Source organism: Acartia tonsa, chromosome 2 (genome assembly GCF_053477335.1).
Source record: "Acartia tonsa isolate MP-2025a chromosome 2, ASM5347733v1, whole genome shotgun sequence".
Lineage (NCBI taxonomy): Eukaryota > Metazoa > Arthropoda > Copepoda > Calanoida > Acartiidae > Acartia > Acartia tonsa.
In genome coordinates this window covers 19,340,826-20,494,258 of record NC_137261.1, presented here as the reverse complement: position 1 = coordinate 20,494,258, position 1,153,433 = coordinate 19,340,826, and the positions used below count along the sequence as shown (strand labels likewise).

The following is a 1,153,433-nucleotide window of genomic DNA, read 5'->3' as shown; positions in this document are numbered from 1 at the left end:
AGGACATGGGGTTGCTGGAGTACGGAGACTGGTTGTACATGCTGCTCCCGTCGTACCCGTGGTACCCGTTCGGCATGTAGCCGTTCATGCCGGCCGCGGCCGAGTACATGTCACGTGTCAGCGTGGCGGAGCCGGGCCGGTTGGGGTCCGGTGCCATGCCAAGGGGGCCGCCTAACGGGTACTTGTCCTTCTTCATCAAGGTCTTAGTTTTTCTCCGCGGTCTGGAACAGAAATAGAAATTTGATCTCAGATCTATGTGTTCAAAAGGTTTGGTTTACAGTATTTTTTTGGTTAGTAAATAACATGTTATAATAATAAGTAAACCTATCCTAACTTAGTACTTGTTAGTTCTAACAAATAATAAAAATCTAATAACAACAAATCTACATTTAAAAAAGGGATTTTGTAGTTATTTGTTATTAAATAGATTTTTATCATTTGATATAGTATACATAAGAAATTACCATATATTCTTAGTTTAAAAATTCAATTAAAAAACTGATTAATAAGAATATATGTTAATTTGCCCTATAATATCTTAATAAGTTAAGTTAGTGTTATTAAAAAGAACCTATTATATTAAACCTAATAACTTAGTATAAGTTTCCTAATCTTATCTTAGGCCTTATAATAACTAATAATCATTTAATATTTTACTTAAAATATATTAAAATTTTATCAAATTGTCGACCATATTAATGTTTTAATATAAAATATAAAAACTTTTATCTTCTGCCAGTCTAAAAAAAACAGCATAGTGTGTTTTAAATTTTGTCACTGAAAGTAAATATTTCTAAGCTAGGTGCTGTAATAGTAAATAGCAATCATTTTCGAAAATGTAAAAGTTTCCCAAATAAAAAATGACAGTTGTCAATCCTTGTATTTCGTATATTTTTTGTATAAATATTAGTTGAAAGTTGTCACAAAAGATAAAATAAAGTAAATTAGTATAAAAATCTAAAAATAAGTAAAGTTGGTAGATGTTACACTATATATTTTGTATTTAAAAATGTAATGGAGGTTAAGAAAAAGCGCTGTATCACGTCACACTCATTAACAGAATATGTGTCATCCTAGAGGCGTTACCCGCACTATATTAGTAGCAAACCTACTGTGTAGGTGATGTCTGTCTGTCTTTAAAGCTCCTTTCTAGTAGTTAAAATACTAAAGCCCCACAAACAATATTACTTTCCTTCTAATAATTAAAGTCTTATTTTCTCAACTACTGTCTATATATTTTTAATCCTAGCAATTTTACTGCAATTGGCTGAAACCGTTCTTGTTTTAATCATTACAACAATAAATAAACTAGTTTTTTTCTTTTAACCTCCTTAGATTAATCAGAAAAATAAGATTTTATTTTCAATGAGGACAAATAGTTAGTTTTAGCCTAGTGGTCCTTTAAATATTATTGTAATTTAGATTTTAAAATCAAATAAAAATATCAAACTTTAATTTGGTAAGCATTAGTTACAAGAAAATAACCCTAATAGTTTCCATAATTTTTGTTGATAAACAAAGCAGAATTCAAAGAATTAATTTATAAATTTTAAATAAATAATTTAGTTGAAAAATTATCCAATTTATTTCAAATTTGTCTTATTTTTAAAACTTTTTATTATTTCAAAATTTCGCGAAGCTTTTTTCCGAATATAATTTGAATACATTATATTTAAATGGACAAAATTTGAACAATCACTCTGAACTCTGAAAAGCGCAAACCTCCATTTCATTATAATAAAGTTGAAAAATGAATTTTTGATTTACTTGTCGTGTCATTCTACTTTAATCTTTCCCTATTTTCCTTGCCCTACCCCCACCCCACCCCATCCCTACTACGCATGGTGTATAATTTTAAAATTCATCTGAATAAATTCTGATAATTTTTCTAAGTTTTTGTGATGTTATACATCACTTTTACATTATGAGAATTTTCAATCTTTAAATAAAAATTCTGTCTTTTTTAACAATAATACTTTTTATTTCCCTATTGTATTTAATCAATTGAATAATATATTGTCTAGAATTGATAAATTCTAAAAAAGGAAGTAGCATTTTGTTTTTTAAAATGAGAAATGTCATAATATGCAAAAAATGTTAAAAATCTTGATTTTATTTTTCAAAGATACTATATTAGATTAGATTACTTTTTAGTTTTTATTCTCTTTTTAGTAAGTTTGTTGTTTTGGTACACAACAAGCAATCTAAAAAAAGAGTAGCTTCGCAAACATAGAAAAATTTTAAGGAAAGTTAGAATATTTGTATAATTTTCTATTTTTTCCATGCCATAAAAATACAAAAAGCCTTGTAATTGTATATTTCAAGTCTATCCAAATTAAAATGATTGATAAGTCCAAACCTAAAATTAGTAATTTTTAATCAAATTTTGCTTTGAAAAGGTAAAATAATTTGATGAAAGAATAACTCATCAAAGCATAAAATATCTTTAACAAAATCAAAACCATATCAATTTCAGAAAAAAAGGGGATATCACAAAAAAAAGAAGGGGACTAGAAAAAAGTGAATTAAGCCTCCTAGTAGTTTTCAATGGCACTTGAATAAAAAGTGTCTCCACTTTATATTAATATAAGCATTGAGAATTGGAACCTTTTATTAAAATGTATATTTTCAATTATTTTTATGCTAGCTGAACAAATAAAACTTGTGATTTTAGTAAAAATTCTTTGTCAAAAATCACCCCCACTTCCCCCTCACCCCAAATTCTAAAAATATATATAGCACTTGTAGCGCATATATTAAAGTATTATTCTGAAAATTTAATTTGTATCCCCCCCCCCCCCCCCCAACAATTTCAAATTTTCTCCCAAAGCTTAAATCTTTTTTTTTATGAATAGAACATTTCCCATGGTTCTAGATGAAAATAATTGCAGAATTAAGGACAAATTTTATCATAAACAATCCACAATCCATTAAACATTAATATCTAATCCTTACTTTCTTACATCAATAATTTGTTTCATTTTAACCTTTCTTTAAAGTTTAAAAATTTGATTAAAAATCTGCTTAAATTTCATCTGCTCTTATTTGCAATTTGTTGAACACTTTCCCCTAAAACATTTGCTATAAAATATGTTAAAATTATCCTTTAATTTCCCACTGCAACATTTTTAGCAATGATTTATCCTTTATTTGATTAAAATTTATTTAATACTATTTACTTTTCTCATTTAAAATATCCCCTATCTAATTTTCTACAATTATTTTAACCAAAACCTATGTAATTATCCCTAACTTAAAATTGAAACCTAAAAACTTGAATATTTCTTGAATATTTCTTTCTTAGCAAGTTAGTCATTCTTGTTAATTCAATCTTATCTACTTTAGTTGCGCAGTTATTGTTAGTAAAGCATTTAAGCAAAGTTATTGATATATAAATAAACCAATCTTCTTTCATATAAAAAATAGACGAAAAAATGTCTTTGCCATTTATGTGTATAAAAAAACAAATAGAAATATATAACATAATTGTTTTAGGACACTGCTATTATTTCTCTACCCTTCCACTTTATTTTTGTTCCTCCTATTATTTTGCTTTCCCTAAACCATTGTTTCAACCAAAAAAAAACTATATGGGCTGTAGCTGAGTACCAACCAAAAATTAGCGGTTTCTTGTGTAAAATTAATGTTTGTCTTGCGCAAATATATTTACTGTTAACTAGATTCTAATTACTGGACCCTACATTTATGTGCTTTAGCTAGAAAAATTAACATTTTTAGTCCAGTAATTGGGAATTAACAACATACCAGGGCATAATTAAGAATCTGGGCTGAAGACTCATGTATAATATGGCCGACTTTTTGATAATTATTCTAATAGATAAAAAAAATCTTATTGAAAAGATGCTTTAAAGAAGAATGGTTTAACAGGTTGTACAAAAAGTCATGAATTTCAATTTTCTGTTTCAAAATATGCTTAATAAACAAAATTCTTATATAGTCATTTTTTTTTATTTTCCCAAAAAATTAGGCATATTTTGTAACAAAATTATGAAATTAGAAATTATACTGAAGAAAAATTGTTTGATATTTAAAATTAAAGGTTTTTCATGACTTTAAGTTCATCCCGAGGTAAAGATACACTACCGGTACTTGTAGTCTGGATGTTCCTTCATGTGGAGGGCTCTCAGCCGCTTCGCCTCGTCGATGAACGGCCGCTTCTCAGTCTCTGACAACAGCTTCCACTCTGCGCCCAGCCTCTTCGAGATTTCAGAGTTGTGCATTTTTGGGTTCTCCTGGGCCATTTTGCGGCGTTGGCCGCGCGACCACACCATAAAAGCGTTCATCGGCCGTTTCACCCGGTTGGGGTCTTTGCTGTCGTCGATAGCACCCTTGGGGCCGCCCATCCCGCCGGGGCCCTTGATGTTGTTGTTGTGCGGCGGTGTCGGAGAATCGCCATCATCGGACTGCTCGGACATTGTCGGCGATGACTTTGGTATCATGGTCGTGCGGGCCTTGTACGGGTCAGGCGGTGAGTGGGTCTGGTGGCTGTATGGAGAGTAGGGGGAGGAGTACAAAGATGATGGTGGATGACCGGCCAACGACCCAAGGGAGGACAAAGCTCCGCCCATAGAGTGCGGCATTGAATACCTATCATAAGCATCTTTGCTGCTTTTCATTTCATTGTCCATAATCATGGAGTGACCGTACCCCGTGTAGTCGGGATAACTGTCATATCCGTCCCGCAGAGCGGCGTATTTGCGGCCGTCATCTCTGTCCGCCGGATGGCTGTAGTATTGGAGGGCATCGGGGCCGGCTGGGCCGCCCTCCTCAACGCCGCACACCGGAATTTTGCTAGTTGTATACGCAATCTTGAAATAAAATAAAAATTTGGACCACCAAAGGCCGGGAGAGGCTTTTTAGCTGTCTTTCTCGTAATCAGGGGGCACTTTCAACTAGTTCCTTTGCCGCACATTCTTAAAACGCCCTTAGTATTCTTTAAAGTCACAGATTATTATAAAGTTAATTCACTATGTCGCACTACATACATGTGTTATTATTATTCATATAGAAAGATGGTTCTGCGACCCTCAGACAAACTTTAATTTAAACTTCAAGTTTCCAAATTGAATAATAATAATTTTTCTATTCTAGTTCATAAATATACAAACATATATGTAAACTAATTTCTTAAGACAAGAATAATGTTATCCATTGTGTAGTAACTACACTGTATCTGGTGGGGGGTGTCTCTGGTGTGTGTGGTATAGGACAAGGTGAGTGCGTCACTGTATATAACTGAATTGCAGCCTGTCTTCAACTGGATGGACTGCGGAGACAAAGGGTCGGCACCAGGAGGGAGTACTGCACACACACACACACTCTCTCTCTCTCTCTGAATTTAGAGGAGAGGGGTAATATTTGGAGGCAGGGATAATCTACTAATTAGACAGGAAAAGGGAAAGATGTGTTCCTGGGTTCGACCCCTTTTTTCTCCTCTAACCCACCCACCCTCTTACCCCCTCCCCTTTAACGACAAAGCCCTAATATAAAATCGCGGTAAAACCCCCGGATTTCCCTTCCCTAATTTCGCCTACTTTACTCTCACACTAGATCTCTCTTCCTACTCTCCCCTTTGCATTTTCATTTCTCGATTCCCCGTCCTGCCCCCCTCCCTTTCACCCTCCAGGCCACGGTAATATACTGATTGACATAGACTTAAGACGAAGAGAGAGAGCGAGAGGGACAGAGGAAAAGAGAAATGGAAAAAGGGGGATAGAGGGAAGAAAAAAGGGGATTAAAAGGAAGAAATTTAAGCCTAAAACCAATGCAAAAGCTTAGAGTAGGGCGGGCACACACACAAATATAAGCACTAAAACACACACACAAATATACACAAAAAGACATGCATATAGTCACACACACAAACACACAAAAAAATGTTTTCTATTCACACTCAGAAACTTATAATGTGTGCATTAAAACTGCATTTATTATATAAAAAATCTGCATGTACACATTTTTCAAATAATGATATTCTATTTTTGGATCATGTTACTTGTCGATGCAGCGCTGCACTTACAAGTAACATGTTTAACTTTGCTGCACTTACAAGTAACATGTTAAAGGGAGATAAAAAAAGGAGATATGCAGACAATGTTAGTTATATTTTTTATTGAAAATAAGCTTTTTAGCCATTTCTAAAGAACTTCAAAACCCCAAAAAACTTCCTTCATCTTGAACCAAATTATACAAGGAAAACTCCTCCCAATCTTTTTCTCCTGAGAAATTTCCACCAATTTCTAAATTAAACCTTTGATTTAAAAAATCTCCACCCTCTGGAAAACATAACTCAGGGCAATTTTATGTACAACCCCCTCCCTGCCTTCTATTCCAACCAAATTAAACCAGAAAAACTCCTCCCACTTTTTTTCTCCTCCTGTTTCCACCCATGTCCTTAATTATAACTTTGATTAAAAATCTCCACCCCCAGGAAATATAACTGTGGCCAAATTTTCCTTAACTCCACCCAATCATAATTGGTGTGAAATAGGTTAAATTGCTGGGCGGTAGGAGGGGGGATATTGCTGCATCTACAAGTAACATGTATGAGTTTGCTGCATCTACAAGTAACATGTGATAAGCGCTGCATCGACAAGTAACATGATCCCTATTTTTTTCTAATTTATATAAAACATAAGATAAAGAATGGATTAATTAATATATATATAGAGGGGGTTAATTGAAATTGTTTTTCATAATTATAGTAAATCTATAGCAGATATTTAAAAAAAAATGATAAAACTTTTCCAGGTAAACTGTACACTGGTCTTAGACAAGATTCTAGGCCTTTTTGGAAACCATAAAGACTTTTTTGTGAACTTTATACTAAGCTTTTTAAAATTCACGCATCTAAAAGTACTATCAATTAATTAGGTAATGGGAGGCTGGTAAGGGATTATAAGATTTATTATTGTAAATAAAAAATAGAAATGGCCCCAAAAGGTTTATTTCCAATCAAAACAATAATATATAACTCTTTTGAATTCTAAATTTTAAAATGGGTTCAATTTCTACAAGATTAAATTCCCTCGCTTTTTTTTAGAAAAACTAACAATTAAAAGATTTTTTATCATATTTGTATAGTTTCAAATGCATGATTCATGTTAGTAAGTCAAGGACGTCCAAGGGGTAAGGGGGTGTATATCTCCCCCACCCAATTTAAATTTTGTCAAAAAGCACCCCTATAATTTTTAGAAATACGTTAGATTACTTCCATCCCCTTTAAAACCTTCATTTTAGCCCCCCCCCCCCCCCCCAACAAAAAAAGCTTTGACGTTACTGGTGGGGAGAGTTTTTTTTGGCATACTGGAAATTTTGAATTGTTTTCCACTTTTATTTGCTACGTTGCTTATATGGATGTGAGCATACTTGTATACTATTTTTTTATTTTCGCCAAAATATTAATCTTTTTTGGTTTCTTTACTGAGTAAAGTTTATATTTACTAAATAAACTTATTTTTCTTCAGATATTAGTTGGAACTCTACCGGAGGTATATTGTACCTTGAGAAAATTAATTCTTCTTCTATAATACAAAGCAGAACGATGGCTGTCTGTCTGTTTGTACCGAAGGATCTCGCTAACCGCTGAACCGATCGGGTTCTTCTTAACAAGGTAGCTTCTCATAGGTTCCGTGAAGGTTTATAACTATTTTGAAGGAGGGTACCACCACCCTCCCAAGAAAAATCACAAAAAGATCGATTTTTTTAATTAGAGAATTTAACGCCAAATAGAAATTATTAGAAAATTATAGACAAAATTTAAAGTGCCACTAGAGGCATCTAAGGGCGTAAACGATAGTTTATCAAAAAGTAGTAAGGTTTTTGCTTGGTTGTCAATTAAGATCTTGCTAACAACAGAACCTATTAAATTTTCTTCAAAATACATTTATGGTTTTATGCTAATATATTTTTAAGTTAAGTTTTGGATGGTTTTAGGCCTTTTTCTGCTCAAAATAAAGAGCCCATCAATGTCCTCTCTTTCGTGTCAAGAAAATGGCTTAAAACCTTCAAAGATTTGATGCCATTCTTCCCTAATAATAGTTTATATATTATCCAGCAGTTTTAGAAATCTTATTGGATGAATACATATTTGAACATAAACAAATCCCAATACATTTCGTTTCATAATGATTAATAGCTGACTGGAAGGAAAAGTGAATGTAAAAAAAGATTTTCTTAACTTGCCTTATCTCTTTCCTTAGCAAGATATTAAGCGAAAATATCTAGATCCAGCTCGATTTCTAATAAGAGCTTTTTAAAACGAAGATAGTAAAAAAATCACCAATAAATTAAGAATCAAAATTGTTTTAATTAACATTTATTTTCAGATTTATATCTATAATACAAAGTAAAACGATGTCTGTCTGTTTGTTTGTCTGTCTGTCTCTTTGTTTGTAGCGAAGGATCTCGCTAACTGCTGAACCGATCGGGTTCTTCTTTACAGGGTAGCTTCTCATAGGTCCCGGGAAGGTTTATACCTATTTTCTTGGGGGGTGGGACACTAGAGGCTAGGGGCGAAGCCGCTAGTTAATTATAAAGTAACTGAGCTATTGACATAAACAGTTAATAATTTTAAAGATATAAAATTAAATAATGATAAGTTTAATCAAAGTTTTATTTTATCATATACTTTTTCTGATGTAATGTTATAAATGATAATCATTGCGACAAAGTGAATGTATACAAACTATTATTCTTTATTTTCTATATCCTTTTATAAATATGTTTATTGTTTTGTATAATACTAGCGGCTTCGCCCCCAGCCTCTAGGGTCTTTGTCCCAAGAGGTGATACAAATTTTTTTGGCGAAATACGTAAAAGGACCAAGGAAATCTTCTGCAAAAAAAAAGGACCAAGGAAATTTTCTGCAAAAATGCAAAAAAAAAATGGGGGGGGGGGTTGTTTTTGAAGGGGGTTGGGGGTGTCCTACCCCCCAAGAAAATAGCCAAAAACCACCACAGGACCAGTAGGTATATTCCCTGAAGAGTAGAATTCGATCGGTTCAGTGGTTACCGAGATCTTAAGGGACGGACGGACAGAGAGACAGACGGACGGACAGACAGACAGACAGACAGACAGACAGACAGACAGACAGACAGACAGACAGACAGACAGACAGACAGACAGACAGACAGACAGACAGACAGACAGACATACATCATTCTACTTTGTATTATAGATAAAGCATATAAACAACTCTTTAAGTTGCTAATCTTTGCCTATATGATAGTTGATTGTGAAACTAATAAGAAATATGGAACATAGAAAATTGTTTAAAAAAACAATGAGACAAATCCTATATGATTTCCAAGGCTAGCTTAAAAGTAAGGATTTTCTTCCGTATTATAAAATTGCATGTAAGGAGGAAACACTAACTCATAGTCTAGCCTCATAAAAACAGTATAGGATTTGGTCTTATGAAAAATATATTTTTAGCGATGTTACTCTATAATTCCAAATGTCCATCCGGCTTTTCTTTAAGGTTTCAAGAAAAATATAAATTGTCAGCTGTTGTTTTAGATAGACTTTTGACTTTTTTTCTACAAAGATTCTTCAAGTCTGGGTTTAAATACCATATATCAAAAAACTACTTTTTTTCAGGAATTATGGATAAATTTTTTGCTCATCTGAAACATTTTGATTCTTTATAATTACTGCGCTACTTGTGAACATGATTTTTATAATACAGGTCACGCATCCATGAAAGAAAATAAAATTGCTTAGGATATTGCATCAAAACTATACTGGCCGGTGTGCCATCATTTCCGCATATTCATCAAATTATAAAATCAACACAACAGCAAAGTTAAAACGGCACAGACTTCCTTTTGCTTTATTATTACAAATACCATCTCTTATTTATTTGCCAATGTGAATATTTGCGATTGTTGTATAAAACAATGTGTATGTTATGATATGCGTAATTGAAAGCACAGCAAGTTATACATACTGGCCTCCTAACTTATCAATTAATCAATTGTCAGTGCTCCCGCTGGGCTTCTTTTCAACCAGTGAGAATCGTCCAGGTGCCCCCGAGCTGACACAGGGATTCCCTCTCGGAAAAATAAAAACAGAGCTGTATGATATCATTATCAACATTAGAATGCACTTTTGCGTCATTTTGGAGTTGTTGATTTTGGAGAAATTCTCTGAAAAGAAGAATTAAATCAGTTCAGCGGGTGATGAGATCTTAAGTATGATATAGACATGCAAACAGACAGATTCTCTTCTACTTTTTATTGAAAATAGCGTAAGATTTCAGTTAAATTAAATAATTTTTATCGCATCGTATTAAAGACAGCTTTCTGCGGATATTAAATCGAATAATTATAATATTATTTCCAGTTTTGTTGACACCGAGAGACTGAAGGCCCGGGCGAACAAAACTGGAGCTAATATTATGATTTATATTTTACTATAATTAGGATTATGATTTTTGAATAAAGCTTTTAACCGGTTTTAATCCAGTGGACATTAATTAGTTTCAAAGGCATAGTAGAATAAAAAATACATTATTTTAATAACATACTTATTAAAACCTTTTTTTCTTTGTTTATTGATGGCATTGTTAATTAATTTGAAAAATAAATATTTCTTATTTTCTAAATATTTATCCTTTTCTCTGTACAATGAGTAACTGTGGTCAAAACACACTTGCTAGAAAATTTTGGAGGGATGACAGTTTTTCTCCTCTCTTTAAAATGAATCTAAGATTTTTCAGGGATAAAAGACAAAATGCTCCCCCATTTCAAATCTTGAAGTGTAATACTTATTGAATTATAATATATAATATATTAATATCGTAAGATTTTAGCCAGCATATCATAAAATGAACCATGTAAATTTAATTGTGGGTTAATTGCTATTAGTTATATGATAACTAATTTTCTTAAATAATCTTAAGAGAAATGAAATATTTTATATATACCTCCCAACCAAAATGAAAATATTTCGCAAACATTTCTCTATTCAATTTTACTATACCTACCAGTTTGTTGTTGAAAACTTTTACATTAGCATAACATGGATTCATTTATCTACTCTATCGAATATAGAGCCCCTTGTATGCTAGGGTGCAGCCACTATTATTATATGTTTCGATACGTAATTAAACAACACCAAATGCAAAGTAAGTGTTTCTTTAAACATGTTTTAAAAATTTGCATGATTTTAAGTTGTTTAATAAATAAACTACTATTGAAATTTGTATATCTTGTTAAAAAAACAAAATATATTTCTATTACTTTGTATGTAAAAACATGATTGACCGTAGTATTACATGCAAGTGACCTTAGCAATTGACAAACAAGATAAATTCTACAAAAGTGGCGCGACATTTTTAAATATTCGGTGTAGCCAATGATAAATTAAAAGGGGGGTTTCGTCTTATTTTCACAGTTGCTTTTCTCCTATTTTTAGCCACTTCGGAGCATTAATTAACATTTACCTAACCTGTATGACCTAACCTAACCCAAAATAACCTATCAAAAGCTACTGTGCAAATACGAAGAAACGCCCCTTTAGAGGCGATGTCACTAAACCGACAATATCCGATATTATTATTCATTTATCACATAATAATTTGGACAATATAAAAATTCGCTGGAGCTGGGAGAGTCGATAATTATTTCCAGGTTGTTACTTAGTTCTTTTACCAACCTAAAACACTTAAATCCAAAATTATCTTTCCAAAAAGTTGGGAGAAGCTTGCTCTAAAACAGAATTATCATGCAATCCTTACATTAAAAGATATACTAAATCATACTAATTTACCAAAAAATAATATATCCTTACACTTGTGTATATGATGTATGTAACAAATTTATATTTCTACTTGCGTATTTCTTTTCGTGATAAGTGGAATAAAAGAAATTTTAAGTTATAAATCATTCATGGATTTAAAAAAAAAAATAGCAAATAATTTAACATTTTTGTGTTTTTATGACTTCTATTTCATTCAAATAGTATATTCGTTTTTACTTCGCAATATGGAATGGAACGTTCTCTGTAATCCAAAGGAATACATCTTATATTAAAATAAAAATATAAGATTAAAATCAGTTTTGTTAGTCCCGATTTGCCCAAAGCCCGAACTAAAAAAACTGGTATCAATTTTATTATTTTATTTTAATATTCGTGGAAAATTATATGTAATACGATGCTAAACATGAATTTTCAGTGTGGCTGAGAAACGGTTCTAATCATGTGGATATTTAGAGGTTTTGAAACCAAACTATTTTCCAATTCGTTACTGATATACATATATAACATCCCATTCTAATTTTCTAATAACTTGTCAGAAAACGAATGTTAAATGATAGATATATGTTAATGATTAAAAAAGTTAAATAGCAAATTATAATGTGTTTTAGCATTGGCCATTTACACTAAACAAAAAGAAAAAAAATATTCTAAAAAATCAGGTAAATGATTAAATGTATACATATATCCTTTCTTTAAAAAGTCCTAGTAATCAGGAATTTAGAAATAGCTAACTAAATTAAAAGTTAAAATGTAGGAAGTTTCCTTTGTTTTTTAACAAGAACCATATCGGTTAGAAAGATCCTTCGCTACATAATCACACGAACAAACAGACAGACACATGGACACACATCTTGTTACTGTAAGGATAAGGATGATTCTTATATGTATCTTTCATCAACTTATCAAAAAATCTTAAGCCATTTTTTTAAATGTAAAGGGGATGATTAATTAATTTTCCGTTTACCTACACTTTTCTGGCTGAAATAATATCTTTTTATAAATAAAAAAGTGGTAGTAATAATATTTCATGGTTTGATAAGTTTGTATAAATGTAAATCACTTTGCATAACATTTGCTATTCAGCCTTTTTTTTATGAGCGCAGCCACTCCCCAACTTAATCCTAATCAGGAGATTTACGATATTTAGCAGAGCAATATACATCTATGGCATTTAAGGGATCTTCAATCTTTTATTGCCTCTAGCATGACACAATCTGTATTTTTTTAAAAGCAAAAATATTAATATAAATTAGGTTATCGAATATGGGGGTGTCACTAATAAGCTTTGATAACTCCCACCCTTCGTACTTTGAAAAAAAAAATATAGGTAAGGGCCCGGGGGTAGAAGTTTATCGTGTGTGTGTTTATTACTTAGGTCAGGTTAGGTGAGGGTTTTTGGGTAATGGGTAGCCCCGCTTGGGACAAACACCTCACAGTTATCAGTTATCAGTGCAAAACAGTCTCTAGTGTAATATCATCTCGATTAAATAAAATTTAAATTGGAATTTAGCAATGCCATATTCATTATCTTTTGAGCATTTGCAACCTTGTAAAAAAAATATAATTTTTGTAGAAGGATATATTTAGTAATTCTAACATTTTAAAAATCAAAATTCAATCCATATCCTTTTCTTTTATTAAAAACCAATTAGCTTTGCTTAGATTATAGAATTTAAAAAAATTACTGCTTTTAATAGTTTTTAGGTCAAATGATTTTTAAAAATGGTACATAATTTTTCAGTTTTCATGGAAAAGTTTTCATGGAAAAGTATTCCAGCCAATATATAACTAAAGTTTGTTCGTAGTACGTTGATCCTTTCAGATTAAGAAATTAAATTTATTTTTTTAATTGACAATATTGGAAATATATTCCTTACAATTGCTTATATATCTTTCTAATATCAAAACACTAATAGCATAAAACCTATCCTATTGTATAACTGTACTTATTTTTGTTGTTGTCTAATTTGCTTGTTTTAGGCGTATTTCTTATAACCAAATTGGTCCTTATATATTAAGAAAATTAAAAAGTAGGCTTCCAACTATTTGTCAGAGAATTAAAGACGGATATCCTAGTTTCTTTAGATTCATGCTCAGGCCACCCGAACAGAATATCAAAAAAGATAGATATAGTGCAATAGTAGCGAAGCTAGTTGTCAAACTATTGCATTGTTATTATATCAACAAGAGTATAACCATAACATAATGATATGGTTTTAATATCAGTAATAAGTATAAAGTATCAATAAAATAACAATTTTGTATGAAACTTAAAGATTTTTTATTGGAAAAACTTAATTTTATTTGTAATAGAGAAAACTGTTCTGAATGCATAAATAGATCTTAAAAATTGATTTCATAAAAACCTGGTGATTTTTTTAAGGAGGGGGGGGGGGTTGTCTTTTTTGGCGGGGAGGGGAGTGTTGTTTTTTGGCGGGGAGGGGAGGGTTGAATATAGGGCAAAAGTCAAAGTGGCATTCTTTAAAAAGATATTATTTTGAATTGAAAAATTTTCTGTTTTTTTGAAAAATAATATAATGACATAGGCTTGAAGTATTGCTTTTTTTTCCTTTTTATGTTTTTTTTTTCTTCCTCCTTTCTTTTTAAATAAAATCTCTACTTATTAATCTTCAATGATATTTTAAAACTTAAAATATTATATACAACAATGATCCATCTTATTATTTTTTATATTTGATTTATTTTGTTTTACTTTTCTCTAAATTCCTTCATCTATTTTTTTTCTCCATCTTTCTTATTATTTACTGATTTCTCTTACATAATATAAATGTTTATTTGTGTTTTTCTTTTTTTTACCATCCTCACAACTCAATTTAACTAAATTAAAGTTTCAATTTTCCCTTTTTACAATTAATTTGTTTTATATTCTTTTTTCTTTCTTTTCGTCCTCCTTAAAAAGGGGCTCCAGGAATCAAATACACTATCCCCATTTTGGTCAAGATAGTACTCCTGTAGCTCCTGGTGCATATCCTAAAAAATTTTCCTTTTATTCCACCAATTTATATTTAGTTAATAATTAAACTTAGTATATATTATATTATTTTTGTATGAGACTAAACATCATAATGTAAACTCTAAATTGTCAATAGATAGCAGCAATTTAGAGTATTGTATGCGCTATCTCCTAAGCTAGGGGGTACCTGGCAGCACCAAATAAACATTATATTATATTATTATTAATTTAGGTTAATAGATCGATAAAAGTATTTGGAAAATAGCTCTTACAACGACACCTTGTATATTTGGTAATCATTAACACTTTTACAAAATGTTATATAGTCGACCTAAACTATTTGATTCTATTGACATTGCCTTTTTAAAAGAGTAATCAACATTACAAGAGCAATAACAAGAAACCAACCAGAATTCAAAACTTACAGAGTAGCGTTGCTACCAAAAAAAATACCACCAAAGTAAACAATTAAAAACACGGCATGGTTTAAGCCATTTTATTGATCCTATTCAAGTTGAACAAATTATTTAAATGGCCTGACAATTGGAATCCAACAGATATATTTATTTATTAATAAACTTAAGTTTAGTCTTCCTATTTAAAGTATCCTATTTAAAGAATAGAGATAAGTTTTCTAAAAAAATATTTAAACAAATTTAAAGCGACAAAAGTAGCGCAGATACTGTATGATTTGGACATGATTGTACGTACTTCAGAGTATGAAAAATTTCTTAATTATAATTAAATACATATTCTTAAACTTCTTTTTCTTTAGGTTAGTTAAATTGTTCTTAAATTCCATATTACCAATTTTCTATATACTTACGATGTAGGAATTTTTTTCTGTTAAAAAAATAAAAGTTAAAAATAAACTCTTTTTTTTGTTTTAAAAATGGATGTTATTTTCAAAATTTTGCAACAGGACATTAAAAGAATTATTCCTTTTCCTGACACTAATTGAAAACTTAATCCTATCTCCCTGTCTTAATTCAAGTGGGTAGGGGAAGGGGTGGGGGGTTGCTAAATTCTATAAAAAGCCTAGATTTATAGTAAATAACTCTAGCTTATAACAGATAAAGGGCAAAAGAGTTTAATCCAAGTGTTTAAATCTTCTCCAAATTAGTTGGAACATAAACCAACAGAAAAATAGTTTCTGATTTAAAAATGGCTACTTTAAAATACAAGACGTACATTGCCTAGGATTATTATTATGTAATATTCAATTCAAAATAAATTTTACTTTTATTTTCAATATCAATGAATTTGGTTTTATTTGTTTATTGAATGCATAGGTAAATCAAAATAATTTTTAACAAACCTGTTTTTATTATCTAATTTTAGTAAAATGTTGTTTCGGATAGATTTTTAAAAGGTTTTGTTTAAGTGGTTACTTTCTTTAATAACAGATATTTGTGGTTTTAACCATTTATTTATATTTCTGGCTTCAAAGTATAAACACTTCTAAAATTAGGGACATAAAAGGGGTTACAGAAACAAGAGGCGGGGGGGGGGGGTGAAGATAAACAGAGCTTTGGAGTCTTAGGGTCTGTGCTTAACTAGACTAGTTGGACCCGATATGGTCATTCAAATTTAGATTTCAATAGGGTTTCTCAAAATTAAAAAGTAATAAAAAAGGTTTTTAAAGTGCAGGATGTAACAGCTTTAGTAAAATACCAAATACTAAAGCGCTGCTGCTTAATAATCAAAGTATATAATGTATCTTCATTGTAAATCAACATATTTTTTCTTGTTTAGATCTATAGTAAAAAAAGCTTATTTGTTTGTCTACATGTTGCAAATATTAAAATCAGATTGCATTTTTTGTTATTACTGAGCTACTTATGAAAGACATTGTCATAGTTGCACGTGGACTCGTAACATCATCAAATGTCGCAATGGCGTAACTTTTTAGTCGTTAAAAGGTTTTCGGAAACACAACAGAAACAACCAAAAGTGAAAGAAGAATGGTCGTACTAAAACTTCTAAAAATCAATGAAAAAAAATATTTTATCTAAAAATACTTAGTTAAAGTTTTTATGTTCGATGTGTTCAGCAATTAAATGGTCCAAAGTAAAAAAGTAACCATATCTTTTAAGGCATAGCATGGTCGGTAAATTATACTATGCATTATAATAAGTAATGCCTATTTAGTCTTAATGGGCTAAGTCCTGTTTTTCAAACCAAGTTTTTAGCTATACAACCATCATATTCATGTATAAGTTTTAAAACTAATTTATTTGGAATACCCTAAATTTGTAAAAATAAATCTAGCACCTAAAGATTAAAAATTAATACCTAAGATTATTAAAATAAATCTTCTTTCCTCTTAGAAAAAAACCTTAATATTGTTTTATAATACAAATCTTTGCTTCTTCTTATTTTATATTTTTTTATTTTGATTATTTATTAAATGATAAAAAATACAAATAATTGTGTTCTTATTTATTAAATGAAACAATGACATTTATGGTTTATAAGAAATGCATAAAAATCAAATTAACATTGAAAAAAAGAATTAGTATAAGTTAGTTAAAAAAAGCAATTGATGTACTTAAGATTTTAAAATCTTCTAATAAACAGAAAGGAATTGGACAGGCAGACTGCCCAAGTTATAGTAAAGCTGGGACACTATAAAATAATAAAATAAATATTAAAAAGATAATATTTAATAAATAAAAAAAATTGAACGTAGTTTTTCAAAAAAATATTAGATAACCACTTCTTTTTTCATACTTTTCTTATTAATTAGTGTTAAATCAAATACTTTAAAAAGAGAATTAAATAATTTTTTAAAAGATGTTGTCCTTGCATTTTATGTTTTATGCTTTTGTCACATGTCACATGATTACAATATGTGGTTGAAATTTTCGGATACTCAACTTGATGAACCAACCAGTCAAAATTCCATAAAAGTCCCCGAAGTAGGTGAGTCAACGAATAAAAAAAACGTTCTTATAAACTTTGGAGACTAGTGTAATTAACAGCCCAATGTCCCCTCCCTTCCTGAATCCCCATCCTTATTATTTGTAATTATTTTATCATCAGAGGTAATTGTAGTCCATGTGTTAATATGATAACATGTCAGCCATTACTTCTTTATTTAAGGACATATTGTCGATATAAACTAATCAAATTTCATATAAAAATTCGCAACATCACTAAAAATTTAAAAGTTAACATATGAAAAGATTGGTTTTAAAAAGATTTCTGCTCAAATTATCCTATTGTAATTAAAGTTAAAAAGTTAAATAGATAAAATATCTAATTAACCAAAGTTGAATTAAGTATGCTTCATTGGATGAAGGGAAACTAATGAGAGCAGATTTATTAACAAAAAAATGGGGAAAAAGGATGACAAAAAAGAAAGCTAAATATAGCAATATTAATTGACGAACAACAGTAGAGTAAAACCCAGTTTAGGTAATCTATTTTTGCTGTTATTCAATCAATTTAATTATCATAATGTTATCATCTTACAAGCATTTTATTAATATAGATTGAAGACCGTACTGTATACATAGAGATTTATATTGTAAAATAACATAGTATTAACATAGTATTTCTATGTATGATTGGGTAGTTAAATCTAATTTAAAGTCATATAATATTTATTTAAAGACATTCCCTTGATTCTCATTGAGTCTTTGTTAAAGCTCGTAATAAAATTATATTTCACTAATTTACCATGATATTGAATAGTTCACTTCATTTACAGGCATACAGGCAAAAGTAAATGGAGGTTAAATAAACCATTATAGGAAAACAATAGAGGAGAAAGGGGTTAAATAACTGTATGTCCCCAACAAGTGGACCCTGTTCAGACTTTCAATTGGCTTTGAATATCAATTAATAGCGTCGTTAATATTAACACAGCCAAGTCGCTACATATGAGCAGGAAGCAGTTTGCATGCAGACGAAAAAGGTCCCAAAGACAGAATTAATACTATAAATGGACAATAGTGTGTATATCAAATCAGACTATAAATCTTTAAAAGTTTCATTAGCTCGGTTTTTTTCTAGTTTCCGACATTTCAATGGTTGAACAAAAAATGTTAATTGCTTGTCGACATTTTAGTGGATTTTTAAAATTAGTGTGGATTTTTGAATCCATAATTGTGTTGTAAAAAAATACATTATTCTTGAAAGCCAAGATCTTGAAGGTTTGGGGTCATATTTGTCAGAATTTATTTATCTTCCATAGACCCTTCCCTTAATCCAAGTTTAATGTTTAATTTTTATTACTTTTGCTATTTTGTATGAAATTGTCACTATCAATGTTCCATTAAAATGATAGATAATTAAATTAATGATACAAATAAATTAAGTAAAATCAATAATTACAACCTCCCCGAGTTATGTAGCTTTAAAATATAGTATAATATATAAAAAATGCAAGATAAATTGTCTTTTTTTATAGTACAGCATTTTTACTTTCCTCAATTTGCTGTTTCTGTGCTAATACTACTTAGTTTGTAAAGCATTACAGACCAATTAACGTACCATACTTAATTTTTAAATATGCAATTTGCCATTTATTTGAGAAATTCATAAAAAAAACACAATTGATCCTCCTGGTTTAAAACTATTTTGGGTTGGTTAGGATATAGCGAGATGTAGTAAATTTAAACATTACAGACAAAAAAACAAACAAAGAATTATTGCAAGATCAATTTGTCCCCCCTTCATTTAAAACTAGAAAAATGGATAAAAAATACAATCCAGAATTTGAGGTTTTCAAAAATAGCTTTAATAAAATTCTGTCGCTTCCTATTGTTTTATACTATAAAAGTTTTCTGTTTGAACAGTTTAACCGTACTCTTATAAGTAGAAGCAAATTGTATGAAATGAAATTATTGGATAATAATCTTTGCTTGAAATGTAACGTAAAAGCAGACACTGATCATTCAATTATGGAATGCTACTTCCCTAGTTATTTTACGCATTGTCTCGCATTATTTCTTGATAATTACTATAATGATGGTAAACCAGATTTTATTTTTTTGAAAGAAAACTTTTATCTTTTCAATATACATTTTCCTGTATATCAAAATGATGAATATATTCAAATTAGTATTTTAACACTTATAGCAAAAGACAGATCATTAAAAATAAGCAAGGATGAACAAATATTGAAATTCAGCGATTTTAATTGTTTTGCTCAGACAATGTTTATTGCTTAATTTGCTTCTAAAATTCTCAATAACACTGGAATTAATAGTAACTTAATTGATAAATTTATTGATTATTTGATGCTCAGTAAAAATAATGTCCACTTATTTCGCATTAGTTAGATATTATAATTTGCAATATTGTATTATCATAACATGATAATTATACCAAATATCAAATGTGTTTAATTTGTTTCATTGAAATAAATTTTAAAACAACAAACAACAGACTACAATACGTACAAATTACACAACTTACAAATATGCAAAAACAGATATAAAATCTGAAATGGCTCAGCTGGTAAAAAAGAATTTGTTTACATATACAATGCTTCGACACGCGCTACTATGCTGAGTGATTCTCTTCATGCTGTGCTCCAATTTCAGAAGGTTCGTCAGCCGCTGTTTTATGGTGATTTTTCCAAATTGTTAAAATTATTGTCTAATTTTTTCAGCATTCCTCCCAATATGAAATGTTTCATAATCTATGGATAATGAGCGTATTTATAAGTCGGCTGACAATCCCTCTGATTTTAAATAAAGATATATTAATAGATAAAAGATGTAAATTATTAAAAAAGATTTGAAACTATTCCCTTTTGGTGTGTTATCACTTCTGATCAATCTATTTTATTCTAAAGCAACCGAAAACTTTTAATCGTCACATTAAAAGCCTTTTTGTCCTTTGCTTATTGCCATCACTAATGTAATTGCTGTAGTGGGTCAATTAATTTATCATTACTTGGATCTTACACCAGATTATCATGTTCTGTAATGAAGTGAAACTTGTAGCTGGCTAAAATAACAATCCCTTACTCCCATTATACAAATCCCTCATCTCCTAATAGATGAACGAACTGACCATGAAGTGATGTCCATGATAGCAACCTAAATTGTCGAGAAATTTTCCTTTGTCATAATATCCACGTACATTCTATAGCCATTAGTGTGTCTGTGTGAAAAAATACAACTTTACTATATTGCAACTTGTGCAAATGATTTCACACCCTTGCTATTTGATAATTACTATTTGTTATTTGTCAAATAGTTTTTAAAAAAGATCCACATGTAGATTTTAATTTACAAAACAAAAAATAATAAAATATTTAATTTATTGGTTTTTAGTAGCATAGCCACTCTATAACTAGGGCAGTTCGTACGATCGTTCAACCACCATTCCGTTTAAATAAGTTTTAAGTATATGAAAAAATAGCCTTTTAAAGCATTTACTGCATTTCTTTAAGTATACTACCTACCACTATTATTTTTCCTAGTGATAATGCCATAATAAAATTCAGTATGAACCGAATATAACCTAACCTAACTCAAAAACTTTTTAAAAAAAACTTCTAAACTTCAAACTAACTCAAACCATTTCTGTTTTGATTTGGGTAAAGTCAAAATTGAAAGCATTATTTATTTAACATTGTGGGAAATTTAAATCATGAATGGACATATTTGTAATAACAAATTATTATTACAAACAAATTTCCCGCCGTTTATGATTTGACCCCTCCTTGCCAGTGCTTCCTATTGCAAGGATTATACTCTTAACAGTTCATCAATAAACCGTTTTGATAATAATTTTTAATTCATTGATTTATATTACGGATATACTAGCTTCAAAATTACTGCCCCACAAGATAAAATATATCTGGGCAGTTATTACATTAAATCTACTAATTTTCCAACATTATGTGTTTAATCCCTGGTTATTTGACCTGAATTAAGTACAAAGGCATGATTAATTTGACATAAAATGATTGAAAACCATCCCTTAAGTCAAGGGATCTAGGGATATCAACAATTTTAAACATAATTATTTATTGTAAATTTCAGATGCATGAGAGAAAAGACAATCAATAGAAAATTTTTGTACATTCATATTCTCATAATGATAATCAAAATTACCCTTTTAAGTTAGGTTAACGTTTTTATATGCATATAATACTGGATTTTAATTTCACCTGGTAATAAGCTTCGGATTTTATCTTGTGTGCACTAAAGTTTAATGATTTACCCTTTCCTTAAGCCCTGCATTTAACATCACATCTTTGAGTTTTGGACCATCAGTCCATCCACCCATCTATCCAACCATCCACTCACGTTATTTGGACTCTAAAATATAATTTAAAGGAAACTTTGGCATTTGGACCTTTTTATACTGTTTTTTTTTTTTTGTAGTTTCCTACAACCAATGTCACACTTACCTGATTAAGACCTTTGTGGAGAGTAGATAAAAACGTAGAAGATCAAATGGGTACTAACATCACAAATATTGCAGTCAACCAACCCTTTTTATTGCACAGCCTAACTTTGTATTGGAATGAATTGCAACTGTTTTTGGGCTAAGACATGTCGTGCATCTAACATAGCATGAATTAATACAACTTTTATCTTCTTTGGTTAGGTCGCGTTTTAGGAAAAGGATTCGAACCCACCACCTACCCAAAGTGGGCGAATGTGTTACGTGTTAAGCTGGAGCCGCCCTATATGATTTTCACATTTGAATGTCCTTAATTAAGAATGAAGTATTTAAGTAGCTTCTTTCAACGCAGCTTCTCTCTGTGCAGTTTATATCTCTACTTGCTCAGTCACACAAATTCATTGTCAATTCAAATAAAAGATTCTATTACGTTTTCATATAGCATTAACATTACTAGTTTTATTAACTAAATATTATGACTTTTAAAAATAATTTAATTGTACATTTTTTTATTTTCCACACAAATATAATTTTGTTGTTTATTTGTTGTTGTGCTATTTTTGAGAAACATTATCCTTGTTTAGCTGTTCACATTTTTTTACTTTTTCCAAAAAGATTCTAGTCGCGCAGTGTCCCATTACTGGTCCCCTATGCGGACACGACCCTAAATGACCCTTGGATTTTGGTATCTGGTTCTATTTCACAGCGGGGGTGTCAAAAGTACCAGGGATTAGGGCCCTAGCTCCCCCCCCCCAATCTCTTCTTTACTTTCTTTCATTGAAAGAAATAAGTATTCCGATAAATTTGTTTGAATGTATTTAGGTATACGTGGATATTATGACAAGAGAAATTTTCTTTTTAGGTCACTAACATAGTCATCATTTATTGGTCACTTCGTTCATATAGTAGGAGGGGAGGGGATGGGGTCAAGGGGGGGTTGGGTGGATCTGCTTTTAGCATGCTTCAAGTTTAACTTTATTAGAGTACATGATAATCTGGTGAAAGATCCTAGTAATAGAAATCGATTGTTGGTCCTAATTAGCGCAACAATAGCAAACTAAAAATATTTGAAATAAGATAATATAAAATAAGATTCGTTTAGAAAGAAAGAGAGACTGTGTAGATGTTGTATCATTAGCAGTTGGATTTCTAGATATACTCTAGTTATAGAGCTGCTGTGTGTTAAATCATATCTTTAATTTGGACTACACTGCCCCCTCCCTGTGTGTATGTATATGTACACCTGGGTCAACTAATTGATGCTAAGGAAGGGGGCTCCCCGCTGGGCTACAGGAGTGGGTGGGGGGGATGCCAACCATCCCGGGGATAGGGAAAGGCATTACCAAAACAAATATTGTTAAGGAAAAAATGTTTGATTTTTTTTGGTGGGGGGGGGGCGTAATTTTTTTTTTTTGGGGTTGTCAGGACCCTCACAAATTAACAAAACATTAAAAAAACTTTTGTTATAAGTTAAGTATGGAATAATAATAAGAGTAAAGGGTAATGCCTCCGTAAAAAAGGACAAAGATACACTGTCCAAATTAATAAAGCGACGCAAACAAATGTAATAAAAAGTTATGGCCTTTTTAAATTATCGGTATTTAGAAAAATTGCTTGTATTTGTTGAGAATGTTTTTCCACATAAGTTGACATACATCTATCAGGCCAAAGACGTTTCAGCGCCAAACATCCATGACAATCTTGCTAATTCTAGTATATAGAAAAAAATATTTTTAAGAAGCTAAAAAGCCTTGATATAAAGAATAGGTTCTTAAATCAAAGAATAAATAAATGCATTTAAGAAAGGAGTATCGACAATTACAGAGAAAAACAGCATTTTTATAAAAAATAATAGTAAAATATCATACAGTTCCAATTTCTTATCATTAATAAATCATTGATATACTTATATTGTGAAAGTTTTAAATACTATAATAAAAACATCAAAATTTTATGACTAAGAAATTAAGAATATTTGTTTTGATTTAAATGTTTCTTGGGGGGGGGGGGAGGGGTTAGGCTGTCAAATAAAATCAATTAAATTACCAGAAAACCTTTAATGTGCCCTTAATTGATATTTTAATTAGTTGATTCAGGTATCCAGGGATATGTAAATAAAAGATAATTAAATTCTATTACTCAAATTATTTAAAATTCTGACATGGAGTAGCTTTGATGTTGGAGCTCATATTGTAAGTATATGATTGTTGATTAATATATTTTCATTAACTTTTTCTTTACCCTTTCTCTGAATCCCTGGTTTACTTAAGATAGTGGTTTAAGTTATTGGACCCTTGGGGATGGAAGGGGGTAGGTTTAAGATTTAGTTTTTAAAAGCTATGAATACGGAGTAGGTCAATGATAGATAAATTCATCTTTTATCCATTTCAAAATATCAGGTAATTTCCATTGAACTTTTCAGAATTAATTTTCACAAGCAGAATTAAAAGGATATTAAAAAAAGTAAATATTTCTTCCAATTTTCCTGTATTTTTGTCTAGATATTCGTTGGCTTAACAATTTTGGGACTTTTTTGAATTTTGATTGGTTGTTACATTAAGTTGAATGTTCAAACTTTTATGTCACTAATTGTACTCTACAGAGTAATTAATTTTGTGCATCATAATTGGGAATATATATCAATTTATCGGCCATTGTCTTATCCTTTTAGATCCCTGGTTTTATATAGTCTCTAACGGGTCATAAAGGGACATTTTAAGATATTAGCCTTGAATGGGGCAGGGCAATTAGGATGGTTGACCCTATTAGAAATAGGGAAAATATATTATTTAAAATGACATGGGGGAGGAGGTATCTGTCACGCTTTAAGTTCAAAATTTTATATAAAAACAAGGACAATTATTTCGATAAGAAGCGCAGCTACTCTAGACCAATAATTCAGATGAAAATAAATAAGCTAATACAGTTATGTTTCAAACCAACTATTGATTGTTCATACTAAAGACTAAATATGCTGTGTATAAGCTTGTACTAAAAAAAAACAAGATTTACTAAAAATACCCAAAGTTTTTAATCCAACGAATATGAGATTGTGTCTATAAACTTTTGTTAATATCCCCTCCTTCCTGAATTATACCTAAATATTACCCCCGATCCCAACACGTCATGTCAAGAAGAAAATCTCTAATTTTCCTCCTCCCCCAATAACCATATTTTTACGTTTCCTAGGTTACATAGGAACAAGGATAATAATTGTGAAAAAAAGGTACGATAAGTTAATCTTTACCTAATTCCTAATAAATGCAAGAATATTTTAGGGTAAGAAATTTTTTTGCCCATTTATCCATCCTTGTATTAGATGTTTTCTTTTTCTAACACATACACCTCTCCCTCCTATGCTAAAAACATTTTAATGCCTATAAGTATCAGCGCCCCTAACCTCCCCACCACCTCCACCCCCCTCCTCCCACATCCTAAAACTGCCCATTTCTTTGATATTGTGTCGGTGTCTCCTTCCCTCCGTTTCTCCTACATCAAATTTTGACAACCATTGTACGAAGATGGATGAGATTTAGCCACGGGTGCAGGGATAGACAAATTTAAGATAAGATTTCAATTTCAATTTATTGGATAAATGTTTAGTAAGGATCAAATGTACCAAGAAAATTTAATTTAATTAATTAGATTTAAAAGCGATTCTTTTGAGTGATGGATTTTTAAATCTTAAAATTATGAAAATATTGTGTTTTGTTTTAATCAAAAAGAACCCAATTTTTTCCATTGACATATTCTTTATTCCTGAGTATACTAACCATCTAACCATTTTCATATTCCCATGCTAATCTTTAAAATATCAAAATTTATCAAAATTGTTAGTTTTATTTAAGCTATTCTAAAATTTTAATAGGGGTAAAATTAAATTAATTACAATTTATTTGAAAAATATTTTTTTTTGTTAATCATTACTGCTTTATTCATTGGGATAAATTTTCCTTCCATTAACCTATCCTTATATCCATGAATGCACCTGACTATTTTAATATTCCTATTGATCTATCCATATATCCCTGTAAAAAACTATGCATCTAACCATTTTGATATTCTCATTCAATTATTTCCTATATCAAAATTTTTAAAAATGTGTATTTTAAGTTTTTTACTGTTGATTAATTTATCATCAACATATGTTTTACGCTACGGTTTAATACTAAAGAAATTGATATTTTTTCGATTGGTCTATCCTTTTATCCATCATCCAAGATTACTGCACTATACAGCTAACTATTTTGATAATATCATGGCCTTATTCCTACATAAAAATTTATAAAAAAAAAGTTTTCAGTTATTTTTCTTTAAAATTAAAAAGGATAATTCAGTATCTATTATCTAATGTCTTATTAATGTATCCTTTTGCTTAACCTAATCAGTTTATTTTAATGACAGAATAAACAGATAGATATTGATTTCAACATGAGCATACAGAAAAATAATATTATTACACATATTCATAGAAATTTAATGCATAGTTTGTTACTTTCATAACATTTGTTGGCCGTTGCAAAAGCTTAAAATGGACAAAAAGGAAGTAAAGAAATTCTTTTTTTTTTATAAAAAATATATCCAAAAAATTACCGAGGATGAATAGGTCTTAAATTTAACCTTAAATTAACCATTAATTTTGAAAAATTCCTAATGCCTATGTTTATTGTAGTTTTTCGAACAATCAACCACATCTCTGTAGTTTTTGTGAATTTAATTAGATAAAACGTATATGAAGTATATACAACATTTGACTTATCCTAAAATAAAAAGTAGTAAGGGTTTATTTGTCTCCAGCTAAATATCTCGGACATTGCTGGTTTTAATTAGTTCTACCTTTCTGGTTAGCTACATAAAATGTTGTGTTTTAAGCTATTTTCCGAAATCAACCTCCCTCCTATAGAGGCAAATGGCGAAGCAATAAATCTAAATTAAAGAAAAAAATAGACAAGCATCATACCAAAATTATAATGTAGAGTTGCTTTGCTTCTACAAAAAAAAACTATAAATGTTATAATAAGTGTAAAACAAAGTTTTTAGAAAAATGTTGACTTAATAATCCTCAATAAATGTATTGTAAAACTTGCAAAGGAAGAAAAAAAAGATTTACAACTGAAACAAAATCCTAAATACCAATTGTCAAATTAACAACAGTTTCTAGTTAATTTGAGTTATGCCAGTTAAACACCTCTTTATTAAAATATATTCTGTTTATTGTCGTCAATTTAGGTTGCTAACATGGACATCACGTATTGATCAGTTCTTTCATTCAGAAGGAGGGGAGGGAATAGGTTAAAGGGATCGTTATCTTAGTCAGCTACAAGTTTCACTTTATTAGAGTATATGATAATCTGGTGTAAGATCCAAGTAATAATAAATCCTTTGCAGCAAATTTATTCTATAATTCCAATGTCTTGAAATGTCACGGTAAATGTGACGTCATAAAAATTAGGGAGATGAGAGGAGAAGTGGAAAAGAAACCCCCTAAAAAGATATGGATAATCACTCATTTTTATGACGTCATATGTCTTTTTTTCAGCGACTTTTTCCATTTACATGTCACTCCTACGTTTATATGTATATTTCCTATGAGCATCTGCTATGCAGCTCACACTGTCCGTCCGTATGTATAGTGTATAAAACTTTGTAGAGAATTAATTGGCTACTCTATTTTTTGTGAAGGTTTTATTAAACTAATTATCACAATCTCTATAACTAATTTTGTTTATCCGACCAATTAAATTTGTTTTAATTATTTTTCTTGATAATAAAGATTTAAATCAACCATATTGGGGGATGGGTCAATTTGAACTTGAAGGAAAACGCCAGTTTGAAAGTCCCCATGTTGACACAGGGAAACCATTTTACACGACTCCAGTCAAACTTAACTAGTAGTTTAAAACAATGAAACACAAAATCTTTTAAATTCTTCTGGTGGTTGTGGCCGTTTTACAACAAATGCACAATTGAAATTAACTTTAGCTGATTTGTTTTCTCTTTTATCAAGTCAATTTTATCAATTTTATCAGTCACCTACTTAACTTTTTTTTATAATATATCGAGAGAGAAAAATCATCAAGAATTTTAGAGGAAATTGGCTTAACCAACCTAAACCAATATTGACTTTTAGATCTTTTGTTTCAGATATTAAACCTTAATATTTGACATTATGTTTTTTTAACCCATACAAGTGTAAGAAATTATAAAGAATATGCTAATACTAAATAAGCTTTAATATTTTCGAGCAAAGGACAATGCTAACTATAATTCTAAACCAAACTTAATTATATAGAGAGTTAATTAAGATATAATAACAAATAAAGCAAATATTATTTTGCTGTTACATATTCACTCAAAGCCAGAAAAAAAAGACTTTATTTTATTTTGCTAACATTAATTATGCTGTTATGTTCCATATCTGAAACATTTAAGAAAAGACGGGTAAGTTCGTTTTGAGACAACGACTCTTAAGGGGCACTTCGTCGTATTTTAACAGTAGCTTTTGATATTATTTTAGGTTATGTATGATTGCCCCGCGGGGTTAGGCAATTGGCCCCGCATGGTTAGAGCCCCCCGCAGGTTCTAGATATATGATAAAATCTACTGTAAAAAGGTCTATACCTTTAAATACTCTCATTGTTTATGCTATTACCACACCTAACCCAACCATATAGAAAGAGTGATAAGAGAAGATGTGTGTTAAAGACAACTAGATAACAATCTACCACCCATCTCTACTCCAAGCCAGGAACAGGCATTTATATTTTAATGAAAAAACGCTTTAATAATTTTCAAATTTAAAAAAAAACTATGTCAATAAAAACCTTGGATTATTAAATTGTCTGATTTATCCTCTAATTTAAAAATCTTAAATTATCATTCACTTTTAGTCTTTAGCGTAAACTTAGCCAAATATTACTAATTTAAAAATCGTTGGTAAAATTTTTGCATGTTAACTAAACTGAGGTACCATATACAATCTTAATGTGAAAATAATGGTATTTTTATCAAATAGTCTAAGACACATAATATGTAAAATACTCTCGATTTTCTAACCTATATTACAAAACTTTATTTATGATCGTTTTTCTGTGTTCCAAAATTTCTCAAAATAAGGGATTTAAAAAGAGGACCTAATTTTCCTTTTTTACTTTAAATGTTAAGTATGTTGTGACTGTCATCAGAATGTTTCAATGGAATGTCTAATAATTTCTCAACTTTTCTTTATAAAAAAAAGTGGCGACTCTATAACCAATTTATTAATTTAAAAGCTTCTTTTAAAAAGTTTATGCTTGAACATTTCCCTGGCTAATAGGCATATATATTCATTTGAATATTAAGCATGGTTGGTCAACGAATTTTTCTTGCTTGATTTTGAGCTACTTTTTTATTGCTATTTCACAAAACGACAAATTGTCTCCTAATTCTAGTACAATTAATTTTCATAATTTATCAAGTATTACTATGTATCTAATTATTCTTGTTATTTGATCATTTATATATATATGTGTGTGTGTGTGTGGTGTGGTATGGTGTGTGATTTGAAACACTTTCATCAAAAACATATGGTTTAGAAATTCTTATGTTTTGATGGTTTTTACGCCTATCAATTGTTTTCTTTACTTTAAGCTGTTCTTAGCGCTATTTCTTTTAATAAGTTACAGTGAAATTGAAGTCCTATCTGGCATAAAATCAAGCTGCAACAGTTTATTAAAAAGTAAGACTAGGAACCACATCCCTATATGTATCATATGTTTTTATAGCTTTATAGATAAATCTAATTCTTTAGTTGTTTTTGTGTAATATCAAGAGAAATTGTAGATTTGAACATTTCATTGTTTATTTTTACTTAACGTTAGGTACTCATACTTTGAAAAACACTTTCTTACTCTGTGCATTCTTATTTTTAATAAGATGCACATAAAAAATACTTTTTCAGTAACAGGTTCTTTCAAACCAATTTTACTTTAATTGAAAAAAATCCCATATATTTTTGAATTATACTTTAAACTATTCCTAAAAATTCACTATAGATCAATTATATTTAAAGTGGAAATTTTTAATTAATTCAAATTTTGATTAGAATGTTAAATTTAATTACAAATGAACTTTACAGACATAAAATGGAATAAAAACCAATTACTAATGAAGAGAGAGAACCAGAGTTCAATTAATATTGAACTAATAGGCTTTCATAACCAAAATCCTTTGTCCAAATCCAGTATTTTGATTTTAATTAGACTTGTTAAATAAAATTTTAATTAATTCTGTGAATAACAGAAAATAGAATCATATGTATGTACAGAGAAGTACAGGAATCCGAAAAGGTTACCTGAAAAAAAACTATTTTGCCTTAACCTTTCCCAACAGTTTAAAATAACCTCGATAAAAATTTGCTTTACACAGCTCAAAAATAAACATTCGATTTATTGCACGACCATAGCGTTAAAATAAAGATCTACATAGTGTTAGGTTGTTCCTATTTATGGGCCAAGGAATTCCATTAATTCTACTATAAATATCAGCCTTCTTACATTACAGCAACAGGAACACTTTAATTATAATGCAGATTAGGCGATGTATTTGACTATTTGTATAACAAACTGACAAAATACAGTTGAAAAGCTGCTTAGCTTAAAGTTAAATAATTTAAAATTTCTTACTTGTATTTAGAAAATCTAGCCTTGTTCCAAATTATAATTAAAATATTCCTCGGATATTTTAATATAAGACAAGGATGACAACATTTGTGAAAGCGGAGCTCAACAAAAAAACATAATTTTTTATAATTCAAACAAATATTCGATACTAATCCGATGAAAAATATAATATGGTTGTAATTACATAAAACATGTTGCACTTTACCTACATACTCCTTATCAGTGGCGTGCGAAGGGGGCATTTGGGGGTAATTGTCCTATTTAAAGCTTAAAACACCTCTATACCCCCCCCCCCCCATCCTAAATTTGCATGTAACTTTTCCTAACCTTTATAGTACTCCATTAATGTACGGACTTTTGCGAAACAATAACGAATATAAATTTTATTAAAAACTCCAGCATATACCCAATTGTTAAAGAAATTAACATAATGGACATGGTTCTTTTAGCACATATAAAATTAACAACCAAAGATATTCTTTACAAACAGACGAAAAGACTACTAATTGTTAAAAGCTTCGCTTAATTTTTTTTAAACCTGCAAACATTAATTTCATGAAAAAAAAACTTTACTGCCAGTAGAAATGAAAACCTAATTAACTGGATATGTTTTTATTTCAAATTCTTTTTAACTGGAAAATTTCAATAGAGGTTTTGGAGTAAATATTTTTACCATAAAGTTGATAGACAAAATGTATAAACAAGTGAAAAATCAAATATTTTTTTTGATAAGGAAAGAAATTTTTTATTGGCAAAAATATTTTAATTATCTAAAATACAATTTAATTATTTTTTCAGTGGTTTATTATGGAATAGTTTAAACCAGCGTTTTTAATCAGGACCTAACCAATTTTCTTTGATTGACACAAAACTTATATGTATATACATAAATAGATGTAATTTTTAGTTCCTATCAATTTTAACTCTCATTTCTAGTAGGCATATGAACAACAAGGATGACAACATTCATAAAAGCGAAGCTCTGAAACGATAGGACACACGGACATTAACACTTGTATAGTGTCAGAACTGAATAATCAGAATATAAATGAATAAGAGTCAAAGCAAAATTGTGAGTAAATTTGTTGAAAAACTTTTGATACAGGATAATGTTTATGGACATACTTACATTTTTAGGACTTGATTATAGAGTTGCTTTGCTTATAATATTGTACTTTGTTGTCCCATGAATCAGTATAACTAAAATCAGAACATTCGGATAATTAGATCACATAAAAAATTTTGGTAAAAAAGTAAAAAAATCAACATGTTTAAAAAGGCCGTACGGACATTCTGGTAATGATTATAGAGTTGCTACGCTTTCTAAATCATACACAACTACTACAGGAATCACCATGCAAAATTTGAAATCGATAGGACAATTCTAACATGCCTAAATTAACGAAAAAAGCTATCTGTCTCAGACGGACGGACGGAAGGACGGACGTACGGACTGACCCTAATTATAAAGCTTCGCTTTTAAAAACAAATAAGACTAAATAAGGGTATTTACTATCTTATTCAAAAAATACATGTTTATAATCCATATTTTTAAGCAGATTGTTAATATGTATATAAAAATATTTCTTTAAATCCGTGCAATTTTTGTCGAAAAGTAATAGTTTATAAACAAACTAGCGGCTTCACCCCCAGCCTCTAGGGGCTTTGCCCCAAGAGGTGATAAATTTTTTTTTGGCGAAATTCGTAAAAGGTCCAAGGAAATCTTCAGCAAAAAATAATGGGGGTTAGTGGTTTAGTGGTTACCGAGATCTTAAGGGACGGACAGACAGACGGACGGACGGACAGACAGACGGACGGACATACATCATTCTACTTTGTATTATAGATATACCAAAATATATCTTTTAAAAAATTATAAAATAGACAAAATACAGAGGTGGATTCTTGAAAAAAATTGTTTTCGTGAAAAATCCTTCAAAATCACATAAAAAATATACAAAAATTAAATAAAATCTTATGTTAATAACCCTTCTATGATTTTGTTTAATTTTTGTAGATTTTTAATATGATTTTGGTAGATTTTTCACGAAAACAATTTTGCCCCACTAAGTGATTAGTGGGCCAATTTTTTTTTAAAGAATCCACCTCAGTTATATACCACTACTTTTGATAGTTATAATTAACTGCTGAAACTTAAAAACGAAATATAAATAAATAAAATTCATTTTCCAAGTAGATTCCCCTCAACTTCCACTCATCTTTTCCAACAAAAAAAAATCATGTTATGTAACAATTGAAATGATTTTTTTCTTATACCCAGTGAAACTTGTAATGTTATGGAGGGGTAATAGTTACTTATCGCTTCTTATTATAGACAGCTTTCCGCGGATACCAAAATGAAAAATTACAAGATTAAAATCAGTAGGTTAGCCCCGAGGGGTCAAATGCTAGGGCTAACAGAACTGGTTTTAATTTTATGATTTTTATTTTGATATTCGTGGGAAAAGGTCTGTAATGCATGATTTTTTTGTATGGATAAGAACCGGTTCTAATCCAGCGGACAAAAATCAGTTTCAAAACCATACTGGAAAATGCACTTCAGAAAATATCCGAAACTGCTAAAATTACCACATTCATAAACCAAATGAATATGATAATCCCTCTTAAAAACTATTTATTAATATATTGCACTGCATACTGCACCATATTTTGTCAAGAAAAACTCATAAATTATTTTCTTTTTCTTATAATTGAACACAAACACAGAGATAGGTCAAGAAGAAACTTTTTGTTTTAAAAAAAAAATTATTATACACTTAATTGTGTCAATAATATTTTTTTAAAGATAATTTGTTACACAATGTTGTTAGTTACTAGAATGAGATTTACAAAAAAAAAGCAAAACAAATTTAACAAAACGAACTTATTTTACTAGAAAAGCAGCTTCGCTTCCAAAAAGGAAAACAATTGACTGAATGACATGACATTGATCTTGAAGTTGACACCTTTAAAAGGCGAAGCAATGATTTGACTTTTCTTTAAAAAGACAAAAATTGGATTATTACATCTTTCTTATTTACTTTCACATGTGTACTAGTGTGGGAACGTAGGAAGGGAGGGCGGGACATTGGGCTGTTTATAACAATAGTCCCCAAAGTTTTATAACAACGTTTACTAATTCTCTGGCTAAATAACTTTGGGGACTAATATTGAATTTTGATTGGTTGGTTGATGAGCCGCAATCGCTTTTACCTGCAGTTTCTTCAACAAGCTAGCACAGCTGTCTACCTTTTTTTGGACAATCTAACAGTTATTAGTTCTAAATGTTTTATGTCGTGTGTAGAGTTTGCATGAATTTATATTTGGTGATTTTTTTTTGGAAAACTTATCTTATTATCAAATTAAACAGAAAATAAATGAGAACAGTTTAAAAATTTTATTTCATTTATTTTGTTTTGCTTTCAACTGTTTGCTTCTTAAAAGAATTGTAAAGAGTTTAAACTTAAAATTTTCGTAAATTTTATCTAACAAATTCAAATTGTGAAATAAATATTAATTAATAATGTGATGTCTAGCTATGTATCTTGTCATTCTTGGTGATCTCAGATAAGAAAATCTGACGTTGATAGGACCAAGGGGTGTTCATGCGTTTTCCGGAAAAAACTTCTGCATTTTTACATCTTGGTGTTCTATCTTTATTGCACTTGATTACTTACACATTTTGCTTTCTAATCAAAATGTTAGATTAAGAGACTTTTTAACAATACCTGCTGAAAACTACAGGAAATTTAAACCTTCTCCTTTAAAACTAACCTATAATACTGTAATATTCTTTTTATTATTAATTTAGAATTGTTTTGTTTAATATTATAATAATATTTTTGCTCTCAAGTTAAGGACATAAATTAATAAATACATTTTGCTATTTTCCATAATTTAGCAGTGTTCAAACTAAACCCGGACCGGGAAGGAAGGGGAGGGTATATTCTATCCATGCTAGAATGATTTTATTCAATAGATTAGTATATTATCAACATACTCCCCCCATGCAGGGATGCAGGGAAAGACAACTGCTAGTAAATATGTCAACCAGCACCTAATTGTTGTTAAAAATTCAATTACTAAATGTTTTACTGTAGAAAAATTAGGGGTCTTTTATTCCCTGAATCTATGAACATATTATAAATATAAGATTTTGGTATACATTATATTAAGTTAATATTTATAAACAATATAATCCTAAATATGAAGATTTATGAAAAAGCCAAGATATATCTAATTAATTATCATTTTTTTTAGCAAGGACAATTACGTCCAAATATTTCCAAACGAACAAATCTACAAACAGAAAGTAATTTTTAATAACTGAATAGAAATGCGACATGATTCCAATAGTAACAAAATACAAAAACATTTTTACAAGCACTAGAGAGCTTTAACGATTCTCAAGAAGATTAGGTTTTTAATATTTTTCAATGTTTTAGATTTTATTTTTTTGAAGCAAAAATTAAAATCTACGAACTGAAAACATTGAGAAGTACGATAAATTTCCTAGTGCTCAGCATAAAAGTGTGCAATAATTTATCAGTTGATTTCAAGTAAACCATATTCCATAAATATATTCTAACTATATCTAACTTATAGTTTCAATAAAAATATTGCTGAAAATTATTATATACAAGAAAAGATGCAAAAATAGTAAGATAAGCATATAGACAATGAGATAAAACAATATACAACGAAAGGTAACATTTTAATGATGAATAAATCGCAGATTAGAGATAAAAAGATAGAGAGAAATCATAAATTGAAGTTATATAACAAGATAAAGACAACTGGAGGGAAGGGGGTTTTAAATCAAAAAGAAGCATAGCAAAACAAGGAGATCAAAATGCTTACATAGTAAAGCACATTATGTAATTTATATACTGATGCTTATTATTATAGAGAATCTCCACTAAAAAATCAGATGTCTTTCATTAATAGCAACCGAGAAATTTACCTTTTCTTCATAATGATGCTTAACGATATTCGGACATATTGTATTATAGAGTAGCTTCTTCACTTCAAAAATAGATGGAGAAAAAGGCAGGGATCTTAAGGGATAAGACAATCAACGAAAAATTATATACATAGCCCAATAATGATAAACAATTTTCTTTGTTCTATCCATTATAATTTTTGGTTTAAAAAAATGGACACTGATAGTTTTGAGGCAGCTAATCAAAATTCAATTAAAGTACCCATTTTTTGTGTCAACAAAAAAGATAACTTCGTTGTAAAACTTTGGGTACCAGTTTGAAATACAATGCAATATCCCCTTCTTCCCTGCGTGGAAGAGAAGAGAGTGGGATGGCAGATTATGCATGAAATGACTTTGTATTGAAGACATGACTCGGTAAAATAAGTTTTGATGACAAGCCAGATACTAACATCACTCTTAAAAATTTATTTTAAAAATAGGTTTCTGCGACTAACATTAAATCTTACTTTTTCTCTTTTAGCATAGAGTGATCAACATAGTTTAATTAAACATGTTATTTTTTTTATAAGTTTGTTTATAAATAAATGATGCTTTAATGAGTAAAGGAAAGGATTTACCCACTCCAGCGCCTATCCCAAAACTCAACTCGGAATGGTAAAAATTAGAGAGCCTAAAATCTCACCTATACTGATATCAAGCCTCCTGAAAATTGTAGACTTGGAGTGTAGCCATCTTAATGTTCTTATTCTAAAACATTTTTACAGATAAATCATGACTTAACTATAAGTGAAAATTGGTAAATATTTCCCATTTTTACTGGTGTAAATTGCAATTAAAAGTGAATTTTATTCATATATAGACAAATCATGATTGAAATGTTGATTATCTAAATTAACTTTTTATATGCAGTCTTAGTTAATATTTAATTTTTATCGTGCAAGGTGTATAAAATATTTATGCTTGTATCCGCAAGTAAAATCTCGCCGTTGAAAAAAAAATATCTTGGACTAGGGGCTTTTATTTTATCACTTTTATAATGTTACGTTTAAAATCATTGATTAATTTATATTCAACTCTTATATAAGCAGTAAGATAAATTTTCTAACATATTAATTTTTTCTCTCCAAAAATCATAATTGTGTACAAACTTTATAGTGTTTGCTTCTTTCTTTTAATCTCAATTGTTTCGATAACATATTTTTCATGTCTAAGTTTAGTTTCAATTCTAGAATCTATAATGTTTTTGTAATTGTCTGTTGATTTGTTTTGATTTCCTTTCAATTTTAGTTTCTCTTATAGAGTAAGATACTCTCCAAAAAATGTTTTTTAAATTTTCCTGAGAAAGTTCAGTATTAAGGAGAGGAATATCGGTCAAGCAGTTATTGGTACAAACACAAACATCCTGTTACTTTTCTATGAGGATGAAGACTCTAAAAACTCTGTATGTTATTTTCTTTGAACAAACACAACCTATCTACAACAGATAAATGTACATTCAGTGGATTAAACTTTACTGTTCTTTTTCTCGTGGCTAGTTATTTTAAATTGCTTCTAATCCAGGAAACCAGTAGTTCTTTTTTAGGTTAGAAAAACATGGACTTGCATAAATTTATTTTCTAATCAGCAAGAGAATTTCACAACTAAGATTTGAAATAAATAAAAAATATCTAGTTTATTTTGTACTTTTTTTTGTAAATGGATTGAGTGAAATATTCCACCCCCCCCCCCCCTTCCCTCATAGAAATCCCCTACCTTGCATTTTAATTTGGAGCACCCTTTTACATCATATCCCCCCTAGTTAGGTGTTTTTAGATTCAAATCAAAAGAGTTAACAGCTGTAAAAATCTAATGATTAATTCAATAATTTATAATAAATATTAACTCATGGGAAAAGCTTGAAATGCATTACTAATCGACCGATATCCAAAACTTTCAGGTCACCTTTGCTTAAGCTATGAAAAATTTGAATCTAATTTTAAAGAATACACATAAAAAATTAAATAGAAATTTTTTTTAAAGAACTAATATGAACTTATAAATGAATTTTATTATTGGTCTATTTTGTCCTATAACATTTTGCCAGCAGTGTAGTTGTCGCGTTATAGAATTGGTTGAAATGTGTGTGCACCCCCTTTTTGACTAACTCACTCACGTCTCTGTATGTATACAAGAAATGTTTGTAAAATCCCTTTTGAATCAGGTTGATCTCCCTTCAACCTCCTCTCCTTTAATACAATTTCCCAAAATAAAAGTTATGAACCAAAATAAAATATTTCAAGATTTAAGTGACCAGACAGATCGAGTATCTTTTTTATCTTTGTCTTTAATTACTTACGGGGCTCCTTTGTAAGTTACCTAATCTGTTGGAAATCAAGCAATTTTATCTTAATATGTATGTTTGTCTTGAAACATAGGCATTAAAATATTTTTTTTCTGGCTTATACATATAAAGACATATTGGAACTTTTTACTCACTCTCCATAAACAAAAAAGCTTAAATATTGGCGTTGCTACAAAAGACCTACCCCTACAAAAGACCTACTCGTCGGTTCTACAAAAGACCAACGCCTACAAAAGACCTACTCTACAAAAGACCAACGCCTACAAAAGACCTACTCTACAAAAAATCGTAATGCTAGAAAGTCATGGCCGCAAAGCTCGGCCCCTTGGCCTGCCTAGCCGCGGGCGCTCGGCCCCCTTGCCTATAACCTAACCTAACCTAACCTAACTTATATGTAATAATGTATGAATGTTTATCGTACATTAACTTAATTATATTTTAGAATTTCGTTGATTTACAAAAAGTGATTGGTAGATTTTTTTCAAATTTTAATATTTTTTTTTTTATAATATTTAGGTAAGGTTAGGTTATAGGCAAGGGGGCCGAGCGCCCGCGGCTAGGCAGGCCAGGGGGCCGAGCGCTGCGGCCATGTATTGATTATGTATTACTTTATTAATAAATTTGATGTTTATATAAAAATATATATTCGTAGGTCTTTTGTAAAGTAGGTCTTATGTAGGGGTAGGTATTTTGTAGAGTAGGTCTTATGTAGCTTTAGCTATATGAAATGCACAAAAATTTAACTGTGGGTTGGGATTTAATTATTGTCAATTTCTAAAAAATGGGATATTGGCAAAATGTTTAAAAATGTTAAAAAATGCTCACATTCACCGGAGCAAATCTGATTTCTTTAAAGAGAACATTTTATTCAATTTTTATCGAGAATTTCACATGTTGAACATACATTTTGGTTTGTATATTTGTTTTTATTTTAGGGTGTGTCAACTGCGCATGTCATTTAAGGCTGCGCGTTCGCCGCTGCGGATTGTAACATCTTTGTATTGTAACAATATTGTAAACTAGCGGCTACGCCCCTAGAAGCTTCTAGGGGCACGACGAAACTGTTTTCTTTTAAATCTATGTTAAGATCAGTTGTTTACCAACAAATATCCGCTAGGCGGAACTTTATATTATTCTTTTTGATTTTTGACGATTTCTCTTAGGAGGGTGGTGGTACCCTCCCCAAAATAGGTATAAACCTTCCCAAGACCTATGCATAAAGAAGAACCATCTTTAGGTACTTGAATCATTTGCTTTTGTTTTATTTTCTGAAAATTGAAAAAAAATAATGCCTAAACATTAATTAAAATAAGGGATAAAAAAGGTCAAAAGGAAACCATTAACATGATTTTAAAGAATATGTACTACAGTATGAAATTTATAATAAAAATTATGTATTCCAGCTAACCAAATTAGACCCTGCTCAACATACTTTGCATATTTCTTTTATCACAATAAAATCTATAATTCTTTTATCAAATAATAATAAATATTTAAATAAAGCCTAATATGAATCAGGGAGGTAGGGGACATTGGACTGTGAAATATACTGGTACCCAAAGTGCAATAAAAACGTTGGCTTCAAAACTTTTGGTACAACAAGGAGTATGCAATACATTTAATATACAGAAGGGGTAATTTTGTTTATCATTATTGATTAGGTACATCAATTTGTCGACAATTGTCTTATCCCTATTACAAAAGAGAACACGGGCATATATTCAGCTATTTAAAACCTTTTGAAGCTATACATGTTTGTGTATATTTCAAACACTTGGACTCTTACCACAAAGTGCATGTTAAGTACTGAAAACCCCCTCTTACTTTTAAGATAAATTAAAAATAAGGGAGTGTGTCGTTTTTATCTTATAGATTTACGGGGTCCCTTTGCCTGGTCTATACCCTTAGGGGCTAACCGGTTCCCATTATAACCTAACCTTACCTGGTCAAAAATAATAAAGAAACAAACAAAAAACAACCCCTCCCCTAATTTCAATTTATTTTTGCAATCTTTCCTTCATTTAAAGTAAAATTTCACCTAAACGTGGAATGATAGACAGCGATTTAAATCTTCAATAATTGTCATTGTCCTTATGGTTATGAATAGAAACTAAGGTACATTGTGCAACAGTGTCAAAACATTTACAATTAATCCAAATCCTTATAACTTTGTAACGGAGCTACTCTTGTATTCTTTGGTTTGTTGGTCTATCATTCTGCAGTACTATTAATTAATTTAAGACTACTGTTTATTGTGTACTACTGATATTTTAGTAGTGGAGCTACTTTACTTATATACTTGTCGGTCAGAAGTCTCAAGTTGGTTTGTCCAATTTGACAGATTATTTTTGTTTATCAACGGATTTATAATCATCAAAATTTGTATTTTATTACTCTGAAAAAAAAATTAAATAAATTTTGTTGTCCTGCATACAATTATAATTGTTCAAAGAGCATGATTTCAATTTAATATACTTTTCCTTGTTTTTTTTGCAATCCATTGATAAAATGAAAATATAAGTTTTGTGAACACGTGCTCTGGGGGACTACCCTAGCACCCCTCCCCCGAAGTGTCCATACGATTCGAATAAAATGAAGCATAATGAAATAAAAATCATAAAACTGGAACCAATCTTATGTTTTTTTCCATTTTACCATTCATGGAAAGTTGTCTATAATACGATGCGATAAATAAGATATTCTTGTTTCAAATTGGCTTACTGCTTTGCGAGAAGGTGATATAATGATAATTAAATTAATATTTATTTTACTTTTGTATACTAAAGCTTTTATTTATGAAAAACTTTGCTACATCTTAAAAGCTCTAAAACTTTGTGTTTTTAAGGAAAACTTTGCATTGGCCCTGGTCAGCATGAAGGCTATTATTTGGAAACCCATCAAAAGGCAAGGGGCTTAATATATATAGTTTAGTATATTTAATTCTATGCACATTGTAAGAACATCAACAATTCCTTTTTCTATAGACCATTATTTTTAACAATAGATGATAAAAATATTTTTGCAATAAGAATTAAAGGCGCTTATAACATCATTATATAAAAGTAACAGGATGTCTATCCTTGCATTAGTCTGTCTGTTTGTGTGAACCAAAGGATCTTGCTTACTACTTGACCAAACTGGTTCACATATTCAGTGAAGCTTCTCATTGGTCCAAGGAAGGCTTATAACAATTTTATCTCAATTGCCACTAAAAACCTCTAGGGGAGGAGCCGCTAGTATGTACTAAGGTAGTCAGAAGTATTCGTAATTGTGTGTGTGTTTTCTTTAATTAAGGCTATTTTGCGTGGTAGTAGGTCAGTATTAATTTAACTTTTGATACTTCAACTATGTTCTATTATTGGAATCTCTCTGAGAAACCACTAAGAATTGCTATGTACAGTATTTCTCTGACTATTTCTTATTACAATTATGTTCTATTATTGGTATCTCTCTGAGACACAACTAAGAATTGCTATGTACAGTATTTATCTGACTATTTACTACTACACTTATGCTCTATTATTGGTATATCTCTGAGAATTCACTATGAAATACTATATACAGTTTTTCTCTGACTATTTACTACTACAATTATGTTCTATTATTGGTATCTCTCTGAGAATTCACTATGAAATGCATATAATATAATACAGTATTTCTCTGACTATTTCCTACTACACTTATGTTCTATTATTGGTATCTCTCTGAAAATTCTAACATTGATATCTCTCCTAGTAAAATAACATGATATACTATATACAGTATTTCTCTGACTATTTACTACTACACTTATGTTCTCATATTGGTATATGTCTGAGAATTCACTATAAAATACTATAAACAGTATAATACAGTATTTCTCTAACTATTTATTACTACAATTATGTTCTATTATTGGTATCTCTCTGAGAATTGAAAATGAAATACGAAGTGTACATTAACTTCCGCCTGTTATACAACATCCATTTACAGGTTTATTTGCAAAAAAAACATAAATTTTAAAAAAGATATAGAGAGTAGTTTATTTATTAGGAAGAAACAAATAGTTGAGGTTGTTTTGTGCTGTTTTAACAATGTGCAGTTATGACATGTGCGGAAGGTAATGCACACCGAAATTCCATTCCTCCTCTCCTATAAACTAATCTTTTTCTTCCCCTTTCATCAATTTTCCATTCTTTAAATGTCCAGTGCTTTATAATTTCCCCTCAAATAAACTGAAAAAGTGATATATATTACAGACAAGGATGACAACATCCATAAGTAGCGAAGCACAAAAAATTGTGGATTGGAATACGTAGAAGTAGATTTAAAGTGTATTTATTAAAATCAAGAATAGATTTATTGGAGAAAATAAAATGAAACCTTGTTTTATTTTGTATGATGAAGACTGTTAAAGTAAATTACATACTAGATGCACATAACAATGGGGAAAAAAATTTGAAACTGTTAATGCAAAAAAGTTTATAAATTGGACCAAAAATACCAAAAATATGGGGAAATATGTCAAACATATAAAAATAGCCAAAAACCTGCTAAAAGGCAGTTTGGCCGCCATCGTTTCTTTTCTTAAAACGCCAGAAATTTAATTTTAATATCTTTAATTGAAAAATTTTTGAAAATTGGACCATAAACACCAAAAATATGGGTAAAAATGTGAAAAATATAAAAATAGCCTAAAACCTGCAAAAAGGCAGTCTGACTGTCATTGTTGTTTTCTTCAAACGACAGGAAATTTAATTTTGATATCTTTAACTGAAAAAATTTCGAAAATCGGACCATAAACACCAAAGATATGGGGAAAAATGTGAAAAATATAAAAATAGCCAAAAACCTGCAAAAAGGCAGTCTGACCGTCATTATTGTTTTCTTTAAATGACGGGAAATTAAATTTTGATATCTTTAACTCAAAAAATTTTGAAAATCGGACCATGAACACCAAAGATATGGAGAAAAGAAGGTGTATCAACTATTTTTTTTATAGCTAGCCGGTTCTTTTAGTAAGTAGTAGATGTAAAATTTTTCATAGAATTCAGATATGCAATCGGTTTTTTTGTAGACCTCTTATTTTTTAAGTAATTTAAGTTTTAAAAAAAAAAAATTAAGTCGATTTTAAGGTACTAAAATGCAACAAAAAAAGAAAGAAAATGGTCATTATGAACAAAAATAGTAAGATCTTTAATTTGACACCTTACTTTTTCAATTCTGTCAGGTAATTATTGAAAAAATCGATTTTTTTAAACCCACGAGAATAAAAACTTTGAACTTAATTTTATTATTTCACAAATAAAAAAATATGGGTTCATATATACCATTAGAATCAGAAAAATATTACGAATCCATTGTAAGCAAAATTGAAAAAAAAAGTTTACAATATAGTATATAAACTACAATAAAAGGAATTATATGAAAATATCATATTATGTTGTACAGGCAACGTCTTAATTCTTCAATTGAGTATAAAAATGGGAAGGGGGTAAAGAGGGGGTAAAGAGGGGGTAAAAAAGGGAAAACAATAGTGTTGTCTGAACAAAAAAAATAATTGGCCATTTCTGTAATTTTTTAATTTTTTAATTTTTTTCAATTTTGCTTACAATGGATTCGTAATATTTTTCTGATTCTAATGGTATATATGAACCCATGTTTTTTATGTCTGTTTGAGAAAATATTTAGGTCTAAAGTTTTTATTATACCGAGGTTAAAAAAATAGATTTTTTCAATAATTACTCAACAGAATTTTAAAAGTAAGGTGTCAAATTAAAGATCTTACTATTTTTGTTCTTACTGACCATTTTCTTCTTTTATTTTGTTGCGTTTTAGTACCTTAAAACCGACTTAATTATTTTTTTAAAAAACTTAAATTACTTAAAAAATAAGAGGTCTACAAAAAAACCGATTGCATATTTGAATTCTATGAAAAATTTTACATCTACTACTTACTAAAAGAACCGGCTAGCTATAAAAAAAAAAGTTGATACAACTTCTTTGGAAAATATAAAAAATAGCCTAAAACCTGCTAAAAAAGCAGTCCGACCGCCATCGATGTTTGTTACTTAATTGTGCATCTCAATGATGGGAATGTTGTCAAAAAATTTCAGCTCTCTGTCTTTTATAGGAGCCGAGAAAATCACGTTTCCCCCAATTCATTAATTACGGACGGACGGACGGACGGACGGACAGACGGACGGACAGACGGACGGACAGACGGACAGACGGACGGACGGACATTGTGAATTATAGAGTAGCTTCGCTACTAAAAAAAAATAATAAAAACATTTGATTGACCAACTAGGGTGGTTTGGGACATTGTAATGCAACAAATTAAAGAAAAGGATAAAAATGTCGTTATTTTAGGTTGCTGTTTCCCCTGTTTATTGGTCAGTTCGTTCCTCCAGTAGGAAGGGAGGGGATGGGGTAAATAGGGTGAAGGAGGAATCGTTAATTTAGCCCGCTACAAGTTTCAATTTATAAGAATACCCTATAATCTGGTGTATGATCCAAGTTTTAACAAATTTGAAAAAAATGTCAAAAATAATGTTAAAGATGTTCTTACAAATTTGAGAGATAAAAATACCTTGTTAAATTCACTAAAATCTTTGAAACAAAATTATTTCTTTTTTAATATAAATATCACAGTTCGATTAATACAATTATTTTTCTGTACTTGCAAAATCAGCAAGGTTAAACTTATCCAAGATTACTACAGCTAAAATTATTCTAGGTAGCAATTAAAAGAAGATTTACTTCTGACCTGCCCCTTGCACCTAAGAGTATTGAGATGTTAGAGTTCTTCCTTTAATATAAATAAAAATACCCTAAACCCATCCTTAAGCCAAGATATTGGCGGACAGGCAATAAATTCCTGACTTTTTTATATGTATAAGGATAAAGAAACATTCAATCTCATCTAGAGAATTACTTATTAATTACTAATTCATATATAATCTTGAAAAATAAATTAAACTCTACTAATTAAAACACTATTCAATCATATTTAATCTTTCAAAAGAATAAAAATGGTAAAAATTTTATCCTTGGTAATTTGAACGCCCGAAAAAAAACTCTGTCTTTGTTGTATACACCCCCTAAAAAAATTCTTTGTTCTTAAAATCCTCGACTATTTTCTTCTCATCTTTGTTTAAAGCTTTAAAAGGACACTCAAAAATACTGTTTTGTGTGATGATAAAAGGACATACATATTATGACTGGAAACACAAGATAGGAGTCTGATTTTTTGCTTGAAGATTCTTACAACAAAACGCTTCTTATGGCTGCTATATAGTTCAGTCATTTGGATGTACTCGTAATAAAGGGTTGATAAACATGTCTTCTCTATTTGTTGGCTTATAAAGTTATGGGACTTTTAATATAATTAAATTTTATTGTCAATTTTCTCAGGCCTTAAGAGGCCTGGTAAGACTTGTGATTGTTTGTGATGCTACTTGTCCTTGTTTGCTTCAACATATTGAAAGCATGTCATCATAAAATTTAAGCCATACCTTATACCCTATCCCTGTGTCCCTGATAATTAAGAACTTTTAGAAAATCTACATAAAATGTAAACAAAAGTTAATGGTGAAATGAAAAAAAAATATTATTTTGTATTACATTCTTAACACTAGAGCGTCTCTTTATCTGCCACCCAATTCAGAGCAACTCAAAAAATGTCACTTGCTCCATTTTTTTTTGCAAAAAATTGATTATCACAAAAGATTTGGACCCATAGTAAATCTACCTACCAGGATTTAGTACAAAAAATTGGTAAAAAAAAAACTATTTGTTATAGATTTTAATTGAAAGTAATGGTTTAGATACATTATATGCAACTAAAATTGATTAATTAAGTATATAAAAGCGGCTGTGTCTCTGTATTTAAGAAGATATAAAAAGGCAGAAAAATAGCCTAAAACCACCCCGAAGCTATGTGAGGATTTCTATTTATGGAGAACACAATCGGTTCAGTGGTTTTCTTAAGCTACAGACAGAAAAAACTTTACTACTTTCAAGTATACTAGTTGTGTTGCCCTTAGATTCTAAGGGAGAGCGAAAGAGGTCTACCAGCCAAAGTCATGTATATAGGTTTCCAGAAAAGTAAAACCTTCATTTACCAAGATCTTTAGCTTTAGACAAAAAAACTTTACTTCTTTATATCATAAGATAATTTAATATAAAATTGTGTAAACCCTAATAATTAATCCTTATAATGAAGTAACAGGATGTATGTCTATATATTTGTACCGCAGGATCTCAATAACCGCAGAAACGATTTGTTTTTCCTTTAAGGGTAGCTTCTCATAGGTAATAGGAAGATTTATAACTATTTTGGGGGAAGGTACCACCACCCTCCCAAGATAAATCACCCGTAGAAACCCCCCCCCCCCCAAAAAAAAAAAATGAAATTGAAAATGGAAGATATTCGATCCCCCTCCCCCCCTTCTAAAAATTAATTTCGCTTTTTCTTTTCAAATATAAAAAAATTGGGTTATCAAATTCAACTCCCCCATTTCCCAAGTGCCCAGGCTTCTAGGGGCGTAGCCGATAGTCATTAAAAAAGAAGTAATGTAAAAAATAGAAATGCAACCAAATTAGCAAATTAGGCGTATGAAATCACAGATTATTCTAGACAAAAAACAAAACAAGGACGATCAAAAGTTAAGCTCATTCAACTCAAAAATTATAGAAATTGTGTTTTGAAATGCGTTATTAATAGCATATTGAGTATCAAAGCTACCCTATATAACAAAACCTATCCGTCAGAAATGTTTTGTCTTTTATTAAAGCTAGACGTTTCAGGTAATTTTCAATTGACCCAACAACCTAGTTTTAAAAACTCTGTTTATCAGACCATAGTCTTACGTCTTTACCACTTTTCGGAAAATATCTGAGTAACGGGGGCGAGACAATCCACCAGACAGACAAGGTTGCATTAAATAGAATCTTCGCTACAAAAATATGTTCTTTCCTAATTTAAACCCGGATTTAAGATTAAGCATAAATCCTTTTTCTATGCATGTGCTTTTCTACGATATTCGGCGGTGTTGCTACTCTATAATTCATCCGTCATTACGTATTAAAAATATCTGGTTGGATTTAAATCTCACAATGTTTTTGTATATATATAAAAAAGGGAGGAATGGAGGTTTTATTTTAGGGTTAATTTTGTTTAACATAATTTTGTGTTTTCCCTGAAAACTATTTAAATTGGTTCAAAGCAACCATAAATATCCCATTGTTGATATTTGACAGCTATGTAGGTATACTAAATATGAATGGAAATTGTTGTTCTTGTTTATATTTGTCAACACTGTCCGAAAAAAAGCCGGGTGTACGTCCTTGTGTTCCCTATAACCTGCCAACCAATCCAGGAACAGTAATGCTCATTATCAAATACATTTGGCAACTTTTTTTCTTTTTACTTTCGTGTAACAAATAGTGCCTATACAAAAAATGACGTCATACAATACAAATAACCAATAAACAGACTAAATTACCAATGGCAGGGGAGAATACAATTTAATTAACCAATCATAGGCCAGTATGACGTAATTTTTTTTATAGGTACTATAAAAAGCTTCAACAAGTTTAACGTACATCTATTCTGTATTTTTAAAATTTTTAAGTTTTTAATATATTACATTGTGTTTTTTTTTATTAATTTAAAAAATATTTTTTTTAAATAGCATAATTGAGTTGCTAATAAAATGTTATCTTAGAAAGGATTTTTTATTTTGCCTGAAAAGTTTTTGGGGACAGTTAAGTGTTTGCCATATTTATTTTTCTCTGTCACTGATTTGAACCATTTTTGTAAGATTAGATAAATTTACTGGCATGTGTCTAAGCATGGATTTAACAAATCAGCTGAATATTTCCACCATGGAAGCTTCACTGAAAAGTTGAGAAAATTGGATTTGGCACAAATTAACTTCAATAATTAATTCTAAAAAATATTTTAATCTAGGCTCTTCGTGTAAGTACGTACATCTGCCACAGTAAGAAACATAAAAACTACCTGTAAAATCGAGGCAGGGAGATAACATTGGACTGTAAATTATAGTAGGTAATTGGTACCAATAGTTTTATAGACACAATCTATTATTCTTTGTGCCAAGAATTTGGGGACTTTTATTTAATCTTGATTCAAATGTATAAACCATCTATATTTTTTAATACACATAATGCGAAATTTTGTTAAATAAATTATCAATTTAATCAATTTAACGTCCATTGTTAAATCCCGAAAGTTTCCATGTAAAATTGCTTTAAATTAAAAACATTGTAAAAGAAAATGTTTCATTTCAACAAAGATAAAGTTAACTTGTTGTTGTTACTACGCTACTTATAGTCGATATAATTGGCCTTGTTATAAAGGTGTCAAACTTTAGACGAGGAAAAAAATCTATTAAAGTGCTATTTCAACGTCAATAACAAGCAAGAAATTGTGTCTTTATTTTTCAGTCTTTTGGTATTGTTTCCTAATCCCAGCAAAGAAGATTATTTGTGAATATTTAGTTTTTTTTCTAGACTTACATTGCTTATTGCGTTAAATTAGGCACAATTATATCATTTTTGTCCTTGGATTACTTTTACTAAATTATGTAATTCTTTACTTAACTCTTAACGGTCGGGGGGTGGGGGGAAAGCTTCCCCCCTGCGGTTTTTTCTATCTCAAGTCCGGGGCTTTTTTTAGTATCTCCATCCTGGCGGACACAGGTTACCTGCAAACCTGGTAGGGTTATCGAGAGCAAAAATATTTTTTTTCTTAATTAAACTTTTATTGTTAAAAAAATTCTTATTGGCAGCCTTATGCAGCCGCGTGGCTAAAAGTAACGTGGCTGATTTATGCTTTGCATATATAGCTGTCCCGATAGTTCTTCAATCCTCTATGTGTTTTTTTAGTTAAAGTATACAAGGCCCTCTTAGGTAACTACATTTTTTATAATATGAATTCTTATTTGATTTAAAAATACCCCGTAACTTGTTGCCCCTAAGCAACCAGTGGTTAAGTCTACATGTGTATGTGAATCTGTCAAGCTTAAAATTCATTTTATTTTATCCCTTCCAGGATAATTTCATACTTGTTGGAAATAAAGTAATACATTTGGATTTCAAATTTTTGCTTTACAGAATGTGTTGTTTGTCTGTTTTTTAGAATTTAAAATTTAGCCCATTTTATTAAGATGCTCTGCTTTTAAAGGATAAGAGGGAAGAAAAAAAGATTAAAACCACTTTTAGGCTTAAATGTAAAATTGAAAGAGCCCAAAACTATCCTGGGACCTATTCGAAGCTTCCCTGAATCATTTCATTAGTTATTGAAACGTTAAGCAAGACAAAAAAACATCTAACTCTTTATAAAGAAGTAAATTAAGTTTGCTCTTCCTGGTTTATTTGAATGGTTATTACAAGATCTATAGTAAATTATCCTGTAACCCCCCAAGGGAATAAACATCAGAAAGGAGGAGCAATGTTGGGAAATTTAGGCGGGGGTGGTGGAGAGCCCCTACGAAAGGAGGGACCTGATACTATTAAAGATACACTCTGAAATGTATTTTTTTATGTTGATTCTGAAGCAATAAAAATCCTTTACAGGTTAGGAAAGACTAAAAAATAGAATATACATTCTTTCTAACGTTATGCATACTATTTTTTCCGTATTACTATGTCCTGAGCAAAATTAAATAAGCGTGGAATTTTTCTGCCATTAACACAGGCCGCGCAATTCGTGTTTTAAAAAGTGTGCAATTTTGTGCAAACCTTTTATAACCAAATTCTTTTACAGCAATACAGTCTTCACAAACAATAAAAAATTCTATCGACAAGCCTGATAGTTTAACTCAACAATTTAAAAAGGTTTTAAAGTCTGCAACTGTCCTTTGAAGCATATATGTATAAAGTATATATATGTGAAAAGGGGGTGTTCTAAATAACAAATTCAGTGGCGTTGGTTATTCACTGTGTGTCCATTATAGAACATTTAAATTACTTACTTTCAACAAAAAATGGATGTAAATATTAATGTTAAAATTACTTTAAAGAATGATGTAAATTCATGTTTTTTTTTAGTTAGAATCAATTTTATTGCATCATTTAAAAATAGGGAACTGCCAAAATTATTATTTTTTTTCATATTTTATTAATAGACAAATCTACTTTGAAAGAAGGCGTCTTAACTTTTTTGCTTTTTATTTAGAATAGCTAGCCGGTGCTTTTAGTATGTAGTAGATGTAATATTTTCCATAGAATTCAGATATGCAATCGTTTTTTTTGTAGACCTCTTATTTTTGAAAGAATCTAAGTTTTTTTTTTTAATAATTAAGTTGGTTTTAAGGTACTAAAATGCAACAAAATAAAAGAAGAAAATTGCCAGTATGAACAAAAATAGTAAGATCTTTAATTTGACACCTTACTTTTTAAGTTCTGTTGAGTAATTATTGAAATAATCAATTTTTTTTAACCTTGGTTTAGTAAAAACTTTAAACTTAATCATTTTCTCACACAGACATAAAAAATATGGGTTCATATATACCTTTAGAATCAGAAAAATATTACGAATCCATTCTAAGCAAAATTGAAAAAAAGTAAATACTTTAAAAAATAAAAATGGCCTAAAATACTACATTTTTACAGACAACACTTAATTGTAACTATTAAACTAGCCAATCAAAAATCTCAAAAATTGACAAATCAAGAAGCTTCAACTCAAAACTTAACCAATAGAATTGACAAAAAAAAGGATAATGCTCATACAATATATACAATAGATACTACAATAAAAATAGTGATACTTACATTACATGTAAAGAATGAAAAAAAATGAACAAATATGCTTCAATCTGTTTATAAACTTCAAAACAATGCAGTTAAAAATGCATTATTGTTTCTTGTGTTTAAAAAATATCTGTTACAGTGTATGTACATTTGTTTAGGTTTTGTTCAGGTTTTGTTCAAGTCAACCCTTTAAAGCCGAAAATTATGATTCTTAAAATAAACTTATATTTTTTATTATAATTTTATAAAACTTTTTCAATTTTGCTTAGAATGGATTTGTAATATTTTTCTCATTCTAAAGTCATATATAAACACATATTTTTTAATGCCTGTGAGAGAAAATATTTAGGTTTAAAGTTTTGATTAAAACGAGGTTAAAAAAATAGATTTTTTTAATAATTACTCAACAGAATTTAAAAAGTAAGGTGTCAAATTAAAGGTCTTACTATTTTTGTTTATACTGGCAATTTTCTTCTTTTATTTTGTTGCGTTTTAGTACCTTAAAACCGACTTAATTATTTTAAATTAAAAATTAAATTACTTCAAAAATAAGAGGTCTACAAAAAAAACCGATTGCATATCTGAATTCTATGGAATATTTTACATCTACTACGTACTAAAAGCACTGGCTAGCTATTCTAAATAAAAAGCAAAAAAGTTAAGACGCCTTCTTTGAAATTTTTCTTTTCAAACTAACAACAAGTAATTTGAAAGACAACATATTCGTCCCTAATCCTAATATGCCTTGACCCAAATGGTGTCCCACAGTGTAACCCAAGGGGATATATCCCATTATAAAAAAGGGGACAGAATTTCAGGTTTTATGAATCCCCCTTAGTTGGTAGGGGGTATGAGAATTTTAGAATAAAGCACTATATAATCAAATATGTTTTCAAAATGTAGCATAATAGTAATTTGTCGTAACAGCAATATTCATTTGTCGGACAGTGCGGTGACAATACTAATAATAGGTAGATATTTTTTATCAATCTTACATGGGTTTTTTAATCAAAGAGATCTTAAAGCTGTTTTCTTAAGATATGGCCGAAATGGGAGGGGGTGGGAAGTACTCATCTTATATATACCCTACTTCCATATAGCATAAAACCATCCCAATACACAGTAAAGTTTTACTTTACTTTAGTGGGTTTTAATACATTTTGGTACCGACCAACAGACCCACTACAAACCTTAATACCTTATAGCATAGTTTTTTAGGATAATAGTTGCTAATTTAGTTGATATTTTATATGTTAATGTGTAGGAACATCAAATAGATGGTATACTTAGATTTTTCTATATATGTGAGCTAAATCATATTACATAGACTATTTATTTCAAACAACGTTCAGCAATTTAAGCGGTATGTATCATCTTTGTCAAAAATAAAACTTATTTATTAAAAAGTTAAAAAAAACAACCCTTAAAATTAAGGCTGGTTTTAAAGAGAAAAGCAGGGCTCGGTCGTCAATCTAACAATCACAAAACGCTTTTTATCTTTCGATTATCTTGATTATGTATGAGATTGAATAGTTTTTAAAGACGTCTATGCATCATTAGCGAAATTTGGAGGCTAAAATTAAAGAAAGCAAATAATGTTAGGTAATTTTCAAATTAATTTTAAAATGTCCATTCTTATATTTAGATGTCAAATATATCTAAATATGTCTGTATGTCCAATGCATGTTTAATTAATATATTTGTCCTTTCATATACATAAATATATTTTACCCCTCCCATTTTCCCCCATGAAAAATCTACAAGTGGGAGTAGCAACTGGTGGTTCCCCTCCCCCCTACTTTTGCACCAATAACCCCCTTTAAAAATGTATTCCCCCTGATTATATGCAGAAGCATAGCTATTAAATAGCAAGATTTGTCCGTCACATTACGTAGAACAAATTGAATGATCATCAGTCACAGCCGTTAAAATATCTGAGTTTTTTTTGTATGAAACATTCGCCTTTCCTTTACGTTAGTGTTTAGCCAAAGTTCAGTATTGAGTAGGCTATAAAAACAATTTTAAACCACAGTAATCCACCATTAAAAACATTGTAATTAAAAACCCTGTTCTTTAATAAGCTAGATATGTAGAAAATTATTCTTGTCAAAACATAGCTTTTTTTCTGAATAGACAGGGGGCAAATAAGCTTGGATTTAAAGTAGAACCTGTCTCTTTATCTATCTATCTGTCTTCTTTTTATCTATCTATCTAATTTCCCTCTTATCAATCTTATTTTTTTGTCTCAATTTTCTAGCTTTTTTTAGGATTTAGTTGTAATTCTTTTTTGGTTTCTTTCAATAATAGTGTCGAATAAACTATTGAAATGTAAAGAATACAAGAATTTTTTTTATAAGGATGACAAGGATGACAACATTCATTAAAGCGAAAAACTCGACAATCCAGAAATATAATTTATTTGAAAAGTAATTCGATCCGAAAATGATCATTTTCTTTCTGGTGATTTGTTTAAAAATTTTGATATAACTATTTAAATCTTTTTTGTCTTTTATTGCGAACTCTTTTCAACAATTTGTCGACCAATAACTAATTTTTTACAATAATGATTTTTTTTTAAAGTTAATATTTTTGTAGTTTCTCAAAATAGCATTAACCCTGCTTGGGTAAATAAAAAGCACATAATATCTGACATTATAAATAGTTTACAATCATAAACTTACTTATATTTTGATATTTAGTGTTTAAAATATATTAAAAATAAAAAAACAAAAATATTTTTAATAAAAATTAAATCTAAGCAAAAACAAGGATGACAACATCCATAAGTAGCGAAGCATAAAAAATTAGATTAGAATTTAGATATTAGTTGACAAAAGCATGTGTATTAGGAAAAAAATCACAAAACCTTTTCAACATTTGTTTTTAATTTCTCAATATTTATTTATATTTCAGTACTATGACTAACAGACTGACGGTCAAAGTAAATTACATACTGGATGCTCAGAACAACGGGAAATTTAATTTTGATATTTTTAACTACAAAAATTCAAAAAAACGGACCATAAACACCAAAGATATGAAGAAAAATATAAAAATAGCCAAAAACCTGCAAAAAGGCAGTCTGACCGCCATTGATGTGTTCTTGAAATGAAAGGAAATTTAATTTTGATATCTATAACTGAAAATTTTTTGGAAATTGGGCCATTAACACCAAAGGTGTGGAGAAAAATGTAAAAAATAAAAAATAGCCTAAAACCTGCTTAAAGGCAGTCTGACCGTCATAGTTGTTTTCTTGAAACGACAGGAAATTTAATTTTGATTCTATAACTGAAAAAATTTTGGAAATCGGACCATAAACACCAAAGATATGGAGAAAAATGTGAAAAATACAAAAATAGCCTAAAACCTGCTAAAAAGCGGTCCTATTGCCATTGATGTTTTATAGTTAATTGTGCTCCTTGATAATGGGAATGTTGTCAAAAAATTTCAGCCTTTTATCTTTTATAGGAGCCGAGAAAATCACGTTTCCCCCAAACTAAGACGGACAGACGGACAGACGGACAGACGGACAGACGGACATACGGACAGACGGACATTTCAAATTATAGAGTAGCTTCGCTACTAAAAAGTATTCTGTGGCCTAAAATTAGACCTTGGTTGTATACCATACACCTGCTCATAACCATTCCCTTTATCTATACATACAAATCTGCAAGGTTTCACAACAGGTTTAGTTCAGTGAGAGGCAGGATATTGGTCTAGAAATAAATCTTCACCCTAAAATTTTTGTTTCAGGTGTTAGAGTACTATAAGGAGAAAGGATGAAAGATAATAATAAGATAAACAAGGATGACAACATCCATAAGTAGCGAAGCACAAACAATTTAATAAGAATTTAGATATTAGTTGTCAAAAGCATGTATATTAGGAAAAGAATCACGAAACCTTTTCAACATTTGTTTTTAAAATTTCTTAATATTTATATTTCAGTACTATGACTAACAGACTGACGGTCAAAGTAAATTACATACTGGATGCTATAAACAACAGGAAATTTAATTTTGATATTTCTAACTACAAAAAATTTAAAAAACGGATCATAAACACCAAAGATATGAGGAAAAGTGTGAAAAATATAAAAATAGCCAAAAACCTGCAAAAAGGCAGTCTGACCGCCATTGATGTTTTCTTGAAACGACTGGAAATTTAATTTTGATATCTTTAACTGAAAAACTTTGGAAATCAGGCCATAAACACCAAAGGAATGGAGAAAGATGTGAAAAATACAAAAATAGCCTAAAACCTGCTTAAAGGCAGTCTGACCGTCATAGTTGTTTTCTTGAAACGACAGGAAATTTAATTTTGATACCATAACTGAAAAAATTTTGAAAATCGGACCATAAACACCAAAGATATAAGAAAAATGTGAAAAATACAAAAAATAGCCTAAAACCTGCTAAAAAGCGGTCCGACCGCCATTGATGTTTTATAGTTAATTGTGCTCCTTAATAATAGAAATGTTGTCAAAAAATTTCAGCCTTTTATCTTTTGTAGGAGCCGAGAAAATCACGTTTCCCCCAAACTAAGACGGACATACGGACATACGGACAGACGGACATTTCAAATTATAGAGTAGCTTCGCTACTAAAAAAACTTTCCAAGGACCCATTTAAAGACTCGGAACAAATAGACAAAATAACATCTGACATCTTTAATACAAGTTTAAAACTAGACCATGTACACTGTCCTTGGATTGTATACAAGTCTTCTAGCCCTAGAGACTATAGGCTGTTTCTAAAATCCATCAATTTTGTAATTTCACAACATATTTACAAGCTATAAGTGGCTCATAGTATACTGTGTTTATGTAGGATATGAAATTTTTGAAATCGACCATAGTGTACGACGTACGTGTTACCCATACCAATATATAAAGGTTTTTTTTATTTATTTGGGAATATTCTACTTACATATTACGTTGTTTTCTAATTTAGAACCAAATTGGCATATACTTTCTTTCAAAGCTAAGTGAAGTTAGCTATTTCATAAAGGTTGGTTATATACCTATTTTATGTAAATTCATATGGGAGAAAAAGTAGTCTAATTATGGATTATTTTGTTAAAATTTTACAAAAAAAATGGGCAGAGATTAAAAACTTTATCCACATAAAAACCTAATTTGCATATTATTAAAAGTACCTGTTTTTCCCTCTCTTTATTTCTTTGTCTGTGACGGGAACAAAGGAGGCAAGTTCATCTGCTTAAAGCTTGGATTAAGTTAGGTCTACAGGTTCTTCCCTGTTTAACTTTTAATCTTGTGTTATATCAACATGAGGCTTTAATTAGCAGAAAATATTTACTTTTATAAATAAGTATATAATTTTTGGGCAGTAGTGACTTATGTCGATGAAAATAGACAAAAATAGTTTCTACTTATGTTTAAAATGATTGACAACACAATGTTTCCTAGTTTAACATAAGGGTATGTGAAAAAAACTGCATTGTTTTAAAACATACATGTAAAAACTTCTAACGACTAAAAAATAAAACATTATTGTAGGTAAAAAAGAAATTATAAAATCAAGAACGTTTTAGTTGGATTTTGGCCTAATGTTGTCTGCTTGTCATTTGACTAATGAAACTGCCTCTAAAGATTCAGAATGCCACCCATTACCGTCGTTGTACACACTCTTACACCCGTATATAACCGGTGCATGCATACACTCTCATACGCTAGTAGAATATTTACAATATTACTGTATTGAAATATAGTTTAGATTGACAATAACTTTTATTTAGTAATCGTATGTAGTTTTAAATGGAGTTTGGCTACTTTTAAACTTTTTCAATCAATAGTTTTATTTCTAACTTTATTATGCATATTGTCATTCTTGTTAAATTTAAGAAAGATTAATGTTTGGTTGTGCGTAATTCATTTCAAATGTGAAAAGCAATTCAAAAATTATTCTGGGTTAACATTATCCATCTAATAAATTGATTTTTATCCGTAAATAAATAAATTTTTCAAAGAATTATTAATTTTTTTTTTATAAAAATATTACAAGATTTTGAATAAGGCTTAATATTAACAAAAAAAACGAAGATTAAAACTGTGAATTAATTGTATAAGCTGTGACAAACGAGCACAGCAAAAGCCTATACGCACACGCAGCCATAATTTTTCATATAAATGGATATAGAATATACGTGAATATATTGACAGGGGAAGATTTGTCATCAATTTGCTATTATAGACCTCATTAATTGGTTAGTTTTTTCATCCAGTAAGAGGGGAGGGGGAATGGGTAAAAGTGGTAGATAAGGGGTATCGTTATTATAGCCAGCTGGGAGCATCACTTTATCAGAGTACATAAAAATCTGGTAAGAAGATATCGATTCTTGTAGCTTTAAAAATAAATCAGCCGCCAAACTAGGCAATAAATTTTGCCAATCAATTATAAATATTTAAAAGCCACAGCCTCAGCGAAGTTACCCAAAAAATAACCTATTGCCCAGCTCTGATATAATTATTATCCATTACAATTTTTTAGATCTATTCAAAAATGCACCAAAATTGCACTTAAAAATTCTAGTAGCTTTATATTAATTTTTTTCTTTAATATTGATCTCTGTTCTGAAAAATATGATTATGAATAAATGTTGTATCCAAAATTTAATATAATATTCCACATAATCCCAGACGATACGATGGTCTACATACTAACAATTAGTGGCTTAAAATACTTTTCAAATCTTTCAGGTAAAATTTAAAGTTATATTTACTAAATGTCTGTTAGTTGTTAGGTTTAGTCATCAGCTGTTTTATGCTGATATTTCTATCGCGTTGACTATTTCAATATTGGAGTCGTGCAATCAAAATATAATTTTAGGATTTTTCTCTTTGCATTTAAAGCGGTGAAAATGGTGACATGAATTATAAATGTTAGCATGATTATAGAAGGGAAGGATAGACCCGTGCAAAAGTTATCCCCCCGCATGGATTTGATGTATCTCTCTTCCATCTTGTAAAAATAATTTGTACGATTATAAACCAAAGTGGAATAAAGAATATTCTGATCCTCTTTACACTTTATTTGTTATTGATGAACTTTAATACATTTTTCATTATTTTTCATATATTACACATATATGTACAACAGGGATCTAAAGGGAGAGGACAATGGCCAATAAATGAATGTTTATACCCAAGGTTATTGCACAAATTTAAACCTTTGGAATATTAAAATTAGTGGTTAAAACGTTTGGACACTGGATATCCTGTGTTTTTGTAGTTTGGTATATTCTTCTTCATGTATGTTTGTACTTAGAAACTCTCTAATTGCTTAATAACAAGGATGACAATATGTGAATTAACAATTATGGAGTGATAAAGATTTAAGAAATGAAATATAATTTAGACATATACAATTGTAAAATTTCTTGCAATCAGGATGCCCCATTATTACATTTTTACACACTTTGTTCGTTATAAAAATCATTGGATAATTATATAACATATAAAAGTTTGTGTCAAAATGGCTAAAAAATCAACGTAATAATGGGAGTGTGGATTTTATATGGTAATAACCTAAGAGTTTATAAGCTTCTTAAATTAAACCTTTGATACATAAATCACCATGCAAGTTTAAAAGCAATTGGTTGATTCTAATTTCTAATTTACTTGTGTTAACTGACCCTAAGTGTATACAAGCTTACATTTTTAAAATAGTTTTTCAAATCTTTATATTATACTATTATTAATAGTTAGGTTGACAGGGTTATTAGAAATTTAAATACAGTTTTATACCTATCCGTCTATTTTAAATGCATCAAATAAAAATGTTGATTACTTCATTACGCGTGTGGTGTAGTTGCCTTACCCCTGCCGAACCTTACCGTGCATTGCCTAACCCTACCGTACCCTTATTGCCTTACCTACAGCTTTACTTAGGATTATCCCATACATTATGATATACTTACACTGAGGCTCTAGAAGATTATTTCTGGACAAAATTATTGAATGATATAAAGATGTTATAGTTTGCTGGTCTTTAATACACATTACCAGTTTTCCGTAGCCGCGCGCCGGCCGTCTGTAAGCCTCAGGGAATCAAAAAAAATTTTTTAAATCAGCTGGAAGTCTAAATTTTAGCAAATACAGAAATCTCTGTTTAAAAGCATCCAAACGGGTTTAAATTTGAGGCTTAGTCGCGGCTGACGCGAAACTGCCTAGCCCTGCACATTACACATAAACGAATTTCTTTAACTTAAAACCAGGCTGTGTCATATCAAAGACTTTACATCATAAAAAAGGGGAATGCTTTGCAACTTATGCAATAGCTAACCTTTACTAAATTGCAAATCAAGAACTTTCAGATAATAATTGTATAATCAACGCCGGTAAGAGATGATTTATTAACAGTCAATTAATTCACTGAGAAAGCCGATTTTTTTTTGGTTTTGATTGGTTTTAATTGACAACGTTCAACAAACAAATACAGTGAAAGGTAGAGATATAAAAACTTTAGCAACTCTAACAGTTAAACAGTTGAAAAAGTCCAATACTTAAAATTAGGTGTCATTGTGTTTGGCCTTCACTTATCCCCAGAATTCCAAGATATGAAAATGAGCATAAGGCTTTAGTGTTCTTATAATACTGCAATATTGTAAGCGTAGTATTGAACAGCTAAGTAGCCATTCAAGAATTCAAAAAAATAAAAATTAGCATAAGACGTTGCTTTTCTTATGTTTCTCAATATTTCTTTCCAAATTTTGCTCTAATCAAATATTATTCTTCTGATAAAATTGCTAGAAAAGAAAACGTCATTTTAGTGGCAGGTGTCCTATATATAGCCCTTTGTCACATTGGGTAGGTCACTTATGACAAGTGTCCTATATATTTCAGTATGTCCTGTGACGTAGACCTGTATCATCCTGATATTTTTATCACATGGAGTATTTATTCTTCCTGTGACATATCCCTGTGTCTCTCCAAGAATTTAATTTGTCATTGTCATATCCTTGTGTTCTTCCAGAGTATTTCCTTTGGCATTGTCATATCCCTGTGTTCTCACTGAGTATTTCATCTGCAATTGTCATATCCCTGTTTCTCACTGATTATTTCATCTGGCATTGTCATATCCATGTGTTCTTCCTGAGTATTTCATCTGTCATTGTCTTATCCCTGTGTTCTCACTGAGGTTTTTATCTGTCATTGTCATATCCCTGTGTTCTCACTTAGGTTTTTATCTGTCATTGTCATATCCCTGAGGTTTTTATCTGTCATTGTCATATCCCTGTGTTCTCACTGAGTATTTCATCTGCCATTGTGATATCCCTGTGTTCTCACTGAGTATTTCATCTGTCATTGTCATATCCCTGTGTTCTCACTGAGTATTTCATCTGTCATTGTCATATCCCTGTGTTCTCACTGAGTATTTCATCTGCCATTGTCATATCCCTGTGTTCTCACTGAGTATTTCATCTGCCATTGTCATATACCTGTGTTCTCACTGAGTATTTCATCTGTCATTGTCATATCCCTGTGTCCCTTCAAGAATTTAATTTGTCATTGTCATATCCTTGTGTTCTTTCTGAGTATTTCCTTTGGCATTGTCATATCCCTGTGTTCTCACTAAGTATTTCATCTGTCATTGTCATATCCCTGTGTTCTCCCTGAGTATTTCATCTGTCATTGTCATATACCTGTGTTCTCCCTGAGTATTTCATCTGTCATTGTCATATCCCTGTGTCCCTTCAAGAATTTAATTTGTCATTGTCATATCCTTGTGTTCTTTCTGAGTATTTCCTTTGGCATTGTCTTATCCCTGTGTTCTCACTAAGTATTTCATCTGCCATTGTCATATACCTGTGTTCTCACTAAGTATTTCATCTGTCATTGTCATATACCTGTGTTCTCACTAAGTATTTCATCTGCCATTGTCATATCCCTGTGTTCTCACTGAGTATTTCATCTGCCATTGTGATATCCCTGTGTTCTCACTGAGTATTTCATCTGCCATTGTCATATCCCTGTGTTCTCACTGAGTATTTCATCTGCCATTGTCATATACCTGTGTTCTCACTGAGTATTTCATCTGACATTGTCATATCCCTGTGTTCTCACTGAGTATTTCATCTGCCATTGTCATATCCCTGTGTTCTCACTGAGTATTTCATCTGCCATTGTCATATCCCTGTGTTCTCACTGAGTATTTCATCTGTCATTGTCATATACCTGTGTTCTTCCTGAGTATTTCATCTGCCATTGTCATATCCCTGTGTTCTCACTGAGGTTTTTATCTGTCATTGTCATATCCCTGTGTTCTCACTGAGTATTTCATCTGCCATTGTCATATCCCTGTGTTCTCACTGAGTATTTCATCTGCCATTGTCATATCCCTGTGTTCTCACTGAGTATTTCATCTGTCATTGTCATATACCTGTGTTCTTCCTGAGTATTTCATCTGCCATTGTCATATCCCTGTGTTCTCACTGAGGTTTTTATCTGTCATTGTCATATCCCTGTGTTCTCACTGAGTATTTCATCTGTCATTGTCATATCCCTGTGTTCTCACTGAGTATTTCATCTGCCATTGTCATATCCCTGTGTTCTCACTGAGTATTGCATCTGTCATTGTCATATCCCTGTGTTCTCACTGAGTATTGCATCTGCCATTGTCATATCCCTGTGTTCTCACTGAGTATTTCATCTGCCATTGTCATATCCCTGTGTTCTCACTGAGTATTTCATCTGCCATTGTGATATCCCTGTGTTCTCACTGAGTATTTCATCTGCCATTGTCATATACCTGTGTTCTCACTGAGTATTTCATCTGACATTGTCATATCCCTGTGTCCCTTCAAGAATTTAATTTGTCATTGTCATATCCTTGTGTTCTTTCTGAGTATTTCCTTTGGCATTGTCATATCCCTGTGTTCTCACTGAGTATTTCATCTGTCATTGTCATATCCCTGTGTTCTCACTGAGTATTTCATCTGCCATTGTCATATCCCTGTGTTCTCACTGAGTATTTCATCTGCCATTGTCATATACCTGTGTTCTTACTAAGTATTTCATCTGTCATTGTCATATACCTGTGTTCTCACTAAGTATTTCATCTGCCATTGTCATATCCCTGTGTTCTCACTGAGTATTTCATCTGCCATTGTCATATCCCTGTGTTCTTCCTGAGTATTTCATCTGCCATTGTCATATCCCTGTGTTCTCACTGAGTATTTCATCTGTCATTGTCATATCCCTGTGTCCCTTCAAGAATTTAATTTGTCATTGTCATATCCTTGTGTTCTTTCTGAGTTTTCCTTTGGCATTGTCATATCCCTGTGTTCTCACTAAGTATTTCATCTGTCATTGTCATATACCTGTGTTCTTACTAAGTATTTCATCTGTCATTGTCATATACCTGTGTTCTCACTAAGTATTTCATCTGCCATTGTCATATCCCTGTGTTCTCACTAAGTATTTCATCTGTCATTGTCATATACCTGTGTTCTTACTAAGTATTTCATCTGTCATTGTCATATACCTGTGTTCTCACTAAGTATTTCATCTGCCATTGTCATATCCCTGTGTTCTCACTGAGTATTTCATCTGCCATTGTGATATCCCTAGTTTGCCCAGAGTGTGGACACTTGAAGCAGTCACATAAATCAGAATTACATCATGATCAGTATTTTGTCCTGCACACACCAAGGAGTTTAGGGGTTAGGTCAATAGGATTTAAATCTAATATGCGTAGCATTTCGTTATGATTGTCCTCTACGCTCAATGACTCAATCAATTCCATGATTGTATACATTTTGCATATAATGCAATGTTGTTTGATAAATTTAGTTAACAAAGTAAATCATATTTTTTCGAATGAAACAATAATTTTAATAAGATACCATATCCTTAACCATTCCTGTTTAAAGTGACACATTGTAGCTTCAAAAAAGGAATATATATTAGGGAGAAAAAAAAGAAAATTAAATTTGAACAGCCAAAATGGAAGCTTATGGTATCTATGGTTTGCTGTCTGCTTGGTAAAACATTCAAGTGGCAAACCCCCTATGAAGATTTATGGGTTGCGCCTGTTATGGAGCCAAGGTATTCTTTACCATTTAGTCACACAGTTGATTGCAGGACTAATCCTGAACGTCCAAGAAGTGCTGGGTAGGATATAAATGAGACATATTTTTGAAAGAATATTTATCCCTTTCATAAGAAGATAATAAATTAAACAAGAAATAAAAGTGTGTGTGTATATGTGTGTGTGTGTGTGTGTGTGAGTAGTTCAGTAGCTAAAAGTCAAAAAGACAAATTAATTTCTTAAACATAAATTTACTTTTAACTTTGGGTATACATTTAAGTCTTGAATTAGACTTTTATGGCAGTGTTAAAGGGTATTAGATAGTATTAAATTTTACTTATATATATTTATTATTTTCCTTTAAAGAAAGAGGAATCAAGGATGATAATATCAAATGTAGCCAAGATCGCAAAATCATCCTTATACTAAAGTAACAGAATGTCTGTGTGTTTGTACCGAAGGATCTCGCTTACCGCTGAACAGATCGGATTCTCCTTAACAGGGTAGCTTCTCATAAGTCCCGGGAAGGTTTATAACTATTTTTGGGGAGGGTACCACTACCCTCTCAGGAGAAATCGCCCCTAGAAAAAAATTACCCCCTCCCGAAAAAGAGACTTGAACGAAACATAAACCAATTATTTCTGTAATTAGATATTTTTAATAAAAATAAACATTCAAAGTGCCACTAGAGGCCTCTAGGGGCGAAGCCGCTAGTAAATAATATTGCACAAAGAAGTAAGTTTTTACAGAGAATAAATCTATGAATATAGATGTAAAACCAGACAACTACCTGGATCCCCCTGTTTGGGTCATTTTTCATTTGCCAGCAAATTGGTTCTCGCTCTTTTGTGGCTGTGTAAATATTCCCGACGCTATTGGTTGATTTTCAAGAGCCCAATTGAAGGTGACACAGGGTCCTTGGGAAGGGCACATTCAGTTATTTTACCTCTTCTCCCTCTATTGTTTTACTCTAATTCACAGAGGACTACATACTTTATAAACTGAGGTAATCACACATCATCAAGAAAATTCTAACTTAACTGAGGTATCAAATAGACAAACAGACGTATAAACGAGTACTAATAGAATAAATATTCATCGGTCAGAGGAATATTCTAGAAAATTGCCTTTGCTTTTATGGATATGACAATGTTTGTACTGCGAGTCTAAAAACAAATGTATATTTACTGAGAAATATAGAATGAAGTACAGACCGACCAACCAATTTGATTCTTATGAATGGATTGCAAATGGTTCATAAATTTGACATTATTTGTTACTACTTAAAACGACTGTGTTTTAGACCTACCTTATAGAATTAATGCACAAAAATGGTCTTTATAGGTGCATTTTTCCACTGAATTAAATAATGGTTTTAATTTTCCAGAATTTTATTGTGAACTTGTAGATCTTAAAATCTTGGAAAATAAAGTCAAGAAATAAATTTTTTCCTTCAATATTATTATACAGCCTTGATAACCTTACCCGTATGTTTTCTATCATTGACTTTTTTCTTAATTTTTACAACAAAACGCCAATTGATCATTTCCATTACTTATTGTCCGTAAATTTTGTGACCTTTGTCTTTAAATCCTAACCTTGCCTGGCTAGAAATCTTTGACATTTTATTTGCCAATGCATTCCTTAAGATTTTAAAAGTAACCAAAAAAAGGACTAAAACAAGTTTTAATGGAAATTATTAATTTATTTGCAAATACCTATAATTGAGTGCAAAGCCCCTTTCATGACAAATTATTCCTTCTTTTTACAATTAGAACAAAGTGACAGCTTCCCATCAAGGAATTATATAACGTTGGATGTATAAAAATTAAAAGTTTTAAAAATCACTTTGGCAAATAGGTTTGCATTAAACCTTCTTTCTTTTTGGCTTCAAATAAATGAAAAAGATAGGTTCAGAAGAAGATAGGTTCTGGATGAAACTGTGCATAAGCAATGGTATGATAAGTTTTTCAGTATGGCTTCGAAACCGATAAATATCCGCTGGATTAGAACCAGTTCTTAGCCATACGGAAAATTAATGTATAGCATTGTATTACAGAAAATTTTCCACAAATATCAAAATAAAAATCATAATACCAGTTTTGTTAGATCTGGCCTTCGGCCCCTCGTGGCTAACAAAACTGTTTTTGATTTTATGATTTTTAATTGTAATATACGTGGAAAAACGATGCGATAAATAACTATAAATAGACTTGAGTTTAAAAGTATTTGCTTTGAAATAAAAGCAGATAATTTAATTCATAAGGTTTCCAAAACTGTAAGTGTTTTCTTCCACAATCAAATTTCCATTAAAGTTTCCAAAGCATAACTATTGCTCCTGCATCTATAGCCTTGGTTCTCACGGTCATACAGAGTCTTATATCAAATATTTCTAGGAACAGGTTAACAAAATATCTAAAGCTAACATATAACTCAGTTTCTAACCCAATACGAAACACGTACATTTAAAAGCAGTTTATATCTATTATACATTTATATGACAGAAATATAATTTATTGGTTGTAAAATTTGCTTCAAATTAAAATGAAACTTTCCTTAGGTTTTTTTTCAGAAATACGCAATAAGTTTAGTTTTTTCCTATCTAAATCATTATTAATAGGTCATTAACTTGTAATGATTATAAAATTTTAATTGCAGCAATCAAATTAAAAGTTATTTTTTCTAACAAGGTCCAATTTTGACTTTATTGGCTGAGAAAAACCATCTATAAAGCTTCCCTGTTTTTTCACTTTTTTTTTCGCCTTTACCTTTCCTGTTTGTGTCTGTGTATTGACACCGCTGTATTACAATTTACTATTTTTTTCCAGTAATAAATTTCTGTTTATAATTGACTTTTGTAAGGACACTCAAAGGGCAGAAATTTAAGAATTAGAAAAAAGATGTTTCAAAATAGTATAGAGAAAAAACCAAGAGAATAGTTGATCACTAATACATACAAAGAAAAAAAATAAAGAATAACTTGCGGTGGCGCTATCCCTCCGAGGTCATCTCAACCTAACCTAAACTAAGCAATGGTCCATTTTATGTGGTCCATTGGCCAAAATTTTTGTTGAGATCATTTTTAAAAATTATTGTAGGTACTTAAAATAAATAGAACAAAAACGATAGCTTGTGATAATAAAAGGAAAATTTTAAATGTCTGGTAACTCTCCTTCTAAAACTACCGATAAAATAAAATGGAAGAGTATCTTTTAAAAGCCATTTATAAATGCTATAACGTAAATGTGTAATTTATGGAATTAAAATTGCTTTACTAATATAAATGAAATATCCATCGTTGTATCTATTCTTCATCTAGGAGCACTAACTGTACATGTAAATGAATTGCGCCTTTTAAAAGGCCAAGGCATTACATCGAAAGTAGAACCATTGACCTTGACAAAAGCCGGCATGTTTCTATTCACGTTTGTGATGTACATTTTAGTAAAATAAATTTGCGTTACAGTTGAAACATATGGGATTGCTAGGGATACATAACATTTAGCCATAACGCAATACGAGATATAAAAAAATGTAATAAACAAGTAGTATCATATACGTATAAGTTCAGGTGTGCAAGTTAATCCGCAAAATATACTATTCTCAAACTATTTCATATTTACACTTATAAAAAAGTAAAAGGATCTCTGTCTGTCTCTCTATACCGAGGATCTCACTATCCGCTTAACCGTTATGGGTTTTCTTTACAGTGAAGCTTCTCATAGGTCCTTGAAATGGGTGAAGCTATTTAGGGGGAGGGAACCACAACCCTCCCTTAGAAATCGCTAAAATACAAAAAATATAATGCGCCGCTCTGCGAAATTTTACTGGTAAACAGCTGATCTTAAGAAATTATTTAACGTGCACCTAGAGGCCTCTAGGAACGTAGCCGTTAATATTTACATACAGACATAGTAGCATATAAAAGATAGTGTTTAATATAAAATGGAAACAAAGAAGAAGAGACAATTTCTGCTGTCAATTATATATGGTTCTAATTGTTTGATAATTCGATATATGTGCGGAAAAAAGGCACACCTTAATGTGCAATAATTCAAATTATTTGTACTTTAGAAGCGCAGCTTCTCATCAAGTGCAGTGTGTTGATTGTTTGTTGCATTTTAATGCATATTTATTATTAATGCCATAATTAGTGAATGTCTATTTTTGCAAGCAAGTTATTACGTATTTGTGTGTCATTCTCATTTTATTAGCACAGTTACTCATTTCGTGTTCTGTCTGCCATGTGTGCAATGCTAGGCTATTGTTGATATTTATTTAAAAATCAACTTTCCCTCACTCTCTATCCCTTTTTTTCATATCTGTACCTTTTTTAAGTTCCTCTTTCCTTCACTTTTCAGTCCCTTTTCTTTTCCTATCTCCACCTTTTACTTTTTGTTTGTTTGACAGGCTCTTTTCTCCTTCTTCTTTCTTTAACTCTATTTATGTTTACTGTGCATATGTTTTAGGATTTCCAACTTCTATTGGAAGTATTCTAACTTGTTTTGATACAATTTTTATTAATAATCTTTGTTACATTCAAAGGTTACACTGTGCGAGAGACAGGCGGTTGGACGAACGTAAGAATATACCTAATTATAAGGTACCTGCGCACTATTGATAATGATATTGTTATTACATAAAGGAAAAATAAAACTAATATCCAAAATGACTTTTAATAAAAGAAGTTTTTGCGTAAAATTAATTATCGATCTGTGGGCGTGAACCTTTTTATCTATTATCATTTTTATACACAAATATAATATCATTTTAACCAAAATTTTCATTTTTTCGATACATAATAGCCTGTGCCAAAATTTACGACATAGAAAAATTAAACCCGCCCAAATTGAATCATCAAGAACAATTATGAAGAGTATTGATAACCAACTAACAACAGATTAGGATTATTAAGATTTGGATAACAACAAAACCAAATGAGTTCTCCACTTTAGAAAAGTTTAACATATGATAAAGGATGGTTTTAGGCTATTCGATTTTTAGATTTAAATGTTGGGATGATTTTAGGCTTTTTTACCTTCAAATTCAAAGCCCTAGATGCTAGGGACACAGCCGCTAGTTGGTTATACAGTAACAGTATCCTATTACAGATAGCCACAGCCTTGTTTGCATGACCTTTGTTAGTAAGTCCTTAAATGACAATATGTTTAGAAGCCAAAGCAACCCCTCCATTTAATAAATGGACCTGAATGTCCTACATTTTACATGCATAGAAGCAGTTTGTAAGTCATTATATTACCCGTTTTAGACCGAGTTTCTTAAGAGGACTGACAATATAAGGCTACCATGTAAAGCATAAACTAATTGACAACTATATGCTGTTAATATTTAAACAAAAATCGTGACATGCTAGCACAGAATAAAATCCATCAAAAATCGGGGAAGGCTACTACCTATAAAATATATTTAATAAATTTATAGCCAGCTATTAATAATGGTAATGTATCAGGACTCTGTATAAACATAATATTGCACAGACAAGGACATGCATACATTTGGGGAATTTAATTTATTTGGATTATGTAAAGCTTTGGCGTTTTTAAACTTCTCGAGATGTTAACGAAATTGTAAAAGAAATATTTATTTAGATAAATGACAATAATAATTGAAGTAGGTGAAAGAAAAATGCACAATTGTTCCTTTCATACAAAGGGCGTGCAATCAAGAGATCATCTTTTTATTATCCTAGGTGTTAAATCAAATTATAAATACACTGGTTTTAAAAAGATGGAGTATATGACAAAATTCAAGCCAAATCAACAGTAGGATAATTCTTTTAAAAATATCTATTAGGGGATGAATCTTTGCTGCACTTTTGTAATCTAATTTATCAAATATTCAAACGCTAACATTGACGTCATAAAAATATGTCTAAATCCATCTCTTTTTTAGGGGTCTTCTGTCCCACTTCTCCTCTCATCCCTCCATTTTAGATGTATTTTTATGACGTCTCACATGACACTTTCTAGCGCTTCCAAAATATTGCAAGATTTACATGGATTAAAACTGGTGTGTAATTGTCCTTATCCTTGAAACCATCCTTTATTGAATTCTGCAAAATATAAAGCAGATAATAACGGATAACAAGAATATTAAGAACCAAAGCAGAAAATTTATACACAAAATATCAGTAGAATATTTTTATTGCTATATGAGCATATTTTATCTAACACAATATAATTGACAGATCTGATTGTAATCTGCAAAATGCGTGTTGATAATATTTCTGCTATGCATGTCGATATAGAACGGTATCAGTTTTGAACGGAAAGGTACTCTTAAATTTAGTAATTTATTGGACTATGTACATTCAATGGTTCTACCTTATTCTATAAAAAATAAAGGACAAATGTAAAACTAACGAGCAGCTTTGCTCATGTAAAAAAATATTTGTAAAACTGTATAAAGATTTGACATTAGGGTACAAGGGAAGATTTATTGGCCTCCCCACGCCCCTAACTTATCCTATGTCAAGAAAAATGGATCTTTTGCCACTTTTTTCATAAAATTGGTTGTTGCAGACCCCCCCCCCTCTAATTTCTTTATCCCTTCAACCCCCTTAAATATGGGACTGACGTCATTCCGTTAAATTTTAGTTTCCTTAATGTCCCCTAATCTATTTCTATAAAATATCAAAATTCAAAATTGCCATTATGAAAATTTTGTTTACATAATTTTGTATCAAGAATATCGTTTCCAAATGGGTATTGTGAGCAAAACATTTATACATCTAGGATCAGTCCGTCTGTAGGCCATGACTGAAATCATTGATTGTAAATTTTGGCACGTATATATTTTCCCTTATTAATAAGGTTAATTTAGTTAAACTTTTGATTTATTACTAAAATATAAATTTTTCTCTGAAATATCCTTTTCTTGAATATTTTCCTTAATATATAATAAATAGAAATGTTTTCAGTATACTTATGAATGTTCCAATCTTAAGTGTGTGGTGTGAGAATCAGCAAATCTTGCTAAGATCTGTCTCTGCATGCCTACACAGCAAAACTAAAACAACTTATATGCTAGTTGTATATATTATTGCATTTGTTGTATGGCTGATAATTGTATGCAAAAAAGTAATGCAACATTTATTCTCATTGATATGCATGTATAATTAACTTATATTATAACTAGCGGCTACGCCTCTATGTACCTCTAGTGACTCCTGCGGCCGGGAAGGGGAAAAATGCGAAGTTGACCCTCCACTTTCCATTATTGGGATTCCTCTTGGGAGGGCGATGGTACCCTACTCCCAAATAGATATAAACCTTTCCAAGACCTATAAGAAGCTTTACTGTAAATTAGAACCATATCAGTCAAGCAGTAAGCTAGATCCTAAGCTACACACCAAAAGATATACTACTTGTTACTTTTATATAAGGAACACACTTGTTATATAGCTATCAGATAAATCTTAATTTTTTTTTCTTGGTTTTTCCGAACTTATTGAATTCTGCATTACAGGATAGCTTAACAAAGGTATTTTGAAGGTTTTAGGCTATTTAACTATTCTATCTCACCTTTATATAGCCTGATACTGTACAGGGGCGTCAAAGCTTTTTATTTTGGGGGGGTAAATTTTTTTTAAGGGAGGGGGGGGTAATTTGTATTTGGGGTGGTAAAATAGCGCGCGAAGCTCGTCGCAATTTTTTTTTACCCCCCCTAAAATTTTTACCCCGAGGGTAAAATTTGCTTGAGGGGGGGAGGGGTAATTACCCACCTGAAATCTGGTGGCAGGAATAAATTTTTTGGGGGGGGTAATTTAATAATGTAAAAAGATACCTACCTAATAATGAAATATTAGTAAATATTTAGAAGTACAAAAGTATATTTTGGGGGGTTATTTCCCCCCCAAAATATAAAAGGTAGGGATAAATTTTAAATGGAGTGGGGGTAATCACCCCTTTACCCCCCCCCTCCCCTGGAAGTCCTTGCTGATACTATAACTTATTTAAATTTTACAAGAAGTTTGCTTTTATAGCCAACTTTATTGTATTTGCATGTCTAGCAAAGATTATTCAACTTTGATGACAAGGGATACAAGTTTTTTTTCGGATTCATTTAATAAAAATACATTTGTTTTCTAAAAAAATGTAAGCATATCTCTAAAAAAAATTTTTTTAAAACCTCGAATTAAGGCAATTTAGTCAATTTAATTTTTTTATAATTTTGACTCTTTTCAACCAAAACTTTTTAAAAGCATACATATATGTGTAAGATATATACACTATACAGGTAGTCGTTTTATTGGTAGACTTGAGTGGCTACGCATCTAAAGGCCCTAAGTACAAATACACAGACAGACATACATCCAGTTACCTTTATATGATTATCAACAAATCTTTTTGCAATTTTACTTGTAAATATCTATTTCAAAATTCAACTAAAAAACATATTATTATGCTATTAAGATATTCGAAATATTTATTCCTAGATCGATAAAGAATCTCTACAATTAAGTCTTAGAACGCAAGAGTGTCCATACTATTATTCAACCAATTAAAATTACTGAATACTAAGTTTCTGTAAATATTAGCCTTGAAAAAAATTTAGTGTTTAGATTTTCTGGATACGGCAACTAACAATTTACAGTTTAAAACTTCTTTTAGCACTGCCAAAGATTCATGGCGGTTGGAAGGGGCTCTAATATATAAATTATCAAGACTTTTTAAAAGCTTAAAAAGACTTTTTAGTCAGCTGTTGCATTTACACATTATTTCCATTATTACTTCGAAAACGATTAATATCCGGTGGATTAGAACCGGTTATCATCAATACCGAAAAATCATGTAGAGCATCGTATTACAGACAATTTTCTCTAAAATTAAAACAAAAATTAAAAAATTAAAAACAGATTTGTTAGCCTGGGCCTTTGTCCCCTCGGGGATAACAAAACTGGTTTTAATCTTATTATTTTTTTATTTTAAAATCTGCGGAAAGCTGTCTATAATACGATGCGATAAATAACTATTACATATCTTAAACAACAGAATAGTAAATAGGGATCATATGAAGGAAATGAAAATCTTTTGAACAAGTCAACTTTATATATTTGTTAATCTTTGATATTTTAGTTAACCATTTAAGTTTTTCCTACTTTTAGCGAGGCTTTCATACATTCAACATTTTGAGAAGGGGTAGATAGAGGTGATTTAAGAGGTATCATTCTCTTGATTATATACCTTTGACTGCAGCTAGCTAGCTCCCAAACGGCTGGCAGCCAGCATCTATATGACCATCCATAAAAAGGCATAAAAATCTGAAATATTTAGGTCACTAAAATGAGTGAATTTTTTTTGATCTCGTATTCGTCAGCTGCTCTTGACTATTTCACATTTTTTTTAGATTTTCTACTCTATTGGTGTTTGTTAAGAAACTGTGCAGTTTGTCAGTTAGAAATGACAAAAGTATAATTGGCCCAATACTACCATATAATCAAATATGTGTAGCATGGATGAAAAATAGATTTGTTTTCCATTTAACTATCACTGAATTGCCCCATTCTACCCTATTCATTGGATCTACCTTTCCTTCAGAGCCTTTTATAATTTGGTTGAAATATTGACAGAGTCTAACACTCCTTTAAAGAAAATAACTATTTCAGAGGAAAACAAATTTAAAGGTTAAAAAATAGGTAAAAAATTATCCAAAATTTTGCAAAAATCTAGAGAACTAATTTTTTATGTTATATAAAAGCAAAAATACTAACAAGTGTATTTAAGCTTAACTGGTTAATTTCCTCATTATGATTTCTGGTATAATTTTTAAACTTTAAATAGAGAAACCTTGAAAGTTTGACAAAAGGTCTAAATTTTTTCTAGCCTATTATGTCCATTTTAAGTGTAGATATTTCATGAAGCAAATGAACTTTACTTTTATCAGGGATCTTAAGGAATAAGAAGATGTAAATCTACAATCATAATAAACAAAATAACCACTTCTGTATATTATAATTGTTGGTTAAAAAGTTTACACACTGCTAGTAAACATTTGAAATTATTATTGAACTAACTTTATATCATTGATAACTTTAAACTTTATAGGTTTATTCACATACCATCTTTTTGTCAAAAATATTGTAGCAAAAAGCGCTAAAATCGATTCTTAAAGCATAATATTAAAGATTTTAATGATACTTCAATGACTGATGCAAACGTATTCCTATTCTGATTTTTTTCCGGATGATATCAACTACAGCAAAAAAATCTGATGCTTTAATCTTGTCAAATAGTTGAAAGTTTTATAAATATAACCCTTTAAGTATCAGACTCTATAAAGGCTGCTCCGCGTATAATTATCAATAAAATGCCACTGATAGATACTTGCTTTCCTGGAAATATTTTGTCATTAAAAAGTATCTGAATAGTTGTGTCTGTTTGACCAGTAGGACTATTCTAATAATATAGATGTATTGTTATTTTTTATCTTAAATATAGCCCCAAAATTACACCCTCCCCTTATTTCTATTAAAAGGTCTACTGCATGCCTAAACACAGTTCTATTGGTTTTCTGTGTCATTAACATTTCTAAGGAAGCTTTATAAAACTTTTTTTTTGAAAGTTTATCCCTGTAGCTGTAAATACTCAGTTTGGACATTAAATTTGCATCTGAAAACAGAATTACACCCTCCGTACCACGCTATTCTCAAGTATACAGGGATAAGTCAATTGGCAACAATGTAAACTTTTTCTCAAGTCAGATCTGTTGTTCGATGGATGGTTAATGTAATTTATCCTTATGATAAAGTAACAAGATATTTGTCTGTTTGTCTTCTGTGTGTACCGAAGGATCTCGCTAATCTCTAAACCGATATGGTTCGCCTATACAGTGTAGCTTCTCATAGGTCCTGAGAAGGTTTAACCCTATTTTTAGAGAGGGTACCACAACCGTTCCGAGAGACATTACAAATAAAAAACAAAATATATTTTGGTAAACAAACATCTTAATGATAATGAAATAATAAACAAAGAGTTGTGGATTAAAAAAAACATCATTGTTCTTTTTATCCCTGGTTTTACTCCTCTTTTACTCCTTTTGTCATAGCGTAGCTTCTGTATAGTTAGGTTACACCAGTTGTACTAGAAACTGATTACTTCTCTAAACAAATTCTTAGTAGCGTTACTTCACTATATAAATTATGTACGCGATAAATAACTATTCTTTTTTATTTGTTTTAGATAATTAAATGCTTGGTTCTAAAAAAATCAAACTTGTTTTAAGGTATCTATAATACAAAGAAAAACGATGTCTGTCTGTCTGTCTGTCTGCTTGTTTGTCTGTCTGTCTGTCTGTTTGTTTGTAGCGAAGGATCTCGCTAACCGCTGAACCGATCGGGTTCTCCTTTACAGTGTAGTTTCTCATAGGTCCCGGGAAGGTTTATAACTATTTTCTTTTTTTCTTTTTCTTTTAAATCTAAAATACGAGAAATCGGTTTGATCAAACCTCTTGGGGCAAAGCCCCTAGATGCTAGGGGCGAAGCCGCAAGTTCTTTAAAAAGTGAGCAATTTTATCAAACCAACTAGAAAACCCCCTTCCTGTACATATTTGCCTAAACATAGGCAGTGTAAAAACAAGTTAGCTATAATTTTTGGAATGTAAAAATAATCATTTTCGAAGCTAATCGTTGGGCACCTCTCTGTCTTTAATCCACTTTTACATGTTTACTTCATTTTCTAAAAAAGATGGTGTAAATTGATCAAATTTTTACTTTTGAATATCAACATTTTTCATGTATAAATGATGACAGAAACACATCAATGTTAAACCTAAAAAAATAGTATTTTTATAGGAACTGCAACATATACGCATCATTTAACTAGCATCCAAATTTGGTATTGGCAGAAAACATGAGAAGGGGTAAAGAAGTTTTTTTTACCAACAGGCCAACATTTTAACAATTAGATAAACTTTTCTACAGCTGGCAAGTTTGAAATCCTGCCTTTAGTAGTTTTTTTTTTGCATCGGTGAAAAATAAAGATTTCATACAACGCAATTGTCTTTTATTTTTTCTATCTGTAAATTCTTCTAGTCTGTCAATAGGTGATGCTTTGATCGTTATATTATCTTGTACTATCTTGTACTTTTTTAAAAATCCCTCAATAAATTTACAAACCTTTTATTGTACAATCCTTGAGAGGGGTTGAAAAAGGCGGGTGTAGCTACATGTGTATATCATACCTAACTGCTACAAATAAAAATAATGTTCGCTTGTTCTGCTTTTCAGAGAGGCTACTTTATAGTTAGAGAAAAATTTTGTTCTTACTTAACTACAATTGCAAAATTTATATAGAGTTGAATAGATTAAATTATGAAATTTAGAAAAAAATTTTTTTTTCAAGATTATTATTGATCTTCATCGAAAATTGACAAATACTTTTAATTGAAATATAAGTTTGTTTGTTTTAAACTGTGGGAGGTTTATGCCGAAATAGTTACACAAAAAGATTATAAAGTAAAATTATTAATGTAAATGTCTCCTAGCAGACAATAAACTATTAGTAGCTTTTATTCTCTTTTCTCTGTACAATTTGATAAATTTAAAACCAATTTGCTTTTTTTCTGGAAAAGTTAACCTTGGTAAGTACTGTTAATTCGGTTATGATAGCAGCCATACCGCTACCTGAAAGCTCTGTTAACAGCTGTAAAAAGTAATTGTTTTACTGTGTATTACTCATACCTTTAAATTTGTTTAAACAACCAGATGGCAGTTTTATGTGTTGTATGTTATATGTGTCGAATTTGTATCTATTATCTGCGGCTGCCCTTCCATGCGAAACCTGCAAACTTAATCCCAAACTTTTGACAGAAAAGTAGATTTTAGTAATTGAAGTTGGCATTAAGTGGGCCAGTTTCTGGAATAATTATACCCCGCACCTTGGCATAAACTACCTTAATGTGAATAATAGGCTAATTTTCTTTAACAACACGATTGGGCTAACTAGCTATATATTTATATATACAGTAGCCTTACTCAAAATGCCGTATAATGCTTTTTTTTGGAAGATTTAAGTCAAGTCCAAGCAATTTTACAATCTTATGTATGGAACAGTGTATCTATAATTTGCATCAAATGAATTTGTCTTTAATAAACAAATGCTGTGTGCAGTTGTTCAATGCCTTTTATATAGCTACCCCCCTCCCCTCAAACCCGCCTAGGACCATATCAATATCTTGTGTGCATTTTTTACGTTTATCGAATAAAGGCAGAACTAAATCTGGAGACCTTGCCTAACCCAAATGAGCATTTTTTTCGCATTTGAAGTAAAATTGCTTTTGGCACATTCTAATGTAAACTACCATGTTTGTTAAATTAGCAGAGTGCAAATTTGGCAAATCTAAAGTTTAATTGGCTTGCAGAGCCATGGTAAGCTTCGCCTTGTTTTAATTTTAATTAAAACTTACCACAAATATTTCCTATGTAGCTGTTATTCACCCCTGCATAACCTTATTTCTTTTATGGATTAGATATACTCTTTAGTTTAGAACTAAAACAAGAATAAATATTTGGTTATTTATTTTAAATCTATTTTTATTTGGCTTGTATCATACGGTGTATACAAGAATAAACGTTAAATACCAGATATTGAATTATACCAAATCTTAATTAATTAAGCCTTGACCTAAATGAGTTGGGAGTTGAAAAGTTTTTACCTCTCTTAAGTGAAAAATAAAAAAGCAGCATACAATTTAGATTTCTTACAATAAAAACTCGTAGGTTTGCAGGAAAAAATTTTGAAATTTTAGTTTTTATTTCTTGTTATATATTATTTTTGTATTTATTAAATTTGAAATAGGTAGTTAACATTTAAAGACAGTCAAAAATGATAATGAGAAATAAACAAAATAGAAAAAATATAGCATTATTGACAAGTAAGCTGTTTTTTGAAACTATACCAAAGTAAAAAGACCCATATACAAATGGATTAATCATTTATTCTGTAGTCTCGGTTCCTTCTCAATTAAGATGGTTGGCCAAAATACAAAATTTATCAATATCAACAGTATCCATTTCAGTATGGCTCCTAATTCGGGTAATTTATGCTGGATTAGAAAATGTTCTGAATCACATTAATAAGTAATGAATTGTTGTATCGTATTAGACAATAGTCTACAATAATAGAATTAAAATTGTAGGATAAAGTACCTGTTTTATTGACCCTGGCCTTCGGCCCCTCAGGGGAAAAAAGAAATTTCACTTTCTGTGGAAAACTGTCTATAACATAATAGGACAAATAAGTATTCCTCCATCTAAAAACTAGAATATTTTTATTTTAAAGTTGATAGAAATAATAATCATATTTTATTTTTAAGAAAGCAGAAATATTTCCAACCACTCGACTGCATATTGACAGGAGGCTCACCCGTCTGACAAATAACATTTCTATCCTAAACTTTTCCCCCGATAATTGCCTTCAAACAATTTTCCTTAACTTTTGTTGGTTTTTAACCTTTGTCGGCCAATTTTCAATTTAACTAACTTTAGACCAATTTTCATAGTTGGGCTACTGTAAAAGTAGACACTGTAAGAAATGTACTCTTTATCAGCTTATACCAATAACGAAATTAATTGGGGAAAAATTCACGAAACCTATACGTGTTTATCAGCTGTCGTTGGGATGCAACACATCGTAAAATTGACGACCTCTCCATTTGCCCCCCAAATATTATTTTATTTATTTTTCCCGACTCTTTATATTCTATTATATTTTTGGTCCATTTTGAATACGGTAGTTTTTTTTCTGTTACTCAAATATACTTTTTAAAATACAAGCAACTGACAATACATAATGCAGTTTTAATCTATTTGTCATATTATTTTACAACTTATATTGCACTGCAAGGGACAAATTTGCCCTTTTGATATCAAAGTATTTTCAATCTACATAATGATATATCGATCATATTTAATAAAAAGTATTGTAATTCTAAAACTAGAACTTTTTTGTTTACATTAAATTAACATAAACTTTGACATAAATTAAAATTTTTAAAAAGAAAATATTTTTTACAGTGCATCCAAACGGGGGAGGGAAGCATATCTCTTTGTAAAATAAATTGGGATTTAAGTAAAGAACTTAAGGCATGATTAAAAGTATGGAGTTAAAAATGGGAGGGTAGGGGGTGGGAGGTGTAGGGGGTGCCAACGACAATTAACCTTTTGAACAATACAGAGACTTTCAATTGACTGAGATTAAAATTTTATTGCTAAACAATTAAGTTACTTTTATTAAAGAAAAATTTATTACCGAAATCAATTGTGTACATGGGTAACGCAATTGTAATAAGTCAACACTAATTTTATTAAAACAGCACAAAAAATATTATACAATCTTTAGGAAATTGGTTTACCTTAATAATAGACTAGTTACGATAATAAACAGAAATCCAAAGAGGTAAAAAAATGATTCTCAGTACTTTAATTTACCGACCCTTGATTACGCCAATATAAACTGCTAATAGGCGCATCAATTTTCTCTAATTCTAACATTTTTAAAATTCTTATATTTAATTAAAATCTACCGAAGAATTTGGCCAATATCCTTTAATTTATTCATAACATTATATCATGCATATTTATTTTTAAAAATGAAGTTTTTCTTTTTTTGGATCGGTCCGTCCAAATTGAATAGCTTAGCGTTAATGTTAGAATTGTTCCATCGATTTCAAACTTAGCAGGGTGACTGCTGTAGTATTAGAAGTAGTAGGTACGATTAAGAGTAGCAACTCTATATTCGTTACTAGAATGTTGGTCTTTAACCTTTTTGATAACAAATTTTTACGTGATATGATTATCCTATTAGTCTGATTTTTGGAATAATGATTCATAGGACAACAAAGTACAATATAATAAGTGAATCCTTTCTATAATCAAGTCCTTAAAATGTAAGAATGTTCTAATGTTTTTAAGCAGTTTTAAACCAAATTCACTTACAATTTGGTTTCGACTCATGCATTTATATTCTGCTTATTCAGTTCTGACACTCTATAAGGGTTAATGTCCGTTTGTCCTACTGTTTCAAAGCTTTGCATTTATGAATGTTGTCATCCTTTTCAATTTTTTTACTTAAGTTTACTGTTTACATTAGCAGAGGTATTTCCTTTGCATTTTTTAAATTTGATTAAGATTAGATTAAAAATTTAGATTTTAAAAAATCGTTAGTCTGTTCTTATGTATATTTTATACAAATTAAAGAACATAATGTTTATTTTCTATTGAAAACAAATAAGGACCAGCTAAGTTTCTACATGGTATTAGGATTATTATAAATAATTCTAAGTGAAATATTCCTTCAGACCCAATTCCTTCCTAAAACATTATCAATTTTGTCCAGAGTTTACCTCGACAAAATTGCAATAATTCTATAATGGTAAAATTATCTATAAGAGCTATACGTTACGACGGACCGACCTAACTGTAGACATCTTCGCTCTTAAAATCGGCGGCTCCACACCGCTGTTTGGGTGTACATGGTTATAATTTTGATAATTTTCTAATTTGTTATTTCTTCAATAAATTGATGGTATTAAGAAATTTATCCATCTTTTGTAATAAGTTGCAGGGGGCCTAAACACCTTTATTGCAGGGAGGGAATGGACATTAGTCTGTTTATTACACTAGTCCTCAAAGTTATATGAAAATGTTTTCTTATTCGTTGGCTCAGCAACTTTAGACGACTTTTATTTGATAATTCTGATTGGTTGGTTTATTGAGTTGAATGTCTAAACTTTCAACCCCCACTTGTAATCTACAGAACGGATAAGTAGGGATGTACATTAATTTATCGTTCATAGTTATCCCTTTGGATACCTGCCTTTATTGGTTAGCTTACAATCTTTTCATAATATGTACGATTTAGACTAGAGTCATTTTGTTTCATACCAAGTTATGTTTCTTTATTTGAGAATTTAATTTTTATAATTTGATCAATTACAAGTATTTACATACATATATGTTTTTGGAATATCTTTCACTAAAGTATTACGAAATTTAAATAAAATAAGATTTAGAACCATTGTTCTAATACAAAAAGTTATGATTTTACACAAATAATGTATGATCAAATCTTGGTAAACCATAAAATAGAATAAAGTATGAACTATCCTACGATATTTCTACTACAGTACACTGTGGTAGATGGTGTACAAAAATCTAAAGTCTTGGTTGTCCAACTGGCTAGGCTATCTCTTTTCTTTTGTCTTGACATGACTTAACTAGAAAGATAGGAAAGTACAAAGAGAGGGTAGAGTACAATTAAGATTTATAATGCAATTTTTAATTAGCGAAGCTACTCTACAAAGATACCTATTGTTTTTTGCCTGGCTACTTAACATGTAATTATCGGTATAGTTCTGTAAGTATTTCTTTCCTTCTTAAAACTGTGCACTTTTTCTCTCTTTCAAAAAAGTTGTATGAAGAAACAAATTTACGTTCTTTAATTTTTAAAAGCGAAGATTTTCTATAATTAGGGTCGGTCCGTCCGTCCGTAACGGGTAGCTTTTTTCGTTAATTTAGGCATGTTAGAACTGTCCTATCGATTTCAAATTTTGCATGGTGATTCCTTTAGTAGTTAGGTACGATTTAGAAAGCGTAGCAACTCTATAATCATTACCAAAATTTCCGTACTTCCATTTTAAACATGTTGATTTTTTTACTTTTTAAACAACAAATTTTTATGTGATCTAATCATCCGATTGATCTGATTTTTGGTATTTTGATTCCTGGGACAACAAAGTATAATGTTATAAGTGAAGCAACTCTATAATCAAGTCCAAAATATGTAAGTATGTCCATAAACATTATCCTGTATAAATCAGTTTTTCAACAAATTTACTTACAATTTTGCTTCCTGATTATTCAGTTCTGATACTATATAAGTGTTCATGTCCGTTTGTCCTAACGATTTAGTGCTTCGCTTTTATGGATGTTGTCATCCTTGTTTTTTAGAGAAACTACTCTATATATCACACTACTCTTGATATACCATCGCATTTTTGTTTTTAGATAATTTATTTCGAGGGAAACTTGAATAGATAATGGATAGGAATTACCATTTTTGTATTCTTATTTTTTATACCTGACCTTAACTTCAGCGTTTAGCAAGTAAAACTTGGCAACTAAATTAGACATTTTTTTACCTGAATTAGAATATTATTGTACAAAAAATGAACTAAATTATAACATATCACTTTTGGTAAATAGATACGTTTTAATCAATAATTACCTTTGTAATAGTTACCTAGATTACTATTACACAGTTTTAAATCCATTTTAATAAAAAGATAATTCTTTTGTACACAAAAGATATTAATACTAACATACAGGCAGAATTAAATAATGATTTATAGAGTAGCTGCACTAATTAAAAAAAACTATCAAAGGCTCTAATCTGGATTACCTATGATATAAGCTATGTGTGTAGATTGGTACATTACATAAAAGTTAGAAATTATAATGTTACATGATGAAATTGATTTAAGTAGGTAATGCTCCTTTTTATAATGAAAATCTCAAACACCTAGAGTTACTGATTTGAATTATACTGGAAAGCGTAGTAGTGGTCTTAAAAGTATATCTCCAATTTTTATCAAATCTAAAATATAAATAAATTACTCCATAATAAGTGCAGACAACATTTTGAAAAAAAACTGCCATATTTTGCAGAGTAACTTCTATGAGTTAAATTTTTTTTGTTTGGTAGCTAAATTAATGTTTTAGGTTTTCAAAATCCAACAAAACCAAAAAGTTACAATACTTTTTACTAACAATATTGGTCGGGCAGACAAACCTAGTTAGACCATCTGTACCATTTTTGGCCTATTTTCTAACTTGATAGTAAATACTCTTGAATGTACATGAATAAGCTAGCCTTAGGGTAAAACTCCTGGTATTGGACACACTAATACAGGGATACACTAAATTGAAAAAAACTGGATGCTCATAGGCATGAACGTCCTGAGAGGAGGGGAGATATTGTACCTAAAATTCACCCTCATAGGCCTATTAAGCACTATAAAAAAAATTCCGTCTATTTCAAATATCAGCCGAGAAACTATTATATTGTCCAACAAAACTTCAATAAGAGACAAATATAGAGAAAAGTTGGTTTTCTAGTAAAACTAAAATTAAAGCAATGTTTAGCCTAACCTTCAATCCCTGTACTAAACAGGGCGAACGTTAAGGCCATGAGAAACTGGGAAGTAGCTAGGGAGACTAAATTCAATCTTTTTTAATTTTCAAAATAGTGTTATCATGATTCTCTCACACTACCAGATAGATAGATAGATATGTAGATGGATAAATAGATAGATACATAGATAGGTAGTTAAAAGATTTATGGATCAATAGAAAGATATATGCATCATAGAAAGATAGATAAATATAGTTGAATAGCTAGATGGCTAGATATATATCTATAGTATAGATTACAGAGAGATAGATAATTAAATAAAAAATGAATAGATAGATAGATTGACAAATAAAATTGTATTAATGGATTTAAAACTTTAGATAGGATAGATGGATGTATAGATAGAAAGATAGATAAACAGAAGGACCCAAGTTAAAGAGTAGATGCGCTACAAAAATTAATAAACCCAATCGAAAATGAAAGTTTTTCTTCAATGTATAGAAAGGAAGAGAAAAAGTGATACTTAAAAAGATATTTTGATCTGATAAGGATTTGATTAATTGTTGCCGTCACTTTTCATTTCGTTCATCAAATTATTTAGCTCCATTTTTGGATGTTCCACATTGTATTCTCATGTTTTGTACTGCTAATAAGTGACCTGTCAATAAAGTGATAGTTACACCTACTAGACAACTCAATTGGTCATTTCACTGAGAAAAAAAAAATTATGCATGGTAAAATATACCTTTAAGATCGTTTATGATAACGTAGATTAGGGTTAGATTTAATTTTGAGGTTAATCTTGAGGTTGTTGTTTAGCAACATTAACTAGCAAGATATGTTCTAAGTAGCAGAAATAAAACATTGTGACCCAAAAGTAAATAATAAAAGTTCAATTATAAATATTCAGAAGAAAGGAGGTTTTTAAAGTAACTTTTAAAAACTCTTATTTAACAGGGTATTTCGGGTCAGTTGAAGAAAATAAAATCCCCTATTCTTTCCCCCTCTCAAAATACAATGTTACTTAATATTCAGGTTATAGAAACCAATTCATATAAAAAAGAGCTTGTTATTCGATAGCAATGCTTAGAAAGAAAAAAATCAGGATTTTTGGATAAGAAATCTAAAAATTAAATTGGGACACAATGTAAAGTTATATGTAGGGCAAGTCAACTTTACATTGTAACTATTTTAAACAAAACCTTTGATTACACGAAGTTTCTGAAGATTAAACCTTATGAAATTAAGTAATGCCTGCACAATGAAAACACATCTACAAGAATTTACACCACTTCTTTCCCTCAATCTATATTTATTTTAATTTGTCCTAATTCCAAAATGAAACTTGATTTATTCCAAGTTTTTATATGTTTGATTGTAATTGGGTCAAGGGTATTGGAACCATTACATTGGAACAGGAATAGATTTTCAAAGATTTCTTAATAAATTTTTAAAAACGCGCGGCTAGAGCTAACTACACAACAAGAACACACTTCTTTGTAGAAAATATATTGCGCTATATTCAAGCCTTCTCAATTCTAATTGTTTGAGAGTTTCTGTACTAAAAAAATTTTGGTTATGACTTTTTTTTTGTGAAAAAGTTGGTTGATTTATACAGCATTATTTGTTATACAAGAAATTGGCAGAATAAGTTACTATAATTTTAAATGTAATAACATTATAGGTTAGAAAATAAACAAAAACCACATTTTAACTAAAAACGTTAAAATGACTTTTTTCATGCTTGTTTAACATTATATTGAGTTTTTGCAACTAATAAGTTAGAATTATCCTGAAACGATAGTCCTATACCAAAAATATCTGGATAAGAATTCATGTTTACAACCGTTCCTTGAAGTATCTAAGTTTATTTTCCATGTTCATGTCCATTATTGTTATTATCATATAAAGGGGAATATCAAAAATAAATATTTAAACTTTCAATTTCAATTTAAAATATCAATTTCTGTAATATAAAGTGTAAGAACAGAATAATTATGTAAAAAAGAAATCAAAGATATTTTGTTGATACGATTCAAACCTTGAATATTACCACTTGCAAAGTAGTTTTGCTGTTTTAATTAATAAATTTTAATTCTTTGGGTGTTTATAACCTAGATGATAATTTTCATCATGAGCAAAGCCACTCTATAATAATTCTTTATGATAAAATTTTTGTAATTCAAAATTAATCTTTTTACTATCCTTAATATTTTTCTTTTTTCATTGGCATGGTTTTAAAAAAAGTAACTTCGATTAGGTTGTGTTTTAATAAAAGAATATCAAATATTTCGATTCGATTGGTTTAAAGCTATTATTTATAATATGAAATTATCTTTATTGCTTTCCATTTTTTTTATAAATATTTTTATACTTGTTTGTGAAATGTATGAAATAATTTTCCTGTCTGCTGAGGCTATACAGGCAGTATGTCTGGTGTTTTTTTGGCAATACTGTGCAAAAATATCGAGGCATGTGCCAAATTAGGTTATATTGCATTATATTTATAGACGTATTGTATGTGATAATGTGTATAATGATAATGAATCATTACATAACATTATTTGGGTATTGTCCCTTGCGTAACATCGCACCTTATGGGGCGATTCTTGGTATTGTTCACAGAAGCTTTTCTCCTAGCCCCTGCGGGGGGCTCTAACCCTGCGGGGCCATTTACCTAACCCTGTGGGGCAATCACTTAACCCAATATAACCTAACCTAAAATAACCTATAAAAAGCCATTTTAAAAATACGATGAATGATGTTTACGAAAGGGACTATTCTCCATTATTTTTATATGAAAAGGGCAATTTTTCAAATCAAAGAAAGTATATTCACCTTTTATTTTCATATACAAACATGAGTTTGAAAAGAGAGTAAATCGTAAAATTTCGTTGCATTTATTTTAACTTATTCTTGATAAGCTAATTGAAGATGAATTTCCAAGTAAGGCTATAAAAGGGCGGGTCTTAGCAACATTATACAAATTATGAGAGGATGTCTGCCTTGATGGCCGGAATGCTAGTTATAAAAAATTATAAAAATTATAACCTGCTGTATTTCATTTAGTATTGTCGTCATACTATATTAAAAACAAATAGCCTTATTAGTTTTGATAAAATTTCAATATTTTAAATATTGCAAATATGAAGTCCCAGTGTTGGTCATAAACTTTGATATTTTTAATGGGTTAACCACCACTCTCCAAAATATAAATCCTCAGTGCTGATCTTCAAATTTTAATAATTTAGTGGCGGGTGACCCACCCAAGGCACCCTGCAAAGTTTCTTGCAAAATATTATATACACCCAAAAAAAATATTAAAATCAGGAAAGTTGGAAAAAGTTTGAATTTAAAAAATTAAATTTAGAGTAATATTATTTTATAATCAATTAGTACATGATTAGTTCAAGATTCATGAAATTAGTGTTTAGATGATAAAGAAACTTAAAAATAAAGGTTGTGTAATAAAAGGGTTTATTGTCTAATTGATGTTTTGTCTCTTTCTTGCATTTAAATAAGTTAATAATATAGTTAATAATATGAGAAGAAAAGCTTTAAGCTTTAAATCAAAATTATAAGAACTAAAATGCATCTTTATATGAAAAATATAAATAATAATAATATAAAATTTAATTTTTCCCCCTTTTTCATATCGTCAACCATTTCTCCTCATGGGCGTCCCCCCTCCCCTTGTTGTGATGCACTACAGGGGGTCTTTCAAACTTTCCAATTCCCAGGGATAAAGGGATAGGACAATGGGCAACACATTTATCTGTTCCTCAAAAATGATTTGTAAAATTCTGTCTTTAGTAGCAAGTAGATGTTAGGGCAAAAAGAGCTGTAGATTATTTTACCCTTCATGTCCCCTTCCTTCATGCCAATTCCCCCTTTTCCCCCTCTCTAACTATGTCTGCCCCTCCCTTCCTTAACACAATGAATACCCCCAACGGTTTTCTATGGTTTCACCATTGAGTAAAATTTTAAGAGGAATCAAGTTTTAAATTGACAAATAAAGAGAAAATCTATCCTTCTCTTTTTGATCATAACCACTTAAATTTCTATTTTTTTTTACATTTCTCGTACATATATTTAGACTTTTAGATATAAAAAAAACAATCTTTAGGATTTGGTTTCTGGTCTGAAAAAAAAACAAAGTAGATTGTTTGATACTTTGAAAATTATTCTTTAATTAGAATCACAATCTTACTACCCTTTTTTAATAAAAATACTTTCATAAGCAGCACAGAAAAATAAACATTATTAAGCAAAAAAGGATATTAAATAGTAAATAATATGAAATATTTACAAATATTTTAATTGTTGTTGTTAACAGTCTGTCAGGCAGTTGGCAAAAGATGTCTGAACTATAGAGTAGAAGTGCTTAAGAAAAAAAAATTAATGCTTTATTATTACTCTTTGGCTCTTACTTCATATAACACCCTCTCTTCTTTAAATTACCCCAAGCATACAACCCCCTACAATATTATTACCCCCTGAAGGGGAGTGTCGGGGGGTAATTCTGAGTATAGCTGACAACATCCGCTATATGGCACACACACATACACACACACACAATTCCATAACATAAATATTTTCTCCAGGATAAATTTTAGTATGAAAGCTCCTCCTAAATTAATCATGTCTTCTTTGAAATATAAATTAAAATACATAGGCCTAACGTCGTAGAAAGAATGAAGACTATGTAGAAAGGCGCTGATATGGCAAATACCAATATGATTTAAGACTTCAGGACAAAGTTTCTCAAATTCTTAAATTCTATCTATAAATTCTATCTAAAGGCGTCTAACCATTTAAGATCTCGTTAAGTGTAACATCATGACGTTTTGGTAAAAGAATTCTTAAGGATAAAAATTAAATGGAGAATGTTATCCTTGTTTTTCCACATATACACAACCTTGATGACACCGTTTTCACCCCCTAAGGGAAATATCCCCCTCTTTCCCACTTTAAATGATATATAAAATTATTTCAATAAATAATTCCCCCCCCCCCCTTGTCATATAAATTTTCACCCCTGTGAATATCAGCCACCCCCCACCACCAATCAATGTTGTACGACTGGGGGTGTCCCGAAAGTTAAACCATATAAAAAAAGGACTTTTATGTCCTTAAGGAGAGAAGAACATTTAATTTTTTTTAATGAGACAAAAAATAATGACATTTGCAGGCAACCCGCAATTGTAAAAGCCGTGTCATATATATTAAGTAGCAAAAAGAAAATCACACCCTTTAAAAAAGAAAATATTGTGCTTTTTACAAATTTTTAAGGCAACATTGTTTTCACACACTTTGTGACTACAGATTCAGAAAGTGACATCAATTATTACTTTCCCAGAGAGAGATAAACAGAGAAAGAGAGAGAGAGAGAGAGTGAGAGAGGAAAAGAAATGAATAAAAATGTTTTTATATCCTGAGAAATATAAAATAACAAATTGATGTGGAATTATGAAATATGGTCCATCACATAAACAAATATACAATTATGCGTCCTGCAGACTAGTAGGGACATTCATTCTCAAAATTAAACCCTGTTAAACCTAGAGGTGTGGAATTGACAATTTGATGTATTTTTATTAAGTGGTAATCACTGTCATGTCATCGATGACCACTAAATTTAGCTGTTCTTATGTGTGTAACAAATGCCATTTTGTCTGGGCTATATTTTTAGCATAATAACATCTACGATAGTAAAAAAATTTATCCAAGAGCATTGTTGCTGTGCTAATAAATAACATAATCGTCCCTGTTTTTACAATGATTATACCTGCCCTTGTTAAAACTAGAAGTTATGTGAGAAAATTTATCGAGGTATTATCTAATAAAACTAACAAAAGTTGTTATTTTTCTAATAATCCGTGTCAAAATTATGAAAAATTTGAAATACATAAAATTTCATGAAGTATCTGGAAAGAAAATACAAAAGTGTTCAATAGCCGAAAACCATCCCAAGATCAAAATCTAAAAATATAATAGCCTAATCCATTCTTGAATCTAATACAATTATAATCATTAAAATATCGATAACAAAGCAGCCTATAGTTAGTGCCTAAAAAATAACGTCATACAATACAAATGACCAATGACCAGTATGCATTGTAATTGACCAATGGTAAAACTATACTGGCCTATCATTGGTCATTTATATTGTATGACGTCATTTTTTTTATGAGACACTATAACTGCTTCGCAAAAAACATATCATCTTTCAATGTAGCATCACTACTTTAATTTAAAAAGGACCTGTCGGTAAAACGTCATACATGACCACTTTTATTGAATTAAATTAGAGTGTAGTCTACATAAATGATTAAAATTGTAATCCGTAATGACATTTCATTATCATTAAAATGATTAATTTGTAAGGATTTATAACTAAACCATTTAAGCAACAATAAGTGAATCAAATAAAAATCAGATTAAAATAAAACTAACATGTAACAAGTTGTTAAAAATCGATTATTTAATTCTTTTGTTTACAACAAGTGCTATTTTTAACACAACAAGGATAATTCAAAATATAACAAGCGCAGCAAAAAGGTCAGTAAATATTGTTATTATAAATGTTAAAAAGTATGAAAGAAATCTTTTTGCATAAGCGTGCGGAAGGGGGGCGCCATCACATCATTAAAACTGAAATTAGGAATGCCTGCCTTCCCCTTTTTCCCACCCTTAAGAAATATACCCCTTGGCAAAACCCTTTGCATTTATAATGGCGCACAAAGTCTTACTATAGAGTAGCAATCTTTGAAATTTTTATAGTTTTTATTTATGTCTAAAAATATCATGATTTCTTTAAATAAAATTAATAGTGATATTAAATTGCTAAATATGTTAATAATACAATATTTACACAAAGAAATATTGCAATAATTGGGACTAATTTATTACAAGAAGTTAAATAAAAGGGCTTGGCAAACGTATATTTTTATTACTCTGATTGGCTGCTCTATTAGATATAGTTAATTAATGTCTTAATAGCAACTGCAGATTTGCGTTTGTAGTTAAATTTCCGGCTGCCGGTAAAACTAATACGGCAAATTTTCCAACAATAAAACGGTTCGTCGGCAAATTTTTTGCTTCTGCCTTTGATATCATGGTTGGGCTTGCTCTTATGGTTGCCGCTGCAGCTATTTACACAGGAATGGCTGCGGCTGCCAAGCCCTGCTAAATATACTGTAATTTCTCGGCAAATATTTGTACAATTAATAAATGCACAGCTATTTTGCATGTAATATGTTATTATTAGAAGAACAGCTACTTAAATGGCTAAAATGTATAATGATACATAATGATATGATTTCTCTTGACGATGAAGCAAAATATTACAAGTGGGGCATTTCTATAATAAAGTCTTAATTGTAAGTCTGTCCATATTATTCATCCTGTATTAAATTAAATTCTTTTTTTAGATTCATTTCTTTCTGAGTTTTAACTTTGCTTTTCTGGATCTAGTCATCCTTGTTAAACTTGTTAAGAATTAAAATTAGTTATAACCATTTCTTTATAAATTAAGGTTTTGTGATTCTAAAATGGGTATATAAAATCCACCAATTTTATATTAAGCTCAAAAATTCAAATAGAAAGTTTAAAAATGTGTTATTTGATTTGTCTACTCAAGATATTATTAGTAGCGAAGCTACTATATAATTAGAGTATATCCGTCGGTTCTTTCCGCCTTTCTAACACTGCAAGATTGTTAGCAAAGAGTGTAAATATTCTTTTGCATAGACTAATTGTTTTTAATTGAATATTAAAAAAAATTTATATAAATTTGTATCTATATCTATCCAAAAATGCAGGACATCTTCAACTTTTAATTTGAAATTTTGTTTGTTTGCTATAGCTGCGCTATTATGAACACAATTGCCCTCGTATTGTTGTATTTTCTCCTCTTTTTAAACAGGCATCATCTGTTGTAAAATAAACAGTAACCCCCCCCCCCCCCCCCTCCACCCCCACACACATAAACACAATGTTCAGATATCTTCAAATCTCGAGTCTTGACCCCCTTTTCAATAGAAAAGCTCTTACGATAAATCTCGATAACCTTCCTAACATCCCCTACGCGTCTCCCCACAATTGTTGGCCCTCCCTGGAAGGCAGTAAGCCCACCCTCTTTGCAATATCTTGAATACAATACCTATCAACGTATCCCACCCCTCCCCCCAATTTCACTTCCATCCGTCTTAAACGTAAATTTAATCCTCCCTTTTATATTATCCCTCTTGTATTTTCAAGCAATATGTATATTTCCGCGAAGCCCTTCTTAAAAATCTATATGATTTTCAAGCATTATTTCTCCTCCCCTCTCAAATTTCCAACCCTCCCCCCCGCCTTCATTCCTGCCTCTCCCTGCATAAATTGTGTCCCACTTATATGGCTAAATTTCCCCCACCGCCACGCCACGCACACTGATTGAACAGAAACAAAAGGCTCATTTAAATATCCGCTCCCTGATTGGTTGCACCGCCTCGGTCACGTGATCTTAGAACAATAGCGGTCTCCTATCACACACACACACACACACACACATGCACAAAAATACATACTTAGTTTTGCCATAAAGGGGATAGGGAAAAATTTGTGCTCGTTTGGGGTTAAGAGAAGAGGGAAGGGATATATTATTGCAAGAAACGAAAGAAGGGACTTCTTTTACAAGAGTGCAGAAAAACTAAATTGCAAACAGGGAGGAAACAAGGAAGTGGGGTGTGCGAGGGGGTGAAGAAAGAAAAAAACTGGGAGGGGCACTTGAGCATTCTTCAGGCAGATGGAAAAATAATATTTCCAAGCATACATACACACACACACACACACACAGAACACACAAAACACACCCCAACATAAAAAGCTTTTATTAGTCATTTTATTTGCTTGAAAATTTAAAGAAAATATGCTGTGTAAATTTGAAATTATGTATGAAAAGACAAAATAACTTTGGGGTGGTACCTCCTTCCCTTAAAAGAAAATAGTTATAAACCTTCCTAGGACCTAGGACCATGAGAATGATATAATAATGTAAAGGAGAATGAAGGTTCTGCGGTTAGCAAGATCCTTCGGTACAGGCAAACAAACAGAAAGGCATCTTCTTACTTTTATATAAAGATTATATTTCTGTAAGTTCAAAAAAATGTATAAACTACTATTATCAATTCATTGATTTTCCCAGGAGAAAAAGTATCCTAATTGTATAGGTAAAAAAAGATGCAGTCAACACTTAAATTCAAAAGAAAATTTTCCTAAAAATCTTTTTCTCGTTCAAGGCCACTTTTGGGTGATTTTAGTCCAGTTACCTTCACAAACCTTTTGTCTTGCTCATAACAATAGAAGTTGACAACAATAGAGCTTCATACACTAAATATTTATAGAGGGGATATTATCAGCCAAACTTTTACTGCTTATGTTTTACTTTACTTTCTAATACTTATAAACCAGAGAGAGTCCCCAATTTTTTATAATAATGTTTTCTTATTCGTTGGCTTAACAACTTTAGCGACTTTAAATTTATTTTGATTTTTTGGTTTATTAAGTTGAGTATCTAAACGTTTCAACCAATAATTGTAATCTACTGGAATAGAAATTTTGTGTTTCTAAGTGTTGGGTGTATATCAAGTTATAATCTACATTTTAATCTTCGTTTCTGTGGCCAATTTAAATATGATCGAGTTGATTTATTTTTCGTTTCTTGGCCGTTAGTGGAAATAAATCTGAGATTAAGAAGTAAAATATTAAACAACAGCAATCGCTATTTATCAAATCGTATTATAAACAGCTTTCCGCGGATATAAAAATGTATATTTATAAGATTAAAACCAGTTTTGTTAGACACGATATGCCGAAGCCATGGTCTAACAAAACTGGTTATACATTATGATTTTTATATACGTGGAAAACAGGATATACTACGCTACGATACATGATTTTTTAGTATGACTTAGAACCGGTTCTAATCCAGAGGATATTAATCTGTTTCGACGCCATACTGGAAAAAAATTACCATGCTATGCTATGATTAATCTGTGGAATGGAGAGTTGCATCTTTTCAAATCTTCCAGACTTTCCATACAATTATCAGGGCATTCAAACAGGTTCAGCTAGAAACCAAGTTTTGTAATTTTTTTTATTCGTTCGAAATTTACATCAATTTAAAAAGAAAAACATTAAGTTTTTATAAAAAAAAATAATGGATTGTAGAAGCCACATATTTATAAGGGCATTCAAACAGAATTAGCTACAAAGTAGATTTTGTCGAATATTTTTTTATAATAACTACAAAAAATGACGTCAAACTGACCAACCAATGGTATGTAAAATGTATACCGGTCTGCCATTTGTAATTTAGTCTATGTATCGGCCTATCATTGGTAATTTTTTTCATAGGCACTATAAAAAGCTTCATCACTAAGAACAAGTTTTATTTATATTATCCGTGGAAGATGATTAAAGTCCCTCCACTGATTATGACGTCATACGATAAAATAACCAATGAGAGGCAAGCATAAATTTTACCATTGGTCAAATAAGTGTATACTGGCCTATCATTGGCTATTACATCGTATGACGTCATAATCTGTGGAGGGACTTTAATCATCTTCTTATCCTTGTAAAAATTACAATGTTGTATTCTAAAATTTCATCTTTTCATACAACTTTATGTGCAACCAATGCAATGGTTTTATGTCTACACCTGATATAAAACCCTGGTGGCTTATCCCCGAATTATTCTTGTAAGATGAAGTGCATTTGAATACATATACAACAACACACATCAGCAATTTATTTTACACATTTATTTATGCATTCACAAAGTACTTTTTGTCTGATATAGATTTTATTGATTTTTTCTGCAATTTTTCATTTTCTTAAAAAATAGATTATTTAGAATCAAACAAATTAACATTGGCTGCGGCTGAGGGTTGCTGATTATGAAACATTTTTGGCTGCGGCTGATTGTGACCTGTGCTTATTTTGGGTTCGGTTGACAGTGCCCTAGGCTTAGTATGGCTCCGGCTTAAGGTGACTTAGAGACTTAGATTGTAAAAGGTTAAGCCTGACTAAATTATGTTTTTATCGGTTTGGCAGATTTCCAAAAATAGATATGGTATGCCTGCAACCAAGGATGTCCAAGCTTTTTATTTATGATGGAGGTAAGATGGGGGGGGGGGGGGGGTAAATCAAGTCTTTTTGGGTGGGGTTAAAACGGCGAACGAATGCTCCCCCCTCTAATAAAATACCAAGGGGGTCAAATTTACATTTGTCCCTGCGCTACGTATTGACATATTATGAATTGCTATCATTTATTTTGATTTTGATGAAAAAAGTAAAAGTGAAGTAAGGACCAGAAAGAATTTAATTCAAAAATGAAAAAGAGGAAAATCTAATGACAAAATTGAAAGAAATTGCAAATAAGATAGACAGATAGTCGGTAAATAGATAGATTGATAGTAAGATAAAATGAAGATTTTTAGATAAGAATATTTTTCTTTTGAGAATAGAAAAGTTAACTAAAGTTGAATCTACTTCCAAGAAGTTCAACTTATATAATCTCAATATGAAATAGAATTGGAATATTTGGATTCAATTTTGGTTGCAGATTAGGAGATAAATTTAGTTAGGTAAACATAAAATAGCCTTCAATTTTGATGTTAGCTATAGTTAGGTAAAATTATTATGATAGGGTAGCCCAACGCAATGTACTTACAAGGATAAGGCTTTCAAGTATGCTATCAAACTCTTTCGATAAACAAGTAAAAATGTTCCAACAAAATATCATTTACATAATGATAAAAGTAAGCTGTTGTCTAAGCGTAGGTGGAATTCCTTGCTCAATAAAAAATGCACCTTACCACCATGTCCATTTAAAACTCCCAGACAAGAGTTAACTTATAAAAGAAATGTTAAAACATCCGAGCAAAGTTCATATAATCAAAGAATTTTTCAAAGGTCTAAAGCTTGTTGGCTTAACAACTTTAAGGACTTTTAATAAATTTTTATTGGTGGGTTCATTAAGTTGAATGTCCAAACGTTTCAACCACAAATTATAATCTACAGAAGAGGTAATTTTGTATATCATCAGTGGGGATTTACAACAATTTATCGGCAATTGTCTTATTCCTTTAGATCATGTGTCTAAAAACTAAATCGGATTTAAGATGGATAAATATTGCATTGATGTATCCTTGTTGCTGACACTATGACAGGAAAAGAGAATAAAGGCACAGTGGTGTACCATTATAAAGCACAGTATTTACTATAACAAGATCCAATAGTCATTTTTATAATAAAATAACAGCACATTCTTTCGAATATCTTTGATGATTTAATGTTATTTTATGATTATAAAAAAATGTTTGAAAATCGTAAATAGGATGTCTTATATATGCAACAATAACTAGTATACAAAACGACTTAATTATCGTATATTAAACATATCTTAACGTCAAAGTTTAAATATTTATGTTAGCCCTGTCTGGTGCGAGACATTGAAAGCAAAAGTAGGGAAAATGTCTTGTCATATAAACAGGCGCAAATCATTATAGAGTCTCAATTGTTCTTTCAGTTTCATGATTAAAAGGTTGGTTGTCTGTAAAATGGTGGCATCATAAGCAAAGAGCCTCAAAAAGATTTTGTGATGTTCCTGTTATATAGAGGTAATGGTTAAGGTTATAAATTATAATGCAATTCAATTGAAAAAAAGTTGGCTATTTTTTATTGCGTTGAAAATCTTAAACATTATGAAAACATTCATTTCCCAACCTTCCTCTCTCTTTCTTTCTCCACATTTTAATCATATTAATCCTTTATTATTATTATAATAAATACGTTTAGTATAATCAATCTACCATAATTGAGATAGAAATAAATATGATAATATTTAATAATATTACCATTTACCAATTTAGAAGTTAAATGTTAATGACATAAATTATCTTTCTCTATTGGTGTAAAAGTTTGGACCAAGTTTTAAACAACCAAGAAAGATTTAATAAAAGTACCCAAAGTTTTCAGTCCAGCCAATGAGATGTTATTGTATATAAACTTTGGTTACCAGTAAATAAACCAATTAAAAAATAACCCATTATCCTGCAAAAATCAAAAAAAGAATTTGCCCAACATGTAGAAGTTGTTCTAAGCTGCGGAACTTATACCTACACTAACCCTGCATGGCTACCCGGTACCCAATACAACCTAACCTTACTTGACCTTAATTTCAGGGGGTGGCATCAGTGCTTAATAGGGTATTTTGTGTGAAAGCACCAAAATTTTAGTAGAATTTCTCCTAAAATATTCTTATGTCACGTGTCATTGTTTATTTTAATATTTTCTTCTTCTTTGCCAGCTCATATCAATTAGAATATGTAATTTAAACATAATTCTATCATGGATAAAGGGGTAGCACAGTGGTGGGTAAAATAGTTATCCACTGTCTTCAAAATTCTACCTTTAGTGACTGTTTAATATTGGTGTAAAAAAGGATTGAGGAATAATTTTAAAGCTATTGTCCTTTTGTCCCTGTAATTTTATTCTATGTTTGTATATTTTAGATTAAACCAGATTTAAATTTGAATTTCTGAGGGGAGATTGGGGAGGGGGGCGTAATGATATCTTACTTTGAATGATTTTAGAAAAACAAGAAAGTTCCCCTTGTCAAAGTGGGAAACATTGAGTCGCCATATCAATGCAAGTTAAATGTTGACTAGATGGTATTTTATAAAAATGGGTCATGAATGACATAATATTCACATCTGGTGATATAGATAAATTTACAGGGTACTTTTATTGATTTTCTGAACAAATTAAGCATCACTACTATACATTTCTAGCACTTCCACAAGAACTAGGTTAGAATGTTTTGGATACAGGATAGCCCCGCGGGGTTAGGGCACCGACGGGTATTGGCCCTACAAGCTTAGGGCTCCTAGCAGGGGTTAGGAATAAAAAACTCTTCTCACGCATTTCCAATTCATTAAAAAGTATGGCAGTATCTTGTCTTTGCTAGGCACCAAATTTAAAACAAATAAGTGAGGTTTACAGGTTTGACAGAAAATCTTTGAAAATCTTAGATGACTAAAATAAAAGCTGAAAATCAGGTGTTAATTCAAAATCCAATTTTTTAATATGCAAATAAACATTAAACAAGAATAAAACATATACATATTGTAATAAAAGCAAATAATTCAATAGAGTGACTGCGCTATAAACCACAAAAATGTTTAAATTTTAATTTTCAATTTTATTATATTCCACAATCTTATGTTGAATTCACTTTTCGATTTATCCTTCAGATATCAGCTGAGAGGGAGAGAACATATTGTTAGGAAAAAGCGTAGCAACTAAGAAAATTATTCTTTGAACATACACAGTCTCACAATAGTTAAGAAAAAGTGAGTTAAATCAAGCTGCAAATAAATTAAGTTTCTGGTTTTCAAAAGTAAAAAAAAATTATACCAAGAGTGAAGCTCTTTATAGTGCCTAAAAAAATCAAAACTTTTGGCTAAATTATCCCGAAAGACATCATATTAGATAATGGAATATTTTAATATGACGTCATTTGAGATACTTCAGCCAAAAGTGTATTATATCATCCCCTTTTTTCATTTGCACTATAAAGAGCTACCCCAAGAGCAATATGACTTTAATAAAAGCATAAATTATCAAAAATAAAATTTTGAGTTTATTTACTTTTAACTAATATTTTATGCTTTTGCTCTATCTTTGTCTGTCTTGTGCTCATCATCGAGAAGGTGATGATTTCGAATCTCAGCAAAATGCTTAAATGGAGAAAAGGCGTAGTGCAAAACAGGCGTAACTCTGTGTTATGCACAAGCACAGCTACATATATTCCATACAAAAGTCATCCAAAATTGTTGGTAGACTGAAAAATTTGGCATGTTTTAGCCATTTGACATACCACAAATCTATTGTTAAGGCGTTTGGTTGATGTCATCCTATCCCAATATTCCTGACAATCAGTATTCAACTTATCTGTCCCCGTTTTCCTGAGATTCCCTAGGAAGTTATATTGTTCCCATGTATGGAGTGGAATTGATTATACATTCCCTTTACTCTTATTCCCTGGATGCTTCTCAAAATTATTTATGGACGAGTCTAACAACCGTTTAGCCGTTTGTCGTTTTAGCGATTTTAAGTAACAGATGCAATCACTCATCTAATTGAAAAGAATACCTGACACGGATTAAATGAATATTTATTTTTCTGTTGGGTATGTTGTGCAAATAATTGTTGTGTATAATCCAGACAACTACCTGGCCCTAGTGGTAAAAAACCTTTCGTCTGCTAGCAAATTATTTTCTGTTGGTTCTTTTGTAGGGCTTTATTTCAGACGCTCTTGGCTGGTTTTGAAGACCCGCCATGTGGACAAAGTTATAAGTAGCTAATGCCATTTTATTATTTTAATTTAATGTGCAAATTAACTTTTTTTCTGGCTTAAAGTATATTATTTATCTGCCTTATTGTGATTTCCTTGGGACGCAGTAAGCTTTTCATTGTTGCGTCACTTATGGACATGATCAAACTTGTAGCAATATAGTAATAACCTCAAATTAAAAACCTTGTATGAAAAGAACTCCACCTTCTCCCCTCCCATAATACCCACCCTCTCATCCCCAAGGCTCTTCAGATAGTGAACCCTCGAACCTCTGAGGTTAGCCTCCCCTAAGTATCCCCTCCCCTCCACCCCCTGTAACTCCCAAAAGCCCCTCTATATTCTCAACTTAAGGTCCCTAACTTATCCGCCTTCTAAAAGAGTAGACTTTATTAAAGGACCAGTTCGAAGTATAACTTACGACTTTTTATTGTGTGTGTCGACTTTTATCATATATGAAAATTGGCAATGGCTGAACTATTATAAATATGCAGTTAAAAATCATTTGATTGATACTTATATCGATATTATGAACAATATTAACTAGGCATATACTACGAAGGCTATTACTCTATATCTTTTATATGGCTTGGTATAATGACCATGTTGTTTTAATTACAACAGAATTTAAGAATGATAAAAAAAACATATTTGCTAATAATTATCAATTCTATCATTTGTTTCTTATGATTTAAGAGTCCTCATAAAAATACCTATAAACTAAAATTTCTTTATCATAAACGCAGCTACTCTTTAACTAGGATGAATTTGTTTGTCAATAAGACATTTCATTTTGAGTCTATTTATTGCAGATTTTAAAATTTTTATCTTGTAAACTATAAGCTATTCAATTAAAAGTAATAGTCAATAAATCATTAAAAACGACTTTATAGTTCTTGATATTGTTTTTTTCTGCGCTCCTATGGACACTGTAATAATGACATTAAACCTGACTCCCTACATAAACCAAATCTAATAAACAGAATACTATATCCCTGACATAAACCAAATAAAAGAAACATAAACTCTCCAACATATTAATATCTACCTATTGCTATATCCCTGACATAAACCAAATTAAAGAAACATAAACTCTCCAACATATTAATATCTACCTATTACTTTATCCCTGACATAAACCAAATTAAAGAATATAAACTCTCCAACATATTAATATCTACCTATTACTATATCCCTGACATAAACCAAATTAAAGAAACATAAACTCTCCAACATATTAATATCTACCTATTACTATATCCCTGACATAAACCAAATTAAAGAAACATAAACTCTCCAACATATTAATATCTACCTATTACTATATCCCTGACATAAACCAAATTAAAGAATATAAACTCTCCAACATATTAATATCTACCTATTACTATATCCCTGACATAAACCAAATTAAAGAATATAAACTCTCCAACATATTAATATCTACCTATCACTATATCCCTGACATAAACCAAATTAAAGAAACATAAACTCTCCAACATATTAATATCTACCTATTACTATATCTCTGACATAAACCAAATTAAAGAAACATAAACTCTCCAACATATTGATTTCCGAGCTTTTACTGTGTCATTAGATTTACTGATAACCAAAACATTAAAAGGACGGTCCGAACTTTAATTTTTTCGTCCTGAACATATATGAAAAACATTGAACAGTCAGTCCAAACTTTTTTCAATTTACTTTCAAAATAGCTACACTTTTATATATTTTTAAATTAAAACAACTCCAAAAGTTATGTTAGCTCTTATTATATGCTGAATTTTTTTTGGAAGACTTGTTTGATAATTGGATCCTTCTTGAAGAATCAAAATAAACTCTATTCTAACTATTTATTCAGCAAAAGAACATAAACCTTAGAGTTTACTTTTAACCCTAAATCCTTGTTGATGTTAACCACGGCCCCGCCCCTCCCCCTCCCCCATTCATCAATATTTACAACATAATTTATGTCATACACAGTATAATTGATTAACTGCTAATATTCAGCTGCACAGCTACTCTATAACTATTTTTGGTTCGTCTAGGAATATTATTGCGACGTTTATCCTATTATATAAAGTAGTAAGGTGTTTTTGTCTGCATCTTAAGATCTCAATAACTACTGAACCAATTGGGTTCTCTATAACCTTGACATAGGTCCTTTGATGGTTTTAGGCTATTTTATTTTCAGATTTAAGTCTTGGGATGATTTGAAGCTTTTTTTCTAAGCTAGTATACAGTGCCCCTATATACTAGGGGAATAGTCTCTAGCATAGCTAAATAGTAGTAATAATAGCTGATTTATCGGATCTTTGAATCTTCAAACAATTAAAATTGAGCAGTTACTATAGAGATAAACAGAGGATTGTTATTCATGTTCTTGATGAATCTTAACTTGCTACTACGTGTAATTTTCTGTTTGTTCAATTAACACTTTTATGCGTAATTTTCTGGATGTTTCCAACATTGCATTGTTTGTATGATAAAAGTACTCGTATAAAAAGTGAACATTTATATTAATCTATTAACAATAAAAATATACACTTGTTTAATTAAATACTATAAGTACGCCACAATGCAACGATTTGGAAATTATTTTTAATAGCGAAGCTGTTCTGTAATTATAATCTATTCGTTCGGCAATTCACTCTCTGGAAAAGAAAATACAAAAACCATTAGAGATTTCTATGGACATGCAAATCTATTGGTTAATGTTAGCTATATGTTTTCAAATAAAAGTACCGAAGGATATAGCATATATCTATATGGATTTTTCCCTATTATATATTTTTTTATCTAATCACTGCTGACAAAATAAGGTGTTACTATGACTTAATAATTATCCATCTATTGATTGTATTTCATCTAAATTGTTGTTATTGCTGCAATACCGTTGAAAATTAATTTAACTTTTTAATTCTACTTATTAAACACGTTGCTAATGTCAAAACGCTTCAAATTTAGATTTACTTTATTTACCTCGGTTTTTTGGCGGATTTTAAACCTTAAAATGTGATTCATTTCTGTGCAAATTTAATAATGTAATTTTTTTGCATTTATCTTTTTCAACATAATATTGTTTATACTGCGCTAATATAGATTATAATTGAAATAAAATAGATAAATAAAGATAAAAAAAAATATTTTAAATTAATCTGGCCTATATACTAAAGTACTTTTTATAAAGTACGTTCATTGAAAAAAAATATTGCCATAAGTAACATGTAAAAAGTTAATTATTTTAACTGCACATAATAAAATTTATTGTTTTTATTTTAGTTTGTTTTAACTACATAATTCTAAATTTGAATACAAGTGTTGCTAAAATTATAATCAGCAACAAATGTATTTTTTACTGTTTTTGCTTCATTTCTTTTTTCTGGCGATGCTTTGCTATAACTAAGTTGTTTTCGTACGTACTTCCGTGAACTAAAGTATCTTAAAAAGGAAAGACTAATACCATTTTTGTAACTTCTGTCAAAATTCTATTTCCTTTTTTAAAAACTAATATATTGCTAGTCATAATGTCGGTTTACATATTGTTATGCTTCTTTTAATTAAAACTCCATATTTTTTTAAAATTTTTCTTTTTTGTTGTCTTTCTCTAGTTGCTTCACTCCTTACCTCTAGGAAGGTCTATAAAATAGCCTAAAACTTTACCAAAAACTTTTAAAGCTTTCAGGGAAATAAAAATTATTACCACTATTTTCCGAGGTATTTAGCTTTTGAGAAAAATAACCTTTTTACTTCAAATAATAGGATAATACCACAAGTTTACCGTTGCTGCGCAGTTTTGGATAAAATCATGCTTGTTCATTATCATTCAAATAATATATAATTATTTTAAGGTGTAATTGCACATTTCTATTTTTTTTTTCTTTAGAACAATGGATTTCTTTATTAAACGTAAACTTGCTTTTTTTTCATTTTTCCAAAGGTAATATTTTTTAAAATAAACAAAATGAATATGACGTACATACAGGCTGAACTTTTATATGAGAAAAAAATTTTCAAATTAATAAGGAAATGTTACTCCTACATGATTTAGATTATGATTATATTTATGATACAAGCTAACCGTCATACATGAGTAAAACATACATATTCATATTATAGAATGGATTTGTCTAATTCTCCGATAAACGTGTTATGTTATGTTTGGTTTCATACACTTAATATCTCGAGTGTTCTATAGTTTTACAGGGGGTGGATAACTACACCCCCCCCTCCTCATCCCCTCATCTAATCATCAATAAAAACTCTCATGGGAGGGGTTGTTAATATGAGGGGATGGAGGGTAATAGCAAGTTCAGGAATTGAATATTAGTATCCAATATTGGATAGGTCCCTTTAAGTAAAAACCTCATTTAAAAAAAACATGTTTATATTCATATAAGAAAGAATTTATCTTAAGTTGTCTAAAATGTTTTCTATCAATTGTCTTATCAAAGTTTCTCTCATATGTCTAAACAAATCTAAAAAATAATATTTGAAATACAGTTTTTTTTTATGAGCACTTTTTTGAAAGCAATTTTACCCCACTTATAGTTATCAGAATTTAATGATTAATGGCTTATTTTCTTTGTTTTTTAAGGGAAATTATGAAACAAACAAAAAAAATTACAGTTTTTGTTGAAAAAGTACAGTAAAGTTGAAAATTAAAAACTTAGGTGACAACATCTAAAAATGGTTTTAGCACATTTTTCTTATGCTCAAAATTGGATTTTCAGTAGTCGACTTTGGGGGGCCAGTACTTTCTCCCTGATTGAGATATGGCCTTCAAACTTTGACCTATTCTAGTACATGTCCCCAATAGTATCTGTATAAATTTATAGCTCTATATCTCAACTTTGAAGAGTTTTGCAGCCATTCTTGCAAAAGGTAGAATATTTGAACATAAGAAAAATGCGCTAAAACCATTTTTAGATGTTGACACCTAAGTTTTTAATTTTCAACTTTACTGTACTTTTTCAACAAAAACTGTAATCTTTTTTGGTTGTTTCATAATTTCCCTTAAAAAACAAAGAAAATAAGCCATTAATCATTAAATTCTGATAACTATAAGTGGGGTAAAATTGCTTTCAAAAAAGTGCTCATAAAAAAACACACACTGTATATAGAATATCTTGTTGCGAAGAGTAACTTGAAAATTGTGGAATTTTATCCTATGGGATATTATCCTATATTTAAGAATTTTTCTAAGAATAGGAACTTAAAAATTGCAGAATTTTATCCTATGGCATATTATCCGATATAAAAGATTTATTCTGAGGAGAGGGACTCAATAACCTACCACAATATGATGTAAAGTGTATCCACAAAAACAGCAAAATTTCCATTTACAATTGTTCTCCAGGTGAAAAAATTCAAATCAAATCATCATTTTTTTCATCCATAGAAAAAAAATTTAGAATATCCTATTATGATTACAAAGAACAGTATGACAAAAAAAGTTACATTTACTGACCTACTAACATCATTTAGCAATAACATGTTGTAATTAGTTTTTTAGTTCGATATAATGTCAATTAATAAATACCATTATTAGAAACCTATGTTAATTATGCAATACTAAAGTTACAAAGACTTTGCCTCACGTTGATGTAATAAAGAGGATAAGAAACCTTACTTGGAAGACTAAATCTTAGCAGTAGTGGGATTAGAAGCATAGGGTGAACACCCACTTATATATGATGAGGTTAAGACAGAGAGAAACAGAGATGTCATTACAAACTTGCAAAATTCTTTAATTGCAAAAAAGATTATACAGCTATAGGAATTGTACTTTGTATGCGAAACACAGGAACAAAAGATTAATAATTATATAGAAACGTACGTACAAAGTAATTTCTAGAGCAAGGGTAAGGCAAACTTTAACAGAAAATTCAATATATTTATAACCAAAAAGAAAATTGACTAGTCCTAAAAGAAAATAAATCGATTACTTAGTGTTACTAAAATATATACGGACAAATTAAGCTAGATGCTTGCTGGTTAGAGAAATCCTCCTAAAAAAATCAGCTAGCAGCTCAGAAGATTACGGATTGGCGGACGACAGGCAACTTATTGCGTATCTAAGAATGGCTTTGATGGAATATTTATTTATCACATCAGACTATTGACAGATTTCCGCGGATATTAAAATGAAAATTTTAAGATTAAACAGGTATAATTTTTACTTTTATTTTAATATTCGTGGAAAATTGTTTGTATTACGATGATATACAACTGATTCGAAACCGATTCTTATCTTGCGGATATTAATCGGTTTCGAAACCATACTGGAAAAACAATGTTAACATGTATGACTACCAAAACAGAGAGTCTTACATGAAAGGTAGAGGAGAGGAGAGGGGGGGTCGGAGTACTTGAGTTTACGGAGAGGGGGGGAGGGGGAAATTGGATTATTTTACTGAATGAGAAATCAACGTTGTGGTAAAACTGATTAGAGAGATGATTTAGTTAGGGGAACATACACCCCCCCCCCCCTCCAACCAATTCAGGAAGAAATAGTGGGAGGGGAAAATTGCATTATACATATTTAGAGAGGGAAAAATCAACAGTTTAACTTTTTTACGATTAATTTGCTTTTTATGGTATTTTTTTCTTTAAAAAAAACATTTTAGTTTACTTTTAACTAAACGATGTTCAATACTTTCATTAAAAGGACAAAACTTTTAAGGAATTTTAATACTAAATCATACAAGAAAAAATTGTTAGCCAATATCACTAAATATTGTCAATTTTTAATCAATCTATGTTGGTGTTTTGTGAAAAGTACAACCCCTTAGTTTACTAAAAAAAATCTTAAATTTAGGTCTATATTTATAATCTAACAAAAAATTAGGAATCTACAAATCATTTAGAACGTTATCACTAATCACCTGTAGCTTAAAAATTTAGCTGAAACATTTTTTGTTTAAAACTTGTATAAATCATTTAGAGTCCCCCATATGCCACATTTTTGGTAGGATACATTCTTTTTTACTAAAATTGAACCAATGAAATCCCCCCCTCCCCCTGATTTGGGCAATTTGAATAATTGAGACAAAATTTTCATTGATCTGTGTTTTTTTAAGACAATATGTTAGTTTAAAAATATAAACTTTAACCAAAACTTTGGTTTAATCTAATGTTTTCGAAATTCACAAAAAAAATATAAGAACAATTAAATTTTAGATAAATAAATTAATGATACAATAAAACTGTACATCAAAACTGGTTTAAATAAAATAGGGTGGTTAAGAGGGCATATTGGTTGGCATAATTTAATTCTAGCAGGACAATGATTTTTTCCCTTGAAGTTTGGTTGTCCCTGCCTTGTCCACTCATAAAAATATAAATCTTTCTCAAGGTATGGATAGATATACTGCTACCAGTGACACAGGGATATGTAAATGTATTAAATAGGATTAATTTTTGCTCTTAAAGCCAAGGGATCTCAAGGAATAAGGCAATGGACAATATTTAAAAGTAATCCCCCCCACCCTCAATTCTGATTACATGATTACCCCTTAAATTCACTGGTGAAAAATTCTTCAACTTTGTTCCATACTATAAAAATTTAATCTTACTTGCCAAATCTAACTAATAGAAGAACAAGTTGAGATCTCATTTATATTCATAAAAGTGGTCACAAAGTTACAGCGTCTTAAAAATTCTTGTTTATCAATGGGTTTTGAAAAGTTTAAAATCATAATAGCTTGATATTACAGTTCACTTTTCTTGTTTGATAATTTTGCAAAAGAAAAAGGGTCTAATATTTTGTTTGTATAAATACCTTTTCCTACATTTCTTGATTATTACACCACTTACATATATTTGAACAAGGTTATTCATATCATTTTGATATGTAAAACTAATCTTAAATCAATCAAATGGCGATAGAAAATATAGAAAAATTATCTTAAAATTTACAAAAATGACCATATTTTTTAGGAATATTGACCCCTTCAAGTTTTCAATAGTATGTCAATCATTTCTTTGTGTTTAAGAAGTTTTAGTTGGCTGTACAAGAAAAGGAGAGAAAAAGGGAGAGAGAAAAAAAGGAGAGGTTTAGTTTGAAGGATGATTACAAGAATGATTGTATTAAAAGGAGGAAAACCTTTTATATTTTTTCCTTATTATTTTTAATCGCGCTGATTTTTAAGTACCTTCCTAGCATTAAGTCAGTAATGTTTGATTCTTGTTTTGGAATTTAAATCGCCTTTCTCGTCTTTAAACCCAACTCTTATTTAAAATAAAATAGTACTTAATGCCAGGGAGGGCGGAGACATTGGACTGTAAATTATACTGATACAAAAACTAATGTTAGTTAATTATAATCTAAAGGAGGGGTAATTTCGTTTCTCATCATTGAGAATGTATATCAATTTATCGCCCATGTCTTTAAGATCCCTGACTAAAAAGTAAATGATAGAGAAGTTGCGCTTCGACAAGGTCTAGCTAGCGTCTGGTACTAAACCATTTATTGTCAAGTATAAAGTTAAAGACATGGTCATAGGGATAGGAAGATGAAAGGTAAAATAAATCTTATCATAAAAAAAGGTTGCTTCAAAAATATCAAATTTCATGAAAAAATATCGATAATCTTAATTGTTTATTAATTCTTTATAACATAGGTAACATAATTCAAGATGTCATTTTTCTAATTACACTTTTAAATTGTATAAAAGTGGTCATGTTATCAACTAATCAATATTTGAATAACATTAACATTAAAAGTCACAAGACCAAAAAGATAACATTGAGAGTAGGGGAGGATAAATTTTATTTTAATTTAACAATCACTGAAACCCTAAATAGACTGTACTATAAACTTGCTTGGTCTTAAAGTTTTATAATATTTAATTCAATTGACCTTTTTCAGGCTTTACTTTATCAACTTCATTGGTTAATGAAGACTGAATTTATTCCCATAATAATAAAGTAAGTCTAAGATTCTTTAGTTTAAATTAAGTTTTTTCATTGTAAATCTTAGATGTCCTTGATTGATAGATTTGGTTATCGTAGGTTTTCATGTTGTCATAATTAAGAAACAGACAGAATATTAAATCCTTTTTGAATCTTGATTGGGTAGTTCTAATGAACAGTGTCCAAACTTTTCCATCAATATCTTTGATAGGCTATAAGGTAATTTGTTTTAGTGGTAGAACATCCATTATCCCTTAACATCAAAGCTTTGCTTCAGACAAGATGTGAAAAATGCTTCATTAAAAAAACTTAACCCATTTAGACGAGCAATATCCTAGATTATTCTTCTTTTTTTACAGCTCTAATATTTCTTAAGGACTAAAGTTTTAGAAAATTATATGTCTTTGGCAAATGTAAAGACGTACAGACGTACGGACACTGACAGCTGTGTAATATTAATATACATGATATACATCCATTGGTATCTATGAAATATCGTGTCATGCTAAAAACATAAAATATAGAGAAACAAAATGTTGGGACAATTTACATTTTATTCGAAAAAGCTCCCTCCTCCCCCCCCCCCCCCTCCTCTCATCCTAAGTTTTTTGCATATAAGAATAATTAATCTGGTAATTTTTCTATACTTTGCTTAAAATATTGTACCTTGTTGTCCTAGGTATTATTATTTCAAAAATCAGATGAATAATATGATAATTGTATCATACAAAAAGTTGCTGACAAAAAAGTTAAAAATCAGCATGTTTCAAATGGACGTACGGACCTTCTGGTAACAATTATAGAGTTTTTACATCTAACTATTGTTAAAATCATCATGCAAAGTTTGAAATCGATAGGACAATACTAATATGTCAAAATTAATGAAAAGAACTAACCATTACGGACGGACGGACTGATCCTAATTATAGAAAAGCTTCGCCTTTAAAAACTCTTTTGAAAGTCCATCTTTAAATCAGGGAGGGCGGGTTGTTATTTTTTTAACTAAAAAGGTTCATACATAAATGTATAGTTAAGGGTGAAGCAATAGTCTGGTTTTAAAGAACCAAACAGAAAAGTTACAACCTGATTATGGTCCTAATTGGGCATAAAATTTATTGTGATTTTTTAGATTAAAAATTTATAGAACCCAATTAATGTGATGGCTAGAACGCGTGCTATAGAAAATGTTGCGTGATAATATTCAATCAACTTACACTCACACCTTACCATACATAGAACATACGACTCCCTGGAATATGATTTTGAAAACAGAGATATACACTCACACCTTACCATACATAGAACACACTACTCCCTGGAATATGATTTTGAAAACAGAGATATACACTCACACCTTACCATACATAGAACACACTACTCCCTGGAATATGATTTTGAAAACAGAGATATACACTCACACCTTACCATACATAGAACACACTACTCCCTGGAATATGATTTTGAAAACAGAGATATACACTCACACCTTACCATACATAGAACACACCACTCCCTGGAATATGAATTTGAAAACAGAGATATACACTCACACCTTACCATACATAGAACACACTACTCCCTGGAATATGATTTTGAAAACAGAGATATACACTCACACCTTACCATACATAGAACACACTACTCCCTGGAATATGATTTTAAAAACAGAGATATACACTCACACCTTACCATACATAGAACATACGACTCCCTGGAATATGATTTTGAAAACAGAGATATACACTCACACCTTACCATACATAGAACATACGACTCCCTGGAATATGATTTTGAAAACAGAGATATACACTCACACCTTACCATACATAGAAGACACTACTCCCTGGAATATGATTTTGAAAACAGAGATATACACTCACACCTTACCATACATAGAACACACTACTCCCTGGAATATGATTTTGAAAACAGAGATATACACTCACACCTTACCATACATAGAACACACTACTCCCTGGAATATGATTTTGAAAACAGAGATATACACTCACACCTTACCATACATAGAACACACCACTCCCTGGAATATGAATTTGAAAACAGAGATATACACTCACACCTTACCATACATAGAACACACTACTCCCTGGAATATGATTTTGAAAACAGAGATATACACTCACACCTTACCATACATAGAACACACTACTCCCTGGAATATGATTTTGAAAACAGAGATATACACTCACACCTTACCATACATAGAACACACCACTCCCTGGAATATGAATTTGAAAACAGAGATATACACTCACACCTTACCATACATAGAACACACTACTCCCTGGAATATGATTTTGAAAACAGAGATATACACATACACCTTACCATACATAGAACACACTACTCCCTGGAATATGATTTTAAAAACAGAGATATACACTCACACATTATCATACATAGAACACACTACTCCCTGGAATATGATTTTAAAAACAGAGATATACACTCACACATTATCATACATAGATCACACTACTCCCTGGAATATGATTTTGAAAACAGAGATATACATTTAAAATTCATTCTAAGAGTTAGAGTGGCTTTGCTTATAATTTTAATGGAAATGTTTTAACCAAACAAAAAGTTTTCTAGTACTTAATGTTTTGTTAATAATTACTTTTTATGTAATTTAGTTTTGATAACAATCTATATATAAATAATAAATTGAACGTATAAAAAAAATATATTCATTATTACTCAACATAAAACAAATGTTTTTTTATTATTTCATCAATCATAAATAATTTAAATCCTAGAAATTCTAAAAACTGTCAAAACTCTAGAATTCGTATTCCTATATCCCACCCAACCCCCCTTATATATTTAATAACCTTCAAAAGTACAAATTAGAGAAAGGATCAAATTATCTTCCATTTACTTATCTCCTGGCTTCCTGATGATATTGGCAGAGAGAGAGAGAGAAGGGACAATGGGCTGTTTATTACACCCAAAGTTTTATAATAACAATTCCTTATTAGTTGGCTTACAAACTTTGGGGACTTTTTATAAATGTTTACCGATTGTTTTATTAAGTTGAGTGTACAAACGATTCAACCATTAATTGTAGCCTACAGAAGGGGTAACATTAGGGATGTACATCAATTTATCGGCCTTTGTCTTATCCTTTTAGATCCCTGTGATATTGGTGTCATACCAAATAGTAGATCTCATCATTAAAATCTCTCAAATGTATGATACTAGCAAAATAATCACCATGGCATAATCTTGCAGTTAGATTCAAAACATTGAATATTTAACAATTAAGGTTTAATAAGGCATAACTCCTTTTCAAGGTTAAAGGGACCGGGACATAATCTTCACAACTTTTTCGTTTGGCTATGCGCTGTTACAGCAATAGTAGTGAGCATCGCTACCATGCCGATGTTGTCATCCTTGTTTAAATTTGCTTTTTATTTTCAACGGTTATTATTATGTATAAGGAGTTGGGGGAGAGTAACCTCAATTTCCCCGTAATTTCTTGAATAATTGGAATGGAATTTTCATTTTAAGAGGATGGTTCTAACACCCTTTCCTAAATGTAAGATTACAGTAATGGTACATTGCATACAAGAGAAATACTCTATTGTAATTCTACAAATTTTAATAATCTGAAACAGCTGCAAGATCTATTCCTCGCATAAATCATCACAATAACAAATTGTTGTGAGAAATATTTCAAAAGGTGTCAACACAGAACAGTAAATATTGTTCGCAGAATTAGCATTAGAATAAATTTAAATCGATATAATTATAGCCAAAACCATTTTTATTCAATGCAAGGTCAAAAAAAATATTGACAAGAATTTGAAAAATACAATGTCGATTATAAGGCCATCTATAGGCACTTTTATGCAATGTTGTCGACGTAATCCATTAAAATAAAAAACTCGACTAAATTTCCTATCCTATAACCACTTGAAAAGTTTTTTTTGCAAAAAATAAGAATTAACCATTTTGATTGGACACCCTTGTTTGATAGAAAGATCAGATTAGATGTGTCCAAGTGTGGTATGGAATGAGGTCGAGTCCTAGCAGTATTTTCAATATCATATAACAATGAGATGTTAGCTAGGACAAGCTCGTTGATCTATGTGTTCTATTACTGTTTTGGAACCCTGCTAAATGTTCTCCAAGTGAGGTATGGAATGGTATGTGTGTCTTATGAATTGGCCCTCACAAGATGAAATTCAAATATCTAGATCATCCTAAAACGAATTAGTCATAAATTTTGGCAAATTCTTAGATTTTTTCGAAATATTTAAGATTTAATCATTTAAAACGTTGAATTTTTCGACAAATAGTGTCTGTCAGACTTTCTTTGCTTTTGTGGATTTTTTATAGTATATTTAAAAAAAAATTTCAAATGCGTGCAAATTTTTTTATGATTTAGCCGCGTGAGGTTAGAACAATGGCTATAGAAAAAATATTTTGCAAAAAAAATCAATTAAAACCAAAAAATATAAAAAAAATTATGAATGTTTGATTGTTTTTCTGTTGTTCTCTACATAATTAATTAAAGTAAAATTGTTGTATAAATAATTTGTTGAAGGAAAAATTAATTTTCTACAGCTGCAGAAAATCATAGCTGTGTGTTGAGTCAGGAATTAAGTTATAGGTAACTTAAATTGTTTTTAACAAATTTGTTTCTTTTTTTCTTATTTAATTATTTATTCATTTAAGGACTATACATAATTAAATCACATAGTCTTGAAGTAGTAATATATACAGTTTATTCCTTTTATTATATTTTATAATTTTTAAAATTTTAGTATTAAAACTACTTTATCATTTTACCAGCTGGTTTATCTGCAATGCTTTAATATAAAAAGAAAATTTAATTTAGTAGGAATATGCATGAATCACATTACTCAAATTTTCATGGGGCTAGTTGAAATTTAAAAAATAATCTGACATAAAATTGTACATATATTATTAAAAACAAACACATACAAATTGAAACAAACCTGGAAACGGTGTGTTGAAAATATAATTTGATTGGTTTGCTTCTATAATACCTATCGAAGTTGAGGACAAGTGATAATATCAGATTTAATATAAGAATGACATTAAAACTAAAAATTAAATGTTCCCTTACTAATGAAAACTGAATGTAATTAATGAATTAAATAACTGTGAACACAAGGCACAACATATTAAAGGTTTATCATCACTTCCACATATTGTCATATCCAAACAACATTTCATATTAGCTATAATACAAAATACCTTATATTAAAGTAACAGGATGTTTGTCTGTCTGTTTGTACCAAAGGATCTTGCTAACTGATGAACAGATATGGTTTACAGGGTATCTTCTCATAGGTCTTGGAAAGGTTTATAATTATTTTGTGGGAGGTACCACCACCCTTCCAGGAGAAATCGCATCTAGAAAAAACTACACCCCCCCCCCAAAAAAAAAAATAATATTATTCCTTACTTTTATTAGATTGAATAATGGGAGAATTCAACTTTCTCACCTCCCTCATTATAAATTAATTAAAATAATAAATTAATAAGTAGTGCTTTATGATAAAGCATAAAGGAAGAAACAGTTAAAGCAGTTTGATTAATTAACAGTTTTAATAGTATTATTTTATGATACGTTTGGCGAAAGTGTTTGCACATCCCATATGATATAATTATCAACAAATATAAAAATCAATATATGCTTCATTAAATCAGGACACAACATTTTATCAAATTAAAATTAATAAATAGAAACAACATAATATATATTGAATAGAAAGAATTTATTCTTACCGTTTTACAGTATTTGTTTATTAATGAAATTTTTAGTTTGATAATGTGACGTTAGGGGAAATGATTTATAAAATATAAATTTTATTCTAATATTATAAAGATTTGAGTTAGATTTAGTTGTGTTATATTAACAACATTTTTTAAAATTCCAAATGATTGATTTGAATTAAAATCTATGTGCTTAATCATATGCATCATTCTAAATTTTCAATATTGCTTAATATGATTATAGATTCAGTTGCCTTAAACTTTTCATTGGCTGAAGGCTTATATAGAATATAGTTTTAGAGAAGCTAGGTTGTTAAAACTAGTCTCCATTTGTGCATAGAAAATTATTAGCAGGGAAAGAACCATTTGCTCAGCGATTTCGTTTAATTTTAAGCATTTGATGATTTTAAAAATAATAATTTACTACCACTGTGATATCTAGGTTTAAGGTTAAAATCTAATAACTATAAGATAAAGCCAGCCAATTGATTGCACGACCATTTTTAAAAAGTCCTAACTTTGCAGTTAGTTGTCATACGTTGCTTCTATTTGTAACTACTTTAGTATGACGAGGTGTAGGTAGACCAATCTACAAATCTTTCTATTAACAGCATAAGCAAGCAAGTTCATCATATACACACAAAAAAATACATGATTGAAATAAATTAAAATGGATTAATACCCATTCCTTTCACTGGCCATAAGCATTTGACTAAGTAAGAAATCAAAACACAATTGTATCATGACCATAACAGGAAAAGAAAAGGAGTCACTTACTTTTTGCTGCTTAAATTAGTTTTTGATATAATATACATATATTATTTTTATAACTTTATTCCAATACCAGAAAATATAATTTCATGAAACCTATATAACAAATTGATAATTGCAATACAAATTGTGTTATTCTTGATTGTCTATGTAATAAAATGAATAACAAAAAAAGTACTAATAAAAAGAAAAAAGAGTAATTGAAATAAATATTACAGTTAGGGAGTTGAATCCATTTTTATAGAAGCAGAAATATAATCTATGATTATGGTTTGGACCCTCTAAAACTGTAATCTACCCTTCCACTTTCCCCTCTCTTGGTGAAGATATCTTCAACGCCGATACGATTTTTGAAATATAAGATTCCACTTTTGTCTCTCTTGTTGAAGATATCTTCACCAAGAGAGGCAAAAGTGAAATCTTAAATTTCAAAAATCGTATCGGCGTTGAAGATATCTTCACCAAGAGAGGGGAAAGTGGAATCTTACATTTTAAAAATCGAATCGGCGTTGAAGATATCTTCACCAAGAGAAGGGAAAGTAGAATCTTACATTTCAAAAATCGTATCGGTGTTGAAGATATCTTCACCAAGAGAGGGGAAAGTGGAAAGGTAGATTACAGTTTTAGAGGGTCCAAACCATAATCATAGATTATATTTCTGCTTCTATAAAAATGGATTCAACTCCCTAACTGTATTATTGTTTAAATATTGCACACAAATAAAAAATTTAGATGTTTCTTTACAGTAACAAATGTATTGTATATTATAGATATAATGCGTTTTTTCTTTATTGAAAACCGTTAAACTATGTAACAAATATGGCTTTACTTTTCAAAAAAGCTCTCCAAGTTCCAATGTTGTCCAAGTGGGGGGGTAAAGGGTTGATTATCCCCCCTCTCCCAAATAAATTTGTGGGTACCTAGGGTACTCCCAAAATAAAGAATTTTGAGTTTTTACCCCCCCCCCCCCTAAAAAATTAAAAAGATTGGACGTCCTTGTTCCCAACTTCCTACTGGTTGTTGGGTAATCACATTGGGTCAACACATAAAGTACATGTAATGACTAATAGTTTCTTATTTGCAACAATTTCTTTAAAAATTAAACCATTAAAAAGAAATTTTCTACAAAATCAAAGTGCTAGTAAAACCGATTTAGGAAGATAGAATAACATTTTGCTTTTTATGGTAAATTTTGTGTTGGTTTAAACGGGCATCTTGTGGGCAAATCCACCTGGGTGGCGCATACAGATTAGACTTGTTCTGGAATTTTATCTGATCTTAGATTCTCTTTGCTAGTGTCAAAACACAACCACTTTATCTATCTGTCCACAGAATTTAGCAAGAAAAATAATAGCAAAGTTTTAGTATTTTAAGTTGCAAAGGTACTTTATAAGTTCTATATGTATGTCTGTTGGTAGTCAGCGGTTGTGAGATTATTTGCACTGTTATGGAAACTCAACAAAATTATATTGTTAACAATAAGAAATTCAACTATATACACTATTGTATGCAATCTACTCTTAAAGTAGTATATGTTGGTATGTTTTAATATCAACCACTTTATCTCACTGTCCTGTAATTTTAAAATTACTTTATGAATCTAAGATTTTAAATTATGCATTTTTATAGCGGAAAAACTTTATGTAATTTATAAATAAGCAAAAATTTAATAGGGGCTGTATTTTATTTGCAGTATTGTTGGAGCATCTTTATCTAGAACAAGATATTGAGGGAGGGGGGGGGGGCAGAGACAACGCAAGTAGTAATATCATTATAAACTACCATAGCACAAATCTTCAAGAAGGTATCAACTGTATGGAGCTTCAGACCATTAATCCAAGCCAAAATATAAAAAACACCAGGAGTTTTAAGTTTTACCTTCTTTATACTAAAATGGTTGATAGAAAAGTTTAGACACAACTCGTTTGAACTATCCAAGATTAAATAAAAGTGTCAAAAGTTTTTAAGCTAGTTTTTAAGCTAGCGCATTAAATAATGTGATTATGAAACATTAGGTACAAACAAATATAACTTGTAGTCCAAGAACTAGACAGACATACAAACAAAGACATACAGAATGTTTGTTTATTCATGGAAAGGATTATGGAAATAAAACGAATTAGAGGGTTTCGTCTTATTTTCTTAGTAGCTTTTGATAGGTTAGGTAAATGATAATGATTGCCCCACCTGGTTAGGAAATAGGCCCCGCAAGGGCTAGAAATAGGAGAAAAGCTACTGTGAAATAAGGACGAAACCAGCTACTTCGTTTTCTTTCTATGATCAAAAAAAAATTTATGGGCAAAAAGTACTAGATTGGGAACAAACCTTCCTGCAAAGGTGATAAATGTTTAAACATTTCACATTCCTTTAACCAAAACTTTTGCTTGCAGTAACAAAGGGTATTTTTATCAAATTAAATAAATAGTCTTGAAAAAGTTGTTAATTCCTTAATTTTTTGCACATATTTAGAAGATTTTTTTAATGGTTTAATGTAGGTTTAAAGAAACAATGTAGAGTGCAATTTGGTTTAAAGAGCTGTCTTTAAAAATAGTAATCAAAATAATTATACCATATCCACTATATCCCTGGGAATAACTAGGTGGGCAGCAGAGGTGTGTGCGGGCAGGGGAGGTGGTGTAAGACAAATTAATTGTTTCATTTGGTCCGTAAGTCCATTACATAACAACATTATGCCTGGTCATTACCATGGACATGAATTTGGTTTATGATCACCCATAAAAAGTTATGAATTTAATTGAAATTACATAGTTTGATAATATTTCTAAAGATTTTGCATTTTATTTTATTAGATATTTACTTAAAAACTTGTTTCAGTAAAATATTCACCATCCGTTTAACTGAACAAACATATATTACTTATTTAAAAAATGATACATCCAATTCAAAACGTTTTGATGTTAACTTGTACTTTAAGATCTTGCTAAGTTTTCGTTATAATACAGAGCTCCTAATTGTTTCTTTTTTTCTAGAACTTAAAACTCAATATGTATTAGTTTATTCCATATTTTATTTACCATTAATAAATGCTCCTAATTATTTATTAAACTTATTTGAAATTTAATTAAGCTCACTAGAACCCAACCTAAAACCATTTGTTCTAAATGAAATTATAAAAATCAGATTTAACATAACTGCCTTGTACAAATAATTTAACAATAGAATTATCTCTATCCACGACCATTGGTTGGTCAAATGAATGGTAAAAATTTGCTTCATACTGTTTCCCTGCTCGCGGCCAGGGGACAACAATATTACACCCAGGGATCTTCAGGGATAGGTCAATAAAAGATAAATTGATGCACACTCCCAATGATGATAACCTAAATAACCCGTGTACAGAATATAATTGATAATTAAAAAATTTGGAAACTAATAGTTTGAAAACAACCAAACGAAAATTATTTAGCCAACAAATATGATTACTTGGTAATAAAACTTTGGGTACCAGTGTAATTTGCAGTCAAATGTCCTCTTTCTCCCTGATTTCTCCTCAAGAAAAACTGTTTAGTGCCTGAGGCCTTACTTTTACAAATTAATAATGAAGAAATAGAAAAATTGTGTTATATTTATAAGTTCTTGTCACAATTCAAAGGGAAGCTAAAGGGTTCTTTACAGGAATAAAGTAGGGGTGGAGTAGGGGTTAAGAGCTCCTAAATGCTGACAATAAACTCTCATGAAAAGCCTAATATATAATTTTAGAAAATGTGTAATAGGTAAAATTCTAACCAATGAAAGATATATATAAACTTTTCCATCATTATTAATACACATACTAAAAGCAAGCAAAGAAGAATGCATTATAAGGTGGAATGAGGATAACTTTTTCTCCCAAACTTTACTTTTAGCGCAATTTACCATAAAACTACTTAATTCCATTGGATTAAATTACAGTTTAGTAACTAATTTTATAGATTTTGTTTAAGGATATAAGGACAATACAGAATATTTTAGTTGTTAGATAACGTCCGATCTCCATTCTTTTTAAAAAGAAATAAGATATCAATATAAATCAAAATATAACATAATGTTTTAACATGTATATATAAATATGGTATTATGTAATATTATCATGTTTAATTTATCTATGATTTTTCTAGTAAGAAGGATAAATCATTTAAAACACAACACAACACAGATTAATTGAAGAATTTGCAGAAATCAATTAGAAAAACAAGGAATTTGATCAACTTTGATAAAGAAAAAACATAATCCAAATATTTGACCATAAAAATAAGTTATTAAACATGCTATGTCTTAGGAAAACCAACAGGATCCAATAAAATCGAAAAGTAATTTTTAAATGCATCAGCTTTTCAATTTTAATGTGACCAATTTCAGAGGTACACAAATAACTTTAAGTTACATCCCAACTATAGATAATAGATCACGTGGCAATGAATAATAAAATAATGTTATATAACAAATAAATAAGCATCTGTTAGTCCCATTATTAGTCCAAATTATTCACTTTACTTCCCCCTTTACTCAAAAGTCAGGGATAGATTGATATCTAAATAGGATTAAAATAATAACATTAAATAATCTAGTTTACTTGAAAGAAATATATAAACAAGTCCTCTTTATTTGCGCTGCTGCTCTAGATCTGGGTGATATTCGTCTGTTTGTTCACCGGCCGAGTCAAACAACAAAAATCAGGTTATCTCAAGTGCTGACTAATACCTGCATCTAAATTTTGCTGTGTAGATACCTCTAACTAAAGTAGATAGATATTTATTCTACTTTATGATACGCTGAAATATTTTTTTCAATAAAACTTTAATATCCGTTTATCCGTGTATTAACTTGACTTCTGGTCAATAAAGGTATTATTATCATTATTATTTGTAAAGATATATGATCCTACGAGGCGAGCTTTATCATTCCGGGGGATGATTATGTTGACTCTATCTTCATGATAAAAGTTAGTTAGGCTCCTAATATTTTCAACAAGAATAAGGTATAGCCAAAAAAGATAAAAGGTCGTCTTTACAATATTTTTTCGAATTAATTCGGTTGATTTTTAAATCTCTTATTGGGCGAAGACAAAAAAAATCCCTCAAAAAAATTCAGACGTAATAAAAAAGAGGGATAAGGAGACTAGGAGTGGGAAAGAAAATCCCTAAAAATAGATGGATAATCCCTTGTTTTTATGACGTAACATGCTGATTTTTTCAGGAATTTCTTAGTTTTCTTATTGAGCGATCATTTTGATGCAGCTTTGTATGTTTTTGGGGAGACTTAATACCTTCTTATTGGCTGATCATTTAAAACTAGCCCTGATTGGTCAGAATTTCTAAAGTTTACTGTTTTCTTAGTGGAGTTACTTTTTAATAAAGGAGAATAGACATCAACCTCCCTACTGAAAATAGTAACAATTGAAATGATTCCAACCATATGCATCCTTAATGGGCCCCATAACTATTAATATCCATTAACAGTAAATGGGAATAGGGGGGTATATTATGGGTGGCAGGATGAAGGGGGGTTCAAGTTTTGACCACCGGGAACGACGACAACGCTTCCTTTTGGTTTCTTCAGCTCAGTACCAACTGTCAAAGTTCAGTTTTTACTACTGGCAACACAGCCATTCATTGATTTAGGTATTTTGGAAATGTTATGTTCTGTAAACAGGTAATAATTGGTCATGATATTTGGAGGTAATTTAATTTTTTTTTTTTTGTTATTTTCTACGATATTTCTATGCATTACTATAGTTGTAGCAACCAGAATTTATATCTACGTCCCAGCCAATCTTATGATTAGAAGTGTATCAAAGTAATTGTGACTATTGTATTATTGAAAAGTAGCTGCAACCTAGCCAACATTATGACTATATGTGTAACTGTAGAAATTTGATGTAGCTGACCAGAATGTATAGATGATACCCAGCTAATTATATGATCATATTTCTATTTATGTAGGTAACATTAATAAGTAGCAGTTACCCAGCCAACCTTATGACTATCATCAGAATGTATTTATGATACCCAGCTAATCTTATGAAATTGTGTATGTATTATTTAATTTAGCTATGGTGTCATTAATAAAAAGCTGTTACCCAGCCAACCTTATGACTATATGTGTAAATGTATAAATTTGATGTAGCTAACCAGAATGTATAGATGATACCCAGCTAATTATATGATCATGTTTCTATTTATATAGGTAACATTAATAAGTAGCAGTTACCCAGCCAACCTTATGACTATCATCAGAATGTATTTATGATACCCAGCTAATCTTATGAAATTGTGTATGTATTATTTAATTTAGCTATGGTGTCATTAATAAAAAGCTGTTACCCAGCCAACCTTATGACTATATGTGTAAATGTATAAAATTGATGTAGCTAACCAAAATGTATAGATGATACCCAGCTAATTATATGATCATATTTCTATTTATGTAGGTAACATTAATAAGTAGCAGTTACCCAGCCAACCTTATGACTATATGTGTAACTGCGGAAAATTGATGTAGGTAACCAACAATGGTCAGTAAGTAATATAAATACGGTTACTAAATAATCTAACAGCCCTAATATAACACCATAATAACAAGCTAGCTAGAGAAAAAACTTGCTGTTATAACAACCTTGTTCAAAATCTTAGAAATCACAATTATTATAATAGAATATAATAGTTGTACTAGAATATAATAATTTTAGATTTACTGCAAGTACCATTTCAAGAGGGGCTAAAATCTATATGTCTTAATGCAAAAACAGTCTGTATGTATTATGGGTCGGTCTGTTGGTCATGCAATTTATGTCTGGTAATTGTCTTTGTGATATTACTTATGAATAAAGGCCGTTAAAGACCGTTAAAGCGACACTAAATTGGAGAAAAACACTTACAAACTTGCGATAAAAACTTAAAAATATGCATCGAAAAAATGTCTACTTCTTATCTAAAACAATTCAATTGAACAAAACAATCAGGTGCAGATATAATTTTATCAATCTATGAAGAAAACTCTTTTATTTAGACATTCTTCAGTCAAAGGTTTGGTTAATAGTATAGATATAAATAATTCTGAAAGATTACCTTACACAGATTTTAATATAACTTTAAGTAAACTTTTAATTGAACGACCTAATATGCTTAAATGCAAGTTTTATGTACTAAAGTTTTTGCAACAGATTTACACACAATTTGTTTAGACTTATACATTTATGATTTACTTTTTCAATCCTACGAATATTATGGAAAAATGACTTCATTTTAAAATGTAAAAAACTATGAGTAGCTATGCTACCAGCGTACAATATAAACAAGAAAACATACATTTAGATACAAATGATCTTTTACAATATTGATACTTGGGAATTAAGGACAAAGCTTCTAAAAATCATTTTTATGGTATATATATATTTTTTTTTGGAGGGGGGGGGGGAAGGAATATTTTAACTCTACAATTAGATTTTGAAAAGAAACAGGTGAAAGATGACAGACAAACAAACTAGTCTGATACTTTTCGAGGAGCTCTACTAATTTCTTAAATAAATCTGGAAAAAAATCTCCATCCCACGTCCTAGATTAGAGTAAATGTGCGTTATATATTAGTAATAAATATAATGTATGTAATATACGTGCGCATCAATATTATTTGTTTCCTTTTTTATTCGATACACATTTATACTCACGTTTTTCCCAGAGTTATATATTGGGGGGAAATTCGTCAATTAGTTTTTTATCCAATAAACAAGAATAATATGTTGTTAATCGGCGAAGATTAAAAAAAATCATTATTTATATGATTTAGTCTAATATTTGCAAACTCAGCTCAATTGTGGGCCACATGATTAATACTTTAGTAATGTGCTATATCGCAGGACAGTCAAATATTATAATTTAAATAGTAGATTAGTTAAAAAGTACTTTGAAATAAAAACAAGAATGACAATGTCCAAAAAAGCGAAGCTCTGAAACGCAAGGACAAACGAACATTAGCATTGGTAGAGTGTCAGGGCTTAAAAAGAAAAATATAAATGTACAAGTCGTAACAAAATTGCAAATCTGTTTAAATGCAGGATACTGTTTAGGAATAACACAAAATCAGAAGAATAGGATAATTATACAATACAAAATTTTATGTCAAAAAATATAAATCAGCATGTATTAAATGGACTTGCCGTTTATCTGTTAACAATTCTAACATGTTGAAATTGACGGAAGTATGGAAGGGCCGACCTTATATTATAATAGAAAAGCTTTGCTTTAAAACAAACAGACGCCTGCTATGTTCCTTTAAGTAAGGAACATCCAATCCTTAATAAAGATCTGAAAAAAAATATTTAATTTCAAAATATTAATTTAATATTCACTTTTAAACCACACTGCTAATTTAATAAGAAACATATCATAGAATGTTCCAATAATTTACGCAGGGGAATATTAACAAAAAATGATACTTTATTTTAAAGTTAGAAAACAACTAATTTTTTAAAAGCCCAAATTGATCAAATGCTATTAAATTTATTGTTATGTTGTTGGTTTTTATGTCAACTTTAAAATGATATTAAATAAAATTTGTTCATTGCTTCATATCATCATTTTAGACTATTTACATGACCATTTTTTACAATGAACATCAAATTAATAAAAGAAGGAACATTAAAAGTCCGGTCTCAGTTTATTTCTAACCTTTCAGAATTAAATCCTAGATTGAAAATATCAAAATTATCAGGTGAACATTTTACAACTTTTTTAGGGTTGTGGTAAATTTTTGATTTAAAACTATTTAAATCTTTTGAGAAAAAAAAACAATTTTAAAACCTTTAGATTTTACTTTTATATAATAGGGGTAGTGTTAATAAAGTTTGTTACTTGAAAAGTTGTTTATAAAGCATATAAAAAAAATGACGTCATACAATACAAATGACCAATGGTAGGCCAACACACAAACTAAATTACGAATGACAGGCCAGTTATAGGTACTATAAAAAGTTTTTTACTTAACCCATTCAATACCTTGCTTATAAAAAAAAATTGTCTTTATCAAAGGATCTTGCTGACCGCCGAACCCAAATGGTTTTCCTTTATGGGGTAACTTCTCATAGGTCCTGGGAGGTTTTATAGCTATTTTGGTAGTGTAAGATAATTCGGAACATCCCTAGGTATTAATAGATTTTGAGCCGCAGTTTAAGCGGATTGTAACACGGGAAAAGATGGTAAAATCTTGTATTTGAAGGACATTAAAGAAATAATCTGCTGGGATCTGAACATATGCTAGCATTTAATTTCTCTCTCTCTCTTTAATTCCAATCTCTTTATCTCTCATTTCTCTCCCCTATTTCTCTCTTTCTCTCTCTTTGGTTCTTCGGCTCTTCACTTTTATCTCTTCCGAATCTCCTTCTTTCTCTCTTTCTCTTTCTCTCTTTCTCTCTCTCTCTCTCTCTCTCTCTCTCTCTCTCTCTCTCTCTCTCTCTCTCTCTCTCTCTCTCTCTCTCTCTCTCTCTCTCTCTCTCCCTCTCTTTCTCTCTGTCTCTCTCTCTCCCCCCCTCTCTCTCTCTCTCTCTCTCTATATATATATATATATATATATATCTCACTCACTCCCTCTTCGCTCTCCAATTTTATATCTTTCTCAGTCTCTCTTTCCCTCCCCCTAAATCTTTGTTAATAATGAAATATTGTTGAAACCATACTTTATTCGTTATCCTTCAATAATTTGAACATATATCAAAAGCTTTGATGATATCCAAAGATTTGCTAATTCAACTATATTGAGATATTTTGTGTAGATTATTTATGATCAAATAGAATTATGGCAAATATCATAATCTTTTTGTCTGTAAAGGTATTCTTTCATTATCTTCTCTTGTAGGTCTACAGTTAAGTTTATTAACGGAATTAAAATCTTAAATGTAAATTCCATAATTTATTGTATTAAGTCCAAAACAATATTTTTAAAATAATTACTTATTAGTGAATTTTGCAATAAATATAATATTAGGTAGAAAATTCTTTTTGTATTGTAGCTAAAATTAATTATTACTCTTGTGTCTTGAATAAAAACTAATCTTCCAATCTCTCGATAAAGAACTCATTTATTTTTGTTATTTTTGAGTATTGAAGCATGTTTCCTCTAACCTACCCAATCTGATAGACAAGTTAAGAATAGGATCACATTTTCTCAGTTGGTTTAAAAATATAATTCCTTGAAATCATTTTGTTTTATTCATTTTATTTCATAATTTCTAAATCTAATTATCTCAGAAAACAGAAAATTCCACTTTTTGCTTACTAAAAATGTATTTTTAAAAATGCTTGGTAAAATATCCACCTGTATCAGGGCATGCTTTTTCCAGTAATTTTTCAACCTGCAAAATCAAATATAAACCAAGAAGATTAATGGCCAAGTGAAACTTTCTTTGATAGTACGTGTGCTTTTTAATAATTATAATAAATAATATTGATAAAAACTTCCCAAATTTGCTATTGGAAGTAAAGGTTAACAATTGGTCAAAGTCTCATATAAAATCAGAATCCAAGGAAATCTAACTATAAAACAACTGCTCCAGTTATTTTTCATCCATACGTTTTGTGCCATACAAAAAATCCATCTTTTTCTCTCTCTATTGATTCCCTTCGGGGGGCTGGCTGACTGGTGGCTGCTGCTAGAGGCTGGCTGCATCTTTCTAGAACCGGAAAGGGAAATAAGAACGGAAGCAAGGCTTCTGAGAACAAGAACTCATAATCAGAATTGCTCCTCTAGGGACAAGGAATGAGTAATTGAAGAAATAACTAGCAAACAATATTAATGATTATCGACTGGTTTCATCTTTAATAAATTTAGAGTTTTTAAAAATTAATGACACAATATAAATATACTAGCGGCTACGCCCCTAAATCTAAAGTCTAAATACAAAGAGGTACAGGGGCTAGAAAAAAGCTAAAGACCATTCCAAGATTAAAATCTTAAAATGAAATAGCCTAAAATCATCACAGAACCTTACTTAAGCTTACTTAAAATAGATAACATTATCAGTTCAGTGGTTGTTGATATTGAGATCTTAAGCTTCAGACTACTACTTTTTGCAATAGGTTAGTTTGCATTTTCCAAATACAGCCTTGTTTTTTAATATCTATCTCCTAATTCATACATTCCTACAAATATGTATTAATACTGATAAATACATGGACAACTCAATGAAAGATAAAGATTATTTCTCCAATTCATATATCATAAAAATTTCTGTTTTTTTGTAGCTTGAAAATATTTAAATGCAAAATGGGGTAAGTTAAATTCTTTTTTTTTCTATATTTGTGTGCATTCATGTCATTATTAAAGTAGCGTTATATTATAGTAAGCAGTAAGTATCAAAAGCGAATTAGCTCTTATTAAAGAATAGCGATAATACGTCATAGAATAAGGAGGAATAGAAATGAAAACCCTAAATATTTCTGGGAAATTTGAAGGAATCTTTGACTTGCGCAGTAAAGACAATAATGATAAAGTACAAATCACAATGACTAGTTGGACAAAACTAGAAAAGTTTAATTTGTATCAACATCTAATATAAGAAACATAAGAGTGCAACCTAGTTTTATAATATAAATACTGAGACCAATATTTTTTTTGTAAATTTTCTTACATAATTATTTTTTAAGGCTTACTATGCACATTAAATTCATTTTTAATCCATTGTGAATAGGGAAGAGGAAGCTGGATTCTTGGCTACATGGCTTTTAGTAAATCATTGGAAAAGAAATTTATTTTGAATATTTTTTCTGAATAATTACTAAAATCATGTTATTTACTAACAGCCTTGTACCCGTTTTGGTCTTTCAAAAGTTCCAATTTTACTTCAGGCTAGCCAGGCAGAATCTTCTACCTGGATTCTATTCTATACTTTATCTTCTTTGTAATACGTCCACAATAAACATTTTCTCTATATGTTAAATATTCGGCATAAAAATTTACAGGGTACACCTCCCTTTAGCCCTGATTAATATTCCCTGGGAGAAACCTCTAAAAATATTTTATTCTAATGTTTATTGTCAATTAGAAGACATATCAATTAGTTGAATTTTTATTTTTATGCTCTCTCTCTCTATCCTGCTAGCGGTTCAGAATAATAATTAGTTTTTATTTTCCCTTCAAGAAAAGGAATGTCTGTCTTTGTGTTTGTTTTTAAAAAGGTACTCTATATAGTCTACCAGCAATTGTTAATGTATAATTTTATTGGTATAACTATAAATAGATTGAACCATAACAAATGCTTGAATAAAACATAAAAGATAATTTGAATTATGTTTTAGCAACTTTATGTAGTACAACATAAAAAGAAACCCAAATTTATCATCTAACACTTTCAAGATAATAAAACATATGTTGTGGGTCTTTTGTTGTCGTATTCAGAAAATTGAAAAATCTAACAGTCGTGAAATCATATTAAATATAGTCCTTTTATTGGTTTTTAGAATAATTTGAGAATCCTAATGAAGTAATTAAGTAAAGCAGCTACTCTATTGTTAGTTTTATAAGTTTAAAAACACTAAGTTCCTTTTATGAGAGTTCTTTTCAATTTTTTTATGTTTGTTTGTCAAATGTTTTCAAGTGGAAATATTTTATTTTTATTTGTTCAAATGATTTCACAAAATTTGTTTGTCTTATTTGCATTAGATTTTATGGAAAGTTTTAAGTTTTAGTTTTACTAATTGTTTCATTAAGTTTTATTTTAATTTATATATAATGAAAAATATTTTTCCTATTCCTATTTTTGTATAAAGATGCAAAGCAAAGCAAATACAAAATTTTGAATGTTTGTTTGTAACCTATAAGTTATACTCCTTTATTTATTCTGTTACATAATACTTTACTATTTTTATTGCATTTAACTACTCGACAATTGTAATTATTTCCCTGTGCAGATTTTTAATCATCTGCAACCCTTAGTCTCTAACATTGGCGGCAGATAATAATCGGCTGCCTAGCCCTGTTGCAACAAATTCTGAAAGTAAGAAACTGTACTGGATAAATTCATAATAATTTTGACCTTGTTATCTCCCCACGACAATTATGACCCACATCAATGTATGAAATATCCCCTCCAACACAAGTTATCCATATATTTACACCTCTAATTTACTCTTTCTTACTAATTGTTTCTTGGTCAAATGTCCCTTGCTTCAAGATTTTCTATTAAGGTTGGTACATTAACGCAATATTTTTTGTAGGCTAAATATCACTTTCAAGATTAATGATTAAAATACAAATAGTTATCATAATTTATTGTGTGTTTCTTAATAAAATTATATAATCCCTACTTTCTTATTTCTTGGTCAATACTTTTATTTTTATTTAACAACATAGATAAAAACAAATATGCAACCTTGATTTTATTCCCAGTCACGAGGTAATGTATGCTGACCCATCATCTTTTTATAGTCTAAAACAAAAGCCCAATAAAAAACCTTGGGTCAACCTCTACACCAATGGCCAATCTGGCAACCTAATATGGATCATCAACCCCAACAAATATCCTTGGTACAATCCCCACCCTCGTGGTCAGTTGGTCCCACCCAGCATCGCTCCACGGTCAATCAAGTCAAATAGATTCCAATTAGTGTCATTTACATCACACACACACAAATAATCATTTAAACATACACATACACACACACACTCATATACACAAAGATTGTTCTACTGGAATAATTATTTATAGCATAGTATAATAGACAGCTCTCCGCGAATATTAAAATGAAAATTTTGTCATGATTTTTATTTTAATATTCATAAATAAATTGGCTGTAATACGATGCTATATATGATTTTTTATTATGGCTGAGAACTGGTTCTAATCTAGTGGATATTAATCGGTTTCGAAGATATCATTTAATTTGAATCGTGAAATGTTTCTGGGTATAATCATGGATCTTAAGGGTTAAAAGATAATGAACATTAGATTATTATACACCCGCAATGAATAATAAACAAATAAAACCCTTCATAAGATTAGAATTCGTGGTTAAAAAGTCTTTCTAAGACAATTAGTTTGATTCTTTTAAAATAAACCTAAAATAAACTTTTTTTAAAATTTGAATCACCCTAATCTATGGATATGAAGCCTACCTCCCAATAATTTTGATAAATTTTCAATGAAAAGAAGCAAATTTGAAATAAGGGGTTTCTTCAGGATGTCCTCTAGTGTATGGCTATGGGAAAATCAATGAATTAAACTAAACCTTATTTTATCTAATATAAGGAAAAATAAGCATTGGTTTTCATTAAAGAAGTGATGTGAAGACCTAATTTTAACAAAAATAATAATGTGAATAATTAGCAAAACATTTTTCTATGTTTTATATTTAAAAATATGATATTCTTTAAACAGAATAACTAAATAGTGAGTTTTTCTAAAAGGCTGGCTCTTAATATAAAGAAATTCAATTAAACAAATTAATCATAGGTAAATCCAAGTCTAATGTTTGTCTGATGGCCTACCTATAAATTCTCCTGCCGTTCTGTCCCCAAACTTGTGTAATAGAGTGTTTCAAAACAAAAGGCCTTTTTTAATTTTTGTTCATGAAAATGTTAATTTTGTCACTATTCAGTATTTCTATTAGGAACTTCTAAGCATTTTATAATATGGGTTGATACAACATAAGTAATAATATTATTGTGTATTAATCCTAAACCTTTTCGCCTATCCGATCACTTTTGGGAAAATGGGGCGTTGAATGCCCTCTGACCCCTCCCCTACAGCTATTTTATCAGCTTCTGATAAAGCCAGATGTCTAGATCGTTTTTTTGTTTAACTTTTTAGTACCTTTTTCACTTTTAAACAAAAAACTATTAGAACTCAATGGGTGATTTTTCAGGTAAGATTTATCTCAGAATTTTTATGTTTGTCGTGGTTCCTTTCATCTAGTGTAGAATGTGTAAGTCAAGTCTACCTCTATGTGCAACTATTTCAAATAATTGTGAAACCCTCTACTATGTAGGCTAGAATTATGTATGAGAAACCCGAGACCTTTTCATTATATACAATTTTAAAACTTAAGCATATATATTATCTATTCCATTGATTTAGAGAGACCTCCTTCCTTCCGGCGGTGGGCTCACTACTGCTGGCTTTAAAGGAAAGTCTTTCAGTTCAATTTTAATTCGAATCATAGAAGACAAATTTTTTCAATAAATATGAATAAGCTTCAATTTTTTTAGAGTCAAAAATGAAAACATTTCGTGTTATTTTCTGCATCCCACAGGTATTCTTTAAAAATATAAGACAATCCTTTATCTCCCCTGTATTTTTTTTAATCAAAAATTATTAGGTATTGTTAAATGAGGAATTATCACAAATAAAGAGGTTCCTTTTAATGACAGCTAAAATATAAATTCATTTTCCTGATAAATATGAATTTTATAAATGTAAATATACACTTTTATAAAATGAAATTATCTATAATTGTGAGAGACAAATGGATTTACAATAACTTTACTAAAATATACTATTATATTTTGTTGTACTGAAGAAGTGCTGTTTAATCGGAATTGGTTTGTACAAATTAGGAGTGTCTAAACTTTTCTACCAATATTTTATACTAGAAAGGGTATAATTTTGTTCATCGTAATTATGTTGCACATCAATTTATTGTCCATCCCATAGACAAACTTTAAAATGAAAGAGATTGTTTTAAAATAAGAATAAAGAAGAAGCTTACAGTGCCTATAAAAGATAACTTCATACAATACAAATAACCAATGATAGGCCAGTATTGATTTATATCAACTAATGGTAAAATGTATACTGGCCTATCATTGGTCATTTGTATTGTATGACGTCATTTTTTTAAAAGCTTTATAAGCTGCTCAAAGAATAAAGTTTATTGCGCAAAAACTTGTAAGTGTAATTTAATAACATAAATGTACGTAAAATTATTTTATTCTTAACTTCTAATTCTATTTAAAAAATTGTGTATTACGAATTGGTAAAATAAGAGTAAACCGTCTAATTATACTGTTTTGCAATTTTGATCCAAAATAATTTATTTTTCATTGATTGATTCAATTCAATACAGGAGTTGATAATTACATCCCTTCACCTTTGTCAAATCAGGGACAGGGATAAGAAATCCAATTATTTGTAACAGACTCATTACAAGGATAAAATTATAAATAACTATCCTTTTTAAATGTGTAAATCTTACAACCATTAATGTAGTCGGATTGTTCATATGTTGTGTTCTCATTGATCCTATTCAATCTTGTTATACAAGGTGATAAGGTTTTTTGTCAGAAAAGATCTTGTAACCACTGAACCTGAAACCTTTACATACTCTCTAGTATAATTTGATTTTAGTTTATTTTGCTTTAAGATTTAAATCGTGGGATAACTTTGAACTATTTTTCTGCCACCAATTCGAATATAGAGTCACAAGATGCAAGGGGAGCAGCAGATAGTTTATACCTTAAAAGTTTATCAAAACAAGGATGACAACATCCATAAATGAAAAATCTCTGATACGGTAGGACAAACGAACATTAACACTTGTAAAGTGTTAGAGCTGAAAAAGCAGAATATAAATTTGTAAATTCCAATCAAACTTGTAAGACTTTGTTGCAAAACTGCTTAAATACAGGATACTGTTTAAGGACATACTTACAATTTTAAGACTTAATTACAGGCTCCGCTGATAACAATGTATTTTGATGTCCAAAGTATTCCAAAAATAAGATGAACAGGATAATTGTATCACATAAAAAAATTGTTAAAATCAAAATGTTGTAAATAGACGTACACACTTTATTTTAACAATAATAGACTTGCTACGCTTCCTATATCTTACCTAACTGTTATAGAAATCATCATGCAAAGTTTGAAATCTATAATTCAATTTTAACATGTCTAAATTAACGAAAAGAGCTAACTATTCTGGACGTACAGACGGACTGACCCTAACTACATATAGAAGAGCTTCGCTTTAAAAATCAACAAATTAAAGGGTTTCTTTTTAAATTATCAATTTTCCCATAAAATTACATGAATTTAAAGTGTTATATATAAATTATTTTACATAATTACTAACAAGCATAAAATTTAGGTAAAAATTAAATAATCCTAATCTTTAAGACAGAAACTACTTTTGGATAAAATATATATTAATTTTTTTTTTGCAAAGAAAGGGTTAGGTAGACGTCAAGTATTATTTTATGTTTGTGCATATTATAAGAATATTATATATTAATGTAATTATAATAAAAGCGTTATGTAGATATTTCATAGTTGTAAATACGAGGCAAATTTGTTCCATTTTAAAGCGATTCAATAAATTGCCAGCCTTATCCATGGCACACCCAATCCCCTGTTGGTGATATAATTCCGTAGAGAGAAGAATTTTTAAAGCTTTTTATAGTGTCTATCATTGGTCATTGTATTGTATGACGTCTTTTTTTGTTATTTTTTATAGACACGTTTTTTTCCCAACAAAAATTTACGGATATCTGACCCTGTCTCTGATTTTTATGATCAGTGCACAAATTATCAATTAAAGCTTCACTGGATTTTTTTTGGTAGTAAAGCGGAGCTGTGGCTTTGACTATTAGGACTTTAACACATTAAGTAAATGTAAGTAGTGAAGCGTAGAGACATAAAAGAATATTACAATATCGACAAGTAGCGAAGCACAAAAAAATAGATTGACAAATGGACAATGTAAATCATTAGCTTTTCCCATCCAAAATATAAAGTAGAAAGAAGTTTGAACAGGTAAAGATCTTGCTAACCGCCAGCTCGATTGAAATATCACTACTATCCTGGTGGGTCGACTGAACATAAGACGCTGAAAGTCGATCAATGTGACGTCATAAAAATGAGGGATTATCCATCTCTTTTTTAGGGTTTTCTTTCCCACTCCTCCAGTCCTCATCCCTCATTTTTATGAATTCAGAAATTTTTTGAGCGACTTTTAGCGTCTTCACTGCAAAGAATGCTATCCCATTTATAAAAACAATGCTACACAAAATCTACGTATAAACTCTTCTTGGTCACCTATAAAATAAAATTATCCAGGCACCACATCACTGGCCTTTTTTCCTAATCATGAATTAAAATCTTTTTCTCAAGCTCCTTAATTACAACACCTTTATTACATGTTCTATACAGGGTAAAAATAATTAGCCGCTAATTTTATTCAACAGGCCATATAAGCAACAAGGATGATAAAATCCAGTGAGGGAGGGGGCATTGGGCTGTTTATTACACTAGTCCCTAAAGTTTCGCTTTTTTTGATGGCTCAACAACTTTGGCGATTTTTACGGAATTTTCAATGGTTAATTCTTTAAGTGTATCATCAATGGGGATGTACATCAATTTATCGGTAATTGTCTTATCCCAATAGATCCGTGATTAAATTTTGCATTATGGTTACTTTGCTTATGAGCAAAAGGAAAGTGCAATCAAACGTGCAGTTTTGGAATATTTATGCTCCAGACGTAAGGACGAACAGACAGTTCTTTTTCAAAAGAGCAAATTGTAGAGTATATTTTCTTCAATATATAAAAAAATTGGATTGTAAAAATGTTAACTTATGTTTTCATAATTATACTTTGACTATGCCGGGACCATAAACTGATGTAGTTCTTTCAGACCTACAAGAAGAATTAAATTTTAATACTCTGATATAAAGTAGTAAGGTTTTTTGTCTGAATAATAATATTTCAATAACTAATTAATTGATGAAGTTCTCTATTTTAGCAAAGCTTCACATAGGTTCTTTGATGGTTTTAGGTCTGGTACCCAAAGTTTTATAACTACCTTTTCTTAGTAGTTGGCACAATATTTTTGGGTACTTTTTATTAATTTGAGATTAGTTGGTTGTAAGCTAGTAAAGTCCAATTTTCAACCTATAAAATAATCCACAGAAGAAATAATTTTGTTTAACATCTTTTGAATGTAGATAATTTCTCCATTGTCTTATATATATTATAATTTAGCTATTTAATAAAATATGGCAGTATTTAAAGGATATATTACGTGGCAGTTGTTATATAAATTGGCTGTAATTAAAAAGTGGAAATATATATTAGTACCTACTTACATAGTCAGAGAAATAGGAATATGCCAGTAGAAGATACAATATTTATAAATAAGAAAAAGGTAGGTTAATATTAATTTGCACATGCATAGGAGACATGGAGGAAAAGGGATAGACTAATGGATTAAAAACCAAGCCTTTTCTATTCAAATAATGTACTATATAAATTTAACCATGTTTAAAGAATTATACATATTGTTCATTTTGTTATCAGTTTTACTCAAAGATTTTTATATTATATAATGACAGATAAATATTGCAATTGATCCATCCCCTTCTCTCTGAAAATAGTAGCACTTGTCTTACTTAAATTTACATTTCTTTGACATGCAATAGTTCTTTTTTGTGTTCTCTTGTTTTAACCCTTTTCATTTGTATATCTTACACCTTTTCTTGTAATAGAGCGCTGCTTTAAAATCCATATGTCTGTCCATACGTCCGTCTAAGCTAAATTTACGCTTTCTTGTTTATTTACTTGAAGTTTTAAAAAACGTTAATTGATGCATGATTAATTAATACAATCTTTAATTCATCTTATTTATTTGTTCTACTCATTAAATTAGTTGTCTTAAGTTTAGATTTTTGGTAATATCCTCTTAGAAATTATTTTTTCAATTTTGAAAATTTGAGTAACCACCCCCCCCCCCCCCCGCCCCCCCCCTTGCCTGCCTACCCGCAATGCTCGGCCACCTAGCCTAGTCAGATTTTTATTTGGATTACTTCCATATAACATACTAGCGGCTGCATCCCTAGCATCAAGTAGCTCTGTGTACGAATCAAAGGGAAAAGCTAAAAAAATATGCCAAAACCATCACAGGACCTATGTCAAACTTACATATATAAAAGAGAACCTAATCAGTTCAGTAGTTAGTGACATCTCAAGCTTCAGACAAAAAACCTCACTTCTTTATGTAATAGAATAATATTTATTCTTCATGTTTCCATCTTTTTATTGAATTTTCTGTTTGGGCCAAATCCTGTAAAATGTGCTGGGCTAACCTTTATAGTTTGTGATTCTTTTTGCCTTGAATTGGTATAAAAGATTATGTCTTAGGAAACCTTACTTCTAGGCTAGCCTAAGGAATTTTATAGGATTAGCCACTTTACCACCTTTCTCTGTTAGTACCTCTCTCTCTCTCAAAACATACTATGCAACTTTATTTGACGTACCGACGGCATACATTAGATATACAGTAGATGTGTTATAAATAAACAATATGTAAAATATCAAAAATCTTTATTATCTCCAAATTTCTAGGATTTCCCATCTTAGTAAAGGATTTGCATCTTTAATTATAATAGCTGGTTGGCTCTTGGTGTTTATACTTTACTACTGAAATACAATAAACAATTTTACCTAACTGTGGTTTATGTGCAGACAGTTATTTGATCTAGTTATAGAGTAGCTAAATTTGTTACAAAAGTAGTTGTATGCTTTAGTTGAGATAAGAGTTGTGTAATCAAAGAGCTTAGATTAGCCTTTAGTTAGCTGTTTTTGTCATTTGTAAAAGCAATGTCATAGGTTTTAGTTAACTGCCTAATTGAAAAAAAACTGTTAATGCAATATGTGTAATAGATTAATGCTTTACTGAATGAATTGCTATGCTAATAGTTGATAAATTGCTATTTATTCTAAAAATGATGGAAATAATTAAGGAACACATTTGTAGTGTGCAAAATATGATCTAAAATTCTTACGGAAATAGCAGATTTGTTTAATTATATCCTGTAGTAACAAGTGAGCCGTGTAATAACTCCAAATTCTAGAGCAGGGTGGTATTGGGTGTGGTAATAGTTTGGCCCATTATAAAAATGGTTTTGATTTTCAGCGAAGCTATCCTATAATAAGTGTATGTCGTCTATTCGGTCGTTCTTCTGCTTCTTAAATCTCATGCATAATAACAAGTTTGTAATTTTATTTTTATTTTTCATTAAAACAAAATTAAACTATTTTTAAAACAAACAATGTAATGCTACTTATCAACTTCCTTGTTGCTGTGAACTGTATGAGGCATAACCTTGTGGGTTTTCAGAGAAAATCGTCGACACCAAACTTAATTAAAAAAATACATAGATAACAATTTTTATAGCAAAAGTTAAGGGTACAGAACTTTGCTCTGCCCATTTAATCTTGAAACTTTTGCTTGGAGTTTGATAAAAACAGATTCTATTACTTATACAAGATTTTAAATGTTTACAATAGTATATGTTAAAAATTTTGCCTGCTCTACATTTTTATTTTGAAGTCTATCAACTTTTTAATTGGTATTTTGACAATTTTCTTACAACACCAAATTTTTGGTCTATACGCTCTAGCTATAATAATGATGGATTAGGTGAGGAATTGAAAATTAAGGGACACTCCCCTTAATCGGGGTTACTCCTGGGGTGGACACTTCCCTATATAATTATTGTGAATGGGAGAGGTTACTCCTAGAGGGGGTTGAGATATCTTCTTTGAGTTTTTCCCTGATGGAGGTAAAGACAGCCCCCCCCCCTTGATTATTTATTGAAGGGAGGGGGGGGGGGGGGTGGAAATCCCTTGAATTTAAGTAAATCTTGAGGGGGGAGGGATTGGAGAAGCTGCCCTTAATAAAATTACTTAATGTGGGGAGGAGGGTATACGATAATCATTATTATCAAGGGTTATCTAAGCAGTTTGGGGTTGTCAGAAAATTCATTTAATTAAGGTTACTTTTTCTGAAATAAGATTCAAAGGAAAATTCCTTTTAATAAGGACCACCCTTTCAGTCAGAGGTTTTAAAGTTAATCCTCTAATGGTTACTCCCTAACACCCATGCTCGAGGGAGAGTGGCCAGTGGGGGGGGGGGGAGGGAAGTATTAGAGTAATACCCAGTTTTTTCTGTTCAAACAAACGATACTTCCGATATTTTATAATTGATAATGTTCGTTTGTCTTCTATAGATTTTTTCATCCTTGTTATTATGAAAATAAATATTCAACACAAATGTATAAAAACTATTAGCTACACATTTATTAGAAATAAACAAATCTAAAGGGAGGAGTCTTAAAAATGTTTTGATAAAACCTATTTATATGGTTTTAATTTAATGGACATGCAAACCTTAAAAAAAAATACAAATTATAGATGCTTTACTTGAATGTTTCTTTTAAGCTTTTTTGCATTGCTAGATATTCTTTTTCACTAATCTTTAATAACCCATTTCTACCCTCCCCTACTCAATTTTAGAATAAATTAGAATAATTGTAAGGGGGGTGGGGCACTAACTCTAACCTTACGCAATGTCCCTTAAAACCTATCCTAACCTGACCAAAAGCTATGAACAAACTACTCCCATTTAACTTAAATTTTAATCTTATTTAAAATTAGGGGTGGGAGGTTCATTGCTCAACAAGATACTTTGTTTGAAAGCGCCAGTAAATCTGTTAAAACAGATAATAAGACAGACTGACATCCTACTACTAGTATAGAAATAAAATCTGTTTTTGTAAGTCACCCTGAATAAAATAAATTGTGCATATGTATAAATTGTATTTACCACAAATATATTAAACAAACAAATCTGTGTTATTAACAAGGATAAAGGGGAGATAATAAACAAAGGAAAAAAATTGCTATTAGTTAAAATAAAATAATGACATTTTTCATCTAATAGAAACTACTTTTTGACTCCTATTTAACTGTTTAAAGTATATTTTAACTAAAAGTCAATGGGACAAATTCTAAAAAGATCATAGAATTACATATTATATCTATCTAAGGAAACCCTAACTTCTAGGCTTGCATAGAAAAATTTATTAAAATATAAAAAGTGCCTAATATGTCTCTGAAATTGATAATACCATAGCTGTCACATAATGTTATAATCGAAGAACATAAGTTTTGTAGATTCATTATTCCAATTCAAATTTTGTTTGCGCTATTTTGTTGCTGATGAAAGTCTAGCACTACAAAATTTTAAAAATACAAAGTTTTAATTGTAAATTTTATTAAATTATTTATCCTATATTACTGAAACTACGCAATATCAGGGACAAAATAAAGATTTTATATGAAGAATAAGAAGAAAAAAATACTTTGCATAATTCTTTTTTTTACTTTGCTTTTGAGCAACACAATAAAAATTTTAGCCCTTTTTATTCTTCCCTGAGACAAATATCGGGTGCAGGTGCTAAATCCCCTTTTCCCTGAGCAATATTTACTTTGATGAGGTAAGTGGAGGTGGGTTGATGATAACTTTTATCCATAATAAACAAAGAGAATTTAGTAAAGTTTTACAAATCAAAATGCGCTCTTATATTTGGTTTCAGGGTTTCTTCTGATAGAGAAGATACACAGCTTATACCAACAACGAAATTGGTTTGGAAAAAATCACGGACTTGTACGCATTTTTCAGCTGCCTTTGGGGGGCAACACATAGTAGAATTGACGCCCTCTACATTTTAGATTAATTTCGCTTGTTGGTTACACCTTATTTCTGGAAAATACGCCTTTACCTAAGACCTACATTTTATATTCTATCTAAAGTGATTATTGATACTAGATTTTACAGTCTGCAAAATAAATAACACCAAAAAAAGTTCTTGTTCGCGGAAATGTAGTTATAATACGTTGCGACAAAAAAAAAATGTTAGATGGTCGGCATGGCAAGCAAATCATCAATTGAGTCGAATCTTTTGGAAGACGTACAAATACACCTAATAAGTAGCTGCGCTACAAAAGAGGATTATTACAAACAGTTATGAAACTACTTTATTTTGATAATAAGGAGCGGACAAGATAAAAGTTTTAGATGAATTATTGTAAAAATATTGGGAAATTTTGCAGGTGTTTGTGTTATGTGTAATGTGGGTGTGTGTGTGTGCGTGAGTGTGTAATTCTGTGTAAGTATTTTTAAAGCGAAGCATTTCTATAATTAGGATCGGAAAGGATAGCTTTTTTCGTTAATTTAGGCATGTTATATTTATCCTATCGATTTCAAACTTTGCATGGTGATTTCTGCAGTAGTTAAGTACGATTTAGAAATCGTAGCAACTCTATAATCATTACCAGAATGTTTGTACGACCCTTTTAAACATGTTGATTTTTTAGTAGTAAAAGTACTCTATAACTAAGATTTTCCGTATATCCCTTACTTTATTATAGTAAATTAGTTTAAATATATCTTTATGTTTACATCTTAATTTAATTTGAACCGCATAACACATACACACATTCTATTTTGCTATATAACATTTAAAACTATATCTACTTAGTATACAAATTTATAATGAAATTTTTTAATAAAATATCATTTTTAATTTAAGCTTATTATTGCTGTGCTTCTAATTTGGACATACTTGTCTGTGTAGATGTGTGTGTGTGTGTGTATGTGTTTGTGTGTGTGTGTACTGTGTATGTGTTTGTGTGTGTGTGTGTGTGTGTGTGTGTGTGTTTGGAAAGGGAAAATATTATGTAATGAAAAATTATCTTATTTAATCAATTTCCCAAAATATTGCGATTTCATCAAAAAATATCAGTAATCAATTTCTTTAATTTTCATTTTAGTTTATTACATATAGCTAGTTACGGTTGTCGGCATTCTTTCCGTCTGAGAGAAAAATATAAACATCTCAATTGTTAGATTCTATTAGTTTTCTAAAAACAAGAATGACAAAATCCATAATAGTAAATCTTAAGGAAGCACTGGAAAGAGTCATGTTTGACGTTATAAAAATACGTCTAAATCCATCATTTTTTTAGGGCTTTCCTTTTCCACTTCTCCTCTCATCCCTCTACTTTAGACGCATTTTTATGACGTCACACATGACACTTTCCAGCGCTTCAGGCTTAACCAATCAGATGGCCAGACAAGCGAACATTTATAAATATAGAGTATCGATGTATCTAATATTAAACATTACTTAAAAGTCTAAACGTATAAACTTGAACGACATTCTTACATATTTAGATACTATTATAGATTTGATTCGCTTATAATATTGTGCCAAATCGTCTTATGAAGCAATTTTCATTAAAAGCTTTGAATAATGTTGACCATTCAATGCGTTGTTACTGCATGAATGTACGGCAGTCTGATTTCCTGAGCGTCGCTTTATGGATGTTGACATTCTTGTTTTTAATTTAAATTGGTGGCTTTTTGACTCTGATTTTAGAGAGAGAAGAAATCGATCCTTGACTTGTTATTAATTATCAAGCAATAGATTAACAGTATAAATATTTTTAAATAAAGGTGTCACAACTTAAATTGATATAAATCTAATGATAAAACACTTTGATAATAACATATTATAATAATGATATACTTTAATATTTGTTTTAGAAACCTTTTATCCATTGTTTGATCAATATTATATTTCCTTTTCATAATTTATTTGTTCAAACATAGTAAGTATGGCTGGTCAACCGCTTTGGGTTAAGCGGCTGGCAGAAGCTGTGATTTCTAATAAATAGGCGGCTCGTTATTGCGGCTTCGGATGCAGCGGAGCTAAACTAGATTTCCATATAATATCCTAGATATGTGTCTGTACCGAAGGATCTCGCTAACAGCTGAACTGATATGGCTTTCCTTTACAATGTAGCTTCTCATGGGTCCTGGGAAGGTTTATTGCTATTTTTGGGGAAGGTACCAACACCCTACCAAGAGAAATCGCCAAAAAACATAAATATAGCTAGCACCGCCTAGCGGAATTTAATTGTTTTGGCAAACAGCTGCATATCGTAGGGATTTACCAAAAATAAGATGTGAAGCCGTGATCATATTCGACTACAGGTGGCCAGCCTCGATAATAATTGTTACTTAACTGAAACATTTTATCATTTTATAGTATCTATTACATATTGCATTATAAAAAGAATAACAACTTTTAGAATAAGGATGATAACATCCATAAAAGCGAATCTATGAAACGGTTGGACAAACAAACATTAATCGTATCAGAACTGAACAAGTAGAATATAAATATACTAGCGGCTTCGCCCCTAGTCTCTAGGGGCTTTGCCCCAAGAGATGATAAAAAAAGTTAAGGTGAAATTCGTAAAAAAAAACAAGGATGACAACATCCATTAGTAGCGAAGCAGAAAAAATATGTATAAGAATTTAAAGATTAGTTGTCAAAAGCATGTATATTAGGAAAAAATCACGAAACCTTTTTAACATTTGTTTTTAATTTCTTGATATTTATATTTCAGTACTATGACTAACAGACTGTCAGTCAAAGTAAATGGATGCTCAAAACAACGGAAAATTTAATTTTGATATTTTTAACTACAAAAATTTTAAAAATCGGACCATAAACACCAAAGATGTGAGGAAAAATGTGAAAAATATGAAAATAGCCAAAAACCTGCAAAAAGGCAGTCTGACCGCCATTGATGTTTTCTTGAAACAACAGGAAATTAAATTTTGATATCTATAACTGAAAAACTTTGGAAATCGAACCATAAACACCAAAAGTATGGAGAAAAATGTGAAAAATACAAAAATAGCCTAAAACCTGCTTAAAGGCAGTCTGACTGTCATAATTGTTTTATTGAAAAGACAGGAAACTTAATTTTGATACTATAACTGAATAAAAATTTGGAAATCGGACCATAAACACCAAAGAAAAGGACAAAAATGTGAAAAATACAAAAATAGCCTAAAACCTGCTAAAAAGCGGTCCAACCGCCATTGATGTTTAATAGTTAATTGTGCTCCTTAATAATGGGAATGTTGTCAAAAAATTTCAGCCTTTTATCTTTTATAGGAGCCGAGAAAATCACGTTTCCCCCAAACTAAGACATACGGACATACGGACATACAGACAGACGGACAGACGGACATTGCAAGTTATAGAGTAGCTTCGCTACTAACAAGTTATAGAGTAGCTTCGCTACTAAAAAACAAGAATATCTAAAATAAGGATATCTCCTACAAAAAAAAGGACCAAGGTTATCTCCTACAAAAAAAAAAAAAAAAAAAAATAGGGGGAGGATTTTTTATTTTTTTTTGGGGGGGGGGTGGCCGGTGGGGGTGTCCCACCCCCAAAGAAAATAGCCCAAAACCACCACAGGACCAGTAGGTATATTCCCTGAAGAGTAGAATCCGATCGGTTCAGTGGTTACCGAGATCTTAAGCTTCAGACGGTCGGACGGACGGACAGACAGACGGATGGACAGACAGACATCAAGCTACTTTGTATTATAGATTACTAGCGGCTTCGCCCCTAGCCTCTAGGGGCTTTGCCCCAAGAGATGATCAAAAAAAATTAAGGTGAAATTCTTAAAAGGGCCAAGGAAATCTTCTGCAAAAAAAAATAAAAGACCAAGGAAATCTTCTGCAAAAAAAAAATAAAGGACCAAGGAAATCTTCTGCAAAAAAAAAAAAATAAAAAAATAAAGGACCAAGGAAATCTTCTGCAAAAAAAATAAAAAAAAATAAGGTGGGGGATTTTTTGGTTTTTTTTTTGGGGGGGGGTTGGGGGTGTCCCACCCCCCCAAGAAAATAGCCTAAAACCACCACAGGACCAGTAGGTATATACCCTAAAGAGTAGAATCCAATCGGTTCAGTGGTTACCGAGATCTTAAGCTTCAGACGGACGGACGGACAGACGGACAGACATCATTCTACTTTGTATTATAGATAGATAGAGAATTTGTAATAGGAATTTAGCATTTTAAAAATCAGATGATTATAATCATATCAGAAAATAATTGTTTTTAAATGTAGGGCGAAAGAGGATAGATTTAAAATCTTTTGTCCGAAACATTTTATAGGCACTTTGAAGAGCTACATTATTTTGTGATATAATATTTATACATATTTGATAATTGTGAAGGTTAATTTATGTTGCATAAAAAACTTTAATAAGGTCAACAAACTTTAATTTAATAATTAATCCCATTTAAACTAGAGATGATCGGGTCATTGGACTGTTAATTACACTGGCTCATTTCTTGTTTGTCTGTCTTTCTATGATAAAAAATCTCGTCAGTAGTTGGTCTTATATAATTAGGGGAGCTTTATAAAAGTTCTTGCTCGGTATATTTTTTTTAGAGTGGAGGTTAATTCTCACTAATAAATGGCCCTAGAAAGTTTTGAAGTCTGTCTAAAACAATTAATGTTTTTATTTGAACAGAGATTTAACATTGGGACGGAGGGGGGGGGGGGTTAGGTTAGATTTTATCCCGCATAAAAAGGAGCACATAGTACTGGCAGTAACAACTAAACTAACAAATGACCATATAATACTACATCTGCTAGAAATTATCGGTGGGTCCCTTTATATTTTTCTTGGACCACTTATAATTCCCCCCCTCCCATCCTCCTAGCTTGATAGAATTCAGCTTTTAAACAATCAACACCTGTTATTCAGACCATAATTAAAGCAAAAGATTAACTTGTAAAAAAAAATTTTCCTTGTTTTAAGGAGCACAATAAGCTGACTATTTAAGTTACTATAACTTTAGGGTAATGCATGTTATCTTAAATTGACATAAAAACGGAAATTTTCAGAGGGTGGTTGTGTGTGTGGGGTGGTATATAGAAATGGTCCTTTCTTATTAAAGGGGATTTTGCTAAATTATCTATAATTAAATGGAAGCAATTATACTCAAATTAACACTAATCGATCAAATATTTTTTTTATTATTTTTGTTGATGGTCATTTTTCATGTCATTAGGTAATAAATATCTTTTAGTGGCGAAGCTACTCTATAATTCGAAATGCCCGTCCATCCGTCTGTCACGAAGGGAGGGAAACGTGATTTTCTCGGCTTGATGAAGGCTGAACTTTTCAAGGATTAAATATGTTAATATTTTTCACATTTTCACCAAGTTTCATTAAGATTCGTCAATTATTTGGGGTTCTAGATCGGTTCCTTCATATTTTAGTTTTCATGATTTTCTAAACTCCTATTCAAGATGGACGGCTGAAATTTTAAGGGATTAATTATCTTAATATTCTGCATACTTATATTAAGTTTTATTGAGATTGGTTGGGGTGCTAGTTCGATTCCTAGATTTAAGTTTTATGATTTTATTTACTCCTATTCGAGATAGACGGCTGATATTTTTAGGGATTAAATATATTAACAATTTACAAATCCCCAAAAAGTTTCATTAATATTTGCTTATTGGTTGAGGTGCTAGATCTTTTACTAGATTTTCACGTTATAAATCTTACGAGGCTTCGTGACTTTTTTAGTTTAATGTCTTTTATGAAACTGCTCTATAGTTCATTTTTTCTGGATATTTATCCATAATTTTTGAGCTTCGCTACTTGTTATCCTTGTTTAAATTATAACAGGTGTTTATTTTAATTAAAGAATATAGTATTTCATCCTCTAGTTGTTTGAAAAAAGATAGAATAAAACCAACAATTTAACCAACTTTTACAAAGTAGTACCATTAGCTGCGCCAATAGCATCTATGGGCTCTGTTTTCGAAGGGTAGGAAAAATAACCTAACCATCTCAATGCTTAAATCTAAAAATAGAATAGCCTAAAACCTTCCTAAAAAAGGAGAACTCAATCAGTTGAGTATTTATTGAAATCCCAAGCTTGAGACAAAATACCTAATACTTATATAATAGAAAGAAAGCTTACTTTTGGTTCTGGGTCACTTAAAGGTTATTGGACAGGGGGCTGGTAGTACGGCCACCCCCTAAGACAGATATCAAATGAATATTAAGCACCGTCTAACTGTAATCAATTAGGGCGAGATCCATAGAGGTTAGGGGCAAAGCCATTAGTTACAATATACACAATAAATAAATATATTTTCTTATTAGAGAACAATAAAAAATTGGCAATATATAGAAAGAAAAAATCTAGATTTCACCCTCGTTTAAAAAAGAAGAAAAAGAATCTGTAATATATTACACCAAATAAGGTAAAGAAATGTCGATGCAATTTCTTATATCTCGCAAGTGGATGAATGTTAACCCCTTAGATTTGGAAATCTTATTCATATGCAGGTATTTTGTCAACATAAAACTACATTATTAGAATGGCATTTTATGGTAAATCATAAAATATATTAGATGTAATGTTTATTTGGACAACACGTTTGACGTAAATATCAGAGAAATTACCTGTAATAGCGAATAAAGGATAACGAAATGGACCAATTATGTCAAACAAAATTTTCCCTTCTTCATAGATTAGAATAGTTGTTAGAAAAGTTTGGACACTACTGTTTTGTTCAAATCAATCAAGGTATAATAAAATTAACGTAAGTTTTATAGCCAACAAATTATATCTATTTGAGTACCAACTACCAGTATAATTTAAGTCCAATGTATTATTCTTCCTTGCATCGAAAAAATTAAAAATCTGATGATATAAAGTTCACTATCCAATTAACGGATGTTGCCGCAATGTCTAAGCTCTTTTTTTAGAATTGTTGAATTATTAGAACAATTTACCATGTATATACTCAGAACAATGAAAACATTGTAAGGAGAAAAATCAGTTCGGGGAGATTTTTACCAGAGGCGTGCATAGGATTTATGTAAAGGGGTGAAATGTGAAAAGTTGTAATATACATATCATTCTAAGTAATGCGTACTTTGGTTAGAGAAACTATATCCAAAATCACAATTTTTAATATTTAAACATGTAACCAAGACCAGATTTTTCAATGGAGGGACTACCCTCCCACCCCCGCCCCCCCCCCACCCCCCCCAAAAAAAAAAACTAAACAATGACATAATTCAAATCGATTAAAATCTCCCACTTTTTCCGCCAATATCAGTGATAGAAATAAAATGAGGGTTTTTGCAAACCTATTCACATTAAAGTGGGGGAAATACTTTGGAAATATATTTGGGATACAGGGATTAGACAATAATAGACAATAACCTAATCTTCCTCTAACTTTTGCAAACATATTTACACTAAGTTGGGTTAATACTTTAGATATTCAGAGGTAGGACAATTCAAGACAATAAATTAGACTTCTTGTAATTTTTGGGAACTCAAAAATATTGACAATCTTAATCTTTCTCTTATAGTTATGTCTCAATTTTAACTTTTTCTATGTTATGAATGTATGTGTCTTAACCATAACACTTTGGTTAAGTGTGACTTCCGATTTTGCGGGAAGTTCTAGAGATCTTAGTCTTACAAGGCAAAACCCCCAACACCAGGAACCATCAAGTTCAACAGCAGGTTTGAGTATAGATTTATTGACACAAACTATTTCAAAGTCCTGAAATTACAAGATCAATTAATAAACAGAATAAAATATTATACGTTAACTTAAAACTTTGAGCACTAAAAAAATTTTTTTTTCTTTTGGATAAGGAAGCTTTGGGTACTTTGGCTTTAAAGGAAAATTATTTGGTTTATAGACCATTGTCAAATGCATAAATATAAGCACATAAAAATTACTAAAACATAATATTTGAATCATAATAAAGTTTCACGTGTAGCTGGCTAGAGCCTTAAAACTTAATAAATCCGTCCTATATGCCATACAATTTATATATAAAATGAAGAAAAAACTACCTGAAGTTCTTATGGTTTAAGCACCTGGCATACTAGGGTTATTCACGCACTCTGAGACCAATGTTAGGCCCGACTCAATTCTCCGAATGTCTTTATCCACACACATATAAATCAGAAGTAACGTGGAGACACCAAAACATAAACAATATTCAAATGCCGCGACTCTTTAGGAAAGTTAAACAAAGACGACATTTTTTCTGGACTGGAATTATGGAATAAGGAAATTAATTTCGATCTTGATAAACACAAAGCTTCCTCGAAAAGAGGTTAAGACAGTATGGGAAAGGAAGGGATACAGATTGGTTGAAACGGTTGGACAAATAACTCAATGAACCAACTAATCAAAATTCAATAAAAGTCCCCAAAATTTTGTAGCCAACGAACAGAAAATTTTCTTATATAATAATTTATTCCTTTAAGAAACAAACTATACATAATTAAATCACATAATCTTGAATTATTAATATATACAGTTTAAACAAGGATGAACATCCATAATTAGCGAAGTACAAAATCTATTTTGAAATAGACAAACGGACAAAGTGAGTTATAGAGCAGATTAACTGTTATCATAAAGAAGAAAAGAAAGAGATATACATATATGCAAATAAATATGCAAAAACTTAAAATCACGAAACATTTTCTGTCGCATGAACAGAAAATGTTATCATAAAAGTTTTAGGACTATTGTTATAAACATCCCAAAGTCCTTTCCATCCCTGGATTATTACATACAAAAATAGCGTAGCACATAGTTATAGAAAAGACGAACAAAAAAACTGACAAAGTAATGTATATAGTAGATGTTCATTATTAGGCAAATTTTCCCCAAAAAATTTATAAGGTGGCGAGAAAATAACATGTCTCAAGAGCATTATAACAAACAGGTAGGCAACTTGCGTTAAAGAGGAGATGCTTAATGGTCAGAAGAATTTCACAATATCTTGGATATTATCATAAAACCTAAATATTTTCAAACCTTTTCAATAATTAATTACCAGTTCTAAGCTAAACACATTTTATTCCTCTAGTTTGATCTTACAGAAATCCAAAATACTGACTCAAAAGAATTAATGATATTTTGAAATATAAAATGACAAGAAATAGACTTCTTGAAAGCTTGTTTTGCCTTAAAAGTTTCCGTCAGTCAATGATATCCGATTCTTTGAATTAAGATTATAATTATGCATGCTACTTTACCTGAGTGACGATAAAAATAAATACTGCTGTAAAAACAATATTTTAAGACAAACAGTTTTTCTACAAATGCTTTATTCCTTATTGGTTTAAAACAATGCAATATGTATTTTCTTTGTTAATTATTTAAAAGATCAGGTATTTTTAACCTTAATAAGGTAAAAATCTAAGGCGCCCAACCCAATAACTTAGAATCAATTTTCTTAACACATACAAACATGAGAACTAATGACCGCCAGGGAAGTAAAGGACTATTTTTCACCAAAATTAAAAAAAAAAACATTTCTTCTCTTGCTAAGCTTTAAAGATATAGTTCAATAAATGGGAAAATATATTTTTAATAGTCACTGTCTTGTCCCTGGTTCCCTGTGGCCAGCACTAATCTATTCTGGTTAAGAAGGGCGTGTCTACCTAATAATAACTAGTAGCATAGTATATTATCTAATTTATGTGTTTGTATATAATAATATATTATAATGAGTGGTTGGTTAGGTAGCACTACAACCAGGAATAACACTCTCATATCTTTCAAATTACCTGGCGTTGAGAAGGTTTATTTTGCAATTTAACATTGGGCGATAAATGAATGTTCACACTAAATTATGCTAAACAAAATTATCCTTTCAGAAGATTTAAATCATTGGTGGAAAAGTTACGACACCGCTGTTTTATCACACCCAATAATGAGTTAATAAAAAACTCCAAAGTTTTTTAAGCTACGGATGAGAAAATGTTAAATTATAATATCATTTTCTTTTAAAAGTTATTCTAATAGGCATTTTACCGTTGCTAAATTTCGTAAAATAAGCACAGCAATTCATAAAACTTTAAATTATCCAATGTTTTAACTTAGGTTCTTTTGCTACATTCAAACTCGTGTTTCTGGTAGGCTTACCAGACAAGTAGAGTGGATTTATAATAAATGGTGTGTATAACCAACGAGACAAGTGTATATATGTATGTGTCAGGGAGTAGGGAGTATACTGCCCTTACAAAGTTTACAATCTCGTTCTGGCATTCGTTAGTAATAAGATCGGGTAAAAATTAAATCTGAACAAGGGGTAATTATGTTTATCAAAATTTAGAGGTAGATTAATTTATCATCCATTGTCTTATCCCTCATTATACCTGGTGTAGCCAAACAAGAATTAAATTTGTCACGGTACAGATGTTTATAATCCACACGAAAAGAAGGAATATTCGGAAAGATACCTTATCCTTCTAGTGGAGGAATTCCCCCCCCCCCCTTCCTCTCCTTATTGGCATATTTTGAACAAAGGTAACTTAAAAGTTTTACCTTATATAGGCAGGTAACGTCAGGTCCAACAACCAGGATAACTAAGAGGAGAAATATTCTTTTCTATTTATTTAACTTTTTATAGTCAGAATTGAAAATTGACTTTGAATCTACGTAGTTATACAATATACATATATAATTAGTATTATACTAGCATTAATTAACAAAATTTGGTCAGCAACACAAACAAAAGGTACTTTTGAACTTAGCAACGTGTTTGATTTAAATATAATTTGCAGTAAAATTTAATCACTGTTTTAATAGTTTAGAATAGGTTCTTCTTAACTTTAAAGCAAAATTTTCTACATTTATTTCACAATACATTTGAGATATTAATGTTTTTGCACGTGTCAAGTAAATCTCATGAACGGCTGGACTGTTTACTCTTAAATTTTCTAAAAGGTATAGACTCCTATTTTTTCTTTTTTTCTAATACATATAATAAAGGCCAGCTAAAGCTAGGGGCGAAAAAAAAAACAAATTGTTTAAAGTTTTGAAGGTTAGGTTAAGTTTATGCCCTTATTTGTACGTATTTAAAGGATTAAAAATAACTTTTTAATTATTACATTACATATGTTTTCTGTCAAATTAATGATGACAAACTTTCATGCAATTTTATCCACGAATATAGAGAAAAAGAATGAAAGAATATTTATTTTTCGTATCGTATTATAAACAGCTTTCCGCGGATATAAAATGTACAATTATAAGATTAAAACTGGTTTTAATCTTATGGTTTGTACATTTTTATATTCTTAGATAGCTGGATATAATACGATGCTAGACATAGTTTTTTTCGTATGGATGAGAACCGGTTCCTATCCACCGGATTCGAATGAATACGAGAAAAATTATTATCATTTTAAATCATGCCTTTAGAAGAATGTTATTATTTAAGTGGAATAAGGGTTGAGTAAGATGTATTTTATCTTTTCTATCCCTACCCTTCCTGATTTTATCCTGATAAAAAATAATTAAAGGATTAACAATATCATAAATTGCGCTATAAAATAATTTTCATCTGTTTGTTGAATTTTGCAAAGCTGTACTCACAAGTAGGTTTGTACGTTTGTCAGTTATGCTCAAGTGATATGTGTCAGGTGACTGCCCTTATTTTGTTCGACCTTATCCCTTGTTTAAAATAGTATCTATAATACAAATGATGTCTGTCCGTCCGTCCGTCTGTCTGTCCGTCTGTCCTTTAAGATCTCGGTAACCACTGAACCGATCGGATTCTACTCTTCAGGGAATATACCTACTGGTCCTGTGGTGGTTTTAGGCTATTTTCTTGGGGGGTGGGACACCCCCTACCCCCCCCAAAAATAAAAAAAATCCCCCCCCATTTTTTTTTTTTTTGCAGAAGATTTTCTTTATTTTTTTTTTTGCAGATTTCCTTCGTCCTTTTATGAATTTCGCCTAAATTTTTTTTGATCACCTCTTGGGACAAAGCCCCTAGAGGCTAGGGGCGAAGCCACTAGTGATAATATAAAGTAGTATGGTTTTTTCTAAATGTATCTATTTAGAAACAGCCTATAGTATTCAATAATGAATGACGTCATACAATACAAATGACCAATGACAGGCAAATAATTGACCAATGGTAAATTGTATACTGGCCTATCATTGGTGGTCATTTGTAAGGTATGACGTCATTTTTTATTGGACGCTATACGTTGTTTCATCTATTTATCTATTATTCTATCTATCTATATATCCATCTATCTATCTATCTATCTATCTATCTATCTATCTATCTATCTATCTATCTATCTATCTATCTATCTATCTATCTATCTATCTATCTATCTATCTATCTATCTATCTATCTATCTATCTATCTATCTATCTATCTATCTATCTATCTATCTATCTATCTATCTATCTATCTATCTATCTATCTATCTATCTATCTATCTATCTATCTATCTATCTATCTATCTATCTATCTATCTATCTATCTATCTATCTATCTATCTATCTATCTATCTATCTATCTATCTATCTATCTATCTATCTATCTATCTATCTATCTATCTATCTATCTATCTATCTATCTATCTATCTATCTATCTATCTATCTATCTATCTATCTATCTATCTATCTATCTATCTATCTATCTATCTATCTATCTATCTATCTATCTATCTAAGTGAAGTATGTGTAAACATGGGACTCTATTGTGTCGACACCATCTCCAATTGTTTGCTAACAATCAAAACTGTATTTTCAGTTTACCCACACACACACACAAACACAAACACACACGCATACAAACTCACATATACAAACATATTAACAGACAAACCGACACTTTGTACAATATGTTTTAAAGTGCTTGATATACTTTGATATATCAGTTAGGTATGCAATAAGAAAGTTGTTTCTTAGCGCGAAAAATCTTTTGTAATCTTCTTAAACTATAAAATCAAGATAAGAATTTACTTTTTGAAGTTTTGGGGGAGAAGCAAATAATAAGCCTAACCTTGCTTGAATTATCTCTTTTTTGTTGTTAAAATTGGTTTCAATTTGTCTATCATAAACAGTTTTTTCCATGTTTTCTTTATTAAATAATTAAATTCATGCAATTTACCCCACTGGCTATTATATTATACATAATAAATGTTTAATGTACTTAAACGGTGGGGAAAATAGAAAAATTAACTTTAGCACCTCTTTACTTTAATATTATATTATGTGTAACCACACACACACACACACACTCACACTCAATAGATCTGTGCATTATTTTGACTTTTTAGTTTTACAAAAAAAATTAAAAATATGGTTCTAAAAATAAGTAGGATAGATACAACTCCATAGAAGTCCACCCAAATGGGGTGTATAGTTTAAAAAAGATCCCCCCCCCCCCCTATTAAAAAATCCTGTGCATGCCACTACAAGATCACTAGGCATTAATTTTTGGTTTTAAAAAAATTTAAATCTTTTTTGTTGGAGATCTAATTATGATAGGACAATTTTGGCATGCATAAATTACCAATGAAAGCTTTCAGTTACAGTCGCACAGGCGGACGGACCGAACCTAATTGTAGAAAAAAAAGTTTGCCTTTGTCAATTATACAAAAGCTTTGCTTTTAAAGAGTGCATATAATAAACAAGGCTATTATCAAATAAACATTAACATGGCTATTCATAAATTTTTAATATGATAATGTTCTTAGATTGTCCTAAATGACATTTGTTTGCAGAATTTTAATAAGGGAATCAAAATAGAATTTTTTCAAGTTTGTTTTAATTTTGTTATGTTTTGATGGTTTTATGTCTGAATGACCTTGTACTTTTTATGGACATTTTTATTAAATAGCTGGACAGTGGGGCAAATATAGGATTTTTGGTTCACTACAGACACAATATAATTGTCAGTATTGGTATGAAATTTGATTTATACCTTGCTTTAAATACAAAACACATAATACCACTTTTTCTAAAATTACAGAAATAGTTATCTTTAGAGGAGCTGAGAGTCTGGAAAATCCCTACATATGTCTAGTCTAAAACTCTTAATCTTTTTTGTTGAGTTTCCTCATAGTGCTTTGCATTTCACCCACTTAAGGACAAATTCACATTAAATTTATGTTAGGATTTTGATAAAGCATTCTCTTTTTTATATCAAAATACAGTTATTGAATCTCCTTGTAATGCCTAAAAAAAATTAATAAATTTGAAAACTTTTTGTCGGAATGGATAATACTAATATTACGTAATTCGGGATTCTTTCGCCAAAAGTTTTGGAGATATCCTCATTTTTCAGGAACTATAAAGAGCTTCCCAGTCGAATTTTGTTGTTTCATTTGATTTGTTCAGCTGCCCTTATATGGATATTGTAATTTCTGTTAAGTATGAAAACAATTGTAGAATTTGGGTTGGGAGTAACTAGCAACCCTGTCAAATATCAAGATACTCAGATGGAAGCGTGAAACTTCCTGGGACATTCTTTAATCTTTATTATCACTGTATAAGACAAATGAAAATAAATTCCAATTACATTGGTAATCTAAAATTATGTTGTCTATCAGAGGGACTTGGTTACATGTCCCAACTAATACCAACAACCCTATCAAATATTAAGATGTATGAAGAAGGAGATATTTCAACCACATTATGTATGTATGTATACATTATAAATAGTAAGATTCACTTACATGAGTGATGTCAAAATTAGCTTTGGTTTTGTCATTTTAGGGTTGAATCGATAGATAAATATCTGCTTTTTTGGAGTTACTTTAAACCTTAATGAAGTCTTTTTTACGTCAACTAAATCCCATTTGATTAAAGTCTGTTAAATTACTTCTATGCTTTTGTTAATATTCACAAAGACATAGTAAAAAATCTAAGGACTGTTTTGGGTATAGTCCCTTTCGTTGCAACGTCTCTTAAGGGGTGTTTTGTCATATTTTCACAACAACTTTCTCCTATTTCTAGCCCCTGTGGGACAAATTGCCTGATCCTTCGGGGCAATCACCTTACCTAACCTAAATTAACTATCAAAAGCTATATACTGTGAAAATATGACGAAACGCCTCTTAAGAGGCGTTGCCACGAAAGGGACTAATACCCAACTTTTTTGCCACAACCCTTGCTATTATACGTGTCTAAATAAAGTATATTCATATATTATACCTATAAAACATATATGAATAATTTAGAAGGGAAAAGGGATCAGTAAATTAAACAGAAGGATTATAAAAGATGTAGGAAAAAATATAATTTAACATGGGTGTTAATATTAATTAAGCTTTTATCATATTAACATAATACTATAAGAACTAAGGTACAGATAGGGTGGGTACACACAAGTACCCAAAGTTTTTATAAAGTTTTCTTTTCGGTTGGCTTGAAACTTTGGGTACTATTAATGAATCCTGAAACTTATCCTTGCATCCATTAAAAAAATATAGAGTACTTCAATTGGAAAGGGATAAACTTTTAGTAATTTTAATCCATTGAATCCATACAAAGTTTATTTTGATGTATTTTTGTCTAAAGTTAAACTACTATTGCATTAAAATATCCTCGGTCGGACCTATTTCAAGCTTTCATAAACTAGAAAAAAAATCAGGTAAACGAGATCTTAACAGTCAGAAAAATTTGTTACTTATATTTTACAGGAAAAACTGTTCCTATCCCTACATATTCAAGAGATATGGAGTAGCGGTGAAATTATTTAGTCTCGCTACACATGTTATACCATCAAAGATAATAGGGGAACAAACAAGAAAGATTACGTCCAGTACACACACACACACGTAACAGGGGAACAATAATTGACAAACAAGAATAATTATCTTCCTTGGTCATACAGCTTTCACTGTTAGGAGCAAAGCTTATCTATAGCTGAGTACGTCAGTATTTACAATTACTTAAATACCATGCCAATTTGATTATAACATAAAAACGTTATGTATAGCTTTTTATTTCATATAGTCTTCTATGATTATACTGTATTAAAGTTTATTGTTCATTTTCTTACTGTCTTGGTCTTGCTACTTATTGATATTTTTTATTTTTTCCAGATATTTTCATCCCTCACTTTATCTCTCTTTCTTTAATTCTCTCTCTCTCTCTCTCTCTCTCTCTCTCTCTCTCTCTCTCTCTCTCTCTCTCTCTCTCTCTCTCTCTCTCTCTCTCTCTCTCTCCTCTCTCTCTCTCTCTCTCTCTCTCAAAATTAAATTTGGTAACTATAAGATGTAACCAACCTCATCCAAGAAGCAATTCGGAAACACATATAAAATATTTTTTCTATATTGATTCAATAATCAATTACGACTGATTTATTCTTTTTCCAATTCCTTCCTTATAGTAGTTTTTTGTTTGGAAAATTCCGACATACATTCCAACACACACACACACACATAAAAGCTATATCCACAAGATTAATTATTTTTGGGGGCCTTGAAAAAAAAACGAACGTTGAAAAATATTAATTAATCTTTTGGTTCATTAGAAGAAAATTAGTTGTGATGTTGTGTCTGATCGCTGCTAGCTACCATGCGGGGCGGGTGTGTCCATATTTTAGCAATATTAAAAACAGCTGAATTTGAAAAGGCGTGTGGTTACTTTTAAGCAAGTCCTTTAAGGGTACCAAAATACTATTAATTAGATGATAAAAACATTTCCAGTATAGCTTCTGTTCTAAACCGTTAAATATCCACTTCATTAGAACCGGTTCTCGGCCATACTGAAAAAATCGTGTAAATCATTGTATTGCAGACAATTTTCCAAGAATATTAGAACAAAAACCGTAAAATGAATACCAGTTTTGTTAACCTGTTACTTCAGCCTCTCTGAAAACTGGAACATTTTTTTTTACTACTAAAATATTGTTTATTTAACAATGAAATCTTTAAAAATAGGCGTTAAATATCTAAGTTTTTTTTTAAATATCAAAGTTTAGTTTAAATGCAAGAGAAGTGTCCATATGAATGTAACTGATGGTTTTTTTTTCTTTAGATGTTATTTGTGCAAATATCAGGATATAGTATAGAATAATCTTTTACTAATTTAAACAATATACTTCGCGGATTTTTCTTAAGGATATCTTAGGGAAGATTTGGTGGGGGTTTTATTTATGTTAACCCTCTTGCTGTTATATCCCAACGTCATAGCTACCTAGTGAGAGTTTAATCGAATCTTCACAGCTAAAATGAAAGGTTTGAGGAATTAAGAGTTTGTATGACTAGATAATAGATATAAAATCAATAGATACACCCTAATATATTTATTATTAATGGCTGTACTTTATCATAAATGTCCCTTTAATTATTGTGTAATAGATGTATTTTAAAATAGAAATCTTACATTATTTCAATGTTCTTTGTAAGAGTTGATTCAGATTAACATTGGATATTGAAATGAAACCTACATTAAACTTTGTTTTGACTCACAAGGTAATTCACTTGTACTAATATCTCCAATAAGCCTAGGAATGACAATGAAATAGATATAAATAAATATACTTTTAATTGATATAATAATTTAATCAATTTAATATCACTAATAAAAGTTTGAATTATTAAATATGAAATAGAAAAAAAAACCATAGATATACTAGACCTAAGTATTTTAAAAGCATTTTCACTTGAAAAAGCGTTTTGATTAATAATCTATTTCACCCCACCTAATTTCTCTAATATGGGAAGTGTAGTCGACTACCACCTATGGTTTTATATTAAATACTCTTTCAATCACAATTTTATTTGCATAGCTTCTCTATAACTCTTCTTTACTTATCTATAATAAAGTAGCTTGATGACTGAACCGATTAGAATCTATTCTTCAGGAAATATACAATTATACATACTGGTCCCGTGGTAGTTTTAGGCTATTTTCTTGGGGGTGGGACACCCAAAAACCCCAAAAAAATCTCCCTGCATTTTTTTGGCAGTTAATTTAAAATGTGGTAGTCGCAGCACCAGAGGAACTTAATTTTTTAGTTACCTGAACCTCTTGGGGCAAAGGCCAGGGGCGTCCAAGCTTTTTATTTTAGGGGGGGTAAAATTTTTTTAAGGGGGGGGTAATTCGGTTTTGGGGGGGTAAAATGGCGCGCGAAGCGCGCCGCAAATTTTTTTTACCCCCCCAAAATTTTTACCCCGGGGGTAAAATTTGCTTGGGGGGGGTAATTACCCCCCCTGAAATCTGTTGGCAGGGGTAAAATTTGTTTACCCCCCCCAAAATTTACCCCCGGGGTAAAATTTTTGGGGGGGGTAATTTAAATTTTATCAAAAATTTAGTATTAGAAATGCGCGCAAAAATTTTTTTTGTTAGAGATTTTCTATTTTGGGGGGGGGGGTATTTACCCCCCAAAATTGTTTGGGAGGGGTAAATACCCCCTCCTAAATGGTTGGGGGTAAATTTTAAATGGGGGGGGGGGTAAAATGAAAAAAATTTACCCCCCCCCCAAATTCGTTTGGGGGGGGTAATCGCCCCATTACCCCCCCCCCTTGGACGCCTATGGGCAAAGCCCCTAGAGACTAGGGTCGAAGCTGCTAGTAAGTATATAAGCTACAGCTACAGTATATTATAGTAGAGCTACTCTATAACGTTGTTTAACTAAAGTATGTATAATCTATATCTTAACTTTTAAGAAGTGCATCTTCTCTTTAATTGCGCTATTTGAATAATCAAAATCCACTAATTTGATAGATTAATTACAAATGAAGCAAGCTAAAAAAAAGAATAAATGAAAACTTATAGAGTAGATTCGTTGACATAAAACAATTCTGAAATCAGCCCAAATCCTCAAAAGGTGTAAACGTATGTTTGTATGCCAAAATTGATTTTCTTTAATATCACTTTTATTCATAGTCTTGTTTTTATCGCCCCCTTCACGAAGCTGCTCTATAATTACAAATGTCTGTCTTTCTGAAGGCAAAGAGAACAATTTTTGGTTGAGGTTTTTCTTCTATTCTATAAACCATATAATATCCTAGGGTTACCCGCCTAAATTATGACCAATACAAATCTTCAATAAAAATTTGTTAAGAACGTCAAAGCCTTTTATTTTGAGGAGGGTAAAATGAAAGCTCTCTTAAAGATTTGAGAGGGGTAATCTAATGCAATATCTATTTTATCTTTAGGGGGTTAAACACCCATTTACTACCACCCTTGCACGTCTATGTTATTTGTCAAGCCGTTTATCATATCTTTCTGGACATACATAAAACATTTATATTTTAGAATATCTAAAATTTCTTGTGATAGTATAGTACTCATAATTAATTCAAAACCTTCGCTACCAATGAATACTTTCATCATTGTTTGTCTCTGAATATATCTCTAAATTAACATTTTAGAGCAATATCACTTTTAATTAATGTATTTTCATTGTTACAGAAATTGGTCAATGGAAGAAACAATTATTTTCATCATATTATTCTTGACGAAAACCTACTTCTTTCAGCTTTTAATTATTGGGGAAGAAAGTGGTTTTGAATATGTATTCCCTTTTTTAATTGATTTAATAAACGTGTGTAAAACATATGAATACAATGAATACAAGGATGATAATATTAATAAAGGCGATACTCAAAATTAAAAATATTAACTCTTTTTCTTTCTAAAATTTCATTAAAAAATATAATTTTAAAAGTGGTAAAATCTAAATATATATATTGTCTAAAGTCATTTCTACAATATGAAAAGTGTATTGCTAATCAAATTATAACTTACGACAACGACAACCTAATTGTGGAAAAGCTTTGCTTTGAATACTGATAGTGTCTCCATATGTGATAAGTGAATAAAAACGTCATTATTAGAATTAATAAAGTTGGAAAGTGTAATCTCTCCCTCTCCACCCCTCCCCCACAATCAAACAGGGAATATCAAACTAATATTTTTCACATTTCTTTCAAAAATTTATTTATTTTTAGTTTTTGACTTTGCTGAATTGGTGGTTTATATCGTACTAATAAAAAAAAAACTTGTTTTAATTTACATAATTGCTTACAGATGAAGGCTATACTATAGGCTTTTTGTTGGTGTGCGTTTTTGGTTTCCCTGAAAAGCAGATCCAAATCAGTCCAGTGGTAAGTAAGAACTTTAAGTACGGATAATAAATGTAATAAGTATAGATGTATTATCCAGACAACTGCCTTGGAACCGTTTTCGTCTGCTAGCAAATTGCTTTTTGTAGCTACTTTGCTGTGTTAATTTTTTATGATTCTATTGGCTGATATTCAAAGACCAAACTGAAAGTCGGCACAAGGTCCACGGGGTGGGGACATACAGTTATCAAACCTGTTCCCCCTCTATTATTTGAGTTTAATGTTCGGATAGACAGTCTGACATCATGCAACTTTTTTACTTACATTGCATTGTAGATAATAGATTATATTTGTCCCTGTTTGATTTGACAGGGAAAATCTGGTTTGTTGGCAACATTTACCAGAGAATAATTGGCAAAGGGTTCAAATCTCATAAGATTAAAAGACAAGGATGCAAGGACAGGACAAGGAATGAAAATTATTATTCCCCAAATAAAGTAATCATATAAAAAGCCAGGTAGACAGATAAATGACAATTATATTATAATTTGTGAAATTTTTACTGGAATTGTAAAAGACAACTTAGCATTTTGTGTTTTACAATATTTAAACCTTAATTTCTTTTGGAAATGTTTTGTTTCTTTACTTTATAAAAATAATCCATACCAACTTTACCATAGTTGTTACAATGTTTATAATATTCAAATGCCAATGATTTATTTATGTTCATTCTGATTTGTTCTGTTATGGATGTTATCTGAGCTGGATCTTTAAATCATTTCAATGGTGATCTAAACCACCCCGCGCGAAATTTCAGCCAATCACAGCGGCTGATTTTTAAAATGCGCCGCTGTGATTGGCTGAAATTTCGCGCGTGGTGGTTTAGATCACCATTGAAATGATTTAAAGATCCAGCTCTGGGTAACTTGTTTTTTTTTGTTTTTTTTTCATTATTTTACTTTACCCCTTTAATTACTATATTTTAGCAACAAGGTTTAGGTAATGGGTTCGAAAATCAACCCAAAACGACGGCAGAGCTCAAAGTCATCAAGATTTTCTGATAAGGTTGGTCAATATGATTTTTATTTTATATTTTTGATAAAATATAAATATGTAAGAGTTTAATATTTGATGTATTTGATATAGAATACGTGGATAGTGTGAGAGATTATCGCATGCACTGATAAAATGCTACTTCCAACTGGCTAATAAAACGAAAATCCCAAACCTTTTACAACTTTTACAACATTCCCTCCCCCCTACTTTAGGTACGAACTGACCAATATTGCATCGTAGCAACTTAAAGTTAAGACAAAATTTTCAATCTCATAATATAAACGTATTTTATATCCACTTTTGATGTAAACACAATTTGAACCTTATTAATTTTCAAATATTTGTTTTGTGTGTGTGTGTTAGTTGTGTGTGTGTATGTGTATGGTTGTGTATTTAAGGAAAGAGTAAATTGTTTAACTTTTAAATTGATTTCTCACCAAATCTAAATTATAAATTCCCTGTCAATATCCCAAAAAAAATTAAAAATTCCTCCCCCCCCCCCCCTTCAATATTGCTCAGTCTCACATTCTTGCATCTAACCACTTAATTGACCATATTTGAAATCCATAAAGATGCTACATTAATTAATTAGACAAATGCTTAAACATTGGCATTACTGTTCTTATTCACTAATATGTTGTTAACTTACTGACTATGCTTCCTACTTTTCGATGGTCAGTCAGTTTTAATGCAGAATAGGGCAGTAGATTAGTTTTGATTAAACAAAATTCATGCTACAGATTAAAATAAAAATTGGGATTTATTATTTTGGTGTTCTAGTGTCCTTTTTCTACCTTATTCCAAATAGTTCCATAGTTACTTTAGGCAGAATATAGTATAATAGCTTTAGGGTAAGATTTTTTGTTTAGTCCATTGCCTCCTTCAAGGTTGGGAAGGAAATAAGCAAAAAATAAATGAAATAGGAAATTGTAAAGATTCCCATGTGTAACATTTCATAAGCTTACAAACAGCAAATAATGATAATACATTTTCAAATTTAAATCATTATCAAATATATCCCCCTTCAGTTAGGGAGGATTTTGTCGGTTCTAGTGTCCAATCAAGTTCAAACGATTCCTCTAACAGTTAGGTACATTATACAACTCTATATTCTAATCCAATAAGGTTATAGGTCCATTTCAAACATGATAATAGAACTTAACAATGTTGAAATTATCTTTTTTCACTTTTTGCTCGATGTTATGAGTGAAGCATAAAGCTAAAGCGTGTTAAAGACTTTTAATCCTATTGAAAATTAAATGCAGTGTAACTCTATATGTCCTTTTGTACATTTGTCTGATTGTCTAATTCGTTGGGCTTCGATTTAAGTATGCTATAATCCTTGTTTATTTTTAATATAATATTAAACAGAAAAAATACTCCCCCAAGTAAGGATGAAAAAGATAAAGATCCCAAAGTTGACACTTTGCATCCATTTATTTTACTTTTGACTTCAAATCTTTATTTGCGCAAGAAATTGAATAAAATACAGTTTGAAACCAGGGAGAGAGAGAGAGAGCAATAAGCTCTTTATTACATTAGTCCCCTAAGTTGTATGGTATCGTTATCTTATTCGTTGGCTTAATAACATTGGGGACTTTTCTTGAATTTTGATTGGTTAGTCAATTTAGTTGAGTGGCAAAACTTTACAACCACTTATTGTAATCTACAGAAGGGGTAATTTTGTCTATCACCATTGGGCATTGTCTTATCCCTTTATAGATCCCTGGTTTAAAACGCAACTGCAGGTATTGGTAAATAGAAGAAATATGAAAAACAAAATCAGCTTTTGATAATTCCAAACTGTCTGTCCGTATTGGAGGAAACATGCTGTCTCGGTTGTTATTCGAGAGAGAGGTCTCATTTTTTGTAGTGATTTCATAATTACTCCAGAAATTATATTGTCTGTTAATTTGTTTTTACTTCATTACAAATGAATGTTGTAGTCCTTTTTAAAATGTTTAAAAAATTATAAAAAAAAGACTAACAACTTTTGTCTTGTTTAGGCGTTTTTGGGGGGCAGGAAGGATTGTGTTTTTAGAATAAGTGTAACTACTTAAAATCAATTTACCTATCCCAGACTGCTGTATTTAAACACATACGGAAATGTATTGTTAAAAACAATCATCAATAAATCTTATTTTTATCTGAAACAAAAGTTTTTTTTCAATATATCTTATTTGATAAGAAATAAATGATGTTTGAAAGATCTCTAAAATAGCCAGGAAGATTCATTTAACTTTTTTTAGAAGGGATATATTAATTACATTTTCATACAATGACACACTAAATAATGAAGTCGTATTCAGGTTCTAGGCTAGTTTCTGAGGAGGTATTGTTAAATCTCTTCCAATATGATATGTCATCGCCCTTTGCCGACAGGATTCGCTCGAAAGGAGGGGAACCCCTACATTTACTTTTTGTTAATCCTGTGATGGTAAAAGAGGGGTGAAATAAAGACCTAAACCTGCCCTAGACCAATACAAGACATAAATAAAAATTGCAAAAGAGTCTAGCCGTTCAGAAGATTTTACTGGACTTTAGAAACTTTAGTATTTTGTTTAAAATCAAATCAATAATTTTGAAATTGTAAAAAATCTCTCACGCCCTTAATTGACTTTCGCCTTAATAACCTAAATGTAATTAGACCTAATGTAAGATTAGCAACACCCACCCTCTCCCGCCCCTACACCACCCTGTTAAACGTATCAAAACTATTAGCTATCTGCCGACATGAATTTTTCGTCGTTAATGTGGACTAGTTTGAAATAACTTTTAGTGGCTAAGGCTGACATATTATCGACTTACAATTTTTGGATTATATTTTTCATATTTCTTATGTTGTCTATAAATCAGAAGTGTTTATAGCTTACTTATTTTTAGTAGCGAAGCTACTCTATAATTCACTTTGTCCGTCCGTCCGTCCGTCCGTCAGTCAGTCCGTCAGTCAGTCCGTCCGTAACGCTATGGGGGAAATGGGATTTACTCAGCTCCTACAAAAGATAGAATTCTGAAATTTTTTGACAACATTCCCATCATTAAGGAGCACAATTAACTATAAAACATCACTGGCGGTCGGACGGCTTTTTAGCAGGTTTTAGGCTATTTTTAGATTTTCTACATTTTCCCCCATATCTTTGGTGTTTATGGTCCGATTTTCAAAATTTTTTCAGTTAAAGATATCAAAATTAAATTTTCCGTCGTTTGAAGAAAACAACAATAACGGTCAGACTGCCTTTTTGCAGGTTTTTAGCTATTTTTACATTTTCCACCATATCTTTGGTGTTTATGAACCGATTTTCAAAATTTTTTCAGTTATAGATATCAAAATCAAATTTCCCGTCGTTTGAAGAAAACAACTATGAACGTCAGACTGCCTTTTTGCAGGTTTTTGGCTATTTTATATTTTTTTTACATTTTCTCCCATATCTTTGGTGTTTTTAGTCCAATTTTCAAATTTTTTTCAGTTAAAGATGTTAAAATTAAATTTCCCGTCGTTTGAAGAAAACAACAATAATGGTCAGACTGCCTTTTTGCAGGGTTTTGGCTATTTTCAAATTTTTTACATTTTCCCCCATATCTTTGGTGTTTATGATCCGATTTTCAAAATATCTGTTTTAGATATCAAAATTAAATTTCCCGTTGTTTGAAGAAAACAACCATGACGGTCATTCCCATCCACGAAATTTTGTGCTTCGCTACTTATGGATGTTGTCATCCTTGTTGAAATAATTTTTGAATAATTTTGTCGCCAACATTAAAAGTGCATTTTTATTCAGTGCTTTGTGATTTGGTAATACACAAAATATTAGACTATCGCCATAACTAAATGCTTAGCATTGCAAGTGACATAGGTTTTCTTGTATTAATGCCTAACACATAATGACATATAATATTTGAATACATAGATAAATACCAATGCATCGCTATCAGGTCAATCATGACCTATTTTATTAAGAGCTATATAGTCGACAAAATATGATATCATAAGTTATCTTGTGTTGGCAAGGTGGAAAAAGGTTTCACGCTGATACAATATCCGTAATTTCACGTAAAACTTCAGTTTTTATTGATTATTCTTATAACTAATCATCAACGTTGGTAAGTGTTTATTCAAAACAACTAATTAAATTTTTTTAAATAAAAAGATTATGTTATTTAATATAATAAATGTATAAGTATGAATATATAATTCAGATAACTACCCGGATCCAGTGTCATGGACCTTTTCGTCTGCTAGCAAATTACTTTCTGCTTTTTGAAGCGACTTGGCTGTGTTAAAATTTACGACGCTATTGGCTTTTATTCAAAGAACCTACTGAAAGTTGACCTAGGGTTAACGGAGTGAAGGACATACAGTTATTCTAAACTCTTCCCTCTTTATTGTTTTACTTCGGTGTTTATCTTATGTTAGAACATAAACATTTTAAAAATATACAAATCTAACATAAAATAAATAAAGTTAATGATAGAAAAATACATCTTAAAAAGAATATAAATCAAATAATTTTGTAATTATGATTATAATTCTGACACGTATAGACGTTTGTTTTGCCATATAAAAAAATCTAATTTTAAATAAAAGAAAAAAACTTTCACTGAACGGATGGGGAACATATCATATTTATAGAGTAGCTGCGCTAATCTACAATTTGTGCAATATTTATTTTTGAAGGTTATTTTGTATGGACGCTTAGTTTATGAGGAGGTCTACTAATCAACCTGCTAGTTTCATTAATCAACTTCTTTTATACCACGACATATTACAGGGTTATTAATAAAGGTAGCTCTTATGGTGCACTAAGTTTGTCTGCGCATCATTTCGTAGAGTTTTTAAGCTCAAATCAAGCAGTAAACAGCGATGAGATTAATTTATGTTCTCAATTTTGAAGATTTTACCTGTTACAATTACTTTTAGGATATATGATCTTTTTTTATTATTAAGATCTCAAAAAGTAATAAAAAAATTGAGCTTTCCATTTTTGGGATGCTTCACATAGATCCCAGTATTTTTCGGGCTTTTTCCTACCCCCTCCTTCCAGCTCTTAGAATTCAAAGAATTTATTGTCTGAAGCATAAGATTTCAATAACAACTCAACCGATTGGGTTCTCCGGTTTAGAAAAGCTTCATGTAGGTTCCGGGATGATTTTAGGCTATTTTCTGCTCCTAAATATAAATGATGAGCCTTTAGAGGCTAGGGCGTATACACTTGTTTAATAAAAAGCAAAAAACAATATTAACATTTGACTATCTTTGTTTACTAACCTTGAAAGAGCTTCTCTGTTTCTCTTAAACTTCCTTCTCCATAATATTTTAGTAAAATTCTTACTTTTCACCCTCATCAAAAACTATAAAATTTTGATAAAAATGGGCAGAGCAAAATTAACAATTATCTATTTTGTCTTAAACTTTCAAGCATATAGATGTATTTGTTAATAATGGTTACAGAAAGTTATATCAAGTTTTCAATATAAAAGTGTATAATATTAAAAGCGAAGCTTTTGAATAATAAGGGTCGGTCCGTTCAGTTCTGACATTCTACATGCGTTGATGTTCGATTGTCTTACCATTTCAGAGCTTCGCTTTCATGGATGTTTTCATCCTTTTTTTATACACAATTATCCACATTTTAAAGTAGAAAAGATCTAAACTTATTAGAATAACCAGTTAGTTGATATGTGCTTTTCACGAATGCTTTATATTAATTTGCAGATTTTAGGCTATATTATTGAAACATGTACTAAAAAAAATTTAAAAGTTTTATAATTAAATTAAATGAAATTCTTATCCTTATATTTTTGAAGGCATATTTGTATCTAATTTTCATGTCCTAATCTTTCTACCCCCCATAGCCACAAACCACCCGAGATAGCCCCCGCCCCCCCCCCCCCCCCCTCTTGTAACCACAAATTTTCTCTCTCATCTCGTTTGCCGCATTTTTATCAGCGTAGCTACTCTGGCACTAAGTGTGCTTGTTCGTTCGTAAATGAAACAATATGTTTTTAAATAGAAAAGAGACTATAATGGCAGGTAAATCATCATTACAAATTAAAGACAAGATTTCAAATAGAATCAGATGTAATATAATTTAATAGTAACTTCTATATTTAAAAAAATCACATTACACCCACAAATCACATGTTGAGTTATTTATCATATGGTAGGATACAGTCTTTTTAAGGCTTAAGTCATTTCTACCAAACTGACATTATGAAACTCAAGATTTTTTTGCTTAGGAAAAATGGAACTTAAGGGCTCTTTTTGTTAAATAAATGTGTTAATTTTGGATCAAAAGAATGGGGGCTATAGCACTTACACATCCAGCAAATTTACAGTTGATGTATTTTTGGCAAAATGTTTTCTTACTTTTTCTCATGCCATAAATACATCCAACACTGGCATTTACACATCCATACTTTTTCAATTATATGTCATAAATACATCCAACACTGGCATTTACACATCCATACTTTTTCGATGATATGTCATAAATACATCCAACACTGGCAAATACACATCTAGATTAATTTATATGAATATTTATTTACAATTAATTATAGTTTGTACAGTATGTATAGGTCTTAAACTTTTTACCCTATTTTAGTTACTCTCCCCTATTTACTTCCCTGTTTCTCAAGATGCTCCCTACAAAACATCAATACATTTCCGCAGGTGGTCAAATTATTGCTATATAATATTATAATTTAGATATTTATTGTTAGTTCATTGTTTTATTATGGCAGAGACAGAGGCTATTTTTTTGTGACAACAAAAACAACTGGGAACCTTTAGTTGCTGTGAGGCACTTTGTAAGGCCACGATAAGCTGCCGTTATACTTCAAAAGAAGCCGCCCAAGAGACTGATGAAGAACCTTAAATTATTAGGTAAAAGTTTACTACATTTTTATGTTTAATATATATTTGTATATATATAAATATGTAAAATGTATATATCAAAACAGTTGGGGGTTATAAACAATTACATTAGATCTTGTTATCGATTTAAAATATATAATATTGGGATTAAAATTTTTATTTTATATGTAGCGAAGCTACTTTGTATAAAATAAGAATAAAATATGTAGATATAGAATATATAATCGAGTATTTTCATCATAAATGTATCAACGCTTCTTAAAAAAGAGAATATTTAATTGGTATGAAAGAAGGTTTAGGGTTTATAATCAAATTCAATAAACAATAAAAACTAATCTTTTTTATTTATTTATTAAGGAGATTTAACAATAGAAGTACAGGGATTCAAGGGACAGGATATGTCTGACTTGTTGGTTGATGATTTTGATATAGAATTGTGACAAGGTCAAGATCGTCACAACAATCCATCACATAATGTTTTTTTTTATTTTAACCTGACAAATATATTTTAATTTAAATCTTTAAAATGCTTTTTATTTCAACCTGACAAATATATCATAACTCAAATAATATACAAGTGTGTTTTCTTATTATTTTGTGTTAAATTGCTATGGATGTATAAATGCCAGTGTTGGATGTATTTATGACATATAAATGAAAAAGTATGGATGTGTAAATGCCAGTGTTGGATGTATTTTTGACATATGTATAAAAATATGGGATGTGTTTTTGCCAGTGTTGGATGTATTTATGGCATGAGAATCGATTTTACTGTCATTTATACAGTAAAAATTCAGTTTGTCATAAATACATCCAATGCACTGGCAAAAACACATCCACTGTAAATTTGCTGGATGTGTAAATGGCAGTCCCCCAAAGAATGTTTTATTGTTTTAATGTCTTATTGCTAAGACCAAAACTCTTACATATATTTCACAAGCCTGACAATAATTGTGCAACAAAAAGCTGCACTGCCTATGTAAGCCATATTATCCTAGTTCCTTAGCCATCACATCTTGTTAAAAAATTTGAAATTGAATTTAGTAAAATTATAAGTTGTTGTGTCTAGATTGGCGAGTAAATTATAAGCCGGGCTCGTCCTAGCATCTGACATCCGCTCTCTCTTCGTCTCTCTTTCTGCATCTCCCCTCCCCCTCTCTCTCTCTCTCTCTCTATCTATCTCTCTCTCTCTCTCTCTCTCTCTTTCCTTCTTTCTTTTTCCACTTTTAATATGTCTTACTCTCTCTTATCCATGGATCTAACACTAGCTTTTCTCTTTCTCCTATCTTTTATCTATTTATCTAATATTTTTCTTTTTATCATCTTTTGTATCCATGTTTTTCATCTTTCTATAACTCTGCTTGTTGTTTTTGTGTTTTTTTTTATTTCTCTTTCTTTTTTTCTTTCATTCTCTCTGTTTTCTTATGATCAATTGATTTCTTTTGATACTTTTCTTGATTTTTTTTATTTTTAAAAGCGAAGCTTTTCTATAATTAGGGTAGGTCCGTCCGTCCGTCCGAGATAGATAGCTTTTATTCGTTAATTTAGGCATGTTAGAATTGTCCTATCGATTTTGCATGATTATTCCTGTAGTAGTTAGGTACGATTTAGAAAGCGTAGCAACTCTATAATCATAACCAGAAAGTCCGTACGTCCATTTTAAACATGTTGATTTTTCTAATTTTTTAATAGCAAATTTTTATGTGATCTAATTATCCTAAAAATGTAAGTATGTCCATAAACTCAATAAACATTATCCTGTATCAAGAAGTTTTTCAACAAATTTACTTACAATTTTGCTTCGACTCTTATACTTTTATATTCTGATAATTCAGTTTAGACACTATACAAGTGTTAATGTCCGTTTGTCCTAACGTTTCAGTGCTTCGCTTTTATGGATGTTGTCATCCTTGTTGTTCTTATTATCTAGTTTAAATTATATAAAAACTACCAATAAATGTAATAAGTATAGATCTATAACCCAGACAACTACCTGATCCCTGTATTGGGGACCTTTTTCGTCTTCTAGCAAATTACCATCTGCTCTTTTGAAGCGACTTGGTTTGTTAATATTTACGATGATATTGGCTAATATTCAAAAGCTTAATAGAAAGTTGTTAAAAATAACTATAGTCGAGCAGCTTAAAGATGCCGCTCAATAAGCAACGCAGTTGCACACTGCAGCAAAGCATCCACGCGGCTTATTCTGCTCCCAGCTACCCTCATCTGCATTAATCCACTTGCATCTGCTACTTGGTATATGTAATTTTCTTTAAACTGCAGCCGCATAGGTAATCGTGTGGCTGCCGAGCCCTGCAAATTTTACCGAAGAATTATTAGTTAACATAAAAAGAAGTCATTGATACTAATAAATTACAGATTTCTGCATAAAAAATGCAAATATGAAATTAATATAATTTTTAAACAATTCTTTAAATTTTTAGTAATTTTATCGCATCGTACTATATACAGCTTTCTGCAGCTAATAATAGCTACTATTGATTTTATTATTTGTATTTTAATATTAGTGGAAAATCACTGTAATCCGATAATATATATGACTTTTATAGGAGAACCTGTTCTAATCCAGCGGATAATAATCGTTTGCGAATAATCTGGTAATAATTTGATTCACCTTATTCTCTTTTTTGCCTGTCACTTTTGCTTTAATATAAATATATCTCATATATTTCGTTAATTTTTATAATCATGCCTTTTCCACATAATTGATAATTTTAGTTTAAATAGCAAACAACTTATGAAAAAAAAAAAAGAGAACAGCATGTCGAAATCTTGTATATCTAAATGCCATAACCTCTACTATTTAATGTCATAAGTCAGTGTGGTTTAATAAAAGTTATGTCGATATGATGTTAGCTATGGCCACATTTTATCAATATATATAACACAGTGATTATAAACAATTTCGACAGAATACAACCACTTTTGATATCCTCAAAACAGGAAATACTGATAAGAAAGTTCTTTTTTTTGCAGAGCGTTGTTATTCAGCCAATACGAGGACACAACAGACCAACACATGCAAATTGTAGAAGAGTTTTGCTGGTAAAAAAATGTGCAAAATACTAAAAGATAACCAGTTGCATTTTAAAGCGATGCAAAATTAAAGCATGTGTTTCACATGAAACCTTTAAATTAGAATAATTTGACTTTACCTCCCTGTATTTTTATAGTAGCGTAGCTACTTCACAAGTTTGTTTGAAAGTTGGTGTATATTCATCTTGTATGTACATCAGCGGCCAAAACTTACTAAAAATGGGCAATTTCTTACTAAGAGATTCAGAAGCCAGTACGCTCATTTTTCCCCTGTACTTGTCGTCTATTTTCAGTAATTTATAACATGTACTCATATTGTACTGCAATTGCTCTGCATTGCTTTTATGGGGCTGCTATAAATAGTACGAAAACCATTTTAAGAACATTCCCTGTAAAGTTATAATCACAAAAATACGCTTCATTGGGATATGATCCTTCTTGTTCTATGATACCCCCATCTCTTTTTTACACCGTCCCAAATAATTTGCTGATTTTTTGACTAAACGGTTCATGAAATAATTTTGCGTTGGACACCTGACCTTTCCCTTCCCCCTTATTTATCCCCCATAATTATTCCCTCCCCTCCTTATCATTATATCTTCCTAAAATTCAATTATAATGAAAGTTTCCATACAAAGAAGATTTTTAAACCTTTCCTTCTAATATTAGCCAAGAAAAGGGGATTTTTTAAGGCAAAAGTTGACCTCAAATGCTGTTTCTTTTAACAAAATAAAAATATATTTTTTCCTTAAAAAATCAAAGCATAGCATTATTCATGAAAACTATAACTACACGGGACTCGTAGTTATGATGTGTGAAAATCTGCCTTTGGTTGCTGCTTAAGTAGTGGGGAGAAAAGGCTCTCTTACTGCATAACGGAAACCATGCTTTTTTTCGAGAAGAAAAACTTTTTTGCTCCAAGTTTTACTCTAGTCAAATGTCGTCCATTGTTTAATACACTGATATTCTTTGTTGATAACAATAACAACACTATAAAGCCATATTAAGTGACATAATGACATATTAAGTGTCATAACTATTTGTGTTGATGAGTTATTTTGGATAACTTTTTTAAAATCATCTTTTTTAGAAGCTAGAATGGTACTATAACACTTAAACTATTAAAGTTAAGTTTAAGTAAAGGATCATTTATAAGTTGTTAGAAATATATTTTTTTGTTTAAATTTGGTAATATTCATGTAAATTTTTGGAAATATATTTTCCTTACTTTATTTATACCAAAAACAAATTATTAAAAAGCTAATACTAAACATATTAATAATCTAATTAAATTAAAATTAGATTCTTGTAAACATTAAAAATTCTTAAAAATCAATTTGTATTTTTCTCATAAGAAAATATTCCATAAATTTTGATAAAAATATTTGCATTCTCGGCGAAATACCATAAATCCATCAGTGGATCCCTACCCCCGTTTTTTTGTCTTACATTGCATTGACTATAAACTGTTATATTTTTTAGTGAAGCATCATATAGGTCCCGGGATGGTTTTAGGCTTTTTTTTGCAACCTTCTTACTTTGATTACAACACCCTTAGATGCTAGAGGCGCAGCTGCTGTTAGAAAAAATTAACTAGGTGCTGTCTAAAAATTAGTGAGTTGGTTTATTTCTCCCCCACCATCAATGTTTCATTGTATTATTAACTAGCTCGGTTGCTCCAGCCACACAAGGGAGCCTCAGCCATCCAGGACAACCATTTACAAACCCTAACCTAACCTGCAAAATTAACCTCTGATATCATCTATTTTACATCCCCCCAACCACCTAAAGTTTATGAGTTTTAGAAAAGGCTTAAAGGGGGTTGTAAAATGCTCCTTTGTTGATTTGAGGGAAATTGCCGCATACTCTCGTATCCTTCCTAGGGACATTATTCATGTACTTTTTATTTTAACATATTTAAAGAATTTTTATTTAAATATGTTTATACTATTATTTAAACAAAATACACAATACAAGCAGATTTAAAAAAAAAAAACAATATCCATAAGTAGTAAAGCTATTAAAATAATGGCCAAACGGAAGGACGAAGGGATAGACATCAGTAATTGCGATTCTAAAAAAATAATTCATCTATTAAAACAATCATTAAGATAGAATCAAACTGTGTTACAAAATTATGCTCTAATTACTGCAAAAATTATAAGAAGAAAAAGTTCCTAATAGGGGAAAAAAGCTTTGAAATGTGGATTAATCTAAATCGTTCATCGTACTTTGTTTTATGAATTTTGCCCCGTGAAAGATAATTTTAATCAATAAGCTGATTATTAATAATGTAAATACTCCTCACCTCTCCTAACATTCCAGCCACCAATAGTGTAAAACGGTTATTGGATTTTTCACATATCTTCTGGGGTGTGTGTTCACGTCCGCAAATTGTTTCATATTTACAGAAAGAAACAAATTAAATTAGAGTGGGTGTAATTGATGATAGTTTAGCACTAGGTCAATTAATAGTTTGAACTGTTGTAAAAATATGTAGTTATCAACATTTCCTAATAATGCACTAGAGTAATTTAATGTACATAAATATTTCTTCCTTCATAGATTGGACATATTTTTGTTTATTGGTAAAATCTCTCTAATCGTTTGTGGACGCTACATAACCCCCTGCAACCCTAACAAAAATGTTATTATTGAAGGTTACTCTAAGTTATTTCAACACACATAAAATGGATAGAATGTTCAGATTTTCTTAAAATTGTCGCAATAATAGAAAATGAAGGGCGTGGAAGTAAGAAAGCTTAGGATTAAGGAAGCAAACCTATCCTATATATATTAGTATCATTACTACAAATTAAGAATGCCCTTATATGTACATCTATTTTTGAAAATCAAGTCTTAATAATTAGTGTGAGGGGTGGGGGAGGGTGCTACTCGAGTGTTTTGAGTAATATTGCCTGTTTATTTCCAAGAAAATGCGAATATATTGGAGTTTTTAGAACAGGAATGTTGATGGTAAGATAATAGAGATAATGTAGAGGCCTACTCTCTACATCAGCTAATAGGATAACAGTGGAAAAACAATCCAGCTATGTTATTTGTTGGAACGTGTACAGATTTTGGTACGAAAGGGCATAACTTTGTAAAAAAATTCTTCCCTCATATAATATGAAACATATGACAAATCAAATGTTATAATTCAACTATGAATAGCTTAATTTCTTTTAATAAAGTTAGCTTTCTAGAAATAATATCGTTAATAAATTTCTTCGATCGTATTACTTAATTTAATATAAAAAAATTTGATGTAGCATTATTTTTATTTTCTATATTGCTCTTAATAATCTTTAGAACAACACAACATTGCTTCTATGCAAAAAATACGAGGAAACCATTAATCCCTGCGGAGCCCATTACGGTCCCTTAACCTAAAACTACAACCATAAGAGTTAATTCTAAATAATAATGTCAAGTTGTTAAAAGAGTAGAGGCTAAACTTAAATTTGATAATGATGATTATTAGTTAGCTTCGATGCATAGCAAATTAGTAATTACCTATTCAAGTAAAATATTAAATTTATTTTTACATACAATATACCTATTAGAAATTAATTCATGGAAAGGGTGCAAATTCCATAAAATAAAGTTTCTTGGCAGATTTTAAGAAACTTATTTAAATACTTTAAACAGTTAGAATATAAATATGAAAGTAACATGGTATCTTTGAGTTAGTTTGTTTGTACCAAAGGATCTTGCTAACTGCTGAACCGATATGTTTCTTTTTACGATGTAGCTTCTCATAGATTCTGGGAAGGTTTAAAACTATTTTTAAGAGGGTATAACAACCCTCCTAAGATATATCTCCACGAGAAAAATTTACACCCCTCCCCCCCCCCCCAAAAAAAAAAATTGGGGTTCAATTATTCTTTTTTAAAGCTAAAATTCAAAATGGGAGGGTCATAAACAAATTTATTAATTTCAAAATTTTAAATCATTTTACTATGGGCTACTTTTTCAGTGAGCTTCCTGCTACCTACTGGAGAATCCTTAACTCGCGCCTACGAGTGCCAATCAATTTTTCCAAATATTTGTGACTGTCCTTGTCTAAATTTGAACATGCTAATTACTGGATTTTTATAAAACACTTTATGAAAAGAAAAGGCAGGAAGCGAAACAAAATTTCAATTTCAAATTGTATAAAAATTTTCTGGCTGCGGTTTGGAAAAGAATAAAAAGGAGGGCGGGGTTTGGATTGGGAAATACTAGAAATTTAAGTTAATAGGGGGGGGTTGCTTGGGAGTTTTTTCAAGGGGGCTGATATACACGACTAACGACAAACAAGAAACATTTTGACCATTGTTTTCGATTAAACATCAAAGTATTAGAAATACCAGAATTTTAAGATATCATGTATAAATATTTCAATAAATCAAAATTAAGGCTTTTTTATAAGAATTGTAATCTAATATAAGCATATGTATCTACAATGAAGTTAAGGTACTTATTTATTTAATTAATTGATATTTTGTTGTAAACTCTAAAAAAACTGGGTATTAAAAGATTTACCAATAGAAAAACAAAGTTAATTTAAGAATTGCTGTGCTAAATAAAAAAAAACTATATGAATTTTCTAAAATCCCATTGGTCAATAAGAAAGAGGGGGAGGGTATTATTAAGATCACTTAGCGTAACATGAAACCTATCAAGGGTTGGATATTGAAAATAAAATAATTTTGTATATTTTTACTAGCCAAGCTACTCAAAAAGTCAGCTGATTCGGTGTGTTAATAAACGTAAATTTGAAGTAAAATCATGTGAAAGCCTTTCCCTTGTTTTTTTAGTTATTAGAATCTGCGACTCCATTTGACAGAAAAATAGCCTATAACCAATTTAAGAGCGAAAATAAAAAAAGCCATAGAAAGCGTTTGATATTAAAGTATTTTGATAAATTAAATATCAATTTTAAATATCTTTGTGTCTTTATCTAATAATTAGGTGAATGTGATTTTCCTAGAAGTTCTGTATTGTGTTTATAAAATATGAAGTCATACAATACAAATGACCATTAATAGGCCACAGACTAAATTACAAATTACAGGTCACATTTTAATTGTCCAATGAAAGGCCAGTATGACATCATTTGTTATAGGCACTATAAAAAGCTTAATTTTTCGTTAGCAGAGAATCTTACACCGCCAGAAAGCAGTAGTTGCCGACGCCCTAATAAGCAGTCTTAAAAATCATAAATACCGAGCCCTCTTCGGAAATAGATTCGCTTAATTTGATTAAATATGCCTTAAATTGAACAATTTTTTACTAAAACTGTGCTGTTAACAAGTTAGGCGAGCAAAAAAAATTTCTATAGAAAGATTGCATGTACATAATTACAGGAAATCAAAAATATATAATTGATTCACATTTTATTGAATTCTAAATTATATCTCGTTTGGAAAAAAGGTATTTGGACGACAAAATTTTTATTTTATTTTAGTAGTGAAGACTGTTAAATTTGTATGTATTATCAATAATAAGCCCAGTTAAATATTGATGATTTAAAATTATAACAATGCAAGAATAAAGTCAACATTTAATTATTATAATAATAGTACATTTAAAATAAATGTTTATCATGGATCTAAATGGATAAGTCGATGGCCGATAAATTGATGTACATCTCTAATAATGCTACACAAAATTACCCCTTCTGTAGATTACAATTAGCGGTTGAAACGTATGTAGACTAAACTTAAAAAGCCAACCAATCAAAATTTGATTAAAGTCCCCAAAGTTGTTAAGCCAATTCAAAAGAAAACGTTATCATAAAACTTTGGTTACTAGTGTAATGAATAGTTCAATGTCCCCTCCTTCCATGAATGTTTATATAATGTTAGCCATGGAGTCGACGCAAATGTCAGATAGAGAAAACAAAACATGTAGAAAACTCAGGGAGTAAGGGAGGGGACAATGGATCGAATATTCAATTTTTAGGAGTCTCAGACTTTGGGGACTGGCTTAAAGGGAATGTGCAAGAATTTAGCAGTTTCTGACTGAGTTTGGGGACTTGCGCATAGAATGCCGCTACTCGTTATGAATGTTTTGAATATTGCAGACGGGGAGAAGGGATAAGGGAAGTGGGGGGAAGGGAAATAAACACTCGTTGTGTTAGTTTGGAATGTAGCAGACGGGGAGAAGGGAAGTGGGGACAAGGGAAATAAACATAATAAAAAATTTAAATAGTGAGGTCGAATACCCCCCCCAAAAAAAAAAAAATTTCCCCCCCCAAAAAAATTTTTTTAAAAAAAACTTCTTTTAAATCTAAAATACGAAAAATAGAGGCTAGGGGCGAAGCCGCTAGTGATTAAAATGGCAGTTAAATTATCCTGTACAACTTTCACTTAACTTATTATACCAAATTCCTAATTATGGAATGCATAACCAAATAACCCTAATGACTCTAAAAATGTAATTGGAAAGTAAAGGAAGTTTTTGAGATGAAATTCATGTCTAATTAAACTCTCAAATTAATTATGTAGTTCAATTTTAATTTTTATCATGTCCTTTTTAAATAACTAAAACATTAACTGTGATTCAGGGAAGCAGTATAATCTTGTACAAAGAAAAGAAATACATCCACCATCAGTATTACATCAATCCAGATTGGACCGGTGGTATTTTTGTTTCTCCAACCTTAGCAGGATCCAGGTAGTTACAGTTTGGCTTTAAGGTCTGATACAAACAAGCAGACCTTTCATTTAACAAACTTTTCTGTAACTTTGACTAGATGCTTTTCTGATTTGATTTGCAATGACAAGATAACATTTGAATTAAAAAACTTTTTCTACAAGTCCTAACCAGGGAGTAAGGGAGGGGACAATTTTTAAGAGTCTCAGACTTTGGGGACTGGCTTAAAGGGAATGTGCAAGAATTTAGCAGTTTCTGACTGAGTTTGGGGACTTGCGCATAGAATGCCGCTACTCGTTATGTATGTTTTGAATATTGCAGACAGGGAGAAGGGATAAGGGAAGTGGGGGGAAGGGAAATAAACACTCATTGTGTTAGTTTGGAATGTAGCAGACGGGGAGAAGGGAGAAGGGAAGTGGGGGGAAGGGAAATAAACTCTCGTTGTGTTAGTTTGGAATGTAGCAGACGGGGAGAAGGAAGAAGGGAAGTGGGGGGAAGGGAAATAAACACTCGTTGTGTTAGTTTGGAATGTAGCAGACGGGGGGGAGAAGGGAGAAGGGAGGTGGGGGCAAGGGGCAAGGGAAATAAACAGAATAAAAAGGGGCAGTCATATTCTTGCTAGCAGCTGGCCGGGTCCAATAATCTTTTAATATAAAAATCGCACCAAAAAACCTCAATATATTTCATCAAAAACAAGTTGTGATTTCACTTTACATGACGCTATGGAAATCTATTATTCAATTAACAATCCCTTTATAATTTCCTACAAATTTATTGGATTAAACTGGATTTCATGCCCTTTCTTTGATAACTCTTATATTGAATTAATTGCCCATTGTCCCCTCCCTTACTCCCTGAGAAAACTAGATAACTTTTATCAAATTTTCTGCTGTCTATATCTACACGGAACATTTATATTTTAAGTACATAAAATATAAAATTTGGTGCCTGAATTAACCCTTTCCCAGGGATTTCAAGGGGTAAGGCATTGATTATAAATTATAATAATCATTATAAGTTACATCAATGATAATAAAAAAAATTTCCTGTATATTACATATGTTTGTTGAAAAGCCTGGACACCTACCAATCTCAATTAAACAAGTATTTAAGCCAACTAATACGAAAACATTGTTACACTGGTAAAAGTCGGATACCAATGTAATTTACAGTCCAATTGTTCCTTTCCTTCCCTTCTTGCTCTTTCCAGTCAACGTACTTAAAAATAATTTATTATTTTTTAATATATTTTTACGTCGTTAGTATTTAAAATAACAATGTGGAAATAAAATATTGCATTAATATAATTTTTTTAAATCGTACTTTATTTTTTAAATACATCAACACTTTATTTTATAACATATTTGCTTAAGTTATAATTAATTATAAAACATAATAAATGATTGCACTATATACAAATATAATCCATTATTCTATTGCAAGAAATCAAAGTTATTATATCTTCAACTCTTTAAACGACAACAAAACCCACACCACACACCACCCTTCCACAATAACCTAATTTGTAATATTTTTTAAAAATATGTTGAGTGGCGGGTGGTTGGATCCAAAAAAGGCAAAAGTAATGTGAAAGTCTACAAGCTAGGAAGGATCTCCCTAAACCCTGCGGCACTTCCTTGTAAATAACATAACTTAACCATTCTTGATAACACAATATAATTTTAACCAACCACCTCCTCTGTTATCAATACACTTTATTTCTTAATAAAACCGGAAATCAGGTTGGAAGGTGGGTTTATTGATGTTCCGGATGCTGCTTACGGGAAAATACCTATGTCAAAGAAATACCTATGCAAACATCTTTATTTGCTAAGACTTTTTGCATTGCTTTCTGGAATTATCCTATTAATTAATAGTCCATACCCCTCGTAATTTATAATTTTTAGAGTATAAGTTTTTTGGAAAATACAAAAAAACAGACAAACAGACGGATAAAATATGTAATATGGTGTATTATTTACTAAACCATATTCTAGCGATGTGTATACATTTTAATTGTGGTTAGGTGAATAACTTAAGCAAATTTTTCTCGAATCCCTGCGTTAATGGGATACTTTCCCTAATTTTTTGCCTATATGTCAACATTGCGTTTGATCACATGCGATTATTAGATTTATAAAGACTACCAACTGTTTAAAGTTTGATGGTAGTTGTAGTGTAGCTACTCTTTTTCTATACGTTCGTATTTGTCCGTATCTTTCTATCAATATATTAAACTATCTTCATCCTATTATATAAAGTAGTAAGCGTTTTTTGTCTGTCCCGAAGGATCTCGCTAACAGCTGAATCGATATTGTTCTCCTTTACAGTAAAGCTTCTTATAGGTCCTGAGAAGGTTTTAAACTATTTTTGGAGAGGGTATCTTAACCCACTCCCCCCAAATAATATATTTTAAAATTCCTTTGAAACTCAAATTTAAAATGGTATGAGGTCGACTTTTCCCCTTCCTACAAGTGCCCCTAGAGGCTTCTAGGGGGCGTAGCCGCTAGTATATTATAATTTAGAATGATATCTGTCCGTCTGTCTGAAGCCTAATATTTTAGTAACTGCTGAACTGATTGAGATCTACTTTTCATGAAGCAACTAACTCAGTCTATAAAACTCTAAATGTAGAAAAGTTTTGCTTTAAAAAAAACAAGTGTTAATTGTTGTACATATAATTAAATACGTTACTTTATTTACTTCATATGCTTTACTTTATTTGTTAAAAGCGAAGCTTTTCTATAATTAGGGTCGGTCCGTCCGTCCGTCCGTACGTCCGTACGTCCGTACGTCCGTCCGTCCGTCCGTCCGTACGTCCGTAACGGATAGCTTTTTTCGTTAATTTAGGCATGTTAGAATTGTCCTATCGATTTCAAATTTTGTATGGTGATTCCTTTAATAGTTAGGTACGATTTAGAAAGCGTAGCAATTCTATAATCATCACCAAAATGTCCGTACGTCCATTTTAAACATGTTGATTTTTTTACTTTTTTAACAACAAATTTTTATGTGATCTAATCACCCGATTGATCTGATTTTTGGTATATTGATTCCTGGGACAACAAAGTATAATGTAATAAGCGAAGCAACTCTATAATCAAGTCCTAAAAATGTAAGTATGTCCATAAACATTATCCTAAATCAAGCAGTTTTTCAACAAATTTACTTACAATTTTACTTTGACTCTTATACATTTATATATGATTATTCAGTTCTGACACTATACAATTGTTAATGTCCGTTTGTCCTACCGTTTCAGTGCTTCGCTTTTATGGATGTTGTCATCCTTGTTTATAAATAAATACATGTGTATACTAATAGCACTGATTTGTTGTCAATTGATTTTAGATAACATGAAAAATGAATCAAATAATTTTATTACGATAGATCAAATGGAATGAATAATAGTTATTTATACAATAGATGCGTCAAACACTAGACTGCGACAAACAGTAGAATTTTCAATTTCGCGACAAATGATAGAATTTTTAAAGTGCGCCAAACACTGGAAGCGACATACGATAGAATTTAAACTTATAAAATATTCATTGCTGTTTTCGTTCATAAATACTAAATTCAAAAATCTATCAATGCAGGGATCTAAAGGGATAAGATAATAGCCGAAAAATCTATGTACATAGCGTAAAATTAGTGGTTGAAACGTTTGAACACTCAACTTATTAAACCAACCAATCAAAATTCATTCACGTAACAAATGTTGTTTAGTTAACAAATAAAAAAAAACGTTATTATAAAACTTTGGGGACTAGTGTAAAAAACAGCCCATTGTCCCCTCTCGCTCTGCTATCATTGTCCTTTCCCTGCAGATTTGCCCCAAGAGATTGATAAATTTTTTATTGGGGGGGGGGGGGGATGTCTCATCCCCCAATAAATAGCTTAAAACCATCACAGGACTATTAGGTATATTCTCTGAAGAGTTTCAGATCTTAAGCTTCAGACAGACAGACAGAGATCATTCTACTTTGTAATATAGATATAATAGGATTAATTCTAGCCTTTGTCGTTCTATTGTTTGTCGCCTTTAAGAAAAATCTAGTGTTTGTCATATTCTAGCGTTTGTCGCATTCTAGCGTTTGTCGTATCTAGCGTATGTTGTGTCTAGGGTTTGAGGTAGTACCGATTTTTGTAATCTTCCAATTTTGCCTCTCTTAGTCGATACCATTTTTAAAATGTACCATTACAATTTCAAGAGGGGCGAAACTCGAATGGTGGTTTACACTTTTAACATCGACATAATTGAAATCATACATACTGTTTTTAAATTATGTTAATCGTAGGAATGTATAAAATACTATTTATAATTTAAAAATTTTATGTAAAATGAAAATAATAACTAGAATATATCATTACTATTATGTTGATTTGAATAAGGAAATCAATGTTTATGAATACGCTGATATGTTAACATAAATGTATCATTCCAGTTTCGCCTCTATTGAAAGTGGAATGGTACATTTAAAAACTCGTATGGACGTTGATGATATCATCACCAAGAGAGGGGAAAGTGGAATGGTAGATTACGATTTTAGAGGGTCAAAACCGTAATCATAGATTATATTTTTGCTTCTATAAAATTGGATTCAACTACCTAACTGCTATAGCATCGTATTATAGACAGCTTTCCGCAGATATTACAATGAAAAATTATAATATTAAACTTAGTTTTGTTAGCTCCGACGGTCCGAGGGGCCGAATTTGAATAGTTTTATTTTATTTTTCATGAGCCATTGTCTAAAATACGATGCTATTTCAGTATGGCTGAGAACCGGTTCTAATCCAGTTAATATTAATCGGTTTTGAAACCATACTGGAAAAAGTATTAGATAGATTGATAGATTTTTTCCCTTTACTGACTCTAGTGGCTTCGACGTGACCAGGACCAATAAAAAAGATTCACTGAAAATTGTTTTCCAGTGGTTAATAAAATCTTACTTGACTTTAATGGAATTTTTAACCAATATTTTTTTAGCTGATTATTTTTAATAGAATTATTTATTAAAGTTATAGTAAAATTACAAAAAATTGGGGCTTGTCTTTTTGTTGAGATACACTTTTATGCATGTTATAATTTTTTGGGGGTTTGTTTTATCGAATTAATATATTTTACCAAAGTTGACCTAAAAACTGCATTTTAATTAGGGGAAAATAATGTATTTTTTTCATGTTTATGTCATTGCTTTTTCAACCAAACATTTTCAAGAAAATAGTACATAAGTTTGAAAATTAGAGAAAACACTATTAGAGATTATTCAATCTAAACGGGATTGAAACCAACCCCCTAGCCCCTACGGAGTCATTAAGCACTTTGGTAATTATAACAAACGATAATAACTAACCTAACTTTAAGTTTTCAATTTTATTTTTAAATATGGCAATTCCATTGGGGTGCAATTCAAAGTTTTCTATTTAGAAAACCTAAGTTGAGAGTAGTTATTTATCGCATCTTATTACAGACACCTATCCGCGGATATCGAAATAATACATGTTAAAAATTTTTATTTTTATATTCGTGGGTTATTGTCTGTAATACGATGATGCTATACATAATTTTTCAGTATGGTTTAGAAATAATTCTAATCCAGCGGATATTTGGGGATTTCGAAGCCATACTGGAAAGGTATATCTTCTTAACAATATACATTTTCATAACTAAGTTTTATTGATGTATATTCTTGATTTGTCCGTTTAACCATTTTAGACATGTTTTGGAAGGTATTTCATGAAACATGTTTTTAAACCTTCAATTAGATAATCCTTAGAAAGTATACTACTACTTCTACTACTGCATGGTGTATAGGCTGGCCATGAAAAAGTTGAACAACAATGTCATTCTTTAACAATGGACTCAATCAGACAATACACATATATGTATTCTATTCTATAGATATGCCAGGGTGAGATAGAAAGCGCGCAAATTTCTCCAGGAGAGGTTGCGTGATGTTTAACATTTATCGATAAGCAAGGTTCCGTGATTATTTATCCCACCAAAAAAAACATACAAAAGAAATATGAATTGTATTTCTATTATTGTTTTATGTACTTCTTTTGATAGAAAAATACAATATTAACAAAGAAATTTAAAAAGATATTTCTTGTAATGAATTTACTAAATTTTTTAATAGTAATACTGTAAGTTTTCATCAGTAACTCTGCTTGGTAACAATACGTAGCTTCCCTAAATTGCAAAGACCTTACTAGGGTCTATGTGAATAGAGAGATCTTAATGGGTAAATAAAGACTTACTACTTGGGTTATGGGTTGACCTACTCCCCCCCTCCCCCATCCAAACAAGCTCAAAACTGTCCAAAAACATTTAAGAAACTTCAAAAAAAGAACCACCAATTTTGTCCAGAAGTTAGCAACATCGTTTGGTACAGCCAGACAGACAAACAAACAAACATACAAAAATGCTGTTTTATATCAACTTTTGGATCTACTGTAGTTCACGGTAAAATATTGCTGGTAAGCAATATTTCCAAAAATCTATGAATTTTAAAGGCTGCAAACTGCCAAACGGCTGATCGTACAGATCATACCCGTACACCATTTTAAGCGGCATTAGAAGGCCTACAAATAATCTGGAATAGCAAAGATCCAAATATGCACAGGGAATGCTTCACTGAAGAAAAAACGCGTAAAATAGGTCTTTTTCGCGCATTTCTCTGCACTGTGAGATAATTATGCATTATTGATTTATGGCTATTCCAGATTATTTGTAGGCCTTCTTATGCCGCTTAAAACAGTGTGCGGGCATGATCTGTACGTTCAGCCATTGGCAGCAAGCAGCCTTTAAAATTCATAGATTTTTGGAAATATTGCTTACCAGCAATATTTTACCGTGAACTGCAGTAGATCCCAACTTTTTGATGATAAGAGTTCAAGTATTAAACGTTGATTTTAACAAATACAGTTAGAAGTTAAGGTAAAGATGATATTTCTGAAGATAGATAATAAAATAGGTAAATTGAAAGAAAAAAAATAGATTTATGTTTAGGTTAAGGTCTTCTATTCTATTTTGTAGGGTGTGCACGTGTCTGACATCATTTACACTCTAGCCACCCCCCCCCCTCACAGCTCCCACCCCCATATATACAAATCAACCCACTCAAGTTTAAGTAGCAAATCTTCTCTATAACAATTTTTTCTTTAACTTCTAACATCTTTAATATTAACAAAATCCTTGTTTTTCTCCTAATTTCCTAGTGTATTTTTAAGTATCATCTTTTGTATATTGTCATCCTTGTTTGTTTTCTATATCTTTGACTAGCAGCTACGCCCCTAGAGGCCTCTTGGGACACGTAAAATGTTTTCTTTTTAATTTATGTTAAGTTCAGCTGTTTACCAAAAATATCCACTTTGCACCGCTTTATATTTTTTTGTGATTTTCCTTAAGAGGGTGTTGGTACCCATCCCAAAACGACAGACGAACATCTTTTTACTTTGTTATAAGGATGGAGTATTTACAATCAATACAATCTTATGGATGTTATCATCCTTGTTTTCTGTAAGTTTCCCAGTATATATTTTCTCTACTGAGATAATTATAATCTGTTAATCTTTCTGGACTCATTAGCTAGAGCTCACAACCAGATAAAAAGGGAATTTGGGAAGAGAGATTTTGGTGGTGAAATAAATATTTTAGAGATTATTGGCTGCTGATCATTACTTTTACTTAAAATCCTGTTTAGGACAGCGATTAAGAATTATTAAATAATTCAATGCTAGTAACGTGACAGACAACCGTACCTTTGGTCTTTTTAATTTTACATACATTTGCGCATAGTAACTAGTTGTACTAACTAAACTTTTCTGAAGTTGTTTCATCAACAAATATACAATACATAGTCATTTATGTCAGCTATGACTTCTTCCATTTTATATTCAATAAGAATATCCAGGTGAACCTACTTATGTAAATGGGGTAATGTTGATCGTGGGATTGGGTATTAGGGACTCTGTAAATCAAAAATCAAAAAAGGTACCAATACAAATATTTATTTTTGTAATTAAACGTACTTTTAGTTGGCAGTATAAGTAAGATCTATGGAAATTTGCAAATATAGAAATTTTTCAACAATTTACTTTGGATATTCAGAAACGGAATATGTGTGTTAGATTAGAGGTATTGATAATACGGGGAAAATTTAAACATTGAGCATAATTTTCATGTGGATTTACATTCTAAAATTCAAGTTAATTAGTTAATTTTTATATCATGTTCATCGTTGGTGTTGAAATAACCAAAAAACTTCTATATCTTAAAATGCTATGCTTTCTTATTTGTACCTTGCTATTGAATATACGGACCGACTCTAATTCTATAAAATATTCGCTGTAAATTACTACAAATACAATATCCAAATGTGTTAAGCCCATTAACATTCTATGGCTTTTTTATTCAAAAATGTATGATTAATTTTTCCCTCTCCTAATTATTTTACTAAATAAGGGGGAAGAAATGGGTGTAGATTAATAAAACCCGAATTGTCCTGTCCTTTCTATCTCCCTGAATGGCTCGTGATCATGTGAACCATCTCATGTCCTCCCCATTCCTTAGATATTATAATAGTTAGGTCCATGATGGGATTCATGTGTTTTGGTAGAGCTAATAAACTCTTATCTTCAGTGACATATACCCGGTAGTCCGAGAAAGCACGCAAATTTAAAATTAAAATTGACTAGCAGTAGATATATTTTTTGTATATCAATATTTAAAAACCCATAATATGTAGGAGATTACCGAAACAACATTTTAATTTCAATTATCTGTAACCTAATAAGATACTAGTCTAAAAATCTTTTATCTATCTATAATACAAAGTAGAATGATGTCTATCTATCTATCCTTCTGAAGCATAAGATATCGGTAACCGCTGAACTGATATAGCTACTAGTCCAGCGGTTGTTTGGATGGTAGGACAAAGAATAATTCTATACAGGACTTTCCATCACCTCTAGACAAAACCACAAGTAAAAGAGTATCGAAAAGTAGATGTTCCAATACACAGTCATCTATTTGTGTATGTAACCATAATATTAAGAAAACATTACCAATTGTATCTTTGACAACCTTGTTACACAGCCATCCAGCTTTAATATATGAACACGTGGAATTCAGATTAAAACAGGGAGAAATATTGTACCAAAGTCTAATAACTATTTTTAAAGGCAAGTACAGATTTCTATGCTTTTGATAGCTTTAAATACATGGTATAATAATCACATGTTAATAACCCTTCTTTGATTATAGAACACTTTTCTATAAATTGATAAAATAGCAGATTCATTGATACTTGTTTCTTTAAGAACCCAACTTTAGTTTTTTGCAGGCTTCAAGTTTTGATAATTAGATTCTGAGATTGTAAGAGAACTTGTTTATATCAATATATTATACTGAAATATTAGAAATCGTCAAAAATCAATTTAAGGAGAAATATTTATTCATCATCCCTGATTTGTGAATGATAAGGGGTTAGTTCCAGGGTTAACAGGGATATTACATTCAAAGAAAAAAATTTTTCCCACAAAAAGCATTAGTGTTTGGCCTATATGAAGTGTCTTTTGTCTTATTTTGTTAAATAACATACCTTTTAGCTCTATAATCAATTATCATTAATTTCTGTAGATCATTTTTCAATTTGCTTAGTATTTCTCTTGAGTTGCTATATCCCCTACTAACCCTGTATTGGTGCACGCATGATGGAAAATTAAAATTTTACCGCGGCATAAATTGTGTGTGTGTGTGCATGTGAGGTGTCTGTCAAGTGTATTTTGGTTGGGTTTTCTTTCTTTTTAAAACATTTATTGTATCCCCTAAATTTCACCTTGTACAACACAATAGTTTTATAAAATTCGACTTTTTAATACTCAGATGTTGGATGGTATTTTTGGCAATTTTTCTCAAAGTGGCCTATGATCCTTTTATTTTATTAATTGAACGGAAAACAGGGGGGAGGGGGGAAGATTTCATTTGTTTGTTTGTTATTTTAGGTCATATTGGGTACTGGGTAGCACCGCAGGATTAGGGCACGGCAGGTAAAGGGTTAGGATCCTCAGCAGAGGTTAGGCAAAGGAACAACTTCCACCCTTCTTGTTTTCATTTTTGAAATATAACCCTTGCATATCTTAAACGAACTTGAAAATACTTTTGTCTGATCCATATTTTCTGTATAAAGGTAGTTGTCAAACAAGCCTAAGACGTGATTTCTTTCGATTTCAGACTTTTATTTTTTTTTATTTCAGAAAGTCGAACCTGTAAAAAGGGTGTGAATGAAGAATTTTATATTTACTACACAGAAAGATGATCACATACCTTTTACACACACACAAGCACACACATCCTGCCTGATTCCATTGTTATTTTAATTGTAAATTGGGTGGAGTGTAAATTTGCCCAGTGTGTGACTATATCTTCCCTGTTAACATTATAAAGCCGAACTTTCGTATAAGCAGTCCTGTTAACATTGACTATATCAAATATATGCAGTATATAAGAATCTACTATGCAACACGGCTCTGAATCTAATTCATTTTAGCTGGATATAAAACCTATTTTTAGGGATAACACAAAGGATAATTTATATACATACATCCCCAATGAAGGTAAACAAAATATCCTTTTCTGCAGAATTAGATTAAAGTTTTAAATAATAGCACTGAAAGTTTTGAAGAAATTAAGCAAATGAGAGAACGTGGTCTTGACACTTTGGATACCAGAACGATTTACAGATTAATATCCACCAATCTATCATATACATTGAATCATTGATAGAGATTTAGAGATTGACTTGAAAAAAAGTATTGATCCGTTTCTTGTTGGCCTCTATCTATACTTTTTCCCAATTAAAATTGACACCTTACATAACAACTGAAATTTTTAAACCATTTAAGTTAGGGTAGCCTTGAGGACGCATGTAGCGTATCCTCAAAATATCAGGTCAGGTCAAAGCTTAACGAGATCATAAAGGACAAACAAAAAATCTTGTTTAGATAATAGGATATATTAAGGGTCTTTAGAAGTGTAACAATATACGATAAATTGTACCCCTTCAAATATGATTAACAAAATTATTTCTTAAGTAGTTTAAAAGTATTTGGTCGAAAGGTTAGAACATTGCACTAGATTCAATAAAAGTCCCCAAAGTTTTGAAAAAAACAAATAAGAGAATGTGCTTATAAAACTTTGGGAACCAGATTAATTTAAGGCCCCTTCCTTCCAAGATAATACATACGTAAACTAAAGTTTGTTTTTCAAAGCTTGATCGTGTTTTTAAACAAATTTTAAAGAAATAATCAACTTGGTTTAGCTATCAAAACAAGTTATTGAAAATTTTATTTGAACTTAACTATAATTTTATAAAATAAGCGTCATGCTTTTTTCAAAAAATTACAGGGTTTCTATCTTATGAAATGATTCCTCCTTTGGATGGTGAGCATTAACTTCCTCACACATGTAACACATTATCATAGCTTAAAACTCGCATATAAATAAATCAGCACAAAATACGCATTGACCTTTCATAATATTAAACACCCTTATTTAATTATTTGACTTTTGTAAATTTTGCGAAAGAAAAAAAGTTGTAGAATTGAATGTTCTCCACCTTTATTGTGACAGAATTGAGAATTAAAATTTAAGGATTTTACTTCTACAAGTTATTAAACTTTCCATGGGGGATAAAATCAAGACAGACGAAGGATAGGATGAGCTTTAAATGGAGTGCAAAGCACACTGAAAAAAATATAATTATAATATCCTTAAGCCTTTTTTTGCTATTTCCATACCAATCTTTTCATTTCTTGTCTCTGTTAGCTAACAAACACCTAAATTTGTACTTGTAAAGTAGATGCGCTAATAATAATGCATGCTAATAAATTTATTGCAAATATAAATTAATACAAATTCAAAATAAATTAATACAAATTCAAAATAAATTAATACAAAAATAAACTAAATAAATCCTTCATTAAATAAACAAACAGTTCAAAAGAAAATGAATACTTTGAAATAACTTAAAATCTAAGGTACTTTCAACGATTAGAATTATTTTTTAACGTATTGTATAAATACTTTCCAGTATGGCTTCGAAACCGATTAACATCCGCTGGATTGGAACCGTTTCTCAGCCACATTGAAATAATGTGTACAGCATCGTCTTAAAGACAATTTGTTTACGAATATAAAAAAAATCATAAAATTTGTACCCCTTGGTGCCAACAAAACTGGTTTTAATCTTATAATTTTTCATTTAAATATCCGCGGAAAGCTGTTTATCTTTAATTAGTAGAATATAGCGCATCCAAGAAGTTAGCGCCTAGCTCTGAAACCAAGGAACGGTCAGGAATCTTTTGCGCCATGCCGTAGACAGCTGCCCGGCCGCTCAGCTTGTCAGGCGACGCGCGCACACGCGCGGTACATTCACCTAGGTCTGCCAGGAATCTGTCAGCTACGCCTAAACGAGGATTAAATTAGATACAATATATAGTTTTTTTATAAAACGTATGTCTTACATAGCTCCAATTATTTAGTATGATTTGAAAAGGGGTATTTTTTATTATATTTTCATAGTTAACGCTAGCATATATTACAGTACATCTATAAAAAATGCCAAGGCCCCTGCATTTACAATAAGAATAAAAGTGCGAATTTTATGGACAAAGCTATATTATATTCACAGAAATAATTTTTCTATGTAAAAAAAACTTGATTAAAAATATAAGAATAATACATTTATTATTTTATGTATTTTTATTACTTTATGTATATATTTTGATTATTCTAATAAATGAAATTATTAGTTCGTAATTTATTGGTATAATAGAAATACAATTATGATTATGAAACTTGTCATTAACTATGTAGTAATCAGTAATTAAAGGATAAATAAATGTGGTGTTTGATAATTAATACTCAAATTATTTAATCAATTTATATATTCGACTTGAAATAATGGATTATAATAAATAATCCTTCTATTATGTAAAACTAAAATTGTTATTAAAAGTTCTCATAATAAATTAGGTTATTATGAAAAAAATATAAAAAGTTGAATTGATTTAATTCTATAAAATAATAAACTGCCCCCTACATCCTTAATAACACATTTTCTTAATGGTTAAAATGACTAATTGTAATTATTTATTACAGTTATTACGTGAATAATTACAAATTATTTCTACCAGAATTAATTTAGTATTGGTAAATAGGAAGTTTATTTTTTAAAATACATTTATAATATAAATATATGTATAATAATATAATATATAGGTTTTTTTAAGTTTTCTTAAAATCTTTGTATGATATTGATAAATTAACAAATGAAGGGATTCTAAATGTTTCATATTTGTTTTTTGATGTTGGTGTTGATTTAAAAAAATTTCCTTCAGACAAAAATATGAATTACTTTATAGTCTACTAGTTGCCTCGCCCATAATCTCTAGGAAAGGGCAAAAGTGGTCAGGAAAATAGATTAAAATCACTCAAGGGCAATTTTAATCATCCCTAAAATTCGGAACAATTTGTTTCCGAGATCTATAACTTTAGACAAAAATCGTACTACTTTCAGAATAGTAATTTACATTGTACAGCCTATTGTCTATTTAATCGACAAACATAACAAGTGTAGAGTAGCTTCAACACTGTCAAATATTATGTTAAAATTCAAATGTATAATTCAAATGTATTAAAACTTATGGAAAAATTTGATTATCATGGTTTCTAATTGGCTTTACAGAATTCAATTACAAGTGTCAAACAAATTATACATATTTTTGGAAGCGTCGTTTAATTAATTTTTAACATGAAATTGTACTAATAAATTTATTTTGTAATTGTAAAGTCCTGTATAATTTTATTAATCTTTTGAAAGTTTTAAACGATTCATGATTAATATTTATAAATGCCTAATTAAATATGAATCTAAAGGGTTATATGAATTTATAAAAATGTAAAGAGATATATTTTAAAAAAGAGCATCTTATAATATACTAATGTTTTGTATTGAAACGACATTCAAGGCACCATAAGTCATTAATGACCAAGATTATTCCAAGTTCAGTATAAAACAACTAGCGGCTGCGCCCCTAGAATCTAGGGGCTCTATATTCGAAGGGCAGAAAAATAGCCTAAAACCATACCCGGACTTATTTAAAAAAAAAATAGCCTAAAACCATCTCAGAGCCTATAAGAGGCTTCACAGTAAAGGAGAACCATATCGGTTCAGCGGTTAGCAAGATCCTTCGCTACAGACAAAAAAGCTTATTACTTTATAATATAGGATAACAATAATAGTATAAGAATGAATTTACTATTACTTATATCTTACACCAGGTAATCATGCAATCCAATAAAGTGGAACTTGAAGCGGGCTAAAATGGAGATGTATGACTTGGAACCTTATAGATATGACAAGCTATACTTCATACTATACTAAACTATACCTAGATAAGTAAGGCTTGGAACTAAATAGATATGACAAGCTATACTTCCTACCATATTAAATTATACCTTGGAAAGTATGACTAGTAACTACATAGATATGACAAGCTATACTTCCTACCATACTAAATTATACCTTGGAAAGTATGACTAGTAACTACATAGATATGACAAGCTATACTTCCTACCATACTAAATTATACCTGGGAAAGTATGACTAGTAACTACATAGATATGACAAGCTATACTTCCTACCATACTAAATTATACCTTGGAAAGTATGACTAGTAACTACATAGATATGACAAGCTATACTTCCTACCATACTAAATTATACCTGGGAAAGTATGACTAGTAACTACATAGATATGACAAGCTATACTTCCTACCATACTAAATTATACCTTGGAAAGTATGACTAGTAACTACATAGATATGACAAGCTATACTTCCTACCATACTAAATTATACCTTGGAAAGTATGACTAGTAACTACATAGATATGACAAGCTATACTTTCTACCATACTAAATTATACCTGGGAAAGTATGACTTGGAACTATATAGATATGACAAGCTATACTTCCTACCATACTAAATTATACCTGGGGAAGTATGACTAGTAACTACATAGATATGACAAGCTATACTTCCTACCATATTAAATTATACCTTGGAAAGTATGACTAGTAACTACATAGATATGACAAGCTATACTTTCTACCATACTAAATTATACCTGGGGAAGTATGACTTGGAACTATATAGATATGACAAGCTGTTGGATACTGCACACAGTCAAGCAACCATCCAGATTTCTGAAAAAAATAAATAGCAAAAAATAAAAAAGAATATTTAAAACTTTGTAACCTAAATTATTGATAGCATTTTTTAACCGTAAACTAATTAGGTTATGCTTTTCAACCAATGCAACTACTGATGGTTTAAATCTTTTTTCTCTTGGATTTAGAAATCTCCATCCCAAAAACTAGATCCTATATATTTCTTTCTATACTTAACCATTTACCCAAAACTAATAAAAAGGTAAATTGTAACCTTCATTTCATCAGCCACCCTGTAAACATGAAACTCTGCAGAATTGAAGGCAACAATACAAATTTTTGGATCGCCCAGTATTTTAAGTCCCGGTATGCTCGCAATGCCGCGTCTCATTTTCTCAGTAACTTCAAATATTGCCTTCGTGGCTCTGACATAACCATCCTAAATATTAGAAATTTCAAATTATTTAACAGTGAGTTCTATAAAGCCTAATACTTCTAAATGCATTAACAATACATAATAAATGTATAGTCTTATAATTTATTTTAAGGAATATTGGTCATTCTGTTCAAAATGAAATATTAGTAATTTTTACCATTCCATGATGAAGCATGGCCGCCCAGGTAGCTGTCACAATACCCCCTGATCTAAACAAGGATGATTAAGCTTAATTATCATAGCTTGCTTCTGTCAAAACTATTCCAATAACCAAAGAAGATACTAAAAAAACTTTACGGGAGGTTTTTTGGAAAAGGAGAATCATTTCGGTTCAATAGTTTGTAACAACTTTGGTATTCACTCACACAAAGACATTCAATCATTTTTTAAATGGTTACACAGTTAGGACTTGTAGAAAAAGTTCTTGAAATCAAATTGTATCTTGTCTTTGCCAATCAAGTTAGAAAAGTATTTAGCCAGAGTTCCAAAGTTACAGAAAAAGTTTGTTAAATGAAAGGTCTACTTGTTTGTATTAGACCCTAAAGCCAAACTGTAAATACCTGGATCCTGCTAGGGTCGGAGAAACAAAAATGCCACCGGTCCAATCTGGATTGATGTAATACTGATGGTGGATGTATTTCTTTTCTTTGTACAGGATTATACTGCTACCCTGAATCATAGTTAAGTCATTATTTATTAAAACAAGGATGACAACATCCATAAAAGCGAAGCACTGAAACGGAAGGACAAACGGACATTAACACTTGTATGGTATCTGAACTGAATAATCAGAATTTAAAAGTATTAGAGTCGAAGCAAAATTGTAAGTAAATTTGTTGAAAAAACTGCTTGAAGCAGGATAATGTTTATGGACATACTTACATTTTTGGACTTGATTATAGAGTTCGCTTATAATATTGTTCGTTGTTGTCCCAGGAATCAATATACCAAAAATCAGATCAAACGGATAATTAGAACACTTGATAATTTGTTGTTAAAAAAGTAGAAAAATCAACATTTTTAAAATGGACGTACGGACATTCTGGTAATGATTATAGAGTTGCTACGCTTTCTAAATCGTGCCCAACTACTACAGAAATCATCATGCAAAGTTTGAAATCGATAGGACAATCCTAACATGCCTAAATTAACGAATAAAAGCTATCTATCTCGGACGGACGGACGGACGTACGGACCGGCCCTTAATTATAGAAAAGCTTCGCTTTTAAAAAGATATGGAATAGATCAAGATAGAACTACAGAATTTATTTAGGAGCATAATTAGACATTATTTGAATCTCAATATCTTCCTTTATATTTGTAGAGCTGTTATAAGTTGTACATTGTTATCTACCTGAGAATTTATTTCATTAAAAGCGAAGCTTTTCTATAATTAGGGTCGGTCCGTACGTCCGTCCGTCCGAGATAGTTAGCTTTTATTCGTTAATTTAGGCATGTTAGAATTGTCCTATCGATTTCAAACTTTGCATGGTGATTCCTGTAGTAGTTAGGTACGACTTAGAAAGCGTAGCAACTCTATAATCGTTACCAGAATGTCCGTACGTCCATTTTAAACATGTTCATTTTTGTACTTTTTTAATAACAATTTTTTATGTGATAAAATCATCCGATCGATCTGATTTTTTGATTACTGATTCATATTACAATAAGGTACAATATTTTGAGCGAAGCATCTTTATAATCAAGTCCTTAAAATGTAAGTATGTCCTTAAACAGAATTCTGCATTTAAGAAGTTTTGCAACAAATTTACGTATAACTTTGTCAAATCTTTTAAATTCATATTTTGTATATTCAGTTCTGACACTCAACAAAAGTTAATGTTCGTCTGTCATATCGTTTCAGAGCTTCGCTTTTATGGATGTTGTCATCCTTGTTTTTGTTTATGCCTTATGAGTAAAAAGCAATTTTGTACCAAAGAAGAGCAGCAAAAAATATAACATGTTGAATATCTTAATCTGGTGGACGGTTAGTCATTCCTTATCTAAAATGTATTTACCACAACTATTATTTTTACTTAACCTTAGGAGCATATCCAAATTTGTGTGTATCTGCAGAGATACTGGTGACACCATGTACACGGAAATCCATAGGTTCCAGGTTATATCCTGCTGCCTCTGCAAATACTGTCAGAAAACCTAAAATAACAAGGAAAATACACTGCCATATTTAGTGGCATTCTGGTGACATGCAATTGCAATGCGCTGTTGATTAAATTTATTCATTATAAAAATCTACAAAGTATATAAGTTTGTAAGCCTCTCAGTTTGTTAGGTTTCTGTATTATGATACTATTTAGTTACTCTTAACAGGGAAGCTTCCTAGCCCAAGGTAGGATTTTATCTATATTTGAGAGTGTAGCTCAAACCTCCAAAAATGAATAACCCCTAAAAAAATTCTCTCGCACAAAATAGATTATTTTTAATACTTTAAAAACTAATATTCAAGATGGTTGCAAGCCATCTACTAGATGCCCCTAGAGAAAATATATTATCAATTTTTACCTCCGAGGCAAGAGTCAACATGGAAAGGAAGGTCTAGTTCCAGGGCAAGCTTTGCCATCTCAGCTATAGGATCTATTATACCATGGGGATATTGGGGTGCCGAGCCTACCAGTGCAATAGTATTCCTAAATAATGATAATGATAAATAAAAGAGTGCCTATTTCCTAAGAAATCCTATTTTTATAAATATTTTTAAAAGCAAAGCTTTTCTATAATTAGGGTCGGTCCGTACATAGCTCTTTTCGTTGATTTAGGCATGTTAGAATTGTCCTATCGATTTCAAACTTTGCATGGTGATTCCTATATGAGTTAGGTAAGAGTTTGAAAGCGAAGCAACTCTATAATCGTTACCAGAAAGTCCGTACGTCCATTTAAAACATGTTGCTTTTTAACTTAATAACAACAATTTTTGATTTCATAAAATTATCCGATTGGTCTGATGTTTGGAATACTGATTCCTAGGAAAACAAAGTACAATGTTATCAGCGAATCATCTCTTCTATCAAGTCCTAAAAATGTAAGTATGTCCAATCCATAAAAATTATCCTGTATTTAAGTAGTTTTTCAACAAATTTACCTTAAAATTTGTTTCGATATTATAATTTTTAATATTAAGTTCTGACACTCTACAAGTTTGTCTTACCGTTTAAGAGCTTCGCACTTATGGATGTTGTTATCCTTGTTTTGAAAACACCTAAATGATATCTTTTATCAATCGACCAATATTACAAATCCTTACTTATCAATTGCCTTTCTAAGGTTCTTGATTTCTGGTTTAAAAGTTGTTCCGTTTACTCTAACCTTTCTAAGCTCCACATTAAACATATGGCAAGCCTAAAACAACATATTTTATTTTGAAAATACATTTATTTTTGTAATTATAAGAAATAAGGCAAAACAATTTATCTTTCAAACATAGCCGATTTGGTCCAACAATATATGAACCTGTATGAAACTATCAGGGATTTAAAGGGATAAGACAATGGCCAATAACTTTATGCATGTACTTAATGATGATACAAAATACCCCTTCTGAAGATTACAATTAGTGGTATAAACATTAGGACATTCGACTTAATGAACCAATCAATCAAAATTCAATAAAAGTTTTTAAGTCAACGAATAAGAAAACGATGTTATAAAACTTTGGGGACTAGTGTAATAAACAGCCAAATGTCCCCTTCCTCCCAGTTTGTAATTGAGAGTTATAATTACCTTATCAAAAGCTACATGACCAGTATCAGGCATAACCAAGTTTGGTGTAGTGATTCCTTTTTTCTCTCTAAAATAAAAACAGTTATATACCCAAAAGTAACATAATTTTTTCACTTTAATATGAAGGTATTTTTGTCTGCATATTAAGATTTTGACAACTACTGAAGTGAACTGATTGAGTTCTCCATGTTAGGGTTGCTAGAGGGGCAGTCACTAGTGTATTATAATTTAAAATACTCACTTAGCATATCCTCTATAGGCAAGCACTGTTAGAAGCAAGCTTTCTGAACCACCTAAAAAAATCGAATGTAATTTCACCACCCATAGAGGATTTTAAAAGTCTTTGAGACTATTTCATACCTATTTTAAACATCAGACTAATTAAAATTTAGTTTTTCTATACTTAATTTATTATTGTCTTCTGACAAGAACTTTGTTACAAGATTTCGCCTAATAGCTTAGAACCTGCCTTAGACCAATATTTCCAAAAATTATAGAAAATCTTGCCATTTGTGAGATCTTAGCTGACATACACACACATAACTCACTTCTATACAGTATATGATAAAACCTGAAGTCATAGTGCCGGCACAGTTATCATCTCCGTAGAACAACTTTACAGCCATCCGCACAACCTCTGCCTCCATTTTTCTATAGAAAAAAAAGGTGCTTTCTCACAAAAGTGTCTATTGAGCACTAATCCCCCTTGTTTTTCATAAATTGGAAAGAGATAATTTAGTTTTTTAAATGCCTAATCCCTCCAGGGTTAACCTAGACCTACCTAAAATAATAAACAAACGAAAAACTAGCCTACCTTATTTCAAATTTGTTTCAATTTACAGGGGGGGGGGGGGGTATCAGTACTTACTTCTGTAATTTTTTTAGCATGTAAAAGTCTTTTGAAAAAAATTTATTTTATATATGTACATAAATGCCCGAATATTACTATCAGTTGATAACAGAAACGAAACACAACTGTGAAAATGTCTACCTGACCCCAGGAAAAGCATCAGGATTCAGAGGGTTTGTGTAAGCGGTCAGACTGTAGGCCTGAGTCACAACACTAGAAATCAGCTGTGTTTTATAATTTCATTAATAATAATTTGAAATTTATGTTTTGTTTGTGAGTTAACCTTAAATTGATTTATATATATATATTGATGTCTATAATGTAGGTTTTCATCTAATTCAGCAGCAGAAATTACTTTTTATTATTTGTTTTTTCCTATAGAATTTGAAATTGAAGACTTACCTTACAATATTGTCATCTGGTTTGTGGCAAGTTCCTATAAAAAATTAAAATTCAAAGAATTATTTTTTAGATTTATAGGTTCCCAGAGGAAATTTTAATTATAAAAAAAACCAACAATTAATAGATGACTCATTTCGTATAGGATATAAGAGCACTTTCGTACCATTAATTTGGTCGGATTTTTTTTGTATAATGTGTTCCTATTAGTACAATTAAGGGTTTGGGATCTAGACTTTCTTTATTTATTAAATGATGGGAATCATGCAAGGAAAAAAGTGCCGGGTTTCATCGTATTTTGACAGTAGCTGTTTTCCTATTTCTAGCCCCTGCGGGGCCAATTTCCTAACCCTTCGGTTAATCATTAACAATTACCTAACCTAACCTAGCCTAAAATGACCTATCAAAAGCTACTGTGAAAATACGACGAAACCCGCAACTTCGTTTTCTTTCCATGATCCAATGATGAACAATATGAGTTTCATATTGATAATTATTCTTACCTGAAAGTCCTCCAGTCTTTACATCAAAGTCACCAAGGTCTAAAAGCTCCTGAGAATATTAGATTATATTACATTTATAGACACAAGAAAAAAAATAGCAAATGGAATTAATATAATCACAATTTTATGGAATAAATATTATTAAGAAATTATCATTGTCTTTCTTTCAAAGGAAAATGTTTTTTTTATCAAGGCAATTGACAAATTATAGAGCTAAATCTGAATTATCTTATCTAATTTTTTTGTTTTTATATTTTCTCTTATACACTTTAAAATGTCGTCTTACTAGCTGGAAATACAAAATTTAAACAAAAATGAGAAGATTTTTTCTGAATCCTATCGTAAGGGATATTTCTGAAGCCTAAATAACAACTGTGCCGATTGAATTCTCTATTTTGTAAGCTTAGCAAGATCAGGAGATATATTTAGTCAATTCTATTTTCATATTTAAGTCAAGGGATGGCTTAAACTGTTATAAGCCCTCTTATGATACAGAGCCCCTAGATGCTAGGGACGTAACCGCTAGTACAAATATAAACAAGAATTATGTTCGAGAAATACAAAAGAGAACATAATACTAAAAGTATTGTATGTTAAACATTTCAAGAAAGCTCTTGTAATTCATAACTATACCTTGATTTCTTGTAAAAGATTTTCCTCTGACCAGCCTTCCTTGGGAAGCTCTTGGATAAAACTTTTCCCTTTCATCTGCAAGAAAATAGATTTTAGTGAAAATATTTATTGTATATATAGCCTCGGATAGACTATTAGCTAAATAAATCTAAATTAATATTTGGGGCTCAGTTGGAAAGGTCCTTAATTTTACTACGTGTTGCGGTGCCCCCCAACGACAGCTATTTATTACCTACTGAAAAACACGTATAGGTTTCGTGTTTTTGAATTAATTTCTTTGATGTTAGAAGCTGCAACCAAACCTTTGCCTAAAGATCCTATATTGTGCATGATAATGAATTGCGCCTGTAAGGGCCAAGGCAACCATCGAAGTACAGCAGTAAGAACATTTCTATCGTCTTTGGTTATAACAATGTATATTTTTATGAAATATGAATAAAAAGAATTTTAAAGGAAAGCCACATAAGAGTTATTCAATTGCTTAGAATCTACCATCCATTTAGAACGGAAAAGATATTGCCTAAACACTTATTGGTTATGTACAATAGATAGTTAAATATAAATTAGATATGAAACATTTTAACCTGTTTACTAAGATCTTCTTTAAGCTCGGTTAAGGATTTATTTAGCTCTTGTTCAACAATTCCTCTTACTCCTGGCAACTTTCTATACAAGCAGAAGTTTTTTTTATATTTTTTAATAAAGTGAACCTTTGGAAAGAAGAAAGAGAAACAAAAATAATAAATAAGAAAAAGAAAAATTAGAACACGCCTTATCTTTTACCGAGTAGCTTTACTGCTCAAAACTAGCTTTTCAGATACATCTATAATAAAAAGTAGAATGATGTCTGTAAGATGTGATGTCTGAAGATCTCGGTAACCACTGAACCGATCGGTTTCTACTCTTCAGGGAATATACCTACTGGTCCTGTGGTAGTTTTAGGCTATTTTTGCGGTGTGGGACACCCCCTATCCCCCCCCCACCCCCCCCCCCCCCAAAAAAAAATCCCCCCAACAATTTCTTTTTTAATTATTTATAATGATGGTGGAGTGGGTGAATCTCCAGGTAATAAAAGATATAATTATACCTCGTGGGGCAAAGCCCCTAGAGGCTAGGGGCGAAGCCGCTGGTTAATTTATAAAGTAGGTACTTAAAATTTTAAATAAACTTTTCATAAAAATGGAAATTTACCTGAATGCCTTGAAAACTGATTCTACTGTAACATTCCTATGAAAAAGAATTATTCAAAATTTTGTCATTTTTAAATTTACCAAAAAATGCACTGTAAGGGAAATAAAATTAATGTTTATTAATTGCAATATTAAAGTCTAAAGTACATAAATAAGAAAAACAGAGATAGAGAGAGGGGACAATGGGCTTTTTGTTACACTAGTCCCCAAAGTTTTTTAATAACGTTTTCTTATTCGTTGGCTTAACAACTTTGGACTTAAGTGAATTTTGATTGGTTGATCATTGAATAGAGTGTCCAAACGTTTCAACCACTAATTTTACTCTACAAAAGGCAGACGGTGTAATTTTACATTCTATCATTGGGTATGCACATCATTTTATCGGCCATTGTCTTATCCCTTTAGAACCAAAAGAAAAAACATAACACCACCCGCCTTAATGAAACTTATTAAATAATTACTATACCTGTAAAGAAACTGTAGAATAAGTATAGAGATGCCAGTCCCAGCCACCAAATATACCCGCGGTATCTTGCTCAATATTGCCTCCAGTTTTAACAACTAAAAATCATACTTTTAATAGAGGAACTACTCTGCAAGTTCCATTTGTTGGTAGGTTGGTTTAAAGGTTACTTCCTTTGATTCCTTATAAAGTGAATAGATCTATCTCCTTCAAAAGATTTTAGTAATTTCTTAAAATAACGTTTCATTTATATCAAAGTTTTATTTATGCTGTAGATACTAAAAATTTAACACCAATTTTTGTGTGATATTGCAAAAGCAACTTATAATTTAAGTAAGCATGAACCTAGATGTCTCTGGACAGATAAATAAATGTTTTATTATTAACATATTTTATTTCATAGATTTAGACAGTTAACTGTACAATATGTACTAATACTGGACATACATATCTGGCTAAAAATAAAACTGGACACTTAATTGTACAAGATGTACAAATATTGGATATAGAAATAGCATATCTAGCTGACCTGTTGTTTGGTTAGTAATCTTAATATAAAACTAAAAAAAATTAACTGTACAAGCTGTGCAAATACTAGACATCGAAATATAATCTGACCTGTTGTTTGGGTAGTAATCTTAAAATAAAACTTGGCATCTTACTGTACAAAATGTACAAATACTAGACACATAAATGGAATATATATTTAGCTGACCTTTTCTTTGAGGAAATTATAAAGAAATGAATAGTTAATTGTACAAAATGTACAAACACTGTATAATGAAATAGAATATCTGGCTGACCTGTTGTTTGGGTAGTAATCTTAAAACAAAACTGTCAAAGTTTGACAGTTCCAGATCAGACATTTTAAAAGTTTTTTTTTCAAAGGTATCAATAAATAGTTGCGATCTGAAAGCAGCAGAAATAGTATACATTTTAGACATTTTGACTAATTTTTAATATCTTTGTTCATAATGATTGTATTATTATATTAGACAAAAAATCTTATGGGAAAATTGATAGCGGTACTATATTATCACATTAAAGAAAAATCCAGGGCTTGTCAGACATGCTTAATCCACCAGTAATCCACAAAGAAATCTACTTTTCATAATTCCAAAAATTAGCGGAACCTATTACAGCAATTTGTCCTTACAGTTATTAAAATGAAGACTTTATTATTTCTGCTTGTGTTTGCAAAAACCCTTCAGTACATAAATTAATTAAAGAAAAGAGTTGAACCTTAATATAGCCGTGAATAAAATGGCTTGCATTTATAAATTTCTCAAATAAATTAAATTATTGGATAGTTAAAAAAGATTCGTCTTTGTGTCTTGGGAAATAAAGGCAGCTTGTTTATAAAGCTTTATTTTTAGTATTCAGCAAAGCATGAAAAATGTAGCCTTTTTCATCTAAAGCTAGTTAAAAATATTGCGTATTTGAACGACTGTCTTTAAAATGACCACTTTAACAATCAATTGCATTAATCTAAATTATTTGTTTTATTTATTTCAATTTCTAAGAAATACAAAAATTGTGGAAATCTGTTACATCTCCATCCTCCTGTCATCCTGTTTTTTTACAACACAAAATTCCCATTTCCATTTCTACTAGCAATTTATTGTACATTTAGGAACATACATATATCATTGTAAATGCAGGGTGTTTCAAAAATAATAAAAAAAAGCAATACACGGCGCTAGTGTTAAAAGAAAACTATCCAGCAGTGCTTGGGAATATGACATGTTAAACCTTCAATTTTCCTACTTTTTTTTTGTCTATAATAACATTTTTTAAGTTTGATTAAATAAAAACATTGTTATTATTTTTTTTTCTTTTTGGTAGTTCATATTGCTAGAAAGGTTTTCAAATGTTCTTTGGAATTTTATATTTGCTTATATTGTAAAAATTTTAACTTTTTGAACACTATTTGTAATACAAAAATATATACAGGGTGCGGCACATAAATCCGGACTTTTTCTAATTTGTAAACAAATAAACATAAAATCGTCAATTTTAAAGATTTTTTAAAATTTTAAAAACTGAGAGGCAAAATATGTATATGACTTTTAGATTATTCAATAAAATCGCCGACAGCCTCAATTACCGCCCCTACCCGCCCCCTGAACCGCCCGCAGGCCCTGGTCACCATGTCCCTGGACAAACTGGCGAAGTTCTCCTTAATAGTGGCAATGAGGGAGGTCTTGATGGTATAGGCACGTCTGTTGGTGCATGCTTCAAAGTAGCTCTGGGCCAAATAGTCTATGGATTAAGATCTGGGCTGCTGGGAGGCCACATTTCCTTAGGTACGTGAGTAACCGCAGGATCCAAATTCCCATCTTTCAGGCTACCCTTCGACACGGCGGCTCTTATTTGGGCCACAGTTGGGCTAGGACGACGTTTTATACCTTTTTGGAAATGGCATGAAGATTTAGCTAGTCTAAAACGAGATTCAAGGTTCCATATGGGCCCCTGTAGACGAGAATCGTGAATTTTTCAAAAATTTTGGCGTTTTTGACATTTCACTATATGCCACATGTCAATTTGCCGGAGTACCACTGGCAAGTCAACTTGAATAGAGAACTCTAGTAATTTTTAGTACCTAACTTAAGTATCTAACAGTACCTTCAGCAAGTTTCATGAGCAACCTGCACACTTTAAATTTGCTTAGTTGAACATATGCGCGGCCAGCTCGGAGTAAACGTCCTACATTGTCCAAAGCTTTTTATGGGTAAAAAGCTCATTACCTAAGCTTTTCATAGTGGGGTCAAACGTCCTGATCGGTAAAGTAGTCTTGACGCTATGGCCGTTTAAAAAAGTCCGGATTTATGTGCCGCACCCTGTACAATATATATATATTTACATAATACTTATATAAACCTCTTTTTACCAATACATGATATTATTGTATCATATCTCGTATTGAAAGTTGAAATAGTGTATGTGCAATCGTTTCCGTACATGTATCACGTGCATTATTACAACAGTTCTAACAGCCCCTTCTCCTTTTATTTTCATCTAATCACTCTTATTTTAGAATAAAACACTAGAGGGGGAAGGGGTTAGATAAATGTATGTCCCCTTCCCAAGGACCTTGTGCCGACTTTCAAATGGGTCTTTAAAACCAACGAATAGCGTCAGGAATATTAATACACACACAGAGAAGAAAGCAATTTATTTGCAGGCGAAAAGGGTCCTTAAGAGGAGGATCCAGGCAGTTGTCTGGTTATACATCTATACTATAAATTTATTGCTTTTATAAAAATGTTATTGTAACTTTAAGCGAATAAGAAACACTCTTCGGTCGGATTTGAATGAGCACATAAATAATTTTCCAATATATGACCCTCCCCGTCGAATTTTACAAAAATCTACTTTTTTTGTGACACAGTTCCTCCTCTATAACTCTGTATCAGTCCTTAATTCCATCAAAATAAAATCGAAACATTTTGGTGTTCTTACTGTTATGTTTGAAGTATCAAAAAGCAAAAGAAAAAAAAACTTTTATAAATACTAGTGCAGATGGACATCTATGAGAACGGAAGAAAATATATTACCATTGCCTATATAAATCTTTTCTTAAATAAACAAGTAAAAATCGTTTCAGTCATTATTATTATTTTATATTTTATGTTATAAGATTCACGAATAAATTTGATGCCTTTAAGATCAAGACTTTTCTATAATTAGGATCTTTCCGTAGCATTTTCGTATGAAGCACTGTGTTGTTTTTTATTTAAGTTTAGAACAAGAAATAGTCTTGTTTCAATTAATTAAGGTAGATATCTGAATTAACTCATTACAGCTGCCCTACGTATGAACCAGACATTGTTCTTGTTGTATTTAGAAGTTTAAACATTTTATCCTTTATGTAACCTATACTTTAAGCTTTGCTCTATAACTCACTTTGTCTGTATTATCTAAATGTAATACTAAACATTCTATACAACCATTTTTTAATAGCCTGCTGTTGAACATAACTTGCATTGAAAACCCCCAAAAACGTTTACTTCCATTTTTTTCTGGCCCCGTGTGGCTAATATAACTGGCATTGATTGTATAATTCTTATTTTGTTACTCGTGGAAAATTGTCTATGACTCTATACGATTCATGAATTTTTTAGTGGCTCAGAACCGGTTCTAATCTAGAGGATATTAATCGGATTGTGAGCCATAATGAAAATTATTTTCATTTTAGAGTAGTTGAAAAATATCGTTTTAGCAATATATTTTAGTAAAATTTTTTATGTATCTTTAGATGTAATAAAGCTAAAAGCAATAAATCTTTAATCTTCTCAAAAAAAGATTATCCATTTTCTAAGAAAAGGTGAAATTATTTTACAATTATATAAAACTTAACAAGCACAATGAAATCCAAAGCTAAGACATATGTTCTTTATATTTAGTTGACTTATTTTATGTCATCTCTTGTTAAAGCCGTAATTTACTTATGGGTTTTTGTAGGTATGACTATTCGCTTGTATAACTTGATTTATGTCACCTATATAAATCTAAGTATACACAAGACAACTACCCTCCTGATACTTAATATTTAGTTGATTTTATATCATCTATTGTTAAAACTGTGTGTGTATGTGTGTAGCTATAGTTTTGTATGGCTATTAACCTGTTTAAGTATATACTAGACAAATACCTGCCTGATTCTTAAATGACATATAATTTTGCAAAAACTTATTCTTAATAAATTGCATTTCTTTCTTACCATTAGAGTAACAAGTAAATTTTTTTTTAAGCTGTAGCATTACCTCATTAATTTCATATTTTTTTACTTTGTTTCCAAATCAAAAAATAACTTTTATAAAATCGTTGAATTGTTTCGAAGCGCAGAACAATTGGGGTTGTATTATGTGTCTCTAGGTAAGAAGCTATCCTGTAAATAAAAAAAAAATTTCTTATTCAATTTACTTTATCTTATTCTTGCGGCTAGGCCCCTAGCAACTAAGGAATCTGTATTTGCAGGCCGTGGAAGAGTGTGGCTAGAAAAATAACATAAAACCATACCAAAGCTTGGGCTAAAATCAGCCTAAAACCACCACAGTACCTATGTGAAGATAGAGAATCCAATCGGTACAGTAGTTTTTGAGATTTTAAGCTTCAAACAAAAAATACTTATCCTTACCTTATATAAAAAGACATTTGTATGGTATGAACTTAAGTTACAACATTTTATATGAATAAATATTTTAAAAGCGTAGATATTTTGTTACCCTATCAATTGATAAAGTATTTCACCTCTAGAGGCCTCTAAGAGCACTTGAGATAAGGGGGAGGGGGAGATGTTTTTTCTCCATTAATCTATTTATTAGCTTTAAAAAGAAGAAAATTTTATAGCAAAGCACTCACTATACATTCCTATTCTCTTCAATAATTTTCGCTTGAGTTAGACAAAATTATATTTATATTTATTAATACCATTGAAAGAAGATATCAATATACTTGGAAAGGATTTATAAAAGATATTATTTATTACATCAATAAAATACAAGGGTCTGTATCTTTTCACTATTCTCATACACAAATATTTACTAAGGCTCGGCAGCTACAGTATGCCGCCATTGTTTACAACCTGCAGCTAAGTGTTAGATTTTAGAAAATCTAAAGCCACAGACAAAATAGTACAAGAATCATAAGCCATCTGTACCCTAATTGCAAACGCTGGAATGTGGTTTACACCTACCTATGATGTTAGACTGCCTTACCCCTTTTGATTTCCTTAAGACTCACACCTAATAAATCGTTGACCACGGCCACGCAACATCGCATGATAATGACCTCTTTGGAGGCAATGTGATACTTCGGGTGTACAAGTCCTCTTCTCAACGCCACCTTGAACTTATGTGGTAGTCGGACAGACTGTCACTTCCTAGAGCATGCTACGCTCCAAGACTCCTGATAAACACGCAGGTGTTTAATCTCCACCCAGCACATCCCTCAACAAACCCTTTTTTCTTTTGTTGGCCGCCAGCTTAACGCGGTCAACCCTACCAGCCGCCGACGGGGGAAGGGATTGCCCCTCCCCCTCATGTTCCAGCCAACCTACCCTTTTCTGGGGGACGCCAGCCTTACCCCCACACTAGCCTGCCCTTCTGCCTTTCACCTGGACAGCATTTCCCCATTCTCTCCACATCCATTTTCTACCTAACCCAATATCTGTAATTTGTTGTATATAAAGCGAATCATTAAGGCTAGGGGCTCTTTCGCCGGACTCACCAAATAGGGCTTGAACTGCTTCATCCCTATTACACTTACTCTGCTATGAATTGCGGGATTTCTCGGAAAGTCCTTACTGTGTATGGTTATGAGTTGTGATTTTTTGGGCTAAGGCAATTCGCCTACTCTAACTATTAATGTCACGCATCAGTCATAGCAGTAGTATAAAAATACAGTTGGAGGGGGGGGGGGGGAATTCGCTGCAAGATGGGCTCTTTGAGGGAAAGCATCAATAAGGCAAAATATCTAATAGCATATAACAATAATTATATCCACTTATATAAGAGAGAAGGAAAACACAAATTATAAATAACTTAATATATAGTTGTCCAAACTTTTGATTAAAATATTTTTCACAATAACAAAAACACATATAAAAAAACAACACAACATTCTTCTTTATTATTCTTATCAAAACTAATGATAAAAAATACACTAGACTTTATATACTTAGAAACTAGTTATTTTTTATCTTTAAAATTTTAAAGTTTTATTTACTTGTTTACGTTTGAATTAAAGTGATAAGTATAATGTTATCTCAGATAGCTTTTGTAGCATTAACAGGGATAATAATATCCATAAAAGAAAGAATAAACAAATCAGGTAAAGATGAAAAGATTTTAGAAGGAAGCAATAACTAAAACAAGGATGACTACATCCATAAAAGCGAAGCACTGAAACGGTAGGACAAACAGACATTAACAATTGTATAGTGTCAGAACTGAATAATCATAATATAAATGTATAAGAGTCAAAGCAAAATTGTAAGTAAATTTGTTGAAAAACTGCTTGATTTAGGATAATGTTTATGAACAAACTTACATTTTTAGGACTTGATTATAGAGTTGCTTCGCTTATTACATTATACTTTGTTGTCCCAGGAATCAATATACCAAAAATCAGACCAATCGGATGATTAGATCACACAAAAATTTGTTGTTAAAAAAGTAAAAAAATCAACATGTTTAAAATGGACGTACGGACATTTTGGTGATGATTATAGTGTTGCTACGCTTTCTAAATCGTGCCTAACTATTAAAGGAATCACCATACAAAATTTGAAATCGATATGACAATTCTAACATGCCTAAATTAACGAAAAAAGCTATCCGTTACGGACGTACGGACGGACCGACCCTAATTATAGAAAAGCTTCGCTTTTAAAAATAAATTTTTGAAATTGCATTTTTTAAATTTGAAGATGTATAAAATGCAAGATTCTAAATATTTCAAATAAAATGCAATTGAATGATTCAATTATAAGAAAAAAAGTAATTTTAATTATCCCCTATACTGATACAAAAATAATTGCCCCCCTTTATTAGATTACATATAATGGTTAGGACGTTCTGACACTCAACTTAATGAGCCAACCAATTAGAATTTAATGAAAGTCCCCAAAGTTGTTGAGCCAACGAATAAGAAAACACTATTATAAAATATTTGGGACTAGTTTAATAAACAGCTCAATGTCTCCTCCCTCCCTAGTTTTATCTTATGACAGAAAACACTAGAAAACACTAATGACAAATAGAATATAGATTGGCTTGAATAGATTAAAAAAACAAGCAAGAAAAAAGTCAGATTAAAGACAAAGACACAAATATAGTATTTTATATTGTCTTTATGTTATGTAGAAGTGACAGAAAACAGAATATATGAGGATAAATACTTTTACATCAAGTGGTGGTGGTTAATACAAAGATGAATCTACCAATTTGGCCGCCTTTCAATTCATTCATCAAATGGATTTGCTCCGAGAGGTGGATGGGAGATCATTATCCTTACACTCTGCCAACATTCAATTCTTGTGTTTTACAAGCAGTTATTAAGATCTTTCGGTACAGATGTATATTATCCTGTATATATACATAGAAGCCATTTTTAAAAAGATTTTTTATGGAAAGTAGCAAATAACTTTTTAAGGGTTAACCTTCTTATGCTGGATAAAACTGGTACTGAGCCATATTGAAAAATCATATATTGTATCGTATCTTAGACAATTTTCACGAATATTAAAATAACAAGGATTACAACATCCATAAAAGCGAAGCTCTGAAACGATATGACAGACGAACATTATCTTTTGTTGAGTGTCAAAACTGAATATACAAAATATGAAAATACAGAGTTCTGTTTAAGGACATACTGACTTTTTTGATACTTGATTATAGAGATGCTTCGCTCATAACATTGTACCTTATTGTAATAAGAATCAGTCATCAAAAAATGAGATTAATTGGATGATTTTATCACATAAAAAAATTTTATTAAAAAAGTAAAAAAATCAACATGTTTAAAATGGACGTACGGACATTCTGGTAACGATTATAGAGTTGCTACGCTTTCTAAATCGTACCTAACTACTACATGAATCACCATGCAAAGTTTGAAATCGATAAGACAATTCTAACATGCCTAAATTAACGAATAAAAGCTAACTATCTCGGACGGACGGACGGACGTACGGACGGACCGACCCTAATTATAGAAAAGCTTCGCTTTTAAAAATGATTAATTCTTGTTGGGCATGGCGTTTGATATCTCTGGAAAACAAAACTTATTTAATCTTTAGATTTTTCATTTGCTATCTGCGGAAAGCTGTCTAAAATAGATTAATAATAAATGTACCCAACTTAACCTTTGTGCTGAATGAATAAAGAGCACTGAGAGTAAATATTATATTATTTACTTGTTAGGATTATTAAGGCTTATATTTGTTTAGAAATAAATATATTTTCCTCACACTTACAAATGCCTTCTCTTTTTAGAGCTGTTAATCACACTAGTCTCCAAAGTTTTATTATAACGTTTTCTTATTTCTTGCCTTTACAACTTTGAGGACTACAATGAATTTTGAGGGGCTGTTTCATTAAGTGGAATGATCAAACGTTTCAATCACTAATTTTAATCTACAGAAGGGGTTATTTTGTGTATCATCATTGCAAATGTATCGTCATAGTATTATCCCTTTACATCACTGCTTCTCTTCTCCTCTTTAATTTAACGATAACAAGGACGACAACATCCTTAAAAGTGATACTCTCAGCTAGCTAAAATATCGATACCCCTTTACACTATCCCATCCACTCTTACTGTTTGAACGAACTAACTAAAAATGAGATCCATGCTATAGCAACTTTAATTGACGACAAATTTTCCCCTGTCAGCATAACCACGTTTTCTATATAGTTGGGTGGCATAAAACAAGAAATACAAAGACCAAACAGTCTAAAAATGTACGCAATTTGAAAAAGTACAACGGCAAAAATTACTTTTAAAAATCTGATTCTAATAGTTTAATTATTATTTTGTCTTGTGTATTCTAAAAGTAAAACTTTTTAAATATTTGTAGAACTCGAGGTACATCCCTATTTACTAAAATGTACTATACAAAATTGGGCTTTGATTTAGCCTACGATAAAAGGGCACCAATTCAAGTACATTGGATTGGGCAACAAACGCATTGATTCATGAATAATTTGTCATATCAGAACATCGAACAAAAATATATGGGATTTATAAGATTGCACTGTTATCTAATGCTTATATGTATTTTGTATTTCCTAAAAAAATATTATGTTCAGCCTAGTACGGTCATAACACATTTATATGACTAGTACAGACATGTAAAACACTACACATATATGTAATTGTCAGAAATGAAGAAGGAAATAAAATAAGAAATTAATATTCATGGATTTTAACCATTTCGCCATGTTAAATCTATGTTAAAAAGAAGTTGGTGTCTGTCAGTCTGAAACAGAAGATCTTGGTAAATGTTCAACCGATTGAGATAAACTTTACAGGAAATTTACCTCCAATTCCTTTTTTCCTTTAATTTCCTTTTGAACTTTTAAAAAACGCAGTAATAGTAATAATTTTTTTTAAATTTATAGTTAGTTTGAGAACCCTAACACTTAATTGTCTTTGTTCTATAAAAAAAAACGTGCTAATTTTAGGTCTTAATCTCTTATATTTGCAAAACATCAAATCACTAAAAAAATTGTAGTATTGTTTGGAAAGATATATAATCTAAATTCTTTTTCCATTTTTTGTTCCATTTTTAGTGGACCATTTGCATTGCAGAATTACCGATTATGTCAAACATTATTGCTTTTCTGTATGGTAATGTTTGAATATCAGCCAACTTTGTATATTTCTATGGTATGTACTTTCATTTGGGCTGGCCATTCATACATTTTATTCATTTCAACCATTTAATATTTGGTTGTTACTTGTTTTAGGTTTTAGTCATTTTCTTACCCTAACTACAAACACAAATTAAAAACGATTTATGGAAGATTTAGTATCAATTTTAAATTTAATTGAAAATGGCACATATATTAATTCAAGTAAATGATTCAGATGTTCAAGAATAGAAAATTGTATTGTGATACCCAAATTTTTTTATCTTGGTTTATAACTTATTGGTTGGCTTTTAACTTGAAGTAGAAAAGATGTAAATAAGTGAATTTTTGATTTACACATCTCTATCCTAATCAAAAGTAACAGGACCTCTATCTGTTTGTCTGTCTGTGGGCACGGAAGGATCTCGCTAACAGCTGAACCGATATGGTTCTCCTTTACAGTGCTAGTATCAGATATTGTAAGCTAAATTGTATCATATATTGAATAGCAAAGTTTTTATTAAGTTAACTTTAGTAAAAAAAAATAAATATAGAGTAGCTGCTCTCCTATGTGTTCATTAAAAAATTTTGCTTCATTCTCTATTATGCATGGAGTTGCTATGCTTCAATGAAGTAACACACAGGAAGGAGAGGACATTGGGCTCTTTATTACACTAGTCCCCAAAGTCTTATATCAACGTTTACTTTTTCATAGACTCAACAACCTTGGGGACTTTTGTTAATTTTTAAAGGGCTGGTTCATTAAGTGGGGCGTCCAGACGTTTCAACCACTAATTATAATAATATTCAGAAGGAGTCATTTTGTTTATCATCATTGGTGTACATCAATTTATCAGCCATTAATTTATCCCTTTAGATCCATGAGTAACACAGCTGTAAAAAGTGAGGATTTGAATATTTTTAGTTGATACTCTATCTATAAGACTATCTGTGCCAAAATTCTGTGCTTTACTATTTACATAAAACCAGCAAATTTTTGCTTGCAAAGCCACTTTTTAAAGTTTTGAAGGGCTGTCTTTCTGTTTCGTATTGCACGTAGATACATAAAAACAACATATAGAACAGATAGTAGTTTAGGAAAAAGGTTTTTTATAGAAATGATAAGAAAAAAAATGAAGTTTTGAAAAAAGGGGAGATAATGAAAAAATTCTTCTATAATTTACTTCCTACCATCATCATTAAAAACATTGAATAACTTCTCTTAAATAATAGTCAAAACCGTGCAAAAAGCACAATAACTGTTTTTCAATTTTTCTCTCAAATTAATTCAGTTGTTGGTTAAAGTTGTCTAAATTGCGAAGAAAGGGAATAGTGGCTTACGCAATAATCAGAAATAATCAGTTGACTTAAAATACTTGAACTGAGCGGACGTGTCGTAAATGTCTCGCTTTTAATACATAGTTCAAGCCAGAAGGGACAAAATTTGTTTTAAAAAATGTCGGACAAAAACCGTTTTGCAAATCTTCCTATTGAGTTGACAAGTGAGGATATCTCCAAAGATATCATGGAGGCTATTACTAAGCTTACGGAAAAACAATCCTCCGACCACAAGCAAGTGATGGATAAGCTCAACAGCCTGGATGATTTAATACAAAGGGTCCATGTCCTTGAGGAAAATTACAAGAAGGTTCTACCCCTTATTCAAAAATTTCCACAAATTGAAAAGGATATTAGCGCCATAAAGGTTGTTAACACAAATCTGAAGACAGAGATGGAGAGCTACAAATCTGAAATCAAATTGCTAAAAATCAAGCTTGATGACAGAGAACAACACAGCAGAAACGAGTGTGTAAGAATCAATGGTGTACAAGTTGATAAAGATCTGGAAAAGTCCCTTGGCCACAATCAAGCAGCCATGAAAGCAGTTGAAGAGGTCCTCAAACCTCTGCTAGAGGCGAACAAAAACCGTCTCAAAATGCCCACTGAACCAGGTCAATTCATCAAAAATGCCCATATTCTGCCTATACCGAAAGACAAGAATGGATCATACAAAGTTCCACCTATAATTGTAAGGTTTCATAGTCGCCCATTGAAAGATTTTATCCTCTCAAACAAAAAAAATCTGCCTATAAGAGAAATTGACGTCAAAAATGGTGTAGAGAGATACTCGATAAGCGCCGACCTCACCAAAATGAGGTATGATGTAATGCAGAAACTGATCAGAAGTAAACAATTCTCTAAATGCTGGCACCTGGATGGTAGAGTGATCAAATATATTAAGAACGAAGGAGACAGGATACAATCTGTGAAGTTTTTTGATAAATCATGCAATGAACTAATGAACAATTAAATAGTGCTCAAAGTTAGTATATATAATAGTAATTATGACCTAATCTTAACCTTCTAAATTAAACTAGTAATTGAATTTTATTCAAAATAGTATTTCTCGCTATTTTTTTTCCCCTCAATTTTTAAAAATGTCCTTTCATACACCCTAAATATCTTATTTCAACAGGAAGTTAAAATATTCTCACCCCCTCTCTCCTTCCCTTCCTTAATAAAAGTTCCTAAGTTTTCCCACGCAAAATTTTACAACATTTTTTATGTGCTATTTTTTTCTTTAAATTTTGACATTTATTAATTATCTAAATGAATGTTTTGCTGATAAATTAAATAGTGCAAATCAAAACGAAATTGAAAGCCCGTATCTCAGTATAGATTTAAAATGTTCCTATTTTGACAACACACAACTCATTAATAAATTTAAGAATTGCAGGAAGATAAAATTCTTAAGCTGGAATCTTGGTTCCTTACCCTCGAAATTTGATGAATTTAAAGAATATATCAATTTTTTTCTACAAAACAACATTTATTTTGACATAATTTGTATTCAAGAAATATTTTCAATTATTGATCAAGATCTATATAAACTTGAAAATTATAATTTTGTATTTTCATCTAGAAAAAAGGGGAAGGGAGGGGGAGTTGGAATCTATATTCATAAAAAACATAGATTTACTGTAATTGATGATTTATCATATTTTGAAGAAAATCTTTTTGAATCTTTAACATTGAAAGTTATTACTGAACAGAAAAAAAGCAATATAATTAGTTGTGTCTATCGTCCTAATTCTCCAATACAAGGCATGAGTTCTAATGATCAGATGGAATATTTTATTGATAAAATATCAAATTTACAAGCAGCAATGTCATCTTATAAAGGTGACTCTTACATCATGTCTGACTTGAATTTAGATCTCCTTAAATTTGAATCTCATTTAAAAACAAATGATTTTATAGGGAACACTTTATCTAACGGGTTTTTGCCTTTAATTACTAAACCAACTAGAGTTACACATGCTTCATGTACATTGATTGATAATATTTTATCTAATTCTTGCAATAATACATTGGAATCTGGCGTTATTCTGAACTCAATTTCTGATCATTTCCCTATTTTTCATGTTAGTTCTCAAACACAAAAAACAGAAAAGCCTAAAACATTTATCAGCAGGGATATAACAAGTGAAAAAATTATTCAATTTAATGCAATGTTAAACACGAACAACTGGGGTAATGTTCTTAATGAATTAAACCCACAAATTAGTTTTGAAAACTTTCATGAAGTATTTGATTGTGCTTTTAATTTACATTTTCCCATCAAAGAAGTTAAATTTAATAAAAATATTCATAAAATAGAGGGATTTATGACGGGAGGGCTTATGATTTCTAGACGAAAAAAACTTGAGCTAGGGACAATTTATTCAAAAAATAAAACACCAGAAAATAACATTGCATATACAACATATAGGGACATTTACAATAAGGCAATAAAAGATGCAAAGAAAATTTTTTACAGGGAACAACTTAATCAAAATAAAGAAAATCTAAGAAAAACCTGGCAAACTTTAAGACAAGTAATCTCAAAATCAAATGACAAGACATCGTGTATAGATGAAATAATTGTCAATGATACATCTTACAGTAATAATCATGATATTTCTAACAAATTTAATACTTATTTTACTTCAATTGCTGATGAAATTGCCAGCCAAATTAACCCTTCCCCACTTAATCCGTGCGACTTTATTCCTGATACAGACAGTGTATTTAAGCTAAGAGAAATAAATATTCATGTTCTTTTTAATTTAGTGAAAAAAATGGAAAATAAAAAGAGCTCTGACATGTTTGGATTATCAAATTGTTTATTAAAACAAATTATAAATAGTATTGCCGTACCTCTTGTTCACATTATTAACCAATCTATTAAAACAGGTCAAATTCCTTCACAATTAAAAATTGCTAAAGTTTTGCCAATTTTTAAATATAGTAACAGCTCTAAAATGGATAAATGTAACCCTGGCAATTATCGTCCAATAAGTTTGCTACCTATTTTTTCAAAATTGTTAGAAAAAATTGTATCTGAACAACTCACAAGATATCTTGAATTTAATCAAATTATCTATGAACATCAATATGGATTTCAAGCAAAAAAATCTACACTACATCCTATGATTCACCTTTTGAATTATCTGGGACAAGCAAAAAATGAAAATTTAATTACTATAGGGGTATTCTGTGATCTTGCTAAATGTTTTGATACAATTTCGCATACAATTTTATTAAAAAAACTTAAAAAAATTGGTATACATGGATTAGAATTAGAATGGTTTAAAAACTATTTAAGTAATAGAAATCAGTTTGTTTATACAAATGGCGAAAAAAGTGATTTATTAGGAATCAGCAAGGGTGTCCCACAGGGAAGTATTTTGGGCCCAATTTTGTTTCTAGTTTATATCAATGATATTAAAAATTGTACTAGCTTAATGACACTACTCTTTGCAGATGACAGTAATTTTTTGATATCAGGAAAAGATTTGAATGAGATAATTGAAATACTCAACATTGAACTTAAAAATATCTGTGATTGGTTTCGTTGCAATGAAATGTCTCTTAATCCAACTAAAACTAAATTTATGATCTTTAATAAAAGGGAGGATTCCATAACTTGGGACCAAATTAAAATTAAATTAGATTTTAATAATGAAAATGAGAATGATACAGATAAAATTAGATATTTGGGTTATATCAACCAACAGAGTGAAATTCCTGCAATTAAATTTTTGGGTGTGTTTATTGATTCTCAACTTAACTTTAAATACCATATTGAATATTTAAGGAAAAAAATATCTAGAAGTTTGTTTTTAATCAATAGAGTTAAGCATATATTATGTGAAAAATCCTTAGTAACACTATTCCACTCTTTTATAAATAGCCATTTATTGTATTGCTTGCCAGCATGGAGCTGTGGCTTAGAATCATCTATTAAGCCTTTAGTAGTTCTACAAAAAAAAGCTATTAGAATTATACACAAATCCGCTTATAACAGCCATACGCCACCTTTGTTTAGGAAAATTAATGTTTTGCCTATTAAGGAGCTATCTATTTATAAACTGCGAACCAAAAAGTTAGGCAAATCTGAATTTTTCAATTAGCGGCTGCGGTATTAATTTTCAATGGATGCACTATTAATATTATTTGTAGATATATCCTTTGATTAATAGTTTCCAATGTTAAATTGCTTAAAATTAACGTCAGTGAATCACAATGACTAAAAATATTCATTTGGAGGGAAAATAAGTGAACCAAAAAGATATGCAAATCCTAAAAAAAGATTTTATATTGCTAATTGTTCATCAATAAAATCACATTAACATATGATATATCATTAAAAAAAGCATTAAATATTATGGAAATATATATTTTCTATAAAACAGATAAAAAACAGATCTATTGATTTTTAATGCGCCCTCCGTTGGCTCCCTTGACCTCTAGAAGTCTCTTATCCATTGAGGAGGTCAGCTTAAGCACTGTAGAGGCTGGTACAGAGACTGCGGCCTCTTGTATAGCTTTCCAGAGGCCATCAACAGAGGAAAACTGGCGTCCATCTGCATAAATTTGACGTTTTATGATACTCCAGTAATTTTCAATGGGGTTAAGGTCAGGGGAGTTGGCCGGCCAATCCATAATTTTTGCTTCGCCAATACCTTTTTTCTTCAGGTGATCCATAGTGTACTTGGAAACGTGAGAACGAGCATTGTCCTGCATGAAAATGAATTTTCTTTTAGCTGCAGATTTTAAAGCCTTATGCCAAGGGAAGAAGGCTCTGTCTAACAGGCTACAGTAATTCACGGAGTCCAGTTTTATACCTTTTTCCACCTCTTATGGTCCAACAACTTGGTCCCCTATAATACCAGCCCAAAACATAACCCCTCCACCCCCCTGTTGACGCCTATAGCGAGTTCCAACGTTTTGCTTGTTTAGAACCCAACCACTAGCCCAACCATCAGGGCCATCCAGGGTAGCACGACACTCGTCAGTAAAAAATACCTGGCTGAAGTCAGTCTTTAAGTACTTGACTACCCATTCTAGACGTTTGAGCTTGTGGTTGTAGGTCAGGGGACAGGTAATGAGAGGTTTTTTTACCTTACCCATACTTTTTAGCACACGGTTCCTAGTTGTCTTAGGAATATCAGGCAGCCCAGCCCTCTGAAATATAACTTGGCTGCTAGCATGTTGGTTTCTTGCTAATTCTAGCTTAATTTGTCTCAATTCGCGATCACTAAGTGTCCTCCTCCCCCCATTTTTCTCTTTTTTTTCTTTTATTTCTTTTCAGCTTGCCTTCGTTAAAATATTTTTGCACTGTTCTGTGATCACGGCCAAGTTTTTTTGGCAATTTCTAATGTATCATTGCCCTCACTAAAAAGAGTATGAATTTTAGCCTTTTCTTGCTGACTTAAGTCCTTTTTACGACCCATAATTCTGAAAAGAAAGTAAATTTGCTTATTTTTTTGGTTCGGTAAAATTTAATAAAAACATGAAAATAAGTAAAAAAAAAACACTATAAATACAAAAAAAATAACTTTTGCTTTTTTATGATGTTGTCACCTTGAAAACAAACAACGTACTGAAGCTTCTGTACAAAAAACTTGTTCCATAGACTAAATATCTAAGAAATAGATATCTGCATATTTTTTTGGTTCGCAGTTTACAAAACTACTATTTTTTTATGATTTTATTCGCTGGAGGCTACCAAATTCTTTTGATGGTGTATGGATTAGAAATAATCTAAGAAATCAGAGACAACTAAGAAATTCTAGTGAGTTTTATATTCCAATAGCCAAATTTAAAAAAATTGAAAGGTTTCCATTATTTTCATTTCAAAGACTATGGAATAATTTTTGTCATGAAAAAGATCTTTTAAATGAGGATATTCCTAAAAAAACATTTGCATTAAATCTTAAAGATGAACTTTTTAAATCTATATGTAATATTGAAGAATGTAATGAATGTACTTAAAATATATTGATTTGCCTGGATTTATTAAAAACCTTACATTATTAATTACAGAAATGGTTTTAAAATTTAAGAAAAACTAGCCTTAAAATTTGTTGTAACCCTTCTTTCCTTCTCTCTTTCCCCTGTCCATTTAATTTTACCTACATTTATTTTGACATTATTATTTCTTATTTTTCTTATTATTTTAATGCCAACCTAAAAAAGGCAATGCAAACATCTCGGATACGCATATTCCTACTTTTAGGGAAGCCTAATCAGTGCAACACATAACATCTAGTGTTAGTCATGCAATTTAAATTTATAAATATTATGAAAAATTGTAAAGTACACCTGGTACTAAGCAGTAGCTTGGTGTACTATTGTATGTACAGCTTCGTAAGACGGGGCGTAATCTGTCACTGAATAAATGTTTTTTATGTTTTTTATGTTTTAGCAAGCTTCCAGTCAAATGCGCTTATTAGGTCAAACTGTTTTAAAATATATTCCATAAGCTACTATTCCCTTCCTTTTGCATGAAACTTCTCGCTTTCAGTGAAATAAAATCATGTTAACTTGTGTGAAAAAGCTTTGTTAATATTAGATTGTGATATCCTTGTTAAAAATATCTATAGGAATATAGTTCTAGATATATGTATGTATATGTATAAGTTGATAATTTTATATATCCACAAATATTCAGATACAACATTCAGATAATATTGAATATCTTTTAGCTAGGTTTCGCTATTATGTTTCATGCATTGAGTAACTGTTTTGAATTTTTATAATGTAAAGTATATGAATGTAAATGTGATGTATACAATAGATTAGTGCATTTCAAATATTTCAAACAATATAACATTGGATATTTAACATAGTTAAAAACTGCATGTTACTAAAATAAACTGACGAAAAATTGGCGTAACAAAGAATGATCGTTCTAGACTTGAAAAAAGCGTATGCTACACTTAGTAAGTGTATGATTTTACACTTTTTTTGTGGATATTAAAGACTTTTAGGTATATGATCGTACGAAAATTCTCAACAAAACAAGAATGACAACATCAATAAGTAGCGAAAAAATCATAGATAAGAAAAAAAATCATTAAACCTTTCATATGCTTTTGTATATTATCAATTTTTATATTTTGTATAATGACTGAAATAAAAATTATTTATTAAATGCAACTGAAAATTTAATTTTTATGCTATTATCCACAAAAAAATTGGACCAAAAACACCAAAGATATGTGCTAATATTGTTTGATATTCAGACTATGCAAAAGTTATTACAATATTATTATAATATTGTACAAAAAGTGTAAAATGCCATCAAGGGATTATCTTTTGGCAAACCATAGACACAAACATAAATCTTTTTGGTCACACACACCAATGTACTGATTTATACAGTCTGCATTGATGTCGCATCTCCAGCATGCTTTGAACTAACTTTTTTGGCATTTTTAAATCTCACACACTAAATTTGTAAGGCATTCTGCATTTTTTTGCTAATGTTATTATAGCTATATAAGAATTTCCATATTTATACTTATATAGAGTGATCAACACAGTTTAATTAAACATGTTATTTTTATTTGATAAGTCCAATACACAGTGTTTCATGTCAAGAACAATCTTCAGTTAGATAAATAAAAATACATGATGCTTTAATGAGCATAAATTCTATACTGTTTATTAAAAACAAAAGATGATTTTTTTCTTGCAGTGGAGGTAAGGAACGAGTGGGGGGGGGGGGGGTAATTTTGCATAATAAAAAGGGGAAAATAAAAAAAAAATAAAAAAATTTAGTTAAGAAATTGAAAAAATACATGGATTGCAAACTTCTAATTTACAAATAGGAAATTGTGTTTATGAAAACCAAATCTTTTAATACAGTTTGCTTCAGGGCTTACACATTTTTTAAAAAAGCAGCAAATAAAAAATAGTAATTTGGCCATGGCCTTCTTCATTATAATCATTTTTAAAAAGCTATAATGCTCAGAAAGTAATGAAAAATATGATAACATATCAAATATTTTGCCAGAATCAAACTTATATCTATTGTAATTCAGAGTGGCGGTTAGCCAAGCCCCATTTGTAAATGATAATTAGTGGAGGTAAAGGACGCTTTACATTTACTAGAGACAAAGGGATTTGAAAATGATTGCTAAAATCGAAACATGTTTTAAATAGTGTACTTTAATAAAATATAGATCAAAAAGTAATCTGACTTTATAAAAGAGGAATATTGATGAAATATCTATCTATTATTAGATGTTTCAGCTAGTGTTTTAGAAAAATAATTTGCTGATGGCTACATTAATCCTTTTTTATAAAGTAGTAAGGGTTTTTAGTCTGAAGCTTAAGATCTCAATGACTGCTGATCCGATTGAATTATCTTCAATAGGTAAGCTTCATTTAAACCCTGGGATGGTTTTAGGCTACAATGTATTCAGATTCAAAGCTTGGAATGGTTTTAAGCTATTTTGATAGGCCGTCTGTCCCTCTGATTAAAATGAGCCCCTAGGTGCTAGGGGCGTAGTCGGTAGTAGCTTTATAAGTTATAAGTATTATGGGTTGCACAAATTACTGTACAATAATTACATATATTATCCGTTTTGTTGGAACTCTATTTACTCCACCCACCTTTCCATGTCTTCACTTAGCGTAATATATTGTCTCACACTTTTCAAGAATAAATGTGTCATAGAATGCACAGAAAAAATATAGCTTGATATTTAAGACTTAATTACATTAAACTACAACTTATTATAAAAAGAGGATGACAACATCCATAAAAGCAAAGCTCTGATACAATAGGACAAACGAATATCAACACTCATTATCTGATTACAGTGATGCTTCGCTTATTAGATTTACCTTGTTGTAATAGAAATCAGTATTTTAAAAAAAATGGGATAATTAAATAACATTAAAAAATGTTGCTATGAGGGTTAAAAAACAACATGTTTGAAATGGACGATAAGGACTTTCTGGTCACGATTATAGAGTTGCTACGCTTCCTAAATCGTACAAAAACGACAAATTAACAGACGGAAGGGCCGACCCTAATTTTAGAATGTACGTTTTTCAACTTGATGTTAAAAAATAAACAAATGTCTTTATATTATTGTTTAAAATTCACATTAGGGACAATTTTCAATTTAGAAATTAATGTGAAAACTAAAGAGTAACTTAAAATACACTACAGATTTTTTTATTAATTTTTTAACACATGCATATTTAGTCATTTTACATTACAGGCCATATCCTATTAAAATTGTCTAGTCTAATGATAGTTTCCTAAGCCTTACTCAGATATAATAAATATATGTAAGGCTTAGTATTCTCTAACTCATAGGTACAGGCGTGGAATTTTTTTTAGAATTTAGCCTTTATAGGATATCTTTATCCCTGTCAACTTTCTCTTTTATTATGATGATGCAACCAGTCTAATGTGCTTTTGTCTACAGGGTGCCAAATTGGATTTGCCCCAAATGATGCTTTCCAAGAAAATGTAAAAGTCTTGTTTTTTTTTATGAAAAATTAGTTAAAGCTTTCATTATCTACAAAATTAAACCTTTTATTCAAAGGCATGATATGTTTTATGTTAGGTAAGTTAAGGGTTAAGATATCTCCACAGAGGGCTAGACCCATGTTTTTTTTTTAAAGTCGGGTTTTAGGTGGTACACTAATATTTAGTATAGCCTAAAGGATAAATATTGCCATAAAAAGAAAACGTTTAATTCCATAAAATATATCTTTTATAACAACATACATATAATAGAATTAGATCCTTTGAAATGTTGTCATGACATCGAAATAGAGATGTAAAATATTATTTGTGATATTAATAATTTCGTGTCATGTTAATAAATAATAATTTCATAAAAGGATGACATTAGTAATAAAGTAAAAATGCCATTATTATTATTAGGGTAAAATTGAATAAGAGATATTTTCGTTGTTTTCATTTATATTTTTTCTTGGTCTATCCTTTCCCAAAATGTAAAAACAAATTAGGACCTTTAACCCTTAACGGTCGAGGGGGGGGGGGGGGCGTTGAACGCCCCCCCCCCCCCCATCCAAAATAAAAAAATTACAGCCGTTTGAAATTTTTAAGTAAAAAAGGACCTAAAAACAAAGGTTGTTAAATAAAAGGGTGAAGGAAGCGAAAATTGACCTTGACTTACTTAAGGTCGGAAATTCATTATAACACAGGGGACTTAGACAAAAATTTTTACCCCTCTAGCTCTAATAGGAACTGAGATAACATGGGGGGGAGTTGAACATCCCCCCCCCCCCCCCGACTGATTAAGGTGCGGCAAGGGGCCCGAATGTAAGGGGTTAAGATGCTTTACTTTAAGAAGAATTGTCTTAATAGATATCTTTTGGTATAGACAAACAGACACACAGGATATACAAGAAAAAGTAAATATTTTTTACTTTTCCATGAAACCAGACATGTTTCAAGTTTTGTTGACTGTTTCAATAAAGTCTACAACACATACATTAAACAACTCATATGTAGGTCTACTAGCAACTGCACGTCCCCAAGATTTTAAATCACTCAATTTAAATTTTTAGCGTAAAATCTTTTGGGGACTTAATGAATTTTGTTTGGGAATTTTACACTATAAGTGTACTAACTATGAAGAAAAAACATTTCTATAGATGCAGATGGGACAATTTTGTTTATCATAATCGGAGGTTTACATCAACTCATCGATCAACCCTGCATATCTCTCATAAAAAGAGGGAATAACTCAAAATACTATTTCTTAGTAAACTAAAAAAGCATCTTAGGTCACAGCAATAATTATAAAAAAAAATTCTCCAGAATTTTCAATGCCAGAAAAAATATTTTTTTGCAGCAAATAAAGTTTTGAGGTGGGTTCTTAAAAGAATAAAATAGAGATACACATTATCTAAATCAGCCAATTAGAAATCAGTGGATGAACAACCCTTTCATAAGTTAAGAAAGTGAACAGATTTGGATGAGAAAAGGTATGACAAAATATGTATTATAAGTCATCTATGAATGAATAGTTAAATTTCTAAAGATAGAGCTAGCTTTCGAGAAATTATATTCTCAAAAATTTCTTCGCTTGTATTATTATAATATGTCTAATCACATGAATAGGATAGTTTATCCTGTAAAAAGTGTTTTTCTGAATAAGTTTAACTTTATGTAAATTTATATAAGATTTCTGAAGAAATTTTTTTTTACTACTTTAATATCTGGTAATTTGGCCGGTTATCCGGCCGGATAACCGGATATTTGCCGGATATCCGGCGTTTGCCGGATATCCGGCCGATTACCGGATATCCGGCATTTGAAATCAGCCGGATATCCGGTATCCGGTATCCGGCCAAAAAAGTATCCGGCCCAACCCTAATTTAAAGTTTAATGTATTTTTTTTCTTTGGTTTATAACTTAGTCACGAGACTTTAAAAAAAAAAAATTTGTTTGAATATTCAAAGATTTTTGTAAAAAAGTTTGTTAGTTTGTATGGAATGGTGGAAAGTTTGAGCTTACTATAATAAACAAACTAAGTAAGTACATGATGAAAGTTTCAATTTCCATGAAGGGAGATCAATAGACAAAGAGGTTGCATTCCATAATTAGATAGTAGAACAGTAAAACGAAGGCTTTCATAGTGCCTTTAAAAACATCCCGAATGTCGTTGTTTCGGAACGCAATGCCTAGCCGTTCTCGAAATCTTATCTCCAAGCCCTCCGAATGACCAACATAGTGAAGTTTACGAATGTGTATTTATTACCATGAAAACAGTAAGTCTAAAACAAAAATATAAGAATTAATTACATAAAATTAATGGTTATTATTTTTGTAAGATCGAGGTTGCGTGATTTCAATTTAATTAAAAATATAAAATTTCTAAAAAACTTTAAATTGGCACGAAACATATTAAATCGCATCAGAAATTGATAATTTTAGATTCAAATGATCAATAAAATAAAGGAAAATATTCGTATGATAAAACTTAGCAGTTAAATGGTCTATTTGTTGAAAAATTAATGATTTCAATTTCTTCATAAAATTGTACCATTCTACGCTTATTATTAAGAATTAAAAGATAAATTCTTACCACATATGATGTCATACTAAGCAGGAAGGCTTATTTGAGATCTTCCACGGATTAGAGCGCATGTATATTCAACCAATACATTATTTTCATTCACGTAGCTCCTCACATGGGAATCATCAAAGGAAAAGTGCGCGTCTTTTTTGTTTGTTTACAAGCGACGCGCGGAGATAGTTAGGAATGCCGCGTTACACACTCATTCTCTGGTGTAAGGAAAAGGGAATTAATGGGTTCGGACTTGCCAGGGAATACAAGAAATACATTCCAACACACACCCGTCTAGTCACTGGGAATCGAACACATTACCTCATATTAGCATCATGCGTGCAGACAGTGTCCACAAAATCACAATCTCATAACGCATAAATTACAAGAGTTTAAAATATCATGGCCATCAGGCCTAAAATTAATTATGGTAACTTACGAACACCACAATAACTCAAACCAACTCCACTACCACATAAGGATAGGAATAAGGAATGGGAAAAGCATTCAACATTCATGAAATGCACATTTACCACTCACACATCTCATTATATCATGGCCTCATAATCTCAATAAAATTAGAATTACAGACCATGTAATTGCGAATACATGAATTAATAATCAATAGTACCTAAACTTTGATTAGGTACCTACATAATAAAATAGGCAAATGATTTTTATATTAAAAATCGCATCAATAATTAAATAATCAACTCAAACTTTTTTCATCAAAAGAAAGAAAGATTAAATAATGACATTTCTTCTACTAAATCTTTTTGCTAGAAAAGAAAAGTAAAATTTCATAAAAAACTTCTCAATTTAGAATTTTTCTCCGACGGAAAAATACTTGCTTACATCTAAACATTTTTCAGATAAGATAGGTAAGATCCTTAAATCTAAACATGTTTTAATAAAATAGATACTTAAATCTAAATAAAATATGACTGTAAAAAAATCATCAAACATCAGAAAATTAAAATTTCATAATTTTAAATCTTCGTGAATCAAAATTGCGTAAAATTAAAATTGCAATTGAAATATGCAAATTAAATTTACCAAAATAAAACAAAAGCTCAATATAAGAAAAGAACTTCTCTAAATGCTGAGTTTGCAATTTCTCTCTGTTTTAAGAAGAAAGCAACTTATACATATTCAAACAGTCATAATTAAGGCAATTTGGGGCCTCAGTTAGAATGAATCCCTCAAGATACAAACTAACAAATCCATCAAATATAAATAATTGCCATGTTCCAGCTATCCTGTCGGACGTTATGTCTTTCCATCACAACTTTTGATACTGCATAATTTCCAACAGGATTTCTGGCGCAGGGCTGCATCAACTGAAAATAAACATAATTAGTGATATTCAAATCAAATTAAAATAAAAAGAATCATGAAATAATTCAAAGACACTTTTAAATCATCAATCAAAGCAATCGAAATTAAAACAAATTATCTTATGCTTTAGTTTTGCCGTTCTGCGGTATGTCTGGCCGAGGAAACAGAGCTAAGATACAACGTAGAGCGGTCTTATTAAGCTTAATTCTACGATACTCAAAGAATCTACTTAATTCAAGGCGAAAAAAATCTGCATTTTTTCTTTAGGTACATCGGTTAAAGGTAAATAGTAATAATTTTAATATGCATGTAATATTAAATTATTTATGTGATTATAATAAATCTTAAAGAAATATTTAAATGATGTAAAAAATCTCATTGTGTTAATTTCTTATCATATTAAATTTCAATCCAACAAGGATAAAAATGTTCGTATTTGCGTAGGTACCTAGGAAAATTTCCGCGAAAAAAATCCCTGGTCCCGGAAAGACTTAAATCATTGAAAGAACTTGCGTAAACGTATAAAAAACTTAAGTTTGCATTTCAAATGAAAAAATCTTGCGTCGATTTGAAAGTTTAAACGAAATTGTATCAATATTTGCGTTTTTTGTCTTTCGAAAAATCTGATGAATCTACCGTAAAAAAATAAAATTCAAAGTTAAACAAGAACAATACTTATATTAAACTTTGGGTAGATTGATCTTGAGCAGACGTCTTGCGGAAGTCTCGTTACTCGTGGCGGCTGCGTCATCTGATAATTTATACTTGCAAACCACGGTCCTTCCACCTGGGCGCACTTCTTCTACACGTCCCAATCTGAACTTCTTCATCAAACTTGTGCTGTCGTCGATCAGCACCACGTCTCCTGGCTCGAGCAGCACCTCGTTGCGGCGCCACTTGACGAACTTGAGTAGCTCGGGCATGAGCTGCTCCTTGTACACCTGATGGAACTGACGGGTCAACTCCTCCAAGTTCTCCAGCCTCCTGGTGATGGGCTCCTTGCAACCTGTTTCGAAGGTGCAGATTGCATCATTGGTCCTGCCGCCTAACAGATCAGCAGGTGAAATTATCCTCCAGCTATTGACGTCATCTCCTTGGGTGGCATACGTCAATGGTTTAGAATTTAAGACTCTAGCGGTCTCAGCACACAACACCAATAAATCATTGAAGGTTACAGTAGCACCAGCCAACTTCTTGTTCAACACACGCTTGACCAGCCCAACCTGCCTCTCCACAGTACCTACGAACGAGTGTGCTGCGGTGGGCACAAGATGCCATTCAAAATGCATCCTGGTATCCTTCAAAAGTTCATCTAGAATGCGTTTGGCACCAGCCATATTGGTGCCTCTATCTGTAGTAACCCTTCTAGGCATATTGTAAAACGCCTGAAGTTTTCTCAAGCCGACCAGCACGGCTTCAGTTGAATAATCGGTCAACACGTCAACAAACACAGCCTGTGTGAATCTACAGGCTACAATCAACAACCAGACTTTGTACTTAGTCTTGGAACTCCTGGTGCCAACGCCAGGCTTCACAACTTCTATCGGCCCCGCAAGGTCCATATGCACCTCTTGGAAGGGCACTGAGGGTTCAACACGGTCTGGCAGAATATTAGCCATTGCGGGACTCGAACGCTTGGCATATTCAATGGAACATGCAGCACAATTTTTGACCACTTTCATAGCCTCCATGCGGCCATGTGTGATCCAAGCATACCTTCGGCTTTGCGCCAATGTTTTACGATGACCTCCATGTCCCAATTCATCGTGAGACTGTTGAAGGATGAGCTTCGCCAGCCTGTTGTGGCGGCTGAGCAAGACAACACCTGGGCTGTCCTTCATAACTTTCCTGGGGCCTCCAGCTGCGGCCTCAAGGGCTTCATCTCCTCTGCCGGCCATTTTCAATATTGTGAATGACCTAAGAGGAAAACATCCATCATGACCCACTATGGGCCAACAAACCTGGACCTTGTGATAGGGTTGAAGGGAGTCGAATTTCCCCTTGGCGTCCATGGTCATCTCCTTCTCTTGGTTGAAGGATGTCAAAAACAGGTCACAAACAGAATCCATGTATGTGTTTGTGAAAGTATAGTTCTCATAATACCTAGAACTATCATTGTTGCTAACACCATCATCATTTGTTGCAACACCACGTTTCTTGACAAGCAACATTTTAAAGCAGTTGGCAGCCTTAAGAACTGCGGCCACAGTCCTCCTTGCCTGCCTGTAGGTCCTTCTTGCCAGGGACCTCCAGAAATCATTGTCCACCACCTGTGTGAACATTACCTTGAGCTTCGCCATCTTGGGATTTAGCTCGCTCTCGGGAATGGATGCATTAACCTCACCCGCCGTCTTAACGGGCCACTGGTCCTGTTCCAGGCGCAACCAGCTTGGACCTTCCTGGTATGTAGATCCAGGTTGTACATCCTCAATTGTACACAAACCACGCGTCGCCAGATCGGCGATGTTGTGTTGGGTTGGAACCCATCTCCAATCTTCAGGGCTCGTCAACTGTTGTATCTCAGAAACACGATGACTGTTGAAAACATTTAGCATAACACTGTCACTGGATAACTGAGCCAGGGCACAGCTGCTATCACTAAAAAATACTTTGCCAGAAATGCTGAAAGGTAGAGCTCTGACAACTGTATCCACAAGCCTTGCCAAAATTAGACAACTAAGCATTTCTAACCTTGGTATAGACTCTATCTTCACTGGTGCGACACGTGACTTGGCGCAACACAAAACTACATCAAATCCTCCAGGAACTGGCCATCTCAGGTAGGTGATGGCTGCATAGGCCTGGTTTGATGCATCACAGAAACCAACAACCATTGGAAGCCCCAACGGCTTATCAGGAACCATCGAACGTCTGAACGACACATTTCCAAGTGCCGCACGGTCCTGGAGGCTGCTCACGAGCTCTGACCTCAACTCTCCAGGTATGACATCATCCCAGTTGCATCCATGTATGCAAACTGAGCGCAGACAAAGCTTGGATTTAAGCAGCAATGGTGCTGCTAGACCCATCGGGTCATACAATTGTTGCACAATTCTCCAAACTTCTCGTTTAGTTATCAACTCAGGTAGACTTCTCCAGAGATCCTCCAGATCCAGGTCTTCTAGTAGCTTTCTACCCTTAATCTTTTCGCCGTGGTTGGCTCTGACAGGTAGGAACAACTTATCCTGTTTAGGGTCCCAAACAAGGCCCAAAACTTTCACACTGTCAACATCATCTCCAGAATAAATAACAGATTTAAATCTGAAATTTCCAGGTGCAATCATATCTTCCAGCTCTTGGACCAGCTGGACAGCTTCAGGTTTACTGTTATGACCGCTTAAACAGTCATCCACGTAAGTACAAGTCTCCAATTTGACCGAAGGAGGATCTTGATACAAAACAAATTCAGATCTGAGTGGTTGCTGAACATCTCTCCACACATCTTGCTGGGCTACAACATCAGAACCTCTAATCTTCTCAGATCCATAAACATCTTGAACATCCTGCAGGGAACGTCCACCAAAAATACGACCAGTGAGTCTGAGGGCGGTCACGGCCATATCGCCGGCCAAGGCTTCACCAAAGTTGATGGTCTTGGTGAGATAAACCTCCGGCTCTCCATCAACTGTATCAGCGAAAAAAACACGTTTCAGCTGAGAATCTTCATAGGAAGCTAACAATGAATTGTCAGCCACGAATGCACACTTGTAACTTCTGAACCGAATAAGATTGTGCATCAGGGAATATAATGGAACTGGCCCGTCCATAATAATACTATTGAGGCTTAGCCCCTTGCAGCAGAGGCTAGAATTGGCGCATATCCTCAACGGCGTGGAAATAGATTCTTTATATGCGCAGACTAGGCTCGAATAATACACGGGCTTAGTATAAGCTAGTTCTTCTGGCGAAGCTTTTGTATACACTCCACGAGAAACAGCTTCTTGGAACACTTGGCAGAAGGTGTCATATTCACCTTTTTTGACCATCCTCTGCCAGTCACGTAAGCAGATCTTGTACGCCTGCTCTGAGTTATCAAACAACACACTTTGTGGCTGCTTGTAAGGATATGAGGCCGTCCAGATACGGTTCTCAAGATCCAACGTCAAACCTTCTTCAATCAGCTGCCGCTTACGCACGTCCAAGGCGGACTGCCCGGCGGCAATGGCGGCGCAATGACGGCAGTTCTTACAACCGCTGCACATTGATGGCGGCTGTATCCCCAAACTTTCTGTACTCAGGAACTCCATCTTGCTGACCTCCAACTTAACAGCTTTACAAGCGACAGGATTAGTAACAGTCCTGCCGTCTGCAGACACAACTAAATAGCCTGTACCAAATAAGCTTCTGTACAGTCTAGAATCACCAACCATTTTATCTGCACACGGGAACATAGCTGGTGTTAGATGGCCGATAAGAATATCAATCTTACCATCGACCATAGAAAATCTATCAGGCTTCATGTTGAAAATTTCGGCGGCGGCTGCAGGATCAATAGAACGTAACCCTTCTTCAGTACCAATGCTGGGCACTACCGCCGCCTCCAGAATATGGGAATTCCGGTTGCGGTCAACCAAGCAAATTTTAACTGTAGGACATGCTTGGCTCTTTCCATCTGCCAGAGAAATAGTAGCTGTGCGACCAGTTGATGGCAACTCTAACTTCTTGGCGATACTTCTAGAAATCAACGTCAGATTTGCTCCAGAGTCCCACATAGCATTGACGGTGACTTGACGTTTGTCAGCCGCCAATGCTGGGAGCTGCTGCAACATCAGCATAAAATTGTTCTTGCTAAACAATTGTGATTCATAAACTGCCGCAACTTGTCCAGCCACAGTCTCATGAATCAAGCTATTATGGGGTTGATTGCAGCTGTCTATGGTACAGCTGCCAAGTTTATCGGCTCTAGGACAGTCGGCAACCCTATGCCCTTTTTGCAAGCAAAGCAAACAGGCTCCTATCTTCTTGATGAAGATTTTACGTTCAGGAACAGACATATCCCTAAACTTGGAACACTTAAACAACAGGTGATCAGAACTACAACCTTCCGACGGGCAAGGCTGTTTCTTCTTGGTCTTAGCTGGAGACCCAGGTTTACCAACGGCTGTAGCTGCGGCCGCAGGATTACCTTTCTTCTTGGAGGGGGTGTCTACATCAGTCGAGCACCTCATCAAAATGGCGCCCCTCTGTTCCTCTATAATCTTCAACAGCTTTGGAACATCTGGGGTATCCATCGAGCCCAATGCTAGGTTGAGCTTATCTTGAAAATCACGTGGCAACTTCTTGGATAACATCTCCAGAAGGATCACGGTCAACCACTGGCTTGTGGTAACTTCATCATCATCATCATCTTTAGTCAGCTGCTCGAGCTGGCTAACTGCACCACCAAACTCTGCTAACACAGTCACAATCTGGTTGGAGTCCGACGGTTTAGACTTCTTCTCCCATTGGTTGAAAAGGCAGAGCATCTGACGTGTCTTGGACTTAAAACGTGCATCAAGGTAAGCCCATTGAGATTCATGCGATTGAATCTGAATTAACTGGAGTCTCAACTCTTTATTTTTACAGACCTTTTCACTGCTCAACAATAACTGTAAATATGACGGGTCCTGTCCTACAGTAAGCTTTTTAAAATTGTCCTTGAAACTTACGTAGGCTGCCTCTTGGCCGTCAAAGCTGGGAAGAAGACGTTCGTCGACACGATTCATATATCCTGGCGTGAATATAGAACCGGTGCCGAACTGTGGTGTGCCAAACGGTGACACAAATGGCGATGCTGTCGAGGCACCCGCCGTCGTTGTGGGCGGCTTCACAGGTTCAAGCTTAACCTCAGCCAGCCGTTTCATCAAAGCAGACAAAGTGTTTATAATTGGTTCAGGTAAGGGAAAGTATGACCCTTTAATGACTTTCACAATCTTTAAGCATCGATCATATAGTTCAGCCTTATGGTCAGGCAAATTATCACCAACTAAATCAACAACACTTTGAATGTCGCTAAGCTCTTCTATAGCATCTAGAGCATCTTTCAAAGCACTATAGTCTTTTTGCACAGTAACTATATCAGAATAAATGTCACTAAACTCCTCAAGCTCTTGGATTCTCACACCAAGCTTGCTAAAACCGACCATGATGCTATCGAATGTCTCGAACTTGTCATGGACAAGGATTGACTCCTTAGTGAAATGTCTAACGTCAAGCTCTGAAGATTCACTGACCAACTTCATCACTTTACTTAGTTCACTGGTTAGGGCCTCGACGGCTGGGCGCAGCCGCAATCCCAATTGAGCGCCTTTATTCTTTTTAGGACCCATGATTGTCACTAAAGTTAACTGTACTGATTACGACTATAATAATGTGTGGTAAGGTATCACAACCAACACATTCACAAAACTTCACAGATTGTTCTTAGCCGCATCTGTTCTGTCTTGTTTTCATTGTTTCGGAACGCAATGCCTAGCCGTTCTCGAAATCTTATCTCCAAGCCCTCCGAATGACCAACATAGTGAAGTTTACGAATGTGTATTTATTACCATGAAAACAGTAAGTCTAAAACAAAAATATAAGAATTAATTACATAAAATTAATGGTTATTATTTTTGTAAGATCGAGGTTGCGTGATTTCAATTTAATTAAAAATATAAAATTTCTAAAAAACTTTAAATTGGCACGAAACATATTAAATCGCATCAGAAATTGATAATTTTAGATTCAAATGATCAATAAAATAAAGGAAAATATTCGTATGATAAAACTTAGCAGTTAAATGGTCTATTTGTTGAAAAATTAATGATTTAAATTTCTTCATAAAATTGTACCATTCTACGCTTATTATTAAGAATTAAAAGATAAATTCTTACCACATATGATGTCAAACTAAGCAGGAAGGCTTATTTGAGATCTTCCACGGATTAGAGCGCATGTATATTCAACCAATACATTATTTTCATTCACGTAGCTCCTCACATGGGAATCATCAAAGGAAAAGTGCGCGTCTTTTTTGTTTGTTTACAAGCGACGCGCGGAGATAGTTAGGAATGCCGCGTTACACACTCATTCTCTGGTGTAAGGAAAAGGGAATTAATGGGTTCGGACTTGCCAGGGAATACAAGAAATACATTCCAACACAGTCGTCATTCTAGAACTTTTCATTATTTCAATAAAAAGTTATTCAGGATACATCGGCCAAAAGTTTTAAAATTTATCCCCCTTTTTATAGGCCCTATAAAGAGCTTCCAATAAAAAAACTCCCCACTTAGAAATATAAGGAGGACACAATTGTTTATTAATCTATCTTCCTCAAATTACTACGATGCCTGGGTTGGATTGACAGGGATTGGGAGGAAGAAAGGGTTGTAGAAGAGTTCTTATTCTGAACTTTACTTAAGATAACACTCCCTTTACAGCAATGATCATATATGGAGGAAGAGAACATTGCATTGTAAAATGTACTAGTCCCCAAAGTTTTTTTTTTAAACTTTAGTATAAAACTTTGAGGATTTATTACAAGCTTTTCCACCAATAACATTATCTACATAAGTGGTAATTTGTAAACCAAATTAATCTCCTATGGCCTATTCCTCAAGATCTTGGATTTAACGAAAAATATAGAAAATTCAACGGTGGTGATGGGGGTAATTAGTTCTCCATTTAAAGAAAGAGGCATTTTGTGGACAAAATGATGTATGTGTACAATTAAGCTTAGGTAATTTATACAATATGTAATTTTATTATTTAAACAAAGATGACAACATCCATAAAAGCGGAGCTCTGAAATGGAAGGAAAAACGAACATTAACACTTGTAGAGTGTCAAAACGGAATTATAAGAATATTAATGAATAAGTCTAAACATAATTGTAAGTAAATTTCTTGCAAAACTGCTAAAATACATAATACTGTTTAAGGACATAAACCCCAAACAAACATACTATGCAAATCTGAATTTTCAAAATAGCAGCTTTATTATTCATTTAGGATGATTTTACAATAAATATTAAATGTAGATGCCTCTTTTGGTTACAAATTTCCACTCTTATTTTTTAATTGATCAGCACCAATAAAGCACAAGATCTCAAAAACAGCATTTGGGGGAAATACTGGTAAACAAACATATTATGCAAATCCAAAACAAAGCAATAAAAAAAAGGTTTTTTTGGCACTTTTCTCCTCTTTTAAAGATTGATTATGATAAAATAATAATTTTTAAAGGGATTTATGCATTAATTATTATGAAATATAGTATAAGGTAGAAATTAATGATTTTTCTAAATAAGAAATGTTTAAAAAAAATAAATTCGATCCCTATCACTTTAGAGGACAGCTGCTGACCCCCAGTCTTATGGATGAACCTAAATACATGTTAAAGATAAAAATTACCCTGAAAATTATACAAAAATGATTTTGGTGTGTTGAAAAAATCAATTTTAAAATCTTGATTTCGAGGATGATGACCTTTAAGATGCCCCTATTGGTGGTGATGGTGAGCCAAATGTTATCAAAGTGCATGTCCATGATGACAACTTATATATTAAACTATGATCCAATATTTGTAGTTATAGCATCCTCCAGCCCAGCATTATTTAAAAAGAAAAGAATTGCAATTTTATTTACTTCAATTCATAAGGTGAATACTGTAGTTTTTAGAAGATGGTTATATTTCTTGTTGGAAGGCTCCATTGGAGGCTGCTATCACTACAAAAAATGGTACATAGGTTAATAGACAAGTTGTTGTAATGGGCATGTACTTAGATAACATTTGGCTCACCATCACCACCAACAGGAGCATCTGAAAGGTCATCATCCTCAAAATCAAGATTTTAAAATGAATTTTTTTAACACATAAAAAAACATTTTTGTATACTTTTCAGGGTAATTTTTATCTTTAACATTTATTTAAGTTCATCCATAAGACTGGGGGTCAGCAGCTGTCCTCTAAAGTGATAGGGATCGAATTTATTTTTTTTCAAACATTTCTTATTTAGAAAAATCATAAATTTCTACCTTATACTATATTTCATAATAATTAATGCATAAATCCCTTAAAAAAATATTATTTTATCATAATCAATCTTTAAAAGAGGAGAAAAGTGCCAAAAAACCTTTTTTTTATTGCTTTGTTTTGGATTTGCATAATATGTTTGTTCACCAGTATTTCCACCAAATGCTGTTTTTGAGATCTTGTGCTTTATTGGTGCTGATTAATTAAAAAATAACAGTGGAATTTTGTAACCAAAAGATGCATCTACATTTCATATTTATTGTAAAATCATCCTAAATGAATAATAAAGCTGCTATTTTGAAAATTCAGATTTGCATAATATGTTTGTTCGGGGTTTACTTACATTTTTAGGACTTGATTATAGAGATGCTTATAAAATTGTACCTTGTTGTAATAGGAATCAGTGTACCGAAAATCAGATGAATCGGATAATTTTAACATACAAAAATTTGTTGTCAAATAGTAAAAATCAGCATATTTTAAACGGACGAACGGACTTTCTGGTAACGATTATAGAGTTGCTGCACTTGCTAAGTTGTACCTAACTGTTAAAGGAATCATCATGCAAAGTTTGAAATCGATAGGACAATAATAACATGTTTAAATAAATGAAAAGAGCTAACCGTTACTGACGGACGGACGAACTGACCCTAATTATAGAAAAGATTTGCATTTAAAAATTGTCTTTTTGAACTTAAAGATAGTTTCAAGATGTTGCATAAGCATAATTCAAAGTAAATCGGCCATAACTACATACTTAATAATAACAACACTACTTTTGACATGATAGCCTAAAACCTTCAAATAAACCAATCTCCTGAGAAAACTATCTGACTTACTGTCCTAAAGAAATTATAGAATGAATAAAACATAAATTCTTTCAAATAAAAAGATTTTGATTATGAAAGAAAAACTCTAAATACAAATACTAGAAATATTAAATATTTTGTGTGAAAGAAAAGAGCAAAATAATAATTGATTAATAAATAAATTCTCTTTCAAATAAAACTAATGGATTTTTTTTGCTTTCGTCAATGGATATAGTAGATTTAGATGGTCAATCTGGCCCTATAAACAGTCAAACTTTAACAAAAGATTTTAAACAGACCAACCATTTTGTTTATTTATATTTATATACGATTCATTTTAATAATACGAGCATAGAAATTTTTGACGATATAATCTATCGAAAGCTAACTTTATCCTAAAATATTAACTATTAATATCTGACTTATTAAGTATGGTTTGTCATATGCTTCATAATTTGTAAGGGATAAAAGTTTAACTTGTTATAAAACACCCAAGCAAAACTTTTTTCTATTGGCGGATTCATTGTATATCTATTCTTGTCATATTTAAAAGGCGTAATGGCAGGGCTTTTAACTCAGTAGGTAAAAAGAAACATGTACCTTTGCTTTAAAATGAAAGGATATTAATAACGAAATCAATTAAGGTTATATTTAGCCATTTTTTCATTCTCTCAAATTGATGGAGGAGCAAATTTCTTGACAAATGGAATATGATTTTAATAACTAACCGATTTTTTAAGCTATTAAGGATGCTAACATCCATAAGTAGCGGACAATGGAAACATGGACAATATGTGGTTTAGAAGCAAATGTTTAAAGGTCATAGACAAAAAATAGAATAGAAAAAAATCTCGAAACCTTTCACATATATTGCTGTTATGGGTTGATATTAAAATTTGTATAGTTTGACTGACAGACCGACAGATCAAGTAAATTATATACTGAATGCTCAAGCTTTACAAAAAAAATCAACTGTCTATCTTGAATAGTTTTCGAGAAAATTACATTTCCTCCATTACGTTACGGACTGATGAACGGACATACAAAGTAAATTATAAACTAGCTTCGCTAACAACAATAATATTGAAGTTTCACATCACAACTGGCAAAATTACATATTTCAGGAATTGTTGGTTCTCAAGTTTGGAACACACTGTAAAATTGGATATAATACAAACTACTTTAATACTTAAATTTCGAAAAATTTCATTTTGTAAAGGTTTTGGCAGTCTATACTTTATGGCCATATTCTAGAAATTATACCTTGTTTTTAAAAGCGAAGCTTTTCTATAATTAGGGTCGGCCCGTCCGTACGTCCGTCCGTACGTCCGTACGTTAATTTAAACAGGTTAGAATTGTCCTATTGATTCCAAACTTTGCATGATGATTCCTATAGTAGTTAGGTACAATTTAGAAAGCGTAGAAACTCTATAAATAATACCAGAATGTCCGTACGTCCATTTTAAACATGTCGATTTTTAACTTTTTTTACAACAAATTTTTGTATGTTAAAATTATCCGATTCTTCTGATTTTTTGAAAACTGATTCCTATTACAACTGTTATAAGCGAAGCATCTCTATAAACAAGTCCCAAAAATGTTAGTATATCCTTAAACAGTATAATCTATTTATGCAGTTTTTTTATTTCTACAAGTGTTAATGTTCGTTTGTCCTTCCATTTCAGAGCTTCGCTATTATGGATGTTGCAATCCTTGTTAAAATATGAGGAACTGAGCCTTAACACAATTGTTTATTATAAGTTTAATTTAAAAATAATTGACCAAGCTAAATTTGCTTGATTCACTTCACTAAGAGACAAAATGAATTGAAAATGATTGCTAAAATAGAAATATATCTTCATGTCTTAGATTATAGTAATTTATTTTTAAAATGGGTTGTAAAACATACTAGCTTTAAAATAAAAATAAAACCAAGTATTAACAAGTAAGTTAAATGAATTTGGATATGGAATAGAAACTTAATGAAAAGAAATGAAAAATATAGGAATAGTTATTTCTCGCATCGTATTATAAACGGCTTTCCGCGGATATAGAATGTACAAGTATAAGATTAAAACTAGTTTTTTAGCCCCGAGGTGCCGAAGGCACCGGCTAAAAAAACTGGTTTTAATGTTATGATTGTACATTTTTATATTCGTAGAAAGCTGGATATAATACGATGCTAGACATAGTTTTTTCGTATGGATGAGAACCGGTTCCTATCCACCGGATTCGAATGAATACGAGAAAATTGTATTTGCAGCGGGACAAACTGACTTTATGAATAGCTGCGGTCTTCCTAATCCATTTTTAATTATGTAATATTTTGTTGTAGCTCAGTGTTGTTATTCTCATTGTAATCTAAATCCAGTGTCGTTTATTCATTCCCAAAATATACAAAATGGAAGTAAAATTCATTAACCCAGTTTAAGCTAACCTAACCCATGTATTATGTATACTTTAATATTGTTTGTGCTTGCCTGAAATAAACAAGTACTGTGTTATTCGTCCGAATCTAAGATTCTCTACAAAACTAGCCATGACGATTAACGTCCTTTGTCACGCCCCTGACATTACAAATTAAAGGACAGTTAATTTATTTCCTCTGAAATGAACACTATTGGAGAAAGCTTTCTATTGCCTAATGACAAAGGGACCTTATATAAGTTAAATAATGGATTATAATCGTTATATGGAATCTTTACAATAACATTCAACCATCTATCTTGAACAACAACTGAGAAATGTATGTTTCCTTCTTTCCGTTCTTTAAGGGCATACAGACGAAAGTACGGACATACATTTCAAATAATAGAAATGCTCACAAAAAAATTAAGTCCTTTCCATTTCATTAAATAGTAATAAAATTGGTCAAATCCAAAAACAAATTTATTCAGATTTAAGTGAGATGTTTGTAGAATACTCCCAATACCAGGTGCTGTGATTCACAGGAGTAAAATAGCACCCACTAGCACCTACTACACCACACTTTATCACAATAGCAGAATAACATCATTTATTTTTCAACCTTTCAAATAAATAAATAAAAATAGTTTACGTTATTTTTTATCATGTAAACAATAGTGTACACTTTACAGATCCTTTACACCTTAATAATCAAGGCTTTTGTACATTTAGGATAAGTTTGTCCATTCGTCCACACCATGAAATAGTCAGCTCTGATCGTACTGTTTAGCATTTTAGTTTTATCTTTATTTATAATCATATTTCAAACCTTATGAGAAATAAAATAGCTTTGAGCTATTTCTTTAGTGGTAAGGGTGATTTAAACATCCAGATAACAAAGATTACTACTTCATAGTAGGATTAAACATCAAAGGAATAACCAACAACAAATCTTGGAGAATCCTTTCGTTTATTTACCTAATTAAATGGACAAAAGCTATCTGCGGGCATCTAAAGAGATTATACAATGCAATGGCTAATAAAGATATTTCAATATGTTTACATCCACAATGATGATACACAAAATTCCCTCTTCTGTAGATTACAATAATTGGTCAAAACGTTTGGACGCTAATCTACTAAATCAAAATTGAATAAAAGCACCCAAAGTTGTTAAGCCAATATATAAGAACTAGCGGTTCCCACCTAGAGGCCTCTAGTGGCACTTAAAATGTTTTTGTTTGTTAAAGTTAATTTTTTATGTACGATACCACCTTATTTGACGTTGAAGTCTCCCCTAAATTTTTAAAAATTTCGATTTTTTTGTCATTTCTCTTGGGAGGGTGGTGGTACCCTCCCCCAAAATAGTTATAAACCTTCCCGGGACTTATGAGAAGCTACCCTGTTAAAGAGAACCCGATCGGTTCAGCGGTTAGCGAGATCCTTCGGTACAGACACACAGATACACACACAGACATCCTGTTACTTTAGTATAAGGATAATTAAAAGCTTTGGGAAACAGCCCGTAGTCCTTTATCTTCCTGAGTAACTGATAAATTTTTTTATGATTCTGCTTATGGGTAATAATTAATTGGCAGAAATACAAAAGAATTTTCAACAAAAGGTCGTGATATGGATAACTAATTAAGTATTATATATCTTATATACAATAAAAGAACGCAATTAGAAAGTAGGCGTACTTGAAATTATAAAAGATTTAAATAGTAGAATTTAGAATTAATATGCTTTTTGTATCTTGTTGATTTTTCTAATTAAACATTTTCATCTTTTAAAAACAGAATCAACAAAATTGCAAAGGATTATTTTTTAACAATCATTCACAATAATTTTTACTTTGATTCATCTTCAAATGACAATTTGGTACTATTAGATTAGGGAGAGAGGGTAAATTGGACTGTAAATCTCACTGGTTCCCAAAGTTTTATATCCACGTTATCTTATCCGTTGGAATAAATAGTAAAATTGTTTATCTCTTAAATTACAAGCGAGAAACTTATTAGTTTTAAAGTTGCTTCGCTACTTACAAAAAGATGCAAAAACCCAACGGATTGGGGTCCCTAACTATCCACATTTAAAATAAAATCTACAGACATGATATATCTCTTGAAATAGTAATTATCCTTTACAGATTGCAGATTAATAAAATAGTCATAGTTTTTAAAAAACAAAGATTTCATAATTGTTCACCTTTTGTACTAGCAAATGTACTATTAAACTATTTTACATATTTCTAAATTTATGATGACTTTTATTTTTTGTTAAATTAATTCCTTACAAATTTTGAAAGTTGAATAAAAGTTGCTAAAATAGTATTTGCTTAGCTTTTGACTGGAATAAAGATGAAAATAGAAAGAAACAAGAACGACAACATTCATGAGTAGTGGAGATTAAAAAATAAATGAAAGGACAAACGGACAAACGAAGATATATACTTTTAATAAATGCAAATGTTTTAAGGGATATATGGACTTTCTGGTAACGATTATAGAGTTATACGCTTTCTTTATTCATCTTACTGTTTCAAATTGATAGGGAAATTCTAACATACCTTAAATTAACGGAAAGAGCTAACCGGTACGTACGTAAGTGTGGACGTACATGCCCTAATTGTAGAAAAGCTCTGCCAGGCACCCAAAGATAAGAATATCATATTCTTTTAGTTTAAGGTAACCAAAAACTTATTTTGACTTTCTTGGCTAAAAGAAACAAAAGAGAGAATATTATAAACAGCTCTCCGCGAATATGAAATGTACTATTATAAGATTACAACCAGTTTTTTTAGCCCCAATATGCCAAATTCACGGGAATAAAAAACAGGATTTAATCTTATAATTGTACATTTTTATATTTGTAGAAAACTGAATATAATACGGTGCAAGACATAAATTTTCCGTATGAATGAGAACCGGTATTATAACGGTTTCGAATGAATACGAGAGAAAATATTTCTGAATATTTTTCCCTGTGCCTGAGTTGAAACGGAAGTATGAAATTCCAATGTTGACAAAGTTCTACATCAAACAAAATTCTTTCAGCGAAGAAGCTGCGGGGCGTGCGAGAGAAGTAGATGGAGGAGATGACTCTACTGTTGTATATAAGCCGGGATCTAAAAGGATAAATTGATGTACATCCCAATGATGATGCATAAAATAACCCTATAGGTCGATTATAATTAGTGGTTAAAACGTTTGCACACTTAACTTAATTAACCAAACAATCAAAATACATCAAAAGTCCCCATAAGACAACGAATAAGAAAACGTTGTAACTATGGGGACTAGTGTTATAAACAGCCAAATGTCCCAAATGTCTTTTCTCAATTTAGATAGTACAAGGATGACAACATCCATAAAACCAAAGCATTGAAACGGTAGGACAAACGAACATTAACACTTGTAGAGTGTCAGAACTGAACAAGCAGAATATAAATATATAAGGCGAAACAAAAGTGTAGGTAAATTTGTTACAAAACTGTTTAAATAACAGAATACTGTTTTAGGACATACTTAATTTTTTAGAGCTTGATAATAGTGATGCTTGGTTTAAAATTATACCTTGTTTTTATAGGAATCAGTATTCTAAAAATCAGACATACAAAAACACAGATGCATTTTACTTCTGTCATATGTATAAAGACTAGCCTACAGCTCACGTTGTTCGCTGGTCTGTAATGCTATTGAGAACATTAAATATCTGTAAGGAAAAGGTATAACGCTGATGCAATTATAAGAGTATAAAATCCGGTAATTAAGAATTCGTTTAGGGCCTGATCTAACAGGGATAAGACAGAAGGCTTTTTTATGTTTGCTGACCCATGCACCTCTACTCTATGAATAATATTTTCCGGCGATTTATTTAATGCTCTAAAATATTTTTTTTCAGCTTTTATCAATGATAATCTTTTTAAATGTTGTGTAAATATTCAAATACCACTACTTACTACTTACTATGTCTGTCTATTGTGCACCATTTTTGCTTTCATTTGCTTTGCCTTTTATTTTTTTAATTCAAGAGCTTCTATAGTTATGGATGTTGTCATCCTTATTTTTTTGTTAAAAGTTGTATTCCTCACCTTCTTTGCTTTGAAAAAACTATAGGGAAAATGTTTATTTTCCCTTCTGCTATTTAACATAGAAGATTAAATTTTTTTTGAGACCAATGCACTTCTGCCCGCATAACCGTCGATCAATCAGTACTGCATAAACACAACTTTATTTTCTGATGTCAAAAACTGCTAATATTTTGTTTGAAGATTTGTATGACCACTGCACTGATCATTGTTCGTCATTCTGTCGGTTATGCCCCTTTTCCTTCTTTTTGCTTTTGTGTTTTTACTTTTACAATTAGGAACGTTGCTACATGTGGATATTATCATCCTTGTTGATGATTTTTAAACTCATGGATGGAGATAATTTACTATATTTATTTTACATCCCCCATGATGATAAATAAAGGTAAGCCTTCTGTTGATTGAAAAGTTTGGACACTTCTTGTTTAGAAGTGACGAAACACAGATCAAGTTTTTTTAGTCAAAGTGGTTACTAAACTTTGGTTTACAGTGTAATTTACAGTCAAATGTTCCCTCCTTCCCTGAGCAAAAGAAATTCTGGAATTGAAACTATCCTTCTTACTCTATAATTCACATGGTCCATTAGTCTCTTGGATCGAGATTTCATATTTTAATAGCTAAAATATTGGTTTTCTCAGCTGCTATCAAAATTAGATGGTTTAAATTTTTAATCAAGATTATAATGACACATTTGAAAATTTCATTTTCATTTAGTAGCGAAGATTATCTTTAATTCAAAATGTCCTTCCGTTCATCTGTTGGCTAGGATTAGAGGAAAATGTGATTTTCTCATTTGCTATTCAATGGCTGAAAATTGTGTTAATATTCCCTACATAGCCTTATTTATTGCTCAGTTCATTCATCCAGTAAGAAGAAGGAAATGGGGTAAAAGGGTTGTATAATGTTGTTGATGATCTATTTCTTGTTAAAAGCAAAACTTTTTTACAGTGGGGGTTTGTCTGTCCATCCGTACGTCTCTAACAGATAGTTCTGTTTGTTAATTTAGGCATATTAGAATTGTCCTATTGAATTCAAACTCGACAATAAAATTCTTGAAACTGTTATTTCCTGCAATGAAGTCAAAGTAAAAATCTTTATTTTTTACAATTGCTTTATATAGTTGCCCTATACATCATGACGTTAGTATGTCCAACTTGTATTTAAGTAGAATTGATTGAGTTTCTCATTTAAGGATTTTGTCATCCTTGTTAATCTTATTAATTATCAGAGATAATTTCTCTTTTTAAATACTCTCGCTCTCTGTCTCTCTCCCTCTCCCCGTTCTCTCTCTCTCTCTGTCTGTCTCTCTCGCACTGTCTCTCTCTCCCCCCCCCCCGTTCTCTTTCTCTCCCCCCTCTCTCTCTCTCTCTCCCCCCTCTCTCTCTCTCTCTCTCTCCTTCTTTCTTTCTCCTTCTCCCCGTTCTCTCTCTCTCTCTCTCTCTCTCTGTCTCTCTCAACAAAATATTAAGTTACACGTAAAGATTACTACAACTTTAACGTCTTCGAATATCTGTTAACTTATTTATTCAGTAATTTGTTTTATATTTACACCCAATGTAACAATACACGCTTTAACGTTTTGCTTCATTTTTATATAATTTTTTAAATTTAATATTTTTCATTAAAAATTTTCGTCCTGAAGGGGTTAAAATGATTAGTTTAATATCTGACCGCATTACGGGGAGTGTCGCACGAATCAATTCATTATAAAACTAAGTTTTCTTATGTTTACTATATTATAAACTTAAGTTTTCTGTTTTATGAATACAAATCAAATACTTCAATGTTATCTAAATAGCAACATGAATTAAAAAACTGAATTTATGATGCTATAAGTAGAATAATGGGTCTTAACGTTCTGGTCAATGAGAATTTAATAGGGATTATTGGAGCACTATGAGTTTTATACAACATAAGCTTGGAAGATTCGAGCTCGATTATAGACGTTTATTTCCTATATAGATCTGTCATGGATCTTGATGCAATACCGCAGGCTGTTTTGTACATGTTAAAAATTGGAAGATTTCATTCAAAAAAGTAATCGCAAATATACTTAGTAAATAATATTTCTTTTAAGAAATAAGGAGGTGTATTGTGAGGGTACTCCGCAAAGATTTTAACAGTCCCCTTTAGGTTGATAATACAAGCACCCTCTAATCTAATAATTAAAAGCTGTAACAAAAATTCACCTCATCTCGTGCATAAACCTTTGCACGCACCTAGGATCTTTAAACTACAGGCTTTAATTCTTTACAAATTTCATTTTCAATTTGTGCAAATCTTTGTTGATTTTACATTCTGCAGAAAGTATGAATGTGTCACCACGTGTTCTTAAAAACAGTTAAGATTGGCCAGTAGAGTAAAAAAATAGAGGAGGAAGGGGTTAAATAACTGCATGTCCCCATCTTGTGAACACTATGCCGACTTTTAATTGGGTTTAAATATCAACCAATAGCGTCGAAAATATTAACACAAATAAGTTGCTACAAAAGAGCAAAAAGCAGTTTACTAGCACACGAAATAAGTACCCAAGACAGGGTTATATGTTATATGTCTATACTTATTACATTTATTTATTGGTCAACCTTTACGCAATTAAATAAACTAAGATATCATTTTGAATACCTGGTTATTTAATACCTATATTTGAGACAACTTTTATTTAATGAAATCTTCCAATTTTTAACATGTATAAAACGGCCTGCTTTATTGCATCAAGATCCATGACAGATCTATATAGGAAATAAACGTCTATAATCAAGCTCGAGTCTTCCAAGCATATAGTGTTAAAAACTCATAGTGCTTCAATAATCCCTATTAAACTCTCACTGACCAGAACGTTAATACCCATTATTCTACTTTTTGCATCATAAATTCAGTTTTTTTAATTCATGTTGCTATTCAAATAACATTAAAGTATTTGATTTCTATTCTTAAAGCAGAAAACTTAAAGTTTAAAAATAGTATATCTTAGAAAACTTAGTTTTAAAATGAATTGATTCGTGCGACACTCCCGTAAATGTGTTCAGATATTGAACTAAATGTTTTAACCCCTTCAGGACGAAAATTTGAAATGAAAAATATTAGGATTTTAATCTTTAATAAATGATTTTAAAAAAGGAAGCAAAACGTTAAATCGTGTATTTTTAAATTGGGTGAAAATATAAACTAATTACTGAATACTCAGTTAAACAAATATTCTAACGTAAGACATTAAAAAGTCGTAGTAACGAGACAGAGAGAGGGGGGAGAGAAAGAGAACGGGGGGGGGGAGAGAGAGAGATAAGGAGAGAGAGGGGGTAGAGAGAGAAATATAACGAGGGGGGGGGGGAGAGAGAAAGAGAGTGAAAGATTAACAAGGGTGACAAAATCCGTAAAGAACTACTAAATACTAAAGAACATTAAGAAATATAGAGTAACTGCACTTAAAAGAGAAAATATTTATATTGCAGCAAAAATTTGAGTAAATATGTCATTTAATACCTTAAATACAAGTTATTTTATTTGGACATACTAACGTCATGGTGATGGGGAAACTATGTAAAGCAATGGTAAAAATTTACTTTGACTTCATTGCAGGACAGTTTCATGAATTTTATTGTCAAGTTTTAATTCAATAGAACAATTCTAATATGCCTAAATTAACAATCAGAACTTTCTTTTAGGGACGTACAAATGGACAGAACAACTGTAGAAATAGATCATTAACATTATACAACCCTTCTACCCCATTTCCTTCCCTCTTACTGGATGAACGAACTGACCAATAAATGAGGTCCACACTGACAAGCTATGTAGGGAATATTTACACAATTTTTCAGGCATTGAATTGAAAATTGAAGAGAGAAAATTACATTTCCCCCTAATCCTAGCCATCAGACGAACGGACGGACATTTTGAATTATAAATAAGCTTCGCTACTAAATAACAGCGGAATTTGCAAATGTTCCATTATAATCTTGATTAAAAATTTAAGCCATTTAATTTTGATAGCAGCTGAGAAAATAAATATTTTAGCTATTAAAATATGATGTCTCCAAAAGACTAATGGACCATATGAATTTAGAGGAAGAAGGATAGTTTCAATACCAAAATTTCTTTTCCTCAGGGAAGGAGGGAACATTTGACTGTAAATTACACTGTTAACCAAAGTTTAGTAACCACGTTGACTAAAAAAACTTAATCAGTGTTTCATCAGTTCTATACATACTAGAAGTGTCCAAACTTAAATCAACAGAAGGCTTACCTTTGTTTATCATCATTTGGGATGTAAAATAAATGTAGAACATTATTTCCTAAGATCCCTAAGTTTAAAAATCATCAACATTGATGATAATATCCATAAGTAGCAAAGTTCCTAATAGTAAAAGTAAAAACACAAAAGTTAAAAGTTAAAAGAAGAAAACGCGGTATAAGCGACAGACAGACGAACGATGATCAGTGCAGTGGTCATACAAATCTTCACACAAATTAGTCTTTGATATCAGAAAATAAAATTATGTTTATGTGCAGTACTGATTGATCGAAGGATAGGCGGACAGAAGTACATTGGTCTAAAAAAAATTCAACCTTCTATATTAAATAGCAGAAGGGGAAATAAACATTTCCCTTACAGTAATCTTATTTATTTCGAAGCACTATAGACAGAATAACAGACTAAGTGAGGAATAAAATTATTTAACTTAATATTAATTGACTTTGCTACTAAAATTTAACAGGTAGATAAGGATGACAACATCCATAACCATAGAAGCTCTTGAATTTAAAAAAAATAAAAGGCAAAGCAAATGAAAGCAAAAAGGATGCACAACAGACAGACATAGTAAGTACACAAAAAAATATCTTTGATAAAAGCTGGGAAATTATTTAAGAGCATTACCAATAGACCGACAGACAATATTATTCTTAGAGTAGACGTGCATTGGTCAGTAAACATAAAATAAGTCTTCTGTCTTAACCCTGAAAGATCGGGCCCTCTACAAATTCTTAAATGATCGGATTTTATACCTTAATAATTGCATCAGACTTCTACCTTTCCAGTAAGGATATTTAATATTCTTAAGAGCATTACAGACCAGCGAACAACGTGAGCTGTAGGCTAGTTTATAATAACTAAGACATCATCCTATTCTTTAAAGTAGTAAATTTTTTTCGTCTGAAGCGAAAGATCTCGAAACTTGCTGGTCCGAACTACGTGAATTTTTCAAGAAGCTATGATAATTTCTTTTGGTGGTTTTAGGCTAATTTCCAGAACTCCTTCGCCCTCCCCAAGGCAAAGGGTAAAGCAACTAGTATATCAAAAATTACATAAAGTAAAGGGAATTTTGTCCTTCATATTGTCCAGTAAGATCTCGTTAATGACTGAACTGATCTTTTTTTGTAGAAGGAGATATGACACAAGAACTCAGTAAAAGTGTCTGACTATGACGTCAGAAAAAATTAACAATTAACCAATGTGAGATCGCTATGTATTTTACCATTGGTCAATTTCAGTGAATACTGGCTTCTCATTGGTTAATTGTTATTTTTTTCTGGACGTCATAGTTCGACACTTTTACGAGGTTCATGACACAAGAGTTAGAGATTTATCCATCACTCCCTTCCTCCCCTCCAATTAAAAAAAATGTATTTATAGTCAAAATATTAATAAAGAGGGGTACCAATACCTAATACAAAACCACTAGTTGTGTAAAAGAAATAATTGCATGTCAAAATTAAGTAATATTTCCTTCCATGTTGAACATTCTGTATATAATTACGACAGCATTATATAGCATTCTTGTTTAACTTCTTTTTCCTTAGCACTATCAGAATAATGTTGTTTGGCTTTTATTAGGCTTCGATTTTATGGATGTTGTCATCCTTGTTTTATGTGGGATGATAAAGTTTCATAAGATACAGTAATAATTTATCACACAAAAACTGAACAAAAATTTAGCTGTAAAATTATTTATCAGAGGTAGAATTATTACATGGTAGGAAATTAAGCTTTTGAATCACGCGTTAAAACATATTTCTTTGCTTATTTGCAGATATACATAATTTCAATTGGGACATTTGGTTTATTTTTCTACTAGGCCATTAAATAAGGCTGTAAATATCGTAAACGATTAAAACTTTTATTTGTTAAACAAATAAAACTTTATTGTTGCACGACCTTTGTGCATTGTAATTAGTTGCGCCTGTTTTAGGACAAGGCATTCTTTCCACTCTAACTATTTATCTCGCGCACCTGACATAGTAGGAACCTTTTTAAATTCTTTAGTTATGACGCGGTGTTGGGTCGATATTCGAACCTAGCATCTTCCCGACAACGAGCGGATGCACTATGTGTTACGTCACAGTTACGTGTTTGTAGAGAGCTTTTACCCTACAGGGGCCTAAAAATGAGGGCTATTTTATCACTTAAATAATCTAATCTATTAATGTAGATTCTCATAGTTTCTGGTTATGTTTAGAACAATTTGGTGGTAACCTCCCAAAAAAAATCGCCCATAAAAAAAATAACTCCACTCTCCAAAAACAAAAATTTCCATTTTTCTTTTAAAACTAAATTTAAACACAAGAGCCTTTGAGGCCTCTAGGAGCGTAGCCGGTAAAGACATGTCATGCATTACAAAGGAATATCATATTTTTAAATAGAAGTACAAACACTTATTGAAAGGGATTGCAAAATTTTGTGACCTTTATTCCAACCTGTAAGTAAATTCTCCCAGGTAAGTTTGATTATTATTTTGTGTTCATTAAGTATTTATGATAAAATGTTCTTCTCTCTCTAAATATGTCGAGAAATTTTGTCTTTTTAAAAAATAAAATACTTCCAGGGTTACATTGTAGACAATGAGAAACAGTGAAATTATTTTTAAATACACTTTTTAAAGGAATACTAAAGACATACACAATTTACTTTTTTAAGATTAGATTTTTATTTAAGATGCTTAATTTCTAGATATTTTACAAAAATATATTTTAAACCAGAGTAATTATGATTAATTAAATTTGCTATCGATAATCCCTAAAAGAAAATCTTTAAAATAAAATGAATGGATACAAAAGGGACGGGGCAAATTAGTCGGAGTCATTGAAGATATGGACAAAATTATACATTAAAAGATCAAATGCGCTTTAAAATTCAAACTGAATAAAAGTTTTGTACTTTTAAGAAAAATTCAATATTGAAAAGTTTTTAAACCAAAAAAATTGATGTTGATCTGGAGTAAAACTATCAATTTTAAAACGTATGTAATTACAGAGATGCCACGCCAATAATATTGTGCATAAACACAAAAAGGAAAAAATAGTCTCTTATAAAAAATACCTGAATTGTCTTGAATTGGACAATTTGCAGCATATATATATATATTATATATCTCAATTAGATCTATCCTTGTCTGACTTTTGGACAGACACGCCTTGATAGAAAGAATTACAATTTACGTAAAAACTTAATATCGTACATAATTTATATTAAACTACTGGCTATGTGTGACCCTAGCATCTAGGGCTCTGTATTCGTAGAAAATTTACAAGCCTTAAATCTTAAAATAAAATTACCTAAAACGTTTCTTGGACCTATCTGAAGCTTCGCTAAATTGGAGAACTCAATCAGTTTAGAAGTCATTGAAATTTTAAACTTCAGGAGAAATAACCTTGCTACTTTATATTATAGGATATATATGAATTAAAAATCAAATAACATGAAAACTTCCGTAAATAATTCTTTAGAAATATGTGAATTGGATCTTTCTCTTGTCCAATATTAGCGGCAAACGGGGAAGGGGGTATTGCCCGCCCACCCCTCCCATATAGAAAAAATCCCTGGAGGAAAAAAAGTCTTTTTGTGTCGCTTTACCCCCTTAACCATCAATTGAAATTATTTAGATGGGGGGAGGGGGGAAGAGAAGTGTACCTATCCCTTATTAATTTTTTTTGATAGGGCGGATAAATTAAAAAGATTCATACCCCTCCAACAAATATCTTGTTTACGCCCTTACAGTGTTCACTATTCAACTTGACTCAATCATATATTTGTTCAAAATTTGAATTGAGTTTATTTGAAAGCGAGCAAATTTAAGTGCATAATACTAAAGAGAGAAAAGTTGAAAAGGATCTGTAATAGGAAAAGAAAAAAAAACAAATCTTAGATATTGTAATAAATTTTAGGCTTTTAATTTTTAACAGCGAAGCTACTCTATAAATTGCTTTATTATTACGTCCGTTCGCAACGCTTCGGGGAAAGTGCAAACCTCTGATTTTTTTGTCAACATTCACAGATTTGAGTATAAAACATCCATAGCAGTCCTACTGCTTTGAAGCAGCTTTTAGTGTATTTTTTAAATTCTTACTGACTTTTACATACCTTCCATCTAAAGAGCATCCAGTATACAACTTATTATATCTGCCAGGCCATGGGTTATACAACAAAGGCCTACTTACATGTGATTTTAGATTTTGATGAAAGTTTTTTGAATCTTGATTTTTATCATTATTGATATCTATTAATCTTACATTAATCTTTTGTTTATTAATTTTAGGTTATGTGAAGTAATGGTAAGGTTAGCATTGCAGGGCGAGAGTCCCTAATAGTAATGATATATTTAGTTGGGGGATTGTCATTTTTATCATAGAGAGACTACTTTACATACTTAAAAGTTATAACCGTTTTTACAAAATCATAGCATGTATCTAAAAGTATTTCTTTTCTTGTTGAATCTAAAAAATGTGACAAACAAAAAATGAAAGAAAAAGGTAAGAAAGTGTATGTGGTGATATATTTCTTCTGTGTCAATCCATCATTCTAACTTAGATATATCTTCTTTCTTTAAGTGAGGTCCCTTTAATCACTAGTGGACATCACAGCCTCCCCCCCCCCCCCTATCTTTTCATCCCCAACTACTAAAGTCTCGAGAAGAAAGTATTGTATGGAAAATTAAAGGAGCGAGAAAGTTAAAGTCTATTCACAACGTCGTTCGATCAAAAATACTCGATTTCTAAACTTCTTATACAAAGTGCGCCACATATAACCGGACTTTTTCTAACCTGTGAACAAATCAACATAAAATCGTTAATTTTAAAGATTTTACTAAATATTTAAAAACTTGGTATATGACTATTAGATCATTGAATAAAATCAACGCCAGCATTAATCGCCGCCTCTACCCGCCTCCTTAACCGCCGGCAGGCCCAGGTCAAAATGTACCTGTCCAAGCTGGCGAAGTTCTCCTTGATAGTGGCAATGAGGGAGTTCTTTGTGGCATGGGCACTTCTATTGGTGCATGCTTTAAAGTAGCCCCAGGCTCAAAAGTCCATTGAATTAAGATCGGGCTGCTGGGAGGCCCCATTTTCTTAGGAACGTGAGTAACCGTATGATCCAAATTCACCCAACTTCCAAGCTACCCTTTGACACGGAGGCCTTTATTTGGACCACAGTTAAGCTAGAACGACGTTATATACCTTTTTAGAAATGGCATGAAGATTCAGATAGGGTTCTCAGCGCAATCCATAGTTTTTAAGTTCCATATGGGTCTCTAATGTCGAGAACAGAGAAATTTTCACGATTTTACATAAATTTTTGACCTTTTTGGCATATCTAAATCTGCCACGTTTCACTTTGCCGGAGTACTACAACCAAGCCATTTTAGATAGAGAGCTCTAGTTATAGTGTCTTACTTATGTATCTAACATTATCCCCAGCAAGTTGCATGACTCTACCTCATCTACAGATGGGCTGAGGTTCGATTTAGTGGGCCCTAGTCGAGAATCCATATTATACCACCGGCGCATTTCGAATCTGCCATGTTGAACATATGCACGGTCAGCTCGGAATACGAGCCCATCTTCGTCCAAAGATTTTTTGTGCTTTTTACCTAATTATAACTGAAGCTATTAATCTTATACATTTGTTACTACGTATGTGTATCATAATGATTTGGGGAAATGCCTTGTCCAAAATGGCGAAACCAATTACCATTCAAAGCACAGATAGCACCTACAATTGACTTTGAAATTAAAGAGTTGGTTATCTGTCTTTAATAGTTGTGTTAGAAATTACAAATTTGACAAATGCAAATAATTGCGACTTTCGTTTTATGGTAGTAGTGTATTGACATCAATTTGTGTTACAAAGATGTCTTATACTTTTTTGTAGATCAAAAAGCAATTTTTACGCAATTATCAATGTTAAACTTTAACCCTCTAGAATATCAAATACAAAAAATACATATAAAACATAACATTAAACATACTAAGCATACAGACAGAAATTAATTGTAGAGTAGCTAAAAGACTGAAAAGTACAACCGTCCTGTCCAATCTCAGTCAAAAAATCCATCAAAAAAAACCACAAAGTAGTTTGAATGGATTATTCGAGATAAATTTACTGAAATCCAAGGAGGGAAAAACTCTCTCTTTCTCATTCGTTGGCTGAAAAACATTGGATTAAATTTTTTATAAATTGATAACCCTCTGGCTAGGTTTTACTCTAGCTTGTGGAAATAATAAAATAATAGAAAAAGTCCCCATCTCGTGTGAACCAAAAAATTCTTTGTCACTCTAAAACAAGAAAAAAATAGTGACTTTTTATCATATTCTTTGAAGTAGTAAGTTTTTAGTCTGTTTATTTATCTATTTTAAAGAAGATTACCTCCAACCTCCTTATACAAATCATCATTCATAGGTATTATCCCCCCCCCCCAAAAAAAAATAAATTAAACATGCAAAATAAAGGTTTTTGACTATCTTTACTCGCCCCCTTTAGACATCTGGGGGCGTAACCGCCACTAAATTGCATAAAATAGTAAAGCTTCATTTGGAAACCTGGCTGTAACTCATCAATTTGCAGTGCACGACTGTAATAAGCTCTCATGAAGATCAAACTTTTCTGTTCAGTTTTACAGGAAATAAGAAAAGTTTTGCAGAATCCTTCAAATTCAGAGACACAGACAAGGAAAGGAAATGAAAGTTGAGGCAAAAGGAACGAGGAGTAATTAAATAAATCAAAGTATAATTCTTAATATACTTAAAAATATTAAGTGCCTTTTTAAATATAAAATAAAATTCAAGGAAGTGTTACTTTTTACAGGAAATACTATAGCAACCCAAACTTTTTGAGGCGGGGAGGGGGTAAAAAATTGGCTATCCTTGCTTTCGGACGTAATCATCCTTGTTTAAAAGCATGTCACTGTTCGTTTTACTGAAATCTTGACAAGAATATGGTAAAATTCTGGTAAAATATGTTTGTAGAATAACAGGAACATTTGTTTAAAAGTTAGAGAATTGAGTTATTTAATGACAATAACTACTTTTTAAATATACAGGGTGCGCCACATAAAACCGGACTTTTTTTTAAACGGTCATAGCGTCAAAACTACTTGACCAATCAGGACGTTTGACCCCACTATAAAAAACTTAGGTAATGACCTTTTAGCACAAAAAAATCTTTGGACGAAAATGGGCTCGTACTCCGAGCTGGCCGCGCTTATGTTCAACAATGCAGATTCGAAATGCGCTGGTGATATAATCTGGATTCTCGACTAGGGCCTACTAAATCGGACCTCAGCCCATCTGTAGATGAGGTAGAGTAATGCAACTTGCTGGGGATACTGTTAGATACATAAGTAAGACACTAGAAAAGACTAGAGATCTCTATCTAAAATGGCTTGGCTGTAGTACTCCGGCAAAGTGAAACGTGGCAGATTTAGAGATGTCAAAAACGTCAAAAATCGTGTAAAATCGTGAAAATTTCTCGATTCTCGACGTTAAAGACCCATATTGAACTTAAGAACTCATTTTAGACTATGGGTTGCTCTGACAACCCTAGCTGAATCTTCATGCCATTTCCAAAAAGGTATAAAAGGTCGTTCTAGCTCAACTGTGGTCCAAATAAAGGCCTCCGTGTCAAAGGGTAGCTTGAAAGTTGGGTGAATTTGGATCCTGCAGTTACTCACAATCCTAAGGAAATGTGGCCTCCCAGCAGCCCGATCTTAATTCAATGCACTTTTGGGCCTGGAGCTACTTTGAAGCATGCACCAATAGACGTGCTCATACCACAAAGACCTTCCTCATTGCCACTATCAAGGAGAACTTCGCCAGCTTGGACAGGTACATTTTTACCTGGGACTCCCGGCGGTTGAGGAGGCGGGTAGTGGCGGTTCTTGATGCTGGCGGCGATTTTATTCAATGATCTAATAGTCATATACCTAGTTTGCTTCCCAGTTTTTAAAATTTAATAAAATCTTTAAAATTGACGATTTTATGTTAATTTGTTTACAATTTAGAAAAAGTCCGGTTTTATGTGGCGCACCCTGTAATAGAAATGTACATTTATAGATAAAAAAAATATTTAAAACTTATGAAAAGAAAAATATTTTGTATATATTAATATGTTGGTTGTATTTACTTGGAGTCGTTGTAAAAAAAGAAGTTAAACCTATAATATCACCACTTGTTTAATCGACCTAGTCATGACTTACAATTAAATCAAATCTAAAATCTAGCTCTTTCAAACCCAAAAATGATTATTGACATGTTCAGTTCCTAAGCCTCCTTATCATACCTTATTTATATAGGACTTCTCTGAAGAAAGGATATATGGAAATGCACTAAATATAAAAGGTTACGCTCTTAAAAACTCTCACTTTCTTGCTTTCCTTAATACTTGCTATTTATTATCCTTAAAGTTTTGCAAATAAACCCACAGAAAAAAAAACTTATTAATGTTATGTCACTTTCTAATCAAAAGTTTTTCTATACCTGTCATCTATAAGTGTGTAAGGGGGGGGGGGGAGAGAGCGAGGTTATGCTTTTCCACTACCAAAAACTTAATTAAATCATAATTGCTACAAAACATATGGTATTATGTGTTTGCTGTAAGAGGAAAAAATATCTTTTTTTGGTTGTTTATTTATATATTTTTACTAATATTTTTCTTCATTTCTTATGCTTCGCTATTTATGGCAAACTTTGTCTTTATTTTATATATTTCAATCTTATTTTTCTAAATTCATTTTCCTATTTAATATATACGAGAACAATAGATGAATGGGATAAATTGTTGAATTTTTGTTTTAAATTATTTTGATTGTCATAGCACGTTTTGGTTTGTTTCCTAAGCGCTTCTTATACGATTGTTAGACTGGTTCATTAATAATTAAAATCAAATTTGATCAATAAAAAAAGATGAAATTTAGAAAGTTCATTGTCTTTGAAGTAAAAAATGTGATGTATATTAGTAATAACAACAAGAAGGGAAAAACGTGTGCGGACTGATCAAAGTTATAGAGTAATGTCGCTATTTACTTAGTACCATTCGTTTTTAAAGTTTTGAGCCTGGCTAATTTAATTGCAATTGTATTTAAGAAATGCATTCTACCATAAACATTTACAAAGAATTCACAATATGCAAATTATTTCTATTGCATATACAAGAAGGTTGATATATGAAGGAGATAAATATACATGTTAAAGATTAAAGTAAAACAACAGAGGAAGAAGAGGTTAAATAACTGTATGTCCCGTGGACCCTGTGCTGAATTCCAACCGGTTCTTTTAATCAGCCAATAGCAAATATTAACACAGTCCAGTCGCTACAAAAGAGCAGAAAGCAATTTGCTAGCAGACGAAAATTGCCCCCAACACTGGATCTAGGTAGATGTCTAGGCAGCTGAATTTTTTGTGAAAATTCCATATACCAACAACATCCAATTCATCCAGTTTATAGTTTACAACTTTACTTTGTCACTATGTCTGCCGGTCATGCAACAAAAGACTAGTAAAGCCATATGACATAAATATTTTCACATATAAAGGTATTCCTTGAATTTATCATTAATTTTTCCCCTTCATTTTTTAGATCACTTACTTTTGCTTTTTTCAATCCATATTTGTTTTTAACTTTGCTACGATGAATGCATAGGCGTCCAAGGGGGGGGGGGGTAATGGAGCGATTACCCCCCCCCCCAAACGAATTTGGGGGTGCCGCTTCGCGCACATTTCTAATACTAAATTTTTGATAAAAAATATTGGGGGGGGTAAAAAAAATTTGCGGCTCGCTTCGCGCGCCATTTTACCCCCCCCCCCCCCCAAAAAAAAACCGAATTACCCCCCCTGTAAAAAAATTTTACCCCCCCCCCCAAAATAAAAAGCTTGGACGCCCCTGGATGAATGTTGTCGTCCATATTTCCTTCTTTTTGTATCCAGGGCATCATTAGCTATTTTATTGCACGAATTTTGTTTGGAAATTCTAACTTTGCATGTTATTGATTTGCACCATACTTCATGCATGAACGTTCATTGTTTAAATGTAAAATTTTAGAGCAGCTTCACTTCCAATAATAAGCAATCGCCAACATACATTTATTCCAGGCTTTTTCCTAAATTTTATATCGTCACTTGCATTTAGCGAAAAATGTTATTTATGGCGTCATCAACGCAATTTCATTCAGATATATATTTTTACTTGAAGCACAGAAAAAATCTATACATAAAAAAGATTACAATTTAAATACATCAAGCTTTTTTTAAAAGAATTAATTTTTGTTTTCATTTTGTGGTAAATAACTTTTATGGCGAATCTCAATTTTTTAGAGGGTGTGGGCTTAAAAATCAAAGTCCCCTAAAAAATTTTATTTTTAAAGGGACTGTGAACGTAAATTTTTCTCATCTTAATATCAAATCTTAACATTATCTCATTCATAATATCTCACAGATAGAGCAAAACGCGCTTTTGTTTGCTTAAAAAACGGCTTTTTCCGACAATTTTTATAAGGTACGGGGAAAGGAAGAAATTTTCCGTATTATATAAAATGTGCATTAAATTGCTTTTTTCTCCCATTATAGCTAAAATTAAACTTTTTCACATAGTTCTAGATTTTTCCTAACAGTTAAGCTGACTTTTAACATAATCTTTGCTTTAATCCAATGTATAGTTACTTAGAAATTGATAAAATAAGCAATATTTTTTTATTGAAAACCAAATACAATAACAAAGCCAGAAACAGGTTTTTTATTAGTATCCAATTAACTTTAAATGGCCCATCTCTCGCCCACCTTTAATTACAAATTTGTAAATAATAAAGACGCAATATTTCTTTGTAAACAGTCTGATAAAAGTGTAAACTAATTCTCCAAAGTGGATTATTTATTGTTCAACACAATAAAAAAGGATATTATTATTTTATATAACCTATGAGATTCAACCCTTTGTAGACAGTGAGGTATTTTTTTGTCAATAATACGAATTTAAAATATGTCTTTATTACCTAATTACTACGTTATAAAAAAACGAATTGGCAATTTTATAGCATAAAATAAATCCTTAACAGACAGTAAATTGTTTCAACTATATATGACAAGTTAAATATCCCTACAAACATTATAAGAAACAAAAACGTTCAGATTTTCCCTGTTTTTTCCTTTTTCCCTCTCAAAATACCATAAAATCAAGGCATTATTTCTGGATATTTTTGTAAATAGGACATTTTTGGTTGATCAGTGTAGTGAAATGTGCTTAGTAAATGTTAAGATTTGATAATCAGATGAGAAATTTTTACGTTCACACTCCCTTTAAGTCAGTTCAAGTTGATGAATTAGTGTAAAATATTATGTATTATGCAATAACTTGTCAAATTAGATTTGGTATTGGCAATCAAAACTTATTTCAATTAGAATTAAATTGATTTAATTAAAATATAGATACGGTTAACTTACATTACATTATACTAAATTAAAATGTAAATGTATGTACAATGTATAATATAAGAGCAAGGTTTTTTTGCTTGATTTGCTTTTTCACTATTTTCTCTATTTTAGAGAATCCGAATTTAGGTCCTGGGTTATTTTAATGCTTTCTTTGGTTTTCTTTCCCATCTCTACCTCTTCTAGATCTAGATGCTAGGGGTGCAGCTGCTAGTAAAGAGTTAAAGTAAAAAATCTATAATATAAAGCACAACAAATGTCTGTCTGTCAGTCTAAAGGTTATGATATCACTTAACGATGGGATCTTGCTTTTTCACAAGTACTATAAAGAGCTTTAAAGATCCAGCGTATAGAAAATATCATAAGATAAAATATGAAAAATGTATCTCCAAATATTTGTACTAAATAGCTCCACTTATGAATGTTGTTATCCTTGTTTTCTTCTTAATCTACTTTATTTATGAAAGGTACATTAAGACTTAACGAGCCATTAATCAAAAAATAAATCTTCTGTTAATCACTCTCTCTATTCATAATTAAATCTTATGTATTTATCATTTACTCATTAACAAAGATCTGGAACTTATTTTCAATGATTTTTATGTAATGTAATCATAGATTTTTTTTTCTTTTTAAGTTCTAAAAAAATAGAAATAAAGACAACAATGTAACAATTTAAGCAATAAAAAACAAATATCTTTTTGAAAAATTTATTTTATTAAAGTAGTAAAAAATATATTCATGCTTAAGATTTCAATAACCACTGAACTGATTTATTTATGTTCCTTACCACAGCTCCTATCAATCAATATTGGGATCCAAGGAGGATTTTGAATACAGTACTATGAGCAAAGCTACTCAACAATTTTTTCTTATGCTGTAAATCTTTCTATCAAACTAATGTCTATCTCTTTTTCAATTATCTGTTTATCTATCTATCTGTTTATCTTTCTGTCTGTTTATCACTCAATCTAACTATCAATCTGCTTAGCATTATATTTATCTATCTAACTATTTATCTATCCATCTATCAAACTATCTATATCTAACTATCCATCTATCTATATGATTATCTATATATCTACCTATCAATCTATCTAGGAGCTGCAAGATCTGTGCTACACGCAGCTGTCACCAAAGGTTAAAGTTGTTCAATAATTTACTACCGTAATAGTTTAATTTAAGCTAAAACTGCTAAAGCTATTTGATAACTTACATTTCTATTCAAGATACTTTTTATTTGATATTTGTAGAAAATATGACTAATTCTATTTATTCTCCCAACTGTTACTTATACGATAAATTAATAGGAAACAAATTGAACCAAAACTAATAAAAGTACTTCACAAATTGCAATTTTTCTTGATTGATTTCTATTGTAGAAAAAAATATGAAGAAACATGTTATTATAAATGGTGCACCGACAACAATTGGAAACAAATATTACGCTAGATTGTGTTTTATTTCAGGGAGTAAGGGAGGGGACAATGGGCAGTTAATTCAATTTTATAGTTGTGACCCTTTAGGGTTGAAAACCCAGATATTTCCAGATAAAACAAGTATTTGCAATATAGCAACCTTTATTGGAAATTTTAGACTTTTTGAATTGTTTTTAATTCGAAATGCACCATCCTTAAACTGATGCTTTACTACATGCCTTTGATTCTAGAGATCAAAACCCTTGTTTACATTTCATTTCCATAATTGTTATTATGTAAACTTCGGAAAATTAAGGAAACATACTACATACTACATACATACTTTTACAACATCTTTTACCCAATTTTTTAAATTGTATTTATTTAAAAGCTTAGACATGAAAAAGCCTTAAATAATTATATTTCAAAACTTACTAAAACAATTACCTTCCTACAGAACTTTTAACTCAAGTTATTTCATTTAACGAAATAAAAATGAGATACCTTGCGTCAAAATTTTATACTACATAAATAAAAAAGTTGAGAACATAAGTACATCTTAATTTTAAAGATCTTAAGGTTTAAGTAACATATCTTAGGATAACTGGTATCTGCGCCTCTAGCATCCAGGACAGAAAAATAAAATAACACCATCTTGAGATTTTAATGATAAACAAACCTTGAACAACTCAGGACTTCGTGAATTTTCCCTAAAATTTTGAAATTAATCGGATCATTAATTACAGAAATATTAAGCTAAAGACAAACAAGGATGACAACATCCATAAAAGCGAAGCACTGAAACGGCAGGACAAACGGACATTAACACTTGTATAGTATCTGAACTGAATAATCAGAATTTAAAAGTATAAGAGTCGAAGCAAAATTGTAAGTAAATATGTTGAAAAACTGCTTGAAGCAGGATAATGTTTATGGACATACTTACATTTTTGGACTTGATTATAGAGTTGCTTCGCTTATAATATTGTTCCTTGTTGTCCCAGGAATCAATATACCAAAAATCAGATCAAACGGATAATTAGAACACTTGAAAATTTGTTGTTAAAAAAGTAGAAAAATCAACATTTTTTAAATGGACGTACGGACATTCTGATAATGATTATAGAGTTGCTACGCTTTCTAAATCGTACCCAACTACTAGAGGAGTCATCATGCAAAGTTTGAAATCGATAGGACAATTCTAACATGCCTAAATTAACGAATAAAAGCTATCTATCTCGGACGTACGGACGGACGGACGGACCGACCTTAATTATAGAAAAGCTTCGCTTTTAAAAACTTTTGCCTTTACATTAAATCAATAAGAAACATCTAACATGTCTAAAGTAACGAAAAGAGCTAACCGTTACGGACGTACAAATGTGCGGGACCTAATTATGGGAAGGCTTTGCTCATAATAACTAATAATCTTAATATAATTTCTTTCAACAACGCACTAATCGGAATGAATTAACATTAAACAAGAATTAGATATAAAAAATGTAATGATTCAATTTACAAAATAATTTTCAAAATCAAAATATTCTGTCTGCTTGTTATTGTTTATCTTTTTGTTGACGCGCTAGTTTGCCGCGAGATTATGCATGATTTTGCGTGACGTCATTCATAATTGGTCCCCAAGATTGGTTAGAAACTGCTAAATTCTTGCATGTTCCCTTTAAGCCAGTCCCCAAAGTCTGAGACTCCTAAAAATTGAATATTCGATCCATTGTCCCCTCCCTTACTCCCTGGTTTTATTTACATACTTACATATTTAGGACTTGATTATAGAGTTGCTTCGCTTATAACATTATACTTTGTTGTACCAGGAATCAATATACCAAAAATCAGATCAATCCGATGATTAGATCACATAAAAATTTGTTGATAAAAAAGTAAAAAAATCAACATGTTTAAAATGGACGTACGGACATTTTGAAAATGATTATAGAGTTGATACGCTTTCTAAATCGTACCTAACAACAACAGGAATCACTATGCAAAATTTGAAATCGATAGGACAATTCTAACATGCCTAAATTAACGAAAAAAGCTATCCGTTACGGACGGACGGACCGACCCTAATTATAGAAAAGCTTCGCTTTTAAAAAGGGATGACTGTTTGCCATCTACTTGTAAACGTCTCTTTTTCAGGGAACGTTATTTTCTTTTATTTAATAGAGTATGATAGGCTAATTTAATTTATCTTAAGAAAACTATTTTAATCCAATTTTTCAAAATTGTGTGGAATTATAAGTAAAATATGATTCATATTTAAGGTAATATAGCTTTCCCTCAGAAGAACAAACCCCGATGCTGTGAGTATTGGTGCAAAAAATGGGGACAAATATCAAATTGTTTTGGCGTGTTACGTCATACCCCCATCTCTTTTCTAGGGGGTTTCTTTCCTCCTTCCCTTTTCTTTCCCCTCACTTGTGACGTAAATAATCAGCCCCGTCAAATCAATTTAAAATTTGTCCCCATTTTTTGCACCAATACTCACAGCATCCAATCCCCTAATCCTAATATAAGCAATAAACATTTATTTGATACACAAATTTCCCAAACATCTATTCTTCCCTTCAAGTTGAAGAGTTGATCCCCTGACATGGAGAGAAAATTTTGCTACTCCAATTCACCAGGGATCGATAGACGCATTTGTCGATCTTAAATTTAAAAAATCGAACCCTTATCAAGACATAAGCAGATCAAGAGAAGATTGGGCTAAAACACACCATACTAAATAAGCTATATAAGAAAATAGAGTATTCTTAGAGGGATCTAACCTGATTTAAAAATTGGGGGGGTTGAAATGGACCCCCTATACATTTATGACAAGAGCCTACACCCCGCGTATTCACCCCCCCTCCGTGCCACCCCCACCCCCTTAGAGCAAAGGAGGTTGGCAGAGTCAGTCCTCCCTTTGATTTAATGAAGGTGTTAATAATACAGCCCTCTTGTTGTCTATATTACACCCCCTAAAACCCCTCAATTTTGGATGAAGGGGTTGGCAAATTTTTTTGTTATTGTTGGAAATGCGGTAAATGAAATGCAACTTGCTGCGGTAGGATACCGTGTAATATCATATATGAAAGAAGGTCACTAAATACAAATATATTTTACAATATTTCAAATATGTATTATAAGTAGCGAAGCTATTTATGTCTATGTATATCTTGGTGACAATCATACCTATACTAATGTTGGACTTAGTATATGCATTAGTTTTATACCTGTTGAGTTATGATAAAAGCCACCTGTTCTCTCACTGTTCACTACTCACAGATGCAAACTCTTCCAATGCATTTATCAGCTGTAAACTGAGTGAATATTTTTTGAAATTTAAAAACAGATCAACAACTGTGTCTTTGATTACTTAGATTTGGAAATAAGCAGTTAAAAGATCAATAGTGGTTTCCCTAAAAGTGCCTCTAGAGTATTGACCACCCACCACCTTATTTTTGAACAAGAATAAATGTGAAGGGGGAGGTATTTTTTCCTAGGCCTAACCCCTGCCTTAACTCTTTATGGCTTATTCCTGCGTTGTCCAAATCCTGTGGGGCTACACAGTACCAAACATAACATAAATTTGGCACTTTTATAGAATATGCCAGAAACAAACTCAAAGTAATCAGGTAATATGTAAAGAATCTCTATAAAGAAGTATAAAAACGTTAGTACGCTTTAAAAAATCTTTATTTAAGCTATTAAATGATTTATTTTCCATTAAATTTTGCTCTGATTTAAAAATAATATTCTATTTCGTAATCATTAAAAGTGCAGTCACTCTATATCTATCATTGTTCGTTTGTTCGTAATATTGGTTAGGCTTTGCTATTGAGGATGTTACACAGCATATTTTGAGTCCCTAAGCGATTTACCCTGCGGGAAACGTTGCTATATCTCCTCTGGTCCTAGATTGGCTTAACCTTAACTAAAACAACAACTTTAACACCCTAAACAATATAGGAAAGGGTGTTTTGGCTTAATGTATTTTTCCTGATTCTACATTTTGTTGGGTATGATTTAATTTTGAGAAAATATGCCCATACTCGGAGCATAATTGAAACAGAAATGGGTATTAGTGTACTAAATGAATTGTTGCAAATGTATGAATTATAAATTAAATCTTTTGCAAACCAATAATTCGTATTGCAGAATAAAGCTTGCAAATAACATTTACATCACTTTCTTCTGCAATAAGATATTCTTTCTCTCTCTTTTACCATCATGGATATTGGATTGATAAAAAAAGCAGCAAACAGTAATGAAGTAACAATGTAGGTTTTTTAAAAAGTTTATGTGAAAATAATCGAGCAATAACACAGGGACGTCCAAGTAGAGGGGTAAAGGTATGTTTACCCCTTCCCCTCCAACACAAGCAACCCCTAAAATTTTTAAAAATGCATTCGATTTTACCCCCCAAGTAATTCCCTTAGTATTTAGAAATCATGTAATTTGTTTTACAAGTCACACATAAAATATGGAACCTCTCCCCTCTTTCCCCCATTTTTTTTTTGGGGATTACCTTTTTTCCTCCCGTTTCCCTGCATTATATATTTGCAAGGAAAGAAAAGTATTAATTTTGTGAAAGAATGAGATGAGATTTTGTAAAGGAACAATTCAATTTGTGGAGTGATTAATATACTGTGGCTATGGTGCTGCTTATATGAAATTTACCTTGTCCAGTAGATAACACATCCATAATTAGTGGTTAACAGATTTAAAAGCAGGGGTAGCTATTCTAACCAACAATTCTACAAAAAAAATTACGAAACTTTAAACAACAAATGCAAGATTATTTTTTAAAAGCAGCTCTAAATAATGCCGCCATACCATACAAATGACCATTATAAACCAGTATACATTTTACCATTGATCAATTAAGATGTATACTGGCCTATCTTTGGTCATTTGTAGAGTATGACGTCATCTTTATAAGCTGCTTGTATTTGAAATAATAAATCTAATATAACTTCGCTACTGTCGGAATCGAATCTTGAATGTTTCTTGTTTTCCTATCTATTTGTCACTGGCAATGCAATTACACCTAAGCTTTAGGATTTCAAGTATTTCAAGGACAAAAAGAACTTTTCCAATTTTGTGTACTATGATGCGATTAAAGAATTTTATCTATATTAAAAGCCAAAAATCTATATTCTATGCATTGATAGTTTTAATTCTAAAGTAGTTGTTTAGTTTTTTTATCCAGGAAGGTAGAGGACATTGGGATGTTTATTGCACTGGTCCACAAAGTTTCTAATAACGTTTCTTTATTCGTTTGCTTAACAATTTCTTGGACTTTTAATGAAATTCGATCAGTATACGTCAATTTATCGGCCATTGTTTGATCCATTTATATCCCTGCGTTTTATCGCTAAAGTTGTATCTTGTTTTTTTTTCAGCAACCTTAGACGTCCTTTGCACGATTTGAAGCATTTTCTTTCGCTAATTCTAAATCCGAAGCCACTGTAGAGCATTTATGAGCAGTATTTAGTCTCAAGTAAAGAAACCTGCATTTATGAAAAGAGTTGATAGTTAGTTTTCTGTGGATTCGGTACATATTTAAATACTTATTCATAATATGTGTCATTACTTTGAATAAACTGTATAATTTTTATGAATTCAAGAAGAAATTTAGCTAGAAGAATATATGAAAGAGTAATATTCTTTTTATAGAAGACATATATTTTTCCAAAGAATTTATGTCAGGGCTCGGCAGTCTTAATCGTATTCATTCGGGTGAACAACAGAAACCCCACTATGGAGCCTAGCGTCGTACAGAAGCCATTAAGTTCAGAGAAAGAATAAGCCACTCTAAACCTCATCCACCATAATCCACCATCAAGTAAACCGAAGCTACACCCAACCACCCTACCGCATTGGGAAAGTCAGAGCCTCATTTATCAAACTGGATTAAAGAGCACAAGAAGTCGCTGCCGAGCCATGATTGAAACTTTTGCTTATAAATTTGAATTGTACATATATGTATGTTATACTGTGCGGAATGGAGAATTTATCATACAGAAAGTTATCTGCAAATTGACAATTGATTAAATGATTAAAATTCATATAAAACCATAACTTATACATTTCCAAAAGTCGGAATAACTTTTTCCTGTATGGCATGGAAACCGATTAATATCCACTGTAGAAGAACCGGTTCTCAATCATAATTTAAATTCATGCATATCATTCTATAACATACAATTTCCTAAGAATATCAAAACAAAAATTATAAAATGAATACCAGTTTTGTTAGCCCGGGCCGTCTGCCCCTCTTTTCAATTTAATATCCGCGGAGAGTTGTCTATATTACATTAGAGTAAAACACTAGTGGAAGAAAGGGTTAAATAACTGTATCTTCCCATCGCAATCGTCTTGTGCAACCTTCCTATTGGGTCATCGCTTATATTAACACAGCTAAGTTGCAGAAAATTATTTAGAAGCAGACGAAAGAGGTATATACTATAGATCTGTTTATATTACGAAGCGATAAATTAATATAAATTCAAATAAGATATTTCAGTCTACTTATTTATTCCTATTTCACTGAAAATTCACACTTCTTACACAATTCAATTTTACAACTTAAATTGTCATAAAATGCATTCACAATTTCATAAATTCCTGCATGAATATAAAGAGAGATGGATGGAATATTACTCAAATTGATGGATGGATTAATATATAGATTGATAGATAGATGGATTGATAGATTGATAAATTTATAGGTTGATATATTGATAGGTGGATAGGTTAATAGATAGATAGATTGATAGGTTGATAGATTGATAGATTGAAAGATTGATAGATTGATAGATTAGTAGATTGTTAGTTTTGATAGATTTAATAGACTTGATAGTTTTGATAGATTTGATAAATTGATAGATTGATAGTATAATAGATTGATGGATTGATGGATTGATAGATTTATAGATTGATAGATTGATAAATTGAAAAATTTGATAGATTGATAGATTGGTTGATAGCTAAATAAATAAATATGAGTTGATTTTTAGATAAATTTACAAATAGATGGATTAATATATGAATAGATTGGTTAATGGATGATTTAATTGAACATTGCCTGATAAATTAAAATCATTTATTTTAAAAGTATATTTAAATGGTAGATTAATGAACATAATTAAATAGATGATAAGATTATTAGATCGGCCAATTGTAATATGAATAGATTACTAGATAAGAGAATTGATATTAGAGTAAAACAATAGAGGAGGTCGCGAGGACCCTGTGCCGACTTTCAATTTGGTCTTTCAACATCAACCAATAGCGTCGGGAATATTAACACAACTATGTGGTGACAAAAAAGCAGAAAAAAGGTCCCCAACAGGGGGATCCGGGTAGTTTTCTGGTTATACCTATACTTCAGATTTATTGAAAGAAAAAAAACTGATTGTGACAGCATATTTATACTCTCCACGCTCCAAGAACTTCTGGTTCCAGGTATACCATTCAATAGACATTAAGATTTTAAAATATTTTAATTTAAGAAATGTAAAAACATAATTAACAAAAATCTTTTTTAATTCTTTTTTTATTTATTGTCTACCTTAAATGTAATATAAAGATTATTAAAAAGATCAAGGATGAAATTATCTATAAGAAGCGAAGCACCAAAAAAAGTTGAGTTGACAAACGGACGAAGTAAATTACAGAGCAAATGGTAATTGGTCACAACAAAAAGAGAAGAAGAAGAGAAAAAATAGAAAGGAATTACAGAAAAATCACAAAACCTTCAGTAAAAATATATTTCATTGCATGACTGACGGCTAATTACGTTGCATACTGGAAGCATAACAAAAAAATAGCAATCTTTGTTAAATATCAGCTGATAAAATTGAATTTCCTTTAAAGTTATAAATATGGAAGGACAAACAATTCAATTATAGAATAGCTTAGCCACTAAAAACCCTCTTCATAGCCACATTATAACTTTTATTAAACAAAGTTAAATCAACAGAGAGAACACTTCGCGGATAGGAATATACATTAGGAGATTTTAATTAATTTAAATCATGCGAAGTATGTTAAAAATCTAAAATAAAAAAATTTGAGGATTCATTCTTCAAGGGGGGATGTTGAAATTTTTTTAAGAATAAACATTTGAAAAGTTTTAAATTGCGCAAGAATTGTCCCCCAAAACATACATCAGAGTTTCTAATTAAATATTTATTTTCATTTTTTTGTTTCTGACATTTTCTAGATTAGAATGTTATAACATTATAATTAAGAAAAATTCTTCTTCGTTTTACGCAAGTTGTTTTTTACACGCTTAACGTGTTCAATAAAGTTTACAATCTATAGGTGTTATAATAAGATTATTTTGATCAAAGAAAAAGAACGAAGTAGCTAGTTTCGTCGTATTTTTACAGTAGCTTTTAATAGGTTATTTAAAGTTAGGATAGCTTTCTTTAATGTTAATGATTTCTCTGCAGGGCTAGAGCCCCCCGTATCAAGTGTATGTCTATCAAGTGACATTAATAGTAAGATGGTTAATGTTTAATCCTGAAACATGCGCAATCCTAAACCATGTAAGTCAAAAGATGTCTGTTGGGTGTTTTCTTAAATAATACTTTAGGTTTTTTGGAAAGAAAAGTAGACATTGGTCCCTATAGCTATTCTCTGCTGTTAGACCTAACTTTACAGTGTCATGTTGTTGTTTGTAGCACATTTCCTGTTCATCCCGAGTCTCCATCATTGGAAACAGACAGACTAAGAAATCTGGCTGCTTCATCAGGTTGTTGCGTCAGTTGAAAAGATATGTGTGATTGTGTATAACTCTTGACAGATAGGGCAAGTGCCAGAGACAAACAGCGTCGGGTTCTTGTTTACCCTGGCCTTGAAAATTTAGGTATATACTAGAGATGCCATGGTTGTTCCTAGTAGGTAGTGGGTTTTCAAGTGTGTTGATGGCTGGGGCTGGTATATTTAGAACTTTATCATCAGAGACAGCAACCCCGCTAACTTAAAATTTACTTTACTTAAAATTTAGAACTCAAAGAGAACTCAAAGCTTTACCGAAAAAGCGTGGCAAAAATAGATTATGTCAGTATAAAACTGTATTAAAAATATCAGTATATACTTAAATTCGCCTATGGGTTAATTTGATCTTAATGGCGACACAAATAAATATTAATCCAGCATGGCTTCGAAACTGAAAAATCATTTTAGTAGGCTATTTTCCACGAATATTAAGATACAAACCATCTTCAGCCTTCGGGGCTAACAAAACTGGTTTAATCTTATAATATTTCATTTTAATATTCGCGGAAAGTTGTCTATAATATGGAGAGATAAAAAAATAATAAAGCTCTCATACCTTTATGTCAAAAATACATATATCAACTTTATTGTCGACATCTACCTCTTAAATTGTGTGTCAGCCTAATTCTTACAGGTTTAACAGAATAAGCTGCCTATTGATGTTGTCATAATAGTTAATCTTATGCTTGTGCTTATAAACGTGATCATTTAGGATTAGAGTGGCAGGGATTAAGGTTATTTATTGCTTTTATCTAATAAAAATACATCAATAAATAAGTACTCATAAACATTAAATATCATAAAAAGCGGGATTTTTTACTTTCTAAGGTCGGTCGGTCCAAGGACATCCAAGCTTTTCTTTTTTTGGGAGAGGGGGGGGTGGGGGAGGGTGGGGTAAATGCCTACGGCACCCAAATTCATAAAGGGGGGGGGGGGGGGGGGGTAGTCATTGATATAAGTATTATATTAGAATACATTCAATGATCAATTTAAATAAAAGTAAAATATACCTAAACAAAATCATTTTGGCCAATTAATTGATATTAAAATCATTTTGGCCAAACTGATATTTGTCAAATTTAAAAGAAAACGCGAAGAAAATTGTTTTGTCGTATTCATTCGAATCCGGTGGATAGGAACCGGTTCTCATCCATACGAAAAAACTATGTCTTGCATTGTATTATATCCAGCTTTCTACGAATATAAAATGTACAATCATAAAATCAAAATCAGTTTTTTAGCCCGTGCCTTCGGCACCTCGTGGCTAAAAAAACTGGTTTTAATCTTATAATTGTACTTTCTATATCCGCTGAAAGCCGTTTATAATACGATTCTTTTATTGAAAACCCTGATATGTGTATGATTTTAATGAAAACACCCCGTTCTATTTAACTTTCCTCAGGGAGGATGGGGACAATGGGCTGTTTATTACACTAGTCCCCAAAGTTTTATAAAAAACATTTTCTTATTCATTGGCACAACAACTTTGGGGACTTTTAATGAATTTTGATATGTTGGTTCATATTAAGTTGAGTGTCCAAACCTTTAACCACGTATTGTAATCTACAGAAGGGGTAATCATCGGAGAAGTACATGAATTTATAAGCCATTGTCTTATTCCTTTAGAACCCTCAACTTTCCTAAAGAACTTGAAAGGGTTGACCTAAATTTTGACTGACAGTTTTTACCATCATCACGTCTAAATGAAATTGATAATAGATTCAGTCCACATGGAATCCTATTCCTTTTGCATTAAAATATGTCCATTCAACCATTTTATAATCAATGATTCTTACATACATAGGCTTATACAGAGCAAGCAGTCTGGTCAAAAGATGTCAGTATAATAAAAACTATTTGACCTCTAATTTAAAAGCACCTCACACTGAATTAGGTTGAAGTCATAAGCCCGTGCGTTTGTTCATTCATTTGCTTTTTTTAGCTCAAGTGCTTTGTCGAACACAGAAACCCAACACTCCTTGTGTTGAAAATAGATTGAAATTACTTTATGTTAGGTTAGGTTATATTTGGTACTTGATATGCCCACAGGGTTAGAGCTCTGCAGGGTTGGGGGATCACGCAGGTGTTAAGCATGGGACAAAATACCAACCCCTTATTATTTTCAATTTATTTTAAAAATAAGGTAAGGGTAATTGTGCTCGATAGATACATGGAAATCATCCAGACCTTTATTGCTAAGCTACTTCAGAACATCATTGTGATTACATTATTTTTTTAGCAATTGTGATGTATTATCTTTTTTGTCTACCGGCCTAACTTATTTCTTCACTTTAAAGAAATTCAATTAGAAATAACTTTGTAAAAGAAAATGCTTGTGGCTTGTTCTTTCTTATGAATTTAAAATTTACCATATCAGCTTGATATAGGTTAGACAGCAATCATAGATAAATGACACCCGGGATCAAATAAGAAATGTCTAGAATAAATCTAATAATCTATCCACAGATCGGGGACCAATTCCCGATTTTGTATTGGGCTTTGAAATCAGCTAATAGCGTCGGAAATATAAACACTGCTTAATTCCTACAAAAGAACAGAAGGCAATTTGCTAGCAGACTGAAAAGGATCTCCACAACTTGGGACAAGTAGTTGTCTGGAATATTCATCTATACTTCCTCATTTATTGTTCAGTTCAATATTATTAGTAAAAGGTATCTTTTCAAAAATTCAAAAAAACATGAGAAGTGGAAACATTAAGCTTTACAAAAACCACCTTGCTGATACTTTAAACAAAACTAGCGGCTTCGCTCCCCGATCGGTTCAGCGGTTACCGTGATCTTGAGCTTCAAACAGATCGATAGACGGACAGAAATGAGGACATACAGACGGACAGACATCAAGCTACTTTGCATTTTAAATTAAACATATAAATTTAATTTGTATAATATATTTGTACCGGGTTTTAAGCATACAAATATAAAAGTTGAAATTTTTTTATTTTTTAATATATTTACATCCTTTTCAAACAATTTGAAATAGATCTATCTTACAAATTTGTGGAGAAAAGTATTACAAAGCACCAAGTTTTAAAAAAGAATTCTGCATCAAGTTTGTTTGTCTATAAATGAAATTGGAATTTTAAAAAAAGAATGTACATAATTTTAATTCTACTGACTGTTAGGCAACAAAATAACTAGAATATTACTATTATATTTTACAAAAAAAAAAGAATAAACATAAACTTCAAAGATTTATTTTAAAATTATTTATCAAAAAAGTTAAAATATATTCATGTTTTTTATTTTAATATAATTACATTTTATTTTTGTGCGAGTTTTTTTATCTGTTTAACTTGTTGTAAGAAATTCTACAGTTTATTTCTTATAAAAGCATAAATATTTTTTGGTTCAAATATTCCTGAATTTTTGTTATTTACTATGAAAAATAACTTCGCTTTTAATAAGTTTTCTACATTTTTTTGAAAAAGAAACAGTGTTTATGGTACTTTGTTTTGCAAGTTTATTTATGCTATATAATTTGGTTTAATTTTCGACTACATATTTGGGTTGTATATTGCCCAACAATTTTATATTAAATATTACTAAATACAACTAACAATTTACATTAATTATTTAATGACACACTGGTAAATAGATCGAAAAACTTGTAAAATGTAATTTGTTTTGACTTAAGAAATATTTCTTATGAATATTTTTCAAATTAAAGCAAATTAAATTTTAAGACATAACTATATGAAAGTTAAAAATTTGTTTGAAAATCACTCTTGTTCATTTTGTTTGCTTATTAATTCTTATTAAACTTTATTACTGTCTTTGTTATGATTATGATTAATTCTATAGTTTTTGTTATTTTTCACTCATTTCATATCCCGGCAAATTTTAACATCTAGATGTTTGTAAACAATTTGAAATCTAGAACACCATATCTGAAAAAAAGTTAGGTTAAAAATTGTAGTTTGCCATTTAGTAGGTTTTTTCTGGAATTCAATATTTCTACCACCTGTAGAATAGATTTTTACAGGGTTCTTAAACCAAAACTTACGTCTAAATCAAATAAAACGTATTTATGGTGCTTCAAGTAGGTTAGGTTACGTAGAAGCGCCTATAATGTATGAAAATCACCAAAAGGGCTAGGAAAAAAATATTTACATCATTGATGTTGCTAAATTAAGCTAACATTTTTGCTTCTGACAGACGCGACGGATTGACATTCAACTATCTTAGAATCTCTTAGGGGCTATTCAAGAAGGGAAAGTCGACCCACATTTCTTTTAATTTAAAAAAAAAGATTTTTTTTTGGGGGGGGGATCCTTTTTCTAAAATGATTTCTACCCTTTCCCAAAATTGTTATTAAACTTTTCTGAAGATCTGATAAGTTTAACTGTTAAAGATAATCTAATCGGCCCAGCGGTTAGCGAGATCTTTCAGTATGAACAGTCAGAGAACCTGTTATTTTTATAAGTATTTATATAACATTCGGTTTTCTCACTTTGCATCTGAACAATAAACGATTTTGTATGCTTATTTTCGATTAGGTTAGTTTAAGTTACTTTTAGTTCACCCTGGAGATAAAAATACTATAGAAATAAGTCCCCGATGTGGACAAGAAATATTTTTTATTACCTAAGTAACAAGAACATGCGGAGCAGCTGCCAGAACTGCAATGGTTGCTATCACTGTGAACAGGGTAAATGTTATCAGACATAACCTGAAATAAAACAAGTATCATCAAATCCAACATTAACTTTTACTAGCGTAGCTACTTTAAAACAACTAAGAAATGTGTCCGTCACTGAAATAACGCTCAGATATTTAACCTTATCCCTTTTTATTGTTTCATCTCGCATCCTCTTGAAGCTAGTGATGAAGCCTTTTATGGTAAAAAGAAGTATAGTACCTGTTATTTATCAAAAAAAAGGTAGACAAAATAAAGGAAGATGTACAAAATTTACCGGAATAAATGTCTAATAAAAGGTCAAATGCCATTATTAAGTCAAAGTGGCATTAAATGTCTAATTTAGCATACTTTAAAATAAACTAGCAGCTTCGCCCCTAGCCTCTAGGGGCTTTGCCCCAAGATGTTTAATCAAACCAATATTTCGTATTTTAGATTTGAAAGAAAAAAAAAATTTTTTAATTTTTTTGGGGGGGGTAATTTTTTTTTGGGGGGGGGTAGTCGACCCCACAATTTTAATTTTAGTTTTAAAAAGAAAATTTTTTTGGGGGGGGTTGTTTTTTTTAGTTTTTGGGGGGGTTGGGGGTGTCCCTCCCCCCAGGAAAATAGCTTAAAACCATCACAGGACCAGTAGGTATAATCCCTGAAAAGTAGAGCCCAATCGGTTCAGCGGTTACTGAGATCTTAAGCTTCAGACGGACAGACAGACGGACAGACGGACAGACAGACGGACAGACATCGTTCTACTTTGTATTATAGATTGCATTGATGGGTCCTATTTTTTTAGGACAAGGCAAAGAAGACATGTCAAATTAAGTAAAGCAAATAGCTGTTCTTAAGAACTTGAAGTACAAAATCCAAAATCCATAACTCTTAGCTGCATCCCTAGTATCTAGGGACACCGAAAGTAGAGGGAGGAGGCAGAATAATAGCCCCCTGTACCATCAAAGACGCATATATAACAGCATGAAACCATACCGATCATATGTTCATTGGTTCCGTGTTAGCGAGATTTTAACAAACAAACAGGTAAACTTTACCCCTTTACATGTGGGACTGTAAAGACAATAGAGATAATCTAAATCAGGCAATAGGATAACGGTGAAGGTACATTCCAAAAATTCAATTGTTGAAACAATTTACAGAGTTTGTAATTTCATTTCATATCGTTCGCATTATAAGTCAGCTACCAGCTTATACCAATAACGAAATTAGTTCGGAAAAAAAAATTCACGAAATCTATACGTGTTTTTCAGCTGTCGTTGGGGGGCAGCACATTGTAAAACTGACGACCTCTCCATTCGCCCCCCAAATCTTATATTAGATTTTTTTCTTGTTTGTTATACCTTATTCTTGGTCAGCTACAAATTTTTGCAAATATAGCTTTTCTATAGGGTAAATTATTTCGTGTACAAATTCCTCCCTCGTATAATGTGAAGCATATGACCAAGCTATAAGTTAATCATGAATAGTGGAATAGTCTGCTAAAAGTATCTTTTTAAATTGACAAAAAATTGGATCAGATGGATCCTCTAGATAATACATATTATGTGTATTGTAAATATAAATGCGTAGAAACAATTGTACAGTGTACAATTTTGCGTTTTGTATTTCTTTTCTGTCTTGATTTAGTGGCCGCAATTCTGGGGAAAAAGTGGAGCTATCTAATCTTCTGAATATTCAACATATTTGCCAGGGAGGTACCATCATAGTCAGGGATACAGGGATAATATATTAGTCCTATATATATCTGAATATTCAACATATTTGCCAAGTAGGAAATATCGTTATGGATAGATTTATAATATAAAGTTAAAAATAGTATCCATTTTTGATAAATTGCTAATTTAGGCCAACATTGAATTAAAACAATCTTTTATTACGTATCCCAATTTTGGACGAGTAGAGGACAAGATATTGCATTTTCTTTCATACTATTTATTTCAGTCCAATTTATTGTGCGCAGTTTCTTTTATTTGGGAATAAAAGGGGCGTGTAACCCATAACCCTCCCCCCCCCCCCATAATTGTAATGTACAGAAGTGGTCACTTTGTATATTAACATTTTGGATGTCCATCAATTTATTGTCTTAACTCTTTAGATCCCTAATTATTTCTTCTTCTTTTTTTCATTCTCTAACCTGTCAAGAACCATTGCAGCAAATTTCCAATCACTCTCAATTGCTGAAGCTTCCTCCTCGTCCTGACCAATTAGATCATCTTTGAATTCATCTATAGTCTTAGGAAAGTCAATTAAAAAAATCTGAGTTTTCAGATTTGTTTTTGAAGCGTTGGAAAGTGTCATGTGTGACTTCATAAAAATATGTCTAAAAAGGAAAGATGAAAGTGGGAAAGGAAACCCCTAAAAAGAGATGGATATAAACGTATTTTATGACGTCACACATGACACATTCCATATAATTATCTTTTTGGACAAGTTTTAATATCAGAGATAGACAAAAAGGATAAATGGACTTCATCACAAATTTTATATATTCGTTCTGCTATAGTAAGCTTAAAAATTGTTGTAAGCAAGGCTGAAATAAATTTAATAAAGATGGATTCTCCAAACCAATACAATCTAAATTTAAATGTTTATAGTCATAGGTTTTTTAATTGAAGACAATATTTTGACTTTGTGTACTATATATTTCATTTTTATTTTCAACAGAATGTATAAAATAAATCATTCTCTTAATGATTTAATTAAACATAAATCTTGACTTAATATACATCATATTTTAACACTTTTCCAAATTTAGGGAATGCATGCAGTTTGATAGATAGTGCAAAGTTTGAGAAGAAGAAAAAAGTTAATGCTATTTTTCTTTTTTCTTTAATGAATAGAAATAAATCTGAATAAAGTTTGAAGTTTTTGAAAATAGATTTTATATTTAAAGATGTTTTTCCTTGATTTTATCAGTTATTACTCTAATTTCTTTTAATATCATACTTAATTCTCGGTGAACGCCTAAAATGATTCATAAAGTTATTAGTTAATAATATCTATATTACAAAGTAGAACGATGTCTGTCTGTTTGTTTGTAGCGAAGGATCTCGCTAACCGCTGAACCGATCGGGTTCACCTTTACAGGATAGCTTCTCATAGGTCCCGGGAAGGTTTATAACTATTTTCTTTGGGGGTGGGACACCCCCAATCCCCCTAAAAAATGAAAATATACCCCCCTCCAAAAAAAATTTCTTTTTAAAACTAAAATTAAAATAGTGGGGTGGATTACGTCTACCCCCCCCCCTCCCAATATATAAAAAAAAAAATACATTCTTATTTTAAATCTAAAATACAAAAATTTGGTTATATCAAACCTCTTGGGGCCCAAGCCCCTAGAGGCTAGGGGCGAAGCCGCTAGTATTATTATAATTTAATAACATATAATTAACTAATAACATTTTTTATTATTTTTCTTTATTAATATTTTGATTACACAAAAGTGAATCAATACAGGAATGAGGTATAGTCAACAAGCGAAATAAATCTAAAATAATATTTGGGGGCAGATAAAAAGGTCGTCAAGTGTTGCCCCAAAACGACAGCTGAACATCCCGTGTAGGTTTCGTGATTTTTTTCTCAAATTAATGCCGTTGTTTGTCTAAGCTGGAAGCAATATTTTCTTTTATGTTTTCAACAATAGGTTTTACCTGGGGGGTAAGCCTCCTCGAATGGTTGTGTGTGTGGCGGTGGCCGTATGTACCCTCCCCCATTCTTATGGCTGTGAATATGGTTGTTGTGGCCGTTATGCCCGTTGTGGTTGTGGTTGTTACTCAGATGTGGGTACACAGAACTAGTGCACAGTTTGGTTACAAACGTTTTATTGCTTAACCTTCCAGGGAGATATCTTGAATACCTGCCTAGGAGACATATAAATCTTGACTAAATTTCTTCATACGTGCGAGGCTGATGTCCATGACAGTGCATGACATTTGTCTAGAAGTCCTAATTGTGCCTGTTTTGGGCCAAGACATTCCCTCTATTCTGTTTATTAATGTCGCGCATCTGGTGTATCACCTCCCCGACAACAAGCGGGTGTGCTACGTGTTAACCCAAAATCGTGGGTTATGAGTCGAGCCTCAAAACTATCATAACCAAGGTATGGGATAATCCGTTATAATAATATTTGGAATCTGTTTTTGGTCAAATATTGGATTTTGAGAAAGGCTTTGATTGAACAGGCGCGGAGTCCCAATCCCATTCCCATTATAACCTAACTTAACTTAAAGTAAAACTGATTGATAATAATAAATTCAAGGTTTAATTGGGAAAAAAATAAGGGAGTTTAATGTTTGATGTTGAAGAGGCAAGAAAATATTTATAGGACGTTAGGACTAGGACTAATGACTAATTTAGAAATTAGAAGCAGATTATAGGGCTTTATAAAAATAAGGCCATACAATACAAGTGACCAATGATAGGTCAGTATACATTTTACTATTGATCAATTAAAATGTTTACTGGCTTATTAATGGTCATTTGTATTTTATGACCTCTTTTTTTAAGAGGCACTATAAGCTGCTTCTGGAAATTATTTCTTTTTCTAAAAGTTTGTAACCAAGTTCCTGTGTGCTAAAGAAGAGTTTAGTTTAAAATCATCCTCCATATCAAGAACATTTGCTAACAGAGACTTGGAAGAATTTTCCTTAAAAAATTACAAATCACAAATACTGGGCTAGGCAGCTATTTATGCTTAAGGAGGCATGGATGCGGCTGCCTAGCCTTTAACATTTGAAAGTAAAGCAATCCTGATAATCTTCAAATAATTAAACTCTTATAGTAATAATGGTAATTTGTAATGTGAATTTTTGAGGTTGTACGACTTTCTTTGACCTAAATATTCGATAAACTGTTTTTCGGATATTAAAGGAATTATATTCTAATTGACTTTTTTATGTTTAGGACAAATGAAAATTGAATATTTATACATTTTTTTGTCATATGGGTTTAATCTATTATCAAATAAGATATTCTTTTTACCTTTGTATCTAGTTCTTTCATTTTATTCTGCATGAGAATAGATTTTATAGTTATCTTTTCTCCTGGCCGTGACATCCGCAGAAACCAGGGGATCCACTGCAGAAATAATACACGAACCTGTGCAAAGTAAGGTTCGTAAGGTTGTAGCGACCCTTCATTTCTCTGACTTTTTTTTGTAAAGTAAACAATTACAAACGTTAACTCCATTTCAAATAAAAGGACTTTCCAGGAGGTGTAAAAAATTTGTCCGGCAAAAAACAATTTTTTTAGGAATGAAGAAAAATTAACATATCATTTTAAATCAAAGAATCTATTTGAACCCCCCCCTTCCCCCTTCATTTTTGCCTCTTAATTTGATTGTGGGAAAGTTAGAGTTACAAAATTAATATTAATTATTTGGACACCCTTCCCCCCCAATAAATTTTTTTCTCTTAATTTGATTGTGGGAAAGTTAGAGTTAAAAAATTAATATTAATTATTTGGACTAACCCCGGAATAGGGAAAAATACTTGATTAAAAATGTTTGATTTTCGCATATTTGTAGGACAACAGCAAAATAAAACTTACCCATTCAGGCATTTCGTGTGTGTGTGCTAATCTAGTAACCAAAAATTCATCAATATTTTGTTTGTAGTTTTGGTGTGATTTTTTAGGTAAAATACTTTGGAAAAAATTTGAATTGCACTTATTTTCCAAAATGATGAGTACAAGAAGGAAAACTTTTTAAAAATATTTGTCAACTAAAATTGCATTTTGAACAAATATTTTTCTTTATTGGCCTTTATGTAAAAACAATATTCTCATTGTTTTCACAAGGTAAAGTATACCCCAAAATGAAACTTAAATTTGAACATGTCTTAATATAAAACTAAAAAAGTTCTTGCATATTTTAAGCAATAGCATTATATCTTTATGATTTTTGAAAATGATATTGATGCCGATTTTATTCCTATGGTGGTAGTTGAGAATCATAATAGTTGTGACAACACTACTGGCAACCATGAACATAATACAGTTAAAATATGTACCTAAATATCAGAAGATTAGATTCAAATTTTTAAAATCTATTCAAAATTAATTATTTCATGATTATTTTAGAATTTTTCATAAAAATGACAATATAAAAAATTGCAAATTTTTTTATCATTTCAATCTTCATTTTAAGATTCATAATTTTATTAATATTTTTAAAGAAAAAATAAATTGAAATATTACTTAATCATACCTCGATAATTTACCAGTTTTCTATCTACCTTTTCAAAGATGTGTACCAGTGTAAATTGAGTTTAATTGTATCAAATGCTTGTAGCAAGTCAAAATATTTATTTATACTTTTTTAAAAATCAACTGGTACATATCTGAATCACAACATTTATGAATTTATTAAAATTAACTCATTGAAATGGATCACACTAACTCATTACAATTTAACTTTGATCATTTCATCTTTAGTTTTAATTGATTTAATTTTGTTTTAAAAGTTAGTTTAAATTATTTTTCTCTGCAGAGGGGAATCAAATACAACATTTAGTTTATGGTTTAGTTTGTGTAAGTTTAATCTGTCTATTTACCATGTACACATATTATATATTTAAAAGTATTTTTTACAACAACCATGCTATATAAAAGTAATTTTTAGTTTACCTAATATCTCTGTAGGCTTAATTACAAAAATATTAATTTTTGCTAGTTCATTAGTTTATATTCTAGTAACATGCATAATTTTAAAATGACAAGAACATGCTCATGCAATAAAGCAAGACAATATTTGTAGAAACTAAATGTGTGTATTTTAATGAATGTACTCAGCTATTTCTTTCTATTGAATTTTGTGTTTTGTAAAACTTGATTTAATTCTAAGCTATTCCTATTTTGTAAAATGTAATTGGATTTAATATTATTAGAGTATGATGCAAATTTACCATCTTATCACCTCATAAATTCACTTTCTCTTTCACATTTTAAATATTTGTAAACTCTAAAATCATATAAAAAAAGTAAAAATTGTGTTGTAAAAAGGGTTCATAACAAATAAATCAACAATTTTTAGTTTAAAATATTATTAATTGTTATTTTGTTTATGTTTTTATGTTAAAAAACATTTAGATTACTGCAGTTTCCTATTTGAAGTAAATCAACAGTGAAGATTTTTACATTTTGAAGCATTATAGATTATCATTTAATTATCATACAAAATATTTCTTGATTTGCTACTATTATAACTTTACTTTTTGGTTATTATCCTTATTAATATTTTAGTGTTGTTCCTTTTTATATCGTTTATAACAATCCTTAATATATTTACAGAAGAAAAAAAGAAGTTGAGTGATAGATTTGTAGAAAAGAAAAGTCTTAGTAAAGGATTTTTTTCTTCAAATGTTTAATTATAACAACTCCTGATTCATAGCTTTATTTTAAACAAGAGGCTGCGCTCCTGGCAGTTATGGCATTGAACCTAAAGGGGGGATAATAAAGAATAAATTAATCCCAAGACTTAAATTAAGATTAACTAGTCTAAAAACCATCAGATCCTATGCAAATCTTCTTTAGAATGGAAAATTGAATATCAGTGAATAGTAAGATCTTAAGGACATACCAAAAAACTTTCACCTTTATATAAATTATTACAGAAGATTACATGAAAGAAAATATTTAGAAATCCATCACAACCAATGTGAGACCATCAAGAATTTAAGAAAACCACATTGAAAGCATGAGTATATATATAAATGCTTATTAGAAAACTTAAAACACAGGTTGACAAGACTGGCGGTTCTGGAATACAAGAATTACAACCATTTATGCTGAAATAAAAGTTTTTTATATCAGAGGCACAAAAATATTTCATATTCCTTATATTTATTATACCCAAATGTTGCCCTGTCAAAAAATGTCTTTTCTTTAAATAAACGACATATGAGCTTTAGACATAAATTATGGTTAAAGACTAAATTAATTTGAAATATATGTGCCTCTGTAATTGACAAATCTACAACAAAGCAGAGAAATATTCCTTTGACTTCTAAAAATTATTGTTTGTTTTTTAAACTTTTATGTAGATTTGCAACTTGAGTGTTTTTACAACATTTATATCCCAAATAATATCCTTAGTAGCCAATATACTGTCAAAATAGAGGATACAAGCCAAACAAGAAACAATTAAAGATTCAAGTGTTACAAAAGAAAACTAGTTAAGTTTTATACCCTTGATAAACTGTAGAAAATGGGGGCAAATTTTGTAATATTTTGCATGTTTATTTAACATCTTTTGTAAACACAAGACTTTAAGTATGAATATTGTGTATCACTCAATTATTACAAAGGGCAAATGCAAAATATTTATTTAGCTATCATTCTTTAGTTCAGTTTTAATTCTTTTCTCATTGTAAATTTTTATCATATTATTTGGAATTTATTTTTATTAATATGAAAACATAATATCAATCCACATAATTTCCAATTTTAGGAAGAGAAGGGTGTAATAAGGAGTAGTTTATAGGATTGATAGGGAGTGTATGTCTAACCTATGAGAGGCGTACTGTCAGAGACAGGTAGCATGTCACCAACTATAGTGGCAAATATTGTTATTGAGAGCATGATGGCAACACCTACAAGAATACCAGGTAAATAAATATGTAATTATAAATATGGATTATGGACAGGAAATATTAACTTTATTTGTATATAAAGTAAATACTTTTAGTTATTTTCAAAGAAACCAAAAACATGGAGAATTATATCAAAGTTCATATTGCCTGTGTCAAAATATTTTTTAAAAATAGTTAAAAGCCAATTTCTTTATTGTAGGTACCTGTTATATTTAGATTTGGTATTTCACATTACTGTGTTCAATATCATCAAAGGAATAAATTAAAGGTAGTAATTTTTGTAAAAAAATATGTGATTAGCTTATTCAAATCCCAGCCAGGAAATTCAGTTTAGCTTAATACTAATATAAATTATAATGATACAAAATGTAAAATTTGTAAGTCAAATTAAGATTTGTAGGCTTATGAAAATGTAATTCCAATGTTTTCTTGATAGTATTAGCTAATAAAATTAGCTATCATAAATATTACCTTTCCTTTTTCTCTCTTTTATGGTTATCAGATATATAATTATTGCAGAATTATTCATATCATATTTCTTTTATTAAGAAATAATGAGTTCAGGTTTCAATATAAATTGTAAGAAAAATTACATAATTATCTTTATTCAAATATATCATAATCCAATAGATAAAAATTATAAGACAAAAAATTTGCAAAAATATATAGAAATATTTTTAAGAACCATTAAGATGATCCTAATATTAATATCATCCTTAGATTTTTTTTGTAAAATAAAGAATCTAAAAATAAATGTACAAAAATCTTCTAATGAAATATTATCAAGTAATAGATATCCTTTAGTAATACCAATAAAAAGTTTGAAATTGTTCATAAAATATATCAATTATATAACTGAATAAAATAAAACTAGTGGATATCTATCATCTAAAAAAATAGGACAGGAATATTGTCATAAGGATTAATTGTCCTAATAATAAAAAACTCAGGAATGTACCATGTTTTAAAAAAGATATTTAATATTTAATTTTGGTATCCCAACTAAATTAAAAATCATGATTATGGATAAAATATTGAATATCTAAAAGAAAATGTACAACAAAATTTTAGACTATGCTAAGAAAACTAAATTTTAAGATAGCAGGCACATCCCTGAAATATTTTATTGTGTGGTGCTAGGTTTGAGTTCCCTTCTGCAAAATATATTTATGTATAATATATGTGTGAAACTGTTAAAGTGATCCATTATTCTAAATAAAACTAGCAATATTTAGATGTTGAGAAAATAAATATATATATAAATAACACTCCTATATGTATATATTAGTTACCTACTAATGGGCTATCTGAGGTAATTGGTATTATGGATGATACAGTATTTAGAAATATAGTTAGAGATAGCAACACTGTCACTCCTGAAATTTTATTATTAGTAAGGTTTATAGAATCATAATCTTTATAAATTCTAAAAGTTGAAATATTTTATTAATCTAATCTCTATGAAGATGCATAAAACTATCTTCTATTCGAAATTGCACATAAGAATGCAAATTTCTCTCTCTAAATTTTCCAATATCATCAAGCAAATTAGCAAATTTTTCACTAGACATCATTTCTCATCCATTGCACTATATCAAGCCCCTATCAAACACAAAAAAAATCTTTTTGGTAATATTAAGATGTAGCAAAGCAGTTTTGGACAAGCAACTCTTGATTATTTGAATTTGTTTACTTCTGATTAAATAATCATCCTTCTTCTTCTATTATTTTTAGCAAAGTTTTGATTATCCTATTTTGATATGAAAACTTTTATCAATTCAGATCATTACTAGAGAATAGAGTAAATATATTTGAATAGCTCTTAATTAAATTCAAAGTTTTGTTTATCAAGGGTAGAAATGAAAATTTCTAATCTATTTTCATTCAGAGTTAGTAAAACTTTCATTCAGTTAGTAAAGCTTTCTGGTCTACCATGATCAATGGAAATTTCATTTTTGAAATAGTATAATTTCCTTTTTAATGTACTTGATTCAATGAGATTATACATAAAAATTTTGTTAATTAAAAGTGTATTCTCATTTAACTAAATAATTAATAATTAAGAAAAATTTCCAAAGATTATGTAAGATAAATAGAAAAATTGATATTATCTTCAAATAAAATAACCATTTTAAATGAAAAAAGATTAATTATCCAATTTCACTAGGTTAATTATTGAAAGATGATATCCTAATACGAGAAAAAAATTCCTCTGTGTAATGCATAAGTAAACAAACTGACAGGTTGTTAATAATAATAAACTGCCAAGCATATTAGTGGTCTAGAGCAATGTTAATATCTTTGGCATGACATGAACCCTATGTTAGCAGTGCATTCCTTTATTGTACCTAGCAAAGGATTGTCCGAGGTTATTGGCATTGTCTCGGCAACCATGTTTAAAAAAACTGTCAAAGAGAGCAGTATAGTCACGCCTAAAAATCATTTTGTTATGGAAACTAATGTAACTCTTATATCGCAAAAAAAACTAACTTCCAATAAATAATCTTAAAAAACTTCTTTGCTGTAATTAATGCACTATTCCAAACATGTTTGATAATTCTTTCCTAGCCCTAATATCTGTTAAATAATAAATTTTAAAACCCACTTTCTTCAGATAACTTTATCAAAAGTTTTTATTCCTTATTTGACAAGAGTAATATAAAGGAAGTTTTAAGGTCTGAAATTTAATGATTAAAAAAACATTTATTTAATAAAATCTTCATAAATATCGTCTGAAATGTTCATAAGTTTGCATTTATATTAAAAATCTGCTTTTATTTTTTTGTAAATGGGTTGTACTTACCAAGTGAAAGTTTTTCTCCTGAATCAGGTGGCAGGGTGAAGCCAAGGACAGCCATGGAGGCTATCAAAACACATGGTACTATTAGGTTGAAAAAATAGTAAAGGGTCCTGAAGTGATGTATGCATATACTACATAAGATTTTTAGTTCCAAAGTATTGATGTCTCTACAGTAATTAAATCAAAGGTTTTAATATTCTATATGGGGGTGCTATAATTCTTAAAACAATATTCATTTGGTCAAAAGGAACAAGTATACGTACATATGTAAGAATTTTTTTGAAACTAAAAAACTCTGTAAAAAAAACCTTACTTCTAATGCATTAGAATTTAAATCCATTTTGCTATCTTAAATTTAAAGTAATGAAGTAAATCTAAATTAAATCACCTATTAGTTTCCTTAAATTTGATCTATTTTCTTAAGTTCAAACTTTAGGGAAAAAAATATGAAAACAATTCAACAAAGTCAACAGTTTAATTCTTTTTTCTTTAATTAGTTCAGACTAATAGCAGAAAAAGGGGGAAGCAAATGGGTGGTGAGTTGAAGAGGAACTAATTAAAAACAAAACAGAAACAGAAAAAAAATTCATGTGAGAAATGTAGAGAGATAAAGAGAGTTACTACCAGAAAGAGCAGTGAAGTCCAAATTTGTTATTTTGTTTGATTATATAAATAATTAATCTAAACATTTTGGTTTTCCATTAGTTAATCATTCCCTCAACACAACCAAAACTTCTAAAACACTTCTTTCTTTTCTCTTAGGTAAGGATTGTATAACAGCTGAATGAGAATAGCCAATGAAAAAATATCAAAAAGCATCAAAAAATTTAACCTTAAATTTGTTACTATTAGTAATTATTTTCCTCTTAAGTTATAAAAATCAAATACTATTAAACAACAAAATTGCTAAGTAAGAAAAAATCTAATGAAACGTGGGTTTATTATTGGTTGAAAGAAAAAATTTAAATTATGTTTTATATTCCTTATGTAAGCTATCTAAGGAGAATATTAGGTTGGCTGCGGTTGCTATAATTATTTTCTCCACTTTTCATTTCTCTCATTTTCCTCGCCCTAGCAGAAGTATTAAATTTAGTTTATAATGAATAATTAATTATTCAAGGAAACTTAATATTCAAATTTCCACATAAATTATAATTATATCACTTTCCAAAAGTCTCCATTTTCAACTAAATGTATTTCATTAAAGTTTAAATCAATTCCAAGTTCTGGATCTAATTTAAATAGACACAAAATTCAATTTCAAATTTTTCTTTTCAACATTAGTTGGTCAAACTATTTATTCAAATTTATATAATAAGAAAATTAGGTAGATTTTAGTTCTTGAAATCACATTTCCTTTACGATTTTAGATCATTGTTAGTTAAAAAAGAAAACATCTTGTTAATCTTGTCTGTTAGTCTTTATTGAATATTTTACTTAACTAATATCATAGTTTATTAGTCATTTTTGACATGATTGATTGTACTTGTAATATATTTAAGATGTAAAGTGGAAGCTAGCTCTTTTTAATGTATTTCATGCATGTAGCTTATCACTGACAGATGTTCCATAGTATTTGCCCAAGATTTGCAACTATTTGTTAAATTTAGCTAATATTTAAACAATATACAGCTGTAGCCAGCCCGCCCCAAAAACTGTATAGTTTCAGTCTAAAAAGGTTGCTTTTACTAGGAAACTGATGTAAGTAAGATGGATATTATATTGATTTGATTAAATTATAAACATGTAGTAAATGCATTCCTTCTGCGAATCTTGATGTAGAAAGTAATATCCAAGTATGGATCTGGACAACAATCATAAAACACTTCGTTTCTTTTACCAGGAACATCTAAATAATAACAATTATTTTATATAAAAAAAAAGTGACATTTATTATGTGCTTTTATTTTCAAAATAGAGTTAATATGATGAAGGATTTTAGTGTAGTTTCACTTATTAATAAATAAAAATGGAAAGATATTTTATTTTTACAAATATTTACAAATATAGACCCTATAAAATAGATTTTCTCACAAAATTTAGCCCTAGGGAATTAATTTTGAAGGTTTGTTTTTCTCAAGAGCATCAATTTTATATATTTTCTTACTATATACAAACAAGGATGTAAACATATATAATTAGCGAAGCTCTTAAGTTTAAAATTAAAAAGAAAAGAAAGCACATGAAATGAAAAGGATATTTTATTATAACAGCTTCTCATTGTTCCTTTTAATCAAAACACAGAATTCGAATTATCTATCTGTAATAGCAACTGATGACAAACAGAATTTCAGAACAGCACAGACAGACCAACCAATTGATTTATAGAGTAGAAATTCACATTTTCTTACGGACGGGCAAACAGACCGAAATTTCATATTATAGAGTAGCTTTTTCACTTAAAACTTACCTTTAAATTAACAAACAAATTTAGATAACATAAAAATTTAAAAATAAAACAGCGAAGAAGAAGACTATTTTTACTCATATTTTTTACCAGTCAAAAACAAAAGTCAGAATTATGTTGTATACAACATGCTAGCTGTAATACAAAAATTAAAGAGGAAAAATAACTTTCTTCAGGTGCAGTATCCATGTGTTTTGTTATAAAATATTAAGTACATAATTTTCCTTGGTAAGATTTGGTAACTTTGCAACTTGAAAATTATTCTTTAGATCTACTTTTAAATTTAATTAATTCAAATTTAAGAATTGTAAAATCTTTGTGAAGGTTAATAAAAATTTTATGTACTCATTATTTTTTAAATAATTTATTTTTTTAAAGTTTTTATTCTAAAAACACAAGTAAACAAACTTGAATGTCCGAAGTAAAACTAAATTTTTTTTATCTAAATGTGACCTTAATTTTAACAGCTTTAGGCGCAAGGGCATTTCAAAAAAAACAATAAAACAAATTTAAACCCAAATTAAAAAAAATTATTAAGTTTGTAATTTTGTCAAAATATATCCTCAGACACCTTTGCATCTGCTACTGTTTAATGTGGAAGCCCGTCATAGTAGCTATAAAAAATGAAGTCATACAATACAAGTGAAAAAGATAGGCCAGTATACATTTTAATTGAACAATGGCATGCCAATATACACTTCAATTGACCAGTAGGACGACATTTTCTACAGGCACTGTAGAAAGCTTCTTTAAAGTGCCATGGGTTCATAAAATATATTTATACTTCGGATATCGGATCTTAGTATTAATAAACATGCACAGCACACAAATCAAAATATTATAATTTAAAGTTATAAAGAAAGTCATGCAAAAATAGTTTATGCTTATAATCTTAAATCTACAATAAAAGAAAAACATTGAAATGAATATTTGCCCAAAAAGTATTTTTTTACATTTGAAATTACGTAAGTAAATGGTGGATCATTTTTTATGTAAATATTTCATATGGTACTATACTAATACAGTGTGTTCCGTGAAACTCATACTCTATTCATAGAGTGAATATTTTAATGTTATTTTTAATTATTACTTAGGAATGCAAGGTGTGATTCAAGATCTTGTACTTAAATCAAATAAGCAATAAGCTGTCAAAACTGTTGTCATTCTTTTCATTTGCAATTTTATTATATGTTAATTTCATAAAAGGAACACTTAGAGCCATTATCAAAAACAACACAGAAACCTAATCATTTTTCAAAATTATAATACCAACACCCTAATATTATGAAGAAGATTCATTAACCACACTCTGTTACATATAAATATGAAAAATGGAATGTTCTCGAAGGTTTTATATTTCCAAGATGATTTTATTATTTATGTTTTGTTCTAAACAAATGGAACTGCCATAAAAATGTTATTAAATTTTACAGCTCATGCACGTTGAAAGAATACTAGTACACAAAAGTATTTTTTTACATGCGTAGTTACTTTAAAATGTGTTCTCATTCTTTACTAAATAACACCGTCTTTTATACTACTACATGTTCTAATTGTATGTTTATAAGATTTTACATGAGTTAATCCTTTTGAGTTAAAGAAAAATAGTTTTTTTATGCGTTTGTTTCTTGGACTTTTGAAAGTTTTTGTACTTGTCATTAAACTGCTCTAAACTAGATACTAAACTGATAAAAAAGAAAACATTATAGAAATACTAGAAAATTTGTTAAATAAATAACTTATTCATATTAAAATATTGTATTTTATGTAGTTCCAATTTGTAAGGCTGTATAACTCAAATTTTGTGTGGTTTTTGCCAGTTTTCGGAAACTAGGATTTGGATTCGAAAACAAATGAAAGAACCCATCAATTTAAAATAATTCTAATGGAATGGCACTTCAGAGCTTTTTCAAGCCTTTTTTAAATGATTACCAGCCTAAATTGAACTTAAACTATATACTTACAATTTTAAACTATTGAAACAGTATACAATTTTCTGTTGGTCAATTACAATGTATACTGTTTTATTGGACACTATACGCTGTTTCTTGCCTATTTATTTAATTATTAAATTTGATTTGCATAATTTTAGTCCGTGTGCCCAGATCTGTTCTGTATGCTAGATTTCTCTTGGGAGCAATTTTTTTCTGTGAAATCTATATTCTATATCCAATACACCAAAGTTTGGTCCAGAGTTTAGTTAAACCTTTGAATCACAATGAAGTACAGCCTAAGAGAGCTTACACTTTTGCTATGATTTCATTATACTTTATCGGCTTTAGAAACTCTTAAAATTTTCTCACATCACCAATATTATCCACGCACACAGATATAAAATCTCCACTTTCAACTTAACAATAACCCAACTCGCTCTTCTTTTAAAAACTAATTGTACTATTAAAAATTAAATTAAGTGGAATCTGTTAGGATTAAACTAGGGAGATTGATATTACTACCTAATTTCTAGAAAGAAAAAAACTCTAATTATATTTGAAAATGGGTGAAATCCAAATTACAAATGGGTTTAAAAAAGGACTCGAAGAATAAAAATCTACCATTAAATTTTTTTCATGCACTAAAAAAATGTACAATAACCACACATAAAAAAAACTTTCGAGTTTAAATAAAATGAAAAGATTCTTTCAGTATTTTTTTAATTGAAATAAAAATTGTTCATTGATCATTTAAACTCAATTGAAACTCACATTAATTTAGCATTAGATTTACATTCACAAAATGATAATAAAAAATAAGAATAAAAAAATAAGGACAAACGTATATATAAAAAATGGACAAGACAAAAATTTTTTAATAGATATTATACCTAATAACGCCCATTCCCCGTTTGTTATATAAGTACTCGTATCTCCACTCTCGGCTTTTAATTTTAAGTCCAACTGAAAATTAAAACAAAAAAATGAAATAAAATTATTAATAAATTAAGCAATGGTTGTTAGCTTTAACTCAGATTTGTTAAAAATATTTAACTGTGGTTGTTTATTGTCAAACAATTAAGTTAGTTAGCAAAATCGTGAAAGGGTTATCTTTAGTTTATTTAAATTACAATATGATTCAGTAAAGAAAATTAATCACTTATTTAAAATTATAATCATTTGCTTCTGATTAAATTATTTACGTGTTTTTTCTTAGCCGTTTTATAATGCATTTGGAAATATTTTCTTTTTGAAAAAAATGAAAGATATGTATTTGTCTAAATTAATAAAATTATCCAGAAAAAAAATTATTTGCATATTCATTATATTTTGTTAGTTTTCTTTTATATGGTACATTTCATGCTGTGAGTTAGGCTGGGGGGAAAACTCAGATATTTGGAACTTTATGTAATCATTGCTGTAAGATAAGTTGTATTGTATAATAATGTATACAGTTTTTTTTATAGTTCAGCTTTTCATAACATGTGAAGTTCCAATCTGAAACAATAATAAAAAGTAAATCCACAGTTAGATAGTTAAGAGGGTTGTTTAATATTGTCACCCTTTAGTATGATAAAGAAAGCAGTTTATTGAACGCATAATTAATATGGAGCAAAGGGAGATTAGTTGACACTGCTCTCTCCTACCTATCAAATCCCATTCTCCATTGAGGACATAAGTTTCCACGTCTGCCTTTTCATCTTTTAGTCTTAGGTTTAACTAGAAATAAGGGAGAGGGAGTATGATTGTCATAGGTGTCGAACTTCTTGGCCAATTAAAGTCAGTTTGACTTTTGCAAAGTGTTTGATAATTATTTTTATTTGGGCAGCGAGTGAGGGGATAATTGACCTTAAATCATTCTGATACTCAAAGTTTATTCGTTGGCTAAAAAGACTAAGGTACTTTTATAGAATTTTGATTGTTTGGTTCTAATAACTAGATCCCTGTATTTAGGGAAATAGTTAGAACTTTCAACTTTGGCATATGAACATTAAACAAAATTTAGGCAATCAAAAAAATAAACCAATCAGCATTACTACATTTGAAAAAAATAAAAAAAAAAGTCTGCTTAAATAAAAATCATAAAAGTAAAAACAAAATTTCCCGTTCTATAATATTTTTCATTCATGTCTAATAACATTAACATTTGTATAACTGGTGAATTACAATGGTGTTCACTTATCAATGTAGGAAGAGAGATAGCTTTGTTTTGCATTTGAATAGTTTATACTGTAGTACTGCAGTAGAAATATATATTCAATATTCTGGAAATTTAGATTTAACAGATTTAATGTAAATAAGATTTTTTTTTCTTAAAGAAAATGAATAATTAAAAAGAATGGATTGTATTTCCTTTAAAAGTTGTATTTTTTATTAGTTGCACTTATCATATATACTCTACAACTGGGGTCTGTTTCAGAGTATGAAACAGCTTCGCTGCAAAAACAATAGCCTTCAGCTGAAATGCTTAAAAAAGTGACTTTAGATTTTTGTTGAAAATAAATGTAAAACAAATATGATTATGTAAAACCCTTGGATAAACTTTACAAGAGTACACACGTTCATCGAATAAAATATACATCAGGGCACAGTAAATATAAACCTTAATAAACATAATTGGAAAAAGAAGAATTATATTAAATAAAAGGCACGCAAAATTTGTTCTTTAAATATTTTCATTGCAAATTTGTAATCGCCTTAAAACTAATTTTTAACCCTTTTAAGGATTTGGAGCAAACTTATTCTAGCTAGTTTTTTTTTCAATATATAAATTAATTTATTATAAACTCAGTTGATTTCTAAAAAAGTAATAAGTTTGTAATCACAAGTGACTGTGCCCCTACCATCTAGAGGCTCTTATTCTAAAGGGTAAATAGAGTGCAAAATTACAAGTCATAGGATCGTACAATATTATAAGCGAAGCATCTTTATAATCAAGCCCTAAAAATGTCCTTATACAGTATTCTGTATTAAATGCAGTTTCGCAACGAATTTATTTACAATTGTGTTTCGACTTATACCTTCTTATTCTGCTTATTCAGTTCTGACACTCATCAAATGTTAATATTCGTTTGTCATATCATTTTAGAGCTTCGCATTTATGGATTTTGTCATCCTTGTTTTTTTAAGACCAGTCATAGGAACGTTTGGAATGTAGTGACTAGCCATGAATCCAATATAAAACATAAATGAATATATTATTGTAGATGTATTTTTTATGTTGGCCCCTTCTGCACAGTCACGTACCTCTGTCTATAAAGTTGGGATCAAACTTTCAAAAGGGTGTTTACAGTTAACTACACGGAGTTTAGGATTTTTAATATTAAATGTTAGAGTGGTCCCTTGTATTTTACATAATTTATGTAGATTTCTGTAATTATCAGTTATGATGAATGAAGACTAAAATCTTTTTAGAAGTGATCAATACATCTTTATTCCTGTCAGTAACATTTTATTTATTGTCAAAATATATTGACCCCAATGTAATTTAAGTATAATCCAAAGATAATCTTATTTTTTAAGCAGTTTGATGATTATTTAAAAGGAAATTCTGTCACTTAAAACTATAGACACTCAATAATGCTTATTATTTTTTGTTTTTCTTTGAAGTATAATCTGTATATTCCTGGTTAACTTCTCTAGTGCTTACAGTTTACAAATTTATATTTTAAAATTTGATCACAGTTTCATAAAAATTGAATTTTATAGGATTCAATAGTCACCCATTTAATTTCCGTATTTGAATCAAAAACGATTTAACGCTAGTTTTTAAAACTTAAAAGAAGTCATAGAAATAGATTAAATAAATATTATTTTCTTATTTTTTATAAGTACTTTCAACGGCAGTAAAGATATCTTGTGAAAACATTTATCGTACTATGTTGTAGATTTTAAGTCAATTTTGATATATTTTTTATTAAAACATGATAATGTACAACAGTGTACACATTACACATGTGTTGAAAGGTTATTTTTCTTATAAATTGATTTGTATACATTTTTATACGTCGTCTAGCAAACTTATGAAAAAAATGTCAAGTTGTACTTTTCTTCACCAAAATGTATGAATACAAAAATATTTGATATTCTAAAAGTGTTTTTACTTCATCAGTGTTTTTTAGCTTTTCTGGGGGAGGGTATGGTCAAAGTCAAGAGCACCTGCAGGTAGAACCAGAAATGTCATTGAAATTAAAATTTTAGAATCATGGAGAAAAAAAACGAAGTAGTGGGTTTAGTCGTATTTTCACAGTAGTTTTTGTTAGGTTAGGTAAATGTTAATGATTGCCCCGATGGGTTAGGAAATAGCCCCCACAGAGTTAGAGCCCCCCACGGGGGCTAAAAATAAGAGAAAAGCTACTGTGAAAATACGATGAAACCAGCTACTTCGTTTTCTTGGCATTTTCCAATTTTTATTTCGATATTTTTAGTCAGTCATTTCTAAATTTAATGAAGAAGACAAAATTAAGAGTTAAATATCAAAGTATTTTAATAAAATTATTGTTAAAATTTTATCAGCTACCCAAAGATACATAATATGTAGTAAGATATTTTTAATGCCAATTAAAAAAGATGATTTAAATTTCAAATCATAATTCCTTCTAATTTTAATAACTATATTTAATTTCCTATTATTTTTCTTACAATTATTGCTGCGTTACTTATGAACATAATTATCATATAAGTTTTAAATTCAATTTTTTGTGTATTAATAGCGGCTACACCCCTCCCCCCCCCTAAAGGCCTCTAGGGGCACTGGAGTTAAATGAGAAGGTAGTCGACCCCCTCCCCCCTCACTTTCAATTTTAAAAAGAAAAGTAAGACATCTACATATTTAAGTGGTCATTTTTTTCTAGGGGCGATTTCTCTTGGGTGGGTGGAATAATAAACCTTTATAGGACTTCAAAGAAGCTACGTTGACACACAAAGGACAGACACAGATCCTGATTCTTTTAACATTTAAATAAGGATTTATTAATTAATAAATGTTATGTTATAAATCATACCTTTCCACCATCATAGGTCCAACTACCAAACTTCATTTCACAATTCTTTCATTTTATATTTTCAACAGTCAAATAATTGAATAATAAATAGGGTGAGTTCAGTTTAGCATTTTAACAGGATTGCCTCCTCATAGGGAGATTTAAAATAGTTGGGCCAACCTTATACAAGCAAAAAAATCGTAACAGCAAGGATAAATGAATTTTAAAAATTTTTGACAACCGTCAAAAAGTCATAATACCAATGGGATTATTTTTTTTATTTTTATCATTTTGGCCTAAAATTTAAATCGCCCTTGACACCCTTTTACAGAAGCTAAATTAAAGCTTTCAAATGAGTATTAAAAGTATGATATTATCTATTAAACATATGTGTGGGGCCTATGTGTGCACGACGAACCAGTATTTACAACTTACACACAAACAAACATTTAAAGTAGCTATGCTACAAAATATAATTATAAAGTATGGTAAAATCTTTTTGAAGATCCTTATATAAAAATAACAGGATCTGTATCTGTCTGTTTGTGTGTTTCGAAGAATCTTGTGAAGCGCAAAACCGATATGGTACTCCTTTACATTATAGCTTCTCCATTGTAGTCCTAGGAATGTTTATAACTAAAATTAAAAGGGGGGGTCTTCTTCATTCACCTTAAGAGCCAATAAAATCCTCTAGGGGCTTAGCCACTATTAAATAAATAAAGTACAAAGAAAAAAGATACATCATCTTCCATACTCAAATTAATGTTATTCTGTTGAAAATATTCCTGATCATCGAATGGAAACCAAGTGATATCAATCTTGCAAGTGGACTTGAATATTCCCGGAGGTATGAAGGTACAGTCTCCATTATTTGTCAACACAATGTTCGTAGCATACGTTGAATCAAACGCCTCGTCCGCACTGAAAATATAAGATTAATTGTCTCAGTTTTTGAATTGCAAAGCTAAACCGGCTTAAAACCGGCTCTCAGCCATATGAAAAATCATGTATAGAATTATATTACAGACGATTTTCCACGAAATTATTTTTGATAATTTAACGTTTCATTTTAATAACCGCGGAAAGCTGTCTATAATACGATGCTAAAAATAACATTAACAATTATAGTCTTTCTTTATAACAAGGACAATTATGCTCATTAGAATTACTGTATTCAAAGTTAACAATTTATCAGTCAAAAAAATAATGAAAAAGGAAGTCTTTTATGTAAAACTAACTAATTTGTAAAACGTTGTAAAAAATCACACAACCTTGTGAGTTAAACTACTTTTGGGTTGTGATATACAGACAGATGGACGAACGGACATACCCTTATTTTAAAAAAGTAATCACCATGTCAGTATGAGTTATCTACGTGGTTATGGAGTCTTTTACTAGGCATATCATATGCGCAGCTGACTATTATATCTAGACTAGGAGACACTTCGACATGCACAGGGTTTTCCCAAGGGGGAGAGAGAAACCTTGAGTGGTTGAAAGTTTCAAATTTAAGGAGAACATTGACCATCAACCAATGGAGTCGGGAATATTAATACAGCCAAGTCGCTTCAAAAGAGCAGAAAGAAATTTGCTTGCAGACGAAAAAAAGGTCTCCAACAGGGGGATCAATGATTGTAGATGTCTGGTAATACATCTATATTTATACATATATTTCAAAAAAAAATTACTTAATTTTAAAAAATAAAGTTTAATTTTATTACATCAATAATGAATAGAACCAATCAGAAAAAAACATTTTGGATTTGAAAATTGAAATTTTTCCATTTCTAAAATGGAATTATTGACATATTGAAAAATCAATTTATTGAAATTATTTTACTTTTCAATTACAAAGAAATATTTTGATTGTTGATATTTAAAAAGACTGGTATGACTCTTCAAAATTCATTTTAGTTTGAAGAAAGATTAAACCCATATATATTTCTAATCAGGAACATTTTTAAAAAATAATCGCAATTTACATGTTATTTAAAAAGGAATTCCATTATTTCTTTTACATAAAAAAAATATAGTAAAGTTTATTATAAATGTCATTTTTAGACAGATATTTTTCTAGAAAAGTAAAATATTGATTAAATGCACAAGTACTAAAGTACAATTCCTAGTTTTAAAGAATTTTTTTTAAAGTTATATTACGTTATTTACATTGACTTTTTACTTTAACAAAAATCTTTTTATCTTTTTTTTTTAAGAGATAAAATTGTTTTGGTATTTCTCTTCAAATTGGATATATCAATCTTGACCTAAATACAGAAAATTGATAAAAAGTGATATTAGAAACGAAAACCCAGAAGAAAATTGGCCAATTGCAGATTATAAAAAGTGGCAATATTATTTACTATTTCTTTTAACATTGCTTAGTAATTCAGCAAGAAAAGCAATTATTTTACTTATTTGTAACATCTGTTGAATCGTTTTGATGTTTATATTTTTTCTGGATGCTATAATTATAAATTAGGGAAGCCATCTCCCCTATCCAGCCTGAACATCCATTGTAGTGGTAACATACTGCCCAACCTTTGATTGTATACCCTTTGTCTGGTAATGGTAAAAAATTGTACCAGTTTACAGGGCACTGCCATTAATATTTAAGTCACACACCTGGCACAGCAGCAGTACGAGTATCTAAACGTCGCTAGTAAAACACAGTGTGGTCTAGACTTGAACCCGACACCTCATCAAACATGTGGTATACTTAAAATCTCCAAAGATATAATGTAAACGATTATAATGAGCTGAAAAACTTGACAAAATAATAATATTTACCACTCAATATCTGACAGACCAAACTTTATATTTCCAACCTTTAGATTTGTATAGAACATAATATTGCTACAGACTTTTTATCAATGAAAGTGAAACTTGGATTCAGTTTTTATTGCACAACACTTGCTTAAGTTTAAGGGATATAGAACGTATGAGAATTGGTCTCTGAAAGATTTCAAAATGTTTGGGAATGTATAAGAAGATCCAATAATTCGGTATTTTGACAATGAGCCAAATGATGGTTCTTAGAAGAGTCAAGGGGAGTTAGCAAAACCAAAAAATACCGAATTTTAAAATCATTATCCACCAACACAATTTCTCTACCGCTACCCCCACACCCCCCAAAAAAATATTGATTTGAAACAAAGACTTAAGACAATTTTATATATTTAGCCATCCCAACCCCCTCCATAATCTATTGAACAGGTGTTTGAGGGCTTACTCTCTATATCATATGATCATTTTAAAATTGTTGCTTTTAAAAATCCTCCAATTTTATTATACCTTCTATGTTAGTAAATTTTCTATTCTATACTTAACCTGACCTTAGCAAAAATGTAAAGAAATTTAATTCTACAAAACTTATAGTGCAACTCATTCTCTCAAACTTATAAATAAAATTCATACATGGAATGAAATTTTTCATTTTATTTTAAATGATTTAGAATTAACAAAAGCACCAGCTTGCATCATTTTTATATAATTTTTAAAGATAATAAAACCCGCTATAAACAAAAAACAAAGAAAAAGTCAAAAAAAAATGTAAGAGTGTTTTTATCATGGATATTTCATCAATTTTTTAAACCAATACTGTATTTAAAGTAACAATTTTACATTCAAGATACATACAAAATATATGAAGCTGGCTCCTAGGAGGAGGGTAAGGGAAGTGAGGTTAGTTTGAAATAAAAATAATTGAGGTGGTTATTTTCTTTGGCGATTTCTCTCGGGAGGGTGGAGGTACCTTTCCCCATAGTAGTTATAAACATTTGCTGAACTGTGAGAAGATTCACTGTAAAGGAGAACCATACCGGTCGAGTGGTTAGCAAGATCCTTCCTCATAAACATACAGAAAGACAGGCAGACATTATGTAACTTTTATACAAAAATAAAATGTATAAATCTAGAACTTAAGAAGCTGTAATAATATATGGACCAAGATGAAGGTATCTAAATTAAGTTTCCTGTTGCATTTACATCTTAATGTGCATTAACAAATCTAACTGTTGCTGAATCTATTAACCATCAACATCTGTTGCGCTTCAAAGGATTGAATGTGTGTGCGTGTGTGTGTGTTCGTGTGTGTGTGTGTGTTGTGTGAGGTGTGTGTGTGTATGTGTGGCTGTGCAGATAGTTTGTGCAAGTGTAAAAGTTTTAGCAGAAGCTCACTTAGTAAGTTCTCAATTTATTCCTTTGCAGTCGGGTGGTTGTTCATGTTTCTTTGAAAGTAACTCAAGGGGGGGCAGGTCTTTTAATCCTGTTAAGCCGTTTAGATCTGCAAAAATCATAATTCAATTACAAACATTCTATTACAAAAGGAAAAAAAATAAAAGTCTATTAATAATTTTTTCAAAATATTTTCAACTGTCAACTTGTTTTCCTTTAAAAGTGTATGTTTTTCAGTTTGTTTACATGTAACTTTCTATATTTTATTAATTTAAAGTATTATTTCAGGAGAAAAATTTAAAAATGTTTTTCCTTCTTTTACTATTGCCTAAGCACTGTGTCCTAACTTCTTTTTCCTTTTTCCGTTTTAGTAGCCTAGATACTTTATAATAACAAATAATCGACCATCCGTCTGACAACTAATTTTATGGGGAAATGTGTTTTTCTCGGCTGGTTTGAAGTTAGACGGCTGATTTTTATTGTGGAGATTCCCTATATACATGAATTATTTTTTCCAGTATATAATTTAATTGGTCCGTCAATATTTCAGTGATTCCAAAAAGATCATTTCATTTTTTATTTTAAACCTGATTTACTCGGTTGTCTTTACAGATAAGACGGAGAAACTCTGCTAACCTGTTATACATGAGAAGATCCGGGTTCCAGATATATTTAGGAGGTATCCGAACATCTGTCACTCCTCCATACTCGGAGGCATTCCATTTCAGGTTTGCATCCTGCCATTCCTATAAAATATAAAGTTTATAGACATTCTTTTGCAAAATTTCTTGTCAAAATTCAATTATCTTTAATTAGTTGCTAATCTTTCCAAGCAAAAATGCTAAATAAGCTTTTTAACGTGCCTATATAAAATGACTTTATACGATACAAATGACAATTACAATTACAAATGGTAGGTCATTATGAAGTCATTTTTTTATTTGCACTATAAAAAGCTTCGAATAAGAGCACTGGGATTAATTTAATGCAATTAAGGCGTATTTATCATAAAGATTGCTTTTTCAGTCAAACATAATTACTCAATTTACAGGAAATGATTTGGAGGGAGGATCATAATTTAAAAATCCCCCCCTGGGGAAAAAATTATTTGAATTCTATAATTCTTCAATTAATTAATTTACTTATTTATACCATAAAGCCATAAAAATCATGTATCGTAATGTATTATAGACAATGATCAACAAATGATGACATTAATATAAGTTTTTTTTGCCTTGACCTTCAGACAAAACTGGAATTAACCTTATGATTTTCCAGCTTACTAACCGCGGAAATCTGTTTTTAATATGATGATAAATAACTTTTAATGTTTGATTTGCAAATATCTGAAGAAGTTCTGACACAATATTCCAATTATCCCTGAATGCAAAATTGTTTGCTAGGTAAACAGGGAATAGTCCCTTTTGTAGGATCGCCCCTTAAGGGGCGATTCGTCGTATTTTTAACATGGCTTTTTATAGGTTATTTAAGGTTAGGTTAGGTTACATTGGGTAGGTTATTGCCCCACCCGCAATTGGCCCTGCAGGGTTAGAGCCTCCCCCCCCCCCCGCAGGGACTAGAAATAGGAGAAAGGCTACTGTGGAAAATACGAAAAATCGCCCCTTAAGGTGCGTTGCCACGAAAGGGACTATATCCGGGAAACAATTAGAGAAACTGCATCAAATATTCGGATATTGAGAATTCATCAAATATTTTTTTCAAAATTTTTTCTTGGAAAAAGAAATTTCTTCGTAGGTATTCAAGTAATATTTTATTGATAAAGACGATTCAAGAAAATAATCTGTTTGAATTTATAGATCATTAAATTTGCATGGAAACCAAATCACGTTAAAGGTATAAATTTGATTTTTCTTGACTTTCTTGAAGTTAAGGATTGCTCTGATAGGCATTTTATGCTTTAAAAAGGCCGTAAATTAATGGTAAAAAAAACACATTAAAAGTTTATAAAAGCTGTAATAAAAACACAATGGATAAAAGACCCTAAAAACAGTAAAAAGTTATGCCCGATTAATTATGCATCATGTATTTATAATAAAGACTTTTTTTCAAATTTGTTAAGGAGTTATGGCAGACATATATAGCGGGCGGTAAGCACTGTAACTAGAGTAGATACACGTCTAAAAATATTACGACTATACCGTGAATCTATACACATACTAAATAAGGTGTAGATAGACAAACATGGGTGATTAGGTAAATATAGGTATACCAGAAATTTATGGATAGCTTTCTCATCGGAGAAAAAAAGCATAAAGACCTTCCTACAATATACCCTTCACATCCTGAAAACTAAGGTAATTTAAGGGATACGGTAATGGACAATGAATTCATGTACATTCCCAATTATGTTTTAAAATATTCCTCCTATATAGTAAATTATTGCTGAAAAGTTTGGACATTGCAAGTTATCTAGATTTTATTTTTAAGCCAACAAATGAAAGAGTATGTTTATCAAACTTTGGGTACCCGTGTAATATCCCCTTCCTCCCTGTAAAAACTAGACCTGTTGGTGTACTCTGCGCCCCGGCCTACCATCATATCCTAACCACTCAAATATTTGATCTCACTCACTCACATGTCAAATTCAGAAGAGTTACTCACAATTTTCTCAAAATTTTGTTCAAGTTGTTGGTTTGTTCTGGGGTTATGTGTAAACAAAAGTTTGTGTGTGTACACCACTTGTGTACAAGTGTACAATATTCCAAGAAGGGAGGGTACATTGAACATTTATTACACTAGTCCCCAAAGTTTTATAATATAGTTTTCTTATTCGTTAGCTTAACAACTTTGGGGACTATTATTGAATCTATAGTAGTTGGTTCATTTAGTTGAGTATCCAAACGTTTAAACCATTAATTGTTACCATTCAGAATGAGCAGTTTTGTGTATCATTATTGTGGATGTACATCAATTTTTCTGCCATTGTCTTATCCCTTTAGATCCCTGACAAAGTCCTACATGTATTTACATTTTATCCACTTTTACTTCTTTCAACTGTGGTAAAATACTTTTTGTCTATTTAGGTTGTTCGTTTAAATATGCTTAGATAATAATTCAGTTTTCCTGTAATTTACATAAAAATCAAAGAAAATTTTTTTTAAAAACCTTCTATACCCCCTTTCAATTGAATCAAATTGAAAATTAAAAATGAGGCTGATAGTGTTTTGTTCACTTTATGCTAAATTAGGTTATGTTGTATTTGGTACATGATAACCCCGCATGGCTATTGCTCCACCACAAGGTATGGCCCCGTAGGATTTAATTAAAAGAAGAAAAAATCTATTATCCACGCCCCCTTATTTTAATTTTTTAAATAAGGCTGTTTTTTTAGTTCTCAATGCATTTTAAGTGAAATCACTGCTTTTTAGCCTTTCCCTTATTATAATCAATTCTCCATCAATATGTATATTTTAAATTTTGCCATTATGATAGTTATTTATCGCATCGTTTTATAACAGCTTTTCGCGAATATTTATATTGTACAATTATAAGATTAAAAAACAAGTTTTTTTAGCCCCGAAGTGGTACGTTTTTAAAAAATAGTTTTATTCTTTACAAAAAATTTCAGTTTGGCTGAGAACTGGTTCTAATACAGCGGATAATAATAAGTTCGAAGCGATAATGGAAAGCTAACTTACCAAATTTAGCCAAATGTTTGTGGTCAGAATCTGATTCTTCTCATCCTAAAATAAGAAATTTAAATTATCAAAATAAATTTTGCCCGATGATAAGCAGGAAAGGAATGGAGATTGGGTTGTTAATTATGATTGGTTAGTTCAAGTTGAGTGTTTAAACATTTTCTAATACTATCTACAGGAGGGTTAATTTGTGTATCGTCATTGGGAATGTACATTAATTTATAGGACATTGGCCTATCCCTTTAGATCCCTGGATGATAACTTGATAAGAAATCTTTAGGGAAAATATTTCCAAGGGTAGGTTAGGTTAAGAAAAGCTCATTTCAAAAAATGGTAAAATATACACTTTTAGTTTGAAGTAAGTCAAATAAGGATAATTTATTTCCTTTCAATTGCTTAACTTGATAAGGATATTCCAAATCAACAGCAAGACCCAATGCAAAAGCGACTTGTACAGAAGATCAGTAAGAGTCCAACTAATACGAAAAATGCACTAAAAACATACATTTACGTTTTGGTAGGAGTTACTCTGGTGACTTTTATTCTCTGATTTATTAGTCACATTAAGTGTTACTTCATTTCTTACACAGAAATTTAGTTCAACAAGACAATTATGTTCAATGAGGACAGAATAAAGTATTTGAAAAATAATAGAGTGCTCGTCTTTGAAATCAGCTAAAAGCGTCGGAAAAATAAACACTGTCCATACCAAAAAAAAAAAAAAAAAAAAAAAAAAACTAGCAGACGGGTAGGGACCACTTGCGCCAGATAATCTTCTGCTATTCTTTTTCGCTTTATAGTCAGACATACAAACACACCCTAGTTATAGAGCAAACCAATTACTTTTATTTAATATTTTTCTTAAAAACCAAACAGTTAAATCTTTTTAATTCTCTTAGCTGATGTATATTTTAGCGGTTATGAAAGGAGACTTCACATTATATGTATGATTAAAAGAGATTTACATAGAAATTGTCCAGACCCAAAGTCATAAATCATGCCCCTTGCATCACAGTGGGATTTTTTTTAGTTATCATTATATTTGTAATGCATTTTAAATTACAGTAAAAAAATAAGAATCATGATTGGTTTCTGTAATGTTTTTCTCGTATTCATTCGAAACCGATTAATATTCAGTGGATTAGAACCGGTTCTCATCCATACAAAAAAAACTATGTCTAGCATAGAATTAAATCCAGTTTTCTACGACTACAAAAATGTACAATAAATTTTTTAGCCCGTGCCTTCGGCATCTCGGGGCTAAAAACTGGTTTTAATCTTATAGTTGTACATTTTATATCCGCGGAAAACTGTATATAATACGATGCGAGATAAACTATTCTGAGATTTATTTTTTTGTAGAATATGGATTTTTAATCTTATATTATGATTTGTAAGCTATATTTTTTATAGTAAATTTTGGGTTTGAAGAAAGGACTGCAAAAAAGTACCACAACACACACACCTACATCCACACACTCACACCACATATATTACAGTGTTTTTTTTTATGAGCACTTTTTTTAAAGCAATTTTATCCCACTTATAGTTATCAGAATTTAATGATTAATGGCTTATTTTCTTCGTTTTTTAGGGGAAATTATGAAACAACCAAAAAAATTACAGTTTTTGTTGAAAAAACTTAGGTGACAACATCTAAAAATGGTTTTAGCGCATTTTTCTTATGCTCAAAATTGGATTTTCAGTAGTCGACTTTGGGGGGCCAGTACTTTCTCCCTGATTGAGATATGGCCTTCAAACTTTGACCTATTCTAGTACATGTCCCCAATAGTATCTGTATAAATTTTTAGCTCTATATCTCAACTTTGAAGCGTTTTGCAGCCATTCTTGCAAAAGGTAGAATATTTGAACATAAGAAAAATGCGTTAAAACCATTTTTAGATGTTGACACCTAAGTTTTTAATTTTCAACTTTACTGTACTTTTTCAACAAAAACTGTAATTTTTGTGGTTGTTTCATAATTTCCCTTAAAAAACGAAGAAAATAAGCCATTAATCATTAAATTCTGATAACTATAAGTGGGATAAAATTGCTTTCAAAAAAGTGCTCATAAAAAAACACACTGTATATGAGGATTATTATACTAATCCGATGCATAGATGGGAAGATTCTAGATTAGTTAAAATTCTTAATTTAGGAATTTAACACTGATTTTCAAATATATTTTTAGTAGGTAAGCAACTCTGCAACCTTAATGTTCTAGGGGACATAAAATTTTAATTCTACAATTTCTACAAGGGTAGATGTATATTTATCTTTTGCTATTTAAATTAGAAGGCCGATTTTGTTGACCAATACGCACATTTTCAACAAATGAATTTGTCCATCAGTCTGGTTGATATGTTTCGGTGGGTATGGATAATCTCTTGCAGAAAAAAAACTATCGAAATGTTATTTCCTGATTATCTTAATTACAAATTACAATTTTATCAGCTATATTATACATTTATGTTTAATATTTTGTTTAATCTCTTAGTCAAAAATTTGACTTAGATTTCATAAAAATCTTGTAATGATTTTGAATGAAATAATAAAAAAGACTTTTCATTATGAGTTTTTTAATAAATGCTAATATCTGAGATCTGTTAAAACTTATGAAACTGTTGCAAAACTGAAACCCATGAGAGCTAGAGAAAAGAAAGGTTCAAAGAAAATAAAATGATTTCTAGAGATATGTGCAACACGTAGAAATAAATTTAGAACCGCAGATTTTTTTCTAGAAAATCTTTTTTTTCAAGATGTTACTTGAAATAATCTATTAGATAATTTGAATTGATTTTTATAATTATTTTTAAAACTGTGCATCAATCAGCAAGGCTTTTCTTTGTTTTTTGTATGTTCGTTTGCAAGTCAGTTTACCTTTAATGAACATGTGCATTGTGAATGGACTTTATTGTGTAGCGGACAGACCCAAAATATATAAGGGTGGGAACCTACTATTATCGTATTCAACCCATCCTAATTCTGTAAATATTGACTTTAGTATTGTTAAACTTGTATACAAATAAACTTGTGAATATAACCTCTGTGTTATTGAAGATAGAAGCGTAGCTTCCCTACAGTTAAACTGAGTAATGTCTGTCCGTCGTGTTACGCAGCTCTTGCGCTTGTTACGCTAGAATTGCCCTGGTTAACTTAATAACAAATTAAAATGTAAAGCTTACAGATATCGTTCCGAATACATAAACAAACACACGAACATCCGGCAACTTCCTGATTTAATTTGTGTTAAAAAATAAATGTAAATGTATTTCTTTCATTGATTTATCGTTAAAATGCACATCAGTTGAATTTGAATCCCATAGGAAAACCTTTATTGAGAGATAGATAAAAAATGCTATTACTAGTCAACATCACAAATTTCCAGGGATAGGTAAGTGACAGAAATTCATAAGAATAGAGATAATCTTGAGACATACTCTCTGAATCAGCCAATAGGAGTAGAGATACATACCAAACATGTCGTTCGTTGAAACATTTAACAGAAGGCTTCAAATTTGCGGTATTAGGTCTACTTGTGGCAGTCTTTCAGCAGCTAAAGCGGTGTATTACTTGCTGGGGGGGTTCCTTTGTGTTTGATGAAAAATGATGTCAGATGGACCATCTAGTTATACTATTTTCATAAGATAAAGTTAATAAGAATACATTATTTGAAACTTTAATTTTTTTAGGAGCAACTGTAGAATTTTACTTTAACTTTGGGTCACTCCAACTAAGTGAGTTAAGAAAATGCAGATTAGGAATCCTTATATAAAAGTAACAGGATGTCTTTTTTCCTTGACAATGTAGCTTCTTGTAGGTTCTGGGAAGGTTTATAACTATTTTAGGAAGGGTATCACCACCCTTCCAAGAGAAATCGCCCCTAGTAAATTAAAAAGAGGAGGATATTCATATCCTATTTCCCTATTCCTATATTTGAGTGAACATACATGGTGGAACCTATTAATACAAATACTAACAACATATTTAGTTATAATTATAATATATACGCATTTCCCTATCAGAAATGACATTTTAATAATGTTTTTTTATTTTTACTTAAATTTGAATGTATAAAGTGAAAAATGATAAAACTTTATTGTATGTACAGTACACTTCCAAAAAATCTATTAAATGACTCCATTTTGCAATATGCTGCTCTAGTTATGAATATATTTATCCTTGTTTTGATCTATCCATATAAGGCTTTGGTATAGTTAATATATAAATTGACTCTTCCCTCATAGCGGTTGACCTATCCTATCTTAAGATTAGATAAGGATGAAAATATCCATTGTAATCGCGAAGTTATAGCATAAGTTATATATAAAAGCAATTTATTCAAATATCCAAGCAAGGAGATTGACAAAATGAGTTGTTAAGATGATATCATTATATGAAACTTTAGAGTGGTACCTCTTATAGCAGCCAAGTAAATAAAGTTTTTTGCATAAACACAAACTTAAATCTATACAAAATATTCAGCTCTGTATCAGGAATAGCAGCCAAGAAAAGTAAAGAGACGGATTTTCTAAGGACGAAAAGACCTTCAGACATTTGTAAATATAGAGTGGCTTTGCTGCCCAAAAAGAAATACTTTGCTGTATCTCCTAATGGCTTTCAGAATGTAGAAAAGATAGAAGAAAATTCTTTGACCATTTGTATTCCTTAAATGAAGCATCAGTCCCGTAATCTGATTTTCTATAGATTTATTATCCTATTTCATCACAATGTACAGGCTACACACACACATATATTACTTTGGTCTAAGACCAAAAATATGTCTTGTCAATATACATTTATATATTTTTTGTACAATTTCAATACGCGTTTAATCAAGGTTCTAGTGATTTTGCCTCCTAGAATTTAAAGAATTCTACTCAAAAGGTAAACAGTTATTTTTTGGTTTGAAAAATATTACTTCCGTGAAAATTCAGTCCGGCCATTTAAGAGACATACAGACACAAACACACAACTTGCTACTTTTTTTAAAATCTACCCCCCCCCCCCCCCCCCCAAATAAACCTCTTGCTATGACCCCTGGAAACTATGAGGTCTATCTGTGTACAATATCTAATTAGTGACAAAATCAAATTATGGTAGAAACACTCTATATACAATATAGATAGGTACCTTGGGATAGGGATAACTTTTACCAAAAATAAATCAAAGTTTAGAGGCAGGTGTCTGCTGCTTATAAAAAAAGAAGCTAAACATTGATGTAACCAATTTTAATGAAAATCTAAAGCTTGAGATGTCCTAAGGTTTTCTTGTCTAACTTTAAAGATATCAGAAATGCTGGTCAAAATTGGTTATACTTTTTAGGGAAGCTCTTATAAAAGTCAATGGGTAGTATTCTTACCTCCCCTATATTCTAGGGTCAAAGCAATTAAATACTTAAACATTAAAAACTCTGTTATAACATTGAATTTTTAGCTTATTTGTCTCGGTATTTCTAATCAATGCCCAGTAAGGAAGGGAACATTAGACTGTGTATTATACTGACCCCATAAGTTTTAAACAACACATTATGCTATTTGTTGGTATAAATACTTTAGAAATTTTATTCAATATTGATTGGGTTGTTAACCTTATTAGTGTAGCAATTTATCAATTAATTATTCATTGTCATATCCCTTAGATCCTTGTCAATACCTAATAATGAAGTGTTTCGGGAAGGAAAAGATTTTTTTGTTGTGTTATAATTATGTTAAGCGAAGCTACTCTACAGTTCCAGGTTCTACGCAAAGAGCGAAAAACAATATTTCCTTTTCCACGTAAAGACGGAGATTCTAATGGTAGTAAATTATTGTTTATTAGCTGAAGATAGATTACATTTATTGAAAAGATTTATATGACAAACGAAAATCTACTCTTTAACCTTGTTTGTTTGTGCGTCAATTACGCTGAAATGTTCTTGTCATTTTGGGGAATTATTATTAACTATAAGCTCTTTGTTACTCATGGATCATGTATTCCTTGTTATTATTAATATGTGATACATTTATATATCATAATAGGAATAAAAATATATGATTGTATTTTTTTCCACGCGACATACAGATATACACGTGTTCATTGGAAATTTTTATATGCGTTTTATATAGGTGAGAAGAGCAGTTATTCTATAACTAGAGTAAAACTTAGGTTTTTTGCCTCTCATTTCAATTATGTGAAAGATACAGTTACAAAATTTTCTGACTTTTCAAATGGCATAAATATGCAACTTTTCTTGAATAAATTCTTGGGAACCTTTAATCATTTCGGTCAAAGGAGCCATTCAATATTCAGGAATAGTTAATACAGGTGCCTAAAAAATACTAAATTTTGACCCCAGAAGGCCGATAACAGGTATACCTGGCACAAAAAGTACCTGGTACCTGGAGCATTCTTATATGTTGATAGGTACACCTGGCAATAGAAGTACCTGGTACCTGGAGCATCCTTCTATGTTGACATTTATACCTGACACCAGAAGTACATGGTACCTGGAGCATCCTTTTGTGTTGACAGGTATACCTGGCACCAGAAGTACATGGTACCTGGAGCATCCTTCTATGTTGACAGGTATACCTAGCACTAGAATTATCTGGTAATTGGATCTGACTTTTATTCATATACCTAACCCAAGCTAATCAGTGTAAGATTCAGTGTAAAAATATTTTGTATTTTTTCAACTTATTCTACTTATTCATCTACATATAATATATGATAATAACAATTCTTGATATTTTCCCTTTTGTGTCTGATTGTTTGCCTAATTATTGTTTTTTTGAGCCGATTAATGAATATAATCATATATTAAAAAAAAACAAGATTCATTGTATCTGTATCTATCTATTCAGAGGACAGGTACAACAAAATGTCTAATTTCAAATGAATCAGACGTCTTATTAATATCAATCGCTTTGATTAACTGGCCTTTGTCTAAAGGTCCTAGCCTGTCTTGTTTGGTAATTAGTAAGGCCGGTTTAAGGGCCAAGACATTCTCCATGTTATTACTATCATTGACTATGGATCTTAAAAGATAACGCAAGGGACGATAAATGGATGTACATCCCAAAAGAAAAAGATAAACTACTACTTCTCTATATTTGAATTGTTTGTGGAAAAATTTAGACATTGTTAGTTTGAACTAACCAATTAAATTTTTTAAGAATCAAATTTTTTAGACCAACAAATGAGAGAACATTTTTATGAATCTTTGAGTACCATACAATCCAATGTCTTCTCCCTCCCTATGATGTAACAACATTATAAACCATTTTAATCGTCTTGCTTAGCACCGAGTCTTGGTTAACACTTTACACACCAGACAACCAGCTATTAATTATGAATATTTGATAAATTAATCTTGAAAAGCCTCCATTAAAACAAATTTAAGGAAAATGTAAATAATTAATCACCAAATTTCAGCTCATTAAAATTTTATTTGAGTCAGATGAAAATAGAAAATTAGAATTCTCATTTTACAAGTTTCTACACAACTATTTCTTGTAAAATTTTTATAAAGGTTTAAAAGGTACAACTAGAAAATCTAGTAATATATTATTCTCGTATTCATTCGAATCCGGTGGATAGGAACCGGTTCTCATCCAAACGAAAAAAAACTATGTCTAGCATCGTATAATATCCAGCTTTCTACGAATTTTGTACATTCTATATCCGCGGATAGCTATTTATAATACGATGCGAGAAATAACTATTATTTAGTGAAGTGATTATTCTACGACCAACCAGGGATAATAAATATAAATTGCCATGTGTAAGCCAGTCAAATGTTCCCTACCTATTCATGATTTTAAGTTGTCTAATTCCTATCCACTTTCTCTCCCCCCCCCCCCCCCGCCCCCTAAATATGTCAACTGTATTTATGGTCATTTTATGATTACTGGACGTATTTATCCTGAAAAATACAAAGATTTCTTTCCAGTATGGCTTCAAACCGATTGATACCCGATGAATTAGTACCGGTTCTTAGCCATACAAAAAATCATGTATAGCACAGTGGGATCTTTTGAAAAAAATCGGGACATCCAAAAAATTTAAAATCGACTTTTATCTATCCTAGGAATTAATAATGGCTGTAAGTAGACAGCTAGAAAAGAAATTTTTAAAAAATATTCATTTTTGGCGGATTTATGCCATTTTTAAAAAAGGAAGTGAAAAATTTCTTTTCAGTTTCGATGATTTTCCAGATTTTTTTACACAATTTTTTTAAAGCATCAAAAAATACATTTATGTTCATCTTATGAAAATAATTTTTGATTGAGGTACTTTTCAGATACCTGTACCAATGTCTAATTAAAGAAAAATTTTTAAAAATATTTTTTTGGTGGTGTAAATTGACATTTTGTGAGAAAATTTCACCAAAAATATTAAGATTTTTAACCCCAAAAAATCAGTTTTCTCCATTTTACACAAAAACGGACAGGAGGCCCCGGGTTTTGCAATAATAATATCAATATACAACATGTATTGTGTATTAAACAGTTTTCACAACCTGGGGCCTCTTGTCCGTTTTTGAGTAATTGAGCATTTTACATTGCATGGTTTGAACAATTTCGTTCTTGTTAATTTCAAATTTTCCCCCGATAGAGGGGGAAGGAGTCATTTTAGAGCCCAAAGTCATCTCTGCAATGTTTTCTAACTTTTTGAGGCGGAACTTTCTTTACTTATGCATTATTTGCCTCCGGCCAACCGTTTCGCCGTTATTTGCCGCCGTAGGTGTGATTTTTAACATTTTTTGCCGTTCTCGCGGTTTTAATGGACATTTAAGGGAACAAGGAGTCCTTAAAAAAAGATGACTTATAAATACTTTTATTTTAGCAATTAAATTTGCTAAATTTCATGTGTTCTGAAAAAAATTTTATTTCTAACTGGTTTTGGTTCAGTAGAAATTCAAATTCGGAGATTAATTATAATATTGCAAAAACATTATATATGCGTCTGAGAGAGAGAGAAAGATACGTTTGAGAGAGAATATAATATAGGCAATTATGTTTATATTCTTATACAAACTTTAAATAAAGATAGCTAGACTTAGAATAAAGGTATTAACACAAAATCAAAAGTGTTTTGAAAATTATGTTATTGTTGTTTATATCTGTAAAAAAAAACATTAGAAAACATGCCTTATTAGTGTCCTATTTTACTAATACTGGACCTACCTAAAAATGCCGGGACTCGAACTGGGTGCACCTGACGCTATATTCATGTTCACAAACATTGTTTGCATTGAAGAAATATTTACATAGACGTTTATTTTGTTAAAATATTCCTATCCTAACTAAAGTTATGAAGGTTTATAGATTTTTTAAAAATAGGGTAGCTTCGCTCCTCCAAAACCGCCAGACGTACTTACCAAATGCACATTAGAAGTTAATAGGAGCAAAATTTATGTTATTTTTGAGTTAAAGCAAAAGAAATTACGTCATTTCGTCAAATACAAGCTTTTTTATTGATGTTTACTTTTGTCTACCCTCAATGTCCCGTTTTTTGGCAAAAGATCTCACTGTGTATAGCATAGTAATAAAGCCAATTTTCTACGAATATAAAAATAAAAAGCATAATATTAAAATTATATCTTACAATTTTATGTTATTATCCGCGGAAATCTGTCTATAATACTATACGATAAATAACTCTTTTATTGTATTCCAACTTGCGGTTCTTAAATATTGTGTATTAAACTTATATACTTTCCCATTTAGAGATTATCTGTATTTAGTATTTTAAACCTCTGATGTTAGCTTTATTCTAATTGTATATCAACAAGTATGATTATTTGCAGAAATTGCGCATCAATTATATAAATAACATGTGAATACTGGAGTCATGTTCATGGTGGTTACCATCCTGACATGTTGGTGTCCTTCATGTACTTGGTGAAGACCTTCATGACCTTATTTGTGATCATGGTATAGACCATCCAGATCTGATCGTGTCCTGGCTAAGTCACTGGACTTACTGCCGACTTTATTGTTGGTAATTGCGGCCATCTCCCCTATATTTGGACTTACTTACATTGCCCTCATTTGGTAATAAACTCCCCCCCCCCTTTATTTAATTTTTTTTACAAAATTAAGTGTGGGCATTTGTGCTCCTAAGCAAGGACCGATTCTTTTAGAGAGAGGGATTAAATATTGGTAATTGTAGGTGGCTAAAGATATTGAGCAACCTTCTTAACATAAAATGTTGGAAGATTTATTTCAGTTTAGATTAGAAAAGTTTTAAAAAGTTGTAGAAAGATAGCCAGCCAGCCAGCTAGCTAGCTTACATCCACCAAACACCACAACAGACTGTCAGATTAACACACACACACACACACACATACACATACATATACTTATGTATAAGTAAACTTACTTGAGAACCTCATATAAGTTTAAAGTTTAATAGAAATAGAAGTTATTATACATTTTCTAATCAATAAAAAACTGAGGGGATAACTTTCAGACTTTTTATCAACTTTAAACAATATATAAGTACATTTATGAATTGTTTAAAATTGAAACAACAACAAGGACTCTTATGTAATATAATAGCAAAGCCTGTTGAAGCAATAAGCTAATCATAATGACAATTGAACGAAAACAGATACAGAGGGGATTAGAAAGGAAGACTTTTAAGTTAACTATTGCAGGACATGAGATAAGAATTACTTTAAAGTAGCTTTCCTACTATGTTGGTAATGAGAGGAGTTGAGCATAATTACAAAAGAAGAGAACCGAACAGAAAGCAGCATGACAGACCGACAGACAGACAAGATAGCTTGCTTATTTTTAAGATATTGAAATTAATTAAAAAGTGACTGTTTTATTCATCTATGCTCACAGAATTAAAAGAGATTTTTTTTTAACAAAAATGACTTTGCTATAGAGAGATAGAAAAAAAAACTAAATTGTGAAGAACCTAAAAAGCTCTTTGCATTTAGTCAAATAAAGAAAAATTGTAAAAAATCTCAAATGAGGACATTGATATATTATTTTTTTTACTTTAATATTGTACTTTTAAACCTATCTGTTGCAAATAAATAGTTAATTGAATATAATTGTGATCATAGATTTAGGAACAGGCATTTTTACGCTAAATGTACCTATCACTTATCGCATAACACCTTAAGTAAATGTTATGTATATTTCTACAGAGAATATCAACCTATAATTATTTTTTCATTCTCCTTCTGGTTGATTCCCAAAACTGGATAATGCAGACACATTGTATATTTATATAACACTACTGCTTATAATTTATGAAATTCTTAAAAATTCTGTAATTTATGGAGCGCCCTAATTTAATTATATTTTTTTCTTCTAAAGTTTAAAAGAAAATACTTTACTTAATCTTCAATTTGCATTTGCACACAATTCTGCTTAAATAAGGGTGATAATTTAAATAATGTAGCTTAATATACAAGTTGTATTAGATATAGTTTGGTTTAACAGGTATCTTAGGGGGTAGGACAATGGAAGATAAATTGATATACCTCATTTATGAACATAAACAAAATTAACCCTTTTGTAGATAAATGTTATTGGTTGAAAGTTTGGATACTACAAGTTTAAATCAACCCAAGAATAAGGTATAACCAACAAGGGAATTAAATCTAAAATAATATTTGGGGGGCAAATGGAGAGGTCGTCAATTTTACGATATGTTGCCCCCCAACGACAGCTGAAAAACACGTAAAGGTTTCGTAATTTTTTTCCGAATTAATTTCGTTATTGGTATGAGCTGAAATCAACCATTCAAAATTAAATACAAGTACCTAGGAACCAAGGAATAAGATGTCGTGGTTATGAACCTTTGAATACCATTGAAAATTACAGTCCAATGCCCCATCCCTCCCTGGGGTTTAACTAAAATTGTTTCTTACTGTCTAAATATTTTCTTGCATTATTTCTTGAAGTTTTTAATTTGAACATCAACCATTCCTTACTTACAGTTCCGTATTTGAATAATAAATCTTACCACATCGATGATCTGTTGTAGAGTGAGACCAAAAGAGAGAACAACGGCCTCTGACTCATTGATGACCGGCCTCTCCAGCTTGTTGTATCCACTGTTGTCCAGCAGGTCGGTCAACAACCTGCGCTCATGTATACCACTCTCAGCTCCTAAATTAAAAGATATTCTATTATATAAAGTTGTAAGGTTTTTTTGTCTTAAGCCTAAATTTTTAGAATTTCTTGTCTAAATTGGTTGTACTTTTTAGGGCAGCTTAATAAGTATCCTTTGGTGGTTTTAGGCTATTTACCTAACCTTACTTTTTATCCCCCCGGGGCGAAGCAACTGGTTCTTACAATAAAGTAAAGCTTCCTACGTGTCCAGAGAAGGTTTATAACTGTTTATAAAGGTTGAGAGTAGAGGGTGAACTCCAACCCCCCCTGACAAAGAAACAAAAAGTACCCCTAGAGGCCTCTAATATTATGTAATGTTTGAAAATTGCTTTTCACAATTATTTTTCTCATTTCTAGCTACATACAGATTTTTTTATTTACTTTTTATTTTAAGCATTTTTTGGCGGGGTTAAGGGGTAGGGGCAAGTTCAAAAGTTATCAGAATCAAAATTGGCCAAGTAGAGTCAGAGATATTAATGAACAAACGGACACAAATACGCTAATTTTAATTCTTTGGGATTGTCAATACAAAATGTTCAAAAACTTTTTCTTTGAGCGTATATATTTTAAAAATACAAAATTATTATAAAAGTTTTGTGTGAACAAGATGCATAAAACAGGATATCTAATGCCTTTAGATACTATTTTTGAATTCTACATAAAACTCATGAAAAAGTATGAGTAAAACTGTCCAAAACTAGACCAAGGACATCTTGGTATTTCAAATATCTAACACGCAACATTGTTATGTAAGGTTTAGGTTCTCTAACTGATGACACAGAAATTTTAATGAATTGGAGAATGCGTGATAAACACTTCTTTTAATGTCAAAGAAATGCAAGGTTAGAATAACAACGAAGCAGCTCATTGTGCCCATAAAAATGACGTCATATAACATAAATGATTTATGATAGGGCAGTGTACATTGTAATTGACTGATGGTAAAATGTATACTGGCCTATTAATGGTCATTTGTATTGTATGGCATCATTTTTTATATGCACTATAAGCTGCTTAAAAAAACGTTCAAGCTAAAGACGTTAAATTTATTTTAATGTTGCTATATCAGGCAAGAGTAGGGGAGTCGCATGACCCCGCATTATCAGGTAGTCATTTAATTAACGTTGTCATTTAACTTCCGAATCTAAAACTTCATCGCACCTTTTTTGTTAGTTCACGAAGTCTAATCTATGCATCGTGTTTTTGTGTATATATTCAGCTGTTATGGTTTTCTCCATCCTTGTTTGAGAAGTGATATGAAATTGTGTAATGTTTTGGTTAGCCCAGCATAAGAGATGAAAAGGGAATATAGAATTACTGCAGACAGAATGAATTTACATTTACTAATCAGGAATTAAGGAAACCTAATATTAATAGTTATAGTAGGGGAAATGCCTTGGCCCAAAACAGGCGCAACTCATTTCCATGCACAGTTATGACTTTCAAGCAAAGGTCGTGCAATCAAAGAGTTGGTTGTCTGATGGGTGTTACTTAGTATACCCCGGAGAGAAATAGAGGTATTCGGCTCTCATTAGTTATCCTGGGTTAATGAACTTAAGGCTAGAGTGTAATGGACAACAGCCTCGCCCGTATGAGGTAATGGAAATTGAAATTGGTCCGTGTTAAAAAAGAGTATGAAATTATTTCTTTTTAAATTGAAGGTTTTTCCGTCATCCATAACAAGGAGAGTAGTTAATAAAAGTTTTACTAAAGCTATAAAACCAACATACCATTGCTAATTAGCATCTATAAGTAGTCTACTTAGAAGAGGGGGAGATTTTAGATTTTTAGAAAATATATTTCAAAGATATTTGTATTTAGGATATCAAAATACATGTAAATTAATCGAAGCATATTATTTACAATTTCTTAAAAAAGGGAAAATGACTTTTTTATTTTCTATTTTTAATTATCTTTCAATTCATCCTCTTTTGTAAAAAGTCCTTTAGTTTTATCACGAGAGGAAAAAAGTGAGAAAGGATGTAAAAAAAGATAATTATTATCAGGGCAAAGCAACTGCGGCCGGGATTTTTGAGGATCTTTAGCCGCACCTAGGTCACTACTAAATAAGCATCAGTCTTTGACTGTGGTTAATCGATCAAATGCGATCAGCCAAATTTGATATGAAGTTGAAGCGATACTGAATGAATTTAGAGCATCCGCTCTAATTCTAAAATCAGCCTTTAAATCGCAGCTGCAATCCTTTTTCCTCTTTTAGACGCCAAATTTTTATTTTGTCGTCTTAAATGTAGGCAGCAGCCGAGCCCTGATTATATTTGTTTCTATATAATATGGACCCATTATGATAACGCGCTGTAGGATGCACAGCTTTTTGATGAACATTTTTGGAACCCGGTATTAGTGTCTTAGAAATTATCTTAGTGACGTAAAAAAAATAGGATGTGTCGATACTACTAGGATTTTTAAGAATTGTTAATAAAGGCCTGAAATCAAGATTTTTTGTGCTTTTAAAAAATATTAAAAATATTTCTAAAAATTCTACATTATTTTTGCTCACTTTTAAAAAAACAAAATCAAATTTTATTTTTTTTTATAAAATTATCTTTCAAAATTGAAATAAGATCTATCAGCTGATATTGTACTTCTTACATAACTCAAGAGTTGACTTACAATGTGTAAATATTTTATAGATTATTTAGCAAAATAATAAAAAACCTATATGTAATTTCGTGATTAATAATTGGCTTAATCTTACATTAAACATTGAATGATTTTAAATAATTTTCAAATATTTGCTTTTATAATTATACTTATTGTATAAACCCCTCATAAGTTAGCGCAAAATGATGAACTGAAATTAGTTTCCGAATGTGAACACATTTTCCTAGGTGTTTCCCAATCCTATCTCAAATTTACTACTAGCTAAAATAGCTTCAAATTTCCAACCAAAAAATAAAAATTTGAAAAATTAAAATTTTGAATGTATAAATGTATAAATTGCTAATACATTCGGTGCATTATTTGCCAAATGTACCACTTTTCTGCACTACCTCTCCGATTTTGTTAATACTCTATATTTTGGTCCGTTGGGTCATTCAAGGATGCTGGATGGCCAAAAAAAAAGTTTCAGAGTCCCTGGATGTCTAGATATCTAGCTATCTATGAAGGTAGGTAACAAAAATGTAAAAAACACCCATTTTTTCACAATTTTAAAAATTAATTTTTTCATCAATCATACATCCAATCTATACATTTTATACACCAAAATGATCGTTTATTCATGTAAAAAGCGCACATAATGCTATTTTGGCCAAAACTCTAATTTTACAGGGTGTCCAACAAAAAGTGTATTTTGGATATCTAGCGTAATACCCAAAATACCTGTCCGAAAAAAAAATTTTTTTTTGGCTTAAATCCTGTGTTTTATCTGTGTGCATATGTGGTATATAACGGTTCGGACCACCCGGGACTATAAGGTTGTCAAATTTCACTTTGGGACACCCTGTAAATGTGATTTTTGCGTCTGTAGAGCTAAAACTTGGTCCAAATTGGCTATTTTTTTCAAATTTCTCTAATATGTGTCTTAGTATGTTTGGCCATAGTGTTTTCTGATCAGATCAATATTTTCATATTTTTTGGACACCCTGTATTTTCAAAAAAAGAGAAAACAAATTTTTGTTTTTTTTTAAATTTTTTTTCTATTTTTAAGTTAGTTAAAACTGTCATATAGATACAGATTTTGACTAATAACAATAATATTTGCCTATTTTACAATTTATTACACTTTTGGGACACCCTGTGCATGTTTTTGAAAAATGATGGTTTTTGCCCATTTTTGGGGGGAAGGAGTCGTTTTAGGGCCATAGACTATTTCTTCATTTTTTTAGAACTTTTTAAGACACATCATTTGTTATTTATGCAAAAACCGCAAAAACCGAACCGTTTTGCCGTTATTCACCGCCAAAGGCAGAATTTTTTACGTTTTTTGCATTTGTGGTAAGAAGACGTTGATTTATCAAGATAACTGTGATATACCTTTATTTAGGCATTTTAATTTACTAAATTTCATGTGAAGTAAATTTTTTTGTATATCCAACCGATTTTTGTTAAAAGGAATTTCAAATGCACATGATTTATGTTTCTTTTATCACTTATGTTATAGCAATTATTTATGTTATATTCACTTAATTTTCTTGTTTTAACAATTGAAATCCATCTCGACGAAAAACGGTCAGCTGCACAAAAAATTTTACTTTATATGAAATTTAGTAAATTAAATTACCTAAATAAAAGTATTTAAGAGGGATCTTGATTAATCAACGTTTTCTTACCACAAATGCCCATTACAACCTCCGGAACGGCAAAAACGTAAAAAAATTTTGCCTTTGGCGGTGAATAACGGCAAAACGGTTCGGTTTTTGCGGTTTTTGCATAAATAACAAATGATGTGTCTTGAAAAGTTCTACAAAAATGAAGAAATAGTCTATGGCCCTAAAACGACTCCTTCCCCCCAAAAATGGGCAAACACCATCATTTTTCAAAAACATGCACAGGGTGTCCCAAAAGTGTAAAAAATTGTAAAATAGGCAAATATTATTGTTATTAGTCAAAATCTGTATCTATATGACAATTTTAAGTAACTTAAAAATAGAAAAAAAAATTTTTAAAAACCAAAAAATTTTTTTCTCTTTTTTTGAAAATACAGGGTGTCCAAAAAATATGAAAATATTGATCTGGTCAGAAAACACTATGGCCAAACATACTAAGACACATATTAGAGTAATTTGAAAAAAATAGCCAATTTGGACCAAGTTTTAGCTCTACAGACGCAAAAATCACATTTACAGGGTGTCCCAAAGTTAAATTTGACAACCTTATAGTCCCGGGTGGTCCGAACCGTTATATACCACATATGCACACAGATAAAACACAGGATTTAAGCCAAAAAAATTTTTTTTTTTCGGACAGGTATTTTGGGTATTACGCTAGATATCCAAAATACACTTTTTGTTGGACACCCTGTAAAATTAGAGTTTTGGCCAAAATAGCATTATGTGCGCTTTTTAAATGAATAAACGATCATTTTAGTGTATAAAATGTATAGATTGGATGTATGATTGATGAAAAAATTAATTTTTAAAATTGTGAAAAAATGGGTATTTTTTACATTTTTGTTACCTACCTTCATAGATAGCTAGATATCTAGACATCCAGGGACTCTGAAACTTTTTTTTGGCCATCCAGCATCCTTGAATGACCCAACGGACCAAAATATAGAGTATTAACAAAATCGGAGAGGTAGTGCAGAAAAGTGGTACATTTGGCAAATAATGCACCATTCAAATTTTGATTTTTTTTGAAGTTTGAAGAATTTTTAGCTAGTAGCAAATTTTGAGATAGGATTGGGAAACACCTAGGAAAATGTGTTCACATTCGGAAACTAATTTCAGTTCATCCGCAAAATGCTATATATTTTATCACATATGAGCTATTTTTTAAGCCAGCTTTTTAGTCAAAATTTCAAACCAATAACAATTAAATCAAAAGATATTAGGTTAAAACTATATATAAACGAGAGTAAAGAAATAAGATATTGCTATCAACAACAACAAAAAAGGGTTTTGTCTAGTTTTTGGTAAAAATAACGCATATTTATCATTTTAAATTAAAGCTATCTTTTCAAGATTACATCTATAAATTCGTCTGTATTTTCTAACTTATACCTGTTACCATGAAAAATCAATTGATTTTCCATAATAATTTTATTTCTATATTAAATTTAGAGACAGCTAATTTTTCTTTAAATATAATGAGATGTTTATCAGAAATTTTTAATTAAGCATAATAATGTATATATAAAAAAGACAATTACGAATAAAAACAAAACAATCAATTATTAGATTATTTATATCAATAAATTTAACGGAATTTGAACATAATTGTTAAAAAAGCTAGCTTAAACAGTTTTGCCATTAAAAAATAACCTTCTTTATGAATGGTACATTCTAACAAGGGTAATGATATCCAGTAGAGCAACATATTTAACAAATATGTCTTTAAATAATCAGTCTATTTAACAAATATCTTTTTAAAATGCATAAGTTATATTACCTCTCACAAGATTGTTTAGTCCTTTGACACTGTACATAATTATTATTTGATTGATCTATCCTTAATTTTTATTCATATTCAATTTTATTGTTTGTATATAAATATTTAATACCTGTATTATAATACGGTTATTATTTTTTTTTGCTATGTTTTTATAAAATAAATATCTAAGCAAATGTTACCAATTCTTATAATTATCTGGAATTGAAAAGAATTACTTTCATTCGGTTGCTAAAAAGAGGAGAAAAAGAAATGTATTGTAGCCTTAACCTGTACAGCTTTACATTTATTTCATAGATAAATTGAAATTGAAATTAGATAAAATTATTAATTGATTTTAGATTATTAAACAAGACATGTTAGAATTATCCTATCAATTTCAAACTCTTCATGATGATTCCTATGACAGTTAGGTATAATTTAGAAAGCAACTCTATCATTGTTAACAGAAAGTCAGTACGTCCATTTAAAACATGCTTTGTGTGTTTTTTTGGCTGCTATTGAAGAAAGACAACTGAAATTTTTAGTGAAAATGTCTTTTAAGGGGTGTTTTAATGTATTTTTTTTTACAGTAGCTTTTGATGGATTATTTTAGGTTAGGTTAGGTGATTGCCCTGCAGGGTTAGGAAAAGGGCCCCGCATGGATAGAGCCCCCCCCCCCCCCCGCAGTGGCTAGAAATAGGATAAAATCTACTGTGAAAATACCAAGAAACGTCCCTTAAGAGGCATTGTCATGAAAGGGACTATACCCAAGATATATGTGCATCTACTTAACGACTTCCAAAATTTGAGGGTGCCCTCAAGTAATCACCCCTTCCCCCCCCCCCTGCATCTACTCTATACATTATTTTGTCTGTCTGACTGTCGGTCATGCTTAAAAAACCTTATTGTTGGAGAAATGTTATTTTCACGACTGCTTTTTTAGATAGCCAGCTGTAAGTTTTAGTCAAGATACCTTATATTTATACAGATCTGCTCCATATATTTATTGTCTGTCTGTCTGACAGATATACTTAAAAGGACAATTTAGTTTTAAAAGAAAAAAATTTAAAAAATGTTGGTGGTTTTTTTTCTAAGCGCGTGAGGGTGCAGGTACCCTATCCTAAAATAGTTATAAACCTTCCTATGACCTATGTCCCTGCAAAGGAGAAGCATATTAGTTAGGAAGATCCTTCCATATAAATAGACACACACACACAAACATTCTTTTACTTTGATATAAGGATTAGCATTTTGTTACTGTATCCTATTACTAGCGGCTACGCCTTAGAGGCCTCTTGGGGCACTTGAGGAGGAGAGAGTCCAATTTAATAAACCAATTTATTTTTCTAGATTTTAAAAGAAAAAGACAAACAAACAAACAAAGAGACAGACAAACAGACATCCTGTTACTTTATTATATCCTATTATATAAATTAGTAAGCTAAGCTTTTTTTGACTGTAGCAACGGATCTTGTTAACCGCTGAACCTAAAGGGTTCTTCTTTACAGTGAAGCTTATTATAGGTATAGAGAAGTTTATAACTATTTAGGAAGAGGGCTCTCCATTCTCAAAAAAAATAACACTTAGAAAAAAAGTACCATCTCCGCTATTTTACTTCTTTGTTTTAAAACTTAAATTGAAAATTGGAAGAATGAACTTTCCCCCTTACCACCCTATAAGCTTCTAGTGATGTTACTGCTAGTGATAATATATTATAGTTTTTATCAACATAATATGCGGATTTTAAGAAAAATTTAATCAAATATGCGGACTTTTTTCAACCTTTTTTTGACAACATTTATTAGACATATTAGAATTATACTATTGATTTCAAATTTTGCACGGAAGTATGTCCTTTTACTGTATGCTATATTTACGCAATTTTGCAACAAATTTATGTGCAATTTCATTTAGACTTCAAAATTAATATTCTGCTTATTAAGTTCTGACACTCTAGCTATTGTGCGTTTGTTCTACCTTCTGATTTTTGTGCTTCGTTTTTATGGATGTTGTCATCCTTGTCTAGAAAATACAAATTTATTAATCTATGGTAGAAAGTACAGAGAGTATAAATTATTTCCTACATTTTCTTTATCAATTATCAATTATCAATCACCTCTATTATCCATCTCTTTTTTAGGGGTTACCTTTCCCACCTCCCCTCTAATCCCTCGTTTTTAGTTACGTCACTAAGATAATTTCTAAGACACTAATACCGGGTTCACATTTTTGCATACATCATTTTAATATTTGTAACCATGTTCCAGGTTGATGTTTTCAACACCGATTATTATCTGCTGGTCTCAGCCCAACTAAAAAACCATGTATAGCATCATATTACAAACAATTTGATGTTTTTATATTTTTAAGAATCATAAAATCAATAACAATTATATTGGGCTATCAAAACGGGTTTTAATCTTATAATTTTTTATTTTAATATCCGCGGAAAGCTGTCTATAATACTATGCTTACAAGACGAAGTACAATGCTGGCATGTAGCTAAAATATATACAACAAAGTAGATAAATAGATAAACGACGCCTTATACTGTATATAGCAGGAAATTATTGTATCTATCATTCAGAGATTTTGTGCAAAATATAAAAAGCTGGGAATATTTTGCACAAGAAGATTCGAGGACAAGGAAAAGATTTTAGCATATAATGCAAATCTGACGTATTCAAATTTGAGCTGTGTCAAACCTAATTTCCTTAAAAATTTCATTTAATTTGGTGGAAACAATAAAAAATATAAATTTATAAGACATTTTTGTATTCCTACGGTATAAGTATCTGGGCGTATAGAAACAATGGTCTAAGATATTTAGAGTAGCTTCTAGTCAATAATAGTTGTGTCCCCTAGTTGGGTTTATCCCCTTGTAGAATTTATTCAATAGGGTTTGTTGCACTATAGGGTTTATATCTATACCCTGTACCTAAAATCTTAATTAAATATTAAAAACTATTTGTCATACTCATAGCTTTATGTTTTATTAATTACTAGTGGCTTCGCCCCATAAGGTAATGGAAAGTCAACCCTCGTATAAGAATTTTTTTAGAGTTATATTTTTTGTCCAACACCCCTAGAAAATAGCTTAAAACCACCGAAGGACCAGTAGGTATATTCACAGAAGAGTAGAGCCCAATTTGTTTAGCAGTTACTGAGAACACAGTAATAGTGTCTGACTGATTATGACGTAACAAAAAAAAATAGCCAATGAGAGGCCACTATAAATTTTACCATTGGTCAATAACGGCCTCTCATTGGCTAATTTTTTTTGTTACGTCATAATCAGTCAGACACTATTACTGTGTTCGTTACTGAGATTTTACAAAAAATCTGAATAAATTTTTTTGGGGGGGGTGTTTTTTTTAGTTTTTTGGGGGGTTGGGGGTATCCCACCCACCAGGAAAATAGCTTAAAACCAACACAGGACCAGTAGAAATAATCCCTGAAGAGTGGAGCCCAATTGGTTCAGTGGTTACTGAGATCTTAAGCTTCAGACGGACAGACATCAAGCTACATTGTATTATAGATGTATTTGAAACAACCAAATTACATTTCTTCACTTTCAATTTTAACAAGAATGACAACATCCAAATGAGCGAAGCTTTAAATAAGGAGTAGGACAAATGAACATTAACACTTGTAGAATGTCAGAACTTATTAAGCAGAATATCAAATTATAAGTCAAAACAAAATTGTATAAAAATATTACTAATACAAGAATTCTCATATAAAGTTTATAAATGATAGGACAATTCCAAGGACGATCAAGCTGTTTATTTTTAGGGAGAAAATTTTTTTTTTGGGGGGGGATGTTAATCTTTATATCATATAAGCAAGGACGTACAAGATTTTTTTCTTTGAAGGTGGGGGTAATCATCCCTTTGTCCCCCCCCCCCCTTGAAGTCCCTGGACAATTCTAACATTCCTAAATGGACGAAAAGAGCTATAAAACAATATGTATTTTATTATTTCTACTTTCCTTCAAGTGTTAAAATAGTAGAAAAAATACAATTTTATTTGTCTTTATAAAAATGATAATAGCCAAATTTTTATGGGCAATTTAGCAACAAAAAACTAAATCATCCCATACAATGAGAAATAAGTTTGAAAATACTTTTGGATAATTGCTTTACCAGCAAGGAAGCATGGACCGGATAGGTTAAATAAAAATATTCTTTTTAATTCTGTCAATGTGTAGCTTCCCCAATTCTTCCCCATAATAAACTGAATGCTATTTTAGAAACAAATAAATTTTGTTTTTATTGGGGGAGGTTCATTCATCTTCCATTGACCAATCCGTGCCTTACAAGCTGTTACTTTGTGTTCAGTAACCCCCACTCCCTCCCCCACTATGCCAGGTGTAGCCTCATATATTCCAGCTAGCACCATAAACTATACAAAGGCTTCTTTTATGTTTTGCAATAAAGAAAAACTTTTATAAAAGATTTCCCATTTTGTTTATCCTGCCTCGCATATTTATTATGTGTGTGAGTGGTTGAGTAAGTGTGTGTTTGTGTGTGTGTTTGTGTGTATGTGTGTTTGTGTGTGTGGATGAGTAATTTTGTGTACATGTTTTATTTGTCATAAGAATTTGAAGAAAGTTTTATAATAATATACTTTGTGTTATTTTCAGGGACAGAAAAAGTTTTTGCATTCTCAATATGTTGCAAAGGATATCTCTTAAATCAAAACATTTGGTCACCAGCGACCGCAGTTTTGTAGTTTTTGTACTCTGTTTGTGTCAGTTGGTTTGTCAATATTTTTACTTACTAGCGACTACGGCACTAGAGGCCTCTAGAGGCACCTGAGGTGGGTGGTAGGGGGAAGTCGATCACCTTTAAATTTAATTTTTTTAACTAAAAAAAATTAAGTGGGATCTTTTTTTCTTCGGGCGATTTTTTTGGGAGGGTGGTAATGACCCCTCCCCTCCACCTACTAAAAATGTACTCAATAATTATGAATTTATTTGTTTTTGATTGGATGTATTGCGGCTGCGGCTGTCTTCTTGTAAGTAAGGTTGTATTTTAGATGCAAAACTTGTGTAGAAAATCAAGTTCATATTTCATTGTATTATTTATGGAACATGTTGGTAATAGCGTAGTTACTGTATAATTTGATTATTCCATTACTAATATTTTAATATTACTTGCATTACGTACGTACAAATAAGCAAGAATGATTTATTGGTAAGGCAATAAGCAAAAATGTATCTTAAAGTCATATCTAAAATTTTATTGGCTATTTGTTTTTGATACACTTCTCAGAAATGTCTTAGCGGGGAGGGGTTAAAGGGTGATTACTCCCCCCCCCCCCCCTTTGAACCCACTAAAAAATGGTTCACGACTCTTGGTTTTTAAATTTGTACCCTCTCCTCCATAAAAGCTTGAACGTCCTTGGTTCTTTTATAAGAAATATCAAAATTAATTTAAAGCCAAGTTCTCATATTTCAAATGAACGCTAGAAATTTATTTCATAAGGTACGACCTGTATGGCTATTCACATCCTTGGTTAAATACTTGGCAGGTGCATATACGACAAAAACACAAATGCACTTGGTTGACATTCTTCAACTACAAATTTTGTCAAGTAAAAGCATAAGTAAAGTACATATGTGAATTATCATTATCAATTCTTTGATTCAAGTATGGAAGGAAAAATAAACGATAATTGAAGCGCTGGAAAGTGTCATGTATGAGGAGCCGTGTGATGTAGAGGGGTTTCCTTTCTCACTTCTCGTCTTATCCCTCCTTTTTATACGTATTTTTATGACGTCACACATGACACTTTCCAGCGCTCCTCCCTATTATAAAGATTAGAAGTATTGGATGAAAAGTTTGGTCACGTTACTCAGTAAAAACTAATCAAGATTCAATATTACTTTAAAAATCTATAATTTTGAAAAGTCAGTATAATTTTTTTGTCAATTGTCCTCTTCCTCCCCGCCCTTTTCAAGATCTAAATGGACACACAGACCACTTACTACTTTAGTTTGAAAGATTGTGACTTTTAAAGTGATTTACAAGTCTCTTTCATTTTTTGTTTAAATGAATCTTTTTGAAATTCATTTAGAGAAAGTTTGAGACTTTTATCCCAAATTTCAGGTTAAAAATTCAGCCGGATTCCGTCAACGTTCAAAAACACAAATAATTCCCCCTTCCTTAAATCTCGATCTTATTTTAACATAAATTGAAATTAAAAAGGAGAGGGAGGTTTTCGATTGTTTATTTTATTCCTTGAGGTCAGGTTAGGTTAAATTTTATTAGGAACTGGGTAATCTCACACAGCTGGGGCTCAACCTGGCTGGGTTAAGATCCCCAGAGAGGATAGAAGTGGCAAAATTTTGAAATTATTACCAAAAATAAGAGAGGGGGATCAGTACTCGATAGGCACTTTGAGGGAAAACACCCAAATTCACACTCACTAGCTTAAATCTCAAGGAAAAAAAGAGAAATTCATTGTCTCAAACTTTGAACATTTTAACATTTTAAAAGAGTTTTATACTTTTCATGTACATTTATATTTTTAACTGCATTTGCGGAAACGCCCCTAGAGGCATATAGGAGTTCTAATAGGGGGAAAGGGAGAGAGTTGACCTCACCCCTACTTTCAATAACTGTATTTTTTTAAAAGGAAAAAAGTTGAAGAAAATTTGGGTGGGTGATTTTTTCTAGTGGCCATTAATCTTGGGAGGATTGTGGTAACCTTCTCCAAAATAGTTATAAACCTTCCATTGACCTATTGGAAGCTACCCTATAAAGGAGTACCATATCGGTTCAGTGGTTAGCGAGATCCTTCGGTACAGACACACACACATCCTGTTACTTTATCAGAAGGACTAGCGGCTATGCACCCAGAATCTGAATGACAGAAAGGGGCTAGAAAAATAGCTTAAAACAATATTAGGACTTGAAAGTAAGATAGCCTTAAACCATCACAGGTCCTATAAAGCCTACCTAAAATAGATAACCCAAATTGAATATTTAAGCTTCAGAAAAATACCTTACTACTTTATACTATAGGATATAGATATACCTTAACTATCATAGCCTGTTCTGGTTACTTTGTTTTAGTTTAGTTTTAGGATTATAAAAGTTAATAAAAAGTTGTGAACCATCAGCTCCAACTATTTATCATTTCATCATTCATTCTCTTACTAAGTAAGCATTTTAGGTTTCATTTGATAGCAGTCAAAATGCTCCTTTCTGTTGCGTAGCTAATTTTTATATCTCCGTCCGTCATAACAAATTTAGATTAACTCAGCTGCTGTGTAGTATAGCAACATGACTTTTTTTGTGTAAATTCCCACAAGCTCAATGATATTTTACATCAACCTTATCTTTGGCTGCTTTTATTTTATATTGTAAAGAAATTTTGTATTTATGATTTACAAATGTTTCACATTGAAGCAGCTTATAGTGTCTTTAAAAAAGAACGTCATACAATACAAATGACTAGTATACATTTTACCATTAGTCAATTAAGATTTAGACTGGCCTATCATTGGTCATTTGCATTATATGACGAATTTTTTTAAGGGCACTGTAAGCTGCTTCTTAACATTTACTTCGGACATTTTATGTTTAATAATTTTGACTTTGTTGTTCTTAAAGTTATATTTGACACCCCCTCTGGTAGCTTGAATAAAATTTAAATTCCAAACATTGTGAGAAGTAATTTAATCTTGTTATGCTAAACATATTAAACCATATTTTATTCAAGCTAACATATTAAAATTCCCCCTACCCCTCCCGTCTTATTCCATAGCTGCCCTTTTTAAAAGCGAAGCTATTCTATAATTAATATAATTCCGTCCGTCCGGATCAGTTAGTTTTTTTCGTGTAACGGTTAGCTCTTTTCGTTAATTTAAACTGGTTAGAATTATCCTATCGGTTTCCAACCTTTTATGATAATTCCTATAACAATTAGGTATGATTTAAGAAGCGTAGCAACTCTATAATCGTTACCAAAAATTCGTACTTCCATTTTTAAAAATTGTTTGAATGTTATAATTATCCTATTCATCTTACATAGGAATGTTGTCATCCTTGTTCTTATAAATGTAGTCTGAAATTGTGTTGTTGTAAATTAATTGTGAAAACTGAAATTGGTAAACCCAGGTGTCTGAACAATATGCAAAGTTTAGAGCTCATTCATAGGTCAACTTTAATCAATATTATCACACCATACATCACAGGTAATATAGAAATTAATATAACTGTAAAATTAAGCAAAGGAGGGACTGAAGAAACCTCATTTTAGCTGTGAAAGTTTAACCCCCTAGAGAAATAGTATAATGCCAAGCCCAGCTAACAGAAAAAGCTTTTTCTTCAAAATTTATCTTTTTCTTGTGTTGTGCTACGTTGTCTGAGTATTTTCAAATTTTATATTTTTAAAGTTAAATCCAATTTGTCTTATTGTATTCATATTTTAAATTCACCGAGAAAAATACATTTTATTCTAAAACATATCTAAATACCATTTTTCCGCAATTCATTCAAGAACTATAAAGCACAGTTGGATACAAGTGGAAGTAAAAATGAAGAAATAAAGATAACAAAATGAATATAAACAAAGCTATACAAGTTAGACAGACGAACATACATTGACAAATATAAAGTGATAACGCATTCGGTATTCAGCATTAATTAACAGTCGAAATATAAATTTTGTTGAAATCTACCCCAAAATTTTTTATTAAAGTATTCTTAATTAGGACAAACTTAAAACGTCAAAAATAAAATAAAGAGATGCTTTGTACCAAATCGTCCTATGAATCAGTAATACAAAAATTTATCGAATAAGATAAGTCGAAAATCTGGTAATTATTATAGAGTTGAGATCTACATTTAAAGTAGGTTTGACATTACCAAAGTATTTGATATTTAACTCCCTTTAAAATTATCCAAAAGAAGTTAAATTCTTTCCGAAAGCTTTGCATTAAAGAAATGACATGCAGAGGGTTTTGCCATTGGAGTGAGCGTCTTTTTGAACACCTTGACCTCCTTAATGGTTATAATAAATTGAAAAATAGGGTCGTATTTTTTTCCTATGTATAACCGCAGCAGGGGCCCTAGCCATGCTAGGCTGCCCAGTAACCAATATAACCTAACCTAACAAACTAACGAAAAACGAAGCTTTTTATAGTGCCTACCATTGCAATGGCCAATTAAAATATATACTAACCTGCCATTGGTAACTTAGTGGTATTGGCCTATCATTGGTCATTTGTATTGAATGTCACTGGATAGATATAAAAGAACTTACCCCAAGGAAGAGAGAGAATGGCCAGAACAAGGAACTGCAGAGACGCAACAGGGTAAACAGATCTGCACATTTTATACACGTAAAAGTCTTGGCTTTATTTATTAAAAGTCTTTAAATATTAATCTCTCATCTGTGTCAAGAGATGTGATCCATTCTTTTAGATGTACACTTCTTTAAATGTACACTAGTTTACAAAAAAAACAAAAGGTTTTCTGGGGCGGGAGGGGCAATGTGTTGGATGGTAATTGTTTCAGATTAGGTAACCTAGGTTTCACTAAGGTAAAGTTTTATCTTTATAAAATACGCGCACAGATTACACGATTCACTTCATAGGGTTTATTGTCTCATTTTTACCTGAAATACATTTATCTAAATTAATTTTTTTGCTATGTTTCCTATTTAAATTATAAAACATTTGTAAAGCGAGTGATTATGCACATTCTATTTCAATTGAAATGAAAGAAGGCTTAAAACAAAATACTGTAATGGATAAACCACAAAAAGGGATCATGGAAATTAGTGGGTTTTGTCGTATTTTCACAGTAGCTTTTCTCATATTTCTAGCACCTGCGGGGTAATTATGAACATTTATCTAACCTACACTGAAATAAAACAAAAAATGACGAAATCCGATTCTTCGTTTGCTTTCTATGATCCAAATAATTTAACTGGAGCAAAAAAATGTCTTTGTTTAAAAGCAAAGGAATTAAATCTAATGGGAGTTAAATGTATTTTATTGAAATCAAAACTCCAAATTAAGAATATGAGATTCATGGATTCTGAATAATCTTACCAAAATACTCGAGTGTGAAATTCTGCCTTAAACAGCTGGTATTTTTTTTTTGGTAAGTTAACTATATTTACGATGAAATTGTCCCTTCTCTCCTTGAAAACATTCAACTTTTTTAGAATTTGAGTGAAATCCAATTTGTACATTTACACAGCACTTTATTATATTCCACAACTAACTTTACACACACACAAACACTCACGTACATACACAAACACATACACACACACACACACACATACACACAAACACACAGGAACATAAACACACACACATACAAATACTAAAACTCTGTAAACTCAATTCTTTTTTCCCCAGAGTATGGGGCTAAAAGCGAAAGGGACTTACTGTTAAAATTTGTAGTTGTTATTTTGTCGACATATCACTATAGTTTTTTTTAATAGCAACTAAATCTCCAGAGGGAAAAAGATGGGGAGAAGTCGGACCTCCACTTTCCAATTTTGTTTTAAAATCAAAAGAAAAATAATTTCTGGGAAGGTTGTTTTTTTCCAGTGGTGATTTCTCTTGGGAGAGCATAATTACCCTCTCCCAAAAAAAGTTTTAAACCTCTAATGAACCTATACGAAGGAGAATCATATTAGTTGATAATAAAATATTACCCAGCTCAACAGGATTATTATATGTTTGTATAAACTAAAAGCTGGTAGGGCTTTTACAAAAATTCAAGTGTTAGAAAGATAAGGAATTTAAGAAGAAAATATTTAGCGATTACAAACGTTTTAAATCGTTTGGTATATTTGTATATTAATATGTTTTGGTAAAAACAAGGTTTATTTATTAAAAATAGTTAAGTTAACATATTTACTTAGGTGTACCTATCAAATAGGCATCAGGTACTTTACCTCAAAGTGTCTAGCATGCACTGAAACCCCTCATCTTATTTTTTGAAAGCCTAATCACCCGAATTTTGTGGGCCAATACACTCGGTGCCAAAACCTTGCGGGACTACCCTTTACTCAAAATGGTGTTACCTATCTAAAACATATAAATTACTAATGAAGAAGCGTATAGTGCCTAATAAAAAATGACATTATATATAAATGACCTATTATAGGCCAGTATACATTTTACCATTGGTCAATTACAATGTAATGTATACTGGCCTTATCATTGGTCATTTCTATTGTATGACGTTTTTTTTTATTGGGCTCTATAAGTTGCTTATCCATATCTAATTTCTTTTAATCCTTGATAAACTGAATACACTTGTATACCTCTGTCAGGGAGGAGGGGACATTAGGCTGTTCATTAAACAGGTCCCCAAAGTTGTATAATAAGGTTTTCTTATTCGTTAACCCAACATCTTTGGGTACTTTTATTAAATTTTGATTGGCTAATTCATTAAGTCGAGTGTCGTTTCAACAGCTACTTATTGTAATCAACAGAAGGGGTAATTTTGTGTATCATCATTAGGAGTGTACATCAATTTAATGCCTAATGTCTTATCCCCTATGATCCCTGGATTCTGTAAACATTTTATATTTACAAAATGAATTCTCTCTATGGCTTATACCTAGGATAAATACATTATTTCTATTTCAATCATTTACACGCTAATATTTATGTTTCAAAGTTTTTATTGGCGTAGCTGATCTATAGGAAATTTGTCTGCATATAAAGACGTTTAATCAACTTAACTAATAAACCCTTTAAACAAGGATGACAACATCCATAAAAGCGAAGCTCTGAAACGGTAGGACAAACAAACATTAACACTTGTATAGTGTCAGAACTGCAGATAAAACAGAATGTAAATTTATAAGAGTCGAAGTAAAGTTTATTTAAATTTGTTGAAAATCTGCTTGATATAGGATAATGTTTATGGACATACTTACATTTTTGGAACTTCATTATAGAGTTGCTTCGCTTATAATATTATACTTTGTTGTCCCTGGAATCAGTATACCAAAAATCAGAACAATCGGATAATTATATAAAAAAAAATTGTTGCTAAAAAAATTAAAAAATCAACATGTTTAAAATGGACGTACGGACATTCTGGTAATTATTATAGAGTTGGTACGATTTTTAAATCGTACCTAACTACTAAAAGAATCACCATGCAAAGTTTGAAATCGATAGGACAATTCTAACATGCCCAAATTAACGAAAAAAGCTATCCATTACGGACGGACGTACGGACGGACCGACCCTAATTATAGAAAAGCTTTGCTTTTAAAAATGTAGTAAAAGACATTCTTAAAAATAACGATTACAATATTCATAACGGCAAAACTGTAATAACAGAAGTTTCTGAAGATAACGTTCTTTCCAGAACTGATTTTTATCCGCTGAAAAATCATGTACAGCATCGTATTATAGACATTTTTTGCGGCAAACAAAACTAGTTTAAATCTTTTTTTATACTAATATCCGCGGAAGCTTTATATAACACGATACGATAAGTAACTATTACCGTATTGGTCCCAATTAAATGATTCATTTTTACGTACTAACAATCATTTAGAAGTTTCAAAGATGGTACATTGGACGCGTCTACGCCGCTCATCCACCGCCTGCCAGCAGCAACAACACCAGCAGCAACAGCAGACGCCAAGATCCAATACGACAAATTTCCCAACCAACATCCAACATCTGTTCCAACTGCATCAACTGGTTTTTCATCAGTGTTGACAATGAGATCTATCTCTCAGCAAACTCGAGTTTTTAAGTAATTTGACAAAGGAGCAACCCCTGCCAGCTCAGTTGCTCCGGCTCCTACTAATTAGAGCAGGCATAGAGCAGAACCCAGGTCCTCAGATCTGGTTATGCAAACTTTGCAATAAGAAATTGGCAACGACATCTGTCCAATGTACATCCTGCTTGAACTGGCTTCATGTCAAATGTTCTGGTCTTAAATCATCTAAAGAAAGGCTAAAGATCAAAAAATGGACAGGCCCCTGTTGTCCACCATCTGTACCTGGCCCTGATCCACCATTACCACAACAACAACATGGTTTTACAGACAACGAGTTTAAAGTTCTACAATATAACATCAATGGTTTTAATGGTAAAACTGAAGAACTACTGAACCTAATGGAAGTTGATAAAATCCTTGTAGCAGCCATACAGGAAACAAAATTAACATCTAAATCTAAACCTAAAAAAACTCCAAACTATACGTTTATCCGAAAAGACAGAATCGGAAAACAGGGAGGAGGACTTGCCTTCCTTGTGCACAACAGCATCATATTCCAGCTTGAAAAGACACCTCAAGCTCTGACTGATGATAAACACATTGAGAGTCTAACCATCACTATCCCCTGTAAAGGGAATAATCTTAAAATACGGAATGTTTATATTCCACCTGTAGGTAGCTGTGAAGAAAACTACAGCCCTGCAATAGATCACCTCTTTGATGATCTTAATGATACATCAATGATTCTTGGTGACTTCAATGCACACCACCCAGCTTGGTTCTCTGAAGCCAATGAAGACGCCAGAGGTAGGCTGATAAATGATGCCATAAATAACAACAATTTTGGCATCCTTAATGAGGATTCCCCCACCAGAGTTATGAATCTCACTAAAACATCTCCAGATATAAGCATTGTTTCATCTGGCTTATTACCATCATCTGACTGGAAAGTTGAGAAAAAACTTGGATCTGACCACCTTCCAATTGTTGTATCTCTGGCAGCTGATGTTAGAAAACAGAAAGCTGAAAATAGAACTTTCATAAACTTTGAAAAGGCTAACTGGGAGAAGTTCACTGACATGACTGAAAAAGAATTTACTAAAGCCACACCAGTTACCAATGTTTACAGTAGTGAAAAATTCTTCAGGAATACAATATTAAAGGCAGCCAAAAATTCCATCCCCTGTGGTAGGATACCCAAGATCTATAATGCTATACCTACCGAAACAGCTGCTCTTATTGACGAAAGAGATAGATTAAGAGAAGAAGATATAAACAATAACTCAAATCACAACTCTAATAGAATTCAAGAGCTTAATCAAGACATCAATAAAAAGATTAGGCAACACAAACTTGATAAATGGAAACAACATTTAGAGAAATGTGATAAAGGATCAAAGAAACTGTGGAAGACAATCAAAAACCTTAATTGCCCCCAGAAACAACCCACGAACCAACGTATCATTTTCAATGGAAAAACATACAATGATCCAAAAGTTATTGCAAATAAACTTAATCAACAATACACACCTGGGAATCCATCTAAACCTGTACAAGAAACACGTAGAATAGGCAGAAATCTGAAAAAGAAAACATCAGATCCAGATATAATATTTACACCTGCCGAAACTCGAGAAGCTGTTAGAAAATCTAAAAATTCTAAAGCTTTGGGACCTGACGGAATCTCACCAGTAATGCTTAAAAATCTTGGCCCTAAAGGTATTGAATTTCTTACCAACATCTACAATTTCAGTGTTAACAACTCCATGATACCATCAATATGGAAAACAGGAAGAATAATACCTTTACTGAAACCTGGGAAACCACCAGAGGAAGGAACCAGCCTTCGGCCAGTTTCACTACTTTGCCCACCAGCCAAGACCCTTGAAACCTTGCTCCTACCTTACATAAATGAGGCAATCCCTCTTGCAGACCATCAGCATGGATTTAGAAAAGGTAGATCTACTATAACAGCATTACATACTATCTCAGAGCACATTACTACTGGTTTAAACGTGAAGAAACCTGTCAACAGAACAGTGTCTGTTGCCATAGACTTGTCTAAAGCATTTGACACTGTTGACCATGGCCAGCTGCTGAAAGACATCTATGAACTGCAGCTAAATGAACACATCAAGAGGTTTCTTAACGCATACCTAAATGGAAGACAAACATATGTTGAATTCCGAGGCTCAAGATCTAAATTTCGCCAGATGAATCAAGGTGTACCACAAGGAGGAGTTTTGTCACCTGTACTTTTTAATCTCTATATGTCCAAGATGCCTCTACCACCATCAAACATCAAATTAGTGACATATGCAGATGACTCGAACATTTTAGGCTCAGGAACAAAGATTGACCCAATTTGCAGTGATATTAATGCTTACCTGAACACCCTTGACGAAGAAAGCAGAAATCTCTTTATATCACCATCAAAATCTACTGCAACTGTATTTACAACAGCAACAAATGAGGTAAACGAAGAATTACCCATTCAAATTGGCGATGAACCAGTTCCTACTGTTAAGAAGCCAAAATTTCTTGGTATAACCTTTGATAACCTTCATAATTTCCGTCAACATACATCTGACTTACGTAATAAACTGAATACCAAGAACAATGTTCTGAAAGCTCTTACAGGTACAGACTGGGGGAAAGAAAAAGAAACAATTCTTTCAACATACAAGGCAATTGGACAGTCACTGATCAATTATGGCTGTCCAATCTGGACTCCAGCAATATCAAATAGTGCCTGGGATCAACTGCAGGTTGCCCAGAACACAGCTCTGAGAACAGCTCTTGGCTGCCATCTTATGACCAAGGAAGACCACCTACATGAAGAGTCCAAAATCATGCCTGTACGCGATCATTGTGAGATGCTTGCTAAACAATATCTTTTAGCTACACAAGTTGGAAATCATCCTTCTCCAGTAAACTTGTCATCTCCTCCACCACCCAGGCTTATGAAAAGAACACTAAAGACCAAATTTGGCAAGGAGATCAAGAACATGACCAAAGGGAGAAAAATTGACTCTGTAAAGTATAAAGCAGACCTGAAAAAGATACATACTTCATCTGTTAAGAAAACCATCAAAAACAGAAAAGTAAATCAGGTCCTGAATGCTAAACCACCAGAAGTCAATGAATCTGAAAAAACACTCCCAAAACGAGCAAGATCCACCCTAGCTCAGCTCAGGTCAAGTTACAGTTGTAAACTCAACAGCTACCTATCCAGAATAGATCCCAATATAGAATACAAATGCCCAGATTGTGAGGGTTCCCCACATACTACACAACATTTGTTCTCATGTCCAGCGAAACCAACAAGCTTGACAGTAAAATCACTATGGACTGAACCGGTTGAAGCAGCCAGATTCTTGGACCTAACCGAGAATCTACCCTCAGATGACAATGGATAGTTGGAACGGGCTACTACTACTACTACATTAGAAGTTTCAATATTAAAACTATACCTCAATGTTTGATTAAGATAGAACAATTATAGCATGCCTAAACTGACATACCTTAGTTATTTAATGTCCCTGCTGATAGAATCTTGAAAGAAAATATTTTTTTCTCGCTCTTATTTCTATTCATAAAATAAATGTGATTTTGGGGTTAATACATCACTTCCGTAAAATTTCCAGTATTCATCAGAAAGAGAGGGGACAATAGGTAATTTACACTAATTTAAATAGGTTTATTACACTAATTCCCAAAGTTTTTAAATAACGTTTTCTTATTCGTTGTCTTTACAACTTTTTGGACTTTTTCTGTATTTTGATTGGTTTTAACCAATCATTTCAATCTACAGAATAGGTATTTTTTTGCGTTAACATTGAGGAGTACATCAATTTTTTCACCATTGTCTTATCCCTTTAGATCCCTGTGTATTCATTCTGTTAAAGACCTTTAGTTCGGTAAATAATTAAAATAGCACAAACTGTTATCTTAACACAAACACCCCACTGCCATTATGGATCTAAATGGATAATACAATGGCCAACAAAATAACACATGCGCGGCAGAGATGGCTCACCGATTGTGAAGATTTAAATTGAAAAGAAAAAATATTGACTTTAATTTCCCAATACTGGTTTCAAATTGGTATTTTTATTTTTGAAGTCATTCTCAACTTTATTTAAAATCTTTAAATACAATTGCAGTTGTTGAAATACTTTTCTTTGGAAAGTTATCCTTATAATAACATTGCAGGATGTCTGTCTGTTTTTATTTGTTTGTAACAAAGGATCTCACTTACCGCTGAACCGATGTGGTTCTTTTTTACAGGGTAGCTTCTCATAGGTCCTGGAAAGGTTATTGACTATTTTGGGGGAGGGTACCACCACCCTCCCAGGAGAAATCGCAACCTAGAAATAATTTTTTACTTTTTCTTTTTTAATCTAAAATAAAAAATTGGGTTATCGAATTCAACGCCCCCCTCCTCAAGTGCCCGGGCCTTAGAGGCCTCTAGGGTCGTAACTGCTAGTAATAGATATAATAAATGTCCTAAAATCCCTTTTCCTTTTTTAACCTATACATGCGTTTAGGTAGATACAATGTTAGCTTATGAAATACACTGTATCTAACTTTGCCAAAATAAACTGATGTATGATATATTGAAATTTCATATATCTAACAGCGTTCAATGTTTAAATGACAATATCCTCTTCAATTAAATTTTTAACAAAATGTAGATCTTTCTTTCTTCAACAGACTACATTAAAAATTATAGTTAAATGACAGTCTGGTAGAATTTCAGACGAACTTATTCGCTGTAATTAAAATGTAGCAGTTAGTTGTATTATATATAAATGTGTCTTTGTGGCTTCGCACCTAGCCTCTGTAGTTAAGAGAAGGGAGGGGGGGGGGGGGGGGGCGTTCTTCCTAGCCTATTAAAAGATGAATATAAAACTTAATAATTAAATACATAGGATTAAATTATTAATAACAAAATCTATATTCATTCTAAATTTTTACTTTTTGTTATTCTTTCACTAAATTTTAACCTTTGTTATAATTTAAAGAAAACAATGTATAATTAGAAATAACTCTTCATATTTGCGCTTCATAATAACAGACGGACAAACGACAAACAAATTAGAGGACAAACACACGTCGACATACAGACAAAGGCACTTAGAAATACAAACAAACAGACAGCATATACAGACAGACAAACCAGAGAGAGAGGGCACAATGAGCTGTTAATTATACTAGTCCTCAAAGTTTTCTTATTCGTTGGCTTAACAACTTTTTTAGACTTTGGGTTGATTGATTCATTTAAGTCGAGTGTTCCAACGTTGCAACCACTTATTGTAGTCTGCAGAAGAGGTAATTTTGTGTATCATCATTTGGGAAGCAGATCATATCACTTTAGATCCTTGCACACAAAACATTTAGGGACTTTAGATACGTTTAAAAGCATTTATTTGAATGTTTAAAATATGCTGTAACCTTGTGAGATTCCTAGGCAAATGTTTTACATCTAACTAAAGTCAACAAATCAAAGTTAGTAAATATAGGCCAAGTTATTATTTGCGCACTTTTTAGTAGCGAAGCTACTCTATAATTCACTTTGTCCGTCCGTCAGTCCGTCAGTCCGTCAGTCAGTCCGTAACGCTATGGGGGAAATGGGATTTACTCAGCTCCTATAAAAGATAGAATGCTGAAATTTTTTGACAACATTCCTATTATTAAGGAGCACAATTGACTATAAAACATCATTTGCAGTCGGACCGATTTTTAGCAGGTTTTAGGCTATTTTTATATTTTTCACATTTTTCTCCATATCTTCAGTGTTTATGGTCCGATTTTCAAAATTTTTTCAGTTACAGATATCAAAATTAAATTTCCTGTCGTTTAAAGAAACAATCATGAAGGCCAGACTGCCTTTTTAGCAGGTTTTAGGCTATTTTTATATTTTTCACATTTTTCTCCATATCTTCAGTGTATGGTCCGATTTTCAAAATTTTTTCAGTTATAGATATCAAAATTAAATTTCCCGTCTTTTAAAGAAGACAACCATGACGGCCAGACTGCCTTTTCAGCAGGTTTTAGGCTGTTTTTTTAATATTTTTAACATTTTTCTCCATATCTTCAGTGTTTATAGCCCGATTTTCAAATTTTTTTCAGTTGTAGATATCAAAATTAAATTTCCCGTCTTTAAAGGAAATAACCATGACGGCCAGACTGCCTTTTTGGCAGGTTTTAGGCTATTTATAAATATATTTAACACTTTTTTCCATATCTTCAGTGTATATGGTCCGATTTTCCAAATTTTTAAAGTTTTTAAGGATTTAAAAATTAAATTTTTAGTCGTTTTAAGAAACAACCATGGCGGCCAGACTGCCTTTTATCAGGTTTTTGGCTATTTTTATATGTTTTACATATTTCCCAAGATCTTTGTTTATTTTGATCCAATTTTCAAACTTTTATGGGATATCAGTATCAAAATAATTATTCCCATTGTTATGAGCATCTTTAATATAATTTACTTTGACCATCGTCATCATACAAAATAAAACAAGGTTTCATATTTATTTTATCCAATAAATCTATTCTTGATTTTAGTAAAAACCTTTTAAATCTACCTGTACGTATTCCCATCTACGATTTTTTGTGTTTCGCTACTTATGGATGTTGTCATCCTTGTTATTAGTATAACAGATCAGGGAGGAAGGGGACAATTGTCGGTTAATTACACTAGTCCACAAAGTTTTATAAAATGTTGCTGGGGCCTGTTGCTAAACTATTATTGATTAATTCATTAAATTGAGTGTCTAAACGTTTCTACCACTATTTGCAAACTACAGAATGGGTAATTTTGTACATCAATTATCGGCCATTTTCTTACCCCTTGTTGGGTTAAGTAAATTAAATAAGATGTTACATTACTGCATAACTTTATGTTTTCAAAATATGTTAATATATATTTTAATTTCACTACTTTTTTGAAGAATTAAAGTAGTTTTTGCCTTATATGTATTGAAACGTTTTTTAATATTTAAAAGACATTAAAAGGCCTCATTTTAACATTATTACACTGTTTCGAAAACTATTTTAAATAAAAATACATTATCATTAGTCTAAAATTGTTTACACTAAGGATTGAAATTTTTGGCTATACTCAAAAAACGCCTATCTCAGAAAACGCCTATCTCAAAAAACGCCCATCTAAGAAAACGCCTATCTCAAAAAACGCCCATCTCAAAAAACGCCTATCTCAAAAAACGCCTTTTTAATAAAATGCCTACTACATTTTTTAAAAATAAAGCCTAATTCATAATTAGTAAACAATAGAATAATAAAATACTTGTTATTCATGATCTCTTATCTAAAACACAAATAAACAGTTACCAAATCAACCAGTCAATAAACTATGTACAAAGATGGATAAAATGGTAAACTAAAGAGTAGCTTCTATATTAAGAGAAAATTATTGGATAGAGAACTCATTAGAGAAAAGGGTTTAATTATTGAAGCTTATTCAAAAGTACATAATTTTTAATCTGATAAAAATAAGAAGGAATATAGGGATGAGACATTAAAATAACCTGACCCTATTTTTCCCCCAAAATATATCATCTATGAAAGTAAAATTTAACAAAATGTTAAATTTCTTTATAACATAAAATAATTATTCTCGTATTCATTCAAATCCGGTGGATAGGAACCGGTTCTCATCCATATGAAAAACTATGTCTAGCATCATATTATATCCAGCTTTCTATGAATATAGAAATGTACAATCATAAGATTAAAACCAGTTTTTTAAATCTCATAATTGTACTTTCTATATCTGCAGAAAGCCGTTTATAATATGTTTATAATAATAACTATTCTAAACTATTTTTTATTTTGAGGAACAGCTATATAATTCTGATAATTTTAAAGCATATCATGCTCAATAAATATTTTTTCATATTATTTGTGTATGTTATTTATGATTTATGATTAAATATCCGTCTATATGTCCGTCTAGCCGTCTATAGCATCTATGAAGAAACGTTTTTTCTCGGCTCCCATTTATGATAGATGGCACATTATCGAGCATAAAAAGGACACAATAAAAACTGTCCCGAAAAAGGGAAGGGGGGAAGAAAATCTCTTCAAAAGAGATGGGGAAAACCCCCTTTTCTCCCATCTCTTTTTTCTTCCCCCCTTCCCTTTTTTTTCTTTCCCCCTTCCCTTTTTCGGGAAAGAAAAATATGACGTAACTGGAGTCGTGTTCCTCAAAATTAATACAAATTCGGGACAGTTTTTATTGTGTCATAAAAAGTATTAAACATTTAGCTTTAGGCCGCTTTTGTCTTCTAAAATTGCATTTAGCCTCCTATTCCTGTGCTTCTTATGAACAAATTTGTCTTTGTTTTAATATTAAACTTTATATTGAAAAATTTAAAGGGGTGTGTGTGTGTGTGTGTGCCATTATATTCATTGTATCACTTGAAAGTGAGAATAAAGCAATTTTGGATGCATGAGTGGTGAGAGAGTGAGTATAATACAAAATTTATTTGCCTACAATTTTCACCGAGTAATCACCTCAATATCTTTGCAAATTTGTTCACTATGTTTGAATTTTATTTATTGAAATATTGATTTACTTTAATATTATAAACACTATAGTTGGTTATGCTCTTTAATGATGAGAATGTTGAGAAAAAAAAGTTTCAACCGTCTATCTAAACTAGGGCCCTAGAAAATCACGCTTTCCTGTTCTGTTCCATTGAACGGACGGACGGACATTGTATATTATAGAGTAGCTTCACCACTAAAAAGATTAATATTTTTATGCATTTGTTGAAAATCGACACGTAATCATGCAGAGAAGAGAGAAAAGGTAACAGAAAACAGATGCATACACAGAAAAAAAAGCATTACCTATGTACCAGCTTTGCTGAACTAAAAATTGAAAGGTAGCAACTCTACATGCCATAAAAACCTGGAACTGAACTGAACAAAGTGCTAAATGTCCACCGCTTAAGAATGTGAACCTTTGCATTTAAGAATTTTGGATTTATGTTGTAACTAATGTGCAGTTTCAGTAACAGTAAAAAGCCTAGATTTTCTCACATAAGAATAAGAAAAAGTAGAATAAAATGTTTAAAGAAATTAAGCTTATAAAAAGATAAACACATAGGTTAAAATTTTGATATGTTTTAAAGTTTGAAAAAAAATCAATTATTTAACTTATTCCTGAAAAAATCGTAACATTGCCTCTTAAAAGGCGTTTCTTCGTATTTTCGCAGTAGCTTTTCTCCTATTTATAGCTCCTGCGGGGCCAATTACCTAATCCTATGGGGCAATCACCAAACCTAACCTAACATAACCTATCAAAAGCTACTGTGATAACACAACGGAACGCCCCTTATGAGGAGATGTCACGAAAGGGACTATACCCGAAAAAAAATTAAATGCCAATCTAATTAATTTTTTCCATGATTTTAAGCACAGAAAGGAAGAGAACATTATTCGCACATTAGTTGAAGGTTTTCTGCACAAATCTCGACCAACCCAGGAATACAGGGATAGGATAATCGGCAATTAATTAAATTTAGGAGTTTCTGCTGAAAGGCTATGAAAACCAGATTTATCCAGAAAATTTAAAGAAAATAGTAAAGTGTTATGTTAATCTATTTTTAAAAACTAAAAAATAAGGAAAATTTCTATAAAAAAAAGCATTTATTTGAAATTTAGGTTACCAGTACATCATAATGAAGTAAATATTCTGTAATTAATCACTAGAAAAATCGTCCTTGGAACTTGTTCAGCCGAATATAAACTCCCACCAAAATATAAGAGTTTTTAGATTGTTTATTACACAAATATCACAGTAGAGGTTCTATATATGAAATGATATTTTTTTGGAGAGAAAAAATGATTGTCAGAACCAGCCAAAATAGTGTTATTCAATATATTTTTTTGTCTTCTAGAAATTGTGTTGAATATTTTTATTGATTGTTGTCTGCGACAATTATAATAAAGTCAGCGGCAATTGTGCGCTAGTCCTCAGAGTCAGTCAGAACCTACTAAATCCTTCACAAACACTATACAAGTTTTGAAACCCCTAAAAAAATTGAAGATTCATTGTCTCATCCCTAGCTACCTGCGACCGACCTCACTTCAGTTTTCTTTTTGCATTAGCACTTTCTTTGCAAAATAGCAAGAAATGACATTTTTATAAATAAGTTTGACAAACCTTACTTCCTATGTGTTACAAACGTTTTGTAACATTGTATGATAAATGCACAGGCTTTACTGCGCCCATTCCTGGTTGCGCGCGCTGTTTCATCGATAAAATTATTAAATTGTGAAATGGGTTTATTAATGTAAAGTTCGATAATAGTGTAAACCTTTGAGAGATCTTAAGTTGAAAAAGAAAAATATACATCCCATATTGCTAATTGCTCAATTATCAGTTTCCTAAATTTAATCAAAATTAATGAGTAAAGATAAATAAAATGAAATTGGATTATCTTGCATTTAAATTAAAATAATAGTGTATGTGTCTGTGTATATGTAAATGAATAACACCTAACATTCATATCTTTAGAGAAAATTTATATTTTCATTTAAACAAGACAGCATGATAAAATTGGTCGCCTTACATTACAATTTACAGATATGTACTTTTTTACGTCGTATGTATTTTTTTGCTTCGTAGCTGATGGTTATTTTTTTAAAAGTAAATATTTTTCCAGTGTGGCATCGAAACCGATTGAAATCCGATGAATTAGAACTGGTTCTGAGCCATACTGAAAAATTATGTATAGCATCGTATTACAGACAATTTTCAAAAAATATCAAAATAGAAATAATGTAATTAGTACCAGTTTTGTTCATCATATAAATTTTCATTTTAATATCCGCAGAAAGCTGTCTATAATACGATGCGGTAAATAAATATTCCGTAATATCTTTGTGTGTATGAAGAAACTGCGTAGAGACTGCACATAAGAGATGTTTTATGACAATTGCAAAATTTCTACGGTACCAAAACTATTTACCACATAAAACTATTTATAGTTCAATTTTGATAATTCTATGTATGTCAATTATAAAAATTTGGTGGAAAAGAAAAAGAAAAGTGGGGACCCATTTAGCCACACTCGCAGAATTAATGTCATATGTCAACACAAATTTATCTAACCTAATAACAAAGAAAAGTAAGTTTTTGAATGTTTGTTTGTATGTCGTCAGGGTTAAAAAGAAGAAATAAAAGAAGAGTCTAAAGATTGCTTTAGAGGTAAAATTATGAAATTAGAATTAAACCATTATTACAACATTCCTAAGTTGGCAAGCATAAAAATAGATAAACGTACAAAGTAAGTTATATAGTAAATCTGAAAAAAAAATTAAAAGTGGCATTATATGATAAATCACGAAACCTTTGTAATAAGAAGTATTTCTGTCTTTTGAGCATGACTTACAGACCGACGGACCAATTAAGTTATAGACTGCATATTTATCGGCCAAGGGAATCTTTAACTGAAATAAAAGCGAACACAGTAATAGTGTCCGACTGATTATGACGTAACAAAAAAAAATTAGCCAATGAGAGGCCACTTTAAATTTTACCATTGGTCAAAAACGGCCTCTAATTGGCTATTTTTTTTTTGTAACGTCAAAATCAGTCAGACACTATTACTGTGTTCATAAAAGCGGAAAAAATCTTATATTAGGGAGAGATAGACAAATTGAATTATAGAGTAGCTTCGCCGATACATAAGAGCCTTTTAAAATGTAATAAAATTGTTAATAAATCAAAATTTAATTTTTAATTATATCTGAACTTCGTTGAACAAACCAAACTTCATATCAAAGTTAATTTTTGGCATGTAGGCATGGCAATAATTAAGTTTTATACAATAAATAATACATGAATATTGATAAATTAATTTTAAAATCATTCAAAACATTTTAACAAATGTAAAAGTCATGTTTCAAAATTAAAAATTCTCCTCCTACCTCCCTGTAGATGCTAGAGGTGCAACTGTTTGTACATAAATAAAATGCTTGACACATACCCCTAATCTTGAGACACAAAAACACTATAAAAATAATACTTTTTGTATGTTATTATGTGATAGCTTGAGAGCTAATATTTGTCAGGGATCTAAAGGGTTAAGACATAGGCCGATAAATAGGTGTACTGTACATCCCCAATGATGATGCACAAAATAACCCCATTCTTTAGATTACAATTATTAGTTTGAACGTTTGACACTCAACTTAAGAAAACTATTAATCAAAATTCAATAAAAGTTCTCAAAGTTGTGAAATCAACGAATAATTATAAAACTTTGGGGACTAGTGTAATAAATAGCCCAATGTCCCCTTCCTCCTTGAATATTTGTCCACCTGACTATCTCACTCTCCCTCTCTGTGTACTATATAATATAATATGTTTATATAAACATTCCCAGACCAATACTTTTATGGAATCAAATGTCACTTAGAATATATCTACGGATAAAAGAATTAATGTAAAACGTATAGATGTATAATTCAGACAACTTACTAATGGCCCCGTTCTTGCGGACTTTTTCGTCTACTAGCAAATTTCTCTTTTGTAGCAACTTGGCTGTTTTAATATTTACGATGCTATTGACGGATTTTCAAAGACTCAATTAAAAGTCGGCACAGGGTCCACAGGCTGGAGACATACAATTATTTAACCCTTTTCCCTTTTATTATTTTACTCTAATGAAACAGGGATAGTAAAATTGGGGATAAACAAGTCTAAAATAAAAATTTTATTTGCCTCAACCCTTCTTTAGGAGTTCATGATTGAAGAAGTTTTTTTTTAAATTATATTGATAAGTAAATAAACGTGTAAATAAATTGACAGGTTACCTCTTTAAGTTATTTAAGTTTTGATTAATTTAATCAATATATATAATAAAAGTACCCAAACTATAAACGCAAATATCTGAAATTTTAAACATTGGGTACCAGTAAAGTTTACCAACCAATAACCTCCCTGCCCTTACATTACGAATAATTTTTTATGTTCAAAATTGCATCTTTTAAAGACACCTATATGATGAATGCAAGAATGCATACATACTATAATATTATTATATATAAACTTCAAATATATACATAATACATATTTAATTTAGTTTCTAATGTATTAGCCACAGTTTTGTATATCACTGTAATGTTTTGTGGTAAAAGCTTTTAAAAAAGGAAGCAAAGTTTTCTTCTTGGTTTCAGGGATGTGGTGCTTGTAGTCTTTTTAAGCATGGAATTAAATATATTTATTTTTCTTAGCAAATTCTTTTTTTATTTTCAAAAAAAAAGGAATTCGAAATTCTAGCCTTTAGAGCTCCCACTTACCCTAAACTTTAAAAGTAAACTGAAACTTGGCAATTTTTAAAATTCTTAATTTTAAAAGGCACTTGAATGTATGACTATGTGGTATATTATTTCAAAGTTACTTGCCCAAACCTTTATATAGTGCCTTTACAAAATTACGTCATACTAGCCAACAAATGGTCAATTATTATGTATACTGGCCTGCTATTAGTAATTTAGTCTGTGTATTGCTTATGATTGGTCATTTGTATTGTATGACGTCTGTATGAAGACAACAAATAAAAACAGCCCAAAACCTAACCGAGACTAAAATAAATCTTCCCTAAAAGATCCCATTTCAGGCATATTTTATAGGCATTATAAAGAGCTTCTACTTGCCCTTCTGGAAAGGATTAGGCTCTATAAACCTGGATGTTACCCATCTGATGAACTGAGATACAAATTGTTGAATATTTTATCTTGTTAAAAACTTTTGCAAGCCCTCTCTCTCCCCCCCCCCCCACTCTCTCTATAATGCAAGCAGGCTGGGTATATATTCTAGTAATTATTTATTGATTCTTCTTTCCAGAAAAGCTTTCTTTTCTGGTAAAGTTGGGCATACATTTTTTGGTTTAAACTGAATTAAAGGTAAAAAAATAATTTTAGCTAACATGATAATGATAAGAATTTAAAACTAGAAAACTACAATAAAAAAGCTATATTAATAGTGATATAAAAACAAAAGTAAACAGAACAAAACCACCCCAATAAAGGTTAATATTGTAATCTGTGAAATGTTATACCATGTTCAAAGATTTATTGTATTTTGTGAGCCCAGGGCCTGTAGAAAGAATGAAGGCAACTTCAAAAGACTTTCTCGATACCCGATACAAAGGTGCATCTGACGGAAACTTAAATTTTACAATTTGTTGCTTAACAACATTACCCCCTAGAGCTACAGGGTCATAGAAACAACATTACCCCTAGAGCTACAGGGTCATAGAAACAACATTACTCCTAGAGCTACAGGGTCATAGAAACAACATTACCCCTAGAACTACAGGGTCATAGAAACAACATTACTCCTAGACACGTATGGTCCCTCAGATGTCAAAACTTTATTTTAGTGTTTGGCCAAAATGACTTAGCAATTGTATCTGTAAGTACGTCTAATAACACCCTATGCTATTTTTAAAATCCTAGAAAATTTTTTTTGCAAGAAAATTGCATAAATTTGCAACCTTTTTTAGAACCACTACATAACTCGAGTTTTAAAACTTTTTATATAAAATCCTTTTTACAAAAAATATCAATAATTACTTAAAATTAAACCTGAAAGAAAAGAAATCTCATTACACGTGTTAATTTGCATGTTTTAGGTCTTTTTTTGAGGAAAGTATAACTTCCACATTTTTGACAATAATTATATTTTTTAACATTTCAAAGTAAAATATAATAAAACTTAAACGATTTTTCTTGAATTATCAGTTGAAAATTTCATCAAACATGCAATTTAAGTGATGAAAATTTAATAAAATCATTTTTTGAATGTTTAGAATTACCAATTTTCTACATTTAAAACAAACTGTTAACAAAATTTAAAATCATTCTAATATATAACTTTAAAAATCAATAACATTTTATAAAATGATGTTTTAAAAAATAAATCATTAAAAGGTATTAAAATGCATTTTAAGTTGCTTAAAATTATAACGAGAATATCTTTTTACACTTTATTCTTTGTAATAGAGATTAATCGTAATTTGCTGAAAATGAAACATTTAATAAACTAATTGAATCTTTTTGTGACCATATTTAAAATTTTTAATTTTTACACTAAGGTGTTTTTTAATAAAAATCTTTGTTAATTTCTGTTTTACGACAAAAAAAGAAAGGGACTTTTTTACTATTTCTAGGTTATCTTATGCAATTTAAACTATATAATATGAAATAAATTTTAATTGTCTTTCTTTTGAGCCACAAAATACTGTAAAATGTAACATATATGCAAAAATAACAATTTTTTTAATGAATATTATAATATCCTTATATGACATTGCGTCAGAGCTTATTCTTTAGATCATATGTTCATGAAAAGTAGCCATAACTTGGAGGGTTGCACTATTTGTTAGAATATTAAATAAACTTGAATGGTAAAAATATTAGCATATCCTTTGTTAATTCAAATGCTTTAGGTATATTATTCGGAAAGTTAGTTAAAAAAGAGAGCATTTGCTGTGTATACTGTTGAAAGACTTTCAAAAATGTGAATTACAAAGCAATCCTAAAAGATCGGGCCGTAGGCAAGTCTTGGTCGATTGGGGGGTACGGGGGTTTTCTGATAGCAATTTGCGTTATTGGTATACAAGGTAAAAAAACAACATTTTAAAGAAATTCTTTAAATAAAACCCAACGTGTATTGGCAGTACAAACATCTTCATGCTAGCAGACATATGTTTATCAAAATTAAAGAAAAGTATTTCCACAAGAAAAATTATTCAGGTTTCTACTTTATAATTTTAAATATTTTTTTTCTGATAAAATGTTTGACATATATCATATAATCATTTACCAAAAAAAATATTTTGATAATTTAGATTTCAGAGAATATGAAAACCCTCAAAAACTAAGACGACATTTTGCATCTTCTGCTATGACATTTAAGAAAAAAAATTTAAAAATCAAAATTTAGTATGAAAACTATTTTTATCGATTTTTCTGAAGGTATTATCGTATTCTATGGGTTTTTCATTATCATTTACTTATATCGAAAGTGCCAAACATTGTACCCTAACTTATTCATTTAATAAAAAACCAGCCGTGTAGAGCTACAGGGTCATAGAAACAACATTAATCCTAGAGCTACAGGGTCATAGAAACAACATTACCTTAGAGCTACAGGGTCATAGAAACATCATTACCCCTAGAGCTAAATAGTAATCGAAACAACATTATCCTTGGAACTACAGGGTCATAGACACAACATTACTCCTAGAGTTACAGGGTCATAAAAAACATTACCTTATAGATACAGGGTCATAGAAACAACGTTACTCCTAGAGCTATAGGGTGATAGAAACAACATTACTCCTAGAGCAACATGGTCATAGAAACAACATTACTCCTGGAGCTACAGGGTCATAGAAACAACATTACCCCTAGAGCTACAGGGTAATAGAAAAAACATTACTCCTAAAGTTACAGGGTCATAGAAACAACATTACCCCTAGAGCTACAGGGTCATATAAACAACATTACTCCTAGAGCTACAGGGTCATAGAAACATTATTACCCCAAGATCTACAGGGTCATAGAACAGTATTACTCCTAGAGCTACAGGATCATAGAAACAACATTACTCCTAGAGTTACAGGGTCATAGAAACAACATTACCCCTAGAGCTACAAGGTCATAGAAACAAAGTACTCCTAGAGCTACAGGGTCATAGAAACAAAGTACTCCTAGAGCTACAGGGCCATAGAAACATTACCCCTAGAGCTAAAGGGTCATAGAAACGACATTAAAAACCAAAGGTATTAAGAATGTAATTTAGAATTTTTTAGGCAGAATACCTAACTTATATAATTAGATAATCCTAAGCTTATGTATAAAAAAATATCTACAATGTAAAAATTAATTTAAAAGATCCCTTGACATTACACATTCTGCGACTTGACACAAAATATAAAATATGAATTATATACATTACACACACATATATATATAAAAAGAAAATAGTCTCACATTTACTCCATAATTGCTTCAACTATGTAATTGTACAGTGTACACAGAAAATTCAAGACTTGAATTAGAATTATATTTAAATAGCTCAGTTTTTCTCTCCCTCACACTCACTCTCACTTTAAATCTAACTCTCTCTCTCTCTCCCTCTCTCTCTCTGTGTAATGTAATAATAAGAAAATTTATTTTGTTTAGTGTGAGTTTACTAGAAGAAGTGAAAACTAAAGATTTGTTAAAGAAGTGGGTGGCTAGGGCTGGGTGGATTGCTGGATGGTCATTAATCAGGATCTTAAACCAAAACAAAGAAACAAATATATATATACACTATTTTGTTTTCACTGGATAAAGAGTAACAAATTTACTTTTCATATAATTTGTTTCCTACAAATGTAATCAACCAGAATAGCTTAGATAATTCTTTGAAATATAAAACGAATAATTCAATGTAATTATAGATAAATCAAGAAGTAAAGGGTCAAGGGACACTTAAAATCTGCAGGTGTTAGATTTAGAAGATGTTTTTCCCTTTTTTAATAAGAACATTTAATATTTCTAATAGTATGTACCTAATATTATTTTTTTAGATAAATTAGACTAAAACTAAAATTATTCTTTTTTATTTTTGACCTAATTGCTCTTATATAACTATTTACTTTTATTTATGTAAATTTAGTTGTATTGCAGTAATGGTGTAAAGTATAATATTATAACATCAAGTGCCTATCTAAGAGTAAGATATGAAACTTAAGAGTTCATACAAACATCATAACATTAGTTTTACCCCAAATTATCTAAAATCAAATAAAAATGTCTAGATATGAAATGAGTGTGTTGTCAATGATGATACACAAAATTACCCCTTCTGTGGATTAAAAATTAGTGGTTAAACGTAAGAACTCTAAGCTTAAAGAAGCAACCAATTAAAATTCCCTTAAGTCCCCAAAGTTGTTAAACCATCGAATAAGAAAACGTTATCATAAAACTTCGATGACTTGTGTAATAAAGAGCCCATTGTCCACTCCCTCCCTAGAATAACTTCTGTCTGGTGGTATGAAATATGCTCAATATTAAAAAAATTAACAGAAGAGGAGAAAGATTTAGATATTTTCTTATTATTTCTGTGTTGATGAATGGATACCACTTTAATACTACTTGATACTGTACTGTAAGTAAGGCTCAATAAATCAATATTTAGAGATTAAAGGTACTTCACTCAATTTCTTTTACATCCTTATCATTTTTCCTTTTTTTTGTAACAGTTATATTCATATAGGTTGTTTTTTTTTATTAGAGTATCTTCAATAATATCAAACAGTATGAGATAGAAAAAGAAAAATTGATGTCTATTTATTAAAATTTTTAAATCTTAATTGGCAACCTCTGATATTAATCATCAAGTATAATTGAAAAAATTTGTTTTTAAATAAAAATGTTTGATTTATATTTATTTAGGTTATCCTTACATCAAGTAACAAGATGTGTGTGTCTGTCTGTATATCAAGGCCTTGCTAACTGCCGGATTGATATGGTTCTCCTTGATAGTAAAGCTCCTTTTAGGTCCAAGGAAGGTTTAAACAATTTTTTTATAACTCAGAGTAAAAACCCTACATAGTAATTTCTAGTATAAATTTTCTAGCATGAAAAATTAATTTAGACAATAAATTTATATCTTAAGCTAAACCCCGAACAAACATATTATGCAAATCTGAATTTTCAAAATAGCAGCTTTATTAAAATGCTGTTTTTGAGATCTTGTGCTTTATTGGTGCTGATTAATTAAAAAATAACAGTGGAATTTTGTAACCAAAAGAGGCATCTACATTTCATATTTATTGTAAAATCATCCTAAATGAATAATAAAGCTGCTATTTTGAAAATTCAGATTTGCATATTATGTTTGTTCGGGGTTTATTATTATTAATTTTGAAGTTATTTGAAAACATGAATCATTTAAAATTGCATAAGACTTATATTATTCAAGTTTGCAGGAACTGTCTAGAAACGACCTGAGAAATACATTGTATGTTATTATTTTTTATCACTTTATTTTTATCCCTTCATCTATGAAAAAAATATGGCTGTTTCATAGTGTATGTATGAATACTGCATATAGGTATATGATATAATGTTATAGGCATAGGGAAATCCCCTAGTTATGCGGCTAAACTGCAATAAAAATGCACATAATTATATGCTGATGCAAACCATATAATCGTAATATTTCAAGTGTGTCATAGTTTCCTCCATCGTGGCATAAAAGGCCTCACAGAGATGGAAATTGTAGGACTTTGGAAGCCGCAACGAAGCTTTGTACAATGTCTATGAAAAAATGACGTCATAGTTGCCTACCATTTGTCAATTAAAATATATACTGGCCTGCCATTAGTAATTTAGTCTGTATATTAGCCTATCATTGGTCATTTGACGTATGACGTCATTTTTTGAAGGCACTATCAAGAGATTATACCTTAACTCCTAGGCTAGCCTAAGAAATTTTATGGAGTTTGGCCCAACGGAAAAAATGAACTGGACAGTAAGAAACCACAATAAGGATTTTGTGTTTATGATAGACAATTTAGTAGTGTATTAAGGTAAAAGTAAAGAGAGGGGATTATTTATTGTGTAGATTCCCATTAACATAATATTGGCTCCGGCTCCCTTTTGAGATGCTTTATATTTTATTCTTTATCTTAATTATGTAATTTTATAGTCACTGTAGATGTAGATGTAGAAGTCATTTTGCTGCACTACTTTTAGTAATAACTAGCAGCTGCGCTCCTAGCCTCTAAGAGCTCTGTATTCGAAGAAGTAAGAAAAGTAGAAAAATTTTCTAAAACCAAACTTAGATATAAAAATTAAATAGCCTAAAACAATCCAGGAACCTATAAGAAGATTCCATGAAATAAAGAACCCAATCAAAATCTTAATTTACAGACAAAAAAACCTTACTACCTTATATAATAGGATTGTCCCACGTTTACCTTTTTATCATTTATAATTTAGTTATATTCCTATCCTTAATTAGTTTAAAATGTGAAATTTAAAAGTTTGTGCAAATATTTGAGGATTGAACTTAAGTGAAAATGCAAATCTAAAATTGTCTATTTGTTTGTATAAAACCAATGAAACCCATTACCCTGAACAATTCTACTCTCACAGAGAATTTCCATTGGATTGTTTTTGTTTCATCTAAAAGGACACAGTTTAGGGATACACTCTAAAAAAATATAAAATAAAGTTTAATATATACAGTTATTGAGACATTAGTTTAATAATTTAATGAAATTAACCTAATACATTTCCAAAATTCATTTAAAGTCGTGTCAATTTAAGAAACCAGCAAGATTAGAAATTTACAATGAAATTACATATATCAATGTTTATCACTTTGAGAAGCTTTTTATAGGTTTAGGGCAGAATTTTCTGTTATCTGGAGAGAGAAAAATTATTCCCCCAAATTTGTCTTAGTTTTATTTCTTTTTTGTACAAAATTTTAATTGTGTATGTTAACATAATGCCCTGATTCAAAATGTAAGCTTTAATACTTAAAATTTTAACCTATGTTCTTTAAAATTATAGTCTTTTTTTCTTCTTGTGAATAAAAAATTTTAATCAAACATTAAAAGTTCTGAACAGCTTTAACATCAAAAACCAAAAAAATCATTTTCTACTTTACATGTATTGTAACTCCAAAGTGGTAAGAAGTGAACAAGGCTCAAGCTGTTTTTACCAATTTCACATTTTCCAGTTTCCATTTAAAGTTTGTAAATACTTTCTCAACTTGCTCGAGATTTACTTAAGTAGGATTTAAGACAGTTCCAAGCTCTACTAGATACTAGAGTATAGTGGCTACAAACAATATTTCATTTTCCTGTCTACCGGGTCTTTAATTTTTTAAGAAAGCGGTTAATTCAATTTTTCTCAAATACTAACATTTAGGATTAATAATATGATCATACTTTTTTAACCTCTTTATTAGAATCATTAGCGGCTACGCCCTTGCATCTATGGACCTTGTATTCGAGGGGGCAGGAAAAATAGCTTAAAACCATCCCACGCTTCAATTTTTAAAATATAATAGCCAAAACCATCACAGGACATTTATTAAGTTTACTTCGAAAAAGAGGACCCAATAGGTTCAGTATTTAGTAAGATCTTCATCTTCAGACAAAAACTCTTACTACTTAATATAATATGATTGTTATTTATCCAAGTCTAAATAACACATGTTACACAATATCTAACCCAAAAATAAAAGACTAAATAAGAAATCACAGAATTTTGGCAACAAGTCATAAAAAACATATGATAGTCAATAGTTAGATTTTATAAAGTCAATTGTAGGCATGGCCGGAACAAATGATTAAAATAAACATAATAGGTGTATTTTATATTTGTAATGTTATGCCGTTTTTTCTGTTTTAGATGAGGTTTTCTGAATTGGCACCCTATACTAATTTTTGTTCTAAGAATAAAGGTACTAAGAAAGAGAGGGAATGTCTGATTGAGCCAATAGGAGAATCGCATCGGTACATACATTTAATTTCATTGGTTGAAATTTTGTACACATCTTGTTACGAATGCATGTTTTTTTTCATTTCATACATAGATAAAAGTCAGCTGTAAGCAGTATATTTTCTTAGTAGAAAGCTTTGCGGAATCAGAATTAATTGCCCAAAAATTTCGTTTAAATTTGAAAGCTTAGTAACGAGGTGGATTCTTAAAAAAAAAAGTTAGGCTGGCTACTCGATGGTGACTCGTGAGGCAAAATTACTTTTGTGAAAAATCCTCCAAAATCGAAAAAAAAAATTTACAAAAATTAAATAAAATTGTAAAAGGGTTATTAACATATGATTTTTAAAATTTTTTTTGTAGATTTTTAATGTGCTTTTGGATGATTTTTCACAAATATAATTTTGCCTCACTATCGAGTAGCGAGTCTATAATTTCTTAAGAATCCACATCAGCTTGAGTCGAAAGTAAACAATACTTTTGTCTGCTAGAAATGTTCCTTCTTAGATTTGACGAAAAAAGGGTTCAGAATATGCTTCTATTCTTATATTTCTATTGTTCTAAGCCACACTCACTTGAGATAATGTATGTATAATGTATATTCCATGCAACAAGTATAATCTAGAGTGTATATGAGTGTGTACAAGCAAATATTTTTACAATTAAGAGCATACAGTTTTCAAGAATATCAAATTTTTTTTCGTATGGCTTCGAAACTGATTACTATCCGGTGGATAAGAAACGGTACTCAGCCTCACTAAAAAAATCATGTGTCGCATCGTATTATATCTAATTTTCTGCGAATATAACAATGTACAGTCATAATAATAAAACCAACTATATTAACCCTTGCCTCTTACATCTCGGTGCTAACAAAACTGGTTTTAATCGTATAATTGTACATTTTTATAATTGCGGAAAGCTGTTTATAATACGATGCGATAAATAACTATTCCATACTATTTTAGACTTGTTTATTTAAAACCTTAGCAAAAAGATAAATCTAAAGTAGCGTAGCTACTTTAAGATTAGGGTAAGTTTAAGTTCATGTAAAATGTCCAGAAAGTATTGCTTAAAAAAACAAATCTATTAATATCCCGCTTAAAAATATATCTTTTTCTAGTATATCATTCCAATAATTGAAATCAATTAATATCTTGTTATTGTTGCACCACTTATTGTCCTTGTTGTCATTTATTATAAATAATTCTATTTGTAAAAGTGTGGTCAGAGCATTTTTCTGTTTAATTGAGTAATAACTTGTTTTATTGGTGCATAAAAGCTTCAAATATTTATCTTTTGTCACAATTTGTGATGTTTATACAAAATAAGCTAAAAAATGTTTTAGATTTTTTAAGCTGAAGTGACAAAGAGGGTAATTTTTTCCGCAAAATTCTTAAAGTTGGATGCAAGCTTCCAGTCAAATGCGTGTATTAGGTCAAACTTATCTTAATTATAATAAAATCTTGATTTTTTTTGCAGTCCATAATGTAAGCTATTACTTTCATAGCATTTTTATGAGGATATTTTACAACCATGGCTTGGCCTCAACAGATAAAAGTGCTAGGGCGAATCCATCAAAGTATTTTAGATTTATGTATAATAGCAAATATATTCTAAGTTATAACATAAATAATTATCATTTGCCTCTTAGGTAAATAAAACAGTTTTCTTCAAAATATAACTGTAATTATTACTGCACAGATACCATATGCATGAATAACATAGGGGCTGAACTCCTTGCATCTAGAGTCTGTATATTCGAAAGGGGAAAGAAGGAGCAGAAAAATAGCCTAAAACCAATCCTGCAATCACTTCATTTAGAAATATACCTTTTGACTATTTTCTGTGTTTGGTGTTCTGTACATCAACTCTATTCTCTGTGGACATAACTATCCTTTTTAAAAGTTTCCGCAAAAGCAGAAATATTTTTTATGCTTATTTTAGGTTAGGTTTAGTAAATAAGATTAGAAGACCCCAAATGGGTAAGTCCCCCTCCCCACAAGGGTTTAGGAATGTTTATTTCAAAATTAATTAAAATAGGAGATGGGGTCTTAAAAAGTGGTAAAAGTGGCAGCACCCCTTTTAAATGTTTAATAAAAAATACAATAATAAATACATGTAACCAAAAAAATCAGTGTATAAAAAGATTTTGGTGTGTTATACACAATTAACAGATTAAAATGTAATAAAAGGTATATTCCCGTGTGTTTATACTAATTAACCTCACAAATTGCCCTCCTAATTGTTTATTTTTATTTATTTAATCCTAATCTTTTGCCTTGTACTAAATAAGACAATTATAGTTTGTTAGGGCTGTATTTTATCAAAAAAAAATTTCAAAAATTACCATTTGTCTCCTTGATATAGATGAATGAGTCCCAAGGCTTTTAAAAACTATTTTCGTCAATTTAGATATAGTTAGAATTGTCCTATCGATTTCAAACTTTGCATCATGATATTCCTGTAACAGTTCGGAATGATTAAGTGAGCGTAGCAACTCTAAAATCTATACCAAAACAACTTTTTATGTGATAAAATTATCTGATTTTTGGTACTGATTTCTAGGACAACAAATTAGAATATTATAAGCGAGCATCTCTATAATCTAGTTCTAAAAATGTAAGTATGTCCTTTAAACCATATCTTTATAATAATAAAAACTATAACTTTGTAGCATTCGGCTGAAAATCTCTAATTAAACGTATCCCAGAAGGACAAAAGCTTATATTTGTATCGTGATACCTTTTAAAAGAAAGAAAACCTTTTATAGTCGATTAAAACTAATTAGAAAAAAAATCATTAAAACACCTCTAAAACAGTAATCATTCTTAATCATACAAGTCAACTCTTAGGAAAGTTGTTAAAAAATCTTTGACATTTCTTTAATCTTTGCAAATTTTAATGTAAATTTCAATTCATACACAAAAAAAATTTTTAGACTGTTATTAGAGATTAAACAGCAATTTAAATTTTAGAAAGAAAATTATATAAATATATAAGTCACTGATTTAAAAAAAAAAATTTTAAAAGTCTTCAACCCCTTATCAATCAAACGACGCGAGAGAACTACAAGTGAAATCTGTGAATGTGTGTGTGTGTATGTGTGCGTGTGTGTGTGCATGTGTGCGTGTGTGTGTGCTGTACCTCTGAGTAAGAAACCCCGGAGATTACTCTCAGTTACTCTAGGGAGTGGTGTGGAATAAAAAAAGGCGAGAACGAGATGAGAGAGAAAGAGGGAGAGGGCAGCGTTTTTATATAAAGATGAGGATTTTGAAAAAAACACACCTTGAAAAAGAGCCCTCCCAACATATTATATATGATGTATCTGATGTAAAGAAATATTTGGTCTTCAATTTTGCACTCACGCTCACCCACTACCCACCCAACCACCCAGTTCATCCTCCCTGGCAGGGCCTACCACCTCCCTACTGCTGCTTTGGCAACCACGAAGCCTTCATTCTCTCTGTTTATATATGTTTAATATATGCTGTAGGGGTTTTCGACGTACATGAGACTTTAATCATAACCAGTGGCTGGGACTTATATCTTGAAATAGTAAGAGATAAATAGCCGGAAAGTTTCAGAAGATAAGAGACAGTCAATAGTCCAAATTTCATATTTTTTTTATTGACTTTTTAATACTTTCATAAGCTTTTTACTATAACAAGAAAAGTGTTCAGTTTTCTTTAATATTTAAAGCAAAAGACATTGTTTTCAATTCTTGACCAAGTGCTTTACTAAACACTAGCGGCTAAGCCCCCAAGAGGCCTAAAGGGGCACTTAAAGTAAGGGAAGACCCTCCATTTTCGATTTAGTTTCGAAGAGACGGAATATTTTTTTATTTAGGAAATTTGTTAAAAAACTTTCCCGGACCAACAGAAGCTTCACTGTAAAGGTTCAGGGGTTAGCAAGTTTATTAGACATCATTTTAATTTTATATAGGGATAAAAAAGAATTTTAAAATCGCGTCAAACGTTTTGTATAAGTCTAAAATACTGAAAATCGTATTAATACATAAATCTACTTTTATTGAGGTTTTTGCAAAGAATTTTCATTATTCCTTCCATCATGAAAGGAGAATTATAATTATATTTTATACTAATTTACTTTTGGCTCCAATGCTAGCATATAGGCTACCACAAACTTTTAAATTTTTAAAGTTTTTTTCAGGGCCAAATCTTCAGGAACTTCAGGCTGGTGGGACTAATTCTACCCCTTCTGCACAACATAAAACCTTACAAGAATTATTAATCACATTTCCAGAAATTAAAAACCATTAGATATTGTTTTTAAGATCTTACTAAACCTAAACTGGACAACTAATTAAATGACTAGTCACTCACAGAAACATAAAAAAGAGTTCGCGACTAATTTAAGGACGTGCGCGTTCTTGTTTGAAATGGAAATATGATTTCTTATTCACATAAGAGTATATTCATTCCTATGCCCTATGACAATTTCAGTATTATATTTCTTTAGTTAAATGAGGATCATTTGTTTTTCATGGAGATTTATCTAATACGGAACATGCTTTAAAAGATTTATATGTAAAACAAGATATCCCACGACTAAAGCTAAAGCTCAATTGTGTTATAATTTCCTAATAAATTAGATACTGACAATGCCAAAAGGATGGAGTGTAATTTTCTTCCTACACCCCTATGGCTTATGAGATAGTAAAATTATGAAAAATATACTTATACAAGGATATCATGAGATTTTTTGTCCCCTATTATAGAATTGGAATTTCCTAGAATATCTACTAGTTCTACTATTAGGGCATGGAAAATGATTTTCTTTTATTTATGTACATAAATAAAAATAAATAAGTTATTATATATTTTTATTTACAATAAATTGTTCACTGAACCATTTGTAATAATAATATAAGTTATTGTCATAACACATTTCTCTGTAGCATATTGAAGTAAGGTACACAAAAGACCCGCGACCGTAGCACATCCGCTCGTCATTGGGGAGGTGATAAGTTCGAATTTCGGCACGACACCGCGTCTTAACTAAAGACGTAAATGATGCCTAATGCTGCTGATAGCTTGACCCAAAAACAATCATTACTCATTACTATTCACAGTTAGGACATTTCAGACAAAAGTCATGCAATCAAAGAGTTGGTTGTCTGATAGATGTCAATTAACGTAATACAATTGATTTTTGCATCCCATTACAACCGACTGATGCTCTAGATTTTCAAGATGATCACTTAAAAATCGAAGGAGAATCACGCCCTTACGAGGTAAGGTAAGGTTCAAGTTACACAAAATACAAAATTACACGAAATTGACGACCTACAGATTTAGCGGTTTCCAAGATTTTATCGGATAAAGTCTATATACTAAGAGAAAATTAAAAGATACACAACTTTCAGCCAATTTACATTATATATTGCCCATAATTTGTGATATTAAAATTCAAAGTGTTGGAAATTTTTAGATAAAACAAGGAAAATTACGTCCAGTATAGGAGCAGCTGTAAAACTTATTTAAGCTAAATATACGGTCAGTATTGAGAGAAATATAGAAAGTGGAAAGATCAGGTTGGAGAAAAAAAAGAAAGAGAAATCAGAACGAGACAAAAATAAAGGGAAGATAATTTTGGTATGGACTTTCAACTTTTAATCTAGTCCAAGCATAAGAATATACTTTAGAGTTGCTGCGCTACAAAAAAAATTATATATACAGAGTCCTTTCTTTATTTTTTGCTGGTGACTAGACTTTGACCCCTTATCCTAGACATATGCTTCCTTTTTGCCTGATAACCTTTGCAATAATACCAAACTTTACAAAGTGACAAAAACTTTCAAACTCTTGCTCTTTCTCTCTCTATATCTCCCTCTCCATCTCCCTCTCTCTCTCTCTCTCTCTCTCTCCCTCTCTCTCTCTCTCCCTCTCTCTCTCTCTCTCTCTCTCTCCATCTCCCTCTCTCTCTCTCTCTCTCTCTCTCTCTCTCTCTCTCTCTCTCTCTCTCTCTCTCTCTCTCTCTCTCTCTCTCTCTCTCTCTCTCTCTCTCTTTCATTCTCAGAACCTTTTATGGATGTGTAAGTATTTGGCAAATTAGTATTCTGCACACTAAAGAGACACACTTACACAAAATCACACACACACACACACACACACACATCAATATACTTAGAATCTCTGTGCACACGACTTCGTACTTAAACCACTAAATGGCAATTTATGATTTCAATAATAAAAGAAAAAACTCTAATATGCCAATGATTTGTTTCAACTACGTGCTTTAAATTCTATTGATTTATTGTTTAAAAATATCGGTATTACAACTTAATTTGAAGCGGCTGCGTCCCAAGCCTCTGGGATGTCTCTTGGTTAATTTCATAAATAAAAGAAATTTAGAATAGATCAGATATGACGCTTGCATTAATAAAAGGAAAAACAGAAACATAATAGAAATATTTTGAAGATTTTCTTAGTGCAATGATAATTTTATGATGTACGATGATGTCAAGAATCATACAATATACTAATGTATTGAAATTGATTTAATATGTATTCCAAAACTTTTGATGAAGCACCTTTAGTTACATTATTTTTGTATTTAACTTTGACAAAACAAACAGAAGTTAGATCAGTCTTTAATCTTTTTTAAAAAAAGAATATGGCATTAAAACAACAACATTACATATATCGCTTAGATATTTTTAAAACTGACTTGGATTATATATCTGCTATGCTTTTTGATTTATACTGAAGGTTCAGGTATAATTTTAGATATCACAATTAATATACATAACATGCCTAAATTAAAGATCAGAGCTTTCCGTTACGGAACGACAATTATTATAGAAAAGTTCTGATTTTTAGGATAAAAGAACTGTATACAAAAGAAAAACAATTACTTACAATTTAACTAGATACCAATTACTATGTACCTACTCACCAAAAAAAATTAAATTTAAAGACTTCCTTTCCATTTTTCTAAGAGCAGCTGTACGCTTTTAGCAACCTAGAAAGAAAAACTTTGTGATTCTTTTAACTACTATCAAAAGGGTCACTGAGTTCTGATCCAAGAAAGCTTAGTTATTATACATCTATAGATCTAAGTCTATAAGATAGAGAGGCCTGAACTTCATTCATAAAAAGTGTTGAGATTCAGAGGCTAGAAGTTTTTACTAGGCCAGCAGAGAATGTTTTCCTACCATTATTTTCTCATCTTAGGCTTAACTCACATGGACATTATGGTTTGACATACACAGACAATAACAATTTTTATTTTCTCCAAGAAAACATATATGTTTTGCTTGAATGTTCATATGTCATTAATGTCTCATAAAGAACAAGGATAATAACGTCCAATAGTAGCGAAAGGCCTCAAGGGATCGTAGCCCCTAGTTTTAGATATATTGAGTAATAATATTTGTATTGTATAAATATTCTGCATATTTCATTTGAATAAACTGTAAAATACTTGCTATTTAGTTCTATCATTTCAACAGGTGGCTTGTATCATAAAGTTGAGGCCAAAACTAATGCACATATTTAGGAAGGGAAACAGGTAGAGTCAAGCATAGAGTGAAGGGAAAATGGGCTGTTGCCCCTCACACTTGTGATTTATTATTAAAATTATTACTAATAAATATGTAAACTATTTCTAATATATAGGTAGGGCCATATTTTGTTAACGTGATGCTAATGGTCATTTAGGCCTGTAATGCTACAGTGGAATAAAACGAGTCGAGCCGTTATTGCACAGGAAATAAATAAATTACAATTATTCGTTGGCTTAACGACTTTTGGTACTTTTACTAAATTTTGATTGGTTGGTTTGTTAAGTTGAGTGTTTAAACGTTTCAATTACTTATTTCAATCTACAGAAGTCATTATTTTCTCTGTCATTATATGGGAAGTACATCAATTTTCGGCCATTGTCTTATCTCTTTAGATACTTTTGTTAATTATTACAGAGGCATTTGAAATGTGATTTACAGTTAAGTAAATTAAACTTGGATAGAGTTACTTTTCGTCAACAAAACAGTCTCTAATAAATATAGGTCAACATAAATTTGAATGAGATATTCAGTTATGTATGTCTGTCTGAATAAATTTTTATCTCGTAATGGCAAATAGATAAAAACGACCATTAAATAAATTTTCTTCTTGTGTTCGTCCAAATTTATGGATATTCCACAGAATACAGGGTGTTTAGAGCCAGCCATATTTTTTTCAAAAGTACACATGCATGTAAAACTACTATGTAAAAATAGACATGTGGTAATTTTTTTAGGCTTTACATAAGTGATGAGTTCAAAAGGTCTGAATATAGTTGACCATGGATAAAATGGAATTAGCCTTATTTTTAATATTTTAAATTATTCTAAAACTATTTGATGATTGATATGATTTTAAAAAGGATCACTTCTTTAGAGCGGCACTATTCTTGTAATTGTTTTTAGTTTACTATGATTCCTCCTGAGCTATCTCTTCTCCCTGATTCTAGCGAAAAGTTAACCATTATTATCCTCTACCGCCTTGAGAATTTTCCTATGTTGTATTTTTTCTATGAATTGTAAATATGTTACATAAGTAAAATTGGTTAGAAACATATTATTATGTAACTTAGAAATAAATTCAGTGTGCATAGTTTTTAGAAAACAAAATGAATGTGTAAAATGGCCATGTTACACATGTAAGTCTGTAATTTTTCTCGATGAATGATAAATGTAAATATGTAAATCATTGGTAATACTTATTTATTACATCGTATTATAGACAGATTTCCATGGATTTTGAAATGAAAAAAGATTAAACTAGTTTTGTTAGCTCCCGGGACCGAAGGCCCGGGCTAACCAAACTGGTATTAATTTTAAGATTTATGTTATTTGTAATACGATGTTATATATGATTTTTTAGTATGGCTGAAAACTGGTTCTAATCCACCGGATATTAATCGGTTTGTAGGCCATAATGGAAAAATATTACCTTCCCTTTCAAATTACCTCGTTTAGATATGAAAGCTATGATTTCTAAATTGTGCCTGAGTATTATAGGAATCACCATGCCAAGTTTGAAATAAACTAAACAGCTTTACATTTCGGACGTACGGTATGGACCCAACCTACATATTGAAAAGCTTTTAAAGGTATATTAAATGTTGAGTATTTTTAAGCCCCTCGTATCCATAGTCTTGAATAAAACAAACATGTTGAAAAAACTAAATGATTCGTATAAATGTGTAAATAATGATTCTTTGAAAGTTGAATAAATTTCAATAGATTCTAAAATACTTCTATCTATTTTCAATAAATGATACGGAATATATTTATATGGAGAGAGAGATATAGAGAGAGAGAGATAGAGAGAGAGAGAGAGAGAGAGAGAGAGAGAGAGAGAGAGAAGGAGAGAGAGAGAGAGAAGTCTACACTCTATAGGATTATATCATTTATATAATTCTAAAATAGACACTGAAGAATCTTTTTTACAATGGGGATATGAATTTCAATTTACACTGAATGAAACTTTAAAAATATCTGCAACGTTTTTTTTGATACTTTTTATATAAAAAATGCACATACAATTGGTAAATTTATTTACCTTAGTTCAAAACTTTGAAAAAAGCTTAGTATTGGTACTGGGCTAGTACTTCTGAAATAGATAGAAAATAAGGGTGGAGAGTAATTTTTTATGTCTATGCACTTTGGGGATTTAACCTGCGGTGCCCTAAACCTGCAGGGTTATCTTGTACCAAATAATTTAACCTAGCCTATGATATTATTTTCACCAAAAAACAACCCCTCTCTCGCCACAATTAAAAATAATAAAAGTGGAGTGACAACACATTTGATACTCTTAACTATTCTAAAGTCTGAACGAAATTTCCGTAGAAATAACTCCCAAAACTATTTAAATACAGGATAAAAAGCTAATAAAATGTTATTTTTATCGCAAACACTGCGAGGATTTTAGTCAGTTTGAACAAAACAAAGTGTTTGACAGTGAGTAACAAGGGGGAAACATTTAATCAGGGAGGGAGGGGACATTGGGCCGTTTATTACACTAGTCCCAAAAGTTTTATGATATAATTTTTCTTATTTTTTGGATTTCAAACTACTATTGATTTTTCATTGGTTGGTCATTAAGTTGAGTTTCAACCACTAATTGTAATCTACAGAAAGGGTAATTTTGTGAATCATCACTGGGGATCTACATGCATTTATCGGCCATTATCTTATCCCTGTATATCCCTGCAGTTGATAGAAACTAAATTGCATTTTAGAGATAAAATCAAAACTATGGATTGAAAGAGAAATATTTTTAAAGCTGCGTAGCTTCTTTACAAGCTTACTATTGTATGTTTTTTTCTGCTGTTACAATCTTTGGTATGCTTCAATGTAAGCATAAAAAATTTGAATATGTTGTTTGATTTATCTGTGACATATATCTTTTTCAGTAGGGCAGCTACTCTAAATTTCAATTGTTGTCTATTCGTTGAGGGAAAAATTATTTTCTCTTCTGATATTAAAGATAGGCGACAAAATTTTTGTGCGCATATTAATATGTACATATATTAATGAGCAAACAGTGTAAACTTTTTTTGTCCGTTAGTTTGTCTAACATGCTAAAAAAATGCAAATATTCAAATATGTATACAACTTCTGTGAAAGATTTTTATTTTCTTCTGCTCTGTATATCACTTTTTATTAGCTTTCCTTCAGAAAGTTAAAGCCTGTAACTTAATTTATATTTTCGCCGCTTCAGAACTAATTCGCCCTTGTTAAATATTTCTATCTTTTCCCCCACACAATGGATTATTCTAAACCCATCAAATAAAAAGTTAAAATATATTTGAGCGAAGTTACATCTTGGTTATCTGTGATTCATGTTTTATGCATTTACAATACATTTAACTTATAAATTTCATCAGTTACCCCTATTAATAAATTATTTAATTAAATCTAAACTTTCATTTTTTTGTAAAATCTTAATTTAAAATGACTTTATTTTCTATCAAACCGTACTTTGTAAATAAAACAGTTTAGGAGTTACATAATAAAAAACTTTAATTCTTACTTTGATATAAATACAAGACACACCCTGCCTTAAGGAAATCAAGACATTTTAAAATATTAAAGATGAGTTTACCCTAACAGCGGCTTGCACAGGATTTTGCTATAGGGGTTTAATCCTTTAGGGAATGAAAGAATGAGGGAAATAACCTTTCCGATTTACATTTTACACCTGCCTATTACTCCAAACAAGAAATAACTTTCATAGGGTTGTCTTTTAAAAGTTTTTTACCCAGAAGGAATTGACACATAACTTCTATAAAAAAACTAATATTCTTATTTCTATTTATTTATAAATTTGCTTTTTTTTGTGAAAAAATATATATATATCCTGCTAAATTGGCAGATTTGAATAATGCTTCGCTAATATCAACAAATTTGATAAATGTCAACTAATCTAACAATTATTGAAATATTATTAATGTTTACATCCCTCTATTCAATTTATTAAAATAAACAATGATGGAGGGGGGGGGGGGGGTTCAGTGCTCGACAGGCTTTTTGAAGGAAAGCATAAGGTTTGAAGTTTTATATTTTTGTCTGATTACTTTTGGTAATTTTAGTTATTTTTAATCTTGAAATTAATATATCTTCTAAAGACATCGTTAAATGTTTAGAATTCTTAGAAGGTCTAATCAACCTTACTAGATGTATTACGGCGACAGTTTAAATGTCTTGGTTACATTAAAGGTAGGTGTAAAGAGTTATCTCAGTTATACATTATAAACTTACTTTACTCCCTCTTCTGCAAATTATATAAATAAGGTTCAGAACATCAATAACCAAAGCTCATAAATTAATATATTAGGTCTTTACTCTTAAAGTGACAAGCGATTGCAGAAAACCACCTCTCCATATTATTAAAATAAATTGATATTCGTGTGCGGGGGGGTAGGAAGTTAGTTTTATGCTTAACCTCTTCAGGGTTAATGCCTGTTGCATCTAACTCTGACTTTAAAAGAAACCGAATTAAAGGTAAGCTACTTTGTTACACTGACCCTTTTTAATTACCAAAAAAGAACTTGCTTGTATCAAAATACAATACACCTAATCCTAAAAATTGTTGTAACATACAGATATATGGTACAGAGAGACCGTATTAATAGAAAAGCTTTGCTCCTAAAACTATTTGTAACTAAAGCTTAACTCACTTCAAGTTCTGTTAAAAACAAAAATAATAAAAGACTTAAACAATTTCCATAATCAACTTCTATTAAAAGTCCAAATTGATTTTTTCTTTTGAGTATAAATCATTTATACTTTATTTAAAGATCTATTCTGTTTAAAATTTCATCATAATTGCATTTTGCTTAACTGTTAATGTAAATCTAATGTTTTTATGGATTATTGAAAGAAAACGAAGTAGCGGGTTTAGTCGTATTTTCACAGTAGCTTTTGTTAGGTTATGTTAATGATTGCCCTGCCGGCTTAGGGAGTTTACCACGTAGGATTAGAGCCCCCGCAGGGGCTAAAAATAGGAGAAAAGATACTGAATAGGAGAAAATACGACGAATCCCGCTACTTCGTTTTCTTTCCATGATCCTTTTTTTTCACTAGTGGTCTAAGTTATCCTTTTATTTTTAATTTTATTAGTTTCATTCTTACGCGTCTTTTAAAACATTTTGTAGTGATTATGTAAATCAATATTAGTACATAGTCGTTTATAGTTCATTGTCCTATCCCTTAGGAACCCTGCCAACATGTGATTATCTATAATACAAAGTAGCTTGATGTCTGTCCGTCCCTTGAGATCTCGGTAATCACTGAACCGATTGGATTCTACTCTTCAGGGAATATACCTACTGGTCCTGTGGTGGTTTTAGGCTATTTCCTTGGGGGGATGGGACACCCCCCCCCCTAAAAAAAACAGTAGGTAGCCTTAAGCATTGCCTTTTTTTAAAACAAATTCTATATGCAGCAGTAGGTAGCCTGTAGCAGTGCCTATTTTTTAAAACAAATTCTATATAGGAGTGTTGACTTTCCTTTACCTCATAAGGCGAAGCCCCTAGAGGCTAGGGATGAAGCTGCTACTACTTTTATATTGAACCATGTACGCTGGGATGGAGGGAACATTTGGCTGTAAATTACACTGGTACCCAAAGTTTTATAACAACTAGGTTTTATTATTCAATAAGTTTGGGTACTTTTATTGGCCGTGGCCTAACTTTTCAACTTTAATCTATAAAAAGGGTAATTTTGCTTATCATGATTTGTCTTACCCCTTAAGATCCCTGACTTGTATATCATAATATTGAGGGTAGGTGAAACCATATCAATAATCGGAATTCAATAATAAAGGTAAACCTCTTTAGAAATAGCCTGGATTGAACTAACAGAGGATTAGTATAGGCTGCGTGCACAGACATTTGCCAGGGGGTGTGTGCCTTTAAATGGTTAAAATATGGGAAGGCGTTGCATGTATATTTTCAGGGTTTATTTTACAGGCAACTGTTTAGTATAGATGTGTAAAATCCTTCTCTACTTAAAAGCTGAGATAGAGGGGACAATGGGCTGTTTATTACACTAGTCCACAAAGTTTAACAAGAACGTTTTCTTATTCGTTAGCTTAACAAGTGTTGAAACATTTCAACTACTAATTTTCACCTGTAGAAGGGGTAATTTTGTGTGTTTCGGGATGTAAATCAATTTATCGGCCATTGTCTTAGAAGCTAAAGCTGAACAAAATTTGGTGTGGGAAGGGGGGGGGGTGTTTGAGGTAAAAGAAATCAGCTTGCAGCTGCTAATCTTTAAAGTTTAAAACAGAAACTGTGGATACTCCTGAATGTTAAAATGTCTTATCTAAAATAAGGTTGTATCCTGTTAAAATATATGGTTCACTAACACAGCCCCGGGCATAAGACCTGTAATAGTCAGGAAGGCAGGGAATATTTGAATCTTTAAATTACACTAGCAGCCATAGGTAGCTTTATAGCCATGTTATCATTACGTTGGCTCAAAAACTTTTATTGAATTTTATTTAGTTGTTCCAAATACATAGTACCAAACTACTCAACAAATAATCTTAATCTACAGGGTCATTCAAGAGAAATGATTTAAAAAAAAACTTAATTAGGCATGGAAAATAAAACAATTGTATAAAATGCTTTGTATATTTGGAAAACCTATTCTCGGACATTTATGTTTCAAATATTTAAAAATGATTTTTTCAACAAATTATGCCTTATAAACCGGTTTTTGCAAAGGCCTTATTTTTGAAGATGTATGGATTTAAAGATTGGGGAAAAATGCATACATTTTTAAAATTCAAATTGCGCAGCTTGTATTAATAGTAGCAAAACATTATGCATACCGTTAGAATTGTCATAAACTCTAGTTTTCGAAAATATAAGTTGTGGTATTTGTAGTTTAGGAGCTACATTGAAAAATGTGAGAAAAAGTTGAAAGTTTTAAGTAAGTTGGAACCTTTCAACACATAGCTCCTGTACTATACGTAGCACATGAATGGTTCTTATATATCCAAAAACTAAAGTTTATGACAATTCTAACGGTATGCATAACGTTTTTCTACTATTAAAACAAGCCGCGCAATTTGAATTGTTAAAATGTGAGCACTTTTTCCATTCTGTTTAAATTAGAAAATCATCAAAAATAAGGCATTTAGAAAAACCGTTTTAGAAGGCATAATTTTTCAAAAAAATCATTTTTAAATATTTGAAACATAAATGTCCCAGAATAGGTTTTCCAAATATATAAAGCATTTTATATAATTTTTTTATTTCCCATTCCAAATTTAGTTTTCAAAAAAATCATTTCTCTTGAATGACCCTGTACATAAGGAATAATTTCCTTCATCATTGGGGTTGTATAATGTATATCAATTTATCGTCCATCGTCTTACCCCTGGTAAAAAAACAGTGCAAAGTTCTCATCATACTTTATGTAATGGACAATTTCAGGAATAAGGGATATAAAAATTTTAATAGAAAATCAGCGAATTTGTTTTAGAGGCAGTTTAATCGATAAGAAACCTACAAGATAACCGTAATTTTAAAAAAATAAATCATTGTGTGTTTTATAGGTACTCCTCTTAAATCAAAACGTTTCCGGGGCATATAAGAAACTTCACCCAAAAAGAGAAAAGATAATCCAGCTGGAATTATGATAAAATTGGTTTAGATATCAGAGTTAAGAATATATTATCTTAATAAGTCATTAAGTCCAGGAACAGGTATAACCGACAAACAAAATAAATCTAAAATAATATTTGGGGGGCAAATGGAGAGGTCGTCAATTTTACGATGTGTTGCCCCCCCAACTACAGCTGAAAAACACGTATAGGTTTCATGATTTCCCCCCGAATTAATTTCATTGTTGGTATAAGCTGCATTAAGTCCATGTTACTAATGAATTAAAAGCTAAGGATTTCACCTCTCTTAACCTTGAGGGTAACTGGGCAGTCTGAATTTCCTGGTTTGGCCTTATAATGGATGCACTACATTTTATACAAAATTTCAAAGGGACTCAAAGGGACACAGTGCCTTCGAAGGTGCTTTGACTTTAGTGTCAGAACCTAAATTGGGACATAGTGCATTTCATTACCCTAGGTTAGGTAACTTCAATAAAATCTAAAATGCAGCGGTTTTTGAGAAAATTAGATTTAAAAAATTCAAGTTCAATTTTCACCAACTAGGAGTTACCGCATAATCATGACAAGAAAAGCAAAGATTATTTATTTAAAATTTTGAACATCTTTGCTTTTATAAAGAAGTCATAAAACCTCTTTATATATGATTTATTTAAGGCTGAATTTCCGTGACCTTAGCAAAGCAATTGATAAAAATGGCCATTATTTAACTCACTTCAGGAGTGGTTTTATGAAGAACTTTATAAAAGCAAAGTTGTTCAAAATTTTAAATAATAAATTTTTGCTTTTCTTGTCATGATTATGCGATAACTCCTAGTGGGTGAAAATTGAACTTGAAAATTTCAAATTTAATTTTCTGAAAAACTGCTGCATTTCAGATTTTATTGGAAAGTGAAATGAAGTTACCTAACCTAGGGTAATGCAATGCACTATGTCCCAATTTAGATTCTGACACTAAAGCCAAAGCACCTTCGAAGGCACTGTGGGCAGAAAAACGTTAAACTTTTGAATCATAAGACAACAAAAACTAGAAGAGCAGTTATTTGATTATATTAAATTATCTATACGATTATTTCTAATTAAAACTTACGACACATCTTGGTGTATCTCTCTGAACCAAATCTTGCTTAATGATGAGCCTGATAGTGTGGCAAAACGCTCTTTAGACAACCAAGCCTGTAAATTCCACTTACTTTGTCTTGAAGTCCTAACTAAAAATAAATTATTCAAAGAATAAAATGTTATTTATCGGTTCGTATTAAAGAGAACTTTCCGTGGATATTAAAATGATAAATTATACGATCAACACCAGTTTTGTTAGCCCAGAGGGGCCGATTATCCTAATATCTTCTTTTAATCAACTGAAACAAAAGATAATTTACTTTGTTGAAAAAAAAACAATTTTATTTAGTTGTCCAGATAAAAAAGTAAATTGTATTCTAATTACTTTTATGGTTAAATTCTCTTGCTCTTCTGGAATTACTTGAGGTTTAGTTAGTTATCACATCGTATTATAGAGAGCTTTCCACGGATATTAAAATGAAAAATTATAAGATTAAACCCAGTTTAGTCCTAATATTTGTGGGGAAATTAGTGTAATACGATGATATTTCAGTATGGCTGACAACCAGTTCTAATCCAGCGGATATAAATCGGTTTCGAAGCGATACTGGAAAATATTTTTAAACGTCATAGTATTTTATTTCTTGCAAGACAAAACATACGAATTGAAACGTGATATTGGTTTTGTAAGAATTTTTTTGCAACGAAATATATATCTATAATACAAAGTAGAACGATGTCTGTCCGTCTGAAGCTTAAGATCTCAGTAACCACTGAACCGATCGGATTCTACTCTTCAGGGTATATACCTATTGGTCCTGCGGTGGTTTTAAGCTATTTTCTTGGGGGGTGGGACATCCCCAACCCCCCCAAAAACAAAAAAATCCCCCCCATTTTTTTTTTTTTTACAAATTTTACGAATTTTATGAATTTTACGAAATTTACGAATTTTACGAAATTTACGAATTTTACGAAATTTACGAATTTTACGAATTTTGCGAATTTAATCGCAAAATGTTTTCCTGCTGGGTAGGTGCGAAAATTTGTGATCCGTTCTGCTGGGTAAGTAATAGAAGATGTAATTATACCTCTTGGGGCAAAGCCCCTAGAGGCTAGGGGCGAAGCCACTAGTTTTATATTTAAAGAATCATAAGATATTTTGTCTGTCCGATAAAATCTCGCTAATCAATGAAGCCTCTTAAATGTCTCTGAATTGTTTTCATCCACCACTCCCCCACTAACCATTTTAGTTTTAAAAGAAATTTGTTTGTTTTTCGGGAGAAATTTTTCTTGGGAGGGAGGTATCCTATCCAAAAATGGATATAAACCTTCCCGGGACCTATGAGAAGCTTCGCTTTTAAGGAGAACCATATCGTTCAAGCATTTAGCGAGATCCTTTTATCACCCTTTTACTTTAAATTAGAATTTGTATCATGACTAATTAAACAAGAGCGATTTATTCCAATAATTGAGCATTCAATAACCATTTTGTCACATTTTTTTTCCTTTATAAATGATTATAAACTTGTCAAAGTATATTTCGTTTTTAGACAAGTTATAAATTTAGTCAAGCTGTCAGACTTTGTATATATCCTTTTTGAAAAGCTTGGAAATATTTTTGCAGAGTAGGAAATTGACCATAAATCTTTAAGTGTATAGGTAAATGTATTAGTTTGGCTTGTTGTCAATACAATTCAACAAAAACATTGTATACAAGTAACAGGATTACTATCTGTACTGAAGAATCTCGCTGAACCGATATGGTTCTCCTTTACAGGGTAGCCTCTCATAGGTCCTGGGAAGGTTTTAATTATTCGGGTATAGTCCCTTTCGTGGCAACGCCCCTCAGTATTCGTATTTTCACAGTAGCTTTCCTCCTATATCTAGCCCCGTTATTAAACAAGTATCGTATGTTCAGTTTACTATTTCTCTACCAATTGCAGTTTTGTAAGAAGCACTGTTACAGCAAGCCTTCTATACTTTACAACTATAGTATAATGTATATATTTGTAATAAGTCTACATTTACATTGATTCCTTAGTCCTTGGATTTAAATTATCACATAAAATTTAAGTAAGAAGACGTCAGAGCGTTCGCTTACGCTTCTGGGGTAAATGGTTTGAGTAGCTACCTAATAAATTTGCACATCTTTCTAAAAAGCTCACTCTTTATACTAAGCAAAGGTCGAAAAAGAGAAGACGGCAGGGCCAGGTACAAAAAGGTATCACCAAGAATATATTGAAATACAATGTTTTTTATACTAAATTTAAAGTATTGTTCAATTGAAATTACCCTCTGTCAGAAATTAATCTCTCTTAGTTTTTTTCATTGAAGTGAGGAGTTTCATACATCAGAAAAAAATATTTCTTGGTTTTCGACAAATTATGCCTTACAAACAGTTCATACTTTTATTGTTTAAAAAGCACAAGGGAGGACAGAAAAATAGTTAAAATTAATTAGGCACCAAAATAAATAGCTAAAAACAATCCAAATGCCTTTTTAAAGTTAATCCAAAATTGAAAAACTATTTGTCAGCTAGATATAGAAATTATTATTTTTCATATAATAGGATTTATGAGATAAAATCAACCTTATTCGACGTTCACTCAAAGCCCAAAAATAATGGACTTAAAAGTGTATTAAACTGTATATAAGACATTAGCGAATATATTGATACCATTAATTTGCCTCTTAGATAGAAAAAAGTATGTTTTTTTAATATTTTTCTCTTGCTACAAATCAAATTTCAAATTTGAGTCACCAAAAATGCTAAACTAATTTTTGCTCTAGAAGAATCAATTTTTGGAGTTAGAAAGTGCTTAATACCTCATTTTAATTGCCTGGCATTGCTTTATAATATACAGGTAATGACTTGGTTTTTTATGGAACAGCTGACTAAAAAATCGAGGTTTTGTGATAAACCCACTTTTGTTGTTGCTCCATAAATGATATTTTTTTTCCCAATTTTTTTGGCTGTAAAGAAGCTTTATATATTCATATAACATCCACCTAAATTTGACTTTTGATATTTTATTTATAACATCACCAGAGGGAATTGAATTTTGGGAAAAAAATATCAATTTATATTTTACACTGCTATGCATTGTTCTTGTTCTTGTTTCTAAAAAAAATTTATATTATAAAAAAGAGAATTATTTAACGCTTCTATAGGTATGTTTATCATTTTTCTAGGCTAAATATAACTATAATTACACCATTTTAAAGTTAGACATCATAACATATTAACACAATTATTGAAACGGTCTGTATTATTAAGCTGGCAACTCTTAAAACAGCTGCATTTCATTATCCTATTATATAAAGTAGTAATCTTTTTTGTCTTCAGCTTAAGATTTCGACCATTACAGTACCTATTCAGTTCTGTGTTTTATGGATGCTTCTTATAGGACCCTGGATAGTTTTGGAATTTTGAAAAAAATATCAATTTATATTTTACACTGCTATGCATTGTTCTCGTTCTTGTTTCTAAAAAATATTTTTATAATTAAAAAGAGAATTATTTAATGCTTCTATAGGTATGTTAATCATTTTTCTAGTCTAAATATAACTATAATTTCAGCATTTTTTAAACATCATTATATTCAAGTTATTGTAATTTTTAAATAAAATATCAATATCAAGAACTATTGGAACAATTTTTACCATGCAAAACAAGGTGTTATAAAGTGTAGGATCCCTCACAATATCTATCTGTCTGTCTATAATGCATTACACATGTAATGCTAATAGAGAGGATGCTATAAGAGTGCTCTTATAATGTGAACTTCTCATAATTGAATGGGCTTCCTGAAACCAGAGACCATAAAGTTGGCCTAGTCACTACAAGGGGGAGTGCAGGAGTATCCAGGGGGAGGTGCTTGTAAAAGGGTAATTTTTTTTAGGGATAGGGGTAATCACCCCCCGTAATATATTATGGGGGGTATAAAACCAGCCTTTTAAATTTTTTTTAATAGGAGTAAAGAAAATCCTTAAAACTTACAAATCTAGGAATCAAACTAGCACCCCAACCGATAATCAGTTCCATGCCAAATGTAGGAGTGTAAAAACATTGGAGGGACAAATGCTTGAGTCCCAAACGTCAGAGTGGAACAAACGCAGGAGTGGGACAAAGTTGGAGTGGACAAACGCAGGATTTTAGGGACAAACATCGGAGTGGACAAACACAGGAGTCCCAAAGTTTTTTTTCAATTTTGAATTTTTTTTATACAAACACAGCCCCCCCTACCTTCGTCCTGTTACTTTTCTTAGTTAGGTTAGGTTAGGATATAGGCTAGGGGGCTGAGCGCTGCAGCCATAGTCATTATTTTGTAGACAAGGGTATAAAAAATTTCAAAATTGTAATATTATTAAAATAGTAGACACTCCTTGGTTTTATTTAAGCAATGTCCACTCCAATGTTTTCCACTCCAACGTTTGTCCACCTTAATGTTTGTCCACTCTGACGTTTGTCCCATTCTTACGTTTGTCCACTCCGATGTTTGGGACTCCTGCATTTGTCCACTCCAACATTTGGGACTCCTATGATTGAGGTAGAACCCCAATAAGTAAATCTCAATAAAACTTGATAAAATTATGCAAAATATCAAAGTATTCAATCCCTGAATTTCAACCATCTAACTTGAATAGGAGTAGAGAAAATCATGAAAACTTGAAATGTAGGAATCGATATAGCCCACCCCAGTTTTTTGGCAAATCCTAATGAAACTTGATGAAAACATGGAGTATTGATAGAGAGAGAGAATATTCAATCCATGAAAATTTTAGCCTTCTATCTTTTATAGAAGCCGAGAAAATATCGTTTTCCCCTTTCTGTCTCAGACAGACAGACATACCAATGAACAGACATACAGATGAATGGACAGACAATGGACGGACAAATATTTTGAATTATAGAGTAGCTTCACTACTAAAAAACTAAATAGGATAATTGTTGTACACAAATTGATTTCAGTATGTTTTAAATGAGCTTACTTAATCAAGGACGTCCAAGCTTTTTGATTTGGGGGGAAGGGGGGGGGGATTGAAATATCTAAATTTGGGCATCCCCATGTTCATTTTGTGGGGTAATCTTTATATAATAGAGGCAAGGACTTCAAAGCTTTTTATATTTTTTTTTTTGGGGGGGGGGGGGGGGGAAGGGGAAGATTAAAAATTATGGGGTCGCCCCAAATTAATTAATAACCCTTAACCCCCTAACCCCCCCCCCCCCACCGGGACATCCCTTTACATAAAGTAATGATTATAAAGTTGCTAAGTACCTTACTGCTACAAAAATCATCTTCCAACATTTAAGATTAATTCTAACACGCCTGAATTAACAAAAAGAGCTAACCATGGCGTGGATATACACATCCTAATTGTAAAAATGTTTTGCTTTTTAAAATTGTAAATCAATTATTCAGGAATCATTTTACTTTGTTTATTTACTAGCAGCTGCGCTCCAAGCATCTAGGAGCTCTGTAATTAAAGGAGTAAGGAAATTAGTAAAATAGCCTTATACTTTACCGAAATCTTAAGCTACAGACAAAAAAGCTTTATATAATATGTATTAATTTGTAAAACTGCAAATGATAAAATATGACCTATTTTTTTCTCTTTAAAGATTCTCTTCAAACACCTCCCCCTTTTTATATAAAGATGCTAATTCCCCCCCAAACCTAAGAGGATATAAGCAGTAAAAAACCCCGCAGGGGGCACAATTTTCTAACACTTCTTTCTTATTTAGTCTTTTAAAAGGATTCAAAATGCATTGACATATATATATATATTTTTTTTAACTCTTATTTTATACATCTTAATTGGAACTGATGATCTATTTTTATAGAGAAACATATGTATTCCATCAATAAAAAGTTAAAAAATTAAGTGTGTTTATACATATAATAATTACTATATATAATAGGATAATGAAATGCAGCTGTTTTAAGGGTTGCCAGCCTAATAATACAGAGCGATTCAATAATTGTGTTAATATGTTAAGATGTCTAACTTTAAAATGGTGTAATTATAGTTATATTTAGCCTAGAAAAATGATAAACATACCTATAGAAGCATTAAATAATTCTCTTTTTTATAATATAAATTTTTTTTAGAAACAAGAACAAGAACAATGCATAGCAGTGTAAAATATAAATTGATATTTTTTTTCCAAAATTCAATTCCCTCTGGTGATGTTATAAATAAAATATCAAAAGTCAAATTTAGGTGGATGTTATATGAATATATAAAGCTTCTTTACAGCCAAAAAAATTGGGAAAAAAAATATCATTTATGGAGCAGCAACAAAAGTGGGTTTATCACAAAACCTCGATTTTTTAGTCAGCTGTTCCATAAAAAACCAAGTCATTACCTGTATATTATAAAGCAATGCCAGGCGATTAAAATGAGGTATTAAGCACTTTCTAACTCCAAAAATTGATTCTTCTAGAGCAAAAATTAGTTTAGCATTTTTGGTGACTCAAATTTGAAATTTGATTTGTAGCAATAGAAAAATATTAAAAAAACATACTTTTTTCTATCTAAGAGGCAAATTAATGGTATCAATATATTCGCAAATGTCTTATATACAGTTTAATACACTTTTAAGTCCATTATTTTTGGGCTTTGAGTGAACGTCAAATAAGGTTGATTTTATCTCTTATATTACTCTGTTATTTTATCTACTTTCATTCGCTTATTCAATCCCATACATTCGGTTTTTAATTTTAAACAGTGCCGCTACTATCGGACGTAATCGTGCCTTTTGTTCTGTAATCTAGTGTTATTGCATATCTCTAGGAACCACGTAACATTAAGAAACTACTCACTCAGATCAAATAAGAACAAATTGTTATTTTACTGATGACCTAAGGCCTGTAATATCAGAAAATCAATTACAAAATTGCTTTATATTATATTCTTAGGCTAAACAACTTAACATTTGAAATATTGGCCTTTCTTCATAGACGTCCAAAGGGGGGGGGGGGGGTGTTTACTCCTCTCCCCTGAACTTTAAAACCCCTAATTTTTACTTTACAAAATTTTAAAATACATTAGATTATCCCCCTCTTCAAAGGCATACCATTTTTTTTTATAAATCATGCTTATGTCCAAGAGTACACATTTCTAGACTCGGCTGTTTTATAGATCTTTTTGAACCATGGTACAGACATCTTACTATCTTTTTTCTTCAAATAATTTCTTTGTACAACCTGCTCCACAGGACTACTAAGAAACTTCCCCCTAAAAATTTAGGTTATTTCCGTTTTATCGTAATAAATACATTACAAGTACCTATTGGACAACTAAATCAAAAACAAAAAATCTTATGGATAGGTAGGTAGTGTATTTTAACAATAAAAAATAACATGCGAAAATCACAATAATTATAATTTGGTTAATAAAATAATTTTTAATATTTTTCGGTTCAAATATAAACATAGAATAAATTTTCAAATATAAATGTTCTTTATAGTCATAAAAATATATTAATTAGTCTTAATTGGGTTCTGACAAAATATACATGTATGTAAATCCAAAATGGAATTAATTATTCAACATGAGAAGAATTGTTTTGGGCTGCATACAATTTATATAAGAACATGAATTTTGCTCTCTAATATTTTTTTACTAGCTCCTTTCAAAAGCGAGAACTTACACAATAAGATTAGGTTAAGGTAACATTATTGATAAGTCGTAGGCATAATTGTTTTTTTTTTTTGCAAATGTCGTATTCTTCATTTTTTATCCTCCATTGTTAGAAAGGACATCCCGGAGCCCAATGACCTCCACGACCACAGGCATAACAATGGCCATAGCCTCCATAATAATAGCCAGGTAGACCTAAATAATGTTTTATATAATACTAAGTAGATTATTGTCAGACTTTAAAATGCTTATGATAATGCTAGCTGCTAGACCAATTGGACTCAGTAATCCTGGATCTTTTTCTGGCGAATGAGACACCCCCCTTTCGAAAAATACACCCCCCCCCCCAAAAAAAAAAAAAAATATAATGGCAATAATGAAAGATTAACTGTAATATCCCTCAAAGAGCGAAGCTTCGTAAATATTAACTTCAAATCAAAAAATAAAACAAATAGTAACGGCGGATAAAATCCATGAAGAGTCTTAAGTTAAAAAAAATATCACAGTTCCAAATTTTACTTCTTTTAAGTAACTGCCATGCAAAATTTTAGTGCTTTAACTCTTTTTTTTTTAAGTGTGATCTTTGTATTTTAGTTTTAAAAAGTGAAAAGTGTCATACCCGCCCCCACCCCCCTTATAAAAATTTAAATAATCAAACCTTCAACATCTGAAGCGTCAGAGTCATAATCTGGAAAATCATATCCATCGCCCTCTTCAGAATCTTGGCTGTTCAGACTGTCATTTTCAGAATCAGAATCTCCAGAATCTTGGCTGTCGTCACTACTTCCATCTGGTGGTAAAATAAACCAGGATGATTATACCCATAGATAGTTTATCAAATACTAGATGCTTCTAGAGGTACTTAATGGTAGGAAAGGGAAATCGCCCCTCCACTTTCAAATTTGTTTTTTGAAAGAAAAAGTAACAAAGTTATAGGAAGGGCATTTTTTCTAGGGGCGATTTTTCTTGAGAGAGTGGTAATACCCTCCTGCAAAATAGTTTAAAACCTTCCCAGGACCTATGATAAGCTACACTGTAAAGGAGTTTTTTTTTAAATATCAAGACTTGAAAATCACATTCTTATGATATATGTAACTTACAAGGCTGTCTTATTTTCACAAAAACAGCATGCCGACTATTTGAGTGGTGCTAGTTGTTTATTATTTATTTTAATACAAACCTAGACAATATTTCAGACGGTAATCTTGTAACTTATGCTTGCAATCATTTTTCTGAAATGCACTTCATGAAACTATCCCTTTTTGCACTAACATTTAGAGTTTAATCAAAGAGATTAAAACCATTTTTTCATAATTACTTTTATGCTTTAATAGTGGCACATCTTTCCTCCCGTTTAATCTGCACATAATTAAAAAATAATTTGCATTTCATTTATTTTTGAAAATACATTGGATAGGTATTTAAAAAAAACTACAATAATTTTTTTTCATATAAAATTACAAAAATGCCTTATTATCACTATATAGGTATCATTCTACAAAAAAAAGGAATTAGAATACTGAAAAATGTTTGCTTAAAAAATTTAATAATTTAAAACTTAATGCTTATTATTTTTTTTTAAATTGTGGATAAAGGGGATGCACAATAATTTAAGTTAAATAAAAGTAGATTTGCCGAACATTCAATATGTTTCAGATTTCATGAAAATAATCAATTAAATTGATGTCTCTAATTCGCCAATCATTATTCAAAATAAAACCCCTGTTTTTGATCACTTAATGTTTTTTTCAAAACTTTTGAAAAATCTGAATTCACCAACCTGAGTTATCATCCGAGTCACTATCAACAAGGATAGGCTCAGCACCAGCTGCTGCTGCACCACTGCCACCACCACCGCCACTAGGACCTGGAGCAGAGGTGTGCACCACTACCTCTCCAGCAACATTGTCAGCCGGGCCGCCGCTGCCGTTACCTAAAACAGAAAATTGTCTGTTAGCAGCGGCTAAACCTTGCCTAGTGGTCGGTTGATGGTGGTGGCTGCTTGTTGTGGCAGCTTGAGCAGCAGCTGTGATAACTGGATTTGAAACTGTCTGTATATTAGCTAAATTAACAGGATTATTAACAGAATTTTGAGCAGCAGCTGCGGCGGCTCTAGCCGCTAAAGCATCACCAAAATTAAGAATCTGAACGGATCTGTCTGATTGTGGCGCTGGGACAGATGCCCCGCTGCTACTAGTGGTCACTACACCTGATGCAGTGGTGTACACTTGAATATTTTGTCCAGCAGTTACCACAGGCAGAGTAACTCTGTTATTTCCAGACGAGTCCAGGACAACAATGTGACGGATGCTATGTGGCTGCACTTGAACCTGGGGTTGTGCATCATGCTGTGGGGCTTGCTGTTGTACCTGTTGATGTTGGTGGGGTTGATTTCTTGGTATTGTATAATTGTTCATTTGAGCAAACGGTTGGCGGACAAAGAATGGATTAATATTGTGTGCTCCTCCCAGCCTATGGCCTTGATCTCGATTATTGACCCCTCCCCCACGATTATTATGACCAGCATTAGAACCCCCTCCACGATTTGTATTATTACTGACTCCACGAATATGATTATTACTGCCTCCACGAATATGCTGATTATAATGGCCGCCTCTTTGATTGTTGTGACCGCTACCTCGACCACGATTACCATGACCTCCACGATTATGACCACCATGATGGTTGCTGGTTCCAGACCCACCTGCAGTTGGATTGGGACCTGCTGCATCTAAAGAAGAGAAACTTTTTGTAGTTAAAGGGAAAACAAAAAATTTATCCAAAAAACTATTGATTTTATTATAATTTTATGATTAGGTGTTGCCGTTTTGAATGTATTAATACAAAAATGTATTAGTTTATTATTTTTCAACAAACTATACAAACTATAAGGAAAGGGCAAAATTCCATAACGCTGTCCAAATTACCTACCCTTTGATAAAATTACAATTTAAAAGTGTTTAGATTGGTTTATAAGCTAGAAATTATTTGTAAAGAACACACTGAAAAATTCACGTTCAAAAAATAATTTACTATGATTGTTAGTAATTTCTAATATCTAATCTGTAAATTCTGAGGCTTGCCAATTACTATTATCTTAGACCCAATTATTCCCATATTTGCTTAATTTAATTCATAATTAAAATAGATCATATATCTATGTTTCCAGGACAAACGCAGGAGTGACAAACGTCTTAGTGGACAAACACAGGATTGCAAAAATATTAAGTGGATTAAGAATTTTTTTTACAGGATAGGTTAGGTTAAGATATGAATAAACAAACAAGCCCCCTGCAGGGGTTAATTTTTTAAAAACCTATAAAACAGGTTAGGTTAAGTTTCCATTCTGATGTTTGTCACTCCTGTGTTTGTACTGTTTGTACCGAATTTCAGCAAAATAATTTACACTTCTTTTTACACCCATTTTATGATTTTACAGAAAAATGTAAAAAGTAGCTCAATAATGTACAAGGAAAATAAAAAGACAAAGTTTAAGAATTAAGATAAAATTTAAAATAAGTGCAATTCATAATATTAATAGTAAGAGTGGGGAGAATGCCGTTGCCCATAACAGGGCAATTCATTAGGACTTTCAAGGTTGTGCACTCAAAGGATTGGTTGTCTGCTATGGTAGGAATTTTTTAAACCTTCCACAGAGGTATCAATCAGGTATACACCGTTTAACTTTAATAGTTATTATACCTGAAGTCGCGGCATTGCCTGCTCTATTGGCACCTCGTCTATTCCTGTTGTTTGTCTGCCTGCCACCACCCTTGTTGTTCTCTGAATTACCAGTCTCCCTAAAATTACAATAATAAATTCAAACCACTTATGTTGTGTTTTTCGTAAAATAAAAAAACATCTATCTAGAATAAGAGAAAAAAAGTGGGTCATTTTTTCGCTTTTTTTCTGTATAGTTGTGAGTAACCGTTTAGTCAAATACGCTTGTCAAGTCAAACTATTCTTAATAATCGCATTTGACTAAAATACGCTAAAAATGACCATCTTTATGGGATGATTTATATTGGTGCTGGGCAGTTCTTAAACACGAACTCGGAAAACTTACTAACATATCTGTTTTTTAATAGACAAACATTTTAAAGTTATTGTTCAATAGCTGTAAAAAAACTTTCATAGTTATAACTGTGAAAAAGAAGTTATTTTACAATAAAAACAAGATTGAAAATCATAGCTCGGCAGCCGTGGCTGTAGATATGAGTGGCTAAAATGAGTCTGCAATCTAAGGTAGCTGAAATTAAATGTTGCAGTATTTTTTTGGTTGCTTAGCTTGAGCTTGGCTATGAATGTATAAAGTACTAACTAAATACTCTTTTATTTTAATCGCATCATCGAAATCGCACGGTTGGTTTTGGCTTGTACAAAGACAGATAAGTGATTGTGGCCACGTCCAAGAGTGGCTTATACTGAGGGTGGCATATTCTTTCAATCCGAGGCTTAGTGGTTGGCTTATACATGAGTATGTCGGCGAGGCTCATTCAAGCCGCGTTGTATATTGTATAAATGTCACTGTTTAAATTGGAACTAATTTAATATTTCATTGATATCAATTATACTTAATTCTTTTGTCTGATTAAAGAGAATTTAGAAACTGCGAATAATTTTCTTTCCTTTAATTTTTCTTTTAATTATTTCTAATATTAGAAAAAAAGATTTGTTATAAATTATGAAAAAAGAAAGATTATTTTAGAACAATTTCTTGAATTAAATTTTTTTTTCTCATAAATAATACATCAAGTAAGGTATTACATATTCTTGAATATGCCCCTTAGTAAGTGTAAACACAAAACCATTTTTTTAGCTGTTATATCAGTCAAGGAGTTGTTTTAAAAACAATTTTATTTCCATATAGGTAAAAATGTACCTATGTCAAAAGAATCTATACATTATAGACAACATACATTATAATATGAAAGATATTTTTTTTGTTTAAAGACATTGACAAAAGACAAAACCTCTTTAATTTTATACTAGCGGCTACGCCCCTAGAGGCATCTAGGGGCACTTGAGGAGAGAGTCTAATTTAATAATTAAATTTCTTATTTTAGATTTAAAAAGAAAAAGTAAAAAAAAATTTTTGGGGGTGGCGAATTTTTTTTTTTGGGGAGGGGGGGGTTGCCGGTGCCCCTCCCCTCATTTTTAATTTTAGTTAAAAAAATTCAAATTTTTTTTTTCGGGGGGGGGGAGATTTTTCATTTTTTTGGGGGGTTGGGGGTGTCCCACCCCCCAAGAAAATAGTTATAAACCTTCCCGGGACCTATGAGAAGCTACCCTGTTAAGGAGAACCCGATCGGTTCAGCGGTTAGCGAGATCCTTCGGTACAGACAGATACACAGACAGACACACAGACAAACATCCTGTTACTTTAGTATAAGGATTATAACTGAAAAAAAATTATATTTCTATTTCTGAATTGTGTGAGTAAATATTTAATGTAATAAGAAGTGGTAGGTCAGAGAGATGAACCAAAGTACGTTACAGAAATAGAAAAAAAACAAGGATGACAACATCCATAAGTAGCGAAACACTAAAATTTCATGGGAGGGCAATCAGATATAAGAAACTATAGAGAAGATGTTCAGTTGATAAATATACAATAATTCATATAAATCACGAAACCTTTCAAAGAATAAAATATTTTTTATGTCTTTTTATGCACGACCGACAGACGGACAAAGTAAATCATACAATTGATGCCCATTGATAAATGGAATCTTCACCAATAATTTCAGCCGTCTTTCTCCAATAGCAGCTAAGAAAATCGCATTTCCCTCATAAGGTTACGGACAGACAAAGTGAATTATCGAGTAACTTAACTACAAAAAAAATATAATATCGTGGAAAAGACAAACAAACAAAATAAATATATATGGATAATATTAGGGAGGGATAGGACAATTTTTGGTATATAAGACAGCCCTTTATTTTCACCGACATTAAATAGTAACCAAAGGCGGAATTTAACACATAAGTTAATACCTAATTTATGGCCCATTGTCCTATCTTTTATCAATGGATAATATGAAGAAAAATTATTATTTTTTTATTTGTTTACTTTTCTCTCTCTTTATATATATACTAGCGGCTTCGCCCCTAGCCTCTAGTGCTTTGCCCCAAGAAATATTTTAAAAAATTGGAGCTGCCCCAATATCAATTTCAAAATTTTCGGGAAAAAAAAATTCCAGCTGCCCCAGTATCAATTTTTAAAATTTTCAGGAAAAAATGGGTTTTTTTTTTGTTTTTTGGGGGGTTAAGGGTGTCCCACCCCCCAAGAAAATAGCTTAAAACCACCACAGGACCAATAGGTATATACCCTGAAGAGTATAATCCGATCGGTTCAGTGGTTACCGAGATCTTAAAAGACAGGCGGACAGTTAGGCAGTTACTTCACATAAATTGGCAGCACCAGAAATTTTTTTTAAATTACCTCTTTGGGCAAAGTCCCTAGAGGCTAGGGGCAAAGCCGCTAGCAATGAAATAAAGTAACATAACACCCCATTCTTCCACACAATGTTTTCAGGTTCAAATGGAAAATTTTACATACTAGTGAGATAATGGATGTGCAATCAATAGTCCGTTCCCTGTATTCTTGTAAATAATCCTAGACAAAAAAAAGCCTAGGAAGACCAGTTGAGTCTGTTCCCTGTATTCTTCTAAATAATCCTAGACAAAAAAAGCCTAGGGAGACTAGTTGAGTCTGTTCCCTGTATTCTTGTAAATAATCCTAGACAAAAAAAAGCCTAGGGAGACTAGTTGAGTCTGTTCCCTGTATTCTTGTAAATAATCCTAGACAAAAAAAAGCCTATGGAGACTAGTTGAGTCAATAATGGTCAAATATGTGGTAAACAAAATAAGGAAAATTAATATTTTCCTCATATTGTACAAATATAAATGATAAAATAAGAGTTGTTCTCTTCTTTCAAAGATATCCAACATTTCTCTTGATTTAAAGAGATAGAAAAATAATCATAAAAATTTTAAGAGCGTTTATTTCGACTTTCGCACTTATTTATGTTATGAGATATTGTAAATTGATATACATCCTCAATAATGATACACAAAATTACTCCTCCTGTAGATTACAATTAGCAGTTAAAACGTTTGGACATTTAACGTAATAAACCGACTGATCAAATTAAAAAAGTCCCCAAAGTTGTTAAGCCAATAAATAAGATAACGTTACTATAAAACTTTAGGGACTAGTGTAAAAAATGCCCAATATCCCCTCCCTCCCCAGATTAATAAGTAAACCAAAATATTTAAAAATACTTTATTTATACCCTACTTGGGTTCTTAGAGTATACAAACAATAAACAATATGGTTGCCTTTTGTGGTAGTTAATTTTACAAAGATTGGGCCATGGAAAGAAAATGAAGTTGCGGGTTTCATCGTATTTTCACAGTAGCCTTCGAAAGGTTATTTTAGGTTAGGTTAGGTTAAGTAAATGTTAATGATTGGCCCACAGGGTTAGAAAATATGCCCCGCAGGGGCTAGAAATAGGAGAAGAGCTACTGTGAAAATACGACGAAACCCGCAACTTCGTTTTCTTTCCCCAAAGATTATAAAAAAATTTATTCAAAAAAGAAATTTTAAAGTTGTAATACGCGAATTTAAAATGGTTAGGTTCTTTACATCTTACGGGGCTCCAGGATATGGGGAAAGGACAACAGAAAATACATTATTATTCACCTTAATATTTTGGAACTTAAGATTGCGTTTGAATTAATTTATCTGTCATTGTTACTTCCCTCCACTTGCTGTTGGCTAGACAAGACTAAGAGGTTGTAAAAGATAAAATCCTGCGGGAATAAATTCATTTCCTCATAACAGAGTAACTTTAATTCTTAACTTATGAACCTTTGCATTCAGGGATCCAAAGGGATAAGACAATGGAGGATAAATTGATATACATCCCCAATGATATTAGATAAAGTTAATCCTTCAGTACATCAAGTTCAATTCAAAAGTTTGAACACTACAACTCATGAAAAATTTAATGAAAGTACCCAAAGTTTTAGAGTCACCGACTAAGAAATCGTGATGGTAAAACTTTAGGCACCAGCGATATTTACAATTCAATGGTCCATTTCTCCCAGAATACATTACACAAAAGCATTGATGAAAACATAATAGAGACTCCATTATATATTACTCATATCGGGGGGTCTGTAATGTCTTTGGTGAAAAAAATATAATTTGTTACATCTACCTTATAACACAGTTTTAAGCATTGATTCGATACGTTTTTACTAAACTTAGAAATTAAAGTTAAAAAGTTACATTAATGCCTATTATCTTATATATTTTTCTAATTATGTGGGAGTTATGGGGGGGGGGGGGGAGGTTACGAACCTACGACTACATTAAAATTACCTAAATTTTTGTTCTTCAGCGCATCTCAATTCAACCATCCGTTTTCTTTCCTCCATCTATAAAAACAGAAACTTAAAACAAACATTTACTTTTTCCATTATCTTTTTCTTCAGTTGAAACATTTTGCAAGTGAAACAAGGATAAAAAACATTTGCAATAGCGTAGCTGATATGTTCACAAATCAAAGATATGATACTTATGAGGAGCATTATTCTTTAAAGTTGAAGAACTTCTAATCATTTCTAATTTCTTTTTGTCTAAATGGCATAAAAAGTTACTTAACAAAGTGTTTGTTCCTTTTTAGTTATATTCAAAAGGAGCTTTGCAACATAAGGTACCGTAAAAGAACAAGTTAGGCATGAAAATCTTCGCTCATAACAAAGTTGTAACTACAAATGCACTTATATATCCCCACATAATAGAAGTTGGGGTATTTTACTAGTGTATCTCTTTAAACTTTTGGACAGAAAACAATAACATTATTGTTGCATTGTATAAGACAATTTATTTTGTAACTTTCAAAGAAAAAAATCTATTTTCCAAGTTAGATAACGCGATGACTGCATGCACTTGATTAAATACAAATTTGTTGAATACTTGTGAACGTTATCGTCCTTGTAAATCAAAGAACAAAATAATATTCGTTACTTTTTAATGTAAAAATATAAGAAATGGAGAGAAATCCAGATTTAACAAGAAATTTTTTCCATTAAAGTAGAATTGTTCACCTTATAATATTTCTCTATTGCCACGTCCAATAAAAAAATCAAATGGAAGTTGAATGAGAAGGAAATTAAACTCTCTGTGTGTGTGTGTTTGTTTGTGTGTGTATGTGTGTGTGTGCGTAGGAGGGTTTATGGTCATATCACATAGAAACTTTTATTAAAAGAATAATGAAATCTATATTAGATTAAGCGTTTGAAATAAATATGGTTTATGTTTATAATATTTTGGACAACAAGGTGAGAATTGTATATCAAACAAGGATACAGATATCCCTAAAAGAACAGTAAATTGAGGAAGGGGGGGGGGGGGTATACTTAGAGACATAGTAGAACAAAGAGTATTTTTGGCATTTAGAAACATATAGGGCAAAAAAATTGCCTAGAACATTCCTAAGATTTCAATTTAAAAAAAATAGTCTAAAACCATTTCAAATCAAATGTGAGCTTCCTTGAAGTTAGCAAGATCTCAACGGGCAAAAAAGGATATATTGTACATATCAGGAAATTCTAAGTGTGATTATAAATGTTTGTCTGTGAGTGTGTGTGGTGAGATTCCAATGATTGCCACACAAACCAGACACCTCACTCACAAACTCAATAATGGAAAAAAATTACCAAATCGTTGATATTTCAAATCATAAAAATTTACCAAATGTGAAATATGAAGAAATAAAAAGAAAGCTACTTTTTCTTCAATCTTAGACACAAAAAAGAAAATTAGTACACAAATAAATCTTTAAAATCAGAGCACAAACACCAGAGTTAGGCAAAAATTAGTTGTTAAATACAAAAACAGCTAAAAATGCTGCTCAAAGCCGTCTGACTACCAATTAATATTAAATATTAAATATTAAATATCTAATAGCGATGGAAATATGGACATAAAATTTCAGACGTATACCATGAATAATAATCCAGAAAATCACGTTTCCCCCTAAACGTTACAGACGGATGATTGGAATTATAGAGAAGCTTCGTTACAAAAATATATCAACCTTAGTTGGTCCAAGTTGTGAAATAATAGCTTCAATCATGTTGTCCATACTGATACCACGGGTCTCCACAGTTATCAACACCCTGAAATAATAGCTTCAATCATGTTGTCCATACTGATACCACGGGTCTCCACAGTTATCAACACCCTGAAATAATAGCTTCAATCATGTTGTCCATACTGATACCACGGGTCTCCACGGTTATCAACACCCTAAAAGCAAATAAATTGACCTCAGCAAGCATGGCATCCAGAATGTAGCATGACATGGCAAGTACATTTAGACAACTGGCTAGAAATCAACCTTATTCGACATTCACTCAAAGCCCCAAAAATAATGGACTTAAAAGTGTATTAAACTGTATATAAGACATTTGCGAATATATTGGTACCATTAATTTGCCTCTGAGATAAAAAAAAGTATGTTTTTTTGATATTTTTCTCTTGCAACAAATCAAATTTCAAATTTGAGTCACCAAAAATGCTAAACTAATTTTTGCTCTAGAAGAATCAATTTTTGGAGTTAGAAAGTGCTTAATACCTCATTTTAATCGCCTGGCATTGCTTTATAATATACAGGTAATGACTTGGTTGTTTATAGAACAGCTGACTAAAAAATCGAGGTTTTGTGATAAACCCACTTTTGTTGTTGCTCCATAAATGATATTTTTTTCCCCATTTTTTTGGCTGTAAAGAAGCTTTATATATTCATATAACATCCACCTAAATTTGACTTTTGGTATTTTATTTATAACATCACCAGAGGGAATTGAATTTTGGAAAAAAATATCAATTTATATTTTACACTGCTATGCATTGTTCTTGTTCTTGTTTCTAAAAAAAATTTATATTATAAAAAAGAGAATTATTTAACGCTTCTATAGGTAAGTTTATCATTTTTCTATGCTAAATATAAATATAATTACACCATTTTAAAGTTAGACATCATAACATATTAACACAATTATTGAATCGGTCTGTATTATTAAGCTGGCAACCCTTAAACAGCTGCATTTCATTATCCTATTATATATAGTAATTATTATATGTATAAACACACTTAATTTTTTAACTTTTTATTGATGGAATACATATGTTTCTCTATAAAAATAGATCAACAGTTCCAATTAAGATGTATAAAATAAGAGTTAAAAAAAAATATATATATGTCAATGCATTTTGAATCCTTTTAAAAGACTAAATAAGAAAGAAGTGTTAGAAAATTGTGCCACCTGCGGGGTTTTTACTGCTTATATCCTCTTGGGGTTAGGGGGGAATTAGCATCTTTATATAAAAAGGGGGAGGTGTTTGAAGAGAATTTTTAAAGAGAAAAAAATAGGTCATATTTTATCATTTGCAGTTTTACAAATAAATACATGTTATATAAAGCTTTTTTGTCTGTAGCTTAAGATTTCGGTAAAGTATAAGGCTATTTTACTAATTTCCTTACTCCTTTAATTACAGAGCTCCTAGATGTTTGGAGCGCAGCTGCTAGTAAACAAACAAAGTAAAACGATTCCTGAATAATTGATTTACAATTTTAAAAAGCAAAACATTTTTACAATTAGGATGTGTATATCCACACCATGCACAGTGCCTTCTAAGGTGCTTTGACTTTAGTGTCAGAACCTAAATTGGGACATAGTGCATTTCATTACCCTAGGTTAGGTAACTTTATTTCACTTTTCAATAAAATCTAAAATGCAGCGGTTTTTGAGAAAATTAAATTTGAAAATTTCAAGTTCAATTTTCACCCACTAGGAGTTACCGTATAATCATAACAAGAAAAGCAAAGATTATTTATTTTTAATTTTGAACAAGTTTGCTCTAATAAATTTCTTCATAAAACCACTCCTGAAGTGATGTAAATAATGGCTATTTTTATCAATTGCTTTGCTAAGGTCACAGAAATTCAGCCTTAAATAAATCATATATAGGGAGGTTTTATGACTGACTTTATAAAAGCAAAGTTGTTCAAAATATTAAATAAATAATCTTTGATTTTCTTGTCATGATTATGCGGTAACTCCTAGTGGGTGAAAATTTAACTAGAAATTTTTAAATCTAATTTTCTCAAAAACCGCTGCATTTTAGATTTTTTTGAAAAGTGAAATGAAGTTACCTAACCTAGGGTAATGAAATGCACTATGTCCCAATTTAGGTTCTGACACTTAAGTCAAAGCACCTTCGAAGGCACTGTGCATGGTTAGCTCTTATTGTTAATTCAGGCGTTTTAGAATTAATCTTAAATGTTGGAAGATGATTTTTGTAGCAGTAAGGTACTTAGCAACTTTATAATCATTACTTTATGTAAAGGGATGTCCCGGTGGGTGGGGGGGGGGGGGGTTAGGGGGTTAAGGGTTATTAATTAATTTGGGGCAACCCCATAATTTTTAAATTTTTAATTTTTAATCTTCCCCTCTCCCCCCCCCCCAAAAAAAAATATAAAAAGCTTTGACGTCCTTGCCTTTTTTATATAAAGATTACCCCACAAAATAAACATGGGGGTGCCCAAATTTCCCTCCCCCCTTCCCCCCCAAATCAAAAAGCTTGGACCTCCTTGATTATGTAAGCTCATTTAAAACATACTGAAATCAATTTGTGTACAACAATTATCCTATTTAGTTTTTTAGTAGTGAAGCTACTCTATAATTCAAAATATTTGTCCGTCCATTGTCTGTCCATTCATCTGTATGTCTGTCCATTGGTATGTCTGTCTGTCTGAGACAGAAAGGGGAAAACAAGATTTTCTCGGCTTCTATAAAAGATAGAAGGCTTAAATTTTCATGGATTGAATATTCTCTCTCTCTATCAATACTCCATATTTTCATCAAGTTTCATTAGGATTTGCCAAAAAACTGGGGTGGGCTATATCGATTCCTACAATTCAAGTTTTCATGATTTTCTCTACTCCTATTCAAGATAGATGGTTGAAATTCAGGGATTGAATACTTTGATATTTTGCATAATTTTATCAAGTTTTATTGAGATTTACTTATTGGGGTTCTACCTCAAACATAGGAGTCCCAAAAATCGGAGTGGACAAATGCAGGAGTCCCAAACATCGGAGTGGACAAACGTAAGAATGGGACAAACGTCAGAGTGGACAAACATCAAGGTGGACAAACGTCGGAGTGGAAAACATTGGAGTGGACATTGCTTAAATAAAACCTAGGAGTGTCTACTATTTTAATAATATTACAATTTTGAAATTTTTTATACCCCTGTCTACAAAATAATGACTATGGCTGCAGCGCTCAGCCCCCTAGCCTATATCCTAACCTAACCTAACTAAGAAAAGTAACGGGACGAAGGTAGGGGGGGGCTGTGTTTGTAAACAAAAATTCAAAATTGAAAAAAAAGTTTGAGACTCCTGTGTTTGTCCACTACGACGTTTGTCCCAAAAATCCTGCGTTTGTCCACTCCAACGTTTGTCCCACTCCTGCGTTTGTTCCACTCTGACGTTTGGGACTCATGCATTTGTCCCTTCAATGTTTTTCCACTCCTACATTTGGCATGGAACCAATTATTGGTTGGGGTGCTAGTTTGATTCCTAGATTTGTAAGTTTAAAGGATTTTCTTTATTCCTATTAAAAAAAATTTAAAAGGCTGGGTTTATACCCCCCATAATATATTAAGGGGGGTGATTACCCCCATCCCTAAAAAAATTACCCTTTTACAAGCACCTCCCCCTGGATACTCCTGCACTCCCCCTTGTAGTTACTAGGCCAACTTTATGGTCTCTGGTTTCAGGAAGCCCATTCAATTATGAGAAGTTCACATTATAAGAGCACTCTTATAGCATCCTCTCTATTAGCATTACATGTGTAATGCATTATAGACAAACAGATAGATATTGTGAGGGATCCTACACTTTATAACACCTTGTTTTGCATGGTAAAAATTTTTCCAATAGTTCTTGATATTGATATTTTATTTAAAAATTACAATAACTTGAATATAATGATGTTTAAAAAATGCTGGAATTATAGTTATATTTAGACTAGAAAAATGATTAACATACATTAAATAATTCTCTTTTTAATTATAAAAATATTTTTTAGAAACAAGAACAAGAACAATGCATAGCAGTGTAAAATATAAATTGATATTATTTTCAAAATTCCAAAACTATCCAGGGTCCTATAGGAAGCATCCATAAAACACAGAACTCAATAGGTACTGTAATTGTCGAAATCTTAAGCTGAAGACAACAAAAATTACTACTTTTATATAATAGGATAATGAAATGAAGCTGTTTTAAGAGTTGCCAGCTTAATAATACAGACCGATTCAATAATTGTGTTAACTTTAAAATGGTGTAATTATAGTTATATTAAGCCTAGAAAAATGATAAACATACCTATAGAAGCGTTAAATAATTCTCTTTTTTATAATAGAAATTTTTTTTAGAAACAAGAACAAGAACAATGCATAGCAGTGTAAAATATAAATTGATATTTTTTTCCCAAAATTCAATTCCCTCTGGTGATGTTATAAATAAAATACCAAAAGTCAAATCTAGGTGGATGTTATATGAATATATAAAGCTTCTTTACAGCCAAAAAAATTGGGAAAAAAAATATCATTTATGGAGCAACAACAAAAGTGGGTTTATCACAAAACCTCGATTTTTTAGTCAGCTGTTCCATAAAAAACCAAGTCATTACCTGTATATTATAAAGCAATGCCAGGCGATTAAAATGAGGTATTAAGCACTTTCTAACTCCAAAAATTGATTCTTCTAGAGCAAAAATTAGTTTAGCATTTTTGGTGACTCAAATTTGAAATTTGATGTGTAGCAAGAGAAAAATATTAAAAAAACATACTTTTTTCTATCTAAGAGGCAAATTAATGGTATCAATATATTCGCAAATGTCTTATATACAGTTTAATACACTTTTAAGTCCATTATTTTTGGGGCTTTGAGTAAATGTCGAATAAGGTTGATTTCTAGCCAACTAGTGTCTTCATCTTCAGGGGAAAGGGGAGGTGTTTTTATGCGGGGAAATATCTTTTAATGGCAATGACCTAAAGCATTGCTAAATAGCCTAAAACCTAGCAAAGCAAAATCATTTGTAGTTATAGACAAATCGGTTAAGCTATTTACGAGATCTTACTAGAAATGTAAGATTGAATAACACTTGTAATAAGGTCATTAGAAAGATCTAAAAAGTCGGACACAATCTGAAACTTTCATACGGTGAGCGCTTTCTATTACAGATAATATGCTATAGGTCTTAGTCAAACGCGATCTTTAAGTCTAAAGTACAATAAATATACTTTCATTATGTTATTGCCAGGGCGCCGGAGCCGTATAATTTTAATTTTTTTTACTATTAAATTTGATAAAATAAAATAAATAATATAAAATATTTTGCTTTTATTTGATTAAAGCTATATAAAAGTAGAAGGATGTGAGTGTATTTGTTAAGTAACAATAGTTTTTCAGTTTATTATATGGAAATAGACCGTTGCCAAATTATAATATTACTTTAAAAAATCATTTTTAGCTAGTCCGAAGCCGGAGCCGTTTTTAACGAAAAATACGGCTCCGGATCCGGCTCCACCAAAAATGTTGCTGCTCCCGGCTCCGGCTCCAGAACACTGGTTATTGCACTTCAGTACTAAGCGACTAAACCAAAAGAATATATTTTCTTTGAATTTCGTTTTTACACCATTGCAGTTGAAATAATATTTTCTCTTCTCAGATATTGCTTTGAATTGATAGTAGTTAGATGAAAAGAAAATTAAGTATAAGCTTATTTTCTAATTTAAAGAGAACTTAGTTCAATAAGTACATATTTAACCTATGGCATTAGAATCATTAATAACGTGTTGGATTGCTGTTGGGTTGGTGTACTGTTAGTGTCGGGACCGCATCAAACAAAAGACATTACATAAGGTACATACTGCTGCTATGGCATGTACACAAGAGTATGGAGAATGCATTGGCGAATGAACATGCATAACTCATTACAATAAACAGTTTGGATTTCCAGAAAAGTTTGGGGATTTGGGTATTGGTGTATCTAATTTAAATAAACTTAATTTTTAAAAAAATCATATCGAATAAGCGGTTAACGAGATATTTTGCTACAGACAAAAAAAAGCTTGGTACTTTTTATAATAGGACATAGCCTGGTATACTTAATTATTAATTCAAAGGTTCAACTCATTTAATTATCCCCTTATTTACATATGATGACGCAATATACTAAATAGGTTTAATATACTCCTCTTTATTCCAACATCCTGGAATATAAAGATAAACTCAGTTACAGACACACACACACACACACATACACACACACACACACCAGCTGTATTGTTATATCTTTATCTTATTGTTATCTTTATTTAACCTAAAGTTTATGTTGGCTGCCAACTGTAATATTTAATTTAATTCATATTAACATCAGGGGTAGGGATATGTTATCTCAAGAAAGATAATTCGAGCAAACCTATTGTTCACTCACAGTTGATTAAAATAATTAACAAATAGAATAAAGTTAAGCTTAAATATTTCAGATTTTGTTTAGTTATCCTTTGGCAGTTGGGAGGCTTTATCTCGTTTAAAAAATGTAATAACCCACTGGTATTGGCTGTCGGCTTGGATTAAGTCAATGCGTGGAGCATGAAATATCGAGGGTATTTCCCTCTTGTAATTTTAAATGATGCTCCCCTTCCCTGAAAAGAATACTTTTAACGTTAGATATACTTTCCCCGCAAACCCATTACCTTTAAGAATTTTCTAAAAGATTTTGATCCTGGATGTTCTTGGTCCAGATAACTTTAAGATCTAGCTATACACATAAACAAACATCTAGCTACTTTTGTCTTCAGAGTACAACAATTCAATAGCTTTATATCAAGACTAATTTGTCTTTTATTCACCTAGGGTTTAGCCCACCTGAACCTTTTAATTAAACCTTTCTTTTGTCCTGTTTGATTAATTTAATATTTTAGAACTTTTGTAACTATACCTACTAGTATAAGTGATATCCTTTGTCTAATTTTACTTCCATTAAGTAGAGTGGTTGGTTAAAAATCAGGGACAAAGGACTAGTATTTTGACAAACAAATATAAGTCTTGATTTACCCACAACCTTCTTTCTTTATTTCTTACCTCCTTATCCACTGCCCTTTAGTTGCACCACAAAACAAGCTTAACCCCATATAAATATCAAAATTTTTGGCAATTTAAAATGGAATTAATTTGCTGCATCACATAATTACAAAAATGGGATAAGACAATGGCCGGTGAATTGATGTACATCCAAAATGATTGTACACACAATTACCCCTTTCGTAGATTAAAATTGATGGTTGAAACATTTAGACACTCAACTCAAACTCAAGCTGTTAAGCAAACGAATAAGAAAACTTTATCATAAAACTTTGGGGACTAGAATAATAAATTGCTCAATGTCCTTCATGTGATGAATTTCGTGACAGATGAGCTTAAGTTTATTGTTAAATCAAATATTTCAAACACATCCCACCTAGTTTTGTTTCCATTTATTCTACGAATAAAAAGCAGGGAGGCAGGGGACATTTTTAAGTTTTATAGTAACGTTTTCTTATTCCTTTGCTTAACAACTTTGGAGACTTTTTATAAGATTTTGATTTGTTCATTAAGTTGAGTGTCTAAACATTTTAGCCACTAATTGTAATCTACATAAGCGATATTTTTATGGTATCACTAGAGAGTTACATCAATTTATCGATTATTGTCTTATCCCTTTATATCCCTGAATAAAAGGAGTTAATTTCCAAAAAGGCATAACCTACCGACATTGTGGACACAGCGACTTTGATGACATCTTTTTCCATTGTTGTAGACAGAGCCAGCAGTAGGAGTGGCCGCAGTTGAGTATGACAGGGTGGATGGGAAGCTCCAGACAGGTTGGACAGATCAGCTGTTGCTCCAGGGTGTCACCCATCCTCTCCAATACTTCTTGGGCGCCTGGTAATTCATTTAGAAGTTAGTCAATTTTTTTAAAACAGCGAATTCCCTTAAAGTAAGAAGTCAAGCACAGAAACCCAATAATTTGAAAATAAAGGAGGTCCGGAGGGTTATGTTTTCATATGGTGAAAGTACCAAAAAAAACACAAAAATCTATTAAGTAATATGATTTCTTCTATGAAGTCATAAAAAGAATGATGAATATTTTTTTTTTAAATCCTTCCCGCCCGTCAATAAAATTTTAAATATGGGGGAAGGGTAAACTTACTACAACATTTTAATATATATTTCAGCCTACCTTGCTCTTTGATTTTCTTTGCCTCTTCTTCCGTATTACTCATCTCTTGTTCTAATTCTTTGATCCGAAATTCTTTCAACTTATTTTCTTCCTCAGATGTAGCAGCCCTGTATAAGGATTAAATGATGTAAACAGGTGGCATACGATTTGACTAAGTAGTTTTTCTAGGTCTCCAGGTTCTGATCCTGAAGACCTAAAGGTGATCTCTGGAAGCACTTTACCCCATCTTGACATTTATTTCGTATGAATTCACGATTTTTGTGAGGACTAAGCTTAAAGTATTTCAGGAATGGAGGGGACAATGGGCTGTTTATTAACTATTCCTCAAAGTTTTATAATAACGTTTTCTTATTCTTAGCTGAACAATTTAAGGGACTTTTATTAAATTTCTATTGGTTGGTTCATTTTGTTTAATTTTCAAACGTTTCAACCACTAATTGATATCTACTTTACAGAAGGGGTAATTTTGTGTAACATCATTCAGGATGCACATCAATTTATTAGCCATTATTTAGATCCTTAATTTATTTTTACAGTGTGGCCACAACCAAAAAAATACTGATACTGAAGAAAAAAAAAGGAAATACTGAAAATACTGAATCCTAAAATAAGAAAAAATACTGAAAATACTGAAGAAAAAAAAGGAAATACTGAAAATACTGAATCCTAAAATAAGAAAAAATACTGAAATACTGAACAAAAAAATACAAATACTGAATAAGTATTTTTTTTATATGATTCCTCATTTCAAAATTTCATATATCATACCTTTATAATTTGGGGGATATTTTAAAGACCTTTTAATTTTGCCTCTTAGATTTTCTTGCACCAATTAAGCAGAAAATGACTGATAAATATTTTAAATGATTACAAAACTTAAATACTTTTTAGTTAATTTAAGAGCATGCTAAAAAACTTTACCTTTAATAATCATGCAAAGTACTCACCTTAGATTATTCATTCTATTAATAGACAAAAAAAATATCTGAAAAAAATACTGTATAAAAGCATCTCAAATATCTAAAAAATTTATATTTGAGATGAAATTGAAAAAAAAATGTATATTACCATCATAGACGTCCAAGCTTTTTATTTTTTGGGGGGGGTAAAATTTTTTTAAGGGGGGGGTAAAATTCGCGCGTCGCAATTTTTTTACCCCACCCAAAATTTTTACCCCGGGGGTAAAATTTGCTTGGGGGGGTTAATTACCCCCCCTGAAATCTGTTGGCAGGGGTAAATTTTTTACTCCCCCCAAAATTTACCCCCTGGGGTAAAATTTTTTTTTTTTGGGGGGGGGGGGGGTAATCTAAATTTTATTAAATATTTAGTATTAAAAATGCGCGCGAAGCGCGCAAAATTTTTTTTGTTACAGATTTTTATTTTTTTTTGGGGTGGGGGTATTTACCCCCCCAAAATTGGTTAGGGGTAAATTTTAAACGGGGGGGGGGGGAAATGAAAAAAATTTGGGGGGGTAATCGCCCCTTTACCCCCCCCCCCTTGGACGTCTATGATTACCATAAAAAAAACAAAATTAATGTACAAAGTTATAGGGTAATTTAAAGGAAAGTAAAGTGAGGCACGAAGCGCCGAAAAAAATCTGACATCAACTACTTGAAAAAACATCTTATTTATGCCAAATTTTTTGGAATTTAAGAAATAATGAAAATACTGAATCATGAAAATTTCCAAAAACTGAAAAATACTGAATAAAATTTTCAAATACTGAATATTCAGTATTTACTGAAAATACTGAAGCCCCAATTTCCAAATACTGAAGAATACTGAAGATTTTCAGTATACTGAAGAATATGGCCACGCTGTTTTTAATATCAAAACTTCAAATTCTTGGCATGCTATCTAGAACCTGAATACTTCGAGTTGGATTCTGGACAAACCAAGCACCCTTAACTAATTAATCAAATATTTTAGTCTTTGGAGTCAGTGGAAAGGTAAAAGATTTAAATTCTTACATCAAAAGTTAGAAAGTTATTACAACACACACATTTATCACCTTGCTTTTTCAGCTTCAATTTGGTCCATAATCTCTTGCTGTTTAGCCGCTATTTCTTCCTCTTTCCTTCGCAACTCTTCATCCTTGACTGCTTGAGCTGCTAGTGCCTCCGCCACTTTTCTGAATTAATATGTTTTATAAATTTTTAATTTTAAAAAGAAAAAGTAAAGATGTTTAGGTATTTGTGAAGGGGTTTTTTTTTTTCGAGGGGCAATTTCTACTTGATATATTAGGATATAAACCACCATTCTCTTTTTTTTTGTTGCATAAATTAAAGATTGTAGTTTTTTCATTCTTAATGCCAACCCTTTCGGTAGGGGCCAGGTGGAAGGGCCAATCCTTCAGGGCTCCCTGCAACCAATATACCCTTACCTAACCTGATCTACAGTAAAACAGCAAAAACAAATTATTAAATGCCAAAAAAGTGTGCAATCTTTTTTTAAAAATCTTTTTCTTTTCATAGATCAAATAGTTTTGTTTACTGACCTGTTATTTTCTTCTTCCATCCTTTCCTTCTCAGCCCTAAGAGTTGACATCTCATTTTCATACTTGACTTTTTCTTCTTCTATGCGTTGTTTTTCTGCAGCCATTTCTTCAGATATCCTTTGCTTCTCCTCTACTTCCTATAACAAAATATCAAGGATGCATATTCTGCACAAGATTCATTTATTTCAGTACCCGTTATTTTTTCATTTTATAACTATTGTAAGGAAGGTTACTTCCACCCTCCAAAAAGAATACGACCCCACAATGTTTTAAATAGACGACTTCCATCCACCCCCCCCCCCTATCTTGAATGCCCTTAGATATTTCTAGGGGCATTGCCGCTAGTATGCATGTCACCTAATACTTTAATGTTGACAACTTTCTTACAGCAGTTTTACATGTTTACCTGAAGAATAATCGCCGCAGCTTCTTCTTTGGCAGCCGCCATGGCCATCACAAGCTCAGCAATTTTCTTCTCCCTTTCTTCTGCTGTGCTGGATGCTCTAAATCAAGAAATATTCATTTATCTCATCGTATTGTAGACAGCTTCTCGCAAAGATCAAATTAAGAAAAATTGCAAGATTAACACCAGTTTTTTTACCCCTAGGGCCGAAGCCCGGGCTGGCATGCATGTTATAAAATTTGTGAAAAATTGTCTGTAGCACAGACTCCCAACCCCTAATTTTGAAATAAATCCACATAGTTGGTAGTGTAATAGGCTAGCTTATCTTGAGTACAAGTTAAGAACTCCTACAGGGTTACGGGTTCGGGCACCCCGCAAGGATTAGGCATATAGAAAATAACTCCCCCCTCCACAATATTTTAATTTTTCTTTCAATTGAGTTGTAGAAGGAGGGCAGTTCTGTGCTCGTTAGACACTTTTAGTGAAAGCACATACGTTTTTTTAAAGTTTGTCAATAACATCTTTGTATTCTATGCTACAATATGTTTTCTGACATACGTGTGAATTAAAACTGGTTTTAACAGTAGGATATAAATCTGCTGAATAGAAAAATAGGGATGCAACTTATTATTCTTTTTCCTTACGATCAAAACGTTTCAGTGTAGTGCACTTTTAGTTGGTATAACAAATAAAAAAATATAACTTACTTCTCTTTTTCCTCTTGAATCTGTTTGAATATTAATTCCTGTTTTTCTTTGTTTTCTTCCTCTTTTCTTCTCATTTCCTCCTGAACAAAATTATTAATCATATTTTCATTAACTTTAATGTACCGCCAATGTGTGTTTTTTTTATATTTCTTCCTGTCAAATTTTCCTTTTTAGTATGATGCTACTCTATATTCCACTTTGTATGTGCGTCAGTCCGTCCGTAACACTGTGTTGAAATGCGATTTTCACGGCCGCTATTGAAGATAGACGGCTGAAATTTTTAGTGAGGATTCCCTGTATCAATGAGCATAGAGTGTATGATTCACTTTGTCATCCGTCAGTCTGAAGTTCATGCAAAAAAAAGGCATTACAAATATTATTTTATTATTAGTTCAGAAGGTTTCGTGATTTACAACATTATTAATCAGCTGAACATCTTCTTTATAATTCATTTTGTCCTTTAATGAGTCTTTAATGAGTCTTTAGTTTGTCCTTTAATGAGTCTTTAGTGCTTTGCTACTTAAAGATGTTGTCATCCTTGTTTTGTGGATGAAGGGAAATTTTTATCAATCAGAACACTTCAAAATTGTTGGATAAAATGTAATTTATTTTTCTCTTTCACGTCTTAGAAAAAAGTATGAATTATATTGTTACATAAAATCTAAATATAAATGAGCTGAATTTTCTAGAGAACTAATTTCATGCTTTGTTGGCCCGGAAGTTAGGCCCATCGGCCAACAAATAGGAATCCACCCTATTAATTATCCTTTTACCCCCTAAAATTGTCTACAAAAACTTTTGAATAATTTTGAAGAAAAAATGAACTTAAAGGGATATACATTTTCCTTCCTAAAATCTCTAAATGTTGCCATATATGAATTTTTAATTGTAAATTTGTACAATTGTTTAAACAAATATATATCTAACTTTATCCTTACTCCAGACAGACACTGTCCCTCACTATGAATAAATAAAGACAATCATAAAAAATATGTTTACCTTATGGATAAAATGATAAATAAAACACAGATAAATCAATCTTGAGCCATTTCAAAAGAGGGAACATACAGGGATAAGACAAGTGGTAATAAATTGATGTACCCCTTCTGTAGATTACAATTAGTGATTTAAACGTGTAGACGCTCAACTCAATATAACAACCAATAAAAATTTAATTAAAGTCCCCAAAGTTGTGTGGCTAACGAATAAGAAAACTGTATAATGAAGCTTTGGGGACTAGTGTAATAAACAGCCAAATGTGCCCTCTCTCCCTGGGCAATATAACTACTGTTTATCAACAAATATCACAAAGTTTTTGGTTAGAAAATAAATTTTGTTGAATGGTTATTTATCGCATTGTATCATAAACAGCTTTCAGCCTTCGGCATCTAGGGGCTAAAAAACTGGTTTTAATCATATGATTGCACATTTTTATATTCGTAGAAAACTGGATATAATACGATGCTATACATATTTTTTTAGAATGGCTAAGATCCGGTTCTAATCCACCGGATATCAATCGGTTTCGAAGCGATACTGGAATAGTTATTATTCGCATCGTATTATAAACAGCTTTCCGCGGATATAGGATGTACAATTATAAGATTAAAACCAGTTTTAATCTTATGATTGTACATTTTTATATTCGTAGAAAGCTGGATATAAAACGATGCTAGACATAGTTTTTTCGTATGAATGAGAACCGGTTCCTATCCACCGGTTTCGAAACGATACTGGAAAGATTATTAGATTATCCATAAATCCCTAGTTTACATAAACCTAGTGAATGTAAATAGTTGTATGTTTTGGTCACAGATAAATATTTAGATATTTTATGCCATATAACTTAGATATATAATGTAGAGGGCTAGACTTGATCCATCTTCAATATTTACATGCATTGCATCTCTTAAAAATTGTCTCTTGTCTTTCCATTTTTTTACACAAATGTTTTCTCCTTTTTCTAACAGTAACTTTTACGCACGCGGTGTGTTTTCTGTGTATTTTTAGGCCTTAGGAAGCTATTTGTATTTTTACTACCTACTTAATGAGATAGGCTTCTGATTTTCTTTGAAATTAATGAGCATCTACTTTGGTCTTTTCAGATTTATTTAGATTTTGTACTTCGATTCTTCTGGATAGTCATTCTTGTTATTAATGTTTACTTTACCACCTCATATCATATATTTCCAATATTTCATCTTATACTATTAAAACTATCGATTTTCCATTTCACAGCACAAACATCGAAAATATTCTGATATATGGCATGGCCGGAGAGAGGGAAAATTTAATTGGACTGTAAATTACACTGGAATCCAAAGTTTTATAAGCACGTTATCATATTCATAGGCTAATAAACATTGGTACTTTTATTGAATTATGTTAGAATTGTCATAAACTCTAGTTTTTGGAAATATATGTATCATATTCATGCTATTTGTAGTATAGAAGCTACGTTTGAAAATGTGAGAAAGGTTGAAAAGTTTTAAGTAAGTTGGGACATTTTATCACATAGATCCAAAACTGAATGTAGCACAGGAATATTTTTTAAACACCCAAAAACTAGAGTTTATGACAATTCTAACGATACGCATAACATTTTTCTACTATTAACACAAGCCGCGCAATTAATTTCTGTCAATGGCAAGTGGTTTATATTAAGCAATACTTTTGTCCTATTAAAAAAAACACCCTGTAGTTCTAGTAATTGGAAAATAACAACAGCTTTAATAAAATCTTAACAAAAAAGAATCATTTATTATATTTTCTATTTCTTATCAAATTGTGTAAAATAGTGTGAGCTCAGGAGAGAGAGAGGAGCTGATGAAACCCAGTCTTATTCCCTGTAACAATTAATCAACAAAATATCAGGGGTAAGGGGACTGCAAAATTGAAGAAATATGCACATATTTTAAAATTCATTTCAGACCAAGAGGTCCAAGAATCACACTCAATATATCCTTATATAAAAGTAACAGGATCTGTGTGTACCAATGTATTTTGCTAACCACTACACTGAACTGATTTGGTTCTCCTTTTTAATGGAGCTTCTTATAGGTCTTGGGAAGGTTCAAACTATTGGAGGAGGGTACCACAACCCTCATTAGCTGGTAGTTAAAAATATTTCTACACATACTGCTAGGACCTCAATTCATCAACAGGGAATATGTCTTATTCCAAAAAGAAGCAAAATTACCATGACAAACATATAAAATGAAATTTACGAAGAGTTATGTATTGCCTCTTGACTTGAGCCACTAGTTTGGTCAGGAAATAAAATGGTAAAGGGATCAAAATGAAAATATAAGTCCCGAATAATTTTAACAAGTAGTCATATTTCTGAACAATACACTTTTATCTTTTTCTTACTTCCTGGTGAACTTATCTTTCATCAGAGAGAGAAAGATGTTCCTTTCACCACTAATATATGTATGTACAATGTATATACACTCAGGGATTGTGATGGATAAGACAATAGACAATAAATTGATGAACATGCCCTATGATAATGAACAAAGTTTCTTTTTTTTGAAAAGGTGGACCCATTTTTGGTATTTATAACATACTTCAGATTGAGCATTTTCTCTTACCGCGACAAAACATACTTGCCATATGTAAAAAGGCCCTTGATAAGTTCGATGCCGGCCATAAGAAATGAAATTTAAACCAGAATTGGCTAATCCATTGACAGAAAAATTCATTGTGACAGAATTCCTCTAAAAAGAGTAGACTAATGAACTTTCTATCATGTGAATTCCAGCAATATACCTGACATTAAGAAGAAATTAATCATTATTACTCTCTTTAAACCAAATAAACCCCAAAATAAATCTGTCTCCTTCAGACTTGTCTCAATTCTATTGAGGTTATTCACAATCACCAAAACTTTTAAGTTACTTTTGATTGGATAAACATGTAAGAAATGTAAATGATACAGCAAAACCAAGAGTAAACAATAATATAATAAAATGAGATAAATTATCAGAATATCTATCCCTGGTTCCTGTATACCACAGAGTCCACCAGAGAGATAATAAAGTAATATATGAGATTTAATCAACTCCATTATCACGCCATTATCACAATTAAATAATAGTAAATTGGCGGAGTAGGGTTGTGAAGAAACTAAAGAGATAATCCTTAGGTTTCAAATTGTTTAACAAAATGTCCGAATTTATGATAATCAAAAAAAGAACAATGTTTAGTGAAAAAAAACAACCTTTCTTTGAAATAAAGACGAATTAATCTTAACTAGCATTAATGAAAGAGTATAACTTGTGACTATTCCTTATTATTAATGATTTATCGAAAAACCTACCTAGTGGAAAAGAGCAAAAACTTTGAACAGCCCTAATTCTGGTAGACTCTAAATGATTAATTGAAAATAAACTCTCTTATCTTGTCCCTCGGTATAAGCCTTAAGTAAAACAGAAACAAGGATGTTAAATTTTACAAAGAAAATTGAACCAGCAAAATTGTCAGACTTTTATGTGTTAGGATTTCTTGACCTATAAGCGAATTATTTGAGTTCTTATTATTATAATATGTTTTTGATGAGTTCCTAATGAATTAACTTTTAGGTTTTAGCTTGAATAAATGGCACATCTGCCCTCGCCATCTTTCATTTGATATAATTTGAAGAGACTCAAGAGTAACTTTTCTCTTCCAAAAGATATTATATAGATGTCAAGGACAGTTAACATAATCCAAATATATATTATATACCTAGTGTGCAGGGGCGTCCAAGCTTTTTTTTATTGGGGGGGGGGGGTAATCACCCCTTTACCCCCCCCCCTTGGACGTTTATGCTAGTGTGTTTGTTTGATGGAACAAAAGTATTGCTTAACTATACCCACATACCATTGACAGAAAACAATATCTTAATTTCTTCATTGGCTTGAGGCAATTTGTATAAGGAAAAAATATTTTTCAGTTTTCAACAAAAACCCCCCCAAAAAAACTTGCTTTTCCATAGCATATGATTCACCAAATTCCAAAGTTATTATTTTGACTATTGCATCTTATTGGCATTTAAAACTGAAAACAAAATACTAATAACAATTCTGGTATGTACAATATTATATAAGCTTATTAATATTAAGATTCCTGAAATTGTGTAATTTTAAGATAGATTTATACAAAATAGGACTATCCACGAACAAGAGCAAGTGATTCTAAGCATCTTCCAGCATTGACCCATAGTATTTTTTTAGTGAATATACTAGGTTTATGTTTAATATTTGCTTTATCGACTAAGAAGTTAGGTTTCACCATGGTTTTATATGAAAAAAAACTTTGAAATGTTAAGCATTGTTTGGTGCAATATCATCGAATGTTTTAATGAGTTCAAACTGTTGTTAAAAAGCTTTGACACAAAATAGATTATTGTGATTAAAAATGTATATTTAGAAAAAGGGTTGGTAACTTGTAAACAGTTTAATTAATGTACTTTTGCAATTTACAACATTTGATGCTTTTCTGCAGTGTTACTTTATTTTGTCATTTGAACTCAACAACGCATTTGATATTGCTTTACATTTCAAAGTTTTTTTCATATAAAACCATGGTGAAACCTAACTTTTTAGTCGATAAAGCAAATATTAAACATAAACCTAGTATATTCACTAAAAAAATACTATGGGTCAATGTTGGAAGATGCTTAGAATCACTTGCTCTTGTTCGTGGATAGTCCTCTTTTGTTCAAACTTCCATCTAAATAATGTTGAGTATTAACTGCTTTGTTACTCTACATTTGTTAATCTTCCTTTGCTAACAGTCTTATATGTTGAGCTTCGTTTTGGAGAACGTTAAGTTCCTCGTTTTATTTGTTACAATTTTACATTTCAAGATATCTTGAACTCATATAAAATCTTATATTTCCTTTTCTTTTTGTTTTGAGACTGGAAAATTGAAATTAATAACCTAATCCAACTATCTGGAAAAAAACATGAACCATTAATATCTTTGTGAAAAGAGAAATCATTATAAAACTTGTATTAATTTCTCAGTTTACTATACGTATTACTAAGATCTGAAAGACAAAGATTTTAGGAAAATTTAATAATAGTGAGACCATCAGCTTAAACCTTTATACTAGTGGAGATGCCACTAGCCTTTCAGTAATCCTTCACATTTAAAAACATAATAGTTATTTATCGCATTGTATTTTAAACAGATTTCAGCGGATTTAAAAATGTACAATTAAAACCAGTTTTTTGGACCCGGGATGCCGAAGCACGGTTTAACAAAACTAGATTTAATATTCTGCTTGTATATTTTTAGTATTTTACATACGTAAAAAACTGGATATAATACGATACGATACGTGATTTTTCAGTATGGTTTAGAACCGGTTCTGTTCCAGCGGATATTAATTGGTTCCGCGAAGCCATACTGGAAAATATTTTGCTTGGCCTGGAATTCAGATGTTATTTTCCTTAACTACTATTTATTTGACATGTTAACAAGATATAATAATGATTTATTTTACTTATTCCTCTATTCCAATTTCTATTTGTCTAGGAAAAAAGATAATACCATATTATAACATCTTTTTGCCAGCCATCTTACCCTCTCTAAGTACTGTAAAGTTTTTCTGGACTTTTCAACTTGGAATAGTAAATTGTTAATGAAGAATACCACTTAGAGACAAATCAGACAATTTTTTATGGAAACAGCAGCTTTTTTCTCGTTAGGCGTCAGATGAAAAGCCCTAAAAACCCGAAACCCACCATGTCCTTCATTGCAATGCTGCACAATGAAAAACAGCTTTATTATTCTTAAGCCAAGGCCTGTTAAAAGATAATTTTTGTAAGTTCATGATTTTTCTACTGTGTTTATTCTGTTACATAAACAAGAACATAACTTAGCACTCTAATACTAAGTGTTTATCTATTAGACAAAAATGAAGAGGAAGTTTCGAGGGATAAGAGAACAATTGGTAAAATAATGTACACTTTTTTATCTCTCTATCTTAGTTTGTCTCATGGGATATAAAAAAACCTTTCAGTTTGCGATGGTTCTTAATAGGAAGTAGCATAATTATTTTAGAAAATAATTTTCTTTAAAAAACATGAAATTCCGTTTCAGCGTAGGAAAAAATTTCAGAAGACAATATTTTGTTTAATTCAGTTAATTTTACAAGTTAGTAGGTATTTATTTTTATATAATATTCATCTTCCTAATGGTTATTAAATATGGAGTTATTAAGATTGACCATTTTTATATCAATGTTACAGTTTTGGTCTGTCTATTTGTACCAACAGGTAATGCTAACCGCTGATTCTGAATCGATATGGTTCTCCTTTAAAGTGGTGCTTCCTCTTAAACCAAGGAAGGTTTTTTATTAACTAATCTCCGCCCTTAAAAGTTAATAAAGTGTCAAATATTTTTAAAAACTTGATAATGGATGTTATTAAGTAGTAGTTATCTCTTTTTCTAATTTGTTTTTGTTAAAAAGAAATTAATTAAAACAGGGTAAGGAACACATATGATGAAAATTAAATTGGAAAATTGAGAGAAAAGAGGAAACTTAAAGCATGATGTGGAGTAAGTCCAATATTCTGTCTTCAACTTTTCGACCACTGAGACAAATGTTTTTTGGTTCTGCGAAATATTTTATTTTGTAGTTATTTAATTTGGCAGAATATATTTCAGTGTCACTGATTTTAAAAAAATGATACAAAAGAAAATAAAACAATGGATGGAATTACTTTGATGTGTGCACAGGAATTTCTCACATTCATGCCCCATAATTGAATTCTTTAACACACTAAATATTTTACTTTAATCCTTTGTTCTTAAAAATTTAATTAGAAAACAAGGACTGTTATGTAAAAAAGTGGCTAAGCATCATAAAGAATGCAACATTTTATAGAAAGTAAATATCAAAGGAAGACAAAATAATAATTGACAAACAACAGTAAACTATATACAATAATACCTATATATTGAATTAAAATTTTCAAGTTAAACTTTAATTAAGATTTGAATGACTTTCCTAGTGTAGTTATGTTTAATTAAATCCTACCCGTGTTTGTTCCTCCTTTGCTTGAAGCTCCTCCATGGCTCTCCTTTGCTCGGCTTCTATTCGCTCTTTCTCCAGCTTCATCTTTTCCATCTCTGACTCCAATTTAACTCTTTCAGTCTAAAATTATAAAATAATAGTAGTAATATGATGTCAGCCCCCGTTGCTTATCAAAGTTTGGACTTACAGACCATTGATATTCATTTAAATAAAAGGATGTTTTTCAAATATATTTTACTCTATCAATAGAGAGATAATCTAGAGACACACCCTCTCAATCAGTCAATAAAAAATAACAATAGATTAGCAAATGGAAATTTATCTCACACAGACATATTATCATTTCATAGCTTAAAAATTGATGTAGCTGGAGACACTTTGACAGATGTTAAAGCTAGAATTAACAAATCTAGGACAGCTTTTGCCAGCTTAAACAAAATTTGGAATTCCACCAACATCTCCATAAAGCAGTGTTTCGGAGCCTGAGCCGGAAGCCCTGAAGCCGCCATATTTTGCTGGAGCCTGAGCCGTAATTTTCGTTAAAAAACGGCTCCGGACTAGATAAATAAAGAGATTTTTTATAAATTATAATTTGGTAACTCTGTTTTGTCATGTGCAAATGCCCTTTTTAAGTTTTTCAAGTCCATTTTTATCAAAAATTTAACTTTTAAAACCTTCAAAAGTCAAAAATAAAAAATATTTTTTTTTATGGGGGAAAAATATATGTCGAGTTTTCTTGATTTTAGGTTGGAGCCGGAGCTGAAGCCTGAGCCGCACCAAAATCAAACGGCTCCGAAACGCTGCCATAAAGACCAAGTTAAGACTGTTCAAGTAAAATGTTCTCTCTGTTTTGCTGTATGGGGCTGACTGAAGCTTGGTTCCTAAACACAGCAGTGGTCTCCAAGCTTCAGACATATGTCAATAAATGTCTCAGGAGAATCCACAAGATCTTTTGGCCAAATAAGATCACAAATGCTGAGCTTTTAGAGCGCAGTGATATGTCAGACATCAAACTGACAATAATACAGAGAAAATGGAGATGGTTGGGGCACACTCTAAGGAAAGGGCATGATGAATGATGATATAACCAATCAAGCCTTGACTTGGAACCCCCACATAGGAAAGAGGAAACCAGGTAGACCAAAAACAACCTGGAGGAGGGAACTCCTAAGTGAACTGAAAGCAATGCCCAAAAACGTGCCCAATCAAAGGAAGATTGGAGAACCATTGTGCATGATCTAGCTTTAAAATACCACTTATTTATGTTATTATAAAAATCTTGTAAATATCTGACCATAAGAGAGGTTACCTACAGGAACTGTGATACTGCAATTGTATTATATCACTCAATGGAAGAAAACTTATTCAATTATCTGTTGGATAACAAGGACAATTTTATTTAAAACAGCGCAACAACAAAAAGATAGCAAGTGTATAAATATAGAAAAGTAAACTGCAATACAGAAGATGCCAACAGTAGTTAAAGAGTGTGGATAGCGTAATTTCTGTGGAAAAGAGATAGAAAAGCTATACAATCATACCAACCATCAAAGTTTGTATAGTAGATTTGCATCTGATTATTAATCAAATTTTGGCTCACCTTGTTTGCAAGCTTTTGTTCTCTGAGTTGTAGAGTTAGTAGTGCTCTCTCTTTTCTCTCCTCTTCCATCTGCTTCAGTATTCTTTCTCTTTCCTGAAATATCAGCAACATAAATCCTGGTTCAAAAGTACCTACTTAATATTTTACTTGCATGGATGATAACATCCGTTAAAACAAAGATAAAAAATTAATACTTGTATATTGTCAAACCTTTATACGTAGAATGTTAATTTGTAAGTTTGTATGTAAAGTTGTCTGTATAAATTTGCTACAAAATAAGAGTAAATACAGGATACAGTTCAAAGACATACTTGATTGAAGATAAGCTTCGCTTAAAAAGTTGTATTTGTTGTCTTAGGAATCATTATTCTAAAAATAAGATGAATAGGATAATTAAAGAATATAAAATTATTTAAAAAAGTTTAAACCTCATGGATTAAATGGAATGCAGTCAGAATACAAAATTTTATCGACCATAATTATAGAAAGCTTCGCTTTAAAAAATATAATATTTTATTAATTGAAACTTGGCATTATGACGCATGAAGATCCTGACTAATTAAGCAAATGCTTAAAGTAAATGGCTTAAGTCAACTTCCTACAGACAACTAACTGTTCCTGTTTACGGGCCATTGCATCATCAACAAATAAATCCAAAGAGAAAATCTATGGAAATGTCTTAATTTATCTTGTTAACCTGTCTTTCTTCTTCCATTTTCTTTTCTACTTTCTCTCTTTCTAATTTTTCTTGTTGCATCAACTTTTCAAACTTTTCTCGTTCTATTCTTTCATTCTCTATTTTCCTAAACAAGAAAATTATACAATATAACTAGTTACACCAAACAAGTTTTTTAGCCTGTCTGTAAACAAAAGATTATGCATAAATTTCATTTTAAAAATAAAACAAAAATATTTATCGGTTATCTTTTGTTTATTATCTATTGCTTTCATAAAAAATCTAAATGATACAAAAAATGTAATCATTTAAGACTAAGCAAAGCATTTAACAACAAATATAAATAAATGGAAAAGTAGCACAGTTATGGAATCTTGACCACAAAGATTTTTTTATCCAATCTTGACAAGTGAGGTATTTTTGGAAAGAGGAATATACATAGAAAACGCCTATGTAAATTAGAAAATCCGCAGAAATCATATTTGCAAGTTATTTGCAAAAATCTGCAATGTTAATTTGCGAAATTAATTTCATTCCTTAAATGACAGATTTAGAAAAAAATCTTTTTATGAAATGTGTTTATCTTGAGTTTAGAACATAATTAAGGCAAAAAAAATTTCTTTAGTGTTGTATTTTTCACCTTATATATGTAACAAGCAGTTTCTCACATTTTATGATAAAAAAAGGTATAGGAACAAAAAATATGTTTTTTCTTGATGTAAACACAATAATTGGCATAAAATCATCCTTAATGAAAAAATCAGATATAGAATCCTTTTTAGAGTCAATATAGTGCAAAAAGTAACCAAGACATTTTTGCAAAGTATGAAAATCTAAAAAAATAGTTCTTTTTGATTTTGATATACATATCAGATAAATGTATATAAAATTAGTGATCAAAAACTATAGAACATGTTATAAGTTTTTTCAACACTGTCATTGATTAAATTGCACTTTTAGGTTTAAGAATTACTGAAGTAGTGCATAAAAACTCTTTCAAGCCAAGGCATTCCTTATACTATTAATGTCACGCATCTGACGTAACATCAGTAGGATCGTCTTTAGTTTTGACGGGGTGTTGAGCCGAGACTCGATCCCATCACCTCCCCGACGATGAGCGGATGCTCTACATGTTGTATTACTTACTTGAGAATCTTCTCTTTTTGTATTTCCTTTAGTCTTGCCATAGCTGCTGATGGATTACTGCTACCCGGGTCCAGTTTTAACCTTTCATCAAGGCAAAAAATTGAATTGTAAACAGGGCTGTGCAAAACCCGGGTTTTTTTAAAAATACCCCGGGGTCGTGGAAAATAGGGGTTTTACCCGGGTTTTAGGGGTTTCTTGGGGTTTCTGGGGTATTTTGGGTTTTTATAGGTTTTATACTGTAAAAGCTTGAATAATATATTAAATATAATATATAATATATAATAGACGATTCTTTCTATGGCGCAGCGAGTTTCATAGTATTTTCACAGTAGTTTTTCTCTTATTTCTACCCCTGCGGGGCAATCATTACCCCTTAACTAACCTAACCTAAAATAACCTATTAATAGTTACTATAAAAGCACAAAGAAAACCACTGCGCCATGAACCAATTAGGTCCATTCTTTTAATATTTAGAAACAGGCTAGGACATAAGAAAGATGAAAAGTTGGCTGCTATATACAGGAAAAACAGAAAAAATGCAAAAATCTAAAGATCCTAAAATTGTTTTCTTGCTTGTATATCTCTTCCTTAGCCCATGCCAATGGTAAAATCAGGCACAAGTAGTAATAGCAGCAGTCTATTCCTTGTTAAATACAGGGGTCAATGAAAAACATTTTTTTTATATAACCAATGAAAAATAAACTTATTTTTGAAACAATTTTACTTTTTTTTAATAAAACCCCCAAAACCCAAAACCCCATGGTTTTTTTAAGGTGGGTTAAAGGGCAAAAAACCCGGGTGGGTTTTTTGTCTGCCAACCCTGATTGTAAATGGTTTTTCAGCATGGCTTCGAAACCGATTAATATCCGGTGGATTGAAAGATTCTCAGTCTTACTGTAAAATCATGCATAGCATCGTATTACAGACAATTTCCCACGAATATTAAAATAAAAAATAATAAGATTAATGCCAGTTTTCATAAAACAGGCCTTCGGCCCTTTGGGGCTAACAAAACTGGTTTTAATCGTATAATTTTTCCTTTTAATATCAGCGGAAAGTTGTCTATAATAAGATGCGATAAATATTGAATAATATATATGTTAATTAACAGGTAAAAAAAATAGATATTCAAGTAATATAAAGCAAATTTTAAAAAAAGATTATTTTTAGACTTTATAGAAATATTATTTCCAAGTGCTGCTGCTCTTTAATAGTAAATGATTGTTTGTTTAAATGTTTCATTTGTTGAGATTTTATGAATGTTGTCATTCTTGTTTATTTAATATTTGCTTAATGATTTTCTTGATGCATTTTTCATCGTCACGTATCTTATATGTAGTACTTGTAAATTTTTAGTTATTTGCCATTGCCCTGACCTTTTGTCTGTTCCTCCTTGACACATCTTACGCTTTCTTGAGCTACTGCTATCCATATTCTCCTAAAAACAATTTAATTAAACCTATAAATAAAAGGTTTTATGGCCATGTAAGAAGACGAAGTTTTTCCAAAAAAGGTATTACCTTAATAAGATTTGACCTCAGATGGGCTATGTATGTGCTATACTCGAAGTTAAGGTCTCTATGGAAGCGTCTTGGTATGCTTTACCAATAACTCGACACAACCTGGGGCCTATCTATGATATTTCAAATACTTTGTACGAGTAAAAGGTTTGAAAATTTGGTTTTAAACAAACAAAGTACTTGAAACTATACTACAGAGGTAGACACAAGGTTATCGAATTATTTTAAAGTCATAAATACAAACAATGCACAGTGGGATCTTTTGCCAAAAAACGGGACATTTAGAGTAGACAAAAGTAAACTTCAATAAATAAGCTTGTATTTGAAGAAATGATGTAATTTCTTTTGCTTTAACTCGGAAATAACTTAAATTTTGCCTCTGTTAACTTCTAATGTGCATTTGGTAAGAACGTCTTGCTGTTTTGGAGGAGCGAAGCTACCCTATTTTTAAAAAATCTATAAAACTTCATAACTTTAGTTAGGATAGGAATATTTTAACAAAATCAACGTCTATGTAAATATTTCTTCAATGCAAACAATGTTTGTGAACAAGAATATAGCGTCAGGTGCACCCATTTCGAGTCCCGGCATTTTTAGGTAGGTCCAGTATAAGTAAAATAGGACACTTATAAGGCATGTTTTCAAATATTTTTTTTTACAGATATAAACAACAATAACATAATTTTCAAAACACTTTTGATTTTGTGTTAATACCTTTATTCTAGGTCTAGCTATCTTCATTTAAAGTTTGTATAAGAATATAAGCATAATTACTTAAATTATATTCTCTCTTAAACGTATATTTCTCTCTCTCTCTCTGATGCGTATATAATGTTTTTGCAATATTATAATTAATCTCCAAATTTGAATTTCTGCTGGACCAAAACCAGTTAGAACTACAAATTTTTTTAGAACACATGAAATTTAGCAAATTTAATTGCTTAAATAAAAGTATTTTTAAGTCATCTTTATTTAACAACTCCTTTATCCTGTGATGTATAGTCCCTTTCTTCCTGATTTGAGAGCAATGTATGTATTTTGTAAATTAGCTTTTAGTTCTTGTGTCAACCGTTTCGGAGCAAGTCATTGCTCTGCAACTCGGCACGAACATAAAAGTGAATACTTGCTATTATAATTAATATTATTATTGTATGTTTAACTTGTCTTGAATTAATACACTTTATTAGAATATTTAGCTGTTTATTCTTACTATTGCTACACGTCATTTTGGCGCAGTAGTGTAGTACGAACCTACGGCTCAGATTTTCTTTTAATTGTATTATTTCTTTGCTTTAGTTTTGTTCAGGAATTTTTGGACGCCATGAAGGTGGACATTGATTATTACAGGAAGTTGTCACCGGTGGAGAAGGAGGAGTATATGCTCGAATTTATGGTCTCGTTGCAGGGTGATATTCATTCCAATGGGGATATGCTGGTTAATCTGACTGGACGAATGGCGCCGCTGGAGGCGAAAGTTCAGGAGTTGACGGATAAGGTTGATACTAATAGTGCTGCGGTTACTGGACTGGCTACTCGGATGGACGATTTAGAAGATCGTCTTGATAAGGTGGTGGTGCCTAGTGTTGATAATGATATCAAAACCGAGAATGTGACAGTTGTGGATGAGTTTATGACTGGCCAGCAGCGAATTCTGGAAAAGATTGCTCAGCAGAATAGTTTGAATGACCAGCAGAATGGTTTGAATAACCAGCAGGATGGTTTGAATAACCAGCAGAATGGTTTGAATAACTCTATGCCGTGGCAGAGGACGGCTGGAGGATCTGGAGGATCTGGAGGATCAGAGGAGAAGCCTAAATTGTTTGCTAGTGGTTCTCGAACTATTTTTGGTGGAATGCAAGATCATGAAGATAAGATCATAAAACTTTGGGAGTTGTCTAGGGTTGATGCTGTGGATAATATCTACAATGGAGTTCTCATGTGGTGGCCAGCCCTTTCTGAGGTTAAAGCGGAGGATTTTAATACGCTCAATTTCTTTGAGGCTGGACTGAGTGAATCGCAGGTTAGTTGGTGTAAATCTCTTGTTTATGTACCAGATAGATCTTTGTATGTTTCGCAGGGGGAGGAGAATGTTCATAGGTACAATGAAACGTGTGCTAAGCTTGATGATCAGTTCAGAAAAAATGCGCCTGAATTTTTGGTAGACGATGATGTGATTTTCTTTGATGATTATTTGGAGAGGTTTTGGATGACTACTAGACGCTATCATATGACTAATCATCAAGTGTGTAAGGAAATTTTGTTTGATAAGTGTGTGGGTGTAAGAACCGCTTGTGGTTATACACTAAAACCTGCTGATATGGAGAATAGACGATTAACATTAAAGGGGTACTTGTGTAAGATGCGAGAGACATTTTTACCACCCGACATGAAAAACGTGTGTAAAGATGCGTATTTGTGTGTTAAGCAACATGAGAATGATAAGATTGATGCATTTTTTGATAAGATATTATCATTCTGGAAACGTGCGTATCCGAAACCAACTGATGATATGTTTATGGATTTCTATTCTCAAGTGTGTAATGTGATCTTATCTCCACTTTTGGCTAATCAGATGCGTCAATTTTCGTTGGATTTGGAGCGTGACGGACAAGTGCGAATGATAACGAAGTTTCGGACAGAGTTAATAGTTAAAGCACAACTGATTGTTAAAGGGCTACAATTTAACCAAATTTCAGGGTCAATGGCTAGAGGATGTACAACAAACCAGATGGCTTTGGCTAAAACGATGGTTGGTGGCGTTGGTTCCAAGTCAAATCCTGTAACTATTGATCAGGTTAGTGATGAAGATAATTTGTCATACGAAATAAATCAATGTGAAATTGATTTAGCTGATGAATTTGGCGGACCAGCTGAACTTATTCCTTTAATTGGCGCAATTCAAGGTGGTTTTATTTGTTATTATTGCAACAAAAAAGGTCACATGATGAGCGATTGCTTTGATATTAGAGATAAAAAGTTGCCTAATCCTAAAGGAAAATACTTTTTGCGGTGGGGAAACAAGCCTTTTGTTCCTTATAAGACGGGGCAAAAGAGTTTTAAAAAGAATGAAAATAGTATTGACAAAAAGAAATTGGTTGGTGAAATTGATGGAGAGGTGAAAGAAGGGGAAGATACGAAGGAAGTGGCGTATGTCGATGGTTTAGGGGCACGCGATTATGAAGATGATCTTGTAGCGGAAGTCGAGGCATGGAATAATGCTATAATAGATGACATTTTATGGTATTAATGCTTTGTATGTATTATGATCATTAAAACCTTATTCCATTTTCTATTTGTTACGCGGCATTGTTTTGATTTATGCGCATTGTAAATAAACAACAACAAAACAAAATTAATGATAGAGAGTAAACGAAGCAACTCTAATATTGTGACAATTTATTTTGATGGTTTAATTGAATTATGAAAATATAACATATTGTTTATAACCGTATGTGAAATTATGAGATTATGTTATAATAAGAAATCAAAATAATTAATTTAGTTTTTGATTATGTTTTGTTGAAATTAGAAAACTTCATTTTTGTTTCAGACTGTTGTGGAGTCTAACAGAGATAAGAATAATAAAAAAGTGAAAATGGAAAAAACAAATTAGGAATACAATTTTGTAAAATTGCTATTGAAAGAATATTAATTTGAATTTAAAATTGAATTAAATTTGATAAAAATGTGAAATTAGATATTTGAAAAGTATTAAATTTTGATGAAATGTGGAAAATTGTTTTAAAAGTTGAGTCAGTTATTGTGGTTTTAAGTATTTAATTTTAAAACAATTATATTGCGATTTAGTAATGTTGATTCAGCAAAATTTTTTATGAAGCTTAGAATTTCATGAAGCAAAATTGTTAAAATGCATTAGATAAAATCGTGGAGTAGTCTCTCTCTTTATGAAGGAAGGGAGGGGGCGTTTTGAAAGTTGAGCTGCGCACAGAAGCAGAGCTGCGCAAGAAGGTGCTCTCAGGTATGGAGATATATAGTTAGTTGGATTTCAACTTTCAAAACTTTCATACATCAAAGTAGTGTGCAGGAGATCAGTTATTAACCTGATAATAATAGTTTTATTAGGTAATATTTTATTGAATTACAAAAAAAATTGAATTTATGGTATTTAGAAAGATTAATTTAGTTGCTTGGTGATTGATAATATTTGATTCATGTTATATTTCTTAATACAATTTCTTTTATTGAATGTGTTGCAAGTTTATTTGTTCAGTGAAAACATTTAAATATGGCATCTAAAATAATTGTATTTTATTTTAGATTGGCCGAGAAGAGTATTTGTGGTGGTTGAGAGATACTGTTATCATTATTTATTTGATGGTGAGTTGTTAAAATTTTGTTTTATGCTGTTAATATTTGATTACTATTATATATATTGCTGCTCGAAAGTTGGTCTTGTAAACAATTATTTATATATATATTAATACCGATATTAATTCTTATTTAAAGTGATTTATCTATTAATTGGCATCTAAAATTGTTTGTAATATTTTAGATTGGTCGGAGAGAAGTTTGTTGATTGTGGATTAAGAGATATTTTGGACGTTTCTGTTGGTGGAGGAAATTTTGTCGGTGAGTGATTTGTTTTATTCCGTTATTCTGTTATTTGTTGTAAACAGATAGATAGTTATTTGATAAAAAATTGGATAGTTACAACCTCATAACTGCTGGTGTTGGTTAGATAGCTGTTTTATAAGTTTCATGAAGATTCTGAGATGGCGGCTGGAGCGGCTGAAGTCTACGTTCCAACGAAGATTGGTGGCATGGAAATCCTGACCTTAATTGACAGCGGAAATGCAAGAGGCTGCCTGATATCTCAAGTGTTGGCTAGAAAGCTTGATTGTATAATTGAAGAGACGGATTCGAAAGCAACAGGCGTGCAGGGTTCCAGCATCAAGATTGATGGTGTTGTTCGGAATGTTGAATTTCAGATTGGAGGCCACAGTTTTCAAGAAGATTGCTTTGTGATTTCTGGCATGACTGTACCTATGAATCTAGGCAGTCATTGGCTGAACAAAAATCACGTGAAGACGATATTTGCCAAAGATGGCAACAGAATTGAGATGCATGGAATCAGTGTGAATTTGGTAGCTAAACGAAAGATTGTAGTGAAGAATTTGGTTCATACGGTTCTGGAGAAACTAGAGAAGGCAAGAACTAAGAAACCTGAGATTAATGTAGCTGAGTTACAAGACCAAAAATGGATATGTTCATTGAAAAATCGAATAGATATTCCAGCCTTAAGTACAGTGGTGGTAGAAGTTTCAACTAAGGGAAATATGTCTGAAGGACAGTTGTGTTATATAGCTCCTAGACAAGGTTACTGTAGCCGGAATAACTTGTTGATAAATGAAGGAATTACGGAGGTGGGAAAAAACGGTAAGATTATGACTAAAATTACGAATTTTGAAACTGTTAAGAAATCTGTTCCTGCTGGTACTTTGGTTGGAAATTTTGTTTTTAGCAGAGAAGATAGCGATGTTGCAAGAGAATAGAGTTAAAGAAGATGTGTCAACAACATTAAAGAAGATTCGTTTTATTAAAGATAAATTGAAGTTGGATAAAGTTCCGTTTTTAAAAGATAATGTCTCTTTGAAAGGTAGAATAGTTGGTTTGTTTTTAAAGAATTTTAAGGCGTTATCGATTGACCCTACGGATATTGGATCTTGTACTTTGGAGGAGTATGACATTCAGTTAGTTCCTGGAGCTCAACCTTTCAAAAATAGAATGATTAGACTTAATCCTCATCATGCAGAGAAACTAAAAGAACAGATTGATTTATGGTTGGAAACAGATGTGATAGAAGAATGTAATTCACCGTTTAATTCTGGAATCTTTGCTGTTAAGAAGAAAGTGGGAAACACTAACGAGGTGAAAGTCAGGTTTGTCCTGGACTACCGCTCGTTAAATGAAATAACTGGGAAGATATGTTACCCTTTGCCTAACATTGGTGAGCTATTTGACAAACTTGGAGGAAAGAAGATTTTTACGTCTATTGACCTTACTTCGGCGTATAATTCAATGCACTTGAAGGAATCTGTCAGGAAATATACAGCATTTTGTTCTAATGGACGGCAGTATTGCTTCAAGAGGCTATCGTTCGGATTAACCAATGCTCCAAGTGCGTTTGTAAAATTGATGGATAGAGTAATGGATTTGAGTCCTGAACTAAGAGCATTTTGTCTAGTTTATTTGGACGATGTTCTGGTGTATAGTATGAATGTGGAGGAACATCTGGAGCATCTGAATACACTACTACGAACATTCTGTGAAGCAGGCCTCAAGATTAATCTTGGAAAATGTACATTGTTTGCAGAGGAAGTGAAATTTCTGGGCCATATTATAAATGCAGAAGGCATATTCATGGACAAAGCATATATTGAAAAAATTAAGAATTGGCCAGTACCTGAAACAGGTAAAGATATTCAAAGATTTACTGGTTTCATAAATTATTATGGTTCATATTTCAAGACTTTTTCTGATATTACGGCACCATTGAACAAATTCAGAAACAGTAGTAAAATAGAGTGGGATGATGAAAGTATGGAAGCTTTTACAAAGACTAGAGATTTGTTCTGTGAAGAGATAAGTAAATCATTTCCAGATTGGAGGATGGAGGCTGAACCATTTGTGTTGGATACAGATTGGTCATCTACAGCTATGTCTGCAGTGTTAAGTCAAAAACAAAATGGTCAAGAGAAAATGATATCGTGTTGGTCACGTGTTTGTTCAACTCATGAAGCCAATTATGCAGCGCATAAAGGAGAATTATGTGCATTAGTAAATGCTGTTGAAAGATTTGAATGTTATTTGAGACACAAGAAATTTATAGTGAGGACTGATTCAGCTGCACTGAAACATTTATCTACTTGGAGACAGAACGGATATTTTGTTGGCCTCACCATAAGGTGGATAAATTTTTTATCCACCTTCAGTTATGAGGTTGTACATAGGCAGGGCAAGATGCATACTAATGTTGATATATTGTCACGTACTGCATTAGAGGATAGTAAAGATAGGATATCTAGATTATCGACGGACGAACAAGGAGAGTTAATATTGGATACTGTATATCAATTAGAAGATCCTAAATTATGTCTTATTGCAGGAATTGGAGCAGAGACGGCCAGTCAAATAGCGTCCAGATTGAAGGCGAGAGAATTCAGTCGTAGTCTGGAGAAGGATCCTGTTCTAGTTGAGGTGAGGAAATTTATTGTAAATAATGTCAAACCCACGTCCAGAGAATTGTCTCAAATGCCTTATCGTGGTAAACAAATATTAAGGTTTTTCGAACATTTGAGTTTTAAAGATGGTTTAATTATTTTGACTTCACCTATGCGGCTCCAGAAGGAATTTCAATTTATAGAACGGGTAGTGGTACCTATTGGAATGTACAATAAAGTTTTTTTGTTAGCTCATGCAGATGTTACAGCGGGACATAGGGGTTATTTGGAGACTTTGAGCAGGATTAACCGTCACTTCATTTTTCCCTATGTGTCTAAATATGTAGTGGCGGCAGTTGCAAATTGTGTTATTTGTTTGAATAGACGTAAAAAACCAAAACATAATCATAATATAGAGTTTTCTCCTTTGGCTGGGGAGGCTATGGCAGAGTTGGCCATAGATGCTATAGGTCCTTTGAATGAGTGTGAATATAATGGAGTCATTTGTAAGCATATTTTAATAGTAGTTGACAGTTGTACTAGATATGTGTGGTTGTTTGCTATTGAAGATGTTAAAGCTGAAACAATTATTGAATGTTTGAAGTTTAATTTATTTTCTGTTTGGGGATTGTGCGAGAGAATCAGGACTGACAATGCACAAAGTTTCAAATCGAAAGTTTTTAGGGAAGTTTGTTTAAGGTTGGGAATTGAACAAATTTTTATCCCTCCCAGATCAGCTAATTCGAATTTTAGTGAAAGATACAACCAATCGGTGTATTCGTTTCTTAAGACTGATTTACGTTTTCAAGATGGAGATTGGGCTCATAAACTTAAAGCTACACAATTTTGTATGAACACTTCTTTTAATCGGAGGTTAGGATGTTCCCCGTTTTTCAAGATGTTCCTAAGAAACCCTAAACTTCCGCTTGACGCATTTGATCCTTTAACACGCACGAAAATTAAACATATGAATTTTTCAGAGTTATTGGAGTGTCTTGATAGAAATTGGAGAACTGGACAAGAGAGGACTGAGAAGTATTTACAGGTAGAAAATACCGAAAGGATAGGTAGGCCGATAGCTATAAATTCCTATTGTTATATTTATTATGACGTCACAACGATTGGTGTAGCTCGTAAACTTTGTTCGTTATGGGTGGGTCCGTGTCTAGTGACAAAAGTAATTTCTGACAGTTTGTTTGAGGTTCAACCCCTAGAAAAGTGTAGATTGAAAGACAAAGGGGTAAGAATTGTGCCAAGGGATAAAATATATGTTATTGAGAGTACTCTAGACTTGACTCCAGATGAAAAGATTGACTTAGTGATTACAGATGAGTTTTTCTCTGTGGACAATACCTTGAAAATAAACTATGACTTTCCCAATACTTTAAGAAATTTATCTTGTTCAGGCGTTTCTGAAGAGGAGAATAGTTGTGGCGCTAGTCCAGAGGTGGTTGGAAGGCGGAAGGATGGACAGGTAACACCAGATTTTTTGGAGAAATCTTTTTTGGGTGTTGGGTTGTCACAGCAAAGGTCAACTGTATCTCAGGATAATGAAAATTTAGATGATTTAGTTGAGGATCTTAGTGATACTTTGGAGAGTACTCATATTTCTGACAGTGTAGATACGAATGATACAACTGACAAAACTAAGTTAGACTCTACATATTCTACTATTAGTAAAGATAGTGTTTTTCATGGAGATTATGCGTCTGATAATAGTTTAATTGACAACAGTTTGGGTGTAGAGGATATTAACATGGAATCTGCTAGAGAATTAGAGTCTCGAATGAGTATTTTAGAGGACACTTTTCCAAAACTTCAGAGTAAAATTGTAAACTTGGAGCAGAGAAGGGGAAGTGTTAAACGAGGTAGGGATGTTGAGGAGGATGAATTAGATAGATCATTAGATAATGCAAAATGTCTGAAACTATTCCTGTGAAAGGTCGTCCCAAAGGTTCTACAAATGAAGTACAATTACAAAAATTGGATGAAGATAGACAGAATAGAGATAAAGATAGATTAGAACGTTATTCTGTAGCAGATGTAGTAACTCGGAACCTCGCAAAATTGATTAAAAAATAATATTTGTAATAATTTGTATAATATTTGCAGGAGAAGAGATTACCATGATAGCCGTCGGGAGCGTGATGACAAGCGAGGAGGCGGCGGTGGTGACAAACATGACCGGAATAGACGAGATGGAGATCGTGGTATGCGAAAGAGGTCACCTGACGCCTGTAGTTCAAAAAGTTCTGGACGTTCTGGACCAATACCTGTGAAGAAATCCAAGGATGATAGAGGAGTCAGGTATTTGGATATTTTGTTATTTGTTGTTGTGATGCAAACCTATTGTTGTATTATTGTTGGTGGTATGTATACGTCACAGGATCCACGGTTAGCGGCTTATGATTGTTCTCAAATAAGTGATGTTGAACTTAGATCAGCTGCCTGTTTGCATGATAGGATGGAACCGGTCAGATCTGTGGAATTACTGGGGTTAGCAGAAACCGATTTTATACTGTCGGAGGCTATTAGTTGTGAGGTTAGGCTAAAATTGGAGCGCTGGTTTTGCGGCACTGCGAGTCATGTGCACGTATTAGACGTGCCACATGAAAAACAGGTAGAGTTGAGTATGAATGAATGTAGAAGGGTTTTCCATTCTGGCAAGTATCAGCATGATGGTATTAGTTTCAAAGTGAACATAGATTTGCCAACTGTTCACAGCTTTACGGTTAATGGAACATTGTCACCTTTCTGGGATGTTGGTGGTGAAAATATCCAATGCAAGACACTGGGAGTATACGCGCATAACATGTGGTTCAACTTAGGTTTTGCTATTGGGACTTTGCATATATTAGTAAAAAATACTCCAGTTTTGATCAAGGGACATGTTGTTATGGATTATGATAAAAAGACGATTGTGGCGAACTTTGAAGAAAATCATTTGTGGGCAACATCAACTTCACCTTATTTTCCGTATGTAGTACGAAAACCGGCCAGTAATTTTAAGGTAGTTTTTCAAGATACATTCAATTTAACTACGTGGAATGATCAACTTTTTGTTTCTAACTCGGAAAGGAATATTTTAGTTAAAGTTATGGGAACAGAGAAACTTACTTTGCAGCATCTGGATTTTAATATTTTTGTAACAGAATTGGAGGGTATCAAGTTTTTGGAGGAACCGAAGGCAGCTGTTAGAAGTTATTTTGGGGATTTGTTAAAACAGGAGGCCAGGTTTGATTTGAATGCTATGTTTTTAGCTAGTAGAGAAAGGAATGAGAGAATGATGGAATTTTTTAGTATTTCTAGATGTGCTCAAACAGAAGTTAGATCAAATGTACAGTTGCATCATGGGTTCAGAATTATATACCTAGGAGAGATTGCTAAGTATGAGAAATGTACAGCGGTTGAAATTCCAGTAAAGTTAGGTGTGGATTATGGATGTGCAGTAGGACATTTGTTGGTGGAATATAAAGGTGAGACAGTTGGGATACAAGAATATAGTAGAATGATTGTTACAGAAGAGGACATAAAATTGTTGAATTGTTCGCAAAGTCCGGTATTTTTGAAGTTGACAGCTAATTTGTTCATTGGGAATCAGGGGCAGGGACTCGAAATTCTTCACATTGCCAATGAGAAATCTGAACATGTGGGACAAAAGATTTTTCTGAGTGATGAAAAGGTGTTTATTGCTGATTTTAATAAGACTATTAGATATCAGGGCTTAGAGGATTTTGAGGATTTTAATGGACAAGCTTCTAATTTGGATTTTGTTGATCATAAGTTGTCATTTTTCGAACAGGTTACAGGTTCTTGGTTTGGTTTAGAACATTTGTTTACAGATATACTACCATTGTTTGCTAAGTTTGTATTGATTGTTTTAATGTTGTTGTTGGGTATAATTCCCATGTTGGTAGTTTTGTATTGTTGTTGCTCATGGTGTTATAAAAAAAGATTTACTGAGGAAGAATTTAATGCTAGATTTTAAATTCTTATGCTGAAATTTAATTATATTGTATTTTTGCAGGTTGGTTACGGCGGCAACAATGAATCAAAAGTTATTGAGCAACGAAGAAAATGGTCGCCACAAACAATCTGCGAATGAAGGAAATCAAGTCAAACCTGGTCTACCGGTATCTGCGTTGGTCAGCAACTCTGCATCCCGGCTGGTGTTGGTAATGTCGCGCGTCGAGCTGCCGACGTTGAGTGTGGGCAGATCGACGAGGAATGTGTTTTTGAGCAGTGAGGACATGCCACTTGCAGATTTAGCTCGTCTCATTGATAATGAACCAAGGTTTAAATTGAACTTAATAAACATGCTTTCGTTGCAGTTAGAGATGGGGAGATGCATCAACTCAATAGACTGGGCTGTGGACAGGATTCCTATCTTCACCAGCCAGAACTCAAGACACTTAAACCTGATGGCGGCTGGTGAGCATTCTAAAGCTATAAACAGAAAGTTGTCCTGGAATGAGACAACTAGTTTGAATAAATTGAGTGCAACTATATTTCTCTCTAAGCTTGTTTGCGAAATGTTACCAAGTTTGGTGTTGCTTGCCAAGATTGAATACCTGGATGGAGATGAGAGAAAAAGCTGCCAAACGTTGGGAGAATTGTTACCCATAATTAAACATATGGGGGAACTAGATGATTGGCATCAACTTTCAAAAATTGACGTCATACCTGCAGATGGTCGAATGAGTCTTCAGACGGTGCTGAGAACGGTGGGTAACAGCATTGATGTGCGGTTGAAAACGCAGGTTGTGTCAGCTATCCGGCTCCTGGCACATTGGAAAGACGTTGTGAATAAAGTCAGCTTTATTCTGAAACAGATGCCATCTACAACTTTGTTCGAGTTACAAAAAGATTGGCTTGAAGGAAAGTCTGAACAGGATTTGAGTTCTAAAGTGTTTATTGACTCTATTCAGGTCAATGAATACATGAACTTATCGGTTTTCATTCCTTGCATCCTTAACGTGAATTCGGTGAGTTTAATCACCAGTGGAGAGATGCCAGCTGAGATACGTTATGTTAGATTGGATGGACAAAGAGACATAATTGAAAATCTTGTGAGTGCTACATATACAGGTAGTTTGGTGAACGATAAAGTAGACGCCAGAGTTTTGACCTGGGAAATGCAGATGCGCTGCAAACGTCTCCGTCCGACTCTAGCCAAGCAGGTATTGTTAAGTGATCCAGATACTACTTTAGAGAATGTAGTAAAGGAACTTAGATTGGAGTTGGATGGAAAAGTTCTTACAAGTTTGTTGACAACCAATCTTGAGTGGAAGTTTAATCCTGAACACAAAGTAAATGAGTGGTTTGAGGGTGATTTCAAGTTGGTTACTCGGTTTGGGGGTCCTGTTTGTGTTCAGCAGGATCAGCCTTTGGATCCGAACATTCCTGTTTGTCTGGACCTTGAATTGTCAGGTCAGCAATGGCGTGTTGATGAACAAGCGATGGAGGAAATGAGGATGGAGCACACGCCTGGAATATTGATGATGCTTGATAAATTTGGGGAGGAGGTTAGTCGTAAGCATCAAAAGATTTTGGATAATCAGGAGGAGGCTGATAACGTTGCAACCTCGATTTCAGTTGCGGTTAATAGCGGATTTGCAAGATGTTTACATATGCTTGGTGATACTGAGGCAAGGATGCCTCAAGACGGCTTGTGTGATGAGACCGCAAAACTTGGAGTGAATGATGTTGAAGCTACCATGCCTATGGACATTGAAGAATCTGGCAAGAAAAGCAGAGCGTCTGGAAAAAGAAAGTAATAATTATAGTTTACTGTGTATTAATTCATATTTATTTTATTTTATGTATTAAATATTTGTTGAGGCAGTAGTAGTCTCGAAAAGGTTTAAAATTAATGCTTTATAATGCCATGTTTTAAATCTGATGGTTATATGTTAATCAGTGTTTTTTATATCATGCATTTATAATATATGTTAATCAATGCATTCCAATGTTTGTATGTTAATCAATGCATTATATGTTAATCAATGCATTTTTAATGATTATATGTAATCAATGTTTTTTTTTATAAAAAATATTAAAAAGAAAAAAAAAACACATAAAGAAAAAAGGAATATAAAAAAAAAAAACACAAAAGAGTTCTAAGGAACCAAAATAATAAAAAAAATGATTATGAAGTGCTTAAAGATCTGGAAATAAAATAAAAAAAATAAAAAAAAAATATATGGCAGGTGTCATACCAGATCAATTATTATCTATTTTAATAAGCATTCAATGCTACTTATAATATATATATGATAATTAACATGTAACAAACATATTGTTATATTCAATCTGAAATATTACAGTTTCGAAATCCATGTGCATGTTAAAGCCAGGGAGAAATGTGATGTATAGTCCCTTTCTTCCTGATTTGAGAGCAATGTATGTATTTTGTAAATTAGCTTTTAGTTCTTGTGTCAACCGTTTCGGAGCAAGTCATTGCTCTGCAACTCGGCACGAACATAAAAGTGAATACTTGCTATTATAATTAATATTATTATTGTATGTTTAACTTGTCTTGAATTAATACACTTTATTAGAATATTTAGCTGTTTATTCTTACTATTGCTACACGTCAATCCCTTAAATGTCCATTAAAACCGCGAGAACGGCAAAAATCGTTAAAAATCACGCAAACGGCGGCAAATAACGGCGAAACGGTTCGCTAGAGGCAAATGATGCATAAGTCAAGAAAGATCCGCCTTGATAAGTTTGAAAATATTGCAGAGATGACTTTGGGCTCTAAAATGACTCCTTCCCCCTCTAACGGGGGAAAATTTGAAATTAACAAGAACGAAATTGTTCAAACCATGCAATGTAAAATGCTCAATTACTAAAAAACGGACAAGAGGCCCCAGGTTGTAAAAACTGTTTTATACACAATACATGTTGTATATTAATATTATTATTGCAAAACCCGGGGCCTCCTCTCCGTTTTTGGGTAAAATGGAGAAAATTAGTTTTTGGGGTTAAAAATCTTAATATTTTTGGTGAAATTTTCTCACAAAATGTCAATTTACACCACCAAAAAAATATTTTCTTTAATTAGACATTGGTACAGGTATCTGAAAAGTACCTCAATAAATTTTTTTTTTCATAACATGAACATAAATGTATTTTTTGTTGCCTTGAAAAAATTGTGTAAAAAAATCTGGAAAATCATCAAAACTGAAAAGAAATTTTTCACTACCTTTTTTAAAAATGGCATAAACCCGCCAAAAATTAATATTTTTTAAAAATTTCTTTTCTAGCTGTCTACTTACAGCCATTATTAGGTCCTAGGATAGATAAAAGTCGATTTTAGATTTTTTGGATGTCCCGATTTTTTTCAAAAGATCCCACTGTGCAATGATAAGTCTTTATTATTTAATGTTTTTTCCTTAATATACCTAATTCCTATAGTTTTTCATGCTTTATTTAGTAACAAATTAAAGTTATAGGTTACTTTGTCCCTTGTCTCAAAGAAACCCCTTCTGAATTCTGTAATGCAAAAAGTCAAGTAAAATTCCAACCTAACAACACGCAAGAGCCTTGAGCATAGCAGATTCGCAGCAATAAACTATTTATGATGTCAATAAGAACTTAAATATACTATCATAAATATGTTAAATAAAAGCCAAGTTTACTACTATATTTGTAAATGATTTATTGTTGGTGTTGAAAAGAAAAGCAATATGTTGGTGACATATTATTCTTTTCATAAAATAGGAAGATGTTTATGACAACCAGACTAGAACTTTGTCTATTTGTACATTTCAAAAATTTCATCAGGGGTTATATTCTCCACAAGGTTCATTTTTCCCCTGCTTCTAAAAATACTTCCCTACCCTCCCCTCTATTTAAATTTAAATTTCCCATCATTCTAAGGGATTTTTGTTTCTATAGATGAGAGGACAAGAAACTATTTGCTGATTTTTATAAATATTAACCATATCTAAGTTGTTTTTGGTCTGATTTTGAAAAATTTTCTGGATAATACTATTAGCTGATGTTTTCTGTAATTTTTTTTTATTATCACAGTATTATCACAGTATTATTACAGTATTATTTTTTTACTGTATGTTCCAGAGATCTTAAGGGATAAGACAATGGACGCTAAATTTATATCATTAGTTGAAAAGTTTGGATACTGCTAGTTTGAGCCAACCAATCGATATATTAGCAAAGTATCTGAAGTTTTAAGCCAAAAAATGAGACAATCTGTATATAAAACTTAAATTAATTTAAAGTCAAATGCCCCCTCAGCCCCTCCCCATGGAACGTAAACACTGATTCGTGATTATAATGTTAGACATCTAGCAATGGTTATTGTTTAGCTTAGTACAACTTTTATATGTATAATATCTAAGTAAAGTTTAAATGTAGCCTTCTTACAAAAATTCTTGAGGCTGTGCTTTATAACACTGCCATGTGTAGTAAAGCTTATTATACAAAATGTACAAAAGGATCATCGTAGAGATCTCATAGTCAAGATATTTAGGCAACTTGGGCGAAACAACTTTAAAGATTAACGTGAAAAGAATAGGGTATTTCAATGAACTATAAAGAATGTTCTTTATTTTCTATTCTAATATGAATTACTACCCGAGAGTAAAATTAAGTTATCTATAATTTTAAATAACAAATATTAACGCCTGGCATGCTATCTATATTAATCTGAGATTATGAAAGTTGTTGCCTTGTCTGTAATCTAATTACCTGGCTATCCATTTCATCCATGTATATTTATTATTGATTTCAAATAAATTTCCAACCGACTATCTATCTATATGTTATATCTATCTCAGATTCCAAGTAAATTTGTTACCTTGTCTGTAATGCTGACAAATTTCCAGTAATATTTGTCAGTTTGGTCAGAGAACAGAATCTCATCCTGATTTTTATTTTAATGGTTTTATTGTAAAAATATTTCTTTCTGAGAATATCTAAAAAAGATAAATAAAAAGATTTAAGGCATCAATTTTTGCTTCAAAATTTCCAGAAATAAAATTAATCCTATCTTTAGATGTTCAGTAGGATATACAAGTTGGAAGGAATTTCAATGTTAGGGGGAGGTTTGAAATCTGCATCAAATTTTAAGGATTTTTTTTTATAAAATTCGTTTTTTGTATAATTCTTTATCTAAAAGCGGAAATACAATTTAAGTTAATTAATTTTGACATCTGTGATAGTTGGATTGAAAACTATCTGCGCTCTGATTGGAGAACCATAAGTGTCGTACATCATTCACCCAATTAGAGCGCAGGTAGTTTCTAATCCACCTATCCTATTGGTCAAAATTAATTAACTTAAATTGTATTTCCTCTTTTAGATAAAGAATTATACAAAAACGAATTTTATAAAAAATCATTAAAATTTGATGCAGATTTCAAATCTCCCCCTAACATTAAAATTCCTTCCAACTTATATAATATATATCCTAATGTTCAGTTCATAAATCAAGCTTAAAATACTAGCAGCTGTGGTCCTAGCATTTAGGGTATCTGCATTCGAAGAGGTAGGGAAGGGAAAAAAAGCCTAAAACTATTCTGAGTCCCAATGTGCAGCTTCAGTAAAATTGAGAACTCAATCGGTTCGGTAATTATGGAAATCTTAGGATACAGACAAATAAAAACCTTTATACTTTAAATAATAGGATAACCATTTGACCTACATTAGTAAAATATTTTTATTGTAGCTTTACCAAACCAAATGAATAAACAAATAACATAAAGACAATTTCTATTGTTTCAATTTTCTGTAAGTATTAAAGTTCTATCGTTTTGTTTTACTTAAACCAATGGACCGACATAGAGAATAGTCTATAAATTATGATAAATCTAAGCATCGTGAGATATAGACCTACTAAGCACCATGGATACATGGAGAGGTAAATATGTAGAAGATAAATAAATTTTGTCTTAATCCGTATCCAGTGTCTTCAATCAGGCAAAAAAATGTTGTTGATAACTTGATATATTTAGGGAGGGATGATAGTTTTAGAGATAACCAAATGACGCATCTAATTCTTGACAGTAAGTTTCCACAAAAATTTGAAACATTCGAAGAGTCAAACATATTTCGGAAAAAATAAAATTATTTTGAGTTATCATAATTTGGCTTCTTATTTTCTGTTTCTATATTTAATGCGTCCTACTCTTTAATTGACATATCTCTAAATCCTGGGTGCAAGCCCATGTTAAACTGGTCTCCAGGTGATTTATGGTATTGACAAACAGAAAGCTATACCTACTCAAGTTGGGAAAATCGCCATAATAAAAACTCAAGCAAAAGGTAAATAAATAGACTGAGATTATATTTTTCTTATTAGAAGCGAAGCTTTCATAAAGAATTATCCTACTTTAAGACTTTGTTATTATTAAATCCAATTAAAATATAAATTCCTGAAAATTGAGTGTAAATGGGGGCCCCTTGCTGATTCTCTTACCGTTCACTCTGATAATGACAGCCAAGCAATAAATTTACCAACTTTTTTAGAAGCGCAGCTACTATATATTTAGGGTCTGCTTAACGAGGTTACAGTTACTTTTTGTTAATAAAAGAAACTTTTTTTAAAAATATCTGACGTACAGCCAGGCCAGTGTTTTGTCCGCTACCAGTCTGTAAAGTTCAAAGATTAAAAAAATGTTCGTTTCTAGCAATATTTTACCCTAAAATTTCCCCTTTAAAAAGGTGTTTCTAGATTGATCGCATTTAAATTCTTTATTGCTTGCTTTCCTGATGCCATTAGAGCTGTTATCTTTGATAGTCCATTTTCCTTGTTTATATTGAAATTCTGCTTGTTCGCGTGATATGTTAATATCCTTCAAAATCAAAATATTTAGGTATTATTACTATTTTTTTCAAGCACTACCTAATCGCAAAACCCATGGAAATTGCAGACCAATAGATACTGTGGCTTGTAGATACTTAATTTTCACAAAAAAATCTTTGGCTATAGTCGCTTTCGTGACAACGCCTCGTAAGGGGCATTTCGTCATATTTTCACAGTAGATATTCTCATATTTCTGGCCCCCGCGGGGGGCCTAACCTAACCTAAAAGAACCTTTCAAAAGCTACTGCGAAAATACGAGGAAACGCCCCTTAAGAGGCGTTGTCGCCAAAGGGACTATACCCAAATCTTTTTTTCCATTGGATTGACATACATTTTTACACTTCCCCCTTATACCTTTTTTGCCCCAAAAAAGTTAATAAGGAATCTTATCCAATATGTAAAACTACGGCATAAAGAGTCATAGTACACGACTTTGATTGTGTAAAAAACTAATATAACAAATCATAATTTGAATATTTAAATATTTGTGCTTTTAATAAGGGATAAAATACTTTTTACTCTTATATAAATATTTTGTTCCTTAATAGTGACATTGGCTTCAAAAGATCTTCCCATCTTGAAAACTTCAGAGGTTATCTCTATCAATGTGTGACTGAAATAAAATTTATTAGAATACATTCTGTTCATATAAGTATTATACGGCATATACGTTGGTTGGTTGGTTAGAGTATAGACTTGAAGAGCGCGCAATCGTCCCATTTATCCAGAAATAAGGTATAGCCATAGCCAGCAAGCGAAATAAATCTAAAATAATTTTTGGGGGGTATGTGGAAAGGTCGTCAATTCTACTATGTGTTGCACCCAAACGACAGCTGAGAAAACGTATAGGCTTCGTGTTTTTTTTTCCGAATTAATTTCGTTGTTGATATAAGCTGCTATTGATCTCTGACTTTCAATAACTGTGCAGATATCTGTTCTAGTTTTTATTGTTTTTGTACCTACTAATGTTAGCTTGCTAATGACGCATTTCTTAATGCAAAAAAAGACTTTTCTTAATAGGTGTATTTTTAGTTACTTTTAAGACATAAGCTTTCTAGAAATTTAAAAAAGGTGTAATAAGAGTTAAAGTAATTTTAAATCAATGTAGGTAATATCTAAGAATCTTAAAATCAAATACCTTGGATCCATTTTTGTACCCAAGCCAATGAGCTTGGCAGGCAAGAATTCATTTGTGATTTCATTATCTACATTCTGGACACAAAATATAATCTAGCTTAATACAAAGTCAAATGTAAAATGTAAAATGTGGTGACTCGTGCCACGACATACCAGCAATTTTATTTTGGGTGCTACTCTCTTAGTTTTAGAGATAATTGGGTAAAATCTTTTTGGTTGTGTCACTAATTACCCCAAGTTTTGGTATCTTTCAATAAAACGGCGGCTGTACCGCCGCTTCCACCTTCAATCGCCGTTTTCCGCCGCCTAAAAACAACATGGTCTCAAATGATTCCAAATTGCCTAATTCGTCGAGAAATGCCAAAAAATTGTTTTGACAGCGGCGGAAAATGGCGGTGAACAGCGGGAGCGGCGGTTCCGCCGCTGTTTTTTAAAAAAAAAGATACCAAAACTTGGGGCAATTAGTGACACAACCAATAAGATTTTACCCAATTATCTTTAAAACTAAGGGAGTAGCGCCCAAAATAAAATTGTTGGTATGTCGTGGCACGAGTCTCCACATTTTACCCCCTTTCTGCAACCTATACGTTTATTTTCATTGTTAATTTAAACAAAAGAAAATTGCACTATGAAAAAAAGACAATATTTGTTGCTTTCCATCGCTTGTTTTTGAGATTCATTGAAAATAAGGAGGCCATTTCCTTATGGCTACCCGTTGAGGGGCCTATAGCAGCGATACCCTAAGGTAAAATACAAGAAAACCATCTTCTTCTCCTTCTTTTTATCTTACTAGCGGCTACGCCCCTAGAGGCCTCTAGTGGCACTTTAAATGTTTTTGTTTGTTAAAGTTAATTTTTTTTGTACGATACCACCTTATTTGACGTTGAAGTCTCCCTTAAATTTTGAAAAATTTCAATTTTTTTCTCATTTCTCTTGGGAGGGTGGTGGTACCCTCCCCCAAAATAGTTATAAACCTTCCCGGGACTTATGAGAAGCTACCCTGTTAAGGAGAACCCGATCGGTTCAGCGGTTAGCGAGATCCTTCGGTACACACAGACAGACAAACATCCTGTTACTTTAGTACCTATAAGGATTTACAATATTTTTTTTTTTTTGGGGGGGGGGGATTGGTTTTCTGAGCTCGACTAGGTAATTTCAATGATACCGCCAAAATTTCAAATGTACCCCCATAGATTAAAATAATTGCTAGATTTTTTGCCTTAATGTTATCATCATCAACATGGTCTACTAGTTGAGTATCCGCCTGATATGGATCTTCAGAGGTACTATCACAGGTTTTATCAGGTACATTGTTTAATATGCTTGTATTCTTTGACAGGTCAAATCCTACTCTTGGTCTAGTTTTTGGTTTATTTTCTTCATTTCCTAATATTTTTGCTATACGTTAAGTGATTTCTATATTTTTAAGACTTCTGTATTAATACTAGGGATGACAATCCGTCCAATTTTTAGACCGGATTCGGATTCTTACAATAATCCGTCCAAAAAAAGACGGATTCCCGCGGATTCCGGATTCTAGCAATATTATAAAAGGCTTTTTTTAAATCAAAAAATTTAAGTGCTACATATGTCCTAAAAATTAATGTACTTGGTGTTCTCTATAATTCACTTCCAAGAATCGACCCAAATTTTAAGATAGGTATTATATATAATGATGATAATCTTTGCCTTCAAAAAGACGGAGTTGAAAGAAAAACTCAAGACGCTAATTTTATCCTACCAATTAAGAATCCGAAGCCGCTATTAAACAACGGATTCCGGATTCGGATTCCAAAATTGGCTAAAAATTGGGCGGATTCAGGATTCGGATTGCCAACCCTAATTAATACTAAAATATTACAGTAAAGTTGCCCCTAAAAATGCATTTAGAAGAAGTATCTTTTAACAATACAATAACATGAAATGGACATTTAAACTAACGTTGCATCATACTTATATGTATTTTAATTGCGGATTTTTTGTACTTTTACAGTAAATTTCTTGACAGCCATAGACTTGTATGTAATATCATATAATGCCATTTTTATTAAAACCAATATGTTTTAGAAATTACTTGAATTCACAAGAAACCACATTATAACAAGCTTTGAACCTGCGGATTTACCAAGAAATTCTGGCAGATTTTCTTTCGTCCCCACCAAGTTTCCACCTTCCTCCATGATATTCTCTTGCTCAGACAGTTTCATTTCCTGTGTCATGTCCTAACCATTTCTTTGCATATCACATTCTACAGTTAGGTAAACAAATTGAGCTTGTAGATAGAGAGACGTTAGTTTCGTGAAACGTGGTTTAACATGTTTTACTTAGAAGGGTTCCTCAAATATATTGTTTGAAATGTTAGAACATTGCTAGTTTGAACCAACCAATCAGGATTTAATAGCTTGAGTACCCAAAGTTTTTATGCGGACGATTGAGAAGGCATGTTTGAACTTTGGGTACAGTGTACAATACAATTATGGATGTGAAGGGATGAGATACTTTGTAGCTTAACTACTCAAAATATATACCTCATAAACTTTGGGATGTAACAATTTTCACACATTGTCTCATCCAGAAGACATAGAATAGCGCATTATGAAAAATTTCACTTAATAAATAAGATGGAATGCATGTATTACACGAGTAAATGTGAAGTAATAAATAAAATTAGAAATTACTTTTCATTTTATAAACGGTATATGACTCTATTCTGTTTTATCCTTTTATAGTTAGATTTATGTCTGTTCATTGATATCTCACGATACACTAATCCCTTGGATTTCTCAATTTTAAGATAGCCTCATGGTCCAGGGTTGGTTTTAGGCTTCATTTCAATTTAATTCTTGTTACAATTTAAACCCATTTTTTACAACATACCTCCCCGTCCGAATACCTAGTTTATCTGAATTGTCTAAGGATAATCTGTTTCAAAAGCAAGACATAATCGGTTTCTAATCATTGCCTATAATAAGTATTTATTTTTCTTTTCATTGAAGTTAAAATAAATATAATAGTTATTTCCTTCATATAGGCACGGGCTAAAAAAAACTGGTTTTAATCTTATGATTGTACATTTTTATATTCGTAGAAAGCTGGATATAATACGAGGCTAAACATAGTTTTTTCGTATGGATGAGAACCGGTTCCTATCCACCGAATTCGAATGAATACGAGAAAAGAAATTAAACACTATTTTACAATCCCCATTTATTTACCTAACTCTTACATACCCATCAACATTATTACATACATTTTCACATAGTCTGAAATTAAAAGTTTTATCAGGGAAAAAGTATTAATTAATATTTACCACAACAAAACACCAAATTCACACACCCTAAAAATACCTTTTTTTTTCCAATGAAAATAAATAGAAAATTTTAATGTTGAATGAAAAAAGGAGAAATAAAGGAGGTGGATTGAAGAAAAATATCTACTCCAGAATTGTTTGCACGAATCATAGTTCTTTGTCTTAAGGTTAAAAATCCTCTTTCAAATACTAGGTTTAACATCTTACCTAATTAAACATAAAATTAGTATTATAAAAATGTACTATGTTCTGTTCTTTTCAATATCATTTCTTCTTCAGAATACTTAATCTTTTAAATGAGTATTAAGTAAAATATTATCTAAATGAACTAACATTATTTCAAAAATTTTTTTATTAATATTGATAGGAATGTAGAAACAATCATAATTACATTGGGATTTTTTACACATACAACATTTATAAAAATTTCTGATAAAACTGAAGAAAAAAATAAAACCCCATACTCCCTTAGTGTTAAATAAAAAAATGGAAATGGTGCAAGGTAAAGATACTTTTATTCAATAAAAATGACTGGGATTAAAAATGTTATTGTAAACACTAATGAATAAATAAAACTTATTTTAAATAAAATCATAAATTATACATATATATAAATAAAAGCTTGTGTTTCATATTCATTCAGCTGCAACTAGTTCAATGACACAGACTACAACAGGAATTATTAGGACAATTCTGTTTTTAATAGTTCATAAACACCATAATAAATATATCACAAGAAAGCACACACATTTATGTTAAATAATAATGACAGCAAAGGGCATGGCATCGAAAAAACCGGTTTTAACTCCACCTTATCAGCCAATGGAAAAGAAAAACAATCATCAAAATACTTTTGTATATGTATTATTAGAATTACATGTATCATAATGAAATATTGGAAGTTATACAGTTTTCTTCAAATGCAATATGCCTGCAGTGCCTTAATAATACTAATAATTAGTTTATGCCATTTTAAAATGCTAACATTAACAATTCCCATTTATCCTATATAATATAATGCTATAATTGTAGAATCAATCAAATAAAGAACTTTTTTATGACTTAACAATAGGACTGGACATTAATGATAAATACACATTTAGGAAAATAAAAACTTAAAGGGAGTATGCATGAACTTAAGCTTGTGATATGAGCCCTATAAAGTGTGATATTAAGCATTATTAGTGAAAGAACTGGAACTCGACATTTCATTCTATTTCGTCAAATATCTAAACTTTTTATCTTATATTTTTTTCTTGTAAAGTAAACTGTTGTAGCACTTTATTTGACTATTTTTAAGAGAAACAGGGGTGATAATTTCATACAAAAAGATCTTGACAACATGCTAGACGGTAGTGAGATCACTTGCTCTTGTTCGTGCACAGTACCCTTTGGCATCTCCAAAACATTGATTTTAAAGCTCAGAAAGCTTAAATACATTTCTTAAATGAGGAACTTATTGTTATTTACCCTTCATGGGTGTTCTGTTCATAATGGATCATGATTTTAAAAAATTAAATAGGATATGTAATTTTTTAGAATACTATATTTAAATAAGTTTCCGGCAATTTAATGTGTGATAAACTCTTAATAAAATTATAATAATAATATATTATTTGTATATAAAAATGTTGAACATAGAGACACAGCACATGTGTCAGATAATTTTGATATTTAACAAGTTATACATTAAATATTTAAAATCAAGCCGGAAATATGAAAGATGGTATTTTTACACAGGGATCAAAAGAGATAAGACAATGGCCGATAAATTGAAGTACATCCCAAATGATAATACACAACTTTACACTTTCTGAAGATTATAATTATGGTAAAAACGGTTGCACACTCAACTTGATATATAAACCAATCAAAATCCAATATAAGTCCCCAAAGTTGTTAAGCCAACAAATAAGAAAACGTTATTATAAAACTTTGGACACTAGTGTAATAAACAGCCCATTGTCCCCTTTCATCGTATTTCCGACTAGACCTAATATTTATATATATTATTGACTCATGATATTAATAATTGTATTTCTTGTGTATTAAAAACCTGAAAGTGCTATTTACAAGGAAAAAACAAACTGTAAATGACTATTGTTAAGTACTAAAATATATTTTTTAGCTGAGACTTTTTTTATATTTTACCAAATTTAGGTATTCAAACAAACTAATTTTGAAAGGTATAAAAATGTTAAATACCTAAGCCTTTTCAATACATAACACATATTATATCAAAATGTATTTTGGGTTAGTAAATCTTCTATAACTAACTTTGGCAAATAATATTTTTAATTGAATAACCGCTGTTAAAATCAAAATATCAATAAATATAATTTTTTTGTTGCTTACAAGTTATTCTTATTTACTTAATTCACAACAAAAAAACACCAGAAAAAGGAACATTTTGTTTTTAAAAAGGAACAATAAACTATCTTCAAGTTGATTTAAACTGAAGCTTCAAAGTAAAATTATCTAAAATAACCCCTTATCATAACTTAATGCATCAGTGTAAAAAAACTTTTAAACCCAAACTTCTTAAAATAGATAGATATGATAAAAAATTCACTATATGTAAATGTTCTGTTTAGCTGAGCTACTGAGAGCACCTCTTGATGGAATAGAGTAGCAAAGTGTCTCTTACTGTTAATATCTTGGACCTTGGGGTTGCCCTTGGTTCTGAAAAACAATAATATTAGTTTAATAGATAAAAATATCAAAATACTTATTATTAGTGCAGTTTGAAATTATGTCAAGGTATAAAATCAAAATAGCTATTCCAAATAAAAACTTATAATCGTGTAATTTAACTAGCAGTTTTAGTTTTTAAAAGAAAAAGTAAAATATGTTTTATGATGTTTTTTTTTATATTCTATTCTAGGGATGGTGTTTCTCGAGAAGGGTGGTCTACCCTCCCCCAGAATTGTTAAAACCCTCCCCAAGACCTATGAGCTGCTTCGGTCAAGCCGATAGCGTGATAATTCTGTACAAACAGACATCCTGTTACTATTATATAAGGATTGGAATTGAGAATTGTACAAATAACTTTAAAATAAAATAAAAAAAACTGTAAATTAATAATAATAGTATGTACCTAACTGACCTGTCCAGAAAAGTTATTTCTAACAGTTGCGGCTGCGGCTTGTGCGGCAGCGTTGCGGACAGTTTCATTGCTGAACACTGAGGTCGTGAACTCCTGTTGGGCCTTGGCAACACTAGCTCCGGTTGACCGGTACATGCCGTGGATCTAGAAATGTATTTTAAAATGAATATTCGAATAACAACATTTAAAAGATCAGATATTGGAGGTACATCAAGCTTATAACATTTATGATAAAATATTATAAGAGGGTTTTAATACCTTAAAAAATTTAATAGCTATAATAGTTCTTGTTAGTATGACAGGTATCATATAGGGGTATGTCTTGGCCTGTAAACAGGCGCAAATCATTGCCATGCAAAGTCAGGGTCTCCAGACAAAGGCTGGGCAATCATAGGGTTGGTTGTTGATTGATTGCATTTTACTCGATATCCTAACGGATGATGCATGTCTGTTGCATGTTACTTGATATCCTAACGGATGATGCCATAGGGTTCTCTATATGATATCTGAAATGGAAGAAACGTCCCGCCCAAAAGAGGTCATTGCAGGAATGTATAAATTGCATAGGATTCCTTGCTAAATGGGGGGGGGGGGGGGTGGAAAATATGTGGAAAGGGGAAATAAAGAGTACTGACAACATTTTCCCCCCTCATTGGGGGAAAAATATTAAGTTTATTGAGTATTTCTATACAGATAAGGTTAGGTTAAGATATGAAATATACATATATATGATATATTAATAATAATAAGCCCTCCGCAAGGGTTAGGCCTTTAAAAACCTATTAGATGGTTTAAAATATGTTAGGTTAGGTTTCCACTCAGACGTTTGTCATTACAGCGTTTGTCCTAGGGGCAAAAAACTAGATGAGGATCTTGTGCAGAATATAGACACCAGGGTTATTGACTAGCATTTACTTACCCTGGTTAACATGTAGAAATCAGCAAGGGCACACAAGACAAATCCAATGGCAATGATGAGACAGACGAATCCAACAAAATAGTCACCACCACTTGATTCTGTGGCCTAGATAAAAAAAAGTTACATATAGGACAATCTATAAACAAAGTAAAACTGTATGCAGCTCAAGATCTCGGTAACCGCTGAACTGATTGACCTATACTCTCACCAAATTAGACTAATTTGAATTATTTGAAAAAAACATATCTAAAATCTCGAACTCAAAGGAATGTATCCTTATAATAAAGTAACTGGGTGTCTATGTGTTTGTCCCGGGAAGGTTTATAACTATTTTGGGGGAGGGTACCACGTCCACCACCCTACCCAGAGAAATCGACAAAAAAATAGCTATTAGCGATTAGCTAAAAACATATATAACAACATTTATCGGGGAAAAAAATATTTTTGGTAATTAGCTGATTTTAAAATAGATTGAAAGAAACAATGATACGTGTCCCTAGCGGCCTCTAGGGGCGTAGCCGCTAGTATTAACTAAAGCGCCATTGTATACCTGGAATGTTGTAATTGTCTTGATAAGACCAGCACCACCAGAGCTGTCAATACCCAGGGCCATGATACAAGAGAAAATAAACTGACAGAAGAAGATGAAGAAGAACACCATAAAGTTGAATGAGGAATCGGATCTGAAGGCCTGAAATTTAAACAAAAGTTAATTTCTTATTGGTCAAAAAATGGCTATGTAGGTAATCCTTATATATAAAATTAACAGCATCTGTGTCTGTTTGAGTGTCTGTAACGAACGATCTTGCTAACTGCTAAGCATATATGGAATATGGATCTTCTTTACAATATAGCTTATCATAGGTCCTCGGAAGGTTTATAACTATTTGGGGGCAAGGTACCACACCACCCTCCCAAGAAAAATCGCCCGTAATAAAGATTACCCCCCAACCTAAAAAAAACAACTAAAATCAAGAATGAGGGGTTGTCGACTCTCTACAGACCATTCGAGGAAAAGTCCTAAAGTTTTTACTAGAACCTGTACTACAATGTTTACCTTGTAAGCAGGCCTAAACCAGCAGAGGTATGATAAAGGAACAAACAGAACTGCGTACACTATGGACAGACCAAAAGTGGAACCTTTAGCATCGTTTCCTACAAAATTATGATAATTAAGAGTTTCCTTCTTGTTCTATTAAAAAATACTAAAAGGGGTGTACAGTACAATTACATTTTACATAATTAGGTATGCTCATAGATATATTTAACTAGGTATATTAAGTAGGTACTAAGATTTTTTTGTCTGAAGCTTAAGATTTTAATAACTACTACACTGATTAAGTTCTCCTTTATAAGAAAGCTTCACATAGGTCCCGGGATAGTTGAATACAAATTCCTCTAGATGCTAGGTGTGCAACCGCTAGTTTATTGAAATAGGAATGGAATTTGCTTTTTTATATCTGTCGCCGTTTTCTCAACACTATCAAGCAAAATCCCAGTGTTGCAACTCATTTGTTTTGCTAAAAATGAAGTTTTAAATATAAAAAGAAAAATCTTACCACTGAAAATAAGAAGAGTTCCACCCAAAACGTTGGTTATCATAATAATTGCATGAACTGAAAAATAAGGTAAAAATATTTAAATTCAGTGATAAGCACAACACACACACAAAAAAGAGATAGCAAAAATGAACAGATAGAGTTCTACATTTTATGGAAGCTTCACATAGGTTTCAGATTGGTTGTAGGCTATTTTACTGTTAGATTTAAGTAATAGCATAGTTTTATGCTATTTTTTCAATTTGAGAATACACAGCCCCTAGATTTTGTAAGGTAAAATATTTCAAACATACATACAATCAACGAATACATATATTGATTTATCTCTTTTATTTTTCTGATATGAAACTTTCTTAATCCCTAAAATTCAAAGTACAAATAAAACTTACAGAGCCAAAGGTAATACAGTCTTTTGACGGTCTCCTGGAACTCAACAGGGATATCAACATTGATATCTTGGTAGAAACAAGGTTGACACGGCAAGAAACCAGGAATTGGGGGCCAGTTGTTTACTCTGAAAAATATTTATTACACAACAGATGCTAAAAAAGTTTCATCAGTGTTCAATTTTGCTATTAATAATTTTAAAATAATTTCAAACTTTTGTTGACTAGAAAAAGAATTTTTTTAAAGTTAGTAGGTATGTTTTTCAACCTATTTTAAAAAAATACACTATTCTAAGACATGAAGATATATTTCGATTTTAGCAATCATTTTCAATTCATTTTGTCTTGTGTAGAAGTGAATCAAGCAATATTAGCTTGGTCGTTTTAGAAAAAGAAAAAATAGTTAACTATCTTAACCAACGAACCTGGCATTGTAAGCAGAATTTTTTAATTCTTCTTCTCTTCTTGCAAGCTCTGCTGCTTTGCGTTCCAGCTCTTCTTGGCGACGCTACAATTGAAAACAAGGATGAAAATATTATAAATAAGGGAGACAGAGACCAATTGTACAGTTCATTTAGAAACAATATAGAAATCTTAAATTTCATAAACTTTCTGTAATTTTGTAGATAAATTTTACAAAGCGTCTGAGCTGAAGAATAAAAATTGCAGTAATTTTTTTCTAAACGTTACGAAAAAGATGACGGAAACAGGGACTTTTAAGTAGCTACACTACATAAAAAAATATAAAACATACATTTTGTTACTACCTACCAACTTGCTTACCTGTAAATCCTTTGAACAGCAGCAAAGCAATTAAAGTTATTAGTCAAGTATTTTCAAACATAAACTTTAATTACAAACTTTACAACAATTTACAACTAAAATAGTTTCTAATACAAGTAATCTAACTCGCAAGAAAAAAAAGAGAAAAGCAAGAATTTGAGAATTTAACGTAAAAGTTTTCTGGCTGACATGGAAAACTTTGTGCATGTGTGTAGAAGTTAATTTGGAATTATCTTTTAATCAAGAGATTTAGTAAGAAATGAATTTAGCACTCTAAATATATATTTTGTCTTAAATGAAGGGAGGAAGGAGACATTGGGCTATTTTTTACGCTAGTCTCCAAAGTTTTATAATTACTTTTTCTTATTCGTTTGCTTACAGCTTTGGGGACTTTAGTTGAATTTTTTGATTGTTGGTTTATTTAGTTGAGTGTCCAAAAGTTTTAACCTTCAAGTGTAATCTACAGAATTGATAACTTTGTCTACATCAATTTATCGGCCTTTGTTAGATCTAGTGATGGCAATCCGTCGAATTTTTGGGCCGGATTCGGATTCCGGATTCCTAAAAGAATCCGTCAAAAAAGTGGCGGATTCCTTGCGGTTTCCGGATTCTTATTTTTGGCGGATTCCAGATTCGGATTCCGGATTCTATCAGTATTTTTAAAGGCTTTTTAAAAAAAAATAAAAAAATTAAGTGATACATATGTCCTAAAAATTAATGTTCTTGGTGTTCTCTATAATTCACTTCCGAGAATCGAACCAGATTTTAAAAAAAAATTATATGTAATGATGATAATCTTTGACTTCAAAAAGCGAGAATTGAAAGAAAAAACTCAAGACGCCAATTTTAGCATACCAATTAAAAATCCGGAATCCGCTATTAAAAAACGGATTCCGGATTGCCAACCCTAGTAGATCCCTGCTTAAATATTTAACAGAAAAGAGTTTTTAGCATAAGTTTATAGAGAATAACTAATAATGGTTGGATTTTTTCAAGGGTCAACGATTTTTGAATTACTGACAAAGGCCACTCTTATCTGGGCATTCTTATAATATATATAAATATTATTAACAAAGCAGCAAAAAGGTCCCTTCAAAAAAGTCTATTATTACTCTTTCAGTAATAGAACCGATTTCCAAATCACGACCATAACATTTCGCGATGAACAAAACAATTTTGTATTAAACACTAAAGGAAAAAAAAATATTTGCCTCAATACCTGAAAGTCTGCGGCTGTAGCGGTCTGTTGGGCTGACATGTTGTAAGGTGGGGGCTGCTGCTGGGGGGCGGCTTGTGCTTCAGGAACTAAAATAAAACTTTAAAAGTTATTTTCATTAGGTAATATATAAAAACTAAACTGCAGGTGTGAACAAAAAAAAATCTTCAGATACTTAGATTGGGAGCAAATATAAAAAAATATTGTTTAATAGCTTTTAAGTATATTAAGTGACTGGTTTGAGATAACTCCATTACTAGTACCTACCGTTTTTGCTTAGACGATAGACGAATTACAAATAAAGAATGCTAACAGAATTCTTACCTGAAGGAGGTAAAACCGCAGGTGTGGTTTGTTGTTGTTTGCCATAGGGGTCATAGTTGTCCATTGTAGGAGCAGGGGTGCTCTTGGCAGCAGCCTGGACTGCTGGATCCTGTTATAAAAATAATCGGAAATTAAAGTCAGCTAGGTATACATTTTTTAGACGAGTTATTCTTCATATTTATTTAAGCATTATTATGTGATATCTCATTTACTATCCCATAAATGTAAAAATTACTGTAAATTTCGTTGAACTTCCCCTTTATTCAAAGTATATTAAGTAATATCTAAAAAATCCAATAAAATACTCACCGCAAAAGGATTTTCGTCAAAAGCTGACATTTTGTCTACCTTAAGATTTCAATAATCAAAAATACGTTTTCTGAAAATAAAAACAACGTTTTAAATCTGATATAAAAAACTACAAATGGATTTTATTTTTAAGAAATGCTGCTCACAGCTAACTAAAATCGTGGAAAACAAAAAAAAGATACTAAAAGGCAACATATAAATAACTTATAAATAAACAAATTGTGTGCTACTTTTAAACTGGACTGTATATTTACTCTTGAATAACATGGATTACTAAAAGATAAGAATTAGAAATACGTAAGAATTCTTAATCAAGTATGAGAAATCATTAATATATTTTAAGTGTCATGGGTTAACAGGGAAAAATTAAAGATAAGGATTATAATGAAATTATGAAGGTGCTCTAATAAAGTTATGAAAGACAGATAATTAATGTAGATATGCTTTAAGTATGGAATTATTATTAATAGTTTTTGATCTTAAACCAGATTTTCATGTTCTCTAATAAAGTGAACCTTGTAGCGGACTAAAATAACGATCTCTCCTACTGGATAAACGAACTGACTAGCAACTAGGTAAATCTCATTACCCAGCCGGCCAAACAGTTCGATAACGGAAAAAGTAAAAATTCAGGAGTAGATAATATATAGTACGTAGCAAGTTGATAAGAGTAACTTAAAACCTTTAATCAACTATCTAAATAAACCAATTTTAAACAATACAGTGTTCTATAAACAAAATCATATTTCATCAGTTGTCAAAAAAAAGGGATGTGAGTCACCATGTACATGCAATGGCATATAATTAACCAACACATTTCAGAGTAAAAAATAGAATAATTTGCTACTTTATTTAAAAAGTATATAACATTGCAAACATAAAAAAACTTAAATTTAGGCTATTTTATGATTAATTAGTGTAAAAAAAAGTAACAAAAACACACATTCACTGCATATCATTCAAAAAAATTTTGTAACAGCTTTTTTTTAAAACCACATACACACACACAGAGCTGTAGGTCAGTGTGTCGTCATCTAGACATGGAAAGGAGAAGGGAAATGAATTTGGGGCAAGAATTTAGGGAAACTTGTAGAATAAAAGGAGAAACAATAATAAAAGATGAATGTTCATCGAAAAAGTGGAAGGTTTATATTAAGGGAAAGAGGAGAGTAGGAGTAAACAAAAGAGAATGAGACAAAAAAGATCCGCGGCAAATGCGCAAAACAAGCTTAACAACTTTTTATAAGATTATTTTATTTTTATTTAGATTATTTCATGTCTTAAATTAAACTTATTGTTAATATGTCAATATTATATCTATTTATATTATCGTTGAATTTCAACTTTTGTTTTATTGCTAAAGAAGTTAAATTAAAAAAATAAAAACCTTTGATAATATTGTTGTTTACTCTGTCCCATGCCATTATTATTGTTTCGATTGATCTCAGAAGCATGCAGCAGAAAGAAAATATGTGAAAAAATGTGACTTTTTGTTAAATATATAATATTCATCAAATATTTATAGACTTCAATCAAAATGGGCAAGGGAAATCGAAAAAATCAGGTATATAAATATTACAATTATTTTATAGAATTAGATTTTTTCATTAGAACTATATTCAAACTTATTAAAAAAATCGAAGATTTAAATAAATTATTAAAATGACAACTTATTTAGATTGTTTTATTTTAGAACAACAAACGTGGTGGAGGAAGCATGTCCCAACGGTGTCATGACAAGAATCAATTACATGAAAATATGGCCCAAATGAGGCTAAAAGAAGAGGTAGGTTTCGTTTGATTAAAATTCAAGTTTTGGGTTATTCTAAATAATAAATAAATGTATTGCATGTTTACTTTTCTATATGACATTGTCTCAAAATCAATGTTTACAGTATATGTCAATGTTTTAAAACCACCTACAATTTGATAAACTAATATATCATTATTACTAATATATCATTATTGAACTATAGTTATGAAGAACATATTATATAAATGAAATACCTATAAAAAATGCTGCACACGATTTCGCGATCATTATTACAAAAATTAGCATCAAACACAAAACATATATTAAGTAGATAATGGATTATAAGCGATTTTATTGGATCTTCCACGTTACATGGATAGTAACGTATGTATTATTTAAAAAACTAAATTTTTACTTTTATTAGGAAGAATCTGAGAACGGAAGTGATACATCGACATCTGGTGAAGAAGAGAGTGATAATGACTACACAGGAATTGATATTAATGTTCCTTTTACAGTTGCCATGTGGGACCTGAACCACTGTGATCCAAAAGTAAGTCTTAAACGAGAAGTTGAATTGTATATAATCAATGCGTTATTAACTACTTGAATTATTATAGTTGTTTATTTAAAAATATATTAGGTAACTCAATTTAAGCTAAATTAAAGATATTTTACTTTTCCGCTAAGAACAAAATTTCCACTACGAAATAAAAGATAAACAGTAAAGACACGAAATTAAAACATATTAATATAAAATAATCATTGATGAAATAAAGTGATTTTATTTAGCGGTGTTCCGGGAGAAAATTAGCCAAGCTAGGCATGATAAAAGAGCTTCGCCTTGGCCAAAGATTTTCTGGACTCTGTTTGTCTCCTGTGGGAGTTAGCTGTGTTGCTCCCTGTGATAAAGAAATAGTTTTAGCCCATGGGGCCTCGGTCATAGATTGTAGTTGGGCAAGAATAGATGAAACTCCTTTTAACAAGTAAGCATTTGTTGTGTACCATTGATTTTCTTTAAAACATTAAATCATTAAAATAATTTATAATTGTAGATGAAATTTATTAAAGGTTTCAGCTATTTTTACTAAAATAACATATGACCAAATACCAATTGACTTTATACTTTCATCATAAACATTCTAGAATTGTCAAAATAACAAGAAACACAAACCTAATAATTTTATAGGTACTTTTATTAATATTGTTTTAGAATGAAGAGTTCACATCCCCGTTTACTGCCATATCTTGTCGCAGCAAATCCTGTCAATTATGGAAAACCTTCTAAACTAAATTGTGTTGAGGCTTTGGCTGCAGCTTTCTATATAACAGGTTATCCTTCATATAGTTGTGTTATTCGCAACGCTTACTATTCGAAAATCTTAACATGAGACAGCATCAAAGATTAACAACTACATAAATTAACCTCATTCTGAGATGCAAGGGGAATGTAATCGCCCTTAAATGGGCGCAACTTATTATATTTACAATAACTACTTAGTATATGTGCATTTAGACAAAGGTCTTGCAGGAAAAGATATGAACAACTATAGTAGCCAAGTAAATGCCATATGGAAAGTGAAACATTAACAATGTCTCTTAACTTTGTTTAACTGCGTTACCTCTCTCTAGATTCCCTGTTGATATTAGTTTTTTTTATTGTTTAGGTTTTCCAGAAATTGCACAGCAGTACCTAAGTAAATTTGGATGGGGACAAACCTTCATTACTATAAATAAAGAATTGTTAGATGCTTATAGCAAATGCAAAGACTCGAGGTATAATACTTTTTTATTATTGATTAATATGAAATATAAAAGTCTCGAATTATGTTCATAATATTTTATAATCTTAATCTTTTAATGTAAAATTGGTTAAGAAGAATTCTATTGACAATATAGGTATTTTCATTAAAAAAGTACCAACGAAAAATATTGATTCGAAATTATTTTTTAGTGAAGTAATTGATGTTCAAAATAAATATATGGAAGAGGCCTTAAAGGAACGTGCCCAGGAAAAAGATGAAATAGATTTGCCACCCTCTTATTCGGATTATGAAGATGAAAGTGAAAGTGAGAAGGATGAATAAATTAAATGTTTATATTGAGTGATGTGATTTTAAAAAATCAAGCCTTAAGACGATCAAGTTCGAAGAGAGGCGTTAACAAACCAGAAATATAATCTAGTTAAAATTTTTATAATTACATAATTTTGTTGATATTCGAATGTACTTATTTTGTGTTCCATGTTTTATAAATATTATGTAACAAAATTACATTTTAACTTATTTGTTATTTCAGATCTAATGTTATAAAAAGAAATTTATAATTGAAAATATCATTAAAATGGGGATGGTATTACCGCCACTTGAATATCCCAAAAAGCCAAGCTTGGATTACATAAACAAAGGCTATGGACCAATTGCTGAAACTGCCCGGCCAGCCCTACAACATCTGGGTGAGTCTAAATATCTGGAGTTTAATGATTCATTTAGCTAATCTTTTCAAAAAGTCTTTAAAACTGCAGCATTAAAACAAGATTCTTATTATGTAACCAAGAAATAAAGATAAATCATGAGTAAGAATATTTGATTGTAAGAGATTCTTTACCGCATTCATGTCAAATTAAAATTGAAGCAAATTGATATAATAAACAAGAATCTCAACTGAACAAGGCATAAGAATAACGTTTCACGATAGTTATTATGTAACCTCTATGTACACTCTCAGTGTCAGTGAACAGTTTTGTATAAATTCATATTGTCTTAGAAGACTCTTATAATCTGTAAGAAGTCGTCTTATAAAGTTACAGATTAAACATACATTTTGTCAATATACTCAGGCCCCAGGGAGTAAGGGAGGGGACAATGGATCGAATATTCAATTTTTAGGAGTCTCAGACTTTGGGGACTGGCATAAAGGGAATGTGCAAGAATTTAACAGTTTCTGACTGAGTTTGGGGACTTACGCATAGAATGCCGCTACTCGTTATGTATGTTTTGAATATTGCAGACGGGGAGAAGGGATAAGGGAAGTGGGGGGAAGGGAAATAAACACTCGTTGTGTTAGTTTGGAATGTAGCAGACGGGGAGAAGGGAGAAGGGAGGTGGGGGCAAGGGAAATAAACAGAATAAAAAGGGGCAGTCATATTCTTGCTAGCAGCTAGCCGGGTCCAATAATCTTTTAATATAAAAATCACACCAAAAAACCTCAATATATTTCATCAAAAACAAGTTGTGAATTCACTTTACATGACGCTATGGAAATCTATTATTCAATTAACAATCCCTTTATAATTTCCTACAAAGGGGGGGGGCGAAAGTGACACTTTTTGAAACCAAAACTAAGAGTCAACAAAGGAACTGAACTAAAAAAAAGGGTTACAGGTATGAGATTTTGCATGGCAGTTGCTTTATAGGGGTACAATATGGAACTGTGAAGAAACGGCGGCGCAACCGCCGAAAACCGCCGTTTCCCGCCGTAATTTTTGTTGCCTTTTCTCGGCGGTTTTCGGCGGTTGCGCCGCCGTTTTTTCACAGTTCCATATTGTACCCCTATAAAGCAACCGCCATGCAAAATGTCAGACCTGTAACACTTTTTTTAGTTGAGTTCCTTTGACTTTTAGTTTTGGTTTCAAAAAGTGTCACTTTCGCCCCCCCCCCCTTTATTGGATTTAACTGGATTTCATGCTCTTTCTTTGATAACTCTTATATTGAAATAATTGCCCATTGTCCCCTCCCTTACTCCCTGCAATATACTAGCCAAGACGGACGTACGAACACATCTTAGTTTGTTATATTTCAGATGTGCTACCATTTATCCTATTTTATCATTGATTTTCTTCAGGGAGGGCTCACGTTGAATCCTTCAATTTCTTTCTGGAGGAAGGAATGCAATATGCACTGAACGATATTGGTCTCTATGAATTTGAAATACCACAAACAGGTAAGAAAACTAGGACAATTTTATCAATAAATACAGAGCGCAGCTATAATATATTTAGAGTATAGAGTTTTTTTGTCTTGATTTGAAGATTTTTAAAACTAATGCACCGATTGATCTCTCTGTTTTAGGGAGGCCTCACCTAGGTCCTTGATAGTTTTAGACAATTTTATTTCATTGGGATGATTTTAGGTTTTTTTTCCTGCCCCATTCTAAATTATTTGAGTTTAGATCCCCAAGATGCTATGGACGGGGCTGCTAGTTAACTACTATTATACCTAGCAATACAAAAATTTAGTACCTGTAATTTTTCACTTTGCGAAACGTTTGATTTTAAGACATATAAATATAGCAAATGACAATGAATTTAAAACAAACATTTTGGCATTAAATCCAATTTAGTTTCCTAATCTGTTTGTAAGCTGCTCTCTGAGTTTCTAGCCGTTTTTTTTTACATGCAATAAATACTTGGTTTTACGGCATCGTGTCATAAAAGATCGTGCGCTTCTTTATTTAGGCAAAAATAATACAAACAAAATTAACATTTTAGGAGAGCGGGTTGGTCTACAATTCACAAATATGACGTATGAGAAGCCAAGTAGCGAACCAAATTCATTTGATTTCAAGAGTAAACTTTATCCCTCCGAGTTTAGACAACGTTCAAGTACATATAAGGTACTAGTTTTAGTTTCTGTATTGATAAATATTCCCAATGATAAACAAAATTGTCCCTGTTAAAGATTTATATCATTAGTTATAACGTTTGAGCTTTGTTAGTTTGATCTAAGTAAGTTATTAAGCTTCAATAAAAGTACCCAATTTTTTTAGCAAGCAAATGAGATAACGTGAGATAACTTGGTTTAACAGAATAATTTACAGTCCAATTTCACCTTCCTCCCTGTAGAAGGCATTTGTAAGGGATAGTTCCAAGAAATGCTTTAAAAAATATTAGTGATTTGTTTTTTTGGCACATTTAATGAAAAAAATTTGTTATAATTTTGTATAAGAAGCTCCAGGTCCTTTTTCTGCCAATGGTTTGATAACTTACCTTCATTCCAAACAAGAGCTCACTAATTAATACCAGGGAAATTAAGTAATAAGACAATGGACGCTAAATTGATAAATTATTCCTTCTTAGGAATAAATTGATTGAAAAGTTATAATTAGAACCAACCAATCAATTTTTAATTTGTACCTAAGGTTTTAAAACTAACGAAAAAAATAACTGATATAAAATTATTGGTACTAATATTACTTTGGCAGGTGTCCTCTTAAATCCTAAAATAAAATTTTTGGTAAACCCTTGAACCTTATACCCTTTTATCTTTGACCACCCTCCTACCAACCACTTCCCACTGAATTCTGTATTTAAACATTAAATACTTTTATTTTATTTAGACAAAACTGACTGTCAACATGGAATTTAAAGTTAATGGACAAACAAGAGATATTTTTCCAGTTGTAAGTCATTTTTTTATAATCATTTGAAAATGATTAAGTTTTACATTTTAAAGAAAAAATATTATTTATTTAAACAATTTGATACGATTGTAAATACAGCTAACATAATGACGTATATGTCCACAGCGGAATGGACAGACAAACGTACAAAAGGAGTTTTAGAACTTGTATTTTACTTAATAGTTGGGTATTTGATTTTTATGCAGCTGTATACCTATACCCTTTAGTAGTTTTGTTTATCAAATTGATCTACCAATCCTAGTAATAAAACATTAAACTTAAATAGCTACTTTTTTCATTTTTGCAGGATATTGGAGATTATCCAGTAATGGTGAGAAGTAAAGCTTGTAATCTAGAAGGTTTATCACCAAAACAACTTGTAGAACGAGGGGAACATGAAGAGGTATGTGTTTTTTCATCTTGAACGTTTAAAAGGGTTTAGTGCAGGGTTGTATATTCTACATACATGGGATCCCCGGCTCAGGGGGGGGGGGGGGGAATAAGTGGTTGGAGGGGAAAAAATGTAAAAATTAAGAAAACTGAAAACATTTTTTTCCATTTCCCCCCCTCCTTGGTGAAAAAAACTAAAAAAAATTGTGGTAGGAGGGATAAAATAAATAAAATATAGAGTTCTTTAAATATTTTTCCATTTTCCCCCCTACTTGGTGAGAAAAAACTAGGGGGGGGGGGGGGTAAAATGAAAAATTTTTTAGCCGGGGAAAAAAATAATTTTGTGCAGAATATACACCCCTGGTTTAGTGTTTTTGGATCTTGGACAAAATAGCCCCAGGAAGGACATTTACTTAAAGAAAAATAGCCTCAACTGATAATACATAGGTGGTTTAGAATTTCGTGGATTTTAAAAAAAGTGGTTGGTACATTTTTACAATTTGTAATATTGTTTTTACAATTTTTAGGTTAGTTTAGGTTATAAGGCTCTTTATCTTTATCATTGAATCGTCCTTTATCGTCCTTTTATCCAACTATTTCTATGACCTAAATTTCACAATGAATGAAAAAGTACAAATAGATTTGAAATTGCAAATTGGGTGGACATGTAATTTTTTCCATGGACTTGATTACAATGCCATTTGATATGTATTAAATATATAAATTTATAGCAACATTTAAATTATAAACGCTTTTTAAAAGCGAAGCTTTTCTATAATTAGGGTTGGTCCGTCCGTACGTCCGTAACGGATAGCTTTTTTCGTTAATTTAGGCATGTTAGGATTGTCCTATCGATTTCAAATTTTGCATGGTGATTCCTTCAATAGTTAAGTACGATTTAGAAAGCGTAGCAACTCTATAATCATTACAAAAAAGTCCGTACGTCCATTTTAAACATGTTGATTTTTTTTACTTTTTTAACAACAAATTTTTATGTGATCTAATCATCCGATTGATCTGATTTTTGGTATATTGATTCCTGGGACAACAAAGTATAATGTTATAAGCGACGAAGCAACTCTCTAATCAAGTCCTAAAAATGTAAGTATGTCCATAAACATTATCCTGTATAAAGCAGTTTTTCAACACATTTAATTACAATTTTGCTTCGACATTTATACATTTATATTCTGATTAATCAGTTCTGACACTATATAAGTATTAATGTCCGTTTGTCCTACCGTTTCAGTGCTTCGCTTTTATGGTTGTTGTCATCCTTGTTATATTATTATTTTGAGCCTTTTTTACTTACCTACTCAAAATTATTTTAATTTTAGGAATGGGGTGGATACTTTGTAGTTGGTGGTCATGAAAAGCTTATCAGAATGCTTCAAACAACCAGGTTTTTAAAAATATAGATATTTTTTCAATTAATGAATAATAATTTAGATAAAGCAATCAACCATGTTAAATAAGATATATGAAGAAAAATAGGTAAGTAAAGAAGTATCAATAGAAAGAAAAATTTTAATGTTTTTTTTTTTAAAGGCGAAATTATCCAATTGCTATGAGGCGTCCTGGCTGGAAAGATCGAGGCAAAGATTTCTCTGATCTGGGCGTCCTTATGGAATGTTCCAAGAAAGATTCTACACTTACCAAGAATTTAATCCACTATGTAACCACTGGCACAGCTAGGTTCATGTTCAGCCACAGCAGACAGATGTTTTTTGTTCCGGTCATTATGCTGCTCAAGTGTTTAAAGGTAAGAGTTTTGCTTATTAAAATCTCTAACGTCTTAAAGGTTTATAAGTTCTTTTTTGTTTCTTTTTTCTGCTCGTATTAACAATTTTCTATTGTGATGTCCTAAAACAACTTGAATCATTAATTTTTCTTTCCTAAGAATGGTGCTCACCGTTCCTGGGGCAATACAAGCTTTTACCACTCTGAAACACATCAGACCACAATGACATAGACACTATGATAACATTACAGAAATATAGATCTATCTGACTTCATAGCCAGCATTCTAATTTTCATATTTATCTGCAATTAACATATCCCTATTGATGTCGTTATCAATATATAATCATCTTCTTATTCTAAAATAGCAGGAAGATTGGCGTATGACTTTATTAGAGTTTTTGTGTAGGAAGTGACAGATGCTGAAATCTACAGAGAATTAATGGTAGGTGCTGGTAATGATCATTACAGGAAGAGTGTGGTTGTCAATATGATCAGAGAATTACAAGAAGAGTCCATTTATTCCAGGTAGGCTTCACTCCACAGGAATAAAGGATGACAAAATCTTTATATAAAAGTAAGGTGATGTCTGAAAGTTGTTTTTGTGTCACTCTGTACCGAGGGATATCGATAACCGCTGAACCGATATTGTTCTTCTATACAAATTAGTTTCTTATATGTTCTTGGAAGGATTATAGCTAGTTTTGGGAGGATACCACACGCCCAAAAGAAATCTCCTCTATATAAAATACGCCCCCCCCCCCCAAAAAAAAAGGAAGATATTTTAGAAACTTAATTTAAAACGTTGGTTCAAAAAGGCATCGTATTATAAATTCTATTAAATAAGGTCCTAAAAGATTAGTAGGGAATAACATTACATTTTTACTACAATTAAAAAAATCACACTTATTTAATAAAAACCTATAGGGTCAAGCGGGGCATTAACCGGTAAGGGGCATTACCGGTAATTTTTTACCCACATTCAGAAAATGACATTTTTCTCCATGATCTAATCAACTGACAGAAAAAAACATAAAAGCAAATTTGTGCTTTATTAAATTGCCTACAAAAAAAGTATAAAATGAAATTTTTGTGAGATGAATTTTAAGGGTACTTTTGGGGTCTCAAAGTCGGACGAAAATTTTTTTTCTTCAAAATTTTTTTCACCTAGGTGTATAAAGATCGACCTACACAAAAATTGGTAAGACCTATAACTGATCCGTAAAAACCTTTTGAACTAAGAATTGCCCGCTCTTTCCAAATCCGTTGAGAGCTTAAATGTAGAGTTAATATTTTTTTCAAAAATGACCAAAGTTCGCGCGGGGTATTTTTCGGTAACGTCGAAAAAAAAATTCAAATTCGATTTTTAAGATCAATTTGAGGTTTTCTTTGGTAAAATCTAAAATTCAATATGGGCTTTTTAAGAATTAGGCCAAAAAGGGGATAGAACAGGTTTTTTAATATAAAAAATTTACATTTTATTTTTTAAGAAAATTTTTGTGAAAAAAAAATCGAAATTTCTCGTCTTTTAAAAAAAATGATTTTTGACAAAGAAGGAATAGTCCGATCTTTATGAAAATTTTTGTGGATAATCCCTATAACCTATACTAATTATGATTATTTATGTTTGACTGGCCGTTTGGCCGTTTTTCATCGATTTTTTTTTTGTTGAAAAGACGTTACCCACAATGCCCCACCGTGGGGCATTTATCGGTAATTTCTTTGAGTCCAATTATGACAAACTTCTAAAAGTCCTAGGATAACGTCCTATTAGGACCTGATAGTCCTTTCCGTAAGCTTTCTAATGGTCTTGGTCCCATTTAAAAATATTAATATTTACCCCATTTTTTTTTCAAAAAACCAAAAAAATTACCGGTAATGCCCCGCCTCACCCTATACAAACGCACTTCACATTAATTCATGTTATTTTTTTCAGAGACCAGGCAAGAGCATTTATAGGCCGATCCTTCAAAGAAAAAGTAAAATATGAAGTTCCTAGCTGGTACACTGATGAGGTAGATTTTTTATCATATTTTTGTCATTTTAGATAGCGCTTAAGATTTTAACAGGTTAACTCTACAATTTAAAAAAGCTCGTAGATCTTCATTTGTTTTATTATTCCAGGAGATTGCCGACTGGTTGATAGGAAAGAACGTAGCAATTCATCTGGAGGACCCTGCAGATAAGTTTAGCACTATCTGTCTTATGGTCAGGAAAATGCTTACTTTCATTCAGGTAAACGAGTAACCGTAAAACAATATCCATAAAATTCAGGGTACTAAAAGAATAAGACAATGGCCCACAAATTGATAAATATCCCCAGTGCCAAGTGGTGATACTCAATATTACCCCTTCCGAAGATTAAAACTAGTAGTGGAAAGTTAGAAACGTTTGGACACTTATGAACAAACAAATAAAAATTTAATAAAAGTCCCCAAAGTTGTTGAACCAACGAATAAGAAAACGTTATTATAAAACCTTAGGGTTTAGTGAAATAAACAGCTATTTGTCCCCTTCTTTCTGACAAAACTGATCTAAAGGATTAAAGGAGTTCCCTGCAAGTTATAAAAATTAAATATAAAGATGGTTAGGTTAAGTTGATTCACAGAATTGAACAATTTCAGTGAGTATAATGATGCAATAGTCTGCACCGAACTAAAAGGCCCAGAGACGCAATGTCAGACGCGTGACGATAGTAGTAGATGGAAGGATAATGTCTTAACCAAAAACGGGCACAATTTATTTTTATTACCATGCAAAGTTAGGATTTCCAGATATTTTAAGGGTTAGTTGTCTCCAAAATAGTTAGGATATTAGTGCCTAAGGTTGTCAACTATTTCCTCAAGTATTAATCCAATCCAACCTTTAGTCGCTCTTTCAATTATTCCAACTCAGTACCTACCTACATAAAAACTTTATTGTCACTACAACAACAACAAAAAATATCTATTTGATTATTTTTATCAAGGACAAATGTGTGCTCGAGGGTAGCGATAGCTTGATGATGCACGAACTTGTCCTCCCTGGACATCTATACCTTCAACTTGTCAAGGCATGGTTAACAAAAATATTGATAAAGCGGCTACTTCCCTAGAGGCCTATAGTGACACTTTAAATGGATTTTATAAAATAATACGTACATTTCTATGTTGCGTTCAAGTAAATGCGTAACATTTATATGTTGCGTTCAAGTCTAAATTTCGATTTTTTTGTGATTTCTCTTGGGAGGGTGGTGGTATCCTACCCCAAAATAGTTATAAACCTTTCCGGGACCTATGGGAAGCTACCCTGTTAATGAGAACCCGATCGGTTCAGCGGTTAGCGAGATCCTTCGGTGTAGACAGACAGACACACGGACAAACACACATCCTGTTATTTTATTATAAGGATAAAAGGATGACAGCATCTGTATGAGAAATGTCTTTTGATATGTGGATAATTTTATAACTAATATGGAGTAGATAGTTATGTTAGAGTATAGGGAATGCATAGGCCCAATAAAGGCACATTTCATTACCATGTACAGTTAGGACTTCCAGACAAGAGTAGTACAATTAAAAAGTTGTCAGTTATTAACTAGCAATGTATTAGCAAGATTTAGTTCAGAGATTTACCAATTTAAGACTTCGTGGTCCTTTGAAGGTAATCCAGGGGAATGGATAACTCGATTTACTTCGATTTTAGTATTACATGGGTATAAACGGCAAACTTTATTTGGTAGATTTCGCCTCTCCTCCTCCAAAATAGACAAAACGATAAAAGTTATTTAATTTAATTCGCTTTGGAGGCTATTGAGATAGAATGACACAGAGTAAAATCACAAGTTTTAAAGCTTTAGTATATAATATAGATATTATTAGTTAAACCAATATCTTAAGGAGAAACTCGAACAACATTTGCAAATGTTCAAAGCGTTGCTTTTAAAAAAGGCTAAAAAAGAAGACTATAACTTTATGCTCACCAATGAGGTAGGTTTTTTCAAATTACTTACAATGAATACCACATTTTTAAAAGCCAAGTTGTTCTATGGTTACATGCGACATAATTGGCAATAATGATAGTTGAATTTTTATAATGCAATCCAATCTCAATAATAATATACATCACACTGAAATTTAGATTTGAGATTGATGCCTAAAAATAATGTTAATAAGATAATCCTTTCGCTTCGAACATGCCATTGAGATTAAATCCGTGCACTGGCCGTTTTTTATAAAAAAGGGGGGGGGCGAAAGTGACACTTTTTGAAACCAAAACTAAGAGTCAACAAAGGAACTGAACTAAAAAAAAGGGTTACAGGTATGAGATTTTGCATGGCAGTTGCTTTATAGGGGTACAATATGGAACTGTGAAGAAACGGCGGCGCAACCGCCGAAAACCGCCGTTTCCCGCCATAATTTTTGTTGCCTTTTCTCGGCGGTTTTCGGCGGTTGCGCCGCCGTTTTTTCACAGTTCCATATTGTACCCCTATAAAGCAACTGCCATGCAAAATGTCAGAACTGTAACACTTTTTTTAGTTGAGTTCCTTTGACTTTTAGTTTTGGTTTCAAAAAGTGTCACTTTCGCCCCCCCCCCTTTCAAAACATGGTCCAAGGACAAATGCAGGTGTGACAAACGTCAGAGTGGACACTTAACGTAACCAGCTATTATAAACTATCTTATAGGTTTTTTTAAATGACCAACCCCTGCATGGGGCTTATTTGTAACCTAACCTAACCTGTAAATATATACTTCATTAACTTGATATTTTAGACACCCCTGCCTTTGTCCTGAAACCAAAAATATGTTATTTTACATTTAGTTTATGGAGAAACAGTGCAGGTCGGTGTTTAAGTTCTCCAAGAAAATTGAGGCTTTTTTAGCCACTGGAAATCTACCAGCCACCAGCAAAGGTCTTGGTCTTATGCAAACTACTGGCTTTGTTATCCTAGCAGAAAATATTAACAGGGAAATAAATTGTCACTGTGTAAACATAAACAAGACCAACTTTATTCTAGAAAGAAGTGTATCTTTCAAAACTTATGAAAAAAACATTTTTCAATTAAACTGTAATTTAATATGTATATTTTTAAACGATTATAAGTGAAATAAATAATAAAAGTTTTTTTAAAAACTTAATTATCACTACAATACATTATACTTTTTGAATGTGTACACACATCAATCTCTGAGTGACATTCGGACGTTGTAGTTATATAATTAAGAGTTGTAAAAGGCAAATACTTGGTGTATATCACAAAGGCAATTTTTTTTTTAACAGGATGAGATACATGTCCCACTTTAGGGCAATACATAGAGGTGCTTTTTTCCAGGTCTGTATTAATATACCTTTTCAACAATTTATTTATGCTTTTTCGTCATTTGTATGGCCTTAAGAACCTCCAATACAATGGTCACCAAAAGCTTGTGTATGTGTTAGTTAACCCTACCTGTGAAAGTTTGTAGCCTTTCCTAGACCATTAATAAACCTTCCCTTGACGACATGTTAGCGTACACGTAAACTTACAACTTAAAAATAAAATTATTTGATTTTAAAGTCTTTTTATTTTTTAAATTTTAATTCTTTCATTTATAAACGTAGTTAAACCATTAAATATTAGGTAAAAAATATGCAGTTCACTAAATTCAAGTTTAGATGCACTTCGTGCAACTACCCCTTTAATTTTAATCTAATGAATAGGAAATGCGAACAACTGAGCCTCGAGCCCTGTTGCCTGACGCCTGGGGCTTTGTGTGTCCTGTGCACACCCCTGATGGTGCTCCTTGCGGACTTCTCAATCACTTAGCCATGCCTGTCGAAATTGTGACCCACTATCAGGATAGCTCTAAGGTATTATTCGATAGGGTTAACAGTAACACTGAAAGACAAATTATTCTACCTACCCCTCAATATTTCACAAAATTTAGAGGAATATTGATTTATCTCTCAACTAAGGGGGGTGGGGTTTTTAATGCAACCATCTCGTAATCAGTGAGCAAATGGCACGTAGAATTCGAATTTCCATCTATAATTTTGCATGAGTAATCCTTGGTAGGTCTATTTTCCCTAAATCGAACAAATAGTTGGAAAAGTAACGGCTAACGGCTGGCGGCTCATCTGTTTTGCCATTTGTTTGATATCTATATTGCAAATTAGTCACGAAACCTCTCTCAACATAATACTCTTTTCTACTCCAAAACGCTATCAAACGGTTCTAGACGGTAGCTGTTGGTACTAGAAGTTTTAAAATTGGTTATTGCTATCATTTAACATGAATTAAATCAAAAATATGTTTTAAAAAGTTGATTCCTACGTAATTTATGATGTATTTACCCTGAAAAAAGGCAAAAAACGGCTGAACGGCTGAGCCGCTAGCAGTTACTTTTCAAACTTTTTGTTCGATTTAGGGAAAATAGACCTACCAAGGATTACTCATGCAAAAGTTCAGATCGAAATTCGCATTCTAAGTGTCATTTGCTCACTGATTACGAGATGGTTGCATTAAACCCCCCCCCCCCCTTTTTTTGGCCGATTTTAATAGCCTTGCATTTCGTCCTTTAGGGACGTTTTTCGTACTTACTTTAAAGGGGGACGTAACTGAAGACTTTTTGATGCAGGGGGGGGGGGGGTTTCTCCGGAACCACTTGATGAACCGTGCAGATTTTTTGGACTTAAGCTTTTATGGGTATGAACATCTTATGGTTTCAATATCAACCCCCTACCCCCACCCCCTAGCCCCCCGGGGCTCTAAACCCCCCTAAAAATGAACCTAACCTTAATTTTCTCAGAAACCATTTGACCAATAAAGATGATTTCTTATATTTAGGCTTTTATGCTTATAAACTAACATTTAGATTAGAAGTCACCACCCTGCCAACAACCCCTAGCCCTCCGGGGCTTTAAAAAACCTAGAAATGAACCTAACCCTAATTATCTCTTAAACCATTTGATCAATAGAGATGATTCCTTGAACTTAAGTTTTTATGCTTATAAACTGACTTTTAGTTTAGAAGTTACCCTCCTGCTGCCAACTCTTAGCCCTCCGGGGCTTAAATTAACCCCAAAAATGAACCTAACCTTAATTTTCTCAGAAACGATTTGACCAATAGAGATTATTTCTTAAACTTAAGCTTTTATACTTATAAACTAACATTTAGTTTAGAAGTCACCCCCCTGCCGCCAACCCCTAGCCCTCCGGGACTAAAAAAAACCCTAAAAATGAACCTAACCTTAATTTTCTAAGAAATAATTTGATCAATAGAGATGATTTCTAAAACTTGGGCTTTTATGCTTATAAACTAACTTCTAGTTTAGAAGTCACCCCCCTATCACCAACCGTTAGCCCTCCGGGGCTTTAATCAACCCCAAAAATGAACTTAACCTTAATTTTCTCAGAAACCATTTGATCAATAGAGATGATTTCTTAAACTTAAGCTATCATGCTTATAAACTAATTTTTAGTTTAGAAGTCACCCACCTGCCGCCAACCCCTAGCCCTCCGGGGCTTAAAAAAAACCTAAAAATGAACCTAACCTTAATTTTCTCAGAAACTATTTGACCAATAGAGATTATTTCTTAAACTTAAGCTTTTATACTTATAAACTAACATTTAGTTTAGAAGTCACCCCCCTGCCGCCAACCCCTAGCCCTCCGGGACTAAAAAAAACCCTAAAAATGAACCTAACCTTAATTTTCTAAGAAATAATTTGATCAATAGAGATGATTTCTAAAACTTGAGCTTTTATGCATATAAACTAACTTCTAGTTTAGAAGTCCCCCCCCCCCCCTATCACCAATTGCTAGCCCTCCGGGGCTCAAATCAACCCCAAAAATTAACCTAACCTTAATTTTCTCAGAAACCATTTGATCAATAGAGATGATTTCTTAAACTTAAGCTATCATGCTTATAAACTAATTTTTAGTTTAGAAGTCACCCCCCTGCTGCTAACACCTAGCCCCCCGGGGCTCAAATTAACCCCAAAAATGAACCTAACCTTAATTTTCTCAGAAATGATTTGATCAATAGAGAGGGTTTATTAAACTTATGGTTTTATGCTTATAAAATAACTTTTAGTTCAGAAGTCACTCCCCTGCCCCAAACCCCTAGCCCTCCGGGGCTCAAAAAAAAGACTAAAAATGAACCTAACCTTAATTTTCTCAGAAACCATTTAATTAACAGAGATGATTTTTCAAACTTAAGCTATTATGCTTATAAACTAACTTTTATTTTATAAGTTACCACATTATTAAAAGTTCAGATATTTTGGACTAAAGCTTTTATGTGTATAAACTATTTTTTGTTTGGCAGATATATGGTTATAAACTAACTTTTAGTTCATAGGACGCCGACCCCACAACCCCCCTAAAAAATGTATCTACTTAAACTCAAATTTCTAGTAAATTTTTTTAAATATGCAGATATGGTCTGTGAGGGTTAGCCTTTTTTCCGTTAGTTTTGACATATTATAATTGTCCTATTGATTTTAAACTTTGCATGATGATTTCTATAGCATTTAGGTACGATTTTCAAAGTGTAGCTACTCTATAATCATTAACAAAAAGTCCAAATGTCCATTTAAAACATGCTGACTTTTAACTTAATGTCACTTTTTTTTGATCCTTTCTTATCATTTAAAAGCTTCTCTGGACGTTGTCATCCGTTATCTAATATTTATTTTACAACCATAGAAGCTTTTGTCAAATAAATCTGCACTATTGATCAAATTGTTTCTATGAAGGTTAGGCTAATTTTTAGGAGGCTTTTGAGCCACGGGGAGCTAGGGGTTTGGGGCAGGGGGTGACTCCTAAACCATTAAAGTCTAAGTCCTAGAAATCATCTCTATTGATCAAATGGTTTCTGAGAAAATTATTGTTAGGTTAATTTTTAGGGTTTTTTGAGCCCCGGAGGGCTAGGGGTTGGCGGCAAATGGGTGACTTCTAAACTAAAAAATAGTTTATACGCATAATAGCTTAATTTTAAAAATCATCTCTATTGATCAAATGGTTTCTGAGATAATCAAGTTTCAGTCCTGGAGGGCTAGGGGTTGTTGACAGGGGGGTGACTTTTAAACTAAAAGTTAGTTTTTAAGCATAAAAGCTTAAGTTTAAGAAATCTCTATTGATGCAATGGTTTCTGAGAAAATTAAGGTTAGGTTCATTTTCGGGGTTAATTTGAGCCCCAGAGGGCTAGGGGTTGGGGGCAAGGGGGTAACTTCTAAACTAAAAGTCAGTTTATAAGCATATAAACTTAAGTTTAAGAAATCATCTCTATTGATCAAATGGTTTATGAGATAATTAAAGTTAGGTTCATTTTTGGGGTTAATATGAGCTCCAGAGGGCTAGGGGTTAGGGGCAAGGGAGTAACTTCTAAACTAAAAGTCATTATATAAGCATATAAACTTAAGTTTAAGAAATCATCTCTATTGACCCAATGGTTTCTGAGAAAATTAAGGTTAGGTTCATTTTTGGGTTAATTTGAGCCCCAGAGGGCTAGGGGTTAGTGGCAAGGAGGTAACTTCTAAACTAAATGTCAGTTTATGTTATAAGCATATAAACTTAAGTTTAAGAAATCACCTCTATTGATTAAATGGTTTCTGAGATAATAAATGTTAGGTTCATTTCTAGGGTTTTTGAGTCCCAGAGGGCTAGGGGTTGGCAGCAGGGGGTGAATTCTAATCTAAAAGTTTGTTAATAAGAATAAAAGCTTAAGTTTAAGAAATCATCTCTATTGATCCAATGGTTTCTGAGAAAATTAAGGTTAGGTTCATTTTTGGGGTAATTTGAGCCCTGGAGGGCTAGGGGTTGGCGGCAGGGGGGTGACTTCTAAATTAAAAGTCAGTTTATAAGCATAAAAGCTCAAGTTTAAGAAATCATCTCTATTGATTAAATGGTTTCTGACAAAATTAAGGTTAGGTTTATTTTTATGGTTAATTTGAGCCCCGGAGGGCTAGGGATTGGCGGCAGGAGGGTAACTTCTAAACTAAAAGTCAGTTTATAAGCATAAAAGCTTAAGTTTAAGAAATCATCATTATTGATCAAATGGTTTAAGAGATAATTAAGGTTAGGTTCATTTTTAGGGGGGTTTTGAGCCCCGGGGGGCTAGGGGGTGGGGGTAGGGGGTTGAGATTGAAACCATAAGATGTTCATACCCATAAAAGCTTAAGTCCAAAAAATCTGCACGGTTCATCAAGTGGTTCCGGAGAAAACCCCCCCCCCCCCTGCATCAAAAAGTCTTCAGTTACGTCCCCCTTAATTGCGATTGTTTAAACCTGCTACTGGCCTGTGTCAATCTACTTTTGAATTATTATTTTATTTCGTTTGAAGTAGTAGTATTTAACTTTGAATATTATGGTTGAGATAGATCTATAACTTTTGAAAGTGCTTTGAATTAACTTTATAAAAGGATGAACTATCTGTGGAAAAATTATAATTGATGGTTTTGATTATGCTTAGTGTTTTATATAGTACGGCTTAGTTCCTTTAACAATGACTAAGAGTTATGCCCCTACCACCAGTATTGAAAGGAGTAAGTAAGATGGGGACTCAAATCTCAAAAGTGAAAAACCTAAAACTATCCCCAAAAAGGACAATAAAACCTTACTACTTTATAAAATAGGATATAATTTATTTCCAATATTCTAGATTCCTGGTATTCTTGCTCAACTTGGAATGATACCTATCAACGACCTGTCCAAAGATATTGACCTGTCCAACCATCTTGACGTCTGCCTGGATGGAAGGGTCCTTGGTCTTGTCCACCCTGATAACCTAAGGTCATTAGTAGAAAAAAAAACTTTAGCCGAACTCTTATTTGCCATTTCTTGACGAACTAGTTTGTTTGTAATTATTCCAAATCAATTTTATTTATGTGTAATTCAAAGATCTCAATACAGAAACATGTCTCAAATTATTCTAAATCGTATTCGACGTTTGTTCCCCTTGAACTAAAATACTTGCTATTCGTATTGAACTTAAAAGTAATGAATCAATGGTCATTAATATCTAAGGGGAAAAGTGTGGAATAACATTAAAATGAAAATTATGAAAATTTTAATATAAATATCGTCTATTGTCTTAAATGCAAAAATAGAAAGGGAAAGGAAGGTTGCGGGTAAAATCCGTAAAAGTATATGTTTTATGGCTTAAAAATAGTAGTAGAACGATAATATTCACTAAATATGTGTATTTCTTATTAAAAGGAACAATAGACAACACATTTTTTTAAAAAGTTAACATAAATTTTTATCGCTCTACTACTGTTTTTAACTTGAAACACACAACTTTTACGGATTTTACCCGCAACCTTCCTTTCCCTTTATTTTACTTTTTAATGTATTATATTTTTTAGATCTTTAAGTGAGCGGCTACGGATGATCAAAGTGAACCCCAAGGACCAACGGGTCCCACCAATGACTGAAATAGCTTATATTCCAAAGAGAGATATTCCAGGTTTGAATAATGATAGTTTGGAATACGTAATTCATAAATCAAGATTGATAAATATCATTTATCGTATGTTTAAAATTTGAGACACTATTAAGATTCTTAAAATTAGTGGCATGTACACATGGGGCGTGAACTTTTCAGGGGAAGACAGTATTTTAAAGCCTTTAGATATGAAAGCTACTCGAGCCCGACAATTAGCAGACTCAACACAATGCTTGGCAAAAACAGATAATTAAAAATGTTCTTTTTTACCTGAAGGCCAGTATCCGGGACTGTTTATCTTTACTGGATCCTCGAGAATGATGAGACCTGTCTGGAATTTAGCCGCCAACTGCGTAGAATATATTGGCACTCTAGAACAGGAACGCAATTATAGTATTTTTTAATAAAAATTCTAAAAAGCAGTATTCATTAAGTACTTGATGTAAAGATGATTTTATTTAAGATGTTAATAAGGGCATAAATGTTATTTATACATATAGTATAGATATATTAGGTATGCTTTGTAGCATATTTAATTGTTGACTAAATTCTACGCTTCAATCATAGTTAAAAACACGGCAAGACTTTAATGAAGGAGTACATTAATAAAAACAATTTCTTGTTACTGAATGAATCTGTCGTACAAATTCTAATCTCCAAAAATTAATGCTTAAAAAAAACCTTTGCGCTAAAATTAGATTTACATGGAAATTTGTGTAAAAGAGAGTGAGGCAGTGGCCGGACTTACCACACACAAAGAAATCAAAGCCACCAACTTTCTGTCCAACCTGGCCTGTACAATTCCTCTGCCAGATTTCAATCAGTCGCCTAGGAACATGTACCAGTGTCAGATGGGTAAGCAGACCATGGCCACACCAATAATCACCTGGCATTTGAATGCAGAGAACAAGCTGTACAGACTGCAAACACCCACGGCTCCTTTCTTTAGACCTGCACATTATGATTATATAGGTACTGTTTTGTATTTATGTTCTAACAGTGATACCATAATTCCATATTTGATTGAGTATTTCTTTGTCCAATTTTAACATGATAATTTTTTTAAAGCAATATATTATGTGATGTTATCATCCCATTCACTTAATTTTAGAATATTTCTAGGATCATTGGGAGTAATAAGCGAAGAATCTTTTTAATTAGGTCTTAAAATAAAATGTCTGTATTAAGCATCCTGTGTTTAAATACTTTTGTATATACTTACATTTCTGACCTCATACTGTTTTAAGCTTTGCTTTTATTCATATTTTATAAAAAAAAAAATTTCTCTTAGGATTGGATGACTTTCCCATGGGTACAAACGCAATCGTGGCTGTTATCTCTTACACTGGCTACGATATGGAGGACGCTATGATCATAAACAAAATGTCCCTGGAACGTGGCTTCTGTGCAGGTATGTTCAGCTAACATGTAGTATAGCAACACCAATAAGAGCAAAATGTACACCTTTAAATTAAAGATTTGTTTCAAACTTTCATTTCCCATTACAAATATTTATTTCCACGAAAGACTGAAAATTACCAAATCCAATATTGGTAAAAATGTGTTTGATTTGATTGCTTTTACTAATATATGGACCTTATCGGTTTTAATAGTTCATTTTGGTATATAAAGAAATAAAGTAACCTGTATTTGAAGTAGGAATAAAGCTTTTAAGGGTCATGGAAAGAAAATGAAGTTGCGGGTTTCATTGCATTTTCACAGCCCTTATTTATTTTAGGAATGATATACAAGACAGAATTTTTTGACCTGCGTATGAAGGCTGGTAAGAAAAGTGATGATACCTCCCCCTCTTGTGGTTTTGTATTTGCTAGAGATCCTTCCATCCCTGAGCTCACTAAATACATGGACGAAGACGGGCTTCCATTTCAGGCATAAAAATATAAATTATAAAATTAAGATCACAAAATGACAAAAGCGAACTAAAAATAAGTTCAGAATATTTTAAGGTAATTTGCCTAAAAGTGCCTAGCGAGCACAGAATAACTGCCTTAACCCTGCAGGGATACCCATTACCCAATAGAGCCTACAAACGCATATGCAATTTGAATTTTTCCTATAGAATGGGGGGGGGGGGGTTAAGTTCTGTGCAATAGAGAATTTTTTTGTTCTTTTTTTTTTTAATTACAAGTAGTGCCGTTGCATTTATGATGCCTTTTGGTAAAAAAAATGTTAAAATGTGAACCACTTTAAACAAGTATTATGTCCGCTAATTCCACTTTAAATTAATCATATAGATTTTCCAGTGCTGTCCTATAATTATATATTCTATGTGAACAGGGTAAGATGTACAAAGAAGGTGATCCGCTGTACGGCTGGTTCAACCAAAATGACGCCACCTTTCAATTCGCCAGATACGACCATTCAGAGTCTGGAATCATAGATACAATCAAATTAATCTCCAATGACAAGGGTAATAGCGATAAGAATAAAATGAGCATCACCTTTAGAACGCCTCGAAATCCTACCATTGGTGATAAATTTGCGTCCAGGGCAGGACAGAAGGGTATCTGTAGCCAGAAGTGGCCATGTGAGGACATTCCTTGGACAACTAGTGGCATGTTTCCTGATATTGTGTTTAATCCTCACGGTTTCCCCAGCAGAATGACAATTGCTATGATGATAGAAACAATGGCAGGCAAGTACCTTTTTTAAAGCAAAGCTTTTCTATAATTTCCTCTCGATTTTAAACATTGTATAACAGTTTTTGAGTACAGTCCCTTTCGTGACAACGCCTCTTAATGAGCGTTTTGTCGTATTTTCACAGTAGCTTTTGATAGGTTATTTTAGGTTAGGTAATTGCCCCGCAGAATTAGAGCCCCCTGCAGGGGCTAGAAATAGGAACAAATCTTCCTATATGTTAAAATCATCCTATTCAAATGATTTTTAGAATACTGATTCCTATTACATCAAGGTATAATGTTTTAAGCAAAGCATATAACAAGAAGCTGAGGGCTCGGACCTACAAAACATTGAAACTGGAATAAATCTAATGAATTCTTACTTCACTGTCCGCGGAAAGCTGTCTGTCTATAATACGATGCGAAAAATAAATGTGCTTTGTTTTGTAGGCAAGTCTGGAGCTATCCATGGTAAGGTTCATGATGCCACTCCATTCACATTCAGCGAGGATAGGGACAATGATGCTATCACTTACTTTTCTCAACAGGTAAGGTGCCGCAAATCAAGGACATTTTCTTCCATAAATAGTGCTGCAACTACAAGTAAGCTATATTTTATTGAAAAAGAGTTACAGATATGATTAATTCATAACAGAAAGGCATCAGTTTTCATGAAATCTAATCTTGTTTGAATTATTTAGCTTGAATCTGCTGGTTACAATTATTATGGAAATGAAACTCTGTATTCTGGTGTCAGTGGAGTAGAATTAAAGGTAATAATAATAATATAGTAAGGCACAGCTGCTATTTTCACTATAATTCATCAATGGATTCATAAGATTTCGTAGCGTTAGTAAGTAAAACTTTTACTGTGATTTTTTTCAATGATTGGAGTTCTTACATTTGATACAAAACCTTTGTTTTCTATTTTCAAACTTAAACTTTCCAAAAAAATATTGAAATAACGTTGTTTAGGCTGACATTTTCTTTGGAGTAATTCATTACCAACGTCTCCGTCACATGGTAAATGACAAGTACCAAGTAAGATCCACTGGTGCCATTGACATGGTCACACATCAACCTCTCAAGGGAAGAAAACGCGGTGGTGGTGTCAGGTAGGAGCTAACATCTTTATTCTTAATTTATTTCGTGTTTAGAAGGTTTTTTAGGGGGGGGGGGGCCCGGGGGGGTTAGGTATTTTTTCGAATAAGGTAGTGGTGTTTGGTTTGTTATCAAAATTGCTAGGCTGGTAAACGCTTTGACTACTAGGGAAAAGTGAAATGCCGCCAAATAGAAATATCTTTAATAATGAAAGGTGGAATTTGTTCATGACTAAATATTAAAATCACTAATATAAAGGCGCCATTTATGCACAAGAAATATAATTTGAGCAGTTGCTTGTAATGTTAATTTTTAGATTTGGAGAGATGGAACGTGATAGCTTGTTGTCTCATGGCTCTGCTTTCTTACTACAGGAAAATTATTGTCCAATTTTTTTAGTCAAAACAACATCCATCAGACTATAAATATTTTTATTGCTAGCGCATCTTCTGTCCTACCACTCGAAACGATTTTTGTATTTTCAATTTTTTTTGGTCCTAGGAACAATTAGGCCACATTATTGGTTAAAAATTGTACATATTTTGATATGAAATTACAGTTATTATTTTTTATTTCATCAAAGTAAAAAGTCGGCAAAACATAGTTTAATGTCTTAAGATGAAACTTTCTTCGGATAAGTTATATTCTCTATAAATATTCTTCTACTTGAAACTTGGTTGTATTTGATTGAACATCTATGCTAGTATATCTATTGGATAATATTTACAACTCAGGATCGATTATTCGAGGGAAGTGATAGATCCTTGGCCCACTTGTGTAGTAAGTGCGGCAGTATTCTTTCTCCTATCGTCCAGGTAATCATTACAGGAAAATGCCAATGGAAGATTAGTCATTTATCGCATCATATTATAAACAGTTTTCCTTGAATATAAAAATGTACAATTATAAGATTAAAACCAGTTTTTTAGTCCCAACATGTCGAAGGCACGGGTTAACACAACTGGTGGGTGTCCCATAGAGTAGTGGTTAGCGCACTACGCTGTGGTTGGGAAAATCCGAGTTCAAGTCCCCTCATAGATATTGCACTTGGATGACAAATGCTGTTGCAATTTGTCAGAATATAACCACACAACCTTCCCTGAGATGCCCTTAGGTTGTAAGGAGGGAGATTTGTAGGAAGTTAGGATCCTACCTATCAAGCAACTGTAATCGTGCTTTCCCTCGTCCATGCTCCTCATTCATATGAGAGTGCCATTAATTAGGGTGGCTTAATATGGAACACCTGCCAAAACTCTAGGCCAGGGTGATGTAATAATTGAGTAGCTTCCACGAGAATTGCGGGTCAGCTTGTAATGTAACATAGAATACACTCAGCTGTGCGCGAAGCTTACCAATCTATAATTGGCCAAAGGATTCTCACCTCCAATCTCTTCGTGCATCTGAATCCTAACTTCAGAGAATCAAGGCTACATACATACAACACAACTGGTTTTAATATTATGTTTGTTCATTTTATAATTCGTAGAAAACTGGATGTAATACGATACGATACATGATTTTTCAGCGTGGCTGAGAACTGTTTCTTTTCCACCGGATATTAATCAGTTTCTAAGTCTTACTGATTTTTTACAGCGTTACATTTCAGATTGGATTTTTGTACTTGATGAAATAAGGAAGTTTATTTTCATTTGTTAGATTTAAACAGATACTTTAAAGTAAAAATATTTTAGGTTGGAAAAGTTGTTGGAGATCGTGAGGTATCAGATCCTTGTTGTGTCTTGTGTGGACAAACTAAATATGTTCATACTTTCGAGGTAAACAATAAAATAGCAATAGATTTATTTACTCTAGATGGCTGTTTAGACAATATAATATACGTTAATACCAATTTATAGGAGACGAAGATTTTTGTTTAAAGTTTGTTAAATAATCGTCGCTTATTTATTTTTAAAAAAGGTCGATTGATTTTTTGAGATGATTGAATTTCCCAAAAGCTTTATCATAAGAATTTACTATTATGTAACTGGAATTAATTATTTCTTGCCTTAGTTTAATTTCTAACCAAAAATATAGCCGGATTGTACATGAAAATAATTCCACTCTTTCATTTTCTAACATTTGATGAACTTTGATTTTGTTTTAGAAGCTGTTCTATCTCTATAACTATTAAACTCAAACCCTCTTAATTTTCAGGTGCCCTATATCTTCCTCCATCTAGTCAAGGAGTTGACCTCAGTCAACATCAAAGTTGAAATCAACGGAACCATCAAATAAACATTCATCCAGATTATTATCAAGGACATGGACAAAGAGATCATAAGATTATGGACATCAATATGCCCCCCACCCAAAAAAAATATTGGCGTCTTCTGGTCAGTCAAATTAAGTGCATTTTTTTAGGTTCAACTAATCAATATTCTATTTTAAATTTCATCTTATTCTGATTTTACGATCCTTGTCAATGTCCTTGGTTTTGTTATATTTTTTTATGTAATTAAAAGCTTATTAAGATCACATGTGCCTGTTATTATTTCTATTAAACTGTTGTTCACAACATGAAGTACCTGAAGTTTTTTTTGTTTCTTTTCAGGTCAAAATGTACAATGCCAGATCCATATCTTTTCTTTAGGTTTTTAAAAAATAAATAGTTGATTTATTTGTGTTTAATATGTTGTTGAAAGGTGAAAATCCTTTTCCATAAAAATTGTTTATTTAACTATTCACATTTCTATCTAGCCCAGTATTCTTATAATTACAGTGAAATAAAAGTTTAATGTTATTTTTCTTGATGTAAATCGAACCAAGAAAATGTTGGTACATAAATTGACTGCTAAATTAAAAGTTTGGAGGAGCTATCTCAAGTAAAATGTTTGAATAATTGGACGAACAGACGGGTCAGAGTGGTTGGAAGAATTACTTCTCTTGATTTGGCTACTTGTTTAGCCTTTATTTCAAGTAAGTAATTTCATTTGTTTCTTACTGCGCACCAAGCATGAGAAGGGGTAGGGAAAGTCCGAATACTTGCCTAAAACCATCTTGGAGCTTTTCTAGATTTGAGAACTTAAATGATTTAGTAGCTATGAAGAGTACCTTAAACCTTAAGCTACAGACAAAAAAAAAAAATTTTTAATGCCTACACAAGTAAAAACAATTCTTTTATTTTGCACAACAAGTAAGCAATGCACTAATTTAGAATAATAATAAAGAAATACAAGAGATACAATTGAATACAGATAAAAAATGCATTACTAAGAAGTTACTTTTATCGCTTCATTAAACCACGCTTTTAAAATACATATATGTTGTTCGACAAAAATTTAAGAACAGTTTTGGAGAAAATAAGAATTCTTTTTGTTAGGTGAAGGTGAAGAAATCTCTTCAATTGTGCAAGCCTCATTTAGTACATTTTTTCAAGGAGAACCCAATTCTCAAACAAGACTCATCAAGGTATGAGAATGTTAGGTGCTAAAATGAAGTAAAAGTTTGATTGCAAGCATAAGTAAGAAGAACTACATCTAACATGTGTAATTTTGTATTACATTTAATAGCAATCAATTAGACACCATTAAAATAGTCAACAAGACAGCCATTTATGTTGCATACATACTAAAAATATGATTTTCAAGTCCTAATATTTTTAAAACTACATGGAAAAAAATGAAGTTCTTTCAAATATATGCCCTGTTGATGTAGTCTAAACTATTTAACAGAAAAAATATGCAGTTTATTAAATTCCAGTTTAAATGCCCTTTTCTCAACATTGTACTATTCACGCGGGAGTCTTTTATCCCTAAGCCTATCAAACACCAAATCATATCCTTTCTTTTGTGGACCCTACACCTGCATTGCCCAACCCTAATAAATATCCAATTATATATAACCTACCCTGACATAAAATAAGCATACTGTTGAAAACTCTGCACCCCCCCGAACCTTATCTTATTAAGGTAGGGGGGAATTTTCTTTATTTTTCCTAAACAATTTTAACAATAATTCTTTACATCGAAAATACCTTACACTAGTATTTTTATTTTAGATTGGTTCATTAATACAAATATTGGGTGAAGTAGATGTTCTGAATAACAAACCAATTATAAATGCTCATATTGTAAAGGTTAAAATTCCATTTTATTTTGAGTAGTAATAAAAATCTAATAGAAATACCTTACCATTTGCATCTCGACAATTAAATTGAGACAAATATTCTGCCGTTTTCGTGAACCATATCTTGTATTTGTAATTTTCAGAAACAATAAAAAGTTCTTGTTCTTTTTTAAACTTAAATACAACTAATCTAAAACTATAGTTATGTGCTATAATAATAATTCTACTTTAAAAGTACAAAATACTTTTTTTTAAATTTTTACACTTTGAAATCGATTGACTCTAAAATACGTCATTGATTCAAGATTGAATAAGATTAACATTAAATTACCTCTCAATTGATCTATTCCTGTATTTTAGGATATGTTAGGACTTATTCCTGTATTTCAGGATATGTTGGGACTGGATACTGTTGCCTATCACAGAGCTGTGGACAGAATCCAACCATATCTACCTATCAATATTCAACTAAAACCCTGATTCATACTACAGACTTTCTTATTCTCATTTAAGGTAAATTAAAAAGAAAAGATACAATATACACACATTATATAAAAAAGAAACATGTTTTGAAAAGTTAAGTTGGTGTTTTATTTGACTTAAAATTAATGAATGTATAAACGGAAGTTACTTTAAATATGACTGTATCAAAATTCCAGTTCTATATTTGCTGGTTGTATTATTCATATTATTTAAAATTTTAAAGTCCAAAATATTTTTTTAAGATATTTATGTAGAATATACGTAGATATCATGCCAGGAGAAAAATTGTCGTCATTAGCTCCTAACATGGAACTCGTTTATTGTTTAGTTCGTTCATTATTTAGGAAGAAAGGGGAGATTAGCCCGTTGCTTGTTTCACTTTATTAGAGAACGTGTATATTTGTTGTAAGATCCTAGTAAAAAATATATCCATTTGTTTTAGTTAATTGTTCGTCATCAAGATGGTGCGTACCATGCAGATCAAGATCGAGGACTCTCCGGCCAACGCCCTGGACCTGTGCAGGGACATGTCCCACGTGGTCGTAGCGGGCAGAAATATGATGAAAATTTACAGCATTGAGGTCAGTTCTTTTAATATGAGTAGTAGTAGCGCAAGCTACACTATAATTCATTTTGTCTGTCCGTCCGTAAGTTTATATGGGAAATGTGTTTTTCTCAGCTGCTATTCAAGATAGAAGAATGAATTTTTTGAACAAATAAGCTTCCAGTATTTAATTTAATTGGATCGGTCTGTCAGCCATGCCATTAAAATAAAAATATTAAAAACTTACATAAGACATATTATAAACATTACATATTACTATTACATATTGTTGTCACGATTATCTTTCTTACACCTCCTTCTTAGTCCCTTTAGTCATGTAATTTTTTCTTTTTACACTAGGAGGACACCTTCCTCGAGAAATTTAACCTTGCGACCACCAAGCGGAGCGTGACCAACATGTGTTGTAATGACGTGGTCTGGTGTCCCAATGATGATCAGCTTATAGCTACAGGTACAAACTATTAAAACTAGTTATTATTAATCATAGATTGTACCTACCAAACGTATTATTTTTCTAATATTGGAATTATTTAGAAACTTAAAATTACATATAATGACAAAGAGTGGGGGGTTAATCGATAATTTAAATAGAAATAAGTCCCTTGGAATTAAACAGCTTAGGTATTATATGTATTGTGTATTTTTTGTTAAAATAAATCCATCAAACCGGAATTAATGTTGAAATTTTCATATACTATCCGCGGCCAGCTGTTTATAAAAGATGCGATGAATAACTATTACAAAGAAATTCTGTACCAGGTCTTACCAACGGAGCTGTAGTTCTCTGGAACCTGGGTATAACTGGCAGATCTAAACAGGAGAGGGTTTTTGAAGATCATAAGAGAACCATTAATAAAGTAAGATGATTGATCATTATTTATCTGTAAACAAAATCATAATTTTAGTAGTTCAGTTAACATCATTGATATATTGTATCTATCAAAATATGATAGACGCATCCAGAAGCATACACAGAGTTTTGCTAGAGGCGTGCACCCGAAAATTTTGACACCCCCTTTGTAATTTTTATTGCTCCTTTGAAATTAAAATAAAGAGAGGTGTGATATTGAGGGGGTGTTATTTTAAAGTATAAGGGTTGAATCACACCTTTTTCATATCCCTCTTAAATTTAGGGGAATGTGATTTTTTATGTCTCTTTGAAAATAACCATAACAGTCCTGTGGTTAGCGAGATCTTAAGCTACAAACAAACACACAGACATCCTGATAATTTCTAGAATTTCATGTCTTTTTTTTGTAGGTAAATTTTCATCCCAACGAGGCTCACTATTTGATAGCTGGTTCAAATGGTGGGGACATGAGCTTATTCGATACCAGACAAGACAATCCTGGACAAATTTTCAATACAAATACCAATGAAGCTGTCAGGTGAGTTTTAGACAATATGAATTGAAAATGATTTTTAAAATAGAAATATGCCTTCACGACTCTTAGAGTAGAGTAAAAATAGGTTGATAAACATTCTAACCTTAAAATAGCAAAATAAAGTCAACAAAAAACAGATTAGATCTTGGAAAGAAAACAAAGTAGTGGGTTTCGTCGTATTTTCACAGTAGCTTTTCTCCTATATCTAGCTCATGTGGGAAATTACGACGAAACCCATTACTTCGTTTTCTTTCCATGATCCAGCAGATCAAATATATAAGCAGACCAACATGTTTCAATATTAGAAAAGCTGTTACAATATTTGATCAACAATTTAACTATTAAACAACTCATTTGCTTTTCATAATTTAGAGATGTGCAATTTAATCCCCACTCTTACTGGCAGCTAGCCGCCGTGTCAGAAAACGGCCACGTGCAGCTATGGGACATCCGGCGGACAGATCGGGCAGAGCACACGTGGTCAGCACACAGCAGTCCGGTTTTCACCTGTGACTGGCATCCGGAAACCAAAAGCTGTCTGGCAACTGGTGGAAGGTAATAGTTATTTCTCGCATCGTATTATAAACATCTTTCCGCGGATATAAAAATGTACAATTTTAAGATTAAAACTAGTTTGTTAACTTCGAGATTCTAAAGGGGATAACATAATATCATACAATTTTGAGTTTGTTTAAGAGAGGTATATATGGTCTAAGGGAGAAAGAGAAACGAATTATGATTATGATAAATTGATGCTTATTATAGGTTAGCTTTTGTTAAGTAAGGGTTATATGAAGATTATGACCGTAGTGATAATTGGGGCCCTGTTGGGTTTTAGCTCCCCAGAGTCTAAAAACTGATAAAAATATAAGAGGGGTGAGTGTTCGATCCTTAGTATGATAAGAACCATAGGTATTCTTTTTAGAGATAAAACTATAAAAGTATGGGATACTTCCAAAGGTGGAACTCGGCATGAAGCGGAGCATACTATTCAAACTATGGGTGAGTTTTTCATTACCGTCTATTTTTTTTATTTGAGTAGTTTTTAAAAAGATTTCTATGTTATAAAAGTAACAGGTTCTGTGTGAGTCTCACTAACCGCTGAACTGAAATGATTCTCCTTTACAATGTACCTTCTCATGTGTCCTGGGAAGGTTAATAACTGTTTTGAGGGAGGTTTCCACCTCCCTTCCAAGAGAAATTCGCCAATAGAAAAATTACACAAAAAAATACTTTTAAGGGCCGATAGAGACCGTCACTAGCGCAGAAAATATTTAAGTGCTGCCAGAGGCCTTTACTGGCATAATATACATTTTAAGTGCTGCTTGAGGCCTCGAGGAGCGATTTGTGTCCCTCAATCAATGCATGCTATTGTTATAGGAACTGTCAGACGAGTGAAATGGCGGCCTCAGAGAAAGGACTATTTGGCTCACTCTGCCCTGGCAGATTCATCTATAAATGTGTGGGACGTCAAGAGACCTTATGTCCCATTTGCACTCTTTGAACATAAGGTAGGTTAGAAATCATGAATTGCTAGAATGGGGTAGTAGGATGAATGTTTTTCTGTCAGCTAAGATCTTGGACGGATATCTCCACAATTTTGAAGGAGACATGGTCCTCAAAATTCACCCCCCCCCCCAAAAAAAAAAAAAATAAGTAGCAAAGCAACTGGTTTAATTAAATTGATGCTAAACTAGTCTAGGTAATAAAGCCTAGATACAATTCTTGATACATAAAAGTCCTAGCTTTGTTAAAAAAACTTCTTTTAAGGGGTTTAGATGTAAAAAAGTAAATGAAATCTTCTCTGGATATCATAAGACATAATATTGATACTTAGGTATTTTTAGGCCCAAAATATATTTCTTACTACAAATGTTTGTGTCCCTCAGTTAGGCTTTAGTTCTAGAATCCGTTCTAATGCAAGTAAGCTATTAATAATCAGGATGTGGCAACTGATATTGCTTGGTTGGGTGATCCCCATAGGATGATTGCAACCAGCAAGGACTCTACATTGATGCACCATGTCTTTGATGATGCAGTGAGACCAGGTAGTTGGGTTCATACAGATAATTAAGATAGTTTAATTATAATATTTAAACGACATTTAAATATATAGGCGAAGTCTAACCTAGGATGCTTTATGATATATAAATAAGATAGGAATCTCGTTAAGAATGCGTATTGCGTACCTGTTTACTTTGTAACTATAGGGTAATTTCGTGTCTCAGTCTGTTATTTTGCTTCTACTTGATAATAGTTATCCTATGAAATTTCTCGTGTTGTTTATCCTGGTCAATAAGATTATTCTCTTCAAATCTGTTATTAAGTCTGGCTTGTTTAAAGTAAAAAATAGTTTCAGTAATAAATTATCACCATGAAATATTGGTAACATTGTTTAAATTATTAGGCGATCGAGCTAACCCAGTTGGACTTGGATTCAGTGGAAGAGGAGAAGTTGTCCATGCCTCTAGACAATTTCCTAAGCTTCCAAAACCTCTGGCCTTTCCAGGTGGCCTTCCTGGAAGTAAGGTATGTCTTTGCATTGTTCATATGTGCTTTTGGGGAATTATGATTTTTTTGGATGTTCTGTCAGATAGAAAGCTTAATTTTTTGATGAAGATTCACTGCATCAATGGGCATCCAGTATGATTTACTTAGTTCAGCAGTCTGTAGGTCATACTTAGAGGGCCAAAAAAATTTGTTTCTGTTTAATGATATTTTTTCTATGATTTATCTTATACTATCTCTCTTTTATGACAACTGAATATCTGCTTGAATATATGTTTCTTCATCTAAAATTTCTTGTATATTTTTTAGTATCGTAAACCCTTGGGTATGTCAGAATTATTCCGCATGTGTAAGAGCAAATTAGCCATACATGCAATTCAACAACAAGATAATTCAACAACCACTCAAAATGGTTCAATGACAACAACAACATCACCATATGATTCTGGGCCCCAGATGTCAGATGAGGATTTAGTGCGCGGAATTGCGCGCGAGTATAAGCTGGGAGATGCCAGCTTTGCTGAGCTTTGTGATAATAATTGCTATGTTGCCAAAAAGATGAATAAAGAACATGTGGCTCTTACTTGGGTAGGCTTTTTTTTAAAGTTTCAGTAGGAAAGTTCCTCAATACCCAATCCATTGCAACAAAAAGAATAATTAGATTGGCTTAATTTTCTATTGATGAGATTAAAACCCTTCTTGGTCTAAAATATAAAATATAAATTAAGTAAGTGGCCAACCATTATCAAAAAAAAAATCAAAAACTGTAGGTATTAGAAGCAATGTTTCTGTTGTAAAAAAATTTAGAGATTATTAATTTATCTTAATTGTTCTTCAAATTGTTATTTATTTCTATGCAGACAATATTGAAAACGCTGAACGCATGTAGTACAAGATCTGAGGTGAGACCTTTGTCTGGAGAAGTTGTTACTGGCACAGAGGAATGGAAGGATGACAAAAGATTAAGGTAAGATTTAAGAAGTAGGGGGAATAACTAGCTTAGGTATAATGTTTTGTTTTCTAAAATACAAATTCATTGAATTATACTTTGATGTTAAAAAGCGGATAAGACACTTTATGTACCAAACCTAAAACACAAAGAAACTCGGCAATAAAAAAGGGATAAACCACTAAAATTTACCTAGCATACTTTTTAATTAAAAATTCCCCTATTTTTTCATTTTTCAGTCAGTAACAAAAAAATCAAAGTGTCATGTGATAATACAAGAGATTTTTTGGTTACAAAAAACTAGTTTGTCTCAGGATTGAAAATCGTCTAATTTGGTGAGAGAAAAAAAATGAACAGCAGTGTCGGTTCCGTCGCCTTTTCTTTACAGTTTCACATTGTACCTAATAGAAGTAACAACGTTTCATATTTTAGTCCTGTAACACTTTTTTTGGTTGAGTTCCTTTGTGTTTTAGGTGTTGTTACAAGAATCGTCTCATCAGCAACCCCCTACCCCTTTTCATTGTGTTGATTCAAAAAACTGTAAAATAATTTGTTGATTTTCAGGAGCTTTTCTGGAAAACACAATAGATCAAAACAGCCTTCAAGAAATGTTTCAGGTTTATACTTTTTTCATATGTTTGTTTTTCATTTTTATTATATTTTTTCTTAATATCTACTGATGTTTTATCCGGCGTACTGTGACATTAATATTATTTATAAAAGTATGAAAAAATCACTAATCCATGAAAAGATGCAATTCAATGTAAAAATCAGGACCTCGATACAAGGTCATACAATCAAAAGGTTGTTTTTCATGGTGTGAAAAGATGACTGAACTTCTATTAAGAAATAATTGGTTTTCTCGTATTCATTCGAATCCGGTGGATAGGAACCGGTTCTAATCCATACGAAAAAAACTATGTCTAGCATCGTATTATATCCAGCTTTCTACGAATATAAAAATGTACAATCATAAGATTAAAACTAGCTTTTTTTAGCCCCGAGGTGCCGTTTATAATACGATGCGAGAAATAGCCATGAAAGCATAAAATATTTTTTTTTATATAAAACTCCCCACGTCAATGAAGAAAATAAGACATTGATTATTTCAACTTCTGTCAATTCTAAGTGGGTTAAATAAACAACACGTTTTTCCTTAAATAAAAACACACTGTGTTTTGTTTAGGAAACTCTTCATCAAGTGAAAGTTCAACATCTGAGGATGAGATAGACAATTGTCAGGCGCTGACCGACATTGCCAGGGGTTGTACTGCATCTGCTATTGCTGGTGACTTCTTTGGAGATGGCGAACTCTCAGGTACCAGAATTGGATCTTTGTGCTTAATTGGAAATAAGTGCCTGGCTTTTCATAAATTTTATGAATACTACTTTGGAATATTTTTGAAGTAAATGAAAAAAAATCGAATAACTTTATTGGTTCTTCTTATCAAAGTGCCTGTAGAGTGTAACCTCCCCCCTTCCTTAAACTTGAAATAAATTTTAAAATAGAGACCCTATCGTGTACTGGAAATGACCTAACATATCAAACGAAAAGTACCTCCCACCTCACATAGAAACCGCCACGTTTCTGATGCATAACACTTATGCAACAGAACATACAATTTATGATAGAACTCATTAAAAGTTTTGACCCTTCTTAATGCAGGCCTTGGGATGGAGCATCTCATCAGTCTGGAGGGTGGTGGGGTTGGTGGAGGTTGCATTGAAGATGCTCATAACTCATCACAAGACTTTGCTATCCCTATTGAAGCCTTTGAACAAAGACAGGTAGTTTCAATATTTTTTCCAATATAGTTATTAACATCCGGAGGATTAGAACCGTAACTGAAAAATCATGTAGAGCATCGTATTACATACAATTTTCCACGAATACTAAAATAAAAATCATAAACTTAAAACTAGTTTTGTTAGCCTAGGCCTTTGACCCCGCGAGGCTAACAAAACTCTCCGTAATACGATGCGCTAATAAAATAACTAATTTGTACCTAGATATTTGAGCTGTTCATATGAAAAGCAAACTGTATAACTTTTTATCTCAATCTGAAATAATACATCAATGTCATTATTTTCTTATGTTGATCTAAAATTCTTGAAAGGTGATCATGTTGAAACAGTATTTAATGAAATAGATTGCTAAACTTCGAATTCCACACATCTGACCTTATCAATCCAGTAATTATGTTTCTTGGTCTCCCTTTAAGTGATAAAATTGCCCATGTTCAGGAGATATCCGAAGCAGGAAAGAATGAGGAACTGGTGGTTGATGGGGAAGACTCTGTTCATACTGTCACCGTCGAGGCACACAATAAAGAATAAAATCCAGATTTTCTTGCTATTATTTAGTAGATTTAAGTTTTTTAAGTCCGTTTTTATCAAAAATTGAACTTTTAAAACATCGAAAGTCAAAATAGACTTGGCAAAAAATTAGTTGATTTCTTAATTTTATGTTGGAGCCGGAGCCGTTATTTTCAGAGGCAGCTCCGAGGAGCTGCACCAAAAGTCAAACAGCTCCGCATCCCTGGCGAGAATTGCTTTAATTTTAACTTTTATTTTTTATTGTGTGTATGAAGGATAAAACCAGCTCAGTTGTTGTCTGGGGAACACATGCAGCTCTCAACACCAGGCAAATATGGGATCAGGGTCCTTTTGTTACAGGTTGATATTTCTAACTTAAAATTAAAAATCTATGAAGAATGCAATTTTTGAAACTTAGTATGCAATAGGCTATAATATGCACTGAAATTATATTTCTAACCTTTTTTCTTAAATTTTTTTTATAGGTATTATTCTTGCTACTAAGGGTAATTTCCCAATACCTATGTACAAATATTTTGTAAGAAAGTAAAGTAGTTTTTGTTATCTCAGCAGTAGCAGATTAAATAAACAGAACAATAATATTATATTGAAAGTAAAATAATCTGTTCTGTATCTAAAAACAAAGAATTATTTATTTTCCATATACGTATCCATGAACTTATGCATTTGAGAGATTGATATTGATGATATTGTTATGTTTAGAAACTTTGCATTGGTATGCCGAGAATGGAGATATACAATCAGCTGTCAGTATGTACATTGTCCTTGCGGGTAAGAGTTTTCTTTAATACCGGAGTTACTCTCTAAAATGAGATGTCTTGCCCTTCAGCCAAAAAAAGAAGGTATGTGTTTGTGTCATAATGCAATTTTCCATTTCAGGGCCATTTATATAATTTTAACATTTTAATGAAGATATAACCATTATTGAAACCAACCCATCCATATACATAACATACTGTTACTTTATTATGTGGATAATTATAGACTAGATAATAATTAAACTTCATATTAAAATTCTCCATTTATTAGTTGGAAGAAATGGAGAGATGAATAGCAAGATGAAAGGCTTAGTTGAAGAATCTGTGCTTGAACATTGGTTCTTATCATATGTGGACCTTCTACAGAGACTTCAGATGTTCACCAGTGCAAATGAGGTTAGTTATGTTCTTATTGCTTAGTAATCCTAAATAAGTTTAAGCAACCTTATTGATCTTTTTTGAATACACATACTGTGAAAAATTATTTATAATTATAATTAACATAGCTCAACAGAATATAAATATGGTTTTTCATCATTTAATTTAAGCATCTTGATTGGATTAATAACAAATGGACGAAAACCTTATTTAAAAAATTTTATTGATTAAATGGCACTAAATGTATAAACAGTAGGTAACGAAATATTATTTGGTTAACATAATTTCACTACAGTTATGGTAACAATGGATATATAATACGTGGATATTATGACAGGGGAAACTAGGTCTTCACATTAGGTTGCTAACATTATATTCTGTTTATTTATTGGTAAGTAGGTTTCTTCAATAGAAGGGGAGGGAATGGATGTTGGTATCATTATATTAGTCCTTTTGAAGTTCAATTTATGAGAGTAGATAAAAATTTGGTGCAATATCCAAGTAATTATATATCGATTATGGTAACTATCAGCTAAATATGTAGGTACATTGCTAGTACTTTATCACCAGGTTTTACAATTAATTGAGATTCTATCAATACTAAGATTGAGATTCAAGACTTTAACACTACTTCGAATGATTAAGTTTAAGTTTAGCGTCAAGACATTCCAAATTAATCTTAAATACAATTTTATTAAAACTAGGCTAATAACACTTACTGTTTGTTTTTTTCAATTGTGTTTACGTTATTATCGTAAAGTATGATGCCTTACCTATTATTTTATAGAAGTAAAATAAAAGGTTAAAATGTAAATTTTGACTCTAAACAAAATTACTGTAGATGGGTGTATGTAGAGGTAAATGCAGTAAGGGAAACCCGAGGCTTCTAACCAAAGGTTGGACTACATAGGGAAGTTGATGTACACCTTGCTGTACTTTGTACTGGGCTGGTTCATACTTAATACTGGGCTTAGCTTTTCTGTTGAGCAAAGTATTTTCTACTATGACAAATTCATCTTGTCCTGATGAACTTTCAGCTTCTCCTAAAATTCAATAAGAAATAAATTAATGATCTGTAATTGGATTTTAAATCTTATTAGGTCCAGGGAAGGAAGGGACATAGGGCTGTAAACTACACTAGTCTCCTAAGTTTTTCAAAAAGTTTTCGATAGCTTAACAACTTTTATTGATTTGTTGTGTGTCCAAACGTTTTAACCACTACTTGTAATCTATAGAATGGGTAATTTTGTCTTTGTGTACCATTATTATGAATGTACATCAATATATCGTCTATTGTCTTATCCCTTTAGATCCCTGAATTAGATAACCTCCAAGATAGCCAACTTGTCTGAAATATATTTAATAAGAAAACTTCCAGCCTGCCTACAACATTGTTTTCTCTTATGATTGCATAATTGTTTAGTGGTTAAATTTATATTACTCACTACCCTCCAGAATAATAAAGTCACCTGTGCATTCACATCCGTCAGGGCATTGTTCTTCATGTGGATATCTCAAACATTTTTTGCTGCACTCAAAATCTGTCAAACCAGAGCCGGTCTTCGCGCTAAATATAATAGAACTTTAAGTTAGACAATAAAAAAGAATAAAGTAAAAGCTCCTTCATAAGAAGGATGATAACATCCAAAGTAGGAACGCAGTTTGAAATTATATCAGCCAAATATATGATCAAACAATGAAAAAGAAAACAAAGTTAAAAATATTCTGAAACATAAAAATGTGCTGCATTATTTACAATGATACTTTTACAGTTTTAACATTTTCTTCTCTTAAAGAAATTTTTAAAATTGCTTGGAAGTCAACGTTAAAAAGAAAAACTAGCAACTTCTTAACATTCCAGAAATAACAGAGACAAATATTTAAAGAGTAGATTCACTGAACATATACCTGCATGAGTCTAGACAGGTACAAATAGATTCTGGACAATTCTGGGGGTAGGCCAAGCAGTTCTGCTGACACCAATCAGACATTCTAATAATTCAAAGTTATTGGTCAAATGTTAAGTAATCAAGGATGACAACATCCATAAAAACGAAGCTCTAAAATGGTAGAACAAAAGATCACTTACAATTGAAGAGAGTCAGAACTGAACAAGCATAATAGAAATGTATAGTCTAAACTAAATTGTAAGTAAATGTGTTGCAAAACTGCCCACATACAGGATACTGAGTATGGAATTCTTACATATGTAGGTCTTGACTAAGATTATACTTTGATGTAATAGGAATTAGTTTTCATAAAAATCACATGAATAGGATAATTGGTAACACAAAAAAATAAAGCCAAACCTGTGGTAGTTTCTATAAGCAGGTGTTGCAACACATACTTGACTTCTGATCACTAGAGGAACATAGTTCCTTCCTGTTTTGTCCAGAATATAGATTGCCCTACACAAAAATTAATATAAAAATTTTTGATTGAAGAAAAAAGCTGTAGTAACAGGCACCCTAGAAATATATAACTAATCTATAAAATGGTAGGTAAAGAGAAGGATTTAAATTGACATAAAATTTGTTTAAAAAATTATAAGTGTCATTTTTTTTCATATTAATAGATGGATACAAACAAAGTGCCTGATATTTATTCTTATTGAGCTATTTGAACTATTAGCTTTACAGAACTGAGTTTTATGGAATTGGTTAGTTAATTTCTTACCTTGGATTATCTGTTCTAGGAAGTAAGTTGCTAGATGCCACAATCTTAATATCAGCACAATTCCTAAATGTTTCCTGAGGTCCACAGCCTAGGCCTAAACGAAAAAGTAGTAAATTTTTAAGAAATTTAGATATCTCAATTTTACATACTCATCCCATTTCCTATTTTATACCTGCTGTTCCATTTCTGCAATTTCCCCATGAGTTGGCACTTCTCCATGTCCATTGTAAAATGCACCTAAATAATATAAAATGTGTAAACTAATGAATGAACTTTTAGTTTGGCTATATATGTATGCTACTCTATATGTCCGTCTGTTTGTATAGATGTAATGTGATTTTCTCAGCTCCTATTCAAGTTAGAAAGTTTTCGTGATTTTCTCGACTCCTGATGAAGTTAAATGGGCGAAAATGATTAAGTTTACATTCTTCATGTTCCCATCTAGTTTCATTGAGATTTGCCTATCGGTTGGAGTTCAAGATCGTTTCCTAGATTGTTACGTTTTTAAAAAGTTTTTTAAAGGTTTCGTGATTCTTCTATCAAGTTTAACGTTTATTTTTTATGCTTCACCTGTGGCATGTTAGTCCATCAGGAAGTTTTCCAGTTACCCTGACAGTGGTTTTCATTTTCTTGGTGTCAATTGGAAAATCATCAGCTCCATCTGGTGCTCTTATTATGTTGTTGTCAAAACAGCTCTAAGCAGATAGATAAATTCAAAATATATTGACTTTGCTTTGAAAATTTTTGTATTTATCTAATCTAGATTCATATTTATTCTCTATTTAAGACATAACATTAATTTGCACTTGCAGTTATATTGTCATTTAGGTGGGAGTTAAAATTTGTTTCCAATTAGGCTTCATTGTAAAGGAGACCCAAATGTATCCAGTGTGGTTGGCGAGATCTTAAGCTGCAAACACACAAACAAACATTCTTTACTTAGTTCTTTATTGTTAAGAATTTTAAAGTTTAAATTGTGACCTGTGATGCTTCTTCGTAAGATCTGATGTTCTGCATAGGACAAAGTTTAAATTGGAAATGTCCTTGGTGGTTAGCTGTTAGCTCCACCTCGAGGTCAATATAGCTGCCTACAATATAGTTGTTTATTGCATTTGTTTATATCTATTAAAAATGAAGTAAAGTAAGGGGGAGGAAGGTTGTGCTAAAATTCCGTAAGGGTGTGAATTTTAAGGCTTAAAAACAGTAGTAGAAAGATAGTTATCACGAAATATGTGTATTCCTTATTGAAAAGAACTATACACAAAAATATTAGTGATTTCCTATTATCATTCTACTACTTTTTTTAAGCCTTAAAACTCACACTTTTAAGAAATTTTAACACAACCTACCTTCCCATTCGTAAATTTATCTTTAAAAAAACCTTATCAATGAATCTGAATTATCTCATTTAAAAAATTAAGTTCTTATATACCTTTAACATAAGTTTTTGAGATAATTTTATTTCCAAAGTATCCTCCAGTCTCATGTGGTTGGGGGTGTGGCTCCTCCCAGGAGTCTCCACACACTCCACATTTACCTCCATTATCCTAGATTATTAAATAGGTAATTTTTATATATTGACTGTTGGAATTGGATCAACTTAATCTTAATAGGAAAACAAACAAAAAATCTCTGATATTTAGAAAATATGTGTAAATATAATGATTTAGAAACGTGTCATTTCTAATTTATTAAATTTGGGGGAAGGTCATTTTTTCTAGAGGCGATTTCACTTGGGAGGGAGATGGTACCCTTTCCTAAAATAGTTAAAAACCATCCCAGGACCTGTGAGAAGCTATAATGTAAGGGAGAACCATATCGGTTCAATGGTTTGCCAGATCCTTCGTTACAAATACACACATATACACAGACAGAGATCCTAACACTTTATTATAAGGATTTAAAATATTAGCTTGTTATTTTTGTAATGGAAACTTTTTTCTTGTTTTTTCTTTTCCCAAAAAGTTTATTGTTTATGCGTATTGCAAAAAGCATTTGTCTGCAATCAAATCAAATTGAAGTAAAGATGTAAACATCACATAACATCATCGATTCATCATACCAAGCTAATTAACATTCACAGCACACACAAGACGAATGTGAAATTTTCGTCTGAGATTTGAGATTACATCCATCAAGCACCAGCATACAGCTGTATACATCTGATATAATTTGCATAAAGTATAGCACATTCAATTGGCACTGCCAAATTGTTTGGCCTCGTTTCTCTGCAAAAAGAGTTTCAATTTTATTGTTAATAAACTTTTTAGCCACCTTTATAACCAATGATAAGGGTATTGCGAATTTACAAGGCAAAATTAAAGAGATTTTTAAAGGCGATCTTTGATTAGCTTGGTGCAATCAGGACCATGACAAAGCTTTCCTGTATAGCAGATTATGATATTTCTATGCCAATCAAGCCTATATTTTATTACAATTAACTCTATATTTTGGTGGCCGGAAAGAATATTAACCGACCCAAAAATTTGTTATTATCGTGGCTGTTAAGTTTCTCTTTGATCCGATTGATAATAAATTAAATATTTAGTGATCATATGTGAACATTACTAATCTTAAAATGAACCAAATGAATAGAATAAGATTTTTTAGAATTATGGCAAGTTTTGAAGTCTTAAAAAGTTATTTATTTTCTAAGGTACAGCTTAAGTGTGTATAGGCGGAATTGTAATAGTGTGTAGTTTGTAGGAATAATACATTTTAATTTAGTTTCTTGAAGAACAAATTATTTCTTTTTATTACTTTTAATTTTGCTAAATAGGAATAAGCATGAACAACAGCAATATGATCTGAGAATCTTAAGCATTTATGTCAAGCATTTTATTGTGAATGTGTTTAAGATTATTTTTACCTCAAATTGTTTGCTGACTCCCCCGCAGAAGATTTCGTTGTCATTATAGTTGATCGGGTTCAAGAATCCAAATCTCCACATACAGTTTCTAGAAAAGGATATTTTTAAAAGCGAATCTTTATAGCTGGTCATAGTCTCTGTTAATAATATTTTATTCTATTTGTGAATAGTGTTAAACGGGGGAATAAACACAGGAAAATAAAAAAAAATGAGAACAGGGGTAAAAAGCAGTTATGGTTTTGTCAGACAGTTGTCCTTTTGTTCAGTTAATTAAGGACATCCACACAAAAAAATAAAGATTGCTATTATTTATGCAGACTGAGAATTAGAGAAAATTATCAAACGGTTAAAAAGCGAATCGGGGCGGTCTTATTATGTTGAAATATTGGCCATATATCACAGGGAAAAATCCTATTTCTAGTAAGTGTAAAGATCAAATTTGTAAATTAAGAAAAAAACATCATACTATCTGTACAAATCTAGATAAAGATTTTAAACGACCATCTTGAATGAAGACCATATTTCTTTATATGTAAGAACTTAATTCATTATTATAATTCCAAGTTGAAAGGCTAGGATGATAAATGTAAAAGTGTGATCATCACACAAAAGCTTTACTGTAATAATTTTGTAATGTAGAGGTATATGAGACACTTAAAACAGAAGGGAACTCGTCCAAAAGAAGATTTACACTTGTGAAAATGTTCTAGTGTAATTAAAGAGGTTATTTTGAGAAAAAGTAAAATGAACGAGGGCAAACGGCGGTTGGCGACATGAGTGGTGGTTCCAGTACCGTTTCTTCACAGTTCCACAAGGTTAATTAAAGCAATTGTCATGCCAAATTTCAGTTCTGTAAACATTTTTTGGTTGATTTTTATGTGTTTTAGGTGCGCCTCATCCGCTTACCCCATTTTAAAGCCCTTGATTATTAGTCGCTTGAAGACATACCACAATATCTGAATGAATATTATAAATCAAAATAGTTGAATATCAAAGAAGTTCATCTGTATATTTATTAATTGGGTACATATTAGTCAAATATCTTGATAGTCACTAAGATTATTATAGCTCTACCTTGCAGGGGGCTCCATTAATCTTCCATGTCCCGAAGTTTCAGGAAAAAACATAACACCCAATATTAGCAAGTATCGTCCCATCATCTTCCCTGCTTTTAATCTGAAATAATAATTTATTACCTACACTGTTTTTTATATTTTTGTGACTTGTAATTAAAGAGGTTTTATATCTGGTGATTGTTTTCATTAAATTTGTAAGAAAAGAAAAAAATAACTGGCTCTGACTTTAAAAAAATTGATAATTATTTAATTTCATAAACTGATAGCATGTTGTAATTGTTTTCAAATAAGAAAAAGGAGAACCGTGAGTTGTAAGTTAAATAGTTTTCACGGCAGCTGATATATCCTTCAGTTTTGAAATGAAAAAAAAATTTTGAAGAGAAACTTTTAAAACGTATATATAGTGCATAGGTCTTTTGTAAATTACAATTGCATTCGTTTTAAATTGTGTAGATAATACTAATTGAATTTAGGCTGGTCTAGAAAATTATAAAATACAATTGTCAGTTTTTGACAGGATTTGAATGTATTAAATGTTTTCGACTGGATTGGTAAATAGGCTTAAATAACCTGGCATTTTAAGGATAGGAGAAATATAAAATCTCTAAAAAATGCAAAGCAATTTCTTAATCTTTAATTTTGATAAAAAAAGAACAAGTACGATGATGGAACTTTTATAAGGCAGTTATTCCAGGTATAAGGTATAACCAACAAGTGAAATAAATCTAAAATAATATTTTGGGGGCATACGGAGAGGTCGTCAATTTTACGATGTGTTGCCCCCCAACGACAGTTGAAAACCACGTATAGGTTTCGTAATTTTTTTCGAATTAATTTCGCTATTGGTTTAAGCTGCAGTTATACATATGATTATATCTAATTTAGCTGTATTTCAAATGTCATTTAAAAAAAAGATATTAATTTTAGATTAAATTTTTAACTACCCTATTATAAAATTTGTTTTAATATTATGTAAACGGCATTCAATTTAGTTTTTTAAGTTTAAATATTCATAAAAATGAAGGTATTTGATTTTTAAATATTAACCACCATTGTTAGAAGAATCTATTAATCTTTTTCTCGCTCATAGTTTGATGCTTTGACATGGGTGTAATTTTGGGAAAATTAAAAGAGAAAATGATGTATGATTTGCCTCGGGTTAATTTGGTTCTGTGTTTTGTTTATCCTGCTTCATTGTTAAGTAGTTGAGGATTTGTTTTCTCTAAATCATTTTTGACTATTTATACATTTTAGTAAATATTGAAACAACTAAAAATCTTCCAAAGCTATAAATAAAGTGTATAAGACGCGTAGCAATACCAATTAAACAAGAAAATTAAGCGTAAACTATTAAACAGAAAGAGTATGGTCGATAAAACATAGTAATTTCTTTGAATAAAGTGTTTGCAAAAATCCATCCCTTTTTAAAACAAGAATAATGCTGCTTGTGGTAATAGTAGAAAAACAATATGCATATAGTCATTAGAACATAAGAAGAGCCTGAAAATGCAAATGATAAGGAAATCTTAAATCAATGATACTGATGAATTGAATTTTTTTCGTTGAATAAAAGGTTATAATACTCACTTTTATACAAAATCCGCGCTAAAATGTCTCCCTTAATGTTTTTTTTTATATACTAAAGGTTTCTTCTAAACTTTTATAAATGATGTCATCCTTGTAAACAAAAAGTAAACTTTCTTTTTATGATAGATTTGGAAAGGGCAATTTCCTATATTCTAATTGATTATATCCTAAAATATTTACAGGAGAAGTAAAAGTAGGCCAGCATTAAAATATTTGTACTTTACAGAACAAGTCATCAACCAAATTATGATTATTACAAGGATGATTAAGTAAAATGTAATACAGCAATTTTTTCCTTGATATTTTTTGGCATAAAATAGTTTAATAATTAAGATATCTATCAAAGTATGTTAATTATATTTTTTAAGTTATTCTCCATTTACTATTTATTAAGAATTAAGAAACCTTATTGAGAAACTATTTATTATTTACTATTTATTAAAAAATAAGAAAACTTTATTGAAAAGCTCATAGAAGATACAAATTAAGATCAGTAATCATTACTATAAAATGGTACCTTTTCATGAGATTAAGTTCTGTTTTTATAAAAATAAAGAATGTGTTCGCTAATTTAGAATATTTTAACTCAAATTGTTTTGTTATAATTTTGACCGAAACCTAAGATAAAAAATGTATACTTTTAAAGAAGAGCTTTAACATGGAAAAATACGTTAAGAATGCTGTTTTTATCGTATAACTAATTAAGATAATAACCTAAATGTCAGTCAAACTAAGGCCAGAATATTTAACAAATGAGTGCATATCTAGGTTTTTAATGGTTTTCTAGAGCCAAGTTTTAAGACTGCAAAGATTGTTTTACCATTATTTTATTTACAAGGATAAAAAGAAAGTTAATAAAAATTTTCATTAACTAGTAACTTGCAATGCATCAATATTTCCATTTTGATAGTAAAATAGATTTATACTAACTCAAAGACCCACAACCATACAATTGGCCTATATAAGATAGATTAATCTTTATAGAAGATAATAATTTAGTTTTGGGTAGCTTATCATTATTTTCTGGGAAATTAATGATTTATTTTCAATTTACCTATCCCTTCATCTCAAAGATTATCTGACAGATATTGGGTCACAAAAGAGAAGACTTTAACTCATTCGAGGATAAACTGATAAGAATTTGGGAAAAGAAGCATTAAGACGATGGTTATAGAATTTTAGAGTTTAACATCTTTTTGTAGCATAGCTACTCTATAAATGACAAAAATGATTTGGCTGCTCTTAAGGGATAGGACATAGGACAATGAATAGACGTCTGCTGCCTCCAAATTATGATGTTTATTATGTAAAAAAATATTGGTTGACAAGTTTATACACTGATGAACGCACAACCTATTCTAGATTTAAGCCAACGAATACAAGAATGAAACTGTGAGCTCAATTGACAGACCCATTACCCTTTTCTCCTAGGCTAAACAGTAGTAGAAAAGCATCTGTATTTCGTATTTGTCCTTTAGTCTGTGTCTCTCTTTCTCGTTCTTTCCGTTTACTTTTTAAGGATTAATTCTATTTGACTTGAAATCTGACTAAAAGTTTTCCAATATTTTCAAAATAAATGCGTCTGAGTCGAGTGTTATTTCCAGGGATCTAAAGGGATTAGACAATGGCCGATAAATTGACGCACCTCCCCAATGAAGAAAAACAAAATTACCTCTTCTGTACATTTGTTGAAACGTTTGGATATGTAACTTAATGATTCAACCAATTAAAGTTTAATAAAAGTCCCTAAAGTTGTTAAGCCAACGAATAAGATAACGTTAATACAAAACTTTTGGGAATAGGGTGATAAACAGCCCATTGTTCCCTCCCTCCCTGGTTATTTCAAGGAAAATTGTAACCAAAAAAGGTATTTCCTTTTCATAGACTTAAGTATATTACTTTGTTATTTTGACGCGAGTGAATGAATGAATGAACTTATTTCATTCATAGATTTTGGCAATATTGTGTTGAAGAAAGAGATATGACACTAGAAAAGAAACATATTATTTCCTTTAAAAAGTGTTTTATACTCAAAAATGTTATTGGGTCTGTTTACTTTTAAATTTAGGTAGTTTTTTATTAAATCTTAATTGGATGGTAAACATACACTAGCAGTTACTCAAGGTTTCTATCCTTAAATTTAATTTTCATAATTGGTGTTTTATATCATTTTATCGCTTATTTTCTTCTTTTTTTTATTTTTTTTATCTCTAGTTGCGCCATTTTAAGGATTAAATACTGGAGAACAAGTCTTTCTTCAAATGTCCTATTTAACCTTGCCTTTGAAATCTACCTATTAATTTTTTGCTGGACTGACAGACCTATATACTTTATTTATAAAATAGCAGCTCTTTGTCATAAATAACAACACTACCAAGATCTAAGTTAAATATAAAAAAATGTCTGTTTTATTTCAAAACAAACAAGGATGGCATCGTCCATAAAAGCAAAGCACTAAAATCTAACGGTAGAACAAACTAATATAAACCTCTCTAGAGTTTCAAAATTGTATATGAACTGGAGCAAAATTGTGTTAAGCAGGATTCTGTTTAATGATTATATAGATGTTGTAACTTGTTGTTCAAGGAATCGTTTTGTTACAGCAATAATCACTTATTGCAAAATTGGAAAATATTAGGATTTTTATAGCATGCCTAAATTATTGAAAAGAGATAACTGGGATGGATGGACGTACAGACCTAAATTAAGCTTCGATTTTACAAATACATTTATTGTAATATTCATTTTTTGGTAAATTTTATCACTCTAATAAAATCCTCCAAGCAAATTAATATTTTAAATACTTTTTTATTTTGCGTCTTAAAAAAAGCTTTAACTTAAATATTTTCTGAAGTAACTAACGGGTTCTCTGTAAACTGACTGAACTATTTTTTCTGGGTTGAACGGAGATTTGAACGAGAGAAAGCGGATGTTAAGAAATTTACTTTTCAATCCTCGTACCACTTCCCTTCCCCTTTTTCATTATAATTGCTATGTTCAATATGCCTAGATGAATTTTCTCCCCCCCCCCCCCATTCCCCTCGAGTTTCACTGGTAAGATGTTCTTTATCGAACGGACAAATTTGGCTTACAGAGATAGGAAAATGGATGTTTAAAAGTTTTACCAATACACAATGATACACTCAAACATTGTATTTTTAAAATCGGGCTAGATTTGTGTGCTTTATAGATTCATGTATGTTGCTTTCAAATATATACATTTTGATATACCAAAGTTAAAGAGCATTCAAATTAAATTTCTGGATTCTTATTCGGTATCTTTGTGGTTCAGAGGATTTTAAAGAATTTAACGCTGGATTTTCTATTTATGATGTGTCGGTCCGTCAGACCTTTGTACGAATAAATTTAAATCTTATAATGTGCGCTAATTATGTAAGTTTTATAATTACAAAACTCATAATGCCCTTGATGAATGTTTAAAACAAGGATGTCAGTGTCGTCTCAAGATAACTAAACTACGAAATTGTCTATGTATCCTATAATAGAAAGTAGTAAGTTTTTTTTTCTCAAGCGGAAGATCTAAGAAATTGTTGGCCCGAATTGGTAGTATTTTTAAGATAAGCTTTATAAATATGGGGAGGTTTTAAGCTATTTTCCTGCCCTCCCCCCCCTTTCTTTCCTAGAAGCTAGAGGCGAAGAAATTATCGTTTAATAAAGTATTGACAGTCAATGATGTGAAACTTCTGGGTATTTTCTAATTTTATTTTAATGATAAATTGAAAAGACTTCCGTAACATACAATCATCAAGCTAATCTGTATATTTAAGGGGGGGGGTTTTTAATGCAACCATCTCGTAATCAATGTATAAATGGCACTTAGAATTCGAATTTCGACCTCAAATTTTGCATGAGTAATCCTTGGTAGGTCTATTTTCCCTAAATCGAACAAAAAGTTGGAAAAGTAACGGCTGGCAGCTGGCGGCTCAGCCGTTTAGCCGTTTTTTGCCTAATTTCAGGGCAAATTCATCATTAATTACGTAGGAATCAACTTTTTAAAACATAGTTTTGGTTTAATTCATGTTAAATGATAGCAATAACCATTTTTAAAATTTCTTGTACCAGCTGCTAAACGGCTAGAACCGGCTGAAAACGGCTGGGAGCTGCCAAGAGTATGAAGAGTTGATAGGGCATGTGACATGTCTAGGGCTAGGTTTTTATGGTTGCTGAGCTCAAAAATACTACCAAAAATAGTGGCAGCTCAATCATATGGCAGCTGGGTAACAGCTGCAGCTCAGCTGGTAGCGGCCAAGAGTAGAATGGGTAGATAGGGCTTGTGACATGTCTAGGGGTAGGTTTTTATGGGTGCTGAGCTCAAAAATGCTACCAAAAATAGTGGCAGCCCATCAATATGGCAGCTGGGTAACAGCTGCAGCTCAGCTGGTAGCGGCCAAGAGTAGAATGTGTAGATAGGGCTTGTGACATGTCTAGGGGTAGGTTTTTATGGGTGCTGAGCTCAAAAATGCTATCAAATATAGTGGCAGCTCATCAATATGGCAGCTGGGTAACGGCCGCTGCTCAGCTGGGAGCAGCCAAGAGTAGAATGAGTAGATAGGGCTTTTGACGTGTCTAGGGGTAGGTTTTTATGGGTGCTGAGCGCAAAAATGCTATCAAAAATAGTGGCAGCTCATCCATATGGCAGCTGGGTAACGGCCGCTGCTCAGCTGGGAGCAGCCAAGAGTAGAATGAGTAGATAGGGCTTTTGACGTGTCTAGGGGTAGGTTTTTAGGGGTGCTGAGCTCATAAATACTACTAAAAATAGTGGCGGCCCATCCACATGGCAGCTGGGTAAAAGCTACAGCTCAGCTGGGAGCGGCCAAGAGTAGAATGAGTACATAGCACCTGTGAGGTGTCTAGGGATAGGTTTTATTGGGTGCTGAGCTCAAAAATACTACCAAAAATAGTGGCCGCCTATCAATATGGCAGCTGGGTAACAGCTGCAGCTCAGCTGGTAGCGGCCAAGAGTAGAATGGGTAGATAGGGCTTGTGACATGTCTAGGGGTAGGTTTTTTATGGGTGCTGAGCTCAAAAATGCTATCAAAAATAGTGGCGGCCCATTCCTATGGCAGCTGGGTAAAAGCAACAGCTCAGCTGGGAGCGGCCAAGAGTAGAATGAGTTCATAGGGCTTGTGACGTGTTTAGGGGTAGGTTTTCATGGGTGCTGAGCTCAAAAATACTACTAAAAAAAGTGGCCGCACATCCATATTGCAGCTGGGTAACAGCTAAGCTTAGCAGTAAGCCGTTATTTAAGACTCATTGACTATTGGGACTATTGAAGGATAACCAAATATTGAATATTTCAGTATAAATACACTATTGTCATTTTATATTATTAATAACAACACCTTATCAATGTATTGATTTAGTTGTAAAACGGCTGAAATTGGCTGAGAACAGTTACCAACAGATAAAAGTCAACAAGTAAAGACATAGCTTGTGATGTGTCAAAGAGGTGTAAGTTTTTATAGGTGCCTAGCTCATTAATACTCCCAAAAATAGAAAAGCCCATCCAAATGGCAGCATGGTAAGGGCTGCTGCTCAGCTGTAGCTGTTACCCAGCTGCCATATAGACAGGCCCGAACTTTTATTGGTAGTATTTTAGAGCTCAACACCCATAAAAACCTAGCCCTAGACACGTCACATGCTATGTACTTTTGGCTATTGTTAGCTTTTCTCAGCCGTTTTTTTGGTAGTTTTCAGCTCTTGAAACAGTGAAATCTAGTAATTAAAAAGAGTTATTAGTAATATATCCATGAAAAAAAGGTAAAATGTTAATAGGAAGAAGTTTAATTCCACTGAAATAATCAAGGGGGGGGGGGAAAGTGACACTTTTTGAAACCAAAACTAAGAGTCAACAAAGGAACTCAACTAAAAAAAGGGTTACAGGTCTGAGATTTTGCATGGCAGTTGCTTTATAGGGGTACAATATGGAACTGTGAAGAAACGGCGGCGCAACCGCCAAAAACCGCCGTTTCCCGCCGTAATTTTTGTTGCCTTTTCTCGGCGGTTGCGCCGCCGTTTCTTCACATTTCCATATTGTACCCCTATAAAGCAACTGCCATGCAAAATGTCAGACCTGTAACTCTTTTTTTAGTTGAGTTCCTTTGACTTTTAGTTTTGGTTTCAAAAAGTGTCACTTTCGCCCCCCCCCCTTTTTTAAGCCTCAAAAAACAGCTGAGCTGTGGCCATTACCCAGCTGCCATATAGAAGGGACGGCACTAATTTTTGTGCTCAGCGTCCATTAAAACCTACCCCTAGACACATCAGAAGCCCTATCTACTCATCTACTTTTGGCTGCTCCCAGCTGAGCTGCAGCTGTTACCCAGCTGCCATATGGATGGGCGGCCACTATTTTTGGTAGTATTTTTGAGCTAAGCAACCATAAAAGCCCACCCCTAGACACGTCACAAGCCCCATCTACTCATTCTACTATTGGCCCCTCCTAGCTGAGCTGTAGCTGTTACCCAGCTGCCATGTGGATGGGCCGCCACTATTTTTGGTAGTATTTTTGAGCTCAGCACTCCAAAAACCTACCACTTGACACGTCACAAGTCCTATCTACTTATTCTACTCTTGGCCGCTCCAAGGTGAGCTGCAGCCGTTACCCAGCTGCCATATGGATGGGCGGCCACTATTTTTTGTAGTAGTATTGAGCTCAGCACCCATAAAAACCTACCCCTTGACACGTCACAAGCCCTATCTACTCATTCTAATCTTGTCCGCTCCCAGCTGAGCTGCAGTTGTTACCCAGCTGCCATATGGATGGGCTGCCACTACTTTTGGTAGCATTTTTGAGTTTAGCACCCCTAAAAACCTACCACTTGACACGTCACAAGTCCTATCTACTTATTCTACTCTTGGCCGCTCCAAGGTGAGCTGCAGCCGTTACCCAGCTGCCATATGGATGGGCGGCCACTATTTTTGGTAGTAGTATTGAGCTCAGCACCCATAAAAACCTACCCCTTGACACGTCACAAGCCCTATGTACTCATTCTACTCTTGGCCGCTCCAAGGTGAGCTGCAGCTGTTACCCAGCTGCCATATGGATGGGCGGCCACTATTTTTGGTAGTATTTTTGAGCTTAGCACCCCTAAAAACCTACCCCTAGACACGCCACAAGCCCTATCTACACATTCAACTCTTGGCAGCTCCCAGCTCAGCAGCGGCCGTTACCCAGCTGCCATATGATTGAGCTGCCACCATTTTTGGTAGTATTTTTGAGCTTAGCACTCATAAAAACCTACCATTAGACACGTTACAAGCCCTATCTACTCATTCTACTCTTGGCCGCTACCAGCTGAGCTGCAGCTGTTACCCAGCTGCCATATGGATGGGCTGCCACTATTTTTGGTAGCATTTTTGAGCTCAGCAACCATAAAAACCTACCCCTAGACATGTCACATGCCCTATCAACTCTTCATACTCTTGGCAGCTCCCAGCCGTTTTCAGCCGGTTCTAGCCGTTTAGCAGCTGGTACTAGAAATTAAAAAAATAGTTATTGCTATCATTTAACATGAATTAAACCAAAAATCTGTTTTTAAAAGTTGATTCCTACGTAATTAATGATGAATTTGCCCTGAAAATAGGCAAAAAACGGCTAAACGGCTGAGCCGCCAGCTGCCAGCCGTTACTTTTCCAACTTTTTGTTCGATTTAGGGAAAATAGACCTACCAAGGATTACTCATGCAAAATTTGAGATCGAAATTCGAATTCTAAGTGCCATTTATACATTGATTACGAGATGGTTGCATTAAAAACCCCCCCCTTTGTTCATCCAACCAAACAGATTTTAAAGAATTGTTTTTGATTAAATGCAGCTTTTCATTTTAAACATAGTTAAGTTTTTTGTATTCTATGTTTTAAATGTTTTTCCGCATCTAGGGAATAGACTAGTACCATCCTGGAACCCACAAATCTAGAATACCCCAACATTTTATATTATAGGATTGGTTATCTAATAATTTTCTTTGTCTCATAGCTTTCGAGGAGGTAGGAACATTAGGCTGATTATTACTCAAGTCTTCAAAGTTTTATTATAACGTTTCTTATTCGTTGGCTTAACAACTTTGGGAACTTTTATTGATATTTTATTGGTTGGTTTATTAAGTAGAGTGTCCAAACGTTTAATCACTATTTGTAATTTTGTTTATCATGATTGGAGTTGTACATCAATTTATAGGCTATTGTCCTATCCCTGCATAGCTTTCTGATGTATCTAACCTTTCAGTTTTATACTTCTAAAATTGTTGAAATTATAAAATTGTAAAAAGACAGTTTTCAGGCTTTATATGCTTGATGTGGGTAAAGTCAGATTTATGGCATGAGTTGCAGCTAGCTAAAATACATAAAAACTCGGTTTCTTTGCTCTTATAGTTTGACATGCATTTATAAGATAGTTTCATGAAGAGGATTTTATTTGAAGTAGGGGATCTTAACATAAGTTCTTTACACTATATATTTTAATTTTTTTATGTAGTTTTCAAACTGTATTTGCTTCAAAACTCATATTCTCTGTTACTAATTGAATTGAATAACTTGACTTATTTTTAAAAATATTTCTAAAACTTTTGTACAACTTAATGATTTGAGGAGTAAATACCTAATATTTCTTTATTTGGAAATAAGAATTACATTATATAGCTCGCCTTCAACCAATTTGATAATAGTTATTTCTCGCATCGTATTATAAACGACTTTCCGCGGTTATAGAATGTACAATTATGAGATTAAAACCAGTTTTTTTAGCCCCAAGGTGCCGATGGCACCGGCTAAAAAAACTGGTTTTAATCTTATTATTGTACATTTTTATATTCGTAGAAAGCTGGATATAATTCGATGCTAAACATAGTTTTTTCGTATGGATGAGAACCGGTTCCTATCCACCGGATTCGAATGAATACGAGATAATACTATACCTTAATTTTAAAAGCATTTGCTTTGTTACTAGTTGTCCAAATTCGTTGGATACACAACAATGAACTTTCCATTCAAGTACAAAGAAAGTGTGGACAGTGGCCGGATTATTACACTGGTCCCCAAAGTTTCATAACGTTTTCTTATTTGTTGGCTTAACTTTGGGGACTTTAAATGAATTTTGATAAGTTGGTTTATTAAGTGTGTCCATACGTTTCAACCACTATTTGTATTCTACAGAAGGGGTAATTTTGTGTATTAACATTAGGGATGTACATCAATTTATCGCTCATTGTCTTATCCCTTCAGATCCCTGACTTTTTTGGTGAGAAAAGTAACACTTTCTCTAAAGATTTTCTATTGAACAAAGAAGTACCTAAATATTTATTGCGTTATAAACTATTGCTTAGAAAATTTTTCTTTGACCCCACTACTCCTTTACATTTGTGTTCATACAAAATCAAACAAAAATTTACAAATATAAAGATACACAAGGATATGAAGCAACTGAAGAGAATTATATTTAGACGTCCAAGGTTGGGGGTAGAGAAGTGTTTACTCCCCTATTAAAAATTAAAATTTAGACTTTCTTGACTTTTATTTTTTGTTGGTAAAGATTTCTACCCCTTTTTCATACCTACATTTAAAGTTTCCTGATCTATCTTTGAAATTTAGCAAATAATTTAATTAGTTTTGTTTTTTATTTACAAAACACAGTTTTATGTTGTTTTAATTCCACACCCTCTGCTTGTTGTAGAAAGAACAAATCTTTTCACGGGCCACATCTTTGCAAATTTTAACTTCTACGTAAGGATGTCTCAAATTATTTTCTTTTAAATTGGAAATTCAATTTCTTTTAGTAAATTTTTAATTGTCTATTTTCAACTTTTTTTTTCAAATCGCACAGAAATATGATCGCTAGAAGAAGATTAACGCGGATGAAGACAGTCGAACAAAGCAATGTTTAGAATATTTCATATAAATTTTCACTAAAAATTTTAGCTGTCAATGTTTAATAGCAGCCGAGAAAATTATATTTCTCCCATGGCGTAACGGACAGACAAGGTAAAATATAGAACAGCTTCGCCACTAATTTTTTAATGAATTCTGATCACCTGTATCTATGAAAAATTAGGAACAGTCTAATAAAGATTTTGAAAGCTGAATATTAATTTTCTAGTTTAAGCGTCATGTTTCTTTTATAAAGTCTTGAAAAGTTGAAATGTATTGTTTATTAAAAACACACCTTCTCTAAAGTTAAAATGTTTAATGTAATCATTTTAAAGGATAAAAGAACCGGTTCTCAGCAATACTGAAAAATCATGCATAGCATCGTATTACGCACAGTTTTCCATGAAAATTTAAATAAAATAAATACCACTTTTATTAACCTGGGCCTTAGGCTCTCTGGGACTAACAAAACTAGTTTTAATCTTATAATTTAACCTTTTGATATCCGTGGAAAGCTGTCTATAATTCGATACGATAAATTAATAACTACTCCTTCAATTATAAATAAAGTATTTCTTGGTGTATTTAATATAATATTTGTATGTAGATGGTTTGAACTTGTGGATGTAAAAATATTTCATGGATTTTGTTACGGTAGGCAATATAATACATTCAGGCGTACATGGACATAAATTGGTGATAAATTAAACATGTATTTTCCCACTGTTTGTTTATAATTGCAAATAATTATAAGGATAGAAAGAGTAGAAAACAAGTTTAAACGTCATTGCCCTTTTCTTCCCTGGCGTATACATTGCAAAATTATACATACGTAGTAACCTATTTTTGTGTATTCCATATTCATTGTTAGTCGGATAAGAAAATTTGTACATCAATTTTGGTAAAATAAATAATTTGCTAATCAACCTCCGTAAGAGTTTTAATTTATTATGGACAATATCAACCTTTTATAATTTTGCATATCATCTCAAGGCTTCAAAATATGTTTTATGTGAAGTACAAAATGTTTTGTCACGTGTAACCTTCTAAAGATCTTATAATTTCTAGTTTCATAACTCACCGACAAAAAGGCAATAGAAAATATTTGCTTGTTGCATAGAGAAAAAAATAAAAGAGAGGAATCGAAGCAACTAGAAGACGAAAATAGGTAGTGGGCCCAGGGGCCTAATTAGCGCTGTTGCCGCGCTAAATTTTATTGCTATTCCACCACTTTTCAAATGGGAGGATTACAAAATTAATATGTAAAGTTTTAATAATTAGAATATAATATTTAGAATAGAATAGAATTAGAATAGAATTTATTAACTAATGCAATACATTTAAATTATTAAATATACATATAAAATCATATTTTAAAAATTGCATAGCAAGGAGTAATTAAGCCTTGGAGTAGGCCGTAAATTTACCCCTTTAATTGATTTCATTTATCATTTTATTTATAGCCAGAAATTACAAAAATTATTTATTATATAAAGATATTTACACGAATTTAATAGATCAATAATTAAGTGGGTTGACTAAATAACTATTTACAGTTACAGAAGTTGGTACAGATTTTATTTCTTACAGGAAAAGCATTTTCTTTTGTTGCAATGAAATGATTTATAATTTAAAAGATAATCTTTTTTAATCATGGACAATGATTTCTTTACAGAGTCTGAAAGCCTTATTTCATTTCTCAAGTTATTCCAAAGTTTTGGAAATGACACTGCTGGAAAATATTCAAGATGTTTTGTTTTAGGTATACTTATCAGTAACTTTTTTGATCTCTGGGAAGAAAGAACTTTAAACATGTTATCAAAGCTTTCTGGGAGTTTCTTATGAAGAAATTTACTTATAAAATTTAAAATGTTTAAATTTACCAAATCATCAAATTTTAAGATTTTAGATTGTCCAAACAAAATTTCAGTGTGTGCATTATAATTAGCACCTACAATAATCCTTATTGCCCTTTTTTGGTGTTTTCTTATTTGATCAATATCTTTACTTTTAGAGAGACCCCATGTGATATTAGAATAATTTAAGTGAGGCAAAATCATTGAGGAATAAATCGTTTTCAAAGTTTTTGATGGGAGACCATTTTTTATTTGATTTAATGCATATAGAGAACTAGAAACTTTGTTTTTTACCATTTTTGTATGCTCATTCCAATTGAGAAATTCATCAAGATGTACCCCAACAAATTTAAAAGACTTTGTTTCATTTTCATTGCTGATTCTCTCAACTTCCTCCCCATTAATGAAGATTCTAAAGTTATTATTGACAGGTTGCATACTGCTAAGTCTGAAGACCATGTATTTTGTTTTAGATACATTTAAAGAAAGTTTATTTGCCCTAAACCATACTGATGCCTTATCTAATTCTTCATTTAATGATGTTTTTATGGTTTCTAAATTACTTGAGGTTTTACAAAATATTGTGTCATCTGCAAAAAGGCTACAAAATAAGGTTGTTGAATTTGGAAGGTCGTTTATATACAACAAGAACAAAATTGGTCCAATGACAGAGCCCTGTGGTACTCCATGGGTTAATACTTTTTCTTTGGACTTTACACCATTTATTTCAACATACTGTTTTCTATTAGTTAGATAATTTTCAAACCATTTTGCAGATACACCTTTAAAACCATAGTGTTTTAGTTTGGATAGTAAAATTGGTATATCACACGTGTCAAATGCCTTTTTAAGGTCAAGAAACACACAGGCACTGTATTCTGATTGGGGCTTATTCAGTCCGTCATAAACTTTGTTGATTAAATGTATCAGTGGTTGTTGTGTGTCTCTTGACCTTCTGAAGCCATATTGATGTTGATATAACATTTTGTTTCCCTCAAGATATCTAATCATTTGAAAAGCAACAATTTTCTCAAGTAATTTAGAGAGGGCTGGAAGTATGGAAATAGGACGATAATTGTCAAATCTATCTCTTTCACCAGCTTTGTAAATAGGTATAATTTTTGCACATTTATAGTTATCAGGAATGTAGCCAGTGTTTAAAGAGAGGTTAAACAGGTGAATGATAGGCTTTACAATTATTGGCATTATTTCTTTTAAAAGTTTCATAGAGATATTATCATTACCTACACTTGATTTTGATTTTAATTTGGACAAAGTTATATTGATAATAAAAGAGTTTACTTCCTGAAAGTTAAATTCTTCATCATATTGATCCCCCAAGAAATCCCTGAAAGATTTAGAAGATTGAGGTATTGATTCAGAAAGTCTTGGCCCAACATCAACAAAAAAGTCATTAAAGCCATTGGCTATCTCAGAGAAAGTATTATAGGATTTTTGTGCATCTGTAAAAACACAAGGCACGTCATTTTTACACTTTTTTTTCTTGACTATTAAGTTAATTAGCGACCAAGTCTTTCTGATATCAGTAACACAATCTTCAAATCTTTCATGGTAATATTTTTTCTTCTCTTTTCTAGCAAGTTTTTTGAATTTATTATTTAGGCATTTAAATTTATTTTCAGCAGATTCAGTCCTATGTTTAAGTTTGTTTTTAAAGGCCCTATTTTTGGCTTTTCTGATTTTTAATAACTCCTGTGACATCCACGGGTTAATAGGAACTTTTCCTTTGTTTACACATTTTTCTTTTAAAGGGAAACTCTCTTTAAAGTACTTTTCTAATAAATTTAAATTAAATATAAAAAGAAAATTTTGTTAGGGTAAGGGGGGGGAAATTTCGGTTTTTTTTCGGGTTTTTTGAAAAAAAATGGGGTAAATATTATTATTTTCAAATGAAACCAAGACCAGTAGAAAGCTTACGGAAAGGACTATCAGGTCCTAAAAGGACATTATCCTAGGACTTTTAGAAGTTGGCCGAAATTGACCGCAAAAAAGTTACCGATATTTCCCCACCACCGGGGGAAATATCGGTAATTTTTTTCAACCTAAAAAAAATCGATGAAAAACGGCCAAACGGCCAGTCGAACATAAATAATCATAATTAGTATAGGTTATAGGGATTATCCACAAAAAGTTTCATAATGATCGGACTATTCCTTCTATGTTAAAAATGAATTTTTTTGAAAGACGCGAATTTTCGATTTTTTTTTTCGAAATTTTTTTTTTTAAAAACTTAAAATTAATATAAGAAAAAACCTATTTTATTACTTTTTAGGCCTGATCCTAAAAAAGCTCACATTGAACTATAGATTTAGCCCAAAAAACATGAAAATTGATTAAAAATTGACCTCAAAAATTGAATTTGAAGCAAAAGTGTCATCTTTGCAAAAAATCTTGACTACATTTTAACCTTAAAAAAATCGATGAAAAAAGGCCAAACGACCATACAAGCGTAATAAATCATAATTAGTATAGGTGATTGGGATTAACCACAAAAAAATTCATAAAGATCGGACTATTCCTCCTATGTCAAAAATATTTTTTTTTTCAAAGGACCAGAAATTTTGATTTTTTCCTCGCAAAATTTTGATTCAAAAAATAAAATTAATTTTGTTTTTGTTTTTTATCTGTTCTATTCATTTTTAGGCCTAATTCTTAAAAAGTCCATATGGAATAATAGATTTGACAAAAGAAAACATGAAAACATGACCTTAAAAGTTGAATTTTAATTTCTTTTGAAATTACCGATTTTTCCCCCGGCGCCAACTTTGGTCATTTTTGAAAAAAATATTAACCCGATTTTAAAGCTCTCAACGGATTTGGAAAAAGCGGGCAATTTCTAGTTCAAAAAGTTTTTCAGATCAGCTCTAGGTCTTACCAATTTTTGTGTAGGTCGATCTTTACACACCTACTAAAAAATTTTTGGGAAAAAAAAATTTTTCGTCCGACTTTGAGACCCAATAAGTACCCTTAATATTCATCTCACAAAAAAATTCATTTTATACTTTTTTGTAGGCAATTTAATAAGGAACAAATTTGCTTTTATGTTTTTTTCTGTCATTTGAAAGGAACATGGAGAAAAAGGTCATTTAATGAAGGTAGGTCGAAATTACCGAGAATAGCCCCTTACCGAAACTTCCCCCCCCTTACCCTATTAAATATAAAAAATACTTAAATAACAACATCTAAAAAATATTTCTTTTTACTTTTTACTTTTAGATATTGTCGTTTTAATGTTTTAATTAAAAATTACAAAGAATTTATTTTTATTTAAAAAAATTTGTGCATGAAAGATGAATCCTTTTATTTCTAAAAAGGGTAAATTTTTTTCATAATAAACATTCAGCTGATTCTGACCGCCCACGGCTGTTTGCTAAATATCGCTTTTATTTTTATTCACATTATTATTTATGATTGACTTACAAAAAGCCCTGGGCGGCTTTTGATTTTCGTCTGCTAAATTTTCTTAAAAAATTTAGGGATGGGGAAGTAGTATTTTACCATGAAAAGGGGGTGAGTATTCATCCTCTTATCTTTTTTCCTTATGGCTTGTTGTAATAGCCCTTGAGAACGTGTTTTTAGCCCACCAAGCTTGTATTTAAAAGTGTGCAATTAAGAAGTTAACAGCCTAGAATTATACTCTTAATTATCAGGTATGCAGGGTTAGGGTAAAAGTTATAAAATATTTTCCATAAATCATGTGCAGCCTCGTATCACAGATAATTTTTAACGAATATTAAAATAGAATCATAATTGGACAAATTCTGATAGAGTAGGAACTTCTATGAAAAAAAATGAAAACCGCATATAAAAATTTTTATGAACCTATTTCTATCAGAAGACGATTTACAGGTTATCCAAATTTTTTGAATATTGAAAAATGGATGAAATAAACCATTTAAATTAAAAAAGTATAATTTCATAATATTTTCTCTAAAAATGAACACTAACTATGTACCTAATTATTCACTGGTTTTGAAGGTGTGTCTATCTAAGACAATTTAAAGAATTTATTCTGCACACAAAATATTTAGAATGTAGCTATTCCCTATAAAAGTCTAAAGAAACTTTCTAGAACTTTACAATATTATTGAGAATTTAAAAAATCTCTAAAAACCTAGACACTTGTTTCAAACTATTGTAGTATTTGCTTCCAATTCAGTGCACCTAAAAATTAAATTTCTGTTTAAAATCGAATCTTGGTGCCTTTTTATATACTTGTTGCTTCGCTCCTAGTCTATGAGGATCGAATAGGTAAAAATATCCTAAAACTACCTACAAGACCATAAAAAAGGTGCAACAAATTCGGACCAGCATTTTCCGAGCCTTAGACAAAAAAATCTTCATTACTTTATATGTTTGAATATTATCATTCTTGTTTTCTATATTGCGTGTAAGGCCTTTTTACATTTGCAACTTTTTCTTGGGTAATTAGCATTTGCAAAGCATGGGCTTATTGGATTTATTATTACTTGGATCTTACACCAGATTGTCATGAACCTTTTTAAAGTGAAACTTGTAACTGGTGAAATAACGACTCCATCCACTTTTACTGGATGATGAGCTGACCAATAAGTGATAGCAACCTAAATTAACAACAATTTTTACCTCATGTCAAATATACCCATTATGGGCTTCAATATTTTCACTCTGCGATAATTAGACAAGAAGGAGGAGGTCAAGATTTGTAGATATTTTTTTTCTACAGTAAAATTATCATGATTGTTAGGTATTTAAAAAATTTTATGATTTCCTTTATTGATGGTCTGGCTTTTGATTAAATTCAAAAGACCAACTAGCAAATGTTGTGTGATGAAGAATCTACAAATGTATGTCTATTGGAGGGATTATAATTTGTTATTTTAAATGATAAAATCATATTTTCTTCCCAACTATTCATCCGTAAAATTTATATGACCATGAAAAGTGAAAGATGTTTAAAGTGTTGATTTGATTGATTTGTTAGCTTATCATTTGACGTTGTTTGAATTGGAGAATTTTGCAATTTGTTAACAGCAGACAAGACCTTTGATAAGGATATATATTCATGAAATGAAATCGTTTGAGATACTAAAATTGTCAATAATTGAAAAAAATATATCTAAAATGACGGATGATTAAAACGCATTGAGTTCCTAGCAATTTATTAGTCACAAAACAAATACTTTTGCCAAAAATAAATTTTCTAAATTTTAGGGTTGCGCTACTGAATGGAAAGACAGGGATCTAAAGGGATAAGACAATGGTCGATAAATTGATGTACATCCCCAATAATAATACACAAAATTATACTTTCTGTAGATTACTATTAGTGGTTTAAACGTTTGGACACTAAACTAAATAAATAAACACACCAATAAGAGAGAGAGAAGGGACAATGGGCTGTTTACTATACTAGTCCCTAAAGTTTTATATTGATATTTTCTTATTCGTTGGCTTAAATACTTTGAGGACTTTTAATAAATTTTCTCTCTGATGCTTAGAAATAATAATACAAAAGGGGAAATACAAATTATGCAAAGATTTGAAACAAAAATGTGCCATACAATAAGACATTTATTAATGTTACAAACTGCATCAATCCAGTTTATTTATGTCTCTGAATTAGGCTGTTATGCTAACAGGGATACAAAATATATAATTAGCGGAGTAGTTTTGGTAAAAATATAAATTATTTGCAATCTATGCTTACCTTTGCATTGTTTTTTTTGAAATTTTGATAACATTTACTAACTGAAGTTAGATATTCATGCAGAGATACGTCCTTAGATGCCTCTAGGGGCACTTGAGGAGGGGAGAGTTGAATTTAATAACCCAATTTTTTATTTTAGATTTAAAAAGAAAAAGGAAAGATTTTTTTTTGGGGGGGGGGGTTAATTTTATAAATAGTTTTAAACATTCCCAGGATCTATGAGAAGCTACCCTTAAAAGAGAACTGTATTGGTTGAGCGGTTAGCAAAATCCTTCGTTACAAACAGACAGACATCCTGTAACTTTATTATAAGGATTATTTATTACCCTGTTACTTACAGGGTACAAAGTGATTGTTAGAGAGGCTATGCAACTCAAAGGAGAAAGAATTGGAATTCCTAAATTAACCAGGGTGGAGGACATTTATCAGAGCTGGATCTTTAAATCATTTAGTGGTGAGCTAGATCGAGGTGAGCCACCCCGATCTGGCTCACTCCAATCTGGCTCACCCCTCTGACTCACTTTGATCTGGCTTACCACTAAAATGATTTAAAGATCCAGCTCAGGCAATTTTAATTGATGTATATTGTACAAAACGTGTGCTGTGTTTTAGTCTTCAAGTCTGATGTATATACCTGTTTTGGGTGTCTTTTCAAATAGTAATTTATACATTATCGTTTTAAATATGATAAAATGGATTTAAACATGTCTTTGTCATGGAACATACTATTGTACCCAGACAAAGTACAAGGAAGTCATCAGAACAATAACTAAACAGTTATATTTCAAATAATTTATTGTCATCAAATGCTGATATTATCTGAAATTATTTCTTATGCTCATTAGATTGGATATCTCCTTCTAAGTCTGATCACTTACATGGTGCTCCTCTGTAAGATTTCGTAAGGATTTTATATTATTCTAATTTTTCTTGAACATTACCACTGTTCTAACTATGAACATAATTGTCCATGTTCGGATACATAATTTAATATTTAAAAAATTAATCCAACGTTTGTTTTGTTGTGTGCGTGGATGCTAAAGCATTTGTGTAATTTAAATGTAATTTTGCAAGCTAAAAGATAACATCTCTTATTTTGCAAACATTAATCATAATGTAGAAATCTTCGCTTGTACTCCACCTAAGGTCGAATTTGGAAGGAGCAGTGCAAAGATAGAATTAACTTTTCCACATTTATACCCTTGTGCCTAAGTATCGGATTAATTTAAATGCGAGTGCTCATAGAATTTATTATATCATAAACATACTTTGACTGATATTCTGTAATTTAAATAATAACCAACTGAATTTCGTGCTCTGATCTTAGTGACTTTAATTTTACATTTAGGGCTTTTTAAGGCTAAGCTTTTTTTACAATAAAGGTCGACCTGTCCTTACGTCTGTAACTAATTGCTCTAACTGATAGTATCTAGATTAGCTAGATACTTCGGTACACAGAGACAGACAGACAGACACACTCTCAAACATCCTGTTACTTTCACATAAGGATTCATATTTTGAAATTTATTCATTTTTCTTTAATATTGAAAACGCAGTAACTCTTTGTTTGTCAATGTTCGTTTGTATGTCTTTTATGGAAAATACTGAAACGATGGAGTTCTCCATTTTATGAGAGATATAGGTCCCTGTATGGTTTTAGGCTATTTAATTTATATATCTAAGTTTGGTTTTAGGCTATTTTCCTACTTTCCTTACTTGTTCGTTAGTTTTATATATGGGTTGATTTGAATGATATACCAATGCTATTTAAGTAGGTACATAGGTATATTAGATTCAATTACACATCAATACAAGGTCTTTATAATCATATTTTGTATTAATATCAATGTTTTTTAAAAACATGCTAATAACAAAAAATAATGGCATGAAACGAAAATTGTTTTAAATATTATAAAAAACAAATTGTACTTTTGTATTATAGGAATTTAGGCCTGGAATACTTGTGTTCTGAGTATTATATTTTGATTGATTAGTGACAGCGGAACCTACCACTCTTATTCTTGTAACAGTTTTTAAAGATATTTTAGAACTTAAAATAGACCAACTAACCTACAAATAAAAAGTAAAGCTCTCATTAAAAACAAATTATCTTATGGTTTAGGCCTATTAGCCATTTTTTTCATTTTAGCAAAAAGACTTTTAAAACTTTATCGACAATTTACACATGACGCCCCTGACAGAGCAGCAGTAGGAACTATGTGTTTATGATAAAAAAAAACTCTTTTCAAACTAGCCCTACAAATCTGTTTTTGAGTGCAAAGGAATTTTTGTTATTGTTCTGTCAAATTTTACCAAGTTTTCATCATACAAATATTTATAAAGCTATGCTTCGTGAAAGTAGAGGAAATACTGTGACATCTTCAAGAAGGGATAGGTCAATTTATATTAAACTTTGTCTTGTATTTGGCAAATATTATAAAGGGACAGGAAGAAAGGGGACAGTCGACTATGAAATATACCGGAACCCAAACTTTAAATATTAGTTATGTTTTACAACCCTAATTATCCAAACTATGTTACAGAATCTACAGAAGGGGTAATTTTGTTTTTACTAATTTGGGATTTATAGTTTAGATAATGCGTCACTGTTGTCCTATGGCTAATGTGAATACAATGTATTAATATGTCTATGCTTAGATAATACGACTGTGTCTTTTCGTAATATGTATACAATGAATTAATATATCTATATTTAGATAATACGACTGTGTCCTTTGGCAACTGTGAATACAATTTAATATATCTATGTTTAGAAAATACGAATGTGTCCTTTGGCAACTGTGAATACAATGAATTAATATGTCTATGTTTGTTTGATACGGCTGTGTCCTTTGGCACCTGTGAATACAATAAATTAATATATCTATGTTTAGATAATACGACTGTGTCCTTTGGCAACTGTGAATACAATTTAATATATCTATGTTTAGATAATACGAATGTGTCCTTTGGCAACTGTGAATACAATGAATTAATATGTCTATGTTTGTTTGATACGGCAGTGTCCTTTGGCAACTGTGAATATAATGAATTAATATGTCTATGTTTAGATAATACGACTGTGTCCTTTGGCAACTGTGAATACAATGAATTTATATATCTATTTTTAGATAATACGGCTGTGTCCTTTGGCAACTGTGAATACAATGAATTAACATATCTATGTTTAGATAATACGGCTGTGTCCTTTGGCACCTGTGAATACAATGAATTAACATATCTATGTTTAGATAATACGACTGTGTCCTTTGGCAACTGTAAATACAATTTAATATATCTATGTTTAGATAATACGGCTGTGTCCTTTGGCAACTGTGAATACAATGAATTAATATATCTATGTTTAGATAATACGGCTGTGTCATTTGGCAACTGTGAATACAATGAATTAATATATCTATGTTTAGATAATACGGCTGTGTCCTTTGGCAACTGTGAATACAATGAATTGCCAGTCAACAACTTTTTTATCCTCCTGTGGCTCTTGTGGACGCACCTTGGCTAGGTAAATTTTACATCTGAATTTTACCTTTTGAATTCCCAGAGGATTAACTTAATTTTCAATTTTTATGCCTTTTTTTCCAAAACAGTGGTCTCTAAAAGCTTATGATTGCGTTTGCTCTCGTGCAATATCTTTACCATTTTGTTTTCAGCTTAAAGTATTAGAAAATAATTTAATGTCTTTTCATGCAGTATTTGTCTGCCCGCCAAAGTATAATAATGTACGTTTGTCTATCAACATGATATTTAATTTGCGTAACATGGGCATTATACATCGAATTTTGTACATTGATGTACGTGTCTGTCTAAATTGTTTTGTTGGGCGTATCTTAAGTTTAACATGATTGAATATTTACTATTTAGAAATGATGGAATCTGGTGGTGTGAAAAGTGTAGAAAATCTCCAGCCACGTGTTCTGTCTGCCATGCTGTTGTCAGAGGTCTTCTTGTCTGGTGCCAGGTACAGCTGTTTTCTCTATATCCTATCCTCTTATATAAAATAGTAAGGTTATTTCATCTGTAACTTAAGATTTCGATAACTACGGTACCGAGCTAGTTCTCTGTTTGAGGGAATCATCACATATGTCCTAGGATGGTTTTAGGCAGGCTATCATATTTTCAGATATATTTTTTATGATGGTTTTATTCTATTTTTCTATCCACTTACTATCCCTTTGAAACCAGATCACCTAGATGATAATGGCGTACGTAGCTGCTATTTTTTTCCCCTAAAAGAAACAAGATGCCTGTGTAAAGCGAATTAAAGCTACAGAAATGTTTTCAACTGTTTGGTGAGTGGGTTACCACCATCATCGCCCCTAGTAAAATAACCTCCCACCCCCAAGAAAAAAAAAAACTTTTTATGATTAATAGTTAATGTGCTGAGACGGAACAGTGAACAAAAGTAGGATTTATTTGATTTTTTTCTTAATGAGAATGTTTTATCGTCAGTTTATTAAAATGTTCTCACATTGAAGTTTTGAACTAAACTTTAAAAGGTTTCGTGACTATTTTCTTTTATAACACAGAAATGTCAATTATTCAAATTGTAAGACGGAACGACAATGTTTTTTGAGCAAAATAAGCCAAATAAAAGATAAAATACAATACGGGTTTTTTGTGTCATAGTTACTTATGTATTTCTGAAGATTCTCATTGATTTTTTTACAATTTATTTTTTAGGGATGTGGACATGGTGGACATGTACAACATGTGAAGGAGTGGATCAACAAGCAGGCTCACTGTCCAGCAGGGTGTGGTCATCATTGTCAATATTAGTACCTATCAACAATCAACATTCAATACATCAAGAAATATTCATGAAGATTATATAGGGAAAAGATGTCAATATCATTGCTATGTTCAACTTTATCAAGATTAGATGAAAAAGCCTGGAGAAGCATATGATGGTCAGCAAGAACCTTATTGACAATGGAAGAAGTGTGAATGTCATCTTTATCTTGAGGAAGCATATTTATTTGTTTCAACTCCTACTAGAAATATTCTTTTTTTTTTGATCGATTGATTTGATGCCCAATCCTTAAAATTCATCGAGCTTGTTTAATATATCTCTTCAGGCAGCCAAACTACTATAGATTTTGCATTATTTATTTGTCTATTAAAATTTGTTTGGAAATCTTAGATTTTAGAAAAAGAGTTTAAAGAAAAATTTAAGGAACTAAAAAATGTTCAGAATATTTATCCTTCCTCATGAACACTTGCTATTAATTTCTATGTGTGCCATTTCTAATATTGCCATAAAAGATAGTAAAAAGTATAGGTACATATTTTGTTTTCATGATTTATTTGTTAAAACTAATTTGTTGTTCTTAAAGTTTGAATCTCATTTTTTTGATTCAGAGGCGTGCCTCCCCCCCCCCCCCTGGCAAAATCCTCTGCACGCTACTGTTTTGAATATTCTGGTTAATTTTTTCCTATAGATCTGATAAATATAATGAAAAATATGAAATATTTTTTTTTAACAAGGGGCAGTTTATTTTTTTTTCTTTTCAAGATATTGCAATATAAAAAATTTGAAAATCCTAGAGAAATTTTTTTAAATTATGATAAAATTAAATTCATTCTATGATTTTGATATAGGTTGATTTTTATTATAAATCTTAATAAACCACGAAGTTATACCTACTTGAATAGGTAGTTTGAAATAGTTTGATTGATTTATTGTAATTTATTGTACATTAAAACTAAGATTAATTTTGAGTTTATTATTTTGATTTTTAACTAACAAAATACTCTATTGAAACATTTTGTTAGAACTGTTAGATTTATGTTAAAATGATTTAATTTAAAATTATTTATTGCTATTATATTCCATGTAAAATTTGTACTGTAAAACTGTGATTAGAATTATATATTTAAAAAATATATTTTATTAGTATGTGTGTTTATTATTTTAATAATAAGAATATTTATCAGAGCGGTTATACTTGAGAATATTTATTCCAATATGGCTACGAAACCGATTAATGTCCGCTGTATAAGAACCGGTTCTCCGCCATATTGAAGGAGCATGTGTAGCATCGTATTATAGACGATTTTGTACAACTATCAAAATAAAAATAATTTTTTCTTATTAATACCAGTTTTGTTAGACCTGGCCTTAGCGGAAAGCTGTCTTTAATACGATGCGGCATATAACTATACCGATTTCGAATAGTTTTTAATTGTTATGTACTAATCTTATTGTATTTCAGATAATATTTAGGTAGGTAATAGTGTTAAAGTGAAAAAAACATGATATTTTATATGATTTTAAAGTTTATTTTTCAAATTTACGAACATTTAACGCCATTCTAAAAATGAATAATAAATAATTTTTATATATATAAATAAATAAATAACTTAAATAGGTAATAAAGAATATGAAGTTTGCACGATAGCTCTCTCCCTTGCGTTCAAAGCTCATAGCCTAGAGGTTAAAACAACAAAAATTATGAATATTCAATTATTTCTATGAATATATTTTGTTAAAAATCCTCTAAGCTCAAATAAAGTTTTTAATTTACAATCTTCTTGGTTCCTCAGGGACTCTCACATCCACTTGTTCTTCTTTTAAAATTCTTTTCATCTGAAGGTCAGAATCTTCGCAGATGATCTTAGATCTAAAAATAAAACGTTTCAAAATATCAGGGAGCTAGGACAGTGCAGTGAAACAAAATTGAACTTAGTCTTATTTGTTAACTAAAATTCTTTGGGTAGGTAGTAGTGTCTTAACTTTTTAATCAAAAATTTTCATCTATCGAAGGGATAATCGTAATTTTGTTTATCGTCATTGGAGATGTATGTACACCAATTTATCGTTTATTGTCTTTTCCCTCAAAATCCGTGCACTAGTTATTGTATGAAAAGTCTTATTATTGACCAACCGAATAAAGGGGCTTAAAAAAAGATAGGTCGTCTAGCTGAGGTTTGGTGATGGTTGTTTACTTTAATATTGGTTCAAGTCTAGTCAAAATCTATTTCCACGCAGTTTACCTGAAATAGCAGGCAACATCATGCCACTGGATACCATCATCATACTTGTTATTGAGAACAGCCAGGCAGGCCTCGTCGTAAAACTCTTGCAGACCCTCAATGGTCAAACCACTCTTGTCCTTAATATTATTTGTTACAAGTCATGACATGAAATAGTACCTACTTAATTTTAGAATTTAATTAAGATGGGGGGGAGGGGGGTGGACATTTTATGTATACCAGAACTTACTATCTGATATAATAACAATATTTACAGTGAAAGTTAAATATAAGATAAAATAGTTATTTAATTACCTTGACATTGTCAAGTTTTCCTTGTTTCAACCCCTCCCAGTTATCAGGTTGGGGTTTGCCCTGCTCACCAGTCCTGAAATAATAAATACATTTTATTATATAAAGTTAGTTTTCTATATAAATATGGATACAGGAATCTAAAGGGAGAAGACAATTCCAGATAGGTTGAGGTACATCTCAAATGATGATACACAAAATTACCTCTTCTGTAGAATAAAATTAGTGGTTGAAACGTTTGGACATATGTTTAATTGTTGGCTGTTGGTTGTTATAACTTAGAAGTATCAGAGAAAAATAATAGGATAAAACTTTGTGGCCAAAATAATTTGGGAGGAAATATTTACCAAGCAATTTATGTTTGCCAACAGTAATAAATATTTGGTGCTTGCTTACATGTGAAGACCGGAGCACCGAAACCCCCACCCCCCCCGCTTAGTTTTGACAAAAATCAAAAATAAGGGGGGGGGGGTAGTTTTTAACCCCCCGCTTAGTTTTGACAAAAATCAAAAATAAGGGGGGGGGGGTAGTTTTTAACCCCCCCCTTAATATTGAAGAAAATCAAAAATAAGGGGGGGGGGGGGGTAGTTTTTTCACTGTACAACACGCCAGAAAGTTGAGAGAGAGTTTTGCGCAAAATTAAAACCTTTTACTGGCCAAAGTCAATAAATAAGGAAATTATGCCCCAAAACATGAATATCCCTGTAATAAGGTTTCCCCTCTGGTATACTGGATTTTCTTGATTTACCTCACTCAACTTTCTGGCGTGTTGTACAGTGAAAAAACTACCCCCCCCCCTTATTTTTGATTTTCTTCAAAATTAAGGGGGGGGTTAAGTCTTTGCCTTGCTGAGCACTTTTCCTCCTTGCCGTTTTCCAGACATTAAAAAACTACCCCCCCCCTTGTTTTTGATTTTTGTCAAAACTAAGCGGGGGGGGGGGGGGTTTCGGTGCTCCAGTCTACCACATGTAAGCAAGTACCAAATATTTTAAATTAGGCAATTATGAACGTAATTAAGAAAGGTTAGCATAAGTGGCAGAAGTTTACCTCCATGCTTCGATGTGATTCTTGCTTTAGTTTTTACCTGGACCAGAAAGTTTTTCTGGAGGGGATGTTAGTGGCAGGAATCCTGGTGTTACCATCAGCCCAGAACCAACCATTAATGTTGATGGGTTGCAGAGTTACTGAGTCACATCCCTAAATTATAAAATATGAAATACCTTTCACAAACTGTTTAACATTAAGATATTTTAAGCTATTGATATGCCCGCCCCCTCCCTTCCCATCCTTACAATCCCAAACTAAAATATTAAATGTAAATGGCAAGGGGCGAAGCCTACAGTTTTGTAAGATTGAAATTAAGAAATGATTGGATTCAGTTCCGGCAATTTTTTAATTGCAGTTTTATCATAAACTATTTTGTATGTTAGATAAATCATAATATTAATAATGAGAGAATTGGAATTAACATTAATCATATAAAAAACATAATCATCATTTCTTTTTAAGAACAGTTGATAAATGGGGGTGGGGATGTCTTAGAAAAGTATTAGCAGATTTTGCTTTGAAACTGGACATATAATACGTTAAAAATAAGTTCCTTAGTTCTAAGGACTTTACATTTGTTTTGACAATCACATTGTCAAAACAAAACAAAAAGTGATTGTCCCTTCTCAAAATATCTACCCAATTAACCAAAATAAATTCTTTTTATCTTGATTATGTTTCATTGTGAATTTTTGCTTTGATGGTGAGTATTTCCCTCCCTTAGTTAATTTGGCATAAGTTCTCAAAACGTTTTAATGTTTTGATTACCCTTGAAATAAACAAGATGTCATTGTTGCCTAAAACCCTCCAGAATTATATTTCATTTGTTTACCAAACCGTTGTGTAAACAAATAAGGTTTTAAATGTAAACACTCCAAACAAACTGCAGAAACAAATAAGAAATGTAAACAAATGTATTGCCCTCCACCGAAAAGGATAAATATTTTTGAAAACAAATGTTTTTCTTATTTAAACAAATAACATTTTCATTTTGTTTCAATGGCAGGAATTGTCTATAAATCACTAAAAATGACTTGGTTTGATAGCTTTTAAAATGCCAAACAAATTATATTTTTGTATGAAAGTATGAAAAATGTCATTAAGGCAGTTTATTTAAAATTGATAAATAAGTATTTTTTACAGATTAACTTTATCTGTCCCTAATTTTTGCAATGAAGACAAAATTTTGTGTCAAGTTTTCACGTTCAAGGTTCACAATTCACACACCATGGACTACAATGGTTTCTTTTGGATATTATTTTCTAGACAGTAAGATTTTTTCAGATAAATCATTTAGTATACCTAAAGCTTATTTAGAATTAATTTATTGTCATAGGCTATTTGCCCCCTGTTATAATTATTGTATAATATTCTTATTTTGATTTATAGCTCTTATCGATTACAAATCCAAATTTCCTTCTTAAAACATATGCAAAAGATCTTAATGTACGCCTTACCCAATCTTTAAAACGAAAAGTTAACTTCCTTTGAATTTAGATGTGGAGGTTGGTGGTCTATCGAGATAGTTGCCCCAAAACATGACCTTCTTTTTAATATGCAAAGTGACATGTAAAATTTGTTGTAAATCTCTCACCTTGTCTTGGAAGTTACACTTCCTTCCTGATGTGTAGATGGAGGACACATTATCTTAATTAACAAAAAAAATATTCATGAGTTCCCTTTTTTAAGGATACATCAATAGGAGTAGTTAAATTATATTCTCTTATTAACGCATTGACAAACACATTATTAGAAAAGAATGTTATTTAATCATGGATATTTTCGGATATAAGCTAAAAATTTCATTGATCATATAAAGGAACGTATACTTATAACTTTTTAGCAATCAGTTTTGTAAAGTCTGATTGACAGTATTACAGTTTAATGCAAACATCTTTTTTTGCTGGTCAAGAACAAATATGTTAAGAAAATGCATAAACCTTGCTAAATGCAAATTTTTAATATTCGAAATTATTTTTAAAAAATGGATCATGGAAAGAAAACGAAGTAGCGGGTTTCGTCGTATTTTCACAGTAGCCTTTGATAGGTTACTTTAGGTTCAGTTGGGTTAGGTAAATGTTAATGATTGTCCCCGCAGTGCTAGAGCCCCCCGCAGGGGCTAGACATAGGAGAAACGTTACTGTGAAAATACGACGAAACCCGCAACTTAGTTTTCCTTCCATGATCAAAAAATTTAAATTTTACCTTTGAACATAATCTTGGCAAAATGTCTGTACTCATCTGGCTCTTCGAAAGAGACCAGGTCCATGCATCTCTCCCGGCAAAAGTTTCTGGCATTAAACCAATCCCAGTCCTGAAAAGTTGGAAGACATTTTAGAATTAATATAGAGACGTAATGTCTTAGATGTAAATGATTCAGCCCAAAAAGATGGTAGTATTGTGGTATGCGGCAGCTCTGGACCATGCAGAAACCAAGACATTATAGTGATGCTACGCACCTAGCTAAATCCTGTTATTCTACAATTATAAAGCCACCTGAAAATATGTCAGATAACGGTACTGGTTTCATCTCTCAGTTGTCCTGCAAATGGAGGGAGGGGTGTTACCCCTCCCTCTCCCATCTTAAGCACCGGAACCTTCCCCTTCAACCACCAAGTTATCAGCACCACCTCAACCCTGAGGATAAAGGATCTAAACCTGCCCTCACCTGATAGAATCACCCCCACACAGACTGTTGTTGTCACAAGTAATCATCAAACCTTCCCTCTTTAGTACCCAGACCTACCACTCAACCCCTCTATGCTTATCTACCTATTGTGCTGCTCCATGGGCTATCCTGCCTGCCCCAGACAGGGATAGCCATCTACCTAACCATTGCAATTATCTATGTTTTACTGTATGATTTATCTTTAACTATCTTTATTCCTAATCCATATGTATTTATATTATGGTTAACTGTATTCTTAATTCCCCCCACCCTTTCCAGGGATGGGGACTCATGATTGCCCAAACTGACTATTGTATATGTATTACAATGCTTTTATGTTATGATTATTTATTCCTATCCATTGTAGTTAATGTTTGTTGTATATAGCTTTAGTATCTTTTAAACCTTCAATAAAGTGACAACTGAAATAGATGTTGATCATTATCTAGTGAAAGCTAGAGAAGCGTAGCTTCTCTATAGTAAGGTGTCCACGTCTGTCACACTGCCGTAATCTAATTGAACTCCGGTGTCTGCCATTTATCCTCGGCGGATACCACAACTTTGGTGACAGCTGTGTGAGATTACGGTGAACCACAAGTGTAGAGCAGACGCGCATCTGAGGCTAAGGTACTCCCAGCAGTGAATCTGGCAATACTGACGCAAGCAACCTGAATTACCCACCCTGGACAGCAAAGTTTAACTCTGCATCCGGCAGTTGTGGAAGCGAGACAGCGAAATTTGACGAATAACCGCGAGCAGCGCTGATATCTAACGGAGAATTGAGCGCCAAAAGGGCTGAAACAGGCCTGCGGACCGGCTGAAACAAGCCAAATAAGTGTAAACGGCTGGAAATAGGCCAACTTTACTGCAAGAAATAGCAGGATCCGAACCAGTGGCGCTAGCAGGACGGGACATTCCCTGCCGCCATCAGCCGGATTTGGATCAGCGGCGCCAGCAGGACGGGACATTCCCTGCCGCCGATAGGCTGAAACATGCCACATAGCTGCAAGCTGCGAGCTAACATACGAGTGTAGTGCACCAGAACAGAGAAAAACTACGTCAACTCCGAGTATCCTGAGAAGCTACAACGCAGCCACCCATCTAGAAAAACAGATATTATGTTACATTGCAGGGATTACCACCCTGGTGTTATGGCCAAACAATAGATTTATGAGCAAAGCTTGGCAAACAAATTGTTGTGTTGTGATAAATCTAAGAATAGAACAGGCTTGGATTATTGTGTATTGTGATAACAGCTAAAAATAGAACAGAGTTGGTAAACAAATCTGTTATGCAATTGTGATAAGGACAAAAATAGAAGCTAGATGTGATATAATAAAGACCCTGATATACAATCAAAATATCTCAAGCCCACAGCACAACAACAATACACCCCTTATTCCAAGGGAAAGGGAGGAGCCCCTCTCCATTGAAGGCAAATACAATCAGGGTGATATAATAGATAAGCCTAGGATTAAGAAGAAAAGGCCCTATTACACCAACACACAGTTACCCCCCTCCCTCACAGGGGGAACGGACGGAGTTACCCCCGTCCCCTCACGCGCTTCCCCCTTCCTACCCACACTAGACTAAGTCCGTCTGTAGTGTGGGGCTAGCGATCGGACACACAGAGCGCCATTCACGGGTAGCGCAACAGAGTGCGGAAAATATCATAAACCCAACGGACGAAGCGGACCAATGAGAGAGCGAGTTGAGGGGTGAGAGCGCGTTTTCCCCGTGTGCGCAGATTTGACGGCGCGGACGCGCGTTACAAGGACAGGAGATTCCACGCACACACACACACACACACACTCACACCGGAGCGGAGCTACTCCATAGCATTTAACAGGGGTATTTTTAGCAAATAAAGAATTGCAAGTTTCTTTCCTTCTAGCTCTAGTGTGATAAAGGAAAACCCAATCAGTTCCTTAAACCCGCTCAGACCCTCAACATCTTCCTAGCCTGCCAACCCTACTTCAAAGCTGAATGGTTAGTGAAACAAATATATGTATATATAAATACCCAAGTGATAAATAAGGTTGTTTTTTTTGTATCATGGGTACAAGTAAGTGAATACTAACCTCACCAAACAACACTGGAAACTGATATGGTAACTGAACGAAAGTACGCCCACCCTGTGGACATAGCCTGACTTGCTGCCCCACACTGGGCAGTGGTGGTGTGTACCTGGACCATCGACCTTCATAGTTGTGAACTATATACAGAGGAAGCGTGATTTTTTTTGGAGCAAGGAGGAAAAGCTAGCTAGCTCTGGGGATATTCCTATACACGTATATATATATATATGGGCGTGTAGCCATGTATATATATAGATAGCCTACCTATCCATATATCTACTAGCGGATACGCTCCTAGAGACATCTGTGGATACCTAACATATTCCCTGTTACCTTTAAGCTAAGATCCGCTGGTTACCACAGAAATCAAGAGCTATACTGGAAAGGAGAACAACTCAGGCTCAACAGTTAAACAAGACGCTGGCACCAACAGACCAACCCCCTGCTACTTATCATGGGGGCGCGCCAGCCACAGAAACTCTTGAGCCAGGAGGACCGAGCCTACGGCTACGTGGACTACCACCCTAATTACACAGCTATAGTATTTATACTAGGGGTGAGCCGGCTCGAACCTCCTTGCGGTGCGGCTACTCTACTCTGCTCCTATATCTACAAGATACTGCTTCTGTTATTACTTTGGCCTACTGTGTTGAGTACAGTGAACATCAAACACATGCCAGGTCACAGACCCCTGGTCCCTGAGATGCCCTTGTCTGGAAGGATGACTGAATGTCCGCTGCACAGCTCCTGTTCAGTTGGTGCTCAACGTACGAGAAATAGCAATACTGGACTGGGGATTGCTGAACCTGTAGGTGTCCTCCTGGGGGTGTTGAACGATGCAACTGAGCCTAATGAGGAGGTGACAAGCTTCAGAAACTTAGTGGCCAGCCCCAAGATGGACACTACTACCAGAACTGAGACTCCAAAGGGGCCCAGCCCTAGGGCCAGTACCACCTGTTTCTGGGGTGGAAAGGTCCTCCCTGGCACTGGCCTCACCAATCTGGAGGATGGGGAGCTGTCCCAGGGGAATAGGCCCTTCACCCAGATGCCCGACGCGTACCTGGGGGTGGGGGAGCCGCCACCCAAGCCTCCCTGGGAGCCCCCAGGCATGGAACGACTGGGGACCGGCCTAAGGATGGGGACTGGTGACCTGCTGCAGTGGAAGACTTTACCCAGCACGGAGGGAGCATGGTTGACCAGCAGCAGTGAGGCTGTCCCCCCACACTCCAAGACCAGATGCCGCTACTTTGTTGAACCACTGCACATGTCCCAGCCAAGTTCCCCCATGCTGCTGAAGATGGAGGCCCACCAGGATGCAGAGCTCAAACTAGGGAAGTCAATAAGACGGCCACCCCCTGCCAAAACCAGAACCACCGCAGGGGCTCCCCACCAGCAGCTGACGGAGCCTGGCAGGGACGCAATACCAGCTGGCAACTCTGGCCCAACTCAGGTGGCTACCAACAGTCTGCTGACAGTCCGGAATACAGTTCAGGCTACCATCAGTATGGCATCTTCTGGGCCTTGCTGGTCCACCTGTGGGTACCTGTCCACACACTGGCCACAGGTACCCCCCAGAGATCATAGCCCCCTTTCCGACTGGCACCATCAACGGCCCTTGCTACCAACTACCTGGCATACCCAGAGGCAGGATCCCTCATGTGGAGAAGCACCTGCAGAAGCTAAGGCCGAGGCTGGCCTCGCCACCCAGGGGAGGAGAGCCGCTGTTGGATGGAAGGAACCTGTGTGTATGGGGAGGAGGCTGAATGTAACCAAGGAGCCACCACAAGCAGCCCAGCACCGCCTGATCCCTAGTAGGGGAGACCCTGTTTGTCAGCTGGTGCCCCAACTGGAGGAGGAGAGACCTGGCAGGTTGATACACCCTGGGGAAGCCGGCCTGATGGGACCCAGCTGGACGAAGGGGCGCTGCCGCTTCAACGGCCACACAGCCGCCAAGTGTAGAACCGGTTGGGACCAAGCAATGAAGAAACACCAGGCCGCCCAACAACCTGCATGCAACCAGTCTGCCACCCAGGTCCACCTGGAGGGAGATGCCCAGCCGTCACCCCAACTAGCTGCCGCCGCTGGGGCCGCGGCTACCCAGGAGTCTGTGTCTCAGATTGGGACCATAGTGGCCAGGATCAACGTGCTGGGAGGAGCGGCTGAACCCTACCGGGTTGGCCTGGACCTCAGCCTCAATCACAGGGGACCGGTGTCCGTAACCCCTGTCACCCCCAGCAAGAGCCGAGGGGCGCTACCCAGCGAGTCTGAGTCGATGTATGGGACGCCAACCGGCGTCGCCACCTGGAAGGAACGAGAGGTGCTTCCCTGCACCACCAAGCTGATGTCTGGGGCGACAACCGTCGCCGCCACCTGTGAAGACTGGGGGGTGCTATCCAGCGCCCCCACACTGGTGCCTGGGGCGACAACCGTCGCCGCCACCGAGATACCTGGACCCCGGAATGAGCCCGCAGCCCCAGAGGAAGGGGTGACACCCGTCACCCCCAGCCAGCCAGAGCCCCCAGCCAGCAGGGAGAGTCCAGCTGTCCCTCACCCTCAACTGCATCCAGCTGTCTACCTCCCTCAACCAAGCCAAGGTAATTGTATTGCACTGGTGTACCAGGAAGTTTGGGCTGGGCCAAACTTGCCTGCGCCCCCTGCATCTGCCCCAGGAGCCAGGATATCAGCCATTACCAGCCAAACTGAAGAAGCTTTGACCGCTGCCTGGGGAGTAACACAACTAGATGTGCCAAGTGCCGAGCCTAACCATAGAAGTAGAGGATCCCCAACAATTATGTCTACCCAAGATGGAGACAATGTGCCTGGACCCCTTCAGGCTAGGGGAGGAAATCCGGAGCCTTGTGCCTCCAGTCTACCAGCAGCAGTGGCCGTGGATGGGCCTGTCTCCCAGCCAACTAGAGCGGAGCCACCCTTGCAGATCCAAGACAGCCTCCGGCATAAAGGATGGACTGTTACCTTTCCCTACCCCGCAGGTCGGACTGCCATGCACCACCCTGCCAATGTCCAGAATGAGCCTGAAGGAGGCAACGCTCCTACAGTATGGCAACCACCACCTGCCCGCGTTGACAGAGACCCTGGAAGCCGAATGAACCTGACCAGCCCCGAGGGCGAAGAAACTGCGCCTGCATCCAGTAGCCAGCCTGCCAGCAGCAAGGTGACCAACACGATGGAGACCACCAGCCCAGTGGAGAAACCTGAAGAGGTGTATACCAGGCGGCTGTTGGTCCAAGCCCCCTCATGTGCTGTGCCACCCCTGGAGGTTGCCAGGGTGGCCTCAGAGGTACACATCCAACGGCCAGAATATCCAACAGGACCAGTTACTCCAGCAGATATAGCCGATTCCGTTAGACCTGGGGAGGGCTGGAGTCCACCACCGTCCAGCAACTGGTATCCCGGCGGACCCATTCCACAAGGACAACAAACTGAAGGCCGCAACCACTGTCGGAAGTCTGGCGGTGCAGACAACCCCTCCAGCCTTCCGAGGGGAGAGTTGTGGTATGCGGCAGCTCTGGACCATGCAGAAACCAAGACATTATAGTGATGCTACGCACCTAGCTAAATCCTGTTATTCTACAATTATAAAGCCACCTGAAAATATGTCAGATAACGGTACTGGTTTCATCTCTCAGTTGTCCTGCAAATGGAGGGAGGGGTGTTACCCCTCCCTCTCCCATCTTAAGCACCGGAACCTTCCCCTTCAACCACCAAGTTATCAGCACCACCTCAACCCTGAGGATAAAGGATCTAAACCTGCCCTCACCTGATAGAATCACCCCCACACAGACTGTTGTTGTCACAAGTAATCATCAAACCTTCCCTCTTTAGTACCCAGACCTACCACTCAACCCCTCTATGCTTATCTACCTATTGTGCTGCTCCATGGGCTATCCTGCCTGCCCCAGACAGGGATAGCCATCTACCTAACCATTGCAATTATCTATGTTTTACTGTATGATTTATCTTTAACTATCTTTATTCCTAATCCATATGTATTTATATTATGGTTAACTGTATTCTTAATTCCCCCCACCCTTTCCAGGGATGGGGACTCATGATTGCCCAAACTGACTATTGTATATGTATTACAATGCTTTTATGTTATGATTATTTATTCCTATCCATTGTAGTTAATGTTTGTTGTATATAGCTTTAGTATCTTTTAAACCTTCAATAAAGTGACAACTGAAATAGATGTTGATCATTATCTAGTGAAAGCTAGAGAAGCGTAGCTTCTCTATAGTAAGGTGTCCACGTCTGTCACACTGCCGTAATCTAATTGAACTCCGGTGTCTGCCATTTATCCTCGGCGGATACCACAGTATATTAGGGGGAGGGTGGAGTCAATAAACAATTGATTTAAATTTAGATTATTCTTCAAGCTTTAAATATCGACTCTATGGCATCTGTAATTGAAGCACTGTTATTATTTATTAAAAGTCTTTAAGTTTAAATCCTATTATATAAAGTAGTAAGGTTTTTTTTGTCTCTAGCTTAAGATTTCGATAACTACTGAACCTATTGAGTTCTTAATTTTATGGAAGCTTCTTATAGGTCCCTTGATGGTTTTAGGCTAATTAGCTTTTTTATCTAAGTTTGGTTTTATGCTATTTTCTTACTTTCCCTACTCCTTCGAATACAGAGCGCAGCCGCAAGAAAATAGTAGAATAATTCAACTGACACAATAATGAAAACTTGTTGCCTTTATTTAATGAAAGTTTAAGTGTAAAGAGATAAAGCATATATTGAATTATGTGGCTTTTTAAGCCCAAGTCTAACACTCGTTTCCAAGAAGAAAAAGGATAGGTCTCATGAGAACAAAATTATTTTTTCTTACTATTCTTGCTAAGTAGTTATTGTTTATGTCAAGTAATTTGTAAGTACTGAATGAATACTTATGAAAACAAGTAAAAAATACTACTTGATGTATGATAATGAAAATTTTTGAATTTTGGAGAGAAAAATTAATAGTTTTTTTTCATTTGCAATGTCTCTCTATCCCTGTTGTAACAGTTATAACCAACTAATTTAGATTTAAAGTTCAGATAATAAACATTATATTTATACCACTAACAAACAAAAATAATACGTCTTTTTTTTGTTTTAAAAGTGCATCATCATTTTTTTCATTTTTGTTGTTTTAGAAATTGTTTATCTTAGATACCGTTTTATAATTAACATCATTCAGAAGCTAGGGTATAATTTTCTCTAATAAAAAGATAGAAAGCAAATTCGTCTAATTATTTCTAACATTTTTAATTTGTCACCCTTGATTTTAGCAAGATGGTCGACAAGAATTCCATAATCGATTTTTTTCGTTGAAATAGATCTGTTTTTATCAATAATAGCGGTTTTTTTTATTTAAGAATAGTTCTCTTATTTTTATTATCTATTACAAGTAAAATGAGTAGAAACTCATTAAAAATAAAAACAAAACCTAAAAAATACTCGTTTTGATAATTTGTTAAATTAGTTAACCCTGAGAATGGCTTATCAATAGATTTATAACCCTAGATGGTCAGTCAGAGACATTTATTCATCAAACTTAAAAAATGAATTTTTAGCAGACAAGCACTTGTGTTTAGTTTTAGTTAATACCATCGACCGACATAATATTCCTAAAGCAATCTTTATCATAAGAAATTAAACTCTTTATAATATCCAAATTGTTCCTCTGCTGTATTCCTTTGCCACAATTTACTGAGTATGTATATATCTTGTATATTTATTAGCTTTACCTCAAACTTATGCCATGGTTCTCTCCATGAGAGGAAATAATGATGATCTCCATACTTCTCATGGTAGGTTCTATTCATACACAACTCCAACACAGGTTTATTCAGCAGGGGTCGTCCGTCTGATCCAAGTCGGGGCTCCTGCTGGGCATGAGCCAGGTAGGCCAGACAGACCAGACCCAGTACAACCGTTTCCTTCATTTTGTCTGAAGTTTAGTAAGATAATAGATTGAAAAGGGTGGAAGTGGGGTTAAGATTTAAATTGTGAAATGTTATTCTTCGAAATAATAGGTATTGTTGAAATGTATTTGTTGTATGTATAAAATCTTTATAAAAAAAAACAATAAATAATTAAACCTATTATTTAATTTTCAGTTTCAGCTAGAGCTATATAAATAATCCCTTACATCATGTAGGTAATAATTGAAGACTTCATACATATTATATAATGAATTTTGGAGACATTAAATAAGATCCAGTAAGTTTTTTTGTGGTTTATTGACGCAATAACAAGACCATCTGTTTATTGTAAAAGATTTTAATATTATCTTCATACGTCTTTTTTATAACCATAAAACTACAATATATACCTAATTATCTTTTATAGCAAGATACCTTATGGAGAGTTAGTTTAGCTTTGCCGGAAAGCTTAATTTTTTATACAAGTCTTTGGGTTGATGAAAAACATTCTTTCCCCCTCATAAAAAAAACTTTAATGCCCCGAGAAAAGAGGATTTAAAACAATTCATAAAGAAAATAAAAGATTTGTAAATTTTTATATTTTTAGTATATACTTAAACCTTTTTTAACTAATAAATAAGTTTCTTGCAACAATTTTTAATGTTGTTCACTGTTTAAAGTGTGGTGCGTTACTGAGACCATGCTCGTACACTTGACTAAATAATTTTGAGGAACTAAATTCAAGTTGTTGCCTTTCTACTGCTGTAGATTTTTAGTTTTGCTGTTGACACTCACGTACATACACACACACTCGCAACAGCAATTTCAACAACCCTCTCCCCCTTTTATTTATTTATTTGAGTGTCCCTATTGCAAAGAACAGTAATTTTCAGGGATTTGGAATAGGCATTTGAATAAATCTACCGCAAATGTTTTTCACACCTCAATAAAATAAATATTAAATCATTACATAACATATCGTTTTGAATGAATGTAAAATGTAAGTTCTAATTCTTTCTCCCTACTTTCCTTTTTTAACCACTTTACTTAGCTGAAAATATCTTGAAATTTATATTTTCCTTCAATAAATACTAGAACGTAAGTATAATAATAAGCTTGATTAAAATAAAAGTCATTTTGTTAAGCTTTTTAAATCAAAAATATAATTTACATTACCTTTATTCCCTGACTGCAATTACCCTTTCTTACTTTCTGAAAACGATGGCAATTTTCTCATAAAACAATTAAGCAATCGAACGAACCTCTTAAATAATTCTATACACTATGCATTATAAATTTTTACTTTTGCTTAGTGTCCAGTTAAAATAAAAATATTATTCTAAAAATCAATCATTATCTGATACTTTTGGGGTGAATGATTTTTTGGTTGGGATAGGGTACGACCACCCCTCATATTTTTTGAATATTAAAAAAAATAGGGAGTGGAGGTTGGCATTCTTTTATCAAGGCCATATTTGCAAGGGTGTGCAGTTTTAACCCGCCCCCCCCCCCCTGAAGAGAATACCTAGCCTAAAACTAATGTACAATAAACCAATTTAAAACTTCCCTGAAAGTTGTAGAACGACCGGCCTGGCTGTTTAAGAGATCTTTTAGGGAAAGGAGACCTTGTGTTGGTATATAGGAAAATAATATTATTTTTATGCACTTTAGGTTACGGTAGGTTGACAATGCTTTTAAAAAGAACCCTGTGGGGCTATAAGCTGGGCTTTTTGCATTACTGATAGGCTGTCATAAAATAAAGAAAAAAGATTTTATAACGAATAGCGGATCATAAACTTCTATTAAACGTACATTTAAAAAAAAAGTAAAAGTATTTTTGAGCAAAGACGATTAAAATGTTTTATTTTCAGAAATTGTGTAAAATGTCTGGAAATCCCCGCTACGTGCGTCCAAGGAAACTCAACAACAAAGAAACATTCGTTTTTGATTCTAACGAGGTAAAAGTTTTTCTATCCGCTGAATTATAACCGGTCCTTAAAAAATCATGTATAGCATCGTATTACAAACAATTTTCGACGAATATTAAAATAAAAATCATTAATCATTAATGAATACCATTAATAAAATTGTTAGCCCGTGACTTCGAACTGCTCTGGTTTGAAGGATGTGGGCATTCCGTTGTATTTTGGGTATTTAAATGCTCAATAGAACCGGTCCCCAATGTTTTATGACCGCGGCAATTTATTCGTTGCCATAAAAACTTTCAAACCTTACATTCAATATTGATTACTGTAATTTAATTATCGTTATTGGTAATTTAAATAAATTCATCGTCCATTGTCATATCCTTGAAGATACCTAGTTTTATGGCCGCCAAGGCTTTAGCCGCCGTTTGACATTGTTTAGCCGCCGCCAAGACATACTTTTCAGGGATCTCTTCTGCAGCCATAACTAGCGGAGACTTCAACGCTTGATGCAACGGTTTCGTATCATATTATATTAGATTTTCAAATACAGTTTTTGATGTATCACAAAATTTTTTTTAGTTTTTGTCCCTTTTCGCTGATTTATATTGTGTCTCGACAAGAATTGATACTCCCATTTAATTTTAGCCCATTTGTCCCTCTCATGCATTTATGACACGTCATAATTTTGTTATATTTTTAAAGTCATGTCATTGCAACTAGGAAGAAATATGTATGTACATTAATACATTTATAAACTCTAGATTTTTTGTAGTAATGAAGCTATACTGTAACTAACTATGTCCCTCCGTCCGTCGCGTATGTCAGTCCAGTCTATTTATAACGCCAAATGGTATATATTGAGCCACAAGAGTCAAGATTTATTAGACAAATGTGCACATTCTCTATATACTATTTAAGTAGGTTTTTTGTTTTGTCTGTTCATCAAGTTCTCGCTAACAACTAAACTTATTGAGTTCTTTTGTTCAAGAAAGATTCAGATATATTTCAGGATGTTTTTTAGGCCATATATAACTGAATTAAAGGTAGATTAGGGCTATTTTTACGTCCGACCCCTTGAATACAATGACCCTAGATACCAGGGACGAAGCGACTTCATTTGTATGTCTGTACTTTCGTCCATCCATCTAACTAAGTTGGCAAAAAAAAACTCTAACTAGGGCTTCAATGGTTCTTTTAGAATTTTAGTCGTCAAGCCATTAGCACGTCCTTTCGTCTGTCTGTCAATCTACGAAAGTTTTTTCATTTCAAAAAGACCTCCGTTTTCGTGAAATTAACTAGAGATTATAGCTAAAAATGCCAAGCCCGAGAGAAGGTTTTCGTGCGTTATTAAAATTCTAACACAAGAAAAATCTTGTTGAAAATATTTAGAGGACTGGTCACTACAAATGCTCAAATATATTGTGATGCTCTTGATATTTATCCCTAGGTTAATTATTTAATTTCGCGGGTTTCTCTCTCTATATTTACATCAATATCACAGTATAATATCAATGTCTAGACTGTAAATTTACTGTAATAATATAGTTTTTTAAAAGACTTTGGAACCTTTTTCAGATGTTTAGGAAGTGACCGTGTTATTGAAAGCATATTATACAGTTGTTGCACTATGCAACTTTTAACTGACGGAGGCGTTTTAAATCAATCTTTTTTATACTTAGTGACTGTGTCCCTAGCATCTAGTGACATTTAAAGGGGTATAGAAGGGGCAGAACTTTATATAACAGGACTAAGATATAGGGTAACCCTGACTATCATTCAAAAATTCTTTTGAAAATTTAAAGAATATTGCTGTTTTAATCTCTTGTTTATTTCTTATTTGAAGAACCCACTGTTATTTTTGTAATAACATGTTTGGATAAAACTCCTTTTAGAACTGTATAGTATCTTTATTGTTTACATTATGTGTTGCCTTTGGGTTTGGTAAACAGAAGAATTTGATTAATATTTACATTTTAAAATGCAAAGAAATAAATCATTCTCTTACAAAAATTATAAATATTATGCTATGGATAAATGAAATGGGAGCCTTAAATTTCTGGAACATAAATAAACAAATAGACAAAATATCTACATGCATGCATGAAAAAGACAGTGGTATGTTAGCGAAGTAACTCTATAACTCACTTTGTACGTCTATGCTGAATTTTTTGTTGGAGATTTCAATGACCCACGAACAGCCAGTCTATACCTTGTTTTGTCCCTCGGTCTTTCAGTGATTCTATAAGAATCATTTTATTTTTTGGCTTCTAGTAAAGATATAACAATATTCATTTCACTTTTGGGAAAAGGGATTTACATGACTATATAATATAGATCTTAAAAAGGGGATGTGTGGTTTAGTGGTTGCTCGAGAACCCATTGATATTAAGTGGACTAGCTTCAATTTAGCATTTAAAACTAACTTTAGACCTACAAAAGTTTAAATCCAAGGTCTAAGATATTTTTATAAGTAACTCTGGCTCTATAGAAGCTTAAATCTGAAGTTAGCCATCACTAGCCTAGATCATGTATAGATCATGTGTACAGTATTTTATGAGAAACCTCTATTATAAAGCAATGCATGTTTCAGTTTAATTTGATATGTTTTTGTTACTGTTTGCTCTATATCTGAATGCACTTATATGCTCTGTTTGTTCAAAATTAAATGTGTCACTCACCCTCTTTAGTTTGTTGATTAATGACCAACACAAATTTACAAACAAGGATGACAGATATATTATCCATAAGTAATGAAGAAAAAAATATTAAAAAAATCAATGTTTTATAAAACTTATTTTATTCTGTTTGATATATAATACTATAGGTATAAGTGTTAAAGGGGGACGTAACTGAAGCTTTTTTGATGCTGGGGGGGGGGGGGGGGTTTTCTCCGGAACCACTTGATGAACCGTGCAATTTTTTTGGACTTAAGCTTTTAGGGGTATGAACATCTTATGGTTTCAAAGTCAACCCCCTACCCCCACCCCCTAGCCCCCCGGGGCTCAAAACCCCCCTAAAAATGAACCTAACCTTAATTTTCTCAGAAACCATTTGACCAATAGGGATGATTTCTTAAATTTAAGCTTTTATGGTTATAAACTAACTTCTAGTTTAGAAGTCAACCCCCTACCACCAACCCCTAACCCTCTGGGGCTTCAAAACACCCTAAAAATGAACCTAACCTTAATTTCCTCACAATCCATTCGACCAATAGAGATGATTTCTTAAACTTAAGCTTTTATGGTTATAAACTAAATTTTGGTTTATAAGTCACCCCCCTGACGCCAACCCCTAGCCCTCCGGGGCTTCAAAAACCCTAAAAATGAACCTAACCTTTATTTTCTCAGGAACCATTTGACTAATAGAGATGATTTCTTAAACTTAAGCTTTTATCGTTATAAACTAACTCCTAGTTTAGAAGTCACCCCCCTGTCACCAACCCCTAGCCCTCTGGGGCTCAAAAAAAACCCCAAAAATGTACCTAACCTTAATTTCCTCACAAACCATTCGACCAATAGGGATAATTTCTTAAACTTAAGCTTTTATGGTTATAAACTAACTTCTAGATTATAAGTCACCCCCCACCCACAAACCCCTAGCCCTCCGGGGCTCAAAAAAATCCTAAAAATATACCTAACTTTAATTTTCTCAGAAACCATTTGACCAATAGGGATGATTTCTTAAACTTATACTTTTATGCTTATAAACTAACTATAGTTTAGAAGTCATCCCCCTGCCGCAAACAAAGTATAGAGTCCCAACTCTTACAAAATTGATTGACATCCTTCTTCTCTTAAAATAGTAAAATAAATCTTTAATCATTAATTCATTAACGAAAAGTTAATTTTTTCCCATAACAGCTGAAGTCCAAAATATCTGCACATTTAATAATGCTGTTCCTGAGAAAACTGAGGTTAGGTTATTCCTCTGAAAGCATGTTTTAAAAAAATTACTGGAAATTTAAGCTAAAGTAAATTTTTTAGGGGGTTTTTGAGCCCAGGGGGGCTATGGGGTGGGTGACTTCTAAAATAAAATTTAGTTTATAACCATATTTCTGCCAAACAAAAAAGTAGTTTATACACATAAAAACCCATCTCTATTGATCAAATGGTTTCTGAGAAAAATAAAGTTAGGTTCATTTTTAGTTTTTTTTTAAGCCCAGGAGGGCTAGGGGTTGGAGGCAGGGGTGGGAAGACTTTTAAACTAAAAGTTAGTTTATTAGCATTATAGCTTAAGTTTAAGCAATCATCTCTATTGTCCAAATGGTTTCTGAGAAAATTAAGGTTAGGTTCATTTTGTTTTTTTTGGAGTCCTGGAGGGCCAGGGGTTGGCAGCAGGGGGTTGCCTTCTAAACTAGAAGTTAGTTTATTAGCATTATAGCTTAAGTTTAAGCTATCATCTCTATTGTCCAAATGGTTTCTGAGAAAATTAAGGTTAGTTTCATTTTTATGGGTTTTTTTGATCCCCGGAGGGATAGTGGTTAGCGGCAGGGGGGTGACTTCTATACCAAAAGCTAGTTTATAACTATAAAGGCTTAAGTTTAAGAAATCATCTCTATTGGTTGAATGGTTTCTGAGAAAATTAAGGTTAGGTTCATTTTTAGGGTTTTTGTAGCCACGGAGGGCTAGGGGTTGGCGGCAGGGGGGTGACTTATAAACCAAAATTTAGTTTATAACCATAAAAGCTTAAGTTTAAGAAATCATCTCTATTGGTTGAATGGTTTGTGAGGAAATTAAGGTTAGGTTCATTATTAGGGTTTTTTGGAGCCCCAGAGGGCTAGGAGTTGGTGGCAGGGGGGTGGCTTCTAAACTAGGAGTTAGTTTATAACCATAAAAGCTTAAGTTTAAGAAATCATCTCTATTGGTCAAATGGTTTCTGAGAAAATAAAGGTTAGGTTCATTTTTATGGGTTTTTTGATCCCCGGAGGGCTAGGGGTTAGCGTCAGGGGGGTGACTTCTATACCAAAAGCTAGTTTTTAACCATAAAGGCTTAAGTTTAAGAAACCATAAGATGTTCATACCCCTAAAGGCTTAAGTCCAAAAAATTTGCACGGTTCATCAAGTGGTTCCGGAGAAAACCCCCCCCCCCCCCCCCAGCATCAAAAAAGCTTCAGTTACGTCCCCCTTTTTCTAATAATAGGTTGAAAAAAGTTGCCCTGAAAGTTTATTGTTATGCAGGAAAATGCGTATCATATGATTTTTCATGGACAAAAGAAGGTGCTACATACAGCTTGACACCCATATAAATATATATTAAAGAGAAGCTTTGCTGTCTCCAACAACTGTATAGTGTACGCAAATAACCACAATTGCAATAAAAACATTTTTGTAGTGATAGGTAAATGGGCTACAAGTATTTTTAGAAGCCAAACTTTCGAATAATTATGGTTGGTACGCCCGTCTGTTCGTAACGTTAATTTAGGCATGATGGAATTGTCCTATAGATTTCAAACTTGACATGATGATTCCTGTAACAGCTTGGTACGATGTAGAAATTGTAGAATCTCTTTAATAGTTACTATAAAGTCCGTACTTCCATTCAAATCTTGTTGATTTTTAACTTATTTTTACAATAATTTTGTATATGATATGATTATCATATTACACCTACCTATTTATGTTGTCATCCTTGTTTTTATTAATATGGTAAAAATGTTTTAGGTCAAATAATGATAAGATTATCTTTGAAGAAGAAATAAGAAACAATGGAAGTTATTAGTTGAAAAGTTTGGACATTACTTATTTCTATTTATCAATCAAGATTCAACAAAAGTACCAAAAAGTTCGAGCTAGAGAATTAGAGAGCATGTAAAACTTTGGCTTTGATAAGGGGGGGGGACGTTTGTACAGTTATAGGAAATGAAAATTCAGTATCAAATTTTGCCCTGGCCGTTTGGGCTTGTTTTAATAGTTATCAACCTAATTCTTTTTGTAAACTCTCTTATATGATTGGATCTACCTGTAAAACTTTGAAAATTGAATTTTGGGACTTTCCTTCTAGTGGCTAGTGGGGCAAAAGACCACCCAAACACTAAACTTTTAAGTTAAGAGCTTATTTTTTAAGATATCGAGCTGATTTTTTAAATGGAAGCTTTTATTGCATAAATGAGTTGATTAGCCATCCCATATTTCATTTTGCGCTTTACTTCTAGGGGCTTGTAAGCTCAAAACTTATAAATTTTGTATTTGGGGGGGTTGTTTTACTCCAAAAGCCCCTAGAAGTAAAGTGCAAAAATTAAATATAGGGTGGCTAATCAACTCATTTATGTAATAACAGGTTCCATTTAAAAAATCAGCTCGATATCTTTAAAAATAAGCTCATAACTTAAAATTTTAGTGTTTTGGGGGGTCTTTTGCCCCACTAGCCCCTAGAGGGAAAGTCCCAAAATTCAATTTTCAAAGTTTTACAGGTAGATCCAATCATATAAGAGAGTTTACAAGAAGAATAAGGTTGATAACTATAAAAACAAGCCCAAACGGCCAGAGCAAAATTTGATACTGAATTTTCATTTCCTATAACTGTACAAACTTCCCCCCCCCCCCTTCACAGTCCAATGTCCCATCCCTCTCTGGATTGTTTCCGAGTTTGTATTTATAAACCATAATAGCAAAAAGCATTTTTACATTTCTTTTTATCCGTGTATCAAAGACAGTTTTCCATTCAGGGTCGTTTAAATGCCCGTAAATATCACAAATTGTAATGGATTTGGGCAACTTTGAATAGTTTTTTAATTGATCTATAATTAACAAGTTTTATGTATAAAATTGTCGGGATTAATATCCGCCAATTGACATGTTATTACTTAGATCTTACACCAGATTTTTATGTTTTATAATACAGTGAACTCTGTTGCGGGCTAAAATAATGACCCCCCCCCCTCTTTACCCCAACCCTTTTAATCCCCCTTTTTTCTTCTACTGGATAAACGGCCCGACCATTAAATGCGGGGGGAAATTGCAACCTACATTGCCAACTTTTTTTCTCCTGTAATATCATCCACGTATATTCTACATCTATTTAAACAGGCTTGGCTTCAGTTGCGGCCTAAAAACTATTCACCTTTTGTTAACTTGAGGGGCTCAGTTGCAAATCATAGCATCTTAAGTTCAAAATTAATATAAAAAAATGTGCAACTGTAGATTGAAAGCGGCTAAGAAAGTAGGGGCGACTGAAAGCTTTTTATTCGTACAATCATTATACAAACGTTGCATATTGACTATTAGCCTGATCCGTGTTTGATAAACTTTTGTCTGGCCTACTCTTGATTTTTTGCATTGCAACAATAGACTGGCCTCTTAATAGCATGATTTAATTATAATCAACACTTTATTTCTTTTATTTTTGCAAAAAATTACAAGAATAACAACAGCCATAAAAATACTAGTTATACATATTAAAGAATAAAGTGAGCATAACATAAAAACGCTCATAATGAGGTGCAAAAAATCCTTTCTGTCAATATAAATCTTTATTTAAGACGATCACAGAGATGATTGAATGTGTAAAATTGCAATTGTCAGCAATATTCACCAAAAAAACAGCCTTTTAATTTAAACAACTAAAGGATAACCCACTTTCCATAAAGATTTTTTTATTGCACACAAGCGGGTTTTAAGTTGAAGCTTGTGCGCGGCTGCCGAGCCCTGGTTATAGCTGTTTCTGGTTGACAAAAACTATTTCAAAAGGGATTTCCATATAAGTAAAATTTATATATCATCCAAACACAAGAGGATTAAATTGGACAAAAGATTTTGAAATGAGTTTTAGCTTAAGCTTAGAGAATTATATATCGCATCGTATTATGGACAGCTTTCTGTGGATATATAAAGTAAAACTTGTAAGATTGAAACTAGTTTTGTTAGACCCTAGAGACCGAAGTATAGTTGAGAACCAGTTTTAATCCAGCGGATATTAATCGGTTTCGAAGCCATACTGGAAAGTAATCTAGACACCAATTTAAGAAAAGTAATAAGTTCTTATTTAATGAATGGATTTTTGTTGTAATATTTATATTACGAGGAGAGTTCGGTGGTCCAATGTTTAATTTAAGTGATTCTATCCATTATATTGTCTGGTGACTTTAGATGGCATATTCTATTTTATTCCGTATGATTTATTTCTGTTATGTGTAGGTTTCAGCGATATGGGGATAGAAAAATGAACTATAGTAAAATTCCATTTTATGCATTAATGAAGTAAAGGGTAAGGAAAAATAAGTGACAATAATCCCCGAGAGATGAGAAGACTATGGGCTGTTCACTACACTAGTCCCCAAAGTTTACAATAACAACTTTAGGGACTTACAAAATTTTGAATGGTTGGTTTATTAAGTGTTAAAACGTTTCAACCACTAATTTTAATCTACAGAAGTAGTAATTTTGTGTGTCATCATTGTGGATGAACATAAATTTATCGGCCATTGTCTTATCCCTTTAGATCCGAGCGATAAACCAGTATTTTATTTTAGATTGTTGTAACTGCTACGAATGTTCAATCCAAGGCTCAGCTCAGGCTAAGTGGTCGCCATCGTATAAGTAAGTTTAAGTTTTTGATCTTTTAAATCCGCTTAAAATTTCAAATAAATATTTTTAATTGTAAATAGAAATTCGTATAAAATGTTATTTTACTGAGGGATGGAGGGAGGGGACATTGTCCAGCTTACTACACTGGTCCCCAAAGTTTAATACTAACTTTTTATTATTGGTTGGAGACTTAGGGGACCCTTAATGAATTCTGATTGGCTGGTTCATAAAGTTGAGTGTCCGAATGTTTCAACTGCTAATAGTACATCAAATTATCCGCCATTGTCTTATTTCTTATGATCACTGTATTTTACTAGATAGAGCAAGAATATTTTAGTCATGCAAATTTTCTATAGAATTAATAGGTATATAAAAGTTTACTTTTCTCTTTAACCCTGTAAAAATCTGTACTTAGTTTACTGTACAAAGGTCTAAATATACAAGGGTTTAAGTATGTGTAGAAAAACTGGTTTTTACTCCCCTTCCCTACAATCCTTTGTTAACAAACGTTTTTGTATATTTGATTGAAAATTATCTGTACATAATATTTTGAATTAAGAAAAAGGGTGAACTTAAAATTGATGATTTGAATGTGATAATTCTTGTTTTTAATTAGACTATTAATCTGAGCATAACTGTATATAGAGTTTTACGTGATCCAAAAAAATATTTATAGAATTGGTTCGCATGAAAAAATAGAAAATTAAATTTTAAAAGGTTTCGTGATTTTTTGTTGAATATACAGTGTGCTTTACCCAAAATGTCATATTTTAAAACTTTTTTTAATGCACATGTTTAGGTTTTAAGATCAGCCTTCTTGAGTCTGTGCAATGGAATAGCTAATGATTCTTTAGTTTATATCTATTTATTTCGTGGGCTTACATTCTAAAATTGGGACAATGTCACAATTTTTCTAACACACCCTGTAGTTCTTTTTCAAGAAAATAATCAAATCAAAATATATTTCACTTTCAGTCAACATTTTAAAACACAATGATAGAATCAGAATACAGGGTGCGCCACATATCCTCGGACATTATTTAAACGGCCATAGCGTCAAAACTACTTGACCAATCAGGACGTTTAACCCCACTATAAAAACCTTAGGTAATGACCTTTAAGCACAAAAAATCTTTGGACGAAGATGGGCTCGTACTCCGAGCTGGCCGCGCTTATGTTCAACAAGGCAGATTCGATTTGCGCCGGTGGTATAATCTGGATTCTCGACTAGGGCCTAATAAATCGGACCTCAGCCCATCTGCAGATGAGGTAGAGTTGTGCAACTTGCTGGGGATACTGTTAGATACATAAGTAAGACACTAGAAAAGACTAGAGCTCTCTATCTAAAATGGCTTGGCTGTAGTACTCCGGCAAAATGAAACGTGACAGATTTAGAGATGTCAAAAACGTCAAAAATCGTGTAAAATCGTGAAAATTTCTCGGTTCTCGACTTAAGAGACCCATATGGAACTTAAAAACTCATTTTAGACCATGGATTGGGCTGACAACCCTATTTGAATCTTCATGCCATTTCAAAAAAGGTATAGAACGTCGTTCTAGCTCAACTGTGGTCTAAATAAAGGTCTCCGTGTCAAATGGTAGCTTGAAAGTTGGGTGAATTAGGATCCTGCGGTTACTCACATTCCTAAGGAAATGGGGCCTCCCAGCAGCCTGATCTTAATTCAATGGACTTTTGGGCCTATGGCTACTTTGAAGCATGCACCAATAGACGTGCCCATACCACAAAGACCTCCCCCATTGCCACTATCAAGGAGAACTTCGCCATCTTGGACAGGTACATTTTGACCTGGGCCTGCCGGCGGTTGAGGAGGCGGGTAAAGGCGATGATTGATGCTGGCGGCGATTTTAATCAATAATCTTATAGTCATATACCTAGTTTGCTTCCCAGTTTTTAAAATTTAATAAAATCTTTAAAATTGACGATTTTATGTTCATTTGTTTACAATTTAGAAAATGTCCGAGGATATGTGGCGCACCCTGTATAGTTATACACAAATATGTACTGTTTATATAGATTTTTTATTTTATTACTTTAATGCACTAGAAATTTTAGTACAACGTGGATTCTAAAACAATAACATTATGAACATGAGATTATCTGGGAATAGTCCCTTTCGTGGCAACGCCCCTTAAGGAGCGATTCGTCGTATTTTTAAAATGGCGTTTTATAGGTTATTTTATGTTAGGTTAGGTTATATTGGGTTAGGTGATTGTCCCATAGGGTTAGGTAAATGGCCCCGCAGGGGCTAGAAATAGGAGAAAATCTACTGTGAAATATACGAAGAATCGCCCCTTAAGGTGCATTGCCACGAAAGGGACTAAACCCGATTATCTTTATTAAGATGAGGATAACAACAACAGTGCTAAAGGTATGCCAGCTAGAAGACCTCTTCCCCCGGGACAAAATAGAAACCCTGCTGAAACTGGGCCAGTCAGAAGAAGTTTCCCACAAGAACAGAATAGAAATAATCAAATCGGATATGAACTCCTTCCTGGAGTAAAGGTTTGTGTTTAATGTATTTGCGAATGCTAGAATATTTCTAACCATTTGAAACCCTGTAGGACGATTCCTGTAACAGTAATGGCCAATTTGAAAGCATAGCCACGTTATTATCATTTCCAAATTGTGGCTTTTAGTGTTGCATATCAATAGGGTTCATAACATTTTTACTGTTGCACTTTTTGTTTCCTTATTATTCTTGGAAGCGCCGTAACTCAATATTTGTTAATTTTCGTCTGTTTTATTGTCTGAAATGCTTTACTTTTATGGTTGTTATTCCTTTTTTTTTATTTTTGTTATTAAAACTTAGAGCAAAGTAATTTGTAGATACTAAATAGGGTTAATTTATTTTTAAGTTCGACCGATTATGTAGGCAAAAATATCTGTTATTTCCATAATGTTAGTGGCATACTTAACGTTTAATGCAGAAAAGGTTCTTTCTTTCTGTTCATTCCAAATATTTGACCTTAACTTTGGTGTACTACCTACTTTAAGCAATTATTTTTCTTGTTCTGTTTAGAATGTAAAGAATGATTCCAAAAGTAAAACCCCTAACCAAACTGCCAACCGCCTACCTAGACAAGTTCCGACTGCCGCCAACTGCCAACCTATCCAGTTCGCTGCTAATCATGTCCGCCAACTCATTGAAGAAGTCAATAACTCTGACCGCCAATCGACTCAAGCTGATGGTGTCACTAGCCGCCAAGCCAAAGTAATACAGGATGCTGTTGAACATGGCCGATATCCCAGTCAAGAACGTGCATATGGCCGCCAACGTCAAAATGATCATGGATTTCAGAACAGCCAAGAAGAGGTTATTTTATTTTTAAAAATTTACTGATAAAAATCTAAATTTTTACCCTTTCACCGTCTAATACATTTGATAGGTTGCTGTTTGTATTTGATATTTGAGATGGTTTTCACTTATTCTAAGTTTATTATTTTAAGGTGGAAGAAAGATCAGTAAGACGTCGACATCCTGCAGGCAATGACGTGCACTTAGGCACTGGAGACCTCATTTACCTTAGCGGTCATGTTATCCAATTTACATTTGGTCATATTATAAAGCAGCCTGTTTTTAGGAAGCTGTTTATAGGTTTCCAGTTTTTTTTAACTTTCTAATTAGACTAAATAAATACTTATATTTCGAGATTTCTTGTTAAATAGAACATTCCATTCATTTCATGGGATTTTCATGGTTGGTGGATAAAGTCAAAATAATGTAATATCTACTATAATATATTGTGAATATTTTAAAATGAAGTGCCCGTCATTTGTCTACAGGTAACGCCAGTAATATGGCTCAGGATTCTGACTCTCAACCAATTTTACCCCGCCAAGGTAATTCCTCTTTTAGAGTTCTTTATTTTTTACCATTTTAGTTAGGTATGGCTTTTTGAAGAAAATTTTTTTTACTGTATCCACCAATTCAACTTTTTAAAAAAGGATCAAAACATCCATAAGAGCGAAGCTGTAAAAATAGATGATAGTAAAAACGAATATTTGTATTTATTTTTAATTCTATTTAAAATTAAATATGAATGGGATGATAAGTTACTTAAATGCAAGATACTCTTTAGAAACATATTTACATTTTTAGGACTTTATTTTGAAGATGCTTCGCTTGTACTTTGTTGTTTACCTGTACTTGTTTGTGTGCGCATCGCGCCTATAGTGTCCACCTCTTCCTGTTATGTTAGTGTCCTAGTCCTTAGCGGGACTTCTTCCTTTTTTCTCCAGATTTTACAACGTAATGGATTTATTATTACTTGAATCTTACACCAGACTTTGTGTTCTATTGTATGTATTTCATGTTCTACCCTCCTAATGGATAAACGGCCCGACCAATAAATGCGAGGGGATATTACAACGTTTTACATTCTTGGCTTGATAAGACGTTTTATTGAGTTTGTATGTCTTTACACAAAAGGACTGTAACCTTTTTCATAAGTTTTCACCAGAACTTCGGGTTTATTTTGAGAAACGCCCCATTAAATGTCGTCACCCTTGACTTGTTAAGGATGGAGTGGAGGTGCTCAGGCAAGATTGTCATCCAACAGAAGATCTGCAACCTCAATCAACACCATTTCAAACAAGGCGCAATTGAAAATGTCGTTAGAAACCTGATTGAAAAGACTTCTCTTATCCTTCTTATTTTTAAACAATTAGGGTGAGGTGGGGCTGAACCGGTAATTTTTTCGGGTTTTTCAAAGAATGGGGTAAATATTTATATTTTTAAATGGGACCAAGCTTACGGAAAGGACTATTAGGTCATAAAAGGACGTTATCCTAGGACTTTTAGAAGTTTGTCATAATTGGACTCAAAGAAATTACCGACCAATGCCCCACAGTGGGGCATTGCGGGTAACGTCTTTTCAACCTAAAAAAATCGATGAAAAACGGCCAAACGGCCAGTCAAACATAAATAATCATAATTAGTATAGGTTTTAGGGATTATCCACAAAAAAATTCATAAGGATCGGACTATTCCTTCTATGTAAAAAACATTTTTTTATAAAGACGAGAAATTTCGATTTTTTTCTCACAAAAATTTTCTTTAAAAATAAAAAAAAATTTTTTATAAAATAAACCTGTTCTATTCACTTTTTGGCCTAATTCTTAAAAAGCCCATATTGAATTTTAGATTTTACCAAAGAAAATCTGAAAATTGATCTTAAAAATCGATTTTGAAATTTTTTTCGACGTTACCGAAAAATACCCCGCGCGAACTTTGCTCATTTTTGAAAAAAATATTAACTCTATATTTAAGCTCTCAGCGGATTTGGAAATAGCGGGCAATTCTTAGTTCAAAAAGTTTCTTCGGATCAGTTCTAGTCTTACCAATTTTTGTGTAGGTCGATCTTTATACACCTAGGTGAACAACTTTTTGAAGAAAAAAAAAATTTTCGTTTGACTTTGAGACCCAAAAAGTACCCTTAAAATTCTTCTCACCAAAATTTCATTTTATACTTTTTTGTAGGCAATTTAAGAACGAACAAATTATTTAATGTTTTTTTTCTGTCAGTCGATTACAACATGGAGAAAAATGTCATTTTCTGAAAATTACCGGTAATGCCCCATACCGGTTTATGCCCCGCTTGACCCTAAGATGAAATTAAAAGTAATTACAGAACCAAAACTAAAAGACAACGGAATTATAAATAAATTTAATTTCAATTTCGAACAGCTTGTTTTATTTAATGATAAACTAAGACGTACATCTGGTTGTGTTAGGAGAGCCTAGGATTAGATGATCATCCTAGAAATTCTGGGAGGCCACTGGTTGCTCCAAGTTGCAAAACAACCAAAGATTCTGGTAATAAACAAAGAGTACTAGAGAACGACTATCGTGGTGTAAATGTTGGATTTTCAGGTATAAAGAGATAAATTATCACTGCAGTTTATATTCTATTCTCTGTCCTTTCTGATCTTGCTAATGCCTTAATTGATTGAGTACTTCATTTCAGAGAAGCTTTATGTAGGCAGGGTTTTAGCTATTTTCCTATATTGATTTTATTCTGTATTTTAGCATTTTCCTACCCGAGGACATTTGTCTAATGTACAATATATTTATAATCTGTGTCTACTGAAACAGGAGACGTTGAAGGCATATTAGTTTTTCTTTTCTTACAAAAATTATGTTACTTTCAAAAATGTCAAATACATAAAATGTCATAACTTTTTAGTTATTGAAGCTGAAGGCTTCAAATTTTAGGCATTGGGTCTACATGTGGAAGTCTTTCAGCAGTTAGATCGGTGTATTTCTTGCAGGCTTCCTTTAAGGAAAATGTTTGGTTGATTTGCTAATCTCTCTATATTTGTGTGACAGGTATAAGCTGGCAGGACAAAGTACAATATATAGAACAGGACAGATGGATCCTGGATCAACAACCTGATCAAGGTATAGAATAATTTTCTTTTAAATTGGGTACAAGTCCTCAGATTAGTTCCAAATATATCGCTGATTTTTTTGGTGAAGATTCCCTGTCCCAACTTGGTCCAACGGCCAGTTATGCTACATTAAAATAACTATTATTTTTTTATGAAGGTTCCGTGATTTTTTATCAGCGTAAATTGTATTTATTGCTTAATAACAGTAACTGAACATCCGCTGAATAACTTTGTCCATTTTTCCATAAAATATTCGCTACTTATATATGATTGTTGTCATATTTGTTTAATTTCAAATATTTTTAAAAGGGGTAGTTGCACGATAATTTAGTGAACTGCAAATTTTTTTTCTCTTTAATAGTTTAAACTACATCTATGTATAGGACATATATTTGAAAGAATTTCAATTTTCTACCAGGTAGTTTAAAAATAACAAGACTTTAAAATCATGTTTTTTTGATATATGGAACTTGCATGACTGTCCTGTTTTCATAAAAAACAGCATGATTACTATTTTGGTGTTACCTAATTGATTGCTAATTATTATAATACAAAATTATATATGTTGATGGTATTCTTGTAAATTATGCTTGCAATCAAACTTATTAAATGCACTTCATGCAACTCTCCCTTTTAGAAAGAGAAAAAGATGGTGCAAACAGAAACATAAATCATAATCGGGTTTGTTTTTGATTTTATTATTATTTCCAATTTTGAATTATTACATTCATGACCATAAAATCTCCAGTTTTATCTTTATCTTATATAAACTGCCGGGGGCCCTACCCCTACGGTATATTATATCTGCAGGATCTAACTATTACTTATGCTAACCTAAAATAAGCGTAGAAATATAAAATTCTTCAAAAAGTTCGTTTGTGGTTTATATACAATAAAATAGAATCCACCAATTTCTGTCCAATGTATACATGATCTAGTTTTATATACATATATCTAATTTTCTTATTGTTTTAGGTCGTGTATGAGCAGGAACTTAAAAGATTTCAGACTCTCAATTTAAGGGTTGGTTTTTATAACTTGCTTATCATTGAAACAGGATGGGAAAGATACTCTTATTTTACATAAATTTAATTGCTTTTCAAAGGACTTTGAGTCATCTTATGGTACTGGTAAGCGTTGCTGTTCAGTAACAAACAAACAACACTTTAATTGCACAACATTTGTCTGAAGGCCTAAACTGTGCTTGTTCAAGGCCCAATAAATTTTTCATTTCAAAACTGTTGGTATCACAGTATAACACGCCCTACATTGAAGCAGTATACAATTTTTAACCTCTTAAAAATTACGCGGCTTGATGAGACTTTAGCAAGCAGGCTCATTACCAATCACGCTACATAAACTTTAATAAAAATAAGCAAACTTTCCATAACTCTAATTCGTGACAGACTGACTGAAAGTTTACTGTACACTTTCAAATAAAAATATTAGATGTAAAATCAATGAATTCATAACTATTCCACAGGAAAACGTTTCGGTCAACAACAATGAGATTGGTTTTAGCCTGACTTCTAAGAATAAAAGTAAGTCAGTTTTTTATCATGACAAGGGGGGGGGGGGGGAAGTTTTGACACATTTGCGTAAACCTGGCACCCTGGCTTTATCTTTGGACTGAGAGGGTAGGTTATTAGGGATAAAATCATTCTTATATGATGAATTTCACGAAGTTTTAAGATTTTTTGGATAGGCCTCCAGGTTCCGGAGCTCCAGGCCTCCAGGTGGTCTCTGGACAGGTAAAAAAATAAAAAATTCTTATTTGGACAGTGAGAGGTAAGTTTATAAAACAACATAACCTTCTTTTAATATATTATTTACATATTTAAAGAAAAAATTACAATCGGCCTCCAGGTTCAGGTGCTGGAGGCCTCCAGGTGGCCTCTGGACAGGTAAAAAATCAAAATTTCTTATTTGGACAGTTAGAGGTAAGTTTATAAAACAACATAACCTTCTTTTAATATATTATTTACATATTTGAAGAAAAAATTAGGATTGGCCTCCAGGTTCAGGTCCTGGAGGCCTCCAGGTGGCCTCTGGATAGGTAAAAAATCAAAATTTCTTCTTTATACAGTTAGAGGTTAGTTTATAAAACAACATAACCTTCTTTTAATATATCATTTAAATATTTAAAGAAACAATTACAATTGGCCTCCAGGTTCAGGTGCTTGAGGCCTCCAGGTGGCCTCTGGACAGATAAAAAATAAAAAATTCTTATTTAAACAGTTAGAGGTAAGTTTATAAAACAACATAACCTTCTTTTAATATATTATTTAAATATTTCAAGAAAAAATTACAATTGGCCTCCAGGTTTAGGTGCTGGAGGCCTCCAGGTGGCCTCTGGACAGGTAAAAAATCAAAATTTCTTATTTGAACAGTTAGAGGTAAGTTTATAAAACAACATAACCTTCTTTTAATATATTATTTAAATATTTTAAGAAAAAATTACAATTGGCCTCCAGGTTCAGTTGCTGGAGGCCTCCAGGTGGCCTCTGGACAGGTAATAAATCAAAATTTCTTATTTGAACAGTTAGAGGTCAACTTTTAAAACAACATAACCTTCTTTTAATATATTATTTATTATATTATTATTGATTCCCAACGATTCCTAGAATAAAATATGGAAGGTAATTTGAATTTTTGATATCAATGAGGTAGGTAAGTAATATAATAAAAAAATATGTTTATTTTCAATTATTGAGGTAAATATTTTTAAGGTTATACCTGAAATACATAAATAACATTTGAAAATATGCTTACTTTGTTTTACAATTTTACCTCTAACTGTTCAAACAAGAAATTTAGATTTTTTACCTGTCCAGAGGCCACCTGGAGGCCTGCACCATCTGAACCTGGAGGCCAATAGTAATTTTGTCTTTAAATATTTAAGTAACATATTAAAAGAAGGTTATTTTGTTTTATAAACTTACTTCTAACTGTTCAAATAAGAAATTTTGATTTTTTACCTGTCCAGAGGCCACCTGGAGGCCTCCAGCACCTGAACCTGGAGGCCAATTGTAATTTTTTCTTGAAATATTTAAATAATATATTAAAAGAAGGTTATTTTGTTTTATAAACTTACTTCTAACTGTTCAAATAAGAAATTTTGATTTTTTACCTGTCCAGAGGCCACCTGGAGGCCTGCAGCAGCTGAACCTGGAGGCCGATTGTAAATTTTCTCCAAATATGTAAGTAATATATTAAAAAAAGGTTATTTTGTTTTATAAACTTACTTCTAACTGTTCAAATAAGAAATTTTGATTTTTTACCTGTCCAGAGGCCACCTGGAGGCCTGCAGCAGCTGAACCTGGAGGCCGATTGTAATTTTTTCTCCAAATATGTAAGTAATATATTAAAAAAAGGTTATTTTGTTTTATAAACTTACCTCTAACTGTTCAAATAAGAAATTTTGATTTTTTACCTTTCCAGAGGCCACCTGGAGGCCTGCACCACCTGAACCTAGAGGCTGATCCTAATTTTTTCTTCAAATATGTAAATAATATAGTTAAATATGTAAGTAATATATTAAAAGAAGGTTATGTTGTTTTATAAACTTACCTCTAACTGTCCAAATAAGAAAGTTAGATTTTTTACCTGTCCAGAGGCCATCTGGAGGCCTGCAGCACCTGAACCTGGAAGCCGATTGTAATTTTTCCTTCAAATATGTAAATAATATATTAAAAGAAGCTTATGTTGTTTAATAAACTTACCTCTAACTGTTCAAATTAGAAATTTTTATTTTTTACCTGTCCAGACGCCATCTGGAGGCCTGCAGCACCTGAACCTGGAGGCCGATTGTAATTTTTTCTTCAAATATATAAATAATATATTGAAAGAAGGTAATGTTGTTTTATAAACTTACCTCTAACTGTTCAAATTAGAAATTTTGATTTTTTACCTGTCCAGAGGCCACCTGGAGGCCTGCAGCACCTGAACATGGAGGCCGATCCTAATTTTTTCTTCAAATATGTAAATAATATAGTAAAAAAAGCTTATGTTGTTTTATAAACTTACCTCTAACTGTTCAAATTAGAAATTTTGATTTTTTACCTGTCCGGAGGCCACCTGGAGGCCTCCAGCACCTGAACCTGGAGGCCAATTGTAATTTTTTCTTCAAATATGTAAATAATATATTAAAAGAAGGTTATGTTGTTTTATAAACTTACCTCTAACTGTCCAAATAAGAAATTTTGATTTTTTACCTGTCCAGAGGCCACCTGGAGGCCTCCAGCACCTGAACCTGAAGGCCGATTGTAATTTTTTCTTCAAATATGTAAATAATATATCAAAAGAAGGTTATGTTGTTTTATAAACTTACCTCTAACTGTCCAAATAAGAATTTTTTTATTTTTTTACCTATCCAGAGACCACCTGGAGGCCTGGAGCTCCGGAACCTGGAGGTCTATCCAAAAAATCTTAAAACTTCGTGAAATTCATCATATAAGAATGATTTTATCCCTAATAACCTACCCTCTCAGTCCAAAGATAAAGCCAGGGTGCCAGGTTTACGCAAATGTGTCAAAACTTCCCCCCCCCCCCCCTTGTTAATTACGGCTGTTCAGGGTTGCGGCTATCGATGGTTTTAATAGGATTGTCCAGAAATAAAAACTGTGGACTGCTTCACGAAATGAAAATGGGGAAGTCAACTGGCTATATTCTACACCTAATACGATATTTATGACACATACAATAATTTGTGCTTGTTTATTATTTTAATTACATATTTTAATCAGTGTGGGAGGTTACATTGGACTGTTTATCACATTATTTACTTTTAGTGAGATGTATTTGTGATAGAGATCTGAAGCTGGTTTTTTGTCAGGTAAAATTGTAAAAAAAATTAAGCAAAGTTTAGCTTCTTTTGATTTAGTCTTATTTTAAGCATTTTTGTATATTATTGTCTAATCATTGAAACTTTTAGAGTTGTCTGCACTCGTCATTTGGTAGAATAAGAAAGCAATGTGATCTTCACCCAAAGAATCATTACCTGTTGGATATGACAAGGTATGATTAAAATCCTTTGACTTAAAGATATGATAGTGACCAATATAGTAAATCATTTGTTTTCTGAAGCAAAATACAAACCACAGCAAGATTTTTGTAGGCCTAATATTTTTGTTTGACAAAAGTAATCCCTAGAATGGACCTTTTCAAATCTTCAATTTAGCTTTTGTCAAATAACTCTTATTTTTAAATAAGATAAGCAACGTCGTTATAATACAATCTTTAATTTGTTCGTCTGTAAAACACTATTAGTTGACAATTCCTCTTTTTTAATTATAAAGTAGTAATGTTTACAACATACTTAGATATATTGACAGGGGAAAATTTGTCATTAATATAGGTTGCTATTATGGAACTACTGAATCGTTTAAGTTCCCTTTTTAGGGAAGCTTGATATTAGTCCTGTGATGGTTTTTGGTTTTTTTTATAAAGGGGTAGTTTCACGAAATGCATTTGAACTTAATTTAGTGAACCGCATATTTTATCCTGGTTAAATGGTTAAACTACATTTATATGGCATATATTTGAAAAAAATTTAAATTTTCTACCACGTAGTTTTTAAAATATCAAGACTTGAAAATCGTCTTTTTAAATTGCATATTAGCCTGTCCCGGATTTGAAAAATTTTGTTAAAATTTTTGCCCCCAGCCATAATATAGTTGATTTATGCAAAATATTGACCCATGCAAAATAGTTTTTCTGTAATGCAAAAGTTGCGATGGTACAAGCACTGCAAAGTTTTTAAAATTTGCAAAAAAGACCTGTTTTTAAAGCTCTTGTACTATCTCAATTTTTAAGATTTTTACAAAATTTCAATTCTAGTGTGTCTATATAAACTTGAAATTTACCAAAAAAAATGGGGGCAGTCTCAATTCTAACATATAATGGAAGAAGGTGTAGCAAGTAATTTTCCAAAATAAAAATTGCCAGATTTCATACATAAATAATGGGGTTGGGCTGGAATCAATAGATACAGATATCCGGCTGATTCATAATTCTGGATATCAAGTATTTAGGGTTATATTGACACACTAGAATTGAAATTTCGTAAAAATCTTTAAAATTGAGATGGTACAAACTTTTTAAAATTTGCAAAAAGACCGTTTTTAAAGCTTTTGTTTCATCTCAAGATTTTTATGAAATTTCAATTCTAGTGTGTCAATATAAACCTAAATACTTGATATCCAGAATTATAGATCAGCCGGATATCTGTATCCATCCAATCCGGCCTAACCCTATTATTTGTGTATGAAATCTGGCAATTTTTACTTTGAAAGATTACTTGCTACACTTTTGTCCTTCATATGTTAGAATTGAGACTGCCCCCATTTTTTTTGGTAAATTTCAGGTTTATTTTGACACACTAGAATTGAAATTTTTTTAAAATCTTTAAAATTGAGATTGTACAAGAGCTTTAAAAACAGGTCTTTTTTTGCAAAGAAGGTGTATCAACTATTTTATTTATAGCTAGCCGGTTCTTTTAGTAAGTAGTAGATGTAAAATTTTTCATAGAATTCAGATATGCAATCGGTTTTTTTGTAGACCTCTTATTTTTTAAGTAATTTAAGTTTTAAAAAAAAAAATTAAGTCGATTTTAAGGTACTAAAATGCAACAAAAAAAAGAAAGAAAATGGTCATTATGAACAAAAATAGTAAGATCTTTAATTTGACACCTTACTTTTTCAATTCTGTCAGGTAATTATTGAAAAAATCGATTTTTTTAAACCCACGAGAATAAAAACTTTGAACTTAATTTTATTATTTCACAAATAAAAAAATATGGGTTCATATATACCATTAGAATCAGAAAAATATTACGAATCCATTGTAAGCAAAATTGAAAAAAAAAGTTTACAATATAGTATATAAACTACAATAAAAGGAATTATATGAAAATATCATATTATGTTGTACAGGCAACGTCTTAATTCTTCAATTGAGTATAAAAATGGGAAGGGGGTAAAGAGGGGGTAAAGAGGGGATAAAAAAGGGAAGACAATAGTGTTGTCTGAACAAAAAAAATAATTGGCCATTTCTGTAATTTTTTAATTTTTTAATTTTTTTCAATTTTGCTTACAATGGATTCGTAATATTTTTCTGATTCTAATGGTATATATGAACCCATGTTTTTTATGTCTGTTTGAGAAAATATTTAGGTCTAAAGTTTTTATTATACCGAGGTTAAAAAAATAGATTTTTTCAATAATTACTCAACAGAATTTTAAAAGTAAGGTGTCAAATTAAAGATCTTACTATTTTTGTTCTTACTGACCATTTTCTTCTTTTATTTTGTTGCGTTTTAGTACCTTAAAACCGACTTAATTATTTTTTTTAAAAACTTAAATTACTTAAAAAATAAGAGGTCTACAAAAAAACCGATTGCATATTTGAATTCTATGAAAAATTTTACATCTACTACTTACTAAAAGAACCGGCTAGCTATAAAAAAAAAAGTTGATACAACTTCTTTTAAAAACTTTGCAGTGCTTGTACCATCGCAACTTTTGCATTACAGAAAAAATATTTTGCATGGGTCAATATTTTGCATAAATCAACTATATTATGGCTGGGGGCAAAAATTTTAACAAAATTTTTCTAAAACGGGACAGGGTATTGCATATATCACAAAAAGACACTTTTCAGGTCTTAATATTTTAAAAACTACGTGGTAGAAAATTGAATTCATTTCAAATATATGCTTTTTATATGTAGTTTACCCCATTAACTAAGAAAAAATATGCGGTTCACTAATTAAGTTCAAATGCATTTCGTGAAACTACCCCTTTAAGTCTTAAGAAGGTTTTAGGCCAAAGTTATACCCACTCAACAACCCTACTTTGACAGAGTCCCTAGATGTTGATGTGCAGTCTGGAGTATTGTATAAAGTTTAGCAAAAATGTTTTTTTTCCAGCTGCAGTTCCTGTAAGAAAGAAGATTTGAAGGAATACGACATTCCTGCCAACATCGATGTTTCCTCAATCAAGAACAGACTGAAGAAAAACATGAACTAAACTCTGGGATAGGAAAATTCCTAATGTATTTTTTTGTGAAATTTTGCCTAATGAAAGTATGTACACTAACGGAGACTTTTGATATCTTTAAAATAGTCTAAGATGTTATAATTTAAGTTTTTTGGGCGGTTGTTTTACCAGCAGCCACTAAAAGTAAAGTGCCTAAATTAAATATGTAGTAGTTATGATAATTCGGCCAGTGCCAAAGGGGGGGGGGGGCGAAAGTGACACTTTTTGAAACCAAAACTAAAAGTCAACAAAGGAACTCAACTAAAAAAAGAGTTACAGGTCTGAGATTTTGCATGTTAGTTGCTTTATAGGGGTAAAATATGGAACTGTGAAGAAACGGCGGCGCAACCGCCGAAAACCGCCGTTTTCCGCCGAAATTTTTTTCTGCCTTTTCTCGGCGGTTTTCGGCGGTTGCGATGCCGTTTCTTCACAGTTCCATATTGTACCCCTATAAAGCAACTGCCATGCAAAATGTCAGACCTGTAACTCTTTTTTTAGTTGAGTTCCCTTGACTTTTAGTTTTGGTTTCAAAAAGTGTCACTTTCGCCCCCCCCCCCTTTTAAAATTTTATTTTCTAAAAGTGTCGTACCCGTCCACCCCAGAGGAATTCTTGAAATTTTTGTGAAATCTAGAATTAATCTCAATCCCAAAAATCAAAGTACTTTTTTCAGTGCATAAAAAGGGGGGGGGGGGCGAAAGTGACACTTTTTGAAACCAAAACTAAAAGTCAACAAAGGAACTCAACTAAAAAAAGAGTTACAGGTCTGAGATTTTGCATGGCAGTTGCTTTATAGGGTCACAATATGGAACTGCCATGCAAAATGCCAGACCTGTAACTCTTTTTTTAGATGAGTTCCTTTGACTTTTAGTTTTGGTTTCAAAAAGTGTCACTTTCGCCCCCCCCCCCCCCTTTATATTTGGCATTTTTGTCAAAATTTAAAGTTAAAGCTATCGATTATTTGTGTTACATTTTGTAATTTAATAATATTACAGTGTGTTAAATAATGCATACTTAGTACTTACCAGAAGTTAATGGATAAAATTTTCTAATTTTGTCATCAAAAAAGTCACTTCAGTCATATTTGCGGTTTTCTCCAAATCAGCAAGTCCAGATAAGCTTCAAGTATGGCGAATTTAAAGATAGTTGTAAGAGATTTTTAGGCTGAGTTTTATGTATGTACTTTGTACGTACAATGTACATTGCCCTAAATCTTGATTCCGATACATACAGCTAAATTGCATTAAAAGCTGGTCTGCATGCATTCTCATAGAGAAGCTACTTCATTATTTCATCACTCTGTCCCAGAATTTGGAAAAGGGCTTCATATTAGGCCATCCCATTAATTATATGAATTAGGAGCATTTACACAGTTTTAACACACTGTATGATTATACTGTATGATATACTATAACTGTTTCATCATATATAATATATTTTGGCTATCTCATCAAAATTGTGATATCTCGTATCTGATTCTCTATATGTAAATTATTGTTACTATTTTTTTTAGACTTATAATGCATTACGCCGGAATGTGGGGTAAAAAAGGTATTTACTAGAAATTCCATACAATTTTTTTTTATTTTATCATAAGAAGCTAAAGCTTTTCTATGCGTTCTATGTATTAATTTTCTGACTGAAATACTCTTCAGATTTAAAATGATTTATTAGTGGCGATGCTGCTCTATAATACAGTCTGCCCATAGCGCTCTGGAGATTTTCTCGACTGCTATTTAAGATGCTATTTTTTGTGAAGATTAAGTTATTAAAGTTCATCCAGTAAACAATTTACTTGGTCCGTCATTCTGTCGGTCAAGCTATAAAAGACAAATGTAATTTATGTTTAAGAATTGTTTCTTGATACTATACCATTTAATATACACTTCATCTACTTTTAATTTTTTATGACCGCGTAACATCTCCTATATTGCTTACTTTTTCCGTTTGTTTATCCAATAATTATTGTGATTCGCTACTTATGGATGTTGTCATCGTTGTATATTTTTTCATTAGTTCACAGTGCAATTCCAATGCCCGTGAAAGACGACAAAGGGTCTCAGAAAAACAAATCTGGATGCTGTTCAAAGGTATTAGGGATAACTACATTTTATAATTTTTTCAAATAGCCTTTTTAGTTACATTTTAAAGGCATAAATAAAAAGTATGGCTTCGAAAACGATTAATATCCGCTGGACCAGAACCAGTTTTCAGCTATACTTACAAATCATTCATAGCATTGTATTACAGACAACTTTTCACGAATATTTAAACAAAAATCATAAAATTCATACAAGTTTTGTAAGCCTTTGCCTTCTGCTAGTGTTTTAATCTTAATATTTTCCATTTTAATATCCGTAGAAACCTGCCTATGATACGATGCAATAAATATTAAATAACTAATATTGTAAACAAAAGGTGGACACAATTAAGACTTCTTTCTTTTATTTAGATACAGCTATTAGAGGGTGTATTATTTTTCTCAACCCTTTCACATATTCTAGGTTAGTTAAAGTCAAATTTCTTAAGTCCTTTAAAAAAACATCTTAAGTTGTTAGCAAAAAGCATATGAAATACAATAAATGCAAACCCAGAAAACTACCTGGATCCAGTGTTGGGGACCTTTTTTTCGTCTGCTAGCAAATTGCTTTCCGGTTTTTTTTTGTAGCGACTTGGCTGATATTCAAAGACCCAATTGAAAGTCGGCACAGGGTCCACGGGTTGGGACATATAGTTACAGGGGCGTCCAAGCTTTTTATTTTGGGAGGGGTAAAATTTTTTAAAGGGGGGGGGGGGTAATTCGGTTTTGGGGGGGGGGGGTAAAATGGCGCGCGAAGCCCGCCGCAAATTTTTTTTACCCCCCCCCAAAATTTTTACTCCGGGGGTAAAATTTGCTTGGGGGGGGTAATCGCCCCATTACCCCCCCCCCCCTTGGACGCCTATGTATAGTTATATAACCCTTTTCCCATCTATTGTTTTTCTCTAATTGTAATACAAAATAAAGAATTTTATAAATCTCATTGTATTTTTAGTTTTATCTATTGGGGCTTCCATTCTGATATATGGTCACAGAAAATTTGTTGAAATCGGGTAAGAATTTCTTTCATAAATAGAAATAGATCTGAACTATTGATATTCTTTTAATCAAATTTTGTTTTATCAACCTATTTTGATGAAGAGAACATATAGACACGATATTTTTAGGGGTTATGAGTTCTATTCCTCACAAACTGCGCCAGATTTGATTATAGTTGGAACTGTTGGATCAGTGTTTAGCCTTCTGGCAATTGTAGGTTAGTGCAAGAACAAAGAGAGGGAGGGGAATTTGGAGTTGAAATTTTAACCACTCCAAAAGTTTAATAAACACGCTAAGTTTCTTAATACCAAGGAACAGTGTATAAACATTTTCACCATTATATTAATTTACAAAAGTTATTTTTTTGTTAATCATAAATGAGGAGTACATTTTTTATCGTTCTATTCTCTAAGATTTATTCATAGAACAAAATTAGAATAAAAAAAATCATGCTAAAATAGTTGATAGTTGAATATGTTGTCAAAAAGTTTTAGCCATCTATCTTGAATATGAGCCGAGAAAATCACGTTTCCCCCACTTTGTGTCTTATGAACGGACGGACTGACGGACATTTCGAATTGTAGAGTAGGTTTGCTACAAACAAATGGCCTTGGTTCATAATTTTGTATTTCAGGTGTATGGAAACGCAGCCGTGAGTTTTTGATTCCAATGATATTTTACCTGATTGTCTTTTTGCTCGTGGATTTTATCTCATTCGTGGCTTACTTCTTCCAATACAGCTGGCAGCACTATGATCTATATGTTAGTTTTTTTAAAAGAGTTTTATTAAAGTAGTACGGTGTATGTTTGTTCGCCAAAATTATCTTTTTTTGAAATAAAATGTTTGTATACGCTCTATCCTTGTGGTTAGTACGTCTGTAGATGAATGGCAGTAAACTTTTCTTAAATCAAACGGCTAAGATTATATTTTAACAAATCATTTTCATAATATTTTCGATCCCTCTATTTCATGTGTTTGTCAGTTGATTTATCTGTCTACATAGGTGTAATATTTTGTTTTGGTATGTCTTTGTGGTATGAAAATTGAAACTATTTGAAGAAAAATATTTTAAACTATCATTTGAATTAAAAGTAATTGATCAATTGACCTAAAATTGTAATTAAACTTCAATCATACTCAGAAAGGGGGCCAATGGGCTGTTCAGTACACTTGGCTTTAAAGTTTTGCATTAACGTTTACTTATTCATTGGCTTAACAATTTTTGGGACTTTTAATGAAATTTTGATTGGTTGGTTTATTCAGTTGGTAATTTTGTGCTTCATCATCAGGGTGTACATACATCAATTTATCGGTAATTGTCTTATCACTTTATATTCCTGCTATTACTACTGTATTAATGTCTAGGAGGATATGTCCAACCTGGAGGTGCTACGCATCAGTAATAACGGGTCTGTTGAAATGGTGAAGACTGGTAATAAAAACATGAATGCTCTTATCATCTGCCTCTTCGTCAAGATAATGGCAAATACTGTTTTTCTCAAGTAAGTTATCTCTTAATGATATTAGTTTAAATTAGGGCTGGCAATCTGAATCCGAAAATCCGCAATCAGCCCAATTTTTAGACCCAGAATCCGAATTCACAATTTAAATTGCTAAATCGGATTGTTAATTTTGATGACTTTTGTAGCAAATAATTTTTTTATATAAAATGTGTCACAGCACTGCAATATCTAATTTATAGCCTTTTCTGCTCCTCAAATAATTTCAGCTATAATTCTAGGCAGACATTGGGTGAGTTTACTAACAACTTTTTCACCACTTTACTTAAGTACTTTACTTTGTAAATCAGAAATTTGAATTATTTTGATTCAAAAGGCTGTCTTTTATTATTTTTTTTAACTGTTTTTCTATACTATGATATTGAAACTATGGCTCGTACAGTCCATCTTATTTAAATGAAGTAATTTGACCTGTGGAATTAGAAAATGTACTTTCACTGTAATGTATTGTTCACTTTCAGTATCGTAAAACAAATATTTACAATATAACGTCCTTGCAGAAATGTTTGTAGAATTACAGCTGCGACTGCTTGGCAGTTTCTTGACTTGAGAAGAAGTCTTAACATCCATTTCCCAGTGATGTAATATTAACAATTATAACTATAAATAATAGTTTTTAGCAATTCTGCAGCCGTTTCTTCAAAGTTTTACCACGTTATTAAAGAATGCACATACAGAATAATCCTAGTGACCTAACTGTTTTTTTTTCTTGTTTTTTTTCATCTCCTTCATTCAGTGGCGTGCGAAGCACTTTGTCTAGGGGGGGGCATTTTGAAGATTTTGTAAAATTTTGATTATATATACTAGTTTTAAATAAGGGCGTTTTAAGGGGTGGGATTATTTGATTATGGGCCTTCTAGTCCTTATCCCTTCTTCCCCATCCCTATTTCCCATTTATATCCCCCATCTCTTCCCCCCCCCCATCTCTTCCCCCCCCCATCTCTTCCCCCCCCATTTCTTCTTCCCCATCTCTTCTCCCCCATCCCTTCTCCCCACCCTGCAATGACTGAAGGGAAGGGAGCTAGAAAGCATCTTCGAAAAAAAAGTACAGAAGATAATTTAACCTCCCCCCCCCCCCACCACAAAACATTTTATGGGTGGAAGGGGATGTTATAAAATCTCAGCAGAAAGGATGAATAACCCCATTAAAAAAATTTGGGGGGGGGGGAGAATAAAACACTCATTTTGGAAATAATTTACCAAAAATTAACCTAATATGTAAAACTGATTTTAAATATTTCTTTATTTTATGACAACAAGGATGACAACATCTTTAAGTAGCAAAGCACAAAAAATCATTAATAAGAATACAGATGAGTAGATTTTAAGAGCATCTGTTGAAATAAATAGGTATATATTTTAGGTAGAAAAAGTCACAAATCCTTTTTCCTGTATGTACAGCGAGAAATTTTATTTTTTTTAATATTATAATCCACAAAAAAATTTATCGTACCATAAAAACCAAAGATATAAAGAACTATGTAAAAAATAAAAAAAATAACTTGTCCTTTCATCTACATATATAAAAATCTCCTAGAAATATAGAAAACTTTGGGGTATAGTCTCTTTTGTGGCAACGCCTCTTAAGGGGCATTTCGTTGTATTTTCATAGTAGCTTTTAATAGGTTATTCTAGGTTAAGTTAGGTCAGGTGATTTCCCCGCAGGGTTAGGCAATTAGCCCTGCAGGAGCTATAAATAGGTGAAAAGCTACTGTGAAAATACGACAAAATGCACCTTAATAGGCAATGTCACATAAGGGACTATACCCGAAATTTAAAAGATACAAAAATAGCCAAAAACGTCATGAAAAGCAGTCCGAATTTTTAATAGTTAATTATACTCCATAATGATGGGAATGTTAACATTAAGTTTTAACCTTCAATCTTTAATTGCAGTTAAAAAAATAACATTTCCCCCTTAGAATTACGTACTGACAGCCATAGTGAATTATAGAGAAGCTAAAAAGTTATATCAACATATCCTACCCTCTTTAAATAGCACTTTAAAACTCTGTTAATCTTTGATTAAGTGGTGTTTCCAAGGATTTATAAGGGCGGTGCGTGAAGCGCACCTAAAAATATTTACTCCCCCTTTGAACCAAAATCAATTAAAGACAACAAGAGTGGCGTATTTTATCAAGTTAAAAATATAGAGTGTAGTTAGTTTTAAGGGTTTTTAATGAAAATTGCCCTAAAAAAATATGTCTCTTTGTAAGGATATATACACAAAAAAATGATAAACTTATCCTGAAAATAATATGACATCATATATAGTTATTCATTTAGACAGACATACAGTGTTGAGAAAAAGGCTTAGATAAATATCAATGCTGTTTCTTTTTTATATAAAATAACTTTTTGATTAAATATTTGTTGTTTACACATGTTTTTATAGAAATAAAAACAAAATATACCAAGTGATAAAAAGCAGAAACCATTTGGAAGGGCGCAAAGCGCAAATTTTTCTCTTTAAATATGCAGGGAGGGAGGGGTTTTTGGGCTATTTATTACACTAGTCCCCAATATTTTATATAATTTTTTCTTATTCGTTTGCCCAACAACTTTGGGGACCTTAGTGGAATTTTGATTGGTTGGTTAATTAAGTCGAGTTTCCATACATTTCACCCACTAATATAAGGGGTAATTTGTGTATCATCATTGGGGATGTACAAAATTTCTTTGGTAAAAAGTTTATATTATACAAAATAAAATACTTCCTATTACCTGGTTTGTTATATTTAGTGAAAAAAGATTATAACCTTTGGTCGCTAGGGGGGGGGGGGCGATTGCCCCAAATGCCCCCTTCGGTTCGCACGCCACTGCCTTCATTTCAAAAATAATTTCCAAAATTTCAGATTGCTGCTGGATGTTTACAGAAAAAATCTGTCAATGAGAAGCAACAGATCACCACTCAGAACCCAGACAAAGTCAGTCAAAGTAAGTACTTTGTTGTACAATATACTATGCTTAAAATTGAGGCATTTCTTTTTTTTATAAGTATTCACCTAACAGGCATAATCTGGTAAGCGTGGCAACTATTACTGTTATCCTAATATCCATCCGTCTATTTAAAAAATCTGAATTTTTTATTTTAAAACCAGAGTTATTAAACAATAGTTTATATTTACTTTATTTTCAAAGAGCAGAATCCTTGTGAGATTAGCAGCGGTCATGGCTTTACTGATTAATATTTATCGCATCGTATTATGGACAGCTTTCCGCGGATATCAAAATTATAAGATTAAAACCAGTTTTATCAGCCCCGATGGGCCAAAAAATTTTTTTATTAATATTCGTGGAATATTGTCTGTAATACGATGCTATATATAATTTTTCGGTATGGCTGAGAATTGGTTCTGATCCAGAAAATATTGATCGGTTTCGAAGCTTTACTGGAATATATCTTTCATAACCCTAACCACTGAACTATTGTTAAGGTTGATGTAGAGACGAGTCCCCCGGTGAAACATGGAAAATATGTCATGATGGCATGATTTATCACCAAATATTTTAAAACCATTTTAATAATATTATTTTAATTTTATGTATATGAAAACATATTTTATATCTATCTTATTTTGTAGGTTAAAAAGCAATCTCATTTTGTTTTATTATTCCGAAAATATAATTTATAGGAAGTATTTTCATTTTTAGAAACTAATGTCTAAAGACTATATTAAATTGATTTATTTTCAATAAAAAGTTTTTAAATTTATATATGACAAGCTTTTTATCTACATGCAGCTACAATCTACTATGTGATTTTATGTTATTTTACATTACAGACCAGCAGCTTTTTTTCAGAAGTGATGTCAGGTTTAAACAGGTTGAATAGTGTCGATTGGAATCATGAGGAAAAAGATTATCAGGTAAGAAGACGACATAATGTAGTAAATTAGCCAAGGGGATAAAATATTTATATGACAATGGTATTTACAGTATGGCTTCGAAACCGATTATTACATTACAACAAGTGCTTTATTGTATACTAGCGGCTACGCTCCCTAGAGGCACTGGAGGCGAAGGGAGTTGAATTTGATAACCATTTTTTTTTTAGGTATTTTAGATTTAAGAAGAAAAATTTTATGGGGGGAGGAAAATTTTATTTTTAGTTAAAAACAATTAAATAAAATTTTTTTTGGGAGGCGTATTTTTTCTAGGGGCGTTTTCTCTTGGGAGTGTGGTGGTACTCTCCCCCAAAATAGTTATAAACCTTCCCAGGACCTATGAGAAGCTACCATGTAAAGGAGAACCCAATCGGTTCAGCGGTTAGCGAGATCCTTTGTTATACACAAACAGACATCTTATTATAAGGATTCTGAATGATTGGTGAAGATGCAAAATTACTCAGAGGTGCCGGTACTGCTTAGGTCCTTGCCAATTAGGGAGTTGGCCCCTATGGAGTGTATCCATCTCCCTCCTTAGTTTTTACCATGTGGTGGGATGCATCCCTTTTTCTGCGCGCTTATTGTTTTAAATGTTTAATGTAAATTGCAGATAAATGGTCAGTTGTTGGTATCATTTAAGTATCACTTGTATTAAAGTATAAGGATCTCTGCATGTCTGTCTGTATGTGTGTACCGAAGGGTCTCTCTAACCACTTACCTTTACAGTGTAGTTTCTCATAGGTATTAGGAAACAGCTGACTTTATCATAAAAAGAGGCCTCTAGGAGCGTAGTCGCTAGTTCACTATTTAAAGCACTATCTTCATTTTGGTATATCTTTTAGGATATTGAGTTGCACGATGAAAATGAGAATGATGTGAAAAATGATTTGAACGCCAAGGATGGCTTTCTTGTCAATATCATGAACTCTGTCAGAAAGGCTAAGGTAAAAAAAATTGGAAAACTTTAGAGAAAGGTTTACCGCACAAAAAGACATTATTTTAGATGGGAAGTAGACTTTTAAGCTATTTTGAAAATACAAGACCGAATATATGATATAACAAAGTACGAATACCATATTACATATTAGTATGGAGAGATAAATACTCAATTTATTTTAGTTGTCCTCTCCCTGCATGTAAAATTAAGTCTGCAAGAAATACACTGCTCTAACTGCTGAAAGCTTGTAATTTTGCTTCTAGCTTGAAATTTTTAACACGAGTCCTGGAAAATTATCCAAATTTTTATATTCCTAAAATGTCATTTAGGGAAACCTGTAATATTTTTGTTGTAGAAGCTGAAGGCTACAAAGGGGGGGGGGGAAATGTGGTGACTCGTGCCACGACATACCAGCAATTTTATTTTGGGTGCTACTCCCTTAGTTTTAGAGATAATTGGGTGAAATCTTTTGGGCTGGGTCACTAATTACCCCAACTAGAGGTATCTTTCAAAAAAAACGGCGGCGGGTCCGCCGCTCCCGCCGTTCGCCGCCATTTTTCGCCGCCGCCAAAAAATTTTTTTTTATTGCATTTCTCGCCGAATTAGGCAATTTGGAATCATTTGAGACCATGTTATTTTTTTCAAAAATTTTTCCCTTTATAACCAACCCTGCCCCCCGCAGTCATTTTTTTTCAAATTCTCGTTTATCAAGGTATATCTTAAATTCAGTGCCTCTCCTAAGCTTTTAAAGATATTGAGACAAAACCTTTTGAGGTAGATCAGTAAAAAATATTTGAATAAAAAATGGCGGCGGTACCGCCGCTCCCGCCGTCCACCGCCATTTTCCGCCGCCGCCGCCAAAATTTTTTTGATTGCATTTCTCGCCGAATTAGGCAATTTGGAAAATGGCGGTGGATGGCGGGAGCGGTGGTACCGCCGCCATTTTTTATTCAAATATTTTTTTGCTGATCTACCTCAAAAGATTTTGTTTCAATATCTTTAAAAGCACAGGAGAAGCACTGAATTTAAGATATACCTTAATAAACGAGAATTTGAAAAAAATGACTGAGTCCCCCTGCAGGGTTGGTTATAAGGGGAAAAATTTTTGAAAAAAATAACATGGTCTCAAATGATTCCAAATTGCCTAATTCGGCGAGAAATGCAATAAAAAAAATTTTGGCGGCGGCGGCGGAAAATGGCGATGGACGGCGGGAGCGGCGGTACCGCCGCCATTTTTTATTCAAATATTTTTTACTGATCTACCTCAAAAGGTTTTGTCTCAATATCTTTAAAAGCTTAGGAGAGGCACTGAATTTAAGATATACCTTGATAAACGAGAATTTGAAAAAAATGACTAAGTCCCCCCGCAGGGTTGGTTATAAGGGGAAAAATTTTTGAAAAAAATAACATGGTCTCAAATGATTCCAAATTGCCTAATTCGGCGAGAAATGCAATAAAAAATTTTTTTTTGGCGGCGGCGGAAAATGGCGGCGAACGGCGGGAGCGGCGGACCCGCCGCCGTTTTTTTTGAAAGATACCTCTAGTTGGGGTAATTAGTGACCCAGCCCAAAAGATTTCAACCAATTATCTCTAAAACTAAGGGAGTAGCACCCAAAATAAAATTGCTGGTATGTCGTGGCACGAGTCACCACATTTCCCCCCCCCCCCCTTTGAGTTATTGGGTATACTTGAGGTAGTGTTTGAGCAGTTAAAGCTGTGTATTTCTTGCAGGCTTTCTTTAATACCAATAATACGAACTCGATCATCACATGTCACATTTTAGAAGGTGAAGCCAGCACTAGATTGTGATGATACAGAGTCTAAAGATTCTGGAATCGTTCCTAGCCTAAATGGAGAACACAGGGAAATACTTGTTTTTTTAAGCTGAATTTTATTGAATATTTTTTTTGTATAGCTAGGACTAGGTTGAGACAGTGAAAAAGACCTACACTTTAACACAAATTCAAAGTGACTTTCATTTTACTTTTATTTTTCTTAATGGTTAGATAAGTAAACCTTTAATTAACTTGTATTAGATAACATAAATTCCCTAAATCGGTGGAAATGAGAAATTTCTATCGACTCATCTCTATGCTCCTAGAAAAATAGAATTGCTAGGCTATCAGGGATCTAAAGGGATAAGACCATACCTGATCAATTGATGTAAAATACATCCGTAATGATAAAAATAATAATTACCCTTTCTAGTGATTAGAATAGTGGTTGAAACGTTTGAACACCTAATAAACACTTTGAATAAAAACAACCTATCCAAATTCACTGATGTCCCCAAATTTGTTAAGCCAACAAATCCGAAAACATTATCAAAAATCTTTGGGGACTATTGTAAGAATCAGTTTATGGTCCCCTCTCTCTCTGCTAGGCTCTACTTTCTTTTTGAGATGCTGATTTTAAAATTCATGATATTGCTATATCCAGAGATGGTGAGAATGGTCTAGAAGGTGACAGGGGTAACTGGGCAAATCAAATAGAATTCTTTCTCTCATGTCTGGCCTATGCGGTGGGAATTGGTAATGTTTGGAGGTAAGACAATAATTTCTATATATTTTTTGTGTTTGGTATTTAATATTTAAATTTCATTTTTGCGTGTTAATACGATCTTGTTTTACTTTTGTAATAGAATATTATTAAATCGTATTCCTAAACTATACCTAATATTATTAAACCCTACTTCTAAAATATAATATTATCTTTTTATAATACCCATTCCTTGTTCATGGATTCTTATAAAATTTTTCATTAAAGGAGTATTAGCACAAAATGCATTTAAACTTAATTTAGTGAACTGCATAGGTACTTTTTCCTGTTCATTTATAGGGCATATAGGTACTTTAAAGAATTTCAGTTTTCTGCCATGCAGTTTAAAAAATAACGAGACTTGAAAATCGTAGTCTTGTGATATATGCAATTTATATAGCTTGCTTATTTTCACGAAAACAGCATGTTTGATGTTATACTTTTAGCTTCTGCTTAAATCATTTTTCTGAAATGCACTTCATGAAAATATCCTTTAAGCAAAAATATTTTATTATTCAGGTTTCCATACAAATGTTACAAGAACGGTGGTGGAGTGTTCTTAATTCCCTATCTTCTGATGTTATTCCTGGCAGCTCTACCTCTATTCTACATGGAGTTAATACTTGGACAGTTTAGTCAGCTCGGACCTAATAAGATTTTTGGTAAGTTAATTTTAAAAGAAAGTTTATTTGTGACGATTCCCTTGAAATCTGACCATATATGTATAGTGGTGACAAAATTTAATCAGCTACAACAATATGCTTCTGAAATTTATGGTGAAGTTTCTCCTAACCAATAAGCTACTACAAAGTCAATATCACTCTATTTATATTATTGTTGTCCTTATTTTAATGTAATGCACACAAAGTAATTAATTTTGTCCATGGTTTTATTACCTATAGATTTTACCTAATTGGGGCGGTATTCTCCTATTTAAGTGATCATCTAGAGGACCCAAGAGCATCATCCGCTTGTAATGCAATGTAATACTCTAACGCCATCTGGTGGATATTAGGTTAAGCAACATCCAAAAGAAAACCAACAGACAACGACCTTTGTCTGAGTTGTCCTAACAATTGTAATTAGTTGCGCCTGTATATGTGCTAGGGCATCGCGCATCTGACATAGCAGCAGTAGAAACCATTTTAACGTCTTTATTTATGACGCGGTGTCGGGCTGGGATTCGAACCTATAACCTCCCTAACGACGAGTGAATGCGCTACATGTTGAGCCACGGTCGTGGTTTTTTTAAAAATGATAGTCTATATGATATGTATGGAGGCAGATGCACGTAAATAAAAATTTAATTTTCATATTCAAAGACATCCGTGTATAAAACAAACCTTTTAAGAAAAATACATTGTTAATTCTTAGGAAGAATCAGCCCCTTATTCCGAGGATTGGGTTATGGAATGTTATGTATCTCTATCTATGTATCCATCTATTATAATGTTATAATTGCCTGGTGTATCTACTACATGTTTGCTGGCTTCACTTCAAAGTAGGTTAAATTTATATTTATGGTCGTTTCATGTAGATCAATCTATAATTATACAAATACATAAAAATTTGCGTTATTTTTCATCATACAATTGCATTTTTTTTTGTTAGGCATTTTAAATCTTAGTAAAATATGTAGAAATCTTTAGGGTAAATTAAGCAAATGTGAGTGTGAAGCCATAGTTTCTTAGTGTTTGGAATTAAGTAGTCATGGAGTAGGACAAGACTCTTTTGTATAGCCATCAGGGTTAGCTAAAGCTCAACGTTCAAGTACATTATGACTTGACACGCTATCTCATAGGAGCTACTCTTCATAACCTTACTTGAACTCTTAACATCGTAACTCAATGCGTTACGCCGCCTCTCTCTATGCCTATGCAATATCAGTTAGTGAACAAAATAGCATTCATAATATGTAAGACCTTTTCTAAATGTATTCTAATTTCTAATAATATTGGCCCTGTCTTAACTCACTTACGCGGTCGTACAAACTCTAGCACCCATTCCTACTGAATAAAGTAGTTAAGTTTTTTGTTTCCTTGTTAAGTTTTTGCTAACCACCGAACAAATTGAGTTTTAATTAGTGATGGGAATCCGGATCCGGAATCCGAATCCGAAATCCGGAATCCGCCCAATTTTCGGCCAATTTTGGAATCCGGATCCGGAATCCGTTTTTTATAGCGGATTCCGGATTCTAAATTGGTAGGCTAAATTTAATTTAAATAGGTTAGAAAATACCAAGCACATTTTTAGGACACACGTAGCACTTAAATTTTTAAATTTACTAATGTGATGTAAATGTTTTAGTTATGCTGGAAGTCAACACTTTAAACAAATCAAGGCTTCAACCAAGTAACATAGTGATAAATTAACGAAAAAAGCTATCCCTCTGTGACGGACGGCCTTTTAAAATACTGCTAGAATCCGGAATCCGAATCCGGAATCCGCCAAAAATAAGAATCCGGAATCCGCAAGAATCCGTCACTTTTTTTGACGGATTCCTTCAGAATCCGAATCCGGCCCAAAAATTCGACGGATTCCCATCCCTAGTTTTAATTTTATTACGGAAGCTTCAAATTGGTCCTGATTGTTACATGATATTTGCTGTCCTAACCTTACCCATTCTGATACAGAGCAACTAAATGCTAGAGGCGCAGCTGCTAGTAACTAATATAACACTATTAGGCTAGAATGGGCATCTTGTGATAACTGGTTCAATACTCCAGATTGTTATACACCAGAATTTGATTCTACATGTCAGGCCAGTCCTTTTCCAGGTAAAGAAAATTAATCCGCCAACAAATTAATAGCACAAAATACAGGAAACATGGTATTTTTAAAAGATATTTTGTGTTTGTTTTGTTTCCTATATACCTTTTTCAAATCATACTGAAAGAAACATGCCTGAAGCTAACTAATTCTTATAAAAACTTCTTGATCTTTTAACAAATATTTTAGGTGGTTCCACATGGTGGAATAATACCTGTATACCAACCCATGTATACTGCCAGTCTCATGCACATTTGGAGGGATTCAACCATACACATTGTTTCCAGGTATTTATACTATGTGTGTGTGTGTGTGTGATGAGTCATCATGGTGGAATAATACCTGTATACCAACCCATGTATACTGCCAGTCTCATGCACACTTGGAGGGATTCAACCATACACATTGTTTCCAGGTATTTATACTATGTGTGTGTGTGTGTGTGATGAGTCATCATAGGGGGAATAATACCTGTACACCAATCCATGTATACTGCCAGTCTCATGCACACTTGGAGGGATTCAACCATACACATCGTTTCCAGGTATTTATACTATGTGTGTGTGTGTGTGTGATGAGTCATCATAGGGGGAATAATACCTGTACACCAATCCATGTACACTGTCAGTCTCATGCACACTTGGAGGGATTCAACCATACACATTGTTTCCAGGTATTTATACTATGTGTGTGTGTGTGTGTGATGAGTCATCATAGGGGGAATAATACCTGTATACCAATCCATGTATACTGTCAGTCTCATGCACATTTGGAGGGATTTAACCATACACATTGTTTCCAGGTATTTATACTATGTGTGTGTGTGTGTGTGATGAGTCATCATAGGGGGAATAATACCTGTATACCAATCCATGTATACTGTCAGTCTCATGCACATTTGGAGGGATTCAACCATACACATTGTTTCCAGGTATTTATACTATGTGTGTGTGTGTGATGAGTCATCATAGGGGGAATAATACCTGTATACCAACCCATGTATACTGTCAGTCACATGCACATTTGGAGGGATTCAACCATACACATTGTTTCCAGGTATTTATTCTATGTGTGTGTGTGTGTGTGATGAGTCATCATAGGGAAAATAATACCTGTATTCCAATTCATGTATACTGTCAGTCTCATGCACATTTGGAGGGATTCAACCATACACATTGTTTCCAGGTATTTATACTATGTGTGTGTGTGTGATGAGTCATCATAGGGGGAATAATACCTGTATACCAATCCATGTATACTGTCAGTCTCATGCACATTTGGAGGGATTCAACCATACACATTGTTTCCAGGTATTTATACTATGTGTGTGTGTGTGATGAGTCATCATAGGGGGAATAATACCTGTATACCAATCCATGTATACTGTCAGTCAAATGCACATTTAGAGGGATTCAACCATACACATTGTTTCCAGGTATTTATACTATGTGTGTGTGTGTGCGTGTGTGTGTGTGTGATGAGTCATCATGGGGGAATAATACCTGTACATCAATCCATGTATACTGTCAGTCAAATGCACACTTGGAGGGATTCAACCATACACATTGTTTCCAGGTATTTATACTATGTGTGTGTGTGTGATGAGTCATCATAGGGGGAATAATACCTGTATACCAATCCATGTATACTGTCAGTCTCATGCACATTTGGAGGGATTCAACCATACACATTGTTTCCAGGTATTTATACTATGTGTGTGTGTGTGATGAGTCATCATAGGGGGAATAATACCTGTATACCAATCCATGTATACTGTCAGTCTCATGCACATTTGGAGGGATTCAACCATACACATTGTTTCCAGGTATTTATACTATGTGTGTGTGTGTGATGAGTCATCATAGGGGGAATAATACCTGTATACCAATCCATGTATACTGTCAGTCTCATGCACATTTGGAGGGATTCAACCATACACATTGTTTCCAGGTATTTATACTATGTGTGTGTGTGTGCGTGTGTGTGTGTGTGATGAGTCATCATGGGGGAATAATACCTGTACATCAATCCATGTATACTGTCAGTCAAATGCACACTTAGAGGGATTCAATCATAATATATTTTTTTTATAAGATATTTAAAGTAATGATTACATGTGATCTGAATTTTTAATTTGATAATATTTCTCTTGAAATTTAGAGGAATACAAATAATTTCGTGTCGCTGTCCTCCTTGCACAACAGAATATCTCCAGCAGAAGAATATTTCAAGTAGGGTCTTACAGTTAGATTTTTAGTCTATTGCATATTTTATTTTTATCTTTACTTATATTTCATTTTTTTACATAACTTCAATATATTATTCCTTGTTTAAAGCCAAAATTACATAACAAAACAACAACATATGATTTTTAAACAATTAAAAAATTGGAGTGAATTACATCATTATAAAAAAGGGGGAAGGCGGATGTAACACTTTTTAAAAATAAAAATCAAAGGAATTCAACTAAAAAAAGAATTACAGCACTGAATTATAGCATGGCAGTTGCTTTAAAGAGGTACGATATGGTAACGGCGATGTAACCGCCGACCTCGCCATAAACCGCCGGAAGTTTTGTCTTCATAGTTCCACATTGTATCTCTATAAAGCAACTGCCATGCAAATTAAAATGCTGTAACTCTTTAGTTCTAATCCACCGGATATTAATCGGTTTTGAAGTTATACTTTTCAATCCTAGGAGAGGAATGCTGGGGATGGAGACTGGTACAGATTTGGATAATTTGGGGGCTCTCAATTTTAATCTAGTTGGTAAGTGATAATTGTTTTGGATAAAAATATCTGAATCTTTCAAAGAACAATCCAGTAATGTATTAAAACTTATTCTTATTTTAGGTGCATGTTTATTATAGCAGTATAAATGTTATAACTTACATTTCAAGTTTTAAGTGATTCTATTGCTGATTGATTGATTAGTTATAGTTCCTTGTGGTTTGGACCAAAGTCGTAGTGAAGTCATTAATTATATTCAGGGAGGGAGGGGACATTTGACTGTTTATTACACTAGTCCCCAAAGTTTTATAATACCGTTTCTTATTCGTTGGCTCCTCAACTTTAGAGACTTTTATTTAATCTTGATTTGTCGTTTCATTAAATTAAGTGTCCAAATGTCTCAACTACTAATTGTTATCTGCAAAAGGGGGATTTTTTTGTAACATCATTGTGGATGTACATCAATTTATTTTTTCCTATTGATAGTTTGATAGTTGTGTTGTGAAATTTCTCTTGTATTTAATTGAAATATATTGTTTAAGGATGTTTATTAGTTGCCTGGATTTTAGTTCTACTTTGCCTCATTAAGGGAGTTAAATCATCTGGAAAGGTAAAATAATAATACATATAATAAAGTAACAGGATCTCTGTCTGTCTGTCTGTGCCGATATGGTTCTTCTTTACACTATAGCTTCTCATAGGTCATGGAAGGTTTATAGCTATTTTGGGGGAGGGTGTACCAGAAGATGAAGATTTCCTTAAGCAGCGAAGCACAAACTTTTGAAAAGATATTAAAAAAAACACATAAAAAGTAGATACTTATAAATCAGAGAAATCGTCTTAGACCATTTCAAAGCAAATTTAATTCAGCAATAAAGCTTTTTGACCCTATATCTACAAGTATACAACGTAGTAAAACTTGAAATAAAATATAAAATCACAGTCTAACCGCCATTGATTTGTCTTATTTAATCATGCTCCATATTGATGGGAAGGTATATAAAAAGTTTTAGACATACAGATGAACAATATAATAGAGTTGCTTCGCTACTAAAAATTTAGTTTTAAAAGGTTTCGTGATTTTTAATTTGCAATTTTTGTTTAGGTTGTTTGGTTTACTGCCCTGTTTCCCTATGTTGTACTGGTTATTCTGTTAATCCGTGGTGTCACTTTACCTGGAGCTTCCAATGGAATATATTTCTTCCTTATGCCCAAATGGGAAAAGCTTAGAGATATTACGGTAAGAAATAAGATTTACAAATATTATTTCCGTGGTTAAAACTTTTCAGATTTTCATGTATAAGTAAATAAATGAAAAAATAATAAAACGCTTAAAATTCTTCCATTTTTTTTGAATATTAAATTTTTACACTATTATTTACCTATAATTTTTTTATTAATTCCCCTTTTTGGTCGCATATCAGTCTTTGCTGTGACTGCAGCAGCGGCATAATGTACCTAGCCTTTTTCTGACATGCTACTTCGACTTCTTTCGCCATATCTAAAAATATTAGGCAATTGGCTGCGTCGTAAGTAGCGATTTGCTTAAAGTTCTGTAACTTCTTCTAATCAATACTGTACCCTTATTCTTACGTCGATTCTAACTGATTCAGGTGTGGACAGATGCGGCAACCCAGATATTTTATTCGCTTGGTCCGGGATTTGGAGGTCTTATCACGTTGGCTTCATATAACAAAAGGAATTCAAACTGTCAGGTTTGTTTTAATTCTATTTTATTTATTTGAATTTTGATACATTTTAAACTTTATAATTTGATACTTGAGATTTTTAAAAATTCCCTAACTTAGAAACTAAAGGTGCTTTTATTAACTTTTCATTGTTAGGTTCAAACTGTCAATGTCTAAATGTTTTAACCAATTACTTTAATCTACAAAAAGTGCAATTTTCTAATTCTAATTTATTCCTGTGTAATACTCCCCTTACCTGTTGCACGGCAGCATTACATATTTGCATAAACATACATATTGAATGGATAATAATGATGATGATGAAAAGCGCTCGTAAGTGTCATGTGTGACGTCATAAGAATTAGTCTAAATCCATCTCTTTTTTTAGGTGTTTCCTTTTCCACAACTCCTCTCATACTTACTTTTTAGACGTATTTTTATAACGTTACACATAACACTTTCCAGCGCTTCTGATAATCATAATTATAAAATCTTAGCCTTATGAATACCATTTGAGTTAGGGGCACTCGAACTTTTCTGATACCGTTTGATAATAAACTACAATAATGTACATCACTCGATCAATGTTTTTTCTTATTCCTTAAGAATCATTACTTTATAGAAGAATTTTCTCATCACTTTATGTAAATGCATAGGTTTTCATTAAAACTAATCTTGTTCATTATTTAGAGAGATGCTGTATTGATTGCCATAGCAAATTCTGCAACCTCCATCTTTGCCGGCTTTGTTATCTTCTCTATATTAGGTTTGTAATTGGTATTCAATAGATAGGTCGTTGGAAGGCAAAATGTTAACTAGGTGATCGATCTCTTTTGAAAGATAGATTATTATTCTGTATACATTAAAGTTTAAGATAATTTCTCCAAAAAGATTCACCAAATAAAAAAAGGAATTTCATATCGAAAGAGTTTTTTCTTATTCGGAAAAGTTATGCTATCTTAAATTCTTAATATAGTATTTATATTTACTAGGGTGATTTCAGAGAATTTTGGTCACCCTAATGATTACCTATAGAGAGGGCAAAATTGAATATCCTAGTAGTAGTAGTATGACTTATAGGATTAGGATGAAATTTGTTATTTTCCAAGGACAAGGGACAGGTATTCTGACAAATAATAAAGTAAAATTTTGCCTACAACCCACTTCTCTTTAGTTACAATTGGAATAACTTTTACGCCACACAAATATCCAAATTTTCGGCAATTTTAAATGAAAATAATTTGCTAAATCACGTATTATGGTTATTTGCACATATCCCGTATTATATAATATTAGCGGATTCGCCCCTAGCCTCTAGGGGCTTCGCCCTAAGAGGTTTAATCAAACCAATTTTTCGTATTTTAGATTAAAAAGAAAAATTTTAAAAAAAATTTGGGGGAGAAACTACCCTGTAAAGGAGAACCCGATCGGTTCTGCGGTTAGCGAGATCCTTCGCTACAAATAGACAGACAGACATCGTTCTACTTTGTATTAAAGATACATATAAATAACCATCATATACCTAACCCTTTTTAAGGTTTCATGGCCCAAGAGTTGAATGTTGATGTGAGTGAAGTAGTAGAAGGTGGTACTGCTCTGGCTTTTGTTGCATATCCTACTGCAGTTACTAAGGTATTACACTCGCCAGGGAGGTGATAGGTTCGAATCTCGACTTCACACCTCGTCATAACTTTAAAAATAGTTCCTACTGCTAATATGTTAGGTGCGCGAAGCAGAAGCAACTAATTACCATGCACAGTTAGGACTTCCAGACAAAGATTATGCAATCAAAGAGTTGGTTGTCTGATGGGTGTAACTTAACCTATTACCCCGGGTGTTTGGACAGGAGATGAGAGATTTGGCTACACTTAGTTATCCTGGGTTGTTTGACCTGACGTTAAAGTGTCATGGACAGCAAACCAAGAACAAAGGGGGGGGGGGGGTAAGTTATGACACTTTTGCGTTAACAGTGATCATACTCTTTGTCTTTGGAGTGAGAGGATAGATTATTTCACAAAAAAGTTTCCTTTTGGAATATAGTTTTCCTATTTTCAAAAAATTTTGGATTTGGCCTCGAGGTTTTATAATCATATAAAGCATTGATATAATCACTGTTTACGCAAAAGTGTCAGAATTTACCCAATCCCTTACTTTCATTAGTCAGACGGAAACCTTTGAAAAGGTGCAAAATCTTTCCAAAGCAAAGATTTGATGACGTAATTATTGCTTCGGATTTTACTTAATCGGTTGGGAATTTCTTTTTTTCATGTAAAGACAGGGATTAAAAGACATTGGGCTGTTTATTACGCTGATGCCCAAAGTTTTATAATAACGTATTCTCAATGAGACAATGATAACAATGGGAAATTATTGAAGAATACGATTAGAAAATAAAGAAGACAATACCATATGACCTCTTAAGACTGAAATGTAGTTTTTTTCTTCTCCCGATTAATCCTGTTAAAGCGCTTCTAGGTTTCATATTATTGTTTTAGTTGCCTGTTAGTCCTCTCTGGTCATTCCTTTTCTTTTCAATGCTGCTCACTCTTGGTCTTGACAGGTTAGAATACATTTTTCCGTTATTTTTTTTTCTTCATATTTCTCTCTCTTAAAAAAGGTTTGGCACTTATTCTTAACGGATGACTCTGATGGTTAGTTTGAGCATCTTGAAACAGCAGAGATGCCTGATGAGATGACTCTAAAGACTCAGTTTTCTCATGTGATTCTTATAGCAATTAGGAAAACCAAAGTAGCATATTTTACTGTTCTTTTGCTTTTAGTCAGTTTACAACCGTAGAAACTGTGATTACAGCCATCTATGATGAATTTCCTAACATGAGAAACAACAAGATTACTGTGGTAGGTTTTAATATTCTATACATATTAACAAATTAGTTTTGTTGAGTAACAGAGTTGTATACGGTGTTTGTGTGGTCATTGTTTCTTAGTGTTTGGACCTAAGTAGTCACAGGGGCAGCTATTCTAACCAACAAATGAACAAAAAATCATGAAACCTTATAAAGTATCTGGTGGTATATTTTGTTTTTGTCATGAAACTGAAGAGGGATGGGAAAGAAAGGGAGGAAAAAGGGAAGGGGGTTGTGGGGAAATTTTCCTTTAGAGTTGTTCAGAATATCATTCCCTTGTCCCTGAGTAGTTATAAAGGAGGACGAGACACTTTTGTATGCTAGCACTCGAAAGAGTTGTATACGGTAACAATAACTTGTCATCATTAAATTAGCTAAATATTATCAGGAATGTTTTATAGAAAACTATTAATTCAAAAGAAGGAAAATTTCCATATTTTTAATAAATCACTATTACTGAAGTAATAAAAAGTGGTGGTTAGAGAGAAATTCAAATATGTTTGAAAATATCTAAGTTTAAACTTCTCAATCTGAACTTGATTTATTATGTTTAAAATTGCTTATATGTAATTTTCATGTTTAATCTTAATTTAAAAACTATTTCTCCTTTTTATTTATTTTAAGGTTGGAAGTGTTTGCGTAATTGGTTTCCTTCTAGGAGTTCCCATTTGTTTACAGGTAAACATTGATTGATTTATGTAAATATTAGGGATGGGAATCCGTCGAATTTTTGGGCTGGATTCGGATTTCGGATTCTGAAGGAATCCGTCAAAAAAAGTGACGGATTCTTGCGGATTCCGGATTCTTATTTTTTGCGTATTCCGGATTCGGATTCCGGATTCTAGCAGTATTTTAAAAGGCCGTCCGTCACAGAGGGATAGCTTTTTCCGTAATGTATCACTGTTACTTGGCTGAAGCCTTGATTTGTTTAAAGTGTTGACTTCCAGCATAACTAAAACATTTACATCACATTAGTAAATTTAAAAATTTAAGTGCTACGTATGTCCTAAAAATGTGCTTGGTATTTTCTAACCTATTTAAATTAAATTTAGCCTACCAATTTAGAATCCGGAATCCGCTATAAAAAACGGATTCCGGATCCGGATTCGGATTCCAAAATTGGCCGAAAATTGGGCGGATTCCGGATTCCGGATTCGGATTCCGGATCCGGATTCCCATCACTAGTAAATATGCATACTCAGGTATAAATATATAATACAAAGTATTTTATAAAGTAAAACAACTTTTTTTACTTTGATTTTATTTACTCAATTTCATTTATCTTTAACTTAAAGTTTCATGCTTTTGCAATATTCAGAAGATATATGATATATATGTTGCCTTGATTCTCTGAAGTTGGGATTCATATGTACACGGAGATTGTTGTTGATTCGATAATAAAGTAAAGAAGGCACTTTTAGAACTTGTTCTTTGGGACAGCAGAATAGATTTTGCTTCAGAATAGAAGGACAAAATCTTTTTTTGAGTAATTTTTCTACAATGCGGAAATAATGAAGCAATGCGGATTTTATAGCTCAATTACACAGTAGAGAGAACCGGATTGAGAGCAGTGTGGCCGACCCACATACACTCTCACTTATAGAAATGCTTTGTAACTTGAAACCGTACAATTTTTTTCAACTGTAATGATTTTTTTTTATTTTTTAAGGGAGGATACTATTTATTTGTGTTATTGGATTGGTATAGCGGTTCCTGGAGTCTTATTCTTTTATCTGTTATAGAGGTAGGAATGATTTATTCTATTATACAACGTAGTAATGTTTTTTTTCTTAAGCTAAAGATCTCTAACTATTGAACTGTCTTGGTTCTCTATTTTAGGTAAGGTTCACATAGGTCTCGTTATGGTTTTATGCTATTTCATTTTTAGATTCAGGTCATGGTATGGAATTAAGCTTTTTTTCTAGCCTATTCTGCAACTTTCAATAAAGAGTCTCTTGGTGTTAGGGACGCAGCCGATAGTTTAAAAACGAAGTACTTAAGTCATTTAGTATCTTGCTTTAATTCCAATTGAAGCACAACAGCCGTTTATATCGATTGAAAATCAAATCGTGGTTGAATCGGATTTTCTAAACTTAATCGGTTGAAATAATTTTTTGTTTATTTAAGTTTTCATTTATTTATCATTGAATGTATTTATTTTGCTATTTTATCAATTTCTTTTTTTAAAGATTGTTATGATATCCTGGATTTATGGTCTGGAGGACTTCAACAAGGATATCAGATCTATGGGATTAAAAACAAATAGGTATGTTCTAGGACAAGCAAGAGTTTACAAAAGAAAGCAAAAAAAATAACAATTCCAATATTACCATATTTGAATATGCACTACAGTAAAATGGGGTTTCAGATTCTGACTTACATCCCCAGTACAACTAATGAATTTATATTCGATTATTTAATGAAAAATATATTTTCTTTTTAAAGAAAAATCATTCTTTTCTTGTGATATGATAGACCACAATATTTTTGTTTTGTCTTATTACTTAATTGAGTTTATTCTTTTCCATTGTTGTTGTATACTACATAATTGTACAGTACACTTATTGGTCGCTTACTTACAATATTGCATCAATATATAAAGTATAGATATATGTATAATCTAAATAATTACCTGGAACCAGAATTGGAGACCTTTTTCGTCTTCAAAGGGGGGAGGCGGATGTGCCACTTTTTGAAACCAAAAGTAAAACGTGCATGATCTCAACCCATAAAAAAGTTACAGCTCTAAAATTCTGCTTTTGTGGTGAACAATATGGAACTGTGAAGAAACGGCGGCGGAACCGCCGCTCCCGCCGAATTTTGTTTTGCCTTTTCTCGTCATAATAGGCAATTTACAATCATCTGAGATAAACTTATTTTTTCATAAAAATTTCGCTTATATTTTCACTTGACGCTTATAAGATTTTACACTTGCAATTTTGTTTAATATTGACATGTTTGAAATATTACAAGTGTCACGTGAAAATATAATGGAAATTTTTATGAGAAAAAAAGTTTATCTCAGATGATTGAGAACTGTCTAATTTGGCGAAAAAAGGCAAAAAAATCGGCGGGAGCGGCGGTTCCGCCACCGTTTCTTCACAGTTCCATATTGTTCTCCACAAAAGCAACTGCTGTGCCGAATTTTAGAGTTATAACTCTTTTATGGGCTGAGATCATGCACGTTTTACTTTTGGTTTCAAAAAGTGGCACATCCGCCTCCCCCCTTACTTCTGCTCTTTTGTAGTGACTTAGCTGTGTTAATATCACCGACTCTATTGGCTGATATTCAAAGACCCAATTTAAAGTTGGCACAGGATCCACGGAGTGTGGACATACAGTTTAAATTTTATCTCCTTCCCCCTATATTGTTTCTTTTTAATGTTGCATCTTCATGTATTTTCTTTATCTTTTAACCCTTTACAGTCGGGCCCCTTGCCGCACCTTAATCGGTCGGGGGGGGGGGGCCGTTCAACGCCCCCCCTAATTATCTCAGTTCCTATTAGAGCTAGAGGGCTACATTTTTTTGTGCAAGTCCCCTGTTTGATAATGAATTTCCGACCTTTTTTAAGTCTAAGTCAATTTTCGCTTCCTTCACCCTTTTATTTAACAACCTTTGTTTTTAGATCTTTTTTTATTTAAAAATTTCAAACGGCTGTAATTGTCTTATTTTTGGAGCTAGAAGAAAAAATTTTTCCCAGAAAATGTTTATTTTTATGTAAATTTTACATTAGAAATATCAAAATATAAATTTCAGCGGCCGCAGCTGTACTTGGCAGCTGCCAGCCGCCGCAGTCGGCGGGAAAACGGCGGCGGATCTTCATGAAATTTTAATACGTTATGTAGACATGTAAGAAAAGCTTAAGTTTAAAATTTGAAGTCTCTAAGTCATAAATTGCGGCCACAGGAGCCTTTTAAAGATTTCTGGAGACCTGGAGGATCAGGACATGCAGGATCATACCTGGAACCTGAAAGTGACTTGAACACCTGTATTTCATATAAGGATGTACTACTAGAGGATTTTTTAGTATTTTGGTATGATAAAATGCTTTGTTTTAGTCAAAAAAATATTTTTGCTCTTTACCTGGATGACCCTGCCAGGTTTGCTGGCATCCTGTGCCCGCCAGGATGGAGATATTCAAAAAATTACAACTCTCAGTTATTCATACCCATACTTAAAAAGTCAAGCAGTTTGGGCTCTTTATCTTTCACACACAGAAAATGAGATAGAAAAAACCGGATGGGGGGGCGTTCAACGCCCCCCCCCTCCCCTCCGACCGTTAAGGGTTAAGTGATAATTTAGAACAGATTAACTTTTTACCATTTAAAGTTGAGATAAATGTTGTACAATCAAAGCTTTGCTTACTGTAGGACGTTTGGCCACGCGAACGCAATTCTTACCCAATTTGTAATTGTGTGACTGTGATAACACAATAAAAAAAAGAAAAAAAAAGGCACATAGAAGATGAAAGTTGTTCTGTATGAATATTGTAAATGACATAGGCTGCCAATAAACCATATTAACTTTCTGTTACTTTGTTAGCAAATTTTTTTTTAATGACAAGGGCGATTACGTTCAATAGAAGCGAAGTTGTGTAATCAAACACTGAGGTTATTAAGATAGGAAAAGAAAGATAAAAAGTAAGTGTAAGAAAGCATATTAAAAAACGAATAGGAAAAAATATGAATATTAGAAAAAGGAAGGGAAATTTGGTATAACCCTTTTGAACATTTTCTTCTACTTAATGCCAATTTCAATATAGAATTTTAGAGTAGCCCCGCTACTAAAATATAACATACTAGCGCTTCGCCCCTAGCCTCTAGGGGCTTTGCCCCAAGAGGTGATAAAAAAAAATTTAGGTGAAATTCGTAAAAGGACCAAGGAAATCTCCTGAAAAAAAAGGACCAAGGAAATCTTCTGCAATAAACTAAATAAAATTAAAGAAAATAGCTTAAAACCATCACAGGACCAGTAGGTATAATCCCTGAAAAGTAGAGCCCAATCGGTTCAGCGGTTACTGAGATCCTAAGCTTCAGACAGACAGACATCGTTCTACTTTGTATTATAGACTAGCGGCTTCGCCCCTAGCCTCTAGGGGCTTTTTCACTAAAGGTTCAGGGGAGGATAAAAATTTTTTTTACATTTTTTAGATATTTTCTGTATTTTATTACTTTTATAACTCTTTATAACATTTTCTTTAAAACTTATTTACTGTTTATATTTATTTATATTAATTTATATTTTCTAAACCATTCGAATTTTTTCTCTTTTTTAATGTTTTTAAAAATTTCTTTGCCATTAGCCTTTTTGAGGTTTCGCCCCTACAGGAGAATGAAGGTTTCACAATCTTTTTGAATTTGAAAAAACAAAGTTTAAAAGAAGAAAAGAAATTTAAAAAGAAGACAAAAAAAATATATAAAAATTATAAAAAAGTATAAAAAATATAAAAAGATATAAAATAATTTAAAACATATATAAAATTATATAAAAACTTAAAAAAACATTAAAATTAGAAAAAAAATCTGAAAATTTTTTTTTTGGGGGGTGGGGAATTTTCATTTTTTGGGGGGTTTGGGGTGTCCCACCCTACAAGAAAATAGCTTAAAACCACCACAGGACCGATAGGTATATACCCTGAAGAGTAGAATCCAATCGATTCAGTGGTTACCGAGATCTTAAGCTTCAGACGGTCGGACGGACAGACAGACAGACAGACATACATACATCAAGCTACTTTGTATTATAGACTAGCGTATAGACATCGTACTACTTTGTATTATTGATTACAAAACAACAATAACATGACAGGGAAATAAGATTACTGTAGTTATAATACAGTTAAAGCATTTCTTGTTTTTATAGACAGTTATGTTTTGTTTTTATGGACAGTTTTTTATTAGTCAGGGTATTTTCTTGGGATAGGAAAATAATTTCTTTAAAACAGGTAATTGTTGTGAAGAGTGCAGTTAATTTAGGGTCACTGTCATTTCCCTTTTTGTATAATCATAAGGGGGGGGGGGGGAGTTCTGACATATTTGCGTAAACCTGGTATATAATATAGGCTTTATCTTTGGACTGAGAAAAATTGAGTAAAAATGAAAAAAAAAATTTTTTTAAGACTTAGAGGTCAACTTACGAAACAAAATAGACTTGTTTTTTCTTCAAATATGTGAATAACATTCAAAAAGATGCATGTTTTGTTCTATAAGTTGACCTCTAACTCTTGAAAAAATTTTTTTTTCATTTTTACCTGTACAGAGACTAACTGGAGGCCTATCCAAAAAATCTTAAAACTTGGAAAAATTCATCATATAAGAATGATTTTATCTTTAATAACCTATCCTCTCAGTCCAAAGATAAAGCCTATATACCAGGTTTACGCAAATGTGTAAGAACTTTCGCCCCCTTTAATACATACTTATATAACAAGGCGGGGCGGGGAGTTAATTTTTCATTTGATTTTATATTACATCATGTAAGGTTGGATACTGTGTATGCCACGCAGGGTTTAGGAATAGAATTAATACCTTTTCCCCTTTATTAATGAGAACTTTAAGGGCAAACACAAAAATGTAGGTTCATTTTAAAAATTGTTTCAATTTTCAGGTTTGTCCAGATGTACTGGAACATTTGCTGGAGGTTTACCACTCCCATCCTGTTATCTGCCGTATTGATCTTCACATTTGCTGAATATAAACCTGCCAGGTATAAGTTTATTTTTGTCTGAAAATTAAGATTTTAATATCACTAAACCGATTGAATTTTTTATTCTTCACATAGGGTACAGGTTGGTTTTAGGCTATATTATTCATGATTTAAGTTTAAGGATGGTTTTATGCTATAAATTTATTTTTAAAGGGGGGAGGCGGATGTGCCACTTTTTGAAACCAAAACTAAAAGTCAAAGGAACTCAACTAAAAAAAGAGTTAAAGGTCTGAGATTTTGCATGGCAGTTGCTTTATAGGGTTACAATATGGAACAGTGAAGAAACGGCGGCACATCCGCCGAAAACCGCCGAGAAATTGCAAAAAAAAATTCGGCGGGAAACGGCGGTTTTCGGCGGTTGCGCCGCCGTTTCTTCACAGTTCCATATTGTACCTCTATAAAGCAACTGCCATGCAAAATCTCAGACCTGTAACTCTTTTTTTAGTTGAGTTCCTTTGTTGACTTTTAGTTTTGGTTTCAAAAAGTGGCACATCCGCCTCCCCCCTTTTAAGCCTTTGGATGGTTCTAAGGATATTTTTTGATATAGAGCACCTGGATGCTAGGGGTACAGCCAATAGTCCGATGTAAAATATTCAGGATTTTAGTCTTTCTCTTCCCCTCATGTGCCCCTAGAGGCCGCTAATTTATAATGTTTTAGTGATGGAGGTTATGAGTTTCCTCTGTGGTCGAACATAATTGGCTGGGCTATTGCCATCTCTTCTGTAATTGTTGTTATTCCCTTTGGTGTTTATGAATTAATTAAGGTTAGTTTCTTCAACGTCAGGTCCAACAACCCTGCAGGATGATTATATATACTCGAGGCCAAGTCCAAAATTTTTTGATAATAGGAAAACTACATTCCAGAAGAAATCTTTTTTGTGAAATAATCTATCCTCTCACTCCAAAGACAAAGAGTATAATCACTGTTTACGCAAAAGTGTCATAACTTACCCCCCCCCCCCCCTTTTTTCTTGGTTTGCTGTCCATGTCACTTTTAACGTCAGGTCTAACAACCCAGGATAACAAAGGGGAACCAAATCTATCCTTTTCTGTTTATACACCCGGGGTATTAGGTTAAATACCACTCACCAGACAACCAACTCTTTGATTGCACGGCCTTTGTCTGAAAGGTCCTAACTGTGAATGGTAATGATTTGTGCCAAGGCATCCTACCCTCTACTCTATTAATGTCGTAAACCTGACTTAGCAGCATTAGGAAGCATTTTTAACGTCTTTAGTTATGATACGGTATTAAGCAGAGATTAGAACCTATCACCTCCCTGACGACGAGTGAATGTGGGTCGTGGGTTAAGGGACTGATAATGATCTTTGACCATAACAGTTTAAAAAAAATAATTTTTAGACATGGAAAAACGGATGGCCCCTAAGAAAACTTATTGAATTTGATTATATCTGGAGGACCCAATCAAGGCAAGTTTACTTTTATTGATTATTTTGAATTACAATTCTGGGAAACGCTTTAGTAAAGTCTAAGTAACACAAAATAAAACTTGCTCCTAGAGTTGGTAGTGTGGAGGTACTTCACCTAAACCTTCTCTGGAGCTTATGAAGCTTAACTGTAATGAAGAACCATATTGAGTTGTCTGCGAAAACTATAGAAAATTAAATCTGTTTTAATCAGAAGATGAGACCAAAAGGATTTTTTTCAACATTTACTTGTCATTTTGCTTGTATATCCATCGTATTTGTTTTTCGGTTTAGCGCTAAACGTTGCTAAACTTTTATGTCCGTAGAGTCTGTGTTATAGTGAACTTACAAATTATGTATTTTTAGAGCTCTTTGTGAAGCGGCCAGCAATACTATTACCGCAATTTCAGATGATCCCCGTAAGGTAAATATTGTTTTTTTTTAAATGTACTTTACCCCGAAGTGTCTTTCGAGCAATGAAACATCCTGCACCTTTCTTTTTGAAAAAAATTGAAAATAATGGGGGGATATTTTTCCCTCGTGTCTTACCCCTGCGGGGTCCTTAGCCCGTTGGGATTACCTAAAACCTAACATAACCTGACCTTAAGTTATTAACAAACTTGTTTTTTATTTATTCTAAAAAAAAGGGGAAGGTTTACACTCATCAGAAGACAAGAGTCAAAATAAAGATTGTTTTGCAATATTAGTTTTGTGTGTGTGTGTTAAATAATTTGATAAGGGCTAGATTAATTTATTGTACTGGCACGACAGAGAATATGATTTTTGATAAATATTTGTTAATTTCTTTTTCCGTTTGAAACTCTTTTGGTTTCCTTTTTTTTCTTTTGTTGAGATAAGGGGTTTTTTTTTTAATGCAACCATCTCGTAATAAATGATTAAATGGCACTTAGAATTCGAATTTCGATCTGAACTTTTTTCATGAGTAATCCTTGGTAGGTCTATTTTCCCTAAATCGAACAAAAAGTAGGAAAAGTAACGGCTGGCGGCTCTGTCGTTTAGCCGTGTTTTGCCTATTTTCAGGGCAAATTCATCATTAATTACGTAGGAATAAACTTTTTAAAACATATTTTTGGTTTAATTTATGTTAAATGTTAGCAATGACCATATTTTAAATTTCTTGTACCAACAGCTACCAGCTAGAACCGTTTGAGCGAGAATAAGTAGTATGTGGAGATAGGTTTCGTGACTAATATGCTCTTAAGATTGGCAAAAATTGACAAAACGGCTGAGCCGCCAGCCGTTTACCGTTTTTTTTTCCAACTTTTTGTTCGATTTAGGGAAAATAGACCTACCAAGGATTATTCATGCAAAATTTCAGATAGAAATTCGAATTCTAAGTGCCATTTAAACACTGATTACGAGATGGTTGCATTAACCCCCCCCCCCCCCCTTTAGTACATACTAGTATAGCGGTTTCGCTAAAAATTTAATAAAATTTTGGTAAAATTTTAAAAAATTTTATTTCAGTGCGCCCTTTCCCCGGAAGACATAATGAGACGAGACCTGTTGATGTCACATATCAAGCTGGGCAGATCTGATGAAAAGGTCATCATGTCTTCACTCAAGTCTTATAAACAATAATGACAATATTTATTTTCGGGCATGCAGGAATTAAGTAAAAAGCAAAAAATTGTTCTTTAATTAACAATCTAACTTGTATACTAAGTATATTTAATTTAATTTTGTTTTATTTTTGATACATAATGATTTCATTTACTATATTCATGTTTTAATTGAATTTTAACTGTGATATTTTATATATTTTATTTTTACAATAAAAGTCTAATTTTAAAATTGAGTGTTTTAATACTACAGGTTATCTAGACTGGTAGCGACTCATTTAAACGGATTTAATACTCGATTTTAGTTTTTAGATACACTAGAAATAATGTCATACATGTTCCTGTACCTGTACCTGCTAAGTGAGACGCGTGGTAATGATAATTTAATCGTCAAGACTCATAGTTTTCTTTGTCTTTATGCTATTAAACTTTTTTTCTGAAATGGTAACTTTTTAATGTTATTCTAAAACTGTCTGGTAAAAATAAGAATTTATTTTATTTATTATTTTAATCTATAAAAAAGAATGTTTCAAGGTGCACAATTTTAAATAATTTAATTCATTGATCGTACTAATAATAGCTATTGTTATGATATGAGTTGGCAATCAGAATCCGCAATCTTGCCAATTTTTTGTATTTTAGACCCGCAATTTAGATTGCAGATTGTCAATTATTACTATTTTTGTAGCACTTTGTGCAATGTGGCAGACAAAAACCAATTATCGTATTTTTATCATTTCTTAACTATTAGTAAATGGGTAGGTAGCATCCAAGGTTTTTTTTAAATTTTATTTTCACATTTGCTTTGCATGCTTCTTTTAGGTTAGGTTGGGTTAAGTAAGGGTTAGAAAATGGCCCCAGTAATGGCTAGATTTTTTTATTTATAAAAAGAACTTTGAAAGTATTGCTAGAATCCGCAATCGGCCAAAAAACACGAATCCTCAATCCAGGGATTAATTGCAAAAATTGAGTGGATTGCCAACCCTAATTATAATTTCAATACATTATCAAGGCAAAGCTTAAATCTGTTAATAAATTATTTCTTAATACATTAGAGTGACATTTGTCATACATATTTTTTATTGTTTTTTTTTATCTTCTTCGTTTATCATGCATTCCAGCTAATTCCTCGTCTAACAGCAATTGAAAGTGACCTAAAAATGATAAAAAAAAATTTTATCGAGAATTATGAACTATGATTATTTATCTTTACCCTATACCAAAATTACACTGTGCATGATAATGGGGATATATCACAATACTTTTTATTTTAATTAAACCTTCCTCATAATCATTGATAATAATAAACAAAATTACCTTTTCGGTAAGAAAAAATATATGTCGAAAAGCTTGGACACTAACAGTTTGAATCAACTAACCAATCGCATGTTTAATAAAATTCTGAGCTGACGAATAAAAGAGTATGTTTTAAAAACTTTGGGTACCAGTATAATTTACAGTGCAATGTCTCATCTCTCCCTGATGTTACCTAAACAATCTGGAGTTGGTATCTTGTTCCATTTAACATCTGGTACCCCGTCTGGAGGTATCACCAGGTTCATTATGTCATTTATCAACCTTAAAATAAGCACGATTTCTTTTCAAATACATGGTCTATTATTCAGAGAGTTTGAGAACAAAGAAGAGCTAAAAGAGAAAGAAGAAAATATTTTAACATAAATTTCAAAACTTTCCAAATTTATTCTGGGAATAATAAACGGCAGATTCACAGCATTATATAAAGAATAGAGACACAAGCACTTATAGAGTAGCTTAGCTTTTATACAATTCTGTAAGATATATGTTATATAAATGTGAAAAAAAAACATTTTTGTATACTCAAATTTGTTATTGATTAAATTAACAAAAAAAATCCATTTTTCAAGGGTATATTCACTGATTCTCAGAAATCCTAAGGCAAATGTGAAACTTCCCTAAAATGAAGAACTCAGCAGATTCAGTAGTTATCGAAATCTTAAGGTTCAGACAAAAAAACCTTACTGCTTTATATAATAGGATATTAAGGACTAAAACTGTAAATTATACCTATACTTGAGAACTCTATCTGCAACAGTTGTAGAACTCAAGCTGGGCGAGGCGTTCACCTGAAAACAAAAAAAGTCTTTATACCCGCGACTGTACCTTAAAACGTAGCATAATCGACCGTCGTTCAGGAGGGGATGGGTTCGAATCAGAGCCTAAACCGCGTCATAACCAAAGACGTTATAAGATGTACCTACTGCCTCTATGTCAGAATTGCGAAAGAGTATTGGGAATGCCTTATCCCAGAATAGGAGCAACTCATTAGTATGTACAGTTTGAACTTCCAGAGGAGGGTTGTGCAATCAAAGAGTCTGTTGTCTGCAATAGCTGAGATGTAGTGCCAAGGGGTGTACTATAAAAATCTGGCCATGTTTACCACTACCCCGGAGTTATTTATCAGGTATAAGACAAAGTATTTATTCTTGTGTTCTGTGTTAACCAGTAAAATTTAGAATTTGGTGGAAATTTGTTAAGTTAAATGACCACAATAATTGGATTGGTCCACTTGTCAGGAATACAGGTGTAGGTCAATGGAATATTGAAACTAACAGCCTACCGCCCTATTTTCAGGAAGAACAATTGTCATTTATCTTTAGAAGCCAGATCTTAACTTTAATATAAAATCAAAAGTTTCCTCAATTAGCTTGACATACAATTCCAGCAGTTCACAGTAAAATGTTCCTAGGATCGATTATCTAGAAAAACTGTTAAAGGAAGCCTGCAAGAAATACCACGCTTTAACTGCTGAAAGACTGCCACAAGTAGACCAAATACCCCAAATTTGAAGCCTTCAGCTTCTATAACAAAAAAGTTCTAGGCATTTTAAAATGACATTTTATGTACAATGAAAATTTTGAAAGAATTGCAATGCTCTTGTTAAAAACTTTGAAATTAAACTACGTAGCCTAGAAAAAAAATTATAAGCTTATTTTTGAAAGAATTGCAATGCTCATGTTGAAAACTTTGAAATTTCACTACGTGGCCTAGAAAAAAAATTATAAGCTTATTTTTGTCATAAATTTAGGTTTCCAGTAACTAATTATATTTTTACAATAAAAATACCCATTTTTATAGTCAAAATCATTAAAAAAAAATAAGTTTTACTTGCGTTGTGCCGAATGTACTGTAGCCAATCAGAAGGCTGAATCAGCTTAACAACCAATCACAGCTAAGCTTGTATTAGTTTACCCCTTTGTTTCCGCTATGATTTTCGTTTAAAAATGCAATCTAAATCGAATTTTTTTCATAGATTTTGACTATGAAATGTGGTGTTTTTATTGTAAAAATGTAATCAGTTACAGGCAATCTAAGTTTCTGACAAAGATAAGGTTATAATTTTGTGTCTAGGCGACGTAATTTAATATTGTTTTTTCTTTTATGAGCATTGGAAATCTTTCAAAAATTCCATTGTACATAAAATGCTATTTTGAAATGCCTAGAACTTTTTTGTTATTGAAGCTGAAGGCTTTAAATTTGGGGTATTGGGTCTTCTTGTGGCAGTCTTTCAGCAGTTAAAGCGTGTTATTTCTTGCAGGCGTCCTTTAAGGATGCTAGCGGCCAAACGGCTGAACTAGTACAAATTTTTAACTATTATAAGAAGGCTTGCAAATAAGCGGGAAGCTTTCGCTGTACAACATTGGATCTTGGCTATTAGCAACATTTAAAATTTAATAAAGAAAAACATTTAGTTAAAGTTCTAATCAAGTTCTGAATTTCACTGATTGATCTATCTCATAGTCCCTGATAAACTCTCACAACCTATTTTTATCTTTCCAATTAAACTTTGCTGGATTTCTTTTCATTCTAGAAAAAAGGTTTTTTGTAAAGAAAGCTATTCTACAAATCAGCCTGAGTCATTATTTTATATTGTACTTTGTAAATAGATTATTACAATTAGAAATTTTGGATGATGAATCCCTTAATTGGATCAATATTTGCACTCTGTAAGAATAATCCTACTACATTATAGGTTACTAGAGGCCTCTAGGGGCATTAATATACTTTTTACCGTATAAAAATGAAAGCTATTTAATCTTCTTATCATTACAGCGCTGCGCTACTTATAGACATAACTATGCTTGTCACCATAGAAAATTCTTAACAGAGAAGTTATAAATGAAAAAAGATTAGGCCCTCATTTTCCTAATTAAAGTTTGCGTACCTAGTATAATAGTATATTTTAATTAAGAGGAGCCAAGTGAAAAAATACAAACATTTACTCATTACTAGCATCAGCTCGTTGTCAGGAAGGTGATAGGTTCACATCTCGGCCCCTCACCGCCTCAATACTAAAGAAGTTTTAAGTGTTTCTACTGCTGCTGTGTCAGGTGTGCGACATAAGGGAATGCCTTGGCCCAAAACAGGCACAACTCACTACCAGGCACTTCCAGACAAAGGTCGTGCAATCAAAGGGTTGGTTGTCTAAAGGGTGTGTGTGACAAGATAATCATGCATAGAAATTAGATTAGGTTCAGAGATACACCAATATAAGATATCGTGATTCATCCCGTCCCCATGGGCTATCTTGAGACTATGTGGGGATCTTACCTCAATGAGCCAGGGTTTAAGATGATTATCAATGATGATATCATATCCGTAACACTCGTAGCAGTGTCTGTCTGACACTAGAACAGGGGCCACAGCCTATAATAAGAAAAAAGTAATATGACGGACATTCCAGTACTTTGTTTGTCTATCAGTCCGTAATGCTACATGGGAGATGTGGTTTTCTCGGCAAATTTTTGTGTCAAGATTTCTTATACTAATGATCAATGAGTATCTAGTTCATATAATTCACTGAATCACGGAAAGAAAACGAAGTAGCGGGTTTGTCGTATTTTACAGAAGCTTTTGATATGTTAGGTTATGTTCTAATTTTATAAGGAGAAAGGAATTGTGATTTCTATAAATTTATTCTTGTTTTATGGCCACTAAGCATCTGCTCTTTAAATTACTTTGTACAAATTTCTATCCATGATGTTTATTGTGCTTCTCTACTTACGGATGTTGTCATTCTTGATAATTATAATGTTTGGTATAGTCTTAAAATAGGCATTTTATAATTACGTTTTCTTATTCGTTGGCTCAACACATTTGGGGAATTTAATTTTGATCGCTTCACCACTAATTGTAATCTACAAAAGGGGTAATTTTGTGCGTTATCATTGGTGTTTTACATGAATTTATCAACAACTATCCTATCCCTTTAGAGCCCTGATATCCTTATAATAAAGTAACATGATGTTTGTGTGTTTGTCTCTGTGTTTGTATGTAACGGATCGGGTTCTTCATAACAGGGTAGCTTCTCAGAGGTCCCGGGAAGGTTTATAACTATTTTGGGAGAGGGTACCGCCACCCTCCCAAGAGAAATAATAATATATCAAAATTTTTATTTTAAGTATAGAGACTCCTACTAACATTTCGAGTATCGTATAAAGAGACTCTTACGCGACATATCGTAGAAACTTGAACGCAACAAAAAAAAAACATTTAAAGTGCCACTAGAGGCTTCTAGGGGGCGTAGCCGCTAGTTTATAAAAAATATGCCTTTTAAGCTAGTTAGAATGTTTAAAAGAGAGGGTTTTATGCCAAATTAACATATTTTTTTTAAAATGATATATTTATACCTTTAAGCTGTGAATGATGAGCCAGTTAATTTCATTAAAAAGTTTATCACTTTCGGCCTTGCCACGCGACATCTCAAGAAATAGTTTCAGATTCTCTACACTAGTAAAATATGATAGTTAATTTCAGAGGTTAATTTTGAAATTTACAAATCTTATATTGAATTTTTTTGTTTAATAACTGAAGATATAATAATGTTAACAAGACTTTTAGATTTAGATCATAATTTCTGACTGAAAATGCTTGCTTTTCAATAAAATGTACATTTTTGTTTGGTTTATACTTTTAAGTTGTTGCAGATGCATTTACTTTTTCCTTATTATTTTTTCTTAATGGGAAAAACAAACTTTACTTTCAACTTAATACAGAGTAGTAAGGTTTTTTTTTTGTATGTCCGTTAGAATCTAACAAACCAATAAACAGATCATGTTCTTCGATTTAGGAAAGCTTCTTAGTTCCTGTAGATCCTCCCATGGTGGTTTTAGCTTATTTTTCTGACCCCTAACTTCCCCTTTTGGGCACAACCGCGAGTTTTATTAAATGCGGTTTCCCTAGTGTTGCACAGATACTAACCCCCCCTTATTTTGAAATTAATTTAAAGTAAGAGGGGGGGGGGGGGTACTAGTTTTTTTTTTTGCTTTAACTTTAGACCAGGTTAAGTTAGAACAGTATTAGGGCATCGCAATTGAAGGCCCCGCAGGGGTTAGCCATATGATAAAATACACAGTCGCTTTGTTTTCCGTTTATATTCAAAATAAAGGCGAGGGAAGGGGGTAGGTTGCAGTGCTCGAGAGGGACTTTATGGGAAAGCAACATTCTGTCTTTGTTAACTAGTAAATAATGGAACTAAGTATAGAAAAAAATCTAAGTTATAATACACGGCTCCCCCCCGCCCAATAATTTATTCTTCATTTATTGAATTAAAAACCCGTCTAAGAATAGCCTGAATGTAAAGTAGCAGCTACCCTAAAATAATGAAACTTACTCTAATTTTCCTCCATGAATATTGTTGTATTCCATTCCATGTTTCTGTAATACAATCAACACATACAACTTTAAAAATATTCTTAATTAGACAAGCACAAAAAAACCATGGATGGCCAAACAGACAAAGTGAGTTTCAGAGCAAATGTTTAGTTGTCATAAGAAATAAATTGATATAATATTCATATTTTGCAGCGAACCAAATAAATTACATACTGGATGCTCATTACTATAGGGGACCCTAAACTCACAAGTGTATCTTGAATCGCAAATGAGAAATACGGAAGGACATGCGCCGCCTGTAAGCCTCAGAGAAATCAACAATATTAAAAATCAGCTGGAATTCTAAACATGAACTAAATGTGGCAATCCCTCTTTATATAAAAAATCAAAGCATCCAAACGGGATAAATTTGAGGCTTCATCGCAGCTGCCGAGCCCTGCTAATTATTACCCCTGAAGCGAAGATCTAATAAATACCAACTACGTCCCTAATGATAAAAATGTTGATTGTGTTAATTTCCTGTATGGCAACATTTGTCAGGTGAACAAATAGATTATCCATCTCCCTAGCGCTATCATCATACTTGACCGTACAGAATCTAAGTATGTAGTTATAATGTCATTAGATTGTTGATATGTCGATACATTGTCAGCCAATAACACTTTTAATTCAACGTAGATATTATCTAAAAATATTTCAAAAGTAGCCTGTCGTTATTATGTCAGTCATGATCACTTTATATTGCAGCTATAAAGTCGACTTCATTTCTTGAAATTATAAATCGATTTAAAGCCAACAATTTTGAAACTATTTATAAAATCTTTTTTGGCGACTTCTCTTGGGAGGTTGGTGGTGCCCTCCCTCAAAATAGTTATAAACCTTCCCAGGACCTATGAGAGGCTACACTACATAACTTTTGTGTCACTTTTGAGGAAGACGGTTCCCGTTTCTCCCATCTCTTTTAAAGAGATTTTCTTCTCCCCTTCCCTTTTTCTTTTCCGAAATGTATATGACGTCACAGGAATCGTCTTCCTCAAAAGTGACGCAAAAGTTATGTAGTTTAGTCTTAAACCCTATCTTTCCTGCGGTTAGCGTGATCTTTTGGTACACATAGAGATCCTGTTACTTTTATATAAAGATTAGAAATAGAATCTTGCCCTATTACAATATACAAAAATACATTTAGCCCACAGTGGGATCTTTTGCCAAAAAACGGGACATTAAGGGTAGACAAAAGTAAACATCAATAAAAAAGCTTGTATTTGACGAAATGATATAATTTCTTTTGCTTTAACTCAAAAATAACATAAATTTTGCTCCTGTTAACTTCTAATGTGCATTTGGTAAGTACGTCTGGCGGTTTTGGAGGAGCGAAGCTACCCTATTTTTAAAAAATCTATAAACCTTCATAACTTTAGTTAGGATAGGAATATTTTAACAAAATAAACGTCTATGTAAATATTTCTTCAATGCAAGCAATGTTTGTGAACATGAATATAGCGTCAGGTGCACCCAGTTCGAGTCCCGGCATTTTTAGGTAGGTCCAGTATAAGTAAAATAGGACACTAATAAGGCATGTTTTCTAATGTTTTTTTTACAGATATAAACAACAATAACATAATTTTCAAAACACTTTTGATTTTGTGTTAATACCTTTATTCTAAGTCTAGCTATCTTCATTTAAAGTTTGTAAAAGAATATAAACATAATTGCTTATATTATATTCTCTCTCAGACGCATATATAATGTTTTTGCAATATTATAATTAATCCCCGAATTTGAATTTCTGCTGAACCAAAACCAGTTAGAAATACAATTTTTTTCAAAACACATGAAATTTAGCAAATTTAATTGCTAAAATAAAAGTATTTATAAGTCATCTTTTTTTAAGGACTCCTTGTTCCCTTAAATGCCCATTAAAACCGCAGGAACGGCAAAAATCGTTAAAAATCACACCTACGGCGGCAAATAACGGCGAAACGGTTGGCCGGAGGCAAATAATGCATAAGTAAAGAAAGTTCCGCCTTAAAAAGTTAGAAAACATTGCAGAGATGACTTTGGGCTCTAAAATGACTCCTTCCCCCTCTAACGAGGGAAAATTTCAAATTAACAAGAACAAAATTTTTCAAACCATGCAATGTAAAATGCTCAATTACTCAAAAACGGCCGGGAGGCTCCAGGTTATGAAAACTGTTTTAAACACAATACATGTTGCATATTAATATTATTATTGCAAAACCCGGGGCATCCTGGCCGTTTTTGGGTAAAATGGAGAAAACAGATTTTTTGGGGTTAAAAATCTTAATATTTTTGGTGAAATTTTCTCACAAAATGTCAATTTACACCACCAAAAAAATATTTTTTTAAAATTTTTCTTTAATTAGACATTGGTACAGGTATCTGAAAAGTACCTCAATCAAAAATTATTTTCATAAGATGAACATAAATGTATTTTTTGTTGCTTTGAAAAAATTGTGTAAAAAAATCTGGAAAATCATCAAAACTGAAAAGAAATTTTTCACTACCTTTTTTAAAAATGGCATAAATCCGCCAAAAATGAATATTTTTTAAAAATTTCTTTTCTAGCTGTCTACTTACAGCCATTATTAATTCCTCGGATAGATAAAAGTCAATTTTAAATTTTTTGGATGTCCCACTGGATCCCACTGTGTAGCCTTATAAAATGTTCTAAAATATTCCTTCATCAGAGAGACGATACTTCAGGCCAAGTAGCAAAATTTTTAAAACACATTTACTTTTTTTATAACAAGAATTTTGTAACACCAATGTATTAAAAAATAATTGACCTGCAAAATCCAAGTTTGTACATGTAGACTTTCAGCGGTCTGAATGACGTCACCAGAACATACAACCTAACAACATTGTACGTGTGTTTCAGTTAATTTCACATTAATTGTTATGAAAAATCCCTATTTCAGCAGTTTCCCTCAATGCTCCTAGTCGATCACAACCACTCTAATTGAAAATAAGGGTAGTGTGGTAGTTTTTTCTATATAAAAGTCCCCGCAGGGTTTAGGCTAGGGTTGGGCCGGATATCCGCCCAATTTTACTATCCGGCCGGATACAGGATATTAAAACTATCTGGATACCAGATGTCTGGCTGTTTTTTAATGAAGGATATCCGGTAATTTGCCGGATATCGAACGTTGGCCAGATATCCGGCTGGAATTGGATATCCGGCATTATAAATCAGCCAGATATCCGATATCCGGTATCGTGCCAAAAAGTATCCGGCCCAACTTTAGTTTAGGCGTTGTGAGAAACTACCCCTTCTTATTTTTTAAATTAGGAAGGGGTGGTTTGCTCGCCAGGCACTTTAAGGGAACGCCCAAAAGTAAACATATATAAATGTAATTATGATTTATTTGTACAGAAAAATTATAAGAAATATGGTTAGGTAATTAACAGGTTCTAGGAAAGGAAATATATTTTTTTTCTATGTAAACCAAGGTTTCTTAATATTTAGTAATTATCAGAGATTTATTGATAAGCCAATAGATTATTTAGTAAAAGGCCGTTTATGAAATTCTGGTTTATCATCTGATAAAGATTGGGAAGGAAAAAAATCTTTACTAATATCCTATCTTATACATTAATAAATTGCTTATGTTTTTCCACAAAGATCTCAATAACCACCGAAACTATTGAGTTCTCTATCGTTTTAGAATATAGTGTATATAAACTAATGTTTCAGTATGGTTTTAGACTATTTTCCTGCTACCTCAACCCCACTTTTTATCTAGATGCTCGGAGCGCTGGCACTGCATCAACATTTTATTTTTTATTTTGACTGTTAAAACCTCACATGTATTTATATTTTGACTGTTAAAACCTCACATGTATTTATATTTTGACTGTTAAAACCTCACATGTATTTATATTTTGACTGTTAAAACCTCACATGTATTTATATTTTGACTGGCCTAAGGATTAACTTAAAATATAAACAGGATGTGATTACTAACTAGCAGAATATCATAGAGTAAGAAAAAGGAATATACATAAAAATGCTACGCACCGAATTACAAGTGTGTTCTTACTGTGTAGTTAGCTCTAGCCGCGCGTTTTTTGAGATTTACAATGTTATACTAACCTAAGATCAAACTTTTTTCCACCGAGAAGCAACGGATTGTCAATATATCTTGATATTACATAAGATTCCTAAATTATTATTACAAATAATGAAAATTGTCTTTTTTTTTGTAAAGAATTCTTTATATTTATTTTACCTTATTTAAATTTGGATTGAATACTGTTCGACTTTCCCTGGAAAATATTAAGCAAAACATATTAATTAATGCAATAAAAACAAAGGGTAACAGCATTGGGGTATTCCTATCCAGTTTTTTGTTTAGGAATGAATATTTTTTACCCGAGGGAATAAATGATGGACCGATAGTTTTTGTTTAAATGAGAATGATATTCCTAAACAAAAAACTGGACAGGAATATCATTCTCATTTAAACAAAAACTCATTTTTATGCTAGTAAAATGTGGTTTAATTTTGGTTTTTAAATTTCATTTATTTCCCTGGTATAATTTTTCTTTCTTTTAGTAATTAATAAAAATTCTAAAATCTTCCAAAAAAAATTAAAATCTTCTAAAAATGATACCCGGGATATAAATGATCATACCCGGGAAATAAATGAATATTTACATCCACTATTTAAGGGGTCGTTTATATGGGAATGGAAGTTCATAATTATTTGTATGAAAATATAACAGCAAAGGTTATATTAAAAAGTAGGTATTTAAACTCAAGAAATATATCAAAATTAAATAAACTATAAAACAAATCCCGCAATTTTTTATATCAAATGTTATTACGTGACATATGGACTGACTGACAATATATATACCATGATTATAAAGTAGCTGCGCTACAAATAATCAGGGAAGAAAAAAATTGGTACTAGAACAAAAACTAACTAGTATCTTTATAATACCAGGATGTACATCTGTCTGTACCGAAGGATCTCGCTAACTGCTGAACCAATATGGTTCTCTTTTACAATGTAGCTTCTTATAGTTCTTGGGGAGGTGCATATCTATTTTGGGGGAGGCTATCACCACCCTCCCAAGAAAAATCGCCAAAAACAAAAAATTAAAGCGCCTAGCGGATATTTTTGGTTAACAGCTTATCTTAGCATAGATTGAAAAGAAACATGTTAAGTACCCCTAGAGGCCTCTAGTGGCGTAGCCATTAGTAGGATAAAAAGTATTTTTTTCTTCATTTAAAAAAATATTTTTACCTTGACCATTTTTTGAGCTTGGATAACTTATTGATGAGAAATATTCCAGTACCCTGAGACTTTCCACAAGGTTTCATAATCCACGTGGAATTAGGATTCTTCCTAAAACAAGAATCATTCAAAGTTTTTTCTACCTGTAATTTACTTCCACCCTTACCGCAAAGAAAAATCGCGTCTAGAATTTAGAATCTAAAAAAAAAATTATTTTCCCTTTTTTTCTGTTAAAACCTAAATTATAAAGTACTGGATCGATTCACTGATTAATTCTTACACAACAAAGGAAATCAGAAAAAAATATTGCGTTCAATTTGAAATGACCATTCATAGAACCAAATGCACTGACGTATTTCAATAATAAATTTTTAGATAATATTATATTTTTCAATTTAACTTATGAGATTAGAGGGAAAATATTTTTGCAAAACTGAAATTAAATTTAGAGATGATCTGTATGTTATTGCATTCATTTTTAGCGGGGCTCTGCACCCACAGCTTCCATAAGCTACGCGGCTCACAGAAGCCTCTATGTCGGCTGCATGGCTGTTTAAGCCCTTATGTCAGCATCACTTTCCAGGGAAGGAGGGGACATTGGGCTGTTTATTAAACTAATCCCCAAAGTTTTATGATAATGTTTCCGTATTCGTTGACTTAACGACTTTGGGGACTTTTATTGAATTTTAATGGTTAGTTTACTAAGTTAAGTGTTTATACGTTTTAACCACTAATTGTAATCTACAGAAAGGGTAATTTTGTAATGCACCATTGGGGATGTACAATGTACAATCAAATTATCGGCCAATTTCTTCAGATTTTTCCCATTCTTCCCCTAAAAAGAGTAAGACCATTTTATACAAGTGTTTGATCTAACGAAAACAAAAATAATTAAATAAAAAACTTGGGTATTAATGTAATTTACAGTCCAATATCAACACAACTTGTAAATTAGCTGAGCTACAATATAACTTGCCTGTATTCCTCTACAAAGAGATTATAGTCTGCTGGTAGGATGAATGTCGTAGGTATAAAGTCCAGATACAAATATCTTCCTAAATATCACATAAATAAAGAGATTATAGTCTGCTGGCAGAATGAATGTTGTAGGAATAAAGTCCAGATACAAATATCTTCCTAAATATCACATAAGAAAGAGATTATAGTCTGCTGGTAGGATTAATGTCGTAGGAATAAAGTCCAGATACAAATATCTTCCTAAATATTCCATAATATAGAGTGATCAACACAGTTTAATTAAACATGTTATTTTTATTTGATAAGTCCAATACACAGTGTTTCATGTCAAGAACAATCTTCAGTTAGATAAATAAAAATACATGATGCTTTAATGAGCATAAATTCTATACTGTTTATTAAAAACAAAAGATAGAGATTATAGTCTGCTGGTAGGATTAATGTCGTAGGGATAAAATCCAGGTACAAATATCTTCCAGAGATTGATCAATGAAACGAAAAGAAAGAGATATGCCAGAAATATGTAAAATCACAAAACCTTCATTAGAAAATATTTTTCTTTTTCTTTTGAAGCATGTTTAAGTAAATTATGTACTGTTATGGTAAAGGAACACTTATTTATAATATCCAGCGGTCCATCATAAAAAACAGCCGATAGAATCACATTTTCTCCATAGTGACAATTTGAATTATAGAGTACCTTCGCTACTAAAAATCAGTTTATATTTTTATATTAATGAATATAAATACGTGGTTATTGGAATTTTTGTCGTCAATTTAGATTGCTAGAATAGTCCTCAGATATTGGTCACTACGTTCCTCCCAGGGTCAGGGGAGTGGATGGAGAAATGTCATATGGAGGGAACTTGGAGAAACATTTTATCAGGGTATGCGAGAATCTCTTACAATATCCATGTATTCTATATTTATTCTAATAGTTTAGTCTAATATGTGCTACCATAAACATAACTTTAGTATGTATAATATTATTTATTATTTATAAATAATATACTAGCGGCTTCGCCCCTAGCCTCTAGGGGCTGTGCCCCAAGAGGTTTGATCAAACCAATTTTACGTATTTTAGATTTAAAAGAAATTTTTTTTTTCAAAAATTTTATTTGGGGAGGGGGGAATTTTTTTTTTTTTGGGGGGGGGGTTAGTCGACCCCAATATTTTAATTTTAGTTTTAAAAAGAAATTTTTATTTGGGGGGGGGGGGGGTTCATTTTTTTGAAGTGTCCCCCCCCCCAAGAAAATAGTTATAAACCTTCCCGGGACCTATGAGAAGCTACCCTGTAAAGAAGAACCCAATCGGTTTAGCGGTTAGCGAGATCCTTCGCTACAAACAAACAAACAGACAAACAGACAGACAGACATCGTTCTACTTTGTATTATAGATATATTTACCTTCTGGACTTTTTTCTGCTAGTGGATTTCCCTCCCTTTCCAAATCTCTCCTAGTGAAGAAAAATAGATTATTAAGAAACAATATTTTTAATTAAGAATTTTCTTTCTTCAAACAATTGAAAAGCTACATTCATATTTCTTGAAATGTTCATTAGTGGATTTTTATAATTTTGTACCGAAGATACTCTGTAAGTGTTTGTGTCTGTCTGAAGGTTGGTTGGTCATTCGTTCGAACGTTATGTATGCCTGTTTTAATACGCATGCAGATAATGCACTTTCAAACAATTCTTTTAACAATTTAGCTTAATGAACAATTATCTTTTTATCTTCTTTACTTCAATTTAAATAGCTAAATTTTCTCTCTTTGAACTTTTTTATAATTTAACATCTATGTATAATGGAATTATTCACCATCCTTAAAAAGTAACAAAATGTCTGACTGTCTGTCCCAAACGATTTATCTAACCATATAACCAATATGGTTTTCTCTCCAAAATGTTGATTCTTTTTCTGTGTAGGGTTATAACTATTATAATGGAGGGTACCACCAAGCCCAAAGAAAATACTCTCCCCCACATATTTTTTTTTTAAAACTAAAATTGAAAATGTAGAGTTGACATTCTCCCCAAAAAGCAGCTTTTTTTTGTCCCCAAGTAAAGTCCCAGAAGGTTTGTTTTGCAGCTTCTGGAAAATATAAACTTTCCTACCTATATGAATCAGCTTATATTGCCTATAAAAAATGACGTCTTGCAATACAAATGACCAATGATGATAGTCAAGTTTTTATTTTAATTGACCAATGGTAAAATGTATGCTGGCCTAACATTGGCCATTTGTATTGTATGACGTCATTTTTTATGATGCTTAATAAGTTGTTTCTTTTTCTACCTGTATCTTTTTATATTTTTGACCATAGTATCCTTTCTTGTAAGTTCATAATGATTTGGAAAATGGTTGATAATCTGATAATCATTCATTCTAAATAACAAAGATAATCATATATTTACATTATAAGTAGCGCATCATTAGAAATAAACAATAATTTGGAAGAAAAAAAACAGTAAACTGTTATATATATTAAAGTTTACAAAGAAAAACTTATTGAAGAAATAAATTAACAATAAAAAAATCACGAAACCTAAAACTAAAGTGAAGTAACTCCACAAATCACACTTGTTGGTGAAGTGAACTCACCTGTATACAGAATCTACAGAGAACAGGTTCCTGCAAGTCTGAGTGGAGGCCCAGTAAAACTAAAGTGAACTCACCTGTAACCAGAATCCACAGAGAACAGGTTCCTGCAAGTCTGAGTGGAGGACCAGTAAAACTAAAGTGAACTCACCTGTAACCAGAATCCACAGAGAACAGGTTCCTGCAAGTCTGAGTGGAGGCCCAGTAAAACTGAGTGAACTCACCTGTAACCCGAATCCATAGAGAACAGGTTCCTGCAAGTCTGAGTGGAGGACCAGTAAAACTGAGTGAAATTACCTGTAACCCGAATCCATAGAGAACAGGTTCCTGCAAGTCTGAGTGGAGGACCAGTAAAACTGAGTGAACTCACCTGTAACCAGAATCCACAGAGAACAGGTTCCTGCAAGTCTGGGTGGAGGCTCAGTAAAACTGAGTGAACTCACCTGTAACCAGAATCTACAGAGAACAGGTTCCTGCAAGTCTGAGTGGAGGCCCAGTAAAACTGAGTGAACTCACCTGTAACCAGAATCCACAGAGAACAGGTTCCTGCAAGTCTGAGTGGAGGACCAGTAAAACTAAAGTGAACTCACCTGTAACCAGAATCCACAGAGAACAGGTTCCTGCAAGTCTGAGTGGAGGCCCAGTAAAACTGAGTGAACTCACCTGTAACCCGAATCCATAGAGAACAGGTTCCTGCAAGTCTGAGTGGAGGACCAGTAAAACTGAGTGAACTCACCTGTAACCAGAATCCACAGAGAACAGGTTCCTGCAAGTCTGGGTGGAGGCTCAGTAAAACTGAGTGAACTCACCTGTAACCAGAATCTACAGAGAACAGGTTCCTGCAAGTCTGAGTGGAGGCCAAGTAAAACTGAGTGAACTCACCTGTAACCAGAATCCACAGAGAACAGGTTCCTGCAAGTCTGGGTGGAGGCCCAGTAAAACTGAGTGAACTCACCTGTAACCAGAATCCACAGAGAACAGGTTCCTGCAAGTCTGAGTGGAGGCCCAGTAAAACTGAGTGAACTCACCTGTAACCAGAATCCACAGAGAACAGGTTCCTGCAAGTCTGAGTGGAGGCCCAGTAAAACTGAGTAAACTTACCTGTAACCAGAATCCACAGAGAACAGGTTCCTGCAAGTCTGAGTGGAGGCCCAGTAAAACTGCCAGTCATCATCAGGACCTTATATTTCAAATTAACAATGATAATAAATTTATAACAGCTATATCCTAGCTTATACCTACAACAAATTAATTCGGAAAAAAATCACGAAACCTACACGTAATTTCAGCTGTCGTTGGGTGTCAATACATCGTAGAATTGACGACCTATACATCTGCCTCCAAATATAATTTTCGATTTATTTCGCTTGTTAGTTATACCTTATTCCTGGCTATATCCCTAATATTAATTTTGACCAATTAGAACACAGTGTTATCGATGAGTATGTGTACATATTTTAGTTAGAAAGGACAGTTTTTGTCTCTTGTATTTTTGACATTAATATCAATCGTATGTCATATGTTGGAATGTTGTGTCTGATCGCAATATTCTTACTGTAAAACAAACATATACCTCCGAGGGTGGAGGTAAAAGGGGGTTTATCCCCTCAAACTTTGAAACCAATCATTTTAACCCCTCAAAATATTGAAAAAATACATTAGAATGATAATCCCCCTAAAACATTTGAAACCCCTCTTTTTACTTCACTCAAAATAAAATGCTTGGAAGACAAAGGTTTGTTGATAACAGAACTACTAAAGAATAAGTTAGATAATCTAACTTAGATTACTCCCTATAGAACTAATAAAGTTTTTACCTACAGGCACCCAACCTCTCTTCTCCATATTTCCTAAATAAAATTGTGTAATAACAATATCAATATCAATACAGGTATTAAGATAATCATAGACAAACAATAAAATTGAATATGAATAAAAAATTAAGAACAATACATTCAAATATGGATTATGTGCAGTATCAAAGGAGAAAACAATCTCACAAGAGGTAATATTGGATAGCCTTTATGAATTTACAAATAAAAATTTTCAAAATAATGAAAAAGTGAACATCTGGCTAACATGGAGTGTTGTTGAAGACTTGCAGAGTAGCTTTGCTATGAAAACTAGATAAACAATAAAACTAGAATGCTAGAATGATTTACCAAGAATGACAGATTTGTCCATGTCCACACAATATGATACTGTGGCTCCTGACATTATTATCTCAGCTCAAAATCTTAAAAATAATTGATGTAATTGTACTCTCCAATTATGATAAAAATTAGGATTACAACATCCATAAGTAGTGAATCACAAAAAATCAAGGATACTATTACGGACAAGAGAATTTGTTGAAATCAATAATGATTTTAGGATTTTTATTTTGATATTCGTGGAAATTGTCTGTAAAACGATGCTATACATGGTTTTTCAGTATGGCTGAGAACCAGTTCTAATTCAGAGGATATAAATCGGTTTCGAAGCCATACTGGATATGTGTAATTGTAAAATGCAAAGACAGAACTATTAAAAAATATGTATATCCAAATGTATTTTATTATAAAAAAAAAACAATTGTATAAATGTTTTGTAAAACTATAAAAAATTTGGATACTACATATTAAACAATTATATTTCAAATATTGTAATTATTTTATTTTACAAAATATGATTCGTGAAAAAAGTTTTATAATTGATTTTTATTATTAGATAGCCTAATTAATGCATCTGAGCCTTGAAGTATTGTTTAAATAGATCGGCTGCGACCTTTTGGCGGCTGATGCTGTGGATTTAACAAACAGTGCAGTTTAAACAAAACATCATCGATACGTTCATTAATGACTGATATGCGAAAAAAAGTGATTCTGTCACTGCTTCTTGGCAGTGCACGAATTACTATTTAGATCAGACAAGCGGCTTCAGCCTTTTAAATCATCAAAACTAAACGCAGCCAAGCACTGAAAAAAAAAACTAACTGACATTTAATGAGTTAATTCATTTGGTATATTTATTTTGTTATTTCTTGTTTTTATCAAACTAAATCACATACATCTTATATAGAAAAAACAATGATTTAACTAGTAGGATCACTTTCCCAAACTTCTATTTATAAAAAATAAGGTACATATTTCAGTCACAAAATCCATTGCTTTACTGTATTTAGTTTATTATCATTACTTTCGCCAGGGAAAGAGATTTTTATTCAATGATTTAAATTTTTAAAATCATGTATTTATACAAAAGCAAGGGTAATTGTAACCATAAGCTAAGCAACCTTTAAAAAAATATCAAAAATTGCAACATTAATTATTTTTATTCATACAATATCAATGAAACACTATATATACTTTGTAAAGCGAACCTTTTCTATAGAATAATATCGTCCGATCCGTTCGTACATTCATACAGTAGCTCTAATCGTTGATTTATAATTTTCCTATTGATTTTATTCTTATCATTCTAGTAATTTTTAACTTTTTAAATAAATAAAAAAAAGAAATATGGTACCTAATCTGCAATAAATAAAGTAAATAAAAGGATTAAAAATAATTAAGCAACATGTGAATTTAATAAGAGGTTTATAGATACTGTAATTTTGATTTAAAAAAATAATAATCACTTGAATTTTACTTGTGCATAATTATCCCTGTTCCCCTGGTATGGTTGTTTGATCAATAACTGTAATGCACTTAACAAGTTATTCCACAATTACCCCTCAACTGCTTTTGGACCACTAACAAATTTTCCTAGTAGGAATTCTAGATTATTCTTTGTGTTTCTTCGGGCTGGGAAAACACCCGAGAGGTGTAGTTCCAAGACGATTCAAAATAACCCAAAAAAATCGTGTCGTTATTATGTCAACATAAGTTTATATCTATTGTCTCATTATAATGTCGTTAATATGTCAGCCACAACCACTCTAAAGCCATACAGGCGACATAAACCGTTGTAATTGCAAATGGATAGAATGCAAAAAGTTTTGACAGAATATTATTGTAGGGGGGTTGCGTTGTGTCCATAAGCCATTCCTATGTGAGATAATACATGTGATATAAGACCAAGGATAGATGGGAAAGTTAAAAAGCAAGGAAAGTCCTATAAACAGTGACGCTAATCTATAAGTCAATAACGATGACAGGCTAATCCAGATTCCGATTAATATCCGCTGAATTAGAACCGGCTTTGAGCCATACTAAAAATCATATATTGTATCTTATTATAGACAATTTGTAACCTAAGCCTTATTTTTTTTTTAATTTTGCTATCCACGGAAAGCTGTCTATTAATGCATGCGATAAATAACTATTTATTATTTATTATCAGAAATATTAACATTAAATAATGTAAAAATCTGTACCACAAATAAATTATCTCATTTTATTGATATATAACATTCAAAATATTGTTACATTATATTCAAAACATAGAATAAAATAGAAATATTTGAAAATATTTCGACAGCCACGCCTCAGCCGCACATAAGCCTTAAGTTTAAACCCGCTAGTATGCAAAAAAAAAGATGGATTATTTGTGTGGGAACAGGTATATACATCCAGCTGAATTATAAAGTTACTAGCGGCTACGCCCCTAGAGGCCTCTAGTGGCATTTAAATGTTTTTATTTTATTTTAAATATCTAATTTGAGAAATAATTTGTCTATGTTATCAGCTGTTAAATTCATGTCTCTACGCAGAGCAACTACGCTAGCGACACTATGCGGCGGAAATATTTCATTTTTTCGATTTTATTGTGATTTCTCTTGGGAGGGTGGTGATACCCTCCCCCAAAATAGTTATAAACCTTCCCGGGACCTATGAGAAGCTACCCTGGTAAGGAGAACCCGATCGGTTCAGCAGTTAGCGAGATCCTTCGGTACAGACACACAGACAAACAGACAAACATCCTATTACTTTAGTATAAGGATAATATGACGATTTTACTGAGGCTTACACGCGGGTGACACGCAGCTGCTAAGCCCTTACTTAAACTAACATTATTTTATTATTATTACAGTTTTGGCGAAGAAAACCTCTCCAGCGAAAATATTTTTGCCTCTTGTCTGAAACAAAATAATATTTTGATTTTTGGAAATATTTATTTTACAATTGTGATGATGTTAAAATAATCCGGGATATGACAATGGGAAATAATTAAAATTCTAAGGAAACAGGAACATATAAGCATTTTTTCAACAATCAAGTAGATATTTAATATACATGAATATTATTACAGGGGTAAGATTGTCGTCAATGTAGGTTGCTAACATGGACATAATTTATTGGCCAGTGCGTTCATCCAGTAGGAGGAGATAGGATGGGGTAAAGAGGGTGGAGGAGGGGGGTATCGTTATTTTAGCCAGCTACGAGTGTCACTTAATTAAAGTACATGAAAATCTGGTGTAAGATCCAAGTAATGTTATATCGATTAACAGGCATTTTTCACTTAAGGGACAAGACAATGGATGAAAAATTGATGTGCACCCACAATTAAATCAATTGATGTGAAAGTTCTTGCAACCAAAAAATGTTTTAGAAATTTTTTAGTTCAGTATAATCTATAGTCAAATAATGTCCCTTCCCTCTTTAATTCACTCTCTCCTCCAAGACAATTATTGAGTTAAAATCTTTGATTCCGATAAAATATAATATTTTTAAAGAAGCTACATAAACTGCTTTAAATAATTCTACCTGTCCTTGATTCCCATGGCAAGATCTGCCAGGATTGATCCAGTAACAGGTCCTAGCTTGAATCCTGTACCTAGATTTAAAATCAAACAATGATGAAAACATCCATAAAATCAAAGCTCTAAAACGGTACAACAAATGAACATCAACCCTTGCATGTTGTAGAGTGTCAGAACTGAATAAGCAAAATATAACAAAATTGTAAGTAAATTTGTTGCAAAACGGCTTTAATGCAGTATACTGTTTAAGGACATACTCTCTTTTTTAGGACTTGATTATAGAGATGCTTTGCTTATTACATTGTACTTTGTTATATTTATAGGAATCAATATTCTAAAAATCAGATAAATAGGCGAATCATTCAAAATAAATTTTTTTGTCAAAAAGGTAAATTACAACATGTTTTAAATGGACGATGGACTTCTGGTAACGATAAAAGAGTTGCTGCGCTTTCTAAATCATACCTAGCTACGACAGTAATCAGATTGTTAAGTTTCGGACAGACTAACCCTAATTATAGGAAAGCTTCGCTTTAAACAATTGTAACTTTAACCCCTTACAGTCGGGCCCCTTGCCGCACCTTAATCAGTCGGGGGGGGGGGGGGCGTTCAACGCCCCCCCCCCCTATTATCTCAGTTCCTATTAGAGCTAGAGGGCTAAATTTTTTTGTGTAAGTCTCCTGTGTTATGATGAATTTCCGACCTTAAGTAAGTCAAGGTCAATTTTCGCTTCCTTCACCCTTTTATTTAACAACCTTTGTTTTTAGGTTCTTTTTTACTTAAAAATTTCAAACGGCTGTAATTTTTTTATTTTTGAAGCTAGAATAACATTTTTTTTGCAGAAAATGTTTATTTCTATGTAAATTTTATATTTGAAATATCAAACTATAAATTTCAGCGGCCGCAGCTGTACTTGGCAGCTGCCAGCCGCCGCAGTCGGCGGTCGGCGGGAAAACGGCGGCGGATCTTTATGAAATTTTAATACGTTATGTAGACATGTAAGAAAAGCTTAAGTTTGAAATTTGAAGTCTCTAAGTAAAAATTGCGGCCACAGGAGCCATTTAAAGATTTCTGGAGACCTGGAGGATCAGGACCTGCAGGATCATACCTGGAACCTGAAATTGACTTGAACACCTGTATTTCATATGAGGATGTACTACTAGAGGATAATTTAGTATTTTGGTAAGATAAAATGCTTTGTTTAAGTCAAAAAAATATTTTTGCTTTTTACCTGGATGACCCTGCCAGGTTTGCTGGCATCCTGTGCCCGCCAGGATGGAGATTTTCAAAAAATTTCAACTCTTAGTTATGTCTCATACCCACACTTAAAAAGTCAAGCAGTTTGGGCTCTTTATCTTTCACACACAGAAAATGAGATAGAAAAAACCGGATGGGGGGGCGTTCAACGCCCCCCCCCCCCCGACCGTTAAGGGTTAAAAAAAATATAGCACATACCAATACGTTTTAACCAGAACAAATTCGAAAACATTGGCGATTATACTAATAAGATTTTCATTGAATATTAAGTTGGTTAAAACTTAAAGGGCAAAAAAAGGAAATGATATGTCTTATATTTTAATTCAGAGGTTTCCCTAAAAAACTTTATGTAGATCTTTTTGGTTAATCTAAGTTCCAGGGCCACCTAAAAAGCAACGAAGTTCCATAGCTTATCTAAAAATGTTACAGGCATAGTAACGAAATAAGACTTTGACGCTTAGACCATAAATATTAAAAACATTCGTTTTTGTGTGTAATAACAAGATTTTACATCAGGGAGGAAGGGAAAATTGGGCTGTTTATTATGCTAATTCCAAAAGATGTATAATAACGTTTCTTATTCGTTGGCTCAACAACTTTAGTAAATTTTGATTGGTTGGTTCATTCAATTGATCGTCCAAACGTTTTTACATCTAATTATGATCTGTAAAAGGGATAATTTTGTTTTTCATCATTGGAGATGTACATTAATTCATCGACCATGTCTTATCCCTTTGGATCCCTGATTATACATAGTTGTTATAATTGGAAATACTTATTCTAGAACAAGTCTAAACTATATTTATTCTCAGAAAAATATAATTACATTTCTTTCTAAACATACAAAATGAGAAAAAAAAATTTTCTTAGAAAAATATTTGTTGAAGACAAAACAAGCTGAGAAAAGTTTTTCTTTTAATTATGTTTCTTTCCTTAGACTAAACTTATATGTATATACTATGATAATATGGCTGCTTCACCCATAATCATCTAGTTGTTTTGTATCTAGCATAAAACCATAGGACCTATGTAAAAATTACCTCATAGAGAACCAAATCGGTTCACTAGTTAATGAGATCTTAAGCTTTAGACAAAAAAACCTTACTACTTCATTTAATAGGACTAGTTGATTTCCCTCTGGCATATTTTTTTTTGAGGGGGAAAAGCTTAAAATTTTACCTGACATCTTGTTAATCTAAACTTAATCAGCAAAAAAGTTTCAGAAATCCAAAAAGTTTTTGTTTAAATTTAAAAGATTTTTATAAAAAATTGTATGTGGATGTAATAAAAAATTACAGTTCGTTCCTTCTGTGCTTCTCATAATCGTTATTATCCTTGTTTTTTATTATTTATAATCTCCTCTAAGCAATATTTCTCTTACCCATTATGACAAAAAATGCTTATATAAATATTTATCAATAATATATTGGTTTTGTCTGTACTCTTAATGTGAACAAGAACAATAATCATCAGAGGCTGCGAAGCAGCATTGCCTTAAGTTTCAATGGAGAATATGGGACATTTCCCCTTCCCCATAGCATCTAAAGGTCCTTGTTAATGTCTAAAAAAGCAAGTAACTCAATGGAAAGGAGAAATCATTTAATTTCTTATTGGAAGCACACTGTCGAGTGAAAAAATACTGGTATGTACTGACGTTCGGACAAATAAATGTTTATTACTCATAACCTTATTCAAATAAAGGTTATACAATTTTTAGATGTGAATACAAAAGGCTAGAAGCAAAATAAAGTTATAATAAGGTATATTTATAAATATACTATTTATCTACTTCTTGTTTTAAAGTAGTTTAGCTTTAAGTAGGTTGAATCAAAACATGTTGCTGCACTTTGCCTGACGCTCCTACTAGATTTTGATTATAAATTATTTAGTTTTTTTTCTACGGCCCTGAAAAATATATGGCTGTTAAGGAATTGTACTGTTTAAAAATAAAAAAAGGCCATTATACCTGAAAAACCTACTCCAATGACAATATTTCTGGCAGCTGGCAAAGTATCCAGGATCGGGTTCCAGTCTGGGGACAGCGTGTAGATACAACTCTCTTCCACAGAAACTATGGGCTCAACCGTTGGGAACATTGCTCTAGGAAGATTAATACTTATTAAGTAATAACTATTCTATTATATGAAGTAGTAAGCTTTTTTTGACTGTATCGAAGATCTCGCTAACCGCTGAACCGGTTAGGTTCTCCTTTACAGTAAAACTTCTTACAGTTCTTTTGATAGTTTAAGGCTATTTTATTTTTATAAATAAGTCTAGGTACTGTTTTAGGCTCTTTTTGCCCTTCCATATCCCTTCGACTATAGAACCCCTAGTGTATCTATAATTCGTGTAAATCTTTTAAATCAGGAAATAAGCATGACTTTCTTTATTTCTTCCATTTAAAATAAGGGATTATTAATTAAACAAAATTATTATTCTGTGTCCAATACCTTATAAAATTAGTTAATTCTTGTTTAATATCATCAGTACATTGTTTATCCCTTGTATCTGGGTCTATCTCTGGTCCATGATGAGGGCATATCTAAACATAATATCATCAGTACATGGTTTATCCCTTGTATCTGGGTCTATCTCTGGTCCATGATGAGGACATATCTAAACATAATATCATCAGTACATGGTTTATTCCTTGTATCTGGGTCTATCTCTGGTCCATGATGAGGACATATCTAAACATAGTATTTCCTTATGCTCTCATTGATCTAAATTAATTCTTCATTTAGATGTTCCAGATTTTTTATTTAAATTGTAACTATTACAATGAATAAAATAAAAGACGTGTAGATAATAAAAGCACACTATTTCATGCACAATAAGTTATTGGTTCCACTCATAGAAGATTGTCCTATCTTCTAAGGGGATGTGGAATTGTTACTTTTTATTCTCCTTTAAATATAATCTACCGCTTACCCTCTCCCCTCATATTTTAAATTTATTTCCAAAGCAATAAGGGGGGGGGGGGGGGTTTAAGATTTGAGGGAAAGCATAATCTTGTAATATGAGTGTTGATTGTTTGAGAGAAAATCTTTACAAGTATGGCAAAAAATAACTGGTAAATAAAGGCAAGCAATCAAAACAATATTGATGAAAAACTTTTACTATTATTTGAAAGGCATTACAGACTGATAATAATTCCTTTTAGGTTACTTATAAGTAGAGGAGCTTTGTTAAAAACAATAAAATGTTTCTAATACCTTCAATAGACCTGGATATTCTAGGGAGGGAATCCCCCAAGGTTCCAACCCATTAGCAAGACTACCTGAAGAACATGGTTGACAAACAAAAATTACTAAAATTATCACCTTAACAAGTCCAGGGTATTCCAAGGAGGGAAGGCCCCAGAAATGAACACCATAGCCTGGATTTAAGTATCCTATTGAACAGGAATTTAATAAGTGGATCTATAAATTCAAACTAATGAACCTATAATGTTTGTTGTTTAATGATAATTTGATCATATTCTTAAAGTACAGCAATATGAATTAAAATGTGAATGTGAATAATACATTAAAAAATCACGAAACCTACCTTCATAGATCCATGTGTGGGGGAGAAAATGATCAGCTTTCCAGTAGTAGACAGGGATCTTGATAGGTTGGAGAGGCACTGTGTATCCAAGCTGTTTCAATAGAGGACCAGACCAAGGGCCTACAATGTAACATCCAACTAAACTCAAGACTGATGAGGGTGCAATGTCCACCGAAATATATTTCAATAAATAGCTGGGAAGTATCAAAGACTTTTTCACTTAGTGAATTTATCGTAAAGTCAAAGGTGTGTGTGTCTGTTCGTCAAAAATGCACAGGGGCGTCCAAGCTAAAATAAATAGCGCGCGAAGCGCGCAGCAAATTTTTTTTAACCCCCCCTAAATTTTTACCCCGGGGGTAAAATTTGCTTGGGGGGGGGGTAATTACCCCTTGTATAATCTGTTGGCAGTGGTAAATTTTGTTTACCCCCCTCCAAAATTTACCCCCGGGGTAAAATTTTTGGGGTGGGTAATTTGATAATGTATTAATACTTAGTAGTAAAAATGCGCGCGAAGTGTGCCAGATTTTTTTTTGTTAGGGATTTTTTATTTTGGAGGGGGTATTTCCCCCCCTAAAATTGTTTGGGGGGGGGGGTAAATACCCCCTCCTAAATGGTAGGCACCCCCAAGGTAGGGGTAAATTTTAAATGAAAGGGGTAAAATAAAAAATATTTTGAGGGTGCCTACGGCACCCCCCAATTTGTTTGGGGGGGGGGGTAATCACCCCATTACCCCCCCCCCTCCCCCCCAATGGATGTCTATGACCTACAAGCCTCTAGGGGGACGTAAATGTTATTTTTCAAGCAATGTTAAGATCAGTTGTTTATTAAAAATTATTTTTTTTCGGTTGCTAGTTGGGGTTAGTTAAAACTATACCTGCACAAATGACACAGCTTTTAGCCACAAACCTAAAATCAAATTTCTAATTAAGTTCTTTATAAATATTTTAATAGCTTTGCAATAAATCATCTGAATTTATCTCAGATCATAAGGGATAAGACAATTGATAAATTGTTATAAAACTGGTTTGTATAGAACAATTTTATTTTATATGTAGTTTTTCATTAAAACTTTTATTAAAAAAGTTTTTGTTATATTTATGTATTATATACGATAGTTCCAAGAATAAGTATTTAAAAGTACTAAGTAGTATGTGTGTGTATGTTTATATACTTAAAAGCTTGTAAACGGCTGGACCGATCGTTCCAAATTTTGAGGGAAGTTTAGGAATAGGCCAGGACAGGATTAGTTTATTTAGCCTGAGCATGTAAGGGGCGGTGGGGTCTATCACCCAACAATATACTAAATATGGTAACTAACAAAATGTAACACCCTCCCCCCCCCGCAACACAAAAAATATGTTATCTTTTAATTTTTCAATATTTGTTCTTCCAATATAATATACTTACAGATTAATTAGCTTTTTATAGTGGCTATAAAAAATGACGTCATACTGGCCTACCAATGGTTAATTACAGGCCTGCTTTTGATAATTTAGTCTGTGTATTGGGCTATCATTAGTCATTTGTGTTGTATAACGTTATTTTAAATAGGCACTATAAAGAGCTTCACAGATTAATTGTGCTACAATTATTGAAGGTACCTTCTCCCTGAAGAAGTGTAGATCTGAACCTTATCCTGATCATGCTGGATATCCTCCACCCCATCTCCGTCATGAATAACTCCCCCATATCTTACCTTCTCCCTGAAGAAGTGCAGATCTGAACCTTATCCTGATCATGCTGGATATCCTCCACCCCATCTCCATCATGAATAACTCCTCCATATCTTACCTTCTCCCTGAAGAAGTGCAGATCTGAACCTTATCCTGATCATGCTGGATATCCTCCACCCCATCTCCGTCATGAATAACTCCACCATATCTCACTATCAGCTCCTAGGTTTTCAACAGGAAGCTTTTTATTGTGCTTACAGAAAATGATGTTATATTGGCCTACCATTGGTCAGTTAAAATGTATAATGGCCTGTCATTGGTAATTTAGCCTGTGTATTATTTTATCTTTTTCATTGTTTGACGTCATTCTTTACAGTCACTATAAAGAGCTTATTTAAACAGGAACAATTGACAAACCAAAGCAATCATTACTAGAAGGTCCATTAAAGACATGAAGAATAAGCTTATCAAAAAAAATAATATTTTATATGATACTAGTGGCTTCGCCCCAGGAGGTGATGGGAAGTCCCAATACTATAAAGAATTGTTCTTAAAGCTTTAAATATATAATAAATAGCTAAAACTACCATCAGCTGTATTTCTCTGAAGAGTAGATCCCAATAGGATCAGCAGCTACCAAGATCTAAAGTTTCAGACGGACAGGCAGACACAGTTCTACTTTGTATTGTAGATATCATAAATATTTCATTGAATTGGGTATACTGATATAAGCTAAGCATCTCTATAATCAATTTTTGGTGAAATGTTAATTACATTAATAGTCCACAATTAACGATGTTGGTTTGTTTGAAAACTGTTTAGTTGAGCTTCGCTTTTGTGGATGATGTCATCCTTGATTTGAGTGTGTTTTCATATAATTTTCGTTCTCTAACCAATTCTTGTATAAAAATATTTACTAGTTTGGCTTCGAAACCGATCAAAATCCGCTTGATTAGAACTGGTTCTCAGCCACACTTAAAAATCATGTATTTTATCGTATTATATTCAGTTTTCACTTTTCTACGAATATAAAAATCATAATATTAAAACCAATTTAGTTAGCCCGTTCCTTCAGCATCTTGGGCCTAACAAAACTTGTTTTAATCTATAATTGCACATTATTATATCCGCGGAAAGCTGTTTATAATACGATGCGATAAATAACAATTCTATACCTGTAAGCATTTTAAAGCTTTATCTGCCATAAGAACACCTCCGCTGGGATCGTAACAACCAACACCTTTGCCACCCAAACTAAAAAAGAACGTTTGATCAAATCAAAGCTACTTTTACAAGGTATCGTAAGGTTTACTTTTCTTGCTAATGTGCTATTACGTTAAATATTAACCAGAAAACTTCTTTCCAGTATGTCTTCGAAACCGATTCTCAGCCATATTTTCCACGAATATTAAAGTAATCGCCATAAAAATATTCTTATTTTTTTTTATTTTAAATCCGCGGAAAGATGTCTATAATATGATGCGATAAATAACTATTCCTATTCACACACGGGCAGAAGAAAATATGGACATATCAAAATGCTAGAGTAAAGCTCTACAAAAAAAACCTTTGCATAACTAATTACCTTATGAAGGGATACTTCTTTGACAATTCTTCCCCGGAGTATACTTCATTTTTGGCCCCTATCATAAAAATCTTGTAAAAGTCAATCTTTAATTTTTGCAAGTGTTTAACTTCGTAATATTTTTAAAAGCGAAGTTACTCTATAATTTTTAATTTACATCTATCTGTCTGTCTGTGAAAAAATAAAATTATTTCGGACGTTTTTGATTTAATAACAGTAACTCTATATTTGTTTTTATTTACTATTTTCTTTTTTGTGCTTCCCTACTTATGTACCATCCTTGTTACATTAATATTTCTTTTTCTTTTGATTGAGTATTGCCTTTGATCTATCTTACTTAGAAAGCTTCACTGTAAAGAAAGGCTATATGAGATTAGTGGTTAACGAGATCACACACACACACATCCTGTCATTTTTTTTAAAGGAATTTCATTAAAAAAGCACAACTCTCAGAGCACAATTATTTGTTTTCATAACTATAAATTAATACCTCTAATCTTTAATACCTGGATTTTTCTCAAAACTGTTGATGATTTGATTTAGAAATTTATTGTCTTGATCATCGGAAAAGCACAAAAGACCAGTTTCTCTGAAAATTAAAATTATTTTACATTTTCTTTTTTTCTTTGTTGTTTATACATCCTTATACTAAAGTAACAGGATGCTTGTGTATCTGTGTGTTTGTTTGTACCAAAGGATCTCGCTAACCACTGAACCGATCGGGTTCGCCTTAACAGGGTAGCTTCTCATAGATCCCGGGAAGGTTTATAACTATTTTCTTGGGGGGTGGGACACCCCCCCTCAAAAAAAAAACAAAAACAAAAAAACTCTCCTCTCCTCAAGTGCCCCTAGAGGCCTCTAGTAGAGGCGTAGCCGCTAGTAAATAGATATAGTAGATCTAGATGGACAACCTAGCACCAAAATCCGCCAAACTTAAAAAGGTAATCTAAGCAAACCATTTTGTACATTTATATTTACATACGATTCATTCCAATAATATTAGAAATACATTTTTTCGACGTTATAATTTTCCGGGAGCTAGATTTATCCTAAGAAATTCAACTATTCATAGCTGACTTAATTTGTATGTTTTGTCATAGGCTTTATATGTATGTTATATATATATACATTATAAGAGGGAAAACGATAGGACTAACGTACATCACAATAGTCTAAAATCAGCATGTATCAAATGAATGTACGAAATTTCTACTAACGATTATAGAGTTGCTATGTTTTCTAAATCGTAGCCAACTATTATGCAAATCATCATGTAAAGTTTTAATAGATAAGACAATTCTAACATGCCTAAATCAACGATAAGAGCTATCTGTTACATATGAACGGACGTACAGGCCTTAACTTGAGAAAAGTTTCCCTTTAAAAAAGTACAATCCATTAAATCTAATGTTAGATTTATGTATGCTCTCCAAAACATAATAAACCATTCATCTACCTAACTAGATAAGTAAGGTGAAGATATTTTGCGCAAAAAAACTTTCTCATCACTAAGTTAGAAAAATAGTTCTTTTTATAGAATAAAGATAAAAAAGCTTTTCCTGGAAACTTTCTTTGAAGAGAGAATACATACAAACTAAACTAACCAGGGCTCAGCAGCCTAAGCTGAATTCAGACACACAGCTTAGAGAAGCATAAGCCTTATTATAGATGTGTAGCTTACAGAAGACACACCTTATGCTCTACCACAGCCCTGCGGCTAGTTGCGCGGCTGCCGAGCCTTAAAAATTGTGTGCAAATAGGCCATTGTGTAATCTATACAAACTTTCATCATAAAGAAAACTGTACAGAATTAAATGTAATAAGTAACAGCGAGAGACTGATAACAAATAAATATTTTAATATCACATTTCGTTGACCATATTCTTAAAAATCTTTTATAGGCCAGATAGGAAAAAAATTCCACTATCATTTTAAAAATTCAGAAGAGGCTTGGGACATAAACTAATAAATATTGAACTAATAATATGCAACTAATTAAATGTAAATCTTACTTAATAAGTTTAACTCCAGTCAGTTTCATGATTTCATCCCATTCTTTATATGCCTAAATCAAAAATATTTTTTACTTTGTTAATAGCGGGTACTCTGAGCCTCTATGGGCACTTGCACTTAAGGTGATGGTGGTGGGTTGCATTCGACCACAAATTTCATTAAGTTTAAAATAGAAAAAAAAATTTTGTTGTGGGGGAAGTGGTTGATTATTTTTTTCTAGGGGCAATTTCTCTTGGGAGGGTGTTGGTACCCTCTTAAAATAGTTACAAACCTTCCCAGAACCATAAGAAGCTTAATTGTAAAGTAGAAACATTTCAGTTCAGTTACTTTTATATAAGGATTTATTTTTTAGCATATTACTTATCCTATATGTCACTATTATTTTTTGAACCTAGTAAAAGTGTCTAACTTTGATTATGACGTAAAAAAAATTAACGAGTGAGAGGCCACTATTAATTTTACCATTGGTCAATTACAGTGTATATTAGCCTCTTATTGGCAAATTTTTTTTACGTCATAATCAGAGTCAGACTCGTTTGCTAGGTTCTTATTTTTTATCTTTACATAACACTTTAAACAAGACAAATATTTACAATACCTGTTCCATCAATGAGGTTAGGTAAGGGTCAGGATAGGCCCTGCGGATTCCTCTGGACTGGCCATGAGAGCTGCCACGAGAATGAGGAAGGGGAAACTAAAAAATCAATTTTTTTCATTTTATAGTTTTTATCTTTCCAACTTAAAATTAGTATATGATTCAAAATTAAAACAATGATAACAACATCCAACAAAGCAAAGAATACTTTTTCTATAAGTAGTGTCTTTTTTCCTCTTTTAGCCAGCTGATAGGCGGTACTCAATCCATTTACACCACCGCCTAAAAAACAGGCATTTGATTAGTCACTTTAGTTTTGCTTATAACAGTTGTTTAAAAAAGTTTTAGCAATCGAAATAATTAATAATCGACTGGATCATTATACAATTTTCAGAGAAGCTTAGTTTTGGTCCAAGGTATGTTAGAGGCTATATTCGAGGTTAACGCTTACAGATGGGGGGGGGGGGGTGGGCTCTAAGAGCCCCCCCTCTTTTCAATCTCATTTTTTTTGTAGGCAAGTTGGAAAGCTGTGACTTCATGACTTTTTAAGTTTAGTAATTATACGTCGACAAGAGTTGATTTTATTATGATATCTGGTCTGTGTTGGTCGTAGTGCCCGGTCAAAGTCGGTTGGGTAGCACCAAAATTAGAAAAAATTCTAATTAAATCTTAATTTGTACATTATGACTTTTGTGTAATAAGGTAGAAACCTAAAATTTTTTTTGGTGAATACTTAGATATCAATGACCTTCTGAGAAAAGTGGTGTTATGACCGTTTGACCGCTCCCTGACCGACTTTATGACCGATTTTTTGTCCGGCTTTTACTATAGACATATATTATAAATATCGTGGCTTCTATTACAGCTAGAGACCTATAAATTTTTTGGTAAATCCTTGAGCAACAATAAACAGATAAAAATATTTAGTGGCGCCGCCAACCGCCGTTTTACCGCCGTAACTGCCGAAAATGGCGGTTTCCTTTATTTGCCGTTTTTCGGCGATGATCAGAAAAACTATTTTTTTGTTATTAAAAATAAAAGTTCGTCCTAAAATTTAGTTATCCTAGCTGCAAAATTGGCCGCTCTACAGCTCTTTTAAAATTTAGCGGCTGGCCGCTAAACAGCGGCTAAGGAGCGGTCTGACCGCTATGACTAGAAAAAGTAATTTTCGCTAAAAATACACTTGAACCACCAGAAAAAATTTTACGTCTTTATCTGTAACAGGAGCCGAGATAGAGGGGATGGGGGGCTCTTAGAGCCACCCCGATCTGATAAGGTGGGAATTGGGGCCCGATCTGTAAGGGTTAAGAAGGGAAGACTTCGCTTATAATATAGATTTTGTTATCCAAGGAATCAGTATTTCCAAAATCCAGGGATACAAAATCAGATGATACATATACCAAATAGGAAATTTTTGAATAAAAGTTAAAAAATCAACATGTTTTAAAAGGACGTACGGACTTTCTGGTAAAGATTATAGAGTTGCTATGATTTCTAAATTTACCTTACTGTTATAAGAATCATCAGGCAAAGTTTGATATCGATAGGACAATTCTAACTTGTCTAAATTAACTAAAAGAGCTAACAGTTCCGGACGGACGGACCGACCCTGATTATATGAAAGCGTAGCTTTTAATAAATAAACAAAACAAATAATGCGTGGATAAAAATTGCATATAACACAAAAGACGAAATATTATCTTAATGAGATAAATATTGATAATATTACCAATAACAATATGATCATACTCCATAGTTGGACTGGTGTATTAATTCAACTAAAAACAATATTAAGGACTCCTAAAGGCTAGTTAAATCTAGAACCTTGCTGGAAAAGGGACATTTATTCTGCGCGTTTTTAATCAATTCTAAACATGAAATGCTATTTTGGATTCGCAAATATGTTATCTGAAGATTTTCGGTGCTTCACTCAAAGGGCATATTGAACCCCTGAAACCCTCCCTCCATCTTATTTTTAAAAAATATTCAAAAAAGGGGGTGGGTAGTTTTTTTCAAGGAAGGGGGGAGGGTGCTTTAATTCTGCGGGGCCTATAACTTCGGTGCCCCAACCCAGTGCCTAATATAACCTAACCTAGCCTGACCTAATACAAAACTAAGGAAAAACCTATCATTCCCCCACCCCCTTTTAATTTTTTATACATATATTTAAAATATAAAGGGGGTTTTCAACGCTTAACTGGGAACTTTGAGGGATATGCCAGATTAAGAAGTTATTGGAAATAAGAAAAGGAATAATAGACTAACTATTACTATCACATTATATTATTTAAATGCCTAGATACCTATCCCTTCCACTGCAACCAACATTAAGAAATGGTACCAACAATCCTGTTTCAAACCTTGTGACTTTTTAGTTTCATTTTAGTGGTGTGAAATCATACTCAAAACAAAAAAAGAAATTTTCATTCTAAATTAAAATTCAAAGGCTAAGTAGCCGCATAAGCTACATACCCCTACAAAAAAAATCTGCCCTCTTAGCAAGTAGTGAATGCAATGGCAGCTGCTATTTACTCTTTTGCGAAAACTTATTTCCAGATTAGTAAATTTTATTTTATTCTTAAACTTTGTTCTATAGGACTCTCATGAATTCAGGAATAAGCCACCAAATGGAATATCCACTTATAAAATACTAGCGGCTTCGGCCCTAGCCTCTAGGGGCTTTGCCCCAAGAGGTTTAAGCAAACCAATTTTTCATATTTTAGATTTAAAAGAAAAATAAAATTGGGGGGGGGGGGGAATTTTTTTTTTTTTTTGGGGGGGGGGTAGTCGACCCCACTATTTTAATTTTAGTTTTAAAAAGAAAATTTTTTTTGAGGGGTTGGTATTTTTAATTTTTTGGGGGGGTTCGGGGTGTCCCACCTCCCAAGAAAATAGTTATAAACCTTCCCGGGACCTATAAGAAACTACCCTGTAAAGGAGAACCCGATCGGTTCAGCGGTTAGCGAGATCTTTCGCTACAAACAAACAGACAAACAGACACACAGACAAACAGACAGACATCGTTCTACTTTGTGTTATAGATATGTAGGAATTTATCAATTTCTTCCCAAAATTGTTATGTAACCTAACAATAATTTGTCTTTGGTTGATTTATAAAATATATTTCTATGTGTATTTTTAGTTTTGTACATAAAAACCACTCTCCCCCCCCCCCCTCTTCACCCTTATAACCTCCTCTGATGTATATTTGCGAATATATTTGACATCATTTGCTGAAAATTTTGTGTTCTTTGGAAAGGGTTAATTTAACTTCCATGAACATATCCCTGTATAATGTCCATTCACCAGGAAGGATATTGCCGATAATTGTTACAATAATTAATACTTATTCCTTCCCATATTTACCAGCTCCAAAATCGCAACTTTGGAGGCAGAATTTATCGCCCATTGTCTTATTCTTACAGCGCTACTGGCCTTTCTCACCTCTTACCTAATGACTGAAATCTTAATTATAAGATCAAAGTTAACTGAGAGATCAGTTATTTATATAATCTTACAAAGAAGGGAGCAAAGCAAAACCATACATATCTTTTTAATGTGTTAGGTAAGAAATCGTAATTATAATGTGATCAATTCTAAGCAGTTTAAAGTTGTACAATTTATAATTCAATAAAACAACAAGGGTAAAAACATCCATACATGTATCAAAAAAGAACATTGTTCATTTCTTAAAGTTAGGATAATTAGGATAATTTTGTATAAACTTAAAAAAAATATAATTATATTAAGAATTCAAAGCAAATGTTTAATGTAATTTTGTCTCTTTATTTCTCTTAAACAAAAATAATTAGGACAAACTTACATTTAAGAATTCTTGTCTAATCTTCTCAGGACTCATCATATAAAAAACTGGTCAGCTGAATTTGAGTTGCCGATTGTGTACACAGTTTCCTCTGTGTTTAATCATCATATCTCTATATTTACTACTAGCTAAAAAAACTTCAAACTTCAAATTTAATTTTGAATGTATAATGTATATATCGTTTATAACACCGAGGAAACTGTGTACACAATTGGCAACTCAAATTCAACTGACCAAAAAACTTCCCTCTTAAACAAAGTTATTATATTTGAGGCAACACAAACTTTATTTTATTAGTTCTAGTAAGTGGTCATCGCTTGCAGTCCCCGTAAAGAACAATGCTCTAATTAATGATACGCAACTATACCAAATCAAAAGAGCTCATTTACCGATGATCAGGGATAAAGGGGACTGTTAAAGGTAAGACAATATATACATCTAATTCTACAGTATGGTCCAAAACATTGAAAATGTAGGTCTTACTACTTAGTGTATTGTATGCGTCCTTGTTCTTTTTATACATATCAACACCAGAATTTAGAAAATCTTTAAAAAAAACAAATTATTAGATTGAAAGACATGTCATGACTGACCTGACCATTAAACATAAAAATGATTGGCAAAAAATTGGCATATAAAACGTATAGGGTAGCTTTAATGTTAAAAAGTGAAATATTGTTAATTTACCAATCCCTATAAGGCTAGAAATCTACAGTTAAATAAAAAGATTACTGCTAATTATTACTCCTTTCTTTGCTTTAATTGTTTTACCAAGTAGATTGAAACATTTTATCAAAAGAATGAAGGTTAATTTCAGCTAAAAAATGAGTAAGTTTAATTGTAGTGCAATTTGAAATGATACATTTTGCAATTAACATTTTTTTCTATTATAAACCTGTATTTAAGATTAATTTATAAGTTCACTTCTGGTTTTGATACCTCCTCTAGAGGTGAAGAAAATTCCTGTTTAGTTCGCCCATCATTACAACTCCATTTATCCTTGAAGTGATAAAGTATAACAACTTGTTATTGAAATCATCATAACTGTCTCTAAACTTCGCTACTTACATCTTTAATTGTCCCAGTTGTAATTGTCCTGTCTTAATTGTTAGTTTAATGCATCCTAAATATTTGAGTTGTTGGCAGAACAAAAAAGCGGGTTCCCAATAAGTGCCTAGTTGAGCACAGGATGGGGGGGGGGGGGCTTAACTGTATTTTGAATATATTGAAAATAAGGGGATGGGTTAGGTTAGGTTAAGTTAAATTGGGTACATAATGGTACTGTTGGTAAGAGTCCTCCGCAGAGGTTTGGCATAAAGTTAAAGCTACCCCCTTATTCTAAATTCATTTAAAATATAGGGGGGGGGGGGGGGTGGCGGCTTCAGAGCTCGCTAGGCACTTTGAGGGAATGCACAACAAAACAATGCAATATAATTTGCTAATTTTGTGTAACAGTACATCTTTTATTGGTCTACCATTTTACATTGCAAACTTTAATTGGTTATAAAATGCAATGGGGACTTACACTAGAAGATTATTACGGAAATTATGGTAGAATTGTTAATTAATATATTTTGAAACAAACACGAATTTACTAAAATCACCTGACGGTTTTGATGAAATCAAACTATGTATATCTCTAAAATTCAGTATACCAATCAATATATTATCACTTGAATGTTGCACCAGATTTTTATGTACATTCGTACATCCGGCCACTTATATTCTACATCCATTAGTTTGTCATAAATACATCTCCCTACTTTTTAAATTTTACTGATTTTATTTCTCTTTTTCTCTCATTTCGTTCAAGCTTACAAAAAAACACCTAAAATTGTGCAATTTGTTTACAGTTAAAATGAATTTTAGTTTTTAACTGATGATGATATAATGTGTAATCATGACAAAACTGTTCAACTTTTTTTAACAGGTCTTCCTTTTGCAATCAGTGGTCGTACAAAATAGTGAAAAACGAGGATGACAACATCTTTTAAAGCGGATCTCCACAAATCTTGACGAAGATATAGTAAATTATGCAACATTATTTAGAAGTATCAACGAAACTTTAGTATATATTCATCCCAAGATACAGACTTTTATTGGATTTATCATTGGTGATGCTTCCCTTATAACATTGTCCTTATCATTTTAGGAATCAATATTCCAAAAACCATCAAATGTAACTAGTCATAAAAAGAAAATATATCATTATTTTAGAATAGTATATGTCATATTGTTATAGGTATTATCATGGCAAGTTTATATAAAAAAGACAAAATAATAAGATAACTAGGATATAGTCTTTTTCGTAACATCGCACCTTATGGGGCGATTCTTCGTATTTTTCACAGTAGCTTTTATCCTATTTCTATCCCCTGCGGGGGGCTCTAACACTGCGGGGCCAATTGCCTAACCCTGTGGGGCAATCACCTAACCCAATATAACCTAACCTATCCTAAAATAACTTATAAAAAGCCATTTTAAAATTACGACGAATCGCCCCTTATAGGGCGATGTTACGAAAGGGACTATTTAAGATAACAAATTAATTTTAAACATCTTATGTTAAACTAATCCATATGATATTCTTGATATTTTGTATGACTCTTCATGCGTGTGTGTGTATGTGTGTGTGAAAGATAGTGGGGTAAGTTACAGGGATTTTAAGGTTAAAGTGTACAATATACTATACATTGATGTAAACCCTTAATTATGATAAAAAATTTCCTTTTGTAGATTACAATCATTGGTAGAAAAGATTAGACACAGCTAGTTTGTAGTTTGTACCAGCCAATCCAGCTTCAAGTCTGGGGACTTGTATCAAGTCCCCAAAGAATGAGAGAAAGTGTTCATAAAAAATCTATTTTAATTTACAGTACAGTTCCCTCCCTCCGTGTAAAGTTATGGGTGCAGCCAATCTAGAAATGCATAGTTATTGGTAGGAACCAGGGATACAGGGATAGTAAAATCAAGGATAAAACAATCATCTCCCAAGACCTTAATAGGGAAGCTTGCAGTTAGAAACATAATGTAGAAAAAAGGGGTGTTGATTATTATACCCTTGATTGCACTTCTTCCCTGGGTAGGAGCACATGTGAAGTGGGCACCAGGGATTTAAAGGGATAAGACAATAGCTGATAAATTGATGTACATTCCAAATAATGATACACAAAATTACTCCTTCTGTAGTTAAAATTAGTGGTTAAAACGTTTGAACACTTTACATAATGAATTAACCAATCAAAATTCACTAAGGTCCCCAAAGTTGTTAATCCAACAAGTAAGAAAACGTTATCATAAAACTTTGGGGACTAGTGTAATAAACAGCCCATTGTCCCCTTCCTCTCTGAGTGGGCACACTTTTTTCTCCTTCCCGTTATTAACCGCATGTACAAACTAACTTTTTATCAAGGTGCTTTAATTAAAGTAGTTGATAGTATGATGTAAAAATGGATAGGTTGCGAGTTTGTTTGTTAGACATAAAAAAAAACTTTTGTTGAAGTGTAGTCAATAAATACCCCCAAAAAAGAAAAATATTGTAAAAATTACGATATTTTGCGGCGTCCTTACTTTCACCTCTAGTGATATGTAAGGGATAAGTAATAAACGAGTAATGTTATATCTTCTTTGCAGAGCGTAGGCCACGCCCAATGGTTCTCCAATCTTCTTAGGATTTGGCAAATTTTTGCAGGTCTTCGGGAATTCAGAATCAACCCCCTGAATGACCCAAAACATTCCCCATTCCCAACTGAAGACTATCTCCATCAACTCCCCCCCCCCCCAGTAAGTTGGGGACATAGGTGTATTTTTTACCTCTTCCTCCCTTTCGTTTCTTTGCCAAAATCATGTGCACGTCTTTAACAACTACAGAAATAACAAATAAAAGAATTTAAACTCAAACTTAAACAAAAAAATATTACTTCTCGTTAATTACATTGAGCTGCATATGGCACATTGTTTTAGCTTCCGTAATAAGATGCACAAACCTATGAAATGTTTATAAGAAACAACTGTTCATATTAGACAGGTAGCAGGGTGTGGCAGTCTGTCAAATATATCTAACAAATAGTTAAAAATTTTGATCTTTAAAGTTTTGGAGGATTTATATCTAGATTGCTTTTATTAGAGTACCATACATTTCTTATGCTTTATATGATAGGTGTTCTTCTTTGATCCACTCGAATAAAAGTACCAGCAAGACATCTATTAACCTAGAAAAAAGACAATCGACGATATTATACTTATATTAAACTTATATCCTCAATTACGAAAAACAAATTAATTCTTCTATACATTAAAATCATTGGTGGAATAGTTTGAACACTTAAATACTGTACCAACAAATTTTTAAAAGATTTGATAAAAAGTTTATTAGCCAACGACTGAGAGATCGTGTTTATAGAACTTTTGGTACAAGTGTAATTTACAGTCAAATGTAAGTTAGTAATGTTAGTTATTTATCTTTTTTATTTGCTATTTTTTTAGAAAAGTAAAATTGTAGGAACGAATAAAATATTAATCTATTATGAGTATGAAGGAAAATATAAAAAAGTAGTGGGTAGGGAGAGGATGCAAATTCTAAAAAGATATTCTGCATACAATTACATACACCATTACAAATATCACCTCACACACAATTTACTGTTTTGTCCTACAAAAAGAGAGTCGATCTCTCATTTTTTTTAAATCTAAAGAAGATAACCAAAACTGTTTTGTTTACTGGGGACAATTTCTCTAGGGAGAGTGGATTTTTCCTAAAAGAAGCTTCATTGTAAAGGACAGTCATATTAATCAAGTTGTACAGAAATACCAACAGACATCCTGTCTGTTTAAAATAAGGTTTTTTGTCTAATATGAAAATTGACCATCCAGCCTTACTAAATAGAAAAGAATTTTTAGTAGAAATTCTTCAATTATATGTATAGCAATCAGTAGGAAATATATACAAAATATTATAGGAATAAAATAATAATAAAATATGCATTGAAAACAAGGACATCAATGGCCAAAAATACATCTTGATTTGCTCAGAAAATTATATTTTATTTTTAAGACAACCTTTCTACAGATTCTGCGGTGATTTAAGGAAAACCAAAAACTTTCCTGCAATAAATAGGATGGTTTTGCTATGCATTTTAGAAAAGCAAAGATGTATCTAGTAGGGCTTTGCAGCCGCAACACAGCCGCGCTGAAGCCTCAAATTAAAACCCGCTTGTATGCAAAAAAATTCTGAAAAGATATATTGTCTGTTAAGGAACAGGTTTAGACATCCAGCTGAATTTTATAGTTGTAATATAAAGATTTCACTAAGTCTTACACGCGGCTGCCGAGCCCTGGTTTCTCGGCTATTTATTTTCCAATAAGTAAATAAAAAGCTGCGTAGCTACAATATATTTGAAATGTTTAATAATATTTGAAATTTGCTTTAGCGTAAGCTCATTTTTAGTCTAAAGAGATTAAATAAATAATTTAGTTTACTTTATTAATCTGTCAATACGATTGGAATGTGCTTTTTCCCGTTTAAGTAAGACTAACATAGCAAATTAGGAAACGTGTAATTGGTTTAGCTTAATAAATTTTTAACAATATGGTAAACTGTTTTGTAAATACTTTTTATTCATATAACACAACCGGTTACGCCTCTAGAGAAAGGACTTAAGGGGCCCCTGAGATGAAGGAGGGGGAGTCGAACCCCCCACTTTAAATTTTAGTTTAAAAAAAAAGTTTCGGAAGTCGGTACCCTTGTACGAAGTTACAAGAATAGTTATCATACTTCCCAGGACCTATGTGAAGCAACAGTGTAAATGAGAACCAAATCAGTTCACCGATTACCGAGATCATTCGGTACAGACAGACACATATATCGAAACGTTATTATAAGGATAAATATGGCTGTCAAAAATCAAAGCTTTTTTGGGGGGGCTTCGAGATTTTTAGCATTAGTGGTAAGAAGCTGGATTTTCAAATTCCTGTCTACTTACATATTATGGAACCCAGAGATTTAACAATGTTAGAGTATAGGAAAATTTCAAAACATTGGATTTAAAAGGTTTCTCATGAAATGATTTGAAAAACTTTCTTAGTTTTTAATGTGAATTATTGGGTAGACACAATGCTTTATTACTTTTATTTTGTAACCGGAATCAAATAAGAAAAATTATTTTGCCTTTTTTTTTATGAAATTTCAATAGAATCTTTTTTGTACTAAATATCTAAATCTGTGGGTTCCAGCAAATGCTTATAAATAAAAGGATAAGGGTTTCATTTATGCTCAAGGCTTAAAGTAGTTTATAATGAGGATTGATTCGAATTCTTTTTAGAAAGCGAAGCTTCTCACAGTTAGGGCCTGTCCTTTTCTCTAGTACATTAATTATCTGTAAGTAAGTACATCATATTAAAAAACATCCGACAGGCGTGAACAGCATTTTGATAGGGAACTATGGGCCTGGAGAGGAAAGTATCCCTTTTTTGTCTCATGGTGGTATTTATACCCCAGTACTCTCCACTCCGACATGCCCGTGATACTTCATCATGCATTCTTGTGATAATTTTGTATAGATTGTGTAATAAATTTATTGTATAGATGTATAACCAGACAACTACCTGGATCTCCATATTAAGGACCTTTTTCGTCTGCTAGCAAATTGCTTTCTGCTCTATAGTCGCGTCTTTACTGTGTTAATATTCCCGACGCTATTCGTTGATTTTCAAAGACCCGATCAAAAGTCTGCACAAGGTCTTAGGAACGGAGATATACATACATTTATTTAACACTTTCCCCCTCTAGTGTTTTACTCTAACGGTGCAACAGTTTTATTTCAATGACAAAAAGTAGGTTTTAATTTTTTTTAATTTCTTGTTCTTGTTAGCTGTTTTATTACTTGTTTAGCTTTGCTTGTATGGATGCTGCCATGCTTGTTAAGTATCCAAACACTTTAGGCATCTAATCTAAGGCACAAAAACATAAATGATTTTAGCTACATCCTCTTTAGAAATGCTTTCTAAATTTCAACCTCTAAATGCTGTACAACCCAAACATTTGATAGCGAAGATATTTTATATTAAGAGTATGTGCAACTGTCTGACCAACCGAAAGTGTTTTTTTTCTCGGACTTATAAAATTTATTATATTTGTATCCTTTTTATATAGAGGAGGAAATGGTTTTCTTTCACAGTAAAGCTTCTTATTAGCCCCGAAATTTACTAGGCAAGCCTGGAAGTTAGCGTTTCTTTTGCCTTTACATAGCTGATATAAGAAATATGTAAGACTTCAGTTAATCTTAATGCCTAGGCTATCCTAGGATTTTTTTAGGAATTGGTCAAAATAATATTATCAAACTTAAATAATCTTATGGTTTAATTTTTAAAATCTTACTTATTTATCTATTTTAATTCCCTGATATACTATTTCTAAAATTTTCCTACATGTATATGTGGTATCCGCCTAGGGTAAATGGCAGACACCAGAGTTCGAATAAAGACTACGGCAGTGTGAACAGACGTGGACACCTTACTATAGAGAAGCTATGCTTCTCTAGCATTCACTAGACAAGAATCAACATCTATTTCAGTTGTCACTTTATTGAAGGGTTAAAGGATACTAAAGCTATATACAACAAACAATAACTACATGGATAGGAATAAATGATCATAACATAAAAGCATTATAATACATATACAATAGTCAGTTTGGGCAATCATGATTCCCCATCCCTGGAAAGGGTGGGGGGAATTAAGAATACAGTTAACCATACTATAAATACATATGGATTAGGAATAAAGATAGTTAAAGATAAATCATACAGTAAAACATAGATAATTGCAATGGTTAGGTAGATGGCTATCCCTGTCTGGGGCAGGCAGGATAGCCCATGGAGCAGCACAATAGGTAGATAAGCATAGAGGGGTTGAGTGGTAGGTCTGGGTCCTAAAGAGGGAAGGTTTGATGATTACTTGTGACAACAACAGTCTGTGTGGGGGTGATTCTATCAGGTGAGGGCAGGTTTAGATCCTTTATCCTCAGGGTTGAGGTGGTGCTGATAACTTGGTGGTTGAAGGGGAAGGTTCCGGTGCTTAAGATGGGAGAGGGAGGGGTAACACCCCTCCCTCCATTTGCAGGACAACTGAGAGATGAAATCAGTACCGTTATCTGACATATTTTCAGGTGGCTTTATAATTGTAGAATAACAGGATTTAGCTAGGTGCGTAGCATCACTATAATGTCTTGGTTTCTGCATGGTCCAGAGCTGCCGCATACCACAACTCTCCCCTCGGAAGGCTGGAGGGGTTGTCTGCACCGCCAGACTTCCGACAGTGGTTGCGGCCTTCAGTTTGTTGTCCTTGTGGAATGGGTCCGCCAGGATACCAGTTGCTGGACGGTGGTGGACTCCAGCCCTCCCCAGGTCTAACGGAATCGGCTATATCTGCTGGAGTAGCTGGTCCTGTTGGATATTCTGGCCGTTGGATGTGTACCTCTGAGGCCACCCTGGCAACCTCCAGGGGTGGCACAGCACATGAGGGGGCTTGGACCAACAGCCGCCTGGTATACACCTCTGCAGGTTTCTCCACTGGGCTGGTGGTCTCCATCGTGTTGGTCACCTTGCTGCTGGCAGGCTGGCTACTGGATGCAGGCGCAGTTTCTTCGCCCTCGGGGCTGGTCAGGTTCATTCGGCTTCCAGGGTCTCTGTCAACGCGGGCAGGTGGTGGTTGCCATACTGTAGGAGCGTTGCCTCCTTCAGGCTCATTCTGGACATTGGCAGGGTGGTGCATGGCAGTCCGACCTGCGGGGTAGGGAAAGGTAACAGTCCATCCTTTATGCCGGAGGCTGTCTTGGATCTGCAAGGGTGGCTCCGCTCTAGTTGGCTGGGAGACAGGCCCATCCACGGACACTGCTGCTGGTGGACGGGAGGCACAAGGCTCCGGATTTCCTCCCCTAGCCTGAAGGGGTCCAGGCACATTTTCTCCATCTTGGGTAGACATAATTGTTGGGGATCCTCTACTTCTATGGTTAGGCTCGGCACTTGGCGCATCTAGTTGTGTTACTCCCCAGGCAGCGGTCAAAGCTTCTTCAGTTTGGCTGGTAATGGCTGATACCCTGGCTCCTGGGGCAGATGCAGGGGGCGCAGGCAAGTTTGGCCCAACCCAAACTTCCTGGTACACCAGTGCAATACAATTACCCTGGCTTGGTTGAGGGAGGTAGACAGCTGGATGCAGTTGAGGGTGAGGGACAGCTGGACTCTCCCTGCTGGCTGGGGGCTCTGGCTGGCTGGGGGTGACGGGTGTCACCCCTTCCTCTGGGGCTGCGGGCTCATTCCGGGGTCCAGGTATCTCGGTGGCGGCGACGGTTGTCGCCCCAGGCACCAGTGTGGGGGCGCTGGATAGCACCCCCCAGTCTTCACAGGGGTCCAGGTCTCTCGGTGGCGGCGACGGTTGTCGCCCCAGGCACCAGCGTGGGGCGCTGGATAGCACCCCCCAGTCTTCACAGGTGGCGGCGACGGTTGTCGCCCCAGACATCAGCTTGGTGGTGCAGGGAAGCACCTCTCGTTCCTTCCAGGTGGCGACGCCGGTTGGCGTCCCATACATCGACTCAGACTCGCTGGCTAGCGCCTCTTGCCTCTCCCACTCGGCGGCCGCCAGGGCCTCCTCGTACACCGTCCCGGTGGCGCTGGGTAGCGCCCCTCGGCTCTTGCTGGGGGTGACAGGGGTTACGGACACCGGTCCCCTGTGGTTGCGGCTGAGGTCCAGGCCAACCCGGTTGGGTTCAGCCGCTCCTCCCAGCACGTTGATCCTGGCCACCATGGTCCCAATCTGAGACACAGACTCCTGGGTAGCCGCGGCCCCAGCGGCGGCAGCTAGTTGGGGTGACGGCTGGGCATCTCCCTCCAGGTGGACCTGGGTGGCAGACTGGTTGCATGCAGGTTGTTGGGCGGCCTGGTGTTTCTTCATTGCCCGGTCCCAACCGGTTCTACACTTGGCGGCTGTGTGGCCGTTGAAGCGGCAGCGCCCCTTCGTCCAGCTGGGTCCCATCAGGCCGGCTTCCTCAGGGTGTATCAACCTGCCAGGTCTCTCCTCCTCCAGTTGGGGCACCAGGTGACAAACAGGGTCTCCCCTACTAGGGGTCAGGCGGTGCTGGGCTGCTTGTGGTGGCTCCTTGGTTACATTCAGCCTCCTCCCCATACACACAGGTTCCTTCCATCCAACAGCGGCTCTCCTCCCCTGGGTGGCGAGGCCAGCCTCGGCCTTAGCTTCTGCAGGTGCTTCTCCACATGAGGGATCCTGCCTCTGGGTATGCCAGGTGGTTGGTAGCAAAGGCCGTTGATGGTGCCAGTCGGAAAGGGGGCTATGATCTCTGGGGGGTACCTGTGGCCAGTGTGTGGACAGGTACCCACAGGTGGACCAGCAAGGCCCAGAAGATGCCATACTGATGGTAGCCTGAACTGTATTCCGGACTGTCAGCAGACTGTTGGTAGCCACCTGAGTTGGGCCAGAGTTGCCAGCTGGTATTGCGTCCCTGCCAGGCTCCGTCAGCTGCTGGTGGGGGGCCCCTGCGGTGGTTCTGGTTTTGGCAAGGGGTGGCCTTCTTATTGACTTCCCTGGTTGGAGCTCTGCATCCTGGTGGGCCTCCATCTTCAGCAGCATGGGGAAACTTGGCTGGGACATGTGCAGTGGTTCAACAGAGTAGCGGCATCTGGTCTTGGAGTTTGGGGGAACAGCCTCACTGCTGCTGGTCAACCCTGCTCCCTCCGTGCTGGGTAAAGTCTTCCACTGCAGCAGGTCACCAGTCCCCATCCTTAGGCCGGTCCCCAGTCGTTCCATGCCTGGGGGCTCCCAGGGAGGCTTGGGTGGCAGCTCCCCCACCCCCAGGTACGCGTCGGGCATCTGGGTGAAGAGCCTATTCCCCTGGGACAGCTCCCCATCCTCCAGCTTGGTGAGGCCAGCGCCAGGGAGGACCTTTCCACCCCAGAACCAGGTGGTACTGGCCCTGGGGCTGGGCCCCGTTGGAGTCTCAGTTCTGGTGGTAGTGTCCATCTTGGGGCTGGCCACTAAGTCTCTGAAGCTTGTCACCTTCTCATTAGGCTCAGTTGCATCGTTCAACACCCCCAGGAGGACACCTACAGGTTCAGCAATCCCCAGTCCAGTATTGCTATTTCTCGTACGTTGAGCACCAACTGAACAGGAGCTGTGCAGCGGACATTCAGTCACCCTTCCAGACAAGGGCATCTCAGGGACCAGGGGTCTGTGACCTGGCATGGGTTTGATGTTCACTGTACTCAACACAGTAGGCCAAAGTAATAACAGAAGTAGTATCTTGTAGATATAGAAGCAGAGTAGAGTAGCCGCGCCGCAAGGAGGTTCGAGCCGGCTCACCCCTAGTATAAATACTATAGCTGTGTAATTAGGGTGGTAGTCCACGTAGCCGTAGGCTCGGTCCTCCTGGCTCAAGAGTTTCTGTGGCTGGCGCGCCCCCATGATAAGTAGCAGGGGGTTGGTCTGTTGGTGCCAGCGTCTTGTTTAACTGTTGAGCCTGAGTGGTTCTCCTTTCCAGTATAGCTCTTGATTTCTGTGGTAACCAGCGGATCTTAGCTTAAAGGTAACAGGGAATATGTTAGGCATCCACAGATGTCTCTAGGAGCGTATCCGCTAGTAGATATATGGATAGGTAGGCTATCTATATATATACATGGCTACACGCCCATATATATATATATACGTGTATAGGGATATCCCCAGAGCTAGCTAGCTTTTCCTCCTTGCTCCAAAAAAATCACGCTTCCTCTGTATATAGTTCACAACTATGAGGGTCGATGGTCCAGGTACACACCACCACTGCCCAGTGTGGGGCAGCAAGTCAGGCTATGTCCACAGGGTGGGCGTACTTTCGTTCAGTTACCATATCAGTTTCCAGTGTTGTTTGGTGAGGTTAGTATTCACTTGCTTGTACCCATGATACAAAAAAAACAACATTATTTATCACTTGGGTATTTATATATACATATATTTGTTTCACTAACCACTCAGCTTTGAAGTAGGGTTGGCAGGGCTAGGAGATGTTGAGGGTCTGAGCGGGTTTAAGGAACTGGTTTAGTTTTCCTTATCACACTGTAGACAGGGAGGGAGGAGCTTGCAAGTTTTTTTCTCCTAAAAAAATATCTCTGTTGTATGCTATAGAGTGGCCCCTCTCCTGTGTGGGTGTGTGTGTGTGTGCGTGAAATCTCCTTTCCGTGCAGCGCGCTTACGCACCGTCAATCCGCGCACACAGATAAAACGCGCACTTGTCCCTCAACTCGCTCTCTCGTTGGTCCGCTTTGTCCGTTGGACTTATGATATTTTCCGCACTCTGTTGCGCTACCCGTGAATGGCGCTTTGTGTTCCCGGTCGCTAGCCCCACACTACAGACGGACTTAGTCTAGTGTGGGTAGGGGGGGGAGCGCGTGAGGGGACGGGGGTAACTCCGTCCGTTCCCCCTGTGAGGGAGGGGGGTAACTGTGTGCTGGTGTAATAGTGCCTTTTCTTCTTAATCCTAGGCTTATCTATTATATCACCCTGATTGTATTTGCCTTCAATGGAGAGGGGCTCCTCCCTTTCCCTTGGAATAAGGGGTGTATTGTTGTTGTGCTATAGGCTTGAGGTGATTTGATTGTATATCAGGGTCTTTATTATATTACATCTAGCTTCTATTTTTGTCCTTATCACAATTGCATAACAGATTTGTTTACTAACCCTGTTCTATTTTTAGCTGTTATCACAATACACAATAAATCCAAGCCTGTTCTATTTTTAGATTTATCACAACACAACAATTTGTTTGCCAAGCTTTGCTCATAAATCTATTGTTTAGCCATCACACCAGGGTGGTAATCCCTGCAATGTGACCTAATATCTGTTTTTCTAGATGGGTGGCTGCGTTGTAGCCTCTCAGGATACTTGGAGTTGACGTAGTTTTTCTCTGTTCTGGTGCACTACACTCGTATGTTGGCTCGCAGCTTGCAGCTATGTGGCGTGTTTCAGCCTATCGGCGGCAGGGAATGTCCCGTCCTGCTAGCGCCGCTTGCAGCTATGTGGCGTGTTTCAGCCTATCGGCGGCAGGGAATGTCCCGTCCTGCTAGCGCCGCTTATCCAAATCCAGCTGATGGCGGCAGGGAATGTCCCGTCCTGCTAGCGCCACTGGTTCGGATCCTGCTATCTCTTGCAGTAAAATTGGCCTATTTTCAGCCGTTTACACTTATTTGGCTTGTTTCAGCCGGTCCGCAGGCCTGTTTCAGCCTTTTGAGCGCTCAATTCTCCGTTAGATGTCGGCGCTTCTCGCGGTTCTTCGTCAAGTTTCACTTCCACAACTGCCGGATGCAGAGTTAGACTTGCTGTCCAGGGTGGGTAATTCAGGTTGCTTGTGTCAGTTTTGCCAGTTTCACTGCTGGGAGTACCTTAGCCTCAGATGCGCGTCTGCTCTACACTTGTGGTTCGCCGTAATCTCACACAGCTGTCACCAAAAGTTGTGGTATCCGCCTAGGGTAAATGGCAGACACCAGAGTTCGAATAAAGACTACGGCAGTGTGAACAGACGTGGACACCTTACTATAGAGAAGCTATGCTTCTCTAGCATTCACTAGACAAGAATCAACATCTATTTCAGTTGTCACTTTATTGAAGGGTTAAAGGATACTAAAGCTATATACAACAAACAATAACTACATGGATAGGAATAAATGATCATAACATAAAAGCATTATAATACATATACAATAGTCAGTTTGGGCAATCATGATTCCCCATCCCTGGAAAGGGTGGGGGGAATTAAGAATACAGTTAACCATACTATAAATACATATGGATTAGGAATAAAGATAGTTAAAGATAAATCATACAGTAAAACATAGATAATTGCAATGGTTAGGTAGATGGCTATCCCTGTCTGGGGCAGGCAGGATAGCCCATGGAGCAGCACAATAGGTAGATAAGCATAGAGGGGTTGAGTGGTAGGTCTGGGTCCTAAAGAGGGAAGGTTTGATGATTACTTGTGACAACAACAGTCTGTGTGGGGGTGATTCTATCAGGTGAGGGCAGGTTTAGATCCTTTATCCTCAGGGTTGAGGTGGTGCTGATAACTTGGTGGTTGAAGGGGAAGGTTCCGGTGCTTAAGATGGGAGAGGGAGGGGTAACACCCCTCCCTCCATTTGCAGGACAACTGAGAGATGAAATCAGTACCGTTATCTGACATATTTTCAGGTGGCTTTATAATTGTAGAATAACAGGATTTAGCTAGGTGCGTAGCATCACTATAATGTCTTGGTTTCTGCATGGTCCAGAGCTGCCGCATACCACATATATATAACACAAAAGCTAGAGTCACAAATTAAGTTTATTCTGTTTTTTAAAAGGATAGGTTCGTAAAATTCTCACTTAGAAATAAGATAAGTAGAAAAAAACTTACTCATGCAAAGTTAACTCACAGCTTACATAAATGCGCGAAATTACCTTATGACGCATTACAGAGTTTTATCTAATACAGAATATTAATAGGATAGAAAATATTAGGTTTTTGAATTTGTGACTGGTTGTATAGTCATGACAAGAAAATGAGAGCAGTGCCTTCTAGAAGAAATTTATTAGCCTAATTACAATCATGGATAGGTGCAGATATTTAACAATTTAAATTAATTTCAATTTTTTAAAGGAACATTACTAAAATGTGATTTATTATTAGTTATTTTCCCTGTTCCTAAAAAACACTTTTAATATTTCTTCTGTGTAAAATTTTGCTTTTGGGATAGTCTTGTAGTGTTGATAAAGGGCAAACTTTTATGAAGTTACAAAGACAGGGGCGTCCAAGCTATTTTATTTGGGGAGGGGGGTAAAATTTTGAAGAAAAAAAAATTTGGGGGGTTAATCTTTATTTTATCGAGGCATTTTTTTTATCTTTTAAGGGGGGGGGGTAAAAATTGAAAATCCAAAATTTTGAGGCACCCCCAAATTCATTTGGAGGGGGGGGGGGGGGGCCGGTAATCACCCCTTTACCCCCCCCCCCCCTTGGACGTCTATGTTCAAAGACTAGACTTTTCCTCCGTTTCTACCGTGTAAATTTTGCCTTTGGAAGCATCTTGAATTTAGATAATGGGCAAAATCCTATATACTTTCATAGGATTGCCTTTGAGTTAGGGTTCCTTAGCCTTAAATAGATATAATAAAGGAAGATGTAAAACTTAGATAACATTAACTCTTAGGCTGGCATATGAAATTTTATAGGTTTTAGCCCAAACTTTATATGTACATTTTATTTTTCGAACCTTTGTCGCGCTTCTTAATTGCACCTAATTATACATTGAATCCTATGGCCCTTACAATATAAGGCGGAGAGTTTTTTTTCCAGTCCCTCGCTTCAAATTTTGACATGTAAGTTTTCCCAAAACTGCAAAGTCCATTTAATTAAAACTAAAAACAATTAAATAGCCAATAAACAAATAGAAATAAATGTGTTCGTTACTTATTTTTACCCACCTCTAAAGCTAATCTCATCTAGGCGAAAACAGTAAAAGTGTCTGACTATGACGTCAGAAAAAATTAACAACTATCCAATGAGAGGCAGCTATATATTTTACCATTGTGAATACTGGCTTCTCATTGGTTAATTGTTAGTTTTTCTGACGTCATAGTCAGACACTTTTACTGTGGCCCATATAGGCTAATGCCATCACAAATAGTAAATTATTACAAAGAACATAATTTCAAAAAAGTTTTTAATTATCTTTTTGTATCATTCTGTATAAACTTTTTTGACATGTTAAGTGTTTACAACAACATCGCAAAAATATATACACAAGAACAAGCTACAGTAAGCAGCGCAGCAAAAACATCATTTTTACTTCTTTAAAGTGAATAATTCATTTGGTAAGTTTTATTAAATGCTAAAAAATCTGAAAATATATAAAATAGTATAACGACAAAGTACTAAGGATTGTACAGACATACACACAAATAAATGTTTGGAGTAGCTGCGCTGCTAATTATTTCACATGGATGGGGGTGTAAACCAGAAAACCAAAAGTTGGTGCAATTTTAAAACTCATATATCAAAATTAAAAAGTAGGCTTAATATGAACGCAAAATGCATATAATAACACATATATGTATGTACATAATTTATAAGGTTAGTTATGTTATAATTTCTAGTAAAGAAATAAATTTCAACGTTAATGAAGTTCTTTAATTAATATTCATAGAAATCTTTATATATCCATGGTTTATAATTTTGACCCTATTCTTGCAACAAATGATAATTCCCCCCCATCCTGTGGGGTCTAGGAGCGCAACGTGAAAAAACATCTAAATGATTATATCTAAGATTTGAAATTATTTAGACGTAATAAAAATATTTGAAAGGATTACATGCTTTTATTTAGGACATGTAAACCATTTAGGCCCGATTTTCTTTTGAGAATCAAGCATGGATTTATTTTAAAAATTTTTATGATAGGAAAGGTTTTGTCTTTAAATTTTGTTATGTTTAAAGCCTTAACCAAGTAATATCTAAACGGCAGCCAGGGTGTATTTTTTTTATTTATTGTGGCAATTTCTCTTCGGAGATTTTTGGTGCTGTGATTACCCAATGCTGAAGAAAGATATAAATGCTGCACGAAGGACTTGATTGTTATATTTATTATCCTGTAAAGTATGATTCATTTCATTTTATTGTGTACTAAATATATTTTTACACTCACTCACAGGTTATCTCAGATACATTTTACTCATTACACTGTGGGCTACAATTGAATCAAGACAAAAGTAAGTGCCGAGCCCTGGGACCTATGTAGGGTGAAAATAGACATAAATCCTTGATGATTCCAGGTGGAGACAAAATATTTTAGCGGGGTCTTTTGGTTTTTTTTCAATTTAAAGTTCTGAAAAAAAATTGAAAAAAATATGAAAATCTTTAATAAAAAACAAACAAAAAATAATTTTCAATATTTTTTTTTACTAAAAGATACAAACAACTTATATAAATACTATAAGCTTTAAAAAAATCACAATTTTCAAATTTAGACTTTCAATATAAACATTTGTAGAAAAAACCTAACAACAAATTCTAACATATTTCTGATCAACATAGCAATAAAACGTCTTTTGCAAAATCTTTATCATCAAAAATAAATAGCACTTACTAAAGACTTTTTTTCATTTAAACTTATACTTTTCACATTAATTAACTTTAAAGATTGATTTTTTCTAAAAGAAAGGTTGCGTGATTTTTTTATTCATAATTAATTGTCTAATTTTGAGATTCAGATAAAAAACCTTACTGCTTTATATCATTGGATACTCTATTAACAGTGGCTACGCCTCTAGAGGCATATAGGGACCCTTAGGTTGGGGGGGAAGACGAACCCCCCCTTACAATTACAGTTTTTTTTAATGAAAAAGTTAAAACATTTATTTTGGAGAGTTAATTCTCTTGGGATAGTGATGGTACCCTTCCCCAAAATAGTTATAAACCTTACCAGGACATATAAGAAGCTACCATGTAAAGGAGAACCATATTGGTTCAGTGGTTAGTGAGATCCCTTGGTGCACAAAGACTCACATAGAACCTGTTACTTTATTATAAAGATACATATATACACAGAAACTCTACAATCAGAGTATGTCTGTTTGTTCATCTGTCTGTATAAAAACATTACAGAATATATTTATTTGGTACTAGCGGCTACGCCCCTAGAGGCCTTTAGGGGCACTTGAGAGGGGAAGAAGTGGTTGAATTCTACAACTAGATTTTTATTTTAGACTTAAAAAGAAAAAGTTATTTTTTGTGTGTGAAATGGGGTCCTTTTTTAGGGGTTGATTTCTCCTAGGATGGTGGAGGTACCCTCCCAAAATAAGTTATAAACCTTCCAAGAACCAATGAGAAGCTACATAGAAAAAAAGAACCATTGATCATTTTTAATTACTATTCAGGGATCTAAAGGGATAAGACAATGACCGCTAAATTGATTTACATTCCCAAATATGATACATGGATAACCCTTCTGTATTTTTCAGTTAATGGTTGAAATGTTGGCACTTAATTTAATAATACAACCAAACAAAAATCGCAACAGGTCCCCTAAGTAGTTAAGCCAACGAATAACAAATTCCTATATTAAACTTTGGGGACTAGTCTAATAAACAGCCCATTGTCCCATCTCGCTCTGATTAATATATTTTTGTATCTGTATGTTACACTTTATTTGTATTCTTTTAAGCATAAGAGCTTCACTAATTATGGATGTTGTCTTTTTCCCTTGTTAAATCCAATTACCTAATTCTGGATATTCTTTGAGGTTTATAATTACAATTATATTTTATTCAATGGAAAAAGAACAATTTAATTATAATTCAAGATAAAAATTATTTTATCACTAGCGGTTTTGCCCCTAGAGGCATCTAGGGGCCCTTGACAAGTGGGGGGAAGTTGACCCCTTCCCTACTTTCAGTTTTAGTATGTAAAAGAAAAAGTTTTTTTTAAATGTTGGGTAGGAACTAATTTTTTCTAAACTCAAAACTTCTCAGGACCATGAAAAACTTGAACCAAGAAGAACTATATCAGTTAAGCGGTTACAAAGAATCTTCGGTACCGACAGACACCCTCACACAGACACACACACAAACAGACAGACACAGAAACTGTTACTTTTATTTAAGGATTAATAGACACTAAACTACTCCTTAATATGTTGATCCTATTATCAGTCTAAAAGATAGGTCAATAAAGAAGAACCAAATTGGTCCAGCGGTTAGCAAGAACTTTAGGCACAGACAGAAAAAACACACGGACATCCTATCTTTTTTATACAGGGATATAACTTTTAAACGATAGGAAATTTTTTTTTTCCAGGTGATATTTCTCTCTCTGCTTTAAAGCACTATTTATGATACAAAATAGATTGATGTCTGTTTGTCCATCTTTCTGATGCTTAAGAACTGATATGGTTCTTTTTTTACTTTACTATGTAGCTTCTCATTGGTCCTTGGAAGGTTTATAACTTCTTTTGAGAAAGAGAAGAGAAATCGCCCCTTAAAAAAGGACCACAACACACAAAAAAAACTTTTTTTTTTAAGCCTAAAATAAAAATATGGTTGTTGAATTCAACCCCTTCATCACCTCTTAAGTGCCCCTAAAGGCCTCTAAGGGCGTAGCCGCTATAGCAAAATAAATATGTTCTGTATTGTTTTTATACAGACAGATGAACAAACAGACATACTCTGATTGTAGAGTTTCTGTGTATATATGTATCTTTATAATAAAGTAACAGGTTCTATGTGAGTCTTTGTGCACCAAGGGATCTCACTAACCACTGAACCAATATGGTTCTCCTTTACATGGTAGCTTTTCATATGTCCTGGTAAGGTTTATAACTATTTTAGGAAAGGGTACCACCACTATCCCAAGAGAATTAACTCTCCAAAATAAAAAAAAAACTGTAATTGTAAGGGGGGTTCGACTTCCCCCCCAATCCAAGGGCCTCATATGCCTCTAGAGGCGTAGCCGCTGCTATAAGATTATCCAGTAATATAAAATAGTAAAGTTTTTTATCTGAATCTCAAAATTAGACAATTAATTATGAATAAAAAAATCACGCAACCTTTCTTTTAGAAAAAATCAATCTTTAAAGTTAATTAATGTGAAAAGTATAAGTTTAAATGAAAAAAAGTCTTTAGTAAGTGCTATTTATTTTTGATTATAAAAATTTTGCAAAAGACGTTTTATTGCTATGTTGATCAGAAATATGTTAGAATTTGTTGTTAGGTTTTTTCTACAAATCTTTATATTGAAAGTCTAAATTTGAAAATTGTGATTTTTTTAAAGCTTATAGTATTTATATAAGTTGTTTGTATCTTTTAGTAAAAAAAAATATTGAAAATTATTTTTTGTTTGTTTTTTATTAAGGATTTTCATATTTTTTTCAATTTTTTTTCAGAACTTTAAATTGAAAAAAAAACCAAAAGACCCCGCTAAAATATTTTGTCTCCACCTGGAATCATCAAGGATTTATGTCTATTTTCACCCTACATAGGTCCCAGGGCTCGGCACTTACTTTTGTCTTGATTCAATTGTAGCCCACAGTGATTATTAAGTTAAACATTTTTGAAATCACACGTCCATAAGCTGGGGTTTTGAGGGATAATACAATAGACGAAAACTTATCCCTAGAATAAAATATATGTAACTAGTAGCTACGCCCCTAGAGGCCTTTAGGGGCACTTGAGATGGGGAGAGGTCATTGAATTCAACAACAATATTTTTGTTTTAGATTTAAAAAGAATTAATTTAATTAAGTTAATTCTTTTTTTTTTGTGTTGGCAATTTCTCTTTGGTTTTTTTTTAAGGGGCTATTTCTCTTCGGAGGGTGGTGATACTCTCCCCCAAAATAATTATAAACCTTACCAGGTTCTATGAGAAGCTACCATGTAAAGGAGAACCATATCGGTTCAGTGGTTAGTGAGATCCCTTAGTACACACAGACACATGTAGATTGTATATCCTGTTACTTTATTATAAGGATTAATCTATTGGTTGCTAGAAATATATATGTAGTAGACATTTCCTAAGAATAGCATAGGCATTTTTTGTGATAAGTGTTTTCTGAGATAGGCGTTTTTGAGAATAACCAACTTGAAATACATCCAAGATAGCAAGAGTACTGACGCACAAATAAGTAAATGTATTCTTGTGTTGACTAAAGTCAACCTGTTTTGAATTTCATTTTCTATTTGCAAATATCTCCTGTACGAAGCAGAGCTACTCTATAGCTGTATTGTTTGTGGTACAATAAAACAAGGATAACAATGTTCAGGATTGGGATAGTAACGACAGAAGAAAAACATTTAAAGAAACAGGTATGAGTAAGTAGTATATACAGTTTGAAAACTAGGTAAAGAAGACAAGAATATATTTATGAAATAAAGGAAATTTTAAAGGAACATTTAAAAACGTGGTGAAATTTCTTGAAATTTCAAATCTGATTTGATTAGCAATCTCATATATACGCTTTTTTTTCGTGCTAAAAAGCGAAGGTACTCTGCAATTCACTTTTCTGTAACGCTTTTACCCAGCATATACTTTTATCGCATTATTTTAAGAAACATGTTGCATTAATGCGTCCTTAATGACCTAACTTTTTTATTACTATACAAATGACGTTTCATATTTTTAAAATTTTTTTTAAGGCCATATTGTTTACCAAAAATACGTCGTTATCTTTAAAAAAACGTCACAAAAAAATGTAAATAATAACAATATTTTGAATTTAATGACATTTTATCTTAAATAAAAACGAATTGACACGTCAATTTTTCCTTTAAAACGTCCAGAAAAACAAGATGGCCGCCAAACTTTCAAAATTGTATTATTATTTTTTATTATTTGTGGTAAATAAAATGATTAAATTTAATTTAATTTAAATCATTTAAGGCTGTATTAAGACGTCGAATTTTTATAGAACGTCAAAAAAAAAACAATATGGCTACCAAGCTTGGTAATATATTATTTACTTATAAACAAAATAGTAGAAATAATTCAGGGTTAAAATTAATCTAACAATTTTGAATCAAACACATACTATGTTTCTATTATTTTATTGCTTACTGAAGAAGTTTCTTGACCTATATATATGGTTCTATTCTTTGTAGAAGGTCTCACCAAAAAAATTATAGTTTTCATAAAATACATGCAAAAAGGAACTAAAATATAAATTCATAGTGGTGTCTGTAGTACTAAAATCTTTCATTTCATTACAAAATAATAATTGTCAAACTAAAAATAAGGTCAAAACACTGAGAAAACAAAGCTAAACAATGAGTGATTTCAACTGCCATCTGGTGTCAAAATCAGTAACTATTTGTTCCATCTCCTTTTTAAATACATATAAGATCATTTTAATGCGTCCTTATTTTTCAATATGTCATTTAAATTATTTAATTAATAAAGAGGACTTACTACAAATTAAGGACGTTTTGATTCCACATTAATTATTTTATTTACTGTGATATTGATATGTAATTCTATAAAATATATTAATATGTGGAAAAAATAGAAAATGACGTGTTGAAACAACCTTAATTTTTATATTTAATCAGGCATTAATTTGTAATTTCTTTTTTTTTAGAAAAATGGTGGCAAATAAAAAACAATTAAGGCCATATTAATAAGTCATTTTCTTTAAATACGTCACAAAAAAGACGTATTGAAAATTAACGACATGTTATTGTTAATGCAACCTTTCTAAAGAAACAAAACCACTTTAGTAGATGCTGGGTATGAAGGTTTCGTGATTTTCTATCATTCTTCTATTTTCCAATATCATATTCACATATTCTTTCTTTATTGTCTATCTCTATAATGACCACTGAACATTTGCTATATAATAATAAAACACTGTGTCCGTTTGTCTATCCATGATTTTTGTGCTTCGCTACTTATGGATGTTGTCAGCTTTGTTTTATATTCTGCACTGAGATAGGATTGTTAACCTTATGAAAGATGATTACATTGAAATATGAGCAATCAACAAATTTTGTCCTCTATATTTTTGCAACCTTAATACTGTATAAACAGTAGATCTTTTTATACATTTTCCAGTTTGGCTCGGAATTTTTTTGCTGAATTGGAAAAACAGGATCAGTGTCATATTTAAGACAATTGCCCACGAAAAAGAAAATAGAAAAAATACGATACAAAAATATGTATGAACTTAAATCCGATAAATCAGTATTTCGTCAGACCATGATCTATTCTATAATTCTTATTACTATAATATGTTCATCTGTAAGTCCTTTTTTCGTCCAAAAAAGGAACTTAACTTATGATGAGATTATCCTAGCTGATAGGATATGTTTGGAAAAAAAACTGAATATGATTTTCCAGCATGGCTGAAAACCGGTTTTAATCCAACGGATATTATCAAAAATCTTTTATCATTGACTCGCAGAAGTTACAACTAATAAAATTTTAGCTCTTTATAAAGCCTAAAGAAAAAGAAGATAAATTTAAAAACATTTGGCAAAAGTATCACGAATGACGTCATATTAGAATAATGGCTTATTCTGATATGACGTAATTTTTTATAGGCACTTCAAGAGCTTCAATAGAATTATTAGATTACTATATTTATATTTTACAACTACTAAGCCTAATATTTGACACGTGCTATATGTATTATTGATATTTGATAAAATCTAACATTTCCTCTGGCTATGCTACGGGCAATTTATTAGAAAGGCTGCCATTGCACAGTTTTCACAGAATATGTACATTTATTCTTTTCCTAAGACGATAATACCTTGAAAAAACGAAGCTTTTCAAATAATTAGGGTCGGTTCGTCCGTTCGTTCGTAGCGGTTAGCTCTATTTGTAAAATTATACAAGTTAGATTTATCCTACAGATATAAACTTTGCATGATGATTCCTAAAACACTTGGATGCGTAGTAACTCTAAAAAAGTTACCAGAAAGTCTTTACGTTCATTTAAAACATGCTGTTTTCTACTTTTTAACAAACTTTTGTATGATATTATTAACATACTCATCTGATTCTTCAAGTAATGATTCCTATGATAAGTACAATATTATAAGCTAGGCATCTCTATAATCAAATCCCAATAATGAAAGTTTTGAGGATTATTGCAGCTGCCGCTTCTAAAAAACAGCGTTGATGGGGTAGCTGCGGCTAACTGTGAGGTTTCTGCCTGCTGCGCGGCTGAATGCAGCTGAGGCTGACGAGCCCGGAGTAAAACTTAAAACACTACAATTGTTGCCCGGTTTTTCAACTCAAAGTCATACTAGATGGATCATTTCTAAATTATAATGGTTTCAGACCAATTCCTTCAAATATTACAGTCAGTGGAAGGGATAGATATCCATAAAAACAAAATAGGACAACAGTTTTATTTATATCCCCTAATAATTAACCAACTACAAAATGTTGTATATTAAATATAAGACTTTAGGAGCAGATTTTTTTTGTTCTATTTCTGAATCACTGTACCGTGCACATTCAATATGTTTGTTCTGGTCACATTGTAAAACTTATTACAAATTATAAAGCTTACTTGCATAGCTTTATTATAAAAAATCTTCTATTAGATTTAAAAATGTAAATAGGCCATATATAACCTAAACCCTTTGACGAAGATAATTTTCAGCTACTATTTTCCAATAAAGCTTCGACTTCTGGGGGTAAATTATCACCAAACCTCATAAAAAATCCTTAAAGTATTTTTGAAACAAATATCTAAGTTTTAAAAATGAATATTAATCTAGCTAGGTTTTATTTTATATTATCTCAAAATCAGAGTAAGCGTGGCTAAAATTAATATACTTTATATTACAGGATCTATTTCTTTCTCCCCAATTCCAACACAACAAAATTACCCATTCTAAGAAAATTTGAGGAAATTCCAGAAAACAACTTTTTATGCCTAAAATTTTTATATTGCCTAGGTGCTAAATTAAATGTTACATTTGCTATAACTCAAAATTTTGTTCAAATCTTTTTACAACATGATGAAATTATTTTTGTATATATATAATACAATTATGTTGTCTGGGGAAATTGTATTTTAAAAGGTTAAACCAATTGTACTTTTCACGGAAGCTCCTGAATTCTCTTTCGATTTTAAAGTGAAAAAATGCATCATCTGCTTGAAATGGGATGCGATACTCTAGATTAAGTAACACCCAACAGACAAGCAAACCTTTGATTGCACGACCTTTATCTGAGAAGTCCAAACTGTGCATGGTAATGAGTTGCGCCTGCTTATGGGACAAGGCAATTCCTCTATTCGAGCTATTCATGTCGCGCACCTGACATAGCAGCAGTAGGAACGATTGTTAGCGTTTTTAGTTATAACTCGGTGTAATGCATCACCTCCCCGACGACGCTCGGATGCTCCACGGTCGCAGGTTAAAAACCTCCTCGAAGGTTCTTTCGGGTTTTCAAGACCCTGGAGCTAATTAAAGCACATTTTACAGTGAAATACACAAATTAATTGAAGAGTAGATATACTAAATTTAGTACTGAAAATTAGTACCGGCTGATTTTATTTTTCACTTTCTCAGCAAGAAACTCCCATGAAAAGCATAAATATTTATTGCTTTACAATTTTTTCGCGCCACAAATTTACATAGGAGAGAGGGATAATCTGACTGAGCCAAAAATTTAAATAGAAATCTTACAAATCTTTATAGTGACTTTAAAAAAGGGGATAAATTTCCGTCAAAGTATACCAAATGATGGCATATAAGAGTAATGGGTTTTTCTAATATGACGTCATTCAAGATACATTGGCCAAATTTGTTTATTTATCCCCTTTTTTATAGCCACTATAAAGAGCTTTAATTTTGAAAAAGGTGAAAGTACGAAAAGAATCTTATGTGGCTAAAAGATTTAAAATTTAACTTCAAGTTATTTTAGTAAATTTGAAGTAATAAAACATATTTTTGACCATGTTTACCTTTCCCTCCCTTTATAGTTTCCATGTGGCACAACACTGTGGCTTTTTATCTCACTTTTTTTCAAATACTTCTACCACAAAATATTTAACACACTTGGAACCGAAGGAAAAATGCAATAAGTTAGAATTAAAGAGTTTTAAAGTTTGCATTTTCTAACACTTTTACTGGAGAAAGCTGTTAAAACTGTACCACTGCACTGTAGGCTTCGTCATAAGCCTTAAGTATTTGTGCAATTTTTTGTTATTGTTTTTATATGGGCCATGCATATTATACATATTTTAATATAGATGTGTTTATAAAAAATTCTTTAAAATGTGACTTAATTTCCCACGGAGAAACTGATCAAAACCAGTCCATTACCTCTTGGTGCAAAGCCCCTAGAGACTATGGGCAAAACCGCAAGTATTATTGTAAACAAGGTAAATTGGGCATAAGATATTAAAGATAAAAAGAACAGTTAACAGATGCAGCAATAATATAGAAAAGACATTTAGTGAGTAAAATAAATTTGACAACTGGCAAGCTTTCGAATATTTACAAAAATTCTCTTTTTATTCAAAGATTAGTTTTCATTTATGTAGTAACAAAACAAACTGCCTTTGGGGCAAGATATTTAAATAATTAGAAATATAAAATCAATTTTAAGAAACTCATTTTTTTGGCTTAGAGCATTTAAACCCGTTTTAATCTACATTTCTGATTGCTAAAAGCAGGGTTTTAAAATCACTAAAATCAAGTTTTAAAAAGTAATATTGGTTTGTCTTACTATCTGATTTGCTGAGCTTCGTTTTTATGAATTTTGTCATTCTTGTATTTAATACTTTCTTAAGAAACTATGCCATGGAAAAATCTATAAAATATCTGTGTATCATCATGAAATGATATAAAATATTAAGGCCATAAAGTTATGTTTTTGTCATAAAAATACATGACTTGTTATAAAAAATCTTTTTTCGATTTTTAATAGTTGTATTTTAGAGAATTTTAGCTTTAATACTTTATATTATAGGTCTATTATTTTTTTAAAATTCTTTTATAGAAATAAAGATGATAGTCAATTATCGCATCGTATTAAAGATAACTTTACACGGATAATAATGTTAAAACACTCGGGACTAACCAAACTAGTATTATTTTTACAATCTTTATTCTAATATTCTTAGAACATTTTCTTCAAATGATTTTTCAGTATGGCTATGCGGTTCTTTCTCGATCAGTCCTTCAAATCTTCCAAGCTAATCAATTTGATATTAATTAGTTTCGAAGCAATACTGGAAATAATTATAAAGACATATAAAGGGAATGACAATTATCTTTCAATCAAACTATAAATTTTTTTCTGGCCAATATTTGTATACCAGCAACCAAAGAAAAATGATTTATTTACATTTTTTCTATATCTTACACCTTTAGTTTCAGCCTTTTAAGTTAGCATTATTATTAATATACTCCTCATTTTATTTTGATATATTACTAATAAGTAATATATTAGTCCATCCATCTGTCCGTCGAAATGTAAGAAGCACTAGCAGCGGCGCCCCTATCATCTAGGATCTCCTTATTAAAAGGGCAGAAAAATAACCTAAAACCATCACAAGGCCTAAATCTAAAAATTAAATAACTTAAAACCACACCAAGACCTTAGTGAAGCTTCCTTAAACATAAGAACTCAATCAGTCAAATAGTTGTTGAGATCTCAAGCTTCAGACAAATAACATACTCTTTTATACAAAATATAGAGACAGACTAAAATATCTATATTTATTCCGATAAATAGGCATTTAAGCCCTAATCAAAAAAAGTTTCTAAAGTCATTCCTGCATCCCTGGTATTATCATTGGCTTGATAAAAGACCTTACTGCATGATATGAGTTTTGACAAATTGCAGAGATGATTCGCTACGCATTCATCATGACGTATTCTTACAATGCTGCCAAAATAAATGCCCTAAAATAGCACATCTAGAATACAAACATGCATATTATTGTTGTGGGAAGGCATCTAGGAATGCATAATAGTACAAATAAAATGTGGAGGTTCTGATAAAAAATTGCACCTTTTGTGCTGTAATAAATGAACACCTCTCAACGTTCAAAGCAACAGGTTTTAAAGAGATTGGGTGGTAGAGATATCAAGGATAAAGGGATAGGTACAAGATAAATAAATTTATTATTTGAGTATTCCTTTTTCCTGGTATTGAACGCCCCCCACCCCATCTATATAAACCTATAAGAAGATCTTTATAGTGCCTATAAAAAAGGCGATAAAGCATCTCGAATGACGTCATATTAATATTGTTCAATATTATAATATGATGTCATTAAAATGTTTAAGTTCATTTTTAAAGGTTTCTTCTTTATTCTTAGTCAATTCAAATATAACAAGGACGACAGTATCCATAGTTATATAATGTTAATGTTGTAAAAAACATCATGCATATTTCGAAATCTATATTGCAATTTTAATATGCCTAAATGAATCCTATATAAACGTTTGGACAACCCTATCTATAGAAAAGCTTCCATTATAAAATATTTAAAATAAATATCATATTTTATTAAAGCTCAATTTTGAGTTTTTGATAATCATTAAAGGATGAAATTATGTATGAAAGCAATTTGTCATTGGCAATGAAAATTTTCAAAGCCAATTTAAAAAGTCCTTGAGGCCATTGGTGTATGAATGCAACCATTTGTTTAACTGTGTGTGTGTGTGTTTTCGGGCTTTAATGTGCGTTTTTTTGGAAGGGTAACTACTTTATAAGCTTTCTCTGTCTGACTGTCTGTCTTCCTAAATTACTAGAGAGGAACGTTGTTTTCTAGCTTCCGTAAGAAATTCTTAAATTTACTATGAACAACAGTTGGTAAGTTGGTATGCCTCTTTATTAAAAAAGTTGCGTAAATTTTGAAAGATATTTCCATATTAACAGGCTATTTAATTTCAGGCTATTTGACATACTGACAAATAACCAAGTTATATTTAGAGTATCACCGTCATATTTCATTTATTCATTTATTTTATTGAAATGAAATTTAAAAATATTTTTGCAATAACATATTTGATGTTTCGGATGATTTTTGAGAAACCTAAAATAAAATTAGCAAATGTAGACATGATTTGTTTAAAATATCATAAAATTGAGGTCACATTTGTAGAGCAGCTAATCAATAACTTTTTAATGTCTGTACAAATCAATGTATCTATATTATTCCGATGGGGGTTTATTTAGGGTTTATTTCTTCTTGTACTTTGTGAACTTTATCGTTGTATCTATTATCCTCATTTAAAAAAATGGAATTGAATGTCGATTGAATTATTTCAGTTATGACAGTGTTTGATGATAGACGGACGAGTGGACTTTATAAAGTTAAAGAGTAACTGTTCTCCATAAATTAACAAGGATGACAACATTCATAAAAGCAAAATACTAATGAATAAGTCTAAACAAAATTGTAAGTAATTTTTTTGCAAAACTTCATAAATACAGGATACTGCTCAAGGATATACTTACATTTTTATGACTTGATTATTGAGATGCTTGGCTTATAAGATTGTACCTTGTTGTAATATTATTGATCAGTATTCCAAAATAATTAGATGAATAGGACAATTACAACATACAAATGTTTGTTGTCAAAAAATTAAAAAAATCAGCGTGTTTTAAATTGACGTACGTATTATAGAGATATGGAATCGATTGTCATAGGAATCCTCATGCAAAAAGCTAACTGTCTCTGACGGAAGAACTGACCCTAATTATAGAAAAGCTTCGCTTTTAAGAATTAGTATCTATAATTCAATGTAAATGCACTGCTCTGCAGAAATTGAGTTGGTTGAATATTGTCCCTCCGGGCTAAATTATTGACATTTCTTTGATCAGATTCAAATTGAGCCATTACATATTCATATGAGAGGTATGAATACCTAGAAACACAATTTTTACATCTTATAGAAAATATACAGTAAGTAAACAGAAGCAACTTTAATTTTCAAGTTTGAAATGTCGTACTTAATTGTTGTCGTTGACCTTTTTTCCTTTAAATGTTGCATTTGGCTTTAAAATTTGCTTAATTTTTTTTTATTATAATTGATTTTTTGGGGGTTTTAACTCATATATTTAGATTTTCAGTCTTGAAAACATTGAACTCTGCAATATAGCCGCAAACAGACAGACAACCTCCTACTTTCTTATATAGATCTTTTTTCTCTCTGTATAATAGTACTAGTAGCCTACTGGTTTATAAATGAAAATGTGAAGAGAAGAAAGTGAGAAAGGGTAGCATCCCTCAAATCGATTTGTGAACCCCACATAAATTTCCCCCTCTTAATTTTCGATAAAAAATAATATGTGCGAAGCCTAACTAACCAGGCGGTCTGACAAACAAACACTAACAACTGTAGAGACAGAGCTGAAAATGAACGTAGTAATAGTGTCTAACTTTTTATCTTTGTGACGTAACAAAAATCCTTCTCTTTTTTAGGGGTTTCCTTTCCCACCTCCCCTCTTATCCTTCGATTTTTGTTACGTCACAAAGATAAAAAGTTAGACACTATTACTAGGTTCCTGAAAATTTAAAAATGAAGAAACAGTATTTTACTCAAAAATTGTAACTGAAATAATCAAGGACGTCCAAGCTTTTTATTCTTAGGGGGGAAAATTAGGGGTGCTTTGAGGGGTAATCTAATGTATTTTTTATTTGATGGGGGTAAAATGAGTGGTTTCGATGTTTGAGGGGGTAAACACCCCTTTACCCCCACTCTTAGATCTCTATGAGTTCAAGGACATTCTTGTAACTATAAAAGAGTTGCTTTGTTTATATTGGTTAAATTACCTAACTTGGAATTCTATCATGACTATATTAATAATCAGGGCCGATAAAGGAAAGTTAACGTTAAATAAGGATTCAAAATGCATGGACATATATCTTTTTAACTCTTATTTTATACATCTTAATTGGAACTGATGATCTATTTTTATAGAGAAACATATGTATTCCACCAATAAATAGTTAAAAAATTAAATGTGTTTATACATATAATAATCCTATAATATAAAGTAGTAAGCTTTTTTATTCGTAGCGAAGGATCTCGCTAACCGCCGAACCGATATGATTCTGATTTACAGTGAAGCTTCTTATAGGCCCTGAGATGGTTTTAAGCTATTTTATTTTATAATTTTTTGCCCTTTCCATACCCCTTCAAATATTGAGCCCCTAGATGCTAGGGGCGTAGCCGCTAGTATTATATAAAGTAGTAACCGTTTTTTTGTCTGTCCCGAAGGATCTTGCTAACCGCTGAACCGATATTGTTCTCCTTTACAACTATTTTTGAGGAGGGTGTCTTCACCCCTCCCCCCAAAAAATATTTTTTAAAACTCTTTTTAAACTTTTTAAATTTAAAATGGGACGAGGTCGACTTTTCCCCCTCCTACCTTAAGTGCCCCTAGAGGCTTCTTAGGGGGGGCGTAGCCGCTAGTAACTAATAAGTAAATTGAGTAGGTATTTAGTGTTCCAATATCAAATAATGGAATATTTGCAGTGAAAGTTCTCTTTAACTTCAACAAGCTAATGAGATATACAGGGTGCGGCACATAAATCCGGACTTTTTCTAATTTGTAAACAAATGAACATAAAATCGTCAATTTTAAAGATTTTATCGAATTTTAAAAACTGAGAGGCAAAATAGGTATATGACTATTAGATTATTTAATAAAATCGCCGACAGCCTCAATTACCGCCCCTAGCCGCCCCCTAAACCGCCTGCAGGCCCTGGTCACCATGTCCTCGTACAAACTGGCGAAGTTCTCCTTGATAGTGGCAATGGGGGAGGTCTTTGTGCTATAGGCACGTCTATTGGTGCATGCTTCAAAGTAGCTGTGGGTCAAATAGTCTAATGGATTAAGATCTGGGCTTCTAGGAGGCAACATTTCCTTAGGGACGTGAGTAACCGCAGGATCTAAATTTCCATCTTTCAAACTACCCTTCGACATGGCGGCTCTTGTCTGGGCCACAGTTGAGCTAGAACAACGTTTTATACCTTTTTGGAAATGGCATGAAGATTTAGCAAGGGTTGTCAGCGCAACCCATAGTCTAAAATGAGATTCAAGGTTCCATATGGGCCACTGTAGACGAGAATCGTGAAATTTTCAAGATTTTTGGCGTTTTTAACATCTTACAATCTGCCACGTGTCAATTTGCCGGAGTACTACGGCCAAGCCAACTTGAAAAAAGAACTCTATTAATTTATAGTACCTAACTTATGTATCTAACAGTACCTTCAGCAAGTTTCATGAGCAACCTGCGCACTTCGAATTTGCCTAGTTGAACATATGCGCTACCAGCTCGTAGTACACGTCCTACATCGTCCAAAGATTTTTATGGGTAAAAAGGTCATTACCTAAGCTTTTCATAGTGGGGTCAAACGTCCTGATCGGTCAAGTAGTCTTGGCGCTATGGCCGTTTAAAAAAAGTCCGGATTTATGTGCCGCACCCTGTATATTATACATACAAGAATTCCAGGGATCATTTCTTCAGATTAATCGTAACGAATTAAGTAATGTTTCTATGACCTTCCCCCTCCCCCCACCTCCAACACCTCACACTCAATTGTGCTGAAGGAAGTGGATGTAAAATCTAATATAATTTTTTTTTTTTTTGGGGGGGGGGGAGACTATTTCTCTCATGACTCTCCATCTTGAATAGCATTTCAAATTTAATCAAATACTAGCTCTGCTAAGCCACTAGAATCCTCTAAGAGCCTCTAGGTGGTTTAAAAAGTAAAAATTTTAATAGTATTTCCTTTGGGGGAGAGGGGTCTTTATTTACTGGGAGGGTGGAGATACCCATTACCTCCCCCCTGGACCTGTAAAGGAGAACATATCGGTTTAGCGCTAAGGGACATCCTTGGTTACGGACAAAAAAAGCATTCAAACTTTATGAAATAGGGTTTTTATTTTTCTTTAAGTCATGAAAATAATGTAACAAATTTTTCATCCCTGAAATTAAAAATAATGTTTTGAAAACCAATATTGGTCATTCATGAGGATAAACCAAACAATTATTCTCATACGGAAAACAAGGATAGTTATCACCATGTATAGCATAGCATCAACAAGCTTTTACAATAAAGTAAAACAATAGAGGGAGAAAGGGCTAGATAACTGTATGTCACCTCCCCGAAACCCTGTGTTGACTTTTGGAAATATTAACACAGCAAAGTTTCTACAAAACAGCAGAAAGAAATTTGCTAGCAGACGAAAAAGGTCCCAAACACTGGATCCATGGGTTGCGCAATAGTACAGTAATGTTGAGATTAAACAATCTTGTCGTCCACGAATGAACTTCTCTATAACAGCCTATTGTTCACGAATTATACCTTTTTTAAGTACTGGGGTGTGTGGGGGGAAGGGGGATTCAGCATCCCAACCGGAAAAGGGTTGAGAAACCTTGATTGAAAATTTATTTCCAAGAATTAAGATTCAGAGTTTGACGTTCAGGAAATGAAGAAAGTGAGCAAAAACTGTAAAATATAAGTTTGATACAATTGCAAGATAATGCTAATTAATGAATTGTAAAAAGAATTAAATTTTTTATTGAATACATTTTTTTACTCCATTTAATTATGAAGATACATAACGAAGACGTTTTTCATTAAATTTCTACAATTTTGATTGAATTTATAACAATTTTTTTTGTATTTTTTTTTTCAAGCATTGGCGTTCGGAAGAGTGGTGTAGGGTGGAAGTCAACATTCCCCTTAAATGCGGATTTACAAGTACTACATTTTTTTCATCCTCTCAAGGCTCACAACCTTTTGGCAAATGTCAGTGGACGCCAAATTTTTCAAAGTGACAACAATATTTATTAAAGAATATTCTTAATTTTAGTTAACTTTCTACATTTTATAATTGGTTTAGACTAAAGTAAAACACTAATAACAAAATTTATTATCTAATAGCCCATTTAGTTTCATGCAATAGTATTTTATTAAAACGTTGATATTACTTAAACTATACCTAAGCCAAGAATAAAGATGTTATTTTGTGATAGGAAACCTAAGAAAGGTTTAGCACTTACGTAATTTAGTTAATGAATACGAAATATGATAATCCAGATTCAGTTAACCTTCATAAATAGAAGGATTATATTGCAATAGCCTTTCATAAAAAAAGTAGTAGTTCTAGATGATCAAACTTAACAGAAAATTATAACAGAAAAACTCATTTGTTTTTTTGTTATATATGCTTTATTCAAATAATACGAGCGACAAAATTTTCCCTTAAGTTAACTTTATCTTAGGAAATTTAAATATTAGTATTCAGAGCTGACTTATTATATGTTTTTCATATGTTTCTTCTTTAGCGAAGATAAATTTACCTCCAAAAACCTTTATCCTTAGAAATGCGACTATTTATGACAGAATAATAGCAAAAAAAAAAAAAAATAACTATACTTTCGTAACGAAATCGTTATACTTTCGAACCAATAATAAGTCCGGATTGCTCCTTCAATGTTTTCTTATCGGCTGATTTAAAGAGTATGTATCTTAGATTAAATCTATTCCTTTTATTTATTGCAGTTTATTGTAAAACACGTTTATTTCATGGATGGAAATGGATATAAAATATACGGGGTTATTATAGCAGTGTAAAATTTAGGTTGCTAAAATGAAACTCATTTATTTGTTAGTTCGTTCATGCAGTAGCAAGGGAGGGAATCGGGTAAATGCGTGGATTGGAAAAATCGTTATTTTAGCCCGCTGCAAGTTTCACTCCATTGGAGAACATGAAAATATGGTGTTAAGATCCAAGTTATAATACATCCATTTGGATGAAGGGAAGCTTTAATTAATCTTTTTCGAAAATAATATTGAGCAATATTTTAAACATAAGAAATGGGGGTAAACCGATTTTTCATCCTCTTGTCCGCGAATAAGTTTTCATAAGACAAATAATAATAAATTTTATCATTGATTGTCTGATCGTCATAAAACTTTGCGTATATTTGTTTTTTAATTACAGATAAAAACAACATTTTCTCATTATTTATATTTAATTTTTTAATGAAAAGTAACTTTTAAAGTTTTTAACCAGCTTATTGTTTCATTTGATATTATTGAGTAATGTTAATAATCTGACAACACAAGGCCAATGTGAACTGCATAATCAGAGCAAAGCTACTCTTCCATTATCATTTTTTTATGTCAGTCAGGTCATTTTGTTTGATACAATTGTTTAGTTCTAATCCAAATACTTACATGAAGGGTAGGGCGAGGGAGGTAAGGAAAATAGCATAAAACAATCCAAACACAGTTTAAAGCTTCCCTGAAAAGTGTAACTATTTCAGAGAAGCATTTTGTATTAAAAATTAAAACTTTATAGGATTTTCTCCAAAGACAGCATATTTATTTATTATATAAATATAATATCAAGGATTTTAAAAGGGATCAAACAATTGCCGAGTTATTGATGTACATTTCCAATGTAAATACACAATATTACCCCTTCTGCACAATAAAATTAGTGGTTGAATCGTATGGACACTTAATTTAATAAACCAGCCAATCAAAATTCATTAAAAGTCCCCAAAGTTGTTACGCAAACAAAAAAGAAAACGCTATTATACTTTGGGGACTTGTGTAATAAACAGCCCATTGTCCTCTTTCGCTGTAAAAACTATCCTTGTTTGTTAAATCAAATTAACAAATCAACACTAAATTTCTAACTTGATATTTAAACAATGAAAGATTTTTTTGGTAAATGATTATTTTGTGCATTTTTCAATAGTTGCTTAATGCAGGGCCCGGCAACCAACATGGGTAACAAGTATTCATCTAATTCACAATTATTTTCAAATAAATTAATGATAATAATTCTGTACACGATAGAAACTTTGAGGGAAAGCCAAAATGACTTTATTTATTAACAAGGATGACACCATCCATAAAAGCGAAGCTCTGAAACAGTAGATCAAAGTGTAAAAGTGTCAGAACTGATAATTCAGAATATCTATAAATGTTTAACAGTTGGAACCAAATTGCAAGTAAAATTGTTGAAAACTGCTTAAATACAGGATAATGTTTAAGGATATACTTCAATGGCTAGTACTTGATTACAAAAATGCTTATACCATTGTACTTTGTCCAGCACCGAACAAAACGGCTGCATGGTCCTTCCTAAATGTTTACTAACACTGACCATGACTTTTTTAGTTTTAAGTTTTTTTATTTCTTTTTCCTTTGTATTGCAAAATAAACAAACTTTATGAATTTACACACACACGGGATTTGTGAATTGAATAAACGACTTTTAAAACAAGGATGACAACATCCATAAAAGCGAAGCTCTGAAACGGTAGGACAAACGGACATTAACACTTGTATAATGTCAGAACTGAATAATCAGAATGCGAATGTATAAGAGTCAAAGCAAAATTGTAAGTAAATTTGTTGAAAAACTGCTTGATACAGGATAATGATTATGGACATACTTACATTTTTGGGACTTGATTATAGAGTTGCTTCGCTTATAATATTGTACTTTGTTGTTCCAGGAATCAGTATACCAAAAATCAGACCAATCGGATAATTAGGTCACATACAAATTAGTTGTTAAAAATGTAAAAAAAATCAACATGTTTAAAATTGACGTACTGACATTCTGGTAATGATTATAGAGTTGCTACGCTTTCTAACTCGTACCTAACTATTACAGGAATCACCATGCAAAATTTGAAATCGATAGAACAATTCTAACATGCCTAAATTAACGAAAACAGCTATTTAAAAAAGTAAAAAAATCAACATGTTTAAAATGGACGTACGGACATTTTGGTAATGATTATAGAGTTGCTACGCTTTCTAAATCGTACCTAACTACTAAAGAAAGCACCATGCAAAATTTGAAATCGATAGGACAATTCTAACATGTCTAAATTAACGAAAAAAGCTATCCGTGACGGACGGACGTACGGACGGACGGACCGACCCTAATTATAGAAAAGCTTCGCTTTTAAAAAGATTGCATTTATTGAAAAATAAAAAAATATCTAAAAATTATAACTCTCCTCACATTTTTCTAAATATTGCCTCGTTACGGCCAGGTATTTCAAAGACTAGAAAAAGAATGAAGACCAAAATTTACAGCTTGGATTAAGCCTTAAAATGCAGGGTTCTAAAGGGATAAGACAATGGCCGATACAATGATGTACATCCCTAATGATGATACAAAAAATTGCTCTTTCTGTAGATCTTAATTAGTGGTTCAAACGCGAGAACACTCAACTTAATGAACTAACCAATTAAAATTTAATGTAGTCACTAAAGGTGTCGAGCTAACGAATAAAAATGTTATTATATAACTTTGGGGCCCAGTGAAATAAGAAGCCCAATGTCTCCTCCCTCCCTGTTTAAAATGTGTAATTATTAGTCACATATAAAACTTTATTTTGGCAAGTTTTAAATCCTTACAGTTAAAGGAAATTGAAATTTAATTAAATGTTATTCAGCTGATATGCAATTTATAGTCTTTTGTATATGAAACTTCCCTTACTGTTCTACTGAACAATTAGTCAGCAATTATAAATACTCCTATCATAACGTAAGATAACCACCAATAGTTGTGACAGGGACATTTAACGACAGCAAAGACGACATCGTTACCCCCCCCCCCCCCAGCATCCGAAAGCATTAGTCAAACTCAAATCTAAATTGATCATTGAACAGATAATACCCATTACACCAACCGACTGAATTTAAAATAAAATCTAAAATCAACGAAAATTGTTTAATTTTATTCAACATTCATGGAAATTTGAAAAACTTTACTAATTGCTTTACTTAGTAACACAATTAGTAGAACAAAAGAAACTTTTTTGAAGTATTTAATCAGTCTAGTTTGATTATATGGTTCCGTGTCTAGTCTGTAATTAATTCTATATAAAAATAGATGTGTTATTACTTGGATCTTTAACCAGTTTATAATGTACTTTAATAAAGTAAATCTTGTAGCTGGCTATAATGACGATTCCCCCATCCACACCATCCCCTTTCCCACCAGTTGGATGAACCAGCCTACTAATAGGTGATGTCCATGTTAGCAACCTAAATTACTGACAATTTTCCTGCTATCATAATATCCATGTATATAAAAATAAAATTATGTCTGTGAGTGTGGTTATCTGTCTTTAGCGAAGGATTTCACTAACCGCTGGATCGATATGGATAACCTAATTTTAGGTCCAGTGATCTGAGGGTACCTTTACCCGCCAAAGAGAAATCTCCTAATAAAAAACTACCTCCATATCTCAAATAAATCTACGCATATTACACATTTACATTTTATTTTCCTAAACTCTCATTTAGTGTGTTATTTACTAGGGATCTAAAGGGATAAGACAATGGACGACAAATTGATGTATATATCCATATTGAAGATAAACAAAACTACCCCCTCCTTAGATTAATGGGATCATGGAAAGAAAACAAAGTCATTCCTAAATTAGGACAGAAGTCACCTTCCTAGGAAGGACATAAGTAGCCTTCCTTAAGTGAGAATTTGTTAGATGAAGGGCATAACATGCCTCCCTCAACAAAGATTTTGCAAGATTGAGGACATAAGTAGCCTCCCTTCACCTCACAAAACCTTGCTTTTTGATCCTTCACATAGCAAAATCTTGCATAAAATTGGTTTTTGGTCCATCACATAGCTAATTCTTGCAAAACATAGCAAATTCTTGCAAAACATAGCAAATTCTTGCAAAACATAGCAAATTCTTGCAAAACATAGCAAATTCTTACAAAACATAGCAAATTCTTGCAAAACATAGCAAATTCTTGCAAAACATAGCAAATTCTTGGAAAACTTAGCTTTTCTGTCCTTCACATAGCTAATTCTTGCAAAACATAGCAAATTCTTACAAAACATAGCAAATTCTTGCAAAACATAGCAAATTCTTACAAAACACAGCAAATTCTTGCAAAACATAGCAAATTCTTACAAAACATAGCAAATTCTTAGAAAACTTAGCTTTTCTGTCCTTCACATAGCAAATTCTTGCAAAACATAGCAAATTCTTGCAAAACAAAGCAAATCCTTACAAAACATAGCAAATTCTTAGAAAACTTAGCTTTTCTGTCCTTCACATAGCAAATTCTTGCAAAACATAGCAAAATCTTACAAAACATAGCAAATTCTTGCAAAACATGGCAAATTCTTGGAAAACTTAGCTTTTTTGTCCTTCACATAGCAAATTCTTGCAAAACATAGCAAATTCTTGGAAAACTTAGCTTTTCTGTCCTTCTCATAGCTAATTCTTGCAAAACATAGCAAATTCTTACAAAACATAGCAAATTCTTGCAAAACATATCAAATTCTTGCAAAACATGGCAAATTCTTAGAAAACTTAGCTTTTCTGTCCTTCACATAGCTAATTCTTGCAAAACATAGCAAATTCTTACAAAACATAGCAAATTCTTGCAAAACATTGCAAATTCTTACAAAACATAGCAAATTCTTGCAAAACATAGCAAATTCTTACAAAACATAGCAAATTCTTGGAAAACTTAGCTTTTCTGTCCTTCACATAGCTAATTCTTGCAAAACATAGCAAATTCTTACAAAACATAGCAAATTCTTGCAAAACATAGCAAATTCTTGGAAAACTTAGCTTTTTTGTCCTTCACATAGCAAATTCTTGCAAAACATAGCAAATTCATGGAAAACTTAGCTTTTTTGTCCTTCACATAGCAAATTCTTGCAAAACATAGCAAATTCTTGGAAAACTTAGCTTTTCTGTCCTTCACATAGCAAATTCTTACAAAACATAGCAAATTCTTGCAAAACATTGCAAATTCTTACAAAACATAGCAAATTCTTGCAACACATAGCAAATTCTTGCAAAACAAAGCAAATTCTTGGAAAACTTAGCTTTTCTGTCCTTCACATAGCTAATTCTTGCAAAACATAGCAAATTCTTGCAAAACATAGCAAATTCTTGCAAAACATAGCAAATTCTTGCAAAACATAGCAAATTCTTGCAAAACATAACAAATTCTTGCAAAACATAGCAAATTCTTGGAAAACTTAGCTTTTCTGTCCTTCACATAGCTTATTCTTGCAAAACATAGCAAATTCTTACAAAACATAGCAAATTCTTGCAAAACATAGCAAATTCTTACAAAACATAGCAAATTCTTACAAAACATAGCAAATTTTTGCAAAACATAGCAAATTCTTGCAATAAGTGTCCCAAACTCAAAAACAAATTTTCAGCGCGATCCAACCACCGGTTCTCAAGATATGGTGACCTAGTGTCCTTGGTACCGACGGTAAGATTTGGGAAATGGTTCGAATCCTTAGTAAATTTGGCCAAAAATTTTTTGACACTTAGAATATTTTCGACCTGGTGTCCTCTCAGTAGGTACGCTTGGTGTCACCTGGGTATTTTTTCTTCAAAAATTTGACTAAGTGTCAAAATATTTTGGAATTTACTAAGGATTCAAACCATTTCCCAAATCTTACAGTCGGTACCAAGGACACCAGGTCACCGTATCTCAAGAACCGGTGGTCGGATCGCGCTGAAAATTTGTTTTTGAGTTTGGGACCCTTTTTGCAAGAATTTGCTATGTTTTGTAAGAATTTGCTATGTTTTGTAAGAATTTGCTATGTTTTGCAAGAATTTGCTATGTTTTGTAAGAATTTGCTATGTTTTGCAAGAATAAGCTATGTGAAGGACAGAAAAGCTAAGTTTTCCAAGAATTTGCTATGTTTTGCAAGAATTTGCTATGTTTTGCAAGAATTTGCTATGTTTTGCAAGAATTTGCTATGTTTTGTAAGAATTTGCTATGTTTTGTAAGATTTTGCTATGTTTTGCAAAAATTTGCTATGTTTTGTAAGAATTTGCTATGTTTTGCAAGAATTAGCTATGTGAAGGACAGAAAAGCTAAGTTTTCCAAGAATTTGCTATGTTTTGTAAGAATTTGCTATGTTTTGCAAGAATTTGCTATGTTTTGTAAGAATTTGCAATGTTTTGCAAGAATTTGCTATGTTTTGTAAGAATTTGCTATGTTTTGCAAGAATTTGCTATGTGAAGGACAGAAAAGCTAAGTTTTCCAAGAATTTGCTATGTTTTGTAAGAATTTGCTATGTTTTGCAAGAATTTGCTATGTTTTGTAAGATTTTGCTATTTTTTGCAAAAATTTGCTATGTTTTGTAAGAATTTGCTATGTTTTGCAAGAATTAGCTATGTGAAGGACAGAAAAGCTAAGTTTTCCAAGAATTTGCTATGTTTTGTAAGAATTTGCTATGTTTTGCAAGAATTTGCTATGTTTTGTAAGAATTTGCTATGTTTTGCAAGAATTTGCTATGTTTTGTAAGAATTTGCTATGTTTTGCAAGAATTAGCTATGTGAAGGACAGAAAAGCTAAGTTTTCCAAGAATTTGCTATGTTTTGTAAGAATTTGCTATGTTTTGCAAGAATTTGCTATGTTTTGTAAGAATTTGCAATGTTTTGCAAGAATTTGCTATGTTTTGTAAGAATTTGCTATGTTTTGCAAGAATTTGCTATGGGAAGGACAGAAAAGCTAAGTTTTCCAAGAATTTGCTATGTTTTGTAAGAATTTGCTATGTTTTGCAAGAATTTGCTATGTTTTGTAAGATTTTGCTATTTTTTGCAAAAATTTGCTATGTTTTGTAAGAATTTGCTATGTTTTGCAAGAATTAGCTATGTGAAGGACAGAAAAGCTAAGTTTTCCAAGAATTTGCTATGTTTTGTAAGAATTTGCTATGTTTTGCAAGAATTTGCTATGTTTTGTAAGAATTTGCAATGTTTTGCAAGAATTTGCTATGTTTTGTAAGAATTTGCTATGTTTTGCAAGAATTAGCTATGTGAAGGACAGAAAAGCTAAGTTTTCCAAGAATTTGCTATGTTTTTCAAGAATTTGCTATGTTTTGCAAGAATTTGCTATGTTTTGCAAGAATTTGCTATGTTTTGTAAGAATTTGCTATGTTTTGCAAGAATTTGCTATGTTTTGTAAGAATTTGCAATGTTTTGCAAGAATTTGCTATGTTTTGTAAGAATTTGCTATGTTTTGCAAGAATTAGCTATGTGAAGGACAGAAAAGCTAAGTTTTCCAAGAATTTGCTATGTTTTGCAAGATGAAGGACATAAGCAGCCTTCCTAATGTAAGAATTTGTCAGACAAAGGACATAAGTCACCTCCCTTAAGTTAGATTTTGTTAGATGAAGGACATAAGTAGCCTTCCTTAGATCAATTTCCAGTGACTTCTGTCCTAATTAGGAATGACTTTGTTTTCTTTCCATGATCCGATTAATGTTATCAGGTGAAAAGTTCGGACACTAATAATTTGAAACCAACCAATCACAATTAAATAAAAGTACCCAAAGTTTTTAAGCCAACGAATAAAAATCAAGGTCCTAGTGTAATTTACAATCCAATGTTCCCTCCCTCCCTGGTTATTTACAGACAAAACATGCTAGACATTGAGGATTAAAAGCAGGGAGGTAACATTTAATATCAGCGTAGCATATTAAAACTAGGGTATAGCCGCACGTCTGTATGACTGTCCATCAATTAAAGAACGTTCAGAATCCACTAAGAGCTGTCAAAGCTGATAGTAGTTTGTTGACATGTATATTTAATGGCTTATCTCAACAATGTTGCAATGATGAATTTAACTGAAACAATAATATAGTGCCTACAAAGTTTAATTAGGCCTTTTTAATGGTGATTTTATTACAATTTGAAAAAATAGTTATTGGCTGACTTATTATCGACCTTATAAATTTCGGGTACACCGACAAACATAACAGAACGACCTACGTAATATTACGTTTGTCCCCCTACAGGGTTTTTCCCTAGTAAGTTTGTCCTTTAGTATGTTTGTCTTTTAGTTGAAATGAAATAAAATGAAATATTTATTTTATGACACATACAAAAAAATATATATACATAACATGGTATAATCACAAACAAACAATAAAATTGATCATGATTACTTACAGTTTAATAATAAAGATAATATTATTCACATTCAAAATTCGTGTCAAAGGACTAAATAATCTCTCTCGAGGTAATATTAAGTAGCCTTTGCAGATAAGAAAAAATGATAAAAAAAATAATAGATAACATGAAACATAATTATTTAAAACAAGAACTTACGCAATGATATACGATGGGGATTATAGTATGGAATTGAAAGGAAAGGAATTGGAGGGGAAAATAATATGATGTGCATTTGTAATATTGACTATAAACATTTTTAATTAATAAAGAAGGGTAAATCAGTGAAGACTTGTAGAACAGACAGAATAAGTGTTTTACATTCTTAGGTGGCAAGAACGGCAAAGAAGTCTATAACTTGTTATGTCTATTTTTGCAAGAAGGCATTTTTTTTAGCTTAATCTTAAATTGATTTAGGTTTAAGGCATTTTTTATATTATCACGGTCATCAAAACTGTTCCATGTCTTTGGAAATGAACAAATAGGAAGCCTCTCTACTAAGTTAATTCGAGAAAAGGGAACAGTTAAATTATTATTGTTTCTCAAAACGAAGTTACCATTCAATTCACCTCGTCTGGGCCACATATTATTAAAAGACCTTGGCAACAAATTATTTTTGTACTCATACATAAATTTTAGTTTGAAGTAATGTGCTAGAGATTCAAAGGGTAAAATATTGAGATTTTTAAATAAAGGACTAGAATGGCTATAGTAAGTTGCTTGCTTAATACATCTCACAGCCATTTTTTGTTTAGTGATTATGCCAGTAAGATTTGTGGGTGATGCACATGAGTAGATAAGGATTCCATAAACTAAATGACAATGAAAAATAGAGTAATATAGAGCTTTGAGAGCTTTTTCAGTGAGTAGACCTTGACATTTTCGGAGACAAAATAATGATTTAGAGAGCTTTTTGTTCAATTCATTTATATGAACTTTAAAATTTAAGGCTGGATCCAAAAAAATACCCAAGAATTTTATAGCTGGAATATCACTTTCATGGTTGACAAAGTCAATTCTATGTCTAAGTAAAGGGTTAGGGTTAAGGGTATTTGGATCATTATCATCAAAATAGAGATTGATTTCATTCCACGGAATAAGGGAGGGAGTAGGATAAAATATAGTGAATTTTGTTTTGTTGGGATGTAAAGACATTTGATTGGCCCTAAACCACTGTGAAATATTTTTGAGTTCTGCATTAACAAATTCAACAAGCTCATTTAGGTTTTTACCAGAGGCTAATATAGTAGTGTCATCACAGAAAAGTAGGACTTTTAAAAGTGTTGACTTAGGCAAGTCATTAAAAAATATAAGAAACAAAATTGGACCTAATATGCTACCTTGAGGCACTCCACTATCTATCTCTAATGGATCAGAGTCAAAAAGGCCAAATTTAACAAATTGATTTCTATCTGTTAAATATGATTCGAACCAATTAAGCAAGTTCCCATTAATAACAAATTTCTGTAGCTTTATAAGTAGAGTATTTTTAGGCACACAATCAAATGCTTTGCGAATATCACAAAAAATTCCAATAGTATACTCTTTATTATTCATAGCTTTACTTACATGATTGAGTAAATGAATCATAGGATGATATGTTGAATTATTTGCCTGAAATCCAAATTGAAGTTCATCAATAAGATTATTATCAGAAAGATAAGCTTGCAAATTAATGGCAATGAACTTTTCTAGAATTTTTGAGAAAATAAGAAGAAGAGAAATTGGCCTGTAATCATTAAGATTGAAAGGATCTCCGCCTTTTTTGAAGACAGCTGTTACTTTAGCCATTTTAAATTGTTCAGGTACAGAGCCAAGTTCAATTGATTTATTGAAAATATGACATAAAGGATCTAGAATTTGTGAAACGACTTTTTTCAATAAAAAAGATGATATTCCAAGGTAGTCACAAGATTTTTTTAGGTCAAAATTATTAACAATTTCAGTTATAGTTGCAGGTGTGATTGGGGGAATGTTAAATAGGTTGCCAGATTCTTTTAGTTTGTTTGTCTCCCTAGTTCGTTTGCCGGTGTACCTAACATTCTAAATTCTACAATATTTACAAAGCAATGTTATTAGGATAATTAATAATATTTGGACAGGAAAGACTGCATTCTTAAGTTACATCCAATTATCCTATTTTTCTATTATATGGTGTAGTTAGCTCATTGCTGCTACGCTACAAATGGACAACATTGTACTTGTTGCGTATTATGTTTTCTTTTTGCAAAACTAGATAATGAATTTAGGCCAGGAATTAGGTAATTGTCATTGGGAGATTTTCATTTTCTTCCTTATAATTTGTGGATAAGTGATTCTATTTTATACCAATTACTAGTAGGCAGCGCTCCTAGAGGCTTACATTTCTATAATAATCTTCAATGGTCACAATTTTGTTTATTGTAATATTGCCGATTGTAACCGATCTGTTTCTTGTCAATAAAATGCTTTTGAGTTTAACAGGGTTGAATGTATAACTAGAGACACTAAACTTCTCCATATCTTTAGTTGTTATATCTCTGTATGAAAGGTTACCCAAGCTTTTTATTTAAGGGGGGGAAGATGAGGGGTTTCAAAGGTTTTAGGGGGGTAATCTAATGTATTTTTGAACTTAGAAGGAGGTAAAATGAAGGGTGTTCACACCCCTTTACCCTCTGCCTTGGACGTTTATGCCTTTATGCCTGAAGAACGCCTACTTAATTGTAAGAATAATTTTTCATAAATATTTCTATTTTCCCACCCACACCTATAATGAGATGAAGCAAACAAGGATGACAACATCCATAAGTAGCGAAGCTCAAAAATTATGGATGGATATCCGGAAAAAAATAACTTTATTGCAGTTTCATAAAAAAACACTAAACTAAAAAATCACGAAACCTTGTAAGATTTATAACGTGAAAATCTAGGAATCGATCTAGCACCTCAGCAAATTAGCAAATCTTAATGAAACTTTGTTGGGATAAGTAAATTGTGAACTTATTTAATCCTTAAAAATATCAGCCGTCTATCTCAGATAGGAGTAAAGAAAATCTAAAAATCTAGGAATCGAACTAGCACCCCAACCAATAAGCAAGTCTCGATAAAACTTAATAAAAGTATGCAGAATATGAAAGTATTCAATCCATGAAAATTTTTAGCCGTCTATGTTGAATAGGAATTAAGATAATCATGTAAGAAAAATGTAGGAATCGATCTAGCACCCCAACCAAATGACAAATCTTAATGAAACTTAGTAAAAATTTGAAGACTGTTAACATAATTAATCCCTAAAAATTTCAGCTCTCTATCTTGTATAGGAGCCGAGAAAATCACGTTTCCCCCTTTCTGTCTCAGACGGACAGACGGACAAACGGACGGACATATCGAATTATGGAGTAGCTTCGCTACTAAAAAAATATGTAAAAGGGGGTTGTATTCTAAGTGCGATTTCTCTTCGGAGAGTAAAGTTACCCTAAACCAAAATAGTTATAGACCTTCTGGACCCACAAGAAGCTTCGCTGTAAAGGAGTACCATGACGGTCCAGCGGTCAGAGAGATCCTCTGCTACAGACTTATTACTTTATATAAAGGGATATCTCACGTGACATGCTCCCGCTTTTCGTCGTATGGTGAAAGTGTTGGGTTTGTGTCTGAACCACAAGCTGCGCCAATTCAGAGACGTTAAAATGGTACCTATTGTTGCTATTTTTAGCGCGTAACACTAACAACAAGAGTAGAGAATCCTATAGCTTTTAAACAGGTGCAACTAATTTTAGTATTCTAGTAATGCTTAGATTTTAAAAAAAATATAAGATTGAAATCAAGTTATTATGAATTGATAAAATAATAACGATATAAAAATAATTAGTAAAATTATACCATGGTTTAGAATTTGCCTTTTTGAAAAGAAACTATAAACATTATTGGTGTGTTGCTAATGAAGATAATTGTCTTGTTTTTGTTTTAATGAATTCTAAAAATTATCTCAAAGATTGTTGCAATCCTAGAGTGCAAAAATTTACATGAAATTTGCTTTCTATAAAAAAAATTTCGGCAATATTCTGTAATTGCCCTGCCAATGTAGTGCAACCATTTCCCCCTTTATCATTTAAATCTTTGAACTCGTTGAAAAGCATCTCTATAAGTAGCCGTGTACATCCGTGATTTTAGTTATGAAGTGTTTATTAATAATTTTACTCTATTTTGAGTACTATTTTAACAGAATTTGGATTGTCTTTTTCGGTGCCATTTATATGGTAGATGTTTCCTATTGAATGTCAAGCATTTATTTTCCAAATTATTCCGCTAGACTATAACTGGTCCTAAGCCATACTGAAAAGTCATGTATCGCATCGTATTCCAGTCAGTTTTCTTCAAATAATCCTCGGCTCCTCGGTTCTAATAAAGCTGGTTTTTATCTTATAATTTTCTATTTTTATATCCGCGGAAGCGTTAAATAACTATTATATCATTTCAATAGCTACGCACATAGCTGCGATTCTGTTTGCTATACAAAATTTTCTAATGCAATGGCATTATCATTTGGAATGGATTGGAATATTTACAGGATCACAGTCATATAATTAATTTTTTTTGGAATAGTCCTTTTCGTGGCAACGCCCCTTAAGGGGCGATTCGTCGTATTTTTAAAATGGCTAGCTATAGGTTATTTTAGGTTAGGTCAGGTTATATTGGGTTAGGTGATTGCCCCAGTGGGTTAGGCAATTGGCCCCATAGGGTTAGAGCCCCCCGTAGGGGCTAGAAATAGGAGAAAACCTAATGTGAAAAATACGAAGAATCCATTCCAAAAATGATGCCATTGCATTGAAAATTTTTTATAGCTAACAGAATCGCCGCTGTGTGCGTAGTTATTGTAATGATATCGTGGCAACCCTATTAAGGTGCGTTGCCACGATAGGGACTATACCTAATTTTTAAAACTAACTTTAAATTCTAAAAGAATCTAAAAGAAAAATTTGGTTATCGTTTTCAACTCTCCTTTTATCAAGTGCCCCGTAGATGCATCTAATCCTATGCCGCTAATCCTATTATATAAAGTAGTAAAGTTTTTTATCTGTTGCTTAAGATTTTGATAACTACCTGATCCGATCGAGTTTTCCAGTTTTGGAGAAGCTTTACATATGTTTTCAGTATGGTTTTAGGCTATTTTATTTTTAGATGTAGTTCTTGGAATGGCTTTAAGCTATTTTCCTGCTTTTTTATTCCTATCCCTTCGAATACAGAGCGCCTAGATGCTTGGGGCGAAGCTGCTAGTTATTATATAAAGTAGAAAGCTTTTTTGTCTGTACTAAAGAATCTCGCTAACGGTTGAACCGATTGAGTTCTCATTGTTTGTCCAGAGGTGGTTTAAGGCTATTTTATTTTCTATAAATAAATCTGGATATTATAAATTTGGTTTTTCCACTTTCATATTCCTTCGAATAAAGTTTCCTAGATGCTAGGAGCGCAGCTGCTAGTGTCTTCTAAACAATATGTATTCTTTGAAATAAGGAAGAATTTTATCCATTTAGTGTTGTAAATGAATTATTATCACCCAACTATAAAGTCATTGATTCTTATCTGGCAAATGGAAATATTATAATAGATAACTTGTTATTTCATACTCGAGAATTTAATGTTTTTTTAGTGGATTTTTTTGTAGTTACTAGGGGATAGTTTTTGATCTATTTTGATAATTCAAAGGCCATAAAATGATGAGCATTGAGTAAGAAGAACATAATAACATTAGGAAAAATACTCTAATCTTAAGGTCTATTTGTTATCTGTCATACCATTCATTAATTATATAACTTCCTTATTTTTACATCATCAAATATTTTTTAACACCTTCAAAATTCTCATTCAATTATAAAACAAGGAAATAATTTTTTGATGTAGTGAAGCTATAATTATCAATAAATATGGAAATGATTCTTACAAAACTTTGAAAAGTTACAATACTTATTTCATTTATCTTAAAACTAATCACAAAAAATTCTTCCACTTCACGACGCATAAAAGAAAATAATTATTATAATGCTTTTATTTTAGGTTAAATAAATGTTAGAAGAGCCTCTTTGGAATAATACTCTATTGATATGTCCAACGGAAAATTAGATCATTCCGCATTTAACTCAAAATAAGGTGACGGGGGATACACTTACCGACGGACGAATTCATCATAGTTACATGTAAGTTACGCTCCTATAAAAGTGTATAATTTATTAATATAAGGACACTGTCGTGGCATTAAGATAAATTAGTGAAAAAAATATTGATGGTCCGTAAAACAGAATGTTTCAGTCAATTTATATTTTTGAAACTGTAAAAAGTTAACCAAGGGATCTAAAAGGATAACAAAATGGCCAATAAATTGATGTACATCCCCAATGATGATACACAAAATTACCCATTCCATATATTACAATTAGTAGTTGAAACGATTGGACACTCAACTTAAGGAACCAACCAATTAAAATTCAATAAAAAGTCCCTAAAGTTGTTCAGAATAGTGTTTAAAACCTAGATAAAATAAATTCGTGGGGTGTGGTAATCTGTCAGGATTGATTTGATTATACTCGATGTAAACCAAAGTTCTTTTTTCTTTGCAATTTTTCTAATAGTTAAAATTTTAAGTAAGAGAAGCTTCGCGAAAAATTATCACAAATATACAATACAGGGTGTTTTAGAAAAAAATGTGTTTTCCGGTTTTGAAAACTACTGAAGGAGTATTTTTTTCATATTCCTTCCTGTTAATTCCCAAAACCAGATAACTCAGTTATTTTTGGGATACCTTGCATCTTGTAATGCTCGTAATGGACAGAAAATAAAATGCTTTTTGAAAGATACATTATTTCTTGTTTTTGTCAATTAAAACAAAATTAAAAGTCATACAAAGTCCAATCAAAATAATAATTATGATAAATAATTAAAAATAAATGAAAACAATTAAGTAAATTTTAAGACAAGACATAGATTATAAAAAAATAAATGTTTGCGTTGCTAATTTTTTAAAACTATTTAATTATTTATATTTTTATTTAATATTGCCACTAAAAAAGTATTTTTTTTCACGTCGGGAATTGTTATTTTTGAAATTGGTACATCTGTTTAAATATCATTTTCCCTCATTGATTGACTGACCGTCTTTATATCTTTTTTTTCACTTCTTCTAATATAGCTTTAGACTACATATTATTAGTGTTCCTGAACAATTAAGCAATCTTGTCAAAGATAAAATTGTTAAGTGGTTTAACTTTTTAGAATATCTTTTCCTTTCTCTGAAAAAATGTTATGCAATGGTTGTCACCTTCCTGTATAGGTACAATGTTAGCTATTCAACAAATTAAATTCCTTTTTTCTTTATAGTTTAATTTTTAAATTCTTTATATTTGTATGCGTCTGTCTGTCTTTCTGTGATACTAAGGTGGCCCTTGTAGATCAGAATAGTAGACCTAAAGGAAAACAAAATCTCATGTCATTAAAAATTTTAACAAAATGACAAATTTAATACAATATCACGAAAACTCTTTTTTAAAGACAACTTAACAAACATAACATGATTAAAAACCATTCAAATTTTAATATTGATTAATGTTTGTCTGTATCATTGTTTCTGAATGAATTCCTAGATATAATTTTGTCCCAGTCCCACGACTCTCAGAAGTCAGGGTGAGAAGGAATATGGAAAAGAATACCATAAAATCCATTTTCCTTGAAAAAAAAGCTACTGTAAATTAAACTTATTTAGATTAAATAAAGTGGATGGAGCAAATAATTGAAGATTATTGATGCCTCGCATGCTGATTATTTATCCTCAGATGCAATATCCCTGTTATCCTGTTATCTGTGAGAAATAGTTTAGATTTGATGAGTAACGATGATGCTCTCTAATATCTATGTTATATAAAGTTACCATACAAAACTACAAAAGTTTTATTTAATTACAATGCCTATAACTGAATGTTGATATAGTATTGGCGTAAAACTCTAGAGGAGGAAGGGGTTAAATAACTGTATTTCTCCATCCAAAGAACCTTGTGCCGACTCCCAATTAGGTCTTTGGAAATCAAGCAGTAGTGTCGGGAATATTAACACAGCCAAGTAGCAGAGAACAATTTGCTGGCAGACGAAAAAAGTCATTGGAAAAGGGGGGCAGGTTATCTGTATATACATATATACTATAGATCTGTTGATATAGTAAACTTTGTTCTTCATTACATATTATTTTCTTATCTTCCTTTTTATAAAATAAAATTTAAAATTTAAATAATATATATGCTAAAATCTTATAAAAGTAATTAGGAATTTTTAATCACATAACTAATATACATATAATTAGATATTAATTGATGTAATTATTAAATTGCTTTATTGTTTTCACACCTCTATTGTCTCTCAGGGAAGATGAAATTAGTTATCCTAAAGGGACATCATAAAATTGATATTTTTTGTGTAGCAACTTTTGACTGTCATTTTTCATGATTAAAGTAATGGTTTTGTGAAGCTCTTTATAGTCCCTATAAAAAGGGGATAAATAAAAAAACTTTTGGCCGAGGTTTCCCAAATGAAATTATATCTTAATAATGTTCAAAAGTTTCTTAATTTATCCACTTTTGGTGTAGAAAGAAAAATAAAGACCAGTAAATTAATAATAAGAAAATAAACTTTATTTTTTAGAGAACATTAAAAAAAAGATATGACATTCCCTTCAAGAACAATGTTGGACTTAATACTCATCATCGCTAAACAATAGATTGTTCCTAGAGTTTTTCAATGCATACTATCAAATATCAAAGCAAACTGGTCAATTTTTAAGGAATAACCTCCTGTTATTACTCAGTGATTAATTGACGTTAGAAATGGCTTGATATATGCTGTTGAAAGGTGTAAAATAGGAAGTTTAGTCATTGTTTTAATTTTTTTTTACATATTTAATCAGGGATAAAGGATACTTCATTGAAAAAAAATATTACAAAAAATGATAGTGAATTAAGATTTAAACAGAAATTACCTCCTAAAAGTTTGATAGCGAAAATATGGGAATGTAAAAAATTTGTTAATCTTTAGACAGATAGATTAACCAATTTTAACGCCACAAAAGTCAGGAAGGGAGTGGACATTGGGTTTTTTAATGCACTAGTAACCAAACTTTTATAATAACTATTTCTTATTCGTTGGCTTATCAACTTTGGAGACTTTTTTTTCGAAATGAAAACTGGCCTAGGACTAAATTAAAGCGTCTCTAAATAATATAAGTCTTATTTATTTGTTCTGTAATTTCAGATATCTTAGTATTCAATATTGATACAAAGATTTCTTCTGTCCAAAAATTTGCGCAAATGAAATCCTTGATTATAAAAAAATATAAAATTGGTTTCCTGTCAATTCTTAGAAATAAAATGAATGTTGCACAAACTTAATACACACATAAAGACACACACACGCGCGCGCAAAAATCTAACCAAAAAGAAAACTAAGGGGCTAAAACTTATGAAGACAAACTTTAAAGAAAATTTGTTACCGCCCATAACTTTTTAAAATCTTTAATAAGTGAATAAAGGGTCATATAATAAGATTTATATCCTTATATTAATAATATGATGTCTGTTTGCGTGTCTGTCTGTCTGTACCGAAGGATCTTGCTAACCGCTGAACTAATTTTCTTTACAATGTAGCTTTTTATAGAACCTGAAAAGGTTTATAATTATTTCAAGGGAAGGTAACACCATCCTCCTAGGAGAAACCTAAAGTTTAAAATGGGAGGGAATTGGCCTAATCACTTCTTATACAATAGATGTTTAAGTATATATGTACAATCCAGACAACTACCTGCCCTAAGTGTTGGCGACCTTTTTCGTCTTCTAGCAAAATTGATTTCTGTTCTTTTGTAAGGACTCGGTTGTATTTTAAAATCTGAGTCATTTTCTTTTCTAGTTTTTAAAATGTTTTCTTTTGTTTTTCTTAACATTTATTGTTTGTTTTAATGTCTGTAATTATTCAATTTTTTTGTGTATGTGTGTGTGTGTGTTTGCAATATTTGTGTGTGTGTATTTTTTCCATGTGTAAAACTGAAACCGATAATGGCAAGTGATTTATTCTTACACCTTCTTGCACCTTGGATAAACAATTTCATCTACACTCCTTTATTCCTCCTTTATTCCTCCATTAATTAAGTGAATATTTAACAAATAAAGAATGGTGGTGGAAGATAAATCTTTCATCTTAGTTTCTATTAGTTTAGATAACTTGTTACCTACACTGCACATAATAATTTATTAAGCGAAATAAAGATCTAAACTAAATTTATTTAGATGAAGCTAGTAAAAGTGGCTGACTCAGATTATGACGTCAAAAAAATTAACCAATTAGAGGCCACTATAAATTTTACCATTGGTCAATTAAGTGTATACTGGCCTCTCATTGGTTAATTTATTTTGACGTCATAGTCTGATTCAGTCACTTTTACTAGCTTCATTTAGACTCAAAAACCTCATTTTTAAAATAAATTAAGATTAATAAATAAAAACATACCAAGCAAAGTTTGATGTAAAGAGGTACAAAAAAAGATTTACATACCTCTATTGCAGAAAGTCGAACCTAAACAAGAGTGATTATGTGCAATAGCAATGATGATGAAGTAGAAATAATGCTAAATTCTAAAAAAGGACATCAAATTCTAATGCAGAAAAATTTCTACAGTGATATTTATTTAGAAATACTGACTAATCACAAACCTGATTTAAAATTATCAAATGAGTCATTGATAGATAAGACAGACAGTCACTGGAGACTTGTATAGTAGCTTCACTTTTATGGTTGTTGTCATCCTTGTTCTATGAAAACCGATTGAAAACCGATGTTTTTGTATACACTGACAAATTTATGAAATCTTAAAAGTGTGCGTTTTATGCAACAAAAAAAGTATTGCAATAATATTTTTTCCTTCAAATTAAGCTATTATAATTTATATAATTTAATTATTTTGGAATATTCCTGTAAAAATGTGGTATACTATGTTTTGAAGACTAGACTTTATCAGAGACTTATTTATTTTTGACACTCATGGTAAATGTCGTAAAATCACGTATTTTTGTTGTACTTTCCTCACAGTAAAATGCTTGGGTCCATAAACAGGCAAGTCATAAAACTTTCCTGCATCCAAATATGACAACCAAAAAGGGTTAGCAAAAAATACATTTAGCTTTTTTGTATTTTGTTGTGCTCTACCCACGTGTGAAAAGCCATGGGGTGTTAAAGGCACTTATTGCAATCACATTATTTTGTCAGGGACATTGAGACTTGATTTATAGACGGCATTAATCATCACTCGTTCCTATAACAGCCTGAAAGCTCACAGCTTTTATATAATTAGGGTATTTACGTCAGAGGCTAGTTCACTTTGGGGTGTTACAAAATAAGAAATTAATAATGTAAGGTGTTTCAGATAATTTGTTCGTGGTACAAGTATTATTTATGAATTATTTTATACAAGGAAAAACTAAATTTGTGTTCCTATTGTAATTTTACCCAATATTTAAGGGAACAATTTATGTTATTCTTATTCGGTTTTACAATTATTAGTTTTCAAAAAGTGGTTAGTTTGCTGCCTTTATTTGTTTAAATGTATATTTTCATCCTTGTTATTAATTTTGTCGCGCAGTGAGCATTGCAAAAATTTCCCAAACTTATCTTCCGTTATGTTCAAATATTTTTGGTAGCGAAGCTATGCTTTAATTCATTTTATATGTTGGTCTATATATAGAAATTTGTCTTAGGGATGCCTTTTTATCTTCTCCTTCTTGCGTTTTCTTAAACATTCCCTAACCTACCTTACCCTGATATCGTCTATTGTAAAAGAAATAAGGTGTACATGGCTGACATATCATCGTCATTTTAATAACAACAAAATTATCCTCTTATTTTTCATCTTTCAATTGTTGTTCTTCATAATTTCTAAGTTTACCTGTTTGGCTAAATTTAAGGGTATAAGTAACAAATATTCCAATATTTATATTTACGTTTCTTCAAATAGCTTCGTCACTCATGAACGTAATAGGTCTTGTTATTGATAAATTATAACTTCTATATTAAGAAATTAACAAATTTCTTTGTATTTTTGTAGAAAATATTGTATTGTTAATTGCTAATGGTTAGACACAAGGACATTACTGTCCACGAGGTAAATAATAAATAATTACATAAAAGTTTAAGTATTATTAATTTTATTCCTCTTAAGAATTGATGATGCACCTAAATCACAAAAATTAAAAGGGAAAATTGGCTTTAAAACTATTAAAGTTCACTCTTCGCTATTGAGCCTTATGAATTGTACTGAGCTACATATTAAATTATATATTAAAGATTGGTTTTGTCAACAAAATTTGCCTTAGATACCAGACCCTCCCCTCCTACTGGATGAACGAACTGCCTAATAAGGAGGTCCATGTTAGCAGCCTAATAAGGACGACAATTTTTCCCTGTGTCATAATATCCACGTATATTCTATATCCATTGAATTAGCGAACTTGTATTTTTAATATTTTAATTAGGCTTCACATAGGTCCCTAAATGGCTGTTTTATTATCATTTTTTAGCTTGGTTAGTTTTTTTCTACGTCCTAGCTTCACTTACAAAATAAAGCCCTTAGTGCAGAGGGCCATGTCACTAGTTAAATATAAACATTTTAACAAACTAAGTAACTATGGAAAGAATATAAAAGACATAAAACAATAATTGAGGATTATTGAAGTTCAAAGTATGTTTGTTATCTTTATAAACCATAAGCATAGAATGTGGACAAACGAACTGATGTGACTTTTATAAATCTACGCACCATAAAAACTATTTTTGACATTTAGCAACAACAAAAGTGTGGCAGGCAAAACTAATAACCACAAATTGTTTTCAAATTTGATGTAATTTAATTCAACATGTATTTACTATTTACAATAATAAATAGCAAATTCCCTATAAGTTTCCATCGAGCACTAATCCTCCCCCTCTCTATTTTTGAAACATTTTGCAAAAAAGGGAATATTTGTTTGGATAGTTTATTACTCTAGTTAGGTTAGGTTAGGCTATATTGGGTACTGTATAGCCCCACAGGGCTAGGGTCACTTAAGTATAGGCCCAACAGACATAGAAAAAAAACTCTACAAATCTCTTATTTTCAATTTATTTAAAAAAAAAGTGGAGGGGGTTATCATGTAATTAGGCACTTACTGTGAAAACATCTAATAAGCAACTAAATTGTTTTGCCCAAGGCAATGGTTCATTGCTTCCTTGTTTATTTAAATCAAGCAAAATTTGCCTTTTTATTTAAACTTCAGGCGTTAAATTGCAAATTATGTGACAAAAAATCGTTATTTTACCCCACTTTTTAAATTTAACCGTCAAAATGTTTTTTGTTTGTTTGAATTGTTGATTATTTTTGATAAAGTTTATACACTTATTAATGACGACTGAGGTCATTTGAGTAATCATTAAATGCATAAAAAAAACTTTGATTGCTACATTATTATACATTCATATCGTTTTTTCCAACAATACCTAGCAACTAAAGGAAGAATTTTAACTTGTAAGTAAGAGAAGAATTAAAGCCTTTCTAAATAGCATAAAAAATTCAAAATATAAAACAATGTATACATTGAAGAAAACCCAAGCTTTAATTGAAAATGAAAATAATTCAATTAGATATTGTGCAAGATAATCAAATATGAACAGGAATGATAATATTTAAAAAAAAAGATAAATATTTTTTGCGCTTTTCCTCAAAAGTGCCTCGAACTGACCCCCCCCCCCTTGTTTTCTAATGAATTCGAAATTGGGGGTTGCTCCACTAGGCACTTTGAGGGAAAATGCCAATATTTTAAACTTTTACGTTTTAGCAACCCTGCAGGGCTTTTTCTCACCAACATAGATAGCCTTAACGTTTCAATGCAAAATAGAAGTTTTAAATGGATGTACGACGGTAATTATTGCAGAGTAGCCTCGCTGTCAGTAATTTATTTGTAATGAGCCGCATCCGATATCCTTCAGTAACATAAGGATAAATAAGCAGGGAGGGTGGAGACATTGGGCAGTTGGGCACTAGCACCCAAAGTTTTATAATATCGTTATTTCATTCGTTTTCAACAACTTTAGCGACTTATCTTGAATTTTTATTGGCTGGTTTGTTGGGTTGAATGTCCAAAAGTTGTAACCACAAACTGTAATTTACAGAAGGGGTAATTCAGTGTTTCATCATTGGGGATGTACATCAATTTATCGGCCATTATCTTATCTTTTTAGATCTCTGATAAGTAATTTGTTTTGAAAAAGAACGCTGATCACGAAGTCAACAAATGCTGTAACGACTGTTAATTGTTATTAAATAACGAGGAAATAGATCCTTCCATTGTCGTATGACTGTATCCCTGGCCTAGATGTCAAATAAAATTGGTTGCCAACTTCTGGAAACAATTTTGTTCCACTCGCCAACACTTTTATATCAAATTATGTGTTGTACAATTTTTTTTATCAAAATGGCTACTCTATAATTTGCACATTTATGTAAAGCTTTGTTTGGGTTAGGGAGGGGACAAAAAATAGCACAAAGGAGAGAAAGACTAAACTACATAACTTTTGTGTCACTTTTGAGGTGGACGATTCCCTTTTCTCCCATCTCTTTTGAAGAGATTTTCTTTCCCCCTTCCCTTTTTCTTTTCCCTTGATATGACGTCATATAGGAAGCGTCTTCCTCAAAAGTGACACAAAATTTAAAGTAACCAGCTGGGAAAGTGAAGCTTTGCTAAAATGGAGAAATTGGTTCAGCGGTGAGCTAGATCTTTACATACAAACAAAAGAATTATAATAAAATTATTTGAGATTTTATCAAAAATGACTTAAGTTATTTTTAATCTTTCATTCAATATTTGGAAGCATTAATTTAAAATTTAAATTTTTCTAAGGGAAGTTTTTTATTGTTCTAGGGTAGGTTTTATTCTAGGGATAAACTCACATAAAGGTTAAAAAATATAGAGAAAATGGGAAAAAGATTTTCTCGTATTTATTCGAATCCGGTGGATAGGAACCGGTTCTCATCCATACGAAAAAACTATGTCTAGCATCGTATTATATCCAGCTTTCTACGAATATAAAAATGTACAATTATAAGATTAAAACCAGTTTTTTTAGCCTTATAATTGTACATTCTATATCCGCGGAAAGCGGTTTATAATACGATGAAAGAAATAACGGTATACTGTCCATTGCTTTAATTTGTTTGACAAATAATTTTGGTTTGTTGCAAATGTTATCATCCTTGTATTTCCATATAGTTGCAAAACCAATGAAACAATAAGTAAAACAAAATTGTGTGTTAAGAGCCAAAATATCTCTGAGTTTTAGAGGTCAGTGGTTTAGATATAATTTATCAGAATAAACTCTTTCAAAACTAAGAAATTAAATAGAAATTTCTTAGATATTTTTAAAAAAATTATTGAAGTCGGTTTCTTATAGTTTACTCTCAACAAAAATAGTTATTAGAAAAAGAATATTAAATAATGGAAATGGAATATATAAAAATACATTTTTAAATGAGGCCTACTGAGCAATATAACAACTTCAAACGAAGGACTGACAAACAAACATATCATAAGGGATCACTATTTCTGAGCATGAAGAAGGTTAAAAAAGAAAGTCTTATTTTGATTTTTTTTACTGCATTCGGAAAGAAATTGTAAACTTTTTTTACTTTTAAATCGTAGAATGATTATAACTCTCCGTTGTATAAATCCCCACACATGAAAATGATGACTTATACCCCCTGAATATCCCAACCACCCCCCAAAATTTCCCACATTACTCATAAAAAAGAAGATTCCCCAACCTTGTTCCTTGAACGGAGATACGTTGAGCCAGAAAATAAATTTTTATACTTTCCAAGGGTCTTTTTATTTTAAAACCATCCACAGAAATATAAAGACAAATTTTAATTCAGCTATCCAAACAGAATTTTTTACTCTTTTAACAAATCATTTTCTTATTCGTGTTCCCCTGCATATCCAAACAGTCAGACATCCCGTTTTTTATCATGAGGTATGTATAACTTTTGAGCCACAGTGTAAAGTAAAGAAAATTTATTCAAATCAATTTTTCCTCACATCACGGCCAGCCGAATAGGGACATGGAATTCTAATTGAAGAATTTTTCTCTAAACATATATTGAAGCTGAAAATTCATGCAGTTGCCTTCTTTTAAGCTCCTGGGTCGGATTTTTCTCCTATAAATTACAATTTTGTGGAGGAGGGTAGTTTTTTTTATCCTTTAGGATAAAGTAGTAAGGCTTTTTCTTAGGGGGGTTTTAGGCTATTTTTCTAGTGTCTAGAGTTGAAGTAGTTATTTAAAAGATACATCCAAGATATGTTGGGATGTCTGTCCCTACCTCTGCACACCATGGCCATTCAATGTCATCATCAAAAGATACTCAACAAGAATAAAAGATAACAAAGAAAGCTTAATAGTTTTTATTTAATATTAAGAATTTTACAGGATGTTTAGTTTTAAGTAAATAGCTTAAAACTTGAATTTTTAAATATATTATATGTAATTTACATTCAGTTCGTGTATTCTTTTATTTTTTAGGGCTCTAGGCCAAACAGACAGGTGGAAAAACGACGGATTGGATACTTAACCTAACCTAACCTATTTTAAACCATCTTATAGGGTTCTTAAATGCCTAACCCCTGTGGGAAGCTTATTTGTATATTCATGTCTTAGCTTAAACTAACCTATATAGAAATGATTTATTAATATTTTAGACACTCCTGAATTTGTCCACACCGACGTTTGCCCTTCCTGCGTTTGTCCTGGAACCATTCTTAGGACTAGAGATAGACTAGACTATTTTATTTTAAGTAAGCTATAGAGTGGCTGCATTATTTCAATATTAAGAATAAGAGAAGGGTAGAAAGAAAATGAATTCCAGACAAGAAAACCCAGGTAACAAGGATAGAACAATAGACAATTAATTACTATTCCATCCAATTATTATGTGCACAATATGGCTCATTTTAGCTATAGGAAAAAATGTTTGTAGATTATTTCAATCACCAGTGTCCTATCACATTCTCCCTGAGAAAACCCAGGAATTCCTTTAGATCATGGGACGTGAATGATTTTTATATGAGTTTCTTCAGAATAAAATACCTTGATGAAAATTTTATTGTGTTTCATAATGGCGGTTGCGTCCATTACTTAAACTCCAATTTTTACTATATAGAATGTTATTTTTATGCTGATTAAAAAGAAATAACATAAAAATATCTTAGCATAAGATCAGATTAACAATACTACGCTTACCAGTGCTTTTACACGAAGTGCCTGTTGTGCACTGATACCGCCATTATATAGCAAAAAGGAGTAGGACGTGCTCATTTTCCTCTCGAACCCCCCCCCCTCCCCCCCCTCAAAATTTTTTTTGTCTTTGATCTATTTCAAAAGAAGGAAAGTTGAAAATTCTTCTTAAATATTTTAGATATCCGCTGAATTTAAATAATCATTAAAAAATTTATCTAATCATAAAAACAAATAGCTGAGTGTTATTTTGGCAATTGATAAAAGTAGCTGATTGATTTCTTCTTTCAATATTTTTCAAGATATAAGAATAAGTAATGATATATTTTTAGGGTTATAAATATTACTCAAGTCTGGAAAGTCTTGACAGTCTTTTAGACCAGGTTTATAATATAGAAAGTTGAATGAAAATATAAAAATCCCAAGGTTTATAATGATAGAATAACAATCATTTTTCTTCTCCCATTATGTATGTACAGTTGTCATGACCACATAAGTTTTATGGTCATGCATTGACTTTTAATAACCACAAAAGTCTAAGATCTACTACGAGAGACAATCAGCCACTGTAAATACTTCTATCCTCAGGGTAAATAAACCTCTGTACTTAATCTTTTCATCTTATATTCTTTACAGATGGCAAGTGTAAAGCTTTAGAAAAAAACTAGAGGCTACACCACTAGCCTCTAGAAGCTCTGTATTCAAAGAGGCAGAAAGGGGCTAGAAAAATAGCTTAAAACTATCCAAAGACTTAAATCTGAAAAAGAATGGCATAAAACCATGTCAAGCTTATTTTAAAAAGAGAACTAAAATGGAGTTATTGAGATACTAAGCTTCAGACAGAAAACCCTTACTTCTTTAACTTACATAGACAGTATATATTTCACTATTTATGAACATAAATAATCCTATTTTTGTTTATTTCAATAATCCTTTACCCCTGATTTCATCTAAAATTTAGGTGCCAGGGCGTTTCTTAGATATTTGTACAGATGGACTAATAGATTTATTTTTTTTGCAATCAAATCTGCAACTTTATATTTTTGCAAGTCTATACACGCCTTTTTTCCAAGTCTTTATTACTTTAATTTCAATTTGGTTTAAATTGAAAAAAATGCATTCCCCTCTGAAACAATGTAGATGTTTTTTTTCTCAACCTTTCATAAAGAAAGCTCTAAAATCAGAAGAAAGGACAAACGAACAACAACCCTTGTAGAGTGTCAGAACTTAATAAGCAGAAGATTAATTTTTAGGTCTAAACGATAAGGTAAAATGAAAAACTTTCATTTTAAGGAATTGATTATAGAGTTGCCACGTTTCTAATACTTTGCCTTGTTGTCCTAAGAATAATTATTTCAAAAATTTAATAGGGTAATCATATCAAACAATTTTTTTAAACATCAGCAAAATATCATAAAACATATAAATTATTGACTGGCAAACTGACTTTGAAGATACCTACCTCACGGTAATAATTCAAATAAATTTATGTTTTCAAAAATGTCTTACAATAAAAAAGAGAGGTGTAAAATAGAATTACATAGAAAAATTAACCATTTCATAGACAGTGGTAGTAGCTGCAAAAACATTAGGCCCTCTTGAAAAATCATATTTATAGGAACCTAATAAAGTTATAATTGAGTATAACAATAGAATATAATCTTCGTCTCTCTTGTTTATCATAGTGTGACTATACAATTACTTTATGACTAAAGAACCAATAATAAACCCGAGATAGACATTAAACACCCACTCACAGTTTTGCAATAATTAATAAAAAAAATCTACTTTTGGACCACATAGCTTTTTGCAGTTTTTTCTTTCTTTTTTGAAACAAAAGAATTGGAATTGATTACTACATATTAGAGTCAGGTTATAACTAAAATGAAATGGAAACTAAATTAATTTAAAAACAAAAGTGAATTCTAAACACATAAGAAAACCATGTCTTTAAGTTTTTAGAAAATTAGGTAGTTTTCCTACTGAAACGTATAAAATTATACGATTTAAATCAAATAGCTGGCGTTATATTCAATTTTTTTTTCAATTTTGAAATCCTCTAAATTCTACATACATGAATTCTGTCTTTGAAATCTGATAAATGCTATAGGGGGGGGGGGGGAAACATTAAAAACTGATTTATTTGATAACAGGGATCTAAAGGGACCAGACCAATACATTGATGTGCATTACCCCTTTTATAGATTTTAATTAGTGATTGGAATTTGTTGACATTCAACTTACGGAACTAACCAATCAAAATTCAATAAAGTCCCAAATGTTGTTGAGCCAACGAATAAGAAAACATTATTATGTCTTCCTCTTTGCTTGATCTAGTATCCCTAACAAAAACCATGGAAGGCCTATTAATGACAATGGCTTCTGAGAACTAATTTAATTTAATATGAACATCATAATTTCATAGAATTCATAATAATTAAAAAGATTATATATGTATGCGAGCATTTGTAGTAAGTTCGTGATATGTAGTTCCTATCTCTACCTTTGATGAGTACATATGTTTTGTGTATACATACATACATGCATGAATACAAGTCTGTTTCTTTTATTCAGCAAATATACAATAAAAGAATGTTGCATTTTACTTTTATTTGAATCAAACAAAATGCTACCACCGAACCCTACTCAAAATAATGCAAATAAAACCCTTGACAATTTTTATTAAAATTCACAGTAATTTCGGCCACAGATAAATTGGGTGGGTGCCCTAGCCAAGCTTATATACGTTCGTTTGTTGCCTATCGAATCTTTAACTTATTGTGCGTAATTTTTCTCAATGTTCGTTAGGATCTAATTAATTACTAAATCTTTACATAATTCCTTAGAGAGTATGGGCTATTTTACTGCTCCCTTCCTCTGATCCATCAAATAGAGACTCCCTAGATGTTAAGGGTGCAACCACTAAGATACAAATCAATATGTATTTATCAATAAATTAGGTCTTTAGGAAATCTAAGCATTGAGTTTAAAATTAGGGTGAAATACAGTTCATATATAACACATCAAATATTGCTAACATACTGAAACACTAAATTATACAAACTTACGAAAGAAATGCACATTAAGAAACTGCTCAAATATTCTTTTTTATGTTTTAGCATTATAAAAAAATATGCAAAAGTTTTATACAGTTTTTAAACTATTTACGTTTTAAATAGAAAACTTTTGTTCATGAAAATAATATTACGGCAGAGACAAAGCTCCTTATTATGTGAAGGGAAAAGGTTTTCAAGAATAAGATATTTTGTTTGTTTAATCATGTTTATCTGAAATAGGCAAAATTATGTTATTTAATTCATATTTATATACATAGACAGGCAGGGAGAGAAGAGACCTGGCTGCTTATTACAGTAGTCCCCAAACTTTTACAACAACATTTTCATATACGTTGGCTTGACAACTTTGGGGACTTTCAATGAATCTTGATTGGTTGGTTTGCTTGGTTAAGTTAAGTGTCTAGATGTTTCAACCACTAATTGTAATATGTATTTTTGTGTATTATCATTGGGGATGTGCATTAATTTATCGGCCATTATCTTATCCCTTTAGTACCGCTGCTTAACTTAATCATATTTAGTTATACTGTAGCTTGCTTTTAAAGTAAGCAGTAACAGAAAAGAACACAAAATTTACCATGGAGTTCGTGAGTAGCTATGCAATGATATTTTCAATGAGCATATGAAAATATAGAGTAGCTTAGCACATAAAAACGAGCATTCACTCACAAACACAATATTTGACTTGATCATATTGAATGAAACCTTCACGAATTTCAATATCCATTTTGATTTAAACAATTTTTGTATTCACTGGCAGGGATATTAAGGGATATGCCAGGGTACATAAAAAATTGATGTACATCTTAATTTAGATAAACAAAATAACCCTTTCTGTAAAAAAAAATTAATGACACTGGTAATTTCACAACCCAGTTTTGGGCCTAAACCCAGGGAGTAAGGGAGGGGACAATGGATCGAATATTCAATTTTTAAGGAGTCTCAGACTTTGGGGACTGGCTTAAAGGGAATGTGCACGAATACAGCAGATTCTTACTGATTTTGGGGACTTGCGCATCAATGCCCCGCTAACTAGCTGAGCTAGTTTTAAATATGCAGACAGAAAAGTTTGTTATTTATCGCTGGTTTTAACAAATATTTTTTCCCAAGAAAATGTCTTTTCATGTATAGAAACTCTACTGTGATATTTATGTATGAAATATTCTAAGAACCGCTTGAATTTCGGGGTCAGTTATAAATATATCAGAAGGGTTGAGTAGTTCTAAACAAGATTTTCTAGTGATTAATTACAGAATGTTTACTACATTGAGATGTGTTGATAATTTAATTTTCAAGTAAATGATGTTTTTCTTAGAACTAATTTTGTTCTAAATTAGGTTACCATGATCCCTTTACAATTTTGGTAAAATTTTCTTGATAAATCTGGTTTTCATTGCTTTTCAGCGAACCCTCTTAAATTGAATTAATTGCCCATTGTCCCCTCCCTTACTCCCTGGCCTAAACCTGTTAAAATTTTTTGATAATAAATATAATGTACATTGTACAGTCTAATGTCCCCTTCCTGAAGGATTACTAGCCACTTTATCAACACTTAGACCATTGCATATTTTATTCTTAATTTTAACATTACTTACTACTCTACGGCTAGCTTTTTCACGGAGGTTCATAATAAATTTTTGTAGAAAATGCCGCGCAGGGTTACTTTGGCAATTATTTTATCGCTTCCGGTTTTCAACAGCATTCAAATCATGATTTTCATTGAGTTTTTCATTTTTATTGCATGCATGCTAGAGATGGTTCTAGCTAAAGTTTACATTTATGTGCGGTAAAGGTCATGGACATGGGGATGAAACAATGGATTTGAAATTAATTCCTTTGACTGTCTTTGACTTTGGTTACTGGAACCAATACAACATTCTTATTTTGTATAATTTTTAAGACCGCATGTAACATGGCAGAATGCCGTTAAATTAGCTGTATTTCTTAGCAGACTAGGTGTATTTAAAATAATCAACATGTATTAAACATTAAGGAACGAAATCCTAAACCTAATGTTAATATTTCTTTGGTTTGAAGACTATAAAGTAAGTAAGAACTCTAATATTTAATTAAATGTTAATTGCCCTATCCCTAATCCCTGGATGAAAGGTGGAATATATGAATAAGTCTCCATTCACTGGTGTCCTGGATAGGAAACAGGTTTTTATTGAGTTACGTATGACAAGACCTATATTTCTATGACCGGGAGTGTATGACGGTTCAGCACATAACTTTCATTAAATCACAGCTGATCATTTTTGTGGATTTTTTTGAAAATTACTTTTTTACCCAGATTTTCATAGTTTTTCCCAAAAAAAATCACAATGTTCTCATATTTACAGCTTAGTTAATCTAAATTTATTCAAAGAAAAGTATAATAGATGACAGCTGAACCAAAGATCTTTCAGAATCAATTAACTAATCTAAGATTTGCAGTCTAGAAGTTGGGTAAAAGTTATTTGAAGTTGTTATTTGAATTAATGTCTAAACAGTTAAACAAAACTTAAGTTTGTTTTGGTAGTCAACATAAAAAAATACTCACTTTTTAAGTCCCTCATGCATGCCTCATGAATTGTTATAGCATAATTCATGGCTGTAATAAGATGTCCCACTGAGGTTCAACCAATGAAGTTTAATGCTTCAGAATCAAAAATGATTCTGTATAAAGTTTTCCTTGTAATATTGACAAGTTATCTTGCTCAATACTGGTTCCTTGCTGACTTCATGTCTAAATAATTCCTGTGTTATTGTTTGTTCCTGCTCATCATTATCAGTTCAGTATTGTTACTGATTTTAAAGGTTTTGATGGGTTGTGGTTGCAGTTGAAATGATGGTGGTTGTGTGAAATTCTTGCCAGTGTCAGACACAAACTGCACCAGATTCTTGTTTACTCTGGCCTTTAAGGTATTCAGGTAAACATTGTAACCTGAAAGTATTGGGACAGGGTGGTTTTGGCTATTCTGGGTAATAAGTTTGGATCTACTGCAGTTCATGGTAAAATATTGCTGGTAACGAATGCTTCCTGGTTCATGACGTGACTGTAGATGGCTGTTCTCAGAACAGCTTTTCCAGCAAACAGTAGGCTGTCCCAGTTGGCATTACTAATTATGGAACTGCAGTAGAATATCAGGGACTGGCAAATTGCTTTTTATGAATTTTCTATGACTTACTTTTCTTTCCCATTGGTGGAGAGAGCTTGTTTTTAGGGTTTAGTTTGTTTCTAGGCTCCTTAACAAGATGGTCAATATAGAAAAGATTGTTACATGTAACAGCTAAGAACTAAGGATGTCTGACTTATGGTACTGTTTCAACAATGACTACAGTGTCTGCTTCATTCAAAAAGGTGGTAAATACTATTGTAGGTGATTTGGCTGGAGAAATGAATGGGTTCTGGCTTTTTAACCAATCATTAAGAACTGCTAAGTAAGCTTTTATGTCCTTGACATAAGGATAAATAAGAGGACCTATGCTGTTGGAGTTGTCAACAGAGGAAACTAGATGTAATTAGAGTGAGGTGTTGCATTTGCATGTCAGCCGATGCATGTTTGGCAGATTTGTATGCATATTTAGATCCTCTGATAACAACAAATTGTTGCCTACCTCTAAGGTATTCACATAAAACGTTACATGTACTAATTCAAGTCTAGTGTATTAATATTATGCAGTAGAACCTCATTGTTTACAATCTCAAAAGCCTTAGAAAGATAAATGGCAACTGGCACTGTTCTTATAACTGGTTTCTTATTGTTTAGGCTGTTGTTGATTAAGGTTTTAATACTCTTTAAGGCAGTGGTGGTGAACCTGCCTGTGTGAAAGCCTTAATGTTGGTCTGCAAGTTTATACATCATTCAGGTAGGGACGAATCATGCAGGCAGGATAAAGAAGTGAGACAGTGCAGTAGCTGGAACCCTAATTGTCAAGTTTCCCTGGTTTCAGTAATGAAATGATTTTACCAGTCCTCCATATGCCTGAAAAAATTGTACAAAATCATTGCTGATTCTGATTTGTTTAACCTTTTTTGAGGAACCTCAGAGGAACCTTGTATCACAACCAGGATCTATGTTTTACTAACAAATAGTCAATTGAGGTAATTGATCTTGTTATAGCTGTCATCTATTATACTTTTTTGCATAAAAATAGAATAACTAAGCCAGAAATGTGAGAATATTGTGATTTTTTTGGGGAAAAACTATGAAAATATGGGTAAAAAAGTAATTTTAAAAAAAATCCACAAAAATGATCAGCTGTGATTAAATGAAAGTTATGTGCTGAACCGTCATACACGCCCGGTCATAGAAATATAGGTCTTGTCATACGTAACTCAAAAAAAACCTGTTTCCTATCCAGGACACCTGTGTGCATTGACACATCCCTTTCTTTAAGGTATTTAATATTAAAGTCTAATTGTGTCAATCTCATTTATGGAAAGATTATAAAAGGGTGTATTACATTAGGTTTCAAAATTTTTTACCCTGTGCCTTTTTTAGGATTAGAATTATTGGTTGAAAAGTTTGAACCAACCAAATAGGATTAAGTAAAAGTAACAACCAATTTAAATGCGACAAATGAGAGAACATGTTCAGAAAACTTTGGGTACAAGCATAATTTACAGTTCTCTATCTTGGGTACAAGTATAATTTACAGTTCTATATCTTGGGTACAAGTATAATTTACAGTTCTATATCTTGGGTACAAGTATAATTTACAGTCCATATCTTGGGTACAAGTATAATTTACAGTCCATATCATGGGTACAAGTATAATTTACAGTTCTATATCTTGGGTACAAGTATAATTTACAGTCCATATCTTGGGTACAAGTATAATTTACAGTCCATATCATGGGTACAAGTATAATTTACAGTTCTATATCTTGGGTACAAGTATAATTTACAGTCCATATCTTGGGTACAAGTATAATTTACAGTCCATATCTTGGGTACAAGTATAATTTACAGTCCATATCATGGGTACAAGTATAATTTACAGTTCTATATCTTGGGTACAAGTATAATTTACAGTCCATATCTTGGGTACAAGTATAATTTACAGTCCATATCTTGGGTACAAGTATAATTTACAGTCCATATCTTGGGTACAAGTATAATTTACAGTCCATATCTTGGGTACAAGTATAATTTACAGTTCTATATCTTGGGTACAAGTATAATTTACAGTTCTCTATCTTGGGTACAAGTATAATTTACAGTTCTATATCTCCTCCCTCCCAACACTTAAGCAGACTTACTTACAGACTTGGAACAATAGATGAGTTGATGTGCTTTACAAATTTATGTTACAATAAAGTTAATAAAATACTTTTCTTTAGGAAATACTATTATACATATTATTTTCCAATTCAATAGAATCATAAAACTTTTAAGTATGCGACAACAAAAGGAAGATTTTAACAATTTAAAAGAAATGTTATGCAGCCTTTCATAATATATAAATCTTTTAATTTTTTTTTATAAAATTGATCAAATCAATTAACAATTTTTAAAACAATTATAAAATTGTTAAAAATAAAAGATGTTATTAGATATTTCTCGCATTGTATTATAAACAGATTTCCGCGGATATAAAATGTACAATTATAAGATTACAACCTGTTTTTTTAGCCCCGAGATGCGAAGGCACGGGTTAAAAAAATGGTTTTAATCTTGCTATTGTACATTTTTATATTCGTAGAAAACTGGATATAATACTATGCTGGACCTAATTTTTTCTTATTGATGAGAACCAATTCCTATCCACCGGTTTCGAAGGAATACGAGAAAAAATAATAACATTAAGTATGAACAAGAAAAGACAAAATGTTTTTTTGTGTCCTTATATAAAAGTAATAGAAAGTCTGTCAGTCTGTTTGTAGCTAAGTAACTCGCCAACCGCTTATCCGATATGATACATCTTTACAGTGAAGCTTTCTAATGGTCCAGGAAAGATATATAACTATTCAGGGTTAGAGTATCCAGGGATCTAAAGGGAAAAGACAATGGCCAATAAATTAATGTACATCCCCAATGATAATATAAATTACTCCTTCTGTGCATTATAATTAGTGATTGAAATGTTTGGACACTCAACTTTATGAACCAACAAAAAATATTTAATAAAAGTCCCCAAAGTTGTAAATCCAACGAATAAAATAACGTTTTTCTAAAACTTTGGGGACTAGTGTAATAACAGCCCAATGTCTCCTCCCTTCCTGTAGAGTACCCCAATTCTTTAAAGAGAAATCGTTGAACTGGGAGTTTAAAAATAACTGCATTTTAAAACAATCTCATAAAAAATTTTTCTATTGAGCTGGATCTTTAAATCATTTTAGTGGTGAGCCAGATCGGGGTGAGCCAACTTTCCACTAATGAGAGCACAGCATTTTATGAAATGCCGCGCTGTGATTGGCTGAAATTCGGCTCACCCCGATCTGGCTCACCACTAAAATGATTTAAAGATCCAGCTCTGTTGTCAAATCCCTTGTTTGCAGAACCTTTATTATTTTATGCGCTTTTGTCACTTGCTCTTTCTCTGTCTTTACTTTGCACAAAAGAACCATTTAAAAAAGACAAACGTGGGGCACCAATTTTTTTTGGAAGCGGGTCTTTTCTGCATACATGATGCAAAATTCCAATTTATTTTCGTTTTCAGATGGATAGCAACCATAATATTAAACCATATAAATGAAGTAAAAGTAACTTTTAAAATAAAAAATTAGATTCTATTCTTCAAATTTACTTCTGTACTTTTCCAGTATGGCTTCGAAACCGATTAATATCCGAAGGATTAGAACCGGTTCTAGGCCATACTAAAAAATCATATGTAGCATCGTATCACAGACAATTTTATATCAATATCAAAATAAAATCATAAACCAGTTTTGATATTACAATTTTTCTTTTACTATCCGTGGAAAGTTGTCTGAAATACGATGCGATGTATAACTATTATGGGTATTGTTTTACTTGTAAAAAATGAAACAAGGCAAAGCTCATAAAGAAACATAAAAGCACACGATTCAATTTGTTAAAAAAATTGTTGCAAAGAAACAATGAATATTAGTAAAATTTAACCCGCGATCGTGGCTCAACACGTAGCGCATCCGCTCGTCGTCGGAGAGTTGATAGGTTTGAGGTTATAAGTAAAGGGTTTAAAAATGGTTCCTAATGCTGAGATTTCAGGTGTGCAAGCATATTAGTTAGAGTAGGGGAAGGCCTAAGGCCAAAACAGGCGCAACTCATTACCATGCACAGTTAGAACTTCCAGACAAACTTCATGCAACCAAAGAGTTGGTTGTCTGATGGGTGTTTCTTAACCATATACCCCAGGTGTTTGGACAGAAAATAAGACATTTAACTCCCCTTAGTTATCCTGGGTTGTTGGATCTGACGTTAGAATGTCATGGACAGCCAGTATTAGGTAAAATTATGATTTGTGTAATGCTGAAACAAGAACTTTGTTGATCATAAAAGGAAAGTCAATAAATTAGTGGAACCTTTCCTTGCATATGATATGTATATTATAATATTTATTTGATATTCACATTGTCAATAGAACTTTATACATTTTCTTATGTTAGCATAGCTAAGAGTTCTTTTCTTTGCAGTTATGTAAGGCTAAGAAATCCTCAACTACTGAGATAGCGCATAATGGCACCAAAAAATGACGTTATACAATAAAGTTTTCAATGAGAGGCCAGTAAACATTGAAATTGACCAATGGTAAAATATAAACTCGCCTGTCATTGGTTATTTTAGTATGAAGTCATTTATTTTGTGCCATTTTAGACGAAGCCCAATCTCTACCACTTTTGATTCCTGTGACAGGGGCGTCCAAGTTTTTTATTTTGGGGGGGGTATTTACCCCCCAAAATTGTTTGGGGGGGAAATACCCCCTCCTAAATGGTTGGGGGTGCCTACGGCACCCCCAGGGTAGGGGTAAATTTTAAATGGGGGGAGTAAAATGAAAAAAAAATTTGGGGGTGCCGTAGGCACCCCCAAAATCGTTTGGGGGGGTAATCGCCCCATTACCCCCCCCCCCTTGGACGCCTATGTCCTGTGACGTAATAAAAATGAGGGATTCTCCTCCATCTCTTTTTCAGGGGTTCTCTTTCCCACTTCTCCTCTAATCTCCCTCATTATATGACGTCACAGGAATTAAAAGTGGTACAGATTGGGCTTCGTCCCATTTTGCACTGTCTCTGAACTGCTATCCTAGGAAACTTTATAGGATTTAGCCTATATTTTCTATGTTTATAGTGGCAATCATGACAGTGTAGTCATATGTTGATACAATAACATCACAAAAGATTGACAAAAACATCCCTTTATGAAAAAAAATAAGTTTTTACAACTTGTCGACCTTTTTAAAGGTTCATTAAACAAATAATCGTTATTTAAACTGTTTCTTTTTCAAAATTAGATTAAGATATAGAGGAAAGAAAACGAGTTCTGCTAACTATTATACATATAGGTTTTGCAAATGTAATATTAATTGTACATTCACATTAGCCGTGTTCGATATTTTCACCCTTAGAAGATTTTTTGGTTAAGGTTGTGGGGCTTGGACGTTCTTGCCTCTTGGGAACATAAATAGTATTCCATGTTTTTTTTTTAACTTGGCCTTAAAATCTATAAGTTTAACTCTTTTGTAATGTAACAAATTATTAATAAGGACATTAATATTGAGCAAATCATTCTAAAGAGCCTTTTTTTACAGGTCTAATGCATTTTTAGATGTCAATGTTAATTAGAACACACTCTTTTAAGCTTGTACAGGACACAGGAGTAGGTAAAATGTCATCAACAATAAAAACATTTTTTTGCTTTTGTTGGATCTTTTTTAATTAAAAATGTTAGAATTGTTCTATTGATTTCAAACTTCCATGATGATTCCAATAATAATTAGGTACGATTTGATAGCGTATCATCTCTATAATCGTTACCAGAAAGTCCGTACTCTCATATATATAAAACATGCTGATTTATTTTTTTACCTTTTTTGACAACAAATTTTAATACGAAATAACTATCCTCTTCATCTGATTTTTGGAATACTGATTCCTATAACAACAAGAGGCAGCGTTATAAGCGTAGCATATCTATAGAAAAATAAAACTTGTTTTAATCTTTTTCAATTTAGCATCCACGGAAAGCTGTCTGTAAAACGATGCGATAAGTAACTATTATGATGAATTAAAAGCTTGTTTACTCAAAGACAACACAACAAAGAAAAATTACACACTATTGTTTATTTTCTTATTTCTCTATTCCTGCACTTAATAGAGTTAGTTTAAAATAATTGACACTATCACAAGTTGACATCTTTTTAGCACATTTTCTTTCTAGTTTTTGTCGGGCTTAGATAAATGTAGATGATTAGTAAGGTATCTTATTATTCCATTGCACATTGGGGCAAATCAACCAAAAAGGGGATTTAATTATTTAGTACCCTTAAAATTCATCTCACAAAAATTTCATTTTATACTTTTTTGTAGGTAACTTAACAACAAACAAATTTGCTTTTATGTTTTTTTCTGTCATTTGAATGAAACATGGAGATAAAGGTCATTTTATGAAGGTAGATAGAGAATTACCAGATTAACCCCTCCCGAAAATAGCCCCCCCCCTTACCCTATCCATCTATCTATCCATCAATCTATCCATCTATCTATCCATATATCTATCAATCTATCTATCCATCTATCTATCCATCTATCTATCTATCCATCTATCTATCCATCTGTCTATCCATCTATATATCGATCCATCTATCTATCCATCAACTATTCATCTCTTTATCCATCAACTATCAATTTATCCATCCATCAATCTATCCCTCTATCTACCCATCCATCTATCTATCTGTCTATCCATTTACTTATCCATCTATCTATCCATATATCTATTCATCTACCTATTATTATGAAGGTAGATAGAAAATTACCAGATTAACCCCTCCCGAAAATAGTCCCCCCTTACCCTATCCATCTATCTTTCCATCTATCTATCCATCTATCTATCCATCAATCTATCCATCTATCTATCCATCTGTATATCCATCTATCTATCCATCTATCTATCCATCTATCTATCCATCTATCTATCCATCTATCTATCCATCTATCTATCCATCTATCTATCCATCTATCTATCCATCTATCTATCCATCTATCTATCCATCTATCTATCCATCTATCTATCCATCTATCTATCCATCTATCTATCCATCTATCTATCCATCTATCTATCCATCTATCTATCCATCTATCTATCCATCTATCTATCCATCTATCTATCCATCTATCTATCCATCTATCTATCCATCTATCTATCCATCTATCTATCCATCTATCTATCCATCTATCTATCCATCTATCTATCCATCTATCTATCCATCTATCTATCCATCTATCTATCCATCTATCTATCCATCTATCTATCCATCTATCTATCCATCTATCTATCCATCTATCTATCCATCTATCTATCCATCTATCTATCCATCTATCTATCCATCTATCTATCCATCTATCTATCCATCTATCTATCCATCTATCTATCCATCTATCTATCCATCTATCTATCCATCTATCTATCCATCTATCTATCCATCTATCTATCCATCTATCTATCCATCTCTCTATCCATCTCTCTATCCATCTCTCTATCCATCTATATATCGATCCTTCTATCTATCCATCAACTATTCATCTCTTTATCCATCAACTATCAATTTATCCATCCATCAATCTATCCCTCTATCTATCCATCCATCTATCCATCTGTCTATCCATTTACTTATCCATCTATCTATCCATATATCTAGTCATCTACCTATCCATCTATCTATCCATCTATCTATCCATCTATCTATCCATCAACTATCTTGAATTTCGTGTTTAAAATGTCTAATTAGGGGTTTTGGTTATCAGAGCAATATGAGAATTTTTTAGTAGCGCAGCAACCCTATCACTAGCTTTTTGGGCCCTTTAAAGTGTAACTAGATTAATTGTAGTCCGATTTTAGTGTTCAAAGTGTCAAATTTGGGGTCATGGAATTCATTTCAGTAGGAGGGGAGGGGATGGTGTAAATGGGGGTGGATGGGGAGCCTTATTTTAGCAAGCTACAAGTTTCACTTTATTTTTATGTTTAATAAATCCATTATAAATGTGGGCATGATTAACATAAATTTTTTTTAACTAATATCTATATTTATAATGATATTATGATTCTTGTTTACTGTTTATATGTATACTAGCGGCTTCGCCCCTAGCCTCTAGGGGATTTGCCCCAAGAGGTAATTGAACAAGGATGACAACATCCATGAAAGAAGCGAAGCTCTGAAATGGAAGGACAATCGAACATTAACACTTGTGAAGTGTCAGAACTGAATATTAATGCATGTCTATACAAAATTGTAATTAAAACTGATTAAATACATGTTACTATTTAAGTACATACTGACGTTTTTAGGACTTGATTATAGAGATGCTTCGCTTATAACAATAGACGTTATTGAAATAGGAATCAGTATTCAAAAAATCAGATGAATAGGATATTTTTAACATTCAAAACCATTATTTGTTGTCAAAAAAGTAAAAATCAGCTTGTTATAAATGAATGTACGGACTTTCTGGTAACGATTATAGAGTTGCTGTGCTTTCTAAGTCGTACCTAACTGTTGTAGAAATCAGCATGAAAAGTTTGAGATCGATAGGACAATTCTAGCCTGTTTAAGTTAAGTAAAAAAGCTAACTGTACCAGACGTACGGACGGACCGACCCTAATTATAGAAATATAAAAAAATTGAGGGGGATTTTTATTTTTGAAAAAGATCTTTAAACAACCACAGGACCAGTAGATATATTCCCTGAAGAGTAGAATTCAATCAGTTTAGTGGTTAGCGAGATCTTAAGGGATGGGCGGACAGACAAACAGACATCAAGCTACTTTGTATTATATATTAACACCTAGGGATCTAAGGAACAAAACAATAACCGATTAATATGTACATCCCCAATATTGATACATATTTAATAAATACATATTTAATAAATTATATTACAAAATTATTTGTCTGTAGATGACAATTAGTGGTTGAAAAGTTTTGACACTCATCAACAACACTTAATGAACCAACCAATAAAAAATCAATTAAATTTCCTGAAGTTCTTATGCTAACGAATATAAAAACGTTATTATAAAACTTTGAAGTTTGGGGACTAGTGTAATTAACAGTCCCCTCCTTTCTAAATAAAACTGCTGACTTTAAACATGAATACCCTGTAACTACATAATTTAAAAACAAAGCATTACCAATAGACAGACAGATAGACTACTTGCTAATTCAAATTTAGAATGATTATAAGAACCTCACGTTATTTGCATATTAACTTTACCTTTTCGCAGTGAGGTAGGGGACATTGGGCTGTTTTTAACACTAGTCCCCAAAGTTTTACAGTTGTGTGTTCATACGTTTTAACTACTAACTTTAATCTTCAAAAGGGGTAATTTTGTGTATTATCATTGGGGATGTACAACAATTTATTGACCTTTGTCCCCTTTAGATCCCTGATATTTGCAATAATCTATAGAAACGATTATTCAGTTACATTAAAACATCAAACATAAAGAGGTTTAGATTTAGGTTTAGCCCCCCCTCTCCTCTCCATCATTTTGTGCAATAGAACTTGAAAATATTTATTATTAACTTTAATTCTAAGTCAGAATAAATATTTCCCAATATGTCTATGTTTTTGTGTCTTTTATTTATTTGAATTATATCTTAAGTTTTGACTTTAAAAGCGCATTTAAACGCCTTTTCTTACAAGCTTTTCGTGCACCCACGTTCAGAAAACGGGCTAAAAACCCCTACGGGGGCGCGGGGGGGTAAATGAGACCAGTACAGGCGATTATGATATGTCTTTGGGTAATCAAATATCGTATTTTTAGTCGGTGGCAACCAGTGAAAGCATGTTTCCTCATACTGTCTTCTTAAATGTTGATTAAAAAACAAACAAATAAAAACTAAAATCTTGACTTCAACTAGAATTATTTAAGACTAATTTCTTCAATTTGTGTTTTTTTCTTTTATACTGTCAAAATATATGTAATGCATGACTCATCAGAAGTTATTTTGTCTAATTACGTTAATTCTAAGAGATTTTATAATACTTTTAAAATAGTTGGTGAAACACAAAAAGTATGCCTTTTTCTGTAAGAAAATTTTTGCATTTCTTGACTTCCATGCATTAGAATGCTTACTTAAAAAGCGTATTTTTATGATTCCTTTGAAATCTGATGTACATTGGGTATGATAATACTCATAGAATGTTTAAAACTTGATTTGGGGGTGGTGAATTGTTGCCCCTTGTTGCCCCTATGTGCATTGTTATATACAATGAAGAACATTTTCTCCCATATTTTGAAAAAATAACATAATAAATTGATATTCAAAAAGAACAAATTGTGACTAAACCTTACTACACCATACAGTAGGAGAAAACAGTAAACTGTTACATAGTAGGTTAATGTTTGAATGATTAAATCTTTACACCGACATACTATAGTTATAGAGTAGTTGCACGTTAAACGTTAAAAAGAAAAGTTTTTTTATAACATTGTAATTTCTAAAAATAATGATACAAACAAAATTAACTTGTTTATTAGACTAGAAACAAAACAAATATTTCACCGCCCTCAAACGTTAAATATTTTCATTTATGAACGCCTTTCATTTTACAATTTTGTTTGTCCGTCCGTAAAGGTTACTCTGATCGTTGATTAAGACATGCTATAGAATCATACTATGGAAAACAAACCTTGCAAATGGATTCCTGAAACATTTAGGTACTCTATTGAAAGCCTAGCAGCTCTGCAGTCTTTAACAGAAAATATTATTTTGAACATGGTTTTTTGTTGTTTTGATATCAGATTTTACGAAATAGAATTACCATCATTTTTAATCGTACTTCATTAAACAAATGACATAAGTTCTTTTCTGATGTAACTCTATAATCGAGTATTGAAATAAAACCACACCCATCAAGCTACATTTTTGTGAAATTTTGACTAGACCCCTTATTTACAAAACCTTACTTTCACAGGAATCATCACTTCAAGTTTGAAATCGATACGATGATTCAACATGCATAAATCCGTTTAACGATCTAAGTTTGCTGCAAAGGTGTTTGGAATGAACCTCTTTTAGTGCATTAAAAATGTATACCACCCTATTGATAATATTCGATGAAATGTGTATTTTATTACACGTAATAATTATATTGGCAATCAACTTTCACAGTTTTCATGACTTTTTTCAGGGATGTAGGGATGTGACAGGCTAACCTAAAATTTTGAATAATTTGAATTATTATTTTGGATCATATGAAGGAAATGAAGTCATTCCTTCTTGCTCTTTGGTTTCAAAAATACTTTTTAAAGAAACAGCATAAAGTGCCTTTAAAAAATAACGTCATACATTTAAATGACCAATGATAGGCCAGTGTACATTGTAATTGACCAATGGTAAAATTCATACTGGCGAGTGGCCATTTTATTGTTTCCTTTATAAAGAAATTATAGAATTATTTTCCATAGATAATGTTTTCAATATATGCCTTGAGAATATATATTTTATTTTGTAATTCATTCAACTATCCATGAGGTCCGGTACCTTCGTAATTTTTGATTATCATTATAATGATTTTATAATTAAATGAAAACCATAGAAATGACATTCAAGATCAATTATGGAATAATTCTGAAAATAGTGTTAAATAGAATATCAATCACTAGAGGGAGGGGGGGGGGGAGTGATTTGCTTTAAATACCAGCATATAAATTTTACTTGGCTTGTTGCTATTCTCCCTATTTTTTCTTGGAGGGTGATCTTTAATTCCTAATGAATTTAGACTAAAAACTTGGCATGAACATGAAAATTCCCTAAAAAGCAGAACCTAATCTGTCCAGTAGTTGGTGACAAAATAAGCTTTAAAAAAAGGACTGATGGACCGGCAGACAGACATAATATTTTACTTTTCATAATGGATAAATGTCAAGATATGAACGTATTTAGCTAAATTCATGACTTTAAAAGAATTTACAAGAATCTTAAGAAAATGCATTTAAATGATAAAGAGTATTTCATAGACTCCATACATATTTTAAGATAATCTGACAGTATGCCTGTACATTTATTATTGTCCTTGATAAAATTGCCCGTTTAATTTAGGCCTTTGTATGAATATGTATGATTGTCGATTTTTTCTTATTTTCATATTTTAGCACAAACAAACAATTTTAGTGGAGGGGAAAAGAAGGCAAGAGAAAAGGGTAGTGAAGTAATGGGGGAGTAAAGGAAAGTAAATTATCTGAACTTCTCATTTAACCTAACGTTACAGAAGGTCAGACAAATGTAAGGGCAGACATACAGACATCAACAAAAACTTTTAGAGTAGCTTAGCTATTAAAAACGTAGCAGATGTCGCATTTTTGCAAAAATCCTGCTAATGCTAAATGTTGACTATTTATTGCGTGAACTAGATTGGTAAAATTATTAGTGTAATAATTGCAAATTTGGTCGCAGAGTTTTCTTTTTGCAATTTGTACCTTTAGTTTTTAAATGTATCTCTCTAAAACAAAAAAAATATTGGGATAAGTTACAACTTTATCTTTCTCTTAAAGTAGAGGCAGCGCTAATTGTGTACATAATTTTTCTTGTTATTTATAAAGTTATAAAGTTTATTTTTCTGCCTGTATTATTTTTTAAATTTTTTTATAGAAAACAAAGCTGAAGTTAAATGATGGTTTAACAATTTTCTTTAAAATCAAAGGATCTTAAGTAGAGGCTGTACAAATAAATGAAATAACTCACAGAGGTCTAAATTTCACTTTTACTTTTGTGTAATTGGTAAAATGCAATATCAAAGTACACAATTAGGCTCACTTTAAGTAGTGGGTCAGCCACTGTGTCATTTTCATTATGAATTGAAGCTTTTAAACTTAAAATCATCTAAAAGGCACTGTCTATAGTGCCTATAAAAATGACGCCATACTGGCTTACCATTGGTCAATTAAAATGTATACTAGCCTGCTATTTTAAATTTAGTCTGTGTATTGGCCTATCATTGGTCTCATTTGTATTGATGACGTAATTTTTAAAGACACTATAACAGCTTTGTCTACAAACAAGAATGTTTTACTTATCGTATGGACATCTATAGTTCAAGAGTAGCTACGCTTCTGAAACATTGTTAAAGTGATTAATTCCAGAATAAAGGTAATTTTTCTCTTTATAAGAAACTGAGTAATGATTTTACCTACCTTGTAAAGCATTATTTAGTATTCTTGAAGTAATACATGCACCAAACATGTACATTGAAGCCAGGGATTTTAAGGAATAGAACAATAGATGATGATAAATTAAAGTGTCCCAAAATGATGAAAAGAAAATTACCCCTTATGTAGTATGAATTATTGTTTGTACCAACCAATCAAGCTTTAATAGGTACCAATATTGAAGCCAACGAATGAGAGAGCATTTTTGATAATCTTTAGGTTTTCCCTCCCTCCTTGAATACAGCACACGTTCTCCAGAATTTCTAACATTATTCACATTCATGGGAAAAGGTATCAACTAATATCGCTTAACACTATATTGAGGGAAGGTCTCACATACCTACCCCCCCCCCTCCCCCCATAGACGTCCAATGGGGGGGGGGGGTAATGGGGCGATTACCCCCCCCCCAAATTTTTTTTCATTTTACCCCCCCCCCCATTTAAAATTTACCCCCAACCATTTAGGATGGGGTATTTACCCCCCCCCCCAAACAATTTTGGGAGGGTAAATACCCCCCCAAAATAAAAAATCTCTAATAAAAAAAAATTTTGCGCGCTTTGCGTGCATTTTTAATACTATATATTTAATAAAATTTAAATTACCCCCCCCAAAAATTTTACCCCGGGGGTAAATTTTGGGGGGGGTAAACTAAATTTACCCCTGCCAACAGATTTCAGGGGGGTAATTACCCCCCCCCAAGCAAATTTTACCCCCGGGGTTAAAAATTTTGGGGGGGGTAAAAAAAATTTGCGGAACGCGCATCGCGCGCCATTTTACCCCCCCCCAAAAACGAATAACCCCCCCCTCTTCGAAAATTATTCCCCCCCCTAAAATAAAAAGCTTGGACGCCCCTGCCTCCCCCCTATGGTTTTTGCCTCTCATTTGACTTGTGTGGAAGGTACAGTTTCAAAATTTTCTAACCTTTCAAATGGCTCATTTATATAAAAAATTATTTTGGAACCATCCAATCCAGTAGCCAGGAAAATCCAAGTAAATCCAGGTACAGTTTTAAAGATTCTTACTGACATTTTTAGACCAAAACATAAAAAAAACAATGCAATTAAGATTGGTAAACACAGAAAGGCAATTGACATTTTCCTCAATTCAAATAATCTTTTATGAAATGTTCATTTTCCTTTCATCTGAGGATCATTTTTAAAATTCTTTTCTTCTATTGGAAACAATCGACCTTATGTAAGTAAGGACGTCTATGCTTTTATAAAAAAAATTTAAAGGGTTAAAAACCAAAATTTTTGTTATTAAATGTAAAAATATCACTTGATTTGTAAAATCTAATTTTTTTTGCGAGATACATCGTTTTATTTGCAAGGGGGTGGGGGTTAAAATTTTACTTTTGATAATATTTTTTTATGAGGGAGGAGTCTCCCCCATACCCCCCAATATATGTCCTTGTTTATAAAGCTGTGACAAAGCTCAAATAATTTTCATGTGCTGGTTAAATGAGGCATTGAGTCACGGGTACACTTCATTAGTTCTTACTTATGGAGCACTTTAAATTTTTTCAATTATATGTCAATAGCTATTATATACTTTACTTTATATGTTTGACTTTTAGATGAAATTTTAGGATCAACTAATCCACAAAGTGACAAAATCATTCCTAGTTAATAATTTTCACTTTAATTTTGAATAGTTAATCAAGTAGTGTTTCTTTTTATTATCTTTTAAAATCATGACATTAATTTAATGTATTTTCTATCAAACCTCGCTAAAAGTCTCCAAAGCTAAAAATTAATGATAAATGATCATTTATATTTCTTTTTATGAAATATAATTTAAAGTTTGAAGTTTAGTACATCGCTTTAATTTGGCATTTTTTTAAATCAAAAGAAAAAAACAAAGAGAAATTTCAAAGTGCAAACATACATATACCCAAAATGATGTTAATGTAATGTATGAGTTAAACCATAGCTATAGGGATAGGAAAATGGATATTGAATTAATCTTCCTCAAAATTTAAAATAGCAACATTATGAATATGGCTGTTGCATAAACAATATTTGGTAAGGGAAGGGTTGAAGATTTATTAAACCGTCATTGTTCTATCCCTTCCTGTAGAGACACTCCTTAGTATAAATTCAAGTACATCATACATGTTATATCACTTTTTTCCATTGAGTGTGTGTTCTATAAAGTGTATGTCCCTAAACAACTACAACCCCCATTCTAACTGACGTCCAAGGAGTAAAAGGGTCAATTCTCCTCCCCTTTCTTAAAATGAAAATGAAAAATGAAACAAAAACTTTTGTTTTTTTTAAAGTCACAGTTGGAATTAGTAAGAAAATACCAGTTTTATGCCCAAAAATCTAAATCTCGACAAAAATATCAGTGAATAGTATGTCTGTACGGGTTTTAATCTGCCCTATTTGATGGGGAAAATCTGTCCTTGTGTAGAATGAATCCTCTTTTCAATTACATTCTCTGCAGTGCAGTTTTGCCATGGCATTGAAGGTAAGTGAAAGTTGGCTTTAAAAGAACCCGTGTCTTATTTTTCCAGGGATATTTGAATAGGACAATTAATGAGAGGTTTACCTCTCTCTTTTTTGGAGGGAAAAATCCCGAATAACGTCATATTAGAATAATACTTTAATATTCCGTCTTTCGGCATACATTGAATCTTTATTGTCCATTTAATTATTAAACAAATATATAACCATCCCTTGGTTTAAAGTGAGTACCTTGTCAAATATGTAATTGTACATTGTATAATACACAAAAGATATAGTCAAAGCTGATATATCATACACTTTTTTGTTGATATGATAACAGCACAAAATGTGAAGATGGTTATACCAGTAGGAAGGACAAGCAGTTACATTTTTTCCACAAATTGATGAATACCTAATGCATAATTTTATAAATTGGCAAAAAATATTGAATCATTTTGAGAGAAATTTAGTTGCCTAATATCAGCTCAAAGCAAAATAGGTGCATATTAGCAAGATCTCTTAAACTGCCCGTAAAACATCAATAACCCCTTTCATAAAATATGAATTTGTTTTTTCGTCGGTGAGTTGAGGTTAGGTGAAGTAAGTTCATAGTTTCTCGCAGGATAAGAGCTGCTAATGGGGGTCAGAAAGAAGTTTTTAAAACCCTTTAAAATATCTCAAATATGGGAGGAGGGAGGGCGAGTCAAGGGTTCACTACAACTTTATTCAGCATATTCAAATTTATTTTTTTTAGTGGGACAAAATTTGCATCGTGCCCACAGAATTTGGCAGCTTTTATTTGCAGTTTTATATTGTTTTGGCAAGCAACCCAACCAATCTATGCAATAAGAAAAAATCGATAAACACATTGTATGTACATATAAACTAAAATGTTAAACAAATCTATGTTTAAAGCAAACCTTTTATGGAGTAAGGTTGCTTGCACTTCTGTCCTACTGTAACGGATAATTCAGATCATTTATATAGGTAGGCATGTTAAAAAAGACTTAGCAGCTAGAAGATTAGCTGCACACATATACATAGAAATATTTTGAACTTTTGCAGGGTTCGGCAGCCGCCATAGCGATTGGTATGCGGTTGAGATTTGAAAAGAAGATTGCTTCAAGATTATTTTTTTTGTGCACAGCTGTTTACCTAGTCTGTCCGCTGAAATTATTCAAAACAGCTGCGACTACTAATATGAGTATCACAACAATGATAAAAAGATAAGTTTATAGACCAACTAACCAACTGCCGCTGGTTGAAATTACAGCTTAAAACAGATGCGGATGCCAATCCTTAATTTATGGCCCGTGCTGGTCAAATGTGATAAAATTTGACCGATGATAGTTTTAAAACTTTACACATAACCCCCGGATAAAAGGATAGGCAAGTATCTTATTATAAATTAGTATACTTGTTATTCTTTTTATAGTTATCATCAAAGAAGATTTATTATTCGTTAAAAGGAAATACTGTCATGAGCAAGATAATTTAAAAAAGACTATCAGACATGTAGAAAAGAGGTCAAAGGAATCTTCACAAGAAATGTCAGCCACCTATCTATCTTGACTAGAAAGGATTTTTTCTATTTTAATAATACTTATATATTGAATCGTATTATAGACAGCTTTCCGCGGATATGAAAATGAAAAATTTGAAGATTAAAACCAGTTTTGTTAGTCCTGTGAGGCCGAAGGTCCGGGCTAAAACTGGTTTTAATTTTATGATTTTATTTTAGTATTAATGAAAAAGTTTCTGTAATGATGCTATAACATTTTTTTACAGTACGGCTAAGAACTGGTTCTAATCAGGCGGATATCAGTAGGTTTCGGAGCCATACTTTAAACTATTTTACCTATCCTAAGCTGCTGAGCCTAACCGTAAGGTAGACTCTGAATCAGTGAATATATTAATATCAAATGAATGATTTCACACTTTTTTTAACAGCCAGCATTAGTCTTCAAGATAACAAGGACAGTTTATAACATAGAAGGATAGCTACATTATTTTAGGCATTCAAAAATATTATAAATGTATGATAATTATATGAGACTTTCTTTCTTCGCTCCAACAAGATCATTAAAATTATATAAACTTTAAAGAAACTGTAAAGAAAAACTCTTATGGAATAAGACAATGGTCGATAAATTATACATCCCCGATAGTTTTAAAAAACTGGCTTTTCTGTAGTGTTCGTTCAAGCCAACGAATGTATTTATAAAACTTTGGGTACCAGTATAATTAAACGTCAAATCTTCCCCTTTCCTTGAGATTAATGTCAAGCAAATTTAACTATTAATATATGAAAATTGTTGGAGACTTTCTAAAAACCAAATATTGGTATACAAACGCAAAAAAGGTTACCTACGTCTATAATATGGTTTGTCTAATTTCGTCATTGAGGAACGCGATGAGCGTGGGATCTTGGCCACCCAGCTGAAGCGCACATCCTCCTCCGGTCTCCAAACCATTCCTAGAACACCGCTCTGCTCAACAACTAATCCAAAGCTGCTGTGCGTGACGCGGAAGCCGCAAATCCTTGCCACTTCTATCACTTCCCGCATCTCCTGCATCGCTTCGTTCCGGCTGCGGGGCTCACTGATGACGGCGTCAATATACACCGCAGATTTAACCGATGTCACAGATGGGGTCTGCGATCTGAGAAACTCTTGTTGTGAACACATCAACAAGGCGGTCAATTCTTCTTGACGAGAAAGCGCTGCATAGTACTGCTGCAGACCATGCACTCTCATTTTTTTGACTGTATCTTAAGACAGCGATAACTACTGAAAGGTTAAGCTCTCGATTTTAGTGAAGCTTCAAATAAGCAGGGTGGTTTCAGGTTATTTTATAGATAGATTCAATTCTAGGGATGGTTTAGCCTATTTTCTGCTCTTCCTCGCCCATACAGAGCCTTTATATGCAAGGAGTGCAGCCGCTAGTTTAAATAACAGATCAGCCTTCCGATAAATCAAAATGTAGAGTTTAAACAGAAATAAGAAAATCACAAAAGTGTTCTGAAATGTTTAAGAATGTAAAACATACAATGTGATGAAGAGTAGCTTCGCTGATAATAACATGCACGGATAATTCAAGATGTGATTCTATCTTCTTTATTGAAAAAGGTTTGTGGAAAAAAAAGTCCTTGGCATTTTTATAATCCCAGTTTTTCTATACTTGGGTTAGGTGCTCCATGCATTGTGACCGCTAGTTTTAATTGTAAATTTGGCTATTGTCCTTTCGATTGAAGACAATGTTCAAAGATTCCTGTAACAATAAGGATTAGCTTAGAAACCCTTTGAAAGAAAATATTACATTGTTCCTAGATGGTTTTAGACTATTACAGTCTTGAATTGTTTTCGTCTATTTGACTGCCATGTCCTTTTTATATTTTCTAGGGGCACAACCGATAGTATCATAAAAAGTTATGTAACCTTATTGCTAAAAGCATAGTTTATTCACTCTATATTCATTTGCCATATTGTAAAGTTTATTGAGTATTCTTTTTACAGATGTTGTCATCCTTGTTTTATTTTCTACGTTGTATAGTGTCCAGTATTTTAATAATTGAATAAAATTCTAAAGATCTTAACATTTTATTAATTTTATATTCTTCTGATAAAATATATATCTATCTAATTCATAAACAAATCTATATTACCATACAGGATCGTTGGAAATGTGTTTTCTGAAAGGATCTTGTTCACGGCTTTTAAAGATTTTGGGTTATTTAAAGGGATTTCATCCCAAATCAAAAAGTTAAAAGTTTGAATTGAAATTGATATATAATTAATATTGTTGTGTAAAATTGTCTAGAAAATAAACACAATAGAAATTTGTTGCTGGTAATTTTCATTAAAGTTAAACTGTAAATTATACTGATCCACAGAATTTTATATATAAGATACCTGGGTATTTTATAATTATAAGTTGCTTCGCTACCCTGACTAAACAGAGCTACGGACTGACGGACTTACTATGAATGCAGAAAAGCTAAGCTTTGAAAATGATGTTATCTTTGTATAATGTGTAAAATGTTAATGATGATAACTTAACTATGCATAATCAAGAGAGAATATTTCTAAGCAACCTTTTAACCCCACATAGGTGTGATTTTTAAAGCTAAGGATAAGAGGGAAAAGGCACAAAAATATAAATTTAAGATAACATACATTTTTGTAAGAAAGTTAGTATTTCCATCTTATTTAAAAAAAATCGTCGCCATTTCTTTCAAGAGAGGGGATTGAATTCAAGAGATGTAGTAAATGGAAAATGACTAAATAAACATAATTATGAAGAATGAAATTGTGCTTATGTAGATCAATTTATAAAATCCCCCAAGACAATGGCAGAACGTGTTTCGAAACTTTTGGGCAAGGACGTCCAAGCAAACAAAAAACCACCTCTATTAAATCCTTTTTTGAGACGAGAAAGTTTTGAAATAATTTAGAGATACTATTTCTCTTCATTCTCCATTAACATTATCAGGGATTTTAAGGGTATAATACATTTGAGATTGTTTGAATATAACTTTTGTAAATAGTATGATTTATAATCCTATGTTTCCCTTCCACCCTGAACAATGTACATCAAAGTTAGAATGATAACATCAAACGATAACTTTGTATTAGAAGTTAAGATGATTTCCACATAACTTAATTTTGATTCTTTAAAGACCCCACCCCCCCCCCCCCCAAAAAAAAAAGAACAATAGAAAAATTTATTGTTATATGAGGAAAATTTTTTATTTTAACAACTCTTTTTTAGGTTAAATTTATGCAAATTTCAGAGAATGAAAAACTTTAATGGCTTTCAATAAAATTAGGTAATGTTGACACGTGACATAAAAAAAGAGGTCATGGCTAAAACACAATCAACATGATATTTTTCTTATGACAATTTTCTTTGCCACAGAGATATGTTGATATATTAGCAGCTTAATATGTTAATGTTAATAGCCTTTTTTATCTAAAATACTATCTTGCTATTGTCTCGCTAATTATAAACATAATTGTACTTGTTTTCAGGGGGTTAAGTAAATAACTTGCATCTTTAAATGAATCTTTAACTCATCTTCATGTACATGTAGGCTTTGCATACATTTAGTATACACACACTCACTCACACACCCCCACACACAGATGCATGGTTGCTAAGCATATTAAGAAGCATAGTTGAAACACCGGTGTGTCTCATACTTTACGATAAACCGGAGATCTAGAAGGGTGAGGGAAGGGGGGGGGGATATATATATCTTCTTATCCTAACATCAACCATCCCCCCTCTCTCACTCTTTCTCTTTCTCTCTCGCTCTGTGAGCTTAACGCGAGTTTGAGTCAGTTAGTTATAATCTTTGCTTTGCCAAAGGCTAGATCTGTGCATTTTTAAAATATCATAAAAATAATTTGAATATAATTTTAGTGAAAAAAGATAATATAGTTACATAAAAATAAATTGATTAAATCAAAAATTATGATTTTTCTATAAAAGAAAATAAAGTGACATTGGAAGAAAAAGCTTAATAACCGGTAAGTTTTGTCTTAAAAAAGTTTTATTCTAAAAATTAAAAAAACAATAAAATACCTTTTTTTTTAAATTAGTAAACGAAATAACTTTTATTTATTGAAATTTCTATGAAACAAGGAAAACAAACTTTCAACGATAAAAAGGTTTGAACAGTAAACTTTAATATACAGAAATAGAATGGACTACTGGTCTTTATAGCTATTGCAAATGTACGGAAAAAAAGAAATATTCAAATTAACTTGCAATTTCGTAGTTACATACGGACAGACCATAAAACTGATTAACATCGTCACAGTCCACAAAATCAATCTAGAGAAAAGTTGAGGATCAAAGAATTAAAAAATGAATTATAAACCTAAAATACTCAAAATGAGTTTTAAAATTTTGATACGGAAAAAAATGAACTTAATATCATAAATTTTATTTCAAATTCAGAAATTAATTCAGAAATTTTTGCTAAAAACAAATATAAAAGGGATTAGAAGTATTATTTCTCTATTGCTATAATAACACTTCTTTTTTTTATAAAGGGTTAAATCTTTTTTTCCCTTCAAAATATAAGTTTTGGGAAGCTTCTACCAAAATGAGTCTTCCCAGAAAAGGATAAATCAATTGGATAGGTGTTAAGCAGTTTCTAAAAATACACACAGAAAGATAATAAAACATAAAAAAATAATTCAAGCTTAGGGACTTTTTCAACTTTTAACCAGCCTATCGATCACGAAACCTATACGTGTTTTTCAGCTGTTGGGGGGTAACATTTAGTAAAATTGACGATCTCTTTATTTGCCTCCCAAATATAATTTAAGATTTATTTCACTTGTTGGTTATACCTTATACCTGACTTTTGACGCTATGGACAATTTAATTTATCTAAAATTCTGTATAAAAGACCTGTAGAAATGCGCCAAATATAATTTAAAAATTGGCAAATGCGTGAAAATATTGCAATGTTTGCTTAAACTGCAAATTTAAAAAGACAACAAACAATATAAATCATTGCAAATATTTTTGCGCTTGCTAATATTTTTAAACTGAGCATTTTTAAACAAGTAAACTTAAGCCCTTTTTAGAGAAAAATTCCGAGTGACGTCAAATTAGAATAATGAACTATTCTAAAATGACGACATTCGGGATACTTCGGACAAAAGTTATCAAATGTATCCCCTCTTTTAAAGGCACTCTAAAGAGCTTCAAGTTAACTGGATAAGCTGACTTGTAGAATAGATTTTTTTTGGAAAAGTTTATTTCATTTTTTAAAAATTTTAATGTTAGTTACATAAAATGAAAAATGTCATATTAAATGATTTATTTACAAATTTTTCTGATCTTTTTGTCAACAAAATGTCTTTCATAAAACGACCTACATGAAAAAGCTTTATTACGAAAAAAAATAATATAATTTAATTGAATTAAATATAATTGAACTTCCTTTAAAATTGAATTAATCCTATTATATAAAGTAGCAAGGTTTTTTGTCTGAAGCTCAAGATCTCAGTGAATACTGATTCGAATAATTTGTGGTTTTCAGAGAAGCTTAATGGATTTCTCGGGGTGGTTTAGGCTATTTTTTTGACATCCTTTACCCTCCCCTAGAGGCTAGGGGCGAAGTATCTAGTAATATAAAATAGAATTACAGAGATGTTTGAGGTCTCGTCAGCAGTGGCTTTAGCCGAGTAGCTGCGGGACGGGTTATGGGTGATGTTGCAACTTATGATTAGAGGAAATGTAATATCCGCACGTACAAAAGCAAAATTCAAAGCATATTTGAATTATGGGTTTAATTATGTTAAGGCAAAATCACAAATCATGCTCAAAAAGTATTCGCCAGTATGGCTTCGAAACCGACTGATATCCGCTGAATTAGAACCGGTTTTCAACCATACTGAAAAAGCATGTATAGCATTGTATTACAGCCAAGTTTACACGAATATAAAATTTTTCATTTTAATATCCTTAGAAAGCTATCTATAACACGATGTGGCGAATAGTCATTATATTTAGTTTATAATTATTTAAGAATTCATTCTTTAAAAGAAGGTGTATCAACTTTTTTTTTTATAGCTAGCCGGTTCTTTTAGTAAGTAGTAGATGTAAAATTTTTCATAGAATTCAGATATGCAATCGGTTTTTTTTGTAGACCTCTTATTTTTTAAGTAATTTAAGTTTTTTAAAAAAATAATTAAGTCGGTTTTAAGGTACTAAAACGAAACAAAATAAAAGAAGAAAATGGCCAGTAAGAACAAAAATAGTAAGATCTTTAATTTGACACCTTACTTTTAAAATTCTGTTGAGTAATTATTGAAAAAATCTATTTTTTAACCTCGGTTTAATAAAAACTTTAGACCTAAATATTTTCTCAAACAGACATAAAAAACATGGGTTCATATATACCTTTAGAATCAGAAAAATATTACGAATCCATTGTAAGCAAAATTGAAAAAAAGTAAAAAAATAAAAAAAATTTTAAAATGGCCAATTGTATTTTTTGTTCTGGCAACACTATCGTCTTCCCTTTTTTACCCCCTCTTTACCCCCTCTATACCCCCTTCCCATTTTTATACTCAATTCAAAAGTTAAGACGTTGCCTGTACAACATAATATGATATTTTCATATAATTCCTTTTATTGTAGTTTATATACTATATTGTAAACTTTTTTTTTCAATTTTGCTTACAATGGATTCGTAATATTTTTCTGATTCTAAAGGTATATATGAACCCATATTTTTTTTCTTGTGAAATGATAAAATTGAGTTCAAAGTTTTTATTCTCATGGGTTTAAAAAAATCGATTTTTTCAATAATTACCTGACAGAATTGAAAAAGTAAGGTGTCAAATTAAAGATCTTACTATTTTTGTTCATAATGGCCATTTTCTTTCTTTTTTTTGTTGCATTTTAGTACCTTAAAATCGACTTAATTTTTTTTTTAAAACTTAAATTACTTAAAAAATAAGAGGTCTACAAAAAAACCGATTGCATATCTGAATTCTATGAAAAATTTTACATCTACTACTTACTAAAAGGACCGGCTAGCTATAAAAAAAAAAGTTGATACAACTTCTTTGTATAAATAACAGCTACATAGAACTTTATGGGTGAGAAAATGAATAATCTGTTGAGGTACACCCCAAAAGTAGATTAATATTATTGGTGAAAAAGTGTGGGCACTTTGTTTGTACCAAAAAATCAAGATTTACTAAAAGTCTCCAAAAGTTTAAAGCCTACGAATAAAACAACGTTTCTTTGTGCAATTTACAAGTGTATCTTGATAAACAAAGGTTTGGATCAGTGTTTTTGTAGCTTTTGCTGATGTTATTTTCTATTATCTAATTTCAAAAAGCTTGGCTTCTCTATAATTCTATCAATCATTCTTTCTCATTTTATTGTGTTCCTATTAGTATTTTTATAAGTAGTTACAATAGCATTTTTATAAGATAATGAAAGTTATGGAAACTCTCATTTAGTTGACAAAAATTATATTTAATGGCGTCATAATACATCTGTGATACGTACCAAAATATTAGCCATGGACACTTTTATATGATGCTGCATGGTAGACAAGAACCACAAATAAAGTTTAAAACCTAGTTATTTTCTAAAATTATGATATTTGCTTCACCACTCAAAGATAGTATCATCCTTGTTTCCATTCAATTCAAATCTTCCATACGTCCTTAACTTTTATGAATAGAATAGAATCTTGTATGAAATTAAATTGGCCATTATGAGGGATAATAATCATATTTCATAAAGCTCAGACAATCAAAATGGTAAAAGATTTTTTATAATTGGGTTCTCAATGTCATATTTCATTTAATTTTATTGCCTTTAAACCTTAATGAATAGTCCAAACGATACTGTCAATTGTCAATTTGGAATAATATTCAATATATTAAAAAAGTCTATGCAATTTTAAATTTTTATAAGGATAAGTTGATTAAGCATGTTTCAGAAACTGACTTACATTAATTAAATGGTAGCTATGCATTTAGCAATGCATATGTACAATATATACATTTTCTTTGTTTTACTTAATTATATTATCATTTATTACTTTTTGCATCATTAATACTCATACTACCCAAAATAAGGAATTTTAGAGAACCTAATGAGAGCGGAAAAATGGCATAAAACTATTCCGAGACCTATGGGAAACTTTCATAAAATCGTGAACATTTCAGTATTTATAAAAATCTTTAGCTGCAGACAAAAAACTTTACTACTTTATATAGTAGGATATGTTTGTGATTCATTTGAAACTGTACATAAAAATATATTTTCTCTAAAACATCTAAAAATAATGGACCTAAAAACAATATTGAATGATCGAGTAGCTTTTTTACTAAAAATGATAAATACTTTAATATGCAAATAAAATTTGTTTTATTATGCTTTGTATGGAAGTTTTAGAAGGAGTGTTCTAAACAATCCAAACTAATATCCTATAACAGAGTTCTAATTATCTTTTCGCGTTATAATCCCCTTTAATGTACCCCCCCCCCCTCTAAATATTTATAAATTGGCCAGCCCACTTCATTATAATGCACCATCCCCTCAGCTAAAGAGTGACATTTTCTGATAGGTTTGTTTTGACACTTTTTTCGACCCCTTTTTAACAATGTTTAAAAAATCTTGTTAACTGTATTTACTTTATTTTTTAACTTTGGCATGTTTGACTGTCAACCACCGTTAAAATGAATAAATCTTTTATTTATAATGAATTTTCAAAATTAAAAAAAAATTGCTTAAAATAAAAAGTGATAATGCCTCAAAATATTAGCAACATTTTACTAGCAAGAAGTGATAAATTTCATATAATTACACCCTCAGTCAAAACCAGGGAGAATGAGGACAATTGATAAGTCCAAGTTGTAATTATTGGCAACCCCCCCCCCCCTCACAGGATAGATTCAAGGCGTATGGGTTATTTGCCTCCACCCCTAGAATAATTTAACTTCCCCACCAAAAAAAAGCTTCAATTTCAAAACCCACAGATATGAAATGTATGGAAGCTGTTTTATTTTCCAATTTTCTTTCCTTTCCTCCCTGCCTAAAAAATATTTTAATTCAAATTATGAAGCCTGCAATATCAAAGTCAATTTGAGCAACATTTAATCAAGGATAATATTGTTATTAGATGAAGAACAGCAGAATAGAATTATAAAAATTGTTAATTGATTATAGGGCCAAAGTGATACAAAAAATTTAAAATGTATCGAGATGTATTAATTTCGTTCTAAGCTTCAAAATTATTATTATGTATTACAGTTATTCTTTAATTTCTTGAAAGTCTGAATTTTAAATGATTTCTTTCAATGAAATTTCCACTATTTTAAAAAAAACATAATGAGAAACTTACATTTTATTAATTACTTGACTAACAATTGAGTTTTTAGTTATTTATGTTAAATTTTTTTATGTTTTATAGTAATCAAAGAAAAGCTGCAATCAAAGGAATTTTTGTACCTTAAAATACTATAAAAAACGTTGGTTCTTTAAAATTTTAACACACTTTTTTGACATTTAAAAAGTTTTTAGATTTATGTTAAATTAAGGATAAAATATAAAAGACAATAGTAGTCTCTAAACCTGTATTTTATTTGTGAAGTAGATTTTAATTTATCTTCTCCTTTTTTTGTTTCTTTGATGAACATTGCATTTATATTTTCATGCTTCAACGGATTTTCTGTGTTTTTTTTAGGTGCAAAGCTACTCTAAAACTAACTCTTTAGTGTGTTTGTTTCATCCTAATTTGAAAAATAAACCATCCATCAAACTTAGTACTCTAAAAGTTAACTTTTTAATCATTCTTTTAAAAAATGAATATTGACACAATATTGACAAAACAAATTTCTCTTTTTACATTAAAAGCTGATAAAATAGCATTATTCTGAATTATTTACAATTATATTGTAGGAGTGTCTTATAAAGTAGATGCACAAATGTCATAAAAATATAGACATCTATTTTAAATAGCAGTCGATAAAACCACGTTCCCTCTTTTACTTTGATGTAGCGGATGAAAAATGAAGTTATGCAGCGCCCCATAAAGACATGATTGTTCTTGTTATCTAAATGTGTGAATAATTGCCTGCACAGAGATCATGACTCTTTAATTTACTTGCCATCTCTTTTCTGCATCTACACACATACCATCTTATATTAAAAGATGGAATACATTACATTTTACTTTTTTGTAACATTTGATTCAAAAAGAATATCCTATTATATAAAGTAGTAAGCATTTGTTCTGTGTAACAATGTATCTCGCTAATCAAAGCTCATTATAGGCACAGGGAAGATTTATAACTATTTTGGGGAGGTTATCGCAACCCTCCCGAAAGAAATCGCAAGAGAAAAAAATAAACCCCCCACCCCAAAAGAAAAAAAAACAATTATTTTTCCTTTTCCTGTTTAAAACTAAAATTAAACGTGAAGGGTCCACTTCTCCTATTACTTTAAGTGTCCCTAGAGGCCTCTAGGGGCGACCCCGCCAGTAAACATTATAAATTGATAAGAATACATGTTTAAAAGTATCGCGGCTACTATAAGAAGCCTTTCACCATTTTAGATTGAAAGACAATATATAATGCAATGATAATAATGTTACATATCCAGTAAAATAAAAGCATAATCAACGACCAAAGAAAAGAACAAAAAACTGTTATACAGTATTGATAGAAAATATTAATTATATTATTTTAATAAGACTAGAAATGCCTGGATGTACCATCCAGGTTTAGATAAATTAGTGAAAATTATTGTTTCCTTTTTTTATAATACATTATTGGTATTGCATCTTATAGCTATTCTTTCATAGCGTAGTGGTATGATATGAGAGAATGGGGTACGAAGATCAGTGGTTCAATTATTGTTGTTAGAATAAACATATTTTATTTCCTTTAAAAAAAATTTAATTTTTTATTAAATAAATAAAATAAAACTAAAACTTATTTTGAAAAGTCACTTAAAATCTTTAAAAAAGCAATTTAAAAAAAAATGTTGCCAAGCCTCGAACCGACTTCCTTGGCCCTAAATATTCTAAAGAATATTTCTTTTTATGACATTGTAAACAATATCAGTAATTAATAAAATAAAACTAATTTTGAAGTCCCTTAATATATTTAAAAAGGTAATTAAAAAAAAAATTATCGCCAAGCCTCGAACCGACTTCCATGGCCCTAAATATTTTAAAGAATACTTTATACTAATTGTTTAAATTAACTGATCATTCAAGCTTTCCTCTTTAGCTCAGTGGATAAATTTTATTGTTAATATTTTATCCAAGCAGTCTGAAGCACCTAAGATCGAAACCTCTTCGGGTATTTAAAAAATATTTTTATCTGTATAGAGAGAGAAAGAGAAAGAAAGATATTGTTGTGTGGAGGGGGGGGGGGGGGTAATTTTTTTCCAGAACGATTTCTCTTGGGTGGGTGGTGTTACCCTCTTCCAAAATAGTTAGAAACCTTCCCAACCTATGATAAGCTTCCCTGTAAAGGAGAACCATATGGGTTCAGGGGTTAGCGAGATCCTTTGTCACAAACAAACAGACATACAAATAAACATTCTGTTACTTTATTATATGGATGATAGCTTTAATAGTTTATTATACATGCGGGCAATAGAACTGGAATTCTTGATAAGTTACTTGGGGGGTTTTGAACCGGCGACCTATAAGCTTTGAGGGATACTTAATATTATAGGAGGAAAGAGAGAGAGAGAGAGAGAAAGAAATTCGTAGGTTGCGTAATTTTCAATCATCAGCGACCGTTTAAACGGATATAAAAATCAAAAATTTATAAAGTAACAGGATATTTCTCTGTGTGTTTGTATGTTTGGAGGGTAGGGCGAGTAATATAATAGTTATTTAAAGCATCGTATTATTAACTATTATTATATAACACTGGCTTTAATCTGAAATGATATTGTGCATTTTTATATTCATAGAAAACTGGATATAATAAGATGTTAAATATATTTTTCAGTCTGTTATGTTAAATAAAAATTTTTTTTAAAATTAATGTCCCCACCTGGAGTCGATCTTGGATAACCACGACCTTAGCCTTTCAACGTACCCCTATGCCACAAAAGCCGCATTTATATCAAACAAAAATTGGTCATGTTTTTACAACCCAAAACAAAATTAATAATGGGGATTAATCAACCCTTCTTTTTCTTCCATTGTTCTTTCCTTGAACTTTCCTTGAATATTAATATTTTTCTTCCATTGTCTTTTACCCTACTATTAATCTTTTTCTTCCATTTTCCAATCCCCGACTATTAATCTCTGAATATTAAGGGGATAGAAATTGAAATTATTATAATAGCTAAAACTATTACGCCGATATTAAATTACACCAAATTTTTGTTAAAAATATTGTTATAAGAGCTAAAAAAACGTTCCGCCGACATTTAAATACTCTTTTGTTTTAATTTAAATTAATCTAATAATTTTTACAAAGACGACATTATAAAAAAATCACGGAGGTTTCGTGAATTTCATTTTGGGAGGTGGGGGGAGACATAAGGAGGAAATAGGGAAGGAAGAACATATGAAGTGGGATGGATTTATAATAATAGTATAGTTTTTTTTACAAAAACTTAATTTTGATGTAAATTGTTAAAAGAATATCGTTTTTAGGATTATTATATGTGTATGTACATTAGATATAATGTTTTAAATAGTTTTAATTAATATTAGGTCAGTTTGAGCTTAATTTATACGAAACATTGCTAAATTTTAAATCTTTTATATGGGAAATTTTGTCCATGTACTTTTCGACCGAAACCACGAAATTCAAAAGTTGGGAGGTTTCGTGAGAAAAACTTCGAGGTTTCGTGAATCATACTATTTTTACTACCTTATCTATTTTTACTTCCAATCTTTGAAGTTGCATATAGCTTATGTATAGAATGTGTGACTTCTTATCTGGCTAACCCAGGTTCGAATCCCGTCCGAGAGGGCCACCGATTTTGTAAATGTTAAAAATTGGAAGATTTCATTAAATAAAAGTTGTCGCAAATATAGGTATTAAATAAGGAAAAAATACAAAGACAGATTATTTGAAAAAAAAAGCACATTAAAATTAATTGAAACAAAAGAATGCTGTTACAAAAATTAATGAAGGGCATACCTATGAAAGAAAGGAAAGATCAAGAATAAAGAATAAAGGTTGAACCCAAAACATTTTGAAACAAGGTTAACAACATCCAGAAAAGCGAAGCTAATAAATTAGATAGCATACAAGCAAGTTTTTGAATGAGAATTTAAATTTGAATGAAATGAAACTAGATCTGAAAAAAAATTGCGTGATCGAAACACAGGATTATTGAAAAAAATTTAAGTCGTAATTATCTAAAAACCTTTCCTACTTGTTCAATTATTTTCCTACATGTTCATTTCAGTAAAAAGTAAAAGAATAAAATTGGTGTCAAAATAGCTGAAAGATTTTCTAAGAACTTATCTAGATTTACTCTTCTTATAAGATAATACCGAAGTGTTAAAATTTATTGCTATATGCCTTAATTTTTGATAAGACTGACGTACTTAGTTAAATGTAGAAAGCTTTACTTTGTCATATAAATTTTTACATTGTTTAAAAGATTATAACCTTCTTTATGTTAATACAAACACACTTTGATCTCTTTTATTTGCTTATACATTGTGAACAGAATTATAAAGAGTTAAAAACATAAACAATAGCTAGGCGGATGAAATATTATTATTTCCATTTAAACTTTTAAGCAAATTTCTATTTTAAGGAAGGTAATCATTATTATAAATAATTTCTAGAAATAAACTATTTATTTTTTCTTCATTAAGAAATTTTCACATATAAAAGTTGTTAAACTCTTTTTAGACAGCTTTTCTCCGGCTTAGAAAATGTAAACTCTACCTTGTATATGTTGATATTTAACTAGATAATTTAGTTAAGCATATTTAAGGAATAAGAAAATAAAGGAATTAGAAATATCAATAGAATAGAAATGCTTTTAAAAAGCTACTCTTCCTTACAAAACAAATCTTTGTTTAATGGAGATTAAAGATATCATTCTCTCAATCTATTCTTTTTGCACTGAAAGTAAAATTATTTCAACGATCAAACAAAAATGTAATGTTAGGTTGACATAAATTTGACCTTTAGGTCTTGCTAATCTTGTCAAAACTGAAGGCATATTTTGTCGTCATGCAGTTCTAGTGGTTAATGTCTACCATAGGATATCTTTATACTAAATTAACAGGATGTTTGTCTGTTTGTGTATCTGTGTATCTGTGTGTTTCTACCGAAGGATCTCGCTAACCGCTAAACCGATTGGGTTCTCCTTAACAGGGTAGCTTCTCATAGGTCCCGGGAAGGTTTATAACTATTTTCTTGGGGGGTGGGACACCCCCAACCCCCCCAAAAATGAAAAATACCCCCCCCCCAAAAAAAAAAAAATTCAACCACCCAAAATATTTTTTTTTACTTTTTCTTTTAAAATCTAAAATAAGAAATTGGGTTATCAAATTCGACTCCCCCCTCCTCAAGTGCCCCTAGAGGCCTCTAGGGGGCGTAGCCGCTAGTAAAATATAAGGGACATACTATTGACATACAATTGTTCAAATGACATCATTTAATATAATGGATCTAAAGGGACAAGACAATTGCCGATAGATTGATGTACATCCACAATGATGATAAACAAAATTACCCCAATAAGATATTTGTAGATTACATTAGTGGTTGACACGTTTGGACACTCAACTTAATGAACCAACTAATCAAAATCAAATTAAAGTTCCAAAAGTTGTTAAGCCAACAAAAAAGAAACAGTTATTATAAAACTTTGGGGATAGTTTGATTAACTGCTAAATGTCCCCCCCCCCTCTCTCTACAGGAGCAACGACCCTTTTCTAGTAATTTTTACTCGTTCGTAATTGCTTTTAAATTTTTCATTAAGTTTATTTGAAATACCTAACTTTTTAATTTTAAACTTTATAAACAAAGAATAGTATCATAGCTACAGACTGGCCGACAGACTTCATGGACATTTGGAGTAGCTTCGCTCGCTAAAATTAATTAAAGAAACAAAACAATCTTCTTGTTTATCTTTTTTATATAAAATATAATTGTAAACAGTTTAAAAGTTTAATTAGTGTTGTCTAGTGTTTATTTGTAATTAGAAACTGTCATACTTTACAGTAAGCTGTCTAGGTTAAAACTAAAGTTAATCCATCGGGTTCTTTTTCAGACCATATAATAACCCCCGCTCTACCTATTATCTCTGCTTCTATTACAGCTAAAAAGAAGAAATTTCAGTCGGTTTCTTTTAAAAACGCGCTTTTGAACCTAAAACAGCCAGAGACGTTATTTTGCTTTCTTAGCGGGGGGGGGGAGTTATTTTTTTCTAACCCCCATGAGAGGGGGGGGGGGCTAACCATGCGGGACATCTACCTTTGCCCTAACATTGCGGAGCTACCCAGTATCCAATATAAACTAACATTGCGGAGCTACCCAGTATCCAATATAAACTAACATTGCGGAGCTACCCAGTATCCAATATAAACTAACATTGGGGAGCTACCCAGTATCCAATATAAACTAACATTGCGGAGCTACACAGTATCCAATATAAACTAACATTGCGGAGCTACCCAGTATCCAATATAAACGAACACAACCTGACATAAACTAATAATCAAACAAACGAAAAACTTTACACATTTACCTCATTCTAGATTTATTTCTAAAAAAAGAATTGGGGGTGGGGGGGTTCTGTGATTGATGATAAAATTATAAATAAGCTATCTTTACTTTTTTATTTTAGGATTATTGACTGCGAAGGTCTAAGATATAAAATATCTGAGAGAGTGTGGACAAATAAATCTAGGCTCATGTTGGAGCAAAATATATTAACCACAGGTAATCTTATTAGTTCCAGGTATAAAGGGATACATCATGTTGGAGCAAAATATATAAACCACAGGTAATCTTATTAGTTCCAAGTATACAGAGATACATCATGTTGCAATAAAATATATTAACCATGGGTAATTTTATTAGTTCCAGGTACAGGTATACGGAGATACATTAACGCAATAAAAAAACGTTGAAATGTGAATCAGTACCTACTGCATTCTGTATATTATATTCAGAGGTAAAGGGAAAATGAAATAAAGACATTAATCTAAAAAAAGAAACTCACAATTATACATTTACCTACTACTGCACTGTATGACTGAAATCAATTTATAAATATTCTTTATATAAAAAGAATATCCAATACTTTATGTACATATTTTAAAGAAAGAAGTACCAAAAGCAAATCAAATACCAATAAAAAATTGATTTTTTAATGGTTTTATATTCTCCTATAAAAACAACTTTAAATTATTATTCACCGGAGTTAGTGTCATCATAGTAATGATAATAAAAAAATCAAAACTATAACTGCTTAGAATATTACATGGTCTAAAGTTAGTAAAGGGATATAACCAATTATTTTCTTATTAGCCCTACATAAATATCTGTCTGATAAGATTAACATTCAAAAGCAAGATACATTTGGATTCTTTATCTCAAAATGTATATTAAGCAAACATTTCCCCTCCCTCGTTGACTTTAAATAAAATTGAAACTTAAGAAATAGGTTAGTTTTTTCCTATGCTTAACGCCTGCGGGAGGCCTTAAATCTGCGGCTCTACCAAGTACCCTATACAACCTAACCAAACCTTCCATGCAAACGAAAAACTACTCCCTTTATTTCAAATTAGGGGAGGGAGTCTGTGTTCGACTAGTCACCTTAGGAAAAATCGTCATTATTTATGGTGTTTTTCCTTATAAAAACATAAAAAAATCATAATTAACTATGTTTAGCTTTGATCTTATTTATATATTTAGACGCACAGCTACCATCTAATACACCAAATAAAAAAGATCTAATCTATATCACCATTATTCAAAACATACATATAATGCCTAAGAAGTTCTTTTCTTTCTGAATAATACTTTACTTTCACCTTAGAATTTCAGTTTGTAATTGCTCTGATACTAATAGACACGAAACTAATCAATATCAACTGGATTAGATCTGGTTCTTAGCCATACTAAAAAATCATGAATAGCATCGCATTATAGAAATTTTCCACAATTAATAAAAAAAATCCTAAAATTTATACCATTTTTGTAAGACACGACTAGCCGCAACAGTTTTATTAGTCCGAGCCTTCGGCCCCTCTGGGCACAAAAATAATGTCCGCAGAAAGCTGTCTATAATGCGATGCGATAAATAACTATTTTTAACCCTGTTACTTTAAAATATCTAGTTCATACAAAGAGTTCATGGCTCTAGTAACTTAGAATACGAAGAGTATCAAAATAGTTTTTTACCAAAAATTAAACTGAAAATTATTAGTATTTTCGGTTTAAATAAATCTATTCCGAGATTTCTATTAAAAGAATGAATTTTCATATTGTATTTATCAAATTTACAAAATTCTATATTTTGTGATATTTAATATTTTCGGTTTAACTGAAAATAATAAAAATCTTCAGCTGTTTAAAGTTAGTTTTGTTTTGATATTCAATATACCAAGTACTTGTATTGTGTTTTTCTTATCTTAAGAAAATTCTAGTGATAAATAATAATAATAATAATTGATATTATCAAGAAACGGTGATAATCAGATTTAAATTGAGTTATTGTTAATCAAGTGTGAGAAGATTTGAATTCATCATTGTTATGTTGAGGTGAAAAAGGCCACTTTAATTTTGAATTAAGTGTCATATTGTGATTGAAAGTTTGCGCGATGCCACTCTAAATATAGTATTTGTCCGTTTATAGATCATATGGATAACGATAAAGTTGTTATTTGCAGGGAGTGAGAAGACATTTGGCTGTTTATTACACTAGTCCCCAAAGTTTTATAATAACGTTTTCTTATTCGTTGGCTTGAAAACTTTGGGGACTTTTATCGAATTTGTTTGATTGGTTCAATAAGCAGAGTTTCCAAACTTTTCAACACTAAAATTAAATTCAATTTGGTTAATTTTGTGTGTGTTATCATTGGGAATGTACATCAAAATATTGGCCATTGTCTTATCCCTTTTGATCCCTGTGTTATTTCAATTTACGAAAAAGACTTTCATTCAAGCATTTTATTTTTTATATATATAATGTTTTTAGATCGATAATAATTTAATGATTTAAAAATGAAATAATAAATGTACAGCCATAAGGTTCTTTTTATGGAAATCTTAGGCAAAACAAATTGAATAATGTTTGTTATGGTTCTCTCCGTAAGACATATTTTTTCTATGCGTCTATCTTTAGAACATGGAATAATATTTTTAAAATTTAATTGAAATTGTTCATTGTTATCATCCTATTATATAAAGTAAAAGTAGTAAGCGTTTTTTTGTCTGTAGCGAAGGATCTCCTTAACAACCTGCATTGTTCCTTTACAGTGAAGCTTATTATAGGTCTAGGGAAGGTTTTAAAACTATTTCATTTGAGGGAGGGTATCTCTATTATCACTACCAAGAGGTCCGAAGCCGCTAGTTACTTCATAAAGAAAATATGTTCTAAATCATTGAAAATTTATAGGGATCGATTTGCATTGGATCGACTGTATTTTTAGACAACTTTTCGGCTAGTTAAAAATGAATACCTAACTATTCTAAAGTTTGTTTTATAGATAAATTATCTCTATTTTCATATGTGCCTAAAGGTATCTAGATAGCAGCACAAAATATCTGTATACTCGCCCACGCTTTGTCTAAGGAATAAAAGGATAATTAAGTAAGTTTACTATATAATAACAAATGCATTTTATTGTATCAAAAAGAGTATTTATTTCAAATTTCCCTAGCATAGCAATCCTTACCTACTCTTGAAGTTTCCGTACTATGGTAGCTGTTAAAATAATATTTCTAAGTACACTTTTAGTTCCCAAGATATCTAAAAAATGTTTATTACTACAAAAAGTTCAAATCATTATTAATTGAATATCTTATTATACAAAGTAGTTAGCGTTTTTTTGTCTAAAGCTTATGATCTAAATAACTACAGAACCGATCGATATGTTTCTCTATTTAAGAAAACTTCAATTGGGCTATGTGATGGTTTTAGATTTAAGCCTTAGGATGGGTTAAAAGTTATTTTTCTAGCCCCTCTGTACCTTCGATTACAGAGCCCCTAGATGCTAGGACCGAAGCCGCTGTACATATTCAAAGAAATTAAAAGATAAAGCGAATATGTTTAGTTTATTTGCTTGATTATACTTCATAATTTGTACATCCCTTCATTCCTTTGCTTAGTGTCTAATATCTAGGCCTAAACTTTTTTATCTGTTCTATTTTATTTCTTGGGAAAATCTACTAAAATAGACTTTGTAGGTAAGATAATCAAATTCTCGGAAAATATGTATCTTTGCTTTAGGGCTCGACAGCTGGAGCAGTTTTTTCAATCACTCTTTTTTTTACCAAGCTAAAGCCTCCCAAATAATTTAGATAATTAACTGGTAATAATATAAAAAAATTGTCTAATTATTTACTGCCGCAACTACCAAAAAAAAACGGCTGAATACTGTTTAGCATCTTTTTGCTCAGTTGCAGCCATGTTTTGATAATTTTAGCTTTCTTTAAGCTTACAATCTACAGCTGAGCCGCTTTTTTTGGCTTTGTTATAAAATATATATGTAGGAACAACAAGATGTAATTTTAAAAAGTGCAGTTGCCAAGCCATACTTTTCTTATATTCATTCTTAAACTTAAATCTAAATTTTGTTGAAAAGAATCTTCCCAACAATCCAAATATTATTTCTAAGAATTTTAAATTCTTGCCGGAAAATTTTTCTTCTTTTTAAAAAATGTTGAGAATCTTAAAATTAAAGTTCATGGTTTTAACCATTTTTATTGGTTCATAGACAATCTTCCTGATTACAAAAATATACCTAGTCAACAGTATATACACAACTTTTTCTTACATTTGAGTAATTATTAATTAAACACTACATTTACTGAATATACCATACAATTTTTAAATGTAATGATCAACATTTGATTTTCAGTTGTTAAATGCGCTTCTTATGTATTGAAAGAATATATTTTTTTATTTACAAAATATAAAATTATTGACAGTTAAAAATGTTGGTTGAATGACATAGTTTTAACCCTAACCCGGAGCTACACTAACAGCTCAACTTTGGGACAATTAAAAATCAATCAATCACTAACAATTTGAAATGCGGACACATTTTATTTTATGCTTTTTAAAGACAAGATATTTTGTAATTTATATTTTTTCAAAGTAGCGTAGCTAGTTTACATTTTGGAGTGTTCGCCTGTACGTCATGCATTTAATATATCACATTGTTAATTTTGATTGCCTTCTTTTGTTATTTTTGTAGGCTTAGAGAGTTTTTTTTTCGAGAAGTCTAACATTTAAGTTTTAATGTATATAATTACTTTCTTTGCCATTAATATTAATGTCCGGCGTCTGACAAAACTCTATCTTACTAATTATGTGTTTTAATGTTCCATAAATATTTGAAATCTCTGTTTTGTAAATATAAATGATTGGAAGTTTGGCAGAATTCCAGGACTCCACCAATATAAATTGATATTGAAACTTTTTAATTAAAAGCTAACCAACATAAATTGAGAAAAATGGTAAAGTTTCTAGTATTTAAGTTCTTGATAACAGATAGGTAGGCAAAAATTGATTGACCATTTTTTTGTGCGTTTTAATTGTAATATAATTTAAGCAATATAGTACTAGTAATCGTTATCTTATATATCTATTATATCATTTTATCGTTGTATGAAAACTTATTGTTCTAAAAATTAGAATATTCCAATATTTACCAAGGACAATAAATGTTGAGACTAATTCTGTTTTCTAATCCTCTGTCCTATCCCAGACCAAACTTGAAAGCGTGTAATAGATAAGTTTAAATGCCAACTTATCAAATAACAGTTCTGATAATTTTACTTTAGTTTTGATAATTGAAATGATTTTTTTTATCAAAGAAGAAAGTACAAAAAATAGAGGAATTTGTAGAAATAAAGAATTACAGCACCCATTAATTGCTTGGGGAGATTTTTTTGATAGATTACGTTTTCTAGGAACATTAAAAATCATGTTTTGTGCAATAATAACAAATGCATAATATTATGAATTCAATTATAAAACTATTAATCCTTATCAATTTCCTATTCAATTTTTTGAAACTTCTGGTAATACATGTGTAAAATATTCTCTTTAAAGTAGGTAAGGTAAAAGTAGGTTGCGTGTAAAATCCGTAATGGTTGTGAGTTTTAAGTTAAAAACAGTAGTAATACAATAAAAATTTGTTAACTTTAAAAAAAAATTGTTGTCTATAGTTCTTTTCAATGAGAAATACACATATTTTGTGAATATTATCGTTCTACTACTATTTTTAAGCCTTAAAACACACACTTTTACGGATTTTACCCGCAACCTACTTTTCCCTTTCCTAACATTTATTATTTTCAACACCTTTTTAGGCTCTAATAGTTTTTATTTTATAGTTGTTAATCGATTTTATGCTTTAGCCATTTTTTTTATTTAGATCTTGGAGATGCGATCCTCAATTTTCAAATTCTTTGAACGTACATATGAGACTTTTACAGAAATGCTTCGCATCCACAACTATCTATCTATGCTTGATATAAAATCAACACTATATAGATCATATTATGAACCTTTGATTGACACGTGCCCTGCAATTAACTAGTAGCACTCAGGGGCAAGACACAATTACTTTAGCTAGGCCCAAGGCATTATTTGTATCAATTTATGCATTCATAGGCCTGTTTCTACCTATATGACACCATATATGGGTAACGAAAGCCTATTCATGGTAATCTGTATGTGATTTGCTAATAGTATATGTTTATTAAAGATATTATGTTTATAGTTAATGTAATCATATAACCATCCAGTACATATATGTATGCCTACAACTATGCCTGATTTACGTCACATATTAACACACAGATATTTAATTGCACAGACAAACACTAAAATCCTGGTCCAGAGCTAATGTTATAGCATGTACCTCTTGAATTTATTCAGTTATTTACTAACTCTCCTACCATCAACTTCTCTTTCTGGCTTTAAAAAGGTAATGACTTAGTTGTTTGGCATGCATTGTAGTTTAAATTTAGGCCCCTTAGTACTTAGCATGAATTGAGCTCAGGCCTTATGTTAGAACTCTAACACTTAGCACAATTCACTGCTTGGGACTTAGGGCACATTTCTGTCCTACTCTACTTATAATTTTAACACTTATCCTGTAAATATTTCCATACTTAACTTATGCACTTGTGATATAAATACACTTTATAAAAACATTTTCCTTCCTTAATACTTAATATACTTATATAATTCTGATCGAATATCAAAACCAACCATTTATTCTTAGGTTAAAGCAACATAATACTTCGCGTGGGTCTTTTGTTGAGCTTCCACCAGCTCAACCAAATTCGTATTATACTTGTGGGAATAGAGGGTTAAGCATTCTAAACAAGCGAACCGACGATGAGAATGTCTATGTGTATTGCATAAAAATTAGGTTTTAGTAGTACTCATAGAAGAGCGGTCTCCATACCTAAATATGGACAAACGCCCCATTCGCACACACAATGGTGCAACTTACCGGTTGTATCTTAGAAAAATTTTACTTCATAATTTTTTCTTTTTTTCCTTACCGTACCCGAACCGCCTAAGGCAGGTATTTTTACCAAAATCGAATAATTGTAGCTATGGCAAAATCGGATTTACCAAAACCTGTGATACTATTTGAGAGCAAGGTTAGGACTATGAGGCGTTTGAAGAGATAGGGACTGAAAGGCACGACACAAATGCAATTGAGAGCCTCGTGTACGAGCAGTTGCACTAGCCGACACTCTAGAGGCCCTAGAGAATGCTAGCATATTTGTGGCCATTGGTCGCCGCCCTATAAGGACACTCGCACTGGTTGACACTCTAGAGGCCCTAGAGAATACCAGCACACCGGCACCTCCATGTCCGCCTCTCTTTAGTAAAACACTTGGGTTGGAATAATCTATGATTGAGCTATGTGCAAAATTTTGATTTCTGGACTTAGTCAGAATTTTGAAATTTAGGAGTTGTGCTAGGTGGCGGAGTATATATATAAATCTTCGGGCTTAGTATGATTTTTACTTATTCGAAAATTCTCTAAGTGTTGAAATACTTGAATCTTTGATACTTAAACCAGAACTTATTAAGAATCAAGCATGGAGTAACTTTTCATTTATAAGCTATCAAAATACTATTTGTAAAGGACCATTTTGAACTGCCTTATTAAATGAAAACTTAGGAGCAAATCCTATAGAACACGGGAAACGCTGTTAGTTGGGATACATATTGTCTTTGGAGCCATGTTTCTGAAACAATATGCCGAAAGCAGTTAGTACTCTTGAGTCGTAGTAAAGGGCCAAAAGATTATTACAAACTTGTAGCATTTATACTCAAGTTAAACTGTACTAATACTTTGGTGCCGTTAGAACCGATTTTCTGAGATTTGCACTTACTTATACATGCCTAGGACTTATATTCTTAATGCAATTCTGATTTATACGCGGATGTATCAAAATAAATAAAACTATTGCCTCTAAAATTTTGAGTTAAACAAAATATTTCAAAGTCTCAAAGATATTCTCAACATCGATCGGTTGGAATGATATAAGTGTAGACAATTTGCTGTATGCAATCAGAGAAATAATTCCTGAGACTCTGAGCAAAATATTCCACTTTTGGACTTAGCACCGTTTCTATTTCTTTTGTTACAGAGAGAATCTCGAATTTCTGGACTTATAGTAATTTATATGAAATTGTGAACTTGGTTGGAAATTTACCAAAATTTCGGACTTGTAATAATTACGATTTTTCCAACTAGATTAACAAATTTCATTTTCCACACTTAAAAGAAAATTTTATCTTAAGAGTATTTTTGTCTTAGCCAAAATATTCCAATTATGGACTTAGAGAGATTCTACTTCTTTTGGTGAAGGATAATTCTAACACTCTAATACTTTATAATTTTAAAATCCTTAACTTAGCGAGATTTGCATTCAGTCAAAATATTCCAATAGTGGACTTAGAGTGATTCTACTTCTTTTGACTTATAGGCAATCTCTAAAGTAGCTTTGTGAATGAACTGTTAGGAAATTTCATCTCGGACAAAATATTCCACGTCTGGACTTAGAGTAATTCTATTTCTTTTGTCTCAAGAAAATTCCACTATTTTTGTACTTAGCATGATTTCATTGAAAGATTTTTGGACTTAGTCAAAATTCACTAATTTTGTACTTGGTATAATTTCAAAAAAAAAATTTTTTTTTGTCTTAGTCAAACTTTGCTAACTTTTGTACTTGAGATAATTTTTGAATTTTTTTCCTAAGCCAAAATTTATTGATTTTGTACTTAGAATAATTTCATTAGAAACTTTTTGGACTTAGTCAAAATTTTCCAACTTTGGACTTAGAGTGATTCTATTTTATTCTGACTTAGAAAGTTTTTAATTCAATCTTAACTTAGAAAATTTTCTTTTGTTTGTATGTTCCTTACAAACATATACATAGATACAATAAACAGTTCACTCAACAATAAGTAGGACATGAAAACTAAATTTTTACTTGCTTTGCTAATGCTAAAATTTCTATTTCATGTGCCGCCAGAATTCAACAGACAACTTGAGAAGAGTTATAAACCATCAATCATTAGTGATAGTGAATATTAGTGATTTAAAAGTATAGTCAACAACCTAAGCCCTATATGTAATTTAAAAGCACACTTATAAGAGACAAAGTTCTAGTAACCAAACGCAGCAAAAGGTTGCAGCAGCCTATCTTGGGAGTCTTGGGACGTCTCTAAAAGAAGTAGCAAGTAATATTGGAAGTACTCTACTGTCTTTATAAAACATCCGGATTAAAACAAAGAAAGAATATTTTCTTTTATACCATTGAGAAAATTTAATTTTACTTAGGATTATTAGTATAAAATCTATAACCAAGTAAAATAAAGTGTGTACATATAGTTCATAGTCTTTATAATCTAAAATTGTTACCTTTTTAGAAAAAAAAAGTGCACTAATTCAGCTAATTTGATTTTCAATAATATTTGACCAAGCAATAACACCAACCTTGTAGTCTACTTTAAAGAGTTTGATTGACAACTTCCAGCGTATAGATTGATCACCTTGCGTAGGATATCACACTTCAGTAAGACACATAGAATATTGTGTTCTCACTAATTAAGTAGAGCACATCCGGTCTATAATAACCTTGAAAACAGACTGAATATATTCATATATATAGGATAATCTAAATTGAGTCTCAATAATATAGTTATAAGGATTGAAATCACAAGTGAAGCCCCGTAATAATTCGCGAATAATACTTAGTAGGATTGGTAGGCATACCCTAATACAACTATAAGTATTGGGTGCGAGATCTTTGATATTCAGGCAAAACAGTTGCAATACTATTAGAATATAGACGATCCTTTGGGAGTGAACCTTAGTAAGTTATATTCATAAAGCCTTACAGGAATAAGCAGATTGTAAGCTACATATCCTTAGAGTGAAGTAAGAATTCAACAAGGATTATAAATTGCTGTCTTTTTTCTCAACAATAACATTTGCTAGGAAAAGTCGACGCCTAAGCAAATAACAGTTAATTTGTGATAGTATATTAGCATACCCAAATTAACTTCGCTACAAACTTTAACATTCTATCTAACCTTATAGCTAATTTGTATAGCTAACTAACCCACATTAGCTTTGTAAGCAAATATAGAATAAATCTAAGTAAAAGTGTTTCTACAGTTGAGCTTAATTAAGGATAAGAGTGCATTAGCGCACACTCCAGAATAAGATTCCAAGCTCACACGCAAGCATTCACGACGTAGAAACAACTGTAGGTGAAGTAGACAATACATACTCATCTATATTTAACAATTTTAAAAGAAAAATTTGTTATTGTAAACAATTCCTGATTGTTTTAACGTTAAGCGCATTAGTCGGTTTCTTCTTGTACCTCTGCTATTTAAATCCTAAAATAGTACAACATCTCATAAGCTTCTTTAAAGAACTCATAGAAAGTTTAAAAGCTTTAAGCTAGCTGTAATGCCATTATTTAATAAAAGTAAGAAAGATGACAACGCTGAAAAGGCGAACACTCCACGTCGAGGACGCTCGACGACGCCTGGAAGAAGAACTCCGTCAGCTGATGCAGCTTCTGCAGGAGATGATACACGAAGAGAGGAACCAATGCCCAACCAGGAGGAACCAGACCAGAATGGTGAGAGAACCCAGACGCCAGAACCAGACAGGGAATCTGTAAGATCCATACCCATGCGAGAGGACTCACCAGACGCACTGATCAGAGATCGATATGTTAGAGCAACACTAGCAGATCCTCTGGGAAATTTCCTGTTCCCACAATTCCTGGATACAATAAGACTTTGTAACCCCAACCTACGTGTGGACTCAGAAATGATGAGGAACTTCTGTACAAACTACACACAGAGTATGAGGGAATACAAAGAGGAACAAAGACGTGAAGTTGAGTTAGAAGCCCAGCGTATTGTACAAGTGGAGAATGACAAACGCACTCAACGACACTTCAGTAACTTCACCAACCAAACTGGAATTAAACCACCAAGCAGCTATGCAAGTAAGAGCACCCTAAGCAACGATCAAAAGCTTAAGTTAGCCAATGGAACCTTCCCTCTCAAGCATTGCTTCAAAGGAGATGGTAAACCACCCTACATTACTGATTACCTATCAGAGATGAACACTGCTCAGGAGTTATGTAACCTCTCAAGATCAGAATTTGAAACCTTTATGCTTAGAACCACAACTGGCGAAGCATATACTACTATCCAGCAGAGTTTCAATCTTGGACTATCCATTGAAAGTGTCTACAATAGCTTACTGCTACAGTATGATATACTCATCAGCCCACAGGAAGCTCAAGCTAAGCTGATAGCCTTTAAGGGAACAAAAGCCATGTCATTCCCTAAGCTTGTCAGTACAATTCAGAATCTTGCCAGCAGAGCCGCTGTTCATTATACAGACAAGAAGGAAAGACAGAATGTATTCAACATAACTGCAGTGGAGGCACTCAAACGTAGCTTACCAACAAATAGCCGCAATATAGCATCTGAAAACCATCACAATCTCACACATGATCTTGGAAGATCCCCTACATATCATGAGTTGACCGCTTCCATGTATCCTAGAACTGAAGACCTAGATCTGGACCTACAGCAGAATGGTGTATCAGCCAGTTACAATGGAGACTTATCGCTTCATAAAAAGACGAACAACACCAACTACTCACATGACAGGGATACAAGAATGAACAGAGACAAACAACCTGCTAAAGTAGCCGCTACGTCAAGCTATTATAAAAGGCCAACAGTTAGAGAAGTTACTGCTAAACCAGCCTATCCTAAAACCTACAACAGAGAAAACAGGGATAATAGAGATAGGCAACCACAAAAGAACACCAAACAAGATTATCATATCTCCTATGGTACATCCAATAAGCGCTACTGCGGTGCATGTGGTCAAAACTCCCACAAAATATCCGATGGATGCAGACTACTGTGTGATGACCAAGGACGACAATATCAAACAGCACTAACATCCGGATACTGCCCAAGCTGTCACAAGAAGTATGGCAAAGACCTATACCATGCACAACACCTATGCCCTGGACGACCAGCAATGATGGAACTGTACCATAGTGGTAAAGTAAGACCTGGTGGTGTGTTTAGACAGGCATATGAAGAATGGGTTGAGGCCAAAGCCAATGGACAATCCAAGGAGCGTGGCCGAACAGGTAGAGTTAACGCTATCACCGTTCGAATGGATCCAAACGACCCCAAGATTTTAGCGGTCGATAGTTCTGCAGCTATCATGGATGAAAATAGGAAAATGTACTTGAACTGTTCTGGCTGTATGTCAAATGGAAACTACGATGTATACATGACAGCTTTGTTTGACTCAGCAGCAGACAGAAATATCATGTCAACCAGCTATTTTGGTATGTTATTTGGAGTACAACAAAATGAGGTTAAGAACCATCTGGAAAAGAGTGACATGGTTCTTGTCAGCTATTCTGGACACAAAATCCCAGTAGCTGGAGAGATAACTCTCATGATTCGTCTCACACAATTCTCAGGCATCTATAGACCAGTACCATTTATGATTGTACCTGAGGAACACAAGAATGTCACACCTATGATCATTGGAATGAACGGCATTAGAGATCTCCAATTAGGGTTGACTTTCGTTGCGGATAATCACCCGCCAGCACCATATCTATACTCTATGTTCCATCCTGGGAGAGTACTAGATAGCCTGTTCTGTTCTGATTATGAGTTACAACTCTGCACAGGGACAATAGACAAAATTGACCCTAATGAAACTCAGACTATAGAAATGAACATCAACCATTTCTTCAACCTAGCTCCTGGAACAAAAGTCATTCTCAGCGATGACCACATTGCCAATGATAGAAATGGAGGAGTTAAAATTCAACCTGGACAAACGCAACTGACTGTCAACAACCGAGGACAACTTAGTGGAAGAGCAATGATAACAAATGTCACTGAACATGCAATCACTAACACTGTTATCACCGGATACTTGGAACCAAGCAACCAATTTGTAGTCAAGGAGATCACCACAGACTTTGATTTTACGCAATCATTCCTACACAATGTATCTGTGACAACTGAGCTAGATGAGATTGTACAAGCCCTGGAGCGACACGCAGAAAAGGACACGGCTCCAGCCATCAATCAGATCTCACTAGACACCGGAAACCACTCAGTTCAACTCTTATAGCTACCAAAATACAGCGCCATCAATCTGGTAGAACGATCCTTTCCTTTAGCTGATGGATATATACCGAATCCTACAGCTATAAACAATGACACTCCAGTACCAGGAGTAGCCTTATCTGACTACCGTTCTAATATTGATGAAATTCTAACTACACCAGATCCTGGAAAGAATAAGCTTTTTGAAAATAGTGATGACGTTATTGAACTTGGCTTAAAACATATAGCTGAATCCGATAACCTCATGGATTATGTAACAGAACCTACTGGCTACAGTGTGCCTAAGGATCAGTTTGTTAAACCAGAGGATCTTGTGGTGCTGTCAGACTATCCACCAGAGGTAAGACATTATATAGAAGACATATTCCTAAAATCTTACCCTGATATCATATCTACACATTCTACTGATAGAGGTAACATGAGTAAATATCTAGGCAATTATACAATTAGATTAAAACCTGGTCAAACTTTACCCCAGCATAAGAAATTATATTATTTATCACCCGTAGAGAAAATGCAAATGCAATCTATCTTAGAGTTTTTGTTAAAAAACGGCACCATTGAAAGAGCTAATTTGGATGGGGATTCCTATAACAACTATGCAAGCCCAGCCTATCTGATTCCAAAGTCGGATCAGGGGAGCTGTCCTCGTTTAATTGTAAATTTTCAACAATTGAATCCTTGTCTGCAATCTGAACCTGCACTGCTACCCACAGCAGAAAATTTGATTCAGTCTCTAAGGGACAAATTTGTGCATAGTAGTAGTGATATGGCTAACGCCTTTCATAGTATAACACTAGAACCTTCTTGCAGAGACCTAACATTGTTTGCAACCCCCTTAGGAGCTTTTAGACATGCATCCTTACCAACCGGCATTAAGACTTCACCTGAAAGTCTATCACGCTTTATGGAAAAGATATTACACTGGGAATTGGTTTATGATGATAATGGTAATGTTGTAATGGATGGTGATTTAGCCAAGATGGTATACTCACCTATCCCAGAAGTCCAACACATTTACGATGATTTCATTGTCTCAACTGAACTAGCTAAAACTAGATCAGAATCATTGAATATACATTTTAAGATTTTGAAGAAAGTTATGGGGAGAATACACACGCATAAAGGAAAGATTAGTTTAAAGAAATCACAACTTTTTAAAAGTAGGGTAAATTTCTTTGGGTTCTTCATTTCACATAATTATTGCTGTGTAGATCAAAGGCGAGTACAAAAACTTCTAAATATTCCCATGCCTACTGATATTACTATAATGAGATCTTTTATGGGAGTACTACAGAGTATGCATAAACATTTAAGATTTGATATTATGGCTCCTACACATATTCTAACTTCACTTACTTCTACTAGAATAGGTAAAACTTTTGTCCCAACTCCAGAACAAAGACAAGCATTCGAAGACGTTAAGAAAGCTTTAGCTTCAGGACCAATTTTTAGCAAATTAGTTAACTTATCTGCACCTAAGATTATCTTGTCAGACGCAGCCGGCACCTCAACTGGCTCATATTCGGCAGTCTTAGCGCAAATAGTGACACCAGAATTACAGGCTAAAACCCTACCCCCTGGGCTAAATTTCGATGACCCTGTACACCATGTTATTTATGATAATAGGTTACCAATTTTACCCCTACCTTTGCAGAATGAAGGTGAAAACATTAAGGATTATGCAAAGCGTATGTCTGAAGATGGACCACCTGAGTTTGAATATTTGGCTAGTAAAACTTTGGGCTATCCTGAAGACATGGTACACAATAGTCTCGGGATATCTTTACAATTGCTTCTAGAACTAAATAAAGTTCAAACACCTTTGACCACTATCCTGCAAAGAGCATCAAAAATTATACGTTCTACGATGTTGAGACAAAAGTATATTCAGTTTGTATTTAATAATGATAGGGATAAATTCTTAGAATTTGTTCGCAAACTAGAGCATGGATATGTATATCTAGATCCGCAACAACTCATATTTGAAGCTCTTAGTGTAGCTATGTACCGTCCTGTGATAGTTATCACAAATATAGAGGGTGTCAAACCTGTCACTCAACACTGTTCAGACAAAACAAAACCCCCTTTTGTATTTTTACTATATGGACACAAAGAGCAACACATAGTAAGACCCGCAATGGTTTCATCAACCAATAGCTTTAATTTAAAATCTTTAGCGTCTATGTTTGAAATGATCGCATACACCTCAAAGAAAATTACCGTTGCTGAGTCAAGATTACATATCATAGACATTGAAATCCTAGGAATTATTTATGCAGCACACTCGTTTAGAACTCTAATAGGTCCAAGCTGTGAATGTACTTTGTTAACAGATGCAAAGTGTGCTTATTATCTCTTTAATCCTAAAGCATTAACAGCCGTTAATAAATTGAAGAGGTGGAATACCACTCTGTTAACTCTAATACCGAAGCTAACAATGTCTTTCTTAAGAGGAGAAGACAATTTGGCAGATTTCTTAACAAGGGCATATAAGGCTACTTTACCAAGCATTAAAAAGGTAGCCCTACCTAAATTTGTTAAATCTGGGTTTGAAAATAACTTACCCCAATATAAAGTTTGGACTATTGAGGAATGGACACAGTTCATTATGGATAACCCCGACTATTTGGGTTATGATGAACAACCCCCACAGCCAAAGCAACAAAAACCCAAAATCACCATAAATTCACTTGCCGCAGAACATAGAGTTATAGGCAAAGTACTAAGACCTTTGGAAATCCTAAAAGAAAGGATTAGCATAGAAAATATAATTGCAAACCAAAAAGAGGAATACTCTGATATTTACACACGTTGTCTAACCTCTAAATCAAGCACCTACACTTATAAAAGACAGAACTACGAACTTAAGGACACGATTCTGTTCACAAAAATAAAAGGAGATTTAAAGGTTTATCTCCCAACCAAACTATTACCAGTATTAGTATGCTATACTCATCTTTTGTTAGTACATAGTGGAGAAATTAAAATGCTTTTGAATATGCAAAATTTCTTCCACCCTAACCTTAAGAAATATGTTAGAAATTACACTAGATCTTGTTTAAATTGTCAACTTCAAAATTCATCTACAAAACTAGAACAAGTAGGAACTTATAGTACAATTTCAAGACCTTTTGAATGTGTAAGTATTGACTATATACAATCCTTGCCCCCATATCGTAGTTATAATCATATCCTCACTATAGTCTGCCAACTAACAGGAATGATTCTTGCATATCCCATGAAATCACTCACATCCCGTGAATTTATAAACAAATTCATGTTTTATTTCTATCCTAATTTCTCCCCCAGACAAATATTGTGCGACAATGCAAAATCATTTTTAGATAAGCAAAATTTAATATTCTTTGCTTCTATTGGCATCCGAGTTTTGTATTCTACTGCGTACTTTTCACCCTCTAAAGGATTGGTGGAAGCTAGCAACAAAGTAATAAAATGGCCAATCATTAAAATTTTGGCGCAAGACTCAAAAACCTCATGGGTATATCTACTACCGTTAATAGTCCGACAATATAATTGCACTAAAATACCAAAAACTGGATTTTCACCCATGGAGTTATTATTCGGGACACGTAGCTCCCTGTCTAAATTGTTCTTTGGAGCAATAAAACCGGACGAATATCACCCTGAAATAGCACGCACAGAAGCTTATGTGCAAGACCTCTCAGACGGTATACAAGAAAACTTGGACATTTCAGCAAAAGCTATTGAAAAGGGAAGGGAGGCAAGACTAAAGTATATTAACAAAACCCGCATACACAAACAATTTGATATAGGAGACCTTGTCTTGGTTAGAAATAACACCATTACACCTGGTGTTAATCCCAATCTTAGACCTATCTATCACATTTCACCCTATAGAGTATTAGATGTAAGCCCTAACAGTTGTACGCTTGAAAGAATTTCTGACAAGAAGACTGAAATATTTAAATACTCTTTCAACGAAATCAAAAAGTTCAAGCCAATTGACGAACATTTTGACACCCTCCCAGAGGAAATAAGGGATATTATCACAAAGCCTTATAATAAACTCACAAATCAAGAGATAGCCACATTAGTTAAAAATGACACACTTCCGCTTATATTTCCGGTTAATTCAAAAGATCCACAACCAGGAATACGCGCACACTCACCCTTAGAAACACGAAAAGAAGCGTCACAAAATAAGAAACCATTAGATTCTGATTCGGACATAGAGGACTCAAGTGACGACGAGGACATGACACTCGATTCCGTATTTATTACCGGAGGTCGACGACTTAGGAAAATAAATGATAGACATGTCAGATTTCGGAATAGCACAAGTTCACAACCATAATTTACATTTCCATTTACCCTGTAAACTTGTGAACAATATGATAATATGTTATTCTAATCTGATAACTAAGTTATCATATTCATGTAAATTTTCCCACTCAAGGTTATATATTCAGTGGTAAAATATACATCTTTTCTCTTCAACGGGGAGACCAACTATATGCAATATACGTCGACTAAAGAGTCGATCCCCTCAAAAACACTTACATAAAACAAACTTTTGCATATAGAGAGTTTTGAATCTGTATAGGCAAACAGAGTCAAACGATTGATACAGATTGTACAAAAAAAAATACGAATGTTACGAATGTTAAACACGCACCCTAAAATATACACAAAAACTATTTAAAACATTTAATACAAATTGTACAAAGTGTACATACATAGCAGTACTAATAGGCAACCTATATATATTCGCCTTGAATTATGATGAGTTGATTAGTTATTAGAAACTATAACCACTCTACATACAAAAAAAATATGTCAAAAACTTTAATTATAACTTCGGACAGGAAACGCCCACTCAGAATTTTAGTAGTAGTAAACAATAACGATAACTTAAATTTTACCCTGAAATTGAGTCAGTTTACTATAACATATCCACAAGTGAGGAAATCACCAACCTTGTGAAGTACTACAGTTATCACATAACACGTAAGTCTTAACAGAATATTTTACAAAAGTTATAAAATGCAAACTAGATTCCGAAAGCCTATGCCTAGATCACAACGGGTTCTACATGAGACCTTCGCAAACCTAGTAGAATATTGTTATAACTTGCTTACGATGATTAAAGAAATGTTAGCGTTTAAAATTAGTTGTGGAATCAGCCAACCTAGTCGTATTGTACGATACTTGCACTGTCGTATACTTAGAAACACTTATAGAGACGCATACAACCGTTTGGTTATACGGTATAGACAGCAAGAGTATAGAAACCGACAGACTATAACAGACGAATTACGGGCAGTAGCACGCCAAATAGAGAATTTGAGAGACACAGTCCTTCTTATTTCTGGACATTGTACTCTCCCCACTATCCACGAAGAGTAAACTAGATTACAACTGATTCTTATAATCTGATTTCTAACAATGACGTACGGACGTATCCTAACGATATAAAAGTTTTGCATATGATAAAACCTTTTGTACATATGTGTATTGATGTAAAATACTTATATTCTCATATATCTCTATGTAATTATTGAAAACGATAGGAAATTAATCGCATAAATCATAGTAGAGATATCAAAAAGAACATAACAAGAAATGTTGTTATTTATACAAGTTATCATAAACCAAGTGAATGTAAGCTAAATTAAGCACCTTGCAAAAATAAACTTCAATTATGTATCTAACTAAATTAAGGAACAGACAATAATACTTATAGAGTAGCTACGTAAACGGGAATTGTACACAACAAATACTAAATCAGTAAATAACAGTGTATATGCTACTTAAAATTGCTATATTTATTTAAACAAAAGTAAATAATCTTTAGAATGGTATAAAATTTTGACAAATATTTTTCTTTGGTGAAAACTTAAATTTAAATCAATTTTGAAAACAGAACATAAATTTTTATTTTTACAGTATTGGGAAAACATTATGATAGTAAGAAGTTTTCTGACAATTTAACATCTTAGTTAATATAATTTGGACATAAGCTGTATATTGGCACATAATAAAAACTTCGAGATTGCTAATACGATTAATCAAACGCTAAATGTTGAATTTGTACATATAAAAAGCGCATAGCCTAACAACAAGCCAACGTGAGCAAAAAGGAAATTTAGCTCTACTTGTTGGAATTAAGACTTAGCTTTAAAATCCAAATGGACATAAGAACATTTTACCTTGAGACTTTAAACTTTATGACTATTGTATTGAAATTTAAAAGGGGAAAACCTTTTATTCTAAGCCTTACTAATTAAATAAAACTTCCTTAATGAGATCATCCAATCAATGATATTACTTTAATTACTTGAGTTACTAACAGCCTTTACATGAGTTTTCTTAAAAATACTTGAATAAGCATATGTAAATGATTTTGTCCAAACGTCAGTCTTTCGGTCTACTTAGATATTGTTTACAAAAAAAATATATATGCTATTTACAAGTCCTCTCTATATCACAGCACAATTAAAATTCACGATTAATGCACAGGGATAGGTATAAATGAAATTTAGAGAAAAGGTACTGAGTTGCGAGTTCGATTAAATATTTATATATACATGATCCTTACAAGCTAACAAGAATGAATAAACTGTGACATAAGGCTGTAATTACAGTTGTTAAAATACTATTGAGAAAAAAAAGGGATTAGTTCGCTTACGAAGAAAGTAATTTAGAATTGAATGAAGTTTTAAATTATGGGCATAAAGAAAATACAACCTTATAATCATTTCCTTACATACTAAATATCCTTACAGACTAAACATATATGTACATAATATAATGGCAGAAGTGTAAATTAATGTTTGGTTTTGTACAGTATAAAAAGTCATAATGTCTAATAACAAAAGTCGTTACTGCATAGTGATTACTATTTTGACTAGTTACATAAGAATAGAAAATTTGTAAATTTAGTCACATGTTGTCTAAAACTGGTCATTGTCTTAAAAAAAATTTGTAGGTCATAGTTTCAACCAAGCTAACAGCGCCACTTCACGGCGTGCGTTTAGGGAACATGGGACCCCGACGTCGAGGGACTCCCTCGACGCCGGAATCCTCTGTCCTGTTGTTATCTGAGGAATGCGTAGCTGAGTTGAAGCTACTCTCCGCTGATGTTATCTCTTCCAGGATAGCAGGCGTTGGAGTACGCATGGAGCGGCGCAAACGTTCTAAACTGAGGACCCGCAGTGGAGTGGGATACTCGATCTCATCAGTCACCGCATTAAATCTAATCGGCGGAAGATCGGGGTCCTCGATATCGTCAACCAGTGGGACTAAACTGGCCGCATCCTAAAATTAAGAAAAGGGACATTATTAGACAACCATGTTAATAAATGGTCACAAGAAAATTTATCAACGTTAATCCATATATGTTTATGAGTCAATTTTACTAATACTTTATCTAGAATCTTGCTATTAACTATTAGGAAGAAATTACACCATAGTTAAAGTAAAGTTATTGTCTAAAAGCATAGCTAGCTGAGCTAAATAGCCTAGTCTAAGTTACGTAATTTTTGCAACGAAGAAATATTATAAGAGCTTATCAAACTTACCACAGACAAATCAGCTGCAGAAGGAGATTCAATGCGACTTAAGCACATAATAGAGCTCAAGGAAGAGCTGTCGCTGGATACCTCAGCTGTCCTCTCAGAACTGACTCGATTACACCTCCCCATATTGGTGTAAAATTGTGCCAGGGGGATGGAGTTGGTTGCCTAAAATATAATAGATCTTATTAGTTTAATCGCAATACCAACAATGAGTCTAGGAAAATCAGGAAATGAGAATGCCTAAAATCCTGTAAAGCTATATGATTAGGTAGCAATTCAACCCACTTTATACTAGAATTAAAATCTTAGATCGGTTCAAAAATGCTTATGCACCCATACATTTTAAGATTAATATTCTACCAATAAAAGAATTTTAGTTGCAAATACCTCTAGATACGTGTACAAATATGCGGTCTCTTTCTGAAAATTAATAGAAAACTAAAGCATGGATACTTACATGTAAACGCTCTGTTTGATCAACAATCAACGGACGGAAGCCAGGACTTCCCGTCGAGGTTTCCAAGCCCACAGGCACACTTCTTCCAGAAATCCGATCCTCAGTGGCAGACAAACAGTGTACGGCAAACAGGCCAATTCTGGACCTCACTTCTGCTGGAGTCGATGGACTAGCAGAGGGAGCCTAAAACAAAAGGAAAACATTAAAGTCTTGATCTAACATTTAAACCCCAATGAGAAACGTACGGCACGAGCAAACTCTTAACTTCCCCAGAGGGAAATAATATTAGGTTGCTACTTAAGATTTTAGTAAATGTTAACTGGTATCTCAACTTAATTGCGGTAACCGAGCAGGTTTCTCTGGCGACATAAAACGACGACAAACGGTGAGTGATATATATGGAAGAGCCGAAAGTCAATGTTGAGGAAGTGAGAATAGGACAGAACAACCATACACCAACATGATGCTTTATTAGACAAAACGGGTGGCTAGAAGAAAATTATACAAAACAAAAAAAAAGAAATATACAACAGAAGAAAACTCACCTGTGTAGCCGACAGAATATCATCAATCTCAGAGGACGCGGCTTCATACATGGTGTCCGACGGCTCCGCAGTTGGCGACATAGCCCCAGCTCTAGTCCTGTTGGTCCTGTTACCGCAGTGGAGAAGCTCAATGGTCCTGACGCCTATGTTTCGGAGGCGCGTACATACATCTCTTATCCAGCGAGCCAACGACCTGTCTGAGGTGTCGTCAATACGTGTGAGAGTCTCAAGCCCTACAGCGCCGAAGAAGACCACTATAAGAGCACAAGAAAACAAGGCTAAACCCAACAACATGTTAATTAAGCCATCCATGTTAAAGGTGTCCAGACTCGTCTTCTGGTCTCTCCCCAACTCGGCAGACCCAGAATCACCTCCGGCAACATCGTCACCAATGTCACCGCAGGAGTTCTGCATCACCGAATTGAGGAGAGACCAGATGATTTGTATCGTTCTACTAAGCATCAGTGAGAGATGCTCGTTGCCGAACATCTCCCCTTGATCCCTTTCGGACTCTACAGTACTTGTGCCCCCATAGTCATCGACATCAGCAAGGCTTGGCATCCCAGACTGGTCGCTGTACACTGAACTCGAGTCGTCTAAGGAATTTTCAAGAAACGAGGAATTGGCGAGAGTGGCCGCAGCCGCCCTCATTGATTCCTCGAATCTTTCCTTAATATTCTGATGCGCGTCCAGGCTGTCAGGCACATACATTATGAGCGAATGTAAATTTAAAATAAGGGGACTAGTGATTCTGAAAGGCAATATAGTAAAGTTAATTTTATGAAAAAGACTGTACACACGAATAATTTTTTGTATTTTAAGCAACTATGGTTGAACCTCCTAACCATTAAAACTTTGATTTAGTATCTAAAAGTAAAATTTTTTAAATTAAAGAATATGTAATTAATTTTACATGATTCAATGCTTGAAACTAGCTGTCGTTAAGCTATTCAAACATTAAAAACTTTATTTCACTAGATTCAATTAAGTTAAAGAATATGTAACTAATCTTACATGATTCAACGCTTAAAAATAGCTATCGTTAAGCTATTTAAACATTAAAACTTTGTTTTATTAGACTCAATTAAGTTAAAGAATATGTAATTAACTTTACATGATTCAACGCTTAAAAATAGCTATCGCTGAGCTATCAAAAACATATTCATTATGATGTATCAAGCAATTAGAAACTTATGTACTAGCTAAATCTGAATATCTTCAATGATGTTTTAAAAATACTTTAGATAAAGCTAGCTAAATATAATTTTTGTAAGCGACCATTTTTTTTTATATAATATGGTTGAGTTACTCGTAACGTAAATAATCTATCAATTAACGTCATTATAATTGAATTACGTAAAAAGAAAATCTTATTTTAAAACCTATAGTAAAAAAAAAAATTGTTTTAGAAAATTTGAATCAGGACACAAATAAGTTTTGATTATACAAAGGGGACGCTGTAATCAAAAGTTAAAACAAGTAGAATGATGGAATATATCTGTGTCATTATAAGTTTTGTTTACAATGAACCAATTTAACTTTTGCAGACGGGAAACGTAACCAAAACAAGGTACGTCAATTTACTTGCTGACTCAGATATGTCCTATCAAAACTACAAATATTATATAGAACAAAATTGTCATATATTGAAGATGTACCCATATTGCTTCAAACCCACTTTCATTTGAAAATACAGTGATAAAGGCCTTATCGACGAAGAAAAATAAGATTCTTGGGACTTAAATAATGGCTAACGAATGCAATAATGAGCACATCAACAATCTATAACATAAAAACAGTCATATAAAACAAACGGGTTACTATATTTTATCACTTTTATATAATTTCTCTTGGAATTTAGCGGTAAAATTAAACACTCGAACGCAAGCTCCGCTCGCAAAGACAATTATTATATAAATGAGCATAATTACTGGGCCGCCAGCTTTTTATAACCTCGCTCAAAGCCAACCCCTATCACTTTTGACCGCCCAAACATAAACAAAGGGTTGACAACTTATTGTTACGTAAAATTTAATTACGGACGTCGAACGATATATTTTATAGATATTAAGTTTAAAAGGTACACTTAATAGCGACGTAATGTAAGATATTAGTCTTTAAAATGATTAAAATTTATTCATGTTAAAATTAATATAAATACGGCTAATACCAACAATGGTATAAACCATATGTACATATACAAAATATACAAACAAAGGGTTACCAACTTTTGTTAGTAAAATCTTATATTTTTACATATATACGAGTAATGTAACCAAAGAAAATAATACGATATGTAAATACTAATTGTACTTATACATTTTTATATAAAATATTGTTTATATTCAGGAAACAGTTATATTTAACAGAAATAGAGATAACTAACCAATCCATTATAGGTCTATCTGTAACGAAAGAATTTCTAGAATATCCCAGGGATAAAAGGATTAATAAAAGATTATTAAAATTTCTTTTGTTTAGATTACCATAGCCAGGATACCCCAAGGAACCGGTTGGAGCACGCGCACTAACTCTTTTTAGGATCTACCATGGACCAGCCTGGAGATAACCTAGATGATCATGGAGTATTGGAGCCCTACCACCACCCTACCTTGGACGGATTGCGGTTGTGTTCCTGTCAACACCTTGACACAATAGACGAGAACAACAACATCATCACCACACCTGAGTACGATGGATTCTCAGAGAACCTGTCCATCACCATCAGGAATTTCCTGTTAAATACAGCCCTGACTACCAGAGAAGATAGTAGAGTGGAGACCGATAGTGACACCAGCTCCAGCAGCACACTATCCCTCTCTACCGATGACCTCAACCAACTCTACTATGACCTGGAAAATCACTCAATCACCTTGGACGAGAATGGAAACGAGGTAGCACAAGTGGACGCCCTTGGCTACATATCTACCTCACCCCCAACCTCAACCTACACTTCGAACGAGAGCACTTCACCACCTAGTTCATCATCAGAAGAAGCTGAACTATCCAGAACAACCAATGCAAAAACATTTATTGATGTGACAAAGTTAGATAAAACTAAACCCCTCAAGAAAAGAATGTATTCTATTTGGGAGGTTTATCATCTTGTATACCCAGCTATGAAGATACGCAAATCATACTTTCTTAATGGAAAGCGTATTTAACTTAGCTTGGAATACATTTATAGTTTATTATATATGCCTATATACTGGGACTACTAAACTTTTTCTTTTTCTCTTTTTTCTTTTTTAACAACTTACCCCCATTGGAGATGCGATCCTCAATTTTCAAATTCTTTGAACGTACATATGAGACTTTTACAGAAATGCTTCGCATCCACAACTATCTATCTATGCTTGATATAAAATCAACACTATATAGATCATATTATGAACCTTTGATTGACACGTGCCCTGCAATTAACTAGTAGCACTCAGGGGCAAGACACAATTACTTTAGCTAGGCCCAAGGCATTATTTGTATCAATTTATGCATTCATAGGCCTGTTTCTACCTATATGACACCATATATGGGTAACGAAAGCCTATTCATGGTAATCTGTATGTGATTTGCTAATAGTATATGTTTATTAAAGATATTATGTTTATAGTTAATGTAATCATATAACCATCCAGTACATATATGTATGCCTACAACTATGCCTGATTTACGTCACATATTAACACACAGATATTTAATTGCACAGACAAACACTAAAATCCTGGTCCAGAGCTAATGTTATAGCATGTACCTCTTGAATTTATTCAGTTATTTACTAACTCTCCTACCATCAACTTCTCTTTCTGGCTTTAAAAAGGTAATGACTTAGTTGTTTGGCATGCATTGTAGTTTAAATTTAGGCCCCTTAGTACTTAGCATGAATTGAGCTCAGGCCTTATGTTAGAACTCTAACACTTAGCACAATTCACTGCTTGGGACTTAGGGCACATTTCTGTCCTACTCTACTTATAATTTTAACACTTATCCTGTAAATATTTCCATACTTAACTTATGCACTTGTGATATAAATACACTTTATAAAAACATTTTCCTTCCTTAATACTTAATATACTTATATAATTCTGATCGAATATCAAAACCAACCATTTATTCTTAGGTTAAAGCAACATAATACTTCGCGTGGGTCTTTTGTTGAGCTTCCACCAGCTCAACCAAATTCGTATTATACTTGTGGGAATAGAGGGTTAAGCATTCTAAACAAGCGAACCGACGATGAGAATGTCTATGTGTATTGCATAAAAATTAGGTTTTAGTAGTACTCATAGAAGAGCGGTCTCCATACCTAAATATGGACAAACGCCCCATTCGCACACACAATCTTGTTCTTAAAAGCTGGTCATAGAGGAGCAACTAAAAATATATTAAGTAGCCAATCTTTAGAATAAAGGACACACCACTCATTTTGAGAAGGCTTGGCTGTTGGTTTAGTTATTAGTTTTTGGTGCTAAAACTAAGTGTGTATGAGATACCGTTAATTAGCTTTCAAAACCATAATACAAAATAATGTCCATCACTTAGGATTTAAGAGATATTTCATCCGAATAAAAAGTATTAAAAAAGAAGTAAAACTAAATTTTTATTATATTCTAGCAAGGTTTACTTTTAATTAGATTTCAATAAGAAAGTTTCAAGATCAAAATCTTTAACACAAAAATTAATAAGAAAGGTTGATTTATCCTACAATTTTCATTGCATCAGGTGTACTTTAAAACGAATAATTCATATGTCCCAAACATGGAAATTAATTTGCTATTGACCTCTCCTTCCTATTCCTGAGATATGTCAGTGTCAGTTACTAGAATTTTCTTTCCATCACCTTTTTAGTTCGTAACTGTTTATTATTTAGCCTATGGGGTATATGTTGCATTTTTTGTAAAAAAAAAATGGTACCTCCAGTAGATGATATTAAAAAGTAAAATCTTTATTTTCTACTTTGTAGTTTTTTTGAATAATGGAAGGATTATCATAAGTGTGCAGAAGTAGGCTGCTGGGGTTATCAACACATCCCATTAAAATGGAAATTAGAAAGGCCAACCTTTCTTTTTTCATTCCCTCAAAAAATACACCCTTTTCCAAAACCCTGTGCACATCACTGGAATTATGATGGTCCATTGTCTTTCTGAATATTCTTTTTTTATTGAAATATCTTAGTTGTTTTTTTACCTTATGGTAGCAATGGCTTTCAGAAAGTTATTTTACCCTATAAGAAAAAGTAGTAAAGCTTTTTAGTTTGTAGAATATTATCTCAAAATCTCCTCTAGAATCTATTAGTAGTTTATTTATATAGAAGTACAATCAGCTTCTTTTAATTCAAAGGTGAATTAAGGTTGTGCCAAAACTTTCCAGCCTTTTTTTTTTTATATTTTTAAATATTTCATACCTTCATTGTGAAAACATTTTAGTATTTTTGCTAAAACCTAATTTTCTAGTAATCACAATAAAACATACAAGAGGTTAGATTTGTCCAATCCATGTTAATAATAAAAAAGGTGTTTAGACCAGTATCAATACGAATGACGTAAAAGAATATGACATTTTATCATTCTATATCAAATACTTTTTTGGGGGATTTGTTGTAAGTCATTATCAAATCAAAAGTAGGAAGTTTATTATTTGATAAGAGCATTCTGTATGTTATTTGAATGGATATTTTTATGATGCAATCAATGTATATTTTAATAAGCTAATTCTTCAAATCAAAAGGTTATTTAAAAGCTGAATTGTTTTATTTAAAAAATCCTCATAAATTCCCCTATCTTTCTCTTCATTCTTCATTTAAAATTATCTTGTTATTTCTTTTGTTAAAATACAATCCTTTAATATTCTTAGATTCAACATTTTAAAATCATCTTTGATATTAAAATAATATCTGTATTTAAATGTAATTGAATTATCGGGAATACCTACACGCTTCTGTAGAATTCAGGCATTCAAATATATGCCAATAGATTTTAAAATTGGAGAGAAATTTAAAAAGTTACTCTTTAATTGATTTTTGCATTTTATAATGAAAGTATTGATTATGCAATAAAACGAAAAACTTAGTAACATTTCTTATTGGACAATAAGATACTTGTTTGAAGTTCTCTGTTTGTCTGACTTTAATTTTTAAAATGTTTGTAGTCCAGACTGTGAAACTTCATTTTCAGGCGGCCGTTTAATGGAATATGTGGGTCTTAATATAAAGAACATTAGGTTTCTTGTTGGAATAAGTTTTTTTCCGTCATCATCTATAATCCTGACAGAAGCAAATTACATTTGCATAGAATCAATGATCATATTCTAAGAATGGATAAATGCTAGTTAAATTCATGGATCTAAGGTAAAGGTAAAATACCTATTTTGGGATCCTGCATGTTTGGTTTTTAGGAAAGATTTTGGATACTTTATGGAACATACCTCCCTCCCGAGAAATTGTCATAAAAGTCGTAACTTGAATTTTGATTTTTCATTTTGATAATATAAATACCTATGATTAACGTATTGTAATGCTGAAACCAAACCAAACGAAAACTTAAGCTTTCCTACCCAAGAAAATCACATTTCCCCTTTTTAAAATATATGGGGTAAGTTCAATTTTGCTTACAGCTATATTGGAACATGATAAATCTTTTTGGTGCTTTATTTTTTTAGTTAGGTAATAGAACCCCAAAATTCTACAGAGACTAGAAACAAAAATTAAAATATGATCGAGTGGGAGTTCGAAGGATTATATTAATAACACTGTTAAAGCTAAATTTGTAACATTTTCGCTGAAAATGACACAAGTTTTCTAAAATTGTTGGCACCCTGTTTGATGCATCTTGAAGAGTCTCTCAATACCAAATAAGGAATATTTCACTTTGAAAATGATTGTGCTAGAAAATACCCAACAAATAAGTATTATTTCATAGATGATTGTTAATATAAATAAAATTCTTTAACAAAGTTTGTAAATGGCAGATAAAACAATGTTTTAATTGCTTTGTTATTATGAGAAGTGCATTTGAAATATCAAAAGTGAATTTCACTTTATATGTATTCCATTTTAAATAACAGTAAAATATGATGCATGTTAAAAATCAATATATATTTTAGTTACCTGGTTTATAAACGAATCTTTTTATATATAAATTTTCTTGTTTGATTTTAAAACAAACCTAATGGGTATTCAGTAGCCCAATCTCAATAAACAAAGACTAGAATGGTGCGCCGTTTAATTTTGGTCAAATATCCCGCACCGCGGCTAAACCAATACCAACTTTTTCCTTGGCTTTTTCTTTATTTTGGCTTTATGGTGCTTTTATTTATGTGGCTTTACATAATAGGTTTTTTTTCTAGTTTTAAACAAAAAGATTGCTTTATAAACAAATCAAGATACCCAACAAATCGATTTGACTAATCGATCTTTGGTCTTTAAAAAATAAAGAAAAATATTAATGTTAGAGAACTATTCATTCTAAAGCAATAATAATTTTTAAAAAGAATATTTTTAAAAACATTTAATCAGCATAGCTACTCTAAAACTAAGGTTTGTTGTACACCATCACAAGACTACATAAAATGGCTGTATGTAAATTATTTATCTATTGGTTCACTTAAAAATCTAAATCATTAAATGGTTAAATATTAGGAAAGGAAGTATTTAAATACCCAACAAAAGTATGCGCTACATGTGTAGACGAATGACCTTGTTATGTATGTAAATCGAATTAGTTGAAATAGTTTGAATGCATGAATATTGAGAAGCTGGTAATGGTTTGTGTGATTATTATTGATAATCATGAATAAATTTTGAATGAATAGATTAGCTTGATTGCCCAAAAGTGACACTCAAAATCTTATTTGGAAGCAATTGTGTTTATACAATGATAAGAAAAATTAGCATAATACTGTTAAGATGGAATTTTTATGTTTCATTAAAACTTTTTAACATGTATGATACAAATTTAGGCGTTTTCACTACCCGAGTGAGTTCTGATACCTCTCTTCTCCCAATTATTTTTAGATAAATTAAAACGAGAGTATTTTTCCTATGTTTCTTAGAGGCCTTGTGGTTGTATTAAGGTTAGGGGGGGGGGGTGTAGTCGACCCCCCAACCATTTTCAATTTTAGATCTAAAAAGAAAAGTACAAATTATTTTGGGGGATTCATTTTTTCTAGAAGCAATTTCTCTTGGGAGTGGGGTGGTACGCGCACATTAAATAGCTATAAACATTCCCAGGTCCTATGAGAAGCTACACTGTAAAGGAGAACCATATTAGTTCAGCTTTTAGCAAGATCCTTCAGTTCAGACAGACAGGCACTGATCCTGTTACTTTGATATACGGATTTTTACATTCCATTGTCCCCTCCCTCTCAGGGTAAATATACTTCATACATTAAATCATTAAAGAATTACATATTTAGGGAGAAGGCAGTTGCAGGGGCAAATTATTGAAAAATTTTTGTTTAATATTCAAGCATCACCAAGAGATTCTGACTTTTATTCATTACCTTTTATATACTTCTAAAATAGAAGAGAATATTTAAATTGAATATCTAAGAAGTCGTATTTAAATGTATCTTTTTGACCAACAAGAATTTTTAATAGGTATTGAATTTGTTCGAATAGGTTTTAAAATCTCAGGAAAGCTTTTTATTGTGTTACTTTGAAAGGTTGGGTAGCTCTCCCCTTTTTCAACTCCCAAGAGAAAATAATTTATTTAAAATGAATTTGTATGTAAAATTTAAGCCTGTACATCACTATAGATAATAATTGAATGATCTAAATGTGATTTGCCAATTGATTTCTGGTTGTCTCCTGTGTCATTTTATACTCAAAGTTTATAAAATTAAATTGAAATTGAAAAAAAAACATCCTTCATGGAGGGTGGGAACATTGGGCTGTTTGTTACACTTGTCCCCAAAGTTTTATAATAAGGTTTTCTTATTCGTTGACTCAACAACTTTTGAGACTTTTATTGAATTTGATTGGTTGGTTCATCAAGTTGAGTTTTCAACCGTTTCAAAAACTAATTGTAATCTACAGAAGGGATAATTTTTTTTATCATCAATGGGGATATACATCAAATTATCGGCCATTGTCGTATCCCTTTGTATCTTCCCAATCTCAAAATAAAAAAAGAAAATCTAATTCTAAAACATTTCACCTGTATTAAAGTAGACTTGTTTTTGCTAGGTTTTAATCTTAGTTGATAACGCCAACTAAATTAATTTTTTAAATGTTTTTTTCCCAAACAGCAAGAAAGAAATCCTTGTAAGGTTATCTCTGTGTCTTGTCCCTATTGTAACCTCAAAATTAGCGGAACCAATTACAATATTTCCAGACATATCCGTTCTAAAGTGTCAATACGTTTGCACAAAAAATTAAGCTGATTAAAAGGGCAATAAAGGGGGGGGGACGAAAGTGACACTTTTTGAAACCAAAACTAAAAGTCAAAGGAACTCAACTAAAAAAAGAGTTACAGGTCTGAGATTTTGCATGGCAGTTGCTTTATAGGGGTACAATATGGAACTGTGAAGAAACGGCGGCGCAACCGCCGAAAACCGCCGAGAAAAGGCAAAAAAATTTCGGCGGAAAACGGCGGTTTTCGGCGGTTGCGCCGCCGTTTCTTCACAGTTCCATATTGTACCCCTATAAAGCAACTGCCATGCAAAATCTCAGACCTGTAACTCTTTTTTTAGTTGAGTTCCTTTGTTGACTTTTAGTTTTGGTTTCAAAAAGTGTCACTTTCGCCCCCCCCCCCCCTCAGTATAGAAAATATCATACATCATTTCTTTATCTTTAATTTGATTAGAAAAAATATTTAATGTCAGTTATCAATAATAAGATGTTAATAGTATACATTTCAATGAGATAGATTGCCTTGAAATTTATTATTTCTAGGCATTTTTGTGAAAATACTCTTTTGATTCACTATTTCAATTATGGAATTTATTGGTACTAGTCGCGGTGCCCCTAGCTTTTTTAAAATTCCTCATAGAATGAAGTCGTTTTTCTTTCATTTTACAAAAATAGAATTGATAAAAGTTTTGAAGGGGTATCTAGTTTTAAGAGACTATCCAATTTAGTTTTACTTTAGATATATAATTATTTATCGCATTGTATTATAAATAGCGGATATTAAATTAAAAAAAATATAAGATTAAAACCAGCTTTGTTGGCCCCTAGGGACCAATGGTCCGGGTTAATAAAAGAGGTATCAATTTTATAGATTTATATTTTATTTTTCGTGGAAAATTGTTTGTAATACGATGCTGTTAAGCTGAGATCGAAGCAATAATGGAAAGAACAATTAAACATAATTAATTCTTTATATGAATAAAATGCAAACAAATATTTAATTTTGATTTCAATTTTGAGATAATTTTTAAAGGGGGGAGGCGGATGTGCCACTTTTTGAAACCAAAACTAAAAGTCAAAGGAACTCAACTAAAAAAAGAGTTACAGGTCTGAGATTTTGCATGGCAGTTGCTTTATAGGGTTACAATATGGAACAGTGAAGAAACGGCGGCGCATCCGCCGAAAACCGCCGAGAAATTGCAAAAAAAATTCGGCGGGAAACGGCGGTTTTCGGCGGTTGCGCCTTGGTTTCTTCACAGTTCCATATTGTACCTCTATAAAGCAACTGCCATGCAAAATCTCAGACCTGTAACTCTTTTTTTAGTTGAGTTCCTTTGTTGACTTTTAGTTTTGGTTTCAAAAAGTGGCACATCCGCCTCCCCCCTTTGTATTTTTGTAACAACTTTGGCATATTCTTATCATTCAATATTTATTTGTAAAATTTAGTTTTTCATATTATCAATGTCAGTTTATATTCAGCTTTGAGTAGTGTTTTAGATAATGTAAACTTGAGTCTTGTTCTGTGTAAAAATTAATTTTTAGTTTTATCTGAAGGATTTAAGTGATATTAGTTTCAATGCCTAACGAACCTTCAGAAAAAGAAGAAGGTATTTACAATTTTTTTTGTCTAAATAGACCCTTATCACGGGGGTGTAGGGGTGGAGCAGAGGAGCACCCCCCTTAATTTTGCCAGGGGTGTAATAACACCCCATTCTGCATGCCTCTGTTTTTGTGATGTAAAAACATTATTCTTCTAGAAAATGTCATACGCGCCTTTTACATGAAACTACAAGTTTTTCTTTAAAAAGTAGTTTCTCTATTGTACGTAGGTAAGGCACGTAACCAAACTGTATCGAAAAATGCATTTTTTGTCTCCTATCATTTTTAGGGATCGTAAGCAGCGTAAAACTGCTATCTTACAGAGTTAAATACTTTTTAGAATATTTGGAAAATATTGATGATATATCAAAAAATAATATAGCGATTTCTTAAAAAGTTTAGCATAGAAGAGCTGGGGGTGTGTTTAGAAATCAATAATCTTAACATTTGGATACAAGGGCGGTCAAAGAAAATTTAAATAGGTAAAATCCCTTGAACCTAACTTACCACACAAATCATGCTTTCAAAAACTCTTGCGGGGAGTTTAAATTCCTGCAAATTTCCTAACACATAATTGGACTACCTAAACAAATATAACTATAAAAAAATACTTAAAAGATTTCTTGTTTTCAAGTGATAGCTCAAGAACATCAAAAAAAATTTTTTTTTTCAAATATTATCTTTACAAAGGCAAGTACAAAGGAGAGGTTGCTGTTGGCGACCCCTGACACATTTTCTCACGTAAATATGTTTGGAGCAAGATTATAATATGTCAGTTTTTTTCAAAATATCCTAAATACATACATTTTTATAATTGATTGACTTGACAATGATTATGGTTTGGGATATAAGGACAGTGCATTGGAAATAATAATAAATCCTTTTCCAGCTTGGCTTCAAAACTGATTAATATCCGCTGGAATAGTTCTGAGTCATACTAAAAAAATCATGTATTGCATCGTATTAAAAACAATTGATGCCAGTTTTGTTAGCACGTGCGCCCTTCAGGGATGTCAAAGTTGGTTTATTTTTTCATTTTAATATCCGCGGGAATCTGTCTATAACACGATGCGATAAACAACTTTTACAATGTTATAAGTTAGATCATAATAGTTTTAATGCTTGTAATATCAGAACTGTTTGAATTGAGAGAAATATTGATTTATCTCTCATTGCCTTATCCCTGTAGCTATGAATATTATTAATGATCCTACACTTTCATTCAATTTCATTTTTAAACTTTCATTTTTATTGACAATTTTAATTTTTGATGAAATTTTAGAAAGAGTTGTAGGTATAAAATATTTGTTTGGCTGAATTGCTTTTTCTGACTTTTTAAAATCTCATTTAATTTCATTTGAATTAAATCGATCCATAAACCAAAGGTTGATCAAAGATTTTAGAATATCAAACGCCAATTATATTATGCTATTTCTTTATTTCTAGAACTTTCTATATTAATTAAAAAATAAATAGTTCTATAACAATCTCAATATCTCTTACTCAACGAACTTAAAAGACAAATTACTGTAATTTGCAATAGGAGAGCTAAATATCTCATCTAAATATTTTTTTATTGTTCTTGAAGCCTTTTAGAATAAAAATACTTCAGCTAGCTAGGATGAATAGTTTCTTAAAGGATTTTTACATTTTATCTTATATATTTTATCCTCGTTTAAGAGAGGTAATGTGTCTTTGCGTTTGTGTGTAATTTCTAAATGATCTCGCTGACCTTATTAAGGAAGCTTCTTAATTATAAAGAGAGATGTAAATCACTCACCAAGAGAAACCCCTGGCAAAAAATCTTTCCCGAAACACTTCATTTTAGTTTTTTCCTTGGGGTTGGTGGCGACGGAAGGGTGAATATCTGGTGCTCTACTTGAAGTTTACGGGATTCTTTAAAATTAGTGGGTGTTGGCTCCGTTTTGAATACCAATAAAACTTTTAATATCTCAATTTTATTGATTTCTAATGGTATTGCTACTCTATAATTCACTTCAATGCTGTTGTATTGCAATGTATACCTTCTTCGTTCCTTTTCTATGTTAAAATTAGACATTGATTTGCATGTAAACGTGATAGTTAAATTGTCAAAAATATACTCTTACTCAATATTTTCTAATTAATTTTATGTTTGTTTTTTAGGTAAGTTTAACTATACTAATCTACAATTAGAACAAGGATGACAACATCCAAAAAAAAGCGAAGCACAGCAGTGAAACGGTAGAACAAACGAACAAACGGACATTAACACTTTTTAGTGTCAGAACTGAATAATAAGAATATAAATGAATTGGAGTTGTAGCAAAAATTGTAGAAAATCGTAGAAAATCACGTTGCCCCACGTTGTCTCAGATGGACGGACATTTCGAATTATAGAGTAGCTTCGCTACTAAAAAGCAGGCGATATTACTACAAAAGCTTAATAAGAGCCATTTCAATCAAAAGTCATTAAATGTACCAAATTTTTTTCTACAAACTGTTTTTTAAGGTATCTGTGTAATTTACATTCCAATGTTCCCTCCCTCCTTGTGAAAAAATAAAAAAAATTTGAAAATCGGACCATAAACGCTGAAGATATGGAGAAAAATGTGAAAAATACAAAAATAGCCTAAAACCTGCAAAATGGCAGTGTGGCCGTCATGGTTGTTTTCTGTAAACGACAGGAAATTTAATTTTGATATCAATAACTGAAAAAATTTTGAAAATCGGACCATAAACACTGAAGATATGGAGAAAAATGTGAAAAATACAAAAATAGCCTAAAACCTGCTAAAAAGCAGTCTGACTGCCCTTGATGTTTTATAGTTAATTGTGGTCCTTAATAATGGGAATGTTGTCAAAAAATTTCAGCTGTCTATCTTTAATAGGAGCCGACAGACGGACGGACGGACGGACATTTCGAATTATAGAGTAGCTTCGCTACTAAAAACCCTGATTGAAAATTTGGAGGATTTCATAGAGTTATTCATCTCCATGTTTTAGTATCATGGAGAGATTTTTCAATTTAAATTCTTTTTAAAAGGAGGTATTTTTGAAAAATAGTGATTTTTACACAATCTCAAAGATTATTAACAAATATTCATTAATACCACTATTGATATTGGAGGTATATTGCAATAACTTTTGTTATACTTTACATGTTCTTAAAATTAATATTTAATTTTTTACATATCCTAGTTTTATCAATAGAATAAGCATGGAGGGAGGATACATTGGACTGTTAATTACATTAGTACCAAAAGTCTTATAGTCAAGTTTTCGTATTCGTTAGCTACAAATTATGGGTATTTCTATCGAATTTAGATTGGTTGTTTAGTTACGTTTTAACGTTATAACAAATAGCTTTAATCTACAGAAGTTTTTCTATCATCATTGGGGTCATTCATTAATTTATCGTACATTATCTTAACCCTTCAGAATTTTGTGTTGTAACTAAAGGGAAGTGCGTAAAAAGAGGGGAAAGTGGGTTGTGGGAAAGTTTTCACTTTGAATTGTTAAATAGAATCCTGGTCCCTTGTCCCTGAATATGATAAGGTACGGCACTGAGCTAGGTTTGTGAGCGTGTGTTATGATGTGCTGTAAGATAGCCATGCTTCAACACGTATCTTAGGTTTCACAATCAAAATTTACTAATTTTTACACTCTCAAAATTATTTGATTACTAATTTCCCTCTTTTTATTTAAGCAAAATACATTGCTTAAAGACTTACCTATCATTATAACCCTAAAGAACATGACATTGATTTAATAAATTAATTAGATATTGATTAATTTTAACTCACCCCCCCCCCCCCCCACTTTAATCCAACTTTTCCTTGCACTTAGTCCTTTTTTTGAAGGGGGGGGGGGTACATATTTAAGCAAACGGTTTAATGCGTCAAAATATGATAATGATTAATTTGATCCAAATTATACACTAGTCTTCTTTGTTAAAAAAAATTAGGCATTTACTTTAACATGCAACATTGAACATTTAAGTAAATATTATGTATATCCACCATTTTTTGCAGAAAGTAAAAAGTTTTTCCAGTGTAATACAATATCTGAACCAACGTGTAGAGGGTATCCTGCTGAAATATTGAGCAATAATACTTTTCCTTTCAATTATTTTCATATTTGCTTTCATCAGGACAAAAATGATTAACGAGGACAATTTTGTCCGATATAATTTTGATTCCCAATTCAATTGAACTTCCTAATACTTGTTTAAACGTAGCTAAATATGATATTTTAACTTTATAGGATGATTCTAATTGTAATAAAAACTTTAACAAACGGGAATATGTCCATCTTTCTTTATAAAGCCTCTCTACTTTTTAAAAAACCTGCTACTACTCACAACTTTTCAGAGATTTTTTGATTTATTAAAAGAAAAGCTTCTATAGTGGCTTACATTTTTTTAGTAGGATAAATGCCTTAACCCATAAACAGGCGCAACTTATTACAATGCAAAATTAGGACTTTTCAGACAAAAGTCGTGCAATCAAAGGGTTGGTTGTCTGTTAGATGATGCTCTAGATTATCTAAATAATCACATAAAAATCGAAGAAGAATCTCGCCCTTATGAGGTAAGGTAAGGTACATTTTCTTATGATACTTATTAATTATTTAAATGGCAATAATCGAAAGTGTACAACAAGTTGTTGATCAAAGACATAATTCAAAAAGATTAAAATACGAATATCTATCTCTATTCCTGTATTATTGCAGGCTTAAATTTACCGCGTTAAAGCTCTGAATTGCACTAAAATGTTTTGACGTTTCAAAATTTAAAATTTGTTCTATTTCATTTGTGTTTCAGTCCTCAAAAATCAAAGTATTTTCTTTGAGTTTCAAGTTTTTATTGACAAAGAAAAAACTATATTGGCATTTGATTTTTTTCATATTAGAATGTTATATTATCTGAAAATCTTTTTAGCTGCTTATAAAAAAGGACTCATATATTAATCATTACTGTCATCTTTCTCTGTGTGTGCTACCAAAGCCAAAATTTCATTCATTCTAGATTGGAGGAAGAATAATTCATCATTCATTATACTATCTCTGATATTTGAAAACTGCAAAACTGGTCAGTCCTAATTTAATTCAATCCAAAATTTCCAGTCATTTTACATGAAAACAAAATATTTCAAGCATTAAATTTTGGCCATTGCCAAAAAACGATTCATTTGGACTATATCATTCAATTTGGGATCTGATTTTGGACGTTTTTTAATGTTTATTGAATTAAGTCTTGCTCAATTAAATCAGCTAAGCCACCCAAAAACTCATTTCAAATATTTATAAAATTCTCCAATTTTATTCAAAAAAAAAATGTATATCTTTTACCAGGATAAATCTAGATTATTAATTTTCGAGAATTAGAATATCCAATTATTTTATAACCCTAAAGTTGTTAGGCCCACTAATAAGAAAACGTTATAGTAAAGGTGTCCCTAAAGTTTTATTATAATGTTTTCTTATTAGTTGGCCTAACAACTTTAGGGTCTTTTATTGAATTTTGATTTTTAAGTTAATTAAGTTGAGTGTTCAAACTTTTCAAATTAATAGTTTTAAAATACAGAAAAGGTAATTTCGGTTTCATCATGTCGAATGTGTACAGGAATTTATCGTCCATTGTCTTATCCCTTTAGATCCCTAAGAATATTCAATCAGCCTTAGCAACCAGTTTATGTTGTTTGATATGCAAAATTCTTAAATAGGATGGTCTAGCCCATGAGACGCTGTAGATGCAAATCTACAATAATTCGGACGTACTAACACAACCTAAATGTAGAGAAAGCTTTGCTATAAAACGCTAAACTATATTAATGTTTTGAATTGATTTGATGCAATATTTCTTGTATGAGGGAATTCAGACGGCAGATACTTAGGGCAGAATTTTCCAATTGATAGTTTTGGGGAAGGGTTGAATTTTCATGTATTGTTCTATTCCTGAATTTTGTCTAGTATGTAAATATTTAAAACAAAGGGCACATGGATCAAGTCAGGTTAATACACGGTACCAGGGATAGGTGACTGCAAGATAAATTAATCATCCCTTCAATATTCCTCTAATACATACAAGCTACACAACGCAAAGGGGTAGTTTCACGAAATGCATTTGAACTTAATTTAGTGAACCACATATTTTTTCCTAATTAATGGGTTAAACTACATTTATATAGCATATATTTGAAATAAATTCAATTTTCTACCAAGTAGTTTTTAAAATATCAAGACTTGAAAATTGTCTTCTTGTGATATATGCAATTTAAAAAGTTGATTTTCAAGTCTTGATATTTTAAAAACTACTTGGTAGAAAATTGAAATTCTTTCAAATATATACCATATAAATGTAGTTTAACCATTTAACCAGGATAAAATATGAGGTTCACTAAATTAAGATCAAATGCATTTCATGAAACTACCCCTTTACGTTTTTTATTTTATTATTGTCCATCATTGACATATCCTTAGATACCTGGGGTAATCCTTTTAGGGATTAATCTTTATATGTTAGTGCTTATGTTTAGTATAATTCACTGCAAAATAATAGCGAGTCTTTTAGATCATAGACATCAAAATAATAATAATCATTAAAGATTGAATCAATAACTTAAGGAAGGGGGGAATGCTTTGGAAAATAAACAGATAAGCGTAAGATGCTAAATATTTTTATGAAACAATAATCTTTTCGATAAATCAATAAGAAAAATTAATTTTTTAGAGTGTATAATAATTGTATTTATCGTGGGTGTGCATAAATATGCAATTACCAGACGTTGGATGCTTTATTTTGCTTAGTGATGTTTATATTGTTAACCCTTATTTAGATAAAGCGATGGGGGTTCATAAAAAATATTTAAAATTGCAAAATGATAATATAATAATGCCCCTAGAGACTAGGGGCAAAGCCGCTAGTAATCATATAAAATAATAAAGATGCTTTTTATGTTGTTTTTAAGTTTAAAGTTCAATCGAGAATTTAAGATAAAAATTTATAAGATATTTAATTTGAAAAATATATTGAAATAGCTTGAATTTTATTCTTGAATCAAACCATTTTTATAAATTGATAAGCTTCTTTTGTCTGAAGCGAAGCATCTCGATAACCATTGAGCCATTACTGTTTTCCTTCTATTTGTAATAGCAATTAATAATCATAAAATATTCTATTCAAAACTAGTATGTACAAAGAATATTTCATTTATATTGTTTAGTAAATAATGTTTTAATGGTTCAAAATTTAAAAATGGAGATAAAAATCTTTAAATCCTACGCATTTTTCTAACCTTCTGTACGCATCTGTACCCATAGATAACAAAAAGAATACAAAGAGGGGAAAAACGGTTTAAATTACAATAACTAAAAAACGTACTTTCGAGGGTAGATTGGAAACTGTAAAAATAATTAGAATAAAAATTTATGAAAAATTAAGGGAAAAAAGACAAGTTAAAAATTAAACGAAAGATTCTGTCGCCAAAACTCAAAATTGAATATATTTATATGCAAATGACCTTTCCCTGTAAAACATTACAAATTTCCAATATTGCTTACCTTTATTTTCTTCAGTAAACGTATCCCTGTTGATTTGGTACGTGAACATAGAACATATCCATACACATTAATCATATTTTCTTGTTTCAAAACTTGCCCATTTCCTACTTATTCGTCATTTCTTTGGTTTCAGCGGTGCTACATAATAATTCAAGTTGTACACCTGTTTTTTGTGATTTTTCCAAAACATACAATTTCATATAGGCTTTGCATTTAAAACTTTTTATTTTTTTAATAATCTACATTAACTTTAGGAATAACCATAATCTTTTGCATTTACTACCAAAGATGTTAACTACTATAAAGTTTTAAAAACACATTGATTTATTAATAACTAGCTGCTAATCCCCTAGCTTTTAGCTAAGAAGAACATGTATATGCTAGAAAAATAGCCTAAAACCATCCCAAGACTTAATCTGATAATGAAATAGCCTGAAACCATCACAGGACCTATATGAAGCCTTCCTACAATAGAGAATTCAATCGGCTCAGTAATTATTGGGATCTTAAGCGTCAGATAAAAACCCTTACTACTTTTTTATAATAGGATAGCTATTCAAAATTCATTATCATATTGTTGTGAAATATTTCAACAGTCACATGTAAATATTTCAATTTCTTTTAGTCGTTTTAATAATGCATATTGTTATCCTTGTGTTCATAATCTTTGTCAGATTTCTGGCATGTTGGTATGTTATCCTTGTGTGCATAATCTCTGTCAGATTTTTGGCATGTTTGTGTGTTATCCTTGTGTTCCTAATCTCTGTCACATTTCTCATATTGGTATGTTATCCTTGTGTGCATAATCTCTGTCAGATTTTTGGCATGTTATTATGGTATCCTTGTGTGCGTGTAATCTCTGTCATATGTCTGGCATATTGGTATTTTATCCTTGTGTCCTAATCTCTGTCAGATTTGTGGCATGTTTGTATGTTATCCTTGTGTCCTAATCTCTGTCAGATTTGTGGCATGTTTGTATGTTATCCTTGTGTCCTAATCTCTGTCAGATTTGTGGCATGTTTGTATGTTATCCTTGTGTTCGTAATCTCTGTCAGATTTGTGGCATGTTGTTATGGTATCCTTGTGTGCGTGTAATGTCATATGTCTGACATGTTGGTATGTTATCCTTGTGTTCCTAATCTCTGTCAGATTTGTGGCATATTTGTATGTTATCCTTGTGTTCCTAATCTCTGTCAGATTTCTGTCATGTCGGTATGTTATCCTTGTGTGCGTAATCTCTGTCATATTACTGGCATGTTGGTATGTTATCCTTGTGTTCCTAATCTCTGTCAGATTTGTGGCATATTTGTATGTTATCCTTGTGTTCCTAATCTCTGTCAGATTTCTGTCATGTCGGTATGTTATCCTTGTGTGCGTAATCTCTGTCATATTACTGGCATGTTGGTATGTTATCCTTGTGTTCCTAATCTCTGTCAGATTTGTGGCATGTTTGTATGTTATCCTTGTGTTCCTAATCTCTGTCAGATTTGTGGCATGTTGGTATGTTATCCTTGTGTTCCTAATCTCTGTCAGATTTGTGGCATATTTGTATGTTATCCTTGTGTTCCTAATCTCTGTCAGATTTCTGGCATGTTGGTATGGTATTCTTGTGTTCCTAATCTCTGTCAGATTTGTGGCATGTTGGTATGTTATCCTTGTGTTCCTAATCTCTGTCAGATTTGTGGCATATTTGTATGTTATCCTTGTGTTCCTAATCTCTGTCAGATTTCTGGCATGTTGGTATGGTATTCTTGTGTTCCTAATCTCTGTCAGATTTGTGGCATGTTGGTATGGTATTCTTGTGTTCCTAATCTCTGTCAGATTTGTGGCATGTTGGTATGTTATCCTTGTGTTCCTAATCTCTGTCAGATTTGTGGCATATTTGTATGTTATCCTTGTGTTCCTAATCTCTGTCAGATTTCTGGCATGTTGGTATGGTATTCTTGTGTTCCTAATCTCTGTCAGATTTGTGGCATGTTGGTATGTTATCCTTGTGTTCCTAATCTCTGTCAGATTTGTGGCATATTTGTATGTTATCCTTGTGTTCCTAATCTCTGTCAGATTTCTGGCATGTTGGTATGGTATTCTTGTGTTCCTAATCTCTGTCAGATTTGTGGCATGTTGGTATGTTATCCTTGTGTGCGTAATCTCTGTCATATTACTGGCATGTTGGTTTATTTATCCTTGTGTTCCTAATCTCTGTCAGATTTGTGGCATGTTGGTATGTTATCCTTGTGTTCCTAATCTCTGTCAGATTTGTGGCATGTTTGTATGTTATCCTTGTGTTCCTAATCTCTGTCAGATTTCTGGCATATTGGTATGTTATCCTTATGTTCATATCTCTGTCAGATTTGTGGCATGTTGGTATGTTATCCTTGTAGTGGTTATCATATGATGGATTCAAGGCAGCAGGATGTGGGGATATCCAGGAATTTTATACAGTAAGGTCAAGAAAAATTACCTTATGGCATGAATCTAAAGGGATAACAAAATGGTCGATAAATTGATGTACATCCCAAATGCTGATGCCCTTCTGTAGATTTAAATAAGTGGTTGAAACCTTTGAACACTCAACACATTGAGCCAACGAATTAAAATTCACCCAAGTCCCAAAAGTTGTTAAGCCAGCGAATAAGATAACGATATTATAAAACGTTGGGGACTAGTATAATAAACAGTCCATTTTCCCCTCTCTCTCTGACCTTATGGACTAGTAAATATTGCAGACATGAACAATTTAATTGCATCATAGATTAACGATAAAATAATCTCCCTCCCAATACAAATATAATAATTTTGTATTTTAAGACGTGAATATATTAGAGGAAGAAATGGGTGTCGATTAATTTCTCTTCAGTTTTCCTAACAAAACATACACTGTTACAGATGCCTCTTTATGTACAGTTGAAGCCAAGTGTCCATAATACAAAGAAGTAGGATGTCTATGTGTTCGTATGTCTGGAGCTAACGATCTCGGTAACCGCTTAACCGAACAAAATGGTCCTGTGTTGGTTTAAGGCTATTTTCAAGATTTGTTATCATTGCAAGTAAACGTTCTTGTTTGCTACACAACCTGTTATTTTATAACCTTTAGGATTTTCCTTACCGTTTATTGGTTGTTTTAATGTGTGTATGGGTGTTTGTGTGTGTGTGTGTGTGTGTGTGTGTGTGTGTGTGTGTGTGCATGTGTTGAGTGCGTATATGAATTGCGCAAAAATGTTGGGTTAATGCATTTTCTCGCGACCCTCACTCTAAGAAATGATCAAATGATTATGACTAGTGCAGGGCTGCAGGTATAGGCATTAAAGATGTTTATGGTGAGATATTTGTTTATCTTACATTTGCCTAAGACTGAGTTTAGTTCTTAAAAGTTTGACCCATTGACGAGTGGTTACCGCACTGCGTTATGATTGGGAAAATCCAAGTTCAAGTCCCCACATAGACTTTGCACTTGATTGACATATGTAGTTGCAATTTGCCTGAATATAATCACGCAACCTTCCCCGCGATACCCTTAGGTTGCAAGGAGGGAGATTTGTAGGAAATTAGGATTCTAGTTATATCAAGCAACTTAAATCATGCTTTCCCTCGTCCATGCTCCTCATTAACATGTGAGTGACATTAATTAGATTGGCTTTACATGTAACACATAGGCCAAGGTGATGTAATAAGCAAATTGCTTCCACGAGAGTAAGGGGGTAAGCTTCTTGAAATGTATCAAAGACGCTACTCAGCTGTTGCGTTGAGCTTACCAATCAAAGATTGGCCAAAGGATTCTCACCAAATCTAAATCCTAACTAACGAGAATAAAAATAAACAAAAACATCATCTTGTTCTTAATATTCTTAGAAATATTTCAGACGTCTATCTCGCACAATAACCAAAATTTAAATGATAATTCACCATATTTTAAATAGATTTCTAATAGTGGTAATTTTTCTTGTGATTTAAAGTGCCGCAAAGTTGGGGTCAAAAGACTTCATTCTGCATAGTTTAGCCTTACAGGGACAGATACTCTAAAAAAAACTAATTTTAACAGACTTGATTTGACTTTTAGTAGGATTGGCTTCCATTGTAGATAAGTATATAAAATTATAGGTAAAAGATGAAAATTTTAATACTCCAATTTAATATTTACTTTCAGACTTTAGGTAACTATCTTTTTCGAATAATAATTCCTTTTTGTATATAGATAGAGAAATTATTGGCGGGTGTATCTAAAGAGTGATTCAACCATAGAAGATCATATGGTAGATTGATGTTGCATATATCACAAGAAAATGATTTAAATATCTTGAATCTACATAGTAGAAAGTGCTTCAGATATTTTAAGTAATATAATAGGAAAGAATACTAGTTATTCCAAGTTTAAATGCCTTTCATGTAGCCAAAAAATTACACGAAATTAAACATATCATATCAATTTAAAGTTTATCAATTTATTAAGGGGGAGGTAGGTTGTGCTAAATTCCGTAAAGGTGTGAGTTTTAAGGCTTAAAAACGGTAATAGAACGATAAAATTTATGTTAACTTTTAAAAATAAATTGTCTATAGTTTTTTTTCAATTAGGAATACACATATTTAGTGAATATTATTGTTCTACTACTATTTTTAAGGCTTAAAACTCACACCTTTACGAAATTTTAGCACAGCCTACCTCCCTCTTGATAACAGAAATATCGTCTGAATTTGGCTAAATATAAAATACTTGGAACCACTTTATTTTAATTGGATTTGAGGTTGAAGTGATTATGATCTGACATGATTGATTATCCCAAAACTTGGAGGTTGAATTCTTTATTTAGCAAGTAGACAACCCATCTTTAAGGAGCTAATTAAGGGGGTTTCTTTTAGTGAAAAAGGGGATTTAACTACTTTTTCCCTTCATTTTTCTTTCATTATGAATCATTTGTCCTTTTTTGAACATTCTTACTAAAGATTACTAAAATTATTTTTTAAATAAATACATTCTTTATTACTAGCGGCTACGCCCCTAGAGGCCGCTAGTGGCACTTTGAATGTTTTTTTTTATTTAAAATATCTAATTACAGAAATAAGGGGGGGGGGAAGTTCTGACACATTTGCGTAAACCTGGTGTATAGGCTTTATCTTTGGACTGAGAGGATAGGTTATTAGGGATAAAATCATTCTTATATGATGAATTTCCCCCAGATTTAAGATTTTTTGGATAGGCCTCCAGGTTCCAGAGCTCCAGGCCTCCAGGTGGTCTCTGTACAGGTAAAAATGAAAAAAAAATTTTTTTTTTAAGAGTTAGATGTCAGCTTATGAGACAAAATATGTATGTTTTTTCTTCAAATATGTGAATAACAATCAAAAAGAAGCATATTTTGTTTTATAAGTCAACCTCTAACTCTTCAAAAAAAATCTTATTTTTAATTTTTACCTGTACAGAGACCACCTGGAGGCCTGGAGCTCCGGAACCTGGAGGCCTATCAAAAAATCTTAAATCTGGGGGAAATTCATCATATAAGAATGATTTTATCCCTAATAACCTATCTTCTCAGTCCAAAGATAAAGCCTATACACCAGGTTTACGCAAATGTGTCAGAACTTTCCCCCCCCCCTTGGTTTATGTTTCGTTCAAGTCTCTTTTTTGGGAGGGGTAATTTTTTTCTAGGGGCGATTTCTCCTGAGAGGGGTGTGATACCCTCCCCCAAAATAGTTATAAACCTTCCCGGACTTATGAGAAGCTACCCTGTTAAGGAGAACCCGATCGGTTGAGCGGCAAGCGAGATCCTTCGGTACAAACACACAAACACTGCAGACATCCTGTTACTTTAGTATAAGGATTGTTTTATGAAATTAAGTTTATATTAGGCATATTTCTTCTTTTTTTTGAACCAAAAAAGTCGTATTAGAAATAATTATAAAATCATTTGTATCAAACTTTGTTGTGTTAAATATTCCCTCTGTCCCTGTATTATAGTCATGATTTAGTATGTCAACAAAAGGTTTACCCTGAGTGTAAACTATTCCCTCTATCCCTGTAGTATAATCATGATTTAGTATGTCAACAAAAGGTTTACCCTGAGTGTAAACTAGTCCCTCTGGCGATGGTAACAGTGTTTAAACAATACTACAGTTAATTTTAAGCAGCAATTTTAATTTACTTTTTTATTAGTGTTCCTCAGGATAAAACTTTAGCTGCTGCTCTATAAATCGTAATTTCGGCTAGTAATAAAGATCAGCTGCTGATTTTCCTATAAAAGGTCATGTGGTCCTCTAATATAGAGGCTGAAAACTTTACTAAATGTTTATCTTGTAAGGAATGCATGAACACTCCTGGCAATTACATGTGGGAAAAGGTTGCTTTAGATGTTTGAGAAAGTGTTCATACAATTTAATAAACAAAAATGTTTTAACCCTTAACGGTCGGGGGGGGGGGGCGTTGAACGCCCCCCCCATCTGGTTTTTTCTATCTCATTTTCTGTGTGTGAAAGATAAAGAGCCCAAACTGCTTGACTTTTTAAGTATTGGTATGACACATAACTGAGAGTTGGAATTTTTTGAATATCTCCATCCTGGCGGGCACAGGATGCCAGCAAACCTGGCAGGGTCATCCAGGTAAAGAGCAAAAATATTTTTTTGACTAAAACAAAGCATTTTATCATACCAAAATACAAAAAAATCCTTTAGTAGTACATCCTTATATGAAATACAGGTGTTCAAGTCATTTTCAGGTTCCAGGTATGATCCTGCAGGTCCTGATCCTCCAGGTCTCCAGAAATCTTTAAAAGGCTCCTGTGGCCGCAATTTTTGACTTAGAGACTTCAAATTTTTAACTTAAGCTTTTCTTACATGTCTACATAACGTATTAAAATTTCATGAAGATCCGCCGCCGTTTTCCCGCCGACCGATAACTGCGGCGGCTGGCAGCTGCCAAGTAAAGCTGCGGCCGCTGAAATTTATATTTTGATATTTCTAATGTAAAATTTACATAAAAATAAACATTTTCTGGGAAAAAAAATTTTCTTCTAGCTTCAAAAATAAGAAAATTACAGCCGTTTGAAATTTTTAAATAAAAAAAGACCTAAAAACAAAGGTTGTTAAATAAAAGGGTGAAGGAAGCGAAAATTGACTTAGACCTATAAAAGGTCGGAAATTCATTATCAAACAGGGGACTTGCACAAAAAAATTTAGCCCTCTAGCTCTAATAGAAACTGAGATAATTAGGGGGGGCGTTGAACGCCCCCCCCCCCCCCCCGACCGATTAAGGTGCGGCAAGGGGCCCGACTGTAAAGGGTTAATCTATTTTTTTTAATATTTGAAACTTTATTAGGATTTTTTGGCCTCTTTTAGTTATTTATGTATGTAAGAAGTTAGAATATGTGTTCCTTTTATTAAACTAGCAGCTACACCACAAAAAAGCTTACAACTTATAATAGTTACATGTTACATTTTGTGAATATATTTATTTATGAATTATTATTGCATCTATGTAAATGTTTGCATCAATGATTTTCATCATTTCGGAATTTTCACCTATTTTTAGGACAACTTAATAAAGGCTAAAAAGTCAGAAGTTTAGTTTATGTATTAACGTTTCAATTAAGAGTAGTTAGTGCGCCCTCATCATCTAGGGAATATGTATTCGATGCTTGAAAAAATAGCCGAAAACTATCTCAATACTTGAATCTAAAAGTAAAATAGCCTAAATTCATCTAGGGACCTATATGAATCATCCCTAATAGCCTAAAACAATCTCAATACTTGCATCTAAAAGTAAAATAGCATAAATTTATCTTGGGACCTATATGAATCATCCCTAAAGTATAGAACCTAATTGGATCAGCAGTCATTGAGATCTTAAGCTTCAGACAAAAAATTCTTACTACTTTTTACTATTTTTTTCTGATTTTAAAATTTGATTTTTACATTTGTTTAAATTGGGTTTCTCTGCAATGCAAAGTCCAGTGGTTTGCGAAATCCATACTGTCAAAAAGACAGACAAACATATTACTACTTCTATAATAATCAAGTTACAAAATACATTTTTGACTAGATGCCTTAGAAATCCTAAGTTACCATCATTAAGCTAAAAATAATAGTGATGTGTTATCATTGATGCTTATAACAACCATGTTATTCATCTAAATGTGGTTTACGGTTATAACACAATTTAGGAACTTTGTACATTAACACAAGAATGATAGTGTTAGAAATTAGTGCAGCATTTTCAAAATAATATGAAACCATATGCTAATGGTATTTCATTCTTAATTAGTATATAAAAAGTAGAAGGAATTAGGGATCTAAATGGATAAGATAATGGCTGATAAAGTTTTGTATATCCCCAGTAATTATACACAAAATTACTCCTATTGTAGATTACAATTTATGGTTAGACATTTGGACACTCAACTTAATCAACCGACAAATCAAAATTTGATCAAAGTCCCCAAAGTTGTTAAACAAATGAATAAGGATTGTTAGTATAATACTTTGGGAACTAGTGTATTAAACGGCCAAATGTCTCCTCCCTCCCTGAGTAGGAATATTCCTATAAAAATCAGTTGACATTTATCTTATAGCAGCTGGGTAAATCCAGTTATACGACATTACGACAATCCATAATTATATAAAAGATGCCTTACAAAAAAAAGACTTTATTAAAAATGGAAACTAAAATATCAAATATTGATTCATGTAAAAAAAAAGCAATTTCTCAGACAAAAAACCTCGCCCCAAGAAATCAATATGTACAATTGATTGTATTTTAAATACAGGGATTGTAAATTTTTTCTTTTCATATCATGGTTCGAGGAATAGATAGAGGAAAGAACAATTTAACTTCAAATCAATATTTCCGAGATAAACCAGTGCAATTGGGGGGAATTAGAATACCCTGCCTTGATACTTTGGATGCTTTCATTCTTGTTTTTATGCAAATTTGAGCTCAGCCTACAAATTTTCAAAGATGGGAAAAGATATTCAGTGAATTTTAGTGAGGTAGGGGACATTCGTTGGCTGATTGGTTTTTGAATTTTGATTGGTTGGTTGCAAACTAGAAGTTTTCAAACTTTTCAACCAATAGTCTACAGAATTGATAATTTACTTAGCATCATTGGTAATGGAAATTTTATTTATTGATCATTATCTTATCCCTTAAGATCCCTTAATCAATTTAAATTTTATGTTTGTTTATGGTAAGCTCTAGAATATGAGTTCTGGAAAATTCCCAATTTATGGTATTATATCAGGAATAAAATTATAAAAAAAAAAACATTTATTTACACACAAGAGGTTGATAAACAAAATTACCACTTTTCTAGAGTTAAAATAATAGAGGAAAAGTTTGAACACTGTTAATTTGAACCAACCAATCAAGATGTTAAATGAAGTATCCAAAGTTTTTAACTAATGATATGAAACTTTGGGCACCAGTAAGTTTAATTTAAAGTCTAATGTACTCTCCCTCCCTGGGTTTATTGGAAGTAAACAAAATCCTATTAAAAAAGTAAATATTAACACAAACTTTTAACAATTTAAATGATTGATTACATGTCCAGTGTCCATAGGTAAAAATGCATACATATATAATATTACATATGCTTGCAATTGCCCCTGAGCGAAAATTGAATTGTATAATTTTTTATTCTTGTTAGATTGCATATTTAAAGATTTACTTTCATTTTATGATTTTAAAAATGCAATTGTTTTAATTGAAAAGAATTTCATCTCTTATTTGGCAGTAAAGATATCTATATAATGGATGTAAAATAAGTTTTCAAATATAAATATCCAAAACGAAAGTATAGCAAAATCTTTTTTTAAGTATTAAGAAAATAAATTTACTGTGAAAAATTTTAATGGATTAACTTTAAATAAGTTCGGAAAATTGTTGTTTTTTGTTGGCTGGTCTTTTAGCACATAAAACACAGTGAACATTGACAAAAAAAATGTATTTATATTAAAGGAAAAAATGAAGAATAAACTTTGCATTGTAGAACTAAAGTCTTTAGTTTAAAATGCTTCGCTTTGCGAGACGTAATCGTTCTTGTTATTTATAATTTCATTCTTTAAACTTTTACAGTTGAACTCAAAGGTGAAAGATGCTGGTTGACAATTTGTAAACCTCTGATGCCTGCTGTATAACATCTCCTCGGGTTGAGTCTCATTATTCGACTCTTAAGGAGCACATTCACCCCTTCCACATTTGTAATCTCAAAACACTTATTAACCCTATGTACACTAGCCCACAAAGTTCTACAATACCGTTTTCTTATTCGTTAACTTAACAACATTGGGGACTTTTATTGAATTTTAATTGGTTTGTTTATTCAGTTAGGTGTTCAAACGTTTAACCACCATAGAAGGAGTAATTTTGTGTATCATAGAGATTAATTTGTCGGCCATTGTCTCATCCCTTTAGATCCATGGGTCAAAATGGCTTGAAGGCCGGTTTGGTCCACTTGTTATCAAAGGGTTTTTACCACAACTCGTGTCCTACTTAGTGACAAATGTTTGTCAAATCATTTCCAACCTTTTAACCCTGAATATACATGGATGCAGGGTGCATGAGAGGGGGATAATGACCAATAATTTAATCAACAATCTTATCTCTACCTCTCAATCTAAAGGCAGATTTTTAAAACTATAGTCTGCTAGAAGATTCAAATGTCGTCTATTTTCAAACACCAAAATTCACATGTATACGTTTCTGTAAAAGGGTGTTAAAATCTGCATTAGTTGTTACACCAGATTATCATGTACTCTAATGAAGGGAAAGTTTACCCCATCCCCTAGGTACTAGGCTACATACATAGTTCTAAACCGTTTGTTTTCAGTTAAAGTCAATCTTTTTATTATAATCTAAAGTCTCTTGTCCCTGTCAGGGACAAGGGACCAGGATTCTGACAATCAATTCTAAAAGAAATTTCTCCACAACCTCTTTCATTATATCACCCCCCCCCATCCTTCTTTCCCACTACCCTTTAGTTCCATAAAAAAATTTACGTTAATATACGTCTCATTATATATAATTTTGGGCAATTTCAAATGGAATGAAATGTTGAATCACAGCCCTTTATTCCTGTAAAATCTGACAGTTTACAGAGGTTAGCAACAAGAAAGATAACGTTTACAAAAATTTTGGAAGATTTCTAAATACATTAAAATTTTTTTAATGAACAATACAGTTTTAAGATAGGTTATATTGTTAGTATATTGTGATTCCTAATAATTTAACAACTATAGAAATCACTTTAGTAGAGGTGTCAGTCAAGATTTACCAACTTTATGGCGAGACAATTTTATTTCTTTCTTATCCGTAATTCAAAAATTTCTCGTATTTATTTTTTGTGGGGTGAGGGGAGGGATAGATATACTGAAATAATATTCAATGTCGACAAATTATTTAACTAATGCCATTTTACCTCACCCCCCCCCCCCCCACACACAACCCTATATAACAGCTTGCACGTCTAGATGTTGCTTCTCCAGTTACTAAGTAAAATTTTTAAAATATACTTAATTTTTTACTCAAAAATTCGTTTTGTTCAACTTTTTTTGTTGCATTTTGGCATCTATTGATTTTAGATTGATTACACAAACAGAATTTTTAACTCAATAAGCTTATTCTATTTACTATTGGCCAATTCCTGTATTCATGAGTTCAAATACAAATAGACTACACAACTTTTTTATTTGAATTTACACGTTTTGTGCAAAAGAGAAACTAAAAGAAACTTTGTGTTCTAAATATTCTTTGATTCTATGTTTGAGTTTGTTTTGGAGTTTTTTACATGCGTAGCATCACTATAAGTGCTTGTCCCCCTCAAAGTAGTTGTTTTTAATCAAGTCTTTGGAAGGTCTATTCTATTACTTTTATTTTAAACTTTATTGTTTTTTTATGTTATAGTTTTGAAAATTATCAAAATGAAAATCAATAATAAATGAGATGTTTTTAATTTATCTACATAACTTTTAATGAGCTACATTTCATTAAAATTATTTAAAATCTACCAGTTCATATCTTGTGGACAAAGACTTTACATTTATTAAAATATCCAAGCTTTTCTTCTATGTTTTCTGAACTAGTATTTTGTATTAATACATCTAGGGGCATTTGGCATCCTAGTTTTCTGTGTGGATGTGTCGGTGTCTCTGCATGTGTGTCTTTCTGTGTGTGTGTGTTTGTGTGAGTCTGTTTGTGTAAGTCTGTGTGTGTGTGTGAATCTGTGTGTGGTTTAAAATAGTTTTTAGTTTGCATTTAAATATGGTCAGCATTTAAGACTTAACTAGATAATCTGCTAACATTTTAAATATAGGAATTGAAAAATAGACTAAAAAAGATTTTAGTTTTTTACCATGTAGTTTTTGATTTTGCAATAATATTTCATAAAATCTAAGGTGAGTAAGGGGGGCGGATGTGACACTTCTAAAAATCATAGGAACTTGCTGTAACTTTTTTTAGTTGGATTCCTTTGACTTTAAGTTTTGGTTTCAAAAGTGTCACCCCCCCCCCCTTCTTAATACTAGACACTAGAAAAAATGTGTTTAATTTATATATTTTTTACATTTGTTTATTCCAATATCACTGTTTCTATCTGTTTAAATTACTCAAAATAGGTACTTAAGGCCTGCACAAGAGAAAGGATATAAAACCATTGAAACTCGATAAGCTTATCATTGCTCAGCTATTAAAAACAAGGACAAATATTGTATAGGGCAGCAAAGAAAGCAACGCGGTATATTGCTAGGGAATTGATATTATGAAACGGATAAAAATTCCAAAAGTGGATTTGTTCTAAAAATATGCAATGGGGAAGCGAGCCTCGAAAATTCATTATTGTAAAAAATCTTCCAATGTTAATTTTGAAATCTTCTAAGAAAATGCACATATATTATTTTACTTTTAACACTTTTATAATTTTCGCCGGACACTTAAAAAAAATGTATTTAGCTGTAATTTTAAAATGACTGCAAATGCCATTAATGCCTAACTAGACGTCACATTGTCTCAATTAAAGTGCATTTTACTGTAACAAGGATAAATATGCCCATAACTTTTACATCCACTTTGGATAAAATAAGATATATATCAGATAATAAGAGAGGTTATCCATAGAGCTAGCCCTAAACATAATTTATGCTCTTTGTTTCTAAATTAAAAATCTTGGGATGGTTTCAGGGGCGTCCAAGCTTTTTTTTTTGGGGGGGGTAAAAAATTTTAGGGGGGGGGTAATTCGTGTTTGGGGGGGGTAAAATGGCGCGCGAAGCGCGCCGAAATTTTTTTTTACCCCCCCTAAAGTCTGTTGGGGGGGTAAATACTCCCCCCAAATCTGTTGGGGGGGGTAATTACCCCCCCCAAACTAATTTACCCCGGGGGTAAAATTTTTGGGGGGGGTAATTTAATTATATAAAAAAAGCACCTACCTAATCTATTAAGTTAATAATAAGTACTATCTTATAACATAAAGTAGTAAGTAAGGTTTATTTGACTATAGCTTCAGATTTCATTACTTTTAATACTGAGTTCTCCTTTTTAGGAAAGCTTCACATAGATCCCATGATGGTTCCACACTATTATAGGTCAATCCTTTGAGTGGTTTTAGGCTATTTTTCTCCTCCCTTTTTACCCTTTAGAAAACACGAGTTCTTAGATGCTAAGGGCGCCACTACTATTCAAATATATAGTAGTATCTCATTCTTTAGAACATAAAAATACAATAATTAACTCACTAACCAATGAACCAATATGATTTTACTTTAAAGTGAAGCGTCTTATAGGTCCTGGTAAGTTTTAGAGACACCCTGGCATCCTCCCAAAAGAAATCGCCTATAGAAATTCTTTTTCATTATTTAATGAAATATTTAATTTAGTTAGGTATCTATTTTATGGAATCTTCAGTGCTTTACAATTACATCATAGATCCCCGGGATGGTTTTAGCCCTTATAAAGGCCCAAGCAAATAAAACATGATCAAACTATTAAATTTTTTGTTATCATGGTTAAGAACTGTTTTAACTGGTTGGACAGTAAAATTTTTTTTTAAAGAACATTCAACCCCCCCCAAAATGGTTTGGGGGGGGTAAATACCCCCCCCCCCCAAAATCGTTGGGGGTGCCTACGGCACCCCCAAGGTAGGGGTAATTTTTTTTGGGGGGGGGTATTGTTCACAAAATTTTGGGGGTGCCTACGGCACCCCCAAAATCGTTTGGGGGTGCCAAATGGCCCATTACCCCCCCCCTTGGACGCCTATGGATGGTTTAATGCCATTTTTAGTTTTTTCTCTCTTCCTTATTGTTTTAAGGGTTTAATATGTTAGGGACAAAGTAACTTGCTTTACATTAAACAAATATGACATAAAAATTTAGAAACTATGGTAATTAAAATTATTGATAGATTTATCGTATGACGCTTTTTGGATACATAATCTCTCAAGCCTAAGTACTTTTTGATGAGAGGAAAGTTATCCTTATCACTTTTAAATTACCAAACAACATTAATCCCTTAATTAATGCTCTGCAGTGTAGTAGCGATTCTACTCAAATATCTGTGCGTTTGTTAGTTACGTCAAAAAGAAAATATGATTTTCCTGGCTGCTTCTGCTATTAAAGACAAGATATATGAAATTTTAAAATTAGATTTATTTTTATATTGGACATAATAATAATGGATGTATAAATGTCAGTGTTGGACTTATTAAAGGAAGTACCTTAAAGTATGACTAAAGTTTCGTAGAGGTTTTTACATTTGCCAAAAATCATGCCGTTAGTCTGTCGATGAATAAAAATTGCAGGGTCCCTTTGAATAATGACTATCACATCTATAAATGTGTTATTTCTTATTTTTACTAACGAATTTGTCAACTAATGGATGTTGTCATCCTTGTTTGATAAATTATAGTGAAAGTATAATGTTAAATATGTACTTGAAATTATTAAACCATTAAGAAGTTAAAGAAATGTCTTTTTTGTAGAATAATAATGATAATAATAATTATCTTACGTATTCTCATTTTCTTATTTGATGAGGTTTCGTGACTTATTATCATATATTTCTTGAATAATAAGTTTGAAATTAAAACTTGTAAATATTACATGAAGATTTTCTCATTTTCTTCTTAATTTTATCATTATGATCTCCATTACTGGATAAAGTCATCCTTGTTTTCATACTGGAATAACATTTTGTTCTATTTTCAGGCTTAGATGAACCAAAGAAGGGTTCCGGATTCGACATGACAGACTTCAAGGCCAGCCTCGTGGCCTACGAGGTACAGAAGAGCTTCGCTAACAAGTTGTTCAGCAGCAAGACAGTCGCCAAGTCATTGATTGACGACACCAGCGCCAGATTGTTGGACAACCTTTACCTCCTTCTTAAAGTTTTTGTGAGTATTATTTTATTTTCTACCTCCTAGTGATACAAGGCTATGCCAATGGAAGGTTAACTAATTATCCCTTAAACTGAATGTACACAAATACAGTGTGGCTTCGATTTCTGTACATTTTCACACTAATGTGGAAATAAATTTGATATGTACAAAATGCATCTATGGGCAACAGTCTCGAAAAGTGTATTTAAAAAGTAACATTTTGCACATTTATTACAGAGAGATAATTGGAATCTTTAATTATTATTATTAATCTTAATGCTCCAATTGCATATTATTAGGTTTTATAGAATCCAACTAAATGATCCTAAGAAAAATACCACCTAATTAATTTTAACAAATAGAGATTCGGAAAATTATAAACAAATAATTAAAAACGTATTTATTTACCACAGAAAAATCAAAGGGGTAGTTACACCAAGTGTATTTAAGTCAAATGGTACTAATTGAAACTGTACTTATATTATTCAATGGCTTATACTGCAAAAAATTTATATTTCCCCCAAATTTTAAATATATTTTATTTTTACCATGACGATCATATGTGTTTTGTTTTAGAAATACTAATGGTAAATGTTTTTCATGTAATTTATGCTACAATTTTTTTATTCTGAAATGGAAATTTATATAATCACAAATGATATATTCATTTTTATCCTATTTCACAAAGTAACCTAACTCATGAAATGTATCTCATGGAACTAACCTTATGCTTAAAATTATGCACATTTTTTCAGAACTTTATTAGATATTATTATTCATGGCTATATTCATCTTTAATTGTCTGGAAAATATATTTGCATTTCAATATAAATAACAATTATAATTTGGCATAAAATAACTGAGAGACAAAAAGAATTTTAAGCAGCCAACAATTCCTACTGCGGTCGGTAGTTAATAACTAAATCTTCTTGGTTGTGTTAGATTTTCTGTGCAGTCATTAGCTCATTTGTTAGTTGCTGTAGATTTTATTTTAGCAGATACGGTTGATTTTTTAATACAGGAAATAATAATTTTATTTATTTTTGTTGGGCTGTGTATAAGTTTGTGTTTTTTTTTACATGTTGATAAGATGTTATGATGATATGCCATGTTATATATATTCATAAAGGGAAAGTATTAATCTTTATTTTATAAGATATTATTCCATTAGTTGTATCGAATTCCATGGGTTTTATAAGTATTTGTTATAAAAAAAAAATACTTCTTTTAATTGTAAAATGAAAAGAAAGACTTTAGTATTTAAGTTAGAATAACAAAACGAAAAATCTAATTATTTTGATTTTTGGAAAGATCTTTGAATGATTATTTTTACTTAAACACAAATTATGTAATTTACTAAAATATGTCATATATATCTACATTTTATATTCATCAGCTAGCAGGAGTGTCCTATTAAGTTGGTAAACTACATGTATTGTATTGAAATGTTGAGATTTCAGGATATTAAACTATGTTTATATGTGTACAAAATATGTCAGAATCGCACTAACTAGAAAATTACCTATTCATAAGGACACTTGTGGGAATTGGGGGTGGAGAAGGTCGACATGCAGGGGCGTCCAAGCTTTTTTTTTGGGGGGGGGGTAAAATATTTTATGGGGGGGTAATTCATGTTTGGGGGGGTAAAATGGCGCGCGAAGCGAGCCGAAATTTTTTTTTACCCCCCCCAAAATTTTTACCCCGGGGGTAAAATTTGATTGGGGGGGGTAATTACCCCCCCTAAAGTCTGTTGGGGGGGGTAAATACTCCCCCCAAACTAATTTACCCCAGGGGTAAAATTTTTGGGGGGGGTAATTTAATTATGTAATAAAAGCACCTACCTAATCTATTAAGTTAATAAGTACTATCCTATAACATAAAGTAGTAAGTAAGGTTTATTTGACTATAGCTTCAGATTTCATTACTTTTAATACTGAGTTCTCCTTTTTAGGAAAGCTTCACATAGATCCCATGATGGTTCCACACTATTATAGGTCAATCCTTTGAGTGGTTTTAGGCTATTTTTCTCCTCCCTTTTCACCCTTTAGAAAACACGAGTTCTTAGATGCTAAGGGCGCCACTACTATTCAAATATATAGTAGTATCTCATTCTTTAGAACATAAAAATACAATAATTAACTCACTAACCAATGAACTAATATGATTATACTTTAAAGTGAAGCGTCTTATAGGTCCTGGTAAGTTTTATAACTAGTTTTAAGACACCCTGATATCCTCCCAAAAGAAATCGCCTATAGAAATTCATTTTCATTATTTAATGAAATATTTAATTTAGTTAGGTATCTATTTTATGGAATCTTCAGTGCTTTACAATTACATCATAGATCCCTGGGATGGTTTTAGCCCTTATAAAGGCCCAAGCAAATAAAACATGATCAAACTATTAAATTTTTTGTTATCATGGTTAAGAACTGTTTTAACTGGTTGGACTATATTGGGGTATAGTCCCTTTTGTGGCAACGCTCTTTAAGGGTCGTTTCTTAGTATTTTCACACAAGCTTCTCTCCTATTTCTAGCCCCTGCGGGGGGCCAATTGCTTAACCATGTGGGGCAATCACCTAATCAGTAAAAATTTTTTTTAAAGAACATTCAATTTGGGGGGGGGGGGTAAATACCCCCCCCAAAAAAATTTTTTTAAAGAACATTTATTTTGGGGGGGGGTAATTACCCCCCCCAAAATCGTTTGGGGGGGGTAAATACCCCCCCCCAAAATCGTTGGGGGTGCCTACGGCACCCCCAAGGTAGGGGTAATTTTTTTTGGGGGGGGTATTGTTCACAAAATTTTGGGGGTGCCAAATGGCCCATTACCCCCCCCCTTGGACGCCTATGTCGACACAACACTTTCAATTTTAGTTTTATAAATGAAAGGGAAAAAATAATGTTTTTTGAACGACAATTTCTCTTGGACCCTTCCTACAAATAGTTATTAACCTTCTTAGGAGCTACACCCATTTTGGTTTAGCGGCTAGCAAGACCCTTCGATACAGACAAAAAAATCTTACTAACCTTATAATAAAGTAAAAGGATGTTTTTTTGTTTGTACCGAAGGATCTCGCTAACCGCTGAACCGATTGGGTGTTCCTTAACAGGGTAGCTTCTCATAGGTCCCGGGAAGGTTTATAACTATTTCTGGGGAGGGTATACATTTTTTTATTAAATAAATTTTTTTGATAAAAAATCGGTTTTGTGATTCAACTCCTCCCTCCTCAAGTGCCCATAGAGGCCTCTAGGCGCGTATCCTCTAGTTTTATATAATTGGATATATACAAAATTACGCACAATAAAGAACTATCTACCGATCTGTGTATTTTAGTTGCAAGAGAATTTGGGAAGAATTTAACTCTTCAGTGATTTGTAAACCTGGTTATAAAATTAATTAACAATGTATATATTCTATATTTTGTATTCTCATCCCTTGTGATGCCAAAATCATGGTAACTTCTAGTTTCATACAAAATATAACATGGATCATATACATATTGGATATCGAAAATAAAAAAAATATATATATAAGGAAGGACAGTTCTCACCATGTTTTTTAGATTTAAAACGGGGGCATTTTTCTTGCTGGTTTGCCGTAAACGTTTGTGTTCTAAGACTTTAAAACAGAAGTAGAACGCTAAAATTTGACATGACAGGTGCTGTATCGGGTAAAAATATAAGTATGTCCTGAAATACAGGGTGCGCCACATAAAACCGAACTTTTTCTAAATTGTAAACAAATTAACATAAAATCGTCAATTTAAAAGATTTTATTAAATTTTAAAAACTGGGAAGCAAACTAGGTATGTGCATGCTTCAAAGTAGCTCCAGGCCCAAAAGTCCATTGAATTAAGATCGGGCTGCTGGGTGGCCACATTTCCTTAGGATTGTGAGTGACCGCAGGATCCGAATTCACCCAACTTTCAAGCTACCCTTTGACACGGAGGCCTTTATTTGGACCACAGTTGAGCTAAAACGACGTTCTATACCTTTTTGGAAATTGCATGAAGATTCAGCTAGGGTTGTCAGCGCAATCCATAGTCTAAAATGAGTTTTTAAGTTCCATATGGGTCTTTAACGTCTAGAACCGAGAAATTTTCACGATTTTACGCGATTTTTGACGTTTTTGACATCTCTAAATCTGCCACGTTTCACTTTGCCGAAGTATTACAGCTAAGCCATTTTAGATAGAGAGCTCTAGTCTTTTCTATTGTCTTACTTATGTATCTAACAGTATCCCCAGCAAGTTACATAACTCTACCTCATCTTCAGATGGGCTGAGGTCCGATTAAGTGGGCCCTAGTTGAGAATCCAGATTATGTCACCAGCGCATTTCAAATCTGCCTTGTTGAACATAAGCGCGGCCAGCTCTGAGTATGAGCCCATCTTAGTTCAAAGATTTTTTTGTGCTAAAAGTTCATTACCTAAGCTTTTTATAGTGGGGTCAAACGTCCTGATTGGTCAAGTAGTTTTGACGCTATGACCATAGGCGTCCAAGGGGGGGGGGGGTAATGGGCCATTTGGCACCCCCAAAATTTTGTGAACAATACCCCCCCCAAAAAAAAATTACCCCTACCTTGGGGGTGCCGTAGGCACCCCCAACGATTTTGGGGGGGGTATTTACCCCACCCAAACCATTTTGGGGGGGGTAATTACCCCCCCCAAAATAAATGTTCTTTAAAAAAAATTTTACTGAAATTTTTTTTTTTTGAGGGGGAGTAAATACCATCCCGGGGATCTATGATGTAATTGTAAAGCACTGAAGATTCCATAAAATAGATACCTAACTAAATTAAATATTTCATTAAATAATGAAAAAGAATTTCTATAGGCGATTTCTTTTGGGAGGATGTCAGGGTGTCTCAAAACTAGTTATAAAACTTACCAGGACCTATAAGACGCTTCACTTTAAAGTATAATCATATTGGTTCATTGGTTAGTGAGTTAATTATTGTATTTTTATGTTCTAAAGAATGAGATACTACTATATATTTGAATAGTAGTGGCGCCCTTAGCATCTAAGAACTCGTGTTTTCTAAAGGGTAAAAAGGGAGGAGAAAAATAGCCTAAAACCACTCAAAGGATTGACCTATAATAGTGTGGAACCATCATGGGATCTATGTGAAGCTTTCCTAAAAAGGAGAACTCAGTATTAAAAGTAATGAAATCTGAAGCTATAGTCAAATAAACCTTACTTACTACTTTATGTTATAGGATAGTACTTATTAACTTAATAGATTAGGTAGGTGCTTTTTTTACATAATTAAATTACCCCCCCCAAAAATTTTACCCCCGGGGTAAATTAGTTTGGGTGGGGTAATTACCCCCCCCAACAGATTTGGGGGGAGTATTTACCCCCCCCCAACAGACTTTAGGGGGGGTAATTACCCCCCTCAATCAAATTTTACCCCCGGGGTAAAAATTTTGGGGGGGGTAAAAAAAAATTTCGGCGCGCTTCGCGCGCCATTTTACCCCCCCCAAACACGAATTACCCCCCCCCCTAAAATTTTTTACCCCCCCCAAAAAAAAAGCTTGGACGCCCCTGGCTATGACCGTTTTAAAAAAGTCTGGTTTCATGTGGCGCACCCTGTAGTTTTCTATATTCAAGAAGTTTTGCAAAGAATTTAGTTTTGTTCCGACATTTATATTTATATTCTGCTTATTCAATTCTGACACTCTACAAGTGTTAAAGTTGGTTTGTCCTACCGTTTCAGAGCTTCGCTTTTATGGATGTTGTCATCCTTGTTATTTAATATTTGAAATAATTACCTAACCTAACACATGTAAATAAATATGAAAAGTGAGCATTGAGTATAAATCATTTCAGGTTGCCAAGTTTAGAACCTGAACATTTAAATATAAAGCATGTCAGTTTTGCCCACCTACTCAAACACATACACACAAACTCGCACAAACACACACAAAATCACACAAACTTGCACATACAAACACAAACACACATGCACAGACATAGCCATTTTTAAAAAGTATAGCTACTCCTTGAGTCCTTACCATTAATAAAATTGTGAAGAACGAAATTATAAAACAGTTTTGCTCCACATAGTGTTTTCATTAAAAAAAATTTCCAGTATGGCTTTGAAACCGATTAATATCCGCTGGATTAGAACCGGTTCTCAGCCATACTGAAAATTCATATACAGCATCGTATTACATTAATTTTTCCCCGAATATTAAAACAAATCATAAAAATCATAAATTTTTATCAGTTTTGTTAGACCGGGCTTTCGGTCATTCATGACTAGCAAAACTGGTTTTAATCTTATACTTTTTCCTATTAATAACCGCGGAAAGTTGTCTATTATACGATGCGATAAATTACTATTCCAAAATTATGATTCTTTTAAACTTAAAATTGCAATTACCTCAACTAATGTTAATGAATTGATGTACCACGTTAGACAAAATGTCTTTTATATATCTTTGGAAGGATCTGTCCTTGTTAAAACAATACAAACAACTGTTTTGATGGGCTTGTTCGTACCCATTTTTAGACAAATACACACATATATATAATACAAACTAGATGAAAAAATGACAAATGAGGCAACGGCAAGTCATATTCCCCCCCCCCCCCCCCCCAGCCCCTCCCTATACAAATATTAAAAAATAATGAATTTATCTAATTTACAAGGATAATGACTAACCAATTTTAATTGTTACATAACTTGAATTCTTTATGAGAATCAAACCTTAAATAAAAATGGCAATAAAAAAAGATTATATATATTATAGATGTACATATGTGTATTGACAAAAAATTGAGCATTATTCAATAGATTAAAAGCCTTGAATTTTAATTTTTTCAGTATGAATTAAAATTTATGAGGGGAAATCTTCCAAAACAGCTCTAAACCCCCTCCCTTAAGAAAAATTTCACGTCTCCTACATCGTTTATTTCTTCTTTTTTTCGGGAGGAGGGTGGGGGGGGGGGGGTGTTAGTTAAAAAATCTTCTTTGAAGGCCACTGCTTTTATTTGTACAGACAAGCTTTACCTATTGGCATATTTTAATATTCTAACTTGTAGGTAAAATATCTTTTTGTAGACTGCAGACAGCTGCCGTCACGTTTTAGTCTAATTCAAGAAAAATAACGAATGGTGGTTTAGGAAATGGAAAAGGTTAAAAAATAAATCATTAATAAGGGCGTATATGTAATTGATTTTTAAAAACTTAAATTGTAAAAGATTAATTGTTATGGTTATTAATTTATTGATTATTCACCAAGGAACCATTATTTGGTATCAGCTTATACCAACAACGAAATTAATTCGAGAAAAATCCTAAAACCTATATGTAATTTTCAGCGGTCGTTTGGGGGGCAACACATAATAAAATTGACGACCTTTTCATCTGTTTCCCAAATATTATTTTAGATTTATTTCATTTGCTGGCCATACCTCATTCCTGATTTGGTGTATTAAAAACACATTATTAAAACTTTTATCATATTAATTCAATATGCTGCTGTTTTAGTTACTGTTAATACTTGTTATTTATTGAGTTGAACAAAAAGTTAAGTGTATTGATTGTGCGTCTGATTTTGTCATTGAAATATTTGGCCTCATGTCCATTTATATAATCTACAAGATAAATCAGGGTTAAACAACTGTCGGTCATAATTACAATGATATTCCAGCTAAGAAAAGGGCTGTCTATCTTTAACGACAGAGTCTTATAATATCATTATATAGATTAAAAACTTTTAAAACAAGCAGAAATGGTATGACTAATAAATAATTTAAGGAACAGTGGACTGTAATATAATGCATTTTTTTATTATCTTGTGACGCATTTAGAAAATGATAGTTTTTAAGGCAAACAGTCAATTTTTATACTATGTACAAGCGTGAATGTCTGTTTGAATGTATATATGTTAAAGTTTGAAATGTGTATAGATGTTTTGGAAGGATGGAAGGACGTACAAATAAATCATGTTAAATTAGTAGCTCTGCTGCTTTCTAGATCCGTGTTTATTTTTTTTTGTATATGCATTAAAGATTGCGACTGTCGATCCCTGCAAAAATTGTGTTGCAATAAAAGGAGTGTTTTTTATCATTTATCCCTTCATTTTGCTGCATTAGCTTAATGGTCATTGCCAATTTTTATTTGTAAAATCTATTTCTTAACGTTAAATATTTTTGCAGTTTTAACTTCTATAAAACCATAGAATTATTTTGATTCATAATATCTTTTCCAGTATGGCTTGCAAACCGATTAGTATCCGCTGGATTAGAACCGGTTCTCAGTAATGCTAAAAATCGTGTATAGCACCGTATCAAAAATAATTTTCAACGAGTATTAAAATATAAATCATAATATTAATACCAGTTTTGTTAGCCCTATCCTTCGACCGGTTGAGGCTAACAATACTGGTTTTAATCTTATAATCTTTCATTTTGATATCCGCGGAAAGCTGTCAATAATCCGATGCGATAAATAACTAATATTTACATTTGGAACTATGACTTTTCTATAGTATTTTTATTAAATAATATGCATGACTTGCTTAACTCAGCTGAATCGAATTATTGATTTAGAAATCAACTTACATTCAAGTAAGTGAAAACTTTTTATACAAGGAAAAGTAAATCCTTTAATAAAAAAAGTTTTTAAAAGAATTTCGTTAATAAAAACTATAATTCAAAGCTAGAATTAAATCAATGGCAATTTATATTTGAATATTGTGGTGGCAACGCCAATTAAGGGGCGTTTCTTCGTATTTTCACAGTAGCATTTCTCCTATTTCTAGCTCCTGAGGAGGGATCTAACCCTGCGGGGCCAATTGCCTAATTCTGCGGGCCATTAACCTAAAAAAATAGCTCCTGTGAAAATACGATGAAACTACCCTGAAGAGGCGTTGACACGAAAGGGACTATACCTGAATATTATTAAAATTATTAATTCACATATAAGGAAAGAAGAGGTTAAATGACGTAACAATAAGATTTTCAACAGACCGACCAACGTAACCAAAGTATAGTAGCTTCGCATTTTGAAGTTTTCAATAGCTTTTGATTTTTCTTTGATCATGATGACTTCAGTTTATTTGTTTTTGTTTCTATAATAATTTTCATTTTCATCACAAGAGAAATTTTCAAGTGTTTGTTTAGTTATTATGTTTTTCACTTTAAAGTAAGAAAATAATATCGAAAAAGTTAAATTCCAATAAAGTAAAACTTTAAAATTAAATTTTAGTAATAAAAACGATAATCAAAACATATCAGTAAAACACAGGATAAAAATAATAATTCAAATCCCCTTTCATTCAATTTTCAGTATCAGTTTAATTTTCTTTGAATCAAAGATTTCACATTTAACTTTTAAATTCAGGTAAGAATGTATTAAATTCTCTGTTTTATAAAACACAAGAGGCTGTGCCCCTAGCATCATGAGTATCTGAATTCAAAGCTTGAAAGAATAGCCTAAAACCATCCTATTTCTTAAATCTTACAACAGAATAGCCTAGAGCCACTCTTGGACCCATGTGAAGCTTCTCTAAAATGGAGAACTCAATTGGTTCAGGAGTTATTGAAATTTTAAGTTTCAGACAAAAAAATCTTACAATAGGACAAATCAAAAACTTTGCTTCTAAACATTTATCTTTAAAATTTGTCGAAATACTTTTCCATTCTTATTGACATGACTTTACGGAAGAAGCGTGTAAATGTAATCTATTTATTTGTTTGTTTGCGAAGCTAATCTATAATTTGCTTTCTCGGTCCGTCTGTAACACTATGGGGGAAATTGTAATTTAATTAGCTGCTATTCAAGATAGATGGCTGAATTTTTTGTGAAGATTACCAATGAGCATCCAATATGTAATTTACTTTGTCCGTCGGTCTGTCGGTCATGATACAAATATAAATATATAAATACGTGAAATGGTTTTCGTGATTTGTTTTCTTTAATGTATTTATATTCTTTATCTTAACAAATGCTCTTTAAAACCCAAATGATTTTTTGTGCTTTGTTATTTATGGGTATTGTCATCCTTGTTACAAATATGTTTTGATCTATTTTTATTCAAGCTATCAACACAGTGAAGTGTTTACACAATAACACAATTAAGATTATTTAAAAATTATATTTTCTATTTAATATTGACGAAAATGAAGTCTTCAAGAAGAATGGTTAAACTTAAATATTAAGAAAAAAAGACAATTCTTTTATGGTAAAATTAAAGACTAAATTATTGAGAAAAAGATATTTTTAACTTTGATTGTTATATTCCTTTATCTGTGGGTCAGAATAGATTATTATTCATTGAGAAATAAATAAAATACTATTAAATAATGTGAAATTTCATTATTGAGTTGCTAATTTATTTTGCTAATTGTTCACGGTAACATCATGTTATAATAGTTGCAACAAAATTCTTGTAACTACATTCTAAAATAAATGATAATATAAAAACAGTCCAAGTAAAACATTTTGTGGGAATTTCCTAGATAATACTACAAGCTTTTATTATCTATAATATGACAAGAAAAAGGTTAAAATCGATAAGTTTTCTTAATTCCAAAACATACCAAGAACAAATACTAAGTTTCAGAGTAATAGCTAGAAAAGGGTATAAGGTATACACTGTCAAATAAAATATTGCATTAAAATGGATATTTTTCTTTTGTAAACATATCCCTGTCTGCTATCCTCGCTCTTGTTGTTCACGAATCTGATCTGACAACAACCAGCGCTTTAAATCATGCACCCATATTCAATAGGGTACCTCAGAATTTGGTATGGTTTGAGTATAGAAACCTGTACATGCATCACATATAAAAGTTTATGAATATGATTTAAAACTTTTAAAAATTATTTCAAAGTAATATTTGGCCTTTGGGATTAAAATTTTTTATTTAGAGATTTGAAAAGATCACTAAAAGACATCATTTAGAAAGTTAAAGTTTATATTTTTGTCTACTTTTCTAGGATAAAAGTGCTTAGGGAATTAAAGTAAGAGTAAGATTTTGCATCAGAGATGGAAAAAAACCAGGTTTTTTTAAAAAAGATCAAACCAGTGTGGTTTATTTGGTTTAAACCGGTTTTTATTGGTTTTTATTAATAAAAACCAGGTTTTTTTGGTTTTTTAATATTTTTTTTGTTTTTTTTTTTAATAATATCCAAATTAAAGTATTCTAATTTAGTATTTTAGTATAAAGATTTAAACTAATAAAAGAATTTTGAATTAGGTATTTATGTTTTTGACTGTATTTTTTACATTATAAAAAGACTAGCGGCTAGGCCCCTAAAGGCCTCTAGGGGCACTTGAGGAGGAGAGAGTCGAATTTAATAATTGAATTTTTATTTTATATTTTGTAAGAAAAAGTAAAAAAAAAATTTTTTGGGGGGGGGGGCGAACATTTTTTTTTTTGGGGGGGGGGATGCCCCCGCCTCATTTTTAAATTTAGTTAAAAAGTTTTTTTTTTAAATTTTTCGGAGGGGGGGTTGGGGGTGTCTCACCCCCAAAGAAAATAGTTATAAACCTTCCCGGGACCTATGAGAAGCTACCCTGTTAAGGAGAACCCAATCGGTTCAGCGGTTAGCGAGATCCTTTGGTACAAACATACAAACACACAAACACACATACAAACATCCTGTTACTTTATTATAAGGACTAGTGGCTTCGCCCCTAGCCTCTAGGGGCTTGGCCCCAAGAGGTATAATTACATCTTCTATTACTTACCCAGCAGAACGGATCACAAATTTTCGCACCTACCCAGCAGGAAAACATTTTGCGATTAAATTCGCAAAATTCGTAAAATTCGTAAATTTCGTAAAATTCATAAAAATCGTAAAATTTGTAAAAAAAAAAAAAAAAAAAAAATGGGGGGGAGATTTTTTTGTTTTTGGGGGGTTTGGGGTGTCCCACCCCCCAAGAAAATAGCTTAAAACCACCACAGGACCAATAGGTATATACCCTGAAGAGTAGAATCCGATCGGTTCAGTGGTTACCGAGATCTTAAGCTTCAGACGGACGGACGGACGGACAGACGGACGGACAGACGGACGGACACACATCGTTCTACTTTGTATTATAGATATAACTGTAAAGATAGGTCTTTGTATTAAAAAAACCATTTAAACCATCCCACCTTGGTTTTTTTTGGTTTTTTTAGTTTTTTTTTTTTGGTTTAAACCACTTGATTAAAACCACGTGGTTTTTATTTTGCCATCCCTGTTTTGCATTATATTTCATATTTCTGTACTCAAACATGACCCATTTCTGAGGCTTCCTAATATTGGAGAAGTGTATAGCTATTCTGTAGATTAAATGGCTCTTGCTTATTGTTTTATAGACACAATTATTTTTGTTGTTTAAAGTTGTGTGATGGTAATATTTATACTTTAATAGGTAAAAATAAATGCTTGTAAATCTTGTTATATAATATGACAGAAAGCTGGCCTTTTAATCGTCATTAATATATTAGTTTCATGTGATATCGCTAAAAAAATAATGATAATATATTATAAATTAATATCCGCCAATTAAGCAACTCCCCCCCCCCCCCCTTTAGGATTAATTTAGCTAAATTAAGGCAATATTTTACAGTTTTGTATGCATTCTGATGAAAGGAACGAATAGGAAAAGATTGCAACTATGAGTATGCTTTCAAAACAGTGGAAATATTTCAAGTGCCTCTTTAGCTAACTTTTTGGGAAACTAGGATGACAACATCCCTAAAAGCGAATTTCTAATATAGGACAAACAAGCGTTAAAATATTTAGAGTTTCACAACTTAATAAGCCGAATATTAATTAAAAAGTAAACAAAATTGTAAGTTAAAAATAATAATGATTTAATTGAACGTACGGACTTTTTGGTAGATATTATAGAATTGCTGCACTTTCTAAATAATACCTAAATGTCACAGGAATCATCAAGAAATGTTTTAATAAGTAGTGAGATAGGGGAATGTAAATTGCATAATTTAAAATTATTTTTAAAATGGAATGTTGATTCACGTTTCGATGTTATGCTTAATGAAAACACTTAATTTATTAATGTCAAATCTACTTGTTTCATCGTATGATTTTTCATTTATGGTAAAACAAAATTTTTAGTAGTTTTCAAAGTTATTTTTTGCATATTGCTGCAATATATTATATCTTCTGTTTGCTTACTATGATTCTACCCTTTTAAATGCCTTAAGAATCAGTATTTATTGGGTATCTTGAGTTAGGGGTGTGCGATAATTTTTGGAAAATGTATACACCCCCCAATTATGATTAACAAAATTGTTCATTATGCTGTAGAAAAACTTGGACACTGCTATTTTCTACAAACCATTCAATACTTAAAAGTCCCCAAAGTTTTTAAACCAACTAATGAAACAAATTTTTTGGTCAAGGTCGTGCTTTTAGCTCTTGCAAAAATTTTGCTGATTATATTGCACACCAATTTATACAGGCAGGCAATTAGGCTGGCGATTCTGCACATTTTTGCCCATCAAATCTTTTTATTTTCATTAATCATGACAGATTCATTAGGAAGTTACTTAATAATGGGCAGAATGTTAATGTTTAAAAAGCTTATTAGTTTATTGCAAGAAATATTTAGGGATTGAAAGGCTTTAATAATAAATTATTTTGGATATGGAAAAACTTTCTGTAAATAAATTGAGATAATAACCTCTTTTGTAAAAGCTTTTTTTTCAGTGACAGTACCACTCTAAAACTTAGATTGTCTGTTAGTTTGTCATAGTGGTGAATTTTGGTGTACTCGGCTGATATTAGTTAAAATTTTTGTAAATTTTTCTTTACAATTGAATTGAAAGGTTCTTTTTCTATCCCCTTTAAAGTTTAAACTTTTCTTTCGATTTTATTTTTAACTAAGCTTAGCTTATGTTATTTTTAAGTTAAAACATCTTACAGCCATCAAGAAAGGACTAATAGGCTCTGGGCGAAGCTACTAGTAATAAAGCAGAATCATTTTGTTTTGTTTCCTTTAGGAAATCCATATTCGTATTATGCTTTGCTTTTAGAAGAGTATTGTAGTAGTCCATTTATAAGTCCTAGAACAGTAGAACAACTTTATATATAATAAAAACGTTCATAAAATAACAGTTACGCTAAGAAGAATAATATAATAAGGGTAAATAATAAATTGTTTGTGTTGTAATTCCACACACAGACATTATTTGCATGATGGCTTAACTGTTCAAATTAAAACTTGTATTTCTAAACTTTTTTATATAAGTGCATCTTCTTTTTACTTTGACCGTCAGTTTTTCTGATATTTTTCTATGTTCATTACGACTTTTTTTGGCCTTTTTTTAAAAATAGAATTAACAGTTTTTTTATATTTTTTTTATATTTAGCTTGACGTTTTAAAAATCATTACTAGAATGTTATTTTTGTAAAGAGAACTAAACCAGTAAGTAGTTTACTTTAAAATGATTTTTATGATCATTTCATAAGTTAACATTTTAAAATAAGTGCGCTATCAATTAATAAAATTGTTCTTGTTTGATAGATGATTAAACATGAAAAGTTTGAGTTGGTAATATCCTGAAAGCACGATATGTTCATTTATGTCTTTTTATATGCAATGCAGGGAGGGGCTAACAAATTTTTATTCAAATATTTTACAAGTATTAAATTGGCTATATATCAAACCTAGGTAAGGAACAGACCTTTGGAATTTGAAATCCTGTGCAACTTTTTTTAAACGCATTTCTTTGATATATCCTTTAATTTTTGAAGTCAACATTTGTTAATAATTCAGTAAACTTCAAGATTTCAATTCAATGTATTTTGGACAGACTGTAAATAAAAAAAACATTTTAATTGTTACTACTACATTACTCAATTATCCTATCTTTATAAATGTTATTTCTTATTTTTTTGTCTTTTCATAGTTTTGACTGTAAAATCGTTGACTTCCTTTAAAATTGTTTATAAAAGTTTTATCAAAATGTTGGTGAATTAAATTTCGTCGTCTACAATTTTTCCGCCCTTAAATTAGTAATCCTTTTTGGAACAATGAGTGTTGTTCTTCTTTATTAGGGTGTATAATAGTATACTATAATTTTCATTAAAAATTACGGTAGTTGAAAGGAAAGGACTAATAGTTATTAGTTAATACTAATATGAACTATCGTTTCATAAGCAGAATTTCATTTAGTCTATCTCAAGAATTAATAATTCTATGACGCTAAAATTAATCTAAAATTTCTTCTCTCAAATATTAATCAGTTACCAAGGGCAGATTATGATTGAAGGTGTACTAATTATTGTGTATTGTACTATCCCTGTATCCCCAGTTTTTCTAATTAATCCTGCTATTCTTCTGAAATCTTAATGATTGTTTGCTGTGATAATTATAGAGTTTATCACTCTTTGAAACTTGACATTTGCAACAGCGAAGCTTTTATACATTTAGTTTGGGTTTGTTCTTTACTTAAGATATCAAGATAAGTGTTCAGGAAAGGAGGGGACATTGGGCTGTTTATTACACTAGTCCCCAAAAATGAGTGTCTAAACGTTCAACCACTAATTTTAATCTACAGAATGGGTAATTTTGTGTATCATGATGGGGATGTACATCAATTTAATGGCCATTGTCTTATTACTTTAGTTCCCTTATAATTGTAATAAAAAGTCTTTAAGTCCGCCTTAGTATTTTTTACCTCCCTTGTCCCTGTATGACTGTTAGTTGACATTTTTGACCACCTTGTCCCTGGGGATTGAATGGTGGATTGTGTAGGGGCGTGGGAAAGAAACAGTTTTAATGCTTTGAAATACTTGTTAATCTTATCTTTTAAGATTTCGAAGTGTTCTAATTAAACAACTTTTTTATGAGTTGTTCTGTCAGTACACAAAGTAATTCTTTCTATCTGTACTAAAGCCTCTTGACCTTAGGAAAGAGGGGTAGGGAAGGACGTCCAAGCTTTTTTATTGGGGGGGGGGGGGTTAATCACATCATTATCCCCCCCTCCCCGTTGGACATCCTTGGGGGGAAGGGGCTAATTTTGCATAGGATTTTACCTAATTAACCTTTACTCTACTTAGCCGATTAACCAATCTAATGTCTTTTTTTTATTCCGTTAATAATCTACATTCATATAACATTATGTTCTTTGTTCCCTGATTTTCTTGTTCAAATATCATTTGATCTTTTTTTTCAAAATTTGACCAGATGTCCATAAATAAAAATACCGCGACTAGTATTTTTGTTCAACATGGATAAAATGGATAAGTTTTCATACTTTAAAAGAAAATTTATACTCAAAAATGTAATGCTTCTTTAATATCAAGATGAATTTATTACGAGTTTTTTTTATGTACCAATTTTTTTTTGAAAAAAAAGATATTTAAATATTTCTGTCACCTTTCTCCCCGACCAACTAAAAATGGGGATAGGAGGGAGGGAGAAGCAGAATTTATATTTTGTTCATTGCCCTATCTCTGCATATCTGGATTAGTTTCTGCTAAAATTATAAAATATTTTTTTTACCCAAAATTTATTCCTGCATTCTAAATCTAAATACTTATATGACTTTACTAAAATTATTTCAAGGAAGAATTATTTGTCTTGCAGCTTCCCATCCTTGTATCCTGATACTTGATATTGCATATACCTATTCCCATATTCCTGATATTTGATAGTGCCAGGAGAGACAGTTTGATCTTTTCTTCTGTAATGTATTCAAGATTAATTTCAGATTATCTAAGCAAACATTCTTTAAAACTGCAAATGCTTGAAAAATTATTTTAGCCATCCCTTTTTTCTGTTTTTATTGAGTTTTGATCTTAGCCTAGTATATGAGTTTTTATACATTTTGTTAATATGTTTGTATTTGAAAAGTCAAGAAATCGAGCAAGAGGGGGGGAAGTTTTGACATATTTGCGTAAACAGTAAGTATAGGCTTTATCTTTAGACTGAGAGGCTAGGTTATTAGGGATAAAATCATTCTTAAATGATAAATTTTCCCAAGTTTTAAGATTTTTTGGATAGGCCTCCAGGTTCAGGAGCTGCAGGCTTCCAGGTGGCCTCTGGCATCTTTAAAAAAAAAATTATTTTAACCTGTCCCGACTTAAACTTGGGAAAATTCATCATATAAGAATTATTTTTTCTTTTATAATCTATCCTCTCAGTCCAAAGATAATGCCTATACTCACTGTTGACGCAAATGTGTCAGAACTCCCCCCCCCCCTTTATTCCTGTTTATCTACCCTGAAAAGAGTTAAATAAAAAGTTATTTTGTTTGTAAGAACACACTTATCAAGTCTCCCCTGCAGGTGGTGCCACGCAGCTGACCTAAAACCTTTTACAACTGGACAATAATTCATTTTTTAATCACATTATTCTCATTTTATCTGCTGCATATTCAAGGATTTATGGTAAAATTTTAATTTTTGGTGTTTTTACTTTTTTTCTCAAGATTTTATTTTGGGTCATCTCATTATTTTTAGATGCTTGCTTAATCATATAGATCTACTCATTTGCCCACCCAATACCTGATATGTCTTCCTAAAGTTTTACAATAACGTTTTCTTATTCGTCGGCTTAACAACTTTGAGGACTTTTACTAAATTTTGATTGGTTGGTTTATTATGTTGACTGTTCAAACATTTTCAACTACTTATTTTAATCTACAGAAGAGGTAATTTTTTAGGTCATCATTGGGGATTTACATCAATTTATCGGCCATTGTCTTATTCTTTTTAACCCATACATCTAACTACTTAAGTTTACAAGAATATGTAATCAGACAGAAAAGTAATTTAAAGAATTACAGTAATAGCCATAAAAAAGCAAGATATTGTACAAAGCCCCAAACACTTTGCCTTAATCTAAAGTATAATTTAATCTTACATGATCCTTTTTAACAACAATTTCAGCATTAAACTAAAGAGTGAGAAAAGATTTTGCTATAGGAACAGTAAAATAAATCCAGAATTTTTAGAGACTAAAATTAATTAAGAAGAATGTCCACTATATAACATTGATATTAAATTAAGAATTTTTGTTTACTTTGATCAAAAAGGCTTTTTGAAAAGTCTTTTCTCAACTTTTTTGTTAAATTTTCACAGTGTGGATTAAAAAAGGAGAAAAAGATGAAGGTAAAAGACTGTCTGACCAAAGATTATTTACTGAAAGTCTACAAATTAAGTGTTTAATAATGATACCTTCTAGTGCAATTAAACTAAAAGCTAAAGAAACCGAGAAATTTTGTCCTGTCCAGGGAGAAGATAATGGAGTGGCAAAATTATACCTTTACCAATGCGCGTTGGCTTTAAAAAACTTTTATAAGATCTTGATTGATTGGTTCAAACTATCATTATCCCAAATATCAAAACAAAGAGTTTATTTCAAAAATCATCATCGATTTTGTTCCAATATATTTTTTAAATTCTCTTATCTTAAAAGTTTTAAATTTTGTGACCGTCGAAAGTGTTGACTATCCCTTCATAATCAGTTAATATATCTAATCAATAAAAGATGTAGAAAAATAACCATTTTGTCTGTACAATAACTTTTTATTTTTACTCACCTTTTTCAAATCAACCTAGAAGTATATGATAATTGTTAGATTGTAAAATGTTTGGAGGTTCTTTTGAAGTTCTAAAATTGAATTTCTACTCGGTCCATTGGTATTGGTCACGACTACAGAGTTTCGCAGGGTGGGAGTGGACAATGGCTGTCAAATTGTTCCATACCTATTTTGTTTAGAATTTATTTGCTTTAAAGAGAAAATTGCGAAAATATAAGAAATTGAGGGGAAGATAGATTAATTTTACATTGCACTTTCCCTATATCCTTGGTGTTTCCACTTTTATCCTTTCTGAAGAAAAATTGACTCTCTTTTTTCTTTTTCACTCTTTTCATTCTTTTTTTTCTTTTTGAAAGATCTTATATATAACTGTTTTGATTTTATCTAAATTATAAAATTGTTTTCTCTCTTTCTTTTTATCTATCTTTCCTTCCATCTCTCTCTTTCTCTTTCGCTCTCTCTCTTTCTCTTTCGCTCTCTCTCTTTCTCTCCCTCTTTCTCTTTCTCTTTCACACTCTTTCTTTCTCTCTCTATCTCTCCCTTTCTCTCCCTTTTTCTCTCTCCCTCTCCTTCTCTCTTTCCTTCCACCTCTCTCTTTCTCTTTTGCTCTCTCTTTCTCTTTTGCTCTCTCTTTCTTTTTCGCTCTGTCAATTTCTCCTTCTCTCTTATTCATATATCTTTCGATTTATTATCTCTTTTTCTCTCTCTCTCTCTTCTTTTCCTGAATTATCTATTTCTCTCTCTCATTCATATATCTTTCTATCTATTCGTTTATCTCTTTTTTCAGTTTCCTTTACATTTTATATAAACCCTTTCAAAAACCACAACCAAGTTAAAATACCGTTTAAGAGATACTTATTTCAAACAAAAAAAAACCTTTACATAATAAATTAGGGTATAGTCCTTTCCATGACATCGCTCCATATGGGGCGATGATTTTCTATAGCTCCTTCAAGGAGCTATAGCATAGCCTCTTATCATATGGAGCGATGTGATAGCCCCTTTTAAGGAGCGTTCATATCGCCTCTTATGATAAGAGGCTATGCTATAGCTCCTTCATGGCCTCTTAATAGCTCCTTTGAAGGGGCGTTAATATCGCCTCTTATGATAAGAGGCTATGCTATAGCCCCATGATGGCTCCTTCATAGCCTCTCCATCGCCCCTCCGTAGTCCCTTACCTTAATTTATATAACAACCCACTTGATGGCCCCTACATCGCTCCTCCATCGCCCCTTCTCTAAATTTATATTACATTGTACTTTGATGGCCCCTACATCGCTCCTACATCGCCCCTACATCGCTCCTACATCGCTCCTTCATCGCTCCTTCTCCAAATTTATATTAAATTGTACTGTGATGGCCCCTACATCGCTCCTACATCGCTCCTTCTCCAAATTTATATTAAATTGTACTGTGATGGCCCCTACATCGCTCCTACATCGCTCCTTCATCGCTCCTACATCGCCCCTTCATCGCTCCTTCTCCAAATTTATATTACATTGCAACTTGATGGCCCCTACATCGCTGCTACATCGCTCCTTCATCGCTCCTACATCGCCCCTCCATCGCTCCTACATCGCTCCTTCTCCAAATTTATATTAAATTGTACTGTGATGGCCCCTACATCGCTCCTACATCGCTCCTTCATTGCTCCTACATCGCCCCTTCATCGCTCCTTCTCCAAATTTATATTACATTGCAACTTGATGGCCCCTACATCGCTCCTACATAGCTCCTCCATCGCTCCTCCATCGCTCCTTCATCGCTCCTACATCGCCCCTTCATCGCTCCTTCTCCAAATTTATATTACATTGCAACTTGATGGCCCCTACATCGCTCCTCCATCGCCCCTTAATAGCCCCTTACCTTAATTTATATAACAAAGCTCCTATATGGCCTCTCTATCGCCCCTTAATAGCCACTTAATTTAATTATATAACATTGCCCCTACATAGCCTCTCCATCGCCCCTTAATAGCCCCTTACCTAAATTTATATAACAAAGCTCCTATATAGCCTCTCCATCGCCCCTTAATAGCCCCTTACCTTAATTATGTAACATAGCCCCTACATAGCCTCTCAATCGCCCCTTAATAGCCTCTTACCTTAATTTATATAACATAGCCCCTATATAGCCTCTCCATCGCCCCTTAATAGCCCCTTACCCTAATCTATATAACATAGCCCCTACAAAGCCTCTCCATCGCCCCTTAATAGCCCCTTACCTTAATCTATATAACAAAGCTCCTACATAGCCTCTCCATCGCCCCTTAATAGCCCCTTACCTTAATTATGTAACATAGCCCCTACATAGCCTCTCCATCGCCCCTAAATAGCCCCTTACCCTAATTTATATAACATAGCCCCTACATAGCCTCTCCATCGCCCCTTAATAGCCCCTTACCTTAATTTATATAACATAGCCCCTACATAGCCTCTCCATCGCCCCTTAATAGCCCCTTACCTTAATTTATATAACATAGCCCTACATAGCCTCTCCATCGCCCCTTAATAGCCCCTTACCTTAATTTATATAGCATAGCCCCTACATAGCCTCTCCATCGCCCCTTAATAGCCTCTTACCTTAATTTATATAATCCTTACCTTAATATATATAACATAGCCCCTACATAGCCTCTCCATCGCCCCTGAATAGCCCCTTACCCTAATTTATATAACATAGCCCCTACATAGCCTCTCCATCGCCCCTTACCTTAATTTATATAACATAGCCCCTACATCGCCCCTCCATCGCTCCTACATCGCCCCTTCATCGCTCCTTCTTCAAATTTATATTAAATTGTACTGTGATGGCCCCTACATCGCTCCTACATCGCTCCTTCATTGCTCCTACATCGCCCCTTCATCGCTCCTTCTCCAAATTTATATTACATTGCAACTTGATGGCCCCTACATCGCTCCTACATAGCTCCTCCATCGCTCCTCCATCGCTCCTTCATCGCTCCTACATCGCCCCTTCATCGCTCCTTCTCCAAATTTATATTACATTGCAACTTGATGGCCCCTACATCGCTCCTCCATCGCCCCTTAATAGCCCCTTACCTTAATTTATATAACAAAGCTCCTATATGGCCTCTCTATCGCCCCTTAATAGCCACTTAATTTAATTATATAACATTGCCCCTACATAGCCTCTCCATCGCCCCTTAATAGCCCCTTACCTAAATTTATATAACAAAGCTCCTACATAGCCTCTCCATCGCCCCTTAATAGCCCCTTACCTTAATTTATATAACATAGCCCCTATATAGCCTCTCCATCGCCCCTTAATAGCCCCTTACCCTAATCTATATAACATAGCCCCTATATAGCCTCTCCATCGCCCCTTAATAGCCCCTTACCCTAATCTATATAACATAGCCCCTACAAAGCCTCTCCATCGCCCCTTAATAGCCCCTTACCTTAATCTATATAACAAAGCTCCTACATAGCCTCTCCATCGCCCCATAATAGCCTCTTACCTTAATTATGTAACATAGCCCCTACATAGCCTCTCCATCGCCCCTAAATAGCCCCTTACCCTAATTTATATAACATAGCCCCTACATAGCCTCTCCATCGCCCCTTAATAGCCCCTTACCTTAATTTATATAACATAGCCCCTACATAGCCTCTCCATCGCCCCTTAATAGCCCCTTACCTTAATTTATATAGCATAGCCCCTACATAGCCTCTCCATCGCCCCTTAATAGCCTCTTACCTTAATTTATATAATCCTTACCTTAATATATATAACATAGCCCCTACATAGCCTCTCCATCGCCCCTAAATAGCCCCTTACCCTAATTTATATAACATAGCCCCTACATAGCCTCTCCATCGCCCCTTAATAGCCCCTTACCTTAATTTATATAACATAGCCTCTACATAGCCTCTCCATCGCCCCTTAATAGCCCCTTACCTTAATTTATATAACATAGCCCTACATAGCCTCTCCATCGCCCCTTAATAGCCCCTTACCTTAATTTATATAGCATAGCCCCTACATAGCCTCTCCATCGCCCCTTAATAGCCTCTTACCTTAATTTATATAATCCTTACCTTAATATATATAACATAGCCCCTACATAGCCTCTCCATCGCCCCTGAATAGCCCCTTACCCTAATTTATATAACATAGCCCCTACATAGCCTCTCCATCGCCCCTTAATAGCTCCTTACCTTAATTTATATAACATAGCCCCTACATAGCCTCTCCATCGCCCCTTAATAGCCCCTTACCTTAATTTATATAACATAGCCTCTACATAGCCTCTCCATCGCCCCTTAATAGCCCCTTACCTTAATTATGTAACATAGCCCCTACATAGCCTCTCAATCGCCCCTTAATAGCCTCTTACCTTAATTTATATAACATAGCCCCTATATAGCCTCTCCATCGCCCCTTAATAGCCCCTTACCCTAATCTATATAACATAGCCCCTACAAAGCCTCTCCATCGCCCCTTAATAGCCCCTTACCTTAATCTATATAACAAAGCTCCTACATAGCCTCTCCATCGCCCCATAATAGCCTCTTACCTTAATTATGTAACATAGCCCCTACATAGCCTCTCCATCGCCCCTAAATAGCCCCTTACCCTAATTTATATAACATAGCCCCTACATAGCCTCTCCATCGCCCCTTAATAGCTCCTTACCTTAATTTATATAACATAGCCCCTACATAGCCTCTCCATCGCCCCTTAATAGCCCCTTACCTTAATTTATATAACATAGCCCTACATAGCCTCTCTATCGCCCCTTAATAGCCCCTTACCTTAATTTATATAGCATAGCCCCTACATAGCCTCTCCATCGCCCCTTAATAGCCTCTTACCTTAATTTATATAATCCTTACCTTAATATATATAACATAGCCCCTACATAGCCTCTCCATCGCCCCTAAATAGCCCCTTACCCTAATTTATATAACATAGCCCCTACATAGCCTCTCCATCGCCCCTTAATAGCCCCTTACCTTAATTTATATAACATAGCCTCTACATAGCCTCTCCATCGCCCCTTAATAGTCCTTTACCTTAATTTATATAAAATAGCCCCTATATAGCCTCTCTATCGCCCCTTAATAGCCAATTTATATAACATAGCCGCTACATAGCCTCTCCATCGCCCCTTAATAGCTCCTTACCTTAATTTATATAACATAGCCTCTCCATCGCCCCTTAATAGCCCTCCATCGCCACTTAAAAGCCCCTTACCTTAATTTATATAACATAGCCTCTACATAGCCTCTCCATCGCCCCTTAATAGCCCCTTATATCCTCCTTCAAAACAGTTATACACCTTCCCAGGATCTATTGGAAGCTACCCTATAAAGGAGAACCATATTGGTTCTGCAGTTAGCGATCTTCTTTGATACATACAGACAATGATCCTGTTACTTTTTATAAGGATTAAAAATAAAATGGCCTAAAGCCATCTCATTACCCATAGGAAGCTTCACTGTAAAGGAGAACCATGTCGGTTTAGTGGTTAGCAAGGTACAGACAGACATACATACAGACAAAGATCCTGTTACTTTATTATAAGGATTAAAATAAAATAGTTATTAACCTCCCCAGGACCTATGAGAAGCTACCCTATTAAGGAGAACGATCTCAGGACCTATAGGAATCTTCACTGTAAAGGAGAACCATATTGGTTCATCGGTTAGCAAGATCCTTCGGTACAGACAGACATTCATACATACAGACAAAGATTCTGTTAATTTATTTTAAGAAATACAGATAAAATTGTTATAAACCTTTCCAGGCCTAAAACCATCTCAGGACCTAATTTCTGCCGTTGACAACTCGAGTTAAGTTACTATATTATTTTTACAATGTTTAACTTATCTGTTATTATTGGCTGACGAAAAGTTTGGGCAAAAAAAAAATTTATTCTTCAATGAAATATCTCTCCAGTATAATTTTGCCAAGTGCTAATTTATTAAGAATAAAGTTTGCCACAAATTTACCAAAAAATCTCATTGTCATTTCGCCAGGGAGGATTAGGATAGTTCCCAAAGTGTTATAAGTTGGCTTATCCAAGAGTGCTGTCTAGTCTCCAAAGTTTTATAATACCGTTTTCTTATTCGTTAGATTAACAACCTTGGGGACTTTTTATTGTTTTGTGATTGTTTAGTTCATTAAGTTGAGTGTCTAAATGTTTCAACCACTAATTCTAAACTAAAGAAGGGGTAATTTTGTGAATCATCAATGGGAATAATTAATATATAAACATACATATATATACAGTGTTTTTTTTTATGAGAGCATTTTTGAAAGCAATTTTACCCTACTTATAGTTATCAGAATTTAATGATTAATGGCTTATTCTCTTCGTTTTTTATAACCATTAACAGAAAAGCAAAAAAATATTTCAGTTTTTATTTAAAAAGTACAGTAAATTCAAAATTTCAAAACATGGGTGTCAACATCTAAAATAGTTATTTCTCGCATCGTATTATAAACGGCTTTCCGCGGATATAGAAAGTACAATTATGAGATTAAAACTAGTTTTTTTAGCCCCGAGGTGCAGAAGGCACCGGCTAAAAAAACTGGGTTTAATCTTATGATTGTACATATCTATATTCGTAGAAAGCTGGATATAATACGATGCTAGACATAGTTTTTTCGTATGGATGAGAACCGGTTCCTATCCACCGGATTCAAATGAATACGAGAAATGGTTTTAGCGCATTTTTCTTATGCTCAAATCTTCTACCCTTTCCAAGAATGGAGGGAGTACATTGGGGGGCCAGTATTCCCTCCCTGGTTGAGATATGGCCTTCAAATTTCAAAATGTTCTAGTACATGTCACAAGTAGTATCTATATAAATTTTTAGCTCAATATCTCAACTTTGAAGCGTTTTGCAGCCATTCTTGCAAAGGTAGATTATAAGAAAAATGCACTAAAACCATTTTTAGATGTTGACACCTAAGTTTTAAATTTTTTAATTTACTGTACTTTTTGAATAAAAACTGAAATATTTTTTGCTTTTCTATTAAAGGTTATAAAAAAGAAGAGAATAAGCCATTAATCATTAAATTCTAATAACTATAAGTAAGGTAAAATTGCTTTCAAAAAAGTTCTCATAAAAAAACACACTGTATATATGTATATATATCATTTTATCGACAATCGTCTTATCCCTGTAGATCTCTGATTATCAGAGCATTTTTGAAATATTTGCTGCTTATTTTTTGGCTGCCTTTGGCAAAATAATTTTTTTTCATAAAAAATGTATACAAAATTATCGTATTAATTTGGTAAATATATCATTGCACTTGAATTATTTTTAAGTCACTAACGGCTAATCCCATAGATGACCCTAGGAGTACTTTAATGAATAGATGTGGTGGAGAGGGGGGGGAGGGGGAAGGTTAAGAATTTAAGGGAAGTGATACCTTCCGGGGGCTGAAAGTGTTAGTCCCCTCCCCAAAATGAAAACTTTTCCTGCGAGTAAAATAAGCTTCAATGTAAAGGAGAAGCATATCGGTTCAGTTGATACTGATAAACATCCTGTTACTTTAATGTAAATATTAGTTTAAGGATAGTCTGTATAATCTCAGGGATAAAGGAAACATTAGGCAATTTTTACAATAGTCTCCAAAGTTTTATAATGAAGTTTTCTTATTCGTTGGCTCAAAACTTTGGGGACTTTTGTCATATTTTGGTTGTAGTGTTGCAATTTTGTGTATCGTTATTAGGGATGGATAAAAATTTATCGGCCATTGTCTTATTCCTTTAGATCCTTGGTATAATCAACTGAATAACAGTTCCAACAACAAAAATTAAGATATTGCTTCGCTTTTTATGGACAAATATCCTGTTATTTTATTATAAGGAAAAAAAATAAACTATCTTAAAATCATCTCAGTACTCAGCGGTTAGCAAGATCCTACGGTATAGACAGACAGACATACATCATATCGGTTTAGCAGCAAACGAGATCCTTTGCTACAGACAAAAAAAAACTTTGTATATCGACTAGCGGCTACGCCCCCAGCATCTATTGGCTCTGTATTCAAAGGGGAATGAATAAAAGCCTAAAGCCTTCCCAGGACTTAAAATAGAATAGCCTAAAACCATCCCTCGACTTAAAATAAAATAGCCTAAAGCCATTACAAGACAAATATTAAGCTTACCTGAAATAGAAAGCCCAATCTGTTTAGTAGTTATTGAGATCTTAAGTTTCAGAACAGAAAGCCTTACTAACGTGGACAAACACAGGATATTTCGGACAAATGTCGGAGTGGACATTATATAAGTAAAACGCAGAAGTGTCTATAATATCTTAAAAATTAGGTTTCAACAACATTTGTTTAGTTATTTCTACACAGGTTAGGTTAGGTTAAGATATAAATATACAAATAAGCCCCCTGCAGGGGTTAGGCATATAAAAAAACCTATTTGACAGTTGTAAACAATGTGAGAAAAAAATATGTTTTAGTTTAATGAAATGTTCTATCTGTTTCAAACCTTTGCCTTTCGATAGAACTTACCTACTTTGGAAAACTGTTAGACTGATTTTAAAATTTCAGTCTGTGAGAAAAGATATTCAAGATTTTTTTTTGTTTTGAAAGATTTTTATCTTATAAATAAAATAAAAGACACTCCTGCGTTTTACATAAGCAATGTCCACTCCGACGATTGTCCCATTCCTAGGTTTGTCCACTCCAACGTTTGTTTATGTTTTACTACTTTATATAATAGGATAATATGTATTCTTCTTTTATATTTCTCTTTTCTTATTCACTTGCAGCTGCGCTCTTTTTAATGTAAGGAGGCAGAAAAATAGCCTAAACCAATTAGGGGCTTAAATCTGAAAATGAAAAAGCAAAAAACCATCCCATGACCTATGTGAAGCTTCCCTTAAATGGAGAATTTAGTCAGTTTATGAAATTTTTAAGCTTCAGACCAAAAAAAATACTTTTTTTGTTAAAAGAGAGACTTTTCTACAATTAGGGCTAGTCCTTTCGTCATTGCTCTTCTCATTAAGTTAAGCATGTGGTTTTCTCTGCTATTGTTAAAGATAGACTGTTGAGATTTTTAGTGAATATTCCCATGACATATGTATATCCAGTCTATAAATTATTTTGTCTGTCTCTCAATTATGCTTCAAAAGACTTAGGTTTCGTGATAATCTTTGAGTAATAGCATATTCTCTTAAAGTCTGCTCTATAACTTACTTTGTCTGTTTGTCCATTATATGATCCTTATTCAATATTCTATTTAACTAAAAAATTTCATTCTCTTAGTTTATTTTTTTTCTTTATTTCATTATGTTATTATATTATTTATATTTATTTTATTAATTCATTATATTTTCATTATAATTTTCCTTTTTAAATGCGAAACTTTTCTATAGTAAGGATTGGTTTGTCCGTACGTCCAAACGGTTAGACGACATTTTCTTTAATTTAGACATGTTATAAATATCCTATCGATTTCAAACTTTGCAGAATGATTTCTATAACAGTTGGGTACAATACTATATTCATTACTAGAAAGTATGTACGTCCATTTTTTTGTATAATATCATTGTCCCATTCATCTGGGTTTTGGAGTAATGTTTCTTAGGACAACAAGGTTTAGTATTATAATCAAATACTAAAAATAAAATTATGCCCTTTTACTATATTCTATACTAGCAGATTCGCCCCTAGCCTCAGGGGCTTTGCCCCAAGAGGTGATAAAATTTTTTTTTGGCGAAATTCGTAATAGGACCAAGAAAATCTTCAGCAAAAAAAAAAATGGGGGGGGGATTTTTTTGTTTTTGGGGGGGTTGGGGGTATCCCACCCCCCAAGAAAATAGCCTAAAACCACCACAGGACCAGTAGGTATATTCCCTGAATAGTAGAATATAATCGGTCCAGTGGTTACCGAGATCTTAAGGGACTGACAGACGGACAGACAGACGGACAGACAGACGGACAGACAGACAGACGGATGGACAGACATCATTCTACTTTGTATTATAGATTTACGCTAATTTTAACAAAATTTATGTTTGACCTCCTGATTTTAGAGCTTTGCTTTTGTGAATGTTGTTATCCTTGTTATCTTGCTTTTTTTCCTTTTTCATAACCTATTATATAAAGTAGTAATCTTTTTTTTGTCTGTAGAAAAGCTAACCGCTGAACCTCTATGGTTCTCCTTTACAGTGAAGCTTCTTTTAAGTTCATAGAGGGTTTATAATTATTTCGAGGGAGGGTATCTCCACCCTCCCAGAAAATTCACCCCAAGAAAAATATTACCCCATCCCCTCAAAAAATCTTTTTAACTTTTTAAAAGCAAAGCTTTTCTATATTAAGGATCAGTCCGTACGTCCGTAACGGTTAGCTATTTTCGTTAATTTAGGCATGTGATTCCTGTAGTAGAAAGGTACGATTTAGAAAGTCTATAATCATTATCAGAATATCCATACGTCCATTTTAAGCATACTAATTATTAACTTACAACAAATTTTTATGTATCAAAATTATCCGATTAATCTGATTTCTGGGATACTGATTCCTAGGACAACAAAATAGAATGCGAATCATATCTATAATCAAGTCCAAAAAATGTGAGTACGTCCTTAAGCATTTTCCTGCATGTTAGCAATTTCTCAATAAATTTACTTACAATTTTGTTTCGAATTTTAAATTTATGTTCTGACTATTCAGTTCTGACACTCTACATTATTAATGTTCATTAAAGGACGCCTGCAAGAAATAACACGCTTTAACTGCTAAAAGACTGCCACAAGAAGACCCAATACCCCAAATTATAAGCCTTCAGCTTCAATAACAAAAAAGTTCTAGGCATTTCAAAATAGCATTTTATGTACAATGGAATTTTTGAAAGATTTCCAATGCTCATAAAAGAAAAAACAATATTAAATTACGTTGCCTAGACATAAAATTATAACCTTATCTTTGTCAGAAACTTAGATTGCCTGTAACTGATTACATTTTTACAATAAAAACACCACATTTCATAGTCAAAATCTATGAAAAAAAATCGATTTAAATTGCATTTTTAAACGAAAATCATAGCGGAAACAAAGGGGTAAACTAATACAAGCTTAGCTGTGATTGGTTGTTAAGCTGATTCAGCCTTCTGATTGGCTACAGTACATTCGGTACAACGCAAGTAAAACTTATTTTTTTTTAATGATTTTGACTATAAAAATGGGTATTTTTATTGTAAAAATATAATTAGTTACTGGAAACCTAAATTTATGACAAAAATAAGCTTATAATTTTGTTTCTAGGCCACGTAGTTTAATTTTAAAGTTTTCAACATGAGCATTGCAATTCTTTCAAAATTTCCATTGTACATAAAATGTCATTTTAAAATGTCTAGAACTTTTTTGTTATAGAAGCTGAAGGCTTCAAATTTGGGGTATTTGGTCTACTTGTGGCAGTCTTTCAGCAGTTAAAGCGTGGTATTTCTTGCAGGCTTCCTTTAAACTTTTTTCTACCGTTTCAGAGCTTTGCTTTTATAAATGTTGTCATCCTTGTCATCCTTTTAAAACTTAAATTTAAAACTGTAGAGGGTCACATTCCTTCCTTACCTTAATGCCCTACCTTCTATAATGAAGGGGCAATACAATTACAGAGGCTGTACAGGAGCCATAAAGGGCCTATGTTATATAAATTAAGGTAAGGGGCGATGAAGAGGCTATGAAGGGGCTATGTTATATAAATTAAGGTAAGAGGCTATTAAGGGGCGATGGAGAGGCTATGTAGGGGCTATGTTATATAATTAAGGTAAGGGGCTATTAAGGGGCGATGGAGATGCTTTGTAGGGCCTATGTTATATAAATTAAGGTAAGAGGCTATTAAGGGGCGATGGAGAGGCTATGTAGGGGCTATGTTATATAAATTAGGGTAAGGGGCTATTTAGGGGCGATGGAGAGGCTATGTAGGGGCTATGTTATATATATTAAGGTAAGGATTATATAAATTAAGGTAAGAGGCTATTAAGGGGCGATGGAGAGGCTATGTAGGGGCTATGCTATATAAATTAAGGTAAGGGGCTATTAAGGGGCGATTGAGAGGCTATGTAGGGGCTATGTTACATAATTAAGGTAAGGGGCTATTAAGGGGCGATGGAGAGGCTATGTAGAGGCTATGTTATATAAATTAAGGTAAGGGGCTATTAAGGGGCGATGGAGAGGCTATGTAGGGGCTATGTTATATAAATTAAGGTAAGGAGCTATTAAGGGGCGATGGAGAGGCTATGTAGGGGCTATGTTATATAAATTAGGGTAAGGGGCTATTCAGGGGCGATGGAGAGGCTATGTAGGGGCTATGTTATATATATTAAGGTAAGGATTATATAAATTAAGGTAAGAGGCTATTAAGGGGCGATGGAGAGGCTATGTAGGGGCTATGCTATATAAATTAAGGTAAGGGGCTATTAAGGGGCGATGGAGAGGCTATGTAGGGCTATGTTATATAAATTAAGGTAAGGGGCTATTAAGGGGCGATGGAGAGGCTATGTAGAGGCTATGTTATATAAATTAAGGTAAGGGGCTATTAAGGGGCGATGGAGAGGCTATGTAGGGGCTATGTTATATAAATTAGGGTAAGGGGCTATTTAGGGGCGATGGAGAGGCTATGTAGGGGCTATGTTATATATATTAAGGTAAGGATTATATAAATTAAGGTAAGAGGCTATTAAGGGGCGATGGAGAGGCTATGTAGGGGCTATGCTATATAAATTAAGGTAAGGGGCTATTAAGGGGCGATGGAGAGGCTATGTAGGGCTATGTTATATAAATTAAGGTAAGGGGCTATTAAGGGGCGATGGAGAGGCTATGTAGGGGCTATGTTATATAAATTAGGGTAAGGGGCTATTTAGGGGCGATGGAGAGGCTATGTAGGGGCTATGTTACATAATTAAGGTAAGAGGCTATTATGGGGCGATGGAGAGGCTATGTAGGAGCTTTGTTATATAGATTAAGGTAAGGGGCTATTAAGGGGCGATGGAGAGGCTTTGTAGGGGCTATGTTATATAAATTAAGGTAAGGGGCTATTAAGGGGCGATGGAGAGGCTATGTAGGGCTATGTTATATAAATTAAGGTAAGGAGCTATTAAGGGGCGATGGAGAGGCTATGTAGGGGCTATGTTATATAAATTAGGGTAAGGGGCTATTTAGGGGCGATGGAGAGGCTATGTAGGGGCTATGTTACATAATTAAGGTAAGAGGCTATTATGGGGCGATGGAGAGGCTATGTAGGAGCTTTGTTATATAGATTAAGGTAAGGGGCTATTAAGGGGCGATGGAGAGGCTTTGTAGGGGCTATGTTATATAGATTAGGGTAAGGGGCTATTAAGGGGCGATGGAGAGGCTTTATAGGGGCTATGTTATATAAATTAAGGTAAGAGGCTATTAAGGGGCGATTGAGAGGCTATGTAGGGGCTATGTTACATAATTAAGGTAAGGGGCTATTAAGGGGCGATGGAGAGGCTATATAGGAGCTTTGTTATATAAATTTAGGTAAGGGGCTATTAAGGGGCGATGGAGAGGCTATGTAGGGGCAATGTTATATAATTAAATTAAGTGGCTATTAAGGGGCGATAGAGAGGCCATATAGGAGCTTTGTTATATAAATTAAGGTAAGGGGCTATTAAGGGGCGATGGAGGAGCGATGTAGGGGCCATCAAGTTGCAATGTAATATAAATTTGGAGAAGGAGCGATGAAGGGGCGATGTAGGAGCGATGAAGGAGCGATGGAGGAGCGATGGAGGAGCTATGTAGGAGCGATGTAGGGGCCATCAAGTTGCAATGTAATATAAATTTGGAGAAGGAGCGATGAAGGGGCGATGTAGGAGCAATGAAGGAGCGATGTAGGAGCGATGTAGGGGCCATCACAGTACAATTTAATATAAATTTGAAGAAGGAGCGATGAAGGGGCGATGTAGGAGCGATGGAGGGGCGATGTAGGGGCTATGTTATATAAATTAAGGTAAGGGGCGATGGAGAGGCTATGTAGGGGCTATGTTATATAAATTAGGGTAAGGGGCTATTCAGGGGCGATGGAGAGGCTATGTAGGGGCTATGTTATATATATTAAGGTAAGGATTATATAAATTAAGGTAAGAGGCTATTAAGGGGCGATGGAGAGGCTATGTAGGGGCTATGCTATATAAAGTAAGGTAGGGGGCTATTAAGGGGCGATGGAGAGGCTATGTAGGGCTATGTTATATAAATTAAGGTAAGGGGCTATTAAGGGGCGATGGAGAGGCTATGTAGGGGCTATGTTATATAAATTAAGGTAAGGAGCTATTAAGGGGCGATGGAGAGGCTATGTAGGGGCTATGTTATATAAATTAGGGTAAGGGGCTATTTAGGGGCGATGGAGAGGCTATGTAGGGGCTATGTTACATAATTAAGGTAAGAGGCTATTATGGGGCGATGGAGAGGCTATGTAGGAGCTTTGTTATATAGATTAAGGTAAGGGGCTATTAAGGGGCGATGGAGAGGCTTTGTAGGGGCTATGTTATATAGATTAGGGTAAGGGGCTATTAAGGGGCGATGGAGAGGCTATATAGGGGCTATGTTATATAAATTAAGGTAAGAGGCTATTAAGGGGCGATTGAGAGGCTATGTAGGGGCTATGTTACATAATTAAGGTAAGGGGCTATTAAGGGGCGATGGAGAGGCTATATAGGAGCTTTGTTATATAAATTTAGGTAAGGGGCTATTAAGGGGCGATGGAGAGGCTATGTAGGGGCAATGTTATATAATTAAATTAAGTGGCTATTAAGGGGCGATAGAGAGGCCATATAGGAGCTTTGTTATATAAATTAAGGTAAGGGGCTATTAAGGGGCGATGGAGGAGCGATGTAGGGGCCATCAAGTTGCAATGTAATATAAATTTGGAGAAGGAGCGATGAAGGGGCGATGTAGGAGCGATGAAGGAGCGATGGAGGAGCGATGGAGGAGCTATGTAGGAGCGATGTAGGGGCCATCAAGTTGCAATGTAATATAAATTTGGAGAAGGAGCGATGAAGGGGCGATGTAGGAGCAATGAAGGAGCGATGTAGGAGCGATGTAGGGGCCATCACAGTACAATTTAATATAAATTTGAAGAAGGAGCGATGAAGGGGCGATGTAGGAGCGATGGAGGGGCGATGTAGGGGCTATGTTATATAAATTAAGGTAAGGGGCGATGGAGAGGCTATGTAGGGGCTATGTTATATAAATTAAGGTAAGGGGCGATGGAGAGGCTATGTAGGGGCTATGTTATATAAATTAAGGTAATGGGCTTTTAAGGGGCGATGGAGAGGCTATGTAGGAGCTATGTTATATAAATTAAGGTAAGGGACTATTAAGGGGCAATGGAGAGGCTATGTAGGAGCTTTGTTATATAAATAAAGGTAAGGGGCTATTAGGGGCGATGGAGAGGCTATGTAGGGGCTTTGTTATATAAATTAAGATAAGGGGCTATTAAGGGGCGATGGAGAGGCTATGTAGGGGCTATGTTATAAAAATTAAGGTAAGGAGCTATTAAGGGGCGATGGAGAGGCTATGTAGGGGCTTTTTTATATAAATTAAGGTAAGGGGCTATTAAGGGGCGATGGGGCGATGGAGGAGCGATGGAGGAGAGATGTAGGGGCCATCAAAGTACAATGTAATATAAATTTGTGGAAGGAGCGATGAAGGGGCGATGTAGGAGCGATGGAGGAGCGATGGAGGAGCGATGTAGCAGCGATGTAGGGGCCATCAAGTTGCAATGTTATATAAATTTGGAGAAGGAGCGATGAAGGGGCGATGGAGGAGCGATGTAGGAGCGATGTAGGGGCCATCAAGTTGCAATGTAATATAAATTTGGAGAAGGGGCGATGTAGGAGCGATGAAGGAGCGATGTAGGAGCGATGTAGGGGCCATCACAGTACAATGTAATATAAATTTGAAGAAGGAGCGATGAAGGGGCGATGTAGGAGCGATGGAGGGGCGATGTAGGGGCCATCAAAGTACAATGTAATATAAATTTGAAGAAGGAGCGATGAAGGGGTGATGTAGGAGCGATGGAGGGGCGATGTAGGGGCCATCAAAGTACAATGTAATATAAATTTGGAGAAGGAGCGATGGAGGAGCGATGAAGGGGCGATGTAGGAGCGATGTAGGGGCCATCAAGGGACTAAGATATATATAATAGTGAAGGGGCCATGAAGAGGCGATATTTAATTAAATAGCCCCTTGGGATAAGAGGACATATCATCTCCTCTTTAGAAGGGGCGATAAAGGAGCGATAAAGGATCATTTAATCGCCTCTTAGGGCAAGGGGCTATTAAATCGCTCCTTTCAAGGAGTCATAACATCGCCTCTTGTTATAAGGGGCTATTAAATCGCTCCTTTCAAGGAGCCATTACATCGCCCCATGTCATAAGAGGCGATCAATTAAAATCATCGCCCCATATGGAGCGATGTCATGGAAAGGACTATACCCATAAATTATAATTCTCTATAGCTCATAATATTTGTTGTGGGCATATTTCAATTTAGAAACTGTCAAGAAATCCTAAATTATTTGTCTTTCACTTATCCACTTGACAATTCATTCATATAATAGGAAAGGGATCATTATTCATTAAAATCAAAGTAAGATGTCTGTCTGTGTGTTTGTACCGAAAGATGTTAATCCAGATGACGATGTGGCTCTTCTTTTCAACGAAGCTTCTTAACATCCCATGATAAGACGCCCCTAGAAAAAAATTTACCTCCAGCCATTAGTATAAAAATGAGGAATTGTTAAATGAATTAAATACATAGAATAACGCTTTATAATAACTTTCCTTAATCCAGGATCGGCTAAAATTTCATAACCTATCGTAAAAGCAATTTCATTTTGATATTTAATATTTACTTAAGATTAATATTTAAGTAAATATAAACAAGGATAAATTACTGATAGAAGTTGCGCATAAATTATAAGACATATATTTTATTGGCTGTCATTGGCATGTATAATAAGAGATATAAGTTTTCCAGAATTTTAATGTAGGGAGGAGATTTGAAATCTGCATCAAATTTTAAGGATTTTTTATAAAATTCGTTTTTTGTATAATTCTTTATCTAAAAGCGGAAATACATTTTAAGTTAATTAATTTTGACCAATAGGATAGGTGGATTTTAAACTACCTGCGCTCTAATTGGTTGAATGATGTACGACATCCAATCAGATGGCAGATTTTTTAAATCCACTAATCACGGATGCCAAAATTAATTAACTTAATTTGTATTTCCGCTTTTAGATAAAGAATTATACAAAAAACTAATTTTATAAAAAATCCTTAAAATTTGATGCAGATTTCAAATCTCCTCCCTACATTAAAATTCCGGAAAACTTATATCTCTTAATGTATAATGTACATGTACATGTAAGTTAAAAAAATATTTAATTAAGGTTGATTCATAGTAAAAATTTGAATTAATCGAAAATCTAGAAATAAACATTATTTATTTCACTACAATGATATTTGGATTTCGACAGTCGGACACAAATCTTATCGAAAGAGTAGCTGTGATATTAAAAATATCAATTTACTTAATAATATCAAATTTTCAAATATTGAAAATATTTTTTCCATGGTTTTTTTTGGGTAAGATAAAATGATATTTTTTAAATTTAAAGACAAAATAAGGGGGGGGGGTTTGACACATTTGCGTAAACCTGGTAAGTAGGCTTTATCTTTGGACTAAGAGGATAGGTTATTAAAGATAAAATCATAACCTATCCTATCAGTCCAAAGATAAAGCATATACACCAGGTTACGCAAAGATAAAACTATGTGAACACCTCATCAAGCTTAGTTTCAATGAATGAATTGTTCCTTGTTTACATTTTTAAGTAAAACAATAGAGGAATAAAGGTTAAGAAAGCGATTTTCTAGCAGACGAAAAAGGTCCCAATACACTGGATCCAGGTAGTTGTCTGGATTATATATCTATACTTTTACATTTATTGTTTCCATGCTTGAATTATAAAATTATGAAAAAATTGCATATTGCACTCAGAGATAATGATAATCCTTACAAAAATTAATTTTAATTGTATGAATTTTGTTTTGTAAGCTAATTCTAATTAGGTACCTAGTCATTCCTCTTACTATTGAAATTAATAATGGTGTTTTTTTAGTTCGAGTAATATTCAGTTTATGGGCAGTTTATCAAACTAGTCCCTAATGTTTTATAATAGCGTTTTCTTATTAATTTGCTTAACAACTTTGGAGACATCTATTGAATTTTGATTGGTTGGATCATTAAGTTGAGTGTCCCGTCTAAGCCTTTCCATCACTAATAGTAATCTACAGAAATGGTAATTTTGTCATCATCATTGGAGATGTAAATCAATTTATCGGTAATTGTCTTATCCTTTTATATCCCTGCAATTAATGTATATTTATCCTTTTTTAGTTTTATATATCCATGCTCCAAACTGCAGTTTCGTATTAAATGTGTACACGAATATTGTATAAAGAATGCACGTTTTCAATTTAGCAAGTGAATAAAAATATTACATGTCACATTATTCAAAACTTAAGTGTTAATGGATTTATCCTATTAGGGATGGGAATAAATATTCAGATTTTATTAGCAGTCAAGAGCAATATATTTTCGCAGTTAGGTTCGAATCTCTGCCCGACACCGCGTCATAAGTAAGGACTTTAAAAATGTTTCTTATCGCTGCTATGTCAGGTCCTCGACTTAAATAGTTAGATCAGCGAGGAATGCATTGGCCCAAAACAAGCGCAACTAATTACCACGCACAGTTAGAACTGTTCAAACAAAGGTCGTGCAATTTAAAGAGTTGTTTGTCTGATGGACGGAAGAGGAGAGAAATTATGTATTACATACTACCTGTCCCCCACCCCCTACAATTCCCTGATTTTGATTTAAGGGTAATTTTAAAATTTTGCCGCGCACAGGCCCACCCCTTGGACACACTTTGCTAATTCTTTTTAAGCCTAATTGTGACTGTCCACAATGTTAATAGGCTCATGAATGTTAAATATATTTTGTTTAGCATTTAGATATGATGGTTATATGATGGTTATTACTAACAGAGGTCAGTAAAGGGTTAATCTCTTTACAAACAAGAAAAATTATTTACATAAAATCCGCTAATAAATTGTATGCGTAGTATTCAAAAAGTCAAAATTTTTAGTTGACAAAAAAATGAATTACTAAGGTTTTTCAGATTTAGAATAATGTTGAATATTAATGCATTGTTATTCGTTTGTCTTTCTGTCTGATCTGTTGATCTTCTTTTTATGGATGTTGTCCACCTTGTTTTATAGTCTTGTTGTAGATTTGTGTAAAAATAAAGTACACAATTTTTTATGTTAGTTAAATGTTAACATAGTAATAGTTAATAAATCCGGAATTTTTGGGTGTTTTTTCTAAATCCTAAAATCAATAGAAAGTTAGATTAATGGAAATTATATATTTATGGATAACTAAATACAATTGCTTTGCTTTATAAAATAATACATCTGATAAAAATAAATTAAGAATGACTTTTCATTACATTTGCATATATGAAAAAATTTAGTTAAAATTCTCCTGTGAAAAATTGAGTTTCAAACACGAGAAAGAATGTTCCTTAAAATAAAAAAAGTTTATTCAATAAAAAGCTGGAACTTCTTCCAGGATATTATATTTACAACATTTAATTAAATACTAACATCCTATTATGTAAAGTAGTAAACTTTAAACTTACAATCATAGAAACTAGATTTAGATTAGTTTCTTTTCTGATTAACGTTGCCTTCTTATACCAATTGTGTCTCCATGTTTTAAACATCCAATATATGTGTAGGTGTTAAAGTTATGTTATTTATGGGAACTCTTGTTAACTCAAATTAGAAAAAAAACATAAAAACCAATCGCCCAAAAATGGTAATTAGGAAAAGATTTCAGATAAGAAATACATAAACTTTATACTTTTTTTTTAGATGAGCTATAATAAAAGTTGATATATTTTATAAAAGAAATTAAATGCATAATTACATAAGTACTTTAACATGTCTAAAAGATGCACATATTTCAAAATTTACTTAAAAGATTAGCCATTTTTTTAAACTCCAAAATTTCATTTTTATATTTCCAAAGGTCGTCTAACTTTTAGCTGCGAATCTGCATTCTGTAAAGCTATGAGGAAAATGTGAATTTCTCTGCTGCTATGCAAGATTCAATACTGTATTTTTTATGGAGATTCCCTACACCAATGAGCATCCAAAATATAAATTGCTGAAAGTCTTGCCAAAAATATTAATGTAAATAAAATAATAAAATGTTAACGTGTGAAAGGTTTCGTGATTTTCCATACCATTTTTTTAATAATCTCCACTGAACATCTGTTCTTTTAATCACTTTGTACATATTTTTATCCAGGAATTATTTTGTTCTTTTAAACTTGTGTATGTTTTTATCCTTGTTTTCTGTTTCAGACTAGTAACAAGGAGGAGTCTAAGAAGACTGTGCGCAACATAATCAAGATTTCTGTTAAAATTGGCATGCTACAGAGGGGAGATAAATTTAATGATGATGAGAAGTATGGTCTTATCATGATACAGAAGAAACTAAGAACGGTGGCCATGACCTTAATAAGTTTCTACCAGGTAAAAATTTATTTTTGAAAAGTGAAGTTTATCTCAAAATTGAATTATTAATTCGAGCTTCTCTCTCTCTCTTTCTATGATTTTTTTTTATTGACCTGTGAGTCTGTTCGATTCTTATGCCTTACCAGAATTATAGATAGAGAGTCCTAATAAGTAAATACTGAGAAGGATTGAAGATTATTTAGAGTAAATTACAAGCAAAATTATTAAAGTGAATGCCGCAGCAATAACAATTTTTATTGTAAGAGACAGCTGATAATCTACTATCATATAATATTAAGTAGTTAGATTATTTTGTCTGATGCTAAAAATCTCACAAAATACTGGTCGAAATGGCTTTTGCTTTTCAGGGAAGCTTTATAAATTTCTTGGTGTGGTTTTAGGCTGTTTTTCCTGACCTACCCTACCCTCCTTTTGAAGTAACTAGTGAATATATATGACATTTTAAGTCTTTATATGTTGTATTAGAGTAATAGCAAATGTTATGGCTTTAATATTACTTCCTAAGATATTCTCGCTAGGTAATCTAAATTTAGGTGTAAGCACTTCGGGTTTTTGATTTTTATATATCTCTTATCGATTCGTGGGATTATAATTTAACTCATCTTAGCAGAGTAATCATTTGGCACATATGTCCTTCTTTGATGTAAACAATATCTTCATAATTATAAAAAAAAGAGGTAGGTTGTGCTAAAATTCCGTAAAAGTGTGAGTTTTAAGGCTTAAAACAGTAGTACAACGATAATATTCACTAAATATATGTATTCCTTATTAAAAAAAGAACTAAAGACACAAAAAATGTTTTTTAAAGTTGCCATAAATTTTCTCGTTTTACTACTGTTTTAAACCTTAAAACTCACACCTTTACGGAATTTTAGCACAACCTACATCCACCTTTATCTATAGGTCTACTTACAGACAGAGTAAATTATAAATCTTATTAGCATTTTAATTAACTTTCAAGATATTTAAAATTACCGGTATCGCTCATAGGATCGTGAATCTAACAATTGATAATTAATGGTGGTGTTCTTTTAATTCAGCAAAAATTATTACATTATTAAATAGCTGTGAGGTTAGGGAAATAACAAAATACGAAAATAGCAAAATCTAATTGGCTTTGAGGTTTACCGCAAAATAAAGGGATAGACGGATGGACGGGCAGACATTGTTGACCATATTTATTTAAAATGTGTCTTTTTGCTAAAAAAAATATAGTACTTATTGTGATGGAACACATTTAAGTTGATACATATACATATATTGTCTAATTATGATCAATTGTTGCAATAACATTATGTACGTTTTATCTTTTCTATTAAAAGATAAAACTATAAATACAATTTTGATGAAGAAATAACAGTAAACCATAATACCATGGAGGGAAGCGACAAATAGATTTAGTTTGCATCCCTTTTTCTGTAATATTTATTACCTAGAAGAATTTCACTTAATAGGTCTAGGAAGAATCTTTCTCGTATTCATTCGAAACCGGTGGATTAGAACCAGTTCTCATCAATACGAAAAAACTATCTAGCATCGTATTATATCCAGTTTTCTACGAATATAAAACTGGTTTTAATCTTATAATTGTACACTTAATATCCGCGGAAAGCTGTTTATAATACGATGCGAGAAATAACTATTCTTTATCCCATCCCTGAATGTCTGCAAATATTTGTATGTAAAATATCTCGTATACAATGACATACGTACCCTAATTATAGAATATAGAATACCTAGCTACGCTACTAAAAAATACAACAAATTAGGTGCAACAGTTGATCATCACTATAATAATTAATAGTATACTGATACATATTGGTACATATAAAACTAATTACTTAGTTAGATGCTAAAGATAATTTCCTCTCTACCTTACTGTGCATTATACATCTTTTAAACCCCATTATGTACCTCTACAATTAAACATGGTTTAAACTAGCAGGTACCAATTTTTTCAGCCAATAATTTTGATGTAGAAGGTGTAATTTAGTCAATGTGGATGTAGATCAATTGATTGTCCATTGTCTTATACCCCAAGATCCATGCACGAATGTGTAATTAAATTTCATTAAAAGTACTTAATGTTTAATTTTTCCTGAAATGAATCATTGAGACAATTTTTCTTAATCCTGTAATTGTTTACCCTTTGTCTATAAGCCTAAATTAGAATGATTTCAAAAAGTTTATTTCCTATTGTATTGATTAACCCCACCCCCAAAAATAAATGTTACAAGCTAATGAATATATACTTTTCGTCATTTTTTTCAGATAACTTACCCCTATTCTTATTTTATATTAAAAGTTACAAAGGCCAACCTCTTTAATCTGATAGTAGCTCTAATAATAGAGTTAATCAAGAGTTGTTTTAAACCACTTAACACAATCGATATCACTGTGTCTATTAGTCTAACATTAGTTTACGACAGAACATGTATGTCCAAAAGAAGTATAGCTATGATAAGAAAAAAATATTTTAAAGAGAAAAAGAAGAGTTTAGTATTATTTTTAAAGTTACTTCAAAATATTTTTTAAACGCCTTGTTTCAGCAATATATATCACTTTATAGACTTATTAGAATAAAATCTGCTATTGTGAAATGTAATTATAAAGACTGTTTTTGATCAATTGTTAGCTCATTACTAGAGAATTTCCTCTTCGATTCAATATGCCCGCCTTTCGTTTGATGATTTTATTCTAAATTTATCATTTTTAAATTAGAAAAACTAATCAAATTATCTTAGTTTTTTACTCCTTAGATGTGCTACTAATGGAAATTACCATTCTTGTATACATTTTAGAAGGGGTAAAGGCATAGTTCAATATATAAAAAAAACTAAGTTTTCTAAATAAGAAAAAATAATGTTAGTCTGTGAAGACGGTTTATAATGATTCAAGCTTCAAAAGTCTTTAAAACTCTATGTAGCATAATTAATATCATAATGATCTATCCCTTTACCCCTGCCATTGAGTAGTGAGTGGGAAGGTAGCGCAAAAACATTGATCTTTAGTAAAGGAAACCAGGTAGAGAGGGGACATTGGGCTGTTAATTACCCTAGTCCCCATTGTTTTATTATAACGTTTTCTTATTCGTTTGCTTAATAACTTTGGGGACTTAATTGAATTTTGTGTCCAAATGTTTCAACCATTAATTGTAATTTACAGAAGTGGTAATTTTGTGTATACATCCCGTACATCAATTTATCTGTCATATTGTCTTATCCCGTTAGATCCCTGAAAGGAAACGGATATGAATTTGTTTGATTGCATTATTTCAACAAAACGCACCGAGCAACCGACGCAAAATGTCATTCTAGTGCAACTTTTGAGGACATTAAAACAAAAACTTTTGAAGCCTCACATAGGTTACAGGATGGTTTTCGGCTATTTAGCAGCCCTATCACCCCTCATTGATAAAGTTGTACAACCCCTAAAATAGTTAAGGGGGGTGTCTAGCACGATTTTGGTTTAAGGGGAGTGTCAAAAATCGTTGTGTTGAAATTGATAGGTGCGCCTTCGCATCGTTCCCTGGAAAAACCTGGTAAAGCACGCCACTGGACGTGCATATAGATATTATTCAGAATAAGAATTCCTCTCCTTCTTGCGACACGCGATTCGTGTTTCTAATTACTTTGATAATTAACCCAAGTTTATTAAACAAGGAGCTCACATTTTCATAAGATATTTAGTGTTATGATCAAGGTGGTCATACACACAATTTACTTTTATGTTAAAATTCAAGTATTGTACATAGGTAAACTTCAACATTGCCTGTATATCTTCCGTTTTTTGTTTGAAGCCTAAGATCTCGGAAATTGCTGATCCAAAGTGGTTGTACTTTTCAGGGAAGCTTTATAATGTCTAGGGGTTTAAGATATTTTTCTTACCTACCCTCATATAATTGATATTAATAGTAATAGATTCCCCGAACAACATTAAAGTTTGGCGAAAAAAAATGCTTTGCAGATTTTGCAATTAAACGAAAGCTTTGATAGCCCCTTCTAACATTTTTTAATTGTTGCTAAATCGATCAAACTGCAAGCAGGCTCAGTTTTGGTAAGATTTTAGGACAGATTTATACAGGTCATAAAGGCATTGTCAAGTTTTGTATCTGATAATATGAGTAGAGCCTTTGGTAAATTAAAAAAAAATCTGATTTTTTTTCTGTTAGGATGTTGTGATTGCAAAGGATGTTTTACGCAATAACCGAAAACATCGTTCAAAAATATTTGCATTTGCAAGGGATAAGGAATAGTCAAATTGAATATAAAAATTTATGCGTAGATCTACACTACATTTTATCTAACCCGGAAGGAAGATATATTGGACTATAAATAATGTGAATGCCGAAAATTTTATTCGTTAGCTAAAAATTTAAGATGGGAATAATTTCTTTTCGCTTTTTTAATCCCTATAGAAATACACCCCCCTGTTAAAACCCTGTTCACGCAAGAAATTGAAAAAAAATAATTTTACACTTGTGAATTTTACATTTATCATTAATTTAAAGCACTTAATAAAAACTAAAAATAATTCATTGTTTAGATTTTAAATTGTAAATCTGACGCATTAATGGCATGAGCTGGACATAATATATTCAATATTCCAACATAGCAATAAAAATGATTAATTGAGAGATATTTTTTCCCTGTATATTATGTGATATATGTAAGCAAGATTATAACTATGTCATATTTCTTCCATACCAGACAGACAAATAGCTTCCCTTAAAAATTATTTGGTAATGTCTGTCTGGGATGTTAGATTTTGATACGGAAAGGAAAATTATACAAATCCTTATTGCATAATTTCTTAAACTTGGAGATCAAAATTTTTATATATTTACAATTTTTGTAAGCAAATTCTGATTATTCAGGTCTGACACTCTACAATTATTAATGTTCTTTTGTCCTACCTTTTCATAGCTTCGCTTTTATGGATGTTGTCATCCTTGTTTAAAACTAATCAATCGATAAGATATTTTCAAATTTCTTTTTGCTTTTAGGTTGATCACACATATGACCGAACCTTTGTGATGAAACAACTGGAAGAGTTAGAAGAACTGCTAGTCAACCTTATTCAACCTCATCTTACCGATAAATCTGTAGGAAGAGTAGATCAGGTCAGCTCAACTTTCTAAGGATAATTCTGTCTTTGTTATGTATCAGTTCAGATTCTTTCACTTAGAAATAAACAATCCTTAATTCAACGTAGTTATTTTCGAGTGTATGTTTATTTATTTACCAGCGATTATGCCCCTAAAGGCCTTTAGGGACCATTGTTATGGGGGGTGGGAAGTTGTTCCCCTCCACATTCAATTTTTATGTGGTATTTTTATTTTCAATTTTGGGGATGTATATCAATATACCCCTTTGGATCCCTAAACTTCTGACCTGTTATTATGTAATTTACATTCCCATGTCCCCTCCCTCCCTCCCTCCCTGAGCATATTATTCATATTAATAAACCTGTTAAACATCTGTTTTTGTGAACCTTAATTATGTTTTCCAACAACACACATTTCTTATAATTACTACCATAGATTAGATTCAAGGATATGTACATGGCCTTAACCTATAATACAAAGTAGAAGGATGTCTGTCTCTCTGTTTGTTTGTAGCGAAGGATCTTGCTAACTGCTGAACCGATCGGGTTCTCTTTTACAGGGTAGCTTCTCATAGGTCCCGGGAAGATTTATAACTATTTTCTCAGGGGGTGGGACACCTCCAACCCCCCCCCCCCCCAAATTTTTTTTTTTAAATTTATCTTTTAAATCTAAAATACGAAAAATTGGTTTGATTAAACCTCTATGGGGCAAAGCCCCCAGAGGCTAGGGGCGAAGCCGCTAGTTACTATATAACACACTAGCGGTTCAGCGGTTAGTGAGATCCTTCGCTGCAGCAAAAAAAAGCTTACTACATTATATAATAGGATTATCATTTTATACAACAAAAAAGCTTCTATCTTCTTTATTGATATAAAAGGGTGATTACCTTATCAAAAGAATTTGGAGTGTCATTTTATCCCCATCCCTGAAATAAAAAAGGTCAATGCATTTCTTCCAATTGTCTTGCATCTGATATACCAGCATTAAGAACTATTAACGTCTTGAGTTATAACGCGGAGTTGGGTTGTTATTAAGACCAATCACATTTCGAAACGACCAGATGAGCAATCCGTGTCATGCCAAGTAGCGATATAATCTTCTGATAGAAAGCTTAAGGCAACTTAATTTTAACTTATTTATTTTTCTCTTAACCCTTGGATTATGATAAACCAATATGTAAATACTAGATTTATATAAGTAGTCAATTACCTACTCAATATGTGCAAAGAACATAAGAATATATCTATAATACACAGTAGCTTGATGTCCGTCCGTCTGTCCGTCCGTCCGTCTGAAGCTTAAAGATCTTCCCTCCAAAAATAAAAAATTACCCCCCCCCCCAATTTTTTTTTTCTTGCGTAGGTTAGCTCTATTTTTCCACAATTTTTTTTCTTATGGGGAAGTTAGTTCACATAAAAGGCTAGGGGCGAAGCCGCTAGTGTATTTAAAAATGCAAAAAAATAAGATAAACAAGTTCATATGAAATTATGAGAAAAAAATTCCGACAGTTTTCCATAAGAAAATAAAGCTGTCTATAAAACGATGTAATAAATAACTATTGTTTCAGATATTTACCGTGGTGAAGACCGGAGACTTTCTGGACAGCATCTACGTGCCAAAGAAGAACCCCGAGATGCGCAGGATTATGGGCGGGGTTGTGGATGACGTCAATAGCTGCATTGAGGCCGGGGTGCTCTGACAAAAGGATATTGACCAACTTTATCCAGATATTTTATAAATTATTTATTTTAATTTCTGCAGATAATTGGACGAAAATTTTAGTACAGTTATAATAGAACAGTTCAGACTAAAGTTAAAGACATATTTGTTTGATAAATAGATTTCTTTTTAAAAAATTGAAACAAAAAAATTTGTTCTTAAGAAGATGTACGGTTCTATTATTTCTAATTTATTGTCATTATTTCTGAATTTCTTATAAAATTTACCAATAGTTGAATAAGTGTAACTTAAAATAAAAAATATCAAAGTTCGATTTTTTTTCTATGTATAAGGGGGGGGGGGGTTTAATGCAACCATCTCGTAATCAATGTATAAATGGCCCTTAGAATACGAATTTTGATCTAAAATTCTGCATGAGTAATCCTTGGTAGGTCTATTTTCCCTAAATTGAACAAAAAAGTTGAAAAAGTAACGGCTAACGGCTCAGCCGTTTAGCCGTTTTTTGGTTATTTTTAGGGCAAATCTGTTATAAATTACGTAGGAATCAACTTTTTGAAACATATTTTTGCTTTAAATCTTGTGAAATGATACAAAAACAACATTTTCAGATTTCTAGTACCAGCAACTACCGGCTAGAACCGTTTGAAAACATTTTGGAGCAGAAAATAGTATTATGTGGAGATAGGTTTCGTGATGATTTGCATTGAAAATAGCGCAAAAAATGGCTAAACTGCTGAGCCGCCAGCTGTTAGCCGTTATTTTTTCAACTTTTTGTTCGATTTAGGGAAAATAGACCTACCAAGGATTACTCATGCAGAATTTTAGATCAAAATTCGAATTCTAAGTGCCATTTATACATTGATTACGAGATGGTTGCATTAAAAACCACCCCCTTATTTTACAGATCTCGTCATCAAGGTATGCAAAAACAACATTTTAGAAAGCTAAAAATTTATAAGTGGAAAAAATAGATTTGTTTTATATTGGCGACATAAAATTAACCTGGGTTTATAGGAAGTGAATTTAAATTTTCTCGTCTTTCTTTCTATGATAAAGATACTAAGAATGCCCTTTATATCCTGACTTACGAGATCTGTTCAAAAATCATCCAAAATTCAGAAAGAAGTATTTTTTATAAATAGAAAATCCATGTATCCGTAACTTTTAAGGCATTGTGAGTTTATTTTACTTTGTGACTATTAAATATTTTTTTATTACTTTAACAAAATAAGATTTTAATTTCAATGTATACTGTTATTGTAATAATGTTACCCAGTATAAAATATTTAGGTGTTGTTTATGGATATAAATTATAAATATTTTTATAGTAAATCAAAATTCTTCATTTTTTAAATTTAACTGGCAAGAAAGAGTTAACTACATTTTTATTGGTTAAAAACTTAATTTTCATGGAGAAGTTTCCAAGCTATAGCTAACAAGCGAAAAAAAATCTAATATGATATTTGGGGGGCAGATAAAAAGGTCTTCTCAACTTTGAAGTGTTGCCTCCCAAAATCACGAAACCCTTTGAAATTTTTTAAAATTAATTCAGCTGGGAAAAAAACATGAATAAAGTAAAAGATAGGCATATATGAACATGAAATATCAAAATCTAACTGTGATTTCTTTTTTTTTAACTTTAATTTGAAGAAAAAGTCAGAATTTAATTTGCACCTTGTTGTAATTTAATGGGATTGGGATAGTTAAAGGAAAAAAACTAAAAAAATTTACCATATTTTAATATTCCCTTTCTTGAACTATTGTTTAAAATAAGCTTTTTATTCTCATTAACACTTTCAAAAAGATATTAAGCACTTTTTAGTTTGTTAATCAAGTTATTAATGGAAAATAATGCAGGACAATAATAAATTATAATGAGATGATAGGTATATGACAATAGTTAAATTTTGTTGCTTTTATCAAAATTGTACTTTAGATATAATTAATGAATGTTTTAGATAAATTAATTGGATGTAATTCTCAAGTCAATTTTATTTGTGTAAATAAATAATGTAATAAAATAAAGTGTTTTTTCATATCTTTATGTTTTTTCTAATCTAAGATGGGAAGGGACTTCTATAATACAAAGTAGAACGATGTCTGTCCGTCTGTCTGTCCGTCTGTCCGTCTGTCCGTCTGTCTGTCCGTCTGAAGCTTAAGATCTCAGTAACCACTGAACCGATTGGGCTCTACTCTTCAGGGAATATACCTACTGGTCCTGTGATGGTTTTAAGCTATTTTCTTGGGGGGTGGGACACCCCCAACCCCCCCAAAAAAATGAAAATACCCCCCCCAAAAAAAATTTTTTTTTTTTACTTTTCCTTTTTAAATCTAAAATACGAAAAATTAAGTTGATCAAACCTAGCAAAGCCCCTAGAGGCTAGGGGCGAAGCCGCTAGTAGGACTATAAATCATACTGGTACCCAAAGTTTTAGAAAAATCCATTAGGCTATATCATTTGTCGGCTTAGAATCTCTGGGTACTTATATTAAATCTTAGTGTCCAAATTTTTAACCAATTATTTGATCTACAAAACTGGTAATTTTATTTATAATTATTGGGGATGTATGTATATCCGATTTTTTTATAAGCATGATCCCTTGCCCTAAGTTAAAGCTAGTGTGATGGGTCTAATTAAGATGGTGAGATGTTAACCAATCATTTTATCACCTAGCACGCAATATTTATAGGGAGGTTTTAAAGTAATGGTAATCAAATAGGGAGGAGACATTGGGCTGTTAATTACACCAGTCACAAAAGTTTTATATCAAAGTTTTCTGATTTGTTGGCTGAACAACTTTAAGGACTTTTAACGAATTTTGATTGGTTTGTCAGCAAGATGTGTGACAACCTTTCAACCACTTAATGTAGTCTACAGAAGGGGTAATTTTGTGAATCATCATTACGAATGTTCATCAATTTATCGGCCATTGTCTCATCCCTTTAAGTCCCTGAATGCTAATAAACAATGCCATCTGACAGACAAAGGCTTTTCTATCATTTGATGATATTTTATTTCTATATTTTGTTACTCAAGATCTCAAAAACCGCCATAGAAAACAATTTTTATCATGAAGTTGTTCTAGAGACTTAATGATATGAATATTTATACTTTTATAATTATTTTTGCCCATACTTTTATCAACCATCCTTAAACGTCCTTAAAGTAGCCGTCTTACCAAAACCTGTTAACTTTTTAGCATTCATGCTTAATAATACTTAGAAAGGGATATTATTTCTTAAAAGTCGTACTTTAGAAAATTTTGATACTATTTTTCATAAACCCCTTTTAAACTGAGAGGGGACAATGGGCTGGTTGTTTCACTAGTCCCCAAGGTTTTATAATTATGATTTCTTATTCGTTGGTTTAACATCTTTGGTGCATTTAGTAAATTTTGATTGGTTGATTCATTATAATGTGTGTTCCAACGGTTTAACCACTAATTTTAATCTACAGAATTTTGTTTATCGTCACTTGGGATGTACATTAATTTATCAGCCATTATCTTACTCCTTTTTATCCCTGCCTCTTTAATTTGTCTGTCTGTTATACTCTCTCACGTAGTTGTTGCTTGCTTTTCACCCTCGTAGCACACCACCTCTCCTGGTTTCTTATATTCCTGTATTAAAGTTTATTGTTCTTTTCATCTAAAATATTCTTAGCTTGTCGTGGATGCGTCTATTTTGAAGATAATCGACCTTGTTGAGTCTAAATATTTTACACGATTTTTTTAAAATATCTCTATCTATGTCCATAGTCATTAATTTTCAGTTTTTGCCAAATTCTGAAGATTAAATCAATTTGAAAATATTAATTCTATTGATAACGTTAATGCAGTAGATAAATCACATGAAATATTTTTATTTAAACTATGAACAACAAAAATTTGCAATTAAAAATATATTAGTTAAATCTTAAAAGGAAATGATTAAAATTGAAGATATCTGTGTGTAGTAAGGCAAGGATATACCATTATAATCATTTCCTTTATTTAATTTTCATACAAGCGGAAATTATGTTTAAATCCATAAGGACATTAAGCCCATTCTAGAGCCTTTAAATATCTCAAAAGTGTAACAGCAGGTTAGCAATTTTTTTAATTAGAATTTTGCTGTAATTTTACAGTAAGATAAGGCTAAGAAACTGGTTTCAATATTAAGTTTGGTTGAATGGATGGGGAAAGTGTTTACTCCTAATAACTAATTTCAAAATTTAGCAAATCATTATTATTTGATCACATTGATTTTTGTAGCATAGTAGTTTTAGACCCGTTTGTGAAAGATATCTTCTGAATTTCTATAATTAGGGGTGGTCGTACTGCACGTCCGTCCGTCTGTATGGGAATGATAGAATTGTCCTATCGATTTTAAACTTGGCACGGTGATTCCTGTAATAGTTAGATAAGATATAGAATTTGTAGCAACTCTATAATCGTTACCACAATGTCGTTTAAAAAAATGTTGATTTGTAGGGACTTGTAGTTGTGTTTATATTTTCGACCTATTGGCTGATTACAAAGACCCAATGCAAAAACGGGACAGGGTCCACGCTCCTTTTTATACCTAAAATAAGCTCTTAAAAGCTTGCTACCAGTAGTGCACAATCAATGTAATAGTATAGCGGCGGGCATAAAAAATAATTGACAACAAAAATACAAATATCTGATTTTAGGTTTGATTATCTTCAATCTACAACAAAGTAATGAAAAGCTGTTTTTGCTGTTAGGATAAAACACGAATGAGATCATTATTGGAAGAGTAGCAACAGCATTAGGATATAGAATTATCATTAAAGTATGTATCATGCAGTGTTTATGTTTATTTTATATATATTAACATCTTATGGATGTAATCTATAACCTTATTTGATTTTAAAATAGTAATTTAAACATTATTAGAAAGTGTAAAAAAATGGTAGTCAACAAAAAATCTACCCAGGAGATCTTGTATTGTAAATGCTGTTACACAAGGATGGATCAGCTCTGGAACGGAAGGACAAACGAACATTAACACTTGCAGAGTTTCAGAACTGAATAGGCAGAATTGTAAGTAAATTTTTTGTAAGAGTGCTTAAATACAATACTTCCTTTTAGGACTTGATTATACAGCTGCTTCGCTTATACCTTGATGTAAAAGGAATCATTATTTACATAGAAAATTGTTGTTAAAAAGGTTAAAAATCAAAATGTTATAAATAGACTTACGAAATTTCTGGTAACGATTAGAGAGTTCCTACGCTTCATTAATCGTCATAGGAATCATCATGAAAAGTTTAAAACCAATAGGACAATTCTAACATGTCTAATTGAAAGAAAAGAGATGCCCGGACAAATGGACGGGCCGACCCTATTTATAGAAAAGTTTCGCTTTTAATATTATTCTATAGAACTTGTTTGTTTAACGTTTATGTTATAATTATATCAACATAAGACTTCCTCAAAAAATGTTATCGTTATTATTTCAACATAAGTAGTTATAGTGCCATTATACTAAATTTATGTCGATATTGTGTCATACATTGCATTTTCTAGTGAAAATATGGGTTTAGTGCTCGGTAGGCACTTTGAGATAAATCACTATTACATTGCAATAAAAAAGCTATTAGGTTAGGTGATAAGAAATGATGAAATCTTTATATATTAAATGGTATATTGTTTATTTTGTTAAGATATCTCTAACCACTAAATAGGTTCTACATTTAAGGGAAGCTTCACATAGGTCCCAGGAGGTTTTAAGAATTAAAAAAAATTAGTCTTTAAATGGTTTTAGGATAATTATTAGCCCTTTTATTCCCAATTTGAACACATACCCCCTTTTTCTAGGGGCGCAACATTAATATATAAAAAAAAATGCAACGATTTCATATGCTTTGTTAACTATGGCATTTGGCGGTATTTTTAACTTTCACTAAAGGTTAAAAAAATGTTTTTGGTTGTAGTTTAATTAGATATCTACTGAGCATAATTTATAACAGCAGTGCTCTAGTTAGCGTAGCAGCTATACAATTATTATCATAATGTCAGCACGTTCTTTTATTATTTAGAAACAAAATAATTACAAGCCGAGGAGTGCAGGAGCGGGTTGTAACCATCCCCCTGACAAAATTAAGGGGGGTGGATAGGGATACACGGTTACACCTCTCTATTGGTCCAACCCTCTTGACTGGGGACATGGGGGTGTGCAAAAATTTGCTTGACATTGGCCATGTATTGTACATTCCCAATGATGATATACAAAATTACCCTTTCTGTACAATACAATTAGTGGTTGAAACGTTTTAACACTCAACTTATTGAACCGACCAATCCCCACAATCCATACCAACACGAAACTTGCATTCTAACAAACTCTAATAAATTTTCTCTATTGTCAAAAACCAATGAAAATGAGATTCAAGCTAGGAGACAAATATGTTTTGATAGCAGGTATGGATCTGAAACAATAGGCAATTATTCCATAGGAAAATTTGTAAACTTTTGGCAACAAGAATAAAAAGATTTAAGTTTGCAAAGCTTGGTAAAAAAAATGATTAATTTTAGAATGATATGTATGCAAGTGTATACAATTTTTGTCTTCATTTTAGGTTGCTTATATAGTTCTCAGATATTAGATAAAAATGTTCCTCCATGGTCATTGGAGGGCATAATAAGGGAGTATCATTATACATTAGCCAGATGGGTGAAGCATTTTTCAGGGTATGCAAGAATCTCTCACAATATCCACGTATTTTATATCCATTCCTATATTATTATTGTAATCTAAACTTTACATGATCTAAGATGTCGTATTCCTTATGTGAATTTTTCAAAAAACAAGTTGAATAAAGCAATTTTTGACACTTTATAGGATTAAAAAATACGCACCCAACTGTCAATGTATTCCTACAATAGGCATACTTTTTGAGTCAAAATAAGTCTCACTTAAAAACAGCTTTTGATATGAAGTCTTGTCGCTCTTTCTAACTTTAACCGCAGAATGAGCTTTTTACTATAACCGATGTAATCGTTAACGGCGGTTCCTTCTGCTGTTATTTACAGTTATTTTTAAAACTACCTTTAAACATTATAACCTTATATAAATTTTTGTTTGTATAGGCTTGATAAACAAGGCAGTTTTTTTGGCATAATATTTTTATTTCAAAATATGGTATTTTATTTCAAGCTTTATGCTGAAGTTGGTATGATGAGTGTAGCAACCTAATTTTAATGCCGATAGCTGCAACTAAATCTTTAGTTAGGTGACTGGATGAGCGGTTTTAGCCAATTTGCTGCGATTTAGTCAGGGATCTTTAGGGTAAGATACATAGAATTATTTCAATCCTAATCATAATAAACAAGATAAACACTCCTCTGCATTAAGTAATTAGTGGAAAAGTTCTGAAACTGAAGGTTTGTATAACCAAGTCAAACTTGATAGAAGCCAACAATTGAAAGATCCTGTATATGAAACTTGAGTATATATTGTCCAATGTCCACTCCCTGAAGCTCTTTGTAGTGCCTCTGAAAAAAAGGGTATAAATTTTAAAACTTTTGGCCGAAGTATCCCGAATGACATCATATTAGAGTAATGGACAATTCTAATCAGATAATACTTCGGACAAAAGTTTTTAAATTTATCCGCATCTTTTCTAGGCACTTCCTGGGTTTAGCCGTTACCCGAGTCTACAGCTAAACATTCTAAAATCTCTTTTCGGTAGTACAAAAATATAGAAAATATTCGATGGCTGCGGGGGAGGGGGTAAAGTGGTGATTCCCCTCCCCCTCCAAACGAATTTGGGGATGTTGTAGGCACCCACAAAAATTTTTCATTTTACTCCCTCCCCCATTTAAAATTTACCCCTATCTTGGGGGTGCCATAGTTACCACCAACCATTTACCCCCAAAAAAATTTACCCCGGGGGGGAATTTACCCCTGCCAACAGATTTCAGGGAGGGTAATTCAACCCCCTAAGCAAATTTTACCCCTGGGGTAAAAATTTTGGGGGGGAAATTTGCGGCGCGGTTCGCGCGCCATTCTAACCCCCCCCCCAAAAAAAAAAAATACAAATTACCTCCCCTTAAAAAAATTTTACCCCCCAAATAAAAAAGCTTGGACGCTCTGGCTGCGGGGCTTTTTTAATTGGAAGGGTAAAACTGTGAAAATTTACTTTTACTTTTTTCACGGACAAAATTAATTTTAGAGCAGTTAGGATTTACGTTAAATAAAAAAAACACATATTTAAGCTTACACATTTAATATCCAGGTACATCTATAGTAAAAATATTCATGTCATCACATCTTTTTAGTAATTTTCAAGTCTCAAAATGGCATTAACTTTTCAAGCAGTTTACAAATTTTTAATCCCAAATAAATTAATGTTAAGAATAAAATATTTTTGTTTAATTTTACTCCTGAAACTGTATTTTTTGTTGAATAGTAAAGGTACTTTCCCTCAAATTGCTAATCGCGCACTAACCCAAACTTCACCTCCCCACACCATAACATTAGTTATTCAATAATTTGTAAAAGGGGAGAGGGGTAGTTTTTTTTTATCTATGACAAGTAATAAACAAGCAAACGAAAAATCTCCCCTTATTCTAATGTGTTTAAAAATAAGAGGTGCCGTTGGGTCCAATATTTGACTAAAAAACTTTGAGGAAAATCACCCTGAAAAATTTATCTTTGTAAAATAACCTAATAGGAAATCAAGTATTCTAAATTCTAAACACTTTCAATAACAAAGAAAAAACTAATTCATTACTTATCTAAAAATTTTAAAAATATCTTTATTATAGTTTTTTAAAGCAATAACTTTATTTTTATTTCATTTTATAGGCGTTAGTTATTAATTATAAAAAGGTTTATAGTGCAAAGCTTAATTCTTTATTTAAAATCTGTGTCTTATAAACAGTTGAGCTAAAAAGCTTATTTATTATTTTTTTAATAGAAAATGGCATTTTGATTCAATGGCACAATTAATTATATTTTATTTGAAATTCTAATTTTTAAATAATATAATTTTAATCATTTCATTTAATAACTAAATAGGTATCATAGAACATAAATTTAAAGGCTAATAATAAATTTCTGAATTAAAATATAAATATATCTTGTTTATGATCATGATTTGTTATTTTTATATAATTTCAACTCATGTATTATTACAAATATTGTTGTTAAAAAATTAGGTGCATTTGATAAAAATAAAATGCTTTAATTTCACACCAAACCAGTATAATTAAGAGGTGCTTTACTCAGATATTCTAATAGATTTGCTTACCTAGATGGTCTAACAGGCACATTAATCTGTCTAACAAAGAGATTCTTAGCAGACAAACATTTTCGTTTAAATTTAAATATTTATATATTACAATTTATTCCAACAAAACATTAATATGCAAAGCTATATCCTGAGAAATTCGACTATTTTTAGCTGACTAATCATATATAAAATTTAAAAAAATAGCTGCTCTTTTGTACCATTGATATTGATTGATTGTTCCTCCGCTGTTTTGCAATTGTTTACATGTTGAAAAAAGCCCTGAAGAAATCATAAAATAATTTTCTGACTTTTACAAGAGGAAGATTGATCCTCAATAGTCCTATAAATGTTCCCCTGGCTTTTATAAGTACTAACGGCATCGCCCCTAGCCTATAGGGGCTTTGCCCCAAGAGATAATTTTAAAAAATGTAGTACATGTTGTGCAGCACCAAATAGTTGGTATCATCTGCATCATCAAAAAAAAATTGATGGGGAATTTTTATTTTTTTTAGGGGGTTGGAGGTGTCCCACCCCCCAAGAAAATAGCCTAAAACCACCACAGGACCAGTAGGTATATTCACTAAAGAGTAGAATCCGATTGGTTCAGTGATTTCCGAGATCTTAGGGGACGGACGGACAGACATCAAGCTACTTTGTTTTATAGATGAAGCCTTTAAGTAAGCAAATCTTGAACATTCGGGTAAAGTCTCCTGTTAATTATACAAAACTATTATAAAATTATAGATATAATATTGTTATCATTTTTTCACTGGTTTTTAATTTCTTTAATAATTATCATAAATATCACATTTTTTATGTATTTTTAGCACGAGTCTTTACACAATTATTTTTAAAGCATTTTTTCTTCATTTTTTGTTAAATATAATATGATGATTTCTTGTTTTTTTTAAGGGAAGGTCGCAGAATTGTAAAGATATCATAATTTCAGGTTTTTGCTACATTTACCACTCAAATTATGTATTCTATTTTAAACAGTATATTGTAGTAATAGAATCGAAAGAAGCTCTTTATACTGCCTATAAAAAAGGGACATTTAAAAACTTTTAGCCGAAACATCCCAAATGAAGTCATTTTAGAATAGATCATTGTATTAATATGACGTCATTCGGGATACATCGACCTAAAGTTTTAAAATTTATCCCTATTTTTATAGGCACTATAGAGAGCTTCTAATCAAAACAGATTATTATCAAATGTCTTGTTAAAGTCAAACTAATCTTAACTAGAAGCCAAAATATAAGAATTTTGTCGCCCTTTGTTCAGATTACAAAAGGTTTTAAGACATATGCTAAAGTTCTAGATCATGCTATCTTTACAATTAGCTCTATCGCCTCCTATTTTGTTTTTTATTTGAGATAAAATTTAAATGTAATAACAATTAGGTCCCGTTTTTTTAACAATATTTCAATAATTTTAATCATATTTAAATTCAAATATTGCTTGCTTCGATGTCTTACAGGAATAGCTCTATAAAGTTTTAAATTTTAGAAAATTTTTATTTTCATGTTGGCTTTTAGTTTTAATTAATTGCTATGAAAAAAAGCTTTTATAAACATTGTAGTCTAATTAATATTTAAAGAAACAAAAGATATTGGTATTGCTATAAACAAAGTATATCTAATTAATTATTAATTAAAATGTATGATATATATGTTAATAATTATCAACATTCATTAAGGCCTTTAAAGTATTGGCGACATTGGTTAATTATTAAAAATAAACTTTATGAATGACCTGATAATTAGAATTAAAAACAAAGCGTCTATACAAAACGAATTGTCTTAATAACAAGAACAATGTTTTCCAAATTAAACGTAATCGTAACAGAATCGTTACATAAATTATACTTCCAACTAATATCTCATAAACTTTTTTCCAATATGTCTTCGAAACCGATTATTCGATTAGAACCGGTTTTAAGCCATAAAGTATAATGTATCTTATCGTATTGCATTTTCTACGATTATTAAATTAAAAGTCATACAATTATTACCAGTTTTGTTAGCCTGGGGTTTCGGCTCCTCGGGGAAAAAACTGGTATTAATCTTATAATTTTTCATTTTATCATTCGCGAAAGGTGTCTACAATACGATACGATAAATAACTATTACAAATTTAGATCAAACTTATTAAGCTTAAATAACATACAAAAATATATAGCAACACCAAATTCTAAAGTATTCTTAATTACTTTTAAATTTTTATAGAACTGCAAAAACTGTAAAATTTTGTTTAAAATGAAGCATAAATTCGTCCCGTTTCTAGTTGCACAGCTACTGTATAACTTTTTATTTTGTTTTAATTAGGTTCACTAGTAACAGTGTCCACGGAAGGTTGGTTGGTAATTGTTGATGAGTTGATAATACTTTGAATAATAAGGCTTTCTGTTGTTGAATTGTTGGATATACTGCTCTCTAAATATATAAAAGTTTATATATTATTTAATACTTATATTTGCGGAAACTTTTGTTTAATGAAATCTTCCAATTTTTAACATTTATAAAACAGCCTACTTTATTGCTTTTAAGATCCATGACAGATCTATATAGGAAATAAATGTCTATATATGAGCTCAATTTTTCTAAGCGATAATTGTTTAAAACTCATAGTGCTCCAATAATCCGTAATAAACTCTCATTGACCAGAATGATAAGACCCATTATTTTACTGTATGAAGAATAAATTCATTTTTTTATTTCATGTTGCTATTTGAATTATAATGAAGTATTAAATTTCTATCCATAGAACAGGAAATTTAAATTTATAATATAGTAATTAAAAGAAAACTTAGTTTTAAAATAATTTGATACTAGCGATACGTGCGTAATGTGATCAGATATTGAACTAAAATTTAACAGTTAACTAAACATTTTAACCCTTTTAGGACGATAATTTGAAATAAAAATATTAAGATCCTAAAATAGTTTAAAGAAAGAAATCGTCAGGGAGAAGATTATAGAAGAATAGGGTTAATAGTCAGAATTCAGATAACCAAAAGAAAGTAAATAAAACATTGAATAAACCTAGCCAATAGCGAGATAATTATATCGAGCCCAACTCTAGTACATTTATAATAATGGGTCCTTCATCATTGAACTAGAAATTTTACTGGTACCCAAAGTTTAATAACTCCAAAATATGAATTTCCAAGCTATTCAGCTAAAAGTATAAATTGACAGAATGGTTAATTTTGCTCATCATCAGTGTGGGTGTATATCAATTTATCATTCATTGCCTTATCTCTTAATTTCCCTGGACCTTAACTATTCTTTTACTTCAAACCAAAATATTTCTAGACTTGTTAGTTCATTCTCCACTTTAAAAGTAATTGTCTCAAAATATCTTGGAATGGACAAACAGACAAAGGTAGTTATAGAGCAGATAATCAGATGTCACAAAAAAGAAAATAAATTGAGAGAATATGCGAAGATAATCAAGATACCATTACACAGGTTTATGTTTTTAAGCATGACAGATAGGCAGATGGACAAAACAATGTATAGACTAGACTAGGAATCTTTACTGTGGACTACCTTCAATATAAAATTATATTTAACCCCATAGTGTTACAAATTTAATTACTGATGGACTGACTGACGGACAGACAAAGTGAACCGAGAGTAGCTGTGCTACTAAAAAAAGCATACCTGTAGTTCTAATGGCAGGACCACCCGCCCTGCCATTACCCCAATCAAGAAGTAATTGTCCCATTATAAAAAGAACAGAAATGAGCATCATCATCCCAATTAGGATTAGGAACCATCTGAAAGTTCAAGTAAAATATCAAAATTTTCATAAGTTTAGGCTAGGTTTCTTATGAGTAAGATATTTATAGATTTGATGTGAGATTCAAAATTTAGGAAAATGCCAGAAAAAAATACTTCAAAAGCCTGAAAACAAACAGAAAAAATATATAAAAGCCAAATCTAACAAACTGAAAGTTTTTAACTTTATAAATTTTCTTAATTTTTACAACTAAAACTTGAAATTTCATAATTTTCATTGATAATACCTGCAAATAGGAAAACATTTAGGTTCAGGTGGAGTGATATCTGCCTGATGGTGCGGTGAGGGTATGTGGATGGGGGATCTTCCTGTCCAATTCACATGCTTCTTCTTCTTAGAACTCTTTGCACCATTCTAGATATAACATTTGTTAGGTTAATACTCTTTGCATCATTCTAGATATAATATTTGTTATGTTAATACTCTTTGCATCATTAAAAATACAATAATTTTTAGGTTAATACTCTTTGCATCATTCTAGATATAATATTTGTTAGAATAAACTCTTTGCATCATTAAAAATACAACAATTTTTAGGTTATTACTCTTTGCATCATTCTAGATATAAAAGTTGTTAGGTTAATACTCTTTGCACAAATATAACACAAACAACACATGACAGAGGGATGTTATCCTATTATATAAAGTAGTAGGCGTTTTTTGTCTGTCCCGAAGGATCTCACTAACCGCTGAACTGATATTGTTCTCCTTTACAGTGCAGCTTCTTATAGGTCCTGGGAAGGTGTTAAACTATTTTTGGGGAGGGTGTCTTCACCACCTCCCCCCCCCAAAAAAAAAATATTTTTTTACACTTTTGAAACTCCAGAATTATTTTCATACCTACTCTTCTGCACTTTTTTAAAATCTCATAAATGATTAAATCAACAATCTCTACTTTTCCTTTATAAGCATTCCTTTAGTCCAGAGAAGGCCCTGAGAAGGCTTAGGGTTATATTTTATACTGAAGTACATGATGATCTCAACTTGAATTTTGTCATGAATGTTTTAAAAGAAACAACTGCATGATAACTGGTTAAAATTGGGGAAAATGTTACTGTGGTAGTTGGACAGACAGATTGGCCTTTCCTAGAGCATGCTATGCTCCGGGACTACCGATAACACCCAGACGTTAATCCCCTCCTTATCACAATTCTAGCCAACCTATTCTGCCATTGTTTGATCCTCAAAGAAAGCGGTCAACTTATCCACCGCTGATATAGGGAGGGAGTTGCCCCTCCCCTCTGCATGTTCAAGTAACCTACCCCTTTCCAGGGGACGTCTACCTTACCCCCTACCGGAGCCTACCCATCTACTATTCACCTGGCTGAGGCTCCCCCATCTTCTCCACACCCATTCTCTACCTAACCCATTTGTAATCTGTTTTGTATATAAAGCTATTAACTTGTTGTATATATTCAGTTCAAATATAACCTTCAAACAGTAACTACTTGTAGTACTTCATTGATAGAATCCTTAAGGCTAGGGGCTCTTTTGACCGAACTCGCTCAGTAGGGTTGAACTGCTTCACCCCTACCACATTACGTCATTAATGCAAACACACAAGAACACATATGAATAGATAGATACTGAATAATCTCATACAAAATTTCTAATTGGTATAATGAAGCAAAATAAAGAACAGGAATTTTGGCAAATAAAACAGATCAGTATATAGAAATATCAATTATGTGTTTTTATAAGAAGATACAATTATTAAGTAGTCTTTCTGTCTTCCAAAGACAAGAGACCCCATTTTTTTACAAAAGATTTACTTACAAGAGATATCTTATATAATCGAAAAAATGGGGATTCTACTAAGAGCTTCAAATTGTGCATTTTCTATTACGTTTTATGGCGCTATGTTACTGCAACACCCCCCCCCCCCTCCACCCCACCAGCGCTCTTCATGAAGCTTCTAATTCCCTGCCCATTTTACATGCACGTCAGGGTTAAAGGGAAGATCTATAGGTTGAACAAATTATTCAGAACAATCTATTTGTTATACTTTTTAAGTAAAATGATTTAAAGATACCAATACGCCCCCTCCACCCCACCAAAAAAAAATCCTAAAAATATAAGTATGTTTATACTTATACATTTATATTCAGCTTCTTCAGTTCTGACATTCTACAAGTTTAAAAATTCCTTTGGGCAAGAGATATTCATTGCTCTAGAAATAGTAATTTTTTAATGCTTGTGTGGTATCCGCCTAGGGTAAATGGCAGACACCAGAGTTCGAATAAAGACTACGGCAGTGTGAACAGACGTGGACACCTTACTATAGAGAAGCTACGCTTCTCTAGCATTCACTAGACAAGAATCAACATCTATTTCAGTTGTCACTTTATTGGAGGTTTAAAGGATACTAAAGCTATATACAACAAACAATAACTACATGGATAGGAATAAATGATCATAACATAAAAGCATTATAATACATATACAATAGTCAGTTTGGGCAATCATGACTCCCCATCCCTGGAAAGGGTGGGGGGAATTAAGAATACAGTTAACCATAATATAAATACATATGGATTAGGAATAAAGATGGTTAAAGATAAATCATACAGTAAAACATAGATAATTGCAATGGTTAGGTAGATGGCTATCCCTGTCTGGGGCAGGCAGGATAGCCCATGGAGCAGCACAATAGGTAGATAAGCATAGAGGGGTTGAGTGGTAGGTCTGGGTACTAAAGAGGGAAGGTTTGATGATTACTTGTGACAACAACAGTCTGTGTGGGGGTGATTCTATCAGATGAGGGCAGGTTTAGATCCTTTATCCTCAGGGTTGAGGTGGTGCTGATAACTTGGTGGTTGAAGGGGAAGGTTCCGGTGCTTAAGATGGGAGAGGGAGGGGTAACACCCCTCCCTCCATTTGCAGGACAACTGAGAGATAAAATCAGTACCGTTATCTGACATCTTTTCAGGTGGCTGCATAATTGTAGAATAACAGGATTTAACTAGGTGCGTAGCATCACTATAATGTCTTGGTTTCTGCATGGTCCAGAGCTGCCGCATACCACAACTCTCCCCTCGGAAGGCTGGAGGGGTTGTCTGCACCGCCAGACTTCCGACAGTGGTTGCGGCCTTCAGTTTGTTGTCCTTGTGGAATGGGTCCGCCAGGATACCAGTTGCTGGACGGTGGTGGACTCCAGCCCTCCCCAGGTCTAACGGAATCGGCTATATCTGCTGGAGTAGCTGGTCCTGTTGGATCTTCTGGCCGTTGGATGTGTACCTCTGAGGCCACCCTGGCAACCTCCAGGGGTGGCACAGCACATGAGGGGGCTTGGACCAGGTTCATTCGGCTTCCAGGGTCTCTGTCAACGCGGGCAGGTGGTGGTTGCCATACTGTAGGAGCGTTGCCTCCTTCAGGCTCATTCTGGACATTGGCAGGGTGGTGCATGGCAGTCCGACCTGCGGGGTAGGGAAAGGTAACAGTCCACCCTTTATGCCGGAGGCTGTCTTGGATCTGCAAGGGTGGCTCCGCTCTAGTTGGCTGGGAGACAGGCCCATCCACGGACACTGCTGCTAGTGGACTGGAGGCACAAGGTTCCGGAGTTCCTCCCCTAGCCTGAAGGGGTCCAGGCACATTGTCTCCATCTTGGGTAGACATAATTGTTGGGGATCCTCTACTTCTATGGTTAGGCTCGGCACTTGGCGCATCTAGTTGTGTTACTCCCCAGGCAGCGGTCAAAGCTTCTTCAGTTTGGCTGGTAATGGCTGATACCCTGGCTCCTGGGGCAGATGCAGGGGGCGCAGGCAAGTTTGGCCCAGCCCAAACTTCCTGGTACACCAGTGCAATACAATTACCCTGGCTTGGTTGAGGGAGGTAGACAGCTGGATGCAGTTGAGGGTGAGGGACAGCTGGACTCTCCCTGCTGGCTGGGGGCTCTGGCTGGCTGGGGGTGACGGGTGTCACCCCTTCCTCTGGGGCTGCGGGCTCATTCCGGGGTCCAGGTATCTCGGTGGCGGCGACGGTTGTCGCCCCAGGCACCAGTGTGGGGGCGATGGATAGCACCCCCCAGTCTTCACAGGGGTCCAGGTCTCTCGGTGGCGGCGACGGTTGTCGCCCCAGGCACCAGCGTGGGGCGCTGGATAGCACCCCCCAGTCTTCACAGGTGGCGGCGACGGTTGTCGCCCCAGACATCAGCTTGGTGGTGCAGGGAAGCACCTCTCGTTCCTTCCAGGTGGCGACGCCGGTTGGCGTCCCATACATCGACTCAGACTCGCTGGCTAGCGCCTCTTGCCTCTCCCACTCGGCGGCCGCCAGGGCCTCCCCGTACACCGTCCCGGTGGCGCTGGGTAGCGCCCCTCGGCTCTTGCTGGGGGTGGCAGGGGTTACGGACACCGGTCCCCTGTGGTTGCGGCTGCGGTCCAGGCCAACCCGGTTGGGTTCAGCCGCTCCTCCCAGCACGTTGATCCTGGCCACCATGGTCCCAATCTGAGACGCAGACTCCTGGGTAGCCGCGGCCCCAGCGGCGGCAGCTAGTTGGGGTGACGGCTGGGCATCTCCCTCCAGGTGGACCTGGGTGGCAGACTGGTTGCATGCAGGTTGTTGGGCGGCCTGGTGTTTCTTCATTGCCCGGTCCCAACCGGTTCTACACTTGGCGGCTGTGTGGCCGTTGAAGCGGCAGCGCCCCTTCGTCCAGCTGGGTCCCATCAGGCCGGCTTCCCCAGGGTGTATCAACCTGCCAGGTCTCTCCTCCTCCATTTGGGGCACCAGCTGACAAACAGGGTCTCCCCTACTAGGGGTCAGGCGGTGCTGGGCTGCTTGTGGTGGCTCCTTGGTTACATTCAGCCTCCTCCCCATACACACAGGTTCCTTCCATCCAACAGCGGCTCTCCTCCCCTGGGTGGCGAGGCCAGCCTCGGCCTTAGCTTCTGCAGGTGCTTCTCCACATGAGGGATCCTGCCTCTGGGTATGCCAGGTGGTTGGTAGCAAAGGCTGTTGATGGTGCCAGTCGGAAAGGGGGCTATGATCTCTGGGGGGTACCTGTGGCCAGTGTGTGGACAGGTACCCACAGGTGGACCAGCAAGGCCCAGAAGATGCCATACTGATGGTAGCCTGAACTGTATTCCGGACTGTCAGCAGACTGTTGGTAGCCACCTGAGTTGGGCCAGAGTTGCCAGCTGGTATTGCGTCCCTGCCAGGCTCCGTCAGCTGCTGGTGGGGAGCCCCTGCGGTGGTTCTGGTTTTGGCAAGGGGTGGCCTTCTTATTGACTTCCCTAGTTGGAGCTCTGCATCCTGGTGGGCCTCCATATTCAGCAGCATGGGGGAACTTGGCTGGGACATGTGCAGTGGTTCAACAGAGTAGCGGCATCTGGTCTTGGAGTGTGGGGGGGGAACAGCCTCACTGCTGCTGGTCAACCCTGCTCCCTCCGTGCTGGGTAAAGTCTTCCACTGCAGCAGGTCACCAGTCCCCATCCTTAGGCCGGTCCCCAGTCGTTCCATGCCTGGGGGCTCCCAGGGAGGCTTGGGTGGCGGCTCCCCCACCCCCAGGTACGCGTCGGGCATCTGGGTGAAGAGCCTATTCCCCTGGGACAGCTCCCCATCCTCCAGATTGGTGAGGCCAGTGCCAGGGAGGACCTTTCCACCCCAGAAACAGGTGGCACTGGCCCTAGGGCTGGGCCCCTTTGAAATCTCAGTTCTGGTAGTAGTGTCCATCTTGGGGCTGGCCACTAAGTCTCTGAAGCTTGTCACCTTCTCATTAGGCTCAGTTGCATCGTTCAACACCCCCAGGAGGACACCTACAGGTTCAGCAATCCCCAGTCCAGTATTGCTATTTCTCGTGCGTTGAGCACCAACTGAACAGGAGCGGTGCAGCGGACATTCAGTCACCCTTCCAGACAAGGGCATCTCAGGGACCAGGGGTCTGTGACCTGGCATGTGTTTGATGTTCACTGTACTCAACACAGTAGGCCAGAGTAATAACAGAAGCAGTATCGTGTATGAAGAAGCAGAGAGTGGTGGGGTACAGATGTTGGTGGTTCTGGTCCAAATGAAGACTTCTGTCCACCACAGTGTCAGCAGCAGGCCTAGGCACACAGGTAATGCCCAATCATGAATGTCTTCTATTTCCGCACGTCGGGCTAGGGGCTGCCAAGTTCTTATCTTGTAGATGTAGGAGCAGAGTAGAGTAGCCGCGCCGCAAGGGGGTTCGAGCCGGCTCACCCCTAATATAAATACTATAGCTGTGTAATTAGGGTGGTAGTCCACGTAGCCGTAGGCTCGGTCCTCCTGGCTCAAGAGTTTCTGTGGCTGGCGCGTCCCCATGATAAGTAGCAGGGGGTGGGTTTGTTGGTGCCAGCGTCTTGTTTAACTGTTGAGCCTGAGTTGTTCTCCTTTCCAGTATAGCTCTTGATTTCTGTGATAACCAGCGGATCTTAGCTTAAAGGTAAAAGGAATATGTTAGGGATCCACAGATGTCTCTAGGAGCGTATCCGCTGGTAGATATATGGATAGGTAGGCTAACTATATACATATATATATGGCTACACTCCCATATATATATATATACGTGTATAAGAATATCCCCAGAGCTAGCTAGCTTTCCTCCTTGCTCCAAAAAAAATCACGCTTCCTCTGTATAAAGTTCACAACTATGAGGTCGATGGTCCAGGTACACACCACCACTGCCCAGTGTGGGGCATCAAGTCAGGCTATGTCCACAGGGTGGGCGTACTTTCGTTCAGTTACCATATCAGTTTCCAGTGTTGTATGGTGGGGTTAGTATTCACTTACTTGTACCCATGATACAAAAAAACAACATTATTTATCACTTGGGTATTTATATATACATATATTTGTTTCACTAACCACTCAGCTTTGAAGTAGGGTTGGCAGGGCTAGGAGATGTTGAGGGTCTGAGCGGGTTTAAGGAACTGGTTTAGTTTTCCTTATCACACTGTAGACAGGGAGGGAGGAGCTGGCAAGTTTTTCTCCTAAAAAAATATCTCTGTTGTATGCTATAGAGTGGCCCCTCTCCTGTGTGGGTGTGTGTGTGTGCGTGAAATCTCCTGTCCTTGCAACGCGCGTCCGCACCGTCAAATCCGCGCACACGGGGAAAACGCGCTCTCACCCCTCAACTCGCTCTCTCATTGGTCCGCTTCGTCCGTTGGATTTATGATATTTTCCGCACTCTGTTGCGCTACCCGTGAATGGCGCTCTGTGTGTCCGATCGCTAGCCCCACACTACAGACGGACTTAGTCTAGTGTGGGTAGGAAGGGGGAAGCGCGTGAGGGGACGGGGGTAACTCCGTCCGTTTCCCCTGTGAGGGAGGGAGGTAACTGTGTGCTGGTGTAATAGTGCCTGTTCTTCTTAATCCTAGGCTTATCTATTATATCACCCTGATTGTATTTGCCTTCAATGGAGAGGGGCTCCTCCCTTTCCCTTGGAATAAGGGGTGTATTGTTGTTGTGCTATAGGCTTGAGGTGATTTGATTGTATATCAGGGTCTTTATTATATTACATCTAGCTTCTATTTTTGTCCTTATCACAATTGCATAACAGATTTGTTTACCAACTCTGTTCTATTTTTAGCTGTTATCACAATACACAATAAATCCAAGCCTGTTCTATTCTTAGATTTATCACAACACAACAATTTGTTTGCCAAGCTTTGCTCATAAATCTATTGTTTAGCCATCACACCAGGGGGGTAATCCCTGCAATGTAACATAATATCTGTTTTTCTAGATGGGTGGCTGCGTTGTAGCCTCTCAGGATACTTGGAGTTGACGTAGTTTTTCTCTGTTCTGGTGCACTACACTCGTATGTTGGCTCGCAGCTTGCAGCTATGTGGCGTGTTTCAGCCTATCGGCGGCAGGGAATGTCCCGTCCTGCTAGCGCCGCTTGCAGCTATGTGGCGTGTTTCAGCCTATCGGCGGCAGGGAATGTCCCGTCCTGCTAGCGCCGCTTATCCAAATCCAGCTGATGGCGGCAGGGAATTCCCGTCCTGCTAGCGCCACTGGTTCGGATCCTGCTATCTCTTGCAGTAAAATTGGCCTATTTTCAGCCGTTTACACTTATTTGGCTTGTTTCAGCCGGTCCGCAGGCCTGTTTCAGCCTTTTGAGCGCTCAATTCTCCGTTAGATGTCGGCGCTTCTCGCGGTTCTTCGTCCAGTTTCACTTCCACAACTGCCGGATGCAGAGTTAGACTTGCTGTCCAGGGTGGGTAATTCAGGTTGCTTGTGTCAGTTTTGCCAGATTCACTGCTGGGAGTACCTTAGCCTCAGATGCGCGTCTGCTCTACACTTGTGGTTCGCCGTAATCTCACACAGCTGTCACCAAAGTTGTGGTATCCGCCTAGGGTAAATGGCAGACACCAGAGTTCGAATAAAGACTACGGCAGTGTGAACAGACGTGGACACCTTACTATAGAGAAGCTACGCTTCTCTAGCATTCACTAGACAAGAATCAACATCTATTTCAGTTGTCACTTTATTGGAGGTTTAAAGGATACTAAAGCTATATACAACAAACAATAACTACATGGATAGGAATAAATGATCATAACATAAAAGCATTATAATACATATACAATAGTCAGTTTGGGCAATCATGACTCCCCATCCCTGGAAAGGGTGGGGGGAATTAAGAATACAGTTAACCATAATATAAATACATATGGATTAGGAATAAAGATGGTTAAAGATAAATCATACAGTAAAACATAGATAATTGCAATGGTTAGGTAGATGGCTATCCCTGTCTGGGGCAGGCAGGATAGCCCATGGAGCAGCACAATAGGTAGATAAGCATAGAGGGGTTGAGTGGTAGGTCTGGGTACTAAAGAGGGAAGGTTTGATGATTACTTGTGACAACAACAGTCTGTGTGGGGGTGATTCTATCAGATGAGGGCAGGTTTAGATCCTTTATCCTCAGGGTTGAGGTGGTGCTGATAACTTGGTGGTTGAAGGGGAAGGTTCCGGTGCTTAAGATGGGAGAGGGAGGGGTAACACCCCTCCCTCCATTTGCAGGACAACTGAGAGATAAAATCAGTACCGTTATCTGACATCTTTTCAGGTGGCTGCATAATTGTAGAATAACAGGATTTAACTAGGTGCGTAGCATCACTATAATGTCTTGGTTTCTGCATGGTCCAGAGCTGCCGCATACCACACTTGTATTAATATAATGATTTTTTTAATATTCTTTGAAAATTGCCCATATGATGCGTTGAATGATTTTTGAGTATGGCAGAGAACCAGTTTTAATCTAGCGGATATCAATCGTTTCGAAGCCATACTGGAAAAAAATATATTTAATCATTATCCAACTTGCCTTGTATTCTAGAAAATATAATAAAGTTAACAATGGTGCAGATACCAAACACAAACAGAATTCAAATCTCAACAAATAAAAGGATTCATTTTATAATTGGGCATACTGTATAGTATACATATGCATATTAATACAGGGTGTACTATATATATTTTATAATTGAGTATACTGTATAGCATAGGCGTTCAAGGGGGGGGTAATGGGGCGATTACCCCCCCCCCCCCCCAAACGAATTTGGGGGTGCCGTAGGCACCCCAAAATTTTTTTCATTTTACCCCCCCCCCCATTTAAAATTTACCCCTACCCTGGGGGTGCCACAGACACCCTCAACCATTTAGGAGGGGGTATTTACCCCCCCCAAACAATTAAGGGGGGGTAAATACCCCCCCAAAATAGAAAATTTTTTTGTTAGAGACTTTCTATTTTGGGGGGGTATTTACCCCCCCTTAATTGTTTGGGGGGGGGGTAAATACCCCCTCCTAAATTTTACCCCTGCCAACAGATTTCAGGGGGGGTAATTACCCCCCCCCCCAAGCAAATTTTTATAATTGGGCATACTGTATAGTATACATATGCATATTAATACAGGGTGTACTATATATATTTTATAATTGGGCATACTGTATAGTATACATATGCATATTAATACAGAGTTTACTATATATATTTTATAATTGGGCATACTGTATAGTATACATATGCATATTAATACAGAGTGTACTATATATATTGGAACCGGTCCTGGAACGCAGTAGTGACAAACGTCGGAGTGGACACGTAACCTAACCTAACATATTTTAAACCAACTTATAGGTTTTTAAATGCCTAACCCATGCTTTTTAAATGCTTCAAGTTAGTATGAAGCATCGTATCATAACAACTTTTTGAGTAATTTATATCTTCATTTGATAAATATTAAAAGTTATATTTTAGACACCCTGTATATAAATATAAAGTATATATTATTTTTGGTGCATCTTGTAATTATAATATTTGTTTGCAAATTAAATTGACCCTGACAGTGGCAGAGAATAGTTATTTATCGTATTATAAACAGCTTTCCGCGGATATAAAAATGTTCAATTATAAGATTAAGACCCTTTTTTAGCCCCGAAAAGCCGAAGGCACGGGCTAAAAAACTGGTTGTGCATTTTTATATTCGTAGAAAACTGGATATAATACGATGCATAGCTGAGAACCGGTTCTAATCCACCGGATATTAATCGGTTTCGAGGCGATACTGGACAATATATTCATGCTTATTTCATAAGAAATATTTGTTTTAGAATATTCTACATCAACATATTTGTTAAGAAATTTTAATAATCAGACAAAAAAAACAAGGAAAACGTGAATTAGTTACAGGTAGGTGGGTTATGAATAGTCCACTGGTCTAATAAAAGGCTTTTACAAAATAATTGTTATTTCTCTCAAAGTGCCTAGCGACCGCAGAAACCCCCTCCCCATCGTTGTACTTTGTATTATAGACTAGCGGCTAGGTTACACCCTTAGGACCTCTATTGGCCTTGAGATGGGGGGAGGGGGAAGTTGACAAACCCCCCCCCCTCCCCTTCCAATTGTAGTTTTATAAAGAAAAAGTTTAGACACCGTTGTCGAAGTACAGCAAGTCATTCCCAGAACCTATGGGAGCTACATTATAAAGGAGAACCATATCGGTTCAGCGGTACAGATAGACAGACATACACAGATCCTGTACTTTTGTTTATAAGAAATAATGAAAAAACTAACCTTTGGTAGCATTAAATTTGATGATGAGAAAGGAGAGTTGGGTGATGACGATGATTCTTTCTCAGAATGTTCCAGTCTAATTGGTTTTTAAATATCTTTTCAAAGCCATGAATAAATAATATCAAATTTCTTCATGACTTGATGAAGAATTTAATCTGACTTTACTTTTTAAAGAATTATTAATGTTTAGTGATTGTAAAAAGAGAGGGAGAAATTTTGAAAAAAGAAAGAAGAATATAAAGAAAATCACAAAACTTTTATAAATGATTATACATATATGTCATTTGTAGCAGTACTGACAAACAGACGGACCTAGTAAATTATATAATTGATGCTCATTGGTAAAGAGAATTTTCAGCTATTTATCTTGAATAGCAGCTGAGAAGTTGACGTTTTCTTTATTCCACTTATTACAGATGTGAACGGGCAGACTGATATTTCTAATCATAGAGTAACTTCGCTATTAAAAATATTGGCTAAATATACTGATCATTATGATTGAAAGTCCTTTAAAAGGCTCTGATGATAAAATATTTTCAATCCTTAAACATGTTAAGTCAATATTATTTCTTTTTCCTTTTGAGTTTAAGAATGAACCTAGTAATAGTGTCTAACTTTTTATCTTTGTGACGTAACAAAAATCCATCTCTTTTTTAGGGGTTTCCTTTCCAACCTCCCCTCTCATCCTTCGATTTTTGTTACGTCACAAAGATAAAAAGTTAGACACTATTACTAGGTTCTTTAAGAATACTTGTTTTAAATTCCAAATTTGGCCGTGCAAAGATATTTTCCTATCTGGAGTTTCTGCTAGATAGACTCGTTTCCGGCTCATCTTTCCAACACTGAAATAATAATTGTAACACTTTGATTTACTTTTTTTGTTAATTGTTTAATAGCAGCTGCGCTCCTAGCATCTAAGCATCTGTATTCGAGGGGGCAGGAAATTTGCTGAAGCTATCCCAAGACTTTAATCTAAAGTTTAATTTGGCCTAATAGTTTCCAGGACCTCTGCGAAGCTTCCTTAAACTAGAGAATTTAATCTGTTCAGTAATTTTCGAAATCTTAAGCTTTAGAATAAAAAAAACTTTACTACATTATATAATAGGATAAGCGACTATGACCCTAGTGGAATTAGGGCCACTTAAGTCGGCGGGGGAGAAGGAATGCTATAAGTCAACCTTGCCACTTTAAATTTTAGTAGAAAATTCATATTAGGATAGTAAATTTTAGTAGAAAATTCATATTAGGATAGTTGTGCTTATTGGGATAGCCTGCTTCAAAATGGTTTTTAATCTTTCCAGGACCTACAAGAAGTGGTTAGCGAGATCCTTAGGTACACACAGACAGACATTCTGTTATTTTTATTTAAGAATCTCTAACATTAAAAATAAGGTCATAGTTTATATCTACTTTTAAGTTATTGTTCAAATTTTCAATATTCTACAGAGGGACAAGTACAAAAATTCGGATTAAATATTTCTTAATAACTTTTGGGGCCAGTTTAATTAACAGCCCAATGCCCAACCCCTCCTTCCTGATATATGGTAAGAATATTTATTTTTTAGTAGTACAAGTTTAGTAAGTCAGTGTGTGTGCAAAACAATATTAAAATACAAAATTTTTATTTTCAAGGGTAGGGAATCTTAAAAATCATCTTGCAAGTTTTGTAGGTGCATTTTTATTAGCATAGCTTCTATATTTGTGTTTTTGTCTGTCATATTACTTTATGTATGCGCCAATGTGACGTCATGCGGATTTCTCTCTCTATATCATTCTATTTCTATCAATCTCAATCTTTATTTCATTCTATTTTTTCCCTTTTTTGTTTTCTTGTTTTTTTTTATTTTTATTCTTTTTCTTACTTCCCTTTACTTTTTTCCCCTCTGCTTTCCTTATATAAGTTTAGCTTATTAACTTAAGTAGTTATGCTACTCTTGGATGAAATCGTCCTTGTTTTTATAGTGAATCTACTTCACAATATTCAGTGTTCATTTGGTCAGTAAGTTACTAGTGTCCAGTTTATTCATTATATTCAGAGACAATTATATTAAGTAGTAAGGTTTTTTGTCTCTGGGGACTAGTGTAATAAACAGCCAAATGTCCTCTCCAACCCTGTATGAAACGAAATCATCCCAGATCCGTAAAAAACACAAGTTTATGTCTTTGTGATAAACAAAACTTCACTGCCAAAAATTGTAAACTTGTTCAACATTTCTTTTGAAACTGTGCATTTGATAGGTATTTTTGTTATTTTCCTTAAACAATTTTTAAAATTCAACTTTTCAAGAATAATTTTTGGTGTTTAGACATTTTACAAATGGTCCAATGGATATAGAATATACGTGGATATTATGGCAGGGGAAAAATTGTCGTCAAATTTAATTTCTAACATGGAACGTATTTATTGGTCAATTCATTCATTCAGTAGGAGGGAAGAGGATGGGGTTTAGGGGTAGGATGTGGGGTATCATATTTTAGCCCGCTGTGATTTTCTATGTAACATTGATATTTAGAACCGCCAAAAATTGTTGGTCATACAGCTAATATCTTGAACAGATCTGACCAAAAAGTTTAGAAAAGTGTAAAAACTTTTCTTTTAATCAATTGCCCCATAAAAAGTCTGTCCTTGATCCCTTTACAGTAAAATGATTCATCTAAAATATTTCATTCCTTGCTTTGTCAAAATCAATAAATAACATAATTTTTTAACCTCTTTTGCTGACCAAAATTTACATATTTTTTTTTTATCTATTAACACAATTATAGTACTACTTTTTTTCATTTATGAAAATAAAATATATGTAGGTTTTTGAGATGCGTAGCTTTTCTATAGGTATCAGCTTACCTCACTAACAAAGTAATATTGTACACCGTTTTTAGAGGGCTTTTAGAGTCAAAGCTATTGGAGTATATTATTGTGTATGTTAGATCACAACCAATTTTTAATAGTTTGTACATTGTACAATAAAAACCTCATTTTGATTCTTTTTTCATTCAATTTCAAAAAGTATATACCTGTACAACTCTATGATAGTTTTTGGTCTTGTAAATATGGCCGAAATGGTTAGTCTAATTGTGCTTTCAAGGAAGTTATATATTTATCTTGGTGTTGATAAAGGCTAATTTACTTGCCCAACTTTTTAAAGCAATGCTCCTAGAGGTTAGGAAGTTAAATCTTATTTCTAAATATTTTCAAGCTACCTATGAAGAAGTATGTACTTTTAAATTATGCTAAATTTTGTCGTCTGAATCCAATCTGAAATAGTTTTATCCTTTGATTTGTCAAAGTGAATAAATCACAAGGAATGACATATCTTCAAAAATCTTGTAAATTAAAAATTCCTCAGACAAAACTCTTCAAAGATATTCAATTTCTTTCAAATTCAAAATAAATTAAAATGTGAATTTGTGACCTTCTGAAATGTTTTATTGGCAGATTATTTTTTATATACGCTTGGAGTTAAATTTTATTTCAAATTAAAACTTATTGAAAAAATTAATAATCAATCGTTAAGGTTTTTTTTTTTCAAGCAAAATAACTATAGGTTATTACTGTGTAGTACTTTTCATATTTATAATGGTATAGTTTAAGGTCATTACCTCCCTCGCCCTTCTTGTTTGTAAAACCCCTGTAGACAGTGGGGGAAGCTGCTGAAGATAAAATTTCTATTATTAAATTACATGCAAAATATCCTTTCAAAATTTAATACATGGCATTTATATGTTAAACTTATCTGAATAGACTTGATATATATAGATGATCAATCTGACCCAAAAATTCGGTAAACCTTAAAAGATATTCCTAGCAGACAAACTCCTTTGTTTTGTTTTTTGTATTCAAGTAATATAAGCGAAAATAATTTTCGATACTATAATTTCTAGAAATCTAACTTTGTCCTAAGGAATTAAACTGTTCAAGTTATTTTAGGAAATAAACCTTTTTTTAGTATGTCTCTAGATTATCTCTATTCGTATCTGTCTTCTTTAAAATTTAAAATTTCTTTGTAATGCAAAGTCTTACAAGGAGCGTAAAGAACTGATTCCTTGGTAAAAAGAGACCTTCCTTTCCTAAGCATTTTAACGCTAAAGTCGAACATATCTGTACACGCGCCTTAGATCTTTATTGGACAGGAAATGAATCAAGAAGTAGTTATCAATCGCATCGTATTATAGACAGCTTTCCACATATAATGAAATAAAAAAATTGAAATATAAAACCAGTTTCGTTAGCCCCGATGGGGTCAAAGGCCCGGGCTAATAAAAGTGGTATTAATGATATTATTTTTCATTTTAAAATCCATAGAAAGTTTTCTATAATACGATGATATATATCATTTTTTTCACCTATCCCTGTGTTCCTCGTGTTAATATATAATGTCAGACAGTGTTTTGGAAATAATTAAATGTCAATGATTTTATATTTTTAATTCTGCTCTGCAATATTCTTTATTAGCGGTTGTCCATCTTACAATTTTTCATTTTAATATTCACGAAAAGTTGTCTATATTACGATGCGATAAATAACTATCATTTTATATTTGATTTGAAGTATTTCAATAGTTTAAACTGAGAATTAAGAGTAAGAAGTTGTAGAGTAATGTCTAGACCAGTATTGACATAATCTTTTACAGCTAGGTTGATAGATATTTTTCTCTTTCATTATAAACGTTTGATCACTGTTTTAATCATAGGGAAACTATTTTGCTCACAACTTTTCATAAAGCCAAAATTCTAAAAGTCATTAAAGTAAAAGAACAGAGGGGAAAGAAGTCAAATAACTTTGCCGACTTTAAATAAGGTCTTTGAATATCAGCCACTAACGTCGAAAACATTAACATAGACAATTTGCTACCAAACGAAAATGTTTTGCAATCATTTGCAACCAGGTAGTTGTCTGTGTTCTGTCTTTACTTATACATTAATTGGCTTTATCTCAATGTGAGGCTAAGAAAACCGTAACTCTTAGGCTAGCATTGGAAATATTTTAACTAATAATACAATTTTTGATTAAGATTTAAGTTAATAAATTAAAAGAGCTAAAAATAAAACATCTTAAATGGTCTGTTAAGAAATAAGTTTTGTTTATGCCTCCCAACTGATCAATTCTATATCTATAGTATTTGTAACAAAATAACATGGAAAATATCAATTTGTAAAATATCAACTCAACATATTTCAGCGAAATAATATTATTAATCTATTAGTTATATTTATATGAAAAGAATGAATTCGGTGCTTTCCTTTAAAGAGCCTATTTTAAAAAATTTAAATAAGGGGAGAGGGGTAGTTTATTTTTCTAGGTTCAAACCCCGCGGGCTGCAGGCTTGCCAAGAACCTAATATGATCTAACCTAACCTAAAAATAATAAAGAAACAAATGAAAAACCACCAAAACTAAAGGGTGGAAATGGTGTCTGTGCTCAAATACTCCGTCAGCCGCGACTAAGATTCAAATTTAAATCCGTTTGAATGCTATACAAAATTACAAAATTCCGTATTTTACAATTAGTGGTTGAAAAGGTTTGAACACTCAACCAAATGAACTAACCAATGAAAATTCAATGAAAGTCCCCAAGGTTGTTAAGCCAACGAATAAGAAAACGTTAATGTAAGACTTTGGGGACTAGTGTAATAGACAGCCCAACATCCCCTCTATTCCTGATAATGTTCAGTTACGTGTGTTTGAAAAATATTATCTCAAAATAATCTGTAACAATTAATAAACTTACCTTTTCTGTACATTATCACTAACAATATAAAGTCCATTTTGTCCCGCCGCGGAGCCAATAACTCCCTCCTTGTTTAACAACAAAGTCTTTATTTCTGTAATTGTACAGCTCGTTATAAAAGTAATCTTGATATTTAGAATAAATCGATTCCTATCCTATTATGTAAAATATTCTCTATTTTGGGATTGTTTTAGGCTATTTATTTCAACATTAGGTGTGCTTTTATTAAATTTATTTATAAATTTTCGAACAAAGAGCTCTTGGATAACAAGGGCGTAACCACTTGTATATTATACAGTGGAATTGTTGAAGAAAGCACGATTTATTATTACTAAAGTATTGGAATAATAGCATAAAATTATCTAAAGACAAAATCTAAGGACAAAATTCCCTAAATCATACTGGAAACTGATGAAGCTTCTTTTAAATATATACCCTAATCAGTTCAGTGATTAGTGAAATATTTTATTACTTACACCCACACTTACTTTTAAAATTACAGATTCCTTTAACTCCCAGCCAAGTTAGGCTACCCTCATAATTCTATTAGATTAAAAAAAAAATTCTGATACTTTAATATTTCCTATGATATTTTGTACTAATATGAGAAATAATAGATTTTTGTGCCTGATCCATCCTGCCAGTGACTGTCAGGACATCCCCCTTCATCTCAGCTCCCACTCCATCCTCTCCCATCGTAGAGTTGGTCATAGAACTAAATAAATTAATACAGTTCCTTAATTTTACTTCAATGTTCATCTGATTCTTGTCATATAACTATAAAAAGTTTATGAAATATTAAACAAAAATATTACCTCTAAGGAAAAATTTTAATGCGGGGGTAAGTAATAACCCCCCCCCCCCCCCTCCCATCTTCAATTGTTTTTTTGGGTAGGGATGGGGTAAAAACAACTCTAGTAATATTAGTTCCATAGGAATCACTATAAATAATTATAATTACCTTATAACTCTTGTAATATTAGTTCCATTAGATTCACTATAGTTGATAGTATCACTGGCACTGCCACTAACTTCAATCACTGAATTGTTCAAATTTTGTCACTAATAATTAAAAAAGAACATACACATATATATTTAAAAACAAGTCACAGGTAAGGTAATGCTGCTTTGTAAGTTTAGTATAAATGAAAAAAAATGCAGATAATGACATTTTTTTAACATTCAACTGGAGAAAAGTTTATGGATTACTTAATTTCTTTCATTTTAATATTTGTCAAACTATGTTACTTTTAATTGTGGAATATTGAAAATAATTATGATAACCTGCTGCAAAATCTTCAGGTTTTGCAATATGACCGTTTGTACTGGCCTGTACTGACTCCACCTCCAGATCCTGCAGGTCAGTCTGTCGGTCAGGCTGCAAGTCAGGCGTGCCGGACTGTGGACTCCGCAATACTGAGCACATTTCACGTCGTCCCGCCCTAAATAAGGTAATTTTGAGATAAAGGAAAAAGTAATTTGATTAAAATTCAATTTGAAGCTCTATATAGTGCCCATAAAAAGGGGATAAATTTAAAAACTTTTTGCCGAAGTATTCCTAATGTTGTTATAATAAATAGAATAGTTCATAATTCTAATATGACGTCATTCAAGATACTTCAGTCAAAATTTTTAAAATGTATGTATACCCTTTTTTATAGGCACTTAAAAGAGCTTCTTAAATTTTTTAGTCTTATAGTTAAAATTTTATATTTTTGAATTATTAATCAATAATTAATAAAGTCAATTTGCATATTTCTTGGTGGCTGAAAAAATTATATACTTTCAAATCAAATTATGCTGGTCTCCTAATAAGGAAGAAGATAATTTTTAACTTTTATTTTGTACTTTTCCAGATACACAAAAATACTCTACAATTATACCTATAACTGTAAATTTGCCTCGACTACCTATTTCTTTAATGAAAACTAAGTTGCTTGAAAATTTAATATATTTTTAATATATTTTTGATATAAACTATAAAAATAATTTTTCACTTTTTCAAACAAATTATTGCTTGGTTACAATTACTCCTCTTTATTGACATAATTATCTTTAATGTAAATAAATAAAATTAAAAAGCACAAATAAATCATCAAGATTTTTCTAAGGTAGGTTGTGATTAATGCATTTAAATTAAGCATAAAATATTATAGATGAATGGGTAGCAAAATAAATCAGCTTCAACGATATTATTAGATGAAAAATACTTATTATTAAAAAGATATTTAAGGAAAGAAAATCAAACAATCAGTGATTGTATCCAGTAAATTTTCTAAAATTGTTGGACTATCTATAATACAAAGTAGAATGATGTCTGTCCGTCCATCCGTCTGTCTGTCCGTCTGAAGCTTATGTTCTCGGTAACCACTGAACCGATCGGATTCTACTCTTCAGGGTATATACCTATTGGTCCTGCGGTGGTTTTAAGCTATTTTCTTGGGGGGTGGGACACCCCCAACCCCCCCAAAAACAAAAAAATCCCCCCCCCATTTTTTTTTTTTTTTTTTTTTTTTTTTTATTTGCTGAAGATTTCCTAGGTCCTTTGTTAAAAAATATTTTTAATTCCAGCATTTATTTTGAATGAAAGAATAGCAACATTCTCTCACTAAAAACAATAGATATTAATTTTTTTTATCACCTCTTGGGGCAAAGCCCCTAGAGGCTAGGGGCGAAGCCGCTAGTTGATTTATAACTTAATAGCCCGTATAAGATTTTTTAAAAATGTTTTCATATTTTTTTCCAGTAAATTTTCTAGTATACTATAAAATGTCAAATACTTAGTTTCCCTCAAAGTTCAAGTGCTTCTATTGTAAAAATTGAAAGCTCAGCAAAATTTTGTAATTTTCTCGCTCAAGAAATCAGATCAATGGTCATAGAGTTCGAATATATATACAGCATGACCCTCGAAAAAGTATTTTTAAGCATCTGCAGCCCTTATTTCTCAATGAATTATTAAAAAATGCATATGTCCTTGTTCTCTATAGTATTCCACGTAAGTAGATATAAAAATATTTTTTTTACCTCCATTAACACCGGAGATTTTTAGTGCTAAAGTTTTGAAAAAGTGACTGAGGAAAAAGTAACTTTTAACATAAAACGACTTTTTTAGCAAAATTAAGCTAGAAATCCTTTTATTTTTGTTACTAGCAGAAACTTTATACAAAAATGAAATAAAAAATTTAGTTTTTGAGTAAAAAGCATTTTTTTACACATATTTTTTGAGTCTTTTTAGTTTAATGATATTTTGAAAAACTTACTTATTAGGCAAAATTGTTTAAGATTAAAAAACCAAATAAATCTCTATGAATATAACAGGAAAATTGTTTTTGTTTCACAATCCTAACTTTAATAACAAAAAAGTTATAAAGAAAATAAAAATAAACATAATGATTTTTTAGTCTAAAAAGCTTAATTTACCCCCTATTAAATAATTGAGATGTCAGAAAAGTAGGCGGAGCAACTGTCATAATTAATCCTTTTCTATAAATAAGGGTTAATAAATAACCTAAAATTTGCAAATAACCAATTCATTCAGTAGTATTTTTTGCCATTAAAAATTTATATTTTTTGGTGGAATAAAAAAGAAATATTTAGTTAACTTGTTTTTCTTTGTGTCTCATTATTCAGTTGCCAGAAAAACATAATATAACCATCCAAAAAATAAGAGAAACAAAAAAAAATTCTTTTTCTCAGTCACTTTTTCAAAACTTTAGCTCTAAAAATCTCCGGTGTTAATGGAGGTAAAAAAAATATTTTTATATCTACTTACGTGGAATACTATGGAGAACAAGGACATATGCATTTTTTAATAATTCATTGAGAAATAAGGGCTGCAGATGCTTAAAAATACTTTTTCGAGGGTCATGCTGTAGATTACATTAATATTTGTGTATTTTCATAACTTTTTTATCAGCGTCTTGGGGCGTGTTTTAAATGAAGTCGTAATAACTATTTTTCATCAAAAATTCAACGGGAGGTATGGAAACCCAGATTACAAAACTGGCTAAAACGTCTGAAATTGAAGCTCTTTAAACAGTAATAAGTTTATATGTTCATAACTACAAATCATTAGTAAAATAACTTTTTTCTACTTCTAGATATACATATATTCTACCTATTACAGTTTAACTTTTAACTAAACTTAAATATTAAAATTACAACTAATCTGGTACAAATTTCAGATATTGTTGTGCTTAAATCTTAATTTAACATTCTAAAAAGTTTGATACCGTTTGACATGCTCGTTCTTGTTTATCAGTTGTAGTTGACGCCTATGTATTATGGGCAATCTTGTCCTTGTCAAATTATGGGTAATATTTCTTTCAATTATAGAAAAGGACAATTAAATGCAGGTTTATTAATATGAAAACAAGGATGACAACATCCATAGTGAAACTCTGGCACAAACGAACTTTAACACTTGTAAAGAGTGTCAGAACTGAACAAGTCTAAACAAAATTGCAAGTAAATTTGTTGCAAAACTACCTAAATACAAGGTACTGTTTATGGACATACTTATACTTTTAAGATTCAATTATAGAAAAGCTTTACTTATAACTTTATACTATGTAGTCCTAGGAATCCAAATTCCAAAAACAAGTCTAAATTAATGATAAGAGATATACGTAGACACTTCTGTAGATTAAAATTATTGGTTGAATATTTGGATACTGCTAATTTTTAACTAACCAATCAAGATTCAGTAAAAGTACCCAAACTTTTCGAGCCAACAATTAGGATTGCGTTGCTTAAACTTTGAGTACCAATGTAATTTATATTCCAATGACCCCTACCTCCTTAGAAGCGCACTCTGTTTGAAAGGCTAGTAAATGGATAAACCCAACGAATAGAGTAGATGCGCTGCTGTACTAATAAATAACTGGAAATTAGTGATTGCATTGCATAGAAAAAATTGGCAAACCGAAATTAATTCCAAATTTATAGGTATTAATTTTCTTTTTCTATTATTCATAAACTTCCAATTTTCCAAACCCTATTTTGTTACAATTCAAACAAAACAAAACAAAACACAAAACCACACACACACACACATGGATATATACACACACACTTTTATTCATACTATATGAACTTATACATATAAAATTAGTTTTGTCAATGAAACTTGTACTATTTATGTAGAGAGAGACTCATCTTTGAGCGCACAAAAGATATTAAATGCAGGGAGTAAGGGAGGGGACAATGGATCGAATATTCAATTTTTAGGAGTCTCAGACTTTGGGTACTGGCTTAAAGGGAATGTACAAGAATTTAGCAGTTTCTGACAGACTCTGGGTACTAGCGCAACAAATGCTGCAACTCGTGTGTTAGTTTTGAATATTGCAAACAAGTATCAATAAACTTGATTTGTTGTGATGTGGCTGGTTTTAACAATTTTTTTCTCTCCAGAAAATATAATTTCATGGATAACAACTTTATTGTGATATTTGTTTAATAACTATTCGAAGAACCCAATTAAATTTTGGGTTATGGGGCTATGGGTTGAATGGGTTCCAGGGAGATTTTTATAGTTATTAATTACAGAATGATTATGTCAGTCTGATGTGCTTGTAATCTAATTTTCAAATGAATGCTTTTTTCTTGGAACTCTTTTCTTATTTTATAGTTTTCAGTATTGTATTAACTCTCCCTTTATAATTTCCTTCATATTGTCTGGATTAAACTGGATTTTACAGTCTTTCAGCGATAACTCTTAAATTGAATTAATTGCCCATTGTCCCCTCCTTTACTCCATGTATGAAATGACTAGATCCAATGTACCAAAGTAACAAAGTGAATGGACAATGCGACCACAATATTAGTTAGAAAGTGTAAAGTTTTGGTACGAATAGGAATTTATTTTTCATTTCACCAAATTATGATAAGTTAGCTAATTAGCTAATTAGGATAATGCTAGTCCTTGGGACATTAACATCCAAAAATTTACAAATTTTTAATTATCCAAAATCAAAATTGTTTATCCTGTCAAAAGTACTCCACATAATAGCAGTATTAACAATTTCCCTTTGTATGATATAGGTTTCATAGACTTCACTACTAAATAGTTACAAATATATATTTAAATACACACACATACTTAAAGGCCTAAAGACACACACACACATATAATATACAGACATACAGACAGTATGATCAAATAACTTTCTCCATATATTATATATATGGTGAAATATAAAAACTTGGGTTGCAAGCATTTCTGCACTTAATAGAACCGACAAATCAGAAAAACAGTTGATTTTATAAACCCAAAAGAAAATAGCTAATTATAATAAGTCATTAGTGAGGGTATTGATTTTATTGTAGCCAGTTTTTGGATTAGCCCTTACATAATATAAATGGTCAAAATAACCAAATATTAGGATATTTTGTATGGTTGCTTTTAAAAACTTGGAATACATAGCAGAGAAAAATTTAATAATTTGACATTGAGAATAGTTGGCTTTAGATACAATGATATTTAGATTAATCAACTTCAGCAACAATTTGACATTTTGAACATATTTGGTGTTTTCACTGAATGTTTCTGTTGAGCCCTGTTAACCCCCAAACTTCCGCCCATAATTTGTTTATAAACTAGTTACTATAAGATAAGGATTGGTTATTTTTTTTAAATCTAGGATCTAACCATGAGGGTTCTATACAAGCGGTGCCCTAATCCTGAATGGTTACCCAATATAACCTAGCCTAACCTTGCCACCTTAAGTAACAATACAACAAACGAAAAACTACTCCTCCCCAGGATATTCTTTATTTATTTTTAAGTTAAGGGTAGATGTTTATAAGTGCCCAATAAGGTACTTTATGTGAAAGCGCAATTTGTTCTTATTTGATATTGGCAGTACTAACTTTTTATGGTATTTTTATTTAAGTGGAAATGGTATATCACTTGAAAAACTTGGGCCACAAAAAAACTGGTATACACCAGTACGCTGTGTCAAAGGAAAGTAATGAGTCCACATTTTTTATTCTCAATTGTCCTAAAGCATATAAATTAATTTTACTTACATACATAACCAAAAAAAAAGATTTTTTATAATTAAGTTAATTACATTCCTTATTATATGTTGAATCAATTCAATAGACAGTTATAGAAATTATTAATTAAAAATAGTTTAATTAATTTTCAAATTTTTTGTTCATCTTTCTCAAGCATTATTTTCACTTTTCTTTTTGTGTTGCTCTGTGTGTGTAACAAGTCACGTAACATTATAACTTTCTGACAACCCATAGGTTTTATACATAATACCATGTGTATAACTCTTTATTATTCTTATTAATAGTAATTGTAAAGACTGACGAACACCATTAAAAAAGATTGCTATGCAACATAAAAATAGATTTATCAAACTAAAAATAAAATTTAATTGTTTTTGACTGGAAAAAAAGAAGTTTGTATGAATAAGCAAATTTCTAAATTTAGAATCTTTAGATTATTAATATCTTTAATAAAAATCTATAAGGCATTTTTTATAATCGTTTATAATTGATTGACATATCAATAATCTTTTTTGATGTTTATAATAGTGCATAAAAATCTTTCTAAAAACTTTTTTTTCTTTCATGACGTGTTGCAATGTTTGATTTTTTGGCTGTGTCAAATTCTTGAGTAATAGAATGTAGAATATAATATGAAGACTTGTGCAATACCTTGTCAATTCTATACCTCCCAGGGGTGTAGGGATGTCCTAGGACCTTTTAATTATATTTAATGTTTCCTTGGAATCCCCTTACACAAAAAAAAATTTAGTAAATTTTTTGTAGTGAGATAAAGTGACTAAAAATCAGCATGTGACGTCATAAAAATGAGGGAGATGAGAGGAGAAGTGGAAAAGGAAACCCCAAAAAAAGAGTTGGATAATCCCTCATTTTTATTACGTCACATGGCTGATTTTTTAGTCACTTTGTCCCACCACAATTTTTTAGGTAAAATTTTTTCTTAATATTTATTCTTTTTATTTGTAGTAGCCCTGTCAAAAATGCAAAGCATGCATTTAGGATGGCCAAATGTTGTGCAATATTCTTTAAATAGCTGAGCAAAAATACCTCTTCCTATGGTTTCAAACAGACATATGTCTACTTGAAATCTATTCAATATATCTTTGACGATGGAAATTTGAAACTCACGGGTCAATATTTCTTTAATATTCCCCCTATTTTCTAACTGTCCAAAGTCGTTTATAATAATTAGGGAAAGGGTTGAATTTGGACATGAAACATAAATATTAAAATCTTTTCTAAATTTTTACGATCCTGAAAGTTAATATTTACTGATATTTTCCAATAAATTTTTTCGTTCCGTCAAAATTTGGAAAAATAGCCAATATGGCTGTCTAGAAAGAACACGAAACCTCTACACCTAATATTTTCTCAGTGTTTTTTTTTACTTTTTATACAATTTTTTTTAAAAATTAAATATTGATGAGTTTTTTATTTTTATAGAATGAATTATAAAAAAAATAATATTGGTTGATTGGTTTTTGCGATATCAGAACTCAGAACCATATCAGTTTTACTTTTAAACAATTCAATAAATATGAAAACTTTAAAAATTAAATATTGATGAGTTTTTTTTATTTTTTTAGAATGAATTATAAAAAAATAATATTGGTTGATTGGTTTTTGCGATATCAGAACCATATCAGTTTTACTTGTAAACAATTCAATAAATATGAAAACTTAGATATAAAATTTGTATAATAGATAAGACTTTTAAATAATTTATTCTCCCCTTTCTTTATTCCAAAAATCTCGATTTTTCTTTCATTGTCATATCCTAGTATTTATTATGTGTATTTGTATTGTCGTGTGAGTATGTGAGAGGGTTGTAAAGGATAGATAAATTACCACCCCCCCCCTCTCCCTCACATAGCTGTTAAGACTTAAGATTTTTTGTTTCAGGCTTTCAGCGTATCTACTCTATAATAATCCACCTTCCAAAGTTCCAACACCCTACATTCTCCAACCCTCCACCCTGCTTACTGTCTTCTACATTTCAACTCAACCATATATCAAACTTGCTAATATCATAAAGTGAAAGAAAAGTTAAAAAATAAACCACCAATAACCATTAAATAATGTATTAATCATTCTAACTCAAGTAATATGTACTAATTTATTATTTAACCTAACATACTAACAAAACAATAATCATAACTTTTTTTACTTTAATGAAATAAATAATCTAAATAAATAAATAAACTATGTTGACTTAAATAAAATGAAAATAAATATTTTTATTTTATTTGGATTGGAGTTAGTTTTGTAAATTGTAACGTTTTGTCCTTGTTCTCTAAGGTCTCATATTTCCTGTATCATGAGTTGACCCTTAGCTTTATGCGGTCATAAATGTTCCCCCCCCCCCCAAAAAAAAAACGCTTTTATCAATATACCTTGTATATTGGGGAATATTAACAAGGATTAAAACATCCATAAAAACTAGTACTGAAACTTTATGACAAACGGATACAGGAAGCAAATGCCTACATTACCAGAAATGAAAAAAGCTATCCGCTTTCTTACGGAGATTGACCAGCCCTAATTATAAAAAAGCTATTGTTCTGTAAGATTAAAACGATTTCTGAAACTGTATAACAAACGGATAATAACACTTAAATAGTTCAGAATAGTCGACAAATAGTCGACGGACAAACTGACCCTAATTATAGAAAATTATTGTTCTGTATGAAGATCTCATATTTCTCATGTGAGTTCAGTTAAGTTGACCCTTCCAGTTTCCCTTCCTTAATCAGGTGACATAAATTTTTCCTCCCCGCCCCCCCCCCCCCCAAAAAAAAATATTGTACAGCGATTAAGCGAAGATATGTTAATTTTATTTACCATAAAAACGAGTACTTTTAAGTCAAGTTTTTATTTCTATATAATTACTGACCCAAACGGCCATCTATTATTACCTGTTCACCATCGCCATCATATATTCATCTAATATTAACTAATTAGTTAACTATTTGTTTTGTATGTATTGTAAATAGAAACTTAAATAACTATATTGAAATTGAATTGTAAATATTATAAAAATAACTTTTGCGTGATATTGTAAAAAATAAATGTGATAGAAACTCAAAATAATACACTTTTTATATTCATTTTTGGTGGATAGTCTTTAGATTTAATTTTATTAGACACTAACACTTTCAAAACGATTCTGGTAACGATTAATTTAATTATAGAGTTGCATGTCAAAAAAAAATCAGTTAATACTTGTGTTTGGATTAGGAACTTCGGATAATTATATCGCATTATTGGATTTACGGCCTAAACTAACCGGCTGCTTATTATATACACTTTGTGACTTTTTATATTGGTGGATAGCTTTTAGATTTAATTTAAAAGTTTAAAAATGATTCTGGTAAAAAAGAGAAAAGATAGAGATTTATCGCATCGTATTATAGACAGCTTTCCGCTTTATTTAAATAAATCAGTTTTTATGTAAATAAATCAGAAATAGCTTCGCTTCAAAAAATAGTTTCTATAGTTTTAATTTTAACTTAATTATTAAAACCAGATTTTTTAGCCCCGAGGAGCCGTTTAACTATGAAAGAAATAGCTATCTGTCTTAAAGAACGAACGAATTGAAAAGTAAAAACTTTGTATATTTGTAATTGTTTTACATAGAAAGAGTAGTTTTTATTGCAAATCAAATATATTTTTTTATCCGTGGACCGTGGGACATGAAATTTCGTTGTTTCTCTTAAATAAATTAATAACCCCTCGCCTCCCCCCTCCCCCAAGCCATGAAAAAAAGAAATGAATATAAATAGATTCAGATTTCAATTTGAGATCCTTGGTAGAGAGATATTAACAGACATCCTATTATTTTATTTTTTGGTTTTCAATGATAACTATGACATATATAGAGTAGACAGAACAGAAAAAGAGTAGTTTTTATTGCAAATCAAATATAATTTTTTTCATTTGTTTTTTATCCGTGGAGATTAACAGACATCCTATTATTTTATTCTTTGGTTTTCAATGATAACTATGATATAAAGACAGAACAGAAATGTACAATCGTTTGATTATTAAAACCAGTTTTTTTAGCCCCGAGGAGCCGTTTAACTATGAAAGAAATAGCTATCTGTCTTAAAGAACGAACGAATTAAAAAGTAAAAACTTTGTATATTTGTTTTATTCAAAAAGAGTAGGTTTTATTGCAATTAGAGTCTTCCAACTAATTCACTTACAATTTTGCTTCATATCCGTGTCATGTTATTTAGTTGACCCTTTTTAAAAAAATTTCAATTTCCCTTCCTTGCGAAAGAATGTTTTTAAAACTTAAAACATATGAAATGATATTATCAGATATTATCATCAATCTATAATATAATTGGCCAAAAAGCCTTCATAAAGTGTTATAAAGAGAATATAGTATCACTGAAGATATCTATATTCCAACTTTCAATATGTAACTTTGAAGCAATTTTGTTTGTTTTCTACATTACCGAATACTTTGTGAAATCAATTCGTCTCAAATGTAACTTTTCTTAAAAATAGGTTTCTAAAACTTGAAATATAATTTTTAACTTTTCTTACCAATGAATGATGAAAGTATAAATTTAAGAACAATTTGAAATATTTACCCTCTAACGGCTAATTTATTTACTATAATTTCATCGTATTAAATCCAAATTTAATCTTGTTTCTCCCCCCCCCCCCATCCCAATTATTACCATACCATTACCAGGTTGGTTACGATATTATATATTTGTTTTTTATCCGTGGACCGTGGGACATGAAAGATTAAGCATCAAATCCTCCCCCCCTCCTCAAAGGGGAAATTAGCAGAATTCTTACATGTCTACCTAATAAAACATACATAAGTAGCGAAGCTCTAAAATTATGAATAATAAATAGACCATTTGGAACAATGTATGGTTGTCTTTTGAAGCATTAAGCTAATAGAAAAACGTTAAAACTTAAACAATTGAATTTACAATTACATAATCCTAAATTTGCCTAAACTTAAAATTGTTTATTTCTTATCAGTTCAGCATTTTGATTATTATTATTGTCAACTGTCCTATCCCCTCCTAATATTTATGTTTTTCCCCCTTTTTTTTGGGGGGGGGGGGGGAGCTAAACAGATATCCTATTACCTCCTAATATTTATTACATACAACACCAACCCCAATTTTAGGGGGTTACATGGAGAAAATGTTAAAAATTTTGAGATTTTTACAAATTACACCTCTAAATATATAAAGATAGAATATAGATTATTATTATTGTCCACTGTCCTATCCCCTCCTAATATTTATGTTTTTCCCCCTTTTTTTTGGGGGGGGGGGGGAGCGCGCATTACCACTCCGCCCATATTCATAATGAGCGGTGAAAATGGACAAAAAAATTGTAAAATACGTGATAAAACATTTATAACAATCTTTTTCTATATATAACAATATAGTGTATTTCCGTAAAAAGACTCGGACGGAGGGACGTATGGACATACCTTAATTATAGAGTAACAAGGATTCTTATAATTTCATTTTCACTATGTTTATATATATGAGGGGGGGGGGGGGGGTCACGATTAATTTTTAACTTGGGGAGTGGGTAAGATTATAATTTATTATACTAGTGTAGTCTCACCCCTCCCCTATTTGAAGGTTGACCGTTACAACTTACGATACAAATATTGACCCCTCCCCCCCCCCCCCAAGAAATAAGTTAACAATTCAAAACATATGGAAAATAGGAATTAGCAAAGCTTTTCTATAATTTGTGTTGGTTATAGACGTCAGTTAGTATTACTATTTTATATAATTTATAGACAGAATACTTACTTATAATTATACTTATGCATTTATGTTAATGTTCCCCCCCCCCCCCAAGAAATAACAAAACAAAACATATGGAAAATTCAAAATACTAGGAATTAGCGAAGCTTTTCTATAATTTGTGTTGGTTATAGACGTCAGTATGTTAGTATTTATATAATTTATAGACAGAATACTTACTTATAATTTTGATTATACTTATGCATTTATGTTAATGTTTTGCTTTAATGGATATTGTCATCCTTGTTAAAAATATTTCACACATCCCATTCCCAACACTTCATATTTGAAGATATCTAGAATATTATAAATCTTAATAATTTCTTGGAAACCAACAACAAAGAAAAATTTGTAGGGGGTAATGATTCCTTGAAATTTCATTTGCTTACAGACCTTTGAAGTGACAACATTTGAACATTTGTTTTATTTTTGCTATCGTTATGGCGGAACAAGGACAGAGAGTCAGAGTTGGGCGCAGGCGCAAGCCGGTGATGATGGATGACTTGGTTCCTTACTTCCCCCGTACTCTTACCTGCACAGATCCAGAACCGGCTTTATACCCCGACCTGATGCCTGGATGGTACGCCCATTATCAGGTCCTACACAGATATTTTAAAGATATATGTAACCTGCTTTACAGGTCGGGGTTTCAGAGTGTTCGTAATATGGAGGCGCTCAGACTATTTAGTGAAGGAATTGGTATATACCAATTCCTTCACCAAGCCCTTCCATCTTCTCAGCGTACACGCGAAGAAAATGAACTTGTTCTGCAGCAACTTGAAGCCAAATGCAACGGTTACCGTGACGACGTTATCCAGTCGTTAGATGTCTATGACCGTGCGATTAATTTAGATGGCACAGTAGATCTATCATCAGATGAAGACGAATATCCCGATATCTCCGGCGATGTAAATCCATCTTCCGATGATGACGATATTGACGCCATCCTGGAAGTTCTGGAACACGAAGGTGGCGCGAGCGAAGGTGAAGGTGATGACTCTGATGAGTCTGTGATCATTATCGATTGATCATTGATGTTGCGTTGAGTTGAGATCGTATTCCTGTGAATATTTAGTTAGATTCCACATAAATAACTTGACATATATATGCTATAATAATAAAACTATGAAAAATAATTTTCTTATTTTTATTTAATTTAATTTGTAATTGCGATGCTGCTCTATAATTTGAATTATAATTGAAGAAGTAAGCTCTGTTTGTCTGTAGCTAAGGATCTCGCTAACCACTGAACCTATATGGTTCTCCTTTACAGTACAGCTTCGTATAGGTCCTTAGATGGTTTTAGGCTAGAGAGACGTTTGATATAGTTATTTGATATAGTTAAAGTTTAGTTAGGTCGTTAATTAATATATGTTTACGAAATACTTATGTTTCTGCCGTGATTATTTGTGTACTTATTTTAACTTTGAAGACATAAATTTAAAATTATCAATAGCTATAGTATTAACTTTAACAAACAAAAACATTTAAAGTGCCACTAGAGGCCTCTAGGGGCGTAGCCGCTAGTAAACTTATAAAGAAGTAAGCTCTGTTTGTCTGTAGCTAAGGATCTCGCTAACCACTGAACCTATATGGTTCTCCTTTACAGTACAGCTTCGTATAGGTCCTTAGATGGTTTTAGGCTAGAGAGACGTTTGATATAGTTATTTGATATAGTTAAAGTTTAGTTAGGTCGTTAATTAATATATGTTTACGAAATACTTATGTTTCTGCCGTGATTATTTGTGTACTTATTTTAACTTTGAAGACATAAATTTAAAATTATCAATAGCTATAGTATTTCTTGCATCGTTAAACGGCACGTCAGGGCTACAAAAACTGGTTTTAATCTTATGAAATTAAATTAAAGACTTGGTTAATAATTGTATGAATCTATCCTATAATATAAACTTATAAAGAAGTAAGCTCTGTTTGTCTGTAGCTAAGGATCTCGCTAACCACTGAACCTATATGGTTCTCCTTTACAGTACAGCTTCGTATAGGTCCTTAGATGGTTTTAGGCTATTTTTCTGCCCTTTCATATCCCTTCGAATATAGAGCCTCTAAATGCTAGGGGCGCAGCCGTTTGTATCCAAGGAAGAGAGACGTTTGATATAGTTATTTGATATACTTAGGTAGGTAGGTAGGTAGGTTCGAATATAGAGCCTCTAAATGCTAGGGGCGCAGCCGTTTGTATCCAAGGAAGAGAGACGTTTGATATAGTTATTTGATATACTTAGGTAGGTTAGGTAAGCGTTCCACGTATTTAAAATTATCAATAGCTATTTCTTGCATCGTTAACGAATAAAAGCTAACTATCTCGGACGAAAAATCAACATGTTTAAAATGGACGTACGGACATTCTGGTAATGATTATAGAGTTGCTACGCTTTCTAAATCGGACGGACCGACCATAAGAATGAATAAAAAAGTGTATTATTTCGAGTTTCTTATCACATTTATTTTTACAATATCACGAATATGAATATGAAATGAATGAAATACAAAATGAAAATGAAACAATGAAATTGAAAAACGAAAAAAAACAGACAGACAGACAGACAGACATATTTACATTTAGAAATATAAAGTAGATTTGCTACTAAAAAATGAAAATGAAACAATGAAATTGAAAAAAAAATTAAATGAAAATGAAAAAAATTAAAACTAAAGAAAAGGGGTAGTTTCACGAAATGCATTTGAACTTAATTTAGTGAACCGCATATTTTATCCTGGTTAAATGGGTAAACTACATTTATATGGCATATATTTGAAATGAATTCAATTTTCTACCACGTAGTTTTTAAAATATCAAGACCTGAAAATTGTCTTTTTTGTGATATATGCAATTTAAAAAGACGATTTTCAAGTCTTGACATTTTAAAAACTATGTGGTAGAAAATTGAAATTTTTTCAAATATATGCCATATAAATGTAGTTTAACCATTTAACCAGGATAAAATATGCGGTTCACTAAATTAAGTTTAAATGCATGCTTACCAGATACGTGGAGACGAGATGGAGCTCCAGAATGAACATGATAAAGCGGTTCTTAAAGTTGTTTGACAACAAACAACTACTTCAGAAGGTGAAAAAATCCGTGCAGGATCAGAAAGGTAAACCCAAAAAAGTTAATTATAATTTAAACAACAATTTAAAACTAACAAAATTACCAACTTAAATTTCTCTCTGTCCCTTAATTAAACAAAAGAGAAAGGTAACAAATAGAAGTTTATTAAAATTTAAACTAAATAAATTATTTCTTCTCTCGTTCCCTTAATTAAAAATTAGAACTGTATATATCAATAGAATTAATTTTTAATTTTTATTTTAGTCAACAAGAAGTTTGACAATCTGTGGCCAACACCTGACCAGGTTCTTGCCCTCAGAGAAGTCCTGCAAGTGTTGGAGTGTGTGGACACCATGCTGACAATTCCCGCCCAAGCCCATGAGGCCACAATCGTCCAGATGTTCACCATGCTGGATACGGTGTTCTTTACCCTACGGACAAGTATGCCTGGCAACTTATTCGCTAGACGTGTATTCAAGTTCCTTCACCTGAGAGTTAACAAGATTGTCCGTACTAATGCAGGCTGGCAAGTCTGTCTCTACCTACACCCCCTGTCACGCAGTCATTTGGAAATGATTGCGAGTGGCACACAAAGCTTTACGGTGACACAGGATGAAGCAAAAACAATCTTACAACAAGCACCCAAAAATTGTAGGTTGTTGGGTGAACGGCTACACTGAATCTCACTGAGAGCCAACCTAAGTCCTGAAGAAAAGGCAGATGAAGAGGCCGACCTGCGTAGTGCTAATGCGGATGCCGACAATGAGGATTCCGAAGCTGACGAGTACGATTCTCCAGAAACTGCACCTCCCACAGGTAAAGATATACAATATTAATTAAAATAGATAATAATAATAACATTAGTTAAATAATTCAATTATCATTTTTATTAATTATATTTATGTATTACAGGCATGATGACACCCATCCAAAAGATGTTATGGAACAAACAACAAGAGTTCAAAGAAATTCAGGCTCAAGCAGCAGCCAAGAAGAAAAAGAAAGAACAACGTGACAAACAGAAGGATCCCCTGGACGTCATGAAGAAACACCTGAAAGCTGGGCTGAAGGATTGGAATAATATAGAAGAATCCAAGTTGCATGCCTTGACATACGGTTACCAACGTGAAGTCGCTAAGATAAAGGAGGAAATTGCGAAAGTCAAAAAATCTAAGTCCAAGGATTTCGATGTTGAAGAACGCCAGAAACTGTACAAACAAGGAGCAATGACCGCAAGCCACAGGATGCTTACTGCCAGGTATGAACATGTTGCAGAGCAGATATGTTATCCACCTGGACTTGTCAGTTTGATGACCAACTTCAACAACTTACCTGTTTCTAATGCGAGGTGTGAGAGAATTTTCTCACACCTCAAATTAGTTTACTCATCGAGGCGCTATAACCTAGAGAAAGACACCATCCACGCCATCATGTTCTTGAAGATGAACAAGCTAGTCCCCAAGAAGTCCCAAGCATTTTGGGATAGACAGGTAAAAGTTACCAAGAAGACAGCAACCAAGGAACTGGAAAAGTGAAATAATTTTTGTAAATATGTTTATCATATTAATTATGTTGGAAAGAAATAAAGTAGAAGTAAAAGTAAAACAAATAATTTAATGAAATAATTTTGTGTTTTTTAAATATCTGTATCATTACCATTATAAAATAAATGTTGTAATAAAACCCAAAAAACTGTTTATTGATATATTTATTTTTTTTGCAGTATTGTTATTTAATTTAACAAGGATGAATAATCAATAAGTAGCGAAGCCAAAAACATTACTCAAATCATACTTGTCTTGTGTCTTTATGTGTGGATGGTCTCTTGCTCGAGATTCTAGAGTAAATAAGTTGGACATCAAATGAAAGTAAATACTAAATATCCAAAAATAAATTTGAATTTCAATTAAAGGGTGATGGAAAAAAATAAAAATGCGTACTTGCCGCTTCGCTTATATTATTGTACATTCAAACATCAGTAAACCAAAAATCAGACCAATCGGATAATTAGGTCACATAAAAATTTGTTGTTAAAATGTAAAAAAAATACGGACATTAATGTCAGAACTGAATTATCAGAATGCGAATATATAAGAGTCAAAGCAAAATTGTAAGTAAATTTGTTTAAAAACAGCTTGATAATCAGGTTTAATATGAGCGTACATTTAAAAACGAGTTTCAACGCAAAAAAACGCGGAGCCGAATCTAGAAATACGGCTGCGGATGTGTGTATATTTGGTAACATATGGTTTTTAAGTTTAATTTAAGGAAATAGACCGTTAAATCATATTATTACTGTAAAAACTCACTTTTAACTAATGTGGAGCCGAGCCGTTCTGAACGACGTAAAAAAATGCACGGAAATTCTTTTCGAACACAGGGATTCAATATTTTTAGGTAAGACTAAGACTTATCGATAAAACACACCCGATACTTTGTAATTTTGGAACGATATAAAAAAATAAAAAATAAACATAATTAAAAACAAAGTATGGAGCTTGCCGAATTATTCACAGTATAAAATCTGTGCGTTTAAAATTGAAATTACCAAAAGGCAAAATAAGAATAATTAAGTTATAACGAACAGACTTTTCACTTTATATTTACAAATTATTACAAAATCCTTACCTTAATATACTCTACTAAATGATTATGTGTACCGCCTTCCGAAATAGAAAACATAGCCTATTATTTTGACGTACATGTACTCTTATGACATTCACGCAAAACAATAGACTACAATAATCCTTTTCGGACGACAGTACAGAATTAGATGATGATCTTGTGTTGACACTTGACTTTGTTTCTTTCTTCTTTTTTTTATAACTATATTTTCAATTGCAAATAATATATATCACTTTATTTTATTGTATTAATATAATTCCATTTGAAGTTTTCACATTGTATATGAATTTTTTATTATTTTTCACTTTTCTTTGTATCTAACTAACGCGTAGTATGACGTGTCAATACACTCTGAAATTCAAATAAGGACTGAAGAACTATGTGTGTGTGCACGAGGTGCACGAGGTAGAAATGTACATGGGTAATTAGAAACTTCAATATAATTTATTTCGTTATATTTACATTTTTTAAAATAAGATTTTTTAATATGTTTTGACCACGGTAAATAATAAAAATTTGTTGGAGGAATTTTTGTGTATATATTTATCCCTGATATAACAGCATACACCGGAAACGGATGATATCAAATAACAGGGAATCTATAAATATATTGTTACAAATACAATTACAAACTATTATAAGTTAACTTTAATATATTTCATTATCGTTATATACTTTTTTTACGTAATGCAAAATTATCCTTTTTTAATATTAGGAAGAATTTTTATTTTACCCTGTAAAAAAAGCAATGAAAAAAGTAAGACGTCTAAAATGTCGTATTCTTAACAGGTAGACTTTTTGGAGTAAGGAAATTATGTCATCACATTAATTTCATAGAAAGAACCTAAAAGTCTAATATATCTAGTAAATTTTATTTCGGAATTGTTTAACGAACATACTTAATTTAAGATTGCGTGATTTATTTCGAAATAGAAATATAAAACGTAAAAATTTATTATTTTTCAAAATCTTCTATTTATTTACGAAGTACTTCGTAAATAAATATTAAGAAATTTGAATATTTAGAAAAATAGAAATAGGGATGTATTTTTGAACAAAGGGAGAGGGGAATAAATATCCTATTTTTGAAATAGAATTCTTGCACACGTAAATTAATATTCCCCAATTTCAATATTTTCATATCTCTAAATTCCCTTCCAAATTTTCTCGAAATACGATACGTTTAGGGTTTAGAATAGTTAATATTTTAAATATCTAGTAGACACATCATTGAGGTAAATAATCCTGTAAAAGTCTTTGTTCGTTATGCCTTATTCATATTTATAATAAATGTTTTGTAGATTATTTTCCTTGTTTTAAAAATAGGGGGAGAAAAGATTGTAGGTCAATTATATTATTTTACAACATTTTACTCTGATAGACACTGACAATGTGGGGATAGTTTGTGGATAGACATTGGAACAAAATATTGTCCAGTATCGCTTTGAATCCGATTATTATCCGGTGGATTAGAACCGGTTCTCAGCCATACCGTAAAATCATGTAAAGCATTGTATTATATCCAGTTTTCTATGAAGATAGAAATGTACAATCAGAAGATTAAAAACAGTTTTTTTAGCCCGTGCCTTCGGCATCTCTGGGCTAAACAACTGGTATTAATCTTATAATTATAATTTTTATATCCGCTGAAAGCTGTTAATAATGAGATGCAATAAAAAACTATTCCCAATTTTTAGATATTTGTGATGTGGTAAAATTCTGAGGCTTTTTGAATTTAATACAGTTTTCAACCTTTTTATATTATCAGAAATTTGGAAAGTCCCTAAACTAAAATCTTTGGGTATTGTTATTCAAAATAATTGTTTTTCAGAATACAATTCCACTATTACCCCTGATTATCAGAAGGGTTGGAACAAAAATGAGACAAATTGGATAAATTGAAAAATGACAAAATCTAATTGGACAACTTGCTCAATATTTTTAGACAATTTCATTTTTCAATAAATTTCATATTTGACTCCAATGACAATTTTGTGGAGGGACAAAGTGAACTAAAAATCAGCCATGTGACGTTATAAAAATGAGGGAGATGAGAGGAGAAGTTGGAAAGAAAACCCCTAAAAAAGATATGGATAATCACTCATTTTTATCACGTTATTTGTATAGCTAACTCTATAACTAAGGCCTGTCTTTATTCCTGCAATAAGTCAACTGAGGAATTGGACTTTTTGCTCAATACAATTAAAAAAAATAGTGTTTAAGATTCAATATCAATAACTAATGATTTATTTACAATATCTGCTGTAATTTTAAAAAAACAGCTTGTAAAATAATTCACATATTTCAATTTTTACCGTAAAAATGTTCTTTTATATGGAAAAGTGTTGCTACGCTAATTACAAAATTATTATCCCGTAAACGTCATATTGACAATATTAAATTTTGCTTAATTTGAATGTTTACTCACCAATACTCTAATTTGCTCTATAAAATATTATTATTCAGCAAGAACATGATTGTGCATAATACATAGTTAATAGCTAAGGATCTAGTATTTAGTATAGTATCTAATCAAGCAGCCTTCAGACGGATTTAAAGATACCAAGAAACTTTTTGATCAGTTACATCTAATCCTTGTCAACATTAAAAAATTAACCATATTTCGTAAATTTATTATCAAATCAGTTACATTTTGTTTTTAAAAGCAGCATATTTTTTAGTAAAGAAACATAAAAATGGTGAAAATTACTTGAAAATAACAAAGAAAAAGTTGTATGTTTTATAATCAAATGTATCAAAGTAAGATTACTTGAAAAAGGAAAAATCAAACTTTGTCTCTTTTTTTGTATTTTTTGCTTTGCCATATATTAGGATAAATAAAAAATACTTTTTACAAGAAAAGATATTTGTTCCTTAGTTTATTTTTGTTTTTCTGCAATAAAAAATGTGATTTATGTACCTATAACGTTATTTACACATGAAAGTGTTGAGCAAATTTGTAAGAAAAATATTGCAAAAATACTCCTGTTGTATTTTTAGCCAATATCTCTAGCTAGCCATCTGCAGATTTACAAATAAATATTTTAATCAAAAATTAGAATTTTATCATAAATAATAAACTAAAAAGCACAATGAAGTAACATAAGACAAAAATAATAAACGTTCGCCTATAGATTAACCTAATAATTTTTTATAATTTTAGAATATTTTTCAGTTGCAAAAGTAACACAATTTCTGTCAGTTGTGGCTGAACTTATGGGTGGGGTAAGTAATTCCCATATAAATATGACCTCTGTGGAAAACATTTTCTTACTCTTGTTGATTTTTGGGGAGAATGACAGCAACCGAGCCCATTTCATAATAAATTTATTTATATAGAAATTCATTGATTTCAGATACTTTGTTATTTTCTTAAGTTTAAATGAACTATCTATGTTCTATTTGAAAGTAACTTTTACACTTATAATATCAATTTTGTACCTCCTTAAAAAAATATGTTTATTAGTTGCAAAATTCTAATATTTTTTTTCAATACCTATTTTGTTTTTAATATTATAACAATTTTTAAATGAACAAAATTAATGTGGAGTTCTGAAATATATTTTTTTTTTAAAGTCAAAAAAGTCTTTTTATCTTTCACTTATTAGATCGGCCTTATTAAATTTTTGGCTTTAAGCCGCGACTTATATGTGAAAAATCAAATCAAAATCAAGGAGGGGACAGTGAATTAGACCCAAAAGTTTTATAATATTTTTCTTATTTGTTAGCTTAAGAACTTTGCGGATTTTCAATGATTGGTTGGTTCATTAAGTTTCAAAAAAATTCAACCACTAATTGTAATATAAATAAGTGGATAAATTGTGTATCATGAATAGGCTTTTTCCTTTAGATCCCTGTCTTGAAATGCTTCAAACTAGAAATAAGATAAAGCAATACGGTAGTTAATACTGTACCTTAATAAACTACAAGGATATTGTGTTTTAATTAGTGAATATGTGTGTTAATGACAGCACCCTGAATACACAAAATTAAATCAACCATTTCACTGTAAAACAACAAATAAATGTGTTTATTTTATTTTATATAGCTTTAATCATTATTCTAGCGGATTTGCACTTGAGTTGGTCTATTTCGATCCCCAATCCCCATTTTTATATATTTCAAAAAACGAATAATAGATAGAAATTAAGGGGACTTTTACTGTTACTTTTGGCTAAGGATTAGTTAGCTTTAGCATTAACAAAACTTATAACTAGTTCAGACATTTAAATGTAACAATGTGTCCAGAAATAATAAATAATAATATGTTTGATTTAGAGAGCTAGGTCAATAATTTTAAGCAATGTATTTTTTAGATTTACAATTCACAAAATTAAGTGAATACAAATTTGAAATAGTTAGAAATGCCCTATGGTATAAGGTTATGCCCTAATGTATTAGGATATACCCTAAGGTATTAGGTTATGCCCTAAGGTATAAGGTTATGTCCTAAGGTATAAGGTTATGCCCTAGGGTAATAGGATATGCAGGTATCAGGGTATGCTGTAGGGTATTAAGATATAGGGGTGTAGGATATGCCCTAATGTATAAAGATATGCCTTAAGGTATTAGGATATACAGGTATTAGGATATGCCCTAAGGTATTAGGTTATGCCCTAAGATATTAGGATATGATAAAAATTTGTTGTTAAAATGTAAAAAAAATACGGACATTAATGTCAGAACTGAATTATCAGAATGCGAATATATAAGAGTCAAAGCAAAATTGTAAGTAAATTTGTTTAAAAACAGCTTGATAATCAGGTTTAATATGAGCGTACATTTAAAAACGAGTTTCAACGCAAAAAAACGCGGAGCCGAATCTAGAAATACGGCTGCGGATGTGTGTATATTTGGTAACATATGGTTTTTAAGTTTAATTTAAGGAAATAGACCGTTAAATCATATTATTACTGTAAAAACTCACTTTTAACTAATGTGGAGCCGAGCCGTTCTGAACGACGTAAAAAAATGCATGGAAATTCTTTTCGACCACAGGGATTCAATATTTTTAGGTAAGACTAAGACTTATCGATAAAACACACCCGATACTTTGTAATTTTGGAACGATATAAAAAAATAAAAAATAAACATAATTAAAAACAAAGTATGGAGCTTGCCGAATTATTCACAGTATAAAATCTGTGCGTTTAAAATTGAAATTACCAAAAGGCAAAATAAGAATAATTAAGTTATAACGAACAGACTTTTCACTTTATATTTACAAATTATTACAAAATCCTTACCTTAATATACTCTACTAAATGATTATGTGTACCGCCTTCCGAAATAGAAAACATAGCCTATTATTTTGACGTACATGTACTCTTATGACATTCACGCAAAACAATAGACTACAATAATCCTTTTCGGACGACAGTACAGAATTAGATGATGATCTTGTGTTGACACTTGACTTTGTTTCTTTCTTCTTTTTTTTATAACTATATTTTCAATTGCAAATAATATTTATCACTTTATTTTATTGTATTAATATAATTCCATTTGAAGTTTTCACATTGTATATGAATTTTTTATTATTTTTCACTTTTCTTTGTATCTAACTAACGCGTAGTATGACGTGTCAATACACTCTGAAATTCAAATAAGGACTGAAGAACTATGTGTGTGTGCACGAGGTGCACGAGGTAGAAATGTACATGGGTAATTAGAAACTTCAATATAATTTATTTCGTTATATTTACATTTTTTAAAATAAGATTTTTTAATATGTTTTGACCACGGTAAATAATAAAAATTTGTTGGAGGAATTTTTGTGTATATATTTATCCCTGATATAACAGCATACACCGGAAACGGATGATATCAAATAACAGGGAATCTATAAATATATTGTTACAAATACAATTACAAACTATTATAAGTTAACTTTAATATATTTCATTATCGTTATATACTTTTTTTACGTAATGCAAAATTATCCTTTTTTAATATTAGGAAGAATTTTTATTTTACCCTGTAAAAAAAGCAATGAAAAAAGTAAGACGTCTAAAATGTCGTATTCTTAACAGGTAGACTTTTTGGAGTAAGGAAATTATGTCATCACATTAATTTCATAGAAAGAACCTAAAAGTCTAATATATCTAGTAAATTTTATTTCGGAATTGTTTAACGAACATACTTAATTTAAGATTGCGTGATTTATTTCGAAATAGAAATATAAAACGTAAAAATTTATTATTTTTCAAAATCTTCTATTTATTTACGAAGTACTTCGTAAATAAATATTAAGAAATTTGAATATTTAGAAAAATAGAAATAGGGATGTATTTTTGAACGAAGGGAGAGGGGAATAAATATCCTATTTTTGAAATAGAATTCTTGCACACGTAAATTAATATTCCCCAATTTCAATATTTTCATATCTCTAAATTCCCTTCCAAATTTTCTCGAAATACGATACGTTTAGGGTTTAGAATAGTTAATATTTTAAATATCTAGTAGACACATCATTGGTTTCAAAAATCTTCGAACAACCTTAGATCAAAGTCTTGTTAGAAATAACGAATTTATTTTCTATTTTAAGAGCTAGCCAAGAGTTGAGAGTGGGGGGTGAGAATTCGAGTATAATTGCAACTTATCTTATTAAATTTTTTCTTTAATGCTTGTAGGGAGAAAGGTAGATTAAATTAGCCCCACGCCTCTTAGTTTAATTTATAGAATGATTAGGTGGCCGCCTTCCTAGCATCCTGGCGCTCTATATTCAAAAGGGCAGAAAGGAGCTTGAACCATCCCAAGACTTAAATCAGAAAATTAAATAGCCTAAAACCATCAAAGTACCTATATGAATCTTACCTAAAATGGAGAACCCAATCAGTTCAGTAGTTATTGAGATATTAAGTTACAGACAAAATATCCTTACTACTATAAATAATAGGATTATAAATATTTTCTTACTCATCATCTATGGCCTCTCCGGCACTATTAGGAGCAGTTTGACTTTATAAACGCATTTGACGTTGTCATCAAGAAAACATCCATATAACTTAACTAGCCTAGAGCTCACGTTGTTCGCTGGTCTGTAATGCTCTTGAGAATATTAAATATCCGTACTGGAAAGGTAGAAGGCTAATGCAATTATTAAGGTATAAAATCCGATCAGTTAAGAATTTGTAGAGGGCCCGATCTTTCAGGGTTAAGACAGAAGACTTGTATGTTTGCTGACCAATGCACCTCTACTCTAAGAATAATATTGTCTGTCGGTCTATCAGTAATGCTCTTAAATAATTTTCCCAGCTTTTATCGAAGATATTTTTTGTGTAAAGATTCACTATGCATCATTTCTTTATATGTCTCTCTGTTGTGCACCCTTTTTGCTTTTATTTGCTTTGCCTTTTGTTTTTTTTTAAATTCAAGAACTTCTATAGTTATGGATGTTGTCATCCTTATTTACCTGTTAAATGTTAGTAGCGAAAAGTTTAAAATTTTTATTCCTTACTTAGTCCGTTATTCTGTCTATAGAATACTAATATTTTGTGTGAAGTTTTGTATGACCACTGCACTGATCATCGTTCGTCTGTCTGTTGGTTATGCCGCGTTTTCTTCTTTTTGCTTTTGAGTTTTACTTTTACTATTAGGATTTTTGCTACTTATGGATATTATCATCTTTGTTGATGATTTTTAAACTCAGGGATCTTAGGAAATAATGTTTTATATTTATTTTACATCCCCCATGATGATAAACAGGTGTAAGCCTTCAGTTGATTTAAAAGTTTGAACACTTCTTGTTTAGAACTGATGAAACACTGATTAAGTTTTTTAGTCAAAGTGGTTACTAAACTTTGGTTAACAGTGTAATTTACAGTCATATGTTACCTCCTTCCCTGAGGAAAAGAAATTTTTGAATTGAAATTATCCTTCTTACTCTATAATTCACTCTAAAATATTTGTTTTCTCAGCTGCTATAAAAATTAGATTGGTTAAATTTTTAATCAAGATTATAATAGACATTTGTTATTATAATTGCTTATTTATAATTCAAAATGTCCGTCCGTTCGTCTGTTGGCTAGGATTAGAGGAAAAAGTAATTTTCTCATTTGCTATTCAATGGCTGAAAATTGTGTTAATATTCCCTATATAGCTTGCCAGTATGGACCATATCTATTGGTTAGTTCTTTCATCCAGTAAAAGAGAAGGAAATGGGGTAAAAGGGTTGTATAATGTTAATGATCTATTTCTTGTTAAAAGCCAAACTTTTCTACAGTGGGGGTTGATCTGTCCATCCGTACGTCCCTAACAGATAGTTCTGATAGCCCTATCACCATGACGTTAGTATGTCCAAATAAAATAACTTTTATTTAAGCTGTTAAATGACATATTTACTTAAATTTTTGCTGAAATCTAAATATTTTCTATTTTAAGTGCAGTTACTCTATATTTCTTAATGTTCTTTAGTAGAATTGATTAATGTTTCTATTTTACGGATTTTGTCATCCTTGTTAATGTTATTAAATATCAGAGATAATTACTCTTTTTAAATACTATCGCTCCTTGCCTTACAAATTTTATTCTCTTATTAAATGTTCATTTTTGCTCCATTTTTTTATCATATTTTAAAGATTGAAACCCTAATATTCTTCATTTCAATTTATCGTCCTCAAAGGGTTGAAATGTTTAGTTCAATATCTGACCACATTTCGGGAGTGTCGCATGAATCATTTCATTTTAAAACTAAGTTTTCTTAGATTTAATATAATATAAAATTAAGTTTTCTCTTTTATGAATAGAAATCAAATACTTCAATGTTATTTAAATAGCAACATGAATTAAAAAAAACTAAATTTGTGATGCTAAAAGTAGAATAATGGGTCTTAACGTTCTGGTCAATGAGAATTTAATAGGGATTATTGGAGCACTATAAGTTTTATACACTATACTCTTGGAAGATTCGAGCTCATTTATAGACGTTTATTTCCTATATAGATCTGTCATGGATCTTGATGCAATAAAGCAGGCTGTTTTGTAAATGTTAAAAGTTGGAAGATTTCATTAAATAAAAGTAATCGCAAATATACTTAGTAAATAACCTTAATTATATACATAGACAATTTTGGTTACAATATTAATTTGTAAAAGACCATGTATTACTACAGCATTCCGTTAGTCTGTCAGAACCTATTTCTTACACATTTTAATTTTGGTTCTAAGGCACTTCTTTTCTTAACAATTATCTTATAATCTAATAGCGGCTTCGCCCCTAGCCTCTAGGGACTTTGCCCCAAGAGGTAATAAAAAAAAATTGAAATTTTCAGGAAAAAAAATAGGGCGGGTATTTTTTTGTTTTGGGGGGTTGTGGGTGTCCCACCCCCCAAGAAAATATCCTAAAACCACCACAGGACCAGTAGATTTATTCTCTAAGGAGTAGAATCCAATCGGTTAAGTGGTTACCGAGATCTTAAGGGACAGACAGATGGACGGAAATACGGACGGACAGACATCAAGCTCCTTTGTATTATAGATATTAATTAATCATTTTGATTTGCTGTTTTTATTTGAAATTTTGTCAGTTTATTTTTGCTGCTCTACTTATTAATCAACAAAAACCTATGCATTTTTAATTTACTGTTAAAAAATTTGCCTGATATTTTATTAGTCTCATAAATTATATTCATAATACATATTCTATTTTACTTATTGTAGAATTATGTATGTTATATTCTTATGTATATTAGACTGGTAGATAATACATATTCTATTTTACTTATTATAGAATTATGTATGTTATATTTTTATGTATATTAGACTGGTACAAATTGCATATTCTATTTTACCTATTATAGAATTATGTATGTTATATTCTTATGTATATTAGACTGGTTTAAATACATATTCTATTTTACTTATTATAGAATTATGTATGTTATATTCTTATGTATATTAGACTGGTACATAATACATATTTTTTTTTACTTATTATAGAATTATGTATGTTATATTTTTATGTATATTAGACTGGTACATAATACATATTTTATGTTACTTTTTATAGAATTATGTATGTTTTATTTTTATGTATATTAGACTGATACTGGGCACTTTGATAGGTGGTTTGGATTATAGGCGCCTCAGTTTTGATTTCAGATTTAAAAGAAAAATGAAGAAACAATTTGTTTTGGTAATTTTTTTCTTTTAAAGTAGTGACAAACCTTCAAGGGGCTTATAGGAATCTGAACCTAAGGATAACTCTGCACTAAAAGGAGAAATTGCATAGAATGCCTTAGTCTAATAGCGCAGGAAATAAAACCGTGTTTAAACAAAGACTTTTTTTGAAATATGTACAACTTAATTATAATTATAATGATTATCTTGTAAATTTGTGACAGTCTAATTTTCCACATTAAATATATCAGCGCATATATCATGTGAATAATAAAACCAAACTTATCAACTATTTAAATAATATCGATCCGTAGAATTTTGTGTCATAATTCATTTCTGTTATAAAATATAAATCAAGTATATGACTATTAAAATTCTTTTAGATAGCAATTCAACTACACGACTTATCTTTTTAGTTTTTTTTCAGAGAAAGTTTTAAATTAATAGAATCATTCAATTGACTAGATTATACATATATCTCTAAGATATATTCCTATGATGATTAGGCACAATTTTGTAAGAATCTCTATAACTATGACTGAAAAGAAAACAGTTATAACTGATTTTACAACAAATAAAGAGCAAATTTTTGATTATTTCTTAGTTTATTTTTTCGTAGCCTTTTCTATGGAACAATTCCATAAAGATAATAAAGTTCCATATTATCTTGTCTAGCAATTCAAGCGCTTTCCCTCAAAGTCCATAGTCAAGCACATAAAGTCTCAACCTAATTAAAAAAAAAAAAAAATAGGAGGAGGTTAGACGGGAAAATTACCCCCTTCTGTTACATTTTTTTAAATTAGGCGGAGGGGTAGATATTGATAGCCAGTTTTAGGAAGTGCTTTCTATATTTTTATATTTAAAATAGTTTTATAAAGAAGACAACGTATTTAAATTTAAATCATGACGGACGTACGGGTAAATGTTCTAAAATGGAGCTGAAAAATCTTAACAGTATACATTTGACTGCGTGATTTGAAATTCTTTGTAAGAAAATAAATGTTTGAATATTTAGTATGTATAACATATTAAACTTGTCCTCAGAATCAGGAATAAATGCTCGCGTTTTGAATTCAGTGTAATATAATTATGCTAGTGGCTTCGTCCCTAGCATTCAAGAGGTCAGAGAGGTGCTAGAAGAATAACATGATATTATCACTTAAATCTGAAAATAAAATAGCCTAAAAGCATCACAGGACCTAAGTGAAGCTTACCTAAAATTGAGAACCTAAGCGGATCAGCAGTTATTGAGATCTTAAGCTTTAGACAAAAAAAACCTGGATACTTAGTATTATAGGATAAAAGTTAAAAATATTTGCAGTCTGTGTGTAGTGAAGGATATCGATAACCGCCGGACCGATTTGGTTTCCCTTTACAGTAAAGTTTCTTATAGGTCCTTTAAATGTCTATAAAATTTTTCGAGGAAAGTATCGACAATAGGAAAAAAAATGTGTTGAGATATTTTTTCTCCAATATCCTTTTTTTCCTGTGTTATTTTTGGTTCCTGTGAGATTTAGACACATGTCAACTTGTTCTTTGGCAGTTGGCATCTCACGAATATTCTTATTCTAACAATCATTTTCTGTGAATTGTTTTGTGTGTAAGTTTGTCCAGAAATGTGACGTTGTCTTAACGTTACAATTTATAAACATGATTATTATAGGAATAAAGGAAAATAAGCAAAACATTCCAGTTTACAATAGTATACAAGTAATAGTATTAGAACCAAAAATATTCATAAACTTTCCCCAAAATAGATATTTTTCTACCACAGAAGAACTTTGGTTTATCATCATTGGATAGAAGAGGTTATAAAATATTAGAGTAAAACAATAGAGAGGGAAGGGGTTAAATAACTGTATGTCACCACCCCGCGGACCCAGTGCCGACTTTCTATTAGGTCTTTTAAAATCTACCAATAGCATCAGCCAGGTCGATACAAAAGGGCAGAAAACAAATTGCTAAAACAAAAAAGGTTCCTAACATTGGGATCCAGTTAGTTGTCTGGTTATACATCTATATTTATACATTTATTGGTTAGATAGTCAAATACAAAAAATGAAGATTATAAAAATTAGTTTTTTACTTAATTGATTGTATGATAAATAATCGGATTTGCCTCTCTACCCTAGAGGATAACAATAGAAAAAATATATCTAGATGGCCCATCTGACCCCATTTTTCGTCAATTTAAAAAAAGGGATGTTTAGCACAAAAATCTTTGTTTATTTTTTGTTATATAGTAGATAAGGGGGACGAAATATTTCGATGATATAGTTTTTAGAAAGGTAAATTTATCTTTATAGATTCAACTATTCATAACTATCTTATTAAATGTTTAGTCATATGCTTCACATTATACATTTCAGACGAAATAATTTACCCAAGAAAAGCTTTATCCTACGATATGCGACAATTTATAGCTGACTTTTAATGCGAACAAAATGAAAAAATTATGTTGAAACGTACAAAAGTCTGTAAATATTTGAACCAATGACCTCTCTGGAATGTACCTTCACCCCAGCGAAACTTTAGAAAAAAAGGTAGCATGCTACGTTGTTTGATATCTCAAATGGTAGCTTATGAATTACCACCTAATTTTTTTGGCGATAAATATTGGAAAAATCGGCCTTTCAAGCAAAAGGTAGCATGCGAGTTCGCCATTGATATCGTAGCAGAGTAGCATAAATTAAAAGAGCGAAAGAGATCATACCATTCCCGGCTTAATTTAATAAAGAGTAAGATATGTTTCTCTCTCTCTTTTAATTTAATATGCTACTATTGTGCTTCTTCGCCTCATTCTCTGCTATGATATCGATGGCGAACTCGCGTGCTACCTTTTGCTTGAAAGGCCTATTTTCCAACATTTATTGCCAAAAAATTAGGTGTTAATTCATGGCGAATGGGATTCGAGGTAGCATAGGAATCGGTTCATATATTGCACGAGTTCGAAGGCGACTCTATGGCGAAATATCTTGCTGGGACTGTTATGCTATTGGTTGTTTTAGAAAGTATGTCTCTAAATTATCTCTATTATGATAACTTTACATTTTCTTTTCTTCATTGTTTTGAATATTTTCATCGAATATTTTCATTTTATATCAACTATCCAAGAAATACGGTAGGGGAAATCAAAACGTTTTCTTACAAAAATTTAAAGGTAAATCATGAGGATTTACTGTAATTATAAACACTTTACTTTAAACTAGCGGCTGCGCCCCTAGTATCTTCAGGCTTTGTATTAGAAGAAATAGGAAATGGAAGATAAATAGTCTAAAACCAGCCCGAGATTTAAATCTGAAATCAAAATAGCTTAAACAAATCCCGAGACCAATGGGAAGCTTACCTTAAATGGAGAACACAATTTGTGCAGGAGCTACAGACAAAAAAATCTTACTTTATTAATAACTAGCGGCTTCGCCCCTAGCCTCTGGGGGCTTACCCCAAGAGGTTTGATCAACCTAATTTTTCGTATTTTAGATTTAAAAAGAAAAAGTAAAATAATTTTTTTTGGGGGGGGGGTATTTTTCATTTTTGAGGGGGTTGGGGGTGTCCCACCCCCCAAGAAAATAGCTTAAAACCATCACAGGACCAGTAGGTATATTCCCTGAAGAGTAGAGCCCAATCGGTTCAGTGGTTACTGAGATCTTAAGCTTCAGGCGGACAGACAGACGGACAGACATACATCGTTCTACTTTGTATTATAGATAGGATTAAAATTAATTTTTGTAAACATATTATACAATACTGATAGTTGGAATAAAAAATCCGGTTTTTATGCCAGTAGTTCATTTATCTTATTAGATAGATATAACTTTATTTAATTATGCAAGGCTCGGAATCCAAGCGGCTTCTGCTTAATCTAAACTTTTAAGATTGGCTGCGGCTTCGAGTTACTGCTTCTTCCTACATATCATGCGGCTTAATTAAGAATTTGAATTAAGAATATTTTAAAACTATTCTCAAAAATAAGGCACTGTTTTTTAATAGATTACTATATTTATCAAAATGTTCTTAAATGAAATTATGAATATCTTAGAATATGACCAATAAATTTATTTGTTGCAGCAGTGTAACTGTACAACTTTTGTATTGATCGTCCTTGTTATTATTTTGTATTTTTGCGTACATGCAAAATTGTTAAGAATTGTATTTTCAACAAGGGTCACTATTTACCCAATAAAAAGAATAGACTCTGGAGAAAACAAGGATACGGGGATAGGGAAATGAGAAATATTATTCATTCTCACCCTAATTAAGCAAGGCTTACAAAAGCTACCAAATTATCCTCAGCCTAAGCCGCGGTCACCCTCATCCTTACGGCTACAACACTCTTAGCCACAGCCTTCCTACAAAGCCTGGTTAGAAGCCGCACTCTTCTGCACAGTTTTACAGAGGCTTTAGTTTCACCAGTGGCAAAAATCCACGTTGCTCCAATGAGGTTAATTTGGAGAATCCTTATCAAATAAATTAAGCCACCTACAGCTGCTCACAGCCATACTCAAACCGAAGCCAGAAAATTTGACGGCCGAGTTTTTTCAAAAAGAAAAACAATTGCTCTTAATCTGACAACAAAATATTCAATTTTAGATCCATAGATCTATCCCTGTTTCACTGAAGGAAAGTCTAGTACGATTTCTGGTTTCTAAAGCTCATTATTAAAACTAATAAAACAGGATTTTTGTCACTTTAGCAAGACAAAATTATACTGTAAATTTGATTTGCAAAATATTCTGCAACCAGACTGATAGCTAAATCTGATATTTCATTTCTTTACCTTCTCTTAATATCCCCCCTTTCTATCTATATATATCTTTCCCTTTCTTGATGTCTCTATCTATCTGTCTCTCTCTCTCTCTCTCTCTCTCTCTCTCTCTCTCTATCTTTCTATCTTCTATGTTGACTGCCACGCAATCATATTGGAAATTTTGTTTAAAAATTTCTTTGTTTTAACAATATCTTTTCCTCTTTTCTGAGACTTACAGCATTTTTAACACTCATTGAATAGGAATGCATATGTCGGAAATTCCAATTAGGACCTCAATATCATTAGCAATAGGTTTTAATATTCGTTAGACCATTAGATGAAAACAACATTAACTTAACGGCATAATATAAAAGTTTATTTAAGAGAAAGAAATACAAAATTGAAAAATGAATGGTGAGAAATTATCAAGGAAGAAGGGGACATTGGGCTATTTAATACACTAGTCCCCAATGTTTAATTACAACGTTTACTTATTCGTTAGCTTAACAGCTTTGGGAACTCTTATTGAATTGGGTGGTTGGTTTATTAGGTCTAGTGTCCAAACGTTTCAACCACTAAGTGTAATATACAGAAGTAGTTATTTTGTGTATGATCATTGGGGATATACATAAATTTTATCGGCCATTTTCTTATCCCTTTAGATCCCTGGAAATGATGAAGATTATTTTTTGTAGTCGACTCGATGATAAGAAAGCTATATTCAGGATGCTCTTAGATAAGAGGTGTCTGCAAGATATAGATTAACAGTCTGTCTTAAATAGCAACCGAGAAAAATCACATTTCCCCCATATCGTTACGGATGGATTGACAGACGGACGGACGGACAGATAAAGTGATTTACTAAGTAGATTCTTTAATTTGAAAATTTCTTTGAAAAATTACGGACTTTACATCTCGTATAGAAAATAAATTCAATAACAAAATCAGTAAAATCAGTAAAATCAAAATCAAATTTGCAGCAATCAAATTGGTTTTTGTTCAGTAGTTTTATTTTACTTAGAAATAAAATTCTATAAAATTATTACTTTCGGATAGATAAAAAAAATTATTGAACATAAATTTAATTAAATGAACCTGATTTAGTAATAACTTTATAGGATGGTTATTGGTTAATAATTTTTTAGTAGGTAACAACACCCTACCTAACACTGCAGACAAACAACCTTTTCATCTCAAAAAATTTACTTAGAATTTAACGATAAATGGACATGGGTTGCGCCAAGGCATTTCCCCAACTCTAATCGAAGCTGCCTAATAATTCACTTTGTCGTTCCGTCCCTCAGTCAGTCTTTAAGGTTTTCTTTTAACTTTGCAATGCATTTCAAGAAACTAAAATTTACAAAGATTAATAAAAAATATTTAAAGCTCTTTTATTAATTTTGACATTCAAATTGCACAACTTTAAAATTTTGTTTTGTTTTAATTCGCTAATTATAATATTTTCCTACACGTTTAATTTTTGTACTCGCATTGTGTTTTATTTTAAAACAAACTATACACACGAAACAGATTAAAATGTGATAAAAGTAACATGGATATTCCAGCAGAAGATGAAAAATTATATGAATTATTAGGAAGTTAAGTAAATAATAGGATACTTTCAACAGTTATAAATATATCTCAACCATTACAGTTGAATTAGTAACGAAATGTATTTAAAAGATAAGCATCTACATTGTCAATTGCATCTCTTGTAGAAGTGAATCAAGCAATATTAACTCGGTTGTTTAAATAATATGATGACAACAGCTATCATTCCTATATAACAATCGAAACAATTACTAAACGTAGCTGAAACTAAAAAAACGGACGGACATTTTTAATTATAATGTAGCTTCGCTACTAAAAATCATATTTCTATTTGTTTTGTAAAGCACCAGCGGATGCGTCACTAGCATCTAGAGGATTTATATTGGAATATCTTATAAGTAGCCAAATACCAGCCCAAATCTTAAATCTAAGAATTAAAATAGCCTAAAACCACCCTGTACCCTATGTGAAACTTCAAATGGAGAACTCAATCGGTTCAGTAGTTATTGATCCATTAAGCTTCAGACAAAAAAACACCCACTACTTTATATAATAGGATATAAAGCTGAGATTTACAATATGAAATGGAGGGGAGGTTAAGTAATATTATACATGTATAGTCTATACATGTATTCTTTCCTGCTTTAATACTTCATTTCATTTATTAGGATCACGATCCGTTTCCCTGTCATTGTATATGCATTATTTTAGTCGTATAAAAAAGTTTGTGTATCACAATGCAAGATATTTTTCTATCAGGCGATAAATAGTGGTTGCAAAATTTCAGAGCCAGTTATTTGAATGGTTTGAAAGCATGAAAAACAGGGATAAACAGATTTTTAAAAATGTTAATTAAAGTTAGAAGGGTGATTTTTCTTAATTTTATTTTAAAATACTAGCGGCTCACCTCTAGAAACCTCTAGAGGCACTTAAGATGGATGGGAGAAAAGTCAACCCCCCCCCCCTCCTTTTTAGTAGCGAAGCTACTCTATAATTCACTTTGTCCGTCAGTCCGTTCGTAACGCTATGGGGGAAATGAGATTTACTCAGCTCCTATAAAAGATAGAAAGCTAAAATTTTTTGACAACATTGAGCACAATTAGGTGTAAAACATCAATGGCGGTCGGATTGCTTTTTATCAGGTTTTAGGCTATTTTTATTTTTTCCACATTTTTCCTCATATCTTTTGTGTTTATGGTCCGATTTTCAAACTTTTTTTCAGTTAAAGATATCAAAATTAAATTTCCCATCGTTTGAAGAAAACAACAATGACGGTCAGACTGCCTTTTTGTAGGTTTTTGGCTATTTTTATATTTTTACATTTTCCCCCATATCTTTGGTGTTTATGGACCGATTTTCAAAATGTTTTCAGTTAAAGATATCAAAATTAAATTTCCGGTCATTTAAAGAAATCAACAATGACGGTCAGACTGCCTTTTTGCAGGTTTTTGGCTATTTTTATATTTTTTACATTTCCCCCCAATTGATTTTCAAAAATTTTTCAGTTAAAGATATCAAAATTAAATTTCCCGTCGTTTGAAGAAAACAACAATGACGGTCAGACTGCATTTTTGCAGGTTTTTGGCTATTTTATATTTTTTACATTTCCCCCCATATCTTTGGTGTTTATTTATCGATTTTCAAAATTTTTTCAGTTAAAGATATCAAAATTAAATTTTCCGTCGTTTGAAGAAAACAACAATGACCGTCAGTCCTATCCACGAAATTTTGTGCTTCGCTACTTATGGATGTTGTCATCCTTGTTTTAATATGAGTCTTGATAAGAAATTTTTCAATTTTTTTTTGGAAGGGAGCAGTGTCATCTTAAAGATACCCTCCCCAAAAATTGTTAAAACTTTCCCTTGACCTATAAGAAGCTCCTATTTAAAGGAGAACCATATCCGTTCAACAGTTAGGTAGCTCTTTCGATACAGTCAAAAAAGCTTACTACTTTATAAAATAGGATACAGTCAGTCGGGCCTCAATTTTTGAGACCTGAGGTGAATTCTTAAAAAAAAACTTTTGCCTCACTAAAATTTTAGTGAGGCAAAATTATCTCTTCTAAATTTTTAGTTATTCTCACTGATTTTAGTGGGGCAAACTGATTTTAGTGAGGCATTTTTTTAAATAATTCTCCAACCAAACTGTAACAGATCGTCTGTGAGATCTGGATACAAATTCAACTAGTTACAATGAATAATATTGAAATAGAATCATTATTTCCTTTTCTTTATTCTTATCATTATTCAAAATATATTTTAAATGAGTAATAAGTATTTACTTATTCCTTTATCCTGTTCGAAATTCCATCTCGATGATTGGATAGACGGGCAAAGTTGCACATATTTTATATTTTATACATTTAATTAAACAAATAGTAATATTTTATCAAATATTGATACAAAATTGCATAAATTGTTTTATAAAATTGGCTTCTCCCCCCTTATATCTGACAACCCCCAAACTGTCCAGATTTGAGCAAGACGATTCCAGTTACGTCATATACGTTTCGGAAAGAAAAAGGGAAGAGGGGAAGAAAATCTCTTCAAAAGAGATGGGAGAAAAGGGAAGATATTTTCTTCCCCCCTTCCCTTTTTATATGACGTCACAGGAATCGTCTTGCTCAAATCTGGACAGTTTGGGGTTTGTCTTATATCTCCCATCATATACACTTTTGTTGGGTATTATGAATATAAAGGCTTGGAAATCTACACACACAAAAATCAGACCACTAACTTTCATAAAAGCTAATAAGAAAAGTAGGAATGATGGACAGACATATAGACCCTAATCATTGAGAAGATGCACTCATTTAAAAGATTTACAAAAATTATGCAGTTATATGTTAAGAAAAATAGGCTAAATGATACATTACCTTACTAGTAAATATTCTTCTATTCATTTCAGCTCTAATTGATGTCAATTTCTAAACTTTTGTTTTTAAGGATTGCTCGCTATGCTCATTAACATTTTAACATTTCTAAAAAAAGAAAATTTAATTCTAACCGTAACCATATATTTTATTGATATAAATAAAAATTAAAAATAAACTAGTAAAAGTATTTCTTTTTAATTCTTTATTTATTTAATAAACCAGCATATTATGGACAAAGTAAGTTGTTGGGCAGATAAATTATTGCCATAAAAAGGAAAAGTATTTCTGTTCTTGAAGCATCACCGACAAACCAAGCAAATTGCCCATAGATTAAGACTCTAGGGGTCTTGGTGTCGCTTCGGGTACTAGGTAACTAGACCTCTCTCCACGCACCTTGAAACATACTCCGCTTATGATTGCGGTGTAAAGCGTCCATTCGCCCATCAGACAACTGACTCTCTGAGATGCACGACCTTTGACTGAGAAGTCCCAACTGTGCATGGTAACGAGTTGCGCCTGTTTTGGGCCAAGGCATTCCCCCTACTCTGACTATTTACGTCGCGCATCTGACATAGTAACAGTGGGAACCATTTTTAACGTCTATAGTTATGACGCGGTGTCGGACCGAGATTCGATCCTATCACCTTCCCGACGACGAGCGGATGCGCTACGTGTTGAGCCACGGTCGCGGGTTAAAATTGCCCATAGATACAGGGAATCTACACCAAAACTAGCTTAAATAGCAGCCAAGAAAATAACATTTTCCCCATACCGTTACGGAAGAACAAACAAAGTGAATTTTAGTATAGCCTCGCTACTAATACAAAGTTAACGATACATAGGATAAATAGGAGGATTTTTTATGCGTCAACGTCATCAAATTATTTTTCTTATGTTTAACTAACAATATGATGGTATAGGGTTACATTTTATCTTCAATAAATAAAAATATTAACATACAAAGAATAGTATACAGTAAATACTGCTATTTTAGGGTAAAAGACAATTGGCGATAGATTGACATATACCCTCAATTACGATTAAAATTTTGGATCAAAGTATAATTTAAGGTCCTTTATCACCTCCCTTATTATGTAAATATACTAGCGGCTTCGCCCCTAGCCTCTAGGGGCTTTGCCCCAAGAGGTGATTTTAAAAAAATTTAGGCGAAATTCGTAAAAGAAACAGGGAAATCTTAAGCAAATTCTTTTTAAAAAAATGGGGGGGGATTTTTTGGTTTTTTGGGGGGTTGGGGTTGTCCCACCCCCCAAGAAAATAGCCTAAAACCACCACAGGACCAATAGGTATATACTCTGAAGAGTAGAATCCGATCGGTTCAGTGGTTACCGGACAGACAGACGGAAAGACAGACGGACAGACAGACGGAAAGACAGACAGACAGATAGACGGACAGACAGACATCGTTCTACTGTGTATTATAGATATAATATTAAATGCTTTGTTTAAGTTAAAGTGTTAATTATTATTATTTTGTTTAAATACTTCAACGCATATGAAACATATAATAGTACTAGAAAAATTGTTGGCATTTACTAATATTAAACTAAATTTATATATTGTAAGTAGCGAAGCTTCACTATAATTCACAATATATGTTCTTCCGTCAGTCAGTTAATTCGCTACAGTGGAAATGTGATTTTCTCGTCTGCTATTTAAGATAGAAGGTTGAAACTCTTTGTCAATTATTATTGGGCATAATTTATTTTAGTCCCTTGTCCATGGATAACTTAGCTTGCTTTTTGGGAGAAATAATTGACAAAAATACTACTTTCTAGATTAGCTTCGCATTATTTTATTGCACTCATTTTCTAACTGCTTTAAAAGACATTGTTAGATAGAATTTCCTTGAAATTTTACCAAATCATGAATGTAACTGTCTAAAGTTAGTAACATATTCCATACAAAACTTGTCATATAATAATAATAAAGATTTTAAATTGGTGTGTGTATATCTATTATGCTCACCTTACAAAGGATGCATAGTTGAACAAAACCGAAGCAGATTATATTGCCTAATAAAAAAGGACTTCAACAGCACAAATGACCAATTATAAGCCAGTATACCATTGGTCAATTTAAATGTATATTGTATATTGGCCTATCATTGGTCATTTAAATTGTATTAGGCATTATAAGCTGCTTCACAAAACCCTACAGAACAACCTAAGGAGCTGACAAAAATGCAACTACAAAATCTTGCTTAATCTTTGTCCCTATAGAAAAAAAAGGTCTGCAACATTTCTGTACATTTTAAAGTTAAAATGGCTTTCTCACATCAAAATTGATCAACCATAGTTTAAACCTATCTAAAATGGTTTTAACGTTTCCGGTTTTTACAATTCAATTTTCTACACTAGTCATTCCCATGATATTTAAATTTACAAATAATAGTTATTTCTTTCATCGTATTATAAACGGCTTTCCGCGGATATAGAATGTACAATTATAAGATTAAAACCAGGTTTTTTTTAGGCCCGAGGTGCCGAAGGCACGGGCTAAAAAACTGGTTATACTTATGATTGTAAATTTTTATATTCCTGGAAAGGTGGATATAATACGATGCTAGGCATAGTTTTTTCGTATGGATGAGAACAAGTTCCTATCCACCGGATTCGAATGAATACGAGAAATTAAATTACAATATAAAGACGTTTCTTTTATTTTATTGCGAAGCTTTTTGATTGTTCAGTAATAAATTTGCCTGTGTTTAATTATTTGCTTAAATTTTGTTTGGCCCACTTTGCTTCATAATTGTTTATGTACATATAGCAACAGGTTTAGCAGATACTGTATCAGAGTTGAATTAAAACTGACCTGAAAGCTGCATTATCAAGGCTCCAATACAAAAATTAGGATAATTTTGTTCGGGTTAAAATTGGTCTAACAAGATCTGTATTGAAATAAAATTGCCTGCAACACCGCAAATACAAATTATTTCAAATAATTCAAGAGATAATTTAATCAGGTATAAAAGGATAGGACAGTGGTCTTTCAATAATTTCCCCATTTTTTTTTTACACGAAAAACTGCCTAAACAAAACAAAGAGAGGGATATTCTATTCTCAACTAGAGACTTCAAGGGTTACTATCGGTTATATTCTTCTTAATAAAAAGGAAGCTAAAGGAATGAGACAATGGCCGATAAATTGATTATATCCTAATAATGATACAAAAAATTACGCTTCTGAGGATTAAAATTCATGGTTGAAACGTTTGGACAGTGACACCCAACTTAAGAAACAACTGATTAAAATTTTTTATAAAAGTCCCTTACATTGTTAACCCAACGAATAAAAAAAACTTATTATAAAACTTTAGGGACTAGCTTAATAAACAATAAGTAATTTCCACCCCCTCCCTGTAAATACCTAAACTTTTAAGTACCAATTAATTTTTCTCTAAATAAAGGATATTCTCTTTTGAAATACTAATTAGTAATTAATCATTAAAATATTAAATTACTTAAACTTAAAATTTATAAACATGGAAGCTATACAAGTTATTTTATCGCATCGTATTTTAGACATCTATTTATTTTAATATTCGTGGAAAATACATTGCTAAATATTATTATTCAGTATTATAACTGGTTCTATTCCAGTGGAAATTAATCAGTTTAGAAGCTATACGGAAATTTTTTTCTTTAAATCATCATATAAATGCTTTGCTAATATCAAAACAACAATAATGTAAATTAATAAAATTTTGTTAAAAATAATCTTTAACCGTGTAGTCTTTATTCTATTTATCTTAATTGCATAAGTCATGCTTACAAGAATCATTTACGTTTCTGATCACAAATAGTTTGAAAATAGTAGATTTTGGGAAATAAAATATTATTAGCCTCTAGGGGCACATAAGATTGGGGGAAAGATGACAAAAATTGTTTTTGGTTTTGTAAATTTTTTATAGGGGTGATTTCTCTTGTAAGGGTGGAGATACCGCCCCCCACCCCCCCCCCCCCCCCGAAAGTAGATGGTCGGTAAATAATCACTTTGAAAAAAAACAAGGATGACAACATCCATAAAAGCGAAACACTGAAACGGTAGGACAAACGGACATTAACACTTATATAGTGTCAGAACTGAATAATCAGAATATAAATGTATAAGAGTAGAAGCACAATTGTAAGTAAATTTGTTGAAAAACTGCTTTATACAGGATAATGTTTATGGACATACTTACTTTTTTAGGACTTGATTATAGAGTTGCTTCGCATATAACATTATACTTTGTTGTCCCAGGAATTAATATACCAAAAATTAGATCAATCGGATGATTAGATCACATAAAAATTTGTTGTTAAAAAAGTAAAAAAATGAACATGTTTAAAATGGACGTACGGACATTTTGGTAATGATTATAGAGTTGCTACGCTTTCTAAATCGTACCTAACTATTAAAGGAATCACCATGCAAAATTTGAAATCGATAGGACAATTTTAACATGCCTAAATTAACGAAAAAAGCTATCCGTTACGGACAGACGGACCGACCCTTATTATAGAAAAGCTTTGCTTTTAAAAATATTCTGCGATCGAATTTGAACATGAAATACTAAAGCCAAGACTGTAATCTATATAGGTCTGACATTTAGAGATACAATAACAATTGTTTGTAAAAATATTAAGGATAGATAGGTATATATTGCTTTTTATTCAATTAAAAGAATAATAGGGAACCCGAGGTGGGCTTTTTGAAAAAAAATAATTGACGATCAATTGGCCAGATCACTAATTTCATTTTGAAGAAAATCGACTAATAGATTCTTTATTCTTAAACAAATATTTGATATATTTTCCTATATAATTTTCTTATAAATTTAATATTACTAACTGCGGAAAGCTGTCTATAATACTATGCGATAAATAACCCATCTATAATAATATTTAGAATGCCTATTTAAAATCTGAAGATGGATAATTGTACAAAAAAAATTTGGTGATGATTCTCCATTTAAAGGATTCTCCGCTTAAATCTTTTCAAACCCATGTCTAATTAAAGTAAAAAAATGTACGTTGCATTTTTAGGAGGAGGGTTGCTTGATATTCAAAGTTTCCATTTTCATAAAGTTGTTAAAGTCAAACTTTTAATTAATAGATTTTGATGAATATAAAATGTTAAATATATCTTGCAAAATTTTCTTTAAAAATTTACCTGAACTTTTGTATGCAAAAAAATGAATAAAATGTGTGCAAAATAATTTTCTTTGTTTCATTCACTGTAGTTTTAGTGTTTAATACCTCATTTGAATGCAACTTTTAGTAGTTTAAGCTTTCCATACATACAACTATGCTAATATACATATATACATATGTATATGTGTGTTTGTATATATGGTTATGTTGAAATAGAATGTAGAGTCGCTGAATATTTACTAAGTGTAACTCTGTGTGTGTGTGTGTGTGTGTGTGTGCCATGCGACCACAGCAATGTCCCACCACCGTTGTTTTCGTACCAAACGTGGTTTTCCACAAATATATATTTCAACCTTCCTAAATTCTCTAGATCTACAACCGGTTGATAAATTGAAACTCCCCTCCATCCCCTAACAAGAATAGTTGATAATACCAATAAACTTCTCTTTCCTTTGTATGTCCTTCTCCTTTTGGCCTGTAATTGGCTTGTCATTTCTTCTCCCCCCCCCCCCCAAACTTTTTTTATTCTTTTATTTTAAAAGGTTTTCAAGTATAAAAATTTCTTGTTAATCACACTAATTTACCTCCTACATACCACTTCTAATTTAATGTTATACAACAAGGACAAGCGCCTCCGAAACTCGCTGTTTATTCCGTAAATGACAATTGCAAATCCAGCTCGCTGAATTGTGGAACATTATAATTTATCAATTACAATCAATCTACATTTTTCTATATTGGGGGGAAGTGGGGGAATTTTTATTTTCTTCATTGAAAATAATATTTATTAGAAAAATCTTCAAAATAATGATTGAAACTAAATTAAATTTGTTTTTGAAATGTAAAGATTTTAAAACCATAACATGTCAAAAACATTACCTTTTAAATAAAGAGTTTTAAATTAAAGTTAAAAATATAAACTGTATTGACTTGAATTACTATTGATGTTCCAATTATAGAGCAGCTACCCTATAGCTATGCGCAAGTCCGTCAGTACGTCAAAGTAAATGCATATCCCCATAAAGGGAAGTTTCAAAACGCACTCAGCCAACATTATGCAAAGATTCCTTCAAAATTTTAAGCAAAATAAATCCAATGATAAAAAAAAATAATTTTGAATATAATTGAATTTCTCTGGCAGACATTAAAAAGTAAGATATTTACTGAGTAAGGGAAAAAAGCTTTAAAGAACACGGTTTGAGTGAGAAAAAAATGAGAGGACATTACTTTCAACAAAGGTATGTTGTCAAGGACGTCGAAGCTTTTTTTTTGGAGGGGGTGTAAAATCTTAATAAGCGAGGTTAATCCAAGTTTGCGATGGGTAATTAGGGCACCCTCAACTTCATGGTAAAATTATTCGGGGGGGGGGGGTTGGATTATGATCACTTCATCCCCTTTATACGTCAATGAATAGTATTAATATTGCTTGTTGTTATCCTATTATATAAAGTATTTTTAATAAAGAAAGAAAATATTTGCCATATGATTTACTGCCTCATAGAATTAATACAGAATGTACTCACAACTATATGAATTGATCTAAATTTTATTAGACATGTTTTTTTTATGGAAAAATATAAATCTTTTATAGTTTACCAGTTGCTTCGCCCCAATCCTCTACTGTAGATAGCAGAAAATGGCCTAAAACACTCCCAAGACACCTATAAAGCTTTCAAAAAAATACAAGTAACTTCCGAGATTTTTAGCTACAGACAAAAAAAACTTACTACTTTATAAATATAATAATAGGAAATTTATGAAGTATTTTATTTCTATTTCTTTTCCGACCTCTTTCTAATAACTATTTATTTTCCTGAATAAATAATTGACTGGAATCGCCTTAAAACCTTCGTGACATTTTTTAAAACAAAATGTTGATTCTAAAATTATTTCTTCATAAATATCTTTAGACATCTAAAAGAGTAACCCTGTTACTTAAATCCATCTATATAAAAAAAAGCAGTTACTCTTTGAGTTTATATGGGTTCCCTAAAATGTTTATTTTACCCTTGTTTTTATTTTTTAGCTCTGCTTTTAAGGACGTTAAAATGTTTCTTCCAAATTCCCACATGATACAACATACATTTTAGTGAAATCATTTATTTACTAAACTAAACTGATGATTACATATAGAAGGCAAGGAAGACAGATAGAACTGTGAATAAAATAGCATTGTTTTTATTCCATAATTGATTTGAGTTATTACATTTGCTCTTCTTGTTACATGAGCATACAGAAACCTCGTAACCTGTGTCCTCTTTCTCGGTTCTAAAGTAGAAATATGAAATTAATGAAACACCAGTTGATATTTTAATTGCCTTTTAATACAAAGTAGAACGATGTCTGTCTGTCTGTCTGTCTCGGTAACCGCTTAACCGATTGAGCTCTACTCCTAGGGAAATATAGCTACAGGTCTTGCGGCTATATCTTTGGAGGTGGGACCCCTTCATCCCGATTACCCCCCCCCCCCCCCAACCCTTCGCTCAATTATTTGAAAAAAAAATGAGAAAAGGTTTTATTTGGTGTTTAATTTTGTCAATGAGTAAATTTTATAAGATAAACTTTTTAATAATATTCTATATGGGAGGGGGACTTCCTATTCTGGAGGTTAGGGGCTAAACCACTAGTCAATAATACAAAGTAGAACGATGTCTGTCTATCCTAAAAAATATTTTAGAGATTTTAGCGTGTTCGACAAATTGTGAAAATGAGTAACTTTAATTAGAGGAGTTTTTGTTAATATATCTTAAGCTTAGATACTATATCTATATGTGGGGGAGAGACCAGGGACTTCTTATCACCATCTAGGGGCAAAGCCACTAGTATAACAGATAATTACCGAATTCTGTAAGTATATGTATATTTTGTTTGCAAAAGTAATAAACTTTTCCAATGACTCATCTATGACTATTTTTGAGAATTTAATAATTACCCATGTATTTTTTTTTTGTTATCATATCAACAAGTATGAATTTATTATTCTTATAATAAAGTAACAGGAATACTGTCTGTCTATTTGTTTGTACCGAAGGTTTTCGCTAACCGCTGAACCGATATGGTACCCCGACCCCCACAAAAAAAAATTCTCCCAAAAATCATTTATTTTATCTTTTTCTTTCAAAATAAAAATATAAAACTCCCCCCTTCTAAAGTGCCCCTAGAGGCCTCTAGGGGGCGTTGTCGCTAGTGTTATTAAAAATCATTATGTCAATAAATGTAAGCAATGATCTCTTATTTAATGCCATACAGTAAATATGAACCTTTGGAATTAAATCTGTTGACATAGACAGCAATATTACAAATAATTTTTAGTATTTTAGGCCCAAATTCATGAATTAAGGAATGATTTTGTCATACTGTAACTGATACATTATTGATTAAAATACGATCAAATAAATTTCATACTACATAATCTGAATAAAAAGAATTATGCCCTAATTGAAAAAGTTTGAAAGTAGTTGAAAATTTTCAATATTAATCATCATTTATCTATTTAAATGATCATTTGAATTTTTAATATTATGGAGTACACATTTAAAGACAAACAGGGGTGACAGAACGCAAAAAGCGATGACTAAGAGATGAGAGGAGAAGTGGGAAAGAAAACCCCTAAAAAATAGATTGAAAATAATCCGACAGGGGAAAAATTGTCGTCAATTTAGGTTTCTACTAGGAACCTTATTTATTGGTCAATTCGTTCATCCAGAAATAGCGAAAGGGGATGGTGTAAAGTGGGTAGTATCGTCTTTTTAGCCTGCTGGGAGTTTTACTTTATCAGAGTACATGAAACTCTGGTGCAACATCCAAGTAATAATATATCGACTCTAATAAGGTAAAAATAAGAAAATAAACAATTACAAAATTACGAATAAAATCTGACTTCTTAGTATGTTAAAATCTTATATCATAGAGTTGTAAGATGTATGTTTGTATGTGTGTGTATGATTGCACAATCTTCAGGAAAGTTTTAGGGAAGATTTAGGCTATTTGGTAGGGACTGCAACATCAGCCTTACCTCCCCCCCCCCCCTTTCTAATAAATTGTCACATGAAAAATAAGACACCTGAGAGGCTATGGACATAGTCACTAGCTGCATCATACAGACCATATTGGTCATATAATAGAATAATTTTATAAGGAGTAAAAATTTTGAGTATACTTATCTCATCATGGGTAAACCTACACTAGAAATAAAAAATCCTACTTGCAAGTTTCTTTGTCAACAGTCTTGCCATCCAGAATAACTCTACCACAGAAAGCTGTCACACGGGCTATTTCATTGTTCTACAAAAAATATTCAGGGATATTAATGGATAAGACAATACCTGATAAATTGACAAACCAATAAAAATTCAATAAAAGTACCTCAAACTTTTAAGCCAAAGAATAAGATACGGTGGTTATAAAGCTTTCGGTACAAGTAAAATTTACCCAGACGGTTCATAAAAAGTGTTTGTGTTCTTTTTGGGAAGTGGAAATGTAAGTTTTAAGTCACGTGAACGTTACTGAAAAACAGACGTACAATGAAGCAAAGGCAATGCCAATAAAAAATAACGTCATTTAATACAAATACAAAATAATAGGCCAGTTTATATTATACCATAGGTCAAACAAAATTGGTCATTTGTATTGTATGACGTCATTTTTAAAGGCACTATAAGCTGCTTCACTAAACACCTTTTTATGCAACATTCTGTGATGTTTTAAAATATTATACTTACAGCGCTGTTTGATCTGAGTGTGTACTTGATACAGGTTTGACCACCAGTGGGTGTACAGGTTGGGTCACAAGGTGGGGTAGCCTCGGAACATGCTTTCACAATGTCCTAAACAAAGCATACATTGTTTAGATTTTTTCTGTATGTGTCTATGCTCTATGAGCATAATTGTACTAGTTTGTCCACCAGTGGGTGTACACTGTACTACAGGTTAGTTCACACGGTTGGGTAGCTTAGGAACAAGCTTAAACAATGTCTTAAACAAAGCACAAATTATTTAGGCTAATTCCTATTAAAGACGTTATAAAAGGTTCCTACTACTGCAGCTCATTACCATTTACAGTTTAAACTTCAGACAAAGTTCGTGCAATCAAAGGGTTGATAATGTGCTTGGTGTTACCAAATGAGTGATGGTCTTGGTGCTCCTATTGAGTACTTACAAACCCTTTAAAAGATTGAAAATAGGTAGGTTTTTTGTTCTATATCCAACCACTGCAAGGGGGGATCCTTAACCTGCGTGCGCTAACGATGCTAGTCTACACAGTACCTAATATACGTAAACTAAACTGACCTAAAGTAATAAACAAACAAAATATAAAATTAAAAAAGCAACCCTTGTCTCTATCCATTATTATTTAATTCAAAAATAAGTGGGGGGATATCAGTGCTCAACAAGGAACTTTGTGTGAAAGCACGGATAGCAGCCTCGCACATAAAAACTTACCTGTGGATCTGGGGGATTTAGAGCATTTTCATCATTGATTGTCCAAACCAAAGGTGAAAAACATGGCCGGGGTTTGTCCTCATCTCCAGTCTAAATAAACTTTTTACATTTTCACACAAGGTGATAAATGTGCCTCGTAAAATTGAGGATAAATTTAAAATTTATCTCAATGGACTTCATATTCCCTTCTAATATGACGTCATTTGGAATAGTTTGGCCAAAAGTTGTAAAATTTGTTAGCTTTTACAAGACACTTTTAACAGCCTAAAGAATTTGTATTTTTATGGAACAAACAAGCATTAAAAGGTCTTTAAATTTGTCTACATTCACAAATTCTTTCATAAAAGTAACAGGATGTCTATATGTAGCGAATGGTATCGCTAACTGCTGAATTGATATGGGTCTTCTTTACAGTGTAGTTTCTACTAGGTCAAGTGAAGGTTTAAAATTTTCTTGTCTATTCTACACAAAGGCGGAGAGTTCTCATAGTTTTCATAATGGTAAAATATAATATATAGAAACGGAGAGACAAAGTGAATTATAGAGTAGCTAAAAAATTATAAAGTGAATGGTGTTGGGCAAAATTATATAAAAGGGATAGTTTCACGAAGTGCATTTAAAAAAAAAATAGTGAACTGTAAGTTTTTTCTATTTTAAATAACGTAGTAGTACATAATATAAAGTTATTGATTAAAATTAAAAGATTTGACCAGGGATTTTCGTTAAAAAATGAGTTTTTCATTTTTATGTTCAACTTCGTTGCATGTTATATATGGCAAAAACTTTTTTTGTCATAAATACAACTTTAGATAGCATTTACTAGTTACTAGAACTTCAAACTTAACAACAAAGAATGGCCAATAAAATATTTAGTATGGTACTTAGAGTAGTGACCTTTTTATATGTCTTAGTAGAATATATTAGGCATTGGATAGATATGATTGTGATAAAGAATTTTAACATTGACCTGACCAAACTTTTTTTATTTGACAATATCTAAAAAAGTTAGTGATTTGCAACATAAATTACATGAGAATGGTCTTTATATATATATATATTTGTTGTATGGTAAGTTGGTATTTCCGCGTGAGATAATGTGTATATTGTAAGTAAACTGGATGGTTTTCTTTATTTTATTAAAAAGAGTCTATAGAAAACCTGTCCTATAATGAACCGGACGTTATTTTTTATGTTTTTTAAGTAAATTGTCCCAAGGGAAACCCCTGTTCAATTTTTTTTATAACTCTTGTGAAATATGTGGAAAAAGATTCTCTGATATTTTGTTTTGGCTATACATATTTGGAAAAAAATAGACCATTCTCATGTAATTTATGTGGCAAATCACATTAACTTTTTTCGATATAGTCAAATAAAAAAAGTTTGGTCTGGTCAATGTTAAAAATTCTTTAACATATAATCATATCTATCCAATGCTTGATATATTCTACTAATACATATAAAAGTTCACTACTCTAAGTACCTTAACTCTTTAAATACACTTCATAGAACTATCCCTTTAAAAGGCTTGCCTATGAGTTAGGGTTTCCTAAGTCTTACATATATTGCTTTCAATTTATGTAAGGCTAAAGAAACCTAAAAGATATTATAGGATTTAGCCATTTATTATACCTCAAGATCTCTGCAGTCTTTGACAGTGTCTGTGATTCTATTCTCTGGACCCAGCCAGGTATACTGATAACATTTTCTAGAACAAGTACTAATAGTAATTATATTCTCTGGACCCAGCCAGGTATACTGATAACATTTTCTAAAACAAGTACTAATAGTAATTATATTCTCTGGACCCAGCCAGGTATACTGATAACATTTTCTAGAACAAGTACTAATAGTAACAAGGATGACAACATCCATAAAAGCGAAGCTCTGAAACGGTAGGACAAACGGACATTAACACTTGTATAATGTCAGAACTGAATAATCAGAATGCGAATGTATAAGAGTTAAAGCAAAATTGTAAGTAAATTTGTTGAAAAACTGCTTGATACAGGATAATGATTATGGACATACTTACATTTTTAGGACTTGATTATAGTGTTGCTTCGTTTTTGATATTGTACTTTGTTTTCCCAGGAATCAGTATACCAAAAATCAGACCAATCGGATAATTAGGTCACATACAAATTTGTTGTTAAAAATGTAAAAAAAATCAACATGTTTAAAATGAACGTACGGACATTCTGGTAATGATTATAGAGTTGCTGCGCTTTCTAACTCGTACCTAACTATTACAGTAATCACCATGCAAATTTGAAATCGATAGGACAATTCCAACATGCCTAAATTTACGAAAAAAGCTATTTAAAAAAGTAAAAAAATCAACATGTTTGTTGGTAAAAATGTAAAAAAAATCAACATGTTTAAAATGAACGTACGGACATTCTGGTAATGATTATAGAGTTGCTGCGCTTTCTAAATCGTACCTAACTATTACAGTAATCACCATGCAAAATTTGAAATCGATAGGACAATTTAATTTAAAGAAAACTTTTAAAATAAAACTGAACTAAGTAACCATTACACATTTCATTTTGGACTTTTCTTTTGAGGGGCTTGTGGAGCAAAAGACTCCCCCAAGACACAAAAAATATGAGTTCTAAGCTTATATTTAAAAATATCAACCTGATTTTTTTGAAGAAAACTTTTTTAACATAACTGAACTCAGTAATGTTTACAGATTGTTGTGGAGCAAAAGACCCCCCCATATTTTAGTGTTTTGGAGGGTCTTTTTCCCCACAACAATCTGTAACATTACTGAGTTCGGTTATCAGCTAAATATCTCTAAAAATAAGCCCAGAACTCATATTTTTATTGTTTTGGGGGTCTTTTGTCCCACCTGCCTCTAGAAGGAATAAAAGTGTTGGGGGGGGGGGGGTCTTTTGCTCCACAAGCCCCTAGAAGGTAAGTCCCAAAAGTAAATCAGTAATGGTTACTGAGTTCAGTTATGTTAACAAAGTTTTCAACAAAAAAAATCAGGTTGATATCTTTAAAAATAAGCTCAGAACTCATATTTTTATTGTTTTGGGGGTCTTTTGTCCCACTAGCCCCTAGAAGGAAAGTCCCAAAATGAAATCTGTAAATGTTACTGAGGTTGGTTATGTTAACAAAGTTTTCAACAAAAAAATCAGGTTGATATCTTTAAAAATAAGCTCAGAACTCATATTTTTAGTTTTGGGGGTCTTTTGCCCAACTAGAAGGAAAGTCCTAAAATGAAATCTGTAAACATTAATGAGTTTTGGAGGGTCTTTTGCTTCACAAGCACCTCAAAAGAAAAGTCCAAAATGAAATGTGTAATGGTTACTTAGTTCAGTTTTATTTAAAAAGTTTTCTTTAAAAAAATCAGGTTGATATCTTTATATATCAGCTCAGAACTCATATTTTTTGTGTTTTTGGGGGTCTTTTGATCCACAAGCCCCTCAAAGCAAAGTCCCGAAATGAAATATGTAAACATTACTGAGTTCAGTTTTCTTTAAAAAGTTTTCTTTAAAAAATTCAGGTTGATATCTTTAAAAATAAGCTCAGAATATTTTTTTGTGTTTTGGTGGGTCTTTTGCTCCACTAGCTCCTGGAAGGAAAGTCCCAAAATGAAATCTGTAATGGTCACTGAGTTCGATTATGTGAAAAAAGTTTTCTCAAAAAAAATTAGTAGGGGCACAGAAGTTTAACTGTTAGTTTTTGCCGGTTTTGGTGCTGGAGGCGCCGATTTTTTTTAACTGAGCAAAATATCTTAATAAGATGTAACTAAAAGCAGTGAAAAAAGTGACAAAAAAAAGATATGTTTTAGGCCTTTTCAAAGGGCAGTTTTTAAATCCCGTTATTTCAGAAAAAAAATTTAAAAGCTTAGAGAATGGCTTGTAAGATGAATTTAGGTGTTCTGCATATTTCAATTGAAACACATAAGGCCAAAGATATAATATCCCAAAAATCTTTTGTCAAAGTCTACTCTACACCTAGCGCTGGCGATTTCTATTTTCACAGGTATAAAATGCATGATTTTAGAAAACTGACTGGCGCTAGGTGTAGAGTAGACTTTGACAAAAGATTTTTGGGATAATATACCTTTGTCCTTATGTGTTGAAATATGCAGAAGAGCTTAAAACCTGCACATTGCTGAGATATTGTTAAAACCGCCGTGCTACCGTTATCTGTTGATATTTTACATGCCTGGCGCTAGGTCGCCAGTAGAGATAGAGAGCTGAAATTTTGTACATGTATTTCTAGGCTCCTAAAGTAACTTTTTAGGTTAGCAGAAGACTAAAATTCGAAAAAGTGTATTTTCATGAAAAGATCTAGTAATTATATTCTCTGGACACAGCCAGGTATACTGATAACATTTTCTAAAACAAGTACCTACCCATAGAGCACAGGAATGCTATGATATAGACATAGTACACTATTAGTTATAATAAACAAAATTATTCCACAAATGGATTAGAATTATAAGCTGTAAAGATTGGACATTATTAATTTGTACAGCATGATAAAGATTCTGTATAATCTACAGTTCTATGTCCCCCTGCCTTCTTGGTTCCTTTATAAAATAAGGCAGTTTCCGACAATGTTTCTAGTAGTGCACCTGCACAGGCCTACCTCCCCTCTTTTTTTAAAAAAAACTGAAAATAATGGAGAGAGGGTAACGTTTGATTGTTTATTATTTTAGGTAAGGATAGTTTAGAAAACTAGTTAGCCTTGCAGGCAGGGCTCGGCAGCCGATCGTCATCCGCCCAAAAGCCTCAGGTAAATCAACTTTTTAAATTTTAAATATCAGCTGGTATTCTAAACCTGAACAAAGTATGACAATCTCTCTATTCAAAAATATTTAAAAGCATCCAAACTGTTAAAAATTAGGGCTTAGTCGCGGGATTGGCCAATGGCCCCGCTGTGTTGAGGCTTAGTAAAAACCAAAATCCCCCCGACATTATTTTAAATTTTTCCTAAATAAGAGGGTTAGGGAGTAAAAAAATTTACCCTGTGACTGTGCTGACTTCTTCTGTTTCTCTTGTCACTGTTCCATCCTTCAAAGTTATCACTTTCTTCTGGATGACCTAGATTATAAGGGCTTCTTGGGAAAATGAATAATAATAATAATGTTTATTTGGTGCTGCCAGGTACCCCCTAGCTTAAGAGATAGCACATACAATACTCTAAATTGCTGCTATCTATTGACAATTTAGAGTTTACATTATGATGTTTAGTCTCATACAAAAATAAAATAATATATACTAAGTTTAATTATTTACTAAATAAAAATTGGTGGAATAAAAGGAAAATTTTTAGGATATGCACCAGGAGCTACAGGAGTACTATCTTGACCAAACTAACTTGGATCTCACATAAGATTTTCATGCAAATGTAATAAAGTGAAACTTGCAGCGGGCTAATTCAATAAAATTCCAATATTGATTAAAAATATATATGTATGTTTTCTCTTTCTTCTGTCCCTAACTCTCTTTGTGACTGAGCGATTATTTTGCTTATAATTTCAAACAGCTTTGCAACTATTGGACGTAATCGCCCTTGTTTTTTACATCACACTCTTGTTAAATTTTAATAGAAGTGAACTGTACGTCCTAGTAAAAAGTGAAGCTTTTCTATAATTAGGGTCCGTCCGTACAATTTAGTTAATTTAAACATGTTAAAATTGTCTCATCGATTTTAAATTTGCACAATGATTCCTATAACAGTAATGTACGATTTAGGAAGCGTAGCAATTCTATAATCGTTACCAAAAAGTCTATACGTCCATTTTAAACGTGCTGATTTTTTCTCTCTTTTTTTTACAACAAATTTTTGTATGATATAATTATCCTATTCATCTGATTTTTGTAATACTGATCCCTATTATAACAGGGTACAATGTTATAAGTGAAGCATCATTATAATCTAGTCCTAAAATGTAAGTATATCCCTAAACAGTATCCTGTAATCAAGCAATTTTGCATAAAAAAAATTATTTTATTTAGAATTATACATTTATAATCTGCTTATTTAGTTTTAACACTCTACAAGTCTTAATGTTCGTTTGTTCTACCGTTACAGTGCTTTGCTTTTATGGATGTTTACATCCTTGTTTTTGGATAAAAATATAAAATTCTATTAATAGAAAAAACTAAAACAATTCTCAAATTTTTATTTATTATATATGACTTTGAATATTTTTTTTTTGTTAAAATACTTAAACAAACCTGTGATGAATAACATCCTAAATTCAAAATTGAAAACACACAAATTACTAATAATATTTGTTTCATTTTTAATATTTTGCTAATACTATTTAAACAACGTTAAACTTCTAGAAATATTTCACCTAAAGATTAATTCTTATCTTTCAATGATTGAGAGGTTGAATACATTTTTAATCTCTGTTTCAAAAAACACAAAATATTTTGAAAACTTATCATAAATTAAAATATTATAAAAATGTTTTTTTTAAGCTAAGGTATTTTAACAAAAACAATAAATATTTGTGATCTGGCTTGCATAGAAATAGTTTTTTTTTTTAAAGCGAAGCTTTTCTATAATTAGGGTCGGTCCGTCCGTACATCCGTACGTCCGTAACGGATAGCTTTTTTCGTTAATTTAGGCATGTTAGAATTGTCCTATCGATTTCAAATTTTGCATGGTGATTCCTTTAATAGTTAGGTACGATTTAAAAAGCGTAGCAACTCTATTATCATCACCAAAATGTCCGTACGTCAATTTTAAACATGTTGATTTTTTTACTTTTTTAACAACAAATTTTAATGTGATCAGATCATCCGATTGATCTGATTTTTGGTGTATTGATTCCTGAGACAACAAAGTATAATGTAATAAGCGAAGCAACTCTATAATCAAGTCCTAAAAATGTAAGTATGTCCATAAACATTATCCTGAATCAATTACAATTTTGCGTTGACTCTTATACATTTATATTCTGATTATTCAGTTCTGACACTATACAAGTATTAATGTCCGTTTGTCTTACCGTTTCTGTGCTTCGCTTTTATGGATGTTGTCATCCTTGTTTATTTTAAGAACCCTTATAAGCTTTGATAAAAAATAACATTATCTTACGAGGGAAATATTATTTTCATTCTTTCAACTGTTGAAGCTACTAAGCATACAAAATATGCGACAATGATTAATAAATAATAAAAAATAATTAACAATTTGTCGTACAAAATTTATCTCTATATAAACTTTAAGAAAATAGGCAATTTTAAACTTTTTAAAACAATAAAGAATATCGTTAGCATGAAATGCTCATTAATTAAATGTGTACATAAAAAATGCTAAATTAAAAAAGGTTATTGAAGATAAGACAATTTTACGTATTTTAATTTTATGTAAAACACCATAAAAATTTTATAGTATCCTTTTTTGAACAATTTTGTCATAATTAAAGAGGACAAACATTTTCTTTAAGATCTCTAACCGCCGGATATATCCTTTACAGTGGAGCTTCGTACAGCTCCGGGGAATGTTTATAACTATATAAAAAGGGTACCCCCACATAAGTGTCCATAAAAGTCTCTAGGGGCGTATTTGTTAGAAAGCAAGCATTGAAAAGTAGGAAAGCTTGGCATTGCATTGAAATTGAATTGCAAAGCATTGAAAAGTAGGAAAGCTTCTAAAAGTATAAGTATATTGAATGTAAACAGAGATTGTTAAAAAAATTGTATAACGATTAGAGTAAAATACTAGAGGGAGAAAGGGTTAATCAACTGTATCTCCCCATCGCAACCGTCTTGTGCAACCTTTCTATTGGGTCATTGAAAATCAACCAATGCACATTGGGGCATATCAGCCAAAAAGGGGATTTAATTATTTAGAGCCCGAATTTCTTGTTCAAAATGTCAAATTAGAATGTTTGAGGTCAGGGAATGCATTTCTTAACTTATCAGAGTAGTATGAAAATTTTTCAGTAGCGCAGCTACTCTATCACTAGCTTTTTGGGCCCTTTAAAGTGTATCTATGTCAATTGTAGTCCGATTTTAGTGTTCAAAGTGTCAAATTAGGGGTTGTTGGGGCCTGGGAATTCATTTCGGTAGAAGGGGAGGGGATGGTGTAAAGGGGGTGGATGGGAAATCCTTATTTTAGTCAGCTACAAGTTTGTTCAGTGATAATAAATCCATTATAATTGTAGGCATGATTAACATTAATTTGTATAAACTAATATCTATATTTATAATGAAATTATGATTCTTGTTTACTGTTTATCTGTATATTAACCCTTAACAGTTAGGGGGAGGGGGTCGTTCCCCCCCCCCCCCCTCCTTCCCTCCGTTTTTTTCTATCATATTTTCTGTGTGTGAAAGACAGAGAGCTATAAATGAGTGACTTTTTAACTATGGCTATGCCACATAACTGAGAGTTGGAATTTTTTGAATATCTCCAGCCTGGCGGGCACTGCATGCCAGCAAACCTGTAAGGCTCATTTAGATAAAAAGCAAAACATTTTTTCTGACTTAAACAAAGCCTTTTATCTTACTAAAATATAATAAACACCTATGTAAAATATAGGTATTCAAGTCAATTTTAGGTTCCAGGTATGATCTTGAAGGTCCTGATCCTCCAGGTCTCTAGAAATCTTTAAAAACCTTCTGTGACCGCAATTTTTGACTTAGAGACTTCAAATTTTAAATTTAAGTTTTTCTTGTATGTCTACATAACGTATTAAAATTTCCTAAAGATTCGCCGTCGTTTTCCCGCCGACTGTGGCGGCTGGCAGCTGCCAAGTACAGCTGTAGCCGCCAAAATTTATGTTTTGAGATTTATAATATAAAATTTACATAAAGATGAACCTTTTCTGAAAAAATTGTATTTGTAGCTTCAAAAAAAAAGAAAATAACAGCTTTTTGAAAGTTTTAAGTAAAAAAGGACCTAAAAACAAAGGTTGTTGAATAAAATAGCGAAGTAAGCGAAAATTGACTTTGAATCACTTGTAGTCGGAAATTCATTATCAATCAGGGGACCTGAAAAAAGAACCCCCTCCCCCCTGACCGATAAATGTGCGACAAGGGGCCCAACTGTTAAGGGTTAATTAAAAAACAGGGATCTAAGGGACAAAACAATGACCGATTAATATAAGTATCATTGTATATTGTATATACCTACATAATATTGATACATCAAATTATATTACGAAATTGATTACTGTAGATGACAATTAGTGATTAAAATATTTGAACACTCTACTTAATGAACCAAGCAATAAAAAATCAATAAAACTTCCTCAAGTTTTTAGGCCAAAAAATATATAAATTTTATTTTAAAACTTTTGGGACTAGTGTAATAAACAGCCCAATGTCCTCTCCCTTCCTAAATAAAACTGCAGATTTTAAAATGAAGACCAAGTAATTACATAATTTAAAAACTAAGCATTACCAATAGACAGACACATAACACTTGCTAATTCCAATTTCAATTAATTATAAGAACACCACGTTATTTGGATATTAACTTAACCTTTGGGACATTTGGCTGTTTATAACACTAGTCGCCAAAGATTTACAGTTGTGTGTTAAAATGTTTTGAATACTAATTTAATTTTTATCTATACAAGAGGTAATTTTGTGTTTTATAATTGGGAATGTACATCAATTATATTGACCTTTGTCTTATCCCTTTAGATCATTGATAATGGTAATAATCCTTAGAAACAATTATTTAGTTACATTAAAACTTCGAACATAAAGAGGTGTTGATTTAGGCTTAGCCCCTCCCCACCATTTAGTGCAATATCTATTATCTATCCATCTATCTAGTGTGGTAAATTGCAAAATCCATCTATCTATCAATCTATTTATCCATCTATCTATTCATTTATATATCCATCTATCTATCCATCTATTTATCCATCTATCAATCCATCTATCTATCTATTCATCTATCCATCATCCAACTATCTATCTATCTCAACCTCTAAGGAAAAAAATAAGGATGATACAATTCATAAGTAACGAAGCACAAAAAATCTACTGTGATAAATTGCGAATATGGTCAATTAAAGAGCAAATGCTTAAATTTAATAGTAAATTACATACTGAATAGCTTTTATCTAAACACTCTAAAATAATAGACATAATATACGTGGATTTTATAACTGGGTAAATTTTGTTGTCCATTTAGGTTGCTAATTTAGTCCTCATTTATTGGTCAGTTCTTACGTCCAGTATGAGGGGAGGGGATATCGTTATATTAGCATGCTGGAAAGACCATTTCATTTTAGTTGGAGAAAATATGGTGCAACATGCAAGTAATTATATATCCCTTATTAAGATTCTAATTTCGGGTTGTTACAATATTGACAGGAAGAATTATCTAATAAATTAGCGCAGCAATATCAAACTTGAAAAAACCCATATAATTTAGAGGTAAAATAAGCAGGGATTTAATAAAATAAAACAACTATGTTATTAAATTTTGACTTTAAAAGCGCCTTTAAAAGCATTTTCTTACAAAGTTTTTGTGCACCCACCTTCAGAAAACAGGCAAAAAACCCCTACGGGGGCGCGGGGGGGTAAATGAAACCAGTACTGGCGATTATAATATGTCTTTTGGTAATCAAATATCGCTTTTTTAGCCGGTGGCACCCGGTGAAAACATGTTTCCTGATACTGTCTACTTAAATGTTGATTTTAAAACAAACAAAAATAAACTAAAATCTTGACTTCAACTAGAATTATGTAGGACTAATATCTTCAATTTGTGATTTTATCTTTTATATTCTCAATATACATGTAATGCATGACTCAACAAAAGTTATTTTGTCTAATTACGTTAATTCTTAGAGATTTTATAATACTTTTAAAATTGTTGGTGAAACACACAAAATATGCCTTTTTCTGTAAGAAATTTTTTGCATTTCTTAACTTCCAGGCATTAGAAAGCTTACTGAAAAAGCGTAATTTTACGATTCCTTTGAAATCTGATGTAATATGGATATAATAATACTCATAGAATGATTAAAACTTGATTTGGGGGTGGTGAATAAAATCCCCTGGTTGCCCGTATGTGCAATGCAATGGTATCGGTTATATTAACAAAGCTAAGTAGCAGAAAATGATTTAGAAGCAGAGGTAGTTTTCTGTATATACATCTATACTATAGATCTGTTGTATAACTTAAAAGATAAAACAAAAACAAATGAGATTGTAGTTGAATAGACCAGTAGTGTTAAGCAATTCATCAGAGGAGGGGGGGGGGGGGGGGGGGAAGGAAGGTTCGTCATTTTTCTAATACTGTTTTAGAAAGAGGTTGACATGCCTTTAAATTTATATCTTTTTGAGGAAACAGTAGGAGGGGATTTTGCCATTGTAAACGGATGTATAAAAAGTAAGCATAATAAATTAGCTGTACTACTACTTATGAAAATTTAATAACCCACACCATTATTATCCTTAACCTTGGCCAAGGGTAATTAATAATAATTTCTCATAGTTTTGCTTTCCTGGTCAAGTATTCAACAATATTTATCCACACTTTAAATTAACATTTAATGTCAAGATTAGCTGATTTCAATAACTGTATTAATTGGGGCAGGTTTACTTTCAATTTTGGCTTGTGGAAAAGGTCATTTCTAGTCACATTAAATCATTAATGCCCAGTTAACAAACAACTTTTAGAGGTCGACCGATTTATTCTGTAGGTCAACCTAAACAAGTACAATTAACAAATGCCTTTATAAAATCGGTCAACCTAAAGCATCTTTAGGTCGACCTAAAATTTCCAGAGATTGACCTATGTCTTTTGTGAACTAGGCTTAATTCTTTTGTGTTGCTAGGGGTAAATTTTGTCAGCATAGGGATGATAAAAGCAAAGAGGGGATAATGGGCTGTTTATTACAGTTCCCCCTAAGTTTTATAATAACGTTTTCTTGTTCGTAGGCTTCATAACTTTGGTAACTTTTAATTAATTTTGATTGGTTGCATTATTAAGTTAAGTGTCCAAACGGTTTGGCAGTAATTGTAATCTATAGAAGGAATAATTTTGTGTATTAAAATCCCTTTAGATACCTGTGATGATTGCCGAATACAAACCTCATCAACAATGAATGTTTGTCTCAATATATGGTAGAGTTTTATTATCTATTTACTTTGAACACAGTAATAGTGTCTGACTGATTATGACGTAACAAAAAAAATTAGCCAATGAGAGGCCACTATAAATTTTACCATTGGTCAATAACGGCCTCTCATTGGCTAATTTTTTTTTGTTACGTCATAATCAGTCCGACACTAATACTGTGTTCATTTACTTTCAACGGTTTATAAAAACCAGGTACTGTAAGAAATCAACTATATTATATTGAATTATACAAGGAAAAATGAATTCATAAAAATTGTAAAATCATTTTTTTTTATAATACTAAAAACGTCTAGATTGTAATATTACCTAAAATTGCTGAAACAGCATTTATATTGGTCAGAGTGAAGGAATTATGGATGGTCTTGGATAATAGAGTTTTAGAATAAAAAACTTGAATGAACAGAACTGAAAACAAACTCAGCCCTGCTCAAGTCTGAATAAACCATCATTTAGGTAGTGTTATTGCATAACAAATTCGCAAAACATTAAAATTCTGTTGACTTTGGTAATTCGGATCTTCATGTAACCCCCTCTGAATTTCATTAATAAATTTGAAATAATGGTTGGGGGGGATTTTTTTTGCCTATGCCTAAACCCTACAGGGCTAACCAGTACACAAAATAGCCTATCATAATCTGACCTAAATTAATAAACAATCAAACAAACCCCTACCCCCCCCCCCCCCCAAACAATCTAATTTATTCCAAAAGTAAGTTTTTATTGAGGAGGGAGGGGGGTCAATGCTCAACTTTTTTAAAAAGCGCTAGTAATTTTTAGCTTAACCTTACATATTATTCTGAAAACATAACTCTTTCTCTATTATTTATATCTATTTTATAGAATTTACTAGACGTAATTTGTAAGAGAAATAATTTCTTTTTCCAATTTAGTTGATTGCAACTAACTATAATAATTCAACAGTTCTTGGCTGGTAAAAGATTTTTCTGTCAGTTTTCAAGATTTTGCTAGACTTTGTTGAATTCATTCCTAATTTAAGAATTAATTTTCCAGTATAGCTTCAAAACCAATTAAACTCCGGTGAATTGGGACCAGTTCTCAGCCATATTGAAAAACAAAGGATCAGTTATTTCCCCTCCCTCAAAATTGTATAGTTTACTTACATATGTAAAATTATCTTTCGATATATTGTATTTTCTAATTACCAATTTCAAACATAAAATTAAGTTGTCGTTATTTAGACAGTTTGTTTTGCGACAATTATAATTAAAGTCCAATTAATTGGGCCTACTAATACATCATTATCAATGAACGGTCGTCAGTCATTGGTTTTGCTTTTCTCCTTTACTTGTTTGAAAAATTGAGGGAGGAGGGGGATATTAGACTGTGAATTACACTGGTACCCAAAGTGTAATAATAACCACCTTATTCTTCAGCTAAAAATTTTTTGGGTACTTTTTAAAAGCGAATCTTTTCTATAATTAGGGTCGGTCCGTCCGTAACGGATAGCTTTTTTCGTTGATTTAGGCATGTTAATATTGTCCTATCGATTTCGACTTTGCATGGTGATTCCTATAGAAGTTAGGTAAAAGTTAGAAAGCGTAGCAACTCTATGATCATTACCAGAATGCCCGTACGTCCATTTTAAACATATTGTTTTTACATTTTTAACAACAAAGGGAGAGGTCATTTTCTAGTAAATCCCGTAAAGGTGTGTGTTATAAGGCCTAAAAATAGTAGTAGAACGATAAGGTGCTCTAGATATTTGTATTTCCTATTGAATAGAACAATAGGGAAATTTTTTTTTTTTTTTGATAACCGTACCTGGATTATCTAAAAAAAATACGAAATTTCTATCAAACGCTTTGTTTGGCTCAAACTGACAAAAATTTAAAAAAAATATAATTATAATAATAATGTTTTCTATAGGTACAAGGTAAAGGTTAAGAACAATCTATACCATTAAACAAAGGAAGAAGTCATTCTTTACAGGTTGATTTATTATAATTATATTTTTTTTTATTTGTGTCAGTTTGAGCCAAACAAAGCGTTTGATAGAAATTTCAGATATTCCAGGTACGGTTATCAAAAAAAAAAAAAAAATTTCTTCCCTATTGTTCTATTCAATAGGAAATACAAATATATAGAGCACCTTATCGTTCTACTACTATTTTTAGGCCTTATAACACACACCTTTACGGGATTTACTAGAAAATGACCTCTCCCTTTGTATGTGACCTAATTATCCGATTGGTCTGATTTTTGTATACTGATTTCTGTGACAACAAAGTACAATATTATAAGCGAAGCAACTCTATAATCAAGTCCTAAAAATGTAAGTATGTCCATACATTATCCTGTATCAAGCAGTTTTTCAACAAATTTACTTACAATTTTGCTTTGACTCTTATACATTTACATTCTGATTATTCAGTTCTGACATTATACAAGTGTTAATGTCCGTTTGTCCAACCGTTTCAGAGCTTCGCTTTTATGGATGTTGTCATCCTTGTTTTTTTTAATTTTGATTATTTTATAACAAATTGGTAGTGTCCAAACTTTTTAACCAAAAATTTAAATCTAAGAAAAGGGTAATTTTGTTTATCACTATTGGCTTATCCCTAAGAATCCTAGATAAATTATAAATTGTCAACATACTAAAATATTTAAAACTCACATTAAGATGGATTATTTATTATATATCTTTATTAAATTACATAGATTAGTTAATCAAGAGCATCAACGTAAGCTTTGTCAATTGAAACAATATAATTCATAGAGCAACTATGAAAGAGGATCCATGTAAGCTTTTCCAACAGAAACAATGTCAATCTCAGGCTTTGTTTTGTCATACACATGGGGGAAGGCTCCTAAATAATCAAAATTAATATCCTCTCATTTGAGAACTAGTTTAGTTCGACTATTTTTGTAGTTAAAAACAATTTTCAATTTTTAAAAAAAAATCTAAAAGGTACTTTTTCATCGAAACTTTTTATTGCCTAAATTCAATAATTATTGCTGCAAAACTTAATGAGAAAGGGTCTTATTTTTCAAATATTTAAGATTGGAAAGGCAAAATAAAGTGCTTAGCTATCAATGAATGAAACTATATAAACGAAAAACTTTCTATATATAAATGTGATAACTAAACATAAAGCATACATCCTATATTTTTTGGAACATGCTGATACAAAAGTAACTTGATGTCTGTCTGTCTGTTAAGCTTCTAGGGGACGAGGGTATCTTCAACCTCCCTAGAAAATCGACCCTGGTACCACAAAAAATGTTTTGTTCGTTTTTTTTAAACTAAAATGGAAAGTGGAGGGTCGATTTCCCCCCCAACCCATCATTCAAGTGCCCCTAGAGGCCTAGAAGGGCATATCCAAACAAGTTTATCATATGTACCTTCCGAGTGATATTTCTTTCTGACTTGTTCATAAGCGGTTAAATCAAACATTTCTTCAAATTCTTCTCTGGAAAGGAAAGTATCTGCATACATAAAGTGATACCCACCAACACTCCTAAATAAAAAAACAGTACATAGTGCCTATAAAAATGACGTCATACAATACAAATTACCAATGATAGGACAGTATACATTCTACCATAGGTCAATTAAAATGTATACTTGCCTATCATTGGTCATTTATATTGTATGTCGTCATTTTTATAAGCACTATAAGCTACTTCCTAAATCAATATTAATAAGGATAATAAAAACAAAAAAGGAATAGCGCAAAATAAATTAGCAAAAGAGAGCAAGAATAATTTCAATTAACAAAGGTATTCTCATTTTTTGATGTTGCAAAATTGGTTGAAATTCAAAGTTGATTTGTACCGGTTTATCACTTGAGAGGAAGTTATACAGATAAAATACTAATAACATTCCCAGCCGACAAATTTGCGAAATTTTCGCCAACTTTCGCAAATAAATTGCGAAAAAATGGCGAATTCGCAAAATATTTGCGATTATATGTTGCGAAAATTAGCGAAAGTTTGCAAAATCGCATATTTTGCGAAACCTTGCGAAATCGCAAATAAACATGCAAAAAAAAAATAGCGAAAATGTGCTAAAACGCTTTTTTTTTGGCGAATTTTTTTGGGTTGCTAAAATATACAAAATCACAAAAAAAAGCTGAGATAAAAGTTGCAAATTCGAAATAAATCTTAAAATGTGCTAAAACTTGCTAATTCACTTAAAATGAAAACTTGCAAATTACCTATCTTGCTAATAATTGCTAATGATTGCAATTTAGCACTAATTAGATTTATTCCCAATCTTGCAAATTAGCAAGTTTTAGAAAATTTTGAGATATAGTGCGATTTTGCAACTTTTATCTTAGCTTTATAAGTGTGATTTTGCATATTTTCGCAAATTTTTGAAAATTTTCAATCTTGCTAATTAGCAAGTTTAGTAAATGAGATTTAGTGCGATTTTGCATATTTTTGCCAAATTTTTAAAAATTTTCAATCTTCCTAATTAGCAAGTTTAGAATATGAGATTTAGTGCGATTTTGCATATTGTTGCAAATTTTTAAAAATTTTCAATCTTGCTAATTAGCAAGTTTAGCATATGAGATTTAGTGCGATTTTGCATATTTTCGCCAATTTTTAAAAATTTTCAATCTTGCTAATTAGCAAGTTTAGCATATGAGATTTAGTGCGATTTTGCATATTTTTGCCAATTTTTTAAAATTTTCAATCTTGCTAATTAGCAAGTTTAGTAAATGAGATCTAGTGCGATTTTGCATATTTTTGCCAAATTTTTAAAATTTTCAATCTTCCTAATTAGCAAGTTTAGCATATGAGATTTAGTGCGATTTTGCATATTTTTGCAATTTTTTTAAAATTTTCAATCTTGCTAATTAGCAAGTTTAGCATATGAGATTTAGTGCGATTTTGCATATTTTCGTCAATTTTCTTAAATTTTCAATCTTGCTAATTAGCAAGTTTAGCAAATGAGATTTAGTGCAATTTTGCCTATTTTCGCCAATTTTTTAAAATTTTCAATCTTGCTAATTAGCAAGTTTAGCATATGAGATTTAGTGCGATTTTGCATATTTTTTTTTAAATTTACAATTTTGCTAATTAAAAGTTTAACATATAAGATTTAGTGCGATTTTGCATATCTTTGCCAATTTTTTAATTTTTTTTTTAATTTTCAATCTTGCTAATTAGCAAGTTTAGCAAATGAGATTTAGTGCAATTTTGCATATTTTCGCCAATTTAAAAAAATTTTCAATCTTGCTTATTAGCAAGTTTAGCATATGAGATTTAGTGCGATTTTGCATATTTTTTAAAAATTTTCAATCTTGCTAATTAGCAAGTTTGGCAAATAAGATTTAGTGCAATTTTACATATTTTTGCCAATTTTTTAAAATTTTAATCTTGCTAATTAGCAAGTTTAGCATATGAGATTTAGTGCGATTTTGCATATTTTTGCCAATTTTTTTAAATTCCCAATTTTGCTAATTAGCAAGTTTAGCAAATAACATTTAAAAATTAAATTCCCAATTTTCTTAATTAGCAAGTTTAGCATATAAGATTTAGTGCGATTTTGCATATTTTCGCAAATTATTAAAAATTTTCAATCTTGCTAATTAGCATACATATACATATATTAAAAACGCCTAAAAAATAAAGTTTTTCTAAAAAGTAAGAGGCAAATATTTGAACTATATAAAGTAAAAATTAGTTTAACTCCATTTTAAATGTGCAATGGAAAAGACAATGGGAGGGAAGGGACATTGGGCTGTTTTTTACACTAGTACCCCAAGTCTTAGTATTGTTCCTTGGCTTAACAACTTTAGGCACTTTATTGAATTTTCATTGGTTGTGTTATTAAGTTGAGTGTTTAAACATTTCAATCACGAATACTAATCTACAGAAGGGGTAATTTTGTGTGTCACCATTGAGGATATGCAAATCCCTTTAGATTTTTTTGAGAACATTTCCCGAAAAATAGACAATTGATGTTTTTGGGTATTAATAGAGATGATGTGAATTCTCTTTCTTATATACCCATTATTTAGTTCAAAGATGAAAACGCACGAGCATTGTCAGTCAAATATGCGCACTACACCAATAGCAGTTACATGAGGTGTATGTGAGAGCATATGAGCGGTCAAACTGGACACGTAATAAACAGGGAGGGATTGGGGATTGGAATTTAAAATATGCTGCTACCCAAATTTTATAAAACGTTTGCTCATTTTGGTTGGCTTTTAAAAGTTGGATACTTTTTAAAAATTTATATAAATATTTATCCCAAACTAAATCAAATACAGGATGCTTAATATTTGAAAATTAAAAAAACAGTGGTGCTTCGCTGATAACTTTGTGTTTGTTCGTTTAGATCTCGGTAATCATTAAACTGATTAAGTAATTCATTTTAGGGAAGCTTCCATAGGTCCGCTTTTAAGCAATTTTAGTTTATCATCTTATCTTGTTTATCAACATTGGGAATGTATGTATATCAATTTATGATCCTCGGCCTCTCAGGGATAATTAATTTTATCTTCTAATTGTACATTATAATATCCGCGAAAAGCTGTTTATAATACAATGTTAGCTTATGAAACAAAATCTTTATGTTTTTTCTTCCAATATGTGAATAATATTCAAAAAGATGCAAATTTTGTTTTATAAGTTGACCTCTCACTCATCAAAAAAAAGTTGATTTTTAACTTTTACTGTACAGAGACCACCTGGGGGCCTGGAGCTCCGGAACCTGGAGGACTATCCAAAAAATCTTAAAACTTGGAAATTCATCATATAAGAATGATTTTACGTATGTAACATAAGTTGTGTATAGAGAGAGATAGTTGTGTATGTATATTTATATATTTTTAAAGAGCAATTGGAAATTTAATGCAAACTCAGGGATCTTAAAGTGATAAGACATTGAATGATGATACACAAAATTACCCCTTATATTATTAAAATTAGTGGCTGAAACGTTTGAACACTTAACTTAATTAACCAACCAATCAAAATTCTCCAAAGAAAAAACTATTATTATAAATATTATAAAACTTTTGGGACTAGTATATTAAACAGCCCATTGTCCCCTCTTACTCTTCAAACTTTTCCAACAAATAATCTAATTGTTCATAAGGGGTAATTAATTGTCAAAAAATCAATCTTTTATAAGAGCCGAGAAAATCACATTTCCCCCAAACTAAGACAGACGGACATTTCAAATTATAGAGTAGCTTCGCTATTGATAAAAAACAATAAATATCAGAGAGAGAGAAAGGGGACAATGGGTATATTACACTGGTCCCCAAAGTTTTACAATAACGTTTTCTTATTGGTTGACTTAAAAACTTTGGGGACTTTAGTGACTTTTGATTAGTTGGTTTATTAAGTTGAGTGTTCAAACTTTTACACCACAAATTTTTAATCTACAGAAGGGGTAATTTTGTATATCAATTTATCGGCCATTTTCCTATCCCTGTATAAACATACACTTAATCACAGAGTAGTTGTATTTATTTAATTGTTCATTAAAATTTTTCCAGTTTGGCTTAAAAACTGACTATTATCCCCTTGATTAGAACCGGTTCTATGTCCGGAAGCTTAAGATCTCAATAACTACTGGACCGATTGGGCTTTCTATTTCAGGTAAGCTTAATATTTGTCTTGTGATAGTTTTAGGCTATTTTATTTTAAGTCGTGGATTGGTTTTAGGCTATTCTATTTTAAGTCTTGGGAAGGTTTTAGGCTTTTTAACTCTCCCCTTTGAATACAGAGCCACTAGAAGCTATGGGCGTAACCGCTAGTATTATATAATGGATTATTATTACATGGATTTTACGCAAGATTATCATGTACTTTAATAAAGTGAAACTATTAGCTGGCTAAAAGAACAAACGCTCTTATCCACCCACTTTACCCCACCCCTCCCCTCCTACTGGAAGAACAAACTAACAAATAAATGATATTCAAGTTAGTGAACCATTCAATGAAAATTCAATAAAAGTAACTTATATAGTTAAAAATTTTGCCGCTAGGTGTCTCTTACCTTTTAGAAAAACTTTATTTTTTGGCGTCTTTAAAATATATATTTTTGTTTAAAAATGCAAGAAGTAAATTCTAATTAAATTTGTTTCTCATATAATTGTTTTTTTTCTTCAATATTTTGAAATATTTTAATTTCATTACTACAAAATCTAAAGGCAACGTAATCAATTTTAGTAAGGTTTTAAGTCAAGCTATAATTTAGATCTAACACTAAAATCTTCACCCTACATATTTTTGAAAGTTAAGGATAAGAAGGTCTTTAAAGTATTCTAATTAGTATAAAGAGCTAGTATATTCCTTAACTCAATAATATTTAAAATGTACGTTCGGACATTCTATTAACGAATATAATATCTGTAAATGATATGTAATATATTTATCGTAACTAAACCCATTTGAAAATAAATCTTATTTAATATAGTTGCTACGCTTTCTAAGTTGTACCTTTCTACTACAGGAATCACCTTGCAAAGTTTTAAATCGATGGAAAAATTCTAACCTGCCTAAATTGACGAAAAATTTATCCGTTCTGGATGGACGGACCGACCCTAATTAAAGAAAAGTTTCACTTTTAAAAAACTGTAAATTTGAATAACAATATGACAATTCTAACTACTTAAATCTATAATACAAAGTAGAACGATGTCTGTCTGTCCGTCTGAAGCTTAAGATCTCAGTAACCACTGAACCGATTGGGCTCTACTCTTCAGAGAATATACCAACTGGTCCTGAGATGGTTTTAAGCTATTTTCTTGGGGGGTGGGACACCCCCCCCCCCCAAATGAAAAATTAGGTTGATCAAACATCTTGGTGCAAAGCCCCTAGAGGCTTTATATATTCTTTTATATAAAGTAGTAAGCGTTTTTTGTCTGTACTGAAGGATCTCGCTAACTGCTAAACCGATTTTGTTCTCCTTTACAGTGAAGCTTCTTATAGGTCCTAGGAAGGTTTTAAACTATTTTGGGAGAGGGTGTCTTCACCCCCCTCCCCCCAAAAATATCTTTTTTATCTTTTTGAAACTCAAATTTTAAATGGGATGAGGTCGACTTTTCCTCCTCCTACCTTAATTAAAGTGCCCCTAGATGCTTCTAGGGGCGTAGCAGCTAGTATACATATATAGCAAAGCTTTCTGTCCCTATAGGTTGACATTTTTTTTTTCATCAAATCCTAAAATGAATAGATTATTTCATCGTTAGATGGTTGTCCGCGGATAGTAAAATGAAAACTTGTAAGATTAACTCCAGTGTTATTGATTTTATGATTTTATTTTACCATATGCGGAAAAGTGTTTATTGTGATACATGACCCAAGAACCGGTTCTAATCCAGCATAAATTTATCAGATTCAATGCCATACCGGTTAAATATTTGTCTGTTCTTGTATATGGAAATTTACGGATAATTAAAATTGACATTGAATTTGAAATTTACTTAATATAAGGTGTAGAAAACAGGGATCTAAAGGGATAAGACAATGGCAAATGAATTCATGTACATTCTCAATGATGACACACAAAATTACCCCTTCTATAGATTAGAATTAGTGATTGAAATGTTTGAACACTTAACTTATTAAGGCAACCAATAAAAGTCCCCAAATTTGTAAATCCAACGAAAAATACTAAGACTTTGGGGACTAGTGTAAAAAATAATGTCCGCTCCCTCCCTGTGTATAAAATTGTGGCGAGCTATCTTTATATTTTTTTTACCATTGGCCATTAAACTTAATATTAATAAATTTATACTTTATATAGTTTAGAAAAATATATTTTTTTTGGTATTTTTAATATATGTATGGTTGTTTAAAAATGAAATAAGTATATCATATTTATAATGGTTTCCTATTTCATTTTTTTCCGGTATTTTGAAATTTTTTGTAAGAAAAAATAACAAAATCTAAACAACGACTAACAGTATACAAAATTTGAATGTATTCATCATAGAATGGAAAGGACAAAAGCCATTGCCACATAAAAATAAATATATGAGATTCTCATCACTTAGCTTCTGAATTAGAAGTTAAAGTAAAGGGTATCTGAAGTACATAATTATGAATCCGCTAATATTTACTTAGGCTAGAGCTTGAGAGAAATGGACAAAAGTCGTGAATTAGCAAGAATTTGGAGGGAAAAAATAGAGAAAAGCCGCGAATTCGGAATGATTTTGAGGAAATAAGAGAATAGCCGCAAAAATAAATATATAAAAGTCGCGAATTAGCAAGAATTTTGACCGGAAAAATAAAGAAAATGTGCCAATTCGCAAGGATTTTTAGAAAAAAAAGATAAAAGCCGCGAAAATAAATAAATAAAAGTCGCGAATTAGCAAGAAATTTTAGGAAACAAATAGAGAAAAGCCGCGAATTTGCAAGAATTTTGAGGGGAAAAAAATAGAGAATATCCGCGAATTTGCAAGGATTTCTTGAAAAAAAAGCCGCGAATTCGCTAGTTTTATCTGCGAATTTTTTGCGATTTATAAAAGGCGAATTTATTAAAGGTGATGACGAAGAATCGCAAATATTTTGCGAAAAATGCTAATTCGCGAATTTTCTCTATTTTTTTTCCTAAAAATTAGCGAATTTGCATATTTTTGTTCTCTCAAAAATCTAATTAACACAGTCGCAATTATTAGCAACTTTTAGCTTGCTAATTCGCAATTTTTAGCAACTTTTAGCTTGCTAATTCGCAATTTTTAGCCTATACATTTCGCAAAATTTTCGCGAATTCGAAATTTTTCGCAAAAAATACAAAAATTTTGCTAAAAACTGCTAATTCGCATTTAATCCCTTGCTAAAGTTCGCGATTTCGCCTGGCGAAATCGCTAAATTGTCCGCTGGGTTGTGTCCATTTGTCTAAGAAATGACCTTTTAATGTCAAAATATATTATCAAAGTAGCTAAAAAATCGTTTGAAATAGAATACCTTACCTTATGATAACTTTTAAAGTAGCTATGCTACCTTAATTAATGATTATACATTATCATAACAGGAATCTTAATAAAACGCATTTCTGACCTGGTATAAGCCTCCATCTTTCTCATGGCAGAGACAGCATCCCACCTCCTTCTTTCCCTGACATCCCTGGGCACTCCGTACACACCCAGATCATTAAACATTCCATAGTTTGTACCTATATATTATTAATTATATTTCCCTGACATCCCTTGGCACTCCGTACACTCCCAGATCATTATACATACCATAGTTTATACCTATATATTTTAATTATATTTCCCTGACATCCCTGGGCACTCCGTACACTCCCAGATCATTATACATACCATAGTTTATACCTATATATTATTAATTATATTTCCCTGACATCCCTGGGCACTCCGTACACACCCAGATCATTAAACATACCATAGTTTGTACCTATATATTATTAATTATATTTCCCTGACATCCCTGGGCACTCCGTACACTCCCAGATCATTAAACATACAATAGTTTGTACCTATATTGTTATCCTATTATATTGTTATTGCTTGACAGAAAGCTTCGAAATAATGAAAGCTTTCAAATCTAACATACAAACTTTAAACACCAGAAATGAAATCTTCAGCAAGTGTCCACACAGAGAAAAGTTCCTTCTTTCAAAGTGCATGACGTGAAACATATTCAAAGCAGTATTTTTTTATATAATATTTATTAATTTGTAAAACTGCAAATGATAAATATGACCTATTTTTGTCTCTTTAAAGATTCCCTTTAAACACCTCCCCCTTTTTATATAAAGATGCTAATTCCCCCCCAACCCCAAGAGGATATAAGTGTGGTATTCGGCAACCGTGAGCCATGCCTATGGCACCCCTGACCGGGGTTCGGGGAAGGGCCAAAGGCCCTCCCCCGAGTCCTGGGGAAGGGGTCTGCCGACCCCCTCCCTATGCCTAAAATTAATGATTGAATCTGACAGCCTTATTATGGTTAAGCTGTATTGTTAATTCCCCCCACCCTTCCCAGGGATGGGGGATCATTATTGCCCAAACTGACTATTGTATATGTATTATATTGCTTTTATTTATGATTATTTATTCCTATCTGTGTAGCTATTGTTTGTTGTATATAACTTTAGTAATCCTTAGACCTTCAATAAAGGAACAACTGAATAGATGCTGTTTATTATTTAGTGATTGCTAGAGAAGCGTAGCTTCTCTATAGTATAGGTGTCCACGTCTGTTCACACTGCCGTAGTCATTTTGAACTCTGGTGTCTGCCATTCATCCTAGGCGGATACCACAACTTTTGGTGACAGCTGTGTGAGATTACGGCAAACCACAAGTGTAGAGCAGACGCGCAGCTGAGGCTAAGGTACTCCCAGCAGTGAAACTGGCAAAACTGACACAAGCAACCTGAATTACCCACCCTGGATAGCAAGGTCTAACTCTGCATCCGGCAGTTGTGGAAGCGAAACAGCGAAACTTGACGGAGAACCGCGAGAAGCGCCGACATCTAACGGAGAATTGAGCGCTCAAGGGCTGAAACAGGCCTGCGGACCGGCTGAAACAGGCCAACTAAGTGTAAACGGCTGAAAATAGGCCAACATTTGCTGCAAGAGATAGCAGGATTCGAACCAGCGGCGCTGCAGGACGGGACATTCCCTGCCGCCGACAGACTGAAACAAGCCAAGGATTCGAACCAGCGGCGCCGCAGGACGGGACATTCCCTGCCGCCACCAGCCGGATTCGGATATACGGCGCTGCAGGACGGGACATTCCCTGCCGCCGACAGGCTGAAACACGCCAAATAGCTGCGAGCTGCGAGCCAACATACGAGTGTAGTGTACCAAGCAGAGGAAAACTACGTCAACTCCAAGTATCCTGAGAGGCTACAGCGCAGCCCCCCATCTAGAAAAGCAGATATTATATCACATTGTAGGGATTACCACCCTAGTGTGATGGCTGAACAATAGATTTATGAGCAAGAATTGGTAAACAATTTGTTGTGTATTGTGATAAAACTAAAAATAGAACAGGCTTGGTAAGCAAATCTGTTATGTATTGTGATAAGGCCAAAAATAGAATCTAGATGTAATATAACAATGCATTGATAAACAATCTAACCACCCAAGCCTCCAGCACAACAAATACACCCCTTATTCCAGAGGAAAGGGAGGGGCCCACCATCCATTGAAGAAAATACAATCAAGGTGACATAACAATAAGCCCAGGATTAAGGAGAAAGGGCACCATTACCTCACCACACAGTTACCTCAAACCCACAGCACTCCCCCTTCCCCACAGGGGGAACGGACGGTTTTACCCCGTCCCCTCACGCGCTTCCCCCCCTCCTACCCACACTTGACTAAGTCCGCCCACGGTGTGGAGATAGCGACCGGGAGAACAGAGCGCCATTTACGGGTCGCGCAGCAGAGTTTGGGACATATCACAAAATTCAACGGACAAAGCGGACCAATGAGAGAGCGAGTTGAGGGATAAGTGCGCGTTTTACCTGTGTGCGCGAATTTGACGGTGCGTAAGCGCGCTGCAAGGAAGGGATATTTCACGCACACACACACACACAGGAGCGGAGCTACTCCATAGCATCTAACAGAGATATTTTTAGAAAAAAAACAAGAATTACAAGCTTCTCCCTCCTATCTATAGTGTGATAAAGGAAAACCCAATCAGTTCCTGACAGCAGTTCAGACCCTCAACAGCTATCTACCCCTACCAGCCTACTCTACAAACCCAGAAAAAAACTAGTGACAAGTACATCTAAGTTATACCTTTGTAGTTAAACTACCAACCTAGTGATAAACAGTGTTGGCTGCTAGGCTAGAAAGCCTCAAGTGTAAACCATTTATACTATTGACTTATAACTTTGTGTCCCGCCGCTGAACCGTTGACCCGATGGAGCAGCCGCAAGCGCCAGGAGGCGACCAAGCCCAAGGATGGCTCCAGGATGACCCCCAGCCGGCTCCCGCCGAGTACCGCAAGCTGATGCTGAGTAACCTGCCGGAGTATAGAGGACCGCCCAAGCAATCCTGGAGTTCCCACATCCGCAGACTCGAGATGTCATGGGCGGCTTACCGCGTGCCGCCCCATGACACCCTCAACCGCCGCAACGCCCTTTTACTGTCACTGGTGGGGCAAGCGGCGGAAATGGCTTCTCATCTGTTTGGCGAGGCAGGCCAAGCCTTGACATACGAACAAGTCAAGGCCGAGTGTGAAATGTTATTTCGTCCAGCCTTTGAATCCCAGACTTTGAAGCAAGCCTTCAGGGATTACAGGCAACACTCGACAGAACCTATACAAGCATACATATCCACAAAGTGTGCCTTGTATAGGGAGGCCTACAGCCATGAGGACCTCGAGTTATTGATAGATGAATTAAATCGTGGCATCCGTAACGCTAATGTGAAACGTGAAATGATGAGTCATGAGATCGCCTCTGTACCTGAGTACACGAGGCGAGCCATGTTCACCGTCACAATGATTACCAAGCAGCTGAAGGAGGGTGTGTGCCTAGTGGACGCCACCGACGGGCTCACGGGATCAGCCAGCGTCCAGTTGCCCAACTATGATGAGTCGGAGCCAATGGAGATTGGCGCCTTGGCTCCGGGTCTCCACCAGATGGGGAAGGTCGCCCCAGATGACAAGACTTCAGGCCGCTGTTAACGCTGCCAAGGGAGAGGCCACCGAGCCCGAGACTGTCCGACGCCTATGGAAGTCAGCCTAGAGGAGAGACGCACCCAGCCACGCCGTGACCGTCCTGCCAAGTGCGAGCGTTGCCACTATGCTGGCCATACGGCGGCCGAGTGCAGAGCCGACTGGGACCAGGTAGCCGGCCGGAGGCGCACTGCAGACAAGGGCGCTCCCCCAGGAAAGCCCAGCAGAGTAGCCAACATGGAAGGGAGCGCGCCCCCAGCACCACCGCAGCAAGCAGCCGCCCCCAACGCAGCGGGCTGAGCCGACGGAATGCCGCAGTTTGGAACCGTCCCAGCTAGAATCAACGTACTGGGAGGCGCGGCTGAACCCAACCGGGTTGGCCTGGGCTTCAGCCTCAACCACCTGGGGCCGGAGTTTGTGCAGCCCAACAACATTGCCAAGCCAGAAGTTCTGAGGCCCCAGCCCTTCAGCCTAAACATGATGGGGCCTGCCCGACCGAGCCTACCCAGCAAGAGTGGAGGGGCGCTACCCAGCATCACTGAGACGGTGTACGGGGAGGCCCTGGCAGCCGTTGAACGAGAGAGGCAGGAGGCGCTAGCCAGCGCATCAGAGTCGATGTATGGGGCGCCACCCGGCGCCGCCACCTGCGATGACTGGGGGGTGCTATCCAGCGCCCCCACCCTGGTGCCTGGGGCGACAACCGTCGCCGCCACCAAGGTACCTGGATCCTGGAACGAGCCAGCAGTCCCAGAGGAAGGGGTGACACCCGTCACCCCCAGTCAGCCAGCGCCACCAGCCTGTAGGGAGAGCCCAGCCATACACCATCCAGCGCCCCCTGCCAGCCGAGGGAACCCAGCTGCCCAGCACTACCAGTCGAGCCAGGATAAGTTAAATTTAACAAATGTATTGTATCCAAATTATTGTAAACCCCCAACCTTGCCTGTGCCTCCTGCACCAGAGGCTGGGGAGATTGAAATTTGGGGATATAAGGACTCGCCTGTGCCACATGCACCTGAGTTCCTAGGGCAGGGGAGGGACGTGATTCAGGGCGAGCCTGTGCCACACGCACTTCAGCCCCATGCCACTGGGCATGCCATGGACAAGGGAAGGGACCCCTTGGGGCTAGGGGAGCCGACACCCAGGCAGGCGCCAGTCGCCTGTCAGTCTGTCATTGGGGAGGGTATCGGGGTGCCCCGGACACACAAAGATAACGCTCAATGGAAATTTGTATCTAGCCAGGAGCAGCCCAGCCGTGTCCAGCCCCAAGAAGCAGCCGTGACCCGAGCCGAAGATCCCCAGCCACGTGCGCGAGGTAGATGGCTGTCTGGTAGCTTCTCACACTGGTGGATGGTTCTGTGGGGACTACTGCTGGCAGCCGTGTGGCCTACAACTAGCTACGTCCTGGTAGGGTGGGACTGCGCCAACCCCACCCACGTCACAGCCTACAATAAGGAGAAGATGTGTAGCACGGAACCGCTACACCAGGAGGTGCCCCTGGGCCATGAGGTACATGTCCTGCAGCAAGTCAAGATTAGGGAAACAACAGGATACAGTTGTCAGCTCACCGTGTCCCAGTGGACATTTAGGTGTGGGGTATGGGGTCACCTCAAGGTGACCTCGGTCCCCACCCTCATGAGGCCAACCAAGATTGATCCAGAAACGTGCCGAGACCTGGCCAGGAACCGAGTCTACACGCTGCCAGGCAAGACCCAGCCACTGACGTTCCAGCTGAACCATCCCCTGTTCTTCACCCTCGACATGGTGACCCTAGAATGTCCCCATTCTGAGCTGTCTTGCATCACTGGGGAAGCAACCTACGTGTGGGACCACCTGGGGAGAGATTGCCCCTTGAGGCTGATCCGCAGCCTCCAGCCTAGCCTAGTGATGGATGCGTTCCTGGTTGACCATCAAGCCCAGTTCTTCATCAACATGACCACCCCCACCTCAATAGTGAACTGCGACTTTGAGGCCCATGCCACCAACCACCCAGCATTGTTCGTGGCAGCTGACCTGGCCGCGGCAGCGCTGCCCAGAGTATCGGCCAGGGACGTGGATGTCCCCCTGCAGGCCCAGATACATGCAGGCTACATTGGATTTACCCTGGAGACACGCATGAAAAGCACAGCGGCAGAAGAAGTAGCGGCCAACTGCTGGAAGCTCCAGCAACTAGACCCGGCCCACCCGGTGCGTGTCCAGGGGAGCACGTTCTCTGTGCTGAGGGGAGATGTCCTGCTCCAGCTTACCTGCCAACGCAACAAATATGTTGTCCGTGAAAGCAATGAATGTTGGGACAAAGTACCAGTGGAACCCACAGGATTTGTAGACGCCGTGACACGGGTGTATAGCGGCCACGCCACCAAGATCCCCTGCTCCTCCACCTACCCCCTGACTGTGCACGCGGAGGAAGGCTGGATAGAGCTAACCCCCGCACCTAAGAAGAGGCCACCCCCGCTGGATACGCCCAAGCAGCTGCTGACAGAACCCTTGGATGACTTTAGTTCAGGAGGCTTGTATTCGCAGGCTGAGCTGAACGACTGGCAGCAGCTGCTAGCGTTCCCAGCGTATAAAGCCGCCATGCTGACCGGCCTGTCCTATGGCTCATGCGTTCAGCAAGGTAGCTGTTCGGCCACCGGAGACCATGGGATCGTGTCCTACAATATCGACCGACTGGCGGAGGAAGGAGAGGCCGCCCTGGATGTCTGGGCCGGGTTCAGACAAGCTATCCACGAGTGGGGAGATGGCGCAGCCATACTGTGTTTGCTGTTGTTGATCCTCAAACTGCTGGGGGATCTGACCATCATTTCCCTGGCAGCCGCACAGGGAGGTGTACGGGCCGCCATGAATGCGATGTCACAAGTGTTCCTGTACCATCCAACCTTGTACAGGAAGGCCTTGGCCAGAGCCCGGCTCACCCATGCCAAGTCCCGGGACTTTTCAGTAGACTGGGATGCCATTCCTATCGGCCGGGAAGCCGCCGAAGAAATGGTGTCCATGCAATCAGCCGATAGCGGGCATGACCGCCCAGGCAGGCCTGGACCGCCCTCTGGAAGGCCCCGCGGCCCCTCGGGAGGCCAGGCTGCCGCTCAGACGGTCAACTTGGCAGCCAGTGCCCCAGCCGCTGCCAACAACAACCAGAATGCCCCGCTGCTGACCGGCCCCGCAGCAGCTGTGCCCCACGCCAACCTGACACCTGCCGGCGCCGAGCTACGTGTCCAACCAAAGCCAGCCTCTACTTTCTATCCCACGTTGGGAGCCCATCAGCCCTGAAAATCACCACTAGGATTCCATTGAATCATTATCATTTGTATATATCTTAGCCCTAAGGAGCGGGCCGAAGGCCTCAACCACTGTCGGAAGTCTGGCAGGGAGACCCCCTCCCAGCCTTCCGAGGGGAGAGTTGTGGTATTCGGCAACCGTGAGCCATGCCTATGGCACCCCTGACCGGGGTTCGGGGAAGGGCCAAAGATGCAATAAAGGGCGAATATAGGTTTGATATGATATGGGCTTATTTCAAGCGTGCAATTATATAGATTATAAGTAACTTAAAGACATTGACATATTTAACTGTATAAGTCCGTTTCTAGCCTAAAACCGAACTGATTCGTTGATATAATTACGCCATTTCGCGTAACTTGTGTGGTTCCCTAAGAAATCCAAACATCCCTGCATCACACAAGGCTGCGTCGGAAGGTTGTATTATAAAGCTTTTGTTCAATCATAGTCATAATGAAGACGAAAGGAATGGGAAAAAAAAGGATGCTGCAACTTTTACTTTTGATCAAATAAATTTTTCATAACATAATTTTGTAATAGTACATTGAAAAAGGGAGGGCTGAAAACTAATTTTAAAAAAATATTTCAAAATTAAAATATTATGTTTGTTTGCTAAAAGTTGCATCATGTTTGTGTCTTTACCCAGGCTACAAAGGGTAAATATATTTTACATATTATATATTTTTATATAAATAAATTGTATTCATCATGAATAAATCTAAAATCTTAGTAGAGAAAATAAATTTAAAAACTTAATATTTATCTTTATGATGCACTATAAAGCAAAATTTTTGATGCTATTTAAAATTTGAATAAAATACTATATAATTAAATAAAATAAACATTTTAATTATCATTTAAGATGCATGCCAATGAAATAATCAATTAAACTTAAGAAAACTAGTCAAAAAAAGTCTTGTAAAGGGCTAAAATAAACGATTTTGTAGGCCATCTCATTTATTATATGTTGAAGAAAACACGAAAATTGTAAAATCTACTTAAGGATTTTTTTGAATTTTTAAATTTAACATAGATATTCTAAAACTATGCAATGGCACCTTTGATATAAGCTCATATCATATCAAACCTATATTCGCCCTTTAAAGATTGACCCCTATAAGGGGGTCCTGATAAGTGAAATTATTGGGCATGATAAAATGGTTAAAATTTTTACACAAGTGTTTTTTCGCCAAAAGGCATAAAAAATGCAACCCACTAGGTACTTGAATTTTTAAAAAAATGGGGGAAAAAAACCCTAATCGTGGTGTATCCCCTTCTCAAGGCTTTCTTACCTGGAACCATTTGATCCTGTCTTGGTGGTCTGAGCTGACCCGTGTGCTCGCCGTGGTCATAGATTCTTAAATTTCAATTTTTGAATCAGAAACTGTAACAATATCATTACATCAAGTAGCAGAATGTCAGTCTGTCTATGCGTCTGTAGCAATTCCTGTTTTGTTAGGCTATATTTTCAATTTTTCGCTTTGTATGATGTTTATAAGTTTCCTTAAATCTCGAAGTAGATTCTCCTTTCCATTGTCAAAAATTAATAAAGAGATCATTTTTTAGCGTATTTTCCATAAAGTTGTGTGTAACCTTTTAGTCAAATGCGCTTATCAAGTCAATTCTTACTTATTACCAAATGTATATATATGAAATAGTCATAATTAAGAACATTTTGACCTAATAAGCACATTTGACTAATCGGTTACACATAACTTTACGGAAAAACGCAAAAAAAAACGTCCCCCCTTGTGTACCTGCAAGGATAGACAAGAATAGGATAAGTATCAAAGAGCTCTTCACTTTTGTTTATCTGCTCTTCCAGCTTGTTTATAGGTAGAACTATGTCTTGGAACACCTTAACAATACAATACATATCTATGGTGTAATTCTAGATATAATTGTCTGCAGACAAGAAAATGAAAGATCTTAGGATTAGTTCTATTCTGTTGGCCCTAGCAAATTACTTTCTGCTCTTTTGTAGGGACTTGGCTGTTTTAATTTTACTGACGCTGTAGGTTCATTTTCAAAGACCTAATTGAAAGTCGGCACAGGGTCCTCGGGGTGGGGATATTATTTAAACCCTTCCCCTTCTATTCTTTTACTCTAATGCTGATTCTATTAACCTGTTTGGTGAATGTCATGGCTCTAACTACGGGTGTTGTGGTCAGCTTCATGAAGGCCGGCTTCGGGGGCAACATCCAGCCCAGCAGGGCTAGGAACAGCGGGTGGTTCCCGAAAGGAATCATTGATTCAATAACCCAGAAGATTGCCTTTATATTAGAGATAATTTTATTTTATATTACCAAATAATGCCTGACTATAATCGGTTTCGTAACACCAGCTCTTAAGGGTCGATAAGAAAGAGGCGATTACATCAACATTGAATACCCTTCCGTGTTACAAGGACTATTATGTTTATTTGAGCGCAACAACAAAAAGATATTGTGTTCATCTAAAGTAAGGTTTCTTTTGTCTGACGATAAAGGTCTCGGAAAATGCTGGTCCGAATTGGTTGTTAGTTTGAGGGAAGCTCTGTAAATGAGTTGAAAAAGGTTTTATGCTATTTCACCCGGTTTTCCCCTAGAGGCTAAGAATAAAGTAACTTGTATTTTACCTAATAAATCGTTAAAATATGACATTCCACTAAATAGCTGTTAAATTCTACCTAATTCTACCTAGATTTTGAAAAAAAAAATAAGAAAAAGACATTTATTTCCTACATTACCTACTAAAATATAATTTATTTTGTTCTAGATTATCTAAAATTCCTTATTATGTCTGAGCAGATATTCTCTGAGAGGGATGTACTCCTCGCTCTCCCCCTTGGTTAGGAAGGTTTCCACGTGCTTGTAGAACCAGGGCTTGTACCAACGAGTCACATTGTTGATTTTCTTTGCCTTTTAAAATATCTTATAAAATATTGTTTCTCAGATTTCCGCAGATAATAAAAAGAAAAGATTAAAACCAGTATGGTAATCCCCAAGGGACCGAAGTCTTGGGCTAACAAAACTGGCATTAATTTCATGATTTTTATAGTGTGGCTGAGAACCAGTTCTAAACCACCGAATAATAATCGGTCTCGAAGCCACACTGTAAAAACAATTTGAATATTACTTATCAATCATGTCAATGAAAAATACCTCTTCAACAGTGGTGACATCAGCAAAGTTTCCGACCATGATAACAGCCTCCTCCTTGTTGTAGACAGTGGCCTCCAGGTAATCTGGTACAGTAGCTGTCCCGTCATATGTTCCACTCAGTTCTCTATATCAAAATTGTCTATTAAAATCCTATAAGAAAAAGCATGTTTCACGGTCTTTCTGTCTGCACAATTTTCAGGTGAATTTATCTATCACCCCAAGGAAGGTTTTACGCTATTAGAACAGAATTGTAGGTGAGGGGGGGGGGGTTCAACACAAAAGTACTTTTTTTTTAAAGCGAACAATAATTGTCATATTAAAAGTAAATTTTAGGTGATATACAAAACATTTTGACATTAGGAAAGCGTTTGATGTTCATTAAAAGGACTCTCCACAGAAAAATCAACTTTGGATTTTTGAAAATCTAACCTGAAATTATTATTCTCTGTTCAATTTTAGGCATTTTTTGTTTTTGTGGCATCGCGATCGAAGCCCTTTGAAAATTTTGACCGCCCTTAAGTGAATCCTCCCGCCATTCAATTTGTGCTGCTTTAGTGATTTTTAGCTTCTATGTTGCCGCATTCATCGCCCTTCTCCGCCGCTACTCCGCTATTCATTGCTGTATGTCGCGGTTCAATACATGCTCCCCTCTCCCTTGTTCAGAAATTGAGTGGAGGCTGGGGGGTGTTGTGTATAGCGACGTAAGCGGTGTATAGCATTGTATAGCGGAGTAGTGGCGGAGAAGGGCGATGAATGCGGCAACTGCGGTTATATTGGGCGGAAGCGAACACAAAAAAGTGGCGGCAATATTGTCCAGCAGTTAGGAAGCATGAGTAGAGTGGAGGCAAAATTTATAAACCTTAGATTGTGTATGGTCTGTATATGACGTGGTTAATATATCCGCGGTGTCCGCGGAAACGCGGTTTTGTTTTTTAGCGGTCCATGGCGCACACCAACAAATTCTCGTTGTGTGTGTGTAGTTTTTTTGGAGTAAAGATACAGGTTGACATAGTAAAGGGAAGGCAGGAATGTGATAGTTGGGAGGGAAGGGGAGGGGGGCACCAGGTATTTGCAGCTATGGCTGCCTGGCTGGCATGGGAGTTAGTTGAGGTTAAGGCGAGAGCGGCAAGGGGCTGAAATAGTTTAGTACAATTTAGGGAAGGTGTGTAAAATTGTAGACCTGTAAGATAGAAAATATACAGGGATTTTACAATGGAGATTAAATTGATTATCCCCCATGGTTAGAAACAAAATTATTCCCCATGGTTAGAAACAAAATTATTCCATCTATAGATTTAGATCATCAGTGCATGGAAAACTAAGTGGTAGTTTATAACAACCAATCATGATTTTTTAGTTTTTGAGAAATAGTGTTTGTAAAACTTAAGGTACCACTATGGTTTACAGTTGTTACCTACTAAATTACCCCATCTGTTTATCTGTTTTTGGTATGAAACCAACCAATCAAATTTCAGGTAAAGTTTTGGGCCAATTAATAAGATAATGTGGCGATACAACTTTGGGTACCAGTATAATTTACAGTCAAATGTCTCCTCCCTCCTGAAAATATTATAGAAATTTTAGATGATGTTAAAAAAAACAGATAAATAGGATGATTATATAACATAAAAATTGTTGTAAAAAAGTGGAAAATCAAAATTACCATTTCTGTAGATCAAAAATAGTGGTTGAAATAATCAAACACTCAACTTAAGGAATCAACCAATCAAAATTCATTAAAGTCCCAAAAGTAATTAATCCAACGAATAAGAAAACATTGCTGGGAATAGTGTAACAAACTGCCCATTGTCCCATCTCTCTCTGCATTTCTTATCTATCCCATGTTAACATTTTTCGTCAATTGTGCTATCCCTGTAGACAACTCTTCTATACCCAGGGAGGAGATAACATTGAACTGTAAATTACAATTATACCCAGGGAGTGAGGAGACATTAGTCTTTATAGTATACAGGGCGACCACTGCATACTATATATACTATTTATACTATATAGGATGAATTTGGATACTATATCATACTATATGACCAAAATTTACTATATATACTATATATTATTACCTTTACTTGACCAAAATTTACTATATATACTATATAATATTACATTTATATAACAAAAAACGAATATTGTCAGTTTTGTGACAATGCCTTTTAAGGAGTGTTTTGTCTTTTTTTCGCAGTAGGTCTTCTCCTATTTCTAGCCCCTGCGGGGGGCTTAAAAGATACTGTGATACAACAAAAATGCATAAAGATCTACAGTAAAAAAGAGATTAAGAAAAATCCTAGGTTATTTGGGATAAAAGTTTACTTTCAGGTATTAGTTCACTTATATTTAATATTTTTTTTGGATAAGTTTCCAGGTTCAGGTGCTGCAGGCTAAAAGGTGATTTCTGGACAGGTAAAAAAATTGTAAAATTTAGAGATCAACTTATTAAACAGAATATACATCTTTCAGGATATCTGAAGAAAAAAATTAAATTGGCCTCCAAGTTCTGGTTCTGCAGGCCACCAGGTCCACTCTGGACTGGTAAAAATTCAAAGAGAGTGGTAGGTTTCTGGTAAAATTCGTAAAGGTTATGTGTTATAAGTAAAAAAACAGTAGTAGAACGCTAAAATTTTGTGTGAACTTAAAATTTTTTTTTGTCTATAGTCCTTTTAATAGGAAATACACATATATATTTAGTGAATATTATCGTTCTACTACTATTTTTAAGCCTTAAAACACACACCTTTACGTATTCTACCAGAAACCTACCCCTCTCTTTTTTGTTTGAAGAGTTAGAGGTCAACCTATAAAACAGAATATGCATCTTTTTGGATGTTATTAACATATCTGATAAAAAAATTGAAAATTAGCCGCCAGGGTCAAGTCCTGCAGGCCTCCAGGTCCACTCTGGACAGGTAAAAAATCAAATTTCTTATTTTAAGAGTTAGAGGTCAATTTATATAACAGAATATTTTTTTTTTTTGATCTTATTAACATATCTGAAGAAAATATATAAATTGGCCTTCAAGTTCAGGTCCTGCAGGCCTTTAGGTCCACTCTGAACAGGTAAACAAACAAATTTCTTATATGAAGAGTTAGAGGTCTATTTATATAACAGAATATGCATTTACATGGAAAATATTATCATATTGGGATCCCCATTCAGGTTCATTCAGGACAGGTAAAAGACTCAAATTTCTTATTTAAAGAGTTCAAGTTCAGGACAGAGTCTACATAGAAGCCTGCAGCACCTGGACCTGTAGGTCAATTGTATTTTTTCTTCAGATATGTAAATAACATCTAAAAAGATGTTTTTGGTGTTTTATAAACTACCCTCTAACTACATAAATATGAAATTTTCTATTTTTATCTGTCCAGAGTCCACCTGGAGGCCTGCAGCATCAAAACCTGGAGGTCGTTTGTCATTTTTTCTTTAAACATATAAATAGCATCTATAAAGATGCATATGTTGTTTAATAAACCTCTAACTTCTAAAGGGATAGTTCCACAAAGTGTATTTAAAGAGTTAAGGTACTTAGAGTAGTGAACTTTTATATGTCTCAGTAGAATATATTAGGCATTGGATAGATATGATAATGTGTTGAAGAATTTTTAACATTGACCTGACCGAACTTTTTTTATTTGACAATATTTAAAAAAGTTACAAGTGATTTGCCACATAAATTACATAAGAATGGTCTATTTTTTCTAATATGTATAGCCAAAACACCAGTTTTAGAGAATGAATTGCCGCATATTTCACAAGAGTTATAAAAAAATTGAACAGGGGTTCCCCTTGGGGCAAGTTACTTAAAAAACATAAAAAAAAGTTTAATTACGATATACACATTATCTCACGCGGAAATACCAACTAACCATACAACATATATACATATATATATAAAAAATAGACAATTCTCCTGTAATTTATGTGGCAAATCACTAACTTATTTAGATATTGTCAAATAAAAAAAGTTCAGTCAGGTCAATGTTAAAATTCTTTATCACATAATCATATCTATCCAATGCCTAATGTATTCTACCAAGACATACATATAAACAGTTCACTACTCTAAGTACCATAATACATATTTTATTGGTCATTCTTTGTTATGTGTATTTTGTTGTATAAAAAGTTTGTAGTTCTATTAACTAGTAAATGCTCTCTAAAGTTGTATTTTTGACAAAAAAAATTTTGCCATATATGACATGTAACGAAGTTGAAAATAAAAATGAAAAACTCATTTTTTGAGAAAAATCCCTGGTCAAATCTTTTAATTTTAATCAATAACTTTATATTATGCATTACTGCGTTATTTAAAATAGAAAAAACATACAGTTCACTATTTTTTTAAAATGCACTTCGTGAAACTATCCCTTTAAAATTTTTATTTTATTCTTGTCCAGAGTCCACCTCCTAGACCAGATGGCCAATTTTTTCCTTCAAATATATAAAGAACATACAAATATAAGCTCATTTTGTTTAACAAATATACCATTAACTGTTCAATTGAGGGAATTTTTACCTGTCCCGAGTCTGCAGGACCAGAACTTAGAGGTCAATTTGAATTTTTTCTTCAGTTATGTTATGTTAATCCAAAAAGATGTATATTCTTTTTTATAAGTTGACCTCTAACTCTACAAATAAGAAATTTGAATTTTTTACCTGTCCAGAGTTGACATGGAGGCCTACAGGACCAGAACTTGGAGGTCGATTTAAAGTTTTTCTTCAGATATGTTAATAGCATTCAAAAAGATGCATATTCTGTTTTATTAGTTGGCCTCTAACTCTTCAAATAAAAAAAAAATATCTATAACCTGTCCAGAGTAAACCTGGAGACCTGCAAGACCAGAACTTGGAGGCCTATTTTAATTTTTTCTTCATTTATGTTAATAACATCCAAAAAGATGCATTTTTGTTTTATAAGTTGATCTCTAACTCACCTTCCAGATAGCCTGAAGCACCTGAACCTGAAAACTATCCAAAAAATGATTAAATATATGTGAAATACTAACCAAAAGTAAACTTTTATCCTAAATAACCTATAGTCTCATATTAATACCTAGCCTAATAATCACAGAGTAAGCCCCTTATATGTAAAATTGCTTTGATAACTGCTATGCTTTGTGTTATTATTGATGATGCATATACTATGTTACTTATTACTAAATAATTCTAAGTCCGATACTATATCATACTATATGAGTTTTAAAAAATATACTATATATACTATATGGATTTAAAAAATATACTATAAAAATACTATATTTTTTTTGTTTTGGAGTAGTCGCCCTGAGTATATGTATATGTATATAGTATAATGTATATCGACAATCTGCCATCTTAAAAACTTTGTGTTATTGAATTTTGATTGGTTCAAATTCAACCAATAATATTGATCCACAATAGGGGTAATTTTAATTATCATCATTGTGGATGTAAACGTTCGTTGTCTTATCCCTGAATTATATAAAAAGTTACATTCTTATTTGTTGCCCATAACTTTCATTTTTATATTGAAGTTTATAACCACCAGGGATCTAAAGGGATAGGTAAGACAATAGCCGATAAATTTATGTCCATCCAAATGATTCTACACAAAATTACCATTTTGTAAAGTCCAAAGTTGTTCAGCTAACGAATAAGAAAACGGTATCAACCTTTGGTATTAGTGTAATAAACAACCCAATGTCCACTCCCTCGTTGATAACTACGCTCGCTCATTGGTCAGCATTAAATCTTTGGATATTTATATATTGAATTTTTTATGGTTGGTTTCAAGTTATCAAAGTCCAAACTTTTTTTAACAATAATTTTGATTTATTTCTTTTAGCAATGCCGAGAAAAAATATTTGCACTTTCACTCAGATTACCTTGCTGAGTACTGAAACCCTCCCTTACCCTAATATTTTGATACAATTTGAGAATGCTGGGATGGAGGTAGCTTATTCTTGGTTTGTTTATTATTCTAATATTTATATTTTTTATCGTTCATTGTCTTATCCCTTGTGATTCCTGAATCAAAGTATTTGAAGGAATTCTCTAATATCATGGAAAAATGCATGTCGATAATATATCAGCCTTTAACATCTTATTGTAATTTTAAGGAAATTTAAGGGGGAGGAGGGGGTATTTTTTCTATTGGTATTTTTCTTGGTAGGGTATTGGTATTCTCCCCAAATATAGGGAGGGTGAAGATACCCTTGCCCGAAACAGCAATAAACTGTCCTAGGACTTATGGGAAGCTACACTGTAAAGGAGAACCATATAAGTTCAGCGGTTAGCAAGGCAGTACAGAGAAACAGACACATAATGATTCCTGCTACTAGGGTTATAAAATAAATATTTTTCCAGTATGGCTTCGACACCGATTAATATCAGAAGGATAAGATTAGGTTCTCATCCAATCATGTATAGCATCATATTCCAGATAATTTTCCACGGGGCTAGCAAATCTGGTATTTATCTTATAATTTTTCATTTAAATCCACGGAAAGCTGTCAATGAATATCTATTCCAGTATCAAAGTAATTTCTGCGGTTTCACAAATAACAAAACGAAGCATAAAGAGGAGGGGGTTAATGCAACAACTTCGTAATCAATGAGTAAATTGCACTTAGAATTTGAATTTTGATCTGAAATTTTGCATGAGTAATCCTTGGTAGGTCTATTTTACCTAAATTGAACAAAAATTTGGAAAAGTAACAACTTGGTTTAATTCATGGTAAATTGTAGATGCTGCATCTAAGTTTCAAATAAATTAAACATGTGAACGCTACTTTTAAATAAAAGCTTCCCTCCCAATTAAATTAAGTAAGTCATAATTATGTATATGAATAATTTGATACACACGCTGACCTTGACAGACACACTTCCTTTAATTGGAGCAGAGCTTGCCCTCTGACTTTCAAGGCGAAAGTCATAGCTATCACAGCTCAGAATTAGGCAACCTTTATGCACTATTTGGCCTGTTTCTTATCAATATACACATATATATGAACCATGTAGGCACACCTATTGTAATTTATCAATGTTATATGTTTATATCCAACCATATACCTATTGTTAATTATCTATTTAACTATTTCTGTATATAAGCCATACCTAAGCCTTTTTCTCAGATAACTTTCTTATCCAAAGTATCATGAACAATTTTATGCTCACGCTAACTTACAAACACAGTCTAGAGACAGACAACACTCTAAATCCAAGTATTTAGTTTTCTTATTAGCTTGCAAACACTTTAAAACTCAGTTATCATTTAATTCGCAAACCAACTGGTTCTCCCTCTTCTCTCCTGGCTTAAGAAGGTAAATGGCTTAGTTTATTTAGCATGCATTGTTTAGTTTAAATTTAGGTTCCTTTGTACTTGGCATATATTGTGCATATGACTTATGTTAGAGGCCTAACTATATGCACAATCATGACTTGGACTTAGGCACATCTCATCCTACACTACTTACACTTACTATAAGTATTATGTAACATTAATATCTGACTGATCTACATGTAAATACAATTAACTTTATTAAACTGTTTTCTTTCCTTTTTATACTTTACTATACTTATCTTATATTGATCTAACATCAAAAACCAACCTTTACTCTTAGGTTAAAGCACTGTAATACCATGCGTGGGTATTTATGAATCGCCACAGATTCAATAAATTCGTATTATAATTGTGGGAGTAAAAGGACAAAGCATTCTATACTGACACTGATGTTGAGAATACTTATGGGTATTTTATTTAAATTCTATTTTTAAGCAGTACTCATGAGAGAGCGATCCCCACATTCAAACCCATGGGCAAGCGCCCTATTCACACTACCAAAATAATAGTGTATTGCTGCGATATGACTTAAGATCTTATACGTTCAGTCAAACGGCCGGTCGGATCGCCGCCGGCTGCACATCCGCTGAACCGCCTGTGGATGAGCTACAAAAAAGTGGTAATACATGTGGCTGAGCCACAAACACACAGATCATTCCCTTTTTATGTCAAATCATCTAAGATTAAGCTAGAAAGGTGTTTAACCCATTAGTGCCGAGCGCCACTTTTATGGGCCGATCAAGCTGAAAATCTCAGGGAAGCTTTATAATGGTAAAAAACGGAAAACATATTTTTTTGTTTTGATCTAGTGGCGTGCACAGGAAAGTTGCAAAAAAACCCGGTTCGGCATGGCCATAAATGCACAACGGGTATTTTGACCCATTTTGGGCGGTTTCTGCCGGCATTAAACCCGGTTATTTCGACCAAAAATTGAAAAATGTAATTTTTCAAAGCCCAAAGTGAGATGAACACTTTTTAGAACTTTGATACGATCCGTAATTGAAAACTACACAACCTCATGTAACCTATAGAGCTACAAGTAATATACAAAGCGGTTAAAAAAACCCGTTTCTTGAAGTTTTAAAAGACACACACTACAAAAAAAGAACATATAAAATTTGGGTGTTACATATCAGAAAACGAACATAAAACTATTGGGTGACACATATAGAGATTACTAGGGTTATTAGGGTGGCTCAAACCCTTACTAATGACGTAAACTGTTATTTTATTGGTTGAAAAGTTAAAAACGGGTAATAAAACCAAAACCGAGCAGAGTTTTAAAACTGTCGGGTATTTATGGCCATGCCGAACCGGGTCATAATAGGGCGTAAAAAAAGATATAAAAATCATATAAAAAATAATAATTTGGATAAAACGAATTCACAAATAGATGTACTTGTCAATAAACTTTAGATTTCATGAAAAAAATCAGCAACTTTACTATAAAAACAAAAAAGTTAGAAGGGGTATTTTGAATTTTCATGATTTTCAAATTTTGTTGAGCTATACCGGCAAACGGAAGTAAGCTAAACTGCCTGCTCCAGCGGGAAATGAAAGCCAGGGTAGTAGAGGGGGGATTCATACTGAGAATGATGCAATTATGAAGCTGGAAACCGTTTTTTTTTACATTTTTTGGAATCGGGTTTTAATAAGGTTAAGGTGTCTATAGAAAGCTCTTTGCATGCCCTAACAAAAAAACTCTACAGGATAGGGTAGTGCGGGGTTAATGCGGTCATCGGGTCAATTCCGGTCAAACGACCAACTTTTTTAAAACCGTTTTTTACCGGTGTTCTAAACGTTTGCGAGAGATCTTCAGAAAAGCAAAGTTGTAGTTTATTGCCTATACTTTCATTTCTTACTTCAGCAAATTTTTATCAGATCACTCCTTCTATGATTTTTTTGCCCTCAAAAAGTTGCAAAAAATTAGCAAAAAAAAATTTCAAAATAGGCCATGTTCAATCTAAAATTGTGATAAAATGGTAAGTCCTATCGACCCTTATCGAAGCTTGTAAAATGAAAGATATGGCATTCATTTATCGTTTGTAATTGGAGGCGTTGTTCTAACTTGATTTTTTCATAATTTTTTTTTCGTCTAAAAAAAATGGTCTATTCCGGTCACTTTTTTTACCTTTTTTTTATTACTGTATTTATAACTGTATAATACCCTAATGTTTAATTTAGGTGATCTGGAAGCATAAACAACCTAAATGCATGACCTAAGCTTTAATCATTGCCTTGCCTGTTGTGTGATGTACATTACTAGTCATTTTACTGCTTGTATTATATCATGTTTTGTTGCCTAAGCTTTTCAATTTGAAAAGACATTAAAAATTTTTCAGACACATTTTAAAGTAATGGGAAGAGTATATCACCCAAAGGAACGCCTTAAATATTTGCCTGAAGATGTATCAGCTGCATTGGCTCATGTAAGAAGGGGTATGTCTATTTAAAATCGATATGAAACCCTTGCATCTTTTTCATATAAGAGAGTGTTCGCGATTTTTGCGCGATACAGGATATGGGTTCTATCTCCAAGATTTAGGGTACATATTCAAGATTTTGCATTTTCAAAATTCCTGTTGCATAAAATGTGTTGAAATATTAGAGTTAGACCCCATATCATTTCGAGTTAATTGTCAGGCATGTAATTTTGCATCTTTAGACACCTTAACCACCCTTGTAGGTCAATCCTAGCCAATATGAGACAAGAAAAAATGTATCAAAAACTGCTGTCTAAACTAGCAGGATTTTTAAAATTAAAAATTTTTTTGAAAAAAAAACACTTTTTTCAAGAAATTCCAAGACCTGCGAACCAGAAATTGCCTCTAATTTATGTATAAAGCTTAAAAAAAACTTATCATATAATAAAAAGTATGATTTTTTTTAAAAAGTTTGCATGAAAAAAATTGATGTTTTTTTTGCGATTTTACCGACTTTTTTAAAATGGGGAAAATGTTGTCAAAAAATTGTCTAGTCTGCATTCGACTAGTACCGTTAGAAAGCTAATGACCTCAGCTTTCTACTCATAGTTTAAAATGTTAAAAAAAAATATTTTAAGGGGGTGTTCCACCCCCCCAAAGTCAACTGACCGAAATAACCCCACCGGTGGGGTTATTCTGGTATAGGCCAACCGCCGCCCTTTAAACCGATTTTTGACCGACTTCTAGTTGCGAGATCTTAAAGTGATCGCGAATTTAATTTTTCAAAATGCATTTTCGTTTACCTATTTTTATATTTTAAGTAATTTTCAAAGAATTATGCCTTAAAAGTTCAGTTAAGTTAGAAAAAAATCAGTTTAAAATGCAGAGAGTGTTTCCACATGAAAATAATGTTAAAATCTGAGCATCAATTAAACTAAGAGAAAATAAGTTATTTCTTCGCTTGCAGATAAAAACAAAAAAATTGATACTTAGAAAATATTTTTGTAATATATCTCAATTAATATTTATCTTTGAACTTTCTCTAAAATGTAATGAAAAAGTTTGGTTTATTTTATAAAATCATTAACAAAATACCGCTTTGTTTATGCAGGTATAGTGACAAAAGAAAAATTTTTTAAATTTGTAGAAAGCATGATATTTAAGAATTAAAATGTTTAAATAGAATAAACAAATATCATTTGCTGCAAATATTCAGCATAAAATATAGCAGTCTTTCTATAGTATTTACATAAAAAAAAAGCATTTTATCATCGTAAAATAATCTCGTAATGTGTCGAATTTAATTAAATATCACACACACACACACACCCACTCATTCACTTACCTTGGGCATTCATGTTTCCCTTTTCCATTCTCCGTCCCCCTCCTTATCTTTTGTGGTACAAATGGTACCAACGGATTTTGGTAAGTTGAAGTATAGAAACCAAACATTACTAAATATTGTAAAAGTCGCAGTCCCATCAGTGTATTTTAAGTTGTAAGTTTGGACCTGTACGGGAAAATTTCAATAGCTATAAAAAGTAAATAATTTTATTCCCATAACTGAAAAAACATGTTATTTTATTTTAATTTTTGTATAGGTTTATTGATTTATTACCTCAGGAACCATCTTTACATTGTGTTTAGGATTAAGATAAAAGCCTTGCTTTAATTAATGTACATCCATGAATAACAGATTAATATTAAAAGAATATAATTTGTGTTGTCTCTTTATCTTATTCCATGTTTTGAAGTATTAAACAATCAAGTTCTGTGGAGTCCTATGTATGTTTGTGTGTGTGTGTATTTGATTTAACCTGGCTGTGCTGTACTCAGAAAACGCTTATAGCAAATTAATTCATGTTTCAAAGATTGTTTCTTTTAAATATCTTTTATAGATTTTAGTTAATTAATCAAATATAATCTAAGCAAGAATTTTACCCCAAAATAAAAAAACCATAAAAGCTAAAAACTTTCTCAAGCTATAGTAAAATCCCCCAATTATGTGGGGGCCTAATTGTATTTTTAGCTCTGCAGTATGTTGAAGCTTTTTTAGCAAGTAGTAAATATTGAGATAGGATGAGGGTGCTATGTTACACAATCGACAACTATAAATCAGCTGACCTTATACCCATATTTGGTAATATCTTTTCGATTTTCGGTAAAAATCATTTAATCTCCCCGTAAAAAGAAATTACAAACTTTTTTGGTTAGTTTAATATGTATGTAACAAAAGAATTTATTCTACTCTAAATTTGCAAGTAAACTTCAACAAAAAGATTGTTATTTGTCGATTTTGATAGGTTTTAAGATATGTATAATAAAACTCAAAATACAACGATGTTTTCAAGGGAATAAATTCGTTTTTTTAAAGTTTGATTTATTTTTAAATGGGAAGTATTTAAGACTTAATTATCAAAATAGTACTCTTAAAAAACATTAATCAGTGACATGTATCAACTTTTTCCCAGCTTCGTGAACACTTTAATGGGACCAGGACAGGCTTCTTTGTTATTGCCATATCGTTCATTTGCACTCTTAAAAACCGGAAAAAGTTTTTGGGAAGTATGTTTTTTTTAAGTTGAAGCAAAAATTTGACCGGAATTACCCCGCACTACCCTATGGGTTCTATCTCCAATATTTAAAATACATCTTCAAGATTTTGTATTTTTTAAAATTCCTGTTGCATAAAATGTGTTGTAATATTAGAGACCCCATATCATTTTGAGTTTATTGTCAGGCAATAATTCTGCATCTTTAGACACCTTAACCACCCTTGTAGGTCAATCCTAGCCAATTTGAGACAAGAAAAAATGTATTAAGAACTGCTACAAAAACTGGCAGGATTTTTAAAATTAAAGATTTTAGGGAAAAAAATCACTTTGGTCAAAAAATTCCAATACCTGCGAATCAGAAATTACCTCTAATTTATGAATAAAGCTTAAAAAAACATAATGATATGATAAAAAGTGTATGATATAAAAAAAAAAGTTTGGATGAAAAAAAGGATGTTCTTTAGACTGATTTTTAACCAAATTCTAGTTGCGAGATCTTAATGGAACCAAGACAGGCATCATCATCATTGCCATATCATTCATTAGCGATCATTTTTTGGGGTAGAAATAAAAAATTGACCAGAATAACCCCACGCTACCCTAGTTGATTCCTACATAATTAATGATAAATTTATCCTGAAAATAAGAAAAAAACAGATAAAAGGCTGAGCTGCCAGCCATTCGCCATTACTTTTTTAACTTTTTGTTCAATTTAGGGAAAATAGACCTACCAAGGATTACTCATGCAAATTTTCAGATCAAAATTTCAATTCTAAGTGCCATTTACATATTGATTACGAGATGGTTGCATTAATACCCCTCCCCCCTTTTAACAAATTTTGTATTAGCCAACAAGTCTGGAAATAATCTAATAAATATTTTTTTTAAGCGAAGCCATTCTATAATTAGGGTCGGTCAGTCCGTCAGTCCATACCGGTTAGCTCTTTTCATTAACTTAGGCATGCTAGTTGTCCTATCAATTTCAAACTCTGCATGGTGATTCCTGTAGTAGTTGGGTACAATTTAGAAAGCGTAACAACTCTATAATCATTACCAGAAAGTCCGTACGTCCATTTTAAACATGTTGATTTAACCTTTTTAACAACAATTTTTTATATGATAAAATCATTCGATTGATCTGATTTTTCGAATACTGATTTCTAGGACAACAAAGCATCTCTATACTTAAGTCCTAAAAATGTAAGTATTACAGAAAATTTTCCACGAATATCAAATTAAGATATCATAAAAATAATACCCGCATTGTTAGGCCGGTCCTTTTAATATCCACGGAAAGCTGTCTATAATACGACGCGATAAATAACTATTTTTGTATAATAAAGATGGTTGCGTATAGCAGTAGCGATAAACTGTTTATTTTATGACTATTAGCCTACTATGTTTTTTTAAGCGAAGCTTTTCTATAATTAGGGTCGGTCCGTCCGTCCGTCTGGCATGTTAGAATTGTCCTATCGATTTGCATGGTGAATCCTGTAGTAGTTAGGTACGATAGTTACGTAGCAACTCTATAATCGTTAGATTGTTTGTACGTCCATTTTAAACAAGTTGAATTTTACCTTTTTAACAACAAGTTTTTATATGGTAGAATCATTCGATTGATCTAATTTTTGGAATACTGATTCCTAGGACAACAAAGTACATTGTTATAAGCAAAGCATCTCCATACTGAATTCCTAAAAATGTAAGTATGTCCTTAAATATTATCCTGTATTAGCGTAGTTTTTCAACAAAGAAGGTGTATCAACTATTTTTTTTATAGCTAGCCGGTTCTTTTAGTAAGTAGTAGATGTAAAATTTTTCATAGAATTCAGATATGCAATCGGTTTTTTTGTAGACCTCTTATTTTTTAAGTAATTTAAGTTTAAAAAAAAAAAAATTAAGTCGATTTTAAGGTACTAAAATGCAACAAAAAAAAGAAAGAAAATGGTCATTATGAACAAAAATAGTAAGATCTTTAATTTGACACCTTACTTTTTCAATTCTGTCAGGTAATTATTGAAAAAATCGATATTTTTTTAAACCCACGAGAATAAAAACTTTGAACTTAATTTTATTATTTCACAAATAAAAAAATATGGGTTCATATATACCATTAGAATCAGAAAAATATTACGAATCCATTGTAAGCAAAATTGAAAAAAAAAGTTTACAATATAGTATATAAACTACAATAAAAGGAATTATATGAAAATATCATATTATGTTGTACAGGCAACGTCTTAATTCTTCAATTGAGTATAAAAATGGGAAGGGGGTAAAGAGGGGGTAAAGAGGGGGTAAAAAAGGGAAAACAATAGTGTTGTCTGAACAAAAAAAATAATTGGCCATTTCTGTAATTTTTTAATTTTTTAATTTTTTTCAATTTTGCTTACAATGGATTCGTAATATTTTTCTGATTCTAATGGTATATATGAACCCATGTTTTTTATGTCTGTTTGAGAAAATATTTAGGTCTAAAGTTTTTATTATACCGAGGTTAAAAAAATAGATTTTTTCAATAATTACTCAACAGAATTTTAAAAGTAAGGTGTCAAATTAAAGATCTTACTATTTTTGTTCTTACTGACCATTTTCTTCTTTTATTTTGTTGCGTTTTAGTACCTTAAAACCGACTTAATTATTTTTTTAAAAAACTTAAATTACTTAAAAAAAAAGAGGTCTACAAAAAAACCGATTGCATATTTGAATTCTATGAAAAATTTTACATCTACTACTTACTAAAAGAACCGGCTAGCTATAAAAAAAAAAGTTGATACAACTTCTTTACTTAAATTTTGTTTATAATTTTATACATTTATATTCTGATTATTCAGTTATGACACTCTACAAGTGTTAATGTTCGTTTGTCCTACCCTTTCAGAGCTTCGCTTTTATGGATGTTGTCATCCTTGTTGTTTTATTGTCATTGGAAAGGGGACTGAGAAATTTTTCAACCAATAATTTTAATCTTTGGAAGGAGTAATCTTATTTATTATCATTAGGAATGTAATATATTTTTCGTCCATTATCTTATCCCATTAGATCCCTGTTCAAACTCTTCAATTTATTTCTACAAAAATATTAGTATTGTTTAGTCATTGTTGGATATTATTTAATTATTAAAAAAGACATGTTAGAATAGTCCTATCGATTTTGCCTGGTGATTCCTTTAACAGTTGGATATCATTTAGAAAGCATAGAAACTCGATAATCAGAAAGTATGTACGTCCATTTAAAATCTGCTGATTTTTAACATTTTGACATTTTTTATATAGTATGATTATCCTATTCATCTGGTTTTTGGAATAATGACAACAAGGCACTGTATTATAAGCGAGGTGTCTCTATAATCAAATCCTATAAATGAAAGAATGTCCCTACTGTTTCCTAAATTTACGCAGTTTTGTAACAAATTTATGTACAATTGTGTTTAGACTTAGAAATCAATGTCCTGCTGTTCAAGTTCTAACACTCTACAAGAGTTATTGCTCTTTTGTTCTTCCATCCTTTTGCTTTTCGATCTTCACTTTTATGGATGTTGTCATCCTTGATATGATGAGTAGATTTAATAGCATTGTAAACTTCTATCCTTATATAAAAGTAGCAGGTTGTTTGTCTGTGCAATCCTATTATATAAAGTAATAAGCTTTATTTGTCTGTATCGAAGGATCTCGCTAACCAATGAACCGATATGGTTATCCTTAATAGTGTAGCTTCATATAGGTCCAGTTAAGGTATTTGAATATTTTTTTAACTGCCCCCCCCCCCTCATGTTTCCCTAGAGGCCTCTAGGGGCGTAGCCGCTAGTGTGTAATAAAGTATCTTACTAATAACTGAACCAATATGGTTACCCTTTGCAGTGAAGCTTCTTACAGGTTCTAGGCCTTTTCTCTACTTCTCCAAGCTACCTTGTCTTATTTTTTCATTTGTAGCATGAATTGTAATGAGGGGAGAGAATATTGCGTATGAGAATGAATAGGGGTCGGCGAGTTAAATCTCTGGAATGGAGGAAATGTTCTTTAGCGGCGAACATATATTGAGTGGAGGTAAAGTGTAGAATATATTGTTATAGCGGTAGTACAAATAGGCGGCGGACAAAATTTTCAAAGGGCTTCGATCGCGATGCCACAAAAACAAAAAATGCCTAAAATTGAACAGAGAATAATAGTTTCAGGTTAGATTTTCAAAAATCCAAAGTTGTTTTTTCTGTGGAGAGTCCTTTTAAGAATTCAAAGTTGCACTGTGCTTCGTCGAACGAAGATTTCTTTTACATTATATTTAAAATCGGCAGCGCCCTTATTTCGTAGGGGATCTGCATTTATACTTTAAAAGCTTGAAACCACTCCATAACCTATGGGAAGCTTCCAAAAATGGAGGACTGGATCGGTTTTAGTGGTCAGCAATAGTTCAACAGACAGAACTGCAAATCGGAAACTGTCAGCAAAAACTGCGGGGCTGCCGAGCCTTTAAAAAAAATGATGACCTGATGATGTCGCAGTACTTTTTCTGGCCCTTGACAGGAATGTACTTCATGTGGATGTAAGGCTTCACTGGAATTATCTACAATTCAAAATTTTAATTTAACTTCTTTTTTTGTGGATTTTATTTTCCTTGTTTAATTAATTTTAATGTCCGTCAGTCCATTACGCTATGGGAGAAAAAAGATTTACTCGGCTGCTATTATAGATAGACGGCTTAAAATTTTTGTGATTCCATAAAACAATAAGCATAAAAAAAATATAAATCGTTGATTTGTCGGTTAGGTTAAATAAGAAAAAAAATGTTTGAACCTCCTGATTATCAAACAAGGATGACACTATCCAAAAGTAGCGAAGCACAGAAATAAAATAAAAATACTTTATTAAAGCAAACAACAATGGGAGAGAGACTCCTTGTCACAAACTCAAAAGATTATTTAAATTTTCTTCCTAGAAAGCTTTGTGGACGGCTGGGCATACAAAGATGTAAAATAAATGCTTATTATTGAGAGAAATCCTCACAAAAAAAAAACTTTAAATCTTTAAAATTTCGAAAAGGGGAATATTTATCCTTTTAAAGTAGCTTTGCAATAATTTTTAACTTTACCCTCCTAATTAACTTCGTCATTGTTGCATTTAACAACACAAGAATGAGGCCAATAAAGGGGGGGGGGGGAAATGTGGTGACTCGTGCCACGACATACCAGCAATTTTATTTTGGGTGCTACTCCCTTAGTTTTAGAGATAATTGGGTGAAATCTTTTGGGCTGGGTCACTAATTACCCCAACTAGAGGTATCTTTCAAAAAAAACGGTGCCGGGTCCGCCGCTCCCGCCGTTCGCCGCCATTTTCCGCCGCCGCCAAAAAAAAAAAATTTTATTGCATTTCTCGCCGAATTAGGCAATTTGGAATCATTTGAGACCATGTTATTTTTTTCAAAAATTTTTCCCCTTATAACCAACCCTGCAGGGGGACTTAGTCATTTTTTTCAAATTCTCGTTTATTAAGGTATATCTTAAATTCAGTGCCTCTCCTAAGCTTTTAAAGATATTGAGACAAAACCTTTTGAGGTAAATCAGTAAAAAATATTTGAATAAAAAATGGCGGCGGTACCGCCGCTCCCGCCGTCCACCGCCATTTTCCGCCGCCGCCGCCAAAAATTTTTTTATTGCATTTCTCGCCGAATTAGGCAATTTGGAATCATTTGAGACCATGTTATTTTTTTCAAAAATTTTTCCCCTTATAACCAACCCTGCAGGGGGACTTAGTCATTTTTTTCAAATTCTCGTTTATCAAGGTATATCTTAAATTCAGTGCCTCTCCTAAGCTTTTAAAGATATTGAGACAAAACCTTTTGAGGTAGATCAGTAAAAAATATTTGAATAAAAAATGGCGGCGGTACCGCCGCTCCCGCCGTCCACCGCCATTTTCCGCCGCCGCCGCCAAAATTTTTTTTATTGCATTTCTCGCCGAATTAGGCAATTTGGAATCATTTGAGACCATGTTATTTTTTTCAAAAATTTTTCCCCTTATAACCAACCCTGCAGGGGGACTTAGTCATTTTTTTCAAATTCTCGTTTATCAAGGTATATCTTAAATTCAGTGCCTCTCCTAAGCTTTTAAAGATATTGAGACAAAACCTTTTGAGGTAGATCAGTAAAAAATATTTGAATAAAAAATGGCGGCGGTACCGCCGCTCCCGCCGTCCACCGCCATTTTCCGCCGCCGCCGCCAAAATTTTTTTTATTGCATTTCTCGCCGAATTAGGCAATTTGGAATCATTTGAGACCATGTTATTTTTTTCAAAAATTTTTCCCCTTATAACCAACCCTGCAGGGGGACTCAGTCATTTTTTTCAAATTATCGTTTATTAAGGTATATCTTAAATTCAGTGCCTCTCCTAAGCTTTTAAAGATATTGAAACAAAATCTTTTGAGGTAGATCAGCAAAAAAATATTTGAATAAAAAATGGCGGCGATACCGCTGCTCCCGCCATCCACCGCCATTTTCCGCCGCCCACAGGACGGCTTGTAAGGGGAAAAATTTTTGAAAAAAATAATATGGTCTCAAATGATTCCAAATTGCCTAATTCGGCGAGAAATGCAATAAAAAAAATTTTGGCGGCGGCGGAAAATGGCGGTGGACGGCGGGAGCGGCGGTACCGCCGCCATTTTTTATTCAAATATTTTTTACTGATCTACCTCAAAAGGTTTTGTCTCAATATCTTTAAAAGCTTAGGAGAGGCACTGAATTTAAGATATACCTTAATAAACGAGAATTTGAAAAAAATGACTAAGTCCCCCCGCAGGGTTGGTTATAAGGGGAAAAATTTTTGAAAAAAATAACATGGTCTCAAATGATTCCAAATTGCCTAATTCGGCGAGAAATGCAATAAAAAAAATTTTGGCGGCGGAAAATGGCGGTGGACGGCGGGAGCGGCGGTACCGCCGCCATTTTTTATTCAAATATTTTTTACTGATTTACCTCAAAAGGTTTTGTCTCAATATCTTTAAAAGCTTAGGAGAGGCACTGAATTTAAGATATACCTTAATAAACGAGAATTTGAAAAAAATGACTAAGTCCCCCTGCAGGGTTGGTTATAAGGGGAAAAATTTTTGAAAAAAATAACATGGTCTCAAATGATTCCAAATTGCCTAATTCGGCGAGAAATGCAATAAAATTTTTTTTTTGGCGGCGGCGGAAAATGGCGGCGAACGGCGGGAGCGGCGGACCCGACACCGTTTTTTTTGAAAGATACCTCTAGTTGGGGTAATTAGTGACCCAGCCCAAAAGATTTCACCCAATTATCTCTAAAACTAAGGGAGTAGCACCCAAAATAAAATTGCTGGTATGTCGTGGCACGAGTCACCACATTTCCCCCCCCCCCCCTTTACTCCCTTGGGAGTCAAGACTAAATTACAGCTTAGCATCATATAGTCATAAGAGATACACAATCTTACAAAAAAGATTTATAAATAAGTCAAACAATGAGGGAACTATTCCTAGGATCAAGAGGGATAAGACAATGGCCGATAAATTAATGTACATCTCAATTATTATAAACAAAATACCATTTCTGTATATTAACAATAGTGATTGAAATGATTGGAGTGATTGAACTTCATGAAGCAGCCAATAAAAATACAATAAAGTACACCAAAGTTGTTAAGTTAAGGATAAGAAAACGTTTATTTATAACTTTGGGGACTAGTGTAATAAACAGCTAATTGTCCTCTCTGTCCCTGAAACTTTTCATAAATCCAGTAAAATAAAGTGCTCAGTATTGCTTTTTAAATATCCTCGACAGCTAAAAATTCCTATAAATTCCCATAAAAAAATTTGTCTCTAGTTTTACTATCCCTGTCTATTTGGCATGATAAGCAAGATTTTTCAATATAAAATTAATTTACACTTACATCTGCAGTGTCTCAATTAAGAGAGGAAGGGGACATTGGGCTGTTTATTAGACTAGTTTCTAAAGCTTTATTTGTTGTATCAACAACTTTGGGGAACTTTATTTAATTTTGATTGGTTGGTTCATTAAGTTGAATGTCCAACAACTAATTATAATCTACAGAAGAGATTATTTTGTGAATAATCATTGGGGATATACATCAATTTACCGTTCATTGTCTTATCCCTTAAAATCCCTGGTCTCAATTACAAATTATAATATCAAATACATTTTTTTCTGCAACGCTGCTCTATAAATTGTATGCATGCGTTGATCTATTGACGATTTCTTATCACAAAATTCAATTTTGAAGACCATGGAGGGAGGGGACAATAAGTTATCAATATAGAGAATAAAAATTCTCTACTTTTAAAATTACATAGGTAATAAAGACATAAAAACAATGAAAATATTTAATGTTAAATGTATGTTTTGATTTGGACTAAAAGCTCTTAAAAAATTGATTTAAAATTAAAACAAAAACAATAAACAAACTTTACTTTCTTATGATAAATTAACTTTGTTTTTATAGGTTTTTAGTCGGTTGGAGTTGTTTCAAGTAATTTTATTAATCATTCAAAATTCTTACAACACTTAGTTTGTAATAGCGTTTACTATTTAATGAAATTTTGTATACCTGAAGTTCGAGTCCTACAAGGAATCCCAGAGAACCATGAGACCAAGGAAGGCAGTGATACAAATCACTGAAAAATAATTCATGTGGAAAACAATCTTTCGACAGTTTTACAGACAGACCAATAGAGTTACATACTATTTATAGTCAAGAGTTGAATTCACTCAAAAAATTCAAAATATCATTTCAATTTCCCAAATAGCATTACAGATAGACAAACGAAAGAATTGAGGTTTGCTCCAGGGTCCAAGAAGTTTACAAAAATTTAGCCGTCTATCTTTAGTATAAGATGAGAAAATCAAGTTCCCCCAAAAAGTTGCTGACAGACGGACTAACATACAAAATACAAAATTCTACTGACCTGTGTTCATTATCCTTTGTTGCTCTGACTAGGTTACCATCTCCTGTCACAACCTCATAGGCCTTGATAGATTCCTGGTACAGACCAACCTGCACAACAAATATATAAGCATTGATAGATTCCTGGTACAGACCAACCTGCACAACAAGTATAATAGTACTTGTGGCTGCGCTCCTCAAATCTAGGGGCTCTATACTCAAGTGGATAGGATGGGGGCAGAAAAATAGTATAAAAATATTCCTAAGCTTAAATAACTCAATCATTTCAGTAGTTATTAAAATCTTAAGCTTCAGACAAAAATAATTTTAGCCCTACGAGTTTACGAAAAAAAAAATATTATTTTCATTACATGAAAAATACTTTAATAGTTGAGAAGAATCATTAAATTTTGAACCAAACATTAGAGCAATTAGAACATTATGCTAACTCTGAAATCAAAGTATTTGCCCATCTAGTCATAATAAAAAAGCCTAAATAATACATCCATTTCTAAATATATATTAGTGTGGGTGGTTTCTTAACAATTGATTTTGCACTATATACAATATATCTTTTATTTCATTAAGACTAAAAAACGTTTTAAATGTTTACATTGAAATACCTTGTGAGAATATGTAGTCATGCCAACACCAAAGGCCAGACCTCCAAGGGTTGCATCCTCAAGTTCCAATGTAACTGCTAACGTGTAGCCCTTGGGTATCAAGTACCTGTAAGAAATAATGAGGCTAAAATTTTCGGCACGCTTCGCACATATTCCTTTGATCTAGCTCAATTGTCACAACAAGTTAATGTCCATAAGTATCCCCATTATATGTGGTAAATGTAAATTACAATGATTCATTTTAAAGGCTTGATACATTTTTGGCGCGCTTTGTGCATAACTTATTTAATGAGATTACATTTAAATGGTTTTCTATCTGCTCTTAGTTTTCTTTGTTCTCTTCAATTGACATCTGGTTCGGACTCAGAATCGAGGGATCTTTTGGGATATGACAATAGTATACATCCCTAATGATCATAAAACAAAATTAGTCTTCTGAAAATTAAAATCATAGGTTGAAAAGTTTGAACACTCCTAGTTAGGGAGAAACCAATTAAAATTCCATAAAAATTATCGCCCGATGTCCCCTCCCTCCCTGCATAAACTTACCTTGTAATATCACCAACAGATACCATTGGTTCAACAGTAACAGTCAGATTCTTCTCATCCAAGGAAAGAATGTCGTACAGGGGAATCGGCACCTTTTTTTCAGTAGTTTATACGATATAGGCATCAATTTACTGGCGGATACGCCACTAAAAGCATCTAGTGATAATTTACAGAAGGGGTTACGTAGGAGATTGAAGTTTTCAAAAGACATATAAGATTTACTATTTAAAGAGAGACATACCGGTTCAGTGCAAACACAGAGACAATCAAAATGTTTCTTTAATACGACTTTATATGTACTAGCGGCTACGCCCATATAGAGGCCTCTAGAATACGATTTCTCTTGGTAGGGTGCTGGTACCCTACCCCAAAATAACTATAAGCCCCCCCCCAGGACCTATGAGAAGCTACGCTGTGAAGAAGAACTACATCAGTTCGGCGGTTAGCGAGATCCTCCGGTACAGACAGACAGATAAACATCCTGTTACTTTATTATAAGGATTATATTAACATATAAACCACACCTTGTGACAAGCGTCCTTGTTGAAAAATGTTGTGGACAATGAGAGCCAATTTGGTCTGGCGGTACACATTGGCTTCCTCTGGCTGCCAGGGCGGGACATGTTGTACTTTACCTAAATAAAAAGAAAATATTATGAAAATTCGAAGAAAGGTTTGTGTTAATAACTGCAAAGGCTTGCTGCACGGACACGCTTGAAAAATATAAATTTAGGTGCATTTTTTTCCCATAAAATAATGTGCTTCATAACAGGGACGCAGTGGACATTGGGCTTTTATTACACCAGTCCCCAAAGTTTTATTATGTTAAACAACGTAATAACTTAAGGGACTTTGAATTTGAGTGGTTGGTTCATTAATTAAAGGGATCAAACGTTTCGACCACTAATTGTAATCTGCAAAAGGGATAATTTTGTGTTTTTTTATTGTGAATTTACATAAATTTTCGGCCATTGTCTTATCCCTTTAGATCCCTGGCTTCATATTTTAAATTATTTGTAAGGATTGTAATTAAATTGTAACAAGAAGATGGCAAATTATTTTCTTTCCAGTTATTCCTACTTTGTAATTGTGTCATTCTTGTGAAAGAAATTATTAATAATGCATGATTTTGTGATGATTGATAAAACTACTAGCAGACATTTGTATTGTACACTCATGACGTACTTATTAACTGGTTTAATCCAGAATATAATTATGGATTTTCCGTGTATAAAAAAATAGTTACTTTATACCTGTAGCTGTCACTAACAGCCAATTTACTTCGATTACAGTTATTATTCGCGTATGTTCAAATGAAAAATCCAAACACATATGTTGGTAGAAAATTTTAAAAAAATTAATGGTTATTAAATAATTCTTAAGAGGGGGGGGGGGGCGTAAGTGACACTTTTTGAAACCAAAACTAAAAGTCAAAGGAACTCAACTAAATAAACTTTTTTTCATAAAAAAAATCCCGTATATTTTCACTTGAAACAGCAATGCAAAATCTCAAAAACTATTTATTTAGTTGAGTTCCTTTGACTTTTAGCTTTGGTTTCCAAAAGTGTCACTTCCGCCTCCCCCCCCCCCCCATTGTTCTTTAGTTGTATGAAGGAAAGAAAATGTGATTCTTAATATCAGATAGCAATTGACTGAATATTATTAGTCTTATTTTTCTCTATTTTGTCAAAGAAAATTTGTATGGTTGTTTTCAGTGTTTTATTATTTTCTATTTTTGGCATATAAAAGATTTATTTATCTTCCTTCAATCTATCCCTGTATTTCTACAATAAAACAGGTAATTTTCTTTTAATTCTAAACAAGGACTAATTTAAAATACACGCCAAAAGTTAAATATTAATTAAATGTCGTGCTTTATGACAAATAGCAATATATCCATTATAAAACTAAAAATACAACCTTATTTCTAATTCATGACCAACACTTTTTAAAGCAGTTAACACAGTGGTTTTCTTGAATTCAATCAAGACAAACTTGAATGGTAACACTCATACCGAAAGTAAGAAATATTTGAAAAAATATTTTCAGGTAAATTGAAAGTCATTTAAATGTGTCTTTGAGAGACATTTCTGCTTAGTTAATTTTTTTGTTTTTTGAAACTTGAAGGTACAAAATAATCATAAAAGTATCTTGTATTTTTATTAGTAGCGAAGCTACTCTATATTTCACTATGTCCGTCCGTCAGTCCGTAACGCTATGGGGAAAATGGGATTTACTCAGCTCCTATAAAAGATAGAATGCTGAAATTTTTTAACAACATTCCCATCATTAAGGAGCACAATTGACTATAAAACATCATTGGCGGTCGGACCGCTTTTTAGCAGGTTTTAGGCTATTTTTATATTTTTCACATTTTTCTCCATATCTTCAGTGTTTATGGTCCGATTTTCAAAATTTTTTTAGTTATAGATATCAAAATTAAATTTCCCGTCGTTTAAAGAAAACAACGATGAAGGCCAAACAGCCTTTTTAGCAGGTTTTAGGCTATTTTTATATTTTTTACATTTTTCTCCATATTTTCAGTGTTTATGGTCCGATTTTCAAAATTTTTTCAATTATTTATATCAAAATTAAATTTCCCGTCTTTTAAAGAAAACAACCATGACGGCCAGACTACCTTTTTAGCAGGATTTAGGCTATTTTTATATTTTTCACATTTTTCTCCATATCTTCAGTGTATATGGTCCGATTTTCCAAATTTTTTAAGTTAAGGATATAAAAATTTAATTTTCTGTCGTTTTAAGAAAACAACCATAGCGGCCAGATTGCCTTTTATCAGGTTTTTGGCTATTTTTATATGTTTTACATATTTTCTCATATCTTTGTTTTTTTTTATCCAACTTTTTTGGGATATCAGGATCAAAATAATTTTTCCCATTGTTATGTGCATCTTTAATGTAATTTACTTTGACCATCATCATCATACAAAATAAAACAAGGTTTCGTGTTTATTTTATCCAATAAATCTATTCTTGATTATAATAAATACCCTTTAAATCTACTTGTACGTATTCCCATCTATGATTTTTGTTCTTCGCTACTTATGGATGTTGTCATCCTTGTTTCTAACAGACTAGCTTTTTAGAATTCAATTTTAATAATCGACTGGAAGTACAATGATGGTTAGGTATTTGTCTTGTAAAAAAATTCACAGCATCCAAATGAGTTTTAGTCGCGGCTGAGGCGCGGATGCCGAGCCCTGCATCAAATGACATATGTATTTGTGTTCAAATTCATTCAATCTACAATTTTCAAACAGAGGTAATCTTGTTAAGTACTAAAAAATGATTAAATAATTGAACTAAAATGTTTTCATATATCTTTTAATACTCAATGATAATATCTTCGTTAATGCTCTAATGATCCATGTTATTACCATTTAAATTTGTTTTGATTCAGCTCATACCAATAACGAAATTAATTCGGAAGAAAATCACGAAACCTATACGTGTTTTTCAGCTGTCGTTGGGGGGCAACACATCGTAAAATTGACGACCTCTCCATTTGCCCCCCAAATATTATTTTAGATTTATTTTGCTTGTTGGTTATACCTTATTCCTGGTTTTGATTCAACTCAAGGCTGATGTGAGTTGGTTAACGTAAATTTCTTTAACATTCATTATCATTAAGTGTTTTTCTTTTAATAATTGTACACATTAAACCTACGTCAAATATCTTCTTGCAATGATAAATATGCTTTTAATAATAGCTAAATAACAAAAAAACAGTCAACTTTTTAATACAGATATCTTGTAATTTCTTGACAATTGATTGACTTAAATTCCTCTTGAAAAGGTAACCTACGGCATTCTTAGACCTTTGTTAAGAATATAATGAAGTAATCTATGATATACTAGCGGCTAAGCCCATGGAGGCCTCTAAGGGCTAATTGAGGTAATGATAGCTTGAATTCGACCCCTCCTCAATTTTTTATTTTAGTTTTAAAAAATTAGCCTATAAACTTGAAATAGCTATAAACAATCTCAGGACCTACACTGTAAAGTAGAACCATATCGGTTCAGTGGTTAGCGAGATCCGTTGCTACGGACAAAATCACCTTACTTTTTTATACTGTAGGATTATAATGAAAATCATTAGGCATTAACTGGATTAAACTATTTAATTACTTCATATATTTTCATAGATCATCAAACACTTTTATTAAGTCTAAAATTTATATATCAAAAGAATATTGTGCTTTTTGTTATTTTTACAGAATTTTTAATACCTTGAGTTTACTATCATTGTTTTCATGGACTAGGTATACATAATTATACGTGTGTTAGTATTTATTAATGTGATTAGAAGAACTAGATAATAAAGTTATACCTGTGCTTGAATTTTGGCAACACTGTCAATGTGTTTAGAAGTACTGAAAAAAAATAATTAAACCTGATCTTGAATTTTGGCAACTCTGTCCATGTGTTTAGAGAAGGACTAGATAAAAATAATTATACCTAAGCTTGAATTTTGGCAACTCTGTACATGTGTTTAGTAGTACTAGATAAAAATAATTAAACCTGAGCTTGAATTTCATACCTGTGTTTGAATTTTGGCAACTCTATCTATGTGTTTAGAAGGACTGGATATAAAAAATCAAACCTGTGTTTGAATTTTGGCAACTCTGTCCATGTGTTTAGAAGGACTAGATAAAAATAATCATACCTGTGTTTGAATTGTGACAACTCTGTCCATGTGTTTAGTAGAACTGGATAAAAACAATCATACATGTGCTTGAATTTTGGCAACTCTGTCCAAGTGTTTAGAAGGACTGGATAAAAATAATTATACCTAAGCTTATATTTTGGCAACTCTGTCCATGTGTTTAGAAATTAAGTACTAAATAAAAATAATTACATCTGAGCTTAAATTAAAATAATTAAAACCTGTGTTTGAATTTTGGCAACTCTGTCCATGTGTATTAGTAGGACTAGATAAAAAATAATTATACCTGTGCTTGAATTTTGGCAACTCTGTCCATGTGTTTAGAAGGACTAGATAAAAAATAATCATACCTGCGCTTGAATTTTGGCAACTCTGCCCATGTGTTTAGAAGGACTAGATAAAAACAATCATACCTGTGTTTGAATTTTGGCAACTCTGCTTATGTGTTTAGAAGGACTGGATAAACAAACTATACCTGTGCTTGAATTTTGGCAACTCTATCCATGTGTTTAGAAGGACTGGATATAAAAAACTATACCTGTGCTTGAATTTTGGCAACTCTGTCCATGTGTTTGGAAGGACTGGATAAAAATTCTCTGTAAAACCAATTTCTAAACTAAAATTAGAACTTTTTTTATCTTAATAAAAGTTAAGCTTGTAAAGAATATTAATAAAAGTCAAGATTATTAGCTTCACATGAATTAACAGTCTTAATAATTCTTTCTTTCAAATGCAGGGGCTGTGGTGATGTCTCAACCTAATTTAATTTGAAATTGCTGAAAATTTGGATATCATATTTCAGTAGCGTAATGTTGGCGTAAAACTTGTTTTGTGCTGTAACAAAAGGGAAGTTGGTAAGAAGGGGGGGGGGGGAGGAGAAGCAAGTAGGTTGTGGTGAAATTTTCACTTGTTTATTTGAAAAAATTTCTGCAAATCATTTTAAATTCTTTAGTGGGATATATATTAAGAGATATAAGTTTTCCAGAATTCTAATGTAGGGAATAGATTTGAAATCTGCATCAAATTTTAAGGATTTTTTATTAGTTTTTTGTAAAATTCTTTATCTAAAAGCGGAAATACATTTTAAGTTAATTAATTTTGACCAATAGGATAGGTGGATTTTAAACTACCTGCGCTCTAATTGGTTGAATGATGTACGACATCCAATCAGAGCGCAGATTTTTTAAATCCACCAATCACAGATGCCAAAATTAATTAACTTAATTTGTATTTCCGCTTTTAGATAAAGAATTATACAAAAAACGAATTTTATAAAAAATCCTTAAAATTTGATGCAGATTTCAAATCTACTCCCTACATTACAATTCCGGAAAACTTATATCTCTTAATATATATACCTAAACAAATAAATTACCTGCATAACTTTGTCGAATAAAAATGATAGAGGCAGACCAAATACTGTCAGAATTAAGCCCCTATAAACAGAAAGTATAACATTTCGAAACAGGACCCTGGATTTAGATTATACCTATGAAAATAAAATAGAATAACAACCGAATTAAAAAATTTTCTATTAGAAGAACATTTATGTAAAACTGGTGTGATCGGGACTTAATCACGGCCTAACTCCTATAGGTTTAAATAGTTAATCAACCTAAAACCTTATATAATATTTTAAACGATAATGGAATATGCAGGTTGAAGTGTATTTTTAAATATTTATATTATTTTTTTTACCTGTTGTCCTCCATGGCCCTGATGACCTTTTTCCTCAGCACCCCCGAGTCAACCATTTTCACTGAAAATCATGAATTTTTTTCCAGGGATCTAAAGGGATAAGACAATGCCCGATAATTTAATGTACATCACCAATGATGATTCACAGAGTTACCCCTTCTGTAGTTTACATTTAGGTGTTAAAACGTTTGGACATTCAGCTCAATGAACCAAAGTTCAATGAAAGTCCCCAAAGTTGTTAACCCAAAGAATAAGAAAACATTATTATAAACTTTGGGGACATGTGTAATAAAAGGCACAATATCTCCTCCCTGTCTAATTACTATCCTTGAATATTTGTTGACCAAAGATCAATAGATCTTTTAAATCGACGCTAATTGCATATTTCAACTAAAGTGCATAATGTACCTATTATGTTATTTAAATCATTTTAATCTTCTACGATCGATTAATAACAGTCAGTAGTGAAATAGGTGAAAAGAAGCTAGATTCAATTTCAAATCCCTCAACATTAGGGTAAGTCGAACATAATATATTAAATATTTAAAACTTTCTTTATCACTCTAAATGTTGTAAGAAGACTAAGATTACGAATCATGAAAATATGTATTTTCTGTAAAAGATTCTCGTAGAAGGATAGTTCATTAGTTAATAATACAACAAATCTTATTATTAGGTATAGTATTTATCATTTAAAAGAATCCGAAGCTACTATTTAGGCGTCTCATAAATAATTTAAACCCTTGTTGTTCCTAGTGGCTTCTTTAAATCAAAGTGTAACGATGTCTGTCTGTTTGAAACTTAGGATCTCGGTAACCACTGAACAGATTGGAATCTTGTTTACAAGGAACAAATCTGCTGACTTTGTTAGGTATAGTTTAAAATATTTTAGGCTTTGATTTTTCTAGGGAATGAAATACCCTTACCTCCAGCAAAAGGGCCCCATCCACCCAAATAATAATATTTAAAGAAAAGCTAAATTTAATAATGGGTAGATATCCCTTGATAGTTTTTTTTCCTTTTCTATTTGACAAAATATAAGTGTAGAATGTTAGCTGAGTTTCTTCTATTTCTAATGAACCAGCAAGTTTTGAAAATACTTAACTACAGCAGAACTAAATTATCAGCTGAGCAAATAAACTAAAATATAAACTTTGTATCTTGGACATGTTTAAATATTTCTTATCTGTTTCTGTCCTAACTTCAAGGGATCTAAAGGGATAGGACAATGGCCGATAAATTGATATATATCCAAAATTATGATACACAAAATTACCCCTTAGTGATTGAAGCGTTTAAACAATTAACTTAATGAACCAACCAATCAAAATTCAGTATCCAAAGTTGTTAAGCCAACTAATAAGATAATGTTTTTGTAAAACTTTTGGGACTAGTGTAATAAACAGCCCGTTGTCCTTTCTTTCTCTGGCTAACTTGTATTCTTATAAGATATTAACTTGTGAAATTCAATTATTGTTTGTAACCGTTTAATTCAAGTTTAAGATTTAAATAAAAGCTTTTCTACACTTTAATTTAATAGCGGTTGCGCTCTTAACACCTAGGCTTCAAAAGGGTAAGAATTGGACAGGAAAATAGCCTAAACCCATACCAAGGTATAAATATAAAATACTGGGACCTAGATGAAACCACTCCCAAAAGGGAGAACTCAATCGGTTCAGTAGTTATCGATCTCTCTTGGGAGGGTGGTAGTAACCTCATCCAAAATAGTTATAAGCCTTCCCAAGACCTATGATAAGCTACTTTGTGAAGGAGAACCATATCGGTTCAGTGGTTAGCGAGATCCTTCGGTACAAACTGCCAGATAGACAGACACTCTGTTACTTTATCATAAGGATGATAGTATAATTGTGCTAAATCCACTTCATTTAAAAAAAGGTAAAGAATACGAGGTGAGGGCCTGGACAAACAAGGATAATTTTCATCTCGTTTGCGCAGCCAAATTTAAAACATTTACCAATATTATTATAATTCTAGTTAATGGATATATTAAAGAAAAATTGACAATTTTCCCCCTGTCATAATATCTACGTATATTCTACTGTACATCCATTTTGCAATTAAAGTAATCTGAAATACGAACAAATAAATCCTAGTTAAATTAGATTCATATATTTCAAGCTAAATTAAAAAGTAGTTACAATGTTACATATAAATGAAGAACAAAAATAATCATCTTACAAACTATTATACATTAAATAAGATCATGACCGACAAAATCTTTTCCATAGTCAAAGAAGAGCTCCTCTCCTTTCTCAATCCGCTGTCTAGCATATATACCAATCCTGTTGGAATCAAAGACAACTTTATTTTTTATGTAATAAAACTATTTTGAACAAAATTTTGTTGTAAATTCAGTGAACAAAAATGCTACTAAAAAAGAAGACATTTTCATATACTCTAATAAAATGATACTCAAAACTGGCTAAAATAACGTTGATCTCCATGCAATCCCTTTAACTCATCCCATCCCTTTATACTGGATGAACAAGCTGACCAATAGATGAGGTCCATATTAGCAAACTAAATTGACGAGAAATTACATCCATACCTTTTTATATACTGGCGGAAATAAAAGCGCCGTACTTTTGCACGATGAAACAATGAGAATAACCTGTTCCTTTATATTAGCTATGCTCTTAGTTTATTTACTTTTAATATTATCTATGTTAAAACAAGTAAAAACTTGACAAATTAAAATATATGACAAATATATTGCAAAACAATTTAAAACCAGTGAAATCGGTATTTTATGACGTTAATTGCTTTAGCGTATATTTTCGAATCAAATTTGCAAAAAATATAAACAGAAATATTTAGTCTATTAACAGTGATTAACTCATACTAGTTTAGTAGTTTTCATACTAGCGGCTTAGTTCATAGCAACTAGGATATCTGTATTCAATAGGAAAGGCCGAGTAGCCTGAAAATATCCAGGAAACTAGGGTTGGGAATCCGAATCCGTAATCCGTCCAATTTTTTAATCCAGAATCAGAATCCGCAATCCGTTATTTTAATAGCGGATTCTGATTGTTAAAATTAGCGTCTTGAGATTTTTGGTCCAAATATATATTTAAATTTTGTCTTTTTCCCTTACAAGTTTTGTCTTTTTTTGATTCTTGGACAAAACTTGTATACAGATTTTGTCTTTTGGCCTTAAGTTAGATATGGTTGAGTATTAGAGTAAGGGTTAGAAAATGACCGCTGTAGGGTCTAGAAATAGGAGAAAAGTTACTGTGAAAATATCCGGAATCCACTGATTAATCCGCAATTTGAAACCGCATACAAACAGAAACAAAGAACAAAGTTGCCAAAAGTTGCTCTACTTAGCAATTTTTAAGGAAATAGTAGCTATTTAATCGTCTTAATTTTAGGTTCGACTACCCCTTAACTTTTTAAAGTCCCTTTAGAGAAGTAGCCGCATTTTAATGACATATAAAATATAAAAAGTTTTTTTTTTTAACAAAAAGTTGTCTTTTCCTGTGATCTCCATTGACGAGAAGAATTTTGGACTGGCAGTTCGGTTTGGATGAATGGTTGGCAAACCTAATAATACCTCCAAATCTAAATATACAAAGTGGTTCAAATAATTAGGTTTTTATTCTCAGTATAAAAAAGGTGTTTTTTACATTTCTACAAATATTGGCGTACTAATAGATGCATGGTAAGCAAAAAATCATCCTTAAATTAAATCTGGGATAAACAATAAATTATAATAAAATTAATTGATAATTTGGTGAAATATAAACAAATTCTTAGCTAAAAGATGAACGATACTCATATCTAACTAAGTATCCTGAAAAGGTTGAAACAAAAGTTAGTTTGTACTCGACAAAAATATCAATAAACTTGATTTTTTAGTTGATATTTACTAGGGTTGGCAATCCGAATCCGGAATCCGCCCAATTTTTGGCCAATTTTGGAATCCGTATCTGGAATCCGTTTTTTTAATAGCGGATTCGGATTCTTAATTGGTAGGCTAAAATTAGCGTCTTGAGTTGTTTCCTTTCAACTCCCCCTTTTTGAAGTCAAAGATTATCATCATTATATATAATATCTTTTAAAATTTAGTTAGATTCTCGGAAGTGAATTATAGAGAACACCAAGAACAATAATTCTTAGCACCTATGTAGCACTTAATTTTTTTTAATTTAAAAAAAAGCCTTTTATAATATTGCTAGGATCCGGAATCCGCTAAATATAAAAATCCAGAATCCGCCATTTTTTTGAGAATCCGAATCATTCCAAAAATTTGACGGATTGCCATCCCTAATATTTCCAAACCTGGCAGCGTCCAGAATGTACTCGTCGTTGAGGGTGAACATGTAGGACATCTTAGACTTGTCATACACACGGCCTCGGCTTTCACATTCATCCTGCAATATTCGAATTAGTGGTACTTTCCCTCAAAGTGCCCAGCAAGCACAAAACCCACCCTTTTGATTTAGTAAAATCTAAAGTAGTTTTATGATTTTTATTCTAATATTCGTTAAAGTATTGTCAATAATACAATACGATACATGGTTTTTCAGAATGACCGAGAACTGGTTCTAATCCAGCGGATAATAATCAGTTTGGAAGCCATGCTGGAAAATAAATAATTCTTTTGTAACCTGATTAATCATTTCACCAACATATTCAGCAATGAAGTCACCTTTCTCCGCTACTTCTCCAATGAAACATCCCATACCTTATAATAAAGTAGTAAGGTTTTTTGTCTGTAGCTTAAGATCTCAATATTTTAGAAAAACTTCACAAAGGTCATCTGATGGTTTTGGGCTATTTTATTTTCATATTTAAGTCTTGACATAATTCTAAGCTATTTTTCTAGACCCTCTCTGTCCCTTTCAATACAAATCTCCTAGATACTAGTTCCTTAAAATTGCTAAATTAAAAGGGAGAAACGATAAATATGTTGATACGGTTCAACCAAATGTTTAGATATAATATTTAGAAACATACTAGAAAGCCCAAAAATATAGATTAACAGGTATTAAAAAGCCAATGGAATTTAATATCGAAAATACAATCCCTTTTTTGACTTTGCAAAGTGTTTATGGACGTTGTTATCCTTGTTTCCTCCTGTCCTTAAAATATTATACCTGCAATATCACTAGGAGCCACATGAAGTTTTTTCCCAAGAAATCTTTGCAGATGAACATTTTGACACGAATTTGTCTCAGGATTCAGCTCTAACTTTCCATCCAGACAACTAGCAAAGTCAGATATATTATGTTTTGCATGGTTTTATGTCCGAAAATACAAAAAAGAAAACCAAATGGCGACACTATGTGATTTTTTAACGATCTTCTTGGCATTTTTATAACCAAAAGACATAGATTTTCGATTGAAAGCAGATTCGAAGGTGATATCATAAAATTATAGACGATTAAAATGTTATATAAAAAGTACAATATACTGTAAATCAACTTGCCTAAACTTTTCAACCGATGATCTGAATTTACATAGGTCAAAATTGTATATTTTCAAAAAATCAATATAAGGAAATATTCCGTATGAGAATCTAGACTGAAAAGCGGAACCATATCGGTTCAGTGGTTAGCGAGATTCTTCAGTACAGACAGATAAACATCCTGTAACCCTGTTACTTTGTTATAAGGATATGACCTACTTTTTGCATAAATCTGGATCGCACTCTCTGCTGGCCAGGAAACAGGGACACATCTTGGTTTTACAGTTACCTTTGCATCGACACCCGGGAAATCTGTCCCTGTAAATATCAAAAGATGAAATAAAGGGTCAAGAAAAAGAGATTCTGACTAACAATTCTAAGTGAAAATTTGTCCACAATCCACTCCCCTCCCCTAATCTTAACCACTTCCCTTTGGTTACAGTACAAAATTTTTACGTCAACATTACGCGACACAAATATCCAAATTTTCAGCAATTTCAATGAAATGGAATTGATTTGCTGAACCGGCCCCTCCTGGATGAAAGCGGGTTAAAGTAGCTTCGCTCTTAGGGCTAAGGATTGTTTCAATAAAAAAAATATAGAATTTCTGAAGAGCAAAATCGAACTTATATCTTTTACTTCAAACAAACATGTTAACAACTATTCTATAACATGGTTTTTATATAATAAAATTTAACCTGCAAGTGATAGGACAATAGCAGAATTTTTCACAGAAATTATTATTATCTCTACAACTACAAACATCAGGCGCACAATCAGTTCCTAAATAAATATAATGTTTATAATAAAGCACCTCGTGCAACTACTAAATTTGGAAGGCATGTATTTCCCTTCTTTTTACCCTCTCAAGAAATACACCCTCCTATTAAAACCTTATACACGCCACTTGTTATTACTCAGTTATTAGTCTTTTGGGATGTTTCTAAATGTATAAAAAACACTAGGTATATTTTACGGGATTTCTTTAGTAGATACATCCCTCCTACCTTGCCCTTCGTTTTCATTAGGGACAAGGGACCGGCCAGGATTTTGACAAACACATCTAAGTGAAAATTTCCCCACAAGACTTCCATTACTTCTCCTATTATTACCCACCTCCCTTCAGTTACAAAAAATACAAGTATTATTCTAACTTTACGTCACAAAAATATTTATTTTCAAATGGAATAAATTGGCTTAATCTCATCCTCTGGTTGTCATGAACCCTTTATTTTCCTACCTGGATGATTACAAGGAATATAAGGACTCTTATTTTCTTTAGTTCCATCCTGTGTGTGTTTGTACAACTGTGCCTGCTGTGTTCTTCCAAATTTGTTTGCCTTAACAATTAAATACATTTGTCAGAAGCTTTTGTTATGACAATGGTTCAGTGGGTTTAACTAGGTATTTTTTTAACTTCCACAAAGGGGTCATTTTTTTCACGTATTTTCCGTAAAGTTGTGTGTTACCGTTTAGTCGAATGCGCTTATAAAGTAAAAATTTCTTAATTATGACCATTTCATATATACACTTAGTTATAATCAAGAACAGTTGACTGAACGGTAATTCACAACTTTATGGAAAATATACAAAAAGTTACCACTTTTTTCCTTTCCATATTCAACCTACTAGTTGAATCAATAGTATTATTATTATGTCCAGAATATTTGAATTTCCCATTCTTTTGGTACTTATGGCGGAAAATTTTAAAGGAATTCAAATACGCCTTTAAGGTGTTTTATTTATTGAAGACCATATTTATCAACTTCATTTTACTTGTTTATCAATTTTCGGTTGAAAAGGAAAAAACAATAAGCATAAGATGTATAACCAAGACAACTCTCTGGCCCAGTGGCCCCGGTCTTGGGGACCTTTTTCGTCGGCTAGCAAACTGTTTTCTGCTCTTGTAGCGACTTGGCTGTGTTAATATTTAAGACGTTATTGGCTATATTCAAAGTCACAATCAAAAGTCGGCACAGAATCCACGGAGTGGGGACATACATTTATTTGACCCCTCCCCCCTCTATTGTTTTCTCTCATGCCCTTATGACGTTACCTTGAGTGTTTTCTTCTTCCTGTCCCCCCTGCTAGTGTTTCCCTCCAGAACAGAGAACTGATACACCGTATGACGTTACCTTAAGTGTTTTCTTCTTCCTGTCCCCTCTGCTGGTATTTCCCTCCAGAACAGAGAACTGATACACCTCCTCACATGTCTTGGTTCCAAGAGCCTACAAATATTTTATTCAAACTTTAAACAGAAACCATTAGGTATAGAAGGTTGATAATAATAAAACTCTTTAATTTAGGCATTAAGCATGAAAATAGAATATCATTATTCATTATAGCCTTGAGAGGGAGGGAATATTGTATGTTTATTACACTAGTTATAATAACATTTTCTTATTCGTTGGGTCAACAATTTTGGGACTTCTATTGTATTTGATTGGTTGGTTCATTAATTTATCTGCCTATCCCTTTATACCTCTGATTATAGCCTCTCTACTACCTAGCTAAACTAAAATTTGAATGCGTTGAAGTATTTTACATGAATAGATTGATAACCCTAGATCATCTATCAGACACAATAGTCCGTCTAACTTAAAAAGAGATTTCAAAAGACAAACATTTTCAGTTAAATTGAATATCAAAAATACAATCGACGAAATTTTGATATTTTGAGGGTTTCATAAAATATAAATGGTTACCTATAGGACATAGAATATACATTGATATTATGACAGGGGAAAAAATTTCGTAAATTTAGATTGCTAAAATGAACATCATTTATTGGTCAGTTTGTTAATCCAGTAAGAGGGGAGGGCATAGGGTTAAGGGGGTGGATCGTTATTTTAGCCAGCTATTAGTTTATTAGAATACAAGAAATTCTGGTGTAAGATCCAAGTAACAATAAAAACCATTGAAATAAACATCTGAATTGTTTACCTTTGCTACAGCACAGAAATTACCCGGATAAGTTTTGATGAAAACTCGGTACAAACACTTCTCCGAGTGAGTCCACTCACCAACCTTAAAATAAGAATCATCTCACTTTAAAATTAAACTTCAGTTATTCAAAGTTTTAGAAAATCTATTTTCCATTAAATCTAGGTATATTTATGTTATCTTTATTTAGATTTAAAATATTTTAATATTGTATTCCATAACATGCTAGGCTACTAGAAGAAAAAAAAAAGAGTGTCAAGTTTTGATGGGAGTGAAGTTAATTATTTTGGGTCAGTAAATTTCTATATACTGCTTTAGTAATAAGGGGGGGGGGGGTTAATGCAACCATCTCGTAATCAGTGATTAAATGGCACTTAGAATTCGAATTTCGATCTGAACTTTTGCATGAGTAATCCTTGGTAGGTCTATTTTCCCTAAATCGAACAAAAAGTTGGAAAAGTAACGACTGGCGGCTCAGCCGTTTAGCCGTTTTTTGCCTATTTTCAGGGAAAATTCATCATCAATTACGTAGGAATCAACTTTTTAAAACATATTTTTGGTTTAATTCATGTTGAATGATAGCAATAACCATTTTTAAAACTTCTAGTACCTACAGCTACTGTCTAAAACCGTTTGATAGCGTTTTGGAGTTGAAAAGAATATTATGTGAAGATAGGTTTCGTGACTAATTTACACTACAGATATCCAAAAAATGGCAAAACGGCTGAGCCGCCAGCCGTTACTTTTCCAACTTTTTGTTCGATTTAGGGAAAATAGACCTACCAAGGATTACTCATGCAAAAGTTCAGATCGAAATTCGAATTCTAAGTGCCATTTAATCACTGATTACGAGCTGGTTGCATTAAACCCCCCCCCCCCCTTTTTCAATGTCAATTACCTTAGTCTTATGTCCTTCCAAAAAGGTATTAACAGCCTTTCTATTTTCAGAGGAGTAGAGACCCTCCAAATCTTCATACTTCTCCCGATCTCTCTGGGACATAGGGGTCCTATAGAAAATACAGCTTAACATAAATAAAATCGCTGCAACGTTTAAAAAGGTTTAAAGAAACAAAAATAAGTAATAGAAATATGTTGTTTTTTTTGGGGGGGGGGGGGATTACTTATAGGAAGGTGAAGGTACACTCCCACAAAATAGTTACAGACCTTCCCTAAACCTATAAGAAGCTTTATGTCATTATCCAGCCGTTGGCGAGATTTTAAGCTGCAGACAGACAGACATCCTTTTATTTTTTTTAATGAAAATGAGATTTATTGTAAAATAACATACAGTAAATAAATAAAGATAGAATTACCTGGGTGAAAGCATTCCCCCAGAATCAGGATTCTCCATGTAACACTTGAAAGCACAGGGCTCCGATGGTATAGGTAGAACTCTGGCAAATATTTATCTTTAACCAAGGTGTTTTGTGTTTATGTATTGCTAGTCAAAAATAATCGTTTTAAATATAATATTGAATCTTTAACAAAAAGAAATAGATTGTATGAAAAATTATCAACTTTATTTTTTTTCTTTTTAAAAAGCTGAGAGCCAGGTGTGTTTTAAAAAAATTCAATGGACATGTCTGCGAGTTGCTGCAATATTAGAAAACAATAACATAAAAAAAGATAAATTCCTTGTGTTTGATCTCTGAAGAGGTATATCAACCTCTGGATCATCTTTGTGAAGCGGACAGTCATACAGGAAACAGCGTCTGGTTTCAACAAAATAAATATTTTCTAATTGGCAATACCTAGTTTCTTAGCGTTTGGAGCTAAGTCGTTATGAAGTAGGTTGAGACACTTGAGCACAGCCACTGGGCCAGCTCAAGCTCTACATTCAAGTTTATTCGGTATGATTTTTATTATTTATCTTTTAAGTTGTGTCCTTTTAAGTGCTCAAAAAAAGATTTTAATCAAAGTATTATTTTTTAAAATCAACATTTTATACCAAGTAGTTTTCAAACTATCAATATACATAATACAACTTATAATATTGTTGACATTAAAAAATTATCAGGTTAACAAGAATGATTTAATTTGTTCCTGCAGAGCAAAGATTTGAATGTGTGAAGAGTTTCCTCAGCAGTGAGATCAGCTGCATCCGTACCATCAATGTCAGGAGCAAACTTATCCTTCTGGGTTGATTTGTTCAAGTTCTTGTATCTTAACAACAAAATATAAAAAAAAATATATTATAAAAAATCGCCCGTAGAAAAATGAACCCCCCCCCAAAAAAAAAAAAAAATATTTCTAAAACTTTATGTTTATACCTCTGAAATCTCTGTTGATTGTTTATTCATATCATCGTCAACAATAAATAAACCTAATCTAATTGATTGAAAAACTTAATCAGTACCTTAAAATTAATTTTTCAACGCTGCCAAATTCCGGATAACATGCATGAATAGCCTGAAACAAACAAATAAAAAATTTCAATTTAAGATGCCTAAAACTTTTTGTTATTGAAGCTAGAGGCTTCAAATTTGGTGTCATTGATCTATTTATATTAAATTCAATGATATATTAATTGGACATAAATTCTACCTGGAAAACAATGAGCCTTGGTAGAGTGGCATTTAGAGCTGTTTCTGAGCAATATTTCTCCTCCATCTTGGAGCTCGGGTGATGCAGCACTGTATTGAATTTATATCCACTAGCTAATGAAATAAAGGCTCATAAAGTTATCTTTTACTAGCGGCTTCGCCCCTAGCCTCTAGGGGCTTCGCCCTATATAGTTATGGGAAGTCAACCCTCCTTAATAGAAATATTCAAAAAAAATATTCTTTGTTTAATTACTCTGTGGTAAAATTAAACCCAGGTTGTGCGCTTTATGCACAAAAAATTTAATTTGTACAAATTAAACCCAGGTTGTTTGCCGTATAAACAAAAATTTCAATTCGTACAAATTAAACCTAGGTTGTTCGCATACACAAAAATTAAAATTGAAAAAAAAATATTTTTATTTTTTTGTCGGGGGGGGGGGTGGATTCATGGGGGCTTTGCCCCTTGTTGCAGTGGGGTTCCCCCACCCCAATTACTGGTTTTTGTTTACAAAAATTTTAAAAAATTAAAAATTTTGGAAGTGGGGATTTTTCTTATTTTTGGGGGAGTTGGGGTGTCCCACCCCCCCCCCCCCCAGAAAATAGCTTAAAACCACCCAAGGACCATTAGGTATATTCCCAGAAGAGTAGAGCCCAATTTGATCAGCAGTTACTGAGATTTTACAAAAAATGTAAAAAAAAAAATTTGGGGGTTTGTTTTTTTTATTTTTTGGGGGGTTGGGGGTGTCCCCCCCCCCCCAAGAAAATAGCCTAAAACCACCACAGGACCAGTAGGTATATTCCCTGAAGAGTAGAATCCAATCGGTTCAGTGGTTACCGAGATCTTAAGGGACAGACAGACAGACGGTCAGACGGACAGACGGACAGACAGACATCGTTCTACTTTGTATTATAGATAACTAGGGAGGGAGAGGATATTGGACTGTTCATTACTCTAGTCCCCAAAGTTTTTTGATAACGTTTTCTTATAAGTTTATTTACATATTTTGGTACTTTTAATGAATTTTTATTGGTTGGCTCAGTAAGTTGAATGTTCAAACGTTTCAACCACTAATTGTTAAAAAAGGTATGATTAAGTTGACTTTGTCTAGGAAAATTGCTCTGTTTGAATTAGCTATTAACTTAGCTTTTGTTATTATTGTTCTTCTTGCAGCGTATTTATGAACATAATTGTCCATGTTTAAATTAAAAAAATAAATTGATAAACTTACTTCCTTCTTTATGATTATTAACTGCTTCAACAAGAGCTAAAAACTTGTCATCACCCAGGGACTCAATATTCAGATGGTTCACCTCCTCCTCTAGGCTGCCAATAAAGTTCTTGTCCTTCTCAATAACCTCATCACCAAAGTAGGGAATGTTCGTAGGTATGTTCTTTTCTGTTACAGATATTTAAATAATCATTTTTTTATGTATATTTGCAGAAACGATAATGTAAATGTTAAAAACAAAAGGGCAGCTACTGGACTTTCTAAATCTACATTCACTAGTTTAGGGATTTTAACCGGGAAGGGAGGTGACATTAGGCTGTGTAATACACTAGTTCCCAAAGTTTTATAATGTTTCCTTATTCGTTGGCTTAACAACTTTGAGGACTTTTCGAATGGATGAATTTTGATTGATTGATTCAATAAGTTGAGTGTATTTCCAAGCGTTTCAGCCATTAATAATAACCTACAAAAGTGGTTATTTTGTGTATCATCATTGGGGAAGTAAATCAAGTTATTGGCCATTGTCTTATCCATATATCTAGAGACCTAGATTTTATCTCAGATTAATTTAATATTTAAATATTGATCCCTGGCATAAGATTTCTCTGAATTGGGATCCAGGTACACCAGTTAGGTACAGGTTCAGCTTCTGGCATCTGGATGATGCCCACCTGGCTACTTGAATGTTTTCCATTCATTAACTTGGCCCTGAGTATTAAGTCTTGAATTTTAAATAGTAAGTACCTATTACTTTATTTTTACAATACTGGCTACGCCCCTAGAGGGCACATAAAATGTTTTTTTTTTAATCTATGTAAGGTTCCGCTGTTTACCGTAGCGCTAGTAATATTTTCTTGGGATGGTTGACCGAGACCGGCCGTGGTACCCTCCCCCAAAATAGCTATAAACCTTACCAGGACCTATGAGAGGCTAAACTGCCAAGGAGAACCATAAAGGTTCACCGAGATCCTAGATACAGAGAGATAAACTAAAATTCTTTTACTGTATAATAAGGATGTTTGACCTCAGTTTTCTTATTTATTAACCTTATTTGAGCAAGATCTTGTGTTTTTTTTTAATAATCGAACATAACATTTTATTTCAACTTTGCTTTTTAAAACTCTTACTAAAACAGAATCAAAGTTTATCTACCTTTTAGCAGGTTTTTCATAGTCTGTACAGGATTCCACGTTCCACTAAAAATATTACATTTCAAAAAAAATTTTCGTAGATTTTTGTAAATATAAAATTTCAATTAGTTTTTAATAAGATTCAATGTTGTTCCTTAATTTTTATATGTTTGATCATTTATTTGGCAATAAATCTTTCAACAGACTTTTTCGACATAAAATACTGAAACAGTTTCTTTACAAGCCAATGTAATCAATTTATTATTTCATGGAAAATTTATGAAAAATGATTAAAAATATGACATTTATGACTGAGTTAAGGCTAAATACACAATTAAACATATAAAAAAACTAACAGACTTTATATTGTTGTCTACCTACCTCTAACTTTAGTTTTTGATTATTGTTATGGTGTATTGTGATGGAATTTCTGTTCTTTTTCCAAGCAGAAACAATACTTTCTTTTTCTATATCCACCTGAAAATAAAATGTTATTTATAACTTCGCATTATAGACATTTGTCCGCGGCTGGAAAATGAAGAAATAATCCTTATTTCCTGTTTTTTGAGCTTCGAGAGGCCGAAGGATCGAGCTAACAAAATGTGTGATTTTTATTTATTTTTTCAGAAAAGCTGAAAACCGATTTTAATCCCGTGGAAATTTATCGGGCTGATGGGTGCCCTATCCCCACAAAGAAGAAAATGAAACCACCAAACCACCACAGGACTAGTAGATACAATCCCTGAATAATAGAGCCCATTCGGATGGAGACATTGTTCTACTTTGTAGATACCTGTATAAAAGTAAAGGCTGATTTATCAGTCATTGGCTTATCCTTACTTAAAAACATAATAAGACTTATATATAGCTTAAAAAAAACCTGTGGTTCTTCATCAGTTAGCTTGGTAATTTCTTTCTCCACAATATTCTTCCAACATTTTACAAATTCATTTTCAACCATTTTTAACCTAAAAAAAATATGAAAAAAATAACAGAAATAAAAAAATACATTGCATATAAATGCATATAAAATACATAACGAGTAACTAGAATCTTTTTAAAAGAAGTAGCAGATGACATAGAATCATTTTTTCAAAAATCACATTTTAAAGGGGGGGGGGGGGGGGGCGAAAGTGACACTTTTTGAAACCAAAACTAAAAGTCAAAGGAACTCAACTAAAAAAAGAGTTACAGGTCTGACATTTTGCATGGCAGTTGCTTTATAGGGGTACAATATGGAACTGTGAAGAAACGGCGTCGCAACCGCCGAAAAAGGCCGAGAAAAGGCAAAAAAAATTCGGCGGGAAACGGCGGTTTTCGGCGGTTGCGCCGCCATTTCTTCACAGTTCCATATTTTACCCCTATAAAGCAACTGCCATGCAAAATCTCAGACCTGTAACTCGTTTTTAAGTTGAATTCCTGTAGTTTTGGTTTTAACAAGTGTCACAACCGCCCCCTCCCTTTATAAACTATGGAATTCTTTTGATTATCTTTATGACTAAGCTATAGCTTATTTAAAAGTAAAATTTGAAGGTACACTTCCATTGTTTTATTACCTATCTAGTAACATACCCTTTGTGGAACTAAAACTTCAGATTTCACATATTATGATATTAACAACAAATACAGACTTAAATCAAGCTCTTATTTTTACATAAAATGACAAAAATATATATAACCAAGCATTTAGAATTTAGAATGGGGGGGGGGGGGACGGGTACTAAGTGATAGTACCCCCCCCCCCCCCTCTAACATGATTAGATTCGATGAGACTCGTGTTAAATTGAATACATTGCACAAAATTATATGGTATTGACAAAATAAATGATTTTAATAATCACACTTGAAATAATACATATAAAGATAGGAACCAGTGTTTGTATAGATCAATTTAATAAATTCAGTAATGAATAAATAGGGAATGAAAAGAGAATATCCTACTTATACCACACCATTGGCCTATTCCTTGGTTCTGAGACGTGCCATAGCACTTTTTGTGGCGTGATGTACACTGGCTCTGGTAGCCTCCTGTTCACGGCGGGCTTCCATCTGGTTCAGACGGTGACGCAGATCTTCTTTAGGTCTGAAACACAACATAAGATTATGATACACGTCTAGATCATCATCAGGCGCATCTCTCTTTTTGACTGTTGAGTCCAGAGAATACGGACACCTTGTTCCTCCATGAATTTCTTTTTTTGGCAAGTGCTTCAGCTTCTCCCCATGTTAATTCCAAATCAAAGAGGTCCTTTTCAGTGCTCCGCCTCCAGGTCATTTTTGGTTGTCCCCGTTTACGTTTACCAGTGGTGGGGTTCCATTTTAAGCACTTTTTTGGAAACCTATTTTGTTCCATTCTGAGCACATGTCCTAGCCACCTTAGTCTTTTATATTTCACTTCTGCTTCAATACTATTGCACTTCGTCTTAGCAAGCAGCTCAATGTTTGATATTTTGTTTGGCCAGAATATTTTGCAAATTCTTCTTAAGCAGCTATTGTGAAATGCATTAAGTTGATTTGTTTCAGTTTTCACAGTTCTCCAGCATTCAGCTCCATAAAGAAGAACTGATTTCACATTACTGTTGTAAAGTCTGATTTTTGTTTTCAGAGCAAGTTTCTTTGAATTCCAAACGTTGTGTAGACTGTTGAAAGCAACCCTAGCCTTATCAATCCTGGTCTTAATATCAGCTTTTGAGCCATTTTCGCTGCTGATAACACTCCCCAGATAGGTGAATTTGTTGCTTTGTTTCAATTGTTCACCATTTATTGTTATATTTTGATCAGGGTTTGTAGGTATATTCATAATTTCGGTCTTCTTGACATTGACAAAGAGCCCGACTTGTCCTGCATATTTGACTAGTCTATCTGTTTTAGCTTGTAGATGTTTTATTGTTTCTGAAATCAGTGCCAGGTCATCAGCAAAGTCCAGATCCTCTAGGTGTCCTAGTATGCCCAGCTGGAGACCACGTTTTTTGTCCTCTGTGGTTTTCTTCATCACCCAGTCAATGACCAATATAAATAGAATAGGTGATAAAATGCATCCCTGTCTAACTCCAGTGCTTATTCTAAAGAAATCAGATGTCTTATTGTTTCCAACTGAAACACAGGCTTGGAAGTTGTCATAGAATTTAGTTATCATAATTATCATCTTTTCAGGTATACCATAACTTCTTAGTATTTTCCAAAGTGTTTGTCTGTGTATGGAGTCAAAGGCCTTAGAGAAATCAACAAAATTTACATGGAGTGGCTTGTTAAATTCAACACATTGTTCAATAACCGTCCTAAGGGTGAAAATTTGGTCAACACAGCCCTTTCCAGCACGGAATCCAGCTTGTTCTTCTCTTAGTTTATTGTCAATTTTCTCATCAATTCTGTTTAAAATAACTTTACATAGGACCTTGCTTGGGATAGAAAGCAGCATAATTCCTCTCCAATTATCACAATTGTTCAAATCTCCCTTCTTAGGTAGTTTTATGATTATACCTTTAGACCAGTCCGTTGGTATCTTTTCTTGCCTCCAAATTTTATCAAAGAGATCAGTTAGAGTCCTAGCAGAAAGATCTATGTCTGCCTTAAGCATTTCAGCAGTTATCAAGTCAGGTCCTGGTGCTTTGTCATTCTTTAGACTATGTATAGCAGCTTTAACTTCTTGAATAGTTGGTGGTCGTGTGTCTATGTCTATTTCATGTCCTGGTTCTGGTTCAGCAGTAATTTCTGGTTCAGGTCTGTTCAACACTTCTTCAAAATGTGATTTCCACCTTTCAGCAACTTCTTTTTCTGTAGTGAGTAATTTACCATCTTTAGCCCTGATAGTTTCACCACTCTTTTTGCTATATTTGCCACTTAATTGCTTGGTTATGTTGTATACTGTTTTCATGTTACCAAAGTCAGCTGCTCTTTGGGCCTTTTCAGCCAGATTGTCAATGTAATCTCTCTTGTCTTTCCTTGTGCACTTTTTGACTTCTTTGTCTTTAGCAGTATATTCAGCTTTTAAATTGCTCATGTCAGCCAAATGTTGAGCATTATGGATTTTGTTTTTGAGCTTCTTTCTCTCTTCTATTTTGATCCATGTTTCTTCAGAGATCCAGTCCTTTTTCTCTGGTTTCTTGTGTCCTAGGATTTCCTTAGCAGTAGATTGAAAGTTTTCTTTAATTGAAGTCCATGTGATCTCAGTCTCGTCATTTAGGTCCTCTAAGACTTGAAATCTATTTCTGAGTTTTAAGACAAATTCATTCTTTATCACAGGGTCCTTTAATCTTGAAGAATCATATTGTCTACCAATCTCACTCTTTTTATCATGGCCAGTACGCTTCAGCTTTAATTTAATCTTACTGACAACTAGTTCATGGTCACTAAATATGTCGGCTCCTCTGTAACTCCTACAGTCTTGCATTGACTTGACCCATTTTCTATTGATCATAATGTGGTCAATCATGTTTCTTGTTTGTCCATCAGGCGTTGTCCAGGTATATTTGTGAATGTTTTTGTGTTGGAATAGTGTACCTCCTACAACCATATCATTATTTAAACAGAATTCAATTAAAAGTTCTCCATTTTCATTTCTTGTACCTATACCAAAGTGTCCCATTGCGTTCTCCACTCCAGTCCTGTCAGTTCCTACTTTAGCATTCATATCTCCAAGAACTAGGCACATGTCATGTTTGGGTACTGAGTTTCTGATTGATTGCAGTTGATCATAAAACTCTTGTTTTACTTCTCCATCTTTGTCATTTGTTGGGGCGTAGCATTGGATAATAGTCAACTTGCAATGCCTTGATTGGAATCTAGCCTTAATTATTCTGTCTGATATAGGTTTCCAGTCTATTAGTGAATTGACATGTCGTTTTTGAATAATTATAGCAACACCATACACATGTTGGCTTTCATGACCAGAATAAAGTATTAGGTGGCCATCTTTGGTTGTAGTTTGTCCTTGTCCTGTCCATCTACATTCCGCAATTCCAAGTATTCCAATATTGTAACTTGTCATTTCTTTAACTACTTGGGCTGTTTTAGTTGACTCATACATTGTTCTAACATTCCAGGTTCCTATCTTACAGCTTTGCTTAGAACTTATTGGTGGTCCTGTCATCAAGTTGATAGCTTCCTTTCGGATTTGACCATCATCTTTCATATTCTCAGTAAACTGAGCTTCAGTTCCAACAGTTCTTGTTTCATGTACACCTCTGGCTGTGTGAAAGCCATAAGTGTTTGAGGTTCTGTGGGTGTTTTCGCTAACTGTGGGAATTTTTACAGGTAGGATAGTTAGTCCTACGCAAACCTTCCATATCCCTGGAAGGAAGGGTGACTGGTAAGGGGAGGGACGTCAATATCCCCCAGTACTTCAAGAAGTACCTCCTGCCCTAACACGTCTAGATAAACTATTAAATTAAACAATCTCTTAAATGGAGGTTTTCCCCATGGGTTACTAATACTAGTAGGTGTGCAGAGACACTCCAGTACGCATCCAATGCCAAACCCCTTGCAACTACCCTGAAAGTTTCTAATACTGTTACCTTCAAAATAGTGGAGACATTTCATTGTATACTAAAAAAGAACTGATAAGCTGAAAAAGTCATTTTGAGAGAAACGCCTATATATTCCAGAGTTCTTCGGCACAAGGGCTTAAACGCAACATTTTTTTTGGAGAGGGAAGTAATATTTCAGAAAACATTTTTTAGACATACAACAAAAAAGATTTCGCGGCATTTACCCACCCCAGAGCAGAAATTTTGATAGCAATATGAAACTTAATGTTTCTTTAGCCCATTGTATTACATTAACTTACAATTGATTTTATTACTGCTACTTGGTACAAGGGTTGGGACTAGGACTCTGACAAACAATTCCAAGTGAAAATTTCCACCCAACCCACTTCCTTACTTCCTCCATTCTTACCCACTTTCTTTTAGTTACACCACAAAACAAGTTTAACCCGGCCCAGGGACAAGGGACTGTGTGAGTCTGACAAACAATTTAAAGTATAAATTTTCCACTTCCTTTAATTCCACCGACCTTGCCCACTTTCCTTTAGATATATCACAAAACATGTTTAACACTAAAATTACACCTTGAAAAATCTCAAAACTTTTGGTTATTTCAATTGAAATTTATTTGCTGAATCACGGAGACTGACTGCTACAGGTAAAAAAAAACATTACCTGTCAACCTTCTTATAGTCAGATTGCTTCTGATAGTCAGGTTGCTTCTGATAGTCATGTTGCTTCTTATAGTCATGTTGCTTCTGAAAGTCAGGTTTCTTCTGATAGTCAGGTTGCTTCTGATAGTCAGATTGCTTCTGATAGTTGCTTGTGTCCTGCAGTACTGGATTGGCTGTAGTACGCTTGTACACCAGATTCTGTCCAGGTCCCATTGATGGATGTTCTTCAATGTCATAACTCGACTTGTCCTTATTAGATAGATATTAAAAATGGACAATTTTGACTTTTAGTAACGAAATAAAATTTGCTTGATAAGTAGAATCCTAAATTCCTACAAATCTACCTCCTTACAGTCTTAGGCAATCCCATCAAAGGTTACGTGATTACAATCTGACAAATTGCGACATCATTGATTAACCATGTAGGGTTGGCAATCCGAATCCGGGATCCGGAATCCGCCTAATTTTTGGTCAATTTTGGAATCCGAATCCGGAATCCGTTTTTTAATAGTGGATTCGTATTATTAATTGGTAGGCTAAAACCCCATGAAAGGTGTATAACTATAGTGGAAGAGGGTTTCAAACACTATCCTCTAAAGATAAAAAAAAAAATAACTGCTTCCCCCGGCCAAAAGGTAGGTACCTTTTCTTTCTTAAAACTAAATTTGTAAGTATTTGTAAGTAGGGTGTGTCGACAATTCCCTCGCACCCCCCCCCCCCAAAAAAAAAAAAAAATGAAATCATACCTTATTATTTTTTCCCTGGAGAGAATCAGGCATCTCATATTCCTAAAAAGAACATGTCTAATTTCAATAATATCAGATTTCTCTGAAATGTCCTAGAGACCTTTTAAACAGCTGGGCCGTGCTAGGTAGGTATTAATTCTAGTAGTAGTCAGGATAAAAATTTAAATTTTTATTGAAAATTTTCTTTATTTCCTGCTTCAACCTTATTCTTTATCATATTGGGGATGGATTTTTTTCAAGGGGCGATTCTCTTGGGGGGTTGGTGGTACCCACCCCAAAAATAGTTTTAAACCTTCCCAGAACCTACGGAAAGCTACACTGTAAAGCAATACCATATCGGTTCAGTGGTTAGCGAGATCCTTTGTACACACACATACAGACAGACACACAGAGATTCTGTTACTTTATCAGAAGGATTTAGCGGCAAAGGAAAAGTATGGAGTAAACACTGTAAACGTACCTTGAGGTTGCTACTCATACACTTGGAACAAACAGTAACATCCAACAAATATGTCACTTCTAAAATATTGTTTTCTATTTATAGAACGTCTTATTATTTGATCTTGTTTTATTTAATCGGCTTGGAATTAAATAAAGCGAGATTGAATTTATGAAAGTAAAGGTATGTCTTTAACAATCCTTTCATGTGCAGACATACAAACCTTATATAACGACAGGGAATTTATATTCATTTTTAGATCAGATTTAAAACAGCTTAGGTATAAATAAAGATAGAAAGACAAACTTACGTCATCCCACCCCTCTAAAAAAAAACATAGCCTCTAGATTCTAAAGGTCGCAGCCGCTACTATTAATTGCAATTATAAAAAATTAAATTGTATATGTAATTGTTTAAATTTAGGATTCTGTTTAAGGACATACTTACATTTATAGACCTTAGATTTAGATTATAGAGATGATTTGCAAAATGTATCTGACCTACCTGGATGTATTTGGCATACTTTTCTTAGCCTCGCAGTATACATCATGTGGCCACAGTCATAACAATGAATCATTTTTCGGGACCTAAATCAGTAAAAAACTAAAATTATCTATTTTTCTGTGTAATATGTTAAAACTAGAAAAATACCTATTATTGGGAAGAAAATTAAAGCACTCATACATTTATGTTTATTATTTGTACATCATGTTAAAATAATTTAATAACAATTAAGCTTGATTACGCTAATGTAGCAGTTAATGTAGCAGTAGAAATACCTGAAACATGAACAGTTTTTTATATGTTGTTTCACCTTCTCGTCATGACCAGTCTCATCCTCGTCAACAGGGTATGGCTGTGTGGGAGTGGGACGCCTTAATATGCATATATAAGGATATAAAAAGAACAAGGATGATAACATCCATAAAAGCGAAGCTCTAGAATCAGAGGAAAGACAAACGAACAAAAAATCTTAGTGAGTGCCAGAACTTAAATGAAGATAGAAATTGATAGAATATTTTTAACATGTCTAAACTAATGAAAAGAGGGGCAGACGGACGAACTTACAGACCCAAATTATAAAAAAGCTTCCCTTTTGAAACAAACTTTAGCCCTGCTGCTGTGGTGAAAAGTGAAAAATTTTTAGGTTGCATAAATCATAGTATGCTTTTCAAGCCTTGATACTTTGGAAACTACATATTAGTATATGCTCTATAAATGCAAATAATTTCAAAATAAGGGAAAAATGTATGCTGTGAAACAACCCTTTGGTAACCAAAGCCAAAAAATCAACAAGTTTCAAATGGACAATGATTTTAGAGTTACTTCGCTTTCCAGATTAAACCAAACTGTTTACAGGCTTTCTACAAGGTTAAATCGCTTATAAAAACTACATAATTAATAAGTGAATGTACCTATCAACTAAGATTTTTCCGTCTTGCATGAGGGATCTCCAGAATTTAGGACGGGTCAGAATTTCTCCCACTTCCATGTCCTCTAAAAACAAAGACATTTAAAAGTAAATCCCAGTAAATGTTTGGGTACATAATATGTAAAATAATAGTCTTATGATAATCCTAAAGTCTTCAGATCAATTCATCTCGAGGGAAAGTAGTGGTCTAGAATTAAAACACAAATAGACTTCATTTTAAATGGAATAGAATGGCCTAACAACGATAAAGTAGTAGGCTTTATTTTTTTCTGTTCAAAGCAATAATTTTCCTACAATTTCTACATTAACAAAATTGTCATGTCCCGCCTTCTAAGTAATTTCCGAAATTTGACCCTTCGGCCAAACTTTTGCTATCTAGCCTATGATTTATTGGGGACAAAAAATGTTTTACATTATTTTAATATTGCTGATAGGTCCTTAACAAATTATCAGTTGGTCCATATAAATAAATAAAATTTTTTCAAAGAAGTAATCTAAAAAACCTACCAATATTTTCATCCTCTTTGGTTGGTAAAAAATTTTCATCTGCCATTTCGACCTCATGGTTGATTTTCTGAACCATCTTCTTAACAACGCCTTCATTGTTGCTTTGGGCTAAAAAAGGATAGGATTAAATTAAAAGAATATTAAAATATAACAAGGCAAACATGTATCAAAGTGAACTGAGATAAAAATATAAGTTATAGTTGAACAAGAGTTTCTAAAGTAAACCTGAAAGATAAAAAAATTAAAGATAATAATGCAAAAACAATCTAGCAATCGATGTTGAGTATCTTTCAGCAGGAACATATGTTAGGAATTTTCTGGTGATTATTCCTAATAATTAGGATTTTTATGGTAGGTATGGGAAAAAAAAGTTTAAACAGTAAAACAGTTTGCAATAATATTTATTCAAACGAAGGTTGGGGTACTAGTTTATCCGAAAACATAGTTACCAATAACAACCCATCCTTTAAGAATCCTGTAAAGGCATGGTTTTTCCGGGGAGAGATGAGACATTAAGCTGTTTATTACACTAGTCCCTAAAGTTTTTTATTAACTTTTATAGAATTTTAATTGGTTGGTTCAACTATTAATTGTTATCAGCAGAAATAGTAATTTTGTATATCCTAATTGAGGATGTACTTCAATTTATCGACCATTGTCTTTTCCCTTCAGATCCATGAGTTTTTCTTAATCTTTGTACCTGGTATGTGGACTAAATCTTCCAGATTTTCTCCTTCCCCTTGATAGCCTTCCTGCTCCAGAATAAAATGTCTGGAGGTACTGGTTTTTGTAACTTGCGTTGTTGGTTCTTAATATATATAGGATGGGTCAAGTGCGGATTATTTTATCTTGCCGAAATTTTAAAAAAGATACGGGATGTAATAGGTATATAATATTATACATACAATAACTTAACTTAATATTACAGATTGACCTCATAAAAAAAAATATTCAAAGCCTTCATTGCCAGCACTTTAAACGGCACCGTATGATGACATTTGGGAGTAAATAAACTTTATATTTGAAGACGAAAAAGTAATTTTTTAAAAATTTTAATTCCAATTATTTCATGGTTATGTCTTTGAATATACTAAGGCTGTCCTCAAAACAACTGAATATCCAAATATTTTGTATTCATCAGATTCAAGCTTGCTCAAAACAGCGAAGAACTTAGGAACCATATTTTAACTTACGTATCCGATGACAACTATGTCTATAAAACTAAGTGTGAACCTAAATATTTAATAAATGTGTTTTCTTTTCAAAATGAAAAAATAATTAAAATATACATACTTGGCCCTTCTTCAGGACTTTTGAGCAAATTGTCATTTCTAGATGTCTTGGGCACCTGAAAAGTAACAATAATATTTTATTCAAATTACAAGAAGGGATAGAACAATGGGGGAAGAGAAACCAGCTACGTTTAGATCCCGGTGTCTCAATGTACAGTAACATAAGTTGAAATTAACAAAAATCGTCTTTTTTTCCCTTAAAAGTTTTCATTTTTTTGAACTGTCAATGCATGTTAGTAAGATCTGTGATTAGTTTCTCTCCCCGGTTCCATTAAGAATTCCAGTGTTAATGAAATATACCTAAATAACGGTAAAATTAACACATTATTCCTCTTTGTCTACAATGTACTTATCAAAATATAGTGCCAATCTTTTAGAAAAATTACTTTTATGTTTCTTAATTCATTAAAAAAGTGTACAAAATTAAACAAAAAAATTAATTTTGAAATATTTAACTTTCCGCGCCAAAGAAAAGAAAAGCCAATTTTGTTTTGGTGTTGAACAGCTGATTTGTAAGTACACAAACAAACCTACTAACTAGCAGACGGTTGCATCATAGGTTGCGTGATTTTAAGCAATTTTCACATAAGGTTTTCCAATTAACCCGAAGTTTATAAAAGCAAAGCTTTTCTATAATTAGTGTCGGTACGTTTGTCCATAACGGTTAGATCTTTTCGTTCATTTAGACTTGTTAAAACTGCCCTATCTTTTTCAAACTCTGCATGTTGATTTCTGTAACAATTGGGTAAGAATTAGGAAGCTTAGCAACTCTTTAGGTCAAAATTCAATAAATAATAACAAAGACCAAAAAAGGAACAATTTTATCGTTTCAGACAAAAAAATAATCTGTTACCAATAACTGAATTTTTTCGGAAAAACATTTGGAAATTTAAGCTAATTTTTGATGATTTTAGGAATAAATTGTTTTTAGTAAAGACGACCTTTATTTATCTGCCTTCAAATATTTATTTCGCTTGTTGGTTATAACTTATTCTGCAAAAAATACTTATAAATTCATTAAATAACTTTAATTTCTACGGATTAAAAATGTAATATAACCTGTCGCTCTTTTGGTTCATTCTTCCGTCTTAAAATTAGTTCCATAATCTTGATCCTAATAAAGAAATATTTAAAGATAATCTTTCGGCGGTTTCACACAATGTGCCTGGTGTACACTGGTCGCCCCCCCCCCCCCCCCCCCCCCCCGATCTTGTGCTTTAAAAAAGGGAGGAGGGTAGTTTTTTCCCGATGCTTTACCAAGTACAAAATATGCTTAATCAAATCTAATCTAAATTAAAAAGAAATGTACAAACAAAACCCTCTCTTGCGCAATAAAGGGGGTGGGGGGGGGGGGGGGGCGAAAGTGACACTTTTTGAAACCAAAACTAAAAGTCAAAGGAACTCAACTAAAAAAAGTTACAGGTCTGACATTTTGCATGGCAGTTGCTTTATATGGGTACAATATGGAATATGGCGGGAAAAAGCGGTTTTCGGCGGTTGCGCCGCCGTTTCTTCACAGTTCCATATTGTACCCCTATAAAGCAACTGCCATGCAAAATCTCAGACCTGTAACTCTTTTTTTTTAGTTGAGTTCTTTTGTTGACTTTTAGTTTTGGTTTCAAAAAAGGGTCACTTTCGCCCAGGGGCGTCCAAGCTTTTTATTTTGGGGGGGGGGCACAGTGGTCTAAGGCCGGACATTTCGCCAAAAATCAACATTGGAATTCCTCATAATTAATAATTTATTTTGAAAATATATACCCTATCTCACATAAAACTGAAGAGTTTCTGTCTTTTCAACCACTGGTTGATGAATGATGAACTTTGAAACATGAAGGTTAAGGATTATTTTTACGTCATGAATTTTACCTTTTGAATTTTCACCATCTTTGGAAAAGATAATTTTTTTTAGTGTTACATTGATACAATGAAGTTTCTTCACCTATTTATATTCATAATACTACATGACATATTAGGAAACTGGTGTTTTAGAATTTTATTTTACTTTTTTCATCCATTTTATTGTTGTTTTTAAAAAAAAATTATGTAATTTCCTAAATATTTTTGCAAAAAAATTTAACAATAATTTTCAGTTTTTTAAGGTTTTCACCAAAAACCGGGCCCCGTAACATACCAAACCATATATTATTCTTAATATACAGGTATAATGCCATAGTTTGATGTTTAGTTTAGGTTGTTACGGGGCCCGGTTTATTTCAAATTTTAACTTTAACTTTAGAGGGTAAACTCAAAAATTGCAATATATGAAAGAAAAAAAATTTAATTTTTTTTTTCTTTTCTCTGTTAATTTTTATTCCTAAATAATGCATTTTAACTTATTTCTTATTAATAACATAATATCATTTATGTTTAAATTTGTTTGTTTGTTATGTAAGATATCTAAAACAGATTTTCTAACTATAATTTGGTTTTTGTTTAACTAGTAGGTATAATTCCAATAAAAATGTCTTGTTACATTTATCAATTCAAGGGCCAATACAATGCCTATAATCTAAAAGTAACGTGCCTAACAAAGCTCCAGCCTTTTTTAACGTCTCTAGATGATTACGTTTTACACATAAAAAAAAGTAGCAAACGAATTACCCTTTATGCTATAGCCGCGGTTTCTAGCTAAACTAATGGATATAGAATACGTGGATATTATGACAGGGGAAAAATTGTCGTCAATTTAGCTTGCTAACTTGAACTCGTTTATTGGTCAGTTCATTTATCAAGTAGGATAGGGTATGGGCTAGAAGAAGGTGGATTTGGGGGTATCGTTATTTCAGTCCGATGCGAGTTTCCTAAAACATGGCACATGTTTATTGGTCAGTTCAGTGATCGAGTAGGAGATGGGATGGGGTAAAGGAGGGTTATGGGGGGGTATCGTTATTTTAGTCCGCTGCGAGTTTCCCTTTATTTGACAACATAAAAATCTGGTGTAACATTCAAGTAATAATAAATCCATTGCTAGACTAAAAACCATCTGGAAATTTTATTTTCGTCAAAGACATGGTATCTGAGGAACAATGCCTCTGACTTTTCAGTCATCGAATTTAATCATTTTTCTTCCTATTAAAGTACTATTGCATAAGTGATCTAAAGGGATAAGACAATGGATGATTAATTGATAATGATATCCATCCCTAAACAAGTTATCCCTTTATTATTGGTAAACCAATTTGGACACTTCTAGTTTGGAACCAACCAATCAATTACAATAAAGAGTACCCAAAGTTTTTGGGCCAACAAACAAGATAGCATGTGTATAAAACTTTGGGTACCAGTGTAATTTACAGTCGTATGTCCCCTTCCTCGCTGCTATTGCATGCTGAATGAAACTTTCTTTTGGAGGCCAAAAAGATTAACTTCAAGTAACATATCCCTGTGTATTTATTTCGTAATTAGAAGCAACGACTTGGGTTACCACAAAAACAACATTTTTTTTGATAAATTCCTTTCTTATAAAGTAACTTTTGCCAGTAACCTATCCTTGTTTTTTATTACTAGATTAAATTAAGTATTATAAATAATCTGAGAGAAAATAGCTTCGTAAAAAGGGTAAAGAAACGTCAATTAGTTGTATCAAATGTATGTTGCACAAAGATTGGTGATAGGGCATTTACCTTTATATAATCATTTCTAAAGTAATATTTATCAATGCTTTAAGGTTTTCAAATGTGTTTTTGCTTTAAAACATCGAATTTAGGCTCTCTACGACCCAAGAAAAATTTATGAAAATATAAAATTTTAGCTAAGTTTCAAAGTATTTTCTAGACCAATTGGCTTTTGTTTTTCTTCTCTAGATGCACATACAAGTTGTATTGGGTAATAATAAGGCGCATGCTTTTTATTTTGAACGATTCTATCAACTACAAGATGAGAAAATTGACTTTGAGTAGAGGTAGGTGAAATGTCCACCAAAAGGCCAAAATAGACCACTGTGGGGGGGTAAAATTTTTTTAAGGGGGGGGTAATTCGGTTTTGGGGGGGTAAAATGGCGCGCGAAGCGCGCCGCAAATTTTTTTTACCACCCCCAAAATTTTTACCCCGGGAGTAAAATTTGCTTGGGGGGGGGGGGTAATTACCCCCCCCGAAATCTGTTGGCAGGAGTAAAATTTGTTTACCCCCCCAAAAATTTTTTTTGTTAGAGATTTTCTATTTTGGGTGGGGGGGGGGGGTATTTACCCCCCCAAAATTGTTTGGGGGGGGTAAATACCCCCTCATAAATGGTTGGGGGTGCCTACGGCACCCCCAGGGTAGGGGTAAATTTTAAATGGGGGGGGGGGGGGAAATGAAAAAAATTTTGGGGGTGCCTACGGCAAAAAAAATTTAATTTTTCCCCTCCCCCATTTGTGCTCTAGAAATAATTTAGTCATAATATCTTCATATATTCTTTATCAATTAAAGTATTCTAACCTCTGTGAAGTTTTAATGAACTTGTCAATATTCGCCAGCAGTTCACCCGTTTCTTCTACACTGTCCAATTCCTAGAACAATATTTATACTAGGGATGGCAATCCGTCAAATTTTTGGGCCGGATTCGGATTCTTACAAGAATCCGTCCGAAAAATGGCGGATTCCGGATTCTTATTTTTGGCGGATTCCGGATTCTAGCAATATTTAAAAGGCGTTTTAAAACAAATAAAAAGTTTTATGTGCTACATGTCACGTGTCCTAAAAAATTAATGTTCTTGGTGTTCTCTATAATTCACTTCCAAGAATCGAACCAGATTTTAAAAGATATTATATATAATGATAATAATCTTTGCCTTCAAAAAGGGGGAGTTGAAAGAAAAAATTCAAGACGCTAATTTTAGCCTACCAATTAAGAATCCGAATCCGCTATTAAAAACGGATTCGGATTCCAAAATTGGCCAAAAATTAGGCGGATTACGGATCCCGGATTCGGATTGTCAACCCTAATCTATACGCTGTGCTACTTGTTAATGTTTAAATCTTGTTAGTATATCTGTAATCCGTTCATTGTCGGGAAGGTGAAAGGTTCAAATATCGGCACATTACCGAGTCATGAATAAATAAATTAAAATGGTTCCTACTATTGCTATGTCAGGTGCACGCCATTGATAGATAAAAAAGTAAGGGGAGTGCCTTGCCCCAAACAGGTCATGTGGTTGTATAAAGTGCGTATGACCATATAATCATGCACATCATTAAGCAAGATTTGCTTAATAAATACACCAATCTGTAAAACATACGATTGATAAGGCATAAAAGTTAGAGAAATTAATTTGAAATCTATGTTACTAATATAATTATTCTTATTTTAATTCACATAGATTGAAAAGTTGTCTGAAGCGAAAATGTTTGAAAATTGGTTAACTATATCATTGTATTGGGGATGGATATCCACCTGTTGAAAACGTCTGTATTTATTGTCAGTTCGGATTAGTCGAGAAAAACCATTCAATGTTCGATTTTCAACATCTTAAACCTAGTTCCAACGAAAAATGTACCGATTAAGGTTAAGTTTGCCCTAATTATAGAAAAGAAACGCTTCTAAATTGTGAAAACCTGAGCCAATGTGTCTTCTTTGAGTAAGTTTTGAAATTCTACAGCATATTTCAAAACTGAACTTGTTGGCATCTGGGTTAAATCCTTAATAATAGAATGAGCTTTATTGAGTTAACATCCTATCATATAAAGTCGTAAGATTTTTTGTCTCTCTGATGGTTTTGTGCTATTTTATTTGCATATTAAAGTCTTGAGACTAAGAGGATGGTTTAAAGATATTTAGCCCCTTTTTACCTCTTCAAATACAGAGCCCCTAGATGCCAGGGACATAGTCGCTAGTCTATGTAAGAAAGTAGAACGATGTCTCTCTGTCCGTCCATCTGTCTGAAGCTGAAGATCTCTGCAAGTGCTGAATCGATTGGCCTCTACTCTTTATAGAATATCTTTACTGGTCCAGAGGAGGTTTTGATCTATTTTTTAGTAAACAAGGATGACAACATCCATAAAAGCGAAGCTCTGAAACGATATGACAGACGAACATTAACTTTTGTTGAGTGTCAGAACTGAATATACAAAATATGAAAATATAAGGTTTGACAAAATTATGCGTAAATTTGTTGCAAAACTTCTTCAGAATATACAGAATTCTGTTTAAGGACATACTGACATTTTTAATACTTGATTATAGAGATGCTTCGCTCATAATATTGTACCTTATAGTAATAGGAATCAGTAATCAAAAAATCAGATCAATCGGATGATTTTATCACATAAAAATTGTTATTAAAAAAGTAAAAAATCAACATGTTTAAAATGGACGTACGGACATTCTGGTAACGATTATAGAGTTGCTACGCTTTCTAAATCGTACCTAACTACTACAGGAATCACCATGCAAAGTTTGAAATCGATAGGACAATTCTAACATGCCTAAATTAACGAATAAAAGCTAACTATCTCGGACGGACGGACGGACGTACGGACCGACCCTAATTATAGAAAAGCTTCGCTTTTAAAAATATGAATATCAATTTTTAAGTTATCACACACAGACGATTTTTTATACAAAGGAGGAGGGCGGGTTTGTCACTTTTAAAAATCAAAACTAAAAGTCAATGGAACTCAACTAAAAAAAAGTTACAGATCTAAAACTAGGCATGGCGTTAGATAATAAAAGAGGCGGCGATTGAACCGCCGCTGTCGCCGAAATTTTTGTTGCCTTTTCTTGCCAAATCAGAAAATTTGGAATCATCTGAGACAAACTTATTTCTGTGCTGTAACTCTTTATTTAAGTTGAGTTTCGTTGACTTTCAGTTTTGTTTTCTAAAAGTATAACACCCGCCAACTCCTTATTAAACTTAATCTGCAAAAGTAAAAAATATTTGAACACTAACCTTTCTCCATCCATAATCTTCCCTGACATAGTCAATAAACAGCTGGTTGCCCAGGAGCTGTCGCATACACTCGGCCTGCTCGGTTTCAAGGTCATACATTCTATTCTGTGACATTTTTACTTGACTTTGAAAAGATTTTATTCTGCCTTCCTGAAATTTTATAGCATGCAAAGCTGTGCAAAGTTTTTATTATTGTCAGGAATGACAATCCGTTAATAAATAAAAACCAAGGGATCTAAAGGGTAAGACAATGATCGATAAATTAATGTACATCAAAAACGAGGATAAACAAAATTTTCCATTCTTTTAATTACAATTAGTGGTTGCAACGTTTGGGCACTCTACCTAATAACCAACCAATCAAAATTCAATAAACGTCCCCAAGGTTGATTAGCCAACGAAAAAGAAAACGTTATTATTAAACTTTGGGGACTAGTGTAAATTTAAAAAAAAAACAATGTCTCCTCCCTCCCTCATCAATTTTTTATCTGAAACAAAAAATCAGTGCAAAAAGCAAATTTTCGGAGTATAATAATAAATGGGAAGGGTAAAGTTTGAGTGTTTAAGAGACTATTTCACGAACGAGATTAAATAAAAGATCTACAAGGAGGGGGGGGGGGGGTAAGTTTTGACACTTTTGCGTAAACAGGGTGCATCGGCTTTGTCTTAGGAGTGAGAGGATATGTTATTATGGGAAAAAGTTTACTTTTGGGATGTATTTTTCTTAAATTAAAAAAGATTTGGATTTGGCCTCCAGGTTCAGGTGCTGCAGGTCTCCAGGTTGTCTCTGGACAGGTAAAAATGAAAAAAAAAATTGTTTTTGAATAGTTAGAGTTCAACTTAAAACAAAATATGCATCTTTTATCTTCAAGTATGCAAACAACATTAAAAAAGATGCATATTTTGTTTTATAAGTTGAACTCTAACTATTCAAAAAAATGTTTTCTTCATTTTTACCTGTCCAGAGACAACCTGGAAGCCTGCAGCACCTGAACCTGGAGGCCAAATCCAATTTCTTTTAAAATTTAAGAAAAATACATCCCCAAAGTAAACTTTTCCCCCAAATAACCTATCCTCTTACTCCTAAGACAAAGCCTATGCACCCTGTTTACGCAAAAGTGTCGATGTTTTAGTGCTTTAAATCGATTTCTATAGATTTTAGTTTGGGTTTTAAGCAGCGTCAATTTCAACCCCATACTCTCCCCCACCCTAACTTTTCAAAGGTGGGGGAGAGTTCAATAACCATCGATTATATGAAAAGATTGTTTAATGGGAGTTAATATTTCGAAAATTGAGAATAAAAATTGCGTCACCCTATTGCTAAAACATGAAACAACAGTGAGATTTAAGCAACAAATATCTCAAGAATTGAAGGATAAACAGATAATCATATAAATTTTGATAAGAGGTGTGTATTAATAGGGGTGAATGAAAAATATGTTGTATGGAAAAAAAACTAGAAAAATATGTTGAAGAGGTAAAAATTACGAAATAAAGAGTACCTTCTGAAATGTTTTTTCAGCAGGAGTAAAAATAAGTCTTGTGCAGATAAACAGTGACACCCCTGGGTATTAACGTCCCTGGTTTTAAAATTGTCGGTCAAAAAGTAAAATTTTTTTTTTACTCATTTAAGCTTTCTTAACTTAAGTTTAATGTTTAACGAAAAATAGCAAATGCTTTCCAGTATCAACAATATCTGTAAAGAAAAACGATTAATCAAAATAAAGAAACAAGAGTAAATTTTCATTTATTATTATGCATACAAGTACAATAAACAAATAACATGAAAAAGCAAAAAAAATTAATAACAAAATAGTAGGTAGACAAAAAATGAGATCCAAAATTTAACAATTTAGATCGTTTAATTATGATAATGATCAGAGATATTAATGGATATTAGGCAAGGCTGAGACACGGAACGATAAATCAATCTACCCTCAGAAGTTCTTTATAATGCCTATAAAAAAGGGATAAATTTAAAAACTTTTGGGCAAAATTATTCTGAATGACGTCATATTAGTGTAATGGATTTTTCTAATATGACGTTACTCGAGATACTTTGGCCAAAAGTTTTTAAATTTATCAAATTTTTTAAAGGCACTATAAAAAGCTTCCTCACCCATAATTATTGTTTGAAAAATTTAGCCTTTTACAGCTTACATAAATAGGGATAAGAATAAGGTGTAGATTAATCAGCTTCCATTTTTCTTTCCTTCTTGAATTTAATAATGATATATGATAACTATAATTAAGAAGACAAGAGAAAATGGTTATTATATCAAATAATTTATAGTGGGATTAAAACAGAGGTGGATTCTTAAAAAAAATTTGGATCGCTTAGTGAGTCAAAATTGTTTTTTGAAAAAATCCTCTAAAATCGCATAAAAATCTACAAAAAATAAACAAAATCTTATGGTAATAATCCTTTTATGATTTCAATAATTTTTTTTTTATGCAAGTTTGGAGGATTTTTCATAAAAATAATTTTGCCTCATTAAATGACCCTAATTTTCTTTAAGAATCCACCTCAGAATACAGAGTGAAAAACTCAAGTCCTTGTTTCTTTAAAAATACATCAAATTTATTTTACTTGTTTCGTTATGCCTCTAGAAGTAATAAAACTACTTTAAAACACAAAAATCTACAAAGGTTAATCTTCAAACATTCATAAAAAAAAACTATATATAAGCTATTCAAAATTTATATTTTTAACAGAAAACCAGGACTTTAATTTTTTTCAACGAAAAACAATTTTTTCTGACTCATCCTGTATGAAAAATTTCTCTACATTTGGTAACAACTGTCCCATTGGAAGATGTTGTACAATTAACTTAAAAACCTTAAAAATGTTAGTATTTCATATTCCGAAACATTTTACCCTCCCTTAATTTATTTCTTTTAAAATTTTAATATAAAACCGAAAAATTAAAGGTTCCCCAGATATGATAATTTCTCTTAGTCCATAATTTTTTCCTTTTCTGTTTTATACCTAATCTTTCTAATCAGCCAAAATTGTGATATCTTTGATTTTCATACAATTCTAAATACATAGGTATATTATATGCTGTAAATAATATACAAAATATTATATCTTTTTAATATTTAAATTTACTGCAACTATTATTAATAGATATGAAAATATTTTTACTAAGCATGATATTAAGATGTGAAAATAGATCAAATATGATTATTTTGTTTAGGCAGCCAGCACAGCATGTCATAGATCATATAACTACACACATGTACCTACCTATCTCGGTGATGATCAGATGAAGAAGAGGCAGCCGATTATAGATCATATGAAGGATGACTCTTCCATCAGATTATTTATGTCATAGATCAAATATATTTTATCTCTGTATTTTTATCATGTTTTGATTACTTGAATATTTTATTATTATGTTTATCATGCTACTCTATAATTGCAGAGTGTTGTTCACTCTGGGGTTTAAAATTCTTTATTCAACATAATGCAATAGATCATATATTTGTGTATTTCAGAGAGAGTGATAATGATGCCGCTCGGCTAGAGTTATGGTTATACTTTGTTCTTGTTTGGTGAGTCACGCTACTTTTACCCACTTTCTCAATGGTAGCATGGTCAAACCGATCTACGAAGCAGTATAACTATAAACTAGTTTGAACACATCACTCTCTACCACCCCGTTATAACAAAAGACGCTAAAAACAAGGGGAGCAATAGATCAAAAGTGAAATAAAAAGAATAAACCCCAGAAGTTGAAAAAATGGGTGATGATAATGGTGGGAACCTTTTATCTGGCGGTTTAAATCAGAATAATGATTCTGCAAATGGTGTTAGAGGTGCCGTAGGTGGCCCTCTAGGTACAAATGGCGATGGCAATGGCGATAATGGAATTAGACCTCAAAATGGTGCAAATAATCCGGCGTTAATTAATGGTATTCATGATACACAATCAAATGGTGGAGAACATAGTTCTAATAATAGATCAAACGGCGTTAATGGAGAAAATGGCGATAATCGGCGACAAATGGATGACAACATTAAAGGGCGAATATAGGTTGAATATAATATGGGCTCAAAAAAACCGTGCAATTCCATAGATTATAAGTAACTTTAAGATATTGACATATCCAAATGTATAAGTCTGTTATAGCTTAAAACCTGAACATTCTCAGGATAAATTATGTAATAAGTGTGGTTCCCTAAGAACTCCAAACACCCTAGCATCACACAAGGCTTCGGTTTAAGGTTGAATTAAAAAGCTTTCGTTAAATGATAGTCGTAATAAAAGTGGAAACCAGTTATCAATCTATTTTTTTGTATCGTGGATTGTTTCTTCCTTGACAATATTCCCCAACAAAGTGTAAAGTATATGAATTTTATTTTTTAAAAAAAACCTTTACAGGAGAAATTTTATTTCATGTAAGTATGAAAATTATATGGTAATTGTTATAATTAATTTAAAGAGGACAAAAATAATAGGTGAATAGTGTTTTTTTTCTTATATTTTTTTCTGGAGAAAATCTGGCGATCGGTGCGTTTGTGTGTGTGTGTTGAAAAATGCGTACTAGGGTAATTATATCATCAAGAATTAATCATTGATCTTTATACAGAAAAAAAAACTTTGAAACGTATTATTTACCCTAGTAATTACTCCAGACGCAAATTGACGCAAATTATTTTATGCTTTTTAAAAAATCAATAAAATAGTATATAATATAAAAAAAATAAACACTTTAATTATCAATTAAGATGCATGCCAATGTAATAATCAATTAAACTTAAGAAAACTAGTCAAAAAAAGTCTTGTAAAGGGGTAAAATAAACGATTTTGTTGACTTTCTCATTTATCATATGTTGAAGTAAAAGCAAAAATTGCAAAATCTACTTAAGGATTTTTTTGATTTTTAAAATTTAACATAGATATTTTAAAAGTATGTAATGGCACCTTTCATATAAGCTCATATCATATTGAAACTATATTCGCCCTTTAATAGATCAAACGGCGATAACGGAGAAAATGGCGATAATCGGCGACAAATGGATGACAACATTAATAGATCAAAAAGTAGCGTGCATGACAAGCAAAATGGTGGATTTAATAACTTTCCCTTAAACAGGGATGACAATATCAGAAGTGGCGCTTTAAACAACATTAATAGACAATACAATGATGGTTATAATAGATCATATGAAGGGGGGTATAATAGATCAAATGAAGGGGGATATAATAGATCAAATGATGGGGGCTATAATAGATCAAATGAAGGGGACTATAATAGATCAAATGACGGAGGTTATTACAGAACAAACACACTAAACGGCAGCTCACGAGACAAGGACGACGACATTTTAAGTAGCGCTCAATATAATAGATCAAATGAGAATGGATACATGGGGGGAGCGAGACCAAAAACGTATCAACATCCCTATAATAGATCAAATGAACAATTATTACCAAGACTGAGTATTTTTGAAGATAACCCTAGACAAAAACAATATATCTTTGTAGACGATCCAAGACAGAGACAGGGTTATTTTGAAGAATCTAGACATAGATCATATGAGTATGATGACAGATACAGAGTAGAAAGACAAGACCACATGGATAGGACAAAAGAGGGAAGAAATACCATACCAATACCTAATCTAGAAGAATTTTCCGAATTTAATACATGGAAAGAATGTATATTTGCGTGGGCAGAAACCACTGAACTTCCCCGGTACAAACAAGGATATGTCCTAGCCAATGATCTGCCAACACATTCTGAAAGATATGGTAAACATTTAAAAGAAGATCTTTTTAGAGCATGTCCACCCTCAACTTTAATAACCAAAGTAAATGGGGTACAAAAAGTGATAGATTTCCTGAAAACGAGAATTTATATTGACGAGGAAAAAGAAATATTCGAAATCAAAAGACAAATGTCAAAAATAGAGAGAAAACCCAACCAGAATATCAACGACTTCATCATCGAATTTGAAACGCTAAGAGAAAGATCTAAACAGCTAGGCATAGAAATACAGAATGATAGACTTTTGGCCTTGACTATTTTTGAATGTGCAAAACTTGATTTAACAGAAGAAACCGTAGTAAGAGGCGTTTGTCAATTTATGACAAAAGATGGTAATAGATATGAAACGGTCAAACGGAAATTACGCGAAGTATGCAGCCGTTTGCATGAAAATCAGTCAAAGAATAAAGAAGAATTATATTGTTCACAAAATTCAAATCGCGCAGACGACATTCAGGGTAGCGTTGATCAAGTTTACTTATCTAGAGGATGGAAGCCGCCAACACAAAATCAACGATACCAAAACAGAGGAAATCAAAACAATCGATACCAAAATAACCAAAACAGATCAAATCAACATAACAGACCAAATAACAACAACAACAATGCACAACAAGTACACTTCAGAACCAGAGCTAAAAATCCAATAGGACCAGATGGAAAAATAATGACGTGTAATGTCTGTAAAGCAGAAACACATCTACAAATAAACTGTCCAGATTCATATGAAAACAGAAGGAAAGCAGGAAAAGGTGGAAACAACAACAACAACAGAAAATTTAAGACAGTATACATGTGCAACGAGCAAAATGGTGAAGAAAAAGAATTTTTAATGCCATTTTCAGATTCAGAATCAGAAAAAGAAAGTGTAAACTGTACAGTTCTGTGTTCTGACAATAAAGAAGAGATGAGCAACTTCACTGCTGAAGCCCTAAATATGGCTGCACTAGACACGTGCTGTACGTCTAGTGTAGCAGGTGAAGAATGGCTAAAGATCTACAAGAACTCTTTACCAGAAGATCTCAAATCAAAACTAAAAGGACCAATAGAAAGTAACAAACAATTTGTATTTGGAAATCAAGGAAAATTGAAGTCCAAAGCAAAATATATAATACCAGTCAAGATAGGAGGAGTATACAATGAAATAGGCATAGATATAATAAAATCAGACATACCATTGCTTCTTTCAAAAGCAGAAATGAAGAGACTAGGAATTACACTAGACATGAAAAATGATCAAGGAACGATAAATGGAAAACCGTTAGTGCTAACAACAACCACAGCTGGGCACTACATTGTAGACCTGCTACAAGAGAACGAGATGTTAGAAACTGTCAACATAGCTGAGCTAGATGAAGATAATGACAAAGAACAGAAAAAGGCATTATCAAAATTGCATCTACAGTTTGGGCACAGACCAAAGAAAGTTTTTGTCACAATACTTAAAGAAGCAGGTAAATGGCAGGAAAAGTTCTCAGAGATGATAGATTCAATAATGGACAAATGTGAAGGTTGTCTATTGCGTAAAAGAACACCAGACAGACCAGCTGTAGCTCCACCTATGGCAAATGACTTTGGACAGGTGCTTACAATAGATCTGAAAGTCTGGGACATGAACAAGAATGTCTACATAATGTACATGATAGACATGTTTACTCGTTTCCAAGTGGCAGCTGTAATCAGAAGTAAAGAGCCAGGAGAAATTGTAAAAACACTGCTACTGAAATGGATGCCAATCTTTGGGAGAGTAGAAAAGATTCTTACAGACAATGGAACAGAATTCTGTAACGAAGAGATGAGAGAAGTAGCTAGTTCTTTCAACATTCAGCTTTTGACCACGGGAGCAAACGCCCCGTGGCAAAACGGAATGAATGAGAACAATCATGGACTCACTGACACAATAACTAGATCAAACATGAGAGATTATCCAAGCATGAGCCTAGAAGTAGCACTAGCATGGGCAGTGTCAGCAGTAAACTCTCTAACAAATGTTAGAGGTTTCTCGCCATACCAGCTTGTTTTTGGAAAACAGATCAAGTTACCTAACATTCTAGATGACCCACCACCAGCTTGGGAAGAACCTACAAAAAGTAAATCTCTCATAGACACTTTAAATGCTCTACACAATGCAAGAGTAGAATACACCAAAGCTGAAAGGTGTGAAAGAATTAGAAAAGCACTAAGAGCAAAGATCAGGGTTGCAGACACGGTGTACGAGAATGGAGACATTGTCTACTTCAAGAAGGAAGGAGAAGAAGCATGGAGAGGTCCTGCCAAAGTTGTATTCCAGGACAGCAAAGTCATTTTCATTAGAATAGGCAGCATCTACTACAGAGTAAGTGCAAACAGGCTAATCAAAGCAAGTGAAGCATTAGTAAAAGAGCTTCAAGAAAAAGATGACAGCGAGAATTTGGCTACAGTCAAAGATCCTATGAATGTCAAAGAAACAACTACATCAAAAGAAACTTTTGAATACAACACTAGAAGCAGACAAAGGCAGATAGATCAAGCTCTTGATGAACATGAAAAAGACAAGCACAGAGACAGCACAAGAACCGAAGACAGATCAAGTGCTAACAAAGACACAACAGAGTTCATGCAAACAGACACAGAGAAGAGAAGTGATGATCAAGCAATAGAAATTGAAGACATACCTAACACACAGAATGAAGCAGAAACTGACAAAAATACTGTAGAAAATGAGAATGTAGATTCTACAGAAAAAGAGAAAACTGACACTTCAGAAAAAGAGAAAACAGACGACAAAGATGAAAAGAACAATGAAGGGACATCAACAGAAAAAGAGAAAGAAAAGATTCCACTGCGCAACTCTAAAGGAACTAAGAGAAGGAAAGTTAGCCAAAAACCTTCCCCAAGTTTCAATGATGATGGCACTCTTCAAAATGCTTCAAATGTGTTAAAAAGAAATGACAGGATTGAAATCCTTGAAAAAGGAAAATGGGAAAAAGGAAAGATACTAAGTCATGGAGGAAAAGTAGGTGGAAGAAATGCTGGTTGGTTTAACATCGAACTAGACAATGGTGAAGTATTTCATGACGAAGTTTCAAAAAGAGAGATTAGATATGAGGACACTACAGAACCAACAGCCGAAGAGGAAGTAGTCCTAACAGTGATAAAACTAGATAATGGCAAGAATATGGAAATAAAAGACATAGACAACAGAAAAATTCGAATAGAAAAAGAAGAAGAAACAGCTTTTCTGATGATATGTGAAGAAATTCTTGCAGTCATGGTTCCACAGGAGAAAAGAAACTCACCAGAATGTCAACAAGCAAAACAAGATGAATTGAACAAACTTAAAGCTTTCGACACATATGACATAGTTGAAGATGTAGGACAAGATCGGATAACAACAACATGGGTACTTACAGAAAAAGGATCAGAAGTAAGAGCAAGATTGACAGCAAGAGGATTTCAGGAAGAAACAGACTTTCCTACAGACAGTCCAACAGTGCAAAAGCAATCCATAAGACTAATATCAGCAATGGCAGCAACAGAAAAATGGACCATTCATACCACAGATATCTCTTCAGCCTTTCTCCAGGGCAGCAAAATGGACAGAGAAGTTTTTGTCAAACCCCCAAAAGAAGCAGATCTTCAAAATAAGCTATACAAACTCAATAAATGTTTGTATGGTCTTAAAGATGCGAGTAGAAAGTGGTATATGAGATTACAGACCAAATTGAAAGAACTAGGATTCAAGAAATCACCACTGGATAAAGGACTGTTTTATCTAATCAAAGATGGAAATTTAATTGGTGTCGTTGGGATTCACGTAGATGACTTTTTCTACGCTGGAACAGATGAATTCATAAGAGAAGTTATGCCCCAGATTCTAGGCATCTTCAAGGTTGGTAAATCTGAATCTGCAGAATTCATGTATACTGGCTTCATGTTCAAACAAGATAAGGGAGGCATTACAATAGATCAGAATAAGTACATTGAAAATGTAAATGTTCCACAAGTAAATGTAAGATCATTTGCAGATAAGAAAAGAGAAATGACACAAGATGAGCTGTCTATGCTAAGACAGATAACAGGAGTGTTGAACTGGACAGTAAGAGCAACAAGACCAGATCTAGCTTATGATTGTATAGACCTATCCACTCATTTCAAAGGAGGATCAGTTGAAGAGCTCATTAAAGCACACAATTGTGCAAACAGAATGAAGAAGAATAAAGTGTCTGTAAGAATCTCAGATCTTGGAAATTTGAATAATTGTCAAATTTGGATGTATTCTGATGCAGCTTTCAGAAATCTGAATGACAAAATAGACAGCTGTGGAGGTTTCGTGATCTTTCTGGTCAACATCATAGACGGTAGATCAGCTGTCATAGAATGGAAATCCAATAAGCTTAAGAGAAAAGTTCTCAGTACTCTGGGAGCTGAAACACAAGCCCTAACTTTAGGTTTAGATGCAGCTTTAGGTGTCAAGACACAGATCAAAGAGATGACCAATGGCAAGACAGATCTAGTGATAAAAGCTATCACGGACAATAAATCAGCCAGAGATGCCATTTACTCTGAATCAGTTGTGGAAGAAAGAATGCTTAGACCAGAAATTGCAATTATCAAAGATATGATTGAGGATGGGAGAGTACTGGAAGTGAGATGGATAGAAGGAAAAGAAATGCTGGCGGACCTATTGACCAAGAAAGGGGTGAACAAGATTCCCTTGCTTGATGTGATCCAGAATGGAAAAATGCCCCAGAAAACTCTAGATCTCATTCTAAAATAGAAAAACTTTGCACCTGCGCAATTGTACAAATGTAAATAAAATAGTATTTTAAGAAGTTTTTAATCATACATTAAAAGTTTTATTGTGGTATCGAATATAAGAGAAAGGTTGGCAACGTGAAATGAAACAATTCTGCACAAATATAAGGGAGCGCAGAAAACACAAACAAAAGCTACGAGCCCAAAGTGTACACAGGAAATAGCGAGCCCAAAAGTGTACACAAGAAATAGCGATCCCGGAAAAACAAAAACAGAACGCGGCATTCAGCGCTTTTACGTGATTTTTCCAGAACGAAATCTTCAAATCATTTTTCGCAAAGTTCGGCGCCGGTAAACACCAAAACTCCCTGTTTTAAAAGCAAAAGAAAGTTTTTTCTACATCAATACAACATCCAATCAATTTTTACAACTACAAATAGTCAACCCGTTCAAAGTTTTTTTTGTTTCCAACACCTATTAGCTGTATCAGTGATAGAAAAATATAGTCAAGAATATTTTTTTTTGTTAATATGTTGCTTTAACCATACATCATTGGCATCAAATAATTTCTATTTTTCAATTTTCAGAATTTATTAGACATGCCAAGAGTCCTCGACGTTGTTTTCGCGTCATTTATGATGCCTGAGAGGGTCATGGACGAGCGGGTGTCCCGCATCAGGTGGTACAGCCTGAAAAACTATGATCTTCAAACGACCACCAACGTAGTCATTGATGCCATTCTTGACCAGACACAAACAAAAAATATTGTTGTGGCAAATTATCAGAAATTTGCAGGGGCCATCGAAAATCACAAGATCACAAGATGCTTTGACAGGATTGTGGATGCCCTAAGATCACAGGAACGGAATAAGATAGTTTTCAGCACCTGCGTCTACTTGCCAAGCAGCTCTAATGTTTGGAAACAGGTGGCGGAGCTAAATGATAAGATCAGGCTCTATAATGAAATCATAGACATGCCACAACTCTGTCTTCATAAGATGGCTACCAGCTGGATCTCAGAGGAGGATAGAACCTTGAGGGTCAGAGGCATGGCCTTTATAGAGTTCCAGCTTGGACTCGCGCTTGGAACCAACTGGAGCTATGAAGGACTGATGAAGGTGAAAAAGTATCTGATCATTGCAATGGACATTGTTTTCAGTGTGCAGGCCGAAAGGAAAAAGATCAGGTATGCGGCTGCGCCCATTCCACCTCCATTGATTGAAACCGACGGCTATAGAAAGAACGAGTTCCACAAGCAAACATTGAGAGAAAGGAATCTTGCAGGAAGGCCAGCTTCAGCTGGGAGCATGAGACACAGGCTCACGTGGAGTGAAAGAAAGCCCGAGGGGTGGAGACATTGGGAAATCTACCAGAAAAACCCATGTGACACTAAAGCAGAGCGAGAAAGGGCTCTGCAGGACCATCTCGCTGAACTTCATGTGTCAAGTGAAAGGCCAGTGTGGGGCAACAAGGAGGAGCAGAAAGTCGAGCTTCAAGCACAGAGAGAGGACCAAACTGATGAGCCCTATGATCCCAAGGACATGGACCTGATTGTATTCTCTGAAGAGGAGGATTGTGTTGTCGTTGAAGACGCTCAGGAAGGAGACAGAGAAGTGGAGGTCCTGACTAGAGAGCTCACAATCAACGAGGAAACAGAAGAGGAGACAGAGTATAATGAAGATCTCCATGGTGTTGATGATCCTATGGACGTCAACAGATATGACAAGATCAACGAAGAACTTGTTAGTCAGTACAGAAAGGAGTTGGCAAACAAGACTGCTCAGATCTGCAAAGAGAAGGCAGCCTCCAAGCACTGGAAAACAGCGGCTAACAAGTCTGAGGATGCTAAACAGTCTCTAGTAAAGGATATTGAATACTACAAGCGCCGAGTAAAAGTCCTGGAAGGTCAAGTCAAACGTATCAGTGATGAATACAACTATCTTAAGGGGCTGTATGAACAGGATGGCAGAAAGAGGCAGCTAAAGGTTTCTGGCAGAAAATTTGCCAGGCGAGGAGATTTCAATGGCGAGGATTAAAGATCAATAGATCAAATGAGAGCTAATCTCTAAGACTGTGCTGGTAAAAGAAATGTAATAGATCAAAGCTAAAAACAAAAACTGTTAAAATATATGCAATGTGAAAATAGATCAAATATGATTATTTTGTTTAGGCAGCCAGCACAGCATGTCATAGATCATATAACTACACACATGTACCTACCTATCTCGGTGATGATCAGATGAAGAAGAGGCAGCCGATTATAGATCATATGAAGGATGACTCTTCCATCAGATTATTTATGTCATAGATCAAATATATTTTATCTCTGTATTTTTATCATGTTTTGATTACTTGAATATTTTATTATTATGTTTATCATGCTACTCTATAATTGCAGAGTGTTGTTCACTCTGGGGTTTAAAATTCTTTATTCAACATAATGCAATAGATCATATATTTGTGTATTTCAGAGAGAGTGATAATGATGCCGCTCGGCTAGAGTTATGGTTATACTTTGTTCTTGTTTGGTGAGTCACGCTACTTTTACCCACTTTCTCATAAGATTAACTACTACAAAACAAACTACCAATTGAATATTTTTAAAAACAATTTTGTATCCTTGGGATTTCAAAATATTTATACTTTCTGATCTTTAAAATATCTTTAGGAAATTTAATTAGAATGATTAGAAAATCTTCAATGTTTTAAGTACTATATTTGTAGAAGTTGTATAACACAAATTACGACAGGGTTTTTCTAATTAAACCCATACAAGAAAAAAAAGAGAAATTGGAAGTTTTCTAATATTTTTTAATTAACTTTTATACTTATGAATAGGTAATAAATAAAATAAACATATTCATATGGGATTCTTTTAGTTTAGAAATTAGCTACTTTTGTAACAATAAAAATTTACTTTCCACAATTTTCAATGCAACAAAGACTAGTTTCCATGAAAACTGAAGCCCCTTTGAAATACATGTCCACGTTTTAGATGTACACCCAAGGGACATATAAATTTCGAGAAGGCAATAAAAACTCTTGAACTTGTGGAAGAAATGAAAACAAAAAGGCATAAAAAAGTAAGATATCATGAATAACATTCTTATGTGTGTGTGTGTGTGTGTGTAGCCATAGTTTCTTAGTGTTTGGACCTAAGTAGTCATGGAGAAGGACGAGACACTTTTGTATAGCCACTGGGGCTATCAAGCTCCACGCCCAAGTACATAATGCCTTGACCCGCTGTCTCAAGGGAGCTACTCTTTATTATCTCATCCTCACCGAGTATGGCAGGTGTCCCAAATTAAGTCACCGTAATGAATAACGCTCTCCGCAAAGGAGCTTGGGATAAGGGTTGTACAGATATTATGTACGTGACTATTAAGTATCCAAACCACTTAATAATCGCCCTTCTTACACAACCAGGGGAAGTTGTGTGAATATGTTCATCTGAGAATTCGAGTTGCCACATGGGGACTTGAACTCAAACTATCATCACCGTAACTCAGTGCGTTACCACTGAGCTACGACGCCCCTTAATAACATTCTTATAAACAAATGAAAAAAAAAATAATTGTAGGCCTATCTAGACAAATTTTCTAATACGATTAAAATTTTATTAGGTATACTTTAGTGATAAAATATTGTAGTTCAGTTGTGTACGTACATGTATAATTATATGATAATATCAATGATATTATAGCTCTAAAAACACCGGAAAAAGAGATTATGTGTTCTTGAACACGTTAAGAAGAGATAGGTTTGTTTCATTGCGTATTAACTTTAAACAAATAGCCAACAAAACTAAAACTTAAAATGTTTAGGTACATCAATATTGAATGAAAAAAAATGGGTGGGGGGGGGGGGTTACATAACTCGCAGACTAGGGTCACTACTAACTAGACAAGATAGTCATCAAAAAGGTCACACTCAATGATCTCTAAAACCAAGGGAGATGCACTCAAAATAAAATTGTTAGTACCCAAGTCTACGAGTTAATAAAAGAATATCTTTGAGGGAAAACAATTAAATGATAAAATTGAAAACTTCAGTAATTACGCAATACGCTCAAAACCTTTTTTCTATAGGTATACATACATTCAGTAACTACACAGCTCAAAATTTTCTAAAACAACAAACATAATGTGATGCTGTGTTGGCGGTCATCCTTTCTTGCTGAGTACCTCTGACCCTCCCCATTCTCTGACTCTGGCTATAGACACTTGGACTTGGTTTTACTGGTTGATGCAGAGCTCCGTCTTGATGTGCTGGGACTCGGTCCCGTCAACTCGCAGTTTTCTATGTTTCCAGCCAGATCGAAGGTAACTAGATCTCTGAAAAAGTTTTTTATTAACGTTTCACTATAATCAGTAAGAAATTGCAAAACAAAAATAAATTTTTAATGTTTTATCTTTTGCTAGTTTTTAGAGGAAACATCAAAAGATATGAAAGCTAAGTCTAAAAGGTTTTTCTAATCTCTTGTATGGTTTAGACGCAACGTTCCCACAACGAAATTTTAGGTTAGGTTAGGTAAATGTTTATGATTGCCCCGCAGGGTTAGAGCCTTCCACATGGGCTAGAAATAGGAGAAAAGCTACTGTGAAAATCCACTACTTCGTTTTCTTTCCATGATCCAAATTTTCAAAGGAAAAAATAAACAAAGATAACAACTTATTATCTATCCTATTATCATGCTTTCTATTTCTTGCACATTCGGATTACAAAAGTAATTTACCTGGTTAGTGTTAGTGCATGACAATATCTATTATCAAACGCAATACTGTCAATCACCACTGACTCAATCTCCTTGGCCTTGTCATGCGCCTGGTCGAGCTTGCTGGTCACCAGCTGCACCTTCTTGGTCATGGACATGACACCTTGGGTAACTGTACCAGGGCGCAAACCCTTGTCCAGCTTTCTCTGGATTCCACTAAAATATAAATTCTTATGACACAAAGTAAATAGAAATAAATTAAATATCTGAAATGGATTTATTATTACTTGGATCTTTCACCAGATTTCATGTTCTCTTATAAAGTGAAGCAAGTAGCAGGCTAAAATAACGATCTCCCGCTTTATCACCTTTATCCCATAACCTCCCCTTTTACTAAATGAGCGAATTGACCAATAAATGATTTCCATGTTAGGAAGATAAATTAATGACAATTTTTCTCCTGTCATTATATCCACGTATATTCTACATCCCGAGAGGCCAAAGGCTCTGGCTAAAGGATTTAATTTATAAAACAGATATTTAAAAAAAACTGTAATCTGAGTAGGTATATGTCTTATCTTTTACCTGGTATAATGATTTAGAGCCTTCAGTGACTTCTGAAGTTCCCCAAACTGTTTCCTAAGTTCTTCTGCCGGGTTGTCGTCGCACTTGGTCTCCCTGCCGTCAGCATCCACACTTGTTATAGTTCTCATACTGCTCAAGTCTATCGACATACTTTTCCCCCTTAAAGCAAAGAGTACATGACTATACTGTACATGTTAAAACATGAACTTATTAAGTCTGTTGAAGGAATAAAGTTAGAGTATAGAGGGGTCGATGGTATATGAGTATATAGAACTATGGCAAAGACCTACAAACACATTCATATAGCTAGAGAAATTTAACAGCTTGGACCCAAGAATGGCCGAGTTTTATACAGTATTTTTATTTTTAGAAACAATGCCCTAACTATAAAATTAAACATGTATTTGTGTTTGTACTAAATAAATAATGGATATATCTTTAAATTAATAAAGTAAACAAAACAATTTAAGTGTTGTCAAAAAATAATAAAAACCGTAAAAATCTGGACTTTCTGTAAGATATTTTCACTGTATGCTGCTTACAAATACAATCATTTCGGAAAGTAGATTTCATTACCAATTTTTAAAAATAGCAATATTAAGTTTCAAATTAAAAGCAATATAGGTTTAAATTGTTTTTAAAATAATTTCCTTGTGAGGGGGCTTTAAAATTTTTATCCCAGTACTAGAAAGATAACTTTCTTCCTTTCCCCTTTCCGAAATATTAGAACTGTCTGTAGCTCCTACGTAAATCTGCTGCGCTTGTCTGTTTATATGTTATATTTAGTAGTGAAGCTACTCTATAATTCACTTTATCAGTAAGTCCGGATTATTTTTTCAATGAATTTGTAAATAAAAAATATTCTGTATTTGCCTTTTATAAAAGGATTTTACATCCTAACAATATGTAATATGTAAATTATTTTATATTTTAGCTCTTTTATGACTCTATACATGCCTTTCTCTGCTTTTTACATCAGCAACCAAACGTATGTAATTATTTTCAATTCCTGAAAATCATAAAAATCTGTACATTGCTATATTTTCAATATTTTATTCATTAAATCAACTGATTTTAGAAAGACAATTTTTTTAAAATGCTGCTACACGTGATATTATCATCCTTGTTATAATGTATTATAGTATTTGAATAAAAGGATTATTATTTTTTGTCAAAACTTTTAAAGCTAGCTTTGTAATAATGACGTTTAAATTCTGTTAAATTTACTGATAATTATCATCTAATAATTCATCGCTTATTTTCAAGGCCTTACTATTCTAATTATATATACATTATTATGTTTAATAAGAAAATTCCGACATTCGTTCCAGTTTATTATTTTAAAAAATTAGCTGTCTTTGAATTAAATATTCAAATAAAATAACACAGAACAAACTGGTTTTGAATACAAAACACAAACAAATTAATGGAAACACTTTTGAAAAGATAGCATTGAAATTAAATGATAAATATGCTCTAAATTTTTACAAAAACTAGGCAAAATATTTATTTTTTGTTGTTGATAGCAATATCTTATTCTTATAGTCTTATTTATAAATAGCTTTACACTAAAATCTTTTGATTTAATTGTTTCAACTCTTGTACAATTGGTCAGATGACTTTAATTAATAATAAAGGTCCCCCAAATCCTTATACCAACAAGTTGGTGATTTTGATTATTTCTTCAAACCTTATTCCAATGACAGCATATGAGCTTTCTAGCAGCTAAGTGAGAAAGCAAAATTTATATCGATAAACAACCTTCTGCAATGGGTTAGGTCTTTGAATAAAGAATGTTTGTAGCTAACTGTTTATACATCTATACTCTAAATTTATTGTTGAAGGATTAAGATATCGAAAATGGCTTTGCTAGCTACTGATAAGTTACCCAAGGAAGCTTATCAGTAGTCCATCTTTTGTAAAACGATAGTTTTTACCTTTTCATAATATGTAGCTTGTAGAAAGAAATAAAGTTTCTAAATTTGATGGCAAGTATTTGTTCTCCTGTAAAACCTGGCTGCATCAGGGCCAACTTTAACTGTCCATCATAGTTCAAATGCCTAAAATAAGATTTTTTGGTGTTCTATTTGAATTTTCAAACAATTTTAATATCAAAAACTTTTAATAAGTAAAAAAAATCTTCACTAATAAAATTTAATTAAGAGTATTGTGTTAATTTGAAGTATCTTGCAACTGCTTTCTTTTTAAGACCCTAAAAATATTTTTAGCTTTTTAGGGTTTTCTGAAAGTATGAACGCCTTGTTTTTATAGGACCTCTGAGTATGAGGTGGGTAAAAGGGTGATAAACACCCCCTCCCTCTCACCAAAAACAAGCTTTCCTTTGTTCATTAGCAGTATTACCTGCTAAATAGAGTAGAACCACTGGGAAGATGAATAACAAGTATTTGTCCAGTTGATAACAACACAGAACAGGTTGAAGTATTACCTGCTAAATAGAGTAGAACCACTGGGAAGATGAATAACAAGTTTTTGTCCAGTTGATAACAACACAGGCCGGGTTAAAGTATTACCTGCTGAATAGAGTGGAACCACTGGGAAGATGAATAACTAGTATTTGACCAGTTTGATAACAAGACAGAACAGGTTGAAGTATTACCTGCTAAATAGAGTAGAACCACTGGGAAGATGAATAACTAGTATTTGTCCAGTTGATAACAACACAGAACAGGTTGAAGTATTACCTGCTAAATAGAGTAGAACCACTGGGAAGATGAATAACAAGTATTTGTCCAGTTGATAACAACACAGAACAGGTTGATGTCTGGCATCTAAAAAAGGCATTCTTTGAGAAATATGCATAAACAATTTTGTTGATAAGAAATGCAGCCATAAAATAAAGCAGACATTTTTTATTTATAAGAGTTAGGTGGGTCTTCACTTCTCAATTATCTAATACTAGCGGCTACACCCATAGAGGCCTTAAATATTACCTACCTATAATCTATCTATCTGTATACCTATCTATCTATCTGTATGCCTATCTATTTATCTGTATACCTATCTTTATATCTATCTATCTATCTGTATACCTATCTATCATGAGGGTGACCACAGTGAACTGGCAGAAGCCTCCACACCCATCCTCTCTGTTTCCTTCACCGGATCCTTTCAGTTGAAGCTTGTGCGCAATCTAAATTAATTATCAAAATAAAAGTTTAAAAACATTATGCTAAGTCAAAGCTTTTAAAACAAATAATTTAAGTTTAGAGTTTTTTTTAAACACATTTTTGGACACTCTTTTTCCTTCTCATAATATACATTTTTACCTCTTACAGTGCAATGGATGTATTGTAATAGTAATCATTCGGGTAATCTCATCTTATTTTAACCGGGGGTGGCAATCCAAGACACGTTTTACAAAATCGAATTACTACATCCGAAACAGATTCGGATTCCGAATAAATGAATAGCCTAATAATCCTAACTATATTCTGATTGGCGACCAATGTTTTTAACAACTGTGTCCTTACCTGGAACATATCAAGGTCAACAACTCCCAGGACTATTCTACTCTCACAACCACCAACTACAACTACTATATCCTTACCTGGAACTTATCAAGGTCAACAACTCCCAGGACTATTCTACCCTCACAACCGCCAACTACAACCACTGCATGATCCTCGTTGAAATCGGAAAGACCTGAACAATGAACACAGATACACAAATTAAAAAACTTTTTAAAGAAATCTATTAAAAAAGGGAGGGGGGGGGGGGGAATGGCCGATGTGACACTTATTTAAACCAAACCAAAAGTCAAGGGAACTCATCTGAAAAAAGAATTATAACACTGACATTTAGCATGGTGGTAGCTTTTAAGATGTATTATGGAACTATAAAGAAACGGCGGCGGAACCACTGCTCTCGCCGAAAACCGCCGTTTTCCACCGAATTTTTTTGTTGCCTTTTCTCGCAGTCAGACACTCAGAAATCATATGAGACAAACCTAACTTTTTTCATAAAAATTTCCCTTAAGTAGGTATATTTTTATTTGACACTTATATACAATATTCAAACATTTTCAACATAATACAAAAGAGTGTCAAGTTCAAATATAAGAAATTATTTTGTTAGAAATAAGTTTAGTCTAAAATGATTCAAAATTGTCTAATTTGACGAGAAAACTACGAAAAACTACCACCACCCTTAAACTTATTTCTAAAATAAGGGGCGGGGGGAGAGGGGTTACCAGTGCAGTGCAAAAGGCACTTTGTGTGAAAAAACCTAAAATTACCTTTCTTCTGAATGCACTGGTTGAAAAATCTCCCATCAGAGTGGAGCACCGGGTGAAACTGAAGCCTGGCCAGGGGTGCGGCACTTGCTTTGCCCTGCCTGTTCAATCATACATATATTAACATTAGTACAACCATCAGTTTTCAATCCTATAAAAGATGGAAGCGTCATGCGCTTGACATTGATTGCAAACATATCTCGTCACCATGTACAAATATCGTATTTTCATAGGGTTGTTTGTTAGACTTAGTTGGATGTTATTCAATCCCTGACAGATAAAGCCACGCGTTCTAGATAAAAAGAAATGGACGATTAAAAAAAAACCGCACAGAAAAATATAATAAGTTTATCTTAATCTTTGATAGATTTGATATCATTACATTAGTGTTAAAAATGTTTGTATGGTATGCCTGGAAAGTGAGTAGAACTGTATTTCTCCAATATGAAACTGGTTATTCTGAACTGGTTCTGTATTTAAGGCAATCATTACAACCCATCTGTGGGTTCTTCCCCTGAAAAAATATTTGATTATAGATTTTATATTTATAATAAAGTTAACACGTACATTTAGCATAAATAACATATAATTGTAAATGGTTTTTACTGCAGCTCTAACAACAAATGATCTTTTAAGTCTTAAAACTAATGTCTTGGCAAATAAAAAGCTTTTGCCATTTCCATTATATTAAATCATTACTGCTAAGTCTGGCGAATCTATATTTAAGGGTGAAAGTACAATGTACATCGTACATCCTTGAAACAAGAAGCAACTAGGTAATATAATTACCATGCAGTTTTTTTTTTTTTTTTTGGGGGGGGGGCATATTTTCAATTAGCGATTTATATTTGGGTGGTTGTTGTTGTGTCATTACCCAAAATAGTTAGAATTATTCCCAGGTCCTATGAAAAGCTAGACTGTAAAGGAGAACCATATCGGTTCAGCGGTTTTTGAGATTCTTCGGTGCACACATACAGCCACACATCCTGTTACTCATATATAAAAATTACCTGAAGCAAATATGTTCCCTAACAACAATATCATAAACAGTACCAGATTCAACCTCTCCAGGTCTGAGCAGGTCTATATATTCGCTTTCCTCCTTCTCCAGACTTATCTAAACAAAGACAAAGATATTTATTATGTAAAAATCAAGTATTAACAATATTTTCTTTATACGGGCACTTATAACAAAAATAGTTTTTTTTTGTAGTATTTAGTAAAGTACGTTTTAGAGAAGATCAAAAAATATTTAGTCAATTACTTCGTTAGGGCGGGTTTCTCCTTCGACTGTCGATTTTAAGAAATAATCTAAAGAACCCAAGAGCATCATTCTCTTTGTATTGTGATGCGATACTCGGCACGCTATAGAATATTAGATTAAGTAACATCCATCAGACAACGAACCCTTTGTCTGGAAGTCATAACTGAATATGGTAATAAATTGCGCCTGTTTATGGGCCAATGCATTCCCCTCTAACTGTCACGCGCCTTATACATAGCAGCAGTAGTTACAATTACAACCGTATTTAGTATGACGCAGTGTGAACAAGACTTGAATTAGACATCTCCCCGACATCAAGAAGATACGCTAACAAGGGGGGGGGGAGTTGGTACAGTTATAAGAAATGGAAATTCAGTATCAAAGGGATAGTTTCACGAAGTGCATTTTAAAAAAAATAGTGAACTGTAAGTTTTTTCTATTTTAAATAACGTAGTAGTGCATAATATAAAGTTATTGATTAAAATTAAAAGATTTGACCAGGGATTTTCCTTAAAAAATGAGTTTTTCATTTTTATTTTCAACTTCGTTGCGTGTTATATATGGCAAAAACTTTTTTCTCATAAATACAACTTTAGATAGCATTTACTAGTTAATAGAACTTCAAACTTTTTATACAACAAAATACACATGACAACAAAGAATGACCAATAAAATATTTAGTATGGTACTTAGAGTAGTGATCTTTTTATATGTCTTAGTAGAATATATTAGACATTGGATAGATATGATTGTGATAAAGAATTTTAACATTGACCTGACCAAACTTTTTTTATTTGACAATATCTAAAAGAGTTAGTAATTTGCAACATAAATTACATGAGAATAATCTTTATATATATATATATGTTGTATGGTTAGTTGGTATTTCCGCGTGAGATAATGTGTATATTGTAAGTAAACCGGACGGTTTTCTTTATTTTTTTTTAAAAGAATTTATAGAAAACCTGTCCTAGAATGAACCGGACGTTATTTTTTATGTTTTTTAAGTAACTTGTCCCAAGGGGAACCCCTGTTCAATTTTTTTTATAACTCTTGTGAAATATGTGGAAAAAGATTCTCTGATATTGGTGTTTTGGCTATACATATTTGGAAAAAAATAGACCATTCTCATGTAATTTATGTGGCAAATCACTTTAACTTTTTTCAATATTGTCAAATAAAAAAAGTTTGGTCTGGTCAATGTTAAAAATTCTTTAACATATAATCATATCTATCCAATGCCTAATATATTCTACTAAGACATATAAAAGTTCACTACTCTAAGTACCTTAACTCTTTAAATACACTTCATAGAACTATCCCTTTTGGCCTGGCCGTTTGGGCTTGTTTTTATAGTTATCAACCTAATTCTTTTTGTAAGCTCTCTTATGTGATTGGATCTACCTGTAAAACTTTGAAAATTGAATTTTGGGACTTTCCTTCTAGGGGCTAGTGGGGCAAAAGACCCCCCCAAACACTAAAATTTTAACTTCTGAGCTTATTTTTAAAGATATCGAGCTGATTTTTTAAATGGAAGCTTTTAGTGCATAAATGAGTTGATTAGCCATCCCATATTTCATTTTTGCACTTTACCTCTAGGGGATTGTAAGCTCAAAACTTATAAATTTGTATTTGGGGGGGTTGTTTTACCCCTAAAGCCCCTAGAAGTACAGTGCAAAAATGAAATATGGGGTGGCTATTCAACTCATCTAGGTATGTAATAAAAGGTTCCATTTAAAAAATCAGCTCGATATCTTTAAAAATAAGCTCATAAGTTAAAATTTTAGTGTTTGGGGGGGGGGGTCTTTTGCCCCACTAGCCCCTAGAGGGAAAGTCCCAAAATTCAATTTTCAAAATTTTACAGGTAGATCCATTCATATAAGAGAGCTTACAAAAAAAATTAGGTTGATAACTTTAAAAACAGGCCCAAATGGCCAGGGCAAAATTTGGTACTGAATTTTCATTTCCTATAACTGTACAAACTTCCCCCCCTTACGTTATAAAAAAATGTAATAACGCTTCATAAGTATTAACGTAAGCACAAACAGACAAATATGAGTGAACTATAAAGAAGTTGCACTAAATACAAAACTCAAGATACTTACAATTTCAACAGCAAGAATATTAGGATATGAGACGAGGAATAGTTTGATCTCATCAATAATTCTGAATGTATCTGGCTTGGTAGGAACATCATGACGACGAACTCGCTCCTCTACATTATCATCAATATGTCATTCATTATCATAATTTTCATCATTTATCATAGGTATTATTCTTTACAATAAGTACTTATTTATTATGATAACCTATCATGCTTTTTTATATGGTGATTTCTGGAACTTTAAAGCATGTATCCGTAATCTTTTTTTACCGTAACTATTGAAAAAAGGCTTAACAAATAAATGTAAAGGTGGTGGGAAGATTGAAGAATTGGCAAGTAATATACCAGTAATTTTTGTGTGCTTCTTCCTTGGTTTTAGAGATAATTGAGTGAAACTTTTTTGTATCCTCAATCCCCCCCCCCCCCCCTCAACTTTACTGGCTTTGGGTATACCATGAAATGAATGACATTCCTGTAGCGCGATCATAAATATCTACAATATCTACCAGAGGCGCCTCCTTGTTCTTAACTCTCTCCTCCAGGTTCCGCAGGCTCATGTAGTACGCGGCAAAGTACCTTCCAGAGGTTACAATCTGAATACAAAATATGTTTATTAAAACACTAACGGCTAAGTCTCCTAGAAGCCTCTAGGGGCACTAATGGAAAGTAGACTAGCTCCCCCTCCCCCATTCATGTTCAATTCTAGTTTTAATTTTAAAAATATTGGGAGGGGTATTTTTTTCTAGAGTGATTTGTCCTGGGAGGGTGGAAATACCATCCCCTATAAGAAGATTCATTGTAAAGAGAATTATATTGGTTCAGCGGTTCGCGAGATCTTTCGCGACAGACAAAAAAAAGCTTACTACTTTATATTATAGGATTTGATGTTGATTTAAACTGAATGTATTTTTTCTGTAATGGGATAAAAAGTTAGCTTCCCAATTTGTTTCATTTAAATTTAATAACTTAGAATCTTTCATTCACTCACTATTAGGAGTTTTCCTCTAGAGGTAATAAAAATATAGGTAATAGTATCATATTACAAATCAAGATTAATGTGCCAAAGGTTTTAAGCCAGCGAATGAGAACGTATTAATTTTACTTTTGGTACCAGAACTGGATAAAAAAAAGATATGTTTAACCTGATAAAGATGGTGGTTTTCTACAAGGTTGCCAAACAGGCGGGGTGACCGTTTCACATGAGCTTTGTGGCAACTCTTCCAGATGTGCTTCAATTTCAGCTTCATCTCAGCAAATATGCTTTTAGAACTGCAAAATATAAATAAAGATTATTTACCAGATACTACCTAGCTAGTTCTTGTTGAAATTATGTGAATTAAAAATAGGTATCAACAATGAAATAGTTCATTGTTTGTCATCCATGCTGAAATATTTCTAGTTATGAAAAAAGAAGAAGACAAAAAATGGCAAAAAGATCGTCTTATCATGGTTAAGTTAAAATAATCAAGTTTTAGAGCCTGCAATATTTGTATACCAAATCATAAAATTTTCCTAGTGAAAAATTAGTATTTACAATGAATAGGTACCTATTGTTTAATTTTTCTTCAATGTATTTTGTTTTAATAATGATTATTTTGAAAGGCAGAACAGATACTGTGCAAAATAATTCATGCAAACCTGGATTCATCCAAATCTTTGGAGGCAATATTATTCTGCAGATGTTTTGGCAAGAACCTGCGCAGCCCAGGTTCATTCTCCACCTTGTGGACAAGCAGCCGTCTCCAGACACGGGCATTCACCATTAACTGGTGCAGGTGTTTGCACGCCTGCTGTAGGGCGGCCACGCTGGCAAGGTCAAGTTTCACCAGGATCATGCAGATGATCTCTTCCGGGAGGTCTAGTAGGGTCTTAGTATAGGGCTGTATGTTGGCGGCTGGGGCTGGGTCGTTGGGCTCCTCCATATTAGGAATAATTCTTGAACAGAAATTCTCTGTTCTTGGGCCTATGCAACGAAAAGAAATTTAAAAATTAATAAAAATAAGAATAAAAAATAACAGATTGATAAGTAAGACTACTTAGGTAGTGATAGTTAATTTACCATTTCATTATTTTAAAACCATTGAACGAGAAGTTAATTTAAAAGAATTACCTAGTGTGTTGCAAATGTGTTCTGAAATCGTGATAGTTTAAAACCAACATAGTAAAATAAAGTTCTCCCAAAATCATGTTATATAAATGTACCTAGTTATTATGTGTGTGTGTGACGAGTCACTTTAGTACAGCCACTATTATTATTAACAACACAACAGGAAAAAAAAGAAATATCAATATGTTGTTCTTATTTTCAAGTATGAAATATATTTTTTTTACCTTTCGACGTTGATGGAAAATCTTCAGTTGCAAATTGCGCATTTTCAGTATGTGCTTCTAGTGGCTCTGATTCAGAAAGGCATAATTTCTTGGATACTCCAGGTCCATCATCTGGACCTAGAACTACACCCTTCCGTTTTACTTTGGCTTTAGGCATTTTTCATCTGAAATGTATCAAAAGTTTATTAATATATTCCATTTATTTATATTACAATAACTAGTTTATAATAAGAATATATGCAAAATAATATCTTTAAGGTACACTATATGTCATATTTTACATTACTGTATGAATATTGTAGTTATGATTTATTTTAGAGAAAATATTATTTTTAATATAAGCATGAATTAGTAAAATCTTAACCATAAAGTACGGGATAAGTAAACCTGGTATTGGTTTTAAAAATAATCAGTTTTTCGTGTAAAGATGTACTTTATAAACGAACAACCACAAGAAATAAAAAAAATCATCTCCTGTAAAAATATTACAAAGGCTAGGCTCATTGTATTTGAGACACTCTGTTGAACTGTATCCTATTTTAGTGATTCATTAGGTTAGCAAAAGGCATAAAATGTCTACCCTTTTGACTTGAAATATTAATATAGGAGATATACTATTGTTTAAAATCTAATTCAAGGGAAACTTAATAATTTTTGAGTAGGAATAATATTTACAAAGTAACAAAACTAAGATGGCATAATTTCTGCTTCTTTCCTGGCAATTTTAGTGGGTATTAATGGATCAAGATCGTCCAAATTCAATGCATCCAGTTGACTAAGAGCCGCGTCAATATTGCAATCAGGAGTTCTTACATCTTCTGTGGATTTATCATCTGCGGGTTTCTTTATTTTTTCAGTTTCCTTTTCCATGTCTTTGATTAGATTTTCTAGTTCTTCATCTAATGATTCATTCTCTGATTCAACCTTAACAAAATTATTAATTAGGTGTGCCAATTTTTTCTTATTCAAAGGATTTATGCTTTTTGTTATTAATGTTTTATAATTGAAAAGTTTGGTCAGTCCCTTAGATACACTACAGAAATGGATGTAGAAATACGTGGAAGTAGAAAAATTGTCGACAACTTAGATTGCTATTTTCCTGTCTCTTACTGTTCCTACCGTTTATCCAAAAATAGGGAAGTGTATATGGTAAAGGGGGAGATCGTTATCTTAGCCCACTACACGGTTCACTTAATTAGAGAAAATGAAAATCTTGTGTAGGATAAAAGTAATAATAAATCCATGACTAGTAAAGAGGAATGATATCATAGATAGATGTCAGAAGGAGATAAATATCAAAGAATTTTAAGTATTCACTATATAGCTTTGTCATTCTGTGGGTCCAATACGCTATAATAAAGATAAAAATATACGGTAAAAATATTAAAGATAAATTCTTTTATGATTCCTTCCCTCCCATTACAAGTAAGCAAAGGCATCCATATTGTGTCTAGACTTATATTTAGATGTTTCATATTATTTTAGTTTATATCTATTTGAGCTCCGTTTTTATGAATGCTGTCATTCTTTCTAATCTGAAATGGGTTCAAATTTGTAACTACCTGTTGTGTTGCTAAACTTTCACTGATTTCTTTATTAACATCAATAAGTTCAGCTAATTCAAACATAGTATTTTCTGATTTCTCCAACATTTCAGGTGATACCATAGTTTTCATCGTAGCCAAACCTAAGGAATAAAAAACAAAATGCAAAATTAAAACAGTAAACTAGAATTTAGGAAGGGTACTTAGTAAATTTTGTTATTCTAAAGTTTATGTTTGTTGTTAACCAGCGGCATTAGCTTAAATGATTGAGTGCCCGCAAGCTATCGGGGAGATTTCGGGTTTGAGTCTGAGCCACACCGCGTCATACTAATTACGTTAAAAATGGGAACTAATGCTGCTATGCCTGACACGTGACATTGATAGCGATAGTATTGGGGATTGCCTTGGTCATTACCATGCAGTTAGGAATTCCAGTCGATGGTCGTGCATTCAAAGGGTTGATTTCTGTTGCATGTAACTTTATGTTTTACAAAACATATTACACATAAAAAAGTTCCAGATATGGTTGAAACTATTTTTTTTCTTTATCATGAAGATTCATAAACTTTACCTGTTTCATACGCCTCCATCAAAATCTTATTATTCTCAGCACTTTGAAGCTCCAAGAAGAGATGTTCCAAACTTGCCTGTTGGTCCATCAATTTGGATAAACTTCCCTCCAATCTCTTTAGTCGTTTCAGACAGGTTTTGGCAGAATTTCTTTTTCCTTCTTTTAGCCATTTTTTAACATTTTCTTTTTCTTTTTCTTGCTTTTCTTCTTGGTCTTTTATTTTGTCCCCTAAATGTTGAATGCTAAGTTTAAGCCTCACCAGGCCTTGGTCAATTTCGTCAAATTGTTTGTTTTTGCTGTTGTGTATTATTTTGTAGAAATTTTTGTTGTTTGTTGAAAACTTGACTAGTTTTCTGTCTGCTAATAACACCTAAAAAGCAAATGCATTGCATATTTTATACATGTGTTGTGCTATGATTCAAATGCGTGTTCTAAACGTCAGTCCGTCGCTTAAGAACAATTTTGAAATCAAACTTTCATTGGCAATCGTGATGCTTGCAAAATCATTCTTTTCTAGCTTTTCATTGATGCTTTTTTAATCTCTGGCTGTCTGTAGCGAAAGATCTATTATCCTTTACAGCGAAGCTATCTAAAAGTCCAGTCAAGGATTTTAACTTTGTGATGAAAGTGTAGAGTCTAATTATACCTCCCCTTCCCTCAATTGAATGGAATATTGATTACAATAGTCTTATACATATGTATAAAAAGGATGCATCATTTCCTGAAGTAAATAATCTCTAGATTTTTCATCTTGAATACTTTTCAGAACCCTCTTAACTTGTTCTTCTCTAATGATGACATCATGCCGACACTCAATATAATTTTCTTCCAATAACAAATCACTCAGCACATTTTCTTTCGTGCAATTTAATGTTTTTATCACAGTAAATGTTCCAGGATTTGAAGAGCCAATTAACTTGGATCCAACACTTTTCACAGCTCCAGTACCTTTAAAGATATTTAAGAAAGTTTTTATAAGAAAACAATATAAAATATAAAAGTCTTTACCTATAGATTTTAACAATGTTTGGAATTAAGACAATTGTCAAAAATTATAAGAAGAAACGCAGCACAAATAAAGGTAGCAGCATTTTAGATTTTAAAAAAACTGAAAATTGTAAAATGGTAGAATCATCTCGTATTATCAATTGAATTATGTTAACTACAATTTTTGTTAGGTATTACTCAGAGATATAAAGAGATAAGACAATGGCCGATAAATTGATGTATATCCCAAATGATGATACATAAAATTACCCTTTCTGTAGATTATAATTAATGGTTGACACTTTTGAAAACTCAATTTAATGAACCAACCAAAAGGAATAAAAAAGCATAATTATATACTTTGGGGACTAGTGTAATGAACAGTTCACTGTCCCCTCTATCTCTGATTATTACTTCAATTTTTTATACCTTACCTAAGCCAAGCATCCAGGTACCCCAGGATTGATGGGCAGAGTCCAGACCTTGAAGGTGACCATCACTGCTGGCAAAACGGCCGGTACTCACTCCCTCTTTTATTACATCTTCCAGGCATTGTACTGACTTGCCTTTGCGGCTGAAGATTTTCTTTAATAGCCTGAACATTAAAAATAAATAAATGGTAAGTAAGAATCATTTTACAAAATAAAATATGTTCATTAAAGATTACTGGAAAGATGGTTAACTTTACTTTCAAATTCCAAAAGATTAGTTATTTGAAATGCATTTTACTAACTTCCAGAATTTCTTCTTATTTATAACGAATAAAAAAAAGAATTAAAAACGAGAGAGAGTTGAGATTATACTATTGTGACATAGGTAATGGTATGCATCTTAAAAAGATGTAATAGGCATTTTATCAAAACAGCAAGGCAAATTTTTCAGCGGTGCTATTTTGTTTCTAGTAATTTCTGTATAAAACATTTATGTAAAACGACACTCATGAGATTAATGCTTGCAATAATTTTGCTGAAATGGTAACCTTAACAATCATAAATTGGACATCTGACTTTAGGTGTATCTCATGTAGAAAAGAACCTTCTGAAAACATTGATTTAAAAATACTACTTACCCTATATCAAAAATCAAAACTGTGTGATGTTCGCTCCACTTCTCAATAATATTCAACCAGAACTGTATTTTAGAATGCCAGGACTCGGGATTTACATTTTTATTCCGCAGCGGTGCAAAAAGCGCATTCATACGCGCGTCATCACCCCACTCTGCGCATAACTCTTCCATTTTACCGCATTTTTGATTAGCTATCTCAACTTTAAATAAATCAATAAAGCATATCTGAAAAGTTATTGTTTATCAATAATGTTATCTAGATATTTATTGAGGTCAATAATATCTTGATTATCAAAATTCTTGGTTGTACTTAGTCGTCTGTTTACATAATAGTTACCAGAACAAGAATTTGTCAGTGCCTAATTGTGCGTGCATGGTTTTCATTGCAGGATTTTATTTAAGTAGGTATCAGTTTCAAACTGTCTTTAATTATATAATAGATAATAGCATGCATGGAATGATGAGAATTCATTTTAGTTCGCCCCCCCCCCCCATTTCCCTATTATATTTTAGTTTTAAAAAGAAAAAAGTTTTTTTTGATGTAAATTCTAATGTTTTTATACTGTGTGTACAGGCGTTTTAAGAAAAAACAAGAAGTTTCTTAAGAAAATATAGTAATTTAGGTCCTTTTTGGAGGCTAAAACAGCATTTTCCTCAAGGTGGACTATAAAATTTTATTATTATAGATATATACCTATATATTTTATATTTTATTAATAAAACCGGAAAAAAACATGTGGTTTTAACTGTCCTGGACTTTTCTTGCCAACCCTGCCCATGAGAAGCTAAATTGTAAAGGAGAACCATTTCGGTTCAGCGTTTAATGAGTACAGACAGACAAACAGAGATTATGTTACTTTATTATAATGACTAGCGGCTTCGCCTCTAGCCTCTAGGGGCTTTGCCACAAGAGGTAATTAAAAAAAATAAATAAAAATTAAGTACTACTGGTGCTGCCAGTAGTTTAATGTGAACTAACTTCCCCACAAACAAAAAAATGGGGGGAAAAATAGGTACCTAGGTAACTAAAAAAAAAAATTGGGGGGGGAGGTGTCCCATCCCCCAAGAAAATAGCTTAAAACCACCACAGGACCATTAGGTATATACCCTGAAGAGTAGCATCCGATAGGTTCAATGGTTACCGAGATCTTAAGGCGGACGGACAGACATCAAGCTAATTTGTATTATAGATATCTGTGTAATAGTCTAACAGAACTATTTTCTAAATATAAAAACCATTCCTTATCCGTAGCTATCCAGAAAGTATCATCTGCTTGGCTTATGGAAATACCACACTCACCCCAGCCCTAAAATGTTTGCAAATATAAGTCTTTTGAAATTAGCATCATGTTTTATTTAAAAACTATTTTATGTCTTTGTAAAATATCAGAATACTCCCCTACCCACAAACTCTTGTGGCGAAGCAAGGGGGGGGGGGAAGTTCTGACACATTTGCGTAAACCTGGTGTATAGGCTTCATCTTTAGACTGAGAGGATAGGTTATTAGGGATAAAATCATTCTTATATGATGAATTTCCCCCAGATTTAAGATTTTTTGGATAGGCCTCCAGGTTCCGGAGCTCCAGGCCTCCAGGTGGTCTCTCTACAGGTAAAAATGAAAAAAAAATTTTTTTTTAAGAGTTAGATGTCAGCTCATGATACAAAATATGTATGTTTTTTCGGATCATATGAAGAAAATGAAGTCATTCCTAAAAAGGACAGAAATTCCCTTCCTTGGGTATAGGAAGGCTATTTACTTTCCTTTTTCTTACAAATTCTCAGTAAGGAAGGTGATTTCTGTCCACTATCTTACAAATTCTCACTAAAGGAAGGTGACCTCTGTCCACCATCTTACAAATTCTTCCTAATTCTTAGAAATTCTTCCTTTTCCTTACTATTACAACTATGCTTAATAAATCTACCTTATTTACCCAAATTCTCACTTATTCTCAGAAATTCTACCTTAATTACACAAATTCTCCCTTATTCTAAGAAGACCTACCTTATTCTAGCAAATTCTTCCTTATTCTAAGAAATACTTCCTAATTCTATGAAAATCTACCTTATTATAAGACATTCTTCCTTATTCTAAGAAAATCTACCTTATTCTAAGACATTCTTCCTTATTCTAAGAAAATCTACCTTATTCTAAGACATTCTTCCTTATTCTAAGAAATTCTTCCTTATTCTAATAAGATCTACCTTATTCTAAGAAATACTTCCTAATTCTATGAAAATCTACCTTATTATAAGACATTCTTCCTTATTCTGAAAAAATCTACCTTATTCTAATAAGATCTACCTTATTATAAGACATTCTTCCTTATTCTAAGAAAATCTACCTTATTCTAAGACATTCTTCCTAATTCTAAGAAAATCTACCTTATTCTAAGACATTCTTCCTTATTCTAAGAAATTCTTCCTTATTCTAATAAGATCTACCTCATTCTAAGAAATACTTCCTAATTCTATGAAAATCTACCTTATTATAAGACATTCTTCCTTATTCTGAGAAAATCTACCTTATTCTAATAAGATCTACCTTAATATAAGACATTCTTCCTTATTCTAAGAAAATCTACCTTATTCTAAGACATTCTTCCTTATTCTAAGAAAATCTACCTTATTCTAAGACATTCTTCCTTATTCTAAGAAATTCTTCCTTATTCTAATAAGATCTACCTTATTCTAAGAAATACTTCCTAATTCTATGAAAATCTACCTTATTCTAAGACATTCTTCCTTATTCTAAGAAAATCTACCTTATTCTAAGACATTCTTCCTTATTCTAAGAAAATCTACCTTATTCTAAGTAATTCTTCCTTTTCCTTACTAATTCTCTCTTATTTTCAGATAACCTAGCTTATTCTATGAAGTTCTACCTTAATTCCCCTAATTCTTCCTTTTTCTCAGATAATTTTCCTAATTTATATTGGGATATCATAACTGAAATAGAGGTATAGAGAATATATAAATTCTGCCTTTTCACCTTCCTTATTCTCTCAAAATCTTGGTTTTTCTCACATATATTTCCTTATGTTTATTGGGATATCAGAACAAGATGTGTAGGATAAGTTTGGGTTGTATCTTTTGACCTGAAATATTTGTTTGTACTTTAGAGGAGGAACCCCAGTCTGGAAAACAAATATGAAATTATCTTAAGAAATAATAGTACATTCAGTATTTTTTTGGTTGTATCTTTTGACATTTAGTGTTTATGTTTTAATTCATAAAATTATTGATAATATTAACATAATTTTACTGAGAAATAAACCTTATAATAACAGGATAGCAGAAAATAAGAACAGGAGTCTTTATAATCCTTCACTAGCCAACACATACAAATATTAGACCAAGACCAAAAAAGTAATAATTTCAAAACAAATTTAAATATATTGTTTTTTTTTACTGATATTTTCTTCAATAACTATATGTAATTATCAATCCTTTTATAAAAGTAACAGGATGTTTGTCTGGGCTCCCAAGAGAAATTGCTTAAAGAAAAAGTTCCTACCCTACCCATCAGAAAAAAATTAATTTCCTGGTCAAAAATAAAATACCAGGCCTAGAGTCAGACATTTTTATTTGATTAATTACCCTAAATGTCCATGGAAGCCTCTAGTGGCGTAGCTGCTAGTCTCAACCAATGTAATGTTTTTTTTTCACATTCCTATTTATGTGGTACAAACTCTATAGAAGGTTGGCAACTTATTTTTTTCGCCGGAAGTGATTGAACTCAAAACAGCTGATAATTATGAAATCAATTCAAGGGCGTACATTGAAGTTTTACTATTTAACCAAAAGGGGGGGAAAAGTTTAATAAATAGACAATAGAAAAAAAAATAAATAGAAAGTTGTAATTGATTAATTAAACTTGGAAATTAAAATCATTTTACCGGCCATTATCTTATCCCTTAGATCTTGAAGACTGGTTTTCACACATTATCCACCCCATAAACTGCATACGGAAGCAAAGGTTTTCTATAATTAGGGTCGTTCCGTCCATGTGTTAGCTTTTTTCGTTTATTTAGACATTCAAAACATGCGGATTTTTTACAACTTTTTGTATGAAACTAGCGGCTGCGTCCCTAGCCTTTGGTGGCTTTGTATTTCAATGGGTAGAAAAGAGCAGAATAGACTAAAACCATCCCTAGACTTAAATTAAGATAAAAAAGTTGCCTAAAACCATCCTGTACCTATGTAAAGGTTCTCTACAATGGAGAACCTAATCGGTTCAGCGGTTAGCGATATCCTTCTTTACTTTTTATAATTGGAATAGCGGCTGCGCCCCTGGCATCTAGTAGACTCTTTCTGTTGAGGGGTAAGGAGGTGGAAGAAAAATAGCCTAAAACCATCCCAAGGCTTAAATATAAAATAGCCTAAAACCATCCCGGGACCTATGGGAAGGTTCTCTACAATGGAGAACCTAATCGGTTCAGCGGTTAGCAAGATCCTTTGTTACAGACCAAAAAAGGCTTACTACTTTATATAATACTAGCGGCTACGCCCCTAGAAGCCTCTAGGGGCACTGCACTGGTAGGAGAAGGAAAAGTCGACCTCATCCTATTTTAAATTCGAGTTTCCAAAGAGTTATAAAAATAATTTTTTTGGGGGAGAGGGAGGTTAGGACACCCTCTCGAAAAATAGTTTAAAACCTTCCCAGGACCTATAAGAAGCTTCACTGTAAAGGAGAACAATATCGGTTCAGCGGTTAGCGAGATCCTTTGGGACAGACAACAAACACTTACTACTTTATATAATAGGACTAGCGGCTACGCCCCTAGAGGCCTCTAGGGACACGTAATTTTTTTTCTCTTATCAATCTATTTTAAAATCAGCTATTTACCAAAAATATTTTTTCGCTGATAGATTGTGTTAGTTATGTTTTTTTCCCGGGACATATGAGAAGCTACCCTGTTAAGGAGAACCCGATCGGTTCAGCGGTTAACAAGATCCTTCAGTACAAACTTACAAACACAGAGACATCCTGTTACTTTATTATAAGGATTTATTTATATATGTAACATGGGTTATTTTTTAACATTTTATTAATGGAAGACAATTGTTTCACTATTAAACAGATCATCGGTTCCAATTAAAATGTATAAAAAGAGTTACATCTTTATATAATAGGATAATTATCCTATTCATCATACTTTGGGAATAATGATTCCTAGGACAACAAGGTACAATATCATATGCAAGGCATCTCTCTAATCAAATCCTAATAAAAAAGTACATATATATAAACAGTATCCTGTATTTAACAGTTTAAACATTTTTACAGTAACACATTTATAGTCGGATTATTTAGTTCTGACACTCTAAAGTTTTAATGTTCTTCTTTCCCGCCGTTTTAGAGCTTCAGTTTTATGGATGTTGTCATCCTTTTTAAAACTAAAATAAGGGTTGTGGGTTGACCTCCCCTCACCTTAGGTGCCCTTAAAGGCCTTGAGGAGCGCAACTACTAGTCAATATTCAAAATTAACATTGTGTGTTTGTGTATATCTGTCAATACCTGTGATTATATATGTATATCGAAAGATCTCGCTAACTGCTAGACCAATTTCTGGTTCTCCTTTGCATAAATTGGGGAAGGTACCCCCACTCTCCCAAGAGAAATTACTTAGATAAAGAGGGTACAATGGGCTGTTTAATAATAGTCCCCAAAGTTTTATTATAATGATTCTTATTCGTTGGCTTATTACCTTGTGGAATATAGTGAATTTTGATTCTTTGATTTTTTGTGTTCAAACGTTTCAACCACAAATTTTTAAGGAGTAATTTTGTGTATCATCATTGGGTTGTACATCAATTTAACGGCCATTGTATTATCCCTTTACATCACTGGAAAAATCTGAGAAGAAACAAATTTAAAATCAAATTAACCAGCATAAAAACTAAAGGCATTAATAGTTAAAGTATGTAGAATGCCTTGGCCCCAAACAGTCACAACTCATTACCAATCCCATTTAGGACTTCTCCGACAAAGGTTTTGCAATCAAAATGGTGGTTGTGTGATGGGTGTTAGTGTTACTTAACCTAATACCTCGGGTGTTTGGGCAGTTATTTTGGTTTGTTGGACCTGGCGTTTGAGTTAATTGATAATACCCAGGGATCTAATGGGATAAGATAATGGCTAATAAAATTATGTAAATCTCAATGTTAAAACACAAAATTACCCCTTCTGTAGATTACAATTACAAACATTTGGACACTAAACTTAATACACCAACCAATTAAAATTTATTAAAAGTCCTCACAGTTGTTAAGCCAACTAATAAGAAAATGTTATTGTAAATATTTTTGGACTTGTGTAATTAACAGCCCAATGTCCCCTTTCTCTCTTTCTCTCTGCAAACACCAATATTCTCTGTTTATGTAATACTTTTTGAACCATGGTAGCGCGTACATCCCCAATGATGATGCACAAAATTATCCCTTCTATAGATTAAAATTAGTGGTTGAAACGTCTGAACACTTAATTAACCAACCAATGAAAATTCACTCAAGTGCGTAAAGTTGTATAAACTTACAAATAATAAAACATTATAATAAAACTTTGGGGACTAGTGTAATAAACAGACCATTGTCCCCTCTCTCCCTGAAATAATAAAAGTATAAACAAAATTAAACATGGATGACAGCATCCATAAAAGCGAAGCTCTAAAACGGTAGGACTTACGGACACTAACACATGTATAGTGTCAGAACTGAATAATCAGAATATAAAAAAAGGAGTCAAAGCAAAATTGTGAGTAAATTTGTTGGAAAAACTTCTTGATAGAGGATAATGTTTATGGACATATTTAATTTTTTTGGACTTGATTATAGAGTAGCTTTGCTTATAATATTGTACTTTGTTGTCCCAGGAATCACTATACCAACAAATTATAACAATCGGATTATTAGATCACATAAAAATTTGTTGTTAAAAAAGTAAAGAACCAACATGTTTAAAATGGACGTACGGACATTCTGGTAATGATTATAGAGTTGCTACGCTTTCTTAATCATACCTAAATACTAAAGGAATAATCACCATGAAATCGACAGGATAATTCTAACATGCCTAAATTAATGAAAAAAGCTATCTCTCTCAGACGTACGGACTGACGGACGGACGGACGGACCAACTCTAATTATAGAAAAGCTTCGCTTTTTAAAAAGAATGACAATATCTATAAAAATGAAGCTCTGAAATCAGAAGGACCTCATTGTTATAGGAATCATCATGCCAAGTTTTAAATTGATAAAACAATTTTAACTGTTTAAATTAACGAAAAAAGCTAACTGTTACATACAGACGGACCAACCCTAATTATAGAAAACCTTTGCTTCTACCACTTTGAAGTCTCAGGGATCTAAAGGGATAAGATTATGTGTTCAATTTTTCAACTATAAGTTAAGTCAGTATTTAAATTATGTATCGTACAGACTTTAAGGTTAAAGAAAACATTCACATTTTTAAAAGAAAATATACAATTTAACATTAGCGATTGGGTGGGGTGGGGGAGGGTAGATATATAGATAAATACTATGCTAATTTTTGTACAGTTTACATGATATGTAATTTACATAATTCTAATCTTACGTAACTCCAGTCTTGTATATTTTAATGTTTTTATGTGCAATCTTAGTTCCTTATCGATAAATAATTGCTATTCTGCATAATTTTACACATTGCTATCGTGTTATATAAAGATAAATGATGATCACTGTTCAAAAAGTTTAATTTAAATATTTCTGGAGAGAACACAAAAACTTTCTTTATACCCCAAATAGTACAAATTCATAGTACGCCCTTGCATCCATTACATAATTATCAGCTGATTTATAGACAGACTGAAAATTAAGTTGCCAACCATTTGAGGGGGGGGGGGGGTGTACTTTTCATTATATACAAATATCTGACTCTCTGCCTGGGTTTTTATTTTATTATTGTAAAGAAAAATATTTTTTTTTTTGGGGGGGGGATGATTTTCCATTTTGGTCTAATATTTGTATCAGTTGGCAAGTAGAACAGATTATTGATACAGCTAGTGTGTTTTACAGACTGGGGTTCCTCCTCTAAAGTACAAACAAATATTTCAGGTCAAAAGATACAACCCAAACTTATCCTACACATCTTGTTCTGATATCCCAATAAACATAAGGAAATATATGTGAGAAAAACCAAGATTTTGAGAGAATAAGGAAGGTGAAAAGGCAGAATTTATATATTCTCTATACCTCTATTTCAGTTATGATATCCCAATATTAATTAAAAAAATTATCTGAGAAAAAGGAAGAATTAGGGGGATTAAGGAAGAACTTCATAGAATAAGCTAGGTTATCTGAAAATAAGAGAGAATTAGTAAGGAAAAGGAAGAATTACTTATAATAAGGTAGATTTTCTTAGAATAAGGAAGAATGTCTTAGAATAAGGTAGATTTTCTTAGAATAAGGAAGAATGTCTTAGAATAAGGTAGATTTTCTTAGAAATAGGGAAGTATTTCTTAGAATAAGGAAGAATTTTTTGGAATAAGGTAGATTTTCTTAGAATAAGGAAGAATGTCTTATAATAAGGTAGATTTTCATAGAATTAGGAAGTATTTCTTAGAATAAGGTAGATCTTATTAGAATAACTAAGAATTTCTTAGAATAAGGAAGAATGTCTTAGAATAAGGTAGATTTTCTTAGAATAAGGAAGAATGTCTTATAATATGGTAGATTTTTATAGAATTAGGAAGTATTTCTTAGAATAAGGTAGATCTTATTAGAATAACTAAGAATTTCTTAGAATAAGGAAGAATATCTTAGAATAAGGTAGATTTTCTTAGAATAAGGAAGAATGTCTTATAATTAGGTAGATTTTCATAGAATTAGGAAGAATTTCTTAGAATAAGGAAGAATGTCTTAGAATAAGGTAGATTTTCTTAGAATAAGGAAGAATGTCTTAGAATAAGGTAGATTTTCTTAGAATAAGGAAGAATTTCTTAGAATAAGGTAGGTTATCTGAGAATAAGGGAGAATTTGTAAGGACAAGGAAGGATTTCTTAGAATAAGGTAGATTATCTGAGAATAAGGAAGAACATGGAGGTATTGGGTTAATTTTCTTAGAATTAGGAAAAATAAGAGAGATTTAGGAAGGTGATTTTTATCTTCTTTTTCAGATATGTAAGAAAAAGGAGAGTGATTTTTGTCCATATTTGAGATATCTGAGAAAAAGGAAGATGATTTCTGTCCTTTTTGGAAGGGAATTTCTGTCCTTTTTAGGAATGACTTCATTTCCTTCATATGATCCGTTTTTTCTTCAAATATGTGAATAACAATCAAAAAGAAGCATATTTTGTTTTATAAGTTAACTTCTAACTCTTCAAAAAAAAAATCTTATTTTTAATTTTTACCTGTACAGAGACCACCTGGAGGCCTGGAGCTCCGGAAACTGGAGGCCTATCCAAAAAAGCTTAAATCTGGGGGAAATTTATCATATAAGAATAATTTTATCCCTAATAACCTATCCTCTCAGTCCAAAGATAAAGCCTATACACCAGGTTTACGCAAATGTGTCAGAACTTCCCCCCCCCCCCCCCCCCTTAGTCAGATAACAAATTAATGCAACTGAACTGGAAACCTTTCAATCACCAAATAATACAGGGGTGTATATTCTGCACAAGATTCATTTTTTCCCTGTTGCAAAAAAACTCATATTCCCCCCTAGTTAAAATAAAATTTCCGATGATGTTAAGGGATTTTTTTGTATCTGTAGATGAGAGGACAAGTAGCTTTTTGTTATTAATCAAATATTTCCTCATATTTTTGGTCCGATTGTTAAATTTTTTATAGATAATAGTATCAGCTGATATTTTCTGTACACTTTTTTTTCACCTTAGCCAGAAATTACATGCAGAATATACACCCCTGGAAAATAAAAAAATAACCTCAAGAAGCATTTTTGTATTGACCGTTCCAGGATCAAGGGTGAGACAGGTTACCTCAGGAAAACTTGACACCTTGCAATATAATAAAACTTGTCATTATACAAATAATCCCATTAAATATAATAGGGGCGTCATAGCTCAGTGGTAACACAATGAGTTAGGGTGGTGAGAGTTCAAGTCCCCATATGGCAAATATGAATTTCTTAGTCGTAATACATTCAAGCAACTTCCCCTTATTTGTCAGAAGGGAGTTTATTGAGTGGTTTGGATATTCAATAGTTACGTATAATATATGATACCAGTACAGCCCTTATCCCAAGCTCCTTTGCAGAGAACGTAATTCATTACAGTGACTGAATTCAGGACAACTTTAATACTCGGGGAGGTTGAGGTATTAAAGAGTAGCTGCCATGAGCAGGCGGAACAAATCATAATGGAATGGAACATGGAGTTGATGGCTATACAAAAGTGTCTCGTCCTACCCTTTGACCACTAATAAACAATGGCTACACACAAAGAAAAATATAATATCATACATCATGTTAGATGCAACTCTTCCTTATACAGCAAAACGCCATTAACAACTATCATATGAAATGAATATTATTCACCTGCCCAACTGTAATCATTCTATCAAACAGTTTGCTCTGGGAGTATGCCGTATGTCCGTTGTAATTACTAAAATAAAACACTTTCTGAAATATTGAGGACAATAAAAAATCTGTACAAAATCGGACCCTAAATTAACCACCCATTGTCTGTATGATATTTGAAGTCGGAGTCGCACAATAATCCTATGATATAAAATACTATGGCAAATCTTGTCTGAACCTTAAGATTTCAATTTTTACTAAAATGTTTGAGTTCTCCTTTATTGGGAAGCTTCAAATAGGTAACAAGATGGTTTTAGTCTATTTTATTTTTAGATGTAATCCATTGGATGGTTTTGGGCTATTTCTTTGTTCCATATCTACCCCTTTGAATACAGACCCCCCTACATGCTAAAGGTGCAACCGCTAGTAATAATGAAAGAGGTTAATATCTTTATCTTATTATAAATAAAAAAAACATTATTGTAAAAAATCGAAACTAAATCTGTTACCTTTTTGTCAGCTGATATTGTGTAGGTACCTCCCAACATTGAGATATAGAACTGAAAAACAAATAAAAATCATTCAGAAGACTTTTCATAAAAAAATTAACTGTATTTTGTGCAAGAACACGTCGCATGCAAAATGAACTAGGCTATTGTAGAGTAAATGCTCATTTTTCCACCCATATCATCTACACCGTTATGGAAGGACGGAGTTACAAAGTAAGCTATAGACTAGTGTTGCTACCAATAAAAAGAAGTTTATTTACCTACCTAGTGTTAATCAATCGCGGATTTTCTGACTTGAGAATTAAATCCTTGAGTAGATGAGAGAGCAGATAAGGCGCCACTACGTTGACAGCAAATGTTTGTTCTAGCCCATCTTTGGTCTCTTTATACTCTGGTAAATACACCCCAGCATTGTTTATTAAACAGGATATGTGGGGTACCAGCTGCTGTACTTGTCTAATAAAAAAAAAACAGCTTAATACCAGTTAATAAAACAATCGTTTCAGAATAATATAAGATGTAAAAGTTAATTCAACTAGGTACCTTCATTTGGAGGCATTGTTAATATTGGATTTCAACAAATATTTATTTACGTAAAAATTCTTTTATCCTTCATTAACTTTCCATTCATTTTACTAGAGTCCTAATAAGATCAAACTGAACCGATTTCATTATCCATTTTGAAAAAAAAGGTTTAAATAGAATCTGAGATTGTTTAAGACTTTAATATTTATCAATTTAAGTCTTTGGGTACTTGAGGTGTTTTTTGCATTAATCCCCCCTTTCGATTGCAAAAACCCTAGCCAATAGTGTTCAACCATAATAGTGACAATGTTTCTTGGTTTTGAAAATTTAGTACTTACCTAGCGATATTTCTAATATCTTGAATGCAAGCTAAATCTCCAAGCACAGTATGGAGGGTTAGATCATGTTTATGATGAATAGCAGCTTCTTTAACTTGTTCCTCGGCATTTCTTAGTCTTGTTGCATCTCTTCCATGTATAATCAATATATCCGCATACCCAGCTAACTAAAAATAGTCTTGATTAAAGTTTAATCATATTAAAGTAACATAGCAAAAAAAAAAAATACGGATGAGTACATAAAGATTTAATCTTTATTAAAGAACCACAAAAATTATGTAAGTACAAACGGATAATATGAAAATAGGGCAAAAATTCTTTCAGTGGCCATAAAAAAAAAGATAAAGAGAAATAATAAAAGTATTATAAACATTTGAAATTTACGAAACCTTATAAATAATAAATAAACAAATATATAATATATGTATTTGGAAGCATGGCTGAAAAAATAACGGACCAAGCAAGTTGTACTGGTTGCTCTATGGTAATGGGGTAACATCCCCAAAAAAATCCGCAGTCTATCTTATATGGCAGCCGAGGAAATAACATTTCACCTCATAGAGTTAAGAACGGGCAGACATACGAACGAACCTTCTGATAAAAACTTAATGGTTTTAACTTACCTTTTTGCTAGTATGGAGTCCTATGCCGTCTGTAGCGCCAGTTATCATAAAGATTTTATTTTCGATCATTTTCGAGTTTTCTCTGAAAAAAATATACAAATACATATAAGTCACCGTTTTTCCTTTGTACCAAGGAAAATAAAAAATAATTGAGATCGTTTGAAATATAATGGATGAATAATTTACATTAAGATTTTGTAATTCAGTATTAAATTATTTCCAAAACTGTATAAATGAATTATCATGATTCTAGTGATCACACACATACACAAAAATATCAGAAAAAATACAGAAAACACAGCCAGCTCAAAATCTAAGCTTCCAGAAAATTATGACAGTTACTAATCTTTTTGGCTAAATCTGCTTCCAACGGTACAACCAAAATGTGCTCCTTGAAGGCAATTGTGATCCTATAGACAGCTGATTTTAACGCACATTTAAGCTCTTGTTTAAGTTGGACATCTGCTGGTTCAGCACTACGCTTGCGGTGGTGGTAATTACCCGCGGCTTGTAGCACGCGACAACGGTCTACAGACTCCTCCAGCTTGAGAAGAACAGTAAGGATTGCAGGAAGATCTTTTTGAACCACTCCATATCCATCCTCTTCTATGCTGGCACGTACAACGTAGGATAAGATTTCAGCAGCATAAATGGCACCCTAAAAACAGAAACTTAATTCTTAACCAACTAGGTAGGTACCTACCTATATTTTTTAAGCAAAAAGTTTTACCAGATACATTTCCGTGTGATATCTTATTGTATATCTAACAAATATAAGAAACTAAAAACTAGTTTTTAAAAAATCCTTAAATGATAGAAAATTTCCTAAATAACTTTGAAGGAAGACTTGACGTTAAGTTACACTATAGAGTAGATGCGCCATTAATAACTATTAAATAACCAACCTGAGATGCTGTAAAGATTTCTCTGTATGGCAAGTCTTGGGGCTCATTAATCATCCATCCGATAATTGGTCGTTTGCTGAGGCTTGTAACAAAGTTAGTCCATTGAGCGTTAAGACTTTCAACCCACTTCGGTGGAGCTGGAGCCTTAGGTAGGTTGTCTTCGGATTTGTCGGTCCTAGCAGGAGCCAACATGCGCATGTTAGGTGAAACTACACGACGGCCAAAGTTTGGATGGAGGGGGGTGGATGTAAGTGGATTCTTAACCTCATCTTCTTTAGGTTCGGGTGGTGGGGGAGGAGACAACAACTTTCCCAGGTCGCCATTCATTGTCTGCAGAGTTTGTAGGGTAACACTCTGTAGCTTATTCCACATGTGAGGATGGCCGCCGGGAATTGACAGAGAAAATATTTCCCGCCGAATATCTCCGCTTTCAACTGTTGCTTCGGCTAAACTTTGCAGTGATAACAAGGACAAGAGGCTAGACGATGAGGCAGCTCCTTCAAGCATATTTTCAAGGCTAAGGCTGGGTAGGGGCACAGTTGTGTGCGCTCTCATGCATATTCTTATACATGACATCACTAGTTTTACATAAAATATGCTGATAAGAGTAACAGCAACCATAGAAATGGATAGCATAAAATGATAGGCCTCATTTACTGCCATAAATCCGCCCAGCCAGGAACAAATTGAAAAGCCGATATAAAAGTATCTAAAGCTGCGTAGTGTATCCATAAAAGTTGGAAACATCTGATTCTGAATATTATGCTTTACTTGTGAATATTTGTCAATGTTTATAATTGGTATTTGGAGGTAATTTCCATTCTCGAAATGATAGCTGACACCCTCTTGAAGTCCAGAAAAGAAACCAGCAAAAACTACGCACATAAGAACTGGATTGAGTTGTGTGTTGCCCTCCTTCATGGTTATATACAAGGTAAACAACTCTGACCTTGACACTAAAGCAAGTATCAAACTCAAAGCCCCGCCAAGACACGTAAACTGGATGAAAGAGATCAGGTGTTCAGAGAGCGAACTTTTTATGCACGTCAGGACGGATTTTGCAACTGTTGGGACAGCTTTGGCATTTTCAGCGTAAACTTTGCTGAGTTGGGCTACACAAAAGGATCCACAGGCCAGGTACACCCAGGAGCCGGGTGAAAATATGGTTCTAATGGTCTGTATTAGCACGGTAACAGGTTCTGAAGATTACAGAATAGATTATTATTTTAGTAAACAAAAGTATCGGGGTGTTTGGTCTGTGTGCAGAGTCTGCCACGTACGAAAGATCTTACTAACTGCTTAACTTCTACAACTCTCCTGTATTATATATATACTTTATATAATGTTTTAGTATATCTTAATATTTTAAATGACACAAGAGTAGTTTAGTAGCTTCTAAATACATGTGTTACCTACCTCATAAATCGACAATTGAAAAAAAATAAAAATATCTGAACAAAATGAGTAGGTAATTAAATAATCTATTTCTTTCCTGCAGGGGTTTGTAAAATCATAAGAACCGCAACAAAGACACCAGTTGCCGCCGCATTAAAGGCCACACTCCACGCCGTTGCGCCGAATTCTCGCCATTTTAAAATGTCCCCAAGGAACCACTTGTCCATTTCAGTACTCATTTTTAACTCGCTCAAATAAGATATTTGGAATTGAACATCACTAACTTTCTAAAAATCAAACATTATTAAATAAAATAAAATAAGTAAATATCTAATTTTAAATGCCAAAGTAATGCCCAATTTATATATATTCGTATAAAATTAAATATATGCATTTATTGAGAATATTTTATGAGTAACGCCAAAATAAATCTAATTTGTGATAGAAAAATTACCATTACATAAATTAATTATAAATATTACTAACAATTAAGTGTAACTTTACATTTTTATCAATAAATAACAAAGTTTTGCACCTATAAAATGTAGAAAATAAAAAACATTTATGTGCGTAAATCACACAAGCCTTGATATCCTCAAAACTAAGTGACTTATAAACCAAAACGGTTCAATTAAAAATTTCAGGCTAAAAATATGGGAAAAATATTGAGAAAGTTCAACTTTACACCGGCTTCACATAATAAAGAAAAAAAAGCTACATAATCAAATAATTTTTGTAACGTTTACGTCGATTTTTAAGAAAAAAAACCCGCCTTAAACATTATATGCACGGAGAAAGTAGACATTGGACTGTAAATTAATTTAGTATCTAAAGGTATACGATCACGTTATCTTGTTTGTAGGCTCAAAAACTATGGGGTACTTTCATTAAAAATTTTGCATTGTTGGTTAAAAACTAGAAGTGTAAAACTTTAGTTCTACAGATGGGGTAATTAAGGTTAGGTTCGTTCCGAATATATACCAATTTCATAGTCCATTGTCTCATTCCTTCAGATTTACGATGCTTCGAGACTTGATTGTCAGAAACGGCCAAAAAATTATAAATGTATATTTATATTTAAATATAATTTTTGCGGCATTTGCGCACCTCTCACTTTTTTTAGCTCGGCTTTTGGTACTTTTTAGGACTATTTAACAGGTTAATGACATTTTTCAACATTTTTTCTAGTTTTTAGCGAAAATTATCGACTAATTCTTTATTTGTTATAAAGTAAAAAATGTGAAATGTTCATAAAATTTTAAATAATTACGCATTTAAATTATTTTTATTATGTCGTCTTTGTAAGATATTTTGTAAAATTTTCTTTTTCTTTAAAATAAATCTATTTATTTCACTTTCGTTATAAAGAACGCTAAAAATGCCTTTGGTATTTTTTAAAACTATGCTTTTTTCATCATAAAATATCTTATATATACTTTTTCTGAATTATTGCCTCAATTTAAATTATGAAAGACGACTTTTTGAAAGAAAACATTAACGCGGTGCTCGCGCAAAATTATTTGTAAACAAATGAAGCACATGTTGAAAAGAAAACGGGATTAGATTTCAAATACTCTATGAGTCTATTTCCAGTTGTGTTCCTAAATTTCTTCCACATTTTTCATGAAAATGAGGCTTTCTTAAGTTATGAGCAAAAAATAATTTATGAGAATACCAAATATATTAATAAAATTAGAAGAAAAGTCGGATGTTAAATATGGATACAGAAAATAATGAATCAATTGATTCATTAATATGTTACTTATGTAAGATTTGTGAGGCTGTCTTAGTTGATGAAAAGGTATAATGTTTAAAAATATCATTTTTAATGTTTCTAAATTTAAATGAATTTTTCTAGCTAACAAAATTTATATATATACTGTAATCTATAAATATCGAGCATGCGGTTATATAAAATAGTGAATAAAGAATATAATATTTAAACTTTAAATTATTATTCATTATTTTAAGGAATTGGATGGTCATTTGATCGAAGTTCATCAAGTAAAGCCCACTGAAGACCAAAAAGTATTCAGGTGATATTTACTTTAGATAAACTAATTGAGTGAAAGAAAGATAAATTTAAAATAAAGAAGTTACTCTATAATTAACAACGTCATTTTGTCATCTCAAACACTTTTAAATCTTTCCTGATCAATATGCATATAATTTGTCCGTCCGCATATTATACTATTTGCATCTGCTATATTGTATATATTCCTATGTTATTTTTAAAGATTTTTTACCAATAATCTCCTGCAATATAACTTTGTCTAAGCATTTTCTTGTTATTAAAAGAAGTTTGTTTATTTTCTAGGCCTTTTTTATGTTGGTTTTAAATTACCACTTTTAATATTTTCATTTTATTTTAAGATGCAAGGAATGTGGAATGAAGTTGAAGTTCAAGCTTATTATGATTACCCATGTTAAAGGACATATTAGGCAAAGTTGCTTTTAAAAACTTTAATACACTAAAAATCTCATCCAGTACCTTTTTTTTATAGAGTAGACTTAAATGCCAGTGCTTGGATTTCCAGCATGTTTGTTTTAACAATAACATAAATAACAATTTTTTCATAGCAACTTTAACACAGAAGAAAAGCTAGAATGACACCACCTCCAAAATCATTCTCCTGTGAAGTCTGCAATGAATTATTTGACATGAAGATGCAGTTGATTAAGCACAGAAAGGTTCATAAAGTAGCAAAGCCGTATCAGTGCACTTTCTGCGAAAAGTGTTTTCAATCCAAGCTTGCCAGAGAACATCATATAAGAATTCATACTGGAGAGAAACCTTATACTTGTCAGGTGAGTCATTCTGAGTTTTTAAAGGAGAAGCTTTTCTATAACCAGGATTGTGCGTCACTACTACAGTGCGTTGGGGACTGGTGGGTCAATGAATTATCAGATTTTGAGGTTTTTTTTTCTAAACTTGCGATGATTTTGGTCTGTTAGGATATATTCAGCTATTTTACAAACGTAGCCTACAAGGGAAAACTCATTAATGAATCCCCCCCCCCCCCCCCATCTAGTTTTCACCCAAGGAAGGGGAAAAAAAGGAAAAATGTTTTCAGTACTTTTTATTTTATTCATTTTTTTCACCTCCCACATATTTTTTATTCCCCCTCCCCCATTCTTCAGCAGAATATACATACACCCCAGATAAAAATATATTATTTTTAGGTTTGTAACAGAGCATTTAAAACCAAAGGAGAGGTAAAAGTGCACGGGTTTGTTCATTTGGAAGAAAATACTGAACATTGCCAAAAATGTGGCAAAACATTCAAACAAAAAAAATTTCTAAAACAGCACATTGATACTGTCCACAATCCTAACATAGATATAGAATTTAAATGCACAGAGTGCAATAAATATTTTAAAAACAAGATCTATATGAAATTACATATGAAAAGACACAATGAAAATAACTTTATATCTTGTAATATTTGCCAAAAAGTATTTTCCTGTAAGGATTATTTGAGAAACCACATGAAAGTTCACAAACTAACATCTTTATATCCATGTGAAGAATGTGGAAAAACTCTTAGAGAAAAAAGGTCACTTGAAAGACACATCAGATCAAACACCATTGATGCTCCATATAAATGTGTTATTTGTGAGGAGTCATTTCAATTTAAGTGTGTCCTTAGAAATCATCAAAATGATAATCATTCCAAAGACAAGGAACTTAATATCGAAAGGCAATTTAAATGCAGCGGGTGTGAACGATGTTTCATCAATGACGGGTCTCTAAAAAAACACCTCAGCTTCAACTTCCATGGCAAAAAATACATTTGTTCTTGTTGTGATATGGATTTTGATTACAAATGTGCTTTGAGGCTTCATTGGGAAAGTGAACATCCGTTTATAAAACAATTTTCATGTGATGAGTGTGAGAAGTCATTTAGTGTTGAGAAGGATTTGACCAAGCACAAAAAAATCCACAGTGGTGAAACTTTATGCATGATTTGTGACAAGTAAGCTACATGATACATATCTAGATTCTCATCTATAATACAAAGTAGTACGATGTCTGTCTGAAGCTTAAGATCTCAGTAATCACTGAACCAATTAGGCTCTACTCTTCAGGGAATATACCTACTGGTCCTGTGATGGTTTCAAGCTATTTTCTTGGGTTGTGGGTAAAATATATTTGATACCTGTATTTAAATTAAAATTTATTTTGTATCTTTATTTAGGGTATTGTCAACACGCAGTGGCCTAAAGAATCACATGATAACAGTGCACAATGAGGTTGATCCGGTTTTACCTATTCCTGTAAAGGTGAGATTATTACCTAACTGTTTGACTTTTCTGCTATTGTTGAGATCAAGTCATCAATTGAAGTTAATAGAAGTTAAAATTGGTTCCCGAATTACTTGCAATTTATAAAAAAAGAACTAGTGGATGCGCCATAGAAACTAGGTGCTACGTATTCGAATTGGAAGTATGGTAAAAAAAATTGTAGCCTTAAACCATGCCAAGACTTGAATTTATTAATAAAATAGCCTAAAACCATATCAGGACCTGTGTCGAAGCTTCCCTAAAATGAAGAACTCAATCTGTTCAGAAGTTAAGGATATCTTAAGCTAGAAAAAAACCTTACTACTTTATATATTAAGTTATTTTTAGGTGGAGTTCGAGGAATCTGGAGATGAAGGAGAAAGCGAAGAAGAAAATGTAGGAGTACTAAATATTGATGAAGATAGGGCAACTCAATTTAACATTGAAGATCTTCATCATAAGGAGATAATTCAAAGTCAAGACAATAAAGATTTTATATCAGAAGAAATCTGTGGTATTTATAAAATGGATAAAATTAAAACAGAACATATAAAAGATATTAAAGAAAATATTGTTAAAATTTGACCTAATACAAACCAGTGTGATAATGATTTTAATAAAAATATAAAAATTAATTTTGGACTTAAATACCTTTATGAGATGTTATCATTTATATTTTTGTAAAAATTGTTAAAATAAATTTATTTAATAGGTATCTTGGGTATAGTTTTGTAACTTTAAATTATTAAAATATAGTCTTCAATTCTTCGACCAATTAAAATACTTTTTTAGTGCTTCCTCATTTGTATGTCATATGAGACATCTAAAACGATGGCCTCCAAAAAGATTATCCCACTCTTTTACTTTGTTCGTGATACTTTTTCTTTATCTAACTTTTACTATAATTTAGCTAGAATAGTGGATTTTGCAGTTTTAAAATCGTTTAACCGATCCTAATGAATCTAGGACCAAACGGACGTCCTCATTCTGTTATTCGCATGTCCGTCTAAGAAAATTATCTAAAAACTCTAGTAAGGCTAGAAAATGGTTCTTTCAATTTTTGAACCGTCAAACTTAGCCTAATCAATCTAGGACTGTAGAATAAATGTTGTAAGTATAGATATATAATCCAGATGACAATCTGGATCCAGTGTTTGGGACCTTTTTCGTCTGCTAGTAAATTGCTTTCTGTTCTTTAGTACCGACTTGGCTGTGTTAATATTTTCAGCGCTATTGGCTGATTTTCAATGACCCAATTGAAAATCGGGACAGGGTCCACGGGGTGGGGACATAAAGTTATATAACCCCTTCCCCTCTATTGTTTTACTTTAATGATTTTCGGACTCTCCTGTCCGTCCGCCAGAGTAAGCTAACAAAAGGGCTAGAAGCATGACTCCATGAGTCTTACAGTTTAATCGCTAATCAATTTATGTCACTACCTTATCTAATCTAATTCTACAATAAGCATAAAAAATACGATATTTCCCACCAAAAAATTTCTGGACCAAAATTTAAATACGATGAGGGATACTCTAATTACTTTTATTATCATTTATTCACGAAACCTCTCAAATAGATTTTTTTTTTAAATTTCTCTACCATTTGTTGGAAATAAATGTTAAATGGAATATAAATGCTTCTAAAGAGGTAACAAGTAATTGAAAGGGTAAATTTTTCTAAAAGGTGATACAAATTAATGAAAATTACATTAAATAACAGCTTTTACGTTCCTAATTAAATTAGCACGTGAATGTGATGCAATATTTTTCACACTAAGTCTATTTCTACGTTAACTTTAACGACGTATTTAATTAAATATATCTTTCGCTTATTTTTCCCAGGAAAACGCAATATGTGTTCTATATCTCTTAGTCTTTAAGCAGCATTTTTTTGTAATTACTATAACCATAATGTCCAGAGGTAGCAAAGTTCGAATGACAAAATAATTTGCATTAATTATAATTTTAGTGCAAGACTAATTTATAAATTTTTCATCCCTTTAATGGAACCATAGTAGCAGAACCGACAAGATTAAAAAAGTAAAAGATTTTCGAAATTAAGTTTGCTTTAAAATCAACATTAGTATTCGGACAAATTTGAATTATTTAGTGGCTGTGCCTCCAAAAAATTGATCTGATCTTCTACTCGAATAACTTTGAGTGAAATATGATCTTAATCATGTTTGATTGACAAAAATAACGACTTTTCAACTATTTCAAATAATAAGAACGCTTGGTTGTATCGGGGAAAACATCTTTTCGGGAGGAAACACCTAATTTCTGTTTTAGCCAATAAATAAGTATAGATAACTACCTGGATCCCTATGTTGTGGACCTTTCGTCTGCTAGCAACTTGATTTCTGCTCTTTTGTAGAGACTTGGCTGTGAGAATATTCACGACGCAATTGGTTGATTTTCATAGACCCAATTATAATTATCATATACGGACTAACAAACTTAATTATAGAGTAGCTTTGCTAGATTAATATAAAAAAATACAAAATTCTCTATTACACTCTTTATTTTATCTAAGAATTTTCATCAAATAATACTTCTTATTTATTTCTAAACACTTTTGGATCAAGTAAAAAATTATAATAATAATCGTTACGTGGATTATTAAGTAATGATTTAAAAATTTCTTTAAATATGATATTTTTTTTAATACTTGGTATTGTTTTAATATGGTTGAACTAGAAATATTTGAGCTACATAAACGCATGCTTTTTATATATAAACACATTTACGCAATAAAAAAATCTTTTTTAATATTTATAGACTCTGGTAGTAATTTAAAAAAATAAGAAATATAACACATACAATAATAATATATCTAATTCACAATATAATCCACAATATATGCTAAGTAAAGAAGAGAGAGAGATATAATATATGTAGAATAAAGATAGCACTTATGCCAACTTACAACTGAGCATATTAAACCTGTTTTCAAACAAAATAAATTTGTACAATTTCAATTATTACAAGGGGAAAACCAGTTTTGATCTGCAGTGTACATAAAAAAATACAAAATGGCCGCCCCCAAGACCATATCAAAATGGCGGCCACGTGGTTAGTTCAGTTCATGATACACAAAACAATGTGGCGCAAATAATTTGAATAAAAATAAAAAAAACGGTAACAAGACTCAGTCAAAAAATAAATTTAGTTTGTGTGTGCGCGCCAGGTAGACACAGGGGGGTTTCAGTACAAAACACACATAGAGGGATTAGAGAGTGGGATTCGTTATACATACATTTCTATAAAATAATAATTATATATATCAAATTCACTACTAAATAAACATATATATATTAAAATAGTTATCATTACAACATGACACAAGAGAGCATTAGTTTCAATATAACAAGCCAATACAAAAAGCATTACTTGCATATATGTGGAAAGTGTCCATTTTTCAGTCTAGATGCTAGAATATAAAAAATTTAAATTTGAACAATAACGACATCTAAATAGATAAATAAGAACTAATATTTCCCCTTATAAAAACTTCAAGTGCACAGTGATTGTAATATTTTAATTATAATTTATGGCAGCTTTAGTTAATGTTATGATAGGTATTTTTTCTTTTAAGTTTCTAAATAGGTCATGTTTTACATACGGTTTCCAAAAACAGGTTTAGCAAAGACTCAGATAAATAAAGCAATTTGTACAACAAATAAAAATAAAAAAAAGAAAGGTATAATATGATAATATAATATACTATAATAATTATAATAATAATATGCAGGTGTTTAATAACTAATGCCTATCCTTCCACAGCACATCATGTGAACAAAGTGTGTTGGTAAATATTTGTTCTTTATGCACATTAACATGTACATGTGCAAAATGAGAGTCTGTGTACACACATGTGCTTTATATATATGTATATAGCCACATATGCACACAATTATAGGTTGTGCACACATGTGCAGCACATGTGTGTTGTGTGCACACACAGAGTCACAATAAGGGGGGTCCTCAAAAATACAAAGCACAAGAATTTACAAGAAAGAGAGAGAAAAATATCAACAAAATACTTTCTGAGATAATCTTCAAACTATAAGCTTATACCTCTCTCAACGATTTCAATCTTTTTTTTGGTAAATGCCATGAAAAAATAAAAAAATAAAAAGGGCGATATATGTATATAATATATATATATTTAAATCTAAAAGTGAGAGACGTATAAACCAAATTTTTTTAGTTTCTTTTTTTTGTGTTTATTTTTTTGTTTTATACAGTTTTTTTTTAATTTTTAAGGTAACTTTGGTATTCTGTGGGGGTAAGAACATTTGGGGGAGGACCATACTTATAATGTTATAGCTAGGCATAAACAAATCTTCAGACGTGGCACAAAAATAACAAGTATCCTAACATTAATAAAGCTAACAATATATATTTTGAATATATATGAAGAGCTCAAAAGGCAACCAAACAGCCAAAATACTCAAACTCTGACTTTGAGTAAATATTTTTAATCATGGTTAACCTTGCTTTGGTTTGATTTTTACAATTTTGAACTTGTTATTTATGAGCCACAGCCCTGACATAATATAATAATATAATATGGTGTAAACAGTGAAGCTCTACGCAGTTGGTTCTACCACAAATAATACAGTAATCATAATAATAAGTATAATCACACACTAAAACAATTATAAATATATAAATTGAAAAAATAGATATATATAGTTTTAATAATGTACCAAAACAGGTCTTTTTGCTGATGATTATATTTGAATATGTAAAAAAAATTTAAAGAATGTGTCTGCTATTAACACTATAACTTCTATATATTTGATATATATGTATTTTTGATAACTTTAATTAAAGAAATACTTTAAAATTACTATAGAATCTACATATGGTCAAAAAAGGAAGAATAGATTCTTCAACTGTCTGTAATAATGGTAAAAAATGTTATTATTGAGTATGTTTTTGCTTTAGATTGCAATGACACATTCTATATATATAAGATCATTTCTAAAACAGTCCTAATAAAAAAGCCAACAAGATCTCAGCCTTTTCACAATAAAATCTCTTTTTAAAATTTGTAGGTAATTATATAATTAGACTAAGTTAAATACCTACTTCGTATATGCACATAAATATATAAAAATTCTTATATACATTACATAAATGATATAAAGTTGCAATCTATATAAATTTTGTTCATGAGAGGCTCGAAAGTTTTTTGGTATATAAAGTTTGGTTAAGTAAAGACTCAAGCCCTCATTGCATTGGGGGAAAAATAAATACTATAGGCCAAGATAATGTTTTTAACATTTTTTATAAAGACTGTCAGCGCATTTTTTTGTTTTATTTGGAACAATATCCTTTCTGGGAAAACCAGAAAAAGCGATTGGTGTTTCTTTCTGCACTTTTTATGCTTTTTTTTCGTTTATTTCTTCAAGTCTCATAGTATCAATGGTTGACAAATGATAAGAAATCTCGCTGAATTGGCTTGCCTACATCGTGGTGCAGAGAAGAGAAGGCAGAGTGGATTTTATCCGAGGTCAGCTCGACGTCGGGTGAGCCGTTGCGCCGCAGACACGCCAGGATGTCATCCGTGTTGTTGGTGTCGGTCAGCGTATTCAGCGAGGCCGACAGAGAGGCCAGCGAGGTGGCCAGTGAGAAGGACTGGGCCAGGCTGCTGCTGGATGTTGTGTTGATATGCTGTTGGTGGGAGTTGCTATTGCTTACATTGTTTCCACAGCCATTGTTGGTCATTGTTGTTGTTGTGTTGTTGCTGAAACTATTGCTGGCGGCAGGGATGCCGAGATCGATGCTGGCAGAGCGCGGCGTGTTCGGAGAGTGCGGCTTTGATATGGCAACTGACGAGTTGTTGTGATGGTTGTGGTGGCCATTGCTGTGGAAATGCTGGTTGATGTTATTGTGGTAGCTGCTCACAGAGCTCCCATTGCTGCTGCATGTGTCGCCTGCGGCTCCAGGGGAGCTGTCCAGGCTGCCCAGAACCTTGCCGAGCTCGTTCCATATTCCAGTACCGCCGAGCCCGCCGTTGGAGGCTGCAAATCCGCTCAAAGAATGGGCAGAATCATGGTATGGCGGGGAGTGACCGATACCAGAGTCGTGTGAATCACTGCATCCCCACAGGGCGGAGCCGATGCTGATTTCGCGGCTCTTGCCACCGAAGCCATTACTGCTGGGACCATCGTTGAGAAGACCGTGCAATGAAAGGTGATCCAGGCCGGAGTTTCCGTTCAGCAGGCTGGACCCGCTGCCATTGGAACTATTGCTGCTGAGCTTGTTGATCAGAATGTTGTCTGTAGACAGCATGCCGCACAGAGCGGACGAGTTTGACCCGCCGCTTGACGAGGAACTAAATGCAGAATTGGAGTTGAAATTAGAATTGGCAGTGTTGGTTGGCATATCTCCATCCAGCAGGTCTCCACAGCCGTCGTACAGTCCAGCCCCGGTGCGCAGGGCAATGTGTGACTCAATTTCCTTGCGGGCAGTGTCTACGTTCTCGGGTAGGCCGGTCACCTCAAACACCGGCTCCTTGTCGCGGGACGGCGTCACAATGTAAGTGTGTGTCTGCTGTTGGATACGCTTGATGGTGGCACCTTTGGGACCCACAACTAGGCCGACAACGCGGTAGGGCACGCGTACCTGAATAGTCGTCTGGCCGGGGGTGTTTGCCACCATCTGGCCGAAGGCAAGTGTGGAGTTGATGTTGTTCTTGCGCGACGCGCGAATCTGAGAGAAGTGGTCAGCCGCTGACAAAATTTCGCGTTTGGCCAGGTTGACGTCCTCCTTGCGGCCGGTGACAACAAAAACGGGCTCCTCGCCGCGGACTGGAGTCTTGATGTAGGTGTTGGTCTTGGCACGTAGGGCTTTGATCTTGCAACCTGAAAAAAATTAATATAAATAATTTGAAATAAAAAACTAAATAACTATAATGAAATTTAACTTATGAATCATTTTTTTTCAATGCAAGAGATAAAATTCTTTGAAGATAGTAGGGGACATTTTTACTAAGTTGGAGGTAAACCTTGATTTTAAAAATATTTTGATGAGTCATTTGTATTTTAGGATTTTTTTTGTATTGTGTACTCTTATTCTATTTGAATAGATTAAAAGTGTGGTTCCAAAATTTAGCCTTCAGCCTTGTGTCACATTTAATATTTGCTTTTTATACCAAAGCCAGCTTATCAAATGACACTTTTATATCTCCCTGCCTCTCGTTTTTTCACAACCCCCCCCCCCCCCCAGTATATCTTTCTGATTATAAATTTAATTTTGAGGTGTAGCATGATAAATTAATCATAGAAGTGATTAGTTTGCTTTTATGTCAAACATATTTGTTTTTCTATTAAAGCCTTATCATTTATATTGATACTATTTACAAATAATGATTCTACATATCGATATTGATTATTATATTGATCTATTTTTGCTAGTATAGAAATATAATAATTAACAAAAGGGGGAAATGTTTGTACTGTTAAATTAAAATTCTATGTTACATTGAAATGTTGAAATTATAGTGAGGCTAATTATTATGGATTATGCTAAATTTAAAGATTAATTTCACCTTGCAATGCTATCATATTACCTACTTACCAACTCTACTAACACAGGTTAAATTTAAGACTTTAGAATTGAGTAATTAAAAAGTACAGAATGAAATGAGACTGTTTTTAATGAAGTCCAAACTTAAGTTGATTGACTTCCCCTCTGAGTACATACCAGTTAGACATAGAAAGAGGTCTATAACCTTATTTTGGCTAAATCTAGTTAGCAAAGAATATATTTTCCACCCCTCTCTTCCATTAAAGTCTAGAAAGGTATTATATTATATATATATGTATATATATTTTGTTTAAGGGAGGGGAGATTGTATTCCAACCAACCCTCACAGAGGCTTTCTATTCTCAACTCAGAGGTTCAATGTCCTCTGAGAAGCCTAGGGGAGACTATACATGTATAGTATATATTAAATAGATATATATTATATTCTGGAGGGTTTTCTTATTTACAGAGTTAAGCTATACTTTAAATGTCTTTAATTTTCAAAAGGGTCCTAATTTTCATTTAGAAATTAAAAAATTTTAACCCAAACCCCAATACTCTTCTGATAATTAGACTGTCATAGATTCTGGCTTCTTTGATATTACGGGTAAAATAAAATAGTTTGTCTTTTAATTAATAAATTCAATTCTAGTTTGATTTTTAATATAAAATCCTTAAACATGTTAACAATTATATGCTTCAAAATTGCTTATTCTTGTTTTATTTGCAAGTTAGCAATATGGGAAAGAGGGAGCGCGAGAACAAGAGGAACTTAGCAGGGAGGGGGGGAAATTGGGCTGTTCATACACAAGTCCCTAAAGTTTTATAATAACGTTTCCTTATTCGTTGGCTCAACAACTTTGGGGACCGAAGTTAATTTGGATTGGTTGGATCATTAAGTTGAATGTTCAAACGTTTCAACGACTAATTGTAATCTACAGAAGGATTAATTTTATGTACCATCATTGTGGATGTACATCAATATATTGGCCATTGTCTTATCCCTTTAGATGCCTGGGAGCTTAGACAGTGTGGTGGTGTGTGTACAGAGAGTATAGTAGAAAAAGATATATTAGAGTTATTCAGTTTTACACTACTACTACCACACACACAAAACTACATGCAGATTTACATTTTCTAATTTGTCCACGGATATGTATATGAGAAATTATGAGTTTAATTTCTACTTTGTTGGCCCAAGAAGACCTATCATATAAAACTTTTAATTTAGAACCAAATGAAAAATTGTTATTTAGAATTGTTATACACTTCTCTGGATACAACTTGCTATACTTTCTACACACAGGGGTAACGGCAAAGAAAAATGGAATATAGGAAGGAAAAAATGAGGAAATGTACATAAATTATTTTCCTAGGGTGGGTGGGGAAAGATGTTAAAAGGAAAGGTATAGTTGATGGATTACTTTTTTTCGCGTACACACACACACACAAACATAAATAATACTAAGTATTCTATTCTAATGGATCTAAGTATTAATAATACTATGTACTATTTTCCCTATTTATTTACATATTATCAAGGTATTGCTCTTGATATTTAATCAGAATCTCAGAAAGGTATCAAAGAGAGAGGGCAGTTTATTACACTGGTCCTCAAAGTCTTATAATATCGCCTTTTATTCGTTAGCTTTGGGGACTTTATTGAATTTTGATTGGTTTGTTCATTAAATTGAGTGTTCAAACGTTTCATTATTAAGGATGTACATCAAATTATCGGCTATTGTCTTATCCCTTTAGATCCCTGTCCCAGATGAATGGGTAGGTATGTATGGGTAAGCAAAGTATGTTGTAAATATAAAATATGTATGTGCACATTTTTTCTCTGCGTCAATAAATAGTAAATACATACAACAACTCAATTTTCCTTTATTCTATTTACAAGAAATAACTAATAAGTAAACAGAAAGCTATGAATGTTTGTTGTTCATAAATTTTTTTTGGCAAGGCATTGTTTTCCTTAATTATTTGCATTATTACAACTTTTCTTGAATGAAATGAACTAGTTGCAGTTTAAGTTACATAAGGTGATATTTCAAAATAGAATTCTAATTTGAGATACAGTAACTTTGGTCTTCTAGAATTCAAGAAAAATCTATTTTTGCGATGTTTAGGTATGGAAAAAACCAAAGATAAACATGTACATTTTTATGAAAATGGTTGTTTCCAAGGGGGATTCTAGCTGGCCAAGGTAAAAGAGTCTATTTAAGTGTACATAACTGACCCATTCTCCGGCATTGCATTGTGTTGCACAACTAAATGCAAAAGTTGGTCCTTTATGTGCAATCAAGGGGTAGCTTCAGGATGGGGGTAACTACAGGGATGAAATATTGGGGGGCTAATGCCCAAGAAAGAGATAATCAATTACAAAAAAAACTTTATCTTGGAAAAAAAACCACACAAAAATGAGATGTTTCATTAGCTGGGTCTTAAAAAGTGCTCTTAATTGAGTGAGGCTTCTTAAAAATATCCTATTTCATTAATTCTTTGCTTTTTTAAAGTAATTTTGTCCCCATCAATGATAACACACAAATATAAAATGCATTTTAAACTCTGTGGTGCAGCTTAGCCTAGGCTGATGCTGCTTTTGGGGAGGGGGGCGGGAGCAGTGGTAGTTGCTGGGATTGACCTAAATTCTATTCTCAAAAAAAAGGCAATTATGAACCATTTTATTTTTATTCTAGTTTTTGGTAATTAGAAAATAAACAACAAAAGATCTGTTAATCTTTTTATGAAGAAAATTATTAACAAAAAGGTTTAACTAATACTGTGTTTTAATCAAACATGCATTGTAAACAAAACTGTAGGATCTCATTTTTAAAATGCTTTTAAATTTGTCTATACCTAATGGATTAATAATTTCTTTTTAAAAAAACCTTCAAAAAGTTTCATCCTAAATGGGAGGATTTTTCTATTTCAATTATTAACAATAAGGAAAATCTAATTTAATATTTTATAATAAAATTATTTTTACCATCTTTTATATAATGCAAAAAAAATAGTTTTCCCCAGCCGTACTATGAACATTGAAGCAGCAAAAAGCAATGCATATACATAAAAGACATGCCTTCAACATAGATACAAGGATGACAACAGCCATATGTAGCAAAGCCAAACAGATGAATTAGAGAATGTACAGTGGAATTTATACAAGGTTATAGAAGCATTTGTAATGAATAACATTTCCCAAAATTCTTAAAAAGCAGACAAAGAAGACTTCTTGCAGATGCGAATATCATGCTTTTGCTTCCTATTTAATTTAGCTAAAGACAGACATTTGGAATTATTGAGTAGCTTCGGTACTAAAAAGTTGTGTGAGGGCTTAGTAACTGCTGCGGAGCAAAGAATTGAGGACGCCGGGTGTATGTATATACTTGGGGGAGGGGGAAGGGGATGGCATGACGTGGGATGGAGTGCATGACGACAATTATATGGAAATGTAGTTGTGGAGGGGGGGGGGTGTTCTAATGTGCCGGCTTATGCAGAAAGAAACTTTTGGGGCAGAGGGGGTGGGAAGGGGGGGAATTGCAAATGGGGAAATTTTGCAAACTTATTAAGACGAGGAAATGTAAAAATGGGAAGGGAAAGCGTAGTAGAGTTTATACAAAATATGGATATTTACCAAAGTATTTACTTAAGGAAAAAGATACACTTTTTTTTAAAATGTTTATATTAAAATAAAATTGAAGGTGCAAATTTTAAGATTGCCTTTATTTCATTATATACCTACATATTTGACAACAAAACTGTGTTTATGACATCAGATTAGGTATAATTTTGTCAAATTTACAGTTAGAAAACCATATAATGCCAGAAACACAGTATTTTTAATTTTGCTAGTTGTTAAAAGCGCTAAATACCCATTGGAACACCACTTAGCATAATAAAGGGTTTAGAAGAGTAAGGAGTGAATAATACATGGGGGGGGGGGGGGATGTACAAAGTAGGTTGAGTGCAAATATCTTGACTTGAATTCCATCCCATGCTCAATGCTCATCTCTTCTCTGAAGGTGGTTCCTGTCGTATTTTAATTCCATGGTGCCATTATTGAATTTATGCCTAACCCTTTTTTAATTCCTGCTGTGACAGCTTAGTTTTTTTTATAAACCATCTCATGTATGTGTCTGTGTCAGGAGGGGGTATTCATGTGTTGTTTGTTTACATTTATTCAAAACAAAATCAATCCACAAGTCTGTTGTATAATTAACCTTTAGATTTTTTTTGGAGTTATTATAAAAGGCCAAAAATTGTAGGCATAAATAATGAAATATATTTATAGAAAATGGGGGTCAGATAATGTTAAAATCCAGACAATTGTTTATGGGTCTAGACCCTTGTACATATCAGCAACACAGTACAATACATTGTATAACCAATTAATTTTGAATCAAGTGTATTTCAGCATCCACTGGGATGTGTTCAGCTACACTTGCACATAAATTCCATTTGCTTATTTGTTTATATTTGTATTTGAAATAATGAGTAGATGTTGTACGTGTGTTATTATGTGTAGATATTAAATCTATCTAAATGCAAATGTTGCAAATACTTTGCATGTCCCACTTACATATAATACACAGACTAACACACACACACACACACACAGAAAACAATGACTACAACAGTCAAACAGTAATAAATAACCAGACACACAACTCCTAACACTAACTTTCAGACTCACACATCCACACTAAAATGCACCCTAAATGCATAAGTTCGCAAGTGCAAAATATCATTGAAAAATTGCAACATGAAAATGAAGAAGATTTGCACCTCTTTCTCTCCATTTCTTTTTGAAGTTTCACAAAGCCGCAGAACAACATTTCTTCAGCCGTCTCGGACAAATTTTTTAATTGCCAATTTCGCGCATAATGCCGCACATCTTTATATCCCAAATCTCAGCTTTCATATCCATGATTACAGTACACATAAACACACATAGAAATATTTTGTTTCTGTTTATGTTTGCAAAAAGTGAAGTTCAATCAACTCAAGCTAGACATAGGCCATTTATACCCCCCCCCCGCTATAGTACCCCCTCCCCATGATATCATGGCACACCTGAAATTGAGTTCTACTTAAGCTTATTAAAGACAGACAGACATCCTTTCACGCAAAAAAAAAGATTTTAAAGTGCAGTGCCCTTGTATTAAACAGTTCATTAAGAAATCTTAAAATAGTAATTGCTTGTTTTTGCTTCAAATATGGAATTTTAGCTTTTTCCCTCTATTTTCTTCGAAAATCTTTTAAATGACTTTTATTTGTTATTTTATTCAGAATAAAAATATTAAGAGTAGGTAAAGAGGATAATCAAATACAAAATATCAATATCAGAAGATTAAGGTATAGTTATTTCTCACATCGTATTATAAACAGCTTTCCGCGGATATAAAATGTCAATTATAAAATTAAAACCAGTTTTTTAACCCCGATATGCCGAGGGCAAAGACTAGAAAAAAAACTGGTTTTAATCTTATGATTGTATATTTTGATATTCGTAGAAAACTGTATATAATTTCGTATGGATGAGAAACGGTTCTAACCCACCGGATATTAATCGGTTTCGAATGAATACGAGAAAAAATATTAAAAAGTAGGTAAAAAGGGAGGGAGAGATTTGGGAATACGGGGGCATAAACAGGTTTATTATCTTTAACTGGCTTTCTCTCTCGGAGACATGCTTTCTCTCCCCACTACACACACACACACACACATTTTGTATACCTCCCGGAGGTAAACAGAGGAGAAGTTCGCATTTTGTGGGAAGACAATCTACGCATTTATAGGGAAGGTAGATCAGACAGAGTATTAAGACGGGGGGGGGGGGGGGGGGAGTAGTATAGACTTATACAAGTTGATGGGAATTGTCGGGAGGAGGGCTAGACTGCTATGTCAGGTTAAATAGAAAAGATAGGGGGGGGGGACTATAGGGACCCTTTTTCCGGGTGGAAACAAGGTGTGGAATATTATTACTATTATAATACACCATTAAAGTAAAAATTTTTTTTTTTTGAGACAATTTTTAACCAATCATTAGCAATAAAAATAATTTTTTAGAACAATAAAGAAACGGCTGATATTCGCAAGTTTCTTAAGTTAGACAGACAGTCTGCTGCTTGTTTTATCAATAATTTTGGGGGTTTAATATGTTTTAAGACAATATTTCAATGTATTCAATTCTTGTATTTTTTTATAGCTTCATGAAAATTATAAAGATCTGCTGACTATATGGTTTTCTGAAGTGTCATTGTTGTTTTAATAAATCAATACATTTTTATATATTTATTATTGGTTAAACTGTAGTCTAATGGTAAGAAAACAGCTGACTTTTTTTACAACATGAGTGCAAAAACCAGGCAAGAGTTGAGAAAAAATCTCAACACACACACATTTTAGATATATATCATATACATAAATTTTAGAGAGCCCGGGGGGGGGGGAGGAAGGGGGGGTGGCCACAATTTTCAGTCAAGTCTAGTCGTTGGAGAGACATCTCTCCCATAACTTTACCACTCCCCTTTAGAAGCCTCTCAATAGGGAATGGGGTAAACCGGTAAGTTGAAGAAGAGTAAGCAAAAAAGAGGGGAAAATGTGTATTTCGTATTTTCTGCACATCAATGAAGAAAGCTAGAATGTGAAATGAGGAGCCTAGCGCGTTTAAAGGGAAAGGTTAAAAAATTGAGGGGATATATCAGCCGGCAAAAATTACATACATATACTGCTTTATCAATAAAAATTAGCATTTTAAATAGAGCTTTAAAAATTGTATATAGGGGTATACCTAGTGCAAAGTTTCATGAAAATGTTAATTGTAGGTATATATTTCAGGATTAAATAAATACAAAAAATATTTTAAGACATTTTTTTATGAAAAAAAACATATTTAGCACTGTAGTAAATTCTGCATTATGAATCATGAATCCATGAAAAAAGTACAAAAGTCTGGCCAGCACTCCAGCTAAACTTTCAAGGAGGATGGATAGAAGTGGAGTAAAGTACATTTTATCTATAGACAGAGACATAATAAAGGATTTCTTTGAAAAACAGACAATCAAAGATTATTAAAAGATTTACAGTTTTCTCAAAATCTTGTTCTATTCTTAAGGGATACCTATAGCATGTAATAAAACTTTTTTTTTAATGTTGGGGAGGGGTTGTTACTCCACACCTCTTCTTATAGCCACAGGTTTAAGTAATAACAAATAAAAGAATTATCTTAATTATCCTTAATAAATCTGATATCACATTATAGGTAAAAAAACCTCTATTTTATTTTTGACTGGTAGAAAAATTGGAGGTATAGTCATAAAAAACCGTTACCATAATAGTCTAATGGATATTTATCCCAATCCTAGAATATCACTATAGCAAATCCTTAACATATTCTAATACACGTGAGTTAGCTAATTTTCTTGGATTTAAAACTTTTTTGCATAATAATTTTTATTAACAACCTTGAAACTAAATAAATTAAACATACGTTATCGAAATATGAATCTAATAGTTATGTAAAAATGTATTTTATAACTTATCAAATTTAATTAAAAATACTATTTATATTTGATAAAGGATTTAATTTGATAATATAACTTGCTTTATTATGGACTGCTTATCATATTTGTATTTTATATTGATATAGATATTAATAACAAGGACTGGAATGTCCAAAAGTACATACAACATAAATAAAAGCGGTAAAAAGCAATCAATAAACAGTTTGACTGCCCATGTTATAGAAAGAAATATGCCATGACTTTAGTAAAAAAAGTGACTTCAACTTTTGTTTAAATATATCTGGCAAGTTAAACAGTAGCTGCGATTTTGAAAATGAACATTATAAATAATTTATAACTATTAAATGACAAACTATACATGACCTCTTAACTAAAATCCATCAAAGAAATATTTAAGTACATATTGGCGTTTCCGGTTGTAATAAATGCTTACTTATATCGTATAGGGGAGGAGGGTTTAAAGGCATATGGGAAAGAATTTTTTAATCTCAAATATTTAAAGGAGAAAATTGGACTTTGATGAGTCGATTTAAATGTCTGGGAAAAGTTTTTTTTTTATTTGTTGGTGCATTTTAACAGTAGACATAGAAATTTAAATATTTGTTTATTCTAAATTCAAGTTAGTTGAATGGCTATGAAAACTCGCACCAATTATTTCCTTTCTCTTTTAAACAAATCACGAGATATTTAAGTTGTTAAGTAGGTATTTTTGAGACAATCAACTATTTAATGTGAGTTACAAACAGATTTTTTTATTTTTTGGTGGATTATTTAACTATGAAATGTGTAAATGTTGAAAGAAAACATTTATCTAATTAACATAAGGTTTCTATTTTACAAATAAATGTGCCCATATGTTTGGAAACAAACATCAACAATAAGGTTACGTATTTACAGAGGGGTTGGGAGGTAACATTTATCAAAGGGTTAAATAATGGGGTAGAAACGACGGGGCACAAAAAATTCCTTTTTTACTTCCCGTCGAGTTTCTTCTTAGGGGCAGCACAATTCATCTTTCAATTCACCTCGCCAGAAAAAAAAACACATAAAAAACGCCTCACAAATGAGATTTCATTTAGATTTCGTGGGGGGGGGGGGAAGGAAAGGGGGGAGATGCCAAGCGCAAGGTGCAAAAAATGTTTTGAACCCTTTAAAGGTGAACCCTAACACACACACACACACACACACACACACACACACATCACGAAGTCACTTTAAATGAAAATGTGCTTGAAACATAAAAGTCAATGTATGTGTTTGTTTAACTATCTCTCCATGTACCCAAAAGTGGGATGTTTTTTACTATAAATACGCACATATGGTACCTAGATAAACATAAACAAAAAAGGAGTTACAGGGGGATTAGGGTTCGAGTTCCTTTAAAATCATAAGATTAAATTTCAGGTTGTTAGCTATTTAACACCCCTTCTAAAGTTCATTGAAAATAAACAATAAGAAACCCATTATTATGTATTTCAAAATTCTTTGAAATGTAATTCTAATTTCTTCATCTTTGAAGAGCTTTTTAATTTTACTTTGATAGTTAAATTTAAGTTTTAAGAAATTTTAAATTTTTGAAACTCATAATTATAAAGAAACTCCTTTCACCCCATAAAAAGTATTAAAATCTTGCAAGGGGGGCATTAAAAATGATTTTTCTATTGGGTCAATGACTCCAGGCTTTTTTTTCTACCCCCCTTCGCTCCATCCCCTTTTTTGTATCTGTAGTGAAAACATAATGTCTACGACATATATTAATATACATATGTATAGGTATACAGGGATGGGAGGGAGGGGACAAATGAGAATAAAGAAAACCACCCCAACAATATTATTCATGAATTTTTAACTTTATTAGCTTGATAATATTATGTCAAAAGAATTAAAATACATTTTAATCTTTCATTAACTTTCCACAAAATAGTTTTTATCTAATAAAGTAGAGAATTTATTATTAAAATTTTAGAAGATAATTTAACATCCAGTGTGCTATCCTTGCATTCCTGAGTATAGGTATATATATATTATAAATACATACGCCACACAAAACTATCATAGAGAAACTTTAAATATGACCTCCACTCACCCTCCCCCCCCCCCCTCCCCATCTGTTTTTAAGTATTACCCACATATGAGTGTGTGTGTGTAGTTATACTATTTCCAGGTGCGCTTATAACTTTCTGTGTATATATGTACTCATACATATTCAAACACATATGTACATACTCAAATAAGAAATCACTCTAAAAAAATAATGGAAATTTGTAAAGTGGTAGTTTTAAATTTATATTTCTAAGAATTAAAAGTAAGGAAATAATATTGTTTTTAAAGCAAACAATTTTTTTCTTCTTTTTTTTATATATTTTTTAGAGTCAAAAGTCCCAGTAAGGAAGATATAAAATAATGCGCGACTTTCATAAACCACCCCCTCCCCTCCCCCCTTACGTTAATTTATTCAACTTTGGAGGATACATACATACATATAACTTTTAACACCTTGGGACAAAAATCTTGTGGTTAAAGATCTAGGAATGGTTTTAACATCAGAATTAATTATATACATAATATTTTCATGAATAAAAACATTTGAATATGATCTTAAAGAAAATATAAAATATTATTTTTTCTTTGAAATTATATTTATAGAATTAAACATAACTCTTCAAAATATAGAAAATACAAAATAATGTTCGGAGAAAAATATATAAAAATATTTTTAATTTCATCCAAGTACTTAAAAAAATAAAATCTTTTTAATTGAAAAAAAAAATGATTCGAAGGTTTAATATAGGTAAAGGTACGCTACAAAAAAGTTGCCAGGCGACCTTGTTATCTAAAATTATAATACAAAGACTATTGATTAAACTCAGGGAAGAAAGGGTCATTGCCGTTATAAAAAAATTAAGAATTCCTACACTAATACTAATAAACATTTACAAGCTACCAAGGTATACATACACATTGGAGGCTAAATAATACTTTATTGATCATTGTCCTATCCCTGAAATGTGTTGCTAAGTATAATTGTATAAAGATGAAAATATTGAATATTAGCAAGCACACAAAAGTGAGGTTTTTGCTCCCAGACAAGGAAAATGACTTCTGTTCTAAAAAACTTTTTAACGCATAAAACTGGATAACAAAACCCACAGAAGCAGCCGCCAGTGAGTAAGCAATCATAGAAAAGCCGCTTTATTTTTAGACATTTTTTCATTTGGCAGATCTATATAAAACAATGAACTGCCGTTCTAAAATATGCGATTGGCCTTATTAAAAACAGCGTCCAGAAATTATTTTTGATAATTGATATCCCTATTTTTGGTGTAAGAAAAAGGTTGTCACAAGAAATCACTTAATAATGACGCAAATATTGGACCTTAACTTGCAATTTTAACAGCAAAAACTTAAGCAGGTCGTGCGCTCCAGTAATTTAACTTTTTTTGCGAATACTCTAAAATAGTTTTTTTGTAAGCAAAGAAAATTAATGTTGGATGTATTAAACAAAAATGGACAAATTTGTTCTAGTTTCATCTAAATTGATTTTACAAAGAAATTATCCTGTACTTTTTGTGAGATAAAAAGAGAAAAACACAACATTGACCTTAAAAATTAGCAGATTCTCTCCCCTCCTTTCTTTTTAATTCCACCCACACTTTTGCAATACTGAAAACATACACAAAGACAAATTCTAATCTTGAACTTTGTGGAATTCGCGCGAAATTTAGATACACTTTTTGTCCCATGCCAAAGAAAGCTCTTTTTGTTTGAAAAATATCTTTTGTCTTGTTATTCCTATCTATAGCTTAGCCTAAAAAAGCTTTTAAAAATCAAATATTCATTGATTTTTTTCTGTGCAAAAGAATGAATTTTTCAATAAATGACCTTGTGTTTCATTTACTGATAATTTCAGAATTAGCTTCTACTGCAAATTTTAACATATAGATAGAATTAGGGGGGAGCTAGACACCCCCTCAACATACCCACCGCGACGCCCCAAAACATAACATATGCATTTAAATTAAAGCTTTAATAAATAGAAAGTCAAATTTCTGTAAAATTAAAATTTCCATTGAAGTATACTTCAATACATATATACTTAACATAATAAGAATTAAGTGCGTCATTGAATTAAAATAAAACAAATGTAAATTCAAATTATCATTTTTCATTAGTACTTTTTGACTTTTGAATAAAACTAGAATAATTTTCTAGAAGTTCAAATCTTGGGTAAACTTAAGAGATACAGTTTATTCTATGAGTCACTAAAGTTTTGACCGTATTAAAAGAAAATGTGTAATAGAATATATGTTTTCAATGTATGAAAATACTCAAGAATAGAAAAATAGGGGTTTCCCCATAGTTCATGACAAATAATATGAATGACAAACAATAAAATTGAAAATATTAAAGATAAATCGGCATAAAAATATCTTTTTCTTATCTCCAAACAGTTCTGATTCATAAAAGAGATTCAAAATATTAATTTTATATTTAAAGAAGACTTATTTTAATTTCATATGAAATGAATGTAATAAAAAGTACAGCACATATTTATTTTTATATCTCTTCCTAAGCCAAAAAAAACTTATGAAATCTGATAGCCTTATATTGTCCACCTGCCATCTATAGAGTACACTAACCCTAGCAACCTTCATTATTCTAAATATTGATTTAAACCCTATAGGCCTCCAGTACAATATTACAAGATAAGGGACATATGCCTTGTTTTAAATCCCCCCTTCCCCCTCCTATTTAATTTTACATCCTTCTTTATGGGATGATGCCTTCTGCCTTGCACCTTTCATTGAAGCATAGCACCTGCCATATTCTATCCTAACATATACACACTAATCATAAAATAATAAAAGCAATGCCCCCTCCCCCCCCCCCCCATTAATCCCCTTACTAGAATTCTACATCAAACAAATAAACAAATCCCCCCCCCCCCCCATGAACATATGTATATGTATATTATTGATTTAATAGGAAATCCGCCATGCCTCCCTCCTATTTAAACTACAAAAGAAATATAAAAAATAATCAATAGTTTTATTCATGATAATCAATATATGGAAAAATATATCTTATTCATACCAAATGTTGAATTTTGTTTTTTAACAGATTTTTAAAATTAATTAAAATTTGAATAATGTTTCACATTTTCTATAAAAACCAGTCATTAAAATACATACAGCAAAGACAATGAGACATCAATTTATAAACTAGGAGAAAAAATACTGTACATTGCTTTTGTTAAAAAAAAAGGAAAAAATAGTTTTGGGGGACAATTAAGATGTCTGATGATAAAAAATAAAAAAATGACAAAAGGTTTGAATATGATAGGTATGCAGGTTTCAATCTCTTTTGTCCTGTTTATTCCTCCCCCCCCCCCCGCTTTATATTATTTGTCCCATTCACGCCTTCCAGTTTAAATCCAGACTTTATTTAATTTTTTTAATGTTTTTTTTCTGTAAATTAATTTCTGAAAAAAAGTAATATTCAGAGCAAAAAAAGAGAAATAATTCCTAATTTTATACTTTTTCAATCAGAATTCCAATTATAAAAAATACAAAAAGTGTGTTTTTGAATGATTAGAAACATTTCATAGAATAAAAAATAATTAATAAGATAGAATTTTCAACATGGCATAAAGAAAATTGGCATGTTTTTTTTTATAAAATTGAAAAAAAAATTTTATAATTGAATAATTTTTTTTTACAATTTTGATATCATTTAACATAATATCAAAAAAAATATTTTTATTATATCAAATTATCAAGAAATGACATGATTTACATTATTAATAATAAAAATGGAATCTGAGAATATTATATTTTCAGCTCATGTTGACCTCTATTAATCTATCTTAATACGAGAACATGACCTTAAACCTGCCAAAAAATTAATATCACAGGTATAACATATTAAAATATTAATAAATTCTTGGACCGGCCTCCCCCCCCCCCCCAATCTTTAACCCTATCATATACCAGATGTTGTCCCCTTTTATATGTTGCCGCCCACATTTGAAATGGTCCTATTTATATGATTTACTAATCACTATCACCTTTCCCTCCCTTTCCTTATTATCCCCCCCCCCTTCCAAACCCTTTAAAATGACCATCACCTCCCCCCCTCCCTTTTTATAATTCCATCTACATATAAATAAAGTAGATTTTACAATTATTGCTGCCCCTCCCCCCTATACCCTATAAACTCTAAATTAATCCTATATCCCAATGATATCAAATTATTCCTGGTCACATGGCAAATGGATAAATAAATGGTGATTTTCAATCATCTTTCTGGGTTATTGGTCTGTGGCTGGTTACCAAATGGCTTATCTTGATCTTTTTAAAGGGATAAATAGTATACTTAAGCAGATTAAACATGATTACCACTTTTGTTTTTAAATTGTTACATTGTAAATTTTCATGCCTTTATTATTTTATATTGACCCCTGTTCTTAACCCTCTTAAATGTCATCTATCTACCCCCCCCCCCCTCGACAAAGAATTTAACAACACGCCCCATGAATAAGGATTAACACCCTCTAAACACACAAGAGTTAACAAACATAGGTGAACTACAGCCTAGCTAGACACTTCACACAATTCTAATCATTTTCATTTTGTTGTGATAAATTTCATTTCCTTCTTTATATAATAACAATGCCTTTAAGCCGGATCTCTTTATGCTTATACCTTTTCCAAAACAATACATTATCCCCCCTATCTAAAAAATATCCTTTCTACTTAAAGATATTCTCTCTTTAAATCTATTCATTAAGCCCTTTCTGTGGTTTTATATTTCAAGTGAACACTAATTGCTAAAACCATTGAAATCATTAAGATTAATAATAAGAATGACATCTATAAAACATAAATAGATTTGCTACATCTTTAAATATATTTATATGTGTCTAAAGATAGAATTTTTATATATATCTATATAAAAAGAGTCTTTTAAGTTTAGAAAAAAGCTTATTGAACTAAATGCTATCATAATATTTTATCTCCACTTTGAAACATGAGATGATATTCTTCTATCTGTTGTTTAACATTTTAAGCTTATTCAGCAATAGATAAATTTAGTTTAATGAATGGTTACACAAATTTTAGATCTTTTATATCAATTTAATAAAAAAGTTGTTATCAATTTCTTGAAAATTCACAAAAAAAAATTTGAAATCTAATTTTTAGAGCAATGGAAATACTTTTAATGGCTATTCATTGCCCAGTTAAAGACAAGGATAGATCAAGGGACTAATATAATAAACTCATACTTTTGCCTTTGATAACTGAGACGTCTTTGGAGGGGAGGTTGTAGGTAAATTTAACCCTCCCTATCCTGACAAATGAGATAAATTAATAATAATAACAAATTTAATTTTGTTTGTATGAGTGACTAATCTTATTAATGTGGACTTTTTTCATGAAATTTGATCTGCTCCATTCCCGCATCCGGCCTTCTGTGTAGGTTTGTTTGTGTGTCTGTCAGTGTTGTGTGTGTCTGTCTGTGTATGTGTGTATTCTAATCTGATGTATAAAAACATAAACAAGAACACCAAAGTTGTGTTTTGGGTCGCATTAGAGTTGTTAGCCCTACAGGAAAGCCTTTTCAATAATCCCCCCCAACTTCCCTCTTATCTAAGCTTTCCAAATGTAGTTAGGATATATGAACAAGTCTAAGATATAATTTAAAATTAGTTGCCACACTCAGGCCATAGTGCAATGTTAGAATGAATGTATTTGTCTCTCTGTATCTATGTGCTACTTTTCCTTAAACCAACTTTCTCATAAGGTCCAAAAATAAAGCCATGGGGGCCATTTTATAGGGGCTTCAATGTGGGGTTGGGGGGAGGGCTTCCATTAGCACCGGAAGTTGAGTCTAGATTAGGTTTGAGTTTACTTCGTTTGTTAGTAAGGGCCCAGGAGTGAGGGGGGGGTGGAGTTAGATCAACAAGGGCATAAGGTTGATCTCAAAATTATGATAAACATAGAAATTATATCTACACACAGATAGAGCGTCTTTCTCAAATCAGGAGAAAGTAACGTATTTTTATTCTATATAGGTATAAACACATGAAAAGCAAAAATTTTGGTTTATAATGTAATCAATTTAGACTTATCAAGATTTTTAAATTAATTGCTATTTAAATTGGTTACAAACGACATGTTTATCAATCCTTTTTAAGCATATAAATTGATAAGAAACAGATAACACAAAAAGTTTAAATTTACACTGAACAATGCTAGACATACAAAAAATAAAATTAATGACTGCCCAACTAACTTTTTATTTACATTTTTTTCATGACTTTTTAGGGCTTTTTTTAAGGTTTTTGTTTACAGGACTTAAAAATACATTTCAAGATATAAAAGAACAATAAAATATAGTTTAAAAGGCACCTAGAATGCACAGCAAATATGCTGAATTAAGATTTTTAATAAATTATGAAAATGACATACATACAAAGCTTTAAATGCGCTAGCACGCGCAATCCAAACCTTTTAGATAGCAAGAAAAGGAGATAGAAAGATAGTGAGAAAGAGAGAGAGAAACAGAGATGAACGCCCTGAGAAAGCCTAAGAAGATCAGAGTGTACATGAGAGCGTCGACATCGCCAGAAAGAGAGATACAAAAATAAAGAAAGGGGTAAAAATTGAAAGCCGGAAAGGAGGAGGGAATGGGTTCATAGAACCAAGACAATGGTTATAGGGGAAATGAAGAAAGGGGAGAGATAGTGAGAAAAATTAGGAATAGAGGGATAGTTTAATAGAGAAAATTTTAATCTTATCAAAAAAAATTTGATAATTCATACTAAATGACAAAGCTAAACAAATGCAAATAACACGTAATCTTAAACATCAATGAACCAAAATATTAGTTTGATTTTAATAAAATCATAGACATCTAATGCGATAAAAAATCAAAACAGTAAAAGAAATAATAAGCGCAGAATATCATTAGAATAAAATCATTTTTAAGACCATAAATATTATATGGAAGAATTTTTTTTATCAAAAACTACCAATCCTTTAAATCCTGACCAAAAGTTCAACGGCAGTGTACCAACGAAGGCAACGAACGACAAATACACAACAGATTTTTGCAGAAAAAAAGATTGATAAAAATTAATGAAAGCCGATTGTAATTGTCTACGAAATTTTTCTATTATAAAACAAGATTTTTAAATAGTTTTCCCGAAGTTTTTTTTTATGATGTTTATTAGTTAAAATATAATTTAAAGTCATAAAAATACCGCAAGACTGTTGGGGGTTTGAAAAAATTCAGTTTAAGAACGCGACTGAGCGTTGAGGCCTTTTTTAACTCTTGCATCAAACAAATTGTTGTTGGTTTTAGTCTGAGATTTTATGAAGAAAAAATATTAAAAGTTTTACATTATATAGAATTTTGGGGTAATCTAATAAATTGTTTTTTTTAACAAAATCTTAAACAGATTTTTAAACGTGCTTTTTTTGACTATGGGTCTTCTCTGAAAAGTTCAACTAGATAATATCTTTACATAGGAAACAAAAATCAAAAATCAAATGTCATAATTATTATAATTAAAAGAAAGTTTGAAATCAGACAAAAGTCATCACCCAAAGAAAAAGATGACTTGGTTCCCATGATAGAAAGCTGTTGTTGAAAAAAAGGGGGTGGTGTGGGGTGGGCCTGGGTGGGCAGCTGGTGGGGACATTGGTGGCGTGGATCATTGAACTTCTAGGGATCAACATTCATATTATTGTCAGAATCTCACTTTTAATTAAGGAAACGCGTTTTTAATCAATAATTAAGTTAAGGGTTAAGTTGGCTGTTAAACCACTAAACCAAATAAGAAAGTTCAATGTCATTTCAAGGATTGTTTAAGGCTATTTTTCTGCCACTTTTAATTAGAACCTTAGATACTAGATGCTTCAAGATTGTAAAAAAAATAGCAAATTATTTTTTTGTTTTTATACTTTCAATATTTTTATTAAGGGCACCACGCTTATAAATGATCAGATTGTGGAATCTTTAAAGCAATGTATGGAGTTAGAAACACGATTTGCAAAAACTGACAGCAAAGGCCCCTTCAGATTTTAATAACTGTACCAGTGCAGTGTACATAAACAAATTAAAAAATATTTTATGGGGGGTAAATTTTGGAAATCATTTTCCAGAATGTTTTCGAAACTGGTTCTCAGCTATACAAAAAAATCACGTATAACAGCGCATTACAGATATTTTCCACGCATATTAAAATAAAAATCAATATCAGTTTTGTTTCTTTTTTTCCTGAAACCTGTCTATAATACGATGCGATAAATAGCTATTATAAATCGCAACTGCTGAAAATTTAAATCTATACCAATCTAAAATTATTTTTGACCTTTTTGAAGAGAACCAAATAAACCTCTACTTGTACTTACAATATATGAGGAAAGAGACCAAAAAAAAGAGAAAATATAGATTCTTAGAAATGATGTAACTAGTAAATAACAAGGTACCATATTCTACTTAAATACTACTTTCTATCCTATCTAATCTTTTATTATGTGGCGTGCACAGGAATATTTCAAGGGTGTATAAGCCTTAGGGGGCGTTTACTCTGATATACACCCCCTGCCCCACGCCCAAATAATATTACGGCACATATTTGGCCTGGAAATAAGAAAACTTTTCAATCATTAATTGAAATAATAAATTTAATTTTCCATGAAAGATAAAAATTTGCAATATAAAAAGGGCTCGGCAATGGCGCGACAGCCACCTGTAAGCCTCAGATAAATCAACCTTTTTCAATTTTAAAAATCAGCTGAAAGTCCAAACCTGACCCAAATATGGCAATCCCTCTTTCCAAAGTTCAAAGAGCTTAAATGAGGCTTAAACATTCACAAATACAGCAGGTTTTAGTCTATATGTTACAGAAAAAAATTGTGTATCGTCAAAATCAATTCAAAACGAAAATAAATCACCCCTCATCATTATAGGTCAGTACAAAAATTGCAGTTAATACTGAAAATAAAACTCATGGTTTACTTTGCTGACTCAGTATAGAGTAGTACTAACTGCTACATTTCATAAACATTTCAGTTTTTACGTTATAACTCTATAAGAGGCCAAAGGCAAATTTAGTTACAAGTCTTACCATACAAATTAGCTTAATGTGTAAAAACGCAATTAAATGCAGAAAAATCCGCAGTTTAGATATGCATACAAGGAAAATCAAGATTTTTCTATTTTAACTCATTACACTTTTCCAAAAATCAATATGATTTGAACATATATTTAATCCTACTAATATGACTATTGACGTATTTTTCTTTGGAAATGAAAATGAATATTTTTTCTCTTGTGTACCTCATAATTAAGTTAAATCCCTCTCGCTGACCTAATTATTATTCTTCAAATATTTAGATTGTCTTATACATGTATATATAACTTTCTATGGATATGTATTTTTATATATATAAGTATACTCAAATATTAGATAAAAACGCTGATAAAAAGTGTTGCCGAAAATTTCGCTCTCCCTTGCTGCACTTAAAGGGAAGGATGGGGTGAAAAATAGAGTGTTTTTTAATGTGAGGACTACGAACATTTTTTGCCACCCTTTACTAAATCGAGGACAAATATGTATGTCATATTGAGTATTTTAAAATTAAAGACGCTTTTTACATACGTGGCTAAGCTGTTTTTTTTTAGTTTTTTTCTGCATTTGATTGTACCATTACCATAACCCTATCGAAAAAATTATGCAAAATAGTCATGCTTTTTATGTATGTGTCATTATAGTCCTTAGATGGTTTTTGGCGGTTTTCCTCTACGCCCCTGTAGGCTAAATACAAAGCCGCTTGACCAATTATACATTTTGAGTGGTCATTAAAAAAACAATGCTCATTCTTCTGTTTTTATTAATTTCTTTGGTATGCTGATAATAAGAATATATTTATAAAAAGGGGCGGAGCCCTAGAAAGTATAAAATATGTAGAATAGATAGATAGACAAACAGAATATTGAAGAAGGGTGAATTATGGTTTAAAATACATATAAAGAAGGGGTTGAATGGGGTTGGTTTGTGGGGGGAGGGGGTGGTTCTGGAATAAATCAATATCTTGAAGCAGGTATATATGTATATGGTATACATATCTCTCTCTATTTTAGTCAAAATATAATATTCCCTCCCTTTTTAAAGCAGGAATTTAGGGAGAAGCCAACGAAACAAAAATATTATTTAATAACTACCAACTTAACATTATATTGTCTTGTCTAGCTTATAACTTTTTGGGGAGGGGGGGGGGGGGGGGGTAGTTATCCTACATTTAACTATCCCTTCATCCAAACTATTTACTAAACCTTAAAACATTTACTATCTAGGAATATATATATCACAGGGGTGGAACTTTAAATCCCCCACCCCCTCCCCAAAACTTAGCACACCCCCCGGCATATAAATCGATTTCTTGATGGAAAGAAAATTACGTGGGGATTCTCACTTTTACTAAATTCCCTCACACCATCAAAAAGATATTAAATTAAAAAGCCCTCTAAAATGTAAATAAAACGTAAAGTAAACTTTAATGTCATTCATATAAACAATTTAACGATATTCCAAAACTTGTTAATCTTCTAGATATGCAAAAATCAACATCTATTATAACTATAATATTGTATATTCTGTTTATGAAGGTATGGTTTTAAAATCCCTGGACTATTCTTTCCAATTTAAATATTCAAATAAAAACGTAACCATCAGTTACACCTATACGTTTTATATAAATGGCCTAATAACACATATTAATATTTTTGTTCGACTTAAAAGTCATATACGTTTTTTTGCCTATTGAAGTGAATTAATTAAAAATATAAAATAGATTTGTAGAAAAATGCATTGGAATTTTGTTAAAATTGATGAAAATGTGATAAAAAGTTGACTTACCCTGTCTGCCGACAATTTCAGCCACGTGCTCAGACGTAGGTACAGGAACACACTCTGTCATATTCTGACTTTTACGGGTCTTCATTTCCTCCAGCTGGGCCAAAGTCGCGGCTGCCGAGTTAATATTAAGCGCGGCGGAGCCGCAATCACCGCCGAACCCGTTAAGGCTGCTGGAATCACCGCCGTTGGGACTGTGGGGGCCCATGCTGCCGAAGCCCAGGCTGTTGGAGCCGGCCGAGGCGAGGCTGCTCATCATGGAACTGGGAACATTGTCTAGCCCGAGCATGGACAGCTCGTAGGCCAGTTTCAGGGCACGGTTGTCCTCCATATCCTGGGCGGAGCTCCCGTTACCGCCTCCGCCCTGGAACCCGCCGCCGTGGATTCGCTCCAGGCTGAGGTTGGATTCATATAGACTAGCTGGCATCACAGAGGCTTGGCAAATCAAACAGTTTGATGAAATAGAAATGTATTCATATATCTCAAGAGCATGGGAGATTATTGAGTTACTTTTCTCTCCTCTGTACTTTAGATTAATTTTAAACAACTATCATTTATTAAATATAATAAAGTCTTTCTACTCTGTTTCTGTACAATAATAAACTTTGTATAAGAAAAGGTATAAAATTAAATGTGTAAATATAAATACTATATGAGTTTGTTTGTAAGCAGAGAGTGTTTAGTGTCCGCACTAGGATTACTATTTTAATTAGTCTCAGCTTGCTTAGCTTGGCTCTCTCTGTCTGTGACTGAGTAAGAGAGTTCAAATTAAGAGGAGGGGTAAAATACAAGAGAAGTCTCCCCACCTCCCCTTTCCCGTCTCTGTCCAACCCCCCCACCCGGCTCACAAATTTGGTGCGCTATTACTTCCGTTCAAGTGTAGTAAATTAAAGAATCAACATTAACGCCGAAAAAACTAACTTAATCAAATGAATAAAAACCTGGTGATGCCAGAAACCTGTTCTGCTTAATTTTAGAAAATTTATTTCATTAATCAACAAACACTTTAAGGCCATGATTGTGTGCGAAAGTAATGGCACACCAAAAAATCCCCCCTCCGAAATTTACCGTCTACCTACTCCCTCTTCCCTATACTAGACCATCCCCCGGCGAAGTCTAAGTACTCACTTCCCTCACCCCCTTTTTTGTTGAGCTGAAAGCAGACCCCATTATGCCGGGATTTGGAGACGGGCGTAAAAGTAAGTTTTCCACCTTCTAATGTGGAAAGTATTAATAAGCCCTTCTTTCTCCCCAGCCCTTATTTTTTCTTTTATGGTGTATATAGCGGTTCCGAATGTGCGTTTGTGAGTAAGCCTAGACTTGCCAACTCTCGACTCTAGTCTGCGCAAATTTTCTTCCTATACCTAAGGGCTATTTAAAGGAACCCTGAAAGAAATACATCGATCTAAAAGCTGGAAGAATGCCACTAGTAAACCTAATACCTAAAGTTTGAAGCCTTCAGCTGGAATAACAAAAAAATACATACATTTCAAAATGACATTTTAGTTATATGAATATTATGAAAGTTTTCAATTGCTCATGATAGAAATTGCAATCTAAAATTGCATTGCCTAGAAGCAAAATTATAAGCATATTTTCGACAGAAAGTTAAGTTGCATGTAACTGATTACATTTTTACTGGGGCTGCTATTTAGCCAATTAATTCTATTTGAAATTGCCAAAAGTTAAATATTTTGTTAAAGTAAAGTTGTAGTATAACTTGTTTTTTTTCTGTGTAGCTGAAAGTGAAGTGGGTAAGAAGGGTGAGAAAAAAGGGAAGGGGGTTGAGGGAAAATTTTCACTTACAATTGTTTGTCAAAATTGCATTCCCTTTTCCCTGCATTTTTACAATAAAAACACCCACTTTCATAGTTAATATCACTCTTAAAAAATTTTATTTTAACTTTGTGTTGTACTGAGAGTACTGTAGTGTGAGAATTCAAGTCTCTTATAATTCCAGCCAATCAGAAGGCTGAACCAATCACAGCTAAGCATGTATTAGTTTAATTTTTTAAGCTATGATTTTATGCTTACAGCGCATTTAACTAAAAAAAAAATTTAGGGAATTTTTATTTTAAAAAGGGTGTTTTTGTTGTAAAAATGTAAGGGGGGGGGGAAAGTTTTGCCACTTTCACGTAAACAGTGTTCTGTGGACTAGGTATTTATTTTAGATTATAGGTTATTTAGGATAAAAGTTTACTTTTGGGTATTAGTTCACGTATATTTAATCATTTTTTGAATAGGCCTCCAGGTTCCGGAGCTCCAGGCCTCCAGGTGGTCTCTGTACAGGTAAAAATGAAAAAAAAATCTAAAATCAATACCTAGTCCACAGAACACTGTTTACGCGAAAGTGGCAAAACTTCCCCCCCCCCCTTATTTACAAGCATTCTAGTTTTGTTTTTAGCCTATGTAATTTAAAATTGAAATTTCTATCAAAAGCAATCAAAAACTTAAAATTTCGGGCATTGGTTCTACTTATGACAGTCTTTTATCAGTTAGATCAGTGTATTTCTTACAGGCTTCCTTTAAAAAAACAATCACTTCATTTTTTCTTCATAAACCCTACCTACTTTTCAAAATAATCCAATTTATGCTCAAGCAATGAGAATAAATAATCAATAATGAATATTGAATCTACTTACATCTCCAGAGCACTACAGCTCAAGACCTAGCCCTTGTTGAGAATTTTGCACATATTTTATTACAAACTAAGACAGGTTTGTCTTTTTCTAAAAAGAACAAACCATCTTAAGTACTTGAAATCTTTTGGATGGAAAAACTTTACAGTGGAGAAAACTTACCCCCTACCTCAAGTGCCCCTACAGGCCTCATTTCATTAAAAAAATTGCAAAACTGAATTAATTGGGGCATAACTGTTGCTGCTTCAAAAAAAGAGCCACCATCTACATAAAAAAGTGTCAAGCAAGTTTTTACAGATTACATTACTTAAATTATTTATTGCCGTGGCCTAGTGGCATATGCAGAATTTGGCCATGGTATTTCTTAAGGTGTTAAAAAAGGAGAAGGCAGCCCTCCCCAATGTCAATGTCTACACTACCCTTCTGAACATTCAAACTGTATTTAAATTTTTTAGATATTCCCCTATTTTTACCATTGACACTTAAAAGTGTGCAAGCACCAAGTGGTTAATAAAAATAGGTTTGTCCCCAATAATTCCAAATTATATATATTTGCAAGAAAAGATAACATATTTCTGCAGAAGGCTGCCTTCAAGAACTTTGCAAGGGTTTTGGATTCATCCCTTCAAATTGCAATGGGACTGAAAACATTTTACACCCAATCTAAGGAGGCTAGTAGTAGTGTTTCACTTTTTTGTTTGTTCATTATGTAGAGGGACGAATATGTCATGGTGTACCTATCCACTTGACAGTAAAAATACCCTAGGGGTGTAAAAAATCCTACAGGGATTACAAAAGGTGTAAAGACATAGAATTACCCTCATAAAGAATTTTATTTTTGTAGATATTTGTAACAAAACACTATAAATGTCTTTGGAGATCAAATTGAAATGGTGTGGGCAAAAAATTGACTTAATAAATAAAAACTTTTGTATACTTGCTTAAGTTGCATGGTAATTCATTAGACTTTTTCGGTGGGATTTCATTAAAATGAACAATAACCCAGAGTATAATTCCAAAAACTGATAATTTCTCCATGTAGAGGTGGTTCCAAATTAGAGCCTTAAAATTATAAACTTTTTTTATTTGTCATTTCTTCTGAAACTGTACAAGAAATATATATTAATAGTGGCACTGATCCAACGTTTTGGCAACCTACTTCACTGCAGCGGTTACAAGGAGAGACCGGGTAAGCAAATTTACTGCGACCCGCTGCTGTAGTATCGATACCACGCACCGGTGTGGTCTAGCTCACCACAGAGATAACAAACCTCTGTGTATCGATACTAACAAATCACGCAACCCCTTACTTTTTGTGATAACTTTTTTTTTACTATCCTATCATTTATTAAAGGGCTGTCCGTCCAACCAACTACCCGTGTGTAAAGCTTATGACGGTAAAGATTCTAGCAACAAAAAGTTCCAATTGTTTGATATATGTCCTTTGTATCAAATAAAAAAACATTTCTCTTGGAAACTTATATTCCAAATTCAACATCTTACTTTATTCTAGCTGCTTCACCACAAACTCGATCGATCTAGGAAAAGTCAGAAAATTAGCCAAAAACATCTCAAGACAGTTTAAAGACTTTTCTAAAAAGTTATATACAACCCTTTCGGACCAGCATGATTTCCGAGATCTTTAATATTGGTTTTAAGCTATTTCTCTATGAAAACAGCTTAATTTCCTATCTTTATTGAACTATTGAAACGACAGGTTTATAGCCCTAAAATCTCAAAAGAAAACTTTTTTTCATGAAGCCAAGATAAATCCCATTGCATATCCCACAATACACCCTGTACAGAGAATTACAAAGCTTATAGAAATATGGTAAGTGGAAAAGTCGGGTCAACGAAGGAAACAAGGAAGAAAGGTTTGAAGATCCCAGACGTCTTAAAAACTTGTTCACCCCATGGTACCTTTCAACTTGGTAAAAAGATTAATATTAATCACTGAGGTGGCGTTGACAATATATTAATCTAGAAGTTAGAACATAGATATAAATGAGAATTCTCTTAAACAAAAAGAAGAAAAAGTGTTAAAGAATAGTTATTTCTCGCATTGTATTATAAACGGCTTTCCGCGGATATAGAATGTAAAATTATGATTGTACATTTTTATATTCCTAGAAAGCTGGATATAATACGATGCTAGACATACTTTTTTCGTATGGGCGAGAACTGGTTCCTATCTACCGGATTCTAATGAATACGAGAAAAAAGATTATCTATAATACAAAGTAGCCTGATGTCTATCCGTCCGACCCCATCCCCTTATTTATTATTTTAGGTTAATAAAAAAGTCATATTTTTGGGGGAGAGGAGGAGGGAGTATTTTTAGTACGGGCGATTTCTCTTGGGAGGGTGGTGGTACCCTCCCCCAAAATAGTTGTAAACCTTCCCATGAACTATAAGACGCTACCCTGTAAAGGAGAACCTGATCGGCTAAAATTAGCGAGATACTTCGGTACAAACATACAGACAGACATCCTGTAAATTTATTATAAAGATGGAAAAGGCTTTCCAATTTAAACTTAAATTAATCACAACTAGGACGTCCAAGCTTTTTATAAAGGTTGGTGGGTGGAGGTTTGTGCGTTGCGCGCAGCGAGCAGAAAATTTAGTTTTTCCCTTTTAATAAAAATGGGGGAGGGTTTTATTACCCCCCTATTACACCTCCCCCTTGAACGTATCTGGTTACAAATTCTATGGCTGACCTCTTTTATTTTAAGAATACTTGTCTCTCAATATGAAGCTTTAATTCACTGAAAAACCTTCACCTTTGTGAAATACTCTTAAGATTTAAGTTAAACTCAAATAAATTTCAAATGTCAGTCCATATGCCTTACAAGTTTTGATGGTAAAATATGGTTAATTATTTTCTCGTATTCATTCGAATCCGGTGGAAAGAAACTGGTTCTTACCCATACGAAAAAACTATGTCTAGCACGTATTATATCCAGCTTTCTACGAATATAAAAATGTACAATCATAAGATTAAAACCAGGTTTTTTAGCCCGTGTCTTCAGCACCTCTGGGCTAAAAAGAACTGGTTTTAATCTTATAATTGAAAATTCTATATCCGCAGAAAGCTGTTTATAATACAATGCGAGAAATAACTATTCTGATCCTAATTTCAATCTAGAATCTAGTCAATATTTTTCGTTCTGTAGGTTATTTTATTAGGGGAAAAAACTATATTTGACTAATAGATTGACTATAACCATTAGGCATCTACTCAACAAACAAATATTTTGACCTCTAATAATGCTCGTTATGGATGTGGTCATCCTTGTTTTCTTTATTATAGGGGATGAAAATTATTTTGTATTTATTCTATACTTAAATCTTTACCTGTCTTACTCAAGCAGAATTGAATTGATCTACCTAAAATAAACATAATTACAAAATGTGTTACAAAATTTACATTCTTAAGTTATCTTTTTTTTCTAGAATATACATATATTGAAATAATATTATTATCAAAACCGCAGTGACAAGAAATAACCAAAGTTATTGTTTTAAACGTTCATGAAATTATAATAAGTTAAAGGAAACGTTTTACTTATTATTACTCGATATTATAAATATGTAATAAGCATTCTTGTAAGTGCAAAAATGCTAAAAAATATTCTATTTAGTAGATTACATTATATTATTAAACGCTGACAAAATTCAAATATCAATCAGAATTTAAAATGAAAACTTGAATATGATAAAGATTTAATTCTCCTTGTATAGTAACTACATTCCCAAGCATCAACTCTACCTGGAACAGACGGGTGCACAGCTCAGTATTTCCACCCCAGCAGCTCATCCAGGAAACCTTATTTAGGTATATTGCACAATTTTGCATTATGCAACACCAATAATCCTACCCTGACCCCCCCCCCCTTTCTTTAAAGACATTAAAATACTCTCCCATTTATTCCCAGCCCCTTAGCCTATTTGTTTCCGTCCTTTGTGTTGGTTTGTGCCGGGGTCCCATGGGGTAAACCATCCTGGTCGGGGCTGTTGCAATGTGCATGCTTTTCAACTCTAGTGGTCCAAGGATACACAACCCTTTCTGTTGCTAACCTGGCGTCCTTGTATTAAAGTTTATATACATATATATGAATGTGTAATGCACTATTTAAAGAGTGGGAGACTAAGGGTTGAAATTTAGGGAGGATAACATGCATTTGCATTGAACAGCTCAAAGCCTCCCCCCACCCCCTCTTTTAAAACTAAATATATTTACTGAACCACTCGCGCCAAGACTTATCCCAGACCTAAAGTGAGACTGCAGCTTACAGAAGCCAACTCTCCTACCATCCCCCATTCTTCCTATTACTCAACATTTCGCAGACTTTTACCGGGTTTGTGCAATTTTCAGGACATTATTGCAGCTGTAAGAAAGAATTGAGTGGGAGAGAGATTGTGTGCACCCTGGGTATAATAAACTATACAGCTGTACTCAAGAATTGACCCAACAGACAGATTCCAGGTTCATACAGCTTCAAATTTAAATCTTTTGATAATGTATTTTTCATTAAATGTGCTATAGACTACTTTAGTGGCAGTGGCCCCAGTCTCTAAGGTCAAACAAAAAACACAAATATTTTACTTCTTAAAAAGGTCCTCTAACTTAACACAGCTTAATCTTATACTTAATAGAGATTTTTTATTTGATTTAATCATAATAATTGGAACTAATATTTCTCCCCTATCTTCTGCATTATATGGGAGGGAAGTTACCATATATATTAATTTGAATTTCATATATTCCATTAATGAACAGCAGACAGGCATCATTTTACTTTGTAGTTTAGATATTGGTGTGCACAGGGTTTTGACACTCCTCTTTTGCAGTTTTAGGGAGGTATATCAGAGGGGTGTAGGTCATTGTCAAGTGGAGTGGACACTTATGGAGTTATATCCAACCCCCTTAATTTTGATGGGGGGGGGGGGGAAGGTGAATTCTGCAAGATTCTGTGTAAAAAAACAAAACAAGGATGATAACACCCGTTAACATTCAAAGAAAATTACTGAAATATTTATAGACTAAAAAAATAAGAAATATTGTTGCGCAGCTTCCATAATGTTTGTCTTAACAGGTTTATTGACATAAATTGATAGGTGTCTAAATTACCAGAAAAATAAGGAATCTATAACATAACAGAGTCAGTAGAAGTATTTAAAATCTTTTAATTTTGTAATCTATTGTATTTTGAACATATTTTCAGAACCCATGTTTTTAATGTGGTGAACATTTTTATCCCTATTTCAAAACGTTTTGAAGCCATATATATATTACGTTTAAAACTATAAAGAAGCTAACTATTTTGTTATTAGAGCCTAATTGGTAGATAACTTTAAAGAGAGTTTTAAAAACTAAAATTTTAATATTTTCCTATCCTAAAACCGAAAGTAGTTTTATTAGTATTGATCACATCAAGGTTAATCGATTAAAATCCTCCCAAAAATAAAGTTTTAAACAAAAATCTTTTTCTTAAGAATTTTCTGTTTCGGATAGTGTTAAGATTGTTTATCATTTTCCGTAATCATTAGGTCTAATTTTCTTTAATCTTAATTCTTCTTGAAGTTTTCCCCCTTAAAATTCCAGGTACAAATAAATAGCTCCAGAAGTCCCATGTACATTAAATATATAGGGATTGATAAAGGGGCTTTTGAAAATAGTCCTGTGGGAGAGAGAAGAGAGTAAAGATTGATCTCTGCTCGGAGAATAATAAACGGCATAGAGAGAGAACTTAACGGAGACTTGAGAGAAGTGTTAGAGAATAGAATTAGGAAACATCAGAGAACAACCAGAGAGTGCGAGGGGAGAATGGTTGAAATATCTAGGTCAAGAAACATGAGCCTTATGCAATCTATTAGAGACGGGACAGAACCAGAGAGGGGTCTGGGGGCTGTCTCCCAGAGGTGTATCTACGGATCAAACTTACTCCGGTGCTCGGAGTTTTAGAAAGGGAAAGAGATGGTTGTGTCTAGCGTAAAGGGGAGAGAATATTTGGCCGGCCGCTCTCTCAATGAGATTAGAATTTGTAGGAGAGAATGGAAATTTAGTAGAATAGAATCTGAACTGAATGAGAAAGAGAGAGAGACTAGAAAGAAACAGAGGAAAAAGTGGGTGAATTTAAGGGAGGGTTTACGTTTAATTTTGTTCACTATATATTGATTATTTCATATTCCCAAGAACGTACAAAATACAAGAGAAAAAGGGGGAGGGGGGAATAAGGGGTTGATGTAGATTTAAAAGGGCTAGAGAATTGTAAATATAAAAAAGAGTAGAGGTGAATTCTACACTCGTAGAAAGAGAGAAATATTGCTTTCTCTCAGAGCTGAACACCCTCCCTTCCATTCCCTACTTGAAAACTTTTTAATACACATACAATACTCTTTAAGAACAGAAAAAAAGATAGAGAAACTGCGAGAGTCCCTCTCGAGTGCAAATATTAAAGGAGTTTATTCAGTATTCTTATATTTTTCAACTGTCGCAGTTTATTTGTATAATATCTACCTCGTGTAGACTTACCCTCATTCTGCCTGAAAAGGGAATGGGGAGACTGGTGGGGTAAGCAAAGCGACGAGGGTCAATCATTTCATTCGTCTAGTTCCATTGGCGGGAAGGGACGTATTTTGAACTTTTGTTAATACTGCTAAGAAGGGTCGTAGGACTGTAAAAGGGGTTTAATTTGTACTTTTCCATTTAAATTCCATATGGGCCGCTTTTATTACTGCCTGAGGGCAGTCTTAGTAACGTAAAATGATGCAAGAATAGATACAAAAATGGAACATTATAACATGAGGTTTTCTCCTGTTTATGCTTATAAAAATGAGGTTTTTTGGCAACAGTTTAAACTATATGATAAATATTATTAAAACTATACAAAAAAAATTGTAGAAGTATTGACTTTCTCCTTAATTAAAATGATGAAGCCTTATTCAAATTAACTTTACAGACAAGGACGACCTAATTACATTGAGTCCGGACTAGCTGCACTGCACGTGGTTGCACGTGGTCAGCGCCCTCTAGTTGTGCGGGTTCTTCAACACACAAGTCATTATACTACAATCACTGTGGAGCACATCACCTGAATTAAAGAATGGGTCAAATTTTATTTAGTATCTTCATAATTTTTTACCTGATCATTGTATTTTCTGAAATAAAAGATTGTCAAAATAAAATTATATTTAATCTATAATAAAATCTTTTTAAAAAATTTGTAGAGCTTGTAAATAAGCACACAACTTGGGGTTGTCCGTCTGTCTTATTTTCTCAGCCACTTATCAAAATGATTTATAGTTAAATCTGGCTTCACTGCCACAACTAAAGAGCATTTAGTGAAGAAGAAAAAAAACTGCTCAAATAAAAAAATAGCCTATATTGTCCAATATTTTTAAAGTAAATTAGCTTCTAGAAAATTCTTTTCCCATAAAAACATTTTATTCCAACTAAAAAGCATAAAAATCAAATGTCTTTGGTGTGTGTTTTTAAGGATACAAAAATCCTTATTGGCACTATATAAAACTAAATATATTTCTAACTCTTGGCAAAGAAAGAACACCGCACAGTGGTTATTTTTCCCTCCGTCTTTTCAACGTCCAACAACAACGTTACATCGTCGGTTGTTGTGTAAGTGCACGTAAAGTTCAGTTCAAATGTGAAAATTTAGTCTGCCCAGCGACACATGGAGAGGGATATGAATGATTTAACACATTACAATTCACAGATTTTAACGAACATTGTGCTAAGAAATATTAATTAAGTTTTTCAAGCTTACAATAAAAAAAGAAACATTTTTCTAAACTTCATAGTAGAACGTTGTCTGAATCTTTTTAAGTATGTCAGTCCATCCGGATAAATCCTTAGATCTTGGTTACCACCGGACTGAATTGGCTTTCCTAACTAAACTTTTTTATACTGAACTATACCCCCCGCCCCCCCACTATGTGCCCAGAAGTCCAAAATAAAACAAAAACTCATAATTCTGTTAATTTTGCTTTAAATTAAGAAATTTTTTTTTCAAATGAAGGATAATTGATTTAAGTTTTATTTTAGATACCTTAAAATGCTTTAAAATACTAAAAAATTAATAATATCGACAAAAAACACTTATTTAGCTATTTTGACAGTAAAGGTTTAGTGATTTTTAAAGATTTTAATTATATTGAAAACACAGACAGACATACAAACATCCTTTAATTTTATTATAAGGAATTATACTTGTAGCTTAATGATTTTCCATCACCATAATCATTTTATGACTAGTAGGGATATTCCCTGAAAAGCAGATCCTAATCGGTCCAGCAGATAGTAAGATATTTTTAGATTAATCCAGACTGACAGACCGACATATTTAATTATTCAAATGACATTTAAATTCTATTATTACCTCCCCCTCCCCTTGTTTAATTTTAGGTTTACGCCAATAAGGGACCAATAAAAAGCTACCATAAAAATTGTTAAGTTAGGGCGTTAAGTCCACGTGTATACGAGATCCTTCTGGAAATTAAAACAATTTTCTCGTATGTATTATTATAGGTTTTTGCTTAAATTAAATGAATTATCAATGTTATACTTATATATCAATTGATTTGTTGCAGAGAGGGAGGGGACATTGGGCTGTTTGTTACACTAGTCCCCAAAATCTTATAATAACGTTTTATTAACCGTTGGTTTAACAACTTTAGGGGCTTTTACTGAATTTTAACGTTTAAACCACAAATTGTAATCTACAGAAGGGGTAATTTTGTGCATCATCATTGGGGAAGTTCATCAATTTATCGGCTATTAACTTATTCCCATAGATCCCTGGATTTGTTGAAATTACTAACTATAAAAAGGAAACACGTTAATAACATTTTGAAAAATAATTTTCTATTTTCCTATAACCCATTTTACTGTACTTTTCATAAAAAATTTACCAATTATTGCTGCGCTACGTATAGACAAAACAATCCTTGTTTTGAAAATAAAAACAAATCTATCACAAATCACCACAAAAGCACTAAGAACTTTAATCCAAAGGCATTGCAATCAAAGGATTTAAGTCTGCAATAGGGCCTTAATCAAGAAGGGAGGGGACATTGGGCTGTTTATCACTTTAGTCCCCAAAGTTTTATAATAACATTTTCTTGTATGTTTTTTAAGTTGAGTGTCCTAACTTTTCAACCAATAATTGTAATTTACAAAAAAGGTAAGTTTGTGTATCATTATTGGTAATGTACATTAATTTATCGGCCAATGTCTTATCCCTTTAGATCCCTAGGCGTTCATACTCATAGGCTCTATGTATGTATAATATACATTTAATAACAAATTGGTTTAAATCATTTAGTTTCTTTACAAGTTTGCCTGACTCTTTTATTTCTTTAGAGCGTGTATACGGGGTGGATTATGTTTTAGTTTTATCAAATTGAAACATTTAAGATGATATTTATTTGATTTAAAAAGAATGTTGATTGATTAGAAGCAACAGGTTTGATAACATAGCTTAAATAAATATTTCTAGGGGTGTGCATGGGGGGTCTCCTCCCACCCTCCAGGGGTGGGGGGGGGGGGTCAAGGATATCCTTTAGAGACTTTAAGCAATAAGAATAAGGGATTGTATAAAAAAAATTGCACCGAGAACTATAAATATCACGATAAAATGATTTGTAAAAAAAGTTATTTCAATTCGTCTTTATTATGTAAAAGTTGCTATAAAATGGGTCCGACCGCTCCTACAAAAATGCGAAAAAAAAATTTCAGCTAACGAGGCCGCCAGTGAAACCAACGGGATTCATTCACTGAGTGCCTTGATTAAACATGTATAATGGTCTGATATGCGGCCTCGTTAGCTGAAAAAAGATCAAACTATTTGAAGTTGAAAGTAATATGACAAAATATTATAATTCCTGCTTCTTTAGGGGGGAATGCTTTGACATAATAAATTAATTTAAAATCGTATAGTATATTCAATAAGCTATCAAAAAAGGTAAAATATATTACTGTAGCTCAATTTTTGGTAGTTTGACGATAATTTAAAGTTTGCATATAAAATGTAATTTCAATAGTCAGGCTTTATTACAAAATCCTAAATATCTAGGTAGGCTACTTCTAGAGGCTGTAAAATCATAAGTAATTGCTATTTTCACCTCTTGCTTTGGGAATCCTTCTCAAATATGACAAAGATTAACCTTAAACTATAAAATTGGTCAATATCCAAAATTGCATTTTTTGGAATCTTGGAGTTTTTGCATTGCCTGGGCACATAGTGCCCCCATTGTCTCTGAGGCCGAAACCACTAGCCATTCATTAATGTACATACAAAGGATTTTCACATTTCAATTTAAGGGGAAAGACCGAATTAACATTAAATCTTCTACAAACAGTATTTTAGAATACTAATACGTGTCCAAAATAGAACAAAAGCAGCTTTGAATAGAAAAGAAATTGGAACTGAAATGATAGGGTATATTTCATAGGGAAAAGGGATCTATTTACAGAAAGGGTGAGAATGGGCAAGGTAGGATAAATTTTTCTTTATCCCTATATTTTCAAGCTACCAAAGTCCAGAGGTAGAAAACAATGCACTTAGATTAATCTACATTTAAATGTTTGAAATCAACTGAATGCAGAACAAATTAAATAAATCAAATGGCATGTTTATTTTCCTATCCCTACTTCCCTGATGTCTAGCTGATAATTTGTTTGCACGACCTTAGCCTGGAAGTCTTAACTGTGCATGTTAATGAGTTGCGCCTATTTTGGTCTAAGGCATTCCATTCCACCTTGTGTTTATGTCTCGCACCTGACATAGCAGCAGTAAGAACCACATTTTGGTTATCACGCGGTATAGGGCCGAGATTCGAACCTATCACCTGCATCCCGACTGCCAGGAGGGAGAATGAGACTAAAGTTAGTGATTAGTGCAATGGATGATATAAACCTTCCCTGATTCATTCTTCAGTTAGATTTTCTTAGATATACTGTTAACATCTAGAAATGATTAAAGTCTGCCTTTGGTAGCTTGTAAACATTAGGGTGAGGGTGGGGGGAGAATGTAAATATAAACTTAAGATGCCATTGTCCTCTCCCATCTTGTCAAAAGCCGTTGGCTTCCCTACAACATAATTGTTATGATATACACACATCATTATTTGTAAATAAGGTAATTTGTGGGTTTTTGTTAGTTAATAGTTGTTTATTTAATCTAAACTAATATAAGTTTGGGGAGGGTGGGGGTGTTCGGATATAGCCCCTTAAAAAAACACTCCTCCTTCCCAAAGAAAATAGGCTAAAATCAATATTTTACCTCAAATGAAGAATTTAGTGTAAGGAGCCAAAAACCTATTTATGTATTTTAATATAAGCATCAAGATAAGAAATTATAAATATGATTGGTGTAGCGAATTTTATATTACCAATATAAACGGACAAATTAGCTATAAAGTATTATTGATCCATAAAACTAAACATATATTTTTCTATGTAATTTAGAATTTTAGGCTTTTTAAATTAAAACAATGTATTTGTGTTTGTAATATTGAAAATTCCCCTAAAAAAATTAAAAAAAGGGACTTTTTACTTTGGCTTTGAGATAATTCTAATGAATTGTTATGGTTATTAGTCGCTTTTAAGTACCATCCTTTTCTCTCCCCCTCCTTTTTTAGCATTTACTCTCAACAAGAAAAACAACATCATTGAAAGCGAAGCTTAGCATGTGAGAAAAAGACACCAACAAACACTATCGGATAAATATGTTATTTAAAAACCTAATATAAATTGTATTTACTCCATTTTTCGTTATTTTAGAGATGCTACGCTTAAAATTATAACTAAACGGCCAAGGAATCATTGCCAAATTAATAATCTTTCTATGATCAAAAACATTAAATTAATTTACATAATTTATAGTAATTGTTATACGAGTTGCAATGCTTTCAAGATTATCAAGTAACTTCATTCAAGGTTGTACATCAATAAGACGATCCTTCCATGCATAGAATTCTAAGGACTGACTCATCCTAATGTAGAAAAGCTATGCTAATAATAATAAACTCCCATGTTCTATCTCTCTCTCTCTCTTACTATCTCGGCCTGTTCTCATCCCAACGTGAGCCATGTGGGGCAAGGTCAAACGTTGTAACTCTCATCTGTAGTTACAAAATTTACTTTGCTTATTTTTTGGCGCGTTTTTAAACTAGTTGTAAGGGATGAAAAAAGGGGACACTTTCACTTATTTTGTACTTTTTAAAGAATTTACAACCCTTAACATGTTGCAAATAGTTCTAAAAGCATTTTGTGTTTGTTTTAAAATGTAAACATTAAACTAAAATTTTGACGGTAATTTTAATTTTGTAAATTTAAACAAAATACCCATTGGACAATTATAATTTAACAAAACGATGATTTTTGAAATTAAAAATTTAAAAAAACGTTTTGCAACATTATCACATTTTGCTTTCCGTAGCAGCAGAAACGAAGCAACTGTTTGTTTTACAATCCTCATCTGAAATTTAAAAAAAAAATAACTCTGTTAAAATGGGAGAGGCGGGATGTAACACTTTTTGAAACCAAACATAAAAGTCAAAGGAACTCGACTATAAAAAGAGTTACAGCACTGAGATTTGGATTAGCGATAGCTTTTAAGAGGTACAATGTGGAACTGTAAAGAAACGGCAGCGGAACCACAGCTCTCGCCGAAAACTGCCGTTTTCCGCTAATTATTTTTTTTTCTCTGCCTTTTCCGCCAAATTAGATTATTTAGAAACAATTGAGATAAACATTACTTTAGCAAAAAAAATTTCCTTATATTTGCACTTTTTAGAAGATGTTAAAAATGTTTGAATAATGAAAAAATCCTAGTTCTCAAATTAAATCATACCTAATGGAAATTTGTTTTAAAAACGGCGGTTTTTCCGCCGCCGTTTTTTCACAGTTCCTCATTGTATCCATTAACAGCTACCGCCATGCCAAGTTTTAGTGCAGTAATTCTTTTTTTAGTTGAGTTCCTTTCCTTTGACTATTTATTTTGGGTTTAAAAAGTGTTACACCCTCCCTCCCACTTTTATACTAAAAGAAACAAATGCCAAATAAGAATTATGCTTTTATGCAATTAGTTTAATAAAAAAAAGTATTAAATTCAGGTAATTGTTTAATTATTGATTGTTTGTTTAAAAAAGAATCTTTAACAGAGAACAGCAGGCGCAGCCGAGTTTAGTTTCCCTTTTATTAGAAAGATCCAGCTGCATTTACAACATTTTCAGTCGTTCTCGCAGCCTCCTTAATGTGTCAAAGAATTTAAACCATCATCAGCCGCAGTCGAAAGAAAGTCGCTAGAAGTATTAGTAATTTGGTTCATATTTGCAGTGAAGACATTTTAAAAATAATTTTACTACTGAATATTTTTTCTTGATATAATTAAGAGGTTTTGTGATTTTTTAGTCCAGTAAATAGCATAATAAAATATTTTCAATTAACAATATGAAATTAGGTTGTCAGTGATTTTAAGCAGAGATATTATTAAAAATATTAAAATCTAAATGCATGATATATTTCAATACATTATCAATACTTGATGAAATTTTTTTGTAATACTTAAATCTATCTAAATAACATTACAATAAATACACACATAGTGTGCATTAAAAGAAATTAATTTTAAAAATTTTGAAAAAATGAAGAAAAAAAACAAACAACATTTAATATTTTCATAAATTATTTAATGGCATTTCTTTTTCTACATTAGTGTAAATTATAAATAAATATTTTTCTATCCTGAACCATTTTTATAAAGATATTTGTACCTTACTCTCTTATTATAAAATTAGCAGCGCAACTTGTCTATAACATAAAAAAGTAATGCAGTTTTCGCATGTTGTAGGGAAGGTGATAGGTTCGAACCTTGGCGTCATAAATTATACTTTATACGTTCGTACTGCACTGCTGGTATGTCAGGTGCATGACATAAATAGTTGGAGTAAGGGCCTTAGACAATAACAGACAGGCGCAATTTATTAACAAGTAAAGTTAGTAATTCCATACAAAGGTCGTGCAATCAACGGATTGGCTGTCTGAAGATTTGGTCCAGAAGTACACTTAAAAAAGATTCTAAAAAAGGGGGGAGGACATTATTAAAGCAAAATCTTAATTTTAGGCCAAAATTTGTATAGAAACATTCTGGAAAGCTATTAATAAATACATTAGAATAGAAGGCCAGTAAATGCTTGTTATGCTATACTACTAAATCACAAAATTGTCCTTGTTATTTTTAAATATATGAATATATCATACTAAACAATGAGAGGATTAACTAGCTTTTTTCCTCATCTTCACACATTTTTACAATATTTTTTTCTTGGAGTAAATTATTTGGTTCAGATTTTAATGTTTTCACTGAAATGTCTTCTGATCCTTGTTTTGAAATATCAACAGCTACTTTTGCCTTATCTTCATCAACAAAATTGTCAATTAAGTCGCCACTTTCCTTAATTTCTGCCTTAATTAAGTCTTCAATATCAGGTTTTATGTCAATGTATTCATGTTCATCAAGATCAAAATATTCTTCCTGTTTAATAAAATCATCACCATCATTGTTCAGTTGCAATTCTATTTCTCCGCTTAAAACACTGGGATCATTCTTGTGTGCTTCTAAATGGCTTCTAAAAGACGTGAAATTGTTGTATTTTTGGGCACAAATTTTGCAAGTAAATGTTTTCTTGTGTTCGGCTTTTTTATGTGCTCGTAACAAACTTTTCTCTTTGAAAGATGCATTGCATATTTTACATGAAAACGGCTTATCTAACACGTGAAATAATTCGTGCTTTGAAAGTTCACTCTTCTTAAAAAACGCTTTACTGCACACATTACAAGAAAATGGTTTTACACCTGTGTGACGTATTAAGTGACTATCCAAATGAGTTTTTCTACTAAATTTTTTATCACATAAATTGCACGGAAAAGGCCTTTCATTCGTATGACTTTTCAAGTGTCCGTTCAGATTTCCCTTTACTCGAAATGTTTTATCACACAAATGACAGGCAAAAGGTCTTTCCCCTGTATGAACAAGCATGTGCGTCTGCAATTGGTAATTTGACAGATAATTTTTGTTGCACACTTGACAAACAAACCTTGGTTTATCTGTGTGCCAGTTTTTTACATGTTCATTTAGAAGACATTGCAAAATAAATGATTTATCACACATGTCACAAGCAAATTGCTTCTCAAAATGTAGTTTCTTGTGTTTATTTCTATTACTTTTAGAATGAAAACTTTTATCACAGATATCACAGCTAAATGGTTTCTCTCCTGTATGTGTTCTAACGTGTACAATCAGGGACTTCTCAAGGGGATATGATTTCCCGCATTCTTCACATGAAAAAGGTCTTTCCCCATCTGCAGTTTTACTCTTCTCACGGGGCGTATTACTATCTTCGTGAATTCTTTTGTGACACGTTAAATCAAGTTTTGTCCGATAAGCTTTGTCGCACAAATCACAAGCAAATGGCTTTTCTGTTTTACTTAAGCTTTGCCAGATAATTTCGTCATTTGATAATTGCTTCTCAGGAGCATGCTGATTTGTTCGATGTTTCTTCAAGGAACCTTTTTTCGTGAAAACACCATCACATAAGTCGCATTTAAATTTACCATCCTCTGTTTGCTGGTACTGAAAAAAGATTAGGTATTATTTTTTAATCATATTAAACATGGAATTTTACTAAAAACATAATATGCCGTGTTGTTTTTCGTAACGTAAGTGCTCTGTAATTGGGGTGTATACGTCAATTCACGTTGTAGAAGAACCAAAATATAGATATTTTTGGTATAGTCCCTTTCGTGACAACGCCTCTTAAGGGGCGTTTCATCGTATTTTCACAATATCTTTTGATAGATAATTTTAGGTTAAGTAAGTCAATTGGCCCCGCCGGGGCTAGAAAAAGAAGAAAAGCTACAGTGAAAATGCGACGAAACGGCTCTTAAGAGGCGTTGTCACGAAAGGGACTATACCCAATATTTTTTCTTCAAAAATAAGTCATTAGGAAAGAAACAAGGATGACAACATCCATAAGTAGCGAAGCACAAACAATTAAATAAGAATTTAGATATTAGTTGTCAATAGCATGTACAGTAGACTATATAAGTTTGAAGGTATTTTAATTAATATAATAGATTTGAAATCTGCATAAAATTTTAAGTTTTTTTTTTATAAAATTCGTTTTTTATATAATTCTTTATTTAAAGGCGCAAATACGATTTAAGTTAATTAATTTTGACATCTGTGATTAGTGGATTGAAAACAATCTGCGCTCTGATTGGAGAAGCTTAAGTGTCGTACATCATTCAACCAATTAGAGCGCGGGTAGGTTTCAATCTAGCTTTCCTATTGGTCAAAATAAATTAACTTAAATCGTATTTGCGCCGTTAAATAAAGAATTAAATAAAAAACGAATTTAATAAAAAACCCTTAAAATTTTATGCAGATTTCAAATCTATTATATTAATTAAAATTCCTTCAAACTTATATAGTCTAATGTACAGTGTGTTTTTTTATGAGAACTTTTTTGAAAGCAATTTTACCCCACTTATAGTTATCAGAATTTAATGATTAATGGCTTATTTTCTTCGTTTTTTAAGGGAAATTATGAAACAACAAAAAAAATACAGTTTTTGTTGAAAAAGAACAGTAAAGTTGAAAATTAAAAACTTAGGTGTCAACATATGAAAATGGTTTTAGCGCATTTTTCTTAAAAAAATGGATTTTCTGTAGTCGACTTTGGGGGGCCAGTACTCCCTCCCTGGTTGAGATATGACCTTCAAACTTTGATATGTTCTAGTACATGTCCCTAATAGTATCTGTATACATTTTTAGCTCTATATCTCAACTTTGAAGTGTTTAGCAGCCATTCTTGCAAAAGGTTGATTATTTGAGCATAAGAAAAATGCGCTAAAACCATTTTTAGATGTTGACACCTAAGTTTTTAATTTTCCACTTTACTGTACTTTTTCAACAAAAACTGTAATTTCTTTTGTTGTTTCATAATTTCCCTTAAAAAACGAAGAAAATAAGCCATTAATCATTAAATTCTGATAACTATAAGTGGGGTAAAATTGCTTTCAAAAAAGTTCTCATAAAAAAAACACACTGTATATTAGGAAAAAATCACGAAACCTTTTCAACATTTGTTTTTAATTTGACTAACAGACTAACGGTCAAAGTAAATTACATACTGGATGCTCAAAATAACGGGAAATTTAATTTTGATATTTTTAACTACAAAAATTTAAAAAAAGGACCATAAACACCAAAGATATGAGGAAAAATGTGAAAAATATAAAAATAGCCAAAAACCTGCAAAAAGGCAGTCTGACCGCCATTGATGTTTTCTTGAAACGACAGGAAATTTAATTTGGATATCTATAACTGAAAAACTTTGGAAATCGGGCCGTAAATACCAAAGTAATGGAGAAAAATGTGAAAAATACAAAAATAGCCTAAAACCTGCTTAAAGGCAGTCTGACCGTCATAGTTGTTTTCTTGAAACGACAGGAAATTTTATTTTGATACTATAACTGAAAAAATTTTGGAAATCGGACCATAAACACCAAAGATATGAAGAAAAATGTGAAAAATACAAAAATAGCCTAAAACCTGCTAAAAAGCGGTCCTACTGCCATTGATGTTTTATAGTTAATTGTGCTCTTTAATAATGGGAATGTTGTCAAAAAATTTCAGCCTGTTATCTTTTATAGGAGTTGAGAAAATCACGTTTCCCCCAAACTAAGACGGACATACGGACATTTCAAATTATAGAGTAGCTTCGCTACTAAAAATGTGCAGAGAAAAACTTACCAATCCATGTACTTCACGTTCATGCGAATTTAATGCTTTCCTTGTTGTACTTTGAAATTCACAAAACTCGCAAGAGAAATCCAGTAGTTTGTGAGTTGATCTGTGTTTCCAATGAGCTTTGTATGAATTTGAAATTTTACTGCATATCTCACAAATCCACGTACGATCTAAAAAATAAAGATTAATCTTTAATTTACATGTCTTAGTGAAGAAATACATAAATTTGAGAGAATATATCAAAGCATAAACATATGAAATATGAAAGAGAGGATTGATAGAGAGATCTTGTAAAAACCCGGTGATTTTTCTTCTACCGGATATGTGGAAAGCTAAAAAAAACACCATTTAATACCCATGGGATCTTCCTTTAATAAATCACAAATCTTAACAAAGAAAAAGAAAAGAAGATCCTACTCAACAGTCAGAGAAATCTAAAAAATTGCCCCCACCCCCTAAAAAAAATATTTTAAAAAATTTTCTTTTAGAATCTAAATAATAAATTGTATTATCAAATTCAACTCTCCCCTCCTCAAGTGCCCCTAGAGGCCTCTAGGGGGCGTAGCCGCTAGTATTCAATAAAAGTACTACAAGTTTTTGAGCAAATAATTAAGATTTACTTTCAAATATCCCCTCCCTCACTGACTAACTTTTATAAAGTGAAGAAACTATTACAGTAAAAACTAACCATTTGTTTTAGGGGTATTTCCTTCTGGTTTTGATTGATTTCTTTCTTGTTTATTATCATTTTCATGTTGGCTACTGTTATGTACAGGTTGACTGCTGTTATTTACAGATTGGTTGCTATCATTTACATGATGACTGCTACTATTTACAGGAGAACTACTTTTATTTACATGTTGGATATTTCCAACGTCAGATGCCCATGGATCTACATATGTTTGATTATAAAAATTGTTATGTGTGTTTTCTTCTTTTGTTTCTTGATTTTGAAAATCCTAAAAAAGTTGGATGATGTAGGCTAACTTCGGTGGGTACAAATAATGAATTTTGGCCTTCCAGTTACACTTAAGTCCTATGTGGTTATAATATAACTATTCTATGACTATAATGTTTTAATATGATTTTAAAAATAAGGCAAAAATTAGCTATTTAAGTTAGGTTATTTTTACTTTTAACCAATTTATTCTATTTTATTTTTTTTCAGTAAACATATTTAAAATGAAATTTCTGCGCTTTAAAGTCTGAAGTTATCTTTAATTCTAGAGGAAAAAAGCTATTGACTTTTTAGAAGGGGTAAAAAAATACCTGAGGATCAAGAAAATGACCACTACCATAAATATTGTCCATCTTTTTAAAGAATGATCTGAAAATATTTTTTGATGTTCACAATAATGTTGAAATAGAATTTGATTTCATATATAATTTTTAGGACGAAAATTCATAAAATACAAAAATAATTAGGTATACTCCCCCCAAACCAACACAATTTATCCACCAATGTAGTTTGATTTCATATTAGGTATTTTCATTACTAATAGAATAAGATTAAAACAAAACAAAAAACATGCAAAATAAATAAAAATAATATCATTATGAAGATAACCCAAAGACAGGGGTGTATATTCTGCACAAAATTAATTTTTTATCCTGCTGCAAAAAACATTTCATTCTACACCCACTTAATTAAAATAAAATTTTCCATCATTCTAAGGGTAATTTTGTGTCTGTAAATGAGAGGACGAGTAGCTTTTTGCTCATTCTTCAAAGATTTCCCCATTTCTTTGGTGTTTTTGGTCCGATTTTCAAAAATTTTCTGCTTAGGTCTTAAGAACGCTTTTTTTTCATTACTCCCCCCTCACCCCCCCCCCCTTCTCAGAGGATACCATGCAGAATATATACCCCTGCCCAAAGGGCTTGTTCTCTATTTTATTCAGTTATCTTTTTCTAAAATACTTCTGCTCTGATTTCTATTGGATCAATTTCTTCAAGCTCTTCTTTTATACATTCTCCAGTTAAAATAAATTCACCAACATCTAATAATGTTTGTTCTTGTTTTTATCAACTTAATAAAGAGATTTAATGTAACAAGCAATATTTTTATAAGCCAAATTGTAAAGGAGAACAATATCGGTTCATCGGTTAGCAAGATCCTTTGGTACAGACCAACTGACATACAGAAAAACATCCTGTTACTTTTAAATAAAGATTGTCATGAAAATATCCTGTATAAAAGTGGCAGGATTTCTATCTATGTATTTCGGAAAATCTTTTTAATCTTTGACACCCTTCCAACCTAAAAGAACCCTTAAAACTTCTAGGAGCGTATCTGTGAAATAAAATATAATGAGCAACCATTATCTAAAAGTAAAACATTCCTTTTTCGGTGGTTGTATCAGTAATAGATATACTTGGATAACTCAAGTCTTCTTCCTCTATCTTAATACCATCTGTAGTATCACAATAAACAATAAGGGTACCATTTTCATCATTCTGCATCTCCTAAAAATAAGACAGTATACCAATCAAGTATTATTATATGACAAATCAGATTAATATATGAACATAGTGTAAAATTGATAATTGTAAAAAAAATTATGGTGAGAATCAGTGTTTTTTGGCAAATTCACCACGGATTCCTCAAGGTTACAATAAAAAATATTTTGTAAACCTTTCTACCCCTATCTTATCCAATAAATTTTTTTAGATGACCAAAATTTATAATGAACCTTCTCATAGGTCCTAGGAAGGTTTATAACTAATTTGGGGAAGGGTACCAACACCCTCCTAAGAGATATCGCCCCTGAAAAAAATATCCCCCCCCAAAAAAAAATTTTAATATTTTTTTTTCTTATTAAATTGAAAATAGGGGAAGATTCGACCTCCCCTCCCCCCAAAATGCTCTTGAGGCCTCTAGGGGCGTAGCTAGTACATGATATAAATTGCTAGCTTACCCACCTGTTTTACGAAAGTTGCACTCTTAACCACACGAGATTTCTTAACTTTCTTAGTTTGTGTGTTCTCCCTTGAGTAATTTCCATCACCTTCCAACCCTGAATGAAACTTCTCCTTGTGACGGTTCATGGATGTTCGTTGGGAAAATGGCTGAAATAAATTAATTTATTAGAATGTTTATGAATAAAAAAGGGGTAAAATCTGATATATGACTGTTCAGTGTTCACTATGCCTAATTTTTAAAATTTTGTTTGGAAAAAAAATAAAATATATTTTTTATTATTATAAAATAAATAATTCTAGGTACTGTTTAAGAACTTAATCTCAGGGAGGGAGGAGACATTAGGCTGTTTATTACACTAGTCCTAAAATTTGTATAATAGGTAATATTTTCTTATTCGGTGGCTCAACAACTCGATGGGACTTTTGCTGAATTTTGATTGGTTGGTTGAATAAGTTGAATGTCCATATATATGTTTCAACCACTAATTATAATCTACAAAAGGGGCAATTTTGAGTATAATTTTGATGTTAATCAATTTATCGGCCATTGTCTTATCCCTGTAGACCCCTGACTTAATCTACCTTATTGCAAACATCACAATTGAATGGTTTTTCCCCGTAATGTGTTCGAAGGTGTTTGTTCATGTGTTGTTTCTGTGCAAAGCACCGTCCACACAACTCACATTTATATGGCTTCTCACCTGAAATGTAAAATAACAAGGATGTCAACATACATAAAAGCGAAGCTCTGAAATGATAGGCCAAACGAACAATAACACTTGTAGAGTGTCAGAACTGAATAAGCATAATATTAAAGCATATGTCTAAAAAAAACTTGCAAAACTTCGTAAATACAGGATACTGTTTAAGGACATACTATGTAGGTAATATTTTTAGGAATTGATTCTTTCGGACAATTATATCACATAATTTTTTTTTGTTGAAAAATTAAAATCAACATGTTTAAAATGAACGTACATACATTCTGGTAACGATTATAGAGTTGCAACGCTTTTGTAATAGTACCTAACTACTACAGAAATCATCATGCAAAGTTTTGAATCGATAGGAAAATTCTAACATACCTAAATTAACGAAAAAAGCTATCCGTTACGAGCGTAAGAACGGACCGACCCTAATATGGAGTGGGGACAAAACACCTAATTTAAAAATGCCTAACTAAAAATGCCTATATAAAAACACCTAAGTTTAAAAATACCTAATGTTAAAAACACCTACGTTAAAAACACCTAATTTAAAAACACCTAATTTATAAATGCCTAATTTAAAAACGCCTAACTAAAAATGCCTAACTAAAAATACCTAAATTTAAAAATGTCTAATTTTAAAAATGCCTAATTTAAAAATACCTAATTTTAAACTATCTAAACGCCTAATTTAGAAATGCCTAATTCTAAAATATCAAATATTTTCACTAAAATACCTAAAATTTTGATAACATTAATCCAATTGGCTGATTGTTATTGCTAAAGGATCTTGCTAGTCGATGAACCAATATGGTTCATTTTTACATAGACGTCAAAGGGAAGGGGGAAGTAAAGTGGGGATTACCCCCCCCCCTTAAACGAATTTGGGGGTGTCGTAGGCACCCCCAAATTTTTTTTCATTTTACCCCCCCCCCCATTTAAAATTTACCCCAACCATTTAGGAGGGGGTATTTACCCCACACAATCAATTTGGGAGGGGGGGGAGTAAATACCCCCCCCCCCCAAAATAAAAAATCTCTAACAAAAAAAATGTTTGTGCGCTTAGCGCGCATTTTTAATACTAAATATTTAATAAAACTTAAATTACCCCCCCCAGAAATTTTACCCCTGGGGTAAATTTTGGGGGGGTAAACAAAATTTACCCTGCCAACAGATTTCAGGGGGGGTAATTAACCCCCCAAAGCTAATTTTACCCCCCGGGTAAAAAATTTCCCCCCCCCCTCCGTTTTTTAATATTTCTTCAATCTTTTTTTATCAAACTAGAACAAAAATGGGGGATGATTAATTATCACCACCCAAGAAAAAAGAGGGATGCTACGGCTACTTAGGTTAGGGAAGAAACCAAAAAAATTAAAATTCAACCTTTGAAATTCTGGAGGGGGGGGGGTCATGAACCCTCAATCCCCCCCCCCCCCTCCCCCCAAAGATGTAATTGAATTCCCCTCTGCACTGCAATCGCCCCTAGAGGCCTCTAGGGGGCGTAGCAGCCGGTTTAATATATTTAACAACAGTTTTAAGATATACTTAAAATTAGGTTTTTTTAGATTAGGTATTTTAAAATTAGGTATTTTTAAACTTAGGTATTTATAGTTAGGTGTTTATAAAATTAGGCATTTTTAAAGTTAGGTGTTTTGTCTCATTAGACATTTTTAAAATTAGGTATTTTTAAATTAGACATTTTTAAATTAGGTATTTATAAATTAGGTGTTTTGTCACATTAGACATTTATAAAATTAGGCATTTTTAAATTAGGTATTTTTAAATTAGGTGTTTTGTCCCCACTCCCCTAATATAACTGTGCTACAGATACCTAGACAAAATTGTAGCTGGTAAAACTTTACCTAATGTTCATTTTCAACGTATCATGTTTACCTGTATGTATTCGCATATGATCAGTCAGGTTACTCTTTAGTGTGAATGATTTGTTGCACGAAGGACAAGAAAATGGCCTTAAAATTTAATTAAGCTCAATTTAGTATTACATAGTAAGAGTATGTCTAAGTCTATTCGCCATCTAAGCTTGATGGATACTCTGTAAAAATTAAGTAAATATTTTTCTCATCTTAAGATTAATATCCCTATAAAGAAAACGATGTAAACTGTTCTGTTTTAGCATAAAAATTTACTGGTTCACTTTAATTGATTGAGCTTAATTTCCTGTCGCCAGTGTGTATTCTCATGTGTTCATTCAGTGTAAACTTTCTTGTAAATGTTTTATCACACAATTCACAATTAAAAGGCTTGCTGCCCGTGTGTATCATATGATGTCGCTTTAAGTCATGCTTGAGATGAAATGCCTTGGCACATAGCAAGCACACAAACTGTTTTTCTTTGGTTTTTTCAGCAGGAGCTTTGTCATTTTGGACGTGTTCCCTCTGATGATGATCAACTTTAAGTTCTTCAGTGGCAAAAGTTTCATCACACGCCACACAGATAAAGACATCTTCTGTCATGATTGTTGATCAAAACTGTTTTGTCTTAGAGACTAGGCTTTTGTAAACAACATTTTCCTTCAATATAATCTGTAATAATAAAACAATTAGTTGAAATGCTTTTTTTTACTATTAAAAAAGGCACAATAGATTTGAATAAAAGTAGGATATAATTTAGGTACCTATTACATGTTTTTTTTAAGACAACCAATATTGACGAAAATTTTGGTTTAAGAAGAAAAGGTAAAAAACAATTTAGGGGGCGAGGAGGAATTATTTTCTTCTAGGGGGCGATTTCTCTGAGAAGTGTATTTGTAAACTCATCACCTAATATAATTATATACCTTCTAAAATTAATGTTCATGTCCATTAGAAGAGCATAAATAAATATCTTCAGTAAATAATATTATTTGACAAAAAACGCACTAAATTCCAATTACTTATTTATCTAAGTAAAAAAATAAAGGAAAAGATTAAAATATTTGAAAAATGAAAACTGTCGATCCTCCATGCATCCAGGCTTCACACAAAATTACAGGGATCTAAAGAGATAACACAATGGCCGGTAAATTAATCCCCAATGATAATAAACATGATAAACTCTTCTGTAGGATTACAATAATTAAGTGGTTGAAACTAGGGTTGGGCCGGATACTTTTTTGGCCGGATACCGGATATCCGGCTGATTTCAAACGCCGGATATATAAAGTTAAACTTATTCAGAAAAAATGTTCTTCTAGCTTCAATAATAAGAAAATTATAGCCATTTAAAATTTTAAAAAGCAGAGATTTTTGGTTTAATATATAAAAAATTAAAGAGCCGGATATCCGGCAGGATAGTTTCAATTTCCGGTATCCGGCCGGATATTGAAAATGGCCGGATATCCGGCCACACCGGATATCCGGCCCAACCCTAGTTGAAACATTTAGTCGATACTCAACTAATTAATTAGAATCGAACCAATCAAAATTCAATAAAAGTACTCAAAGTTGTTAATCCAACAAATAAGAAACATCTAATATAAAACTTCGGGGCAAGTGTAATAAACAGCCAGAAGTCCTCTCACTTTCTGCTTTGATATACCTGTATTTAATTAATAATTTTACTTTCAACAAATCCAAAAAAATCGGTGTTTGTTTTTATTCTAAAATGCAGAGTAAATTTTTTAGAGTTAGAATGTCGTCGTTTTCAAACAAAAACTTTCAGATATTTCTTTTAGCAGAAAAATGAACCTAAGAAACACAGAAAATAAATGATGCATTGGATAGGATTTTGGGCGCAATTACTAGGTGTAATAATAATGTGATTTTTACACACAAATCAAGTTAAATTTTTGAGCAATTCGCTTAAATTAAAATTATTTCTTTGAAGACGACCTTTTGAATATAAAATTGTGCGCGGCATCAAGTCAATCTTTTGTTTACATCCGCAGCAGACGGATCGATAATTGGGAAGAAGGCAAGGTAATAGGTAATTAGGAGGCTGATTAAATTAGTGCTCTTAATTTGATTGTAAATACAAATATTAATTTATATAATTTAAATGATAAAACCATGTTATATAATATAAATTTTTTTTTAAATTAAACATTATATCTTTTTTGTTTACTCATATATAGTTGTTTATAGAAGAAACAAAATTATAAGTACATATATATCCCATTAAATTATGTGTAGAATACCTGATTGCAACAAACTATCTTATTAATCCACTACTGGTATGGTTGTCCTATTTAGGGGAACCTAATATGAGTCAGGTTTTTAGCTGTTTTAGATCTAGATTGTAAGCACATGTTATATAGACACTTCTAAATAATCACTCCGATATTAATTTTTCTGAATATTTCTATTTCAAACAAAAATGAAATGTGAGAAGTGGTACTTAACCTCTCGTTCGTAGGCCCCTAGAGGCTAAAATGGTGAAGATACTTGAAAAATGATATATTAACGTACTATCAAGTGTGATAATGTCTTTGTTTAATTTAAGATAAAAATGACACATGAACAAGTATGTTGAATCAAATAATAATTGAAAAATGGATGCTGAACCTAAATATGGAATGATATACAAATAACAAAAACAGAAGAGCTTCAAAGGTTTGTGGAGATGAAGTTTTAAGAGTTTTTTTACTGATTTTTAAAAAGAATTAATCTTGAAATATATTTTGCATTTAATAAAGATAATTGATTTATTGTTTAGGTTTTTTGAAACAGAAATTGAAAATGAGGTTCATGGGAGGATTTCTTCTCTTCTTTCTTATTTTGATAATGAGGTAAAATAATTAACAATTAGTTTTATTAAAACTAAATAGGTATATGTATATATATTTATTTTAAGGGAAAATTAGTAAAAATAAACTTTATCTCTTATAGTTAGATACATACCTATTTGATAAAGCAATTGAACATGAATGTTGACATGCTAAAAATATTTTTTAGTAATGAAAAATGATTACCTAGAGGAGATAAAATGGTTTTTTGTTATTGTGAATTTTCCATGGATCTGATTGTAAGTAGATATGATAAATCCTACTTACAAATTTTCGAATTTTTACCCCCCAAAAGCTTGGACGCCCTTGACTTAAACTAAATATTAACAGAATAAAAAAAATTTCAGTGGAACTATTTCATACATATATCTGATGTGGACCAACTACTGGATAAGAATGAAAACATACGAGACGAGATATTTCAATAAAAATGCTCAAGGAAGATCTTCAGGGTTCAGAAAAAAGTAAGTTACATGGCGTTAATCAATTTGGACACTTGCACACAAATTTATGTTGTTGAAAATATTTATGTCCCTATCATGTCAGTGATTTTGAAACAGACAAATTTCGATGTATGTATTGTATATGATATTGATTTTAGTACTGATTTTTAAATTGATATAAAAATCCATGTAAAACAGATAGGTAATATCTTTTGGGATATTTTTTTCAATTTTTTCATATTCTAGTAGGTAATATTTTAGAAATCTCAGAGAGAACCTCAGAATGTAGAGTTTAGACTTACGATAAACAGTAATGCAGAGTCAAAATATATATCAACGATCTTTAAGTGACTGACGGTCAGTAGTAAGCAAAAATACCCTAGTTATTAAGTCTGTACTACCTCCTAATTATTCATATTTTAGGGCCAAATTAGAAATAGTCACCAAAACAACAATCTCCAAAGACTTTAATAAAACAACAACAGCCACAAGAAAAAATAAAGTAAAGATAAATCTCTCAAAGTTACCAAAGGATAAACTAATGGCGCACATACGCGCGTACAAGGATCAAATATTGTCTCAGTTGAAGAGCACGGTGAATGAGGCCGGGAGGCAGGTCAACACGGCTTCCTTTCCCAATGCGTATAATGTGTCATACACAGGACAGCTAGCTAAACAGGTGAATGATTTTCATTGTTATATTTGATCTATTCTACCTAAAAGTATTTCTAATGTCTACATTTTTCTGATGTTCAGGATGCTCACTTCACAACCAAACAGTTGTTATGTAGTGCCAAAAAGAACGTCCACATCCACACCTTCTCCCAACGGGACCAATTCTTCAATAAACTAAAACTTGCTCAATTCTTTCCCGAAAGTGATCTGTTGTTGAACCGAACCTTCAACACATGTGCCGTGGTGACCAGCGCCGGTTCGCTGAAGCACTCAAAACTGGGACATTTTATTGACGGCCATGATCTTGTTCTTAGGTTCATAGTTATTTTGTGCTTTAAAATTCTTTTAAAAAATTTACGGGGATCTACAGTGATAAGACGATGACTGATAAATTGATATATATCCCCAATAATAAAACACATGACTACCATTAAGAAGATTACAATTAGTTGTTGAAACGTTTGAACACTCAACTTAACAAACCAACCAATCTAAATTCAATAATAGTCTCCGAAGTTGTTATGCCAACGAATAAGAAATCGTTATTATAAAACTTTGGGGACTTAAGTAATTATAAGCCTAATGTCCCCTCCTCTCTCAAAATTTTACCCTAATTTTTTTACCTATCTGTGTTCAATTTTATTTAAAGTAAGAATACTTAAATAAACACAAAACAACTGTATATGTTTATCAGATTTAATAATGCTCCGACTGACGAGTTTTCTAAAGATGTTGGTAGAAAAACAACAATTAGAATTGTAAATAGCCAAGTTGTTGCTAAACCCCACTTTAAGTTTTTAGAATCTAAAATATTTAGCAATCAGATTGTGATAGTTTGGGATCCCTCGGCGTATAAGGTAATTTTCATTTTCTTTAACAGAAAAATAATATTTATATTTTTAAATGGTTTATTTACCTATAAAAAGCAAAATCCAAGAAGGAAACAATTTTAAAGTTTACTTTAAACTATACACAAACGAATAAGAAATGGTTATAATTATTTTGATTTGCCTACTAAATATATATTTTAGAGACTGCATTTTGTATATCCAGCTAATTTCATATGTATTTTCAACATTACATTACATTAGACTAAGTTTATGTGATAGAATAATAACACCATTATTAATACATTCATTACTGGCAAAAAAATATGTATTCACTAACTTATATGATTTTTAATGTTTTTAATTAGGCTGATTTGGAGGACTGGTACAGTAAACCTGACTGGCCTTTCTTTGAACAATATTTTTCCAAGCGCTTAATGCAGCCAGAGGACTCTTTGTATCTTCTAAATCCAGGTAAACATTTCTTTTGTTTCTTTTGGGAGACAGGTTATTCTATTAAATCAATCAATCAAGAAGCTGTAGTATAATTTTAGCAATGAAGAATTACATACCAGGGATACAAAGATAGGAGATTTGACAATGAATTGATCTTGGCTGATTTTTATGTTAAAGTTCTACTTTTGGTGGCTTTAATTTCTGGATCCGTAAAAACCAGCGATGCTTTCTCACAAAGGATCTTTTAGAGCACAAATACCCCCCCCCCCCCCCCCCTACCTAATTTGTTAAATTAATTGAAAAGCAGGAAATTTTTGGTTTATATTTTATTTATTACTTTAGGTTAGGTTATATTGAGTACGTTGTAGCCCCACACAGTGTTTATGGCACATTAAAAGGGGGGGGGGGGGGTTTAATGCAACCATCTCGTAATCAGTGAGCAAATGGCACTTAGAATTCGAATTTCGATCTGAACTTTTGCATGAGTAATCCTTGGTAGGTCTATTTTCCCTAAATCGAACAAAAAGTTTGAAAAGTAACGGCTGGCGGCTCAGCCGTTTAGCCGTTTTTTGCCTATTTTCAGGGTAAATCCATCATCAATTACGTAGGAATCAACTTATTAAAACATATTTTTAGTTTAATTTATGTTAAATGATAGCAATAACCATTTAAAAAACTTCTAGTACCAACAGCTATATACCGTCTAGAACCGTTTGAAAGCGTTTTGGAGTTGAAAAGAATATTATGTGGAGATAGGTTTCGTGACTAATTAGCAATATAGAATATAGATATCCAAAAAATGGCAAAACAGCTGAGCCGCCAGCCGTTAGCCGTTACTTTTCCAACTTTTTGTTCGATTAAGGGATAATAGACCTACCAAGGATTACTCATGTAAAATTTCAGATGGAAATTCGAATTCTAAGTGCCATTTGCTCACTGATTACGAGATGGTTGCATTAAAAAACCCCCCTTATTTCATTATTATTATCAAATTTTGAATTGTAGAATCTCTGTGGTCCCTGTGGGACTGGTTGCAAAGTCTGACACCGACCCCCTTACTACCAACCCCACCCTCCAGTGGCTTCCTGGGTATTATGCTTCTGCTAAACTATTGTTCAACTGTCCACGCTGTAGAATATGTGCCTTCTATGAGACTTACTAAAAGGTATCGACAAAAACATCCGTTTAATAAAGTAAAAGGAACCCTGTATGTCTCTGTGTACCTAAGGATCTCGATAACCACTGAACCGATATGGTTATCCTATATTACAGAGTAGCTTCTCAAAGGTCCTTGGAAGGTTTATAGCTATTTTGGGGAAAGGATATAACAACCATCCCAAGAAAAATCGCACCTAGAAATAAATTACCCTCTTCTAAAATTCTTTTTTACTTTTTCTGTTTAAAACTAAAATTGAGAGTAGGGGGGGGGGGGGGTGCGACTTCCCTCTCCCTCTCACCCTCAAGTGTCGCTAGTGTTTATATAAAACACAACACAAAATATCTTTGATTGCAATATATATAGAAACTTTTCAAAGCTACAATGAATAAAAAATGTTTTACTATAAGTTTACAGAAATAATATATAAATGGCTGGCCAACTAAAGTTACTTAGATAAAACTCACTAAGAAAACTTATTTCCCTTTCTCTTACTTCTCTTCTGAGGAAAAAAAAATCTTTTTAGTTGTGTACTTAACATTTTCTGTGTACCTTAAGTTAAAATAGACAAAATAATAGGTTTCTTTATAAACCGTTTACAAGGTACACAATATTTCTATTTAGGTGTAAAATTCATTATTTTAGATGCCACTATTATGACGACGAAGAAAACATAGGTTGTACCCTGGGTGATTGGCATCCGCTGGCCGCTGAAAAGCTGTTAGTGCTGAAGATGCACACAGGAACAGATGAACAGCTGTACCACAGAGGTATACTCACTATACCTGGATTCAAGTCTTGTCCAAATTCTCATTAGGAGTAGATTTTATCAAATTGAATTAGTCTTCAATCCAATTAAATTTTTTTAATTTCTGCATTTGGTAGCTTTTTAATTTTGGGGGATTGTTGTTTTATGGGTCTTTATCTCTTCATCCCTTTGGTTTGCAACTTGTTTTCTAATTGGATGATTTAAAATGTTGTGGTTAATTTGTGAATTAAAATGGGATGTTTAAAGTATATTAAAATATAGCTCTCAAAAATCACAAATTTCGAGGTTTATTTACAAGAATTGTGATTTAAAATGTAAAATTGTATAAAAGTTAAGACTTTTTTAAAATCCATTTTTTCCAAAAGAAAAAAAATCTTCCAAGTTTATCTTCCATTCGTATTTATGGTTGAATTTTTATAACTTCGAGCTTTTATCATTGAGTGATGATTTTTATTCTAGTCATTTATCTAATTATTATTATTTGTTATTTTTTGTTGAATTCAGTATATTTTGCCTTCAACTTTTCAACCAGACAAAATAAACTTTTTTATTAGATTATTTTGATGAATCTGGAATAAAAAATAAACTAAATATTTTACTGGCCGAAATGTTGGAGTTAAAATAGTTTTCTTCAGTTGTAATATCTCTTCTGTATTGTTTTTGCCATTTCTCATAATCATTTTTGTCAGATTTACAAATTTTCAATGATCTCAGAATTTAGGATAAATCAGCCAGTTAAATTAATTTATTTAATTTTTATATTTTAGTATAAATATCGATATTCTATTTTAATTTTTTTAAAGGGGAGAGGCGGATGTGCCACTTTTTGAAACCAAAAGTAAATCGTGCATGATTCCAGCCCATAAAAGAGTTACAGCTCTAAAATTCTGCACAGCAGTTGCTTTTGTGGTGAACAATATGGAACTGTGAAGAAACGGTGGTGGAAACGCCATTCCCGCCGAAAACTGCCGTTTCCCGCCGATTTTTTTTTGCCTTTTCTCTTCATAATAGACAATTTTCAATCATTTGAGAAAAACTTTTATTTTTTTCATAAAAATTTCGCTTATATTTTCACTTGCCACTTGTGAGATTTTACACTTGCAATTTTATTTAATATTGACATGTTATGAAATAGTTCCATATTGTTCTCCACAAAAGCAACTGCTGTGCAAAATTTTAGAGTTTTAACTTTTTTTATGGGCTGAGATCATGCACGTTTTACTTTTGGTTTCAAAAAGTGGCACATCCGCCTCCCCCATTTAAATTTTTTATTGTAACATTATTGAATATTTACATTACATGTTGTTATAAAAAGTCATGAAAATTATCAAGAAATTAAATTGCTCAATTGTTTAAGACAATAAAACGTTGATCTGAGGTGTTTTTTTTATGACTCATAATTTTTGATAAATGCATATATTTAAAGCTTTCCCCCTTCTTAAATTTTAATTCCTTTTTTTGTCATTGTTATACCTTTAAAGACCTTAAAAGCAATGATCTCCAAAAATTTTACATACGTGTTTGTGTGTCTTACTTTTGAATAAGTTCCCTACTTCTGATTTTCTATATTGACTTATTTTAACCGATTTTCATAGGATTTCTTAATTTTATTTGACTAGAACATTTTATGAAATTATTTCCATTCTTTGCAGTGCAGTAATTAAATGTCCGTCTTTTAAAGTTGTTGGATGCATATGTGCCTACTTCAAATAAATTTTCGAATTATTTTTTTTAGCTTTAAGTTTTAGAAAATAATTTTAGATTTTTATGGGGGTTTTATGTCTGAACACGAAAGGACAATATTTTTTTTCATTTAAAAAAATGCACAAGTATTCACGAAGACTAATCTTGTTAAATTTCCATTATGAAGGATTTATGTCTGTCTAGGGTTCACTAATCCATTATTTACATAATGTTAGGTTTTTTATGTTTAATCCAGAATTTACAGGAAAATTCAACAAATATTGAATTTAGGCCTGTTTGTGCATGCCATTCTATTATACATACTTTAAAAGGGAAGTCCGAAATTATATTTTATCATTTGGATTTTGTGTGTTTGGACTGTTGATATGGTAAGTCATGCAAATAGATATAGAATATACGTGGATATTATGACTGGAGGAAAATTTTCGTAAATTTAGGTTTTTAATCTTGACATTATTGTTTGTTCATCCAGTAGGAGGGGATGTGAGATATCGTTATTTTGGTTAACTACGAGTTTATTGTATTAGAGTAGATTTTTGTCTGAAGCTTAAAATTCCAATAACTACTTAATTAATTGATTTCACCATGTTAGGGAAGATTCACATAGGTCCCAGAGTGGTTGTAGGCTATTTTGTTTTTATATTTAAACCTTGAGATGGTTTTAAGCTATTTTTCTTCCCCCTTAACCTTTGGATGAAGAGCCCCTTGTTCACGGACGCACCCGCTAGTATTAAATATAAAATCCAGCTGCGGCTAGATGATTAGATTTGATGCTGTATGGTAAGGCTTGCTGGCAGCTCCAAAATTCTAGTTATTTGCTGTTTTTTTATATAACTTGGCAGCTGGCTGCAGCTTGGAATTGTCATCAAAGTTATATTTTTGTTATCATTCAAGGATTAAAAACTTTGGATACTTTTTAACAACTTGATTGGTTGGTTCAAACCAGCTCTGTTCCAAATTTCAATAATTTTAATCTACTGAAAAAGTAATTTTTTTATTATCATTGATGATGTTATTTAATCTATTATCCATTGTCATATCCTTCAAGAAATTTTATCTGAAATCTTTGATTTCCTCATGACACGGTCAAATGACTTTTTATTTTGGCTGTAAAAATTATACAATATACAATACATATCCTTTAAAATTTTAACAAAAACAGATATAAGCGTAGCAACTATAACTCTATATGAAAATGAGGGGAGTTGATTTAGGGTCCGTCCAACTTTGTATTGTATAATCCATAAATCGTAAATATGAAACTTTTTGAGTTTTACGAATATTCTTATAAGGTTTATTTTCTGAAATGCCCAACAACCAGTCCCTAAAAATCAGGTAAACTTTTCCTGTATGGTTTCGAAGTCGATTAATATCCGCTTGATTAGAACTGGTTCTCATCCATACTGAAAAATTATGCATAGCATCGTATTAAAGACAAGTTTCCCTTCGGCACTAACAAGACTAATTTTAATCTTATAATTTTTCATTTTACATTCGCGGAAAGCTGTCTATAATACGATACAATAAATAGCTATTCCAGTATTTTAGTGGCTTGCCATTGTATATTTAAATTTTTTTCTGTACTATTGAGAGGAGCTTTGGTTTTTATTATACAGTGTTAAGGAATTTAAGAAAAAGAAACCACAAGCAATTCTTCGAATATAAAGTAGTAGCTGCAGTCAGGGACGTCCAAGCTTTTTATTTTGAGGGGGGTAAAATAAGGGATTTCGTTGGAGGAAGTTTTGGAGGGTGGGAGGGGAGGGTAATCTTATGTATTTTTATAAATATTGTTAAGGATGAGACTAGGACAGTTTCAAAGATTGAGGGGGGTAAATACCCAGCCCCCCTCTTTGGACGTCTATTGCTGCGGGAGAAACAATTTTCATGTGTGTCAATTCTCACCATGAAAATGTTCCTAATTATATCGTTTAAAATGGGAAGGATATTTATTAGTAGTGGAGCTACTCTTCAAAAATAGAATATTTATTTATGGTTACTACAAACGTCAGGCAAAAGGTTTGTTAGTTTATTGTCGGATTTTAAAACTTAAACAAAAATCGTTTATACAAATGCGAATTATAAAATGACGAGAAAGCAGGGCTCAGCCAGCCTCAGTTGCCTGCCCTTAGTCTCATTCAGCTGCAGCCACCTCACCAAGTGGCTTAAACTGCTGTAATACTAATTCAAACAGCTAAACCAAAAGTGTTATAGCAGCTTCAACTATCTGCGACGCAGGCAGCCATAGTCACCATTAACCGCGAGAAAGGACTCCTCTTTTTTTAATTTGTGGAAAAGTAAAAACTTGTGCCTTTTTTACTATCAATATCAGCAAAAACAGATCTATAGTATAGATGTATATTAAGAGATATAAGTTTTCCGGAATTGTAATGTAGGGAGTAGATTTGAAATCTGCATCAAATTTTAAGGATTTTTTTTAAAATTCGTTTTTTTGTATAATTCTTTATCTAAAAGCGGAAATACAAATTAAGTTAATTAATTTTGGCATCCGTGATTGGTGGATTTAAAAAATCTGCGCTCTGATTGGATGTCGTACATCATTCAACCAATTAGAGCGCAGGTAGTTTAAAATCCACCTATCCTATTGGTCAAAATTAATTAACTTAAAACGTATTTCCGCTTTTAGATAAAGAATTTTACAAAAAACGAATTTTATAAAAAATCCTTAAAATTTGATGCAGATTTCAAATCTACTCCCTACATTACAATTCCGGAAAACTTATATCTCTTAATGTATATACAGACAACTACCTCCCTTCATTTTTCAAAGACCTCTTTCGTCTGCTTCTAAATAATTTTCTGCTACTTAGCTGTTTTTATATAAGCGATACCATTGGTTGATTTTCAATGACCCAATAGGAAGGTTGCACAAGTCGGTTGCGATGGGGAGATACAGTTATTTAACCCTTTCTCCCTCTAGTGTTTTACTCTCATTCGGCAAAGAAAAGATTCTTATCCTATCTATAATACAAAGTAGAATTATGTTTGTCCATCTAAAGCTATAGATCTTAAAAATTACTGATCAATATAGGTTGTGTTTTTCAGGGTGGTTTTAGGTTGTTTTTTTCTGACCTTCCTCGCCCTCCCTAGAGACTAGGGGCGAAGCATCATTTCTTCAATGAATTACTATTTTATGTAGTGTCAACACTTATTTTATTTATCTTATATGTAAACATATTTGTCCTTGTTTAATACTAAAAACATGATAATTACATCTGGTTAAAAAGAAAAATTGATAAAGAAATTGTGAAATATTTATATTAAATGATATAAAAGACTTTTTTACTTCAGTAATTTATCTTATACTTGCGGTAACACCTATAGAGGCCTCTAGGGGCATTTTATGAGTGGGGAGGGGGGCGGAAGTTGAAACTCTACTTCCCACTTTATAAAAAATTTGAGGAAGGACAAGTGTCCAAGATAGTTTTCTTTTTTTGGGGTATAGAATCCTCCCTCTATAGATATAAACCTTCCTGGACCTAAAAGAAGCTTCTCTGTAAAGGAGAACCACATCGATTTAGCGGCTAACGAAATAAACAGTCAGAAAACACCCTGTTACTTTTAAATAAGGATACCAATTTCATTTTTTAAAAATATTTGTGATGTCATCACTTTCCATCCTTTCAACGAATGGCGAAGCCGCTAGTGATTAATAACCTAATTCCTAAATTACAGTATTGCACATGTGATTATATTAAGATTATTTCAAATAATTTCTTTATATTTTAATGGTTTAATTAATGGAAGGAGCCATTAATATCTGTCCTTGAATTAATCTTTATGTTAAAAAATTACCAAATGAATCCACGTCCAAAGGTGGCGAATTCTTATTTAACAACGGTCTGCCGTAAAAAGAAACATTTTTGGCACTAAAAGTTGAATTTTCAAGAAAATTTTCACAACATTTTAAAGAATTAAAATCTTCTGAATCTAATATTAACTTTGCTTAAAATCAAAATTAAGTGGTGAGGTAAAAAAATTGGGGTTTTATCTTTTTCATTATCATTATTGAAAATAGGACATAAATATTTTTAACAAATGGACCATACTGACGGATAGACTTAAAGAGTTGCTTTGCACCAACAATACATGTCGCAAGACTTTTGTGTATAGTATGCTTTTTTTCAGATGATTCATTTTATTTAGAAATCTAGAAAATTAAGTAAGAAAATAAAAGTAGACTTTGCAATTCTATATCAAAAAGTTAAATAAAACTATGTTCTATTTTGAAACAGCGTAAAGTGCTTCCAAAAAAAATGACGTCATGCAATAAAATGACCAATGAGAGGCCGGTGTAAATTTTACCATTGGTCAATTACAATGTATATTATTCTATAATTGGTCAATTTATTGTTTGACATCATTTTTTTGGCGGCACTTTATGCTATTTCCTTTTTTTAAAAGCGAAGCTTTTCTATAATTAGGGTCGGTCCGTCCGTCCGTCCGTCCGTCCGTACGTCCGTCCGTCACGGATAGCTTTTTTCGTTAATTTAGACATGTTAGAATTGTCCTATCGATTTCAAATTTTGTATGGTGATTCCTTTAGTAGTTAGGTACGAATTAGAAAGCGTAGCAACTCTATAATCATTACCAAAATGTCCGTACGTCCATTTTAAACATGTTGATTTTTTTACTTTTTTAAATAGCTTTTTTCGTTAATTTAGGCATGTTAGAATTGTCCTATCGATTTCAAATTTTGCATGGTGATTCCTGTAATAGTTAGGTACGAGTAAGAAAGCGTAGCAACTCTTTAATCATTACCAGAATGTCCGTACGTCCATTTTAAACATGTTGATTTTTTTTACATTTTTAACAACAAATTTGTATGTGACCTAATTATCCGATTGGTCTCATTTTTGGTATACTGATTCCTGGGACAACAAAGTACAATATTATAAGCGAAGCAACTCTATAATCAAGTATAAATATGTAAGTATGTCCATAATTATTATCCTGTATCAAGCAGTTTATCAACAAATTTACTTACAATTTTGCTTTGACTCTTATACATTATCATTCTGATTATTCAGTTCTGACACTATATAAGTGTTAATGTCCGTTTGTCCTACCGTTTCAGAGCTTCGCTTTTATGGATGTTGTCATCCTTGTTTTTATGAATACTGTGCAATGCATTCCTCATCACCCTGCAGGAATGTATTTGTATCTTTGTATGTCATACCATATCGGTTCAGCGGTTGGCGAGATTCTTCGCTACAGACAAAAAACATACTACTTTTTATAATAGGATAACCATTTTTCATAAGAAAGTATAGTATCTAATCTGGTGTAAAAACTTACTTTAATGTAAGTTTTTTTTTGTCAATTATGAACGCTTATTTAACAATAATTACTTTATATTTACGATTGAAGACCATTTGTTAAAGTTGAGCTTCATTTGATACGATAACACCGTTTTATTAGATGTTGCGTAATTGATTCAGAATCGGGATTTGGGCTCATAGTATTTTTCTTTCAAAGGCTCAGCAACATTTGACAAGTTCAAACTATCCTTCAGCTATCCTAGTCTTATCATTTTGAACAATCTCCAGAGTCGATGTAGCCGAATCCAGTTGCTTCGGTCAGGTTTTTTCGCGAGAGTTTGAGTGGAACAGGTCGTAATTATCTGCGGCTCAACTTATTCATGGATATAGAGTTGGAGTGAAGACCTGCTTTCAATCTATAAAAAAAAACAACAACAACGGATGCATTCTAACCGGCCTGCAATACATAAAACGCGGTAGTTGCAAGCTAGCCACACAATTCTTAGTGCTAGAAAATCCAACTGCATTCCTAATTGTACTTTTTATTACATTTCAGCATTCCCCCTGAATATTTTAATTCATTTTTTACACTTTTATATTTGTATTTTTAAAATCAAACTTTTCTACAATTAGAGTCGCTCCTTTTTGTTAATTTAGAATGCTTAGCAACTCTAAAATTGTTACCAGAAAGTCCGTGCAGATTTTTTTAGTTTTTTGACAAATTTTTTTTATGTAATATATTTGTCCTATTCATCTGATAATTAGAATACTGATTCTTGGGACAAAATAGTAATATATTATATTCTTCAAACCATTTTAAATGTTCGCTTTTATAGTTGTTTTCATCCTTCTTACTATTTTTATAAGATTACTAGTTTAATAAAGGTACTAAGAAAGAGAGGGATTGTCTGATTGAGCCAATAGGAGAATCGCATCGGTACATACATTTCATTTCATTGGTTGAAATTTTGTACACATCTTGTCACGAATGCATGTTTTTTTTCATTTCATACATAGTTAAAAGTCAGCTGTAAACAGTATATTTTCTTAGTAGAAAGCTTTGCGGAATCAGAATTAATTGCCCAAAAATTTCGTTTAAATTTGAAAGCTTCGAAACAAGTTAGGCTGGCTACTCGCTGGTGAGGCAAAATTATTTTTATTTTAAAGTTAGTATGTTTTTCAACCTATTTTTAAAAAATTATACTATTCTAAGGCATGAAGATATATTTCGATTTTAGCAATCATTTTCAATTCATTTTGTCTCTTGTAGAAGTGAATCAAGCAATATTAGCTTGGTCGTTTTATTTTTGTGAAAAATCCTCCAAAATCGTATAAAAAAATTTACAAAAATTAAATAAAATATTAAAGGGTTATTAACATATGATTTTGTTTAATTTTTGTAGATTTTTAATGTGCTTTTGGATGATTTTTCACAACAATAATTTTGCCTCACTATCGAGTAGCGAGTCTATAATTTTTTAAGAATCCACATCAGCTTGAGTCGAAAGTAAACAATACTTTTGTCTGCTAGAAATGTTCCTTCTTAGATTTGACGAAAAAGAGGTTCAGAATATGCTTCTAATCTTCTATTTCTATTACTAGTTTGTAAGTTTGACTTACAACCAAATTGAATTTGATGAATTAGTTAATGCTTCTGAACTTGGATATAAATATAAAAATATTTGCCCTAGTTTCCGTATTATGGCTAAAGAAACGTACTCCAAAACTAATTTATCATCATTAAATGTTTACCAACATAATATTTTTCAACCACTGCACTGAGCTGGATGTCTTGTACAGTTATTTTGTTTTGATTAACTTTTTGCCTAATTTATTTAAGCTTAAATTGGCAAAGAAATAATTGCAGGGATCTAAAGGGATAAGACAATGGCCGATATATTGATGTACAGTACATCCCAAATAATGGAACACTAAATTACCCATTCTCTAGATTACAAATTGTGGTTGAAACTTTGGAACTCTACCAACCAATCAAAATTCTATAGAAGTTCCCAAAGTCTACAAATAATAAAACTTTGGGGACTAGTGTATTAAACATCCCATTGTTCCCTCCCGCCCTGAAAAATTGAGAATCACATAGTTGACGTCTTTTTAAAATTGATATGTAAATTCAGTTAGGGGGTAGCCTCGGAGAGTTAGGGATTCTTGCAGGGTGTAGGCTTTAAAACAATTCAACGGTTAGAGGCCGTTGCCTATAGATCATAGACGAACTTTTAAAGAAAAAAAATAGTCATGATTTCCAAAGTTAGTCCCATGCTTAGAATTTTGTTTACTTGTTTGATTTTTAGTTCATAAAAAAAGAGATTAAAGTTGCTAAAGCATTTACTAAGCTTCTTTCCGAGCATTAAAGATACTAATCCAGAATTAGGCCACCAAGTTTTTATACCATTTGTTCTAATGGCCTGTTTAAATCTTAAAGCAGTGTTTTTGATTCTTTGATAAAAAAGGCATTTAGTTTTCACTTTAACACCAGTTTAGAAATTAATTTTAGCGTCGTTTCATAATTTTTAGGACCCTTGGGACATCGAAATCGCTGGTCTCCAAACATTTTATCTGTCTAGCTTAGCCAGCACAAAACCCCCCACCCCCCTAATTTTATTTATGAAGTCAATTAAAGGATGGAGTATTTTTGTTAAAGCATAGCCGTACATGGCCAATACTTGCGGTGCCCTAAATATAAATATAATTTATATAAGCTAAAGTAAAACACTAACATATGAAAAACTAAACTTTCTTTGCTCTATTAAGTACTTTAAGGGAAACTGCACATACAACCTACTCAATCTTTTTATGGATTATATTTTTGCTTGGAGCCTAACTTTAACAAACATTGAAATGGTTTCTATAAGGCTTTTTTTCTAAAATAAAAACAAATAAAAATAAATGAAATAATAATTCAAAGAGGTTAACAAATTTATTGAAACAAAAATTCAACAAAAATAACAAGGTTACAAGATGCAAATGTTTAGTTTTATCTAAACTATTATAGAATGAGGATTAGTCTATAGTAAAGTTTAGCTGAGAAGCCAAATCTTTAGAAGAATTGTGATTAAAAGAAAGAAAGTGTAAAAAAAGAGTCGAGTAGTACACTTTTTAAAAAGTCAGTTCAGTACAAAATTTGTACTACACAAAAAATGTATTCTAGATTTTTATAAATTGCATCGTAAAAAATTGTATAACAAAATAACAAAAGCATTGCCTATCTAGAATTTTAAGAAATATCTAGAACATTTTTCTACAATTAAATAACATGTACTACCAAAAAAGCCCGGAATTAAAAAAAAACGTAAAGAAAGTACTTTAAAGAAAAAGTTATTCTTACGCATAACTTACATGTTATAATTAAACTCGCATATTATAAAAAATTATCATAATAAGCAACGCGATTATAAATATTCAACAATATTAAGTTTTACAAGGCGTTGCCGTAGAAATTTCTCTTGACAGAGTCCTTCAGGGAGTAGGGGCAGTCGAAGTACTCTTGGCAGGTCTTGGTGCCGATGGCGCGCTCGCTGGCGTCGATGTACTCGTCGAGGATTTCCCTGAAGTCATCGGGCATGCTCAGGAATTCGAGGTACTTGGCGTATCTACAATAAAAAAAAAAACAATTAGATTCGAGGTCGTTATCTTTATCATATTGAAAAATGATTATAAGTTTAAATATGTTAAGTTTAAACACATACATAAATTGTAATTCAAACCATGTGATACAAAAAGAAATGAATCCTAACGCAGTTTTATATTTTAGTTGTTTCTTGTCGGCATATTAGCTGTTCAAAGACGGCTCATTAGCTGTTTATAGTGGCTTTATAGATGTTTCATGGCGACTGCCTAACACTTAAAAAAGAAGTACTTACTCAAATCCAGTTCTCACTTTCTCGCTGGCCTCTCCGAAGTACTCAGGTGACTGCATAACCTCGCAGATCAGCCTCTTCTGGCACTCGATGTCGTTGTAGTCAAATTTGTCATAGATTTCCTGTAATACATGATTTAAATTTATTAAAGGACTAGACAAGGACTTAATTGGAAAGGGGGGTAATCTAATTCTAATGTATTTTTAAAATGAAGGGGGGAAAGGTACACCCCTTTGCCCCCAACCTCTTGACCAAAATATAAAGTAGCCATAAAAAAAAGTTTGCTTACCTGCATCATCTGGATCCATTGGATGACATTCAAGTTGGAAAAGTCGATGCTGCTTCCTGCAGACCTAAAAACAAAAATATTGAAAAATTAAGAAAAAACTTTTAAATGTATAAGTGCAAACAGACGGAAAGACAAAGCTAATGATGTCGAATTTTTGAAGTGCCTAGGTTCAGATATATTTTTTTACGTTTGTCTAGTGGTAATGCTCTTTCTCTTGTCTGTCAAAAAAACTTAGAAAAAAGTAATATATACCAAAACTATTTTTTACTTAATCTGAATACTTTTTACTGAATAACAAAACAAAATGTATTCAATCTTCGCTACTAATGAAATTAGTTGTCATTGTTGTCTTTAAACATCTTTTGTATGGCACTAATTTATTTCTTCTAAAAGATAAGTGTATTAAAGAAACAATTAGAATGCTTCAGACCTTGTTTTTTACATCAACATATTTTTAAACGACCAACTGTTTAACAATTAACCAATAGCAAATAATAAAATTGTAATAATAATGATAATAATATCTATGTTCAATCACATAGAAAAATCTCATACAAGGTCATTGAGGTTTTTTGTAGCAAGCTTGCTCTATAGGTATGCCTTTTTTTTGTATGTCTTTAACGTTAGTTTTCTTTTAAAATCTTTTTTTTCTCTCTGTCTTCTATCCTTGTCTTTTTTGTTGTTGTAAAGTTTAGCATTGCCTTTGAAAAGCCAACAAAAAGCTAAGCTAGTATGGGACGTGTATAACCTTGTTAATGACAGAAATATTTCATCTTTCCTTTTTATTTAAAGGCATCTAGCATATGTGGTATATTACCACGTTAAGTATATAAGTTTGCCTAAATACACAATTTACCATAAACTGAACAATTATGACAATGCTAAAAATACAATTTGCATTAAGAAATAACTGTTATGCAAACATAACACTTAGAAAACCTCCAACAAAAACCAATTGACATAGCATCGTTAATATTTCAGTCATTCAACATTAACAACAATTGAATAAATATAAGTTATATTCAATTTAATAATGAGAAAATGTTGCAAGAAAAGATTATTCTCATTAATCTAAAACAAAACAGCACCCATAAAAAAACCTTCAAGATCCTCTAACTATCTATTTCTCCATAAAAATCTTCCAATTAAGATTCTATATCTATTTCTCCATAAAAATCCTCCAATAAAAAACCTTTATCTATCTATTTTTCCATAAAAATCCTCTAATAAAATACCTCTATCTATCTATTTCCTTATAAAAATCCTCGAAATAAGATTCTCTGTCTATCTATCTATCGATAAAGATATCCTGTCCACTTATCTATCTAAATCCTCCAATTAAAATTCCTTATCTATTTATCCATAAACCATAAATATGATAAAAAATCTGAAACACAATATTGGAAGCGGAAGCTGTGATTTTCTAGGAAGATGTTTGTTTATTAAGCCGTTGAAATCACTGAATTGAAAGCAATTTATTTATAAGAAGATTAAGATTAGAGGGTTTTTGTTAAACACTCTAGGTGTAAAAAATCTTGTGTATAAGTTTTGGTGCACAGGATTAGAGTTTAGATATTTTATATCCATAGTAATTTTAGATAATAAGTTATATCTTACATTATGCAAAAGCCGATATTATCAAATTCCAAATATTTTATTTTTTTCTGCTTAAAGTGCTTTATCTAAATTAAACTTAAAGGATAACCTAAGATTATAATTGTTGACGAAGTTATTAAGTTTAAAAGTCTTAAAAATATGGAAGTGGGACTTTGAAATGCTAGTAGCTCTTTTGATAATAAAAAATAATAGTAGTCTATATTATAAAATCTATTTGTTTACAAACAGAAAATAAATAAATCTTAACAATTGCCATATGACATTTGTAATTCTATATAACTTTCATCGTTAATAGGGTATCATTAATGTTGGAGTTTAATCTAAATGACCTTTAAACTGTGGTATTAAAAACTGCTTTATGCCCAGTATAACCTCTGTCAACAAACATTTTAATGTCTTTTGTTCTCTACTCCTTTTCAAAACAATTTTCAAAGCTTTAAGTAAGGCTTAGTCGCGAATCATGCGCGGCTGCCGAGCCCTGTCGATTCTATTTTTGTTCAAGTTGGATTTTAAATGGGGAAATTTTTTATATTGTTAACATAGCAGTTTGTACACTTTTTAGCACATTAGTTTTAATTTACTATTTTTCCACAAAGCCTTAGGGAAATATAATTAGTTTACAAAAGAAACATAATACTATAAATTAACCAAAGTTCATTAAAATATGTATTGCGTAAGTTCCTGCGTATGTGTTTTTCTTTCTATGGATGGATGAGTACTTTTGTGGTTCTACAAATATTGTTTTAATTCTATAAATACAGGGATTTGGCATTAGAATATAAAATATCCTCTCCCCCCCACTACTACTAAAAGCACGAAATAATGCCTTTTCCCAAATCAGAATGTTTGAAACCTCCCTCACCGGCCCCCAAATCAAGCAATAAAATTGGCAATCCAGAATTTTGAAGTTTGAGAATTGAACCTAATTGACTTATACCCTATACCCCTGATTAATAAAAAATAAATTGGCACGCAGACAATGACAGACACACAAGGACAGACAGACAGACAGATGGACGTATAGCAGCAACGCAAGGTCAAGTGAAAATATTTTCAATGAAAGTTTAATAACAAATAAATTACCATAACAAGGAAAATTATTTTGAAAATTTTAAATTGCAATATTTTATATGTTTTTACTTAGAAAAAAACTTAGATAATTATTAAATAATGAATAAACAGCTTTGTAAAGTATTACAAAAAAAGAACTTAGATAGCATTATAATGATATCTTTAATTTTTTAATGCAAATTTTATCATAATTTCTAATAAATAATGATTTTCTAAATAAAATTATAATTTTGCAAAAATTTTCAAATCCAAAAGTTTTTAAAAATTGCATCGAATTATTATTACAGCAAAAAATCCTTTTAAACCTGAAATCATTGTGTCACCTTACAGTTTTCATGATTATGTCATCATTAATAAGGTCATGAATTACATAAAATTAAATAGTTTTAAGTGTTAAGTTGCCTGAACTTTAAATCGATATTATGACCAACAAATAGCATAATTTATACCTCTTTGATCTATTCTGAAAATCCTTATACTAAAGTAACAGGATGTCTGTTTGTCTGTGTGTTTGTGTGTTTGTGTGTCTGTACCTGTTTTAAAATTTTTTTTACTAAAATTAAAAATGAGGGGGGGCACCCCCCCCCAAAAAAAAAATTTAAAAAATTTCGCCCCCCCCCCAATTTTTTTTTTTTAAATTTTTCTTTTAAAATCTAAAATAAGAAATTGGGTTATTAAATTCGACTCTCTCCTCCTCAAGTGCCCTCTAGAGGCCTCTAGGGGCGTAGCCGCTAGTGGCGTATAAAGTACTGAGTGTTGTCGACATAATAAGAACACAAAAGGTTGACAGGGATTATTTGACACACATTTACATATCATTTAAAACAAGGCCAAAAATTAAAAAGTTACCAAGCGTGTTAAAAAAACACATGAACCATATAAAATTGTATATGGAGATCCAACAAGGATGACACGGCATCCAATTAATATGATGCCTTTTAAAAAACAATAAAGTATCAGGTGAATATTTCAGAGATAAGACAATGAACAATAAATTGATGTAACTCCCCAATGATGATACACAAAATTACCCTTCTTTAGATTTTAATTAGTTGTTGAAACGTTTGGACACTCAATTAATAAACCAACCAATCCAAATTCAATAAAAGTCCCCAAAATTGTTAAGCTAAAAAATCAGAAAACGTTATAATAAACTTTGGGGACTAGCGTAATAAATAGTACAATGTCATTCCTTCCCTGGGAATATCAAGAAAAATACAAACTTTCATGTTACAAAATATTAAAACTAATTTTTCTTCTATTCTGCCTGTTATACTTTTATGCTATTATTACATCGAAATAACACATTAGATAATTGTAATTAGTAGAACAGTTTGATAAAATAACATCATTTCTATCATATGGCCTAAATGATAATAACTTTTAAAAAACAGTGTGGCCAACATAAACCATTAAAATTTTGCGTCAGTATAAAGTTCTCAGCTTAACAGGGTTGGTGAAAGTTTCATGTACTGGACACTTGAATTATTTAATGAGACAATTGTCCTAAATCTAACACATTAAGATCCAATCTTTTTTTTAAAATTTCCTCTAGAAACATGAATTTTTAAAACTAAAAAATTAAAAATCTTAAATGAAATCTTCTGAAATAATTTTCAGCTTTTTTAATGAGAGAAACCAAATGACGCTGAATGAGATTGACCTAGTTAAGAACTTGTTCTAAATATCTAGCACATTTATTAGGGAGGGAGTTGACATTGGCCTGTTCATTATCCCCTTCCCCAAAGTCTCATAATAACCTTTTCTTATATGTTGGATAACAACTTTGGAGACATTTATTTAATTTTGATTGGTAAGTTCAGTTAGTTTGGTATCCACACGTTTCAACCACTAATTGTAATCTAAATGAGAGGTAATTTAGTGTATCATCATTGGGAATGTACATCAATTTATCCGCCATTGTCTTATCCCTTTAGATCCCTGAGTTGATATTGTATAGAGCCAGATGTCCAATCATATCCGCACTGGAACTAGAAATTTAAATTATCAGAACCGCAAACAGCAAAATATCCCCTTCCTATGTCCTGACAGTCATCATTATTATCCACTTACTTTGTTTTGCTATTGTCCTTTTTTGCTTTTTGTATGTAATACAGAAGTCATTGCACCCCATATTGTCATTATATCGATTATATCCTTATTATAATTTATTATATTTTTTTTAAAAGAAAAAAAAACTTTCAATAAAACAAATTATCCTTAAAATCATTCTTCCAAATCAAATTTTCATTGATAGTAAAAAGATTAATATTTTATATTACAAAATATTGAAAACAAGGATGAAATTATTCATAGTGAGAAAATGCGCTTTTAGAACTGGAATCAAATGTTAACCTAACCAGAGATTCTAAGGGATAGGACAATGGTCTATAATATCATTAACATCCCCGATGATGATACAGAGAACTATCTCTTTTGTAGATTACAATTAGTTAAAATGTTTGGACACTCAACTAAATGAACCAACCAATAAAAATTCAATAAAAGACCCCAAGGTAGTTAAGAAAACGTAAGACTTTGGGGACTAGTGTAATAAACAGCCCAATGTCCAATCCCTCCCTGTAACATAACCCACAAAATTCATTAAGAATAAAATTATCCATTACTACTAGTCAACTATGTATCCTAAGAAATCCTACAAAATTTCAAATATATGTTTACGATACTCAAATTGTATAATTTTTATACACATTTGTATAGAGAGAGCTACGCTGCTCTAGTTAATTACAACCTATGTACTTAGAATAAAACATGTTCCATAGCACCAGACTAAACATATTATCAACCTATATGACAGGATAATTATCTGGGGGGGGGAGGGGGGCAAAACTTTTGCTATGGTTCAAAAGTTATATATTTGATGACTTTTTTTATACATACTAATATAAACACACACACGCACACATAAGTACAGATACACACACAAAGACACCTACTGTGCATATTATAAATGTCATATCCTAGTTCCGTATTAAAAGGATGTGACAATTTATAACCTAGGTCACTAAATTCATTGCTATAAAAAAATTATGTTAAATTTACTTTTTCTACTTCTAAATCTAGGAAACTATATTTATGATATTATTTTGAAACAATTGTAAAATAATTAAGTGTTTCTAGGCAAAGAATAATATGACATAAAAAGGAATACAAGTGAAGAAACTTAGAAGCCAAATCCCATTTAATGAATTATTAATAAAAATAAAATATCTATATTTCATATAGGTAATTAATAAAAGATATTAATTAACCTATTCTAAGCAGAAAACTATGGATATATAGCAATATAATCTAATTTTATCTAAGAAATTATCTTCTATGTATAAATGATAAAAACTAAAGTGTAACAGTCACACTTTAATAACTTTGTAAATGTAAAAAATAGGATATTTCTGGATCCATTAAGAATCAGGAATCTAAAGGAATAAGATAATGGCCGATAAATTGACGTACATTCTCATTGATGAAACCCAAAATTACTCCTTCTGTAGATTTTAATTAGTGGTTGAAACGCTTTTACACTCAACTTAATGAGCTAACAAATGAAAATTTAATCAAAGTCGCAAAAGTTGTTAATTCAACGAATAAGATACATATTATAAAACTTTTGGTAATAGTGCTATTAACAGTTCAATGTCCCCTCTATAACTGATTAAGAATAGTTACTCTTGAATAATACTTGTCCTTTAGTTGCTATTTTTTCAAAAACTTCAATTTAAGGCAAATGTTTAAAAAACTAGACCCTTCAAAATTTTCAAAAAGATTATTTGCTATATGATTACTAATTCTATATGGCTTAGAGTCTATACTCCAAAAAAGATGGAGGTAAATTTATTTCATAAAATAAAAATGCATTTTTCTTTAAATCATCCATTTCCTGTTCTCTGTTACTTCGAACCATATCTGTAGCGTAAAAACTATAGGCCTGGAAAAAAATAGGGAGGTAACATAAATGACTTAGCAAAAAATAAGGAAACGTACTGTACTTTTTAGATAATTTTAACAAAAGTAAATTTTGAAAACAGCAAAAAAATTACAGAATTTTTTTTTGCAAGAAAAGTTTAATGTTTATGATTACATAGTTTATAATGCTTTTTTAATGTTGTTCATAATGTCGAATATCAGGCAAATTATCAGACAAAGTCGACATAAGCAATTTATAGTCGACACAAAGCTTCAAGGTTTCAAGAAAGAGGTACTTGCCCTCAAGTCTATGGTTTTTTGGCTTTAAAGTGATTGTGAAGATTTTGCAAGAACATATAAATCAAGAATTATAGACGAGGAAATCCGGTGTTGGCAATAAATAAAAAAATAACGGAATTTAATTCTGCGTAAAAATGGGCGTTTTTTATGCACTGCTGCTCTATAATTAGAGTCTGTTTGTTTGTAATGTTATCTTATTATCTAGTACATCATTGGGAACCTTTAAATATCTTTAATACATAATGTTTTGAAAATGAGAAATGAGAAAAAAACTACTTTCTTCACCTTTCCCAGCAATTAATGGTAATTTTTATTTGCGAGTTTTTTGGTTAGAACGTTGAAGATAAATGTTGTTGTTTCCAAATGCATAAAATTCAAATTAAAACAAAAAGGTAAATGATTCTAAAATCACTAAATTTCATGATGGTTTCCCTAAAATTGCCTTTTCTAGCAAAGAACCCCCTCCCCCTTAATTTTAAAATGATTTTAAATTAAGAAGGTTGGTTATTTTTGTATATTAATGTTTTACTTTATGCGAGGTTAGGTTATATATTTGGTACAAGGTATACTCGTAGATTAGGGCACCGCAGGTATGAGCCTTGCTAGGTAAGGGCACCCCACAGGGTTTGGGTGTAAGAACTCCATTATTTTCAACTTATTTTCAAAATTGGGGGGTGGGGGTCTGTACTCACTAGGCACTTTGAATGAAAGTACTAAATTATCAAAAATGCATAAAATATGAATAAATTAACTCAATATTTGACAAACGTAATATAAATCAAAATGCATTTCAAAATTCTTTTACTTGAAAACAGTTATTTTTGTGAAACAAATGTTATGGAAATGAAAGCCAGGGGAAATTATTAATTTTTATTCTCACATCAGAGGGGGGAAATTTATTAAAATATTTAGAAAATTTAAGAAATATTCAACAAAACATAAATTAGCGCAACTTTAAAACAAGGATTGGAATTCATACCCACAGAAATATAAAAATAAACTAGACGCAAACCTTTTTTCTTCCAAAAGTTAAAAAGATTAAAGATAAAACACAGGTTTTCTGCTATTTATTGTCAGGGTAACAATGGTTGATAAATTGGTGTGTATCTCCAATAATGATACACAAAATTACCCCTTCGGCAGATTACAATAACTGGATGTAGCGTTTGAACACACAACTTAATAAACCAACCAATCTAAATTCAATAAATGCCCCCAAAGTTGTTAAGCCAACAAATAGGAAAACGTATTATAAAACTTTGGGATTACTATACCTCCTGCGGAAAACAGTTCTTACAAGCTTTCGATATACTTGTCTTTATGTTAACTACTATAAAATAATAGGAGGCATAAAGCTAACATAAATTTGAATACTACTTTTATAAAACTATAAACTAACAATAACTGAAATTACCTATAATACTGCTGGTAATTAGAATCATAATAACCATTGTTATCATAATAATTTCCATTATACCCATATCTACTATCAGTGTTAGCCTGGGCCGTGTACAAATAATACAAAACAAGGATGACCGCTCCACCTGCCAGCGCAGCTAGCAACGCGTAGGTCAGGATGGTTGTGTTGACCTGTACCAGGCCTGAGGTGAAGTTGGCAAACAAGAACCTTGGTTCCTGTTCATAGTAACCGCCAGAATTATAATCACCAACACTGCTAATGTCCTCATTGTATGAATATGCTTGGCTGCTGCCAGCTAGACAACCTAAGGCTGCCGCCAAACACAATAACATTGCCATTATTACTATTCAAAGTTCTTAAAACAAATGCATAATAGAATAATAATATTTAAACTAAAGATGGCTAAAAATTGTTGCGAAATGCGAAATGTTTAAACAAGTTCACGTTGTATAGCTTTAGAAAAAAATAATTAGAAATGAAGCAATAAGGAGGGAAGGGTTGGTTAAGGGTTCAGCATAGTTAAGTAAGGCATGGAGCTAGGTCAAGCAAACCAAACTGCACCCGCTAATTAAAGATGACCACAAAAGTGTGAAAATTTATGAATACACACAGCAAGCACGCGTCCAGCTTTTTATAGCTTAGCATTAATAAAATCCGCGAGAAAAAAAAATATTAAAAAAGAACAATGCAAAATTATGTGTTAACAGTTCAGGCCCCGAGAAATAACTGAATGCTGTGACTCAAGTTATATTTAGATTTAGGTTTGTTAATCCTAGGATAGTTGTGAACCGTGTCAATAAGACTGTGTATATATGCTCTACAGCACAATACAAACAAAGGACCCCAAGGACTTATTTACCAAGAAGATCCGTTTTTTATCACCCTACACACAATTTACTTAAATGATTATTCTAAAATTGTGTACTTCAGAATTCTAAAATGTTTAATAGTTATTTATCTAATCGTATTATAGACAGCTTTCTGCGGATATTGAAATGGAAAATTACAATATTATGACTAGTTTAGTTAGCCCCGAGAGGCCAAAATAAGGGGTTAAATTTTATTATGGCTGGGAATTGGTTTTAATCCAGAGGATATTAATCGGATTAGAAGCCATACTGGACAAAATGCATCAAAATATATCAAATTAATAATCCTGTATATTAGACAGAAAAGGATATAAACAAAACAATTAATTTAAATCATGGAATAACTATAAATTTTAGTTAAATAGTATTACCAAATAAAAAAGAAATCAAATTGGCAATAAATGAAACTGGAATCGAAATCATGATAAATGTACACAAATAAATGGCATAAGTAAAATTGATTAAAATCTATGAATATAGCTATAATTATAACCAGTACAAATGGGTAAACCTAGAGCCCAGAATTTATAACAGAATTAAAAGGTGACAAAAGAAATAAGGTGGAGCTTCTTTACAATTAACTAGTTCATAAAATATAATAAAAGATTATAATATTATAGAAACACTATGCAGTAGTAAAACAGACTAATTAAAAACTCTGAGGCATTTTTTGGCCAAAATTGGAAGGTTAAATCGATGAAAGATTATGTAAATAAGAAAAAAAGGATCTTTCAATGAGGAAATGTCCTAAAAAATTACACAAAAGTAAACAATGATAATTGAAAAATGAAATGTTTATCTAAGCAAGAATTTGGTCAATTAGATAGGGAAATAAAACCATGTTGAAAATGTTTAAGTACGAGGAAAATTACATATTAAAGAACAATAACTTTGTCAGTCTATGTGAATGTCCGCCAAAATATCGTAAACGGCCAAAATTGTTAAGGTTTTTTTATTGGTCTATGACATGTGTTGGCTTATTTGGTGGGAAATACAATTTAGTAAGTAATCTTTAACACACAAAGTGTGTTCCATAAAGCTTTGACCATGTAGTATGTATGTAGCTATTAATATTATCATACCTGGCATAACTATTTGAAAATCTGTTATAATATCCCTGTTGCTTATCAGCCCTGCGGGTGGACTCTGCAGCTGTCATTAGATAGATAACAATGGCTGGAATTGCCAAGAGAACAATGATTGATACTCCAAGACCCAAAGACAAGGAGGAATCATTGGAGTTGGTAGAAATTTGTCTCTCAAGATTATCATAAGCAAACTTGTTGTGCTCATCATGTATGCCTTGACTTTCTACCAAAGCAGGGCAACAAAATAAAGCAAAAAAAAATGCTCTTTGGACAACACTCATTTTTTCCTGGAAAAATGAATACATGTAAGCTGGAATACTTCTATTGTCAAGCTAACTGACCATATTGTGTTAATTTAGAGGTGGATTTAGGAATAAGCAATAATTGTTCCATGCTAAGCTCTTAGCATGAGTCATAAGCAAAAGCAGTTTTAAAAAGCATAATTTTTTGGCTTCAATATACTTATAAAAACCTTTAGAATCAGAAATAAAACATTTATAAAGCATGCCGTTTAAGACTAAATTTTTTTTTCATACCTGGCATAACCATTGGAAAATCCTCCAAAATAATTTTGATGCTGGTTGTCAACTCTACGGTTTTTGTTATAGACATTACGACCAATAAGAAGTAAAATAATTGTGGGAATAGCAAGAACCGCAGCTATAGTAGCTCCAAGGTACCAGCCAGTTGCTGGATCTGTAAAGTTTGTTGTAACAAGGATTTGCCTTCCAGAATTATCAACATTGTAAGCAGTGTCAAACTCTTCATACAAGCCTCTACTGGCTACTAGAGCAGGGGCAAGAGCAAGAGCTACAAAAATTATACTCTGAACAACACTCATTTTTTCCTACAAAAAAAGGAAAAAATTTGGTGGGGTTGTAATTCAAGCCCACTGACCATGTACTTTCTTTAAATGTCTGGTGATTATAAAGCAAAGTTATAAGCAAAAGCTGATAGGACATCATGCTAGCAGATAGTATAAGTCACTAATTCTATTTATAATTATCAAAATCTTATTCCTTACAACTACCAAAAACCAACTGAAACCTTATATTATAATCCTAAACCTTGTATCATTTATTTAATATTTAACCAAACCAATCAACTACCAAAAAATAATATTTCTCTACCTGGCATATTTGTAATAATTATTACTATAGCTCTGATCATTCCTTCGCCTCTTTTGAGAACTCTGAGTGAGGTAAAGGTATAAAATAATAAAAACTGGGGTCAGCAATGTAATGAGAATAGCAGATCCAATCAAAATCTGGGCATTAGTGTCATTGTTCAGATAAAGTTGTCTTGCATAATCATCAAGGTTGTACTCAGGCATTTCTTGTTGATTAGCTGCCACTGTTTGACAGATCATGGCAAGGCCAAGGGCCATGGAAGCAAATACAGAAATCATGGTTGCCTGGAATTCAAGGAAATTTTGATAATATCATGGTATTTTGATCAGAATCTAGTAATCATTAAAGTACTTTTATAAGTAAAGTTAACAGACAAATATAGGTTTGACCAATCTACTACATATACTTTAACTTAACCAAATAATAGTGGTAACCTTGGTCCCTAAACCATAAGTCTAACAAGAAAACCTGAAATTTCATTCAGTTTAAACAACAGAACATTCAAGCCACAAATTCAATGAGTGATTCAAGCCACCATTAAAAACCTTATCATTTCCAAAACTTGCAAAAAAAAGCTAACCATTCACCTCCAAAACCAAGAAGACATTAAACATTTACATATGATTATAATAATACAAAAAAAAGATAATTACCCTTTACCTTTCTTTGTAAGACTTTCAACAATACTCACCTGTAGAAGTTACACTTATTTTTTTTTACCTGGCATAACGATTAGAGTATTGAGTATCATAGTATTCTTGATTTTGGGTCTGATCATATCGGCGCGAAGATTGTGAAGCAGAGAAAAAGTACATAACAGTAAGTGGTATAAGTATCAGAGCAATTACTGAAGCACCAATAGCAAAAGCAGTGTTGGTGTCATTAAAATTGCTTAATTGTCTTGCAGTGTCATCATAGTCATAAGAAGCTAATTCATCAAAATACTGATTAGCTGCTGCTTTTTGGCAAAATACCATCAAGCCAAGTATAAATGTTGCAACAATATTGTTCATTGTATCCTAAAATTGAAAATTAAGCTGAAACTTTTAGTTGATTATGAATCAAGCCAACTGACCAAACTCTTTTAAGCTAGTTATTTGTTAATAGGTCGTGCTTTTGTGCAGTTAGATGGTGAAATTACCTGGCATAGCGGTGTGAGTAACCATCATTATAATACTGATCAGACCTACGCCTATTTCGTTGAACTGGTTGGGTTACCAAAAAATACACAATGAAGGGGACCATTATTGTTGCCAATATGGCAAAACCAATCACAGCTTGCCCCTCAGTTGTATTTGTATTGACACTAATTTGTCTTGCATCATTATAGTCATAGATAACTTCTTCAGTCTCAAAAGTTGCATTTGCAGTTGTGCAAAAGACAGCCAGGCCAAATAAGATATGTTTTAGCATATTGAAAGACTTTCCTAAAAGTAAAAATAATATGCTAGGTAAAATTTAAAAACTAGACAGGGCCAACTGACCATTTTAATTGTAAAAAATGAGCTGAGGAAAATGAACATTTTGATGCTATTGAAACAACACAGAGTGGGTAATGTGCTTAATATAAAAGTGAAAAATTATTGGAAATGTGTTTTTTTTGTGACAAAAACTCACCGCTTTTTTCTTGAAACATCAAATCCATCCCAGTTTCCCCAATATGTAACTTCTGTTGAGGGCAACTTATCAGATTTATTAAAGTTAAAGCCATTAAAACTGTATCCAGATCCATTAGTTTGTTCACCAGATAGATAATTAAAAAGGTAAAGAGCTCCTCCAACAAGGATAAATCCAGCTACCATTATTCCAGCTGCTGCATTTAAACCTGATGCATTCACATAGGTGTACAGCAACCGGTTTGAACCCAACGTGATCTCCCCTACTTGTACCCCACTGGGTAAACCATTGGCTGTAGGAGTAAAAAATTTAGCATCTCTGTCAGGACTAGCCTGTTCAGTTTGCTCATTTACAGGAACAAAATTTCTCTCTGCTCTTTGACTTAAGACTGGATTGTCGGGTGGCTCTTTAACAGAATTAATTTCAGGTGAAAATAAATTCAATGGTGATCTTATTGGTCCATTATGGCTAAAATCTCTGGAGCTAAATCTGCGGGAGGATTGTTGGTATGCTGTGGATGATAAGGAGATAGGAGTACTTGTTAGTAGTATTAGTAGATAGGGAATCATATCTAGGAAACAATGAAATATTATTACTAAATTCAATTAAAAGTTTAAAGTCAATGATAGTCCTGTTCAAGTAAACTTAGGTATATAGACAGAGGGGGAGAATTTGAATGGTACAGAAGTGGAAGGTTGACTGTATTGCATTTAATTGCAAATTTGAGTGAAGTGGCTATTGGTTTCAATTTGTGATGGTGTTTCATTGTGTTGGTGTACAAAAATACAATATATATATATTTATAACTTTTTAAAAAACACTAAAAATTCCAACCTGATTGAAGATTTTAAGTTCTTCTGAGGTATAATATAATGAGATAATATGATTAATCTAAGCTATATTAGTCAATTACCTTGCTTGATAATACTGGTTATCATAGCCCTGGTTATAGTTGTAATCATTTCTATTAGCTGCTGCCGGGGACAAGAATCCTCCCACATAAACCAGGTAGAATATAACACCAAGCAGAATGAGTGCACCTAGTAGGGTCAGTGACGTGGCTGTGCTGGTTGAGTTTAGATAGATGAACCTGCTCTCGCTGGCGTCCTCCATCGAGGTGTACTCGTCAGTGTAACTGTTAGCCATAGTGTGGCCCAGCACACAGGCCAGCACAAGCAAGAGGGTGGTGAGGTGCTGCTTCATTACTCTGTAATGGTGAGTGCACGTTGTTAATTAGGTTTGGGGTTGTTGTTTTGGGTATAAAAATTCATGTTTTTGTTATAAATTGATCTATACTTTAAAGCTATATGATACACTATTCTATTGTAAGTTCTGTACTATTAATAAAAGTCTAAAAAAGACCAAACATGAAGCTTTTTTTACATGCTATTTGTGATCAGAGAAAATAAATATGACAATCTCCAATCACAAAATATAAAACACAAAATTGCTTTCTTTTCTGTCACTTAAATAAATATGGTTTTGTGGTCAAAAATAAAAAAATTCCCTGTAAAAAAATTGAATTTAAAATTTTTCCCTAATTAATTTTATTTTAAATGAACAACAAAGACGCACACACCTTGACGAAAAAAATACATTTTATGTATAGAGTAACTCGAGCTTAATATGCAAACAGTTAAAAAAAAGTGAAAGAGGGTGGGGGGGAAAGTAAATAACTTTCACCAAATGTCTATGAAATTTCACATATTTACTTTTTATCAAGTTTTATCAAGAAAAAAAATAACTCCCAAACTACTTTCAATATAAGAGAGACACAAGGCATTTCTTAAAAGACCAAAATATTCTCTTAAACAGACAGAAAAAAAGAGCAAATCATGTCTACAAAAACATAAAATTAGAAAACATTTACTTATTTTTAAAATTTAGTAAGTTGAACATATTATTGATATACGTTTTAAATATTCAGGGATAAGGAATAAAATTCTAAAAAATAAAAAACATTAATAATATATAAATATAATAAGTATATTCAACCAAAATATATTTGGAATGGAGAATAAAATTATTTGAATTTTATAACATAATATAAAACAAGGATGACAACATCCATAAAAGCGAAGCACTGAAACGGTAGGACTTGTATAGTGTCTGAACTGAATAATCAGAATATAAAAGTATCGAAAGAGTCGAAGCAAAATTGTAAGTTAATTTGTTGAAAAACTGCTTGATACAGGATAATGTTTATGGACATACTTACATTTTTAGGACTTGATTATAGAGTTGCTTCGCTTCTACTATTGTTCTTTGTTGTCCCAGGAATTTATATACCAAAAATCAGATCAAACGGATAATGAGGTCACAAAAAAATTTGTTGTTAAAAAAGTAGAAAAATCAACATGTTTAAAATGGACGTACGGACATTCTGGTAATGATTATAGAGTTTCTACGCTTTCTAAATCGTACCTAACTACTACAGGCATCATGCAAAGTTTGAAATCGAAAGGACAATTCTAACATGCCTAAATTAACAAATAAAAGCTATCTCTCTCGGACGGACGGAAAACCCTAATTATAGAAAAGCTTCGCTTTTAAAAATTGTCTTATTAAATTTCTATAAATAAATATTACAACATTTAAAAAAAGGGTATGTCTGTAAAGCTAGCCAGGAAATGCATGTAAATTTTATTTATGCACACAAGTAAAAAATCAGGTATAACCAGATTCATAAACCCTACCCTAGGCCATTTAGCTTGCTTTCTTAATATTATGTTGATATGTACGTACCATTTATTAAACTTTCTATAATTCATCCCTTGTTTGTATAGATCTACACTATAAAGCAGTAAGGTTTTTTGAGTCCTTCTTTTCAATGAAGCTTCAAATAGTTTCCAGTATTGTTTTAGGCTTATTTATAGATCTAAAAATTTGGTGGGTTTAGGCTATAATGCCCTCTTCATACCCCTTAAAAGACAGAGCCCCTAGATGCTAGGGGCGCAGCCGCTCATAACATATGTGTGTGAAATTTATATCAGTAACTTATACAAAGATTCCAATAAAAGCAAAGCAAATTGAACCCTCATATAATGCAGACAGCACTATATATATTCGTTTGTGTCTTTTATTGTAATTGGAATTTGCGAAAACCCTTATCTGTTGTAATTTGATCCTTGTTTATAGCTTTGAGTACAATTATAAGTAAATAATTTCTAAATATTGGAACATAAATCATGCAAAAAATAAATTAATGTTAGTAAGAAGTCATGCACTAAGTTTGAAATCATGCACTTGAAGAAGTAAATAATCATGACAGCATGCACTCATAAAAATAACAGTAAAGTATTATGAAAATTTACTTCTTCAATTTTGTTTAAGTATTGATGGTGTCCTTGCAACAGCGTCATTTGTGTAGTTTTAGGTTAAAGATGTTTTTTTTTATTTACATACATATATTGAATATATGTTTAGAATGGTCAGTCTGCTTGTCCAACAAGTTTGGCCGTCACACGGATACTTTACTTATATAATCAATATTTTCAGATTGGACATGGTAAAACAGTAAAGTTTTAATTCATATTCAAAATCAAATATCATATTTACCCACCCATTTTAACTATAATTATTTCGAGTACAATCTGAATATGTTAAGAATATGAGTAAATTCTCTATGTAACGACCATAGTTTCATAATGTTAATGAAAATATTTATTTGATCAGTCAAATTTTGAACAAAAAGCATTAAAATGAAAAACCCTAAAATGTATTTTGTTTAGTCATAAATAAAAATTTACTATCATTTAAATTGTAAAAAAAATAAAATAATAAATCTTTGTTATGTTAATGCTTTTTCTTTAAATTTGAATGAATTTTTAAAATTAATAAATATGTAATAAAAAATTCTGTATAAATGTGTAAAATTCATCAACTTAAAAAATCTCAACATGATAAAATAGAATAAAATTTTAATCTTTTTTAAAGATTAACCAAAAGGATCATCTAAGTTGATGTAAGTTATACATATGTTTATGTAACTAAACTAGGCTAAACTATAGGTGACTAATTTTTGTACAAGATGTATTACTGAACAATCCAAAAAATTATAATGCTTCTAACAAATGATCTGTAATAATTAAATTTTAAAATGAGAAATTAATAAAAAAATGTGTACAAAATTCAGTCATCAAATAAAAACTATAATTTCTCGAAATGAAAGCTTTATGAGACTAAAAAGGCTCTAAAATTAAAAGCATATGTACAGAAGTAATTTAAAGTATTTAAATCCATTGTTATACCCTTGTGATTTCAATTACCCAAAAATGTCTGTTTGCGTTGAAAATTTATTTCTTTAGTTTAAAAAAGCAAACAGGAGATATACTCTAAATTACTTAATTTGCTTTACAACTTGTTAACTGCTGTCTAGATTAGCCTTTCTATAAAAAATATGATTGTGTGAAATACTAATATATGATTTTCATCTATGATGTATTTTGATCTAGTGTTAATATGTCAACGCAATATATACATGTTTGTTAGTGTATTTATGTTATTTTACTACAAGCATAAATATCTACAAAAAAGCAATTTTTTATTGCAAAAAAATGTGTAGGCATTGATCAAATATTAAGATTTTTAAAAGTTAAAAAAACGCAAAAATAACTTTTTGTTATAAGGTTACTTTAAAGGTTTTAAATGCATGCCAAAAATTTTTTGCAAACATTTCAGAAATACAGACAGACATTCAACGATTTAAATCAATTTGAAACAAGTAATATTTATTGTTTCTAATGTTTTTTTTTGTTCAAATTCTTATTTTCTACCACCCATTGTTCCTAATCAAATTATGGAGAAAATCTAAAACCCAAATTTTGATTTTTAAGAATGAAAAATTACATGAAAAAAATTTGTGAATATTTGTCTCTGTGTCTGTTACTGCCTAGAAATAATCTAGCTAATCTTAAAAAGTAGTTCCGGATAAAGGGTTACATTGGGGCAATTTTATTGGGATATTTTCAAAAACATTTTTGGATAACTATTTAATACTTAATAAAATGTTAAGTTACAAAAGAAAATCTTTTTAAAAATCAAATAAATCTCAAACCTACATAAACCAGCTTAGAATTTAGCTTCCTGATTAAAATAACCCCATTCCATTCTACAAGTAAAAACAATTTGCAATCCTATGCGTTGCTCTTAAAAACTAGTTCAGCAACGTTTTAAAGCCCTTAATATTTCCTTTTGTTGCTTCAAAATTATGCTTAATGGCCTCTTCTATCAAAATAATTCAAAAAAATGTTACATGAACAGTGGTTAAGTTTGGGTAATTGGTATTTCAATTTTAGGTTTTTAAAACAACTAAAAATAATCTAAGATTTTAAACATAGGAAAAATAATATGGAAATAAAAATAAAGTATATAAGCAAATAGCTAATAAGAAAATAAACCTTTAAAAACCCTTGAACTACTTTTAAAACAGGAAAAATCAACATGCCAAATGCATGATAGATAGACATATGTACTTGATAAGGAATTGCCTTTAGAAAACTACGTTTTTACGTTAACAAAGAAAATATCAATTAATTATAAAAATAATTACTTTTATTACAAAAAAAACTTAGCCATATGTCACTTAATTTTTTTTCATATAAAAATTTATGTGAAAAATTTGCTGCTTTAACATCATAACTTTAAATCTAAAGATATTTTAAGCCAGCTAAACTAAAAGTTACTAAATTTTATCTAAAAAGCTCTAGTAAATAAGACAATTAAAAAATTGAAATTAAACTAATCTATTATACTAATATTGAACATATGTTAATATTTCACACAACAAACAAAAAAGTGAGGAAAATTTTCAAATTGCAAGCACGAAATAACTTTTTATAATCTAACTGTCATCTTTTCTTAATTTTCAAAGCATAATAACAAAGTTTTTTTTTTAAAGTTTGAAAGTTACTAATAGTACCTGCAAATTAAAAATATTTCCACTCACAATCACAATAAACAAACACACTAGTGATGTATGTTTGTCTGTCTTGCTGCCAATACCTGCTTTGTCACGGTGTAGATACCAACTGATGTGTATTTCTCATATTGTGTAAATGTATATCCTAGCTGTCCGCGCGTCCGCGCGCTATACCATAACATGACAAGGATATAGGGGCTAATAAACTGACCAATAATGATTATTTTATGGATACTAGTTTCAAGAAGCATTGCTTACCATTTGTTTACATGTGTGGTATTAAATAAGATTAGCCATGTATAAAATATCATCATTTTAAAGTATGTTTTTCAACCTATTTAAAAAAAAATACATTAGGTTTTCTAAGACATGAAATATCATCGATTTTAAATTATTACAATAGAATAATGGACAAAGCCCATATTGTCCTGTTGTGACGTCATAAATTTCGTGAAAGAGCAAGGAAAAGGGAAAGGAAAACCCCATTTCTCCCATCTCCTTTTAAGGGATTTTCTTCCCTCCTTCCCTTCTCCTATCCCGAAATTTATGACGTCACAACAGGACAATATGGGCTATGTCATGCTTATGCTTGAAAAACTATCCAAACCTTTGAAAGGATTGGGAGTTATTAGCCTTCACATTTACTGTTTTGACTTGAAGGATAACCCCTGAAACGATGTGGTTTTCCTTTACAGTCGCTTCTTATATGTCCAGGAAAGGTTTATAAATAATTTTTGTGAGGGTATCTCCACTCTCCTGTGAGTAATTGCCCCTTAACAAAAACTCTCAACCCCTAAAATATTTCTTTTACTTTTCTTTTTTGAAAGCTGAGGGTCGACTTCTCTCTTTCACTAGAGGCCTCTAGTGCTATCATTAAGAAAGAAGTTTCTTTTGTTTGTTTGTTAAGAACTCGCTTTCCACTATGCTCCATTTTAAAGGAAAGCTTTACATAGGTCACAGAAAGATTTAGGCTGTTTTATTTTCAACTGTTTGTCAATGGGATGGTCTTAGTTTTTTATCCTGCCTCTTCTCTTACCCTAAAAATCTAGATACCCTATATGCAAGAGGCTCAACCACTTCTCATTGAACTGGTGCTTCTGATTACATTTGCTTAATTTCTTGCTACACTACTTATGGACGTATTGCTAATAGTCCTTGTTAGTAGCGAAGCTACTCTATAATTCACAATGTCCGTCCGTCTGTCCGTCCGTCTGTCTGTAATTAATGAATTGGGGGAAACGTGATTTTCTCGGCTCACAATCAAGATAGACAGCTGAAATTTTTAGTGAAGATTCCCACTATATATGCCCATCTAATATATACATTGTTTTGTCCGTCTGTTTGTTTCTTGGGGGGCTAGATCGATTCCTAGATTATTACGTTTTCGTGATTTTCTCAACTCCTTTTCAAGATAAATTTTCAGATATTAATTAATTTTATATTCTACATATTTTATTTATAAATATATATTTATTATTATTTAATTTATTAATTGGGGTGCTAGATCGATTCCTAGATTTTTTTAGGTTTTCATGGTTTTCCCAATTCCTATTCAGGATTGACAGTTGAAATTATCAGGGATTGAGTATGCTCATGTTCTACATATTTCCATCAAGTTTCATTAAGATTGGTCTATTAATTGCGGTGCTAGATCGATTCCTAGATTTTTAAGTTTTCATGATTATAAGGTTGCGTGATTTTAAAGGTGTGATGATTTCCCTATTTTACCAAGATTAATATTTATTATATGACACTGCTTTATAGTATTTTTTCCTGATATACAATCATAATTTTTGAGCTTCGCTAATTATGGATGTTGTCATCCTTGTTTATTTCATATTTTACTGATGACTTTCTCCTGGGATATCATACACACTTTTCTTTATGAAGATCGTAGCAGAGAGTAAGTAACTTATAATTAAGCAAATATTTATGTCAAATAAATAGCAACATCATAATCAGTAAAATATCAAAACACAAAGTCATCTTCTTAATACAATTCAAATTTTATGTCTTCAAGAGCTCTACCGAAAGACCGAAAGAGCAGTTGCTGATTTACAGGAGGATTATTTAAAAAATAAACGTTAAAGTGATTAAAAAATACCCTCATTGTGACTTAGTCCAGCATAGAACCCCGCCCCCCCCCCATATTTCGAAATAAATTAAAAATAAGGGGAGATCATTTGTTTGTTTATTGTACTTTAGGTCAGATTATATTAGGTAATATATGATACTGGGTAGCCACCCCCCCCCCCGCAGGGTTAAGAAACTAAACTCCCTCTTATTTTTAAAATAAGTTAGGAGGGAAGGGCTTCAGTGCTCGATAAATTCATATTTTATACCAAATATTCTAGGGCTATTTTTATCACTTTTAAATTTATTTTATAAAAACACTTTGATTAAGGAGGTGTGTATGATATAAATTGTAGAAGGACATGTAATATAATAAAAATTAGATCTTTACAGCAATATTTTACTAATTTCATAATTACAAAGCGAAGATTTTCTAAATTAAGGATCTGCCGTCGTCCGTGTATAACCAATGCAATAGCTATTATCGTTAACTAAGACTGTTAAAATCATTCTGTTCATTTGAAACTTTACATTATGATTGCTTAAGCAGTTTTTTATACACAAAGGCGCAGTTGCCTTATATTGAATATTAAGTATTGATTACTAGAATTAATAGGCACAATAGGAGTTTTTTATTCTTTCTATTAGAAAATATTCCAGAAATAAGGTTTTGCAATTTTTTCAAAAAGAAAAAAAATTGTTTGCATTTTGGTTTTTATTTATTTTTTCCTTATGACAAATCTTGCATGAAGTTATTGCAATTAAATTTAACATAAAATTAAAACATCCTTTATCTCAAGGTCTCTAGGTATATATCATATATATTGATTAATAGATTACAACTAAACACTAATTATGATTTTCTTTTCATCCTCGTTTTAGAGTTTATTATTAATAGTAACAAACCTATTCTATGTTTTAATTGTCTGTATGTTTGTCATTAAGCTGATATAAAAATAAATGTGATTTTTTTGTGAATATTCCCCTGAACAATCATAATAATTAAACGAACCAAAAATTCCTAAATATTAAAAATGATTCTTAAATAAATAAAAGATAGAATTGCTAATTATTGCTGTTTTAAAAAAAACCGCATTTAATGATGGTTCCTTATACATAGATATAAATATAAATACGGAAATATGCACATTCTTTCAGAGATACAGGTATAGGACACAGAGGCCTTTTTTGGGAAAAGTTTTCTCAGGGCGATATCTCTTGGTGGTGTGGTGGTACCCTCCCCCAAAATAGGTATAAACCTTCCCATAATCTATGAGAAGCTACTCTGAAAAGGAGAACCATATTGGTTCGGCGGTTAGCGAGATAATTCGGTAGAGACACATTGACTGACAGACAGAAAGGCAGACATCCTGTTACTTTATTAATTTTAATTATTACAATTCTCTAAAATGATGTACAATGTATATAAATATTTTTATTTCCTAGGACAGAGGTTAATTGGAGAAAAGTCCTTCATTGAGAAAATTAAAGAAACAAATCTGATTTTAATAATTTAGTAATCTACCTTGTATTTATACTTAAATGCCTATAATTCATTTAATGTTTAAATGATATATTATATTACACAAATTAGAAATCTGTTGTTTTGCCTAATTGAACTATGAGATATAGACTGATCTTTAGATATTTAATTCATTAACATAAAATCCGTTAAAAATCAGTCCAAATAGAGTGTTGAAATAATAATAATTTTAATTGGTAGCGAAGCTGCACTAAGTGTTTTGGGTCTATCTTTTTTTTAATTTACTTATCCTGGTTAGGATTATTTAAAATTCATATCTTTCCTTGTTTTAACTTTCTTTTTAAAAGCAGAGCTTTTCTATAATTAGGGTCGGTCCGTCTGTCCGTCCGTAACGGTTAGCTCTTTTCGTTAATGTAGACATGTTAGAATTTTCCTATAGATTTTACAAGCTCACTTTGCATGATGATTACTATAACAGTTAGGTACGACTTAGGAAGCGTTGCAACTCTATACTCGTTACTAAAGTGTCCGTACATTCGTTTTTTTCAACTATCCTATTCATCTGATTTTATGAATACTGATTCCTATTACAACCAGGTACAATGTCATAAGCGAAGCATCTCTATAATCAAGTCCTAAAAATGTAAGTACGTACTTAAACAGTATCATCTATTTAAGCACTTTTAGTTTTGACACTCCACAAGTGTTAATGCTTGTTTACCTACCTTTTTAGATCTTCGATTTTATGGATTTTGTCATCCTTGTTTATTCTTAATTTTCTATCTTATATGATTTCACAAAGCTTTATTTCTATTGGACGTCATCTTCCTATTCTACCATAATTGAATATTCTATTGAATTTGTTGACAACCCACAAAAAGCCTAATATTGGTCCAGAAAAACCATTTTTAAAAATATTTTGAAGCTTCTTTAGTTTAGGGGCAATACTCAGGGAGGGAGGGGACATTGGGCTGTTTATTACACTGGTCCCCAAAGTTTCATAATGACATTTCTTACTAATTTCTTAATAACTTTAGGGACTTTTATTGAATTTTGAGTGTCCAAACGTTGCAACCACTATATGTAATCTACAGAAGAGGTTAGTGTATCATCTTTGGAGATGTACATCAATTTGTCTGCCATTGTCTTATCCCTTTAGATCTAAGGCAACATGGAAATTCAAAAAAGGAAAAGATTACTCTAGTATTTTTAAAAGCGAAGCTTATCTATAATTAGGGTAGGTCCGGTCGTCCGTCAGGAACAGATAGCTTTTTTCGTTAATTTAGCATGTTAAAATTGTCCTATAGATTTCAAACTTTGCATAGTGATTCCTGTTCGGTACGATTTAGAAAGTGTAGCATCTCTATAATCATTACCAGAATGCCCGTACGTCCATTTCAAACTAATTTTTATGTGATCTAATTATCCGATTGATCTGATTTTTGGTATATTGATGCCTGGGACAACAAAGTACAATATTATAAGCGAAGCAACTTTATAATCAAGTCCTAAAAATGTAAGTATGTCCATAAACATTATTCTGTATCAAGCAGTTTTTTCATCAAATTTGCATACAATTTTGCTTCAACTCTTATACATTTATATTCTAAATATTAAGTTCTGTCACTATACAAGTGTTAATGTCCGTTTGTCCTACCGTTTCTGTGCTTCGCTTTTATGGATCCTTATTAGTTTATTGCATAAATGGAGATGATGTTATGAAATTGTCCATCATATGTAGACATTGCCATATGACCATCATTGACTAACAAAACCCTGGGATCTAAAGGGATTAGACAATGGCCGATAAATTGATGTACATCTTAAATGATGATACAATAAATAATCTCTTCTGTAGATTGAAATTAGTGGTTGAAACGTTTGAACACTCAACTTAATTAAGCAACCAATGAAAATTCACTTAAGTCCTCAAAGTTGTTAAGCACTAATGCACTTCTACAATGTATATTGTACAATATTATGTTTATTCTTTGCAAAAATGTGTATTTACTGAAGTTCAGTGTACTACAGAATTGCATTACTCGCTTATTTGCAGCTTATTCCGTAATTTTAGAAAATCAACAGTACGCTGCTTGATTTATAAGATATTTTATGTAATAACTGTTCGAGAACGTAATGATATAAATTTTCTCGCTTTTGTTCAATTAAAAAATTAAAAACTTATTTTAATATATAAAGAGTTAAAGACTCTAGGGGGCTAGGTGTCGCTTCGGGTACTAGACCTTTCTCCACGCACCTTGAAACATACATACAAAACTTATGATTGCGTTGTAAAGTGTCCAATCACCCATCAAACATCCAACTCTCTGAGATGCACGACCTTTGTCTGAGAAGTCCCAACTGTGCATGGTAGCGAGTTGCGTCTGTTTTGGGCTAAGGCATTCTCCCCACACTAACTATTTACGTTGCGCATCTGACATAGTAGCAGTGGGAACCATTTTTAACGTCTTTAGTTATGACGCGGTGTCGGACCGAGATTCGAACCTATCACCTCACCGACGACGAGCGGATGCGCTACGTTTGAGCCACGGTCGCAGGTTATATTTTAATATATAACTAAAATGTTCTCAAAATCAAAATTAATGCTTTGTAGTTAAAGTTGCTCCCTTTGAAGGAATATTATTAACCTTGTTAAAATAAAAACATAGTTTAAGGACATTTGGTTATTCTTCTTCAAAAATTTCCATGAAAGGTTTCGTGAATTAAATATTTTATTGTTCTTTCCAGAAAATATATAAACTTATTTGAAGAAGGATAATAACTTCCATAAAAAGAACCATCCTTTCCGTACCGACAAATTTATAAACAAAAGAGTCGCATTTAAAAATACTCTGAAAAACATAATTGCATATTGTTTAATTCAAAATATAAAGTTATGTCGCAGATTTCCATTAGAATTTCAAGACTGTCCAACGGGCTTTCATAGCAGATACGCAGCTACTCTAGAAACCTGTGACGTTAGCGTAAAGCGTAGCGCATGTACTGTCATTGAGAAGGCCATAGGTTCCAATCTAGGCCGAAACCATGACATAACAAAAAATGTTAAAAGTTGTACATGCTGCTGCTGTTACATCAGATTAACAATATTAAGGGTAATAGTCAGGGATAAGGGATAGGAAACCTGGCCATTAATTAGGTCCCGGCCTCGATTCAAAAGGGATATTACAACTTTTACTAATTCCTAATTAAATGTCGTCACTGGCGGACACTCCCAAGTAGCTATCGCTCTAAACCAATAAGGATCGGCCTGTTTTGTATCAACCAATAGCCAATTGGCGGATAGAGATATAAAAAACGCGGCATCCAAAATTGAAGAAAACAATTTAAACCGCCTGCACACACAGCTATTTCATTAGCGTTGATAACTGTTTTTTTAGGCCTAGGCTTGAAATAGGCCTGAAATAATATTTTCCTATCTTTCCCATCCCTTATCCCTGGTAATAGTAGAGAGAATGCATTTGGCTTTAAACTCATTATTATGCATTGTTAGTTGGGGTACAACCCTTCTTGTGAAATTCTTGTTATGTTAATTAAATAAAAGGATTCCAAAAAAGCTTGGAGAAATAATTTTTCTTTCTTTCTTTATTTAACCATTTTTACCAGAAAAGAACAAAAATACTTTATTTGTGATGAATAGAGGCTGTGCCTATTAATCATTTTTATTCTTGTTTTATAGACAATTTATAATCGAGACAATGAGACTTGTTAAAATTGTTAATCTCCATAAAATTCACACCTATTTTAAATAAAATTGTACCTTAAAACTCAGTCAAAAATTGGGACAATTTACATGTTGATTCTTTGTTTAGTTTATAAAATATTACACCTTATAAAAACTGAATTTATGCAACTGATATCAATTACCAGAATAAATTATAAATTATAGGTGTACTAATAATTTCCTAAATTGAGGAAGTTTAAATACTAATCCTTATAACAAAGTAAAAGGATCTCTGTCTGTGCGTATCAAAGGATCTCGCTAACTGCAGAACCGATGTGGTTCTTCTTTACTGGGTAGCTTCTCACAAGTCCTGGGAAGGTTTATAACTATTTTGGGGAAAGTTACCACAACCATACCAAAAACATCGTCGCATGATTTTTTTATACTGATTTGTTTTTATTTATCTGTCTATGTGTACAGCAAGATCTCGGAAACTACTGAACTGATCTAGTATCCACCTCCTTTGTCAGACAATGGAACTATTGGCTGTTGGTGAAATGATAGCACGCATATTGATCATGCAGACATTTAAAGTTATATAGGACAAATACATTGAAATGAAAGGCTAGACCTGTATATTATAAGGTGTTAATCCCTATTCAAATACAGGTCTCACCAAAATCAATGAAAACTAGACATAAGCACTCTCAAAGTATTGTGTCTGGACATTTAGTCTTGAAATTTCATTAAAATGGCGAGAAATCAATTGTTAGTCTTGCTTTTTGTATAAAAGGAAACAAATTATTCGGTATTTTCAGAGTTTTAAACAAAAGCTACTACAAGCAACACATTAAACAATCTTAACTACACAGAATAAAAATGAATCCAATTATTTTATTCTCCTTCTTGTCACTGATTGGATGGAAGTTATACCAGAGATGGAAGCTGCCCAAGAACTTTCCACCTGGACCTAGCAGTCTTCCTGTCCTGGGAGCCATCCATCATTTATCTGATAATCTACTCATCAGTTTTCTTGAGCTCAGATCCAAGTATGGAAATATCTTTGGCTTGAGGATTGGACCCACTCCAACAGTTGTCATTTCTGATTTCCATACTTGTGTCAAGGTGTTCAAGGATGCCAACTTCTCAGCCAGACCCACCTACTTGACTGAAGTCATGGGCAGTGTCATGTCCAGGCCAGAGGATGATCCCAGCCCAAACAGAGGAGTTGTATTCAGCTCTGGTAGAAATTGGGATGAACAGAGAAAGTTTGTTCTCAAGAAGCTGAGTGAGTTTGGCGTTGGAAAGTCAAGACTTGAAGAAACTATTACTGAACAAGTTGAGCTTCTGGTCAAGGTCTTGAGAAAAGATTCCTCTAAGGGATTGGTTCACCTGGGTCAAAGATTCAGTGTCTCCATTGTGAATTCCATTTGGAATATTGTAACTGGTTCACAGTTTGATCTGGATGATCCCTTGGTCCACAGCATCTATCAGGGAATTGACAAATTCATTGACTCACACAGACTTATTGGTGTGTTCATGGTCTTCCCTTGGCTCAGACATATCATCAACTATCTTGGTGGTGCTCTCAACAAGATGAAGCATGATGTCAGAGATATGATGAAGAAGATTGTTGATGATCATATCATGGCCACTACTGGTTCTGAAACAGATCTTGTTGATTCTTATCTTCACAAGATTGAAGAAACTGAAGACAAAGGATCTTCATTCTTTGGAAGAAAAGGCAAAACCAATCTTGAGCAGAATATGCTGGAACTTTTTGGAGCAGGAGCCAACCCAGTATCTACCACCCTGTCCTTTTGCTTTCTGTACCTGGCCAAGAATCCTGAAATTCAAAAGAAGATATCTGATGAGATCCAGGAAAATATTGGATCATCTCGCATCACAATGGAGGATGTTCAGAGACTGCCCTACACTAACGCCTTCATCCATGAGATTATGAGAATTACAGCAATCAACTTTATTGGCACTCCTCACATGAACTTCAAGAATGCCAAGATTGGAGATTATGATGTTCCTGCTGGAACTACAGTCTTCTCCTTCCTCTACTATATTCTCAATGATCCCACCTACTGGAAGAATCCCCAGCAATTCTGCCCTGAGAGATTTATTGATGAGAATGGAAACTTTGCCAAGGATGAAAGATTGATTCCCTTCCTTGTTGGACGCAGGCAATGCCTTGGCATGGCTCTGGCTCAATCTGAGATGTTTCTGTTCTTCAGCAACCTTGTCAGAGAGTTTAGCTTCAGTGAGGACATGAGCTCTCCTCTCCCTGAACCAACTCCAACCATGGGATTTGTCATGGGATGTCCAGCTTATCAAATTAAAATCAATGACAGAAATTAAACACAATTTGTCATTGGTTGACAGGGAAAGGAAATCTCAGAAAAAAGTATGAATCTCATCAAAATTCCTCCAGTATAGAATTGTAATTCATCCAGATTAAAAAACCACAGAAATAAAAAAAAATAATATATGTATAAACTAAAGTATATGTAAGAAAATAAACATAAAGATTTTAAAAATATCCTTACTTTATTGTTAGTTGAATTTACACTGCGAACCAAAAAAAATAGGCAAATCTGAATTTTCAGTATAGCAGCTTTATTATTCATTTAGGATGATTTCATTATAAGTATAAAAATCTTCTGCTTTAACGATGCTGATAAATAAAAAAATTAACGGTTGAAACATGTCACCAAAAGATGCATCTACATTTAATATTTACAGTAAAATCATCCTAAATGAATAATAAAGCTATTCTGTAAATTCAGATTTGCCTATTTTTTTGGTTCACAGTGTAGATTAGAGTAAATGGGTGGATAAAACTTTAACTTCTAAACATTCGTTGGATAAAATTCGGTTCTGAACTGCACTGAAAAAAAAACAAAAATTTAAATGAACAATAATTTCCGCACCCTTGGATAACTGTGTAGGAAATCATGATTGAAATATATATTATCTAGTTCAATAAACTCCTAGGGGTGAGACTGCTGTTCATGACACTCTAACGTCAGGTCCAACAACCCAGGATAACTCAGGGGAGCCAAACCTCTCTTTTTCCGACCAATAACTCGGGGTATTAAGTTAAGAAACACACACCAGACAACCAGATATTTGGAAGTCCTCACTGTGCTTGGTAATGACTTGCGACTGTGCATTCCCCCTACTCTAATTATTAATGTCGCACACCTGACATAGCAGCAGTAGGAACCAATTTTAACGTCTTTAGTCATGACACAGTTTAAGCCGAGATTCGAATTTATCACCTCCCCGACGACGAGCAGATGTCCTATGTGTTGAGCTATGATCGCTGGTTTTAGATAAATATACTGGGGTGAGTCAGAAAAAAAATAATTTCCGATTTTCTGATACAACCAATAGGAATATGGAAAAAACAATTATAGGATCTTGTTCTCTATAAAAATATACATTAAACTTAGAAAATGTGTTTTTGAATATTTCTGAAAACAACGGCGCTATTTAGAGCATAAAGATTTCAAAAAGTGTGTGTGATGACTTTTTCATCTATTATTTTGTGTTTTTTTTAAAATAGATTTATTTCTAATAAAATATTTCTGCCATTCTAAACAGATGACCAAACATATTCTTTATTCATTAAAGTTTTTGGATCTACTGCAGTTCATGGTAAAATATTGCTGGTAACAAATATTGCTAAAAATCTATAAATTTTTAAGGTTGCTAGCTGCAAAACGGCTGACCGTACAGATCATGCCAACACACTGTTTTAAGCAGCATAAGAAGGCCTACAAATAATCTGGAATAACCTTGGATCAATAATGCATAATTTTCTCGCAGTGCAGAGAAATGCGTGAAAAAGGCCTTTTTCTGCTGCTTAAAATGGTGTGCGGGTATGATCTGTACGTTCAGCCGTTTGGCAGCTAGCAGCCTTTAAAATTCATAGATTTTTGACAATATTCGTTACTAGCAATATTTTACCGTGAACTGCAGTAGATCCAAGTTTTTATTTAACAGATTCTAAATATTTAACATCTTAAAAATACAATTTATTTAAATAAAATTTTCACAGTATAAATCAGATTATTAGATGATGACCTGATTTAATCTTCAAAATCCCCGCCCCCTTTTGACAAATTATGCTTATATTTTATAATCCGTCATAATAACTTATAATCAAAATAGGGTATAATTTAAAAAAAAGCATTTTTATAAAAGAAATTCAAAAACTTTTTGTCTTTAGAGATTTTTTTGTCAAATGAAAAGGTTTTATTTTCTTTATACTATAAGCTACATTATTAAAGAAAATTATTTTACTGAAAACGCATCACAATCAAGAAATGTGAAAAAATGACAAATCGCAGTGTTTTAAAAATGCTTTTGTGAGGATCCAAAAAGCATTTCACCTTTTAAACTCATTTAGGTACTTTTCTTAGACCTTTTTCTAAATTAATATTGAAATTCTACAATCTTTTTATACAAAATAGAAGAGTTATTTTAATTTTTCTTGATAAAAATTTTTCAGACAAGGCATTTTTTATAACCATACACCTATCATAGAGGCCACATTTTTAGAGATAATGAAAAACACCTTTTACAAGTTTGTACAAAGAACAAGGACATATAATTATTTTTTCTGGTTGTTTTTGAAAATTGGAAAACTCAGTTTTATTTGACTCACACTGTATATACTTTAGTAAAAAAAACTCTCTACAACATAGGTTAATAATTCTTAGGATGGGTGTATGCCCAACTTGTATTTCATTTCTTTTATTGAATTGTTGATATTTCCTTGGTTCCAATTATAACAAGAATAACAGCATTCAAAAACCTGAGCTTCAAAATGGCATTTTGGCTACAAATATTATGACTATATATGTACAAGCTTTTGTCACAAAGTTCTGATCAATTAATAGTTCTTTTATATACACAATACATAGCAAAGCATGATTTCTCAGTTACTTTCAATCATATCAAATCACATGAAAGTTTGTGACTGAAAATGGACGAACAAAATTGTATCATATCTAATTTATCAAATTTCATATTGATCCTTCAGTTCTATGATTCTTAAAATGCAAAAAGACATGTCCCGTGACATACTTAACATACTATAAAGTATTTAATAGCTTTGCTACAAAAAGTTTAGATAATTTTTCAGAGAAATCATCAAAAACTTTTCACTTATTTTCATTGAAAAAAAAAATATTCTTCTTGGAATTTTTATAAAACTGACAAATTTTCCTAAGTTATTAAATCATATTTAAGAACCAAAGTAAGTTTTATTATAAATCTTGCAAAATTTTTAAAGATTATTTTTTTTCCTTTAAAACCTGTCAAGTTTAAAACTAATCCACTCAAATTTAAAACTGACTTCCATTAACTTTCAATGAATAAACCCTTTCCATTTATTTGACGACGTTTCCAGTTTCTTTTACCTTTTAACTTAAAAAACAAGAATGACAAAATCTAAAAGTAGTAAACCTCATGATAGTTATTTAGCAACCAAACAGACTGAAAAAAAAACGAGTATTAGTGAAATATTCAATAGAAATTTAAGAACCCTCGGTAAAATTTCGGTCCTTTCCTCAAAATCCAAGCAAACACAAAAAACCAACCCCTTCTTATTTTCAAAATAAATTACAAATAAGGGTGAGATTTTTTAGGGGGGGGGGGGGCTAAACCATTGGGGCTAAATTGAACCCAATAAAACCTAACTTAACCTAGTTTAAGGCAACAAACCAAAAAAAGAGCATAAGCGCATTTGTCTTATGAATCCCCATAGAATATTTCAAAAGTCAGTTAGTCGAACGGACAATTGAATCATAGAGCAGTGTCAACACTAAAACTACTGAGTGTACTGTAGAATTTTAAATATTGTTTTTTTTGGACATATAGCAGGGGTCAAATCAAAATTATTTATATTTTCACACTTGCGTGATTTCAATTTATTATAATCAAATATACATTTTATAATGAAAAATGTTGAAGATTGGCAATAATCATGGATTAAAGTATTGCTTAAATTTAAAGTTTAGAGTTTAAAGCAACGTCTTAAAGCAAACCTTTTTATCCTATCTGTTTAACACATTAATCATACTGTTCTTTATCTGTTACTAGCGGCTTCGCCCCTAGCCTCTAGGGTTTTGCCCCAAGAGGTGATTAAAAAAAAAATTTAGGCGAAATTCGTAAAAGGACCAAGAAAATCTTCAGCAAATTCTTTTTAGAAAAATGAGGAGGGATTTTTTTTGTTTTTGGGGGGGTTGGGGGACGTGGTGTCCCACCTCCAAAGAAAATAGCTTAAAACCACCACAGGACCAATAGGTATATACCCTGAAGAGTAGAATCCGATCGGTGCAGTGGTTACCGAGATCTTAAGGGACAGACGGACAGACAGACATCAAGCTACTTTGTATTGAAGATTACTGGGTTACTTAATATATAATTGTCCTTGTTTTTAAAGGGTAGATTTATGAATTAATAAAAGTTGATGGCTATAAATAATACTTTGTTTAATAAGAAGTTTGTGACAGCTTACCATCAAAATCGAAGCACTTAGATTGTTGTGTAGAATTTTTTGAAACAAATCATATGACAATTCTAAGAAGAAAGATAATTTAAAAAATCTAAATCTCTTGCTTAACTGATTTATTTTATCCTTTAAAAGAATTATTTTCAGTTTAAAATGTTTTAAATAACTGTAAATTTAGACTTCTGATTTTTTTTTGGATATAATGTTTATGTTAGTTAATAAGTGATAATCTAAGAATAACACTTTGAATTGTATTTATTATTTTTAAAGGCTAAATCCCTATTGTTTTATCTCTGAGAGAAAATGTAAACCATGTATAAAGTTTTAACTAATAAATCAATCTCCTCAAAAGACCTTGAAATCAAGATTCAGGGAAGGGTCAATTGACAGAGTTAGATATTTTTCCTAATTCATGCATGTGAAATTCAGACTTAGATAGCTTGTATAATATTCTGGAGACAGGAAAGGACTGTTATAAAATAAAACAGCCATGAACCCCCTCCCTCCCCCTCCATGAAGTACAATATTACACAATGAAGCTTTTTCGTTCAGGAAAAATTTTTAAATGTAAATCATAATGAAATTGAGTATTAAAAACTTAATTCTATACCTCTTTGGATATCTAAAATATGAGAAAAAATACTAAAGGAGTTAATCAATCATCGTGTTGAAAATAAACCTACAAACTTTCTTAAGATAAGTTTAGTGTTGCTACGATTTCAAGTTGTACCTATTTGTAACATGAATCATCATAGCAAGTTTGAAATCGATATTAAAGTTCTAACATACTTAAATCAACGATCAGTTATGGACTTACAAAACGACCCTAATTAGTAAAAAGCCTCGCTTGTAATGTATAATTAATCTGTTGTTATCTGATGTCACTTTCTAGTTAATTCAAGCATAAAATACACAAGGGTATCACCTACCAGTCATGTAATATGTAACAACTAGCGGCTACGCCCATAGAGGCCTCTAGGGCCACGTAAATTTAAAAAAATCTATGTTAATATCAGCTGTTTACTAAAAAAATACTATTTTTCGATTTCTCTTGAGGGGTGGTGGTACTTTTCCCAAAAATAGCTATAAACCTTTCCAGGAACTATGCGAAGCTACACTTTAAAGGAGAACCATATCGGTTCGGCGACAATCGAGATCCCTCGATAAAGACAGGCAGACATCCAGACATAGATCCTGTTGTTTCTTTATTAAACTTTATCAAATTGTGTTAAATTATTTAAAGTCTCTAGCATATAGGGGAAGGAGCAAGCAATAAAATAGCCTACACATACACACATAATTTCATTTAGTTTTGTTTAATTTTTGTATACTTTATTTACATTGCCAAGCATTTATGGAAGAATATGTCCTTGTTATACAACACATTTTTATAGCTACGCATTTATGGACGAATGCGTCCCCCTGTTTTACACCATGTAACTCTAATTTTTGTCACCCTTGGTAATTATAAGGTTAAAATATTTTCCTTTAGTTTTGTATCAGGAATAAGGTATAGCTAACAAACAAAATAAATCTTAAACAAAATTTTAGGTTCCGGACAAAAAGGTCATTATTACTACGAAGCGTTGCCCCCAAAATTAACGAAACATTTACGAATATTTTTCAAATGAATTCAGTTGTTGGTTAATGTTATAGCTGGTTATGTATATTTTATTTACAATGCTAAGCATTTATGGACGAATGCGTCCCCTTGTTTTACAACATGTCACTCTAATTTCTGTCACCCTTGATAATTATAAGGTTAAAATATTTTCATTTATTGTTGGCATCTAAGATGTGAGAATAGTCAAATTACAATAAAAAACATTTTTCTCTGTAAAAAAAGCCTTTCTTTTGACCAGTTTGGGTAGGCCCGGGCCGTGGAGCTGAAGGCGCGGGACAATAAAACTGGTATTAATTTTAATATTTTTTTTGCTATTCGTAGGAAAATACTTTATCATACTATAAGATATGTGATTTTAGTATGGCTTATTACTGGTTCTAATTCAGTGGATTCAATATTAATCAGCCTGCCTTGTGGCTAGTTTTATATATTTGACATTAATAATAGATTAACAAATATTAGTCTTTTCTTTTCTTATGGTTTAATCTTAAAAACTCAAATTCTTTTGTCTTTGGATTACATATTTAAATCTAACTACGGGTATAATCCCTTTCGTGGCAACACCCCTTAAGGAGCGTTTCTTTGTATTTTCACAGTAGCTTTTCTCCTATTTCTAGCTCTGCAGGGGGCTCTAACCCTGCGGGGCCAACTCCCTAACCTTGCGGGGCAATCACCTAACCCAATATAACCTAACCTAACCTAAAATAACCTTTGAAAATACGACGAATCGCCCCTTAAGGAGCGTTGCCACGAAAGGGATTATAGCCTAAATAAACTACAATATATTTAATTGAGCTGGTTTAGAGATAATACCTGCTAAAAATTTTAAACTTTTAGCATCCAAATCTTACCTATACCTTAAATGCCTGATTTCATCCAAATACTACAATTAACAAACCATGGGCCATGGCGAAAAAAAGAATATATGTATGTAGTAATTAAACGCAAATATGCATGACATTATAAACAATTGGTATTCACACAATCAAGATTCAAATTTAAAAAAAATACATTACATGCCAGAAATGGTATTAGTCATTTTTAAATTAACTAGCGGCTTTACCCCTAGCCTCTATCTAGGGGCGTTGCCCCAAGAGGTAATTAAAAATTTAAAAAAGTGGTGGTGCAGCACCAATGTTATAATTACCAGTATCTGCATCTGTTTTTTGAGGTTTGGGGTGTTCCACCCCAAAGAAAAAAACCTAAAACCACCACAGAACCAGCAGGTATATTCCCTGAAGAGTAGAATCCAATCGGTTCAGTGGTTACCGAAATCTTAAGCTTAAGACGGACGGACATACTTTGTATTATAGATAAAATAACTATTATTTTAATAAAAAGAAATATTTTTAATTGTATTATGAATTCAGTCCTAAAGTCCTTATTATGAATTGTTATTAATTTGTCATTTTATGGGAACATAAAAATATTCTACTCTAGACACAATCAAAGTGTTCTTTCAAAGCAAATACTTTTCCCCTAAGTATAATATTATTGATTACTATTTAATTATTCTGAATTATAAAGCGAAGATAGATGAAAAATATATAAACTCCCAGAAAGGTATCTTACACAAGTTGTGTGATTTTCTATAAAGTGCCTTTTGATCACTGAAATCCCCTACTCCCTTATTTTTAAAAGCGAAGCTTTTCTATAATTAGGGTCGGTCCGTCCGTCCGTACGTCCGTCCGTCCGTCCGTCCGAGATAGATAGCTTTTATTCGTTAATTTAGGCATGTTAGAATTGTCCTATCGATTTCAAACTTTGCATGATGATTCTTGTAGTAGTTAGGTACGATTTAGAAAGCGTAGCAACTCTATAATCATTACCAGAATGTCCGTACGTCAATTTTAAACATGTTGATTTTTCTAATTTTTTAACAGCAAATTTTTATGTGATCTAATTATCCGTTTGATCTGATTTTTGGTATATTGCTTCCTGGGACAACAAAGAACAATATTTATCAAATCCTAAAAATGTAAGTATGTCCATAAACTCATTAAACATTATCCTGTATCAAGAAGTTTTTCAACAAATTTACTTACAATTTTGCTTCGACTCTTATACTTTTATATTCTGATAATTCAGTTTAGACACTAAACAAGTGTTAATGTCTGTTTGTCCTAACGTTTCAGTGCTTCGCTTTTATGGATGTTGTCATCCTTGTTTTTATATAAATTGAAAATAATGGGGGTATGTATTTCCCATGTCTAACTCTTGAAGGGTGTCCTAACCCCTTGGGGCCTATACATATTACATACGGTTCCCAATATAACCTAACCTAATCTGACATATATTAATAAACAAACGGAAAACTACCCTGAGGTTTCTGTGCTTAATAAGGTATATTGAGCAAAAAACAGAAAAGGGTTATATGTAAAATGTTGTAATTTCCTAGATGCCAATTTTTGTTGCTTCACAAGGTGATATCAATAAATGTCGTACCAAAAAATGTTTCATAAAAGTAGGACAAATGTTACGTTCATTGATCACCTTGGAATTCAAGGAGTTTATAAGTAAATGATCGAAAAGATATTTATCTTTATGAATGTATAGATCAGGGATCGGAAGCCTCACGTAAGCCGCGTGTAAGCCTCAGTGAAATCGTGATTTTATCACTATAAAATTCAGATGGATGTATAAAACGGCTCTTTAGCAGACAATTCTTTTTTCTGAAATTTTTTTTTCTGCTAACAAGCAGGTTTAAAACTGAGGCTTATGCGCGGCTTACGTGAGGCTTCCGATCCCTGGTATAGATCATTAGTAAATTAAAAGAAGCTATATATTTTTACCACCTAAAAAGTTCAAAAGAATAGGTTTATGATTTATCTTTTCATAACCCTTATTAAAAAATGAGGGACAACTGCTGATCACAAATAACCTAACCTAACATAAGCTAAATCAATCAGATCATACCATCTACTTTTTGAAACTTCAAAAACTGAATTGAGTGGTAAACGGCTTTGCAATTTTCCAGTTTATTCTCTAAAAAAATATAGATAAATATTTTTTGTAGCGAAGAAACAGGGGGCTTTTTTTGTAAAAAAAATCTTGCAGTTTAATTTAAAATATTCAGCCTCCATGTTGTAAAGAGTGGCCAGTTGGAGCCGGTTTAGTATGATGTTAAGATTGGAGCCATGGCTGCAAAAGCAATAGAACCTGCTGATCAATGTTATTTTTCAACACATTAGTATATTTAAACTAACATCAAAAAGTACATTTATTTATTACAATTTATAATACATAAAACCAGAACATTTTTGTCAACAGGAAAAAAGTTTATGTATAGATTTATGTTCAAATACAAAACAAAACAAGTAACACAATGCTCTAAATTGGCGCCGCTTGAAGATTCAGGATTCAGATCAAAATTTCTAAATAAAACTGATTTTGAAATTGTAGTTCTTTACTGTTAATTTAACCATTTGTTATGACCAGTGCCTTACAGTAGATTTAAAACAAAGTCATCCCAACCGACATCTTTATTTAGGAGAATAATGTATCAGTGTGTTAATATTTCCGACGCCATTGGCTGATATTGACCCAATAGAAACTCACAGGGTCCACGGGGTTGGGACATACAGTTATTTAACCCCTTCCCCCTCTATTATTTTTTGGAGCGGCATTGCTAATTCTAATTACATTTATCATAATTATTTTTTGTTGGCATAAACAATTTTGTACTTTTTTGTAACCTTGATTCTCAAGGTTATTTGCGAAACGGAACTTAAATTTTTATATTTTTATAGTAATTTGTTGCATAATAACATATTTAGGAAACTTATTTTTTCTTTTTTAGAACATTTCATTAGTGTTATCATCAAGGTTTATAAAGACAAAAAATGAATCTTATTGTTTTATAGAATTTTTCATTAGAAACGTAATAAAGATCATTGAACAAATTCTATCAGAGTCTACAAAAACCTTTTTTTATTATTTCTACTTTTATTATCCGACAATTAGTTTTTATTTCCCTATTAATATTCTATTATTGAATAAATAATAGGGCGATATTTTGTAGGATTTAGGCTATTTTGCGAGATTTAGAACCCTGCTGAAAGATGTTAAACTCACAGAAATTTTTTATTAAACTATGAGGGGTTACCCTCTTTGCTTTCTAAGGTAAATAAATGTTTTCAAACGCTTGGTAATAACATTTCTCATTGTCCAGAGGCAAGGGACGGAGCCACTATTATACAATATAAAGCTAAAAAAAGACATAAATCTAAGATTGAAAACAATTTTATCTAAATGACTCTATCTAAGTTTCATTTTTGAGCATCGGAGTGACGGGTTCTCTTTTAAAGAGGGAGAAAAATGAGAAAGAGGAATAGAGAATTAGGGAGAGAATGAGAGGATAAGAGATATTTTTTCTCTCTTGGGAGAGTAAGAAGCAAGGGTGTGTGTGTGTGTGTATTCACGGAGGACACCCTGATAGTGTCGGAGGTACTTTACAAGATAATTCTCCGTGTATAAGTATGTAGTTTCCGAGTATAAGTTATGTAGTCTCCGACAACAGGAATGCAGTTGTGAATTCTTTTGTGATGCTTAATAAGCATGCCTAGATAGTTGCTTTTAAATAACACCCAAATATATGATAAATAATAAATTTTAACAAAAAAGAAATATTTTAATTCGAATTTAAAGTTTTTTTTGGATGAGTTAAGTTCTGTTATTAGATTTGATAATGAATCAATTCGATCTTTTATTATTTTCAAGTAGTTCATTTAAGATATTTTTAAATTTAACAATATGTACCTACTAATTTTTTTTTTTAATAAATGAATTTAGATTATACTAAAATTATGTTTGTATGTACTTATAAAAGTAATTTTTTACTCATCATATTTTGTTTCAAATGAAGTCTAAAGTTTTCAAAAACAAGTTTCAAATATTTCACTCCTAATTAAAAGAAAAGAATTTTTCTGTTATTTTCATTCATAGAATAAAAGTATTTAAACTACTAAACCTTTGAATGCACACACTTTTGTGTCTTTGTAAACTTTTTCATATCAATAAGTTTAGCCTGTTTTATGGCCTAGGCATTTCCCATGCTCTCACTATTTATCTATCTTTCTATGATCTTAAAATATTTCCTAAATATAAGTTAACAAGGATGATAAGAAACATAAATAGCGAAGCTAATAAATGTAAAGTTAAACAGCCAAGCAGGCTGAAAGAAAATTGATTGAAAGAGTGGATGTACAATTGTACATTGTCTGTTATAAAAAAAGCTATTTAGAATAAACTAAGCAACTTTTGAAATGCTAGCATAAATTTGCTGTACTTTTCAGGGAAGATACATGTATTGGGTTAAGTAGGGATATTTTACCAACCTTCTTCACCCTGTCCTAGAGGCTAGGGGCAAAGCAACTAGCAACTATCACTGCTGGAATTGGTTTTAAATTCGATGCGTTGAAATACATTGAGAATGGTTGCTGGTATTAAAAGTTTTATATCCACGATATCTTATTCGTTGGAGTTAAATTGAAGTTTGATTAGTTTGTTCTAAACTAGTAGTGTATAAATTTTTCAACCATAATTGTATCTAGAGAAGGGGTTATGTTGTTTATCATTATTGGGGAATGTACATCAATTTATCATCCATTGTCTTATTCCTTATGATTCCTGGTTGAAAGATTAGTGCTCTAATTGAAAGTTATTATCCTGCTAAGTAGAAGAGAAGCTATTCTAATTTATGGTCTGTACTCTAATTGTTGTACGATTTTAACATAAAGCTCTTTATAGTGCCTATAAAACAGGGGATAAATTAAAAAAAAAACTTTGAGCCCAAAAACCCGAGTGAACTCATATTGGAATAATGGACTACTCTAGAATGACGTCATTTGGAATACTTCGGCCAAAAGATTTTAAATTTATCCACTTTTTTTATAGGCACTATAATGAGCATCTTTTTTCTTTCTTGTTGCGATACTTACCGATAATTATATCCTTGTTAAAATTAAATCTTTGGCCCCAACCCCGTATATTTTATAAAATATAAATTTTGACATAGAGACAAGATTATTACTGCAGTTCTGCCCTTGGAGAAAATTCAAGGTAGAATTATTAAATACCATGAAAATAAGGGAAATATAATATCATTTGACATATTCTATTTATCAGAATTCCAAAACTGAATCAAGTTTAAATTTTAATCGATTTCCTCTTTCCTCCATTTATATCAGCTAGTTATCATGTGCTTATTTATGATCCTAATAATAAAGTAACAGGATCTTTGTCTGTATGTCTGTCTGTCTGTACCCAAGGCACTTGCTGAACCAATGTGGTTTTCCTTTACAGGGTAGCTTCTCATAGGTCCTGGGAAGGTTCAAAACTATTTTAGGAGGGGGTACCAAAGCCCTCCCAAGGGAAATTAACCACCCCCCCCAAACCAATTTTTTTTTATTCTTCTCTTTTTCTTTTAAAATCTAAAATAAACAAGGATGACAACATCCATAAGTAGCGAAGCATAAACAATTAAATAAGAATTTAGATATTAGTTGACAAAAGCATGCATATTAGGAAAAAATAACGAAACCTTTTCAACATTTGTTAATTTCTTAATATTTATTTATATTTCATCACTATGACTAACAGACTGACGGTCAAAGTAAATTACATACTGGATGCTCAGAACAACGGGAAATTTAATTTTGATATTTTTAACTACAAAAATTTAAAAAAAAACTGACCATAAACACCAAAGATATGAAGAAAAATGTGAAAAATATAAAAATAGCCAAAAACCTGCAAAAAGGCAGTCTGACCGCCATTGATGTGTTCTTGAAACGAAAGGAAATTTAATTTTGATATCTATAACTGAAAAACTTTGGAAATTGGGCCATAAACACCAAGGGTATGGAGAAAAATGTGAAAAATAAAAAATAGCCTAAAACCTGCTTAAAGGCAGTCTGACCGTCATAGTTGTTTTCTTGAAACGAAAGGAAATTTAATTTTGATTCTACAACTGAAAAAATTTTGGAAATCGGACCATAAACACCAAAGATAGGGAGAAAAATGTGAAAAATACAAAAATAGCCTAAAACCTGCTAAAAAGCGGTCCTATCGACATTGATGTTTTATAGTTAATTGTGCTTCTTGATAATGGGAATGTTGTCAAAAAATTTCAGCCTTTTATCTTTTATAGGAGCCGAGAAAATCACGTTTCCCCCAAACTAAGACGGACAGATGGACAGACGGACATACGGACAGACGGACATACGGACAGACGGACATTTCAAATTATAGAGTAGCTTCACTACTAAAAATTAGGGTATCAAGTTCAACTCTATCATCCATAAAAACCACTATAGGCTTTAGGGGGCATAGCTGATAGTGAAGAATAAATTATAAGATGAGAACATAACATAAGAGAAATGGTCAAATATTCAAATATGTTAAATTCAAAGTTTAACCAACGATTATACTTGTGGTTTGCTCTATTTCTTTAGGTAATGTCACATTTAAGTAGGTTGTATATTTTGGATGCCCTACTCTAAATTGTGAATGGAATTTAAAGACATTATTTTGTTTTAATATTTTAGATTTTGTAATATTGAGTCAATATTTTTCACATTGGTTTCTATAGCAACAATGATTAGGTTATCAAAAATTAGTGACAATTGTTAAAATATGACAACATTTTAAATTTTTAAGGTGGTTTTATATCTTATGATAGAGAAAGCCCAATCTGTCCCGATTTTGTATCACTTTTAAAAAGTGCAATTCCTGTGACATCATATAAAAAGGGAAGGGGGGAAGGAAATCTCTTCCTATTTCTCCCATCTCTTTTGAAGAGATTTTCTTCCCCCCTTCCCTTTTTCTTTCCTGAAACATATATGACATAACTGGAATCGCACTTTTAAAAGTGATACAAAATCGGGACAGATTGGGCTTTCTCCTTATGATATATTAAGTTCAAACAGTATAAGATTTTATTCTCTTGAAATACATGGTATGTGACTTGACAAACTTAAATGTTTCTTAATTTTTTAAAGCTAAGGTTTCCTCTTTGATCTTCTCTAATTATGAAATTAAACATGTTTTTTATTCAATTTTGATCTTCAATGTGGTAAAATATCAAAACCTGGAGAACATCAAACAGGAGAAGAGTATTAATATAAGTTTTACATATTCAGAGGCAGACTGACAAATGTTTCTTGAAAATATCATATGAAAATGCAACAAACACATAATTTTCATAATTAATATTTTTATCTGCGAATCCCGGAGCTATATGCATGGTTCATAGCTAAGTAAATAAAAAGCCAATCTAAGCTGTAGCTAGCCCCAGTTACAAAATTTGAATAGTATTAAACTCAGCTGCATAAACTCTAAGCCACAATTAGATTAAGCCGCCCTAAGCTACTACTGCAAGATATGAATTCAGCTGCAACGTTACTGCTATGCTTTGATAAAAACATTATAAGTCATTTATATATAAACTTATAAGATAATTCAATTAATTACAACTTCTTTTAATCCATTCTGTACTCTGAGAAAAATAAATGATATTAGCATAGAGAATATGATTAATCTTATGTCTTATCATACTTTTACTTTGAATAGATACTTTTACACCACTTCCTTTATAACAAATCTATTCACATTATACAACCATAAAACCAAATTGTTTCTTCTATCCTGTCCAAAAGTTACAGGATATTAAAACAGTTAAAAGTTGAGAGAGATTTCAAATCTTCCAAAAGTTTTTTTTTTAAAAGTACAAACATATTTAAAAGAAATAAGTTTTATCTCAAGAGCAAAACAAATCTAAACACAATAATATAAATCTTGAAACTACTTTAACTTACTTACTTTTAATACATATGTATATTTGTTGTAAAAATTGATTTGATACAAGAATACCTTTTCAGGACATACTAGAACTTGAAAAAGGATGCTTGTTGTCCTAGGAATCATTATTTCAATGATCACAAGATTAGGCTAATTAAATAATACAAAAATTTATATAAAATTTTTATAATTCAACATATTTTAATTGTTAGTGGTAACAGTCATAGAGTTATCCATTACTGACTGATGTATGGATGGACATACAGAATGACTGATTCTAATTGTAGAAAAGCTTTGCTTTTAAAAGTACTATTGAGGAAAATTCCATTGCCATTAGAAAAACCAACAAAAAGTTTCTTTGCAAGTTTTTTTCACCTAAAGTGGACACATTTGGACATGACATTGAAAAAACTTCATCAAGAAGAGTAATTGTTTGTAAACAATAATAAATTAATTTTAGTGCACTCCATAGAGGATTTAAAGAGTTCTTTTTTTAAAAGAAAAGTACATTAACATTTGTTTTTATGAAAGATAACTGCAAACCTTTATATAACTATGGCTATACTTTCTTAACAAGTATGACATAAAAACTAATTTTAATCCAAGAGCTAGGGAAGGTATTTTTTTTCTCCAGTAATGCATTTAAAATAATTGCATTTCTTACTATAAATCCAAATATTTGATCTTTATGAGCTTTACATTTTGCAGGAAATTGATCATGCTAAGTACTTGTGCAAAAGATATCCCTCCCCATTTCTGAAGTCTGGATGATTTTATTAATCTTGTCTGACCGGAAAGACTGAGTATAATCAAATTAGATTCAATTTAAATAAATGAAATATTATCTTTCAAAAATGTAAATAAATATCTTATTTTCAATACATGTAAAAAATGCAAATATATAGAAAGGCTAAATATTAATATATCAACAAGGAAAAAAGTTTAAAATATCTTAAATCAACAATGTTACTAAAAGATTTATTTCACCTGAAACAAGAATAAGTTCTTTAAGCTGTAGCAAAGCTTTTTAAAACAAATATGGGAATGATAGGTTATTTTAGTAAAAAATTGAAACACAAAAATTTGTGTCTACTAGTGAGTTGTAAGTTACAATATGAAAAAAAAGAATTGACAAGGAGAAGTTTAAAACAGAGAGGAATGGGGGATAATGGAATAATTAAAGAGGAAAAATAAAGCAAAGAAAATGTAAAAAAGATTGATTAAGGTACAAAATAAAGAAGAGGGGGGGGGGGGAAAGGTAAATTTGGAATTATAGAGAGGAATAAATAGAAAGATAATTATATAGTATTACTGACTGAATGGCCGAAGAAGCTGACTTTTGAGTAGCCTTACACCTAAAACAAGGCCGAAAACGGTCAGATTTCTTCTAATTTTACAACAAAGATAGAGAGAGAGAGAAAAAAAAGAGACAAAAAGGAAAGACAAAAAATAAGAAAGAGAGAGAGAAGGAATCTGATCAAAAAACTTCTAGAGATGCTACACATAAAAAAAAAATCATTTTGCCTACCCTCTCACACTCCTACTTTCCCCTCTATCGCATCGATCAAAGATACGCAACTAAAAGTGGATTGATTTTGACGGATTCAAGTCAATTTTCAAGATTAAAGATTAGAGAGTACATGTCATACATGTCTTTAACTTTTCTAGCGCGACAATGTTTTGTAATAAAATACGATGTTTTCAAAATCTTAGTTTAATTGAATTTTTCAAGGTCAAGAATGTCCCGAAACTAATCAAATGCTTCGCTTAAGTCAAAATAACATATTTTAAATGTTTATTTATATTTTTTTTTCAAATAAAGATCTCGCTTTTTATAGAACCGATTAAGCTTTCCATTTTTGGGAAGATAAAGGATGGTTTTAGCCTATTCTATTTGTAAATTGAATTATTGTGTTTGTGTATCCTATTGTATTTTTTTTATTAGAAGCTTAAGATCTTAATGAATACCGATTATGTTCTCTATTTAAAGTAAGATTTACATAGGTCCTGTGATGGTTTAGTAGGCTATTTTACTTTCAGATTTAAGTCTTGGTATGGTTTTAAGCAATTTTTCTAGCTATTAATACGGTTTCGAATACATAGCTCGTAGCCGATAGTAATTGATACAGAGCTAGTTTTTTAATTATCAAGATTGTATTTTAGCTACATTTAATAGATATGTGCATTACTTATACGAGACAACATAACTTTGATTGCACGACCTTTTTTCCTTGTTAATTAGAGTTTAGACGGCATTATCAATTTTGTACCCCCCCCCCCCCCGGACTACCGACGAACAACTATTTTAGGTTAGGTTATAGGCTAGGGAGCCGAGCGCTGCGGCTAGGCAGGCAAGGGGGCCGAGCGCTGCGGCTAGGCAGGCTAGGGAGCCGAGCGCGCTGCGGACAGAGTTCATAGTTCGCTGTCAGGGGGGGTAGGTGGGTACTCAAATTTTCAATATTGAAAAAAAAAATTCTAAGAGGATAATACCGTTTAGACAATTCCTTTGCCTTCATTTCTTGAT

At 32.3% G+C, this 1,153,433-nt stretch overlaps 34 protein-coding genes and 2 long non-coding RNA genes across 66 annotated transcripts in view; 13 read left to right on the top strand and 23 right to left on the bottom strand.

Annotated features, from left to right (window-relative positions):
- Positions 1-5,280, bottom strand: part of LOC145306575 (uncharacterized) — an 8,309-nt gene extending 3,029 nt beyond the window's left edge. The window contains exons 1-2 of one of the 2 annotated variants that reach the window (XM_080148765.1): positions 4,105-5,280; positions 1-221 (exon numbers count right to left, since the gene is read on the bottom strand). The exon at positions 1-221 is cut by the window's left edge and continues 3,029 nt beyond it. In XM_080148765.1, coding sequence (XP_080004891.1) covers positions 1-221; positions 4,105-4,655 — 772 coding nt within the window. In that variant the 5' untranslated portion in view covers positions 4,656-5,280. The remainder of the gene's footprint in view (positions 222-4,104) is intronic. The other variant, XM_080148776.1, reaches the window with a different exon arrangement.
- A 158,946-nt stretch (positions 5,281-164,226) lies between these two features.
- On the top strand, positions 164,227-165,062 carry LOC145306567 (uncharacterized). The gene is made up of 2 exons (XR_013875066.1): positions 164,227-164,394; positions 164,743-165,062. It is a non-coding gene; the product is annotated as an uncharacterized LOC145306567 (long non-coding RNA).
- A 20,909-nt stretch (positions 165,063-185,971) lies between these two features.
- Positions 185,972-198,444, bottom strand: LOC145306559 (sphingosine-1-phosphate lyase-like). The gene is made up of 19 exons (XM_080148746.1): positions 198,343-198,444; positions 197,543-197,637; positions 197,078-197,113; positions 196,471-196,552; positions 195,887-195,961; positions 195,254-195,302; positions 194,754-194,787; positions 194,493-194,564; positions 194,073-194,152; positions 193,743-193,794; positions 193,502-193,568; positions 193,026-193,120; positions 192,287-192,411; positions 191,805-191,920; positions 190,324-190,433; positions 189,921-189,972; positions 189,602-189,766; positions 189,285-189,363; positions 185,972-186,560 (listed from the first exon to the last, which is right to left on the bottom strand). Exons 1-19 carry the CDS (start codon positions 198,403-198,405, stop codon positions 186,385-186,387), a joined length of 1,623 nt encoding a protein of 540 aa, XP_080004872.1. The 5' UTR covers positions 198,406-198,444; the 3' UTR covers positions 185,972-186,384.
- A 35,769-nt stretch (positions 198,445-234,213) lies between these two features.
- Positions 234,214-444,423, top strand: LOC145306503 (18S rRNA aminocarboxypropyltransferase). 2 transcript variants are annotated; one of them, XM_080148648.1, is made up of 8 exons: positions 234,214-234,253; positions 441,899-441,935; positions 442,065-442,157; positions 442,549-442,677; positions 442,917-443,110; positions 443,338-443,456; positions 443,792-443,900; positions 444,079-444,423. In XM_080148648.1, the coding sequence occupies exons 2-8, from the start codon at positions 441,909-441,911 to the stop codon at positions 444,209-444,211; spliced, it is 804 nt and encodes a 267-aa protein (XP_080004774.1). In that variant the 5' UTR covers positions 234,214-234,253; positions 441,899-441,908; the 3' UTR covers positions 444,212-444,423. The 2 variants fall into 2 exon arrangements, with proteins under 2 accessions (XP_080004774.1, XP_080004768.1); XM_080148642.1 differs by lacking the exon at positions 234,214-234,253 and having other exon boundaries at positions 441,772-441,935.
- Positions 267,725-325,839, bottom strand: LOC145306432 (neuronal acetylcholine receptor subunit alpha-7-like). Of its 8 annotated transcripts, none has more exons than XM_080148539.1 (20): positions 325,490-325,839; positions 310,011-310,156; positions 298,038-298,082; positions 295,015-295,124; positions 290,993-291,126; positions 290,227-290,273; positions 286,870-286,942; positions 282,646-282,731; positions 280,886-280,994; positions 280,431-280,514; positions 279,375-279,458; positions 275,427-275,502; positions 275,042-275,075; positions 274,475-274,591; positions 274,062-274,139; positions 273,145-273,289; positions 272,399-272,458; positions 271,629-271,692; positions 269,437-269,521; positions 267,725-268,739 (listed from the first exon to the last, which is right to left on the bottom strand). In XM_080148539.1, the coding sequence occupies exons 1-19, from the start codon at positions 325,557-325,559 to the stop codon at positions 269,437-269,439; spliced, it is 1,647 nt and encodes a 548-aa protein (XP_080004665.1). In that variant the 5' UTR covers positions 325,560-325,839; the 3' UTR covers positions 267,725-268,739. The 8 variants fall into 8 exon arrangements, with proteins under 8 accessions (XP_080004665.1, XP_080004657.1, XP_080004705.1 ...); XM_080148531.1 differs by lacking the exon at positions 286,870-286,942 and adding an exon at positions 286,114-286,186; XM_080148579.1 differs by lacking the exon at positions 279,375-279,458.
- On the bottom strand, positions 374,030-431,725 carry LOC145306367 (uncharacterized). 3 transcript variants are annotated; one of them, XM_080148461.1, is made up of 25 exons: positions 431,675-431,725; positions 430,573-430,707; positions 429,679-429,845; positions 428,461-428,534; positions 427,866-427,935; positions 427,231-427,314; positions 426,896-426,948; positions 425,316-425,385; positions 409,164-409,225; positions 407,788-407,868; positions 406,663-406,768; positions 405,966-406,058; positions 404,369-404,485; positions 396,337-396,416; positions 395,633-395,729; positions 395,227-395,363; positions 394,741-394,860; positions 392,730-392,836; positions 392,257-392,431; positions 384,464-384,545; positions 382,744-382,799; positions 378,054-378,151; positions 376,132-377,082; positions 375,010-375,141; positions 374,030-374,546 (listed from the first exon to the last, which is right to left on the bottom strand). In XM_080148461.1, the coding sequence occupies exons 2-25, from the start codon at positions 430,676-430,678 to the stop codon at positions 374,461-374,463; spliced, it is 3,204 nt and encodes a 1,067-aa protein (XP_080004587.1). In that variant the 5' UTR covers positions 430,679-430,707; positions 431,675-431,725; the 3' UTR covers positions 374,030-374,460. The 3 variants fall into 3 exon arrangements, with proteins under 3 accessions (XP_080004587.1, XP_080004600.1, XP_080004595.1); XM_080148474.1 differs by having other exon boundaries at positions 376,132-376,284; XM_080148469.1 differs by having other exon boundaries at positions 430,585-430,707.
- On the bottom strand, positions 432,114-440,543 carry Scamp (secretory carrier membrane protein). Of its 3 annotated transcripts, XR_013875018.1 has the most exons (12): positions 440,372-440,543; positions 440,063-440,171; positions 439,742-439,827; positions 438,165-438,247; positions 437,743-437,867; positions 437,354-437,410; positions 436,852-436,949; positions 436,345-436,485; positions 435,795-435,899; positions 434,876-435,019; positions 433,158-434,451; positions 432,114-432,883 (listed from the first exon to the last, which is right to left on the bottom strand). XR_013875018.1 is itself a non-coding variant. In XM_080148633.1 (11 exons), exons 1-10 carry the CDS (start codon positions 440,399-440,401, stop codon positions 434,867-434,869), a joined length of 987 nt encoding a protein of 328 aa, XP_080004759.1. In that variant the 5' UTR covers positions 440,402-440,543; the 3' UTR covers positions 432,114-434,451. The 3 variants fall into 3 exon arrangements, 2 of the variants coding, with proteins under 2 accessions (XP_080004759.1, XP_080004749.1); XM_080148633.1 differs by having other exon boundaries at positions 432,114-434,451; positions 434,867-435,019; XM_080148623.1 differs by having other exon boundaries at positions 432,114-434,451.
- Polr1B (RNA polymerase I subunit Rpl135) lies at positions 444,423-467,352 on the top strand. The gene is made up of 29 exons (XM_080148449.1): positions 444,423-444,579; positions 445,968-446,066; positions 446,614-446,738; positions 447,462-447,524; positions 447,832-447,927; positions 449,252-449,316; positions 449,463-449,676; positions 450,064-450,182; positions 451,591-451,669; positions 451,779-451,889; positions 452,623-452,706; positions 453,533-453,622; positions 454,456-454,602; positions 454,916-454,966; positions 455,335-455,484; positions 460,276-460,406; positions 460,982-461,082; positions 461,338-461,441; positions 461,760-462,033; positions 462,353-462,472; positions 462,800-462,951; positions 463,360-463,717; positions 464,151-464,248; positions 464,402-464,473; positions 464,676-464,815; positions 465,118-465,177; positions 465,538-465,616; positions 466,493-466,576; positions 466,956-467,352. The coding sequence occupies exons 1-29, from the start codon at positions 444,468-444,470 to the stop codon at positions 467,034-467,036; spliced, it is 3,459 nt and encodes a 1,152-aa protein (XP_080004575.1). The 5' UTR covers positions 444,423-444,467; the 3' UTR covers positions 467,037-467,352.
- Positions 467,351-509,278, top strand: Wdr24 (WD repeat domain 24). 5 transcript variants are annotated; one of them, XM_080148482.1, is made up of 26 exons: positions 467,351-467,391; positions 467,605-467,717; positions 468,121-468,209; positions 468,799-468,876; positions 469,257-469,379; positions 469,792-469,930; positions 470,254-470,365; positions 470,674-470,771; positions 471,175-471,302; positions 471,672-471,854; positions 472,225-472,301; positions 472,680-472,810; positions 473,242-473,347; positions 473,707-473,828; positions 474,117-474,395; positions 474,668-474,774; positions 475,321-475,373; positions 475,943-476,074; positions 476,423-476,544; positions 477,001-477,075; positions 477,348-477,432; positions 477,796-477,864; positions 478,123-478,247; positions 507,314-507,411; positions 507,771-507,867; positions 508,590-509,278. In XM_080148482.1, exons 6-26 carry the CDS (start codon positions 469,811-469,813, stop codon positions 508,683-508,685), a joined length of 2,415 nt encoding a protein of 804 aa, XP_080004608.1. In that variant the 5' UTR covers positions 467,351-467,391; positions 467,605-467,717; positions 468,121-468,209; positions 468,799-468,876; positions 469,257-469,379; positions 469,792-469,810; the 3' UTR covers positions 508,686-509,278. The 5 variants fall into 5 exon arrangements, with proteins under 5 accessions (XP_080004608.1, XP_080004636.1, XP_080004624.1 ...); XM_080148490.1 differs by having other exon boundaries at positions 467,373-467,391; positions 467,612-467,717; XM_080148510.1 differs by lacking the exon at positions 468,121-468,209.
- Positions 478,439-484,956, bottom strand: LOC145306482 (uncharacterized). Its single transcript, XM_080148613.1, has 11 exons — positions 484,849-484,956; positions 483,775-483,862; positions 482,338-482,452; positions 481,887-481,993; positions 481,476-481,600; positions 481,078-481,142; positions 480,906-480,999; positions 480,539-480,637; positions 480,138-480,221; positions 479,699-479,796; positions 478,439-479,272 (listed from the first exon to the last, which is right to left on the bottom strand). The coding sequence occupies exons 1-11, from the start codon at positions 484,932-484,934 to the stop codon at positions 479,052-479,054; spliced, it is 1,182 nt and encodes a 393-aa protein (XP_080004739.1). The 5' UTR covers positions 484,935-484,956; the 3' UTR covers positions 478,439-479,051.
- Positions 509,279-510,167: 889 nt separating the features above from the next.
- On the bottom strand, positions 510,168-880,576 carry LOC145306512 (uncharacterized). Its single transcript, XM_080148656.1, has 8 exons — positions 880,544-880,576; positions 522,740-522,944; positions 514,446-514,554; positions 513,835-513,887; positions 512,278-512,390; positions 511,197-511,269; positions 510,903-511,021; positions 510,168-510,529 (listed from the first exon to the last, which is right to left on the bottom strand). The coding sequence occupies exons 2-8, from the start codon at positions 522,935-522,937 to the stop codon at positions 510,430-510,432; spliced, it is 765 nt and encodes a 254-aa protein (XP_080004782.1). The 5' UTR covers positions 522,938-522,944; positions 880,544-880,576; the 3' UTR covers positions 510,168-510,429.
- Positions 524,783-548,023, top strand: LOC145306476 (uncharacterized). The gene is made up of 15 exons (XM_080148597.1): positions 524,783-524,874; positions 533,312-533,378; positions 535,730-535,890; positions 536,408-536,701; positions 536,836-536,872; positions 537,172-537,228; positions 537,908-537,984; positions 539,122-539,260; positions 539,717-539,788; positions 540,416-540,459; positions 540,754-540,801; positions 541,262-541,319; positions 544,569-544,612; positions 544,712-544,794; positions 547,706-548,023. Exons 1-15 carry the CDS (start codon positions 524,800-524,802, stop codon positions 547,803-547,805), a joined length of 1,356 nt encoding a protein of 451 aa, XP_080004723.1. The 5' UTR covers positions 524,783-524,799; the 3' UTR covers positions 547,806-548,023.
- On the top strand, positions 548,764-836,985 carry LOC145306518 (uncharacterized). 3 transcript variants are annotated; one of them, XR_013875052.1, is made up of 10 exons: positions 548,764-549,363; positions 549,829-549,902; positions 550,265-550,316; positions 550,845-550,902; positions 551,017-551,105; positions 551,523-551,650; positions 552,255-552,391; positions 555,265-555,346; positions 555,847-555,989; positions 556,154-556,215. XR_013875052.1 is itself a non-coding variant. In XM_080148685.1 (10 exons), the coding sequence occupies exons 1-9, from the start codon at positions 549,333-549,335 to the stop codon at positions 555,901-555,903; spliced, it is 708 nt and encodes a 235-aa protein (XP_080004811.1). In that variant the 5' UTR covers positions 548,764-549,332; the 3' UTR covers positions 555,904-555,905; positions 836,976-836,985. The 3 variants fall into 3 exon arrangements, 2 of the variants coding, with proteins under 2 accessions (XP_080004811.1, XP_080004799.1); XM_080148685.1 differs by lacking the exon at positions 556,154-556,215 and adding an exon at positions 836,976-836,985 and having other exon boundaries at positions 555,847-555,905; XM_080148673.1 differs by having other exon boundaries at positions 555,847-556,215.
- LOC145306422 (sodium- and chloride-dependent glycine transporter 1-like) lies at positions 556,169-579,770 on the top strand. Its single transcript, XM_080148520.1, has 25 exons — positions 556,169-556,278; positions 557,139-557,240; positions 559,017-559,096; positions 559,673-559,777; positions 560,291-560,433; positions 561,146-561,272; positions 562,457-562,548; positions 562,730-562,827; positions 564,701-564,771; positions 565,239-565,309; positions 565,813-565,880; positions 566,376-566,510; positions 566,884-566,985; positions 567,649-567,724; positions 568,496-568,590; positions 569,454-569,518; positions 569,739-569,817; positions 570,450-570,503; positions 571,495-571,569; positions 572,015-572,091; positions 576,433-576,531; positions 577,190-577,295; positions 577,895-577,962; positions 578,326-578,383; positions 579,448-579,770. Exons 1-25 carry the CDS (start codon positions 556,219-556,221, stop codon positions 579,559-579,561), a joined length of 2,220 nt encoding a protein of 739 aa, XP_080004646.1. The 5' UTR covers positions 556,169-556,218; the 3' UTR covers positions 579,562-579,770.
- TTLL1B (Tubulin tyrosine ligase-like 1B) lies at positions 580,557-597,309 on the bottom strand. Its single transcript, XM_080148734.1, has 17 exons — positions 597,198-597,309; positions 596,853-596,885; positions 596,137-596,215; positions 594,733-594,822; positions 593,845-593,894; positions 592,433-592,515; positions 591,470-591,567; positions 590,447-590,483; positions 590,311-590,378; positions 589,004-589,069; positions 586,728-586,794; positions 586,195-586,262; positions 585,212-585,311; positions 584,133-584,228; positions 581,589-581,647; positions 581,032-581,120; positions 580,557-580,696 (listed from the first exon to the last, which is right to left on the bottom strand). Exons 1-17 carry the CDS (start codon positions 597,250-597,252, stop codon positions 580,635-580,637), a joined length of 1,200 nt encoding a protein of 399 aa, XP_080004860.1. The 5' UTR covers positions 597,253-597,309; the 3' UTR covers positions 580,557-580,634.
- On the bottom strand, positions 599,326-613,204 carry LOC145306338 (peroxisomal sarcosine oxidase-like). 3 transcript variants are annotated; one of them, XM_080148434.1, is made up of 15 exons: positions 613,120-613,204; positions 611,599-611,672; positions 611,394-611,489; positions 610,795-610,847; positions 609,289-609,371; positions 608,783-608,840; positions 608,373-608,451; positions 607,316-607,419; positions 606,399-606,430; positions 605,525-605,644; positions 605,191-605,255; positions 604,426-604,517; positions 603,942-604,075; positions 600,723-600,792; positions 599,326-600,094 (listed from the first exon to the last, which is right to left on the bottom strand). In XM_080148434.1, exons 1-15 carry the CDS (start codon positions 613,142-613,144, stop codon positions 600,043-600,045), a joined length of 1,137 nt encoding a protein of 378 aa, XP_080004560.1. In that variant the 5' UTR covers positions 613,145-613,204; the 3' UTR covers positions 599,326-600,042. The 3 variants fall into 3 exon arrangements, with proteins under 3 accessions (XP_080004560.1, XP_080004555.1, XP_080004566.1); XM_080148429.1 differs by lacking the exon at positions 605,191-605,255 and adding an exon at positions 605,299-605,369 and having other exon boundaries at positions 613,120-613,201; XM_080148440.1 differs by lacking the exon at positions 605,191-605,255 and adding an exon at positions 605,299-605,354 and having other exon boundaries at positions 613,120-613,201.
- Positions 702,236-816,162, top strand: sigmar (Tumor necrosis factor alpha-induced protein 8-like protein sigmar). 3 transcript variants are annotated; one of them, XM_080148702.1, is made up of 6 exons: positions 702,236-702,425; positions 714,235-714,329; positions 769,534-769,718; positions 808,682-808,852; positions 813,861-813,977; positions 815,530-816,162. In XM_080148702.1, exons 2-6 carry the CDS (start codon positions 714,302-714,304, stop codon positions 815,659-815,661), a joined length of 633 nt encoding a protein of 210 aa, XP_080004828.1. In that variant the 5' UTR covers positions 702,236-702,425; positions 714,235-714,301; the 3' UTR covers positions 815,662-816,162. The 3 variants fall into 3 exon arrangements, with proteins under 3 accessions (XP_080004828.1, XP_080004837.1, XP_080004822.1); XM_080148711.1 differs by lacking the exons at positions 702,236-702,425; positions 714,235-714,329 and adding an exon at positions 715,940-716,156 and having other exon boundaries at positions 815,530-816,160; XM_080148696.1 differs by lacking the exons at positions 702,236-702,425; positions 714,235-714,329 and adding an exon at positions 746,687-746,828 and having other exon boundaries at positions 815,530-816,161.
- LOC145306543 (uncharacterized) lies at positions 825,319-839,808 on the bottom strand. The gene is made up of 4 exons (XM_080148723.1): positions 839,726-839,808; positions 828,917-829,044; positions 828,552-828,667; positions 825,319-827,318 (listed from the first exon to the last, which is right to left on the bottom strand). The coding sequence occupies exons 1-4, from the start codon at positions 839,735-839,737 to the stop codon at positions 827,203-827,205; spliced, it is 372 nt and encodes a 123-aa protein (XP_080004849.1). The 5' UTR covers positions 839,738-839,808; the 3' UTR covers positions 825,319-827,202.
- LOC145312421 (uncharacterized) lies at positions 839,993-883,365 on the bottom strand. Its single transcript, XM_080151656.1, has 7 exons — positions 883,259-883,365; positions 846,738-846,895; positions 846,415-846,493; positions 846,081-846,168; positions 845,454-845,521; positions 840,477-840,567; positions 839,993-840,037 (listed from the first exon to the last, which is right to left on the bottom strand). Exons 2-7 carry the CDS (start codon positions 846,877-846,879, stop codon positions 839,993-839,995), a joined length of 513 nt encoding a protein of 170 aa, XP_080007782.1. The 5' UTR covers positions 846,880-846,895; positions 883,259-883,365.
- LOC145306331 (uncharacterized) lies at positions 861,361-863,115 on the top strand. The gene is made up of 2 exons (XM_080148423.1): positions 861,361-862,157; positions 862,254-863,115. Exon 2 carries the CDS (start codon positions 862,256-862,258, stop codon positions 862,874-862,876), a length of 621 nt encoding a protein of 206 aa, XP_080004549.1. The 5' UTR covers positions 861,361-862,157; positions 862,254-862,255; the 3' UTR covers positions 862,877-863,115.
- Positions 883,366-890,500: 7,135 nt separating the features above from the next.
- LOC145306329 (uncharacterized) lies at positions 890,501-900,206 on the bottom strand. The gene is made up of 7 exons (XM_080148418.1): positions 900,062-900,206; positions 898,845-898,921; positions 895,488-895,563; positions 893,859-893,948; positions 893,138-893,242; positions 892,621-892,700; positions 890,501-890,684 (listed from the first exon to the last, which is right to left on the bottom strand). Exons 1-7 carry the CDS (start codon positions 900,125-900,127, stop codon positions 890,540-890,542), a joined length of 639 nt encoding a protein of 212 aa, XP_080004544.1. The 5' UTR covers positions 900,128-900,206; the 3' UTR covers positions 890,501-890,539.
- An 8,378-nt stretch (positions 900,207-908,584) lies between these two features.
- LOC145306311 (delta(24)-sterol reductase-like) lies at positions 908,585-955,825 on the bottom strand. Of its 3 annotated transcripts, XM_080148396.1 has the most exons (17): positions 955,726-955,825; positions 955,403-955,463; positions 954,566-954,643; positions 949,866-949,976; positions 949,342-949,433; positions 948,793-948,898; positions 948,192-948,280; positions 947,834-947,900; positions 943,748-943,824; positions 926,953-927,076; positions 926,584-926,709; positions 925,936-926,085; positions 925,567-925,667; positions 925,102-925,166; positions 916,941-917,055; positions 909,312-909,427; positions 908,585-908,776 (listed from the first exon to the last, which is right to left on the bottom strand). In XM_080148396.1, exons 1-17 carry the CDS (start codon positions 955,779-955,781, stop codon positions 908,691-908,693), a joined length of 1,620 nt encoding a protein of 539 aa, XP_080004522.1. In that variant the 5' UTR covers positions 955,782-955,825; the 3' UTR covers positions 908,585-908,690. The 3 variants fall into 3 exon arrangements, with proteins under 3 accessions (XP_080004522.1, XP_080004529.1, XP_080004537.1); XM_080148403.1 differs by lacking the exons at positions 954,566-954,643; positions 955,403-955,463; positions 955,726-955,825 and adding an exon at positions 954,314-954,361; XM_080148411.1 differs by lacking the exons at positions 908,585-908,776; positions 909,312-909,427; positions 916,941-917,055 and adding an exon at positions 917,216-917,300.
- On the top strand, positions 922,310-923,975 carry LOC145312740 (uncharacterized). Its single transcript, XM_080151990.1, has 2 exons — positions 922,310-922,530; positions 922,610-923,975. The coding sequence occupies exon 2, from the start codon at positions 922,649-922,651 to the stop codon at positions 923,801-923,803; it is 1,155 nt and encodes a 384-aa protein (XP_080008116.1). The 5' UTR covers positions 922,310-922,530; positions 922,610-922,648; the 3' UTR covers positions 923,804-923,975.
- A 1,987-nt stretch (positions 955,826-957,812) lies between the features above and the next one.
- On the bottom strand, positions 957,813-965,540 carry LOC145306293 (histone-lysine N-methyltransferase EZH1-like). Of its 2 annotated transcripts, XM_080148385.1 has the most exons (13): positions 965,413-965,540; positions 964,998-965,106; positions 964,100-964,183; positions 963,359-963,384; positions 963,213-963,279; positions 962,397-962,496; positions 961,855-961,939; positions 961,376-961,474; positions 960,846-960,955; positions 960,357-960,433; positions 960,028-960,119; positions 959,228-959,307; positions 957,813-958,032 (listed from the first exon to the last, which is right to left on the bottom strand). In XM_080148385.1, the coding sequence occupies exons 1-13, from the start codon at positions 965,448-965,450 to the stop codon at positions 957,938-957,940; spliced, it is 1,062 nt and encodes a 353-aa protein (XP_080004511.1). In that variant the 5' UTR covers positions 965,451-965,540; the 3' UTR covers positions 957,813-957,937. The 2 variants fall into 2 exon arrangements, with proteins under 2 accessions (XP_080004511.1, XP_080004503.1); XM_080148377.1 differs by lacking the exon at positions 963,213-963,279 and having other exon boundaries at positions 963,292-963,384.
- A 129-nt stretch (positions 965,541-965,669) lies between these two features.
- LOC145312420 (histone-lysine N-methyltransferase E(z)-like) lies at positions 965,670-969,966 on the bottom strand. The gene is made up of 9 exons (XM_080151655.1): positions 969,882-969,966; positions 969,383-969,478; positions 969,024-969,067; positions 968,464-968,579; positions 967,872-968,042; positions 966,644-966,756; positions 966,456-966,508; positions 966,146-966,262; positions 965,670-965,814 (listed from the first exon to the last, which is right to left on the bottom strand). The coding sequence occupies exons 1-9, from the start codon at positions 969,960-969,962 to the stop codon at positions 965,670-965,672; spliced, it is 936 nt and encodes a 311-aa protein (XP_080007781.1). The 5' UTR covers positions 969,963-969,966.
- Positions 969,967-988,174: 18,208 nt separating this feature from the next.
- On the bottom strand, positions 988,175-1,104,894 carry LOC145306225 (uncharacterized). 2 transcript variants are annotated; one of them, XM_080148256.1, is made up of 17 exons: positions 1,104,860-1,104,888; positions 1,012,206-1,012,371; positions 1,011,513-1,011,837; positions 1,011,017-1,011,143; positions 1,010,349-1,010,467; positions 1,009,876-1,009,987; positions 1,007,517-1,007,623; positions 1,006,919-1,007,020; positions 1,006,510-1,006,607; positions 1,005,823-1,005,917; positions 1,005,305-1,005,405; positions 1,004,957-1,005,043; positions 1,004,192-1,004,314; positions 1,002,255-1,002,413; positions 1,001,691-1,001,885; positions 999,521-1,001,289; positions 988,175-989,606 (listed from the first exon to the last, which is right to left on the bottom strand). In XM_080148256.1, the coding sequence occupies exons 2-16, from the start codon at positions 1,012,360-1,012,362 to the stop codon at positions 1,001,169-1,001,171; spliced, it is 2,028 nt and encodes a 675-aa protein (XP_080004382.1). In that variant the 5' UTR covers positions 1,012,363-1,012,371; positions 1,104,860-1,104,888; the 3' UTR covers positions 988,175-989,606; positions 999,521-1,001,168. The 2 variants fall into 2 exon arrangements, with proteins under 2 accessions (XP_080004382.1, XP_080004387.1); XM_080148261.1 differs by lacking the exons at positions 988,175-989,606; positions 999,521-1,001,289; positions 1,001,691-1,001,885; ... (11 more) ...; positions 1,011,513-1,011,837; positions 1,012,206-1,012,371 and adding exons at positions 1,079,632-1,081,757; positions 1,083,942-1,084,108; positions 1,084,627-1,084,897; positions 1,085,208-1,085,267 and having other exon boundaries at positions 1,104,860-1,104,894.
- LOC145306255 (charged multivesicular body protein 7-like) lies at positions 1,012,362-1,016,736 on the bottom strand. Its single transcript, XM_080148329.1, has 6 exons — positions 1,016,377-1,016,736; positions 1,015,742-1,015,902; positions 1,015,044-1,015,268; positions 1,014,321-1,014,692; positions 1,013,768-1,013,892; positions 1,012,362-1,013,129 (listed from the first exon to the last, which is right to left on the bottom strand). The coding sequence occupies exons 1-6, from the start codon at positions 1,016,544-1,016,546 to the stop codon at positions 1,012,893-1,012,895; spliced, it is 1,290 nt and encodes a 429-aa protein (XP_080004455.1). The 5' UTR covers positions 1,016,547-1,016,736; the 3' UTR covers positions 1,012,362-1,012,892.
- Positions 1,024,703-1,028,955, bottom strand: LOC145312419 (polyprenol dehydrogenase-like). Its single transcript, XM_080151654.1, has 7 exons — positions 1,028,887-1,028,955; positions 1,028,264-1,028,430; positions 1,027,665-1,027,856; positions 1,027,401-1,027,451; positions 1,026,910-1,026,976; positions 1,026,299-1,026,370; positions 1,024,703-1,024,711 (listed from the first exon to the last, which is right to left on the bottom strand). The coding sequence occupies exons 1-7, from the start codon at positions 1,028,953-1,028,955 to the stop codon at positions 1,024,703-1,024,705; spliced, it is 627 nt and encodes a 208-aa protein (XP_080007780.1).
- Ndc1 (Nuclear division cycle 1) lies at positions 1,028,963-1,032,237 on the bottom strand. The gene is made up of 2 exons (XM_080148340.1): positions 1,029,792-1,032,237; positions 1,028,963-1,029,544 (listed from the first exon to the last, which is right to left on the bottom strand). The coding sequence occupies exons 1-2, from the start codon at positions 1,030,710-1,030,712 to the stop codon at positions 1,029,200-1,029,202; spliced, it is 1,266 nt and encodes a 421-aa protein (XP_080004466.1). The 5' UTR covers positions 1,030,713-1,032,237; the 3' UTR covers positions 1,028,963-1,029,199.
- On the top strand, positions 1,032,646-1,036,185 carry LOC145306239 (uncharacterized). The gene is made up of 7 exons (XM_080148305.1): positions 1,032,646-1,032,987; positions 1,033,158-1,033,222; positions 1,033,560-1,033,628; positions 1,033,781-1,033,994; positions 1,034,370-1,035,163; positions 1,035,386-1,035,470; positions 1,035,819-1,036,185. Exons 1-7 carry the CDS (start codon positions 1,032,895-1,032,897, stop codon positions 1,036,053-1,036,055), a joined length of 1,557 nt encoding a protein of 518 aa, XP_080004431.1. The 5' UTR covers positions 1,032,646-1,032,894; the 3' UTR covers positions 1,036,056-1,036,185.
- On the bottom strand, positions 1,037,973-1,064,233 carry LOC145306235 (uncharacterized). The gene is made up of 2 exons (XM_080148276.1): positions 1,063,469-1,064,233; positions 1,037,973-1,042,344 (listed from the first exon to the last, which is right to left on the bottom strand). Exons 1-2 carry the CDS (start codon positions 1,063,890-1,063,892, stop codon positions 1,040,900-1,040,902), a joined length of 1,869 nt encoding a protein of 622 aa, XP_080004402.1. The 5' UTR covers positions 1,063,893-1,064,233; the 3' UTR covers positions 1,037,973-1,040,899.
- LOC145312739 (uncharacterized) lies at positions 1,069,263-1,073,476 on the bottom strand. The gene is made up of 2 exons (XR_013877097.1): positions 1,069,874-1,073,476; positions 1,069,263-1,069,491 (listed from the first exon to the last, which is right to left on the bottom strand). It is a non-coding gene; the product is annotated as an uncharacterized LOC145312739 (long non-coding RNA).
- On the bottom strand, positions 1,085,265-1,090,127 carry LOC145306275 (uncharacterized). 3 transcript variants are annotated; one of them, XM_080148357.1, is made up of 7 exons: positions 1,089,745-1,090,127; positions 1,089,458-1,089,536; positions 1,087,440-1,087,558; positions 1,086,858-1,087,004; positions 1,086,280-1,086,401; positions 1,085,802-1,085,937; positions 1,085,265-1,085,580 (listed from the first exon to the last, which is right to left on the bottom strand). In XM_080148357.1, the coding sequence occupies exons 1-6, from the start codon at positions 1,090,036-1,090,038 to the stop codon at positions 1,085,847-1,085,849; spliced, it is 852 nt and encodes a 283-aa protein (XP_080004483.1). In that variant the 5' UTR covers positions 1,090,039-1,090,127; the 3' UTR covers positions 1,085,265-1,085,580; positions 1,085,802-1,085,846. The 3 variants fall into 3 exon arrangements, with proteins under 3 accessions (XP_080004483.1, XP_080004476.1, XP_080004493.1); XM_080148350.1 differs by having other exon boundaries at positions 1,085,265-1,085,526; XM_080148367.1 differs by having other exon boundaries at positions 1,085,265-1,085,433.
- SiaT (beta-galactoside-a-2,6-sialyltransferase) lies at positions 1,091,994-1,097,451 on the top strand. The gene is made up of 9 exons (XM_080148203.1): positions 1,091,994-1,092,114; positions 1,092,218-1,092,290; positions 1,092,635-1,092,751; positions 1,093,154-1,093,409; positions 1,093,487-1,093,719; positions 1,094,100-1,094,262; positions 1,094,601-1,094,706; positions 1,095,694-1,095,853; positions 1,096,490-1,097,451. Exons 2-9 carry the CDS (start codon positions 1,092,241-1,092,243, stop codon positions 1,096,659-1,096,661), a joined length of 1,257 nt encoding a protein of 418 aa, XP_080004329.1. The 5' UTR covers positions 1,091,994-1,092,114; positions 1,092,218-1,092,240; the 3' UTR covers positions 1,096,662-1,097,451.
- Positions 1,104,895-1,106,512: 1,618 nt separating the features above from the next.
- Positions 1,106,513-1,126,878, bottom strand: LOC145306179 (uncharacterized). 2 transcript variants are annotated; one of them, XM_080148193.1, is made up of 5 exons: positions 1,126,800-1,126,878; positions 1,121,710-1,122,003; positions 1,107,761-1,107,824; positions 1,107,475-1,107,593; positions 1,106,513-1,107,204 (listed from the first exon to the last, which is right to left on the bottom strand). In XM_080148193.1, the coding sequence occupies exons 2-5, from the start codon at positions 1,121,997-1,121,999 to the stop codon at positions 1,107,030-1,107,032; spliced, it is 648 nt and encodes a 215-aa protein (XP_080004319.1). In that variant the 5' UTR covers positions 1,122,000-1,122,003; positions 1,126,800-1,126,878; the 3' UTR covers positions 1,106,513-1,107,029. The 2 variants fall into 2 exon arrangements, with proteins under 2 accessions (XP_080004319.1, XP_080004311.1); XM_080148185.1 differs by lacking the exons at positions 1,121,710-1,122,003; positions 1,126,800-1,126,878 and adding an exon at positions 1,116,087-1,116,563.
- A 7,898-nt stretch (positions 1,126,879-1,134,776) lies between these two features.
- LOC145312738 (cytochrome P450 2B1-like) lies at positions 1,134,777-1,136,494 on the top strand. Its single transcript, XM_080151989.1, has one exon. The coding sequence runs from the start codon at positions 1,134,834-1,134,836 to the stop codon at positions 1,136,319-1,136,321; it is 1,488 nt and encodes a 495-aa protein (XP_080008115.1). The 5' UTR covers positions 1,134,777-1,134,833; the 3' UTR covers positions 1,136,322-1,136,494.
- The last annotated feature ends 16,939 nt before the right edge of the window (positions 1,136,495-1,153,433 follow it).

Bases quoted from the DNA above. Each gene is read 5' to 3' on its own strand.
- LOC145306559 (XM_080148746.1), bottom strand. From the start codon at position 198,405: ATGTCTGATCTGGAACTGTCAAACTTTGACAGTTTTGTTTTAAGATTA. The intron at 197,638-198,342 runs GTCAGCCAGATA...TATGATTTTTAG, and splicing joins GATTACTACCCAAACAACAG to TTGTTAAAACTGGAGGCAAT. The intron at 193,569-193,742 runs GTGAGTATTTTA...TTTTTATTTTAG, and splicing joins GCCTATAGAGGATATGCTAA to AGAGAAAAAAGGAATCACTA.
- LOC145306432 (XM_080148539.1), bottom strand. From the start codon at position 325,559: ATGTGCAGATCTGTTTACCCTGTTGCGTCTCTGCAGTTCCTTGTTCTG. The intron at 280,515-280,885 runs GTAAGTACAACC...AATGATTTTTAG, and splicing joins AGGAGAAAAACTTTCACTTG to GCGTGACTATACTGCTCTCT. The intron at 272,459-273,144 runs GTAAAACCTATT...GAATCATTTTAG, and splicing joins CGAGGAGGCTTACCCCCCAG to GCGTTCACCGAGAATTAAGT.
- LOC145306367 (XM_080148461.1), bottom strand. From the start codon at position 430,678: ATGACACAGGAAATGAAACTGTCTGAGCAAGAGAATATCATGGAGGAA. The intron at 375,142-376,131 runs GTTGGTGAATTC...TTTTACCACCAG, and splicing joins TGACTCGGATGATAACTCAG to ATGGAAGTAGTGACGACAGC. The intron at 374,547-375,009 runs GTTTGATTATTT...AACATTATTTAG, and splicing joins TGACGCTTCAGATGTTGAAG to GTCTACCTGGCTATTATTAT.
- Scamp (XM_080148623.1), bottom strand. From the start codon at position 440,401: ATGTCAGCTTTTGACGAAAATCCTTTTGCG. The intron at 436,486-436,851 runs GTAAACATTGTA...TTTAAATTTCAG, and splicing joins GGTTTAGGCCTGCTTACAAG to GCCTTCAGATCCGATTCCTC. The intron at 435,900-436,344 runs GTATACAATGGC...TTTTTTATCTAG, and splicing joins AGACAATTACAACATTCCAG to GCCACAGAATCAAGTGGTGG.
- LOC145306503 (XM_080148648.1), top strand. From the start codon at position 441,909: ATGGGCAAGGGAAATCGAAAAAATCAG. The intron at 442,158-442,548 runs GTAGGTTTCGTT...TACTTTTATTAG, and splicing joins AAATGAGGCTAAAAGAAGAG to GAAGAATCTGAGAACGGAAG. The intron at 442,678-442,916 runs GTAAGTCTTAAA...GATTTTATTTAG, and splicing joins TGAACCACTGTGATCCAAAA to CGGTGTTCCGGGAGAAAATT.
- Polr1B (XM_080148449.1), top strand. From the start codon at position 444,468: ATGGGGATGGTATTACCGCCACTTGAATATCCCAAAAAGCCAAGCTTG. The intron at 462,473-462,799 runs GTATGTTCAGCT...TATTTATTTTAG, and splicing joins GGAACGTGGCTTCTGTGCAG to GAATGATATACAAGACAGAA. The intron at 463,718-464,150 runs GCAAGTACCTTT...TTTGTTTTGTAG, and splicing joins GATGATAGAAACAATGGCAG to GCAAGTCTGGAGCTATCCAT.
- Wdr24 (XM_080148510.1), top strand. From the start codon at position 469,811: ATGGTGCGTACCATGCAGATCAAGATCGAGGACTCTCCGGCCAACGCC. The intron at 472,811-473,241 runs GTAGGTTAGAAA...ATTAATAATCAG, and splicing joins TTGCACTCTTTGAACATAAG to GATGTGGCAACTGATATTGC. The intron at 476,545-477,000 runs GTAGTTTCAATA...GCCCATGTTCAG, and splicing joins AAGCCTTTGAACAAAGACAG to GAGATATCCGAAGCAGGAAA.
- LOC145306482 (XM_080148613.1), bottom strand. From the start codon at position 484,934: ATGATGGGACGATACTTGCTAATATTGGGTGTTATGTTTTTTCCTGAA. The intron at 481,000-481,077 runs GTATAAAATAGG...TTTTTCGTTTAG, and splicing joins TTGCAGAAATGGAACAGCAG to GCCTAGGCTGTGGACCTCAG. The intron at 480,222-480,538 runs GTTTGGCTTTAT...TTGAATTATTAG, and splicing joins GCTTATAGAAACTACCACAG to AATGTCTGATTGGTGTCAGC.
- LOC145306512 (XM_080148656.1), bottom strand. From the start codon at position 522,937: ATGAAGGAAACGGTTGTACTGGGTCTGGTCTGTCTGGCCTACCTGGCT. The intron at 514,555-522,739 runs GTAAAGCTAATA...CCAACTTTTCAG, and splicing joins AACCATGGCATAAGTTTGAG to GACTGGGATTGGTTTAATGC. The intron at 513,888-514,445 runs GTAAAATTTAAA...TTGTTAATTAAG, and splicing joins TGCCAAGATTATGTTCAAAG to ATAATGTGTCCTCCATCTAC.
- LOC145306476 (XM_080148597.1), top strand. From the start codon at position 524,800: ATGTCTGGAAATCCCCGCTACGTGCGTCCAAGGAAACTCAACAACAAA. The intron at 535,891-536,407 runs GTTTGTGTTTAA...TGTTCTGTTTAG, and splicing joins AACTCCTTCCTGGAGTAAAG to AATGTAAAGAATGATTCCAA. The intron at 536,702-536,835 runs GTTATTTTATTT...TATTATTTTAAG, and splicing joins TTCAGAACAGCCAAGAAGAG to GTGGAAGAAAGATCAGTAAG.
- LOC145306518 (XM_080148685.1), top strand. From the start codon at position 549,333: ATGCATTACGCCGGAATGTGGGGTAAAAAAG. The intron at 551,651-552,254 runs GTTAGTTTTTTT...ATTAATGTCTAG, and splicing joins GGCAGCACTATGATCTATAT to GAGGATATGTCCAACCTGGA. The intron at 552,392-555,264 runs GTAAGTTATCTC...CCAAAATTTCAG, and splicing joins GCAAATACTGTTTTTCTCAA to ATTGCTGCTGGATGTTTACA.
- LOC145306422 (XM_080148520.1), top strand. From the start codon at position 556,219: ATGTCAGGTTTAAACAGGTTGAATAGTGTCGATTGGAATCATGAGGAA. The intron at 566,986-567,648 runs GTTTGTTTTAAT...TTCATTATTTAG, and splicing joins AAAGGAATTCAAACTGTCAG to AGAGATGCTGTATTGATTGC. The intron at 577,963-578,325 runs GCAAGTTTACTT...ATGTATTTTTAG, and splicing joins ATCTGGAGGACCCAATCAAG to AGCTCTTTGTGAAGCGGCCA.
- TTLL1B (XM_080148734.1), bottom strand. From the start codon at position 597,252: ATGTCAGGAGCCACAGTATCATATTGTGTGGACATGGACAAATCTGTC. The intron at 590,484-591,469 runs GTAAAAATATTT...AATATTTTCCAG, and splicing joins AAGCTCAAAAAATGGTCAAG to GGAAAGTCGAACAGTATTCA. The intron at 581,648-584,132 runs GTAAGATCCCCA...TTTTGTTTTCAG, and splicing joins TTAAACCCTGGCTCATTGAG to GTGAACGCCTCGCCCAGCTT.
- LOC145306338 (XM_080148429.1), bottom strand. From the start codon at position 613,144: ATGGAGTATGATCATATTGTTATTG. The intron at 609,372-610,794 runs GTAAGATTTACA...TTTAATTTTCAG, and splicing joins ACTGGAGTTAAACTTATTAA to AGAAACTGGTCTTTTGTGCT. The intron at 608,841-609,288 runs GTATTAAAGATT...TTTTTATGATAG, and splicing joins CAGTTTTGAGAAAAATCCAG to GGGCCAAAAATGAAGTATAC.
- sigmar (XM_080148696.1), top strand. From the start codon at position 746,798: ATGCCTAACGAACCTTCAGAAAAAGAAGAAG. The intron at 769,719-808,681 runs GTGAGTATTATT...TTTCTGTTTCAG, and splicing joins ACCTCCTTCTTAAAGTTTTT to ACTAGTAACAAGGAGGAGTC. The intron at 813,978-815,529 runs GTCAGCTCAACT...CTATTGTTTCAG, and splicing joins CTGTAGGAAGAGTAGATCAG to ATATTTACCGTGGTGAAGAC.
- LOC145306543 (XM_080148723.1), bottom strand. The intron at 828,668-828,916 runs GTATTATCAATG...TTGAACTTTCAG, and splicing joins AAATGTTTTCCTATTTGCAG to ATGGTTCCTAATCCTAATTG. The intron at 827,319-828,551 runs GTATGCTTTTTT...TTATATATTTAG, and splicing joins TCCTGCCATTAGAACTACAG to AGAGCAGTATATCCAACAAT.
- LOC145312421 (XM_080151656.1), bottom strand. From the start codon at position 846,879: ATGTGCTCAGTATTGCGGAGTCCACAGTCCGGCACGCCTGACTTGCAG. The intron at 846,494-846,737 runs GTTATCATAATT...TGAACAATTCAG, and splicing joins ACCTGAAGATTTTGCAGCAG to TGATTGAAGTTAGTGGCAGT. The intron at 840,038-840,476 runs GTATTCTTAAAG...ATAATTTACTAG, and splicing joins AAATTTGGAATTTAAAACAA to GTCCGTCTGTTTGTCAGTAC.
- LOC145306331 (XM_080148423.1), top strand. From the start codon at position 862,256: ATGATGACACCCATCCAAAAGATGTTATGGAACAAACAACAAGAGTTC.
- LOC145306329 (XM_080148418.1), bottom strand. From the start codon at position 900,127: ATGAAACAAATATTATTAGTAATTTGTGTGTTTTCAATTTTGAATTTA. The intron at 893,949-895,487 runs GTATAATAAATG...AAGTTTATTTAG, and splicing joins AAGACTGCAGAGATCTTGAG to ACTGGAGATGAGGACAAACC. The intron at 890,685-892,620 runs GTAGGATTTTTT...TTTCTACTTTAG, and splicing joins GTTGACAAAGAAACTTGCAA to AACCGAGAAAGAGGACACAG.
- LOC145312740 (XM_080151990.1), top strand. From the start codon at position 922,649: ATGAAAAGCACAGCGGCAGAAGAAGTAGCGGCCAACTGCTGGAAGCTC.
- LOC145306311 (XM_080148396.1), bottom strand. From the start codon at position 955,781: ATGGTTGACTCGGGGGTGCTGAGGAAAAAGGTCATCAGGGCCATGGAG. The intron at 927,077-943,747 runs GTCATCATTTTT...ATTTTGATATAG, and splicing joins AAGTACTGCGACATCATCAG to AGAACTGAGTGGAACATATG. The intron at 926,710-926,952 runs GTATTTTTCATT...ATATTTTAAAAG, and splicing joins ATGTCACCACTGTTGAAGAG to GCAAAGAAAATCAACAATGT.
- LOC145306293 (XM_080148377.1), bottom strand. From the start codon at position 965,450: ATGGAGAATCCTGATTCTGGGGGAATGCTTTCACCCAG. The intron at 960,120-960,356 runs GTTACAAAAGAA...CGAATATTGCAG, and splicing joins TTGGTGAAATGATTAATCAG to GATGAATGTGAAAGCCGAGG. The intron at 958,033-959,227 runs ACAGGAAAAGAC...TCTTTGATTCCA, and splicing joins TCTTCTCGTCAATGGAGATC to ACAGGATTGGTATATATGCT.
- LOC145312420 (XM_080151655.1), bottom strand. From the start codon at position 969,962: ATGGTTGAAAATGAATTTGTAAAATGTTGGAAGAATATTGTGGAGAAA. The intron at 966,509-966,643 runs GTAGAATTTATG...TGTTTGTTTCAG, and splicing joins CAAGGCTCATTGTTTTCCAG to GCTATTCATGCATGTTATCC. The intron at 965,815-966,145 runs CAGGAACAAATT...TTTTGTTGAAAC, and splicing joins ACATTCAAATCTTTGCTCTG to CAGACGCTGTTTCCTGTATG.
- LOC145306225 (XM_080148256.1), bottom strand. From the start codon at position 1,012,362: ATGCCTAAAGCCAAAGTAAAACGGAAGGGTGTAGTTCTAGGTCCAGAT. The intron at 1,011,144-1,011,512 runs GTTTGCATGAAT...TATATTTTGCAG, and splicing joins AAAGATTTGGATGAATCCAG to TTCTAAAAGCATATTTGCTG. The intron at 1,001,290-1,001,690 runs GTAAATTACTTT...AAACTTTTTCAG, and splicing joins CATGCACTAACACTAACCAG to AGATCTAGTTACCTTCGATC.
- LOC145306255 (XM_080148329.1), bottom strand. From the start codon at position 1,016,546: ATGGAAGAGTTATGCGCAGAGTGGGGTGATGACGCGCGTATGAATGCG. The intron at 1,015,269-1,015,741 runs GTAAGGTATAAA...ATATCTTTAAAG, and splicing joins TACCTGGATGCTTGGCTTAG to GTACTGGAGCTGTGAAAAGT. The intron at 1,014,693-1,015,043 runs AGGAAATGATGC...CATTTGCTTTTT, and splicing joins ATCTAGAGATTATTTACTTC to AGGTGTTATTAGCAGACAGA.
- LOC145312419 (XM_080151654.1), bottom strand. From the start codon at position 1,028,955: ATGATCGAAAATAAAATCTTTATGATAACTGGCGCTACAGACGGCATA. The intron at 1,027,857-1,028,263 runs GTAAGTACTAAA...TTTTTTTATTAG, and splicing joins GATATTAGAAATATCGCTAG to ACAAGTACAGCAGCTGGTAC. The intron at 1,026,977-1,027,400 runs GTAACAGATTTA...GTTTTATTTTAG, and splicing joins CAATATCAGCTGACAAAAAG to TAATTACAACGGACATACGG.
- Ndc1 (XM_080148340.1), bottom strand. From the start codon at position 1,030,712: ATGAAGGAGGGCAACACACAACTCAATCCAGTTCTTATGTGCGTAGTT. The intron at 1,029,545-1,029,791 runs GTTGGTTATTTA...TTCTGTTTTTAG, and splicing joins AAATCTTTACAGCATCTCAG to GGTGCCATTTATGCTGCTGA.
- LOC145306239 (XM_080148305.1), top strand. From the start codon at position 1,032,895: ATGTTAAATATGGATACAGAAAATAATGAATCAATTGATTCATTAATA. The intron at 1,033,629-1,033,780 runs GCAAAGTTGCTT...ACTTTAACACAG, and splicing joins CATGTTAAAGGACATATTAG to AAGAAAAGCTAGAATGACAC. The intron at 1,033,995-1,034,369 runs GTGAGTCATTCT...TATTATTTTTAG, and splicing joins AGAAACCTTATACTTGTCAG to GTTTGTAACAGAGCATTTAA.
- LOC145306235 (XM_080148276.1), bottom strand. From the start codon at position 1,063,892: ATGCCAGCTAGTCTATATGAATCCAACCTCAGCCTGGAGCGAATCCAC. The intron at 1,042,345-1,063,468 runs GTAAGTCAACTT...AATTTTTTTCAG, and splicing joins TGAAATTGTCGGCAGACAGG to GTTGCAAGATCAAAGCCCTA.
- LOC145306275 (XM_080148357.1), bottom strand. From the start codon at position 1,090,038: ATGACAGAAGATGTCTTTATCTGTGTGGCGTGTGATGAAACTTTTGCC. The intron at 1,089,537-1,089,744 runs AGGAAATTAAGC...AATTAAATTTTA, and splicing joins TGAGAATACACACTGGCGAC to AGGCCATTTTCTTGTCCTTC. The intron at 1,085,938-1,086,279 runs AGGAATGTTTTA...ACAAACATTATT, and splicing joins ACTGATACAACCACCGAAAA to AGATGTTGGTGAATTTATTT.
- SiaT (XM_080148203.1), top strand. From the start codon at position 1,092,241: ATGAGGTTCATGGGAGGATTTCTTCTCTTCTTTCTTATTTTGATAATG. The intron at 1,092,752-1,093,153 runs GTAAGTTACATG...TTCATATTTTAG, and splicing joins TCTTCAGGGTTCAGAAAAAA to GGCCAAATTAGAAATAGTCA. The intron at 1,094,263-1,094,600 runs GTAATTTTCATT...GTTTTTAATTAG, and splicing joins GGGATCCCTCGGCGTATAAG to GCTGATTTGGAGGACTGGTA.
- LOC145306179 (XM_080148185.1), bottom strand. From the start codon at position 1,116,430: ATGGCAATGTTATTGTGTTTGGCGGCAGCCTTAGGTTGTCTAGCTGGC. The intron at 1,107,825-1,116,086 runs GTAATTTCAGTT...TTTTGTTTTTAG, and splicing joins AATTACCAGCAGTATTATAG to GTCTGCAGGAAGCAGCATCG. The intron at 1,107,594-1,107,760 runs GTAAGCAAACTT...CATGTATTACAG, and splicing joins AATGGATCCAGATGATGCAG to GAAATCTATGACAAATTTGA.
- LOC145312738 (XM_080151989.1), top strand. From the start codon at position 1,134,834: ATGAATCCAATTATTTTATTCTCCTTCTTGTCACTGATTGGATGGAAG.